The sequence below is a fragment of the Rhinoderma darwinii genome, chromosome 6 (assembly GCF_050947455.1).
Source record: "Rhinoderma darwinii isolate aRhiDar2 chromosome 6, aRhiDar2.hap1, whole genome shotgun sequence".
Classification (NCBI taxonomy): domain Eukaryota; kingdom Metazoa; phylum Chordata; class Amphibia; order Anura; family Rhinodermatidae; genus Rhinoderma; species Rhinoderma darwinii.
Window position 1 is genome coordinate 48,759,102 of NC_134692.1, and position 877,942 is coordinate 49,637,043.

At 41.8% G+C, this 877,942-nt stretch overlaps 8 protein-coding genes and 2 long non-coding RNA genes across 49 annotated transcripts in view; 5 read left to right on the plus strand and 5 right to left on the minus strand.

The window, feature by feature from the left end:
• The first annotated feature begins 52,797 nt into the window (after positions 1-52,797).
• On the plus strand, positions 52,798-63,647 carry MYL1 (myosin light chain 1). Of its 2 annotated transcripts, none has more exons than XM_075831194.1 (7): positions 52,798-53,023; positions 59,743-59,770; positions 61,623-61,766; positions 62,297-62,470; positions 62,563-62,640; positions 62,733-62,775; positions 63,199-63,647. In XM_075831194.1, the coding sequence occupies exons 1-6, from the start codon at positions 52,904-52,906 to the stop codon at positions 62,759-62,761; spliced, it is 573 nt and encodes a 190-aa protein (XP_075687309.1). In that variant the 5' UTR covers positions 52,798-52,903; the 3' UTR covers positions 62,762-62,775; positions 63,199-63,647. The 2 variants fall into 2 exon arrangements, with proteins under 2 accessions (XP_075687309.1, XP_075687310.1); XM_075831195.1 differs by lacking the exons at positions 52,798-53,023; positions 59,743-59,770 and adding exons at positions 58,755-58,816; positions 59,442-59,466.
• Positions 63,648-97,258: 33,611 nt separating this feature from the next.
• On the plus strand, positions 97,259-121,733 carry ACADL (acyl-CoA dehydrogenase long chain). The gene is made up of 11 exons (XM_075829654.1): positions 97,259-97,413; positions 103,799-103,969; positions 105,985-106,122; positions 106,208-106,372; positions 106,451-106,517; positions 108,920-109,084; positions 112,079-112,180; positions 112,773-112,886; positions 115,451-115,578; positions 119,790-119,876; positions 121,443-121,733. The coding sequence occupies exons 1-11, from the start codon at positions 97,316-97,318 to the stop codon at positions 121,534-121,536; spliced, it is 1,329 nt and encodes a 442-aa protein (XP_075685769.1). The 5' UTR covers positions 97,259-97,315; the 3' UTR covers positions 121,537-121,733.
• An 11,596-nt stretch (positions 121,734-133,329) lies between these two features.
• On the plus strand, positions 133,330-188,493 carry KANSL1L (KAT8 regulatory NSL complex subunit 1 like). Its single transcript, XM_075829655.1, has 15 exons — positions 133,330-133,493; positions 143,419-144,419; positions 155,057-155,192; positions 156,320-156,511; positions 162,642-162,754; positions 162,919-163,111; positions 164,571-164,736; positions 164,820-164,921; positions 169,580-169,656; positions 169,806-169,954; positions 171,321-171,369; positions 178,447-178,556; positions 178,810-178,972; positions 180,047-180,280; positions 187,376-188,493. The coding sequence occupies exons 2-14, from the start codon at positions 143,452-143,454 to the stop codon at positions 180,221-180,223; spliced, it is 2,595 nt and encodes an 864-aa protein (XP_075685770.1). The 5' UTR covers positions 133,330-133,493; positions 143,419-143,451; the 3' UTR covers positions 180,224-180,280; positions 187,376-188,493.
• On the minus strand, positions 178,437-198,466 carry RPE (ribulose-5-phosphate-3-epimerase). 2 transcript variants are annotated; one of them, XM_075829657.1, is made up of 7 exons: positions 198,300-198,466; positions 195,310-195,389; positions 194,044-194,183; positions 193,519-193,653; positions 192,830-192,916; positions 189,913-190,061; positions 178,437-178,565 (listed from the first exon to the last, which is right to left on the minus strand). In XM_075829657.1, the coding sequence occupies exons 1-6, from the start codon at positions 198,419-198,421 to the stop codon at positions 189,939-189,941; spliced, it is 687 nt and encodes a 228-aa protein (XP_075685772.1). In that variant the 5' UTR covers positions 198,422-198,466; the 3' UTR covers positions 178,437-178,565; positions 189,913-189,938. The 2 variants fall into 2 exon arrangements, with proteins under 2 accessions (XP_075685772.1, XP_075685771.1); XM_075829656.1 differs by lacking the exon at positions 178,437-178,565 and having other exon boundaries at positions 189,414-190,061.
• Positions 198,467-203,709: 5,243 nt separating this feature from the next.
• On the minus strand, positions 203,710-389,761 carry UNC80 (unc-80 subunit of NALCN channel complex). Of its 24 annotated transcripts, none has more exons than XM_075829678.1 (65): positions 389,582-389,761; positions 387,226-387,274; positions 379,135-379,291; positions 378,110-378,405; positions 377,885-378,008; positions 371,647-371,720; positions 370,646-370,788; positions 370,296-370,557; positions 369,740-369,871; positions 369,465-369,597; positions 368,258-368,398; positions 367,899-368,167; positions 367,333-367,683; positions 366,892-367,023; positions 364,472-364,625; positions 361,130-361,278; positions 359,270-359,436; positions 339,382-339,480; positions 329,165-329,415; positions 327,599-327,705; positions 325,859-325,918; positions 322,639-322,795; positions 316,969-317,141; positions 315,070-315,282; positions 314,632-314,767; positions 305,626-305,759; positions 304,205-304,370; positions 285,359-285,562; positions 284,442-284,533; positions 283,862-284,062; positions 283,058-283,165; positions 277,265-277,403; positions 276,881-277,062; positions 276,658-276,789; positions 275,996-276,182; positions 274,625-274,756; positions 274,410-274,553; positions 273,717-273,817; positions 273,536-273,622; positions 273,244-273,427; positions 273,052-273,146; positions 267,622-267,711; positions 267,039-267,140; positions 265,670-265,850; positions 265,256-265,524; positions 262,567-262,701; positions 261,024-261,165; positions 260,497-260,593; positions 258,734-258,904; positions 250,696-250,788; positions 250,393-250,611; positions 250,095-250,295; positions 246,400-246,523; positions 246,075-246,200; positions 245,774-245,897; positions 245,381-245,587; positions 243,219-243,403; positions 242,519-242,684; positions 240,542-240,721; positions 238,207-238,345; positions 234,736-234,792; positions 224,072-224,153; positions 219,088-219,250; positions 213,720-213,916; positions 203,710-206,905 (listed from the first exon to the last, which is right to left on the minus strand). In XM_075829678.1, exons 1-65 carry the CDS (start codon positions 389,671-389,673, stop codon positions 206,639-206,641), a joined length of 10,026 nt encoding a protein of 3,341 aa, XP_075685793.1. In that variant the 5' UTR covers positions 389,674-389,761; the 3' UTR covers positions 203,710-206,638. The 24 variants fall into 24 exon arrangements, with proteins under 24 accessions (XP_075685793.1, XP_075685785.1, XP_075685776.1 ...); XM_075829670.1 differs by having other exon boundaries at positions 314,596-314,767; positions 322,639-322,822; XM_075829661.1 differs by having other exon boundaries at positions 314,596-314,767; positions 322,639-322,822; positions 364,478-364,625; positions 369,381-369,597.
• An 18,681-nt stretch (positions 389,762-408,442) lies between these two features.
• MAP2 (microtubule associated protein 2) lies at positions 408,443-604,539 on the minus strand. 12 transcript variants are annotated; one of them, XM_075829687.1, is made up of 18 exons: positions 604,448-604,538; positions 581,364-581,409; positions 525,025-525,087; positions 492,308-492,381; positions 478,463-478,743; positions 457,113-457,226; positions 451,643-451,720; positions 445,687-445,920; positions 438,242-441,778; positions 435,584-435,790; positions 435,280-435,414; positions 432,866-432,921; positions 428,920-429,058; positions 427,426-427,769; positions 425,620-425,712; positions 424,182-424,263; positions 415,003-415,115; positions 408,443-413,709 (listed from the first exon to the last, which is right to left on the minus strand). In XM_075829687.1, the coding sequence occupies exons 5-18, from the start codon at positions 478,722-478,724 to the stop codon at positions 413,494-413,496; spliced, it is 5,610 nt and encodes a 1,869-aa protein (XP_075685802.1). In that variant the 5' UTR covers positions 478,725-478,743; positions 492,308-492,381; positions 525,025-525,087; positions 581,364-581,409; positions 604,448-604,538; the 3' UTR covers positions 408,443-413,493. The 12 variants fall into 12 exon arrangements, with proteins under 12 accessions (XP_075685802.1, XP_075685800.1, XP_075685804.1 ...); XM_075829685.1 differs by having other exon boundaries at positions 438,242-441,790; XM_075829690.1 differs by having other exon boundaries at positions 413,559-413,705; positions 438,242-441,790; positions 604,448-604,539.
• On the plus strand, positions 487,260-494,930 carry LOC142655475 (uncharacterized). The gene is made up of 3 exons (XR_012849501.1): positions 487,260-487,445; positions 491,835-491,907; positions 494,327-494,930. It is a non-coding gene; the product is annotated as an uncharacterized LOC142655475 (long non-coding RNA).
• A 19,815-nt stretch (positions 604,540-624,354) lies between the features above and the next one.
• Positions 624,355-627,890, minus strand: LOC142656301 (uncharacterized). The gene is made up of 2 exons (XR_012849648.1): positions 627,409-627,890; positions 624,355-626,256 (listed from the first exon to the last, which is right to left on the minus strand). It is a non-coding gene; the product is annotated as an uncharacterized LOC142656301 (long non-coding RNA).
• Positions 627,891-640,690: 12,800 nt separating this feature from the next.
• On the plus strand, positions 640,691-656,375 carry POFUT2 (protein O-fucosyltransferase 2). The gene is made up of 9 exons (XM_075829698.1): positions 640,691-640,953; positions 644,504-644,754; positions 648,047-648,191; positions 649,380-649,490; positions 649,572-649,638; positions 653,106-653,231; positions 653,354-653,534; positions 654,459-654,582; positions 655,048-656,375. The coding sequence occupies exons 1-9, from the start codon at positions 640,802-640,804 to the stop codon at positions 655,199-655,201; spliced, it is 1,311 nt and encodes a 436-aa protein (XP_075685813.1). The 5' UTR covers positions 640,691-640,801; the 3' UTR covers positions 655,202-656,375.
• Positions 656,376-766,567: 110,192 nt separating this feature from the next.
• ADARB1 (adenosine deaminase RNA specific B1) overlaps positions 766,568-877,942 on the minus strand; it is a 128,250-nt gene continuing 16,875 nt past the window's right edge. For 2 of the 4 annotated variants that reach the window (XM_075829700.1, XM_075829702.1), the window contains exons 2-12: positions 839,383-839,465; positions 798,288-798,314; positions 784,832-784,906; positions 782,827-783,755; positions 776,886-777,000; positions 776,561-776,729; positions 775,467-775,615; positions 773,845-774,013; positions 772,946-773,127; positions 772,079-772,257; positions 766,568-770,858 (exon numbers count right to left, since the gene is read on the minus strand). In XM_075829700.1, the coding sequence (XP_075685815.1) occupies positions 770,682-770,858; positions 772,079-772,257; positions 772,946-773,127; positions 773,845-774,013; positions 775,467-775,615; positions 776,561-776,729; positions 776,886-777,000; positions 782,827-783,755; positions 784,832-784,906; positions 798,288-798,297 (2,154 nt within the window). In that variant the 5' untranslated portion in view covers positions 798,298-798,314; positions 839,383-839,465 and the 3' untranslated portion in view covers positions 766,568-770,681. Of the gene's footprint in view, positions 770,859-772,078; positions 772,258-772,945; positions 773,128-773,844; positions 774,014-775,466; positions 775,616-776,560; positions 776,730-776,885; positions 777,001-782,826; positions 783,756-784,831; positions 784,907-798,287; positions 798,315-811,120; positions 811,375-839,382; positions 839,466-851,478; positions 851,605-877,942 lie in introns of those variants that run through there. The other 2 variants (XM_075829701.1, XM_075829699.1) reach the window with 2 other exon arrangements.

Consider the following 877,942-nt stretch of genomic DNA (forward strand, 5'->3'; position numbering starts at 1 on the left):
TCGGTAATGTAGGATTTTACTTTCCAGCACAACGGGGCTTAGAATATTAGTTATAACAAGCAAATGGACCTGCAGCGAATAACCTGATTGTCCCCAAGTCCATATTTCCTGGAGACATTTCTGCAGGACTGAATTAGAACTTGAGTGTATTAGCCATAAGTGCTAAGCAAGATGTGAGCTATTATGGGCTTTGCCAGTTGTTCCTGCTTTGCTGCAGTCTTCACTTGGATGGACTGTACCAACTGTAAGCTAAGCTCATAGGCTGAAACAAAAAGTCCTATTAACCTCGTCATTACCGGGGGCTTCTCCTTTCATGATCAGACCAATTTTGTTGATGATGCAATGGTTTCAGCTGAAATAACTTTTCAGTTTTTTGTCTGTTAAACTAAATGGTGGTAATGGTAATTATAATTGGGCAGGGACTTGACAGGACATATCACTTATCCCCACTGGAGGGGGCGACACCAATGGTGTTGCATCGGTGACTTGTGTCCTCCAGGAATTTTTATATGAAATAAATATCAGTGCTATTTACACATTGTATAGCACTATTAGATCACTGTATACTAGCATTATTGGAGCACCATATGCCAGTATTTAGGCATTTTATGTAGCTATTTGGTCACTGTATGTTGATATTTTTTGAGAATATTATGTTGAGATTTACTTGTGTGGCACTGCTACTTAAAGAGGCTCTGTCACCAGATTTTGCAACCCCTATCTCCTATTGCAGCAGATCGGCGCTGCAATGGAGATAAGAGTAAAGTTGTTTTTTTTTAAAAAAAACAAGCATTTTTGGCCAAGTTATGACCATTTTTATATTTATGTAAATGAGGCTTTCTAAAGTACAACTGGGCGTTGTACTTTACACGCTGTGCGTCTGTACTGCCAGAAGCTGGGCGTTCTGAAGAGAAGTGGATGATACTTCTCGTCAGAACGCCCAGCTAGTAAAAGAAGTAAACACGCCCCGATGTACGCACATAATACACGCCCAGTTGGACTTTTACTTTTAAACACGCCCAGTTGTACTTTTGCAAGCCTCATTTGCATAAATACAAAAATGGTCATAACTTGGCCAAAAATGCTTGTTTTTTAAAAATAAAAACGTTACTGTAATCTACATTGCAGCGCCTATCTGCTGCAATAGCAGATAGGGGTTGCAAAATCTGGTGACAGAGCCTCTTTAACATCTATCATAGCCTCTATGACTAGGTTTAGTTGTATCTGTTTCTGTGTAGGGTGGGTAGCAACCAATACGGGTGACAACAAGTTATAGAATCCAGTATAGCTAATCTACCTGGTTATGCAGCGAAAAGTGTATATATCACTACATACCTAGGCAGCTCCACCTGGCTAGCTGAGTGACAAACCCTGTGATGTAATGGTGGCCATACTGGTTGTCACCCATCTTTCCCAGAAACATGTATGACTATGAAATGGCACGTAATTTGAACAACTTTACAAACGAAATCTTAAGGATGTATATTTTCTGGTGTTTTTTTTTTTTTTTTTGTTTTCTTGAAATTTTAATTTATAGAACACATTATTTAATAGGAATTTACAGCCATGCCATATTGTAAACCATGTTCTTCTGCAATCACTCCATGTCAGTCTGTCACAGCACACTCACCCTCAGTTTAGAACACATTTCACCGCCAGCCATGCTGGAATTATATAGTATCTCTTCCTCTGAAAAGCCACTTGTATGTGCTACACCACACAGTATCTAACATGTTTCTCAAAGTTTATCACAACCTGACCTAGACATTCTAGCATTGTAATCCCTTATAATTTCCCATCCATTGGCATGCCATGCACTTTCCTAAATATACTGAGCACTCAGTTAATAAGTTTGCACATCACCAAGTCCCAATACCATGGGCCATGTGTTGTTTAAAACCGGCCATACATATATACACGTATTGGCTACTATAAACTGATTTAATGAACAAACATTGCTCAAGCATTCATTCCTTAGTCACGTTGATTATTTTACATGAAATGAACATTGAACATCTTGTTCTGAACAAGAAAAGATTATTGTGCTACTTTATCAGGTCTCACAGGCCCTTTACTAAGTGTCTGCCCTTTTTTTATTTTTTACAAGAAAGTCAGACAATGGACATTAAGGGCCATGTACACATTTGAAATAGTTTTATTTTTTTTAAATGTCAGTCTGTGTTTTGTGCAATGTTCTAAATACTTTTTATTAAAAATTATTTGTACTTTTTGAGATACAGCTGCTTTATATCCTGGATACAGAGCAGCTGCATCTTGCGCTGAGAACTCAATCCGTCATGCTATGAACTTAGATGTGATTGGTAACAGCTCGATCCTGCGTGACCAGCTGACACTGAACCGTTCAGTGCCGCTGACCTGACGTATACAGGTTTCAGCGCTACATACAGCTGCTCTGTATATAGTGTACAAAGCAGCTCTATCTGAAAAAGTACTAATTATTTTTCATAAAAAGTATTTAGTAAGTTGCACAAAACACACTGATAGAGTCATAAAAATTTAAAAATGTACGTTTTAAAGGATGATTTCAAAGATGTACATAGCCTTTAATATTGACGTTGGCTTCACAAGGTTTAAAGGTGTTTTCTCATTTAGAAAACCCCTTTAGAAATGGAAGCTGGTTTAAGCGGATTGGAAACCGACGGGAAACAGGTGATTGCTCTTGGTCTGGCCTCTGAAGCACTTGGCAAAGCAGGGAAAACGTAGTAATACTTGACAGCCATTTAAACAAATGGCCGCCAAATAATACATGAATAGATGTGTCTGCCAGAGCAAGAGAGAGACGCTCTTTGATAGATTCTCTCCACTATGGGTAACAAAGCGGGACCCCATCCCAATGCCCTAATGATGAGACAACCCCTTTAATTCTATAGTCCTATATAACAAATCAGGCAATACATGGGGGAGATAATAAGCACTATATATGATCAGAAGCAATTGCAAAAAGATTTACAACATGTGGAACCAGATCCTTTGTCTGACAGATGTTACCAGAGGTGACTCGGGGAGCCCAAGGCTGGGCAGATATCTCACCAGTATTTCAGTGAGATATCTCCCATTCATGGCCACCGCTAGTTCTCATCTCCTTACAACAAAAACTTAAAGGCTATGTACACCTTTGAACAATTTTGTTTTAATAAATCAATGTTTTTAGTGATTTTAAACTACTTTTAAAATGACTTTAATGAAAAAAATATTTTTTACTTTTTAAGATACAGCTTCTATGTATTCTGTATACATAAAAGCTGTATCCTGCCGTCAAAGCCGATTCGGTCAGGTCCGTTAGATAAAGCTAATAACAATCACGTCTTAGTTCCTGAGGTGTACGTAGCCTTTAAAGTATAGGTTGTAATGCGCACTGAATTAAGTACTTCATGAGCAAGGTAGTGGGTTTGGACATCCTGCTACTCACATTGTGAGTATCCCAGTCATTAGCTAATAGCAGTGGGTCTTAGGTTCCTCTTACATGGCCCGACGTGTCAATGAGCACCGATCAACGAGAGAGCTCATTGATCGGCGCTTGTTTGCTCCTTTCACAAGGAGATACGTATGGGGACGAGCACTCGTTACTATGATCGCTTGTCACCATACATTTCTAACATGTCAGTAGCACATCTCCCTGTTTACACAGTGAGATATGCTGCCAACGATAATATTTTCGCCTGCAAAAATTATACAATCAGCCGATGAACGAGCGTTTGCTCGTTCATTGGCTGATCGATGCCCTGTTTACACCATTTGCTAAAAGATTTTATCTACTTTTACTTTTCTACTGCAATATTATTGATCGATTTCCTTACATCAGCAAAGGACTAAAGAATCAATAGATATCTCATGGAAATCAATAAACACTAATGGTCCTCAAGTACCAAGAGCCTCTTTGGCAATGGCCCTCAGCTTTAGCTAATAAAGGTAGGGCCCTGAGCTCAGTTCAATATGACCTAACAGAACATGTCAGATGGGGTTGTCTGAAGCAGAACAGAATCTAATGACAGGTTCCTGCTCAGCAGTGAGCTTTATATTAGGAATTATCAGTCGGAAAGTGGGATATAATTATCTTACCAAGTAACTGATGTTGTGTAAACTGAGTTGACAGTAAATTTAATATGCAGATACTAGTAATTTCCTCATCATCCTATGGCAGCATCAATGGGATATCTTGACCTCTTGATCCCACCCTAGGACCAGCCGACCTAGGAGACTACTAATAATTTTAGAATAATTAAGTGCTCTTAGTATAAAAACGTCTTCCACAGACAGCCCTATGTGTTTTATTTTGTCCTCAAACTAGGCTGTCCATGTGTTTGTTTTCATCTGCACTTCCCACCTTTAAAATGTTCATTTATTTCTTTATTTTAACTCTGGAGTGTTCCCAGTAGTTTATCTACTAGAATGTAGTGTACCACTAAAAGCAAGCTCAGGTACGAATGCAATAAGATTCTTTATTGGGCAGAGTGTTGTCTTTTCGATCTCAAGGCAGTGCATAGCAGAGGATTAGCGAACACTCAAGTGGATCTTCTCAGTCGGAAAACGCTGATTCCGTTCGAATGGGAACAAAATCCCAAATATCTCCAACAGATTGTATCCAAGTAGGCAATGCCGGACACGGACTTAATGGCGACCAAAGCCAACAACAAGCTGCAGAAGTTTTGCTCACATCATGCAGCAGATCTTCCTGTGGCTTCGGATGCTCTTTCCATCTTTTTGGGGAGGACAATACTTTAACATCTTCCCTCTAGTACCCTTCATTCCAAGGATCCTACAGAAAATTGTGGCAGACAAAGCGTCAGTGCTCCTGGTCACTCCATTTTGGCACTGCAGGGCCTGGTTTCAACTGCTCTTGAGGCTATCGAAAGGAGATTGTTGGAAATTTCTATTACATCTAGACCTGCTATTGCAGAAAGGATTCTATCACCCATATCTCAGCCGATTACACCTTACAGTGTGGAGAGTGAGAGGGACAGTTTGATGAACACTGGCCTATCCAACTCTTTGGTATACATCTTGTTACCACCCAGAAAGCCATCTACAAACAAGGTCTATTCAAGATTCTGGAAAAAATGTACCAGTTGGATGGCAGAAGCTAGTCATATATCCATTACTGTGCCTGTTATACTTCAGTTTCTACAGGAGGGCTTTGAAAAAGGGCTGAAATTTAATACATTAAAGGGTCACGTATCTTTAATTCATTGCATGACTGACAGTAAATTTTACAATCAAGCATTGAGTACTAGATTCTTTAAAGACATAAAGAACATTAGGCCAGAAGTTAGACCACCTATTCCAACTTGGGACTTACCAATTGTTCTTAAACATCTGACAGAACATCCATTTGAACCCCTTACTACTGTGGACATGAAGTGGTTATCATTTAAAGTCCTTTTTCTTGTGGCAGTCACCTCTGCAAGAGGGTTGGGAGAACTTCAGGCCTTGTCATCTAAACATCCGTACCTGAGATTGTTGCCAGGAGGGGTTTCCCTTAAAGGACTTTGCCATAATTTCTGCCAAAAGTAGCATCTTCTCAAAACATTAATAGAGAATCATTTCTGCTTGTCTTCTTTTCGAATCTAGTGAATGAAATTCAAGAAAAACTCCATTCACTTGATGTAAAGGGAGCTATCGAGATTTATCTAGCCAAAACTCAAGAGTTCAGACTCTCGAAAAACCTAGTTGTTATATTTGCAGGACCCAGAAGGGGTTTTAAAGTGTCTAAAGTCTCTCTAGCTCGATGGCTCAAGTCTACCATAATGGAAGCCAATGATCTGGAAGGTTCAGCACCTCCTTTCTCGGTCAGAGCTCACTCAACAAGCTCCACCTCTACCTCATTGGCAGAAAGAGCTCAAGTTTCTCTGTTGGAGATTTGCTCTGCGCTTCCTTGTCTACACATTCAGTATTCATCAAGCACTACAGGCTCGACATTGAGGCTTCTGGAGGTTCTGACTTTGGCACAGGAGTTCTTAACACAGTTCTTCATGAGTAACCCCCCCCCCTTTATTTTCTATTCAATTGGTGCTGCCGTAGGACGATGAAGAAAGTAAAAATTTGTTGTTACCTGTAATTTTGCTTTCCTCAAGTCCGTAGGCAACACATGTATACCTTCTCCATAAAATTCTTTGCAGCAGTAATTTTGTTTAGTCTCTATTTACTACACATAGGTCTGTCTGTGGAGGAGGTTCTTCTACTAAGAGCACTTAATTATTCTAATATTATTAGTCTTCTAGGTGGGCTGGTCCTAGGGTGGGATCAAGAGGTCAAGATATCCCATTAGTGCTGCCTACGGACTCAAGGATAGAAAAATTACAGGTAATAAAATTTTTTTACTATATCAAGCTGGTTGAATCCCTGTATATAGAAATAAAGAATTGTAGTTTTTTTAAATGATGAGAAAGAATATTAGACAAACATAAACAAAGACAGCCCTCAACCCACACCGCCACAATCCTGCAAGAAAGTTAACCAAGTCTATGCTAAAAAGTTTGAGATGGTTGTAAGTTTAACATTAGTCCTGTAAACCCATAAAAACCATGTCAGCCAGGCTGTCTGACGTCACGATCTCTAGTGGCTCCTGGGATCTTCTGAATGCTGATCTAAGCTGAACTTTGGTCAAATTAAACAGAAGCCGCTGGAGATCGAGTTGTCCAACATTCCGACTGACGGATTTCAGAGTGAATGGTACTCTGCAGGCTGTTATGTATTTGAATAAATGCAGGCTGCAGAACGAAAACAGTTTGGGATTTTTAAAAAAGAAATAAAAAAAAACCTATAACAGAAATTATTTGTAGCCCAATGCAATACATTTTTTTTGCCCCAAATAGTTTCCACAGCCTTTACATTATTTGATAAAAAAAACAATTCTGCAAGGGAAAACCATTCGCTGGTCATGCATGGGCACCACTAATAAAAATGGATGGGAACTACAGAAGCCTACAAGTGCTCCCGCTCATAGGTTGATATAACCTCCAATCTATAACCTCCAACGTATGTGTGACATTTATTTACTTGCTCCTTTCTTGCATTGATGGTGGTCACAGCTGTCAGACTTCCATTGATGTTACTCATATCTGTGTCATAAAATATTTTCTGGGAAAATACTTTTAACTCTTTTAGAGTTCATTTATACTTTCTAGGACCCAAAAATAGCTGATCCCCATTATATATCAAATAAGACACTCAAATTTGCACACTGGCAGTATGGGTTCACAGAGCTGTTTAGTCGCAGTTTGCACTTGTGTTTTTTTTTCTCTCTATAACTGAACTGTCATCAAAATAAATTCTAAGTAATAAACAACACAGACTTGTCAACTTTAAATAATTGGGGGATCTGTGAATGAATGAGAGAGGCTGTCGTATGACTCATTACCCATGGAGAGACAGTAAGGCAGTGATATATGTGCCCACATCATATGGACAACAAAGCACTCACTTCTCCTCATGGCAAGGTACACATTATACTGAAACCTGAGCACCAAAATGATGGTCATCTTGACATCACATTGGTTTCGGGTTTCGGCTGCTCCTATCCAAGTGCCAAAGCCATTGTAAGGGTATGTTCACACGACCAAGTTTCGGACGTAATTCGGGCATTTTACGCCCCGAATTACGTCTGAAAAAACGGCTCCATTACGCCGACAAACATCTGCCCATTACTTTCAATGGGTTTTACGATACACTGTGCCGACGACCTGTCATTTTACGCGTCTCTTTCAAAAGACGGCGCGTAAAAACGACTGCTCGTCAAAAGAAGTGCAGGACACTTCTTGATACGTAATTGGAGCCGTTTTTCATTGACTCCATTGAAAAACAGCTCCAATTACGTCCGTAATGGACGCTGCGAAAAACGCGAGTACGAGCAATTACGTCTGAAATTCAGACGTATTTTGCGCTGTCGTGTGCACATACCCTTAGTGTAATGATAAGGAAATCTTGAACAAAGTTTCTTTGCTCACAGTGAAAGTAAAGAAAAAGTTTATTTAGAAGTGAGGCTACAGTAAAAAAAAAGTTTAGGGGTTCATTCAGATGAGCGTGTTCCTCGTCCACGTTCTCTGCGTTGAAATAACTCACAGCACATAAACCCATTCATTTCAATGGGGCTATTAAGACATGCGTGAGTTTTCACGCAGCGCGTGTCCGTTGTGTGAAACTCACTTCATGTCCTATATTGGTGCGTATTTGTGCACCTAGTCGCCCATTGAAGTCTATGGGTGCGTGAAAACTCCGGACAGCACATGGACGACATCTGTTTGCTGTCTGTGTTTCACGCATCAGTTACAAAGAAATAAAAAAATAAGTGCTTGCTTGGACGTGAAAAACGCATGCCACACTCAATGCACACTGATGGCACACGGACATGAAATTTAGGAAAAACGCTGCGTTTTTTATGCGCGCAAATCGGACATGCTAGTCTGAATGTAGCCTAACAGCAAGAGGAGTAAGAAATAAGAAGTGCGTGGCCACATAAATAATCTCAAGAGATAGACGGATCTGTCCATTGAGTCTAATGTGGAACGATTTTGTGATAATGCGATTTTCTAGTTAATGGTCATCAAAGGAGTCTCCTTTGAATTAACCCCAGTAACACATCAGCAATTTACAAAGAATCATGTTGTCTAGAAAACCAGCTCTGTCTCTAGTTAGTTTTGCAGTCTTATGTCGGAACAGCCTTAGGATATGTTCACACGGCCTATTTTCGGCCGTTTTTCGGGCCGTAAAAGCCCGAAAAATTAGAAGCAGAACGCCTCCAAACATCTGCCCATTGATTTCAATGGGAAAAACGGCGTTCTGTTCCGTCGGGCTGTTTTTTTACATGGTCATTTTGAAAAATGGCCACGTAAAAAAAACAGCCGCGAAAAAGAAGTGCATGTCACTTCTTCAGCCGTTTTTGGAGCCGTTTTTCCTAGACTCTACAGAAAAACAGCTCCAAAAACAGCCGTAAAAAACGCTGCGAGAATACAGCAAAAAACGCGAGTGACTACGTCTGGAAATCAGGAGCTGTTTTCCCTTGAAAACGGCTCCGTATTTTCAGACGTTTTTGATTTGCGTGTGAACATACCCTCAGGGTATGTTCTCACGGCCTATTTTCGGATGTTTTTTGGGACGTAAACGGCCGAAAAACGGCCGCGAACAAGAAGTGCAGGTCAATTCTTGGCACGTTTTTGGAGCCGTTTTTCATAGACTCTATTGAAAACAGCTCCAAAAACAGCCGTAAAAAACACATTGAAAAACGCAGTGAAAATCGCGAGTGGCTTAAAAAACTTCTGAAAATCAGCTCCGTATTTTCAGACATTTTTAATCTAGCGTGTGAACATACCCTTATAGGGAGGCCAGCAGTCTGATTTTCTGAGAATACATATAAAAATAACCTTAGCTAGCAAGTTTATATAAAATACATTTCAGAGGCAAAGTATACATACAGTATATATAGGATAAGCAAATAATATTGGCCATTGATTATTAGCAAAATCTATAATAATCATTTTTGTTATCAGTAACTAATAAAACGTTTTTATTTACAAATTAAGGTTTACACCTAGCAAGCAGGAAGGATTGAATTATAGAGAAGTGCAGCAGCGGAGAATATAAATTCCCCAACATTGCAGTGCGAATCCGTCAGCCGCTCACTGGTGGCAAGTTTGTATTCTGTCTATGGAGCAGCAGACAACGGCTATGAGAAAATACCGTTGCCTGTTGACGCTCTATTGGGAAGCCACAAGAAACGGAAATTAGAATTATTTTTATTGAATCGCTCTCACTTGTAAAAGTAGGTAATTTTGATGCAAGTTACGGAAAAATGGAACACCGATTTTCCTGTTGAAAAGTTTCATTATCAGGATAACACAATTACTACTTCTGGTACATCTACTGTTTTTTTCTTGTATATTATTTTCAAAAGGTTACATTTTTAATCCATTATATGAATATTTTGATGTTCCTGTTTTATTTTATATCTATTGTATTAATAACATCTAGTAATAGGTTGAATGATCAAGACTGCCATATAAACCATTACATACAACTCAATATATATAAAGTTTAAAGAATGTGTAAAGTATATGGGTCAAATCTATTTGTGACCATGACCTTACATAGACACATCACTTTAGTGTGAGTGTAGATGACATGCACTCAGGCTAAGCCTGGTATAGAGACTTGAACCATACCACGTTGTAAAAATCTGTGTAAATGTGAAGTCTTTAGGATTCCATTAGGAATAAGATCAGTAGATCCGTGACATTACTATGTTCTCAATAGATCCAAGACACGGCCACACGAGCCTATATCTACTGACACATTATAATATTACAGGCGGCAACTCAAATAAAGGGGATTTTTGTTTATTATATCTTGGTTTATGTAGCCAAATAGATGCTTGTCATTAAAATGTAATATAATACAAATTAGGAAATTACTAAAGCAAAGGATATTACAGCGGGCCAGAATTGGCATTTGGACAGTTTTTCATATTGACCCCCCATCACCTTCCAATCTATCACTATAACTCATTATTCTTTCAGCTCCCTACTGTGTTACCCATAGAGGTCTGATTTTGTCATACATGTGTACTTGATACAATATTAGAAATAACAGAAACAATATCTAATTTTCAAATTGTAAATATTGTTTTCTTTTAAAGAGGCTCTGTCACCAGATTTTGCAACCCCTATCTGCTATTGCAGCAGATAGGCGCTGCAATGTAGATTACAGTAACGTTTTTATTTTTAAAAAACGAGCATTTTTGGCCAAGTTATGACCATTTTTGTATTTATGCAAATGAGGCTTGCAAAAGTACAACTGGGCGTGTTGAAAAGTAAAAGTACAACTGGGCGTGTATTATGTGTGTTACATCGGGGCGTGTTTACTACTTTTACTAGCTGGGCGTTCTGACGAGAAGTATCATCCACTTCTCTTCAGAACGCCCAGCTTCTGGCAGTGCAGACACAGCCGTGTTCTCGAGAGATCACGCTGTGACGTCACTTCCCCAGGTCCTGCATCGTGTCAGACGAGCGAGGACACATCGGCACCAGAGGCTACAGATGATTCTGCAGCAGCATCGGCATTTGCAGGTAAATCGATGTAGCTACTTACCTGCAAACGATGATGCTGCTGCAGAATCAACTGTAGCCTCTGGTGCCGATATGGCCGACACGATGCAGGACCTGGGGCAGGAAGTGAGTGACGTCACAGCGTGATCTCTCGAGAACACGCTGTGTGTCTGCACTGCCAGAAGCTGTGTGTTCTGAAGAGAAGTGGATGATACTTCTCATCAGAACGCCCAGCTAGTAAAAGTAGTAAAAACGCCCCGATGTACGCACATAATACACGCCCAGTTGTACTTTTACTTTTCAACACGCCCAGTTGTACTTTTGCAAGCCCCATTTGCATAAATACAAAAATGGCCATAACTTGGCCAAAAATGCTCGTTTTTTAAAAATAAAAACGTTACTGTAATCTACATTGCAGCGCCTATCTGCTGCAATAGCAGATAGGGGTTGCAAAATCTGGTGACAGAGCCTCTTTAATATCTCACTTGTAAATTCTTCCAATAGGTCAGTGTTTCCCAAATTGGGTTCCGTGGAACCCCAGTATAGACGTGTCGTCGGCACTGATGACACGTCACCTGGCCACGGTGACTAAATGCAGCCTGCGATTTGGTGACGTTCTGTCTGGGTTAGGGTTCCGCAGTGGGGTTTCTACCTGATTTGTAGTTCCTAGCCTAAAGAAGTGTGGGAAACATGGCAATTGGTGTTTATACAATAGCATTAGAGAAACAGTTAACACACGGAAATAATTTTCATTGATTGTGACCATTTATTTTAGTAACATAGACATAACTATTATTCATCTCTATGGGCTTTATTGCTTGATAATATTACATGATCACTAGATTTATAGTCAAATTTAGTATCACATTAATATTAAATGTTTCTGAACAAAATGATATGGCTTCCACCTCCGTCCATTCAGCCTTTTAATAAATTAGTAGAGTTCATTAAAAATGTAGTCACCGCAAAAGGGACCACAAAGAGAAATGGCTGTATAAATATATTAAGTACCAATCATTTAATTGCGTGTAGTTTTAAATGACACATACTGTACATCACTGTGGGGAAATATTCAAAATTCTACAAAAATATATTTACAATAAAACAATAATAAAATAGAAATGGCTAACATAGTTTAAGATTTGGCTACATGACCCTTGTAGAGAGATTTAATGGTCATCACATACTATAGAATAAAGTAAAAGTAATACAAATACTATACAGGATATTCCCACTTTAGCCAAATGTTATCGCTATCCCTATGGGTGTTTTCACACGAGCAGGTTTTGTGGTGTTTTTTTGCTGAGATTACAACAATGTGTGTGTACTTGTGTCTGTCTTCCAGTTTTTATATTGCGCTTATTGAGTTGCTTCTAAAATCCAGATGGGAATTGCCATATTTTTATGTTGGTCTGGTCTTAGTCTTGTCGGCCTACTGGGATGGCGTTTCATCCTATGTGACCGCTGCAGCCAATCACAGGTTGCAACAGCCACATAGGAGAAAACATATTCCCAGGAGGGCGGCAGCACTAACACCAGCCCTGGGATTGACACATCGCTATGGGAGACCAGGGGGAGGGAAGATTTCCTCTTTTGGTGTCCGCTGTAGCAAATCCGGACGAAAATTTGCAACAAATCAAAAATGGTTTAGTGCCGACTTTTGGCCAAAATATCAAGCGGGATCTTGGCCGAATTTCGCGCAGCAATACCGTCTCGTGTGAACATACCCATATTCTGTCAGAAAATCAAAGAGTTCGTATTCAGCATTTAGTCCTTTGGTGCAAGGGTTCCGTTGTTTTGACGGGATGAATACCATAGTCGATGGAACCCTTGCACAACGGAGACAAACTAAAACCTTTGGCACCGGATCCGTCACCATTGAAATCAATTGTGATGGAAACGGAAACCTATGGTTTCAGTTTGTGTCAGTCAGGGCCCTGCTCCGACGGAAAGCTCCGTCGGAATGGCGCCCTGACACAGATGTGAACATAGCCTTATGTGCTTCCCTATGTAAGGGCAGCATGTTAGAGGGACTGGTCCATGCTACCATTAGCCAAAACTGTATAAAAATGTTTTGTGCCATCTGGCTAATGTGAGAACTGAAAGAATACACCAGATTCATAGTTATGAGTCCCCTCTATTCATAAGAGGAGCGCTCATCCCACCTCCCCCACCCTTCAGCCCGGTAGATGACAGACTGCTGTGTCAGCATTTCAGAGGAAGGCGACAGCATCCACCCAGGTGTAGAAATATATTAACAAGTGTTTATTCCAGCAAGACAAAAAAATGCTATGTTTCAACCCACGTAAGGATCTTTTCAAGACTGTGTCAGTCCCGCATAAAGTGGCGGGAAGAGGCGGAAGGAGCGCATCCCTTATAAATAGAGGGGACTGATAACTATGAGTCTGGTGTATTCTTTCATCACTTGTATTAGCCAAACGGCACAACAGTTCTTTGTGCCGTATTGACTAATAGGAGCATGGACCTGTAACTGTAATATGCTGCCCTTACATAGTGCATCATGTTAAAGTGACAGATCCGCTTTAAATAGATCACCCCTTTTGAGTTGCAAATAAGTCACTTGTTAATTTTAAGGCTGGATTCACACGAGCATGTTCGGTCCGTAAAAGACGGAAAGTATTTCGGCCGCAAGTTCCGGACCCAACACACTGCAGGGAGTTATGTACGAAGCTAGGAGTCCCTGCCTCGCTGCGGGACAAGTGTCCCGTACTGTAATCATGTTTTCAGTACGGGACAGTAGTTCCACCGAGATGCAGGGACTCCTAGCGTCATACATAACTATGATGCTAGGAGCCCGGCTCCCTGTAGTGTGTTCGGTCCGGGACTTACGGCCGAAATACGTTCCGTCCTTTACGGACCGAACATGCTCGTGTGAATCCAGCCTAAATGTGAAACCATTCACAAGACAAAACTTCTAAAAAAAGCTGGCCTTATTCTGGTTGGAATCAGGACCTCTAACGGTGGGAGCCATGGAAAGGCCCAAATTAGGAGCCCTTGTGTAGACTATTGGTGGTCTAGGAGGAAGAACTGATGTTATCTTTTCTACCTTCCTATATTGTGATTAATTTGGCATCTGGTATATTGTTTGTTTCAACATTTTTTTTTTTTTTCTTATTCAAAGTTTTATTAAGTTTCAGTACACAGAGTTACAAGACATAGTAGAGGGAAGGCCTCCACACAGTAAATTAACAAACAAACAAGGTCAAAGACCAAAGCAAAAACCCACTAAAACAAAATCAGAAATGTGCATCACAACCCCATTTAAGGACATTATTCAGTATATGTCGGCATCATGAATGAGTTCATAAGCAAAGCATCAGAGCATACATTGAGGCCACTTAATTGAAACGGAGAAGGAGAGGCACATTACCCTAGACAGGGGAAAAGAACAAATAGAAAAGGCCCCAAGAGAGGGAGGGAAAGGAGGGAAGGGCGAGGGCATGAGGATCCTGGACTCCTGTTCCGGGGTATTATGAATGCAGCCAGCAGAAAATAAGCACCACCGTACACTTCACAGGGGCATAGGCCAACTCAGGTTACGGCCGTGAGGTATGAAGAAGAAGAAAGGAACATTATCCATGGCGACCATGTAGACGTATATTTTACCACCGCTGCCGGGGAGTGAGCTACCAGGTGTTCCATGCGCTGTATCACGGCAACCTCCCGAAACCATTCATCTAATGTTGGAGGCATTGCAGTTTTCCATCTGCGCGGGATCACTGACTTTGCCGCCTGAAGGAGATGTCTAGTTAAGGAACTTTTATAAACGTGTATTGGCATCGGGAACATAAATAAAAGAGCAGCTTCTGGGGAATCGGGAACAGAAACTCCAGTAACCTCCAGTATTAATTTAAGTACTGTATCCCAAAAACTCCTCAACAAGGGGCAACTCCACCAAACATGTGACATGGAGCCTCCCGCGGCACCACAACGCCAACAACTGTCCGACACAGATGGAAACCATTTATGCAGAGCCGCCGGGACCCGGTACCATCTAGAGACAATTTTGTAACTAGTTTCCTGGGCCCTACTGGCTATAGAGGCTTTCTGAGAAAGGGTAAAACACCTCTTCCATTGTGCTTCTGTAAATGTAGTCTGTAATTCCCTCTCCCAGGCCCCGCAGAAGGAGGGGAGTTGTTGGGATCGCTGTGCAAGTAGTAGTTTGTATAATGTGGAGATGGTGTGGATAGGGGGCTGGGTGGAGACACAGAGGCGTTCAAAGTCAGTTAACGACCGGTGGAGATGTGCGCGTCGATTAACGGCTCCATAAAAGTGCTTTAATTGGGCGTATTCATACATACGGCTAGGAGAGAGCACGTCATCGGGGCAGATAGAGGTTAAAGGGAGAAGAGAGGAGGCAGAGAGGACCTGGGCAAAATACAAGGGGTTGGTGGGTGACCTACCTAGGAAGGAGCGACCAGCCTTACCAGCAGGAAAGGCAGGATTGTCCGTAACCGGAGTTAAAGGACCCAGGGGGTCAACCAGCGTACTTCCAGGCTTTATGCGCCTCAACGCCACAAGGGTATGGTGTACAACAAAGGAGGGTTGGGTCGGTCTATTCCCAGGCAGGGTCCACGGCAGGGTAGATAAGGTACTGGGGCATAGTTGTTGAGCCAAACAAACCCACAGTTTTGATTCTCGGTTGTGAAAAAAATCTAAAACCCGCGCATGTGTTGATGCTAGATAATAGAGCCGACAGTCCGGCAGACCCACCCCACCCGCACCCCTGGAACGAGTCAGAAGAGCTCGGCTCAGACGCGGACGACCAGTCGGCCAAATGAAGGAGCCAAAACACTGCTGAAGCCGCAACCAGTAGGTAGATGGGATAGTGATGGGGATGGTCTGCAGGAGATAAAGTAATCGGGGGAGTAGAGACATTTTAATAATATTAATCCGACCAAACCAGGAGAATTCAGTCTTATGCCAGGAACTAAGGTCAGTACGGAACTTGGCCAGCAGGGGGATGAAATTATTTGTAAACAGCTGTGTGAGGTCTCTACTTATACGGGCACCTAAATATGTAATGCCTCTGGAAGGCCACGAGAAAGGGAAGTTACTTTGGAGAAGCGACACTAGCTGGGCAGGGAGAGAAACATTTAATGCTTCAGACTTAGAGAAATTAATCTTGAAATTAGACCAAGTTCCAAACCGGGACAACTCGGACATCAATGAAGGGAGGGAGACATGAGGGTCCGTGAGATAGACCAATAGGTCGTCAGCAAATGCCGAGCACTTATATTCCATTCCTCCAATGGTAATGCCTTTGATATCCATGTTGTTCCGGATGGAGGCCATGAGATGCTCCATGACCAGGACATACAACAGGGGGGACAGGGGACATCCCTGTCTAGTGCCATTATGAATCGGGAAAGGTGCCGAGAGGGATCCATTTATTTTTATTTGGGCCGAAGGTGTGTGATACAGTGCCATAATTTTTGCCAGGAGAGAGGGTCCCACACCTACATGTCGGAGGGTTTGGTGAAGGGCAGGCCATGATATTCTATCAAACGCCTTTTCAGCATCCAGGGACAGGATCATGAGCGGGATGTGGTTAGTCTGGGCATGGTGGATGATATCAAATGTTTTGAGGGTGTTGTCCCGCGCCTCCCGGCCCGGTACAAACCCCACCTGGTCCGGATGAACTAGACTAGGCAGGTATTTATTCAATCTATTGGCAAGCAACTTGGCATATATTTTTAGGTCAACATTGAGTAAGGAGATGGGACGATAACTTGAGCAGAGTTGAGGGTCTTTACCCGATTTAGGGATAACCGTGACGTGGGCTAAAGTGGAGCTGGGAGGAAACATGACCTCCGGGGAAACAGAGTTAAACGCTGGTAGTAGGAGCGGTATCAAATGATCAGTTAACATTTTGTAGAATTTGGCAGTATAGCCGTCCGGGCCAGGGCTCTTTCCCCCAGGAAGATCGGTTATAACCGCAAGGAGCTCCGGGGAGGTGAAGTCCATATCTAGTTCCTCTGCTATCTCCCTGGACAACGGTGTGAAGGGAGAGGGGAAAGAAACCCTGTCCGGCGGAAGGGAGGGGGCGCGGGCAGGCGAGCCAAGGCTGTAAAGGTCAGAGAAAAAGCTATGGAAACACTCCGCTATTTCCGGGGTCGTGTGAACAACCTGGCCAGACGGAGATTTAGTGTTTGGTATGTGTGACTGGGCAGTCCTAGCCTTCAAAGCTCTGGCCAACATGCGTCCGCTCTTATTGCCAAACTCATAGAACCTACTATGACAGACTTGAAGAGCACGCTGCTGGGCCGAGTCCAGCAGCCGCCTGGCCTCCTGTCGGGCAACCTGTAATTCCCGTAGAATCGGAAGGGAGAGCGCACGCTTGTGAGCCAGTTCCAGGGAGCTAATTTTTTGGAGCGCAGTTTTAAGGGAATGGGCCCTCTCTCTTTTAAGGCGCGCCCCATGTTTTATGAGTACCCCCCTGAGAACACATTTAAGGGCCTCCCAACGAATCAAGGGGGATGTGTCATCACGAGCGTGATCCAGTGTGAAATGCTCCAACGTCTTAAGCAAGTCAGCATGGCATACCCCATCCAGGAGGAGGGACTCGTTAAGTTTCCAAGTCCAGGGGCCCTTAGTGAGGAAGGGGAGCTGCAAGGTGCAATACACCGGCGCATGGTCAGACCACAGAATACTACCAATGGACGTGTCGGTGACCCAGGGGAGAGCATGCTGCTGCAGAAAAATGTAGTCCAAGCGACTGTAAGTGCCATGCGGATGGGAGTAAAAACTATAATCCTTATCAACGGGATGTTGAATGCGCCATGCATCACATAGTTGGAGCTGCAAGATAGCACGTTTCACCCGTTTGATAGCACCATATGCCAGACTCGAACGACCAGTAGAATTATCCACTGTCGGATCCAAAGTGAGGTTGAAGTCTCCGCACAGCACCACAGTCCCCCGGACCACCGGAAGAGCAGTATCTATAAGTTTAAGAATGAAAGGCACCTGTCCCTGGTTGGGAGCATAAGCATTAATCACCGTAAACTCCCTCCCACCAATATTGAGCACTAAAATGATATACCTAGCGTCGGGGTCCACGACCGAATTGACAACCTGATGGGGTAGGGACTTGTGGAGAGCTATGGCCACTCCACACGATCTGGAAAGTGGGTTATTATTGAAGTGCCAAGTAGTGTAAAATTTATGTTTAATTGTAGGGGTGTGTCCTTCCTTGAAATGTGTCTCCTGGAAGCATGCAATGTGTACCTTACGCTTGTGTAGATGGTGGAGGATTTGCGCCCGCTTTTCAGGAACATTCAGCCCCTTCACATTTTAGGAGGCAATATTGAGGTCAGCCATGGATGTAGACTAAACGGCTTGAAGATGTGTACTGGAAAACCCATGAAGGGCAGGAGTCCAGGATCGCCAGGAGGAAGGAAGGGGAAGGGAACAGGCTAGAAGTAAAAGACAGAGCATTAGAAAAAAAATACATACAAGTATTCAACAAAAAAGGCAGTATGAGAGACACTACCGCATCAACTAAACGCACAAATGCGAAAGACCAAAAATTTGGTCCAATACCTACAGGGGGAAGGTGACAACTATGCATGAGAGTTATCCACACTCCCCAGCGTACTATAATAGAAGTATGAACAGCTTAACATCTAAAACTCAATGCAAAGACAAAAGCAGTAGTAAGGCATCTAATGGAAATATTCAAACAGCAGACAGCCTCCATTTCACACAGAAGATGAAGCAGTCCTCATCACCGGAAAAGGCACTCCAGGTCATCACGCCGAGCGGGCAATTTCCATAGGTGGAGTAGGATCACGTTCTTGCCGGCGACCAGATCTTCTGCGGGTCCGCGCTGAGGGCGACCCACCGTCGCATGTAGGGGCCTAGGGAGCGGCCGTCCCGACCGCGGTCCCCCGCCCGCAGGGAATAACAATGAGGGCCACTCCGGTAGAGAAACCTGCGGGAGGTTCAAGTCCCGTAAGAATCCAGGCACATCGGCCGGGGATCGTATTGTATGGGTACGACCATCTTGTCGGACCATCAGGGCAAAGGGGAAGCCCCACCTATAGAGGATATCACGGCTCCGGAGTACCTCCAAGAGGGGTTTGAGAGCAGCTCTTTGCGCCAACGTATGTCGTGATAGATCCGGCAGAATACGTAGTTGCGTGCCTTGATGAAGGATGATAGGCTGTCGTCTGATTTTTTGTAGGATAGAATCTTTAATGGCGTAAAAGTGAATTCGGCAAATGACATCCCTTGGGCGTGGATCCTCAACACTCACCGGGCGGAGAGCTCTATGTGCTCGGTCAATTTCTATATGGGTGTTCGGCGGACGGCCCAATAAATTATTAAAGATGGTTGACAGGGTTGAAAACAGGTCAGACGCAGGAATGGATTCTGGCAACCCTCGGACTCGTAGGTTATTCCTCCGGTTACGGTTTTCAATGTCGTCCAGATGTTGCTGTAAAGTGAACAGTTGGGCTGAGTGCTGCTGGATCGTTGTTTGGATATTCACAATGGTAGCATTATCAGCCACCCGGTCCTGAGTGAGTGTGTCCACTCTCGCAGTAAGTGAGGAAAGTTCAGCACGGAACTGGGTAAACTCTAGCTTACACTCTTCCACAATCTGTCTCGCAAAGGAAGACATATCCTCCCTAGTGGGCATCAATTGAACAAGCTGGCGAATATCCGAGAGGGTTGCCGGCCTATTTTCACACACAGACCCAGACGACATATCTGGGAAATACGATCCCAAGCCTGCTGATGTATGGGTATTATCCAGGCCAGGAGAAGAAAGTGGGTGGCACGGGGGACCTTGCCCGCATGTCCGCAGCACAGACATATTCCCGGGGTGCGGGATAGACCCCATATACAGGGGCTGAGTGGTTGTCAATAAAGCGCTGGAGGTACTGCTCAGGGACCAAGAGGGGGAGGCCTCTACCTGCACAGGTCCCCTGATAGGGGGATCTGGGTATATCAGCCCCGCATGCTGAGCAGTGGCACTGGCGGTATGTGGCACAGGGCCCTGGTACTCACTGCGCCTCCCAGGGGGGTCCTCCATCTGACCATCCACCGTCGGGTCGTCCGCGGAGTCTCCCATTCCCAGGGACTCCAGGTCCAGCCCCTCATCCTGTCTAGGAGGCACAGGGCCTGCAGGCCATGAAGAGAACTTCCCCGACTTCTGCTGGTCAGCCCGAGAACGCCGGCGGCCATCTTGCAGGACCACGTGATCTGACTGCGGGAGCGCGGCGGCGGCCGCAGAGGAGGCCCCAGAGACCTCAAGTCCCGGTCGGGGGTCCGTTTCCCTCGGATCCCGAGCTCTCCCAACTGGCGGGAGTGAAAGAAGGGCCGTGCTCTCCTGAGCGGGCCCGTTTCCAGAAGACACAGAGTCCCGGCGGCGGCCATCTTGGGAAGCAGCAGGCGCGGTCGGCCGGGCCCCAGTCTTGTCCGTTACCTGGTGAGGAGACCCGGATCCATCGACCTCCTGCAGCTGCACCATGGAGGGTAAGTGGACGTCGTCCGGTGCGGTCTCCGGAGGCCCAGGACACCGAGCTGGTGCTGAGGAAGACTCCGAGCGGCCATCTTGGTCGCCTGGTTCAAACCGCGATGAGGCCCTCAGCTGCATCTGCTGATGGCGCCCGAAATAGACCCCAATATCGCGCTGGGGTGAAGAGGGGCAGGAAAGGGCTGCTGCCTTAGATTTTTTAGATGCTTTTCCCATTACTGGGAGTCGATGTTAGCCACTTATATGATCGCTGGGTGAGGAGCTGGAAAAAACACGACTTCACTCTCCCATAGCTGGCCACGCCCCCCGTTTCAACATTTTTTATTCTATTTTCGGAGTCTGAACCTATCTGAGGAGGAATATGTTATAAATCCGTTTGTTCAAATCTGGAGAAGAAAAATTATTTGTCTTGTTCTCTAGCCTTTGCTAGCAAACTATTTCACAATAACCTTTCCAGTGCCAATGATAATTGATCCAGCACATAAATGGTTACCACTCCATGTATGTCCTTAACCAACTGCACTGCTAAGTCGACATCCTTCATGGACTTTGAAGGTCGGGTCTAAGGGAGAAGGATGATCACATAACCACAAACTTATGCGGACAGAACAGATGAACCAGGTGGCTTTGTGTTGATCTACCATACACAAACTTTGCATTCGACATAGATATTGATACTGCACTAATATAACAGGACAATATTATTCATGTAGTATTCCATTCATGAAAAGGATACACATAAAGCAATTGCTAGACTAACACATGCATTATTGTGTGAACAAGCACTGACTTGCTACAAAGTGTTGGATGACTACAGCAGCTGACAATAATGAAACACAAGCAAACTGGTGGAGATATTTTGTAGCTGTTACACCTCATGCACAGGACCGTTGTGCCACTCGGGCCGTTTTTGACGGCATCCGAGTGGCACCCGATAGTCTTCACGGACCCATTCACTTTAGTGGGTAAATTGGGTCCGTGAAAAATAATCAGAGTCTCCGATCCGAGGAAAGATAGGACATGTTCTATCTTTCCTTGGATCACTAACGGGTTTTGGCTGGCGCACACGGTTGTGTGCATGAGGCGTTAGGCCGTGCTCCCACGTAGCGTAAACGCTGCAGAATTTCTGCAACAGAATTCTGTGCGCAAATTACACAGCATTTACAGTAGCAGCAAAGTGGGTCAGACCTTGAAAATCTCATGTCCTTGCTGCGGAAAAAAAACTGCAGCAAAAATCTTAATAAATTGACCTGTGGTGCTCAATTTATACTGCGTTTTCATTGCTTTTCTGTTGCGGGTTTTCCCCATTCAATGGGGATGCAAAACCCGCGACAGATAGGCAAGTGCTGCGACTTTTGCCATTCTGCCGCCAAAATCGCAACTCAGAAAACAAAAAAACTTTTATGCTTACCCAGATCTCCCTGCTTCTTCCTCCAGTCCAGCCCCCTGGGATGACGTTTCATCCCATGTGACCGCTGTAGCCAATCACAGGCGGCACCAGTCACATGGGCTGCAGTGTCATTAAGGGAGGCCGGACTGGATGTCAAAGGAGGGATGCATCACCATGACAACAGCCGGGGTAAGTATGAAAGTTTTTTCTTTTTTTTCTACCGCAGTATTCTGCAGTGGAAATTCCACCCTAAAAAAAACTGGTTTGGGTTTTCGGACGGAATGTGCTGTGTGTTCCAGGTCAGATACACTGCGTAGTTTTACGCAGCCTATCCGACCCGTGGGAACCCGGCCTAGGGGTGTAATTACATGCACAGTTTTTGTGGCCTCTTAATTTATGCATTGATATATACAAAATTGTGCAAAAAAACAGCTATGGCATTTTTACAGTGATTTCGCATACAGTAACTGCTGCTTTTTCTTGCAGAAATTTAGTGCAAATTGTGGCAGAAAAATACCACAGAAGCGTCCTGCCTGGTGAGGCAACTTCTGGTCGCTGCATCCGGGTGACTAATGAATGGAGAGGTGGCCGCAAGAGAACTTGAGTGTTTTTTTAATAGAACTGAATGGAGAGAGCCACACCACTCCGCCATTCATTCTCCAAATAGATGGGGCAGCGGAACCAGAACCTAGCAAACATTTATGTCATATACTGTGAATATACTGTATGTATGAGATAGAAATAAGCTTGTATAGTATTTTTTAAATGTATATGTATCTTCACACTATATATGGCTAATTCTAAACTGCATGCAATTAACCTGGACTAACATGGATCTTACAGAGTGCATTAGACAGACATCTAGGTTGGGAAAGGTATTTATAAAGATTGTTTCCCCATACATTACCTATATGTTATTCAGACATGATAAAAATCATATCAGTGGGTCTATGGCAGCTGTGACCTCTACTGATCATAACACTCACAATCTTGTTTTTAGAGCAAAGGAAACTGCGAATGCGTGGCCACCACAGATGGAAATGAATGGGTGTTACAGAAGCCTGCAAATGCTCTAGCTCATAGGTTTAGGTAACTTGCATTTACTCCCACTCCCTATGTATATGGGACTCACTTCTTTTAATGGAGTGTCTCAGCTGCTGGACCGTCACTGATGTCACTTATGTAAAATATCTGACATGTCATTAAAATATTTTCTTGGAAAGCAGTTTTAACCGTTTTAGAGCTGATGCTGTGATTGCCACTATAATTCCTGGTACTTCAAAATAGCTAATCCTTATTATGTATCAATCACTTCACCCTTAAAGGGATTGTCCCCTACTGGACAACTGATGACCTATCCACCGGATAAATTATCGCTGCGGGTCTGACACCCGAACCCCGCACCAATCTGCTGCTCAGGTGGCCTGCGGGCACCGGATGTTATGGCTTATTATGCAATGTGCGGACATTGCATAGTGGTTGTGCTGCCGAAATGCAGCTCTGCTCCTATTCACTTCAATAGGAGCAGTACTGCAGCTCGACCGCTATTCCATGACCTGAGCTATCTGCATCTGGCATGGATGTCCGGTGATCTGGAGGCAGCTGGATCGGCTTAAGGCTGGATTCACACGAGCATGTTACGTCCGTAAAGGACGGAACGTAATTCGGCCGCACGTCCCGGACCGAACACACTGCAGGGAGCCAGGCTCCTAGCATCATACTTATGTACGATGCTAGGAGTCCCTGCCTCTCCGTGGAACTACTGTCCCGTACTGAAAACATGATTACAGTACGGGACAGTTGTCTCGCAGCGAGGCAGGGACTCCTAGTATCGTACATAACTATGATGCTAGGAGCCCGGCTCCCTGCAGTGTGTTCGGTCCGGGACTTGCGGCCGAAATACGTTCCGTCCTTTACGGACGTAACATACTCGTGTGAATCCAGCGTTACGGTGCAGTGCCCAGGTGTCGGACCCCCACAAATCATGTACTCAGTTGTCTGGTAGTGGACAACCCCTTTAAGGGTATGTTCAAACGCTTATTTTCAGGCTGATTTTGGATCGTAAACTCCTTGTTTTACGCTCCAAAATACACTTGAAATATGGCTGCAAAAAGTTTTCCATTGATTTCGATGGGAAATACACTGTGCTGTTCACATGGTGTATTTTTACACTGCTGAATTTAAAAAACACCTAGTAAAAATAAGCTTCGTAAAAAGAAGTAGCATGTCACTTCTTGAGGCGTTTTTTCAGCTGATTTTCTATTGACACTATGAAAAGCACCTTAAAAAAAGCCTCAAAAGAAAAAAGCTTCATTTTCAGCTTCAAAAAACACCTTGAAATCATTGGCTATTTTCCCTTGAAAACAGCTCTGTAATTTTCAGCCACTTCTTTTTCTACGTGTGAACATACCCTAAGCTTGCACATCCTAAGGCTATGTTCACACGCTTAACAAAAAACGTCTGAAAATGCGGAGCTGTTTTCAAGGGTGAACAGCTCCTGATTTTCAACAGTTTTTTAAGCAACTTGCGTTTTTTGCAACGTTTTTACGCCGGTTTTGGAGCTGTTTTTCTATTGAATCAATGAAAAATGCCTCCAAAAACTGCTCAAGAAGTGACATGCACTTCTTTTTGCGAGCTATTTTTTAAAAACGTCCGCGGGAACGGAATGCCGTTTTTCTCCCATTGAAATCAATGGGCAGATGTTTGGAGGCGTTCAGCCCACGCATCTTTAGCCATTTTTCGGGGCATTTACGGTCCGGAAAAACGGCTGAAAATAGGTCGTGTGAACATACCCTAATCCTAGGTTCCTACAGCATGGCCCAGTCGTGGTTTGCCCCTGTCATTTTTTTAAGGTCACATACAGAGGAGAAGGATAAAATAAAGCTTTATGAGTCTCTTTGACATCCGTTCCTGTGTGGTATTTTTGTTTGTTTTGTAAATCTCCAAGTGCAAAGCTTAACTGAACAGTCCAGTTTTAATCTGGCCTGACTACACCTTGAAAAACAAAATTAAAAAAATTCTCTACACATTCATCAACTTCAAATGATCTTTCGTTTCGTCAGAAGCTCCATCAGACAATGATTTCACACATTTTCCATTTTGATCCTCCACGGTGGAATCTTAAACTTTCTACAAGGTCCCTGTTTCAAAAGCCGATGTATGAATGATCCTGTTATATATTTAAACTCTGAGGTACATACTACCCTCCCTTTACTCAGGAGCTAAAATAAACCCTTGTAAGGAGCATGAGAGTTATATGCAAAGAAGCAGTGAACATGGGGTGAGGGGAGGCTGAAGAGAGGAGGCCAGCTGCTTCCAGGGCTATAGTTTCCTCAGCTGCTGCCATTATTTTCAGAAACATGTCCCGGTTGTCATGTCACACCGGCAAGGAGAGGGAGAATCTCTCCAAACGGCTGTGGGTCAGTCTTAAACATAGTATTAGACAGAACACACTCGGCCCATTCTGGCTGCCCTTTATGTACCTACTTTAATATCTTCTACCCTGATTGATCCTTGACCTTTTGTAATATTGAATATAAGACAGTTCTAAGAAGGTCTGGATAATTGACCATCTTTCCTGGAAGGTCGCTCCACTGATCCCCTTCTCTCAATATTTACATGCTATTAATGTCAATGTATGCAGTAATAATATCACCATATATAAAAAAAAATTAACTAAAACACTCAAAATCATCTTGAAATATCTTTTTTTTAGAATTTATTTAGAACATTTTTCTAAAGGTTTGTAGCGGAGATGCAATCCTACCGCTATTTTATTGGAAAATAATAATCACATAATCAGAATGTTAAGCCAAGCCTCATTGAATTGGATCCAACAATTACACAGTCTATGGCCAGTATTTTCTCCTAAAATTAAAACAAACACTATGAATACACTTAGATGTTTAGCAGTTTCTTGGCAAGATCTGCTTCTAGTAGTACCTAGTGACAATATGGCCTCTATTATACTTTTCTCAAGGATCGTCATCCAGGTTTCTCAGTCTCTGTTCACACTGGCATCATGGCTTCTGCTTTTACAGGATCCAGGACGCATATGATGGATCTGTTATTATTCGTCATGATCCAATATGACCCATTTGACAGATTGATTAGGGTATGTCACTTCTTTTCCCTGCCAGCCTTTTTTAACACTCGCGTGTGAACAGGGCCTAAATGGAGCAGACTTACTAATACTGTCTACGTTTTAGACAGTGTAAACTTAGACAAGGCAGTCCGAAAATGCACCAAATTTGTCAAAATGGTGCACACTGTATCATAAATGTGGTGCCTCTTGCTACACATGCTAGACACCTTTCTCTTCCTTACACCACCTATTAGTTGGCTTAGTTTACGACAGTTTTTTGCGCCAAAATTGTGGTGCATTTTCAGCCCACGGTGTCGCACTATAAGCCACAGATCTTTTTGCTAGACCTTAAGTCCTGTCCTCCCATCAACCTCTATGGGAGTTGTGATGGTGGCCATATTGGTCGATTCCAGAAACAATGGAGCTAAATAGAATATTGAAAAGTAATGTTGACTTTAGAAGTAAATGCTCTTTAATTACTATATGTACAATTGGTTGTCAATCATCCTCTCACGTATGACCAGTTTTTGCCTGATTTAGTAATTCCTAAAGTTTACATCATTTGTCCAAATCGTCAGCCTAACTGATTCTTTTTAGGTATGGCACCATAGTAATGTTTATTTATACTGGTAGAAGTTAATTGTTCTAATAAATGCTATAAATAGAGTGGTGGTGTGCCAATTCGCATTATATTCGCACTCATTTAGTGTTACAATGAATGACTCATGTTTGGCAGGTTTCCCAGGCTTACTACAGTCAGGACACAGCTCAAATGGGATCAGGGTCTTAAAGTAGTTGGCTTTTCGGGGCAACTCCTTCTCATATGGTGTATTAGGACTTGCTCAGCTGAAAGTGTGGGTACCCTAAACAGGACTTTCATTAGTTAGAGCCTGGGGTCACATTATTTTAAATAGTTGTCCAATCTAGCAATTAAGCAACGACTTTAATATAGTTAAAGAGGCTCTGTCACCACATTATAAGTGGCCTATCTTCTACATAATGTGATCGGCGCTGTAATGTAGATTACAACAGTGGTTTTTATTTAGAAAAACTATCATTTATGACCTATATTAGCTTTATGCTAATGACTTTCTTAATGGACAACTGGGCATGTTTTACTTTTTGACCAAGTGGGCGTTGTGGAGAGAAGTGTATGACGCTGACCAATCAGCGTCATACACTTCTCCCCATTCATTTACACAGCACATAGTAATCTTACTAGATCACAATGTGCAGCCACATACACACACATTAACATTACTCAAGTGTCCTGACAGTGACTAGACATCACTACCAGCCAGGATGTGATGTCTATTCACAATCCTGACACTTCGGTAACGCTTGTGTGAGATTTTCAGCAAGGCAAGCGTAATCTGCGAGATGGAAAATGTCATTTAAAACGAGATTACGCTTGCCTTGCTGTAAATCTCACAAAAACTTTACCGAAGTGTCAGGATTGTGAATAGACATCATGTCCTGGCTGGTAGTGATGTCTATTCACTGTCAGGACACTTGAGTAACGTTAATGTGTGTGTATGTGGCTGTACATAGTGATCTAGTAAGATTACTATGTGCTGTGTAAATGAATGGGGAGAAGTGTATGACGCTGATTGGTCAGCATCATACACTTCTCTCCACAATGCCCACTTGGTCAAAAAGTTAAATACGCCCAGTTGTCCATTAAGAAAGTCATTAGCATAAAGCTAAACTAGGTCATAACTCCGTCAAAAATAATCGTTTTTCTAAATAAAAAACACTGCTGTAATCTACATTACAGCGCCGATCACATTATGTACAAGATGGGACACTTATAATATGGTGACAGAGCCTCTTTAAATATATTTTTGGGGAATATATAAGCAGTATAAGCAATAATTATATATAGGCAGACATGCTGTATGGGATGTATCCCACATTCCCTAATGGGTATATTCTGATCCCCCACCTCCCTAATAATAATGCCCAACAAAATCTAGTTTTAGCCTTGGCTGCTGATGAAGAGCAGGTTGCAGATATAGAGTTGCTCTCCATTAAAATGGATAGGAGTAATGGAAAATGCTGAGTGAACGTACTAAAGCCTGCTCATTGTTGTGATTGTAGGGGGTCTTCAAGGCCAGACCCATAGGGACACTAAGAAAGCTGAGTGCCAATTCTTGTTGGAGCTGTAATGATGACTATATTAATTGTCACCAAGATCTCCCAAAAACAGATGTAAATAAAGGGAATCCTGTCAGGATGTTTGGAGCCACTAAACCACCAGCCTGACATTATCCAACTAGGGTTTAGTGTTCCAAACATGACTACCTCTAATATAAATATTTTAGAAATAATTAGCAAGGTAGGTTAAAACTTACTGAAAGTAGTCTGGGTGAGGATTCCTAAAGCATTGGGCGCATGTGCATTACGCATGAAGCCGAGGACAGTGCATCTCACCTCACTGCATGTGCAGTGTACTTTCCTCTGCTTCATGTGCTCTACGCACATGCACCCGATGCCACTCCCGATGTAACTTACTTTTGTAATGAAGGGGTATGGAAACAGACAAGTGAGCCCTAATCTACACGCCACTCAGTCCCAGCCTACTTGCAACGACCCGCCCTAGGCGACGGGGTACAACAGGGCGACGGTCCCTACGCTCAGTAAGTGCACGACAGACAACAGACAAGGGTACACAAAGCTAAGGGAAATGGGGCAGTTGCCCACGGCAACACCGTGAGTAACAAGAGTGGTGAACGAGTCGAGTCAAACCAGGAGTGTACGGGGTACCAAACGCTGAGCAGGAGAGTAGTGAACAAGCCGAGTCAAACCAGGAGTGTACGGGGTACCAAACGCAGAGCAGGAGAGTAGTCAGTAAGCCAGGGTCAGTATGAAGCAGGGTCAAATAGTTCAGAAGCTGCAGCAGGGCCAGGAAACCACACGAGAAGAATCACAAGCAAAGGAGGAACAGGAAAGGCAGGTATAAATAGACAGAGGGCGGGAGCTAGCTCTGTCTGGCCAGGCTGTGATAGGCTCTCCCACTCCTAAGCCTGCCATCCTGAGTGGTGGAAGATGGAGTCAGTCTCGCAGACATAGAAGCAGGTGCAGACTGATTACCTATGGGCGTATACACAGAAGCTGTGCCTGGCAGATCCTTTACAACTTTACTAATTATTCCCTAAACATCAGTTTTAGGGGTAGGCACGTTTAGAACACTAACCCCAGCTGCATAACGGCATGATGGTGATTTGGTGATTCCAAACCAACTGACAGGTTTGCTTTCAAAAATGGCTCAATAGAATTTCAGCACTTCCTTACACCCATACTTATCTTGGATCCACCACATTCCCCTTCAGGATATCCACAAGGCATCACTATTGTTGTGGAAGTCAATGGCTCATAATATATTAGACTGAAATTTAGATGAGTGTTCCAACAGAAACTCACACCAGGAACTTTAGCCAGCATCCTAATCAGGAGATTTTATATCGATATGAGAGAGGAAGAATAAAACACACAGACATTGCTTGTATGCTCAAAATACTCCTCTGAGGTTTATTGCCAAACTCAATTACAATAATATCATTCAAAACGGGTGCAGGCTTGAGGTTAACTAATCAGAGGCAATGTGACAATAACTCTTATTCAGCCAATAGCATACCATGGGAATATTTCAAATGCATTATTATAATTCTTCATTAAAATCCTGACATCATAATTGCACCTGGAGGCAAGCATACTATAGAGTGGTGTTAGCTGTTCTTTCCCATAGAGGGAGTACAAAAGATAAAGAGAAAAAGTTGCACTTTATGTCTGGGCGTTCAGCCAGACAGCCATTTGAACATTTTGAAGGACATAAGAATAATACACAATAATAACATATTTTTGCAGACTCAAGCAGAACTATGTAGAGGAAAAGTCATTAGAAAATGGAGAATAAATATTTTTGTAATTCGGCACGCTTGATAATTCATAATGTCATTTAATACAGAGAATATAAGCAAATTGACCATCCATCACACTATGCTGCTTTGTTAAGGTTGATTTCATAAAATGGGTGACTTCGTTACATTATAAAAACAATTTTGGGCAATTTTGAGAGAACAAATGGTTATTTTTACCAAAAGTTTAGTGTTTGATTTTTAATACTCAAGATTTTCTATTCCCATTAGTTCTTGTATAAAGCTATGAGAAATTATATATAAAAGGATGGTTAAAGGGGTCAATCACCCTCTGCCCTTCCAGTGTCAACAACAGCACTGGCATTTGAGGATTGAACCCTTTATCCCAGGTTGCATGCCCCATTTCATGACAGCAGTCAGGAGACGCGCAACCCACCCATTAACATTGCCATTATATCATATAGTAGAAGCCATGGAAAGACCTTCCAGTTGTAGCTCTCAGCTTACTTAATATATTCGGCCAGATTTACGAAGACTGGCATTTTATTCTCCAACCTTAGACAGAAGCCTTGTGGAGTAAACTGCGATAAGAGGAGCATGCCTCTTAATAAATTTGTGTCATCTTGACCTGTTTCTGCCCACAAACTGAAATCTACAGTATGACAGCTATGAGCTGGTGTAGATATCTGCTATACTTTATGCCAATTTCTGGCATAAATTATAGTAACCCCAATATGGGGTTGGGCATTTGATTTTTCTGTCTGACCTGGTAGTAGTTTGACAATTTGCAATCAGCGTTCCTTATGATAATTTCCTTGTTACTAAAAAGTCTATCCATTACTTTTCTCCAGCCTCACAGACCACAATATATTAGCAGAAAAGACCAGAAGTATTTTTCACCTTTGATTTACTTATCCAATCCAACTGTTTGAAGTCATGTCACTGTTTCTTTACACAGGCCTCAAAACTGACGCGCTGACGCATTACTAACACACGACATACACTTGTTTCATCTGTGTCCATACATTATCCTTCCAGTAAGACATAGTAGGGGTTTTAGGTAGTTCATGATCAGACTTTATACTAAGCCTACATAAGTTATTGCATTAAATGGTTTCCTCATCTAAATTAAGGGGGGGGGGGGGGTTAAAGTGGTTCCCTAGCTTAAAAAAACTATTTTCAAATACACTTTTAGGGAATTTTTAGTCAATAATTGGAAGTCCCCTATTCAGGCAATACCCTAGTCTCTGTTCAGAGCAGAGAAGGGATACAAAGAACACCTTTCACTCTGGAGAATCCAAAATATATTTTATTATTATATTGACAGGCAATTGGTTTATATAGGAACTGAGTAATGCCTGATTTCCCCTGCGGGGGTGCTCCAGGGAAACTGAACAAGTCTTGTCTGTTGCCAAGCTGCTTTACCCCTTTTTCTACTTTTAGCACAACGTCAGTTTAGCTCACATTTGAACATATTAGGCTTTGTTCACACAGTGGAGATTCGATGCAGATTTTGCATTTATTTTTAAAGCCAAAATGAAGAAATATATAGGAAGGCCTTAAAGGGGTTATCCAGTGCCTAAAAATTGATGGCTATCCTCGGGATCGGCCATCAGAAGTTTCTGGTCTTTCGGGGTCCAACTCCCGGGACCCCCACCGATCAGCTGTTTTGAAGTGGCCCCTTATATCACCAAAGTAGTCCCCAATTGTCACTAGGCATGAGGTCTTGCGGCGGCGTTCTGACTGGTGTCCAGTATACAGCGCACCCCCTCAGCAGCGATCAGCTGTTTTGATGCGGCTACTCTGCGGCCCCCCCCCTTGCCTACCTCAGAGTTGCGCCAGGGGCACATGTCTTGCCTGCCTTCCCTACCTACGCCCCTGCACATGGTCTAACAAAGGGATTGAACGGAGGCAGAAAATACAAGTATTAGTATTCGTTTTCCTCATAATTCTGCACTCAATACCCCATAATGACAAAGTGAAAAAAGAATGTTAGTAATCTTTGCAAATTTTTTGAAAAGGAAAAACTTAAATATTGATTAAATACTTATGTCAATGCAATATTTTAGTTTTTCCTTTTCAAAAAATTAGCAAAGATCACTAACATTCATTTTTTTTTCAGACCGTTTACTCAGTACTTAGTTGAAGCACCTTTGGCGGTGATAACAGCCTCCAGTCTTCTTGGGTATGATGCCACAAGGTTTGCACATCTGGATTTGGGGATTTTTTGCCATTCTTCTCTGCAGATCCTCTCAAGCTCTGTCTGGTTGGATGGAGACCGTCAGTGGACAGCCATTTTCAGGTCTCTCCAGAGATGTGCGATTGGGTTCTAGTCAGGGTTCTGGCTGAGTCACTCAAGGACATTCACAGAGTTATCCCTAAGCCACTCCTGTGTTGTCTTGGCTCTGTGTTTAGGGTCACATTCATGTTGGAAGGTGAGCCTTCGGCCCAGTCTGAGGTCCAGAGCACTCCAGATCAGGTTTTCATTAAGAATATGTCTGTACTTTGCTGCATTCATCTTTCCCTCAACCATGACCTGTCTCCCTGTCCCAGCCGCTGAAAAACACCCCACAACATGTATCATCAGTGAAGCATGACACCACCATGCTTCACTGTAGGGATGGTATTGGGCAGGTGATGAGCAGTGCCTGGTTTCCTCCAGACATGACGCTTAGAATTGAGACCAAAAAGTTCAATCTTGGTTTCATCAGACCACAGAATCTTGTTTCTCACAGTCTGGGAGTACTTTAGGTCCTTTTTTGCAAACTTCAGGAGAGTTTTTATGTGTCTTTTACTGAGGAGAGGCTTCTTTCTGGCCACTCTGCCCACATTGATGGAGTGCTGCAGTGATAGTTGACCTTTTGTAATTTTCTCCCATCTGCACACAGGATCTCTGGAGCTCAGCCAGAGTGATTATTGGGTTCTTGGTTACCTTTCTTACCAAGGCCCTTCTCCCCTGATTACTTAGTTTGTTGAGGCGGCCAGCTCGAGGAATAGTCCTCGTTGTTCCAAACTTCTTCCATTTAAGAATTAAGGAGGCCACTGTACTCTTGGGCACTTTCAGTGCAGCAGAATTTTTTTTGTACCCTACTCCAAATCTGTTCCTTCACACAATCCTGTCTCTGGGCTCTACAGGCAGTTCTTTCCTCCTCATGACTTGGTTTTTGCTCTGATATGCATTGTCAGCTGTGAGACCTTATATAGACAGGGGTGTGTCCTTCCAAATCATGTCCAATCAAATGAATTTACCACAGGTGGACTCCAATAAAGGTGTTGAAACATTTCAAAGATGATCTAGAGAAATCGGAGACCCTCCCAGAGCTAAATTTCAAGTGCCATAGCAAAGGGTCTGAATAATTATGTCCATGCAAAATTTGAGTTTTTAATTTTTAATAAATTTGAAACAATTTCTAAAATTCTGTTTTCACTTTGTCATTATGGGGAGTTTGAATTTTTCTTTATTTTAGCAAAATTCCTCAATATAACAAATTGGGGAAAAAAGTGAAAGGGTCGGAAGACTTTCCGAATGCACTGTATGCCATCACATTTACAAATGAGGCGAGCAAAAACTAATTTGTGGGAGTGCTTCTTTAAATATTTGAAGTAGCTATTAGTGTCTACCTTTTAAAAACAGGTAGTGAATTTTTTTTGCCATGAGCAGAAATTATTTTTCCCATTTTAAATTCCTTAATAAGCTGGGTAGAGCTGTTTAGATAAAAAAAAAAAAAAAGGTTTATATAGTGGGTTAGATTGCTAGAGCATGAATTTATTCCTGAATTAACGTCCACATCCTGGGGGTTAACTATCGATTTGTGATTTTTTAAAGTTTTGGGTGTCACGTAGGGTTTGTGGACCCGCTGGGGTATGGCAGCTGGCCAACCGGGCACAGGTCAATGTCTATAGTTCGTATAGGGTACCTGTGGCAGCTCGGACAGTAGCAAGGCAGGCTCGGCTCGGACTAGGCAGCAGGTAGACGTCAGGCGAGGTGAAGCAGGTCAGGCGTGGTATACAGCACAGCACGACTTAGGCTCAGCACTGTACTCGACCAGGATAGTACGGAATGCAGGGAACAGGAACACACTAGGAGACCATTGCATAGACAAACTAGGGAAACAACAACAACGCTCAGGCATTGAAGCAGGGGGCTGGACCCTTCTTATAGTCCAGGGTACTCACGGCCTGATGCTTCACCAAAGTCCGGTGCACGCGCTGCCCCTTTAAGAGCGGGCAAGAGCGTGCACGCGCACCCTACGGGATCCAGCTGAGGTGAGTGGAAGCGAGTGCTGGCGTCTCCTGGAAAGGAGGCTGGGGCCAGCGTTCGCCGACTCATGGCTGCGGCCAGTTGTGTAACTACCGACGTAGCAGCCGTACCGGCTGCTACTGGGCCCGCGGCATGAAGTGGCCCATGTCGCCATCCGGCACGGGCCCCCACCATGGCCGGAGGCTCCGTTAGCTGCCGCTATGGCTGCTACAGCGGGACGCCACTGAACACTACAGCAGAGCAGGGAGGTATCTCCCCACTCTGCCATTAAACAAAAGACATGTATCCCCTATCCACAAGATAGGGGATACATGTGTGATCGCTGACAGCGATACGGAGAACGGGGGACTGAAAGTCCCCTGAAGTTCTCCATCACAAACCTCGGACCTCCGGGGTCTGTGTCTGCAGCTCCGTAGAAATGAATGGAGAGCCGGTCACGCTTGTGCGCATGCGTGACCAGCGCTCCTTTTATTTTTATTGAGCTGACGACACAGACCCCGGAAGTCAGAGGTTAGTCATGGAGAACTTCGGGGGACTTTCGATCCCCCGTTCTCCCTATCACTGTCAGCGATCACACATGTATCCCTTATCCTGTGGATAGGGGATACATGTCTTTTCACACTGTAGGTCGCATTTTTTTGGGGGGTTGGGGACGCTGTATGGCATTCCCTACAGGGGGGGGCTGTATGGCGTTCTTTACAGGGGGGGCTGTATGTCGTTCCCTACAGGGGCGGGCTGTATGGCGTTCCCTACAGGGGGGGCTGTATGGCGTTATCTACAGGGGGGGACTGTGTGGTGTTCCCTACAGGGGGGCTGGATGGCGTTCCCTACATGGGGGGCTGTATGGCATTCCCTACAGGGGGGGTGGCTGTATGGCGTTCCCTACAGAGGGGGCTGTATGGCATTCCCTACAGACCCCCCCCCTGTAGGGAACGCCATACAGACCCCCTGTAAATAACGCCATACAGTCCCCCCTGTAGGGAACGCAATACAGCCCCCCCTGTAGGAAACGCCATACAGCCCCCCTGTAGGAAACGCCATACAGCCCCCCCTGTAGGAAACGCCATACAGCCCCCCCTGTACGGAACGCCATACAGACCCTCTGTAGATAGCGCCATACAGCCCCCTCTGTAGATAACGCCATACAGCCCCCCCCTGTAAATAACGCCATACAGCCCCCCCTGTAGATAACGCCATACAGCCCCCTTGTAGATAATGCCATACAGCCCCCCTGTAGATAGCGCCATACAGCCCCCGCTGTAGATAGTGCCATACAGCCCCACTGTAGATAACACCATACAGCCCCCCTCTAGATAACGCCATACAGCCCCCCTGTAGATGGCGCCATACAGCCCCGTTTGTAGATATCTACAGAGGGGGCTGTATGGTGCTATCTACAGAGGGGACTGTATGGCGTTATCTACAGGGGGGGCTGTAAAAAAGGCGCTATCTACAAGGGGGGTTGTATGACACCCAGGGGAGGGGGGGCCCCAGTCAAAAGTTTGCTATGGGGCCCAGTCTTTCCTAGTTACGCCCCTGGCTGCGGCTGTCATGGGGAGAGTGGCGCTGATGGCCCGCAGCCACGGACATGACATTGGGTTTGTAATGAGGATGATGGGGCTTGTTTTTTTGGGGGAGGGGATTTTTTTTATGTGCTGAAGTTTTTTTTATCAATACAAAGGAAAGAATCCTCCCATAATTTTCATAGACACGCATCTAATCTCCCCCCCCCCCCCCTTTAATTTAGTATGTAGTAGAGATACCTTTGATAGTAATTGATGAATTGAGCCTGTGGTGACTTTGAGCAAACATCTAAGACTAGCCACAAATTCTCAATTTGATTGAGATCTGGACTCAATTATCTTAGAAACGGCAACAGTTTTCCTAAGGATTTCTCTTTATTTTACTGCATTCATTTTACCCTCTACCTTTGCAAGCTTGCCCACAGAATGATCACTACGATGGTTTACATTGGAAATTGTATGTTTTTGGTTATGTGCAATATTTTGCATACAATAAAAGTAGTTTATTTTTTTCTGGACAAGAAGTTACATTTTAGTCTTAGCTGACCTTAAAACCTTTTTTGTCCTAGGCGTCTCCTACATACAGTACCTTTTGTCAAACTGTAGAAATGTAGTCATATGTTTTTCATAGAATAATTCTTTACCACTCTTTCATAAAGCTGATAAACCACCTGGGTCAAAGTCTCTCCAGTATCAGTCATGAAAGTATGTAACTCATTCAGAGTGGTCGTAGTTGTAATGGTGGCCTTCCTCACTAGTGCTTTTCTTACATGGTCTCCCTGATTTTTATGATAGTCTCACTGATTTATATCTGCCATATTACCATTTTTTAAAAATAACCTACCTGGCTGGTACTTTTACATAACCCTGGCGTGGAGTTGTTTGAAGTGCTCTTTGACTTTATGGTGTAATTTTTTCAGACTCATTAACAGTTGGACATTTCAGATACAAATATATTTATACTAAAGTCAGCATAGTGGTTGTTTTTATTGGTTATTACACAATTTTGAAAGAAACAGAAAAATCAAGAAAATATTTTTTACTAACTTGACAGAAGACGATAACCATTGATTTATATTTAAATATTATATTTATTGGTCATTAATTTTTATTTTTTATTTTAGGTGGTCATTTTCATTAACAGTTTTAGTCACAAATGTATACCTGTAAAACAAACATTACAGTAGGCCAAACATAAGTCACATAAGTGTACCTGCCGCCAAATAAGATGTTAAATGTTTATATTTGACTATGCAGTAAACTATGATAATCCTTCATTAAAATAGCTTGCATGTCTCACATAGCTGAATGTCATTATGAAGACACTGCAAAACATGCGATGGCTGAATCCAAGTGTCTATTGAAGCCAGGCTGAAGTGATAATTCCCGTTTGATCATAGGAGATCACCTTGAGAGAAAGCATTGTCGTTACAAGGAAACAATTAATTATCTATGATAAGGTGTCTAAAGTCGGCACCATTAAAGGGGTTGTCCAGTCCCTAAAAATTAATGGCCTATTCTCAGGATAGGCCATCAATAGCTGATGGGCCGCTGCTTTCCCTTCATTTCTACTAACTCACTGTGAATTTTTGATACGGATGTAGCAGTGATTCACAGGTATTGCAGCCTTCTTCTTGAATTGAATAGGAGAAGAAGGCTGTAAATTGTTACATGCTGTGAATACCTGTGAATCGCAGCTACAACTGATCGGCTAGGGGCCAGGGAGTTGAACCCCGACCCATCAGCTATTGATGGCCTATCCTAAGGATAGGCCATCAATTTTTAGGGACGGGACAACCCCTTTAAATTATTGTTAAAGGAAACCTAGTGATATCTCATAAAGGCCAACAAAATGTCTCAATATTATTTGTGAAGGTGGCTGTGTAGACAATTGTATTTGTAGGTCTTTCGCTTAAATGCTCCTCTACTTCCTATGCCTTTTTAGCATTGTTGCCTAAACCAAAAACTTGATGACTGTGATGTGGGCATAAGAAAGTCAAGTGGTTGTACAAATGGTTGTACAGTATGTCGTAGCTGTGCCCGCACCATCAGCAGCAGGTGCTGGCTGTGCTATACAACTGGCATCCTGCTGCGACAGCCAGTATCGGAGATAACTCTGATCCCAGCCGTTTAATCCCTCAGATGCCATGGTCAATAGCGACCATGGCATCTATGAAGTTTTAGAGGAAAGGGGCTCCCTCTGTTTCCCCATCAGCACATCTGTGGCGTGACTACGAGGTACCAATGATTGTCATGGCAGCTGCTATGTCTATATGTCTAATAGGCCGTGCCAAAGGCACAGCCTAATAGATTGGCTGTCAGTTATTCACTGACAGGCAGTAATGCTTTGATATACTAAGTACACCAAAGGATTAGAGAAGCAATCAGAAGATCGCACTGTGAGGTCCCCTAAGTGGAACTTAAAAAAAAAATACAGTAAAAAAATTCAACATAGAAAAAAAGTGTTCACTGTAAAAATAAAATAAAACGTGACTTTATTTTGCAAAACTGTTGAAAAAAATAATAATACATGTATATGGTATTGCCGCGATAATAATGACCCATACAATAAAAGCTGGCATGTTACTTTAACCACACATGGAACATTAAAAAAAAATTATGAAAAAAACTATAGTAAAATTATTATTTTTTTCCTCCCGCAAAAAACAAGCACACATACTATGTGGATGGAAAAACAAGAAAGTTATGGCCCTTGGAATTCAATGACATAAAAACTATTTTACTCCATGAAATTTGCTATTATTGAGCAAAAGTGGTAAAACATTAAAAAATTTACAGATATTTGGCATTGCCATAATCGTACCAACCCATAGAACAAAGGTAATTTATGCTGCATGGTGAACAAAGTAAAGTTATAATGCAAAGGTGGAATTGATTTTTTTCCCATTCGGCCATAAAAAAAAGTGAAAAAAAGGTTAATCAATTATCTATATGTACGCCAAAAAAAACAGCCCTAATACAGTTACTTCAACGGAAAATTAAAAAGTTATGGCTCTCAGATTACAATGATTACAAAAAACAAAAATTAAAAAAGGTTCTTTGTTCTAAAGAACTCAAATAGGCAGGTGCCAAGGAGGTTAAAGGGTAAAGGAAAAAAAAAGTTATTAGACATGTCAGCATGCAATCTACCTCCAAAGGCCAACAGAACACAGGATCTGTAATTTGGAACATTCTGTTACCATCATCATTTTCAGACCCAACTACACCTTCCAGCACGTCTTTGGTGGCTTACTATACTGTGGAACCTCAATGCAAGTCACAGCAGTAAAAAATGATCTGGAGACTAGGTTATCTGGAAACTCAAAGTGAAGCCATTGGCCCACATTTATCAAAAGTGGCTTCATTTGAACCAATGTCTAAGTTAAAGCTCTGCTACTTTATTGACATATGTTGCAACACATTTATGACTGCATTTCCCATTTTTTTATAAATCTGTCACAATATACATCACTGCCATTAACTTTCAAAATGGCTAAAATCATGACACTTTTCTACGCCAGGGTCTGTGTGGAGCAGATGTGACTTTTTCATAAATCCTGGCCAAGCAAAAAGCCATGACCACTTTTTAATCCACTTTTACAAATTGAAGTCCATGGCATGGTTAATGAAGTCCATGGTTAATAAATAAGTCACACAGCAGATTAAACATTATGTTTGGGTAAAATACCCTCAAAAAAGGCACAAATGCATTGATAAATGTGGGCCATTATGTTTCACATGTGTAGGCGACTAAGTGCCTTCCCACAATGGGAGAACCAGTAAGGCTTCATGCACACGACCTTGCCTGTAATTACGACCCGTAATTACGGCACGGCCGGCCCCGGACCCGATTATAAAGTATAGGAGCACAGTCCGTAAAATGAAAAAAGAAGACATGTCCTATTTTTTTCGACAGGTTTCTACAGCACGGACACCCTCTCGTAGAGATACGGGAAGGTGTCCGTCGGCCATAGAAATGAATTGGCCCATAATTACGGACCGAAATTACGGTGTGTAATTACGAGCGATTTTACGGCCCTGTGCATGGCACCTTAGGACTTTTTAGAAGTTTTATGTGGATTTTTAAATCAATGTCCTGACAGTGATGCCACTGCACAACACTTCAGTAAAAATTCCAAACTATCAAGTCTCCAATATGCATTACGATCTTTGCCAAAATTAGACTATGCCCTAGGCCCACAGTGATTAATATATGCCACTATTATTGTCTCAACCAGACCGGCTAAGTGTAATGATAACCTCTCATCACTGTGTATTTGGGGATGTAGCCAAAAAGGCTTCAGGTTATGTCTACTGGCTTCACCGAAAAGGTCGAAAGATTTTAGGGTAGAATTTCCTCCAGGATTCCAGTCTACAACATTTCTCCCTATGTGGATGTCCAAACACAATAAAAGTGTTTCTAACTTTTCATACAACATCCAGACCACTGCTCAGTCATGGATATCTTTACTATTTTGCCTGTCCATGCTTACCTGGATAAGGATGTCATGTATGTTATAGAGTGAATAACCGTATCTTCTTAAAATTTATTTCTACCATATAATTCATGACATGCAGCATTTTGCAGTGATCACAGATAAAATATATTTTTTATCTATAGTCTTTTACCTTGTAACTGTATATTACTGTAGATAGATCGTTCATAATGTATTTTAAAAAGCCATTGCCCTTTTGTTATAATCAGGCTATATACAAAAGCACAAAACAGCTGGTAGTGTGTAGTCTACATGTTAAAATTATGTGAACACTCATAATCTGTGGTACTGGCACCCATTGCTAACAAATGCATAATATCAATAATGCAGTCATCCAATCCTCATAGGCAAACATCTGTAGATTGATTGATATAGAAAACCCCAGTGAATTTAGCAGAGTTGTCAAAGTTCTGTCCTGCCAGAGCTGTGCCGGTGAACATTAGGCAGTGCTAATGTGAAGTTGAAACATCTAAGAGCTGCAAAACAGAAGGCCATGCAAGCTGACAGAACCTGATCACCAATTCCTAAAGTTGATAGCACAAAGAAATCATCTATCCTTGGACGAAACATGCACTACTAACTTCCGAACTATGTCTAAAAACAGCATACAAACTTTTTGTAAAGAACTTCATGGATTGGGTTTTCTTGACCTATTAGCCATACACAAGCCTGAGATCACCATGCACAATGCCAGGCAGGCGTCAGCTGGCCCCAAATGCTTAAATATATTGTATCAAACACAAAAGTCATATACTATAGTCACTATACAAAGACCAATAATACAAATAATACCACTATACAAGCCCCAAATAATACCGTCACACCATGACCATTACAACTCAATAGTGACTGAACAATATACTGTTACTGAATAAAAATAACTACACAAATATTAATATTACAACCATACAGTGAATATATTTGTTAGGGCCGCCATCTGGGCAGTACTGCTGGTACTCCCGTCCAGCCAAAAAACAAAGAACAAAATCCCAGGCCCACCACCGACACTGTCTGCCGCCCAAAGTTAATTTGGAGAAAGAAAAGTGCCTCATTATATTGCAGTGCCCATTCCCTTCTTCTAAGTTAACGCTGGGCTCTTTTTCACAAGACTGACGCTGAATAGCGTCATGACGTTATGATCGATGTCATGTGCGCGGTCGACAATAACATAGTGACGCTACCCAGCGTCAGTCTTGTGAAGAAGAGCCCAGCATGAGTTAGGAGAAGGGAATGGGCCCAGCAATATAATGTGGCCCGTTCCTTTCCCCAAATTAACTATGGGCCGCGGTGGTGGACAGTGCTGGGCAACGGGCATGCTGGCCGGCGTGACGACGTTACTGTATAGATCTAGTAGCTGTGGTTAGGTAGCTAACAGATTATTGTCTCCCTACAGTGGCACTTTAAAAGGGTTTTCCCATAATAGACATCTATAACATATCCACAGTACTGTATATGCCATAATTGTCTAAAAAGTTTGTGGTTTCACCTATGGCACCTCATCTATCGGGAGATTGGGGGTCCCTGAACTTTGTTCCACCAGGCCAGACTTAAAGCGGCGGTCCTGTCAACACCAAGACTTAATGGAGAGCTAACCAAGCCTATTCTATCGATAGCTTTGGATCCACGTGGTGTCCTGTGGATATGCCATAAATGTCTAAGACGATGTAACAACTTGGGGGCAGGTTAGCTTGCAGGATTGCCCTCTCCTTGGTTAGACAGGTTCACGGCACCAAGAGGTTCAGTCCACAGCAGAGGTTTCTTGTTCAAACTGGTCTCAGCCAGCTATATGTGCTTCTTATACAGACAAAGGACATTTATAGAACAAAGAAAGTACTAGGCCGCCTGGCCACTAACTACACATCATAGCTTCCCTAGCGATCAGCATAAAAGACCTACTGCCAGGCACCTCCAACCAAACATTTGTTCCTACCAGAACTCTTGACTACCACAGGCTGGCAATCAGTGGCGGATCATCATTAGGGCGGTTTGGGCGGCCACCCCTGGCCCAAGGCTCCCAGGGGGCCCACGGCTGCCCAAACTGCACATGACCACACAGGCCCCCTCATGCACGGAAGGGGGTTCTGGTGCTAGCGACAGCCACAGTCACTTGTATCTGCGTCCTCAGGACACAGGTACAAATGAATACTATAGGCTGCAGGCCACGTTAGGCCTGCAACCTATAAAGCACTATAAAGACTCCCAGCGAAGGCTGGCGTGATGACGTCACTGCATCACGCTGGTCTGCGCATGCATCCCGCCAAGATGATGTGTAGCGCACTGTCCGTCGTGGGAATGGGGCAAGGTAATTAAAATGTTTTTTTCTTTTATTAGTTTTTTTTTTGGGAGGGAGCGCTGTTTGGCACTATATACAAGGGGGGTTAGCACTGAGTGACACTATATACAAGGAGGGTAGCACTTTGTAACACTATATACAAGGGGGGAGCGCTGTGTGGCACTATCTATAGGGGCTGTGTGTGGAGCTATCTAGAGAGGGCTGTGTGTGATATTATTTACAGGGGGCTGTGTGTGATGCTATCTACAGGGGGCTGTGTGGCGCTATTAACAGGGGGTCTGTGTGGCGTTATCTACAGGGGGTCTGTGTGGCGCTATATATAGGGGGCTGTGTGTGATGCTATCTACAGGGGGCTGTGTGTGGCGCTGTCTACAGGGGGATGTGTGTGATGCAATCTATAGGGGGCTGTGTGTGATGCTATCTACAGGGGTGGTGTGTGACGCTATCTACAGGGGGGTTGTGGCGCTATATATAGGGGGGTGATGTTAACTACAGGGGGCTGTATGTGGCGTTGTCTACAGGGGGCTGTGTGTGGAGCTATCTACAGGGGCAATGTGTAGGTGGTGCTTTACGCAATGTTTGACACAATTATATTCAGGAATAAAAGAGAGCAAGATATGGCGCTCCATAGCGTGGGACCTTAGTGGGTTTGGATGAACATAAAATAAAGTTGAACTGCTCACCCGGTCAGGATATGCTGAGCAGGCACAACACTGTGAATTAGTGATTAGGCTGAAATGATGCAAGCTGCTTGTCATGTCCATGGCCACGGGCCGTCAGGCTCACTCACCTCCTGATGGCCGCAGCCATGGGTCCTCAGGAGACGCCAGCACTCACTTCCGCTTACCTCGGCCGGGTCCCGTAAGGTGCGCGCGCACACTCGTGCCCACTCTTAAAGGGGCAGCGTGCACACTGGACTATAAGAAGGGCCCAGACCCTTCCTTCCATGCCTGAGCTTTGATGTCATACCCAAAGTTTGTCTATGCAAATGGTATCCTAGTGTTCTCCAGTTCCCAGTGTTTCCCGTACCTGTATCCCGTGCTATCCTGGTCAAGTGCCGTGCTGAGCTGTAGTCGTGCTGTGCTGCATACCATGCCTGTCCTGCTACACCACGCCTGACGTCTGCCTGCTACCTAGTCCCAGCCGAGCCTGCCTTGCTACTGTCCGAGCTGCCACAGGTACACTATACGAACTATAGACTGTGACCTGCACCCTGTTGGCCAGCTGCCATACCGATAAGGCGGTACGGCTCAGTGGGTCCACGAACCCAACGTGACATTACGCTCAGGCCAGGGACCCCGCTGGTCGATCCAAGACCAAAATGACGTCACAAGAGATGCGGACAGATATGCTAGACCTCCAGTCTCAACAGGACCAACTCCTCCAGGCCTTGAACATTATTGCACGTCGGCAGGAGGCGCTAGCTGACGTTCCTCCTACTATGCCTCCTGGCAGTGTTGATCCTCAGACTACACCTCCTGGCAGTGTTGATCCCCGTTTTTCTTTGCCACATCCTGACCGCTATGAGGTAGACGCAGGTACCTATCGTGGATTTTTGAACCAGTGCCATTTCCACTTCAATTTGTATGCAAGTTCATTTTTGTCTAATGGCGCAAGGGTCGCTTTTATCATCACTCGAATCACTGGCAAGGCCCTTGCATGAGCGAATCCTACCTGGGAGAGACAAGGACCAGAGACCCGTGACTTCCAGGGCTTCCTCCGGACATTTCGCACAGTGTTTGAGGAGCCTGGATGAGTCTCATCTGCAGCGGCTTCCTTGCTAAACCAACACCAAGGAGACACCTCCGTGGGCGAGTACACCATCCACTTCCGCATCCTGGCGGGTGAACTGTTGTGGAACAATGAGGCCCTGGTGGCTACATTCTGGCAGGGACTGTCTCCTAAGGTTAAGGACGAACTTGCCGCTCGAGGTCTACCCTGGATGACCTCATCCTTCTGTCTGCCCGGATTGATATAAGGATCCGAAAACGACTCCAAGAAGCTCCTCGGGAGGGAGGCCTTCCTAGTCCGGTCCCTACCTTGCAGCAACCTCTGCTGTCCTCAGATGCCGATCCTCTTAAAGAGTCTGTGAGGATGGACTAGTGTAAGCTATCTACCCAGGAGAGACAACGCAGACACACTTCGGGACTCTGTCTATATTGCAGCCTCGGAGGCCATCTTGTGCGTCTGTGTCCCCAAAAACCCCAAAGCCTAGGGTTGGTAGGAGAGACAACCTTGGGTAAAGAAGGACTTCCGTCTAAATTGTCCATACCCGTGACCATAGTGTCCGGCGAGAAAACGCATTGGGTCTCTGTGTATCTGGACTCTGGATCCGCTGCTAATTTCATTTGTAGAGATCTGGTGGATCTTCTTCAATTACCCACTACCCCTCTGGAGAGGCCGTTGATGGTTGCATCGGTAAATGGACTACCTCTGTCAGACCCAGTTATAGCTGTGACCAAGCCGCTGAGGCTCCAAGTGGGAGCTCTCCCCTCCGAGCTGTTATCGTTCTTTGTCTTGTCCAGGGCCATTAACCCCGTGCTGCTGGGCCTGCCTTGGCTCCGACTACATGCCCCAGTCCTGGACTGGAACTCTGGAGAGGTTCTCCAGTGGGGCCCCGAGTGTCACAACCGTTGCCTGGGACAGATTCGTTCGGCTCAGCCTCCTCTGCCTCAGTCATTGGCAGGATTGCCTGGTCATTATGCTGCATTTTCGGACGTCTTCAGCAAGAAGGAGGCATTGTTGTCATACCCAAAGTTTGTCTATGCAAATGGTCACCTAGTGTTTTCCAGTTCCCAGTGTTTTCCGTACCTGTATCCTCTTATCCCGTGCTATCCTGGTTAAGTGCCGTGCTGAGCTGTAGTCGTACTGTACTGCATACCACACCTGACCTGCTACACCACGCCTGACATCTGCCTGCTGCCTAGTCCCAGCCGAGCCTGCCTTACTACTGTCCGAGCTGCCACAGGTACACTATATGAACTATAGACTATGACCTGCACCCTGTTTGCCAGCTGCCATACCATCAAGGTGGTATGGCCCAGTGGGTCCACGAACCCAATGTGACACTGCTGCTTTCCCTGTTGCCGGATCCATGAGTAACGCCCATAATTCAGATGCAAACATTAAGGGGAAAAAACAGCAATGATAGCGCTGCTAAATATCACAAACGGACTTCCAAGTAAAGATGGTAGTATCTATTGGGAAATAACTGACAACGCATTTCAGCTCCGAACTGGAGCCTTCACTAGGATGAGGACCTGATGAAGGCTCCGGTTCAGAGCTGTTTTTTCTTCCTACTGTTTACAATTATATTCAGGGGCACAGTGTTTGGTACTATTTTATTCAGGGGCGCAGTGAATGGTGCTACTATATTTAGGGGCACAGTGTGTGGCACCATGATAATTTTATCGTTTATGAGTGTCGAAATGTTGGAAAAGTGAGGAGCCGAAGACATCTGAGTGGCAAATTCTGCAGAAATGGGTCATGGCCAGGAGAAGTCGTCATGAAGTCTGGACCGAATGGAGAAGAAAAGAGGGAAAAAAATACTCGAATCTGAGACGTCACCTGTGAGTCACTAGATTTATAGAGAATCTGCCACCTCTACTGACATGTTTATCATAGGAAATCCTTGTAATTCACAAAAAGTCTTTGTGCAGTCCAGGACTGATAGACAAATGCGTGTTACCATTCCCCTTGTCCGGAGGATGTATCCCTGCGCAGTGTGATACTGTCAGTATGTAGGGACACAGCCTTTTGACAAGGAGAATCATAACACCCATTTGTTAATGCTTGCACAAAAAGGTAGTGTTAACAATAGTTACGGTGCGGCAGGGCGGCAGTGGAGAAGGGGGGCCCAAGTTCGGGTAACAGCGCAGGGCCTATGGTTCACTTAATCCGCCACTGCTGGCAATACCTGTCTTTCCGAGGCTGGGAGCCCTATGTGAGAAGATCACACCTTTCATACAGGATCCCTCACAGATGGCAACTAATGAGACTCACAAGGCAGCCCAAACCCTGGACTGTCTTGAAGACGAAGTAGAACTGTCTCTTTTCTTCTACTCCAGCAACCCATACCCTTTTCCAGGTTTTTCACACTAAATGATAAGAAGGACACTTTCTCTAGCAAAATACCTTCTGATTATCACATCTGTGAACAAATCCTGCCTCTTAGTATCTGAACTGCTACAATGGGTAAAACTGTTTAAAGTGCCACTGTTTGGTGCAATTTTGATGTGCCAAACTGCACCTTTCAAAAAGGGGTGTGGATTAGCGTGAACAGGGGTGTGACTTGACAGAAAGGACATTTCTTAAGATGCGCCAATGTGCGCCAAAAATATGTCACAAAATTCGGGTGTAATATGAGCCAAATCAAAAGTGGTATAAGGAAGAGTAAACTGGCTAAGTCTGTGTTCATATCAGCGTTGTCTTTCCGTTGAGGAGTTCTGTCGAAGGTTTCTGTTGGGGAACCCCTCAACGTAAAGGCAAACGGAAACATTAGCATCCGTTTGCATTACCATTTATCTCAATGGTGAAGGAAACGTTACTAATGGTTTCCGTTTGTCACCCTTATGACAGGGTTCCGTTGTTTTGACGGAATCAATAGCGCAGTTGACTGTGACAAACGGAAACCATTAGCAATGATTCCGTCACCATTGAGATCAATGGTGATGCAAACGGAAGCTAAGGTTTCTGTTTGCCTTTCCGTTGAGGGGTACCCCCGACGGAAACCTGCGACGGAACCGCTCAACGGAAAGACAATGCTGATGTGAACAAGGCCCAACAGGTCATGGAAGATGCGGCAAAATTATTATGCAGCATGCACCACTGTGATAAATTCGGCAAATTTTGTGCCTGACTGGTCTAAGTTTAGACAGTCCAACTATTTGACAGCATTAGTAAATGTGCGTCAATGTCTCTTTAAATAAAGTCATTGTTAGACTATGTTCACACAGGGCGGATATGTTGCGTAAAAGCGCACAGCGTATCCGCCCTGTGCACCGCAGGGAATTCCGGCTGAAAAAACTGACCAAATTGTGGTGCAGTTTTTCCACCGGAATGTCCGCTGCGGAAAACTGCACCTGATAAAAAAAAATATTCATACTTAAGTAGCCATGGCAACGCGTCCCCCCGTTGTCCAGCAGCCCGGCCTCCTGGGATGACGTTGCATCCCATGTGACCGCTGCAGCCTGTGATTGGCTGCGGTCACATGGGCTGAAAAGTCATCCCAGGAAGCCGGCCTGGATGAAGAAACACAGAATTCTGGGTAAGTATAAGATTTTTTTTTCTGAGTTGTGTTTTTCTGCTATTTGTTGTTTCAATGGGGAAAACCTGCAGCAAATAAGCAGCATTTATGCAAATACAATTGACATGCTGCGGATTTTTTAAAAAAAGCACCGCTGGTCAATTTCATAGTGTTTTTTTGGTTCAAATCTCATCCACTTTGCTGCTACTGTGTTACGCTGCGGATTATCCACAACAAAATCCGTTGCGGAAAATCCTCAATTTTTATGCTACGTATGAACTGACCCTTATATTACCTCATGACAAAAAATTGATTTAAGGTCTACATATAGAAAAATTTCTATAGGTGTTTAAAAAAAATGAATGCACTAGACTGCACATAAGCTGCACTCTTAAAGTGTAGCTAAACGTTTGATAAAATTCTGACATGTCATAGTGACATGTCAGAAGTTTGGATTGGTGGGGGTCCGAGCCCTGAGACCCCCACCAATCACTAGAACGAAGCAGCTGAAGCACTTGTGTGAGCGCTCAGCCGCTTACTGTGGAGCCATCGATGCCTGAACATAGTGTTTTACATTTATATTTATTTTTGTGTGTTATCTTTGTACATTTACATTAGTGAAATGCAACTTGGGGCTGTCCAGCTGTAGATTTCCATGGGATTTTGGGACTGGTAGTTTTACAGCATCTGAAGTATATACGTTCCTATTTGTGGTATCTTACATTGCCACACACGTTGGGCTTGTTAACAACATTGATAAAATATAAAGTACAAGGTCTTATCTCTGTAATGATTATAGGCTCTTCTAAATTGAGCACAGATTTATCAGACATATCTCTGGACATAGTGAGTGATGAGGGTGGGTGGTCTGCAGAGACCTGCGAGAGGAAAGGCTGGGGAAGTAGGTTCTGAACTTGGCCAACAGAGAGCTAGAAGCAAGTATGGCTAATATGAAGAAACTTGATTTGCTCCTAGTACTTCTCAGTTTCATGAATCTGAAAATATTTTGAATGTCCGAACGGTCTGATTTTGACGCAAATCTTTAATCCTATTTCATTTTGCTTATCTCTAATAATCCTATTATTTGTTATTTCATTTTAGCAACGGGAATAGATACAAATTACACACAATTGTTGAGGAAATTATTGACAAATTGCATTCTGTAGCCTGCCAATGGCAAAAAGGGAAGCAGTGTAAAATGTTAACTCCTCCAGCTTTTATGCTATATCAGACCATCCCATCCCGCAGTCTAAATAATCTAATCATTCTTTTTATTCACTTATTTATTCATTCATTGTTATTTATGCAGTTATGTAATATAATATGTGAATGTAAAAGCTATGGACACCTTTGCAACTTTTGTTGTGCATTGTATGTATTATGTGGAATAAAACATTCCTGTAATAGTTTTAATAAAAAATTTGTTACCGTTTTTTCTTCTTGAGCTTGCATGATGTACTACAATACACTGCAAGCTGCTCAATTCCATTCAGTCTCTACCCCAACAGCAGCTTCCTACTAGCACAGTCCCTAGCCCCTCTTCTCTTCTCTTCTCTTGTCTTGTCTTCTCTTCTCTTCTCATGAACACCCATCTACAGATGTGTCCACCCTTAACTTTTCTATAACTGCATTAAGTTATGAAATTTGTTATGCTAATAATTCAATACGATCTCAAAGCCATCCAGTAAAAAATGTATAGATTAACATACAGGTGACAGATGGCCAACTGATGGCCGACGGCTGGCATCCGTCAGAGGCATCCATCACAGTCATCCAGTCAAAAACGTGTACGCTAAATGATAACTTTTTTTTAAAAATGGGAGTCTATAGGCAATGAGTGGCTGATGGATAGCACCTGTCGGAGGCATCCCTTGGAGGTGGAGTATATGTTTTTTTTTACATGTTTGTTTCACATCTTGCACCACGCATCTCGGGATATGTCGAGTTTAGAGATTAGTTAAGGGAGAACACATTTGTAAGCTCAAATCATATTTGAGCTTAGATGTCACCTGCTACATCTGGACAGTACTCTATCCATGTTGATCACTGTAATATAAAGGGTCTTGTTAGTGATAATTAATGATACATACAACACCAGTTCCTGCAAGCTAATGAAAAAACAGTGGCTTTGTGTACCAGTGGAATGTAAAGGCCCTTTTACAACGGCCAATTATCAGGCAAGTTCGATAATTGCCCTATGTAAACAGGGCAATGATCAGCTGATGAGCGAGCAAACTCGTTCATCGGCTGAGTGCATTGTTTTAAATTAAGAAACTATTATCGTTGTCGCCAGCACATCTTCCTGTGAAAGGAGCAAACGTTCGCCGATCATGTTGATCCGTGCTCAATTACATGGCCAATGTCAGGCCGTGTCATATCACCTTAATGTACCTTGCCCCAGGTTCCATACAGTATTACACACACAGTGCTTGCTTACGCACCTTCTGTGGCCGCTTATGTTAAGCTCAAGAAGGTAAGAAGGTAAAGAGACACTATCCAAACTTAAAGAGGCGCTATCACCAGTTGATACCTGCCCTATCTCCTTCCTAACCTTTAATGTACTGTAGATAACTACTGTCTTTTTTTTTTTTTTTTTTAACATTTAGTTTTGACCAAGTTATGAACATTTTAAGATTTATGCAAATTTATTCTCAATGCCCAACTGGGAGTTTTTTTACTTTTCACCAAGTGGGCGTTGCAAAGTGTTACATTTCCTTTCAGTGCCACCACTGGGGAAATAAAGCATCACACACAGATCCTATTCAAGTCAATGGGCTTTCCATTTAATGCACAGACATGCTGGGTCCTCCACAGCAAGAGAAGCTAATTTGCAAACTATTTCCACTCTGGCTAATAAATTAGGGTCCTAAACGGGGGACCCCCTTCTATTAACTCCATGATAAAGTATATGACAATAGGTTTTCTTAACCAGACAGCACTTTAAGGCCACATGCACACAATGCGTATTACATGCAGATTTGCTGCGGTAAATCCACAGTGTAATACAGTACCAGCAAAGTAAATGAGATTTCAAGTAATCTCATCTACATGTTGCAGCATTTTTCCGATTTTAAAATCTTCAGCCTGTCAATATATCTTGCGTTTCCGTCTCAGAATTGTATCTGACAGGATAATAAAGAACGTACCAAAAGATTTAAAAAAAAACGCACCTAAAAACGCAAAACTTGACATCTATGGGCAAATGAAACTGTCAGGGAAGGCTTTCCAACCAATAAGTAACCATTTTTATAAATAGCAAGTCCCTTGGTCTATATGTGTTTGTAATACTGAGTACAGTGTCGCTTACAATGAGCACTATGGACTTTGCATCTCCAGTAGTAGTAAATCTACATAAACCACTTTACTCCCCTTGACTTTTATGTTGACTGGTTTAGAAACTAAATATAATGTTGTCGCTGAGCAATAAAAGGGCTCAAGGGGAGTAAAAAAAAGTGCTCTGAAACAAGATGTTGGCATAAAGATGCCAAAGGTGTTTTCTAAATATAAAGCCTTTCCCCGCACGGATTTACAAGGTCATGAATTATGGCTGTGATTGCTGTGCACATATCGCTGCTAAACAGCTGGACCTTACAGCCCTATTTAAGAGTGAGATTTTGTCCTAAAGTGACCAGAAAATCTTCCATCTCAGAGGAAGGAACTGGGGCTCTTTGTAAACCTCTGTGTTCATCTGCAGAGAAGAGATGGTCTGGCAGTGTGGGTTTGGCAGAGTTCAAGACATTTGACAATAAGGCTGTGACAGATCTTAAACGCAGGGTTCAGCTTTATGATCAGCAAATATTATTTATAGCTTAGAATATTTTTGCACTGTCAGATATTTCTAAATTCTGTTACTATAGCTTATAGGTACATAGCTACTGAAATACATTATTGATAACTGTATAGGTGTAGTAGAGTTGAGTTTGTCAACTGCAGTAAAGTATAGTTTAACAGATGTATCAGGGCTGGGTTGGTCATTTGGCACAACTCATTAAAATGTGTCGTGTAATGTGTCTATTACATGACAAATTCAGCTCTGCTACCTTCAATCGGATTTTAACAACACATCTACAGAAGTTAGGATTTTCTTAGAATATTCTGTCTTTCCACATGCATATATTAGGTCATTCATTAAAAGACATGCAGACTAAATGTAGATAGACGTATACTGTATATTTGGATAAACACAACATATATATGTGTGTTCTGTAGACACTGACACCTATCTGGGCACAGAAGTTTTGCATCCGTAACACCAAAAATTAGGCGCTTCTTGCACTAGATAATGGAATGTATAAAAATAACGGTTTCCATTAGTCAAATCGCTTCTTCGTGGCTTGTATTGTGAATTATAAGCCGTCTCTGTGTCAAGAGATGTTAGTTCTCCTTCAAAATGTAATTAATATACAAAAGCTGGGAGGATGGGGGCATGTGCGTACTGTACATTCTCTCTGAAACAGGAGGAGGTGACAAGAACGACTTGCCATATACGACTGCTTTTATTTTTAAACCCTCTGCTGCACACTGCTTGATCAACACTTTTCTGCAAATGAAAGGAACGGAATTGGGGAGGGCAAAATAAGACTATGTCAAAAGGGGGATGGGGGAAAGTTTGAGGGAAAGGGGGGCATAGAACATTGTGTACCCCATTCCTTCGAATACAACATTCCATCCTGAAATCACATCCTGGGGGAGACCTTGGAATTTATGAGGAGGGGGAAAGATTGTGTGATTTGCTGCATAGGAATCACACAAAATTCCAGTAAGAAATTGAGGACAAAATGTTGCCACCTGCAACTAGATGTCAACAAGCGCTTCCAGGCAGCTTATTCATGTTTGTTTGTCCTCTACACTTATCCTAAAAATCCAGGCAGGCTGAAAAAAATAGAAGTCCCGTGGCTTGATGTAGCTCTGACCCCCTTATATTCCATTTATAGTCTTAGTCCTTATGACATCCTCCTTGCCTGGGGAACTGTCCAATCCAGCAGCATGCATGGAGATTGTGTTAGGTACTAAGCGAAATATAAATATGCCCTAATAGTGAAAAACACACTGGGTTCCACTTCTAGGCTTCTGGGCTGAGGATCGTCCTGATCTTACCTCCTTCCTCAAGATAACTTGGGCTGGTTTCTTTTTGGATCCTTAACTACCTCCCCTGTTTAAACTAAAGCACAATGGCACCCAAGAAGGATGTGAAGAAACCTGCCGCCGCTGCAGCACCAGCTCCTGCCCCTGCCCCTGCCCCAGAACCAGTTAAACCCAAAGAACCAGCATTTGACCTGTCAAGTGTCAAGGTAACAATGGGATGTGATGTGTTTTGGTCACTGGAAACATGGGCGCATAGGGAGAAGCGGTTTCATTAGCTTGCACTAGAAATGTATCAGTCTGAGGACACTGAAGATGGGGACCCACATTCTCAAAGTGTTCCTCTGTGAATTGTGCATGGTTTTTGTTGCTACCGTGACAATTTGACTATGTATTCGGGAGTAGGGATAGCAAATATTTTATGGATATTAATTTAATAGTAATTTCGGCAAAGTTTTATATTGAAATTTGCAATGACGCAAGGGAGTAAGGCACAGTGCATCTCTTCTAGTGCCACCTAACTGTAAGTCATCTTTATAGAAATTTTGTCCTATGATATCAGTAATCATACAAAATTGGGGTCTCATACATTCATTTTACTTACCACTTATAGTAATATATTAGCCATACACTTGATGGCCTACACCAGTAGAATCTATTAATTACTCAAGAAAAGGTCTTGAATTGGGGTAATTGGGTAAAATAAGAATATTTTTAGGATTTCCAGTGACTCTACATTACCCATCTCTCTACTGCATGTGCTGTCAATGAATACAGTGTAAAGTGTGATGTGTTCTCACAAAGATTGCTCCTTGGAGTGCTAGTAAGACTGACAGGTGGCAAACTAGTTACATGGTCCCTTTAATGCTTCTCTGCCGTCCTACCATCTCATTGATCTATAAATGGGGATCAGAAGGGGGATGCCCTAATATGGAGAATAAAGGCTTGACTTCCAGGTTATTTAGGACTAATGCATAATGGGCTGCCACACTATTTGTAAAGTCTATCTTATTTGTTGAGCCATTGAATGCATTCTACTTTTGTGTTTGAGCGGTCAATTCAGGATGGGAGAGGCTACCCATAGTGTTCTTCAATGGGATCAGTCTATAAAATGTCAATACCATGATCACTTCTTTATCTTGCCTATCTCTATGTATGAGAGCCCCTCCCCCATACACTTACTTACAAATTTGTTAACTATAATGACTGTTCTCCTTTTTTATAGCTTTTTTTTTAATAAACTGTGGTTTAGTCTTTTTGATGAAAGATAATGGTTGAATATGTAGTAGTGTAGTGTGACTATAATGACGATTTAGGTTAGTACCTTTACTGGTATCTTATAATATGATTCATTGCTATTTTGCCATTTTCTGAATTATTTACAATTCCATTGTGTCATGAAGGAGCAATGTTTTTGAGATACTGTGTTGAGTTTTTGCAGTGATGTTTTGATATTGCACTTTCTATTTATTTGTTTAAATAACTAAATGTAACATGTGCACCTAATGTAAAATCTATGAGTAGAAGAATAACAGGGTTTATCCATCACACGATCAATTCGATTTAATATAAGAAAATATAAGCAAGTTCCATTTTACAGCATTCTCCCTACACTCAGGTCACATAAATAGTAATTGAGCTAATTGATTTGGTAATAAAATAACGTGACTGTCACTAAGCTCATCACTAAATTGTTAATTTCATTAATCTATTTGCTCCAAAGACTTTAACTGTCCTGTTTAGAGTACAAACCACTATAAGTGCTTAACTATAATAGCAGGTTTGATGAGAATTGCCTTCTTAATTAGGCATCAAGGGTGTTACTCCAGGAAACGTGGAACAATATATTTCTCCTGATCGCAAAGGTTATATGTTCAGTGATCCATTAAAATACTTAAGGAGCTAATAAAACATCAATGTTTATACATATTGTCATTTAGCAGCTGTTACTACAGTATGTGCAGTACTTTGTCTAACAGCCAATTAAACCAGAATGACAGCTGCGTGCAATGATCGCCATCTGCTGGCCATGTCTATGCATTGCATCTATCATGTCATCCTGTGATATATTATAATACCCATTTTATTATATTATTTAGAATAGCAGAGTAGTAGCATATCCAATTTATATTCCTCACTCTAGCATAGTATATTTCAATGTACATATATTATACAGTTGGTAGATAATCATGTTACATTACCCTTTTATCCAATTGACTAAGTTAAAATACACAACTATGAATATTTCTTTGTGTATTTTTATGCATGTATATTATACAGCATGGTATAATTGTTACAGTAAAGCTTTGATTGTGTCAAGTGTGTTCTTGTTTGAAGACAGTAATGTGGTTACTTGCCAGACCAATATGCGCTGATGGGAGCCTGCAAGTCCGGTAACAGAGGATTACAGTAAAGTAAGAGTAAAGTAAATTATTGGTGGCAATGCATTGACAGAATGTGACATGTTAGGACTGACCTTTCTTATATTTCAGTTGTTGATAGAATGGTATGTAATCAGGGGCAGACAGAGAAAACAGAGGGCCCCTGTGAAAGAATAGTATGGGGGCCCCTTAAGGCCTTATTACATCAGCCGATGATTTTGGCAGGTGCAGCGAGCACCGATCAACGAGACAGCTCATTGATCGGCCCTCGTTTGCCCCTGTCACAAGGAGCTATGTATGGGGACGAGTGGTCGTTACTCTGATCGCTCGACCCCATACAATATTATCATGTCGGCAGCGCGTTTTTAAAACGATACGATTAGCAGATGAACGAGCGTTTGCTCGTTCATCTGCTGATCGCTGCCCAAGTCCTCTATCAACGAGCTTTCAATGAACGATCGTTTGACCAATAATTGCCCAGTGCCCCCTTTACTCTTCATTAGCTCTTCAAAGACCACTTCGTCCTTACGTTTCTCCTACAACCCACCTTTAATTGTGAGCCATTGGCATTAGCTCAGTCCCTTACATGCAATCCAATAGACAAAGCTGCTTTTAAGGTGGCGGTGGGCCCCCCTACCTACTGGGCCAATGGTATGTCCACCCTTGATCCAAATACATATTCCTGTCGTCACAACACAAATTAAAGGTAGTCAAAACTTTTCATAATCGTATCTTTTTTTGGGATGCATTACATACACATATATAAAGACACAAAGGAGCATACTAGCCAAAATTAAAAAGTAAATTTTATTAAACATATATAAACATGTATGAGAGATAAAAAGGTACAGAGCTGGACATAAGGACTCTGAAAAGTTTCACTAAAAACACAGAAAGCAACAATCTCTCTATATTGCAAAAAATGAAGGGCAGTGTACAATACACAAGTTAGAGTGGACGGACAAATGTATTCATGGTGCCAGTCATATACATCAGCATAGTAGGACAGCAATAGTATGCGTAAGTTAAAAGAAGTAACATGTCATAAAGCACAGATGATGCATGACCTATAGACACGCATGAGTCTGAAAAAGGTATAAGGACCATCAGTCATATCAGGTGAAAGAGATGCAAAGACTGTTGCCGACTTAAGCCAGAGGTCCACCCACTATTACAGCAACTTACCCATAGTAATCAATAGATGCAGAGAGTCGAGCTAATGTCAGTTGAAAAACCCCAACGCGCGTTTCGCGATGTGCGTCCTTTTTAAGTTGTCATTGTTCTCTGTACAATTCACACTATGTTGCACAGTAATATTCTGGTACAGTATGATGTATTATATCATCTAGTCCATTATTGTACAACATGACTAGACTGTGTAAATTGCAATTACTGGAGTTATAGCAGAGGGTTAACTTTCACACATATATACTATATTAGCTGAGGAATAGGATAGGGGAAGAGGCGCCCTCTAGTACAAAGGATGGTATTACATCTTTATTTTTAGATAGGCTCTATGTGTAATTTTTCTGCAACCCTAAGAAGTCTTATTGGGCAAGTGCCATTTTGGACATTTGATCATGTAACTTCAAAGTGTGTTTCTTACTGACAAGTTATACTCCTCTGTTGAACAAGGATTATTTTACTTGTGCCATTTATATATAGTACAAAAAAAGTAAAGAAAAAGGTTTTGTCTGTAGCAACTAATGACGTGTTGGCTTTTCACTTTCCAAGTTGCACAGAAATGCATAAAAATAAATCTATTGGTTACTACATTCAACATGACAGAGGTGAGTAATGAATAAATAGAACCCATGTCATAGAGACAATATGAGGCCCTGCTCTCTATTATACAACCCCTGTACTGTCCATTAATAGGTCAGAGCTTGCTACGCGTCTGGAGATTTTAGTTCAATTATTGCAAAATATTAGAGTTGTAAAACACTTTTACATAGTCTCTTCTGAAATGTATGCACATATGAGAAGGGTGCTTGATATCTGTAATCATTATGTCAGTATTACGCCATCAGGTGGCGCTCCCCATACTACCAACCAAATGCTAAATGTGATTGCTTACATCATGATATTAATGAATGACATCATGATTTAATTATGATATTATGTAGAGGAAAGCAGGTGCAAAAATGTATGATTCCAATTGAGGAATTTTAAGATGAGCCGGGATTGTACCCCCAGACAACCTAAGAGCTTGATTAGATTATTCTACATAGATAATTTAATGATGATTAAGTATTATGATATACATATATATATATAAGGAACCCCTTCTCCCTCATGAGCTGTGGATTTATTACCTTAAAATCCAAGATGATCAAAAAGTTATATATCGACTTGTACGTCATACATTAGTTTTGCACTTGTAGTAAATAATCCACATGGGGATTTTTACCTTTATAGGATAAAGTCCAGTAATATTTTCAGTATACTAGTAAGAACAACTCTCAATCACTACTGGCATACTGAATGTTTGTGAAAGATGAAGGATGGGTGCTGCACATGGAAAAGAATTACAACTAGACTTTCTTCCTGATTATCACTCACACATTCCAATGATTACACAGCAAATCCTTTAATGCCAGAGGCTTCAGGAACTCAAATTTGTATGTCACACTACCACTAGATGGCGCTAACCACAAAGAAAAGTTTTTAGCTACAGTCGTAGGAGCTGTGATATGTATAAGGAAACATTTATTTTTTTCTTAATATTTTACAGTAACACTAATTACATTATATTTGCCTAGCTTTAAGTTTTATTTTATATTTGTTGTCATTTATGAATAACATGAAATATAACAAAAGGATATGCAAAATATACATACACTCTAATTTAACAAATTGAGTGTGTGTGTGTATATATATATATATATATATATATATATAAATATGTGTATGTATATATATATATATATATATATATATATATATATATATATATATAGTATATATACTTTATAGAGAGTAACACTATAATAAAATATATTCTTGGTCATACTTTGATTAGCTGATTTGCATTTACAGGGCCAGTAGCAGCTTTACATGTATTTGCAACCACCTGATCATTATTACAGGCAGATATATTGTGTCATTTTCCGTTTTATGTCACTTTAAAATTGTGCAGTTGTCACTCAAGAGTTTTGTGGTACTGTGTTTCCTACAAGAAGGAAATTTTTCTGACAGCCAGTACAGTATATTTTTAGACCTGGGCCCTTTATTCCCACAGTTGTAAGTTTTGAAAGAATGGTTATTCCTGAAAAATACACACAGTCCAAAATTGTCACTGTAAATCTCCTCCTTCTTGCTGAAAAATGTGCTGACACGGTTTAGACTCATTAAAGCGTGTCAAACCCACTTCCCACTAAAAATAGCTCTCCAAATTGGTGGTACTGGAAGGAGATCCCTCCTTTCCCTTTGCCCTAAGAAAGCCAAAAACTCACCAAGAGGTGGGGCTAGCTTCCCCTCTGACATCTGAGACGGGCGGTCATGTCACTGCCCCCGGATAAATAAGAGGAGCTCGGCCAGGGCAGAAGGACCACAATCTCAAGCCCTCCTCAGGACAACTTCTCCGCTCCCTGCTCATCTCCCAGTCCCAGGCTCAACATGGTGGGTGTTATAGTTTGTTTCTCTAGCTGAACACTAGCATTGCACTGTGTAGAGTAGAAGAACTTTTAAGACTTTAACTAAGACCTTATGTCTTAGGGAGACAAAATCCCTTAACTTTTTATAATACATCACATCTAAATTAATCTTTGCATTAAATCAAAACTTCCATTTCTTTACATGCACTTTAATCCAATTGCTAATGTGAATCATCCTAGCACATGTGATTTATATATATATATATATATATATATATATATATATATATATATATATATAGTACCAGGCTAGATAATGTATGAAATATTTTATTTATCTCTTTGGACTAAGACATTTTTCCTTATGAAGTTATTGTTCATATTAGTAGTGTGTACTGTCAGTGCAGCAAAGGATTCTGGAATTAAAACAATGCATGCGTCCAAAGCAAAATTTCTGCATAGGATTGAGTTCTTAGTTTAGACACAGTGAAAATGAATCAATAATCTAATAAATTGATAAATAAATAGAATAGTTCTTTATCTTTCATAAACATAGCAATAGGAAACACTCTACACATTCAGATGTTGGCTTCTCTGTCTATGCACTTGCCACCAATACTAGTCTTTGGCTTTTTCTCTCTTCCTTGCAGTCTTTCTCCGCAGAAGAGGTTGCTGGTAAGTAATAGCTGGAGGTGAAGTTATGCCTTTCTACCGGTGACAATGATAATGATCTATTAATAATAATTTACCCAAAAAAAACAACTTTCTTTGAATCAAAGCAAATGGCAACAAATAGCACCCAGGCATCTCCTTCATAGCCGGCCTTGTTTGGTTTCCAGCTTCCTGCGTGTCCCATGTGCATGGGTTGACCTTCTGGACCTCAGAAAGCTGTGAACCTCAAATTTAAACAGGCCTTTAACTGTAGTGTTTTGGCTGGTTTTCTTTTAACAGGTTGAATTCTCTCAAGATCAGCAGGATGGTAAGTTGAGAACCAGGTCTGACTTGAAAATTGCTTTACCAGCTACTAGGTTATATTATGTGCACATTCCGCATAGTCAGTATAAATGTATATAGTAAAAATAGCTCATGTGCAAATCTGGTACACCATCACTTTAACAGTGCAGTATTCTACTATTTTTTAATTTTTTTGTATTTACCCTACGACTAGACATAGTAAAATAGATAGTGAATCCCATAATCTTTCTCCCGAATGTCTTCCTCGTATACCAGCAGTTTGCAGGTTCTTTGTTACAAATGTGGGATACACAAAAAGACAAAGCATTAGATCTGCAGGAGATATGGAAATAGACATAATTATGGTAAATAATTGCCAGATTTGTTCTCATGAGATTGATGCAGAGATAGTATTAGACTAGTCCAAGTTTGGGCAATTCACTTTAACTCACATCGTATACCATAGATAGTTTGTGACAAGACAGTGTGAGTCATGGAGAGTATTCCGGGGTGCCTTACTGTTGCCAGGCCATACCCATTATCTGCAACAGTTATACCGCTATAAATTAGTCATCAGACCTGTAATAAAGTTTGCTCTTTATTTCCTAGAGCTCCAGGTTCCACTTTGTAAAAAAGGACTATTACACAATCACCCAGTGTAGATATAGATCCTTATAGGAGTCACACCGCGCCATTCCTGGGGGCGGCCTACATCTTACACTTGTCAAGTCTACTCTTAAGCAGAACCTTTTCTCACAGAGAGGTTCTGCAGGAGCTAAGACGTAATGTATGTAATGCCCAGGGCAATTACTGTAAATGTCTTGTGCCAGTCTTCCCAGCATATACATAAAATATACGTTCTATATGGATAGCTGCAGACACTCAAAATATATATCTAATCTGCATCAACCTTTCTCGGTTAGAATTGTATATGTAGAATCCAGTATATGTAGCCATGACTTGTTGTGTTTTGCTTCATAACATTCTATGAGAATTCTTTATTATATATTGCAATCATAAGTAGCAACCTTTAAGCAATATGTACAAAGGAAAATGCCACCCTATAGATAGTTGATGCCAAATTGCAGTAATATTTAGATGACTAAACCTGCCAGGTGCAGCTCTTAGCTGAGCATGTTGTACTTGTGAAAGCAAATGCTGACACTGTCAAACTCTTCTATGGTGACAGGTGCCTATGTTAAGCATGTTAATTGCTAGCTGCTCTGGCACTCAAAGGGTTAGGGGGTCTGTGCATCTATTGGGTTAGTGCTAGGAATAGGATATCCCCTTACAGGAGCTCTGACCCTTCGCTAACATTAGCAGCTTTTTACAGTCTGCCTGTAAAACCATCTCTGACTTGATTTGGAAGCCTCTCTGTGTTACTGAAAATAACCCAGTTTCAAGTGTCCCAGGGTGAAAAGTAGCTGAACAAGCACAAATTGAATCTCCACTGCTACAAGTGGTTGTTCAGTGTACTTCAAAGCCTAACCAGTTGTAATCTTCATAAATTAGAGCCAAGCCGCCCTTTAATTCTACACATTATATAAACAATAATTAAAGTGGGTTAATACAACGATATACAGTATAGATGTAGCAGAACTGAAATTGTCATTCAAGTGTTTATTTAGTGCAACAGCTTTACTATGGAAACACATCATGTCATGGCACATCATGATGAATGTGAAACTTAACTTTGCTGCACTGACAAACTCAGCTCTGCTATATCTGTATTCCAGGCATAAAAAGTGGCTTTAGCCAAATTGTTCAACATATTTATATCGTTTTATTTTCTCATATGGGGTTTTCAGTAGAAAACTAATTCTAAATTAACAATTAGTATTTGACAATCTCATCTTTATTTTCTTTAATTCCCACAGACTTCAAAGAGGCTTTCCTGCTCTTTGACAGAACAGGTGACAGCACGATCGCCTACAACCAGGTTGCCGACATCATGAGGGCTCTTGGCCAGAACCCCACAAATGCTGAGGTCAAGAAAGTCTTGGGAAACCCATCTAATGAGGGTAAGTGGTCTTACTGTAATGCCATATTATACTAGTATCGTATTAAATAGTGATAGATATCTATATCCCAGTCTTCTAAGATGATGAATTGTTAGAATGTTCCTTAAGAACAGTTCTTCATTCGAGTGATCTTAAATACAGAAGACTGGCCATGTGTCTTATGTTTCTTGTAATAATATGTTATATATTATCATACATAGCAGCACATTTTTGAGATTATATTTTCGAGTCTCTAAAAACATTTACAACAAAAAAATACATAATCTGGTTTGTAGATTGGCAGATTATAATTATTAATAACATTGTAGTATTTAGTATATAATGCTATGATAAAACTGAGTAAAATTATAACCTTCATCTAATAACTACCTCCTCTAGGGATTTATGGATTTTCAATGAGATTATTTGGATTAGTCGGTTTAAGGTGTAGAAATAAAGCAACTATAACGGCACAAATAGTATCTGTATCATATGAGGCAAATTGGGATTTATGGGATAATAGTATATCTTGTAACCATTATTCTTCACAGAGATGAACGCCAAGAAGATTCAGTTCGAGCAATTCCTGCCCATGCTCCAGGCTGTTGCCAACAACAAGGACCAGGGTAGCTTTGAGGACTTTGTTGAGGGTCTGCGTGTCTTTGACAAGGAAGGCAACGGCACTGTCATGGGTGCTGAGCTGCGTCACGTATTGGCCACATTGGGTAAAGAGCTTCTTTATTGTCTAAATATTCCTTTAACAAGTTGTGATGAATGGAATATAGAAATTGACAATTTGTTTTCTCTGTCCCATTAGGTGAGAAGATGAAGGAGGAGGAAGTAGAAGCTCTCCTGGCAGGACAGGAAGACTCCAATGGCTGCATCAACTATGAAGGTAAGTAAATATATTGGAAATGAAGTAGACCTGGATGTTTGGATCTCTGATGCCATTTTGTAACTTTTTATTTATTTCTTTCCATATCCTAGCCTTTGTGAAGCACATCATGTCTGTTTAAATTCATCCATTAAAGTAAGTAATGCTTTTTTTTTTTTTTTTAATAAAAAAAACAAACAAACCTATGCTTAACCCAAAAAGCTACCAATCTAGATACTATTTTTGTACTAACAACTCTACAAAGCCCACTGATGGAGACAACACAACTTTTTATGGCAAAATTAGCTCATTATTCTCCCATTATATTACAGAAATAGTCTTCTTATGGACTAATTGGAGTGATTGAAAGTTGAATGGGCCTAAGTCATGATTTATAGAGTTCTGTACTAGACTAGATGTATAGATATGGACTTCTGCCTAATATTATAATACAAGATTCCCAAGGCATAACGCTGTACATTTTAGTCATGAATACTGTGGCATGGTAAAATTTTGTATGATATTTTAGTATTTCATTGGTTATGAACCTTAAATTTACTTTTTTTCCATCCCTTTTAGAGCTGCCTTTGAATGTCTCAGAAGACCTGGAGGCATGGAATCTGTACAAAGACCAGCAACTGGTCATTACCAACTTTACGGAAATGTACTGTATAAAACACTCATCAATATTTTCTATTTTCCACCACTGGGACATTTTTTTCCACAAACCCTGTTATTTAAAGAAAAGACCACACAGGACGTATCACCCTGGCAAAGCTGGCGGAGATTTCAATCAAGCAGATATGTGTAAAATGCCATTGAGCACTGTACATCAAAAGACATCTCAATAAAATACCCTTTGCTAAGCTGGTGGCTACAAAGTCTCTCTTAATTTATCTGCCCTAAGTTTCGGGCCAATATACCAAAGAACACTGAGTCATCCACTGCCAGGGGCCACACTAGCCTAAGGTGTAGTGGGTTCCTCTGATAGTAAAGTGGTTCATTTATTGTATTTCTGTATTCCATACTGTCTAAACAATAAAGTTTTATTGAAAGAAACATAAGGATACTTTGTTGTTGGTGGGGCAAGATTTACCCGAGGAACATCCAGTCAAATGAATAAGAAAGGTACAATGCACACCAAAAAGTCGTTATCCAAAGATAGGTTTTTAATATTCGTAATTATGCCAGTTTAAGTGCGACGTTTCGGTCATCTCTGACCTTCATCAGGCACTGTAATATCCTGGGTCCTGCGTAATGGCGCTTAATGTATGGCGGCTTGCCGCATGTGGAGGCGCTTGTACCTTTCTTATACTACACGGGTTGGGCCCCTAAGCATGCACCCATACGAAACCTAGTGCGGCCTGAACACCTTCAAATCCAGTCAAATGAAGACACGGTTTACTAAATTTAAACTGTGATTATTTAACATAGTTGGTGCCTTAAACCAGCGGTACTTGTGATAGCTCTGATCTTAAATTGATATTTGACTATATCGACATGGTGTCTGGGACATGATCTATGCTTCAATAACTATTTATTAACTTTCTCACCTCCAAATCGTGATTGTCCTAAATACAAGTATCCTCAAGGGTTGTTAATATTAGTCACAAGCAACAGTTTTAAAACAGCTCTGAAACTGAAATTTACAGGAATACAATATAAAAGGTTTACAACTATGAGGACTTTGGAGGTCCCTTTGGATTAGCGTGTGCTGTCTCTTTTTGATTTGCAAAAAAACATATAATATGTGTGGTTGGAACATAGCAATATTCTCCAGGACTGTGAATTTAATCTGTTCAATAGCAAAAACACATAAGGCATTATTCTAGGAACTATACTCTTATTGAGGATTTATACATGGTGAATATAATCCCTAACTTGAAATGATTTACTCATTATGGTCTTTAGGATCAGAATAAACAACAGTAGTCCTGCTATTAGTTTTACATTGGTCTGCTTATGGAACAATCCCTTATTAATCAGAAATTACATCACTTTTGGCACTGCTGCAAAGAAACATATTGATTGTGCAAGAAGTATTCAAGGAAAGGTCAACATCTAAACAGCTTGAGCTCCTGACCCGCAGCAGAAAAGCTGGAGGCCACCTAAAATCAGGGAAAGTGCCATTTTTAGAGTTTGTCACAGTTGGGTATAAACCAGTCACTATGTCTAGGCATGACCATATTTCAAGGCATCATCAACTACGTGTATGTACAACTCGCTACAATGTGCTAGAAATTCTAATATTTGTGTCACTCGTCATATAAGTAATGGGTACATAATACTTTGTTAGCTTGACACCAATAAATGTGATTGTGATAAAAAAAAAATATAGAATATTATATCACATGCTGAAGTGATTCAGTTGTAGATGACGACACAGCAATGGAGCAATTTAATCTGTTTAGTGTTAATCCCGATGGATTAAACAGAAAGATGCCGATATGCTTAATAATCTAAGACCTTCTTGATGTTGGTTAATCCAGTATTAAAAATCTAAATCCTGGATTACAATTAGTTTTGTATAACTAATGAAAGGAATATCATGGGTGCTGCTGCCCAACTGTCATCGGGTGGTCCAAGTGTCACCGAGAAGTTATAAATATATCCTCAAACACTACAATACAAATGCCACATCAAGTAGAGAGAAGGAGATGGATAGTTATACTGATCTCCCATAATCAGACCCATTTTCAGGATATGAAAGTGACCTATGTGTGTTTACTCTAGGTATATACCTCAAAAAACAAATACAAGATGTAGAATAATATTAGGGATACGTTTTCTGAGGTTTACATAATGCTGGAGGTCATTTTTATTCACCACAAGTCAAGTCCAGCTACATAGGCATAAGGTACCATGACCCAATGAAAAATTTGTAACATGGCCCCCACCTACCATGTTCCATTTATAAGACAAGTATCTTCTTATTCAAAAGAGGGGCTGTTAGGTCCCTGCGGGCACCATGACCCGGGTGAGACTGCTACCCCTGCCCCACCCCCCTATAGCTACACCCATATGCAGCTCTGAAAATTAATGGATCTCAAAAAAAATAACACCTTCAAAATTAACCCTATAACATCTGTAGCAAATCCTTCTCAGGGTATTCGTGATTATATAAATTTGAAGCCAATTATATCCTTGCGTGCCTGTGCCATAAAACTGAAATCGCATTCATTTTTTCATGTTCCAATGTTTTAGCTTGACATATGCTTGGCCGAGCATGCATGTGTTTTCAACAGTCAGAGGGAAATAAGCCAAAACCAGACCCCTTTGGCAGAGGCTTATCTCCTGCTGGAACAAATTATTTGGCATGTTGAAGTCCAACACGCCTGATCCTTTTTTCCCCTGCCATCTGCCATCAAGGGAGGTTAGGGACAACCCCATACACATTAGAGAGTTGGCCAATTCTTCTGAAATTGGAGGGCTCAAACGACTTTTATTGAATGTGTATAGGCACCCTGTAACAATGCAAGTCTGGCAAAGAAATTCCAAGGGGTGAATACTGCATGTATCTTAAAAAAAAGGGTGGATTCACATGTGGTAGATTTTGTTAAATACATTTCTGCGAGTGAAAATAATTTCTTCATCAGAATAGAACTTGCAGAATCCATGCACCTGCTGCAGAAACAACCCCATTCAGATGAATGGAACTGATTTTCACTTTGCAGAAATTTCGCCAACAAAATCAGCCGCATGTCACTGCAAATATATTTTTTTATCCAGATGGACATGTTATCAAATGTAGTAAATAACCTACTGTATAACACACAAAAGTAAATCATACTGACAAATCTAATGTTTATTCAATCTTATACTTTCATTAAAAGGATTTTCCGGAGAGAGAAAAGTGATGGCCTATACTCAGTATCAATATCTGATCAGAGGGGGTCCGACTTTTGGCACCCATGCCGATCAGCTATTTTGAAGGGGCCATTGCGCTTGTGCGAGCACTGTTTACTCTTCATCACTTACGCTGATCAATACTGTCGAACGCCGACACATTTGTAGAAGTGGTTCACTGAGCTACAGCCTTCTCCCATTTCTTTAAAGGCCACGGCCGTATTACAAATCTGTGTTGTACATATCCATAGCAGGGCACCCATACTTTACCCACACATATTTTTTTCTCATGGAACATTGCTTTGAGGGCAGTATATAAGACACTATACGGTGGCCTAGGCTCCACAAAACATAACCGTAGGACCTCTGTGTAGTGTGTGCATAAAGCCTTAGCTACAAAGAAAACGAAACTGAGCAGCATATGGAAAAAATAAAACATTTTAGTTGAAAAAGTGCAGTTCTAAACTAGCAGGTAATAGAAGTTTTCACAGATATTTTGTGGAATATCATTCCTGTACATTTATTGGTATACATTTGCTTGACAGTCCATGAGGTTATTAATTTGGGAAACTGTAATTACTAAAATTGTTATACCATAAAAATCAATAGGGCATGTGTTAATTTTCTTACCCAATAAGTATGGTGCAATTGTGTCAGAAAATATAAGGAGGATGGGAAGAAAAAGTCACAGTCTAAAATAGGTAGGTAGGGAAGCTGAACTATGGATAGCCTATGAGCTAGGAATAACATCCCTTCCACATTATTGAGAACACAGAAAAACTTCAGGGCAGAGAAAGCAGTTAGCCCATAATTGGTTGCTGTAAAGATTTGGTATTATTGGCAGTACAGGCAGGGCCGGCGTTAAGATAGATGGCGCCCCATTCGAAATTAACTTTCGGCGCCCCACCCCATCATAAAAAAAATGGCCTATAAAAAAAGTATAATGCCCCTCACAGTACAATGCCCTATATAATGCCCCTTTAGTGCCCCCCATACAGTATAACAATAGTATATAATAGTATAATATATTATAACACCTTCAAGGAAACAGTATTTTGTCCTCTAATTGTGCCCATACAGTATTATGCCCCCTAAGTGCCACACACAGTTTATTGTCCCCTGTAGTACCCCTACACAGTATAATGTCCGTTTAGTGGCCCACATACAGTATAATGCCCCCCTCCAATGGCTGCCACACACAGCCCCCCCTGTAGATAGTGCCCCCTGTAGATTGTGCCATACAGCTTCCCTGTAGACAGTGCCATAATCCCCCACCTCCTCCTTGTATATCGGGCCATACAGCCCCCCCCCCCCTCAGTCCCTTGTAGACAGTGCCCCAAAAAAAAAATTGTACTCACCAAGGACCCGTTCCCACGACGAACTGAGCTGCTCCACGTAAGGATCAGTCCCCCACTCACAGTAAAATGACCATCAGCCCTAAATTAACAGTATAATGACCATCAGCCCCCACTCACAGTAAAATGACCATCAGCCCGACACTCACACAGCCCCCTTGTAGGTAGTGCCACACAGCCCCATTGTAGGTAGGTAGTGTCACACAGCCCCTTGTAGGTAGTGCCCCACAGCCCCCTGTAGGTAGTGCCACACAGCTCCCTTGTAGCTAGTGCCACACAGCCCCCTTGTAGGCAGTGCCACACAGCCCTCTTGTATGCAGTGCCACACAGCAGCCTGGTATGTAGTGCCACACAGACCCCTTGTAGGCAGTGCCACACAGCCCCCTTGTAGGTAGTGCCACACAACCCCCTTGTAGGTAGTGCCACACAGTCCCCTTGTAGGTAGTGCCACACAGACCCCTTGTAGGTAATGCCACACAGCCCCCTTGTAGGGATGCCACACAGCCCCCTTGTAGGTAATGCCACACAGCCCCCTTGTAGGTAGTGCCACACAGCACCCTGTAGGTAGTGCCAAACAGCCCCCTTGTAGGTAGTGCCACACAGCACCCTGTAGGTAGTGCCAAACAGCCCCCTTGTAGGCAGTGCCACACAGCAGCCTGGTATGTAGTGCCACACAGACCCCTTGTAGGCAGTGCCACACAGCCCCCTTGTAGGTAGTGCCACACATCCCCTTGTAGGTAGTGCCACACAGCCCCCTTGTATGTAGTGCCACACAGCCCCCTTGTAGGTAATGCCACACAGACCCTTGTAGATAGCACCCCCTCCCTGTAGATAGCGCCACTGTAGCTCCCCGAAGGAGCGGAATCGCCCTGTTGCCGGGGATTCCACTCCTGGAGTGCTCCGCTTGATGTCTTTGTCCATATATGGGCAGTGACATCAAGGGTAACTTCTGAAGTGGAATCCCCGTCCGCAGCGTTGCCTATGCTGTGACCGGGGATTCCACTCCAGGAGAAGCCCCTGTCGTCTGTGTCCATTTATGGACAGTGACGTCACTGGCTTCTCCTGGTGCAGAGTCCCCGGTCACAGCGTCGGGGATTACACACCAGCAGAAGCTCCTGATGTCTCTGTCCATTTATGGACAGTGACGTCAAGGGCTTCTTCTGGAGTAGAATCCCCGGTCACAGAGTCGGCAACGCTGCGGTCGGGGATTCCGCTTTTAAGAATTTTCCCCTGATGTCACTGTCCATATAAGGACAGAGACATCAAGCGCGCTGCCCAGGAGCGGAATCCCCGGCCACACGGGGATTCCGTTCCTCCAGGACTGCAAGGATATTCACATTCTTACCATCATACCGCACAGGATCCATTAACTCCTTATTCTATAATAAAACCAAGACACGTTGTATTGGGAAGTGGAAGTGGCCACAGCTTTATTATCAAAACAATATATTTTGAATAATAAATCAATAAAATAGAATCAGCTTGAAGGCTTTATCCTCTTTAATGTTCTTCCAAAGCTTGAGATGCCATCGAACCACTGTTCTTCATAGCTAAAAACTCTGCCAGCTGTGACATCTGCAACAAGAAAAAGACCCAAAGAAAACGCCAAAAGCCACAGAACTTAAACACACTCAAAACCGTAATAACCACATGGGAGGGAGGGTGGGTGTACCTCTCATTGGAGCAGAAGGTAAGAGGGAGAACTGCACTTGAAACTTCACATTTATTAATGTGTCGCTAGAAATTCTTTTTATTTTTTTTCAGTTAAACAATTAGTATTTAAGTGATTAAACATTGTTTTAATTTTTTTAATTTTTTCACAAGTCAGGAAACATTATAAATTCGATTCTAATTTATAACATTTCCATGTGCTGGCCACTAGAGGGAGCAGTTCCCAAAATAGCAGCATGGTCACTGTGGTAAAGCAACCTCAGTGATGTATGCTGCAAATTTGGGGTGGACACACTCTCCTCGAGTGTCCTCACACAATCCCCCCTCTCTTCTTCTGGCTAGTGGCAGGAGAAGGAAGGGTTTGAATGTCTTCAAACCTCCTACACTGTGTGCCACCATTTTCTGAGCGACTAGACAGTGCTAGGAGGATTAGATAGGGCTCAGCAGACAGTATCACACGAACATACACGAACATAATACGCACGAACATAATACACACGAACATAAGACACTTGAACATACACGAACTTAAATTACCTGCTCCTGCCGCCGCCTCCGCTGGTCTATGCTCCACTTCCTTGCGCCTTCGCTTCATTGAACATATGGCCGGAAGCCGCCGCCGGAAGTCGTCATCTTACTGTCCGGCAGCGGCTTCCGGTCCGCATGAAAATGGCGCAGGATTTCGCTCTACGAACGAGCTTCGTTTTGGTCTGTGTGGGAGCGGTTCATGCGCCGTTCCCACACAGACGCACACGCAACTGAGAATGGAACGGCTCCCGTTCGCATTCTCTATGGGGTTGTATGTGCTGTATTCCATCTCTGTATGTGTCGTTAATCGACACATACAGAGATGAAAAAACAAATGGCAGCCTCATAGAGAAGTAAAAGTCAGAAAACATAAAAAAGTAAAACATGAGAACACAATTAAATAACATTTTTGAAAATATTATATTAAAAGCAATATGATAAAAAAAAACATAATTCATGACACCTTCCCTTTAACCACACCCCTCGCACAACCCTGTAACCAATCCTGTATCCCAGGGCATTTCATGAACTTTTCACCTCTCCTCCTCCATCCCTTGCAGTCCCTGGCACTTTCCCTAAGCGATTCATTGCCTACAAGAAGGTGCTAGTATATAGCAGATCAGGGAGATACCTCCCTGCTCAGCTATAGTGGCATCGCTACTGCTGTAGCAGCTGCGGCTGCTAGCGGCGCCGCTGGGCATGGGGGGGCACATGCGCTCTCATGCCCGGTGTCGCCGCTAGTAGCCACTATGGCTGCTACATCGGTAGCGACGCCACTGAGTGAAGAAGCGCCCGGGCGGAAAGGCAGTTGCTGAGTCCTCGGGCCTGGGTTCTTCTGAAACAAGCAGGTGAAGGGAGCCAGCGCAGCGGCCCCTTCCACATGCTGGAGTGATGCGCCCTGTGCAATGGCACAGGTTGCACACCCGTAACGCCGGCCCTCAGTTCAGGACAGGATAAAGGTTAGTGGAGGTTCATAATCGAAAAATTTTATGGAGTTCCCCTCCCCAATAGCGGAGTTATATAGTGTGTGCAGAACTTACACTAAAAATAAATATTGGGTTATCGTTGACAGGTCTAAAAGAGTTAACAACAGTCTAATGTAGGGGTCAGCAACCTATGGCACCGGTGCCACAGCTGGCACCCAGGCAATGATTGCTGGCACAATTCCTCCTCCCGATGTCCAGTGCCTTTGTGTACTTTGCGGTGCTGAACACAGGGTGAGAGTGGCGCTTCATTATTTCCTTGGCGGCGCTGATTACCAAAAGAGAGAGCAGTGCTTCATTGTGTTTGTCGCTGCTGAACACTTGTCAAGTACACAATGCAGCACTGCTCTCTCTCCTGGTGATCAACATTGGCAAGTACACAATGCAGCACTGCTCTCTCTCCTGGTGATCAACATTGCCAAGTACACAATGCAGTACTGCTCTCTTTCCTGGTGAGCAGCATGCAAGGACGGAGTTTAGTAACCGCTCCGTAAAAGAAAAAGTTATCAACAATTGGCAGCTCTTGTCTATGTGCACCCCCCAAGCTGGTGATCAGTAGTTGCTCTGTCTCCTATGTGCACCCGCCCTAGCTGGTGTTCAGTAGCCGTGGTCTTTCCTATGTGCACCCCACCCCCCAAGCAGGTGTTTAGTAGCTGCAGTCTCTCCTATGTACCCCTGAAGCTAGTGTTCAGCAGTCTCATATGCATCACAGATGGATCATCTTTGCAAAGATAGTCAGAGACAAGAGTTACACTGAAATGTAAGTTTAATTAACTGATTTATTGGTTTAAGTCACATACGTGGTAACAGTTTATCTTATATGACTTTCATCTTTGCATGGCACACTAAGTAATTCATGATTGTTTTCTTTTTTCTTTTTTTAGGCACGCCATACCAAAAAGATTGCCCAAACCTGATCTAATGTGTTTGAGAGTCACCTGATATCTCCTATTGGAAGAAACAAAGTTGGCATGTTGTGTTTTAACATACCTGATCTTTTGTTCAGCCAAAAGACAAGCAGTACCATATTTATCTAGTACCTGCTTATCTCCCTCTATCTCTGGTAATAATACCAGTGGATTTATTCCACTTAGAACTGCAGTTGGGAGAGTAAAACTCTGATACCATATTAATAATATGCAAAATGCCCACTTCTGCCACATTTCTATATTGTTGAAGGTATACTTTAGATCTTTTCAAGGTCCCATGTGTTGCTGCTGGAAGTATCTGGGTGCTGGAAGGTGGTGGAGGCACCTTAGCCATTGCCCCTTGTTTACACCATTTAAGGCCTTGTCCATTCATAATGGAATTCCTGCGTATTTTTAGTCTGAAATTGCGGATGGAAAATACGCAGCGGAATACAGTAGCAGCAAAGTGGGTGAGATTTAACAAATCTCATCCACATGCTGCGTAAAATTTCCGTCACCTGCGGTGCGTATTCTTCGTTCCGGAAGCGTGTCACTTCCTGCTGCGGAAAGTGGACTGAATTGCTGTGTTTTTCAGAGGAGATATCACCATCTCACAGACTTGAAAAAAACGCTGCAAAATCCGCACCATTTCCTGCAGTAAAAAACGTGGAATGTCGGCTAGTTTTAGCGGAAATGCTGCAGAAATTTTCGCTAGCAATTTCGTTACGTGTGGACAAGCCCTAATCCAGCTCTGGCAATGTTTCATGGTAGTGTTGAGGATTCCTTCCAGTAAAAATATCATCTTGGAGGGTTGACTTGTGCAATGTCTTTTGTTGTCATTTACACCAGTAAGAGGAGACACTACCACGAGGAAGAAGCCCACCTGCCTAGATTCAGCTGTTTTCCATTCCCTAGTAATGAAGGGTGACAACTGACACTATTCCATTAACAGTAGAGAAGGATGAGTTTAGTTTTAACCTCTGCCAATCCATATAATTTGATTCAATATTCCCCCTGAGAAAAACATTCTTCAAAAACCCTAAATGACTCAGTTATAAATAACCTATAATCATTGTAAGCTATTTATAGGGACGGATTGTTATTCCTATGGCAGATTAAACACCCAAACTCATAAAATACAACTGCTCAAATATACTAACATTTTATATTAAATATAGATTCAATAACACATAACCCAGGTATACAGTCACTAAAATGTACAATCACTTGTTCATATAGATAAATGTAAACCATGTGGTTGGTAGATAAACTGCTCTTTTTTTGGGGTTTATAACACATTTTAAATTTACAGTAATACAGTCTCTAAGGCTGTGTACAAAAGGGATGTGTTTATATGTATACACGTGTATATCTGTATGGCCAGTCTATAATCACTATAGTTGCTAATATGTAGCATTCCAATATATGTGCCATACGGGAATTTATCAACCTTTCTATGCAAGTTTTCTGGCATAGAAAAGTCACAAATGACCCAAAAATTGCAAAATTGCAACAGATTTGCCATGCAAGAGTCTAGGAAAGTTGGGTGACAACCCATGTGGGTGCAGTGGGGTTAACACCAGGCGGATGTTCTGCGCTTGTCCTGCTTGATTACCCAAATTATTCTTCCTTAAAAAGGATGCAGGAAAAAAAATGTAAGATCTGAATTTTACAAGTATTTTTCCTATTTTCAGGTGGAAGAGAAATGTATATATAGTGATATAGCCATTATATTCGGTTAACTATTAGGATAAGTCTACCTGTCAGTAATAGCAATCCTTCTTGTCTAGACATAGCGAGTGAACACACAGACGGAGGAGGCTGAAATATGTTTGTACACATTCCTATATGAAGACCATGCTTAGTGTTTGCTTCCTTTGTGTTCATATACATGTTTACTAATGTTAATATAGGCCTGGCTCCTTTTATTATGTGCATACACCACACACTTAAACCTGGGTGAGGAATTCAGAGACTGCTTTGAATTTCCATTGGGTTTAAATAAGACTAAACAGCTGCTCCTCGACAGCAAGTGTAGAAGATGAGTGACGCATCCATGGACGCTGGGGCTGCAGCTGTTGTCACTCTGGTAAAGAATATAAAAGGGTGTGGGCTGCAAAAGACTCAGTGGCACTATGGTCTTATGCAAAAAAGTTTTACTACAATACTTCTTTAGAATTTTTAAACCTAATGTCATGACTTCTGAGTGCCCATCATAATGGTGGTAACTATAGGAAATGCCACATAGGAGGACAGAGATACTTAAAATAAGAAGTAACAGTTTCAGGGGGCCTGGTACAGATTTAACATTGGGCCCAGGAGAATAAAGTTATGCCTCCAACCAGAATCCTATGTACTTTGATACTGCTAGTAAAAGTGCACTGGAGTAGGTCTGCCTCCCTCGTCATCATAGTCTGCCAGTTTGGCAGCTAGAAAGCCAACAGGAAATGATAAAAATTAAAAAAAAACATTTTTATGGGTGACAGCTTTTCCGCATTATAAATGCTATAGAGGACACAGCTGTCTTAGGGTATGTTCACAGAATTCGGATATGCTGCGTAAAAGTACACAGCATATGCGACCTGAACCCCACAGGGAATTCCGGACGAAAAAAACGCACCAAATTGGGGTCCCTCTGACGTCCTGCAGCTGGGCCTCCTGGGATGATGTTTCATCCCATGTGACTGCTGCAGCCTGTGATTGGCAGCAAAATCTTAAATGGCACAGGGGGTCGAGTGGGGGCTCATTTGAAAGCTCTTTTCAATACAAAAACAATGGCGCAATCAATTTTGAGATAGGATTTTTTTTCCTGCAGAGTTAAAGTTAAAGGCCAGTCTTACCCATCTCAGCAGTACAGTTGTCCTATGTAAGCACTGTGTATCCCAACGCGCGTTTCACGATTACCTGCTTCCTCAGGGGGTACATAGTGTCTTGCAAACTGCCAAGTCCTTGAATAGTGTACCTATCAGGTGTTGTCAATAGCTGAGCAGCACCACCGAGTCAACGGCGCATTTCTGTTGGTGCAAACCGTACCGAGGAATGTCCCACTTCGGCATCGAAAATCCAGAATCCTGGTGCGCAACAGGAGTTTCGGGCATGCGCAGTGTGGATGTCACATAGGATGAAACGTCATCCCAGGAGGCCAGGCTGCAGGACGTCAGAGGGACGCGTCGCCATGACTGCAGGCAAGTATGATCTTTTTTTTTTCTGGGTTGCGATTTTTGCGGTGGAATAGCAGCTTTTCTGCTGCAAAAAAAGTACCTGGCACTTCAAAAGATGCATTATTTTTTATTTTTGAAAACTTTATTCAATCCGTGTTGCTCTTTTACCTTTACAGGATAGATCCTGCGAAAAAAATCTAAATTAGAGCCCACTCAGTGATACATGCCAGATACACAACACTCCCCCCGTGATCTTTGTCTCATAACAGCCAACAGCATTGTGTCACATAATCCAGACTCTCCACCTCCTTCCTGCTATTCTCTTTTGCACTGAGGTAGCCCCCTATCCACTTCCTACCCCCTCTCCCCATACTTCCTACCCCCTCTTCCCGCTGTAACGTCTCCTCAGTCCTCCTTTTCTCGCTGCTGCTGCTGAGAGGATTCTTCTCAGTCACTGCAGCCTGCTGTATGGCATCTGACAGAAGCAGCAGCTAAAGGATCAATCACGGCCAAAGTCGTCATATAGCCCTAGCCTAAATTGCATTTTTCTAATAGGCATAGAAAATGTTCTTTAAAGAAATTGTAAACATGTAGTTTAATAAAAATGGAAGTTGACAGCTTCTGTTGAAGAAAAAATTAAACTCAAAAATCACTAATGAGATCATAAACAAGCCATTTAAATTAGGTGTACTCATGGGAGAAGGGGCCTGTGATTGTGATGCACTGACTTCCGTGTCATTTTGATTTACTAGGTTCTGTGTGATTATGACTATCACCGGGTTATGTGTTGTATTGTCAAGCACTATGGAAGATTACAGAACTCATTGGTACTCATTGGTACTATAACAAGGAGCAGCTGAACAACAGCCCTTATAGGCAATACAGGCTACAAGCTCACAAAGGGCTATATTACCGCCAACAAGCAGCACTTTTGATTATTGACATGGTGCGGCGGCTCCATGTCTCACGGCTTACTGTCAGCATGAGCACTATTTATGTAATGGCAGGAAGGAGGTGAAGGGAAAGTGAGCCCTAATCTACCCACCGCCCTGTCCCTGCCTACTTGCAACGACCCGCCCTAGGCGACGGGGTACAACTGGGCGGCGGTCCCTACGCTGTCTAAGTGCACGGGAGAACAAACAGGGAACACGCAAGGGAAGGGGCAGTAGCCCACGGAACGCCGCGAGGAAACGGAGCGGTGAATGAATAGTCAGGACCAGGATGAAGTGGAGTATACCAACGTGAGCACGGAGAAGGAAGCAAGCCAGGGGCAAAGCGAAGCAGGTTAAGCGGTACTGCAGCAAGGCAGAAGCACAGCAGAAGCAGGCTGGAGCAAGCAGCAGAGAGGCCAGGAATCCAGAAGAATTACAAGCACTGAGAAGGAGAACACGGCAGGTAATAAAGGACAGGGGGCGGAGCTAACTCCGACTGACCAGGCCGCGATAGGCTCTCCCACTCCTGAGCCTGCCACCCTGGTTGGTGGGAGACGGTGTCAGTCTAACAGGTCTGGCCTCAGGTGTGGATTGATTAATCCCAGGAGTATACCTAGACGTAGTACCTGGCAGATCCCTAACAGTACTCCCCCTTTTATGAGGGGCCACCGGACCCTTACTAAGAGGACCCGGTTTAGTAGGGAAGAGAAGGTGGAACCTCCTGATCAACACCCCAGCGTGAACATCACAGGCAGGTACCCAAGTCCTCTCCTCCGGCCCGTATCCTCTCCAATGGACCAGGTACTGGAGGGAGCCCTGGACCATCCTACTGTCCATAATCTTGGCCACCTCGAATTCCACCCCCTCAGGGGTGAGAACGGGAACAGGAGGTTTCCGAGAGGGGGACCAGGACGGGGAGCAGCGTTTGAGGAGGGAGGCATGGAAGACGTCATGTATGCGAAAGGATGGGGGCAGCTCCAGATGGAAGGATACAGGGTTGAGGACTTCAATGATCTTATAAGGTCCAATAAATCGGGGAGCAAACTTCCTGGACGGGACCTTAAGGCGCAAGTTCCTGGACGACAACCAGACCAAATCCCCGACGACAAACCGGGGGTTAGCAGAACGTCTACTATCAGCCTGAATCTTTTGTGCGCTCTGGGACGCCTCTAGGTTCTTCTGAACCTGGGCCCAGACTGTGCACAGTTCCCGATGAACATCCTCTACCTCAGGATTATTGGAACAACCAGGGGAAACGGAGGAGAACCTTGGGTTAAACCCGAAATTACAGAAAAACGGGGAGACCCCTGACGAGTTACTGACCCGGTTATTCAGGGAAAATTCAGCAAGGGGAAGGAATGAGACCCAATCGAATTGACAGTCAGAGATGAAACACCTTAAATATTGTTCCAGGGATTGGTTAGTCCTTTCCGTTTGGCCATTAGTTTCGGGATGGAAGGCGGAGGAGAAGGACAGATCAATCTCCAACTTTTTACAAAAAGCTCTCCAAAATAAGGAAACAAATTGTACCCCTCTGTCAGAAACTATATTGACTGGGGCCCCATGGAGACGCAGGATGTGTTTCACAAACAAAGAAGCTAACGTCTTGGCGTTAGGTAGCTTCTTAAGGGGCACAAAGTGGCACATCTTGCTGAAGCGGTCTACTACCACCCACACCACCGACTTGCCCTGAGATGGGGGTTAATCGGTGATAAAATCCATGGAGATATGGGTCCAAGGTCTCTGGGGAATGGGCAAGGAACGTAGTAGGCCCGCAGGTCGGGACCTAGGGGTTTTGGACCTAGCGCAAACCTCACAAGCGGCGACGTAAGCCCTAACGTCTTTAGGCAACCCAGGCCACCAATAGTTTCTGGTAATGAGGTGTTTGGTGCCCAAGATGCCAGGATGACCAGATAGAGCGGAGTCATGGTTTTCCCTGAGTACCCTTAGCCGGTATTGCAGGGGAACAAACAGTTTGTCCCCAGGGACGTTCCCGGGAGCTGAACCCTGATCAGCCGCAATATCAGAAGCTAAATCAGAATCCATGGCAGAAACGATTATACCAGGGGGTAAAATACAAGCAGGATCTTTCTCAGAAGGAGGATTGGCCATGAAACTACGTGACAGAGCATCAGCCTTAATATTCTTGGACCCAGCCCTATAGGTAACCAAGAAATTAAATCTGGTAAAGAATAGTGCCCACCGAGCTTGTCTAGGATTAAGCCTCCGGGCCGATTCTAGGAAAACCAGATTCTTGTGATCCGTAAGGACCGTTACCTGGTGTCTGGCCCCCTCCAGGAAGTGCCGCCACTCTTCAAAAGCCCATTTAATGGCTAGAAGTTCGCGGTTGCCAATATCATAGTTACTCTCCGTGGGCGAAAACTTCCTAGAGAAGTAAGCACAGGGGCGGAGATGGGTGAGGGAGCTGGTACCCTGGGACAAGACGGCCCCCACTCCCACCTCGGATGCGTCAACCTCCACAATAAATGGCTCCTCTTGGTTGGGCTGAATCAGCACGGGGGCCGAGATAAAGCACTTCTTGAGGGTCTCAAAGGCCTGGACGGCCTCAGGGGGCCAATGGAGGACATCAGCACCCTTGCGAGTAAATCTCCTGTAATAGTTGGCGAACCCTAAAAAACACTGTAACGCCTTAAGGGAGGCAGGTTGGACCCATTCCGCCACAGCCTGAACCTTGGCAGGGCCCATTCGGAATTCATGAGGAGTGAGGATTTGCCCTAAAAATGGTATCTCCTGTACCCCAAAGACACATTTTTCAGTCTTAGCAAACAGATTATTCTCCCGAAGGACCTGGAGCACCTTCCTGACATGCTCCACGTGGGAGGACCAGTCCTTGGAAAACACCAGTATGTTATCAAGGTACACAACAAGAAAATTACCCAGGTAATCTCTCAGGATTTCATTAATAAAATTCTGGAAGACGGCAGGGGCATTACACAACCCAAAGGGCATGACCAGGTATTCGAAATGACCCTCGGGTGTGTTGAACGCAGTTTTCCACTCATCCCCCTCTTTGATGCGGATAAGGTTATATGCCCCCCGTAGATCGAACTTAGAAAACCATTGGGCTCCCTGAACCTGATTAAAAAGATCCGGAATCAAAGGAAGTGGGTACTGGTTCCTTACGGTGACCTTATTCAGGTTACGATAATCAATGCACGGCCTAAGACCACCATCCTTCTTCCCCACGAAGAAGAAGCCAGCACCTACAGGAGAAGTCGAGGGGCGAATGAAACCCTTGGCCAGGCATTCTTGGATATACACCCTCATAGCTTCACGTTCAGGACATGAAAAATTAAATATCCTACCCTTAGGAAGCTTGGCACCTGGTACCAAATCGATAGCGCAATCGTAATCTCTATGGGGGGGCAACACCTCGGAGGCCTCCTTAGAAAACACATCGGCGAAGTCCTGAACAAACTCAGGAAGCGTGTTTACCTCCTCCCGGGGAAAAATAGAGTTAACAGAAAGACATGACATAAGACATTCATTACCCCATTTGGTAAGCTCCCCAGTATTGAAATCAAACGTGGGATTATGCAGCTGCAACCAGGGAAGACCTAATACCAGATCGGACGATAATCCCTGCATCAACAGTACAGAGCACTGCTCCAAATGCATGGAGCCAACCAGGAGTTCAAAAACAGGGGTATGCTGTGTAAAATAACCATTAGCAAGAGGAGTGGAGTCGATACCCACTACCGGGACAGGTTTAGGCAAATCAATCAGAGGCATAGCAAGAGACATAGCAAATTCCACAGACATGATATTAGCAGATGAGCCAGAATCCACGAAAGCACTGCCCGTGGCAGACCGGCCAGCAAACGAGACCTGAAAGGGAAGCAAAATTTTATTGCGTTTCACATTAACGGGAAATACCTGTGCGCCCAAGTGACCTCCCCGATGATCACTTAGGCGCGGAAGTTTTCCGGCTTTTTATTCTTGCGCCTGGGACAGGTGTTCAGTAGATGCTTGTCGTCTCCACAGTAGAAGCAGAGACCATTCATTCTGCGAAACTCCCTACGTTGTCGAGGGGACATGGAGGCCCCGAGTTGCATAGGTACCTCCGAGTCCTCCGTGGAGGGGCGAGGGGACGGGACCTCGGGGGGATCGCAGAAAAGTCAGAGGGGAGCACATTGAAACGTTCAAGTTGACGTTCCCTGAGACGTCGGTCAAGTCGTACTGCTAGTGCCATAACCTGGTCAAGGGAGTCAGAAGAGGGGTAGCTAACCAGCAGATCCTTCAGGGCATCAGATAATCCTAACCTAAACTGGCACCTTAGGGCCGGATCGTTCCACCGAGAAGCTACGCACCACTTTCTAAAATCAGAACAGTATTCCTCCACCGGTCTCCTACCCTGACGTAAGGTCACCAGCTGACTCTCGGCTAAAGCAGTCCTGTCAGTCTCGTCGTAAATGAGTCCGAGGGCAGAGAAAAAACGATCAACAGAGGAAAGTTCAGGGGCGTCAGGAGCCAAGGAGAAGGCCCACTCTTGGGGCCCTTCCTGGAGTCGGGATATGATGATACCCACCCGCTGGTTCTCGGAACCTGAGGAGTGGGGTTTTAGGCGGAAATACGGTCTGCAACTCTCCCGGAAGGAGAGAAACGTCTTACGGTCCCCTGAGAACCGGTCAGGTAACTTGAGGTCGGGTTCTAGAGGTGAGGTGAGGGGTACTACTAAGGCAGCGTCACCCTGGTTGACCCTCTGGGCCAGGGCCTGGACCTGTAGGGAGAGGCCCTGCATCTGCTGGGTCAGGGTCTCAAGGGGGTCCATGATAGCGTCAGCGTAGGAGAATGGTAGACTAGGTATGGGCTTGTAATTATGTAATGGCAGGAAGGAGGTGAAGGGAAAGTGAGCCCTAATCTACCCACCGCCCTGTCCCTGCCTACTTGCAACGACCCGCCCTAGGCGACGGGGTACAACTGGGCGGAGGTCCCTACGCTGTCTAAGTGCACGGGAGAACAAACAGGGAACACGCAAGGGAAGGGGCAGTAGCCCACGGAACGCCGCGAGGAAACGGAGCGGTGAATGAATAGTCAGGACCAGGATGAAGTGGAGTATACCAACGTGAGCACGGAGAAGGAAGCAAGCCAGGGGCAAAGCGAAGCAGGTTAAGCGGAACTGCAGCAAGGCAGAAGCACAGCAGAAGCAGGCTGGAGCAAGCAGCAGTGGGGCCAGGAATCCAGAAGAATTACAAGCACTGAGAAGGAGAACACGGCAGGTAATAAAGGACAGGGGGCGGAGCTAACTCCGACTGACCAGGCCGCGATAGGCTCTCCCACTCCTGAGCCTGCCACCCTGGTTGGTGGGAGACGGTGTCAGTCTAACAGGTCTGGCCTCAGGTGTGGATTGATTAATCCCAGGAGTATACCTAGACGTAGTACCTGGCAGATCCCTAACAATTTACATGCAGCACTTCTACATGCTACATTCTAACAGAAAATACCAGATATATGCCATGGCCACCGCAGCACTCTGGCGCTGGAAGATGTTATTGCCATACCTATTCATTCCCACAGGAAGTCAGGCTTACCTGGGCACAGCTGAAGAGCTATGTATACTAGAGACAATGCTACTACAAACCTTGTACTTTGACATCACCATTGGACATCTGTATACAATAATTGTTGCATGTGCACAATTAGTAGGAGCCAGTATTGCATTTACCCAGGCTCCTAACTGCCTGGTTACCAACTGTGTAATGTACCTGTAGTAGCAAATGTAGACCCACCGAGTTGCTACAGATTTGTACTAAATCCAGCAGAGTCTTCGGAATTCCCCAGTTTTCATCCTTGAAACCCTGTACAGTAAACTAAACCACAATTTGGAGACTAAAGAACCTAATTGCTCAGGCCTAAAGGAATGGATGGAGAGTCCTTAAAAATCCTGGGACAAATTGGAATTGGAGAAGGAGCAGAACTTTTGGAGCTCTGTGGCCCTTTAAGAAAACAAAGCGTAGGCGTGCGGATGCATGGAGAACACTACCCGCAGGAGAGCAGCACGGGAAAAGGCACCAGTGGTGCAGCAGGACGCTGGCCATAGGAAGCAGCGGGACGGTGTCCACAAGTAGGATTAGGAAGCTGATCATCATGGTGGCTGGCCATGACAAACTGTGTACGACTGACGACCTTCTGCCTTCAGTACAAGCTGCAGATAATAGTATGTGTGTGTGCATCCACCTGGCCTGCAATAGGTCCAACATTGACAGCCCCCTATTCAAAGATGAAAAATATCTTTGTGAAAAAATGTGTTATGGAAATAGAAGTTTGAGCAATTTTCCAAAGGCTGCTGGAGTCTGCCAGGAAGGAGCGTGCACGTAAAACCGCAACCTCAAATCCGTAACCACTCTGATCGACAGAGTCTAAGGCTACTTACTCTAAGGTGTTCGCCAGAGCCAGCCACAAAGTGGGATGGTCTTTGCTGCTTAGAACCCAGGTTCTCTTAGCAGAATACTGTGTTGGATTAGAGGTGCAATGCAGGCAAACCTGAGCTAGAAACCAGATAGCCAGAGGGTTAACTAAAAGTCCAAAACTAGAGCAAGGGGTAATCAGGCAAAAAAAAGGTCAAAACCAGCCGGGAGCAGATAATCAGAATAGGTAAGCAGAGGGTAAATGAGAGACAAGCCGAGGTCCAGAAGTCAGAAGTGCAGGAAATGTCAGGTGCTTGATCAGAACACCAGAAGATAGGAGAATCACATGCAAAGACTGAGTGAGGACAGGTATAAATACTAAACCAAATCTGATAGGCAGAAAGATAGAGAAAAGAGATAGTCTCAAGGAAAAAACGAACACGCCCAGAAGCCTGAACCAAAGTCAAGGTAATCTTAAGGGAACAGGCGTTTCCTAACAGTACTCCCTCTTCTACGGGGGACAACCAGACCCTTAAACCTTGGCCTAGCTTTCAAACGAAACTTTAAAAGAAATATTTGAACCAAACGACTGGCATGTACTGAATGGGCAGGAACTCAAGTTCATTCTTCTGGCCCATACTGGTTACAGTGAACCAAGTAATGTAGAATACCCCTGACATTTCTAGAATCCACAATTCTCTGCACCTCAAATTCCACATCTCCCTCAACTTGAACTGGAGGAGGAGGTTTCCTGAGTGGATTAGATGGTGGAAAACTTTTTTTTAGGAGAGATTTGTGAAAAAATCATGAATTTAAAAATATGGAAGAAGAGCCAGACGAAAAGACACAGGGTAAATAATTTCAACAATTTCATATGGACCATGAAATAAATCTAGGAGCAAACTTACGAGAAGGCACTTTCAGTCGCAGAATTTTCGTAGAAAGCCACACCTTTTGACCCACACTAAATACAGGACCTACAGTACGTCTTTCGTTAGCATTTTTCTTTTGAATAACTTGGGAGTTTTTCAGGTTCAATTGAACCTGAGCCCAAACTGTGCACAGTTTATTTGATTCAACGTCTACCTCAGGATTATCACTAAATTGAACCAAAATGAGGATAAAAACCATAATTGCAGAAAAACGGCGAGGCATCAAGAGAAACATGGTAATGATTATTTATAGCAATTTCCGCTAAAGGAAGATATAAGACCCATTCGGCCTGGTTATCAGCAATATAACACCTAAGACATTGTTCCAAGATTTGATTAAAACATTCGGTTTGACCATTAGTCTAAGGGTGGAATGCAGAGGAGAATTATAACTGTACCCCAAGTTTCCTACAGAAAGCTCTCCAGAAGCTAGCCACAAATTGTACACCTCTATCAGAGACAATATTTTCCGGCATACCATGCAGACAAACCACTTGATCAATAAACAATTTAGACAAAGTTTTGGAATTAGGAAGTAGAGGCAATGGGATGAAATGACACATTTAATTGAAACAGTCCACCGCAACCCAAATTACAGTTTTCCCTTCAGAGGGAGACAAATCGGTAACAAAATCCATGGACAGATGAGACCAAGGACTCTGCGGAACCAGCAATGTCAGCAGTTCACACATAGGACGAGTTCGAGGAGTGTTAGCGCGAGCGCAGACATTGCAGGCAAAGACATAGGAACTCACATCACGAGACAAGGATGGCCACCAATAGGGCCGCGACACCAACTTTTTAGTACTTGTTATCCCTGGATGTCCACATAAAACAGAATCATGTAACTCATTGAGCAAACTAAACCTGAACTGGGGAGGTACAAACAACTTCCCAGCAGGAAGGGTTTGCGGAGCGAGTTGCTGACATTCTTTAATCTCAGCTGAAAGATCCAATGATATGGCAGAAACCACAATTCCCTTAGATAAAACAGGTTCAGGAGGAATATCGGGGACCAGTGAAGAACAAAAGCTTTGGGACAATGCGTCAGCCCTGATATTTTTAGACCTAGGTCTGTAGGTTACAGTAAAGTCACATTTGGTAAAGAACAAAGCCCACCTAGCCTGTCTGGGATTGAGTCTTTTGGTGGATTCCAAAAAGGTTAGGTTTTTATGGTCAATCAGTACAGTAATTTGATGTTTGGCTCCCTTTAGAAAGTGGTGCCATTCTTCAAACTCCCACTTAATAGCAAGAAGCTCACCACCTATATCACAATTTCTTTCAGTGGAAGAAAATTTGCAAGAAAAAAAAGTACAAGCATGCAAGTTAGTTAATACAGAAGACCCTTGGGACAACACAGCCCCCACACCAATTTCTGAGGCATCAACCTCATCAATAAAGGGACTAGAAAGGTCAGGCTGAACAAGTACAGGTGCTTTCATAAAACATTGTTTTAAGGTTTCAAATGCGGAGGACACAGTAGGTTTCCAATTTACAAGATCAGAGCCCACTTTAGTAAGATTTGTCAAAGATTTGGCAATGAAGGAAAAATTATAAATTCATTTTCAGTAATAATTTGCAAAACCCAAGAACCTCTGCAGAACCTTTAATGAAGTGGGTTGTACCCAATCAAGAATTGCATGAACTTTAGCGGAGTCCATATGAAAATCATTAGGAGACAGCACATACCCCAAAAAATGTATTTCCTGAACTCTGAAAATACATTTTTCAAACTTTGCGTAAAGACAATTTTCCCTCAGTACTTGGAGGACGGAACATAAATGTTGGACATGAGAGGACCAATCGGAAGAAAATACAAGAATATCGTCCAGATACACTACCACAAAGTGCCCAATAAAATTTCTGAAAATATCATTAACTAGGTTTTGAAAAACTGCAGGAGCATTTCTTAAACCAAAGGGCATGACCAAATACTCATAATGACGATCTGGAGAATTAAATGCTGTCTTCCACTCATTGCCTTTGCAGATACGAACCAAACTGTAGGCCCCGTGTAAATCTAGTTTAGAGAACCACTTGGCTCCCTGGGATCTGATTAAACAGGTCCTGGATGAGTGGGAGAGGATATTCATTCTTAAAAGTAATCTTATTTAATTTACAATAGTCGATATAGGGTCTTAAACGGCCATCTTTCTTTTCAACAAAGAAAAAACCTGCTCCCACCAGAGAAGTAGACGGAAATTGTCTTTAATATAATCCTTCATGGCCTGTCTTTCCGGGGCAGAAAGATTATAAAAGCGCCCCTTGGGCAGCTTAGCATTAGGGAAAAGTATGATAGGACAGTCATACGGCCTATGAGGAGGGAGAGATTCAAAATGGACTTCAGAAAATACATCCTCAAAATCTTGAACAAACTCAGGCAATAATAGTGCGTTGCAAGAGACATTAGCAGTAGACAAAGACATGCAAGAATCATAACATTTAGAATTCCACTTAATCAAATCTGCTTTCACCCAATCAATAAATGGTTTATGTGTTTGTAACCATGGGATACCCAACATTATTTCGGAGTGCAAATTTTCTAAATTAAAGAGATTTGTTCAGTATGCAAAGTACCCACTTTCAATGTAACAGGCGGAGTAGAGAACTTGACTGACCCCTGAGCAAGAGGAGTATTATTGAGAGCAGAAACTTTGACTGGAGTACTCAACTGAACAAGAGGGATAGCATTAGCAACCTGAAAATCTAAGAAATTTGCCGCAGAACCACAATCTACGAAAGCTTGTCCAGAAACAAAAATTATTATCAAAACCCAAATCAACAGGCAAAAGTACATTTTTAGAAAATGTGGGGGAAACAACTGACAGCCCAAATGGCATTCCCGAGGACCATCTAGGCTCTGAAGTTTTCTTGAGCTGGACGTTCTGGGCGTTTGGAACAGTTCTTGAGTGTATGACCTGCTTCCACACAATAGAAACACAGCTCCTTGCGACTTCTAAAAAGTCTCCGTTCCTGAGAGGACATGGTGGATCCCAACTGCATGGGCTCTTGTGCATCAGAAGAAGGGCTCTCAGTGCAGGGAAGGGGAGCGGCCATAATTGATTTTTCATTTTTGCGCTCCCATAGTCATAGGTCCAGATGTACTACAAGGGCAAGGTATCCTCTAGAGTCAGGGGTGGAGGATAATTTATTAAGAGATATTTACATTTTTCTGAAAGACCTCGACAGAATTGACAACAGTGTGCAGCATCATTCCATTGAGAAGAAGTAGACCATCGTCTGAACTCTGAACAATAATCCTCGACAGGACGCAGTCCTTGCTGGAGAGACAGCATGTTGGCCTCTGCTACTGCTGTAACATCTGGTTCTCCATAAATTAAACCCAGGGCCGCAAAGAAGTTCAGGGGCAACAGGTCCCAATGAAAAGGCCCAGGTTTGAGGATCACCCTGCAATAGTGAAATACCAATACCCACTCGCTGTTGCTCAGTTCCAGAGGAGATAGGTCTTAGTTCAAAATATAATTTACAACTGTCCAAAAAATTGGCCGTAGACTTAGGGTATGTTCACACGGCCTATTTACGGACGTAATTCGGGCGTTTTTGCCCCGAATTACGTCTGAAAATAGCGCCTCAATAGCGCTGACAAACATCTGCCCATTGAAAGCAATGGGCAGACGTTTGTCTGTTCACACGAGGCGTATATTTACGCGCCGCTGTCAAATGACGGCGCGTAAATAGACGCCCGCGTAGAAGAAGTGACCTGTCACTTCTTTGGCCGTAATTGGAGCCGCTATTCATTGACTCCAATGAATAGCAGCGCTAATTACGGCCGTAATTGACGCGGCGTTCAAGCGCCTGCACATGCCGGTACGGCTGAAATTACGGGGATGTTTTCAGGCTGAAACATCCCCGTAATTTCAGCCGTTACGCACCCCCGCCGTGTGAACATACCCTTATGATCACCAGTGAAACGATCAGGTAAGTTCACTCTAGGTTCCACAGGAGATGCGGCTGAAGCAACTGCGCACTTTCATACTGTTGAATCCTTACAGTCAGAGCTTGTACCAGCTGAGTCAGATCTTGCATCTGATCCACCAGGGCTTTCATAGGTTCCATCATGGAAAAAATAATATACATGGGCTTGTGATTATGTTATGGAAATGCAAGTTTGAGCGATTTTCCAAAGGCTGCTGGAGTCTGCCAGGAGAGAGGGTGCACATAAAACTGCAACCTCAAATCCATAACCACTTTGATCGACAGAGTCTAAGGCTACTCTAAGGTGTTCGCCAGATCCGACCGCAAGGTGGGATGGTCTTTGCTGCTTAGAACCCAGGTTGTTTTAGCAAGAGTACTGTGTTGGATTAGAGGTACAATGCAGGCAAACCTGAGCTGGAAACCAGATAGCCAGAGGGTTAATTGAAAGTCCAAAACTAGAGCAAGGGGTAATCAGACAAAGCAAAGGTCAAAACCAGCCGGAAGCAGATAATTAGAACCAGTAAGCAGAGAGTAAACAAGAGACAAGCCGAGGTCAGTATTCACGAGGTCCAGAAGTCAGAAGTGCAGGAAATGACAGGAGCTTGATCGGAACAGCAGAAGATAGGAGAATCACAAGCAAAGACTGAGTGAGAAGGACAGGTATAAATACTAAACCAAATATGATAGGCAGAAAGATAGAGAAAGGAGATAGGCTCAAGGAAAAAAACAGACACGCCCAGAATCCAGAACCGTTGTCATGGTAATCTTAAGGGAACAGGCATTTTCTAACAAGATGTGGACCGGATACTGACGGCACAGCTGCTGGAAGAACTCGCACAAGAGCTCCAGCAGATTTTTGAGCAAAGGAACATAATCTGTTCCCACACTCTGTCAACAAATCTGCCAAAAAGAGGTCAAACACACAAGAAGCCTCACACGACCAGCACTGTGAGAAACACAAACGTAATCATTAAAGGGTTTTCTTATAAAGATCATTTATCACCTATCCACAGGATAAATTATAAATGTTTGACTGGTGGGGGTCTGACTGCTGGGACCCTTACCGATCCTAAGGATGGGGTCCCGAAGTGCCCTATGTGAATGCAGCGGCAGTGCGTATGTTCGGCCACCACTTTATTCACTTTCTATGGGGCTGCCAGAGATAGTGCTTCGCTTTCTCCAGCAACACCAATAGAAGTGGTGGCCTTTGGCCATATCACCAGGTATAGACGTTGTCGAGGGACCCCTGATATCGAGATAGGTGCAGGTCCCAGAGCTGGGGCTCGCATCTATCAGACTTTTACGCCATATCCTGTGGATATGCCATAAATGTCTGAGATGGGATTAACCCATTAACCCGTTCGTACATATAGGCATACCATTACATACTAATTTCGGTCTATTGACTGCCATAGGACATAATGGTATGCTCAGTAGATGGCAAGAGCGCCGGAGCGTTGCCAACTAAATCCACTTCAGCTGCTGGCCGTAGTATGCAGCCGACATCCTCCTGCAATGGCTGGCATCAGAGTTACCTAAGATGCCGCAGCATCTTAGTGGCCACAGTGGGAGGGGGCTCCCTCTGTCATCCCATTTGTGCCATGGCAAACGTGGCATAACAACATGCCCCAGGCGTGCCATGGCTATATACCATGGCCTAATAGATTGCTCTTTCAGTTTTACACTGACAGGCAAAGCATTATATGAGTGATCAGAAGAGTGCATGATGAAGTCTCCTAATGGCACTAAGAAAATAGTTACACACAGATTAATAAAGTTTATTAGGAAAGAAAAACTGTTTCCATAAAAAGTGGTTTTATTTAGCATAAGTGTTGAAATAATAACACACATACAGTGAAGGAAATAAGTATTTGATCCCTTGCTGATTTTGTAAGTTTGCCCACTGTCAAAGACATGAACAGTCTAGAATTTTTAGGCTAGGTTAATTTTACCAGTGAGAGATAGATTATATTTAAAAAAAAACAGAAAATCACATTGTCAAAATTATATATATTTATTTGCATTGTGCACAGAGAAATAAGTATTTGATCCCTTTGGCAAACAAGACTTAATACTTGGTGGCAAAAACCTTGTTGGCAAGCACAGCAGTCAGACATTTTTTGTAGTTGATGATGAGGTTTGCACACATGTTAGATGGAATTTTGGCCCACTCCTCTTTGCAGATCATCTGTAAATCATTAAGATTTCGAGGCTGTCGCTTGGCAACTCGGATCTTCAGCTCCCTCCATAAATTTTTGATGGGATTAAGGTCTGGAGACTGGCTAGGCCACTCCATGACCTTAATGTGCTTCTTTTTGAGCCACTCCTTTGTTGCCTTGGCTGTATGTTTCGGGTCATTGTCGTGCTGGAAGACCCAGCCACGAGCCATTTTTAATGTCCTGGTGGAGGGAAGGAGGTTGTCACTCAGGATTTGACGGTACATGGCTCCATCCATTCTCCCATTGATGCGGTGAAGTAGTCCTGTGCCCTTAGCAGAGAAACACCCCCAAAACATAATGTTTCCACCTCCATGCTTGACAGTGGGGACGGTGTTCTTTGGGTCATAGGCAGCATTTCTCTTCCTCCAAACACGGCGAGTTGAGTTAATGCCAAAGAGCTAAATTTTAGTCTCATCTGACCACAGCACCTTCTCCCAATCACTCTCAGAATCATCCAGATGTTCATTTGCAAACTTCAGACAGGCCTGTACATGTGCTTTCTTGAGCAGGGGGACCTTGCGGGCACTGCAGGATTTTAATCCATTACGGCGTAATGTGTTACCAATGGTTTTCTTGGTGACTGTGGTCCCAGCTGCCTTGAGATCATTAACAAGTTCCCCCCGTGTAGTTTTCGGCTGAGCTCTCACCTTCCTCAGGATCAAGGATACCCCACGAGGTGAGATTTTGCATGGAGCACCAGATCAATGTTGATTGACAGTCATTTTGTATGTCTTCCATTTTCTTACTATTGCACCAACAGTTGTCTCCTTCTCACCCAGCGTCTTACTTATGGTTTTGTAGCCCATTCCAGCCTTGTGCAGGTCTATGATCTTGTCCCTGACATCCTTAGAAAGCTCTTTGGTCTTGCCCATGTTGTAGAGGTTAGAGTCAGACTGATTAATTGAGTCTGTGGACAGGAGTCTTTTATACAGGTGACCATTTAAGACAGCTGTCTTTAATGCAGGCACCAAGTTGATTTGGAGCGTGTAACTGGTCTGGAGGAGGCTGAACTCTTAATGGTTGGTAGGGGATCAAATACTTATTTCTCTGTGCACAATGCAAATAAATATATATAATTTTGACTATGTGATTTTCTTTTTTTTTTTTTTATATAATCTATCTCTCACTGGTAAAATTAACCTAGCCTAAAAATTCTAGACTGTTCATGTCTTTGACAGTGGGCAAACTTACAAAATCAGCAAGGGATCAAATACTTATTTCCTTCATTGTATATGGTATCGCCGCGATCATAATGACATATATAGTAAAGTTAACACATTATTTAAGCCAGACGTTTACTGACATAAAAGAAAAAAGCTAAAAAAAATAGGCAGAATTGGGTTTTTTTCTATTCCCCCCAAAATAAATTCATAAAAATTAATCTATAAATTATATATACCCCCAAATGGTTTTATTAAAAAAAATATGACTCGTCCTGCAAAAGCAGGCCTGCATACAGCTACATTTCTGAAAAAAGAATGTAATACTCGTGCAATTCGGCAACATCTTTTTTCCATGAGATGTGCTATTTTTGTGCAAAAGTAGTAAAACATAAAAAAAGCCTATACATATTTGATATCGTCATTATCGTACCGAACCATAGAATAAACGTTACATGTTAATTATGCAGCACAGTGAACAGCATAAATTTAAAATGCAAAAAAACAATGGCGGAATTGCTGTTTACTTTCATCCACCTCTTAAAAAACAATAATAAAAGGTTAGTCAATAAGTTATATGTACCGCAAAATGGTGCCGTATAAACATACAACTCATCCTGCAAAAAACAAGCCCCAGTATGGCTCCTTTTACAGTAAGTAAAAAGTTAAGGCTCTCTAAATGTGGCAATACAAAAACAAATGATTTTAAAAAAGTGTTTTTTTTACATGCAAACGTAGTAAAACATAGAAAATATATATAAATTTGGTATCGCTGTTATCATAACGACCCTCAGAATAAAGTTAACTTGTCATGTTTACTGCAAAGTGAGCGCCGTAAAAACAAAACTCAAAAACAATGGCGGAATTGCAACTTTTTCAAGCCCCCCCCCCCCCCCAAAAAAATTATATACGTTTTCTAATACATTATATTTACCCCACAATGGTGACATTAAAAAAATACAACAGATAAATTAAAATGTTATGGCCCTCGGAAAAATAAAAATCTCTGCGTCCTCAAGGCTCAAAATAGCTGCATCCTGAAGGGGTTCAGCCTTCCGTTGGAGAAATTTGTCAGGAGGATTTAATGACATGTACCTCCAATGGAAGGCTGCAACATATGCCACTGTATAGGCATACAGTGGCATACATCGCCCATAGGATCCCATATTACAAAAACTTATTGCGTGTGGCATATATGTTTTTTTTTACTGTATTTTACTGTATAGAATATCGTAGTCTACTATGCTATTTTATACAGTAACAAAAAAGGTATGCAGACGGCATATGCCAAAAGGCTGCTCTTTTGGCATATGCCGATGCATGGGGCCCTAGGTATGCTGAACATAGAACGTAGATCTCAAATGTGATGTGAACACACCCTTATAATGATACTGTGAATTACTGAGCTATCTTTAAAACACATTATAATGACACTGCTCCTCCTTGTGGACAGTTTTAGAATTACAACTACTGTGTTCTAGTTTGTGTTCCATAGCTGCCCCATACAGTATAATGCCCACACAGATGCCATAATACAGTATAATGCTCCCACACAGTATAATGCCCACACAGAAGCCCCCATACAGTAAAATGACCATACAGATGTCCCCATACAGTATAATGCCCCCATAGCTGTCCCATACAGTATAATGCTTTATAATTTCCCCGTACAGTATAATGCCCCCACAGCTGCCCCATATAATGCCCCCATAGCTGCCCCCATAAAGTATAATGCCCTAGATCTCCCCAATACAGTATAATACCCTCTCAGCTGCCCCATACAGTATAATGCCCCTATGGCTGCCCCATACAGTATAATGCCCCCTTAGCTGCCACATACAGTATAATGTCTTCTTAGCTGCCACCATACAGTCTAATGCCCCATAGCTGCCACTATACAGTATAATGCCACCTTAGCTGCCCCTATAAAGTATAATGCCCCCTTAGCTGCCCCTAGTGCCAGTGCCCACATATAAAGTGCCAGTGCCCATGCTGATAGTGCCACAATGCCCATGTAGATAGTGCCACACACATTGCCCATGTAGATAGCTCCAGTGACCCCTGTAGATTGTGCCCATAAAGTACCCCAGTGCCCATGTAGATAATGCAACACCCCGTTGAAGATAGCGCAACACCACTGAAGATAGCGCCATTGAGGCTCTCTCTAGGAGCGGAACCCCCAGACAGAGCATTGGCCACTCTGTGGCCGGGGATTCCACTCCAGGAGGAGCCCCTGATGTCACTGTCCATATATGGGGTCATTGCCAATGCTCTGGCCGGGTATTCTGCTCCAGGAGTAGCCCCTGGCGTCACTGTATATATATGGATAGTGACGCCAGAGGCTCCTCCAGGATCGAAATCCCCCGCCAGAGCTTCAGTAATGCTCTTGCCAGGGGTTCCGCTCCTGGAGGAGCCACTGATGTCACTGTCCATATGGATAGTGATGTCAAGGGCTTTCCCAAGACAGGAGTCCCCAGCAAAAGAGCTTGTGTTGCGCTGGCTGGAGACTCCATAGTTAAAAGCCTGAAATCACTGTCCATATATGGACAGTGACATCAAGGGCTTCCCCGGGTTCAGCGCTTAAAGTAGCACTGTGCCCGGGGAGTCCACGAGTGGAGGAGTTTTACAATGTGATAATGTTACAATAAACCTACCCTTCATGTATAAGCAAAACTATTATGATGATGTCACAATGGTGTTCGTCTTTATTTCAGGACTGTTCTATTTTGGTGATGTTACAATATTGTTTGTGTTGATTACTAGGCTGTGCTTTATTATGTTGATGTCGCAATATTCTTTGCATTTATTTCTAGCCTATTTTTTTTTGTGGTAATGTCACAGTAGTGAATGGCGATAGGCTATATTCTGATAGTTCCTTGCTTCAGCATTGGATTCAACTGTACTTCTGTCTGTATCTGAGAATTGACACTGGGACATACCACAGGCTGCCCGGGACAGCGTGACACCGCCTGGAATTCGGGCACTTTGTAATCCAAAAGCTGATTTATGAAGAGCCAGGTGTCATAGAGTGCCCCTCGTTTGGTTCCTTAAGAAATGGTTCCAATTTCTCTGGTATATCATAAGAGAATCATTAACACAGTCCCTTAAAAGCAATGGAGTAGACTAGTGTTTACCAACCAGAGTACCCTTGTTCCTCCACACAATGTGCCACCTGAATAAAAAAAAATGCCCACACTGTGTCCCCTGTTTAAAACAAAACGCCCACATTGTGCTCCTGAATAAAAATATGCCCCACACTGTGCCCGTGAATAAATAAAAATGCCACACTCCCCCTGATTTAAAAAAAAGCCTAGACTGTGCCCATGAATTAAGAACAATGCCCCACTGTGCCCCAAATTACAAATATGCCCCACACTGTGCGCCCTGAATATAATAGCACTACACACTGTTACCCCTAAATATAATAGCTCTACACACTGTGCTATCTTTTCTTTCCCTGAATAAGGCTGTGTTCACATCACCGTCGATTTCTGCTGAGGGGTTCCGTCAGAAGCCTTAGCTTTCGTTTCCTTCACCATTGAACTCAAATGTGACGGAAACCTAGCTAATGGGTTCCGTTTGTCACCGTTTTGACAGGGTTCTGTAGTTTTGACGGAATCTATACCGGAGTCGGCTGCGCTATTGGTTCCGTCAAGAACAACGGAACCCTGTCACAACGGTGACAAACGGAACCTATTAGCTAGGTTTCCATCAACATTGAGTTCAATGGTAAGGGAAACGGAAGCTAAGGTTTTCGTTTGCTTTTCCGTTGAGGGGTTAACCCGACGGAAACCTCAGACGGAAACCCTCAGCAGAAGGGCAGCAGTGATGTGAACAGGCCCTAAAATAGCTCTACACACTGTACTCCTTGATTATAATATAATATAATAGATTTACACATTGTGCCCTCTGAATAAAAAAAATGCCCACACTGTGACCCCCAATTAAAAAAGTTCCCACACTGTGCCCCTGAATAAAAATATCCCGCACACTGTGGCTCCTGAAAAAGATATGCCTCCACTGTACCCTGATTTAATAAAAATGCCCAAAAGTATGTTCACACTAAATAAAACATTGGCAATTCTGTGCTCCAGAATAAAAAATAGTTTTTGACTTTATGTCACCAAAGTGTTTGTTTATTGGCGGTGTTCTGTTTTGATGATGCTGCAATAGTGTTTCTCTTTATTTCTAAGCTGAATTTTATTGTGATGAAGAGATACTAAAGTGTTTCTATTTATTTCTAGTCTGTGTTCTATTGTGGTCATTTCACAATAGTGTTTGTCTTTTTCTCTAAGGCTATGTGCTATATTGACGATTTCACAATAGTGTTTGTGTTTATTCCTAGCCTATGTTCTATTGTAGTGATATCACAATAGTGATGGTCTTAATTGCTAGGCTATGTTCTATTGTGGTGTCATAAATGCAATGTATCTTCATTACAGTGCACTATTGTAATGATGTCAAAATAGAGTTTTCCTGTATTCCTAGTGTCGATGTCGGTAGCAGATTCAGAGTCCAGTGGCTGAAATGATCTGGTAGGAGGGTAATAATAGTAAGAGTAGTCAAGTAACAGTCCAGATACAATACAAAGATAAGCAGCAGTAATTTGGAGCAGGAGGCAGGGAAGTGGTCAAGAAACAATCCAAGTTTGGTACACAGATAAGCGGCAACAGGTTATAGCATGAGGGATATATGTGGTCAGGAAACAATCCACGTTCGGTACACAAATGAGCAGCAACAGTTTGTAGAGTATGGCAGAATGGAACTAGACTACAGGCAGAAAACTGAATAGTCTGGCAAGGAGAAAGTGCAAGGGAAAGACTTTGGTTTCACCATTTTGGCTTACTATAAATCAGTCAATCAAGGCAAGGAATCCAAAGAGGCAATAATCAATAGAACCTGGACAATAGATTCAACAGTGGAGCTGTCAAACACTTCAGATGGCTCAATGAGAAGAGCTACTGCCTGGGCCTGGGTTAAAAAATCCTGATACCTAGGCTGTATTTTACTGTGATGATGTCACAAAACGGTTTCCTCTATTCCTAGGCTGTGTTACATTGTGATAATGTTACAATAAACTTACCCTTCATGTATAAGCAAAACTATTGTGATGATGTCACTATAGACAACATATTTTACTATACTACATTTTATTGGGATGTTTGTGTTTCTCTCCTGTTCTTTTGTGATGGTGTTACAGTAGTGTTTTTCTTTATTTCAAAGCTGTGTGCTATTGTGATGATGGCACAATGGTGTTTATATTTATTTATATGCTGTGCCCTATTATGATAATAGTCACTAAAGTGTTTGTCATTATTCTTAGGTTGTGTACTATATTGTACTATATTGATGATTTCAGAATTGTCTGTCTTCAGTCTTTAGTCCTAGGCTGAGCTATATTATGATGATGCTACAATAGTGTTGGTCTTTATTCCTAGCAAGTCCTAGCCATTTATATGCTATGCCCTATTATGATAATAGTCACTATAGTATTTGTGTTCTACAGGGTGGGCCATTTATATGGATACACCTAAATAAAATGGGAATGGTTGGTGATATTAACTTCCTGTTTGTGGCACATTAGTATATGGGAGGGGGGAAACTTTTCAAGCTGGGTGTTGACCATGGCGGCCATTTTGAAGTCGGCCATTTTGTATCCAACTTTCGTTTTTTCAATGGGAAGAGGGTCATGTGACACATCAAACCGAGATTTTCACAAGAAAAACAATGTGGTGCTTGGTTTTAACGTTACTTTATTCTTTCATGAGTTATTTACAAGTTTCTGACCGCGCCATCTAAGCTGTCAGAAAGAGGGGGTGGCCCCCTCTGATGTCCCATCGCCCCCCCCCCCCATGACGCGATCGTGGAATAGCGAAGATTTCTGCCTGAGACAGAGCTAAATAATACCCTGTCAAAATCACAATATGTTGTAAAACATTAGTATTACAGTATATCATGCAAGCGATCTAATAATTGCTGGTTCAAGTTCCCTAGGAGGACAAATAAAAAGACTAAAATACAGTTAAACAAAGGTTTTTTAACATATATAAAAAAATAAATAAAAAAAAAGTTCAAAACCCCCCTTTTTACATTTTTCCCCAAAAGCTATGTTAAAAAAACAAAAACATAACTGGTATCGCTGCACCACTCAATCAACTGAAGAATTTAAAAGTTACGGCTCTCGGAATAAAGTTAATATGTCTTTTTTACCATACGGTGAATGCCGTAAAAATGAAACCATAAAAACATTGAGGAATGAGGTTTTTTTTTTCCATTCCACCCGCAAAGATTTTTTTTCCAGTTTCCCAATACATTATATGGTACAATAAATGGTGCATCAAAAATTACAACTCATCCCGCAAAAAACAAGCCCTCATACGGCTATATCAACAGAAAAAAATAAAACGTTGCGACTTTTGAAGTTGGGGAAAAAAAAGCGAAAATTAAAAACCGATTACGGAAGCTCCTAATACATGTCCTGTTGGGTTCTCTTGAGGACTGGATTGGGAAACACTAAAGTAGGAGTTGGGGGATAGAAATTGTGTCACATTCCACTAGAGGGCAGTCTTGTGCTTCAATAAACACGTTCACTACACCGGCTGGATTGCACAATTATTGATACCACCCATTCTCCTCTCTTCTACTTCCTGCTTCACTTCTTGTCAGCTCTGCAGTGGTCAACATTCACGTCTATACAATGGCTGCCGGTCTGAGACTCCTTGGAAGATCACTTCAACAACTGAGCAATATCTCTAATGTCTCCTCAGCGAGAGTCCCCGCCTGTGCCGGTATCAGGTAAACCTGTACTCCCTGCAATAGTGTCAGTTGTGTATATGTCTATTAACCCTTTGTTCTGCCTGATGCACATGATTTTGGATTCCCCTGACCTCCCATGTCAAGGTCAATGATCCTAAATGTATAATGCATGTAATAAATGGTTTATGATATGCCAGTATATAGTTATGAAATTATTTCATAGGGGTTAATATTCACCTTGATCAATATTGGTGATGTCACCATGCAGAAAATGTTCCGTATTTCTGTTGCGATACAATACACTTTATTTGACAAATTGTGAATAACTTCAATGGAGTTTACAGCGAAAGGTTTCCGTAGTCTGTGTCTGTCTTGCTGAATGTCTGCTGTGAACTTTGTCCTACTTCTGTGCTGGCAATGAGTGTGTAATAAGAGGGGACTCTAATCGCAACGTAAAACTTTGCCTACGTTACAGGTTCAGGACGGCCGTCATCACACTATTCATAGACATGTCTTGGAGCCCACATTTACTTGGTAACCCAGTGTTATCTCAGGTCTTGTTCACATGGTGCAGATTCTGCATGCATTTTTTTTAAGCAAAAACCAGAATTGGATCCAGAAGTGGAGACCCAAGTTCTCTCTTTTATATATCCTGTTTACATTCCGTTCCTGGTTTTGTCTTAAAAAAAAATACATGCAAAATCTGCATGAAATCTGCACTGTGTGAACAAGGCCTAATAACCATGCTGTGCAGATGGGGTGTGGTGCATACATTATGGATTCCAGCCTTTTTGTAGATAGTATTATTGCAGGTCTTTTAAAGACTGAAAAATTTGATAGGCTTTTTATTTTTTTTATATCACTGTGTTTGGTGTAACTTTTTATTTAGTCTTTATTAAAAGTTTGTTTTTCTCTTGAAGAATACAGCTGCTTTGTGTTCTGTATACAGGGCAGATGTATGTAGCGCTAAATCCTGTTCGGTTCAGGTTCCTCTGACGGGTCCAGTGTCAGCGGGTCCTGTGGGTCTCTGACCTGCAGGATCCACCTGTTATCCATCACATCGAAGTTCATAAGTTAGATGTGATGGATTACAGGTGAATTGGACCCGCTGACACTGAACCTGTCAGGTCTGCGGGACTGATGGATTCAGGTCATAGCGAAAGATACAGCTGCTCTGTATAGAGAATACAGAACAGCTGTATCTAAAAAAAAAAAAAGTAAAACAAATTTTTAATAAAGTCTAATTAAAAAGTTACACCAAACACACTGACTGACCTGTTTATAAGAAAAATGTAAAAAAAAAATGCCCCCCAGAGGTTTAAATAGCCCTTAAGTTAGTTAGTTTTTCTGACGGAAACCTCCGACGGAGCATCAGATTGGGACCCCAACGCAGATGTGAACAGAGCCTTAGCTGTTAGCTATTTGGGAGATTAAAAATTAAATAAACAGTGTGTAACTGCCGGGGTATTTAGGGCTACTAGCGATTTCCCCGCTACCCTACTGATTCTACAGGATATGGTGGAGAGACAAGACTGGCCCTGATTAACAATGGTATAAGAGTGTAGAGGTGAAGAGATAGTGTACAGAATGCACTGTGATAGAGACGGAAACCTCCGACGGAACGTCAGAACGGGACCCCAACTCAGATGTGAACAGAGCCTAAACTACTAGGAGATGGAGTTATTCTTAGTAATAAAATGTCCTCCTTTAATCCCCCCAACTGGCAGGTCAGGGTGGTAAGAACTCACTAATTTTATTTCACTGCAGCTAAAATGTCCATCAGAGAGGGCTCTGAAGGTCCACTTCTCCTAGCGGTCTGCACACCGCCATTACAAGCCTGTCTCAGCGTGGTTCCGCTCACCTCCTCTTCGTCCTCACTCCCCATCTCCTCGTCCAGCACGGAGTAGCGCGACTCATATGGGGAGCTGTTGACCGTTGCACCCTCAGCAGACTTTCTCTGTCGCCGAGCTTCCCGCTTGAGTCGTTCGGGCAAACTTCTCGAGCCGCTCCGCAGCATCCATCCAGACACCTCTTTTCCGGCCCTCTCTCTTTTGCCGGCGCCATCTTGGATACTCTGACTCAGCAGCAGAGTTTTCTGTTTTTTAGAGCGGGTCATCGCTGCCGGGCTCTCTAGCACATCTCTCTCCAGCTTAATATCCTCCAGGGATGCAAATTCTACTCGATACAGCGGGATTTTGTAGCGTTTAATGATGGGTACAGCTCTAAACGCACATGTCTGCCTACATGTGCCGCTAGGCCATGCCCCATGAAAGTAGTAATCTGATTAGTTGCTATAGGCAACCGCTCCACTTTACCTTCCCATTATTATCCAGTAGGATTATCTAGTAAAGTGCACTACCTGCTACTGCCAGATAAAAACATCCATACTATAAAAGCGAATGTCTGTATTTTATATTATTGTATTGTGATCCCGTGATAAGGGTTGATAACGGAGAACCACGTTTACGAAAATCTTCCTGGAAACCTGACGAAACTATGTGCCAAATTTGGGGTCAAATGTTCCAAGCGTTTGCGCGCCAATAGAGAGCAGACATTCACATATATTTATATAAATCCAGAAAACTCCTAGCACTAATGTTTATCCATTTTTGTGCTTCTTATAGATTTACTTCTTTATTTGAATGGGTCCCATGTAGAACTATGTTTCCTCCGCAGCGTAAATTTTGGTGATCATTTTGGTTCCACAGCTAAAGTTGTGGTGATCTGCAGAATACCAAGGGCAGCTTGCTTAAAGGGGGGTTTTCCCATCAGAGAGAGACATTTGACATATCCATGGGATATGTCAGATAGATGTGGGTCCCACGTGGGATCCGCACCTATCTCTAGAACCCCGTTCTACCCTTTTTCTGCTCCATCTGCCTCCCCGGCCACTTCCTGACTATATGGTCTGGAGTTAGGAAAACAGCGCTGTTTCCGTAACTCCCATAGTACTGAATGGCTGTTACAAAAGCAGCGTAGCATACGAGCTATGCTGTTTCCCTAACTACCATTCAGTTCTATGGGACTTAAAGGGAACCTGTCACCAGCATTTCACCTATTGAACTTTACTTATGCCTCACTGGCCGCTGCTATCAAAAGTTCATTGCCGTTATCCCCTCTCCTAAACTCCTCCTCCGACTGTAAGTAACGGTCTGCAAACATTTTGCGCCTTTTATCGTAATAATCCGGTGTTCCATTGTGCGCACACACCAGAATAGGACATCAATGCACAAGCGCAGGATTTTCAGTGCTGGGGTAAGGCGAGGAGCTATCAATCAAAAGCAAGGAGGCGGGGTCTCTGAACTCTGAAAGACTTGAGGAATGAAGATCTGACTCTTTTCAAATGAAGATTTGACTCTTTTCTGCTCATTAGCATACAGTGTGTGAACTATAAAAAACTGAATTCTAAAGCTACAGAGCCGACTAAGAAGACAATTATAGGTTATATAGAAATGATTTTTCACCCACTACCACCAGGTATTGCTGGTTTCATAAGTGAAATACTGGTGACAGGTTCCCTTTAAGGAAACTGCTGATTCCTAATTCATGGTTGGAATTCACCTGCTTCTGCCGCAGAACAGGGTTTTGGGGTCCCTGTTCTAGGGATAGGTGCGGGTCCCAGAAATGGGAGCCGCATCTATCTGACATTTATGACCTATCCTGTTGATATATCATAAATGTATGTAATGGGACAACCACTTTAAGAGGGTTTGTTCATTTGGTACAACCCCTTTAAATTTAAACAGGTGGCAGACAATGGGAAACATGTTTATACGTAAATAGATTTATTGCAAAGGTGACCAGCTGCCATTTCAGAATTGGCACACTGTCCTGGTAACATGTTTGTCCTCGCTTATTCTTCATTGGTGACCTTGGGGATGCTGCCAGTGGTCATTCAGGGCACAGCGTCATTACTAAGCCAACAAAGCGTTTTATGTAAAGTAACTTGTGTTGGATTATGTTTATTTATTCGTGTTGGTCTCGTCTCTACAGATGTTGCGTAGTTGTATTCATCACTTAATTCTACTGTGTAGCACAAGGCAATAAGCTGAGATATTGGTTGGTTTACTTGTAGTCCTATGGAAAACCACAGAACTCTGAATAGGATACCACGAAGAGTTGTGCCAAATGACAAATCCAGCTCTGGTAAAGATGTAGCCGACCTAAGTTATGTCTACAATCTGTGACGTTCGGAGGTAAAAATGCAGAATATTTACCGGTAGTTATAAAGCCTGGCAGAGAGTACACGACTATACAATCTAGACAAATATCATACAGGAGAAACTAAGGACCACATTTATCGATTTGTATTTGCGCCTTTTTTGGTGCACTTTACTCCAAATTTGTGTCTAATCTTGCTTTGTGACATATTTATTAACCATTTGCGCCAGAATTTAGAGCCATCTGGGCCATGCTTGTCAGTTTGTAAAAGTGGAGTGAAAAGTGGACATGGCTTAATGCTTGGCTAGGATCTAGACAGATTTATGAAATTCAACTTTTTAAAAAGTTGCAAATGAGTAAAAAAAGCTGCATTTCTACTTCACGCAGATCGTGGCGTTATGTTAGACAGTGTGAATGTTAATGGCCGTAATCTATGTTAGATTATGTCGATAAAGTAGTTAAGCTTTAACGTTGACATTGGCCTAAATGACATCACTTTTGATAAATGTAGGCCTATATATTTAAAGAATTCATTTACACCTTCCTGGGATATGCCATCTTTTCCTGATCAGTTGGGGACTAACTAACAGTTCTCAGCATGAAGCGTTCACAGTACTAGTTAAGCACTGCATCCAGAGCTAAGATGAGGGGTAGGCGGTTGCCTATGGTGCCATTGGGGGGTGCAAATTATAGATTTTAAAAAAAAACACACTCTGCCTTTTACACTTCTTTGTATGGCCAATCAGGCACCTTGTCCGAGTGGATGATAATGCTGTAGGTTCCAGGATCTAATAAATGAATTCTCTGCACTAAAGGGAAGCGCTCATTGGAATGGCTCCTGACGCACAGACAAAGGGTTGGGGTGAGGGTGCATTATAAGACCCCTGGCATCAGCTCCTTCACAGTCCTTTAGAATGAAGAGGCATTTCCCTGCCCAATGGATGCACGGGATTGGTGCTGTACAAGGAAATAAACCGAGCCCCATTTACTTGACTTGGGCAGTGATTCAGTTCCCTGCGATATGCCATCACTTTTTAAAATGGGAATACTCTTCTTCAATGATAGTTGGTGTATAATTGACATACAGGTATCGACAGTTACAGTTCTGCACCAATATATCACAACCCCCCCCCCCCCTCTGCTTCTTCAATGTTTAAATGGCCACTGTAGTCCAACCAATTGAAGGCCTAGCAATCTTCATTTAAGCCCAGCCTACTAGATCCCCTTCAGTGTTGATTTCGCAGGTGGCTCCGACGTATTAAAATGGTTGTCCAGGATTAGAAATAAAGGTTCTGCTTTTTTCCAAAAACTGCGATACCAGACTAAGTTGTTTCTGGGGAGAGGAGTAAAACAGACCCCTTTTTTTTTTTTTTTTTTTAAATCCTGGACAACTCCTATAAAGTCTATGTAAACCTTTTAAAATGGCACTCCTTTTTATTTATAAAAGAAAAAAAAGTCAATCAGTATGATTGGTGTAACTTTATAAATAGTTTTTATTAAAAAAATGTTTGACTTTTTGAGATACTTTCTCTGTATTCTGTATAGACATCAGCTGTATTTGCTAAATCCTGTTCCCGTCAGGTCCGCGGGACTGAAAGGGTTCAGAGAAAGCGGGTCCGAACCACCGGAAATCTATCATATCTAAGATCATAATTTAGATAAAATAGATTACAGGTGGTTCCTGTGTGTCAGAGACGCGCAGGACCCACTGACACTGAACCCGTCACGTCCGCGGGACTCAGGTCTTAGCGAACAATACATCTGCTCTGTATAAAGGATACAGAGCGGCTATATCTCAAGAAGTAAAAATAATACAGTAAAAACTATTAATAAAGTTGCAACAATCACACTGATCTTTATATTTAAAAAAAATAAAAAATGCCTTTCAAAGTTTTACACAGCCGTTAAGTGATTATTTGTTTTCCAAACCTCAAGGTTGTTGTTCCTTTACACCATCACATCTTTTTCCTTCCAAATATCCGTCTGTGGTTTCTATGAAACACTTGTCTTCAGTCTATTGTCTTTCCAGCATTTATCTCTAGCACCTTAGAAATCTTTATAGTAGTGGCTCTTACCACTTATGGTATCTTTTTATATTCCTCTTCTAGATTTATTATTGTCTTCAACATTCTTGCTCATTCATCAACATCCTCCACTTATGCAAACAAAATCTTTGCAATTTATTATGGAAACGTTTTTTATATAGACTTCGACGACTTTTTAACAAACCCAAATAATTTTTTTTCTCTTCCTAATTTTCTAGATGCCAGCACTCTCAGCCCAGCTCCCATGAGGAGAGATCACGACTAGAGCCTAGCCAGGCCAAGACCTTAATGGACATTGGCACAAGACGCATATTCACGGCTGACTACGACATTTTCAGAGAGAGTGTCAGAAAGTTTTTCCAACAAGAGGTGGCACCTTACCATGCCGAGTAAGTGGGTATATGTTCTCCATTATCTATGGTTAGTCTTTGCATTTTCCTGAACCATGGTAGTAATGATGGTCACTGCTGTGTTGCCATTCTGGCCGTCTCTTGTCGAGAAAACGTTGCTATAGTGAGCAAATGACGTCACACACCTTTTTAACTAAGGCATAAAACAGCATATTTTTTATAGTATAGCATATAATATAAACACTGTTCACTTTTAAACAATTCCTATATAATCTGATCATGGCATCTTAGGACCAAAATATCGGCTTGTTTTACCTAAAGGGCATTCCTAATAAAGAGAACAAAGGATGACTTAGTTAGGGGGTGGGTTATAAAGTATCTCCCAATAAACCCCAAATGAGCCTAAGGCCTCGCTTTTGCGGCCGCAATTTATCCGCATTTTTGTGGATAAATTGCAGACCCATTCATTTCTATGGCTCCAAGCAACACGACCGTGGTTTACATGAGTCCGTGTGGGGGCCACAAATTCTGGACCGCAAAAATTCAGGACAAATCATTTTACGGTCCGGGTTTGCGGATGCATCAATACTGGTAAATTGTTTTGGATCTGTGAGTCCTAATGACACGGATGCAAAACAAGGGTTTATTTGTGGTCCTGTGAAGGATGGAGTGGACAGAAGTTAATGTTTATAATAATTTTCTTTCTTTAATAAAATATAGACTATAGAGTTGTGTACATAATTGTGATGAAGCAATAGTAATAGGATTAGATAAGTATACGTGGCAAGATGGCCCCTGAACAGGGACTACGCACTAATAAAATAACAAGTCACTTCCTGGTATGAACGAACTATGAACTAGGAAGACATATCTAAAGGACCAGATAAGGGTGAACCTATCCAAGGATGACACAAAGTAACAAGAGGCTTACAGTGATACGTGCTTTTATAAAAGTGTGATAACATGTACCCACCCCCAGGAGAAAGGAGATATAGAACAAATGTGTGTAATAAATAAGTCAGTGACGCCTGATGCTGAGTGAGGAGCTTTGTACCAGACTCTGTGTGGTGTGATTCCTTTCGTACGAACTCAGCGTATTATCCCTGCCGGTTGAGACTGATTAGTACCCGAACAGTCCGATGGACCGCAACGGACCCGTGGTTTTGCGGACCGCAAAACCAAATCGGCTGTGTGCATGAGGCCCAAGTTATTTGCAAGTGCAAAAACTTAAAAATAATCTTCACTACAGCCGCTAGAGGGCAGAATCAAACGCTATACAGACTGATAAAATGATAACTTTTGCATTGATGGAGAATAATACACCTGTATTTAGTAATTCAGTAGTTTTTCCGTAGGTCACATGAGTAGTAAGGTATTTTTTATCTTTTTTTATGTTCAGGCAGGCTGGTAATTTGCATTAATATTTGTTTCCCTATTTACAGTTGACTTCATGGTAAAAAGCAATATGGCTCCTTTAACTTCACATCGTGTTACATTTCTGTAGTACACATGATGCTAACATTCCCTTCAGTGGTGTACATAGATGACCGGACCCAAAGCGAAGATAAAAAAAAATTGTTCCGTTTCAGGTGCTGCCTGACGCCATCACACTCCTAACCATCCAGGACCAGGGGTGCTGGTACCACCATCCCATTTTCCTGACTCTGGAACATTTTCCAGTTTCTTATCACCCATTAAAATAGGGACCAGATCAACCTGGAATGGACTCCCTCCAGAGGGGTCCCATAGCAGGCACATGGGCTGTGCCTATATTACATGAGCCCTTAAATCCTTCTCAGGCTTAATCAACGGGATCATAGCTGAAAGGCAATGTTTTGTTTGGAAACCATATTCCAGACGAGTACTAATTCTCAGCAGCATGTGTGTGTGTATATATATATATATATATATATTACAGAGAGATGTTACTTTTACTGCTGAATTGAATCAGGCCTATAATTTAAAGCCAGAGGACTACTTTAATGTACCAGACTGAAAGTAATGTATGTTCACATTATATTAAATTATATTACTTTGTTCTATGAACATTTCAGGTGGGAGAAAGCTGGACAGGTGAGCCGGGAGTTGTGGGAAAAGGCTGGTCAGCAGGGGCTCCTAGGTGCTGCCATCCCGGAAGAACATGGAGGCATTGGTGGTGATATCTTATCTTCAGCCGTCGTGTGGGAGGAACAGTAAGTTCTTTAGTCACTAATGCTTGAGCATTTCATTAGTCATTTATACAGTATATTTTGTAACTTTTATATCTTTGTTTTGCAGAATGTATGTGAATTGCACAGGTCCAGGATTCAGTCTCCACTCGGACATAGTGATGCCTTATATCTCAAGATATGGTAGTAAGAGTCAGATACAGAAATATATCCCTCAGATGGCAGCTGGGAAATGCATTGGGGCCATTGCAATGACTGAGCCAGGAGCTGGAAGGTATGTTGTACAGATTTGGAGCTGTACGTCTTGTGCCTATTGACTTCGCATAATGATCTCTTCATTTTATTTTTATAGTGACCTGCAGGGAGTGCGTACAAATGCAAAGAAAGATGGAAGTGACTGGATCCTAAATGGCAGTAAGGTGGGGTGTTCAGTATTTTAGTACTTTCTGTCTTCTAAATATCACAGTATGGAATGGAAAATGGAATGTGTTTTAGTTGATCATGTTTTATCATTGTGAGTTACCGGTGAATATTAGGTCTTCACACCATGATATACAGTCGTGTCTTGACATCCCTCTGTTCACAATGCTGCACGTTAATGCACTCCCTGGTAAAATTCCGCCCTGAAGCACTGTTTATTTCATGGACGTGGAATCTATATATCCCATGTATGTGGACAGGCATGTTTAATCTACAGACCGATCCCATGTCCTGTGACTAAAGTGTTGGGGATTTAAACCAACTCAAAAACCAATAGGAGCATATAGACCCAGAGTTACTTCAAGTAAGTTTTAAAAAATATATCAATTTTATTTATAAATAATTAAAAAAACAGAATAATACATACAAAGAATAAAAAAGATTCTATCAACTGTGTACATAGAACGCTGCAATAAATATAATATACACTGCCCTGTTATTCCAAATTTCCTAGTCCAAATGTCACTTATGAAGGACTAGGAATAAGTAGACCAATTATATAATTTTATAGTGTTGGTCATGAAAAAAAGGCATCCTCGTAAGTACAAAGTGGTGTTCTGTAAATCGGCACAAGTGTTATGCATCAATGGCAACAGCTGATTCCAGATTAAATTGAACACATAGTAATGGAACAGAGATGCTACAATAGGAATTGTACAACGAAAACAGGACAAATTAACTTACATGACGAAGTGAACAAGGAGTAAGCAGAACTGTCAGCGTGTATGACCGCCCCGACGCGCATTTCGCCGTAGTTCTCAGGAGACGTGTATAAGAATACTTCAAGTGTTGGGGAGCAGAATCGTCCCCTGTAATAAGCAGGGAGAGGTAGCGCTGTGGAGATCTAGGGGTAGCAGTGACCCTATTAAACACTGGGGTGGGGATTTATCAATATTGTTGTGCATGCAGCATTTTACAGCATAGCTAAAATATCACAAACTGCAGCAAATTTATCAAAGTGGCACACGCAGAAATTCATTAGACATGTTGGACGCTTTTCTTTACGCCACCTCAATGCTGGCTGCTATACACTAATTTGTTGCCAGTGAATGGCATACACCGCTAATAAATGTGCCACCTTTAATGACTCTTCTTAGCCACAATCCTTTATTAAGGGACTTTCAAAACTCTAGAGGTGGTGCAAAAAGGGTCTAAAACACATAATAAATGTGAAAAGTCATGTACTCCGTTTTATCAAAATTTGCTTAGTAAATCTCCCCCAAATCTTCTGTAAACTTCAGAACAAAGATGTAAGTACTAGTATTGTAAGCACTAGTAAGAATCATTGACCATATATAATATTCATTAAAGGGGTATTCCTAACTTAGACATTTATGGCATATCCACAGGATATGTCAAGTGTCTGATAGATGCTAGTCCAAACTCTGGGACCTGCACCTATATAGAGAGAGCGTGTCACCTGATCCCTGTATCGCCTGGTGTCGTGGCCACAAGCTGCTGATAACAGACCAGGGGTAGAGGAGAGGAGGCCATGCATGTTTGCGGCTCTCTCTATTCTGTTGAATGGGAGTTATGGAAACAGCCGAGCAGCGCTTGCTCGGCTATTTCGGTGACTCCCATTGAATCCGATGGAGAGAGCCATAAATGTCTAAGTTGGGACTACCTCTTTAAATATTAGACTTGTATTTATAGTCTCTGCTCCTTCAATGTGTAATATATATTATATAATTTTGTATTTATGGACATATATTTACTTAAGAGTTCTTACATTTTATCTATAATAAGTTAACTCGCCATTGGTTTCTTTCTAATGATTTCTAACACGTTTCATTATTATGAGCGGACACTTAATTGATTTGTGAAAACTATACTACAGTTCGCTCTGTAGTCAACAACTTAAAGAATTTTAGATTCTGATGTTGGTTCCGGCTGCAGCGGAGTTCTTTACTTGTAGATAGTCACAAAATAGTGATCATGTTATTTTAAACTTCCAAAGTGGCATTGAGACCTGTCCCAACTCCTGGAACCCCAGCAATGCCCAGAATGAAGGACTTCAATGCTCTGTAATACCTCCAAACCCCTTGGTGCTGGAAAATCTTGTCCAGCTTTAAGCTAAGAATCTTTGAGGAGTGGGAAAAGAGTTTTCAGTTGAGAATCCCCTTCAAATATGATTGAAGTATTTGGGGCTTCTAGGAAGTGGCATAATTCACGGTTTAAGAATTTCGGTCTTTAGCTAAATCAATTTTCCATGTGATCTCCCATACAACACGTTAGTCATTGAGCTGGCCTTCTACACGCTGTACTGGAGCTGACAAACCTCTCTGACTTATAGAATCCATTTTACACTGATATAGTTATTGTATAAAATTTCTCTTTGCAGGTGTTTATTACAAATGGATGGATGAGTGATGTGGTAATTGTGGTAGCCGTGACAAACCGCGAGGCACGCACTCCTGCTCATGGGATTAGTCTCTTCCTTGTGGACAATGGCACCAAAGGTTTTGTCAAGGGAAGGAAATTGGAGAAAATTGGCCTGAAGGCGCAGGTAAATTGCATGACACAAATGGAAAATAAAGAATACCTATGCATACCTAAGTACAGTACTGTGCAAAAGTTTTAAGCAGTGGTGGAAAAATGCTGCAAAGTAAGATTCTTTCCAAAATAGAAGTGTTAATAGTTTTTGTTTTTTTTATCAATTAACAAAATGCAAAGTGAATGAACAGAAGAGAGATCTAAAATCAAATTTGAGATTTGGTGTGACCACCCTTTGCCTTCAAAACTGCATCAATTCTTCTTGGTACACTTGCACACAGTTTTTGAAGGGACCTGGCAGAGAGGTTGTTCCAAACATCTTGGAGAACTAACTACATATCTCCTGTGGATGTAGGCTTCCTCAAATCCTTCTGTCTCCGTGTAATCCCGGACAGACTCGATGTTGAGATCAGGTCTCTGTGGGGGCCATATCGTTACTTCCAGGGCTCCTTGTTCTTCTTTATGCTGAAGATAGTTCTTTATGACATTCGCTGTATGTTTGGGGGTTGTAGTCCTGCTGCAGAATAAATTTGGAGCCAATCAGATGCCTCCCTGATGGTATTGCATGATGGTTCAGTATCTGCCTATTTTTCTCAGCATTGTGGACACTATTAATCCTGACCAAATTGGAACCTCCACCATGCTTCACTGTTGCCTGCAGACACTCATTATTGTACCGCTCTCCAGCCCTACGGCAAACTGTCTTCTGTTAAAGCCAAATTTTGACTCCTCAGTTCAGAGCACTTGCTGCCATTTTTCTGCACCCTAGTTCCTATGTTTACCAGCATAGTTGAGTCGCTTGGCCTCGGTCTTCAACATTGCCCGTTTCTTTGTGCTTCTTTGAAAGAGCTTGCAACCGCACATCTTGAAACCCCAGTCTGCTTTGAAATCTTTGCCTGGGAGAGGCCTTGCTGATGCAGTATAACTACCTTGTGTCTTGACCCAGCGCTGAATTTAAGAGGAAGTAATATTCCAACTTTATTCCAAATGTATTAAAAAGTCCACACACAAAGGGGTGGATGAATCAGATAACGAGCCTACGCATTTTGGACAAGTCACTTGTCCTTACGCCACGCCATGAGTAAGGACAAGTGACTTGTCCGAAAAGCATAGGCTCGCTATCTGATGCATCCACCCTTTTGTGTATGGACTTTTTAATACATTTGGAATATTCCTTCCTTTTTTAATTGAGTGCTGGATCAAGTTTCTCTTTTTCTGCCTTTGATCTCCATCGTGTGCTGCCACGAGGATCCGTGTGCTGTCCGGGCTCGGACATCGGATCGGTGAGCTGGAGGATTCCTCGCCTATTTACTTCTACCTTGTGTCTTGTTGCTGTGCTTAGCCTTGCCATGGTGTACCTGGGACATGAAACGGTTTTCCACAACCTCTCCTTTTGTAGCAGAGTTTGGCTGTTCCTCACCCAGTTTAAGCCTGTTTCTGTTACAGTAAATGACTGTTTCAAGCTACATATGAAAATGATGCTCATGATCACCTGTTTGGTATAATTGGTAAATCATACACCTGACTATAATCCTACAAAAATCTGTGACTTTGAAAGTGTATCTAGAAGAATTGATGCTGTTTTGAAGGCAAAGGGTGGTCACACCAAATATTGATTTGATTTCGATTTCTCTTCTGTTCATTCACTTTTTATTTTAATTTCAAATAGAATAAAAGACAGGCCGGCACTGCTCTAACTCTTGAATTACCATATGTCCCAGCACCATGCACAAAATTACACAGCACTCACCATTCAGTTAAAAATAATTTTATTAGGCAGAAAAGGGCAGCATGGATGTGGAGCAGAAGCCTAGGGCCGTTTCGTGTTTACCCACGCTTTGTCAAGGCCTTGACAAAGGTTGGGTACACGCGAAACGGCCCTAGGCTTCTGCTCCACATCCATGCTGCCCTTTTCTGCCTAATAAAACAATAAACTTTTAACTGAATGGTGAGTTCCGTGGAATTTTCTTCTCACTTTGTATTTTAATAGTTAATAATTTAAAATGGAGTATGTATTCCTCTCTAAGCCACTCATGGGCTACTCTGCCACATGTTTCAATAAAGACTGGTTTAAGAAAGCAGCTATGGTAAGGCCAGTTTCAGATGAGAGTAATGTCACAACCGTGAGCCTAATGACCAAAATAAACCGCATCATAGCGATCTATGATGTTGTTAGTTCGGGTCATTAGACCAGTGCTCAGACTTGGATTTGACTATTTAATATGCGTGCAAAAATGCGCCAGTATTACTCTCACCTGAAACCAGCCTAAGGTTACATATTTCACATGCCATTACATTCACCGTCCTCATCCATAGATAAATATAATACTACCATACCTTGCTGACCATTGTGGTACAGACCTGTCCTCTCCATATGGGCAGCAGTAATAATCAGCCCATGCATGAGCAGTCCCTGCCCTTCCTACCTACTAGTTATCCAAATGCATATCATCTGGATGCCGTTCTTGAAAAACTTAAATGTCCTTTATCTGTTTGTCAAGGCGCACACTATTTTCTGATTTGAATTTCTCCAACTTATTCGTCTTTTTTATGTGCTTTAAAGGGTTATTTCCATCTTATAACCTGATGGCATATTCCTAGGTTATACCGTCACTTTATGATCGGTCGGGGACTGACCTCTGGGAACCCCACTGATTCTGAGAAAGAAGGGGCCGCAACGCTGAGTTAGTGCTGCATCTCTTTCTAAGTTTTCCCTGCACTGAGGCGCCCCCCTTCATTCTCAGGATCATGGGAGTCCCAGAGGTCGGACCCCCACTTATCATAAAGTGATGGCAAATCTTAGCAATGTGCCATCACTTTATAAGATGGATTATATAAACCAAATATCTTTCTTCTTGACTTTCTTAACCTGTTCACCTTCAGATGTTTTGTACAACTTTTTACTTTTTTCTCCAACTATAAACTTACTGTACTTGTAATGTTATAAAGGTCGTCTAATGCAGTTCTTTGTAGTCATACACTTGAAGCTATGTGCTTTTAATTCTAGGACACAGCAGAATTGTTCTTTGAAGATGTCAGGCTCCCTGCTGAGGCTTTATTGGGAGAAGAAAATAAAGGCTTCTACTACTTGATGGCAGAACTTCCCCAGGTGTGTTTATGTAACAGGTGCTTTGTAAGAAGTAGCGCTGGTGAAGGAGAACACTGAGGCAAGTTCACACATCACAGATTTTCGGTGCATGTTTTAATTGTAGAATCCGTAACATTTACAGTACAATGTATGTGGATAGGATTTTCAAAACGCCTTCCACATGAAGCTATGGAAATCCCATGGATATGCGGTAAATGTCTGAGATGGGAATAACCTTTTAAAATTGTCAAGGACTCAAAACTATAGGTATGTTTGCGGCAGCACTGTATTGTGTGTGTGTGTGTGTGTGTGTGTACACTGTAGCTTTAAAATGATCTGTTCTCAGAAGGGAAAACCTTACCAAGAAGAAAGTTTGAAACGTAATCCCTTTTTTCCTCTTCTGGAATCTTCATTTTTCCCACCATAGCCTTTTTTATGGTATGTCATTTAGCTATAAAATACTTCTGATTGGAGGGAGTTCGACGCCTGGGGCCCCATTAAGACTGAGGATGACCAGGCTACTCCGTTCCCTGGATCAGATATATATGGAACATGTAGCCGATACATGTTGTAAAAGTTTTTTATAATATTTTTTTCCCCTGTCTCATTTTAGGAGAGGCTACTGATAGCAGACATGGCACTTGCTAGCTGTGAATTCATGTTTGAAGAAACAAGGAATTATGTTACACAGAGGAAAGCCTTTGGAAAAACTATTGCACACCTTCAGGTAATGTGATGTTTCACACACATTACAATAAATTGTAATATGTAACGGTGGTACTTTGCTGGTCTACATTAGCAATTGCTTGAAGCCTTTCTCATTAATACAATGTTAGGGACAAAACTGACACGGTGACTTTGATGCGGAAACCGCTTCAGAATCCGTGCCAAAATACGTCTGAAGTCGCCCCCCATTGATTTCTATGGGAGGCAGAGTTTTTTTTGCCAAGGCGGCTTTTGGCTGCTCGTGGGAAAAAAATTGGCATGTTCTCTCTTGCTTCGGTTCCAGTCTCTGACCTCCCGTTGAAAGCAAACACTTGTTTTGAGTGTTTTTCACTGCGTCTTTTTGTTTGCGGTCCTCAGTGGCAGCGGGCAATAAATGCAGCGGGAAAAAAAGCGTTAAAACAAGGCTGGCAGTTCAAAATCTGCCTCAGACTTCCCGAAACAAATTTGAGGCAGATTTTATCTGCCTACCCAAAAAACTCTGTTTGACTAGAGCCTTAATTGGAGCATTTTATGCATTTTAACCCCTTAAAGGGGTGTCAAGATTAATTGTTACCCTCTAACCACAGGATAGGTGATAACATGCAGATCGGTGGGAGTCCAACCACTGGGACCCCTACCGATCACTAGAACGAAGGTCCCGGTCTTCCGAATGAATGAATGAAGCGGCAAGTCGTGCATGCGCACTGCCGCTCCATTCACTGTCTGTGAGAATGCCAGAGATAGCAGAGTACAGCGTTCAGCCATCTCCGGCAGTGCCATACAGAATGAATGGAGCAGCAGGGTGCATGCGTGTTCTCATGATCGGTGGGGGTGCCAGCGGTTGGACCCCCACCGATCAGCATGTTATCACCTATCCTGTGGTCGGAGGATAACATTTAACCTTGAGACAACCCCGTTAAAGACTAGCCTATTTTGGCCTTTTAGGGACCAGGCTATTATTTTTCATTGTCGCATTCTAAGGTGTACAATGTGATTGGAATATCTACTGTATGTTTGTTAAAAATCGAATTCATCATGTGAGTATAGCACCTTTTATAAGTACAGTGTATGGTCTAAACAGGGTCGCTTCTTTTCTGTCTGAAAACGACATTTATATCACAGATCTTAAGAAGCTTCTATATTATCACAGTAGTTCTCTGCCTCACTAAGGTTGCTTACCCTTGCCATAGAGGGATTTCGAGCAGTAGGCGGCTTAGGCAGAGAAGTGGTAAATTCAGCTTACTGTAAATAAAATGTAAGTTTTACTCTATGGACAAACAAATTCGGCTACATTTTACCATTACATATAAAATGGTAAAATGCTTGGAGAGGTGGAAAAATACTTGTTAGGCTGGATTGCAAAGTTTTTCTGTCCGGCATCACAAACGTTGCCGCTGGAAACAAAACTGTACTATATAAGTTTTGTAATCCGTTTCTGTGCTAAATCATGGCGGGAGGACTAGATATATGTTAAAAAGGCCATAGTGAATGGCATGGCTGTAACGAAGGGCTACTGGAGTGGTTCCCCTTTGATGAAAAAACAATTGAAGACCAAATAAATGTTGCACGTGTCTTTAACAACTGTTCTTACAGTGGCACACAAGCCTATGGCTACATGCTCTTCATGAGGCACCGCAAGCTTAATAGCTACAGTATTTCAAGTTTCACAGTCCCACTTAATAGCTGAAAATGAGTCTGGAAAAAATGTAATGTGATGTCGGTGTGCAGTAGTAGGTGGCTTTTTCCAATAAATTGTATGTTTTTTTTTATTTTCTCTAAGACTGTTTGTAAAGGGGCTGTTTTAAAGTGCATCTCCTCACTCTTACACCGTTGAGTTGTCTCACAGAAAAATGCAGTAGTACAAAATATAATAATTTATTGGAGTATGATCTTCTACCCAAGGTGCGGGGACGTCCACACATGACATATGACCGTTTCTGGAGACCGGAATGGCTGCAGTCAGTCTGAAGTCTGTAGATTTAGGGGTAGATACACAACTCCCATCTATAGGTGATTTAGGCAAGTTGTACATAATCCTTTACAGCCATGTTCAGTTGGTAATAGAGTTTGCACGATCCCTCAGTAGCCATGGAGGAAAGGGCACATTAAGCATCACCAGCTGCTTTTCAAACGGCTTCTGTACTCGGATATTTATTTTAGCAGCATAACGTTCACCTTTTCTGACTTTTATGCCACTGCTGCTTGTCCTGTTATTGGGGGGGTTGAGGTACTTCAGGTCACTCACTATATGCCCAGTCCTAGCCGGCACATCCTCCCTTCTCTCTACTGGCACCAACTGACATCCTTTTTCAGTTGGGGTTTCATCCAATTAAATCAGACTTCACCAAGATGGAGGCTGCACATGCAGGAACTGCAGACACAGGAGACGCTGACTAACAACTCACAGGATAACCCGAAGACACAAAGTAAAATGACAATTACATTCAGACACACTCCGTCCACCCATGTTCATTCCCCTTAAAGTCTCGCTGAATATGAACCTGAAAAAAATTAAATCTGATGTCTGTGTGCACAGTTGTAGGCTGCTTCTTTCAATAAGTTCTATGTCTTTTTTTTTCTTCTAAGACAGTGCAACACAAGTTGGCAGAGATGAAAACACAGATCTGTGTGGGTCGTGCCTTTTTGGATAACTGCCTCCAACTTCACACAGAAAGACGTTTGGACTCCGCAACCGCTTCTATGGCAAAATATTGGTACGCATGAGGGACACTTTCCATATAATAAAAACAAACATGCGTTCATGTGTGTAACCAAAGGCCCTATTACACCGGCCGATTTTGGCCGGTGCAGCGAGCGCCGATCAACGAGACAGCTTGTTGATCGGCGCTCGTTTGCTCCTGTCACAAGGAGCTATGTATCGCGCTGTCGTTACTCCGATCGCTCATCCCCATTCATTATTATCATGTCAGCAGAGCGTCTCCCTGTTTACACAGTGCGATGTGCTGCAGACAACATTTAACTTTTTTAAAACTATGCAATCCGTCGATAAATGAGCATTTGCTCGTTCATATGCTGATCGCTGACCTGTTTACACGGAAATTATCGGCAACGAGCGTTCTACTCGTGTAAAACCCCCTTAACACTGTGCACACTCCTGTTTTATTACATGTTTTGCATTGTACTAATTTCAATGGGAACAGTTATCCGGATGCCTTCATAATGTTTGAAATGTTATATATTTTTTACTTGATGGATCTTGTTTCCCTGAGATTTCTCAGCAAGGTCTACCCGACTCTTCTAATGCTGACATGGTTAAACTTGTTGACTGCCGTAGCGGTCTCCATGGAGCGGTCCTTTCAGCTCTTTTACACGTTTGGCATTTGTTTTCACTTGATCTTTTGACCGCATTGTCTGGTTTGAAGGAAAGTAGGCATTCAATTGCTCTTTTTACAAGCACATAAAGTACACTGCTATTTAACACTAGAGGTATGTCGGCAGACAAATTGGCCTGCATACTGTTTCGTGGGAGACGCTCTTGAAATTTATGGCACTCTCTTTTGATTACTTGTTTACGCTTATGGTAGTCACCACTTATATATTTTTCTGACGTAAGAATTTAAATGTTTTCCCGTTCTACAATAAGCCCTCTCCACAGCTTTTTGTTCTTTCTCAACTGGGTGGTTTGTTTAATCTAAAGATTTGCACACAATATTATTCAACTAGAGAGTCGCAGTGTAATTTATTTTAGGCTATACAATGCTGGTGTGTGTGTGTGTGTGTGTGTGTGTATACATATACACAGTCGAGTCACATTATTATGACCACCTCCTATTTTCGACGTCGGCAGCGTGTAACCCTCAAAGGAAATGTGTCGTGGGCTGGCTTGGTGGGTGAATAAGGTGTGCGATAGGCGGTCTGAACACATATCACTCGTTGTTGCCATGGGTAAAAGGGGCAATTTATCTGAGGTTCAAAAAGGAGTGATGACTGGCTTTCGGGCCAAGGGTGGCCGTATTTCTCAAACAGCACAGTTTGCCAACTGTTCGCGTCTTGCTGTGGTGAAAGTGTACTGTGAGTGAACAAATGGCATCATTGGGAATAACCGACGCGCGAACTGCGGAGCACCACGTGCCATTGATGTGAGGGGTGAATGTCGGCTACGAAGGTGTGCGAGGGCTGAATGACACGCTACAGTGCAGCAGCTCACCGTGAAAAGAACCAAGGTGCTACCAGATATGTGTCTAGAACAGTTCAGCGAACCCTACTGCGTATGGGGTTCTGAAGCAGACGGATGGTCACTGCTCCTATGCTAACAAAGTTGCATCGTAAAAACAAAGGCTTCAATTTGCACAGCAGTATCGGAAATGGACCACCGATGATTGGCAAAGGGTTGCCTTCTCCGATGAGTCACGTTTTCTGCTTCATCGAACGGATGGACATTGGTGTGTCAGGCGAGATCATCAGAGAACAAACACCCTGCAACCATTGCTGGAAGTACAGAAGCTGGTGGTGGCAGCGTTATGGTCAGGGGAATTTTTTCATGGTATTGTCTGTGTCCACTCATCCATGTGGAAGGAACAGACTTAAGTATGAATTCATCGTTGCAGATCACATCCATACATCCTGTTCGTCTCCTTTGGGACAGATGGAATCTTCCAGCAAGACAATGCGACATGTCACACGGCCAGAAATATCTGACAGTGGTTGGAAGAGCACGACAAGACTTCCAAGTACTTCCCTGGTCCCCTAATTCGCCAGATTTTAACCCAATTGAGCATCTGTGGGACCACCTCGACCGTCTTGTTCACTCCTATGGATCCTCCCCCATGCACCCTCCAGCAAATGTGGGATGCACTGCAGTCAGCATGGCTCCAGATACCTGACACAACCTACCAGCACCTTTATTGAGTCACTCCCAGCTGCTGTCCGTGCTTCACACGGCGGTTACTCTGGATATTAGCTGGCGGTCATAATAATGTGACGCGACTGTGTACATAATATTCATTCAACATTGAAATTGCAACACCAAGAAGGAAAAGTGGAAATTACAGGATCGATAGAAGATGAAAAAATTGTAAACAAAATATTCCACACATCTTGATTTATTCAGTATTGCGTATGAGCGCCACGTGCAAAAATACACGCACTTACACAACTTGGCATGCTATCAATGAGGTTACTAATGGTTGTCCGTGAAAATGTTATGGCACGCTGGATACACTTGGGCATGCAAATAATCAAGATTGGCTGCTGGCAGCTCCTTTTGCAATTGCCGACTAATAACATCCCAGATGTACTCGATGGGAGATAAGTCCAGAGATGCTGCAGCCCATTGTAGCACGTTTAGGCCACGCAGACTGGTCACAGTAGTGCGATCAACATGCGGCCTGGCGTGGTCCTGTTGAAAAACTGCTTCTGGGACACTTTGGAAAAATGGCCGTTCCACTGGTTCCATGACCAAATCAAAGTAATGCCAAGCTGTTAGTGTACCTGGAATGAAGAATAGAGAGGTCTGGCTACTGTACATTATGCCACCCCACACCATAATCCTGGGAGTAGGAGCAGTGTAATGTTTCCTTGTGAAGGCCTCTTCATGGCATTGCCCCTTGGTCCCCAGACCAATCTCCGGCTATCATTCTGTCTGAGACAAGTGGGGCTCCTTGCTGAAGAGGATCGACCTCCATTGCCATCTTGCTGTGCACCATAATAGCCTTTGAGAGCAGCAGCGTGTGGTCAATGGAACATAGGTACGTCTGACTCCTAGCCCGATGTCGTGCAAATGCCTTCTGATGGTTTGTGTCGACACTGGTTGCCGCCCTAGACTTGGGATGTGACATTCAATTTCACTTGCAGTATGCAGTGGATCACTACGCGCCATTCTTCCAAACAGATCATCCGTCCGTGTAGAAGTTCGCCGCCGCGCCACTCTTGCTGTCGTGCCCATTCGTCGTTGTTCTCCCAACCTCCGGGACACGCAACGTTTAACAGTGCTGACATCTTAGTCTCGGCGCGTAGTGATCTGCTGGAGTAATAAACCAAGGTCTCTCAGTTCAAGGATTCTGTCCTTCTTAGTTTGCAACAAGTGGCGATAACTGGCATGTTGACTAACCGGAGGCATCGCACAATCATACTACTTGATCCGATTTTTGAGGTTTCATGTGGCTAAAAAAACTTCGCTTTCAATCTGGCTTTTTATGCCTCCCACATGCCACAGATTGGAGCTAGGTGCTTGATAATTTGCAGATCTTAGCAACACCTGTTTCTTCCTCGATTTGCACAACCTTACGGCTTGCCCTTCCTGGCGTAAATTCTGCTGCGTAAATTATCGTGTATACTTACCCTCTCCCTGCACTGACGTCCGCTCCGGCCTCCCTGGATGATATTGCAGGCCGTGTGACCTCTGCAGCATGTGATTTTCTGCAGCGGTCACATGGCCTGCTACATCATCCAGGGAGGCTGGACTGGAGAAGAAGCAGAGAACTCTGGGTAAGTATAACTTTTTTTTCTTACTTGCGATTTTTTTCAACGGAATCGCTATGATTCCACTGGAAATATCACAACACACAACGCTATGTTGCGGATTTAAGCACCCCATTGAATTTAATCGGAAAACCTGCAACCGGAGAGCTGCGATTCCGCAGCATTAATTGACATGCTGCGGTTGAAGAAACAGTTTATATGCGTTTTTGTTTTTTTTAGGCAGAATTTTTCAGCAATGTGGGGACGAGATTTGTTGAAATCTCACCCACACTGCTGCTACTGTAAAACGCTGGACACTGGAAAATCCGCAATGTAGTGCCTATAGTGTGACATTATTTTACGGGAGTGGTGCAATATGTAATGAGCTTTAAAAAAATAATTTGACATTGTTGTACAAGAGCTATGCGTGTTCTACTCCTCTGCATTGAACGAAGCAAAATGTTTAAAAAAATATTGTCTAATAGAATTCAATGTTATTTTGCAGGGCATCTGACCTTCAGAATACTGTGGCAAATCAAGGTGTTCAACTCCATGGAGGATGGGGATACATGTGGGAATACCCCATTGCAAAGTAAGTAGAATTTGAAAGTATACCTTCCATTTCAGATATAATTTATATCCTGGCAGAACGTGCATACAGCAGTAAAACTTCAATATACTTTACATATATTATGAGTTTTTTGCCTAGACACCAGGCTTTCACCCCAATTGCATCATAAGTATTATCTGCCATGGTGGCTCATTTCTGGAGATCCACAGCCGGGGCAGCAACTGGCCTGGTGTCTCTTCAGGGCAATCCTATTAAAGTGTACCTATCATTTTGAAAAGTATATTTTAAAGTTTAAATGCCTGCTGTGTGGTTTATTTACGGTTTTGACATGTTTAGCGGAATTCAATTTCCCTACGCTCCGTTTCAAAATCATAGTAGCAGTATGGCTGCATGGCCAGGATCTTTCTCCTGCTTCTGCAACCATGTGCCGCACTGACGCCGCTGCCCTCACTTCCCATAATCCATAGCGTCTAAATTGGGATCCGGCACAGAACCTGAGCCAGCGCTAAGCCGCTGCCACTGCAGAAGACATCAGCAAAGAGACAAAGGCTGCTGAGATTGCCAAAGTACCGTCTGTACGAGCAGAGATTACTTAGAAAGTCCGGTGGGAGCATACAGGCTGAGAAGGACCAGATAAAATGCGTCTTTAATGGAAGCCACTTGGGTAGATGGATTTATCCTGGCAACGGACAGAAGAATATTTGTTTACCAGGGTAAGGCCATCTAGCAACGGGATAAAATTGGAGGAATAAAGTCGCTAAGGAGACAGAACTTGTTAATTTACTAAATTATAATATTAATGATAGTGACCCTATTAAAGGCTATGCAAATCTTTGAATGGCATTTTTTTAATAAAAAGGTCAATCACTGTGATTATTGCAACTTAAAAAGTAAAAATAATTTTTAATACAAAACTTTTTAGAGCTACAGCTGCTCAGTATTCTCTATACAGGGCAGCTGTATCTTTCGCGCAGACCTGAATCCGTCAGTCCCGCAGACCTGGCAGGTTCAGTGTCAGCGGCTCCTGCGTGTCTCTGATAGATTACAGGTGGATCCTGCATGTCAAATCTAAGTCGATAACTTAGATGCGATAGATTACAGGTGTATCATGCAAAGTTAATTTTTTTTAAATAAAAACTATTTATAAAGTTGCACTAATCACACTGACTGACCTTTTTTATTAAAAAAAGAAAAATAAATCCCTATCCAAGGTTTATATAGCCTGAACCAGGTGCTGCTGGATGAGGTACCAGTATGATGTATAAGCAGGGCAGCTCTCTTCTGGAGAACCACCAGTTAGGTAATACTTCAGGTATGGGGAGAGCACTCTTATGAGTTATGCCAATAATATTTCTGTAAACTTCTATGCCCTGTTTTAGAAGTGGCGGATTCTCCTGGTCCGGACCAGCAGTGTGCAAATCTTCACAAAGTTTCTGCTCTGCCTACTTTAGCTTTTTCATTTCCATTTTTGATCCTTTGATTAAAAAAAAGCAGACAGAATCTAGAAAATATCACTTATGCGATACTACTTTGTGTTTTCTACTTACTACTTATATATTATCTTTTTCTTTTCTCCTTTCTATACAGAGCCTATGTAGATTCTCGTGTTCAGCCCATCTATGGCGGCACAAATGAGATTATGAAGGAGCTTATTGCAAGAGATATTGTGAAAGACAAGTGATCTTCTGTAGCTGACAGCGAGTGCCTGTAATTTATCAGATTTACCACCTAAGGACTAATATTTGATACTGACTGATTTGATACTTGAAAAAGTGTAACCTGTATATAAGCTCAATGTAACCATGAAACTGTCCCTGCTTTGTAGGAAATTTTGTCTGTTTGAAAGTCAAATAAAAGTATTAATATGAGGCCCCAGAAGGAGCACATGTATGACCATCCTAACTACTCACACCGTCTGCTTGGCTATGATGAGCTTTATTGCTTATTTGGCTAACCCAATAACTTTTTAATCATATACAGTCATGGTAAAGTCTGTGTGGCTTTTCTACGTTAGATAACTGGCGTAGAAGTATTAAATAATTTACCAAGCTGCTCAAAAGTTGCAAAAACTTGAGCCGTTTTTGCTGCTCCTGGCACTTTATTCAGACTCCAGCCACGTAACCCCTCAGATGCTGCGGTAGTTAGCGACCGTGGCATCTGAGCGGTTAGACAGAGGAGGAGGGCTCACTCTGTTCAGCCCCCCCGTGAGAAATCCTAGGATGCTGTTCAGTTTCTGTGGTTCCTTGCGTTGCAGTTCCGTACGGCATCAGTGTACAGTGCGTGTCTGCGTTTTTCTACACGCGTGAGTCATCCGGATGTCATGCGTTTTTTTACGTCCGCAAAAAAAACCGAAGGTGTTTTTTCCCCCTCATTTCTTTAGCAACTGGTGCGTGAATCGTAGACCGCACATGGATGACGTCCATGAGCTGTCCGTATTTTTCTTTCACGCACCCATTGACTTCAATAGGCTGCGTGATGCACAAAAACGCACCAAAATAGGACCTGCAGTGAGTTTCACGCAATGGACAAACGCTGCGCCTGAATGGTCCCATTGAATTTCATAGGTCCGTGTGGTGTCTGTGAAAAAAAACGGACTGCACCCAGACGTGAAATCCGCTCGTCTGATTAAGGCCTTCTAGTAGACAACACTAAAGGCAAAACACTGCAATACATATTGCAGTGCCTTGCATGAGCGAATCCAATAATGCATGTTTCAGTCCCCTAGGGGGGACTACAAAAAAAAAAGTTTAAGAAATATAACATTTTTACAAACGTCACATGTACCCCAAAGTGGTACCAATAAAAACTACATCTCACCCCGCAAAAAAAACAAGCCCTCACATCGCTCAATCGACAGAAAAAAAAAAGTTATGGCTGAGACAAAACAATTATATTTTTCTAACAGTTTTCTCCTTGTAAAAGTAGTAAAACATAAACTATATCAATTTGGTATCGCCGTAAGCGTATTGACCTGCAGGATAAAGTTAACATGTCGTTTTTCCCGCACGGTCAACGCAATAAAAATGAGACCCAAAGAACAATGGAGGAATCCCTGTTTTTTCGCATTCCACACCACAAAGAATTTTTCAATTTCCCAGTACAATATATGGTACATTAAATTGTACCATTGAAAACTACAACCTTTCCTGCAAAAAACAAGACCTCATACGGCTATGTTGACAGAAAGCTAAAAAAAAGTTATTGCTCTTTGAATGAAATGATAGAAAAAACTAAAATAAAAAAACTGTCTCCAAGGGGTTAATAAATTCCCCCTATGTTATTTTTTATTTGTCAGGGCCTAAATAACAATTGTGTGGTTTTCACCAACTTCTATAAACAAATAACCTCTGGTGACAACAAGACAAACCACAACAAAACAGATGTCAATATGTCGTCATATTTTCCAAAAGTAAACAAACATTCAGAAACTTTTTTCTCTTGACTATAAGGCCCTGTTCACACACAGTTTATTTTATTTTTTTGTTTTTTTTGCAGGCAGAAAAAAAACTTTGAGCCTGCCTGCAATTTCTTGACACTATTTTCGCGGCATTTTTTGCGCAGCATTTTTAGCCCGTGGCGCTCTATGGCAGTGGGCTTAAAATGCTGCGAAAAACACTATTTTTTTTAAGTCAATGGGAGTTGGTTTCTGAAGTTTTTTGGCGCTGATTCCGAGCTACCCAGCCTGGCAGAAGATAACTTATGTGTTATGCTTGTATGAAGGTCATTGATTGCTTACAGAAAAGTAGATTCTCCATCCCCAATAATGCATGTGTTAGTCTGGTCACATTGCCAGTCGTTTCTCCTACAGTAGATATACATAATTTCTGCCACTCAAAAGAAGTCGAGAGAAGGTCCGGAAAGGATGGCAAGAGAAGAATCTGGCTTCGGCACAACAGTGTTTTTCTTTTATATAATATTTTGCAATGTGATTTTAAGTACATTCCTCTTAAAGGTACGTGAATTATCAACATCAAATTATCAAAGAGCTCTTATGTGTTTTGGGGAAGAACCCGAATAAAAAAAAATGTATTCTAAAGATTGACTGACTATTTCTAAAGCAGATCCAAAATACAGCTCAGACCACAACACCCTAATGGCTCATGCACACGATCGTGTTTGCCGACCGGGTCCCGTCAGTGATCCGTGGAAAGACAGGACGTGTCCTATGTTTCCATGGATCGGAAAGTGAATGGGGCTGTGAAAACGATCGGGTGCCACTCAGATTCCATGAAAAACAGCCGAGTTGCACTCCGTCGTGTGCAACGGGCATTACTGCAAAGTATTCTCTATTATGCCAATATATTGTGCATATAAAAAATGGCGACGTATCGACCCTACAGACTTGGTTCTTTCTTTCACGTGGGGAGTGAACCATGCCGATCATGGAAGTTTGCGTTGCTGTTCCTAATCTATTTTTAGTCACATGTTTCTATAAAAGGTGAAGGATAGAGGATTGCAGGGTGAATGTAAAGCCCCGGGTGTGTGACTAGGTCTATTTGTTTCACAGATTTGCTAGGGATGATTTTTTTTTTCAAGGGCACATGTACAGAGACCCACCCACGCATGTGTCGTATTATGTCCAAATACCCTTACAATATGCAGGTTGCTAAGAATGCCAAGCATGATGCGTTCATGTACTGTAACACACCTGCACATTTAACAGGTGCTACTGCTTTCTGGTATTGGTGACTGTGTACATTTATTCTGCCTTATGAAGCGTTCTTTGCTTGTGTTTTTTTCATAGTGAGTGTATGTCCGCTTTACTATATGTTGAACACTTGGGTGATTAGTCGAAAAAGGTAACACGGCTGACACCACCGCACTCTTCTTGTGAGACATTGTTTTATTCCTCCTTGTCAGGCAATGTGCTTAGTGGGTGCAAAAGCATATTGAGATACCCTGACTTTGAGATCTCTTTAAAACCTAAAAAACTCAGGTGTGGTTACAGTTAACCCCAATAACCTTCTCTCGTTATGTTGTACTCACAAGGATCTAAGAAGCGGAGTTGATCTGTCCTCGTGGTTGTGGGTGACATGGAGGAAACTCTTATCACTGATAGCTGTTATCCTCTAATAAAATAGTGGCCCTATAACAAACAGCTCCTGAGATCTCAGCTTCCTGATGCCACTGTATGATATAGAGAAAGGAATAGGATATTGAGGATATTTGCACACCTGAATGTTTAGCTTTTGAGCGGAGTGACACTTTAACTATTATATAATCTGGATGTCCAGTACATATATGTTCATGTTACATTGTAGAATGTGGCTCAATCAATGACTTTAAAGGGGTTTTCCCATCAGAGACATTTATGACATATCCACAGGATATGTAACAAATGTCAGATAGGTACAGGTCCCACATCAGGGACCAGCACCTATCTCTAGAACAAGGCCCGTAAACCCTGTCCTAGCTTTTTCTGCTCCCTCTGCCTCCCCGGCCACTTCCTGACTATATGGTCAGGAGTTACGAAAACAGCATAGTTCGCTGAGCTATGCTGTTTCTGCAACTACCATAGTAGTGAATCGCAGTTCCGGAAGCCGCATAGCATGCGAGCTACGCTTTTTCCATAACTACCATTCAGTACTATGGGACATCCAGAAATCGTGTACCTCATCGAGCTACGCTGTTTCCTAATTCATGGTTGGAATTTACCTGCTTCTGCCGCAACACAGAACGGGGTTTAGGGGACCCCGTTCTAGAGATAGATGTGGGTCCCGCACTTATCTGACATTTATGGAATATCCCGTGGATATATCATAAATGTCTCTCATGGGAAAACCTCTTTAATGCAGGGGATAGAGAGTACCAGGACAGCTGCACAGTCTAGACAAAGCACTTCATGAGTGATCTGCCCAGGAACTAAAAGGTATTCTGGGGAGGGGGATATCAAGTGCGGCTGGGATTTCAACATTTTGGTAGGCCCTGTGTAAAAAAAAATAAAAAAATTGTACAGGCATTTTTTTTTTTATAGATGCTTTTCTCCTCTTCATGTAATATGTAGGTAGATAGTCGTGTGGTTTCCTTGAAAACGAAAAAGTAGTATTCTAGTTTGTAGCGCTGCAGTCAACGCACTCAATCCAACATCAAAATAACCATTTTTTTCTTTTTTAATAAATGGGATGGTTTTCTGTAACTATGAACAGATTTATTCCGTACTGTATGCTTTATAGGCAACTTTTTGGTAAAATGTGTAAATATTTAGTTTGGTTTTTTTATTCCAAGTTATGCTCATTATCAAGAAATAGTATAATCCTCATTTATCCAGAAACAAAACCTGAATCCGCAACTTTTCCTGAAAGACCTTGAATGGATTTGGCGTCACGGCTTTAGGATCTCCAGTTGCAATAGTAGATTAGGTTTGGTATAATAATTTCTTAAATACTATGTGATCTGTGAAACAAAATCCAAGGCATCTATTAAAGCTGGCATTTTAGTACAGAGCGCCTACACCCAGGAATCTTATGCCCGCGGTCATAGAGATGTGTAGTGACAGGTTTTGGCAGTTTAATAATATGTGCATATTAAAAATATCACGTCTCCTATTAAAACTGCCACAGTCTTTTCTTCTTGTACGTTAATGGTTTCTGTGAAAACTGTTCAAAAATTTTAAATCGGCTCCGTGTAGTCCATTACAAAAATGTGATTTAAAAGAAAATCTTAGACATATATACTTGTTCAGAAATGCAAAGCCATCCCTTTCTGTAAATTTCTGATAAAGATAACATATTGGTACTACTAGATACCCCATTGGGGACATTTCTGTCCATATGCTCCATTAGTGCAGATAGACATCATAGCGGGTGGTACATGGCGCAGAACCTATTTATTCCCCAGAGTACAGAGCCGCTGCAAAGCGCTTCAGTATTCCCTTGTAGAAATGAGTAAGGGTATGTTCACACGGCCTATTTACGGACGTAAATCGGGCGTTTTTGCCCCGAATTACGCCCGAAAATAGCGCCTCAATAGCGCTGACAAACATCTGCCCATTGAAAGCAATGGGCAGACGTTTGTCTGTTCACACGAGGCGTATATTTACGCGCCGCTGTCAAATGACGGCGCGTAAATAGACGCCCGCGTAGAAGAAGTGACCTGTCACCTTCTTTGGCCGTAATTGGAGCCGCTATTCATTGACTCCAATGAATAGCAGCGCTAATTACGGCCGTAATTGACGCGGCGTACAAGCGCCTGCACATGCCGGTACGGCTGAAATTACGGGGATGTTTTCAGGCTGAAACATCCCTGTAATTTCAGCCGTTACGGACCCCCGCCGTGTGAACATACCCTGAGGGTATGTTCACACGGCCTATTTACGGACGTAATTCGGGCGTTTTTGCCCCGAATTACGTCTGAAAATAGCGCCTCAATAGCGCTGACAAACATCTGCCCATTGAAAGCAATGGGCAGACGTTTGTCTGTTCACACGAGGCGTATATTTACGCGCCGCTGTCAAATGACGGCGCGTAAATAGACGCCCGCGTAGAAGAAGTGACCTGTCACTTCTTTGGCCGTAATTGGAGCCGCTATTCATTGACTCCAATGAATAGCAGCGCTAATTACGGCCGTAATTGACGCGGCGTACAAGCGCCTGCACATGCCGGTACGGCTGAAATTACGGGGATGTTTTCAGGCTGAAACATCCCCGTAATTTCAGCCGTTACGGACCCCCGCCGTGTGAACATACCCTAAGTGTTCACTGAAAACCGCTCCTGATTTTCAGACGTTTTTTAACAACTTGCGTTTTTTTGCTGCGTATTTTACAGACGTTATTGGAGCGTTTTTTCAATGGAGTCAATAAAAACGGCTCCAAATAGGTCCCAAGAAGTGACATGCACTTCTTTGACGCGGGCGTCTTTTTACCCACCGTCTTTTGACATCGACGCTTAAAAGAACACCTCGTGGGAACTGAACATCGTAAAAAAAAAAACATTGAAAGCAATGGGCGGATGTTTGTAGGTGTAATGGAGCCGTTTTTTTCAGGCGTAATTCGAGGTGTAAAACTCCAGAATTACGTCTGAAAACAGTGCGTGTGAACATACCCTCAGTGTTGGGCCGCAACACCTGGACATCCTGGTCCATCAGATCAATTTATAGCGACTTGGTGCCTTTTCAGTCAAGGATCTAATACGTGGCCAGGCTGAGTCTTCTAGAGTGGGGGCTGCTCGTACTTATGGGCCCCGTACTTTGGCTTATTACGTCGCTATGCCCTAATACAGCATATGGACAGGTATTGTCTACCTAGTGGGGGAGGAAGCTTATTATTTAGCTGGCTGTTTTATTGGGGCACTGGCTGTCTCTTATGGGGCACTGTGGCCTACAATAATAATGTCACTGCATTTGTCACTTTTTGTGATTTCATTATGGGATATTTGTGTTTTTTCTTAGGACCTGCTACATTCCCTTTTTAATGAGTTCTCACCGTACACAAAATAAATGACAAATTAAGCTCTGCTACATCTGAATGTTTTATTACAGAGCACAGCAATAGGTAAAATAATGACAAAGTACTCACATCTGGTATTTAAAAGTCAAAATCTGCAAGAAAAATGTCAACTATTTCATACTTTGCACATGTTTTCTCTAAAGAAAGCACGATGACCGGCCAAGCGGCAGCTGTGTATATGTCTCCTCATGCCGTTACTAGCGCTTGTATACAGATTCTGGAAGTATACACTGACCTATATGCTAATGACCCACATCTTAGGTTATGTTCACACGCAGCGTCAAAAACAGACTCTGATTTTCAGCCATTTTTGAAGCAGAGAATGTTTTTCGAGGTGTTTCAATGTTTTTGGAGCGTTTTTTTCTATTGACACTGAAAAACAGCTCCAAAATGGTTCAAGAAGTGACATGCTCCTCCTTGTTACGCAGCGTTTTTTTTTACATGCCGTTTTTTAAAACTGGTGTTAAAAACCACCTCGTCTGCACAAAATGCTGTTTTTCCCATTGAATTCAATGGACAGATGTTTGTAGGCTTTTAGCTACCGTTTTTTCAGGTGTATTTCGGGACGTTTGCGCCCCGAAATACGCCTGGAATCTCTGTGTGTGAAGACCCTTAAAGCTACGGCTACATGGCGACTTTGGCCACGACACAGGTGCACAGCCAGACTGCTATTCCGTGTCCAAATTTGCAGTGTAGCCCAAGCCTTACGTCAAACAGGAGAGGCGTGTCAGCAATTGGTCCAATCTTCTTTTTTTGTGTCCACATGTTAGTAGCTTTGGAGAACACAGAAAGATGAAAGAGACCCCAGGTAGTTGGCAGGCACACTAATGTTAGTAGCTTTGGCTCTATAGAGTCTTTATTACACCTCATTCACACTTGCATATTTTAGACAGTGTTTTGCATTAGTATTTGCAGGACAAACCCTGGAGTATACATGGTTTGAATAGGTCCGTCACCTACTCAAACCGTGCGGTCAAAAGCCCCCATTGAAAAACTGGTGAAACGGCGTGTGGTGTTGCAGTGCAGTTCTCGGCCACGTGGCACACTACTGTTGCAATGTGTTTTTCATTTAGCCTTTAACCCCTTAGTGACCACCAATACGCCTTTTCACGGCGGTCACTAAGGGGCCTTAGGCTAACCCGTCGCCATTTCACAGCGGCCCAGTCAAAGTCCTGCACGGGTTTCTCGCGCAGGCTGGAGCCGGGGCTCGGCTGTTTAATGACAGCCGGGCTCCTGCTCCAACAACCGCGATCGACGTTTACTTCGATCGCAGCCGTTTAACCTGTTCAATGCTGCGGTCAATAGCGACAGCGGCATTTAGCTTGTTTACAGAGGGAGGGAGCTCCCTCTCACCCATCGGCGACCGCAAATGCAATCGCGAACCTCCGATGGGGTGTCATGGCAGCCGGGGGCCTGATAAAAGCCCCCAGGTCTGCCCTGGGCATATGCCTCCGGCACGGCCTAATAGATTGCCTGTCAGATTTACACTGACAGACAATAATGCTTTGGTATACTAAGTGTACCAAAGCATTATAGCAGCGATCTAAAGATCGCATAGTAAAGTCCCCTAGTGGGACTAAAAAAAGAAGTAAATAATGTGAAATTAAAATTACAGTAATAAAATAAATCCATTTTCTTCCATAAAAAGTGGTTTTATTTAGTAAAAGTGTAAAAAATAAATAAAAGTAAACATATATAGTATCACCGCAACCATAAGGACTCAAACAATAGTTAATATGTAAATGAAACCGCAAGGTGAACACCGTAAAAAAAAATTGTAAAAACCAATGGCGAAAGTGCTATTTTTTTTCCATTGCCCCCAAAAAAGTCATAAAACGTAATCAATAAGTTCCATGTACCCCAAAACAGTACCAATCAAAACTACGTCTCGTCCCGCAAAAAACAAGCCGAAAAATCACTACATTGACAGAAAAATAAAAAAAATGACGGCTCTTGGAAAGCGACGATGCAAAAACAAATAATTTTAGTTCAAAAGTGTTTTTATTGTGCAAAAGTCGTACAACATAAAAAAAACCCTCTACATATGTGGTATCTCCGTAATCGTACCTACCGACCCATGGAACTAGGTCTAATTTACACGAACGTGTGCGTTGCAGTTCCGTGTGTCATCAGTGTTTGGTGCGTGTCTGCGTTACTTTTGCGCGTATGGCATCCTTATGTCAAGTCGTTTTGATGTATGCAAAATGAAATGAAGGAGGTGGTTTTCTTTTTCCCATCATTTTTTGAGCAACTGTTGCGCGAATCACGCACAGCACATGGATGTGCGTCCGTGTGATGTACGTGATTTTCACGCACCCATTGACTTCAATGGGTGCGTGATGCCCAAAAAACGCTCAAGTATAGGACATGTCGTGAGTTTCACACAGCGGACACACGCTGCGTGAAAAACACGGAATGTCTGAATGGCCCTATTGACTTACATAGGTCCGTACCACGTGCGTGATCTTCACGCGCCATATCATGGACGTGAAATACGCTTGTGTAAATAAGGCCTAAAGGTAACATGTTATTTACGCCTCACCCGGAACAGTGTCAATTTAAAACGCATAGTACAATGGCGGAATTTCAGGTTTTTTTCCATTCCCCCCCCCCCCCAAAAAAAAAGGTCATAAAGGTTAATCAAAAAATATGTACCCCAAAATGGTGTAAAAAAACAACAAATATGGTTTTATATAATACCCAAAAGTCTTGTGTAGCCAGTAAATGCCTTTACATTCTGAGACTACAGTAGAATTTGACAAGGACTCGATGGTTGATGCTAAATGCAGTTTCATTGCAGGGTAGGTGAGGAAGCGAATGTTGCTCCATGTAAACAGAATGCGGGGCATTTGTCACCGTGTTTGCGATGCTTTTCTTTCGTAATATGTGACGGTTTTCTGTTTAAACTGTCCAACGACAAATTTAAGAATCAATTGCACCATTTAACAATAGATTTGAGCTGTTTTTATCATTTCTTAATTTTGATGCTGCATATGAGGTACCGAGGTGGGGGCTTTTCTCACTCTCGCCGACTCCTGTCGCAATGAGTCGCTGTGTGAATTCAGCCTTTTCCCCATGTAGCAGCACACGGCTTTCCCAAACAGCTGATTGGCTGCCTTTAGAAATGAATGTATTTGAGCAATAGATGCTCTCCGGGTGATACTTTTACATGGATGTCAGATTTCTAATTTATTTTTATATTGTCTAATAGCCTGATACGCTATTCTATTAAAAAAGAATTCCACTGAAATAAATGGGGTTGTTAATGGGAACGTTTCTTTACACTTTTCTATTACAACATTATAGAATGAAAAAAAAAACTGTGAACAGAGCTTTAGGCTATGTTCACACGGAGTATTTTGGGGGAGGAATATCTGGCTCAAAATTCCGTTTGGAACTTTGAGGCAGATATTCCTCTCCCTGCACGCCGATTTTCGCGGTGATTTTCGCGCCGTTTTTCGCCCGCGGCCATTGAGCGCCGCGGGCATAAAACAGCGAGAAATACGCTTTCTCCTGCCTCCCATTGAAGTCAATGGGAGGTCAGAGGCGGAAGCGCCCGAAGATAGGGCATGTCGCTTCTTTATCCCGCGAGGCAGTTTTACTGCTCGCGGGAAAAAGACGCCGACGCCTCCCATTGAAATCAATGGGAGGCGTTCTCGGGCCGTTTTTGCCGAGTTTTGCGACACGGTTTCCGCGTCAAAAAACTCGGCAAAATACCCCGTGTGAACATAGCCTTAAGCTACCTCCAGATGCAGTTTTTGGCCAGTCAGATATGTCACTTCTAGCAATAATTGCTGTGTATGTTCACTGTATGGCCCAGTTCACACTGAGTTTTGTTACGCAGAAACCACGTTGGAATCTGTGCCAAAAAACGACATAAACCGCCTCCCATTGATTTCAATGGGAGGCGGAAACGTTTTGGGTTTTTTTCACGGCGGCTTTAGGTTGCTCGCCGTAAAAAAAACAGCATTCTCTTTCTTGCCGCGGGTTCCGCCTCTGACCTCCCATTGAAATCAATGGGGGCAGAGAAACGCAGTGAAAATCGCGGCAAGAGATTGCAGGCAGGTCAATTCCCGAAGGAATTTTGAGGCAATTTTTTTCTGCCTGCAAAAATCAACTGTGTGAAACCTTCATTTAACCCTTCAAAAACACCAGTTACTTATTCAAATTAGTAAAAAGTGACCATCTGCCCGCTTTGATGCCAGCTTTTATGTCTAGAACCACTTTGGGCCAGCCTGGATTTAACTGAATTTGATGCGGGGCATTCCTATGTCTGTGTTGGCAGTGTTAGATCAGTGGCCCAGTCATTTCACCCTTTAAATCAAATTCTTGGTTGCCCGCTGTGAAGCCCAATTTTGTGCCATTTATTCCTGTTTTCAGGCTGTTTTAAACTTTATTCTCCTCTGGGCACCCGGGTCATTGTCATTTATCGTTAAAATAAATTCTCCAAAGTCAATGAACCAGGAAAAATACTTTCCCCTTTCATGTTCCTTCCATTTGTGATACTTGTGATTTGTGATCATTCAGATTGTTCATGAGGCCAAACTTGACTTTATATTTGTCAACTTCCAACCCCCTCTTTGTTTCGATGAGACGATGTTAAAAGAAGATATCGTTATTAGCAGAAAACTCCATCCTGTATCTATCAGAAAGCAGCCGGTGATGGAACACGTGTGGTTACATGAAGTCTATGTATACGCAGGAGTCAGTCCGTGTCACGGAGCTGCAGGACATGACGCCGCGTTGTGTAAGCGCCACATGTCTCATTCATAATATTGACATCACTGGCTGCTTATGTGTCCTGCACCCGCCAGCACCAAAACCTCTCACGAAGCCCGCCCACGTCACTACCCAGATTGATTCACCTAAGTTACGTGAACACGCCCATCATCGTCGCTATTGGACGAAAGAGAGTCTTCACAGCCTTCGATTGGATCTCCACTGACGTTTCTGTTGTACTCTTTTGCATACTACCTCCTCATTGGTCAGATATATTGACGCTCGGCAGTTGATTGGTTGGTCGCTTGTGTAGCTCGTATTACTTTACTAGCAAGCCCGGGGCGGCAGTTGGGCACACTCTTCTCTGAGTAAAAGAAGCTGCTAAAAGTAGAAGGTGGTGTTGGCACGGACTCTCCCGTTAGCACAGAATCAAGCTGCCGACCCGGCAAACACCACATATCGCAGTCACTGAGGAGGTAAGCAGCGTCATGAAGTTCAGTCGTACTCAGACACACGTACTTTTGAGGTCGTTAACCGGCAAAAAAATAATAAAAAGACGGGGCATGGGGGCTCCCCAATTACGGGCAGATCGGAGGAGTCCAACTCAATAGTAACGATGTGATAGGTGGTAAATATTGCGCAGGGGCGGGGCTAGCGTAAATCCCGAGACATTTGATCGTTGTGGCGCAGCTGTGTTTATTGGTCCACTAACCACATGCTATTTGACAGGGGAGTAAAGATAATCGTAGACTTTTTTGAGCCAGTTAAACTCCTGCAGGAGCCAGTTTGTATTTTTTAATAGCCAGACAATAAAACTTACATAGACCTAGAAGACAACTATATTTAAAAAGTAATCAGGACCAATGTAAAGAATGGTAGGACATTTTACACATGGAGAATAATCCCTGTGTTATGTACTCATCAGAATCTAATCCGAGACTGTATGGATGACTAGAAGTCTCGCCTTCATTACAGACAAGTGTAGGAGGCCACACAAAGTATAACGCCGATCCTGATGGAACATCATATTAGGGGGGCGAAGATCAGCATATTTTTTAATTGTTTTTTCTTGACTTCTATGAACGTTATTGGCTACTCCTGCTGCCAGGAATGCTGAAGAGCTAACATTAAAGAGATCTGTCCTGGTAATGATATTAAAGGGAACCTGTCACATTAAGCATGCAGTCTAATCTGCCAGCAACATGTTATAGAGGAGGAGGAGGAGGAGCTGAGCATATTCAGATATAGTTTTGTTGGAAAAGATTGAGGATAACTTGTAATTTATTCATTCTTAGGAGTCAAGTGGGCAGGTTCACTCGGGCATTGACAGCTTTCCCTGCATAAGGGTGCACACAGAGTTAAAGGAATTGTCCTGGACCACTACTGAGACCTCCACCGATCACAAGAACGGGAGTTCCGAACCCCCTGCACATCCGTACTTTTCAACCGCAGTGAAGAGGATTTTGAATTGGCAGTTTAAGCATGCGTGCCGCCACTCCATTCAAACTCTATGGACATGATAGAAATAGCCAAGTACAGCGCTCGGCTGTTTCCATCAGTCCCGCAGACATTGAAGTGGCAGGTGCAAGCTCAACCACCGCTCAAATTTATCCTCACTACAGGGGGGTTCAAAGAGGAGAAACAGGAGGTTCTAGACTCCCGTTCTCGAGATCGGAGGAGGTCCTAGCGATGGGGCCCCCAGTGATCAGAAGATTATCACCTGTCCTGTGGATAGGTGATAATTGTCAAAACTGGTACAACCCCTTTAAGGGCATGTTCACACGGTGCTCATAAAATATGACGTGTAAATGGGTCAAATCCGCTAGTGTTTTTGTAAAGTGGTTTTAAAAATACAGGCGATTTTAGATATTTTTTCTGCTTTTTTTTCTGTTTGGTTTTTGGCGCATAATTAGGGCTCTCATTGACTATGGGAACATTTGGCACATTTTTGGCGCCTTTTATTCAATTGACCTGACGCTATTTCTTATGCAACACGGTTTTTAAATGCGTAATAAAAAAAACCTGTGTTGTAGGTACTAACGGGGCGTTTTCCCATTGATTTGAATGGTAAGCTTAACCAAGCCTTTTTCGACGCCTATTTCTGGCGTGTAAAGTGCGCCAAAGTAAGCGTCAAATACATGCGGTGTGAACAGGTCCTAACAGTTAATCACTGAGTAGGACAGCCCACTGGAAGGGGGGATTTAAAAGAATAACATACAAAGTTGTACTGAAATTTTCCCACAAAACAATATTAATCTGCTCAGCTCCTCCTCTATAACATGCTGCCCGCAGATTCAATGTGACAGGTTCCCTTTAAATCTGGGTATTTAGAGGCTTATATAATTGTTTTTGGTTCTGCAGTGGAAGAATGTAACACTTGTGTATTATTATTTTTATTGTTTTTTGTTTAGGAACGGATGACAAATAAGTAAACAACAGAGGCCAAATTACAGTTATTGCATTGAACACAATGGGATGACGCCCATTTTTTCCACCATCACTTTTTACATTGGACTCTTTGGGACAACAATGTAAAAAACGGACGACAGTTTAATTATCCCATTGTCTTATATTTAAAAAACGACATACATAAACAATCTTTTTTGTTACATGGCAGTATTCTCGTGCAAATAGCGTGTTCCCAGGTGATTAATCTATCGCTGCACCAGGGGAGTGACCAGCGCACTGCTTGTATGGTGCGCCGGTATTGATCAATCTCCCCCATTGATTTTCTGTCCATTGAAAGAATGTACAACTGATGCATTTTGACACATGGGGCTCTTGTACACGCTGCAGTTATACCATGTTTTTGCCGCTGTGGTAATTTACTGCAACCGCCAGACGTTACACTGTGTAATGCAGGTGTGGGGAATCTTTTTTCTGCCATGGGCCATTTGGATATTTATAACATCATTCGCAGGCCATACAAAATGATCAACTTAAAAATTATCCTGCTGTATTTGGTCAAACATTTAATTAACTCACCCCTAATGTGACGGCTGGAACTGCTTCTCTTTGGTGAGGCGTGTGATGTTAGCCGGCATTGATGATGTTGCGTCAGTCAGTCTGGAGTGCACTCAACTCTTTGGTAAGTTTTGAAAAGAAATCGCAGCAGTAAGTTCTGACTTACTTACTTAAAGGGGTTTTTTCCATCAGGGACATTTATGACATATCCACAGGATAAATGTCAGATAGATGCGGGTCCCACATCTGGGATCCGCACCTATCTCTAGAACGGGGCCCCCTAAATCCCGTTCTACCGCTCTGTGTTCCTGCTGATTTCTGACCATGAAGAAGAAAACAGCGTAGCTCGCTGAGCTACGCTGTTTGCGTAACTCATAGTAGTGAATGGCAGTTACGGAAGCAGCGTAGCATGCGAGCTACGCTGTTTCTGTATCTACTATTCAGATCTATGGAACGTATAGAAACAGTGTAGCTATGCGAGCTATGCTGTTTCCTTCTTTATGGTCGGAAATCACAAGCTTCAGCACAACACAAAGAGGTAGAACGTTGTTTAGGGGGCCCCGTTCTAGAGATAGGTCTGGGACCCAGAGGTGGGACCCGCATCTATTGGACATTTATGACATATCCTGTGGATATTCAGAAAAAGCGTGGTGAACAGCAGCACACGTCTCCCAAGTTTTAATCAATAAGTTATTTTATTGGTCAAACATCCAGTAAAAAAATGGCAACGTTTCGACCCGTGACAAGTGGAGGGTCTTTCTCAAGCCTCCACTTGTCACGGGTCGAAACTTTGCCATTTTTTTACTGGATGTTTGACCAATAAAAGAACTTATTGATTGAAACTTGGGAGACGTGTGCTGCTGTTCACCACGCTTTTTCTGAAGATTACATTACGTCAGACTGGGTTTGTCTGATTTTACAGCGTGACACCGCTCCTGATAACGGGATTTGTGCTGCTTCAAATATTGTATTTTTTGGATTATATCCTGTGGATATATCATAAATGTCCTTGATGAAAAAAAAAAAACTTTAAGTCACTTGGACCTCACTTTGAGTAAGTAGGGTGCACGGACGGAGCCAAGGAGGGAATGACACGGCGGCAGCGGTGGTTAGAGTGAGGTTGCGGCGTACTGTGACGAAACTGGACTGTGTCGGCCCGGGAGTGGACCAGTCCGATCACCTGACCTCACGTCACTGACTCAGGTCAGGTGACCGGACTGGTCCACTCTTGGGCCGGCACGCACCGATCTCACTCAGACCACCGCTGCCATACTTGGCTTCGTTCGTGGACGGAGCCAAGAAGGAAATGGCAGTGGTGGTCAGAGTGAGGTCGGGGCGTGCTGAGACAGGAGTGGACCAGTCCAGTCACCTGACCTCACATCACTGACGAGAGGTCAGATGACTGGACTGCGCCAACCCGGGAGTGGACCAGTTCGGTCACATTACCTCACATCACTGACTCAGGTCAGTTGACCGGACTGATCCACTCTTGGATCGGCACACACTCAAACCGCCGCTGACTGAGCTGAGCCGGACCAAATGATCCGGGATGTTCTCCACCCCTGCTGTAAGGAATGGTCTTTTATGAAATCCTATTCACAGACCAGGTAATTTCCACTCCTATCAGGGCTGGTGTCTGTACTGCCTGCTTCCTGGGATGATTTGCAGCGTATGGATGAGGTTTTTAAATTCCCATCCACTGTGTTATTACTGTAATACGCTGCAGATTTTTCTGTATGCAAATCCAGACGTAAAATTTGCAGAAATTACATGTGCACGGGAGCTCAAACTGCTCGTAAAAAAATGTGTTATTGTGTGTGTGGTATCATCAATGCGGTTTTCTAGGAACATTGCCCTAAAATTGTCCCTGAAAAAAAACTTCAAAATTAATGTGATCCGGTGGATAGGTCATCAGTTGTCCGAGAGTAGAAAACCCCTTTAAGTGGTTTCCTTTAGTAATTGAACAAATACACAAAGTTTATAATCGGACAGATCTATCTTTAGAAAGCTGTCAAACCTTTCTCTACTCCAACATATTTATTTTTTCTCTAATAAATTTTTAGTTTTTGAAAAAAAAAGAGAAAAATTTAATATTTTGGCTTTAGATAAAGGATTACAAACAAGACAAAATTAAATATGTTATGTCTGACACAAACATTAATTCTGCGTTACATAAAATGATCATTTTGAAAGAAGACCTTCAGAAGGGATAAATAAAAGCCTATTTGGCGTGTTCTCCAAAGGTGAAATCATTTTTTGGTATCCCTACTGTCCCATCTTTTTGGTCCCAATGAAAACAATCCTGGTGTACTCCCACGGGTCAGATCCATATTGATGTCCACATCCTTACTGACTATTAACATCCGCTAAAATTTCCATACAGTGTCCCTTATCTCAGAAAAAGCCTGCAGGAGCTGGATCATTTTCACCAAAGAGACCCCATTAAAGATGTTCTACCACCATAGACAATTATGGCAGCCGCCTCATCCACCAGAACGGATTACCGGATCCCCTATATTTGGCAACTTCCATCAGTACTTTTTGATCCTGTTGGGCTCTAAGTTTGACAGCATTAAACTCCTGGTCTCTAGGTTAATATAATTCTTAAACATTGTTGGGCATACTGACAGGTCTAGCCTCCAGCAGTAAATTCTGTATGTCTTTGTCACCAGGCAATAGAGTAGTAATTTATGGCTTATATCACATCCCTCTCTTCACCCAGCGCATAACCAGAGCTCTGAGCAAGCAGCAGGGTTGCCAACCTGAGGCAAAAATCATAGATCGACGAAATTTTTACAGACATATTCCCTGCCTCTTTATATGGCCACATTCAATAATGCCCCAATCTAAATCACGATGCCCCCCTAGAGCCCTTCATCAGACCCCAAAAATTAATTCTGACTCCAAAATTACTCCAGTCATCTAGGTAATGCTTCTGGCTCCTTGTATATCTATATACTGATCCTGCCTTTGTATATAGCCATAAACTGCACCCTGCTTCTGTATACACACAGGATGCAGTATATAGAGGCCGGAACAGTATTTGGGTGTGTGTGTATATATATATATATATATATATATATATGTAAAAGGATCAGCATACATAAGTATATAGATGTAGATGCAGTACAGGCTGCACTATATAGAAATATGTAAAGAAAACTTATTTGCATGTAGAAAAACTGTTGGCCCCTCACCGCAGCCACTCATACCTCCCCCCCACCTATACAGCTTCTCGATGTTTGTGCTGTTACGGTAACCCAGGCCAGGAGAAAAACTTCAATACATGCCATGTCCTGTGACAGACTACACACCACTTTCTCCAGTCACACATTGCTCTGACGGCTCCTCCACTCCCAGACCAACCTGCTGGGGCCTGTACTGTGGCCTGCTGAAGGATGTGGAGACGGACTGGATGTGCAGGGAAAGGAGGCTACAAGGGCGCTGGCAAACACAAGAGGAGGACGGTCTGAGCACGGGACACCTAAAGCTAGTGTACTTATCAGTCTGTCTGAAGACAGCTGGGCTCCTGCTGTAACGGGTGGGATTGGCGTTACCTCCAATCCCACCTGTTTAGCGAACACGGCATCTAACTTGTTTCAGAGGGAGAGGGCTCCCTCTGTCACCCCATCAGCACCCCCAAGATGTGATAGCAGTTGGGGTCCTAACAAAGGCCCCCAGGTCTGCCTTTAGTGTATACCTATTAGGCCCTTCCTAATAGAATAGCTGTCAGTTTTACTCTGACAGCATAATACACTGCAGTACAGAAGTATTACATTGTATTATCAAAGCGATCAGATTATGTCATAGTAAAGTCTCATAGTGGGACTAAAAAGATAAGTAAAAAAAAATAGTTTAATAAAGTTACTAATATAGAAATGAAAAATCTCAAGTAAAAAAATAAATGAAAAACTTAATTGGTATCGCCGCGTCCGTGATGATCGGAACTATAAAACTATTATGTTATTTAACTTGCACGGTGAACGCCATAAAATTAAAATACCATGCCAGAATTGCTGTTTTCTGTATATCCTGCCTTTCAAAAAATGCAATAAAAAGTGATAAAAACGTCGTCTCTACCCAAAATGGTACAAATAACTATAATTTGTCTTGAAAAAAATAATCCCTTTATATAGCTACGTCGGCTTGTAGAATCTGGCGACACAAAAACAAGTATAATAAAACATAAAAAAACAATATAAATTTGGTATCGCTGTAATCGTAATGACCCGCGGAATAGAAGGTGTAAATGTAGGACACTTAAAAGTATGGCAACATTTCTGTTTTTGTTCCATTACCCCCTCCAAAAAAGTTCATAAAAATGTATCAATAAATTATATAGTGCTATTAAAAAATACAGCTTGTCCCGCAAAAGACAAGCACTCACACGGTTGGTTATGGAACGCTTTTGAAATACGATGATCAAAAAACTGAAAAAAATCGCTCCTTCATTAAGGCTCAAAATAGGCTGTTCACTAAAGAGTTAAAGCTACTACATCGTGCTTGCTAGCGGCGGCAGACAAACAAGGCTGCTGCTGCCGCTGAGCAGGACCTGGAGGAGTACACTGATTGCCGAGCACAAACTGAGCCCTGAGTGCACTGCACATAATGCGGCCGACCCAAATTTCACCTATTTGTTCAGTGTGAACTTAAGGCCAGGATCACACACAGTTTTGATGCAGTTTTTTGCTCAGTTTTTTTGAGTTAAACACAGAAGTGGACACAAAAGAAAGGTGATCTTTATATCTTTTCATTCCTTTTGGATCCACTCCTGGCTTTGGCTTAAAAAAAACCCTGAGTGTCTGGTCTAAAAAAACTTGTCTAAAATAAAAAATATCAGGACAGAGACACCGACGGATTTTTTTTTTTGGTGGACAATACGAATGGCAGAAAAAAAACACCCGACTTTTGTAGCCTGTCTGTATATTTATGGACAGACGTTTAACCACTTAGATGCTGTGGTCAAAAGCGATGGCGGCATCGAAGCCGTTATTATGAGGGGGCAGCCCCCTCCGACGTCCCATTCCTGTAACAGCAGTAAAACATAATAAAAACAACCATAAACCTTTGGTATCGCCGTAATCGTTTTGACCTTCATTGACTCGTGGGACAGGGATGTAATATTACCACTTTACAAAGCATTAGTGAGGCCTCATCTAGAATATGCAGTTCAGTTCTGGGCTCCAGTTCATAGGAAGGATACCCTGGAGTTGGAAAAAATACAAAGAAGAGCAACGAAGCTAATAAGGGGCATGGAGAATCTAAGTTATGAGGAAAGATTAAAAGAATTAAACCTATTTAGCCTTGAAAAAAGACGACTAAGGGGGGACATGATTAACTTATATAAATATATGAATGGCGCATACAAAAAATATGGTGAAATCCTGTTCCATGTAAAACCCCCTCAAAAAACAAGTGGGCACTCCCTCCGTCTGGAGAAAAAAGGTTCAATCTCCAGAGTCAACAAGGCTTCTTTACTGTGAGAACTGTGAATCTATGGAATAGTCACCGCAGGAGCCGTCACAGCAGGGACAGTAGATGGCTTTAAAAAAGGGTTAGATAATTTCCTAGAACAAAAAAATATCGGCTCCTATGTGTAGAAATTTTTCCCTTCCCTTTTTTCTCATCCCTTGGTTGAACTTGATGGACATGTCTTTTTTCAACCGTACTATGTAACTGACCCGCAGAATAATGTTAACATGTCATTTTTACCGCACAGTGAACGCAGTAAAAGCAAAACCCAAAAAACAATGGAGGAATCAATGTTTTTTTCCCATTCCACCCCACAAAGAAATGTTTTCCAAACAAGCCCTCATACGAAAAAAGCGAAAAATGGCTGGGATATGGAAAAAAAAGACTGCAAAAGTCATTTCTATAGGGCAACATACAATAGGAGACTATTTATGTCCCCATCTCGTGCCGTTTGTTTACATCGTCAAGCTGCTATTGTAGGGCGTTTCATATCAGTCTCAAACGCCATTTCCCATGAGTCTTTGCAGGCTGTAGTTCCTCCCTATGTCTTCTACTTTTTAGTCCATAAGGCCCCATGCACACGTCCATAATTGCAGACCGCAATTATGGACCCATTTAATTCTATTGACCACGGACAGCTATTGTACCTCTATAATTTACGCCAGCTTGTGGAGTCCTCAGAAAAGTGGAGTCAGCAACGTAAATGCTTCAAAACTTTCAAATTTTTCCTGCAAATTGTGTCTTTTGATGCACTTGCGACTTTACGTACAAAAGTTTATAAGTTCCTCCCACTGTGTCTGCTGCCCATCTCCACGCTGTTGCTGTTCTTTTCCCTACGCCCTGACACACAGTGTGTCCCTCTGCCTTCTGGTCAGTTTTCTGCCACAGGCCTTCACTGTTCTGAGGTCCTGGCACAGATACCTTTTCCTTAAAGAGGCTCTGTCACCACATTTATAATCCTACATAATGTAATGTAGATAACAACAGTATTTTTTATTTTGAAAAACGATAATTTTTGACCAAGTTATGAGCAATTTTAGATTTATGCTAATTACTTTATTAATGCCCAACTGGGCGTTTTTTAACTTTTGACCAAGTGGGTGTTGTGAAGAGAAGTGTATGATGCTGACCAATCAGTGACCAATCAGCGTCATACACTTCTCTCCATTCATGTCCATTTGTACTCAGCACAGTGTGTCTGTCACATACACCCACATTAACTTTACTGAAGTGTCTTGTGTTGAGAGTGAATAGACATCACCTCCAGCCAGGACGTGATGTCTATTCACACTCCCGACACTTCGGTAAAGTTTCTGTGGGACTTAATAGCTGCACAGCGTGATCTCGCGAGATCACCCTATGAATGACAGCACAGCGAGACACTAAGTGAATTACAAATGTACAGTGCAAGCAAAAATAATTATTTCAGAAAACACTTTGAAGGTGTAATTCAGTCCAATGACCAGGATGTCCGGGATTGCGGTTGTATGGACCTATTCAGTGTCTATAAAGTACTGTCTATCCGTTCTCTGCAATCATTAGCACATCCATAAATGATTCTCTGTGGACCATATAGCTGCAACCTCTGAAATCCCAAGTCTGGGACCAAATTACAAATAAATGGAAATTACAAATTTCCAGGACAAAAGTGCAAAAGTTATTTATTAATCCTGGAGAACCCCTTTAACAATGATGTTCTGTTTCATGACTGTGTCTTTCGTCAGTAAATCACTGACCTTACCTTTTATCAGAGCGGTTGTCACACTTTTGTTACCCCAGTGATTTTGAAGGAAACATTTCGGTGATGTTTATCTAACCATGCTGTTAATAATAAACTATGTCTACATGTGTATACTGCGTAGAATATTTTTGGAACTAGTTCAGAAGTTAATAATGGGTTCCGAGCATTCGGTTCGGTTGGAGTGGCATCTTCTCATAAGCTGTTCTTGTTGTTTTATTTCATAGAGCAACTAAAATATACTGCATCTACAAGGAAAGATGACCCCGGCACTTACAGATACGGTAACACAAGAAACTGGAGTTAATTTCTCACCTTATCTTGGTATAAAGAGCTTGAGTGCAGATCTAAATGTATGCGTGGATAATTCCATGACCGGTTCCAAATCCAGCAGCTCAAATGTAGAATATTCTGATACTGCCCTATGTCTCACCGGCTTGCAGCAAGATGAATCACTTTCTTCAGAACATTACCATACGGTTTTTGTATTGACAACGAGTTCTAATATGAATGTGCAGGATAATAGTAAATACCCATTGAAGACAGAGGAAGATTCATATAGAGAGCGGGTACATGATGCTCATCCATTGCTTACTGAAAGAAAAGTTAAGAGAGAACTTTTTCCAGGTACCGTCAGCAAAGTTCTAGCTGATGTAACCAAACTATGGGACATATCTGTGACTGAGGATGAAGGCGTACATAGGCTGAATGGAAGAATAGATGGAGAAAGTCTTGCTATCCCATTTGCTAGTAATTGTAATTTACCTGACTTGAGGTGTCTATCACCTATGGAAGCTAAACTACAAAAAGCTGCAAATAAGGAAACTGAGGCAAAGTTATTACATCTGAAATGTCTAAATCGGCAACAGGAACTTTTAAATCGTGCGCAGAGAGCCAGGAAGCATTTGAAGTTGCTCTTGGGAAAATATGCGGTGGATCATTGTAGGCAACAGATAAGCAGCTTAGTGAGACACAAGATTGAGAACCTCAATGTGCACAATAACTCTGCTAGTCATTCAAGTACAGGAGTAAACACAAATCCAGATGCAGTAGTAGGACTGAGCAAAAGTGCCTGCATTGACTTTCAACTTAGGGCCACTCGGTCCAATGCTATCCGGAAGTTTTCTGCGGGGATTATAGGTTGCATTCGGCAGGATTTGGACTCTGATGTAACAGAAAGCAGCTCTGATGAGGACTGGGAGGAAAAGCCTAAAAATACTCAGGACTGGTAAGTGCTTGAAGCCCACAATTGTGTTACAAGTTACATTACAGTGAAGTGTAACGCCAGCCAGAAATGATTGTGAATCCTTATAGGTGGTAAATGTGTACGGCCTTGAAATGTTGCTCAGCCATTTATGTCCAGACTCCTCCTGCACTCTGTTTCTAACACAATAAGATGCTACTTCTTATCAGCCATATTAGCTCTGATGGGACTAACATTTCTGTCAGCCTGTCACACACACAGTGTGTCTTTATGTACTGGCTTCTCCTCTCCCTCAATCTGCTCTGCCTGGCGATAAACACTGAGAAAACCTTCACCCTCCCTTCCCTCTCACTGTGCAGAGACGTGGCTGGTTTAATCTATACCTGCAGTTGCAAAGTTAAGGGCTGTGTGATGTCTAATCACGTTTTAATACTTTTGTTATGAACAAGCCCAAAATGTGCGCAAATGCAAGATAAAATACATAGAAATCCATATGACTTATGCAATTACTGTACATCAATGGTCTGCACCCTCTGACTCTAGCAATGACATCTTAAAGGGGTTATCCTACTATTAAATATCATATTCATTGTATAGATCATGAAAAGTGAAGAATGTTTGCCATTAACATGCTGTTAAAAAATGATCTGATGAAAAGTTATGACATTTACTTACATAGTATGGCGCCACCTGGTGTTCAAAGTATGGCAATGTGCACGTCCACATAATGAGCTGAGTGCTGGAGGACAGACATGCTCAGTCACTTTGACCACAGCCAGGTCTCTGCATAGTGATCACTGCAGAGCAGCCAATAGAAATATCTTACCTGCTTGTCAGGGAAGTAGCAAAGCCTCTGCAGTTGCATGGCAATATAACTGAGGAGACTCCTTCTACAGGGGAAGTATTAGGCTGGGTTCACACGACCATGTTTTGTCCGTAATGGATGGAACGTATTTCGGCCGGAAGTCCCGGACCGAACACAGTGCAGGGAGCCGGGCTCCTAGCATCATAGTTATGTACGACGCTAGGAGTCCCTGCCTCGCTGCAGGACAACTGTCCTGTACTGTAATCATGTTTTCAGTACGGGACAGTAGTTCCGCGGAGGGGCAGGGACTCCTAGCATTGTACATAACTATGATGCTAGGAGCCCGGCTCCCTGCACTGTGTTCGGTCCGGGACTACCGGCCGAAATACGTTCCGTCCATTACGGTCGTAACATGGTCGTGTGAACCCAGCCTTACGGGACTATATATCCTCACCTGCCAGAGGGGAAAGGAGACTGATTCTGCTCAAAACCCCTTTCCCAGCAAGACAGATTAGCAGCACCAAGGAATTACGAAAAAGGTATTTTTTATGCTAAAAACACTGCAGCTACCTCATCTGCCCCAGCGAGTGCCTGCTCTCTTTTATGTTAAGGGTATGTTCACACGAGGTCATTACGTCCGTAATTGACGGACGTATTTCGGCCGCAAGTACCGGACCGAACACAGTGCAGGGAGCCGGGCTCCTAGCATCATAGTTATGTACGACGCTAGGAGTACCTGCCTCGCTGCCGGACAACTGTCCTGTACTGTAATCATGTTTTCAGTACGGGACAGTTGTACGGCAGCGAGGCAGGGACTCCTAGCGTCGTACATAAGTATGATGCTAGGAGCCCGGCTCCCTGCACTGTGTTCGGTCCGGTACTTGCGGCCGAAATACGTCCGTCAATTACGGACGTAATGAGCTCGTGTGAACATACCCTTACAATGGATCTATGTGTTGCAAGTTGCTAATTTAGATCCAGGATCTGGGCGGAACAGCAGTATGCACCTTCTAATGGCTGTTCAAGAACTGCATACATTGCACAAGATGCACACTGGAACGCATTGTCAATCATGGGCCACGTTGGTTCTATTGGAGATAGCACGGATAACTTTAAACGGAGCAATTTATACAAGTAAAATCAAATAAATGTATAAATACAAGTAACCCCCTTCTAAACTCCCTGAATCTCAATCCCAAAACACACTTTAGATGAAGACAACTCACAACCTCCCAGGCATTTTCAGTTTGCTTTTAAAAACTGCTTTTCATTATTTAGCTGCAGTTGATGCTGCAAGTAACTCCTCTGGTTGCATGAGAAGTAGTAGGGGGGAAAATCTCCTTCTATACAGCGCCTACACACCAATGCATGGAGGCTGTATGGCTCCTTAATGGACTCTGCTGTGCGCATGGGCACTTAACGGGGTATCCCCACCTGAGTTCTGACCATATAATTTGGCTACAATAAGATTTCCAAATGAACTAAATTGAAGACATATCGTAACCTCAGAACCATGCCAATTCGGATGGTATAATACATATTTTCTTCTGTATGTACCGCTTAAAACATGCAATACCACTTGTACCACTTTCTTCACTTCCACCACATGTTTCTCCATGTTTAAAATGTGGCTCGCGACCATCACTCCAAGTTTAATGTGGCCCACAAGGTCCAAAAGGTTGGGGACCACAGCTGTAGACAGTGGGAAGTCACAGATGGAAGCATCCTGTACACTATCTTTGTGCCGGCCATTCTGGTTAGCAGAGACTAAGGGACGCCTAGGTCTTCACCCTTTAACCCCTGTACAGGGGACTAGCCTTCACTGCTAGGAGGCCCTAGGTTGCGCTTGCAAAGTAATCGCCAACCAGCAGAGCAAGCAAGAGCTACTAGTGGTCACAGATGGAACCACAACAATAACAGTGGACAGGCAGGTGGACACAAAACAGGGAGTGAGACAGTAGCAAGTCAGGAGAAAGCCAAAGTCAATATCCAGCCATAGTAGAACAAGTCCCAGAATGACAGGAATAGGGTAGTCAAAGAATCCGGAGGTCAGCAACAGGTTTACAGGCAGATTAGGGTAGAATCCAGAAGCAGGTAACAAGCCAAGGTCCATATCCAGCAGAAGTACGACATAAAATATCTCCGAATAGAACCAGTCAGCCTAAACTAATAACTGGCACAGACATGTGCACCTGAGAGATTCAAATAAAGCTCTCAGGTCTCTCATTGTCTGGAAGACCATACTTATTAATTGATCGACCAACCAAGTGCTCAGATCGGCTGATTGGCCGAGTACACAGACTGGGCGACCGTGCGTATTGCGCACACATCGAGCGTCATCTCCACCTCACCACCACGGACTCTATTGCAGAGGTGGCTGGGGTAAAGTAAAAACGCAGGAGCATGGCGTGGTTAGTACATAATGTAAGTGTTGTTATTCCACTTGTAAAAATGGCTGACACTGTGTAGCGTCTATAGCCGCGGACCGCCAAGATTACTCACCACCCCCGGCGGCCGAAGACAGGGATCTGTGAGTGCTGACCCGCATCTCCTCCCCAGGAGACGCCAGCGCTCACTTCCGCTCTGGTCTGCTGTGTCTTGTAGGGTTGCGCTCCCATGCTCGTGCCCGGCCTTAAAGCGCCAGCGCGCACATGGAAATCATTAACTAGCCCATGATCACCCTGGACTATAAGAAGGGCCCTGCCCCTTTTGCTTATTGCCTGAGCGTTGTTCGTATTCCCATGTCAGTCTTGCAAATTGTCCCTTAGTGTTATCCTGTTCCCGTTGTTACCCGTGCCCTGCTACCTGTATCCCATGCTGTGTCCTCGTTCCTGAGCCTGTTAGTATTTGGAGTCATGTCCTACTGTACCTGCTGTCATCCGACACATCTGGCGCAACCTACTTCACCGGTTGTCATCCGCCACGTCTGGCGCAACCTACTGCACTCGTTGTCATCCGCCACGTCTGGCGCAACCTACTGCTCCTGCTGTCAACCGCCACATCTGGCGCAACCTGTTGCACCTACTACCAGCCGTGCCAGAGCCCCTGCCACCATCTGGACTATTTCAGGTACCCTGGTGCTACGAACTCGTATAGACTTTTGCATAGACTATGACTTGGTCAACAGTCCAAAAGACTGTGTAGGGACACACAGTATTGACAACAGGAAGATAAGGCCCAATTGTCAATTCATTATTCAAATAAATTCCCGAGAGGAATAACTGAATTATGGTAAATTTAGAATTTCTAAGCAAAGCATTCTTATTTCACAGGGAAAACAAGTTTTTACTAAAACAGACATGTCCGGAGAGGTGACTGGTCCTCTTTAGCATTGCCCTGTTTTCTATAATGAGGACATTTTCTTTCTTTTAGACATAGTGCATGTCCTCTGATGTGCCCAGATATAATATTATGTTGGTTATGTTTTGACCAGATCTCCATGGCAATCCTGAAATTGAATGCCCTTGGGGAAAAGGTGTTCCGCACTAACGTAAAATACGATTACAAAGTGTGAGTACATAGACTGTGGACAGTTTGTAATAATATATACACTGGTAAAAATTTAACAGCGGGTCTGCGGAGGGATGGAGCGGCTGCGAGGTCTGATTTCGGTGTGAGCAGTTTTGTCCAGCTGTAGCTCTACACTGTCTACGCTTCGCGCTACTTCCTTGGATCCACTGTTGTTTAGCCCTTCTCTATGGCAATGTGAGTTCTTCATATGCTCGCAATTTGTTACCCTATTATACATTATTGGGGAACACCTTTATATTATTGTATCATTCAAAAGGGACCGAAATTAATAAGATCCTGTCACATTGAACTGAATTTCGAACAGCTTCACTAATATATATTATCTGTTTATCTATATTTTGTCAGGCAAGATACAGATCAGTGGTTTGGATTTGCAAGAATTAAATTTTGTAATTTATTTGTCATATGTCACTAGTCAGGATTTTTAATTAAGAAAATTTTATTGTGATTTGGCAAGGGCACCTTTTAATGCAGATAACAAGTGTTCGGCTCTGTTTACATTGACGTCATGTCTTCCGTTTATAACAGAAGCCATGAGGCTTTGCCAAATTCATCCTACAACGGCTCCTAACTTTGCCAGAAGGACCCCGTTGACTTATCATAAGGTACATCTGAGTTCCGCAGTATTAACGATCAGAATATCGCTGCATGCTGCTATTTTCTTGCCATCAATAGTGACAGAACCTCAGTTGGAAGGGCATAACGGCAGTGTGATTTTAGCCTTAGGCCCCATGCACACAAACGTATTTTTTTCCTTCCGTAAATACTGTTGTAAATACGGGTCCGTTGTCACCAGTATCCCACCCGTATTTACGGACCCGTTTTCTCTGCACTAATCGGCAGCCCCTTCTCTCTATCAGTGCTGGACAGAGCTTCCGCAGCGAAACGCAGCGATTGTAAGTAAACGAAGTTCATACGTCCCCTGGCCGTTGTCTTGGTGACGCGTCCCACTTTTGACATCCAGTCCGACCTCCCTGGATAACGCGGCAGTCCATGTGACAGCTGCAGCCTGTGATTGGCTGCAGCGGTCACATGGGCTGAAACGTTATCCCAGGAGGCCGGACTGGAAGAAGAAGCAGGGAGTTCTGGATAAGTGTTAACTTTTTTTTGTTACAGGTTTTTGAAGTAACTTTAGACATCTATATTGTGAGCGCCGCGAATGGTACTCCCTGTCCAGGGTGCTGAAAGAGTTACTGCCGATCAGTGCAGCCCCTTCTAGTCACTGTCTAGGGTGCTGAAAGAGTTAAACGATCAGTGTGGGACAGAGGTCCCCACACTGATCGTTTAACTCTTTCAGCACCCTGGACAGTGACTATCTCCTGACGTTGCCTAGCAGCGCTCCCATAATTACGGGTGCACACACGTAGCCACCCATAATTGCGGGAGCCCCATAGACTCCTATGGGCCTGCCCGTGCCGTAATTACGGCCTGAAATAGGACATGTTTTATATTTTTCAACGGCCCGGACACCTTCCCGTAAGCAAACGGGAAGGTACCCATGGGCAATAGAAGTCTATGGGCCCGTAATTACGGCCGTTTTTACGTTCGTGTGCATGAGGTCTTACTATGTGTTTATGGTGATCTGAATGTACAGTCGGATGTTAACATGGGATCAGAGATTTATCATGTTAGTGACTGCAGGGTTCGCCATGAGCTCCGTACACCACTCTCGGCTCCTTGTGAATCTGCTTCTTTGGCAGTATCCTAATTCGAATGCTTTGTGTACAAGTCTCACCACCTGATCACTTTCTCCTGGCACTATTTAATCCTGCTGTATAAAGCAACTCGAGGACAGCTGGCCAATACTGATATGCTTTCTGAGTAAAGTCGAAAGGAAACGTTAACTCCTGGATTTCTTGTCGAGCAATTATGGGGGTGGGTTTTGACAGAATAAACGTCATCTTTTCTGAAAATGTTGTATACCCCGTCTTGTATGACTCTGTGTCTAGCTTCAATGGGATCACTACTAGGTGGCCTGCACTGCGTATAATTAACTGACGGCAAGTTGCAGCCTGTATATAGTCCCGGTTTACTAAACAAAAGTTCACTTTGCAAAGCAGAATCTAAAAAGCAAACCGCTTCCTGCATGCCTGAGCTGCCTCAGAGGCCTAGTGTTCAGAGAAAATGTCTCCTATGTAATGTTCTGCTGGGTCACTCAGTAGGAGGCTTTGAATCCTGTTATAATGTGTTAAACCCTTTGCAGTGAGATTTAGAAATTTCACCCACAGATAAAGAAATTGGACAGCATTTCTGAGAAAGTATGTGAAGTTCAACCAGGGCCAGCCTTAGGCCCTGTACACACAGAGTTTTTATACAGGCAAGGAATTTTGAAGCAGATTTTCAACTGCCTGCACTTTCTTGCTGCGGTTTTTGTGGCATTTTTTGCTGCGTTTTTCGGCTGCAGCTATTGAGCGCCGCGGGCGAAAAACGCTTTCTCTGCCTCCCATTGATTTCAATGGGAGGTCAGAGATGAAACCGAGGGAAGAAAGAACCCGTTGCTTTTTTTCTCCCGCCAGCGGCTAAAAGCTTGACATACAGTATGCAAAAGGCATACACTACCGTTCAAAATTTTGGGGTCCCCCAGACAATTTTGTGTTTTCCATGATGAAGGCCTGATGAAGACGATTGTCCATCGTCGAAACGCGTAGCCACTTTCAATAAACTGAACTTATTAATATCTCGGGACTCCGTTCCACATCATTTATACCACACAGCAGCGCCTCCAAAAAAGATACAATTTTCTTTTACTCTGCCCTGAAGGCCAGCATCCCGGAGTCGCCTCTTCACTGTAGACGTTGACACTGGCGTTTTGCGTGTACTATTTAATGAAGCTGCCAGTTGAGGACCTGTGAGGCGTCTATTTCTCAAACTAGAGACTCTAATGTACTTGTCTTGTTGCTCAGTTGTGCAGCGGGGCCTCACACTTCTCTTTCTACTCTGGTTAGAGCCTGTTTGTGCTGTCCTCTGAAGGGAGTAGTACACACCGTTGTAGGAAATCTTCAGTTTCTTGGTAATTTCTCGCATGGAATAGCCTTCATTTCTAAGAACAAGAATAGACTGTCGCGTTTCACATGAAAACTCTCTTTTTATAGCCATTTGGAGAGAATTTTATCGAACCCACAAATGATATGCTCCAGATTCTCAACTAGCTCAAAGGAAGGTCAGTTTTATAGCTCCTCTAAACAGCAAAACTGTTTACAGCGGTGCTAACATAATTGCACAAGGGTTTTCAAGTGTTTTCTAATCATCCATTAGCCTTCTAACACAGTTAGCAAACACAATGTACCATTAGAACACTGGAGTGATGGTTGCTGGAAATGGGCCTCTATACACCTATGTAGATATTGCATTAAAAAACAGACGTTTGCAGCTAGAATAGTCATTTACCACATTAACAATGTATAGAGTGTATGTCTGATTAATTTAATGTAATCTTCATTGAAAAAAACTGTGCTTTTCTTTCAAAAATAAGGAAATTTCTAAGTGACCCTAAACTTTTGAACGGTAGTGTAGGTGTAAGGTTCCTAAATAACATTGCTTCATCAATAACCTAGGGGATGTACCTGCAACCTGTGCAGTTGCTTTTCCGTAGGCACCAAGTGTAGGATCGGGGCTTACTACTTGCCTAGTCCCTCAGGGCTAGTAGTGACCTCTTCAGTAGTGACCGGTAATGTGACATGTGTGACCGCATAAGTGGCACAACCCCAAGAGTGACCACGGGTGGGAGATCCCTGTCTATGATGTATATATTCCCTAATAGTGCATACACTACAATAAAACATTTCTGTTGACATGTCAGAAAATAATATTTGCATAATCATCACAATCTGAGGTCCGACACTGACTATAATGATTTGTTCTAAATCAATGCTGCAGAAGAGATCTGTCACAGATTGTTTTTGCAGGCAGTTCCTTCTCCTGTGCTAACCAATAATTGACTGAGGTGTTGTGTCCCCTCTCGCTATAAAAAGATGTTTTTCAGCAGCTGCAGATGATCATAATACACACTTCAGATGCTGAAAACGTTTTTGTCTTATTGAAAAGATTGAGGACATTTTATATAATGGACAGGAAGCTCCCTATCTAGCGGCCCTGTACTTTTATACGGTCATAGGACGACTAATAATAATATTATAATTTACAGTAGGGAGTAAATCATCCCATATATATTCTGTCATAGTGATCACTGACATGAAAAGTTGTAAAAAGAACATCGTTATATTGGTGATGTGTCATTCACATGGATGCGTGTAAACCTTTTCAGTGATTTAATTGGCCTCAGAGGTCATATTAAATGTTCTCAATGCTTTTATTCCCGGCAGTGGGTTAACGGAGTAAACTGCTGTGCCATGGAAACCAATGCAGAGACTATATTGTGTTTTCCCTGTGGGTTATTTCCTCTTTGCTCGAGATTTTGACAATTTTATCCCCCAGTTCTAGAAAGTTCCCATTATTCAGTTGGCTCTTGCAAGTTATGTTGTCTGGTCAACATGACTGCCTACTTTTTACTGCACTAATGTACGGGCTAGGCTGATCGGTGGAAGAAAAATGCTAGTGACCATGTGATCATGGAGAAAATTCTGACCACGTTGCAATAATCACAAGATTTCACCGCAAATCACAGGTAGTTGTGTAAGTGTATAACAAATGGTGTAGACGCTATGATATGATTGGCTAATATCTTGCATTAAAGGAGTATTCCTAAAATCATAAATAATCACCTATGCATAGGATAGGAGATCATTTTATGATCACTGGAGTTCCTACCGCTGGGACCCCTGCCAATCGTGAGAACGGGGTCCCGAACCCCCAGATCCCCCTTACTGCTCAACCACAGTGAGGAGGACATTGAATCGAGCGGCAGTCGAGCATGCACGCATTCATTGTCTGAAGGCATGATGGAAACAGCCGAGTAGAGAGCCCGGCTGTTTCCGTCATTCTCATAGACATTGATTGGAGCAGCGTGCGCATGCTCGACCACCTCTCACGATCGGTGTGAACCCCAGCGATCATAAAATGATCACCTTTCCTGTGGTGGCTTTCGGGAGCTGAATAGAAACAAAGGCTATGGAGACATTGCCCACGTAACTAAGCGTATGTTTGACTGCATTATCTAATCAACATTTTATAGTGAAATTAGAAATTTTGATTGGTAACTAGACCACACCACCATGTATTTTTTATTTATTTTATTTATTTTTTTGGGTGTGGGCATCAGCAGCAACACTAAACGTTTAGTCCCATTATGCACATTTATGGCATATTGATAAGATCTAATGGGACCCCAATGATACAGAGAACAAGGATCTTTTGTCCTTTGCTTGCAGCAGAGAGGTGGCAACATATGTGCAATAGCCCTCTATTATAATGGGAGATATGGAAAAAGCTGAGCGCGCTCACTCCATGTCTCTTGTAGACTATAATAAAAAGTGACTACCATTGTGTGGGCATGTCTGCTGCAATCAGCGGGCGGGGACATTAAATGTAATGTACAGCCATTGCATGGAGTCAAGGGCCATATTGGAGTCCCTGAAATTCGGGTATGGTGACCATCACTGCTGGATCTTGATGGTGCATGACAGCTGTCTTTCTGTTGGCAGAGTGAACCTGCAATACAATTTCATTCAGAGTCGGTGGACGGGAGAACCACTGTGATGGAAAAAACTATGAAGCACTTGAAGGAGTTGTCCAGGATTAGAAAAATCATAGCTGCATTCTTCCAGAAATAGCGCCACACATGTGCATGGGTCATGTCTGGTATTGCAGTGCAGCTCCATTGAAAAGGATGGGACTGAGATGCAATACCACACAAACACTTTGGACGTGTGTGGTGCTGGTTTTTCAAGAAAGCAGCCATGTTTTTTCTATCCTGGACAACTCTTTTAACTAGCCCTGCTGCCCTTCATTCTTATGGTACGTCCACAGCGTAAACACTTCAGTATTTTTGTCTGGATTTTCCATGCGGAAATTCCACAACTTATTACAGTAGCAGCAAGCAAGCAGCTGTGGGAAAAAACCCAGCAGAAAACACGTGCAAGACTTGACCTGCAGTGCGGATTTTCAATCTGCAGCATGTCCATTTATTTTGCGAAAACGCTGCGGAATTCAGATAGAAATTTTGCAGTGTTTTCGCTATGTGTGGACGTACCCACAATCTGTTTATTCAGAATTTAGGGTAAGAGAAAATTAAAAAAATGGTGGAATAGTATATCAAGAAATCTGTGACTCTTGTTACAGACTAAAAAGACGGATGGCTAGATATTAGCGCCAGACTTAAGAACTCATTTATTGTCGTAGTTATCAAATTGATTGTTTTTATTCACAGTACTTCTGAGTGGAACTGGTTTTCAGGACGAGCAAATGTTGGGAGTCGCTGGACCTGGCTTCAGGCTCAGATTTCAGAGTTGGAATACAAAATTCATCAACTGGTGGATCTACGCAGTCAGCTACGAAGCAAAAAGGTACCCAAAAATGAATATGGTAGGGTATGTGCATGTACTGGAATTTTCATGGATTTCTGATGCTGATTTTGCGGCATAATCCGCTGGAATTGCGCTTCCTATTGTCAATGGTAAGGCCCCATGCACACGACCGTAAAAAATCTCAGTTTTGCGGGCCGTAATTGCGGTCTGCAAAAACTGACCCATTCACTTGAACGCGGACACCTTCCCGTATCGCTACAGATAAGTGTCCGTGCCACAGAAATGTGCCGGGAATTATGGAGCATGTCCGTTCTTGGTCTGCAATTGCGGCACGGACTCCATAGAAGTCTATGTGGGAATTCCAAAATTGCGGATGGCTACGGAGGTGCGTCCACAAATACGGATAGCCATCCGCAAATACAGAAGTGTTGCTAAGCAACACAAAGGGGATTTCCCATCAACCAGGCCTCTTTTTTGCGGATCCGTATATACGGATGCACTACGGACCGTATTTGCGGATACCATTCAGCAGAAATGGGTACTTTGCTGATGACTATAAAGCAATACGGAACCGTATTTACGGTCAGTATTTGCGGATACGGTCGTGTGCATGAGGCCTAAATCCGCATCGTGGGTCACATTTTGGCCCCATGCACACGAACGTGCATGGCCCAGGAGCCCGGACCACAGAAAGAACGGGCAAGTCTTATTACGGCCGTGTTCTGCAGTCCAGGCTCATAGAAAATAATGGCCGCGGCCATGTGCACGGCCCGCGATTTGCGGGTGACACTCCGCTCCCGGCCAACCCGAAAAACACGGCCGTGCACATGGCTACGGTCGTGTGCAGGAGGCCTTAGTGTTGTAAAAAAGTAATTCTATTAACGTAGTCGCCGCATTCGGATTATACCCTTTGAATGGAACTTATTCACGTGCAGATCCGAGGCAGACGAAACAGCAAATCTACGGCAGAAATCCGTCAGATTTTTCCAACGCTGTAATAATTTTCGTTCAATGTATCAAGCATGTGTATAATTATTTTACACACTAAATTATAGTTTATCACTCCACCTCCAAATAATGCCTCCGACCGTGGGTGGCCTCTTTAGGAACAATCAAGCTAAATGTTACAGTTGCTTATCCAGGCAGGTTTTATTTCTGTATCCTAGGGAACTCTGATGTTTCAGGAATGTTCAAATTACATTCTCGGAGAAGGGACACATCTGCCATTTCCAGGCACTTCATTACAGCCTGCAGCGACGCTGGCAACACCCCCAGAGGAAATAAATCTGCCTCCACCAGTGGATTTAGAAATGTCTCCAAGCAGCCCGACCTTGCTCCTGAGAAACATAGAGAAACAGGTAATAAAGCACAGACGCTTTGGTGCTTCATTGTGCCACATAATTGTAATGCGGAGAACCGTGAAGGTATTTCATCTCACTGGCATGCATGGAAAACACCATTAACTTTATGAGGAATCTGTAATCTGGATTTATAATTAACTTGCTGCACCTACTTTGGCAGCATCAGGGATTTTTCTGGGTCGACCACAGATCCACAGCATGGGATATAGTCATATATGTGTTATTTATCCCAGTAAATGATCTGTACAGAAGGCTTTGCTTCAGTGATCCCCAGACCAGAAACTGACGGACTCCGTTCTCAGCCATTGCCCAGTAATGACGTCACCTTTTGATTTTAAGGAGAACCTGTTATCTCACTTTTCTATTTTAGTCAGTTACTTTCCGCTGCTTAATAATATTATTTACCTTTTTTCACAATATTTCACGGTTAAAATCTACTTACGAAGTTGAGTTCATTTGTAAATACTTTTACGTATAAAGTAATGATTTTGCGCTGTATTCCATTAGCTTTTCCATTCATTTTAGAGAAACTAACAATTCTGCTGGTTCTGTCTTAGTATCTGTATTCGGTCTATCTGTACTCAGATATTCATGTGACTAAACAACTTGTTATCTGAGCTCCCACAATGCACTACTGTCTGGAAACTGGAATCCTGCTGTTCTATTAAACAGAGAATAAAACATCAAATAATATATGACCATCATATAAGTTTTTAATATAGAATTAAAGTGAAGCTAAACGTGTGACAAACTTCTGACATGTCATAGTGACACGTCAGAAGATTGGATTGGTGGGGATCCGAGCACTGAGACCCCCACCAATCGCTAGATCGAAGCAGCTTAAGCACTCGTGTGTGCGCTCAGCTGCTTTGTGTCTGTTCGGCTTTTTCCGGAAATAAATGTATCTGTGTACGGACTCAATAGAAAGTCTATGAGCCCGTACTCCGATACATCGGCTTTCCGTAAAAAGCCGAACAGACACAAAGCGGCTGAGCGCTCATACGATTGCTTCAGCTGCTTCGTTCTAACGATTGGTCGGGGTCTCAGTGCTCGGACCCCCACCGATCCAATCTTCTGGCATGTCAATATGACATGTCAGAAGTTGGTCAAATGTTTAGCTACACTTTAAAAAGTGTGTTCTGTTTATTATCTTTATTTTCTTGCAGGCGGCACACTACATTCATTACAATATGGGGAAAAGGAATAGGAGACTTACTGCAGCCTTTTACTTCCTCCCTGCTGATGTCAGCTTCACGAGCAGATAGATAAACAGATAGCGAAGGAGAGAGTGAAATTTATAGCTAAAATAACTTGAATAAATCACCTAAACAGGGAATTGCAAGTTGGCTGTGTGTATGTATACGGCGGAAATTTTCTACAGTAGCTAATAAAGTCCTGTGACCGCAGCAGCAACGCCACTAATTCAAGCGTCTAGTCTCTGCATTGGGAGGGGGAGGAGTGGCAAGTGCAATGTGAGCTGGCAGACAGTGACCGGACTGCAGATCCACTGTATCTTTAACCCCTTAAGGACTAAGCCATATTTCAGTTTTCGGTTTTCACTCCCGTCCTTCCAAGAGTCATAACTTTTATTTCATTTTTCCATCAACAGAGTGGTCTGAGGGCTTATATTTTACGGGAGGAGTTGTAGCTTCTAATGCCAACATTTTAAGTACCATTTAATGTACTGGGAAACTGAAATGGGCTGAAATTGGAATTGTTTTTTGCTTTCCATTTTTACGGTTTTCGCCGTGTGGTAAAAACGACAACTTAACTTTATTTTGCGTCTCAATACGATTACAGTGCTAGCAAATTTATATCGTTTTAATTTTTATATTTTACTACTTTTACCAAGAAAAAAAATATTTGTTTTAAAAAAAAGTTTTGGTTTCACCACATTCCGAGAGCCGTAACTTTTTTTTATTTTTTAATTGATTGGGCAGTGTGAGGGCTTATTTTTGCGGGACGAGCTGTAGTTTTTATTGGTTCCATTTTTTTTATACATACAATTTTTTGATCACTTTCTATTACATTTTTCTTTTTAGACAAAAAGCGATTTTGGCGGTTTAAATTTTTTGTTTTCTACGACGTTCACATTGCAAATTAACTAATGGTATATTGTAATAAGTCAGACTTTTACGGGCACAGCGATACCAATGTTGTTTATTTCTTTTTTATTTTTTACATTGCTTTAGAGGAAAAATGGGAAAATATTTTTTTTTTTAAACTTATAATATTTTTTTTCACTACTAATAACTTTATTCAACTGTTTTTTTTTTACACATTTTATTAGTTCCACCTAGGGGACTTGAACCAGCGATCATTAGACCCTGGTACAATACTCTGCAATACTAATTTATTGCAGTATATTGTAATTTTTACAGACTTCTGTCACCACATTATAAGCAAATGACCGCTTACAGCGAGATCACGCTTGCTGTGCTGTAAGTCCCACTCAAACGTTACCGAAGTGTCGGGATTGTGAATAGACATCTCTTCCTGGCTGGAGGTGATGTCTATTAACTCTCAAGACACTTCAGTAACGTTAACGTGTGAGTATGTGACTGCACATCATGATCTAGAAAGATCACTATGTGCAGAGTAAATGAATGGAGAGAAGTGTATGACGCTGATTGGTCACTGATTGGTCAGCGTCATACACTTCTCTCTGCAACGCCCACTTGGTCAAAAGTAAAAACACCCCCAGTTGGCCATTAAGAAAGTCATTAGCATAAAGCTAAAATAGGTCATAACTTGGTGAAAATAGATTGTAGATGTAGAAGATAGGCCACTTCTAATGTGGTGACAGAGCCTCTGCCATGCTAGAGGCTTAACAGAGGCACGCCTTAACAGAGGTAGACCTGGGGGCCTTCATTTGGCCCCTGGGCTGCCATGACAACCATCGGCACCCCCCGATTGCATGGGTGGGGCGATGAGCTGTCGGAGGGGGACGCCCCCCTCTTTGCAACGCCTCAGATGCTGCGGTATTTGAGGGGTTAAATGGCCAGTAACAGTGCGATCACTGTTCCTAGCCGTTAGTCCCAGGTGTCAGCTGTAAAACACAGCTGACACCCGCAGCATATGGAGCGTGCTCCATACTTCCCTATAATGCTTATCATGTAGATGTACGTCATACTGCGTTAAGGGGTTAACATGGTAGACAATGATAACAACTTCCTATTAGTGAATTAGGATCAAGGAGAGGTCTGCAGTAGCTTTGAAGCAAACGGCTCCACAAAGAAACTTCACATGAGAATCTAAGGCCGGGTTCACATGAGCATGTTTGGTCCATAAAATACGGACTGTATGTCGGCCGCATTTCCCGGACTGAACACAGTGCAGGGAGCCGGGCTCCTAGCATCATAGTTATCTATGACGCTAGGTGTCACTGCGTCGCTGCGGGACAACTGTCCCGTACTGTAATCATGTTTTCAGTACGGGACAGTAGTTTCACGGGGAGGCAGGGACTCCTAGCATCATAGATAACTGATGCTAGGAGCCCGGTCTGTATTTTACATATCTAACATGCTCGTGTGAACCCGGCCTAAGAGTACTCAGAAGTTTTTATTTTTCATTGGAGATACGATTTAAAACATGCATGTTAACTTAAACTGTGAAATGTAATATCTTCAGCATGTTTCGAAAATCTGCAGTCAGTGCCACCATTTTTATTTTTGCCGGTCAGGCTCTGCAGAAACACCATTTGTGCTGCCCAACTTCTCTAGTTTATTCCAAGCGGAGGAGCCAGCCAAAATCTCATTTAAAAACATTGTTTAGGGAGATGAGGAGTGATGCTAGTCAGGTCTTACTATACAAATGTCTATCCTCGGTAAAGCTGACCTTATTTTATATCAGCCAGTATGTGGCCGACCCAGTTGTATGTTGTATTGTTTATACAAAAAAGGGGCCATACATATACTACCGTTCAGACAAAAAATAAACTGTATGGACAGATTTAAAAAGGCACATTGAGGTAATGGTGTGGGGGTTCATTCAAGGTACCCCCCTCTATTAGGCTACAGGGCTACTCAATCATTTAAAGTCAGTTGCAACCTCCATTTTTCCCTATGGGGAAAAATTAGAATATGACCTTGCACTCCTTGCAGAAAAAACACACATGTTGGAGTCAGGGTATGTTCACACGCTGTGTTTTCAGGCGTATTTCAGGGGCGTAAACACCACTAAATGCGGTAGCTAAACTCCTACAAATATCTGCCCATTGAAATCAATGGGAAAAGGGGCATTTAGTTCATAGTGCCTGTGGGAAAAAAACGCCTCCACCTCCCATTGAAAATAATGGTAGGCAATTTCGGCCGTTTTTTGCCGCAGTTTCAGCAGCAAAAAAAACTCTGTGTGAACAGGGCCTAAGAGTTGTATGTGAGGTTTTTTTTTTCTTACAGGGAATATTAGTAGTTGCACATGACTTGAATACTAGATAAAAGCGGCATCAAGGAGAAGCTGCAGAGACGGCTTACTGTGGAAGACTGCTGGCATTCATTGAAATCTGTGGACTCCATATAATGCTCCATTTAATTTAAATTACAGTTCTCTGGCAATAACAGCTGTTGGGAAGAAATGATCCCAGCAGTCCGCTTTACTGCTGAGGACCCGCAACATGAAAAGATTTGTCCAAAGTGGATATCCGCATTCCATTTTTTTAAATTCTGTTTTTAAATCCCCCAAGAACCCAGTTGATTCCTTTTTCATTTTTTCTTTTTGATGATAACGATGAAGTGAAGTGTCAAATGTTATGTTGATTATTAACAAGAAATCAATTGACTTAATACTGTTTGACTAAATGAAGAAAAACAATAAATTGAAACAAAATGTATTTTTAGGAAAAAAAAATTGTTAGTATTGTTGTTGTTTTTGGGACATTTTTATGATATCCACATGTGGCCGATTTGTTGCAGACGTTTATGCGACTGTTCCATTTATCTGATTGGGTTTTTTAAACATCCATGATGCAGAAATATCCCCAGATTTATGGAACGGATTTTCAAGGGTGAACATACCCCTAAAGTTTCTAACAAAAAGAAAGGTCAAAGTTTAGGAACTGCCAGTTAACCATTTACCAGCAAGTGCAGTGTGTTGGCATTGTCCTGTGCAGTGTAAGTGGCTGTAGTATGGAGCTTCTCTTATGAACAACAAAGCATCTACATTCCTACGAGCATCATATTCATTTGTTATGTGTGTGTATCGATTTTTTTTTTTTTTTTTAATGTAATGCCCCATGCACACGGCCAGCCGCGGACAGCCATCCGCATTTGCGGGCTGTTCTCCCATATAAAGTATGGGAGCACCGTCCGTAAAAAGAAAAAAATAGGACAGGTCCTAACTTTTGCGGAGCCTTTCTACGGCATAGACACCTTCCCGTAAATATACGGGAAGGTGTCCATCGGCAATAGAAAGGAATGGGTCCGTAATTACAGTCTGTAACTACGGATGAATTCTACGGTCGTGTGCATAGGGGCCTAACTGTGTAAATAGTTCTTAGGCTGCATGTCGTCATTAGACTGACAGTCTAAGAATAAAAAATTGCAACCGTATCTTTTGTCGTTGAGAATTTTTTTTTGGGTGACAAAATGAATACCTGTTTGACCTAACGAACTTCTCAAACACATGACCGCTCTGTTCGGCCAAGCATGTGTGTGTTTTTGATGTGGAGAGGGAGGTAAGTCACTGCCAGACACCTCTGGCCGCTTATCTCCCCTGAGATCATAAGACTCAGGCATTGAAATTCACCATGTCCGATACTTCTGTTCCTCAACATAGTCTGTCAGGGGAGAGTCGCCAGACCCCCTACATGTTAGATGGTCAGCAGGTCCTGCCGAAATCGGTTCAGTTGACATTAATGTGTATGGGGCCCTTCCAAATGCTGTTTTATTCTTTTCTTTCACCGCACGCTATACTTTGCTGGTGCCGGGAGCAGCGTGTTCATCAGATGCATCAAAATACCTGCATAGGGTTATTAATATCTTGGATTGAGTAACCTTTTATAATAATGACTGTGCAACAGTAGGAAGATCCTGCTGAATGAACAGGGGTTGATGCTATTGCACTTCGTTGCAGTAAAAGTATGACGCTTACATTGTCGAGTTGCTCTCATGTATGTTTTCTTGACTTTCAGAGCGCTCAACTGACTGAAATGGTTAGCAGTCTTATTCAGGCGGTCCCCCTTAGTCTGTCTCCTACTAGTCCCAATAAAAACTTTGGAACGATGACTGCAAGAGTTCCTCATGGGTAAGGCTTAGTGGTTGCAAAGATAAAGATCAGTGCCCTTTCTAATTGTAAAAGTAACCAACATTAATATAAGGCAAAAATGGCCATTCTCCAGGGGTAGTAGCAAGCATAAACTTTGTGGACACTCATAATTTGTTATTGATCAAGGATTTGCTTCATTTTAGAACATCAAAGCTGCAAAAGGCAGGAGCTCTTACCATGAATGGATTCTGTAAGCGGCAACCAGTAAAAAAACGGAAGCGGATCCGTGTCAAAGCCTCTACTCTTGGGAGCAGCTCAGCCCGCACCAGACCTCTGCTCTTCTTTCACAAACGGCACCTATATCGAATGTTTCCAGGCTACACACCATTGCATTTGGTGAGGCTTATAGATTTAATCTGTAGACCCATAATATAGACTCTACATTCCAGAATGCATATATAATATACTTTAGTCTAGAACAAATATTTGCATACAAATAATCCAGATATCCAAATGAATGGATAGTGTTCCCTTTTTGTTGTGTATTTTTTTTTTTTTAAATAGTTCACTTTGAACATTCTCCATAGTTATAGTCTAAATATACAGATATAAGAATCCCAGCCCCATTATTTCTAGTAGAGTTGAGAGAGTAGAAACTGTTATCTGAAACTGAGATTTACAAGACATTTTACACCAGTATCTTTCTTTGTATAATTGGATATATTCGCATTTTGATTTGTAGTTTCAAAAGTTTTACAGAATTCTTAATATATATCCTGGAGAAATGGAATAAGTGAGGGCCCGTTCACATCTGTGTTCGAGGCTCCATCACAATCCTGCCGAAAAGATTGGAAACATCACCGCATCATGCTGCACTATTGTTTCCGGAAAAACCACAGACACCCTGATGGAACTTCGACGGTATACATTGAAGTCAATGGGTTTCCGTGTGGCGCTGACTGTGTCCGTCATACAACGGGACCAGCGCTTCTGGCATTTTCTATGTTCTGCTGCTCTGACGGAGCAGAACATCAGAAACCCCAACGCAGGTGTGAACCAGGCCTAAGGCAGCACTGAGTGATGCTAGCCATAAATTCTTACAAAGTCCTGTAAATGGAATGATTGTGATATATGTTTCAGACTGTTCTGTTCTTGTGCTCATAATGTCCATTAATTCATATTGTCTAAAGACAACTGCCCTGACGATTACCTGATTGTGGGTCCAACACCTAAAACCTCCGGCAAGAACAAGGTTTATTCCCCCATGTGGTCGCTGCAGAGGAATTGTAGTGTTGCATGTTGGCCATTCATGCCGGTTGGAGTCAATCTTACTTAGTGTCTCCCTGCTTTGGTTCATAAAGGGGGTTTCCGAAGGGATGGTCCCTGTCTATGATGTGCCTATACTCTAAGGGCCGTATGACATGTTCTATATTTTGCGGATCAGTTCTACGGCCCGGAAAGGTGTCTGTGGCCTATAGAAATGAATGCATCCGCAATTTCATTGGGGATTTGTGAGCTTGTCCTGTGTCTTACGGACAATCCAGATAGAATCAGATTTTTTTTATATTCACTACTTTGTGTATTTATATATAGTTGTTGTTGTTTTTTTTGTTACTTCTTACCCTTTATGATATTGTATCCATCTTTCTGTAAAAAAGATGAGAAACTTCTTTCCTACTTTAACCCTGTGGATTTTCACTTTTTTGTTTTTTCCTTCCCACCATCCAAAAGCCATGACTTTTTTTTTTTTTCCCCATCAATATTGCCGTATGAGGGCTTGTTCTTTGCGTTTCTTGGGTAATGCTCTTCCTATGTTTCTTTGACATTTACATGTCTTGTGATCTTATTGTTGCAGGCTTTGCACTCTCACCAACCACTACTTGGAAGTTATGCATCGTGGCAAACCGCAAACTATAGCTCTACCTGGCTCAGTTGTGACCAGCCTCAGAAACCAGTGCTAGTAAAACGAAATGTCTGTGAGATAGACCCAAACTTCCACCCTGTCTTGTCACTGCCTTCTGGTAAGCTTAACACTGATTCAGGTTCCAGTTCCATGTGAATTATTCATTTCTCACGTGTTTGATATTATTGACTTGTCATCTAGACCTTCCATTACATCTGCACCTTGAGGGTTTGTTGAAGTGCAAAAGTGACACATTGAATAGCAGACTGTTTAACCCTGAATCCGATGAAAATGTCTCTCCTGGTAAGTTCATAGATTTGTGTTTCTTCATCTAAATAGGTTTAAAATTAAATGTTTATTCATTTCTTAATATATCTTCATAGGGGTCAGATCAAATTTTTCTGAAAATTCACAGACATACATTTAAAAGATAACATGCTCACTACCTGTGGCTGCTACTAGTGGGAACTTAGGCGCTTACTTCATACCTGTTATACAATCAATTCAATAAAACACACAGTATGCAGTAAGCTCCATAGCTCCCTCTAGTGGCAGTCACATGTAGAGAGCATGTTATCTTTTAAACTAACGGTAGAGGTTGGTTTTTATTCCCAATTGGGGGAGGATAGGAGAAGGGAAGAATTAATTTGTCATTGTGTTGTATTTGTCATTCTTTTGTATGTAAATAAGAAAATATATTTTATATTTAAAAAAAAATAATTCAGGGGTAGGTGGAGATCCACTGTTGTAACTTAGGGGCGTCTTGAGATCTAGTACTTGGTATTGAGTTGTGACAGCACTATTAGGGGAATGGTGTGTAAGTTATCAGGGGCGTTTCTAGTGTCTTAGGAGACATAGATGGATATGACTTTTTAAATTAAATGTAACGCAACAGAACATACTAGAGGATGCAGGACTGTACATTAGATGCAGTCACAGGCAAAATACACAATTCCATACAGTGACTCACAAGTGACGTCTTCTCAGATTGTAGATGTTCTCTTTCTACATCTTCCCACGCCTGGCCCAAACTTCCATTAAGGGTATGTGCACACACACTAAATACGTCCGTAATTGACGGACGTATTTCGGCCGCAAGTCCCGGACCGAACACAGTGCAGGGAGCCGGGCTCCAAGCATCATACTTATGTACGATGCTAGAAGTCCCTGCCTCGCTGCAGGACAACTGTCCCGTACTGTAAACATGATTATACTACGGGACAGTTGTCCTGCAGCAAGGCAGGGACTCCTAGCGTCGTACATAAGTATGATGCTAGGAGCCCGGCTCCTTGCACTGTGTTCGGTCCGGGACTTGCGGCCGAAATACGTCCGTCAATTACGGATGTAATTAGTGTGTGTGCACATACCCTCACCCTTTTTTCAACCACGACTCGTCTCTGCAACGTTTGCTGTCCAGACATCTTAGGTTTGTCATTCACATCACAAACTCCCCATCCTGGTCTCTAACTGTTCCATGCTGCTGCTACCCCTAATGCTGTGCTGTCTAGTGCTTCAAATACTGTACTGCAGAAATTGAAGTGCCATATAGATAGTTTCCTTGAAATACTAGTTATATACAGATAGTGCCCGTAAAGTAATTAGTGCCACACATAGTGGCCTCAAAAATAACTGTGCTCAGCAAATAGTGCCCCTAATAGTAATAGTGCAACAGACATAGTATCCCCCAGAAATAATTGTACCAAGCTCATAGCGTAGTCGACTACGTATTGATTCCATCAAAACAACGGAACCCTTACACGACAGTGACAAACGGAAACCATTTGCAATTGATCCGTCACCATTGAAATCAATAGTGATGAAAATTGAAACCTATGGATTCCGTTCATGGGTTCCCCTGACAGCAAGGTCCTTACGGAACCTATGAATAGAGTCCCGATGCAGATGTGAATGAAGTCTTATACTTATGTTTAGTATTATTGCCCATGCAGAATGCTTCTAGATAACAAAACAAATACCAATGATAGTAAAATAAATGATAAATAAATAGGAATTGGTTGGGAGATTTAGCCTGTAAAATACTTGTTATAAACTCCGCTGTTTCCGTTTGTTTCAGTTTGGTTTCCATTCATGGGTTCCTCTGACGGAAAGCTCCGACAGAACCCATGAACGGTGCCCCAACGCAGATGTGAACGAAGCCTTATAGAGACTGAATATATTTGTTTGGAGGAGTTGAGTTCAGTGTGTGAAGTGTTCTGTTTGCCACTGATGACAATACCTCTGATGTAATTTAAGTAAACCTTTCCAGATTGAAGCTGGTCAGGCTTCAGAAAACCCGCATGTGATCAGCTATCATCAGTGGGGACAGTGCAGCCAGGCATTTCCCCTGCATTACAGTTTCCGCTAATTATAGAATCAATCTTAGGGCTGACTCACATTGCCATATTACAGGTCCATTTTGTACGGAGCGGTAATAGGGTTTCTATAGAGGTGCATGAGCCCTTAACTGTTCTCCATATGCCTCTGATTTTATACGGAGACGTACTGAATTTTTTTCTGTACATATCCGACAGGATCGGAGTTTGTATGTGCGGAGGTATTCTCCCCTTAGAGCATTGCTTCTAGAGTAGAATATCTCCGTACAGTCCTGGCCAAATTGTTTTGAGACACACAAATGTAGTTTTTTTTTTTACAAAGTTTGCTGCTTCAGTGTTTTTAGATCTTTTAGTCCGATGTTTTTATGGTATACTGAGGAACAATTATGAACATTTCATACGTTTTTAAACTTTTATTGACAAATACATCAAGTTTATGCAAATACTTAATATTTACAGTGTTGGCCCTTTTTATTTTATTTTTTTCAAGGCTTCTGCAATTCGCCCTGACATGCTGGATATCAGCTTCTGGGCCGAATCCTGACTAATGGCAACCCATTCTTGCCTAATCAGTGCTTGGAGTTTATCACAATTTCTGTGTTTTTGTTTGTCCACCTGCTTTTTGAGGATTGACCACAGGTTCTCAATGGGATTGAGATCTGGGGAGTTTCCTGGCCATGGATCCAAAATTTCAATGTTTTGTTCAATGAGCCACTTAGTTAGCACTTTTGCCTTGTGACATGGTGCTCCATCATGCTGGAAAAAGCATCATTCATCACCAAATTGCTAAAGGATCGGTGGGAGAAGTTCTCTTGGAGGATGTTTAGATCCCATTCTTTATCATGGAAGTGTTCTTAGGCAAAATTGTAGGTGAGCCGACTCCCTTAGATGAAAAGCAACCAAACACATGAATGGTCTCAGGATGCTTTACTGTTGGCATGACACAGGCCTCATGGTAGCGACTTTTTCCGGACATTCATTCTTCCAGATGTCCCAAACAGTCTGAAGGGGGCTTCATCAGAGAAAACAACTTTACCCCAGTCCTCTGCAGTCCAATCTCTGTACTTCCTGCAGAATGTCAATCTGTCCTTTATGTTTTTCTTGAAGAGAAGTGGCTGTTTTTGCTGCCCTTCTTGCCACCAGGCCTGCCTCCAAAAGCCTTCGCCTCACTGTGCGTGCAGATGCACTGACACCGGCCTACTGCCATTCATGAGAAAGCTCTGCACTGGTGTTCAACCAATCCCGTAGCTGAATCCTCTTTAGGAGACTGTCCTGACACTTGCTGGACTTTCTTGTGCACCCTGAAGCTTTCTTCTCAGCAATTGAACCTCTCTCCTTGAAGTTCTTGATGATCCGATAAATCCTTGCCTGTAAAGCCCTTTTGATGCAAAGCAATGATGACTGCACGTGTTTTCTTGGAGGTAACCATGGTTAACAGAAGAAGACAATGATTTCAAGCACCATACCCCTTTTAAAGCAACCAATCTGCTCTTATAATTCAATCAGCATGCCAGAGTGATATCGCTGCCTTGTCCTCGTTAAAACGTTCTCCTGAGCTAACGAGAAGATCACTGAAATAATGTTAGCAGGTCATTTTGTGGCAGGGCTGAAATGTGGTTGAAATGGGGATTTTGTGCATAAGTTAATTTTTCATGGCAAGGAATGACTTTGCAATTAATTGCAATTCATCTGATCGCCTTCATAACAATCTAGAGTTAATGCAAATTGCCACAATAAAAACTGAAACAGGAAACTTTGTGAAGACCAAAATTTGGTCTCAACTTTTGGCCAGGACTGTACACATAGAATCCGACAGAGTTTGCATGGCGCTGTACTAAGGGAACGCATAGGCTTTGTGCACTACATGATCTCTTATGCCGGGTTCACATGCAGTGTAAATAATGCAGATTTTCCCCCAACGGATTTAGTTGCGAAAAATCTGCAGCATAATACAGTAGCAGCAGAGTGGATGAGATTTGAACAAACCTCATCCACACGCTGCGTAAATGACAAGCGGAAAAACCTCTCAGAAATTGAACTGCGGTGCAGTGTTTTAATCCACAGCATGTCAGATGTATTTGCGTAATCGCTGCTTTTTTATTGCGGGTTTTACCCATTGAATTCAATGCGGAGGTAAAACCCGCAACAAATAGCAGATGTTGCGATTTTTGCAGCGGAAAATGTGCGTTTCCGCCACAGAAATCGCGACTACAAAAAATAAAAAAATCTTACCCAGAATTCTGTGCTTCTTTCGTCCACGCCGGGCACCTGGGATGACCGTTTTATCTCATGTGACCGCTGTAGAACGTCAGAGGGTAAGTATGAAACTTCCTTTTTTTTTTATGTAGACTTTTCCGCTGCGGACATTCCAGCCGAAAAACTGCGGTTGGAAATCCCTGCAGCGACCAGGGCGGAAGCTGTGTGCTTTTACGCAGCGTATGCGCCCTGTGTGAACATAGCCTTCCAATGATATTAGATACATTTCTATAGTAGATCTTGTACCCATTTATACATAGGCATATCACAATTTCAAGAAGGAAAGGGAGATTGTCATTGTCGTCCTAGCAAAACATTTCGGAAGGCCTCTAAGAGATACATAAATCTCATTATCTTTATTTTTTATTTTAGATACTCCGTACCTGAGCCATGAAAACCAAGCTGATGATTTCAACGTGACCCCCACATCTCAGAAAACCTCTGTGCAGGTAGTTTTATTAAAATCTACTAGCATAGGAATACATATTTGCTGTCCTCAATATACAATACAGTGCTTAGAAAATGGGTATATATTTTGAAATGTAAAGTGTGTAACTTGCTTGTCATACCTGTTCTTTTTTGTGTGGTTACGTTACAGGCACATGTCCCCAGTATTGTTCTAAGTGCAGCAAGACGAAGAGTGAGGAGTGAAAGTTCATATGACATTGACAACATTGTAATTCCCATGAACCTGGTTGCACCATCTAAATTAGAGAAATTGCAATATAAAGAAATTCTCACCCCAAGGTATTTGTCAGCATAATGCTTTGCTCCACACTACAGCCATTCTTTATTGGCTTCATGCACACAACTCTATCAGTGTGATACATATCCTGAATATGTGGTAATGCGTTTCTATAGATGTATGTATACAGCCATATGTTCATATGGCAGTATGTGGCTATGGTATATCCGTATGAATCTGACAGAAAGAAACATAGTTGCATGTTCCATCGGACAGAGCCGTGCGTATGTTCACATGTGGAGGATATGCTGCGGATTTTCCACCTGCAAATACGGATGGAAAATCCGACTCACATCCTCCACATGTGAACATACACCCTAAAAGGGTTGTTTGGGTTTAGAGAAAAGGTCAGATTTTTGTCCAGAAACCGTCTTACTCATGTCCATGCACTGGGTATTGTATTGCAGCTCACTTGAAGAGGAACAAGAGTATTAGGGTATGTTCACACGCACTGTTCTCAGCAGAAAAAACGGTTCCATTATGCCTACAAACATCTGCCCGTTGCTTTCAATGGGTTTTACGGTGTTCTGTTGCCACGAGGTGTTATTTTACACGTCGCTGTCAAAATACGGCGTGTAAAAAGAGGCCCGCAAAAAAGAAGTGCATGTCACTACTTGGGACGTTTTTGGAGCCGTTTTTCATTGACTCCTTTGAAAAACCACTCCAATAACCTCTGTAAAATACGCTGCGAAAAACGTCTGAAAATCAGGAGCTGTTTTCGCCTGAAAACCGCTCCGTATTTTCAGACGTATTTTGCTAAGCCGTGAGAACATACCATAACTGTAGCAGCAAAGTGGATGAGATATTAACACACAGTGAATTTCACTCCTATTAAATGAGAGGGGTTAAGTCCACCATTATATATGTGACTAAACAAAATCCGCATTTAAACATGCAGAATTTGCAGCGAAATTTGCAACTGATTTTCTCTGTCCTGTGAGGGTATATTGCAAATTCATGACAAAAAGATGCTGCGGTCACCCAAAAAAAATCGCTGCAAAACCTACACATAGTTAAAGAAAGCAGCCACAAAACCTACTCGTGTAAATACACTCTAAAGGGCTATGTGTACTTTTGCAACTAATGCTTTACTCTCTGCCATCTGCACCCTCTATTATCTGGAGGATAACAAATTATGGGGCAAAGGGATTGGAGTATCCGGATTGCAGGATCAGAATACACAGGATTTGAATGTAACTTGTAACCATGGAGATACATAGATCTGCATAGGAGCTGTGCACACAAAACTGCAAGAGATTGTCTTTTTTGCTTAATTTTTTTCCTGACGAGGTTACAATATGAATAAACAGTCTAGTTTGTATGTTTATTTTAATGTCACTTCATGTAATTATTCTGATTCACTTGCAGTTGGAAAGAAGTTTCACTTGAGCCATTGCAGTCTCCTTTGTGTGAAGAGGTAAGTTTGTTGTAGAGTCAAATCGCTGTTTTTACTGTGATTATGCAAAAATGGTGGTAAAAACCACTATATAACGGCACCGTGTGAATATACTCTTTACTGTCCTCATCTCAAAGCACAATCATTCCCTTCCATATCAATGTAATCTGTCATCTGAGGTAGTCTGGTGTATGCCAGCCACGGCATTTTTATACTCTGCATATTCTGTTGCTTGCTAGAAATAGTCAAATATTAATGGTGACATCCGCAATGAAAATGTGGGAAAATTGCTGTAATCTAGCACCTGGTAGTCTTCCCTGTGTGTGTATTGCCCAGCACTGAAGTTTCACAGGTTGCAGCGGCTCTACTGCGCATGTGCCGATTACATCACACTAATCCGGGTATGGTAATCGTCGCAGGTGCAGTAAAGCCGATTCGACCCATGAAACTTCAGTGCTGTACTGCGCATGCGCCGATTCAGAAGATAAAGCGTGCTCATGAGAATGCCTGGCCCTGTCAATCAGAGAAGGAAGGGAGGACGGGACAGATTGGGGAGAGAAGGTAGAGCTGTTCGCATTGTATTCAGGTGAGGCCACACTATCTTACTGTGCTGCTGCATTTATAGGCCAATTTCTGGTGACCGGCTCCCTTTAAAGGGTTATTTCCATCACAGACATTTATGGCATATCCACAGGACCCGCACCTATTTCTAGAACGCGGCGCCCTTACCCCTGCCCTATGTTCTGTGGCTGAGCACCGGACACTGTCTGACGAGGTGGCCAGGGTTTCCGTAAACAGCCGTGCGCGTTTTGCTGCGCTGTTTCGAGAACTCCCAAATAAGTGAATGGTAGTTACCGAAACAGCGTAGCAAAATAATCTACGTGGTTTCCGGAAATCAGGCGCTACAGAAACAGCATATCTCGCTGTGCTACGCTGTTTTTTATTACTCCCATAAATTTTTATGGGAGTTTCACAAATAGTTGCTCTCAGCTGTTTCCGGAAATCCGGCCCCCACCTCAGACTGTGGCCAGGAAGTAGCGATAGCGGCAGAATGTGGGACAGTGGTGATCATTCTGGAGATTGGTGCAGGTCCCAGGGGTGGCACAAATATCAGACGTTTATGGCATATTCTGTGTATAAGCCATAAGTGTCCGATATGAGAAAAGGCAACATGTGACACATGAGATTCAGAGTTCTAAACCCGGGGCGTGGCCTAGAGGTGAATGTGAGAGGACGTGTGTGACCGGAGCTCCTGCTGTAATCATCCTTTAAGGTCCATATATCCCGTAAAACTCGGGGAAAATAGCTTCCCTAGGGGCTTACCAGAGTCTGGAGGTGGAGGAGCACGAATACCCGGTCATAATGACGCGCTCTAAGAAGCAGAAGTCGCCGCCAGCGAGTCCCGGGTCCCGCGCTCAAGATGGCGCCGAGGAGAAGGAAGGCCGCAATAGAGGCCTCCGGCAGGAAGTTGTGGAAAAGCTGGAGAGGTTCGCCCGCACGCCGAGAGCAGGGGGGGCGGCTGCACAGCAGCGAAAGTCGGCTGGAGATCAGGCAGCTGGAAGCTCATCATATGGATCCAGGTATTCTCCTTTGGCGGGGGACATGAGAAGTGAGGAGGAGGAGGAGGAGGAGGAGATGAGTGGCGCCATGCAGGATCAGCCAGGTGCTGGAGGGAAAAGTGGAGTAAGGAAGGAGGAACCCTCCCTAAAGGACATTTTGGCAGCGGTGAAGCAGAATTCTATGGTCCTTAATACCTTAGCAAGTCAGATGGGTGGATTGAAGGAGGACATTTTGCTGCTCAGGAATGATTTGCAGAAAGTTGCGGAACGCACCACTGCAGTGGAAGGGAGAGTCTCAGACATGGAGGATGCGATTCCTCACATAAAGCAGGATGTACAGGCACACTCGCAGGCAGTGGCGACATTGATGGCTAAGACAGACGATATGGAAAATCGGCTGAGACGAAATAATGTGCGCCTTGTGGGGGTTCCGGAAAGAGTGGAGGGAACGAATCCGGATGACTTCTTTGAAAAGTGGCTGATAGACACATTTGGTAGAGAGGAATTGACCCCTTTATTTGCGGTGGAGAGAGCGCACAGGGTGCCGACCAGACCTGGCCCTCCCGGAAGGCCGCCGAGACCGGTGCTGATAAAGATTCTACATTATAAAGATAGAGACAAGATCCTGAGGAAAGCTAGAGAACGTCAAGACATCTCCTTTAATGGGGTGAAAGTGTCCTTCTTCCCGGACTTCTCTTTGGAAGTACAACGGAAAAGATCACAGTTTATGGATATAAAAAGACGACTAAGGGCATTACAAGTGCAATATTCCATGATGTATCCTGCCCGTTTGAGAGTGGTGGCGCTGGGAACAACTTCCTTTTTTGAGACACCGAGAGAAGCGGTTAGATGGTTGGATAGCCATGAAAGTCAGCTGAGACCGGCAGAGGGACGGCGTTGATCCGGAACAGACCGGCTGGCAAAAGGAGGCTGGGGATGCAGGACTGAACCAGGTGTCGTAGGAAAAATTGCAAGATTTGGCATTTGATTGGACTTGGAGTTGGAGGGCATGGTTGCGGGGACCGCGGAAGACCGGAAGAGGAGGAATGTGTTTATGGACATTGAGGGGTATTGATATGCTGAAGGGATGGTAGTTTATTTGTAAGAAAATGGCAGCGGGAGGGATGGTCAGTTAAGCGGGAAAAGCACATAACGAGTTATGGCATTGTTGAATGTATGGTGGGCGGAGTTGACCTGCCGATGTTTGTTATGGGTAATGGCAGATACGTTCTGTTGCCCCAACCCTTGGAAAGGGGTAGGTTTACGGGGGAGGTTGCAGGGGGGGGAGGGGAGGTTGCAGGGGGGGGAGGGGAGGGAGGGAAAGGAGACCCAGCCGGTCGGATATGTAAAATTAAGAGAACAGGATAGGAGGAGCTGTGATATGTTGAGGGATGATGGGATCAATTAATTGTTTGTCCTGGAATGTACGGGGCCTGCGGGAAGCCAGAAAACGACAGGCGGTATTTGATTTTATTAGAAAACAGGAGTCGAGGGTGATAGGACTACAGGAGACACATATGACTAGGGATTCAGTTTCCATGATGCATAGGGCCTGGGTAGGCCATAGTTTTCATTCTTACCATACTACATATTCAAGGGGGGTGAGTCTTCTCATACATAGGGCAGTGCCATTTGTATGTCACGACTCCTTCCAGGATGGGGAGGGGCGGTATGTGGGGGTACACTGTACATTGTATCATTGGAATTGTGTGTTGGTGGTGTTGTATGTACCCCCTCCGTTTTCTAGTGGATGTATCAAGAAAGTGGTGGAGGAACTGGCTAGGTACCCGGAGGTGCCGTTAATAGTGATGGGGGATTTTAACGCAGTATTGAATACCAATATGGATAAATTTGGCATGACAGGGGGAGGTGTAACAGCTTTTGGCCATCTGGTTGCTGAAATGGGCTGGCGGGACATATGGAGGGATAAACATCCAAATAGCTTTCAGTATTCTTGTGCGTCTTCCACATATCAGTCTTTATCCAGGATAGACTTAATCTTGTGCTCACCGACAGCGGTACCATTTGTAGCTCAGATAGAATACTTGCAAAGAGCGTTATCGGATCATTCTCCTGTGTTAATGAAGGTAGAGACGGAGGAGAGGACAGGGCGGGGGCAAGGGTGTTGGAAACTTAATGCCTTTTGGCTAAAGCTGATAGACAATAAACAAATTTTAGACCTCATAAAGGAGTACTTTCAGTTCAATTCAGGAACGGTACCGCAAGAGATACTGTGGGACGCGATGAAGGCGTGGCTGAGAGGGGTGTTCATCCAGCACATTTCAGCAGTAAAAACACGGTCTAGACAATTAGGAGAAGCACTGTTGGGAAGGGTAGAGGAGACAGAAAGGCTGCATATAATAGATAACACAACAGACACATTGAAGCATTGGGTGGAGGCGCAGCGGTTGTTAAAGCAACATCAGTTGGAGAGGGCAGATAACAAAAGGATGTTTTTAAAACGCCAATATTATGAGGAGGGGGAAACCACTGGACGGTTACTGGCAAGGATGGCGCAGGCTCAGAGGGAGAATAATTACATACACACCATTAAAGGGGAGGGGGGGAGGTTGGAGACTGATACAGGACAGATTTTGAAAGTGTTTCAGCAGTTCTACTCGGATTTGTATGCCTCTAGGGCAGAGCACACGCCTCAGCAGCTGGAAGAGTATATAGGGGAGATAGAATTTCCTAGGTTGGGGGGGGAGGAGAGAGGGACATTGGAGGAGCCAATATCTCTGGAGGAAATACAGGCGGCTATAGGGATACTAGCCAGTGAAAAGGCGCCGGGGCCGGATGGTCTTCCGGTGGAAGTTTTTAAGGAATATGGGGAGGAGCTTGCGCCGCAGTTACTGGCCACTCTTTTAGATAGCTTCAATAGGGGGCGGCTTCCAGAAACAATGTATGAAGCGACTATAGTAGTTCTGCCTAAAGAGGGGAAGGATCCTCAACTCCCGGGCTCTTATAGACCAGTCTCACTGCTGACGGCGGATATTAAAATCATGGCGAAAGTATTGGCGCTTCGACTAGCTAAAGTAGTAGCTGGGGTGGTACACGGAGATCAGGCCGGTTTTATGCCATCCAAATCGACGGCGGTAAATCTGAGGGGGCTGTTTTTGAATCTACAAGTTATGCCGGATAATCGTGGGGGGAGAGCCATAATGTCCTTAGATGCGGCCAAAGCATTCGATTGTGTGGAGTGGAATTATTTGTGGTCAGTTCTGGAAAAAATGGGATTTGGCCCTAATTATATAAAATGGGTAAAATTGTTGTATGTAGCCCCGACAGCAAAGATAAGGGTGAATGGGGTGTTATCGGATCGGTTTGCGCTGGAGCGGGGAACGCGTCAGGGATGTCCATTGTCCCCATTGTTGTTTGCGTTGGCGGTGGAACCCTTGGCGTGTGCAGTGAGACAACATAAACACATTCAGGGGTTGAGATATGGGGGGGTGGAGGAAAGAATTGCATTATACGCAGATGATATGCTGCTATTCATGGCGGATACCGAACGCACATTACCGTTAGTGATGGCCCTAATTAAGCGGTTTGGGAAATATTCAGGACTACTCATTAATTGGTCAAAATCGGCCCTAATGCTCATGGACCCGGGGGATATTCAGAATGGGGAAGAGGAGGTGGAGATACCTGTGGTGAAGGAGTTTAAGTATTTGGGGGTGAGGGTGACGGCGAAAGTACAGGATTATATGTCCCTTAATGTAATGCCACTGTTAACAAAGATAAAAGCCAAAGTAGAGGCGTGGAATAAGTTGCCCCTATCGGCTCTGGGTAGGACAAATTTGATTAAAATGATCCTTATGCCCCAGGTGTTGTATGTCCTACATAACTCACCGGTATGGATCCCCAAATATTGGTTCAGGAGATTGCATAACCTTTTTAGAGACCTAGTATGGAAGAAGGGGGTACCTAGGATTAAACTGGAGAAATTACAGCTGCCAAAGGAGGAGGGGGGCCTGGCTGTTCCTAATGCTTGGGTGTATTATTTAGCTGCCCAATGTCAGCATTTCTGGGGGTGGGAGCAGGAAGAGACATGGGGGTCCAGTGCGCGCATCCTATCATATCTGGGGGGGGGGGAGAACCCGTTGGCAGGACTGGAAGCGCACAGATATAAACAGATGGCGAGTACCAGACCCACTCTGCTTCTCATACATAAGGTGTGGTGGCAGTGCAAGCAATTGCTGGGGATAGGGGAGTGCACTAAATATACACCGCTCTGGAGGAATGCTTATTTGGGGGAATTGGGTAAATTGGAAGGGATGCAGGGGTGGGAGCAGCAAGGCATAATACGGTTGAATCAGTTGTATGAGGGAGACATACTCAAATCTTTTCAGCAAGTAAGGGAGGAGTTTCAACTGGACTCCCGCATGTTTTATCAGTACCTGCAGATTCGGCACGCAGTGCAGACACAAGCGGTCAGTGTGGACCTGACGATGCATGCAGCGGGGGTGTTGGAGCATATTGCAAAGGCAGTATCATCAAAAGGATTAATCTCATTGGTTTATCGCAGGTTGTTGGTGGAACATCTGGGAGATCCTATGGCAACAGTGAAAGCAATATGGGAGAGGGATGTGGGTCCTATTACAACAGACCACTGGGAGGCGGTATTGGCAGCAACATGTACTTTGTCCATTAATGTAGCACAACGAAGATCGCAGTTGTTTCTGATACATAGGGTGTACAGGACCCCGTGGGTGCTGAAACAAATGGGATTAAGAGCGGATGCAAAGTGCCCTAGGTGCCCGGAAGAAAAAGCAGACATCCTTCATATGTTCTGGACATGTGGGAAGCTGGGGAGTCTGTGGACGGAAATATTGGAACTAGTGGGGAGAGTGTTTGAGGTACAGATCCCATGGGATCCGGTAGTAATGCTGCTAGGGTATGTTGGAGATTTGGGGGGAGATAGGATGTCAGGGTTGGCAATTGCTAAAATACTGTATCAAGTTCGGAAAGGAATTGCAAAGCACTGGCTGGATGCGGAGCCACCATCAAAACAAGAAATCATAGGGGCACTTAACTCACAGGTTCTGATGGAGTATAGGATATACTCCAAGAGGGGGTCCAGGGTCAAGTTCGACAAACAATGGGCTAGGTGGATTGATCAATCTGGGTATGCTTCTGTGGAGCTAATGACACTAAGGCAACAAGTGCAGGTATAGGGCCACTGAGGGGAGAGGATTGGAAAAGTGGTACTGAGGAGATCGGCTGGGGGGGATACAGGGGGGAGTTGGGGGGAAGGGAATGTTTGGTTAAATGTAAAGAATTGGGTCTGTTGAAAATTGCTTGTACACTGTATGAGAACGTACAATGACCTGTAATAATGTGGAGTTTTGTTGAATAAACTTGAACTGATTAAAAAAAAAAAGAGTTCTAAACCCAAGTCCTATGAAGTAATGTTTATGCCTAACCACGCAAAACTGGAAATTCTGCTGTTACAGTAGATAACCCCTGCTTACCTTATACACACCAGCTATTTTTTTAATATTTTTCACCACATTCATTACATTTTTATTAACATTTTTAGCTGGAAGATCTGTCAGATGAGGCTTTTTTAATCCGACATCAGAAATATGAGCAGACAGAAAGGGCTCGTTGGTCATTTTGGGAACCGAGCAAATGGTGGAAAAGGAGCAGGTTAGTTGTCTGAAACAAGCAAAATGAAAAATATCTATTTATTTGCTTACATTGTGTAGTATTAGAAAACGATAAGTGGCACATTCATGCTTGTAATTGTATCTCTCGCTGAAATGTAGTCGGTAGCGGGAGATGCAGCGTCATACGGGACGGACAGGCATCCTATTGCTGCCTTGGCAAGCAGATCGTCCTGTCCGACGCTGCATCTCCTGCTACCAGTTGCACATTTATACAACAAGTTTTCCCTCTTCAGATCTTCAAGCCATAGCTCAGGGCAATGCCCAGGAAATATGTTTTTATGCACTGAAGACAACTGCAGTTCAAATTCCATGTCACCAGTTTCTTGGGACACACCTCCCCCTGGTGGCTGTGCTTCACATAACCTACAGTGCGCAGCTGAATTTCAGCAAAGGAAGGTAAAGATTTACAATGTATATAACTTGATTGGTGCATTAGGTATATCTATATAAGCAGTTAAATATGAGGATTTATATTTTTCAATAAAAGTATGTTATTAACCCATCGATTATATTGGTGGAGTCTGTGATCTCAGACACGACTGGTTTTAATGGAAGGAATCTATACAGAACTCAAATCCATTGGAACTACTCAGAATGTTGCGTCCGATTTTAAGTTATATAAATCTTGAAGCAAATAATCAATGATCTGAATGGAGCTCGGCTTAGAATGTTGTATCTGATTTTCAGCAACCGAAATCCGAGTTTGTGTGTATTTTGGATTCTGCAAATAAAGCATATTCATATATGTATACATAGTCACACACATATATATAGTAAAATAACACATACACATTAGATAAAAAACCAATCCCGGCAAAATCGTTGTTTGGTTGACTTTTATCTAATAGAGTTCAATAGGATAAAAACCGAATATAAAACGTAAATAATAAACCTTGTTCAATAACTCACCAATCCCATATGGCCGCTATCTAGTCCTCTTGGTGACATAATATCCCGTCACAAGATTACATCTATGAAATATTTCTAAACATAGAGGACTAGAGAGTCAGCATGGGAACAGGATTGGTAAAATGAAGGCGTTACGTAGTTTAGAATTAGGGAGGAAGCCTGCTGCACATATAGGCCTCATGCACACGACTTTATTACAGAGCTGTTTGGCACAGATCGCCCGCCACTCCAGGTGTCTCTAATGAATCTGTGCCATGAGCCCTAACGCTGCACTCTTGTCCCCCATAGATGTTTCTGTAGCGTGCCTCTTTCTGATAAGGTCCTAAAGCCCTCCTCATTAATTCCCAACCTAAGTTCACTATTGTCAGTCTTTCCCGTTGTAGAATTTAGAAACACAATGGGTAGCGACAAATTTTTTTTTTACTTTTTTCCCCCCAATGAAACCTATAGTTACCACTGAGCGGTTGAGATCTTCTTGTTGGGAACGTATAGTATGGCATAGGAAGGACTTCTAACAAATAGAACAAGAACAATGATGGTTGTATATGTTTTTGTCTTCAGGAAGAACACTGGGAGAATAGAGTATTTCCGCTGACAGAAGAGACTGCCGTGGCCTTAAAGGATACACACAAAGCAACAAAACACTCATCTTGTCCCCCCACAAAACAGCCAACCCCAACCCACGAGGACAATGGAGAGAAATCCCCTCACTCCAGCAGTGACAAGAAGCATAGGTGACGGAGTATTCTCCACTGATGCTCACAGGCTAGCCTGCTGCTTTGGAAGATGAATGAGGTACATACAAAATGTATGTAGTAAGTTGGTATTTGTAAGGCTGGTTTAAGAGAAACGTAATTTGGGCTTTGCCATATTATGGATCTATAATACTGTTAGCCGGGTGGGACAGGATTTGCGCTCATGTAAAACAAGTCTTCTGCAGAGGATAGACCTGTAGTCTGACTATTAACACCAATGATAAAGTTAGAGCTCGGTGAACTTAGGCCTCATTCACATTATGGTCAATATTTTGCATCAGTATTTAGAAGCCAAATCTAGGAGTGTAAAATAAACAGAAACAGTATAATGGAGAAATTAGCACCTCTTCTGTGCGTTGGACCCACTCCTAGTTTTGACTTACAAATGCTGTGTGAAAGTAGCTGCTGTAAGACGAGGGCAAGGACCTCAAATGTAGTATTTTCTGAAATACTTTCTGTGCCATACCAAGGATGGCTTTGGGTTATTGGAGAACTGGCCCGACTTCTCTGTTGGATACACACGCTACAGAACAGATAAACGTCTGTGTAATGTCCTTTTTTTTTTTCACTCACCCATAGACTCAAATGGGCGAGTCTGGTTCGCAAGAACGGACCAGAGTAGGAAATGTTGTGAGTTTTTCACAAAACAAACGCCCCAAAAAAACAACGGATGTGTGAATACCCCAATTGAATTGCATGAGTCAGTGTGCCATCCATTGTTAAAACAGACGACACACTGACAATTCACATCCGTGTGAATATGGCCTAAAAGGGACTCTTGGTGGACAGTAAACTATACTTTAGCATCCAGTGCCAGGAAGCTGCTGCCAAGACACATAAAATCATGGGATGCATCAAGGGGCATTAACTCATGCAAAAAACAACTTGCTCGGCTGTTTCCATAACTCAAATTGAACAGAACGGAGAGAGCCGCGCGGCACCCTCTGTAAAGCCTGTAAAATCGGTCGCTTGTGGCCACCGCACCAGGCAAAACGGGGATCCTGTGGATATCCAAAAGAAAGAGATCAGCAGCACATCAGTCCCAGAGAGCATTCACAGGGCATTTAAATAGGAAGAGATTTCAATCGGCGCAGGCAGTGCCGAGTCAGAGCCAATTCAACTCCAAAGCAGACACAAGAAGGTAGAGAAACCGCAGCACACACGTTATCCAGGTATCAAAAAGAAGTGTCTTTATTTCACCATAAAAAGCGAAGTTTTGACCCCAGTGAGGGTCTTGCTTGAAAAAGACCCTCACTGGGGTCGAAATGGTTTTTTTCATGGTGAAATAAAGACACTTATTTTTGATACCTGGATAACGTGTGTGCTGCGGTTTCTCTACCTTCTTGATCCTGTGGATATGCCATAAATTTCTAAGTTACAAAGGTTGAAAAAAAGACATCGGTCCATCAGGTTCAACCGTTCTCAATAAATTACCCATCATTCATTGCTTGAGTAACCCCTTAATGACCAGCCTATTTTAGACCTTAATGACCAGGCTATTTTTTACGTTTTTCCATCGTCGCATTCCAAGAGCTATAACTTTTTTATTTTTGCGTCGACATAGCTGTATAAGCTCTTGTTTCTTGTGGGACAAGTTGTATTTTTTAATAGCACCATTTTGAGGTACATATTATTTATTGATTAACTCTTTTTGGGGGGGGGGGATAAAAAAAAAAAAAAAAAAAAAAAAAAATCGGAAATTTCGCCACTCTTTTTTGCGTCCTAAATCTACGCCGTTTACCGTGTGGTATAAATAACACTAACTTTATTCAGCGGGTTGTTACGATTGCAACGATACCAAATTTGTATAGTTTTTGTATGTTTTACTACTTTTACACAGTAAAAACACTTTTTTTTCAAAATTATTTGTTTTTGTGTCTCCATATCTGAAGAGCCGTAACGTTTTTATTTTTTCGCCGATGCAGTTGTATGAGGGATTTTTTTTTGCGGGACGACTTGTAGTTTTTATTGGTACCATTTTGGAGTAGATGCGACTTTTTTATCACTTTTTAATCACATTTTTTTAAAGTCAGGATTCACAGAAAACAGCAATTTTTCTGTTGTTTTTTATTTCATTTTTTACGCCGTTCACCGTGCGGGTTAAGTAATGTAATAGATTTATAGTCGGGGTCGTTACGGACGCGGCGATACCAAATATGTGTAACTTTTTAACTTTATTTTGTTTTTTTAATAGTAAAGCAGTTTGTAGGGGGAAAAAGTGGGTTTTTAATTTTATTTTTTTATTAACTTTATTAAACTTTTTTTTTTACTTTTTTACTAGTCCCACTAGGGGACTTTAATATGCGATGGTCCGATCGCTATCATAATACACTGCAATACTTTTGTATTGCAGTGTATTACTGCCTGTCCGTTTAAAACGGACAGGCATCTGCTAGGTCATGCCTGCGGCATGATCTAGCAGGCATTTATTACAGGCAGACCTGGGGGCCTTTATTAGGCCCCCCGGCTGCCATGGGAGACACTGACACTTGTCAATCTTATCGCCGGGTGTCGGTGGGAGAGAGAGGGAGCTCCCTCCCTCTCTCCAAAACCACTCAGATGCGGTGCTCGCTATTGAGCACCGCATCTGAGGGGTTAAACGGGTGAGATCGATACTTATATCGATCTCACCCGGCAGAGCAGGGACGCCCCCAGCTGCCTCTGGCAGCTGAGAGCAGGGAGATTTGACAGCTCCCTGCTCTGTTTACTTATTCCGATGCCGCGACGTAAAAAGTCTATTGCATCGGAATAACGCCCGTTAGTGACCGACGTAAAAAGACTATGCGTCGGTCATTAACGGGTTAACTATAACCCTCAATGCCATTCGTAAATAAATAAGCATCTGCCCTTTTTTTAACCCCTTAACGACAAGCCTATTTGAATTTTTATCACATTTTTTTTTAAGGCTGGATTCAAAGAAAACAGCAATTTTTGCATGTTTTTTTATTTAAATTTTTACGGCGTTCACCGTGCGGGTTAAATTATGTAATACGGACGCGGCGATACCAAATATTTGTAACTTTTTTACTTTATTTTGTTTGTTAATAGTAAAGCAGTTTGTAAGGGGGGAAAAAGTGGGTTTTTCATTTTTATTTTTTTCACTTTTTATTAAACTTCTTTTTTTCACTTTTTTACTAGCCCCACTAGGGGACTTCACTATGCGATCCTCCGATCGCATTTAGAATACACTGCAATACTTCTGTATTGCAGTGTATTACTGCCTGTCAGTTTAAAACGGACAGGCATCTGCTAGGTCATGCCTCCGGCATGATCTAGCAGGCTTTCATTACAGGCAGACCTGGGGGCCTTTATTGAGCCCCCGGAGACACAGACACTCGGCGATCTTATCGCCGGGTGTCAGTGGGATGAGGGAGCACCCTCCCTCTCTCCAAAACCACTCAGATGCGGTGCACGCTATTGTGCACCGCATCTGAAGGGTTAAATGAGTGAGACCGATCCTAATATCGATCTCACCCGGTCGAGCAGGGCCGCCCCCAGCTGCCTCTGGCATCATAATCCGTGTCAGTCATTGGAATCTTCAACTCGTCCATTTTACTTGCAAGACTTCTTGTTGGGAATACCCCTTTAAGACTGGAGTTCTATATGGTAGTCTTAATATAAAGAAAATTGGAGTAAAATGTGCCTAATTTATTAAGGCATGCACACCTTAGAGGGACACTCCGGGCAAAACTAAACTTTCCCATGTGTACCATTATGGTATTTCATGTGTCAGTCTCTCACCTGTTATCTTTCTTGCTGCTTCTATCTCTATATATCAGACTGGGATGGTTGCTTAGCAACAGTGTGAATCCGGCTCGGTGACACGCTTTCTCTACTTAATTCTATGTGTCACCCATCACAGGCTTCAGCAGTTCCTTGACTGCACTAGTTTTGCACGGGGGGGGACAGAAACTTCAGCTACCACTGATAGACAGGTTCCTGTCACACCGGTATAATGTAGAAGAATATGGTGCAGCCTCCCTGGCTGTATACCTATGGTTTCTCAGCTTATTTAGGAGAATATAGAGAGGATGATAATCAGAGCATCTTCCATCATGCAGAAATGGTATGGTCTTTAGCTGGTCATGTGATGCTGTGCTGAAGCATCATGGGATTGATAGCAAAGCAGAGAGGAAGAGAAAGCTCGGCAAATCTAATAAATCGAGAGGGAGGCATTTTCTAAGCACAGAAAAGGCAGCAGTTCAAAAAGTAAGTACAGAATACATAAAAGTGTAGAGTGGGGTATATAGTCAGGTGGGGAATGCAGACATGGAAAGTTGTGTTACCACTAGAGGTCTTCTTCAATAAATTAAGCACATCTCTGGTAAACCATGCGCCAAAAAGTGATAATCAACGTAATCTAAAAGTAGGTGGCCCTGACCCTTCTGCTAAGATCCGCCCACTTTTTATAAAAAATAGTGCCACGATTGACAGAAACAGCACAAATGTCACAATTTTTTCTGGAAACACTGACTTTTGTGCCGTTTGAAACTTTTCTACATCAGAAAACTGGCATAGAAAAATTTATATATTCCCCCCATAGCTCTTTATATACAAATTCACTTAGTCTAGATCAAAAAAGGTTCACCATCATCACAGATGGGGATTCTTTACTGTAAGAGCAGTGAGACCATGGAATTTTCTGCCACAGGATGTTGTGATGGTTGATTAGTTGAACAAGTTCAAGAAGGGCCTGGATGCCATATGTAAGATGTAATATCAGATTGCTGAAGATGGGACATTAGTCCAGTGATTTATTACTATTGCCATATTGTTGGGAAGGAATTTTTCCCTCTATTTTGGTGCAATTGGCAACTGCTGTATGTGCTATTGCCTTCCTAAATATCAAACTTCTAGTAGTATCGGTTGGACTTCATCTTCTAACCTCTTTACTAGAGGGGGGGGGGCGCTATTGTTTCCGCAATAAAAAACCGGAACCCTTACGGAACAGAAACCAATTGCAACAGAAGCATTATCATTAAAATCAATGGTAATGCAAACGGAAGCTATGGTTTCTGTTTGGCTTTCCGTTAACCCGTTCCTCCGACGGAGAAGCCGAACATAACCCATAAACGGAAACCAAACGCTGATGTGAACAGGCCCTAATAGGGAAGAGCAGCTGTGTATTATATAAGCATACCAAGCAGAGAGGTTGATGACCATCTTGACACCCCTCTGCTCTCTCCAACATTGATGCCGTATTGAAATGGACAGAAAGTTAAAGAATAAATATTCTATGATGAACTGGAAGGCCAGGGCTACAGACTTTTTGTAGTTCTACCGATTCACATGAAAAAGTTATTGAACAATTAAAAGACAATATTTTATTGTTGCCATTAAAAAGAGATTTCATAAAAATAGAAGCAAAACTAGAAAGAAGACGCAAACATCTGCCGTCGGCACGGGCCCCGTCCTGTTATTGGCCGGTCCAAATGGTGACGTCACACGCATGCCCAGGACAGTTACTAATGTCAAAATACAATGAATATACTTATTAACGTGCTGTGATGTTATACAAGTTTCTATAAGGGAGTGCCTAAATATTTTCTTTTAGGCACGACCCATTATGCCATATATTGGTACTTATATGCCCTTTCTATGTTGAATATTTACTGTCTGCGTCAGGCCTCAGCGCCGGCTTTGTCCTGTAAATGGTCGGTCCTGGTGCAAAACAACCCACGCATTTCTTGCCCCCATGATGAACGCCACATACTGCCAGGCTCCATTATGGAGTTTTTGGAGCAGTTTTTTTCCCACACGTGTCATCAATACGGTAACCAAAATTCTGATACCTATTAACTATATTTGCATAATAGCTACATTTGCTCTCTCATTGGCCCTAAGCAATTTGAATAGTAGTGCATCTGCATGCCAAACTACCCCCGGACGAAGCATCCATTGCGAAATGCGTGTCAGACTCCCTGGTGTGGGCCTTCTATCTAGCTTCATTTATCAGCCTCATTGCAGTTTATTGGAACAACTACTTCTGTCGGATACAATATATATATATATATTTATTTATTTTTTTTACTCCTTCCTATATTGGGGTTTATTACTATACTACCTATACTGATATTCTGCATCTATTATTCCATGTTCTTGACATTAAGTTGTCCCTCCCTATAGTGCATCAGGAGTTTCCACCTTTTTTTAGTCTGTGTCCTCAGTTTCTTTTTTACACTTGTATTTTTATGAAATCTCTATATAATAAAGCTTTGATTTTTATTTGTTCAATAACTTTTTCTTGTCCTGCATGATTTTTTTAAATTGGTTGTGCATTTGGGGAAGTTTATATATGGGAATCTAATTGGCAGTACTACTAACTGACTTTAAGGGTATGTTCACACACGCACTGTTTTCAGACGTAATTCGGGTGTTTTACGACTCGAATTACGCCTGAAATAACGCCCCTAATACGCCTAAACATCTGCCCATTGCGTTCAATGGGTTTTACGATGTTCTGTTCCCACGAGGTGTTATTTTACGCGTCGCTGTCAAAAGACGGCACGTAGAAAGACGCCCGCGAAAAAGAAGTGCATGTAACTTCTTGGGACGTTTTTGGAGCCGCTGTTCATGGACTCCATTGAAAAACAGCTCCAATAACGTCCATAAAATACGCAGGGAAAAATGCGAGTTGCTACAAAAACGTCTGAAAATTAGGAGCGGTTTTCGCCCAAAAAGAGCTCCGTATTTTCAGACGTATTTTGCTAAGCCGTGTGAACATAGCCTTACTATTGAGTGACAGCTGCAGCCCAAGATTACATGCAACTCAATGGACTCATTTGGACTTTAGCTGTAGCTCAATAGTTAACTTAATAGCAACTACAACAAGTCTAGGGATAGCCCTGGACTAAGGTCTCATGCAAACGACCGTGCCCGTAATCCTGGTCCGTGATTACATTACCACCCGCATTTGTAGGCCGTGCTCCCCTTCTAAAGTATGGGAGCACGGTCCGTAAAAGCAAAAAAAATAGGACATGTCCTATCTTTTGCAGAGCATTTCTACGACACGGACACTTTTCCGTAAATATACGGGAAGGTGTCTGTGGTCAGTAGAAGTGAATGGGTCTGTAATCACGGATGAATTCTAGTCGTACATACTCTGCTTTAATCCTTCTTCTTTTGTCTTTTAAAGGTGCCGTTGAAGACGCTTCATCAATGATATCCTACAGATAATCATTTGGCCGGTCCGCATTAGAGCATTGCTATGGGCAGCGCTCCAGCGTTATAGATGTTCTGTTTTCTTTCATGTTTAGCTGCACTCATGCAACCTGAGGCCGGCTCTTGCACTTGTTCAATGTTATTGGGCTGTCGGATACAGAAAGTTGATCAAATATATAAAGCGTTCTGGCCTAGTAGCACGAAGCCAGTGGGTGCAATACATACATGTATCACCTCACCTGCTGGACAACTTCTTTATAAGAGAGGCAGGTCAACCAAGAATATGCCTTTTACATATAGCACATGCCAACTTACACTCCCCAGTCAGGATTTTGGGGATCTTACAAGGGTGCTATTTCACTAACTTAGTGCCATGAGGGCATCAGATAAGTTTCCTAATTTAGTGAGAACAGTTTTTCACGTGAAGTTTGCTGGAATACCAGCAGTTATTTGTTACTTGATGTCTTCCTCACAGGAGACAAACCTGCCAGTATACGCTAGACACTACAACATGCACCCCATGATCATCGCAGCTGCAGCCAGAACATGGATCTGTGTATTTTAATGTAGTTATTTAATACTGCTCTGTTTTCAGTCTATTTGCTCATTTCTTGGCAACTCCTACACTTTACCATTGATCCTTTGTAAACGACCAGGGGCTTAGTAACAAATAACAGTTTATTCAGCTTGCCTGACACATCTGTTTTAGTAAATGCTTGCACCCCCCCCCATAAAATAAAAATGTTGTTGCATCTTTCCTTACAACTCTGCACGGTGCTGTTCCTGTGTTATTCTTTCTGGAAATGTTCCGCACTGATTGGACAGTGTCAGAGTATATACAGACACCCCACATTGACAAAGAGAATGGTAACATGCAGTTGTCAATGTAATCATACATTTCCAGGAGGAACAACAGAGGAGCATCACAGGTCTAGGAAAAAGATGCTCCCAAGTTATTTTCCAAGGAAATGCAAGTGTTTACTAAAACAGGCACATCAGGAGAGCTGACCTGTCCTCTAACCATTTTCCAAACCTTGAATTAATGTTCAGGTTCCTCTATTGTATTTTTTTTTAAATAAATTTATTACAATATATTGTGCTGGCTGACTCTTTCCCTGCTGTTTCTGGTAATGTTAAAAACAACGGTGCTACATTTGATCTGGATTCCCTCAAGTGTCCTGAAGGGGGGCTCTAGCTGTCAGCGACCAGCAAACAGGGGTCACAGCTATTCCAGGCAATTGCAATACTCCAAAAGACGACCCTCATTAGAACTAATCGATCCAAGTAGAAATGAGCGCAACTGGAATAATGTGCGTCACAGATGGGCGAATTCCTTATTAAAGAGCTGTATCTGCAGCGAATAGGACAAGGGCTCTGTAATAGGAAATTTGCCAGGCTGTGAAATGGATTTTAATAGTTTGGCTTATATCTCGTTCCAACTGCTTACAGAGCCCGGGAACCTCGTCACTGAGGTCATCCATGGGGCTTTTAAAGAGGACCGGTCACTAGATCATACACGTTGAACTGGTTAGCCGTCCTGAATAGTGCGGTCTCCCTGATTCCAGTGTGTTTCTTTTTTCTCTTTCTGTACCCCACAACCCCCCCCCCCTTTCTGGAGATATGGCGCATTGTTTTGTTAGCGCCCTATATGCTAAATTTCTGTAGTTGGCCATTGGGGTGGAGCTAGCTTCCCTGACCAATCAGCCTGTTCACACCCTGTTGGCTAACTACAGCAAATAGGAAACCAACACAACAGTGGGCCATATCTCTGGAACGGGGGTCCGGGAAAACAAACAAAAAGCAGCGCTGGAATCAGGGACCCAGCGCTATTCAGGTCAGTTAACTAGTGCAACGTATATAACCTAGTGACAGGTCCTATTATAATATTATTTCCTTAAAGGTCAGGAAAATAAAAAGAACTCAAAGGAACTATTATGGGCAAATTATCGCAAGATAAATAGCAATGCAATCCGTTCTTCAGATCACCTGCACACGCATTACACAAACTACCGTTGAGATATTTTTCTATTTAATTTAAAACGTCATGTTAAAGCGGAACGGAACCACCCCAGGTGAAAGCCAACAATGCTGCAGGAATGACATTTATACAGTATAAGGATTGTGTAGACAAGCATGTTTTGTGATCCAAAAGTAAATAACAAGAACAGATAAGTGAGTGATCTTCATAGATACGCTCCACGTGATGCTTTGCCATATCTATACACTGAAGAACCCAAGCCTAGCATACCCCAATGTTTTGCTTATAGGGTTACTACCACTTTATGATTCAGGAGGGAAGACTTTTTTTCCTCGCAGACTTGTGAGACCGAGACAAACCATGATGTGTATGAAAGGGAAAAAAAACAAAAAACTTCAGGTCATTCTTCACTGGAAAAGAGAATTGCTTCAGGGGCCAGTATTGCCCCCCCCCCACCCCCCACCCCCACCCTGGTGTATGCCCCAGGCCTGCGGTCTGTATCTGGAAATACTTCTCCGTGGACTGGTTAGTACCAGTGTATGCTTCCGTCCTACTGGATTCACCGATCCAGCGAGCGCTTCTGAGCAGCTTCACAGCAGGCATTACGGAGGAGATTGATCACTGAGCGTGGGTCATCACTCTTCATAATGGCACTTCCGGACACAATCATATTAGCACCAGCCTGTCAGATTATCACATTATAGAATTATCAAACTTGTGAAACAAAATGTACTGTATTACAATTTAATCTGCATATTTACATTCGTAATTCAAAAGAAATGCATTATTTCTAAGTGTCTGCTTCACAAAATCTTCCACATGTAAAATCACATTGAATTGAGAGCAGGATATCACAGTGGGTACCTTTAACTCCTTAATGACGGCCCACTGTCTTTTGACGGCAGGCGGTGCATGTCCTTAATCTACAGCGACGTCTTTTGGCGTCGCTGTAGAAGAGGCTGATGAGCGCTCATCCTCCAAGAGAAGCCTGAATACAGCTGGGGTCGAAAACATTCGGACCCCAGATGTTTAACCCCTTGATCGCCGCAGTCCCTGACCGCGGCAAGATCAAAGTGAACTCCCTGCTTTGATCTAGTCATCGGAAACCCAGTGACGTCATCAAACACCGGGGAATCCCTCTGCAGTCAACCCTGAGGACCTACAAAGGTCTGTTCAGTAAGCCTGCTGTTTGGGCACACTATGTGCTGCACTAACAGCAGTCTGTGTCATAGTGACACAGTGTAATGTATTAGCATACAGGAGTATGCTAATACATTACAAGTAAAAAATAAAGTTATCCCTTAGGCCTCATGCACACGACCATAGCCATGTGTACAGCCATGATTTTCGGGCCGGCCGTGGACTGTCACCTGCAAATCGCAGGCCGTGCACATGGCCGTGTCCATTATTTTCTATGAGCCTGGACTGCAGAACACGGCCGTTATTTCTGCGGTCTGGGCTCCGGGGCCATGCAAGGACCATGGAAACCACGGTTGTGTGCATGGGCCCATAGAAATGAATGGGGCCGAAATTCTCCCGTAGATTTTCAGGGGTAATTGCGGCCGCAAAAACATGTTTGTGTGCATGGGGCCATAAATAGGGATTAAAAAAAAAGTAAAAAATAAAATTAAAAAAAGTCATTATTTTGCATAAAATATATTTTATTGCCCCTACACGAAATAAAAAGAAAAAACCTACACATATTAGGCATCTGAATGACCGTAATAACCTGAAGAATCAATCTAATGGGTTATTTAGCGTGAAAGGGATAAAAAATATACAGGAAAAACTATGCCGAGAATCGCTTTTTCTTATGTTTACGCCATAAAAATATATATTTTTTTCTACCTCCAAACCATGAAAAAAAATACAATTTCTCCCGCATAAAACAACGCCTCATACGGCCACGTCAATGAAAAAATAAAAAAAAGTTTTGGCTGCTGAAATGCAGAGGGGTAAAAACGAAAAAAATTTAGCTGGTCATTAAGACCTTTTCAGGCCCGGTCATTGATGGGTTAAAGGGTCAGTCCCCACTGGACAACGTCTATCCACATGTCCTATTGGAAAATATCGAAGTCAGAGGAGCAGCTCTGGTCATAGCGTTACATGAGCATACATATAATATTACATTTAGCAGCTGCAAATGAACTAAGAAGGCCCAGCAGCTCCCAGTCTAGAACATCTGATCACTGGGGTCACCACAGCAGCTAGTTGGTTGTTGGGGCAGCTACAATTCAAAAAGATATTGTCCAGTTGAACCCTTCCTTTAAACAAATGTAAAAAAAAATATATATATATATTCTGAAGTGCACGTTAACCAACATGCACTTGACCATTAGTGCCGCCGTGAAAATAATTGTTATTGCTACCGACATTTACACAAGGCATTTCTGCAATGAAGCTACACATCCTGCTTGAAGTTTCATCCATGCCAGCTCCAAGTATCGTCCAAAATCTTGGGAAGGACTTTATAAACCCCTAATCAATAGTCTGTGATTGGTTTAAGAGGTTGGCCCATTTAAAAGGGCATTTAGATGGCTAGGGAGGCCCTATATTGGGAGCCCCACAGATCACTAGTAAGGGGTACCCGACGTCTCCATTGAACCACACCAGCGCATCTACATTGAAGTGACATTGTATGGAGTGGTGTTCCCCTAGGACCTGCCTTGGTAATATGGGAGTTATTAAAAGAACACACAAAATCCTTTTAACACTACAATACTACTTAAGTAATACTTTCAATAGAAGGAAAAAGGCTGGCACTACTCAATCCCAGGAAAACCACTATGCAAGGAAGCACAGTTCAAAAGGACTAGTTTTAGTGGTACTTAGTGGCCAGAACAGCACAACCACACATAGAAATACTCCAAATATAGAACAAACACTGCGGCACTCGCCGATTCTGCAAAAATAATTTATTTTTTGGATGACCATTATCTATAGGATGATAAAAGAAATTTGCCTATGGTGGTTTCGCATGATCCCACACTTTGTCAAGGCCTTAAAAAAAGCGTAACATCATGCGAAACGGCCGTCAGACAATTTATTTTCTCATCCTACAGACAATGGTCATCGACGATGCTGCAGTATTTGTTCTATATTTGTAACATCACTACAGAAATAAGCACACCCAGATTCCTGTACGTAATAAACATTCATACTATCCACCTATAAGAGCTTGATCTTTTTCCGGAAATCAATGTATCGGAGTACGGGCTCAATAGAAAGTCTATGAGCCGTTACTCCAATACATCGGCTATACGGAAAAAGCCGAACAGAAACGAAGCGGCTAAGCGCTCACACGAGTGCTTCTGCCGCTTCGTTTGAGCGATTGGTGGGGGACCTAATGCATGGACCCCCACCAATCAAAACTTGTGACATGTCAGAAGTTTGTCAAACGTTTTGTTACACTTTAATACTAAAGCATTTAAAACCAATATTAATACGGACCTCTGCACAGCGGTGAATATTGTCTGGTCCAACCCCACCATCCACCTCAATATCCAGTGATGGGAACTGTGATCTTAACCACTGCACCTACAAGTGGGAAATGGAATATCACAAATAAATGACATACCTGTTACAACAAGGCACAAGCGCAGCTATAAAACGGCACCGGCAGCATTTCAGGGTGTGCATGGTGCTGCAGGTTATGTATGCTGCGGTCTAATTTACAACTATGTAACATCTGGAACTGTGGGAAAATATTACAAGCAAACATAACCTATAGGGGGTACAAATATGGCACGAAGGAGAACCTGTGATCCAGTTTTTTTTTGTTACGGCATAGAAAGGGTATATGTAGGAATAGCGTTCCTTGAAGAAAACACATTGGTTACATATAAAAAAAGAACAGCTGCCATTGCCTGTCCAGCTCTACTTGCACGGACTAATATACGGTAGGTACTAGCAGAGTGACAACTAGAATAGCAATGGTGGTTCTATACGCTTTCTAATTACTAGTTTTATTAATAGAATCATCATTAATAAAAACAAATGACTACATTTCAGAATGACACAAAGCGCCCAAAATTTCCGCATAAAGTATAAATGAATAGACCATGTTCTTCTAGTCTTTTATTTTGAGGGTTACCCTCATGAGAAACAAGCAGCATTATCAGGACTAAGCAATCACATACCTTTGTCATCATGTCTTCCATGAATTTCTGCCCACCAAAACCGGGTTCCACAGTCATAACCAGAGCCATATCAATTTGATTTGCCCATGGAGCAAGATATTCCACTGTAGTGTTTGGTTTAATACCCAGGCCCACCTACAGAAAAGAGGAGCACGGTAAGGAGCGCAGTTGTGGAGGGAGCAGTTCCATAGAATTACCGTTCAGCAAAACACATCACGTAAATGTATTTAATAAAAGAAAAACGCAGCATGTCCTGAACCACAATGTGTGAACTGGATTTCAGAAGATCCGTCCGCTACGGTGTAACATCCAGCTGCGGAGGCAATTTAGATCAGTGATAATAAAAAAAAATCGGGCATTTTTTTTTGTATTTTTTTTTTAAACCCAAAGTCAGACTTCTACTATACAAGAAAGAGAAATTCAGAGGAACTAATACGACATTCATTTCCATCTGAAAACCTACTAAATATATATGTGATATATACACACAAAACCGCACGCTCCAGCGTCTTTTGCTTCATTTACCTTCATGCCACTTTCTCGGATCTCTTTAATCAAGGCTCCAGGGTTTTCTGTGGCTTCTATATGAAATGTGTACTGGTTGGCACCAGCATCTGCCATGGGTTTAACCCACTGTTCCGGTTTAGCAACCATCATGTGCATATCTGTAAGTGGGGAAAGAAAGAAAAAATTGTTCATAAATATGCTTTATTATAATTTTATAGAAGAATTCAGACTTTTTAAAAGGTGCACAAGAAGCCATTGCAAGGAGGATGTCAAGAAAAACGTAAGTTCTAAAAATGTAGGAATGAATAGCTGTTTCAGTAGTCTGCCAGCAAGCAGAGCTCTTGAAATTGGAAAGGAATTGAAACAAAGTATATTAGAGTTGCGGCGCTATAGTTACATAAAACTGGAATACCCCTTAAAACCCCTTTTTAGCCTTGGACATACTTTAAGTAACAACTGACATAAAATATTCCTAATTCCTATTAGATTAAAAATGAGATTAGATTAAAAATCCAGCAGCAAAACTGCGGTCCTACCTCAGCATGAATGTTTACCGAAGCTTCGGACATTGCCTGCAGAGCATCTCACAAACACATGAGAAAAATGAGCACCAGGTGCCAGGATACTAGGAGCGTGGTACAAAATGATTGTACACATACCAAAACATTGCCCCAATTTTAGCGTTGGTGGTGCTGGGGTTTGGCTCCGTGGCACTACCTCAAAATGTTAGGCCTCATGCACGACTGTAATTTTCATCTGTAATTACGGATTCATATCAATTGGCCATGGACACCTTTCCGTATATTGACGGATGTGTGTCCGGGCCGTAGAAATAACCCGCAAACTATAGAACATGTCCTATTCTTGTCCACTGACGGCTACGGATGTGCATCCGTATATGTGGACAGTAAAAACCCTTACGGTCAAGTGCATGAGGCCTAAATACACCCTTAAACCCCATGCACACTAACATATTTTTGCGGCTCCATTCATTTCAATGGTCCCATGCACACGACAGTGGTTTCCACGGTCCGTGCATGGCCCAGGAGCCTGGACCGCAAAAAGATAGGACATGTCTTATTACGGCCGTGTTTTGCGGTCCAGGCTCACAGAAAATAATGCACGCGGCCATGTGCACGGCCCACGATATGCCGGCGGCTCGTGGGTGACACTCCGAGCCGCAAATCACGGCTGTGCACACCGCTACGGTCGTGTGTATGAGGCCTTATTGGACCTGCATTGTAAATTATCACCAGCGATAATCGGTATGATCCCAAGAATTACCAAAGAATGGGTCATTTCCCAGTTCCTTTCTTAGGCATTCCACCACAGGATGTCCAAATGTGATATTGGGAACAAAATGCCTGCAACGAGAGGAACAAGACATCAATTAGACACTGAAGACACCAATGTGCACACACAGGCGTCTGGGAGAAGGGCTGGTCACTTGTCAATTTAGGGATAAATTTAAAGCATCAGCTCAAAACAGACCAAATAAAGTAAAACTAGACTCCGTGCTGATAATGTGATATACAATACAAAGAAACCAGTCGCAGCCCACACTACACCGCGGCAGGAAATAAAGCAGCTATAGGTGCATTATCTTCTCATAGTATCAGTGAAGGAAACACGCTTCACTACTGGCGGCAACGGGAGACAGGCGCGTACAAGATTGATTATCAATGGAGACAAAGTCTTCCTTGTTTTACTGATAAACAAAAAGAAAACTTGGAAACTGCAGATAAATACGGGACGCCACAACCTATTGTATAAAGCTGATAGTGACCTCAGAGAATGCATGATCCAGATCAGATGATGAAGCTTGCAGCGCCACCTAGTGTACACACACACAGCTGCACATTTTGTTTTCGAATCAAATGGAAACGAGCATCAAACAGAACCAGATGAAAGATCTGTATAAACATATTGAGGAAAGGAGAAATAGAATGTACTTTTCAGTGTCCTTTAAATTCCTCAAAACCTCCTTAGGGCTCATTCAGACGACCGTGAATAACGTCTGTGTGCTACGCATGGAAATCACGCGCAGCACACGGACCCATTGATTTCAATGCGGCTGTTCACACATGCAGGAGTTTTCACGCACCTACGCGCCCACTGAAGTCAATGGGTGCGTGAAAACCACGCGCCGCACACGGATGCACGTCCGTGTGCGATGCGTGATTTGTGCATCAATTCGCTTGAAAAATGATGTGCTTTGCAAGCGCGTGAATAACGCATGCCACTCGCAAAGCACACTGATGCAGAACGGACCAGATTCATGCGTGTTTTTCACGCGCGTGAATCGGATACGCTCGCGTGAATGTAGTTTAAAGCATACTCTAAAATTCCTATACCACATAAAAAAATATGGCAACATACCCGCAACACATTCAGTTTGAAAAACCGCACCACATTGTGGTGCAGTTTTTTTAGTCAGAATTTCTGCAGCGGAAAGCAGCGCTAGAAAAAAAACAAAGACATTCATACTTACCCCAGCCGTAGCCATGGCGACGCGTCCCTCTGACATCCTGCAGCCCGGCGACCTGGGATGACGTTTCATCTGATGTGACCACTGCAGCCTATGATTGGCTGCAGCAGTCACATGGGATGAAACATCATCCTTGGAGGCCGGACTGGACGCAGGAGCAGAGATCTGGGTATGAGATTTTGCTATTTGCTGCAGGTTTTACCTCTCCATTGAATTCAAACGGGGGAAAACCCACAACAGAATAGCAGCAATTCTGCAGCATAAATGGACGGGTTTTTTACGCAGCGCGTTGATGAGATTTGTTCCCACAGGCAGGTGACGCTGTCGATTTTCTGCAACAGAAATCGGAAAAGAAAACAAACTACACGTCACAGAATTCCATTTTTGCTGCGGAAATGCTGCGGTTTTACCGGTGGTTTTAGTTTGAAGCATTGATTATAGCAAACTTTACGTGCACCTGCAATTCACATTTTGTAGTGCTAAATATGCGCTCCCCATTCGTGTCTATGGCCCAAACACGAGACATGTTGCAGATTTGAAAGCCGCACCGCAGGATATTATCCGCACAGCTTTTTTTCTTTCCGCAGCGTGTGGCTGAGATTTGCTAAATCTTTCACATTGCTGCTGGTCTAAATGCTGCGGAATTTCCGCACAGAATTCCGTTGCTGAAATTCTGCAGTGTTAGGGTATGTTCACACACAAACTCAAAAAAGTCTGAAAATACAGAGCTGTTTTCAAGGGAAAACAGCTCCTGATTTTCAGACTTTTTTTAGCCACTTGAAAAACAGTGGCTATGAAAAACAGCTCCGAAATAAGCCGTGTGAACATGCCCTTAATGCTATGTGGGAACCAGGCCTAAAGGTCTCAGTTATTGAGAGTTGAAAACTGAAATTTGGCCACAAATTTTCAGAATATGTGATCGGTCATGGCCGGTCACACTTGGGAGCGCTGGAGATGCCGGCCACTTGACCTGTCCTGACCTTTAGGCCCTATTCAGACGAGCGTGCCGGTTTTGCGTCTGCAAACAAATATACTGTATTTCATGCATTTCAGTTCCGTGTGGCATCAGTTTTTCACGTGTTTCTCCTCTGCAAGCACTTCCTGGTTTTTTTTCTTAGCCTTTTTTTGGCAAGTGATGTGTGAAACCTGGATGTTGTCCGTGTTCTTCACGCAGCCATAAACTTCAATGGGCAACGTGGTCCGCAAAAACGGAGCAAAATAGGACATGCAGAGAACTTTACGTAACAGACACAAGAAAAAATCCCGGACGTGTGAATAGCTTCATTAGATTGCACGGGTCAGCGAGCTGTCCGTCGTTAAAATGGACAGAACACGGACGAGGAACACGCTTGTGTTAATGAGCCCTTACCCGTGCGTTATGTAGATTACCTTTTATATGATTTATATGCACGCTGTGAGGAATGTGACTACTAGGATGCAGGTTATATACAGGATGCCCACATAAAATCTCCAGAAACATGCCCGTTACTGTCAGGAGCTCCCAATTCAAGTACTTACTTTTCCAATGGAGTTGCCCACACGACCGATTTTCTATAAACATTATGATTGCAGAACAAGTGACAGAATTATTCCTCTGCCCACATGAATGCCAGTTACCACTCTGCCCTAGTTATGGAGCAGATGACTCAAGGATCAAGGCTCTATTCACACCTCTGGAACCAGATATTGTTAGTAACGTTGATAATGTCGCACATAAACTAGCGTACTGTGTTACCCCAGCATTACTCCCTAAGCAACCATTCACAATAGACAGACGCCCCCTCACCCGTCCATGACATCCAGGTGCAGGTAGTCGGCCCCGCACTGCAGCATGCGGTCACATTCCGCAGCCAGGCGGGACAAGTCGCTGTTCAGAATGGACGGACCGATCTTACAACCAGACGACATGACGAGAATGTAGCTACTACCGCAAGAACAACCCCACGTGTTCCCGGCAGCCGCAAGGGATTGTGGGAGCTGTAGTTTTTGCTTCCTCCGTCATGTGGACAGAGCGTGAGGTTGAGAACTACATTTCCCTTGATGCTAAATTCTGCAGAACGTCACATGTACGGATTGTATTATATTTAGACTGTACATTCATAAAGCTGCATGTGCTGCTGGGAGACGTCGTGGTTTTTGGGAATGAATGGGAGAATATTTCATAGTCCTGAGCCTGTAACAAACCGTGTTATATGATATGTAATATATACTTTAATGTTCAAACTAAGGGGAGCGGGATGAGGGATGAAACCCCCCTGTAAGCAGATCATCAGAAAACATGTAGTTACATGGAAAGAATATACTGTTGCCACTAGGTGGAGTTCACTGCGTACTGATTTATTATTGAGTTCAATCGGAGCACTGTAAATCCCTATACAGTGAGCGCCCTCTAGTGGCGGCTACAAGCGCACCGAGTTTTATCATTTGATATGTTTGTGAGAAGGGGAGTAGGGGATTTCTTCCAAAAACAGCACCACACCTGTCCAAAGGTTGTGTCTGGTATTGCAGCTCAGTCTTATTCACTTCAACAAAGCTGAGCTACTATACCAGACACAACCCATGGACAGGTGTGGTGCTGTTTTTAGAAGAAATCAGTCAGGTTTTTCTAATGCTAAACAACCCCTGTAATCACTTAGGCGACATTCACACAAGCATATCAGATTCACGCGCGTGAAAAAGGCACGTGAATCTGGTCCGTGTGTGTTGCGTTATGCATCAGTGTGCTTTGCGAGTGGCATGTGTTTTTCACGCACCCGCAAAGCGAATCTTTTTTTTTCAAAACAAATTGATGCGCAAATCACGCACCCCACACGGATGTGCATCCGTGTGCGGTGCGTGGTTTTAACACACCTATTGACTTCAATGGGCGTGTAGGTGCGTGAAAACGCACCAATATAGGACATGCAGTGAGTTTCACGCAACTGACTCTCGCTGCGTGAAAATTCCTGCCTGTGTCAATGGCCCCATTGAAATCAATGGGTCCGTGTCCTGTGCGTGATTCCCATGCGCAGCACACGGACGTTATCCACGCTTGTGTGAATGGGCCCTAAACCACCCTTGACTTCTAGGTTTTTGCCATCTCTGTCATTGGCACCAACACATTTGGGGACCCATTTTAAAATCCTGAGTTTTCCCCTGACCTTGTTATATACTTGTTTCTATAACAGCCTTTGTTCTCCTCAATATGTTCCTCACTGAATTTAGGAAGACAACTGGATTCCCATTGTTGGACATTTGTGTCGATTCAGCCTCTGGGGCATTCGTGAAGGTGGCCACTAATGTCGGGTGATAAGGCCGGCCTCACACTTGGTATTCTTGTTTATCCCAAAGGTATTTGAGATGTTTATATCCCAAACCAGTAGGGCTCCCTGTGCATGGCCGTATTACAGCTCTGTGTAGTAGTCGTACATTTAGAGTCTGATCCTATTCTATCCTGTCCCAAAGCGAAAGCTTTCTGACCTCGCAGGACGGCATCTGACCGTCTGTGGCCCTAAATATACGACCAAGTGCACAGTTTATGGTTAGCTTTTCTTATGTATATCACTTTCTGTGCTGGGGTGAAACTAAAACAATCCCTTCCCCAAACTGTTGCCTCAAAGTCCTTTGTTAAAAAAAGCTTTAAAAAAGAAACAAAAAAAAAAACATGTAGCTACATCTGCTGGGAATTGAAAGTATAATTAATGACCAAGTATTCAAGATTCTTTTTCATAATAATAATAAAAAAAACAAGTTGTTTTAACAGGATGCAAATATGTGATGAGGACCTAGCCTAACTTAAGAAAAAATGTTTTTTTAATTAATTGAAAAAATGTGTTATGTGTTTTTAAGCAACTTGCAAATTGACTTGTATTTAAAAAAAATTTTTTACTTTTTACAATACAGATTCTATGTATCCTGTATCCATAAAAAAATATATCATCTCTCGCAGCCAAGTCTATCAGTTCATTTGAACTGACGGCTCGGCTGAGAGCGGGTCATGCGTGTCTCTGACACACAAGATCCAGCTAATATCGATCACATCTAAGTTATGAATATTAGTTATCGATATTAGGTATTAGGTGGATTCCTGTGTTTTAGAGACACGCAGGACCAGCTCTCAGCCGAGGTCTTAGTTCAGCTGAACTGACGTCATTGGCTGCGAGAGTGATACAGCTTCTAAGTATGCAGGATACATAGAAGCTGTATCGTGAAAAGTAAAAAATTTTTAAATAAAACTCTATTTGAAAGTTCACATCGATTTAAAAATAAAATGAAACATTTCTTCCTATGGTGTACATAGCCTCTAACTATGAAGTGTACATAGCCTTTAACTCTGTGTGAACTAGGCCTAAGCCCTAATGCGCATAACCGTGTGTGCTGCCCAAGTCCAGTCCGTGATCTCTGCAAGGACATGTTCTATCTTTCCACAGATCGGTCAGTATGGACCCAACTCCCCCACTAAAGTGAATGGGTCCGTGAAAACTATAAAGTGCCACTTGGATGCCATGAAAAAACAGCCAGAGTGACACTACGTCCTGTGCAACTGGGCTAACCTGTGCAGAGCTGTAGTAGGGCCATGTGTAGGAGCATCATGGAGTAGGACATACTAGATTTATTTCAGGTTCTCATTCAACATTAAAATTTTAAAATAAATATTTATTATTTATTCATGACATAGTTCATCCTTTATCTCTTCACAGCATAGATATATTATCTCAGAAATAGAATTTAAGACATATTTTCCATTTATATTTTGTTTCACTTCTTTTGCTGAATCAGTAGACAATCCAATATATAATATGTAATACCAACATATGAAGAACGAGATGCTCAGAAGAAGAAGAGAAAAGTATATAAATGTTACTAGTAAAGGAGGAGAACCTCTATGAAGAAAGCCCAAATAAAATGCAGACACATTTTTGTAATGAACAACCCCTTTAAGGGTAAGGTCACATGTAGCAGATTTCATCGTGAATTTGCAGCAAACTCATAGCAAATATGTGGCAAATTGGATTTTGGTAAAATCCACAGTGAAAATCTGCAACATCTCCGCAACAGAATAGTCCTGCTGTGAATTTTAAAATTTGCAGCATGCCCTGATTTCGGTGTTTTTTCCTGCTATATGTGAATGGGGTTTTGAAAATACGTGACAATTCTGTCTTAACTTTTCCTAAACCCATAGCAAAGCCATTCAGACAAATGGTTGAAAACACTCCTGCATTTGTACATTAGTCATGCTGTCAGAATCTGTAGCTCTTTCCCTTTTATATTTCTAAAAAGCATACCATAGTTGTGTACATAAAGGAGTGGCATAGTTAAACATGCCGCTTATGCCGGGCAGTACCACTGCTGCAACATGACCCATGGGTCTCTTTTGTGCTACTTATTTGTAGAGACTTAAATGTAAATGGTGATAGAGGTCAAGCAGGGTGGCCACCCTCTGGTCTTACTGTGCCCTGATAAAAAGAGCTCTGGAACGGTACAGCATCAAAAGGACATAATGTAATAATTTATATTTATATATACTGTATATATATAACGTGATGGGATTGTTACATTATAGCAGGGATACAACAAAGGTGCTGGTTCTCTCTTTGTTCTCCAAACAATGTGCAGTTCTCACAAACTCATGGAACTGTGTTGGCTTTTCACATTCAAAGGGGCCTTAGTCTTCTATAGGGATTCAGAAACCATATTGTTTGGGGTTACAGTATGGGCCCAGGAAAGAGACCCCTACAAAGTTTAAAGGGGTTGGCAGGCTTGGGGTTGTTCTGTGGCTTACCATTCGGCATCCGCAATAACGTGTCGGGAGCACTGAATTGGTGACGGAAGGAGCTCCCTCCCTCTGTCAAAATCCTTAGGTGCCGCATTTGCTAATGGATTGGGATATCGGCTGTATATTACAGACAACACCCGAAGTGATGGCACGGGTACAGCTCCTGTGCCTACACCATCATTGCGCCGCAATTGTATGGAAGTTCACTTGAATGACCCACTAACTTTGACATACCATTGCAGCATGGGAAGAGGGTTAAGTACATTTTATTCCCTCCACAAGCACCATCAAATGTGTAACTACTCAAAGTCTAAGTGCAATTAACTTCAGTCTCCTGCTCCCTCCTGGGCACAACTTGGGGAATTGTTTGGTGAGGTCCTCACACTGGAAAGCAGATAAGTAGTAGGTTGTTATCTACCTATAGAGTCAGTGCAGGGACCAGTAGATCTTCATGTTAGGTTACCAGACTGTTGTTTTGCTTTATTTCTACACAGTAGTGGGTAAAGTTTGTTATAGGTTTATGTTCACTACTCTTTTCTAGTGACGGGCACATTGACGACTCATAATAGGACTTGTAAGGCTCGACCTGTCCCATTAGCTGTTGTGGAGCTTATACACTGACAGCTAATATACAGTCTAAGCCCTAATGCACACCACAGTGTGTGCCGCCCAAATCCTGGCCATGATCCGTGGAAGGATAGGACATGTTCTATCTTTCCACAGATCGGAGAGTCGGTCCCTTTTTACGGACCCAACTCAACTACTAAAGTGAATGGGTCCGTGAAAACTATCGGGTGCCACTCGGATCCCAAGAAAAAACAGCCGGAGAGACACTAGGGCTAACCTGGGCTAACCTGTACAGAGCTGTAGTAGGGCCATGTGTAGGAGCATCATGGAGTAGCACATACTAGATTTATTTCATTTATTTCAGGTTCTTATTCCAACAATAACATTTTAAAATAAATATTTATTATTTATTCATCACATAGTTCATCCTTTATCTCTTCACAGCATAGATAGATTATCTCAGAAATAGAATTTAAGACATTATTTTCCATTTATATTTTGTTTCACTTCTTTTGCTGGATCAGTAGACAATCCAATATATAATATATTGTATTTTTTTTTTAACATATAATAGACATCTGGTTCTCTGTATGTATTAGCAGCCAACTAAAATAGTGGTTCATACGTGCTAGTGCTCATCCATATCAAGTGATTTCTCATACAAAACGCTAACCAAACATTTAACATTTAAATACTTCAAAACCCAGCAATGGCATTTCCGGTATAATTTCTCTGTGATATACATATATCCATTGCCCTTTTTGTTGTTTTTATTTATGTTTCGGTACATATTTATACTGTGCACTGTGGAAACTGTCAGCAAGCAGGCTATCTGCTACTAAGGTATTTTGTCATGGTTTCATTTTTATTGTAGTTATGGCTTTTTTTTTTAGAAAAAAAAAAATCATCGACCATGGATCGCCTAAAAAAATCGCTTAGACTCTAAAGATTAACATTTACAACATTACAATTATTGTATCTATGCCTCCATTTTTGAATGCTAATTCTACAGTACACGCAATGAACTTCCGGGATGAGAAATATTTAAAAATGGGACAGACAATGAACTACAGATCTGCCAACAGAGGCTCTTTGAACGTTTACAGGTAGCAACAGATTCTTTTTTCCCCTCACTGCATAGAATAAAAGCAAACTGTAAAATAAATGAAATTGACTATAACACTAATGAAGATGTTTTAGATGTTTTTAGATGTTTTGCTACATTTCAGAGCCTAAGGAGGAGCAAACTTGTCATGTTGAGATTGCCATCCTATCTGCAGGCACCATGTCATAGAGCAGGAGAAGGTGGGCAGATTAATATACAGCTGTATAGAAAAGATTCAGTCTAACTTTCATTTTCTTCATTTGAGTCTGTTCATACTGTGCTTAGGAGTCCAGTGGGCAGTCTCACTTAATGATTGACAGCCTTCCTTATATACGTGTACATCCAATGGTAGCTATCAATCACTAGGTAGGACCGCCCAAGGGACTGCTAAGTCCAGAATGAGCAGAGGTTTAATACTGAATCTTTTGCAATAAAACGACAGTATATATATCAATGTTCTCCTTCTTAAGAAAATGCTACCTGCAGATCGGACTGCATGTTCAACATGACACTTTCCCTTTCAAGCTGGCCAATGATGGTTCGGCTGCCAGCTTTTCCTCTCAAGCGTGCACGGATATGAGGTGGTCATATCCATGCACGCTTGTCTGAACACGCATGTGATGTCAATAGGTAAAAGGGGAAAAGCTGCTGACAGTCTCTTTTGGCAGCGGCCTATTGCCTTGCAAACAAGTAGTTGTTTTAATGATATGGGGATAATGATATGGGGATAATGATATGGGGATAATGGTATGGGGATAATGGTATGGGGATAATGGTATGGGGACAATGATATGGGGACAATGATATGGGGACAATGATATGGGGATAATGATATGGGGAAAATGATATGGGGACAATGATATGGGGATAATGGTATGGGGATAATGATATAGGAATAATGGTATGGGAATAATGATATGGGGACAATGATATGAGGACAATGATATGGGGACAATGATATGGGGATAATGATATAGGAATAATGGTATGGGAATAATGATATGGGGATAATGATATGGGGATAATGATATAGGAATAATGATATGGGGACAATGATATGGGGACAATGATATTGGGATAATGATATAGGAATAATGATATGGGAATAATGGTATGGGGACAATGATATGGGGACAATGATATGGGGATAATGATATGGGGATAATGATATGGGGATAATGGTATGGGGATAATGATATGGGGACAATGATATGGGGACAATGATATGGGGACAATGATATGGGGATAATGATATGGGGATAATGATATGGGGATAATGATATAGGAATAATGGTATGGGGACAATGATATGGGGACAATTATATGGGGACAATGATATGGGGACAATGATATGGGGACAATGATATGGGGACAATGATATGGGGACAATGATACGGGGACAATGATATGGGGACAATGATATGGGGATAATGATATGGGGATAATGATATGGGGATGGAGGTCGTTTCTGTTTCTTTGGGATAAAGACTATTTTAATACCTTTATAAATTACATTATGTAAATAAAAGAGGTTCAACTCATCACAGAAAGTGCTTCAATATTTGTAGGCCCATATTCAATTTTTCCTAATAAACACAGGTTACAGATTTTGTTTCAGAGAATAAGATTGCAAATATCTAGCAATGAAGCCTAACCCTGCTTAAAACATGAAGTTTTAGGTGTGACTGCAGTAAACTGTAAGGTTATGTTCACACTGAGTTTTTTTGCAGTCAGAAAAATCTGCTTCAAAATTGCTTTCGGAATTTTGAGTCAGATTTTGTCCTGCCTGCACTTTCTTTGCTGCGTTTTTTGCAGCGTTTTTCAAAGAGTATTTTGGTTGCGGGCATTGAGCGCCGTGGGCAAACAACGCCGCAAATAATGCTTTCTCTACCTCTCATTGATGTCAATGGGAGGTCAGAGACGGAAACACGGGAAGAGAGAGCATGTCACTTTTTTTTCCCACGAGCGTTCTTTTCCGTTCTTGGGGAAAAAATGCCTCTGTCTCCCAGTGAAATCAATGGAAGGCGATTTCGGTCATTTTTTGGTGCAGTTTCCATGTTAAAAACAGCGCCATAAAACTCTGTGTGAACTAGCCCTAATACTTGAATCCTCGTTCTTTTCAAGAAAACTGGAGCTTGGATGTCCTGGACTCCACTGTAAAATTTATGCTTGGCCCCTCCACCTAATCGTCAGCGACTACAAATGCCGTCATTTCTATAGAATCTATATTCATTATAAAATATGTTAATTTCTATAGTCCTGGCTAGGGGGACTATAGGCCTAAACATGATTGCCAAAGTGTTAAAACCATCTATGAATGCGACCTCTGCAACATTATAGATAACCCACTGTGATAAGGCTATATATTTGTCTTATGAATTTGGGCAATCAACCCTTAAAAAATTAGCAAAATGAATATACAATAGTTTGCCAAGACATTGACAATACATAGATGCTGAGCGACTACAATTGGAACTTCGTTTGCATTATTTGGTCCTACGTGAATCAGACCCAGACAAAATATTTAACTAAGTTCACCCAAAAGATAAGCAGCAAGATCCGATAAGCAGCATATTCACGTACACCCTCCAAAGCAAATAAAACAGGGTTACAAGGGAGGGTCAGCAGGTGCTTTGCACTTTGTCTAGAGGAATGAGTGAGAAAACACACAGAAAAAAATGTAGATTGAGTCTCAAGGCTAAACATGAGATTCATCCAAATCAATGTCCGTCTCCCCAAGTTCAATATGTGTGAAATTAAAATGTCCTGAGACAAGCGGGTTCTCCGTCCCATTGTCCTCCGTGATGTGGAGGATGGTGTCTGTGTATTGGAGCAAACTGCTCGTTTCCAGACCACCAAAATCTTCAGGATCAGAGAGATGGGAGGACGGGGAGCTGTGGAGAAGTGGGACTGTTGCTCCCCGACTGGACTCGGAGTCTTCCCTCCCCAGGAAGTGGCCCCTTCTCTGTAATAAGAGAGATACATGTTATCAATCAGGATACAGATACGTTCTTGTAAATCCTTCAGTAGAATGTAATAAATTATTATAAATATATCAGTAGGCTGCTGCAAAATATATGAACAATGCAGAAGGCAAAAATTGCAGACAAATTGTAAATGTTAAAATTGTATATTTCCCTTTCATTGGAGCTTGACACCCCTGGCTGCGGCTTATCTAATATGGGAAGACCCAAAATCCAGACATACCTGCTGCTATACCATATTTTTGTATAAAAATGGCAGACTCTGCGGGTTGTGTCATCAATAGAAATGGCAATATATAAACTCCATATACATTTTAGAGTAACTTTGTAATGTATTTTTATTTAAAAAAATTGTTTCCTTCCTGGCAATTATCTGCTTGTAATAGCACCCCCTGGTGTTCAAATGTATAGGTCTCGGGAAGTCATTCTAGTAAGGCTACATTCACACTAGCGTGACAGATTTACGTGCATAAAAAACGTGCGTAAATCTGTCAGTGTGTGTTGCGTTATTGAATCAGAGTGCTTTGCGAGTAGCATGTTTTTCACACACTCGCAAAGCACTTTTTTTTTCAATGGAATTGATGCGCAAATCACGCACAGCACATGGATGTCGTCCGTGTGCTGTGCGTGGTTTTCATGCATCCATTGGCTTCAATGGGCGCGTAGGTGCGTGAAAACGCACCAATATAGGACATGAAGTGAGTTTCATGCAACGGACTCTCGCTGAGTGAAAATTCATGCATGTATGAACGGCCCCATTGAAATCAATTTGGTTTTAGATTTTTAAAATAAAAATACAATTGGAGATAACTGCTCCATTCTCATGCAAATCTGGTCACACTAAAATATCACCCACATACTGGGAAGCTCCAAGATCTAAATGACAGACTTGAGTTTAAGGGAAAAATTGTTACTTAAAGAGGCTCTGTCACCAGATTTTGCAGCCCCTATCTGCTATTGCAGCAGATTGGCGCTGCAATGTAGATTACAGTAACGTTTTTATTTTTAAAAAACGAGCATTTTTGGCCAAGTTATGACCATTTTTGTATTTATGCAAATGAGGCTTGCAAAAGTCCAACTGGGCGTGTTTAAAGTAAAAGTACAACTGGGCGTGTATTATGTGCGTACATCGGGGCGTGTATTGTGTATGTACAACTGGGCGTGTATTATGTGTGTTACATCTGGGCGTGTTTACTTCTTTTACTAGCTGGGCGTTGTGTATAGAAGTATCATCCACTTCTCTTCAGAACGCCCAGCTTCTGGCAGTGCAGACACAGCCGTGTTCTCGAGAGATCACGCTGTGACGTCACTCACTTCCTGCCCCAGGTCCTGCATCGTGTCAGACGAGCGAGGACACATCGGCACCAGAGGCTACAGATGATTCTGCAGCAGCATCGGCGTTTGCAGGTAAGTCGATGTAGCTACTTACCTGCAAACGCTGATGCTGCTGCAGAATCAACTGTAGCCTCTGGTGCCGATGTGGCCGACACGATGCAGGACCTGGGGCAGGAAGTGAGTGACGTCACAGCGTGATCTCTCGAGAACACGCTGTGTGTCTGTGCACTGCCAGAAGCTGGGTGTTAACGAACAGAAGTGGATGATGCTGATTTGTCAGCATCATACACTCCCATTCCTAACGCCCGGCTAGTAAAAGTAGTAAAAACACCCCGATGTACGCACATAATACACGCCCACTTGGACTTTTACTTTAAACACGCCCAGTTGTACTTTTGCAAGCCTCATTTGCATAAATACAAAAATGGCCATAACTTGGCCAAAAATGCTCGTTTTTTAAAAAGAAAAACTTTACTGTAATCTACATTGCAGCGCCTATCTGCTGCAATAGCAGATAGGGGTTGCAAAATCTGGTGACAGAGCCTCTTTAAAGAAAAACTTACCACAGCTCAATCCAAAAAGACCTCACATACAAACTGACAGGAACTACCTTTGGGCATCTGAAACTTGTGGTATGATTTGCTATATTGTGTAAATTTCAGAATATTGACCATTACAGTGTGTGAAATCGGTATAATTCTATATAAAACAGCCCAGGACCTGATCATTTATACACATGTGAATACAACGCATTACTTTAAATGGTTCAGGACCAGACATCGTTTAGCTGTTTTTAGCACGCGTTAGTTAGGGCATGGCCACACGTGGCGGATTTCCTCCGCAACTGTCCGCATCAATGCCGCACCTAATCCGGGTTGCGGATTACGGCTGCGGATCTGCCCAAAATGTGCAGAAAATTGATGCGGACTAGCTGCTGCGGACTGCGGGAAAAGTGCTTCCCTTCTCCCTATCAGTGCAGGATAGAGAGAAGGGACAGCACTTTCCCTAGTGAAAGTAAACGAATTTCATACTTACCGGCCGTTGTCTTGGTGACGCGTCCCTCTTTCGGCATCCAGCCCGACCTCCCTGGATGACGCGGCAGTCCATGTGACCGCTGCAGCCTGTGCTTGGCCTGTGATTGGCTGCAGCCGTCACTTAGACTGAAACGTCATCCTGGGAGGCCGGACTGGAGACAGAAGCAGGGAGTTCTCGGTAAGTATGAACTTATATTTTTTTACAGGTTGCTGTATATTGGGATCGGTAGTCACTGTCCAGGGTGCAGAAACAGTTACTGCCGATCGCTTAACTCTTTCAGCACCCTGGACAGTGACTATTTACAGACGTCTCCTAGCAACGCTCCCGTCATTACGGGAGCCCCATTGACTTCCTCAGTCTGGCTGTAGACCTAGAAATACATAGGTCCAGCCAGAATGAAGAAATGTCAAGTTAAAAAAGCAAGACGCATCCGCAGCACACATGACATGTGCATGACAGCTGCGGACTTCATTGCGGAAATTAGAATCTCCATTGAAGTCAATGGAGAAATTCCGCCATGAGTCCGCCACTGCTCCGCAACAGACAGAGCATGCTGCGGACACCAAATTCCGCTCCGCAGCCTATGCTCCGCAGCGGAATTTTACGCATCGTCTAAACGAACACTGCTAAATTAAAGTGGAAGTCAATGGACAAACGGCTCCGCTGCGGATTAACGCTGCGGAGTGTCCGCAGCGGAATTTAAGTGAAATTCCGCCACGTGTGAACTCAGCCTTAAATGGCTGAAACATTTTTAATTGTTGGGCTAGCGATGTGATTGTTGCAATGTTCTTTACGTGATCAATGCAGGTTTCTTTTTTTATTATTTTTTTTACAAATAATTTTGGTTTTTTAGCATTTTTGGCTTATAGTTTGAAAAATTATTTTAAAAATATGCTTTTTTTTTTAACTTCTTAGCAATTTTTTTTCTGGTAATAATATAGTGTTACCCTAAAATAGACTTTTTATTTGTGATCGTCATTGTCTACTAAAATTTTAATATATTACATGTCTATTTTAGGGTAATTGGGTCAGGGCTAGCGTTACGACACTGATCAGCGGGGGGGGGGGGGGGGGGGAGGGGACTTTTTTGTAATTTGTATTTAATTTATTTTGGTTTTTTTTTTACTTTTATTTTTTTTATTTTTATAGCCTCTTCCTCAAGGGTGAGAAAAATAAGTTTGGGGCGATCTATTATTTATTTATTACACTGTACTCTCCACTGCACCTGGTGCTGCACCGCAGCCCCAGTTACAGAGGAAATAAGACTGGTTATAGTGACTATTGTCACTATAAGGCCCTGTTCACACAGAGTTTTTTGCAGGCAGAAATTCTACAGGGATTTTAAGGCAGACTTTGACCTGCCTGCTGTATTTTACTGCGGCTTTGCCAGCGCTTTTCACCCGCCGCCATTGAAGCTAATGCAAGCAGGCAAAAAAGCTTGGAAATGGGCGCTGTAAGTTTTTGTTGCCATTGATTTCAACGTCAGGTCAGAAGCGAAAACCACAGCAAGAAAGGACATACCGCTTTTATTTTCCCGTGAGCGGCTAAAAGCCACCCCGGAAAGAAAAACGCCTCTGCCTTGAAATCAATGCGGGGGGGGGGGGGCGATTTCGGCCGTTTTTCTGGCACTGATTCTGATGCCGTTTCCGCGTCAAAATCAGCCCCAAAAAACTGTGTGAACAGGGCCTTAGGGAAGTGCTGGTTCTAGTGAGACCCAGCAGCATCCTCCTACTACCGCCATCCTGTAGATCATCTGACCAGTTACATGACCACTGGGACCAATAACTGCTGCTGCCAGTGTTTTATACATAGCGCTCATGTACGTGAGTACAGAGAAGACAGAATCAGTAAAAACCACTTCTGTCTTCTCTCCAGGGTCGCTGGCAGTCTCTGACTGCTAGGTACTTGACATTTAGCTGCCCAATCGCTTGGGCAGCAAGATTAAACCAGCGCCATATATACAGTTAGTGGTCCTCCCATCGGTTAAAAAGATTCTGACACTATGAGAGATCTTTTTATGATACTCTAGTATAGTTACTCTAGTAGAGTTATACTAGTTGTTATAATTAGATACATAGTTGTTATAATTAGATAAAACCAGATAGTGGGTAGCTCACAAACCAACCCCCCAGTGGTCGAGGTGTCGCGTGAACTGGTTGGTCCTCATACCCAAAGAAACCTCAAAAAAGCAACTGAGTATGTGCGTGTCTTTCAAGACAACCCACATATGTTACAATAGTGATCTAACCTTGATATCTCAGTACTCTACTGTGATAGTTTTGGGTTGTCTATAGTGCCGGTGTATATATTCAATAAGTTGATATAATTACATTCACTAAATAGCCCCTAAAATTGTCAAACGGGGCTGAAAAGAAATCACTTATTTGTTCTGTGGAGTCACATAATCCAGGTGTCACATGACCTGTCTCAGCCAGTCAGCAGCTCCGAAAAGGATAATGTGACGCACACTCCATCATTATTTAAAAACAGGAGTAACAGACTATATCAAATGATGCTTTTCAGAGCTTCTGATTGGCTGAGAGGGATCATAATTCAGAATAAAATGTTACAAAGAGATGAAGAGTATCTATGTTAAAATAGAAAAAAACAATGTACTTGCCTTTTAAATCTCCCACCCCTTCCACGATAATGATTCCCTCGTCCCCTGCCGGTGCTCATTTAAGCTGCTACACTTCTGTCATACAGTACCAACAAGTGACTGTGGCATAAACAAAGACCGCCAGCAGGAGACCACGGAATTCATGGCTCAGAAGTTTCGGGCGATTTAAAGGGTGTGCATTGTTTTTTGTTATTTTAACACAGATGTTAATTGTACATACTAGTGCAAGTCGGTTAGGGTCTTTTACTGATGTCCTTATTTTAACAGGTCTATCATAATATCATAGTGCTATTCTCTTTATTAAAAATAAAATTTTCAAAATGTTAAAAAACACATGCAAATTATTATGCTGTTATGTACAATGAAATATATAAAGTTACGAAACCACAGTATAATTTCCACGTACGTGTCAAATGATTTCCAGTGCCAAAGAGGCCTGCCATATATTGCAATGGGGAGCTAGATCCCATACACTATAATAGACTCACATCTATAAGTGTAGAAGGTGTATCTGAGCCATGTTAAATGGCCCAGCAATGGAGCAGGGCATCCTTCTGGATTTTAAGAATTTATTTCTAGAGTTATTTCTAGAGTTTTATTAACTGTCGTCCTGCCCTCTGATAGGTCTCTTACATATTATACTTTACAAACCAGTAAATATGCGCTGACATTCCTGCATGAAGGTCAGTTTTGGGAAAAGACTTTGCATAGTTAACCAACACTTTTGACAATTTACTCTTTCATAACTGCAAAACTTAAAGTCAAGCCAATGTCACGTCTATGGTGGCTTTATTCACTGATTAGGAACTAGAATATTTGGGTTATTGTGGAAAGTATTGTGGGCATTTAGGCCCCGTGCACACGACCATAGATTTTATCCGCAATTATGGAACGTATTTACGGACCCATTCATTTCTATGGCGGATGAACACCTTCCCGTATGTTTACGGGAAGGCGTCAGCGCCGTAGAAAGTTTCTGTAAAAAAAATAGGACATGTCCTATTTTTTTATTTTATGGACCGTGCTCCCATACTTTATAATGGGAGCACGGCCCGCAAATGCAGGGGCTATCCTCGGTGATTACGGGCACGATCATGTGCATGGGGCCTTATAGTGGTATTCATTCCTCATCAAGCAAAATGACATGATAATTCTATATAGGGAAAGTGAACAAGGATTTAAAACAATCATTACAAACTTCTATTGCTTATATCACTATTTTTGCTTATATTAATTATCAAGCATGTTAAAACCCAACACCCCTGATCCTTCTTTCCCCCAACAGCAGACATTTGGGGACAGTCGGGTTGCCCCATACACATTAGATTGTTGAAAGATGCTGTTGGTAACAATTATCTAATGTGCATGGTCAGCTAAAATTAGCCCTGCATTTTGACATTTTTACTAGGGAGGGGGCCCCCATTAAATGTTTTCCCAGGGGCCTACCTTGTGAGCATGGTGAGATGATAACACGGTCACACCATCTTTTTAGGACATTTTTCTGTAATTGAAATACCTCTAAGATTTCTAGTCCAATTTTTCCCTACTACTTATAGTTTATTACAATTCTCTACCAAGTTCTTTATTAATATTCTATCTTATTTATATTCATTTTTGTGGGAATTTTTTTTTATTTGATGTAAAGGACTACTATATGTTAAGTTTGATTGTGTGAAAATGTAAAAAAAAAATCATCAAGGAAATCCACATATCGTTCCCAGGTACAACACCTGGCAGGCCTTTCTAGCACACAGACCATTAGAAGGAGGTGAGATACACATGCTCTAACCTGCTTGTGGTGTTACCTGGCTGTCAATCTGGCTGTGGAAATCAGCCACAGTGATCGAAGGAGAGCATCTGAGAACAGGGCTCCCTGAAGACACTTGTTTGACAGATGGTGCAGGGCTACAGCCAGAACGTGATGGTAACGGAGGAACCTCAGCATGCGATGTGGAAGGCTGAGGCTGGCTTTCAGTAAAGGTTACAGATCTCTTTTGATCCACTGCAGAAAGAAAAGAGTAGAAGGCAGCTGTAATGAGCCACAGAAAATATAACTGTACTAATCAATGCATTTTGACTTTGATGTGCATGTAAAACGTGTTTTAACCTCAGATACATACCGATCTGCCATAATATTAAAACCACCTGCCTAATATTGTGTAGGTCCCCCTTGTGCCACCAAAGCAGCTCTGACCTGTCCAGGCATTGACTCCACAAGACCTTTAAAGGTGTCCTGTGGTATCTGGCACCAAGACGTGAAAATCAGATTCTTTACGTCCTGTATGTTGCAAGGTTTTTCCAGCACATCCCACAGATACTCGATCGGATTGAGATCTGGGGAATTTGAAGGTCAAGTCAACATCTTGAACTATTTGTCATGTTCCTCAAACCATTCCTGAACAATTTTTGCAGAGTGGCATGGTGCAATATCCTGCTGAAAGAAGCCACTGCTATTAGGGAATACCGTTGACATAAAGGGATGAACTTGATTTGCGGCCATGACCCTGTTGCCGGTTCATTGATGGACAAGTTTGACTGGATGGACATTCTTTGGATCATTTTTGGTAGGTATTAACCACTGCATATCTGGAACACAACACAAGACCTGCTGCTTTGGAGAGGCTCTGATCCAGTCGTCTTGTCATCACAATTTGGCACTAGTCAAAGTCGCTCAAATTCTTACTCATGTTTCTTTTTCCTGCTTCCCAGTACATCAACTTCAAGAACTGACTGTTCACTTGTTGCTTAATATATCCCACCCCTTGATTGTAACCCCACCCCATTTTAACAAGATAGTCCATGTTATTCACTTCACCTGTCAGTGATTTTAATGGTATGACTGATCTGAGTATACTACATGGCCAAAAGTGTGTGGACACCCAAACATATTGTATGTTCTCATTCTAATGTTTGATAGCTTTGAGGTATAGGCTCTATGTAGACTAGTAAAGTTCTTTCTCATTAAACTTGGTAAACCATGTTTTTTTAGACATTTTCACTTAACAATATACCAGCCCTTACAGCTCTACAAGCTGCCCTAAATTTGATCAGCTGACTTCTTGGTAAGACGGCATCCTGCGATAATGTCACAGAGTCACCGAGCTCAGAGTTGTAACACTGGAAAGTTTGTATTATTCCCCAGCCTATTTTAATTGTAGTAAAGGAGGGGGAGGGGGGGTTAGTTTGTGGTGTTTGCTCGTGTGTTGTATATTTAGTAGTAGAGGTAATTGGCCCTTATATATCTTTTTGTTATATAGTAATGATCCATGTTCTCTAGACCAGTGGTGAGCTATGCAACTTCATCACTTCCTAACCACATTTACTGATAGGAGTTATCTCTTAGAGATTTTTTTCTGTTTGAGGCACTATGGCTAAGGACAAACGTATTTGCTTTAATAGGGATCTACTGCTTATTGGTTTCTACTCCAGATCAGGGGGTCCCATCATACATGCAACAATGAGAAGCAGATTTGAAACTTTTAGTGCCATCAGAGCAACGTAAACATATTTATACCTCATTTTAAACCAATTTTTGGTAAGTTCTCCATATCAAAAAGTGGGATATAATTTGCTGTCCAGTTAGTATAAGGTCCCGACCAGGTTGCATAGAATGATGCCATCAGTTTTAAATATTTGCTGGAGGTGTGGAGAAAAGGAGGGCACCATTCTTCATACATTTTGGTCTTGTTGCGTGCTTGAGCCTTTCTGGACTATGGTCCAGTCAATGATCCGAAGGGTGATTAAGTTAGAGATCCCGATGGACGCAGCCTTGTTAATTCTCCGTTATTGTGACTTATCCTCAGGGGTGTACAGAAAATGAATTCTTTGCTATATAGTTATAGCTGCCCAGGCCTGTGTTCGGATGTTGTAGAGGCACCTCGGTTCTCTCATGGCTTCTTTATGGATTTCCAAAGTTAATGACATTATATATATATGCCAATAAAAGGTTTGACGTCTTCATTGAAGGGTACCTATGCAAATTTTAATACCATATTGGGTCACTGGATGAAATTTCAACAAAGTAAAATTGTGTGAGGGTGAAATTTCAGCTCTAGAGAGACGATCGCACCCTATTCCAATACTTTAAAAAAATATATTTTTCTTGCCCCTCTTTTGGGGAACTAATTAAATGTATTTATTTATTTATATATTTTAGTTATGTTTGTTTGCTTGTTTCGTTTGTCTTATTTAATTGTTCCCTATAGCTCTGGGGCAATGTGATTAATGATATTTTATTGTTTTCTGTATATCGTGTTGATTTTATAACCTTATGTAGTTTGAATTATAAACATTCTGTTATTAATGTATCTTTCACTTCTTCATAAATATTGAATTTAATAAAAAATAAATTGCAGTATAGAATCATTGATATTAGGAACATTGCAATAATAGCAATTCCATGTTACGTACCAGTGTCAGTAATGTTTGCACTGGTTAAACAAGGTACATAGTCTAAAGTAAATTCACATTCTCTGCCGTTAATCTAAGGAGGTGTGGACTTTCATGGCCATATGTACAGGTCATGGTCTCTGAATAGGTCTTTACTGGTGAAAGCTCACAGGTAGAAGACTGAAGTAAAATACAAAGTAGTTCATACAGGTCAAGAGACCGGCTGAGGTTTGGGCTGGAAGGAAGAACAAGGAAGGCAAAATAGACGCAGACGTTATCAGGAAAAGTTCAGATTGTCAGTAAAACTGAATGCACACCTTTCCAGTATCAGGGATAAAATAACCTATTGCCCTCACTCTAGACTAGTGTCTTGACATGTATAAGCAAAAGTGAATGATGACACAATAGAACAAATAGTCGTGTTCCCACTCCTGGTAGTAAAAGAGCGAGTGTGCAGAAGATATTTCAACAGTCGAAGAAGGTAAATGGTGATGCTGGACGGTGAGAAGGATAAGCAGCCAGTAGACACTTGCAGGTTCTCAGAAGCCTCTGTTTATAATCCCCTTGGAAAACGATCCTGCTAGTTGAGCTACAAGTGTTCAATGCCAAATGTCATAATGCACAAGCACCGATTTAAAGGGTATATCCACTGAAAACTGATGGGACATGTTAGACGATTCCAATGATGGAGCACTCAAGTTTAGACCTTCACCAATTTCCTTAAGTATGGAGCATCAAAATCCACTCAGCAGTGCTCTGAGATTTCCATCACGGAAAATCTTTTTAAACAAAGATTCTTTGCATATAATTTTGTAAGAGACCGAATCTCTGAGGGTGTTTAATCCTTCTATAGAACACCACTGCCTGGTTGTTCTTGAAATAGGTAGTGGTCATGGTGTGGTTTGTTAATCCCAAGTCTGTACAATATATTTATCACTGTCTAATGACAAGATTTAGACACAGAACTGGAGCACATTATAACATCTTAAAATAGGAAATTGCTACTTTTAATATAAAAAAATGAAACAATGGAGACGTTTGTCATAAACTCTGCAACACCTTAATGAGAAAGCCTAGGACAAGGCTCCGATTAATAAGATATAGTGTCTAAATGTATTCCTGCTACAGTATTGATAAATCTACCCTTTAGACCTAAGATTTGAGGCAGGGGCAGACTGACCATTCAGTCATTAATTGCCTGTGGGCCCACGGATACTGGAGGCTCACAACCCCTTTGTCACAGTTACAGCATTCACAGAATTTGAGTGCACCTCAAATGCAATCCGTTAACCCTTAACCAAGTCTATCATGACATTAGTGGTTGGTAGAGGGCCCATGACCTTTAATGTCCAGGGGCCTAGACCACTATTATTAGGAAATTATTTTTGAGGTAAAAACATGAACCATAAAAAGCGCTGCTGACATCAGAAACAGGTCAAATAGTAGTAATGTACATAAATAGTATCTTTATTATGGCTATGTGTTTCGACTCTGTATCAGCATCTTCATCAGGCCATTCAGTGTACAAGGGAAATAGACACATAACATATAGTGCAGACAATTAACCTCCAGAAGTCTAACTGCTGTCTGACGTCACAGAGCAGGTTTGACAGGCAGGGAAAAAGGAAAATGTTATGGTATCAATGGCACAATACTTAATAAAATTATAATAAATGCATAAAACAGAATATTTATATATATATATATATATATATATATATATATAGGCTAAAACATTGTAAAATGAGCCATATAGTATATAAAGTGTAATCTATTAAAGAACTGCCAAAGTGCATCACTGGGGAAAGAATGGCGGTAATGCGGACTGAAGGGACCCGCTTCAAAGGACACAGCTATAAAAACGTGTACCCAAGCGTGACCGGTAAGGGTCACAGATGTGTCTAACACTGCAAGAATAACCAGGCACAGAGTAACGCTACTGAGAGCGTCCCTATAGTCATAGCGACGGCACTGGCGGAAGCAAGTTATGGAAAGCGGGAGGGACCAGAAGGAGAGCAAACTCCGACCTGTTAAAACAGCCTGGCGAACTGGAGAGTGGAGTGGTCATATGTCATTGGGGATAAGAGATTGCGATATGGGGCAAAGGAGGATAGGGGAGGGGGATTTATAAATTAAAGATGCTCCAAAATTGGCGGAAAGAGAGGGTAAATTGAATAGTTATTCAATTTACCCTCTCCTCCTTCGCCCCATATCGCAGTCCCCATGACAAATGTTCACTCAGCTCCCCAGTCTCACCAGTCTGTGCTGACAGGTTGGAGTTTATGTACATTACTACCATTTGACCTGTTTCTGATGTCAGCAGCGCTTTTTATGGTTCATGTTTTTACCTCAAAAATAATTTCCTATGAATATTGCGGTAACATTTGTGTTCACCGGTTTAGACTGAGCTACAGCTGTACTATATTATTACCTTCCACCTACACCAGAGTTGTGCCTGAGGTTGCAAGACTGTTTTAGGTAAGCATATTTGCCACTACCTCTTTTCTTTTCATCTCATTGCTTTGGTGACCTGCACCATGTGGCGCCGAGTTTCATTTATTTCTTTTTTCTCTAGGTAGACCACTATTAGTTCACCATTGAGTTGTACAGACACAAAGAACATGTGAAAACCACCAACAACACCACTATGTGGTCCGAAATTGCACTTAATATTTAGATTTCTGTTTTCAAATCTATTGGCCTTTTCGACAGATACAAAAAAATGTTCCTTTCATAAAAAAAATTAAAAAAAACCCACATATAACATGAATACATAACTTTTACCTGTTTTTTGATCTTCCTCACGTATCTGCTTGGCCCGAGGCTGTATACTTCTGCGAGTTGTTGACAGTCTTGCCCCATGCCGACTCCTTGGTTCAGTTTGAGTTTTCTGGCGTGAAAGTAAAGGCCTTCGTAGCTGAACCAGGTGAGAAGGAGAGAAAGCCCCCTGTTACACCATAATACAGGGGAGATATTAACACTCTGGAAGATTCAAGTTCATAAGTGCCATTGGGCACAGATGGTTCAAAGAACCTTGATGATAATCATAAGCTCCTTGTATATCTGTGTTTTCCCATGGTCACTTTACATATATAAATAATTAACAATTTTTAAGAATTGAATTGACCTAAGTTGTGGCTGGACCTTAGACAGATATGTGATTGCCTTTTTTCAATAACGATATTATGTATATAAACAGATACCAGCTCACAGAATTTTTGTTGCCAAAACAGTAACATAGTTTTAAGTTAACATTACGAATTCAGGAACAATCAGATGTAGCAAGGTTCACAATAACATTAGGACAATTTTGGGGAGGGCTTATTTAACTATTCAGGAAACATCAAATATCCAAGGAACTATGGAGACCACAAATTACAAGTCGCTTTAATTAACTACTAACAACATTCATTAAAATATAAATTAAAGAGGACCTGTCTCTAGGTCTTATAAGTTGAACTGACCTGAATAGCGCTGTCCCCCTGATTCCAGCACTGTTTTTATTTTTTTCATGGTTTCATGGACCCCCAGCTCCAGAGCTATGGCCCATTGTTGTGTTGGCTCCCTATATGTTAATTTATTGTAGTTAGTTAATGGGGTGGAGCTAGCGTCCCTGCCTCTGATGCTAACCAATCTGTGCGAGGCATCTTGAGGGTAGTTCACGCCATGTTGGCTAACTACAGCAAATTAGCATAGAGGGAGCCAACACAGTGGTCCATATCTCTGGAACTGGGGACTTCAGGAAAAAATATAAAAACAGTTCTGGAATCCGGGAGACAGCGCTATTTAGGCCAGAAAGCCAGTTCAACTTATATGTCATAGTTACAGGTCCATTTAAATGTCCTATTTTTAATAGAAAAGTAAAAAAGTCTTCACGTATCAAAATCAACTCAAAGCCCATAGCAGCCAACCAGAGTTCATCTTTCATTTTTTAGAATGCATTGTAAAATGAAACATGGGTCCTGATTGGTGTATATGAGCAACACATCCACTTATTCTTTAAATAGTTTTGATATAGGTGAAGTTTTGGCGCAGTGTTTGAATGTATATGGGGAGTGTTATCAATAGTTTCATAGAAAAATGCCTTGAAGTGTAGGCAGATGGTGCACATGTCACTAGGCATGTTAGACATATTTTTCTTCCTTATGCCACCTCATGGCCAGTGTACATATAAACCATATTTTGCACCAAACAAGAGTGCACATCTTATAAAACAAAATTGCCAAATGTTATCATTTCTCTTAGCCAATGCTCTTTTCTCAACAATTTCCCAAACTGTTGATGTAGATGTAAAAAGTGTCTAAAGCCCGTAATATATATGGCACAATTTGCGATTGAATTTTGGTGCATTTTGCTTAGTAAATGATTTTTAGTGTTTTTAGTAGAAAGTAGGTGTAAATCCTAAAGAGAGGAGTTTAAAAGAAAATCTTAAACCAATCCCAGTTTGATTCAATGTTAAACACATGCAAAAACTCCATCAAAAGAGCAGTGTGCGAACAGAGCTGATAAATATTAAAGGACTTGTCTCATGAAGCCAACCTCTGTCCACATGCCCATTACAGTATATGACAAATATGAGCAAGAATGGAGAGCCGCTCTGTTTGACTCAGCCTGTCTATGAATTACATGTAAAGATTTCGGCCCCATAGACTGTGCCTAAATAAACCTAGTTTTATTGGACCTCTTGTGGTTGAACCTGACCTCCGCCAAGTATTTGATTAGGCAGTGAGGGGGGATACCTAGGTTACATTTTTATACAGTTTGTTGGAGGATATGCTTTCTGTGACTATTAGGGTATGTGCACACGCTAACTGCATTTACGTCTGAAATTACGGAGCTGTTTTCAGGAGAAAACAGCTCCGTAATTTCAGACGTAATTGCTCGTACTCGCATTTTGCGAGGCATCATTGACGGCCGTAATTTAGAGCTGTTCTTCATTGAATTCAATGAAAAACGGCTCAAATTACATCCAAAGAAGTGTCCTGCACTTCTTTGATGAGGCAGTTATTTTACACGTCATCGCGTAAATTACAGGTCGTCGGCACAGTACGTCGGCAAACCCATTCAAATGAATGGCCAGATGTTTGCTGGCGTGTTGGAGCCGTATTTTCAGGCGGAAATCGAGGCATAATACGCCTCGTTTACGCCTGAAAATATGTCGTGTGAACCCAGCCTTAGGATATTAGAAGTAACTTAGAGAACATCTGCTATATGTGGAACTTTAGATCCTGTGTAAATTTTAATAAATCCAAGGCCAGAAATTAGTTTTGGGAAGGAGCATGGATGTGATAAAGCTGTAAGATAAAACAATGTTAATCATTCAATACAGCAGTTTCATAGTTAAGTTATATAGCAAAGTAAACTGGAATTATAACATTGCAACCTATGGCTGTGTATAACTGTACATAAGTTTAGACAATAGAACAGTAGTTTACAAACATGCAATGAGAAGTTATACTGCAGACTGTAGAAATATGAAATCATATTCTGTATCATTCACAAACCTTTGAATTGTACATCATTACCTATTTATATGAATCTCTACCTGCCTAGTACCAAATGATCAGTGCAAGGGCCAACAAGCCGGACGTCTACCATAATTCTAACTGTGGCATAATCATATTTCCAAACTTCAGGTCAAATTGGCATTTCACAAAAAGAAGCCAAAGAACATCTGGTGAAATTGAGGTACCATCAAAGTATCAGTAGCAAATCCTGATATATTCTATGCCGTTTTGTCACTTTTATGAGGCTGTGAATAAAAAACAAACCACTCTTTTTAACAGTGAATGATACAAATAATTCTTTCATTTTCTGTTTTTGTATGAATGTGAAGATATCTTTAGAAAGCTTTTTAATGACTGTATGGGACACATCACTGATATTATTATTAATCACGGCTTAAAAGAATTAAACAGCCAACTGTTTATTATAAATTACAGCTATGGGGGCACACAAAATTCAAAATAGTGCCCCTCCTGGTGCCGTTTCAGTGCTTGGGACCAAACTTAGCAGTGGGGAAGAAGACATGGCTAAGACACCACGCAATGGGCAGGAACAGGGTTGGTACACAGAGGTTGGAACACAAAGGAAGCACTGGCTACAAAAATGGCTGAGGAGAAGGGGTAAAACTTAATTTGAGGAGGGACTAAGCCCAGAGATGTTTAATATTAGATTCAGGCGTGGAATATCCATGATTTCAGCTCCAAATCCGAGTGAAAATCTGCCATGTGAACATGGCCTTAGCCTGCACCCAATTCTGTGTTAGAAATGTGCTGCTATTATACTGCAGATAAATCAGGCGGGCTAAATGAAAATTCACTGGTTGTCCCATACAATTAAACTCCTAAAGATAGCTTGACAGTCTTGATAGGAGATGAAAATGTTGCGCAAGCATTAAGTGCCCTGTGCTGTCCAACCACATGTTACTGTATCTCAAATTTCTCTGGATCTTCTAGTCATCTAAAACACCGGGAAAGAACAAGTATATGTATAGGCAATATATTATTACAAAGTTATATGTAATAATACAAGGTGAGATAAGAGATTACAATGCGTGGTGCTTTATCATCTCTATAGAAGTATTCTTCTGAGTTACTGTAATACCTATAAACTATAGCTAAAAACAAGCAACAACAAAGCAAATGCTATTAATATGTCCTACTTATGATATTTATTACTTCTCCTTCACCCATGTAATGACTGACGTCACCACCTACTCTAACTGCCATTCATGAAAGAGGTTTGAAAGGTCATTGTCCTGCAAAAATGGGGGCACATCATGGCGAGAGGTCTGCTGAGAGATATGAGCATAATGATCAGGAGGGCAGTGTGTCACTGTTATAACATAGACATTAGAAAACCCCAGAATAAGTGTCAAATTCTTCTTATATTCTTATCCCTAATAGTTATTTAGTTGTCTACTGAAGTATCATAAACAAGACTTGACAGACATGAACAGAAATGGGGGCAGTGCTAAAATACCATACCCCGTAGCTTACAAATTGCTGACTATGGTTGCAACTTCTTGTCACCAGTTATAGTAAAAAGATCAGCTCTGGAGCACAAACTACTGCTCTCACATATGAAAATACTGTGCAGCCGAACATAAATGTTCATGAGCACTTATACGTTTTGGGGCAAATATATTAACCCATATTTTATTACATAAAATCCAGTCGTCTTACTGTTTCCAGCAAAATAGGACATTTATGAAAGTTTTGGGAAGGAAATCGGTGATGATGACCATGTCATTAGATAAGTTGTTTTACATGTTGCACAATAGCCAGAATCTGATTGTTTATAGCAGAACCACCTTTTTCCTTGACACTGTCTTTTATGAACACCCCTCAAATAGCATAGCACATGCAGTATGAATATAGCATAAGCGCAGGAAAAGCATAGCATAGAAGGTGCTGTATAGCATTGTACCTTATATTCATCAGTGACAAGGGTATAGTAGCTGACATTACACACTTCACTACATTAGTCTATATCTGGGGATTTATTTTACAAAATGATACACTGAAAGAACAAATGACAGAGGAAAAATGCTGATTATGAAATACGTCTGGACAGATAAGAAATGGAATGATCTGAAAACACAGAAGTTGGAGGAGAAAATCAGAAAGTTTGTAGTTGACATGTCAGAGTGAACATTGTATTAGTACTTTTTAACACATTGCTCTATCTACTCCACCATTGAAATGAAGACCATCCAGTTGACTGTTCATGGATGACATCATCCTCAGTGTCATGTAGCACTTACCTGCCTCAGACCTCTCTTCCTTCCCAATGGTGGTTGAATGAGAAGGTTCTGATGACCAGGTTCACTCTGCACACTGGCTACCCTGTTGAGTGTTAACAGCATTAACATATGGAATGCAGACATATGAGCAGGAAGTATGGAGGATGCTGACAACGAAGACAATGGTATCGGGATTGAGTGCGTTATAAAAGTGATATACTATAAGCATAAAAGTTTTATCAGATATCTAAAGCATAAAATATTACTACTTTAGCTATAAACTCAACCATTAACTACTACTAATACTTCTACTACTACGGAAAAAAAACACCAATTCGTGTTATATAGAAACTGCAAGGATGCTTACATTCCACTGTCACCACCTATCGAGGCAATTTAAGATGCCATCAAAGTCTTTAGGTGAAAATTCGTTTTTTCACCATAATCTGAATATATACCTTAAACCGGGGCTTCTCAAACTTTTTCTACTGGGGCCTCACCAGCCAGCACATGGTAAGGCCAAGGCCTCATCACCAATCGATCGAAGTTCATGCCAAAATTAAAATATTGCTTAATTTACCTTTCATTTGTCTCCTTAACCACCCAGTATAACAAAAATAAGCACAAAATGAGTCAATTATGTTGCTAAACCAGAGATTGCCGAAGCCAAAGAAAAGGCCTTTGCAGCTTATGATCACTTCTGTGAAAACTGCCTCCCCAGCTGCACCTCACCAACATCTAGGGGGCGCCTCACTTCTGAGACCTGCCTTACAGTTTGAAAGACGCTAACTTCAATAAAAGTTGCCTTAAAGAAAAGAGAGCTACAATTCAGATTCACAAATAACAGATAAAAAGGGTAGAGAGGTAAACAGATGTTCATACATATGTGGTAAAGCTGATAATGTTAAGAGAGATATTTTTTAATGCATACAGCAGATGTCTAGTGCTGCTGAAGGACATTCTCCGCAGCCCTAAATAGCTGATAATGAAGAGCTTGCATGTAAGTACAGCAAGTGGTAATCCAATGTTCTGTCAATGTATGACAACTTTTGCATAAGTGGGTTGTCCCATGAAAACAATGTATCACCTATCCACAGGATAGGTGATAAATGTATAACTGCTGCAGGTCCGACTGCTGGAACCACCAGCGATCACGAGAATGAGGGTCCCATATCCCCCATTTAAATGGAGCGGTGGACATGTGTGTGCACTGCCGCTCGATTCATTCTCTATGGGACTGATGGAAATAGCCGAGAGCTGTGTCAGCTATTTCCGTCAGACCCTTAATGACCCACAGTGATCATAGATTTATTACCTATCCTGTGGATAAATGGATATTAACAGTTCTTAATGTAAGATTATTTGTATAATAATGGAAGATTGTATTTGTATTAGGTTTATCAGGCTAGTGTCTCATTAAAGGCACTGAAATTTCATGAGGTGTAACTATAATTTAAAGTGAATCCCCACCTTTTACTATCTTAAATTTACATAAAATTTACATTAAATGTTGTGGTGATTTATTTCTTAATACACTCCTCAACATTGAAATTGCAACACCAAGAAGGGCAAGCCGTAAGGTTATCAAAGGAAGTAACAGGTGTCGCTTAGATCAGAAAATTATCACATTTTCAAGCACCTAGCTCCAATCTGTGGCATGTGGGAACGGCATAAAAACCTGATTGAAACCTCAAAAATCGGATCTAGTGGTGTGAGATGATTGTGCAATGCCTCCTGTCCGTTGGCGTGCCACTTGTCGCAAACTGGGAGGGACAGAATCCTTGAACTGAGAGACCTTGGTTTATCACTCCGGCAGATCACTATGCGCCTAGGCCGAGATGTTCATCATTGTTCAACATTGCGTATCCCGGAGGTTGGGAGAACAACAACGAACGGGAATGACAGCAAGAGGTGCATAGAGGTGAACCTCTGCACGGGGGGATCGTCTGATTGGAAGAATGGTGCGTAGTGATCCATTCTGTACTGCAAGTGAAATTGGACGTCACATTTCAAGCCTGTAGATGCAAATCATAAGAAGCGGTTTGCAGGACATTGGGCTACGTGCCAGACATCCAGCTACAGGTGTTACAATAACCACACACCACCGCTCTCAAAGGCTAACATGGGGCACAGCAAAACGGCATTTTAGGCTGGAATGGAGGTCTATCCTCTTCAGCGATTAGTCCCGTTTTTGTCTCGGACACAATGATAGCCGGAGATTGGTCTGGAGACCATGTGGGCAACACCATGAAGAGGCCTTCACAAGGGAACATCACACCAATCCCTACTCCCAGGGTTATGGTGTGGGGTGGCATAATGTACGGTAGCCGGACCCCTCTAGTCTTCATTTCAGGTACACTAACAGCTCGGCATTACATTGATTTAGTCGTGGAACCAGTGGTACAGCCATTTCTCCAAAGTGTCCCAGAAGCCATCTTTCACCAGGACAATGCCAGGCCGCATTTTGCTTGTGCTACTTTGAGCAGCCTGCGTGGCCTAAATGTGCTACCATGGCCTGCAGCGTCTCCGAACTTGTCTCCCATCGAGCACATTTGGGATGTCATTGGTTGGCAATTGCAAAAGGAGCTGCCTGCAGCCAATCTTGATGATTTGCGTGCCCAAGTGCATTGAGCATGGCATAACATTCCTCAGACAACCATTAATAACCTCATTGATCGCATGCAAAGGCAAGTAAGTGTGTGTATTTCTCATACTCGATACTGAATAAATCAAGATGTTTGATATATTTTGTTTAATTTTTTTTATAATTTGCATATCATTAACATGTTTATCGATCCTGTGATTTCCACAATTCCAGAACTTTTCCTTCTTAGTTATGCTATTTCAAGCTCTAAGTCCTCTGCATAGACGCTTATTGCATTCTGTTTTTGTAATAAGGCCCCAGTATTGGGCTGTAGCAGGGCCAGCAGGGGGGCTGTGTGAACCCTCATTGTCACCAAGGGATTTGACTTGGGGCTACTCCAGGGAGCGGAGCCTAAGAGAACGCCCGGTCTTCACCCTTTAACTGTTGTACAGGGACTGGACTTCGCTGTGGGGAAACCCCAGGTCGCTACCCTCGGAGTAGCCATCCTTGATGACGGCTGATGTTAATAGAAGGAGTGGTTAGGAGAGCTAAAAGTCTGGGCAGGCTGCAGAAGCTCGTAACAGTAAACGTAGCAATAGGTCAGGGCAGGCGGCAGAGATTTTTCATGGTAAACATAGCAATAGGCCAAGGAAAGCGGTGGGCTGAGATGGTCAAAAACAGGCAAGGTCGGTACACAGGAATCCAGACTAGACAGCAGATATAATCTTGGAACACTAGGGAATGCAAGAGAACCAAATTACTCTGGCAATGAGTATCAGATCATGCTGAGTTTAAATACAGGGACAGGTAATGAAAAAGATAATTGGCGTGCTAGCCCTTTAAGAATACAAGGGTCAGTGCGCACACACGCTAGGACCCAGTGGAGTGCGGCAGCTGGTGCAGCCACCAGATGCTGAACGAGAAGGAAGAGGACGGCAGCGTGGACCAGGACACCGGGGAACGGTAAGTACAGGGCGGTGGGGAGCAGAGTCTATTAGAATTTAATTGCCACTACGGGGCCCAGATATTTCTGATGGTGGTACTGCTTGTGAGTTTTACTTTACTCCTACATATCCCACTACACTACGGGATTTATATAGATTCATTCATTAAAGTCCTGATTGTTTTTTTTTTATATAATAAAGGTAATGCTCTAAGTAATTTCCTCCAGACTCCAAGTGAAGTTAGTGAATTTGTATACAGTGTAAGAAATTATTAGAGAATTGCAGCATTTACAGCATTGCCCAGTTAGTGGTGGCAGTCATTTGTTTAAATTCTGAAATTCTTCTTTGCCAGCCCATCAGGAGACAATCCACACACTGCCATAAACAATGTTAGCTTGCTCAAGGGAAATCAATTTGCAATCCATTCGAGTTGACAAATTCTATATTCAGATTGCTCCAGCTAAGCCTGTGTTGTATGAAATGCCAAAACATTATATGGACAATGCGTCTAAGCTGCATGTACTGGTTTGTAGATACCAGTGAAATAATAGTATTAATCTATAATGATAGGAAGAAAATGTCAAAGATCTTCAAAGACAATAATAATTTTCCAATATGATTTTAAATGCTGAATAATAATTTATAGCCTTCTGCATTAGATTGATATTTAAGATAGAATAATTTTTATCTGTATATACTATGTATAACTACGAGATGTCTTCGGTTTTATTTTGTGCACTCTGTGAGCAGTGCTAAGTAGTAGGAACTGAATTTAGAAAGTAAGAAACGGTGGGGGGGGGTTCTCACGGGCCAATTTTAAAATTAATTTGCAATTAAATTCAAAATATCATCCGAATTAATAGTCAATATAATTGTTTTGTTTATACCATAAGGGATTACTGTCATTACACACAATGGCCCTCATATACCAGGGGTTTTTCCCTCCAGAAACATTGATGGCATATTTGTTGGATGTGCCATCAATGGCTGATCAGTGGGGTCTGACTGCTGGCACCCCATATCCCTAAAATAAAGTATACAACACCATTCTGACCAGGCGTAGCGTCAGGTGAATTGGGCTGTGTTATAATTCCTACACGCCACCTGGTCTGGAATGGTGATATTTAAGGAAGAAGCAAAAGGGGCTGCTGTACTTTACTGAGAACGACGTTCCCTTTATTCTTTGGACCAGTGGGGGTCAATATGCCATCTATTTCTAATGGTGGAAAACCATTGACTCCCAGTATGCCAGCTTAGATATATGCCAAAAGGTCACTCTTTTGACATATGTGGAGCCTATGGGCATGTGGACACGCTCGGGAGAGATTTTTAAGAGGCAGGAGACAGTTTTATTGGGAATTGTGAGTGTATTATTAGCTATAGAGTCCTATCCTAAAGTAGTAAAAGTAATAATAACATAAATTAACAAGAATAATTATGTGATAAAAGTAATAATTTAATCCAGATATATCACAGTGAGGGTATGTTCACACAGCCTACTTTCAGCCGTTTTCCGGGACGTAAACGCCCCAAAAAATGGCTAAAAATACGAGGGCTAAATGCATCCTAACATCTGCCCATTGATTTCAATGGGAAAAACAGCGTTCCATTCCCACGGGGGTTTCTTTTTTGTTTGTAAAAAAACTCCCCGTAAAAAAGAAGTGCATGTCCCTTCTTGAGCAGTTTTTGGAGCCGTTTTTCATTGGCCCAATAGAAAACCAGCTCCAAAAATGGCCGTATAAGACGCATCAAAAAACGCTTGATGTATAAAAAACGGCTGTAAATCAGAGGCTGTTTTCCCTTGCAAACAGCTCTGTATTTTACAGCTGTTTTTTGTTAAGCGTGTGAACATACCCTGAGGTATACAATTAGCACAGAGCCTATGTATGAATTGGCACAGGAACTGAGTGGAGCTTTCCCCATATCCTTTATGCAACAGAGATGGAGGAAGTGCTGTCTTGACATACCAGTTCTCTTAGCAACAATAGATTCTGAGTATTTTGGTTTTCATACAATAAAATAAGAGACTATATGGGAGCAAATTGAACATAGAAATGGATTATTTGCCATTTCTCTCCATTATGATACTGCTGTGTCCCATTCTAGAATAGTGAGAACTGCAGGTAAACACTGGTGATAAAATATATCAATTCTCCCTGCAGCGTGTTCAGTCCAGGACTTGTGGCCGAAATACGTTCCGTCCATTACGGACGTAATGTGCTCATGTGAATCCAGCCTAATTCTTTTGTTTCAGTCGCTTTCCGTTTGTCTTCCATTCACTAGGTTTCCGTTTTTTTGACGGAAGCAAAAGTGCCGTCTGCAGAACTGTTGTTTCCGTTAACGGCAGTATGAAAGAAGCCTTAGGGTATGTTCACACGGCCTATTTACGGACGTAATTCGGGCGTTTTACGCCTCGATTTACGTCCGAAAATGCGGCTCGATAGCGTTGGGAAACATCTGCCCATTCATTAGAATGGGTCTTACGATGTTCTGTGCACACAGTAATTTTTTTTACGCGCCGCTGTCAAAAGGCGGCGCGTGAAAAAGACGCCCGCGTCAAAGAAGTGCATGTCACTTCTTCAGACCTAATTGGAGCCGTTTTCCATTGACTCGATGGAAAAGCAGCTCCAATTACGTCCGTAATGGACGCAGCGAAAAAGCGCCTCAACATGCCGTTACGGCTGAAATTACGGAGCTGTTTTCTCCTGAAAACAGCCCCGTAATTTCAGCCGTTACGGACGCTGCCGTGTGAACATACCCTTACTGTAGGCCAAAATGCCACATTTTGATTTTGCACCTGAGACCATATGTTTTATGTTGTGTCACAAATTATAGGACTCCGTGATATCACTAAGGCCTCATGCATATGGCGTCACAAGAATCTCAAATACGGCTGCTAAGGGCCCACACTATACCTCAGGGTACCTCCAATTTTTGCTTTTAGAAGAGAATATGGTTCTTTATGAAGGCATCATACGTAGGGCACTACGAGTCTTTAATATGGACTTGTAGAGCACCCCATGCACTGCCATGTGCTTCCGTGTACATGAAATTTCTGTGTGCATGAGACCACGGGTACATCATACACACAGAATTTTTTTTCTCAATGCATGCCATATTATAAAGGTATTTACTCCCATTGCTCCTAGAGTAAAATATAGTGTCTCATGGAGGCCCTACACAGTTGCACATGAAGGGCACTATGGGTTCACATTGCTCGAACGAAACAAAAAGTCTTTGTCAGCTGTGTGTGTAGTTTATTGACGTGTCTTTGGGTCTCACGGATATCTCTTGTTTCTCATTATTTATAGACTGTATTCACAAAGTTGTAACAAGGTTCCATTATAAGTTAATTTTTTTTCAGAATACAGGTTCCGCCCTTAATATCCAATTTCTATAGGTAATAATCCTATTAATATTCTGTAGATCTTGCTGTATGTCTTCTAAGTCACTAAACAGTGTCAATACACATAAATAACACTGACAATGAGGTAATGACAATGAGATACGAGTATATCCTTCTAATAATCATGGTGGACCAGAAAACTTGATAGATCTATAGACAATGATCACTGACCAATTCACTACCACAATCTCTCTCAACTTGTCCTTTGCATCAGGGTGGGGGGCAACTAAGGAGTTGTTAGCCAATTATACATTGGAATGGGACCATCCAACATTTTGACCATTTTGCACAAAAATATCTATAATGTTTAGATGGATTTTAATGAAAACATATCAACTCTTCTTTGAGAAAGATGCGGGCTCGCAATTGGAGATATAAACATTGCCATTGTTTTATTCGAAAACCGTCAATTCTAATGGTATGTTTTAGGAGATTTTTTAGCCTATATTCATTGACCCCTGGTAAGGAACAGGTGAGAGATTAAATACTTCTATACACACAGTCACAGCTGTGTGAAATGTGCAGGGTTTCTCTGTGCTTCCCATTTCCATATCATGTTCAAGAGTAATCATCTGTCTGATTAAAAGTTGTTGTTTAGGATTAGAAAAGCTTGCCTGCTTTCGTCACATCTGTACTTGGGTTGTTTCTGGTATTGCAGCTCAGGTCCATTGAAGTGAATGGGTCTGAACTGCAATACCAGACACAACCTGTGGACTGATGTGGCGCTATTTTTGGACAAAGAAGTCATGTTTTTCTAATCCTGGACAACCCCTTTAAGTCTTAATTCACACCACCTTTGGAGGACTGTCAGCATTCACAACAGAAAAATCTCTCAACTTTTGGAATACATTTGGCCAGTATATGTCAGGATCCTGCAGCTTCAACAAAAGTGAAGTCAACTGTGTATTTCAATACAACTGTAAAGAAAAAAATATGTATACCGCGCAGTTAATGGCAGACATACACCGTGTTCCAAATTATTATGCACATTGGATTTAAGTGTCATAAACATTTAATTATTAGTTTTTTAATTAAATTCAAGGATGGTATTGTGTCTTAGGGCTCTTTGGGTCATTCATTGTGATAATTAGTTTGCCAGGTGTGCCCAATCAAAGGAAAACTACTTAAGAAGGACGTTCCACATTATTAAGCAGGCCACAGGTTTCATGCAATATGGGAAAGAAAAAGGATCTCTCTGCTGCCGAAAAGCGTGAAATAGTGCAATACCTTGGACAAGGTATGAAAACATTGGATATTTAAAAAAAGCGTGATCATCGTACTGTGAAAAGATTTGTGGCTGATTCAGAGCACAGACGGGTTCGTTCAGATAAAGGCATAATGAGGAAGGTTTCTGCCAGACAAATTAATAGGATTAGGAGAGCAGCTGCTAAAATGCCATTGCAAAGCAGCAAACAGGTATTTGAAGCCGCTGGTGCCTCTGGAGTCCCGCGAACCTCAAGGTGTAGGATCCTCCAGAGGTTTGCAAGTGTGCATAAAGCTATTATTCGGCCACCCCTAAACAATGCTCCCAAGCAGAAACGGTTGCAGTGGGCTTAGAAATACATGAAGACTAATTTTCAAACCGTGTTGTTTACTGATGAGTGCCGTGCAACCCTGGATGGTCCAGATGGATGGAGTAGTGAATGGTTGGTGAATGGCCACCATGTCCCAACAAGGCTGCGACGTCAGCAAGGAGGTGGCGGAGTCATGTTTTGGGCTGGAGTCATGGGGAGAGAGCTGGTAGGCCCCTTTAGGGTCCCTGACGGTGTGAAAATGACCACTGCAAAGTACGTAGAGTTTATGACTGACCACTTTCTTCCGTGGTACAAAAAGAAGAACCGTGCCTTCCGTAGCAAAATTATTTTCATGCATGACGATGCACCATCTCATGCTGCAAAGAATACCTCTGTGTCATTGGCTGCTATGGGCATAAAAGGAGAGAAACTCATGGTGTGGCCGCCATGTTCCCCTGACCTCAACCCTATTGAGAACCTTTGGAGCATCCTCAAGCAAAATATCTATGAGGGTGGGAAGCAGTTCACATCAAAACAGAAGCTCTGGGAGGTTATTGTGACATCCTGCAAAGATATTCAAGCAGAAACTGTCCAAATACTCACAAATTCAATGGATGCAAGAATTGTGAAGGTGATATCAGAGAAGGGGTCCTATGTTAACATGTAACTTGGCCTGTTAAGTTTTTTTTGATTGAAAGAGCTTTTGATTTCTGTAAATATGACCTCCTGATGCTGCAAATGCAACAAATTACCATTTTAGTTCTCTTTACAACCTTTAAAATTTGTTGTGCATAATAATTTGAAACAGTGCATTTTGAGGTTTTTACTTCTAAAAAGAAATCTGTTATCATTAGGGGATTTGTTCAATAAAATTCAAATTATACTCCAAAGATAGATGGCTTGAAGATTATACTGACTGTCATTTACATCGACTATTTAGGGAAATCAGCAAAAAATAACAGTTGCATAATAATTTGGAATGCGGTGTATGCAACTTTATATGCATAGCAACCAAACCGAATGTGGGGTGGAGAAAGCGGTGCTGAAAATAACCTGTCATGTACCACAACAGTGTAATAAATACGGAATCCTTTATTTACAAGACTACTACATTTATATATCATCAATGTATCACTTTTAGGCAGTGTAGACACAGAGTTTTTTTTTTACGCGGAAATCACGTCGGAAAATGCGCCAAAAAAACAGCCAAAAACGCCTCCCATTGATTTCAATGTGAGGCAGAGACGTTTTTCCCCACGAGTGGTAAAACCGGCTCGCGGGAAAAAGAAGCGACATGCCCTATCTTCGGGCGTTTACGTCTCTGGCCTCCCATTGACATCAATAGGAGGTAGAGAAAGCGTTTTTTGCTGCGTTTTTGCCCGTGGCGCGATTAATAGCCGCTGGCAAAAAACGCGGCAAACAGCGTGCAGGCAGATCAAAATCTGCCTCAAAATTCCAGACAGAATTTTGAGGCAGAATTTTCAGCCTGCAAAAACCTCTGTGTGAACCTATCCTAAGGGTAGGTGCACACGCAAACTCAAAAACGTCTTAGAATACGGAGATGTTTTCAAGGGAAAACAGCTCCTGATTTTCAGACTTTTTTTTAGCAACTTTACGGACGTTTTTGGAGCTGTTTTTCGATAGAATCAATGAAACACGGCTCCAAAAACGGCTCAAGAAGTGACATGCACTTCTTTTTCGCGAGGCGTCTTTTTACGTGCTGTTTTTTGAAAATGAGGCGTAAAAAAATGCCCCGTCAGAACAGAACGCGGTATTTCCCATTGAAAAATCAATGGAAAGATGTTTGTAGGCATTCTGCTTCTGATTTTTCAGGCCTTTCTCGAGGCGTAAATGCCCCGAAATACGCCTGAAAACACTACGTGTGCACAGACCCTAAGTGTTCGATAAAATCTTATACTGCTTCTTGTAGGGCCTCAAAAACTAAGATAGTCAACCCTGCCTGTAGCAAAATGGTACGACAACAGGAAGTATCCAAGACTAAATCTCCTCAGACAGATAATGATTACTCATTGGTCACAGAACACCTTAAGTATAGGGGAGTTACAATTACAATTGGCAAGAGAGAGAACTGCACCTTTCACGCGCAGCCAAATGGGTCATGGAGAGAATAATATAGAAACAGAGTGAGAGGGAGGAGATGGCTTCTGGCTTTTAAAGCTGGCCTCCATCCTCTCTCTCCCTCCTACATCACAATGACAGACAGGAAGCATTCATACCTAGACAGGCTGATCTCGCCATCACGCCCATGGGAGTCGTCAAGAACATTAGGTTCGCTGCAGGAGGGGGAGGGAGATGAAGCATTGAAGGGAAAGAAAAAGCAAACAGAAAACAAAACAGAAAATCTGCATGCAAAAATATAAAAAGTAACTAAAATATGTATACAAGTGAACTGAACAAAAGTACAAAATACAGCAAATCATCTACGGTTCTTGGCATTCTGCACTAAAAAAAATTACAAGAGTAGGGGCAGAGAGAGCTCGATGGGGGAAGGGAAAATGCACTGCAAAAAATGAAATTGAGGAGAAACAGGGGATAAGGAGAACGAGGAAGAACTTATGGTCCATGATCTGAGGATTAAAGCAGCAGTACTAGGGAAACATTTTTATAACGTCCCAGAGTCATGTTTATTAAATATATGATACAGTAATCGCTAATGACCACTTGTGCTGAGTGTTGGACTGGGGTCTCTTGGGCCCACCCTAGTAAATATTTCTGAGGGCCCACCCTTCATCTATACAGAACATGTACACATCCACTTTGAATTGCATTATAAACTTTGTTGTTATTATTGTACACATGTGACACATCAATAAGGTCTCATAGATCATTTGTGAATCAACCCATAAGAAAGTCAGCTTCCATAAGATTATTAGTGAATGTATATGAGTCAGGCTCACAAAGTCATCTACAATCGAAAATACTTTTGGATTTTTAACATACCTATGACAATTGTAGGTATGGCTGGGTTCACACTTGCGTTTGGCTTTTAGTTGTTCTGTTCCATCAGAGGAGCAGAACAACGTAAAAAACAACCCATTGACTTTATTTCCGGTATTCTTGGCCGGATCTGCAATGGAGGCCCCTAACGGAGCCCGCAATGCAAATGTGAACAAGGCACAACAGGTCCATTATGACACAAAGGTCCTGGGGAGATTGAAGAGATAATTGACCAATTTCCCCCTTTAACTTTAGTTGGAAATTCAATATTCAAAGCCACTGGCAACATTGAAAGAGTTGTTATGATCACAAGTGTGATTGAACCCGAAGAAGTAGAGGGCACAGCTTTTTTTAATCCTTGCTGTCTATAAATTTTGGACCTGAAGATTCTTAGTGGATATATATGAGAAACTTTTATCAGCGGAACTGCTCATCACTAGGACTTCTATGCAATATTAACCCATTCGCGCAAATGGGCGTACTTTTATTCCATAATTGCAGTCTATTAACTAAAGTAGGGCATAATGGTATTCCCAGAGGATGGCACAGGCACAGGAGCTGTGCCCATGCCATTCGTAGCAGGTACTGGCTCCAATATAAAGACCATATCCTGCCGCAACTCCTGGGATCAGAGTTACCTCAGATCACGGTCATTTAATCCTTTAGATGCGGTCAAAGTTTAAGTGGCTACAAAGGTAGAGGGCTTACTCTGCCATCCCATCGGTGTCCCCCGACACAATCCCCCAGGCTTGCCATGGCTATATGCCTATAGATTGCCTGTCAGTTTTATACTGAGAATACCAAAGAATTATATAAGAGATCAGTAGATCGCATGTTGAAGTACTCTAGTGGGACTAAAAAAAATAGTTAATAACAGTTTACTAATGTTTTAGGGGAAAAAAAATGTTCACAGTAAAAATAAAATAAATTATTTTTTCCATAAAAAGTGGTTTTATTTAGCAAAATAAAATAATAAATATATATGGTATCGCCGTATATATTCGGTCATAACGACACTTAAAAAAGTCAACACATTATGTAAACCACACGATGAACGACGTTAAAAAAAATAATTTTTCATTCTCCCCTAATTTTTTTTATAAAAAGTCAATCAATTATATGTACCCCAAAATGGTCCTATTAAAAAGTATGACTCGTCCCACAAAAAAAAGTCCTCAAACAACTGCACTGACAGAAAAATAAAAAGGTGTGACATAAAAACGAAAAAACAAACCAAAAACTGTACATATTTGGTATTGCCATAATTATACTGAACCATAGAATAAAGGTTACATCTTATTTATGCCGCATGGTGAACAGTGTATATTGAAAAAGAAAAAAACTGTGGTGGAATTGCTGTCTTTTTCCAATTTCCCCTCAAAAAAGTTAATCGTAAGTTAATCAATAAGTTATATGTACCTCAATATGATGCCATTTAAAAATACAATTCTGTAAAATACAAGCTCTCACAGAGCTCCGTAGACTGTAAGAAAAAAAAAGTTATGCCTCTCTGAATGTGGCGACACAAAAACAAATGAATTTTAAAAGAAATGTTTTTAATGTGCAAAAGTAGTAAAACATAAAAAATACTATATAAATTTGGTATCAATATAATCATAACAACTTGCAGAATAAAGTTAAATTGTGAATTTTACTGTTCGGTGAATGCCATAAAAATAAAACCTAAAAAATAATGGTGGAATTGTTGTTTTTTTCCATTCCTACCAAAAAAAAAGCTAATCAACAATTTAGTATACATTGTACCCCACAATGATACCATAAAAAAATACAACTTATCCCTCAGAAAACAAGCTCTCATACGGCTACATCGACAGAAAAAATAAAATGTTATGACCCTCAGAACGCAGCATTGAGAAATCGAAAAAAAAATGCTTCATCCTCTAGGCACAAAAATAGCTGCGTCCTTATCTGTATTTTTGATATGTGTCTTTTATAAAGAGAGATCCCTTTCCAAGCCCCACCTGTACTGGAATACAAGTTTGTGAACTACTTAAAATTCTGAATTCTATAGTTCCCCTTGCAAGAAACACTAGTTCTGCTGCTTTAATCACACAATAGTGGAAGGTCCTGAAAATCATGACCATGTTTTAGGCAACTTTAATAGAAAGCACCTAAAGAGTATAAATCATATCAGATACAGTCAACCATTTAAGTGCTCCCTTTGGTCAGCTATACATTAACGATGGTGCTATATAACATAAAAAGTGATATTCACATTGTAACATTTTTATTGGGTGCTGCGGGATCCTTTCACCTCAATATGCCATGTTTCACATTCAACCATATTAACGACATCTAACATTCATGGACAAAGTTAATGGAATACAGAAACAAATCGAATCAATATAACAGTGATATATATGTTATTAAAACCAGTATACAATCTTATTGTATGTAACTCTTTCCGGATTACAAATTATACTGGTTTTAATATCATGTATGTCCACGATTAACCGTTATTTGCCAATTTTCGTCTGTAAAATCTGTCCACGGAACTAGCAAGAACAAAACAGAAAACATACTCTAATAGTAATGGCCTTATAGCTTTTCATACAGCCATCTGCCAGGAGTTTACTTGCCGAGTATGTGATAAAATATTTTTTTATTATGATTTTATACATTGTGATACCTATAACAAACAAACTTTCTTTAGGATATCTAAAACATGATATGGCTAAGCTCGTTTTTATGGGCTCTTGATCACGTGATGGATGGACAGCACAGTTTACCTTTGGCTGGGAAGCATGCCACCCTCAGCCTGGGGGACAGACATGCTGGATGTGTGACTTGAAAAACGTCTTCTACCAATGGCACTCAAGAGGTATGCATCCTGCTCACTTACCACACTGGGCATGCTCACAGAATCATCTACAATCAAACAGATTTGGTTTTAGATTTTCAAAATAAAAATACAATTGGAGATAACTGCTCCATTCTCATGCAAATCTGGTCACACTAAAATATCACCCACATACTGGGAAGCTCCATGACAGACTTGAGTTAAAGGGAAAAATTGTTACTTAAAGTGTAGCTAAAACGTTCGACAAACTTCTGACATGTCATAGTGACCTGTCAGAAGTTTGGATTGGTGGGGGTCCGAGCACTGAGACCCCCACCAATTGCTAGAACGAAGCAGCTGAAGTGCTCGTGTGAGCGCTCAGCTGCTTCATTTCTGTTCGTCTTTTTCCATAAATATATGTATCAGAGTACGGGCTCATAGACTTTCTATTGAGTCTGTACACCGATACATTCATTTCCAGAAAAAGCCGAACAGACACAAAGCGGCTGAGCGCTCACACGAGACCTTCAGCTGCTTCGTTCTAGCGATTGGTGGGGGTCTCAGTGCTCGAACCCCCACCAATCCAAACTTCTGACATGTCTCTATGACATGTCAGAAGTTTGTCGAACGTTTAGCTACACTTAAAAGAAAAACTTACCACAGCTCAATCCAAAATGCACAACAATAAATAATATAGATGTACACACACATATATATATATATATATACATATATATATATATATATATATATATATATATATATATATATATATACACGTTAAACTGAAATTCATGATCCGGCATCCGGTCCTGGCCACACCATTGGGCTACACTCACATGAGCATGACAAATTTGCGCGCGATAAAAACGCGAGTAAATGTGGTCCATGTGCATTGCTTTATGCATCAGTGTGCTTTTCGAGTGGCATGTGTTTTTCACGCACTCGCAAAGCACTTCTTTTTTTTTCAATGGAATTGATGCACAAATCCGCACAGCACACGGATGTGCATCCGTGTGCTGTGCGTGGTTTTCACACCCCCATTCTCTTCAATGGGCGCGTAGGTGCGTGAAAATATAGGACCAATATAGAACATGCAGTGAGTTTCACACAACGGACTCTCGTTGCGTGAAAACTCACGCATGTGTGAACAGCCCCATTGAAATCAATGGGTCCGTGTGCTGTGAGTGATTTCCACGCACAGCACACGGACGACTTTTACGCTCGTCTGAATGAGCCCTTACACTTCCTGACAGTCAGGTCCTGAAATGCTGTAGACCTGTATGAAAATGCCTCTGCCCAAACATATATGAGGGTAAGAAAATATTCATTAGGGAGCCCAAAAGATTGTCTAATGGGAAGGCACAGCATGTGATCACTTCAAAAAGGTAAACGGAGACTGGCAGGAGACCACCACACTGGCGGCGCTGGAGCAGTAGAGGATTTAAAAGGTTATTATGGCCTATTTTTACTTAACCTATTTGGTTACCACATTTGCAGCAGACAGATTAACAAGCATGGAATACACCTTTAAATCGTATATGAAAGTGTTCCCCAAAACATAATAATATAAAGCATATAATGCAGACCACCTGTGTTTAGAACAGTGGCAAACACATTTAAGAACGGGCTTGGTGAATCATGAAGAAAGGGATTCCCAAAAGCACACAGTGGACTTGTGCTTAGGGCTTTTCCAGGTAACAAGATTTTTAGGAGGACAAGCTAGGAAAAGTTATGCTGACTATCCAGATCACTCATGCTTGCAGCAGGAACATCTAAGGTACAGCAAGTATATTAGGGAATTAGAAATGAAGTGAGGAATTGTGTATTTTTACAGTTTTGGGCTTTTAAATTGCATGAACAAATTGTATGAAAGGGAATTGCATTATGGTCAGTTCCCATAGTTTTATTGCTCATATTGTTACAATTGCAATTCATGTCATTGAGAAGGGAAGCTGTGGGGAAATGAAATTCCCCCACAGTGTCAGCAAAACACAGCCAAGTATTCTACTGAGGGCTCCTGAGAAAGAGGACTTTATCTACAGCTGTGTTCCCCATTACCGAACTGGAAATGATTAAGTTAACAAGAATATAATAAGGCAATGTCCATAATGCAATTCTGCAATAAGTAAAAAAAAAAAAATCAGGACAAGTGTTTTTGCTTTCAGACTGATGGAGGGTTTAAGTGGGGGAACAAGAGAGCCTTATGTGACCGAATAAAATTGACATCCTATTTTGGAGCACATTGACTACTTGTGTTCTTTATTTAGCAACTCTATACTTACTTTCTTCTTCTTCCTCATCCGTACGACTTAGTGTGTCCTGAGAGGCTTGCTGTGAGTGTTCACTGTCTTGTTCCCAAACAGTCCCAGTTCCTGTATTGGAGCGAGACATCGTAGCCAAACTCAAGCGATAAGCAGAGGTGGAGGTACCAACTGTGCTGATGGATGTCTTCCCTTGATATGCTGCAACACACAAGTATAGATATTTGGGTGAAAAATACAACCTAGGCTCTGTTCACACCACTGCTAGGCTCAGTTCAGTCAGGTTTTTGTTGCTTTTTGATGGCAAAACAGTGTAGTTTGCTGCTCTACTCTTTTCAGTAAAAATAGGAAATCTACGGAAACTTACAGATACATTATAAATCAATGGGCCAGGATCAATTTCACAATGGATCAGTCACAGCTGTCATAGCTCTATTAATAACTGATGCCATTAATGCTAATGTGAACAGAGCTTAACTTTAAACAAGTGCAGAATGTTATTTTTCAAAAATAAATGCAAATCATAAAATAAGGTTTAAGTCAGTATTAAATGGGTTGTCCACGACCGGACAACTGATGACCTATCCACAGGATAGGTCATCAGTATATCAGTCCGACCACTGCATAGCGGCCATTCTTCAGAATTCACTTGAATATGAGTAAAGCTGCAGTACTGCAGCTCGGCCGCTATTCCGTGACCAGAGCCAACTGCTTCCGGCTCCGACTACTGTATACCGTTCAAAACATCCAACCCCTTGTGTGACTATAGGAAAGAATTAAATAAGGCATATTCTAAAATGATATATATATTATAATATATCATCATAAAGATGATGCTCAAGAAAAATACTGCTTTTGTAGAATTTTGGTAATTTGGCAGCATGGTGGTTCAGTGGTTGGCACTGTTGCCTTGCAGCACGAAGGTCCTAGATTCAAATCCAAGCAGGGGCAACATCTCCATGGAATTTATACGTTCTCCAGGTGTCTGAATGGGTCTCCTCCTACTTTTCAAAAGCATTGTTATTTTTAACCATTGATCCTAGTGTGTGGCGTGTCTTTGAGAGGGAATGCTCGATGGTGAGCCCAATTGGGGACAGGAACTGATGTGAGTGATGTTGATCTCTGTAAAGCGCTATATAAGCTGGAGAAATTGAGCTTGTTCAGCTTGAAAAAAAGATGCCTTAAGGGGGATTTACACTGGGCGATTATCGGGCAGACGAGCATTCACAGAACGCTTGTTGCTGATAATTGCCCTGTGTAAAGAGGGCAGCGACCAGCAGATGAAGCTCGACGTGCTGCCGACGTGCTGCCGTCATGATAATAATGGATGGGGACGAGTGATTGGAGTAACGACCGCTCGTCCCCATCCAAAGCTCCGTGTGGCCGGAGCAAACAAGCGCCGATCAACGATGTCTCGATCGGCGCTCGCTGCAGCGGCCGCTTATCGGACGGTGTAGAAGGACCTTTAGAGGTGATCTTAGTAACATGTATACATGTATGTGTGGACAATACAATGAACTAGCACATAATCTGTTCTTTTCAAGGATTCGACAAAGGACCAGGGGACATTCATTGCATGTGAAAGAAAGAAGTTTCAGACATCAATATAGGTAAGGGTTTTTTACAGTTAGAGTAGTCAAACTATGGAATGCCCTACCCCAAGAGGTAGTGATGGCAGATACTATGTCAACTTTAAAAAAAAAAAAAAAAGGCTAGATGTATATTTACTGACAAATGGCATTGAAGGTTATAACTAATCTAGCAATGAATGAAGTGTAATTTATTAAGAAATGTTGAACTTGACGGCCTGTGTCTTTTTTTTCAACCTATGTAACTAAGTAAGCAACAATGAAAACAGATACAATTAGTTTTATCAGTGTATTTGCAATACTGGGCTATCATGGTCTATGTACAAATGTGAGATTGAGAATAAAAAAAAGAAATAATTTTCTATATAGTTTATATGGAAGAATATGATCTGTCATTTCCATTTCATACCTGATCCACTATGTACGGCCTCCTTCAGGATCTTCAGTTCACTATTAAATTCATTGATGAGCGAGCTTTTGCACAGAGGCCTTGGGATGAAGCGTCGCTCTAGCTGGTCTGCTATGTGTTGACGTGCACTTAGCTCATCCTGATTCTCTGCTGGCTGTGCCAATAGCTGTAGGGTGGGAGTTATAAAGCGCTATCTAGATTAATATGTAAAATAGAATTACCCCACCAGGTACACCAAATGGATCAATTTATTGTTTTTAATAGTTAATATTTCCAATAACTTTGGAGACATTCTTTAAATCGGAGGGCACTTTATCTTACATGGAATTTATGGATGTAAATATAGGTAAAAGTGGAGTATGTAAACAAAATATGGAGGGGGGAAATCTAGAATGAAATACTGCATATAGATAGAGTTGGGTTCTTAACTGTATTGCATTATAAAGATAGTGTAGATACTGCACTGCATAGGTGCATCATAGGTGTAATATATACTACTGTCAATTCACCTATGTATCATTATTTTGTAAAGAAATCAAACAACATCTTCCATTTAAATGCATGTAATATATATTGTGGCATATTGGGGCATGCGTGCTATTTTTATTGCATCCTCTGTTATTTCTTCATTTTTTTAGTACACAGAAACCTTGGCATTTCATAAGTACAAATGGTTCTTTCCATTCAAAAAAGTGCTAACCTTGCATTGGATGAAGGGTCTCAAAAGTACAAATATTGGGATCCTTGTTCTTACAATGAAATCCAGGAAGTCCCATAACGCTAAACCACCAACTTTCCTGAGGGCCATCTCTTTGACCTGTAGGCTAAGCTGATACCATTCGCTTCCCAGCTGCCTTTCAAAGCAGACCAAAATAACCTTCAGAGCTGAAAAGTAATGACAGAAGTGGAGAACTGATAATATAATACAGACAAAAATACACAGACAACAACGAACAATACAAATGCCTCTTCTTAGGGTTCTAAGTCCTTTTAATGGTGCACAAGGTGACATTATAAGTATATTCAGTTACCAGCAATTCATGAAATGTTTTAAAAACATATGTATCAAATGTACGTAATCACATTTTTATTTGTACTGTCGAAAACATTGTTTACAGAAGTTCTTCTATGGATGGGGCTAGTTGCTTTTTATGGTATATGGATATACCAAAAAAGTGTTTCTGATGTTTGTCAAATACATAGATTATTTTCCACACTCCATTTTCCAATCACCATGAAATAATCTTTTCTAAATGACATGATAACAAATATCCTTTCATGACTTATTTTTAAAGATAAATTGTTGTTTTTTAGTCATAGTCAATGTTAACTTATGATATATTCTCTCTTGAGTATTCATTTCAAATAACTTATAGTTATATCCGTGTGCGGGCAAGCAGTGGGCAGAAGTGGCCTGCAAGAAAACACCCGTGGATCTCTTAATTGATGAGGACCAAGTGAGAATTGATGGGGGGTCCCTTCACTTTAGGTTAAAAAAAAAAATACGTTTTCCATTTCAGGAAATTTTAATTAGGTCTAAATAGGGCTAATGTGTTTGGTTATCTTTAAGCAAGTTTATCGGCAATATATTGTAAACTTGTTCAAAGAGAACTTTGACTAACCCTGTTTACTGTCTGTCAGCAATAAATATGAAGCCATTTGGCCAGTCCAGACAGTTTCCAGCATGTATTCTAGGATCTACTATGGTGTATATAATGTTTTCCTATCTAAGACATTCAGGAAAGTTCAAATTGAAAAATAGATGAAGATGTCCATAGAGCTAAAGATTTACACCCAATCAGATGACTGGATTAGTCACCTACCAAACCGATACAAAAATATTTTACTACAATTCAAACTAATATCATGTCATAGCAAAACATTTTAAAATTTTGTATTTGTATTGTTCCAGTTGGCAAATTTATTTTTTGATTATCCACCCCTAAAAGTGATTAGCGAATTAGAATTATCTTTTAATAGACCTGATCTGAATTATTGGTAATAAGCATTGGTTTAAAACACTCACATTGTCTCCATAGACATTCTGAACGAGGATGAAGTTAATCACACCAACGGTATTTTATTAGTACAATTATCTTGATGTCTGTGACCACCTTAACATGTACTGCGTAAATATTAGGGTACATTTATAAAAAGTGTCATTTTGCCAACCCATTTCAGTAATTAAAAATAAAGCAAAATTTACCGGACCTGCACAAAATTGGCGCATGGATGTATGAGAATTTGGTGCAGGTTCTATGTGTGCTCAACGTAACCTGAAGTGTTGTACAAGTGTCACAAAATAAATAAAATGTCACAACTACAATTTACTCCTGGTCTGGCCTATTGTAAGCTGATTGCCAATTTTTTTTACACATGCTTGTGACAAATGAAACGACACCTTCGAATGGAAAACTGTCAGACATGAGGAAAACATACAGAAATTGCTAGTCAGAGGTCTTATAGATACTGATACAGATGCTTGAGACATTTTTAACTATATATCTACTCATACAAAATGGTCTGTGACAATTTTAAAAAATGTGCCCTGTTGTATTTTGGTCTCTAGACCAAAGGTCCCGAAAGTATTTTAGTTCTTAATGCACTTTTAAATTTGACAGGTGGTGTTAAGCCACACTAATATTTAAAAGGGAAACAACTGACCATATTATTTGGGTTTTATCCAAGTGTTAACTGACAGAGATATGGATTTGATGCTGGTACCAAGTTCTAGTATTTCTATAATTGGCTTCCTCGTGCCATTAGTGCTCAATAGTATCTGGGGTTGGCAACAACTGGGGAGCCAAATGCAGGGAACCCAAGACTAATTGTAAAACGTGGCTCTAGATATTAAAATTTTACCAAGATAGGCAGCTTGACTAGTGGAGTCAGCAAGCCCTTCTCTGCGCAGATCTTTCCCGGCATCTCCTGGGGTGGAGCAGTGAGCTGGCGAGCTTTCCAGCATAAAGTTCTTACTGCGAGAAGTGCTGATGATACGTGGGGGAAGGAGAATATTTATCACAGTCTGCAACAGCAAGAAAACTTCAGGTTGCTCCAACCAGGGGCTATCTGTTAAGATACAAGAAAGGGGAATTGAGAGCGATATGTCCAGGGTCTGGACAACAGCTTCAGCGTACAGTGTAGAGAACTGGAGTTGCTATTCATCTCTTAGTCTGTTGCTACCATTCATGTTGCTTCGAGTTATGTATTCTGAGGACACATGACTTAAGTTTTTGTATTCAATATAAATCAAACCTTTGCTTCCTGATCCAACTGTTAGCACAAAGGGAATAAGCAGGTTGAGCAGCATCCCTTCCCTCCTCTCTAGGTTAGTAAATGGTGCGATAACATGGCTCAGTGGGAAGTCATCTTTTAATGCCTACATGGCAAAGGAAAACATGGACATAAATAAAATGATATTGTTTATTGTAAGCTATTTGAATTCACACATGTGCTGACATGATTATAAAATAGTTATACAAAAAAAATAAAGGTTTGTTTTAGGATAGAAAGTACAATATCTATATAACGATACAAAATGAAATGCTTGTCCAACCTGTATCTGCAGTGCCACCAGCCTGACAACAGCTGTGCTAAAGGGCAGAGGAGGGGAGAGATATGGGCTGAGGTGGAGCAGGGGCAATCCATCGGCAACACTAGAGGGCCCCACCACACCCATTACCTGCAATGTAAACATGTAAGGCCAAGTAATTAATACAATAACCTTATACAGGAGAGAGCAAATTAAATGGGAGACAGCACATATCTATTTACTTCCTCACATGTGGCTCCATGTAGCATGCAGGATTTAAGCACAGACATGGGATTCAGACAGCAGCGCAGCAACAGACCAGAAGACCCCATGGTTCCATCCTACTCACCAGATTCACACAAACATTGATCAGAGACCTAAGGTGAGGCAGGAAGGATATGATTGGCTGCCTCTGAAGTGTCAAACAAACACCTTCTATCAAATTGCTGGCAGGCTCCCACTCAACCTGTCGCCTGCAATACAACAGGAAGCAAAGTTAGAGAACAAAGAAAAAGTTAAAAGGAGTTGATGAAATTTAAATGGCGATCCAAATCGTCAATATATCTTCCATGACCATAATGTATTAAAACCTATTTTTTATCGAAGGAATTTCAACTTGATATCAAAATTCACTTGTAAAAGCAATTATAGAGTAAGTTGTTATAAGTTGTTCTGTCTCGTGATAGATGGATAGATAGAGATAGATAGATAGATAGATAGATAGATAGATAGATAGATAGATAGATAGATAGATAGATAGATTTACATAGCAAGATACGTCAAAATTCTGTAGCAAATTAATGGGTGTGGATAACAAGTGGAATGCACCAAATTTATTAAAGATGTGTGCTACTTTTTGGAGCAAAATATTGGTGAATATGTATGATAACCATGTGGCATAAAAAAGAGAAAAATACTATTTGTACCAAATTTAATATGTCTAGTGTGCTATTTTATGACATTTGCCACCATATGTGTCCTACACACTATTGCTAAATCCCAAATCTCCCCCATTGTGGCCAAATCAAATACTAATACTCTGTTCACACTGGCATCATAGCTTCTATTTATATTGGAGCTGTTAAAACTTTGATGTATTCGTCTTTAAAGAAATACAGACGAACCCCATCGGATTCCATTGATTTTAATGGGATCTGTCATGTGCCCATCTGGGGTTCAGGCACTTTTGAAGGCAAGTATAGTATTGCAGCCTGCGCTATTTTTGCCATAGAAAAATACTGGAAAGACCAATCCAATAGTGAACAGAGCTTTATACCAAATCATACAATTTGTAATTTATATATAGATTAACCACGTAAAAGGTTGTGTAATTCTTTACAGTTTCGGAATTATAGGTCTTATGTGATCATAATTTTCTATAAGCTCCTGTTGCTGTACAGTATTTAATGTAGTCAGTACACTTGTGAAGCACCACAATATGCTCTGTAAGGTCACTGTACCAGCAGTACTGGGATATACTACCAGAAATCTGAATGGCCTATAAAGCTGTATTTCCACATGCCATTTTTACTGTGTGTTTTCTACATTTTTGTAAAAATTTCAGAAAAAGATTTTCTGGTCATTTCTATTAAAAGGTAGTGCTAAAACCACAGCAAAAACAGCACAGCCTATACAGTCTATAACACATATTCAGTATAAGATAAGCAGTGTAAAATAAGTACAAATTAGCAAAACTTTATGTAAATTATATTTAGATGTAAAGTGTAAAATGCTGTTCAAAAGTGAAACTGCTTTAAGTAATTTCCACTAAAACGGTTAATAACCACAAAATGTACCAAGTGTTTGTTTCCAAATATACAGTATTCATGTACTCACTACTTCACCCATACAGGATCTTGCAAAAAGTTATGGTCTAGAGAACAACGGACTGTAAAATAAAATATATATTTTCTTGCTAAACACACAAGATATTTTTAAAAGGGGAAATCGCATCAAAATGATCTTCTGATCGGTCATATATACATGTAAGAAGACCACATTGGTGAATTCCACCCCTAATTTCTAGAATAAAAGGGATCCATGGAGATGGAGTAATACCCACTGTTGATTTCCGTTTCTAAAAAAATGACATACTGCCATTGAATAGACCTTTCCTTATAATTATGAATCAGATTTTCAGTAACAGGAATCAGTGCAAAAGAGGTTACAGCTCAGTATGGTGCGCCTTTTATTATGGAAATCAGTGGTGGTCCAAGAACACACTAACATGATCTTCTCACATGTATCTTTTACCATATCAGTTATTCAAATTAGTGTTGCTAAATAGAATAAAGGAATGTGCACTGTATAATGAATTAGGAAATTAGGAAAATATATACTGTAATTATATATAATAAAACCAGGAATGGGTAAATGTGTAAACAAATACTTCTCTTGTTTGTATCCACTACTTGTTTTGGCTTAAAGCGTAGCTAAACTTTCGCAAAAAAAATAAAAATATTTAAACTGCTATTATGTCCCTCTATGTGACTTCATTACTCCTAGCAATTTTATTCACGTCAAAGTACCTTTTTTGTTGCTTTTTTTTCTTGTGAAACCGTCCACATCTATTTTCTCACACTTCCTGATTCTGGCCAGTTGCTAGGGGCGTGTCTTACCGTGTGTGATGTTACGATTTGTCTGTATCTTTCATGCGCAGTGAACTCTGAGGTATAACTACAATACTGTGAGCGTGCACTGAGCTATGCACAGCACAACACATTATATACAGAGATGGAAATATCTCTGCACACTCCAGAAGAAAGCAATCAGAGTTTTTCTTTTTCACTTTACCTGGCAAGTGCAAGGAAGATAAGACAGGATGGCAGGGTGATTGCGGGGAGAGGGGGACGACGACGGACGGAGCAGTCCTAGTCTTATCTGATGCTAATTAGCAGCTCAGATTACAGTGTCCTGAGACTCTTTGCCGGAGGGAAGGGGGAGAATCATCCAGGCACAGAGACCAATGCGCGCAGAAAATTCATCCTAATGACGGGGAAGTAAAACAGCAGTGCATGCAAGTCCATCACTGCAGCCTGACACAGCGCGGAGTGCGGCAGTGTGATTATCCTGGATCCGCCTCCTCCTTAGTACAGCCCAGTCAGCGTTAGTGTGGCTTGGGGACCCGGTGCAAGTGCGACCCCTATAGCTACTCCACTGGGCGCAGGTCTGGCGCCCCCTCCCTGTTCCCTCTTCCCCTGTCCACAGTACTGTAGCCGGCAGTAGCAGAGCGCAGGGAGGAGAATGACAGCTCTGCTACTGTCCGGTCTATGGTATGTGTGAGAGGCGCTTCAGTAGCAGAAGCGCAGGTCTGGCCCCCCCCTCTTCCCCCTGTCCACTGTACTTTAACCGGCAGGGAGGGGAATGACAGCTCTGCTACTGTCCGGACTATAGTGTGTGTGAGAGGCGCTTCTGCTACTGAAGGCCTTGTCCAATGAAGATTAGGACATATGGACGTTATTGAGGAGGCTCCCTTGCTTGGAACCTTCCTCTTTTAGTAAGTGTAAGCCACTAATAAAATGCAGCTCTCTCTGGTGGACTGGGCCTGGTCATGTATTACATGGTTGCCAATTGAATTTAATGGACGCCATGTAACACTACATTACTGACTGCAAATTCCTCCAGCAATTCCAGCTGTTTGCCATGGGTTTCAAAATCTTGACCCCCAGCAATCAGCTGATCACTGGTCTTCATTTGAAAAATAGATTTTTATAGACAACAACCCCTTTAAGTATTTTAACTCATAAGTGAACAATTTACAGACTTTATGCATTACACACATACGTTCAGTAAAAGTCCAAAACCAATCTGACATACTGTATATTAAATGAAATAAAAAATTAACATCTTAAATAGTCAGTAGTGTAACTTCTTTTTTTTACCTACCTGATATTTTTTTAAACTAATTTCCTCTGCTGTTGCCCAAAGAAACCACTACAACTTGGTTGTGACCAGTAGCAGAGGAAAGTAATTTGTATTTCATGCCCGTACTTCAAGGTTTGCAACATCAGAAACGTAAGCAATGTTTCTGTAGTATCTGCTCACCTTAAAGTTGGCATTTTGTGTATTTTATTAAACATACGATCCAGCCTTTTTAAGATGAGTATAAGGGCCGGCCGCACTGCCTCCGCTGACCAGTCTGTGATGGGTAGCATCTCCATGATGTAACGCTTCAGACCTCTGCTCTCCATAGTCTGTGTGTCATAAGGCGCCAGCTTCAAGAGTGAGTGAGCTATCTCTGCTAACCTAGCATAAATATGAAATGAGAAACAAGATTATCTAGTTTCATTGCATATGGAATAAAACTATGTACCTGCATTTCATCATTCAGTAAAGCAAATACCTCATGTGTGACTTGACATCTAGGAGTTCCAATGAGGTTACTCGTGGTTCTCCGGCCAGATTTTGGAGAATTTTCAACCTGGGGCCACAATGTTTATAAAACTCAGTGCAGATATTGAGCAAGGATTCTCGTGGTCTTCGAAACTCTTCCCGTGCGATTCTTTCATCCAGCTCCTCCCTAGGTAGCCCTTGGCCTTCTTCTAGCAAATGAAGATTATCTCTGGAGAATGGTAAATTGACATGTTGTGATATATTCCAATTGACCTATCTTTATTAAGACTTGGGCAGTCAACTAAGCTCATACCTTAAGTTTACTCCAGCTGACATTGTGTGATTGGCTGTTGTTGCACCTTTGTGGCCCTGGTCACCTCTGCTCATTTGAGGAGCAGTCATGGGCCTAAAATAATGCAATATAACATTTTAGTCATCTGTCGAAATGAATATAAATATATATATATATATATTGTAAACAGTCAGTAGGAAGACTGGTAGAGGGTAGGTATGTGCCACTGAGATTTCTTATCTCAGTGGTTTAAATCTCTGGGAAGTTCGTTGCTCAGCAAGGTTAGTTGGTGAGCAGGAGTTTTTTAGGCTGGATTTCAGGGTCCGGGATTTAGGAATGGCTGTAGAGATTCTGGGTGGGATGGCCATTCCCATACCTCCACTCCAGGTTTTGGTTTCTAGAGGTTCTGAGTCTCAGCTGGCCCTGATTAAAAGGGAAGCTGACAGTGTGAAGAGAGAGAGAGTGAGGAGGAAGGAGGTTGTTATTCCTCCAGGGAGACTGCTATGACCGAAGCACCTAACAAAGGGGATTTGCACACTCAGGTGGTGGCCGCTTCAGGGTGAGAGCTTTAAAGATTGTTTTTCAACAAGTTATATTGTTTTGTTTGTTGCTTTACCCAGTGTACGCAAACTCTGTTTGGTGCAAATAAAAAGTACCCGCTGTGTCTGTTTACCCTGTTTCCGTGTGCGTGACTGCCCAATACAGCAACTCAAGGGGGACGCCAGATCACAATATATATATATATATATATATATATATATATTGTAATGGCAGGAAGGAGGTGAAGGGAAAGTGAGCCCTAATCTACCCACCGCCCTGTCCCTGCCTACTTGCAACGACCCGCCCCAGGCGACGGGGTACAACTGGACGGCGGTCCCTACGCTGTCTAAGTGCACGGGAGAACAAACAGGGAACACGCAAGGGAAGGGGCAGTAGCCCACGGAACGCCGCGAGGAAACGGAGCGGTGAATGAGTAGTCCGGACCAGGATGAAGTGGAGTATACCCAAGTGAGCACGGAGGAGGAAGCAAGCAGAGGCAAAGCAAAGCAGGTTAAGCGGAACTGCAGCAAGGCAGAAGCACGGCAGAAGCAGGCTGGAGCAAGCAGCAGTGGGGCCAGGAATCCAGAAGAATTACAAGCACTGAGGAGGAGAACACGGCAGGTAATAAAGGACAGGGGGCGGAGCTAACTCCGACTGACCAGGCCGCGATAGGCTCTCCCACTCCTGAGCCTGCCACCCTGGTTGGTGGGAGATGGTGTCAGTCGAACAGGTCTGGCCTCAGGTGTGGATTGATTAATCCCAGGAGTATACCTAGACGTAGTACCTGGCAGATCCCTAACAGTACTCCCCATTTTATGAGGGGCCACCGAACCCTTACTAAGAGGACCCGGTTTAGTAGGGAAGAGAAGGTGGAACCTCCTGATCAATACCCCAGCGTGAACATCACGGGCAGGTACCCAAGTCCTCTCCTCCGGCCCGTATCCTCTCCAATGGACCAGGTACTGGAGGGAGCCCTGGACCATCCTACTGTCCATAATCTTGGCCACCTCGAATTCCACCCCCTCAGGGGTGAGAACGGGAACAGGAGGTTTCCTCGAGGGGGACCAGGACGGGGAGCAGCGTTTGAGGAGGGAGGCATGGAAGACGTCATGTATGCGAAAGGATGGGGGCAGCTCCAGACGGAAGGATACAGGGTTGAGGACTTCAATGATCTTATAAGGTCCAATAAATCGGGGAGCAAACTTCCTGGACGGGACCTTAAGGCGCAAGTTCCTGGACGACAACCAGACCAAATCCCCGACGACAAACCGGGGGTTAGCAGAACGTCTACTATCCGCCTGAATCTTTTGTGCGCTCTGGGACGCCTCTAGGTTCTTCTGAACCTGGGCCCAGACAGTGCACAGTTCCCGATGAACATCCTCTACCTCAGGATTATTGGAACAACCAGGGGAAACGGAGGAGAACCTTGGGTTAAACCCGAAATTACAGAAAAACGGGGAGACCCCTGACGAGTTACTGACCCGGTTATTCAGGGAAAATTCAGCAAGGGGAAGGAATGAGACCCAATCGAATTGACAGTCAGAGATGAAACACCTTAAATATTGTTCCAGGGATTGGTTAGTCCTTACCGTTTGGCCATTAGTTTCGGGATGGAAGGCGGAGGAGAAGGACAGATCAATCTCCAACTTTTTACAAAAAGCTCTCCAAAATAAGGAAACAAATTGTACCCCCCTGTCAGAAACGATATTGACTGGGGCCCCATGGAGACGCAGGATGTGTTTCACAAACAAAGAAGCTAACGTCTTGGCGTTAGGTAGCTTCTTAAGGGGCACAAAGTGGCACATCTTGCTGAAGCGGTCTACTACCACCCACACCACCGACTTGCCCTGAGATGGAGGCAAATCGGTGATAAAATCCATGGAGATATGGGTCCAAGGTCTCTGGGGAATGGGCAAGGAACGTAGTAGGCCCGCAGGTCGGGACCTAGGGGTTTTGGACCTAGCGCAAACCTCACAAGCGGCGACGTAAGCCCTAACGTCTTTAGGCAACCCAGGCCACCAATAGTTTCTGGTAATGAGGTGTTTGGTGCCCAAGATGCCAGGATGACCAGATAAAGCGGAGTCATGGTTTTCCCTGAGTACCCTTAGCCGGTATTGCAGGGGAACAAACAGTTTGTCCCCAGGGACGTTCCCGGGAGCTGCACCCTGATCAGCCACGATATCAGAAGCTAAATCAGAATCCGTGGCAGAAACGATTATACCAGGGGGTAAAATATAAGCAGGATCCTTCTCGGAAGGAGGATTGGCCATGAAACTACGTGACAGGGCATCAGCCTTAATATTCTTGGACCCAGCCCTATAGGTAACCAAGAAATTAAATCTGGTAAAGAATAGTGCCCACCGAGCTTGTCTAGGATTAAGCCTCCGGGCCGATTCTAGGAAAACCAGATTCTTGTGATCCGTAAGGACCGTTACCTGGTGTCTGGCCCCCTCCAGGAAGTGCCTCCACTCTTCAAAAGCCCATTTAATGGCTAGAAGTTCGCGGTTGCCAATATCATATTTACTCTCCGTGGGCGAAAACTTCCTAGAGAAGTAAGCACAGGGGCGGAGATGGGTGAGGGAGCTGGTACCCTGGGACAAGACGGCCCCCACTCCCACCTCGGATGCGTCAACCTCCACAATAAATGGCTCCTCTTGGTTGGGCTGAATCAGCACGGGGGCCGAGATAAAGCACTTCTTGAGGGTCTCAAAGGCCTGGACGGCCTCAGGGGGCCAATGGAGGACATCAGCACCCTTGCGAGTAAGGTCCGTAAGAGGCTTAGCGACGACCGAGAAGTTGGCAATAAATCTCCTGTAATAGTTGGCGAACCCTAAAAAACACTGTAATGCCTTAAGGGAGGCAGGTTGGACCCATTCCGCCACAGCCTGAACCTTGGCAGGGTCCATGCGGAATTCATGAGGAGTGAGGATTTGCCCTAAAAATGGTATCTCCTGTACCCCAAAGACACATTTTTCAGTCTTAGCAAACAGATTATTCTCCCGAAGGACCTGGAGCACCTTCCTGACATGCTCCACGTGGGAGGACCAGTCCTTGGAAAACACCAGTATGTCATCAAGGTACACAACAAGAAAATTACCCAGGTAATCTCTCAGGATTTCATTAATAAAATTCTGGAAGACAGCAGGGGCATTACACAACCCAAAGGGCATGACCAGGTATTCGAAATGACCCTCGGGTGTGTTGAACGCAGTTTTCCACTCATCCCCCTCTTTGATGCGGATAAGGTTATATGCCCCCCGTAGATCGAACTTAGAAAACTATTGGGCTCCCTGAACCTGATTAAAAAGATCCGGAATCAAAGGAAGTGGGTACTGGTTCCTTACGGTGACCTTATTCAGGTAACGATAATCAATGCACGGCCTAAGACCACCATCCTTCTTCCCCACGAAGAAGAAGCCAGCACCTACAGGAGAAGTCGAGGGGCGAATGAAACCCTTGGCCAAGCATTCTTGGATATACACCCTCATAGCTTCACGTTCGGGACATGAAAGATTAAATATCCTACCCTTAGGAAGCTTGGCACCAGGCACCAAATCGATGGCGCAATCGTAATCTCTATGGGGGGGGGCAACACCTCGGAGGCCTCCTTAGAAAACACATCGGCGAAGTCCTGAACAAACTCAGGAAGCGTGTTTACCTCCTCCCGGGGAAAAATAGAGTTAACAGAAAGACATGACATAAGACATTCACTACCCCATTTGGTGAGATCCCCAGTATTCCAATCAAAAGTGGGATTATGCAACTGCAACCAGGGAAGACCTAATACCAGATCAGACGATAATCCCTGCATCACCAGTACAGAGCACTGCTCCAAATGCATGGAGCCAACCAGGAGTTCAAAAACAGGAGTATGCTGAGTAAAATAACCATTAGCAAGGGGAGTTGAGTCGATACCTACTACAGGGATAGGATAAGGTAAATCAATAAATGGCATCTTTAGAGACATAGCAAATTCCACAGACATGATATTAGCAGATGAGCCAGAATCCACGAAAGCACTGCCCGTGGCAGACCGGCCAGCAAACGAGACCTGAAAGGGAAGCAAAATTTTATTGCGTTTCACATTAACGGGAAATACCTGTGCGCCCAAGTGACCTCCCCGATGATAACTTAGGCGCGGAAGTTTTCCGGCTTTTTATTCTTGCGCCTGGGACAGGTGTTCAGAAGATGCTTGTCGTCCCCACAGTAGAAGCAGAGACCATTCATTCTGCGAAACTCCCTACGTTGTCGAGGGGACATGGAGGCCCCGAGTTGCATAGGTACCTCCGAGTCCTCCGTGGAGGGGCGAGGAGACGGGACCTCGGGGGGGATCGCAGAAAAGTCAGAGGGGAGCACATTGAAGCGTTCAAGCTGACGTTCCCTGAGACGTCGGTCAAGTCGTACTGCTAGGGCCATAACCTGGTCAAGGGAGTCAGAAGAGGGGTAGCTAACCAGCAGATCCTTCAGGGCGTCAGATAATCCTAACCTAAACTGGCACCTTAGGGCCGGATCGTTCCATCGAGAAGCTACACACCACTTTCTAAAATCAGAACAGTATTCCTCCACCGGTCTCCTACCCTGACGTAAGGTCACCAGCTGACTCTCAGCTAAAGCAGTCCTGTCAGTCTCGTCGTAAATGAGTCCGAGGGCAGAGAAAAAACGATCAACAGAGGAAAGTTCAGGGGCGTCAGGAGCCAAGGAGAAGGCCCACTCTTGGGGCCCTTCCTGGAGTCGGGATATGATGATACCCACCCGCTGGTTCTCGGAACCTGAGGAGTGGGGTTTTAGGCGGAAATACAGTCTGCAACTCTCCCGGAAGGAGAGAAACGTCTTACGGTCCCCTGAGAACCGGTCAGGTAACTTGAGGTCGGGTTCTAGAGGTGAGGTGAGGGGAACTACTAAGGCAGCGTCACCCTGGTTGACCCTCTGGGCCAGGGCCTGGACCTGTAGGGAGAGGCCCTGCATCTGCTGGGTCAGGGTCTCAAGGGGGTCCATGAAAGCGTCAGCGTAGGAGAAATGGTAGACTAGGTATGGGCTTGTAATTATGTAATGGCAGGAAGGAGGTGAAGGGAAAGTGAGCCCTAATCTACCCACCGCCCTGTCCCTGCCTACTTGCAACGACCCGCCCTAGGCGACGGGGTACAGCTGGGCGGCGGTCCCTACGCTGTCTAAGTGCACGGGAGAACAAACAGGGAACACGCAAGGGAAGGGGCAGTAGCCCACGGAACGCCGCGAGGAAATGGAGCGGTGAATGAGTAGTCCGGACCAGGATGAAGTGGAGTATACCCAAGTGAGCACGGAGGAGGAAGCAAGCAGAGGCAAAGCAAAGCAGGTTAAGCGGAACTGCAGCAAGGCAGAAGCACGGCAGAAGCAGGCAGGAGCAAGCAGCAGTGGGGCCAGGAATCCAGAAGAATTACAAGAACTGAGGAGGAGAACACGGCATGTAATAAAGGACAGGGGGCGGAGCTAACTCCGACTGACCAGGCCGCGATAGGCTCTCCCACTCCTGAGCCTGCCACCCTGGTTGGTGGGAGATGGTGTCAGTCGAACAGGTCTGGCCTCAGGTGTGGATTGATTAATCCCAGGAGTATACCTAGACGTAGTACCTGGCAGATCCCTAACATATATATATATATATATATATATACACACACACACACACACACACACACACACACACACACACACACACACACACAGTACTGTGCAAACGTTTTAGGCAGTTGTGGAAAAATGCTGCAAAGTAGGAATGCTTTCAAAAGTAGAATTGTTAATCGTTTTTTTTATCAACTAACAAAATACAAAGTGAATGAACAGAAGAGAAATCTGAATCAAATCAATATTTGGTGTGACCACCCTTTGCCTTCAAATCAGCATAAATTCTTATAGGTACACTTGCACAAAGTCATGACTTTTGTAGTATTATAGTCAGGTGTAGGATTAACAAATTATACCAAACAGGTGATAATGATCATCGTTTTCATATGTAGGATGAAACACAGTCATTAACTGTAACAGAAACAACTGTGTAGGAGGCTCAAAACTGGGTGAGGAACAGCCAAAATCTGCTACAAAAGTGTGGTTGGGGGAGACCGTTTCATGCCACAAGTCCACCATGGCAAGACTGAGCACAGAGACAAGACACAAGATAGTTATACTGCATCAGCAAGGTCTTTCCCAGGAAAAGATTTCAAAGCAGACTGGGGTTTCAAGATGTGATGTTCAAGCTCTTTTGAAGAAGCACGAAGAAATGGGCAATGTTAAGGACCGTAGACGCAGTGGTCGGCCAAGGAAATTTAGTGCAGCAGGTCAAAGACACATCATGCTTACTTCCCTTCGAAATGGTAAGATGTCCAGCAGTGCCATCAGCACAGAACTGGCAGAAACCAGTTCTCTACTGTTCAGAGAAGTCTTCATGGAAGAATTGCGTCCAAAGAGCCATGTCTTCGACGTGAAAACAAGGCCAAGTGACTCAACTATGCTCGAAAACAGTCAAAATTTTAAATATTTGGCTCTAAGAAAAGGCAGTTTGTTCACCGAGGGGCTGGAGAGCGGTACAATAAATAGTGTCTGCGGGCAACAATGAAACATGGTGGAGGTTCCTTGCAAGTTTGGGGCTTCATTTTTGCAAATTAAGTTGGGGATTTGGTAAGGATACAGGCAGATATTTATCCATCATGCAATACCATCAGTAAAGCGTCTGATTGGCTCCAAATTTATTCTGCAGCAGGTCAACGACCCCAAACATACAGCCAATGTCATTAAGAAATATCTTCAGCGTAAAGAGAAAGAGGAGCCCTGGAAGTGATGATATGGCCCCCACAGAGTCCTGATCTCAACATCATCGATTCTGTCTGGGATTACATGAAGAGACAGAAGGATTTCAGGAAGCCTACATTCACAGAAGACCTGTGGTTACTTCTCCAAGATGTTTGGAACAACCTCCCTGCCAAGTTCCTTCAAAAAAGTTGTGCAAGTGTACCAAGAAGAATTGATGCAAAGGGTGGTCACACCAAATATTGATTTGATTTAAATTTCCCTTCTGTTTATTAACTTTGCATTTTGTTAATTGATGAAAAAAAATATTAACACTTCTATATTTGAAAGCATTCTTACTTTGCAGCATTTTTCCACAACTGTCTAAAACTTTTGAACAGTACTGAATATACTGTATATACAGCAAATTTGATGAAATTAAGAAATTGATTTAATTCCAATGGGGAAGGAAGCCAGTGTTCTATTAAATGGATTTAGCTGCTATGAATAATCTGATCAGGAGGGATCCAATCAGAACATTCACCCATCAATGAGCTTGACTCTAGGGATCTTGCAAATTAAAATGCGATGGTGGGAATCTCCAGACCAGTCACCCCCATTAAACTGTTAACTTCTTACTTTCTTTTCTTTTCTCTGGATTAATACGGTGTGCAGGAAACACATTTTTAACAAACAATTAACAAAGGAAACTTTGATAGGTTGTTGTATTCTACCAATCTAACCAAGTCGTTTTGTATTTCACCTGGTCAGTGCCTCTACACTATACAGCAGTGCTTGAAGAGATGTGGCCAAAGCAGCAGTGGCAGCGATTTCCTCACGTGCAGCTGAAACAGTCTCCAACTGGGATGTCTGACGTTTTAGCTTCTGGAGAAAACAGGGAACCAGTGCTTCCAGCACCATCAACATCTGAAGACTGAACATCAAAAAATAAATGGTCAATCAATGGAATGACAGTCTTGCACACAACCGTATTTTCATCTATCCATAAACACTGTCTGTAAATACGGTCCGTACTGCATCCGTATTTGATCCTTATATACGGATTCATAAAAAAAAGGGAGGCTGCAAATTATGTCACCAACATGTTGCATAGCCACACTTACGTAAATACGGTTGGTTTACAGATGCACATCCGTAGCCGTCTGTATTTACGGAAGCGCCTCTTTTTTCAGCATGGACATTCATCCATAAAAATACTGAAAGGTTTCTGTGGCCAATAGAAATGAATGGGTCCGTAATTACAGATGAAATATACGGTCGTGTGCATGGGGCCCTATGCATGACATTTGTGCTGATTTCGGCATTGGTCTTAGACTAGGGATACACAGAGAGTATTGCTACAACTAGCTCTAAATAAAAGCTGACTGCAGCAGCAAGTGAGACTTCCATAGCAAGCGATGGAACTAGAAGCCATTGTTTTAGGTCATTTCAGCCTTGTTGGGTGAAGATGCAGGATCTTATATGTTTATCTAACAGCTTTGTCTGCATTGTTAAGGCAAATGTGTAATACAATGATTTGTCAATGATTTCAATGATTTGCTTATAGGGGTTCTCCGCTTTGGACAATCCCTACTTGTTAGAAAGATTCCTTGACAATAAGATGATCACAAAGTGTCCCCCTGCTGGGGCCCCCAGCGATCAGCTGTAATTTGTGGGGAAATCTAGTAGTAAGTGTTCAATTTCCCTGCTTTCCATGCTTATTTGAATGAATGTTTTTTTTCTATGATACAGGACAGGTACTCCAGAGTGAGAGATGATCATTGTAGCAGATTTCCCTCCACTATCCAAGATATAAGGATCCGGAACAGAGGATCTCCCTCTATTAACTCTGGCTATAGTTTATTTATTTATTTTGTTTTTTTTTATCAGAATACATTGGGAAGGGGCATACATGCAAAGATATTTCCCACAATGCAAATTATTTTTCCCATGATAAACATTTGTATTATGGGAAATATCATGCATTAGCATTGTCCAAAATAGATTTTTCTTGGATGACAGTACACGATCAAAACATGTTTCAACTAATTGGGGCAGAATTTCAAAAGTTGTAACCAATCGTTTTTAGTGCCATAGATGTAAATTTTATTATTGACAATAAAAAAATAATTTAGATGGTTAAAGATAATTGACATGTCTATAGCCAGTTTCACTATGGGACACTGTGTAGCAATAGTGGTATTATTTTGATTGTGTATGTATGGGGCATCGCTTTAATATGTTCTGTGCTTGCTCTAATTTGGTCAGTTTCATGATTAACACAGTAACAGTAATCGATTAGTTCTAAAAACAACATTGGTAATGTAAGTAATAAGAAAAAATACAATCAATGTCATAGACGTAAAACACATAAAAATACAGTTACAAAGAAATAACATTATTTGGTAAATTATTTCTATTGATATCTATTTATAAATTTTCTCACTATTATGTTCAAGCTGTTTGACAATTTGTATGTATCGTTATTCACATAGAGAAAAAACTGAAGTGATAAGGCTCAGTTACCTGCGGAATGACTCTGGGGCATATGCTACTACTGTTACACATAGCTTTATGCACTCACTAATGGAGAAAGCCATGTCTTCATTGCCATAGCAGAAATCTGCATTAAAAAAAGAAATAAAGATTTATTATTAAAGTTTATACACAAGTTCCCGATCTTTAATACATTATTTAAATTATACAAATTATGCAGATGTTAGCCCTGGATTTCATAAGGCTAGGGTACTAACTGTGCAACATTTGGTCCCCTATGAAATGTGCAACCTCAATATTTCCGTATTACAGAATCCCATCTATGTCTGCTAGGGGGCCTATTTTGTGTTGCCCACCAAAGGCGTCACTTTACCTACCCAGGAGTAAATAGGGCAAGATGCAGGACACTTTACTGATACCATGATGCCATGAAGTAGATATATCCTTAAGCAAGGGTGCTAAAACGACTCAATTTAATTTGCTAAAAATAGTTTTTTAAACATTTCTTTATGCCATATGGTATACCTGAATATTAGTATATACTAGTAACTAGTTACCTAATGATTTAAGAGGTCTTTCAGCTTTAACCAATTCCAATATATCAAGAATGTCAGATGTTTCTCCCTCCAAGGACTGGAGAAGGTCAAACAGGCACTGAGCAGATACTCCCTTACTGGATGAACCACTATTTACTCCATCCTGGGGATTACAAAAAGTCATTCCACTAAATATTACAAATTATTTCTATTCAATATTGGACATTTTCAGACAAGCTTTTGTGTGTTGTGTGCTCATCTATTAGCTTGTATGTTTAAACATAATATATCCTACAATCAGAAAGATTAATATTATGTAGTGAAAAGGATAAATGTGAAGGACAGCTAACATCTCTGGAAGTAATTACTTAAACATGTTTAAAAATCTGACCACCGTTGTACACTGCTAAAATGTACAAGGCATAAAAATAATTATGTAATTAATAAGCCTAAACATTGTGACTTGTTGAAACTGTACAGTAATGACTGACTAAGGCCCCATGCACACGACCGTATTTTTGTCCACCCGTAAATACTGGCGTAAATACGGGTCCTTGGTCACACGTATTCGACCCGTATTGCACCAGTATTTACTCTCTATCCTGCACTACAGTAATCGGCAGCCCTTCTCTCTATCAGTGCAAGATAGAGAGAAGGGACATCCCTATCCGTAATAAAAGTAATAGAAATTCATACTTACCCGGCCGTTGCCTTGGTAACGCGTCCCTCTCTTGACATCCAGTCCGACCACCCTGGATGACGCGCAGTCCATGTAACCGCTGCAGCCAGTGATTGGCCTGTGATTGGCTGCAGCGGTCACATGGGCTGTAACGTCATCCCAGGAGGCCGGACTGGAGGAAGAAGCAGGGAGTTCTGGGTAAGTATGAACGTCTTTTTTTTTTTTTTACAGCTTTATCTATATTGTGATCGGTAGCCACTGTCCCTGGTGCTGAAAGAGTTACTGCCGATCGTTTAACTCTTTCAGCACCCTGGACAGTGACTATACACTGACGTCGCCTAGCAACGCTCCCGTAATTATGGGTGCATACACGTAGACACCCGTAATTACGGGAGCCCCATAGACTTCTATGGGCCTGCCCGTGCCGTAATTACAGCATGAAATAGGACATGTTCTATATTTTTCAACGGCACGGGAACCTTCCCGTAAGCATACGGGGAGGTACCCGTGGCCAATAGAAGTCTATGGGCCCGTAATTACGGGTTGTAATTACGGCCCGTGATTACGGGCGTTTTTACGTTCGTGTGCATGTATCACAAATAGCAAAGTTTCTTGGCTTAGTCTGAATACAATTTTAATGTTAGTTTGAATATGTTGTTACAAAACATCCAACAAAAATGTTTTTTATTTTAAAACAAAGAAATAAACTTGAAAAAACATGACGACACATAAACGTCCAAAGACACAGAAGCCAAAATAGAACTTAAAAAGTAACTAAAAAATAACCTAGAAAATTCAAACACAATTTTGATCTACAATATAAGAATGCAATGACTTTGTGATAATATTTTAAGTGACAGAATGTAATAAAATGAAGTCACTTACAGGAAGATCAAGCAGAGGAGCAACACTGGCAAACAACTGAAGAACAAAAGGTTTACGGTGTAGTACATAAAACTGTCGGCAGGCAAACTCGATAGCTTGGCGAAGCTGGGGGTTACTTTCATAGTCAGCATACACCTGAGAAAAGAATAAAATGTTCAGTTATAACTACATTTTTTTGTAATTATTTCAGCCCATAAGCAGCTGTGACAGGATTTTTTTTATAATATAGAAAACACCTTTGGATTTGAGCTGTACTGCCCCCTCTGGCACTTGCAGAATTTGCCTTGCCTTTTTGTAGATGTTTTAAGATAATAAATGGTAAAAACAATGGAGGGTTACAAGGTATCTCAAAAATATTTTGTCATCTCAATAGTTAAATATTCATTTTGTTTGTTCTTATATTTAAAGTGCACATCAATTTTAAGATAACATTTAGAAGCGGGCTAATCATGCTAAGAGCGTTAAATTAGACATAGTTAACCCCTTAGGCACACTCTGAGGTAACTGTATGTCATGAATTGCCTCGGCTAGAAGCTCAATGGTGTACAGTTTCTTCAGGAAGATTGCACGGACATAGCCAGACTCCCACTGTAATGGCCGGGATCAGAGAAACCTCTGATCCCGGACATTTAACCCCTTAGATGCCACGGTCAATAGCGACTGAGCTTGATGGAGGGGTCTCTCTGTCAGCTCATTGGCACTACCATGATGCAATTGCGGAATGCTGTTGGATTACCATGGCAGCCGGGGGGGCCTAACAAAGGCCCCCAGGTCTGTCATAGGTTATTGCATATTAGGCCATGTCAGTGATACACTAAAAGCATTATATAAGTATTTAAAATCCCCTGGTAGGGGTTAAAAATGTTTTTTAAATAAAGTTTCATTTAAAAAAAAGCTCCTCTCCTCCTAAAAAAAGAAACAAAAATATTTAATTTTAAATAGCGAATAAAAAAAATACATATATGGTACCGCTGCAATTGTAAATAGTTGTAAAATTAAAGGGTAACTAAACGTTCAACAAACTTATTGACGTGTCATAGTGACATGTCAGAAGGTTTGATTGGTGGGGGTCCGAGTACTGAGACGAAGCATCAGAAGTGCTCGTGTTAACGCTCAGCCGCTTCATTTCTGTTCGGCTTTTTCCGGAAATCAATGTAGCGGTGTACAGACTTAATAGAATGTCTATGAGCCCGAAGTCCGCTACATCTGCTTTCCGAAAAAAGCCGAACAGAAACGAAGCGGCTGTACGCTCACATGAGCACTTCTGCCACTTCTTTTTAGCGATTGGTGGGGGTCTCAGTGCTCGGACCCCCACCAATGAAAACTTCTGACATGTCACTATGAAATGTCAGAAGTTTGTTGAACGTTTAGTTACCCTTTAAGTTTACATATTATGTATACCACATGGCGCATGGTGTAAAAAAAAAAAACTATGTTGCGGTCTATCAGAGTTTCTGGAATTTTTTATGTTAAATTAAGGAAGTGTTGCTTTGCTTCATAAGGCTGGGTTCACACGTGGCGGAATTTCACTTAAATTCCGCTGCGGACACTCCGCAGCGTTAATCCGCAGCGGAGCCGTTTGTCCATTGACTTACACTTTAATTTAGCAGTGTTCGTTTAGACGAGGCGTAAAATTCCGCTGCGGAGCATAGGCTGCGGAGCGGAATTTGGTGTCCGCAGCATGCTCTGTCTGTTGCGGAGCAGTGGCGGACTCATGGCGGAATTTCTCCATTGACTTCAATGGAGAGTCAAAATTCCGCAATGAAGTCCGCAGATCTTATGTGTGCTGCGGAGCGTATTGGTTTTACTACCATGACATTTCTTCATTCTGGCTGGACCTATGTATCTCTAGGTCTACAGCCAGACTGAGGAAGTCAATGGGGCTCCCGTAATGACGGGAGCGTTGCTAGGAGACGTCTGTAAATAGTCACTGTCCAGGGTGCTGAAAGAGTTAAGCGATCGGCAGTAACTGTTTCTGCACCCGGGACAGTGACTACCGATCTCAATATACATGTATCTGTAAAAAAATATATAAGTTCATACTTACCGAGAACTCCCTGCGTCTGTCTCCAGTCCGGCCTCCCAGGATGACGTTTCAGTCTAAGTGACGGCTGCAGCCAATCACAGGCCAAGCACAGGCTGCAGCGGTCACATGGACTGGCGCGTCATCCAGGGAGGTCGGGCTGGATGCCGAAAGAGGGACGCGTCACCAAGACAACGGCCGGTAAGTATGAAAATCGTTTACTTTCACTAGGGAAAGTGCTGGCCCTTCTCTCTATCCTGCACTGATAGGGAGAAGGGAAGCACTTTTCCCGCAGTCCGCAGCAGCTAGTCCGCATCAATTTTCTGCACATTTTGTGCAGATCCGCAGCAGAATCTGCAACGCAGATTCTGTGCGGCATTGATGCGGACAGTTGCGGAGGAAATCCGCCACGTGTGGTCATGCCCTTACTTTTTCATAAACTGTGTTAACACTAGAGCATACGGTTAGTCCTTGTCTCCCCTGTATTTTGAATATAAATATTTACAGATGAAGATAATCCCATCTGCCTCTGTAGTTTCCGTATTCACTGTGAACCTATTAATTGATTTATGTTACATTTTATTTTTACTGTACTGAATTGGGATAAAAATCACATCATCATGTCTTTTGCCTTCCTTTAAATATACTCAATAAACAATAACTTACCTGCAGCATAGTGGGGAGAATCCACTGGTATCCACTGAGTGAAAACAGATGGTTGAAATGCACAGCTGTGTTAATGACAGTAGCAGCATATTGCCTGAGGAGGGAGCTGTCCTCTGGGTGAAGAATCAGAGCTCCATTAAAGACATTAAGGAAGAGCATTATCTCATCCCCCCAGGGAAATTCACTGGGCATCCCCAAAAACATCTCTTCAAGAAGTTTAATCCACAGGCTCTTGTGAAGTGTATCCAAACCAAATAGCTCCTTCCCACCTAGAGGAATATAGAGATGTTGTCAAAATTCCTATTCCTAAAACTATTAAAACTGTTCTCATTTTCTAATATACTGCTCTCTGCTTTTATCGGGACCCATCTAAGGTAAATTGTATGACCATACTACAAAGTGCTGTACACATACCTTGAGGATCATTAAAAAGTGAGAACTCTGCATCAATGGCACTACGAGGAAACGATGGCAGGCGTAAAAGATCTTCTTGCAGCATTGATACATGAGACTGCTTATGTGCAGGGGGAATCTTCTGAGTCAATGATATTAGGAACAGAACTCGTCCAACCTCCTCCAGTTTTCGGGTAAAGACCTTCAAAATTTTGCATATTGGTGATTTTAAATTGCTATTCATGCCGTGTTGTATTTGTATTACTCATTCAACAGTCTACAGAGAATTATAACTATTAACTTTAGTTGTTTGTTTGGCTGTTATTTAGGCTAGAGCTCCACTAGTTGTAGTAAAAACGTAAAAAAAAATATTGTGGTATCAACGAATGCCTTATTGATTTCCTAAGGGGTAAAAAGTCACACGACAATTGAGAGAATTAGCCCCAGCCTTAAAAACCGCAAAACTATATGTGGCCTACTAGGTGTCCAATTTACGATAAATGTATGGCTGATTAAAATTAATTCTTCATACATGAAAACCATCGTTAGTGTTAACAGTATCGGTAAATGTTAATCCCCCCCCCCCACATCAAATTTGGGTTTAAAGATGGTATATGGACTTATGTACAATGACTGAATTGATGGGAAATCTTTTCAGAATGACAGCACTACTTCTTGTGCCCACTTCCAAGGAAAAGCTCACTACTGATGAAGAAGAAGGAGGCCTGATAAAGTCTCTCCATCAAGTCCAGTGCCTTTCTAAGTGACAGTACTGCGTACAAATATTACTTGAACATTATCTTCAAAGTTTCCTATATCCTTTATCCTTTTAAACTCTATTAGGCCTTAATCAGACGAAAGTTGAATACGTCCGTGTGATGGCCATTAAAACAACGGTCGTCACACTGACGCATGTATTTCAATGGGGCTGTTCACATGGCTATTGTTTCAACGGACCGTGTGAAGGGTCTGTTGAAAAATAGAACATGTCCTATTTTCTTCCGTTTCCACAGATCTCTCCATAGACTCAAGTCTATGGGGATCCGTGAAAACGGGACCCGCACTGGGGCAACGCGGACGTGAAAAACGTTCGTTTTTCATGCCCGAGTTTCCCCACGTTCGTCTGAATAAGGCCGTATGAATATTTTTTCACTTGTGTTGTCTGTAAGCATAGTCTCCAGTGATGAAATCAGAATTTCTAAATATGCTTTGAATTTTTTTTTAATGTGATTTGAAAGAGGGTATGGAGGAAATTGACAGTGAACTATGACTGACTGGGGACTTTAAATGACAGGGGACTATCCTGAAGAATAAACAAAACAAATTAATTGTTTCTTAGTTCCGGTTCAATTTCTAAAACAAAACAGAAGAAAACTTGTAATTTGCATACCTGTTTCTGAATAAGTTCTTGGCCCTTTTCAGGGGACATGTGCACCAGATTCAGTTGTGGTGACACTGATCTCCGAAATGGATAGATGTCACGTACATAAGTCTTTAAACAAGTAAAAAAAAGAATGTTAACACACATTACTAGATTGACTTTGGAACAAATCTGAGGACACTGTATAGGACCATTCGACAGCACCCCCATATCAAATGATAATTTCTACATTTGTCTGCTCTGTGAATGTTACTTCTTGGGCAGAGATATAGCGCTCAGCGGTAGCATGCATGGTCCACCGCCATTCCATTCAGACTCCTCTTCACTGCGGTCGTGCAGTGAGGAGGAATAGGGGGCTCATGACCTCTGTTCTAGTGATTGGTGAGGGTCCCAGTGGTGGGGGTCCCAGCAATCCGACGTTTATCACCTAGGTGATAAATGTTGATCTTTGCATAACCCCCTAATCTCTTTTATTCACTGATGTGATGCACTATGTAGTATGTAGTAAGACAGATAATTCAATCTATTTGATATTAACTCTTCTAGACTAACACAACTCATTCTAGTAATTGTGGCTAGCTTTTCAGCTCACCTTATTATAATGAGTCAGATTCCAACGTTTATCCATCAGAAAATAATTTGCAGCCTGTGAATCGGATATGTTGAAGAATTCCAGACATTCCTAATAATGGGAAAGAAAAAGAATAGCAGAGGAGTATAGTGATTTCATTTTAAGTTAATCTAATTGTACATCAGCTAAATGCCTACCACATTCAGGGTTTACATTTGGCAGAACTGTTTGAAACAGTTCCGCTGAAAGTATGGGCAGCCATATTTAACTGCATGTCTACACAATTGCGTGTGTCTGCTTACAAAAAAGTATATCACGTGGGTTCCCCGCGTATTCTGGTCCAAGCAAAGGACACACGTTTTGCTATTAACCCTTAACCCCTTAATTAAGGACACAGCCCGTCAGGGCCGGCTCCAGGTTTATGTGGGCCCCTGGGCGACACAGACTTAGTAGGCCCATTTGCAGGGAAACTCACGGCGGCAGTAAAATGGCAGAAAACGTCACTTTGTGCCCCCATATAGACGTTAGGCCCTGTTTATGGCCACATATAGAAGTTAGGCCCCAGTTTGTACCCCCATAAATTTAGTGCCCTTTGTAGATAGTGCCACACAACCCCCTCCCAGGGAGAGCCACACAGCCCCACTCCCTGGTAGTGCCACACAGTCCTCCCAGGTAGTGCCACACAGCCCCCCTCCCAGGTAGTGCCACACAGCCCCCACCTCCTAGGTAGTGCCACACAGCCCCCACCTCTCAGGTAGTGCCACACAGTCCCCACCTCCCAGGTAGTGACACACAGCCCCCCACCTCCAATGTAGTGCCATACAGCCCACATCTCCCAGGAAGTGCCACACAGCCCCCACACCCAGGTAGTGCCACATAGCTCCCCATCCCAGGTAGTACCACACAGCCCCCTCCTCCGAGGTAGTGCCACACAGCCCCCTCCCTGGTAGTGCCACACAGCCCCCTTCTCTGATAGTGCCACACAGCCCCCTTCCCTGATAGTGCCACACAGCCCCCCTCCTTGATAGTGCCACACAGCCCCCCTCCCTGGTAGTACCACACAGCCCCCGTCCCTGGTAATACCACACAGCCCCCTTCCCTGGTAGTACCACACACCCTCCCCATGTAGGTAGTGATGTGGGGTTCCCTATAGGAGTGGAATCCCCAGCCACAGCATTGCCGATGCTCTGGCTGGGGATTCCGCTTCAGGGGTAACCCCTGACGTCACTGTCCATATATGGACAGTGTTGTCAGGGGCAACTCCAAAGCCATAGTCCTGGGCAGCGCACTACTAGCACTCTGCCTGGGACCCCTGCTCTGCTCCTGACATCACTGTCCATATATATGGATAGTGACGTCCGGAGCATAGCTGAAGTCCCGGGCAGAGCGCTAGTACAGGCTCTGCTCCAGTACTCCAGCTCTGGGGAAGCACCTGACATCACTGTCCATATACGGCTAGTGACGTCAGGGGCAACAACAGAGCCAAAGTCTCGGGCAGAGTGCTACTAGCACTCTGCCTGGGACACTGCTCTGCTCCTGACAACACTGTCCATATGTAGACAATGATGTCAGGAGCTTCCCCAGACACGGAGTCCTGGAGCAGAGCCGCTTGTAGCACTCTGCCTGGGACTCCTTTTCTCCCTCTGACATCACTTTCCACATATGGACATTGATGTCAGGGGCTTCCCTAGAGATGGAGTCCAGGCGCAGAGCCGCTAGTGCACTTCCTGGGACTTCTTCTCTCCTCCTGATCTCACTTTCCATATATGGACAGTGATGTCAGGGGCTTTCCCAGAGACGGAGTCCCGGAGCAGAGCCTCTAGCGATCTGCATGGGACTCCTTCTCTCCCTCTGACATCACTGTCCATATATGGACAGTGATGTCAGGGGCTTTCCCAGAGATGGAATCCTGGAGTCCTTCCGTTCATAAACCCGAAACCTGTAGGTGTACCCTGAGCTACTCTTGCACAGTTTGTACATTTTTATCCCATACCTTGCCCTCCTACTGATAATAACTTTGGAATGCTTTCACCTATCCAAGCGATTCTGAGACTGTTTTCTTGTGACACATTGGACTTTAAGTTGGTAAAATTTGGTTAATACATTCAGTGTTTATTTGTGAAAAACACCAAAATTTTGAGAAAATTTGTAAAAATTAGAATTTTTCTAAATTTAAATGTATCTGCAGGGGGGGGCTGTATGGCGTTCCCTACAGGGGGGGCTGTATGGCGTTCCCTACAGGGGGGGCCTGTATGGCATTCCCTACAGGGGGGGGCTGTATGGCGTTCCCTACAGGGGGGGCTGTATGGTGTTCCCTCCTGTAGGGAACGCCATACAGACTCCCTGTAGGTAACGCCATACAGTCCCCCCTGTAGATAACGCCAGACAGCCCCCTCTGTAGGGTACGCCATACAGCCCCCTCTGTAGATAACGCCATACAGCCCCCTCTGTAGATAGCGCCATATAGCCCCCCTGTAGATAGCGCCATACAGTCCCCCTGTAGATAACGCCATACAGCCCCACTGTAGATAGCGCCATACAGCCCCCCTGTAGATAGCGCCATACAGCCCCCCTGTAGATAGCGCCATACAGCCCCCCCTGTAGATAGCGCCATACAGCCCCCCCCTGTAGGGAACGCCATACAGTCCCCCCCTGTAGGGAACGCCATACAGTCCCCCCCTGTATGGAACGCCATACAGTCCCCCCCTGTAGGGAACGCCATACAGTCCCCCCCTGTAGGGAACGCCATACAGTCCCCCCTGTAGGGAACGCCGTACACCCCCCCCTGTAGGGAACGCCATACAGTCCCCCCTGTAGGGAACGCCATACAGTCCCCCAGTAGATAACGCCATACAGCCCCCCCTGTAGATAAGGCCATACAGCCCCCTCTGTAGATAGCGCCATACAGCCCCCTCTGTAGATATCTACAAAGGGGGCTGTATGGCGTTATCTACAGGGGGGCTGTATGGCGTTATCAAAAGGGGGGGTTTGTAAAAAAGGCACTATCTACAAGGGGGGGGGGTTGTGTGACACCCGGGGGAGGGGGGGCCCCAGTCAAAAGTTTGCTATGGGGCCCAGTCTTTCCTAGTTACGCCCCTGGGTCTTGTGGTGCCAAAACAGTGGAAACCCCCAAAAAGTGACCCCATTTTGGAAACTACACCCCTCAGGAAATTTATTTAGGGGTATAGTGGCCATTTTGATCCCACATGTGTTTTGCAGAAATTATTGGAAGCAGCCCGTGAAAATGAAAATCTAAATGTTTTTCAATAAAATGTAGGTTTAGCTAATTCTTTTGCATTTCCTCAAGAACTATAGGAGAAAAAGCACCTCAACAACTGTAGAGCAGTTTCTCCTGAGTAAAACAATAACCCATATGTGGTCATAAACGGCTATTTGGCATTCAGATTTTGCTGGATTGGTTTGTGGAGGCCATGTCGCATTTGCAAAGCCCCTGAAGGACCAAAACAGTGGGAACACCTCAAAAGTGATCCCATTTAGGAAACCACACCCCTCAAGGAACTTATCTAATGGTATAGTGGCGCATTTTTACCCCACAGGTTTTTTGCAGAAATTATTGGAAGTAGGCCCGTGGAAATTAAAATCTACATTTTTTTCCAATAAAATTTAGCTAGACCTCCATTTTTGTCATTTCCACAAGGACTAAAGAAGAAAAGGCACCCCAACATTATTAAAGAAAATTCTCCTGAGCACAGCAATACCACATGTGTGGTTATAAATTGCTATTTGGACACACGGCCGGGCTTAGAAGGAAAAAACTGCTATTTGGCATTCAGATTTTGCTGGATTGATTTGCGGCACAATGTCACATTTGCAATGCCCCTGAGTGACCAAAACATTGGAAACACCCCAAAAGTGACCCCATTTAGAAAACTACACCCCCTCAGGCAACTTATCTAAGGCTATAATTAGCATTTTGACTCCACAGGTTTTTTGTCTGAATTTATTTGAATTAGGCCATATTTACTGGTATTTTAATTTATAATGTGGGTGCATGTGTAAGTTGTGAAAAGAAAATCAGGGTATAATAAAAGGGTACATAAATAATAAAATTTATAATTCATGGATGTGTGGTAAGCCTTGAAGCAATCCTTTATGCACAGGCCAAGTTTTTCGGGGCAGGTGTCGCACTGATAAGTGGTGTCCCTTCTTATGTTCCTTTTGCTACACAATCTGCACCTTTTTTGGGATCTTCCCTTCTTTGCAGTTTGGGGAACGATGCCGGCAAAGTGTTGCCCTGGAACAATACGGGCTCCCTAGCCTTCAGCAGATGTGCTTGGGCCCTCCACTGCCTGATTTTCAAACACAAGCACCTTGATAATATTCTCTTGAAAATTAAGGAATGACCCTGTCCGGCATGCACATTTGGATAGCACGTAAGCGTTATACAATGCCATCTGTACCATGTGCACGGCCACTTTTTTGTACCACACCCTTGTTTTTCTCATGGCACTATGGGGCTTCAGCACTTGATCTGAGAGATCAACCTCTCCCCTGTACTTGTTATCGCCCACGATGCAATCTGGCTTACGGGTCACTGTAGTGGTACCTCGTACAGGAACAGGGGTGCTGCCATTCCCATGCATTGTGGTCAAGAGAAGGACATCCCTTATCTTTGACAAACAATACGTTCTCGCTGCATAATGCCCTGCTCTCACCCCTTCTGACACATTGGCCAAGCAGTGTTTTAGGGAGGCCTCTCTGGTTTTTGCACACCGTGCTACATGGGGCAGTTTTTCTGGGGGAGAGGCATTTAAATAGTGGGATGCTGGTGTAGAAGTTATCCACGTAATGTTGATAAACCTGATCCAGCAGTGGGTGCACCAAATCCCACACTGTTTTCCCACTAACTCCAAGGATGGGGGGGGGGGGGGGGGCATTCTGAAGGTTCAATCCTGGAGTCATTCCCTTTATAAAGCCGAAACCTGTAGCTGTATCCTGAGCTACTCTTGCACAGTTTGTACATTTTTATCCCATACCTTGCCCTCTTACTGGGCAGGTATTGGCAGAATTTTAGCCTACCCTTAAAATGTACAAGGGACTCGTCTATTACAATGTTCTTTTGGGGGGTATACGCTTCTTGAAATTTGGTGCAGAAATGATTAATGACTGGCCTGATTTTGAATAGGTGATCATATGTGGGGTCATCACGGGGCGGGCACTGTGCATTATCATTATAATGCAAAAATTTAAGAATAGCTTCAGAGCGTTTTCAGGACATTGCCATGCGGTAAATTGGGGTGTTGTACAAATTATCTATACTCCAGTATTGCCTGATCTGCGGCTCCTTTACTAGCCCCATATGCAGCAGAAGGCCCCAAAATTTTAGCATCTCCGCTGCATCTGTAATGTGCTTGATATGCCAATAGACTTAGCATATCAAATTGTAGTGAGACTTTCTCTTTAGAAGAATTGATGTTCATGTCTGCTCACCTTTAGGAGTGCTTCAAACTGAGTGTCTTCATGTACTGGGAGTTGGGTAGGGATGTCACATTCATTCTGCCCATGAACCACTAGGGTTTTTGTACCTATAGTAATTAAACTAAAACTTTTAGTATAACTGTAATATCTATTAATACTATAAATAGGAGCACTTGACATCAATGATCTTTGAGCACAACTTACCTGGCATAGATGCCGTCACCAGTAGTTTAACCTCACATTGCTCTTTTTTCATTGTTTGCTTCAGATCTTTAAAAAATAAACCTTCCACATACCCAACCACTTCCCACAAGAAGGTCAAGGTTGCGGAAATGGCATCCATTCCCCATTCACATGGCGTACGTACAAAATACATGATTAGGCCGACCTAATGTAAAATTAACACAAAACACCACAAATTAGTGAATAGAGCCCATAAGTCAAATATTTTTTAAACCAAGATACAACCACAACAATGCGATCCATGAAATCTCACCAAGTAGTTAAACAGAATGTGTGACGTTTGAGCAGGGAAATCTCCGATGTTCAAAAGCAGCTTTCTCAACATATAGATTAGTTCATCCTGAAACAATTATCAGGACATATTGCTGGTCACTTGCATTATAATAGTATAATGTTTTATAGATATTACACAGGAAGCATAGAGAAAATGTTACCTGTCGATTACTAATAGTTAACTTTTCCAGGAAATGTCTCAGGACAGTGGACGGATCTTCAATTAAACAATTCCAAAGCACTTGTTGAGCTACAGCACTCACTGTGGGAACAATACAAGTCTGTGCTATTATGGGATGTATTCTCTTGGCAATTTTTATATTATCTAACATTGTACTTGCAGCACAATAAGTGATTAAGGTCAAAATAATAAGAGAACAATCAAAAAGTTCACATTTAAAGTGTACCTATCCATTTAAAAAATATATAAATTGGTCCAATTCTGTGCTGTTTAATTTCATAATATATCTCTTTTGGGTCAGTGCTCTTTCTTTATCTTATAAATTCCCGGCTTTCCTTCACACAGCCATAAAGGTAAAGGATAAAATACTGGTCGCCTACAGTCACCACTAGGTGGAGCTTACTAAAGACAGATTTTTTTCTATTGTGTTTCATGGGAGCTCCTCTCCGATTCTCTCATTCATTCATACAGATGGTTAATTCATAAAGTAAATAGTGTGAGCTGTGAATTAGGGCAGGGGACTCCATATGAACAGGTTACTTACATTTTTCTTTAATACAATTGTTGAAGAAAAATTTTACTACCTCTTAAGGTTTCTAAACACACTTGTTTCATTTTGTTTTGAGGATTTAAGAGCTTTGACTGCCTGAGTGTATTATTTTTAAGAGCTGACCTGCCACTCCATCTTCACGAACTTCTCCATCCTCCATCAGATGAACAATGGGCAGCACAGCAGCACAAATGCATGCTGGGAAAACAGGTTGGGGCGGTTGAGACACATGATGATTTGCATTATGTTCTGTTGCATGTTCCTCATCTGAAATAAATAAATGTACCAGTATATGACCAGAAAGATATAGCATCTGAGCTTTTTTGGCAAGGACTCACCTTCAGCACTCACAGCAGAGCGAATGGACCACACAGAACCACGGCGGAATGAATAATTGCGGTGAGAGGTACTTGAAGTGCAAGATGGACTCACTGACAGACGACGGGAATTCAGATTGGTGGCTTCTTCTACTGGCAATCAAGAATAAAGAGGTGAAACCTGCTCTACTACTGAAAATCATGTTTGTCCAGTTTGGATCCCCACATAGTAGCCAGTAAGTAATTACAATAAAACATCAAGAACATAACCCTGTCATAATTGTAAAATTCACCAAAAAAATCATACCAGAGATCGCTGTATTACTTGTTTTAATCTAAGTTTTAACAATGCGATTGAGTGCTCAAATAAAAGGCTCCATGTATATCACTGGGACACAGCTAAATATCAAAAAATATTCATCTACTGAGAAGATCCATGTACTATATGTTTTAACATAAAAAGAAACAAACTTAACTAAATGAGGGAAGGCTAAAAAAAAAAAATGCAATTATATTTTAGCTAGCTTATATGGGAAAAAACGATGTATTGATGCGTGCTAGAATTATGTATACAGTGGAAGTTATGGAAATTCTAAAAGATGGTAAGGGCCACAAATTTTTACGGCCTACAACACTACAACAGGACAGCCATATACTTTGTTAGTTCATCTTGAACCAAGGGTATTTTCCAGGGACAGAAAATTTTGGGCGTAATAATCTTCCTAATTTACAGTCTGTATTAAATCGGGACGCTATTGACACTACCTCTGCCTCGCTGGAAATTCTGCTTTTCCTGAATTTCTTTTTACTTCTTACACAGGCTCGTGCACGAGCAATAGTACACACACAGTCCTGTGTCGATACCTCACTTACTTACTTACGTCACGCTAGTGTGATGTTCTCTAGTAATTATTCCGCCCCCTCTATCTGTCTATTCGCCCTCCCTACTAGTTCTCCCTTCCCCTTGATTTTCTTATCCCGCGCACCTGCTTTCTCTGCGTGCGGTCACAGAACCAGGTGACCGCACCTCAGCTAGATAATCTAATCCCCATCATCAATGTATATACCATCGGGGCGGGCAGTGCTCTGGCACTGAGGATATTTTTATCACTGGCGCGTGCTCATTAGTAAGACCACCCATATACCGGATATTTACATGCCTTGCACTCCGTTAACGGGTGGAAAGTAAACAAAATGATAAATTATTCCACAACCAAGAGAGCAGGATTACATTAGATGTAAGAAATGCATGTAAGGTAAACTAAAAGAAATTCCTTGGCCGGAAAACCCCTTTAAGTAGCTGACAATATCTATCATTTATTTTTTATTGAGTGCATACATGACCTAAAAATAAATCTGAAAAAAATTAAGACTTTTGAAGCCATAGCACACCTTCTTCCTCCTGCTCAGAGTTAGGGGAGCAGGTTGGCTCATAGCATGCCTCTTGTGTCACTGGTATGGCTGTGATAAGACTGGCCTCTCTGCCTAGACGCTTCTTCTCTTCTTCTTGTTGGAGATTCTTGAGAATATGCTCAGCCCGCTGGTGGGATCGTGACACAGCACGAGCAGAGAAAGATTTCTGTAGTTTTTTATTGAAAAGAGTAAGCACAATAAAAAGTTTTCTCATCTTATAAGGCAAAACTAATCATATATAAGGTAATAGCATGAAGAGTTCTCTGGTCTTAGTAAATTATGCCTAAATTACAGAGCAGATAAAACTTCCATTCTGTAATAGACCAAGCATTTAAACATGGTCCCTAAGAATAGGTCCCTGGGACCATGATGTGCAGAGAGTGTTGTTTCTTTACATAGGCTTCCTACAATCTATCCCCACACAGCTATTCTGTAAGGATATGAAACATACATTGCAGTCAGTTGACATATCTCACCTCTATAGAAGCCAGGAGGTCTTTTGTGGGAAAGATGCTTTACAAACACTCTCCGCACACAGCAGTACCCGTAATTTGCTTTTGGTTACAGCATATGAAGACTTTCTCCATTTAGTACAGACAGTGTATAATACAGGTTATGTACTATGAAATTTAGCCACTTACAGATTGGTCCTCACTAATTGGGTCTTGAACGCTTCCACTGCTCTGGGGAACCCAAGGTGGATCAAACATTGGAACAGACGGCATACCCAAGATCGGAGAGGGTAATGTAAAGTTAATGCTGGGAGGAGGAATCTGTAAAATGAGAATGAGCACTTTCAGGGTTGGTAAAGTTGAGAGTTCCCAAAATTTGCTACACAACATTCAGACAATAGAGATTTCAAACCTTATAAATTTGTTGCGCTCCTTCCTCCATTCTTGGCCACACCTGATATCTGAACCTCCAGAGTGTGTGGAATTTCAGAATAGCATTCAATCTCTGTCCTGTCTCTGGATGCTGGAACTCAGACGTTAGCATCTCAGAGACTGCATCTGGTACCTTCACAGCACAAAGCAGGAACATGGCAGCTGCAAGAGTATTTGTTGATATACATCATGTATAACCTGTGCCAGAGTTTTGCATTTCTTTATCTACAGTAGTTGCACATTACAGTGTATCTAACCTTGATGTACAATATGCATAATATGTGTAATGGTAATAAGTAAGACATATTGAAGGATAACACATTTAATATAATGTATATTTTTCCTCTCACAGAAAATCTCTCACCTGCAGCTCCTGCCATATGCTCATCCACACTCAACAGGAGCTCCCAAGCAGCTGGCTGTATGTCCCCATACATTTCCTCTGTTAAGATGGGAGCTGCTTTGATCAACAAAGACAGAGGAGCAGGAGACAAGCTCATAACCTAAAACGCACAAAAAGTTCACATGAATATACAAAAGAACCCGACACAAGAAGCAATATTTAATGGATATCCAAAGTTAAAGGGGTTTTCCCATATTAAAATTAACTGGGTATGTACAGCTACCTCTCAGGAACCGGAATTTCTATCTACAGGATTGATAAGGGTCCCAGAGTTTCAAATGATCACACATTTATGACATATGAAATTGATATACAATTAATAGGTGTGGTAGGCTAAAAAAAAACTTTAAAACTAGCTAATACTTCTTGGGAAACCTCATGAAGTAAAAAAAGATTATAAAAATACATTTTTCAAATATACAGTACTGTGCAAAAGTCTTATGCAGTTTTGGAAAAATGCTGCAAAGTAAGAATGCTTTTAAAAATAGAAGTGTTAATGTTTTTGTTTTATCAATTAACAAAATACAAAGTGAATGGACAGAAGAGAAATTTAAATCAAATCAATATTTGGTGTGACCACCCTTTGCCTAAAAAGCAGCATCAATTCTTCTAGGTACACTTGCACAAAGTCATGACTTTTGTAGGATTATAGTCAGGTGTATGATTAACCAATTATACCAAACAAGTGATAATGATCAGCATTTTCATATGTAGGTTTAAACACAGTCAATAACTGTAACAGAAACAGCTGTGTAGGAGGCTTAAAACTGGGTTAGGAACAGCCAAACTCTGCTACAAAGGTGAGGTTGTGGAAACAGACTGGGGTTTCAAGATGTGCTGTTCAAGCTCTTTTGAAGAAGCACAAATAAATGGGCAACATTGAGGACCGTAGATGCAGTGGTCGGCCAAGGAAACTTAGTGCAGCAGATCAAAGACACATCATTCTTTCTTCCCTTCAAAATTGGAAGCTGTCCAGCAGTGCCATTAGATCAGAACCGGCAGAAACCAGTGGGGCACAGGAATACCCATCTACTGTTCAGAGAAGTTTCTGGCCAGAAGTGGTCTTTAATAATGTGTGTCTGCAGACTACAGTGAAGCATGGTGTGGGTTCCTTGCAAGTTTGGGGCTGCATTTCAGCAAATGGATTTGGGGATTTCGTCAGGATTAATGGTGTCCTCGATACTAAGAAATACAAGCAGATACGTATCCATCATGCAATACCATCAGGGAGACTTCAGGACAACGACCCAAAACATACAGGCAATGTCATTAAGAACTATCTTCAGCATAAAGAAGAACAAGCAGCCCAGCAAGTGATGATATGGCCCCCACAGAGCCCTGATCTCAACATCTTTGTGTCTGTCTGGGATTACTTGTAGAGACAGAAGGATTTGAGGAAACCTACATGCACAGATTTCTGTGGTTAGTTCTCCAAGATGTTTGGAACAACCTCCCTGCCGAGTTGCTTCAAAAACTGTGTGCAAGTGTACCTAGAAGAATTGATGCTGTATTGAAGGCAAAGCGTGGTCACACCAAATATTTATTTGATTTAGATTTCTCTTCTGTTCATTTACTTTGTATTTTGTTAATTGATTAAAAAAATATTAACACTTCTATTTTTGAAAACATTCTTACTCTGCAGCATTTTTCCACAACTGCCCTAAACATTTGCACAGTACTGTATATAATTAGGAAATTTCATCTCTAATTTGACCCTTTCAAATACCTGAGATGACCTCAGCTGCTCTCCACAGGCAGCAGTGAGCAGTCCACATCTCACAGTTTGACAGCTCTGTGAGACTTCCTGCTCCTGAGCTGAGAACTATATAACTATGTAACTGTGAAGCTGGGTAATCTGAAGAGGTAAATCCTGTCACTGCTTTCTCCCCAGTGTGTGACTGTTGCTGACTCTCTGTCTATGTAGTGAGAGAGGCCCCCTGCACATGGCCGTAGCCGTTTGTATGGTCTGTGATTGCGGCACAGACGGGCCATCGACTGTCACCTGCCATTGTCACGCATCACCTGTCATTTGCGGGCCCTGCTCACATTAAAAAGTATAGAAACCTAGTCTACGGCCCAGACACTTACCCATAAATATACGGGAAGGTGTCCGTGGCCCATAGAAATAAATGGATCAGTATTTTTATCCGCAATTACGGATCTGTAATTGCGGATAATAATTACGGTCGTGTGCCTGAGGCCAAACTCAGATTAACCTATACCTCCAAACATTTACGGGAAAGTTTTAGCCAATTAAGGAATACGCCAATTGTGGGCTCAAGGTCTAGGCACATTTTTCATTTTTTCATCTCAGTATTCTGTATCGTACAACCTTTTTTATTTTTGCATCAATGCTGCTAAATGAGGCCTTGTTCTTTGTGGGACATGTTATACTTTCTATTTTTACCATTTTGTAAAATGTATTGTATGCATTAGTGTTTAATTTTTATTAATTATCTTTGGGGGCTACAAGCAAAAAAAGGCAATTCCTCCATATTTTTTTTATGTCATATGTATTTTATTGAATAATATATATTTCATTTAGAAAAAAATTATTTTGTGTGTCTTTGTCTTTTTTATTTATTTATACAAAACTTTTTTATTATTTTTCAATTTTTTTGTCCCATATGGGGACTTTTTTGTTTATTCTTTTATTTACAATATACTGACATACTGCTGCATGACAGCATATTGTGTCTGTGCATAAAAAAATATGCATAGGTGCCTTCTGTGCAATTTTTTTGTTACATTTTTTACGTTTCATATTTTTACTGAATAATTAGTATTTTAGTTATAAAGGTCAAATTTGATGGCCCAATGGCAGACCTGGGGACCTTTGTTAGGTTTTCCAGGTTGTCATAGTGACCCATCAGCACCCTGTGAATGGAGCAAATAAAAATAGCCATCACTCATGTCTTGATTCAAAAACCTAGTGGATTCATTCCCGTTGTGCAACATTTCTGCTCAGAAGGCTTATTAAAGCCTTATTAAGAAAGGCTGCTGAGCCGAAACATGGCACGACCAGATAGCTAGGTTTCTTTGCATCAAGACCTTAGTGCTGTCTATTTTTGTTTGCTTGGTGGTATTGTATCAGGGTCAGTTGGCCAGAACCCCTGTGAGGACCTGCACCAAGCACATCATAGTGACTTTGGCTTTGAATGGGGTCCATTTCCTCTTATTAGTGATGGGCTGACAGAGGGAGCCCCCTCCTTGTGTCAAACTCTTTTGGTGCATCGATTGCTTTTTGATCCTGACCATTAAAGCAGGATGTCGGCTGTGCCGCACCATCACTGCACCGTAATAGTACGACAGCTCGTGGGAATGTATTATTACAAGGCAGTGCAGGAAGGGGTTAAGGAAGATATTTCACAGGAGAGAAAACTTTTCTCTATATGGAAGTCTGCGCTCTAAGAGTAGACCTGCAGCTGGCATGCCAAAGACCAACCTCACAAAACATTGGAAAGGTGGCCATCTCCTCGTAATTTCCGAGATTATATATCTCTGGACTAGCATTGGAAGTAGGCGTTAATAGAGTGGTTGCTCTTCCCTGACTGATCATCTTCAACCAATATAAACCGTACAGGTCCTTCCTTTGCAGCTAAAATAGCCTCCACTTTACTGTAACGGCTTCCCATTAGATTTTAGATCATGACTGCTGAGATCGTCATCCAATCAGCCACAAGAGACTTAGTGAAGTCAGTCACTTATGTTATACAAAAGGCCTTATTTGCAATGACTATTCCAAATCATACAAAGATAAGGTCCATGCTCTGTGCAGCAAGTTCTTGTACACAAAATTGAGCATATCATTTTTTAATAGATCTCACTTTGGGCAAGGGGGTACTGTCATGTTAAAAATGGAAAGGACCCCTTTTAAACTGGTGCCTCCAAGTAGGAAGCAAATATATTTCTAGAAAGTTATTGTATACTGTAAAATAAAGACAATGGCCACCGCAGAGGTCCCGGAAGCTAAGCAGCAGGGATGTTCTCCCAAGACATAAGGATAGAGGCAGGATGAGCCTTCTGGGTACGTCCCATCAAAAATTTTGAGAACGTTTGCTACATTGTCCTTTACTATGCCCACATCCTGGATAATAATTAATTGAAACCACTCTTTACCCTCTTAGGGGTACACACTGTGTTTTTTGTCAGGCAGAAAAAAAATCGACCACAAAATTCCTTCAGAATTTGTGAGGCAGATTTTGAGATGCCAGCGATTTTTTAATTATTTTTTCGCCTATTTTGTGCCATATTTTGCCCACGTTTTTTTAATCAGTTAAATCTAATGCAACTTTTTAATGCCTCCCATTAATTTCATTTGGACGTCAGAGGCAGAAACCACTCAAAGAAAGAGGTGTCCCTTTCTTTTTCCGCAAGCTGCAACGCGTACGCTCTCTGCAGAACGACAATACTGCGGGAGTATCGTCGGGAGTGGGAGTATATGCGGGAGTATCGTCGGGAGCGGCGACATCGGAGATGTGCACGTGAACGGGCGTGCACAATCTGCTCTCACACAGTCCGTAGCTGATTTGACAGTGTCAGAGTGATAAGTAACACGCCCCCATGCCATTTAGAAATAAAGATATGCCCCATTGACAGTTCAGGGGGTTATTTACATATCGGGTGCCAAATATAATGGCACCGATATCTAAATAACGGAGGAGGATAGGAAAATGTTTTAAAGTGAGACAAGGTTTGTGAAGCCCTGCCTATTACATGCTGCACTCAGCTGCACATGTTTGGGCAGGTGAAAGGTTCCCTTTAAAGGAGTGGTCCAAGACTTTAAGAAATAGGCTGCCGGATATGTGCCGTACATGCCAGCATCACTGCTGTGGCCAGTGATTGGCTGCAGCGTTCACGTGGATGTACGGTACGTCAATAATACAGGAAAATAAACGAAAACCGGCGGGAACCACAGGAGCATCAGAGCTGGAGCAGAGGCGATTAAACAGGTAAGTATTGCTTCTTTTTTTTATTTGAAGACATCCTGCAGTCTGTTTAATTTTCTTATACTGAGTGGGTTTTTTTTTGTCTTCACTATCCTTTTGTCCCCCTCTTCTTTTTTCCATTTTCTTTCTACTGTGATGCAATTATCTGTTTGGCCTTAGGGCCCTGTGATATCCATACTATCCACCTAGTTCTTTGTTTTCCAGATGAAACCAAAATGGACTTATGTCCTTGTGTTTGATAGACAGACAGATAGATGGATGGATAGGTAGATAGATAGATAGATGGACGGACAGACAGACAGATATGAGATAGATGGATGGACAGACAGACAGACAGACAGATAGATAGATAGATAGATAGATAGATAGATAGATCACTTTGAAAGGGTAAGAATTCAAGTCTCAGTGTTGTGCAGGAATGGAATTGACAACTACTCTGCTGCCCCTACATTTTTGGTAGTAGAGCAAAGTATCTTCCTCTTAGCGGAAATTTTTTGTATTTCATGACCATCCTCCTGGACAGGGAAGCTCTGCTAAAACTAGAGTTTACTATTGTGAAAGACCATTAGCGTTTTTTACTGAGACCATGATTGATTTGAGGTCTTGTGCAGATCACCGTAGTCACCTTCTATTCTGCAGATGTAGAGTGAGTGCCAGCAGCACTTCTGCTATTACAACATGTAGTAGAAGATGGCCTCTGGTTCGCAGCATTGGAGGGTTTAAGGTTTTTACATGTAATAGATTTTGACACACGTTATTACTAACAACTACATGGTATACAAAAGTATAGAAAAGTATAATGTACCTGGTGCCTTATATACTTCAGCATCCCACTGTCCTTCTTCCCCTCCAAGTTTGCTTCTGTGACCCTCTTCTTTAGAGATGGTGTTCGAAGGCAGGATTTATCAGAGCACTATGTGAACAAAGCACAATATTCAACGATAACATTATAAGGAGATTCCTGCAACTTTGTTTGTATTTAAATACTAAGTCTCATGCTAAAAATTAAAGATAATCGTCTTTGACTGCAAATCAGGGATCTTGCAGCTTTCACAGCTTGCAGCTGTATGATTCTCCATTTCAAAAAGACTCAGTTATATTTAAACTCAGTTTCTATTGAAAACGACTGTTTACAATGAAATTTTCAATCATAGATTTCATCAGTCAGCCGTAACGTAGCTATTGGTTTTGCAGGGGTAGCAGTTTCAACTGATCCCTACACCAGTGGTCCTATCGGCCCTGATGTAACATAGGAGAACAATAGCACTATAGTCAGGGGATATGGGGGCTCCATGACATATTAATATTATTATTGCACATTCCATTATATTGTATATACATTCTATATTGTGTGGTGTAATTAAATACTTGGTAAAGCAAAGCTGACACCTGTTGGATAATAGGCCTACATGACAATTTTTCTTGGCCCAAGATTTCAAACTACACCTCGGCAGGTCTTAAAATATGAAAAACTTGAAAAAAGATTCTGCAAATATTTAACCACACTTTATATGATATATTTATTCTTGACACATGAATTAATATTTAAAACCAAATAATGTACATTCTGCGTTTACACTTTAATAAAGCTTTGATGGAATAAACAAACCTCTTTCACTTTTTTGCCTCTGAGTCCGGAACCAATACCCAGGTTGTCCTCCTTGAGTGAATCCACGGTGTCTCCATAAAGCAATTTAATGGCTCTTACCAATCGAGAACATGAACGGCTGTGGTGTAGATAGCAGTGTGGGTGGCAGTAATCCACATGGGTACAAATGAAGCTTTGTTGGTTGCATAGCAAGATCATAACCTAAAAGTATTAAATAATATGTAAGTTAATACAAATTTTTTCTGCATGTTCCTATATCAGTTCATCTGTTTGCACAATTTCACCTATATCTGATCCTATATTCATGATTGTAACTTTACCAAGAGCTGAAATAGTAGCTACTATGAGTCCCAGAGGATGACATGCGACTACGTAGGGTCAGAAACATTCCTTTTTGTGGGGAAAAAAGCTCAGTTTTGGATTTTTGCTAAGCATCATATAAAGGACAGTTGAGGTGCTGGGACCTACAAAGAATTAGGAAACCTGAGAATTCCTGCAAGGTATTTTTTTTTATTACACTTACACATACCTAATGTAGACTTTTTCCAAACCTCACCAATACATGTTACAGACTACTTACATGCAACCAAGACATATTACGGTGGTAGCTTTCTTCCGTGTTGCTTCCATCAGGCTCAATACTGGGCTCACTAGTGCTCCAAGGGCTCCCTTCTTCTCAAAAACAAACATTAAATAAGCCATAAGCCATTACACAACCAAAACATTTCACAAATCTTACATTTTTACCTAAAGTCCCAGCCATGCACTGATGATTTCACGACAGAGCGACACAGCACATCGACCCAACTCCCACCCCCTCTGATCATTGGCTGGGGTGGCAAAGACAAGCACATCTATTGGCACATGTCCCCTTTATTCAAGGGGATGGGACAAAAATGGAGAACGAATTCCGTGCATCTCAGAGATGCTGCAAACCATACAATTGATCTGCAATAATCTATGCTGAAATTTTTTTCTATGTACTATCATTGTAATAATAATATTAATACTTATTATAAAAAAATCTCCAGAGGTAGGAGATAATCTTGTGATATTGTACACATGTTTATATATATATATATATATATGACTGTATGATTTTGTTGTAGAAAGCTGTCTCCATTTATTTGTGCTGGTTATGAGGGTGCTATATGGATTTATATAAAAATCCTAATAGCAATATATTTTTTACAGAAAAAAAATATACATCTGTTGTTATCCAGTTTGACTACCACTCATTACATATGCCTTCAATATGGATATTTAAGAGTGATGCTAACAACTGAAAATGATAGACTGTATATTAGGTCTATTGTATAATTCTTTATTTATTACAGAAAGGGAAATATTAATTTAAAGCTTATCTTAAATGTGTTGCCTCTCAAAGATATCTAATCCCCAGTCAGTGAGGATGGGTACTGAAACTTGCTTTTTCTTTAAAAGGATATTAGAAGATGTATTTTTGTGCCTCCCCTTAAATTTTCTTCTCTGATTTACCTATGTCAGTAACAGTGTCCCTGCTCTGTGACAGCTGGATGTCCTCATTCTCGGACCCTGAGTCCTGTCGTGTTAGTTTGGTGCTCTTTAGGCTGCCGGCCCGGCGAATGCTGGACAGGGAGCCCCCTTTCTTCACCCGGAAACTGCGGGTTCCTTTAATCTGGAGCAGGCGGGAGCCTCCTATCCTGATCTTCCTGCTGGGAACTGTATTGAAAGAACACAAGAGGATTTTTTTCCCTCTTCTATGATTGTTTTTATACATCTTTTTAGATTTTTTGTATTTCTTGCACACATCTATAATCTAATCTCTTTTCACTCAGATATTAGGAAAAAATGTATTGCATGGAGCAAAGAAAGTTGCGCAAAGTAATAACCACAATGTCTTCAGAAGATAAAAAAATCAAACAGACTTCAAGGCATAGACGTGTACCAAAATGAGGTATATAGTATTGAGACACTAAGCATTGGTATAGCTGACATCTTGAGTGGAAGAGTAACAACTAAAGGGAGTCTGTCAGATGCTTTATGACTACTGTGCTAGTACCAGCGCTGCTTAGGGGATTTAAACACATGAGCCGACATAACTTTGTGGCCACAGAGATACTTAGCAGTGCAGAGAAAAAGAACTTTGATTGTGTATGCAAATGAGCTTCAAAGTGCCCTGAGGGCGGTGCTGAGTCCTCAGGGTGCTTTCAAGCTCATTTGCATATGGAATCAGAGCTCTTTTTTCTGTGCATTTCTAAGTCTATCTGCAGCCAAACAAGTACAGTGTGTTTGCACATGTGTTTAAGTCCCCAACCCAGCGCTGGTATTAGCATAGTAGTCATAAAGCATCTGACAGACTCCCTTTAATAATTAGTATGTGAACAGGGAGCTTATTAGGAGTAAAATTATGCATTCCCTGGAAACCCATATAACAGGTTTAATAAAAAAAAATATTGCTAGGCTTTGTTCACTCATGGTAAAAAAAAAGGAAATATGACAGACATATTTCAAGTCAGTGGAATCTGTCAAGATCTGTTAGGATGTAAGATCTGTAATAAGTACCAAGGATCCAATAAAAATGTATGATGCTCTACTGCATATGTTGTCCCACTGGTCTGCATAGTGTTAATCTATTTATAAATGCTTCTATTGCCAATTCTATAATGAAATATACTTTGTTTCACTTAAAGAGGCTCTGTCACCAGATTATAAGTGACCTCTCTCCTACATAATCTGATCGGCGCTGTAATGTAGATAACAAGAGTGGTTTTTATTTTGAAAAACGATCATTTTTGAGCAAGTTATGAGCAATTTTAGATTTATGCTAATTAGTTTCTTAATAGACAAGTGGGCGTGTTTTTACTTTTTGCCAACTGGGGGTTGTACAGAGGAGTGTATGACGCTGACCAATCAGTGACCAATCAGTGTCCTACACTTCTCATTGTTCCAGCCCATTGTTACAGTGTGATTGTGCAGTGAAAGAAGCTGGGCTGGAACAATGAGAAGTGCAGGACGCTGATTGGTCACTGATTGGTCAGCGTTATACACTTCTCTTCACAACGCCCAGTTTGTAAAAAGTAAAAACACGCCCAGTTGTCTATTAAGAAACTAATTAGCATAAATCTAAAATTGCTCATAACTTGCTCAAAAATTATCGTTTTTCAAAATAAAAACCACTGCTGTTATCTACATTACAGCGCCGATCAGATTATGTAGGAGTTAGTGCACTTATAATGTGGTGATAGAGCCTCTTTAACGATGAGGCTGTGTAAGGGGCAGGAGTTCAGCTTAGGTTCTCAGGTGTCTACAAACAAATTTTTCACAGGGCAGTTTAATTCTGTTCAGATCTTTCCTTCTACTATTTAAATTTTTCCTATGATATTAATATGTCCCCATATGTTAAAAAGGTCGTTTTTTCAAAAGTTGTGACGTAGTGATTTATATTTTAGTTATTATTTTCAAAGTCTATGTGAGAAGGTTGACATGCCAGCTTTAGCATGCATTTATTACTAATTCGTTGGGCATATGGAAGAGACAAATAACACAATTTTTACATGTTTTATGTATACTTAATGTTTCTATAGAAAATAAGTGAACCTTTACAATACTGACTGAAGTGCGGCGCTGCTGTTTTGCATTACATATAAAGTCATATTAAACTTTATAATTCTAACTATATATTTATACACTATATGCTCATATGTATATGAGGACCAATATTGCCATTCTTTTAAATGCATTTTTCAGTAATTTTCTATTGTTAACTGCTAAGTTATTTAAACTTTGTTTAAACTTTTTTAGAAGAACAGGGGCAATGAAACTTTTATTTTATATTTCTGTAGGTCTGCATCAGATATAGCATTTGAATTGGTTCTCCTTCTTTATAAGTTATACACGCACATGTACAGTATATCACATTGCTGTTTATGCCATAAATATCGTTCCACCAAACTCAGATGTAACATCATAATTTTTAAAAGGAAACTCAATTTATAGAAGAAAAGCTGAGATGAAAATTATTGCTCTGTTTTGGAAATATCTTCTATAAATTGTAATTAGCATGATCATAATAATTAAAGAGCATCTGTCAATAAAATGCTGTTTAGCTGTGTATTTGAGCAGTAAACCATAGATCTGTTGTGGCTAAATATTAGATCGCTATGGATCTACTGGTTCTCACATCGGAGACCAATAGATTTCAATGTTAGGCCACCTAGATGTTTTCCTGTTGGCTTCAGTTATCTTTTTCTAGCGAATTTCAAGTAAAATAATATAGAGACTCAAGAGTTCTGACTAGTGGTATTATCTTGTGTGAGTCTGACACACTATGATCACTCTATACACTGTAGCACAAAGCCGGACAGAGTGAAGGAGCAGCACATTCATGTATGAAGAAGTTATGGCATTGTATCAAGTGTAATTAGTAACTCATTTTAGTTGCTATCAATATTTTGAGGGCACTGTGGCATCTGAAAAATGGGCAGCATCCTCTGCACACCCCATATGCCTGATCCTGGTCCCACCAAAGCGCCACAAAAAAGTTTGGTCACTCCTACTCTAAATGCTAACAGCTGATTGGCCTTTCATGTGACCTCATATTCACATTGAACAGTCATTGAAAGATGACCACACCCCTTAGACTCACTCATAAATAGAACATTTCCTGAAAATTACACAATGGGACACTAAAAATTAAGATACTTTGGGGGATATCTATTAAGACTGGCTTTTCATACACCAGTCTTTATATTATGATTGGAGTAAGATGCGTATAATTTAATTAGAGGCGCACGTCTCTTATTGAATTAGGCGCATCTCTGACTGTCTGTGCATCAAAAAGGGAAATCTCAGACAGTTACGAAATGGTGGGGGATGCTCTTTAAAAAAGGCTTCATATACAAGCCTCTATATGAAGAATAATCTGGTAACATTCACAAACAAGGACAAACTTTAGAAATTAAAATATGGAAAATGAATATACGTTATTAGGATCTCCGTAGGAAACCATATCTACATTTAATTGTATGATTCTTTGTTTATTATGATAAGTACATAAAATTTCTGATATCTTTTCTCTCAAAATATGAGGATTTTTATGCGCTCATATGCACTTTCATAATGTTTTAGCTAATATTTGGTTTATCCAATAAAACCATTTGCGCTAATGCTGCAGTGATTGATTGGAAAGAGTTTGATGAAAGGATATGTCTGTGTGATATATAAACTTTGCATGTAATTGTCAGCTGCTCATTAAACTTTTTGTACCTTATTTTACGAAAACAATATAAGGTTTAAAAAGTTTACAGAATCAGCCTCTATCACACGTATTGCAATAAGATATACAAACATCAAAAAATTATATTTAGAAAAAAAAGGTCTTTTGAAGACAGCACCGCGGAATAAAAAAATAAATTAAAAGACACCACTCACCTAAAATGGACAAAAAGTGGCACAAAACAAGTTTATATGTACTGGACGTACTCTGACCTCCGCTCACTTCTCATATATTAGCAATTACTGATAAACACAGGTTGTTTATAATGGTTGACAAAACAAAACTTTAGGCAATTCATTTTAATTACATTGTTTTTGGAGGCCAGAGAGGTTGGATATGATGTTAACCAATTTAACAAGCAATGGAATCTGTGAGAAGCCTTTTTCTTAACAGAAAGCTTAACACCACTGAAATAGACATTTAAATGTGTGTACAACTACAGAATAATTTAAACATAGCTATAGTAAAACGCAAGTATTGGATATGGCAGTCTTAACCATTGTTACACAATATATGGGGTCTCCACAATAGGCATTTAAAGAACTTGACCAATCTTTAGAATAGGCCGTTAATGTATGATCAGGGGGATCTCACCATCGGGTCTCCCTCTAATCAGCAGAATGAAGGGACAGCGCTACTTTTCACTGCAGTGCCCGAAACAAGGCCGTCCAGACAGGTATGGTTGTGCCTGGTACTGCAGCTCAGCTACATTCACTTGAATGGGCTGAGCAGCAGTTCCAGGCACACCAGCACTCGTATGGATGATGCTGTACCAGGTACTACAGTGAAGAGCACCACTGCCCCTTTGTATTGCTGATCTGGTGTGCCCGGGGTGGGACCCCCAGGTATCATATATTGTGGCCTATCGTAAAGATAGGGGACCAATTAAAAATCCTTAAAACCTGCTTTAAGAGCATCTTGTAGCGTATATAACAAAGTTTATTAGCTTTGGTCCATCTAAAACACTTTGCCTATAAATACGGCTTGCCAAAAGATTTTTCTAGTCTCCAAATTAACTTTCTTATTACACTGCTGTGTATCAGAGAATTATGTGCTAGAAAATTGGATCTGCTTGAAATAGATTGGTGGATATCACACTTGTTCATACAGGTTACGCTTATTTAAAACATGTACAGCAGACCCTCTGTTCCACCAGATTGTATTCTCACACCCTATACAACACCAGCAATAGCTCTGGATGTGGTGCCTCTTATTAGATAACGCTTACAATGTTGCAAAAATCAGAAGTGTGGAGGGACAGACATACAATATTTTGAGGTAGAATATTTTTTTTACTATAGCTAACTGAAAATCTGTTGATTGAATATTTGATCAAACATGAAATTACAAGGTGAATATAAGTTTTATGATTTATTTGGGGGCATTATAACTGAATAGGGGCACTATCAACAGAGGTGGACTTTGTGGGACACTATCTACAGGGAACCTTGTGTATGGCACTATTCTACCAGTGGCACTGTGTGTAGTATTATCTACAACGGACATTATGTGTGGCACAATCTACCAGGGGCACTGTGTGTGGCATTATCTACCAGAGGCACTGTGTTTAACTATTTACCAGGGGCACTGTGTGGCATTTTCTACCAGGGGCACTGTGGGTGGCACTATCTACCAGGGGCACTGTGTGTATGGCACTATTTAACAGGTGAACTGTGCGTATCACTATCTACCATGGTCACTGTGTGTGGCATTATTTACCAGGGGCACTGTGTGCATCATTATCTACAAGGGGCACTGTGTGGCACTACCAGCGGTACTGTGTGTGGCACTATCAACCAGGGTCACTGTGTGTGGCATTATCTACCAGGGGCAATATGTGTGGTATTATCTACCAGGGGCGCTATGTTTGGTATTATCTACCAGGGACATTGTGTGTGGCACAATATACCAGGGGTGCTGGGTGTGTGGAATTATCTACCAGTGGTACTGTGTGTGGCATTATCTACCAGGGGCACTATGTGTTGACCTATTTACCAAGGGCACTATGTGTGGCATTATCTACCAGAGGCACTGTGTGTTGCACTATTTACCAGAGGCACTGTGTGGCATTATCTACCAGGGACACTGTGGGTGGCACTATCTACCAGGGGCACTGTGTGTGTGGCACTACTTAACAGGTGAATTGTGTGTGTCACTATCTACCATGGTCACTGTGTGTTGCACAATCTATCAGAGAAAGTGTGTGTGGCACTATCTATCAGAGACACTGTGTGAGTAATTATCTACCAAAGGCACTACATGTGGCATTATCTAACAGGTGCACTGTGTGTGGCACTATCTACCAGGGGCACTGCGTGTGGCATTATCTACCAGGGGCATTGTGTGGCACTATTTACCACAATTACTGTGTGTGGCACTATCTACCAGGGCACTGTGTGTGGCATTATCTACCAAGGGCACTATGTGTGGCAATGTCTACCAGGGACATGGTGAGTTGCACTATCTACCAGAGGTACTGTGTGTGACACTATCTATCAGGGGCAGTGTGCGTGGCATTATCTATCAGAGGCAGTGTGTGTGGCACTACCTACCAAGGACACTGTGTGTGGCTATATCTACCAGGGGCACTATGTGTTGCATTATCTACCAGTGGCACTGTGTGGCATTATTTACCAGGTGCACTGTATGGCACCATCTACCAGGGGCACTGTGTGGCATTATCTACTATTAGCACTGCATGTGGCACTATCTACCAGGTGCACTGTGTTTGGCACTATGTACCAGGAGCAGTGTGTGGCACTACCAGGGACACTGTGTGTGGAATTATCTATGAGGGGCACTGTGTAACACTATCTACCAGGGCACCACATGTGGCACTATCTACCATGGGTACTGTGTGTGCCATTATCTACTAGGGGCACTATGTGTGGCATTATCTACCAGGGGCACTGTTTGTCACACTATATACATAGGGCACTGTGAGTGACACTATATATAGGGGGAACTATCAGTGACACTATCTACAAGGAGCACTGTGTGTGGCATTATCTATCAGGGGCACTGCGTGTGGCCCGAACTACAAGGGGCACTGTGTTTGTGTGACTTTCTACAGGGGGAACAGTGTGGGGAACTATGTACAGGGGGAACAGTATGGGGAACTATCTACTACGGTAACTGCGTGGCTAACTATCTAAAGTCAGCAGGATGCGGGGCACTATCTACAGTGGACACTATGTGTGGCACTATCTACAGGGGGCTCTGTGTGGGGAACTATCTACAGGGGCACTGTGAATGGCACTATCTATCAGGGGCACTGTGTGTGGCATTAAATACCAGTGGCACTGCATGTGTCATTAACTACCAGGTGCACTGTGTGTAGTCGTATCTACAAGAGACACTGTATGTAGCATCAGGGGCACTGTGTGTGGAATTATCTACCAAGGGCACTGTGTGGTACTATCTACCCAAGGCACTGTGTGAGTAGCACTATCTAATGGGAACTGTGTGGAATTAGCTATCTTGGGCACTTTGTGTGACAATATCTACCAGGGACAGTGTGTGACATGATCTATGAGGGGCATTGTGTCTGGCACTATCACCAGGGCACCACATGTGGCACTATCTACCCGAGGAATTGTGTGTGGCATTATCTACCAGGGGCACTGTGTGTGACACTATAAACAGGAGGACTGTGAGTGACACTATATACACAGTGGGCAATGTGAGTGGCAATATCTACAAGAGGCACCGTGTGGGGAACTATCTACCAGGGCACTGTGTGTGGCATTTTCTACCAGGGGTACTGCATGTGGCCCTAACTACCAGGGTCACTGTGTGTGGCACTATCTACCAGGGGCACTGTGTGTGGCACTGTCTACCATGGGCACTGTGTGTGGCATTATCTACCATGGACACAGTGTGTTGCGCTATCTACCAGGGGCACTGTGTATGGCATTATCTACCAGGGGCACTGTGTGACACTATTTACCAGCGGCGCTGAGTGTGTGTAACAATATCTTCCAGGGGCACTGTGTGGCATTATCTACCAGAAACACTGTGTGGCACCATCTTCCAGGGGCACTGTATGTGGCACTATCTACTAGGGGCACTGTGTGGCATCATCAGCCAGGTACGCTGTGTGTAGAACTATCTACCAGGGGCACTGTGTGTGGCATTATCTACCAGGGGCAATGTGTGTGGCATCATCTACTAAGGACACTGTGTGTGGCACTATCTACCATGGACACTGTGTTACACTATCTAGCGGACACTGTGTGGCATTATCTATAAGGGCACCACATGTGGACCTATCTACCAGTGGTAGTGTGAGGCATTATCTACCAGGGGTGGGGCATTGTGTGTGGCATTATCTACCAGGGGCACAGTGTGGGGAACTAGGGTCCCTGTATATGGCACTATCTAACATGGACACTGTGTATGGCATTATCTAACAGGGCACTGTGTTACACTATATACCAGGAGCACTGTGTGGGGCATTGTCTACTAGGGGCACTGCATGTGGCACTATCTACCAGGTGCACTGTTTGTCACTATCTACCTGGAGCACTGTGTGTCACTATCTGCCAGGGGCACTGTGTGTGGCATTATCTATGTGGGGCACCATGAGACATTATCTACCAGGGCACTACATGTAGCACTATCTACCAGGGGTATTGTGTGTGGCATTATCAACCAAGGGCACCACGTGACACTATCTACTAATGTCAGTATGTGTGGCATTATCTACCAGGGGCACTGTTTGTGTGATACTATATACATAGGGCACTGGCATTATCTACCAGGGGCACTTTGGTGGCATAATCTACCAGGGACACTGTGTGGCACCATCATCCAGGGGCACTGTGTGTGGCACTATTTACTAGGGGCATTGTATGTGGCATTACCTACCAGGTGCCCTGTGTGTGACATTATCTACCAGGGGAACTGTGTGTGGCATTATCTACCAGGGGAAATATGTGTGGCATCAACTACCAGGGACACTGTGTGTGGCACTATCTAAAATGGACACTGTGTGTTACACTATCTATAGTGGGCACTGTGTGTGGCATTATATATGAGGGGCACTGTGTGTGGCATTATCTCTGAGGGGCACTGTGTGTGCCATTATATACTAGGGTCACAGTATGTGATACTATATACAAGGGGCACTGTGAGTGACACTATATACACAGGGGACAATGGGAGTGGAATTATCTACCAGGGGCAGTGTGTGGCATTATCTACCAGTGTCACTGTGAGTGACACTATACATGGAGCACTGAGTGGCACTATCTACAAGGGGCACTGTGTGAGTAACTATCTATAGGGGCACTGTGTATTGAACTATCTACAAGGGGCACTTTGTGTGGCAAGATCTACCATGGGTACTGCGTGTGGCCTTAATTACCAGGTGCACTGTTTGCCTCTATCTACGGGAGGAACAGTGGAAGGAACTATCTGTAGGATGTGTAGTGTGGGACACTATTTACAAGGGTCACTGTGACCGGAGCTATCTACGGTTGGCACTGTGTGGGGCACTATCTACAGGTGGCACTGTGTGGCACTAACTACAGGGGCCACAGTGTGGAGAACTATCTACTAGGATTGCTGTGTTGGGGACTATCTACAGTCGGCACTGTGTGGGGAACTATCCAAAGGGGACACTGTGTGGGGCACTATCTACAATGGGCACTGTTTGGGGAACTATCTACTGAGGTCACTGTGCGGGAAAGTATGTACAAGGGCACTGTGTATGGCACTATCTAACAGGTGCACTGTGTGTGGCATTATCTACCACAGGCACTGTGTGTGACATTATATATAGGGAGGACTGTAAGTGACACTATCTACAAGGGGCACTGTGTGTGGCATTATCTACCAGGGGCACTGCAGGTGGACCTAGCTACCAGGGGCACTGTGTTTGGGACTCTGTACAGGGGGAACTGTGTGGAGAACTATGCACAGGGGTAGTATTAACTACCTGGGGCACTGTGTGTGACACTATATACAGGAGCACTGTGAGTGACACTATATAGACACTATATATACCAGGGAGCAATGTGAGTGGCACTATCCAACCGGGGTAGTGTTTGTGGCATTATCTACCAAGGGCATTGGTTGTGGCATTATCTACCAGGGGCACTGTGTGTGACACTATATACAGGAGCACTGTGAGTGACACTATATACACAGGGGGAAATGTGAGTGGCACTATCTACCAGAGGCACTGTTTGTGTGCCATTATCTACCAGGGGCACTATGTGTGACACTATATACAGGGAGCACTGTGAGTGGCACTATCTACATGGGGCACTGTGTAGGGAACTATCTACAGGGGCACTGTGTATTCCACCATCTACCAGGGGCACTGTGTGTGGCATTACCTACCAGGAACACTGCGTATTGCTTTAACTACCAGGGGCACTGTGTGTGGCACTATCTATAGGGGGACAGTGTGGGGAACTATCTACTAGGGTCAATGTGTGGGGAACTATTAACAGGGAGCACTGCATCGGGCACTATCTACAGGAGTAAAGGATCTGCCAGGCACAGCTTCGGGGTTAACTCCCAGAACTAATCAGTCAGCACCTGAGAATACATCCCTGAGACTGACTCCTGCTTCCACCATTCAGGCTGGCAGGCTTAGGAGTGGGAGAGCCTATCGTAACCTGGCCAGACTCAGCTAGCTCCCGCCCTCGGTCTATTTAAGCCTGCACTTCCTGTCCCTCGGTGCTTGTTATTGCTTGTGTTTCTTTCCTTGTGGTTTCCTGGCCCAGCTACAGCTCCTGCTATTTTTGATCCTGCTCCATACAGACCCTGGCTTACCGACTACTCTTCTGCTTTTCGTTTTGTACCTCGCACACTCCTGGCTTGACTCGGCTCGTTCACCACTCTGGTTGCTCACGGTGTTGCCGTGGGCAACGGCCCCTTTTCCTTGCTTGTGTTCCTTGTATGTTTGTCGTGTTTGTCGTGCACTTACTGAGCACAGGGACCGCCGCCCAGTTGTACCCCGTCGCCTAGGGCGGGTCGTTGCAAGTAGGCAGGGACAGAGTGGCGGGTAGATTAGGGCTCACTTGTCCGTCTCCCTACCCCCTGCCATTACATAATAACAAGCCCATACCTAGTCTACCCCTGGTCCCTGACACCACTATGGATCCCCGTGAGACCCTGGCTCAGCAAATGCAGGGTCTCTCCCTACAGGTCCAGGCCCTGGCTCAGAGGGTCAACCAGCCTGATGCTACCCTGGTAGTTCCCCTCACCGCACCTCTTGAACCCCACCTCAAGTTGCCCGACCGGTTCTCAGGGGACCGGAGGGCTTTTCTCTCCTTTCGGGAGAGTTGTAGGCTTTACTTTCGTTTAAAGCCTCATTCCTCAGGTTCTGAGAGCCAGCGGGTGGGTATAATTATGTCCCGGCTCCAGGAAGGTCCCCAAGAGTGGGCCTTCTCCTTGGCTCCTGACGCCCCTGAACTTTCCTCCGTTGATTGTTTATTTTCTGCTCTCTGACTTATTTATGACGAGACTGACAGGACTGCCTTTGCCGAGAGTCAGCTGGTGACCTTAAGTCAGGGTAAGAGACCTGGTGAGGAGTATTGCTCTGACTTTCGGAAGTGGTGCGTAGCTTCTCGGTGGAATGACCCTGCCTTAAGGTGCCAGTTTAGGTTGGGTCTGTCGAATGCCCTGAAAGACCTGCTAGTTAGCAATCCCTCTTCTGACTCCCTAGACCAGGTTATGGCTTTAGCGATACGACTTGACCGACGTCTCAGGGAACGACAACGTGAACGTTTATGTGTTTTCTCCTCCGACTCCCCCATGATGCCTCCCGAAGCTCCGTTGCTTCGTTCCTCCCCGAAAGATTCAGAGATACCTATGCAACTCGGGGCCTCCGTGTCCCCCCAACAACGTAGAGAATTCCGCAGGAAGAATGGTCTCTGCTTCTACTGTGGGGACGACAAGCATCAAGTGAACAACTGTCCTAAGCGTAAGATTGCAGCCAGAGAACTTCCGCGTCTAAGTGATCGGGGAGGTCACTTGGGCGCACAGGTATTTCCCGTAAATATGAAACGTACTAAGATCTTGCTTCCCTTTCAGGTCTCTTTTGGTGGTAGGTCTGCTACCGGCAGTGCCTTCGTGGATTCAGGGTCCTCTACTAATATCATGTCTGTGGAATTTGCTATGTCCCTTGCTATGCCTCTTATTGATTTGCCTAAACCTGTCCCGGTAGTGGGTATCGACTCCACTCCTCTTGCTAATGGTTATTTTACACAGCATACCCCTGTTTTTGAACTCCTTGTTGGCTCCATGCATTTGGAGCAATGCTCTGTACCGTTGATGCAGGGATTATCGTACGATTTGGTTCTAGGTCTTCCCTGGTTGCAGTTGCATAATCCTACGTTTGACTGGAATACTGGGGAGCTAACCAAATGGGGTAATGAATGTTGTACGTCATGTTTTTCTGTTAATTCTATTTCTCCCCCTAAGGAGGCGAATACGCTACCCGAGTTTGTTCAGGACTTCGCTGATGTTTTCTCTAGGGAGGCCTCCGAAGTGTTACCTCCTCATAGAGAATACGATTGCGCTATCGAATTGGTACCAGGAGCTAAGCTTCCTAAGGGTAGGATATTTAATCTTTCTTGTCCCGAACGTGAAGCTATGAGAGTGTATATCCAGGAATCCCTGGCCAAGGGTTACATTCGTCCCTCTTCTTCTCCGGTAGGTGCTGGCTTCTTCTTCGTGGGGAAGAAGGATGGTGGTCTTAGGCCATGCATTGACTACCGTAGCCTGAATAAGGTCACGGTAAGGAACCAGTATCCCCTTCCTTTGATTCCTGATCTCTTTAATCAGGTTCAGGGGGCCCAATGGTTTTCTAAATTGGATCTACGGGGGGCGTATAACCTTATTCGCATCAAAGAGGGGGATGAGTGGAAGACTGCGTTTAACACGCCCGAAGGCCATTTCGAATACCTCGTCATGCCCTTTGGGTTGTGTAATGCCCCTGCGGTCTTCCAGAATTTCATAAATGAGATTTTGAGAAATTACCTGGGGATTTTTCTGGTAGTGTACCTTGATGACATACTGGTGTTTTCCAAGGACTGGTCCTCCCACATTGAGCATGTCAGGAAGGTGCTCCAGGTCCTTCGGGAAAATAAACTGTTTGCCAAAACCGAAAAATGTGTGTTTGGGGTACAGGAGATTCCATTTTTGGGTCAAATCCTCACTCCTCATGAATTCCGCATGGACCCTGCCAAGGTTCAGGCTGTGGCGGAATGGGTCCAACCTGCCTCCCTGAAGGCGTTACAGTGTTTTTTGGGGTTCGCTAATTATTACAGGAGATTTATTGCTAACTTCTCGGTCATCGCTAAGCCCCTTACGGACCTCACTCGCAAAGGTGCTGATCTCCTCCACTGGCCTCCTGAGGCTGTCCAGGCTTTTGAGGTCCTTAAGAAGTGCTTTGTCTCGGCCCCGGTGCTGGTTCAGCCCAACCAAATGGAGCCATTTATCGTGGAAGTTGACGCATCTGAGGTGGGAGTGGGGGCTGTCTTGTCCCAGGGTACCAGGTCCCTCACCCATCTCCGCCCCTGTGCCTACTTCTCCAGGAAGTTTTCGCCAACTGAAAGTAACTATGATATTGGCAACCGCGAACTCTTAGCCATTAAATGGGCATTTGAAGAGTGGCGCCACTTCCTGGAGGGGGCTAGGCACCAGGTAACGGTCCTTACCGACCACAAGAATCTGGTTTTCCTAGAATCTGCCCGAAGGCTAAACCCGAGACAAGCTCGATGGGCGTTATTTTTTACCAGATTAAATTTTTTGGTTACCTATAGGGCTGGGTCTAAAAATATTAAGGCTGATGCACTGTCGCGTAGCTTCATGGCCAGCCCTCCTTCGGAGGAAGATCCTGCTTGTATTTTGCCTCCAGGTATAATCATTTCCTCGATCGATTCTGATTTAGTCTCTGATATTGCTGCTGATCAAGGTGCAGCTCCCGGGAACCTTCCTGAGAACAAGCTGTTTGTTCCCCTGCAATTCCGGCTAAGGGTACTTAGGGAAAATCATGACTCCGCACTATCTGGCCATCCAGGCATCCTGGGTACCAAACACCTCATTACCAGAAATTATTGGTGGCCTGGGTTGCCTAAAGACGTTAAGGCCTACGTCGCCGCTTGTGAGGTTTGTGCTAGGTCCAAGACTCCCAGGTCCCGACCAGTGGGCTTACTGCGTTCGTTGCCCATTCCCCAGAGACCTTGGACACATATCTCCATGGATTTTATCACCGATTTGCCTCCATCCCAAGGCAAGTCGGTGGTGTGGGTGGTGGTGGACCGCTTCAGTAAGATGTGCCACTTTGTGCCCCTCAAGAAACTACCCAACGCCAAAACGTTGGCTACCTTGTTTGTCAAACACATCCTGCGTCTCCATGGGGTCCCTGTCAATATTGTTTCGGACAGAGGGGTACAATTTGTTTCATTGTTTTGGAGAGCCTTCTGTATGAAGTTGGGGATTGATCTGTCCTTCTCCTCTGCCTTCCATCCTGAAACCAATGGCCAAACGGAGAGGACTAATCAATCTCTAGAACAATACTTAACCCCTTAGTGACCAGCCCATTTTAGGCCCTAATGACCAAGCTATTTTATTCGTTTTTCTATAGTCGCATTCAAAGAGCTATAACGTTCTTATTTTTTCGTCTACATAGCTGTATGAGGACTTGTTTTTTGCGGGATTAGTTGTGCTTTTTAATGGCACCATTTTTGGGTACATGTAATTTTTATATTAACTTTTATTAACCTTTTTGGGGGGGGATTATAAAAAAAAACTGAAATTCCGCCATTGTTCTATGCGTTTTTAAATTTACGCCGTTCACTATGCGACGTAAATAACATGTTACCTTTATTCTATGGGTCGGTACGATTACGCCGATACCACATATGTAGAGGTTTTTTTATGTTTTACGACTTTTGCACAATAAAAACTCTTTTGAACTAAAATTATTTGTTTTTGCATCGTCGCTTTCCAAGAGCCGTAATTTTTTTATTTTTCCATCAATGTAGTGATTTTTTGGTCTTGTTTTCTGCGGGACAAGACGTAGTTTTGAATGGTACTGTTTTGGGGTGCATGGGACTTATTGATTCATTTTTATTATGACTTTTTTGGGGGGCAATGGAAAAAAATTGCAATTTCGCCATGGTTTTTTGAGTTTTTTTTACGGTGTTCACTTTGCGGTTTAAATTACATATTAACTTTATTAATGGAGTCATTACGGTCGCGGCGATACCACATATGTGTACTTTTTTAATTTTTTTACACTTTTACTAAATAAAACCACTTTTTATGGAAAAAAATGGTTTTATTTATTTTTTTACTGTACTTTTTATTAATAATCTTTATTTCACTTTGATGACTTATTTCATTAGTCCCACTAGGGGACTTTACTGTGCGATATTCCGATCGCTGCTATAATGCTTTGGTATACTTCGTATACCAGAGCATTATTGCCTGTCAGTGTAAATCTGACAGGCAATCTGTTAGGACGTGCCTCCGGCGCGTCCTAACAGGAATATGTCCAGGGCAGACCTGGGGGCTTTTATCAAGCCCCCGGCTGCCATGACACCCCATCGGAGACCCGCGATTTCATTCGCGGGCCGCCGATGGGTGACAGAGGGAGCGCACTCCCTCTGTAAACAAAGTTAAATGCCGCGGTCGCTATTGACGGTGGCATTTAACGGGTTAAACGGCCGCGATCGAAGTAAACTTCGATCGCGGGCGTTGGAGCAGGAGCTCAGCTGTCATCAGACAGCAGAGCCCCGGCTCCTGCCTGCACGGGAGACCCGTGCAGCACTTAGACTAGGCTGACGTGAAAAGGCGTCAGCCTAGCCTAAAGCCCATTAGTGACCGACGTAAAAAGGCGTATTAGTGGTCACTAAGGGGTTAAGGTGTTTTGTCTCTGACTGTCAATTTGATTTGGTCTCTTTCATTCCCCTCGCCGAATTTTCCCTTAATAACCGGGTCAGTAACTCGTCAGGGGTCTCTCCTTTTTTTTGTAATTTTGGGTTTAATCCACGGTTCTCCTCCGTTTCACCTGGTAGTTCCAACAATCCTGAGGTAGAGGTCGTTCATCGGGAACTGTGCACAGTCTGGGCCCAGGTTCAGAAAAACCTAGAGGTGTCCCAGAGCGTACAAGAAACTCAGGCTGATAAAAAACGTTCTGCTAACCCCCTGTTTATGGTCGGGGATCTGGTGTGGTTGTCGTCTAGGAACTTGCGTCTCAAGGTTCCGTCCAAGAAGTTTGCTCCCCGGTTTATTGGGCCGTATAAGGTCATTGAGGTCCTCAATCCTGTCTCCTTCCGGCTGGAGTTACCCCCGTCTCTTCGGATACACGACGTGTTTCATGCCTCCCTCCTCAAACGCTGCTCCCCGTCCTTGGCTCCCTCGAGGAGACCTCCTGTTCCCATCCTCACCCCGAAGGGGGTGGAATTCGAGGTGGCCAGGATTGTGGACAGCAAGATGGTCCAAGGCTCCCTCCAGTACCTGGTCCATTGGAGAGGATACGGGCCCGAGGAGAGGACTTGGGTACCCGCCCGGGATGTTCACGCTGGGGTATTGGTCAGGAGTTTCCACCTGCGTTTCCCCAGTAAGCCAGGTCCACTTAGAAAGGGTCCGGTGGCCCCTCATAAAAGGGGGGGGTACTGTAAAGGATCTGCCAGGCACAGCTTCGGGGTTAACTCCCAGAACTAATCAGTCAGCACCTGAGAATACATCCCTGAGACTGACTCCTGCTTCCACCATTCAGGCTGGCAGGCTTAGGAGTGGGAGAGCCTATCGTAACCTGGCCAGACTCAGCTAGCTCCCGCCCTCGGTCTATTTAAGCCTGCACTTCCTGTCCCTCGGTGCTTGTTATTGCTTGTGTTTCTTTCCTTGTGGTTTCCTGTCCCAGCTACAGCTCCTGCTATTTTTGATCCTGCTCCATACAGACCCTGGCTTACCGACTACTCTTCTGCTTTTCGTTTTGTACCTCGCACAATCCTGGCTTGACTCGGCTCGTTCACCACTCTGGTTGCTCACGGTGTTGCCGTGGGCAACGGCCCCTTTTCCTTGCTTGTGTTCCTTGTATGTTTGTCGTGTTTGTCGTGCACTTACTGAGCGCAGGGACCGCCGCCCAGTTGTACCCCGTCGCCTAGGGCGGGTCGTTGCAAGTAGGCAGGGACTGAGTGGCGGGTAGATTAGGGCTCACTTGTCCGTCTCCCTACCCCCTGCCATTACAACAGGGGACAATGTGTGGTACTATCTATAGGGGCACAGTGTGGGGAACTATCTACTAGGGTCACTGTGTGGGGAACTATTAACAGGGAGTACTGCGTGGGGCGCTATCTAAAGGGTACACTGTGTGTAGAACTATCTGCAATCAGTGCTGTGAGGGGAACTATCTACTAGGGTCACTGAGTGGGGAACTATGTACAGGGGCACTGTGTATGCCACTATCTACCAGGGGCACTGTGTGTAGCATTATCTACTAGGGGCACTGTGTGTGGCATTATCTACCAGGTGCACTGTGTGCAGCCCTACCTATTGTGGGCACTGTGTGGGGAACTATGTAATGGGCTCAATGTGTGGGGAACTATCTACAGGTGGCACTGTGTGGAGAACGATCTACAAGGGGCACTGTGTGTGGCACTATCTACAAGGGACACTATGTAAGGAACTATTCCTGGTGTCACTGTGTGTAGAAGTATCTACCATGGTTACTGTGTGTAGCATGATGTTCCAGGGGCACTGTTTGTGACATTATCTACCAGGGGTACTGTATGTGTCATTATCTACCAGGGGCATTGCATGTGGCGCTATCTACCAGGGGCACTGTTTGTGGCATTATTTACAATGGGGACTGTGTATGGAATTATTTACCACGGCACTGTGTGTGATACTATATGCAGGGGGCACTCTAAATGGCACTAGATACAGGGTGCACTGTGTGGGGAACTATCTACAGGTGGCTCTGTGTGTGGCACTTTTTACCAGGGGCACTGTGTTTGTGGCACTATCTACCCTGGCATAACTTTCTACAGGGGGCACTGTGTAGGGAACAATCTACAGGGGCAATATGTGTGGCATAACTTTTCTTGGGACCACATAAAATGCCATATCTGCCCCTGCTTATTCCATCCCACTAAAACATAACTTTTATTAGCATTTTAGCTCAAATAGACAAATTCAAAATTTTCCTAAAATCCCAAACATCTATCCTGAGTATAGTTAATTTGATAGGCTGGGATCTTGATCAATATTACTATACTCATAGTAGATAGATAGATAGATAGATAGATAGATAGATAGATAGATAGATAGATAGATAGATAGATAGATAGATAGATAGATAGATAGATAGATGTTTGTGGCTTTAGAAAAACCCTATTAAAAGTTATCTTTAACTGGGATAGAATACGGGAATTTGTTACTTTATAACAAATTGTGAATGAAGAATAATACTTATTGTCATATAATTGACTTTAATTTAAAAAAAATTCTGTAGAGAGGGAGCACATAAGTAATATACTCGTTATGTGTTGCATACATAAAGCATGAGGACTTATATACAGAATACTTTTAGCCTTCCTTTTAATTTAACAGAAGAGTCTGCGGTATATCCATGTCATGTTCAACCGCTATGGGTCTATCTATATATATGCAATAATTAATAATTTATAGGTTTAATAATGAAACAAGCATGCTCAAATATTGGGCCAACCTAAGAGTGATTCAAAATAGCAAAAACTTCCCACGCAAACTACTGTTTAAATTAAATAATAATAAAAATAATACAATTGCAAAATCTGAAAAAAAAATTGGTTTATAGTACATAAGACATATTCTACTTCTCTGCTGTTGATTCCTGAAGCCTGCAGATTATTAAAATATATTAAAATTACAAGCATGTCGATAAAAAAAGTAAAATCCTGTCATCCTGTAATCTAATAAACATTGACCTTTGGTATCACTTGTATTTTTTTTATTATAATTGTCTTTTGACTACTTTTTTTGAAAATAAGTAAAAACCTGTATTCAAATCTCCTTTGAGAAGGAACAAACAAAAATTTATACTGTGCACTCTATAATTTGGTATAATAATTTCATACCTTTCTTTTCCTCATATCCTGTGTCTGATTTCAAGGTGTGGCTGCTGCTGTGTAGGGAATCCTTAGAGTCTTCATTCTCATCCAAAATACCAGCAAAGCTGATCTTCCTTTCATATCGGTGTCGATCCAGCTCCGGATCCAAACGTAGCCGGCAGGTATCAAGATCCTTAATGTGACAGGAAGAAACTTGTAATTTTCTCTTTTAAATACTTTTAAAGCTGATCTATAAGGATATTTCTCACAAAGGCTGGTGAAGTTTTTTTTTATATATACAAATATGTAATTTCACCAATTGGGTGCCTTTATATTTAACCCCTTCCCCCTGCTTGCATTCTGGGCCCTAATGACCAAGCCATTTTCTACATTTTTCCATTGTCACATTCGAAGAGCTATAACTTTTTATTTTTGCGTCGACATCGCTGTATAAGGTCTTGTTTTTTGCGGGACGTCTTGTAGTTTTTATTGGTACCATTTGAGAGTAGATGCGACTTTTTGATCACTTTTTATCACATTTTTTAAAGTCAGGATTAACAGAAAACAGCAATTCTTCCATAGTTTTTTATTTTATTTTTTACGGCATTCACAGTGCGGGTTAAATAATGTAATCGATTTATAGTCGGGGTCGTTATGGACGTGGCGATACCAAATATGTGCAACTTTTTTGCTTTATTGTGTTTTTTTTTTTTAATAGTAAATCAGTTTGTAAGAGGAAAAAGTGTGTTTTTCATTTATTTTTTTTTCACATTTTTTTAAATTAACTTTATTCAACTTTTTTTTTACTTTTATACTAGTCCCACTAGGGGACTTCACTATGCGATCCTCCGATCGCTATTATAATACACTGCAATACTTTTGTATTGCAGTGTATTACTGCCTGTCCGTTTAAAACGGACAGGCATCTGCTAGGTCATGCCTCCGGCATGATCTAGCAGGCATTCATTACAGGCAGACCTGGGGGCCTTTATTAGGCCCCCGGCTGCCATCGGAGAAACAAACACTCGGCGATCTTATCGCCGGGTGTCAGTGGGATTAGAGGGAGCTCCCTCCCTCTCTCCAAAACCACTCAGATGCGGTGCACGCTATTGTGCACCGCATCTGAGGCGTTAAACGGGTGAGATCGATACTTATATCGATGTCACCCGGCAGAGCAGGGATGCCCCCAGCCCTCAGCTGCCTCTGGCAGCTGAGAGCAGGGAGATTTGACAGCTCCCTGCTCTGTTTACTTTATTCGAATGCAGCGCAGTGGAATAGCGGCGCTGTAAAATAAAGCCCATTAATGACCGCCGTGAAGAGGCTTATCGGCGGTCATTAAGGGGATAAACAGCCAATTTACTTGCAACATAACTCTATTCATCACAAAACAATAAATATGAAAATATCGTAATCTCAAACATCATGGTAGATTTTTATATTTCACATACCACAAGAGGTTCAGCCCTAGGCCTTGGCAGACATGGGAAGGTTTCCCTTAAGAAAGTGGTGATTTCCAGAAGCAGTTGACATGCAGACATCTTCAGTGCAAAAGGACAGCCACACTTTGTTGGATTTACAGAACCTATAAATTGACATTTTTGGTAAGGAGTGCAAAGGACGCTCAGAAGTCAAGTGTTACGTACCAGCTGGTGACTGACCTTATCAGACAGCCAAACCAGAGACCAATCATCATGGGTGAAAGGTGTGTAATTAGAGAACTAGATATTGTCCCCAAAAAAATAATTCTATCCATCCAGGTAAAAAAAGATATCATTTTATTAGCTCCATATACAGTGAAACCTCTATGAGGTGACCACCTAAACTTGTAGTGAGAAATGGTCTTCTAGTGGGCTAGTCCTTCCAAAGAAGAGGGACAATATATATAGAATATAAGGGAATTGGATACTCTCTGCAGTCAAATGTAGCGTTATAATATTGTACTTTTATCAATAAAAAATATATATTAGTAATGTAGGAGATAATGCCTATGAAATATCTTGATAATTGACACCAATAATAATTGATCCCTGGTACTTTGAAACCATCTGCACTGTCAGTAGTTCCTGCCCATCTTATCAGAAGTAAATTCCTAAATAAAAGGACTTGATTTAATGCCTCCATACATTTGTTCGTGGAATCATTTTACATGGAGGATTAAATCAGCATCTGCTTTCGTTGATTGGGATTCACAGGAGTCTCGAACTGAAGCAACACTATGCTTTAGCTACAGACCAGACTCATGTCTGCTTGCATATTTTATTAAGTTCAATATGTACAGACTGCAGACATGAGAAAGGAATAAAAAAAAAAAAAAAACCAACCTAAAAGAATAAAATAAAGCAGGGGAATTTGGAGTGAAATTAACATTTAAAGAAACAAAAAAACATGGGCCGGCTGGAGCAAAAAGTAATGGTTTTGCAAACATTGAACAGTTACTCATTTATTTTCTGTAAATTAATTAATAGGCTTCAAGACATTTCCTGTACAATTATGGTGATTTTTTTTTCATGTGGTATTACATGTAATAATTTCCTTTTATAAATTATTGCCATGATTGAACAGTCTTTCAGTTATGTCCTGAAACGTAACACAACACATGTTGAGAAACGGCTTAGTTTATTATTTTATAGAGTTTTCAAGACTTCCATGGGGTAATTTATGGTTTCAGGTAAAAATAAATAATAAAATAGTCAAATAAGAACAATAAACAAATAATGTAACTGAACCCATGACTTCAAGTAAAAATTTTTTTTTAAATACCCTGATACCTATATAAACTTGTATAAATTAAATATAGATGTCACTACTAAATATGACATCATTTATAAATCCAAGTATGCTTGTTTGCCATAGCAGATTTTGGTTTTTATTCTGTAACAGAGCCAGGGCAGAAAATTTAAGGGGCTCTAACATTTATGCATGAGGACATAACATAACATACAATGTAGACCGGTTATTCCCTCTCCTGAGAAAACCTTACTTCTATTACTACCTCAAAAAAACTTAGTGTAAGGGGAGGTAAAGCATTCTATAATTCTTACCCAAATATATATACTGGCCCACATTTGTTGACTTATCTGCCAAGCATCTTTGAGAAGAATACATTCATTCTGTCCCAACTATAATGGTCTTCCTGCTGCTGTCTATTGAGGAACTCTTGACCAGGCTCCAAAGCACTTCAGGGAAAACACTAAGTAGACTATAAATGAATCGCCTCAGCCTGGAGAAGGGTGAATTTAAGGGAAATATGTGCATGCTATCAGATCACACAATTGTCCTCATGCATGGTATCTATCATGGAAAGCAGAGGCTCTGTTACAGAATAAAAACCGAAATCTGCTATGGCAAAGAAGCACCGTTGTTGTAAAGGGTTTGCCTGACACAGGTTCTGTGTCGACGCCCGGGGTTAATCAGCCTACATCTGCTCCAAGGTCTGCTAGAGTGACGCGATCTGTTACCACTCAGGCTTGCAGGCTGAGGAGAGGGAGAACCTATCACAGCCTGGCCTGACGGTTCTAGCTCCCGCCCTTGGTCTATTTATACCCTCACTTGCAGCATGTTCCTTGCCTGTGATTCTCTGGTTTCCTGGCACTGCTATTTCTGCTATTTACCTGATTGACCACTGTAACTTTTTGACCCTGGCTTGCCTGACTATTCTCCTGCTCTGTTTTTCTACTACGTACTCTCCTGGTTTGATTCGGCTCGTTCACCACTGCCTGTTGCTCACGGTTTTCCGTGGGCAACTGCCCCTACTTCCCCTTTGCTTCTGTGTGCCCTTGTCTTGTGTTGTCTGTCTTGCACTTACTGAGCGTAGGGACCGTCGCCCAGTTGTACGCCGTCACTTAGGACGGGCCGTGCAAGTAGGCAGGGACTGAGTTGCGGGTAGATTAGGGCTCACCTGTCGTCTCCCTAACCCGATTCATTACAGTTGTACTGAGTATACTTGGATTTATAAATGATGTCACATTTAGTAGTGACATCTATATTTAATTTATACAAGTTTATATAGGTATCAGGGTATTTTTACAATTTTTTACTTGAAGTCATGGGTTCAGTTACATTATTTGTTTAAAATGACAAATTCTAATGATAATATTGTTCTAAGCATTCTTCTAGCCAGTTATCAGTTCCTAAATCTGCTGGATCTAGTTCATTGTTTTAGTTAAGAAAAGTCTTCTTTACCATTCATACTATTACGGTATTATTTCAGCTGCTTGTTAGGGACAAATAAGCAGCTACATGACAGGACAGATGGATGATAACCAAGGGTACAAAGATACCCAGTGTTTTGACTTATGTCAGGTCTCTATTAGGGTGCATTCACATGCAGCAGAGTTTGTTGCAGAAATTTTCTGCGACTGAAAATCAGTTCCATTCATCTTGCACAAATCCATGCACCTGCACTACATTCAGATTAATGGAACTGGTTTTCAGTCACAGAAATTTTCTGCAACAAAATCTGCGGCGTAATCTAAAAAATCTAAAGATAAAATTCTAATATGCTCACCCGTCTTGAAGTTTTTTTATAACCAGAAATGCACCCCATGTTCCAGTAAAGTAATGAAGATATATTTGGACAGGTTCTCATGGAAAACACAAGACATAGAGAAAACTTAATATGAAGTTGCCAGACTCAGAACTTTCAAGTCCTGCTCAAGTTTGAGGTAAGGCAGGGGGAGCAATGGGAGGAAGCAGCTTTCTCTCTGAATATCATCAGCACCATGAGCCAAATGAGGGCAGCTGATTCACAGAGAAGAAGGTCTTCCTTCTACTGCTTCACATACGTGACTAAAGACTGAAGAAGGAAATAGGAAGCACTCAGTCCTGGGACAGAATAGGGCCAACACAAATAAGTTGTGAAATATAATCTCTAATATATGATCACCTACAGACATGTGTGGAAGGTAACTATGTATAATGAAGTTGTCATACTGTAAATGGAACTATAGGTGCACAATTTTGCAATACACTTTTACAATAATTGCGCCCCAGTATATGTTTTCACATATGAACTGTGGTTTTGAGACCCTCATTAAATAAATTATATTTAATTGTCTTGATAAAGGTTTTTTTATTATGTAACAGCCACCAAGAGTAGTGTTTTGTTTTTATTAGTATAAAACAACGTTTTTTGTTTTGTTTTGTAGTTGTTAAATAAGCCAGCTTCTCAACATGTTGCAATAAGAAGCATGCAAAGATGAAATAATAATCAACATGTAAATTGCATGCAATATTCTACAGAATATCTTCTAAAGAAGAAAAGCAACGTTAATAATTCAGAAAAATGCAACCAGAATGTGTGCATAGAGACTTTTTAATATTTCATGCATTGCCCTATGCATATATGTCTTTTTTATGAGTTTCAAAAATGCAAGTTTGGTCTAGGTACATATATTTGAATACATGACAATAAAAGATCAACAATTTCTGGATGCTTCAGTCTAGACAATAGCATTCAAATATATTGCAGGACTAGTCTGGTTGCATATCTCACATATTCTAAACATAATAAAAACATAAAAAGCCATTACATGGACAACATAATGAGCATATAATGGTCACTTTAACTACAACAAAATGTCAAGGTTTTGTTCCACTATATATTTGTTTTTTTTCTTTTTTAATATACAGTTTTTAGGTATTTATGCATGATCCAGATGATGTTATTGAAAAATGATTTATATAGCTCTAAGTCAACATTTTATCAGTTACATTATTTTTATTTTACTTTCCAAGATTTTAATTTTAATATAAGTATTGAATTAATAAACACACCTGGGTCGGACTTGTCCACCAGAGTATCAAATAATCCTCTGATGGGTTCAGACACAATACTGGGTCTATTCCTTATGGGAAGATTCACAAGTAACTTATTAGACCTCAAACGGAATATGTTTACTGCGATTATGTTGAAATTGAAAGTGGAAGTGCACTGGTTCTGTTTAAATAGAGGGTAAGCCCTTATAATAATTTCCTCTTCTGGGCCCAAGGAACCCTAGTCCAATGCAACCAGAATACATAGAGCAAGTCACAGAACACTAGACATGATCTTTCAGCAGCAGCCCCTTCTTCTTGCAGTCATAGTACCTGAGATCAATGTTTTGGCACTACATTTTAACAGAATAAAATCATGCAAAACTAGAGCAAAGGGATAAAAGGAAGTAGAAGAGACTACCGATTGTAAGTGTGAGGTCTTTCTGTTATTTATCCCTTTTATTTTGTAACTGTTTTGCTAGTTTTTGTATGTCATCTTATTTTGTCTCTTTTTATATTTTTATAAAGGATAGGGATATACTTTTGTTACAAAACAGCAATGAAAATAAAAATGCCCAAATAATCACATTTCTGATACCAAACATGGAAATTTGAAATGCAAGTTAAATTGTATGTTCACAAATGCCAGAAGTCTAGCAAGCAAAATGGGGGAGCTGGAGGCCTTTGTACATGAAGAAAATATAGATATAGTTGGTGTTGCTGAAACATGGCCGGACTCTTCTCATGACTGGGCTGTAAATCGACAGGGTTTTACACTGTTTCGGAAAGACAGAACAAATAGGAAAGGTGTTGGTGTATGTCTGTATGTGAGAAGTGATATGAAGGCGGTGGTGTATGTCTGTATGTGAGAAGTAATATGAAGGCAAGTGTGAAAGACAATAGTGGGTGAAGATTGTGAGGAGATTGAAACCTTGTGGGTGGAAATACAAAGGGATTTAAACACCGGAAAAAATACTTTTGGTGTAATCTATAGACCCCCCAATATAATTGAGGAGATGGATGATCAGCTATATAAACAGATGGAGCGGGCTGCACTAGCTGGTATTGTTGTGATAATGGGAGATTTTAATTACCAGGATATTAATTGGTGTCATGGTTCGGCTTCAACTGCGAAGGGGAGAAATTTCCTCAACCTGTTGCAGGAAAATTTTATGGGCCAGTTTGTGGAAGACCCGAGTAGAGGTGAAGCTCTGTTGGATATGGTAATCTCTAATAATGCAGAGCTTGTTGGGAATGTGAATGTTCGTGAAAACCTCGGTAACAGTGATCACAACATTGTTACATTTTACCTATACTGTAAAAGACAAACACAGGCTGGGAGGGAAAAAAACCACTTAATTTTAAGAAGGCCAATTTCCCCCGGATGAGGGCTGCAATTCAGGACATAGACTGGGATGAACTAATGTCAAATAATGGGACAAATGATAAATGGGAGATCTTAAAATCTACTTTGTATAAATATAGAGCAAAATTTATTCCTATAGGTAACAAGTATAAACTACTAAAATTAAGCCCCACATGGCTTACACCTTATGTAAAAAGGGCAATACATGACAAAAAAAGGGCATTTGAAAAATGCATATCTGAGGGTACAGCTGTAGCCTTTGTAAATTATAAAGAGCTTAATAAAATCTGGAAATAGGTAATAAAATCAGCAAAAATACAAAATGAAAGGCAAGTGGCCAAGGATAGTAAAATCTTCAAGTATGTAAATTAAAAAAAGCCAAGGTCTGGACATGTAGGACCCCTAAATAGTGGTAATGTGGAGTTGGTAACAGGGGATCAAGAGAAGGCAGAGTTACTAAATGGGTTCTTTAGCTCTGTATATACATCAAAAGAAAGAGCAGCTGATGTAGCCGGTGCCAGTGTTGTTAATACATCAATTAATATACTGAATTGGTTGAATGCAGAAATGGTCCAAGCTAATGTAAATACAATAAATGTACACAAGGCCCCGGGACCAGATGGGTTACACCCTAGAGTTCTTAAAGAGCTTAGTTCAGTTATTTCTGTCCCCCTCTTCATAATATTCAGAGATTCTCTAGTGACTGGTATAGTGCCTAGGGACTAGCGCAGGGCAAATGTGGTGCCTATTTTCAAAAAGGGCTCTAGGTCTTCCTGTTAGCTTAACATCAATCGTGGGAAAAATGTTGAGGAGCTATTAAGGGACTATATACAGGATTATGTGGCAAAAAGTAGTATTATAAGTGACAGCCAGCATGGTTTTACTAAGGACAGAGGTTATCAAATCAACCTGATTTTTTTTATGAAGAGGTAAGCAGAAGCCTAGACAGATGGACGACTGTGGTTATAGTGTTTTTGGACTTTGCAAAGGCATCTGTCACTGTCCCTCATAGACGTCTAATGGGTAAATTAAGGACTATAACTTTAGAAAGTATAGTTTGTAATTGGATTGAGAATTGGCTCAAGGACCGTATCCAGAGAGTTGTGGTCAATGATTCCTACTCTGAACGGTCCCCAGTTATAAGTGGTGTACCCCAGGGTTCCGTGCTGGGACCATTATTATTCAACTTATTTATTAATGATATAGAGGATGGGATTAATAGCATTATTTCTATTTTTGCAGATGACACCAAGCTATGTAGTATTGTTCAGTCTATAGAAGATGTTCGTAAATTGCAAGCTGATTTGGACACACTCTGTCTTTGGGCATCCACTTGGCAAATGAGGTTTAATGTATGCATCGGGGTACCAACAATCTGCATGCATCATATGTCCTGGGGGATCTATACTGGGGAAGTCACTTGTTGAGAAGGATCTGGGTGTACTTGTAGATCATAAACTAAATAACAGCATGCAATGTCAATCAGCTGCTTCAAGGGCCAGCAAGATATTGTCATGTATTAAAAAAGGCATCGACTCGGAGGACAGGGATATAATATTACCACTTTACAAAGCATTAGTGAGGCCTCATCTAGGATATGCAGTTCAGTTCTGGGCTCCAGTTCATAGAAAGGATGCCCTGGAGTTGGAAAAAGTACAAAGAGCAACAAAGCTAATAAGGGGCATGGAGAATCTAAGTTATGAGGAAGATTAAAATAATTAAACCTAGTTAGCCTTGAAAAGAGACGAATGTACCTTTTCTATTAAAGCTTAAAACTTTAGAAGTTTAGTCCTTGTAGGTTCCAAAGAAACTATAGCCTTTCGTAGAGTGTATTTAACCTTTTGACTGCTTTAGAGCAAAGCGTGTTGGGGTACCTATCGGCCCAGGAACCTCGGTATCTGCAACTTGTGTATCTGAGGCATGTGGATTGTGTTGAAGTGTAATTTATGCTCAATTTTCAACCTGAGTGAAAGGTGAGTACAAGGTTGAGTGAGTGGAGATAGATTAATCGCTTGCAGTCGCACCCACGTCACATGTTGGGGAAGGTGTGCACGTGACACTACAAAATAGTAAATCTATTTAAAATAATTGCATATTTCCAGTAATGCTAAAGAATGGTTAAAACATCTGGTTCATACATATTCATTTTAGGATTGTCTGTTTTTATTTAAAGCCAATAAACAGATGATATTGTCAGTTAAAGTAAGAACAAACCTTGTGTTGTAACATTGCATAAGCTTTTTATTACATTAATCTAGAAATCAATGCTAACTAGAAAATGTTGAACATTCAAGACATTTTCTAGTCAGATCCGTTAAACTGCTAGCACACATATGGCCAAGGCATTATGTATATTATATATTTTATAATTATACCTACATTTTCAGGGTTTTTTATTATTTTGGTATCTTTTGATGAGAGTTTTGGTCAAGAACTTTTTTTTTTTAAACATAATACCTTGGAAATATATGGAGACAGACTGCACAGAAAAGAGAGCCTTAAAAACGTATAACATAGTATTTTCCACAGAGCAATAAGGCACACAGTATAGACCCATCTGGACACAAACAGATGCTGCACTTCAGGTTAGGGGAATGCAGAAGCTATGGATAATTTACATTGCAATCTTTATTTCATTTCATTTGAGAAATAAAGATCACATAAATATTGTAAAGAAATGTTATATAGCTCTCCAATATAATTTTTGGGCATACTCTTCTTTAAAACAAGCCATTGCTTTTTGCCTAGAGATTGTTGGGTAAAAAAAATGATGTGGCGTTGTAGGTTAAAAGACTGTAAAGAATGATGGTCAAGTCCCTTGTTGTTAAAGCTTATTTACAATATGAACTTAGAGATCTGCCATTTTGTTTTCTAGAAAACCCAACAATTTCCAGTTTTCGTTCTGGATTAAACATCAAAATCAGCATAGATAGATAAAAGAGTTTAGAAAACTTTACCTCAGTATGAAATCCAAGGATAAACTTTGGGGCCGCCTCTATTACTCTGTCTACCAAAGGCACGTGCAAAGAGTTCTGTGCATACAGCCTGTGTGTAGGATTGCCACCTGCATCTTGGTCACTCATTACAATCTAGCCATTCCAGGGCCTTTATACCAGGTCAAGAGTACTTGGCCCTCAACTGACTTTTCCTAATACTTCCTGACCCAGCATAAAAAAACATGGGTGGCTGATCTGATGTGAGATGCAAAGAACAGGTGATAAACCTGCCTAAATATCCAAGCAAGAATTATCAAGTGATAAAAAAGAAAGTAGAGTGCTCCTAAAGCAGAGTTCCTTACAAGCAGGGTTTCTTGTAGTAAAGGGATTCTCCTTACTGTCATCTAAAAAGTCTTCTTCCTCATCGTCTTTCCTCAGCCTTCTCTTGGTTTCTTCATCATAGATAAGTCCCAGCAGATTGGCTGGACTCTCACTCTCACTGTGACATATCTCATTAAGGCGGGCACCTATCACCTGAAAGATGTTTAATAACATACATCTAATAATTATAAAACTGGAATCCCTAATTGCACATTTTAGGCAACCAAAGTGATGTCACATGGTAACCCATACAATATAGTGGTATGTACACTACCTGATTCTAAATATTATTTTACCATTTATGTCTTGCAAATTCCATTAATATAGATGATTTGTGAACCTACTGCTATTTCACACTTGTTAACTTATATAGTAAAGCATGTTTACACTCACCAGAGAAAGAACTGACAGCAGCCATAGATATAAAAAAGCAGCAATCAGAAATACCAACTTACATCTCCCCACTGGTAGAAGAGCTTGGCTGCATTCCATTGCAGCTTCTGGTTTCGTTTATTGCCCACAATAGGGGAGCGGCCACGTGAAAGGCCCTTCTTGGCAATATTTACATGATGTCCTTTCATCCACTCTGGCCAATTTCCCCGATTGCATCGGTGTACAAAGCGGGCACATTCGAGGAAGAGGGCTGCCCTGGCCACTACCGGAGCTTCCTACCATGGGTAGAAGAACATTGACTGATTATTGAAGCATTAAAAACAATCAAGGATTGTAGGATATATAGGCTATATGTACTGTATATGTAGAAATTATTTACAAAAAGTTTTTCACTCAAAATTGCACACGGCACAGCTAATCTGAACAATTGCTGCACAAAACTAGTGTTCTCACGTGGTCTCAAGATTTGTTATTTTTCGTGAATCAACATGATCTACAGTTTCAATAATATTGCAACCAATAACTCTGCTGTTTGGACTTGTCAAGGTAACATTAGCTTTGCAAAAGGCTCCTTTCATTAAATAAAAATGTCCTATTAGGAAAATAAGTGTGGAATTCTATGGCGTTGTAAAACAGCAAACAGCCTGTTAATGGGGAACTCCACTTGAAAGATAAAGTTTCAAGAATTGTTTCTAAGGACAGTGCCTCTAAGATCTGCAGGTCTCTCTCCCCTCTCGATTTTCATCCTGTTCAGTCATTCATCGGGGAGGTAGGATCTCCATGCAAATTTTGTGGTTTGTGGAATGTCTATGTGGATATCTCCAAAGCATCTAAGAAGAATTCTCACTTAAAGTATAGCGCTGGTATCTCATATTAAAATATGTTTTAGAGAGTATAGTGATTTAAAGCTACACTCTTGGTTTGTACACTGAAGTCATACCCTATATGAATGTCAACAGTCATGTGAACTGTGCAGGTATATCATTACGCACATCGGTTTATACATGTGAGAACATCAATATATTGCTTCCATTTATGTTTTATCTTACCTGTGTTTGAAGAAGAGGCAAGGAAAAGGTGAAGATATGAGATGATGGATAGAAATGAAATCACAGGACACAGAAACAAATCACAAATGGAGAAGAATGAACCAGACGATGGAAAGCTGAAAATAACCATAAATTGCCACAGTCAATGATGAAAACAGGCTGCAAAACATATACTGCAAAAATGGAGGGGTGTATAATTTAAGACCAAATATCCAAAACAGGCAAGGAAGGTAGAAACAAAAATAAATATAATATCTATTCTATTCTATAAGGATCTATTCCATAGTACTAAATCCTTTGCTGACATTTCCTAATGGTTATGACTTAGATATAATTGTCTTTATGTGAAGATGCAGAAAGGAAGACTGCCATGTATTTTTCGTGCACCCCATCTCCCCTCCACAGCGCAATTTCTTGCTCCCTCTGCTCTTCCAGTTTGCGTGTTTGCCATTTCTTCCTATCTTCCTATGACCTTGCGTCCATATGTTTATTAAGCCTCTTATAATTTACGATTAAATAGAATGTACTTATTTTTTAGGCTTATTACTCCTTAACATTAACTGCATATCACATGTAGATGGGACTTGTTAACTACTGTATGTACACATATGGACATAAAAATAGATACAGTAGTATTTGTATGCAGAAGCAAACAGTATATGTACAGTATGTGTAAATGTTAGTGTAGTGCAGACATTTATGTATGTAGATGGTCATATAGTTCACATTGTATTATACACGTTTTAAAGAATTACAGAAATTAACAGAAATTTTAAATAAAAGCAAGTACATTGAGAAGCAACAGGGAGATCTCATGCAAGGCTTATGGAGAAAACAATTACCAGTTTGGTGGCTATGTCAATCCACCACAGATCTGTAAGTCAAGGTTCAGAGACTTTGATTCTTGCTTACCAAATCTAAAGCTGCAGCCAAAATTGAGGCATCAGGTATAGTCCCAGGTTCACAGCAGTTAAGCAGGAACTGGAATCGTTTCATCCCTTGTCTTATTGCTCCCAAGTTAACCACATTTTTGCCTTTCCCGGACTCTTGATTGGTAGCACCATGGTCGTCAAAGCTGTGACATCCTGAAGAAGGCAAAGGTAGGAGGAAAGAGGGGGAAGAGCACAAGATCTCACAAATAAAAGAGCCATTTGAGAACCCCACTACATTGGATTACCCCAGCGCGCTAACCTGATGCATGGTCTGAAGCTAAGCGAACATGGTGGTATCACCCACAACATCTAGCATATTATGGGGACATGTACAGACAATGATCTTTCAAGGTATTCCACACACCTCTGCATTAGACTTGCAGGTTTTGCATATAGTGAACGTAAATTAGACAATCATAATTTATTTATATAAGCTGAGATGATATTACAATTAAATCATTGCTAATAACAGAAAAGAATCAACATAATTGCCTTTGTATATCCAACTCAGGGTGTGGAATATCTTAAGCATATTATTACAGTATTCTAAATTCAGTTTGACTCAAAATGAAGTGCAATTTATTGAACTCATGTTCTCTGACATATATTCATTATAGTAACGGTGTTGGGTTTAACTAATCGCTACTTTACAATATTAACCTGACTAAATGAAGACCTTTCATGTACGAGTCTTCATTTTGATTATAAAGCTGCTTTGTGGAACAATAGCAGATGGAAGCTAAAGCTATGTAAAGCTACAGTAAATTATATTTTTTAATTTATATCGCTGCGTGGTAATAACCAGATTAGTTTTTGGCTTATATTCATATGCAGCATCTTATTAATACATGTTAAAAAAGGAATTGTTACCTAAACAACCCCTGTTCATATACCCTATTGGGGGGTCCCCTATGAGCCAGGACAGAGAGCTGCTTTGTAAGAGGGGCTCTTTGTAACGCTACCTTTCCCCTACATCAGCAGTAGGGAAGATGTATGGCCAGATATGGATAATCCTGGCAATAACTGCCAGACCTGTCTTAGTGAAACAATCCTTTTAAGATGTCAGTGACTTCTTCTGGACTTTTCACTCGGGTTGTAACAATAGGTGCAGAGATTGCAGTCACTCTTGGTCCAGGTGTCTGGGGGCTCAAAGGACCATCTGCCACAAAAGAGGACATCCATACTATAAATGGCAAATGACAATTGGGAGGCCTTTTTACAGATTTTGGATGGGGAACAAGTATTTATAATTTATGAATCTGATCAGCATAGGATTTTTCCCTTCAGTCTACTTTATGAACAATGAATTTTCTCTTGCAAGATGTAATGTGTGGCATTCCATACTTACCCTAGAGACAAAATAATTAGAGTAAGTAATTTAAATCGGGCCATCCACTCTTTAATTCCTTCTCATTAGAAGTGTGCCCCAAAAATATTTCTAGCACAGGTTGTCCCATTGCTGGGAGCCCCATTGATCAGCTTTAATCTACAGGCGAACTCGGCAGCAAGCATTCAATTCTCCTGTAGCACCACCACAGGGGAAATTAAGCATTACAAGGTGCCTATTGAAATCAGTGGGCCGTGAATGTAATGTATGAACCTGTTGGGTCCTACCAAGAGAGAAACACTCTTTCAGCTGCTCTCTGCTCTTGCTAAATGATTGAAGTCCTGAACTGGGGACCCCCTAAAAGGGTGTTTGAAAATGAGCTTTCGAGATCAGACAACCCTTTCAAGTTCCACAAACTAGCAGTACATAATGTCAATGGCAAGGTATAAAGGAATTATGTTCTGATTATCAAATCTTAAAATTTGTTTAAAAGGGTTTTCCAATAATTTTTTTTAATCACTGCAACGCTTCTCAATTTATCTATTAATGCCCCCTGAATATCGTTATCTACATTCTTATTTACCATTATTTTCTATTGTTTACATTGAGAGGTTTGTTTACCTCTGTGTGTTTGTTTTCTTGCTCTTCCGGTCATACAGTTCCCAGCATGCAACGCTTGTGTCCCAGCATGCAATTCGCCGGCAGCAGGGACTCATCACGCCTACTACACCCAGATATACACAATCTCCGTTGCCATTTTACTGCTCTCATTAGATTAGTGAGAGATAACAATAAACCTGCAAAATATCAGTGCTGTACCAAACAACACTCTCTTACATAATGGTTAAAAAAAAAACCTTCATTTGGCCCCAGAGCCGGAGTCCCAGAGCAAGGCAGAGCTCTAGTATAGGCTCTGCTCTGGGACTCTGTGGAATCCCCTGACATCACTGACCATATATGGACAGTGTTGTCAGGGTCTTCCACAGAGTCCCGGAGCAGACCCTATACTAGCGCTCTGCCCGAGACTCAGCTCTGGGGAAGCCCATGACAACATTGTCCATATATGGACAGTGCTGTCAGGGGATTCCACAGAGTCCCGGAGCAGAGCCTATACTAGCGCTCTGCCCAGGACTCCGGCTCTGGGGAAGACCCTGACAGCACTGTCCATATATGGACAGTGATGTCAGGGGATGCCACAGAGTCCCGGAGAAGATCCTTTACTAACGCTCTGCCCGGGACTCCGGCTCTAACCCCAGGGCCGGAGTCCTTGTCAGAGCGCTACTAGAAACTGGCTCCTGACGTCACATAATTTCTTCTGATTGTTTTCGGTCCGCTGCGAGGGGGGAGAGAATGACGCGCAAGCGCTCTGATAGCGCAGGAGTAGGCATGCGTGGTAAACACTGCTAGTGTAGAAACCACACATGCTCAGAGATTAGCAGCGTTTACCATGCATGCTCAGAGAATAGCAGTGTTTACCACGCATGCTCAGAGACTAGCAGTGTTTCTCTCCCCTAGCAGCAGACCGGAAACTGAAATCAGAAGAAAGGGAGTATCCGGTCCACCACTTCCCTCACTGTACAGTGACGTCAGGAATGACGTACCCGTACATTGAGCCAGCCGGAAAATGGAACTCAGATCATGGACGGGCTAGCACCGGAAGTAAGGATTTTGCTACTGGAGACGCATCACGTGACCAGTGCTGGAATCGGGTGTTAGAAGATTAAATCAAAACATAAGTATATTACAAATTACATTATTTTTACATGTGCAGTGAAATAGAAATTAGTTAATTGGTTCCGGAAAACCCCTTTAATATTTAAGATGTTGCCTACTAAAGCAGGAAAAATATATTTAAGTAGATAGTCTACATTAAAGATATTGAGTATCCCAGCTTATCATTTACCTATATCATGCTCCAAAAACCCAATGAGTACAGTAACTCAAGGGATAGCCATGCCAACTCTTTTACTTGTAAATTCATACATTAGCTAAATGGTTGAATTACGTTCTGTACATCGTGAACATATAAAATCTACCCTCCAGTTTTTCTAATAAAGAAAAAACTAATGTAAATGAGACAATTGTGTTAAGGTCCTGTCATATAGATTTTCGTTTTTAAAATGGCCCTTTCTTTGAACTGATATGGAATTATCACCATTCTAAGTGTTTTCATTGATTCAATCATGGAGCCTATTCACAATGTACAAATAGTCCAGCAATGTTGGAAAATGACAATAGCAATAGAGATATCATATATTGTAGTTTGCTTACAATTTGACTTAACACTGCATTGGAATCAGCTGGTTCATCTTGTTTCTTAAGGTTTAGGTTTTTATTTTATTCTTTACCTCCTTTGCACAAACACCATAGGCATAATAGAAAAACAGCTAATAGAACAAATGTCCAGCAGATTACAACACTTCACAAAGCACAGCACCACAAGAGCAGAGAGACAGAGATGGAATGCAGCCAAAGGCATTGTCCTGGGTTCAGCTCCATCACAACCGTCATCTGCCGAGTTCCCAGTGTGAACCAGTGCTAACTGAAAGTATGTATAGCTTATGCAATGACACCAATGACATGTCACTGGATGTGTACCCAAAGCTAAATCTCCAATCTATGAATTTAGTCAATTTTTATCTTAGTGTGTTAAGCAATTAAACTGGGTACACAGCAGAATGGTGGGTTCTTGTCCTCTAAGCAAACAATATCATCCTAGTGTTTTTTTACTACTAGTCTATATTAAATGTGGCAATATAAAAGGGGTATTTATTGGGTAAATAATCAAGTTTTTCCAAGTTACTGGCAAATATTTATTAAACTACTGTCAATCCCAACACCACTAGTTGGTATTGAAAACATTCATCATACATTGATATAGGCTTTGATGTACCCTATAAACCGATACAGTTCCCTTAAACCTTAATAGTGCTGATGCAAAAAGGACAGTGTCTTATTTGAAAATGGTTATGCAAATGCTGATCATGCAAACACAGAAGAAAATAGATAATTGAAACAAGGTATCTGGGTGGGATTTTCATCTCATTAAATGTTTTTGGAGGATTAAAAAAAAATACACTTCTAGAAAATATAAAACTAAAAAAGAATAGTATGGATTGTGAGTCCATAGCACATGGAATTGATTTAATCATGTAATTCTGGGAACATGGACTCCAAATTTTTGATAATAAGGTGTGGTTGGTAGAAAGGAAGCATGCTGTGAGATGGAAGGGGGTTATGTGTGACAGATGTTCATAGTGATGGATGTTCATAGTTATGTGCTCTTTGGTAAAATCCAAATCTGACTCACAGTGGAGGCAGTCATTTTGGAGTATTAATAAATATGTATATAGATGTGGTTGTATTCAAGAGGAAAGGTTAAAGGCTACTGTGTCCTAAATCCCAAACTGTGTAGTCCCAAACCTTGACTTCACTTGAAACTTGGTGGTTCAGTGAACCGGCAGCAGACAAGACTTGTCCCTGCTGCTTGCAAAGCAGTGACCGTGTGCATGTGTATGCACATATATGTAGGCATACATGCCAGGGACTGAGGAGGAGATGGCATGTGTACTGTAAAGGGGGCGTATCACTGCCTCTACTACAGGACATGTGCCTGTCATTTTTATGGGGGCATGAGGCTGGCACTATTTAAGGGGAATGTAGCGACACTGTTAAGGGTACATGTGCCTTCATTGAAAAGGAGGTATGTGGCTGGTACAGTTAGGAAGCACGTGACTGGCCCTATAATGGAGCAAGTGGCTGGCGCTTTTATAAGGGCATTGCCATAAGGGGAATGGCTGTGGTTGGCAACAGCATGTGTGTGAGTGTGTACCTGTGTATGCGTGCTATGGTCTGACTCCTGGGCCCCTTTTTTTAAAATTATTTTATATATAGGTGTGTTCATGGGCTTACTCGGAATTAGCAACACCACTGCAGTGTATTAGTGACATCACTAATTTATCATGACTTGATAAACCAGCCAACAAAATGACCTCCTGCACTATATGGAGGTAAATAAGGATGCTTTTCAAACAAAGCACCTAAGTTATCTTTTTAAGTTTTACTAGTACATTATATGAAGAGTATGGAAAAGAAAGGAAAAAAAAAAGGAGAGCTGAAGGGAATGGATAAGTCACTGTTGAATTGGATAGGAATATTATGAGAAATAGGTATTGTTATGGGTTAGGTTTTGCTAAAGAAGGAGGTTGCAGTAAACTGTTCATGAATCCATTGCAAGTCACCTCAGCAGCAAAAGTGTTAAAAATCAATGAAAGAAGGTAAAATAATTGCAAAGGAACAGAAAAGAGAACCCTGATATCTAACCATCTTTTTCTTCTGTGTGATGAAGCTTGGATGTATTCCTTCTGCTTGAGCGCCATTTACCAAGACGCTTGAAAAAATTCTCTTCTTCATCTCTGCCGCCATCCATCCCTGATCCTGGCCCAGCTTCTGACAACTTTACAGCGCTTGTAAATTTCACCTTCATCAATGAGAAATATGAGAATTTCTGTGTGATCATGTGAACACAGAAATAACAGTTAAAGTGCTTAAAGTTTATGTGTGTTCTACACACGAGTACTGTACATATGAGACATGTAAACACAGACAAAATACAATGTAAATAAACATATCTCACATTAAATGGGTGCAATTACATGTCTACATCTAATTAGTCAATAAGGCTGTTACAAATTAGGTCATTCTTAATGTGCCCCTGAGGGCATTAAAATCACAAGACACTTTTTTCCTTTAGTTGTGCTTTTTCCATATTTCGCTATGAAAAAAATACATCAGGAATTTTTTAGGCGCTGACTAGACTACAAAAAGGTACAAAGGGAATTAAAGAGAACCTTTCCCCTGCCCATACATGTGCAGCTGAGTGCACCATGTAATAGGCAGTGCTGCAAAAACCCTGTCTCACGTAAAAAAAAATTCTGATCCTCCTCAGTTATTTAGATATCCGTGCCGTAATATTTGGCGCCCGATATGTAAATAACCGGAGGCGTGTAAATGGCAAGGGGGCGTGTTACTGTGACACTGCGCCGCTGCCGACGATACTCCCGCCACCACGGAACAGAAGAAGAAGAATTCACATTCTTCTTCTCCTCTTCTGTTCCGTGTTGGAGGGGGAGCTGTGCGTGCGCGTGTGCACGCTCTCCTCTACATCTCTTGTCAACAGTTAGGGAAAGACTGTGTGATCTCGCAAGAGAGATCACATAGCACAAGCAGCTGTGACACAGTCCGTAGCTGATTGAACTAGGCCACAGTGATAGTAACACACCCCCATGCCATTTACACGCCCCATTGACACTTCAGGGAGTTATTTACATATCGGGCACCAAATATAACGGCACCAATATCTAAATAACGGTGGAGGATAGGAATTTTTTTTAAAGTGAGACAGGGTTTCTGCAGCACTGCCTATTACATGGTGCACTCAGCTGCATATGTATGGGCAGGTGAAAGGTTCTCTTTAAGCAACCCGTGTGATATTCAGTCTAAAGCTGTTTTCACACAGCTTGAGTACGGCTGCATTTTAGTGTCTGTATTATGGCTTGTGGTCATAATATGAATGCTAAAATGTGGATGTATTATGGCCGTGTGAAACTTTCCTGAGTCTGAGCATGGCATATGTTAAGTTACTCAAACAGATATTTTAGCATTGCAAATCATGCAGTTGGGCATTTTCAAAATTACCTAATGATTAACCAGAATGGTTAAAGGGGTTGTAAACAGAAAGTGCCCCTCTCGTAAAATAAAAAAACAAAACGATTTATATGTTTTCATTTACCAGTTTTTCAGAGTGTGAGGTTCCTGAGATCAGATCAGAGCACAGACATTGATTAGAATAGTCCCTGTCTGCCTCTAGCAGAGCAGGAAGTCACAGTATGATCTGAGGAATCAGTAAAGGAATTACAGTAGCCTCATCTCTCTTTGAGCGTGAAACTGAAAAACGACCTTAAAGTTAGACCTCATGCACGCGGCCATGCCCGTAATCACGGTCCGCGATTACGGACACGGCCGGCCGTTGGCGGCCACGGACAGCCACCCGCATTTTCGGCCTGTGATCCTATATAAAGTATAGGAGCATTGTCCATAAAAAGTAAAACATAGGACATGTCCTATCATTTGCGGAGGCTTTCTACGGCCCGGACACCTTCCCGCAAATATGCGGGAAGGTGTCCGTGGTCAATAGAAATGAATGGGTCTATAATTGTGGACCATAATTACCACCCGCAATTACGGACGAAATCTACGGTCGTGTGCATGGGGCCTTAATTAACATCTTTGTTATCAGCTTCAATAGTAACTGTTGAGAGATTTGCATGCGACTTACATGTAAATTGGTGCATCTTTTTTTAGCCCATATCTTTCTTTTTTAAATATTTGTTGAGCAACAGTTTCATGAAAATCTTGTGAAATTTGAATGTATATGCTACTCACTGGGCCTCATATATGAAAACTAATGGAGGCAAGACCAGGCAGGAACTGGAATTGTTGCCCATTGCAACAAATTATATCAAATCTGAATTTTGATAACGTGCTATAGGGAACACTTCCAGGTCTTGTCTGAACTAGTTTTCATACATGATGGTTATAATATTCCTATGGGCTGCAGCTATTGCGCTTCAAAAAGCCTATATGTAGCCACAGCCTTGGCAATATTAAAGGGGTTTTCCAATCAGAGATATTAATGACATATCCACAGGATATGTCATAAATGTCAGATAGATGCGGGTTCCACCTTTGGGACCCGCACCTATCTCTAGAACGGGGCCCCCTAAACCCTGTTCTACTGCTCTGTGTTGTGGCTGAAGCGTGTGATTTTCGACCATGAATTACGAAAACAGCGTAACTCGCTGAGCTACTCTGTTTACGTAACTCCCACGGTAGTCAATGGAAGTTATGAAAGCAGCGTAGCATGTGAGCTACACTGTTTCCATAACTACCATTCAGTTCAATGGGACTTACGGAAAACAGCGTAGCTCAGCGAATTCATGGTCAGGAATCACACGCGCCAGCCACAACACAGAGCGCTAGAACGGTGTTTTTAGGGGGGCCCATTCTAGAGATAGGTGTGGGTCCCAGAGGTGGGACCTGCATCTATCTGACATTTATGACATCCTGTGGATATATCATAAATGTCTCTCATGGGAAAACCCCATGATGAGAAGATATGTGTGGTTATAATTGAAAGGGGTATCCTTCTGAAAGAATTGTATTTACAGATCACAAAAATCTGATTTTTTTAAAATTCTAATTGACTGAAGACAGTAGTGTAGTTATTTCATGCATAATATTGCATGTTATCACCTTATTGCTTACAACCCCTTTAAATGAAGGACAATACTCAATGTGCAATACATAAAACACAAAAATGACACAATTACAAATTCAGAAGAACAATGTCTGTCTAGTGCTTTGCATTGTACAGTTTATTACATTATTTTCTGTTTAGGTCAATCTCTACAAATAAAAAATGTTTTTAGGTCATATATGCTTGTATGTTGTGTTAGCTATTTATTCATTTTAAGCTAGTTACCTTTTTATCTGTCTCCCCCATCTCCTGTGCTGGCAAGCTCTTCCTAATGCCAGTGGCATTCTATGCAAATGAGAAGGAGGAGACAGGTTGAGGAGGCATTCTATTAATTTAATAAAAAAGACAAATCATGTCAGCCCCCACCCTGCCCCCCAAAATCTCCAATTTGTCCAATTTTCAACATTTTTCATGGTGTAGTCCTGTGTGATGTAAATGCATTATTTAGCATTGCTAAGGTTACATAACTTCCTAACTGTCCTTATTTCTTTTAGATTCCCATTTCACATCCCTCAGATCTTGATAAAAAAAAAAACAACTCTTGATTAAAATTAGTAATTTTTGGGGTTTATAGCTGCAGTGCTATACAGTGTGGGTGTATCAATTAGGGTATGTTCACACGGCCTATTTTCGGCCGTTTTTCAGGCCGTAAACGCCTGAAAAACGGCCGAAAAATCAGAAGCAGAACGCCTCCAAACATCTGCCCATTGATTTCAATGGGAAAAACGGCGTTCTGTTGAGACGAGCCGTTTTTTACGCGGTTGTTATGAAAAACGGCCGCGTAAAAAAACAGGCGCGAAAAAGAAGTGCATGTCACCTCTTGGGAAGTTTTTTTTTTTTTTCATAGACTCTATTGAAAACAACTCCAAAAACGGCCTTAAAAAACGCAGCGAAAATCGCGAGTGGCTTAAAAAACGTCTGGAAATCAGGTGCTGTTTTCCCTTGAAAACAGCTCCGTATTTTCAGACGTTTTTGAGTTTGTGTGTGAACATACACTAAATGTGTCTTCTTTATGTCGAGCGCTTTGTGTTTAATGAAAGTCAAACATTGTACTGGGCATTTCTGGGCATACATTTTCAACAAATTTCTAATGGAATCTGATTAGATTTTGTTAAGGAAAATACATTTCCTGTGGTCATAATCTTGGGACATACATTTGACAATGATAACTTATCGCTTAACACAACAAAAGATATTGAAAAAGTCAAGTTAAAGTTTCTTGCCACAGTGTATTTAACGCGTTAAGTGTCAACTTACTGATTGCTACATCTGTATCTTATTGGGCAACCGTCTTAAAGGGGTTGTCCAGTCATAAGAAATTGATGGCCTATCATTAGGATAAGCCATCAATATCTGATCGGTGGGGGTCCGACTCCAGGCACCCCTGCTGATTACCTGTTTTGCAGGGGCTGCGGCGCACATAGGAGCGCTGCTTCCCCTTCATTTCTTATCTGCCTGTACTGTGAATCACCAACACACTTGTAGCAGCAGTTCACAGTATTACGCATTCTCTCATTCAAGTGAATGGGAGAAGGCTGTAATACTGTGAACCGCCGCTACAAGTGTGTCGAGATTCACAGTAGGAGCAGTGACAGTAATGAAGGGTAAGCAGCTGATCGGCACGGTGCCGGGAGTCAGACCCCCACCGATCAGAATTTGATGGCCTACCTAAGGATGGACCGTCAATGTCTTATAACTGGACAACCCCTTAATTTCTTATAACTGGACAGCGTAACACTAATCCCCTATTCAGTATATTTTCATCCTGGTAAACCATGTAATTGGAAAAGAAATACACTGCATTAGTCAGGCCAACCTTGGTATTCACAACTTCACAATGACAAATTCATTTTTAATATATAGGGATAGAAGGTTGGAATATAATAATACTAATCATTTTGCAAATTCAGATTGATGATATCACACATTTCATTCTTTAATTGCTAGAAATAATTTAAATATTACCTTAGAGCTCTGTCTGATAAATGACAGACGGTCCACTGAGCTGATATCCAAAAGATCTTCAACACCATCTGTGAGCCCAGAGAGGGATGAACGTTTCAACCAATTGCCTATGATAGCAAATGAAAATAACAAGACTAGTATTTGGAATTAATGTACGGTGGTAGTCGTATGATCATAGCTAATTAGGTTAAGAAAAGTAGACGCACGTCCGTCAACTTCAACCCTTCTCAGATCAATTATATGACATACATCGCTAGATTATTTATAACCCTATATGCCTCTTGTTATTAGATAAGCATCTAGTCCCTTTTTGCTGACATAGTATCTACCATCACTCTATTTTGGGATAGAGAACTCCATATTTTAACTGCTCTAAAGGTAAATAGCCCTTTCCTATATTGATGTCCGAATCACCTATCCCTCACATGTAAAGAATGTCCCCTCATCCGTTGTACAGTTATTGAAATGAATAAATCATGTGCCAGTTCTTTGTATTGACCATCCATATATTTATACATGTGGCAACTTTTTTCCATGCTGAACAAGCTCAATTTTTCTATCCTCTCATCCCATCTAACAATCTAGTCGCCTGTCTTTAAACCCTCTCTAGGTTTGTAATATATTTTTTTTTTTTTTACAATGTGGGGTCCAAAACGAATCCTATATTCGACATGTTGTCTTAAAAGGGGCACTATTACATTGGAAGTGATTTTTTTTTTTATCTCTCTTATTATTCACCCTAAAGTCTTATGTGTTTTTGCAGCTATAGATTGACATAGAGTTCTGCTGCTTAGCTTACTTGTAACCAGAATACCCAAGTTCTTCACTGGTTCTGTTATCCCGAGTCTTATTACGCTTGCTGTATATGCAGTAATACTATTATTCCAGCCTAGGGGATGTACTTTACATTTATTGACATTAAATTTCATCTGCCATGTACTTGTCCAGCTTATCAAGGTCTTTATTTAATATTTTACAATTAATCTGAGTTTTAAGTATCTACAAAGTTTTGCGTCATCAGAAAAAACTGCCAATGACAATTTACTTTTAATCCCTTCTACAAGGTTATTAATAAAAAGAATTTGGCCTAACACGGATCCTTGTGGTACTCCACTGATAGCTATAGCTTATTTTGAGTGTGTACCATTTACAATTACCCTTTGTTTTCTGTCCCTTAACTAATTATTTTCCCATGTAAATACATTTTCTCCAAGTCTCTTCTTCTGTAACTTCAGTACAAGGCTTTTATGTGGTACAGTATCAAATGCTTTTGCAAAATCTATAAATGTCACATCAGCCGCATGACCAACATCCAGATTTGCACTTACCTTCTCATAGAAACTGAGCATGTTGGTTAGGTACGACCTGTATTTCATGAACCCATGCTGGTTATTAGATTTTCTACTGCTATTTACTTTTGCAGTCCGTCTCTTACAATATGTTCAAATATTAACATTACTGTTTTACAATTTGGCACTATTTTATAATGAAACATTTGGCATTTTATTAACATTAAAATGTTAAAATTGTTTTCCATGGACATCGTGCATTGTTATGATCACCAACCTAGAGGAAGTTTTAGCTTTTTGCGCAGGGATATCCTACGGGATCTGGATCTTGAGCGCTTCTCATTGGTGTTACCGGAATGAGCTGTGGTGCATTCTGAGGTGTCTGGTTCTGACTGACTACTAGTGTCACTTGCGGCACTTTGCGATTTAAACACTTTACGCCAGAAATCTTTACGGCCTAATCCTGCACCTTGCATTTGCTCATCACTGCGGGACAGTTCAGGGTGAACATTTAAATTTTCTGCATTGCTGTGAGAAAGAAAGACAAAGAAGAAGAAAAACTATTATGTCTTGGAGAACCTACATTGCTATAGTTGCAGTTATTTTTTTTTTTTAAATAGCAATTGTATTGTTCACACCACCTTCTTTAAACACAAAAATAATATCTGGTGAAAATAAAAAAAAACACAACACATTTCAATACATAGTAACTTTTTTCCAAAATGTAAACCAACATTTAGAAACCAGGTGGGAAACAAATAATACACCCTCTCTACTTCCACGATCATTAAGAGAGTAATTAACAGCCAGGTGTTACTAATGAAATGAACAAGATTAGATAATCATCAATAAGTGTGACTATGGCTGGCCATACACATTAGATGTTTGTCGGCCGAACCTCAGTTAAGGATTTTGGCGGGACCGGTTAAGGATCTTATCTATATGGTGGAGTTCAGATTCCCCTCGACGGCAGATGTCGGGGAACAGAAGAGTTGGACATGTTGAATTTAAACATGCCGATCCTTTTGTTTACAAATAGATATTCTCACTTCTCCCTCTTGAAAACACTTGCAGGCTCGGCCCAGTATGGGGGAATCGGGAGGAATAGCGGTCAGCCAAACATTTGTTTGCCCGACAGATATCTCAAGTATATGGCCAGCTTACCTCTACAAAGATAGAACTTTTGGACATTTTGTTTTCTGGAGCAATCACGTATGTCATCATGCCAAGAAAAAATGACAACAACAATGACTTCAGAAAAGCAATTGTTGTTGCTCATCAACCTGGGAAAGGTTATTATAAGTCCAGCTATAAACAATTTGAAAATGTAAAGTTGATGTTTTTTTTACAAATGCAAAAGCCTTAAAAAAAGTTGACAATCTTCCAGGGGAATCCCAGCAAATTCAGTCCAAGGTCAAGAAAAACCCAAGAGCTACATTGCATAACCTATAGGTCTCCGTAAGCAAATTAAATGTTTATGTTCACAGCACAATCAGAAGGGAGTGGTCACAAACAGGCCCCTTCTCTCCAAAAAGAATATGTCAGTGCGACTATGACAGCAAATTTGCATTTGAAGAAATCTGTTTTGAAGTTCTGAAACAATATCCTGTGGACTGATAGACTAAAGTTGAGATGTTTGGTCATCATGCACAGCACCATGTTTGGTGAAAACCAAACACAATGTATCACCACAAACACCTCATATCAAGAACGGTGGTGGAGGGATGATGGCTTAGGCTTGTTTTGCAGCCACAGTACATGGGTGACCTGCAGCCATTGAGACAATGAAGAACTCCACTTTATAGCAGAATATTCTTGAGACAAATGTTAGGCCATCTGTCTAGCAGTTTAAGCTGGGACAAAATTGGGTCATACAAACAGGACAATGATCCCAAGAACACCAGCGACCAGACATCTGTTGGCCAAAGATTATAAAAATCAAGGTGTTGGAATGGCCAAGTCAAAGTCCAGATCTTAACCCTATTGAGTTGCTGTGACAAAATCTTAAGAGATCTGTGCATAATTGAATGTCCTTAAAGAGGCTCTGTCACCAGATTATAAGTGCCCTATATTGTACATGATGTGATCGGCGCTGTAATGTAGATTACAGCAGTTTTTTATTTATTTAGAAAAACGATCATTTTTGACTGAGTTATGACCTATATTAGCTTTATGCTAATGAGTTTCTCAATGGACAACTGGGCGTGTTTTACTATATGGCCAAGTGGGCGTTGTGGAGAGAAGTGTATGACGCTGACCAATCAGCTTCATACACTTCTCTCCATTCATTTACACAGCACATAGCGATATAGCTATATTGCTATGTGCTGGCACATAAACACACTATAACATTACTGCAGTGTCCTGACAATGAATATACATTACCTCCAGCCAGGACGGGATGTGTATTCAGAATCCTGATCACTTCTCTGTGATTTACAGCACAGCACAGCGAGATCTCACTGTAAATGACAGCTTAGAGCGTAATCTCGCGAGACTATGCCTGTTGTGCTGTAAATCACAGAGAAGTGCAGAGAAGTGGTCAGGATTCTGAATACACATCACGTCCTGGCTGGAGGTAATGTATATTCATTGTCATGACACTGCAGTAACGTTATACTGTGTTTATGTGGCAGCACATAGCAATATAGCTATATCGCTATCTGCAGAGTAAATGAATGGAGAGAAGTGTATGACGCTGATTGGTGACTGATTGGTCAGCGTCATGTACTTCTCTCCACAACGCCCACTTGGTCATATAGTAAAACACGCCCAGTTGTCCATTGAGAAACTCATTAGCATAAAGCTAATATAGGTCATAACTCCGTCAAAAATGATCGTTTTTCTAAATAAAAAACACTGCTGTAATCTACATTACAGCGCCGATCACATCATGTACAATATAGGCCAGTTATAATGTGGTGACAGAGCCTCTTTAAACATTGATGAACTAAAGCAGAGTGGACCAAAATTTCCCCAAAACGATATGACAGACTGATAAACTGCTATAGAAAACGTTACTGAATTAATTACAGTAGTTTCTGAATGTTGGTTGACTTTTTAGAAAAAATTACTAAATATTCAATACAATAAATGTATTGTGTTTTTTTTGTAGTTACTAGAGGTTATTTGTATGTTTAGAGAAGCTGGTGAGGATGTTATTTAGACCCTGATAAATAAAAACATAAAATTAAAGAAGGGTTAATTTTCTTTTTTCTCTTGACTGTACATCATGTACCACAGCTTTAACATCAGAAATTAGTGAATACGTACATCACTTATCGCAAAGAAAAAGTACTGAAAGGCTACTGTGTTCAATAAGTTTGAAATCTAGGTAAAGTGTGACAATCTAGGGGGCCCTGAAGGACATGATCACGCCCTGAACTCTAGGGCTTAAATAAGAATTAAATTAAGAAATCAAGAATGGTCTTTGAAAACAAATTTCAGCCCAGGAGGAGGATCTCACTGTAAGGCCTTATTCACATGAACGTGTGCGTTTTGCGCGTGCAAAAAACGCAGCGTTTTTTGTGCGTTGCAGTACCGTGTGTCATCTGTATTTGGTGCGCGGCTGCGTGATTTTCGCGCATATGGCATCGTTATGACACTCTGTTTTTATGTTTAGAAATAGAAATTAAGGAGGTGGTTTTATTTTTCCCTTCATTTCTTTAACAACTGTTGCGCGAATCACGCGCAGCACACGGAAGTGCGATTTTCACGCACCCATTGACTTCAATGGGTGCGTGATGCGCGAAAAACGCTCAACTATAGGACATGTCGTGAGTTTTACGCAGCGGACACACGCTGCGTGAATATCACGGACTGTCTGGACAGCCCCATTGAGTTACATAGGTACCTGCGACGCGTGTGATTTTCACGCGCTTATCACAGGCGTTAAATACGCTCGTGTGAATAAGGCCTAAGTGGTAGCTGACTGGCTGCTGTTTACATGGTTATCTGCTAAGGGATGATAACAAGTGGATATGTGGCTTATTCAAGTTCTTAAAGAGGTTGACTCACCACAGATACCACTTTCAAATGGAAGTTTCCACAGCTATCAGGGGGTCTAGCCAGAACACCGTGGGTCTAGCCATCGGCACTTCCGGCGGACCACGGCCAGCCCCACACAATGGGGGGGACAAGCAGCGGCCAGCCACACACTCCTCCTGCAGCAGCAGTATTAGATGGCAACTATTCAGAGTCTGCCAGAGCATGAGCCACTCTTACAGAGTAGGTATCCATTCTAGCCAACAGAGGGGGTTCCTGAACAGGGGACCCCTCTCCATGACGCCCTAATAGAGCATAAGGACAGGTGTTGTCTTGACTATGGGTTACTATTGTTGGTACTAAGTGGCCCCTATGGCTGAGGTTACTATGTCTGTTTTTTTGGAACTATGGCTAGTACTATATGGGCACTATGACTGGTAATGTATGGGCACAATTACCGATTTTCTGTCAGCACTACAGCTGGTGTTGTACAATTTTTCTAAAAAAGTATTCACCTCTTTCCCCTCGACTTCCCCCTTGTTTTATTGTATATCAGCGAGTAATCATATAGAATAATACTGCTTGGCCCTGATCATAACATGTTAAAATGAAAATAAATTTCTACAGAATGATTTAAGTGTTACACAGAAAATTAGTGAATACATGATTGTTCATCCCTATTAATTACTGCAGTAATTATTACTGAAATATAATTACCCCTTATAACTGTATTTGGAAGGACCATTTGCTAATGGGTCCCTTTTTTGTTAAAAACACCCGAAGACGAAAGAACACTCCAAAAAACTATGTGACAAGGTTTTCGGGAAAAAAACACCAGTCAGGGGACGGATGCAGGTACATTTCTAAGTCACTGAGTACATTAAATGCAATCATTATAAACCTTTAAGAATGGAACACAATAAGACCAATTGCAACTTTGAAGGAGTTACACATTTCAGTGGCTGAGGGTAGGTATGCATACAACAGTTGTCCAGCTTCTTCACCAGTTGAAACTTTATGAGAGAATGGAAAAAATACACAGAACAGCTGTTGAGCATGCGATAAGAACTCAAGACTGGAATAACGATAAAAGATTGTAGTTTATTACTGAAGTCGTTTTTATTGAAATTTATTGAATATTCAGGGGAAGAAAATCCCCATAATATATTGTGCATTTACATCTCCTTTATAAGTACACACACAACACAAGCCATATAAGCATCCTACCATCTGACCAGCAAAATATCCATAAAATAAACAATAAGGGTCAGTTCACGTAGAGTTTTTTGCTGGTGGTCAGTTTAAATTCTTCTGGAGCAGTGTGACCCTGTGTGGTAATGATTCTCTGCATCAGCCTGAAAACTTGCTGGGGTAGTTAAAGAGACTCTGTCACCACATTATAAGTGCCCTATCTCCTATAATGTAGGTGACAGCAGTGCTTTTTATTTAGAAAAACGATCTATTTTCACAACATTAGGAGCGATTTTAGCTTTATGCTAATTAGTTTTTTAATGCCCACGTGGGCGTGTTTTTACTTTCGACCAAGTGGGCGTTGTACAGAGGAGTGTATGACACTGACCAATCAGCGTCATACACTTTTCCCCATTCATTTAGACAGTGCATAGTGACACTGCGTTATTCACTATGTGCTGTCTTATACTGACATATTAACGTTACTGAAGTGTTTAGACCGTGACTCGACATTCCTTCCAGACAGGACGGGATGTCTATTCACAATCCCTGCACTTCGTTAACGTTTGTTTGGTACTTAGGGCATGACCACACGTGGCGGATTTCGTCCGCAACTGTCCGCATCAATGCCGCACAGAATCTGCGTTGCAGATTCTGCTGCGGATCTGCACAAAATGTGCAGTAAATTGATGCGGACTAGCTGCTGCGGACTGCGGGAAAAGTACTTCCCTTCTCCCTATCAGTGCAGGATAGAGAGAAGGGACAGCCCTTTCCCTTGTGAAAGTCAAAGAAATTCATACTTACCGCCCGTTGTCTTGGTGACGCGTCCCTCTTTCGGCATCCAGCCCGACCTCCCTGGATGACGCGCCAGTCCATGTGACCGCTGCAGCCTGTGCTTGGCCTTTGTTTGGCTGCAGCCGTCACTTACACTGAAACGTCATCCTGGGAGGCCGGACTGGAGACAGAAGCAGGGAGTTCTCGGTAAGTATGAACTTCTATTTTTTGACAGGTTGCTGTATATTGGGATCGGTAGTCACTGTCCCGGGTGCAGAAACAGTTACTGCCGATCGCTTAACTCTTTCAGCACCCTGGACAGTGACTATTTACTGACGTCTCCTAGCAACGCTCCCGTCATTACGGGAGCCACATTGACTTCCTCAGTCTGGCTGTAGACCTAGAAATACATAGGTCCAGCCAGAATGAAGAAATGTCAAGTTAAAAAAGCAAGACGCATCCGCAGCACACATAACATGTGCATGACAGCTGCGGACTTCATTGCGGAAATTAGAATCTCCATTGAAGTCAATGGAGAAATTCCGCCATGAGTCCGCCACTGCTCCGCAACAGACAGAGCATGCTGCGGACACCAAATTCCGCTCCGCAGCCTATGCTCCGCAGCGGAATTTTACGCCTCGTCTAAACGAACACTGCTAAATTAAAGTGTAAGTCAATGGACAAACGGCTCCGCTGCGGATTAACGCTGCGGAGTGTCCGCAGCGGAATTTAAGTGAAATTCCGCCACGTGTGAACCCAGCCTTACAGCAGAGCAAGCGTAATCTCGCGAGATCTCGTTGTAAATGACAGGTTACAGCGAGATTACGCTTCGTTAACGAAGTGCAGGGATTGTGAATAGACATCCCATCCTGGCTGGAAGGAATGTCGAGTCACTGTCTAAACACTTCAGTAACGTTAATATGTCAGCATAAGACAGCACATAGTGAATAACGCAGTGTCACTATGCGCTGTCTAAATGAATGGAGAGAAGTGTATGACGCTGATTGGTCAGTGTCATACACTCCTCTGTACAACGCCCACTTGGGCATTAAGAAACAAATTAGCATAAAGCTAAAATCGCTCCTAATGTGGTGAAAATAGATCGTTTTTCTAAATAAAAAGCATTACTGTCACCTACACTATAGCGCCGATCTACTTATGTAGGAGATAGGACACTTATAATGTGGTGACAGAGTCTCTTTAAGAAAAGTAAAGCTGAGTTCACACCTGCCTAGTCAATTCTATTGTTCTGCTCCGTCATAGGAGCAGAATAACAAAATTAATTATGGCAGAATCTGTGTTGTAGGCTCCGTCAGGAGCCTCCAACCCAGATGTGAACAGAACCGAATGTAGGATAATATAGGAGGAAAATCTGCTGCTGTCTGCAAGAGATCCATTACTTGAGAAAATATTCATTTTCAGTAAGATTATGACTCCAAATACAAAGGGAAGCAAGTGCCCGTAACTTTGGAAACCTTTGTGCACAAAAAAATCAATATACATGCATGTTACTAAGTCCCTGCAGAAAAAAAGTTACACTTATCTGTTTTATGAATTGAACTTTCCTTTTTACGGCTTCAGCAGCTGTCATAACTAGTTTGCAACCTTTTCTCCTTTAAAACTTCTTCTCTAAGGGCGTTCCCCAGCACTGGTCGCATGTTCTCTTCTCTGGCTGTGTGGATTTCTCAAGCACGAGTGCAGCTTTCTCTCTGCTTTCTCCTCAGCTCTCCTACTCCCTTCTGCTGCTTCTGAGGCCATTTGTGTCTATGTATCTCTCATCGCCCTCTCTCCCCTCCCCATCTGAGCTTCTGCTCACAATCTTCTCCCTACACTATAGCTCTCTGCTGGCACAGGGGACGGGTTGCACTGTGCATGCCCAGCTATCTGAGGTTGGGAGAGGTCCCTGGGCAAGCACTGTAGTGATCACTGAAGATGAGAAAGCAGCTGCTGGACAACTGAAGTGGAACTGTTCTCATCTGCACAGCACTAACCAGTGCACATGTTCAGATTTCACAGTAAATGCTCATTCATGAGCCTACAGAGGAGGAGCTGCTCAATTTGCCATCATGGAGCTGACTGACGGATTAGAGAGAGAACTGACTACAGAGGCAATTAAGACCAATTGGAAATGTGTTTTATTTTACGAAAAACATACATTGCAATTAAAAAAAAACTGTGCAAAGGTGTACATAGCCTTAAAAGAACTGATAACTCAGCAAAGAAGTAAACTTTTCATGTACACTAGAGGGGCTTTTAACCCCTTAGTGACCAGCCTATTTTAGGCCCTAATGACCAAGTAATTTTTATTTTTTTTCTATAGTCGCATTCAAAGAGCTATAACTTTTTAATTCTTCTGTCGACATAGCTATATGAGGACTTGTTTTTTGCGGGATTAGTTGTACTTTTTAAGGGCACAAATTTGGGATAGATATAATTTTTCGATTAACTTTTATTAACTTTTGTTTGGGGAGAATAGAAAAAACCCTGAAATTCCGCCATTGTTCTATGCGTTTTAAATTGACGCCGTTCACTGTGCAGCGTAAATAACACGTTACCTTTATTCTATGGGTTGTACGATTATGACGATACCACATATGTATAGGTTTTTTATGTTTTACCGCTTTTGCACAATAAAAACCCTTTTGAATTAAAATTATTTATTTTTGCATCGCTGCTTTCCAAGAGCCGTAATTTTTTTACTTTTCTGTCAATGTAGTGATATGAGGGCATGTTTATTGCGGGACAAGATGTAGTTTTGATTGGTACTATTTTGGGGTACGTGGGACTTGTTGATTAACTTTTATTCTGACTTTTTTGGGGGGCAATGGAAAAAAATAGCAATTTCGCTATAGTTTTTTTCGTTTTTTTTTTACGGTGTTCACCTTGTGGTTTAAATTACATATTAACTTTATTGTTTGGGTCATTACAGTTGCGGCGATACCATGTAGTTTGATTTATTTTTTACACTTTTCCTATATAAAACCACTTTTTATGGAGAAAAAAAATGGTTTTATTAATTTTTTTACTGTAATTTTTATTAATAATCTTTATTTCACATTACTTACTTATTTTAATAGACCCACTAGGGGACTTTGCTATGCGATCTTTAGATCGCTGTGGTATACTCAGAATACCAAAGCATTATTGCCTGTCAGTGTAAACCTGACACGCAATCTATTAGGACGTGCCTCTGGCGCGTCCTAATAGGCATATGCTCAGGGCAGACCTGGGGGCCTTTATCAGGCCCCCGGCTGCCATGACACCCCATGGGAGACCGGCGATTGCATTTGCGGGCCGCCGATTGGTGAGAGAGGGAGCTCCCTCCCTCTGCAAATGATTTAAATGCCGCGGTCGGTATTGACTGTGGCATTTAACGGATTAAACACCCGCGATCAAAGTAAACTTTGATCGTGGCAAGTGGAGCAGGAGCCCGGCTGTCATCAGACAGCTGAGACCTGGCTCCAGCCTGCACGAGACACCCGTGCAGGGCTTTGACTGGGCCATCGTGAAAAGGCGGCGGCCTAGCCTAAGGCCCCTTAGTGACCGCCGTGAAAAGGCGTATTAGTGGTCACTAAGGGGTTATGTATTGTTTTCTTGAAGTTCTTCTCTAGTATAATATATTAACAATATGCCAAAGTCATTATTAAGGAGATTATGTTTTCTGAACTATATGTTGCAATAATGGTTAAGAGCGGCCTCATTTATTTCTACAGGGGGAGACTGCACGTGTGTGGCCTGCTCTTCCATTGCGAACATGACTAAAACTGTTCTCTTCTCAGGGTTGATTTGAGTCTTAGGTGGTCACACTCCCACCAATCAATACTTTATGACCTATCCTATCTATTTGGGTGGGAAAGCCACTTTAATCCCCCTACAATAGTCGCTTATTGAATAGTACTGTACTTGTTGTTTGGTTTTAGAGACCAGGAGGGGATGCTTTCATTCAGGATATGTTATATGTGTCCACTTAGTAATTAGATTAAATGTACAATACGAGACAACTTCTGTGCTCCATATAAATGTGTAATGTAACAAATATTTTTTTATAATTAATCGGCAATTTTTTTGGTCTTCTAGAGATAAGCAGCGCCTCAGAAGTATTGCAGCGGCTCCCCTTTTCTACCTTGTATATACATTTTTGGGAAGGGTAACGCAAGTAACCAGTTTTAATTTTTGGCAAAAGATCTTAAAAATCAAATGTATATTCACCATAATGTATAACTTTACAGTCTATTTGCAAGAATAATCATTAGAATCCAGACCCTAAGCAGTGTCGAGGGGCCTAACCATAGGGGTTGCAGAGGTTGCAATCGTGCCCTGTGCCTGGAGTCTGAGAGAGCCTACTAGGTCCCCTACCACATATGAGGAGACCAGTACTATCTGTGTTATAGTTAGGGGTCATTTATATATTTTGTATTGGGGCCCAGGAGCTTCAAGTTACACCTCTGGCTATGTCAGATACAAAAGACATAGAATATGAAAATACAGTATCTGGTCGCAGAACATACAGTGCATAAACAGTCTTTGCAATAGTTGCCTACTTACTGCTCTGGAGTCTGTGGGGGGTGGCTAGAGATGTAACTTCGGCACTCCTCGGGCGCATAGGATACCCTGCCCTTTTCAGGAGCACTCGCTTCTTCTGGTCTAGGGGTACAATAGGGCCAACCAGAGGAAAATAAAGTCAACTAGTTCCCCAATCCCTTTTTAGCTAGCTAGAATCATCTTGGAACTGTTCTTAATACATAATACTATAAAAGAATGCTGTTTAACCCATATATAAATATATATATAAGCAAGAGCAAGCAGTGAAATGGAAGAGCATGGGAGCAAAAAAATCAGCAACATAGCCTTATGATCGCTAAGCTTAGACCGCGCTATAGCACAAGCAATCAGGGAAAACATACAGTGCATTAACGCGCCTTATTATAACGCTGAAAGCTTAGCAGCCACAGTCAGAACTCAGCTCTTGTTGTACAAAAAGATGCGTACCTAGCACAGTGTATGCCAACATCCTAATAAGATGTTTGGGAAAATAACATTCTTTCACACAAGTCATGTAATCACATTTTTGGACTTTGGCCCATACAGCTTTGACCAGGTCTATTTTATATTATCCATAATCATTAGTCAGGAAAGAAACAACACAATCGTAAAAAGAAAAATGTTGGCCATTTATTTAATTCACTTGAGTATATGAAAAACAAGTATATTCAATTGATTGATTCATTATACTGGGGAAATAGGGAATGTTAATCTTTTACTTTCACGTTTACAAAGATCTCAATAGGAAATTAATAAATGAAATCAGGTTAGCAAAGTTAGCCACCAAAAAAAATTTGCTTACGACATTAAAAGAAATCCCAATCATTTTTATAAATATATAATTGTCAAAAATAAAAAACCTGATGATATTGTCCCTTTACAAAATGACCATGGGAATTTAATTGTACTGGACAAAGAAAGTCTGGCATAGGAGCTGTACTTTCATCTGATGAGCTGCCAGTGCCAGATATTCAGGGGGAATTGAGATTCTCCAGCCAATATTACCTACTTAATACAGGAGAAAGTCCAGCTGTGCCTGAGCAAATTAAATATTGATAAAGCTCCTGGCCCAGACAGCCTTCACCCACGGGTATTAGGCTACATTCACACAATCGGGACAGATTTACGTGAGTAGAAAACGCACGTAAAATCTGTCCGTTTTGCATCAGTGTGCTTTGCGAGTGGCATGTGTTTTTCACGCACTCGCAAGCACTTTTTTCAATGTAATTGATGCGTATGTGCATCCGTGTGATATCCGTGGATTTTACGCACTCATTGACTTCAGTGGGTGGCTAGCTGCGTGAAAATGCACCAATATAGGACATGCAGTGAGTTTCACGCAACGGACACTCACGCATGTGTGAATAGCTCCAGTGAAATCAAAGGGGCTGTATGCTGTGCGTTGTTTCGATGCACAGCACACAGACGAGATTCACGGTCGAGTGAATGAGCCCTCAAGGAAATTGAGCTCGGTAGTTGACAGACTATTATGTCTTATCCTCTTAGACTCACTTGTAACAGGATCAGTGTCACAGGATTGGAAGACCGCTGATTTTGTAGCAATTTTTATGAAGGGAAGAAGGTGGAACCGTGTAACTAATGTCCAGTAAGCTTGACATCTGTGGTATTTTAATTATTTGAAGTTATTCTAAGAAATTAACTGCCAAAGTATATATAGCAGTGTATAATTTAATAACTGATAACCAGCATGGATTCATGAAAAGCAGGTCATGGCTAACCAACATGCTCGTTTTCTTTGAGGAGGTAAGTGCAAATCTAAATGTTGTTCATGTGGCTAATGTGATATATCTGAATCTTGCAAAAGAATTTGATACTGTACTGCACAACAGTCTTGTACTGAAGCTACAGATGCATTGACTGAAGGAACATGTATGCACATAGGTGAAGAATAGTTAATGGACAGAAATTAAGGATACTTAAAACTCAACTTGAATTTAAATGTTGATAAATGTAAAGTAATGCCCCTCGGCCGCAGGAATACTATTAGTCAAATACATTAAATGGAATAAAACTGGGGATAACAGAACAAGAGAAAGACCTGGGTATTCTGGTTACAAGTAAGCTAAGCAGCTGTGGTCAATACCAAGCAGCAGCTGCAAAGCAAATGCAATTTTAGGGTGGATAAAAGGAGAAATAAATACCTGTGATTCAAATGTAATATAACCCCTCTAGAAATCCCTTGTAAGGCCACATCTTGAAAATGGGATTTGGTTTTGGGCTCTTTATTGTAAAACTAAATTATAGGAGAGCTGGAGAGAGTATAAAAGCAGGAGTCTAGATCATTAAATGGGATGGGTGGTCTCTCTTACAATGAAAGGCTATAAAAATTGGCCTTGTTCAGCTTGGAAAAAAGACGCCTTAGGGGTTGATAATATTATACACATGTATAAGTATGAGTGGGATGAATACAAAGAGCAAGCACATGATATATTCTTTACATAAAATTTATAAAGGACGACGTGCTATTTTTTGTGTGTGGAGGATAGGCGTTTCAAACATCAATATTGGAAAGGGTTCTTTACAGTTAAAGTAGTCAAACTATGGAATGCCTAGACCAAGAGATAGTAATGGAAGATACTATGTGAGCTTAAAGGGTTTGTCCACTTATGAGCAATGTTACAGTTTATCAATAAATATGATCTACATATAAAGTTCTGTAGCGTTGTCAATTCATTCCATTACTTATCTTGTACTGATGCTGAGTTACAGCCTGTTATTGGAAACAGTCAACAAGCTTGTTGAAACACTAACAGCTTAGTTGAACTCCTATAATGCTTTGGGACTTTTATATTAAAGGACTATACTGTGTCTGGAGTAAAGATAACATTTCCCAGATTACAAAAAACCAGAGCAAGACCACAAATAAATAGAGCAAATGTCTGTGTAACGGGACCCATGGAAGTAGTGATTGTCATGGGGCCAACAGAAAATAGAGTGGACCCACTGTGTTACTAAGGGATTTGACGTAGGGCTAAACTAAGTAGCAATGTCTAAGGGGTAACTCGATTTTCACCCTTAAACCGCGGTACAGAGATATGAACTTCGCTGATAGTGACCCAAAGTTGCTACCCCTAGAGTAGTCTCCCTTAGCCACGGCTGACGTGCACAGGCATGGTACAGAAACAGCAGAGAGCATACAGAAACAGGTATAGAAAAGGTCATGGCGGGCAGCAGATGGACACTCATGGTTAACAGACCCAAAGGTCAGGGCAGGTGGCAGAGCATTGTCATAGTTGACAGGCAAGTGGTCAGGGCAAGCGGCAGTCAGGAATGGTCAAAAGTTAAGGAAAGTTAACAGGAAATCTAAACGATATATGATGCAGGGTATAACTAGCAAGCTAGTGTTAAACCTAATTGTTAAGGAATTGGAGCAGAGTGGGCGGAACGCTTTTAAAGCATGGAATAGCTTGGGATAGCCGGATGGAATATTTTGGTGCGCACTAGTCGTTTTAGAAGAGAAGGGTTAGCGTGCCTTAGCAGCAGCTGTAGAAAAGGTAGGAGGTAAGCAGCAGAGACCAGAGGAGTGGAGCAACGCCGGCCAGTAGGCAAAAGACACCGGGAAGTGGTAAAATACCCGGAAGCAGGCAGTGGCAGCCGTTGTTACACTATGCAAACATTAAGCCACCTAGAAATGTTGAGATTTCATCCCTGAAATCTGAAAAAATTAAAATAAAGGGAACATTTAAGTATCGCAGTATAAGGCCAAGTCAATTAATCTTTAGAGATATCAATCTGTCCATCAATTTTATTTGTTTCGGTGCAAATGAAAATAACAACTCATGAACTGGAGAGGCATCTGCAAGACAACCCCCAAAAAGGGAGTGATTTTGCATGTGGTGGCCGCAGACAATTCCTCTCTCTTTATCCTTCCTGACTGATTCTTTACTAGTAGTCGAGCTCCTCTAGGATGGCACGTCCATTGCAAGAAGGTGTGTTGTTTCTCCCAGCACTGTCTCAAAGACATGGAGCAGATACCAGCACACGGCCTGTTACATGAGGAGAACCCGACAGGACCATAGAAGGAAATCAGCCCATCAGCATTACCAGTATCTCCTTCTTTGTGCAAGAAGGAACAGGAGGAGCAGTGCCAAAGCCCTACAAAGTGACAGAAACAGACTCCATGAGGTTGGCGTGTGGGCCCGACATCCTGTAGTGGGACCAGTGGTTACTGCCAAGTACCATGCAGCTCGATTGGCATTTGCCAGAGAACACAAGAATTAGCATGTCCTCCATTGGCGCCCCCTTATCTTCACAGATGAGAGCAGGTTCACACTGAGCCCATGTGACAGACGTGAAAGAGTTTAGAGACGCCGTGGTGACTGTTATGCTGCCTACGACATCATCCAGTATGACCAGTTTGGGTCAATGATGGTCTGGGGAGGCATATCCTCAGAGGGTCTATGCAGACCCTGATGGCTGTTAGTTACCGGGATGAAACCCTGAGAGCCATTGTCAGACCTAACGCAGGTACAGTGTGCCATGGGTTCCTCCTGGTGCAGGACAGTGCCCAGCCTCATGCGGCCTGAGTGTGTAGGCAGTTTATGAATGACATAAGCACTCATGCTATTGACTGGCCCACATATTCCCCAGACCTGAATCCAATTAAGAACCTCTGAGACATTATGAATCAGTGCATCTAAAGTCACCAAGTAGCGCCACAGGCTGTCTAGGAGCTCAATAATGGGAATGCCCTTTTCCAGGAGTCTCATCAGGAAGATGCCTAGATGTTGTTGGGAGAGCAAACAGGTACGTGGGGGCCATATCCTTTACTGAGTCACATTATGAGTTGCCGTGATGAAATTCACGCAAATTGGATCCGCCTGTGATTTCAATTTTTTGCATTGATTTTTGGGGTGGTTTGGAATCCAGCCCTCAATTGGTTAATGATTTTGGTTTGCATTAACCATTGATATGCAATTTTGTTTTCAACAAATTACAACATTTTTATCAGTAAAGATTTTCAACTTCAATTTTTCAATCATCGAGATCCGATGTGTGATTTAAGTATTTCCTTAATTTTTTTTGATCAGTGTATGTAAACTTTCAAATGCTGTTCAAAGGTAGATATACACTTTAAATAAAATAAAATTAAAAATGGGAAGTATTGATGACATTTTAAAGGGGTGGGACATCTTTTTAACAATATACATACAGTAAAGACGGTGTGTTATAAACCTCACATTATGAGACACAGGCTATACCATCATGAGCCCTACTAATCCTACAAAAGCAATGACTTGGTGATAAAATGACAGGCATTTACATTCACAGAAACTAAAGGTAGTTTTACACGGGCAGATATTGCCCATATTTACACCTACAATACAGAATGTCGATCAGCATTTATTTGTTCTACGATCGCTCGTCCCCATGCATTTTCATCATTTCGAAATAACATCTACCTGTTTACACAGGGAGATGTGCTGCTGACTAGTGTACATTTTTTTGGCTGCATAAAATGTGCGATCAGTCGATGAACGCGCAATTGGTCATCCATCGGCTGATCTTTGCCCTGTTTACACAGAGCAATGATCGGGATTAAGTGTTCGTATGAACACTCGCTCACCCGATCATTGGCCTGTGTAATAGGGCCTTAATTATGAAGGATAATTATATAGAAGTACAGTGAAGGAAATAAGTATTTGATCCCTTGCTGATTTTGTAAGTTTGCCCACTGTCAAAGACATGAACAGTCTAGAATTTTTAGGCTAGGTTAATTTTACTAGTGAGAGATAGATTATATATAAAAAAAAAAAAGAAAACCACTTAGTCAAAATGATATATATTTATTTGCATTGTGCACAGAGAAATAAGTATTTGATCCCCTACCAACCATTAAGAGTTCAGCCTCCTCCAGACCAGTTACACGCTCCAAATCAACTTGGTGCCAGTATTAAAGACAGCTGTCTTAAATGGTCACCTGTATAAAAGACTCCTCTCAACAGACTCAATTAATCAGTCTGACTCTAACCTCTACAACATGGGCAAGACCAAAGAGCTTTCTAAGGATGTCAAGGACAACATCATAGACCTGCACAAGGCTGGAATGGGCTACAAAACCATAAGTAAGACGCTGGGTGAGAAGGAGACAACTGTTGGTGCAATAGTAAGAAAATGGAAGACATACAAAATGACTGTCAATCGACATCGATCTGGGGCTCCATGCAAAATCTCACCTCGTGGGGTATCCTTGATCCTGAGGAAGGTGAGAGCTCAGCCGAAAACTACACGGGGGGAACTTGTTAATGATCTCAAGGCAGCTGGGACCACAGTCACCAAGAAAACCATTGGTAACACATTACGCCGTAATGGATTAAAATCCTGCAGTGCCCGCAAGGTCCCCCTGCTCAAGAAGGCACATGTACAGGTCCATCTGAAGTTTGCAAATGAACATCTGGATGATTCTGAGAGTGATTGGGAGAAGGTGCTGTGGTCAGATGAGACTAAAATTGAGCTCTTTGGCATTAACTCTACTCGCCGTGTTTGGAGGAAGAGAAATGCTGCCTATGACCCAAAGAACACCGTCCCCATTGTCAAGCATGGAGGTGGAAACATTATGTTTTGGGGGTGTTTCTCTGCTAAGGGCACAGGACTACTTCACCGCATCAATGGGAGAATGGATGGAGCCATGTACCGCCAAATCCTGAGTGACAACCTCCTTCCCTCCACCAGGACATTAAAAATGGCTCGTGGCTGGGTCTTCCAGCACGACAATGACCCGAAACATACAGCCAAGGCAACAAAGGAGTGGCTCAAAAAGAAGCACATTAAGGTCATGGAGTGGCCTAGCCAGTCTCCAGACCTTAATCCCATCGAAAATTTATGGAGGGAGCTGAAGATCCGAGTTGCCAAGCGAAAGCCTCGAAATCGTAATGATTTACAGATGATCTGCAAAGAGGAGTGGGCCAAAATTCCATCTAACATGTGTGCAAACCTCATCATCAACTACACAAAATGTCTGACTGCTGTGCTTGCCAACAAGGGTTTTGCCACCAAGTATTAAGTCTTGTTTGCCAAAGGGATCAAATACTTATTTCTCTGTGCACAATGCAAATAAATATATATAATTTTGACAATGCGATTTTCTTTTTTTTTTTTTATATAATCTATCTCTCACTGGTAAAATTAACCTAGCCTAAAAATTCTGGACTGTTCATATCTTTGACAGTGGGCAAACTTACAAAATCAGCAAGGGATCAAATACTTATTTCCTTCACTGTATATAAGAGGAGCAACATTGTTAGATATCCATTTGTTGGGCACACATTTTTAAAGTATTGAAACCTAACTCCACTCAAAACCTATAAATTCAGGGGTGACTGCTGTTATCCTTAATCCCTTGTTGCCACAGTAATTATTTTTATTTTCATTTTCATTTTTTTCTTCCCTGCCCCACAAAAGCCTTTACTTTTTTATTTTTTTGTATAAGATTTTTTTTCCTGAGTTGTGATTTTTGCGGCGGAATCGTAGCTTTTCCGCTGCAAACATCGCAACATCTGCTATTTGTTGCGGGTTTTACTTCCCCATTGAATTCAATGGGGAGAACCCGGAACCAAAAAGAAGCGATTATGCAAATACAATTGATATGCTGCGTATTGAAAAACTGCACCGCGGTTCAATTTCTGAGCGTTTTTTCTGCTTATCATTTACCCATCGTGTGGGTGAGATTAGTTAAAATGCCATAACAACCGTTATTACCGGCTGATCGTGCCGCGGGGGGGGGGGGGGCGCAATGGCTTGTTCGAGGGGGTGCTCCCCTGATTCTAACACTTTAAATGCCACGATCGCAATTGACCTCGGCATTTAAGGCGTTAAACGGGCGGAATCAAAGTGAACTTTGATTCTGCCCTGTGGAGTGAGCTGTCAGCTGTGTAATACAGCTGTCACCCGCTGTGTATGGAGTCCGTGAGATCGCACCATACTTCCCCTAAACCCTTATCACGTACAGTTACGTGATATTGCGTGAAGGGGTTAAGTAAATGTACAGTATCTGCTAGCTGGATCTGAGAAGTGGAGGTTAGTGCTATTCATTTTATTAATTAAGCTGTTACAGCACACATTATCTTAGGGTATATTCACACAGTGCAATTTTAGTGCAGTTTGTGAAACCACAACCATGAGTGGATTACAAAAAGGAGGAGAAGTAGAATTTTTCCTAAATACTTCCCCTCTCTTTATGATCATCCCCTGGCTGTGGCCTTAAAAAGTGCAAGATGATGGGAACAATCTCAGGTCTTTAGTGGAAACAGCACTTAGGGTATGTTCACACGGCCAAATTTCAGACGTATACGAGGCGTATTATGCCTCGTTTTACGTCTGAAAATATGGCTACAATACGTCGGCAAACATCTGCCCATTCATTTGAATGGGTTTGCCGACGTACTGTGCAGACGACCTGTTATTTACGAGTCGTCGTTTGACAGCTGTCAAACGACGACCCGTAAATTTACTGCCTCGGCAAAGAAGTGCAGGGCACTTCTTTGCCACGTAATTTGAGCCGTTCTTCATTGAAATCAATGAAGCACGGCTCAAGGTTTACGAGCGTCTCAGACGCCTCGTAAATTACGAGGAGGAGCTTTGAGGGTATGTTCACACGTAGTCAACCAAAACGTCTGAAAATCCAGAGCTGTTTTCAAGGGAAAACAGACCCTGCTTTTCAGACGTTTTTTACCAACTCGCATTTTTACCAACTCATTTTTTTACCAACTCGTTTTTGGAGCTGTTTTCATTGGAGTCTATGATAAAACAGCTCCAAAAACGTCTGAAAGAAGTGTCCTGCACTTCTTTTGACGAGGCTGTATTTTTACGAGTCGTCGTTTGACAGCTGTCAAACGACGACGCGTAAATAACAGGTCGTCTGCACAGTACGTCGGCAAACCCATTCAAATGAATGGGCAGATGTTTGCCGACGTATTGTAGCCATATTTTCAGACGTAAAACGAGGCATAATACGCCTCGTATACGTCTGAAATTTGGCCGTGTGAACATACCCTTAGGGTATGTTCACACGTAGTCAACCAAAACGTCTGAAAATCCAGAGCTGTTTTCAAGGGAAAACAGACCCTGCTTTTCAGACGTTTTTTTACCAACTCGCATTTTTACCAACTCATTTTTTTACCAACTCGTTTTTGGAGCTGTTTTCATTGGAGTCTATGAGAAAACAGCTCCAAAAACGTCTGAAAGAAGTGTCCTGCACTTCTTTTGACGAGGCTGTATTTTTACGAGTCGTCGTTTGACAGCTGTCAAACGACGACGCGTAAATAACAGGTCGTCTGCACAGTACGTCGGCAAACCCATTCAAATGAATGGGCAGATGTTTGCCGACGTATTGGAGCCGTATTTTCAGACGTAAAACGAGGCATAATACGCCTCGTATACGTCTGAAATTTGGCCGTGTGAACATACCCTAACGTGTGAAACGAGGCAGCTGTTAACAGTCTGTCTTTTCACACGTAACTGCCTCTCAGCGTGTGAACATACCCTTAGAGTAACTACATTTTTTGCACTCTTACATGTCAAGGTTCTGTGAAGTGCTTGTTAATCCGTGTAGAGTGCTTTTCCTAAGGGTATGTTCACACGGCCAAATTTCAGACGTATACGAGGCGTATTATGCCTCGTTTTACGTCTGAAAATACGGCTCCAATACGTCGGCAAACATCTGCCCATTCATTTGAATGGGTTTGCCGACGTACTGTGCAGACGACCTGTTATTTACGCGTCGTCGTTTGACAGCTGTCAAACGACGACGCGTAAAAATACAGCCTCGTCAAAAGAAGTGCAGGACACTTCTTTGGACGTTTTTGGAGCTGTTTTCTCATAGACTCCAATGAAAACAGCTCCAAAAACGGACGTGAAAAACGCCGCGAAAACGCCGCGAAAAACGCCGCGAAAAATGCGAGTTGGTAAAAAAACGTCTGAAAAGCAGGGTCTGTTTTCCCTTGAAAACAGCTCTGGATTTTCAGACGTTTTTGTTGACTACGTGTGAACATACCCTAAAGCAACAGAGGTCGCTACAAAAAAAAATGGACGCTGCACATAAAATCTACAGGGACATTATCACACTGGGCTCTTTGCAACTATAAATTATTACATTATTCTTTTGTTCAGTGACTAAAGTCACTTGCTTATAAGGCTGGGTTCACACGACCATGTTACGTCCGTAATGGACGGAACGTATTTCGGCCGGCACAGTGCATAGTTATGTACGATGCTAGGAGTCCCTGCCTCTCCGTGGAACTACTGTCCCGTACTGAAAACATGATTACAGTACGGGACAGTTGTCCTGCAGCGAGTCAGGGACTCCTAGCATTGTACATAACTATAATGCTAGGAGCCCTGCTCCCTCACAGTCTTCGGTCCGGGACTTCCGGCCGAAATACGTTCCGTCCATTTCGGACGTAACATGGTCGTGTGAACCCAGCCTAACTTTCCGTTCTGACTTCTGTTTGAACAAATGCCCTGGCAGATATACCTGGTGCACTTCAGACAGATTTAACTTCCCAGCCAGTGATATGACATAGACAGTTGAACGGCGGGGCATGGAGCCACAGTTTTCAACTTCATTTAATTTTATTTAAAAGAGGCACTTGCTAGAGATCCGGGGCATCAGATAAAAAATCCGGGGCATAATATAAAAAATCCGGGTCATAAGCCCCGAATGCCAAGTGCTAACGACGCCCCTGGGTGAAGCTCTGTTAGATCTGGTCATTTCTAATAATGCAGATCTTGTTGGGAATGTCAATGTTCGTGAAAACCTCGGTAACAGTGATCATAATATAGTTACATTTTACCTATACTGTAAAAAACAAACACAGGCTGGGAGGGCAAAAACACTTAATTTTAAGAAGGCCAATTTCCCCAGGATGAGGGCTGCAATTCAGGATATGGACTGGGAAGAACTAATGTCAAATAATGGGACAAATGATAAATGGGAGATATTAAAATCTACTTTGTATAATTATAGTGCAAAATGTATTCCTATAGGTAACAAGTATAAACTACTAAAATTAAACCCCACATTTCTTACACCTTCTGTAAAAAGGGCAATACAGGACAAAAAAGGGCATTTGAAAAATACAAATCTGAGGGTACAGCAGTAGCCTTTTTAAGTTATAAAGAGCTTAATAAAAACTTTAAAAAGGTAATAAAATCATCAAAAATGCAAAATGAAAGGCAGGTGGCCAAGGATAGTAAAACAAATCCCCAATAATTCTTCAAGTATATGAATGCAAAAAGCCAAGGTCTGAACATGTAGGACCCCTAAGTAGTGGTAATGGGGAGTTGGTCACAGGGGATCAAGGCAGAGTTACTAAATGGGTTCTTTAGCTCTGTATATACAACAGAAGAAAGAGCAGCTGATGTAGCCGGTGCCAGTGATGTTAATATATCAGTTGATATACTGAATTGGATGAATGTAGATATGGTCCAAGCTAAATTAAATAAAATAAATGTGCACAAGGCCCCGGGACCAGATGGGTTACATCCTAGAATTCTTAAAGAGCTTAGTTCAGTTATTTCTGTCCCCCTCTTCATAATATTCAGAGATTCTCTAGTGACTGGTATAGTGCCAAGGCACTGGCGCAGGGCAAATGTGGTGCCTATTTTCAAAAAAGGCTCTAGGTATTCCCCCGGTAAACTTAATATTAATTGGGGGGAAAATGTTTGAGGGGCTATTGAGGGACTATATACAGAATTATGTGACAATAAATAGAATTATAAGTGACAGCCAGCACGGTTTTACTAAGGACAGAAGCTGTCAAACCAACCTGATTTGTTTTTATGAAGAGGTGAGCAGAAGCCTAGACAGAGGGGCCGCTGTGGATATAGTGTTCTTGGACTTTGCAAAGGCATTTGACACTGTCCCTCATAGACGTCTAATGTGTAAATTAAGGACTATAGGCTTAGAAAGTATAGTTTGCAATTGGATTGAGAATTGTCTCAAGGACTGTATCCAGAGAGTTGTGGTCAATGATTCCTACTCTGAATGGTCCCCGGTTATAAGTGGCGTACCCCAGGGTTCCGTGCTGGGACCACTATTATTCAACTTATTTATTAATGATATAGAGGATGGGATTAATAGCACTATTTCTATTTTTGCAGATGACACAAAGCTATGTAATATTGTTCAGTCTATGGAAGATGTTCATAAATTGCAAGCTGATTTGGACACACTAAGTGTTTGGGCATCCACTTGGCAAATGAGGTTTAATGCAGATAAATGTAAAGTTATGCATCTGTGTACCAACAACCTGTATGCATTATATGTCCTAGGGGGAGCTATACTGGGAGAGTCACTTGTTGAGAAGGATCTGGGTGTACTTGTAGATCATAAACTAAATAACAGCATGCAATGTCAATCAGCTGCTTCAAAGGCCAGCAAAATATTGTCATGTATTAAAAGAGATGAATTCACTATATTTCAAAGATACATTCAATTGTGCTCCCACAACATAACAATTTTAAAGGATTCACTGGTGTGATATATGAGTAAAATATAACATTTATTTATAACTCTCTAAAAACAGGGGTACAATCACCACTGTGAAAAAGCCCCACCGTGTGTATAAAAACGTATTAAATAATAAACTCAATTGTGAACCTACTATATGAACACTATGTGAACCTACTATGAACCTACTATGAACACTGAGCTATAGTAGGTTCACAATTGAATTAGAACTCAGAGTTTATTATTTAATACATTTTTATACACACGGTGGGGCTTTTTCACAGTGGTGATTGTACCCCTGTTTTTAGAGAGTTATAAATAAATGTTATATTTTACTCATATATCACACCAGTGAATCCCATGTATTAAAAGAGGTATGGACTCGCAGGACAGGGAATATTACCACTTTACAATGCATTAGTGCGGCCTCATCTTGAATATGCAGTTCAATTCGGGGCTCCAGTTCATAGAAAGGATGCCCTGGAGTTGGGAAAAAATACAACGAAGCCAATAAGGGGCATGGAGAATCTAAGTTATGAGGAAAGATTAAAATAATTAAACCTATTTAGCCTTGAAAAGGGACAACTAATGGGGGACATGATTAACTTATATAAATATATGAATGTCACATACAAAAAATATGGTGAAATCCTGTTCTCTGTAAGGGCATGACCACACATGGCGGAATTCCTCCGCAACTGTCCGCATCAATGCCGCACCTAATCCGGGTTGCGGATTACGGCTGCGGATCTGCACAAAATGTGCAGAAAATTGATGCGGACTGGCCGCTGCGGACTGCAGGAAAAGTGCTTCCCTTCTCCCTATCAGTGCAGGATAGAGAGAAGGGACAGCACTTTCCCTAGTGAAAGTAAAAGAAATTCATACTTACCGCCCGTTGTCTTGATGACGCGTCCCTCCTTCGGCATCCAGCCCGACCTCCCTGGATGACGCGCCAGTCCATGTGACCGCTGCAGCCTGTGCTTGGCCTGTGATTGGCTGCAGCCGTCACTTCCACTGAAACGTCATCCTGGGAGGCCGGACTGGAGACAGAAACAGGGAGTTCTCGGTAAGTATGAACTTATATGTTTTTTTACAGATACATGTATATTGAGATCGATAGTCACTGTCCCGGGTGCAGAAACAGTTACTGCCGATCGCTTAACTCTTTCAGCACCCTGGACAGTGACTATTTACAGACGTCTCCTAGCAACGCTCCCGTCATTACGGGAGCCCCATTGACTTCCTCAGTCTGGCTGTAGACCTAGAAATACATAGGTCCAGCCAGAATGAAGAAATGTCATGTTAAAAAACCAATACGCTCCGCACCACACATAACATGTGCATGACAGCTGCGGACTTCATTGCGGAACTTAGAATCTCCATTGAAGTCAATGGAGAAATTCCGCCATGAGTCCGCAACCAGTCCGCCACTGCTCCGCAACAGACAGAGCATGCTGCGGACACCACATTCCGCTCCGCAGCCTATGCTCCGCAGCGGAATTGTACGCATCGTGTAAACGAACACTGCGAAATTAAAGTGAAAGTCAATGGAGAAACGGCTCCGCTGCGGATTAACGCTGCGGAGTGTCCGCAGCGGAATTTAAGTGAAAATCCGCCATGTGTGAACCCGCCCTAAAACCTCCTCAAAAAACAAGGGGGCACTCCCTCCGTCTGGAGAAAAAAATTTTCAATTTGCAGAGGCGACAAGTCTTCTTTACTGTGAGAACTGTGAATCTATGGAATAGTCACCGCAGGAGTTGGTCACAGCAGGGACTGTAGATGGCTTTAAAAAAGGCTTAGATAATTTCCTAGAACTAAAAAATATCAGCTCCTATGTCAATGTGTAGAAAATTTTTCCCTTCTCTTTTCCCATCCCTTGGTTGAACTTGATGGACATGTGTCTTTTTTCAACTATGTAACTATGTAACGTATACCTCAGATGGAAGGCTGCAACGTATCTAATTGTACAGGCATTACAGGTGGGTTGTTGGGAAGTATATTTGTGGTGGGAAACTGCCTGCTGTAGTGTGTGTATGTGAGGAGGAGCTTAAAGAGGCTCTGTCACCAGATTTTGCAGCCCCTATCTGCTATTGCCTGTGATCGGCGCTGCAATGTAGATTACAGTAACGTTTTTATTTTTAAAAAACGAGCATTTTTGGCCAAGTTATGACCATTTTTGTATTTATGCAAATGAGGCTTGCAAAAGTACAACTGGGCGTGTTGAAAAGTAAAAGTACAACTGGGCGTGTATTATGTGCGTACATCGGGGCGTGTTTACTACTTTTACTAGCTGGGCGTTGTGTATAGAAGTATCATCCACTTCTCTTCACAACGCCCAGCTTCTGGCAGTGCAGACACAGCGTGTTCTCCAGAGATCACGCTGTGTCGTCACTCACAGGTCCTGCATCGTGTCAGACGAGCGAGGACACATCGGCACCAGAGGCTACAGATGATTCTGCAGCAGCATCGGCGTTTGCAGGTAAGTCGATGTAGCTACTTACCTGCAAATGCTGATGCTGCTGCAGAATCAACTGTAGCCTCTGGTGCCGACACGATGCAGGACCTGTGAGTAACGTCACAGATCTGCACTGCCAGAAGCTGGGCGTTCTGCAGAGAAGTGGATGATACTTCTATACACAACGCCCAGCTAGTAAAAGTAGTAAACACGCCCCGATGTACGCACATAATACAAGCCCAGATGTACGCACATAATACACGCCCAGTTGTACTTTTACTTTTCAACACGCCCAGTTGTACTTTTGCAAGCCTCATTTGCATAAATACGAAAATGGTCATAACTTGGCCAAAAATGCTCGTTTTTTAAAAATAAAAACGTTACTGTAATCTACATTGCAGCACCTATCTGCTGCAATAGCAGATAGGGGTTGCAAAATCTGGTGACAGAGCCTCTTTAACCAGGCTGCGCTGCCAGCTGGAGGGGGGTCCTCATTGCACAGTCATGGGGAGAGCTTCCCTGGCCAGTGCAGAGTTGTCGCCTGGAGCGGGAGACCTTGTTGTTGGACTGGGGGGGGGGGGAGGACAAAGGCCACAATCCCAGAGAGTGTGCAGGCAAGGGAAACTCCAGTGATAACTGTCCATATATGGATAGTTACGTCACTGGAGGTTCCCCAACATATATGTTTACTGGAGGCCAACAACGGATGCCATACGATGGCATCTGTAATTATAGGCTATTAAAACTATATGATTTTTTTACTGGATTCTCCATATAGAATAGTGTAGTAATCTATGATATTCTATCCTGCAAACAAAAAAAACTGTATAGCCGACTTATACTGCCCGATGGAGGCCAAATGGACAATTCTTTGGCCTCTGTCGGTATAATAGGTGTCTATGGGTACATTTGACCTATACCCCGGAAGCTTTCCCAATGCATATGTCAAACGTACAGGAAAAATGCAGTGTGAACAGAGCCCTAGTGTTGGGAGATTACGCTGGCTGCCTTAAAGAGAGTTATTCCAATTTCTCTAATAATTAATTAAGAAGGTTCACCAAATAAAAACATAAACTTTTACCCTATAAATGAGCAAATCAATATAAGGTAACATAATGACTTATTCAATGAATTCAGAATGTTGCTGAACTGGATGTTGTAACATAAATACACATTATTGAATGTGGCAGTCGCTAGCACCGGGCCTCCCCATGGGTCCCCCCATAAGTGTTATGTGCCGGTCGGCATGGGTCCCCTCATGCATTGGTCCCTGTAGGAGCCGCTATGACTGCTATAGTGGAAAAGGGGCCCTGAGAGGATGGGGCCCTTGACAATTGCACAGTTCCCCCCCTAACGTCGGCCCTGACCGTGGATCAGCAAGCTTGTGTCTGCGATGCTGCATTTATTAGCACTGTAAGATAGTGCACAGTTACATTAAAAGGGTAGATGTGCAATTGTTTGGTGTGACGTTACCAAGGACCTCCATCCATGATTAGTATTTCAGTGAACGGTTTGAACATATCAGCATATGGACTTACACCATAACGGCTTAATGTATGAGAAAAGTGTAACTTTTTTCTAAAATTGGGAAGATCAACCAACTTGCCCCTTACTCGCTAGATGTTCCTAGAACCCCACCTAAATGACATGCTATAAGGCAGATGTCCCCTTCCTTTTCTAGTTTCCTAGCCACTTTCAAATCCTTAAGGTAGTATTAAGCCAAAAGTTTGCTAAAGATATGACTGTAGGATAAAGTTTTTACTCTAGCAGTAACTGCTAGTTATATTGATCTGACTCTAGTCCTAAGTTCTAGTAATGATATGAAGTTCCTGGTAATACTTGTTCACAATAGTATCTGTAGCTGACAATAACTGGTAAGCCACAAGCAGGGGGCACAAGAGCCACATGTGGCTTTCAATCCACTGGTTAGAGCACACTGCCTTGAGAGCCGTCCGCCTTGGATAATCTCTACTTGTTAAAATTGTCTCTTCTCTGATCAGAAAATATTGTCCTGCTAGAAGCCCTAGATGTAATCTGTGGGGAAACTTAACAGTAAGTGTTTCATTTCCCTACAGTGCCACCACAGGAGAATTTAAGAATCACATAGTACCTCTTCAAATCCATAAGTTGTGTAATGTAGGACAGGTCTTCCAGAGATTCTTTGTAACTGGTCTCTAGCCTGGCCAAGAGATGAGGATCCTGAACAGAGGACCCCCCTCTATTAACGCAGAAGTCCATAATATGGTATATGAACATGGGATCTCTAAACTAGACAACCCTTTTAAGGCTCAAAAAAGCAAAAAGCAAAAAAATTTATTGCATTTCTTATTTTTCATTTGTAAATCAGACAGCCGTGTTTGCTGAAATGCTCATCTCTTTATAGCAATGTTATGGAGGTATATAGTAAGAGCATACGTTTATCTAAAATCTCCCAACACAGCCGGGGATATATCCTATCCAAGTACAAACATATTTTCACAGGGTAATATAAAAAAAAGTGGAAGAGTATATAGTAGGCAGAGTAGAACACTTCTATTCAGCCGTGCGGGTGGATGCAGTCAGAGTAAATAACCCTGTGATTGTGAGCTTGAACTAATTCTAAGTTGCCTTGTAGCCATATCAATTTTGCTATCTCCTGTCTTGATGGGGAAGAAAAGAGAAACAACCTGTACTAAGGGAATTTTAAGAGGTGAGGGAGTCCCATATTAAGGATTAAAACAGGGCCCAGTTCTGGTGCTGATTAACCTCACAACACCCTTAAAGAGACCCTCCAGTTATACATAAAAACATAAACGTAACTGGGGAATGCATAGTTAATATATCTAGTGCCATCCTTTTCACTTATTGTGCCACTGAGCCGTGGATTCCTCAACCCTTCTTCTTTCATCCAAGATGACTACAGCGCTTCTCACACAGCTTTTATACATTTTAACCCACGGTATTTAAAAACACTGCAATAAATAGTTTGTATTCCATCTTCGTGGTCACAGACCCGTTTTTGCAAAACACATCACTAGTGTTCACCCAATAGCACGGCTTGCCACGAACACACTATCAGAGAGCAGCAGCGCCGATAAGGGATCACCATTTTTCAGTGAATTCTATTCATCTCAGACTACAGAAGGCACACTGTGCTTTAATAGTCTGAGACACTCTACCCTGCTCTTGGATTGGCCAGCAACGCTCATGGGAATCAGCGGATCGGCGGCACAATAAGCGAAAAGGAGGGCACCAGCTAGATTAACTATGCATGTCCCAGTTAAGGTAACATATTTATGTAAAACTGGAGGGTATATTTATTTATTTTTACTGGGTTTAGTATATAAAACCTATTGCTACCTGGAAACCATCAACAAGATGCAGATCGAGCTAGAACTTTAAATGCACAATGGTGTGTATTGCAAATATAATCCACCAGCAGCAGTTAGCTGCATGTCGATGAAAGTGAGCAGAATTAGGGCATGCCCACACGTGGCGGATTTCCTCCGAAACTGTCCGCATCAATGCCGCACAGAATCTTCGTTGCAGATTCTGCGGCGGATCTGCCCAAAATGTGCAGTAAATTGATGCGGACTAGCTGCTGCGGACTGCGGTCAAAGTGCTTCCCTTCTCTCTATCAGTGCAGGATAGAGAGAAGGGCCAGCACTTTCCCTAGTGAAAGTAAACGAATTTCATACTTACCGGCCGTTGTCTTGGTGACGCGTCCCTCTTTCGGCATCCAGCCCGACCTCCCTGGATGACGCGGCAGTCCATGTGACCGCTGCAGCCAGTGATTGGCTGCAGCCGTCACTTAGACTGAAACGTCATCCTGGGAAGCCGGACTGGAGACAGAAGCAGGGAGTTCTCCGTAAGTATGAACTTCTATTTTTTTGACAGGTTGCTGTATATTGGGATCGGTAGTCACTGTCCAGGGTGCAGAAACAGTTACTGCCGATCGCTTAACTCTTTCAGCACCCTGGACAGTGACTATTTACTGACGTCTCCTAGCAACGCTCCCGTAATTACGGGAGCCCCATTGACTTCCTCAGTCTGGCTGTAGACCTAGAAATACATAGGTCCAGCCAGAATGAAGAAATGTCATGTCAAAAAAGCAAGACGCATCCGCAGCACATATAACATTTTCATGACAGCTGCGGACTTCATTGCGGAATTTAGAATCTCCATTGAAGTCAATGGAGAAATTCCGCCATGAGTCCGCAACCAGTCCGCCACAACTCCGCAACAGCCCTAGCATGCTGCGGACACCAAATTCCGCTCCGCAGCCTATGCTCCGCAGCGGACTTTTACGCATCGTCTAAACGAACACTGCTAAATAAAAGTGGGAGTCAATGGACAAACGGCTCCGCTGCGGATTAACGCTGCAGAGTGTCCGCTGCGGAATTCAAGAGGAATTCCGCCACGTGTGGCTTTGCCCTAAAAAGCATTATGAAGATGTATTACAAACATATTGACTACATAGCCACTGTTAATAAAAAGTAAAACTCTACTTTAAATACCCCAGAACCCTCTGCTTATTATTATTATTATGGGAACATATATGATGGTTAAGGTAATGACTGTACTAATAACACTATATTAGGGAATTTCCCTAATATATTAATGTACTAATTAAACAAATCTCTTGGAATTATGTTTTTTTGTTCAGTCTTTTTATTTCCTTATATGTAAACACCTATGTATTCACATGGAAATATAGGTACATTTCTGCTACCCTGCATGTTCATATATTGCTATGTTATTTTAAAAAAATTACAGGGGGATTCTACAGTTTAATGCTCAGTCTGTAACATAAAATGTATAATAAAACACAGGCCTCATAATAGCCAGAAGAAGAAAACTGAATTAGCAAAAAAATATAGCAGGTAAAAACAACATAACATAATAAAGCAAATCAAGCAGTAAAGCATCAAGCAAGCATAGCTTCAGCAGGTGAGCAAGGTGCTACACTCCCACTATAATACTCAAACCTTTTGAATGCTGAAGATCTCGGTTCCTGTTGTGAATCCTCAGATTTTCTCCCTGGACTTAGTTTCTCTGCACTGTCCAGCAAGGCACTGAGAGCTACACGTCGAAATACATTGCCATGAGCTTCCTTGATAAACTGTACTAGCTGTCGAATATCACAGTACAATCCCTGGGAAGAAGAAATACCGGACATTACAGTGACACCAAATGAGATAATGACAAAATAAGAAATGATACTCAGCACCACAATACACTAAGGCAGATTTACTACTGTTTCTGGGTGTAGAAAGTGGTGATGTTTGCACCATACTAGACACTTTTTAAAAGTGTCCAGAAAGGGGTGTGGCTTAGAGAAAATGGGGAGTGGTTTTCCCAAAAGGGGCCTGTCTTAGAAATGTGCCAAAAATAAAACTGCCATGATATTGTGACACAAAATAAGCTAATTAAAACTAGTATAATAAAGGGAAAAGTGTCCAACAGGTCATGCAAAATGCGCCAAAGTTATCATACAGTATGCACCACTGTGATAAATTTGGTGCATTTTGTGCCTGCCTAGTTTAAGTTTAGGATGTCTACCTATTAGATAGCATTAGTAAATGTGGACCAGTGTTTGAAGTGAGGCTTTGGCAAGGTATTGAAGGACTATGTGCATAAGAAAGTTGCAAAACTTGAAATGACACAATGATTAAGTTTAAAATCCTTGCCAACATTGCATGGATGCTGAGGTCCGTACATGGGTTTACCCTCTCCTTTACACACTGTATAATGTAAGGGATATCCAACCAAGTACGTGTTTGCAGAGCTATATCTAAGGTTTATGTCCCTTTTTCTAGGTTTTAGATATATCAAATTATATTGGATCCACACAGATTTCCCATGCTGGTACGGTAAAATGTGGTAAAGTATGTGAGCCCTAATCTATAATCTTTCAGAAAAATGTAGGGTTCATTCACAAAGCAATGCTACATGTATAGAGCCATATGGTGGTGCACAGACTGCACAATGGGTCTGCTGTATGGACCCATAGTGAACTCTGTGTTCCGCAATGTGGTGCCTCCATATTCTCTACTAGAAGCAACGTAACTAGAGGATGAAATCTCCATAATACAACATATGTTGAAGCATACCATAGATTTTTTTCTGTGCCTCTTTGTGATGTACAGTATGGCCCATAGAATTCTATGAGTGCCATATCCAGCACAGCAGTGCGCGTGAGCAATAATCCAATGACATTTTATATTTTTTATCGCCTATTAGTCCAGAGTCATGGTAAAGAAGAGTGAGCAGTGGGGAAGGAGAGGCTGGAACTGAGCTAACAATGTGCTGACAAGCTGGATGATATGGTACCAGCAGGCCAAGCCTTTCCCCCATAGCTCTATAGACCTGTGGGGTCATACACTTGAGGAATACAGTCTTTCAGAACAGTAGATCCTTGCACCTTTGTACCTGTGTTGTGTGATATTGTCAATAAATCCCCTTCCAACCCCACCTATAGCCCTAATCCCAACCATGAAATTAAAAATTATAATTTGTTGTTCAGTTCATTTTTTTAGGCTTTCTTTTATGGATACGTCTTCTGGTTTTGTAAAATGTCTGAAGTTTTTATCAGTGGCTTCTATGAGCAATTCACCTCTCCCATTTCAAGTCTATGGAGATTTTATGAGTTGCAGAGAACTCAGCAAGAAGTAATTGAATATGAATGAAGTTTTTTACTATTTCTTTGAACGTTGACCCTGATAATTAGCTTGACAATTAAATAGAAAAGATTATAGCCATGAAACAAGGCATACCAAAAATGTATAAACAGTGTCTGGTCAATAATACCCAAAATACTCCTATCATGAAGTGGTTGATCGTCTTACCAGGTTCTCTGGACTGTGCAACTCATGTGTTGTTGAAGCGCAGCGGGTGATCAGAGACTTAAACATGGAACTTACAATAATGCCTTCCACACCTTGAGCTGTAGATTTATTGTCCATTGTGGCAAAATTATTTCCAAAACCAGCCCTATCTGTAAATACACAGAGACAGGACATTGTAATAAGAAACCAAATTATGATTTTTAAGATAATGTTATGAAAAACAAAGCCCTGACTCCACTGACGATGAATCCATCCAGTGGAAAAATCAATACAATACAATTACATAAATTGCCAATTTCAGTTACGTGGTAAAATATATAATTTAACCCCTTTGCGCAAATGGGTTTACTATTACATCTTCATTGCAGTATTTTGACCATAATAAAATGCAATGGTATGCCCAGTGTGTGGCACGGACACAGGAACTGTGCCCATACCATCAACAGCGGTTGCCGGCTAAAACATACAGCCGACATCCCGCTGCAACGAGATGTCTCCAATCCCAGCCATTTGAGCCCTTATAGATGGTCAGTGGTGACTGCGGCATCTAAGTGGCTACAGAATGGGCACTGATGGGTTGTCCTGGCAGCCGGGGGCCTTACACAGGTCCCAAGGCCTGCCATGGCTATATGACTAAGGCAAAAGGCACGGGCTAATAGATTGACTGTCAGTTTTACACTGACAGGCATTAATGCTTTGGCTTACTGTGTATAACAAAGCCTTATATAAGTCCCTAAGTGAAACGAAAAAAATAATTCAACAAATGTTAATACAGTTTATGAAACATTTTTTTAAAACAGTGTTTACAATAAATAAAAAACATTATTTTGTATAAAGTTCTAAAGAAACCCCCACATAAATGGTATAGGTATAATCATAACAACCCATATAGTAAAGTTAACATGTTATTGAATCCACATGGTGAACGACATTAAAAAAAAAACAAAAAGCACAAAACACAATACATAGATTTTTTTCCACCCCTGCAAAAAATTCCTAAAAGCTAATCAATAATTTATATGTACCCCAAAATGTCTCTTTTAAAATATATGATTCGTCTCACAAAAAAACAAGACCTCATATGGCTACTTCGACGGAAAAATAACAAAGTTATGGTCCTTTTTTTCCATGAAATTTGCTATTATTGGGCAAAAGTAGCAAAACGTAAAAGTACTATACATATTTGTATCACCATAATTGTACCATAGAATAAAGAAACGTCTGGGTCAACGTGAAACAGAATCTATTTACCGACTTCAAACTCTTTCTCCGATGAGTTTGAACGAATACAACACCTTTTCCCCCTTTTTATAATTTTTTGATTTGCTTATTACGTTATTTTCCTGATCTATGGTTGGTTTTTATTGTTTTTTTTATCTCTGCTCTTTGCTTTTAATTTATCCCTTATTGTTGTAGATATCCGGTGGCCTTTTTATACTGTTATTGGCTGGTCTTCTTCTTGCTTACCTTGGTCTTGCTTACCTTGGTTATTACTAGCGCTTGTTTTCCTTGAGAATATCTACATTATGTAGTGTTTTAGCTATTCTGAGCATAAATCTTACTTCTATTTGGGGGTCTTACCGCACTTCCTTTGTGCGGGCTAGTACGTTTTATCTTTATAAATACATTATATATATATGTATATATATATATATATATATATATATATATATATATATATATATATATATATTTTTATATATATATATATATATATATATATATATATATATATATATATACACATTCTCTATGGGTATTTATTTTGTTTTATAGATATTGCTGCGCTTGAGATTTTTGTTGCATTAAGGGGTATTTTTATTATCCCTCTTCTGATATTTGATTGTTTCACGTCCTTGCCTGCACCTGTTTATGTGTCACTCCCCCACCATCTCATTCTGTTCATGTGTAATTTTTATCCACATGTTTTGCACTTCTATGTGCGACCCTCTCGTCCCTTTTATTATTCTTTATCTCTTTCATGCTCGGTTTTTTTCTCATGACACGCCCCTCACTGTACTTCTCTCCGTGACATTTTTCATGACACGCCCCTCACTGTATGTCATCCTGTGACATCATGACTCTTTTCCCTAGCGCCGGCACTTTCCCATTGGCCATCACCACACCACTTTTTAGTGGTATTACACTTCTCTATTGGCTATTACTCCCACCTGGGAGGAGCTAGCCATTGGCAGCTCTATTGTCTATTTACATATCCCTCCTGTTGCTGACGCCCCCCGTGACCTACCATGGCTACTCCCCACCCAGGGATGCTGCTGTTTCTGCCCACAAACGCTGGAGCATATACTATGTGTTTCAATCAACACCTTTTGCTCCAGACATCTTCTACTTTTTGCCCCTAGGTGTGGCTCATTCATCTATTACGTTTTATTTTCAGGTGGGATCACTAGTAGTTTGGTGTATTTGTTGTGTATGTATTTGTGGATCCGTAGGTGAATGATAACACATGGGATGTGTGTGATCCATGTTGGAGGGCCTTGTACATCACATGGTAGCTGACCATGTTTACCCTATTAGTAGTTAATTATTCTCTTGTGTTTCATTGGCCACTGGTACCTTTAAATATTTTGTGTTGTTTGCCAGCCACCCCAGACGAAGCTTTTCTAAGCGAAACGCGTGTCCGGTGTGTTGAGTATACAGGGCTACTGGTCTTAGGCACTTGCCTTATTGGCAGGGTTTATAGGTTCTTCCTATGTATTAGTTTGATGATATTGAATCTTTACTTTCTTTGTTTTCACTCCTGCCATCCTGCCCCTACTATTACAACTTAATTTAAAGGTCTGGTGAATTACTTAATTTCCTTCTGTATATGACCAGATAATTGTCCATCATTCTCACTCATTGTTTTTCATGTGGTCTGTACCTTGCCTTTTTTAACTATTACGCATGCTTTTAATGCAAATGAATAACGTTTATACATCTTTTACCGTATTTGGGTCTAGCACTCATGTCCCTATAGATGCTATATAACACATTATTTATGCTGAAGAGTGAACAGCTTACGTTTAAAATGCAAACATTTTTTTAAATTCCCTCCTTAAAAAAAGGAATAAAAATTAACCAATAAGTTATATGCAACCACAATAATGCCATTAAAAACATACAACTCGCCTCATGAAAAACAAACTCTTACACAGCTACGTCGATGGAAAAAATGAAAAGCTATGACCCTAAATCAAAAAAAAATTGCTGCTTCCTCAAGGCTCAAAATTGTTATGTTTTGAAGGGGTTACGGTTAATACAATAAAAATATTGTTACTTTTATAATGTTATTTCTTAAGCTAAAATTCTGTATATGATAAAATATTGATCTTGATTTACTCTTACTGTCGGTCACTGGCTCCATGCAGAATCCCAAAAGTGCATGAAGAAAGTCCACTACATTATTGAGAGAGTCTTTATTAACATAATCTTTCATTGTTTGCCGGAATTGCACTTTATCCAGTTTATATAGCTTAGTGAGACAGTTTTGTGCCTGCAAAGTAAAAACAAGGGTAAATACATTTAGCTATTTCACCTCTAGATGGCAGTATAGAAAATACCTTTCATATCCGATAGCCGCCATGAACCTCAGGTATGAAAGGCAAATAATTGCATCTTGACAGGCAACCAAGTGCATATCTGTATGAACACCCAGATGATATTAAAAAGTCTGGGAAGGCAAACAACAATACCTTCCGTCTTCAAGTACACAGGTTAGTTCAATACACTTACATGCTCTCAGAAACAGAAACACGATAACTGAAAGTGGGAGAAAAAGGATAGGGAAATGACATTTCCTGCAGCATTCCTGCTCTTGCAGCAAGAGTATTGCTGGGAGTATATTGGGGAATTGCAGATAACACAATTTCCTAATATATTAACCTGTGTACTTCAGTTAAATTTATTATCAAGCAATGATAATGTCAAGTGCATGCAAGTACACATATCGCATACAGATGTAGCCATCTTTATCTTGACTTTTAACACATTAACACAAGTTTCAAGAAACTTTAACTTGACTTTTTAATGACTTTTCAATGGCTTTTGTTGTGTGATATCACGCTGCAGCAAGTTATCAGAGTCAATATAAAGTTGGCTACATACGTATCTGATGCTAAAAATCTGCAGAGCATTTGCAATAATGGGATGTAAAAGAAAATATAAATTTCATTAAAGTGTACATTTGGGATGACCTCACTATCAGAAAATGCCTCAAAATAATTTCCCTCTCTTAGGCCTAGTTCACACGAGCGTGTTCGGACCGTGATATACGGTCCCTATTTCGGCCGCATTTCCCAGACTGAACACACTGCAGGGAGCCAGGCTCCTAGCATCATAGTTATGTACGACGCTAGGTGTCCCTGCCTCTCCATGGAACTACTGTCCCGTACTGAAAACATGATTACAGTATGGGACAGTTGTCCCGCAGCGAGGCAGGGACTCCTAGCGTCATAGATAACTACGATGCTAGGAGCCCGGCTCCCTGCAGTGTGTTCGGTCCAGGAAATGCGGCCGACATACGGACCATATATCACGGACCGAACACGCTCATGTAAATTAGGCCTTAGCTGAAGTAGAATAGCAGGGCAGGGCTGTAATGGTGTCCGTAATGCATGTGTTTTTGTGACTCTGACAGTGAAGAACATAGAGATTCATTGCCCTTTACTGTTTGGGCTGCTGGCTTTTCCTGGCAGTTATGGCATCTGCAATGCCCTCTCCATCAGGGCCCTCATAAAGCTCATGCCCAAAACTTTGCTTGCCCTTACTTCTGGTAAATGAGAGCCAAGGCAAAAGTCAGGAGACTTATTTGGACATGCTTTTTGGTCATGTGACCATCCTAACAAAAAGAGACAAACAAAACAGTAAAATGTGCAGGGCATCACTTCATCGCATGTTTTGTGTCATTCCTTATTTTGCTGATGTTGAACTCCAGGTGTAAACATCATACATGACATCACCCCCCACACCTAATTATCGGTCCACCCCACCCCAATCCATTGTCAGGCCTCTCATAGAGCACTCCCTCCCTAATCCACATTAGGGCCCTAATAAAACACATTTTTTTGACCCATACCCATGCTGTCAGGCAGGACCAGACTGGGACTCAAACTTAGCCCTAGCATTTGAAAACACATAGACCCATAGTGCCTGGACACTTATAAAACACACAGCTCAGTGTTAGTCCCTCATAGGATTCCTCCCTTTACCCCAGTGTTGGCGTTTGCTCATATAGCACATTTCCCACACCCAGTCTCAATCTCCTTATTCAGTAGACTCTTATATTAGACCCCTCATAAGGCACATTCCCACAATTTCCCCTGCCCTCACATCACGTACCGCAGAGCATTCAGGTTACGGGCCCGTAAAAAATAGATCAATCAGCTTGTAAGAGCTGCTGAAAAGAAGCTTAAATTGGTGGCTAACCTGGATATAGTGGTGACTGCCCTGACAGGAACAACAGGCTGTGTGATGGAAAGCTTGACAGCCACTTGGCAGTAAATGAGGCCTCTGAGTGGCAAAATATGCAGTCAGTGAGGAAGTGGCCAAGGGAGGGCATTATAGTAGTGGTGTAGCCGGTGTATCTAACACGTGTGCCATTCTTTTTCACATTGGGTAAAATCAAGGAGTATTTTGAAAACATTATTCACACTCAGAGAATAACAGAGTTTAGATTTTATAAATTATGTCAAGGACGGGTGTATATAAGCTGCATAATGCATGGCAATGACATTAAAAGCTCATTCCATTCTATAACAAACCTGATTCCTTAGACGATCCCCTGACAGCCCTCGATGACCCTCACCACAGCCATATGCACAACCTAATGATTTCACCAGTTTGATGAGCATAGTAAGCGCCAACTTGTGGGTGGTTACTGGGACATTCTCATCCTTATAAGAGTTAAAAAGAAAAATGTGACTTTAGTACAGAACACCAAACATTGTATAAGGGTTTACAGGACAACATAACATGATGATAATAATAATAATAATAATAATAATAATAATAATAATAATAATAATAATAGCTGAAATAGTATCATGAGATAAAAATATTATTGTTGAACAATTTTCATGATATGTGTGTGTTATACAAAGGAATTATGGAAATACTAGCAGTAATTCTATTAATAATGCCACGGTATGCTCAATGCTGAACATATATGTTATTGTTAATATCAATTACATGTTCAAAATTACCTTTTCAGAATTTTTCCCGTTCTTGTATTGATCGTCACCGCTCCCATCATCTCCACCTCCACCTCCGCCTCCCGTTCCACCGCTTGAGGCACCTCCAAAACCACAGCTTGATCCTCGGGAAGTCCCTTTCATGTGGAAGTTCCCTTCACTTTGCCTCTTTTCCCCACTTACTGAAGCTGGTCCTGATATAATGGTTGGTTCATTCTCCTTGTTCTCGCTCTTTTTTCTCTTCTTCTCAACACAAGGCACAACTCCCAGCTGGAGCAGACAGTCTACAATATTCAGGGCCACATCACAGATACGGGAACTGATGTCATGGTTGAGAACAAGGTAAACTGCTTTGAGAACAACCTAAGAAGTAGTTAAAACATTATATCAGCTATCATTACCGTTACAAAATGCGTACATTATTGTAATGATACTGGAACTAATTAGAATGCATCACACAGCACTCGACTGCTCTTGCTGTGTATTTAATTTAGAAATTAAGTGGAAATGATGTCAGTCATGGCAAGGCAAGCAGCGAGTTTCTGTGTGTGTATGTATAAAGAGATTCAACTCCTTACCGCTAGATCTAGCATTCCATTCTTGTGGACAAAGTTGTTGGTGCCATCTATATGGTCTGTGTCCTCCAGGCTGCTGTAGTTAATGCAGGAATCTGTGAGACTACGTGGTAGATTGGCACAGGCAAGAGGTTCATGTGGCATTTCAGGAATGGGAACTTGATTGCAGAGCTTTCTCATGTGATCAGCGAAGAAGTCAGCGTAGCCAACGTTGAATGACGCAAGTGTAGTGTTGAATGTGGCCACAGTTATGGTAGAAATTTGGGACCTCACTGGAAATAAATAGGATTTTTTATTATTATTTATGCCAAACTATAGCCTACTTTAGTAAATATTCATAAGTATTCACACATATAACATACCATCTTTAGATGTGTTCTCTCCATGACTGTTGGAGTGATCAGGAAGATCACTTAGCAAAGTATGATGGGAGTGAGAATGCCTTGCACTCAAGCTCTCCATCTCAGTAGCTGTATCAGTGCTTCCACGCCTTGTAAATTTACCTATGGTAACATGAAACAAGTAAGAATCTTTACAAGTATACCGAAGAATCTTGTCTTAGACCTCAGATGATTCAGCTACCATTCCAAAAGCATCACAATACTAAAAGTGTAGTGCCAGGGCTCAACACCACAAAATATAATGTAATGACTATTAATTAAGTTTCCCCACCCATCTTAACTATTTAATCTGCCATAATCAGATGCCATATTTAATTCACATAAGTACTTTTTTTGTGCACTAATAGTATAACTTTCACATTATCCACTGAAATCCATTTACATCGACTAAACTCATGTATCAAGGAAAGAAAAGCCAAGTCAAGTTTAGATTCACATAAAGCATCAAAAGTTAATGCCTAGAAATGGCAATTTATTAACTTCTATAGCTGTACATTTTAATTATGCTTGTTCAAAACTCAACATTTTGATTTTTACAATTATTATCTAACCCTGTATGACTCATAAACTCACAAGTCTATTATTTGTAAGAAGAGTGGTACAGCTAAATGGACTAAAAACATGCCGACCAAGAGTCTTCTCCATACCAGCTGACCTAGCAGTAATTAATTCTAGATAATCTTTAACTAATGCCCCCCCCCCGAGCATCCTCCCCTCTTGTGGCTTGCCCTACAAACCCCCCTCCCCACCACGCCTCTTTCTTCATGGCAATTGGTGTCTGTCCGGTTCTGGAACTGCACAGGCTGGCTGCAGTAAATTCTGCTGTTGCTACCACGTGTCCTGACCCTGAGTCTATGCTTTTGGAAACCACACTCCCTACAAATATCATACCATTTTCAGAATAGCAAATATCTACATGGAGAGACTATACCCTGCTTCATTCTTTCATAAATGTAGCACTTCATCTCTAAATTGTAAATGTGGAGTAGGGCTTTTTGTGAAAAATGTACAGTTCTTAAACGCATCTTTCACATGGCTGCTACATTATATCTTACGATACAGAGCCTACAGCTACCAAACTCACCTAATATTGTGGTTTGCCAGCCCCCTTTCTCAATAGTGCGCCTGTCATCTCCAATACCAGAAAAACTCCCAAAGGAAAACGTACTGCGGGTTGGGGATACATCCAAGTGGTCCTCGTGCAGTAGAAAGGGCATCCCTATCCTACGTTGCCGCTTCTTCCCGTGGTGATGATATGGTATTGATCCTTTACGCTCTCTATCATCTCTTCTGGTCCTTAGCTGCAGAAGAACAAATCATACATGATTTTAATGGTAATGCATGTAATGCATAGTTCTTCTGTCTGTGCTTTTATTTATTTTTTACATTAAGAGCAAATAGAATGCATTGTTCTTGCTGAAATATTGAGAGGAGATAGCTTACCCTCTTGAAAATGTTGATCCCAATATCTGAGGAGAGATCTGGTATTGCAGATCTTCGCAGGTTGGTAAGTGATACTTTGGCATATGGCTCTGTGCCCAATGTTCTGTCTTCTTCGTTACATTTGGTCATATCCTTTAAGATAAAACTGTCTGTGAAAATCTTCTAAAATATTCTCCACTACTGTTTTTAAAATTCAGTGTAAAGCTTATATCAAAATCACACACCTGACTAAATACTTATTTATATGAGGATGGACCACCTTGCGATATAAGTAGTTAAATGCAGGTATATAGATGATTAAATAAAACAATATACTGTAATCGCCTTTAAGAAAACATGTCCTTTTTGCTCATAGCAACCAACTAGAGTTCAACCTGAATGGAAAAATTCTTATTGATTGGCATAAACAACAAGTGGTTCAGTTTTCGATACATGAGGCTTAATTTTATAGTGCAAGGAATCTGTTATATGCTAATGTGCAATGGATTTGATACATGAATGTGTTCTTTTAAAACATATATAAATTGATCTTCTTAGAAGATATTTGATCTTTTACCTGGGTTTTATGGGTGTTTACAAGCGAAGGAGCGGCTGCCACCATGGAGCTACTGCGAGGTCGTGGGAGAGAGGGTATATCAGGTTCAGGAGATTTCTCTGGTTTCTCTTCCAACATATGCCTAAGTCGATGAAAGTAGTACATGAGTGACCACTGAGTTCCTTCTTCTGACCAGTGGGGCTGCAGCAAGCACCTTAATACAGCCACATCAAAATAAGTGGCATAACGGGATTTTTGGCATGGAGGAATCACTAAAGATGATCTGAAAATGAAAGGCAAAAATTAAATACTTAAAACTTTTTAAGCACATCAAAAAAACATATAGGAACTGCAAAATAAGGAGTTCTCACCTTGGAAAGGGTGGTGCTCTTTCCTGTGGTGTTTGGGATGTAGTGCAACCATCAAATGAATTGGCTCTCTGGCAGCTGGATGCAGTCGGTCTTGGAGGTACTAGATCTTCTGGCTGAGCCACTTCAGAGACCACATCAAACCCCTTGTGTATAAACAGGACCACATTTTTCACATTAAATTACATTTTAAAAGTGCAAATGCACATACAATAAGGAACTTGTACTCCAATTGTACACCCCAAAACATTTTTTTTAAATATTTGGACCTTCTTATAGAGTATCTGCATTATTATTAGCATTGTTTGCAACATCTATTACATTTATAAACATTTTGTTTTTTAAACAATCATATGTATTGGATATGAATAGAAATATCTGATTTGCAACATGCCAAAAATAGCTATGCTGCTCAATTTCTATGCAATAAAATCGGCTAAAATATTACCCATACCCATATTATTCATTGAAGGTTTGGTGACACTACTTATTCCCATCACTCCACACTAGCATGCTGAAAACAAGCAACTTCATTTCGTTTAAACAGGATTTTTTTTTTCTCATTAACACTCATGAATATTTATAATTGGCAGAATATTTGTAACTTCATGCAGACAAATAACCACGAAGTACTGAATAATTGTTATTGTTGTAACACACATTAAGGGTTATTTGTCTATTAATTTTTTACAAACTTACAATATTTAACCCATAGAGTGCTGTTTCATGAAATCACGGACAGTTTGCCTTGGAGCAGCATGGTTTACTAGTAGTCTGATGCCTCCTCCTTCTCTTACTTGAGTTTCTGGTTACCCCTGCTCGTATGTAAATTATGGCTGACCCTGTGTTCTCTTGAATATTTTGGCATTGTATAGTAGTGCTGTACTGATACTGTATGGCATTGCTGTATTTTGTTAGGTGGCACTGATTTTTCTCCACTGGGTCAGATTACTTACTAGCTATAATAGAGGAAATTAACCAACTAACCATGGTATATGCATTACCTCTATAAGGCCTGTGCTCTGCTTTTGGGAATCCACCACTTTGTTCTGACTGGTATATGGAGAACTTCTTTTTGCTAGAATACAGATAAGTTGAAAGTTACAGTTTTTACAAAGTAGAGTATACAACATAAACTCAATGGAAGATATTTGTTAAAACTGGTGCAAAGGTCTTTTCCAGGCCATGACTGAATATTGTAACCTCCTGAGTAGGATTTGGTGAGTGAGCTCTGACAACCTGGTATGGCTTGCCCCTTGCAAAAAGGACTGTAGAACAGTGGTTCCCAAACTTTCTGAGGCCGGGACCCACTTTTGGCCCAGACTTTTGTTTGGGACCTCCCACTACTGTACTTAGTCCCATATCGTCCGAAGTATGTCAACATCATTCATAGTCATAAGCCGGTACTTAGCTCCATTACAAAAATAAGTCCCTGCAACATCGAAAACAACATCAATTGTGTGGACGGGGGATGGGGCGGGCTCAAGGTATTTTGCTGCTGTGCATCGCTGTGGCACGACTATGGCTGCTGATGGTGGGTCATGTGACCCGACCCATCCATTAGTGGCCAACAGAGGCATAGCTAGGGGTTTAGCACAGGGGGGTGAAACACATCTGAGTGGGCCCCAACCCAGTGGGCCCCCACACAGTATAAAGACCCCTTAATGGCTCACACACAGGATAATGCCCATATAGCTGCCCCCACACAGTATAATGCCCCCATAGTTGCCCATACACAGTATAATGACCCCTTAGTGCTCCCCACACAGTATAATGCCCCTATAGCTGCCCTCACACAGTATACCACCCCTAGAGTGCCTCCCTACACAGTATAATGCCCCTATAGCTGCCCCACACAGTATAATACCCCTATAGTGCCTCCCTACACAGTGTAATGGCCGTCAAGCTGCTCCCACACAGTATAATGCCCCCATAGATGCCCCCACACAGTATAATGACCAGGGGCATAACTAGGAAACACTGGGCCCCATAGCAAACTTTTGAATGGTCCCCCCTCCCCTGGGTTCCACATATCAAGGGCTTAGAAGTAATAAATTCTGTTTTAGCAACTAGCACTTCCATTCCAAAAGCGCAGGTCAATTTTTTAAATAATTGTATCAATTTTATTCTTACACACAATGTCTTTACTTTTGGGAATGATTTTTTTAATCAAATTAAGGGTTGTGCCATGGGTACACGCTTTGCACCATCATATGCGAATTTATATATGGGAGCCTTTGAAGAAGAATATATTTATGGAGACCACTGTTTTAAAAATAATATTTTATTGTATAAACGCTATATAGATGATCTCTTTTTTATATGGAAAGGGGAAGAGAGTGAGGCTTTTAAATTTATGGAAATTTTAAATGATAATAATTTTGGACTATCTTTTACGCATACCTTTTCAGTAACATCAAGTGACTTTTTAGATCTGACAATCAGTTATGATATAATTACTAACCTTTTTAATACCAAAACACATTTTAAGGCAGTTGATGTTAATAGTTATTTATATTTTAAAAGCACACACTATCCCCCTTGGATTAAAAATGTGCCCTTCGGACAATTCCGAAGGGTTAGGAAAAACTGCACCAAGGATAGTGATTTTAATAGAGAATGTAAGGTCCTTGAAAAGAGATTCAGAGATAAGAACTTCCCTATTGATCTGATTAAGGGAGCACGGTGCAAAGCGGCTGAGCTTTCTCAAGAGCTTTGTATTAACCATACCCGTAGGAAAACTGAGCCTACCTATAGAAACACTAATTTTAACACGACTTTTAACAGTGACAACAAGACTATTAAAACGATTTTATCTAAATATTGGAATATTTTAAAAAACGATCCTCATTTGGCTAATGATCTATCGGATATGCCAAAAATCACCTTTAGACGGGCACAGACACTGAGAAACATTCTTGCGCCCAGCAGAATACGCAAATCTAAACTACCAAGTTCCAAAATATTTCCGACTATTAGTGGCTCATTTAAATGTAGCCACCCACGTTGTTTGTGTTGTAAAAACATCTCCTATAGACAAACTATTTTTACCTCTACAGTTACGAATGAATCTTTTAAAATTAAAACTTTTCTTAACTGCGGCAGTTCTTATGTAATATACTTGATAGAATTTCCCTGCCACCTGCAATATGTTGGCAGGACAACGCAATGCCTACGTACCAGAATGAACAACCATAGATACAACGTCAATACAGGTTTTTCTAAACACAGCCTTTCCCGACATTGTGCCTCTTTTCATAATAAACAGTTTGAAACACTAAATATTATCCCTATTGAACACATGTCATGTGATGTTCCCAATAGATTCCATATATTGAAACAAAGGGAGAACTATTGGATTTTTAAGTTACAGACGCTGAATCCACGTGGTCTTAATGATATTTCAGAATCCTCTTTGGATTGATGCCTATTTGATCCATCCTTATATATAGAATTCTATTGAATAATGTTCTGTCTAATATACTAATGGTTTTAATATCGCGAAAAATTCTATATTTTGTACATTTGAGAAACTGATTTATGTAGTGTATATGGGTATATATTTATATCTATACGTATATACACAGCGTTGACTTTTGGAATGTCCCCCCCTTTTTTCTGATTTAATATCAGGTATTGTAACATTTATATCCCAATGATTTTCAGTTGACAATAATTATAGGAATTTATTTTTTTTACTATTTCAGACAATACATATATTTAGAAGTATTGTTTAAATATGGCTTATCTATTGATATTTATTTATTTATACTTTTTTTCTTTGAGGAAACATTTCTTCTATCTATTTTTACGATTCGATATGTATATGCGTATATATTATACATCATTAATATTGACCTGACTGTTGCTCACAGATGGCTATTTAGTGGTAAAGAAATATGACTATCAACTTTTTTCACTGTGTTAATAACCCTTTGATATTTCGTCATTATCGGAATACGGGCACTTCCTATCATTCAGACCACATAGACACTTAAATACGGCATATTTATAATGCTGTTACTCTTGATATTATCAATCAGTGTTTTGCTGCCTATTGACAGATATATTTTTAACATTCTTTCGAGCAGTAATAATCAAACATTGCATTGAAGGTCGTTCGCATGCTGCCAATTAGTGTTAGCAATGTGAACAATCTTCACTATCTATTAATAATCAAAGAATTGACGATGCTTTTTATATGTATTAAATTTTAGATTCAAGTTTTTTATATTTACGGTTTCCTATTGATTTTACTGTTCGTTACATAGAAATAGATAGCTATTTTTATTGCCTTTCTGATCGCAAAATCGCATGTCAGGTCGTTTCGGCCATTAGTGACACCTTGCATTTCTGTACACCCGTTTTTTACATTCGATGTTTTTTATATATCCAATAGTTTTATCATTTCTATACAATTTTTATTTCCTTCATTTTTAACATTGTCTAAACAGAATGATTCAGTATGGGGGATACTAACCATTCATAAACACTAATAACATACATGTGTCTTTATATTTATATTTATAAGTGTGTGTTTTCCTATTTTTGATAAATGTGTGTTTATGTGTGTATATATATATATATATTTTTTATATGTGTGTATATATATGTATATATACTTTTTGACAGATCGGTATAGCTGTTATTAGATATATATTTCTTGACCATTTGATATAACTGATTCTCCTTTTTTATTACACATTTCTATTACTGATTCCGTTTTGATTGCATTGCATGGTATGCATATGTTTATTCATTTCTCTAAACGTGAAGTCTAAAGGACTCATTATTCTGTTATATGTGTATTCATTCATTTATATATCGTTTTTCTTTCCTCGGGACATGCAATAATTTGTTTGATAACGATTTATTCTAAGATTGTCGCTAATACACCTGTCATTCATGACGTCATATTTAACCTTCCTGACCTTTTTCTCTCCTCCCCCTCCCTGATCCTCATTTCCTTCCTGTTTGTTTAACATCCATAGGTATATAAGCACCCCTTTATATATGTTTTTAACGGCCTGAGGAAGACACTTGTCCTGTGTTGAAACGCGTAGCCCTTCATGTGTTCAATAAATATCTTTTATACATTTCCTACTATTATTTACGATCTACTTCAGCCACGCAGCAGCGCCCTATAGGATCCTTCTTTTTTTGTTTTCTCCATGTGTTCCCTCCCCTGGGTGCCACACATAGCCCGCCCTTGTAGATAGTGCCCACCTGTAAATAGTGCCATACAGCCCCCTCCTGTAGACAGTGCTATACAGCCCCCCCTGTAGACAGTGCTATACAGCGCCCCCTGTAGAGAGTAGTATACAGCCCTCCCTGTAGACAGTGCTATACTTTCAAGTATCACAAGAAGGGACAATTGCTGCGGCGCGCATTGGCAATTTTTTTTTCTTTTAAGCCACGCCTTTAGTCCCACCCAATCTTCTCCCATACACACCCACACAGTATCAATCTCCCATAGCGCCTCAACACAGTATAATGCCCCTATAGCTGCCCACACACAGTGTAATGCCCCTATAGATGCCCACACAGTATAATGCCCATATAGCTGCCCCCACACAGTATAATGCCCCCATAGTTGCCCCATACAATATAATGCCCCTATTGTTTCCCCCACAAAGTATAATGCCCTTACAGCTGCCCCACAGTATAATGCCCCTATAGCTACCACCACACAGTATAATGCCTCTATAGCTGCCCCACACAGGATAAAGCACTTATAGCTGCTCCCACACAGTATAATGGCTCCTATAGCTATCCTACCCACAGTATAAGGCCCCCATAGCCGCCCCCACAATAAAATGCCCCCACAGCTTCCCCCACACAGTATAATATCCCCATAACCGCCACCATAGCTGCCCTCCACACAGTATACAGCCCCCCAAAGCTGCCACCTCACAGTATAATGCACCACAGCTGCGCTGCCCCCACACAGTATAATACCCCCATAGCTGCCTCCACACAGCCCCAATAGTGCCTTATAAAAATAATAAAATACGTACTCACCTATGCCCATTCCCACGACGGGTGGAGGAGATCCAGATCCTTATGCTCCTCCGGTCTGTGTAGTGTGTGGCTTAGTGCAGGGAGGCGCCATGACATCACTACAATGCGCCTGTCTGCGCTGAGCCATTCATGGCTTAGTAAATGCTGGAGTAAGGAGCCGTCAGAAGCTCCTTGCACCAGTACTGAATACAACTGTATCTGCGTACTGAGGACACAGATACAGTTGAAACTGGGACATCAGTGAGTGTCTCGCGACCGTCTTCATACGACCCCCCCAGGGGCTCCCGACCCACAGTTTGAGAAACACTGAGTAGATAATCTATACTAATAAATTAGGAAATTACATAAATAGCACTTTTCTTTAATGATTTTCTTATCAGGAGAAGTCGCCTGATCAATATTAATTAAATTGCCTAACTCTTCCTGTCAGACTGCCAGTAGCAGGCTGTATCATGACAGCATATAACCTACTTATATGAGTTACCTGCAGCACTACATCTGTATTATCAAAATGCTCCTGTTTGTAAATCCCCGCAAAAGAAAAGGGGGTAGTCTTTCCGCCTGGAGAAAAATGGTTCAATCTCCAGAGACAAGCCTTCTTTACCATAAGAACTGTGAATCTGTGGAATAGTCACCGCAGGAGCTGGCCACAGCACGAATAGTAGATGGCTTCAAAAAAGGCTTAGATAATTTCTTATAAATAAAATAATACCAGCGCTTATGTCAATGTATATAATTCTAGCTTGAATGTTGATATAATCTGATCACCACTTTGGATCAGGAGGAACATTTTTTGTTGTTTAGGGCAGATTGTTTCATGCTATATATATATATACAGTATATATATATATATATATATATATATATATATATATATATATATATATATATATATTTATTTATATATATATATATATATATATATATATGTATATATATAAAAATAAAATGTTTACATTCTTCTGGATCAATAGAGGTATAACAAAGTTCTACAGTTTACCTGTATAAATTCCCTTTCTCCCATCCCTTGGTGGAACTTAATTTACATATTTTTCTATTTTTTTTTTACCTAACTAACTACGTAACTATGTAAAAGGAGCAATTTTGATAACAACGCAATAACGCTATTAACGCAATATATAAATGTAGGTGAGTCCATATTTAAGTGAAATTATATTTGTATGAACCACTTACTCTTTTTGCAAAGTTGGCCAAAAATACCTGTGATGATGTTACGGATGGGTTTCACCAGTGCTGTGAAAGCAGGAACTTCAGGATGTCTATGTTCCCACATTGGCTGCCAAATAACAAGTCCACTAGCAAGGCGAAATGTCAAGTCTGATTCCTGAGAGAACGATAATATATTAGTGAACCATGTGTAAAAGTGGCATAACATCAATGTGTATTACAACATGAAAACAGAGGCTTCTTTGTAAAGGTGCTTACTTTAATCCTGTGAACTAGAGGAGCAAATAGAAAAACAAAGAGCTCAACTGTGGCCATAGAATTCTGTAGGAATTTCCTTCGATTGTTCTCATCTTCCTCATTTGTGTTGCTCTGCCTGGACTGTCCTGGAGAACCTTGATTTTCTTGATTGATAAAAGCACCACTACCTCCCCCCCAGCTGGAGCTTCTGTCACTACCAAACCTATCATTGCTGCAATCCTGGGGAGATTCCAGAAGCATCCAGTGAAGAGTGTGTAGTAGCTTGGTTTCTGCAACACCAAGCTTATCCTGATGTCCTGTGGGAAACCAGTGACAGAATATATTGTATTTAAACAAGGTTGCAAAACATGAGCTTACATTTTATTTTATAAAAGGGAAGAGCAAAGACGCATGGAATGAGTGTGAATACCTGAATCACGTATCACAATTTAAAAAAAAAAAATGTATAAGACAGACTTAAAAACAATTAAAAACATATACAAGAACAGAGATCCATTAAATACATGGTCCCATTGCGGTACACCCCTGATAAGGCATTAAGGGAAAACCAGGGTCACGAAAAAATGGAACAAGGTAACCTCATAAACAATACAGAAAAAATAAGCAGGGCAGAATAGCAATTAATCAAAGACCACAGCACAAACATATCAAATATGTGCACATCTAATATAATACAGCTAAAGTGCTAAGTACAAAAAAAGCTCAATACTGTGATATGCGTAAACATGAAAAATCCATAAATATGAACCCATAAAATGAACAAATGTAATGAGGACAAACAGGTTTTAAACGTATTATAACCGTGCTGACATCTATTATATGCGTCAGAACAGTCTCAGACTTCTGCTTCCTATGTATTGTCACTGAAGGGAAGAGGTTGGCACGACTGCCGCCAGGATTGAGGTAGCGGCCAGCAGTCATTAGCAAAATCCTAGTGTAAAAAGTAAATGCCACATCGGACAGTTGCTTTAATAGGCTACCTTCCGATGAACCAGAATAAAGCATAGAAAATCTTAAATACCAACCTAGCTTGTTTCTGTTGGAAAGCAGTGTAGCCGTGCAATGTAATACATGGGGTAGTGCAGCTTGGACTAATTCCCATCTGGAGATGCTTTGGATGGCTTCAGAAAGGGCAGGAGAGAGGCCATGCAGCTTGTTCTCAACTAGAACTCTTTCAAATGACTTAAGTAAAAAAAATAGAAAAAAAGAAATATTGTAAATAAACACAGAAAACAGTATTCAACCCAAGTCTACATCACAATTTATTCATTTTGAGGCACCTGATCAATAAGGACTTTATTAAGGAACATAAATAAAAAAATGTCCTATTGGACGGCACATAAGGGAGAGTACATAGTGTGGTGTATTCACTTTAGCATGTCATTACCCCAAATGCTTTCCCAGATGAAGAGAAAGGTGGTAAGTAACTCAGTAAATACAGCCCTGGGGTGGTAGTGTGCCATTGTTTTGGGAAGCTAAAGTTTTAGGTGACGTAAAGTATTTCAAGTGTTTTTGCTCAATAAATGACTCCCAGGAAAAATATTTTTTGGGGTTTATTGAAAGAGGCATTTTTTGAGGTTCAGCACATGCACAGGGTTTGCTTATTCAGTGCAATGAAAAAAAACAGGTTGAAGGCTCCGGCAGAAATACAGACTGAAGTCACTGGGAATGAAGTTGACTGTGGAACAATGTCTTAGCGATAATGGATTGAATGTTTATGCACCATGAGGAAACCACTAGTGAGGACACTAATAAAATACTGTCACTCAAAGGCATAGTTAGTAATACATGCAGGATTTTATCAAGGGACAGTTCATGGCCAAAGTCTTGGACACTCGTGCATGAGAGCACGCACAGAAAAGTGCCTGCCACTGTAATATCAGTGGAAGGCAGATGTCTCCATATCAATGTCAGCAACAACCCCCATCAGCAGTGCATCAAGAGATCTTTTTGGAGATAAACTTTAATGATAGGTAGGTAAGATAGGGACATCCTACAATACAAGTAGCGAACTGCCCCAGAAATCAAACCCAAACTTATAAGAAGAATGTCCGGAACCTGCTTTCAAGGCCAAGTAAAGACACAATGATAAGAGTAACATTTAGCCTAAATGCAAAATTACTTTTTCATTTTTATTTCCAACAAAATAGTATATATTATTTTTGTAAAAAATAAATAAATGATGGTGTGCTGAAATAAATAGGTTGTAGTCAGAGGTGTAGCTAGGTTCTCCTGCACAAGGGGCAAAGATTAGGTGTGCCCGCCCCAAACTTATTTCCCGACATCTCCTTCCCGCTCGCCATGTTTGCTTTCTCTACCAATCAATGAGGTATAACTTTTTTCCAATTTTTTTTAAATCTAACTAAAATCTAGCATAAACCATTTTACAAGCAATATAGTTATATAAGGGAGTTAACATAACCATAAACTAAAAGAACATAAGTTAAAGAGGTCAGTGCCTGACTAAAACAGATTGTACAACTGAAGCTAATGAGAATATATTTTGACATAATGAACAGCTTCCTTTTGTAGATAGTGCCACACAGCCCCCTGTAGATATTGCCACACTCCCCCCTAGTAGGAAAAAGGCCAAACACCCCCCTGTAGATAGTGCCACACCCCCCTGTAGATAGTGCCACACAGCCCCCAGTTACACAGAGCTGCCCCTTGTAGATAGCGATAGAGACACACTGCCCCCCAAAAAAAAAAACCTGTACTCACCTAGCCCCGATCCACTGACTTCATCACGCCGGCCTGCGCAGGGATCCTGCAGAGATCATTGCCGGTGCAGGCGACACCACTGGGAATGAGGGGGCCTGTGCTGACAGGCTCGGCATATTATGGGCAGGATGGCACGGGCGCCCTCAGGCTGCGGGCCCTGTAGCAGCCGTTATGTATGCTATAGCGGTAGTTCCTAGTTCATGTGCAGACACTGAACAAGCAGCAAATACTGTGATATTTTAGCTATAATGCCTGAAGAATTATGCAGCTCTGGGCCATATTTTAGAAACTAACTTGGGATCAGTACAAGATAAGTAATACAATATTTATAAAGTTACTGAGACATTTATGAAGAATAATTAACATTTTCCTTCTCTCCTGAGGATGAGCTTAGATACAGACTTGTCGCAGTCCAGAAGAATACTTTGAGTCAGGGGCGTAGCTGGGGGGGGGCAGGCGGGGCATGTGCCCCGGGCGCAGCTTAGAGGGGGGCGCCAGCGCCACCTCCTCCTGCACTATAATTGTACCTGTGTCGCAAGGACATTCAGCGCCTTTCCACGAGTGAAGCAACTGGTACCTTTTGTACCAGTGACGCTTCCGTTGATGAAAGGCGCTGCCTGACAGGGAAAGTCATCCTGCCCAGCCAATCAGCGCCTTTCATAGACGCTGCGTTCAACCACCAGGAGACCTGCGCAGAAGAGAGCAGGTCTCCATGGCTGCCGGACGGCGTGGGAGCCGGATTATGGTGAGTTTAAATATTTTTTTTGTTTTTTTTTAATTGTAATGAAAGTGTGGCTGTATCTACAAGGGGGACTTTATCTATGTGGGGACTTTATCTACACGGGGGGGGGGGCTTTATCTACATGGGGGGGCTTTATCTACAGGGGGGGCTATATACTGGGGTGGGCTATATACTGGGGTTGGCTATCTATGGAACACCATATACAGGGGTGGGCTATAGCTACAGGGGGGGCTATATAGTATATAGCCCCCTGTAGGTATAGCCCACCCCTGTAGATATAGCCCACCCCTGTAGATATAGCCCACCCCTGTAGATATAGACCACCCCTGTAGATATAGTCCCCATGTAGATATAGTCCACCCCTGGATATAGCCCACCCCTAGATATAGCCCACCCCTAGATATAGCCCACCCCTGGAGATATAGCCCCCCTGTAGATATAGCCCCCCTTGTAGATATAGACCACACCTGTATATAGCCCACCCCTGGATATAGCCCACCCCTGGATATAGCCCACCCCTGGATATATAGTCCCCCTGTAGATATAGCCCACCCCTGTATATAGTCCCCCTGTAGATAGTATCCCACAAATAGCACCCCCTATAGTGCTCCACAGAAAGCCCACCCCTGTATATAGCCCCCCTGTACATATAGTCCACCCCTGTATATAGTGCTCCACAGATAGCCCACCCCTGTATACAGGGGTGGGCTATCTGTGGAGCACTATATACAGGGGTGGACTATCTAGTGGAGCACTATATACAGGGGTGGACTATATGTACAGTGGGGCTATATACAGGGGTGGGCTATCTGTGAAACACTATATACAGGGGTGGACTATATGTGGAGCACTATATATAGGGGTGGACTATATGTGGAGCACTATATACAGGGGTGGGCTATATCTACAGGGGGCTACATACAGGGGTGGGCTATATCTACAGGGGTGCTATATACAGGGGTGGGCTATCTGTAGAGCACTATATACAGGAGTGGGCTATATCTACAGGGGGCTATATACAGGGTTGGGCTATACGTGGAGCACTATATACAGGGCTGGGCTATATCTACAGGGGGCTATATACAGGGGTGGGGTATCTGTAGAGCAGTATAGGGGGAGTTATTTGTGGGACACTATATACAGGGGTGGGCTATATGGGGGCACTATTTACAGGGGGCTCTATGGCAGGCACTATCTACAGGGGGCACAGTGTGTGTGTGGGACACGGTGTATGGTGCTATTATAATTAGAGGTGCAGTGTATGGTGCTATTATATTTAGGGGCGTAGTGTGTGATATAATTATAACTTTATATTTATTTATAGGTGCAGAAATGTTGGAAAAGTGAGAAGCTGAAGACATCTGAGCGGCAAACTGCAGAAATGGGCTGTGACCGGGAGAAGTCATCATAGAGGTCTGGACCGGATTGAGAAAAAGAACTAGAATCTGAGACGTCACCAGTGAGTCACTTAATGTAAATGTTGATTCTGCCTCTAATCAGTAATGTAGTCACTGTATGATCTGCAGTGAGATGATGGGTGGTGTGATTATGTTATGATTTATTTTTTGTGAAACAGCATCTCCCAGCATATCCTTATCATTGTTTGGGCCATGCTTGGAGCTGTAGTTTTACGCCATACATACCTATACGGCAGGCGTTGCACTAAATTGAGCTGTATATATGTACTGAGCTTGGTTCTTGTGCTGTATATATATACTGAGCTTGGTTCTGGTGTTGTGTATAGAAGTATATTGCTTGTAAAATGTACAAATGTTTTTATGCTCGCGTTACATAAAAAGAAATGTGGAAAAGAAATGACACGTCGATTGGTAGAGAAAACAAACACGGCGAGGGGGAAGGAGATGTCGGGAAAGAGGTTGGGGGGGGCGCCAAACTGAATCTTTGCCCCGAGTGCTGGAGAACCTAGCTACGCCTCTGCTTTGAGTAGTACAGTCCATGCAACGTTCATGTGACTCTCCGGTGAGAAACTGTAACTGTAGCACAACAAAGTCTGCGTGTAGCTCCAACCTAATAATATCTATAACTCTGTTACCTTCAGCTGAAGGGCTACCCAGCTATGTGGGTTTAAAAAAGCAAGATGAGTATGTTTACACCATCATACAAATAAGGGTAAAACCCCATCCATAATAGCAGAAGAAAAACCAATACAGTAAGTGAATTGAGTTTGTTTGTTTGATTCCTTCTTACTACTCTTCATTAATGACTGACAGACTCACTCCTGGTCTATGTAATCAGGGAAATGGCAGATTGTCTGATTCTACTGTTCCTAACAAGATAAGCGGCGCCAGAACATTTGTCAGTTGCTTATCCAGCATATTATTGAAATAACATGGCCGTTTAAGGTAAGTTCACACATAGCGTAAATACTTTTGATTTTCTGCAATAGATTTCATTGCAGAACATCCACAGAGTAAGGCCTCATTTACACGAGCGTAATATACGCACGTGCGATGCGCGTGCTTTTCACGCGTGTCGTACGCACCTATATTACTCTATGGGGGCATGCAGACAGTCCGTGAGTTTTGCTCAGCGTGAGTGCGCTGAAAAAAACTCACGACATGTTCTATAAATCTGCGTTTTTCGCACATCACGCACCCATTGAAGTCAATGGGTGCGTGAAAACCACGAAGGTCGCACGGAAGCACTTCCGTGCGAACTGCGTGATTCGCGCGAGAGATGTCAAACTGAATGTAAACAGAAAAGCACCACGTGCTTTTCTGTTTACAAACATCCGAACGGAGTGTCTTACAGATGACCGAACCGAAGTTTACCGGGTTCGGCCGAACTTGTTTTGACCGAACCCGGCAGGAGACAGTCACTGTGCAGGGTGCTGAAAGAGTTAAACTGGTTCAGCACCCTGGACAGTGACTTCTGATTCCAATATACGTGAACGTGTAAAAAAAAAAAAAGTTCTGACTTACCGATAACTCCCGGCTTCTTCCTCCAGTCTGACCTCCCGGGATGACAATTCAGTCCAAGTGACAGCTGCAGCCAATCACAAGCCAAGCACAGGCTGCAGCGGTCACATGGACTGCTGCGTCATCAGGGGAGGTGGGGCCAGATGTCAAGAGAGGCGCGTCACCAAGGACGCGTCACCAAGGACGCGTCACCAAGGCAACGGCCGGGAAGTTCTCGGTAAGTACGAACCTCTTTTTTTTAAACAGGTTACTCGATATGGTGATCGGAATGCACTGTCGAGGGTGCTGAAAGAGTTACTGCCGATCAGTTAACTCTTTCAGCACCATGGACAGCGACTGACGTCGGCTAGCCTCATCTCTATGATGGCGGCTGCGCGAAAATCACGCAGCCGCGCATCATACACGGATGACACACGGAGCTGTCAAGTGCCTTTTGCGCACGCAAAACGCTGCGTTTTTTACGCGCGCAAAACACACACGCTCGTGTAAATCAGGCCTAATACATTAGCAGCAGAGTGGATGAGAGTTGAACAAATCTCATCCACACACTGCGGAAAAAAATCTACAAAAAAAAAAACTTTCAGAAATTGATCTGTGGTTCGTTTTTAATCCACAGAATGTCAATAATGCTTTGAAATTGCTGCTTTTCGGTTTTGGATTTTCCCCATTGAATTCAATAGTAGCAACAACAACAACAAAATAGCAGTTGCGATATTTGTGGTGGAAATAACAATTTTTTTTTGTTTACAATGAATAAAAAGTTTAATACTTACCCTGTTCTCTGTTGTCATGGTGACAGGTTCTTCTGTTTTTGTCCGGCCTCCTGGGATGAAGTTTCATTCCATGTGACTGCTGCAGCCAATCACAGGCTGCAGCGGTAACATGGGCTGCAGCGACATCCCAGGAGGCTTGAAGAGAACAGAAGAAAGCATCATTATGACAATAGAGAACGGGGTAAGTATAAACTTTTTTTTTACCTCAGTTTTCCGCAGCGGAGATTCCGCCAAAAAAACTGCACCACAATTTGGTGCACTTTTTCGTCCGGAATTCCCTGCGGGTCCTAGGTCGGATATGCTGTGTACTTTTACGCAGCATATCCGACACATGGGAACATTCCCTTGTGGTAAAGCTGCAAGTGATTTCTATGTCTGTGGACAGTTTAATACAGTAAAGGCAGCCACATGCATTATATAGCAGTCCGCTGCTATTCTTATGTGGGGGAAACAATAGGATCAGGCAGGTAAAATACAACTTGTTCAATCCATGTTGTCACTGACAGCAAATGTAGGAATTTGTATGGTGGCCTTCAAATACATTTAGAAATCAGCAGCATCTATTGATAAACATCTAATGTTTGTGAGCAGCTTAACAAGGATATATGTGGAGAAGACTGGACTACTACAACTTACACTGCCATGGCTTGGCTATAGGGTGACAGAGGTAGTTGTCGCACCCAGGCCATGGTATCTGAGGGGTCCTGGAGCGCCCTCTGCTACATAAGAAGACACCAGCATTGTAAGTAGCACATGGTAAGTGGGGTGCCCTGTAAGGGCATGTTCAGACGTGGCAGAATTCTGCAGACACTGTCCACATCAATGCCGCAAATAATCTGCGTTGCAGATTCATTTGCGCCTTTGCCTAAAAAGTGTAGTAAAATGCTGCGGATTAGTTGTTGCGGATTCAGGTCAAGAGTACATCCTGCTGTCTTTTAAAATATTCCATCTCAGTCTGGCTATAGACCTCGAAACACATAGGTCCAGCCAGAATGATGAAATATCCTGTTTATGAAAGCAATCCGCTCCGAAACACACATAACATCTGCGGATTAGATTGCATCATTTTGAAACTCCATTGAAGTCAATGGAGAGATTCCGCCACAAGTCTGCATCAAGTCCGCAACAGCCAGTGTATGCTGCGGACACCAAATTCCACACCGCAGCCTATGGTCCGCAGCAGAGTTTTCCGCCACGTCTGCACGTACATAACTAAAAAGGTGTGGAAGCAAATGGAGAAACTGTTCGCTGTGGATTTCCACTGTGGACTGTCCACAGCGGAATTCCACAGCAATTCCGCCATGTCTGGTCGTGCCCTTACAGATTTTGCGTTGGGCCCAGGAGCTTTAAGTTACGCTCTGAACACTGCACTTTAAGGCTGTGTTCACATCAGCAATATCTTTCCGTTGAGGGGTTGAGGGGAACCCCTCAACGGAAAGGCAAACGGAAACTTTAACTTCCGTTTGCATCACCATTGATCTCAATAGCGAGGGAAACTTTGCTAATGGTTTCTGTTTGTCACCGTTGTGAAAGGGTTCTGTTGTTTTGACAGAATAGCGCAGTCGACTAGGCTATCGATTTAGTCAAAGCAACGGAACCATTTCACAACAGTGACAAACGGAAACCATTAGCAAAGTTTCCGTCACCATTGAGATCAATGGTGATGCAAACGAAAGCTAAGGTTTACGTTTGCCTTTCCGTTGAGGGGTTCCCCCGACGGAAAGCTACGACGGAACCCCTCAACGGAAAGACAACGCTGATGTGAACAGGCCCTAAGATTAATGCAAGGAAAAGATAGCATTAACAACGCCTACTGTATATAATAAGAACACCTGAACAAACTAGTTTTTTACACAGCAGGAGCAAATATTATCTGTTATATACTAAACTACAGCAACAAATAGATCACCACTAAAATAAACATAAATGTAAGATACATACCACACACGAGGCTTCATACTGCTTGCCAAGCTTTGGTCTTAAGAATGCACTGAAAAGAAAATAGAACATAGAAAATTACTGATTCTAGATCCAAACCACTATTTAAATATTTATTAGAAAGAATTAAAGTGCAAACGCCCAAAATTACTTGGAAATATGTTCCATAGTTGATGCCTTTTCATATACGTACTACTCAGCTTTTTATGGTTATCATAGTCTGACAAATGCAGGATTCTGCAACGGTGACAACTATTATTGACAGCCATTAAAGTGCCAATAAAGGTTTCCCAGACCCTGAATACAATATAGCACTGCATTTTATGCATTGTTACATTCCCTTCTGCTCCCACTCTCCTACAGCATTGCCTGCATATAACTGTGTCAGTGTCCACTGCAGTTTTGCATTCTAATCATGAACCAAGAAGATCAGCATAAACAGAACATTTTCTCTTACACATATAATAGTGTTATGTTGGACATAGACATGCATTAAAATCCCCATCTACCCCCAAAAAATTGATTGATGGCAGATCCCCCAAAAATTGTCAGGATCCGCCACAGAATATCTAAGAAACTTAGCAATTATGCATTCAAGTCTAACATGTAAAAAGGACCTCCTAGCTTTTTAAATACACAATATACTGTAGGTAGAACATCTCTGACATATCGGAATGTTTTATAAGGGTATTGAGGTGTTTACTGTTGCTTGATGTGGGTAAGGTTCCATATGTTGCAAAAAAACAAAACTATCACTGGAGGATAAGCCCCATTACTGCTACATTTCCCATTACCACTTGTTGGTAATAAACGCTATGACAATTACTTCTGCTCACAATAATAAAACGAATATATTCTACACAATGTATTTCTAATCTCTTACTTTTCTTATCTACCATTTTCCTGGTATAAATATTTTTAGTCCATTATTGTATTTAATGTAACTAAACTGATCAGAAAAGAGGCACCGCACAAGTAGAACCATGCAGTTAGATATCATGTATCTCCTCATCTACATCTGGGGAGGCTGGATTCTCATCTTACATAAGGCTTTATGCATTAACAGTTGCCGGGTAAAAACATTTACTTACATTAAATGGAGATTGCAATGGCTGAATATGTAACTGGGTGAGGGAATATAATGAAGAGATATAAGAGATATGGCAGAGACATCTGCTGGCTGAAACAGCCAAGGAAATAATGTGCAAACCAGTGTGAAGGAGGTGAACATGATGAATGGGGCGAATAGAAATAGACAGTGGTAGATGGAGGGGTATAGTGGGTAATGTTAGAGGTCCTACGACTCAAAATACATGATATGAAGCAAAGGAGGGGGGGAATTTATATATATATATATATATATATATATATATATATGTGTATATATATATATATATATATATATATATATATATATATATATATATATATATATATATATATATATATGTATATATATATATATATATATATATATATATATATACATAGCAAAAAAGAAAGCAGCAGCACTCACACAGAAATTGTTGATCAGGTGCCCAGCAAAACGTCCCGATCCTCGGACGTAATGTAACGTAATGTAATGTATAGAAAAAGAAACTTTGCAGCACTCCAATATGAAAAAAGTGGTGGTTTATTCACTCCAGATACAACAGCAACGTTTCAATCCTACAATAGGTTCTTTATCAAGCGTAGATAAAGATCCTATTGTAGGATTGAAACGTTGCTGTTGTATCTGGAGTGAATAAACCACCACTTTTTTCATATTGGAGTGCTGCAAAGTTTCTTTTTCTATATATATATATATGTGTGTGTGTGTATATATGTAGATAACTATAAATATATATACACAGTAAATATATATGTATACATAGTGTACAGCATACATAGATTGAATATATAGTAAACAAAATATATAGATACAGTATATGTATAAATATATACACACACTGTATATACATATATCATATATCTGTGGATAGATGATAGATAGATAGATAGATAGATAGATAGATAGATAGATAGATAGATAGATAGATAGATAGATAGATAGATAGATAGATAGATAGATAGATAGATAGATTATACATAGTATACAGCATACATATATGGCATACATATCAAATATAATATAAAGATTATATATGTATATATATATATATATATATATATATAGCTATAGATTAGATATTATACATAGTAAACAGAATATATACATGACATACATGGTGTATGGAATGTAAAGATACATTATATATAAATATATTTAGTAGAGGGCTAATCCTCAATGTCTGGTGCAGCTGATAGATTCACATTAGTATGGAGTCTATAAGAGGACGTGTATGAAGTCCATATATACCTAGTTTGTCTCCACAGAAATATCTGGATGGGAAGCGGAATCCCCCGCAGTCTCTCCTGCTCCTGCCCCTCTGAACTCTTCCTTTTCACCATCTTGGAAGCGGTGGGCAGCCTCCTGTGCCCACTTCTCCCTCGTCCGCAGCTGCCCGTCTCCTGCCCGGGAAGATGTCCGCTTCTGTGATTTTCTGCTTTCAGCACCTCCCCTTGTGGACAGCGCCCTGTCACTAGCGGCGCAGGGGGGAACTGCAGCTCCAGTCAGACGCGATCTGCTCTCGGTAACTTATTACTTCTTCATGTCATTATATATTATACTGTCGGCAAGAAATTATTTATCCTGTGACCGCAGGAATAGATGCGAATCTCTCATATCATATACTTTAGCTTTTTATATTTTACTGGCTTGTTTATTATTATTTCACACGTTCTGTATTAAGGATAATCTCATGTTATCAATTGGTGCTGAAATGTACTGGGTTATTATTCTCCATGTAAGTAAAATCATGTTCTTTCACGATATATGTGTATGTATATACTCTATTGTGTGTGTAAGTAGCTGCTTGTATACACAGATCTATATGTTGTAACTAACAGAGGCCATGGACCTTCTTTGGACATGGGCCCTTCGGATACTGCTCTAATGCAGCTCTTCATTGTAAAAATAAAAATGTGTTTTTTTACATAGAAAAAAATGTGTTTAAAATCTGATGTATTTTTCCATCAGCTGGCCAATATCTTTGGACCCATACAGAAAAAAAAAATGCTAAAATGAATACCTGAGGTTTGATCATGTGAAACGGCTGATTCTGGAGCCTGTCTAAATTATTGTTGTGTCCCCACTTCAAGTAAACAAAGACCCCATACATTGCAAGTCTAAGCAAGAAAATCAGTGTTCTTGTCATCCCACATAGAATCAGCACATAAACAGATGGAAACAATCTAGCAACCACAATGATAATATTGATCCTTGAGACAGATCTTGTTATATATGTCAATGCAATCCCCTGCTCAGGATAATGCCTAAAACTGTATCAAATAGATAATAAGTCAAAATAGATTTAAAAATAAATAAATAACATATCATCTAACATATCATATGTGACACGTAATCGTCAAAATATTATCATACAAAATAATAGTAATCCAGGTATACATTTCACCTCTTTCCTCTGCTGCCATATTCCAGATCATCATTCACTCCCTTCTTACCACCCCCTTCTTATTCTTTTCTTCACCCTCTCCTCCTTATCCTCCCCCCTGGTGAATGTTTATATATATATATATATATATATATATATATATATATATATATAGATAGATATACGCAAATGAGAGGCACTCAATGTCCGGACTTCTGTTCACTGAATTTCTACGGAGTGCTGCCTGATTCTTTTTATTATATGTATACATATAAATATATATATATATATATATATATACCAAAAATATTCAAATGAAGCAGCACTCGTCGTGTAATAAAGTGGTAGGTGCAAAGCATCTAGAGCTTAAACCACAGCTCACCGTACCATACTAGAAAGAAAGATTACAGCACTCCAGCAAGGTCCAGTAAGAAAACCTGTGGTTTTATTTGCTCATGTTTAAAACCCTAACAATGTATCAGTTCCATCATGGAACGCTTGAAAAAAGTTCCATGGTGGAACTGAATTGTCACTTGGCTTTAAACATGGGCAAATAAAACCACAGATTCTCTCACTGGGCCTTGCTGGAGTGCTGCAACCTTTTTTCTTGTATATATATATTGAAGAAAATCCCACAGCGCCCCATGTTAGTGAAAAAATTGTGGTTTATTAAGCCAGCACAGGCTGCAACGTTTCCGTCCTGCTATAGGACCTTTATCGAGCATAACGGAATATAGCAGGATGGAAACGTTGCAGATTGTGCTGGCTTAATAAACCACATTTTTTTCACCAACACGAAGTGCTGTGGGATTTTCTTCAATATTAATCTATATCCCCTGGATCGGGATTACCTGCTTGCACCTGAGACCATCTTGGAATTGCATTTTGAGTGCTGCTGCTTTTCCATTGTGTATATATATGTATATACATATATATATATATATATATATATATATATACACGTCTATATACATACGTGTATATGTATATATATATATATATATATATATATGTGCAGAGTAGGTCCCCACCTATAGAAAATGCCTTGTCGTGGCAGGTGGGCAAACACAATTTGATCAAAATGTGCACTAATAACCTCCCTATTATAAGTAGATTTAGCAGTAATGCATATTTATTTATATTTAGCAGTTTAGATGACATTAGTGTTCGCAGTGTACTGTCGCCATTTTTTTGTGTGCTGTAAATTTGCAGTCACAGGCATTCTTGCACTTGTACACACGTTATGTTTCATTTTGTTGGAATGTGCTGTTCAAACTTTTGTGTTGTTTATGTGATTCATATATGTGGGATTAGTGACTGCCTCCATTTTTTGATCTTGCACTCCTCCCATTCTGCCCTGGGTGATTTTAATTAGTTTAATGCTGGTTCCTACTATCCCCAAGTGTATGTAGGCTTAGTCCCATTTCTGGGTGTATGTGCAGCGTAGTTCCCCACCTATGGAGGACGCCTTGTCGTGGCAGGTGGGCAAACACAATTTGATCAAAATGTGAGCTAAGAACCTCCCTATTGTAAGTAGATTTAGCAGTAATGCATATTTATTTATATTTAGCGGTTTGGGTGACATTGGTGTTCGCAGCGTGCTGTCGCCATTTTTTTTGTGTGCTGTATATACACATACATATATGTTTGGTGAATAAATTCCTCACTTTTTTTGAGTGCTGCTTCTGTGCTCATTATTTTTGGATAGTCATCATATAGGGAGAAGTCACTCCTTATTTTGAAACATTGCACCTACCATATTAGTTTATTGCCACAGTGCTGCTCCTTCTTTGGTCTATTTTTGTATATATATATATATATATATACATATATATATATATATATATATATATATATATATATATATATATATATATATATATATATATATATTACACAAGAAAGTGTGATCAGCACATTCCAGCAAAATGAATAAGATGGGTACAGGTGCAAGTACACCCGTGACTGCAAAATAATACACAAGAAAATGGCGACAGCACTTTGTGAACACTAATGCTACCTAAAACGCTATATATAAATAAATATGCATTACTGCTGAATCTACTTACAATAGTGAGGTTCTTAGCACACATTTTGATCAAGTTGTGTGAGCCCACCTGCCACGACAAGGCGACCTCACTTCTAAGGTGGGTCCCTACGCTGCACATTCACCCAGTTCTTGGTGTAAGCCTGCAGAATATACTTGGGGAAGGTAGGGACCAGCATTAAATATATATATATGTATATATATGTGTGTGTGTATATATATATATATATATATATGTATATATATGTGTGTGTATATATATATATATATATATATATATAACACAATCCACAGGTTATGTGGACCCAGTAGGCTGCTCCGCCATAGCGGAGAGGCAGTAGACCAACTCACAGTCTACACACAAAGTCTATGGTAGGAGTGTAGCACACGGGTACGTAGTCCGGATGGCGGCAAGGGCTCTGGCACAGATGGGGCTCAAGGTGGTGGGTTGCGCCAGATGTGGCGGATGGTATCCAGAAGGATAGGCGACAGCCGATCTGGAGACTTCCAGCAGGCAAGGCAAGGTATAGCTCAGGTACTACACAACTCGGAACAAGGCACAGCACGGGATACAGGATATAGGAGGCAGGTTAAGGGAACACTGGGAGCAGGTAAACACTAAGGGACCGTTTGCAATACAGACATAGGAAAACTACAACAACGCTCAGGCAGGTAATGGAAGGGCAGAGCCCTCCTTATAGTCCAGGATGGGCAGGGGTTGATTAGGGAACTTTAAACATGTGTGCGCGCTGGCCCTTTAAGGCCGAAACCGCGCGCGTGCACCTTACCAGTGAGAGCAGGACCAGCCGGCCGCGAGTGCTGACGTCTCATGGAAGGGAGGACTGTGGTCGCGGGCGTCGCCAGATAAGGAACGGCGGCGGTCCGTCACCTCGGCATGACAATATATATATATATATATATATATATATATATACACACATATAAATGTATCCATATACCTAAATATATATATATATCTAAATATATATATATATATATATATATATATATATATATATATATATATACAGCATATATTGTATTTAAGATGGAAAGTTCAAGTAGAGGAATATACAAAATTTGTCAAAGATGTTAATTATGAGGATCGAGAAACACTTGTCTTTAAGGGTGTACATATCATAAAGGCAGCCCACGCAGCTCAATGAAGCCTCTGAGAGAGCGGGCCCCTTCACAGTTGGTCTTGTCGCTAGTTCACAGTATTTTAGTGCTCACAGAGTTAAGGGAAAACGGCTTCCAGTTGCAAATATATTTTAGAAATGGATAGGAGTGAATGATAATAGTAGCTGCATCTGCATAATAACTGGAACATATGTGCAGTGTGAACAAGTATAAAAGGCATATGAGTTATTGTGGGGGATATACTGTAGTCCATGGACAGCCCAAATATGTTGGCTCCTGAGTACCGCTGAAGAAGTCGTTACACATGGCGATACACAGGGGCGTAGCTAAAGGCTCATGGGCCCAGGGGCAAAAGTTCTTCTTGGGCCGCCTCAAACTTCTTCTCATGGCCGACGGCCCACAGCATTCAGCTGCATTGCTGGGTCTCCTAAGCGACCCAACGATGCAGCACTAGCAGCCAGGGGCATCACTAAGGTCTTAGTACGTCAGGGGCAAAAGCCCCAATACATATGTCCCCCCCACAGCAGACCTTCTCACACATGATTGTATTGATACAGTGGCTCAGCAGACAGTATCACACATGATAGGATTAGATATAGGGCCCAGCTCACTGACATCGCGGCTCCAGCACTGGACCCAGGAAAGATAAGTATAAGAATTGCTTTTTTATGTGTTAGTAATTTTTTGATGTTTGTGTTTTTTTACAGGTTCGGATGTTGGACTACTTCGGATTCGAGGACTTCAATGACAACGTTTTTTTTTATTCTCAATAAAATGGTTAATGAGGCTTGTATGTTTTTTTTAATTTCAATAAAATAATTTTTCTATGTCCTTGTATTTTTTTTAAACTTTATTATTACCGCCTTAGTAGTGGCTGATTGACATCGTCCATTACTAAGGTGGGGCTTAATGTTAGACAGCGATAAGGCTAGCACTAACCCCCATTATTACCCCGGTACCCACCACCACCAGGGGTTCAGGAAGAGCCGAGTATGATCCAGTAACAGACCATCTGCAGTGACGGTTGGGTACTGGGGCGGCTGCAGGTTGGCATTATCAGACTAGGAAAGGCTAGAAACAGTGGGCCTTCCCATCCTGGTAATGCTAGCCTGCTGCTTTTATGTTGTATCTGGCAGGTTATGAAAAATTGGGGAACCCCACATAGTTTTTTCCAATTATTATTATTATTTTTCTTTTAAATGATGTGGGTCCCCCCATTTTTCATAACCAGTGAAATGCGGCATAGCAGCAGCAGCAGCCTAGCATTACCAGGGTAGGAAGGGCCACTGTTTTTGGTAATTCCCAACCTAATAATACCAGCCTGGGCCGCCCCAGTACCCGACCCTCACTGCAGATGGTCGGGTACTGGTTCGTACCCAGCTCTACCCGGTACCCCTGGTGGCGCTGATTACCGGGGTAATAATGGGGCTTAGTGTTAGCTTCTGCACCGGCTAATACTTAGCCTCGCCTTAATAATCGATGCTGTCAATTAACCAGTGGCCAATGCTAAGGTGGTAGTAATAAAGTTTCAAAAAATACAAATACACAGAAAAAATATTTTATTGAAATAAAAAACCCCCACATAACCCTTATCAACCATTATATTGAGAATAAAAAAAAGTTAGCATCCAAGTAGTCCTCGAATCCAACGTAGTCCAATGACTGAACCTGTAAAACACACACACACACACAAAAAACATTAGTAAGACATGTGGTAAGCTTAGATAAAGGGCCCATGTGTGATAATATCTGTTGGACACTGAATCTAAGCCTACCACAAGGTATAAGATTACTGTCTGGTGGGGCCCTGTATGTAAGCCTGTGGTAGGCTTAGATACAGGCTCCATCAGACTGCATCAGACATAGGCCATGTATCTAAGCCTGCCATGTAGTTGGCTTAGATACAGGGCCCAGAAGACAGGATCACACAATGTGATCCAAGGATTCATCCTGTCATCATGTTGAGGAGAATTGAATAGTAGATATTCATACTGTTGGACTGATATGGCATATCTGAACATTGCAGTTATACATGAGCACAAGGCTTGTGTTGTCAGTGAAACAGTAAACTTACCCTCCTCATTCCGGAGTGCAGTGGAGGTCCTGACATCTCTTTGCGTCATGACGTCGCAACGCTGTGTTCCATGCATGAGGTCGCGACGCTATGAGCCACACACAACATCCCGACTATGGGTGGTGTCAGGACCTCCGCTGTGGCTGGAGCGGAAGAGGAGGGTAAGTATACTACTACTGTCTGCTGGGGCCCGGGTTGTCCAGTTCCTAAAAATTGATGGCCTATCCTCAGGATAGGCAACTAATAGCTGATGGGTTGGGGTCCGACCCCCGCCAATCAGCTGTTTGGAAAAAATTGTGTTATGCTCCAACACATGCCATATTACAGCGCTAGGTAGAATACAGAGCCTTATGGAGGCATCAAAGATTTAGTTCTGTCTGACACATCAGAATAAGGCTTGCAGAAATCCATGTACATGCTGCCAAAACGACTCCATTCATATGTATAGAATGAATTTTAAGCAGAAATTTTTGCCATGAATCTGCTCCATGTGAATATTAGAGTTGCATCTTTCACTAGCATTTATGTAGACAAATACCTTTCCTTAGACGTCTGTAATAAAATATATATTGATGCTGTTGGGATATTGTCCTGTTATGTTTTCGATCCTCAAAATGTCTTATTTACTTTATGGAGTTATAATATATATATAAAACCTGCAAATGCCAACACTGTGTAACAGCTGTCAAATATATTGTTTAACAAGTAAATATATAAAGCAGAATAAAATCCAAGGACATTATCAAAAATAATTCCTCGAAAAATGTAAAATTTTACTATGTACATAAAACTCAGACAGAATAAATTCTAATAATAATGATGATAATAATAATGATGGTAACATAGCAGATAGAAGAAGTAATAAATGCAGTTTATTTCTATGGCGGCTTTGAAGCATTGCCTCACGGGTTAAAAATTCACCAGAAAAACATATGCATGGATCTTGTGTGTCCTCCCTGTATTCTCGCAGTCTAGAACATACTGACACAATGGCTGCTTCCTTATGGCATGGTCTTGTACAGGCAAATCTGTTGCAGAATTATTAGAATAGATGATCTGATGATGCATGCACAGAGGTATATGTCAGTGACATAGGGATGACATGTAAATAATGCATGAGCCTCTTAGGGAATCATTAGCTCATGAGCAAAAGTCATAAAGTAATATTTCAGAGCAACAATAATAAATGATTCTGCTTTTTTTTCCGGTTTTGCTGTCCCACTTTACTGGTCATTCCTATACACAAGAGTTTAACATGGCTCCTTTATAATGATTTCTGTCCTGCTTTCCAACCTCCATCAGATTATCAATTCCACAGATCATGCCGTATACTGGTCTAGTGCAGGAGCTACTGGGATTGGCTGCACTGTTTCCATAGTTACAGTAGAACGTCCATTACATTTTTTTTTAACCTGCAATCCCATTTAGCCCTCATATGGTAATGTTCTTCAGAAACGAGCACTGTCTGTATGTACTGGGTTATATTATATTGGTAAGAATAGTTAATACTAGAACCGAGAGCCATGGAGATGAAGAAAGCAAAATTTGTATGGCAATTGTGTATAGCGCTTAAAAGGGAATTTCTACACATTGAATTCTATATATTTTTTTAAATCTAAATAGGTTCACAATTCTGTGCTGATTAATTTCTTAATATATCTTTATAGTGGTCATTCCTCAGCTTTTCTGATACAGAGCTCGAAATCCTCTGCATATACAAAAATGTAAAACATAATGTGCCAGCTACCTGCAGCTGCCACTAGAGGGAGCTAAGGAGCTGACTGCATCCTGTGCTCCCCTAGTGGTGGCTTGAGAGCCATATATGTAGCTCGCAATCCTCTGCTGTGTGGCTCTCCATAGGAGCCCAAATTTGTGGCTGTATGCTCTTGCAAAAGTCTGTCATACACATTGGCACTGTTCTGGGGATAGGATCTGTATGTAATATTGTTAACTTAGGTGGTGGAATAGCAGTGTGTTCAATTTCAAATTAAAATATTTACCTGCAAATTGAAATGTCCTGATTTTATGTTTCTCTACATTTATTATGTTAACATATTTACTTAACTGTTTCTCCTGGCCATCACTCAAAGTTATGTGTTTCACAAGGTATAAAATGTTGGGGACAACTGTGTTATACAGTATGCAATAAACTCCCATGCTCCCTCTAGTGGTGGCTGCAGGCAGCCAGCTTGTTATCTTTTAAATGTATGCCTGTGCAGGAGATCTAGAGCTCTGTAACAGAAAAACAGCGCTCCAAATATAAAGATATATTAAGAAATTAATCACCACAGAATTTTGGACCTAAAAACGACATGGTGTGAAAAGGGGGACATTCACTTTAAGGCCACATACACACAATGTGTATTACGTGCAGATTTGTTGTGCAGGATTTCTGCGGTAAATCCGCAGTGTAATACAGTACCAGAAAAGTAAATGAGATACCAAGTAATCTCATCTACACGTTGCAGAATTTTTCCGTACCTAATTTGATCTGCGGTGCTTATTTTAAAATCTACAGCATGTCAATTCATCTTGCATTTCCATCTTAAAGAGGCTGTGTCACCAGAATAAAAATGCTCTATCTCCTACATCAGCTTATCGGCGCTGGAATGTAGTTACTAGCAATGTGTTTTTATTTTAAAAACAATGTTTTTTAACAAAGTTATGGCGTTTAGAACATTTATGCAAATGAGGTCCTTAATGCCCAACTGGGCGTTTTTTAATTTTCAACCAAGTGGGCGTATGACAAAGAGGTGTATGACGCTGGCCAATCCGCATCATACACCTCTCTGTCTTACACCCAAGCTAGATTCACTGAGCAGCGTGATCTCGCGAGACCGCGCTGTGACGTCACTTCCGCCCACAGGTCCTTCATCCCTGCGTCTGAAGACAACATCTGGTCGTATCGTTTTAAAAAATTTAAATATTATCGTTGTCGGCTGAACATCTCCCTGTGTAAGCAGGGAGACGCACTGCCGACATCTTAATAATGTATGAGGACGAGCGATCAGAGTAACGACTGCTCGTCTCCATCCATAGCTCCGTGTGACAGGAGCAAACGAGCGCCGATCAACGATGTCTAATTGATCGGCGCTCACTGTACCGGCCAATTATCGGCCGGTGTAAAAGAGCCTTTAGAATATCTACCAAAATACGCAGCATAAAATCTGTACCTCATCAAAATGTCAAAATCGCACCTAAAAATGCATACAAAATGCGGATTTTTCCTGCAGAATTGCCTGCAGTTTTGATTACACATCATGTGCAAAACAAATAAATAAATAAATAAATAACCTGAAAAGCAGCAGGCCAGCCAATAGGTGGTTTTCGGTTTCTGCAGTTTCCTAATATATTTTGTAAATAACCTCAGTTCAGAGCTAGTCTTTCAAAACACTTTTTTCCTGATCTTAACCAGTTCAGGACCGGGCTATTTTGCGCCTTCAGGACCAGACACCGTTTAGCCATTTTTAGCACGTGCAGGGGCGTAGCTAAAGGCTCATGGACCCCGATGCAAAAGTTCTTATTGGGCCCCCGCAAACTCCTCATGGCCGACGGTCCGCGGCTTTCAGCTGCATCGCTGGGTCTCCTAAGTGACCCAACAATGCAACACTAGCAGCCGGGGCGTCACTAAGGCTGGGTTCACACACCCTATTTACGGATGTAATTCGGGCGTTTTAGCATTGAATTACGTCCGAAAATGTGGCTCAAAAGCGTTGGCAAACATCTGCCCATTCATTTGAATGCGTCTTACGATGTTCTGTGCCGACGGTCATTTTTTTTATGCGCCGCTGTCAAAAGACAAAAAAGATGCGTCAAAGAAGTGCCTGTCAGTTCTTCAGACGTAAATGGAGCCGTTTTCCATTGACTCCATGGAAAAACAGCTCCAATTACGTCCGTAATGGACGCAGCGAAAAACGCCTGCACATGCCATTACGGCTGAAATTACTGAGCTGTTTTCTCCTGAAAACAGCACCGTAATTTCAGCCGTAACGGACGCTGCCGTGTGAACATACCCTAAGGGCTTAAAATGTCAGGGGAAATAGCCCCAATACATATGTGTCCGCCCAAAAAAATGTGTGTATAGGAGACAGCATAGCATATCTATAGCACTACGACCCTATAAACTATGGATAGGATTAGATACATTGGCTCAGCAGACAGTATCACACATGATCGGATTAGATACAGTGGCTGAGCAGACAGTATCACACATGATAGGATTAGATACAATGACTCAGCAGACAGTATCACATGATAGGATTAGATACAGTGGCTCAGCAGACAGTATCACACATGATAGGATTAGATACAGTGGCTCAGAAGGCAGTATCGCACATGATAGGTTTAGATACAGTGGCTCAGCAGACAGTATCACACATGATAGGATTAGATACAGTGGCTGAGCAGACCGTATCACACATGATCGGATTAGATACAGTGGCTCGGTAGGCAGTATTACACATGATAGGATTAGATACAGCAGCTCAGCAGACAGTATCACACATGATAGGATTAGATACAGTGGCTCGGAAGGCAGTATCACACATGATAGGATTAGATACAGCGGCCCAGCAGACAGTATCACACATGATAGGATTAGATACAGCGGCCCAGCAGACAGTATCACACATGATTGGATTAGATATAGGGCCCAGCAGACAGTATCACACAGGATACGATTAGATACAGGGCCCAGCAGACAGTATCACACATGATCGGATTAGATACAGTGGCTCGTCAGACAGTATCACACATGATCGGATTAGATACAGTGGCTCGTCAGACAGTATCACACATGATCGGATTAGATACAGTGGCTCAGAAGGCAGTATCACACATGATAGGATTAGATACAGTGGCTCGGAAGGCAGTATCACACATGATAGGATTAGATACAGCGGGTCAGCAGACAGTATCACACATGATAGGATTAAATACACGGCTTAGCAGACAGTATCACACATGATAGGATTAGATACAGGGCCCAGCAGACAGTATCACACATGATTGGATTAGATACAGGGCTCAGCAGACAGTATCACACATGATAGGATTAGATACAGTGTCTCAGCAGACAGTATCACACATGATTGGATTAGATACAGGGCCCAGCAGACAGTATCACACATGATTGGATTAGATACAGGGCCCAGCTCGCTGACATTGCGGCTCAAGCGCTGGACCCAGGAAAGGTAAGAATAATAATTTTGCTTCTTTATGTGTTACTGTTTGTTTTTGTGTGTTTGTGTTTTTTTACAGGTTCGGTTGTTGGATTTCGGATTCGAGGACTTCAATAACGGCGTTTTTTTTATTCTCAATAAAATGGTTAATGAGGGTTGTTTTTTTATTTCAATAAAATATTTTTTCTACGTGCTTGTATCTTTTTAAACTTTATTATCACCGCCTTAGCAATAGCTGCCGGCTGATTGACAACCTCCATTACTAAGGCGGGGCTTAATGTTAGCAGGTGCAGAGGCCAACACTAACCCCCATTATTACCCCGATACCCACCGCCACCAGGGGGAATTGGAAGAGCCGGGTACGAACCATTCCCCGACCATCTGTAGTGACGGGCAGGCACCGGGGCGGCCGCAGGCTGGTAGTATTAGGCTGCGGAAGGCCAAAAACAGTGGCCCCTACCACCCTGGTAATGCTGCCTGCTGCTGCTGTGTTGTATCTGGCTGGTTATGAAAATTGAGGGGGACCCGACATCGTTCTTTCCAATTATTTTTTATTATTTATTTTTTTAAATGATGTGGGGTCCCCCCCATTTTTCATAACCAGCCAGATACAATAAAGCAGCAGCAGCAGCCTAGCATTACCAGGGTGGGAAGGGCCACTGTATCTGGCCTTTCCCCTCCTGATAATACCAGCCTGCGGCCACCCCAGTGGCCGACCATCACTACAGATGGTCGAGTACTGGATGGTACCCAGCTCTTCCCAGCACCCCTGGTGGCGGTGGGTACCGGGGTAATAATGGGGGTTAGTGTTAGCCTCTGCACCGGCTAACACTAAGCCCCGCCTTAGCAATGGATGCTGTCAATCAGCCAGCGGCCATTACTAAGGCGGTAGTAATATAGTTTAAAAAAAAACACAAAGACATAGAAAAAATATTTTATTGAAATAAAAAAAAAAAACCCACACAACCCTCATTAACCATTTTATTGATAATGAAAAAAAAGCCGTCATCGAAGTAGTCCTGGAATCCGCCGTAGTCCAACGACCGAACCTGTAAGAAAACACACAAAGAAAACGATTAGTAACACATGTGTTAGGCTTAGATACAGGGCCCATGTGTGATACTGTCTGTGGGACCCTGTATCTAAGCCTACCACAAGGTAAGTTTAGATACAGGGTCCAGCAGACAGTAATCTTATACAGTATAAGATTACTGTGTGCTGGGGCCCTTTATCTAAACCTACAGTGTGGTAGGCTTATATACAGGGCCCAGCAGACAGGATCACGCATGGGCCATGTATCTAAGCCTACCATGTGATTGGCTTAGACACAGGGCCCAGCAGACAGGATCACGCATGGGCTATGTATCTAAGCCTACCATGTGATAGGCTTAGATACAGGGCCCAGCATACAGGATCACGCATGGGCCATGTATCTAAGCCTACCATGTGATTGGCTTAGATACAGGGCCCAGCAGACAGGATCACACATGGGCCATGTATCTAAGCCTACCATGTGATTGGCTTAGATACAGGGCCCAGCAGACAGGATCATACAATCTGTGATCCTGTCTCATGGGCCCCCTAAGCCTGCTACATCGTAGGCTTAGGGGTTGTGCAGTCCCTAAACATTGATGGCCTATCCACAGGATAGGCCATCAATAGCTGATGTGTCGCCCGGGACCCGCAAATCAGCTGTTTTGAAGGGGCCGCAGCACTCGTACGAGAGCTGCTTCCCCTTCATTTCACTACTCGCTCACACTGTGAATCGCCGACATCGATTCACAGTGTGACCGGAATGAAGTGACCGGAATGAAGGGGAGCAGCTCTCGTACGAGTGCTGCGGCCCCTTCAAAACAGCTGATTGGCGGGTCCCGGGAGTCGGAGCCCGCCAGTCAGGGCTACTCTTACCTTCCTCTTCGGCTGCGGCGGGAGTTCTGTCGTCTTGATGCTGTGCGCGGCGCATAGCGCTGTGACGTCATGCGCTGCGCACAGCGTTTGATGTTAGGACCTCCGCTGCCATCCGGAACCAGGAAGGTAAGTAAAGTATGTTACTATAGTAACAGGGGCCCGCGGCCCGAGTTACTATAGTAACTATTGATGTGGTGCGGGGGGCTGTGGGCCCCCCTGGCTTCGGGGCCCGGTCGCAATTGTGACCGCTGCGACCCCTATAGCTACGCCAGTGAGCACGTGTTAGTTAAATGGCTATAACTTTTTTATTTGTTGGGCTAACGACGCGATTTTTGCGACGTTTTTTCCGTAGACAATACAGGTTTCTTTTTTTATAGTTTTTATACACACCTTTTTTGCTATTTTAGAATTTTTATTCATAAAGTTTGAAAATAATAGTAAAAAATAAGCTTTTTTACGTTTCAGCAATTTTTTTTGGGTAATAACATAGTTTTACCCTAAAATAGACCTTTAATTTGTGATCGTCATTGTCTACCGTAAATTTTAATATATTACATGTCTATATTAGGGTAATTGGGTCAGTTCTAGCGTTACAACAATGATTGGCGGGGGGAGAACATTTTTTTTTGGGGTGGGTATTTTATGTGTATTTATTATTAATTTTTTTTGCACTTTACTTTACTATTTTTTTATTACTATGGTCTGTCCCTCAAAGGTCAAAAAAGACCTTTGGGGAACTTTATATATTTTTTTTCTTTCTTTTACACCATATTTGCACAGCAGCCCCAGTTACAGCGGAAATCAGCCCTATCATAGTGACGATTGTCACTAACTGGGCTGTTCTGGGTCTAGTAAGACCCAGCAGCAGTCTGTCAGTAATGGCACCCGGCGATCATGTGACCGGTCACATGATCACCGGGAGGAATAGAGACAGCGCCGCTGCTGCTGTCTCTATTCCTATACACAGCGTTCATTGAGCGCTGTGTAAAAAGACATCGGAGAAGACAGAAGCAGCGAAAGCTGCTTCTATCTTCTCCTCAGGGTCCCCGGCAGTCACTGACAGCCGGAGACACGACATTCAGCTGCCCGATCGCGCGGGCAGCAAGTTAAAACCCGAGCCGTAAAAAGTCTATGGCTCGGGTTTTAAGGACCGTGACCGCTGGCCGTAAAAATACAGTCAGCGGTCGGGAACCAGTTAAATAGGTGACATGTAAATGCATTAAGACAGGCTATGTTCACTCTACCACTAAATGCTCCTGACGTACTGTATATGCCAAACGTGTTCATAGACTTCTATGGACCTAATGTATGCCAAAAGAGTGTCTTTTTGGCATTTTGGCAGTATGCATAGAGCAGTGAGACTATAAAACTCTCTGCCACAGCATGCTGTGATGGTTGAGGCTTTGAACAAGTTCAAGAAGGGCCTTGATGCTCGTCTTGAAAAATATAATCTTACAGGTTATGAGTACTAAATTCTGGAGATGGGACGTTGATCCAGGGATTTATTCTGATTGCCATATTTTGAGTCGGGGAGGAATTTTTTTCCCTAATGAGGCAATTGCCATCAACCTCATGGGGGTTTTGCTTTATTCTGCATTAACACGCTAGGATTATAGGTCGGACTTGATGGAGCTGTGTCTTTTTTCAACCTTCTATAGTCAACAGGATTGTGTAGACTCCCAGTGCCTACGCAATCCTGTTGTCTATAGAATTTACTAAATATTTACTCCCCCTGTGTGTTGTAAGAGACCTACAGTATTCTGACCAATAAAAATATTTTTTCAACCTAATCAACTATGTACCTATGAACATAGATATGCGACAGTGTGCACAGTCATATCCGCTCCTGTACCTTCAACATGATTAGTAAATTAATTCCTGAGATTTTTAAGCATTTACATGGAGCAGTTTGCCTGTAGCACATTTCAAAGTAGTTTCAAGCTAGAAATATAGTTGTCACATAGTTTTTCTTGATTTGTATTATTATTCTGGACCTTCCACTAAACAGCCAGCCAATATCCAACCACTTAGCTCTATTCCCGTGTGCCTAAAGATGTGTTCACATTAAAGTTTTCTTGAATTGCGTTAAGTTATACAATTTGCAATGATACCAATTCAATACATTCTTGCGCCATCTAGTAAAAAAAATTTATACATTAAAAGTATAATTTTTTTTAACATGGAGGTTTATGGGTGACGGTTGGCCGATGGATAGCATTTGCCAGAGGCATCCATCACAAGCACCCAGTAAAAAAAAGTATATTTTAAGTCTATATATATTTTTTAACATGAGAGTCTATAAACGAAGGGTGGCAGACGGATGGCATGTGTTAGAGATATAATTTAAAAAAAAATGTTTATTTAACATCTTGCACCATACATCTCGGGATATGTTGGGTTTAGAGATAAGTTATGGGAGGACACATTTTGTACAACTCATGCAGCCTTGATGAGCCAAACTCCAACACAACAAAATTATATTTCCATGTAGCCCCATAAAGTTGACGATGGGGTTTCCTGGCTTGTCTCTACAATATGTGGGCAGCTTATGATCTGGCTGTTCCAAACTGGTGTCATAAATTGCTTTGCATTATCAAAATACTACCTATATTGGATATTACTAGTAAAGGGAGTATTTATTTATCCATCCAGCTGACTTGGCGTTCAGAGATAGAGAGCAATTCTTTCTTCCATTCTTCTTTTTCAAGCAGGCAGAAATATTGTCAGAGACACTTGTGTGAAATTCTTCTACATCATTAGCAGAGACAACTATTTAAAACTTTGTGGTCTTGAAGAACCGGGCCACGGACTATACAAAAACAGTTTGGTAGTATAAGCTTTTAATAATGTGACCATATTATTTTTAATGGGAAAATTAAATATATTGTACATAAACACAATATTAATACTTTTATTTTGAATGGCAGTGTGAATTTTGTAGCCACCCTGCCTAATGTTTATCTTAGTTGCCAAGAAAGGATACTTGCTATAAACTAATATCGTACTTTATGTTGGAGTTTCTATTGATTTTTAAAAAAAATATATATGAAATTTGTTAAACTCAGTTATCTGAGATGGACCCTTAGGCTGGGACTACATAGTGGCTTTTTAGTTTTGAAATGACAGCTGCAGTCCACAGGTACATGCAACAACTCCAAGTATTCCTGTGGATGGCAGCTGTAGTACGATAGTTAAAAATTATAAAATCTCACTACAAAAAGTCTCCGTGTAGCCTCAGCCTTATCACTGGGTATGGTAAAATAATTTTGGCCTCCTCACTCCGCTATAATCAGTTGTCATTTTGACAATTGGAAGTTAATGTAAGGGTCAGGGAAATGGCTGTAAGTTGATAGTCCAGAAACTGACCTTTTTCAAAGGCCAGACGAATTGAAATTTTAAATAGAAATGTATTGTTTTGGGTGAGATCTCCCATTTTTATGATAAAGGTCTCTTCTTTAGCACATTAGTTTTGGACCCTTGTTTGGAATTTATGTTTTACTCTCTGATACCATAAATAAAATTAAGTATATGGAAGTTTTTAGCAAATATAGTAACTCATCCCCTGCTATGTTTTTTTTGTTTTTTTTAAAGTGTTGGCAAGAACGGTAGGTAAATGTAAAGGGATATGTCCCTATTTATTTATGTATGTATGTATATATATATATATATATATATATATGTATGTGTGTATGTATGTATATATATATATATATATATATATATATATATTCATATAATGTCTCATGAGCCAGGGCTGTAGAAACACAGCCCTGGTCATGAATACAGTTGTAATCAAAGCAGGACAATTAGCATAGCGCTACTTTGTTTGGAAACCATTTAGACAGGAGATATTTTGATCTACTGTCTCCATTTCAAATCTCCCACGTGCACGGACGGTCTGGCGCGCGCTATCTCGCGGGATTACGCACGGGCGCTCATGAGTCAGCTGGTGATATGTTATCACCATGCCGACCCATGTTAGCCAGGGGCGAGCGCCACTCGTCCCCCGCAACAAGCGTACCGGCAGGTTTAAATAGCCCTGCGTCGGTATGCTCAGGAGCTGAAGCTAGCTGGAGCTAGCAGGAAATGACCTCACCACTCCACCAACGAGGAGCAGCTGGGACCTGCCTGCCTCCCACACCACCAATGTCAGCTCACCTGTCCTGCGGTCTCCTGCCCTGCGGACCTGCTCCAACTCCTGCCTCTGCTCCCACAAAACGCTAAGTATCATAGTGTAGCCACAGCTACACTTTACCTCTCCCTCTCTCCCTGTTTGTCCCTGGGTTAAACCTTGCTGTCAGTAACCCTTGAAACCCTTGCTGTCCCTGAGTTAACCCCTTCCTGTAACCCTTGCTGTCCCTGTGTCCCTTGAGTCCCTATTAACCCTTGCTGCCCTGAGTGCCTGTTGACCCTTGCTACCCTGAGTTAACACTTGCTGCCCTGAGTTAACTCTTGTTGCCCTGAGTACCCTGAGTTAACCCCTTGCTGTAACCCTTGCTGTCCCTGAGTCCCTTGAGTCCATGTTAACCCTTGCTGCCCTGAGTCCCTGTTGACCCTTGCTGCCCTGAGTTAACCCTTGCTGCCCTGAGTTAACCCTTGTTGCCCTGAGTTCCCTGAGTAACCCTTGCTGTAACCCTTGCTGTCCCTGAGTAACCCTTGCAGTAACCCTTGAAACCCTTGCTGTCCCTGAAGTTATCCCTTGCTGTCTCTGAAGTTAACCCATTGCTGACTATCCCTTGCAGTCCCTAAGTTAACCCATGCTGCCCTGAGTAACCCTTGCTGTCCCTGAGTAACCCTTGAACCTTTACCTGCAAATTCCCTGGTGACCCTTTTACCTGATTATTAACACTTAGTGTACAGGGACAGTTATATTAGGAGGGAGTGGGACAGAGATAGTGAGCGTATGAGAATTACAAGTAACTTATGTGTATTGTATTGTATTATATTGTAACGTAATTGGGCTATATGCAGCCACCACTAAAGGAGCTAACTGCAGTAAGTTATCCCTAGTGGCGTCTGCAGGTAACAGCTATGACAGTGTCATGGGAAGCAAGGGCCCCAAAGCAATCATATGCCCTGCTTCTATGATAGATACAAGACCGCTTCTAACTTTTTGTTTAGAATTTCAGAAAGATGCTAAACTGAGCTCATTGATCTATTATACTCTCATTTAATTGTGCCTTTTGTCTTCATTAGAAGATTCTCGTGCATAGATCATAGTATACACCGTGTTGACAGAGAAGTTGAATCGCCAGAAGAAATAAGTTTCACTATTTTGTTATGTACGTTTCCTTGTGTAACATTGTGATATTGTCTTATTGAGTCAAACTGACCGGCAAAACAGTAATATAAAAATGGTTAAAGGAAAGGAATAAAATACAGACCATGACAAGCGGTTTATTTTGCAAAACAATCACTATACAGCAACAAATACAATTGCAAATTGGATTGAAAAAACATGAACTAACTACCACCAGCCATTCAATAAACACCTCCCTATGTTTACGGGCTTTAAAAGGTATCAGGTAAATGCACAAATTTGTAAATCACACCCCTCATAATCCAGGACAGAAATGATGGACTGAATTTTCTTTTCCATTGCTAAAGTTGAACTTTCAGTTATTGACTTTGTTTGGTACATTTTTTCGTAAATCTATGGTTGGAATAAGAATCTTATGAGGCATGGACATCAAAAATATTTTGTTTTAAAATAAAATTTCCATCATGTTTTAAAAAGTTTATCAAATTATTCTGCTATTATAATATATAATTTGGTCTGTTGTCTAAATTCAAATTGTACTAATATTTGTTGTTGTAAATGCTTGCTTCTAACTTTGTAGGGTGTCTTGCATTCACAGAGCCCATGAGTCAGAGGAGACAAATCTTTTACATCTGTCTTCTACTTATTTAATTAAAGTAGAAGAGATAAGTACAAATAGTCCCTGTACCTAACCACAAAAAAAAAAAAATATTTTCTAAAGCCCTCTGCTTTACACACCTAAAACTGGCTTGTCACCTGCATGGACTCATTTAATGGTATTTGGCCCGCAAACACATTTACAAAATGCTAACACCACTGGCCAAAAACACTGGCCTGAAGTACTGTGATTCCTTATCTTAACTAGTACACTATACTACATTTGGTATGTGTTAAACTAAGTTGATGAACTATGTTAAAGGGGTTGTCTGGTTTAGAAAACCCATTTTCTGAGTTAAGAGAAGGTAGTCCATCGTTTGGGAACTTCATCTATCAGCCAGAGCAAAGAGTGGCTACAAAGAGCCCAGCAACACCATGCATTACATGGACAGTCCATTCATTTCAATGTGCACTGTGGCGAAGCTGCGGGGGAATTGAACACTTGATCCAGGTTCCTTAACAGATTACAGGCAAGGGCTAATGAACCATAGTTGCAGCCCAAGTGGTTGATATGGGGCCCTTGGAGAAAAGGGGCACAGCCTGGTTGGTCCAGTCCTCTTAGCTAAAAACTAAGTTTTTCTGGAGAGGGAAGTCCTGCACAGGTTCTTGCATGCCACTAGCAGACAAGGAGGCTGAAGAATTGGCCCAGGGTCATAGAAAGGGGAGAAGGAAAATAAAGCAACAGGCCCTTCTGTCCTGGGTGGCAAAACCCGGCATTATAATGGGGGGCCCACTTTGATATTGCTATAGGGTCCCTCTTCTGTGTACGCCACTCAGTACAAGTTATCACTGGAGGTCTCAGAAGCTGGAAGCTTTGTGCTCAGCTTATGATCGGGGGGGAACCTTCTAATAAAAAGGGATTTTTCAAAGAGGACAAATGTTTTAAGCAGCAATGAGTTGTACTTAATAATTTCATTGTTAATGTGGCCCACTTCTATAAAGCATGATTTCTCGCCCCTAATAGACCAGGCATAAATTATCAGGTATTTTATTGCTATAAACTAGAGATCTTTACACGTCATGTTTTTCTCTGCTAACTATAAAATATTAATTTGCCAAACAGATGCTCATCAACCAGAACTGAAGCAATCAAGTCAATGTTTTGTTTTTTTACCTCAGCAAGAAGCCCTAAATCTACCTGTAACTAATTGGTTTATCATTGCTAAAATCACCAAAATCAAAGACCTGACAAAAAGGAGACATTAGTTACAGCACTATCACACTGCCCCTTTCAAGACCACTGAGGAAATATTGTAAATGACAAGGTGCAAGCAGCAAAGCCGGACAATGGGGTACTACCCTAACTGCGACTACCATCTGCAATATTTCAGAACCATATAACCATATAACCAAACCAGATTGTAAAACACCATTGATCATACTGCAGAAGATAAAACATATATCATGACCTTAAACTGTACAGTGCTAAAAGTTAGCACCCTCTAAAAGAACATCGGAAAAGCAATAGAATAAGTTAGCTTTGTACGCTGGAATTATTATGGGCATGGTATTATATTTGATCAATGTCAGAACATTGATGTAACTTGCTGTCCGCACAGACAGACTGTAAAGTAAAGCCTACAGTCACCAAAAAATCCCACAAAGCTGCATGAGTTCTACGAGGGTTCCTGGCCAGGTAGACTCCATTAGTCTTCTAGTACTGTAGACTATACACACAATGGGCCTCATATATCAAAACCCTCCTTGTTTCCAATAGCAACCAATAAGAGTTCACACCTTTTCTGTCAACTTGTAGTAATATATGAGGCCCAATGAATCTTGACTGCTGCATAATAGCAGGTTAATGGGACTCGTACAGCAAATATGACTTTACTTACAAAAAGATTAACAAATATTCGTTTCGGAACTAACAAATAGCTCAAAGGAGAATTCAAAGTAATGTAACTTCACAATCTCTAATGCATTTTAGAATTTTATTCTGGCATTTAATGTTGTGTAATTTTGACAAAAAATATTATATCACGTGGAATTTTTAAAAAGCTTAGTGAGAAAAGGTATTCTAGCACTTAAATCCATGAGGGTTTAACTTATTAACTGCAAATTACCTCAATTCAATTACTTAAAATTGATTCAACTTCTAGACACAAAATGAATGATAGAGCGACTAATTTTTGCAAAATAGTGACTCTTTTTCTCAGATTTGTGACCTTTTAGCTCAGAATTGCTATAATACTGAGTTTGAAGGAGTAAGTAAATGCATTCTAGTATTGAAGCTTTGGTTTGTGTTTTGATATGCCATAAATTCCTTTAGCCTTGAATGATAGATAGGGTCTGTTTCTGCTAAAAGGTCATATTTTTTAAATAGGGATAAAGAGATATGTTGTGTATACTTCCATTCATGTACTTATAGACATTATTTACAAATTACAAGTACAAAAAAGTCCTTGACTTGGGTTTCTTCAGTAGAAAGCCTTGAGGGCATCTTACTAATAGAAGCTTGAAAAAAAGTACTCAGTGAGCAGTCACTCTAGATCAGGGGTTCTTAGGGTTCCTAAGCCAAGTACCCACCTACTGAAATAAATTACATCAAAGTACCCACCTACTGAAATAAATTACATCAAAGTAACCATCTACTGAAATAAATTACATTAAAGTACCCATCTACTGAAATAAATGACATCAACGTACCCATCTACTGAAATAAATGACATCAACGTACCCATCTACTGAAATAAATTACATCAAAGTAGCCACTAGGCTACGATCAAATAATATGCTGCACCTATTAAAAGCACAGCGTGAAAATAGTGCCCGCAAGAGACATGTTGTGTACCCTGGTGTACATGCAGCACAGGTTAAGAACCCAGGCTCTAGATGACTAGTAGATGTTATAGGTGTTATAATATTTAAGATCTTGTGTGGCTGACACTAGAATTAAAATATGAATAGCTGCTGACCTTTTGGGTTTTGTTCTCCAGTAGTAAATCCTCACTAGCCCTTTGCTGCAGATCTGAGCAATGTACTAGAATATTGAGTGCACGAGCTACTACCTCACTGAACTCAATACTTGCACTTGCGTATCGCTCTACTCAGAATCAGAGTAATGTTCAACTTTAGCAAGTAGATAAAAAAAGTCAGCATCGCTTTCTGACTGGATCTTTGTACATGGAAAAGAAAATAGGAACTTTCAGGATTAAAAATCAACTAACACTTCAGCCCTTTCGAAATGAGGAGCAAGAGAAAAGCAGTCATTGACAAACACAGCTCATTTTTGGAGCAATCCAGCTTAGAAAGGGAAATCAAAACAGCCAATGCTTCTTAAGACCCCAAACAGAGCAATTTCATGCTAAAGAGCTTTGCTGTGATTTATCTGAATTTGTTTAAGTACACATTATCGTTGTTTTTTTTTAGTTTTGCATTTTTACTTAGGAAAAAAAGGAAGCTTTCCTAATATTAAATTATGCCTACCTAAAACTGCTTTACCAAATGGTGCAATAGACACAGATACTGTGAGTAAGAAATGGATTTTTCAAGTATATGAAAAGGTTTTGGGAGAATGAATGAAAACATGGCCACAGAGAAATATATATATACATCTAGATTAATAATACTGTATCAAACGGGTGGAAAAAGGTGTTGGAAATGTTTGCCTATGCACAAAGCTAAAGTTTTTCTGTTCATAGCCTCTGCTGCTTGAAAGGTCTGCAATGCACAATATTACAAAGCAAAGCAGGCATTCTAGTAGCTGAAAGACCAATAAATATACAGATACTAGTCATAAAATAAGTGCGTTATTTTGACAGTTGCTCCCTTTCAATGCTGCTCCACATTTCCTCTAACAGGGAACATTTCTCCCATTGTACAAGCATGACCGACAGTACGCTAACAGGAATTGCTTTTTATGTTGGATAGTGGTGAGTGTTTGTCTTCTTCATTAAACATGTTGCATGTGGCCTTTCGCACAGCAGAAAGCTTCAATGGATTTGTTAGCCTATGGGGATTGGGGATTTGATGGAACAAAGATCTTGACCATTATCTGAACTGAACAGGCAGATGAGCAGCCGCTCTAACAGGACATGGCTCTTACGCAAACATTGTTTGGGTGGCTGGCAGGCACATGTTGAAATAACACCAAGTATTGTAGGGCTCCATGCAAGACTAGTCAAGAGCAGTGATAAGGACTTGGGTGATGCTTGGAAAGTAGCCTAATATGTAAAGTTTGGTCTTTTAATTCCTGTGGAACATGACAATGTATGACCAGACCTCTCTGTCTACTGTTATCCTAGGATTTATTTATTTTTCCTGCCAGTAACATAATGGGTCAATCTGGCACCTTCCCACAGAAAATTATGTATACGATATAGAACCTACTTGTGTATAGGTTTGGCATTATGTGATATTTGCTCGGGGTGTAAAATGATCTGAAAAGTAATGAATGTGACACCTGCTTTGAGCCCAAATCCTGCCAAGAGCTCATGCGTAAATATTTTCATTATTAATATTATTATTATTTAAGAATAACTTCATACACTGCTAAAGGTATAACACATTCATAAGCCCTGTTTGGCCAGAGCTGCAGTGACATCTTCTGCTAGGGTTGCAAGCTGTGGTGATTCTAGCAGGTTGATGCTTCCAGAAGAGGACACATTGCTGAGACGGCGTGGAGAGGCAACGCTAGAATGACCTGGAGACTGTGTGATTATTTCAGCACCATGGTCAACACGGGCTTTAGCTTGCTCTCGGAAATGCAATTTCTGACTGTCTATCTGTCGGAGAAAAAAAGATCAATATACACATTTGCAAACGACTTAGGTCATCAGTTTTTTAAGCACCAGTCTAGAAACCTTGATTTTATCTTAAAGGGATTTTCGACCAACTACAAAGATGTTTGAACTTCTTACAATAACAAATGCTCAAAACCCAAAAAATTTAATATAGGAAGTCGTGTCATCATAGTGACGTCATCGTTGTGTGTCCATGGACAAAATGTTATCACCCTGAAATAGCATGTTTTTTTGGGGTGTTTTTTTGGGCACTGGCAGCAGTTAAAATGTATTTCTAAGGGATGGAAAATTACAAAAAAATAGTTTACTGTGTGAGAATGACTGTCAATAAAGCTTCAATGAGAATCCAGAGTGAGACATGAATGGCTGGCTGTAAGTATTTGACTATATTTCAAGCTTGGTAGCTAGATATTTTTCTCTAACATTCTATTATATACATTTAGGAGGTGTTAATTTGATAACCCCTTATATTTAATAACCCGTTATATTGCTCTAGGCAAGTTGTAACTTAGTAGTAGATAAAGTAAGTCATACAGTACTTTGCCACCGGCAGTTACCGAACAGAGTACATGGCCAATTAGATTAATTAGGTACAGTCTAATCTGAGTCTAATTGTTACAGCCATATAAAAATTTGGAATTTTACAAAAATTATAAAAAAAACAACATATATTCCAAAAAGCTCCATAATTATATTTTGTTTGTGGATTAATAGCGCTGCATTAACTTTCTCCTCCCAGTCCAAAGGCATCAATAACAAGTAACAGTGGCAATACCAATTTCTCAAAAATGTCAGAATTAGGCACAACGAAAAAATGAGACCACAACATGCAAGGTTTGGAAAAATATATGTATTCTTTGTATAAAAAACGCAGTTATACAAGCCACTTTAAAACAGTGCAAAACAGTCTTAACTTGGTATTCACCCCATATAAAGAAGTCCTCAGATCGTTAACTCAGGCCGGTAAGATGTTCGTTGAATCAGGCTTAGAAATCCGATGGACATCTGCAGAGACCGACGTGGAGGGAGAAGTGCGGCGTTAGACTACGCCAGTTGCGACGTTTCGGGGATCCACCCCTTTCTCAAACGTCTTTTTATACAAAGAATACATATATTTTTCCAAACCTTGCAGGTTGTGGTTTCAGTTACTCGTTGTGCCTAATTCTGAAATTTTTGACTATTCCTGAGATTGTGAAGCATCTCAAACGGAACACTACACCCCTATGAACTTTAAGGTCTATTTTATTATTTGCATACAGAATATAAATTTCTCACCTTGATATGTCCACCGCCAGGAATGTGGTGAGCATTATCTAGTGAGCCGACCTTTGCGTGGGCTTTTTCCTTGAAATCCAGTTTAACACTCTCAATCCTAATATTTCCACCACCTGCACATAACAAAGTAAATGTTATTATTACCTTATTGAGATAACATTGGTCATTTTAATCACATGCCACTGTCCTATTTAGATATGTAGCAAAAATAAAAATCTGTTACAATATATTTATTTATATCTTGTTGTAAATGAAAAATATGCAATAGAAAGAATATTTTATATATAAGTAAATCAGAAGTTAGTGCGTTAGCCACAATTTGGTAACTACGTTTTACTTATAGAGATTATATAGTTTTTCTGTTTTGATATGGGTGCCATTTGTGAAAAAGTGAGAACAGGATGTGATTGGTTGTCACCTTTGTATTCACTTTTTAGAAATTCATGGTAAACTGTCATCATGTCAGCATTTTCAATCAATAAGGTCCTGTTCACACCATGTTTTTTTGTATGAACTGTTGAACTAAAGATTAGAAAAATGGGAACCTTCAAAACAGGATTCAACAGCATTCCTATCCAGTTGCAACCTGTTGCCATTGACTTCTATTGTACAAAAAAACAGGATCTATCTGGACATCTTAAACAGGACAGAAAAAGAGCCTGCATCACTTTTGTATCCGGTTGCATCTTGTTTTAATGGTAAATCTTTTCAACAACAACAAAAAAGTACTTTTTAAACAGGATTCAAAAACCTGGTATGAACCTAGCCTTATAAAGTGATAACTCAAATGTAGTTAATTCAAAAGTGACCACCAATACGGCTGCATATCCCATTGTCATATTCTTCATTTTATCATTTCAATTTTATCATTTAAAATGTGAAATTGTATAAGGAAGATAAAAAATAAATTTTCTTTATTCACACTTGCCAATTATCGATACAATCGCTCTGGTAACTGGTAATCGTAACAATAAATTGCCAGTGTAGATGGGCAATAATTGCACTTAAAATGTATGTTGTTTGCGGTTTATTTTGGCAATCAGAGTCTCCAGTGTACTCCAAATTACTCTATAGATTTCTTTCTTTACTAACCTGGCCGTCAGATAGACCACAAAGTATCTATTCATTTTGCTTTTAAAAGCAAGCTGTCCAGCAACCAGAGAAAAAGACTAAAAGTCACCTTAGTGCTATTATATTGTGCCATGTCAATCAAGGGAACACTTATATTTTTAAGTGCTGATAATGGATCCAAATATAAATTGATCTTTTGTGGTTGTATTGAAAATGTTGATCAATTGTCTTTCTAACCTTTCTCAATGTGAGAAAGTATCAAACATTACTGGAGATTTATATTGATTGGCATATGAAATGTATTACTTATTTATCTGTTATCTATATATGAAATTAAGGCATTATGGTAATGTTCGGGGATGTCTTGTTGCACTTATACTTTATTTGTATTCCAGTAGGTGAGTCTCTCTGAACTTTATTACTGTGATATTTTGTATGATTGTTTTTGTATAAGGAACCTAGATTTTGTGTCCTCCTATTATCATCATAACGTTGTGCTTTTTATCCTAAAGTGGTCCATATGCTTTTTTAAATGATGTAATCTTTTTTTTATTAAATAATAATAAAGATGAAGATTTCAATATTATAGGCATTGGTTGTAGTTTGTAAATATTTATTACTGGAGGTAAAATGCAGCTAAAAGATTTGTGTCACTGATTTTGGGGTGTTATCTTTATGATATAGTTTACAGTTTAAGATATATCCCCTTATTACATTTAGGTAAATTATTTTACTTTTACTTTTTAGTGTCTCATTTTGCCATTTTCAGTTACTTTCACTTTGAAGCGAATAAGCTCTGACCAATCAATGATTCAGTGTAGCTCCGCATAGTATGTGAGTTTGCATGATCGACCAATCGGCTCCTAAGTTCTCTATTCTAAAAAGACTGAAAAAGGGTGGAAACCCCCATGGATATTAATCAGCAACCATTGTGTTAAAATCCAGGTCAGCTGCAGTGTAAGTTACCGTTAGAAAATCCAGTCAAAGTCACATGTGCAGGATGCATTTATCATATGATTCTATAATGATGTGCAAGATACATTTATCATATGCTTCTATAATGATGTGCAGGATACATTTAGCATATGATTCTATAATGATTGCACCAAAGACATTAGTATATCTAAAAATATTATTAATAATTATCCGACAGAGCAGATTTCTCTTCACTATTTGGAATAATTTAGCATTGGCAATTGTAGCGTCCATGACCACGGGCCGTCGGGTTTCCTCACCTCCCGACGCCCGCAGCCATGGTTCCGTGAGCGCTGGTCCCCATCTCCTTCCTAGGAGACGCTAGAGCTCACTTCCACTCCGGTCTGCTGTGTCCCGTAGGGAAATCATCTTAATCATCATAATCAACTGCCCATGATTTCCTGGTCTATAAGAAGGCCCCAGCCCTTCTGATCCTTGCCTAAGCATTGTTAGTTATCCCAAGTCTGTCTTGCAAATGGTCCCTTAGTGTTTCCCGTTCCAGTTGTTACCCGTGCTCTGTTATCTAGGTGTTCCTGTATCCCGTGCTGTTCTTGTTCCTGTGCCTACTAGTGTCGGAGTCGTGTCACGCCCTGTGTCATCTGCCACGTCCAGAGGAATTCGCCAACCTGCGGCACCTGTGTTATCTGCCACGTTTGGCGTTACTTGCTGCACCCATCTCAATCAGTGCCAGAGCTGCGGCCACTGTCTGGACTATCCAGGTACCCTTGTGCGGGAAATTGTATTGAAGGGGTTCCCTGTTGTTTGGACAGCTGCCTCCCCGCTACGGCGGTACGGCCTAGTGGGTCAACATGACAGTACGCTCAGGCCATGGACCCCGCTTGTCCATCTGAGACCTTGACGACATAAGCCATGCTGACCGAGATGGAGGATCTCCAGTCACGACAAGACCAACTCCATCTGTCGGTGAACGCCATAGCCCATCGGCTGCTTGCTCCAACCACAGTCGTCACCGCACCCATTCCTGCTGTTCCTCCTGCTACACTTCCTGTCTGTACCAGTACCAATCCCCTGTGCTTCCTGCCACTACCTCCACGCTATGACGGAGATCCGAGGTCCTGCCGGGGATTTTTGAATCAGTGCCAGATCCACTTCAGACTGCATGCCAGGTCCTTCTCTTCGGATGACGTCAGGATCCCCTTCATCATCTCTCTCCATACTGGCAAAGCCCTGGCATGGACTAATCCTGTGGGAACAGAAACCCGTGACTTGCAGTGCTTCTTACGGACCTTCCGCTCGATCTTTGAGGAACCTGGGAGAGTTTCTTCGGCTGCTGCATCCCTGCTGACCCTACACCAGGGAGACCTCTCCATGGGTGAGTATGCCATTCAGTTCCGTATCCTGGTTGCTGAGTTGAGCTGGAACAACGAGGCTTTGGTGGCCACATTCTGGCAGGCACTGTTTTCAGGGATTAAGGACAAGCTGACTGCTCGAGATCTGCCATCTACCCTGGACGATCTTATCCTACTCGCCTCCTGGGTTGACATGAGGATCCAGGAGCGTTCCCAAGAGGTACTCCGGGAGAGAGAACTTCCTAGGCTGGATTCTACTTTCCAGCAATCCTCCACAGTCATCCCACCAGAGGATCTTGTACAGAGTAACTAAGCCAAGTTGTCTATCCAGGAGAGACAGCGCATAGGCACCTCTGGACTTTGTCTGTATTGCGGCCTCGGAGGCCATATTGTGCGTCTGTTACCCCAGAGGCCAGAGAGACCCCATTGCCTAGGATTGGTTGGAGAGACAACTCTAGGTGGAACGGTACCTAATAGAGCATTCTTTTCCAAGCTGACTATTCCTGTGACCCTAGTATCCGACGAGAGGACGCATCGAGTTTCTGCCTATCTTGACTCTGGATCTGCGGCAAACTTCATTCAAAAGGAGCTAGTGGATCATCTTCAGTTGCCCACAGTTCCCCTGGAGACATCTTTGGCTGTTGCCTTGGTGAATGGACTGCCTCTGCCTAATCCTATCGTTTCTAAAACCAAGCCGTTGAAGCTCCAGGTTGGAGTTCTTCATTCTGAACTGATTTCTTTCCTTGTTTTGCCAAAGGCCATCAATTCTGTTCTGCTGGGCCATGGCTTCGCCTACATGTCCTGGACTGGAATTCTGGAGAGGTTCTCCAATGGGGCTACAAGTGCCCTGGTCGTTGTCTGTTGCAGGTCCATCCTGTCCAGCCTCCTCTGCCTTAGTCATTGGCGGGACTCCCCCCCCTTAGTTTGCAGATGTTTTCAGCAAAAGGGAGGTTGAGACGCTGCCTCTACATCGGACTTATGACTGTCCCATTGAACTGGTTCCTAATGCCTCTCTCCCCCGTGGCTGAGTACATCCTCTCTCCTTGCCAGAGTCTCTATCCATGTCAGCCTATATCAAGGAGAATTTGGAGAGGGGTTTCATACGAAAATCTTCCTCCACGGCCGGGGCTGGATTCTTCTTCTTTAAAAAGAAGGACAAATCCCTTCGACCCTGCATTGACTACCGTGGTCTCAACCAGATCACAGTCAAGAACAAATACCCGTTGCCACTTATATCCAAGCTGTTTGATCGCATACGAGGAGCAAAATGTTTTGTAAGCTAGACCTGCGGGGGGCTTATAACCTAGTCCGGATTCGCCGGGGTGACGAATGGAAGACGGCATTTCACACCCGGGATAGGCACTATGAATACCTAGTTATGAACTTCGGACTGTGTAACGCTCCTGCAGTATTTCAGGAGTTCGTTAATGATATCTTCTGTGATCTCCACTATGTCTGTGTTGTTGTGTTGTTGTTTATCTCAATGATATTTTGATTTTCTCCGCAGATTCGACGACTCATCAGAGGCATGTCCGTCAAGTTCTACTACGATTAAGGGAGAATCGTTTATACGCCAAGCTGGAGAAGTGCGTCTTTGAGAGGAGTTCTCTGCCCTTCCTGGGCTACATCATCACGGATCAAGGTCTCAAGATGGATCCTGAGAAAGTGAGAGCTGTCCTGGAGTGGCTACGTCCTCAAGGCTTAAGGGCCATACAGTGGTTCCTGGGGTTCTCCAATTTCTACCGGCAGTTTATTCCTAACTTCTCTTATCTGACGGCTCCCATCCCTACCCTTTATTAGCCTCAAGAGAGCCTTCAGTTCAGCGTCGATCCTCCATCATCCTGACGTATCTCGTCAGTTCTCACTGGAAGTAGACGCTTCCTCTGTTGGTGCTGGGTCACTTCTGTTCTAGAGGAGCTCCAAAGGAAAGGCAGTAGTATGTGGCTAATATTCTAGACTTTTTTCCTCTGCTGAGCGCAATTACTCTATTGGAGATCGGGAGCTACTGACCATCAAATTGGCTCTGGAGGAGTGGAGACATCTTCTAGAGGACACAGCTCACCCCATCCTGATCTTCACCGACCACAAGAACCTTACCTACCTTCAGTCTGCACAACGACTGAATCCCCGTCAAGCCAGGTGGTCGCTGTTCTTCACCCGTTTCCAGTTTATGCTCCACTACCGTTCCGCGGACAAGAATGTGAGGGCCGATGCCCTGTCCAGATCGTTTGAGACGGAAGACACGGTGGAGTCCCTTCAGACTATCATAGACCCGTCCTGCATTGTCACTGCTAATCCTCTGCAGGTTAGAGACATCCCTCCGGGGAGGACTTTTGTTCGCTGGGGACACAGTTCTAAACTAGCTGGACACGCTGGTGTCCGTAAAACCCGAGACCTGATTGCTCGTCACTTCTGGTGGCCCACGCTACCTAAAGATGTTCTGAACTTTGTCTCTTCTTGCACGGTGTGTGCTTCCAACAAAGTTACTCACTCCAAGCCTGCCGGCCTGCTTCAACCTCTGCCTGTACCCAACGCCCCCTGGCAGCACATTGCGATGGACTTTGTCACAGACCTTCCCTCCTCAGCAAGATGCAACACTGTCTGGGTGATGGTGGAGCGGTTCTCTAAGATGGCACATTTTATCCCGCTGACCGGCCTATCTTCTGCTCCCCGACTAGCGAGTCTCTTCATTCAACACATCTTTTGCTTGCATGGCTTGCCTCTTCACATTGTGTCCGACCGTGGGGTTCAGTTTACGTCAAAGTTCTGGAGAGCCCTCTGTAAACTCCTGGATGTGAGATTGGTCTTACCAGCCAGTTATTAAATGTACACCTTTAAATGCTTTTTTTCAAATATATACACTACCGTCAAAAGTTTAGGGTCACTTAAAAATGTCCTTATTTTTGCAAGAAAAGCACAGTTTTTTTCAATGAAGATAACATTAAATTAATCAGAAATACATTCTATACATTGTTAATGTGCTAAATGACTATTCTAGCTGCAAACGTCTGTTTTTTAATGCAATATCTACATAGGTGTATAGAGGCCCATTTACAGCAACCATCACTCCAGTGTTCTAATGGTACATTGTGTTTGCTAACTGTGTTAGAAGGCTAATGGATGATTAGAAAACACTTGAAAACCCTTGTGCAATTATGTTAGCACCGCTGTAAACAGTTTTGCTGTTTAGAGGAGCTATAAAACTGACCTTCATTTGAGCTAGTTGAGAATTTTGAGCATTACATTTGTGGGTTTGATTAAACTCTCCAAATGGCTAGAAAAAGAGAGCTTTCATGTGAAACTCGACAGTATATTCTTGTTCTTAGAAATGAAGGCTATTCCATACGAGAAATTGCCAAGAAACTGAAGATTTCCTACAACGGTGTGTACTACTCCCTTCAGAGGACAGCACACACAGGCTCTAACCAGAGTAGAAAGAGAAGTGGGAGGCCCCGCTGCACAACTGAGCAACAAGACAAGTACATTAGAGTCTCTAGTTTGAGAAATAGACGCCTCACAGGTCCTCAACTGGCAGCTTCATTAAATAGTACCCGCAAAACGCCAGTGTCAATGTCTACAGTGAAGAGGCGACTCCGGGATGCTGGCCTTCAGGGCAGAGTGGCAAAGAAAAAGCCATATCTGAGACTGGCTAGTAAAAGGAAAAGATTAATATGGGCAAAAGCACACAGACATTGGACAGAGGAAGATTGGAAAAAAGTGTTATGGACAGACGAATCGAAGTTTGAGGTGTTTGGAACACACAGAAGAACATTTGTGAGATGCAGAACAACTGAAAAGATGCTGGAAGAGTGCCTGACGCCATCTGTCAAGCATGGCGGAGGTAATGTGATGGTCTGGGGTTGCTTTGATGCTGGTAAAGTGGGAGATTTGTACAAGGTAAAAGGGATTTTGAATAAGGAAGGCTATCACTCCATTTTGCAACGCCATGCCATACCCTGTGGACAGCGCTTGATTGGAGCCAATTTCATCCTACAACAGGACAATGACCCAAAGCACACCTCCAAATTATGCAAGAACTATTTAGGGAAGAAGCAGGCAGCTGGTATTCTATCTGTAATGGAGTGGCCAGCGCAGTCACCAGATCTCAACCCCATAGAGCTGTTGTGGGAGCAGCTTGACCGTATGGTACGCAAGAAGTGCCCATCAAGCCAATCCAACTTGTGGGAGGGGCTTCTGCAAGCATGGGGTGAAATTTCTCCCGATTACCTCAGCAAATTAACAGCTAGAATGCCAAAGGTCTGCAATGCTGTAATTGCTGCAAATGGAGCATTCTTTGAGGAAAGCACAGTTTGAAGGAGAAAATTATTATTTGAAATAAAAATCATTATTTCTAACCTTGTCAATGTCTTGACTATATTTTCTAGTCATTTTGCAACTCATTTGATAAATATAAGTGTGAGTTTTCATGGAAAACACAAAATTGTCTGGGTGACCCCAAACTTTTGAATGGTAGTATATATATATATATATATATATATATATATATATATATATATATATATATATATATATATATTATTATGAAGTCAATGTTTTATGTAATTATAATTATTTTTTTCTTTTGTTACAAATTAGAAGTTGTATCGTTCGCTATCAGCCAAATCTGTCAGTCAAATGAACTGACTGCTGGGCTATGAGCGGGTCCACTGTGTGTCTAATAAACAGGATCACAGTAATATCAATCACATCTTCATAAACTTAGATGTGATTGTCATTTTAATGGTGCTGTGTGTTAGAGAAACACAGGACCCGAGTCGTGAGTTCAGCTGAACTGACGGAATTGGCTGATAGCGAACAACACAGCTTCTATGTATAGAGTATACATAGAAGCTGTATCAGAAAAACTTAATAACATTTTTATTAAAAGTCAATTCAGAAAATGTTTATAATCACACAGGACAATGATTTTATAGAAACAAAATAAAAAAAACAGTTTTCAAGGGTGTACATAGCCTTTAAGGCCAGATCCTAATATTTAGTAGGGTTGCAATCTGTGGTGATTCATTCAGGTATATTTTTTCAGAAGCGGAGACATTACTAGGACATCATGTGGATGAAGTGCTAGAAGGACCTGGAAACCTTGGTTATTTCAACACCACGGTCATTACAGACTTCGGATTGCTCTTGAAAATGTAACCCAGCAACACTTTGAAAAACCTTTACACTGTTTCATATTCCCTCACTCTTGTTTGATTGGTTACTGGACTTATCAGGTTTTGTTTTTTTAATAATGCCATATACAATACATGCTCAGCTATACGCTGGCTGGTTAGATTTTGATCTGACATAATCTAAGTGGTAGGAACATATTGGAACATTATTGGCATGGTATGAATTTAATCTACTGACGGTGCAAGGGTCATCTTTTTCATTGTTTTATATTCAGGTAATAAAGGTTGCATTTTTGGACTCGTTTTTTCAGCGAATGGTTTATTGTGTCTTATGATCCACATGCCTAGGTAATCATCAGTTATATTAATGTAGAATGTCCATTCAGTAGCAGTAACAACTTGTCAGGCAAAATTATTTGTTAGGCAGTGCCCCAGAAACGTGAGAGCTGAATAACAAAATGGACGTCCAACATACATAAAATAGGGTTTTCCTTTTTGTTAGACTGGTACATCCTTAAAAGTGCCAGCATGATAACGTATAGTATGCAACCTGGCAGATTCCAAATGTTGTGCTTGTTTTAATGAGTTCAAATTGTCATATTAGTTTAAATTCATATAAAATGAAAATATTATCTTAAATGCATCAATGAACAGAGTAAAATCAATGGTTACAAGTTGGTAATCTCTTTACCTGGCCTGTGCCGTATGTTCTTCAGGGATCCACATTTTGATGTTATATGACTAAGGTCAATCTTCTTGGTAACAATCTGGATCTGTAACAATAGATCAAAAAAATTAAGTTACATATATAGAAAGTAAATCTGGATGACCCTGGATGGGAATTGGCAAGAAATTGCTGGATTTTTTATTTAGAAATTGATTCATGCTATAGTGGTAGTGAGTACAGACAGAGGTCAGTGGTGCAGCATGTAACAAAACAAGTAGTTACATTATATTCAGAAGACATTGGTTAATGTGCAAGAAGTGGTTAAAATATAGGTTATCAACATAGGAGTAAAGAAATCATTTGACCTTGAGCAATCTTTTAATATTTTATTTTGAGGACACTACAATAACTGAATGACTCTGGATTGAACATCCGAGCCTTCTCTTCAGACCCCTCTTCTTTCTCACTGTCTGTGCCTCTATTAAAAAATAGTTCTTTTTTCTGAGTGTCATTTCATTATCAAACATCCCAATTACATGTATCAGTAAAATATGTGCTTATATTGTAGTTGTGAAAGAAGTTGTCCCTTTCCATTTGTTCTATTAGGACATATGGATATCATAGATCGGAAATACCCCACTCTTCACCAACCTCAGAACTTCAGGAAAGAGCAGCTTCAAATCTGTATTACATGATCACCCATTGATGGTTGGTAAGGGAGATATATGTGGCCACCTTAAGATTTTCTTAGCATTATCATCTAATCAGTGGGGGTTTCACTAGCCGGACCCATGGCAATCAGCTGATCGCCAGGGTGTCCATCACATGAGGAGGTTATTCAGATGTGACTACTCCTTTAATGATTCTTCTAGCCAATCACAGGTTGCCACATATGTTTGGGGGCAGTTTGACTCTTTAGCCAAGGTGATGTGGTATATTTTGGGCAATCATAGTTTTACATTTAAAAAGTCTTATACGCCTATGATTGGCTCAATACGAACATTTCATTGTATGCTATTGGCTAAATCAGAGTCTTGGTCACATTGTAAACGATTGGCTGAAAACAGTCTACTCCCTTTTTGAAAGATATTATTTTAATTGTTTTGATCAATAAAGTCAGAGGAGTATTTTTGGGTATACAATGCAGCATCTCTGTGTCGCTTACTTCTCTCTGATATTTCGATGTAACCTATGATTTGGATCTGGATACATTTACTGGGCGAGTGTCAGTTGATATACTCATCTAAAACTTCAGTCTAATATATATTTAGCCATGATTGCGTCAACACTGCTCATGTGGCCAAATTAACTAAAAAAGTGAACATTGAAGAGACATATAACAGACAGAACAGGTGCTAAAAGGTTAGAAGTAGTATAAAAGGGTGGAGCCTTAAAGGATCTTTAGAAGGAGCACCAAGGAAGTGTTGGAGGAGATCCCATCATAAAGTGTGCCCTTACTTACTTCACCTCCCCCAGCATTATGAGTGATATTATCCTTGGAACCGCAACGAGACTGAACATCACTATAATCAATCTTCTCACTTAAGATTTTAACCTAAAAGGAACAGGAAGCAAAGTAAACGTGTTCTAATAAGTAAAAGGTAGCAGCAAACAAAAATTAACTGCTACCTTAGGGTGCTCCTAAAAATAGGCAAAAATCCAAGGGTTTGTATCATAAGCTTTCTATACTGCACAAGTATTACTAGTTTTGTGATTCAATGAATGGGAATCCTACATAGTTACATAGTTATTTGGTTGAAAAAAAGATAAATAACCCTTCATACTATATTGTTTCAGAAAACAATATAAACTGATTTGCTGCTTCTGCTGAAACCAGTCCTTGTAGATCATAATACAGCTTTAAAACTTTTACAGTAAAGAACCATTTTTTCACAGTTGGCGATTGAACATGTTTTACCTACAGCTACAGAGAGTGCCTATGTGTATTTTGAGGTCTGTCGGAGGTTTTCACTGTATTTTTTGGGTGGTCTATATCTATATATAAGTTGATCATATCTCTTAATTGCCTTTTGTCAAGGTGGAATAAAGTAAACTCTCTGTGTTTACCTGTGTACACCATTTTACAAACAGAAGTAATCTACACAAAAAGTTCAGCAACTTTGTAAATATCTTGCACTACTCATTTGTATGTACTGATCCTGGTTACATCTAGTATTGTACCTTAGAATGGTATTCAAAATTCTGTAGGCTTCATAGCAAAAATTTCCCAGCAGGCTCAATGTCAATGTCATTTTGGAAGTCTAATCTATAAATCCACTAATATAAGAAAAATTAAAAGGAGAGAGGCAGAGCCCCATAGAGCAGTACAGTCTCAATCCAGTAGTTTGACATGGCGGTCTATAGGTAAGATGCTCCCATTAAATTGCTTGTGCTACAACGCAGGCACCACACACTACTAAATAGTGGGTAACATCAGTCTGCAGCAGCCTCTGCTTACATTTACGTCAACCCTACTTAAGAACCTGACCGTATGGTTTTGAAACAGTGTCCTGGAGTATTGTTAAAAAAAAATCGCCAGTGTTATAACATTAGTTATTCTTTCTGCAAGTGCTTGGAGGTTCACACAATTTTTGACCCTTACTTATTATTTATACCAAACAATGTAAACTAACTGATCTGAATGTATTAACAAAAAATATCAAAGATTCTAGGGGATCTGGTCTATAATACAAGCTGTACCTCATGACCAGTGCAAGATAAGTAATGCAATGTATTTTCAAAGACACTCAACTTTTTATGAGGAAAATTTATTTTGAAGTTTCACTATAACTGAGATGCCCCTTATAAATTATTTTCACTTTTAGATAAGGCAACACTTGTGCTTTTTAAACCATCAAGATTATGTCTTTCTCTCTTAATACATGAAAGTGGTCTGCTGGCATCTGAAACAGAATATTGTCAGTGAATGCTGTTATCTAGTCGATCTTAATGTAATTATTCTATATCTCCCATGTGTGTACTCAACAGTATGGCATAACTTAAAGAGATTATCTGGTGAAAGCAAAAGTAGGTAAAATGCATATGAACTAAAAACAACACTCTTGTTATGCTGGAAATAGTTTTTTTTACGATATGTCTGTAGCAGCTGAAATAAAAAATCATACCATAAGTGTAGTTCTTGACGTGTTTGACTAGCTGTCAATCAAAAAATACTTGAATTTGAGTTATAATCCGCCACATATAGGAAAAGTTGAAGATTGTTGGAATATTAGATCTTTGTTTATCTCTCTATTGGGGATGCTCTTACCTGTCCACCTTTAGGCTGATACTTAATGTTGTCTGTAGATCCAATCTTAGATCTTATATTCTTCAGGTCAGGCAGGGGCTGGCTCATAATGCGCAACTGTTTTAGTGTGCCAGGAGACTTGGGAGGTGTTCGTAGCAGGGCAATTTTCTTCTCAGAGGCTACATACATGGCAGATTTTGGAGTTCCTGGAGTGCGGGGTGTGCGTGAATAACTTGGTGTGCCTGGTGTACCAGGAGTTCGAGACGAGTAGCTTGGTGGTGTTCCTGGGGTAATAGCTGTGGATCCAGGTGTAGTAGGAGTAGATGTTCCACTCTTTCCTGTTCGACTCCAAATTGGCTCAGATCCTATATAAAAAAAAAAAAAATTAGAAAGTACTAAAAAAAGAAGAAAAGAGAATAAGAACACACATAGATAGATAGTTCCGAGAGAGTTAGAACTTTTAAATCCCCTCCCTAATAATTGTCACAAATAAAAACTTCTCTTAAAATCTGGAACTGTTACTTTTAGCAAAAGCATTTCAGACAAATTCAAAATATCTATAGTTACAGTCAGTCACCCTAGACCCTGTGGGCAAACAATATCTCCCAAAGGGTAACAATAGAGAGAAAGCTAGGAAACCTTAACTACCAATGCCTAACCATTAACAACCTCTAAAGGTTTCAGCTTCCTTAATTTGTGGGCTTGATGTTGTGCTGAAATCAGTACAGTATACTAAGGACTCCATTCAATCACATTTGAGATCCCTACAAAATATACAACATATGCAGACCCTCAATCTATATAAATGTCAACAGTTTCTTAATGTCGTTGACAATAAAGTTAGGCATTATTAAAATAGGGTAATGTTTTTGTTGATATACTGATCAAAATCTTTAATGGTACCTTGAGACGTCCTCCTACATCTTCAGTTGGAATTAAAAGTGCTGCAGAATTCTAAGGTCTACAGACTTGTCTACTTCTAAAACAAGGTGTATAAAATTTGTAGTTTACACAAGTTACGATAAATTTATAACACCCACATTTGACCTTGGTGGTGCAAAACGCGTTTCAATGGCTGATCTTTTCCACATGGCTCAGAGGTCAAATCTAAGTTGACTTGCCAATATGTTTTACATATTCTAACAGTGTGTTCAATGTGTTTCATGCCAAGATACAGCACTGTTTATGCTCTGTTCGGCATGTTTCCCCTCACTAGGACCACTGGGTATTTGCAAATAATCTGCCTCCCAAAAATTACAATTTGCAATCACATATTTAGACTAAAATACCGGTCTATTGAAATGTCATTTTATCGTTAGCCTTTTGTAAACGAGGAACATTCACTGGAATCAAAAAGTAATAGTAACATTTGATCTCCTAATGTTTTGGTCAGCGGTGGATTAAAGCGTCTTTGTTCCCTAAAGCATTTGCAGCCCAGGCACAAACCTTATAATCTTAAAAATGAACGTCATTAACTTTCATTTTATCAATACATACAAGCATCGGTGAACATACTTGTGGTGCGTCTCATGGAGGATGTGCTGGTGGACAAAGAGTTTTCTTCCTTATCTATAGGGATAATTTTCCTAGTTGGGTGGATTGAGGAAGGTCTAGGTAGAGAAGAACGTTTCTCTGGGCTCTTGGTCATTCCATCCTAGAAAAGAAGGCAAAGATCAAGATAACATTCTTAATTACATAATGTCATATCATTAAGAGATGACATTGAAAATATTCAGTTGATTGGTTCATTTTTCCTTTTTTTTACACCTTAATCATAGCTCCACAATTCACAAGTAAGTGAGGCTAGAATATATATATTTTTTTCCGTTTAGCTTGGTTCTAAAAAACAAAAACAAAGCTTAACCCATTTTTCATTAGAGTTAGGCCTTATGCACATGGCAGAGTTGTACAGCGGCACAAAGAGTCCACTGCAGCTCCACATGGAGCTATCACATATCTCCACATATCTGCCTGCATATGAAACTCTGTATGATGCTTCTAGGGAAGAAAATCTCTGTTATACGGCAAGTTATGGAACATGGCACAAATTTTTTTCTGAAATCGGGGGTTTATGGATGTGCAATATGGCCCCATACATCTCTAAGGGTGCTCATTATGATTCTGTACAGCAATCAGGCATAATATAGCAATGTGCATGATACCTTATGATAACCATATTTACTTAATGAGGAGAATTGCGAATTAACATTTCTGATTCATAGACCAACCTACTTGGCTGCCAGTGGATAATAGAATATTATCGATAAAATACAATAAAGCAATAGCTACATTGGGCACAACTATAAATAAGTGAAAGAAGGAATAGTATATTGGGTTTCGCATATAGATATACACTATATGGACAAAAGTATTTGGACACCTACACTTTACACCTACAAGAACTTTTATGACATCCCATTCTAAATCCATAGACATCAATATGGAGTTGGCCCCCGTTTGTAGCTAAAACAGCTTCCAATCTTCTGGGAAGGCTTTCTACAAGATTTCTGTGGGAATTTTCTCTAATTCATCCAGATGAGCATTTGTAAGGTCAGACACAGATGTTGGACGAGAGGGCCTGGGTCGCAATCTCCATTCTAGTTCATCCCAAAGGTGTTCGATGGGGTTGAGGTCAGGGCTCCGTGTGGGCCATTCAAGTTCTTCCACACCAAACTCACCCAAATATGCCTTTACGGACCTCACTTTGTGCACTGGGGCACAGTCATGGTGGAACAGAAAAGGGCCTTCCACAAAGTTGGAAGCATACAATTGTCCAATTGACTTGGTATGCTGAAGCATTAAGATTTCCCTTTACTGGAACTATGGGGCCTAGGCCAACTCTTGAAAAACAATCCTATAGCATTATTCCTCTTCCACCAAACTTTACAGTTGGCACAATGCAGTCAGGCAGGTAACTTTCTCCTGTCATTCACCAAACCCAGACTTGTCCGTCAGACTGCCAGGGTGAGAAGGGTGATTCGTCACTCCACAGAACATGTTTCTACTGCTCCAGAGTCTAGTGGTGGTGTGCTTAACACCACTCCATCCGACACTTGGCATTGTGCTTGGTGTTGTAAGACCATGTATGCAGCTGCTCGGCCATGGAAACCCATGCCCTGAAGCTCCCGTCACAACGTTTTTGTGTCGATCTTAATTCCAGAGGAGGCTTGATACTCTGCAGTTACTAAGTCAGCAGAGCATTGGTGACTTTTATGTACAATGCGCCTCAACTCTCGTCGACCCAGCTCTGTAACCTTACGTGGACTGACACTTTGTAGCTGAGTTGCTGTGGTACCTAAATGCTTCCACTTTGCAATATCACTTACAGTTGATTGGGGAATATCTAGGAGGGAAAAAATTTCATGAACTCTCTTGTTGCAACAGTGGCATCCTATTACAGTACCACACTCTAATTCAGTGATCTCTTTACAAATGTTTGCATGGCTAGGTGCTTAATCTTATAGACATTTGGCAATGGGACTGAATGAAACACCTGAATTCAATGTTCTAGTGGGGTGTCTCAATACTTTTGTCCATATAGCGTAACAAATTTTTCAACATTTTTATTTCCGCAAATTGAATCCTATGATCCACTTATTGACAAATAAACAAAAGTACAAAGTAAAACACATGATACATATATTCTTTTTCCACTTTTGAACAGTGAGATGTTGGGTAGTCTGCTTTTCCTTAAATATGTTTAGCCGGGAGCAAGAGAACAATATATTTAAAGGGGAGGTGAATGTTCAATGTAAATGTACACAATATTGAGAATCGTATTTATCAAACATCCATTCACGGGCCATTCTACCTAAGAAATGACATAAGAAATAATTCACACTAGCATTGCCCTTTGCTTTTAAAATTATGTTTTTATTTTAAAATGTTAAGGAAAGGATTGATGAATCATCGTTCCAACTAATATGTGCTTGTTAAAATCCATTGTCACATTTATTTTTAAGGGACTCAGAGTAATGAAGCATTCATTACACAGCATTAAGGATATAATTTTATATTGTAAAGAATTTATAGTTATTCATTAATATTAATTGTACGTAGAAAGGATTATGTGTAGATAAAGAGTAAATACCTGACAGATATTTCAGTTTAAATGGTTACAATGCCAAGTTTGCACTTAAAGAATATCTCCTGATTTATTATCTTATTTACCTTTATACTCAGAAATCTATCTCCATGGTCTGATTGGTATAAAGCATACCCTCTTTTGGATTAGTAGGTATATATTGCCCAGCTCAAACACTAACCCCATAAACAGCGAGCCTATTCTTCATTTCTGCATAGAGGTTGGAAATAATTTCTTTGCACTCTCGGGGTTAAATAATTTATTTTCAGTCACGGGGTAAACTATTCATCCACAACCCCAGTGTATAGCTGAGATACAACTTTAAATTAAGATATGTAAACCATGGGTGGAGCCTGGGTTGAAGACAGGCCTAATAATAATTATTTATGGTGGGGTAGAATAAAAGGAACAAAAAGATAGCATTTTATTCTGAGACGCTATTCACACTGGCATATGATGGCTTCCGTTTTTACAGGATCCATAACAGATCTGTTATGATCTGATGTTATCTGTTTTTGGTAATGCCATTTTAACCCATATGATATAGGTATTCTGGTTATGTGTTAACATCAGAGTGATGTTAATATACTAAAAGTATGGTATAAAATAGATAAAAAGATTTCCTTAATAGAACATATTCACATGTGGAAGATTTTATCCACTGCGGAGTGGTCCAAAATCTTCATGCGTTATGTGTGGGTTTCTGTACCAGTGCAGATTTTTCTCCACAGAATGGGGCAGATTTACTAGTGTCTGAGTCTAAAAAAGTGTTGCCGCAGTTTGGTGCAATTTTGAGGTTTGCCCCTAACTAGACACTTTTTAAAAGTGCTCCAAAATAGGGGTGTGACTTAGCAAGAAAATATTGTGGATTGAAATAAGCCAATGTGCACTAAAAATGCACCAAAAAACTGGCACAAAAATCGGGCGGAAAATCAATAGTGGCATAAAGAAGAGAAAAGTGTCTAACAGGTCATGCAAGATGCGGCAAAATTATCATGCAGCATGCACCGCTGTGATAAATTTGGCGAATCTTGTGCCTGTCTGGTCTATGTTTACGCTGTCTCATTATTAGAGAGCATTAGTAAATGTGGGCCAATGGGTATGGTGCATTGTACTTAAGTTACAGATTTTCAGTGCGGCTTCCACACCGAAAAACGGCAGCTAATTGGCTGTGTTTGAGCATATCCTGGTTTTGAGTGATCGAGACAATGTCAATTGCTAAAATACAAGTATAATAAAAAATAAAGTAAAATAGAGCTCACCAAAAGAACACAAGTACTGTGTATCCAACCGTTGTTCCTACAATTCTAACATTGTTAATACAGATTTTTAAATATAGTCATATAAAAGTACAGAGAAAAGAGATCTTTTACTCACAGTAATTCTTTCCCTGGACTGCCGAAGACCACTAGGAGTTTGTTGGGAATCACCCCCTGTTGGCATCAGCACAAAAAAGGAAGAGAAAAACTTAATGGTTACAAGTGATAAATGTAAATATTCTGGAACCACCTGGAGGAGGTCTGGGTAGATCAGTTTGCTTCCTTGTAATGCCCACGCTATCAATAGCTGCACATGCTGGCTGTTATTTACTCATTTTAATATAGAGTTTACATTTAGCATTTTATGTATTGCGTTTAGTTTTATACAAATCCATTATAGAAATATGTAACTTATGGAAAGGAGCAGAATAAAGTTGTCTGGGTACATGGCCTATGTCTTCATATTTCTGTGAGTTTTTAAAAAGACCTTGCTACATATTTCTGTTAGAATTGTTTTTCACACTCACCGGTAAGAATAACCGCATCATTATTTGAACAATATAATTTGATCATCACTGAATCTGTTGACTACAACTGAGTAGTCACTAAAATAATGATAGAAACTAATCTTCTCTTCAAAACAGAGCTATAACCCATAAATGTGAGTGGTCTGTCCAGGAAACGCAGGGCTCACAACTGCCTTGAATTATCACGGGTGCCTAGAGTTGATGTCACAATGATGTATATAGGTGACTTAACAATCAAGACTAGTCAACAATGCTAAGTGCTTGCTTACTTACTCAGTGGTAAGTCAGGTAGCCTGGCTCTGGTAATACACAATGTTACTATGGCCACAAGCTAGACAAGCAAGACAAACCAGATGGTGTGTGCTCAGCCAACTAGTCAACCGTATCAGCTAATGTAATATCATTTCTATATTACACCTTGAGCGGGATCCGAAACTGTAAAGTGCACATTCATTCTTTGTAGACTGCCAGTAGATACTCCTTCACCCATTTTCTTATATTGAAGAATAACTACTGATACTTGCAGCCTACCTATAAGTTTAATTGAATGTAGTACAGAAAGGCATCAGAGCTTTTTTTTACTGTTAGGACAAAATATAAAATGAGATACAATTTAACGTCACATTCTATTGGTGATCCAGTCTTCTGTAAACCTGCATTCCTGATTGAACTCCAAAATATTCATAGGTAACAACGCTTGCTGGATTAAACAGCTCCCCCCAGTGTGTACCGCAAAATCCGATACAGATGTTTATAAAAAATAGAATCCTTCTGAGGCTCGCACAGACTAAAAATGTTAGATTTAATAAATGAAGGAGAGATGAATGTTGCCAAGGTACCAGTGGAATCAACAAATATACTAAGCTAATGTACATAGTGTAGTGATTACCAAGACTTATCTGTTTCGTAAAGTTAATTTCTTAATAACAATATCAGCCTAGTATGCACAAAACATATTTCTAGGTAGTTATTAAAGGAATACTCCAGGAAAAACTGATACACTGTTATATGCCTTGTGTACGGCCTTAATGGGTGGTGCATGACTTCTCTCTTTTTGGTGCTTTTTGAGTCAAGTACCCACCACTCAAGCCCCCCACTAGGCATACCAGTTTCTCCTAGTGTTCCTTCAAATTTTATTTGCTTTCATGCTGCCAATGTCATATATTCTCAAAGTTCTTTTAAATTACAAATTCATTGTTGCTAAATTCCATCTGATGTCTGTAGGAGGGAGAAGGAGAGCAATTATTGGCTAATCACTACCCTCTCCGTGACTTGAACATGCCCAGAATATTAGCCAGAGCCTTACTGCTAGGTGGCCAGTTTGAGTTTTTTTGGGCAAGTGCAAGCTGGACTCATGGCTTCATTACCTAATTATAACAGGTACGTCCACTGGAGAAGAGATCTAATTCCCCTAATAAAACTCTTTTTCTTGAATGTTTCTACAAGACTTAATTTGAAAATAGGAAGAATGAACATGAGCATGCATTTACACGATATTTAAGCTGAAGACACCAACAGTTTCAACTCACTGATCTCTACAGTAGCGTAGGAAAGATTTGATGTAGTTAATGTATGAGACGAGGCAAATCAATGGAAATGTGTACCATGGTTGCAATCGATCATGAAGTTTCCACCAGAACAGAGACATGGATATACAAACTTCTAAGAAAGCACTAAGTCACTATGCCAAGATACAACCAATGCACGCTTATGGCTCTTGCAAGCGAATGTGATCATGACTTCTGCAAAGAAATGAACAAGAATCCATAAATAAACAAATAGAATAGGAAAATAAATAAGAAGCAACGTAAAATAAAATGTTTGCAAGCCTCTGACATGGATTTTCATTATTATGGAATTCTGGAATTTCTTCAATGGGATAGAGAAAAGAAAAAAAAAAAAAGAAGAAAGTCTGCAGGGATGAAATCTGCAAGCCACTTAACATGAAACCAACCAAAACAATGTTTGCCAGCCACATTTGCAAAAAACTGAACAAAGCAGTCACCTGCCGGCTTCCTCCTCACGCAGGCCTGATGGGCCGGTCTAGACTGCTTGACCGCAGGTTTTAAAATAACTTTCCTGGAGGGAGAGTGGGGCTGAGCGTCTGATTTTTTACCAATTTCTGCTTTCTTAAGAACTGCTATAAATAGGGAAAATGAGAAGAAAAGAAAGAAGCACATAGTCAGGCGAGTTAACACACAGCTTGTTAACATTAGATTGCATGACGTAGTTTATTAGGAACACTATATAGGTTCCCTGGCTGTGTCGCCAAGCTGTACTTGGATGTAAAAGATGAATAAGTGATGGACCTTTTTTCCTTCTCACTTCGTCTCTAGAGGTTGCGCTCGGCTCCCTTTTACTTATTTTCCTTTCAGGAGTAGAATTTCGACCGCGGCCACTTTTGAAAGGCTTGTCTTTCCTGTGTCTTTCAACAGGAACCTTCTGTATTTCTCGCTCTACCGTCTCCTCCTTGGGAATGGGTTCTATTGCTTCAGTCATAAGGCTCCTGTCGTCATCTGTATACATGAGAAGGGTTAGGATAGCAGCAGATATGTGATAGGTCACTTTATGGAGTTTTCCTAAAAGGGTTTTCTGTGAATTCAAATAAACTTTAGGCTTTAAATAGAAAAATATTTATTGTTTCAACATACTTACCAACCAATTATTTTTCGTTCCCCTGCCACCTGTCTTCTGTATTCCCCACTGCTCCCTATTTCTGATGTTGTGTGATGACATATCATCCATAGATACAGAACATCAAGTGAACGCGTGGGCCAATAGTTGCCAGCAACGGTGTTGTATTGTCACTGTGGACGACACGTCACCATGCACTCACGAAATCAAGGATGGGGGACGCAGGAGACTATCGGCAGAACAACAAAGAAGGTTTAGCTAGGGTAGTATTTTGTAAAGCTTATTACTTTTTGATTGTAACTTTTTTTAAATTCTTAAAAACCCTTTTAACTCAGAATCTTGGGACACAAAAGCAACAGTTGAATGACAACTTAAACTCTGCTACATCTCTATAGTCCCGATTAGCTAAGCGTTTATATATCTTGTGATATACATGTTCTTTTTGCATTTTAGCTAAGTTAAAGAGAACCTTTCACCTGCCCATACATGTGCAGCATGTAATAGGCAGGGCTTCACAAACACTGTCTCACTTGAAATAATTTTTCTAACTTCCTCCATTATTTACATATCGGTGCCGTTATATTTGGTGTTCGATATGTAAATAAGTCCCTGAACTGTCAATGGGGCGTTTCTATCTAACTAAATGGCAAGGGGGCGTGATGTGTTCGCTCCGACACTGTCCAATCAGCTACGGACAGTGTCAGGGCGGCTTGCGCTGTGTTCCCTCCTGTGAGAACACACAGACTGAGAGAGCGCTCTCTGCAGAACCACCAGTCTGTGTATGTTCTCGCGGGAGGGAACACAGCGCAAGCCCCCCTGACACTGTCCGTAGCTGATTGGACAGTGTCAGAGCAAACACATCACGCCCCCTTGCCATTTAGTTAGATAGAAACGCCCCATTGACAGTTCAGGGACTTATTTACATATCGAACACCAAATATAACGGCACCGATATGTAAATAACGGAAGAAGATAGGAAACCTTTTTAAAGTGAGACAGGTATTGTGCAGCCCTGCCCATTACATGCTGCACTCAGCTGCACATGTATGGGCAGGTGAAAGGTTCTCTTTAAGATGCTACGTTTGAATTTAGTGATTCACTAAAATTAAAAAGGCAAATCACATATTATTTACTAGAAATAGAAGCAGTGGATTTGTCTGCTGGGTACCCTAATATGCCCCCTCTCCTTAATAAACTAAAGCTGTTGTGCCTGTAGTTTTATGGGCAACAAATACAGAATATTTCCAGGCCGAAAGAGTCTTCCTATAAAACTACTATCATTCATATCTTTATTTAGGGGGTTGTAACAGAACTAGCTGCTATTATGTGATGCAGTTATCACCACAGAAGATTTCATTCTTGTCAGTGAAATATATAGTCAATTTTGTACTTGCTGTTTACCACTGTTTTATTTTGCATCCAGACTAGAGATTAGTGTAGCATTGATTCGCTCATCTAATTCGGTCCAAATTTTCCAAAAGTTCTGGATTCAGTGAATTTCAAAACGTTTGAATTTCGGGGGGGAACAAATCGCGGCAAAATGGTGGTTGACCGCTGGTCGCCATTTTATATATTAGATAGAGGATGTGATCTATGAAGTGCTTCCCCATAATGCCTTGCAGGAAGCATTCCCACTATGCACTGCAGTTATCGTTCCGTCTATTCATGTATGTTGCTATCGCTTTGACAATACATGCTGGCTTGGGGTTAAAAATCTTGAAACAGGTTGGATTTAACTTGGATACAGTCCTAGCAGACATCAGAGATGCAGTCACGAGTTTTCAGGGCAATCAGGGTACTTTCAATTTGCGACAAATTAATTGGGACCAAATTTAATTGCATGGTCAGTTTGACCGAATCAGACCCAAAATGAATGTTGGGAGGGAAATTGGCTCATCTGTAATCCAGATGCAAAATGCATTCACATTTTGTATTTGTGTTTTTTTTTTATGGCTTGCTGTGTTTTTAATTATTTGCAGCATGCTTTATCCGTCACATTTTTTTTTCCCACTGCAGTCAAGATCATTCAAATTAATTTATAGTAATTCAAAGTAACGTACACATTACTGTATCATGACAAAATCAAAATGTACACATACCGTATATCTGTATACCTTTTAGGAATGATCAACATATTAGCCAAATAAGGCTATAATAAGTGTATTAAAAAAAAAGCTCTAATTTTTTAACGTGTATACATTTCTGCACTATGAGGAGGAGGCAATTTTACTGGTTACGCTAATATTTTTGAGATTATAACCAAACTTTTAGGAATCTAAGGGATTTACTGGTGCATGATCCACTTTATGAAAAAGAATGGAATTGTTACCCACCTTGTGTGTCTACCCAGATGCTGTCTGTATCCAATACTGAATCATCTATGGTTGTCTCATCTTTGTAATCATCCTGTGTTTCTGTTCTGTATTCCGTTTCCTTTTCTGGAGAAGCAGGCATACAGGGTGATCCTTCCCTGGGTTCTTCATGAGACTCTTCTTCTAATACTTCTTCCGCTTCTTCCGCTTCTTCCGCTTCCTCCTCTTCTTCTGTTAAAGGCTTTTCTTCTGTTTCAGATGGTTCAGATGCTGCAAAGCGAACATTGTGAGGCACAGTTTCATCCTCATCTGTAGCAGTTTGTACAACTGTAATGAAGTCATCTTCAACTGTGACTACAGACTCAATAGTTCCAGTCACTTCCTCCAAATACTCTGCAGATGGTTCTTTGACAGGTTCTTCTTCCGGATGATGTGGTGTTTCTTGTGTTATATCTTTGCTTATTTCCTCTATTACCTCTACCTCAAGGTCCTCTTTATCATCTACAATCACTACTTTGTCAACTACTGCCTGGATCTCCTGGTCCATTTCATCCATTGCCATGACTGCCTCAACTGTTTGTTCTTCTTGAGGTGCACTCACTTTTTCAATTTCTACTTCTTCTGTGTCCTTTTTCTCAATATCATATGTTGATGCAACAATATTATCTGATGGCTCATTTGTGATGGTTGTAGTGGTATCTTCGATGTCTGGTTTCTGTACATCAGTAGTGGTTACATCTTTGGATGATTCATGTGATGTATCTGGAGCCTGTTCTGGCTCTCCACTGGATTCATAAGATTCTTCTTTGTCAACTGCTTCTTGATGCACTAAGTCAGGTTTTGCACCTTTCTCCTTCAAGTCCACTTCAGAAAGCTTTGAGACTTCCTTAACCTGGGAAACATCTTCCTCACCTTCTATTTTTACCAAGGTAGAATCAGATTCCTTAGTTTCTTGAGTTTTAGTCTCATTTTCTGTCTCAGGTTCCTTTTGTCCCTGTGGCTCCACTTTTGCGGATTCAGTCACCTGCTGATGACTAAAGGTTTCTTCAGTAGACAACTTTGTTTGTTCTGTTTCGGATATATCTGACGCAGCTATAGGCAATGTGTCAATTTCAGAAACTTTAGTTGTGGATTCTTCTTTTGTGTCATTTACAGATAGCTTATCACCTGTAATGACTTCTTCACTGTCTTTTTCAACTGACGTCTCTGAGAATGAATCTTTACTCTCTACTGAAACAGCTTCAGCACTGTCTAATTGAGTTTTTTCCTCAGAGGTAACCTGATTTTCTTTTAAATCTATCGGTTCCTTACCCTTTTCTACCACAGTGTCAAGCTCAGTTTCGCAAAGATTTTTCTCAGACTCTGACTCCCAACCTATAGCAACAGTGTCACTTGCCGAATCCTGTCTTTCTTTATCAAGCTTCTGTGCAGCAGCCAGTTTTACCTCAAAGATGGATGGATCTACAGCAAGACCTTCATAAAGAGTAGTCATTCCACCACTTAGATTTGCACCGTCTTGTACAGGGGATGGCATAGGAACAGTGTACTTATTGAAAACACAGTAGCCCAATTCTTCTTGTTGGCTATCTGTCTTTACAAGAAGGTGACTACCTTCTATCATAGATTCTTGTTGGCTTACATTGCTTTCATCTATAAAGATTTCAGAACTTGAAGACTTTCTTCTAGCAGCATCAGATTCTGCACTACCTGAATCTAATCTGGACCTTGGGCCTGTTAAATCTAACATTTCTGGCAAGTCAGGTGCCATAATTGTACCATTTTTATAGTACTCACTTGCTGGGTACGGGGACTCACATAATGGCTCTAGTTCAAATCTTTCTTTCCCTATGTCTTTTACTGTTTCTTTCTTGTCTTCATCATCTCCCTCCTTTTCTGGATCTTCTGGGAATGAAGGGGCTTTTTCTAATGTTGGAGTGGTTGCTGGTAAATCAGGTTCATCGCCTTCATCGAAACTTCCACTTGTGTTAGATAGAATATCAGTGGCTAGTGGAGAAAGATCATGGGCACGGGCATAAGTGAAGCCTAGTGCTATGGAGTCAAGACAAGACATAGGGAGATTTATGGACATACTTCGCTGCTCAATGGCAGATCTACCACCAAGTCCTAGACTACGGCTCAGGGTCAGATCATCTTTATTTTTACTAAGGAATTCTGATTTGTCTGAATAGATATTTGGATCAATAGTAAACAGACGATCTCCTGGTAATAAATTTGACTGAAGTTTTTTAGATGTAAGTGTGCTATAGCCGACATCATGAGCAGAAGCAGTGGTTTTTTCAACAGGGATCGGTGGTAAATCTTCATACTCTTCTTCTTCTTCTTCTTCTTCATCATCATCTCCTTTAGCTATATGTGGGATTGAACAGGCTTCATATGGAGGTTCTTTGACATCGGTCAGCTCGTAGTAATCACTGCTTTTTTGAACATTGCTTTCTAATGTTTCCTCCTTCAATGCAGATGTTTCAAAATATGTAGACATTCCAGACTTATCTTCATCTAGTTTCATTTTATGATCGTCTACATCTTTGCTGTCAGTCTGAACTTCTGGTAAAACATTCTCTTTATGGGATTCGAGAACGGATTCTTTTTTGTCATGTACAAATGATTCTGTACTTCTCAACAGTGACATATCGATTTGTTTTTCATCATGCATCTCAAGGTGTCCTGTAACTTTTGAGCTTATCAACTCATCTTGACTACTGGTTGAATGTTTTATGCTGGACTCTTTATTAGAAATGTCTTTCAGTTGCTCTGTGTTATCAACAGACTTGCTAGTAATATTCTCATCTTGTTTTGTTGGAATGTCTGTTTGACCTAGCAGATCTGACTTGGAATGACTATCACCACTCTCCTCAATATGTTTATCAGAATTTTTATCAAGTACACTTGATGCCATTGAACTGGTAATGTCCTCTTGTTTCTGAACACCTGTTAAACTAATGGTGTCTGCGTCTGGATGAGCCAATTCCCCATGATAGCTATCGCTTGCGCTATCTTTGGTAGTCTCTGAGATATCTGGCTTAGTAATACTTATAATATCTTTTCCAAATGGTTCTGTAACAGGCAGTGGAGTATGTGAGCAAAGTTCATCTTTTACAGTCTGTTCTTTGTCCAAGACTAGGGAATGTTGCAAAGAAGTTTCCATTTGACTTGAAGGAAAACTAGAGAAAATATTTTCATTCACATTGGTTGAGTGGTCTGTTGAAAGGTTGTCTTTGTTTTCAGCCTCGGCCTTGCTAAAGTCATGTTGATCAGCTTCAGGAGATGTTGGAGTGCAAGGCTCTACAGAAAACGCGTAAACATGTGGGGTCGAAAATGTTACTGTGTCTGTACTAGACATTTGTAATGCTGATGGTAATTTCTCATCTTGTTTCTCTGATTTCTTTCTATCCTGCTCTATAGCACCTGATTCCATGGTATCTTGCTTAGTTTTCTCTTCAGTCTTAGTTTTTGTTAACGAAATATCTTCAACAGTGTCTACAGCTTCCACAGAGTAAGGCAGAGAATCCAACTGTCCTTGTGCCCCCGTCTTCGAGGCTGAAAGTACATCTAAAGCAGTTTGATTTTTTTCAAAACAAATTAATCATTAATATAATGAGAGATGCCATAGCAAACTGAAGCATAGCCAACAAATGTAACAAAGTATAAATGTCAGCAACTTATTTGTAATAACTTTACTATAGAAGCATATGCCCAATACATTGTAACCTGATTACCATGTTATAAAACAAATATTATATTTAATATAAAGTAGTATTAGCACAGATTCCCCGTTCATACCATAGATCAATGGCAAATTACAGAGTGCTTAAATTATCGTGCATTTTATGCTATGGAAAAAAAAGGATGAAGATTTAAAGATATTTACATTTTTGGGAGCCAGAAAAAATATTTGTTTACATAGTTAATATTGGATATTGAGATGTCAATTGTCTACTCTGTGACAATTTTCAATATCAGGGAGTGTACATTTATGTTATATTGTGAGCAAGAACATACTGATAATTTGCCAAGTTGCCTGATTTTTTATTTTAGGTGCATTGCAACAATGCTACACTTACCCCATAAATACTACAATTCCAGCTAGCTACAGTCACCACTAGGATAGGCTTAATGTATACTGTTTATTATTGATGTTTAGAGTAATATTGTAGTGGTGGCTGCTGGCTGCCAGATGTTTATTATTTGAAGGGTTTGTAACCAATTTGTATAATTAAATACTATGCAGAGGACTTGGAGCTTTGTATCAGAAAAACAGAGTCCAGAAAGATAGTAAGATTTCTTAACCAGGGCTGGATTTTGGACCTATTTAGATTGACAAGCAAAATGGAGTTCAAGGTTGCACATAAACTTTATAAGTGGCCAGACAAGCAATACCTATGCCTGAATGCCCCCATAAATATGGCTTTTTGGCTCAGGGAGATAAACATCTGCCATACACCTCTTGTGCCACATATTTTGGGGAAAACAACAGAACCAAACAGGTTTAAAACCATACTGTTGGAACGTAGATTCTGCCGATGGAGATGGTTATTATCAGCCATTGCTCATAAACATCAGATTGGCCAGAGAATGCCTATGATACCCCTGGCTAACTTTAGAAGCTGTTCTAGGATATGCCAAATTACATGTAAAATTTATGCTTGCAGTTTCTATTTTTTCACCATTTTCCCCAGTAAGATCAATGGAAAAAAAGCACGCACGCACAAACCTAGATTATGCATGGTTTTAAGAGTGCATCATGGCCTAAACTGCAGTGGATGCAATGTTATACATTTTTTAATTCACTAAAATACACATGAGGCCGATAGCAACCAATTCGATTCCAGATTTCCTTTTTTAGGGCAGGTGAAATAGTTGATATCATTGGTTGCTGTAAGCAACACTGAATTTTTGTTAGAACAGTTTTATCCATAAGGCCCTTTGTGTGGACCTATCCTAAGTTTTGTTTACAAGTGCTACTGAATATAAAACATACATTTTTAGAAATAATCAGGTTACACTGTATCAGACATGTCAGTAAAGCATAAATTATGTCATTTTTTTGTCATTAATATCTTCCTGCATAATTAACCTAAGCTTGTTTTATGAAATATTGATTCATTAACTAACTGAATTAAAAAGGCCTTTAACAAATATATACACCCAAATATCTAAAGCTTATAGGATGTAGCAATACAACAGATTGCACTGTCTGTACTGGCATTAAAACAAATCTCACATTAAACATCAGAGGTGTAATTTGAAGCTTTGGGGCCCTAATGCAAAATCTGTAACAGACCCCCACCTACCATGTGTCACTTATAATACTAGTGTCTTCTTATGTGGTAGAGTGGCATTTGGCCCCGGTGCACTCACTCCCTATAACTACCCCCTGTTGCACATGCTGCTCTATATGCAGATACAATTATATAGAGCAGGAAGAGCTGCGTAGATTGATAAATTGCTTTGATGTAAACAATTCTGTATAATTTGTAATTCTTTTCTGAAATTTGTGCTCACTCTGGGCTGAATCTGAAGGGCGGTCTCACTCAATGATTCACTCTCTGTAAGCGCGATCATAGTGAAGTCTCTCAAATATCAGGTGAGACCACCTTCCAGACTCATCTCCCCCTGCTCTATAAGGGCATGCTCAGACGTGGCAGACAATTTCCGCCAAGGATTTTGCCACAAATTCACGGCAAATACGCAAAAAAAAATCTGCTTATGACACATGCAGATTTTGTTGCAGATTGAGCAGCGGATTTTCCGCAGGTGTCAGTCTCTGAAGTCCATGGTGACAATCTGCTGCTTCTCTGCAACAGAATGAGTTTTGGAAAACCATTCCACTTGTATTGTACTGTAAATTGCTGCAGATTTGCAATGCGGAACCTGCATCACAAATGCGCAGAAAATTGTCAGTGTCTGAACGTGCCCTAAGACACTGTAGATAGGGCATCATGTTCAATTTGACAAATCCAGTTAAATATAATTTGTATATTTCTAGGTCGACTACTATAATGGAATCAGGAATAACTTTGTAATACTGTATAAATCTGCATGCGGTGAATCGGTCTAGAATAATATTGTTGCGAGCAGCCCAGAAGACTGCATAGGACATTGCGGGATGGATCCACACATCACAAGGCTGCTGGGGAATAATGCGCTGTGTACAGGTTTAGTATTAAGGCAGGAGGTGGAAACAGCAGGAACAGATTTAAGAGAGGGGGGATGATTAAGGTTTTATAAAGAAAAGTTTTTATCCTTATCCCCTCTAGAATCTGTTCAACTCTATCATTCCCTTTTAAGAAGCAAGGGGAATCACTCTGAAGGCACTAAATGTGAAGGACCCTTAGAGGATCACTGAACAGTGTGTCTTTCCCATTCGAATAGAACATCACTTATGCTTAAGATTTTTTCATAAAGTTAAACATGAGACATCCGCATGAAATATCTACCAGGGACTCTCCATACATACTCCTATTTATTTTTAAATCTCCCAGGTCTCTTAGTCTATCTTTACTGCAATGACTTACATAGTATAGGTGTAAGACAGCTACCTTCCCCAATTCCCCAGCTGAATGTTATATTTTTGTAGATGGACAGAGATAAGCGTCCACTAGTCACATCTAGCGCCGCTTCTGTGATTGTGAAGCGACAGGATCGGACAGATTAAAATCCAATGACTATTTCACCAATGGCTGATATCGGGGGACAGTTGGGCTGTTCCTCTAGTCATGAACTTGTTGGCGGATCTCATGTCTATGGGCAGCTTTACTATCCTGTAATCGGCTTTTCACAACATTTTACTTGTACACAGTCTGTCATCTATATTTACTAGTTGCCTTATGTAATATTTGATCAGATAAACATCACATAGTCACACATATCTGTAAATGCAACACACGAACAGAAAAGGAAACAATAAAAGATTCACAATTCCACTTATAGCTTTCTAATGGGCAGCCGCAGACTGCAATGAATGGAAAAGAACATGCTCTAAAGAAGTAGGAAATAGCAGTTGCTGAAAAAAAATAAAGTTAACAAAGCAATACAAAAAAACACATAAACAAATGAGATAAAACAAGTTTTATATATATATATATGAAAATAGAATCAATTGAAATAGTAACTTAAATAAAAAATAAAACAGAGAGCTGTACAGTTATCAGCAATGTGACTGGCAAACACGTCTAACATGGCAAAGGAAGACTAACATGAAGCAACAGCTTAGCAGCAAAGCATATTTGTATCATGGCAAAGTAACTTGCAGCCAGCTACTAAGGAAGGACAAGGTATCATCACTGCTCTCTTTGTGGCATATAACAGATTGCAGTCAGCTTAGCAGAGAGACAAAGCCAATAATAATGAGAACATGGAAGAATGGAACAGCCTTGAATATGCACTTAAGAGCTTGGATTGGGAGCAGGGGGAGCAGCTACATGCAGATAATACAAAGGACACACCTTCCCCTGGTAAGGAAGGCAACATTACAGCAGAGGATTCGCTTTCACGTTTTGCAATATTTTTGTCATCACTTATTTCGCATACAACATTTTCTTCATGGTGTTGCGTGACATCAGAGTCTGAATCTGATTGGACCTTGCTTAGCCCCATGATGGAGGACTCAGTAGGTTTGTTTTCTCCCCCCTGTGCTTTCTCCTCTTCTTTCTCAGGCAGAGGACCCTTATCTTTCTCCTCTTTGGGGGGGGGGGGGGGGGTTGAAAAACAAAATGGCACAGAGAGAACAGACAAGACATTCACAGTAAAGTTATGCAAGGGACAGCGCACTTCATTACTAAGAATCCAAACACCTGCGTATGTGCAGAGGGGATACAGGTCGCAACACTTCGACATTCAAATCCATCTTTATATCACATACCTGCAAAGATATATTGCCACAACTGGAACAATGAGACATATATTCCAACTATAGTAATAGTCTTTCCAGTTTGTGATTTGCATAGTTTTAAATGGGAAATTGATACTTTTTTTTTTATGTTTTAAAAGTATATAAATATAAAACTACACATCAAGAAGACTATATAATATAAAGTTGTCAAAGACTAATGTTTGTATGTCTGCTCTACCTCTGAACATTCATCTATTACTAGAAGATATGTATTAAAGATGTTTTGAATAGAACGTATCTTTCCTCTTTTTGGATCAGATGTGGCTCCATTGCACTTCCACTGCTTAAGGCCCTTTTACACCGGCCGACACTCGGCCGGAGCAGCGAACGCCGATCAACGAGACATCGTTGATCGGCACTCGCTTGCTCCTGTCACACGGAGCTATGGATGGGGACGAGCTGTCGTTACTCTGATCTCTCGTCCCCATACATTATTATCATGTCGGCAGCGCGTCTTCCTGTGTACACAAGGAGATGTGCTGCCGACAATGATAATCTTTTACTTTTTTAAAATGGTATGACCAGCAGATGATAGAACGTTGGCTCGTTCATCTGCAGATCGCTGCCCTTTTTACACAAGGTAATTATTGGCAATGAGCGTTCTATGAACGCTCGTCTGCCCTATAATCGTAATATGTAAAACCCCCTTTAGTCCATACATAGTCTATTCCTATCTAACTGATCAGCCTTGGGGGTCAAGTGAGTAAATATTAGATTTGGTCACTTGTGTGTAGTCAATCTTATTTCTGTGGTCGAACCATGCTGCTAATAATCACATGCTTGAGAAAGGTCCTGCTGGACTGAAATGTTGCATATTGCATATGTGGGAGAATAAATTCCCTATATTTCTGGACGTGCTGCCTTTTCTCTCTTTGTCTGGATTTCACAAGGGACTCTGGATTAGGTCCTGTTGAGGCTTGCACTAATTCTATCTTATTCTTCTTGTGCTGTGATACTCTTTTGTTTTCCCATGCTGATAATAATTCATTATTTTGAGAGGATATGAGGGTCATTTTGAGTGAAGACATGCCGTGATCTTAGGTTATTTGAAACCTCATCTGTAATATCACAGGTTATTTGGACACCTTAAAGTGGATCTGTCACTAATTTATGAATGCCCTATCTCCTAACTAATCTAATAGGCGCTGTAATTCTGATTATTACAGTGTAAAAAAAAGTTTAAAACGTTTATTATTTGCAAAGTTATGTGCATTTTTGTAAATATGCTAATTTGGCTATACTTGCCAAATAGGAGGTGACTCTTTCTTTTCACTCTGGACGGTACAATGTTTTCTGTACGACGCTGTCCAATCAGCATCATACAGTTCTCTTCCCAGCCTAGTGACACAGTGTGATCATATAGTATACAGCTTCCATTCCCGACTGCGTTTTCAACTAGTGATATCTCCGGTTGTTTCACAGCTAGAATTCTGAAAGATTAGAATCTCATCTTTCATATGCCACCAGAAGGACTGTTCTAGGTGGTCCACAGCCAGAGATATTGTGATCTGAAGTGATCCCTTTTCCCTCCAGCCTCAGTCTCTCACACTGTGTGAAGCAGCTTCATGCCGATAGGACAGTGTCAGAGACTGTGAGGTAGCTCCACCTCAGGAGAATCGCTGGTGGTGACACCCACTTGTCTAGTATAGTCTCATTTGCATGTTTAGAAAAAAGCTCATAACTTTTAAAATAATAAACTTTTTGTGACACAATTTTCACTAGAATTATCAGTGTGACAGCGCCTATTAGATTAGCTAGGAGACTGGGCATTACTAAACTAGTGACAGATCCTCTTTAAAGTCTTAGAAAAAAAATAGCTAACGAGATAAAAAAAAATAATATCACTGAATAACTCTCACTGTCACAAGGATTTCTGTACCTCTACCTTTTATAAAGTAATATCACTGGAGTAAATATAAGGAACTAAAAATTATCTTTTAATATTTTATTATAAAATTAGTAAGACCCAACATGTATCCGGCTACTTTCACAGATAGCGTTTTATCTAGCCCTCGCAATAGAAATAAGTAGGGGGAAAAGAACTGAAAGAATAGAGCATAGGACAGTAGGAAGAAAATAAAATGCTTTCCCTCTTCACCGCTCCAAAATCTCCTGCTTTTTTCTTGTTCCTCCTTATAATTAATCCAGTGATTTAAACTAGAGATTATAGCAATAAAATCCAAGTTTACCACATGCCTACAATGCTATTTTAACCTAAAATAAGCCGTTTATTAGAAATATAATTTCCTTCCACTAACATGTACCTTATTTTTATTGTTTTAGACTAATACATTGAGATTTATGACTTGCTGTATGTACAGCAGTAAACACTCATTTATGTTGGGAGAGCAAACCTGAATGGGAATATACATTAGTAAAAAACACTGACATAACTGGCCGTATGGTGGTATGATTTATCTTGCCTGAGCCTTCATTTAATGTGACAGAATTATTTTTTAGACCATCGTTTTCATAAATCCGACAAGACTATAAGTACATTATCATGTTTGTATAGAAACAAGAATATTCGTTTTCCTCCTGTGAGGATTATTTTGTGTGTAATTCCTCCATTACTGCAGTAAATCTCTTACATAGTCAATTCAGTGTCCACCAAAAGATCTATTATTTGGTAGACCTTTCAATAAACATTTGGCCTAAGTTGAACCAAGGAAGCCCATTGAAATCCTTACACAGAAGAGAATGCAAGCAAAAATCTCCGAAAACTCAACTGGTTCAGGACCGGGCTATTTTGAGCCTTCAGGACCAGACACCGTTTAGCCATTTTTAAAACTTATTAGTTGAATGGCTGTAACTTTTTTATTTGTTGGGCTAGTGACATGAGTTTTGCGATGTTTTTTTGTAGACAATGTAGGTTTCTTTTTTTATCATTTTTATGCACCTCCTTTTTGCTATTTTAGAATTTCTAAGCTTACATTTTGAAAATACTAGTAAAAAAATATGCTTTTTAACTTTTCAGCAATTTTTTTCTGGTAATAATATAGTTATACCCAGAATATGCCTTTTATCGGTGATCGTCATTGTCTACTGTAAATTTTGATATATTACATGTTTATTTTAGGGTAATTGGGTAAGTGCTAGCGCTACAACAATGATTGGCGGGGGGAACGTTTTTATTGGATGGGTATTTTATGTGTATTTATTACTATTTATTTATTACTATTTTTACTTTATTTTACTTTTATTGTTTTATTATTATGGTCTGTCCCTCAAAAACCTTTGGGGGACTTTATTTTTAATTTTTCATTCTTTTACACCTTATTTTTTCACTGTACCTGGGGCTGCACAGCAGCCCCAGTTACAGGGGAAATCACTAATAGGGCTCAGCTGGGTCTAGTTAGACCCAGCAGCAGCCTGCCACTAATGGCAACTCGGCAATCATGTGACCAGTCACATGATAAGTGGGACCAACTGAGGCTGCCGCTGAATCTACTCTATACAAGTCACTCGTTGTGCGCTGTGTACAAGTGACCAGAGGAGATAGCAGCAGCAAAAGCTGCTTCTATCTTCTCATTAGGATCCCGGCAGTCAGGGTATCCAACATTCAGCTGCCTGATCGCTGAGGCAGTCAGCTAAAGCCTGCACCGTAAATACACTATGGCGCAGGTTTTAAGGACCCCGACTGTCGGACATTTATATACAGCCGCCAGTCGGGAACCTGTTAAAGGGGTTACCTGGTCTAGAAATCTAATTTTCAAATACCCTGTTAGGGCATGCTGAGTTATTAGATGGTGGCCTCCCATTTAGGACCATAGTTTATTAGCATGAATGGCTACAAAGCTAGCTTTCACTCAGGAGGACCCAACATGTATAGTACATGCATTACATGGCCAGCCTATTGATTTCAACTGTGCAATAATTCAATTGTTCACTAGCTGCCGGGTACCCCTACAGATTACAGCTGATCACTGGGGGTATCAGCAGCGGGACGACATGTGGTCAACTTGACTTTTTTAACAAAAAGGGACTTTTCAAAGCTGATATAAAATGGTTCTTATATATATTCTTGCTTAGAAAACACTTTTCCACTTATATATTACTCTATTCGACTACAGCTTTAAATAATATGTATGCGTAAACCCTATATTTTTTAATTGGCTACTATCAAAGTCTGTATAGTAAAAATTAACATTATTTCCGACTGAATAGACCACATGCCTATAACAGAGACGGCTAAAATTGTGTTCCAATTTCTTGGCTTCTGTTAATTTGATGGTCCAACTTAATTAAGACACTTTCATTTCTTATGACTCATCCAGAAGTGGAAAATCGCTTTAGTCAAATCGCATTGTAGAGTCAAAGCACAACATATTATATATCTCTGTATATACAGAAAGTATATTAGTTCTGTCATTCCACTTAAAGCGGACCTGTCACTAGGTCATATAAGTTGAACTGTTTTTTTTACCTAAATAGCACTGTCTCTATAATTCAAGTGGTTTTTGGTTTTTTTTCTTGACCCCTTCCTGTCCCGGAGATATGGCCCACAGTCTCCTGAGGTGGAGCTAGCTTCATCAATCATCGCGAGGAAGCTTCAGAATGGCCAGGCACAGCATCATCTCACCAGAACTACCATATCCCGTGAGATCACGCCAGCTGTGCCTGGTCGCCCTGAAGCTGCCTCATGCTGGAAGTGGAGTAAGCGCTATTTAGGTCAGATAACCAGTTCAACTTACATCACCTTGTGACAGGTCCTCTTTAGGCTAGACATACACATTCGTTAACCACTGGGAAATACTGCTTTCAGCTGAAAATTGAGATGGACAACTGGTGAGCCAAAGTTAAAACTTAATTCTATGGATTTTGGGTATGAGGGGACAGATGCCTGACGCTGACACTTTAAGTGAAGCTCAACTATTTTTATCCACATGGATTACCAAAAATGAAATAAAATCTGGTTGCTCAGTCCAAGTGTTCAGATCACATTTCACTTCTTCAAACTGTTAATTTGGCTGGTATATGACTGCATTTATTAGGGGTGCATTGACTCTTATGACAAACCTTTTTAATATTGCTGTTAATAGGTAAGAGAGTTTTTTTGAGAACAGGCTGTAATAATGAACTGATTGATTACTGAAGTAAGGCAATGTGTATTTGTGTGGCCTGTATACGAACTTGGGCACATAAAGCGCCGTAAAAACATACGTTCTCTTTTCTATGTTTTCTGCTTTCATGTGATGAAAAATACTTTGACTATTTTAGAAAGAAAAAAGTAGAGAAATCAAAGTTCACTTGACTTCAATAATTTAAGTTCTTGTTCCATTAACAAGTTCATTTTCCTCCACAAGAATTAGTGGAAAACATTTAATGTATTACATGGATATGACACATATTGATATAGATGCAAAATACACATAAAACAAACCATGAGAAGAGAGCCGGGTTCCTATGACCTTTGACCACTAGCTATGAGCATTCTTTTCCTCCTAGGCTTTGCACTGTCCATTATATTTCCAAATTCACAGGACACTAATCTTACAACATGGCCTTACCTTCCTCCACTGTTCCCATCTGTTCAGAAGCTGGCGAAGGAGGTGGAGAAGGAGGAAGATTGGTTGTATCTTCCACAGCTAGAAAATAAAGTTAATAAATACTGGTCAATGAAATGAAAAAAATCAGCTAAATAAAAAGCCTATAAGGGAGATGTATAATCCATGTGTACAGTTAGGAAAAAAATATCAGTAAAGTTAGAATTATGGTCCGATTGCTCCTTGAAGAACAGTTGCTCCTAAAATCAAGAAACCACCATTGCTTATAAGTCCTTCAATTATTCTTCTCTGTCTAGTTATTCAAATATTAAACTTTATTTTCTATTTTAACAGAAATGTTCTAGTCATTTTTACTTGGAAAGCTGGGTGACAACCAATACAACTGCCAAGAGATGTCGAAAAGCTTAATTATTATTTTTATTTTCTTTATTTTAGGGGGAAATACTCTTTCATATAGTTTCATCTCAGTTATGTTAAAAAACATGTCAAGTGCCACCAATACTTGGCCTTGCAGATAAAGTAACATTCTGCTTTCTGAATTCACATGTTAGCAGACGAATGGTTGAGCCAGCACGATGAACAGTGTAGTAGATATTGTCACTGTCAATTAGAGAAGATTTGCAAATGAAGATGCATATTCTGGGTTCCCTTGTACAACTCACCATAAACAACAAATAAATTATACAGCAGAAGTAGGATCCATCTGTTTTTCTGTAAGTACTCAGCTAAGCAAGCCTTGTATTTTGAACTATTCAAGAACACACATATGGATCTGTCAACAGCAATAGGTGGCTCATACCTTTAGCAAAACAACTTAAAAATGCAAAAATAGATGAACAAAACCAGAATTTATCTAAATCTGTAGTTTGTTGGAAACAATCCAGAACAGAAATAGAGGCGCTCCAAATCATTTTAAACAGTTCTTCATACTTATAATTCATACTGTGTTTTGTCATAAAGTAAAATACAATATTATATATTATAACAGTGTCACTTGCCAATCAAATAGATTCAAAGAAACTTACTGAATCGAGCTAGATAATTACCGTTTTTTTATGCTTGGCAAATTACTAGATTACGAATACATCTAAACACGTTTTTAAAGAGGTTATATTATCAAGTCAATCTTGTCCATATGCCCTATTCAGAGTGGAGGACCCTCCTGTATCAGCCACAGTGGAGACCCACTAAGTAAGATCCACTTTTACTCTCTGTCAGAACCCGGCCGTCATTTTATTACAGGATTGGCTATCAATTTCTCTAACCAGCATGTAATACTGCATTTCCTCGACAGTGGCCCCCTGCTGAGAAACTGTATGGCAAGACGACAATTACCCTGGTGACAACAGCAGCTCTTTGTGGGTTCCAGGAGGGGCAGCTAATTTTAGAGAAATAGTTGTTTTGATGAGACAATCCCTGTAATAGCATAACGCAATACTGTCAGCATAAAGAAAAAGTGACGTTAATTTGCAAATATTGGGGGGCACAGAAGACATTTTGTGGGTTGCAGGATTGCATGACCAGCTGAACATTACAATGTTTCTCTAAAATAACCTCACTCGTTCATAGTCCTTTGCGATTGTATTAGTAGACTAAATTTATTAAGAACAACAAAAATATCACCTTATGTCCAGGATAATGTAGGTAATAAAATGTTGAAGTCAAATATGCTCAGGATAAGAGTTTCATCCCCTTTCTTCATGGTCCATATCTATAAATATTACTATTTTCCTGATTCTGCCCCACAGGCGATCACATAACAAGCCAATATTATTCACTCAATGGCGTTACAGAATACACAGCCTTACTATTATCATTTTTCAGCTTTTCCTCCTATAGAGAAAAAATACTTAAAAAGCCATTTTCTCTGTGTGTGCCACTCCATGATCACTTGCATTCAATGCCAGCTCATTTTGCCAGTGAGTGGCAGTAAAGCTACCCTTCAAGTCTGCTTAAACAAATTCCCAAAAGTAAAAGTGCTATTGAATGCATTTCAATGAATCTGACATGCAATTCTACTGTGGAAAATAAAAACGGAGACAAATATTAAAGTACCCAAACAAACGCACAACAACAGGCTCATAAATACCAGTTCTGACAATCAAGTGTTGCTGGTCTGAAGGTAAAGAATATAACCCTGCCCTTCGCTGAACCTTTTTATGTAATGTAAAGGACCATCAATCATTTATTTTCCAATCTACAAGGTAAATTAATTAAAGTACATCCATTGGTGTCTATTGATTTTTTTCATATTTCTTTGCAATAAAAGACAACAGGTCAACAAGAACAAAGTGACAACATTGGCACCTCACATATGAATAGTACACGATAGCGATCATTCTTAGAGGGTGAGGGTAGCCACATGGACCTCTTTGTGTGGCTTCCTTATGTGTTACAGAACATTAATTCCTGGACTTTCACAATTAGTCCTGAGCACATGGAGCTTCACCGGCGCTTGGGGCATAGCCCCCCAAATGACTTGTCCATTGCTCAAGAAGGGAAGTTCTCTTTGCAATTGACTGCCAGTCATTCTGAGCTCCTCCGATCTCACCTATCTTGAATTTCCTCCCCATGCCCATCCCCATCATCTCCAAAGTAGTATCTTCCTCCAGTTTTAGACTACTACCTGATGACAGAATGTATACAAAGCATGAAGACAGTATAGGAAAGAAGCTGGAACAAAATGGAACTATGACAAAAATATTTTCGTTTCATTCACACTGGAAGTATTTAAAAAGTAGTATTTTAGCATAAAGCCATAGCATAAGCGATGCAGAAAAAATATGTATTATGTAATCCTAATCCCATAGAAATTAATTAAAAAGAGAGTAAATAATTAATGTTATTTATACCATTAGTGATAAGTCAGAAGCAATTTATAGTCCTGAGTGTGCATTTATGTTTGCAGGTCCTGGAACAACAACTAGTCTTTATTGTGGTCACCATGAGGAGATTACCTTTTAAAACAGAGATTCCCGAAAATGTTTAGACTGTGAGACAGTTTCAGATTTGACAGGTGGAGCCACACAAAGGGAAAAAAAACTATTAAAGATATGACCAACGTGATATGGCATTTACTCTAGTGTTATTCATCAATGACAGGACTATGATCCTAGTACCAAGTTCGAGCAGTACTATAATATCTCTAATGTCACTAGTGCACGATAGTATCTGCAGATGGGAAGACACAATCAGGGGCCCTGAGAGTCATATGTGGCTCCTGATCAACTGGTTTGGATAGCACTGCTTTAGAACATTCATCTTTTCAGACTAGGAATAGAAGTTGCATATCCAAATGATCTTTATACATGCTATGGATAATTTATGTAAAGTGCTTATTTTCTATTCAATTAAAGAGGACCTTCTCTAACGTGTCTATTTTAGTAAATATTTGCATTCCCCATAAAATAGCAATTCTGGAGCATCTTTTCTTAAAACTCTACGTTCTGCCGTTCCTCTGTGATTCCTGCTAGAAATTTATTAATAAATTGACAACTGGGTTTAACCAGTTGGGGGTGTATCCCTACAAAGACTTCCAATGTCCAATCAGTGCTGACTGTAGGGACACACCCCTTTGACTAGGGAAATGATAATACCTAGTTGTCAATTTATTCTTAAATTTCTGGGAGGAATAACAGAGGAACGGTATACGCAGATAATATGTTTCTGGAATTGCTTTTTAATGGGGAATACAAGTATTTACTAAAATAGACATGTCAGAAGCGATAACAGGGCCTCTTTAATCAACCGACAAACTCAGATCTTTAATGCACTGTAATGAAATTAGATGTATCTGATTTTGTGCTGATCAGAGTTATTATACTATTGTAACTTCTTGTGGAGAGAAGACCGTTATCCACCCTAGGGTAAGGAATTTGATTTATTTTACTGGAGTCAGAAAATACTCAGCATGTAACACTGGAATAAATTCCTGGTGGCTTCAGGGTATGATAGATGAACAGCAACCACCTTCAGCCATGTTTCCTGCTTTGAGTAATTACCTGGCCAGTATCATACAAGGTTGGCAGCTATAAATGGGGCTTTAATTTTCTGTTAACACGGCAGACACATTTAAAAATTAAAAATGCTTTAGGCTTCGTTCACATCTGCGTCAGGGTCCCGTTCTGACATTCCGTCTGAGCTTTCCGTCAGAACAGGACCCTGACTGAAACAAATGGAAACCATAGGTTTCTGTTTGCATCACCATTGATTTCAATGGCGACGGATCTGGTGCAAATGGTTTCCGTTTGTCTCAGTTGTGCCAGGGTTCCATCGTTTTGACGAATTAATAGTGCAGTCGACTACCGTATTGATTCCGTCAAAACGACGGAACCCTTGCACAACTGAGACAGACGGAAACCATTTGCACCAGATCCGTCACCATTGGAATGAATGGTGATGTAAACCTATGGTTTCCGTTTGTGTCAGTCAGGGTCCCGTTCTGATAGGAAGCTCCGATGCAACGTCAGAAAAGGACCCTGACGCAGATGTGAACGAAGCCTTACTTCCTGAAAATAAGGTAACTATAATCACATGTTATACACATAACATGTGTATAAAATAGCGATCGTTTGTCGGCCGATCGCTGTCCTGTTTACACAGGGCAATGATTGGGAAGGAGCTTTCATACGAGTGCTCATTCGCCCGATCATTGGCCCCATGTAAAATGGCCTTTATTGCTAGTGCAGGGCCTGAGGGGGCGGCACATGATACAGTGATTTAAAGAACACCAAAGAGGGAATCCATGTGTCATGCACCACCCCCTCATGCGCCCAACACTAGGCATAGCACAGAATCTCAGTTTTGTCTGGAGTGTTCCTTTAATTAGCATAATACCACAAAAACAAAGCTGCAACTAGTGACACGTAGAAAGGCAGGGCAGCAGGAAAGAGGGGATACATAAGGGGTGGGTTGTAACTGTGCATACCAATGCAGATCATAGTTTCTGGGTGACAACCACAATGGGCCCTGTAATCTATGTCATAGGTGGTTATCACCTTTGGAAATTCAGATGCTCTTAAGGCAATGTAACCAATAATGTTAAACCAGTATAACTCCCATCCAATTTTGAATACTAATGTCTTAACAGGGCTAATGATTTTGTTCTAAGATCTCTATGCAAATAAATTTCAGACAAAAATTTCCAAAAATAATTTATGGTATCATAGGGCAGTTATTACTAGGTAGCCAATGCATTTCAGATAATGTCGGCATTGCCTAATTTCTTTAGAGCTGTGACTTACATTAAGCAGGAAAATTTACATATGTTATAGTTACACATACTGATGTCCATACAATGATATATCAAAATTAGTACTAATTGCCTTAATTGTTTAGTAAAACTAAGGAGTAAGTAGGGATGGTTTCAAGAATGGCTCATGGTGCAGAGGAAATTTTGCACCATGTCCATTGTTGGACAGAACTCTGCAAAACAGTACAAACCGCACTCACATCCCAATACACCCTGATTTACCTAATGGCAGATCTCTCGGAGGGCCCTTGAGTTGGACTTCCTTCTCCTGTTCACCTCTCAGGACCGCTACAGCATCAGCCGTTACTACTTGGACTATGCGTGCAGATACCTCCTCTGCCGAAGCACCAAATGGGCAAAACAAAACAAGCAAACAATACAGACATTGTTAATATAAATGGGCAGGGAGGTTAAAAAGTCAAAATAAGTTTGGAAAGCACTATGCTAGGAGATACCAACAATAATCAGATTACTATTTTTGAGAAATGTTTGCTAACAGGATAACTGTTTTTATACCGGACCAAAAGCTTTACTAGAGGAAGATGTCAATGAACAGTTCAACCGTTATGAATATGAAACAAGAATCTGAATACATGATAGAGTGGTATTAACACATGACAGGAAGTGTTATCAGGAGCACACTGGAACAGACAGATGAAGGGCGCAGACCTGTAGCTTATTATCAATTATATCTCTTATTGTATATGTCATCAGTGATTGATGCTGCTATGTATACAGGCAGACACACAGAGGCTGTCCATCACTGTTGAGGGCGGCAGGAAGAAAAGGGGAGAGGCGGGTGGAGCACTCTTCTCAATAATACAACAGACTCATAACTATGAGTCCACAGTTTTGTTTTTTTTTTAGCTATTTTGCCTTTGGTCTAATAGCTCAACAGATCTGTCTTATAATATGCTGCACTTATATAAGGCATGTATATTATGGTGACATATCCACTTTAAATTAACTGTCAATGCTGGAATACAGCTTTAGACAAAAAAAATAAAAATATTCTGTTTTTGCCCATATTAGGACTTCCTTTTACCCCACAAATTCTAAGTTACCTGGGTTCTGGTGCAGTGGAGACATGCAAGGTTCTCTCTCCCTTCCAGAGAAGAGGATGACTACATGTATACATGACTACAGAGCCGTGCTGTTTTGAGCAGTCCTGTCATCTAAGTCCTCTGCTATCCAGATTAGTAGGTATTTCCTATGCAGATGCCCTGGCAACTCTTGACTATACTGCTTGGACTGGAGATAGCAGAGAGAGAGAACCCAGATATCTCCACTGAGTGGGAACCTAGATAAATAAGATTTTGCGGGTAAAAGAAGGGTATAGCTGAGAAAAAGAAATTAAAATATGTTGTATATATAGAGATAGATAGATAGATAGATAGATAGATAGATAGATAGATAGATAGATAGATAGATAGATAGATATAGTGAAGCATATAGTGTTACAATATTATAAATAATGTTTTCAAGATTAAAAAATTGTATTTGTCAGTAATCAATAATAAAATGGCTAACGGAAACACTAGAACTAATTTGACCAGTAAAATGGTGTTTATGAGAAGTTATTAATGGCAAGCTACCAACAAGGAAAGAGTTAATACAATTTTAAGAAAGCGGTCAAATGGATAGTCTATTTAATTCACAAAAATCTTTGAGTCTAGCAAAAAATGTACTCCAAGAGTATAGCAATAGAAAGAACATAACAGCCTGACGGAAGGTGAACTGCATATGGATCATAAATACTTCTTGTTTTTTTTTTACAAGGTAGCGCAGTTATGCATATAATCGTTCACAGCATAAATCAATCATCTAATCCACAACACAAATCACCTGTGATACATAAAATGTGTAATATGTTGGTGGTCAGAATAATATTAGGTTATACTTTCTGTAGATTTATGAGCGGTAAATATAATTCTATCTGTATACCCTCTCACATTTTTCCAATATTGGTCTACAAGTATATGCTCTTTCCTATATGTCTATAAATCATATGAGACATTTCGCTTTAACAATGGAAAATTAAACATGAAAAAATATACAAGGCAAAGATTAAGTGAGACCAATGGTGTATCTATAGAGGTTGTAGAGGTAGCAACCACAACCAAATCCCAATGTCTGGAGGCCCATACTCCAGCTTGACACATTACATTGCACAGATAGAGGTGTGCACGTGGTTAATGTGGGCTGATTGCTATTCCTAAAGTACTAAAACCTACTGAATTGACAGTATGCATTTTCAAGAAGGATACCACTATAACCCCCATCATGAAAATTGTTTTCACCCTGCTTTTCTATCTCTTGGAAGTAAGAAGGGAAGTGGGACTTTTGGGCTAGTTTCCGCAACCATTGTTTGCTGAAGCTGAGGTACCCGTCAACCATGGGGAAGGGAGATGGGTATGGCATTATTACAGGTTTATCTAACAATGACAACACTGCAGAGCACTGTGGCTGGCGCTATTATAGTGGCACTGCAGCTGACGCTATTATAGGAACAGTGGCAGAGGCAGAAGCACTCTGGCTGGCATAATTATACACTATGACTGTCACTATTATATTAGCAACGTGACAGGTACTTGTATATGGGTTCTATAGCTGGCACTATAAAAAGGGGAAGGGGTTTACATATATGTAAAATCCTGCCTAAAGCCCATCCTGTGTGATGATGTCTATGAGGGAAACGATCATGTGGAGTCCCTTTGGGTGAGAATAAGTGGAGGGAGAAAGAATAATAAAATAGTGATAGGGTTTTGTTATAAGTCTCCAAGTATAATGGAAAAAAGCAGAGAATCAGCTAATAAAGCAAATAGATGAGGCCGCAAATCATAATGAAGTCATTATTATGGGGGACTTTAACTTCCCTGATATAAACTGGGAGGCAGAAACCTACAGGTCCAACAAAGGAAACAGGTTTTTGACAATAATTAAGGACAATTACCTTTCACAACTGGTGCAAGACCCAACAAGAGGGGGGGGGGGGATTCTAGAATGAATTTTTACCAATAACCAATAGGCCGGGGAGGATTTCAAGAATACAGGTTGGGGGTCACCTAGGTAATAGTGACCACAACATATGAAGTTTTCATTTATCCTTTAATAAGATGTTTGGTAGAGTACCTACAAAAAGACTAAACTTCAGAAAGTCCTATGTTCATGGTCTAAGGGATGACCTTAAAGAGAACCTTTCACCAGCCCATACATGTTCACCTGAATGCAGCATGTAATGGGCAGGGCTGCACAAATCCTGGGGCACCTTAAATTTTTTTCCTATCCTCCTCCATTATTTAGATATCGGTGCCATTATATTTGTCGCCAGATATTTAGCGCCATTTGGATTTTGGAGCGCAGATTTTGCTGGAATGGTTTTCGGTGCCATGTCGTGTTTGCAACACACTGGAGGGACAAAACAGTGGAAACCCCCCAAAAATGACCCCCATTTTGGAAACTACACCACTCAATGAATTTTTCTAGGGGTGTGATCACTTTTTTAACCCCATAGTTTTTCTGCAGAATCTTATGGAAATCTGGCATGAAAAATGACCCATTTTTTTCACAAATGCGTCATTTATAGGACTTATTTTTCAAACATAGTACATGAAACTGATGAAACGCACCCCAACATTTATTGCCCACTTTCTCCTCTGTTCAGAAAAACCCCCACTTAGGCGGTAATATGTTGCCCGGCCACACGCAAAATCAAAGGCGCACAATGTGCAATTTTAGGTCACTATTTTAGCTTGAGTAACTTACAGGGCCCACTCCATGCCTGCAAAATGTAACACCCCCAAAAGTGACCCCATTTTGAAAACTACACCCCCTATGGTATTCATCTAGGGGTAGTTTGAGCATGTTGATCGCAAAGTTTTAGGTGTTATTTAGGTTATTTGTCTTTTTTGTCCCGAAACATTGCATTTGCCTGTACATATAACTATGTCGTGCTAAAATAGCATGTGACCAACAAATGTGTCAGTCCGTAGCATTAAGAACAGCATCTCACTTTGATATATAGTAAGTTAGATTGGGAACATTTTAAAAAATATATAAAACTGCTTTGAAGTGAAAGGCAATATATTTGAAAAGTGGAGGAAACAAATACTGAGCATGTTCACAGAATAAAAGGACAGCCATTAGGCTATGTAATTTTTTTATTTTTTTTTAAAGGGACTGGTTGTACAACGTCTCATTAGCACAATCAATGCCTATATGAGGGACGAACGTGCCAAGTGACGCTGGCACTCCATAAAAGATCCCTGCCCAGCAAGGTAGGAACTGAAATTTGCGCAAAACAACCGATCACCTGCAGAATATATAAAGGAGCAGTGTCCAACACCGTATGTATAGATACAGTAACGGATCACTAATCCACAAATTATTGTCAGCTTTACCAGCAGTATTATCGGGTAGAACAAGTTTCACAAAACCATAAAACAAGCCCAAACTGCACTGATCAGGAACAAATCGTATACCCTCCAAATAAAAATAACTATTCCCGTATCACCAAAAAGTAAAAAAGTACTAAGGATGAAAAGAACAGCAGGACATAATCGTAATAAAAGGCAGAACAAAAAAAATCGAACATCTAAAAACTACAGCCGCCAATGTATTCATCTAGGGGTATAGTGAGAATTCAAATTTTGTGTGGCCAATTGTAAAGCGACACCACTCTAGGTATTCCTAGAGAGAATTTTTAGTTTTGTTTTGGGGTTATTAACATTTTAGTCAGTGGGCAGAAAATGGGAAAATAAATAAAATTACTTTACAATGGCCAATATGAAGACAGGGGGGACTGATAAATAAAAAATAATTTAAAACGCTAATGAGATGTGATAAATTTTGAAGCATTCTTTTATGCATAGGCCGGGTTTTGTGGGGCATATATCGCATTGGTAGGTGGTGTCTCTTCTGATCCCTCTTCTAGTACACACCAGTCATTTTTTGGGGGGTCTTCTTTTTTTCTCAGTAGGGGGTATTTCTGTGGAAAAAGGCTGGCCTGTAATAATGCGACTTACATTACTTGCAGTACCCTCCACCTCTGGGTTTAGAAATATTAGGGCCTTGATGACATTCTCCTGGAATTGCAGGAAGGTTTCACGATTGCCTGCATACCTGGACACCACAAACATTGTAAAATGTAATTTGGGTGAGGTGGACGACCAGCATATTGTACCATGTTTTGCTCTTACACATGACACTATATGGTTTGATCACTTGATCGGATAGGTCCACCCCACACATGAAGCGATTGTACTCCAGGATGCAGGTAGGCTTGGTGGTTGGGGTGCTGGATCCACATACTATAACAGGTCTGCTGCTAGAATTATGAATGGTGGACAATATATCCACATCCCTTTTGTCCTTAAATTTGAGACAGCAGATTATCGCTGCAGACAGAACTACTTTCCCCTTTCTTCTACGTCTGCCCCAGCAAGGTTTTGGGAAGGCCCTTCTGATTCTTCCGGATGGTGCCACAGGCCACGGTGGATCTGGAAGAAAGGGACTTTAGGAGGAGAATACGGTTATAAAAATTGTCCACATATACGTGATATCCCTGACCAAGTAAAGGGTGTATACCAAACTATTTTGCCACTGATACCAAGAAATGAGGTCTGGGGATCCATTTTTGAATCTTTTTAAAGCGGTGTGTGTACCCAGTGGCGCTCTCACACACCTTGTACATTTCTATGCAGTACTGGGCCCTTTTGTTTGGGAAGTGTTGCCTGAAGTGCAGCCTCCCATTAAAATTTACGAAGGATTCATTGACTGCTATATTTTTTTCAGGGGTGTCATTTTCTGAAAATTTTAGATTATAGTGGTTGATGACAGGCCTAATCTTATATAGCCTGCCATAATTGGGTTCCTGGGGTGGTGGGCAATGGGAATTGTCATTATAATGCAAGAACTTGAGCAGGGCCTCAAAAAGTGTTCTGCTCATCACGGTACTGTAGTGGGGCGTATTGTACAATACGTCAGAGGACCAGTAGTCCCGGATACATGTTTTTTTTATGAGGCCCATGTTTAACAATAGGCCCCAACATTTTCGGAGTTCCACTGGGTCTGTGGGGGTCCAGCTTTGAACTCTGGCATTATATTAGGTAGGATTGCTGGCAATAAACTGCTCTGCATACAAATTGGTCTGCTGGACCATCGCAGATTAAAGTTCATCAGAAAATAACAAATTAAAAAAATCTAATTCCCTGAACCCCGCTGTCTCTACTTGGATCCCTGAGGAGGCAGTGTCTGTGTCATGGCATATAATGGCATATGCCTCCTCTGGACTATAAAATCTCTGGGCCATATTGGTATGGTACAGTATATAATAACTATAAAGCTAATAAAACTTTATTTTTTTATATAACTAAAATAACTAGAAAAAAGTGCTCCCTGAAAAAACAGGAGCGCACTGTATAGGTCACAGGTGGTGACAAGACACAGAGGTCAGGTAATGAGCCTATATAAAGTAGCGCTACCCCTAACAAGACTGTCTACAATTGCTAAATAACTGTTTAATTATTTTTATTTTTATTTTTTTTTAACAAGAAAAAAATACGAAACTCCCTAAAAATACAGGAGAGGATGGATTAGGTAGGGACAGAAGTCCGCAAGTAAATGGTCAGCAGGAGACGGAGATCAGCAGGTGACGGACGTCAGCAGGTAAGCAGGATTAACAGAAGCTGGTATCAGGGGTCAGTATAGGGTAAAATTGGGGAACATATTTCTCAAAATTGTCAGGGACACTGAGAGGGACCTTCACAGATCTGACAGGGACCTTCACAGATCTAACAGGGTCCTTCACAGATCGGACAGTAAGCAGGGATCAGCTGATGGGCATTATGGGTGAGTATAGAAAAGATTTTTTTTTATTTTTGGGAAATACTTTCTGTCAAACAACACTCTGACACACAGTACACTACACTAAACTATACTGATGACCGGCTCTGAGAAGCTCTGACACAGAAATGAGCTTCTCAGAGCCAGTAAATGGCACTATGCCGTCATTGACAGCTGTGATTGGTCAGTCACATTTAACTGACCAACCACAGCGATCGCCGACACGGGACCGCTCTGATAGGTCCCGTGCCAGCTAACTGTGATTGTTAGCTGTCACGGACAGCAACAATTATTGTGAAGTCACCATGTCGTTTGACATGGTGACAGTTTGAATGCAGGGCGTTACTGTACGCCCTTTTGCTGGAACGCACCGCTAAAAAGGACATACAGTAACGCCCATTTACGGGAAGGGGTTAAGGGCATAAACTTGGACAATGTCCTCAAAAATAAACATACACAAACTAAATGGGACATTTTTAAAAGCCTTTTTAAATAGGTCCTGTGAAAAATATATACCTTATGGGAATAAACAAGCTAAAACACGATGAAACCGATGTGGTTAAATAAAACAGTAAGGGGGCAATACATGATAAAAAGAAAGCGTTCAAACTACCAAAGCAAGATGGTAGTGACGAGGTATTAAATAATTATAAAGAAAAAAGTTGTGTAAAGCACAAATAAAGGCAGCAGGTTGACACAGAGAGACTCATTGCCAAGGAAAGTAGAAATAACCCAAAAATATTTTTCAAATACATAAATAATAAGAAACTGAAGACTGAAAGTGTTGGCCCTCTGAAAAATAATCTGGGTATGATGGTAGAGGAGGATGAGGAAAAGTATAATCTATTAAACGCCCTTTTCTCTACTATATTTGCACAGGAAAATTTAACGTCAGACGACACGATTAGGGATGAAGTAATTCTCCATTAAATGTCACCTGCTTAACCCAGCAAGAAGTGCAAATAAATAACACTAAAATAGACAATTTACCGGTTCTGGATGGTATACAACCCTGCGTTCTGCAGGAATTAAGTAACGTGATAGACAAACCCTTATTTCTGATATTTAAGGATTCGATCATGACAAGGTCTGTTACACAGAACTGACGCATAACAAATGTGGTGCCAATATTGAAAAAGGGGTCAAAAAGCAAGTCCAGAAACTATAAACCTGTAAGTTTAGCCTCCATTTTGGTAAAATATTTGAGGGTTTTCTAAGAAATGCTATTCTCGAGTATCTCAAAGAAAATTGACTGTTAATGCAGCATCAGCATGGGTTTATGCGGGATCTGTCGTGTCAAACTAATCTGATTAGCTTCTATGAGGAGGTAAGTTCTAGACTGGACTTGTGTAAGGCTGCGGATGTGGTGTCTGTAGACTTTTCAAAGGCATTTAATACTGTGACCGCATAAAAGGTTTTTATATAAAATGAAAATGCTGGGACTGGGGGAAAATATGTGTAATTGGGTTAATAACTGGCTCAGTGATAAAAAACAGAGGGTAGTTATTAATGGTACATCCTCAGAGTGTGTCACAGTTACCAGTGGTGTACAACAGGGGTCATTATTGGTCCCTCTTCTTTTTAATATGTTTCATAATGACCTTTTAGAGGGTTTACAGAGTATAATTTCAGTATTTGCGGATGATACTAAGCTCTGTAAAGTAATCAACACAGAGGAGGATAATGTAAAACTACAGAGGGATTTGGAAAAGCTGGAGGTTTTGGCAGAGAATTGGCAAATTAAGTTTAATGTCGATAGATGTAAGGCCCTGGGCCATGGAAACAGATTTTACAATTATGCAATAAATGGTAAAACACTGGGTAAAAGTACTACTGAAAAAGATTGGGGAATATTGGTGGACAGTACATTTACATTTAGCAACCAGTGCCAGGCAGCTGCTGCCAAGGCAAGTAAAATAATAGGAGGCATAAAAAGAGGCATTGATACCCATGACAAGAACATAGTTTTGCCTCTATACAAATCACTAGTCAGACCACACATGGAATAGTATGTACAATTTTGGGCACCTGTGTATAAGAAGGACATGGCTGAACTAGAATGGGTGCAAAGAAGGGCAACTAAGGTAATTAATTGAATGGGTGGATTGCAGTATCAAGAAAGTGTATTAAACTTGGAGCTATTCAGTTTAAAAAAAAAGAAGGCTTAGGGGCGATCTAATTATAATTTATTTACAAATATACAATGGGACAGTACAGAGATCTTTCTAATGATCTTTTTACACCTAGGTCTGTAACAAGGACAAGGGGGCAGCCGCTACGTCTAGAGGAAAAAAGGTTTCCCAACCATCACAGGCGGGGATTCTTTAGGGCAGATTCACACGAACGTTGCGTTTTTGCGCGCGCAAACAACGCGGCGTTTTGATAGCGCAAAAAACATTTGACAGCTGCGTGTGTCATGCGTGTCTGATGCGCGGCTGCGTGATTTTCGCGCAGCCGGCATCATAGAGATGAGGCTTTTCAACGCCCGTCACTGTCCAAGGTGCTGAAAGAGCTAAATCTTTCAGCACCCTCGACAGTGAATGCCGAACACAACAGCGAAAAACCTGTAAAAAAAAAAGATAAAGTTCCTACTTACCGAGAACTTCCCGGCCGTTGCCTTGGTGACGCGTCCTTGGTGACGCGTCCTTGGTGACGCGCCTCTCTTGACATCGGGCCCCACCTCCCTGGATGACGCGGCAGTCCAAGTGACTGCTGCAGCCTGTGATTGGCTGCAGCCTGTGCTTGGCCTGTGATTGGCTGGAGCTGTCACTTGAACTGAAGTGTCATCCCGGGAGGTCGGACTGCAGGAAGGAGACAGGAGTAATCGGTAAGTTAGAACTTCGGGTTTTTTTACAGGTTCATGTATTTTGGGATCGCAAGTCACTGTCCATGGTGCTGAAACAGTTTAACTCTTTCAGCACCATGCACAGTGAATGTCTCCCGACGTCGCGGACCGGAATTTTTTTTGCCGGGTTCGGCCAAAACGAGTTTGGCCGAACCCGGTGAAGTTAGCTTCGGTTGTCGGGGTTCGCTCCTCGCAAAGACACTCCGTTTGGATGCTTGGAAACAGAAAAGCACGTGGTGCTTTTCTGTTTCCATTCATCCTTTTGACAGCTCGTGCGCTGTTTCAGTCTGTTCGCACGGAAGTGCTTCCGTGCGACCTGCCTGGTTTTCACGCACCCATTGACTTCAATGGGTGCGTGATGCGTGAAATACGCAGAGTTATTGAACCTGTCGCGTATTTTGCGCAGCGAACAAACGCTGCGCAAAATACACGGACTGTGTGTACTGCCCCATAGACTTCTATAGGGCATTGCGTGCCGCGCGAAAACCACGCGGCCTACACGCTGCCAAATTACGCTCGTGTGAATCCCCCCTTACTGTGAGAGCAGTGAGACTATGGAACGCTCTGCCACAGGATGTTGTGGTGGTTGATTCTTTGAACAAGTTCAAAAAGGGCCTTGATGCCTTTATCAAAAAATATAATATTACAAATTATGAGTACTGGATTCTGTAGATGGGACGTGGATCCAGGGATTTATTCTCATATTTGGAGTCAGGGAGGAATTTTTTTTTCCCTAATGAGGCAATTGGCATCAACCTCATGGGGGTTTTGCCTTCCTCTGGATTAACACAATAGGATTATAGGTTGGACTTGATGGACCTGTGTCTTTTTTCAACCTTATCAATTATGTAACTATGTAACTATGATTGGCTCTATTGTGTTATTACTGTGTCTGGCACTGCTGCATGAGCACCACGCAGGGTTAAATTGTTTGAGCACTGATGGGGCTGTTTCTATTACATTAGCACACTGTAAAGGATTTGCCAGACACAGGTTCTGTGTCGACGCCCGTGGGCAATCAGTCTGCACCTGCTCCTAAGTCTGTGAGACTGACTCCATCTTCCACCACTCAGGATGGCAGGCTTAGGAGTGGGAGAGCCTATCACAGCCTGGCCAGACGGAGCTAGTTCCCGCCCACTGTCTATTTATACCTGCCTTTCCTGTTCCTCCTTTGCCTGTGATTCTTCTATGCTTGTTTCCTGGCTTGCTGCTGCTGCTTGTACTACTGATCCTCTGCTTGTTATTGACCTTGGCTTTCTGACCACTCTCCTGCTCAGCGTTTTGTGCCTCGCTCACTCCTGGTTTGACACGGCTCGTTCACCACTCTTGTTGCTCACGGTGTCTCCGTGGGCAGCTGCCCCGTTTCCCTAGCTTCTGTGTACCCCTTTCTGTTTCGTCTGTCTTGCACTTACTGAGCGTAGGGACCATCGCCCAGTTGTACCCCGTCGCTTAGGACGGGTCGTTGCAAGTAGGCAGGGACTGAGTGGCGGGTAGATTAGGGCTCACCTGTCTGTCTGGGACCTTCTCATTACACACACATGGTTGGTTCTATTATCTTGGCACTGTAGGATTTGTACATTTAATGGCATTTTATTAGGCTACTTGTGCACTGTATGGCTGCATTATTTGCACTACTATGTGACACTGTTTAGTTTTTACTCAGAGTAACAACTAATTTTTAGACAGACCAAAGGGGCTCAACTCTACCAAAATATTCTGAAAGATGTGTAGACACTTAAAAAGTACATTGGGCTACTAAGTATACATGTACAATCAATAGTTTGTGTCCTAACTGTGCTACTCTCAAAAGACTGTTATAATAAAAAAAACCTAAGTATAACAATATGAAGCATGTAACTTTATGATATTACACAGATTTTCGCACAGGCTAAAAGTAACCAGACTGGCTCCAGGGACTTCCTCAAGAGCAACATTGCTTCATATCTACCACATTGAAGCTTATTTCAAGAGACAAGAGAAAGGAGCACTGCGGCGGAAATTGTATTTTTACTATTAATGATGCTGAAAAAGGGACAGACACTTCGGAACTAATGGACGTCCTCTATAAATAGAAGAGCCAGACGCTTCAATTTACCCTTGAAGGCTTTATACAGAGATTCCCTTAACTGTACTTTTCTAATGGTTCACTCAGAGTTCAAGGAATAGTTAGGGTACAGCCGGCTATAAACTGTTTATGAAATTTCAAGTAGCCCGTACATTTATGCGAGTTTGCTTGCCATTTTTCACCTCATTCTTTCGGGTTTTATTACTTCCAGCTAAGGATCAATTTTAACGATAATCAAGGTTCAAAGAATGAGAAAAAACAAAATTTACATTGAGGAAATTTTGTATCATGTGCCTTATATACTCTTATTCAAGTCACACAAATAGAAGTCAGCCATATCAATTCAACCACCAATCAATGGGGGGGGGAATGTTACATAGTACGGTTGAAAAAATACATATGTCTATCAAATTCAACCAAGGGATGGGAAAAAGGGGAGGGATGAAACCAAAACTCTACACATTCATATAGGAGCTGATATTTTTTAGTTCTAGGAAATTATCTAAATTATGTAAGCCTTTTTTAAAACCATCCACTGTAGCTACTGTGACCAGCTCCTGCGGTGACTATTCCATAGATTCACAGTTCTCACAGTAAAGAAGACTTGTCGCCTTTGGAGATTGAATCTTTTTTTTCTCCAGACGGAGGGAGTGCCCCCTTGTCTTTTGAGGGGGTTTTACATGGAATAGGTTTTCAATATATTTCTTGTATGTGCCAATAATATATTTATATAAGTTAATCATGTCCCCCCTTAGTTGTCTCTTTTCAAGGCTAAATAGGTTTAATTCTTTTAATCTTTCCTCATAACTTAGATTCTCCATGCCCCTTATTAGCTTCATTGCTCTTCTTTGTATTTTTTCCAACTCCAGGGTATCCTTCCTATGAACTGGAGCCCAGAACTGAACTGCATATTCTAGATGAGGCCTCACTAATGCTTTGTAAACTGGAAATATTATATGTGTGTCCCACGAGTCCATGCCTCTTTTAATACACGACAATGTCTTGATGGCCAGAGAAGCAGCTGATTGACATTGCATGCTGTTATTTAGTCTATGATCTACAAGTGACTCTCCCAGTGTAGCTCCTCCTAAGACATATGATGCATGCAGATTGTTGGTACCCAGATGCATAACTTTACATTTATCTACATTAAACCTCATTTGCCAAGTGGATGCCCAAACACTAAGTGTGTCCAAATTAGCTTGTAATTTATGAACATCTTCCATAGACTGAACAATACTACATAGCTTGGTGTCATCTGCAAAAATAGAAACAGTGCTATTAATTCCATCCTCTACATCATTAGTGGTGCCCATTCAGAGTAGGAATCATTGACCACAACTCTCGGGATACGGTCCTTGAGCCAATTTTCAATCCAATTACAAACTATGCTTTCTAAACCTATAGTCATTAATTTACCCATTAGGCATCTATAAGGGACAGTGTCAAATGCCTTTGCAAAGTCCAAAAACACTATATCCACAGCGGCCCCTCTGTCTAGGCTTCTGCTTACCTCTTCATAAAAACAGATCAGGTTGGTTTGACAACTTCCGTTCTTAGTAAAACCGTGCTGGCTGTCACTTATAATAAAAAAAATTGTCACATAATCCTGTATATAGTCCCTCAATAGCCCCTCAAACATTTTTCCAATGATGGATGTTAAGCTTACTGGTATATAATTACCTGGGGAAGAACTAGAGCCCTTTTTGAAAATAGGCACCCCATTTGCCCTGTGCCAGTCTGTTGGCGCTATACCAGTCACTAGAGAATCTCTGAATATTATGTAAGAATGGCTTCCCGCCACTTGTAAAATAGGGCGTGGTGCCGTGAAGGAGAGACGGGGCCACCCACAGTCCAACAGCTCAAAGCTTCCACTTTGTGGCCCACGGATAGACTGAGATGTGCACCTCTTAATAAATTAGGTGCATCCTACTCCTGTGGGCTTAGGTCTAAGAATGGCGTATAAAATGCCAATCTTAGTGAATCTGCCCTCAAACAGGAGATGCCCTCTATGGTTACTATAAAAAGATCCAAGTCAGGTTACAATTTTTGTAATGTACCTCAGACACGGGGCTTGTTAAGGCTAGCACATACTCTAATGTCAGACCAACTTCTTAATATTACAACAGTTACTTCAATGTCTGTTTAGAAGAAACTAGCTAGGGTCAAGTATAGCATGGTTCCACTGTAAGTGGATGGCTGCTGAGGTAACTCAAACTAAAAACAAAGAAGCAAATGTTTAGAAAATGTATCTCCAAACTGTATCTACTTGGTTTGTGGCTTGTTAATCTTAATTTGAATGAGGGATGCTAAGAGATAAACCAAGGGTAGTTAGACTACTGGCAAAGTCACTAAAGGCGGATACGTCTCCCAAGTTGACTCTACAGCTCGTGGTCATCTCTTTTCCAATGGGTTCTAATGACTCAAAGTTTAAAAGGGTTTTGCAGAGAGAAAAAATTGATGACCTATCCTCAGGAGGGGTCCGACTCTCAGCACCCCCTGCTGATCAGCTGTTTTAAAAGGGGCGCTGCGCTTGTGCGAATGCTGCTTCCCCTTCATTGCTCAATACTGTTAAACAGCAACACACTTGTAGCCGCGTTTCACTGTATTACAGCCTTCTCCCATTCAAGTGAAAAAGGCTGAAACATGCGCCTCTTAATAAATTAGGCGCGTCTTATTCCAGCATGTTTTAAATTAAGGCGCATGAAACGCCAGTCTTAATAAACTTCCCCCTTAATAACCAAAAGTATGTGGAAAACTCTAATTATTGAGTTCAGGTGTTTCAGCAACACCCATTGCAAACAGGTACATAAAATCAAGCACATAATATCAGCACTTGTTGTTAGGCTTGAGAAAGACCCTTCACTCACTACGGGTCGAAACGTTGCCTGTTTACCGTAATATGTTTTGACATTAAAACCTGTGCTGTTGTCCTGCTACTTTGTTGGAATTTAAATATGGCACTGTCACAGGATGCCACCTTTGCTACAAGACAGTGCAGGAAATTTCTGTAAGGCACCATGCACAATTCCAGGCATGGCAGGCCGCGGACAGCCGTTCGTATTTACGGGCTGTGCTCCCATTATAGAGTATGGGAGCACGGTCCGTAAAATAAGAAAATAGGACATGTCCTATTTTTTTCGAAAAGTTTCTACAGCACAGATACCTTCTCGTAAATATACGGGAAGGTGTCTGTCGGCCATAGAAATGGATGGGCCCGTAATTACGGGTGATTTTACGGTCATGTGCATGGGGCCTAAGCGAAGGGTAACAACAACTCAGCCACAAAGCATTAGACCACGCAACCTCACAGAGCAATGTCATCAAGTGCTGAAGCAATGTGAAATATAAAAATAGCCTATCCATTGCATCACTCACTACAGTGTTTTAAACTGGCTATGGAAGTGACATCAGTACAAGAACTATGGGTTGGTAGCTTACTTAAATGGATTTCCCTGGTTGAGCTGCTACACATAAGCCTAAGGTCACGATGCACAATGCCAAGAGCTGGAGTGGTGTAAAGCGGGCCATCACTGAACTCTGGAGTAGTGGAAATGTGTTGTTTTGGAGTGATGAATTACATTTCACTATCTTGTAGTCTGATGGATGAATCTGGGGTTTGGCGGATGCCGGAAGAATGCTACCTACTGAAATGCATAGTACCTAATGTAAAATTTGGTGAAGTATGCATAATGGTATGGGGCTGCTTTTCAGGGTTTGGCCCTTTATTTCCAGTAAAGGGTAATGTTAATGCTACAGCATAAAAATACATTTTAGACAACTGTATGTTTTTAACATGCCATTCGGACTAAAGTCAATTCGTTTAGAAGGAATTTGCTCATCTCTAACCATAATCTAAAGCCTTCAATACTGCTTTATGCCTAAATACAAATGATATTTTTACACAAAATATTAGCTGCCCTTTTTAAGACTACCATGTACTATACATATGAGAGTTTGGCAATTGTCCCTAAAGATTTATTTCTGTACTGACATTTCTTCAGGTACTATATGCTGATACATTATCCACGGAACTGTAGCAACTACCATCATTTCTATCACAAGTTCTGCCTGTTCGCATTCTGCCATTTTCTCTGCAGACAACTGTAGCCCGGATCAATGCAATTTGTCCTTCCGGTAATGCACCAGCCGGTTTACTGCATGAATAGAATCAAAATAAATGAAATTCAATCTAAGAACATGAGCATGGCTAAGCCTTTATAAGAACGTGTAAGGTCAGTCCACTTTAAGCTGTCTGACCAGATGTTTCCAAAACTTTCATCTAATTAGGATCCCAGCCTTTTTATAATACTAACAGCTAACTCCCTTATCCCATATATTTTCTTTGCAAACATAGAGCTTCAGCACAAATTTAAAATGTGCAAGGAAAGAAATCCTGGACAATACATTATATAACATTTCCAACAACAAAATCATGCGTCCATAGAATAATGGCACAATAGAGTTTGTATGCGCAGAATACAATAGTTACATGTCCATGCACCTCTGCCAACAAGTCTTATACAGTGGTCCCTCAAGTTACAGTGGCCTCAGGTTATAATATTTTCATGTTACGATGTCCTTCCTGGGCCATGGAAACTTGAAACTACATTCAGGTAACCACAGACAGTGCCGATGACAGTAGCAATAACGTGAAGACCCAGCCAACCCAGACCCATCAGTTGTATCTGCCTATTTTTCTTTAATCTTTATTTGGTATTTTGAGCTGACATTTAAGGGGCTTTTAGTTTTAGTTTTCCATAACATTATGGTCTCAAGTTACAATAATTTCAAGTTACAAAAATAGTTTCAGGTTTTGGCACAAATAATGAAAAAAGAAGTTCCACAATTTGTCTTTGCTTTTGTTTTTTTTATAGCATACACAGTTCAGGATAAACGATGCTATAAATTTATTGTACAGGTTGTTATGGACCTGAAACGACCAAATGCGTGTATATTATTTTATGGTTTGGGACTTAATAAACTTAACTGAATAAAGTTTATTAAATCCTGATTGTGCGACACAGTAGCAGTGCCATGGGATCAGCATGACGAGTATGCTCATCATGATGTGGCAAGTGGTAAAAGTCAAGTAGTAAAAAATACAGTTTCCAGCAGGATGCAGACAAGCCACAAGGTTATATGGAGGGAGGTCGCACTGCTGCAAAATACTTATGAACATCCACTCTCACACACCTATCAGTCAGGAGGAGGTTGGCTGCTTAGTATTAGGGTATATTCAGTGCCCTGGACCTTCAGCGGTGATCGCCGTTCCCTGTTAGACTGCAGACGGCTTACATAGGACGTCTATGAACCCATCTACAGCCTTCTACCGTCTACAAGGAACGCCGATCACAAGCAAAAGTGCAAGTCACTGAATATATCCTAACACTGAGCAGCCAACTCCTAAATGGTAGGACCCCCACCGATCAAAACTTTTGATATGTTTCTATGACAGGTTAAAGGTTTTTTAAAAGTACAGTTACTCTTTTAGTGGTTTTGAGGTATTTTCCGCTATTTAGCCACCCGTACTAGCTGCATTATTTTATTTTTTACATGGACATTTTTTAGCTGATATGTGTACAATTTCATAACCAATAATGTATGTTTTTAATTAAGTAATAATACAGGCATTAATCTTTGTGTAATAAGCACAATGTCCACTTCTGCTATCACTGACTTGCTTCTCCAGCATAGATAAGGTTAATTATCGTCTGTCTCCAGGGATACTGAACGCTGAGTCTTTGTGGGTAATATTGGGCTGGCTGAATGGTTGTCATGACAACAGTGGTGGGAAGCAGCTGGATTTTAGGCCTGTAACCGGAACAGAGACGACTGTTTCATCGTAACTAATGATCTTCCTGACACACCGGAGCTTTTATGCTCACAAATAAACATCCCTATAACAAACATTCAGCTATAGCGCAGGCCAATATTGTCCCTACTACTGCACTATAAAATATGACTCATATATATCCAATAGCATACAGACAGGGGGTAGGGGTGGTTATAGGGTTAAAGTCCCCGCACTGACAATGACAGTTCTGGGCACACGAAGTCTGTACCCTAAATCATGCCCCAAACCATGACGGCAGTTAGGAAAGGCAAAGCTCCCAGGAGGGATAAGTAATAAAAGTCGGCAGAAGTCGGCAGGCTTCTACCTGCTGATTGTAATCTCTGACTTTTGAGCAGGGAGGATGCACCTAGGTACAACAAGCGTAATCAAAGATCACTTTGATTCCGCCCGTTTAGCCCCTAGATGCCTGGGGCATGTAAGGCGTTAGAAAGAGGGAGTGCTTTTTACCGCACAATGAAGGCATTTAAAACGAAACCCAGAAAACAATGACGGACTTGCTATTTATTGCCGATTTCATGCTACAAATAATGTTTTTTTCAGTTTCCCTGTACATTATATGTTACATAAAATGGTGCCATGAAAAACTACAACTCGTCCAGCAAAAATCAAGCCCTCAAACGGCTATGTCAACGGAAAAATAAAAAAGTTATGGCTTTTGGAAGGTGGGGAGAAAAGAACGAAAATGAAAAAACGACCATTGACCTGGTCATTAAGGGGTTAAAGAAAAAGTTTAGACACCCTTCAAAACTGGATCATTCTTCACAGAATCAGTCATGGCGCTACAACTTATCCAGTTCCTAAAAATGTATGGCCTATCCTCAGGATAAGCCATCGATATCTGATAGGTCGGGATCTGACTCCCAGGACCCCTCCAATCAGCTGTTTTGAAGAGGCCGCAGCGCTCGTATGAGCTTTGCTTTCTCTTCATTTTTTATCTGCTCCTACTGTGAATCGCTGACACACTTGTAGCTGTGGTTCACAGTACTACAACCTTCTCCCGATGATAGGCTATAAATTTTTAGGGACTGGAAAACCCCTTTAATTTATTACGTCTGACCATGACTCTGAATCATGAATATTAGACTTTTAAACTGTTTCCTTGTGGTAGACAAAAGGAGCCATGTACCGACAGTGTTTTTTCACGCTGATTTTGACACAGAAACCTTGCCGGAATCAGCACCAAAAATCGCCCCAGATCTCGTTCCATTGATTTCAATCAGAGGTAGAGGCATTTTTTTTCCCAGGTTTTTTGTTTCTTCGCAGAAAAAAAAGCGTCATGCCCTATTTTGAAACGGCATTTGTCTGGTGCTATTTTGCTGTGGTTTTGGCAGTTGCTAAATTTAAAAAAGTATATAAAACGCCTAAAAAAATTGTAAAAGAACATAAAAAGTTAATTTTTAGGCAGTTTTTTGCTGCCTGGCAAAAAACACTGTGTGCACATAAACTAACCGTTGTACTGGCCTTTAGCTTTAGTAACACTATGCAGAAGCACATGCTAGTCCGACGGATTCTATTTTTAATGAGGCTGGTTTCACACAGTGGGACACATTTCTTAAATAAAATCCACCAGAAAACGTGTGAAATAGTGTAAGTGAGATGCGCCATATTTCTATAAGAAATTAGCCATTCTTAATCATGTTCTCTGACATACAACAGATTAGAAGAAATATTTTATGGTTGCGCCCAAAAAAAATCTTTAAAGGAACGGTGTCATGAATTTATTTTATTTTTTTATTAATTTATGTGTTTTTATTTAATAAAATATTATATTTACTTTATTTATTTTTTCACATAAAATGTTTTGTTTTTTATTTAAACTTTTTTACTGTGCTGGGGGATGCCATTTTTTATTTCATCTGTGTAGGTGTCTCTTCACGACACATACACAGATTAAATATGGCAGCGACAGGGCATAGGAGATAGGAACTGCTCCCATTCCTATCTCTTGTGCTTCTGCGTCTAACTCTGTATTGCACAAGCTTTGTGGCATGCGCAGTTGAGAGTGAATCAGCTGGTTTGTAGGGGATAGCCGGCGCCATTTTAGTGAAGACCAGCCGCACTGCAGGTGAGGTGTGTGTGCGTGTGTGCATGAATGCGGGAGGAGGGGTTTGTGTGTGGTGGGGTTGCATGTTTGGGGGGGGGTTTGTGTGTGTGGGCGGGGGTGCGTGTGTGTGGGGGGGGTTTGCGTATGATGCGGTTGCATGTTTGGGGGGCTTGTCCACACGTAACGGAATTACTGCTAGTTTCTGCGGAATTTCTTTGGAATTGCTGCAGAAATTTTCTGCAGCAATTCCGTTACGTGTGGACAAGCCCTAAAATCTCTGGGAAATATCACTGAATACTAGAATATGTTATGTCCTGTTTTCCCTTTTTCATTTATTGTTACCCCAGTGTCACATTGCCTCAAAGTATGTGAACAAACCCAGAAAGCGACAATGTTAGAGCCAATGTCTAACTGATTTATTGTGCAGGCATCCGAAACGAGCGCCACCAACTCATTTATGATAACCAAATGGCAAAAAGAACATATTTGCACCTAGAATAGCACATTCCCTCCAGCCAAACATCATAACAAAATCTAAATGGCACCAGGGCTGACCTTTTCATACTTCAAAGAATCTCAACAATGTAATTTCATGCCTCCGGCACAGAATTCATTTTAACAATCTGTCCACAGCAAACTAGACGTGGAGCTTCAGAAAAAGCTCAGCTTCATACGACTAATTGTAACATAACAAGCCGAATGCTTCAGGAAACATTTAGAAGGCACTTTAAAGAATTCTAAAAAGGACAACAACTTTACAGTGACTGGTAAATCTTATATATTGTAAGCAATTTGACAGCACAGATGGATGGGCAGTTATCATTATTCTTTTACTCATTAAGGCTGGGTTCACATTATGCCTTTTTGTTGCATTTTTGTTGCATTTTTGAAATGCGGAAAAGAAAATTACATGTTTTTTTGTTTTTTTTTTAAATACCTACTGCATTTTTACAAAGCTTTTCAGCTGTAATCTGGTTTTCCATTTACTGGTCATAGGCTTACAGCTGAAACCCTTTTAAAAACGCATGGGAATTTAAAAAAATGCATGCGTTTTTAAAAATGCTTTTTTCCCCCCAGGATTTAAAAAAAATAATTAAAAAAAAAAAAACACAAAAAAAATGCTACAACAAAAGCGCACGATGCGAAACCTGCCTAATAATGCTCAGTCAAAAACCTATTAGGATGTATTGATCAGGGAACTTTTATCAGGGGGGTGGCTCCAAGGCTTCAAATCAACCACAATACTCTGGCTGAGTCCACGCTTTATCCTGTCCATGATAGATTAAGTTTACACACTTTACTTGTGTGATCCTGGTTTTACAAAACTTAATGGTGCACTTATGCCCACTAAATGTCCTTGTACAGTGCCCAAGAAGGAGCTGGTAAACCAGATGTCCCATAAGCTCCTTTCTTCTGTAAACTTTTTTAGCCACTGAACAGAGCCAAGAGAGATTATGTGACGCACTTCCCAGTAGACATGTAAAAGGAAGAATCTTCTAATGGGTTCATGTAATTGTCCTATTTGTGGCCCTAGTTTGGTTTTAATAAAGCATTGCACAGATGCCCAGGATCCCTTTACAAACCTATCATATGAAGCATTTTCCTTACCACTTGTAACCATATAGTTTAGTGAGGTCACCTGAAACCATAACAGACTAGGATTGCATCGACACCAAACACAATGGGGGAAATTTAGCAAAACTACACTAGTGCAAGACAAAATTGAAAGAGCAATCCATAGCAGCCAATCATATTCCAGCTCTCATTTCCCAAAGAGCCACTGAAAAATGACAACTGGAATCTAGTTCATCGCTTTTTCTTTTAGAATAGTTTTGATAAATATTCTCCAAAATCTCACAAATGTGTCTAAAACATAAGACATTATAGAAAATTGTATTGCCTGAATACACATCCTTACCTGCAGTTTCTGAATCGCCAGATGGCATCTCTCCATTGATGCCATTCTCCTTGCTTGTAGGATGGGATTCTTGGAGAGCCCTCGCCCCATATGCTCTTTCCTCTGACTGTCTGAAGGGAATGCCATTGGAGCTGTGGACCATTCCATCTCCTGCTCCTCCTTGTTCCTTCATATCTGTTGTGTGAGGAAGTGGTGAGGCCTCACTGAGCTGCCCTGGTGCCCAGTGGGATGATTTGGGCTCATCCTGCCTATTATCCGTCATTCTTCCTCCAACCAGAAACCTGCAACCAAAATGAAATTATTTACCTGGAAAAGGCATATTTACAACAGTATACCCATTGTTTGATTAAAAATAATTATTTTATTAATGGCAGTGGTCACTGGCGTAGCTATAGGGGTCGCAGCGGTCGCAATTGCGACCGGGCCCCGAAGCCAGGGGGGCCCACGGCCCCCCGCACCACATCAATAAAAAGTTACTATAGTAACTCGGGCCGCGGGCCCCTGTTACTATAGTAACAGACTGTACTTACCTTCCTGGTTCTGGATCGCAGCGGAGGTCCTGACGTCAAGCGCTGTGCGCAGCGCATGACGTCACAGCGCTATGCGCCGCGCACAGCATCGAGAGGACAGAACTACCGCCTCGGCTGAAGAGGACTCCCGGGACCCGCCAATCAACTGTTTTGAAGGGGCCGCAGCACTCGTACGAGAGCTGCTCCCCTTCATTCCGGTCACTTCATTCCGGTCACACTGTGAATCGGTGTCGGCGATTCACAGTGTGAGCGAGTAGTGAAATGAAGGGGAAGCAGCTCTCGTACGAGTGCTGTGGCCCCTTCAAAACAGCTGATTGGCGGGCCCGGGAGTCGGACCCCGACACATCAGCTATTGATGGCCTATCCTGTGGATAGGCCATCAATGTTTAGGGACTGCACAACCCCTAAGACTACGATGTAGCAGGCTTAAGGGGCCCATGAGACAGGATCACAGATTGTGTGACCCTGTCTGCTGGGCCCTGTATCTAAGCCAATCACATGGTAGGCTTAGATACATGGCCCATGCATGATCCTGTCTGATGGGCCCTGTATTTAAGCCAATCACATGGTAGGCTTAGATACATGGCCCATGTGTGATCCTGTCTGTGGGACCCTGTATCTAAGCCTACCACACTGTAGGTTTAGATACAGGGCCCCAGCACACAGTAATCTTATACTGTATAAGATTATTGTCTGCTGGACCCTGTATCTAAGCCTACCTTGTGGTAGACTTAGATACAGGGTCCCACAGACAGTATCACACATGGGCCCTGTATCTAAGCCTAACACATGTGTTACTAATCTTTTTTTTGTGTGTTTTCTTACAGGTTCGGTCGTTGGACTACGTCGGATTCCAGGACTACTTCGATGACGGCTTTTTTTTTATTATCAATAAAATGGTTAATGAGGGTTGTGTGGGTTTTTTTTTATTTCAATAAAACATTTTTTCCATGCCTTTGTTTTTTTTTAAACTATATTACTACCGCCTTAGTAATGGCCGCAGGCTGATTGACAGCATCCATTGCTAAGGCGGGGCTTAGTGTTAGCCGATGCAGAGGCGAACACTAACCCCCTTTATTACCCCGGTACCCACCGCCACCAGGGGTGCTGGGAAGAGCCGGGTACCATCCAGTACTTGACCATCTGTAGTGACGGTCAGGCACCAGGGCGGCCGCAGGCTGGTAGTATCAGAAGGGGAAAGGCCAGATACAGTGGCCCTTCCCACCCTGGTAATGCTAGGCTGCTGCTGCTTTATTGTATCCGGCTGGTTATGAAAAATGGGGGGGACCCTACGTCATTAAAAAAAAAAAAAAAAAAACTAATTGGAAAGAACGATGTCGCGTCCCCCCCCCCAAATTTCATAACCAGCCAGATACAACACAGCAGCAGCAGGCAGCATTACCAGGGTGGTAGGTGCCACTGTTTTTGGCATTTCCCCAATACTACCAGCCTGCGGCCGCCCCGATGCCTGACCATTACTGCAGATGGTCGGGTACTGGTTCGTACCCGGCTCTTCCCAATACCCCTGGTGGCGGAGGGTATCGGGGTAATAATGGGGGTTAGTGTTGGCCTCTGCACCTGCTAACATTAAGCCCCGCCTTAGTAATGGAGGTTGTCAATCAGCCAGCGGCCATTACTAAGGCGGTGATAAGAAAGTTTAAAAAGATACAAGCACATAGAAAAAATATTTTATTGAAATAAAAAAACACAACCCCCATTAACCATTTTATTGAGACTATAAAACCGCTGTCATTGAAGTCCTCGTATCCGAAGTCCAACAACCGAACCTGTAAAAAAACATAAACACACAAAAATAATCAGTAACGCATAAAGAAGCAAAATTATTATTCTTACCTTTCCTGGGTCCAACGCTGGAGCCGCAATGTCAGTGAGCTGAGCCCTGTATCTAATCCTATCATGTGTGATACTGTCTGCTGAGCCCTGTATCTAATCCTATCATGTGTGATACTGTCTGCTGGGCCCTATATCTAATCCAATCATGTGTGATACTGTCTGCTGAGCTACTGTATCTAATGCTATCATGTGTGATACTGTCTGCTGAGCCACTGTATCTAATCCTATCATGTGTGATACTGTCTGCTGAGCCGCTGTATCTAATCCTATCATGTGTGATACTGCCTTCCGAGCCACTGTATCTAATCCTTTCATGTGTGATACTGTCTGCTGAGCCACTGTATCTAATCCTATCATGTGTGATACTGTCTGTTGAGCCACTGTATCTAATCCTATCATGTGTGATACTGTCTGCTGAGCCGCTGTATCTAATCCTATCATGTGTGATACTGCCTTCCGAGCCACTGTATCTAATCCTATCATGTGTGATACTGTCTGCTGGGCCCTATATCTAATCCGATCATGTGTGATACTGTCTGCTGGGCCCTATATCTAATCCAATCATGTGTGATACTGTCTGCTGAGCCACTGTATCTAATCCTAGCATGTGTGATACTGTCTGCTGAGCCACTGTATCTAATCCTATCATGTGTGATACTGCCTTCTGAGCCACTGTATCTAATCCTATCCTGTGTGGTACTGTCTGCTGAGCCACTGTATCTAATCCTATCATGTGTGATACTGTCTGCTGGGCCACTGCATCTAATCCTATCATGTGTGATACTGTCTGCTCAGCCACTGTATCTAATCCTATCATGTGTGATACTGTCTGCTCAGCCACTGTATCTAATCCTATCATGTGTGATACTGTCTGCTCAGCCACTGTATCTAATCCTATCATGTGTGATACTGTCTGCTGAGCCAATGTATCTAATCCTATCCATAGTTTATAGGGTCGTAGTGATATAGATATGATGTCTCCTATACACACATTTTTTTTGGGATGGACACATATGTATTGGGGCTATTTCCCCTGACATTTTAAGCCCTAAGGGTATGTTCACACGGCAGCGTCCATTACGGCTGAAATTACGGTGCTGTTTTCAGGGGAAAACAGCACCGTAATTTCAGCCGTAATGGCATGTTGAGGCGTCTTTCGCTGCGTCCATTACGGACGTAATTGGAGCTGTTTTTCCATGGAGTCAATGGAAAACGGCTCCATTTACGTCTGAAGAAGTGACAGGCACTTCTTTGACGCGGGCGTCTTTCTTACGCGCCCCCTTTTGACAGCGGCGCGTTAAAAAAAATGACCGTCGGCACAGAACATCGTAAGACCCATTCAAATGAATGGGCAGATGTTTGCCAACGCTTTTGAGCCGCATTTTCGGACGTAATTCGGGGCTAAAACGCCCGAATTACGTTCAATTGCGTGTGTGAACCCAGCCTTAGTGACGCCCCGGCTGCTAGTGCTGCATTGTTGGGTCACTTAGGAGACCCAGCGATGCAGCTGAAAGCTGCGGACCGTCGGCCATGAGGAGTTTGCGGGGGGGGGGCCCAATAAGAACTTTTGCATCGGGGCCCGTGAGCCTTTAGCTACGCCACTGGCAGTGGTATTGCTTTGAACATGATACTTTAATGTCTGCAATATTTCATTAACGTCTTCCCTCCCTGCACCATATTAGTATGCCATAGTTTGTACCTGCAAACTGCCTTTTACAGCGCAGTGATGGCGCTGTGCCCATGTGATGATACAGCCGACATCCCACTCTAACGGCCGAGATGGGAGATAAAAATTGCTGCTACTGAAAGCTTAAAATAGGCTAAGTCCTTAAGGGATTAAAGAGCATTTTCCTTTGAGTTGTTTTTTTTAATAATGTGGTCAAAATAATATTTAGCTGTTTCTCTGTTATATCTGCTTATGGGAAAGGTGGGTAACAACCAATAGAGCTGACATGCAGGGCCGCCATCAGGAATTTCTGGGCCCCATACAGCCAAGATGTCTGGGGCCCCCCCTCCATTACCGGGGGTGGGCAACGGAAATTGTAGCACTCACGTTTGTACGTTATACGCATTAACTGATTTTGGTGCCGATGTCAATTACAGTGAAGGAAACCATGGACCGGTTAATGCTCCGGATTTTGATCTATTTAGCTAAAACGTATCCGACTGTATGGCATACAGTGGGATACGTCGCCTGGGGAATGGCCCAGGGGAAACTCCTGAAGTCACTGTCCATGAACAGAGCTGGAGCCTTCTACTAGCGCTCTGCCCAGGGAGTCTGGCGCTGTTCCTGATGTCCATATACGTAAAGGGACGTCCGAAGCTTTGCAAAGCCTGAGTACACGGCCGGAGCGTCGACAATGCTCTGGCCAGGGATTCCGGCCCTAGAGAATCCTCTGATGTCACTTTACATATATGGACAGTGATGTCAGGAGCTTTCCCAGGGACAAAGTCCACGAGTAGAGCACTCGTGATGCTGCCTGGGGACTCCGGAATAACAAAGTCTACTACGCCATTTCATCCTTCAAAAATAAGGTAAACCGACGTCCACCAGCCCGACGTAGGCTAAAAGAACATAAAGGAGCCCTGTGAATTATCGTTTACGTTGTTTATACTGTAAGGTAGGAGATTTCCTGACTACACGATAAACTTAGGGCGACAACACGATGTGAAGGGGGAAGGGAGGGGGAAGCGCTTGTGAGGATGTAAGGAGCACTAATGCTCCGCTCTTATATTGCCATTAAAGTTCAATGTGTTTTTCCACAGCAAAAATCGAAGGCTTTCCCTTTGATTCCTGGCGCAGATGCTACAAGCGTGTAGCAGATCCGCACGAGAATAAGGCCCTGTTCACACAGAGTTTTTTTGCCACATTTTTTTCAGCGGAAACCGTGGCAAAAAACTTCCGAAATCGCCTCCTATTGATTTCAAAGGGAGGCGAAGGCGTTTTTTTCCCGCGAGAGAAAATAAAGAAGCAAATTTGTCGTGGGTATTTTCGTGCGGCAAATCTGCAGTGTAATACAGAACCAGCAAAGTAAATGAGATCAAGAAATCTCATTTACATGTCGCATTTTCTGCACAAAAACTGACCTGCGGTGCGTATTTGAAAATCTGCTACATGTCACTTTATCTTGCGTTTCCGCTTGTGAATTGTTTCTGCAGCATAAAACCTGCACCTATTTCCGCATCAAAAAGTAAAAACCGCCCCTAAAAACGTGTAAAAAAAACACAGTATTAGGTGCAGATTTTACCTGCGGAATTACCTGCGGTTTTGATACGGATTTTGTGCACCAAATTCCTCAATGTGCGTTACAGAATTTGCTGGGGGTTTACAGCAAATTAACCCTTTACATTGTAAAGGATGAAATATGTTACAATTCTGCAACATTAGGTTATGTTCACACAGCTTATTTTCTGCCGTTTTTCTGGCCATAAACGTCTGAAATATCAGAAGAGAACGCCTCCAAACATCTGCCCATTGATTTAAATGAGAAAAAACCGGCGTTGTGTTCCGATGGGTCCTTTTTTTTTTACAACGGCCGCGTAAAAAAAACGGCCGCGAAAAAGAAGTGCAGGTCACTTCTTCAGACGTTTCTGGAGCCGTTTTTCATTGACTCTATAGAAAAACAGCTCCAAAAACTACCGTAAAAAACACCGCGAAAAACACGAGTTTGCTTAAAAAAACTTCTGAAAATCAGGAGCTGTTTTCACTTGAATATCTCCGTATTTTCAGACTGTTTTTGCTAATTGTGTGAACAGAGCCTAATAGGCATGCAGCTTATTTAACCCCTTCCCTTCTCAGCCATTTTTTGGATTTTAACTTTTGTTTTTTCCTCTCCACCTTTCAAAAGCTATCATTTTTTTTACTTGAGGGCTTGTTTTTTGCGGTACAAGTTGTCTTTTTTCATGGCACCATTTATTGTGCCGCATAATGTACTGGGAAGCTGAAAAAAAAATATTTGTGGGGTGAAATGCTGCACGTGCATGAGGTTCTGACAAACCGCATTCCCATGAGTTGGGGCTTATTCAGACTAACGTGTTAATTGTCCGTGTGAAGGACGTTTTTTTTAATGGCCGTCACACGGCTGCATGTATTTCTATGGGGTTATTCGCATGGTCGTTGTTCTAACAGACCGTGTGACGGGCCTGTAAAAAAATAAGACATGTCCTATTTTTGTGCATTTTCACGGATCCCTCAATAGACTCAAGTCTGTGAAAACGGGTCCCGCACGGCTGCAAATCAGCCACGAAAAACGGCCGTTCTTCACGTCTGATTTCACACACGTTGGTCTGAATATCGCCTTAGGCCTTATTCACATGAACGTGTCCGTTTTGCACGCGCAAAATACGCTGCGTTTTGCGCAAGCAAAAGTTCGGTGTGGCATCAGCATATGGTGCGTGGCTGCGTGATTATGACACTCTGTTTTGATGTTACAACACAGTAAAGAAGGAGGGGCTTTTATGTTTCCCTTCTATTCTTTACCAGCTGTAGCGCGAATCACGCGTGTCACCCGGAAGTGCTTCCGTGCGCGATTTGCACGCACCCAATGACTTCAATGGGTGCGTGCTGCGCGAAACACGGGCAAAGTATAGGACATGTCGTGAGTTTTACACAATGCACATACGCTGCGTGAAATTCACTGACAGTCTGAACGGCCCCATTTACTAACATAAGTCCGTTCGACGCCCGTGAAAATCACGCTAGTAGCATGGACGTATTACACGTTCGTGTGAATAAGGCCTTATATTGTAATTTGTAGTGAATTTTCAGTGCGCAATCCGCACCAAAAATAGGAGGCAAGTAAGTGGCTTATTCAGACGTCCATGTTCGGTTTGTGAAATACGGAGCGTGTATCGGCCATATTTCCCGGACCGACCACAGTTCAGGGAGCCGGGTTTCTAGCATCACAGTTATCTATGATCCTAGTCCCTCCCTGTCCCCGGTCCCGTACTGAAAGCATCATTACAATATGGGACAGTATTCCTTCGGAGAGGCAGGGACTCCCAGCAACACTGATAACTATGATGCTAGGAGTCCGGCTCCATGAATTGTGGTCAGCCTGGGAAATACGGCCGATACACGCTCCGTATGTCACGGACCGAACGCGGCCGTCTGTATAAGGCCTTAGTCTAGTTACACAGTGTGGTGAAATCCTATTTTTTTGCCACAATTTTTGCAAAATCGCGGCAAAAATGTGATTTGACCGCACTGTGAGAATATAGCCTAACAGCACTTTTCATGTCTTGTATCCTTTTTTTTATGCAATTTTCGTAATTGCGGCACAAATCACGCGGTTTTTCCGCGATTTTTATATAATCGCGGCAAAACTGCTCCATTTTTGCCGCGATTACGAAAATCGCGGCAAAAAAAATGCTAGGAAAACGAAAAAATACCAAAAAACATTTTAATCAACTTCATACATTCTACAAACGGGGTCAGGGGGATGGGAAGCAGGATGGAGAGGGGAAAATACTCACCAGCCTGCAGGTCCGTTCGGCAGAGTAGAGGAGCTGGGGGGCGGGATCTCCACACGGAGCTTCAGCACATGCTGCATCTTCCCTTTCCAGTGAAGCTACAACAGGTATGCAGGGGGTGCCGCGGGCGTTGCTAGGGGGGTGCCGCGGGCGTTAGTAGGGGCGGGGCGTGAGCGTTGCGAGGGGGGGGCAACAGTCCAAGGGGGGGGGCAACAGTCCGAGGGGGGGGCAACGGCAGCCCGGTGGGCCCCTTTTCTTCATCCATGTGGCCGGGCCCCTGACAGGAGTACCAGTAATACCCCCCTGATGGCGGCCCTGCTGACATGTGTCAAGTTATAAAGGGATACAGCACACACTTTTACTGCCTATTTAGGCAGATTCAAGACTTAAAGGGAACCGGTCACCAGCACTTCACCTATTAAATCAGCAATACCTGGTGGCAGTGGGTGAAAAATCATGTATATGTAACTTATAATTGTATTCTAAGTCGGCTCTGTACCTTCAGTATTCAGTTTTTTAGTGTTCCTGCGCCGTATGGCATAAAAGAGTCATATCTTCATTCCTCAAGACTTTCCAAGTTAACCCCGCCTCCTTACTTTTTATTGGCAGCTTACTTTTGATTGACAGCATTCAGGGTGGGCCAGTTTTTTGCAGTGGGGGGGCATAAGAAGAGAAATGAGACTGCCGGATTATTACCGTAAAAGGCGCAAAATGTTTGCAGACCGTTATTTACGGTCGGAGGAGGAGTTTAGGAGAGGGGATAACGGCAATGAACTTTTTACAGCAGCGGCCAGCGAGGGGTGAGTAGAGTTCAATAGGTGAAATGCTGGTGACAGGTTCCCTTTAAAGGCTGAACAGCGATTAGACAACTGAATTTTTTTGTTTGATTTCATGAATAATACGCACTTTACATTATGTAATTATTTGCAGGCCAACTCCCAATGACAGAAATATAATAACTAAGAAAGCAAAATCTGCCTGCAATGGTATCCCACGGCACAGTGTTATGACTAGGCGACAGTGACATTGCATCCAAATTGATGTAATATTCTACAGGAGAGATTAGATGTTGCAGTAAAGTCATAAAAGCATGAGGGACACTTGAGCCACGGTACAGAGGAAAAGTGGTAAGTTGTTTCTTTTTCATTGGTAAGATTTTTTTTCTGTATGTTGATGGGGTTGTTTAAAAAAAGCAAACAAAAAAAAATATGTTCCAGGGTAAGGCCCTACGGAGTTCCATTGTCAAATAGCTTGTTAAAGCCTGCACAGTGTTGCAATTAAAACCGCTGCAAAAAACGTGCAAAATTGTGTGGCGATAATTTTGTAGGTAACCAGCAGTTGTACCCGCAACATCGTCATGTACAAGAAACTGGGTTGATGCCAGTTCGTGGGGGGTTACCCTTAGGCTAAGTTCACACAAACTGTAAATGCTGAGAAATGCCGTTCAGAATTTCCGTGTGGAAATTCTGAAGCGTATTACAGAAGCAGCAAAGTGGATGAGATTTTAACAAATCTCATCCAAGCTCTGCAGAAAAAGACATGCGGATGCGGTCCTGCGGTGCGGATTCTCAATCTGCAGCATGTCAATTTCTCTAGCAAAAGCGCTGCAGATTTTCCGCACTGATATTTCGGATTGAAATTCCACAGTGTGAACTCAGCCTTAGAATTATTCTTAAGTTAATTAGAGATATAACAATTGCTCATTGGTTAACACTGTTTCCTTTTAGAATTGGGGTCTTGAGATCAAATCTGACAATCAAAATCTGCATGTATTTGCTCCCACACTACAAACACAAACTGAGAGACTTATTGGCTCCCTTTGAAATTAGCATGTACATGTGTGTATGGCTGAGAAAAATATGTCACGTTTTGAGCTCTAGGGCTCATGCACAGAGTAGAGCAGTGCATGCAGGCCGTACGGCTTCCTAGTACGCAAATACACCGGTGTACGGCCTGTAAGTAAAAAAAATTCTGTGTATTGTGCAGAATATATTTTGGCACTAAAAATAATAGTAAATAATAATAATAAACTAAAATTCCTTTAATCTAGCACCAATAGGACCTGAGCTGTTGGATTACTAAATATTCTGGTTTATTAAATGGTCACATAAAGTATATGAAATTCACTTAGGCAGAGAATCTTCAGGTAGAAAGACCAAAATAAAATGTTAAAACAATATATAATACTAAAATGTTGTTTTTTTATTCAGAGGTTGATACCTATTTACACATTCATTAAACATAGACCAACAGTATTTACGTATTGTATTTATTTAATAGTGGCATCTACCCTGGAAAAACACTGCATCTGCATAAAACTACTGTAAAAACCAGTAAAACACCCTCTTCCTTAAAGCTGCAGACTCTTTTTTTGGCAAACAGAAGTTTAACTGTGATCTACAACAGACTATCGTTGTTCCTGTTAAATTCACATAAATCTTTCCAATTGCCTCTTACAGGGTTGTCTGAAAAGCGAGAGTTAATAAGAAAAGAAATTGTGGACTAATGAAAGAGCCGCATTGTGTAATAAATAAGGAAAGGGCCGGACACCACTATTCAAGTCAATGAATGTCGCTTAAACTGATTCCTTTAATCTTTTCTGGGCATAACCCTTAATTCAGTAAATTAATAAAATATTAATTTCCTTTTTTTACACAATGCTTAACATACATTGACTGACCATTAAATTGTATAAGGAAGCGGTTTAAGCCTTTGCACAAAATACAATTAAAGTATGGTAAAGAAGAAGGGCTAAAAAATACATAAAGGATGTAGACACAAAGTCTATATTTGTAATTGACATTGGGAGTGTTTAGAGAATTGGGAACTTAATTCCAGTGTCAACAAATAAATGTTATCTGCATTTTTTGTGTCCATAGGGCCTAATTCAAACGACCGTGTTCGGTCCGTGATATACGGTCCGCATGTCGGCCGCATTTCCCGGTCCGAACACACTGCAGGGAGCCGGGCTCCTAGCATCATGGTTATGTACGATGCTAGGTGTCCCTACCTCCCCGCGGAACTTCTGTCCCATGCTGAAAACATGATTACAGTACGGGATAGTTTTCCCACGGAGAGGCAGGGACTCCTAGCATCGTACATAACTATGATGACAGTAGCGTTCCTCCCTGCACTATGTTCGGTCCGGGAAATACTGCCGATATGCAGACCGTATATCCTGGACCGAACACGCTCGTGTGAATTAGGCCTAACATGACCAGGATAGATTTTTATCCACTGGAAGTAAACAATGAAAATTGGCCGCAATTGATACAGAAATTGGAAAAGTGTATAAGTATAACCTTTATTTGATTAAACTGTAATACCTCTTCAAACGGGTTCTCCAGTATGGCATTTATATATTTTTTTTTTCAACAGCATCTATATTAGTAACGATACTCATTTTATACAGCTTTCTGTAAAAAAAATAAATGTTTTTGTGGTCCCTAAAACCTCTTCTAAGTTGGGTTCCGACTTTGTATTTTGGTGAGTGAAAACCATAGCAAAAACCCATAGACGTGATGGTAAGTAGCCTGGGATGATATCCAGTTTCAGTGATATGAAGTTTCTTCCCATGGAGACTCAAATTAAATTGGAGCAGTATATAAAGTAGTTTTTCTGCAGTGGCAGGGATTCCCGAGGACGTCCGTTCCTCCCGTGCTCAAATTTAGCGCCTGTCTCGGCATCTTAACGTCATTGCCCACATGGGAAGAGACTTCCTGGTGATATCTCCCCTGAAGAATTTTTGGCCACAAGGAAACACGTCGGGAGAAGGCGAGAAAGATTGCCTGGATACATTTAAGCAGAAACATGAGGTTTCCCAGTTTCCAACCTTAGGAACGGCACAGACTTTGCTGAACTACTGAACGGGTAGGGGGGTTCAATACCCCATAAATGCTATCTTCCATCTGTCTGGGAAAATCATTGTCCTCATATTTTCCTACTTGAAGCACTAGATGCACTTTATAATATGAATATAGTCTGTTGAAAGTGGCAGCATACAAAATTCATAGACATTATATTCCCCTGACAATAGGGACTATTTCTCTGTTTTGTATATTCCCCTGACAATAGGGAATATTTCTCTGTCTCCCAGCCAAGGCCAGAAAATGTATAAAAAGCTATATGCTAGTATATAACATTACATTTAATATTCTCATATTCTTTCATAAATTAATGAAATAGATTATTTCCCTCTGCTGTACCTTTTTATATAAGCCTTGGGCACTCTGTGTCCAGTAAGGTCCAGGTCACTAGCTATCAGCAGTGCCTTCTACCTCAAGGCCTGGTGCTACAGTTGAATGAGTCTAAAGAAATCAGGTCAATTTTTACATCTTGTTAATCACTGTTGCTGACTACTGGCTTCTGCTGAACATATGACACCGGCAGAAATGATATCTCCAAGCGGACATGCTAGGCTGCACATGCATAGATGCATTCCCACAATGGCCAAGTCACGTCTTTTTAACACATCCTTAAAACAAATACCAACTTGCTCTTTATCTCGATAAATGCACATTTGGATGGAGTTGGGAACGTTTTATCAACATATTTGATTTAAAACACAACTTCATTGAAGAAAGACAACCACTCCTGTAGATACAGCTATGCTCATTTGGCTCACTACCCAAAACTGGTCACAATTTTCATGAAGATGTCTCATTCATTTGTAACATTTCCTAACTCTCTTAACCAGTAATTTCTACTAGACAGAATATATAAATTGATTTGTAAAATAAAAAATAGATTATTTTTTTGCAAAAGCCATCTTATAAGTTCTATCATTATCTACAATATGTGTAATAAAATGTGCTGATTTGAGCAAGAAATTTTTATAACTAATAGGCATACAAGTGTCAATAGATCCAAAATTATATTTCTTGTTTACAAACAAAACAGTTTTCAAAATAATCAATATTTTAATACCAACACCAAAATAGAAATAATGATTCAAAGATAAAATAAACATTTAACAAAGTGGATGACAATAGAAGATAATTGAGACTTAGCTTAGCAATACTATAAAAAAAATTTGCATCAAACCCTGAATATCAGATTCACGATAAGATATACAGAGGAGAGGTGATTCCCATTGCTGCTTTACTAGCCAGCAATTAAATAGTTAGGGCTTAGCAAAGTGACTGCAATGCAGTATTTTAGCTTACTTGGGCTCTGCAGTCAGACCTCTCACTTGGATGCTGCAATTGAGAACCAACAGAGGGGACTATTAATAAATTCCAGTTATTTACTCACCCAGGGCAAACAATGTGCGTATATTAATCTTAAAATAATTAGGCCCGGTGTCCAGAAACAGTGCACTCAGCAGCTGTGTGGCTGAGGTTTGAGAAGAATACCTGCAGTCAAGCACCAGGTGTAATCTGAGTCTAATGTGTCATGAATTACAGCATGGGGTAAGAGATTAGGATATAGCAAACTTCAGCAGTGTACAACCACTATATATTACCCTACATACCACTATATGTGTACTGATGATCTTATGTCATATGTTTGCACAGGTGTTATAGGAATGACAGGTCACACTGCTGCCACTGTGCCATTTGGACAGCAGCAAACAGTGGCAGAATACAGGTAAGAAAAACTATATAAAAAATAAAAAAATAATACTGAATCCTACATAGAACCCCAGATATCACATTATGGTCCCATGATGATCTCTGCCAAATGACAAAAATTCAGCTCTTCTGCATGTGAATTCTGGCCCATCTCTGCTAAACTTGCACTCTGAATGTCAGCATGCCAGTTTGCATACATGAAAGGTTCAATAATAAAAACATTTACTAAGAAAAGGGCCCAGATTTGAAACCTGTTGATTTATATGATTTTAGTTTGGGATTAAAATCAACAGCATGTGCAGAACTTCATATTAAAAGTAAGGACCAACATGCAGTGACCTGTGTAGATTAGTAATGTGATGGACTGGGAGCTGGAAGTAACTCAGCACAAGTAGTTGTATAATACGTCGGCTTACCCCTTGTGGTAGTCAGGATCCTTCTTTTTCTTGAGGAGCAAAGATCGATAAGACTTAGATCAGAAATACGTCACCTAGTAAAACCAGAATGAAAAATAACTTTTATTAATTCTATTATTACATTTATAGGCTTTAATTATAAAAATAACTACTGTATATTCAATAATGATTAAAAGGGGATGTCTGGTTTTATGTATATAAAGCTTAAAGAGGTAGTGTTAAGAAGACAACCCCTTTTCAAATTAAAACTTCAGAATATCCCTTCGGCTTCAAAGTACTTTGGGCAGCATAATAGCTGACTGGTCAGCTGCGGCCAGCCATACATTCCCCTACAGTAGAAATTCACTATTACATGTTGCCATTAAAAGGAATAGTGATCATTTACATTTGTTCACCAGAATGTAATCCTCAATATAGCTCCACTCTGGATAATAGAGAGGCGTCCCAAGTTGGGCACCCCCTTATGATGTCATGGTGAGACAACCCCTTTAATCATTGGTATCATGAAAAGTGAATGAGATAAATTGTTGCAAACTTTCAGCTGTAAGAAATATTAGGTCAAGAAACCCACTTATTAACAACAAGGAAAGTTTTTTGAAATGTCAAGAATGAAAACACAAAGTACATTAGGAAGCTGCATAACAATTCTCTATACTTTTTCTTTTGAAACAAAATTGGAAAACCCCTGTACAAGTCCTATAATAAAAAGAATAAAAGTGAAAGTGGTAGTAGTTTCCAACACCAATTATCCTATGAAATTTTGAGTATTATTCTGGCTTGCTTCTTCCAGACAATAATAGCATCTTCACCGGCTCATAGTGTCAATACCCACCCAGACATCACTAGCTAACTATTTCTTTATACACGTTTCCTAAGAAGCAGGCCAAGAGAACCCTGAGGCCACGTTCAGACGTGGCAGAATTTTTCTGTTGCAAATGTTGGTGCAGATTTGCATATTTGACAGGTAATTCAGGCGTTGAAGATATCACAGCGGACTTGCCACAGATTTCAGTCTTTGCATTGCAAAGGCTGAAATCCGCAGTGAAATTCCGCTGCTTCTGCGCAATGTTGTAGAGGGAAAATTCTGCACCGCAGCCAAATTTACGCACAGTTATTTTCCGCAATGTCTGAACTAAGTTTCCTACAGATGTATAGAAACAAATGTAAAAAACGGCTGCTGCAAAATTCCACTGCGGACTGTCCTCAGTGGAATTCAACAGCAATTCCGCCACGTCTAAACATGGCCTTAACATGCCCTTATCACTGAACCCCAGGTTCCATTTTGGGGATTGAAGATGAGTAGACTTAACAACTACTGCCTCATGAACATTGGATGCTCAGTTCACATATTGTTTCCATTGGGCTAAAACTGCAAGAAGAACTTAGAAGAACTAAGATATTTCTCAGCTCCTTAGGGCAATGCTAGCCTGTTTCTGTCAGTGTGTATAGAATGTTAAAAGAATGCCACTAATGGCCATACAAATCCAACCAGGTGACATATAAGACTCTTACCTTAAAATATAATTCATAGAAAATATGTTTAGCTTCCATGTTATTTTACTAAAATGTTAGTAAAAGGGGATGCTGTGAACAATAAAGTAACATAAGCAAAAATATTTATTTAAAAAAAACAGGAAATATCTAAAACGCTACGATAAAGCTATGGTTTACGTTTGCCTTTCCGTTCATGGGTTCCTCCTATGGAAATGTCTAGCAGAACCCATGAACAGGAGGATGACGCTGATGTGAATAGGTCCTTAACTAAACAATTATTGGAATACTGTAGTGGGAGTTTGCAGAAAAAAAGGAGCAGAATTCATTGCTACTATCAATGATAAGCAATACCATTAAACTATTGGAAATATGTTTTAGCTTAATGCTTTCATTAAAGAGGTCCTGTCAGCTCGCCTCTACTGACAGGTCTGTTTTAGTGAAAATTTGGATTCAGCGTGAAATTACAATTCTCGAGCATTTTCCCTTAAAACTCTGCATTGTGACGTTTCTCTGTTTTTCCTCTAGGAAATATATGAATAAATTGACAACTGGGCATTACCTTTCCCCGATTGGCGCTTGTTTAACTCTACGATTAAACATCTCAGCAGTGCCACAGGCTGATCGCCCCCATGCTACGCCGCATTGATGCAGTAATCCATGCAAAAGGAGCCCCGACCAAGTATTGAGGGCATATACTGGACATACTTTTCAGTAGGCCAACATTTCGGTATTAAAAATCATTTTTCAAATTGGGCTTATATAATATTCTAATTTTCTGAGACACTAAATTTTGGGTTTTCATTAACTGTTAGCCATAATCATCAACATTAAAAGAAAAAGATGCTGGAAATAGATCACTCTGTGTGTAATGAATCTATATAATATATGAGTTTCACTTTTTGAATTGAATTATTGAAATAAATTAACTTTTTGATGATATTTAAATTCATTGAGAAGGAATGGTAAGTTCTGTACCATCTGTGCACTGAAATAGAGCATTGGAGGAGCTATTGTGCAGATAGAAGTGCTCATTTATTTATTTCAGATATTTTTGCTTTTTATTATGTTGCCTAAATCCTGGTATTTTACCAGTTAGTGCAGCTACAGTTATTAAAATCGAATTAGTTGCATCCCAAGATAATAGGGATGCTAGTAAGGTAATGTTCAGAGAATTCTACAAAGATATAAGACTATACATTACCGTATATGTTACTTATTGTTTTACTATGAAATAAAAAGGATTTATTCAAAACTGATAAATAAAAATTCTGTCTCAATAACTGCTCATTTGTAAAATGTTTATGGGGTGTTTACAACAGGCACTTATGGTTCTGGTAAGTATACTAAGTATAACATTGCTGCTTTAGCCTTATGTCCGGATGGGGAATAATTGGACACTAGCAATTAACTCCGAGGCTAATAAAAATGAACTAACTAGAGGAAGTTATTTCGGCCTTTGGCCAAACATTGTCTTTTTAACTACTGCTAATGGTTTAATTAATGGTAGCTAATTATTTGTTTCCTTGAAACGAAATAATTTTCTTTTAGATTTTTAAAACATTATTATTGTTTTAGTTATTTTTGCCATGTTAGTTTGAATAAGCGCAATATCCATTATTCAGAGTAGTTTGACTGAATTTACTTTACAATATGAAATTCAGGTAGACCGTGCTGTCACCATTTACTTTCAAGAGTCAAACTACTCTGAATAAGCACAATTTATATTAGGGCTTGTCCACACGCTGCAAAAAGTTTTCTGGCTGGAATTTCAGATGGAAAAAATGCAGCAGAATACAGTAGCGGCATAGTGGATGAGATTTAACAAATCTCATCCACATGCTGCGTAAAAATTCCGAACAGAAATTGACCTGCGGTGCGTATTTTTCGGACTGCAGCATGTGAATTCCTGCTGCAGAAAGTGTCCAGAAATGCTACGTTTTTCAGAGGAGATATCACCATCTCCTAACATTGTGAAAAACACAGCAATTTACGCACTATTTTCTGCCGTAAAAACTGCAGTAAATGGTGCCTTTTTGTCTCTGACTTCCAACAGAATTGCTGCAACAATTCCGTTGTGTGTGGACAAGCCCTTACTCAAAGTAACACGGCAAAAATAACAAAAATTAAAAAATATGGGAGTAGTTAAATTCCCATAAATGCATTCTTCTCATTGGCTAGGCATAATTTTACCTGCTGGTCCACTCCGGAAGTGGTTTAACAGTTCAGTCAACAAAACCGTTATTTCTTTATTTGGAGAAAGTATATTTGGATCCCTACTGTCTGTTAACTTACAATTCAACTTAGTCTTAGGCTGGCCATAGACAATAGATAAATATCAGTGATTTGTGACAATTTTGGCAAAATCCAATAATATCTAATGTGTATGGGGTATCCTGACTATCCCCTGATATCTGCTGTCCAGGAGAACAAGGATCAGGCATGCTGAACTCTGACATACCCAGTCATTTGTTCCCCTGGGAGATAAGAACAGCCAGATGTGTTTGGCAGCCTCTTACCCCCTTACTCTATGACAATAGGCATGCATGCTCGGCCAAACCATTGAGAGTTGGAAATGATATCTGCCTGCGGTAATTCATTGGACATAACATTGGGGCAGATTTCCTAAGAACTTTCATTGGCCAGCCTTAGCTGTCTGCTCCGCTGGAGTAAGATGCAACAGATTTATAAAGAGGCATGCGCCATCTTCTTGCTGGCCATGGGGCACAATGAATGTGGCCGTACACCATCCATCCCCACCCCTCACCCCACCGGAAACAAAATAAAAAGTATACTCAACTCATCCCTTCTTTTCTTCTCTCAGCGTGCAGCAGCTAATACAAGATCCTGACATCAAGCAGCATCAGGGCCTTATTTGCGACGCAGCACTCAACGTAATCAGTGATGCGTCGCATACAATGTCCTGACACTGCCCGGCGTCAGGACCTTATATGAGCTGGAGCATGTTGAGGGAGCCTGAGTTGACCCGGTGGGGAGAAGAGGAGCGATGAGGTGAGCATGGAGGGCTGCTCCCCACTGGCTTCAATTTTAATAAATTTGTTGGGCTATTGTGACCCCATTCACTTTTGTGAAGCCAAGCCCATTTTAAAAAAAAACTGGCGAGGGCGCCAAAAAAAGCATAAAGGTTGCAATTTGTAACGCACATTGCCACTTTTGGCGACTTTTGCAACTTTTGATAAATTTCCCTTATGAGTTCTGTGTATTCTTTGATTGCTTCTTTTAGCTTAAAGGCACAATATTTGTTGTCTCATTTTGGCGAATAGGAAGGCGGACCTGTCTCCATACTATGCTGCTCTTATATAGGGCAACATAATCTGATTACAGATCCTCTTGAGAAATAAATGTTTCTTCTAAGAAGCTTAATCTGATGGATTCACCTTGCCAGTAGATCTGCACTTTATAATTTATAATAAGGAGACCCAGCCCAGCACACTTCCTTAGCAAGTTTACCTATATAATTTATGACTCCTAGGCATCATAGCTTAGAGGCAGGATGTTATCAATTTTGTTAAAACTTTACAAAGAGGCAAAGCTCCTCTTAATGGGAAATTGTGCCGCAGCAATGCACATTAGGGCATTGCCCCTCCCATTACACAGATATTTCCATTAAATATTATAAACTTCATATAAGATGTAAGAAATCTTTACTTTTAGATGTATATTACATCGGTCCTCCTCATTAATGTCTCCTCCTCATTAAGGCATAATCCACACCAGAGGGATTGTAAAGATTCAACAGACATGTTCAAAGAGGACCTTCCAACTCTTCTGACCTGTCTGTTTTAGTAAATACTTGCATTCCCCATAAAAACTCAACTCTACATTGTACCATTCCTCTGTTATTCCTCCTGGAAATATATGAATAAATTGACATCTGAGTACTACCATTCCCCTTGTCAATAGAGTGTGTTCCTTCACACTCTGACTGTCTGACACTATCAGCACTGATTGGACACTGTCAGAGTGTGCATGGGACACAATGTATTGATATAGGGAATAGTAACGCCCAGATGTTAAATGATAGAAACAATTCCAGGAGGAATAACAGAAGAATGGCACAACATAGAATTCCAAGGAAAAAATCTCCAGAATTGTTTTATGGCGAATACAAAAACTAAAGGTTTACATGACAGGAGAGCTGACAAATCCTCTTCACCAGAGTTAATAAATAAATCAGCATTTTTTTTTTTACTTTCTTTTTGTTTCTTTTTACTTTTTGATTTTTACTTTCTTTTTGAATATTCAAGTTAACATTTACATTAATTTCTTTTTATTTTTCCTATAATAATATTAGGTGGACATCTACTTAGTAAAAAAGTGTTTCACAGCCTAAACTCTTCTCTGGTATCTGTGCACTTAAGCTTCTAAAGTTAATGCTGGCACCAATTACTGTCTCTGGATTTTGTGTTCATTTGCATAGTATTACCCATAATTCCTATTACATTTAGCTAATCTCTTCCAAATTGAATCTCGGCTCAGCAGACATACTCTGAGCTGTGGCCTTTGTGTTAGGTAAGGTGTGATGCATGGAAAGGTCACAAAATCACACTGTAGACCCTCCCACCTGAAGCCTACTTAAAGAGGCTCTGTCACCAGATTTTGCAGCCCCTATCTGCTATTGCAGCAGATCGGCGCTGCAATGTAGATTACAGTAACGTTTTTATTTTTAAAAAACTAGCATTTTTGGCCAAGTTATGACCATTTTTGTAGTTATGCAAATGAGGCTTGCAAAAGTCCAAGTGGGTGTGTTTAAAAGTAAAAGTCCAAGTGGGCGTGTATTATGTGCGTACATCGGGGCGTTTTTAATACTTTTACTAGCTGGGCGCTCTGACGAGAAGTATCATCCACTTCTCTTCAGAACGCCCAGCTTCTGGCAGTGCAGATCTGTGACGTCACTCACAGGTCCTGCATCGTGTCGGACACATCGGCACCAGAGGCTTCAGTTGATTCTGCAGCAGCATCGGCGTTAGCAGGTAAGTCGACACGATGCAGGACCTGTGAGTGATGTCACAGCGTGATCTCTCGAGAACACGCTGTGTCTGCACTGCCAGAAGCTGGGCGTTCTGAAGAGAAGTGGATGATACTTCTCATCAGAACGGCCAGCTAGTAAAAGTAGTAAACACGCCCCGATGTACGCACATAATACACGCCCAGTTGTACTTTTACTTTTAAACACACCCACTTGGACTTTTGCAAGCCTCATTTGCATAACTACAAAAATGGTCATAACTTGGCCAAAAATGCTCGTTTTTTAAAAATAAAAACGTTACTGTAATCTACATTGCAGCGCCTATCTGCTGCAATAGCAGATAGGGGCTGCAAAATCTGGTGACAGAGCCTCTTTAACGAAGATTTTTAGTTGGTACTGCTATCACATAATTTTCCTCATTTGCAAAAGAAGCTAAGAGTTGATTCTATAAATATTGATACACGGCCGCTCTGACACCCAAGAATGTGTTATTGTTTCCAGTGCCAAAACAGCCTGCAATCTATTGCAGAGAATATCCAATACATATAGCTTCAAGGCATGTAGTAAATAAGGAATCCGAAACAGTTTTTAGGAATTTAACCAAAACAAAGAAATATCTGTAATCTATACCGTTATCCAGAGTTTACATGTCTAATGCTGTACAAACAGGCCTGTTGCGTTAGATTGTTCTAAACTACATATCAAATATATAAGACTAAATCGTACCCTAGGGTGGTAACTTTAGCCATTTCGTACAAATATCAACCCCTAGTGCTACTTGTCTTGCCGTTTTAAACCATCGGTTGGTTCCAGTGTCGTAACTATAGGGGTAGCAGTAGTCGCCAGGATGTTGTGTGCAACGTTGCTTATGGTAACAGAAGCTGGGAGCGAGGAGAGGTAAGTACCATAAATACCTTTTTGTTTTTGTTTGTTTTTTTGTCTGATTTGGGTTCTCTGATTAGGCGTCTGATTAATTTAAGGATTTGGATTCTGATTTTGGGTCCTATTTAGGGTGTGAATTAATTTGGTTGTCTGATTTAGGGGTCTGACATAGGCATCTAGTCTGGGGTCTGATAAATGTAGGGATCTGGGGTCTGATTTAGGGTCTGATCTGGGATTGAATTAATTTTAGGGTCTGGGGTCTAAATTAACTTAGTGGTCTGGTATGGGGTCTAAAAAAAATGTAGGGGTCTGGACTGGGGTCTGATTTAGGAGTCTGTCTAAATTAATTTATAATTTGGTCCAGGATCTGAGAGAGGAGTCTGAGGCCTGATTTAGAACCAAGATCAATTTAGGGGTCTGGTCTGGTGTCTGAAATATTTTTTGGGGTCTGGTTGGGGGGATAATTTAGGGGTCGGAGGTCTAATTTGATTTAGAAGTCTAGGGTTAGGCTTACCCTCAAATAACTCCCTTCCCCATACTGAGTGCCTGCTACTTATGCAGCTGCACAATTTGCCCTATGGTTAAAGTGGCAGTGAATACTCCATTCATTAAAAAAAAAAATAGATCGTGACTAATCAGTAGACAAATCTTATTTATTTCTATTGGACTCAATTAATGCCACCCATGTATCAGTTCCATCATAACCAGATCTGCCATGATCATTTTTGTAATTTTTTTATTATTGAGGTCGAAGGGTGATGGAAATTAATGTTAACTTGTAATGAGTTTTTTAATCAGTTTAGAGGAGTTGCAGAAAAAAATAAATCAAAAAAGCATGTGAGCCCTGCCTTACCCTATTCATACCCATAAAGATGTTCATCACACCTAATCTCCCATGCCTCAAATAGTAGTTGCTTAATAAGGAGCGCTGCTATAGCCTTATTATTTTTCTGTCCAGTGTTGACTTAGGCCCTGTTCATAAGGTGTGTATACGACGCGTTTTTTGGCACATTTTACGCACCGAAAAATGCATCAGAAACACATGATTTAAGCTTCCCATTGACATCAATGGGAAAGCGCATTATTAGAGCATTCTATGCATTTTAATTAAGTCCTTATTACGTGCCAAAAAATGCAACAAAAACGTGCATGAAACGCGTCACAAACACGACACAAATGCCTGTATTTTAAAAAGCGCTTTACAAAAACTCTTTAAAAATCGATAATCGTCTGGTGCAGCGAGCGACGATCAACGAGACATCGTTTATCTGCGTTTGTTTGCTCTTGTCACACGGGGCTATGGATTGGGACGAGCGGTCATTACTCCGATCGCTCGTCCCCATACATTATTATCATGTCGGCAGCGCGTCTCCCTGTTTACACAGGGAGATGCGCTGCCGAAAATGATAATATTGTACTTTTTTAAAACGATACGATCAGCAGATAAACGAGCGTTTGCTCGTTCATCTACTGATCGCTGCCCTGTTTACACAGGGCAGTTATCGGCAACGAGCGTTCTGCATTTTTATCAAGCTACAAAACCTGACTAATTGTACCTGAGTGAATATACGACTGCACTGAGCACGAGCATTTCACTTCTCATTGCTTTGTACATTGCCGTTAGGTGTCATTTTAAACTCTACCTACTTTATGTAGCAGCTGAAAATTATGCTGAAAAATGCTTGTAAATGCTTTTAGGAAAGATTAGCGGAGGTTTTATTCCTGCCAAACAGCTATTAAAATGTTCTGACTCAGAGTAAAAAAATATGTAACCGAAGCAGGAATAAAACACATGCGCTTGTCTAGAGTACCAGTGGCACTTTACCAAGCCTGAGGGAGACCAACCAGGGTCAGAAATACTGTTAACTTAGACAAGGATTTATTCATTTGAACATATAATACAGTAGGATATTTATATAGAAGTGCTAACTTAAAATTGACACAAAATCTGCCATGTATTCAGTATTTCCATGACATAAAAATATTTTGGCTTAAAATAAATCTATATGGCTGTTTTTTTAAGGGGAACTCTATCTTCATTTAAAATGTGTATTTGAATTAAAGCCGCTTTGTCAAGTATCTGGGTTGTCCTATCTGCATATGATAGAGGGGAAGTTGCTGAGGTCGGGGATATATAGTGTTCTATGATTTGATTCAGGTTTTTTTTTCATGTAAAAAGCTGTATAGATGCTTCCAGGGCTCATAGAAAGCGCCTGTGAGTCCTGTGTCCCCCTCCCTCTGAAAGCTGTCTATCACTCTGCGTGGGCGGGGAAAGCAGGACTCACAGGCTTTCTCTAGAAATTCTGGCAGAATATAAATAGCGCTTTTAACAGAAGATAATATATTTCCAAGCTCAGCATTTCCACTTCTATCCTATGCGGTATTGGAGACATGACAGATATGCTTTAACTATTTACCTTCATTTGGCCTCCAAAACTGTAAATACCTTCGGTAGCCTCATGAAAAATATACAACTAGATTTTCAATTCTAATGGTCCGTTTTAGCAGGGGCTGTTGTCAAGGGCCTGGCACATTGAATACATCTTCCTACAATCCCTAAGCCGAGAGCGAGTAAAGTTATCTATCCATTATGTTGTTATTTTTATATAGAACTTGTCACTAGGAAAGTTTAACTTTACAATTGAGTATCTGTAAAAAAAAAAAGAAAAAAAAAAGCTATATCATAGCTGAACCTGTGGCTGGAATTGCATCCAGAAAAAAACTACATTCATAAAGTGCCAGAAATAGGCCAAAAAACTACCAGACTACTAATTCCGCAAGACCCATCTATACAATAAATGCGTCGCAAGGACCAGAAAATCCTTATATGAGCCTTCTTGCAAAATGGGCAATAGGGCTCATGGAGGGAAGTGGAGCCATAACAGGGGATCATTAGCCTGTAAAATGGATGTGAATTAGCATGAGTTTGAGTAAGCAAGTGCTTTACTTCTGTAGCCTGTGGCTCTTTAGAGTTACAAGTATCATAATCCTGGATGTGTGAAACTGTTGGATGATCCAACATCTGTCTAATGGTTTGGAAACAATTTTGCTGCTTCCCTAAGTCCTGTTTGTGCACTGCATAAGGAGATGCACAATTACACCATTCAGTTACATCTGCTTGCAGCTATACATTATCTAGAAAGATGGCAAGTAAACATGGAGATAATACTATAATGGCTTCTCTATGTGTAGAAGTGCTTATTCTAGAGAATGGACAATTCTATACACAGTAGAGCACTTTCAGGAAGGGACGTGGAATATATGAAAGGGTTGCAACCTCTCCTGACTGCTGCCACTGTGGTACCAATTTATTCAAAAGTAGGACCCCTAAAGAGAATTAAAAATTCTAAAAATCGATAATCATTATTGGCCGTTACAGTGCCTTGAGAGGCTGTCAAAGTTTCCACAGACCCCAAAAAGCATATATATTATGTACCCACCACCACCGCCACTATCTCTAGCTGGTCTGCTTGTGTAAGTGCCACAGTAGTTCTGGCAGTTGTATAGTTCTGTTGTGGATTATAAGTATGTTTGTGACTCCACTTCCTCTTTTACAACGGCCCCTGCATCCGGGAATACACCCTAACTATATATATATACATAGAGAGAAAGAGAGAACCAATGTATGAGTACCACGCTCAGCCTAAAGTCAGAAGGAAAGCCCCTTTTTGTGACAGCATATAAGCTTGAGTGTAATGCATAATAAATGAGATCTACTTTGACCCTACCCTTGGTGTCAGTGTATTTTCTTCCGTGCGCACGCTAAAGCTGAACCTACTGAATTTGGACCAGGCAGTCAACTGACGAGTATACCTGAGTATACATCCATAACAGCTGGCGCCCGTAACGTGGGGCCTAGGCGAAAGATCCGGACAGAGCAGCGGACCCACTAGCCGGAACGAGTGGCCGGAATATCGGGAAGGGGGAGACTGCAGCTCCATAAGGTAAGAAAATTATATTATCTTACTTGACAAACTCTTCCCGTATTGCCGCCCAACGTTTTCGGTGGGACCGCTGTCCTTAAGGACGCAAGACCACTATTAAAAGCCTTGGCTCCAAGAACTCATATATGGTCTAACAAACTCCACTTGACTGCTCTGGGGAACACGGACATGTTTTCTGTTTTTTTATGAATATCGACCTAATAATCTAGTATTGATCTTCGACACCTAATGAAGGTTTGAGTCCCCATTGTGTCCGAAGTGGTGTGTTGACTAGCTATCAACCACGGATATAGAATTTGAAAATTTAAATATAGATCATACGTCTAACAACGGTAAGAGTCCCTGTTGCGTATGCCTTTTGATTCAAATATAGATCATACGTCTAACAACGGTAAGAGTCCCTGTTGCGTATGCCCTTGAAGGATATATGTCGATATTCACATAAAGTAGACAACTTCCAATAGTCCGGCAAAATGTCAAAATGTTACTAATTAGCTAAGCCTTATTGCAATAACCCAACTTATAATCAGAAAATAAGTTTTTATTACATTTTAGACAAAATTCCGATAATCCGGAATATGCTTTAGACAAAAGTCCGATAATCCAGAATATTACCTTTTTTTCCAAAATATTGCCCAAATGAATATTACTGTTATTGCCTGTCTAATTTCAAATGGATTGGCCCCCGGATGTATTGAGGGATTTGTCTTAGCATACTTCTTTTTGTTATTTTCCTTTGTTGGGTTATACTCCAGAATATCACAAAAGGGAGGCCACTCATGGCACTCCTATAAATGACCTGTCCTAATTGTCTGTACGGGGTTACCTTGGCCATATCTAATGAGGGGTGGTGTTTAGTGGATATAGAGGACAAGGATTTCCACGCAGAAAACACTGGTTATAAAGCAATAAATTGTCAGACTGAGAGTTAAGTTTTCCAGCTAAATATACACATACATCCCACCCCAGAAACACTCATAGGGTGTATATGGGAACACATTGAGGGGGGGGGGAAACAATACACGCTCAAGGATTCGGTAGTCAGGTGTAATAACTCTGCTAAAAAGCGCGTGACTCAGGCAGGAAAGACCCTATAAATTTCACAATGGGGTCCAGCAATAGCACCGAGACAGGAGAATACACAGCCGCACAGATGGTGGCAGAAAGGGAAGGTAAAAAGTATGTGACAAAAAAGAAGAAGTTAATGAAAGTGGCTGGAATTCATAGTGGAGGCCGTTTAGATGAAGCAGAGTGGAAACAGGTATTAGTCACCAAGAAGGGAGTTTTACAAGATGAGGGACTGCAAAAACACGCAGAAGCATGGTACAAGACAGCTAAGGGAGTGAATAAAGCAAAATGGAGGGAAAGGTTTACTGAGGAAGGAAAGTATCGTTATACAGCATGTGATCAGACAGACAAAGAAGCAGAAGTAGAATCTAAAATGGAGCCTGCATCACCGACCGCACCCTTAGAATCTAAAATGGCGTCTGCATCACCGACCACACCCTTGGTGAGCGGACCTCCACCCTACCCCGACACCGGGACCAACTGGGATCCCCGGGGCTGGACGTGTGGGAGATGTAAATGTCAGAACCCCGACTGCCGGGAGACTTGTTACTTTTGTGGGGCCCCTAGACTTTACACCACATCAGGGACATACCCATTACTCAATCATGACAATACCCCGTACCACCCGAATAGAGGGACCAGCCAGACGCCCTCATCCAAACCACCCACCTCAAAACCCAAGCTGCCTCCCAGTCCCTATGCAGCCATCACACGTGACTTGGTAGATTTGGGTGAAGCCACATTTCCCCTGGGTGTTTCCGACCATGACCATGACGAACAGGAGACGGGTAGCGTACATAGTGAACAAAGTGGGGACAGGCGACAGGATGAGGCAGAAGCGGCCACACAAAATCCACAACTGGCGCCAACATGGTCAAATCCACCCGTGCTCACCCCCAACCCTGCGAGTTCAGCAAGGGATGCAGATGTCACTTCCTCCAATTTTAGGGGCCGACGCACCGACCAACGTCCCAGATACGTCCCCTGGAAACCGCAGGAAACACAGGCTCTATTAAATGGTCTGCCTGATCCAGAAAAACAACCCATGCCTTTCTATAGACGCTTGTGCCAGATACAAAAGACACATGCGGCCACATGGAAGGACCTGTGCGGTCTAACTCAGATAAAGGCAGGAGACTCTTTCTGGCCAGTCATAGAGCCACATGTTACACCCGGTCATCTTGATGACATTGATAACTATGCCTCAGGGCCCCGCTTCCTTGAAAAATTAAAGGAATGGGCCACAGATCGGCTGGCTGACCAAGCCACTGCCCTACAGGATGTTACGCAGGATAAGGCAGAGTCAGTTGAGAAGTTTTACTACCGCCTTAACCAGCTCTGCACTGATTTAGGGTTTGACACACGTCTAGTCAAAACTCACGCCCAGTTATGGGGGCATGCCTTTGTCCAGGGGCTTAGGGAACCCATAAGGAAAAGCCTCATAAGCACTAGGCCCGAGTACCGAGGCATGGCAGGGGAAACTTTGTTCCATGTAGCAAGGGGTATCGAGCAGAACCTGGCCACAAAACCTCCCAAAACCACCCTGTTACCCTATCAGCCAGGTGACTGGAATGCCCCACCCAACTTTCCCCAGTCCAGGCCGCGTCCTACGTGCTATGGATGTGGGAAATTGGGTCACCTCAAGCGGGATTGCCGCTCAGGCCGACCCCCAATGAGAACACAACCTCCCCGCAATCAGCCATACAATACTTGGTCACCACGTGACCGCCAACAAGATTGGCCACTACGTGACCCGCAAGGGGACAGGTACCCACCTGCCCCGCAACCATAGGCTGCTGGCAAACCGGTTCCACTGGTCCTGCCACACCTTACCCCGGCAGGCCCCACCCCATGTATACACATCGACATTGAGGGAACACCTATGAAGTTCCTAGTGGACACCGGCGCTGCCAGAAGTGTTATCCGACAGTCCGACCTCCCTTTCCCTAATTGTATCTCCAAAAACACGGTAGCATGCGTTGGAGTGGACGGACAATCACGCAGATCCCACCTCACTAAACCACTGCAACTCTCCCTTCAACCATCCAGGCCCATGTTAGCTCAGCTAGTAGCTTCCCCCACATGCCCGGTGAATCTTTTAGGCTCAGATCTCCTGTCGAAAATTGAAGCTACAATCACTTACCATGAGGATGGGACAGTCTCCCTTTCCTCTCCCCTACTAGAGGAAGAAACTGTCCAGATTTTTGGCCTGCTCTCACTCCCAGACACCCCTGCTTCAAGCATGGATCACACAGATCTATCAGCCGTTCCTAATGCCTTGTGGTCTACCGGACCACAGGACATTGGCCGCCTTCATGTATCCCCTGTCACGGTGCAACTCAAACCACATGCTGCTTTACCAAGAAAACCTCAATACCCTCTGTCCATCGCACAGTCTGATGCTATTACTACCCAATTAAAAGTGTATCTCACGGCAGGAGCCCTGATTCCCACTACCTCTTCATGTAACACCCCCCTTTTTCCAGTAAAGAAAAAGGTGGAGAAGGGACAACCTCCACAGTACCGCATGGTACAGGACTTACGTGCAGTAAATGAAGCAACGGTACTCGAGACCCCAATAGTACCAAACCCACACACCCTCCTTGCACAGGTACCACCCACAGCCTGCTATTTCACTGTCATTGACCTAGCAAATGCCTTCTTCAGTGTCCCACTCCACAAGGACTGCCAATACCTGTTTGCGTTCACACACAATGGCTCCCAATACACTTGGACCGTGATGCCGCAAGGAGCCCAAAACAGCCCGTCAATGTTCTCCAAAGCTATGACCTCGGTTCTGGAGCCATGGAAGCAAGCCAACTTTCAGGTGTGCCTCCTGCAATATGTGGATGACCTTCTACTGTGTGCCCCCGACCTACCTACCTGTCGAGACTCCTCAATCAACCTGTTAACCTTCCTGCACACTGCTGGGTGCAGAGCCTCTAAGAAGAAACTCCAGTTCTGCCTGCAGAAAGTTATCTTCCTAGGCCATTGTATTTCACATCAATCCAGACACCTGACGGAGGACAGGAAAAATGCCATCAGTGACCTTGCTATCCCCACGTCACACTCCCAATTGCAGGCCTTCCTAGGAGTTGTCTCCTATTGCAGGTCCTGGATATTACATGCTTCTGTCCTCATGCAACCCCTGTATGACTCTCTGAAGAATGACCCGTTCTCATTACCCCCAGAAGCAGTGACTGCTTTCTATGAACTCAAGTCATTAGTGGTCTCTTCCCCAGCATTGGGACTCCCGAACTATGCCAAGCCATTCCGCCTTTATGTCATGGAAAAGACTGGTCATGCCACTGGAGTACTCACCCAAATACATGGTGGCAAACAAAGACCCATAGGCTACTATTCAGCTCGCCTCGACCCAGTTGCCAGAGGAGCACCTTCATGCCTACGGGCCGTATTTGCAGTGCATGCCTTACTAGACAAAACCTCGGACATAGTACTGGCGCATGATCTGACTATCCTTGCTCCACATGATATTTCAGCAATACTTACACAAACTCAGCCAAAGCATTTGTCTGCTGCACGTCACCTTCGCCTCCAATGCTCTCTGCTCATCCCAGATAACGTGACTCTCTCCAGATGTATGGTACTCAACCCAGCTACTCTCCTCCCATTTCCTACCGATTCACCTATCTCTGAAGAAGAAGAAGAAGAACAATCTCTCCTCCAACCTACACATGATTGTCTAGCGGTACTCAGCCAAGAAGCCGCCGGGTTGGAAACCGTCACCGATGAACCTCTAGCAGCTCCTGACTTGACCCTTTTCGTTGATGGCTCACGATTTGCGGATGAAAGTGGACGCTTCCATACTGGCATGGCAGTTACTACTGCCCTTGAGGTACTCCTCGAAGTTCAGCTTCCACCACACATGTCTGCTCAAGAAGCCGAGCTCCAAGCTCTAATTGCAGCCTGCAATATAGCATCTGGGAAAACTGCTACCATTTACACCGATTCTAGGTACGCTTATGGTGTTGCGCACGATTTCGGACCCATCTGGAAAGCACGGGACTTTCTCACATCAAATGGACATCCAATCAAGCATCACCAAGCCATCCATCAGCTCATGGACTCCCTTCTCTTGCCCCTGGAACTGGCTATTGTCAAGGTCAAAGCACATACCAGAGCAGATACAATGGAGGCAAGGGGGAATAACCTGGCTGATATGGCCGCTAAACGTGCAGCAACCTCAGGAACAAAAATCTCGGGAAGCAGCTACGCTGATCTCATCTGTCTCTCCGAACCAGATGACCAGGAGAAAGCACCACTACATAGCCAGGCAGCCATGAATAAGCTCATCCTCACTCTGCAAAAGCAAGCTCCAAAAGCAGAACAGGAGGAGTGGATCACAAAGGGGGCAACAATGGACAACGGGTTGTATACAAAGCATGACAAACCGTGTCTTCCAAGGGCATTATACCCCATGATGGCCCAGTGGGCGCACGGTCCAACACACCTGTCGAAAATCCCTATGAATAACCTGGTACAAATGTATTGGTTTGCCCCAGGATTCTCTATCGTGACGAATCAATATACAAAGGCATGTATCACCTGTGGGAAGTGCAACCCTGGGAAAATGGTGAAACCTCCAGCGAAATGCACTCCAAAGCCACTGTACCCATTCCAGCGAATCCAAATAGACCACATACAAATGCCAAGATCCGGCTTGTATGAATATGTCCTAGTAGTGATAGACATCTTCTCGGGTTGGCCAGAGGCGTTCCCGGTAAAAAACCAGTCAGCCACAACCACTGCTAAAAAGCTGTTGAGTGAAATAGTGTGCAGATATGGCGTGCCTGAGACAATCGAGAGTGACCAAGGCCCAGCCTTCACAGCCAACCTTACGAGGGAACTATGGAAGGCCCTTGGCTCTGAATTAGCTTTTCATACTCCCTATCATCCACAGAGCAGTGGAAAGGTGGAAAGGCTTAACGGTACGCTCAAACAGAAAATGCTGAAAGCAGCTGAAGGAGCAGGGAAACCTTGGCCAGAAAGTTTAGCCCTAGCCCTCTTTAGTGTAAGACACACACCAAAGGGCCCTCAAAAGTTAAGCCCCTACCAAATACTCTTTGGCAGTGTACCCCGATTGGGACTATATTTCCCCCAGCAGCTGAATATGCAATATGATACGTTGTCCAGATATGTAATTGAACTAACCAAACGGTTGACTAACATACATGGCAAAGTCTTTTCTTCCATTCCAGATCCTGACTCTCTGACAGGAGAGAACCCGATACAACCAGGGGATTGGATCCTGCTAAAGAAGTTCAATCGGAAAAGTTCGCTTGAACCCCGGTTTGACGGCCCCTTCCAAGTCCTTCTCACAACCCCCACATCAGTGAAACTTGAAGGAAGAGATAATTGGGTCCACGCATCTCACTGCAAAAAGACCTCGACCCCGGAATAGAACCATGATGATCATATCCTTTTTATGCTTTCTGGGGATGATATGTGGAACTAAGGGACAGGAGGGTTATGGGGAGCGATTACTAAGGACCAAGGGGTAATCACCTTTTGGTATAACACTTCAAGCCCTATAAGTGTCTATTGCATTATAGTCCCATGCCCTAGCCCACAGTGGCAATCAACCATGCACCAGGGGACCCAGTACATCTGTATAACCACCCAGGAAACGGAGAGGGATCAAATTTTGAGAAGTAGGCTTATGTGGGGTGGAATACTGGAACAGAATGGGGATACAAACCACAACAGGCACAAGACAGAAAGGATAAAAATGGGAAAAATCTGCTTGCTCGAATGACTTTGACCAAGGGCCCCTGATGGTAGTATAAGTAAGGCACTCCAAGGACTGGAGGATCTATCAGTAGAACTAAAAAGGAATTCAGGGATTACCAACACATGGGATCAGGCTTCTGCTTGGATAGGAGGGTGGAAGGCAGCCTTAGTGCAAGCTGTCATAGCTTTTGTATGTATAATACTTATACTCTCACTCATTGTGTGTGTTGTGTCATCCCTTGTGCAAGGAAACTCATAACCAAGGTGGTCGAAGATGTCTCCCCAACCATGTATGCTGAATTTTCCGAAATCGAAGAGGAGGATGCACTAAAACCGCCTGCGTCCTATGGTCAGGAACTTATACAACCGACAGCAACGGATTACCACAAGCAGACCCCCTCCATATGGTTACTGAGTATCCAGCTCTTCTATCAAAGACCACTAAGAGGGACCTATGCGCTAGGCATAGGCTTGTCTCCTAACTGGTGAAACATGGAACGAAGGGTACTAGGGCTGGATCATAGGGATAGCATTGAAATGGAGTCAAAGGGGGAACTGTTGTGGATTATAAGTATGTTTGTGACTCCACTTCCTCTTTTACAACGGCCCCTGCATCCGGGAATACACCCTAACTATATATATATACATAGAGAGAAAGAGAGAACCAATGTATGAGTACCACGCACAGCCTAAAGTCAGAAGGAAAGCCCCTTTTTGTGACAGCATATAAGCTTGAGTGTAATGCATAATAAATGAGATCTACTTTGACCCTACCCTTGGTGTCAGTGTATTTTCTTCCGTGCGCACGCTAAAGCTGAACCTACTGAATTTGGACCAGGCAGTCAACTGACGAGTATACCTGAGTATACATCCATAACAGTTCTACCATTATAGATGCTATAGATCCTTCCCATAGGTAATACTGCAGTGCACAGACTTGTGGGAGGACACAGAAAAAATGGAATATAAACAGGGAGATTAATACAATTCTAAGAAAAACCATGTCATTATCATCTGTAAGCATAATGCATCCGTAACTGATGTCTATGGGGGCTCCTGTAATAGCTCTTTAAATATGTCAACAGCGACCTTTACAAAAATGACATTTTATGACTTTAATTCAAGTGTACCAGAATGTTAAAATAGGTAATTTTTATAATGGCTGTAATATGGATGTACAATGTACAGCTTTGCAGACCCACAAACACATTCTTTATACAAGATTTTGATTTGTGACTCACAATCAGGGGCATAACTAGGAAAGACTGGGCCCCATAGCAAAATTTTGACTGGGGCCCCCCCTCCCCTTAGTGTCATACAACCCCCCCTTGTAGATAGTGCCTTTTTTACAGCCCCCCCCTGTGGATAACGCCATACAGCCCCCCTGTAGATAACGCCATACAGCCCCCCTGTAGATAACGCCATACAGCCCCCCTGTAGATAACGCCATACAGGCCCCACTGTAGATAACGCCATACAGCCCCCTGTAGAGAACGCCATACAGCCCCCACTGTAGAGAACGCCATACAGCCCCCTGTAGATAACGCCATGCAGCCGCCCCTGTAGATAATGCCATACAGCCCCCCTGTAGATAGCGCCATACAGCCCCCACTGTAGATAGCGCCATACAGCCCCCCTTGTAGATAGCGCCATACAGCCCCCTGTAGGTAAAGCTATACAGCCCCCCCTGTAGATAGCGCCATACATACCCCCTGTAGGTAACGCCATACAGCCCCCTCTGTAGGTAACGCTATACAGCCCCCCCTGTAGGTAACGCCATACAGCCCCCTGTAGGTAACGCTATACAGCCCCCCTGTAGGTAACGCTATACAGCCCCCCTGTAGGTAACACTATACAGCCCCCCTGTAGGTAACGCTATACAGCCCCCTTGTAGATAACGCTATACAGCCCCCGTGTAGATAACGCTATACAGCCCCCCCTGTAGGTAACGCTATACAGCCCCCCTGTAGGTAACGCTATACAGCCCCCTGTAGGTAACGATATACAGCCCCCCTGTAGATAACGCTATACAGCCCCCTGTAGGTAACGCTATACAGCCCCCCTGTAGATAACGCCATACAGCCCCCCCTGTAGGTAATGCTATACAGCCCCCCTGCAGGTAACGCTATACAGCCCCCCTGTAGGGAACGCTATACAGCCCCCCTGTAGGTAACGATATACAGCCCCCCTGTAGATAACGCTATACAGCCCCCCTGTAGGTAACGCTATACAGCCCCCCTGTAGGTAACGCTATACAGCCCCCCCTGTAGATAACGCCATACAGCCCCCCCTGTAGGTAACGCTATACAGCCCCCCTGCAGGTAACGCTATACAGCCCCCCTGTAGGGAACACTATACACCCCCCCTGTAGGTAACGATATACAGCCCCCCTGTAGATAACGCTATACAGCCCCCCTGTAGGTAACGCTATACAGCCCCCCCTGTAGGTAACGCCATACAGCCCCAACCCCCCAAAAAAATCTGACCTATAGTGTGTCCTACAAAAGACATGTATCCCCTATCCACAGGATAGGGGATACATGTGTGATCGCTGGCAGCGATAGGGAGAACCAAAAGTCCCCCGAAGTTCTCCATGACTAACCTCTGACTTCCGGAGTCTGCGCAGCTCAATAAAAATGAAAGGAGCGCTGGTCACGCATGCGCAGAAGCGCGACCGGTGCTCCATTAAATTCTACGGAGCTGCCGACACAGACCCCGGAAGTCCGAGGTTTGTGATGGAGAACTTCAGGGGACTTTCGGTCCCCCGTTCTCCCTATCCTGTGGATAGGGGATACGTGTCTTTTGTAGGAACAACCCCTTTAATGGCAGAGCGGGGAGATACCTCCCTGCTCTGCCATAGTGTTTAGTGGCGTCGCGCTGTAGTAGCCATAGCGGCAGCTAGCGGAGCCTCCGGCCATGGTGGGGGCCCGTGCCTGCGGGCGACACGGGCCCCCTCATGCCGCGGGCCCCGTAGCAGCTGCTACAGCGGTAGTTACGCCACTGCTCAGAATAATATAATTTCCTGAATATCTGTACTGGGACTAGAACGTCTTCTTCCTCCAACAAGCAGCGTGACTCAGTAGCTGTTGCTCATTTAAAGTGAGTGCAGACAGTACTCATAAACCATGAAGTGTGCTCTTACATTGATATCGACTCTGAACCAAGGATTTAGAAGTTTATTTGTTATTAAAGTGACTTTGTATATAACATGCTCTTAGGCTGTGTTCACACTGAGTTTTTTGCAGGAGGAAAATTCTGCCTCAAAATTCCGTTTGGGATTTTGAGGGAGATTTTGACCTTCCTGCACGGCGTTTGCCATGATTTTCGACGCATTTTTTGTGGTGTTTTTCACTCGCGCCCATTGAGTGCTATGGGCAAAAAACAGCGAAATACGCTTTCTCTGCCTCCCATTGATGCCAATGGGAGGTCAGAGGCGTAACCGCGCGAAGATAGGGCACGTTCCTTCTTTCTCCCGCGAGGCGGTTTTACCGCTCGCGGGAGAAAACCACCTCCGCCTCCCATTGAAATCAATGGGAAGCATTTTCAGCTGGGTTTTGACAAGTTTTTTCAGAGCGGTTTTTGCGCCAAACAACTCATCAAAATACTCTGTGTTAACAGGTCCTCAAAGGGGTTTCACAGCCAATAAAAAAATTGATGGCGTATCCTCCCGGGACCCCTGCCGATCAGCTGTTTTGAAGGAACCGCAGTGCTCGTATGAGCACTGCTTCCCCTTCATTTCTAGTTGCTCAATGTAAATCTTCGAAACGCATTTAGCTACAATTCTCAGGTATTGCAGCCTGCTTCTCCTATTCAATTCAATGGGAAAGCCCCTTTAATAATACTTCACTTTGGGGGTCTATATTTTTATACAGACATTGCAGGGTCCTGAAATTATTCATCTTTACTTATTTATTCTAGAGTAAAACGCCAGTTGATAACCCTACAAGAAGCAGCAGTTTCTCTTATTACCAATGATCTGACTAGTAACCAAATACTATACCAGAACCAGAAAATAAACATGCAGTATTAGGGTATGTTCACACGGCAGCGTCCGTAACGGCTGAAATTACGGGGATGTTTTCAGGAGGAAACATCCCCGTAATTTCAGCCGTAACGGTATGTGCAGGCGATTGAACGCCGCGTCCATTACGGACGTAATTGGCGCTGCTTTTCATTGGAGTCGATGAATAACGGCTCCAATTACGCCCAAAGAAGTGACAGGTCACTTCTTTGACGCGGGCGTCTATTTACGCGCCGTCATTTGACAGCGGCGCGTAAATATACGCCTCGTGTGAACAGACAAACGTCAGCCCATTGCTTTCAATGGGCAGATGTTTGTCAACGCTATCGAGGCGCATTTTTCGGACGTAATTCGGGGCAAAAACGCCCGAATTACGTCCGTAATTAGTGCGTGTGAACATACCCTTAGATAACCATTTGACCTAACAGTTTTGATTTACATAAGACAAGACTAGAATATAGAGTGGAATGGTACATAGAATATTGATGACTGTACCTAGAATGAAAATGACGTTGTAAGACGCTTGAAGTGCATGGGAAGCAGGTGCATAGCGATAATGGCTGCAGAGAATCCAACTGCACTATGGCCCCTATTACTGGGGGAAGGGCGCAGTCCCCCCTAATCAATGCAGAGTTGTAGTGACACATCATATTAACTATACTAGATGTCATATAATCACACCAGATAGAGCGTTATACTATATTTTTAAAAGAATATATAATAAAACAGCATCACATGATAGCATTATTTACGTTCGGACATTTGGAGCCTTCCACATAAGGCATTTACTGTACTGAATTAGCAACTATGCAGTCATCACAATCCAAGCATGGTAAACAACAGCTATCCCCCCAACTGCAGGGGGTGCAACTCAAAACCATCCGCTAATTCTGCTTTGTACTAAGTGACAACCAGCAAATGGCATAGGTGATAATCAGTAATGGCTGCCATTATTCTTTGTTAGGCTATATTCACATCTGCGTTGGAGGCTTTCTTCACTTTTTTCCTGTCAAAACAACAGACACCTTGGTGGACCCCGACGTACTGTATGTTGTACTACATTGAATGTCCATGGGCATTATAGTATAAAGTATATGTATTTGGAATTCCTATACTTGGGAGAATTAGAACATTACTTTATGGAGTAAATGTAAATTTCATCTACATTAGGGTATGATCACACGGCAGCGTCCGTAACGGCTGAAATTACGGGGCTGTTTTCAGGAGAAAACAGCTCCGTAATTTCAGCCGTAATGGCATGTTGAGGCGCTTTTTACTGCATCCATTACGGACGTTAAATGGAGCTGGTTTTCCATGGAGTCCATGGAAAACGGCTTCATTTATGTCTGAAGGAGTGGCACTTCTTTGACGCGGGCGTCTTTTTTACGCCTCGCCTTTTGACAGCGGGGCGTAAAAAAAATGACCATGTGCACAGAACATCATAAGACCCATTCTAATGAATGGGCAGATGTTTGCCAACGCTATCGAGGCGCATTTTCAGACGTAAATCGAGGCGTAAAACGCCCGAATTACGTCCGTAAATAAGCCGTGTGAACATACCCTTACTTTACTACGAGAAACAATCAAGAAAAACTGTATTTCCTCCTATTTTATTTCTCATATTTTCACCAAGGTAAGAATTTTAAAATATACGGTAATGGTCCCATTTAGGTATGATAAGAAAGCTTGTTCTGTTTAGCGAAAAAAGAACAAAAATATTTGATAGCAAGAAAAAAATAATTCAACTTACCAAAATGTCATTCTAAACTTCTGCCTGGTCGTAAAGGTCTAAAAGACCAGTCTTGGAGTAAAAATATAGTATATGATTATTATCAGTAAGCATATGTGGCTACAATCTAAGGCCTTGTTCACGTCACATTCGTGATGTACGCTTAGTGTATAGGTAAGGAAAGCTCCCGTCGTACATGTTAAACACGTCAATAAGGTTACATTAGCCCAACAGAGGCCAAAAGAGTGTCCTTTTGCCTCTGTCGGGCTAGTATACGTTAGTATACCACAAAAAAAAAGGTATGGAATAGCGTAGTACACTTCACTATTGCATTCAATGGAATTCAGTAAAAATGGCAGGTCCATAAAGCCCACGCCATAGCATTTCTATGGTGCGGGCTTAAGCTGGCTACCCGGTCGATCGGACAGCTGAATGACGGGTGCCCGGGAGTCAGAGACTGCCGGGGATCCTGGAGAGAAGCGGTTTTCTCAAGGAGTGCTGTGAATAGAATAGATTTAGCCCCATTTACAGTGGAAAAGTATAGTGTAAAATAGAATAAAAAGAAATAAGGTCCCCCAAAGGTCTTTGCTGACCTTTGAGGGACAGACTATAATAATAAAAAAACTAAAACCCAAAAATAGCAAAAATAAATTAAATAAAAAATACACATAAAATATGTCCCCAAAAAACGCTCCCTTGCCAATCATTGTTGTAACGCTAGCCCTTACCCAATTACACTAAAATAGACATGTAATATATCAACATCTATGGTAGACAATGACGATCACAAATAAAAAGTATATTTTGTTATACTCTATGGGTGATGGATGCCAGTGACGGATGCCATACAGTGGCATCATTCAGCAATAAGCTTTACTGGCATCCGATAAATATATACGTCAGAAGTTCTAATGCCGTATACATTAAGCGGATGGCGTCCATAATAGCCTTTGGCTGATGGATGCCAATATTAGGTTTCTGTCCCAACCTCTGTTTAATGCAGCTTTAATCTGCGTTATTGTTAAATGAAGGTCATAAATGTGATGTGAACAGGGCCTAACGTGTCTGTTACAGGTCACTAACTATCCCAGCTGTTGTCAAATTTTGGGCAGGCCGGGAAAACTATCACAGGGATCAATATTTATTATGCCAATCGTATTTTGCAGGCAATGTGAAAGAAGTTTATTAGCAGTGGACACACAGCAGGTAAAGCATCCAGTTCCTTTGGACACAAGTTTTTTGTAGCTGTAGTTAGCTGCAAAGCACCAGAGCTTTGCTGTTTAGGCTGGTTTACAAGGGCAGATTTCGGCCCATAACGATCGGCCCATAACGATCACCGATCGGCAATAATAATAGGGCTGTCCACGCTCGTTAAAAGGCCCTATGCAAACTGTATGTCAAGGAAGGGTTACACAAGAAGATATCCTGCTGACGACGATTTTTAAGGCTACATAATGCATTCAGCCAAAGAACGAGCCTTTTGTCGTTTGTCAGGTGATCGCTGCACTTTTTACACAGGGCAATGATGCTTGTTCGCCCAATCATTGGCCCACGTAAATAGGCTTTAAGATGTGCAATCTGATAAGAACCAAGGAATACATTATAATGGGTAAGTAGATATAGAGATAAATAGCTTCTTATCTGTTATCTGCAAAACTGTGGAGTCCCACAGCTCATCTCATACTATCCGTAGATGAAATAGGCAGATTTTTGCAATGTAACTGAATATTTTGAAGCAATTTTGAGCAGTTCCACCCTCTAGTGAAATTCATACTGCAAGATCTACATTAAGTACTGGTGCTGCCCGCACAATGGAAATTCTCGGCACATTGAAGGATTTTAAAAAGCATTTCTCCTTAAAATAAAAATGCCAGTAAAAATAGGTCTTTGATTTGTCAAGTTGTTAAAAATTCTGTTGAGACGTTTCTTAGTGATATCTGTTTCTGAGAAAGGTGGGTTATAACCACTAAGGCCCCCTGCACACTGCAGAGCCAGATGTACGGAGTTTGTACAGAAGCACACGGAGGTTGTACAGAGCCCTAGTATGACTCTATGCTGCCCATGTGTGCTGCCGTACGGGCTCCGTTAGGTGCCATATGTAAGGAGCTATCATCTCATACAAAGAGTGCTGACGTAGAGAATCCGTGCATGCATTCGAATCCACCAGGAAAAAACTTCTTATGCCCCCATATGAAATCTGTAGCATACGGAGGTTGAGTAAAGGCCCCATGCACTAGAATAAAAACCCTATCATGACCTTACGACTACATACAAATTGAAGCCGTAATACAGCCATGCGCATGAGGCCTAAGGGTAAAATAACCATAACCACTTCCAAAGGTTATAACCAATGATTCTATTTGCTCCTATATAACAAATTTGCTACTTGTATGATTCAACGCGTCATCTGTATTACTAGATCATAAGGTAAAATTGGCGTACAGGAGTCTGGCCAGGTTTGGTGACAAACCCAATAGCAGCTAAACGACGGCCATAAATGGATACCACTTTTGAACTGCTGCGAGGTAAGAATTAAATGTTACTAAAGGACTCGCTAAAACCACTTATTGAAACATATTCTTTTTTTCTAATGTATTTTTCTTTCTTGGTTGAAGATATTTTTTATTCTGTTTTCTGTGAATGAATATGGGAGCAGCCACCTTGACTGAGCTGCTGTTAACAGCATTTAGAGGTATGCTTTCCAGCAGCCACACGAACAATAGCAAACAATAGTCTGGAGCTGGCTCATTGACTTCTATGGGAGAGTTTTCTAGGCATGGCCTGTGACCTGTGCAGAGGTCATTGTGCAGGGTGGAGGAGGGGGTGCTGTGTCCATCACATGGAGACATTCACAATAGGTGATGGGGTTACCTTTCATTGTAATCCTGCCTGTGATAATGTGATGACTGCTGAGAAGTGATTGCTACAGAACAGGAAGTGTCAGTCTATTGTAAGGCTCAGTGGCCAATAGGAAAACAGCATGATTTAAAGATTATTTTTTAAAATAGATAATGACATAGAAAATATAAAAAATATCACCAGAAATTAATAAAAAAATATGTTAAACACAGAAACATGATTTAAATAATAGGACAATTTCTGATGAGACATTCTTGTTAAGTTTCAGTAGTGCTATACAACTCCTTTTAGTGAAGAGCCTAAGTGATATTGTGTCATTGGTTGATGACTATCTCACTCTTCCAAAAAGAACTGCTCTCAAGGCAAACAACATAGAGGCTGTCCCTTTAAAGTAGGAGCTCTACCTCAGGTTGTCCCTAATGCTTTACCCCACAGAAAGTGTTAAACCTCAACAGAACAACGTTCTTCACTGGTAATACAATATTGGGAAAGAAGTGAGGGGGTCAAGTCCAAGAGTCATGCATACCTTCTCTCCTGTAAGGTATCAAATAAGGTGCAAAGGAGTGTCAGGTCTTCCAATCTTGGGATGATGAAGGTAGCTTGCTGTACACATCCTTCAATGCGGACAACAATCCATATTTATCTAGAGTTATTCTCTCTGTACCTAGTGGAGAACTTCCAAAAAGCTGATATAACATGTAATGTGGTATGTAATTTAATAGTTATTTCTCTCAAGAGTCATCCACCCTAAAAGTAAATCAGATCACATTGTGCTATGCAGTTATATACAATCTATTTTGACTGGGACTACTGCCAGGATGTTCAAAAACATGTCTGCCCCATGATCACAGCTTTATCTCACATATCTCCAGTTCTGAGAACCCCCAGAAACCATTTTATGCATGTGAATGACTGATAGAAGCAGACTTCCTACTTTAGGTTTAGTGGACATTTAACCCCTACCTCTATCATAAGAAATCAGCTCTTGAAAATCCATATTGTTGAATGAATTGTGTCTATTATCTTGTTGCTGAGAACATTGCGTTAATCACCAGAATTTAAAAAAACAACTTTAATAATGGCATTTAGCATATGGATATTGATGTAAATTGAGATTTTGATTCACATAATATTCTTAAGGCGCTGTCCAATAAGAGCTCTTGACCAGAAGTGTCATTGGCATCATAAACATGAAAAATATTGATGTTGATCTTATTGAGACAGAAGAGATTTATTTTTTTCCAGCTTTGAAGAACAAGCCAAAGAGACTTATCTTTTAGAAGTTCTCCTTTACATGTTATCCATAAGTCTACTGTGCCTGTTTACTATGTGAACTTAGGACAGACAATGGAACATTATATTACAGTATGTGCTGTCTTTTAAACTCTGGATAACAATAAGACCAAGTCAACCAATCAGGTGGTAGAATAGTGGGAACCAGACATGAAACTTTAGGGTTTTTATTAAAAAATGCCCACGAGAGTAGTTAATTGTTGCATGGCTATATGAAAGTCTCCAAATTTATGTTTCGCTGCCCTTAAATGTAGTGTACCTCCAAAATTTAACTTTATCGGACATATCTGGCTTAGAACTGTAACGGCTCCATCAAATGGTTATCAAAATGACCGCCGTAAACTTGACTGCGTATGTAATGTTAGCTGCGCTTTAGATTCATGAAGGACGGTATCCTGCACCAGGAATAGGGGATTTTAACTTTTTGGGGACTTGTGGGACTCCTCTTATCTTTGAGTGATCTCAATGGGCAATCTCTGGTTGCCCTGTCATTAGAAAATATTGCATTTATAACAATCAGTAGTTTCTAAACACAATCAGCTTTGACAAAAAGGGTACCTGCAAACAATGATAAAAAAATGGTCTTTTTACATAGAAAAAGTTACATGCTTTTGAAAAGTTGTTAATTTGCCAATAAGTAGCATTCTTTTCATTTGCATAGCATGTTCTAAGGAACGTTAAATGTAAAAAAAGAAAAACAACTGCAATTCTTCCCTTAATATCTTTCTTTTGAGCCTATTCTATCTCATATTTTAATTAAAACTTTAAGAAACATATAAAGGAGATCAGCCAAAGCCCCTGCTCCTTTTCACAATTCTGTATCTGGTTGTAAGGCAACTGGCTGCAGCAGAAGCCCTCCTCAACTGCACTATCGGTAGCCGGAGAGAACAGAAACACTAAGCCCCTTCCTACTGGCTAAGCCCCTCCTTTTAACAATTTGTCAGATGTAAATGTATCATTCATTTCTGGGTGTAGTGTTCCTTTAAGGTCTTTGCCACATGGTAGATGATATCTGAGATTCATTGCACTTAGTATAGTAACATCATTAGAACAGACAAAAAAAATGATTTTTTTTTAAACCCAATGGTAAGACATTAATGACCAAAAATATTCTTTCTTTTTATTTATATGAAAAATATTAAACAAATTTTACAAGGTCTGTGTGATGTGGTCTGATGTAGTCTATAGGCACACATAAATTTATCGAAATATACTCATATTATTATAAAAATTTAGGTGCAGTACAGTTTTAGATTGTAAAGTTATATTAAATATTGCTTAATGCATCTATGTACATCAAAGCACTGACAGCGGACGCCATCAATTTTGTATTTCCATCCACGCTTACTTTGCTAGATATTAGATTTTTCATAAAATGGATTTGCATGGTTTATCCCCACTGTTACACAAAGCTGATGCTTCTGTAACTCTCCAGTCAAACCAGCAGGTTGTCACTAAGACATCACAAGAGTAAACAAAGGAACGCAAAATAAAGAAAAAGCCATGGCATGTAGGGGAGGTAGAAAAAAAAAGAGTAAACAAACACTGAGTATCAAAGCAAAAAAAAAAGAAACAGAAAAAAACAGTACACAACAGGAGGTAATACAAAACATTAAATAAAATACAAACAAGATGGACAGAAGTGAGAGACAAAGAAAAATAGGTGTGAGGAATAATAAATAAAATCCCTTTCCATGGACCCAAGAGTAATGATGTTACCGGCCTCTGTGGCAGATATGCAGCTGTTTGCAAATAAAGAAGCTCGGATACACAATTACATAATATGAGAGTACTTGCTCGACAATGACGAAGTCTTTCTTTAATCGAATTTGATATTCACATAGCCTACAGTTATATAATAGTTCTCAATATTATATTATGTACTTAAAAAAAGTAAGACCAGACAGGCGAGACTAGTTCAAGGGGATGGTCAGTTGGCTGGTAGAAAAAAATGCATTTATGAGTACTACATGTTCTTATAATGGAAGATTAGGTTTTGTACATGGACTTCAGCAATCTAAACAGTTTCTTCATTTCTTGACTTAACATATTGACTGCTAGTGTTGGGTATAATTAACACGTGTCGTCTGCTTTCTTTCCACAGTGAATATATTCGCTGAAACACTTGTGGTTGTGTTAAAGTTGCCACTAAGAGGTGCTAACTGCAGACTCAAGAAACCTGATGTAAATTATGACTTGATGCACGGTTCTGTGCTTCTGACTCAGATTTAGGGGACATGTATAGAAGGCCATTATAACCCAGTATTTTTGTACTGAGCAAAGTATAAGGCTGGATTCACACGAGCATGTTCCGTCCGTAATGGACGGAACGTATTTCGGCCGCAAGTCCCGGACCGACCACACTGCAGGGAGCCGGGGTCCTAGCATCATAGTTATCTATGACGCTATGTGTCACTGCCTCTCCGTGGAACTACTGTCCCGTACTGAAAACATGATTACAGTACGGGATAGTTGTCCGGCAGCTAGGCAGGGACTCCTAGCGTCGTACATAACTATGATGCTAGGAGCCCGGCTCCCTGCAGTGTGTTTGGTCCGGGACTTACGGCCGAAATACGTCTGTCAATTACGGACGTAACATGCTCTTGTGAATCCAGCCTAAAGGAAATCAGTGGTGTTTCAAAGACTCAGAAATATCCTTATGTTTGTCTAGTAGCTATTATATTAGCATGGAGTGTCTGGGTGTACACATCCTTCAATGCGGACAACATTCCAGAATTATTCTCTCTGTAACTAGAGGAGAACTTCCAGAAAGCTGTAACAAAAGTTATTGTGGGATGAACTTCAAAAGTTATTTCTTTCAAGGGACATCCACCCTAAAGTTTATCATATCACATTGTGCTATGCAGTTAAATACAATCTATTTTGACTGGGACTCACATCTCACATATTTCCAAATCTAAAAATTTACAAAAACATTATTTTCATGCATGTGTATGACTGATATAACCAGCCCACCTACTTTAGGTTTAGTCGACCTTTAACCACTACGTCTGTCATAATCTTGAAAATCCACATTGATGAATGAATTGTGTATATAATCTTGTTGGTGGGAACATTGCTTTAATTTCCAGAATTATCAAAGAAACTTGTATGGATCAAAATAAAAAACTTTTTTTAAAATCTTTTTGAAGTTTAGATGTTATTCATAAGTCTACTGTGCCTGTTTATTATGTGAACTTAGGACAGACAATGGAACATGATATTACAGTATGTGCTTATTAAAGACTCTGGGTAACAATAAGACCAAGGCAACCAATCAGGTGGTAAAATAGCGGGAACCGGACACGGAAGCCAATTTTGAAACTATAGGGTTTTTATTAAAAAAATACCCAGGAGAGTTGTTAATTGCAGCATGGCTATATGAAAGTCTCCAAGTTTATGTTTCGTTTCCCTGGAGCATTGTGTACCTGCACAATGGCACTTTGCTGGACATGTCTGCCTTATTACTGTTACGGCTCGACTATCCATCAAATGATTATCCAAATTATCCACCGCCATAGACTTGACTGCGCTTCGGATTCATGACCGTTGAGGTCAAATAATCACACTAATCCCATGTATGTCCCCATCCGATTTATGTGATAAGAAAACATTTAGGGTGCACCAATCGGTGGCAGATCAATTATTTGTGTTGCATGGTAAATGCTCTTATTTTTTCGTGACTAGCTGTTTATTAATTTCCCCAGATCTTCATTTACAGTATCTTATTAATATTGTATAAGCAGCCAGATACATCAAAGGAGGCAATAAACATTAGTTGTACACAGTGACATCTCGAAACTGTTGACTGCAAGCAGGAGGGAACTGCATACACCTGACCAGCATTTTATTCACCGTGTGTTTCAGACCGGAACAGCTACATCACCACCATGATCTCATAGATCAGGCAGTTATCATCCCAAGTAATATTACTATATTCCATTATGACTTGGCAGAATACCAGCAATGGAGAAAGACTACATTGAGAATATTCAATGCTTTATTTCTCTATTATTTTTTACAATGGAATTAAAATGTTTGCATCATAAAAGCATATAGAGGTTTACTACTCTAATGCCTGAACCCACATCTACGATCATCAATACCTTGAATTACTATAAGCACTACCTTCGATACTCCTTTGGAGATAAAGGCCTAGCGTGAGCTGCTGATTCAGCAACCAGAGCTGTCTGCACCTTTACTAGTCCTGCAATACACGGATGATGCAGCGAAAAAAAAAACCACCATGAAAAAAATCTCTAACAATGGTGACGGAGCAACTGTCAGTAACAATTGGCTACGGTATCACTTAACCCCACGGTTGCTGACAACATACGAATGAAGTTTGATGTAGAACGGGTTAACATTCCAATTGAAAAATCCATAAATATCTTAGCAAACATGCAATGCAGGATAATAATTTAGACTTAATAAAACCACTTGGTGTATTTTCCACTGGAAGCTAAACATGTTGATGCATATGGCTGCAGAATAAATAGTCATTGTATTTTTTACAAGGAATTTAAAGGGCCTTGAACCTGCAAAGCGGCTAAAAGAAAAATGCGTTTTTTTTTTGTTAAACCATAGAAATAAGTAACTCTAGAGGTGGTGACATGGATTGCCTGATATCTACACAACAACAATAGCATTTTGCAATCTAGAAAGATAGTGAAGCGCTGGTATAAATACCTCTTTATCCGGATGGTGAAGCAGGACTGAGAGGCAGGAACAAAAGGATGAATCACGCAGGAACTGGAGAAATAAAACAGAGGGAGACAAGAGGACGAGACGTTAGCTTTTTTTTTTTTTTTTTCATACAAAGCACTGGGAAAACGCACTCCCTGCGCTAAGCGGAGCTCTGTAGACAGCAATGATGTAGATTTAACACACCTTCTGCTCCCTGGCACTGCAGCATAATGCTCTTTGTTTTAATTCAGCTGATGCTTAGGAAGAAGGTACTGGCAGAACTGGTTAATAGCCTCATGTAAAATACAGAGGCTGCGATACACTTTATTCACTCCCTCCCTTCCTCGCCACCAGCTCGCTGCCTAGGACTGTGTGAGCCACCAGCCTGTCTCTATGAAGCCTGCAGTGGTACTGAAGAGAGGGGGTGAGGGAGGGAGGAAAAGAGGAGGGGGGTTGGGGAGAAAAGGAGAAACAGTGGAGGAAAGAGACGAGAAAAATTTATATTGGTGAAGGGGAGGAGGGACGTAAGAACAAGAGAGAGAAAGGGGTGAATGATGGGTAAATGAGCAGGTGTTAAGATGGAAGGGAAAGATGATGGAAGGGAAAGATGATGGAAACAAAGATTAGGAAATGCACTAAAAAAAACAAGGTGGCTGGATGAAAAAAAGGAAGCCAGGGAATGAAAGGTTAATCGATGCAGAGCAGATAAAATGATGACGGAAATCTAGGAATACGAAGAAGCCGCCTCTAGATCTGGAAGGTTCTAGAAGGAAGAGCGGACAAGAGGCGCGTCATCGCTCACTTTCACTGTGGAGCTGCCCTGGTGTCTATATAGAGCGGCTTGTCACAAGATCCAGCATCAACTACCTGACAGGAATTTTAATTGCATCAAGCCGGTCATGTCTCAGGAACAGGCCATCTTGGTGTCTTCTCTTCCAATACAGAGTCACAAGGCAAAGGGTTCTACATACCACAGAGCTAGGCTACAATAGATAGTGTTCAGCAACTTTGTAAATTTGGCAATTTCTGTCAGCTTTTGACATTATTGATCATCACCGATTAGCCTTCAACTGGAAAGAAGTCAATTGACCAAATGACCACTCTATATTTTAGAGGTGCAACACTGCTTGGAAGCTGACAATCTATATGGCTAAAAATATTACAACATCTTCTGCTGTATGTGTCCATTTCCTGCTAGTAACACTTTGTATATACTACAGCAGTCTACATTTCTGTTAGACCCACCAGGAACTAGTATTATTTCATTTATTAGTCCAACATTAAAAACTTCCATAGAAATACCCAAAAAGTGCATTGGTCTGGCTCCCCGGATTTGCCAAGGCCTGTAAATATGACCGAATTACTGACATATAAATAATGCTTCGAAATGTAACTTGTCTTGTCCTTAATAATAATCAGAACTAAAGCTTGGAGCTAGAACTTCGGAGCAAAAGCAGTACCTAGGCCCCCACCTAACTTCCAATGACCATATTTCACTGTATCTAATGATGACATCCTATCTAGTATGTATATACATCCTAAAATATATTCATATCTTTATCGTGGGATAGATCGGTCTAGCATGATTACTTAGCTGTGCATTTCAAAGTCACTGTAACACCTACATATTGTACTTATATTCCTGATTTTACTATGGCTGGATGGACTATAGGCATCCCAAGTGATAAAACTTTGTCGTGATTACTACCTGTGCAATCCTTAGAGCAACTCCACTAATTTTGATGGGTATTGAGAAAGGTGAAACTAGGCCCCATAAGAATTTAGTAAGAGCAATGACATATATGGGTAATGTTAGGAGGGACATTGGTGTGGCCTGTTTGCAGATATAAATACTGATGGTCTCCACATGGAATGACAGCTATATTACTTCCCATGTTTGGAATATTGTTGCAATTTGTATTTTCTTTTGCAGTTTCTTATGTCTTCCTTTCAATTCCCTCTATTGCGAAAGCAATTTTCAGGACATAATTTCAAGCTGTGCTCGGAGATGAAGTTGTAGGAGGATGCTGGAGCAGAACAAACAATCAGCAATGATTATATTGTGTGTAATTTGCCATTTTTAGCTTAGAGTACTGGTATAAGGGGACACGAAGCACCTAACAATATATCAATATCTAGTGCACCCAGAAGTACCCTGGAGTAGCCCAACAATTACCTTCAAACAGCATCCTTCCTTCTTAGAATGCCGGTATGAGTTAGTCATGGCATAATATACTGCCCGATTAGAAAATTGTTTACCTATTTGAGGGATATTGGAGATGGACCCTCTACCTCATACAACCTATGTTCCCAGTGGTCTTGTAAAAGATCACTATATGACTAAAAAGAGTATCATTGAAATTAGCCATGAGTAAGGATGGAGGGACCGTCAGAAACGCGTAGGCTCTCTACACCCACCCCCTGATGTCGCTGTACAATTTTTTAATTGACAAGAAATAAAGATTGGACGTTTTAGGTTATGTTCACATGGCTTAGCAAAATAAGTCTGAAAATAAGGAGCTGTTTTCAGGCGACAACAGCTCCTGATTTTCAGACATTTTTGTAGCAACTCGCGTTTTTCGCGGCGTATTTTACAAACGTTATTGGAGCTGCTTTTCAATGGAGTCAATGAGAAACGGCTCCAAAAACATCTCAAGAAGTGACATGCACTTCTTTTTCGCGGGCGTCTTTTTACTCGCCGTATTTTGACAGCGATGCGTAAAATAACACCTCGTGGGAACAGAACACCGTAAAACCCATTGAAAGCAATAGGCAGATGTTTGTAGGCGTAATGGAGCCGTTTTTTCAGGCGTAATTCGAGGCGTAAAACGCACTGCGTGTGAACATAGCCTTACTCTGAAGCGCTGGATTCAACTTCTATTTTTCTGTCATTGAAACTAATTATATTTAAGAGATGGCGAGAGGCATAACTTGAAGTTCATGGGCCCCAATGAAAAATATGTAATGGGCCCCCAACCTACCATGTGCTATTTATAATACTGGTGTCTCCTTATGTGGCATAGGGACTTTTGGGCCCCCTCAGGCACCAGTGCTCGGGTGCAACTGCTACCACTGCATGCCCTATAGGTATTCTCCAGGAGATGGTTCCCCAGGCTATTATACATCCACCACTATCTAAAATGTTTGACAACAAAGATGGGTTGTAGTCAACCTTCTTTTACATTGGTGTTTCCACTGCAAACCTATATATTTGTTAACCCAACAATCCTGGACTAAGGTTAACATTGCAGCTTTATTAGCTATATATTTGCTCTATATTTAGATTCTTTTTATGCAGGTATATACTAGTATGCAAGTATCCTTGGATCCAATACGATGCCAAATTAGTGGGTTGTTTTTTTTCAACCACTGAACTTTTTAACTTCCAATCAAGATGAAAGAAAATATTGTTTCAGGGGTCAAGGCCCAAAGCTGACCTGATGCAATGGAGCCTTTTACTTCTGTATAAGAGTTTGACAATCGGAATCACCAATTAAATGGACTTTTTGTTGACATTAAGATAAGTTTGCTGTGGAGAGTTACAGCCAGATCTTTTTCATGCAAGACTTTAAATCTCCGTCTGCCAATGCACTACAGGCATCTCTGGAAGCGGAAGGTTTAGTTTTAAACTGAGCACAGCCTCACCATCTGTGAACAAGGAGCTAATGTTCTTTGTGTAATGAGGGAAAATATTGCAGAAAAATTAACCTGTCGCTGTACAATCACTACATACAGTTTGAACAGTCTAATACAAGGAAAAGGAAGGAGCAGTTCTTTTAGGGTTCAAATGAAAAGATGACCCTGATGACATCACTTTACTAAAACAAGCATTTTATTTTCATTATTGGTATTTGGAACAACATCTGTAGAAAGGACGGGGAAGCAGCAATACATTCACTATATGCATTACTTTTTCATTTCGATTTTTATTGTTGATAGCATACTTTATAAACTAGTTGTAAATATACTCTGACAAGGGGAATTACTTGCATGATTTGATACATATCAGGGTTACATACAGCACCATAAATAATAGAAAGTGTACCCACACTGCAGAACTGTGCTCCGATACCATATTGCCACATAACATATCTGGGGTGGCGGAGTGTTTAAACTAGGGCTGAGGAGGGAGGCCAATGTAGAAAATAAAGGGGTAGTTAGGTTAGAGAGGGGTCAGACTATATTGGTGGGGGGAGAAACAGACGGTGGGGAGAGGACTAGGCAACAAGATAAGGAGATCCTTTCGTTACAAAACAACAGTGAAAATAAAAAGGCCCAAATGTCAAATAATCACATTTCTGATACTGAAAGTGAAACATTTAAAGGCAAGTTAAAGTGTATGTTCACAAATGCCAGAAGTCTGGCAAGCAAAATGGGGGAGCTGGAGGCCTTGATACTGGAAGAAGATATAGATATAGTTGGTGTTGCTGAGACATGGCTAGACTCTTCACATGATTGGGCTGTAAATCTACAGGGTTTCACACTGTTTCGGAAAGACAGGGCAAATAGGAAAGGTGGTGGTGTATGTCTGTATGTGAGAAGCGATATGAAGGTGAGTGTGAATGAGACATTAGAGGGTGAAGATTGCGAGGAGGTTGAAACCTTGTGGGTGGAATTACAAAGGGAGGTAAACACTGAAAAAATTACTTTTGGTGTAATCTATAGACCCCCCAATATAACTGAAGAGATAGAAGGTCAAATATATAAACAGATGGAGCGGGCTACACAGGCGGGTACTGTTGTGATAATGGGAGATTTTAATTACCGGGATATTAATTGGTGTCATGGTTCGGCTTCAACTGCAAAGGGGAGACATTTGGTAACAGTGATCATAATATAGTTATATTTTACCTATACTGTAAAAAACAAACACAGGCTGGGAGGGCAAAAACACTTAATTTTAAGAAGGCCAATTTCCCCAGGATGAGGGCTGCAATTCAGGATATAGACTGGGAAGAACTAATGTTAAATAATGGGACAAATGATAAATGGGAGATTTTCAAATCTACTTTGGGTAATTATAGTGCAAAATTTATTCCTACAGGTAAGAAGTATAAACGACTAAAATTAAACCCCACATGGCTTACACCTTCTGTAAAAAGGGCAATACATGACAAAAAAAGGGCATTTAAAAAATACAAATCTGAGGGTACAGCTGTAGCCTTTGTAAAATATAAAGAGCTTAATAAAATCTGTAAAAAGATAATAAAATCAGCAAAAATACAAAATGAAAGGCAGGTGGCCAAGGATAGTAAAACAAATCCTAAAAAATTCTTCAAGCATATAAATGCAAAAAAGCCAAGGTCTGAACATGTAGGACACTTAGATAGTGGTAATGGGGAGTTGGTCACAGGGGATCAAGAGAAGGCAGAGTTACTAAATGGGTTCTTCCGCTCTGTATATACAACAGAAGAAGGAGCAGCTGATGTAGCCGCTGCCAGTGCTGTTAATATATCAGTTGATATACTGAATTGGATGAATGTAGATATGGTGCAAGCTAAATTAAATAAAAGAAATGTACACAAGGCCCCGGGACCAGATGGGTTACACCCTAGAGATCTTAAGGAGCTTAGTTCAGTTATTTCTGTCCCCCTCTTCATAATATTTAGAGAGTCTCTCATGACTGGTATAGTGCCAAGGGACTGGCGCAGGGCAAATGTGGTGCCTATTTTCAAAAATGGCTCTAGGTCTTCGCCGGGTAATTATAGACCAGTAAGCTTAACATCAATTGTGGGGAAAATGTTTGAGGGTCTATTGAGGGACTATATGCAGAATTATGTGACAATAAATAGTATTATAAGTGACAGCCAGAACGGTTTTACAAAGGACAGAAGCTGTCAAACCAACCTGATTTGTTTTTATGAAGAGGTAAGCAGAAGCCTAGACAGAGGGGCCGCTGTGGATATACTGTTTTTTGACTTTGCAAAGGCATTTGACACTGTCCCTCATAGACATCTAATGGGTAAATTAACGACTATAGATTTAGAAAGTATAGTTTGTAATTGGATTGAGAATTGGCTCAAGGACCGTATCCAGAGAGTTGTGGTCAATGATTCCTACTCTGAATGGTCCCCAGTTATAAGTGGTGTACCCCAGGGTTCAGTGCTGGGACCACTATTATTCAACTTATTTATTAATGATATAGAGGATGGGATTAATAACACTATTTCTATTTTTGCAGATGACACCAAGCTATGCAATATAGTTCAGACTATGGAAGATGTTTGTGAATTGCAGGCAGATTTAAACAAACTAAGTGTTTGGGCGTCCACTTGGAAAATTAAGTTTAATGTAGATAAATGTAAAGTTATGCACCTGGGTACGAACAACCTGCATGCATCATATGTCCTAGGGGGAGCTACACTGGGGGAGTCACTTGTTGAGAAGGATCTGGGTGTACTTGTAAATCATAAACTAAATAACAGCATGCAGTGTCAATCAGCTGCTTCAAAGGCCAGCAAAATATTGTCGTGTATCAAAAGAGGCATGGACTCGCGGGACAGGGATGTAATATTACCACTTTACAAAGCATTAGTGAGGCCTCATCTATAATATGCAGTTCAGTTCTGGGCTGCAGTTCATAGAAAGGATGCCCTGGAGTTGGAAAAAATACAAAGAAGAGCAATGAAGCTAATAAGGGGCATGGAGAATCTAAGTTATGAGGAAAGATAAAAAGAACTAAACCTATTTAGCCTTGAGAAAAGATGACTAAGGGGGGACACGATTAACTTATATAAATATATGAATGGCACATACAAAAAATATGGTGAAATCCTGTTCCATGTAAATCCCCCTCAAAAAACAAGGGGGCACTCCCTCCGTCTGGAAAAAGAAAGGTTTACCCTGCAGAGGCGACAAGCCTTCTTTACTGTGAGAACGGTGAATCTATGGAATAGCCTACCGCAGGAGCTGGTCACAGCAGGGATAGTAGATGGCTTTAAAAAAGGCTTAGATAATTTCCTAGAACAAAAAAATATTAGCTCCTATGTGTAGAAATTTTTTACTTCCCCTTTCCCATCCCACTTCCCCTTTCCCATCCCTTGGTTGAACTTGATGGACATGTGTCTTTTTTCAACCGTACAACTATGTAACTATATTCATATCATACACATATTTGTCACACATTGTAGTGTTGTTTTCACCCACATAGCACAAGAGTGTCACACAGTGGTGCTATTTTGCTCCCAAACCAGTGCCTATTTGATAGGGTTCCCCAGCTTCATGTGGGGCGCTGGGATGGCAGAACTAATTGATATAGCTGAGTTTGTCAAAAGTGCTTCTAGAGTCCCTACCTGTGGTATCCCTGCAATATCCCTAAGAGGAGATATTGAGAAATGTAGTATTTAATCACTTCTGTCACTTGTCTATACACAGAACTGACTGCAGAACAGCTCTGCAAAACATGCACAACTTGGGCAGCCTATTGTAAGCTAACACTACTTTGTCTCCCTCTCCACATTTAGACATGTGCTCACTGGAAATCTAAACATCACTAGCCCGAATTGCAATGCAATGTGGTAGATTTACTTACTATATGCCATAGTGACAATACATTACGTAAAATGGCACAACCCTCATAACAATTAGGAGTAATTTGAAGAATGTTTATTTGAATAATGGAGAATTGATAATCTGGCAGGAAAGGTAAGGATGCTTTTTAGAGAACGTTTGCTATTATACTTGCGTTAGTAAATATGCTCCATATTAGATATGCAAGAAGTCTAGATTGCTGCAGATGCCCATTTCCTACCAATTACAGACTGCAAGAATTAGTTCAAGGTAAAACTGATCTGAAAATAGCCACGATAGAAGCATGCAGCAAGAAAAAAAATGCAACATGCCCGAAATTGGTTCAAAATGTCTGTGAGTAAATATTGCAATAATCTTTAAATACACTATATGGTTAAAAGTATATCGACAACCCTCCTAATTTGAGTTTAGGCGTTTCAGCCACACCCATTGCAAAAAGTTGTATAAAATCAAGCACACCTTTACCACAAATCAGTTTGTGAAATTTTGGATTCTCTAGATCTGCCCCGGTCAACTGTAAGGGCTATTATTGTGAAGTGAATGGATCGAGGAGGAACAACAGTTCAGCCACATTATGAAGGACCACATAGCTTAACAGAGCGGGGCCGCCGAGTGCTGAAGTAGGTGGCGCGTAAATATTATCTATCCTGTATTGCATCACTCAATAGAGAGCTCAAAAATTGTGTCTGAAAATGACATCAGCTCTTCATGAAATGGGATTCCATGGTTAAGCAACTGCAGAAAAGCCTAAGATCATTATGTGCAATGCCAGGAATCATCTGGAGGTGTAAACCACACAGACTACAAACTCTGGAGCAGTGGAAACGTAAGCTACTTACCACAATGCATAGTATCTACTGTCAAATTTGGTGGAGGAGGGATAATGGCCTGGGGATGTTTTTCAGGGTCTGGCCGAAGCTCCTCCAGGGTATTGTTAATGCTACAGCATACAAAGATGTTTTATGCAATTGTATGCTCCAACTTTGTGGCAAAAGTTTGTGGAAGTCCCTTTCCTGTTCTGGCATGACTGTGACTCAAAGTGAGGTTCATAAAGTCATGGTTTGACGAGTTTGGTATGGAGGAATTCGAGTGGCTGCACAGAGCCCTGACCTCAATCTTATCGTACAACTTTTGGATGAATTTGAACATCAGTTACGAACCAGACCACATCAGTGTCTGACCTCACAAATTAATTTTTTGGCTGAATGGGTACAAATTCCCACAGACACACTCCAAAATCTTGTAGTAAGCCTGACCAAAAGAGTGGATATTGTTATAGCTGCAAAAGAGGGCCTAATTCCATATTACCGCTCATAGTTTTGGGATGGGATGTCCAACAATCTGATATGTGTAAGGCCTTATTCAGACGAACGTAGAATACGTCCGTGTGACGGCCGTTAAAACAACGGCCGTCACACGACCACATGTACTTCAACAGAGCCGTTCACACGGCCGTTGTTTTAAGGGACCACGTGAAGGGTCCGTTGAAAAATAGAACATGTCCTATTTTGTACCATGCTCATGGATCCCTCCATGGCATGGGGGCACCTCGGACGTGAAAAACGTCACGTTTTTCACGTCCGAGTTTCCCCATGTTCGTGTGAATCTGGCCTAAAAGTAAGGTGTCCACATATTTTTTGCCATATAATGTGATAATCTTCATTTTATTAATTCCAATTCACTAATATTGCACGTCACCATTGTGTGCACTGTATGTTAATTGAGCTTCCCACACACTTATAGGCCAGCAGGTTTACATGGTTACAGTACCTCAAGTAATAGTTGTAATTACACTGCATTTGGAAAGTCTTCAGACCCTTTACATTTTTTTACATTTTGTTTTGGTGAGGCCTTGCGCTGAAATAAAAAAAAGTTTTTCCCCATAATTCTTCACTCCCTACCCCATAATGACAAAGTGAAAACAGAATGTTAGTAATCTTTGATAATTTAATGAAAAGGAAAAACTAAAATATTGCATTGACATAATAATACAAAGTATTTTGACACTTTACTCGGTACTTAGTTGAAGCATCTTTGGCCGCGATAACAACCTCCATTCTTCTTGGGTATGATGACACAAGGTTTGCACACATGGATTTGAGGATTTTCTGCCATTCTTATCTGCAGATCCTCTCAAGCTCTGTCAGGTTAGATGGAGACCATCGGTGGACAGCCATTTTCAGGACTCTCCAGAGATGTTCCATTGGGTTCAAGTCAGGGCTCTGGCTGGGCCACTCAACGACAATCACAAACTTGGCCCTAAGCCACTCCTATGTCGTCTTGGCTGTGTGCTTAGGGTCATTGACTTGTTGGAAGGTGAACTTTCGGCCCGGTCTGAGGTCCAGAGCATTCCGGATCAGGTTTTCCTTAACGATATGAATATCTCTGCTCTTTGCTTTTCTCAACCCTGACCAGTCTTCCTGTCCCAGCCACTGAAAAACACCCCACAGCATGATGCTGTCACCACCATTCTTTACTGTAGGGACGGAATTGGGAAGGTGATGAGCAGTCTCTGGTTTCCTCCAGACATGACATTTGAAATTGAGGCAAAAAAGTTAAATCCTGGTTTCATCAGACCACAGAATCTTGTTTCTCACAATCTGAGAGTCCTTTGGGTGCTTTTTTTCCACCTCCAGGTGGGCTTTCATGTGTCTTTTACTGAGGACAGGTTTCTTTCTGGCCACTCTGCCATAATGTCCAGATTGGTGGAGTACTGCAGTGATGGTTGACATTCTAGAAGTTTCAATCCCATCTGCACACAGGATCTTTGGAGCTCGACCAGAATGACCATTGGGTTCTTTGTCACCTATCTTACCAAGGCCGTTCTCCCCAATTACTTAGTTTGGTGGGGCGGCCAGCTCTGGGAAGAGTCCTAGTTGTTAAAAACTATTTCCGTTTAAGAATTATGGAGACCACTGTGCTCTTAGGAACTTTCAGTGCAGCAGAATTTTTTTGTACCCTTCTCCTGTATCTGAGCTCTACAGGCAGTTCTTTCCTCCTTATGAATTGGTTTTTGCTCTGATATGCATTGTCAGCTGTGAGTCCTTATACAGACAGGGGTGTGTCTTTCCAAATCATGTCCAATCAAATGAATTTACCACAGGTGGACTCCAATCAAGGTGTAGAAACATTTCAAAGATGATCTAGAGAAATGGGAAGCCACCTGAGTTCAATTTCAAGTGTATAGCAAAGGGTCTAAATACGTAAGTCCATGCGAAATTTAAGCTTTTCATTTTTATTAAATTTGCAAAAAAAAATAAAAAATTCTGTTTTCACTTTGTCATTATAGAGTATTGAGTGCAGAATGTTTTGGAGCAACTTGAATTTTTATTTTATTTTAGCACAAGGCCTCAACATAAAAAAATGTGAAAAAAGTGAAAGGATATGAAGACTTTCCAAATTGTATACAGCTATAAAGCCAGTGGATGCTGTGTTCCACCCCTCTCAAACAATCGCACCGTATTGTAACTGCTCTGTCACCAATTAGGGGCGCACTTGTTTGGGGTGGGGACAGTACCCGCTAGCTTCTTTTTCTTAAAGCATCGAAGAGGCATTTTAAATATCCTAAGTTCAATGGGGTCTGTACTGCAGCAGCAAAAATGGCTTGGAAATAACACCATAATGACATACTCAGGGAAAATTTAAGAAATACCACATAGTACTGTATATAAACATTATTTACACTCTAACTCCACTTGGAAAACCACTTTTTAAAGTATTTTACTATATGCTGTCTGTGCACCTTCCACTCTGTATATTCTAATGCCATCTTTTCCCCATTAGTGACCACAATGTCTAGTCATGTAAGAGACACAAAGGATGTGGTCACCAGTAGTAGTTCTATGCAGCACAGTGGAATCGTCTATGATACAGAAAGGACATAGCAAATTGGTACTTGGTCATTGCATCAGATGGGAGAAGAAGACACAGATGAGAAAAATAATGTAGGTATGTGTCATAAAGCCAGTGGTTTTATACTACTGTATTGGCAAAAACTCAATGTAGAAACGTTCGGTTGTCTTCCCATGGTAGAGTATCTACACTATTGTAAGGAATACACAAAAAATAAAGCAGTAGTCAATAGATTCAAATGGCAGACACAATGAGAATAATAGGTCATTATTTAGGGTCAGATTCTTTCTTCGTTCATCTTTCTAAACACAGGTGTCTATATACACATTCATGAACTAGATCCTTCCTTTCATCCTAACAAGAATGTAACTTTTCAGCCGTGATACCTTCAAAGCCAGAGTGTAAGGCTTTCCCTCCCCGCCCTGCCATGCTTGGCTCCCTCTGTCCAACACCCACACATCATTTCAGCATGGTATGCCAGTCTATGGTTTTATTTTGACTATGTTTAAATTTTTAACTATGTATTTCCTCTACATACAAGTAAATACAGAAATATTTGATACCTAAAACATAGCTATAAGAAGAAAGTGTTAACCACAATGAAAACATGAGTGAAACTTTCATCCCCCTCAGTTCAACCCACACATAGGATTTAATCACACCAAAGAAATCTTTATTGCTGGTTCTATGATCAAAGTTATAGCTGAGATGGTGAATTTCCCCCATTCCAGCTTCTAGCAATCTGCAAAAATGTTATATAATCTTCTTTCAAGTCTGGCCCTATTAGTGAGCTGAGAAGCGGCACCCACACCATCTAATAGTTTCTCCGTCTACCCTTCTACCCATAGCAGCTTCTGTAATGTAATTAGACGATATATTCTACATAACCATGTGTTGTTTTTAATGTAATTAACTATAGTAACTCATTTGACATGGTCACAGAAAATTGTATATTGTCCATACTCTAGGACCTTTTATAGAATCCCACAACCCACCCAATGATGTTACCACCCCCATTAATAATTACCGCAGAACCAGCTATTACAGTCCATATAATTCTTCTCTGGTCTAATGTTATGGTATATGGCTATGATATGCCATAACATTATATTCAGAAGGTGTCTGATCTCGGGGACCCCCCACTGAGCCCGCTTCTAGCCACCTGCTGTGAAGGGAACACAGCTCGTTTCAAGTGAATTAACTAGTAGTGCAGCAACTTCATTCTGAAGATTGGGGGGGCGGAGTGTCCCAACAGTTGGAAAGGCGGCAAAACCGTCTCATCTTCAGAATTAAGTTTACCTCAAGTATCACTGACACCAAAGGGCTCTTACCAAGACTGAACCTTCATAGAGTCTAATGAAAGGATCTCCATTGTGGCTAGCGGATCACAGATAATGGCAACTTTTTTTTAAAATAAATAAGATTAGTACTGTCACAATTCTCAATGACTAAATCAACTTTTGTTAGAGGAGGGATTCATTGCTGCCAGACTGACCACTTGTCTCTGTCTCATGACCTGTAGTGTTTTATGGTCTGTGTAACAACATAGAACCTGAAGAGCTGTCAATCTAAGGAGGTGGTTTGTTATTGGCCCTCACTCCCTAAAGGAACTCTAAACCTAGAAATGAATCATAAAAGTAAACTCAAGAAAAACTTGAGACCATTTTTTTTCAGTCTGCAGGAATTTTTGCATGCGTTTGAAATGCTTATGTCGAAATCCAACAGAGAACACAGGTGTTAATAACCTACTGATCCAGTCCATTTTCAGCTAGAAAATTATTTTTAGGGGTGGAGCTTCCCTAAGAGGTGGGCGTATTATGTCTAGTTTCCAAACGCAAAGAGAGCAGTGGAGGAAAGCTGTGCTGCAGGTTGGCTACCTTAAGCTGGCCATGCACATTAGATGAACGTCGACCACAATTGACCATTTCGGCCGACTATCAGTTTAAAAGTATACACAAACAATCCTTGGCAATGGCCGACGGCAGAAAAAAAAGTGATCTGTGATGTTGAATTTTTTCGGGCGTTGGCTAAAATTAGGCATGTATGGCACGATCCGCAAATTAAGGCCCATTATTCACCAATTTGCACAAGCACGTTCTGTTGTATTGCACTTTTTTTTAACTATGTCCCTGATCTGCCAGTTTAGTCATGAACTCTAAACATGTTTAACCATGTTGATGGTCAGATCTTCTGTAAGAACAGTCTGACGTACATTTGATTGAACATATTGTGGCCGATCCTAATCTTAAGGCATTATTTACACAAGCTTCTCTGCTTTGCATCCACAAATAACGGACCGTTTTTCATGCATATAATTGTTCTAGCTGTATCAGTGTGGTTTCCGTGTGTCATCCTCTTTTTTATCCGTTTTCCCTTCCTGGCTTCACGTTTCTTTTTTTTTTTTTACTGCATTTCTATAGCAACTGATCTGTGAAAAATGGACAGCACATGAATATCTTCCGTTTTCTGTCCGTTTCTTTCACGCACCCATAGACTTTAATGGGCGCGTCTGGCTTGCAAAAATGGACCAGAATAGGAGATGATGTGAGTTTCTTTCAGTGGACATACGCTCGGTGAAAAAGAACGGATATGTGAGTAGACCCATTGAATTGCATAGGTCAGTGTACTGTCCTTTGGTAAAACGTACAGCACATTGACGAGAAACACATTTGTGTGAATAAGGCATAAGTGTATGGTCAGCTTTGAAGCAATACACAGGTCTGGTGTGAGGTTTGTAGGAAGAGTGAGAAATGGCTGATTTCCTGTGAAATATGTATAGATTTCTATAGGAGGTTAAGTGGGGAATTCCTGGGATGACTATTTTTTGTGTACTTTTTTTGCCCTATATTTCTTTAACCCCTTAATGACTGCCCGTACACCTTTTCACGGCGGTCAATAAGGGGCCTTATTCTAGGCCGCTGATTTTTCACGATGGCCTAATCTTGCTCCTACATGGGTGTCCCATGCAGGCTGGAGCGGGTGCTCAGCTGTCTGGTGACAGCCGGGCTCCTGCTCCAACGGTAACCATCAAAGTTTCCTTAGATTGCGACCGTTTAACACATCAGATGCCATGGTCATTAGCGATTGCTGCACCTGAGTATTTTACAGAGGGAGGGAGCTCACTTGGTCACCCATCGGCAGCCCGCAATTGCGATCGCAGGCCACCGATGTGTTGCCTTGGCAACCGGGGTCCTAACAAAGGCCTGCCCTGGCTATATGCCTATTAGGCCATGGCGGAGTTTTATACTGACAGGCAGTAATGCTTTGGTATACTAAGTATACCAAAGCATTATAAAAAGTGATCAAAAGATCGCACAGTGAAGTCTCTAGTGGGACTGAAACAATAATTAATGTGAAATAAAAATTATTAATAAAGGTCCACAGAAAAAAAACAACATCATTTTTTTTCATAAAAAGTGGTTTTATTTAGTAAAAGTGTAAAAAATACAAGTTAGAATATTATTTAAACCGCAAGGTGAACGCCATAAGAAAAAATGCAAAAAAACGACGGCAAAATTGCTATTTTTTCCAAAATAATAATAAAGGTTAATGGATAATTCCAATGTACCCAAAAATGGTAGCAGAAAAAACAAGACCTCATATGGCGACATCGATGGAAAAATAAAAACGTTTTGGCTCTTGGAAAGCGGAGTTCTGCAAAAGCAGTACAACATTAAAAAACGATACATATTTGGTATCGCCGTAATCGTACTGAACCATTGAATAAAGGTAGCATGATGTTTACGCCGCATGGTGAACGGCATGAATTTAAAATGCATAGAACAATGGCTAAATTGCTGTTTTTTTTATATCCCCCTCAGAAAAACCTAAAAAGTTAATAAAAGTTAATCAAAAAATTCTATACACCTCAAAACGGTGCCCTTGAAAAATTCAACTAATTTCGCAAAAAACAAATCCTTATACAGCCAATGTCGACGGGAAAAATCAAAAAGTTAAAGCTCTTTGTGACGATGGAAAAACGAAAACAATTGCTTGGTCATTAAGGCCCAGAATGCATGCAGGGGGAAGGGGTTAATATACTCCCAGTTTATACTAGACAGTTTATTTATTGGAATTTCTGCACATTTTTTTTCCTGATGCCCAGTTTCCATATTTTTTTTCTTATACATTTGTTATACTTACTGTACAAGTACGTAGCAGGCAGCTCACATATGCAGGCTAACAGGTTGAGCATGTTACACAACAGCTGGAGAGTCACAGCTTTTTCATGCCTGGTTTAATGATTAATCATCAGAATATGATCATAGGAATGTAAACTTGGACAGTCCTTGCCGAGCTGAGTACTTTAAAAGTTACTGCTTGCAATCTATGATTATTAAAACAAATGCGACTCTTCACCCAAAAATATGACATGACCATAAATCGGCAGTAAAGACCTTCTCAATTCAAAACTGGTTTAACTTCTAAACTTCCAAATTCTATTGTGAGTTATTTTTTACCCTCCTTCTCTCAATGTGGAGACATCACCCAGATCGATCATTTTCTCATTTAACAATCAGAAAATGGCCGAGGCTGTGTCCAGTTCACATAAAACATTTATTAATGTTGCATATGTTAATTTAATTGACATAGGTTTTTTTTCATGTTTAATAAATCCAGGGTAACAATTAGCACTGACCATTGACCACAACATTGACTACAGTAAGGAAACCTGTCCCATGGAAGTGGGAGCAAAAGCTATTTTAACCCTTTAATAAACCTAACAAATTAAAAAATGTATTTCCGAAGTAATTAATGTCTCACATGAAGAATTAAATAGATTTGTAATTGTTTTTGGTGGCATAATTACCGTTAGAGCCGCCTCTGCAGGCTGAATTTATAACCTGAGCCCACTGCACGACAAAACATTATTGCAATAGATCAATGAATAGGCCACCATTTGTAAATCATTTATGATCACATGTTATGATAGGGGGTATAGAGAGTGCATAAGTAGCAGTCACACCCATGTCCTTGTGCCCGAGGGGGACCAAAGGCCCCTCTGCTACATAAGATAAGAAGTCCCCAATATAATAAGTGAGACATGGTTCATGTTTCAGATTTTGTACTGGGACCCAAGAGATTTATGTTTCGCTTCTGTAATAATAACATTCATAATAACATTAATTATGCAGCTCTGGAGCTACACAATCTCCGGTTTACTGCTGCAAGTGGATGTTTAAAGCACAATGGGGGAGACTTATTCCACCCAAGTTTATAAACTCTGGCAAGAGTGGCTGAAATGGTTCAAAAGTTGTAATCTTTGGACTTTTGGGCCATTTGTGCTTTTTTTACGCCAGAAAACTGGCATAGAAACTTTGTTAAATTCCCCCTAATATATATAAGAGGTTAGTTGGAAATGGTCAAAACCCCAAAATTTCTGAGTATTAAGACAGAACGTCTTTTTATTAGTATCCCATACGAGAGGTCATATGATAATGTTAAAAATAATATCTTAATGGTGAAAACAGTGTGAACTGATATGCTGGAGATTGTCGGCAGACAGAATTATGCCTCTTAGGGTTTCCTATACATTCCTATATAAGGCTGGGTTCACACGACCATGTTACGTCCGTAATGTACGGAACGTATTTTGGCCGGAAGACCCGGACCGAACACAGTGCAGGGAGCCGGACTCCTAGCATCATAGCATCATAGTGATGTACGATGCTAGGTGTCCCTGCCTCTCTGCAGGACAACTGATTACAGTACGGGACAGTAGTTCCACGCAGAGGCAGGGACTCCTAGCGTCGTACATTACTATGATGCTAGGAGCCCGGCTCCCTGCACTGTGTGTGGTCCGGGTCTTCCGGCCGAAATACGTTCCGTACATTACGGACGTAACATGGTCGTGTGAACCCAGCCTAACAGTGTAAATTTATAGTAAAGGCCTTTTTACACAGGCCAATTATCGGGCAAATGAACGCTCGTTCCCGATAATTGCTCAGTGTAAACAGGGCAACGATCAGTCGATGAACGAGCAAACGCTCATTCATCAGCTGATCGTATAGTTTATGCAGCATTAAACATTATCGCCGTCGGCAGCACATCTCCCTGTGTAAATAGGGAAATGTTCTGCCGACATGGTGGAAATGTATGGGGACGAACGATCGTAGTAAAGATCGCTCGTCCACATACATAACCAATCATTGCTCCTTGTGAAAGGAGCAAACGAACATCGATCAACGAGCTGTTTCGTTGATCGGCGCTCGTTGTCACGGCTCATATCGGGCTGTCTAATAGGACCGCTACTTTATCTTATCCACATAGCTGAAACAAAGACAATTGCTGTAAGTATTGTGTTAGGAACCTACTACAGAGCTAATCATTCACTAATTGCGAGGTCAGCTCGTTTTTCCAGCCTCTGGGATTGTATCCTCCCTCTTAGATCCTGAAATGTTCCTGGAGTTTTTTTTTATTCACCTTTTGCTGATACGACAGTGGAAAGTATTTTTTTTTTCTCACATTTTAATTAAACATAATAACTCCCTAAAGCATGTGAGCAATCTGTGACTGGAGTCTGGCACACTTTATTACAATAGAATTTCTTCTCGGTATACAAGCCAAAAAAAGAGAAATTTATTATTATTCTTATAGAATGAATGTATCATTCAATATGACTTTATTTCCTGTTAGTTATATAGCATTAATATATTCTGCACCTCTGTACATAGGGCAATGATTCCCAACATAATTACCATGGGGGAACGACTGCCCCCAGGGAACCACTACTCTCGTTCTTATCCTAAAGACACTTAGTTTAGGAGTGGCTAAAGCATCTTATAATACTATACTCTGGCCTAGATTTGTTGACCCAATGTCAAGCATATTTGAACAGGCAGAAATAATTTTGCTATCCCTACTGTAAAAATGACAGCTCTTGCTGCTGCTGTCCTCTAGGGAATCCCTGACCATGTCCCAATGAATATAGGGAACCCTGGTTGGGAAACACTGACATAGAGAATGTTCAAATACACATTGACCTTCGGCCCCTGTCTCAATGAACCTTACAATTGGAAATCACCATATTATGATCTGTAAGGGTATAGAACAGGACCAACTTTCATGAGAAGCCTAATACCTAATGGTACAGTACATCGCTGTTTTATAAGAGGAAACCAGAGTGCACCGAATAAAAGACCCGTGAGCATGGCGTAAGCAAACAAACTCCATGTAGATGTTGCAGTGGTCGGAAACTAAACTCATAACCCCACTGCTGCATGGCAACGCTGCCTATCACTGTCTCCAAGCTGCCCAAATCTAAACTGCCCGAAGCAAGATTATGTCCATGATAGAACAGTTCTTGTGTCAAATGTTTGTAAACCAGTTGTAATTGATAATACAAAAGACAAGTAAGTAAAAAGACTCCCTGGCATTCCTATTTAGGAATTAGAACGGCATTTGGCAACGTGAATAAATGACAATTCATACATGTGGTTCTTAATAAATGTAAGTAATAATGATCAATTGGAAAACAGGTCATACAATGAAAAAATCAAAAAATCATTCCACGTGTCTGTAAATTCTCTACTGGAGCACCAGACTACTAAATGCACAAACTAATGGGATTAACTAATTTTGCTGATCCAATCATTTAATGGCGTCAGCTAATGGTGAACAACTGAAGGACAAGGTTTAAAATGGAATAAAAAAGACATGCCCCTACTTAAAGGGGGTTGTCAGAGTGTTTCCAAATAAAGTTTATTAATAAGATCAAGGTATGTGCATTACGTCCCCAGATTTTTCCTAAGAACTTTTATTTCTTGTAGCTGCTATTGGGACAGTGCAAAGGAGCACATTCGGGATGATATATGCATATATAGAGTTCTATATACCACACTCCATCAATGGATGTGCTAGATGTTAACAAACAGTGCTCTCCGGGTAGTCACTGAACCCAAGATCAGAGTTTGGATACAAAAATACTGCAACACATATATTATACATTCAATGTTCTTTTAATTAAACTTGATTTTTTTTTAAAAAACCAAAAGGAACTTTAATCGATCATACGATAACATGGATTATAGATAAAAAAAATAATAAGAAAATTCCTGCCTAAAAAGACAGTTTATGAAGGTTCTCCAATTAAATGTACTTTTACAAAGGTAGAACGGTTAGTACAGCAGTAAGGGTATGTGCACACACACTAATTACGTCCGTAATTGACGGACGTATTTCGGCCGCAAGTACCGGACCGAACACAGTGCAGGGAGCCGGGCTCCTAGCATCATACTTATGTACGATGCTAGGAGTCGCTGCCTCGCTGCCGGACAACTGTCCCGTACTGAAAACATGATTACAGTACGGGACAGTTGTCCTGCAGCGAGGCAGGGACTCCTAGAATCGTACATAAGTATGATGCTAGGAGCCCGGCTCCCTGCACTGTGTTCGGTCCGGTACTTGCGGCCAAAATACGTCCGTCAATTACGGACGTAATTAGTGTGTGTGCACATACCCTTAGTGCTAAAGCTGGTTTTAATCTTGCTAAGTCTCTGCTCTCAGTGCTTTCCCCTCGGTTCAGTGGCAAACCTCTGTTGTGCTGAAGACTTCAGTCATCTGAGAAAGACTGACAGCTAAGGCTCCATGCACACGACCATATATTTAGTACGTAATTACAGTCCGGAATTACGGACCCATTCATTTCTATTGCCCACGCAAAAGATAGGACGTCCTATTTTTTGCTTTTTAAAGACCGTGCTCCCATACTTTATATGGGAGCATGACCCACAAATGCAGATGGCTGTCCGCGGCCGTCCCCGTGATTACGGACCATTATTATGGGCATGGTCGTGTGCAGGGGGCCTGAAAATCCCATTGAAAAGATTGTGAATGTATCCCAAGTAGTCAGTCTGTTTTACCTAGCTGTTCAACTTTAAGCTGCATTGCCAATGTGCTTACAGGAGAAAAGCAAATGGGTAGTAGTAATAACATTTGACATGTCAAACTGCATTATTAATCAGATTTTTCTAAAAATAAATTTGTCTCGGGGAAACCCCTTTAAAAGGCTATTGCTCTTTGTATTTTCCACCTCAGATCCTGATCCATGGAACAAGTTCTCTTATCACTGTTCCCTGGCTTCATCTAAAAATGGCTTGTGTCCCATTCCTCTAATGATGCTGCGGAGACAGCGAAACATGTCGAGGGGACACTAAAGGTGTTCTTATTTTTAGCCAGGTGTTATGTTAATGCACTTTAGAGTAGTGAGTCCAGACCATCACTCTATAGCAGGGCAGGGGTCTCAAACACGCGGCTCGCGGGCCACATGCAGTCTCTGAGGCTGTCATCTGTGGCCCGCGGGGCACTGTAGCATCCTCGGGAGTGGAGAGAGCAGGCCGAAGGAGGAATGCACCGGCGAATGACGAAGCCCCTGACGTCACTGTCCATATATGGACAGTGATGTCAGGGACTTCCCCAGAGCTGGAGTCCCAGAGCAGAGCTTATACTAGCACTCTGCTCTGGGACTCCTGCTCTGAGGAAGCCTCTGACATCACAGTGATGTCAGGGGCTCCTTCAGCAGAGGAATCCCCAGCCTAAGCATCGGTAACGCTCTGGCTGGGGATTACACTTCTAGAGGGAGCCCCAATGGAGCTATCTACAGGGTGTGTATGTGTGTGTGTGGCACTATCTATACAGAGTGTGTGTGGGGGGCATTATCTACAGAGGGTACTGTGACATTATTTACAGAGGGCACTGTGGCATTATCTACAGAGGGCACTGTGGCATTATCTATGGGTGGGTGTGTGGCAGTATCTACAGAGAACACTGTGGCATTATCTACAGAGGGAAATGTGGCATTACCTACAGAGGGCACTGTGGCACTATCTAAAAAGGAGCTGCCCAATCTTCATATTGTTATGTCTGCCAAACGCTGCCAACTTCAGCAGCCAGACTGCATTTAGCGACACTTAAATGGGAAAACAGGATTGTTAAAATAAGCACGTGGAGTAAACTCGCAAATTTCCATTAAGTTTAAACCTAACGCTATTAGAATAGTAATGTAGTATTATTACAGTAATGTAGTATTGTTATATTAGTTCAAATAACTAATTGATTAAAAATAATTTTGTATTGTATCACATTTGAAAGTAATGCGGCCCGTCAACTTCAAATTTTACGCAACATATGGAAGCTCAATCAGAGCAAATTACAAAAAAAGTGGTCTAAGGAAAAAACACAGGCACACTGTCACATGTTTTATACTCACTTAATTTCTTGACCTATTCACCTATTTATTTCTATGACATGTAATAAAAATGAATTTTACTTACGGGTTAGAGAAAGGCTGGGTCTAGTGGAGCTGTTGCCCTTCTAGTAGTGTTATTGGTATTTATTTTCATGATATTTATATTTTGCTTTTTATATTTTGCTCATGAATATTTTTGTATGTAGAATCTTTTTATACCCAAATAAAAACAGATTTATCCTAAAAGGCTATAGCTGTTAAGCTGTTCATAGACACAACATTTCAACATTTTATTTAGGATTTTATGCATGCTATTAGGGAAAATGTAGCTTATAGCTGCTGATTGAAAGATCATCTGATACTGTAGCTATATAATGTATATGCTCATGTTTAGGCAGTGTATCCCCATCAACTAGACATTAATAAATGACTTATATATAACAGAATTCACAGCGTACACCAATGTCATATTCGGAACACTTTAATACATGTAAAATCACTAACTCTAAATTTGCTAAATTGATCCAATGGTTTACAAGTTGGGGCTTTATTGTCTTTCAAAGTGCACCCCCACTTCAGTTCAGAGTGCTGACAATTTCTCACTCTTGTTCTAAAATGTCCATCTCAAAACTGAATTGATACTGTTAGCAGAGAAAGCGAAGAAGCAAATTTAAAAGCCAAGACAAATCTGTATATTATTTCTTTAGAATAGGAGTGCCCCTGCACACACGCTGATTGGACAGGTTCAAACTGTATAGGAACACACCCCATTGACAAGGGGAATGGTAACACCCAGTTGGCAATTTATTCATATAATTTCCAGGAGGAATAACAGAGAAACTGCACAAACCAAAATACTAAGATGCTCTAGAATTGGTATTTTATGAGGAATATAGGTATTCAATAAAACAGACGTGTCCGGAGAGCAGACAGGTCCTTTTTAATGCCAAATATGTTATCAGTTCCTGCTACTGCTGCTCGTATCAAGTGCTGTTAGATGGTTGATCACTGTACGCAGCAATCCATTAGCATTATATAGCATTATAGGCATATCACAAACTCACTCATATAGAGACACTCATAAATCCAGCGGCGTAACTATAGTCTTTTGGGCCCCAGGGCACATTTTGGACCTGGGACCATCCCCACACAACACCTCTGAAGAGTGGACCCAAAGGTTGTTGTTATGATTTATAAAGTTTAGACACACAGCAGGCCCCAAGGCATATATTTACCCCTCCACCATTCCCCCCAAAAATATATATTTCAAAGACAACATAGCTATAAGACAATTTTCTATGTATAATAATATTCCTCTAAATATTACAGTAATACAGTTACCAAATATCAATATACAAGGAACAATTAATATCACCACACTGTGACTGGAAAAAAAACGGTATACTAAGGCCCATATTGGTAATAATACAGCCACATCTTTTTTTTATTCTTAATTTTCTTTTATTATAAACCAGATACAATATTTACAATACATGATTTCTATTCAATCAACATCTAAAGAATGATTTTGATTTAGTTCAAAGTATGCTAAACAACTCCTATTGTCCCACTCACCTGGATCCACACAGGTATCTAACCTACCATAGAGACTAAAAGTCCCATAATCATTTCTACCGCCGAATTGTTATATATTTTGTGGATCTTACCCATCTCCACCAAAAATTTTGCTTCTTCTCTATAATTAAAAACGTGTAGTCTGACCATTCCATAGTAACAACTTCTTTAATAATATTTTAACATCCCTTATATTAGGAGGTCTTACTATTTTTTCTTCTAAAAAAATTTCTATTGAAGAATAGATTTGGGTCATAATGGAACAGTAGTTCCAATCTTATTTGCCATATTATAACCCGTTACATTCTGAATAATCCATGCAACTTCCTCCCAAAATGTCTTAATTTCCATCCATTTCCACAAGCAGCGAGCCAAACCAGCTTTTTTAAATCCACATTTGGGGCATTCTTACTTAAACCCCTTAATATACTTTTAAAAAAGATTTATTAAAGGCTCTGGAAGCTCCATGCATAATCTTCCATTGGGTCTCTCGCCAATTCTCGTAATTAGGTTTCTAATTGTTTCCCAGCCCTCTCTTATTCTAGGATCAATTTCATCATCATTACAGTCCAGGTGTGACTCTTTATTCCATTTACCTGCTACCTCTACCCTCCCTGGGCCCCAATTTTGATTTCGTAGTAGCTTATAAGTCTCTGAAAGAAACAACGTTTGTCCAATAATATAAATCAGATTATCAAACAGAATTTGAAAAGACTACCCCAATGTCCTTTATTAGGCTAGTTGATATAGTTTACAAGTAGTACAGAAATGAAGAATTACTCACACCATACCTCTGTTTTATTTCCTCAAAACTTGTGCGTTTTCCCGTTTCCTGTTCTTCCCAGCCCCTAATTGATAAAATCCCCTGAGGCCTGAAGATGTCTGTAAGTTTACTATCTACTATCCTTCAGATTTTCTGTTTTGTCCTTGTGGACACAGTCGATTTTTTCAAATCTGACATGTGTTCCTTTATGTGGTAATAACTTTGGAATGCTTTTATCTATCCAAGCGATTCTAAGATTGTGTTCTTGTGACATATTGTACTTTATGTTAGTGGAAACATTTGGTTGATAAATTCAGTATTTATTTGTCAGAAAGACCAACATTTTGAGAAAATTTGCAAAAATTTGCATTTTTCTAAATTTAAATGTATCTGCTCCTGTTTAAATGTAACAGCTCCTGAATTTCCGACGTTTTGACAAGTGCACACGTTTTTCACGTCGTCCATTATGGACGTAATTGGAGCTGTTTTTCAATGGAGTCAATGAAAAACGGCTCCAATTACGTCCCAAGAAGTGACATGCACTTCTTTGAGGCGGGCGTCTTTTTACGCGCCGTCTTTTGACAGGGACGCGTAAAAATACGCCTCGTCTGCACAGAACACCGTAAGACCCATTGAATTCAATGGGCAGATGTTTGCAGACGGTTTGGAGACGTTTTTTCAGGCGTAATTCGAGGCGTAAAATGTAAATAGGGCGTGTGAACATACCCTAATACCACACAAAATAGTTACTAGTTAACATTTTCCACATATCTACTTTGTGTTTGCATCGTTTATTGAAAGTCATTTTATTTTTCTAGGACGTTACAAGGCTTAGAACTTTAGCAGCAATTTCTCACATTTTCAAGAAAATTTAAAAAGGTATTTTTTCATGGACCAGTTCAGTTCTGAAGTGGTTTTGAGGTCCTTATATATTACAAAGTCCCCATAGATCACCCATTTTAGAAACTGCATCTCACAAAGTATTCAAAACAGCATTTAGAAAGTTTCTTAACTCTTTAGGCATTTCACAGGAATTAAAGCAAAGTAGAGGTGAGATTAACAAATTTCATTATTTTCCCCCAATTCATTTGTAATAAAAAAAAATTCTGTAACACACAAGGTTTTACCAAAGAAACGCAACTCAATATTTATTACCCAGATTCTACCGTTTTTAGAAATATTCCGCATGTGGCCCTAGTGTGGTAATGGACTGAAGCGCCGGCCTCAGAGGCAAAGGAGCACCTAGAGGATTTTGGGGCCTCCTTTTTATTAGAATATATTTTAGGCACCATGTCAGGTTTGAGTAGGCCTTGTGTAGGCCATTTTGTAAACTACACCCATCAAGGAATTTATTTAGGGGTATAGTGAGCATTTTGACCCCACAGGTTTTTTGCAGAATTGATACGAATTAGGCCGTGAAAATTAATATCAACATTTTTTTCCACTAAAATGTTGAACTTTTTCTTTTTCACAAGGGATAAAGAAGAAACCCCCCCTTCATTTGTAAAGTAATTTCTCCCGAGTACGGCAATACCCCACATGTGGTCATAAATGTTTTTTCATTAGAAATTAATGAACCCTTTCAGGACTGATCCTTTTTTGCTTTCCATTTTAGTTTTTCACTCCCCACCTTCCAAGAGCCATAACGTTTTTATTTTTCCCTCAATAGAGTGGTATGAGGGCTTATTTTTTGCGGGAGGAGTTATAGTTTCTATTGACACCATTTAAAGTACCATTTAATGTACTGGGAAACTGAAAGTAAAATTCTTTGTGGGCTGAAATGGGAAAAAACTGTGATTCCTCCATTGGTTTTTGGGTTTTGTTTTTTTGTCTTCCACCGTGCGGTAAAAACGACAACTTAACTTTATTCTGCGGCTCAATACGATTACGTTGATACCAAATTTAGTATCGTTATTTTTTATATTTTACGACTTTTACAAAGAAAAAAAAACTATTGTTTTGTTTCACCACATTCTGAGAGCCATAACTTTTTTATTTTTTGGTCGATTGAGCGGTGTGAGGGCTTAGAAAAACAAGGCTGCTTTTTTCCAAAATCAGTGCCACAACTGTCCACAGGTCGTGTATGATATTCCAGCTCACCCTCTTTTATGTCAATGGAGCCGAGCTGCAATGCCAGACACTACCCATGTGTGGCACTGTTTTTAGAAGAAAGCAGGCATGTTTTTCTAATCCTAGATAATCCCTTAAGATTACTGTTCCAAAACAAGATGGAGTCATCTTTCTAATACATTGTATGCCTACTATAATGCATCTGCAAAGCAAACTACACTGGTCAAAGGGATGTGTTGTGAGGGAGGGTGAGGGTAAAGTGGAGCAGATGCTACTCTGTCTGTGTGACACTGTGGCTGAGCTGATGAAAAGCTCACAATTATATTAATTAATGTCACATGGCCCGGTGCACCGTCATGCTAAAGAAGCAGATGGCTGTGTATTAGCATTTAAATGAGCTTGGGCAGCCTCTTTAATATAGGGAAAAAAACAGAGAACTAAGATGGTCCATCCGGGTCTGCTGTCCATGAGAGTTCATATTAGACAGTTGTTTTCTCATAACACTGCCTGGCAGGGGAGGAAATCTAATGTGACATGGGCTGTAAATTCTATGGACAATCAACTAGACAATGTTTTGTTGCTTAGTCATGGACAAATGTGTGTAACTCAGATACGACCGTGTTATTGGAAAATCAATCATATTATGGCTCAGTACACGTTCACAATTCTACCGACCTGTAATACAGCACCCATGAAAATCTATGGGCCCATACTGTACATCCATATGACTCTAATTTCATGCAGAGATTTTCTAAATTCATCAGATGATGTGTTACGGAATTACTCTCCCCTAGAAGTATCTCTTCTAGGGAAGAATACCTCCATAATATGGTGGTCAAATGGAGACACAGAGTGCCTAAATGATTCAGCTGATCCTCTTTCCTAGCATTACATAGTGGCCAGAGTTCCCCTTTAAAGAGAGCCATGATTCGCACAGCTGTCGGCCCTATCTAGTATCTATATTTTATAACATTTGAACACAGATTGGGTTAAAATTATTCAATATATACAGTTTTAGTTGAAATAGTAGACAGATAAAATAGTGGCGGTACAAAAAATGTTTTTGACTATAGGTCACATAGAATATTAATCCATCATGTTTTGAATTACTCCTCAAAAGTGCAGGCTACTGTGTAGCTAATATATATTATCACTGAAATCAATATGTGGGTTCCTCAAAGAAGCAAGTAGTATCATAGAGTGGGAACTCTTCAGAAAACATAACCTTTATTCATTTTTAAGATTAAAATACTCTGGGTAATTTTTTTTAATGCATATACCCCTGACACAACCAGGGTTGAATCAAATAAACAATACACAATAATCACCTGCAGTATCCAGAAAATGATATGCAGATTGAGTGGTACCATATACCACCTATGGACAAACTCCAGGGATACAAAATTTCAATTAGTGCAATTTCTAAGCACCAAATATTGCATAAAATAATCACAGCACTGACACTTCATAACCATCCCAACGCGTTTCCCCCAAACTAGTTGGTTCATCAGGGGACAATACTGGACAATTCGTGTGTAATTGGAGACCTATAATGGTATAGATAAATATATAACAAATATTTTCTTGTATCGGCACATTTGTGCCAGATTCCAACTCACGACTCCTGGGAATAAAGATGACAATTGGTTGAGGTAGGAACAGGTGGATAAAGATGATCCATTTTACAAAAAATTCTGGTTTGTAGAAGCTGTAGATGGAGACATGGCAGTCCACATGGTCTGTGATGACTTCCTGGGGAGGTGTGGTGCCTTGGCCTTAGCACCACGCCTCCCCAGGATGAATACTGCAGGTGATTATTGTGTATTGTTTGATTCAACCCTGGTTGTGTCAGGGGTATTTGCATTCAAAAGAATTACCCAGAGTATTTTAATCTTAATAATGAATAAAGGTGATGTTTTATGAAGAGTTCCCACTCTGTGATACTACAATGTAGCTACGTATAAAATTGTGCAGCCATAATTTGGTTGCCCGGCTCGTATGACTATATCCTTCTGGAGGACAAGTAGAAGTAAAAAGTTAATAAATTAAACAATAATAAAATAATAATATGAAAAAAAAATCCCTGAATACCCTTTCACCACTGTGTCAGCAGCACTAGCCTTGGTGCAATTCCCTTAACTAGGCCATGTTAAATCACAATAAATGTTATACAAAAGCAAACACAAATATAATGTATTTTTCTTTTTTTATAAATTCTTTTTTAAGGTTTTATAAGGTCTAATATAACTTGCTCAGGTATGAGCAAAGGTAGGTGTCTTGGAGCGCAGGCCATTACCATCCAGCCTGAACGTCATGTGTATTCAGAATCCTGACACTTCTGAATCTTTTCTTTGAGATTTCTAGCAAGGGAAACAAAATCTTGCGAGATTACTGAGGTAAACGAGATTTCGTTTCACTTGCTGGAAATCTCAAAGAAAAGATTCAGAAGTGTCAGGATTCTGAATACACATGATGTCCAGGCTGGAGGTCATGTATATTCATTATCAGGACACTTGATTAACGTTAATCTCTGTGTATGTGGCTGCACATCGCTGCTGTGTAAATAAATGGAGAGGAGTGTATGATGCTGACTGGTCACTGATTGGTCAGCGTCATACACGTAAACACGCCCAGTTAAAAACACAATACACGCCCAGTTGGACATAACGAAAAAAAAACGCCCAGTTGTCCATTTCAAACCTCATTTGCATATATATAAAATAGCTCATAACTTGGCCAAAAATGAACGTTTTAAAAAAAACAAAAACGTTACTGTTATCTACATTGCAGCGCCGATCACATGCAATAGGAGATAGGGATTTGAAAATATGGTGACAGAGCCTCTTTAATGTTAAAAAAAAAATGTGTTTCGTTTTTTAGGAGGCTTAACATTAAAAAAAGTTGTCACTCTTCACAGCTGCTGAAGGTTGGGAGATATGCTTTTACTAATCGTCACACGCTAACCCCCCCCCCCCCCCCAAAAAAAATACAATAGGACTCATTTATCAAAACCGTCTTACAGAAAAACTGGCCATGTTGCCCATAGCAACTAATTAGAGCTCAGTTTTAAATTCTTAGACTGATTGGTTGCTATAGGCAACATGATCAGTTTTTCTGCTAGACAGTTTTGATAAATGAGCCCTTATATTTTTCAAAAAAAAATATCTATCTATCTGTCACTAGCAGAAAATAGTCTCAAATCTGATCATTAAAGGGATATTCCCTGGATCATAAAGCTGGCATATTGTATCCCATTTGTGAAATAAGTAATGTTTGCAAATATAATCAGTTTATGAGTATGAAACGGTGGTCACATGTCCTTCTCAGCATGACCACCCAAGTAAGGCAATGAATGCAGGCAGTGCAACGATGGATCGGAGGACAAAATAATAGAAATACAACATTTGGTAAGTGTCCGGGGGCATCTTCCAGTGTAATTTCAATAAACAAGAGGGTACAGGGGTTCTCAGAAAAACATCTGATCCCCTTTAAGGCCCAAAATAGTTGCAGTATTAGTGGCCATGGAAAACGTATTTTTTCATTGCATTGATTGTACTTTAAGAAAGAGATTTGTAATTGGTTTTGATTAAAATGTTCTACCGTTTTTCTTCTGCAGCTTGCATGTTTTACAACACAGTGCAAGCTGCTTGATCCCATTCTGTGCTCATTCCATTAAACTGCTCTTTCTCTGGTCACCTTTCCTGAATGCTAATCTAAGCTCAAATCAATTGATTTGAGGTTATTTTATTTTAGCTTAGATTAGTATTCAGGAAAGAGGGAGGGGCTTCAGACTGACCCCACAGAGTGTTGTCTGATGAAATAAGCACAAAATGGCATTGTGCAGCTTGTATTGTATTGTAATACATGCAAGCTGCAGAAACCAAACAGTAGACATTTTTTAATTAAAACCAATTTCAAATGTGTTTTTTTTCAAAAAGTAAATGCAATAATAAAAGAAATATGTTCAAAAGGTGCCGAGCTTGCATGATATACTTAAGGAAGCGAGAGACCAGCATTTGCCAGATACCTGTGCCGCAACTTATACCAGGAGACACAATGGATTAAAAAGGTGAAAACCAACGCTGTACAACCCTTGTTACCTCCCACGTTAAGGCTACATTCAGACAAGCGTGTCCGATTTGCCTGCGTAAAAAACGCAGCGTTTTTCCTACATTTCATGACCGTGTGCTTTGCGTGTGGCATGTGTTTTTCACATCCGTGCAAGTACTTATTTTTTATTTAATTATTTATTTCTTCTTTTCTATGTAACTGATGCATTAAACACGGACAGCACATGGATGTCATCCGTGTGCTGTCCGTGGTTTTCACGCACCTATAGACTTCAATGGGCGACTATGTGCGCAAAACCGCACCAATGTTGGACATGCAGTGAGTTTTACGCAATGGACACTCATTGGAATGAATGGGTCCGTGTACTGTGAGTATTTTCATGCACAGCACGCGGACGAGTATTACACTCGTCTGAATGAGCCCCAAGACAGTTGGGTTGTCTTTATATACAACTGTAGGGATTCACTGAATAAATATGTGTCTATCGCCAGCTTTTAAATTCAATCTGTGAGCGCTGAACTTGAAAAATGGGGTTAAAGTTCTGAAGGGGTCCCTGTTTGTATAATATCACATCTATAAGGGTGCGTTCACATATATCAGTTGCATCTGCAGCAGTTATTTTTTGTCTCTCAAGTGATTACAACTGATGCAAAAACTGATGCAAAAATTTATCAGTTGCCATCAGGCTTTTTCACAATTTTTACTACAAAACCATCAGTTGTCATCTGTTGTCGTTAGTCGTCATCAGTTTTTACCATCTGCTTTTAACATCAGTTTTTACCACAATGGTCCATCCAAAAGGTAATCTAGGGTCTGAGAAGGTACCAATTTTATCAGAATGGTACATAGTTTGTGATAGATTGGATTCATGATAGATTAGATACATGTTGTGAACTTGTCATATCACAAAACTTCTGACAATGTGTCTGACACACACATTTTAATGTCACGTGTGTCATATTCAGTGCAGCGCAGAGGCCGGCGCCGAGATGGGGAGCCCAGAAGACAGTTGCTGTCCACTAACCTCAGATCAGACCTTTGAAGCAGCCTTGTGAACCTGCAAAGACGCCAAACACTAGCCCTAACTTCAGGGAATAGCTAGTTTTGGCACCTTGACAGCTACCCAATCCCACCCCGCATCTCCTAAACACCCCACCGCACACCACGCTAGGATTGCTGTTGTTTCTTTTCATATGACAATGTTCGGGTGTCGGCCGTTGAAAACGTCTGTCTTGGTCTGTTTTTGACGGCCATTTTGCATCCGTTTTGTATTCATTCCGTTTTTCCATTTTTGACGACCGATTGTGACATGTTTTGCATCAATTTTTCACTTTGTTTTAAAAACGGATGAATTTCATGTGTAGATAATGCCACAGTGCCCTCTGTATATAGTGCCACACTGATTTCTGTAGATAATGCCACGGAGCCCTCTGTAGATAATGCCACAGTTCCCACTGTAGATAAAGCGAACAGCTCTCTCTGTAGATAATGCCAGTTCCCTCTGTAGATAAAGCCACAGTGCCCTCTGTAGATAATGCCACAGTGCTCTCTGTAGATAATGCCACACACACCCCTGTAGATAGTGCCACAGTGCCTTCTGTAGATGGTGCCACAGTGCCCTCTGTAGATTGAGCCACACAGCCTCCTGAATATAGCGCCACACAGCCCCCTGTACATAGCACCACACAGACCCCGGTAGATAGCATCACACAGCCTCCTGTAGATAGTGCCACACATGCCCCCTGTATATAGCACCACTCATGCCCCCCCTGTCGATAGTGCCACTCATTCCCCCCTGTAGATAGTGCCACTCATGCCCCCTCTGTAGATAGAGCAACTCATGCACTCCCTGTAGATAGTGCCACTCATGACCTCATGTAGATACTGCCACCCACCACTTCTCCTTATATGGACAGTGAACGGAGTCCCCGGCCACAGTGTCAGCAACGCTCTGGCCGGGGATTCCCTCCAGGAGTAGCCCCTGATGTCACAGTCCATATATGGACAGGGACAACAGGCGCTCAATCTAGTAGCGAAATCCCTGGCCAGAGCGCTGCCGAAGCTCTGGCAGGGGATTCCACTCCAAGAATAGCCCCGAACGTCCCTGTCCATATATGGACAGTGACGTCAGGGGTTACCTCTAAAAGCGGAATCCCCGGCCAGCGCGTTGGCAACGCTGCCGCCGTTCTGAAAGGGTATTGCGCTCTGGAATACCTGCAGTGAAGTCAGGGGCTTCTCCTGGAGTGGAATCCCCGAGGCTCTGGCCGGCAATTCCCATGCTGGGTGCTGCCGGAAGGTGGATGCGGCAGCACCTGGCGTTGAACTTGGGAACAATAGATTAAGTAGGACATGGCGCCGGACCTCCCAGTGAGCCGCACACAGAAACGCTGCAGGTCATGTTTTTAGATCCGGCTTCTGCACAGGTCCGGCTCCTTACGGCGGCACAACGTATGTCCCATGTGCCAGAACAGATCCCATAGACAGCTATAGAATCCGTTCCAGCATCAGTTTCCCTCCGGCTTTTCTGAAACACGCCAGAGGGAAACTGGCAGGGACAACAAATATATGTAAACGGCCCCAGACTGCTATGGACATGAAAAAAACACAAACGCCTGCATGTCAACAAACATTACACGCTCTATCCCCCCATGTTCCTCAAGATAAACACATTTCTTTTCAAATCTCTTTTTATAAGTTTTCATATAAACGAACAGGGTTTGCATTAGCAACTTTTCCCAAGATAAACACATTTCTAATGCAGTCTATATTAGGAAGTTAGACCATGCCACTCATTTACTAAAACATGTTGACCACGTTTAAAACTTAAGATATCATTCAAGATATCATCAGGACAAAAAAAGGCATGAACCCATAAGTATAAACTGTGACTCAGGATAGCATTTTGACTTATTCTGTGCCTTAAATTCAGTAGCAAGAAATGGTCCTAGAGACGCTAAGCTTTTAAGAGCTCAGAATAATACAACCACATCAGACCCTGAGGATTTAAGCTGCTATAGGAAACAGAAAACCAATGATTACTGATGTTGAATGTTTGATACAATTCTGTGAGTAGGATTTTCTACAGCGTGCCACCACCCTTGACTAATTATTCTAATAACTACCTGCCAAGAGCATCACCAGACATCGACACTCTGGCACACCATGAAATGAGTATTCTGGAAGTAAACACAGTAAAACAGCTTTCTAAGATGATTCACGCAAAAGTTGGAAATGGCAATACGTACCTAAACAATTCTTTAGGTGTTGGTTCACCTTTGATGTACCTTTCAGGAATTATTACAGACTTGCTTAGTAATTCCCTCATATCATGTTATTAAATTAGGTCTGTTTAGCTGCAGGAGCAACCAATAATAAAATGCAGGGCTTTGGGGAATGTCAAATTATCTTCGCTGTCTATGCAAACCAATGCTTGTTTTCCTCACATTGGCATAAATCAGTGTCAATGTTATTCAGTGTTTATCCTTGGTGAGTATTAAGTGCCACTGTCATGAGAGTGCTCGCTGTAGAGTCCTGTTGTGGCTCTCCACCAAACAGCAGTATCGAGCATTCTAGCAGCCCTGCTCCCAGGCGTCTTATAGGTGCCTGGATTTAAAGGGCTTGTTTCATTACAACAACCCACCCATATGCCCACTCGGGGCCCCCTCCAGAGCAGAGAGACAATGAAAACAGAAGCCCTCATCCTGGTGGACCCAGCCCATCCATATTTTACGTATTTGAATGGCCAGCATTTCTAAAGCCGGACCAGTGACGATCAGCTGGTTGCTGGTCTGCTTTCAGTATAAAAAGGGATTATCATGATGAGACAGCCACTTTAAAGCACCAGTCGGTGGCACTTTAAAGGCTGGACACCCTATAATTCTAAGTGTATACCTTTTAAAGGAGTTTTCCACCTTCTGACAACCGATGACCTATCCACCGGATAGGTCATCAGTACATGATCTGTGGGGGTCAAACACCCGGGTCCCGCACAGATCAGCAAGTCTGGTGCCTCTGTGCACCGGACGTACATGCCGGAAGGACTTCGCTCCGGCCACGGAATAGCGGCCGAGCTGCAGTACTGCAGCTCTGCTCCTATTCAAGTGAATAGGAGCGAACCTCCAGTTCTGCAGCACGGCCGCTATGCTATGTACGGAGCCAACTGCTTCCGGGCTCTGTACATAGCATTATGTGCTATAACATCCGGTGCCCACAGGCCACCAGAGTGGCTTATCGGTGCGGACCCGCTCCGATTATTTACTGATCATCAGTTGTCAGAAGGTGGACAACTCCTTTAAGTCTTTTAGCGTACAATTACTTATTTTTAGCACTCCATGGCCTTTTTTAAATTAAATTCCCATGACTTGCTTTCTCTCAATGAAATATTTATCCCAGATCGCTGTAATGGGGTTATGATCAAGTTCCTGATAACAACCAGTAGTGCTTTTCTCCAGGAACGAAGAACAGGGAATAGTCCCACCAAACAAGGCACCTTTGTGCCATTGTGCTATGAGATATTGTAAAAATGGCTGATGAAGAGGACAAACCCAAATATGTTTGATATTCATACTTAGTTGCAAAATGGAAGTATATTAAATGGTCTACCAATCATCATCATACGTCATTATATAAACACTAGCAGGTATGAAAACAATAGAAAGTATTTGTAGTAATAATCTCATCACATGCAGGTCCGTAGAGTAGAAAACTATAAAAGAACATTTCTGTATTATGAACATAGGATCATATCAGGCCACAATTCTTTGTTTCCCTGACAACATGAGTATGCCATCTTGCTCACTGTTCTTTTCTTTTACCGAATTATTCATAATACATATCTGTACTTCATATGGAATAACTAATCATTATTCTCAGTCAATGCATTCTGTAACACAGTCGATGATAATAATGTTCACAAAGGAGGTTGCCTCTTTCCATCACCCCATTCTCAAATGCGCTTTTGAAGGTCTATTGACTTATCATGAACAGAATGTTGTTTTGTGCTAATCATGGGTGGGGATCAAAACAGACAGCCCACCCCTGCTCAGCTAAGACCAAATGGGCAATAGATTCAAAAAGTGGACAACCTCTTTTATTCTCATCACCACATTTATCTGTAATATTGTATGCCATTTTTTATCTACATTCAATGAATCTGCCAGGTCTACTGTATTGTTCACTCCTCTTTTACTGAAGGCATACCCAGTCACTGTCATAAGTAAGATGATGAATTTATACGTGGGTATGTTTGTGGATGATATTATTGACCAATTCTCTCGTTGAAAGATTATTATGGGGTCACTTGATATATAAATGGGGGGGGGGGATAAATGGAATATTTGAAGGTGAAGATTACTGTAGGTGAAGAACACAAGTAGAAATGGTAGAATGGCTTTCCCTAGACCAGACTACACAACTTTCGGTCAGGATATACATTTTCCTTGTACTTTTAGAGCGTTTAGTATTTAAATACTTAAGTTGTACTCAAGCCTCAAATGGCTTCTTGTTAATCCTGGTTACTATTAACCAGGTTTCTTAGAAAAAGATTAAATATAATTTTTAATACCTTGAAAGGATAAGACAAGTTTGAGTATAATTTGGTTTTATGGTCCAACATATTGTCCTGGTTTATTTTATAATATCTTTAAAAAGGTTAACATTTCTCTGATAGAGATCTCCAAATTCCTTGCTTGCCTTCACACAGTCATAGGGGGGAATTTAGTAAACACTGAACGCAGCTATTCTGTTATACACCAAAAAAACGTAATCTCTTTTTAACTTTTTACGCCGTTCCCAACACATTTTGAAAAAAAGGGGGTGGCATACCTAGATTTACACTAGAGACTGCTGTAAATTATGCCACAAATCTATGCCAGCTCAAATTCAATTTTCTAGCACCCAGATGACAAGAGGTATGCGCCTCTTAAAAAAATTATGAGAATTTGACACAAACTTTTTTATATTAAGACTGGCGTAATAAATTCCCCCCATAGAGTTATAAGATGAAATTCTGGCTTTCTGCAACCACCACTAGGGGGAGCTTAGAAGCTTATAGTGATTTACTATTGAACTCATTAGGAGCTATATAAATCTGTATGCAATAAATTCACCCAAGTGTTGGCTGTAGGTAACCAGATTTTCTTTATTTATCTCTATGGCAGTGGGAAGAGTAGCAGGGAATTTGGAACTCTGTATCTGAAAACCTGATGGAAAGACTGTGCATACAAACATTTGCTGTAGCTGCATAGCCCTGTAATATGTAAAGATCTGTTCCCTTACACTGCATGTGGACATATAGCTTTCCAAAATGTATCAGGGATTATCATTTAATTGTGACAAAATGACAGGTAGAGACATATAGATATTCCGATGTCTGCTTAGGTAAGCCATGGATGAGCTGCAGTCCAGAGTTATTTTCCGTTTCATCACATCTGCTGTAGGACGCTATAGTAGCCTTGGTCTTTGCTTACTGTAATTATAGAGTCTCAAATCCTCAAGGCTTTTTTCAAGCCAGCCTGTCCTTTCCTTTTCTGTACAAAACTCTATACAAGTGATTCTTAGGATTAATATACCGAGCGCGTAGAGTGCGAATAGCTGAGAGCATCATAACCGTATTGTCAGCATTTCCCCCACAGAAGTGCCCAGATAAATACATCACCGTGACAAGCAATAAAATAACTCCACCTTATCACATGGTAATATTTTCCAAAAGAAGCCAGACCAGCTGTGCTTTAGTAATCTACTATGTTGTCTAACTAGAAATTCCCCTATGTTTATCATTACTTTATTAATCCTTTATTCATTGCTATTTGCATGTCTGCTGTTATTTGGCAACCTATGGACAAAGGAAGTTAGACTTTTTCACATTATATCCTTGTTTATTTGGGAACCGAAAACACACCATAGACAAAACACCCAGCCTACTGCCATTGTCCTTGCGAGAAAATATTGATATTCCTATTCTTTTCCTGTGTACATCTCTACCTACAATGTAGGCAGCCATGAGGATGCAGTATTTAAAAGCAATAGAAAGTAACATTATTACTACAAATAATAGCAGTAGATATTTGACTGCTCAGCTCTGCTCCATTACATCAATAGTCTGTAGTAGTATAAAATCCAGCTCCTGTCTCATCACAGGCTCAGTCTGCTGTTCTGTACTACAACTTACTTTACACTCAAGCTCTGCTTGTTCAGATTAGCTGCTGTGTATAAGCACAAGCCCACCACAAACATAGTGCAGAGTGAAACATTCCATTGTGAAAACGAAAACTATAACTACAAGCAACTTAATCAACAATGAGGGGAAAAAAATGACTTACCATAAGGAAAATGAACCTCAGTAAGGGGGTACCTGAGCACTGTTCTAATTTTGTGGAATAGAGGTGATATAAAAGCTACAAAGAAGTTCAGAAACGGGTGGATCCTAAAGTGATAGTCTTCAATGTGATAAAACTTATCGCCATCTTTTACAGTTAAACCACATACTTTTAATATCGCACAATTATTATTTGATTTACTTTTTCTTGGCCTGAACCGCTACTGAGAACCTGGTACCCAAGCCCACGTACCCAACAGGAAAGAGGCCATTGGGCATCCGCTATCCATAGAAAATAATAGTAGCCGATCATGCAACCGTTTCTGATTGTCCAGTTCAATTATCAATTATTAAAATTGGGCAGCTTGGTTTCGGGTTTCAAGTTGGATTGTTTCCATACTAAGCCATACTATGGGCATGTGACTTCAACAGCCCTTGGTAAACTATTTGCTGCACCGGTATTATGCAGATATTTTATTATTGCACAATATTTACTGTTTTCTATAATCACATCACACCAGAATGCCCTTTCTTTCCTATTTATGCCCACAGTGCAGTACACACTAATTCCTGAATACCACGTGCCACCTGCCTATTTACCCGTGTGTGATGAGATACCATGCTGCTGTCTAAGAATTAACAACAAAGCAGAATAATATTATTACCAAACTAATCCTATGTCACTGTAAGACTGTGGTCTAATGTGTTATTCTCTAATCCCAAGACACAGTGGTTCGTTCAACAAACAATGTCATGTATAATTAAAAAGTTTATCTCGATATCCTCATCTAAAAGCATAGAATACCATTACTGAAGGGGTTCCACAGCTGTCCTTGTATAACCTATGTGCATTGTTAATGACAGATTGTACTAAGGAACATTTGGAAATGTACACACTAAAGTCAATAAAGATTTGGCTCACCAAGCATTCATAGCAATTCATTGGCCGCATCATTAATAATAAAAAAAAAGCCAACAAATGGAATTTAGTTGCATTCTTGCAATAAGTCTCCCCTAGGGTTCATGCACACAGCAAAGTCATGTGCATGGACCCAGTTTGGCAATAAAAGGAGTCCCTACTGGTCCCAATTTGTTGCTGTGTGGCGCTTTTGTATGGCAAAGCTTCCAGGGAAGAATATCTGTCCAAGGACCCCTGCATACGCTGCAGATTTTGTTGCAGATTTTGTGCTTGCTGCAGAAAAACCCCATTTGGAGCAATAGAACTGATATTTAGTGGCAGGAATCTCTGCAACAAAATCTGCAACGTGTGCAGGGGGCCTAAGGGTGTAGTCCCACGGGGCAGATTTTGTGGCAGACCTTTCTGCGACTGAAAATCAGTTCCATTGATCTGAATGGAACTTGCAGAATCCATGCACCTGCCGCAGAAACAACCCCATTCAGATGAATCGAACTGATTTTCTGTTGCAGAAAATGTCTGCATCAAAATGTGCCGAGTGTGACTGCGTCATAATAAGTCATGTGTATAAAATCAGAGGCAGATAGAAGAGAATGGGCTCATAGCAAGCTATTATCACCATATTCTGGATCTGTATCGTACCACTGTGTGCATGAGCCCATCCATTTTTTTCCTTATCTATTAGTAGCTACATGGAAACATCAACAATGTTTCAGCTTGAGAAATAGTCATCCACAAAAATTGCAAGTTTCCTATATTTCAAACATTTGCTCTGCTAATATATTGAAATTAGAAGAACAACATGCAACTGTATTCCCGTATGTCCACAATGTGATAACACCTGCTTGAAAGTCATGGATTGTCTGAAAACAGAGGAGGAAATCCAAGTGGTAAAGATCTTCCTTTTGAAAGACTAATTTATATGAATCTGATAATTCAGACACCTCCTAATCCTGCAGGTACCCCGTCCATCAGATTAGCAGGATTATTGTTATACACACACACATATAAATGGAACGTCACTCATCAATTTAACTTCTGAAAGGAGCGTCATAAAAAAACAAAACATCCCTATGGAAGGCTGAGAATACATTTCTTTTTATATGAAGCTTGTAAACTTTTTTTTGTAACTGGATGATAAGAACTCCCTCTGCCATGTATCAAACCCTTACACTTCCAGGGTACTGTAAAAAAAAAAAAAATATGTAATCAAAATAAATCCTTCAAGTTCTGCCTGATGTACTATGGCTTAATCATTGTATTCAGGTTGTGCCTTGGATTTTCATGATAGATTATTATGGTCAGTTTACCCTGACTTTCCAAAAGTAATCTAAGATAGAAATACTTATTAAGCTGTAGTTTCTGTGTTGGCAAAATGATTGCGATAACAATGCTTCGTAGTTTTGTCCTTCTTGAATTTTTGGGGAAAGTTGCGTACAAAAATGTGCATTGTGTTAGTTACATTCAACTCCATTATTTTCAACGGAGATGTCAGGTAGATGCAACACTATTTTGTTGGCCAAAGGTGTAGCCAGCTGCGTCCCCTCGTAGCCATTAACAGTCACACTGGATTTGTAAAGGCATCAAGAAAATTACGGTAATTATACAACATCTTCAGATCGGACATTGTTGCCACAACAAAGTCCTCCAAGTAGCCATAAACTTCAGACCATTTTTCTCAACAACTTTTAAATTAAGTTAGTGATTTTTTTCCCCATAAAATCCTAAATTGGCGATATCACATTAAAATAAGCTGTAAGCATTACTTCAAACATACTGCCAAAACATGTTTTTCCCTGTTTAAAAGAACACATTTTACACTTAAAATAAAAATAAAAAACCTGGTACCATTAACTAAAGAAATAACAGTACATAAAGTAGCATTGCTTTCCATGTTGGATCATATTTGTTACTACAGAGTGTGAATGTCCTGACTCATACAATGGTATCTAATCGCGCCCGAGAAAAGTGGGTGTTTAACCTTGTGCATAAATGCTACAATTTTGTATTCCAAATCTTAGGTAGTGTTTAACTACACTGAGTAAATGATGGAAGCATATGGCACAACAGCAACACGTGGTAGAGAACAAGTACATATGTTCACGGGATCTGTGCCAATATTCACCACTTAATACAGGCACTGGCTCATATGTTGCTGGAGCGCTCCTCTCAGCAGCAGCCGGCGTTTCTCTAATATTCTATTTCTCTTTCACATAAATTAATGTATAGTCTTACAGAGTTTATTTAGAAATTAACATTTCCAGTTACTGTACTGATGCCCCCCTTGAAAAGACAATTTTTTCAATGTTATTATGCATAGTCATCTCAAAGAGGATTTACTGTATTTTATTATGGCTCCTATGAAGTACAGGGCCCGTAAAGGTGTTGTAGGATGACTCAAAAATGACCAAATGATTGCAAACAGGGGATACATCTGAGGGTACACAATGTTTAAAGCGCTATTATATATGTAAGGATACACTTTTTTCCCCATAATATAATTTATAGTTGAAATGAATCCTAAGAGTGATGTGACTGTCGATTCAGGCCTGGGAGGTCAATAATAATCAGGATTCCCATTAATTATTTAGAATGGTGCCACAGGACGTGTAGAAATTGGAAAAAGGGATATGCATAATGTGGCTGCTCTGGAGTAAAATATTATACTTGAAGTATGTGAAATGCATTGACCTGAAGCTCCATTATGCAGGGTCACAATGGGTAAACCATCACATTAACTTATTATACCTGTCAAACAGTAGCTGTATATTTTGTTTAATTAAATAAGGAGGTTAGATAGCACGTCGGCGTATACGTTGGGAGATTTTCCCGGCGTATACGTCAATAGTGAATCACAAACAAGAGGTGAATCGAGTCTTACTCAAGACCGTGGGGGAAAAAAAGGCGCCGCATCCACTGGTTAAGAAATGATGGATTATTAGTGTGCCTATCGATTTTCGCTTATTTTTGTTAATCAGATTAGTTCCAACATTTTATGTTGATAAATTTCATAATATTATTCTAATATAGATCTGATCTTCATTTTATTTTGTTATTCGGAGCTCAAAATCCCCTGTTTCCTTTACAAACAGGCATAGAGATACAGAATAAAATTCTGTCTGCAGCCACCACAAAGGGGGGGGGGGGGTTATGAATCTTACCAAAGACGGATTTATTTTTATATCACAATTTTATCATTTAAAGTCTGGTTTAAAAAAAATTAAAATCAAATATCCTTTTACAAAAGTTTGAGAAATAAAGGGATAAACCCTTAATCAGGAACATCATCTATTCGCCTGTTCACTGTAAGTATCTCGCTGAGGAGGGCCCGGCAGGTCCATGCATTACACCGAGAGCCCACTGATTTCGATAGGAGCTTTATAATGCTTGGTCTCACTTGTGGTGGGGAACTGAATGTAACTGCCAGGTTCCCCCACAAATTACAGTTTATCCTTGGGGATCCCAGCTGTGAGACCCAATGTTACCTGCTTATCATTGGGCGACCCTTTTTACAAAATTATACTTTCTAAATTAGACAACCCTTTTAAATGGGTGGGTGAGAAGTGGCGGACTCGGCAGGAAAAACAAGCTCTGCTATAGTGATTGTTTTCTGCAAATTTTCATTTTTGAAGTAAAAGAAAATGGAATTAATGCTGCATTAACTTGACATGACAATGGGCTGCCATCCAATCATCTGAAAGATGTATATTTTTGCTGTTTGTAGCAGAATTTTATATGCTGAATCATACAATATCACACAGTAGCTGCAAAAGAAGAGTACAAGGCAAGCTGAGGAACAACTGCAAAACTACAAACCCAAGTAAAATGCAGAGTCTAACAATAACTCTCAGGCTGCCACTACATATAGCGGCAGTGTGCCCTGTGGCAAAAACAGCATGTGGTTTTAATGTGAATTACCATGGTTTTGCGTAGCGGTTTTTGTAAAGGTTAAAAACATTGAAAACATGTGGTTCACCTGTAGAAGTCAAATTGCAAACTTCACACAAGTCAAACGCCATTGCAAAACTGCAGCATTTTGCGGTAAACCGCGGCACACTTTTGGCACACTACCACTTTGTGTATTGGTAGCCTAAAATGGTTTGGGACTTACTATGATTCCAATAATCATCCAATTCTCAAAGGATCGTAAGTCGGTGTAGAGGAAGATTCATCTGGAACCTTACTATAGATAATATTTCCTGACTATTTTGGTTGTGACATGTTCATCAGGGTATATAATACAATTTAATAGTTATGCTGCCATTAAAGACATTGGTCAAAAGGCAAAATAATATATTTGTCAGATAAAATCATGTAAAATGCAATTCTACAAATCAGCTGGATGTCTTGTAGAATTGACTCCAAAATTGTAGGAGCAGTGGTATAACTTACATGAGTTAGTAATAAAAGCATGAATTGCCAACCATGTAGCCAGCTGTAAATCTATGATTCGGTATATAATCCCTTATAGAGTCAATTCATCCACATACAAAATCATCTGCTCCTAAATGTGCCCTATAAAATACTCTGAAAGTAACTTGTGACAATTGAATTATGATTTAAAAAAACATCATTGTAATTCGTTACAATAATGATAATATGAAGCTGGTATTTGTGGATAGGACTTTTATAGTAATTATGTTGAAGGATTTGGAAATATAAACTATTCCAATAAAAACTGAAATGCTCCAAAACATTGATTTAAACTGATTAAATCATAAAGAGATAGAGATTGTTTTGCACACTGTGCTTTGTATAATTGCAGTAATAATTAACATTGTCAACTCCTATTTGCAGTGAATAATATTTTCTGCAGAGTAGAAAAAAATCATAGTCGCGGGAATAGAAAATGACAACACAGATTCAAGATTCCCAATGGCCTATACCTCCAGCACTGATAAAGGAATTATGCTACAACCTGCTAAGAAAATCCAATATACAGTGAAACCAATAAGGTGCTCATGATTGTACAATCCAACAAGGGCTAAAAGGGTCGGTTGTAACAAGTGAACTCATGACATCAGTAATAGTTCTAACTCACAGACCCCACATATGTCATTCCTAAGGTTTCAAAATATTGGAAGTAAAAAATGCCTCTTTAAGATAAGATGGCCTCGAAATACTAGTAACAGTACAAATGCAAACAAGTAATCAACCAAAAATACTTCTCTACACAGCAACAAAAGGCTGAGTGCAAGTCCTTAAAGGGGTTGTCAACTACCAGACAACTGATGATCTATCCACCGGATCGGTCATCAGTACATGATCTGAGGGGGTCTAGCATCCGGACCCTGCACCGTTAAGCCGCTCCGGCTGCCTCCGGGCATCAGATGTACATGCCAGAAACAGATGGCCCCGGCCATGGAATAGATTGGATTTAAGTGAATAGGCGCATAGCTGCAGTTCTGCAGCATGGCCGCTATGCTATGTACGGAGCCAACTGCTTGCGGCTCCGTACATCACATAATAGACAATAACATCCGGTGTCCGCAGGCCACTGGAGCAGCTGATCGGTGCGGGGTCTGGGTGTCGGACCCCCACAGATTATGTACTGATGACTTATCCAGTGTATATGTTATCAGTTTTCCGGTAGTGGACAACTCCATTAAGGGCCTGTTGGCACCTGCTTTCGGTGTTTCCATTGTTCTGCACCGTCAGAGAAGCAGAACAATGAAAATAACGGAAGCGCTTCCATTATACGATGAACACCACCGGCGCCCGACGGAACCCATTGACTGTAATGGGTTTCGTTGGGTCTCCTTCAGGGTGTTACCAGAAACAATAGCGCAGCCTGCCGCACTACTTTTTTTTTTGTATTTTTGACAGATCTGTGACGGAGGCCCCTAACTAAAACAATAAAACAGTTTCTTATCAGAAAATATCAATATTTCAATCTCAAATTAGTTCAGTACAAAGAAACACATTGATACCAGGTGAATCCAGTAAAATTATTGAAAGGTAAGGTTGTGCAGCCTCACCTGGTAGATGTCTGTACTGGTAGCCCGTTGATATTGCTGTATTTTTTTATATGCTGTTTTAGGTTATGTTCACACATAGCAGATTTTCTGTGGATTTTCCATCTGGATTTGTGGATGGAAAATATTCAGCGTATTACAGTAGGAGAAAAGTGGATGAGATTTGTAGAGATCTCATCCATATTCCACATGCCGCATAAAAAATCCACTGAGAACACTTTATAAATTGACCTGTGGTGCGGATTTTAAATAGACATAGCAATGTTTTGCAATGAGAAAGTGTGTTTTTTTTTTTAATTGTGTATTTTTTCAAACACATATAGACATTCTTGAAATGTTGCTATGATATATTTAGTAAGGTTGAAAAAAGACACAAGTCCATCAAGTTCACAATGCACAGTGTTGATCTAGAGAGAGGCGAAAAACCCATGAAGAACAATTCAATTACTAATACGGATTGCCATTTACATGAAGCATTATCTGGTATGTTCAAAAATAAAAAAGTCAGTTCATCCCAAGGAATAGACCCGAAAACAACACAAGTCTATGGAGGTGCCTAAGGAAGATATTAATATTGTCACTGGGCCCTTGTGCCACATATCAGGATTAGGCCACATGTGGATAATTTAGGCTAATAACTTTACATATGTTTTGATGTGTGTTGTTTTATTGCACATAATAATATGATTAAATAAAGAAACATACTAGAACTAGGAAATGAAAGGGTAAAATGGGCTGAACTTGCTCTCATCCAAATTACCTCCCTGCCAGTTGCCATGGAACCGGTTACCGCGCTTTAGCTGACTCTGACAACCTAAAAGCTCCCGGAGAAAAAAAGAAGCTGGGGGTGGGGGCGTTGTGCAATGAGTCCCTAGAAGCTGAGTAAGAACAGCTTTGTAAAGACATTGTTTTTAACAAAAATACCATTTAACCAATGTCCTTAGACAAATAATACCAATCAACTCTAAAAGGTAGAACTATTTCTCTCCAAGGTTATTTTTTATAGTTATTTTGTCACCTCTTTTGCTGTTATAGCAGAATCATGCATATTGCATTTGAGTCTTTAATCATGACATCAATAAAGTAAACCATTTGGATGGTGAATTCTCTACACTTTGACCAGGGGCGTAGCTCGGGGGGGGCAGGTGGGGCATGTGCCCCGGGCGCAACTTAGAGGGGGCGCCACCCCCTCCTGCACTATAATTGTACCTGCGTCTATAGGACACAGGTACAATTAGAAGCAATGAATGGCCAGGTACATTCCGTGCCCGGCCATTTAGCGCTTTTCTAAGAGTGAAGCGATATCGCGCTTCCGTCGTTGAAAGGTGCTGACTGACAGGGAAAGTCATTCTGCCCAGCCAATCAGCGCCTTTCAAAGACGCTTTGTTCAACCCCAGGAGACCTGCGCAGAAGAGAGCAGGTCTCCATTGCTGCCGGCTGGCGTGGGAACGGGATTAAGGTGAGTTTGAATAGTTTTATTTTATTGTAATAAAAAAGTGTGTGGCTTTATCTACAGGGAGGGCTTTATCTACGGGGGTGGCTTTATCTACAGGGGGGGCTTTATCTACGGGGGGCTCTATCTACAGGGGGGATATACTGGGGTGGCCTATCTATGGAGCACCACATACAGGGGTGGGCTATATATACAAGGTTGGGCTATCTGTGGAGCACTATATATAGTGGTGGACTATATGTGGAGCACTATATACAGGGGTGGGCTATATCTACAAGGGGGCTATATACAGGGGTGGGCTATCTGTGGAGCACTATATGGGGAGCTATTTACTATCTACAGGGGGCTCTATGCCAGGCACTATCTATGGGGGGCACGGTGTGTGTGTGTGTGTGTGTGTGTGTGTGTGTGTGTGTGTGAGACACAGTGTATGGTGCTATTATAATTAGAGGTGCAATGTATGGCACTATTATATTTAGGGGCGTAGTGTGTGGTATAATGAGAACTTTATCTTTATTTATAGGTGTAGAAATGTTGGAAAAGTGAGAAGCTGAAGACATATGAGCGGCAAACTGCAGAAATGGGCTGTGACCGGGAGAAGTCATCATAGAGGTCTGGAGCGGAAGGAGAAAAAGAACTAGAATCTGAGACGTCACCGGTGAGTCACTTAATGTAAATGTTTATTCTGCCTCTAATCGGTATTGTAGTCACTGTATGATCTGCAGCGAGATGATGGGTGGTATGATTATGATATGATTTATTTTTTGTGAAACAGCATCTCCCAGCATAGCCTTACCATTGTTCGTGCCATGCTGGGAGCTGTAGTTTTACGCCGTACATACCTATACGGCAGGGGCTGCACTAAATTGAGCTGTATTTGTGCTGGTGTTGTATTTATGTTCTGAGCTTGGTTCTGTTGCTGTATATATGTACTGAGCTTGGTTCTGGTGTTGTGTATAGAACTATATTGCTTGTAAAATGTACAAATGTTTTTATGCTCGAGTTACATAAAAAAAAAGCGTGGAAAAGAAATGACATGTCATTGATTGATAGAGAAAACAAACACGGTGAGGGGAAGGAGATGTCGGGAAAGAGGTGGGTGCTAAACTGAATCTTTGCCCCGGGTGCTGGAGAACCTAGCTACGCCTCTGACTTTGACTATTAGAACCCTTTTTTTTTATAGAAGTCACGGCAGCAATCAGCTGATCACTGCAGGTCTGGCTTTTCTAACTCCCGACTATCAGCTGTTATTGTCAGGGGAAATGCCTCAGGGAAAATGTAGTATTATGTGTCGACCATTAAAATAATTAGTCAACAACATCATACATGGATGGTCTTGTCCATCAGAGCAGGAGCTGATCTCTTTTCTGGCTCACAGGGAATGGTCCCAGGGGTGCACGCAGGGGGGCTTCCCAGTTGCCTGGAAACGCCCTGTAACCAGGGCTGGATTATCATTACAGCTCTTCAAACTCCAGATACATGCCCTGCTATCCTTCTGGCTCAGAGGGCCCCTGACAGTAGTTCCCACTGGCTCGAGAGGCCATCAGATACAATTGGATTCAATTGTATCTGCATCCAAAGGACAGCGCTGGGAAGGCAAAGGAACCATCAATTCCCTTCCCCGCCATTGGCACTTTTCTTGTGATGCTGGCAGTGCGATTATGTAATTGCGCCGCCTGCATCGCTGGAGGATAGCATGACAACAGGGACAAGTATGTGTGCTTGTTGTGCCATTGGAAACTATCTACTGTGATGCTCTCCACATCTGCAGCATTATCCACAGGAGGCTGTGGCAGTATCTACAGAGAGAACTGTGGAACTATCTACAGGGGGCAGTGTTTGGCACTATCTACAAGGGCACTGTGTGTGGCACCATCTATGCTGCTCTATATGCTACAAGCAGCAGTCGGCACATATCCACTAGCCTAGCCCTTTATATTAGGGCTTGTAATATAAAGGTCATATATGTGTAGACCAGTACTCGTAGCATAAAATCCATAGGGAATCGGGAGCATGGTGAAAATAACTTGGTTTGAAACCCCCTTAAAAATCCTGCATTTGCCCCTGGTGCCTAGCGGGGGACCCCCTTCTATCATAGGGGAGGAGACAACCCCTTTACATAAATATTGTTCATTAACAGATTGTAAAGATCATGGGGGCAGATATCTGGACTTCCTATAAGTGATGTACCGGTAATTGAAAAGCCGAAGGGTATGTTCACACGCTTAACAAAAAACGTCTGAAAATACGGAGCTGTTTGCAAGGGAAAACAGCCTCTGATTTTCAGATGCTTTTTAAGCAACTAGCGTTCTTTGCTGCGTTTTTTACGGCAGTTTTTGGAGCTGTTTTTCTATTAAGTCAATAAAAAACGGCTCCAAAAACGGCTCAAGACGTGACATGCACTTCTTTTTATGAGGCATTTTTCTACGCGGCCATTTTTAAAAATGGGCGCGTAAAATACGCCCTGTGGGAACGGAACACCTTTTTTCCCATTGAAATCAATGGGCAGATGTTTGGAGGCGTTCAAACCCCGAATTTTTTTGCCTTTTTTTGGGCGTTTACGACCGTGTGAACATACCCTTATAGTCAGTCTATCAAATAGCTTCTTGGATTGTATTCTCCTCATAAAAAACACAAAGAAGATAATTTCCTCTAACACACTTCACTGCACTATTGGTCCAGATTATCCACCTAAGGCCGGATTCACACGTCCGAGATGCATCCGTGCTCTGTGCTGCGGGACGCGATATCACGCATCCCCCATGGATTAGAGTCTATGGAGGGATGTGTGAAGCGTGAAAAAATAAGACATGTCCTATTTTCTCATGGACCCTTCACACGGTCCGTTGAAACAACGGCCAGGTGAATGGCCACATTGAATAACATAGGTCCGTGGGACGGCCGTAGTTACAATGGCCGTCACACGGACGTTTAATACGCTTGTGTAAATAAGGCCTTACAGTCAACGTCTGAATACAAAGTAGTGTACGTGTAAGACAATGTAAAGCACCCAAACAAATTCCTGCAATAATCTAGACGTTCCTGCTCAGAAACAAATAGGATATATGCAGCCATACATTTTTGTAGGTGTTATCTGCGAATAACCCTGAGGCGTGTCTGGAAAAAAATATTTACTAAATAAAGGAGTGGCTTTTACAAGGTGTACAGGCTGAATATACAATACAAAAGCTAAAGGTGACATACATGTCTGCAATGCTCCATTAAATAGGACCTCACCCCATTTCTCTGCTTTCTCAAAAACAGCTCCACCCTCCTGCTGGTGACATCGCTAAGCTTTATGACATACACATTGTTTTTGTTGCAATGTGTCAGAAGCAATTAACCCTATCAGATGTTCACAAACTTTTAACAATAAAAATTCGAATGGAAACAAAATTGATACTTTGCATTTCTTGACTGCAATATATTTACATCACTTCAAAAGTCACAAAATAACTTTTTAAAAGTTTGGAAAATAATGAGCACAAATGGTTGATCTCCCAACAAGACTAATGATCTGCGGCTTTTACGTTTCTTCTTCTTCTAATAAATACGTTTGCATCCTCATTAATTGCACTCCATCCAGCCCCAAGGTACCTGCATTTTCTACAGTCTGGGAGATATTTTTGTGAGCACAGCAGGAAAACCTACTCAGCAAGATTCACATCATCTTTCATGTATTGTATACTGTCTCTGATGAGAGTTTAAAGGGAACCTGTCAATAGATTTGGCACTAAACCACCAGAATGTCATATTGCTGAGAAATAGCGCCCTAAACATGCCCCTCTCAAAACTGTCAATTTTTGCATTTTGTCTAAAAAGACGTTATAATAAAGTATTCGCTGAGTGTAAATTACTAGAGAAGAGTCCTGAGATGAGTCCAGGTGTACTGGCCTCGGCTTCATCTGAGCACTGAGCAGGATACCATTGGACTCATCTCAGGACTGTTCGATGGTCATTTACATAAGAAGAAAGCTGTATTATTACTTATTTTTTAGACAAAATGCTAAAACAGACAGTTTTGAGAAGAGTACGTTTAGAACGTTAACCCAGCATTATGGTGGTTTAGAGTCCTAATATTTAGTGACAGGTTCCCTTTGGACCCGATTTAGCACCAATGTTTAGCCCATGAACAAGATGCCACCCTATGTTTACTAATTCCTCTTCTCTGGTGGGCAGTCTTATAGACATCAAACTTTCCTCTAGGAATTATGTACATCTGGTTCCTAAGCATTTTGCATATACTTTACAGCAGAGGTTCTTATCCAGGACAAGAAAGGGGTCCAGGAAATCATTTAAGAACACCTGGGAACTTGAATGGGAAAAAGAGCATTAAATCTTGGAGCAGATGATGCAAAATGTAAAATCAAACTGTTCTGTTAGGCCCCATGCAATCACGGCCACGATTGCGGGCACGGCCGGCCGCTGACTGACAGCCGCATTTTCGGCCCGTGCGCCCATACAAAGTATGGGAGCACGGCCCGCAAAATGCGAAAGAACGGACATGTTCCATAATTCCCGGAACATTTCCACGGCACTGACACCCTTCCGTAGTGCTACGGAAAGGTGTCAGTGTTCAATGAAAGTGAATGGCTCCGTTTTTGCGGACCGCAATTGCTGTCCGCAAAAACGGAGGTTTTTTGCTGTCGTGCGCATGGGGCCTTAATTGTAATATACTATAAAATGACTATTATTGCCATTCTTATGTTATTCTTATTATTATGCAAAGAACCTCCAAATAGAAGTACACTATATACACCTCAATATGTTTGCAGGCACAGCTCTAATGTGTAACACACACTATCCAAAATCCGAACCATTGATCCTAACAAGATTTGGATCACTGATCCCAAAGCCTCTGCTTTTCAGATAGACAGTTATGCTGGCATTAGCTACTGGATTGAACATGCTTGTTAAGATTATCTCATGTTCGCCTTTAAATACCACTTTACGGTGTGTGTGTGTGTGTGTGTGTGTGTGTGTGTGTGTGTGTGTGTGTGTGTGTGTATATATATATATATATATATATATATATATATATATATATAACATGTATTTAAATATAGATATACATACACTACCGTTCAAAAGTTTAGGGTCACTTAGAAATTTCCTTATTTTTGAAAGAAAAGCACAGTTTTTTTCAATGAAGATAACATTAAATTAATCAGAAATACATTCTATACATTGTTAATGTGCTAAATGACTATTCTAGCTGCAAATGTCTGGTTTTTAATGCAATATCTACATAGGTGTATAGAGGCCCATTTCCAGCAACCATCACTCCAGTGTTCTAATGGTACATTGTGTTTGCTAACTGTGTTAGAAGGCTAATGGATGATTAGAAAACCCTTGAAAACCCTTGTGCAATTATGTTAGCACCGCTGTAAACAGTTTTGCAGTTTAGAGGAAATATAAAACTGACCTTCCTCTGAGCTAGTTGAGAATCTGGAGCATTACATTTGTGGGTTCGATTAAACTCTCAAAATGGCTGAAAAAGAGAGCTTTCATGTGAAACTCGACAGTCTATTCTTGTTCTTAGAAATTAAGGCTATTCCATGCGAGAAATTGCCAAGAAACGGAAGATTTCCTACAACGGTTTGTACTACTCCCTTCATAGGACAGCACACACAGGCTTTAACCAGAGTAGAAAGAGAAGTGGGAGGCCCCGCTGCACAACTGAGCAACAAGACAAGTACATTAGAGTCTCTAGTTTGAGAAATAGACGCCTCACAGGTCCTCAACTGGCAGCTTCATTAAATAGTACCCGCTAAAACGCCAGTGTCAACGTCTACAGTGAAGAGGCGACTCTGGGATGCTGGCCTTCAGGGCAGAGTGGCAAAGAAAAAGCAATATCTGAGACTGGCTAATAAAATGAAAAGATTAATATGGGCAAAAGCACACAGACATTGGACAGAGGAAGATTGGAAAAAAGTGTTATGGACAGACGAATCGAAGTTTGAGGTGTTTGGATCACACAGAAGAATATTTGTGAGACGCAGAACGACTGAAAAGATGCTGGAAGAGTGCCTGACGCCATCTGTCAAGCATGGTGGAGGTAATGTGATGATCTGGGGTTGCTTTGGTGCTGGTAAAGTGGGAGGTTTGTACAAGGTAAAAGGGATTTTGAATAAGGAAGGCTATCACTCCATTTTGCAACGCCATGCCATACCCTGTGGACAGCGCTTGATTGGAGCCAATTTCATCCTACAACAGGACAATGACCCAAAGCACACCTCCAAATTATGCAAGAACTATTTAGGGAAGAAGCAGGCAGCTGGTATTCTATCTGTAATGGAGTGGCCAGCGCAGTCACCAGATCTCAACCCCATAGAGCTGTTGTGGGAGCAGCTTGACCGTATGGTACGCAAGAAGTGCCCATCAAGCCAATCCAATTTGTGGGAGGGCCTTCTGGAAGCATGGGGTGAAATTTCTCCCGATTACCTCAGCAAATAAACAGCTAGAATGCCAAAGGTCTGCAATGCTGTAATTGCTGCAAATGGAGCATTCTTTGACAAAAGCAAAGTTTGAAGGAGAAAATTATTATTTCAAATAAAAATCATTATTTCTAACCTTGTCAATGTCGTGACTATATTTTCTAGTCATTTTGCCACTCATTTGATAAATATAAGTGTGAGTTTCCATGGAAAACACAAAATTGTCTGGGTGACCCCAAACTTTTGAACGGTAGTGTATATCAGTGTAAGCTGAAGACCTCAGGTCAATTTCTCATACTTGTTTTATTGCACAGCAAATAAATGGCCATATTATTAAAATATCTATGACCTCCCCCATTAATAGTAATACCCCACAATGTAAACACAAGATACACAGAATCACAAAACAATTCATAGTATATCATAGGGATAGAAGATGGGTGAATAGCATTAATCTACTCTGGAAATCAGATTATAGAATCAAGTTCCATACACTGCTGAACGCTCCATATGTACAAGACCGGGATCAAAGCGAAATCACTGTCTGAGACAAGTAATCAATTCTGGCAGCAAGCAGTCATATAGGTGCATCACTCTCATCAGGACAAGCGCTAGACAGGACAGTAATGAGATCATATCTTCAAATCACACAGATACATATCAGCTCAGCGCTGCGCTTTCTACTATTTACTGATATAACAAATACAGATTATGTCGGCAATAAATGGTTTGGTAAAATATACCTGGAATTGTAGCACAAGGGAATTTTTTCATACGTGACATATTATGACATCACTCTGTGCAGGTGATCTTGGTTTTATGGTATGGAGGAAGTAGGTAGGAAAAAGCTCTAGATATCTAATAAGGTAGGTAAGGTTTTGGTGTTGAATTCAATAGGGATGCAAAAGCCACAACAGAAATGTCAAGTGTTGCGACTTTTGCGGCGGAATCGCAGTGATTTTGCTGCAAAAATGATAACTCAGGGAAAAAAATAATTCATATTCACCCAGAACTCCCTGCTCCTTCCTGTAGTTCTGCCTCCTGGTATGACGTTTTATCCCATGTTACCGCTGCAGCCAATTACAGGCTGTAGTGGTCACACGGCTTGCAATGTCACCTTATTAGGCCGGACAACGCACAGAAGAGAGTGGGGGGGGACTATAAACGTTTTTGGGTTTTTTTCAGCGCTGCTTTCCATAGCGGAAATGCCATCTGAAAAACCACACCACAATGTGTTGCGGTTTTACGGACGGAATGTACTGCGAGTTCCAGGTCGTATACGCTGAGTAGTTTTTACGCAGCATATCTGACCCATGGAAAGCCGGCCTAAGGGTGCAGTCACACGTGGCAGATTTTCTGGGACTGAATTCATCTGAATTTAGTTATTTCTGCTGCAGGTGCATGGATTTCGGCAAACTCCATTCAGATGAATGGAACTGATTTTCAGAATTAGGGTATGTTCACACGCACTGTTTTCAAACATAATTCGGGCGTTTTACGCCTCGAATTACGCCTGAAAAGACGGCTCCATTACGCCTACAAACATCTCTCCATTGCTTTCAATGGGTTTTATGATGTTCTGTTCCCACGAGGTGTAATTATACGCGTCGCTGTCAAAAGACGGCGCGTAAAAAGATGCCCGCGTCAAAGAAGTGCATGTCACTTCTTGGGACGTTTATGGAGCCGTTTTTCATTGACTCCATTGAAAAACAGCTCCAATAACGTCCGTAAAATACACCGCAAACTTGTTAAAAAACGTCTGAAAATCAGGAGCTGTTTTCAGGCGAAAACAGCTCCGTAATTTCAGACGTACTTTGCTACTGCGTGTGAACATACCCTCACTGCAACAAAATCTGCCACACTGGGATTCCCTGCGGGTTCTAGGTCGGCTACACTGCATACTTTTACGTAGGGTATCTGAGCCGTGGGAACATACCCTTAGGGCATGGCCAGACGTGGCGGAATTGCTCTGGAATTCCGCTGTGGCCAGTCCGCTGCGGAAATCCGCAGCAGACAATTTCTCCATTGGTTTCCACACCTTTTCAGTTAGGTTTGTGCACACGTTGCGGAAAACTCCGCTGCGGCCCATAATTACCTATAGAAGTCTATGCGGCTCCCGTAATTACGGGTGACTACGTGTGTGCACCCGTAATTACGGGAGCGTTGCTAGGCGATGTCAGTAAATAGTCACTGTCCAGGGTGCTGAAAGAGTTAAACGATCGGCAGTAACTGTTTCAGCACCCTGGACAGTGACTAACGATCACAATATAGATCAACGTGTAAAAAAAATAGAAGTTCATACTTACCGAGAACTCCCTGCTTCTTCCTCCAGTCCGGCCTCCCGGGATGACGTTTCAGTCCATGTGACGGCTGCAGCCAATCACAGGCCAATCACAGGCCAATCACAGGCTGCAGCGGTCAGATGGACTGCCGCGTCATACAGGGAGGTCGGGCTGGATGTCGAAAGAGGGACGCGTCACCAAGACAACGGCCGGGTAAGTATTAATTTCTTTTTACTTTTACTAGGGAAAGGGCTGTCCCTTCTCTCTATCCTGCACTGATACAGAGAAGGGAAGTACTCTTCACCTGAATACGCAACGGCTAATCCGCATCAATTTCCTGCACATTTTAGGCAAAGCCGCAACAGAATCTGCAACGCACATTCAGACGTGGTGGAATTGCTGCGGACAGTCTGCAGGGGAATTCTCCAGCGGCTGTTTTTTACATTTGTTTCTATACATTTTTAGGAAAGTTAGTTCAGACTTTGCGGAAAACTTCTGCTGCGGACCATAGGCTGCGGTGCGGAATTTTCCCTCCACAGCATGCACTGTCTGTTGCGGAGAAGAAGCGGAATTTCACTGCAGATTTCAGCCTTTGCAATGCAAAAACTGAAATCTGTGGCAAGTCCGCTGTGATATCTGCAACGTCTGAATTACCTGTCAAATATGCAAATGTTGGTGCAGTTTCGTTGTGTAATTGCCCCAAATGTGCAACCAACATTTGCAGCGGAAAAACTCTGCCACGTCTGAACGTGCCCTAAGGGCTCATTCAGACGTGGCGGAATTGCTGTAGAATTCCGCTGCGGACAGTTTGTCCATTGGTTTCAACACCTTTTTAGTTGACTTCGTGCAGACGTTGCGGAAAACTCCGCTGCGGAACATAGGCTGCGGTGCTGAATTTGCAGTCCACAGCATGCACATGCTGTTGCGGACTTGTTGCGTACTTGTTGCGGAATTTCCCCATTGACTTCAATGGAGTTTCAAAATTAGGCAATGAAATCCGCAGATGTAATGTGTGTTGCGGATTTGCTGTGTGTTGCGTTGTGGATTTCTTTCAAGAACAGGATATTTCATCATTCTGATGAGGAAGAGAAAACCTCCATTTTCGCCTTCCAGGCTTATTACATGAACACAGAGCTATTACCATGGCCAGATATAGGCGAATGGATATGGAAGTGTCCACTCTTATTAACCTTGTAAGTAACTTTACATGTTTATGTCATGTTTTCACTAGTTTACTTGTATGTATGATGTCTGAATAGCAGCATCTGCAGTATGTAAACATTATAACAAAGATAAACATATAACATATATAACATTATTCATACGTACAAATCAAACTTCAATATGCACTGTCTATTTGTTTTTCAGAACCGTCCCAAATTGTGGGACAGCTCCAGTGCAGGGTATAGTGAGCGCAACACGCGGGATCAAGGTTGGACCTATGTGTGTCGAGGTCTATACCCAGACGGATGGAATGTTTGAAAGAGAGCAGGGTGTGATCCGAACCTGAATCCGCAACGACAAATCCACAGCATTTTACCTAACATTTTAGCCAAATCCGCAACAGAATCCGCAACGCAGACTATGTGCGGCATTGATGCGGACAGTGTCTGCAGCAATTCCGCCACGTCTGAACATGCCCTAAATGCATTGGCGTTGTTCTACTAGCCTGTGGAAGCATGCAATGCTTCTTCGTCTTAATTTATCTTTTTGTGGATGAAGCGGAAGTGGCCCTTCAGAAACTAACACGGACTGTGTAATAATTGTTTGTAAAACTTGGGTGCAGCTGGAATTGACACAGTGCTAATCGTCTCATCTGCATGATTTTCAGCTATTGAATGCATTAGATTGACCTGATTTTATTTGTATCCCTCTCTATATGTACTATGACAATAGAAATATTCTCAGAGAGCTTACCAGTGTTCAGTCAGGGATCCAGCGCTGAGACCAACAGGAGAGTTATCTGAAACCAGAGAATAAACAATGAATTCATTATTTATACATCAGATACATTCAGCAATTTCACCTTTTGTATTTGAGGAAGCTAGTTATACCTCTGAGACATTAAGGCCAAATTCACACGAGCGTTGCGCATCTCGGACGTGAAAAACGATATCACTCATCCCCCATAGACTAGAGTTTAGCAGGTTCGTGTGAATAAGACCTAAGACAGAGTTTTGATGCAATTTTGGGTGGCAGTTTTTGGTAAATTTTTTTGAGCCTTTGGGTTGGTTCACACAGCTTATTTTCGGCCATTTTTCGAAAAAATCGGAAGCAGAACGCCTCCAAACATCTGCCCATTGATTTCAATGGGAAAAATTGTGTTTTGTTCCAACGGGCCGTTTTTTTACGTGTCCATTTTGAAAAACGGCCGCGTTAAAAAACGCCTGCGAAAAAGTAGTGCATGTCACATCTTGAGCCATTTTTGGAGCCGTTTTTCATTGACTCTATAGAAAAACAGCTCCACAAACGTAAAAAACGCAGCGAATAATGCGAGTGGCTTAAAAAAACGTCTGAAAATCAGGAGCTATTTTCCCTTGAAAAGAGCTCCGTATTTTCAGACGCTCTGTATTTTCAGAAGTTTTTTATTAAGCGTCTGAACATACCCTTAGGGCAGGGGTCTCAAGCACGCGGCCCGCATGCGGCCCCTGGGGCTGTCATCTGCGGCCCGCGGGACACAGAGCCGCTAGTATCGGCTCTGCTCCGAGACTCTGGAATTCCCTGACATCGCTGTCCACATAGGAACAGCGATGTCTGGGGCTTCCCCAGAGCCGGAGTCCCGAGCAGAGCGCTGGTGTCGGCTCTGCTCCGGGACTCTGTGGAATTCCCTGACATCGCTGCCCATTTATGGACAGTGTGTCAGGGTCTTGCCCAGAGCGGAGCAGAGCGCTGGTGTCGGCTCTGCTCCTGGACTCTGTGGAATTCCCTGACATCGCTGTCCACATATGAACTGCGATGTCTGGGGCTTCCCCAGAGCCGGAGTCCCGAGCAGAGCGCTGGTGTCGGCTCTGCTCCGGGACTCTGTGGAATTCCCTGACATCGCTGCCCATATATGGACAGTGTGTCAGGGTCTTGCCCAGAGCGGAGCAGAGCGCTGGTGTCGGCTCTGCTCCTGGACTCTGTGGAATTCCCTGACATCGCTGTCCACATATGAACAGCGATGTCTGGGGCTTCCCCAGAGCCGGAGTCCCGAGCAGAGCGCTGGTGTCGGCTCTGCTCCGGGACTCTGTGGAATTCCCTGACATCGCTGCCCATATATGGACAGTGTGTCAGGGTCTTCCCCAGAGCGGAGTCCCGGGCAGAGCGCTATTATCGGCTCTGCTCCGGGACTCTGGGGAAGCCTCTGACATCGCTGTCCATACATCGACAATGATGTCAGGGGCTTCCCCAGAGCAGGAGTCCCAGTGATGTCAGGAGCACAGCTGGAGTCCCAGGAAGAGCCTACTAGCGCTCTGCCTGGGACTCCAGCTCTGGGCAAGCCCCTGACATCACTGGGGCAGCCTCTACAGAGGGCACTGGGGCAGCCTCTACAGAGGGCACTGGGGCAGCCTCTACAGAGGGCACTGGGGCAGCCTCTACAGAGGGCACTGGGGCAGCCTCTACAGAGGGCACTGGGGCAGCCTCTACAGAGGGCACTGGGGCAGCTTCTACAGAGGGCACTGGGGCAGCCTCTACAGAGGGCACTGTGGCAGCCTCTACAGAGGGCACTGTGGCAGCCTCTACAGAGGGCACTGTGGCAGTCTCTACAGAGGGCACTGTGGCGTTATCTACAAGTGGGTGTGTGACAGTATCTGAAGAGGACACTGGCATTATCTAGGGGTGTGTTGCATTATCTACAGAGGGCACTGTGGCCTTATCTACAGCGGGCACTGTGGCCTTATCTACAGCGGGCACTGTGGCCTTATCTACAGTGGGCACTGTGGCCTTATCTACAGCGGGCACTGTGGCCTTATCTACAGAGGGCACTGTGGCCTTATCTAGGGGTGTGTTGCATTATCCACAGAGGGCACTGCAGCAACATCCACAGAGGGCACTGCGGCAGCATCTACAGAGGGCACTGCGGCACTATCTAAAAAGGGGCTGCCCAATCTTGACATGTGTGCTAACTGAGCCGCCGGACTGCATTTAGCGACACTTAAACTGGAAAGCTGGATTGTTGAAATAAGCACGTGGAGAAATATCTCAAATTTTAAACCTAGCGCTATTATTATAGTAATGTAGTATTATTATTATAGTAATATAGTGTTATAGTAGTTCAAATAACTAATTGATTAACAATAATTTTGTATTGTATCAAATTTGAAAGTAATGCGGCCCGTCAACTTCCCATTTTTTCTATATGCGGCCCACTTACCCGGCCGAGTTTGAGACCCCTGCCTTAGGGTATGTTCACAGGCTTAACAAAAAACGGCTGAAAATACGGAGCTGTTTTCAAGGGAAAATAGCTCCTGATTTTCAGACGTTTTTTTAAGCAACTAGCATTTTTTGCACCGCTTTTTACGTCCATTTTGGAGCTGTTTTTCTATAGAGTCAATGAAAAATGGCTACAAAAACGGCTCAAGAAGTGACATGCACTTCTTTTTACGAGGAGTTTTTTTATGCGGCCGTTTATAAAAATGGCCGAATAAAAAAACGCCAATTAGGACCAGACCGCCATATTTCCTATTGAAATCAATGTGCAGATGCTTCCGATTTTTCAGCCGTTTTTCGGGCCGTTGAACATACCCTAAGCCAGAAGTCGATCCAGAAGGAAGGAAAGGTATAAAGAAAAGACTGATGCATCTCCTTTTTTTTGTCCCCAACTGTTTGGCTCAAAAACTGTCACAAAAATGTGTATTCAATCCTGGCCTAATGGCGTTTTGTTTTTTTAGGTCAAAGACGCATGCGGGCCGTTGTTACCTTAAGGCTAGGATCCGGTTTTTTTAACCAAACACAGACGTGGTCACAAAAGAAGGGAGATGCATCAGTGTTTTCCTTTATACCTTTACTTCCTTTTCGATCCACTTTTGGCTTTGTTTATAAAAAAAACAACTAACTAAAAACTACCACAAAAACTGCATCACAACTGTGTGTGTGATCCTGGCCTAAAGTCTATAGTGAATTATCCTTAGGATAGGCCATCAATTTCTTATGACTGGACAACACCTGAAGGCCTTATTCACACGAACGTGTTTAACGTGTCAAGGACCTATGTTAGTCAATGGGGCCATTCAGACAGTCCGTGATTTTCACGCAGCGTATATCCGCTGCATAAAACTCACGACAGGTCCTATACTTGGCCGTTTTTCGCTCATCACGCACCCATTGAAGTCAATGAAAACACTGCGTGTGAACATACCCTAAGGGTAAGGCCACACGGAGCGGCCTTGACATGGTCGCAACGCGACTAACAACCGGTGCGGCAGTCAAACAGCCTGTTAGTGGCCCCACGTTAACGCGGGTAAACCGCCCCTTTATCTGCAAAATCATGCGGCCATGAATTAATACTCCCTTTATGGCCGCACGAATTTGCAAATTACAACAATTTACCCCCTACTTATTCTCTATGGCAGAGCCGGAAAAATCCGAACTCTGCAATCAGCTATCTCCGTCGCTCCCATAGAGAATGAAAGGAGCGGCAGTGACTATCTGCATGTAACTGAAATACTCCTTAAGGAGGTATTAGACAGCTGCTCCTACATAGTGCCAGCGCGGTTGTTGGCCGCGTTACGACCGTGTCAGAGCCGCTCCGTGTGGCCTTACCCTAACACACACAAGTATATGGGTGTGTGACAATAATGTTTTAAGGTACAGTCATACGCGGCAGATATTATTGCAGAAATTTCTGTGACTGAAAATCAATTCCATTCATCTGAATAGAACTTACATGTCACTTCTTGGGACGTTTTTGGAGACGTTTTTCATTGACTCTATTGAAAAACAGCTCCAAAAACGTCCGTAAAATCAGAGTGAAAAACACGAGTTGCTCAAAAAACTTCTGAAAATCAGGAGCTATTTTCCCTTAAAAACAGCTCCGTATTTTCAGACGTTTTTTATTTTGTGTGTGTACATACCCTAACTGTAAAGAACCCTTTCCTATATTGATGTCTGAAACGTCTTTCTTTCACACGCAATGACTGTCCCCTGGTCTTTTGTAAAGTCCCTGGAAGAAACAAATGATGTGCTAGTTCTTTGTAATGACCACACATATACAGTGAAGGAAATAAGTATTTGATCCCTTGCTGATTTTGTAAGTTTGCCCACTGTCAAAGACATGAACAGTCTAGAATTTTTAGGCTAGGTTAATTTTACCAGTGAGAGATAGATTATATATAAAAAAAAAAAAAATCACATTGTCAAAATTATATATATTTATTTACATTGTGCACAGAGAAATAAGTATTTGATCCCCTACCAACCATTAAGAGTTCAGCCTCCACACTCCAAATCAACTTGGTGCCTGCATTAAAGACAGCTGTCTTAAATGGTCACCTGTATAAAAGACTCCTGTTCACAAACTCAATTAATCAGTCTGACTCTAACCTCTACAACATGTGCTAGACCAAAGAGCTTTCTAAGGATGTCAGGGACAAGATCATAGACCTGCACAAGGCTGGAATGGGCTACAAAACCATAAGTAAGATGCTGGGTGAGAAGGAGACAACTGTTGGTGCAATAGTAAGAAAATGGAAGACATACAAAATGACTGTCAATCGACATTGATCTGGGGCTCCATGCAAAATCTTACCTCGTGGGGTATCCTTGATCCTGAGGAAGGTGAGAGCTCAGCCGAAAACTACACGGGGGGAACTTGTTAATGATCTCAAGGCAGTTGGGACTACAGTCACCAAGAAAACCATTGGTAACACATTACGCCGTAATGGATTAAAATCCTGCAGTGCCCGCAAGGTCCCCCTGCTCAAGAAGGCACATGTACAGGCCCGTCTGAAGTTTGCAAATGAACATCTGGATGATTCTGAGAGTGATTGGGAGAAGGTGCTGTGGTCAGATGAGGCTAAAATTGAGCTCTTTGGCATTAACTCTACTCGCCGTGTTTGGAGGAAGAGAAATGCTGCCTATGACCCAAAGAACACCGTCCCCACTGTCAAGCATGGAGGTGGAAACATTATGTTTTGGGGGTGTTTCTCTGCTAAGGGCACAGGACTACTTCACCGCATCAATGAGAGAATGGATGGAGTCATGTACCGTCAAATCCTGAGTGACAACCTCCTTCCCTCCACCAGGACATTAAAAATGGCTTGTGGCTGGGTCTTCCAGCACGACAATGACCCGAAACATACAGCCAAGGCAACAAAGGAGTGGCTCAAAAAGAAGCACATTAAGGTCATGGAGTGGCCTAGCCAGTCTCCAGACCTTAATCCCATCGAAAACTTATGGAGGGAGCTGAAGATCCGAGTTGCCAAGCGACAGCCTCGAAATCTTAATGATTTACAGATGATCTGCAAAGAGGAGTGGGCCAAAATTCCATCTAACATGTGTGCAAACCTCATCATCAACTACTAAAAATGTCTGACTGCTGTGCTTGCCAACAAGGGTTTTGTCACCAAGTATTAAGTCTTGTTTGCCAAAGGGATCAAACACTTATTTCTCTGTGCACAATGCAAATAAATATATATAATTTTGACAATGTGATTTTCTTTTTTTTTTTATATATAATCTATCTCTCACTGGTAAAATTAACCTAGCCTAAAAATTCTAGACTGTTCGTGTCTTTGACAGTGGGCAAACTAACAAAATCAGCAAGGGATCAAATACTTATTTCCTCCACTGTACATATTAATAAGATAACCTCTAAGGCATCTTTTTTCCAAGCTGAACAAGCCCAATTTTCTAGCAACACGCATCAGTAATATGCCAGTGTGCATGAGCCCTTAGGATATGTTCACACGGCATATTTTTGGGGCATAAACGCCCTGAAAAACGGCAGAAAATACGGGGCTGGACGCCTCCAAACATCTACCCATTGATTTCAATGTTTTTAAAAATGGCTCATAAAAAACACCCCGCAAAAAAGAAATGCATGTCACTTCTTGAGCCGTTTTTGGAGCGTTTTCATTGACTCAATAGAAAAACAGCTCCAAAAACGGCCTTAAAAAAAAAACACCGCAAAAAACGCAAGTTGCTTAAAAAACGGCTGCAAATCAGGAGCTGTTTCCCTTGAAAACAGCTCCGTATTTTCAGCCATTTTTTGTTAAGCGTGTGAACATAGCCTAATATTGGTTTACATCAGAAAAAGGAAAAGATTTAGAATATCATCTGCAACATTTTTGCAATGGGTTGACACAGACTGCCATAAACAGAAACCACAATTCTGGTGATAATTGTCCAAGGCAAAGTCCAGCTAAAGGGAGCATTTCTAATAAAAACATTATATTAGAAGAAGTAGATGAAAGCATGAATGCTAATCTCTACCTGACCTCCTACATGGTTAATTTGCATAGGTAATATGAACGTTTTTCGGCACAATCGACCCCATAGAACAACTTAGGGCCCATTCACACGCACGTGAATCTCGTCCGTGTGCTGTGCATGGAAATCACGCACAGCACACGGACCCATTGATATCAATGGGGCCGTTCACACATGCATGAGTTTTCACGCAGCGAGAGTCCGTTGCGTGAAGCTTACAGCATGTCCTATATTGGTGCGTTTTCACCACCTACGCGCCCATTGAAGTCCATAGCTGCGTGAAAAGCATGCACCGCACACAGATGCACATCCCTGTGCGTTGTGTGATTTGTGGAATTTGCGCATTAATTCCTTTGAAAAAAAATAAAAATAACAAGGTGCTTTGCGAGTGATGCATAACGCAACGCACACGGACAGATTTACGCACGTTTTTTTACGTGCATAAATCTGTCACGCTCGTGTGAATGTAGCCTTAGACAAAAAAGTGGTGACATATTCTCGTTCCCTAACAGTGCAATGAATATACAGTATACAGTACTTACAGTGAATTACTAATGAAAAGCTATGACTTCTTGAATAATAATAATAACTAAAAGCTAAATTGAGTTATAAAGTTGTCTGGAGGTCCTGAGAAAGTTAGTGGTCCCAGTTAACCCCAAACTGCACTGGGAATTACAGAGAAATTTCTGGATTTATCTTCCCACTAGGTTTAAATTTAGACCTCATGTCCCCATGCCGCTTGCTGCAGCAGCTTGTAGAATCCCTGTCTTTCCTGTAGACAACTATTGATTTCCAAAAAGTGTGGAAGGTGTTTTCCCGTAAATAATTGCAAGAACTTATTACTAATTGACCTTTTCTCCACAATCCCAATGCAGCTTCACTTCTTTTTTCTAGCCATTTTTATTATTACTTCTTTCTAAAAATAATTTCTTACATGAACATAAACATAGCAAACATTGAATATGTTGGGGTTGCACACATATATTTTGTCATGTGAAAGCAACTATTGTTCAGATGAAGTCTATAGGAAGGCACAAATCAAGCCAAAAAGGGTGTTCCACATTTGTAGACACATTTTGTGGGCGTGGCTTCGATGAAAATGTGGTGTGGCTTATAGAAAAGGGTGTGGCTTAAAATGTGATAGATAACATAAGAAAACATAGAATTTCAAAGGTGTACATAGCCTTTAATGCCACTTTCTTAAGATAAGGTAAATAAGCCAGAGAACACTTTATTAAACCCTATTCTAACTTGCAGGGCCGGCCCTGCGTTGGATGCTGCCCTGTGCAGTACCCTCTGTTAGCCCCTGCCCATTTATGGTACTGTTGTAAAGTGTAAAAATAACTATACCATGTAGTGCCTGATTGTCACCATCATCATACAAGATGATGCCCAAATAACAGTGCCATGTGATGGCCAAATAACATTTCCATATGCCCAAATAACAGTGCCATATATTGGCCAAATAACACTTCCATAGAGTTATCTAAATAACAATGTTATACTGTCCCGCCACCTCCAGACACTGCTAAAATAATAAACTATACAGCTCCTAACACGCCATGCTACACAATGCCTAAGCTTTCACTATACAGAGCTCAAATAATAGCAACAAACATTGACCAAGTAGGATACAAAATAATATAAGGTAATCTAATAACAGTGATTTACAATATCTAAATAATACTGCTATAACTTAATATTAAAGGGGTTTACCAGAGTTATTAATATATTGTACTAATGGCTGCAAATGACATAAATTAAAAAAACAACCAGTGCTCACCTATCCTTTCCCCCAGAGATCCAGCACTAACGCTCCTGCGGCACTCCCAGTGATTGCTTATATGCAGGCACTATGTGACCGCTGCAGCCAATCAGGAGCTCAGCAGTCATGTGTTGTATTTCTGGCATGATGTATAGAAAACAACACATGACCGCCGAGCCCTCTAAATTGGCTGCAGCGGTCACATACTGCCTGTATATAAACAATCACTGGGAGTGCTGCAGGAGCGTCAGCGCTGGATCACTGCAGGAAAGGACAGATGAGTTCTGTTTTTTGTTTTTTTTAATTCTTGTCATTTTCGGCCATAAGTAAAAAAAAATTAGGAACCAGGATAACCAATTTAAGATTTGCGGTGGACACAAGTCTCGACAGCCCGGCTATTGGTGATTCCCTACTTCAGTAACGATGACCGATGCGCCTGTGTGACTGCATAGGTGACCCCCCATAAGGCTGACCAGCATACTTGTTACTTAACAGCAGCATAGTCTTTTCAAGACATTACAGAACACTGCATTCAAGGGATGTTTTAAGTTGAACGCCAAACTCTGCTCCAGTAGCTTATATACATATCATACCACTCAAACCCCTGAGGACAAGGGATGATTCAGAGGCGTGAATCATACTGTTCACAGAATCCACCCTGAGAGAGACGCTTTAACCTACACTGGCTGCACCAAGCACTGATAAACGCAGAACTGGACAGAGCTGTTTATTGGACAGCACTGAAGATGTGATTTCTTTATATCATTCTGCTAATTAAAGACAAGACAAGCCAGCTCTGGGAGATGTCATATCTAACTGCAATGCAGTCTTCATTATTGATCTCCTTCTCTCTGAATTAAGCTTAATAAGGAATAAATGCACAGAGTGGAAAGATATAATTATTCAATACAGTCCTTTAGACTCAACAAGTTTGGGTGACTGTCTAACAACAGGTCCTGATGCCAATAGATTACAAGGTCAAATCTCGATGCTCTGCCAAAATGACTGATATGCACAACTAGAACGTACTCATTCACATTATATAGAGGAAAATAGCTGCTAGGGCATGGACTTTGCTAATTGAGTTTTGTTGTAGGGAAACATGGTCTCCCTGCCGGAACATTAATCAACCCTTTACTCGAATACCCTAGTACAAAAAGTTGACCACATAAGCACTGATGATGTGACCCATGTGGCCCATGGGTCCATGGTTGGCCTGATGTTTACTGAAAAATGGCAAGAACAAAAGAGGGTTACATCTCCTTCGGCCAGTTGCCAGCATACATTTATGTGATATCCTATAAGTATGCCAGAAATATAAGTGGTGGAAAAACGCCTTTAAATACTTATTTAGAAAATGATCTGGATCAGCACCACCCATTTTGACACTATATATGAAAATACTTGGTTGTGTCTTTCTCCACTCATGCATTTTGAGTAAAAGATGATAAAATATACAAATGTTCACCAGAACTGTAATGCTTGCCAAATTCCTAAAGGGCCAAAGATAAATTATTGTTGCAAACACAAAAGATTTATTACCAGGCAAAACTTTAACCGTTTTCTGGTATAGAAAAGTTGCAAATGGGCCCAAAAGTAGCAATTTGCATTGAAAACTGGGACTTTTGGTGGTTTTTTTTGCACCAGCCTCGCCACTTTGTGGAAAAGCAGCATGGCTTTCCAAAAGGGGGCAAAGTTACATTGACCCAACAAATGTATTATATTGTACACCAGAAAACTGGTGCAAATTATAGTGGAAATCTATTCTGGCTTTTAGGTGGCGTAGATTTCACTCTGTGGGATGTAGTGAGGTAGAGTCCCGTGCTGGGCCCCATACCTTGTCCCCCAACCACGCCATTGGACAATTAAAAATGAAAATGATTAAACAAAAAATAATGCTCATCTCGCTGCTCCTCTTCTCCCCTCCAGGTCCCCTCAGCATGATGCAGCTCATACAATGTACTGAGGCCAGGCACTGAAGAAGTTGAGTGCTGCATTAATGTAAAGCTCTGACCTTGTTTGAGCCACGCGGCATGCTAATGGGAAAAGTGGTAAGCTGAGTATGTTTCTTTTTTATTTTATGGCTGATGGGGGAGAATAGATGATGCATGGCCATGGGTCTTGAGCTACAATTGTGGCACCCGGCTGAAAGAAGCGACACATTTATTAAGAGGCAAATGTGTCGCATCACAGTCCCTATTGTCAATGCCTGTGGAAAGAAAATGCACCTTGGATTTTAAACTACTGTAAATGCTTGCCTTTTTGCATAAAATTGTATGTTCTAACATCCCCTAGAGACACGTTGGAAGACAGAATCGGTGGGGGTTCTGGTGCTAAAACCTCCACTGATTACTAGAAAGAAGCAGTGATACTATAATTAGCCTGGCATCGCCCATGATAAGCAGAGGGAAGCCGGCAGGGGCGAAGGGGCATGTTGCTCTGAAGAGTACCATAGCTTCTTTGTTCTGATTCTTGGATAACTAAACAATCCCTCAAAGTCAATCTTGGGAGTGAGTGGCTTGAGGGATTAAACAAGTACAACCTTTGTGCATCTCTATCACCATACTAGGTACAAAACCACCTATATATTTACAAAATGTATTGTCTTAGGATCCCTTGTCTTGTGGATGTAAATGATTCCTAAAAGTAACTTGATGTAATGCATCTGATGAACCCTCCAAGCTGTGTATGTATGCCTTTGTACAGCAGGTACCTACACCCTTCCTAATAAATTTCATAATAGAAAGAGTATTGCAGCTAAACTAAGTGATGATGATTATTAAAATGATTAAGCATTAATATTGACTTCAATTATTAACATCAAAGGTGCTAATGATTTTGGGTTTAAGAGGCATGAGGGCGTCAGAAAATTATGCCAACTGTTCAGCTTTTAACTGTTAATGTGTAATTAGTACTTTAAAATGTAAGTTACTCCCAAACCAACCAAACACGTTTTATATCAGGTCATAAATGTTGACTCTATTTACCAACAAGGGTCCAGCAGGTAACACAACTGTAAGGAAATAGCTTTTTTTATAATTTAGTAATTTTCATAGTCCGGATCAATGAGACCATTGGATAAATAAAATATTACCTGTATAGGTAGTAGAGATACAACTTAGGAAAGATGTAGTCATCTCTACCTAGTTGACCCAACCAAACAAATACCCATAAACAACCACAGTCACTCTAACCTGCAAAGGAAAAATTGATAACTGGAAGCTTACTGCTCATAAGATCATGTATGATATGAGATATGACAAGAAATTGACCATTTCTTAGTTGACTTGTAGTTTCAAGTAAAAAATAAGTCTGCTCCACTCCAGGGCTTTAATACCGTTCCACGGGAGTCTGACAAAGAACCGTGGTCCAAAACATTTCTCTTGGGGACTCAATCTTGCACATATTCAATTCTGATAAAATAAGAAATTATTTGATCGGTCACTATGGACAACACCAGTTTTTACATTGAGTATTGGTTAACCCTTAAAGAAGAGCACCATCCAAAAACTGAAAAGCCGATCCTACCAAAATAGCTTTACAGAAAGTAGTGAACCCAAAATATTGCTCCAATTTGACACATGACGCTACTTCCCTCGTATGTACTTAAGTTAACAGCACATGCAAATGAGCATGGGCAATTTCATTATTATAATAAATTGCCGGTGTAGCTCTGACTCAGAACACAGCTTTGAACGGTCTTGTCAGAGACATCAAACACCCCCCCCCCCAATCCAAATCTCATAGAAATGCACATGAACATTTATATAACCATCTAAGGAGATGTGTAGACCTATAGAATTTCTGATCAATGCCAACTTTAGCAGAAAATCATATTAGATGTTATATTGGAAACCCTGTAACCCAGTTATAATATTCATATCTGTTAAGTTCGAAAGGAATCTGCTAAACTCTTCCAATGATCCTGATACTCAAACCTAAAATCTAATTTATTCAGACTGGCTACTCATGTAAGCATGCTGACTGGATAATAGACAGTGTTTTCATTCATTGGCCAAGCAGCCATGGCATTGTTGCAGACTTTTATGGTTCGAAGATGACTGCAAACAAAAGAAAAATACTGGTGGAGCTACTGGCGGTCATCAGCATTTCAAAAATGAAAAATTCAGATGGTCATTACTAGCGGCCAAATATTTAATGAAGTCAGAAAGTACATTTATATTGGCTTTGTAGGGTGAAACAGGTTGTAGACCTCATCTGGGATCTGTTATTCATTTTGTTCACAGTCGTTCCTATTTTTGAATGTTCTTTTCTTTTTCATGCCAACATTTCCATATATAACATGGTCGGATAGTCATAATTGTGGACCTTTCAGATCTTCTTTCTATTATTATAATTAATATAGTTATTAAGAATTCTGAGGGTGTGAATGTGATTGGTTATGCAAGAATTACTTGTTTATAGAAGCATAAATTTACATTATTTTGTGTCTATTCTTTTGAATATTTATTTTGTTTTGCTGGTTATATGTAAATACTCAAAGAACGATACTGATCTTTCGATTAGATCCCTGTACTCAATAACAATGATAATATATAATTATACAGCCACATATGATAAAGATGAAGAGTTCGCACAGTGCTGTATAGAAATCATCTAGGCTTTTGATCAGGCTGCAGACTGAAGAACCGTCAGGTCAACCACTAAGTCAGCAATTAAGCTATCCAGCTGGAATCAGACACTGCGGCTATGGGGTAGTCTTGGAGCAGTGTTGCCAGCAAGCAGCTCTGTCTAGACACTGACTCTGCCTCCTCCTGCTTACGGCGGGGCTTGGTGCAGCCTACAGAACACATCACAATGATGTACTTGGATGACTATTAATTTTATAAAACATAGACCTTTATGGGAAATTTAGGTATGAGCTGATCCATAAACTTACGCTTAATTTGGAAAACATTTGTTTACTTCATTAGGAAAGCATGGTTTACATCTCTGAAAACTATATGCCATAAAAAAAAATGGCAGGGTAGTCTTACTGATGACATTGGGCCTGGATGTAGCAATTCTTATGGTGGCCATACACATTAGATGAATGTCGGCAAAACCCGCCGATTTTGGCGGGACCAGCAGACCATCTAATGTGTATGGCGGTGTCCCAATTCTTCTCGAACGGAATATGTCAGGAAGAGAAGGATCAGGCATGTTGGATTCCATCATGCTCGATCCTTTTGTTTTCAAGGACTCTGGCAGCAGCTTTCTCTCTATTGCGAATGTATGCACGTTTGGGCAAACCGAGCGTGCATGTATATGGGGGAGTCGGGAGGAATAGCTGTCGGCCGGACGGTCGTTCAGCGGACAGCTATCTGAAATATATGGCCAGCTTTAGACTCCAGATTTATTGAATGATCTGCATTTGGCCCAGACAACCAAATACAAGAAAGAAAATACTGCACAGTACTTAGCGTTAAATCCAAGACTGAAGTCAAAACTGCTATCTACACGAGGTCTAAAAGGAAATGTATCACCCATTTTCTTTTTTTTTACTAATTAAACCCAGATAGAGAAACATTTTTTTTTTTTCTAATCTGTTGTTATTTTCTGATTGTAGATTTTTTTTACATTCTATTTTCTGTACATTATTATGAGGGTGCTGTCTTGCCTGAGCTGTTATTAACAGTTTTTAGAGATTTGATTTACAGCAGCCACATGGACCATTGGAAACAATAGTTTGGAGATAACCCATTGACTTCTACGGGAGAGTGTTTTAGGCATTCTCTGTGACCTGTGCAGAGGTCACCATGCAGGGAGGGATAGGAGGGGAGCTGTGTCCATCACCTATTTAATGGTGCTTCCTGAGTTATCTTGATAGAGATGTTACCTGTCTTTGTAATCCTGCCTGTGATGATAATGAGATGACGTCTGAGAAGTGATCTCTACAGAACAGGAAGAGTCAGTCTATTATGTCTCAGTGGCCAGAATGAAAACTGCAAGATTTTAGTATTCTTTGTTAATATAGATGACATAGAAAATTAAAAAAGTTCACCAAAAATTCTTGAAAAGTATGTTTAACATAAAAACCTGATTTAAACAATAGGTCTTTTTCTGATGACACATTTCCTTTAATGTTAAACGGTACAGTAATTCCACCTAAAATACACATTTGCATTACTACATTGTTAATTCGCCCTTGGTTTATATATGCAACCATTTTAAATCTCTATGAGATCTACTATGGTTACAATCCTCAGAATATTTGAGCCACTGTAGAAACAGCCACAATACCATACTAAAACTTTTCTATTATGCTTTCAATACTATAGCAGAAAGCAATAATACCCTATTTCACTTAGCAAAGACATCACATAGCTTAGCAAAGTTATGTTACTCTGAGTTTTTGAAGACCCATGAGGTTTGATGCTCTAGGTAACTGGCTACATTTATCAAAAAGTAAATGCTTGTACCAGCTATTGGCTTACATGGTCCACCTAATCTGTTAGCTGGACAAGTGCTTTTTGCGGGTTCATCTAACCTTAAAGAGGCTCTGTCACCACATTATAAGTGGCATATCTCCTACATAAGGAGATGGGCGCTATAATGTAGGTGACAGTAATGCTTATTATTTAATAAAACGATCTATTTTCACCACTTTATTAGCGATTTTAGATTTATGCTAATGAGTTGCTTAATGCCCAAGTGGGCATACTTTTACTTTAGACCAAGTGGGCGTTGTACAGAGGAGTGTATGATGCTGACCAATCAGTGTCCTGCACTCCTCTCCATTCATTTACTCAGCGCATAGGGATCCTGCTAGATCCTTATGTGCTGTCTTATACTTACACATTAACAATACTGAAGTGTTTAGACAGTGAATAGACATTCCACGGGATGTCTATTCACAATCTCTGCACTTCGTTACTCTGTCTGTGGTAGTTACAGTAGAGGAAGCGTGATCTCGCGAGATCTCGCTGTAAATGACAGGTTAGAACAAGATCACGCTTCCTCTGCTGTAACTACCACAGACAGAGTAACGAAGTGCAGAGATTGTGAATAGACATCCCGTGGAATGTCTATTCACTGTCTAAACACTTCAGTATTGTTAATGTGTAAGTATAAGACAGCACATAAGGATCTAGCAGGATCCCTATGCGCTGAGTAAATGAATGGAGAGGAGTGCAGGATGCTGATTGGTCTGCATCATACACTCCTCTTTACAACGCCCACTTGGTCTAAAGTAAAAATACGCCCAGTTGGGCATTAAGCAACTCATTAGCATAAATCTAAAATCGCTAATAAAGTGGTAAAAATAGATCGTTTTATTAAATAAAAAGCACTGCTGTCGCCTACATTATAGCACCGATCTCCTTATGTAGGAGATAGGGCACTTATAATGTGGTGACAGAGCCTCTTTAAGAGAACTGACATTCTGTGGCCTGAACCAATACAGTCTGTTTTTTTCAATAGAACCCAGTGACATAACTTATTCCAGTGATGTCACTATTAAGACACACAATAAGGCCGAAATATCAACTGTCTCCTCTATTTTTTTAAGTACAGTTTAAAATATAAAAGTAGTTCCTAGGAACAGGACCATGAGACAATGGCATTTTAGATGCAGGCATCTTTAAGATGCCTAAATGGAGTTAGAATAGTGGGCATAGAGCTAAGTTTGGGGGTGCTGTAATCCTCTTGCTATGGCTTTTTCAAAGGACATACAATGCATATGTAAAGTCTTCAGACCCTTTCAATTTTTTCAAATTTTGTTATGTTGAGGTCTTGTGCTAAAATAAAAAAATTCACGCTTTTCCCCATCATTCTGCACTCAATACCCCATAATGACAAAGTGAAAACAGAATTTTAGTAATCTTTGCTAATTTATTGAAAAGGAAAAACTGAAATATTGCATTGACATAAGTATTCAGACCCTTTACTCAGTACTTAGTTGAAGCACCTTTGTCAGCGATAACAGCCTCCAGTCTTCTTGGGCATGATGCCACAAGATCTGCACACCTGGATTTGGGGATTTTCTGCCATTCTTCGCTGCAGATCCTCTCAAGCTCTGTCGGGTTTGATGGGGATCGTCGGTGGACAGCCATTTTCAGGTCTCTCCAGAGATATTCGATTGGGTTCAAGTCAGGGCTATGACTGAGCCACTCAAGGACATTCACAGAGTTGTCCCTGTTGTCTTGTTGGAAGGTGAACCTTCGGCCTAGTCCGAGGTCCAGAGCATTCTGGATCAGGATTTCATTAAGAATATCTCTGTACTTTGCTCAATTCATCTTTCCCTCAACCCTCACCACTCTCCATGTCCCAGCCACTGAAAAACACCCCCACAGCATGATGCTGCCACCACCATGCTTCATTGTAGGGATGCTATTAGGCAGGTGATGAGCAGTGCCTGGTTTCCTCCAGAAATGACGCTTAGAATTGAGGCCAAAAAGTTCAATCTTGGTTTCATCAGACCACAAAATCTTATTTCTCACAGTCTGAGAGTCCTTTAGGTGCTTTTTTGTCAAACTCCAGGTGGGCTTTCATGTGTCTTTTACTGAGGAGATGCTTCTTCTGGCCACTCTGCCATAAAGCCCAGATTGGTGGAGTGCTGCAGTGCTTCTACCTTCTGGAAGTTTCACTCTCATCTGCACACACAATCTTTGGAGCTCAGCCAGAGTGATCATTGGGTTCTTGGTCACCTCTCTTACCAATGCCCTTCTTCCCTGATTACTTAGTTTGGTGGGGTGGCCAGCTCTAGGAAGAGTCCTGGTTTTTCCAAACTTCTTCCATTTAAGAATTATTGAAGCCACTGTGCTCTTAGGAACTTTCAGTGCAGCAGAATTTTTTTGTACACTTCTCCAGATATGTACCTCCATACAATTCTGTCTCTGGGCTCTATATGCAGCTCTTTCCTCCTCATGACTTGGTTTTCGCTCTGATATGAATTGTCAGCTGTGAGACCTTATATAGACAGGGGTGTGTCTTTCCAAATCATGTCCAATCAAATGAATTTACCAAAGGTGGACTCCAATCAAGGTGTAGACACATTTCAAAGATGATCTAGAGAAATAGGAGGCCCCCAGAGTTAAATATGAAGTGTCACAGCAAAGGGTCTGAATACTTATGTCCATGCGAAATTTGCGTTTTTCATTTTTCATAAATTTGAAAAAATTTATAAAATTCTGTTTTTACTTTGTCATAATGGGGTATTGAGTGCAGATTGATGGGCAAAACGTGAATTATTTTTTTTTATTCTAGCACTAGGCCGCAACATAACAAAATGTGAAAAAAGCAAAAGGATCTGTAGACTTTCCAAATGCACTGTCTTAGTAGATTTGTTTTGGCAAGCTAAGGCCAGCCACAAACATTTTATTTCCAACATGGGATGAACATTTGTATATAATTGTGTGTACATTCTATTGAGCACTAAAATTCACAATCAGTATGTCTATTGTACCTCAGATTGCCAAAACTATGTCACAATAACACAATTAATAAAATTTTTAACATAGATGAAATGAATTTTTAAATAATTTACGATGATTGTCGCTTATCATTGAAAATAATCAAAAAATTAGAACACTTTAAAAAGTACCTGTCACCTCTGCTGACATATTTATTTTAGTAAATACTTATATTCCCCATGAAATAACAATTCTGGAACATATTTACTTAATACTCACGTTGTGCCGTTCTTTTGTTATTCCTCTTATAAATATGTGAATAAATTGACAACTGAGCGTTAACATTCCCCTTGTCAAACGGGTGTGTTCCTACAAAGTCTCACTCTATCAGCACTGATTGGACATTGTCAGTCTGTGTTTGGACACACCCCCAACTGGTAACACCAAGTTGTCAAATTTATTCCTAAATTTCTAGGAGTAACAGAGGAACTGCACAACATAGAGTTTTAAACAAAGATATTCCAGATTTGGTATTTCATTGGGAAGACAATCATTTACTAAAACAGACATGTCAGGAGAGGTGACAGTTCCTCTGTAAATTAGGTATTTTTGTCAGATTGCTTATTAACACTTAGACAATGGATGCAATAGCATTCACAAAATGAACCTCCAGAATCCCAACTGGGGAAGGGGGCTTAAAGAGGCTCTGTCACCACATTATAAGTGGCCTATATTGTACATGATGTGATCGGCGCTGTAATGTAAATTACAGCAGTGTTTTTTATTTAGAAAAACTATCATTTTTGACGGAGTTATGACCTATATTAGCTTTATGCTAATGAGATTCTTAATGAACAACTGGGCGTGTTTTACTTTTTGGCCAAGTGGGCGTTGTACAGAGGAGTGTATGACGCTGACCAATCAGTGACCTATCAGCGTCATACACTTCTCTCCATTCATTTACACAGCACATAGCGATATAGCTATATCGCTATGTGCAGCCCCATAAACACACTATAACGTTACTGCAGTGTCCTGACAATGAATAGGCATCACCTCGAGCCAGGACGTGATGTGTATTCAGAATGCTGACACTTCGCTAACACAATCCCGACACTACAGCACAGCAAGTGTAATCTAGCGAGATTACTCTGTAAACTGTAATTTCAAACTAGATTACGCTTGCTGTACTGTAGTGTCGGGATTGTATTAGCGTAGTGTCAGGATTCTGAATAGACATCACGTCCTGGCTGGAGGTAATGTATATTCATTGTCAGGACACTGCAGTAACGTTATAGTGTGTTTATGTGGCTGCACATAGCGATATAGCTATATCGCTATGTGCTGTGTAAATGAATGGGGAGAAGTGTATGACGTTGATTTGTCAGCGTCATACACTCCTCTGTACAACGCCCACTTGGCCAAAAAGTAAAACACACCCAGTTGTTCATTAAGAAACTCATTAGCATAAAGCTAATATAGGTCATAACTCCGTCAAAAATGATCATTTTTCGAAATAAAAAACACTGCTGTAATCTACATTACAGCGCCGATCACATCATGTACAAGATAGGCCACTTATAATATGGTGACAGAGCCTCTTTAAGGAAGCTGCCAATTGTACTCGCACTTCTGCTTTTAATTCAGTGCCAATTTATCCTAGAGCTGAATACCTAACTAATATGAGATAGACTGGTCGCTACGGATGAGTAGCATGCAAACTCCAAATAAATGGCTGTAGTTGTTAGGCAGAGTATCTATAGCAACCAGTCTGTCTCAAATGACATAGCTGTTTAGCATATAGCCGGACTGTCACTGCACTGATCAGAGATACCGAAACCCTTTAAATATGGAATCTGATTGGACGATATGGGCAATATCACCACTTCCTTGCAGGCATAAATCTTGATATATGAGGCCCAAAATATTTTGACATAGTGCCTGTGTTTTGGTAAGGCATTGCACATTACTAACACGGCAAGAGTGCTCTGTGTGCCTGATTCCTATGGAATATGGATTTATAGTCTGATGATTATTATTGTTGGTTTTATATCACTGGTACCCTGTGCATCATTCTTCACATGTTTTGTTCATCTCCGTTTCCATCCCTTTCCCTACAACACTAGCGGAATAAACCTTTTTCTGCTGCTAGAACATGACAAAGCAGAACTCTATGCCAGATGCACAAACCCTTTCTCACATCATCCTAACCCTCGGGGACTTCGTAATCCATTGCTTATATTTATCACACATTCTGTTTAATAAATCTGTAGAAAATGACAGATGACACTTTGATCACACACATGATCCACCATAACTCTTGTATCGCTGTAAAAGAAGGCAGTGTTACAGGTCTATATTAACCCCCTTCCAGGTCTGACATAACACTTTCCTAATATTGCATGCCTCTAGCAAAAAAGAATTTCAACACTAAACATTCTGATAATATAATTAATATAAAATAATGGCATGGCTGCAGACTGTGTAAAACTAAAACAGTAAAAGCTACTAAATGCAATCTCCAGAAAAGGAAGAGTTACATTTCATATATTGTTAGAAAAATCCACATGCACTGCTAGGGTATGTTCACACGGAGTGTTTTCAGCTGTTTTTCGGGCCGTAAACGTCCCAAAAAACGGCTGAAAGATCGGAAGCAGAACGCCTCCAAACATCTGCCCATTGATTTCAATGGGAAAAACAGCGTTCTGTTCCGACGGGGTATTTTTTATGCGGCCGTTTTTCATAACGGACGCGTAAAAAAACGGCCGTGAAAAAGAAGTGCATGTCACTTCTTCAGCTGTTTTTGGAGCCGTTTTTCATAGACTCGATAGAAATACAGCTCCAAAAATGGCCGTTAAAAACGCAACGAAAAACACAACTTTGATTAAAAAACTTCTGAAAATCAGGAGCTGTTTTCCCTTGAAAACAGATCCTTATTTTGAGACGTTTTTTATTTTGTGTGTGCACATACCCTAATAATTACATCAAACAATAAGGTATTTTTAATCCTATTAATGGGCCTAAGTTCATTATAACCAACGGGATTTATCTCAGTCTATGAGTGCGAAGAAACAATACGGACAACGAAGAATAAATGACTTAATTAGTGAATTGAATAATTGGAAAATCAAATATCACTTTATTACAGGTAATCTTTCCAGTGCCACTGCTGATGTAGTCACAATAATAAGGCTGGACTCCATTCAAGATTTTGACAATACGATTATGATGATAATTTCTAACTTCTGTTGACAGTGGCAATTATCACAATTTTACTTTATTATTCATATATTGAATAATTTAAATTATGATTGTGGCGATTATCGTCAATTGAAACCAATTGCTCAGAGTCATTTACACACAGTGATGTTTGTACCTAAACGGACGTAACCTAAATAGTAGTAAGCAAACCCGGGTGATGAAAAGAGGTGATGCACATGATTGCATCTTATAAAGAAGAATAGATGAACTAGAATAGTACGATAGATAGATAGATAGATAGATAGATAGATAGATAGATAGATAGATAGATAGATAGATAGATAGATAGATAGATAGATGGATGGATGGATGGATGGATGGATGGATGGATGGATGGATGGATGGATGGATGGATGGATGGATAGATAGATAGATAGATAGATAGATAGATAGATAGATAGATAGATAGATAGATAGATAGATAGATAGATAGATACAAATTGTGCAGCACATGACTATAGCTATCACCGTGTCACACATGCAGCACATGTTAAACAGGATCCTTAGGCTGCCACCCCCATACCAGCAGGTGCCATCATAAAGGCAGGGCTGGGCTTTCTGTGGGACTGACTAAAGGATTATGAAGCTCCTTTTTTTTCTGAGCATGCGCCTTTGTTCGAGCATGATGATGATGCTGCCTTCTTTGTCTGCTCCCTGTATTTCTCCAAGCTGCCTCATCTGGAAGATTCCTTTTCCAATATCTCTATTAGATCCTAGATTTCTATTTAGAAACCATATTTGCAATACTACCATTTACTGCTAATTAACACATGTAGCTTTATAAATATTTGATTTATATTGATGTACTGGCTAAAAGAATCTCAATCATTACCTATTATAATGTACTAAACTGGCACATATTGGGTAATGCGCAAGCAGGTTGTAAAGGCTGGCACCAGCAGGGTATATTCATAGATAATCCCAGAACATCTGGGATGTATTTTATTCTCACTGAAGAATCAGACCAGAGGTTGTTACATGGATCACTAGCTTTTATATTCACAGGCCTAATGAAAAGAAATCTGTTTTTAAAACAACCTCTGGCTTTATGTACTAATGGCAATAAATCTTTAAAAAGATGGTCTCTGGGGAACGATTCATCTCCGGCACACTGGCACCTAGACGCAGCGCGACTGATATAAAGCAGGACCCAAAGTCAGGGCTTTAAATTAAATGGACATTAAATATTAGAGTTCTGCAAGACGGGTGAGATCAGAAATCCCATGCCACCTACACAGTTCCTAGCAATCTTTTATTCTATTTTCTTCACTATCATTTCTGATATGCCCCTTGCCACAGGTGCATTTGTTCCCTAGAGCCCACATTACCTTCCTCTGCACAATGTAGTGTGACTATTTCTCAAATCTGTCAGTGTATAATAGCACTGGTGCACTGCAGGCATAATGCGCCCCGGGCAGGGGTGGATATGTAGATGCATTGCAGGGACGTTAGACACAAAAAGTATGTGTATATATAGTATAACAATATGTGAAGCCAATATAACGAATATTTCCCATTTATGACGGCAGTTTTCAGCTAAACTCATTTATCATGGCCAGGGAATGTTAAGCACTGCAATGCAGACAGCCAGTGTCCAGGGATTCGGCCAGAGGAGGTATTTAGAGTACTAAGGGATCCTATAGTACAAAAGGGCAATTTGAATGGCGCAAAGCCAATTGAGTGCCGTCCTGGTACCAAAAAAGATAAACAGCCAAACAGGTAGATCCAGGAGCATGTTGAAATGAGAGTGAAAGTGGCTTATAAATATTTAAAGAATGGGACTGTGTACAGTGTAATAGATCATTTTCTATTTACATGTTGTGTAATAAAGAAGCGTAAATTATGCAGGCTGATGAATGAGACAATAAAGTGCATGAAGACTGTGCATAGAAAAAAAGAATTAGGGTTTGAGAATTGTGTTTGTAATATAAGATAATAGATAGATAGATAGATAGATAGATAGATAGATAGATAGATAGATAGATAGATAGATAGATAGATAGATAGATAGATAGATAGATAGATAGATAGATAGATAGATAGATGTTATAATTCTAGATACTGGCTTAGGCTATCATACAGGTGTAGAAGCTTATGTGGCACAATACCCTGGTACACAATACATAACCGCCCTATGTTCTTCTACTATATGGCTAATGACATTTACTCCTCCCGGTAGAAGACTCGGTAATAGAGCAGCAGACAGTACTCACCTGATCGTTTTGTCTCCAGCTGCAGCACTTATGATGCTCTGATCGCTTTGATCAGCTGCAGCTTTGGAGAAACTGGGGACAGAGCAGGCACCGCCCACTATTACCATAACCACGCCCACTGGTGTATACTAAGGCGTGTTACCAGCCTCCTTTAGCTCAGAACATATACTCCTCCCAAGTCACAGAAAAAAAGAAAACCAGCTGATTAGAGAGAAGCCTATCCATCAGAAGCAGGAGGCAGGGGAGGACGGCAATAAGCTGCATCTCATAGAAATACACTGGACTCGCTGCACACAGCACTCATAGATCAGGAGGGTTTTATACCCCTCTAACCATGCTAAGCACACAAGTAAAATATGACTGCACTGCTCTACGCCAGCACGCGTTGTGCTGTGTGCAGAGTCTCCAGTCTATACAATGAGATGCTGCTTCACACCCTCCACTGCTCCTCCTTGTGATGGAAAGGTTTTTCCCTATAAGCTCTTACAAGCAGGAGGCAGGGGAGCAGCATGTCATTCAATAGACTTTAGACTCTGCACACAGCAGCGGAGTGACTTAGGGGAGTTTTATAGCTGTCGGAGATAGGTAGATAAAGTTATATTTCACCGATCACTTGCTGCCGTGAGACCGCATCCTCCAGTTAGGGGAGCCACATCTAGGGGGAGAGGGCGGATGGTCCATATTTGGCATATCAACTAAAACTTGTTAACAAGAGCCTCTACATTATTCTTTTACTCCTTGAAGTTCAGACCATTTTTTGTTTTTCACTCCTCGCCTTCCAAGAGCCATAACTTTTTGATTTTTCTATCAATGGAGCTGTGTGAAGGTTAATTTTTTTGCACTATTTAACCCTTTCAGGACCAGACTAATTTTCGATTTTATGCTTTTGTTTTTTCTTCCCTGACTTCAAAAAGTCATAACCTTTTTATTTTTTAGTTGACACAGCCATATGAGGGCTAATTTTCACGGGACAAGTTGTGCTTTCTAATGCCACTATTTCATATTATGTGTGATGTACTGGGAAGCTGGAAAAATATTCAGAACGGAGTAAAATTGGAAAAAAAAACAGCAGTTCCGAGATTTTCTTATGGGTTTCGTTTTTAAGGTGTTCCCTGTACGGTGAAAATGACACATTACCTTTATTGTGTGGGTCAGTACAATCACGGTGATATCAAATTTCTATAGTTTTTGTTATGTTTTGGTACCTTTAACCCTTTAGTGAGCAGCCTATTTTAGGACTTATTGACCAAGCTATTTTTTACGTTTTACGTTTTTCATAGAGCTATAACTTTTTTATTTTTCCATCAACATAGCTGTATAAGGTCTTGTTTTTTTCAGGACAAGTTGTGTTTTTAATAGCACCATTTTGGGGTTCATATAATTTATTGATTAACTTTTATTAACTTTTTTGGGGGGGGAATAGAAAAAACCCAGCAATTTCACCACACTTTTTTGCATCCTAAATTTACGCCGTTTACTGTGTGGTATAAATAACACAATAACTTTATTCAGCGGGTTGTTACGAATGCAACGATATCAAATTTATATTGTTTTCTTATGTTTTACTACTTTTACACAGTAAAACTTTTTTTTTTCAAAATTATTTGTTTTTGTGTCTCCATATTTGAAGAACCATAACTTTATATTTGGTTCGCCGATGCAGCTGTATGAGGGCTTTTTTTTGCGGGACGACTTGTAGTTTTTATTGGTACCATTTTGGAGTACATGCAACTTTTTGATCACTTTTTATCAAAGCAGTTCTTGCATTGGTTTTTATTTTATTTTTTACAGCGTTCACGGAGCGGGTTAAATAATGTAATAGTTTTATAGTTGGGCTAGTTATGGACACGTCAATACCAAGTATGTGTAACTTTTTAACTTTTTTTTTTCATAATAAAGCATTTTGTAAGGGGAAAAAGCGGGTATTTATTTATTATAAACTTTTATTAAACTTTGTTTTTACTTTTTTATTAGTCCCACTAGGGGACTTCACTATGCGATCATCTGATCACTTTTAGGCTGGATTCACACGAGCATGTTCGGTCCGTAAAGGACGGAATATATTTCGGCCGCAAGTCCCGGACCGAACACACTGCAGGGAGCCGGGCTCCTAGCATCATAGTTATGTACGACGCTAGGAGTCCCTGCCTCTCCGTGGAACTACTGTCCCGTACTGAAAACATGATTACAGCACAGGACAGTTTTCCCGCAGCGAGGCAGGGACTCCTAGCATCGTACATAACTATGATGCTAGGAGCCCGGCTCCCTGTAGCGTGTTCGGTCCGGGACTTGCGGCCGAAATACGTTCCGTCCTTTACGGACCGAACATGCTCGTGTGAATCCAGCCTTATAATACACTGCAATACTTCCGTATTGCAGTGTATTACTGCCTGTCCGTGTGGCATGGCCTAGCAGGCATTAACTAGAGACAGACCTGCGGGCCTTTATTAGGTCCCCAGCTGTATATCAGGGTGTCGATGGGGTGAAAGAGGGAGTCCCTTCGATCCCTCCAAAATCCCTCAGATGCGGCGCTAGCTATAGAGCGCCGCACCTGAGGGGTTAAACAAGCTGGATCAATACTGACATCGATCTCGCCCGTTTGAGCAGGTCTGCTCAATGTTTTGCATCGCCATATTGTGATCCCCGTAACTTTTTTCTATTTCTGTGTATAGAGCTGTGTAATGCGTCTTTTAGTACGGGGGAAAAAAAATTTTTTTATTGATACTATTTTGGGGAATTTTTGGCATGTTAATCACTTTTTATTCATTTTTTGGGGGGGTTGAAGTCTAAAAAAACCTGCGATTCGGCCATTTTGATATTTTTTCCCGCTACAGCGTTCACTCTATTGGATAAATATTTCTATATTTTTATAGTTCGGCCATTTACAGACGCGGGGATACCTAATGTGTTCATGTTTATTTTTGCTTGAACCTGCGATCATTAGATTGCTTATGCCATAGACTGCAATATTACAGTAATGCAGTCTATGGCAAAATCAGTGCATTGCTGTTGACACCCACAGAGCTCAATAGCAAGATTCCACAGGCAGAGCTCAATAGTAATATTCCTATAGCAGTTCCGTATATATGGACAATGATATCAGGAGGAGTGAAGGAGTCCCAGGCAGAGCGCTAGAAGTGGCTCTGCTCCTGGACTCCGTGTCTGGGAAAGCCCCTGACATCACTGTCCATATATGGATAGTGTTTTCAGGAACAGGGCAGTGTCCCAGGCAGTAGCATTTCTATAGGGGTCACAACGTTCGCAACTGTGACCGCTCTGGTCCCGCTCCCAACTGAATCAGCATCCATAGGACACACATTCAGTTGGGTTCGATGTTGGAGCCTTGCTCCAGCATTCACTGTGCCGCGAGCGCAGGGCCGCCATCAGGGGGGTATTAGGGGTACTGGTGTGAGGGGCCCGGCCAAACCTAATTGAAAGGGGGGCCCGGCAACTCCCGCGACATTCTTTTGGTAGGAAAAAACGGGCCCCTGCAATGGGGCCCGTTTTTTTCACCAAAAGAATGTCGTGAGCTGCTGCTGCTGCTGCAGGCCCACCTCCCCTCCCCTCGTCATGGGGGGCCGTCAAACTGTCCGCCCGCGCGTACGCGACCGATCGCGCGAACAAGGAAACTCCCGCGCGTGCGCACTCGCGAGCGCGCACCCACGAACGCCCGCACTCGAGACCGCGCACGCACCCGCGAAAGCCCGGAAGCGCGTGCCAGCGCGCGCACCCGCGAACGAAGCGCGCGCAGCCGCGGACACACATGGACAAAACTTACCTGGAGCCTGGCTGGAGGTGAAGGACTGGACGTCTGGACCGAAGACCTCGCCTGGAAGACATCGCCGGAAGAGGACTGGAGTGGGAGCAGCTCTTCTGACACAGTGAGTAAATTATCTCAAAGTGCTGTTTATGTATGGCCCTGTTCACACAGTATTTTGCAGGCAAAAAAAAATCTGCCTCAAAATTCCTTAAAGAATTTTGAGGCAGATTTTGACCTGCCCACACTATCTTGCCGCGTTTTTTTGCCGCGTTTTTTGCCCGCGGCGATTGAGGACAGCAGACAAAAAACGCAGCGAAAAATGCATTTTCTGCCTCCCATTGATTTCGATGGGAGGTCAGAGGCGGAACCGCGGCAAGAAAGGACGTGCTGCTTTTTATTTTTTCCCGCGACTGGCTCCCATTGATTTCAGATTAAATCAATGGGAGGCGGTTTTGGAAGTTTTTTGGTGCTGATTCTGACGCAGTGTCCGAGTCAATATCAAGGCCCAAAAACTCTGTGAACTGGGCCTTATTGTTAGGGCTTATTCAGACGAACGTGTAATACGTCTGTGCAACGCGCGGGATTTTTACGCGCCTCGCACGGACCTGTGTTAGTCTATGGGGCCGTGCAGACTGTCCGTGATTTTCACGCAGCGTGTGTCCGTTGCGTAAAACTCACGACATGTCCTATATTTGTGCGTGGTTGACATTTTGCGCATGCAAAAGGTCCATAACAGCTCCGTGTGGCAGCAGCGTATGATGCGCGGCTGAGTGATTTTCGCGCAGCCGCCATCATTATGACACTCTTTTTGTATGTTTGTAGCACGTGGTGCTTTTCTGTTTTCATTCATAGTTTATACGGCTGCGGAAGTGCTGGGCGTGATTTTCACGCACCCATTGACTTCAATGGTTGCGTGATGCGCAAACAACGCACAAATATCGGACATGTCGTGAGTTTTACGCAGCGGACACACGCTGCGTGAAAATCACTGACAGTCTGCACGGCCCCATAGAGTAACATAGGTCCGTGCGAGGCGCGTGAAAATCACGCACGTTGCACGGATGTATTACACGTTCGTCTGAATAAGCCCTAACAATAAGGCCCAGTTCACAGAGTTTTTGGGCCTTGATATTGACTCGGACACTGCGTCAGAATCAGCACCAAACAACTTCCAAAACCGCCTCCCATTGATTTAATCTGAAATGAATGGGAGCCAGTCGCGGAATAAAGAAAAAGCAGCACGTCCTTTCTTGCCGCGGTTCTGCCTCTGACCTCCCATCGAAATCAATGGGAGGCAGAAAATGCATTTTTCGCTGCATTTTTTTGTCTGCTGTCCTCAATCGCCGCGGGCAAAAAACGCGGCAAGATAGTGTGGGCAGGTCAAAATCTGCCTCAAAATTCGGTGCGCGGTTGCAGGCGGTCGCGGGTGCGCGAGCGGGCGGTCATGGGTACGTGCGGTCGCTGGTGCGCGCTGGTGGACGCATGCGCGGGCGGTCGCGGGTGCGCGCTTGCGGACGCGCGGGAGTTTGCGGATGCACGCAATCGGTCACGCGGGCGGTGTTTGACGGCCCCCATGACAAGAGGGGGGCCCCGCAGCTCACGACATTCCTTTGGTGAAAAAAATGAGCCCCATTGCAGGGGCCTGTTTTTTTTCTACCAAAGGCAAGTCACGGCAGTTGCCGAGCCCCCCTTTCAATTAGGTTTGGTCGGGCCCCTCACATCAGTACCCCTAATACCCCCCTGATGGCGGCCCTGGGTAGCATGATATAGTGCTGGACGGAGTACCGTTAACAGGCGGTGCCACGGTAGGGGGGCCCAGAAAATGTAGCTGTATGGGGCCCTGAAATTCCTGATGGCGGCCCTGCGCGAGCGGCTCGGCGCTGGCAGGCGCAAATATAGTGACGTTTTCGCACCTGTCTGCGACGAGTCACTCATAGCACAGTGCAGAGGAGAATCTCCTCCACCCATATTATTTTTCTATTAGGTACATACATATTGGGGCATTATACTGGGTATGGGAGGGGGGGCTTGTATGGCAGCTGAGGGGGCATAATACTGTATAGGGGACATTATGCTGTATGGGAAAGCTAGGGGAGGCATTATTCTGTATGGGGCCATTATACTGTATGGGACAGCTATGGTGGGCATTATATTGTATGGGGGCATAATACTGTATGGGGCAGCTATGGGGAGCATTATACTGTATGGGGCATTATAGTGTATGGGGCAGTTATGGGGGTATTATACTGTATGGGGGCATTACACTGTATGTGGCAGCTATGGGTGGCAATATACTGTGGGGACAGCTATGTGGGGCATTATACTGTGGGAGGCAGCTATGGGAGCATTATACTGTGGGGGCAGCTATGGGGGTATTATACTGTGTGGGGCAGCTATGGCTGGCATTATACTGTGTGGGGCAGCTATGGGGGGTATTGTACTGTGATGGTCAGCTATGGGGGGCATTATACTGTGGGGGTGGCAGCTATGGGGGGTCATTATACTGTGTGGTGGCGTTATAATGTGGGGGCAGCTATGGGGGGCATTATACTGTGGGGGCATTCATGGGGTCTGTCGGGGAAGGCAGCTGGGCTTAGGGGTGCGCAGGGGTTTGGTGGTGGTCTGGTATGTTGGGGAGGGGTAGGGGGGCCCAAGCTGAATTCTTGCACCAGGGCCCATGAGCCTTTAGCTATGCCCCTGGTCCCAGGCAGAGTGCCAGTAGTGCTCTGCCCGGGACTATGGCTCTGGGGTTGCACCTGACAACACTGTGGGTATATGGACAGTGACATCAGGGGCTTATCCTGAAGCGGAATCTCCAGCGAGAGCATCGGCAATGCTCTGGCTGGGGATTCCACTCCTAGAGGGAACCCTAAATGCGCTACCTACAGGGATGGGGGCTGTGTTGCACTTCCAGGGAGGGTAGCTGTGTGGAACTACCACGGAGGTGGGTTTTGTGGCACTACCTGGGGGATGGATGTGTGGCACTACCAGGGAGGGGGGCTGTGTGGTACTACCTGGGGGGAGTTTGTGTCGCACTACCTGGCAGGGAGCTGTGTGGTACTACCTGGGAGGGGGGCTGTGTGGCTCTACTTGGGAGGGGGGCTGTGTGGCACTATCTACAGAGGGCACTAGATTTATGGGGGGTACAAACTGGGGGCCTAACTTCTATATGGGGGCATAAACAGGGCCTAACTTCTATATGGGGGCACAAAGTGACGTTTTCAGCCATTTTACTGCCGTCGTGAGTTCCCCCGCAAAGGGGCTTACTAAGTCTGTGTCGCCCAAGGGCCCACATAAACCTGGAGCCGGCCCTGCGTCTACTACATTATCTGTACTCAGAGAGTTATCACTGTGTTATCTGTGGTGTTACAAATGACTGCATGTAAAATCTACTACTTTATCTGTACTCAGAGAGTTATCACTGTGTGTTATCTGTGGTGGTACATAGGACTCCAGGTAAGGATTCATGGCCACTTCCTGACCCATTCATTTCAATGGGGCCATGCACACTTCAGTTTTTTTGACGGTCCAGTTGTTCTGTTCCGACAAAAGTAGAGCATGTCCTACTTTGGTCCGAGATTCCGTGACCGTGGGGCCCATACAAGTCAAAGGATCCGTCGAAAAAACTGAAGGCACAAGGCATCTGTGTGCCATCCGTGTGTGACGGATTTATAATGTTTATAATGAAATTAGTTTCCTTTCGGAAACGGAAACACGGAAGTGTACACGGAGTACACACGGGAACCACACTGATACAATCACGGACACACGGATCTGTGAAAAATGGTGATGGAAGTGTGCATGAGGCCTAACACTACTGCATTATCTGTTCTCAGACTGTGTTATCTGCAGGGACGGCCTTAGGATAGATGGCGCCCCGTGCGAAATTATCTTTCAGCGCCCCACCCCATCATTAAAAAAAATTCCCCATAAAAAAATGATAATGCCCCTTTAGTGCCCCCATACAGTATAATAATAATATTCAATAATATAATCTATTACAACCCCTTCAAGGACACAGTATTTTGCCCTCTAAGGCTGGATTCACACAACCATGTTACGTCCGTAATGGACGGAATGTATTTCGGCCTCTAATCCCGGACCGAACACAGTGCAGGGAGCCGGGCTCCTAGCATCATAGTTATGTACGATGCTAGGAGCCCCTGCCTCGCTGCAGGACAACTGTCCCGTACTGTAATCATGTTTTCAGTACGGGACTCCTAGCATCGTACATAACTATGATGCTAGGAGACCGGCTCCCTGCACTGTGTTCGGTCCGGGACTTCCGTCCGAAATACGTTCCGTCCATTACGGACGTAACATGGTCGTGTGAATCCAGCCTAATTGTGCCCACAGTATTATGCACCCTGTAGTACCCCTACACAGTATAATGTCCGCTAAGTGGCCCCCACACAGTATAGTGCCCCCCTGTAGATTTTGCCATACAGCCTCCCTGTAGACAGTGCCATATTCCACCACCTCCTCCTTGTAGATCGTGCCATACAGCCCCCCACCTCCCCCTTGTAGACAGTGCCCCCAAACAAAAACAAAAATTGTACTCACATAGGCTCCGTTCCCATGACGAACTTAGCTGCTCCACGACGGGATCTTGTAGCCTAGTACAGAGTTTCCCAACCTTTTCGGACTCAAGGTAGCACTGGAAAAATACAATTTCCTCAGGGCACCCCTACCAAAATTGTTTAGAGAAAGACAGAAAACGGCTAAAAAAAAAAAAGCACTACACTCGTAGGGTATGTTTACACACGTTTTTATTAAGACAAAAAAAATCTGCCTCAAAATTCCTTCAGGAACTGACAGCGTTGCTTGACCTTTTTTTGTGTGTTTTTTCTTAAGCCGTTGAAGCTAATGCAAAAGATGCAGGCAAAAAAGCTCCAAACGGGCGACGCAGATATTTTCTGCCTCCTATTAATTTCAATTGGAGGTCAGAGGCGGAAACCACTTGAAGACCATCAGTCCCCCACTCACAGTAAAATGACCATCAGCCCCCCACTCACAGTAAAATTACCTTCAGCCCACCACTCACAGATTCCCCCTGTAGGTAGTGCCACATAGCCCCTTGTAGGTAGCGCCACACGGCCCCTTGTAGGTAGCGCCACACGGCCCCATGAAGGTAGCGCCACATGGCCCGTTGTAGGTAGCGCCACACAGCCCCTTGTAGGTAGCGCCACACAGCCCCTTGTAGGTAGTGTCACACAGCCCCTTGTAGGTAGCGCCACACAGCCCCTTGCAGGTAGCCCCCTGGTAGGGAGTGCCACATAGCCCCATAGTAGGGAGTGCCACACAGCCTCCTGGTAGGGAGTGCTACACAGCCCCCTGGTAGGGAGTGCCACATAGCCACAGCCCCCTGGTTGGTAGTGCCACACAGCCCACAGCCCCCTTGAAGGTAGTGCCACACAGCCCACAGTCCCCTTGTAGGTAGTGCCACACAGCCCACAGCCCCCTTGTAGATAGCAAACCCCCCCTTCCTATAGATAGCGCCAATGTAGCTCCCTGAAGGAGCGGAATCCCCGTGTGGCCGGGGATTCCGCTCCGGGAGCGCACCACTTGGTGTCTCTGTCCATATAGGGACAGTGACATCAGGGGAATCTCCTGAAGCGGAATCCCCGTCCACAGCGTTGGGGGATTCCACTCCAGGAGAAGCTCCTGTCGCCTGTGTCCATTTATGGACAGTGACGTCATTGGCTTCTCCTGGAGTGGAATCCCCGGTCACAGCGTCTGCAACGCTGTGGACGGGGATTCCGCTTCAGGAGTTTCCCCTGATGTCACTGTCTATATAAGGACAGAGACATCAAGCGCTGCGCTCCAGGAGCGGAATCCTTGCCACACGGAGATTCTGCTCCTTCAGGGAGCTACAGTGGCGCTAGTAGATTGCAGAGCAGGGAGATACCTCCCTGCTCTGCTATAGTGGCGTCGCTACCGCTGTAACAGCCGCAGCGGCTCTGCCTCATGCCCTTTGTTGCCACTAGCAGCCGCTACGGCTGCTACAGCGGTAGCGACGGCCACTAAGAAGAAGCGCCCAGGCAGAAAGACGACACCCCTAAGGCCGTCCCTGGTTATCTGTGGTGTTACATAAGACTGCAGCTAACATCTACTACATTATCTGTACTCAGAGAGTAATCATGGTGTTATCTGTGGTGTTTCATAGGACTGCAGGAAATGTCTACTACATTATCTGTACTGTGTATATGTGCGCATATCATATGTGGGTATATATAGGTCATTATATGTACATGTGTCTCTGTGCGTGTATACATGTGCCTGTGTGTCTATATATGTGCCTTTATGTATTTGTATATATAGGGCCGATACTAGCTTTTCTGCTGCCTGATGCGAAAATTGAAATGGCACCCCCCAGATCTTGATTAACATCAAGATGTCTGTTCTAGATCACTAGCAGCCTCAAAAAAGAATCATACCACTCATTATCTTGCTGCAGATCATACAGTGACTACAGTACTGATTAGAGGCAAAATAAACATTTACATTAAGTGACTCACAGGTGACATCTTCTCAAATACTAGTTGTTCTTTTTCTCTTTTGTTCTCCATCCGGTCCAGACCTCTATGATGATTTCTCCAGGCCATGATCCATTTCTGCAGTTTTCCGATCAGATGTCTTCAGCTTCTCGCTTTTCAAACATTTCTGCACCTATAAACGAAGATAAATCTCTCATGGTGCCACACACAATGCCCATAAATATGACCCCTAAATTTATAATAGCACCATACACTGTGTCCCTGCTTATAATAGCACCATACACTGTGTGCCCCACACACACAAACAGTGCCCCCATAGATAGTGCCCCCTAAAGAGCCCTTTATAGAAAGTGCCCCACAAAGAGCCCCCTGTAGACAGTGCCCCACATACATAGTGTCCCCTATAGTCTCCGGCAGATACTATAGAGCTTCTGTAGATAGTGCCCCCCCGTAGATAGTGCCCTAGATAGATTCCACTGTAGATAGTAGCCTCTGTAGATAGTGCCCCACAAACAGCCCCCTGTAGATAGTGCCCTACATAGATCCCCTGTTGATAGTAGTCGCCATAGATCCCCCTGTATTTAGTAGCTCCTGTAAATAGTGCCCCACATAAAGCCCTCTGTAGATATAGCCCCCTGTAGATAATGCCTCACATATAGCCTCCCTGTAGATAGTGCCCCACATATAGCCCCCCCTGTAGATATTGCTCCACATATAGCCCCCTGGTAGATAGTGCTCCATATACAGCCCCAACACCCTGTAGATAGTGCTTCACATATAGCCTCCCTGTAGATAGTGCTCCACATATAGCCCCTCACACTTTTAAGAGAAGAAAAACCTTTACATACTTACTTAAACCCGTTCCCGCACCGTCCTCTCGCAATGCAGGCCTGCTCTCTTTTCAGCAGGTCTGCTGGGGCTGAACGACGCAAGTGGACATTAAAAGGCACTGAGTGGCAGGGCAAGTCATTCTGCCCTGCCAATCAGCGGCTTTCAACAATGCAAGTGGATTTGCACCAGAATAAAGCTTAATACATATATACAAAGCCCGACCCAAGCTCAGTACATAAATACAGCATCAGAACAAAGCTCAGTACATAAATACAGCACCAGAACAAAACTCATACATATATGCAACACCAGAACAAAGCTCATTCATATATACAGCTCCAGAATCAAGCTCAGTACATATATACAGCCCCAGAACCAAGCTCAGTACATAAATACAGCACCAGAACGAAGCTTAGTACATAAATAAAGCACCAGAACCAAGCTTATACATATATCCAACACCAGAACCAAACTTAGTAAATATATACAGCCCCAGAACCAAGCTCAGTACATAAATACACCAGCACAAATACAGCTAAATTTATTACAACCCCTGCCATGTAGGTTTGTACAGCGTAAAACTACTGCTCTCAGCACTACCCAAACAATGGTAAGTATATTCTGGGAGTTGCTGTTTCACAAAAAAAAATCATCCCACCCATCATCTCGTTGCAGATCATACAGTGACTACAGTAGTGATTAGAGGCAGACTAAACATTTACATTAAGTGACTCATTGGTGACGTATTTTCAGATTCTAGTCGTTCTTTTTCTCTTTTCTTCTCCATCTGGTCCAGACCTTTATGGTGACTGCTACTTGCCACAGCCCATTTCTGCAGTTTGCCGCTCAGATGCCTTTAGCTTCTCACCTTTCAAACATTTCTGCACCTATAAACGAAGATAAAATTCTCATGATGCCACACACTACGCCCCTAAATATAATAGCGCCATACACTGCACATCTAATTATAATAGCACAATACACTGTATCCCCGATTATAATAGCCTCATACACTGTGTCCCACACACACAGTACTCCCTGTAGAAAGTGCCCCCATCTAACCCCCTGTAGATAGTGGCCCCCATAGATCCCCCTGCAGATAGTACGAACATACAGCCCCCTGTAGATAGTGCCCCACATATAGCCCCTGTAGATAGTGCTCTACATATAGCCACCCTGTGTAACGCTACTGGTTGATGGGTTCCCCTGACGGAAAGGTCTGATGGAACCCATCAACAGAAACTAACGCTGATGTGGACAGGCCCTTATATCCAACTGTATACTGGATAATTCCCATAGGATTTTAGTGTGCAGACATTTGCCAAAAGTTTTCCCTTTTGGCATATATTTGACAGGCTTACATCTGAATATCTTAATAGCTTAATATATATTCTAATATACTTTTTTAAAATAGAAGTAAATAGCAAACATATTCAAACATATGAGAATACATTTGCACCGTATACCACTTGATTTATCTGAGGAAAAAACACAAAGGATCCCTTTGCTTTCTGTTAAAATGGAGGTCAATTTTATGCCATTTTATACTTTTTTCGAGAGATACATCTGACATAGGGCACAAACATGTTGTCACACTAAATAGTTAAAATGGGTGCATCTTTACATTATGGTTGCTCTAATGTATGACATAATACCCCCACAGATGCAGAACAAAACGCAAGATGTAATATTTATCTGTAAACCAGAACTATAGCTGTGTGTGTTTTGCTAAGGGACCAAAGACTTCCATTGCCTGGGAGTCCAGACATACCCATGTATATAAATTCCCTTATCTCTTGACATAACAGACTTGGCCCTCGTCTAAACTCCTCAAACATCACCAACCATACATTTAGTGTCTCCCACGTGCACACCATTTCTTCTTGGCGTCCCTCATGGCTTTGTTCTGGGACCATTACTCTTCTCCAGTGATACCTTTTCGCCTAGGGCAGCTCATAAAATCACATGACTTTCAATATCACTTTTATGCAGATGACACTTAAATTTACCCTGGCCCTGGCCCTGGCCCTGATCCTCTCTGCTATCCAGAGGGCCTATCAGCTATCTCAGGAAAAAAGGGACCAGAATAAGGCGCTACTCACTTTGGCGGCAAGGATTACATCCATATGGTTTAATACCAATATTTTATTTAGAACGTCCACAGATAATGTGTACAGATGTGTCCAACCTTAACTTTTTAGAGATTGGGCGCTCTGATTGCCATCTCCAAAAACAGCTCTGAAGACACTAAGGCTGGGTTCACACGACCTATTTTCAGGCGTAAACGAGGCGTATTATGCCTCGATTTACGCCAGAAAATACGGCTCCAATACGTCGGCAAACATCTGCCCATTCATTTGAATGGGTTTGCCGACATACTGTGCCAACGACCTGTCATTTACGCGTCGTCGTTTTTACAGCTGTCAAACGACGACGCGTTAAATGACTGCCTCGTCAAAGAAGTGCAGGACACTTCTTTGGACGTTTTTGGAGCCGTTTTCTCAGACTCCAATGAAAACAGCTCCAAAAACGGACGTAAAAAACGCAGCGAAAAACGCCGCGAAAAACTCGAGTTGCTCAAAGAACTTCTGAAAATCAGGGGCTGTTTTCCCTTGAAAACAGCTCCGTATTTTCAGACGTTTTTGGTCACTACGTGTGCACATACCCAAAGGGTATGTGCACACGAGAACTGTCTTTTACTTCTGAAAAGACAGACTGTTTTCAGGAGAAAAGAGCTGCGTCGTTTCAGACGTAAAAGCTCCTCCTCGCATTATGCGAGGCGTCTTTGACGCCCGTAATCTTGAGCTGCTCTTCATTGACTTCAATGAAGAACGGCTCAAATTACGTTGCAAAGAAATGTCCTGCACTTCTTTGCCGAGGCAGTCAATTTACGCGTCGTCGTTTGACAGCTGTCAAAGGACGACGCGTAAATGACAGGTCGTCGGCACAGTACGTTGGCAAACCCATTCCAATGAATGGGCAGATGTTTGCGACGTATTGGAGCCCTATTTTCAGACATAAAACGAGGCATAATACGCCTCGTTTACGCCTGAAAATAGGTTGTGTGAACCCAGCCTTAGGGGGGAGTTGATACAGAGTTTATTTAACATGTTTTTTGATGCGGAAACCACGTCGGAAAACACACCATAAAACGGATGAAAACGCCTCCCATTGATTTCAATGGGAGGCGGAGGTGTTCTTTTCTCACGAGTGGTAAAAACCGCTCGCGGGAAAAAGAAGCTACATGCCCTATCTTCGGGCATTAACGCCTCTGACCTCCCATTAACATCAATGGGAGGCAGAGAAAGCATTTTTCACTGCGTTATTTGCCCGCGGTGCTCAATGGGCGCGGGCGAAAAACACGGCAAATGGCGTGCAGGCAGATCAAAATCCTCCTCAAAATTCCAGACGGAATTTTGAAGCAGATTTTTCTGCCTGCAAAAAACTCTGTGTGAACAGGGCCTTAGTATTTTACTGCGGGCTACAATGGTGATGTTCTATTTGATTATACAAACTCTCTTAAATGTGTACTTACGCTCATTGTAACATTAGTAAATGTTTTACATTAAGGGTATGTGCACACGTAGTGACCAAAAACGTCTGAAAATCCAGAGCTGTTTTCAAGGGAAAACAGACCCTGCTTTTCAGACGTTTTTTGACCAACTCGCATTTTTCGCAGCGTTTTCACGCCGTTTTCGCGGCGTTTTTTACGTCCGTTTTTGGAGCTGTTTTCATTGGAGTCTATGAGAAAACAGCTCCAAAAACGTCCAAAGAAGTGTCCTGCACTTCTTTTTACGAGGCGTAATTTTACGCGTCGTAATTGCCGTACGACGCGTAAAATTACGCGTCGTGTGGACAATACAGCGTTATACCCATAGAAAGTAATGGGCAGATGTTTGACGACGTATTTGAGACGTATTTCCAGACGTAAAACGAGGCAAAATACGCCTCGTATACGTCTGAAATTTGGCCGTGTGAACATACCCTAATAATGTTTCAAATCAAGCCGACTCACAGCGATCATGTGCACTCATCATTTGTTCCCCTAGCTCCCCCTGATCACAAGGGGTTCTAGAAGCAAGATGTTCTGTGATCAATTCTTTGTTGGAGAACACATAACATATTTAGAGGCTGTCTAAAGTGGACAACCCCAAGAAAATCCCCCTAAAATAAAACAGAAAAAAAAAACAGCAAATATATCTTGAAGGTGTGCTCTTGCCTGAAACCTATTCAGTTCTATTCGGTTGCTTCCTATATTTAACTGTTTTTGAGAAAGTTAGGTGGCAACAGTCCCGCAGTTCACCTCAAGTCCTGAATGGAAAATCTTTCTACTTATGCAGCAATAGGCATATGATATGTACACTATATAGCCAAAAGTATGTGGACACCCCTCCTAGTTTCGAAGTTTGGGTGTTTCAGCCACACCAATTGCAAACAGGTGAATATAATCAAGCACATAGCAATGCAATCTCCATATTGGTAGTAGTATGGGTTGTACTGAAGCGCTCAGTGACTTTTAGGCTATGTTCACACTGAGTTTTTGCAGGCGGAATTTCTGCCTCAAAATTGTGTTTGGAAGTTTGAGGCAGATTTTCCTCTCCCTGCACGCCGACTTTCGCTGCGATTTTCCCCCGCGGACATTGAGCGCCGCGGGCAGGGGCGTAGCTAAAGGCTCATGGGCCCCGATGCAAAAATTCTTACTGGGCCCCCCCCCCGCAAACTTCTCATGGCCGACGGTGCACAGCTTTCAGCTGCATCGCTGGGTCTCCTAAGTGACCCAACAATGCAGCACTAGCAGCCGGGGGCGTCACTAAGGCTGGGTTCACACACCCTATTTACGGACGTAATTCGGGCGTTTTAGCATTGAATTACGTCCGAAAATGCGGCTCAAAAGTGTTGCCAAACATCTGCCCATTCATTTGAACAGGTCTTACGATGTTCTGTGCCGACGGTCATTTTTTTTTACGCGCCGCTGTCAAAAGGCGGCGCGTAAAAAAGACGCCCGCGTCAAAGAAGTGCCTGTCACTTCTTCAGACGTAAATGGAGCCGTTTTCCATGGACTCCATAGAAAAACAGCTCCAATTACGTCCGTAATGGACGCTGCGAAAGACGCCTGCACATGCCATTACGGCTGAAATTACGGTGCTGTTTTCTCCTGAAAACAGCACCGTAATTTCAGCCGTAACAGACTACGACCCTATAAACTATGGATAGGATTAGATACAGTGGCTCAGCAGACAGTACCACACATGATAGGATTAGATACAGTGGCTCAGCAGACAGTACCACACATGATAGAATTAGATACAGTGGCTCAGAAGGCAGTATCACACATGATCGGATTAGATACAGGGCCCAGCTCGCTGACATTGCGTCTCCAGCGCTGGACCCAGGATAGGTAAGAATAATAATTTTGCTTCTTTATGTGTTACTGATTATTTTTGTGTGTTTGTGTTTTTTTTACAGGTTCGGTTGTTGGACTTCGGATACGAGGACTTCAATGACGGCGTTTGTTTAATTATCATAAAAATGGTAAATGAGTGTTGTGTTTTTTTATTTCACTAAAATATTTTTTCTACGTGCTTGTATCTTTTTAAACTTTATTATCACCGCCTTCGTAATGGCCGCTGGCTGATTGACAACCTCCGTTACTAAGGCGGGGCTTAATGTTAGCCGGTGCAGAGGCTACACTAACCCCCATTATTACCCCGGTACCCACCGCCACCAGGAGTACTGGGAAGAGCCGGGTACGAACCAGTACCCGACCATCTGTAGTGACGGGCAGGCACCGGGGTGGCCGCAGGCTGGTAGTATTAGGGTATGTTCACACGGCCTATTTACGGACGTAATTCGGGCGTTTTTGCCCCGAATTACGTCTGAAAATAGCGCCTCAATAGCGCTGACAAACATCTGCCCATTGAAAGCAATGGGCAGACGTTTGTCTGTTCACACGAGGCGTATATTTACGCGCCGCTGTCAAATGACGGCGCGTAAATAGACGCCCGCGTCAAAGAAGTGACCTGTCACTTCTTTGGCCGTAATTGGAGCCGTTATTCATTGACTCCAATGAATAGCAGCGCTAATTACGGCCGTAATTGACGCGGCGTTCAAGCGCCTGCACATGCCGGTACGGCTGAAATTACGGGGATGTTTTCAGGCTGAAACATCCCCGTAATTTCAGCCGTAACGGACGCCCTCGTGTGAACATACCCTCAGGCTGGGGAAGGCCAAAAACAGTGGCCCTTCCCACCCTTGTAATGCTGCCTGCTGCTGCTGTGTTGTATCTGGCTAGTTATGAAAATTGGGGGGGACCCCACATCGTTCTTTCCAATAATTTTTTTTTTTTTAAATGACGTGGGGTCCCCCCCATTTTTCATAACCAGCCAGATACAATAAAGCAGCAGCAGCCTAGCATCACCAGGGTAGGAAGGGCCACTGTTTTTGGCCTTTCCCCTCCTGATAATACCAGCCTGCGGCCACCCCAGTGGCCGAACATCAATACAGATGGTCGAGTACAGGATCGTACCCGGCTCTTCCCAGCACCCCTGGTGGCGGTGGGTACCGGGGTAATAAAGGGGGTTAGTGTTAACATCTGCATCGGCTAACACTAAGCCCCGCCTTAGCAATGGATGCTGTCAATCAGCCGGCGGCCATTACTAAGGCGGTAGTAATATAGTTTAAAAAAGACATAGAAAAAATATTTTATTGTAATAAAAAAAAAAACACACAGCCCTCATTAACCATTTTATTGATAATAAAAAAAAAGCCGTCATCGAAGTAGTCCTGGAATCCGCCGTAGTCCAACGACCGAACCTGTAAGAAAACACAGAAAAAATGATTAGTAACACATGTGTTAGGCTTAGATACAGGGCCCATGTGTGATACTGTCTGTGGGACCCTGTATCTAAGCCTACCACAACGTAGGCTTCGATACAGGGTCCAGCAGACAGTAATCTTATACAGTATAAGATTACTGTGTGCTGGGGCCCTGTATCTAAACCTACAGTGTGGTAGGCTTATATACAGGGCCCATCAGACAGGATCACGCATGGGCCATGTATCTAAGCCTACCATGTGATTGGCTTAGATACAGGGCCCAGCAGACAGGATCACGCATGGGCCATGTATCTAAGCCTACCATGTGATTGGCTTAGATACAGGGCCCAGCAGACAGGATCACGCATGGGCCATGTATCTAAGCCTACCATGTGATTGGCTTAGATACAGGGCCCAGCAGACAGGATCACACAATCTGTGATCCTGTCTCATGGGCCCCCTAAGCCTGCTACATCGTAGGCTTAGGGGTTGTACAGTCCCTAAACATTGATGGCCTGTCCTCAGGATAGGCCATCAATAGCTGATGTGTCTCTCGGGACCCGCAAATCAGCTGTTTTGAAGGGGCCGCAGCACTCGTACGAGAGCTGCTTCCCCTTCATTTCACTACTCGCCCACACTGTGAATCGCCGACACGGATTCACAGTGTGACCGGAATGAAGTGACCGGAATGGAGGGGAGCAGCTCTCGTACGAGTGCTGCGGCCCCTTCAAAACAGCTGATTGGCGGGTCCCGGGAGTCGGACCCCGCCAGTCAGGGCTAACCTTACCTTCCTCTTCGGCCGCGGCGGGAGTTCTGTCGTCTCGATGCTGTGCGCGGCGCATAGCGCTGTGACGTCATGCGCTGCGCACAGCGCTTGACGTCAGGACCTCCACTGCGATCCGGAACCAGGAAGGTAAGTAAAGTATGTTACTATAGTAACAGGGGCCCGCGGCCCGAGTTACTATAGTAACTTATTATTGATGTGGTGCGGGGGGCCGTGGGCCCGCCTGGCTTCGGGGCCCGGTCGCAATTGCGACCGCTGCAACCCCTATAGCTACGCCAGTGGCCGCGGGCATAAAACGCCACGAAATACCCCTTCTCTGCCTCCCATTGAAGTCAATGGTAGGTCAGAGGCGTAAACGCCCAAAGATAGGAAAAAGACGCCTCCGCCTCCCATTGAAATCAATGGGAGGCATTTTCGGGCCATTTTTGACTAGTTTTTTGGTGCGGTTTCCGCGTCAAAAAACTTGTCAAAAAACTCTGTGTGAACATTGCCTTAGGCTGAGTTCACACGGAGTTGTTTGCAGGAGTAAAATTCTGGCACAAAATTCTGTTTGGAATTTTGAGGCAGATTTTAATCTGCCTGCATGCGGTTTGCCGTGATTTTCACAGTGTTTTTCGCTCGCGCCCATTGAGTGCAAAAACGCAGTGAAATGCGCTTTCTCTGCCTCCCATTGATGTCAATGGGAGGTCAGAGGCATAAACGCCCAAAGATAGGGCATGACGCTTCTTTTTACCGCTCGCGGTGAAAAACGCATCCTCCTCCCATTGAAATCAATGGGAGGCATTTTTCGGCCATTTTTTGGCGCGGTTTCCGCGTCAGAAAACGTGTAAAAAAACTGTGTGAACTAGGCCTAAACGTGGCGCTGTCATAGGATACTACCTTTGCCACAAGTCAGTTTATGAAATTTCTGATCTGCTATTATTGTGAAGAAGAAGCATCTAGAAGTAACAACAGCTCAGCCATAAAGAGGCAGATCATGGGGTTCTTCTCTTTCCTGCTCTAGTATGACTGTGCCCCAGTGCACAGAACGAGGTCCATAAAGATATAGTTTGACAAGTTTGGTGTGGGGGAACTTGAGTGGCTGCACAAAGCCTTGACCTCAACCCTATCGAAAAACCTTGGGGTGAATTGAAGCCCAGATTACTAGACCTTCTCGTCCAACATGGTAGCACACAACCCACAAAATAATAAACCACTAAATAAACACACAACACTGAAATTTGGATAATAATGGCCACAATGTTTATAACCATAAATTAAAATCATGAAAACCAATATAAAATCCAGCTTTTAACTAATGAAAGACCAAGTCCGCCCAGCATGGTGACAAAACCCCTCTAATAAACATTGCGACAGGAAGGAAATACACATAATAGGGAGGGTGGATGGGTGAGCGACGGTCCGTGCTTCCAGATAACTGCTTGACCACGAAGAAACACGGTCATTTATAGTTGGATTCCCGCTGTTTAGGATTCCAATAGCCAATCAGCTGTCCTTATGGAAAAATCTGCATAAAAATAGAAATTTCTGGAACCTGTTCGTGCCAAGGCACAGCTGACCTTGTCCAATCGGCTGATCTCCAGGAAACATCTGCCTGGAGATAGAAACTTCTGGAACCTGCTCGTACCACCTGTACAGCTTACATAGGGGACGCCAATAAGGTAAGTACCATTCTAATACATATGGAAAAAAAGAAGTGAAAGGGGAAGAGAAATACACAACACAACAACCATATAAAATAAATGTCATTAACACATATTTTTGGGGTTCGTGCGACCATGTGTCATGAGCTTGGGGGGCCCCTGACATTAGTGTCTGACCTCACAAATGCGATTTTGGCCGAATGGGCGCAAATTTCAAAAACTTCCGAGTAGAGTGGAGGCTGTTATAGGTAACATTTTAATGCCCATGGTTTTGGAAAGGGATGTCCAACAATAGGTGTATCATTTGGCCATATATTGTATAACTGCTGTGTGACAACACCCTACTGTATATTGGGTGTCACCAAACTTTGCCAAAAACATCTGGATAGATTTTTTTTAACAACCTAACAAAAGAAATTACACCAGAACATACTGATAGGTGTTTTTTTTAAGGTGAAAATGCTCTTTAAATGTCATCTTTATACTAGTTTGCCTCAATTATGAAAGAAATCTTGTCAGTTGCTATGGTTTTTAGCATAGATTTTGCCGCAAAGACCAATTAAGTTATTAGAGTAAATAAGCTTTGAGTAAATGCATAGAAAGGGAATGCTGGTATTTTAGGGAAGTCATGTTAAGGTATATTTATTATTTGGTTATCGACCACTGTGTATAAATATTATTGCAAGTTGTCAAACTTAACAAATATTATTGTTGCATGTTGTGCGTCATAAGCAAAAGAGAACAGTCTATTGGGTGATTCTTGACTGTAGATGAGCAGAAAAACGAAATGATCACCTTCCGATTCCATACAAGTCTCTATTCTGGTGACGCCGTTGTATTTATCAAGCTATGTTGCCATAGAAACACGTGAGTAGAAACGTTCCTATGAGCTGTACTTCTGCCCATTTAAATAACACTGACATTTCATGACATGACTTTCAGTTCAGAAGAAATGCAGTTGTCCCTTTTAATAACCTTATATTGAGACCCCAGTGATACTGACACATACCTCTAAGGGACAGACTTACAGATCCTGAGGCTTCAATTCATTTTATATTAGCTAGGCTTTACACTATCCAGGGAATTCGGAATACCTACATCGACGATTTGATATAATATGCATGCAACATGATTAAAATGATTATTCATTTATGAAGAGTCAACATTGTCGGCAACACTGCACTTATGATGTAGCTGCAATGATAAATAAATGCAAATATAAATCAGTAGTAAATTTCTATGTTATATCTTAACAGGAGGGCTGCAAAGCCATCTTTTTTTGGGAGGTTATTAATTTTTACTTACAAAGCATAAAAGAATCAAAATGAATTTTTACTTCACTCATTGCATTTCATGCATCACAATAATGAGTTAAAAAAAAAAAAGCTCTTGGATTACCTTCATTCCTATTCAAAACATCGGTGATATCACAGTGAAATCTGACAGATGACAAACTCAACTCTGCTACAAACACAGCTCTGCTGGAAAAAAAACAAAAAACAATCTGCTACATCTGTGTACAACCTCTCACATATATTTTAGAACAACCCAGTGTTAACCATAACAGATTATAGACTATTTTACATTAATTCAAAATATTATTCGAATTCCGTAAATGGTTTTTAATTTAATCACGTGTCACAGCTAATTGATAAACAATCAAGCGCCATTGCTGGAGACCAGGACTCACACAAACAGCAGAGAGTCCCTGTGCTGGAACAATAGATACGGCCCATGCTCTAGTAAAGATTTACAAACAGAGAAGTGATCATTACAGAGCGCCACCCTTATAATGTACCAATTTCTCTTCTCCAGAAGTGATGTGCCTGAGTTCCCACTGTTCGTTGGGTTATTTCCTAGTCTTTTGCGACCAGTGGCATGTTGCTTCTAATGTGTTAATTAGGGCTCATGCATAAAATTTGTTTCTATACATTTTTAGGAAACTTAGTTCAGACGTTGTGGAAAATAACTGTGCGGAAATTAGGCTGCGGTGCAGAATTTCCCCTCCGCAACATGCACATTATGTTGCGGAGAAGCAGCGGAATTTCACTGCGTATTTCATCCTTTGCAATATAAATACTTAAATCTGTGGCAAGTCCGCTGTGATATCTGCAACGTCCGAATTACCTGTCAAATATGCAAATGTTGGTGCAGATTCGTTGCGTAATTGCCCTGAATCTGCACCAACATTTGCAGCGGAAAAATTCTGCCACGTGTGGCCTTACATAGCCTTTAAACTGCAAAAAAAACAGTGCTTCTAAAAACACTAGCGCTGTTAAAATCTATAATGCTTTTTTTAAGGCGTGTTTAGTAGCATATTTCATTTGGTGTCATTTTGTACATGCTATCTTTCTGGTGTTTTAGGAGTCCTATATAGAAGCCTATGGGAAAGAGTTTTAATAGAGCGGTAGGGAACATGTGCGACCGTCGCTTTATTTTAAAATCCTCCTAACTACGATCACGCAGTGAGGAGGAATGGGGGTCTGGACCCCTGATTGGTGTGGGCCCCAGTGGTGGGGACCCCAGTGATCTTACATTTTTCACCTATACTGTGGATAGGTGATAAATGTTAATTTTGGCAAAACCCCATTAAGATGAATTTTTTGGATCGGTTAGGGTCAATCTCCTACCCCAATGCCATCTTTTTCCTGGGATCCTGTAATATTGAGATCTCAGAGGTACGGTACTTCCGATCTTCCTCTTGGCTCCATATCCAGATTTTCAAATCCAATAATTCTAAAATCTTAACAAACATTCGTTTTTTTTTTTGTATATAAGACCATTTCATCTTCATTTGTGTACAACAACATATAGTTGTACGTGAAGGTTTCTGAAAAGGTAAAAGGTCACTCAGGCTCCCAGAGCTGCTTTAAATCCCACAGGATCCATACAAATATTATTTGTCAGACGCACAAATAGACTCGTTCATTCGTTTGTTCTCCGCTCAGCTGTGACACAGTTTGTTTCTATAGCAACTTGTAGACTGCGCAAGTGCCCAAGGATGTGATTCTCTATTCTCCTTCTGTGAATACCAAACACTATGGGGACGTCTCTACGATTCGTGCATCTTGATTTTTAGACCTAGAAAGAACATGCAGCAAAACATCTCAAAACAAATGTAATGTTGTCCTCGTCCATCCAATTTGTCTTGATTATATGTTTTCGCCTTATCATAAATGATACTAATTACAAATTCTGATTTACTTTTCATTATGAAATCTGGGCACACATAAATAGAATAGTTACAAGATGCTGCAATTACCACAATCTTCCTGCAAGATCGGCAATCATTGTATAACCAACGAGGCCAGAAACAACATATTTTTTACACATAATAAATCAGCAATGTTTGGAGATTCCTTTATTGGGGAACAAATAGGAATATCAATGGATGATAGATAGATAGATAGATAGATAGATAGATAGATAGATAGATAGATAGATAGATAGATAGATAGATAGATAGATAGATAGATAGATAGATTTTAAAGTGAGTCTTATGTTAGTTTATATGTTATTGTAATTCGGGCCCTCCGTGACATTGTAAAGTGATGCACTGTGTCATTAATAATGTCAATCCGAACACTGTTATATTGCACTCATGTGGCCGGCAATGACGTGATTAAAGGGAATTTGTCAGCAGTTTGAGCCCTCAAAACGACAGCGCTATAAACAGGACTGAGAGAGCAGTGTGACCATACCTGTGGCGTCTGTAGGTAATGCAAGTTGCATTACCGAGAAATCTACATTTTAATGTCCCCGGCGCCGCGATAGAAAATGTCCCCTTTGTTCTGAGTGACGGTCCTAGTTGTCTCCTGAGCAGAGGGAAGGGGCTGGTAGCGTTCAGTGAGGGGAGCCCAGAGCATTGAACATGAAGAGGGCTACCTCGGTGGCATCGGGAACATTAAAACGTTGATTCTTGGTCATGCATTTGCATGACCGACACAAAAGTTATGGGTACACTGTTCTCCCCGTCTTGTATACCGGTATATAGCACTGTCGGCAGTTTTGAGGGGTCAAAACTTCTAGCAGATTCCATTTATGTTATTTTATTGTCTTTTTTCAGCAGTCGACCTTGCTCTGCATGGATGGTTAGTCCGGCTTTCAGAGGTTATTTTGCACTGTGTACATATTGTGCTGTTGTTGTGTTGCGTTATAACCTTATTTTGTTACCTACTGTTCTCTTAAATTGTCTGGCTCCGGGACATGGCCCAGGCACCATTTTAGCTGGTTAGGCCTGTCTTTGCAGGGTGACGACAGTGAATCGATCGTCATGCTGAGGGTGGATCTTCTAGCATAAAATGGCTGTTAGCCCAACAAACAAGGTTTAGTGTTGGATGGAAGTTGGTGTGACCTGAGCTCTGGTGCTGTAAGGTGGGAGAGGATGGAGAGAGCTGCTGAGGAGATTGTGCTGTAGAGAAAGCTGCTGGTCGTTGAATCTTTGGCAGAGGTCCTGAAGAGCGAGCAATGTGTTGAGGCAGGAGTCTCCCCATTGTCTGGTGTCCGAACGTGTGGTCAATGGTGGGTGAGTTCAGGAGCCGGTTCATAAACAGCCAGTGGGAGTCAGCCAACTTGCGGCCTACTAGACCTTTTACTAAACTAAGACCTGAATCAAGTAGAGGTGCCCTTGGCCCTGTCTGTGATGTTGCTACAGCAACCAGCCATCTTCGCCTCCCTGAGCTTTGTCTAATTGTTGTGCCCTTCAACTTCTTGCACAAAGTGATCATTTTCCAGTGCCCAAACCTAATAGAATCCATGCCTTTATGTTGAACAGCTTCAGTAATGGTTCCCTGAGATATGTTGTGCCCTATTCCTCATGGTCAGTGTACATGCGCTGTCTTCTGCTATGCCATGTTTTCGTTCCCTGGAGTGGAGAAGTATACAGTGTCAAACCACTAATAATAAATTATTTATACATAATAAGTTCCCTTTATAGATTGTCAGGTTTTTTTTTTCTTTCCAGAAACAGCTTCGCATCTGTCTATGGGTTGTGTCTTGTATTATAGCTTGGCTCTATTAAAGTGAATGACATTGAGCTGCAATACCACACACAAACTGTGGACAGTTGTGGCACTGTTTTTGAAAGAAAGTACACAATCATGTACACAAACATAAAAAGGTTTTAGGACAGGGTTTCTTCTAGATAGTTCTATTTCATTATCTAAAGCAATGTCTAAACTAGCATAGCTTTGACTTCCTTATGTTTCCATATCATTATGAGTGATGCTACTGGTATTTTAGCTCCATAATTTGATGGTGATTTAATAATATGTCTTACAGCTGAACGTAAGATCTTGCAGAAGATTCCTGTTGAATTTCAATCTCTCTATGGCTGCACATTGTCTCAGTCTTTGTAGAGCAGCCCATGGCTTCCTTCAGGAGGAGCAGCGATTAATTACGTAGATCGCATATTAACTGACACCCTGTCTGGGCTGCTCCCGCACTTGATATTCACAGGACTGCAAACTCGCTTGTATGCCAGACATGAGCTTCTGCCTCAATGTCATATTATATTTTAATTAAACTTGTGGTTTCCCTGCATTTAAGAGTATTCCATTTACACAATCACTTTTCTTATAGTTTATTAGGAAAATAAAGGGGGTACGCCACAAGAGCCCCCAATTTCCGATTTTGGTCTTTAGACTTGCAGTCTAATGCTCTGTGCACATCACTCTTGTTGGCCTACGTTTAGCGTAAAGCTCCCGACGTATATATTAAACGTAGGCTGTAATGGATGCCTAACAGAGGCATCCGTCCACCATAAACTACTATGGGATACGTTTAACGGTACTCTCATGACCTTTTCAAGACTAGTATACGTTTAATGGATGCCCATGTATGCCATACAGTGGCATTTGTAAGCCATAGGCTCCCGTATTTAAAAAAAACACATACTGTGTGGTATGTGTTTTTTGCGAGAACCCGTTGGAAGGAATAGAGTATTCTACTACACTAAATCATTCCTTCAAAAGAAAACAACATACTCTTTTGGCTTCCATTAGGCTAATGGAGCCCTATGGACACGTTTGGCGTGTACATCAAGAGCTTAGACGCTAATCGTAGGGTTAAAATGTGATGTGAACAGGGCGTCATACACAAGGCTGTATTCAAGATCTGTATTACATAGCACATCACATGACGTCAAAATGACCATGTGCTGCAGTACAACTCCGTGGAAGCAGCGCTCGTACGAGTGCTGCGGCCCTTTCAAAACAGCTGATCAGCAGGGGTCCCGGGAGTTGGACCCTGACCCATCAGCTATTGATGGTCTGTCCTGAGGATAGACCACGATTTTTATTGGTTGGAAAAACCCTTTAAGTAGAAAACATAATCAATAAGAATCAAGCAAGTCAAGGAATATTTCCATTTTTGTTCAGTAGTTTAACAGGGGCCGTAGCGTTTGTGTAAGGACAGCCTAAAAGGAAAAAAGTATTTATGACAATTAGACATACAAGTTAATCTTTATTTCTTTCTGTCTGCTCACATATTAGAAAAAAAAATAAAAATAATGTTATTAACCGAAAGTCGTACTATTCAAAATAACACATTCCGGCTTGAGATATTTGCTAAACACCCAGGTAAATTATAGGACAAGCCTAAATACAAGGTGTGTCCCTTTATGTTGCACTTAATCATTTTTATGTAATCTGAGCTGCTAATTCCCCTTGTTCTTCCTCCTGTATATATTACAGTGTTACAATGTTTTATAGCTGCCAAAAAGATAGTATCACACAAGCACTTGTTGGTATTGTCGTGTAGGAGTACGCGCAACTTTCACCTATTGCAAAGCAGCAGCTAAAGTCAAAAGCTGAAAATTCAGGTTTGACTGCAGTTAACAACAATTTCCCAACTTAACAACAAGACACGTTCAAGACATCGGGTTCTGTTTTAGGCCCTGTTCACACAGTATTTTGGCACTGATTTTGTCGCGGAAACCGCGCCAAAAAACAGCCGACATTGCTCCCCATTGATTGCATAGGGAGACAGGGGCGGCAGGTGCGTTTTTTTTCCCGGCCAGCTCTTAGCTGCTCACGGGACAAAAAAGTGGTATGTCCTTTCTTGCCACGGTTCTGTTTCTGACCTCCCATTGAAATCAATAGAAGAAAAAACCTGTGGCGCTCGTTTATGAGCGTTTTTTGTGGTGTTTTCTGCCTTGCATTAGCTTCAATGGCCGTGGGTGAAAAACGCAGCGAAAACGGCGGCAAAAAAGTGCAGGTGGGTCAAAATCTGCCTGCAAAAAAACTCAGTGTGAGCAGGGCTTTAGATGTCTCAGTCCTGCAGAAATTATACTGCGGGAATAAATTAGTCACCCTCACTACCTTCCAAAATAGAATAAAAAGTGAACCCTCCAGAGCTAGTATTTGTTTACTGAAGTAGGTTCACCAATTGCCAACGTGTTCCCCCATTTTCCCTGAACAGGATCCTGCCTGATACCACCATGCATCTCCGCTTCCAAGGCCATTTTAAGGGAATATTCACACACGGTAGATTTGTTGCAGTCATTTCTTCAACTGTCCCCTTCTTCTATATACACTTTGCAGAATTCACATGCGTGCTGGCAAAACCACAGCATTCAGATGAATGAAACAGATTTTCAGTTGCAGAAATTTCTAGTATGAATAGGAGAAAGCTGTAATAATGTGCTCCGTCGCTACGAATGTGTCGGCATTGTAGAGTATGGAGCAGTATAAGCAATGAAGGGGAAGCAGCGTTTCCCGGAGCACTGCGGCCCCTTCAAACAGCTAATCGGTGGAGGGTGCCGAGGGTCGGACCCCCACTGATCCGATAGTGATAGCCTAAGTCCCTTTGCTACATAAAAATATGCTGTATTATAAATGGCACATGGTAGGTAGGGGCCAGGAGCTTTAACCCCTAGACCACCAAAATCGGCATATTTAAGTTCTAGATGCCGATTCCGCCTGGCAGCACAAACGTAAATATAAGTCATCGTCTTTAAAATCACGCTGCATAGCGCGGTGCCATTAAAGAGATTGGACTGACACTGTCAGCGAGATCCTCCTGAAGGTGGCAAGAAGCTGAAATGATCATCTCGTTGTCACAAAAAATGCTACACACAGCGCTCAAAGTGAGTGCTATGTTTAGCACTGGGACCCGAATGTGTTGACATGGAAATCTTGACATCATCATAATAGATATCTAATGGCCAGGATGGAATGGGGGGAGGACACAGATTATGTTATCCCAGGTTCCCCGAGCCCACAAAAAAAGTTACAAAAATAAAAATAAGGCTGGTTAATAATTTCTAATCCTTCCCCGAACCCACCCGCACCGTCATGGACCCATATAATAATGCATCTATATCACAGAATATATATTATTTGAGGTCCACACACATTTTTACTTGTCACTTTGGTCTCCCTAGCCCGGCCCATATCTGCTCTTACACCTGCAATAAAAATGTTTGTACACAAATGCTATGCGCCTTTTTACAGATCCCACATACTATCTAAGGGCAGGGAAACGGTGGGGAAAAAATGTGGACCATTTTTTTCTGCCATTATTGTGATGATGTAGGTTGACTTAGGGCATAACCACACGTGGCGTATTTCTTCCGCAACTGTCCGCATCAATGCCACACAGAATCTGCGTTGCAGATTCTGTTGCGGCTTTGCCTAAAATGGGCATTAAATTGATGCGGACTGGCCATTGCGTATTGAGGTGAAAGTACTTCCCTTCTCTCTATCAGTGCAGGATAGAGAGAAGGGACAGCACTTTACCTAGTAAAAGTAAAAGAATTTCATACTTACCCGGCCGTTGTCTTGGTGACGCGTCCCTCTTTCGGCATCCAGCCCAACCTCCCTGGATGACGCGGCAGTCCATGTGACCGCTGCAGCCTGTGATTGGCTGCAGCCGTCACTTACACTGAAATGTCATCCTGGGAAGCCGGACTGGAGGAAGAAGCAGGGAGTTCTCGGTAAGTATGAACTTCTATTTTTTTTTACAGGTTGATGTATATTGTGATCGGTAGTCACTGTCCAGGGTGCTGAAACAGTTACTGCCGATCGCTTAACTCTTTCAGCACCCTGGACAGTGACTATTTACTGACGTAGTCACCCGTAATTATGGGTGCACACACGTAGTCACCCGTAATTATGGGTGCACACGTAGTCACCCGTAATTACGGGAGCCCCATTGACTTCCTCAGTCTGGCTGTAGACCTAGAAATACATAGGTCCAGCCAGAATGAAGAAATGTCATGTTAAAAAACCAATACGCTCCGCAGCACACATAACATCTACATAACATCTGCGGACTTCATTGCGGAATTTTGACTCTCCATTGAAGTCAATGGAGAAATTCCGCAATGAGTCCGCAACCAGTCCGCCACAGGTCCGCAACAACCATTGTATGCTGCGGACACCAAATTCCGCTCCGCAGCCTATGCTCCGCAGCGGAATTGTCCGCAACGTGTAAAAGAACCCAACTACAAAGCTGTGGAAGGCAATGGAGAAACGTGTACGCTGCGGATTTCCGCTGCGGACTGTCCGCAGCGGAATTCCAGAGCAATTCCGCTACGTGTGGTCATGCCCTTAAGTACATTTATTTGGTATTGTCATACACCAGAGAGTGAGGGGATAATTTTGTGGCAGAAATTGGATTGGTTCAACTAATTACATTAAATTACAAAAGGAAAAAATAAGTACATTTGCCTTTTTTCCCTCTTATATAAAACTTAAAATGAAAAGATACTGGTGAAACACAAAAAGGATTGTCCGATACTTTTACCCTTTGAAGACCAAAACCTTCAGATTGCCTGAATGTCCACAGCAAAATTTTGCCTTTTTGAATACTACATTCTAAGGCCCCATGCACACGACTGTATTTTTCATCCATAATTACGGACCCATTCATTTCTATGGGCTACGTATTTTTACGGATGGGTGTCCGTGCCGTATAAATGATAGAACATGTACTTTTTTGGTCCGTAATTAGGGCACGGACTCCCCATAGAAGTCTATGGGTGCTTCCATAATTATGGATGTGCATCCGTAGCCGTTCGTAATTATGGAAGCATTGCTATGTGACGCCAGGGGATTACCATAGATTCCTTCCTGTTTTTTTGTGGATCCGTAAATACGGATGTACTACGGACTGTATTTACGGAAACCCTTCCGTATATGTGGATGATTTACGGATGACTACGGATCCTTATTTACGGATGGATGAAAAATAAGGTCGTGTGCATGGGGCCTAAGGGTTGAAGTACAGCACATTATCACTGCAGGACAAAAGTACAAAGAATTTCAGGTGCTAGAGATAAGTATTTTTTTATTTTATAACATATCCAGCTGCCCGTTTTATTTCTTAAACCCATCCCGCATTTGGATATACCATTACCCAATATTTGTATTCTCCTGGTTGCAGTAGGACGTATTGGCATCTCCATTGGGTGGCATGGGCACAGGAGCTGCGCTGGCACCATCAGCAACAGGCGTTGGCTGTAATATACAGCTGACATCCCGCTGGAATAGCAGGGATAAGAGGTGACTGATCTTAGCCTTTTAACCCCTTAGATACTGCGGTCAATAGCGAGTTAAGCATCTGAGTGGCTACAGAGGGAGGAGGCTCCCTCAGTCCCCACATGGCACAATATAATTACAAGCAAATGGATTGCCATGGCAGTCGGGGCCTTCCATGGCTGTTTGCCTATTTGGCTTAATAGATTGCGGTACACTTCCGTAGCAGCTGTGCCTGGGATTGCCAAGAACTGGCAAACTAAGAAGAGGCTGAAGCATTCATCACCGCAGCCCCTTTAGTCAGCTGATCGGTCGGGGAATCGGACCATCCGATCTGATATTGATGACCTATCCTAAGGATAGTGCATTAGCACAAAAGTCCCGGAGAATCCCTTTAACTACAAAATAGGCTCAGTTCTTAAGGGGTTATCTGGGCTTTGTAAAAATTTGTGAAAGTGATTTTTTATTAAGCCCAGATTACCCCCTTTAACACCACAAGAAATTATTCCAAAAAGAGCAATTTGCCCTCGTGGATGAATGTATTACCACCAGTCATAAAGGGGTTAATCTCTCAGGTGGAAAAATTAGCAAAACAAACTCCCCCTTGAAAAGACAGATATGAGAAAACTTTTATAAGAGCGCCATCTGCTGCACAGAGAAAGAACAGTATTTGAAAAACAGATCTTTTTACACGCAGCAATTATTACCATTTGAAGAATTATATGTAGTAATAATAAGAATAATAATAATAATTGTCCAGTGTGAATGCACAAAATAAAAAACTATGAAAGTATCTTTTATTATTGGAGAAAATTGAGCATCTATGCTGTCCTATTTTACTATACTACAAGTACAAGGGGTTCTCCGGGACTTTTATATTGATGGGCTTGTCCTTAGGATAGATCATTAAGATCGGTGGAGGTCCGACTCCAATCCGACATTTAAATGAATGAGGCCAGGATCTAAAGAACTGCAGACCCAGGCACAGCGGCTATGGAAGTGTAAACTATGAAGAGGTGGAGGCGTTAGTCAGCTGATCCGCGAGGATGTTGGGGGTGGCGCTCCAGCTGATCTCAGTTCTTTTACTCCTACATATAAAATAGCACTTTGTTCATGCTGGGCCATTCATTAGAAGTCAAAATCAGGACTGGATGAAAAAACAGAATTACACTTTGTGGCCAAAATCATGTGGACGTCTGACCATCACATCTATATGCGCTGGTTGGAAATCCCATAACAAAACCATGGGGGTTAATATGGAGCAGGTCCCCCTTTTGCAGCTATAACAGACCCTCACACACCGGGAAGACTTTCTATAAGATTCTGGAGTGAGTCTGTGGGAATTTGTTCCCATTCAGTCAAAAGAGCAAATGTGAGGTCAGAGATTTTAGCACGAGTATAGAATAATGTCACTAGTCACCTGAACCTGCAGAAGAAATAAAACATCACTTGTGTAATAACCGAGGTTTATTACAAAGTCACAACTGGATGTAAATCTCTCCACACAACCCTGTCCCCTCATACAATAGTCCCCCCCCCCCTTAGAAACACCACCCCATCATACAGAAGCATCTGTCCCCGCCATAGAAACATCAGCCCCTCATATAGAAACATCAGCCCCCTCCATAGAAACATCAGCCCCTCATATAGAAACACCAGCCCCCTCCATAGAAACATCAGCCCCACCATAGAAACATCAGCCCCTCATATAGAAGCATCAGCCCCTCCATAGAAACATCAGCCCCTCCATAGAAACATCAGCCCCTCCTATAGAAGCCAGCCCCTCCATAGAAACATCAGCCCCTCCATAGAAACATCAGCCCCTCCATAGAAACATCAGCCCCTCCATAGAAACATCAGCCCCTCCATAGAAACATCAGCCCCTCATATAGAAGCATCAGCCCCTCCATAGAAACATCAGCCCCTCCATAGAAACATCAGCCCCTCCATAGAAACATCAGCCCCTCATATAGAAACATCAGCCGCTCATATAGAAACATCAGCCCCTCATATAGAAACATCAGCCCCTCATATAGAAGCATCAGCCCCTCATATAGAAGCATCAGCCCCTCATATAGAAACATCAGCCCCTCATATAGAAACATCAGCCCCTCATATAGAAACATCAGCCCCTCATACAGAAACATCAGCCCCTCATACAGAAGCATCAGCCCCTCATATAGAAGCATCAGCCCCTCATATAGAAACATCAGCCCCTCATATAGAAGCATCAGCCCCTCATATAGAAACATCAGCCCCTCATATAGAAACATCAGCCCCTCATATAGAAACATCAGCCCCTCATATAGAAGCATCAGCCCCTCATATAGAAGCATCAGCCCCTCATATAGAAACATCAGCCCCTCATATAGAAGCATCAGCCGCTCATATAGAAACATCAGCCCCTCATATAGAAACATCAGCCCCTCATATAGAAACATCAGCCCCTCATATAGAAGCATCAGCCGCTCATATAGAAACATCAGCCCCTCCATAGAAACATCAGCCCCTCCATAGAAACATCAGCCCCTCATATAGAAACATCAGCCGCTCATATAGAAACATCAGCCCCTCATATAGAAACATCAGCCCCTCATATAGAAGCATCAGCCCCTCATATAGAAACATCAGCCCCTCATATAGAAACATCAGCCGCTCATATAGAAACATCAGCCCCTCATATAGAAGCATCAGCCCCTCATATAGAAGCATCAGCCCCTCATATAGAAACATCAGCCCCTACATAGAAACATCAGCCGCTCATATAGAAACATCAGCCCCTCATATAGAAGCATCAGCCCCTCATATAGAAACATCAGCCCCTCATATAGAAACATCAGCCCCTCATACAGAAACATCAGCCCCTCATATAGAAACATCAGCCCCTCATATAGAAACATCAGCCCCTCATACAGAAACATCAGCCCCTCATATAGAAACATCAGCCGCTCATATAGAAACATCAGCCCCTCATATAGAAACATCAGCCCCTCATATAGAAACATCAGCCCCTCATACAGAAACATCAGCCCCTCATACAGAAGCATCAGCCCCTCATATAGAAGCATCAGCCCCTCATATAGAAACATCAGCCCCTCATATAGAAGCATCAGCCCCTCATATAGAAACATCAGCCCCTCATATAGAAACATCAGCCCCTCATATAGAAACATCAGCCCCTCATATAGAAGCATCAGCCCCTCATATAGAAGCATCAGCCCCTCATATAGAAACATCAGCCCCTCATATAGAAACATCAGCCCCTCCATAGAAACATCAGCCCCTCATATAGAAACATCAGCCCCTCATATAGAAGCATCAGCCCCTCATATAGAAACATCAGCCGCTCATATAGAAACATCAGCCCCTCATATAGAAACATCAGCCCCTCATATAGAAGCATCAGCCCCTCATATAGAAACATCAGCCCCTCATATAGAAACATCAGCCCCTCATATAGAAGCATCAGCCGCTCATATAGAAACATCAGCCCCTCCATAGAAACATCAGCCCCTCATATAGAAACATCAGCCCCTCATATAGAAACATCAGCCCCTCATATAGAAGCATCAGCCCCTCATATAGAAACATCAGCCCCTCATATAGAAACATCAGCCGCTCATATAGAAGCATCAGCCCCTCATATAGAAACATCAGCCCCTCATATAGAAACATCAGCCCCTCATATAGAAGCATCAGCCCCTCATATAGAAACATCAGCCCCTCATATAGAAGCATCAGCCCCTCATATAGAAACATCAGCCCCTCATATAGAAACATCAGCCCCTCATATAGAAACATCAGCCGCTCATATAGAAACATCAGCCCCACCATAGAAACATCAGCCCCTCATATAGAAGCATCAGCCCCCCCAATAGAAACATCAGCCCCTCATATAGAAACATCAGCCGCTCATATAGAAACATCAGCCGCTCATATAGAAACATCAGCCGCTCATATAGAAACATCAGCCGCTCATATAGAAACATCAGCCCCTCATATAGAAGCATCAGCCGCTCATATAGAAACATCAGCCCCTCATATAGAAACATCAGCCCCTCATACAGAAACATCAGCCCCTCATATAGAAACATCAGCCCCTCATATAGAAGCATCAGCCCCTCATATAGAAGCATCAGCCCCTCATATAGAAACATCAGCCCCTCATATAGAAACATCAGCCCCTCATATAGAAACATCAGCCCCTCATATAGAAGCATCAGCCCCTCATATAGAAGCATCAGCCCCTCATATAGAAACATCAGCCCCTCATATAGAAACATCAGCCCCTCCATAGAAACATCAGCCCCTCATATAGAAACATCAGCCCCTCATATAGAAACATCAGCCCCTCATATAGAAGCATCAGCCCCTCATATAGAAACATCAGCCCCTCATATAGAAGCATCAGCCCCTCATATAGAAACATCAGCCCCTCATATAGAAGCATCAGCCCCTCATATAGAAACATCAGCCCCTCATATAGAAACATCAGCCGCTCATATAGAAACATCAGCCCCTCATATAGAAGCATCAGCCCCTCATATAGAAACATCAGCCCCTCATATAGAAGCATCAGCCCCTCATATAGAAACATCAGCCCCTCATATAGAAACATCAGCCCCTCATATAGAAACATCAGCCCCTCATATAGAAACATCAGCCCCTCATATAGAAACATCAGCCCCTCATATAGAAACATCAGCCCCTCATATAGAAACATCAGCCCCTCCATAGAAACATCAGCCCCTCATATAGAAACATCAGCCGCTCATATAGAAACATCAGCCCCTCATATAGAAGCATCAGCCCCTCATATAGAAACATCAGCCGCTCATATAGAAACATCAGCCCCTCATATAGAAGCATCAGCCCCCCCAATAGAAACATCAGCCCCTCATATAGAAACATCAGCCCCTCATATAGAAACATCAGCCCCTCATATAGAAGCATCAGCCCCTCATATAGAAACATCAGCCCCTCATATAGAAACATCAGCCCCTCATATAGAAACATCAGCCCCTCATATAGAAGCATCAGCCCCTCATATAGAAACATCAGCCCCTCATATAGAAACATCAGCCCCTCATATAGAAACATCAGCCCCTCCATAGAAACATCAGCCCCTCATATAGAAACACCAGCCCCCTCCACAGACTAGCTCCCCCTCCCGCATCATCAGTTTTCTAATACAGAATCCATCCCTCTAAACAGTCACCTCCTAACAAACAAAAAAAAGCAAAATCCCGTGCCCCGTGTATATCAGCCCCCACATATAGAGAATTTCCCGGCATACTACACTACACCCTTCCCCGTGTGTCAGCCCCTCCCCCGCAGCATGTACACAACTGATCACGTGTTATCTTCCTGCTGCCGCTTCTACCGTCTCTCATTTGCTATATTCAGAGTCCCTCCCCCTGCAGCCCGGTCATGTGACCTACCCACTCCACCCTAGCAACTACAAACTAGAGAGGGGCCTAATCTGGGTGTCGCCATAGCAACGAAATGCCGAGGCCCCGGCAGCGGAAGTACGGTCTGGCTGGATATGGCGGCCGGCTGGGATCAGGCCGGGCTACTGGATTTCAGACTCTGGTTCTTCTTCATCCTGTTATGCAAGGTCCAAGGAAACCAAGAGGAGTTCAGTCCTGGACATTCCGTGGGCTCCCTGTCTGTCGGTGCTGCCGCAGCTGGACGGAGGTATTGATGACTGGCCTGATATCTGGAGACGTGGCACATATATATTACACACCATGCATACACTTCACTATGCTACACACTTACAGATAATAAGGAAGAGGTGAAAGCTAGAAGAAGACATAGAAGGTTAAAAAAAAACTGCTCATAACACGAACACACATACGTGTCCGTTTTGCACGAGCAAAAACCGCTGCGTTTTGCGCGCGCAAAAGTTCAGTGTGGCATTTGTATATGGTGCGCGGCTGCGTGACTTACAAGAGTTAAGACTTAAGAGATACAGAAACGTTCCCGCTGCAGCTGTTTTTCATTTTCCATTTTTCTTTCCCGCTTTCCTAGAGTCGCAACATTTTTTTTTTTTTTTTTTTGCTGGAGGAGTTGTAGTGTTTAATAGCACCATATAATGTACTGAGAAACGCTATTTAGTGGGGGTTGTGAGCCCACTCCATACTTTCCCTACCGACTTCCTCCGTAGATTGAGGGTCCGTTCACACGTTTTGTAAATACTGCAGATTTTCAGCAATGGAATTTGTCGGGGAAAATCCGCAGCAAATCCGGTAGCAGCAAAGTGGATGAGATAAAACAAATCTCATCCACACGCTTCGTAAATACTGAGCGAAAAAACTGCTCAGAAATTGACCCGCGGTGCAGACTTTTATCCTGCAGCGTGTCAATTGTATTTGCGTAAACGCTGCTTATTTGTTGCAGGTTTTCCCCATTGTATTCATTGTAAAACCCTCAACAAATAGCAGTTGTTTTTTGCAGCGGGTTCGCAGCAATTCAGCTGCAATAAGCGCAACTCAGAAAAACAAATATCTTATAATTACCCAGGAGTCTGTGTTTCTTCCTCCTGGGATGACGTTTCATCCCATGTGACTGCTTCAGCCAATCACAGGCTATAGCGATGGTCACATGGGATGAAATGTCATCCCAGGAGGCCGGTCTGGATGACATCAGAGGGCCGGCCTCCTGAGATGATGGTTCATCCCATGTGACCGCCGCTGCAGCGGTCTCCTGGGATGAAACAACAGTTTTTCGCAGCGGACATTCTGGGCGAAAAACTGCACCACAGTTTGGTGCGGTATTTCACCCGGTATGCCCTACGGTGCACAGGGCGGATACACTCCGTGCTTTTATGCAGCGTATCTGCCCCATGTGAACTTAGCCTTATGGCGAATGTGGATTTCTCTGAACGCCACCTCAGATTTTTCTGTCGACATTCTAACTTGTGTGTGCATACCCTGACCATGCCAACCACAAACGCAAAGACCCCCTTCTGTTATCTCACCTTTTTGACCTGTGCTCGGATATTGAGACCTCTAATAAATGTGTTTTTTCTGGTTTCCGCGGTTGACATGATGAACCTTAGCTTGTCAGACTTGGTAGATCTTCTTCCCATGTTTGGCTTCTTTGTGGATATTTCAGAAGTTAAATAATTGTGTTACTTTACTAAGTACGTATGGAAGGGCTGGGAGTTTGGCAGATCTGTAGACCGGTCCTGGCATTTTTTTATTGGACCTAAATTAATGGCAAAGTTCATGAGATCTGGACCAGATTTAGTGTGTTAGTAGGTGCCGTATTGAACATGAGATGAGGCACACAATTTTTTTTTACCCCCTAAAGGACAGAATAAACTCCCATAGACTTTTAAAAAAAAAACAGAAAAACTTAAAGGGATTGTGCACTAATGGGGGGATTATATACTAAAGGCCCTTTTACACAGGCCAATTATAGAGCAGAGGAGTGTAAACAGGGGTGTAAACAGGGCAACAATCCGCTGATGAACGAGCAAACGCTTGTTCATCAGCTGATTGTATCGTTTCTGCAGCCTAAAATATTATGAGTATAAAATCTTACATTTCGTGCTTCCGACATGATAGAAATGTATGGGGACGAGTGATCATAGTAACGAGCGCTCGTCCCCATACATAGCTCCTTGTGAAAGGAGCAAACAAGCGCCGATCAATCAACCATCTAGTTGATCGGCACTCATCGGGCCGTGTAAGAGAACCCATAGCACCACCACAAGAGAAATTCAGCATTATACATTTCCCAATGAAATCGGTGTCCATGTAATGCACAGACACTCTTCTTTGTAACCGCTCTGCTTATACATGATGATCCTGAATGGGGGATCCGCTCTATTAGCTCAGAATTCCTTAATAGGGTATTTGAAAGGTTTCTAAACCAGACAACATCTTTAATTTTTGTTTTTTCTTTGTTTGAACTGTGAACATAGTCTAAGGGTCCATTCACACTGAGTTTTCCCACTAAGTTTAGCACAGGGGTAGGCAACCTTTTTTGTATAGCATGCCAATAAAAAAAGCATGAAAGTCATATAAGTCAAACTGTTACCGTGTATGTGACATAAATCAATTAAACTTACATTTCAGTGTGACCTTTTGTCTCTGAGTTTCTGTGCAAAGATAATCCCTCTGGTGCACATAGGAGAGACCGCAGCTACTGAACACCAGCTGGGGGGAACAGCACACAGGAAAGACCGTGGCTACTAAATACCAGCTTGGGGGCAGTGCACACAGTAGAGAGAGAGAGCAACTACTGGACGCCAGCCTGAGGGGGTGCACATAGGAGAGCTCATGGCTACTAAACACCAGCTTTGGGGGGGGGGGGTTTCACATAGGAGAGAGCTGCCAACTTTTGCTAACTTTTTCTTTTATGGAGTGGTTACTGAACTCTATCCTTGTGGTGCTGATCACCAGGACAGAGAGCGGTATGACAAACACAATGAAGCCCTGCTCTCTCACCTGGTGATCAGCGCCGCCAAGCGCACAATAAAGCACCCTCTCTCTCCCTCTGTTCAGCGCCGCTAAGCACACAACAGTACAAGACACCAGGAGGGGAAGTGTGCCAGCAAAGCATGTCCCAAGTGCCGGTTGATGACCCCTGGTTTAGCATGAATTTTGGGAAAGCTACCGATGTACAAACTAAAACTAAAAAAGAGTGTCCTCTTGGTCTCTGGCCGGTATGCGTTAGTAAAAAATGAAGGGTGGAATAGCGCAGTAGACTACACTATTCCATCCTATGGTATCCTGTAAAAAAAAAAAACATCCATGGAGGGTGGCGGTATATGGCAGCTGTCGCAGGCATCCGTTTAACTGATACAACATGACAAAGCTCATAATGTATCCGTTAAACGGATCCCATATTAGTCTATGGATGACAGATGTCACTGTTAGGCATCCGTCACAGCCTCTATCGGGAGCTTTTCCCGGCGTATACCTTAAACGGAGGACAAAAACGCAGTGTGAACCTAGCCCAACACAGTTTTTGAATCCCCCATGACTTCACTGTCATCCCATCTGCAGACACAGAGTGGCGCTGTTGCACTTTAAAAATACATATCTAGCATTAGATGAAAATTTGATATTTTAGGTTTTTTGATCATAAGGAGAGAAGTGTGTGTTTTATTCGTGTTTCTTTTTTTTTCCAGCATTTTGTTATTTATTCTTTTTTCCGCGTTCATAAATGTTATTATTTTAAAATTCCCTACAATTGTAAGTAATCGTATGATTAAAATGTCTTTATTACTCAGGTACTTGATGTATGATGTGAACCCTCCTGAAGGATTTAACCTGCGCAGGGATGTATATATTCGCATGGCTTCCCTTCTTAAGACTCTACAGAAGAGCTCAGACTGGGTACTAGTTTTGCCCCCATGGGGTCGTCTATATCACTGGCAGAGTCCTGACATACATCAAGTGCGGATTCCCTGGTCTGAATTCTTTGATCTGCACAGCCTGAACAATAATATCCAAGTTATTGAATATGAAGAATTCTTGGCAGGTAAATCAAATATTCAATGTTTCTTTTTAAGCTTCACTCGGTTGTATGTCTGCAAAGTATATCTTGAGAACCATTATCTTATATGCATGTTACTTTTTTTTTATTTATTTTTTTATAAGTCTTCCAATTAGAAATCTGATCGGACATGTTACATTGGGATCTATTAACCCCTTACCCCACTACAGAAATCTTTACTCGCGTTCAAAAGGTTCCAGGTATTTACCCAATCCCTTTATGGCGCTGGTGGGGTCTCGGCTCAGTGACCTGCACCAATGTAATGTTTTGACATGTCTATGTGACATTGGATACTGGAAAATACCAATACTGGCAAATTAAGTTGTATATTTTAAACGGATTGTCCCATTAGGACAACTATTATCCATATGCTCTTTTACAGCATGTGGACGTCATACAGTGGGGTTACCTGCTCTGGAGCCCCCTCTGTTATCCAGATTGAAGAGCCACTGCAGAGAGTGGCACCTGCTCTGGAGGACTTGGCGTGGCCATGTAACAACACATTTCTCCTCCAGGGGGCACTGCTGCTTCACAAGTGATAACAGATGATCACAGCGAGTCCCTTTACAGTGTTGGTTCATTTCATATACAGCAATTCCCTAGTTATTAATCCCTGTGTCTCCCCTATCCAATAATAGAGTAGGGTAGCCGCTGGTAACAAAGACTCCGCAGACTGCTGGCTGTTTTACTGTGTGTTCAGCTGCAGAGATTCGTAAGCCAATGGCAGGGAGTTTGAATAAGAAACATAGAAGGTATCGCCTTTGGCTCATCAATGAGCTAAAGACACCATTATGAGACATCACAGTTCTAGGCCAAGTTATATAACTGCTGAAAATCAGTGTAGATTGTGACATCACAATACTCTCATCAAATGGAAGTCAAATTATTTTAACCCCTTAATGACCTGAAAAGAACAGGTCCTAAAAAAGGCACTTTATAGGCGTGGCTCAGTTGCAAATACTGAAAAAAAACTTGTTGAAAATCCAGAAAGATTTTAAAATGATCATCAATAAAAAGTTGCGAGATTTTTAAAATCCCTTTACACTTTCACAAGTCGAATCCTATTAATTTACGAAATTCTAGGTACGTCTCATTTTCCCATACGGAAGAATGAGTATACCCCCACTATAACCACCAATTACTTTACTTTAGTCCCAATTTTTTTAATGTCAGAAAATTGTACGATACATTACCCAGTTTGCCATCTTCGAAAGTAACTAAAAGCTAAATGGTGCCAAAAGTGTGACTAATTATTCTCCCTGCTGAAGACGGGTGAATCTAGCCCCCATCCCCTAATGTTCTGCAACTGGGCAGAAAGATCATAAAACCATTGCTTTGAAATAGCTAAACCACATCTACAACGGTATTTTACATAAATAGCGTAAATACTTTTTCATTTTTTTTTGTAACCCTCTTTTCACATCTGGGTTGGAACCTCCGTCGCAGATTCTGTCACATTTGACGGAGAATGCAGCCTTTTTTTTCCAGTAAAATATCTGACACTACAACGTAGCACAACAGACCGTTAGTCGCCGTTGGTGTGTGACGGATCCGGCACTATCGCAGAGCAATGGAATTGACAAACTCAGATGTGTAGAGAGCCCAAAGCGTTTTATTTTCCTATCATATTACTATCATATTTCTCTTCTAAAACATAACTTTCCTCTGTTACTGGAGGTAAAACAGTAAATTGTTACTTCCAAAAACTGTGATCATAATGTGTGAGTATCCGGCTGTTGTAAGGTTCAGGCTATAAAGTGACTTTAGACTCTCAGGTGTCCAGTGCTGCAGATATAACAGTAAGAAGCTCAAGTAGAATACAGCCCTGATCACAGAAACTTGTTGGGAAGGAATAAGGAACTGGACCGATGTGGAATATCAACCTCTCCGCAGTTTTTACACCTGGAATTTAGTTTATTTTAATATGTTTATTTTTGGTTGTGTTTCTGATATGTCATTGGAAAGCAATGAAACAGGAAAAAGGTGGACCTACCAAACATGCAGCTGTAGATAAACACTACAGGCAGGGGGGGGGGGGGGTTATACTGCCATCTGAAGGGGATGTATTATCAAAAAAATGAGATCTATTTTTATTTTATTTTTTTGCATGTGACTATACAAATAACTATCTTGAACTATTGTAGTTTTCACACTGGACTAGCACTCACAATAGGTTGACACTTTCTGTTTTCTCGTCAGCTTTACTATGTAGCCTGGGGCAGAATGAGCATTAACATTAGGGGGCAGGGGATTTTATTACAACTGTATTGTACTGATAGGGGCCTAAATAGCAACATTATACACTACATAAGGCTCTCTACGTACTATACTACATAGGGCTCTCTATACAGCTCTCCTTTCACTCCCTGGTCTCTAGGGGAGGAGGCTCTACTCACTTACTTTAGACTGTATTAGTTTCATGACATTTCTCTGAAAATTAAAGGGGTCTTCCTTTAGGACAAATCCTGTCCATATGCCCTATTAGGGCATATAGATGGGAAATGGACATATGCCTATTAGGACATATGGATGTCAGGGCGAAGAGCCGCTTTACATGGACGGCCATTAATTTGAATGTCCGGCATGTATTCCTACGTTTCCCCCCGACAACCTGCTGCACTGTCTGCAGAGACAAAGAGAAATGTAAAATGTACACTTCCTTCCTGCATTAACAGACTTCTATCTTATTAATGGAACAAACATTACATACATGAAACATTTCCTTTTAAAGAGGCCTAGCTCGGGGCGAAACTAAAGTTTCAGTTTTTGTCCCAAGTCTTTTTTTACTTTTTTTCAATAGTACTATTATACTGTGAATAATAAACTTTGTTGTTCTAGCAGATGTCTTGTTTTACATTCTTAGACTTTGTTCACATCTGTGTCACGGCTCTGTTCCGTCTGAGCTTTCCGTCGGAACGGAGCCCCGACTGACACAAACGGAAACCAGAGGTTTCTGTTTACATCACCATTGATTTCAATGGTGACGGATCCGGTGCCAATGGTTTTCATTTCTCTCAGTTGTGCAGGGGTTCCGTCGTGTTGACTGAATCAATAGCGTAGTCGATTTATGCTATTGATTCCGTCAAAATGACGGAGCCTCTGCACAACTGAGACAAACTGAAACCATTGGCGCCGGATCCGTCACCATTGAAATCAATGGTAACGGAAACCTCTGGTTTGTGTCAGTCGGGGCTCCGTTCCGACGGAAAGCTCAGTCGGAACGGAGCCCTGATGCAGATGTGAACAAAGCCTTAATATGCATTTTCTTGATTTCCAGAATCTGGGGGACCATTTATTGAGCAGGTGTATGTATTACAAGGTTATGCTGAGGGCTGGAAGGAAGGCACATGGGAAGAGAAAGTGGACCAGAGAGCATGTATTGATCAGCTCATGTACTCTGAGGACAAGCATGGATACTACAGGTATATATCTGAACATACATGTGATAATACCCTATCATAAGTGAATAATTCAAGCCACTCACAGCCATAAACTGGTTAGGAGTTACTACATTGTGTACCAGACACATGCAGAATTACAAAAATGACTGGTTTTATACTAATTATTATTTATTTTTTTTAACCTTCTGTTCCAAAAGCTTAAATGTTGGCATGCACCTTGAAATATGTTACAGGCTTTGTAAGAAGTGCTAGTGATGTGTACTAAAATTCTGTGCCTATTCCATGAACACATAGGGAGACAGCCCTGGTCTCTTTAGTCATACTATCAGGATGAGTTCCTCCACAGTACTGTTGCTCAGGATATGCTTTAGACAAGCTTAGTCATTGAGGCTCTTCTCGTCTGAGGGATAGCAAGATCATCTTCCATGTTAAGTCTACCTATTATTAAAAGACTTTGCCCATCAGGGACATTTATGGCATATCCACAGGATATGCCATAAATGTCAGATAGATGCGGATCACTCTGGGACCCGCACCGGTCTCTAGAACGGGGCCCCCTTAACCCTGTCCTACCTTTCTCGGTTCCCACTGCCTCCCGGGCCACTTTCTAATTTCCGATCAAGAAAAACGCATAGCTCGCTGAGCTACGCTGTTTCCGTAACTTCCTTTGAAGTAAACGGCAGTTATGGAAGTAGCGTGGCACGCGAGCTACGCTGTTTCCGTGACTGCACTTTACTTCTATGGGAGTTACGTAAACAGCGTAGCTCAGCAAGCTAAGCTGTTCATCATTTCCGACCATATAATCAGGAAGTGGCTCGAAAAGTAGCGGGAACCGAGAAAGGTAGAACATGATTTAGGGGGCCACGTTATAGAGAGAGGGACGGGTCCCACCTCTGGACATGTATGGCATATCCTGTGGATATGCCATAAATCTCCCTGATGGGCACACCCCTTTAAACGTGTCATCAGCTACTAAAAAAATATAGCGCTGATGCTCACGTGACTGCTGCAGCCAATCACTGGCCAGAGCAGTCATCTGCTGTTCATACTGGCATCACCACTGCGCCACTAATTGGCTGCAGTGGTCACGCGGCATTCAATTTAAACCGAGATCCGTGCTAGAGCGACGGGATTTAACAGATGAGTATTGGCTATTTTTTTTTTTTTATTGTAAAGAAAACGACAGCATGGTGGTGTCTTTGTTTGCAGGGGATGGTTCTGGGGCTATGAAGAGACCAGAGGTTTAAACGTCAGCTGCCTTTCAGTACAAGGATCTGCTTCTATCATGGCACCAGTACTACTGAAGAACACCACTGCAAGGTGAGCAGACATTCCCCTTCACATAGAGATCATTCAGATGTCCCAGCAGTCCTGCTAACCACTTTTCCGTTCCGTCTGTAGGTCCATAATGATAGACCGAGCTGAAAACCTTCTACATGATCACTATGCAGGAAGAGATTATTGGAATGTGTGTATATGAACAAATTCCATTCAACCTGGATATCCGTGTTGTTGTGAGCTAATATTTAATGAACATGCATTATGTGTATATATATTCTGTGTCCAATAATATGCCCTTGTAATGTCTTCGGTCAGCCAAGCAGTTATGTGAGAATGTATGAAAAGGGACTTTGTAGGACAACACAATTAACCCCTTCCCAACATTTATCATAACTATACGTCATGGAAAACTAGTGTTTCCCGCAATTTGTTTTATACTTACGACAAATGGATGACACGGGCTCAGAAACTGAGTCCGTGCCGTCATCCCCGGGTGTCAGCTGTACGTTACAGCTGACACACTGCTGTAATGGCCGGCACCGAAGTTATCTCCAATCCCCGCCATTAACACCTTAAATGCAGCGGTCAAAAGCGATCGCTGCATTTAATGTGTTTGCAACTCATTTCCACCCCAGCAACGAAATTGCCAGGGTGCCGGTGGCTTCAATGGCAACCGGAGGCCGAGTACTGGCCTCCCGGTCTGCCTAGTACGGAAGCCTTCCAGGCCCCTAAAAGGCTTTCGTAGCCGGCAGCAAGATGCCAGCTCCTCAGTGGTGGGTGCCAGCTGTATGTTACAGCTGACAACCTCCTGCAACAGCAGGGACTGGAGCTAGCTCCGATCCCTGCCATTAACCCATTAGATGCAGCAATCGAAAGCGATCGCTGCATCTTAGTGGTTGGTAGCAAATCGGCAGCCCTGCCATGCGATCGCAGGGCTGCCGACCGCTGCTATGGCAACAGGCGGCCTAACAATTGCCTCTTTCTTTGCCATTACAAAAGCCAATTAGGTTTCACCTCTGGGCGGGGCCTATTCGTCTTCCTGTCAGTGAACGACTGATTTATTTTCTAATACACTGCACCACTTATGCAGTACAACGTATTAGATCTGTCAGACAGTCCTTCAAGTCCCCTAGTGCGACTAAAAAAAAGTCGCATGTATCAAAAAATAGTACCTATAAAAACTATAGCTCGTCTCGCAAAAAACAAGCCCTCATATAGCTCAGTCTACAAAAAAATTTAAGTTATGGTTCTCAACATGGCGACAGAAAAAAATACATTCTTTTTACAAAAGTAATTTTATTGTGCAAAAAGTTGTAAAACATAAAGTGCTATAAATTTGGTGTATCCGGAATCGTACTGACCCGCAGAATAAAGTTAACTAGTAATTTATAACACATGGTGAACGCTGTATATAAATAAAACTAAAAACTATGCCAGAATTGCTGTTTTTTTGGTCACCTTGCCTCTCAAATAATAGGATAAAAAGTGATCAAAAAGCATGTACCCCAAAATGGCACCAATAATAACTACAGCTCGTCCCGCAAACAAACAGCCCTCATACCACTACGTCTAGGATAAAATAAGTTAATGCTCCAATAATTCAGGAAAGAAAGAATATGCAGTTGTGCCGGCCCGAGGGGAACATTTCTTCTGTTTCAAAAGGCGATTTATCATGACGCTAAAATTAGGGAACCAGGAAGGGGAGGGCCCAAACATATCGGCTTGAAGCGAGGGTGCCCGTATTATACCAGGACAACACTTTCCCAGCAATATTCCCCAAACTGCAAAGGTGCAGAGTGTGGACCAAAAGGGGGATAAGAAAGGACACCATTTATCAGTGCGACACTGGCATAAAAGATTGCTTCGCAGTGTAACAAATACCTATGTAGTATTTTATGTTTTGTTTTTTTACCCCATTATTATACCACCTGACCATGCCCCTGATGTACTCTGCCCAGCTTACATATACCCCCCACATTATAATTGAAAATACCAGCAATACTCAAACAAAACTACTACCAAGCAAAATCGACGCCCCAAAAGCCAAATGGCGCTCCCACCGCTCTGAACCCTATAGTTTGCCCAAACCGCTGTTTACTTCCACATATATGGCATCACCATACCCAGGAGAACCCTTTTAACATTTTCTGGGGTATGTGTCTCCAGTGGCATAAGCTGAGCACGAAATTGCCACTGAAATAGCATATCTAGGAAAAAATTGAACATTTTTACTTTGCACCATCCGCAGCGTATTTATTTATGGAAAAGACCTGTAAGGTGAAAATGCTCACTACACCCCTTAATAAATGCCTTGAGGGGTGTTGTTTCCAAAATGGGGTCACTTCTCAGGAGTTTCTTTTATTATTTCCCATCCAAGCCTCTGCAATTGTGAACCAATTCTGTGTAAATCGCCAAATTAGGCCTCAATTTTGCGTGGTACATTTTCACTCCTGAGCCTGGTCGAATGTCCAGGCAAAAGATTAGGGCCACACGTAGGGTGATTCTAAAACCGGGAAACACAGCAAAATTTGTGCTCCAAAAGCCAAATGGCGCTCCTTCTCTTCTGATGCTTGCCGTGTGCCCAAACATCAGATTTTTTTTTCTTTATTCCTTGTGGATATTTGTGGGTATTTGTAAAAAAAAAAAAAATGTAAAACATTTATTTGTCATTTTCACATCCAAATTCTAATCAAATATATAAAACGCTTGTCTTTATTGGGGTGTTTCCTTTGTTTTGGCATCACAAGACCACTTCTAACCAGACATGGACAAAGAAGGCCCCAAAATCCTCTAGGTTCTCCTTTTGCTTCGGAGGCCGGTGTTTCAGTCCATTAGGACACGCTGGGCCACATGTGGGATATTTCTAAAAACTTCAGAATCTGGGAATAAATATTGAGTTGCAGTTCTCTGGTAAAACCTTCTGTGTTACAGAAAAAATAGATTCAATCTGAATTTCTGCAAAAAGTTTTTTTTGTAAATTTCACCTCTACTTGACTTTAATTCTTGTCAAACGCCTAAAGGGTTAAGATACTTTATAAATGCTGTTTTGAATACTTTGACGGGTGAAGTTTTTAAAATTGGGTGACTTATTGGGATTTGTCTTGTACATGGCCCTCAAAGTCACTTCACAATGGATCTGGTGTTGTCGTCTGTCCGTCCGCAATGAATAGAAGTTAATTGTCATAGACTATAAAAGTGATGAAGTACAGTCTCCTTCCGCTAGAAACCAGGGAGTGTGTGTGTGTGTGTGTGTGTGTGTGTGTGTGTGTGTGTGTGTGTCCGTCCGTCCGTCCCCCCAGTCTTATCTGGTCCTCCAAAAGTACAATAGAGCTGTCATTAATTACCCCTCCCTCTGCTGCACCTCTCCTAGTCTACACAGCAAAGCTGACAAGTGAGCTGCAGAAAAGAGGAACCGCCCACCTGTTGTATCCGTGCCAGTGGGAAAACTGCGTTATTGCAGGAAAAAAAATTTATGGAACGTTTTTATTCTAAAAATCTCATTAAAGGGAAATTTTTTTAATATTTTAAACATGCAGAAAAGTTGACATAGTTTATGTAAAAATAAGTTTTTGAAATGTGTGTTAATGCTTTAATAGAATAATTGCTGAGTTTCAGGCAAGATTTCCCTTATACTTTTCCTATGTTTGGATGTAGACACGACGCAGTATGGTGTTTGCTCAGCATCTGAGGATAGTAGGGGACGAATTCCGAGCCAACTTTCTTCAGTCTAATGATGAAGATGACAAAACAATATTTCATGAAGACTGGAGAAAAGTGAAGGTAGTGTCTGTCCCATTATAAACTGTATATTGTGATCTATCATGCTGACAGATTGAGCAGGTAATATAGTGTGACTGAGTAATAAAGTGACAAAGTGCTCACATCCAATGTTTCCTATGCAGCAAAAGCCCAGCACACCACTAGGGGGACCTTACCTTGGTGTTCACCTTCGAAGAAAAGACTTCATTTGGGGGCACAGAGGAGATGTACCCAGCCTACAAGGGGCAGCAGAAGACATTCACAGTCTTTTGAAGAAACTGAAGCTCAAGAAAGTTTTTATTGCCACAGATGCTGACAGACAAGGCAGGTGTACAGCTTTGAATGGTTTTCAGATTCCGGTTGCGTTTAGTACAATAAGGATGGGTAAAACGTGACACAACAAATTTACTGCTTGACTTGGAGACTTTGTCTCCGGAAGATTGCCCCTGTCTATATACCCTCTTAGGGAATTTGGATGTCAGATGTTACATGCTTGGGACCCCCATTATGAGCCAGAACACCGAGCAGCTCTGGCAGACCCCCGGCCTATCCATTCATTACATGGACAACCATTCATTTCTCCAATTCGGGGGAAATATATGGGCAACTGGAGCTGTTATCGCCAGGGAATTAAAGAATTTGGGCCAGTGATCATTCTAGCTTCCTTTTGAAAAGGGGTTGTCTTTATGAGACCACTCATTGTAAGGCCCAATTCCACTCCCTGTTTTCTGCTCTCCAAAGTGGCCACCGATGAACCGCGATGATGACGTCGGCCACTGTGTCTGTTGAATGAATCAGGTGCAACATATGTGCCCTGATGGTCTTGTTACACTCCCTGCTTTGAACAAATTTGTTCATTCATCAAGTCGCCACATATAATATTGCTACAGGCGCATCCTACTGCATAGTGCGTCTTGCATTCCGAACCTTGGTACAGTAAAAGTGAATTTGTATTTGCATGCCTTTTATAGCTTTAAATATTGTGCATTTGGATGGAAAATTGTGGCTTTGTTATTGTAATTGGTGTTACAAGCATTAAAATGCTATATCCTAACATCGGGATATTTTTTTTTTACATGCCGCAGATACAATATTCTGGATTGTCCCTTCAGTATTCTTTACAAATCTAGTTATTGTAGGAATCTGTCTACATCTACTAATGCAGAGTGGTATAATGACAGTAGTCTATGCATATAGGATATAGAGTAATACCTATTTTATAGTGTGTTTCTAAAACCTTTTTATTAGATCTTGAGGAGCTGCGGAAGTTGATCCCTGAAATGACGAGGTTTGAACCCACCTGGGAAGAGCTGGAGCTGTACAAGGACGGAGGAGTTGCGATCATAGACCAGTGGATCTGTGCTCATGCCAGGTAACATGCACAACCTGCATGCCCTACTAGAACTAGAGCGTATGTTTGGGCTTTGCTCCTTATGTTACATTATGCTTGTTTTTGCTGAAAAATTGGGTAACTTCATTGCAAAAAAAAAAGTGGTCTCTAGATCTTACAAAACTATGACTCCCAACATTCTCTGACAGCCACAGGCTGTTTTTTACTAGGAAAGTGTAAATCTTCCATAAAAGTCACATACTCACTGGAAAATGGAATAAAATCTTAGAACTCAAAGGGCCATTCTTATTAAACATCGGTGGGTTTATCGGTTTCCTAATTCACGGACTGGAGCGCAGTCTTCAGCATTGGGCACTTTACTCTTCTAATACGATTGCAAGCTATAACAGTAGAGTGAATTCGAATGAGGTAAAGCATGTTATTACGAGTGTATTCTGTATTCCGCTATTCAATTCTGCACAAATCTATTTTACTAACCTACTTCAGATACTTCGTCGGTACCTCCGTCTCCACCTTCTCATTCCGCATTCACGAAGAGCGAGAGATTTTAGGCTTTGATCCAAAGACAACCTACAACCGGTTCTGTGGAGATAAAGAAAAGAACTGTGAGCAGCCCACACACTGGAAAATTGCCTACTGACCTTGATGGACTAGGATCAATACTTGCCATGGGATGGCATGTCAAAGGCTGGACCATGTGGCTGTACTATAAGGCTGTTACTGGCTATGGTTTTTAAGGGATCACGTCTTAATGCTGTCTAATTCTCACTGGGATTCTCATGTGAGATGTCTCTAATCGCTCTTGATTTGGGGTTGAGTAGACATAGACTTGGGGCTGCAGCCCTTGTGAATACACCATTAACACGGGTTACACAGACAATCATTGAGACATTGGATCAAAAATATGAAAACCACTTTAAAAGACTGGTGCCAAGAAGAATTATATGAAATTCACGAACAATGTGGGTTGCTGAATGCTTGCCCATGACGCACAAAAATGTTCACAAGGGTCTTGATGTGTCCATACCATGACCTTTAGTAAAACTACAAGGAATATTTACATTTCTTCATTAATTTTTTTACTAAGAGAATATAATATTTTGTGTAATAAGAAAGTAATTTTGACTTCTTTTTTTTTTTTTTTTTTTTTTTTTCCCCCCCAACAAATGATGTCTCTGTTTCAGCCCCTCACCTCCCGGGGCATATTTGCCAGTAGACTTCTTCAGTATTATGATAAAAGTGCCATTCACCATGTTAAGTTCATGGCGGCCGTTCTTTACTGGGGAATTACTTAGGCCCAATGCACACGAACGTGCTTTTGCGGCCGCAATTCCCCCGAAAATCCATGGGAGAATTGCGGCCCCATTCATTTCTACGGGCCCATGCACACGACCGTGGTTTCATGGTCCAGGCTCATAGAACATAATGGACACGGCCATGTGCACGGCCCGTAATTTGAGGGCGGCTCGCGGTTGACACTCTGCGGCCGGCCGACCCGAAAATGACGGCCGTGCACATGGCTACGGTCTTGTGCATGAGGCCTTACTGTACAAAAGTGTTTTTCTCTTTGAGCTCACTAGATCTGTGCTGTCCGTACTCTTCTTCCATGGTACACTTTTTTTCACTTGCATATGTTCAATGTCACCAGTAAATAACTTGAGTACTTTTCATTCAGTGATGCATCGTTAAATTAGGTTACACTGCCCCCTATGAAGAAAATGTCCTTCTTTTTTTCTTTTGGAAGCAGCGAATCTGTTCTGTCTATACCTCAACTGTTTTTTTTATAGGTCAATAAAAGTATTTTAATAACTGTATCTGTTTTGGGAAACATGGACTGTGGAATTAAAAATAATGTATATGTGAACCTACTGAAAAAACATTTGTCTGGAATGTTGCGTTCGCCCCTACCTCATCACTTTTAGCGCTATTGCCGCCCTCTTTCTGAGATGTGGGCACATTCCTTTAGGCATATATGAGAAATTTGAACTCTCCTGCAGTCCTATGGGATTATTGTTGAATTACTTCTATTCAACCTTCAGGCACCATTTCCGATGGCATTATGCTATGGACTTGCATGCTATTCCATAGTGTCTTCACCTAAGTAAAGGAGCAGATGGTTACGTGTGTATGCATTTAGAACAGATAAGGCATGCTTACTTGATTTTTTTTTACATATTTACTGGAATGATGAGTAACCCATGAATATGGAGTACATAAAAATGTATGTATTACTCATTATAATAATGGATAGGGGACAGGAAAAAATAAACTACGTACATAACAATTTAATGCAGCATGAAACCTAAATCGTAGCACTGACTAAATACAACTATGCATATGAGAGTCTCATGGGTGAAAAGTAATGCCATGCAGCAGGCTGCTTTACACTATATGTACCACTAGGTGGCAACGCCTAGCTAGAGATGGAAGGAAAAGTCTATGCCAGTTTGCATCTGGTAGCTTTCCTCATGTATGCCAATTAATTGCAGCATACATCTAACTTCTCTGTCAGGGTATGTGCATATGGCTTATTTTTCGGGCTGTAAACGGCCGAAAAATGGGAAGCTGAACACCTCCAAACATCTGCCTGTTGATTTCAATGAGAAAAACGGCATTCTGTTCCGATGGGACATTTTTTGACGCAGCCGTTTTTAAAACTGACCAACACCAGCAGATGACATGGCTCACCAAACCATCACTGACTGTGGAAACTTCTCACTGGACCGCAGGCAACTTGGATTGATGCCTCTCCACTCTTCCTCCAGACTCTGGGACCTTGATTTCCAAATGAAATGCAAAATTTACTTTCATCTGAAAACAGGGCTTTGGACCACTGAGCAACAGAGTTGGTCCACTGTGTTATATCAAGTCCAGAGTCAATGCAGCCGTCTACCAGGAAATTTTCGAGCACTTCATGCGTCCCTCTGCTGACAATCTTTATGGAGATGCTGATTTCATTTTCCAGCAGGACTTGGCACCTGCCCACACTGCCAAAAGTACCAATACCTGGTGTAATAACCACAGTATCACTGCTTGATTGGCCAGCAAACTCGTCTGACATAAACGCTATCAAAGCAACCTGGGGTTCCATAACACCTGAGCAGTGCCACAGGCTGATCGCCTCCATGCCACGCCGCATTGATAACACCTCAGCAGTGCCACAGGCTGATCGCCTCCATGCCACACCGCATTGATGCAGTAATCCATACAAATGGAGCCCCAACCAAGTATTGGGGGCATATACTGTACGAACTTTTCAGTAGGCCAACATTTCAGTATTAAAAATCAATTTTGAAATTGGGCTTATATAATCTAGTTTTCTGAGACACTAAATTTAACTGTTAGCCGTAATCATCAACATTAAAAGAAAGAAATGCTGGAAATAGATCACTCTGTGTGTAATGAATCTATAGAATATACGAGTTTCACTTTTTGAATTTAATTACTGAAATAAACTTTTTGATGATATTGTAAATCATTGAGACGGACTAGTATATACGATTCAGCTTCTAGGTATCCTGTATAAATAGAACCTGTACAGTTCTCTCTCTCTCTTCCATTAGTTCAGCTGATTTGGCGGCTCGTCTGAGAGCGGGTCCTGCACGTCTCTGACACACAGGATCCAGCTAATATCGATCACACCTAACTTATGAAACACACAGAACAGTATTAGCGGGTTCCTGTGAGTCAGACACGCAGGACCCGCTCTCGGCCGAGCCGTCAGTTCAGCTGACCGAATCAGCTAAGAGAGAATGATACATCTTCTATGTATACAGGATACATAAATGCAGTATCGTAAAAAGTAAAAAACGTTTTTTTTAATAAGTCAACTATAACATTACTTAAAAGCAGAAAACACATTGATCTAATATAAAAAATAATCCCAATTCAAAGGTGTAAATATCCTTTAAGTTTTATTTACTTAAAATCCCAAAACTCAGAGCCTATATTTGTTATTTATATTCTCCCACGTTGGCAGTTGTCACCTTGTACAGGGTATGTAATGTAGATTTCCTACTAGGGTACAAACATTCCTTGTAGGGGAGAATACAGTGCCTCATAATGGCAATATAGGGCAGCACAAATACAGTTCCAATGCCGCGTGCATGGACTCTTACTTAAAGAGGATCTGTCAGTAGTTTAGTAATCTCCCATCTCCTTGCTAATCTGATAGGCGCTGTCACACTGATAATGCTAGTGAAAATTGTGTCCCAAAAAAATTATTATTTTAAAAGTTATGAGCTCTTTTCTTAATATGTAAATTAACCTTTATTAGACAAGTGGGAGGTAACAGCAGCGATTCTCCTGAGGACAGCCTCTGACACTGTCCTATCAGCATGAAGCTGCTTCACACAGTGTGAGAGACTGAGGCTGGAGGGAAGGGGGATCACTTCAAACAGCCATATCTCAGGCTGTGGACCACCTAGAACAGTGGCATATGAAAGATGAGATTCTAATCTCAGGTTCTACCTGTGAAACAACCGGAGATATCATCAGTTGAAAACACAGTCGGGAATGTAAGCTGTATACTATATGATCACACTGTGTTGCTGGGCTGGAAAGAGGAGAACTGTATATTGTTGATTGAACAGCGTCATACAGAAAACATTGCACCGCCCAGAGTGAAAAGAAAGTCACCTCCTCTTTGGCTATTAGAGCCACATTGGCATATTTAGAAAAATGCTTATTACTTTGCAAATAATAAAGTTAAAAAAAAAACAAATCACACTGTAGTTATCAGCAGCAAAGCACCTATTCGATTGGTTAGGAGATAGGGAATTTATAAACTGGTGACGGATCCTCTTTAAAGCCCTTTATTCCTGCAGCACAAAACTATAGATGATATCTTGTCTCATGATATTACGTCATAAATCATACTGTCCATATTTGTTCAGACGTATGTCATCCTAATTATAGTTTATACAAGCAAATTCCAACGTTTGGAAATATAAGGCTACATGCATACGTTGCTCTATAATTTGCTGCAGAAAATACGCACCAAAACTGCAGCAATTTGCAGGAAATTCGCAGGTAAGAACCACACCTAATCGTGCGTGTTTCAATGCAGTTTTTACGTTTTCATGCTGCGGGTTTTGATGCGATTTTCCACAGTACTAATCATCGTGTGCATTGACCCCAAGAGTCCATTATTTTCCCGTTATGGTAAACCTTTGTTCTATTTATATGACAAATATATATCGAAGGAATGTATATATTAACAATATTTTCTCATAAACCAAAAAGCTAGGGAAACGAAAATGATCAAATGTTCATTATTGTCATGTCACTGAGGGGCTTCAAGAAATCTTTGAAAACCTTGATATTAACTAATAATTGACCGTGTCTAAAATACTTCTTCTTGGACAGAACTATGCAAAATAGCTCTCCTCCAGAAGAAAGAAAATGCTCTCGTGCCACTATAGGTAACTACCCTGTAAGTTCATGTCCAACCTTTTATAGAGCCTTGAAGGGAGTAATTCCCTTAAGGCCAAGTTCAGACGTGGCGGAATTGCTGTTGAATTCCGCTGCGGACAGTCCGCAGTGGAATTCTGCAGCAGCCGTTTTTTACATCTGGTTCTATACATTTTTAGGAAACATAGTTCAGACGTTGCGGAAATCAGGCTGCGGTACCACCACATTGCAAAATATGTACTTTTTTCCCTTGCTTTCTTGATGTGTCATCTAGACATTCTACTGGCTGATTTTTAGAGTGTTTTTACATTTTGCAAGCATATTTTGAGGCGTATTTTTGAAGCGTTTTATGAAGTAAATGAGAAACACTTTAATGGGAAAAAACTGCTTGCAAAATGCTTCAAAGAGCGACATGTCCCTTGTTTTTTACGCAGCGTATTTTAAGTGTATATTGGCGGGCAATACGAGTGTTTTATGAGACGAAATATACGTGAAAATATGAAGTGTGAACAGAACATGGTCTAAGGCCTGTTTCACACAACCGTAATCTGGGCACATCCCTGGCCAGATTGTAAAATTTTGCCAAAACTACATGTCTGTGACATGATGGTCCAAATTTGGGCGATCATTTGCCACTTTGCACCAGTCCCAGGAAGTCCGTTTTTTTTTTTAAATGACTCCCTGATCGGCCAGTATAGTCTTGTCTATTGCTGGTGGAATGGTTTGTGTGTTACAGCCGATCATTATCTTCTGTGTACGGTCGGATTTAATCATAAACATGCTTGATGTTACACAGCCTGAAATCAGGCACAATAAGGGCTTGTCCACACGTAACGGAATTGCAGCAATTCCGCAGAAACTAGCAGCATTTCTGCTGCGGAAAAAATGCACCATTTCCTGTGTTTTTTACTGCAGAAAATAGTGCGGATTTTGCTGCGTTTTTCTCAATGCTGGGAGATCGTGACATCTCCTCTTAAAAACGCAGCAATTCAGTCCACTTTCCGCAGGAAGTGACATGCTGCGATACAAAAAAAATACACACCGCAGGTCAATTTCTGGTCAGAAATTTTACGCAGCTACTGTATTCTGCTGCGTATATTCCATCCGCAATTACAGACGGAAAATACGCAGTATTTCCGCTACGTGTAGACAAGCCCTTATAGGTATTCATGGACTAAACATGAACCTGACAATTGAATTCTGCTCATTTGAACTGGGTCCTTCATTTCTGAGAGCGAGGGTGTGCATTTTGTTTTGAAGTAGAATTTTGAATTTGTTCAAGGAGATGGAGCCAAAGCAATAAAAAATGTATTAAATCATACATTAGAAGCATCTTAATTAGCAACATTAAGTGTCCTCCACTGTTACATTTCAATTGGAGGCAATGAGCATGGAAATAAATGTATTACTGTCTGAGCTTCTCTGCTAATTCTAAATGTGTTTCATAATTACTTAAATGAAAGCATGACAAACATATTCATTAATAGGAAGAAGACGGGACAGTTTGTCACAGCCTTGTATAATAACAGCAAGGCATTTCGCATTTCGCAAACACACTCCTCTCCAATTCACTTTATCATTCCAGTGGATCCTTTGCTTTCCCTTCCTTTATACGAGCACAATTTTGGATCCATATGGGTGGATTCACACGTAGTGTAAAAATACGCCACAAAATTAGCAACAGTAATTCCGAAGCAAATTCTGCCGTGGAATTATGTAACGTATTTGTGCGGGATTGTGTGTGTTATGGAATTTCACATGGCATTGAAGTTTCCAAACAAATTCTGCAACCAAAATCCACAACACATACAGAAAATGCTGTGGAAAGTGGCATTCACTACTATGGGAGTTACGGAAACAGTGTAGCTCAGCGAGCTACGCTGTTTTCATCTAACATGGTTGGAAATCACACGCTTCAGCGGGAACACAGAGCAGTAGAATGGGGTTTAGGGGGCCCCGTCCCGGAGATAGGTTCGAGTCCCAGTAGTGGGACCCGCATCTATCTGACATTTATGACATCTCCTGTGGATATGTCATAGGGGAAACCCCTTTATACAACCTAAACTTAGCCTTAGTAAAGTAAAATTAGAAAGACACAGATATAAAAGAGTATTAGGATTTTGTGGCAATATAAGGCCATGTTTACACATTAGCATGTGACTATAACCTTAGGTTGCCACAATGCATGTCCACGGGTATTTTATGGCCCAATTACATCCTCTGTCAAAAATCCACATGGAATAATGAATGAGCCGTGGATTTCAAAATCTGCATCATGTTCATTATTGGCGGGGATTCTTCACTGAAAAGCCATGGATTAGCTCTATTAAATTACAAGGGAGCTATGTACTGATCAACATACCAATCCCCAGAAGAAATCTCATTGTCAGCTGCAGATTCCCCCAACATGACAAGGCCAGACTGTGTCCTGCAAAAAAGTCAACAATAGTGTTTCCTGGTCTGATCGGTATCTAATATCGTACGTGTATGGCAATTTTAGACATGAAAAAAGACGCATAATCCTAGTATGAAGGTCAAGAAACATCAGACATTCAGCTGGAATTTTAGTCGTCTGCTCCTGTGGTGTTCCTCTCTGCTGGCATAACGTCATTGGTAGAGGTGTGCATACACAAACTGCTTATAAGAGGCATATGCCCTGTTTCTGATCCTTCTCATTCCACTGATATGTAATTCTGTCCACCCTCATATCCTCCAGCGCCATTCCTGGATCTTCTATGCAGTCTTGACTCTTGGCTTTGTTTCTGACATTGCTTATGGTCTGCCATACATAAGTCTCCGCACTAATTCTCGAAGACAATCATACACTGTCATTATGTCTGCAATCCCACCCACACTATGGGCTACATCCATGAATTGGCACTGGGCAGACCAGATTAACTTTTGCATGATCCTGAGCATCTATCTCAGGATCATTGCAGCATCGTATGTGAAGTTGAGTGTAGTCTTATAAGAAAAATATTTTGCAAGAAACTCCAGTTACAATACTGGCATCTGAAATCTATCTGAAAAGGGTAATCAACATGAGAAAATATGTCAGGGAAGATAACAAGCTCAAACTGCTACAATGTTAAAACCTTAGGGTATGTTTAGATGGGCATATTGCAGGCTTATTTTACGCCTCGTAATATGCCCCAAAATACGCCTAGAAACAGCTTCCATAAACCAGGCATTTTTGAGGCAGATTTGCCAAACGCTTCTATGGTGTTTCTTCAAAGCTTTGTTGGCAGAGTCCATTGGGAATGCTCAAAATCGGAGTCAAAAACACTTTAAGAATTAACATGCCATTTCTATTTAATTTAGTGGCGTAAAAATATGCCTTATCTGAACTACAAGGCGTATTTCCCATTGAATTCAATGGGAGGTGTTTGTAGGCTTATTACAAGTGTATTTCGAGGCGTTTTGCGCTCCGAAATATGCATGCGAAATGTCTGTGTGACCATATACTTATTGTAATACAAATACAAGCCATACAAAGCTTTTACAATGTAAAGTTAGAGAAAGCATACACAGACTATGACACTCCGCCTGTTTTTCATTGTAGACTGGAGTTCTTCTTTAGTTTCAAAACGGTTTTTATTAGGGCTAATCAATCACCCACATAGGTAAAGAATACACAAATAGTCTAACGCTTTCTTTGAGGATGGGATACATAGAATTGTGTATATGTAAATTGGTATCTGTGACACTGTTCCCTTGAGTCCATCCAAAGCAAAAAATGCAAAAACGCTGTCTGAAAAAAGTGGGAAAAAAATTATAATAATCAGCTCTCAGTACAAACGAAGTGGTTTTATCTTAAAATACAGAAATAGTGGATCAACTGACTTGACCAGAGAGAAACAATTACAGTGTTAATTCATTCCATCCTGAGCAGCTAATTGACTTGGTTGATGTGGCGCAACTAATATGGATTGTGGTATAGACATGGGAGACTTTCAGTTCGGGACACAGTGTGGAGGTCACAGGCCGCTGAATAAATATTACATAAAAGATACACAACTCATCTCGCCTGGACTGTCAGCAACAGCTTACACAATGAGTATCAGAGGTATTGTTCCAAATTGTTAGACCAGGACACGCCAAGCTTAATAACTTCACATTATCTACAGTTACACATATCAACTTTATACCACCCTACACGACTTCTGTCTTCTCAAAGTTATTATGGAAAAAGTGCAAAATCCACACCACTTTATTAGATTTATGTTACATTGAGTTGACATCACATTTAACTGAATTTATGAAGATATGGATGCAATACGGTTTTTAAATTCTAGCAAAATGGGTACATCGCTGAAAAAGGACTTATATATATCTATATAATATATATATTCGCCACACACACGTGTGTAAAAGGGCTGGTAAAATGGTGGGTTCCACCTACTTGTGTCACCCACTATTACTACCTCCTTTATATTCAGGGACACTAGGGTTATGTTAGTTCCCCTACCTTTTCTTTATACTAACGTTAAACTACTTGCTTTGCTGCTACACAAGGGAATAAGACCATACAATAAATACAATTGTATAGTAAATAAAGGGTAATATTTATTACTTAGGGTATGTTCACACGTAGAGTCAAAAACGTCTCAAAATACGGAGCTGTTTTCAAGGGAAAACAGCCTCTGATTTTCAGACATTTTTTGAGCAACTCGCGTTTTTCGCTGCGTTTTCGCAGCGTTTTTTACGGCCGTAAATGGAGCTATTTTCATTGGAGTCTATGAGAAAACGGCTAAAAAACAACCCAAGAAGTGTCCTGCACTTCTTTTGAAAAGGGTGTAATTTTACAAGCTGTCTTTTGACAGTGACGCGTAAAATGACAGGTCGTCGGCACAGTACATTGTAAAGCCCATTGAAAGTAATTGGCAGATGTTTGCCGACGTATTGCAGCCATTTTTTCAGACGTAATCCGAGGCGTAAAACGCCTCCATTACGTCTGAAAATAGGTCGTGTGTACCCAGCCTAACAATAATCACACTTACATATAAAATACACCAAACACAGAACACAGTAACCGATCACCGTATAGTATCAGTATACCCCAATACATATAACAATTAATATATACTGAGTATACTCACACTATACGTAGTACAGTATAAACATGGTATCACAATCCTAATTTTACCGCCACCCACTTACCTAAATATACATAGAAGTTACTTGAAGAAGTATTCGGCACACAAAATGTAAGTTTTGAATTCTTTAGATTTATTATATTCGATGCCAGTGGCTTGGTGCGTGCAACGTTTCGGTCAGAGGACCTTCGTCAGGCACTTAATCTCACTGGTCGCTGGTGTATCCAGATGTCCGGCGCTGTCATCAGTATGGCGGCTTACCGCTTAGTTTTGGCACTGGTAAGCCGCCATACTGATGACAGCGCCGCACATCTGGATACACCAGCGACCAGTGAGATCAAGTGCCTGATGAAGGTCCTCTGACCGAAACGTTGCACGCACCAAGTCACTGGCATCGAATATAATAAATCTAAAGAATTCAAAACTTACATTTTGTGTGCCGAATTCTTCTTCAAATACGATTGGGTTGGGACCCTATTCGTGCACCTTCTTTGGTCTAGTGCATTCTGAACCACTATCTATACATAGAAGTTACGTTACAATACAATACACGCTCACTATTTCTGTCCCACTCCCTCCTAATATAACTTTCCCTATACACTAAGGGTTAATACGGGATAAGGAGAAACAAGGGGAATGAGTTTCTGTGTACCTGGGGATGTGCCGGTCAAGTGTAACTGCAAGGGTACATAGTGCAGCAAGAGTAAACAGGGAACAAGAAGGGTGTAGGGGACCAGGGGTATGGGAATGTGCAAGTACGGGTACAGGTAATGTGGGGGCTGCAGGAAAGGGTTACTGGAGAGGTCGCTCGTTGTCCAGGGGATATGGGAATGTGCAGGTAGAGGTCCAGGTAATGTGGGGGCTGCAGGAAAGGGTTACTGGGGAGTATAGAGGAGAAGATACTTAGCTGGTCATCTGGTCCAAGGTTGGTGTGGTATCTCAGGAAGGGCCATGAGGCAAGAGCAGACCAGGAGGGAAGGGGCTTCCGTTGGGAGCAGGAGAGCAGGAAATAAGAGAGAGAACTTTGGGACCGTTTGTCCTTTTAAACCCTCCCGTGCACATCTGTGTGACATCACATGCTCATGCACGTGCAAAGTGGGAAGGGCATGAGCCTCATGGCTACCTCATGGAATACCATTACCTGTTGAGGGGGATGGAATGGCATTTGGAACTTCCTGCTTCCTGGATTAGTTCACTGCTTATGGTTTCCATCCCCCAGGGTGTCTCATTACCTGGTAGGGGAGGAATATACACCTTTCTGGAGGGACAAATATATATATATCTACACTCACATGTACATAGATGTAAAGATATAAAACACTTCCCTTTACAATCGCCATTAAGTTTCATGTTTGTACTACACTGTTTGTAAGATTATCTAAATAAATTATTCGCAGAATAGTTCCTACTTTAAGACTTCAATGGTTTTTATTGCATTCTACGATATTTCCGAGAGAAAGTACTGTACCAGTAGTAACCCTATAGGCAGGTTGTGCTCAAGTTAAGAACAATACACAAGGAGGGGGGGCTGAACATAACTGAACCATGCCATACCTGCAGCAACCACGAGGAAGAGCTTCCCAGGAGGATGGGAGCAGTAGTGAAGTGCACGGTGTATGGCCTGAGGTATCTGTAGGAATCTCTACCTCTCCTCCCTCGCTCCTTCTCGGGCTGGCACAGTGACAGGGGGGCTGCACTATGGATGATGGTGGTGATAGTCTTTTCCCCCGTAGCAACTCCCGTGATGGTGGTAGTAGTATGTGTGCGCCTGGCAAGGTGGTATGTGGGGTGCCCTTGATGTTATGCAGTGCAGGGACCAGACGACACAGGGGATTTGAATAACTCACGTTTACTGAAGAACTTTATACAGTCTTCCAAAATGGAGGCACGTTATCTTCTGTCCACTTCAACAGTTGAGGGGAAGAAGGGACCAGTGGGTGACCAATGAGGGTTTCAATTGTCCAGCTATATCTAGAAATCATTCACTTTTCCAGCAGCGTGTGTAATAAATGAACTCACTTTTCTCAGTGATGAGGGTTGTAGTTGAGTGACTTGATAGACACTTCTTATATTAATTGTGGCGTGCGGCAGAACCGGTAACAGCGCCAGCAGGAGTTCTGAGGCCCAATATTATATAGACTTCTCCTCAGAAACAGACAGACAGCTTTTCAGCTAAATAATACTTGCTGTGGTGATGATAGAGATGATATGCTGGTTACAATCTCCTTACTGTTCCTCCTCTTGCATTGGGCTGCAGGTGCTGAGACCTGTTGCCAGTTGAAAGGATTGTATTAATCTGCTGTGTCAGAGCAGCTAGCAGACATGTCTGTCTCCTCACAGACACGACCCGACTCCTCTGTGTAGACTGTGAGACAGAGCCAGAGTGAGGCTCTCGGGCTGTAGCCAGGCTCCACCCCCTTTTCAAACAATGCTAGATGTACAATGCACCCTCTAGTGGCTCCCCACTGATACCTTCATCCTTCTCTTCAGCTGGTGAACAGCACACTGTGTGAAAAATAATAAAGACATGTAAAACACATACAATGCATGACATACAAATAACAGGGAACCAGAAGGGTATCTTCTGGGATGCTGCATACTCCCGGACTTAAGACAAGACGTCCTCGTCGTTTTCTTGGATATGAACAGCCTAAAAGATGTAAAAAGGGTTAACATGAAATGCAAACATCTTAATAACATTGTATTCCTGTATTCTTGACTCTCGAAGGGGGAATAGGGGCGAAGATTTCTTCTGTAACAGTTGGAAGATGAGGGGCAGAAGTCTCAAGTCAAGATGAGCGGCAGTGTCCAACAGTTTATGGCACTTAGGATATGAGGGGCTCTGGTACGTCAGAGTCTATGGGGATATTCCCTCTTGAACGTAACAAGGGTTGGTAGGCTTCGGCCTAACTTGGATAGGAATAAATGAAGAAATGAAGAAGGGGCTCTAGAACATAAGAGTCTTTCTTGTTCCCTACTTGCAATTATATTCAATCCCTATAGCGAACTGGTTTCACTCCTTTAGTGGTTCTCTCTGATCTCCTGACAGGTTCAGGTACAACAACAGCAGGTACATGATGTGATCTGTCCTCTGTGTGAGTTGTAGACACTGTAGGTGTAGGATCAGGTGCAAGGAATGACAAAATTGGGGTAAACCACCAACTCAGTGGGTTCTTTATGTCCAAGTGTTGCTCTTGAGTTGAGGACTCAGTAGTTGTTGCTTCAATAGCTTCAGTTACTTCTGGTAGATCAATTGCAACTGGTTCTTCAATTGATATTTCCTGTTCAATGGTAGGCAACTGTTGATCTTGTAGGCACAGTTTAAGCCTGTTACGGTGGACAATTTGCGGTTGTTTACCATCTCTTTGGATCTCATAGATATCTGTTCCTTGGTATGGGACAGCCTTGATGGTATAAGGGATTCTTTCCCACTTAGTGTCCAATTTGCTGGTTCTTTGAAAGTTTTTCAACCAGACAAGGTCTCCAACTTGAAAGGGTTTAGCATTAGCATGTTGGTCATAATCTTGTTGTTGCTTCTTTCTCGCTTCTTCCATCCTAGCTTCAACAATTTCATTTGCCTCAGCCATGCGTCTTTGGTGTTCACTCACCCACTCTGTGGTTGGTAGAGGGTTCAAGTCATCTGGAACGGACACATTCAATGAAATGTCTGAAGGCAGCTTTCCTTGTCTTCCGAACAATAGGAAGTATGGGGTGTAACCTGTGGAGGCTTGCATAGTGTTGTTGTAGATGTACACCAACTCAGGCAAATGATTTGGCCAGACAGCTCTCTGATGAGGCGGTAAAGTTCTGAGCATCTCAATCAGAATCTGGTTCATCTTCTCACACAACCCATTTCCTTGGGGATGGTAAGCGGTTGTTCTTAGTTTCTTACAGTTGTACAGCTGACAAAGTTCCTGAAATAGTTGGGATTCAAATGCAGAACCTCTATCTGTCAAGATCTTCTCAGGACAGCCATAGGGTAGAAGGAAAGTTTTTAGGAAGACTGCAGCGGTGGTCTTTGCTGTCAAGTCCTTTACTGGTACTGCGACTGTGAATTTGGTGTAATGGTCGATGATGGTCATGGCATAGGTGTATCCTGTTCTACTTGGCTCCATTTTCACATGGTCGATGGCCACGATCTCCAGCGGTCGATGACTCACGATAGGATGCAGAGGGGCCTTTTGGTTTGGCTTCTCTCCTCTTGCTAAGGCACAAGCAGTACATTCTTGACACCATTTCTCGACATCACCTCTAATTCCGATCCAATAGAATCTTCTGCGAATTGTAGCTTCTGTCTTTTGAACTCCAAAGTGTCCAGACTTGTTGTGGTATGCCTCAAGGACAACTTTGGCATCTCTCCTTGGGATGACAATTTGGTGCAGCCGATTACTGGTGATGGGATCCAGCACTCTCCTCAGCAGCAGACCATTCTCTTCAAAGAGACGTTTCCTTTGTCTCCAAAGGCGAAGTAGTTCTGGGTCTGTGTTGCCTCGGCGGATTCTAATGGGTATTTTTTTGGTATCCAGGTAGTCTAGGATATCTCCAATCACTCTGCTCTCAGCTTGCAACAGGGCCCATTGTTCTTGTTCTGGTGACTGCTTCTTGGCCTGTTGGGAAGAACAATGTACCTGGGTTTTGTTGTTGATAGCATCAGGATCTGCAAAGCGGTTGTAGAATGCAGGCATCTCTAGTTCCTCTTTGTAGTTGTCATCATCAGGATTCTCCGGGTCTTCTCCTGTAGGCAGGCGGGACAAGGCATCCGCATTGATGTTGGACTTGCCTGTTCTGTATTTGACCACGAAGTTGTAATTTGCTAATCGTGAAGCCCATCTCTGTTCTAAGGCTCCCAGCCTTGCGGTGTTCAGGTGTGCTAGCGGGTTGTTATCTGTGAAGACAGTGAAGGAAGAAGCGGCCAGGTAGTCCTTAAACTTCTCTGTGACGGCCCAGACCAATGCAAGGAACTCCAGCTTGAAGGAACTATAGTTCTGATCGTTTCTTTCAGCTCCTTTGAGTGCTCTACTTGCATAGGCGATCACTCTTTCTTTGTCTCCTTGTTGTTGGGCCAGCACTGCACCAAGTCCTTGGTTGCTTGCATCTGTGTAAAGATGGAAGGGCAGGCTGTAATCTGGGTAGCCCAGAATGGGTGGTTCAGTCAATAATCTTTTTAGTAACTGGAAGGCAATTTCTTGTTCTTCTTTCCAGTTAATGGGAATTCTCCTCTTCAAGTGTTCTTTAGGGTGCCCCCTCAAGAGTTCTTGTAGCGGTTCAGCGATGCGGGCAAAATGAGGAATGAATCTCCGGTAGTACCCGGCAAATCCGAGAAAGCTTCTTACTTCCTTCACAGTGGTAGGTGTAGGCCAACTGTGGACAGCAGCTATCTTCTCAGGATCTGGCTTTATGCCTTCTGCGCTCACTATATGTCCCAAGTACTGGACTTGAGGTTGGAGGAGGTGACACTTGGAGGGTTTGATTTTTAAGCCATTTTTGGTTAGGACCTGGAACACTTCAGCTAGATGCTTGAGATGATCTTCATAGGACTTGGAGTAGACTATGACGTCATCCAGGTATAGGAGCACAGTCTCAAAGTTCCTGTGACCTAGGCATCTTTCCATCAGCCTTTGGAATGTTCCAGGAGCATTGCACAGTCCGAAGGGCATGCAATTGAACTCGAATAAGCCCATTGAGGTGGTGAAGGCTGTCTTCTCCCTATCAGCTGGAGACATTGGTACTTGCCAGTAACCACTTGTGAGATCCAGTGTAGAGAAGTAGGCAGCTGATCCCAGGGCTGTCAGAGATTCTTCAATCCTTGGAAGAGGATAGGCATCCTTGTGGGTAATGTTATTAATTTTTCTGTAATCCACACAGAAGCGAAGGTTGCCATCTTTCTTCCTGACAAGAACTAGTGGTGCAGCCCAGGGGCTGTGACTTTCTTGGATGACTTTAGCCTCTTTCATGTCGTGGACCATCTGCTTCACGTCTTGGTATAGGGCAGGTGGTATAGGCCTGTGTCTTTCCTTAATGGGAGGATGAGTACCAGTGGGAATAGTGTGCTCAATGTCTTTTGCTCTCCCATGGTCCAGAGGATGCTTACTGAAGGCTTCATGGCTATCCTGAGCCACTTCAAGTACTCCTTGGATCTGGTAGGCAGGTGTTGTTGCAGTTCCCACATGGATTTCTCCCCACCAGGGTGTTACTGGTGCTTCTTCTGACGTCTTTAGTTGCTGTGCAGCCTGTTTAGCGGTGACAGTTGGAATGTCCACCAGGTCTTGCACACTGAGTTGGGACAGCTGTGCTACAGGGTAGTACTTCCTCAGGGTTACTGAATGGTCTCCTAAGTTGAGAAGACGGATGGGTACTTTCCCTTCGACCACAGTCACTAAACTTCGGGCAGCCATAACCATTGGATGTTCATCTAGTGGTATTGGTTCCACTAGGGCTTGGTAGTCAAGTCCTTGTAGGCCTGAACGGGCCCGACACCATAGCAGTGTTTCTGTGCCAGGTTTTAGGGTTACTGGATGGTGGTCCTTGATGCGAGCTCTGCAGATCTCTCCTCTGGCGTTGGTGAATCGCTGTTGGGCAGCCAGTACACGGATGGTCTTGTGTATTACCTTCTGGGCAGCCTGGGAAGCCGTGGGGACGGATTGTCGTAGGGCCTCTAGCATTTCTCCATAGCAGTGCTTTAGGATGTTCATTCCCAGAATTACTGTGGGTTGTCCTTGATCTTTAACTTTGATCACGAGGACTCCTTGCTGAGGTAAGTGCACTCCTCCCACTTGGACAGTAGGCTCCCAGTACCCGTGCAGAGGTAGGGACTGGCCGTTGGTAGCGATGACGTCTAACCAGGCTTCTGGAGGTTGCATCAGGATCTCGCTACTCCAGTGTTGTTCAAAGGCGGCCTGCTGGATGGTTGTCACTTGGGATCCCGTATCCAGCAGGGCAGCAAATGGTACTCCATTGATGCGGATGGTAACTTCTGGACGAGGTCCGACAAACCGTGGCAGCCATTTTGGATCTTTGGGACCTATTATTTCTCCTCCCGAGGAATGGTCCTCTGCCTCGGGAGACGTCCGTTTAACGCCCAGCATTGACGTTCTTGGTGACCTATCTTATGGCAGTGTCTGCAGGCAGGTCTCCCATGTTCATCAAAGCGATCTGTCGACGTTTTGTTGGGACTATTGCGGTAGCCCTTGCTAGGACTATTTGGATAACTGTCTCTAGATGTTGGCAGCTCACATTTTACTGGAGAGCTGGCTTCTAGATTCTCCAGTCGTTGGCAGACTTGCTCCAGGCTTTTGGCAATGAGTTTCAGTTGATCTTGGTACTGATCTCCTCCAGCTGTGATTTGAGCCTGTGTAGCCTGGTAGGTGATGGGCTTGCAAGGTGTTGGATGTGGTGCTACTGGGGCAGGTTCCTCTTCTGCCTCTTTAAGAGGGGTGGTAGCCCTGACTGTTCTTCTTCTGGGCCTTCTTTCTAGTACCTCTATGGCCAGTTCTTTAAACTCATGGAAGGTGCTGTCAGGGTTCTGGACGGACATCATTTGTAGTTGATGACTCATGGAATCTGAGGCGACTCCTTCAATGAACTGCTCCCTCAGGATTCTGTCTGCTTTTTCAGCCTCATGGGGGTCGGCTTGTATCATGGCCCTCATGGTCTCCTGTAAGGAAAGAGCAAAATTTCGGAGTGTCTCACCTGGTTGCTGAACTCTGTCCATGAACCTCATCCTGAGCTCAGAGATGGATTTGGGCTCAAAGGTGGTACGTAGCTGGACCAGGATCTGATCCACAGCCTTCTTTTGGATACGTGGCCAGGACTCCACTTCTTTTAGGGCCACATCTTGTAGTTGTCCCATTAAGATCTCTACCTTCTGTTCTTCTGGAATGGGGTAGAGGCGGAACATGGCAAGCATCTTTTTTCTAAAGTCTTTTAAGGTGTGTGGTTCACCTTTGTAGTGGGGCAGCCATGGGGCCCCTGCATAGTAGGGCATGGACAGCGGCATGATGCAGGGTGCTGCAGCAGGTGTTGTTCTTTCTGTCATGGCCGGTGTAGTGACCGTGCTGAGACCGGGCTCTTCCGTGTCACTTGAGTCCGACATTGTTACTGTCCCTTTAAATTTTTCCAATGTCTATTATTGGCGCTCCCGGACTTTTAACTGAGTCGGGGGTCTTGTTAAAGGTGCTCCCGGACTTTTTATTGGGTCCGGAGTGATGTCCAGGATGCTCCCGGGCTTTTTATTGGGCACCGGTGGTGGTACAGCAGGGGTTAACTTGATGGCCAATTGAATCGGGACTCACCGATGGTATGCTGTTGCTTCCCTCTGGGCTGTACTTTCTTACCGGGCTGTTCCGTTGCTCTCCTGTGATGTTTTTGGGAGAGTTGCTGGTTGCAGGGGATCCGCGGTGGAGGTGCCGTGCAGAGGCTTCACTCATCCAAGATGGCGGCGCCTAGCAGTTTTCGGCCGTTCCCTCTTGCCTGTGCTGGATATTGTGAGTTCCTATAATCATCCAGATGGTGGCGCTAGACTGGCGCCGCAGGTTAACCTGTCTGGAGCGGGTAAATGGAACTGTGACGCAGCAGTTTGTGAGGTAAAATGGCGGATTAACCCCTTTTGGGCTGGAACTGCCGGGAAACAGTGATTTTAACCCCTTTTGGGGCTGAAATAGTCTCTTGCAGCTGCGGTTGCAGCTTTGTACGGTGGGGACCAGGGCTTTGGGACAAAGTCTCTCTGGTTTGGGGCCCACATGAGATTTAAACGTATCCTGTTCGTGACGCCAAAGTTTATATGCAGCAACCACGAGGAAGAGCTTCCCAGGAGGATGGGAGCAGTAGTGAAGTGCACGGTGTATGGCCTGAGGTATCTGTAGGAATCTCTACCTCTCCTCCCTCGCTCCTTCTCGGGCTGGCACAGTGACAGGGGGGCTGCACTATGGATGATGGTGGTGATAGTCTTTTCCCCCGTAGCAACTCCCGTGATGGTGGTAGTAGTATGTGTGCGCCTGGCAAGGTGGTATGTGGGGTGCCCTTGATGTTATGCAGTGCAGGGACCAGACGACACAGGGGATTTGAATAACTCACGTTTACTGAAGAACTTTATACAGTCTTCCAAAATGGAGGCACGTTATCTTCTGTCCACTTCAACAGTTGAGGGGAAGAAGGGACCAGTGGGTGACCAATGAGGGTTTCAATTGTCCAGCTATATCTAGAAATCATTCACTTTTCCAGCAGCGTGTGTAATAAATGAACTCACTTTTCTCAGTGATGAGGGTTGTAGTTGAGTGACTTGATAGACACTTCTTATATTAATTGTGGCGTGCGGCAGAACCGGTAACAGCGCCAGCAGGAGTTCTGAGGCCCAATATTATATAGACTTCTCCTCAGAAACAGACAGACAGCTTTTCAGCTAGATAATACTTGCTGTGGTGATGATAGAGATGATATGCTGGTTACAATCTCCTTACTGTTCCTCCTCTTGCATTGGGCTGCAGGTGCTGAGACCTGTTGCCAGTTGAAAGGATTGTATTAATCTGCTGTGTCAGAGCAGCTAGCAGACATGTCTGTCTCCTCACAGACACGACCCGACTCCTCTGTGTAGACTGTGAGACAGAGTCAGAGTGAGGCTCTAGGGCTCTAGCCAGGCTCCACCCCCTTTTCAAACAATGCTAGATGTACAATGCACCCTCTAGTGGCTCCCCACTGATACCTTCATCCTTCTCTTCAGCTGGTGAACAGCACACTGTGTGAAAAATAATAAAGACATGTAAAACACATACAATGCATGACATACAAATAACAGGGAACCAGAAGGGTATCTTCTGGGATGCTGCACACCCCAGTTTCACAAAACACAAATTTTTTTCTTCTACAACTATTATTTGGTAGACTGTCTTTTGTGTTAAGTTGTCTTCTGCTGAGCTGTGTTTCCTAAAAGTCTTCTATTATTTGAAAAGTTCCATCAGTCCCTTTAAAGTTATAAAATGACAGGCACAGTCCACAAGTGTTCAAGTAACCTCTTTAAATGTGTATGAATTGTATCAAGAAACCTTATAAGTGAAAACCATTGCACAACCGCTTGCTTGAAAGCCACAACCTACATGGTCTTTGCATGTGGCAAAGTTGTACCCATTTATCAACATGGTGCAGAAGACAATGGGATTTATCAGCCCCACTTTCCAGTACTCAGAGGTTCAATTTTAGTGCTCACTTGCCCTGTGAAATGGACCATACTTCATTGGAACATAATATGATCATATAGCTCATATGTGCCAATAACCAATGAGCTGTGCACGCAAAACACACCACTGTTGTTTTCAGATATTATTATTGCTTGAATGTGGCCCCTTAAGTAGCATGCATGATTCTGGACAATTCCATGTGTCCTCTCATCAACAAGTAGTATTGATCTGTCTGTCATTCATGCATGATTTAATTTTTGTAGAATTCTAATCTTACAATTGTTGTGCATAAAAAAACTCAAAAAGCTCATATTTTTTCTGAAATAACAATCTTCAGGTTTAGTTCCCACAATTATGTAACAAACTCTTTAAAGCCCACATAAAGTTCCTGGGGACTGCAGGTCAATAGTATCACTAGCGGCATGATTCAAGCTATTAGTTCACAACTATCAACACACAATTGTTAAAGACTTCAGTTCTCCACATGGATCAGAAAATGTGCATTCATGCTTACTATATACACCCCAATGTTTAAAAATGGAAAAGAGGTACAAAACCCTCACCCCCGTTGTGTGCTCTGCCCATTTTTCTTGTTGCCTCTTTCTAGGTCGCTTTAAGGCTGGATTCACACGAACATGTTCGGTTCGTAAAGGACGGAACGTATTTCGGCCGCAAGTGCCGGACCGAACACACTGCAGGGAGCCCGGCTCCTAGCATCATAGTTATGTACGACGCTAGGAGTCCCTGCCTCTCCGTGGAACTACTATCCCGTACTAAAAACATGATTACAGTACGGGACAGTTATCCCGCAGCGAGGCAGGGACTCCCAGCGTCGTACATAACTATGATGCTAGGAGCCCGGCTCCCTGCAGTGTGTTCGGTCCGGCACTTGCGGCCGATATATGTTCCGTCCTTTACGGACCGAACATGCTCGTGTGAATCCAGCCTGAGGGTATGTTCACACGCAGTGTTTTCAGACGTAATTCGGGTGGTTTACGCCCTTAATACGCCTACAAACATCTGCCCATTGCTTTCAATGGGAATTACGATGTTCTGTTCCCACGAGCCCTTATTTTACGCGTCGTTGTCAAAATACGTCTTTTTCATTGACTCCATTGAAAAACAGCTCCAAAAACGGCCATAAAAAAACTCAGCGAAAAACAAGAGTTGTTAAAAAATTTCTGAAAATCAGGAGCTGTTTTTGCCTGAAAACAGCTCCGTATTTTCAGACGTTTCTGGTCACTGCGTGTGAACATACCCTAAGGGCATGACCAGACGTGGCGGAATTGCTCTGGAATTCCACTGCGGACAGGCCGCAGCAGAAATCCGCAGCGTACACGTTTCTCCATTGCCTTCCACAGCTTTTTAGTAGGGTTCGTTTACATGTTGCGGACAATTCCGCTGCGGAGCATAGGCTGCGGTGCGGAATTTGGTGTCCGCAGCATACAATGGTTGTTGCGAGCGTGTAGCGGACTTGTTGCGGACTCATTGCGGAATTTCTCCATTGACTTCAATGGAGTGTCAAAATTCTGCAATGAAGTCCGCAGATATTATGTGTGCTGCGGAGCGTATTGGTTTTACTATCATGACATTTCTTCATTCTGGCTGGACCTATGTATTTCTAGGTCTAGAGCCAGACTGAGGAAGTCAATGGGGCTCCCGTAATTACGGGTGACTACGTGTGTGCACCCGTAATTACGGGAGCGTTGCTAGGCGACGTCAGTAAATAGTCACTGTCCAGGGTGCTGAAAGAGTTAAGCGATCGGCAGTAACTGTTTCAGCACCCTGGACAGTGACTTCCGATCACAATTTACATCAACCTGTAAAAAAAATAGATGTTCATACTTACCGAGAACTCCCTGCTTCTTCCTCCAGTCCGGCCTCCCGGGATGACGTTTCAGTCCAAGTGACGGCTGCAGCCAATCACAGGCTGCAGCGGTCACATGGACTGCAGCGTCATCCTGGAAGGTCGGGCTGGATGTCAAGAGAGGGACGCGTCACCAAGGCAACAGCCGGGTAAGTATGAATTTCTTTTTCTTTTACTAGAGAAAGGGCTGTCCCTTCTCTCTATCCTGCACTGATAGAGAGAAGGGAAGCCCTCTTCCCCTCAATACGCAACGGCTAGTCCGCATCAATTTAATGCCCATTTTAGGCAGAGCTGCAACAGAATCTGCAACGCAGATTCTGTGCGGCATTGATGCGGACAGTGGCGGAAGAACTCCGCCACGTCTGGGCATGCCCTAACAGTTAATGGTGCCTTACACACAGTGCCTGCCATACATGCTAACACCCCATTACAGTCAGTAGGGTCCCCACAGCCCGGGCCGCACTTACCTCCTGCACAGGGCTGGACTTATTGCATCTCAGGCACAATAACTAATGTCAGCTCCAACCTCAGTTGTGTTAAAGGGACATGGAAGCAATCACAAATTATTTGCCACAGTGGCAATCCCAGAATGTTTTTCTATTTAGCTGATAGTTTTTTATCAGTAAAAGTGGTACAATATTATATTTGTATTTGAGACAGAGAAAATTTCAATATTATACAGCAAAAATCGGTACACTTGTAGGATAGGTAATTTTATTATCAATTTATATCTTAAAATACACAAATGGTTAATTAATTTGCTATGGGATTATTCTATTAACATAAATTCATATAATTATATCTTGGTGTAGTGTTTTATAAGTTTACCACTTTTATATTTGATAAGCATCAAGTACCCTAAGGCCCTGCCTGAAAACGCGCCAAAAAATGGCCAAAACGCCTCCCATTGTTTTCAATAAGAGGCAGAGGCATTTTTTCCCCGCGAGCGGTAAAACTGGCTTGCGGGTAAAAGGAGCGACATGCCCTATCTTCGGGCGTTTACGTCTCTGACGTCTCATTGACATCAATGGGAGGCAGAGAAAGCATTTTTTGCTGCGTTTTTGCCCGCAGTGCTCCATGGCCGCGGGAGAAGAACGCGGCAAATGGCGTGCAGGCAGAACAAAATCTGCCTCAAAATTCCAGATTAAATTTTGAGGCAGAATTTTCTGCCTGCAAAAAACTCAGTGTGAACATACCCTAAACGGCAATGTCCTAATAAGTAACGCCTCAGCTGTAAATTATTGTGCCTTATGAAATTCTGCCTTCAGAACAATAACAACAACATTAGCTGTAATATCAGCGAGCCAGGGTGTCAATGGTCTTGTAGTCTTCAACTCTTTATTAGGTAGGAAGGCATAATAAAGTCTCTGTGTCTCTAGGCCACTTCTCCACTCTGTGGTCGCTGACAAGGTTGGGTCAAGCCGGCAGGAAATCTGTCACATAGATTCCACTCCACGTGTCCCTCGTCAGTTTGTATTAAGTTCACCGATGTACGCAAAGAAAGTGCTTAGCAGTAAAACAACTCTTGCTTCATGATGAAAAACATAAAATTATTTAAGGAATAAAACAAAATATATATTCATCACAAATGAAAGTGATTGTTTTAGTTTTTGTTTTTTTAGATTTACTTTTTCTTTTTTTTTTAAATATATAAGATTTATGAAGTAAACAACCTTAATGCACTACTGACTACTTCAATTCGGAAATTTAACTGAAAATTTGTCAAATTTACGATCTTCTTGGCCAGCCATCACCCTCTAAGGACTCATGCACACAGCAGAGCCATGGGCACAAAGCTTGTACATGGGCACACTAAAAGGGGCATAACTCCTCAAAACGCAGTCCAATAGAAGAAAAACCTGCTTATTTGAAGTTAAATTCTATATGAATCCAACATAAATAGACTTCCATATGCCTCTGTATGAAATTAGACATATGGCAGTACCATATTGCTCCATAGTCTACTATGTGTAAAAGCTCCATACAACTCAGAGATTGCACACTATCAAGACTCAATACATCCACGCGCATGAACCTTTACTCTCACCATACAAAAGCAATTGTGAGCATTCAACAGCGTTTCATGACTTTAACCTTGTCATCATCATTGTGACCCTTTAACCTTGTCCTCATCATTGTGACCCTTTAACCTTGTCCTCATCATTGTGACCCTTTAACCTTGTCCTCATCATTGTGACCCTTTAACCTTGTCCTCATCATTGTGACCCTTTAACCTTGTCCTCATCATTGTGACCCTTTAACCTTGTCCTCATCATTGTGACCCTTTAACCTTGTCCTCATCATTGTGACCCTAGGCTAAGTCACATTTGACAAATATACTGGATTTTCAATTGTAGGTAAGCAAAATCTAAAATACCAAGATTCTATAATATAGAGGAAACTTGGTGTTCTGGGGGAAAAAAGTGCGGTTATGGAACCTTAGATCATGAAAATCAGTAAGAAACTTCCATAAACATCTCTAAAACCCATTGTAGCAGTTGAGAAGAGTGTAGTCGGATTAAGTTTTTGCCATAATCTTACTGCAGGCAAAAAGGACATCAAAACACTGTCTCCAAAAATACCAGGCAGGTAAAATTGTAAAGACATTTCCCTTTAACCCCTTCCCGCCGCAGCCCTTTTTCAGATTTTCATTTTGTTTTTTCCTCCCCCACCTTCCAAAAGCCATAACGTCTTTATTTTTCCGTCGATATAGTACTACGAGGGCTTGATTTTTGTGGGACGAGTTGTAGTTTTTCGTAGCACCATTTATTTTGCCATATAATGTACTAGGAAACGGGAAAAAAAATATTTGTAGGGTAGAAAATGAAAAAAACAGCAATTCCTCCATGTTTTTTTGCGCGCCGTTTTTACGGAATTCACTGTGCAATTAAAACAACATGTTAACTTTATTCTCTGGGTCAATACGATTACGGCGATATCAAATCTATATAGTTTTTTCTATATTTTACTACTTTTACAAGTAAAAACCCAAGTGTAAAAAAGAAAATTTATTTTGTGTCGCCAAATTCCGAGAGCCACAACTTTTTTATTTTTCCATCGATTAAGTGGTATGAGGGCTTATTTTTTGCGGGATAAGATGTAGTTTTTCATAATACCATTTTGGTCTAAATGCGACAGTTTGATCACTTTTTATTTCATTTTTTGTGGGAGATTAGGTGACCAAATAATAGAGATTCTGGCGTTTACCTTATTTTTTTTTTACGGTGTTCACCGTGCGGGTTAAATAATGATCTATTGTAATAGTTCAGACTTTTACGGACGCGCCGATACCAGCTATGTTTATTTATTTATTTTTTACTATGCTCTAGGGGGGAAATCGGAAAAGGGGGGTTTTTTTGAACTTTTTATATTTTTATTTAACTCATTTTTACTTTTTTTATTAGTCCCCCTAGGGGACTTCAACCAGCGATCATTAGATCGCTTGCACGATCGATATACTGCAATACTAATGTATTGCAGTATATCGCGATTCTGACAGGCAACTATTAAAACCGGAGGCAGGTCTTAATAGGTGTACAAAGATGGCGGACCTGGGGGTCTTCATTAGGCCCCCAGGCAGCCGTAGCAACCATCCCCCCCCCCCCGTGATTGCGCTGTGGGGGGCGCGATGAGCTGTCAGAGGGGGTCGCCCCCCTCTTTCTAACGATTTAAATGCTGCGGTCTCTGTTGACCGCGGCATTTAACGAGTTAAACATGCGGGATCACCCTCAAGCGCGATGCCGCTAGTTACTCTGAGGTGTCGGCTGTAACAAACAGCCGACACCGGCTTCGTATGGAGCTGGTTCACTCCGTGAGCCTGTTCCATACTTCCCCTACCCTAATTTGGCGTATGGATACGTCAAATGTCGGGAAGGGGTTAAATTAAGTGAAAGCTGTTGTTGTTGTTGTTGTTGTTATTATAAAAAGCATTTGTAGACAATTATCTAGTAGAGGAATCCCTGGGGAGTGGATAAAAGCACTGAAAGTGATTTAAATGCTGCCATTTAATGTAGAGTCAATGTCAATGTTTCAGCAGCTGGTCTCTAGATATAAATGCATATGACATATATGTGAATATTTCTAGATGTACAAATGCATTAATGTCATTAGAGAAAAAGGTACAGTTGAAACAGAGCTCCTATCATTTTTGAAGATTTGTAGGACACGCCTGAGGGGATAGAGGGAGCAGGTGCAGCTTACGTCAAGCAGCCCCAAAATAGAGACATGAATGTGAATCATTCATACCTGTGCATCCCAACGCCTGCATCTGGGTAAGATACAGATGGTGTGTTATGAGCACGTGCCAGTCAGTGGATTGGCCTTTTGGGAGCCACAATCATTAAACCATGGTACAACAATACATGTTTTTTAGAGACAGTGGCACCCTAATCTGTGTCAGCCCAAATAGACCTTTATCTATGACAACTACAATTAGGCCATTGTCAGAAGCATAGTCAGCCACGTGTACAATAACATTGATATAGGGAATATTCCCAATATAATATATAGGATATGTCAATAAGATCCAATAACTACCAATCCTAAAAATGGGCAGTTGGCTACCATTAGTGAAAAGTGTCCGACATTAATATAGGAAAGGGTTCTTTACAGTTAGAGTAGTTAAACAATGGAATGCCTACCCCAAGAGATAGTAATGGCAGATGCAATAACAGCGCTCAGAAAGGGGACTAGATGCTTAGCTAATGACAAATATCATTGAGGGTTATAAATAATTTAGCAATAATTGTTATATAGTTGATCTGAGCAGGTTGTTCTTGATGACAAGCCGGCGGTCAGCGACCCCGGGGACAACACTATGTAAGAATGTACTATGTGCAGTAACTCTCCCTTCAAATGAATAGAAATTTTGGAAACATCCCAGTACAAGATTAGTTATTGTGCATATGGTTATGATACACTAGAGTTTCATAGAGTTGCACTCATTGGGGCAGATTTATTAAAACTGGTGTTTCAAACACCAGTCTTAAAGGGGTTGTCCACCTTCTGACCAAAATTTGCGAATCTTGATAAATCCCCCCACCCCCCCCCCATTGTTTTCTTTAATAGTTATTCATTTCAATGGAGTATAAAGGCCCTTTTACACCGGCCGATAAGCGGCCATTGCAGCGAGTGTCGATCAACGAGACATCATTGACCGGCGCTCGTTTGCTCCTGTCACACGGAGCTATGGATAGGGACGAGCGGTCATTACTCAGATCACTCGTCCACATACATTATAATCATGTCGGCAACACGTCTCACTGTTTACACAGGGAGATATGCTGCCGACAACCATAATATTTTACTTTTGTAAAACAATACGACCAGCAGATGATCGAGCTTATTCATCTGCTGGTCGTTCCCCTGTTTACACAATTATCAGCAATGAGCGTTCGTCTCCCGATAATCGTCTAGTGTAAAACCCCCTTAACTGAGCATGCATGACCACCACTCAATTGCAAATAAGGAATGAGTCCCCTCATTCTCTAGATCTGTTGATGTCCCTACTGTCTGAATGACATGTAATAGGTTGTTTTCCTGTAGATAAGCGGTGCCAGAGGTGTCTGGAAATCGCCTACCCACCCCCAATTCACTTCATAAAAATAACATGCATATTAGCACAGGCATGATACTGCAAATTTTGTCCATTTTGTCTTTTGCTAAAATATTTTATGTCTTATATCTGCATCAACCAGTTGGATAATGCTAATCATCATTAGATGATCCCTATCATCGTAGATGATCCCTATGGATAAACAAAAGTATATGAAACAGGATGAACCAAATCATTATGAAATAGATAAGAGTTATTTCCCATTTCAGAGCTGCTCAGCCCTTACAGGACTGTCCAGTGCGTCTCTGCTTATCCTGCGCTCTCCAGCCTCTTTTATTTTTTGCTGGATGAGCAATTGTCTCGGAGATAATTGTTTACCGGAACAGCTGGGCACTACACCTACAAGAGACAGGGACAGATGGAAGCCCACAGATGTGCTGACCCTTTAATGGAGTGAGGGGCTTGTGCTGAACTTACATTGTCCTCAATGGGTTGTTTGCCAAAAGCAAATCCAGAACATAATATAAGAGATGTGTTTTTGGCTGGAATCCAGCAGCGGTATATAGTGCTCCTGCCCAGGATTAACAGAATCTCCAAATCTAATCACAACAGGCCAGCAATCCCCCAAACAGCACTCCAAAGTCTGATTCATATCACATCACAGCAGATGAAATGAATTAGACCAGGGCTTTTATGACCCATAAATCTCTAGCGCAATGGGATGCTTATTTCAGGTTTAGTAACCCCTTTATCTCCTCAGTGTTCAGGAGTCTGTGAGATCTGTGGACAGAATTCGGAATTTCCTTAACAAAATGTCTTAATTATGTTCTTTGTTCCGTCTCCTTTCCCCATCAACCATTTTGGGTTTTTCTTTTTGTTTTTTAAATGGATGATAAGGCCTTATTCACACGAACGTGTGCGTCTTGCGCGCGTTGCAGTTCCGTGTGTCATCAATGAATTGTGCGTGGTTTTGATGTTTAGAAAAAGAAATGAAGAAAGTGCTTTAATTTTTTCCTTAATTTCTTTATCTACTGTTATGCGAATCACGTGCGACACACGGAAGTGCTTCCGTGTGCTGCGCGGGATTTTCACGCACCCATTGAATTCAATGGGTGCGTGATGTGCGAAAAACACCCAAGTATAGAACATGTCGTGAGTTTTACGCAGCAGACACACGCTGCGTGAAAATGACGGCATGTCTGAACGGCCCCATTGACTTACATAGGTCCGTGCGACGCGCGTGATTTTCACGTGCGTATCACGGACGTTAAACACGTTCGTGTGAATAAGGCCTAAGGAAGGGGAGACTGGGTTGCTTTTCTATGAAAGAGTAAAAAAGCAGAATGCTGTGCTATTGTTCCATGACTGCTGGGGGAAGGGGGTTCAAGAAGAAGGTTAAGGCCACATGTAGCCAGGAATTCCGTCCGGATTTTCTGTGCGGAAATTTCAGAGTGTTTACAGTAAAAAGGAAGATGAGATTTAAGCAAATCTCATCTACACGTTGCGGAGAAAAAAAACGCAAAAATCGACATTCTCTAAAGAATTTCATTTCGCAGCATGTTAATTTATGTTGCTGAATTTTTACATGGAAAATGTGCAGTTTTTACAAAACGTGTGGCCTTACCCGAACACCAGTCAAACAGAATAGCTACGCAACTAGAGGATCCCTGTTGGAAAACAAGACACAGCTCAAAAATATTGCTGTGTGAATTTGCTTGCTGTACCACAAACATGTCCAAGAATATGGTTTGCCAATTAAATCTAGCTGAAGGGATTTTCTAATGTTACACCAACTAGTTGACAAAGTCAACTTGATAGTAAAAATGTTACACCTACTTGGGGTGGGGCTGTAGAGAAGGCCGTCTTATCACCCATTATTTTAACCCTTCCTGGGCATCTTCTGTTTTAAAGAGACTCTGTCACCACATTATAAGTACCGTATCTCCTATATAAGGAGATGGGCGCTGTAATGTAGGTGACAGTAATGCTTTTTATTTAAAAAAAACGATCTTTTTTCACAACGTTAGGAGCGATTTTGGTTTATGCTAATGAGCTTTCTTAATGCCCAAGTGGGCATACTTTTACTTTCGACCAAGTGGGCGTTGTACAGAGGAGTGCATGACGCTGACCAATCGGCATCATGCACTCCTCTCCATTCATTTACACTGCACTAGCGATATAAATATATCGCTATGTGCAGCTACATACACAAGCCCTAACATTACTACAGTGTCCTGATAATGAATACACATGAAATCCAGCCTGGACGTCATGTGTACTCAGAATCCTGACACTTCTGAATCTTTTCTGTGAGATTCCAGCAACGGATACGAAACGAGATTTGGTTTCACTTGCCGGAATCTCACAAAAAAAGAGTCAGAAGTGTCAGGATTCTGAGTACACACGACGTCCAGGCTGGATTTCATGTGTATTCATTATCAGGACACTGTAGTAATGTTAGGGCTTGTGTATGAGGCTGCACATAGTGATATCACTATATCGCTAGTGCAGTGTAAATGAATGGAGAGGAGTGCATGATGCCGATTGGTCAGCGTCATGCACTCCTCTGTACAACGCCCACTTGGTCGAAAGTAAAAGTACGCCCACTTGGGCATTAAGAAAGCTCATTAGCATAAACCAAAATCGCTCCTAACGTTGTGAAAAAAGATCGTTTTTTTAAAATAAAAAGCATTACAGCGCCCATCTCCTTATGTAGGAGATAGGGCACTTATAATGTGGTGACAGAGTCTCTTTAAAGAGGCTCTGTCACCACATTATAAGTGGCCTATCTCCTATATAAGGAGATCGGCGCTGTAATGTAGGTGACAGTAATGCTTTTTATTTAATAAAACGATCTATTTGTACCACTTTATTACCAATTTTAGATTTATGCTAATGAGTTTCTTAATGCCCAACTGGGCGTATTTTTACTTTAGACCAAGTGGGCATTGTACAGAGGAGTGTATGACGCTGACCAATCAGCATCCTGCACTCCTCTCCATTCATTTACTCAGCGCATAGGGATCCTGCTAGATCCTTATGTGCTGTCTTATACTTACACATTAACAATACTGAAGTGTTTAGACAGTGAATAGACATTCCACGTAATGTCTCTTCACAATCTCTGCACTTCGTTACTGTGTCTGTGGTAGTTACAGCAGAGGAAGCATGATCTCGTTGTAACCTGTCATTTACAGCGAGATCTTGCGAGATCACGCTTCCTCTGCTCAGCTCCGTATTTTCAGACGTATTTTGCTAAGCCGTGTGAACATGCCCTAATTGTCATTGCATTCTTGTTGTATTGGAACATTTCCAATATAAAAAATAATAATGTAAAATGATAAAAGTGATTTAAAACAAAACATTAAATAATAAAGGCTGAAAGATAATGTAAAACGCATGCTAATAATACCAATAATAACATGCTTCTGTGGAAATGATTGTGACCATTTAGGTTATTTTGCTATTTATTAATCTGCAGAAAGTAATACATTTCATTAAAGCGGTTCATTTGTTCAAAGATGTAGTGATACAACCAATTAACTCTGGATGGAATCATAAGAATTATGTGAAGCATTGTATGGATAATAGGAATATGTATCTGTTTTAAGATGGGAAGTTGTATGTTTTTATTTTACATATGTTGCTTAGTTCACCATCTTTGCACATGGTAAAACTTTATATACTTTGATTTATATTGTTCTACCTTCTGTCTTGCCATTGCCTGTGTACAGATGTAGCAGTGCTGAGTTTGTCATTTCAGTTTCATAAATCAAGTATGAATCTGCTTTCAGTGTTTTGGCCAAGGGACACCAACATCTTGTCATATAAAAAAGCATGCTCTGCAGGATTTGCAATAGATTTGTAGCTCTGTATCACAGCAATAGAGCTCCTATCCATAGAACAATATTATAAGAAATTCCTTATTGACCAATTTTACATCTATTTTTGTGATAAAATTGTAAATCGCAGGTACTCATTATTTTTTTTTAAGATTGTATTAAGGTAAATTCACAACTATATATTACACATGTTTTTAAAGGAGGGGTCCAGGTGAAATAATCTTCTGATAAGTTAGGCTAAGTTCACACTACCGTTAGTATACGTTTACCTCTCTTCCATCAGAGGAAGAGTGGATCGAAAGATTAAACGGAAAGCAACATTCAATGGTAATTCTTTTGTTTCAGTTGTTTGTCTCCATTCGCTAGGTTTTCGTTTTTTTTTCACGGAAATTAAAGTTCTGCAGACTGCACTTTTGCTTCCGTCATAAAAAAAACGGAAACCTAGTGAACAGAGACAAAAGGAAAGCAACTGAAACAAAAGAATTACTATTGAAATAAATGGTAATTCTAACACAACCGTTGCTTTCCATTTAATGTTTCGATCCTCTCTTCTTCTGATGGAAGACAGGTAAACGTATACTAACGCTAGTGTGAACTTAGCCTTAGAGATGCTTGTGAGAAGAATGTGACTTTGTCTGTGGCTTCAGACCCCTATTAATTTTCAGGACTCTACAGCGCTCTTAAAGGGGTTGTACAGGATTAGAAAAATATGTCTGCTTTCTTCCAAAACAGTGCCCCATCTGTCCACAGGTTGTCTATGGTATAACTGCACAGCCTCATTCACGTCATGCACATCCCCTTTTAATTCCTTTGGCACTGTTCAGTGATTTCTGTTGATGTTATGTCAAATTTTCAGTAAAAAAATTTCGGTAATAGAAATATCTAAGCAGTGCCAAATTGGTTTAAGTGTTCTATAGAGTTCTTTTCTTTAGTTTCGAATGGAAATCAGAGCAGTCTTGTCAACTCTCTCGGAATGTCCATGAGACTTCTGGAAAAAGGGGAGACCTCCCAGACCCAGTAGGACCTCCTCTGATTGCCCACCCTACATACTCTTCCCTGACAAATATATACAGTGAAGGAAATAAGTATTTGATCCCTTGCTGATTTTGTAAGTTTGCCCACTGTCAAAGACATGAACAGTCTAGAATTTTTAGGCCAGGTTAATTTTACCAGTGAGAGATAGATTATATAAAAAAAAAAAAAAAAGAAAATCACATTGTCAAAATTATATATATTTATTTGCATTGTGCACAGAGAAATAAGTATATGATCCCTTTGGCAAACAAGACTTAATACTTGGTGGCAAAACCCTTGTTGGCAAGCACAGCAGTCAGACATTTTTTGCAGTTGATGATGAGGTTTGCACACATGTTAGATGGAATTTTGGCCCACTCCTCTTTGCAGATCATCTGTAAATCATTAAGATTTCGAGGCTGTCGCTTGGCAACTCGGATCTTCAGCTCCCTCCATAAGTTTTCGATGGGATTAAGGTCTGGAGACTGGCTAGGCCACTCCATGACCTTAATGTGCTTCTTTTTGAGCCACTCCTTTGTCGCCTTGGCTGTATGTTTCGGGTCATTGTCGTGCTGGAAGACCCAGCCACGAGCCATTTTTAATGTCCTGGTGGAGGGAAGGAGGTTGTCACTCAGGATTTGACGGTACATGGCTCCATCCATTCTCCCAATGATGCGGTCAAGTAGTCCTGTGCCCTTAGCAGAGAAACACCCCCAAAACATAATGTTTCCACCTCCATGCTTGACAGTGGGGACGGTGATCTTTGGGTCATTGGCAGCATTTCTCTTGCTCCAAACACGGCGAGTTGAGTTAATGCCAAAGAGCTCAATTTTAGTCTCATCTGACCACAGCACCTTCTCCCAATCACTCAGAATCATCCAGATGTTCATTTGCAAACTTCAGACGGGCCTGTACATGTGCCTTCTTGAGCAGGGGGACCTTGCGGGCACTGCAGGATTTTAATCCATTACGGCGTAATGTGTTACCAATGGTTTTCTTGGTGACTGTGGTCCCAGCTGCCTTGAGATCATTAACAAGTTCCCCCCGTGTAGTTTTCGGCTGAGCTCTCACCTTCCTCAGGATCAAGGATACCCCACGAGGTGAGATTTTGCATGGAGCCCCAGTTCGATGTCGATTGACAGTCATTTTGTATGTCTTCCATTTTCTTACTATTGCACCAACAGTTGTCTCCTTTTCACCCAGCGTCTTACTTATGGTTTTGTAGCCCATTCCAGCCTTGTGCAGGTCTATAATCTTGTCCCTGACATCCTTAGAAAGCTCTTTGGTCTTGCCCATGTTGTAGAGGTTAGAGTCAGACTGATTAATTGAGTCTGTGGACAGGAGTCTTTTATACAGGTGACCATGTAAGACAGCTGTCTTTAATGCAGGCACCAAGTTGATTTGGAGCGTGTAACTGGTCTGGAGGAGGCTGAACTCTTAATGGTTGGGAGGGGATCAAATACTTATTTCTCTGTGCACAATGCAAATAAATATATATCATTTTGACTATGTGATTTCCTTTTTTTTTTTTTTATATATATATAATCTATCTCTCACTGGTAAAATTAACCTAGCCTAAAAATTCTAGACTGTTCATGTCTTTGACAGTGGGCAAACTTACAAAATCAGCAAGGGATCAAATACTTATTTCCTTCACTGTATTAGCTTGTATAGTGCAGACAATCAGAAGAGGCACTCAGAGGAGCCTGAGTATGGGTGCAGAGGTCCGGAATGCTGGGGATGCCTGGGATTTGATATCTTTCATGTCATGCATCAAGACATAATTGTCCATGTCTTTTGGTACACTTCATTGCCATTGCTCATGATTCACGGATGAGTTGCGGGTGCAGGCTATATCTTGAGTGGGGTTGCATATGTCAGAAAATTTTATGTTTATGATTTCTCCTTGAAGGTAGGAATCAAAGAGGTCACCAATGTTGCAGGAATTTGAGCTCAGTGTAACACTGTGGTAAAACTTCAATAGTGACAGATCAAAAAGCATTATAACATGGATGATCCAATAAACAGAGCAAACCTAATTATATCATAGAGTGTATTCTGCAGTAGAAAGAGAAGTAACCAGCATCGGATTGGGGTTCCTTGGGCCCTCCAGAGGGAATGGTCCACCCACCATCTCTATGGAATATGCGCACCTCCACTTGTTATCACTGTGCACATAGGACATTTTGTCAATAAGGTCTAATAGGCTATTTGTGAATCACCCATAATGGACCCTGGTGGCAAGTGCTTTTCACTCAAGTCAGCTCCAAATGGGGTTGTCTTCTGCTAGACCATTTTGGAGCTATAATTTGGTTAGAGTTTGGGCCCACCGGAGGGTTCTCTGGTACTCTGGTAAGCCAGTCCGACCCTGGGAGTAACTCAATAACATAAAAAAAACAAGAGTAATTAATACAGCACCACCTACTATCCATTAAATATAGTATTTCCACCATAAATTGCAATTTTTGCTGTATTTAAACCAATGTGATCTTCTCACACGTCATGTCATATGACATATCAGGAGATCAATTTTAATGCGTTTCCTCTTTAAATATGGTACAAATAATAAGTATTAGATTATACCCACCAAACATCATGAATCGATGTATATGACATAAAACATTGGAATAAATGGTTGAAGTAACATACAAAGCCTCAAATATATGTGCCAGCAAATATGACATCTGACAAACACACAGCAAACTCCACCATGTATTTAATTTACTTAGCACATAATAACTGAACTTTTGCGTTATCTATGTACAATGCATATATATATCAGGCTTGATAAAGATCCTATTGTAGGATTGAAACGTTGCTGTTGTATCTGGAGTGAAAAAAACACCACTTTTTTCATATTGGAGTGCTGCAAAGTTTCTTTTTCTATACATTACATTACGTCCGAGGATTGGGACGTTTTGCTGGGCACCTGATCAACAATTTCTGTGTGAGTGCTGCTGCTTTCTTTTTTGCTATATATATATATATATATAAATAAACTTTCTGATTTACTTACTGTTAAAATGTACTTGTTTTACCCATGCAATTTCTGTGTGAAGCTGCTAGGGTCTCCCATCCTGTAATCTGGTGTCCACCCCCTGTTGTCAAGCAAAATCTCTCTCTAGTGACAGAGCAGAGAAGACGGACTACAAGAAGTTGGCGGTGTGTCTCTCCACTGCCTGCCAATAGAAGTCTATGGAGAGGGGAGAGTAAGAGGAGAGAGCAAAGAGAGACACACACACACACACACACACACACTTCCTATAGAAGTCTATGCAGAATGGAGTGGGCAGCAGGAGAACAGAAAGACACAGACATGCTGTCCATACAAGTCTATGGAGAGGGTAGGGGGTGCAGGAGGAGGGAGCAAAGAGAGACACAGACACGCTGCCCATAGAATCCTATGGAGAGGGGGTGGAGCAGGAGGAAGGAGCAGGAGAAGAGAAAGGCACAGACATGCTGAAAAGTTAGTTACGCTTTAAATGACCATGAGTTTTCTGTTCTAGATAAAGGTTGCCATGGCTTGATGCATGAATGTCTTTGCTAATACACATTAAGCCCACAATGAGAAAATTATTGGCCAAGAGATTAAAATTGAAGCCAGAGCTTACATACATATTGTATCCATGTCAGTGACATTTTCTAATACACTTCTATGTTATAAAATTGTCTGTGACAATTTTATACATCAACTCCAATGTGTTTCATAAGTGTTTTTACATAGTAGAAAAAACAGAGAAGATCCAGCAATGTGTGGTATGAATCGGAAAAACTCAATTTCCACTTTATTCAGATGCAAGCAAACAAAGCTTAGAAAAAACACCAGGAGGGATAACAAGGTGGTAGGTTGTGGCAATAAAATTACATAGGACTGCAAGTGTACGCATTATCTTAGTTATCCTAATGCATAGACAATGCACTGCCTAATAGTTACATGATAAATTCAGCACCGCTATATTTGTATGATTGATAAAACTAGTTATGTCTACTATAGATATAATACAAAAGTACTGTGGGTATATATATATATAAACCTAGTACAACTGAGCTATGTTGTATTCAAGGGCAACAGAAATAAGCTCTTCTGCCTATTTAATCTGGTGACAATCATGAAGAAAACAAGACGAGGAAGCAAAAAGTTTCAAGCGATATATCCGGTAAAACTTGCAAAAGCGACTCTTGACACGTTAGGTCTGATTTATGACAAGAAAAATGTGCGCTCATCAGAACAAACTTTGCTTTAGTACTGTAGCATGCTAGACAGTGTGGCAGAGGCATCCCTCACATTTCTTGAGCCTTATAGTTACCGTACAGCTGCTCATAGACATACAGAAATGTCAGGGGCCCCCCAGGCTATAGCTTGGGGGACATATGGTCCCACAAACCCCCTAAGGTTTTAATAATATAGTATGTGTTTCTTGTATGGTTTTCTCTTCCCCTTCCCTCTTTTTTCCATTATTGTCTTTAATTTAGAATGGTATTTACCATCTTGGTGTCCCCCGTATAAGCTATGCTGGTGGCACGAGCTGATTCCAGATGTTTCTGTCTCCGGGCAGTTTATCCTTTGGTCCCAGCTGATTGGACCCAGGTCAGCTATGCAGATCATGAGTAGGTTCTAGGCGTTTCTATCTCCGGGAAGATTTCTTGGCCAGTATCAGCTGATTGGATATTCAAATCACAGAGGCGGGAAAATGGGACATAAAAGGAGCGTTTTGTCGTGGTCAAGCAGTCCGTTTTGAGTATTTGAACCATCACCCACCCTTCCTCCCTAATGTCTTTGATTCTTTCTCGTCACAATGTTTATTAGAGGGGTTTGTCAGACTTGGTTTTTTTTTGGTCTAACTATTTATATTTTATTTGTTTTCATGTTTTCAATTTATGGTTATTCTCTTTTAATTATTATTATTATTTTATGTTACCCTTAATAAACATTATGGCCATTTTTACACGAAGAAATTGTTGTCTGTTTTATATTAGTTTGTACGTTTTTAGAGGCGTCTGTGCTACCATGTTTTGTTCTTACTACATTTGCTGAAATCGTCGTCCTTTTTGTCATGGATGAGAAATGAGAAACAAAAACGGATGCGACTGATGACAAAAATTGTCATTAAAACTTTATTGGCATTTGTACATAGCAATACCACATATCAACCCACACAGGGGTCTCTTTCATGTGGGTTGATACCTGGTGTTGCAATGTACACGTTCCAATAAGGGTTTGAACACAAGTGGAGGCTGGCGACCCATCTTCTTCTTGGATCTATTGAAAGAATGTGTAATAGGAAAATTCAGATCACTAGATAGTAGTTGCCATAATAGCAGACCACTTACTCCACAACAGGGGGTAGGTGATATAGAATCAACGTACCCCTTTCTTGTTCGTCTGTAGTAATAAATAAAAGTCCAGGTTCATCCAGAGCAGGAAATCAAATCCCTATGGGCAAAAAATGAACAAAAAAACAGCAATTCTGGCATTGTTTTTATTTTATTTTTTACGGCGTTCACCGTGCGGGTTAAATAATGCAATTGATTTATAGTTGGGGTCGTTACGGACCTGGAGATACCACATATGTGTAACTTTTCACTTTTTTTTCATAACAAAGCATTTTGTAAAGGGAAAAAGTGGGTTTTAAATTTTTTTTTTACTTGGGACTTTAATTTATTTATTACAAACTTTATTAAACTTTCTTTTAACTTTTTTTTTTAGTCCCACTAGGTGATTTGCGAGAGATCAGTCTTGTACTTGTCTGCCGAACTGGCAAGGGGGCGTGTTAGTATGGCTGTAACCAGGGGCGTAACTAGGAAAGACTGGGCCCCATAGCAAACTTTTGACTGGGGCCCCCCCTCCCCTGGATGTCACACAACCCCCCCCCCTTGTAGATAGTGCCTTTTTTACAGCCCCCCCCTGTAGATAACGCCATACAGCCCCCTGTAGATAACGCCATACAGCCCCCCTGTAGATAACGCCATACAGCCCCCCTGTAGATAACGCTATACAGCCCCCTCTGTAGATAACGCCATACAGCCCCCCTGTAGATAACGCCATACAGCCCCCCCTGTAGATAACGCCATACAGCCCCCCCCCTGTAGATAGCGCCATACAGCCCCCTCTGTAGATAGCGCCATACATCCCCCTGTAGATACAAAAGTACTGCAGTGTATTATAATAGCGATCGGAGGATCGCATAGTGAAGTCCCCTAGTGGGACTAGTATAAAAGTAAAAAATTTTTGAATAAAGTTAATTTAAAAAAATTTGAAAAAAAACTGCTTTACTATTACAAAAACACCACAATAAAGCAAAAAAGTTACACATATTTGGTATCGCCACGTCCGTAACGACCCCGACTATAAATCTATTACATTATTTAACCCGCACTGTGAACGGCGTAAAAAATAAAATAAAAAACTATGGAAGAATTGCTGTTTTCTGTTAATCCTGACTTGTGATAAATGTGATAAAAAGTGATCAAAAAGTCGCATCTACTCTCAAATGGTACCAATAAAAACTACAAGTCGTCCCGCAAAAAAACAAGACCTTATACAGCTATGTCGACGCAAAAATAAAAAAGTTATAGCTCTTCGAATGTGACAATGGAAAAATGTAAAAAATGGCTTGGCCATTAGGGCCCAGAATGCAAGCAGGGGGAAGGGGTTAAGGTTGCTGAAAAGTTTTTGGCACAGAAAAAAATAAGCACCCTGATCCAACTAGCCATTTTTAGACAGTTACTCTTGTCATTTTAAAATGTATAAAGATAAAACAGAGATACATATGCATGTTTTACGCAAATGTTTTTACGGGAATACTGACATACAGTGTAAAAAAAAACTTAAAATGGCCGCATAAAACTGACCGTTAGTACCACAATAATACTACAATGTCTAAATAGGGAAGGGATTAATCGTAGAGTCAATGCCGGCGTCAGCAAGTGTTGGGGCCCACTACCCTTGGGGGGGCCCACTCGGCCGCCGGGTGCTGACACTGCCAACATGGCTTCTCCAGGAGTGGAATCTCCAGCCAGAGCACTGCCGACGCTCCTGACGGGGATTCTGCTTCTAGAGGGAGCCCCTGTCTAGGAGACGGCGTAACTACCGTTGTAGCAGCCATAGTGGCTGCTACAGGACCCACAGCATGAGGGGGCCTGTGCTGCCCGCCGTCACGAGCCCCCCCATGCTCGGTGGCGCCACTAGCAGCCGTTATAGCTGCTACAGCGGTAGCGACGACACATTCACTAGTATCTGCGTCCTTAGGACGCAGATACTATTGAACACTATGGCAGAGCAGGGAGATATCTCCCTACTCTGCCATGTACTAGGCTACAGGCCACGTTCAGCCTGCAGCCTATCATGCGCAGGGACGGGATCTTTGCGCAGGCCGGCGTGGTGACGTCACTGGATCATGCTGGCATACACATGGATCTCGTCGGCATTGATTCCCTATGTTCATCGCGTCAATGGGGCCTAGGTGAGTATGACATTTTTTTTGTTTTATTTGTTTTGGGGTCGCTATATGGTGCAATCTACAGGGGGGTCTCTATATGGTGCTATCTACAGGGGGCTGTGTGGCACTAACTGGGAGGGGAGCTGTGTGGCATTAACTGGGAGGGGGCTGTGTGGCACTAACTGGGAGGGGGATGTGTGGCACTACCTGGGAGGGGGGAATGGGTGGCAGTATCCACAGAGGGCACTCAATTTTTGGGGGTACAAACTGGAGGCTTAACTTCTATATGTGGCATAAATAGGGCCTACCTTCTATATAGGAGCACAAAGTGAAGTTTTCTACCATTTTACTGCCGTTGTGAGTTCCCCCGCAAAAGGGCCCTCTAAGTTTTTGTCGCCAAAAGGCCCACATAAACCTGGAGCCGGCCCTGGATAGAGTCTTTGGTGAGCAGAGAAGATTTATATGTATCGCTCTTATGTCTCTCCTGGGGGGACCCATAGAAAATGCTGTGGGTGATTGCCCCTGGGTGAGATTAGAAAATGATCATGGTCTATTCAGACAAAAAAAAAAATTTGTTTATGGTAAATTGGTAACATCTTTGTAGAGGCTTTTATAGTCTACTAGTAGAACTGCTTCTGCCCAGGAGGTGGGCTCGAGCCTCAAGACATGAAATACCTTTACCATATAACAATTACGTCAACATTGGTGCTGCTGACAATCTAGTGTTTATGGGTATAGCAGTCTCCAAATTCCTGCTGTTTATGGGAAATATGGATCTGACAGGTAGGAATTGTACCAGGAATAAGCGGTATCAGACATTTTGGTTAACCACTTATGCCCGTCCATTTAAATAACTGTCTGCATCTGCACATTTCCATGTCAATAATAAATCTCTGCTCTGTAGCCCCTATAACGTGTATAAGAAATGTACACTTTTAGATAAAGGAGCAGGGCTATGAGGTAAGCAAACACATACTGACATAAAATTATATAAAAGATGCTAATGCAGGCAGATTACTCCATTAGTCTCCTACCCTACTGAAGTTATGGGGGGGGGGGGGGGTCGTGAAAAACATTTCAGACAGAAAACAAAGTTTATTTACTTAACCTATGTGTCAATGAATACACCTTTAATATCATGCCATTCAAAATTAAAACTCCCTGTGGTCTCCTTCCAATTTCAGACCCTCTAGTCACCAATCTTTCTAGATAAGATAATGGACTTTAAATATACCCTAAAATTCTCTACAAAACAGACTGCATCATGTTAGGAGAATACAGAGCCACTTATGAGTCATATTTTACATAGTACAGACGAAACATATCTGATATGTGATACATTACCTATGTCAGAAAACAGAGCTTCATACCATTTCTCGGGAGACTAAAGTCTTTACTGAATGGAGACTTATAGTGTCCTTCCTGAATGGAGACTTATGGTGTCCTTCCTGAATGGAGACTTATAGTGTCCTTCCTGAATGGAGACTTATAGTGTCCTTCCTGAATGGAGACTTATAGTGTCCTTCCTGAATGGAGACTTATAGTGTCCTTCCTGAATGGAGACTTATAGTGTCCTTCCTAAATGGAGACATAGTGTCCTTCCTAAATGGAGACTTATAGTGTCCTTCCTGAATGGAGACTTATAGTGTCGTCGTGAAGTACTCTGTTAAGAATATCAGCTATTTCAATATTTCCTTTTAAAGGGATTTCCCATGTCAAATGGAGAGTACTCTGCAGTTCTTATAATTAACATTCAATTGGAAAGTGACTGTTTGAGACCCAATCAATCAGCGTTTTATAACATTCCCTACTGACATATTAAATTACAAATGAAAGCACAGCCCTTGGTTTATCAAGCCCTTCTGATGTTGACAGACACTCAAAGTCAAAGTAAGTTATCCATACTTTGTACTGGTATCCAGGAGTGGGACTCAAATTTTTAACAACACATTCCCTACTACACGCGCGGTATGCCTGCAGTGTAGCACACCATAGAAAATTATACCTACTCTAATAATCAAATAAACCAACTGCCAAGATAGGTTGAAGTGTGCTGAGAGTTGTTTCACAATCTAGAAATGTGCCAACCATCATCTTGCTGCAGACTTTAAAAGTGACTACATGACTTATCAGACGCAGTCAGATGCAGAATAAACATTTGCATCCAGTGACTCACAGGTGACGTCTGTTCTGATTAGAGTTGTTCTATTTTATTTTTTTCTCCATTTGGCCCAGACCACCATGACAACTATTTCAGCAGATCCTCACCCTTTATACTAAGACAAGCTCTGAATACTGCCACACACTTTGCCCCTGAATATAATAATGCCATAAGCTGTGCCCCACACTGTCACCTGAAAATAGCACTACTCACTATGACACCTTAAAATGGTCGCATTCTGCTACTGAAATCAATGATAATATATACTATGCCCCCTGAAAGTATTAATAATATACACTGTGCCCCTGAAATAAATATTAATATACACTATGCCTCTAAATTACATTTAAATCAATAATATTGTATACTATGCCCCCTGAAATAAATAATAATATACACAATGTCTCCGAAATCAATTGAAATAAATAATTATGTAAATTGTGCCACCTAAAATAAATAATAGTGTTAACTGTGCCCCTGAAATGAATAATTATATCCACTGTGTCACCTGAAATAAATAGTAATGTCCACTTTGCCACCTGAAATAAAAAATAATGTCCACTGTGCCCCCTGAAATAAATAATAAAGTCCATGGTGCCTCCTGAAAGAAATAATGCCAATTCTGCCCCCCTGCCCCCCGGAAATAAATAATATCTACTGTGCCCCCTAAATTAATAACAACGTACACTGTGCACCCCGACAATACTCACCGATCCCAGTTACACGCTGAGTTTTAGAGATGTGGTCTGGCCTCTTCGGGACTGGCCAGGCAACTGTGGAACAAGGCAGGTGGCACGATGATGATATTGAGCCTGCTACATCATAGGGAAAGCGCCAAATGGCTGAGGGGTCTCGCATACACACTAGTCAATTTCAGAGAAAGACGTTTACCCATCTAGTATATTTTTGTAGTGTAAAAGGATAATATAGTACCCTAAAAAAACAAACATGTAATCACATGGAAAACATGCAAACTACCTGCATATGTTGCTATCTTTGGATTTGATCCCAAGACCACCATCCTGGAATGTGGCATAAATAGACCCTAATGCCAGAGTGGGCGCATTGATGTTCCGGGTGAGGTTGCAAGTGATTGCTGTGAGAGAGGGAGAGAGGCAGCGTTTGACTCGGCAGGTGGAAGTTGCCAGGGGCATCCCGGTGATAGAGGCATTGAATGTGCCAGAGAAAGAAAGGGCGTGGAGACTAAGAGTACGTGCCCCTGTATCAGGGAGGGGCCAGAGCTCTGTCCAAGGAACCACGCTGGTGAGCCACTTTTGCCTGCCATTGCCCGAAGTAACTGCTTATCGTTGTGTATTTGCACTCTGTGTGGCCGATGCTGTGAGCTTTCTGGCCTAGTGGTATTGTTGCATCACGTCTGGGCTTCTTGTCATCATTCTGCGACTAAAACCTGCAAAGCCGTATACCCTCCTGGCTTTACTGGGTCATGTATACCTCCCTGTATACCGTCTTGCAAAAACACAGCGGTATACGAAGATATTTTTAAATTACTCCACACATAACTATGTTATTCACAATGCAGCAAACACATGCAGTTTAATACATTTATGGAGTTGTATATTATCCTAAAGACAGGGGCGTAGCTAAAGGCTCATGGGCCCGATGCAAAACTTCTCATGGCCGACAGTCCGCAGCTTTCAGCTGCATCGCTGGGTCTCCTAAGTGACCCAACAATGCAGCACTAGCAGCCGGGGGCGTCACTAAGGCTGGGTTCACACACCCTATTTACGGACGTAATTCGGGCGATTTAGCATTGAATTACGTCCGAAAATGCGGCTCAAAAGCGTTGGCAAACATCTGCCCATTCATTTGAATGGTTCTTACGATGTTCTGTGCCGACGGTCATTTTTTTTTACGCGCCGCTGTCAAAAGGCGGCGCGTAAAAAAGACGCCCGCGTCAAAGAAGTGCCTGTCACTTCTTCAGACGTAAATGGAGCCGTTTTCCATGGACTCCATAGAAAAACAGCTCCAATTACGTCCGTAATGGACGCAGCGAAAGACGCCTGCACATGCCATTACGGCTGAAATTACGGTGCTGTTTTCTCCTGAAAACAGCACCGTAATTTCAGCCGTAACAGACGCTGCCGTGTGAACATACCCTCAGGGCTTAAAATGTCAGGGAAATAGCCCCAATACATATGTGTCCGCCCAAAAAAAAGTGTGTATATGAGACAGCATAGCATATCTATAGCACTGCGACCCTATAAACTATGGATAGGATTAGATACAGTGGCTCAGCAGACAGTATCACACATGATAGGATTAGATACAGTGGCTCAGAAGGCAGTATCACACATGATAGGATTAGATACAGTGGCCCAGCAGACAGTATCACACATGATAGGATTAGATACAGTGGCTCAGCAGACTACCACACGTGATAGGATTAGATACAGTGGCTCAGCAGACAGTACCACACATGATAGGATTAGATACAGTGGCTCAGAAGGCAGTAACACACAAGATACGATTAGATACAGGGCCCAGCAGACAGTATCACACATGATTGGATTAGATACAAAGCTCAGCAGACAGTATCACACATGATTGGATTAGATACACAGCTCAGCAGATAGTATCACACATGATTGGATTAGATACAGGGCCCAGCTCGCTGACATTGCGGCTCCAGCGCTGGACCCAGGATAGGTAAGAATAATAATTTTGCTTCTTTGTGTTACTGATTATTTTTGTGTGTTTGTGTTTTTTTTACAGGTTCGGTTGTTGGACTTCGGATACGAGGACTTCAATGACGGCGTTTTTTTTATTCTCAATAAAATGGTTAATGAGGGTTGTGTTTTTTTATTTCAATAAAATATTTTTTCTATGTGCTTGTATCTTTTTAAACTTTATTATCACCGCCTTAGTAATGGCCGCTGGCTGATTGACAACCTCCATTACTAAGGCGGGGCTTAATGTTAGCCAGTGCAGAGGCTACACTAACCCATATTATTACCCCGGTACCCACCGCCACCAGGGGTACTGGGAAGAGCCGGGTACGAACCAGTACCCGACCATCTGTAGTGACGGGCAGGCACCGGGGTGGCCGCAGGCTGGTAGTATTAGGCTGGGGAAGGCCAAAAACAGTGGCCCTTCCCACCCTTGTAATGCTGCCTGCTGCTGCTGTGTTGTATCTGGCTGGTTATGAAAATTGGGGGGGACCCCACATCGTTCTTTCCATTTTTTTTTATTTTTTTTTTAAATGACGTGGGGTCCCCCCCATTTTTCATAACCAGCCAGATACAATAAATCAGCAGCAGCCTAGCATCACCAGGGTAGGAAGGGCCACTGTTTTTGGCCTTTCCCCTCCTGATAATACCAGCCTGCGGCCACCCCAGTGGCCGACCATCACTACAGATGGTCAGGTACTGGATCGTACCCGACTCTTCCCAGCACCCCTGGTGGCGGTGGGTACCGGGGTAATAAAGGGGGTTAGTGTTTGCCTCTGCACCGGCTAACACTAAGCCCCGCCTTAGCAATGGATGAGATTATAAGATTACTGTGTGCTGGGGCCCTGTATCTAAACCTACATTGTGGTAGGCTTATATACAGGGCCCATCAGACAGGATCACACATGGGCCATGTATCTAAGCCTACCATGTGATTGGCTTAGATACAGGGCCCAGCAGACAGGATCACGCATGGGCCATGTATCTAAGCCTACCATGTGATTGGCTTAGATAGAGGGCCCAGCAGACAGGATCACACAATCTGTGATCCTGTCTCATGGGCCCCCTAAGCCTGCTACATCGTAGGCTTAGGGGTTGTGCAGTCCCTAAACATTGATGGCCTATCCTCAGGATAGGCCATCAATAGCTGATGTGTCTCTCGGGACCCGCAAATCAGCTGTTTTGAAGGGGCCGCAGCACTCGTATGAGAGCTGCTTCCCCTTCATTTCACTACTCGCTCACACTGTGAATCGCCGACACGGATTCACAGTGTGACCGGAATAAAGTGACCGGAATGAAGGGGAGCAGCTCTCGTACGAGTGCTGCGGCCCCTTCAAAACAGGTGATTGGCGGGTCCCGGGAGTCGGACCCCGCCAGTCAGGGCTAACCTTACCTTCCTCTTCGGCCGCGGCGGGAGTTCTGTCATCTCGATGCTGTGCGCGGCGCATAGCGCTGTGACGTCATGCGCTGCACACAGCGCTTGACGTCAGGACCTCCGCTGCGATCCGGAACCAGGAAGGTAAGTAAAGTATGTTACTATAGTAACAGGGGCCCGCGGCCCGTGTTACTATAGTAACAGGGGCCCGCGGCCCGTGTTACTATAGTAACTTTTTATTGATGTGGTGCGGGGGGCCGTGGGCCCCCCTGGCTTCGGGGCCCGGTCGCAATTGCGACCGCTGCGACCCCTATAGCTACGCCAGTGCCTAAAGAGGTTTTCCCACTAAAAAGGTATAGCATATTGCTAGGACATTCCATCACTTACTGATCAATCAGGCCTGACTACCTGGGGCCCCACAGGATAGGTGATAATTATATGATCCCTGAGACCCTCAACGATCTCGGGAACATGGGCCCCAAACCTCCTGTTCCTAATCACTGCTCAACTATGGTAAAAAGGACATTGAATGGAGCGGGAATCGAGCATGTGCGCTGCTGCTGCTCCATTCAAAGTCTATGGGAATGACAGAAACAGCAGAGTACAGTGCTCAGCTGTTTCCGTAGGTAGCATAGTGAATGGAGCGGGGGGGGGGGTGAATGCTTGTCCGTCGCTCCCCTCTTGCTCCTTCTCACTGCGGGGGTGCAGTGAGAAGAAATGGTGGTCTTGGGACCCCCATTCTTGCGATCGTTAGGGACCCCAGCAGTGGGGCGATTACACATTATCACCTATCCTGTGGATAGGTGATAATTGTTGATCCTGGTACAACCCCTTTAACTTTAAATGCTTAGCTTTAGATAGACTTCAATATTTTTTTGTTAATGCTCTCCAAGTAACACAATGTCAGGTTGTAAATAGATGTTTGTGCCTGGAAACCATAGTCCTTGTAAATATGGATCCTTGCATTGGAGATTTCATAAGAAGTTCAACACATTTAGGTACCAGATATCCAATTTATCTTGCTGCCTGGGGCTGAATAAAGAAAAAAACACCAGGGTCAAAATCAGTTTTCTCTGTGCACTAAAGTGTTTTTCAAGAGACTGTGTGTATCAGAAGCTACATAGCAAAAATCTGCGTTCATTTAATGAGGAAGAACATTTTGTTTTAATTTAAAATACTTCAGTTCCGAACCATTTCAGGCAGAATGCAATACTAGAACATAAACCTATCCATGGCTTCAAGGGAATGACAAATTAGATAGAGATGCATTCATTCCATATAAATTCATACATAATTCACAAAAAATACTCCAGAAATTTCATAAATAACAATTTGATACAGCAGATAATAAAAAAAAAACCCTCTGCATAGACCCTTAGAGAAATGCTTGTTCCAATATGGTGAAATAAATTCATCCCTTTCCAAGGTAATGATTTTTTTGCTATGAATTTAAATATAAAACCTGTAAAAGAGTTTGTATGAGAAATATTAAGAGATACAACATTTGGAAAACATAGGTGTGCTACATAAAATATAGCAATATGTGCGTACCCCCATGATATCATTTTACTTGTGGTTTTGGCTCTTATTTTTCACCCGAGGTTCTAATTTAGCTTTAAATTTCATGTTTAGATATCAATAAAAACATATAAAACAAATATTAATGAATTTGAAATGTTGTTTAACCCTACAGCAGCATTTTACATTATTTTTATTCATTTTACAGGCAAAAGGACAATATCTCTTTAGCTGATGTGAAATGGAGATGGATATACTCGGAAACCTCAGTTGTTTTTTTTTATAAAACCCATGGAGGATGATTCTGTCCGCAGGCCCTATAACCTACCCATAATAATATATAACATACAGTTCTCCACAAATACCACCAAATATTACCAAAAAGAATGTAATACTGTTGTACAGTGCTCAAATGATACCAAAATAATATAGCCATACAGTTTCCAAATAATACATACAGTGCTCAGATAATACCTCCATAGCCCAGATAAATAATGCATATATACTGTATAATTGTTACCTGACTGCCGGTACCTGTTTGTCTTCAGCATACATATGTCAAAGACTGCAGCTGTGCATTTTATTCTTGGATTTCATGTGATAATAGAGATTGACTTCTGTACTGCTTCAATTGTGTAGAACACAGTAGCCAGCGAGATTATATCTCATCACTCACCAGACAACTGTTTATTTTTTTTCTGTTTTATTTTATCCAAACCTAAGTATAATAAAGAATATTTATATAGATGCAATGCAAGCCTTGGGGTGACATTTTGGCTCAGATTTATTGGTGCAAGAGAGTCAATTGCTCCCTGCCGTACCTTTCCGCTCATAGACTGATGGTATCATCATGATTCCCTCAATTATTACGTGTACCGCGCAGTATGATAAAGGCTTTCATCATGCAGGAGCAAAGACTGGATGAAAGTGACACTGGAAAACGTATGCCACAAGTTAGTAATATATGAAACAACAGTTTATGGTACAAGTGGATACTACATATTATTATTATTATTATTATTATTATTATATTATTATTTGCTTACATGGCCATCAACTCCTTTAATGCTTGTGTTTGCAAAATACATCATACATGAACCCTGCCCGCATACGTTTACAATCTATAAGGAATTACAAGTTTACAATCTATAAGAAATAGTTGATACATACAAGAGTGCAGGGAAAGGAGTAAGCAGCTCTAGACATGTCAGGTGGAGGCAGTTTTGGATTACCGGTTGGGGGACTATTTAGCCCAGATTATACACATGGCGTAAAATGAACATTTACAATGAGCATTCGGAGGGTTGGAGAATGTCAGATGGAATAAGGGAGGGAGTTCCAGAAGAGGGGACGCACAAGAGAAGTCTTACATGTGAGAGTGCAAGGAGTGATTACAGTGGTAGAGAGGAGGTAGTCACTGGCAGAGCGAAGGTTATGTTGGGTGGTATATGTGAATTAGGGAGGAAATGTGGGGTTGGCATTAAACGAACGGAAGTAGAGGTCTATGAGTCGTGGCTAGAGATGTTTTTGCCCACTTGTCAATGATCATCAGCACATTCATTACCATCCACAGTGAGGGATCTCCATCCTCAACATCTCTGGACTATCTCCACTGGACATGATCAGACCTACCAGCGGTCTGGGGCAGACTTGATATGGTGACTGGGGTCGTGAATAGCAACATACAAATGACCCAGACAACACTGTGACTACTGAAGTGTTTTCTTTTTTTCTCTGTCACCTGTAAAGTATATTGGGCAGCTTATACATTATAACAGCTCCCTGATCCAGCTTTTCTGTCAGGTTGTACCAGTTATCCTGGTGGCAATCAGTTTTTTTGTTTTTTTGATTGTGTCATTGTGTGGTTCCCTGATGAACCTGTCATTTTACCAGGGGAAACACGTCGTAACTGTGTTTATTATCTGTACTTATTTTGTTCCTTTTTTATGTGCAGTACCTCCTATTAGAAAAACGTAAGGCCAATGAGATATTGAATGTAGCACATGTGTATATTATTACTTTTTAAAATACACCTATTCCATCCTTGAGTAATATAGACCAATATGTTATTTGTCTGAATACTACACTGCTGTTTTTTTCATTTTTTTACCTATTGGTATCACATCAAATCTCACTGTGTGTTTACACCCCATCCATTCTCTCTAGACCAGTGTGTTCTTAACCTTATCGCAAAGATATGTTGTAACAAACGGTATGAAAATCTCCAGAGCTTTCTTAGCAATAACAGGGCACGTTACCATTTGTTGACAAAAAACGTTGGGAGCGTTGTTGTTCACCCATGCTGGATATGACTCTCTTGTAGGGAAGTATCTGTCGAGAGACTTTGCAAGCTCATCTAAGTGCGTGGCTATTGCTTGCTTCAGTTCCGCGGGTACAGAAATGTCTCCAATTCCAGATACATCTTCGATCTTACTTACACAGTCGTCCAGCAGGGGAAAGTTTGCGAAGTTATCATTTTCTGTTCGTCGTTTCCATAACGGTAGCTTTTTTTTTAAAAGCCTTCAGGTTTTCTTCCGCTTCGATGATGTTGACTCCACCGCCCTGCATCTGTTGATTCAGATGATTGAGAGCTGCGAAGATATCAGCCATGTACGCTAAAATGAGAATGAACTCAGAATTTTTGAAGCAATCTGCATGACAATGTTGGTGCTCTTGCAAAAACAGGGCTAATTCCACACGCACGGCAAAAACACGATTCAGCACCTGTCCCCGGGATTACCACCGAACGTTAGAATGGTACAGAAGTACCTCGAATTCAGAGCCCATTTCTTTACACAGCTCACTGAAGATGCGGTGCCTCAGAGCACTATTTCGCACATAGCTCACGCATTCCACTACAATTTTTAATACTTCAGCCAGTTTTGGAGGCAAGGTTTTTGTTGCCAACGCATGCCTGTGCAGAATACAATGTGTAACAATGATGTGTGGTGCATCGGCTTTCACTAGCGCACCAAAACCAGACTTTCTTCCCAGCATGACTGGAGCTCCGTCCGAACAAACTGCAGAAACCATATCCCACAAAAGATTGTTGTCTTCGAAAAAGTCATCCACAAGTTTCTTCACATTGGCTGCCTTAGTTGTTATTGTAAGAGGCTTACAAAATAAAAAATCTTCCTTTATCACGTCGTCTTTCACATAGCGGACAAATACAGCAAGCTGGCTTAGATTGGAAATGTCTGTGGTCTCGTCAGGTTGAAGGCTGAATTTTGCCGGGCTTGAAATCAGATATGCAACTACTTGAATCAAGATGTCTTTGCTCATGTCCTCTATTCTATCGCTGATAGTGTCATTTGAAAGAGGAATTTGGGATAACTTAACTTCAGCCTCTTTTCCCAGCATTATATTCGCCATCTTCGCCATGGTTTTATGAGTGTTTCATCAATGGTGTGTGGTTTGCCCTGCTTTGCGATCAGGTAAGCAACTTCGTATGATGCTGTGAGGATCGGTTTGTTGATGGGTACGAAGCCAAGAACAGGCAGAGTAGCCTTTTCATCGACTCTGGCTCTCTTCACCTTGAATTCAGCGAGTGTTGTATTCTTGTATTTTCCATCTCCATGCAGCTTAAGGAAGTGTTCTCTTAGTTTTTCCGGTGCTAGACTAGAATTGCTCAACTTGGCATTGGAAATCATACAGTTAGGACGCTGACTCCCATCACGTTCCGTTATACATCTGAATCCATATTGTACATATTCGTCCGACCACTTTCTTTTTGTGCCTGACATAGTTATTATGAAGGGATTAAAATTTTAAGAAAGAAATCACACGTCGTACCATCACGACAGTCACAAGTCAACTACTGAGCGTACCAAATTCCCTGCAGCACAGATAGGCCAAGCGATGCAGCGTGATCACCTGCAGCCAATGATGGCCAAGCAGGGCGTGTCATCACGAATCATATGAGTCGGATATGTGTCTTGACCTCCGCCGAACCCCTGAGACTGACTCACCGAACAGTTGGGGTTCGATCGAACCCAGGTTAAGAACCACTGCTCTAGACTATTAAATCGGATAGGCCATTGACAGGGCGACTAGGATATAGGTTGGAGGTCGGGGCCATCCCTTGAGTAGGGGCATTGACCTGTTTAGACAGGGTGACCTGGTAGAGTTTAAAGAGGCTCTGTCACCACATTAATAAGTGCCCTATATTGAACATGATGTGATTGGCGCTGTAATTTAGATTACAGCAGTGTTTTTTATTTAGAAAAACGATCATTTTTTACGGAGTTATGACCTATATTAGCTTTATGCTAAGAGTTTCTCAATGGACAACTGGGCGTGTTTTACTATATGGCCAAGTGGGCGTTGTGGAGAGAAGTGTATGATGCTGACCAATCAGCGTCATACACTTCTCTCCATTCATTTACACAACACATAGCGTTATAGCTATATCACTATGTGCTGCCACATAAACACAGTATAACGTTACCGCAGTGTCCGGACAATGAATATACATTACCTCCATCCAGGACGTGATGTGTATTCAGAATCCTGACACTTCTCTGCACTTCTCTGTGATTTACAGCACAGCACGGAGAGATCTCGCTGTAAATGACAGCTTACAGCGTAATCTCGCGAGACTACGCCTGCTGTGCTGTAAATCACAGAGAAGTGACAGGAGTCTGAATAAACATCATGTCCTGGCTGGAGGTAATGTATATTCATAGCGATATAGCTATATCACTAGTGCTGTGTAAATGAATGGAGAGAAGTGTATGACGCTGATTGGTCAGCGTCATACACTTCTCTCCACAACGCCCACTTGGCCATATAGTAAAACATGCCCAGTTGTCCATTGAGAAACTCATTAGCATAAAGCTAATATGGGTCATAACTCCATCAAAAATGATTGTTTTTCTAAATAAAAAACACTGCTGTAATCTACATTACAGCACCGATTACATCATGTACAATATAGGCCACTTATAATGTGGTGACAGAGCCTCTTTAACAGGGTCAGTTTGTTTTCCCTATAGCATTTTTTGACCCACCCTATTTTTTTAAAGGACAGCCTCCATTTTTATCAATATGAAATAAAAGTTATGTTTTATTGTGTCGTTTTTATTCTGGGACTTCACACTTGTCAATAGGCCACAAATTAAAGTATTTAAAGAGGCTCTGTCACCAGATTCTCAAACCCTGTGGACAGAGTTTAAGGCAGCACAGAGTATTTCAGGAGCCGCGTTCTGCTCCCGTAGGTAAACGGGGTAGCAGCACTGCGAAGACCGCACGGAGAATTCACCGGCGGTCAGGATAGAACGTAGAAGCTAGATGAGGGGAACACACCCAGCTGCTAAGCACAACCGTGCTGTTAGCTATACAGCTGACGGCTGTCAGCCGTGCAGTAGGATCTTGTGCGGGGTGGTGACTTGCCAATCATGTGAAGGTGTTATTGAGGACAGGAGTGGAGGAGAGGTAACAGACTGAGAGCTACGTAATGGTAAGAGCAGAGTTCACAGCAGCACAGAATATTTCAGGAGAGGAGCGTGCAGATGTTGAGGAGTGTATGATGCTGACTGGTCACGGATTGGTCAGCGTCATACACATAAACACGCCCAGTTAAAAACACAATTACACGCCCAGTTGGACATAACGAAAAAAAAACGCCCAGTTGTCCATTTCAAAGCTCATTTGCATAAATATAAAATAGCTCATAACTTGGCCAAAAATGAACGTTTTTAAAAAAAAAACAAAAAACATTGCTGTTATCTACATTGCAGTGACGATCACATGCAATAAGAGATAGGGGTTTGAGAATCTGGTGACAGAGCCTCTTTAAGTAGTCTAGCTGGGATATTATTAGTGCATATACTAGAATTTTGCTAGTCTACTGTGTAAAGGCCCTATTACATCTGCCAATTTCAGACAGTGTATCGAGCGCCAATCAACGAGACAGCTCGTTGATCAGCGCTTGTTTGCTCTTGTCACATGGAGCTATGGGTGGGGACGAGCAGTCGTTACTCCGATCGGTCGTCCCCATACATTATTATCATGTCGGCAGCGCGTCTCCCTGTTTAGGGAGATGTGCTGCCGACAATGATTATATTTCCGTTTTTTGAAGCGGTACGATCAGCAGATGAACGAGTGTTTACACAGGGCAATTATCGGCAATGAGCGTTCTATGAACGCTTGTCTGCCCAATAATTGTCCAGTGTAAATGGGCCTTAAGGAAGGGACGGATGCAGCAAAAAACAACAAAAAACACCTTAGGCTGGGTTCACACGACCTATTTTCAGACGTAAACGAGGCGTATTATGCCTCGTTTTACGTCTGAAAATAGGGCTACAATACGTCAGCAAACATCTGCCCATTCATTTGAATGGGTTTGCCGACGTACTGTGCAGACGACCTGTCATTTACGCGTCGTCGTTTGACAGCTGTCAAACGACGACGCGTAAAAATACAGCCTCGTCAAAAGAAGTGCAGGACACTTCTTTCAGACGTAATTTGAGCCGTTCTTCATTGAACTCAATGAAGCACAGCTCTAAATTTACGGCTGTCAGAGAAGCCTCGCAAAATGCGAGGAGGAGCATTTACGTCTGAAACGAGGCAGCTGTTTTCTCCTGAAAACAGTCTGTCTTTTCAGACGTAAAAGCCTGCTATCGTGTGCACATACCCTAAAACACATCGTTTAAAAAAAAAAGCAAACACCCATCGTCCAAACTTCAGTATGTGCTAGTTTGTAAAGATATTTCCTTTTCTTAAATATCAAAAGGGTGGGAAACATCTAGGGCAGCACCATGCTCCCATTATAATGTTCTTACCACCCTATAATATATATATATATATATATATATATATATATATATATATATACATATATATACATACACACACCCTATGATAGAATACACACATTGTGCCCATAATTAATTATAGAATGAATAGTGCTTACTTACATAAAAATTTCACACACACGCACACACGCGCGCGCACGCACATACACACACACGCACACACACACACATACACACACACATACACACATACACACACACACATACACACACACACACACACACACACACACACACATAGATGTAGCCATCTTAATCTTGACTCTTAACATATTAAGTACACATTGGCAAGAAACTTTAACTTGACTTTTTTAATGGCTTTTCAATGGCTTTTGTTGTGTGATATCATGCTGCAGCAAGTTATGAGAGTCAAGATAAAGATGGCTACATCTGTACATTATGGAAGACAGCTCTATACAGAGGCCACATCACCCCTTAATCTAGAGTTATTACTATTAGCAGTACTGTATAAAATGTACGGTTGGGGGACATGTTTGGGCTGGACTGTAGCTGTAAGTTTTGCCTGCGACCAAGGCCAGTGGAATGGGAGTTTACCTATCATTAAGGGATAGGAACTGTGAATCCAAGTAAGTTAGAAAATTATTTTTTGATATTAACATGTCCTTTTATGCTAAAACAGCACACATTGCACATCAAGGGAAACCACAAATCATGTAGATTATTAGTTGCTATTGTATAAAATAATAATTGTAGATTTACTGAATATTCCCATTTTCTGTGGGTATAAACTTATCATTGCTTTACCTAATAGTAGAGAAAATACTTTCCCTTGCTTTAGACAAAATAGCCAGGACTTTGCCCTTGTACCCTGTCTGAATAACAATGCTAGGCTTAATCCCAAATATTAAAGATTATATTTCCTATAAATACTACTTTTATGCTTTAAATAATATGAAGGGAAAAAATAAATAGAAATGAAGTTGACTCTTTCACCTAAAGATTTTACCACAGACCTGGCAGATAGCTGGTTAAACAGAAGTCATTAGACAAAGTAAATGTGGAAGAAACAGTCATATAAAAGAGAACTGGTTTGTCACCAATAACCTTTTCAATCAAAAAAGAACCGAGGTGTAAAAATTCCATTAGAAATGATAATTATTGCAAGATTTGCCGAGGCTGGAAATCCCAGTGTAACCTATTCCAAGTTGGGCAGTGCAGCATGAAGAGCCTAGGAGGGTAGCAGAATCTATTAGCTGATGCCATGTGTACAGGACAGACGCAGCTATAGTGGGAATTAAAAAATTTCTTCTGTTCTCCCTGAGCGAAAAGCAAAATGCCGCTGAATTCTAGAAAGGCGCTCTTGAACGCAATACACCCTTTACAATAGGTTTCTATAACTGCTAAGAAGTTCATTAAGCTACAGCTTTCACCTGAAGTTGGGGTAAATCTATCCAAAAAGGCAGGAGTCATATTAATTATCTTGTTTAATTTAGAGATTAATTAAAGGTATAATCTGCTTCACTCAGAAATTTTGCAATGCTGAATTGGTAATCCAGATTTTCTAATGCAAGAAACAATGCTCCACAGATTAGCTCCAAAATTCATCAGTTCTTCTGTGACACAAAACCATTTACACAAGTACATCATGCCATCATCTCAATAATTTGAGATTAAATCTACAGTGTCTTCAGACCCGTGGTGTCAGATTACCATGAGGTTTGTTCAATGTTACCCCAAGACATTCTACTTTTATATCACAAACTACATTTTACAATGACTGCATCCTTTGATCTTTTGATCCCGGTAATGACGTCATCATTGCCCTCTGACCTCCGTTTCTTTGGCGGTTTTTTTCTGTTAACAACTTAGTATATAAGAACATACAAATCGAAGGTCTTATGGCCTGATGAAGATGCTGATCCAGCATTGAAATGCGTTGCCACTTTACTTCTATAATAAACCTTTGAAACTTCTTTTTGCATGCGTGATTTATCATTGTTCACGGGTTTGCATGATATCCCATGTGTAGCAGCGCCTCTCAAAGACTTCTCTTTTCTCCCTACCATTATCACTATTCACTGCGGTCTCCTGAAGGATCACCGGCATCGAGTCTTGGCAGCAGCACACATGGTATTCAGAGCCTATATACATCCTCAACCAGGTTAGTAGTATATTGGTTTTGTTCTACTGTAATCCACCTGGTTAATCTGCACTATGTGGCGCCGTGTTTTTTGCTTTTATTTTCCTACATCACTATTTAGTGCTGCTGGATTACATGTTACTCCCACTAATTTTAGGCCTTCTGCACACAGTCTTATTCTGTCAGCCCATATGGTAAAACTGTGTTCACATCTGTCTCGGAGCCTCCATCGCAGATTACGTCAAATTCTATTACAGTACTACGTTCAAATTCAGTGAGCTCTTTAGAACGACCTACTCCGTGAGCTCTTTAGAACGACCTACTCTTTCACAAATGTTTGTACAGGCGACTGCATGGCTAGGTGCTGGATTTTATGCACCTGTGGCAATGGAACTGAATGAAACACCTGAAATCAAAGATTAAAAGGTATGTCCCAATACTTTTGTCCACATAGTGTACCTTGGTACTAGTTTCTTGGACAGTACAGAAAAACGGAGGTCGATTGTTGACTGCCATAATTTTTGCCAACTTAGGTGAATATCTTCTCTGGTCAGCGTGAATCTTGTGACGCCTCTGAGCTTGTTCGAGGAACTCTCGGAGACAGATGATGTTATCCTGAAAAAAATTCTAATTCATCCTGCACAGCCGGAACAAACATTTCCTTTGGTAGGCCAGTGATTATCGTGGGGTGGATGCAGTAGTTTCCACCCCATGGAAGGAGTCTGATTTATACATGAATAAAAATAGTTGTTTTAAGAAAATTCTGCCATGGGCAAAACAGACAGTAACTTATTAGGAGAAGCGGAAACAAAACTTAGAAGGTGACACCTTTTTAGGATCTATTTGCATACCATGGGTGGAGAGGATAAAGCCAAGAAATTCTACTGTATCTCTATGGTATTCACATTTTTCTGGGTTAACGAACAGTCTTTGGACAATTAGAAAATAAGAATAACAAGAAATTTCAGGAGCAGTTCCCCTTTAAAGGTCTACAGCCTCTGACGTCAACCCCAGCGCCAGGCCTCGATGCAGAGCGAAGAGCTGTCACATCTCTGGACGAACCTACAAGCGCCTTGCCGGGCTGAAGAAGCACCGCGGTGGGCCAGTGTAAACTATGGCATGCCTTCTGCCAGACAGATGGAGTGCCACGAGGGGATGTGCCGGATCACGATCCCCGATATCTTATTTCAAGAAAAGAGGACCACTCTCCCACTATGCAATGTCTTGAACAATTTCAGCTTCCCTTAAAGCAAGCTGTTCTCAACAATGAAATGTGGTTATTACTGTACATGTGGGTGTAAAATTAATCACATCTACTTCAGCCCCCCACTTTGTCCATCTCTGTCCATCATAACATAAAAAGCTGTGCACACTAGTTATATAATGCTATTCCAGCACTAAAATCCCATGAGTTTTACTTGAAAGCAGACGAAACAATAAGCAAATGATCTCACGAAACAGCATTTGTGCTGTAGGCATGGACATTATTGCTTTCGTAAATGATCGTTTCTATGTTATGAAATTACTTTGGAGTGCCAGTAATTACCAACCATTTGGGAAGTAAATAGTTTGCTGTTGTAGATTATTCTGATTTGCTTTATTCCCATGTGTAATGACTGGAAGAGATTTAATCACTCACAGCCCACAATCTATGCTTCTAACAAAACAAACACAACAAAGTCAGTTCTTCAGTCCGGTGCTCCAAGTTACCTTTCCCACAAAAGAATCTAAGCTTCTATTTTAGTGCCAAGAATTGGAAGAAATGGGCCACATTAAACTGAAGGTTCAATAAACTGTGGACATAAGCATATACCCAGGGTCCTCCACCACCTTGGGGATCTAGGGGGCCTTCACCATCCACCATCCCTGATGACCATTTGGTGATCCTATCTATCCCAGAAGTGATCGGAAGGTGGCCACACATGCGTGTGGCTCTCACTTTTTGACAGGGACTTTATTGCTTTGCTGTCTCCATTAGAGATGGCCACATGCATGAACAGCTAGCTTTCCTATATGTGACTATGATAGGGAATTGGTGGGGACTGGGTCCTAGAGGTGGCATGAGCATGTACTAAGGGCAATAGTGTGTACATGTGAGTGAAAGAAAGGTTTTTCCAGCACATCCTTATAAAAGTATAACTTTTTATTGGCAACTCATTAAAAAGAGAAAGTAAACAGAGCTCAGGTTAGGTTGTCTGACATATTGCTATGATTATGAACAGTCTTGTTCGAAACGCATAAGCGTCAGACAATTTAATCTGTTCTCTGTTCACTTTCTCTTTTTAAAGAGTTGCCAATAAAAAGTTATACTTTTATAAAGGATGTGCTGGAAAAACCTTTCAATCACATGGATTACCCATGCACTCCTAACGTGCAGGACTACAAGCACTGATGGGAAAAGTGTGGTGAGTCTGCTTAGAAATGTTCTTTTTTTACTCTACCAATAGTGTGTACATTGATGTCTGTGTACCAACATGTACTAATATACTGCTACAGCATAAACAAACAATATTTTACAAACTTGGACCAATATGGTATAAGATTGATGTGCTGTATAAGATTGATAAACAGGAAGCCTATAGTGTGTTGCCTGAAACATATGTTATCAGAACAATGGTGTACATAGGGTGAATATAATTCTGCCCTTATGCCATCCTTAGTCCACATCTTGGATGCAGCCACAAGGTGTACTTATCATTACAAAAAATATTCACAATGAGACCCCATGCACGCGGCCGTGCCCGTAATCACGGTCTGCGATTGCGGGCATGGCCGGCTGCCGAAGGCCGCGGATAGCCACTCGCATTTACGGGTCGTGCTCCCATATAAATTATGGGAGCACGGCCCGTAAAAAGCAAAAGAGCGGAGGTGTCCTATATTTTGCGGTACACTTCTACGGCCCGGACACCTTCCCACAAATATATGGGAAGGTGTCCATGGTCAATAGAAGTGCATGGGTCCATAATTGCGAACCGCGATTACGGTCCGCAGTTACGGACGATTTTTACGGTCGTGTGCATGGGGCCTTACTCCATAGGAAGCTGTAGATGTGTATTACATACAGTGCAACCACAAATGTTACGTTTAACCCGTTAGCGATCGCCAATACGTCTTTTCACGGCGGTCACTAATGGGCTTTATTCTGATGCATATGCCTTTTTACGGCCCTGCGCCGCCGGGAGCAGTAATAATTCTGCGCCGCACGGAGCAGTAAAAGCTCCCTGCACTCAGCTACCAGCGGTAGCAGACCTGCTCAAGTGGGCGGGATCTAAATCAATATCGATCCGGCTCATTTAACCCCTCAGATGCGGCGGTCATTAGCGACTGAGTGATTAGGGAGGAGCCCCTCACTCACCCCATCTGCACACCCGCGATGCGAATGCGGGGTTTTGATGGTTTCTATTGCAGCCGGGGGCTTAACAAAGGCTCCTAGGTCTGCCTCTAGTGAATACCTGTTAGTTTTACACGGACAGGCATAATAGTGTACACTGCAATCCAGAAGTGATCAAATGATCGCATATTAAAGTCCGCTAGTGGGACTAAAACAATAAATAATATAAAAAAAGTTTAACAAAGTTTATAAGAAATAAATAAAACTCTCAAGTAAAAAAAAATTAAAAAACACATTTTTCCCCTTACAAAATTCTTTATAAAAAAAAGTTACAAAAATTACACATAAAGCTATTACATTATTTAACCCACACGGCGAACGTTGTAAAAAATAAAATAAAAAACAATGCCAGATTTGCTGTTTTCTGTTCGTCCTGCCTTCAAAACAATTTGATAAAAAGTGAGCAAAAAGTCACATGTACTCCAAAATGGTACCAATAAAAACTACAAGTCATCCCTTCAAAAAGAAAAAAGCCACATACAGCTGCATCAGCAGAAAAATAAGAAAGCAAGTTATGGTTAAATATAATTTTGAAAAAAAAGTGTTTTTACTATGTGAAAGTAAACCAATCAGGTCTACAAGGTTTCATGTGTATACATGTAAAACTGACACTTGCAAAAATAAATAAATATATGTGTATATATATATATATATATATATATATATACATATTTATATATATATATATATATATATATATATATATATATATATATATATATATATATAATGAAAGGTTTGCTTTAAATTTTGGGTGGTTAATTACATTTGAATCTCTCTGTATATATATTTATTAGTGGGGTTCTCCCACGAAAAACATTTATCACTTATTGACAGAATAGGTGATAAATGCATGATCACTGCGAGTCCATCTGCTGGGACCCAAGCTATATGAAGAATGAGGGTCCCGTGAAGGGCCGGCCTTAGGGGTGTACAACCTCTCCCCCTGTGAAGGGGGCACCACACTGCCTACTAAATTGTGGCATCCGACTACTGTATGGGAGCATTTATCTACTATATGGGGGAACCTAACTACTATATGGGGCAACTAACTACTGTATAGTGGGCATAGGGGGCCTAACTACTATATGGGGGCACCTAACTACTATATGACACAAATGATGACTACTACCAGGGCCGGCCTTAGGTTGGATGGCGCCCTGTGTGGGACTCTATTTTATATATATATATATATATATATATATATATATATATATATATATATATATATATATATATATATGCATACAGTTAGGTCCAGAATTATTTGGATAGTGACACAAGTTTTGTCATTTTAACCGTTTACCAAAACATATTGAACATCCAGTTATATAATCAATATGGGGTTAAAGTGCAGATTCTCAGCTTTAATTTGAGGGTATTCACATCCTAATTTGAGCATTGTTTAGGTATTACAGCTCTTTAATATGTAGCTGTCTCTTTTTCAAGGAACCGAAGGTAATTAGACAATTATCTCAAAATCTATTTAATGGGCTGTGTGGGCTATTCCCCCATTAATCCATCATCAATTAAGCAGGTAAAAGGTCTGGAGTTGATTCCAGGTGTGGTATTTACATTTGGAAGCTGTTGCTGTGAACCCACAACATGAGGTTAAAGGAGCTCTCAATGCAAGTGAAACAGACCATCGTTAGGCTGAAAAAAATGAAGAAATCCATCAGAGAAATAGCACAAATGTTAGGTGTGGCCAAATCAACAGTTTGGTACACACCTGAAGAAAAAGAGCGCACTGGTGATCTCATGAACTCTAAAAGGCCTGGATGTCCAAGGAAAACAGCAGTGGTGGATGAACGCAGAATCCTTTCCTTGGTGAAGAAAAACCCGTTCACAACATCTACCCAAGTGAAGAACACTCTCCTGGAAGTAGGTGTATCAGTATCTAAGTCTACCATAAAGAGAAGACTTCATGAGAGCAAATACAGAGGGTTAAAAATAGAAAGACCAGATTAGACTTTGCCAAACAACAGCTAAAGAAGCCGCCGAGTTCTGGAACAGCATTCTTTGGACAGATGAAACTAAAATCAACTTGTACTAAAATGATGGGAGGAAGAAAAAATGGAGAAGGCTTGGAACGGCTCATGATCCACAGCACAACACATCCTCCGTCAAACATGGTGGAGGCAGTGTGATGGCATGGGCATGTATGGCTGCCAAAGGTACTGGGTCACTAGTGTTTATTGATGATGAGACTTGCTTAAGGCAAAACTTAAGGCAGAAAGACCCACAAGCAAGCAACAACTGAAGACAGCTGCAGTAAAGGCCGGGTAAAGCATCAAAAAGGAGGAAACCCAGCGTTTGGTGATGTCCATGGGTTCCAGATTTCAGTCAGTCATTGCCTACAAAGGATTCTCCACAAAGTATTAAAAAAAAAAACCACATTTTATTCATGGTAATGTTAATTTGTCCAATTACATTTGAGCCCCTGAATTGAGTAGTCTGTGTAGAAAAATGGTTGCAATTCCTAAACGTTTCACAGGATATTTTTGTTCAACCCCTTGTATTAAACCTGAAAGTCTACACTTCAATTGCATCTCAGTTGTTCCATTTCAAATCCAATGTGGTGGCAAGCAGAGCCCAAATCATGAAGATTGTGTCACTGTCCAAATATTTCTGGACCTAACTGTATGTATATATATATATATATATATATATATATATACTTCATGCAATGCACCTCCAAAATGGAGATACACTTTAAAAGGATTATTTCCATTAATTAATTGCAATGAATTAGTTAAAGTTTTATAGATTACCACAGGGCCGCCATCAGGGGGGTATTAGGGGTACTCCTGTAGGGGGCCCAGCCAAACTTAATTGAAAGGGGGGCCCGGCAACTACCGCGACTTGCCTTTGGTAGAAAAAAACAGGCCCCTGCAATGTGGCCTGTTTTTTTCCCCAAAACAATGTCGTGAGCTGCAGGCCCCCCTCTCGTGAAACACCGCCGTGAGCTGCGGGCCCGCGAAACACCGCCCGCTTGCGCGCGTACGAGCGAGCGCGCGCGCCCACGTGCGAATGACCAGGCGCGCCGCCGAGAGGGAGGCGGTGCGCCCGCAACACAAGATCTAGGGGGAAGGACAGCCACACTGGACAGCGGCGCAGTCTACTTACCTGCTGGCCCGCCTCCGACTCGTCCTCCTCGTCCGCCTCCGACTCCGCCTCCTCGTCCGACTCCGCCTCCTCCTCCTTCTCCAGAGCGTGGCTGCGTAAGGAGAGGGGGAGGAGCCTAGTTGTTGCGCGGCGGCAGTTCTACGATCCCCACCATTTTCTGGAGCCTGGAGGTGAAGGACGACATCTGGACCGAAGACATCGCCTGACGAGGACTGGAGTGGGAGCAACTCTTCTGACACGGTGAGTAAAGTGTCTCAAAGTGCTGTTTATGTATGGCCCTGTTCACACAGAGTATTTTGCAGGCCGAAAAAATCTGCCTCAAAATTCCTTAAAGAATTTTGAGGCAGATTTTGACCTGCCCACACTATCTTGCCGCGTTTTTTGCTGCGTTTTTTGCCCGCGGCGATTGAGGACAACAGACAAAAAATGCAGGGAAAAATGCATTTTCTGCCTCCCATTGATTTCGATGGGAGGTCAGAGGCAGAACTGCGGCATGAAAGGACGTGCTACTTTTTCTTTTTTCTGCGACTGGCTCCCATTGATTTCAGATTAAATCAATGGGAGGCGGTTTTGGAAGTTGTTTGGTGCTGATTCTGACGCAGTGTCCGAGTCAATATCAAGGCCCAAAAACTCTGTGAACTGGGCCTTATTGTTAGGGCTTATTCAGACGAACGTGTAATACGTCCGTGCAACATGCATGATATTCAGGCGCCTCGCACGGACCTATGTTACTCTATGGGGCCGTGCAGACTGTCAGTGATTTTCACGCGCCTCGCATGGACCTATGTTAGTCTATGGGGCCGTGCGGACTGTCAGTGATTTTCACGCACCTCGCACGGACCTATGTTACTCTATGGGGCCGTGCAGACTGTCAGTGATTTTCACGCACCTCGCACGGACCTATGTTACTCTATGGGGCCGGGCAGACTGTCAGTGATTTTCACGCAGCGTGTGTCCGCTGCGTAAAACTCACGACATGTCCGATATTTGTGCATTGTTCGCGCATCACGCACCCATTGAAGTCATTGGGTGCGTGAAAATCACGGCCAGCACTTCCGCAGCCGTATAAACTATGAATGAAAACAGAAATTCACCACGTGCTACAAACATACAAACAGAGTGTCATAATGATGGCGGCTGCGTGAAAATCACACAGCCGCGCATCATACGCTGCTGCCACACGGAGCTGTTATGGACATTTTGCACGCGCAAAACGGCAAGTTTTTGTGCACGCAAAAAGCACACGCTCGTGTAAATCCGGCCTTAGGGTAGGAACACACTAGGCATGAACACTGCAGATTTTATGCAACACATTTTATTGTGGAAAATCCTCAGCGTATTACAGTCGCAGCAGAGGGGATGAGGTTTGAACAAATCTCATCCACACACTGCAAAAAAAATGGACCTGCAGTGTGGCTTTTGGCTTTTTAAGCCGCAGCGTGTCAATGTATTCTGTGGAATCGCTGCTCCTCTGATGCGGAAATGCTGCGGTTCTGCCGCAAAAATTACAAAAGAGAAAAAAAAAAAAGGTACTTTTTTACATTTATAAAAAAGTTTAAACTTACCCCGGCCGTAGTCCTGGTGACGCGATCCTCTATTCTTAGCGCAGCCCGGCCTCCTGTCATGACGTTTCATACCATGTGACTGCTGCAGCGGTCACATGGTCTACAGCGTCATCCCAGGAGGCGGGGCTACGTTCAGAAGAGAGAGACGCGTCACCTAAACTACGGCCGGGGCAAGTCTAAACTTTTTTTTCCCTGCAGGATTCCCGCAGCGGACATGCCTCACGAAACCTGCGCCACTATTTGGTGCGGTTTTGCTGTCGGAATTCCCTGCGGCTACCTGGGCGGATAAGCTGTGTAGTTTTACTCAGCATATCCGCCTAGTGTGTCCCTTATGATGTCGCTCCTGGAGCTGCTGCCGGTCTCTAAATAGGCAGTTGGTCCAGTAGAATTTGGAATTATTTTTTTTTGTGAACCAGCTTAAAAAAATACAAAACTTTTGTGTTAGGGCCTGTTCACATCACCGTTCGCTTCCGTTCCGGGGTTCCGTCTGAGGTTTCTGTCGGGTGAACCCCGCAACGGAAAGTGAAAGTGACAGCACAGCTTCCGTTTCAGTCACCATTGATCTCAATGGTGACGGAAACATCGCTAATGGTTTCCGTTCGTCACCATTCCGGCTGGTTTTCGGACGGAATCAATAGCGTAGTCGACTGCGCTAATGGTGACGGAAATGGAAGCTGTGCTGTCACTTTCACTTTCCGTTGCGGGGTTCACCCGACGCAAACCTCAGACGGAACCCCGGAATGGAAGCGAACGGTGATGTGAACAGGCCCTAACACAAAAGTTTTGTATTTTTTGGTTCACAAAAAATTAAATTCCAAATTCTACTGGACCAACTGCCTATTGTAAAACTACACCGCTTATCCGCCCCGGTAGCCGCAGGGAATTCTGCCAGCAAAACCGCACCAAATAGTGGCTCAGGTTTCATGAGGCGTGTCCGCTGCGGGAATCCTGCAGGGAAAAAAAAGTTTAGACTTGCCCCGGCCATAGTCCTGGTGACGCAGCTCTCTCTTCTGAACGTAGCTCCGCCTCCTGGGATGACGCTGTAGACCATGTGACTGCTGCAGCAGTCACATGGGATGAAACGTCATGACAGGAGGCCGGGCTGCGCTAAGAATAGAGGATCGCGTCACCAGGACTACGGCCGGGGCAAGTCTAAACTTTTTTATAAATTTAAAAAAGTGGCTTTTTTTTTTTCTCATTTGTGATTTTTGCGGAAGAACCGCAGCATTTCTGCAACAAAGGAGCAGCGATTCTGCAGAATAAATTGACATGCTGCGGCTTAAAAAGCCACACTGCAGGTCCATTTTTTTTGCAGCGTGTGGATGAGATTTGTTTAAACCTCATCCACTCTGCTGCGACTGTGATACGCTGCGGATTTTCCACAATAAAATGTGTTGCATAAAATCTGCAGTGTTCATGCCTAGTGTGTTCCTACCCTAAGGCCGGATTTACACGAGCGTGTGCTTTTTTGCGTGCGCAAAAACGTGGCGTTTTGTGCATGCAAAAGGTCCATAACAGCTCCGTGTGGCAGCAGCGTATGATGCGTGGCTGCGTGATTTTCGCGCAGCCGCCATCATTATGACACTCTGTATGTTTGTAGCACGTGGTGCTTTTCTGTTTTCATTCATAGTTTATACTGCTGCGGAAGTGCTGGGCGTGATTTTCACGCACCCACTGACTTCAATGGGTGCGTGATGCGCGAACAATGCACAAATATCGGACATGTTGTGAGTTTTACGCAGCGGACTCAGTGTGCGCAGTGTTTGACGGCCCCCATGACGACCCCCATGCTACCCAGGGCCGCCATCAGGGGGGGTATTAGGGGTACTGATGTGAGAGGCCCGGCCAAACCTAATTGAAAGGGGGGCCCGCAGCTCATGACATTCTTTTTGTGAAAAAAAACGGGCCCCATTGCAGGGGCCTGTTTTTTTTCTACCAAAGGCAAGTCGCGGCAGTTTGCCGGGCCCCCCTTTCAATTAGGTTTGGCCGGGCCTCTCACATCAGTACCCCTAATACCCCCCCTGATGGCGGCCCTGGGTACCATGATATAGTGCTGGACGGAGTACCGTTAACAGGCGGTGCCACAGTAGGGGGGCCCAGAAAATTTAGCTGTAGGGGGCCCTGAAATTCCTGATGGTGGCCCTGGATTACCATATATGAAAGTGTGGTGTTTCCCTTAAGGGGCAGCATTGTATAAAGGGGGCAGCACAGATATCTTCATTTTAGTTGTTGTACTTTAACCCCTTAGTGACCAGCCCATTTTAGACCTTAATGACCAAGCTATTTTTTATGTTTTTCCAAGAGCTATCCAAGAGCTATAACTTTTTTATTTTTGCGCCGACATAGCTGTATAATGACTTGTTTTTTGCGGGACAAGTTGTGTTTTTGAATAGCACCATTTTGTGGCACATATAATTTATTGATTATCTTTTATTAACTTTTTTTGGGGGGTAATAGAAAGAAAACAGCAATTTTGGCACACATTTTTGCGTCCTAAATTTACATAGTTTACTGTGAGGTATAAATAACACAATAACTTTATTCAGCGGGTTCTTACGATTGCAACGATATAAAATGTATATTGCTTTTGTATGTTTTACAACTTTTACACAGTAAAATCTTATTTTTTTTCAAAATTATTTGGTTTTGTGTTTCCATCTTTGAAGAGCCATAACTTTTTTATTTTTCCGCCAATGCATCTGTATGAGGGCTTATTTTTTGGTACCATTTTGGAGTAGATGCGACTTTTTGATCACTTTTTATCACATTTTTTTTTAAGGCAGGATTCACAGAAAACAGCAATTTTTGCATTGTTTTTTATTTTATTCTTTTCGGACTTTATAGTTGGGGTCATTACGGATGCGGTGATACCAAATATGTGTAACTTTAAAAAAATAAATAAATAAAGCAGTTTGTAAAGGGAAAAAGCGGGTTTTTCAATTTTATGAAACTTTTTTTTTTTACTTTTTTTACCAGTCCCACTAGGGGACTTCACTATGCAATCTTCCGATCGCTATTATAATACACTGCAATACAGTTTTTTGCAGGCAGAATAATCTGCCTCGAAATTCCTTCAGGCTTTCTCTGCCTCCCATTGAGGCAGAGCAGGCCTGAGGAAGACGCCAGTCCGGCGTTGAAACGCGTAGCAATCTGTTTACCTTGCTTTATGCAATAAACCAACTTTTATCAACCAAGCAGCGCCTACAGTATCCCTCTTTTTTATTTTATTTTCTTTACAATTTTCATCAAGGCAACTCCTTTAGGTGTTTGCGTTTGGGGATCGGCAGCAGCTTGCACCTCTTTGCATTTACCTGCCAGTATTTGCAATTTGGAAAAGGAAGCACATATTTTGTTTCCCTGGAAAAACAAACCTCTTCTGGCGCCGTGTCCTTTTTTCTTTTATCTACCCTCCCTTAAGGCTCCTTCACATCATGTTGTTGCCCTAAGTTTATCATGTACGTCAGGAAATCTCCTAACGTACACTATAAACAACGTAGACCATAATTCATGGGTCTCCATTATGTCCTTTTAGCCTACGTCGGCCTGGTATATGTCGGTTTACCTTATTTTTGAAGGATGGAATAGCGTAGTGGACTTTGCTATTCAATCCAGAGAGGTTCCACAAAAAAAACGTATACCGCTCCTGAAATTAGTATGTGGACAGTGATGTCAGGAGCTTCCCAATGCCAGGGTCCCCAGGCAGAGCATCACGAGTGCTCTACCTGTGGACTTTGTCCCTGGGAAAGCTCCTGACATCACTGTCCATATATGTAAAGTGACGTCAGGGGATTCTCCAGGGCCGGAATTCCTTGACGATGCTCCGGCCATGGACTCAGGCTTTGCAAATCAAGGGCTTTAACTGGTCACTGCCAGCCCCATGGTTTCGTTCACTGTAATTGACATCAGCACCAAAATCTGTTAATGCGTATAACGTACAAACATGAGCGCCACACTTTCCGTTGCCCACCCCCAGTAATAGAGGGGGGGTCCAGACATCTTGGCTGTATGGGGCCCAGAAATTCCTGATTTTGGCCCTGCCCGTCAGTGATCTGTGGAAAGATAGGACATGTCCTATCTTTAAACAGATCGGAGAATCAGGTCAGTTTTCACGGACCCGATTCACCCGCTGAAGTGAATGGGTCCATGAAGACTTTCAGGTGCCACTCGAATGACGTTAAAAACATCCCGAGTGGCACATCGGTCGTGTGCAACTGGCAATTATAGGGCAAATATTACATGTAATAATTTATTCAGCAGAGTTTATATTGGCGGCCAATAGCACAGAAAGTTTCGGCAAACATTATGCAAAGTGCTAATAATGTTTTTTTATTAACCTTTACAGACTAGCTTGTTGGTTTGCACAAAGGGAGAGAAAACACTCATGAAATGATTTATGTTGCTACCAACTTGACAGTTTTTGCTGGTAAAACACAGAGGGCAGCGCAGGCCTGAGGGAGAACGATTCAAAGAAATCCAAAGACCTCTTCAGCAACATTAAGAGACAAGAAGGTCACCTCTAGTACTGCTAAAAATACAGCAGCAGAGCGCACACTAACACCCTGTGCTGGAGACGGCTGTACAGCAGAGTGTGTCAAGTGCTCATTTGTTGTATATCCTGGGGACACATAGGAAATTTGTGAATTTATCAATGTCGCTGCTCACATTTTGCATTTGATTCTCTTGCGGGGCTGCTGACACTGCTTTCCTGGAGTAATATACTTGGAAAACAAGTGCGCTTTAACCCTATTGCTCCTGGGCATCACTCGCTATTACTTAGGTATATGTTTTCCAAAGTGAACAGTAGAAATGTATTATACTTGATCAATTTCTCATAACTTTCAAGATCTCCGCTTGTAGTCATTGAATGGGAACCTGTACTGCTTATTTTCAGAGGATGCAAATCTGTCTTGATCATACAATGGTAAGACAGTTGCGCGATAAAGGTACTGTACAGTTTTTAGAGCTCTGTCTTGTAAGTCGTGCCCCTGTGAGATTATCAAGCAGAGATCTTGAAAACCCTAAAGTATTGATATATATAGTTGCAAAAAAAAATAAAGGTAGTGAGCCCATGGATTACCTGGATTTATGCATTGATTACTAATAAGGGTGCAGTCACACACGACTGATGCAAACATTTTCGATTGAATGTCACTTCCATTAATTTGAATGGGGTTCTTTCTGCAGTGTGTGCATAGATTTCTGCAAGTTCTATTCAGATGAATGGAACAAATTTTCAGTTGCAGAAAATATCTGCAACAAAATCTGCCACGTGTGACTGCACCCTAAAATGTGGTCTGATTGTTGTCTAAATCACAATTATAAGCAAACACAATACAACCTAAACTGATAACACGCAAACTAATAAGGCCTTGTTCATATCTGCGTCAGGAACAAGCACAGTTACTGGATACGGGATACAGGATACAGGAAACAGGATACGGGAACACTGGGAACAGGATACAACTAAGGGATCATTTGCTAAACGAACATGGGAAGACATAACAACACTCAAGCACAGGAAGGAGGGCAGGATGGCGTTGAATAGGATAGGAAGGACAGGGATAGGTTCGGGAAGAATATTGTAGTACGCACGCTGGCCATTTAAGAGGCCACCAGAGCGCGCACGTGCAGCCTTTGGGAGGGAGGCACGGAGGATAGCAGTACATGCTGGTGTCCCCGGAGAGGAGGAGTGGGACGACAGAAAGAAGGTAATAGATGCTGGCAGCCGCTAGAGGAAGCCGGATAGCGGTAAACGATGGCCGCCAGCGCTACAGTACCTCTTCCTTTAAGCCCCCTCTTCTTAGGACCAGAAAGCAGAAGGAACTTCTTGATGAGCTCAGGAGCATCTGGTTCCCATGATCTCTCCTCAGGACCAAAAACCTTCTAGTCAAACAGATAGAAGATTCTTCCGCCTACCCTCTTATAGTCCTCAATCTCCTTGACCTCGAAGATGTCAGAAGCACCACTGCGAGAGGTTACAGGATTTAGGAGAGACACATGGAAGGAGTTTGGATTTTTGAGAGTCAGAGGCAGCCGTAGTTTATATGACACAGGATTGATTTGTTGAGAACTTCAAAAGGACCAAGAAATCTGAGAGCAAATTTGTAAGAGGGGATTTTCAAACGAATATTCTTCAAGGATAACCAGAATTTGTTGTACTGGGAAGAAACTGAGGAGGACTTCTTTTCCTATCAGCATTCTTCTACATGCGGTCTACTGCCTGTAGGATAGATGACTTGGTCTGCTGCCATATAGGAAGGAAGTCTCCAAATGAAGAGTTAGCTTCAGGTACTTGAGATGTAGCAGGCATAGGAAGAGGAACACGTGGATGTTGGCTGTATACCATGAAGAATGGAGAAGAGGCAGTAGATTCACTCGTGTGGTTGTTGTAGGAGAACTCGGCCCAAGGAAGAAGCTGCACCCAGTTGTCGTGTTGAACATAAATAAAATGCCGAACATAATTCTCCAGTATTTGATTAATCCTTTAAACTTGGCCGTTAGATTGAGAGTGATACGCAGACAAAAATTCCAATTTCACATCAAGAATGCTCTCTAGAATTTTGAAGTAGGGGGGCGTGGTCAACTGCCGACAAGACCGGTCACATGATTTAGGAGCTCCGCTCGCGGCCCCGATTTCCCTACATTTATCCTGCTGATATACCGCTACAATTACTCACAGAGCCAGAAGACGACCTCGCCGACGTAGAGAGGGTGAAATGAATCGCACACGGCAATCCATGGCTGCAGAGAAGTTGAAGGAGTTTGCCCGTGCTGCTCCTCAAGATGGCGCCGACGCTTCTTCCTCCTTGCCGCCTCCCCCACCAGAGAGTTCACAACAAGATGTCCCGCCCGCTCCTGAGCCAGAGCTTACGCTGGCGCAGGTATCAACCAGACTCCTGGATGCCATACAGCTATACACCTCTTCCCTGACTGGAAAGATCGCTGAAGTGAAGTCGGATGTGGGTCTCCTCAGACAGGACCTGCAGAACTTAAGGGACCAAGTGAGGGAGATGGAGGACCGCATAACTGGGTTAGAAGATAAAGTGGCGCCACAGACAGGGAAGCTGGCACAGCTAGATAGAGTGGCTACTCAATGGCTACAGAGAGCAGACGACCTGGAAAATCGTCTGAGACGCAATAATATAAGGATCCTTGGACTCCCAGAGCGCTGTGAAGGCAAAGACCCCTGCTCCTTTATCGAATCCTGGTTTAAAGAAATTCTACCGAATGCTGTATTATCGCCGTCCTATACTATTGAAAGGGCGCATCGTGTACCTGGCAGACCACCGCCGCCTGGCGCCCCACCGAGACCCCTGTTAGCATGCTTTCTCAGCAGCCGAGATCGGGACGCTATCCTGCAAGCTGCCCGTACACATGGAGAAATCCGGTTCCAGAATACCACTATCCTGCTCTTTCCGGATTACAGAAAACGAGGGCTTCCTTTGTACAAGTCAAGAAGCGGTTGCGAGATCTGCAAATTTCTTATTCAATGGCGTTTCCAGCACGATTGAGAGTTATGTATCAAGACAAGACGGTTTTCTTCAACACTCCGTTGGAAGCGGATGACTGGCTGACGTCCCTGTGTCGCTCTCCTCGAAGATAGAAATGGAGACTGCAGCAATATTTGGAACTGTTCACCGTGAACAATTGGTTCTACCTGCCTCCCTGCACGAGATTTCGTTTTGGATGTCCAGATGAGTATTAGCCTGTCTTATCCTGAAATGGTGTCCTCACGCAAGTTTTGTCTTATATTATTCTTGTAATTTTTCATATGCAAGTTCTGAGAGAAGAGTTGCGGAACATTTAGTAATACTGATGTTTATTGTTATATTGCTGTATATGGTACGGTGAGGCAGATGACTATAACAGGTATCATTTACTGAACAGATGCCCTCTCACTTTGATTTGGTGACTTAAATAACGGGCGAGTGGAAGCTGGCCTTTCTTTTCTAGAGAAACAGTATGTAAAGTTTGTAGTTAGCGGACAATTATCCGCGAAATTGGGAATCATAACGCCGGTTCCTTTATTTCACTTGTGCCTTTTTCTTTTCCTTTGTTCTTGCTCACCTGTATTAGTCATCTGATATATAGGTGATCCCCCGTTTTGCCTCAAATATCACTTCTGTGATACACAAACGCGTAACAATTAGTGTATAGCATTGGTTGTTCTATATTTGTTATTGTTGATAACCTAACTGTTTCACTGCATATCTCAATTGACGGTAATTTTATTGCTCTCTTACTGGTTTATCCTTAACTATTGAAGTATTATGACATTATCTATTCTTTCTGTGAATGTGAGGGGTCTGGGAGACTCCCATAAGAGGAACCTGACTTTTTCATTTATCCGGCAGCAGGGTCCGCAGATAGTATGCCTTCAAGAGACACATCTTATACAATCTACTGCCAACTGCCTAAATAGAACGTGGATTCAGTGGTCGGTCCATTCTACACAGTACATATTCTAGAGGGGTTTCCATTTTGATCCATAAATCGCTCAGATGGGAACCGGATGTGGTGCAGGCGGACAAGGAGGGCAGATCAGTCTTCATACACGCGTGGATTGAAGGTCAGCAGTTCGTACTGATTGGACTTTATCTTCCTCCTCCGGCCTCCATGAATGTGTTATATGAGGCGGCTAAGTTTGCATCCCAATTCCCTGCTGCTGGGGTGATTTGTATGGGAGACTTCAACCTTCTTCTAGATCCTTCCACAGACAAATTTTACCCTGGACCTGTGCCCGGGCATGTACCCAGGTCTTCCCAGCTGGCTGGATTCTTGGGGGAGATGGGTTGGATGGATATGTGGAGGCAGCGCCATCCCAATGGCCGCGAATACACATGCTTCACACCTGGGAGAAACTCACTGTCCAGGATTGATTATGTGTGCAGTAACGCCAAAACCTACAGTATGATGGAGCTTATCTCTCATTTACCCAGAGCAATGTCAGATCACTCGCCTATTATAGTAAAGCTCAACCTACGACCCCAACACCTGTACAGAGGACCGAGGAAAATTCATCCATTCTGGCTCAAAGTATTTGGGGATCAGGACCGTATCCCGGATCAACTGATAGTGTTCTTTGCAGGAAATCTTCCCTTTGACAACCACTCAGCCTTATGGGACGCGCTGAAAGCATACCTGCGAAGGTGTTTGCAGTCCTCGATCTCCTACCACAAACGACAGGCCTCCGAGGTGGAACAGCTGATGGCCACTGAATGTATGTCATTGGAAGCCGCATTTATAGAGGATCCCACTCCGTTAAACCAGCAGACGTGGCTACAGAGAGGCAGGGAGTATGCCCATCTCCTCCAGGAAAAAACCAAGCGTCGCATATTCTTCTCCAACCAGAAATACTTTGAGCTAGGTAATCAATCCAGTAGCCTGCTGGCACACCTTGTTCATAGTAATTCGGCCTCGCTGGCCATATTGCGTATTCACTCCGCGACTGGGGAAGTGATACACGACAATGAGCGAATTATGTCACGTTTCGCTGAATTCTACAAAGGACTCTACGAATCTAAAATACAGATGTCTCTACAGAATATCAGGGATTATCTGTTGGGAATGGATATTCCGCAGCTAACGGAGTCACAGAGAGAGTTTATGGATGCCCCTATTACACTGCCTGAACTATCAGAAGCATTGACCACTATGGCAAAGGGCAAAGCCTCGGGCCCGGATGGAATCCCCCTGGAAGTATACACTAAATACCAGGACCAACTCCTACCACAATTACTAGAAATATTGAATGCCTCCTTTGAAGAAGGTACCCTGCCAGCCTCAATGTACGATGCGACTATAATTGTACTCCTGAAACCTGATAAAACACCGTTGGATTGTGGATCCTACAGGCCCATCTCTCTACTCAGCACAGATTATAAACTGCTGACTAAAGTACTGGCACTCAGACTAAACTCCGTCATCTCTGATATTATTCACCCAGATAAATCTGGGTTCATCCCTGGGAGGAGTACATCTGATAACTTGAGGAGAGTCCAGACGGTGGCGCAGATAGGCGAACGTAATAAAAATGACTGGGCCATGGCCTCCTTGGATGCTGCTAAGGCTTTCGACTCTGTGGAATGGACCTACCTAGCTAGTGTTCTGTCCAGCTTTGGATTCGGCCCTGCATTTGTGGCATGGATACAGATCATCTATAAGCATCCCAGGGCCAACGTAGCACTGAACGGCCTCGCATCCACCTCCTTTGACCTAGGTAGGGGAACAAGGCAGGGCTGCCCCCTGTCACCCCTGCTCTTTGCAATGGCAATGGAACCACTGGCAATACTTATCAGATCGGACTCGGAAGTAAAGGGGGTCCCACACGAGAAGGGTGAGGATCGAATTGCACTATACGCAGATGATATTATGTTATTTGTTTCGCAGATACAGTCTTCCCTCCCGAGAATGATGCATTTAATTAACACTTTTGGAGATTACTCTGGACTTCGCATTAATTGGTCCAAATCGATCATATTGTTTTTACAGCCTGGGGATACGCAGTCTGTGGGCTCCACGAGAGAAGGTCTTACTGTAGTTGATCAATTTAAATACTTGGGTATACATATTACTAGAAAGGCGGCACTCTCCCTACAACTCAATGTGTATCCTCTATTATCCGTTGCCAGAGAAAAGTTTAAGACATGGGCGGCCCTTCCATTGTCGGTCATCGGGAGAATTAATCTGATTAAAATGGTGATACTTCCAAAGAGTCTTTATATTTTACAACATATCTTCACTCCTATACCAAAGTCCTTCTTCCGGCAACTGGAGTCTCTCATCATTTCCTTTATATGGGGAAGATCTAGGTCAAAACTGGCTCTACAGAAGCTACAAAGACCAAAGGAGATGGCGGGTATTGCTCTCCCGGACATTTACCTATACTATTTGGCCGGCCAACTCAAATACCTTAGCTCCTGGACTCAAGCCACATGCCCTTCGGGCCTTGAGGGTATGTTACTGGACTATTCTGCACATAAGTCACTGTGGCCGGTATTGTTTCATCAGGAAGTGCCAAGGTCCTCTTTACTGCCTGTCTGTCGAGTGGCAAGGGAAGTTTGGAAAGTGGCTATGACTATCTCGAGTTTGTCGGATATCCCCGCGGAGACTCCTCTGTGGCATAATACGGTGCTGGACTCCCTAGTTAAGTTCCCGGATGCCGCATACTGGATTGATGTGGGTGTCACAGTGCTTGGAGACGTGTATGAAAATAATATCCTTCTGTCTTTCGAACAAATGCAAGAAAAATGTAGGCTTCCTCGACAACATTTCTTCAGATATCTACAGATGCGTCACCTCCTTGCTGAGCAGTTTCCGAGACAGCGTCAATCCATCTCCTCCTATCCGCTCATCGGGGTGGTCCAGTCTCAGGGCCCCAGAGGTCTGATCTCTACGATTTACGCTCATCTGCTCGAACAGAAGGCTAATGCGGCTCTGCTGCCGATTGTTACCCGGTGGTCTCAGCTAATTCCTTCTCTGACGGAGGACACTATTGAAGACCTATTGCAATCACACTTGCATGTTTCACCTGCTGCTAATAATAAGCTCATTCAGTTGTACTATATTCACCAGGCATATCTGACACCTCAGCGTCTATTCAAAATGAAATACATATCGGAACCTGCTTGCCCGAAATGTTTGCATGCCCCAGCTGACTTCTGGCATATGGTATGGACGTGCCCACACATCCGCTCTTACTGGTCAGAGATCATCGGATTCCTCAACTTAATGCTACCATTCCCTGTTGTGGGGACTCCAGAGTTGTGCCTATTTGGAATACTGGAGGAAGACATATGGTCCTCTCCTACAAGAACCTTTTTGCAAGAGACTCTCTTTCTGGCCCGTAAAGGCATTTCTATGAGATGGATGGATCGCCGACCTCCTAAAGTTGCAGTATGGAAGCAGATGGTTCATTCTACTATATCATATGAACGTATCATTTTTAAACATAGAGATCGGCCAGACAAATTCCATAAGATATGGGACATATGGTGTAACAGCTCTGATTCAACGTACACCTCTCGGGAGTTGGAGGTAGCAGTGGAAGCGATGAGGGGAGGGAGGGGACGATAGGCGGGATGCGAACAGACGGAGAATGTAGTGGATCTCCCGGACCTCTCACATATAAACATATTGTATGAGCATTATACTGTTTTAAAATGTAGTGAATGGATTTATCTTTCGTGAATTTTATTATGCCTCTTTTGAGCAGTGAAGTAAACAGGATGGCAATATTGTTGAGATTTGTACAGCACCTGCGAGTGCTCTGTTGGCTTGATTAGGACACTGTTGTCCTTTACCTTTGTTTTTATACCTCATATTGTGTTAAAACAAACTTACTTTTCAATAAAACGAGTTTAAAAAAAAAAGAATTTTGAAGTAAATTGTATACCCGGATAAGACATGATATGGAGGGGCAGTCTGTGCCTCAGGACAGACTTAAATAGGACAGGAAGGAAAGGGATATGTTAGGGAAGAATATAGTAGTGCGTGCGCTGGCCATTTAAGAAGCCACCAGAGCGCACGCACGAGCCCTACGGGAGCAAGGCACAGAGGATAGCAGGCACAGAGAATCACATGCCTTACAGGGTTCTATCAAGGTTTCTGTCTCCCTTTCTGGTATATTTGACTAAAGTAGCATATGCTTCAGAGCTATTCTTATCAAAAATACCGAAATCCTGATGGACCACAATAAAATTCTTTAATATAGACAAATATATTTCAATGGTAATGGAAGGTCCACATTCACAACCTATTACTTTTTATTGTTCAAATGCATCTAAAATGAATTATGAGGCAACTTTGCAAAAAATCTTAATTGAAAATCTTGTATAGTTTTTTTGTCTACAGTTTCGATTCAGATGTTTTTGTTTCAATGGTAACATATTACAAACAAACTCTGTGTAGTCTGATTTACAGTCACATATCCAAACATCTGTCCCCTACTTCTAATTTACTAACATTTTATAAATTAACAAGATCTAGGGAACAGATGGAAGGCAATACGACTGTAGGATCGGACCACACAAAGCTTGTTTGTAATGTTACCACTGGAACATATAGATCATATAGAAAATGTAGCCACAAATTGATATGATATTTTCAATTAAAGGGGTTCTGAAGACATTTTATATTGATGGCCTGTCTTTAGGATAGGTCATCAATATTAGATCGGTGTGGGTTCAAATCCCAGCACCATCGCCAATCAGCTGATCAATGGGGCCGCAGAGTTCATCGCCGCAGCCTTTTCCCAGTTTACAGGACAGCGCCGTACACATCAGTAGAAGCTGTGCCTGGTATTGCAGTTCAGGTCTCATTCAAGTGAATGGAACTGAGCTGCGTACCTACACAGTGTGATACTGTCACGGTTGATTGGACTGTCAGTATGTAGGGACACAGCCCTTTTGTCAAGAGAAATGGTAACACCCAGCTGTCAAGCTGTCATTGCTAGCACAGAAAGGTGGTGCTCACGATAGACATGGTGTGGCAGGATGGCTTTGTGGAAGGGAAGGCCCAAGATTGGGGAACAGCCTAGGGCCTATAGTCTACATAGTCCACCACAGCCTATAATCAACTCTTTCAGTCTTGTTAGAGGTTAAAGTGGTTGTCCACAGCTTGGACAGCTGATAAACTAGCCACAGGATAGGTCATCTGTATATGATCGGTGGCGGGTTCCAGCACCCGGACCCTGCACCAATGAGCTGTTCTGGCTGGTCGGAGCCATCTGCTTCCAGCTCCAACTACTGAATACCGTTCAAAATATTTGGTGCCCGGAGGCACCAAATGCAACTAGCTTTCCTTTAAGAACCTTTTTAAGTAAGATTTCATGATTTTTACATTTATATTATTTTTTGTGTCTACTGTATTATAAGACTATCTGGCTTTATATACTGCTCAGTATCTATACTTTCCTGGTTAAGACATAACTTCCCTTAAATTATACTTGATAACTCCTCATGCAAAGGGTAATAATGGGCTAGGTAATGTCCCCACGGAACCACCTCCCTGTATAATGGAAAGGCAACTCCATAATATACATATACACACAGAAAACAGATTATAATGCCAAACATATGTGAAAAAAATAACAGACCTTTATTAAATACATATAAAAACATACATGTTAAAAAGGTACATGAAGGGAGAGACTCTATATAATACAGACACAGATAAAAGGCAAAACCAAGTATGTAGTGTGTTTTAGAGTCCTTATATTGACGACATGTGACTAGGGCAGTGTGCTATCTTGTCTAGCGTTAGTAGTTTTGGGTATAAGCTATTATATTAGGAAAAGATGTACATTGTCTTTCTTTTCTGGAGCAAATAACCCCTGAAATTGGTAATTCAGATAGTCTTACCCATGATAGTGGTCCTGGTGGCCTGGATATCTGTGTGTGGAACCCCGACGCGCGTTTCGCAATGTCCGCTTCCTCAAGGGGTGTAAAGATGTCTAAAATGTGTGCGTCCTAAATAGTGTGTAGCCAGGTGCTTACAATCTAATTAAATGTTTGTTTCTACGTCCGTCGGTCTATGGCGCACATCCATCGACGCGAACCGGAAGTGTGGCAAGCCCCACATCCGGTCTCCAGTGCTGCGGCGCACGTCCGGGTTCCTGACGCATACCAGGAATTCCAGACATGCGCACTGCACTATAGGAGACTCGGACGGGGCCAGCAACAGTCCCGGTCACGAGCGTATGGAGCGCGCTCCCCATTGGACGATGAAAGCAAGGAAAAGGGGTAAGTGTCAAATGTCAGTGTGTATTGGTAGCGTATCACAAGACTGCCCATTTCACATGTCCCCCAATGAAAGGAACAAAGTACAACAGTGTACAATAGATCATCTACTGTTAAAAACAAGAGAACTGTGATAGTGTCATAATGCAAATTTGTCTTGATTTTTAAAACTGTTTATAAGTGTAAAAATTTATAAGGGAAACATTCATATCAAGAAAGTACATAAAGAATCAGTGCAAAGTTTATTAAAGAAGACCGCGTATGAATACAGGGTATAGTGTAAAAAAGAAAAGAAAAGAAATAAAAAATAAGTAATAAAGACAAGGTGAAAAATATATGGGTATAAAGGTGTATCGAGACTGTAGGTGTGAACACAACCATACCTCCCACATACACACGATAAGGAAATAAATACATATTACAAATTGTGAACATAAAAAATATTTTTGTTAGAGATAACCACAAAAATATATATAGGGTCGTATGTAAAAGACATACGACAAAAAGTGAATAATCACAAAAGAGGAAAAGGGGGAGGAGGAAGGGAGAGTTTAGGTATGGCATGAACTTGGCACATCACGTATCCATATCTTCCGTATTTGACACATATTATCCTAATCCGTAGTGTAGAGGATCATCTGGGTTTTTAGATTGTTGTTTCACATACATAGACACTCATGGTAAAGTCAACTGGTACAACAAATACCCATTTAAAAATATATTAAATTAGTACAAGACACACAAATAGTAATAAAAAGGGATTAAAAATAGAAAGCTGGTGATAGGTGGTAGAGCTTATTCATAGGTAAGGTGCGAAACTAAGTTTCTCATTCAGTCCAAATGGTGTCATGGACCCCAGTTGGACAATCCACCTGCACTCTTTCTGTGCCAATAACTTCACTTAAAACCTGAATACGAATGTGTGAATTAAAGGCTATATACACCATTGAAATCTTTTTTTTCTTTTTAATCAGTGTGATTGGTGCAACTTTCAAAATACTTTTAATTAAAAAATAGTTTTACTTTTTCAGTTACAGCTGCTTTGTATTCTGTATATGGAGCAGCTGTATCGTGCACTAAGACCTGAATCCGTCAGGTCCGTGGGACTAACGGGTTCAGTGAAAGCGGGTCCTGCTTGTCTCTGACACGCAGGATCTACCTGTAATCTATCACATCTAAATGATGAACTTAGATGTGATGGATAGCAGCTCGATCCTGCGTGTCTACCCGCTGTCACTGAACAAGTCAGTGCCGCGGACCTGAAAGATACTGGATTTAGCGCAAGATACAGCTGCTCTGTATACAGTATAGAAAGCAGCTGTATCTCAAAAAGTAAAAACAATTTTTAATAAAAAGTATTTTGAAAGTTGGTGCAATCACACTGATAAAATGATTTCAAAGGTGTACATAGCCTTTAAGTTAACAAAATATCTTCCTTCCGCTGTCATACAAAGGACCAGCAGAGCTGTAACTGGGAATAATATATTACTGTAAATGAACCCTGTAAAATGTATACAAATGGAAATGGAGTCATCATAATTTTCTTGTAAACTATGTTTATACTTTTGAAACATTAATGTTTTTTGGATGTGTCATGTGTAAACAGTTCAAATTACTTTTAATGGCTGAGACTCTCAAACAGAAGTAATTTGAAATATTTCTGGTAAGTGTTTACATGTTTAGGAAACCTTAATCACGCTAAGGATTTTGGACGTCTTGTAGATCCATCAACACAGGAGTAAATAGGCTGCAGCTGCAGAATCTAATTGTAACATGGAACGTTAGACTGGAGAAGAAAACTTTCGTAGGAGGGAAGGATGACAGAAATAATTGACTACAGCAAGCTTTTAACTCAAATAGTGAGCCCTTCTAATTTGGTTAATAGCTGAATATACCGTATGTGGTGTCAATTATTTCTGAAAATGAATGAGGGCTGTGGTTTTTTTCTTTTCATTCATCAGAGTGGTTTTACGGGAGAGAACACATTAATGGCCTATCCTGATGGCCAACTCTCCAAACCCTCACTGACCAGCAGAACCTTCAATGTTTATCCAGGCGCAGCGGCTTGTCTGTACTGCTGTGCACCCCATTCACTATTTCATAATGTTGCAGCTCATTCTAGTTTCTTAGCCTCCACATCCAACTCGTGTGCCCCCTATTCTACAGTCTTTAAAGCGTACCTAACTTTTTCGATTACTTTTCGGAATAAGCTGTCATATGTGTGTACATGAGGAATAACACTATTTCTGGCCATTATATGACTTGTATTCTGCATTATTTAGCAGTTTTCCCCTCTGCAGGCTCTATCTCTAACTCCCAGTTGTCTCTGAGCTAGTGGGTGGAGCCTAACGGCTACAATATCTTCTATACACTGCACACATAGGGAAGAGAAAAAACCTGCCTCTCTATCTCTTTGACTGGGGCCCCCCCTCCCCTGGGTATCACTCAACCCAGGGGCGTAGCTAAAGGCTCATGGGCCCCGATGCAAAAGTTCTTATTGCCCCCCCGCAAACTTCTCATGGCCGATGGTCCGCAGCTTTCAGCTGCATCGCTGGGTCTCCTAAGTGACCCAACAATGAAGCACTAGCAGCCGGGACGTCACTAAGGCCAAAGGATAGGCCATCAATAGCTGATGTGTCTCCCGGGACCCGCAAATCAGATGTTTTGAAGGGGCCGCAGCACTCGTACGAGAGCTGCTTCCCCTTCATTTCACTACTCGCTCACACTGTGAATCGCCGACACTGATTCACAGTGTGACCGGAATGAAGGGGAGCAGCTCTCGTACGAGTGCTGCGGCCCCTTCAAAACAGCTGATTGGCGTGTCCCGGTAGTCGGACCCCGCCAGTCAGGGCTAATCTTACCTTCCTCTTCGGCGGTAGTTCTGTCGTCTCGATGCTGTGCGCGGCGCATAGCGCTGTGACGTCAGGACCTCCGCTGCGATCTGGAACCAGGAAGGTAAGTACAGTCTGTTACTATAGTAACAGGGGCCCGCGGCCCGAGTTACTATAGTAACTTTTTATTGATGTGGTGCGGGGGGCTGTGGGCCCCACTGGCTTCGGGGCCCGGTCGCAATTGCGACCACTGCGACCCCTATAGCTACGCCAGTGACTCAACCCCTCCCTTGTAGATAGTGCCTCCCTATAGATTCCGCCATACAGCGCCCCCTATAGATAGCACCATACAGCCCCCTGTAGATAATGCTATACAGTCCTCCCCCTGTAGATAACGCCATACAGCCCCCCTGTAGATAACGCCATACACCCCCCTGTAGATAATGCCATACAGCCCTCCCCCTGTAGATAACGCCAGACAGCCACCCTGTAGATAACGGCAGACAGCCCCCCCTGTAGATAACGCCAGACAGCCCCTTTGTAGATAATGCCAGATAGCCCCCCCTGTAGATAACGCCAGACAGCCCTAAACCCCCCTGTAGATAACGCCATATAGTTTGTCCTACAAGACATGCATCCCCTATCCACAGGATAGGGGATACATGTGTGATCGCTGGCAGCGATAAGGAGAACGGGGGACCGAAAGTCCCCCGAAGTTCTCCATGACAAACCTTGGACTTCTGGCGTCTGCGCAGTTCAATAAAAATGAAAGGCGCGCTGGTCACGCATGCGCACAAGCGCGACCGGTACACAAGTCATTTCTTTGGAGCTGCAGATAGACCCCGGAAGTCCGAGGTTTGTCATGGAGAACTTTCAGTCCCCCGTTCTCCTTATCGCTGCCAGCGATCACACATGTATCCCTTATCCTGTTGATAGGGGATGCATGTCTTTTGTAGGAACAACCCCTTCAGTGGTGTCGCGCTGTAGCAGCCATAGCAGCTGCTAGTGGAGCCTCCGGCCATGGGAGGGGGGGCCCGTGCCGGCGGGCGAAGCGGGCCCCCTCATGCTGCGGGCCCCGTAGCCACTGGAGGAGACTATACAGCAGTAATGAGCAGTGTAGCTGAGAATCCAGGTGAGACAGTAAAATTACAAAGAAGCTGCAGCATGTCTATGTGTCTTTGTCCTCTGCTCCTGCTACCCCTAATCTCTCCATAGACTTGTATAGACAGCGGTTTTTGTGTCTTTCTCTGCTCCCTCCTCTTCCTTCCCCCTCCCCTCTCCATAGACTTCACAACTTCCTATAGTCCGTCAGTTCTGCTCTGTAACTAGGGACGAATTTTGCTTGACAGCATGGGGTGGACAGCAGATTACAGGAAGGGTAACACCTAGTGGCAGTAACTTCACACATAATGTTCATGGATAAAACAACAGAATTTTAAACAAGTTCATCTATATCAGGTATAATTTTAGATGAACATAAATTGTTTGAAAAGTTAGTATCCATTTAAGTGATCATACATTAGAGCTGAGATGATGGGTCATAATGATCTGCTATTACAATCAGAATATAAATGAACAGGAAGGCTATAGAACCCATATGCAGTAGGATTCACACATTTCAAAATACTTTAAAAACGTGTTGTTGTCTGACTTCTTCAAACCCTTGTAAAAAATTGAAAGTTGGAGAAAAATATTCCTTAAAGGAGAACACAGCAGCAGCAAAGACCTTCACATCTCAGCGCTATTTGGAAGTTACTGGTGTATTCCTCTGTGAATGATTTATTGCCTGAGGTGAGTAAATTTTATGTACATTGACCTTTGTCTTACTACAGTCACAGATTATATTTTAGCATACGGATTGCTAGCAGCTATAAACTATAGTCATTTCCCATCTGATAATAATCAAATTGGATTATTATTTGCATTGAGTCCATTTTACACCACATTAGGATATTAGGTGAATAACTTTATAGTTCTTATTGGGCTGCCGTATATAAAATTTCACTTAAAATTATGGAATTTGATTATTTTCATCACAGGAATTAAATACGTATTTTACACACAATTTTTAGTCTAATATACGCAAGCTGATATATTAGGTAATTGTAATACCCTTTCAGCAGCAGAATCACTCTAGTTGCGAATAGCAGAAATCCTCAAAGCAGCCACAGGCAATTTAAAAGGTTGTCCAGTTCTTAACTTTTTTCACACAAAAAAGCATTTTTTAAAAGTGTAAGGGTCATTTCACACAGAGTTTTTTGGCGTAATTTCAATGGGAGGCAGAAGAATTTTTATTCCGGGGCGACCTTTGGCCGCTCGCGGTAAAAAAAGCGGCATTTCCTTTTTTGCCATGGTTTCTGCCTCTGACCTCCAATTGAAATCAATGGGAGGCAGAAAATCCCACGGCGTTCGTTTCTGAGTGTTTTTCCGCTGCATTTTTCGCCCGCGGTCCTTCGATGGCTGGGAGTGCAAAACTCCGCAAAAAGACACGCAAAAATACATGCAGGCAGTTCAAAATCTGCCTCAAAATTCCTGATGCAATTCTGAGACAGATTTTTTCTGCCTGCAAAAAACGTACTAATATGCATGCTGGGTTGAAAATGTATGCCTTTACTGGGTTCCAAATTGGGCCCCACTCCTGTGATGTCACTGTTTACAACCAAGCTTTCCTGGGTCCGCACATGCCTTTAATGGATGTCCTGTGATCTGTCATGGGACCCCCCCTCTGACCTGAAAAAAAACCAACACTTTCAGTTCACTGAGGATTTAAACCCTAATCTAATGTTCGGTAGTTATCTGCATTGCCCACCTCATTACAACTCTATTCATATGTTATTGGAGAATTTAAGGCTTATCTGAAGTATACTTAAATGACACACTTATGTTCCCTTGGGGAAAACTATAAATATCATAATGTAAAATGATTTATATTTCCTTCTTTAAAAAATAGCCTTAGGCCTCATGCACACGTCCTTGACCCCAATGACGATCCGCGATTACAGGCACAGCTGGCGGCCACGGACAGCCACCCGCATTTTCAACCCGTGCTCCTATATAAAGTATGGGAGCTAGGTCCGTAAAAAGCAAAAGATAGGACATGTCCTATCTTTTGTGGAGGTTTTTTACAGCCCGGACACCTTCCCGCAAATATACAGGAAGGTGTCCATGGTTAATAGAAATGAATGGGTCCATAATTGCCTTATAAAATATACTGCATATACTTAAGATAAGATTCAAATCTAATACCGTCTCATTAGAAGTCATGCGCGCTAAACACTAGAATATGAGGGCCCCTACACAGACCTTTCTAGTCTGTATATAATGGTAATACTAAGTTATAGTCTGTATCTTTGCCAGATTATAATAAATCACAATGCACGTGTGTATGGAGCTATATACATACAGTGAGGTAGATACCGACCCTCGCTGATAGAGATGGATTTAGATGGGATTTACAGAACTAGCACTAGATATGAAGCAGACATTTGGGATTATTACTACTAGTTTGCACATTTTGAACTTTTTATCGATTTGATTAGTCAGTGATGGGTATAAGGGTATGTTCACATGACAGCGCAAAATACGTATGAAATTACGGAGCTGTTTTCAGGAGAAAACAGCTCCTGAATTTCAGACGTTTTTGCATGTACGTTTTTTGCGGCGTCTTTTACGGACGTAATTGGAGCAGTTCTTCATTGGAGTCAATGAAAAACGGCTCCAAATACGTCCCAGGAAGTGTCCTGCACTTCTTTGACGCGGGCGTAATTTTACGCGCCGTCTTTTGACAGCAACACGTAAAATTACACCTCGTCTGCACAGAACATCGTAAAACCCATTGCAGGCAATGGGCAGATGTTTTCAGACGTAGTGGAGCCGTCTTTTCAGGCGTAATTCGAGGCGTAAAACGCCTCCATTACGTCTGAAAATAGGTCGTGTGCACATACCCTAAGAAGTAAGCTCAGACTCTGACAGGGAAAGCGTTGGTCAACTGATGACATGCTAGGCATGCTGGGAAATGTATTCTGCACCCTAGACTGTCAATCACTAAGATCCCACCCATCACAAGGCAATCAGGATGTAAGCATGAGAAAAGAGGGTTAAGAAAACAAGGAGAAACTAAATACAAAAAAATATTGATTTGGGGGTCTGGAAGATCTTTCTAACTAGCATGTCATATTTCCTGAGTATTTCAATTTTTATTTATTTTTTTAGATCTCGGTCACAACTTTAACAGACTTTAGAGAAGATTTCATTTTCTCACAGCTTCCCTGCATTTAGTTAATAACTCTGTTTTCTATTGGATCAATTTTGCTAATTAATTTATATTAGGGAATTTCAGACAGTGCGGCTCCCTAATATATGAGCCTACATCAAGAAATAGAGCAGCATGTAGGGAAATAAATGTGTAGTAGTGGTCAGGGCCGGAGTCAGCACCTGGCGAACCCGAGCAAGTGCCAGGGCCCACTCCACTTGGTGGGGGCCACTCGACCACCAGGCATCACTGTCCATATATGGACAGTGATGTAAGGAGGAGAGAAGGAGTCTTAGGCAGAGTGTTAGCGGCTCTGCTCCAGGACTCCGTCTCTGGAGAAGCCCTTTACATCACTGTCCATATATGGACAGTGTTGTCAGGAGCAGAGCAGTTTCCCAGCCTCACGCAGAGTGCTAGTAGTGCTCTGCCTGGGACTATGGCTCTTGGGTTGCCCCTGACAACACTGTCCATATATAGACAGTGATGTCAGGGGCTTCTCCTGAAGCAGAATCCCCAGCTAGAGCGTCGGCTGCGGATTCCACTCCTAAAGGGAACCCCAAAGGCGCTACCTACAGGAAAGGGGGCTGTGTGGCCCTACCAGGGAGGGGGGCTGTGTGGCACTACCTGTGAGGAGGGGATTGTGTGGCACTACCTGGGAGGGGGGTTGTGTGACACTTCCTAGAAGGGGGGGACTGTGTGGCACTACCTGGGAGGGGGACTTTTTGGCACTATCTACAGAGGGCACTAAATTTATGGGGGTACAAACTGGGGGCCTAAATTCTATTTGGGGGCATAAACAGGGCCTAACGTCTATATGGGGGCACATAGTGTCGTTTTCTGCCATTTTACTGCCGCTGTGAGTTCCCCTGCAAAGGGGCCTACTAAGTCTGTCTGTGTCGCCCAAGGGCTCACATAAACCTGGAGCCGACCCTGGTAGTGGTACAAGACCCTCCAAAGTGAAAGTCCATGCCTACCAACCACAACATCATAAAAAAGGAAGGTGGAGGTAAATTAAATTATGAGACCAAGTACATGCTAATAGGAATTTTCCTTTACAGAGTACCTGTTATTATAAAGAATATTGTGTGGAACCTGCATATTCGGCCATTCGTCAATGACGCCACTGGATCACGCCAGCCTATGCAAAGATCCCGTCTGCGTTGTGGAGCAGCTCCGTTCCTCACGGGAATGGGGCCTAGGTGAGTACAAATTTTTTATTTTATTTGTTTGGGGGGCACCATCTACAACGGGGAGGTGGGGGGCACTATCTACAAGGGGAGGAGCACTATCTACAGGGGGGCTGTGTGGCACTATACAAGGGGGTGTGACACTATCTACAGGGTGGTGACACTATCTACAGGGGTGCTGCATGGCACAATCCACAGGGGGGCTGCATGGCACAATCTACAGTGAGACTGTATGGCACAATCTACAGGGGGCTGTATGGCACAATCTACAGGGGGGCTGTATGGCACAATCCACAGGGGGGCACTATCTACAAGCGGGGTTGTGTGTGGCACCCAGGGGAGAGGGGCCCAGTCAAAAGTTTGCTATGGGGCCCAGTCTTTCCTAGTTACGCCCCTGGCTGGGGAGCCCACCTCTGGGATCACCAATTACTAGAATGAGGATCCGGAGCCCCCTGTTCCTCCTCAGTGAGAAGAACTTTGAATGGAGCAGCGGTTGAGCATGCGCAGTGCTACTCCATTCAAAGTCTATGGGACTCGTGGAGACAGTCGAGTACAGCTTTCATCTGTTTACGTTAGCCCCATAGACATTAAATGGAGCAGTAGGGCGCAAACTTGTCTGTTGCTCCATTCAAGCTCCTCCTCACTGTGGGGGTTAAGAGAGGAGGAGTGGGGGGTTGGAGACCCCCATTCTAGTGATCAGTGGAAGTCCCAGTGGTGGGGGGTGCCAGTGATCAGACACTTATCACCTATCCTGTGTATAGTTGTTAAACTATGATTTTGGGAATACCCTTTTAATGCAAAATGGTTAATTTTTAATAATGAGCTATAATGTGTTCATTAAAGACCGGATGAAAGTTCTGACATGGCCAGATATCTGACTTCATTTTGTCTCTCTACTTGTCTCTCTAATATATTTTGATTACCTCTATATTACATGATTTCAATGTAATAGAAGATGAATTAGGGTATGTTCACACGAGGGCGTCCGTAACGGCTGAAATTACGGGGATGTTTCAGCCTGAAAACATCCCCGTAATTTCAGCCGTAACGGCATGTGCAGGCGCTTGAACGCCGCGTCCATTACGGACATAATTGGCGCTGCTATTCATTGGAGTCAATGAATAACGGCTCCAATTACGGCCAAAGAAGTGACAGGTCACTTCTTTGACGCGGGCGTCTATTTACGCGCCGTCATTTGACAGCGGCGCGTAAATTACGCCTCGTGTGAACAGACAAACGTCTGCCCATTGCTTTCAATGGGCAGATGTTTGTCAGCGCTATTGAGGTGCTATTTTCGGACGTAATTCGTGGCAAAAACGCCCGAATTACGTCCGTAATTAGTGCGTGTGAACATACCCTTACAATGACAGTGTTCTGCATTAGGTTGCATATTGTTACTAGGAAAGTAAATGCATTTTAGCAAAAAATATATATATATAAAAGTACTTTTTGTTAAATGGTTTGCTAATCATGCTTTTTTCTTTGCTAAAGTAAGAGAACACCATCTGTTTCAAGAGAGTCCAAAGCATTGATTGTGACTGCTGCATTAGCCAGTTAATGGAGGTTAGAATCCGCAAGAAACTGCCTGTGACAAATTAAAGCCTGGAATAAGAACCTATTTTGGGGCAACCAATGGCGATTTGCTCAATGGTCCTCACATGTAGAGGGTGAAGCAATCCTGTTCTGCATTGTAAGCTTAATAATACAAACTGTAGTGTATATTATTGGAGAAGTATGTAAATCTTTCTCCTGTGATTCCAACCTTTGATTATTTTATCTCATATATGAGAAGTAACATTGCATTTCACTAGTGATGTTCCACCCTGTGTCTTATTTCCATAGTCCAGGATAATAGTTCTGAATAAATAAAGCCAAGGATCAGATTAATGGAGGCTTTATTATCATCTGCTTTTTAAGTTCATCATTATAATTATTACATATTTATGTCATAACAGAAATGATTGTGTAAAATTTGCCAAATTTAGTAGCTCAGGAACGAAGTGATGCTTCTTGAAGATGCCACATTTAAATATTGTCAGGCCAAGAATTAAACATTTCAGCGGATGTTTTTGTCAATAGCTACTGTAAAAAGCAAAGTGACTTACCAATGCTCTAACTGGGGATTCCACTCCTAGAGGAGCCCCTGGCGTCACTATCCATATATAAAGAGTGATATCAGGGGGTCCTCCTGGAGCAGATTCCCAGGCCAGAGCGTTGCCGATGCTCTGGCTGGGGATTCCGGCATCTCAAAGCCCCTAATAACACGGTCCATATATGGACAGTCATGTCTAGGGCTCCTCCTTTAGTGGATTTCTCAGCCATAGCGTTGCCGATACTCCTGGTGGCGGTGGGTACCAGGGTAATAATGAGGGTTAGTGCTTGCCTTTTAACCGATTCACTAAGCCCCACCTTAGTAATGGACGCGGTCAATCACAGAGTGGCCATTACTAAGGCAATAGTGATAAAGTTTAAAAAAAACAGTCACACAAAATAAATATTTTATTGAAATCATAAACCCCCACACAATTCTCATTACCATTTTATTGAAAATAAAAAAGCCGTCATTGAAGTAGTCCTCGATTCCGAAGTAGTCCAACAATCGAACCTGTAAAAAAACACCAACCAACACAAAAAAAAACCATTAGTAATACATAAAAAAGCTAATGATTATACTTACCTTTCCTGGGTCCAGCGCTGGAGCCGCAATGTCAGTCACAGCATAGATTTAATGCACATGATGATGTCACAGAACAGGGATACTGCATTCAATAAAGTCACAGAAGTGGGATAGTGTACATAGTGTTGTCACAGTACAAGGATAATGCACATAGTGACGTCATAGTACAGCAATATTACACACTGTTATGTCATAGCATAGACATAACGAACATAATGATGTCACACTACAGGGATGATGTCCTCTCCTTGGTCTGCCAGTGATATGTATCCTATATTTCATCATCCATCATCTATAACAAATCTCACCTGTGCCCATGCCAGCTGTTATGCTTGCTACCCTGGTAGGCACGCCCATGTGTAAGTCTTATACTAAGTGGAGTAATTACTGTCTTCTTTTGGCAAATTGTAATGTTAATTAAATAGCATAGACAATAATTAGTTAAAGCTTTGCAGTTTCTCTTGTTTTAGAAATGTTCTGTGGATATTGATTCAGTAAAAAAATAAACAACACACGATCCTGTTCAGCTTTTTGTCTCAGGGCTCATGCACACAACCATTGTTTTCTTCAGTGTCCTGAACCATTAGTTTTTGTATTTTGCGGATCCTTGTGTCCATTCAAAATTATAGAACATGTCCTATTCTTGTCAGAGTTTGCGGTCCGTTTCACCCATTCTAGAGTATGGGTCCGCAAAAAAATGGCCAGCACATGGAAGCCACTAGGAACCGTGTTTAGCGGTCCATAGAACGGAGATGGTTGTGTGCATGATGCCTTATGTAGACGTTTCTCTGAATATTATGCAAATCATGTGTGTGGTGTTTCCCATTATTTTAGAGGCTATGTAAACCTTTGAAGACTTTTTTTTTTCTAAAATAGTGTATTTTAGTGTTTAGTGCAACTTTATAATTGTTTTTTAAATAAAAAAAAATATTTATTTTTCAGATACAGCTTCTATGTTTCCTGGATACATCAAAGCTGTATCATACGCTGAAACCTGAGCAAGACTGACGGCTTTGGTGACGGCGGGTCCTGCGTGTCTCTGACGCGCAGGATCCACCTGTTATTGATCACATCTACATTTATAACTTAGATGTAATCGATAACAGGTGCATCCTGCGTGTCAGAAACACGCAGGACCCTATATCACTGAGGCCGTCAGTCCCGCTGACGGATACAGGTTTCAGCGTATGATGCAGCTTCAATGTTTCCAGGATACATATAAGCTGTACCTGAAAAAGTAAATGTTTTTTTTTCATAAAAACAACTTACAACGGTTTACATAGCCCTTAAACAGTAAAATGTAATTTGAGCATAGTTTACTGTTATTATTCAAATATTTTGAAGCTTAGTGTTTCTATAACCATGTCTATATGTTCAAGAGCAATTTAAATCAATATAAAATAAACCCATATGTACCATAATTCTTAATTCTTCCCCTTTAAATACTTGACCTTTAACATTATAGCCCAGTCTTCTGCTTCATCTGCATTATATGGACTGTAACAAAATGCTATAAAAAAAAAAATCCCGTTTGGGACAGCAATGCCATAGGCAATGACCTTATACGACGCCCCATAGAGTGCATCCATCAGGTACCATATTCTCCCCCGGAATCAACGCTTCAAGGGGAAAATATCTCCTTAACATGGTATGCCATGAAGCATGCTATGATTTCTTACTTCTGGATTCTCACAGAATTCATGAGAAAAAAATTCTTCATGTACCTTTGTGTAAAATTAGTATTCGATATGCCACACAGTTCCATGTGTATGAGCCTGTATACCTAGCACACACTCCCTCAATTTATAGAACTGTGACATGTAAGTCATTGAACTGCTCTGTTAACATTTTTCCAACATGGATTTCAATAAGGAACACTACAATATTTCTGTTAAGAGTTTTACTCCTGTGTGACTGAGGCCTTACAGTGTTTCGTGCTTTTCCACCAAAATTAGGAGGGGATGATAAAGGCTGAGACATTTTCTGCGGGCTACACTGAGCACACAGATTACTACATTGCATATGGAATCAGTGTTTCACAATGTTATTTTGCACCTGACAATATAGTAAAAGGACAGTGCTCAGACCTCTGCTAGTTTCCATGAAAGCATGTTAGAAAGAAAAAGTCAAGCACTATTTGTAGTAGACACACGAAAGTTTGATCAATTATTTCCCAGTAACAATACAATGTTAAAGTGTCCCAGGAGAAGCAGAACATACACAGCGTGCAGCCACATAAAATCCAAACCGTAACCACTCAATGTGTCGCGCTGTGCAAAGAACTGGACTGTGTCAGTATGTTTTTTAGGCCAGCACTCTGGGGTGTAGATCTAGATAGAGCTCATTGTCATGACAGCTGGCTACGGAGGGGGATGATGGGCGCTCTGGGAAGTTTGTTCATTTCTATCGCACTGTGAGGTGACAACTACAAGAGTTGAACTTGTTCTATAGGGAGTCATTGTGTCCTACCGTATGCCAACAAATTAATTTCAGCAAAATCGGGTCAATGGTGGATGAACGCTATTGCCACAACCACTGCTCACTATAAAGAAGTGTACACTGAAGGTATAACCGAGACATTTCACAAAGTAAAAGACAAAGTATACGCAGACAGAACAATTACTGTAATTATTGAACTATTATATATTAGTATATCAGTAGGAGAATGGAAACACATGGGGGTTATGACGTGTGGAGCAGCTCAAATATAGTAGTCCAGGGTTTTACATTTAATGTTTTACATTTATTAACATCCTGACTAGGAGTTTTACTAGAAGTGGGGAAAAATTGTACATATTAATTTACATATAATTGAACTCAGGTTTTTAATATAAACATATTTTTAAAACTTTTCACACTGGCCAATAAAGTAAACACAATGGGGATGATTCATTAAGACTGGCGCCTGATTTACGTTAAAATTAGGGCCATCCCTAGCTATTTGTGCACCAACTACAAGCTGATGTAGATTTTCGCTATAATGTACGCCAGTTTCTGAAGTAAATTATAGTAAATTTGACGGGCTGTGTCAGTCAACTTTTGATGCATTTGCAACTTTTCTACACCAGACAACTACCCCCAACACTTCTTGTTTTATGTAGCTTACTTATTAACTTTGCTGTATGAACTAGGAAAGAATGAACAGTCATTATCATTAGGGAGTGAATGATAAATCTATTGTAGTGCTGGAGGCCTAGATAATGCAGAATAGCTACACTATACACTTATGCCCACAGATAAGGCTCCGCATTATTTCCTCTGGTAAGGTGGGGTGCCTAGGTGGCTGACGACCATTGCAGGGGTGTTGTGGCAAAGATATAATGAAGCAGGAGTTCTTGCTACCAATGTAACATTTATTTTGACCGGCATTGATCGCGCTCATGGCCAATACTTGGTGGCAAAACAGTCACAATACTTGGCGGCAGCTGGATGACGGCTTGCTGGCTTGTTATACTGTCGCAGACAGGGTCAAGGGCGCCCCTCCCTGATACAGGCATTTGGTCTGATAATTCAGGCCTAGTAGGCCGCAAAATGGCCGACTGCTTGCTGTTTGTGGACGGGATTCTGCTGCAACCACCACTTCTCCCACAATCGTCCACACAACTGTGGGGAGACTCTTGTCTACTACCCACAACCTGCTCCAGGACCTCTGCCACAGGCCTAACGGCATACAGTTGCTTCTTCAGCAGCTTCTTACAACTTCCACAGCAGCTTACTCAACTTCTTCTCTCTAGCAAGGAGCATAGGCCATTTTAATCCTCTATTCCACCTCACACAGTCCGGGTTACACATCTCAGAGCCAACTGTTTCATATACCAACCAGCTGACCATCATGTTACCTGCCAAAGAAAGGGAACGTTACAGTGCACAACATAAGAACACAAACACATGCCGGATGGCCACATAACGTGAGTGTCATACTCTAAAGTGGCCGCACTAATACCTACCCCTAGAATGCCACCTAGAGGGGGAAAAAGCAGAATAGCACATGTTATACTGTATGTCACAGTACACATTGTCATAGCATCAGCAGGGGTACAATACCACTTAGGTCTAAAATACAATGCAGCATAGTAAAGTCTCCTTTATGGGGTTCTCTAAAATACTGTTATGCAATAAACTCCTAAGCTCCTCCCAATGGTGCCTACAAGAAGCCCGAATTTTATAAAGTATCTCTTACTATGCAGAGAATTAGGAGCTCTGTATTACGAATAATAGATTATTTGCCCCTATAAGGATGTATTCCGAAACTTAGATTATAAAAAGAAAATGGTGCGGAGTGAACATTCACACTAATCAAAAGAGACAAAAAAAATCAGATGGATTGATTTGCTCACATTATCTATAAGGCTTTATTCAGACGAACGGGAATTACGTCCGTGCAACGCGCGTGATTTTCACGTGCGTCGCACGGACCTATATTAGTCTATGGGGCCGTGCGGACATGTGTGTGATTTTTACTCAGCGTGAGTCCGCTGAGAAAAAGTCACGACATGTCCGTTCATTGGGCGTTTTGCGCGAATCACGCACCCATTGAAGTCAATGGGTGCGTGAAAACCACGCATGCCGCATGGAAGCACTTCCATGCGAACTGCGTGATTCGCGCAACAGCAGTGAAAAGGATGAATGAAAATAGAAAAGCACCACGTGCTTTTCTGTTTACAAACATCCAAACGGAGTGTCATAATGATGGCGGCTGCGCGAAAAGCACGCAGCCGCGCATCATATGATGCTGCCACACGGAGCTGTTAAGTGGCTTTTGCGCAGGCAAAACGCCGCGTTTTTGCGTGCGCAAAAGCGCCACGCTCGTGTGAATCCAGCCTAACTATACAAAATTCAATCATCAACAATATAATATGTAATGCTGTGCATAGCGTATTCCTGCCCGCCCACCACAATCTTCTCAGCTCCATCCTATAAAATATTTGGTGTCATTGTTTCAGTAGCTGCGTATAACAATCTGTGTCGTCTGATAATTTGTCTTTCTGCATCAGGAAAGGAGCGTTCAGATTTTATGAATGCAAGAAAACAGATCTTTTTATAACAGGCCATTAAAATGTTCCTTCTTGAAATACTGAATGGCATAAAAACAACATTATTTTGTGGGCATCATGGCCTGAGAGACATTTCTCTGAGGGGCAATCCAAAATCAAGGAAGAAGAAAATGCGTGTACAAAATGTGAAGGATTACACATTACAATGGAGAGGGCTTTCATTACCTCCTGGTCATAAATTCGCAAACCAAACATATATTTAACCCCTTAATAATCAGCTTTTTTTTTTTTTTTAATGACAAGACACTTTTTGAGCGATTTTGCGCACGCGGTGGTATAACGGCCTAAACTTTTTTATTTGTTGGGTTAATGATATAATTTAAAAAAATAATTATGTCACAAAATAAAGTTTTAAACTTGGTTCCCCATTTTGTTCTGGTCATTTTGATATATATATATAGCCTTATGTGATTGTGCCTATGGTTTGGGTTGGCATGGGCAGTTTGTGTTGTTTTTTTTACTTTATTTGTATTTTTTGATTTTTACTTATTTTTTTACATACATGCAGTCATTTATTTTTAATTTTTTTTACAAAATATGTCCCTCAAGAGGTCAGAAAACATTTCTGGGGGACAGTCAGACTCTACGTTTATTTTTTATTATTATGCAGTTTTCCCCTGTGGTGACATTATTCACACACAGAGCTGAACTACATAGCACTCATTGAGTACAGTGTATAACAAAAATAGAGAAGACAAAAGTGGTAATAAACCATTTCTGCCTTCTCTTCAGGGTGTCTGGCTGTCTCTGACCACCAGGCATCTGACCTGCTCCTGCTGAATTTCAGGGACTTTAAACCTGCGCCATACATTTAGTTGCTTATTTGTCTAAAGGAGTTCTAAACTTTTAGCTACAATTGTTAAAGGTGTGCTTTTTCTCATAAGTTCAGCTGTTTGCTGTCTTTAGATATTTCCTGTCCGCCATACTCACTGTCATGGGACCATTATTTTGGAGTGCTTCCCAAAAGTCAGTATGTAGGGTTTCTCTATTTCTGTCAGCTGATTTTGGTAACCAGTCACTGTGAGACAACCTCTCCTTTCTCCTCACTATGCAAATACATACATAATTGATTTTCTCTATACCTGTATCTGCAGAGTTCAGGACTGTGTGATATTTTAGTCCTCATGTATATGGCAGAGCCATGTGCTGGAGGCTGTAAGGCAAATGAAATCCAGTGCAGTCATGCAAGTTGCAGGCACTCCAATGCTCTGTCCCGTTCCCTTATTCTGCAATACTTCTAGGTAAGAGTAGCTTTATACATATGTCATTCGATGGAGCATGCCATTCTATCACATTTGTATGGAATAACACAGAAAAACTTCCGTATGAAATTGGAGACATACAGATACAATTAGGCTCAAAGCACCTCTATGGGTGCCCCGTTATTGCTCATTCAAAAAAAAATATGTCTGTCTGATTGAGACCCAACTATAGATGTAGTCCAGGTTATTAATCACAAAAGGTCACACACCCAATGTTTTTGTCCAGTTCACTGAAAGATGTTCATTAGACCAGAGCTACACCTAGACTTTTTGTAGCGTTACTAATTGATTTTAAATTTTCAAGTGACAGCTGCAGTCCACAAGATTGCATACAACTCAATGTATTCATTTGGACTGCAGCAGTAGCTTAATAGTTACAATTAACCAATAGCCCATAAAATGTCTAGCTGTGGCCTTAAATGGGTTATCTCATGAAAGACATTGTGTCCGATTGGCGAAGATCTAATCACTGTGATCCACACCGATTGCTAGAAAATGGCAATGGCACTAGGAAAGCACCGTCACTTCTCCTGTTGGCTGCCTCTGGGTGGCCGCATAGACTCTCCATGTCTTTTATAAAACAATCCCGTCAAATAGAAATGCAAGTGCAGGAAGAGTGCGTACATACAAACCGTGTCTGGAATTTCGAGATTGTGATAAAGCGCCTCCTAGAAAAACATGTATAATAATAATAAAGGCAGATATGTTTGTGCAATTAAGTGTCTGCTATGTAAGCCAGATCCTTTCTACAAAATAACGCTCCGCCACATATACAAGATAGCGCAGCTTCTATGAGAAAGGACAAAATATCTTCCTTGCTGCAGCAACATCATAACGTTCTGATCTCTTCATTTCTTTGATTTGTTAGACACGGTACTGTCAGCAGATGTTGGAGCATTAAATACCTTTTTACTATAATGCACTTGCAATCTCCTGTGCTCAATACGCTATTTCCATTTATATTAAAATGTGTCGTTAGCTAAATTTTAGCTGGTAACCATTTCTCGGCATTCTTTTGAGACACTTCTCTCCGTGTTCAGTGAATGAGTCTTTTTGTATTTAAAAAAGGTGCAAAAACTCTGCAGAAAAGCGATGACACATTTAAAGAGCCATTTACGAAACATTTGACAGTTAAAGGGTTAAGCATCTGCCAGCCAAATAACTTGAATTCAAAGCGCTATAGCAAACAGAATGAAAATCAGTCTTCCTGCCCAACACTTTTTTTTTTCCTGTTAGCCTGAAATGTGCTGCACAGACAGGTAATCCTGGAGAGATTATTTTTCTGTCTGCTTCATGCAGTCCAGGTGCTGAGAGCTGATATGACAGCGTCACTTGTTCCTCATATGCCAAGTGCCGAGCTGCACATGGATAGAACAGATAAGAATAAATAGCGTGTCCAAACGCACAACACTTCACAGACCGAGCTTCAAAACCGCAATGTTCTCCCAGGAAGATTTCTGCCGTCACCTGCAAACTTAACCTGAATGTTTCACACGCTTTGCAACATCTTATGATTCGATGACGTATTTATTTAAAGAGACATGAATTACACGTGACATACTTAAAAATTATACTTCATTAAATGTGTTTGTAGGTGGTTCCAGGTCAACAGTTTTTCCATATGGTGAGACAAATCTTTACCCGTTTTCATTTTCTCATTAAAAATTAAAATTGCAGACCCAACCGAGCAAAGTTTACATATCATTGGCGCAACAGGAAAACGTGGTTATGACTATCGTAACCTTTAGGCCTTATTCACACGAACGTATTTTACGTCTGTGCTACGCGCGTGGAAATCACACAGACATCTGTAACTCAATGGGGCCATTCAGACAGTCTGTGATTTTCACGCAGCGTATGTCCGCTGCGTAAAACTCACGACATGTCCTATACTTGCCCGTTTTTCATGCATCACGCACCCATTGAAGTCAATGGGTGCATGAAAATCGCGCACGGCCCACGGAAGCACTTCCGTGTGACGTGCGTGATTCGCGCAACAGTAGATAAAGAAATGAAGGAAAAAATAAAAGCACTTCATTTCTTTTTTTAAACTTCAAAACCGCGTGTCATAATCATGGCATATGCATGAAAATCACATAGCCACGCAGCACATACCGATGACACACGCAACTGCAACGCGCAAAAAATGCAGCGTTTTTTGCGCGCGCAAAATGCACACGTTCGTGTGAATAAGGCCTTTCAAATGATCTTTATTTCACATCACTGCAATCTAACATATAAATCTCCCTGGCGTATATAAAATCGCAAACTAGCTCCTCTAATGATGTGGGGGCCATTTCAATTATCTAAATGACAAGTTAGCAATGCATTTATTTTTTTAAGTATCTATGTACCTGTGGAGGTTTAAGTTGCACTATATTGTTGATAGATTTCTACGTTGGTTTTATTTTCAAGACCCGCTTTCTCTGACATGCCTATTTGTGGACCTGCAAGTTTAGAGCAGTGTTTTCTTCCTGTGAAGCATTTTCTCTCTCTCTCCCCTCCTGCTTCTCAATTCTCTAGCTGTATTCATCCCTTTATGGCTGTGTAACACTTACCTGCTCTCTACTTCTACACTGCTCAGGATTAGGTTAGCAAGAAGCAGGGCAGTACTGCATGACTGTAGAATCCGACTACAGGGTTGGTTTGTAGACCGTTACCATTAAATAGAAACTTGCCTCAATATGGTGCATATAGGTCTGTATAGGATAGATATATACATACACACATATACACATATACAGTCAGCACACTGCGAATACTAATGCCACCTAAGCACTACAGATAAATAAATATGCATTACTGCTGAATCTACTTACAAATAGTGAGGTTCTTAGCGCACATTTTGATCAAATTGTGTAAGCCCATCTGCCAAAACATCCTCAATTTGATTAAAATTGTGCTAAGAACCTATTTGTAAGTAGATTCAGCAGTAATGCATATTTATCTGTAGTGCTTAGGTGGCATTAGTGTTTGCAGTGGGCGGTCGCCATTTTCTTGCGTTCTGTATAAATTTGCAGTCACAGGCGTTCTTGCACCTATAGGGGGTTTTCCTTAAGATAGGCCATTAATGTATAAATGGAGCAGGGCCAACCTCTAAGCCCCCACTAATCAGCAAAATAAAGGGGTTTGTGAACCTCAGCCCCTTCATTTTTATCCTGGCACATACCAGTACATACTGGTATGGCTGTGCCTGTTACTCTTGCTCAGCACAATAATGTGAACGGGGCTGAGAATCAAAGCACAGTTACAGCAGTACAAAGCAAAGTTACAACTGTACAGTATATGTATGGTGTTGTGCCTGGATAGACGATGAAGGGGCACCGCAGCAGCTTCGTTCTGCTGATTGATGGAGGGGTTAGTGGTCTAACCTCATCAATCACACAATAATGGTTTGTCCTAAGGATAGGAAAATTAAAAGTCCTGAAAACTGTTTTTTGAGAAATGTTCTCATTTGTAGCGAAAGTGTTCATTCACTTTCTATGGTCAGTGAAGAAGTGTTTCATGCAAGGACATTTATTTGTTCAGCGTGTCTAGTCTCCATCCAACACACAAACTCAGAAATACAAAATGTAAGTGTACTCAGCGACTGTGTGAACAATGGAAATGATTAAAACAAAAAAAGGTAACTATACTGTACATACATTTTAAACAAATGGTTTTGCAACATGATGGGGTAACTTGGAAAACATATTAAGTACAAACCATTGGTTACCTGCATTAAAGGGGTTCTCTTGGAGTCACAAATGCAGATAAATTGACAATCCAAAGTTTTCTGTTAATATTGCACATATTAATATTGGATTATAGCACACAAATATGATAATCCTCTAAATTGGTACCTCAAATATTCCTATTGTAGTGATTCAAGATTTGGCTAAATTACTTAGAATGTAGTAAAAGATCTTTTACATTTAGGAGCTTAAAAATGATCATATGAACAAAATCCATACAGCATATAAATATAACAGGAGACATTGATAAACGTGACTTCATTTATTCAGCATTTTGAAATAGAATTAAACGTCCAAAGATACATTTTCAGAGTGCAAAATGCCAAATGGCACATGCATTATTCTGGTGCATAGTCCAGATGTACCTTGATGACTGTTTTTACAAGTTCCTATTATTTGAGCCTGACCCAGGAAAATAATGCCATGGATATATGGTTCTTCGTTTGGGAACAACAGCTAGTAATATGTTTCTGACTTTGACAAAGAGCCAGTGATGATTTGACATCCCTGGTGTGCACCAGTAACAACCCGCTCCCCACCTTCAGTCCCCCAACTGGCTACCCCATCACATACAGAATCCAATTCAAAGTCTTCACTTTAACCTACAGTCATATTCAATACTGCTCTATTGAAGTTTTTCTCACAAATTCCAACCCTACACAAAACCTTCGCACATTCTCGCTTGCAAGACTTCTCTTGTGCTTCCCCCCTCTTCGGATCTACCTCCCTTATCCCATTCAACACCCTCTAACTCTCCATACACTGAAAACTCACCTCTTCTGATAAGGATATGACTTGGCTAAAAATAACCCTAGAGTATTCTAAGGGTATGTTCACATGAGGGCGTCCGTAACGGCTGAAATTACGGTGATGTTTCAGCCTGAAAACATCCCCGTAATTTCAGCCGTAACGGCATGTGCAGGCGCTTGAACGCCACGTCCATTACGGACATAATTGGCGCTGCTATTCATTGGAGTCAATGAAGAACGGCTCCAATTACGGCCAAAGAAGTGACAGGTCACTTCTTTGACGCGGGCGTCTATTTACGCGCCGTCATTTGACAGCGGCGTGTAAATTACGCCTCGTGTGAACAGACAAACGTCTGCCCATTGCTTTCAATGGGCAGATGTTTGTCAGCGCTATTGAGGCTCTATTTTCGGACGTAATTCGGGGCAAAAACGCCCGAATTACGTCCGTAATTAGTGTGTGTGCACATACCCTAACACTGCCTCCAGTTGACATGCTTAGAGCTGCTTCCTTCTTTCCCTGGCCAATTGTATTACTTATAGATTGTAAAATCATATTGGCAAGGCTCCTACCTAAGGCTGGGTTCACACGTGGCGGAATTTCACTTGAATTCCGCTGCGGACACTCCGCAGCGTTAATCCGCAGCGGAGCCGTTTCTCCATTGACTTCCACTTAAATTTAGAAGTGTTCGTTTAGATGCGTAAAATTCCGCTGCGGAGCATAGGCTGCGGAGCGGAATTTGGTGTCCGCAGCATGCTCTGTCTGTTGCGGAGCAGTGGCGGACTGGTTGCGGACTCATGGCGGAATTTCTCCATTGACTTCAATGGAGATTCTAAATTCCGCAATGAAGTCCGCAGCTGTCATGCACATGTTATGTGTGCTGCGGATGCGTCTTGCTTTTTTAACATGACATTTCTTCATTCTGGCTGGACCTATGTATTTCTAGGTCTACAGCCAGACTGAGGAAGTCAATGGGGCTCCCGGAATTACGGGAGCGTTGCTAGGAGACGTCAGTAAATAGTCACTGTCCAGGGTGCTGAAAGAGTTAAGCGATCGGCAGTAACTGTTTCTGCACCCTGGACAGTGACTACCGATCCCAATATACAGCAACCTGTAAAAAAAATAGAAGTTCATACTTACCGAGAACTCCCTGCTTCTGTCTCCAGTCCGGCCTTCCGGGATGACGTTTCAGTTTAAGTGACGGCTGCAGCCAATCACAGGCTGCAGCGGTCACATGGACTGCCGCGTCATCCAGGGAGGTCGGGCTGGATGCCGAAAGAGGGACGCGTCACCAAGACAACGGCCGGTAAGTATGAAATTCGTTTACTTTCACTAGGGAAAGTGCTGTCCCTTCTCTCTATCCTGCACTGATAGAGAGAAGGGAAGCACTTTTTCCGCAGTCCGCAGCAGCTAGTCCCATCAATTTACTGCACATTTTGGGCAGATCTGCAGCCGTAATCCGCAACCCGGATTAGGTGCGGCATTGATGCAGACAGTTGCGGAGGAAATCCGCCACGTGGGGGCATGCCCTTACAGATCTCATGTCTGTATCATACGGTCTTTTCCTAATTGTCACAATGCATTTTCCCAATATTGTTCCAGTTAAAGCACTGTCTAATAATCTGCAGACTAGACAGGCGCGAGAGTTACATGTGAACAGTGTTCTTAATCCAAGTTCAGCAACTTTGATGCCCCTGGACATTTTTGTCTGGCAATAAACATTGGGCAAGTATCACAACTGAATTGCTTATTAGCATGTATAAATAGGGGAAATTTGTGACTGCCTACTACCTCTGGTGTAGCTTATCTCAAGGAAGACAACTCTCAAGATCATGAGAGCTGACAGCGGCCCAGAAGTGGGCCCACAATCACCTTAGGCTATATTTACACGAACATGGCCAACTCGGACATGAAAAACTGCAGTTTTCCACGTCCGAGATGCACCTCTGCGGGAGGCATTATCACGCATCCCCCATAGACTAGTCTGTGCAGGGATGCGTGAAGCACAAAAAAAATAGGACATATCCGATTTTTTCATGGACCTGTCACACACTCCGTTGAAAGAACAGTCGTGTGAACAGCCCCATTGAAATACAGGAGTTCATATGATGGCCGTCACACACGCTCGTCTGAATGAGCCCTAAAAAGCAGTTTCCTACTGTGTATTAGATTGCATATATGGGAGTGAGATAATGCATTTTATAATTACTGGTGGAGTATTTATAGACACTTAAAGGGGTTGTAGAGGATTAGAAAATTATGGCAGTTTTCTTCCAAAACTGTACCAAATACATCCACAAGGTGTGCATGGTAGGGTAGCTTATCTCTAGTCACTTCAATGGAGCCGGGTTACACCACCAGACACAATCCATGGACAGGTGTGGCACTGTTTCTGGAAGAAAACAGCTGTTTTCCTAAGGCTGGATTCACACGACCATGTTACGTCCGTAATGGACGGAACGTATTTCGGCCTCTAATCCCGGACCGAACACACTGCAGGGAGCCGGGCTCCTAGCATCATAGTTATGTACGATGCTAGGAGTCCCTGCCTCTCTGTGGAACTACGGTCCCGTACTGTAATCATGATTTCAGTACGGGACAGTTGTCCTGCAGCGAGGCAGGGACTCCTAGCATCGTACATAACTATGATGCTAGGAGCCCGGCTCCCTGCACTGTGTTCGGTCCGGGATTAGCGGCCGAAATACGTTCTGTCCATTACGGACGTAACATGGTCGTGTGAATCCAGCCTAATACTGCACAGCTCCTTTAAGGGGGATGCTCTGTGCTGAGATATTTGCAAGCGTCGATATACCGCAGAGTCCATTACGGACGTAATTGGAGCTGTTTTCCTATGGAGTCAATGGAAAACAGCTCCAATTACGTCCCAAGAAGTGACAGGCACTTCTTTGACGCGGGCGTCTTTTTTACGCGCCGTCTTTTGACAGCGGCACGTAAAAGAAAATGACCGTCGGCACAGTACATCGTAAAACACATTCAAATGAATGGGCAGATGTTTGCCGACGCTTTCTAGCAGTATTTTCAGCCGTAATTCCAGGCGTAAAACGCCTGAATTACAGTTGTAAATAGTGCGTGTGAACATACCCTTACAGTCATTCGTCTACAGGTCTGAGGTTTGTGATCTATTCAGTATGCATAAAGAGTTCAAAGAACCAATATCTGGTTTTATACCAGACTGGGAGTTAAGCCGCTTAGCTATAAAATATCAGCAAATGTCAATACCGAAAGAAGGGCTTCACGAAAACAATATACGGAACGGTTTCAAGACCAAACAGGGCTCGATAGTAACTCACATGATGGCTATGGACTTGGAATAAACATAATCAAATAGTTATCTGGGTCTATAAACTTTGTCAGGGGCGTAGCTAGGGGGGGGGGGCAGGCGGGGCACGTGCCCCGGGCGCAGCTCAGAGGGGGGCGCCAGCGCCACCTCCTCCTGCACTATAATTGTACCTGTGTCGCAAGGACACAGGTATAATTAGAAGCAATGAATGACCGGGCACGTTCCTTGCCCGGCCATTCAGCACCTTTCCACGAATAAAGCGACAGGTACCTTTTGTACCAGTGAAGCTTCCGTCGATGAAAGGCGCTGACTGACTGACAGGGAAAGTCATCCTGCCCAGCCAATCAACACCTTTCATAGACGCTGCGTTCAACCCCCTGGAGACCTGCGCAGAAGAGAGCAGGTCTCCATGGCTACCGGATGGCGTGGGAGCGGGAATAAGGTGAGTTTGAATTGTTTTTTTAATTGTAATAAAAGTGTGCGGCTGTATCTACAGGGGGGACGACTTTATCTACGGGGGGCTTTATCTACACGCGGGGGGCTTTATCTACGGGGGGCTATATACTGGGGTGGGCTATCTATGGAGCACCATATACAGGGGTGGGCTATAGCTACAGGGGGGGGCTATATAGTATATAGCCCACCCCTGTAGATATAGACCCCCTGTAGATATAGCCCACCCCTGTATATAGTATCCCACAAATATCTCCCCCTATAGTGCTCCACAGAAAGCCCACCCCTGTATATAGCCCCCTTGTACATATAGTCCACCCCTGTATATAGTGCTCCACAGATAGCCCACCCCTGTATATAGTATATACAGGGGTGGGCTATCTGTGGAGCACTATATACAGGGGTGGACTATCTAGTGGAGCACTATATACAGGGGTGGACTATATGTACAGGGGGGCTATCTGTGAAACACTATATACAGGGGTGGACTATATGTGGTGGACTATATGTGGAGCATTATATACAGGGGTGGGCTATATCTACAGGGGGGCTACATACATGGTTGGGCTATCTGTGGAGCACTATATACAGGGGGGCTATATACAGGGGTGGGCTATATCTACAGGGGGGCTATATACAGGGGTGGGCTATCTGTAGAGCACTATATACAGGGGTGGGCTATATCTACAGGGGGCTATATACAGGGTTGGGCTATACGTGGAGCACTATATACAGGGCTGGGCTATATCTACAGGGGGCTATATACAGGGGTGGGGTATCTGTAGAGCACTATAGGGGGAGTTATTTGTGGGACACTATATACAGGGGTGGGCTATATGGGGGCACTATCTACAGGGGGCTCTATGGCAGGCACTATCTACAGGGGGCACAGTGTGTGTGTGGGACACGGTGTATGGTGCTATTATAATTAGAGGTGCAGTGTATGGCGCTATTATATTTAGGGGCGTAGTGTGTGGTATAATGATAACTTTATATTTATTTATAGGTGCAGAAATGTTGGTAAAGTGAGAAGCTGAAGACATGTGAGCGGCAAACTGCAGAAATGGACCTGGAGAATTCATCATAGAGGTCTGGACCGGATGGAGAAAAAGAACTAGAATCTGACTTGTCACTGGTGAGTCACTTAATGTAAATGTTTATTCTGCCTCTAATCAGTAATGTGGTCAATGTATGATCTGCAGCGAGAGGATTATGATATTTATTTTTGTGAAACAGCATCTCCCAGCATATCCTCACCATTGTTCGGGCCATGCTGGGAGCTGTAGTTTTACGCTGTACACACCTATACGGCGCGAGTTATAGCTCTTGGAAATAGACTATGCAAAAACAAATAATCTTAGTTCAAATGTTTTTTTATTATGCAAAAGTAGTAAAACATAAAAAAAACTATACATATGTGGTAAAGCTGTAGTCGTACCGACCCATAGAATAAAAGGTAACATGTTATTTATGCCACACGGTGAACAGTGTAAATTTAAACCGCATAGAACTACAGCGGAATTGCTGTTTTTTTTCTCCCCCCCCCCACCTAAAAAAAAAAAGGTAATCATTAATTTAAAAAAAATTATTTGCTTGGTCATTAATGCCTAAAATAGGCTGGTCACTAAGGTTAAGGTGCAAATCTTTCCATTATACTTTTTCTGTTTAGGTTTGGCTCCTGAAGCAAAATATTGCCATGAGAAAGTTGCCTGACAGGGCATGGAAATTAACGTTTTCACGATCTGTCAAACTACAATGGATTCTGTTAAGCAGACCATTTGTGGGAGGGATCCTCCAGCTCACCTTGTTGCAGGTTTTCACTGCGCCTGGATCTCTGTGACGGCACACTGTATGGAAGACAGGAAAAAGACCAAAAGCAGATGATCCTGCGCAGTCTGGTTTTAAAATAGAACTTTGTTCCAATTTTATTTAGATGATTTAAACAGGATAGTTCCCGAATGCAAGGGTACACACATGAATAAGGTGCCTACGCGTTTCAGACGTACACGTCATGCCTCATGGCTTGTTTGCTGTACGCGTAGCCACCTTATCCATGTGTGTACCCTTGCATTCGGGAACTATCCTGTTTTAATCATCTAAATAAAATTGAAACAACGTTCTATTTTAAAACCAGATGTGCAGGATCATCTGCTTTTGGTCTTTTTCCTGGATTCTGTTAGGCTCTGTTCACCTAGCGTAATTGCCTTCCGTTTGAGCTATACGTCGGGAGGATTTCCCCACTTATACCTCCAATGTATGCCACTGTATAGGCTAAGTGTCATACAGTTAGGTCCAGAATTATTTGGCCAGTGACCGAATCTTCATGACTTGGGCTCTGCTGCCACCACATTGGATTTGAAATGAAACAACTGAGATGCAATTCAAAGGGTTGAACAAAAATATCCTGTGAAACATTTAGGAATTGCAACCATTTTTCTACACGGCCTCCTCATTTCAGGGGCTCAAAAGTAATTGGACAAGTTAACATTACCAGAAATAAAATGTTTTTCTTAATACTTTCTGGAGAATCTTTTGCAAGCAATGACTGCCTGAAGTCTGGAACCCATGGACATCACCAAATGCTGGGTTTCCTCCTTTGTGATGCTTTGCCAGGACTTTACTGCCGCTGTCTTGAGTTGTTGCTTGTTTGTGGGTCTTTCTGCCTTAAGTTTTGTCTTAAAGGGAATGTGTCGCAAATGAAACTTTTTTTTTTTTTTTTAAGTGTCGTTACTTATTTCTATTATATTCTTTAAGTTTTTTGCTGTATTTTTTTTTTTTTCCGTATGGTGGAAAGTATTAAAAATTAAATAATAATTTGACATGTTTTCCAATGTTGGCCACCAGGGGGAGCACTTCCCAGAATTACAGCAAGGTGAATAAGGCAAAGCAACCTGACTCACAGTTGCTGTAAATGTGGGAGGGAACCTCACCCCCCCCCCCCCCTCTCACAAGCCAGGTAAAGATGTCTTCAAATTGCTAAGCAGTGTCTGGCAGCCATATTGGGTGTGATTCTGCAGCTGGAAGAAGTTCTAGGACACACCAAAAGGCTAAGTGTATGTTCACACGCTTACTAAACAAAGGGAAAACCGCTCCTGATTTTCAGCCATTTTTTAATCAAACTCGCGTTTTTTAACGGCCGTTTTTGGAGCTGTTTTTCTATAAAGTCAATGAAAAACGGCTCCAAAAACGTCCCAAGAAGTGATGTGCACTTCATTTTGGTCGGGCGTCTTTTTACGTGCCGTTTTTGGAAAACTACCACGTAAAAAACGCCCTGTCGGAACAGAACGCCGTGTTTCCCATTGAAACCAATGGGCAGATGCTTGTAGGCGTTCTGCTTCCGATTTTTCAGCTGAAAACATTGTGTGTGAACATACCCCTAGGGTATGTGCACACGCTAACTGCATTTACGTCTGAAATGACGGAGCGGTTTTCAGGAGAAAACAGCTCCGTCATTTCAGACGTAATTGCTCGTACTCACGTTTTGCGAGGCGTCAATTACGGCCGTAATTTGGAGCTGTTCTTCATTGAATTCAATGAAAAACAGCCCAAATTACATCCCAAGAAGTGTCCTGTATATAAGTGTCCTGCACTTCTTTGCCGAGGCTGTTATTTTACGTGCCGTCTTTTGACAGCGACGCGTAAAATTACAGGTCGTCGGCAAACCCATTCAAATGAATGGGCAATGTTTGCCGACGTATTGGAGCTGTCTTTTCAGGCGTAAATCGAGGCGTAAAACACCTCGTTTACGCTTGAAAATAGGTCGTGTGAACCCAGCCTTAGAATGATGAAAGTGAAGTGAATTACTTTTCAGTTGACCGGTTCACACGCCGTGAATCCGGACACCCCTTCTGTCCTGAGATGACCCGACGGGGGAGTCGGGTGTCAGAGCCACCCACCGCCATCACCGCAGACAGAACCACACAACTATGGCATGAGGGCAGGGCTTGTCCTGAGTGCACTGTCTCTTGTTATGGACAGATTTATAGTCACATGAACCCCGTCTGATGAACCGGTATGTCACGAGAGCGAGGGTCTGTGAGGTAGAGAGTGGGACATGCAGCGACACACATCTTACCTGCAGTGCAGCTGGTCTTCAAGATTGCGCCTGCTCTCTCCCTGCAAACAGCTGCTCTGCGTGACTCTGACCTGCCATAGTGCAAAGTCAATGGGACGGCTCCCGTTCATTGACTCCTATGCACTGTAGCTGCCGTATTCCGTCTCTGTATGTGCCGACACATACAGAGATGAAAAACAAAATGGCAGCCCCCATAGTGAAGTAAAAGTTAGAAAAAAGTAAGAAACACACACATAAAAGATTTTATAATAAAACACTAAATGCAAATTAATATAAAAAAATTTTTTTTCGCGACACCTTTCCTTTAAAGAGGCTTTGTCACCAGATTTTGCCACCCCTATCTCCTATTGCAGCAGATCGGCGCTGCAATGTAGATAAGAGTAACGTTTTTTTTTTTAAAACGAGCATTTTTGGCCAAGTTATGACCATTTTTATATTTATGTAAATGAGGCTTTCTAAAGTACAACTGGGCGTGTTTAACGTTAAAGTACAACTGGGCGTGTATTATGTGCGTACATCTGGGCGTTTTTACGATGCAGGACCTGGGGCAGGAAGTGACGTCACAGCGTGATCTCTCGAGAACACGCTGTGTCTGTGCACTGCCAGAAGCTGGGCGTTGTGAAGAGAAGTGGATGATACTTCTATTCACAACGCCCAGCTAGTAAAAGAAGTAAAAACGCCCAGATGTACGCACATAATACACGCCCAGTTGGACTTTAACGTTAAACACGCCCAGTTGTACTTTAGAAAGCCTCATTTACATAAATATAAAAATGGTCATAACTTGGCCAAAAATGCTCGTTTTTTAAAAAAACAAAACGTTACTCTTATCTACATTGCAGCGCCGATCTGCTGCAATAGCAGATAGGGGTTGCAAAATCTGGTGACAGAGCCTCTTTAAGCAAGTGAAATGCAGCTCGATCGGGTTGAGATCTGGTGATTGACTTGGTCATTGCAGAATATTCCACTTCTTTGCCTTAAACTCCTGAGTTGCTTTCACAGTATGTTGTGGGTCATTGTCCATCTGTACTCCATCCACCTGCATTAGGTTTCTCCTGAAGTGGAATCCCCAGCCAGAGCATCGACAATGCTCTGGCTGGGGATTCCCCTCCTAGAGGGAACCCCAAAGGTGCTACCTACAGGAGAGGCAGGCTGTGTGGCACTAACAGGGGGGGGGGGGGGCTGTGTGGCTCTACCAGGGGGGCTGTGTGGTACAATCTACAGAGGGCACTAAATTTATGGAGGTACAAACTGGGGACCTAACTTTTATATGGGGGCATAAACAGGGCCTAATGTCTATATGGGGCTCAAAATTAAGTTTTCTGCTATTTTACTGCCGCTGGGAGTTCTCCTGCAAAGGGGCCTACTAAGTCTGTGTTGCCCAAGGGCCCACATAAACCTGGAGCCGACCCTATACCCGAGAAAACCAATACGAATGCAAGCCTGTCCATGTTATCTTACAAACTTTACCAAAAGGGAAAGATGTCCTATTTGATCACTATTCATAATTCAATATGAAGCTACATAACTAACTATATTATCCTTTAGGAAGGGTTCACACACGGTGCAAAAATTGTGCAATGGAACAAAAAAAGAAAAAAAGAAAAGACAGACCGCACCAAACTCCACATCTGGTACATGCAGATTTCCCTCTTTGCATAGGAAAAAGTAAGAAAAAGGTTGTTTTTTTTTCAGATTTGCGATTTTGGTGGCGAAATCGTAGCTTTTCCACCGTAAAAATCACATTTGCTTTTTATTTAGTCTTTTACAACCGCATTACATTCAATGGGGAAAACCTGTAACAAAAAGGGCAATGTTTTTTTTAACCCACAGCATGTCCACAATCTCTGCACTTCGTTACGGTTTCTATGGTAGTTACAACAGAGGCGTAATCTCATTGTAACCTGTCATTAACTGTGTAATCTCGCGAGATCACGCGTCCTCTGCTGTAACTACCACAGAAACAGTAACGAAGTGCAGAGATTGTGAATAGACATCCCGTGGAATGTCTATTCACTGTCTAAACATTTCAGTATTGTTAATGTGTTAGTATAAGACAGCACATAAGGATCTAGCAGGATCCCTATGCGCTGAGTAAATGAATGGAGAGGAGTGCATGACGCTGATTGGTCAGCGTCATACACTCCTCTGTACAACACCCACTTGGTCTAAAGTAAAAACACGCCCAGTTGGGCATTAAGCAACTCATTAGCATAAATCTAAAATCACTAAGTGGTGAAAACAGATAGTTTTATTAAATAAAAAGCATTACTGTCACCTGCATTATAGCGCCGATCTCCTTATGTAGGAGATAGGCCACTTCTAATGTGGTGACAGAGTCTCTAAGTCACCGTCACCAAATCAACATGGTTAGTTTGAGCCATCCTAACAATAGTTTTGCAGAGTAATTAGATTTCTATCTATGGACAGAAATAGTCGTCACATTTAATAAACTCATGTTTGGTTAATTGACATTAAACAATGAACAATTCAAAAATTACTTACACTTGTGGAGAGATGAGAACAGAAACTTCAGATAAAATAACGACAGACAAGAAACGAGTGGAGATATATTATTTTATACACACACAATCCTGGCTTTATTGCATACAACCCTCAATGTTTATGCTGTATGTTCCCAAGACAAAAGGGCAATCAATGAGCACAAAGACTGGAGAATATCCTAAACAAGACAGCATGGACTGAACTGCTTAAAGAGCAGAAGATGATTTTAAAAGGGGGCTGCAAATTCTACTTTACTAAAAAGACACATGCAGTCACAAAATGGGAGGATTGCATTGATGTGCCCGGGTCAAACAGGAGTAGGGAACCATCTGACCCAGGTTAAATGGGCTATGTTGTGTGGTTATATTTCACTGAAGACTTATTGCTGAAACACAACCATAACCAGTTTATTCTTCCATATGAAGAGACTCAAAACATGGAGTGTTGTATTTACTCCACGCGCAGTGGAAAAGCTGCATTCAGAGGTTCTTTTTGCTGCACATTTTTTTTTAATACGAGCAGAGTTTTCTGGTACATCACTACCTGGTTACATGAAGCGAAGTGGGGTAGTCACTACGTGAGCAGAAAAAGCATATTCTAGAGCAGTGATAGCCAACATGCTCCAGGGCACTCTGTCCAATCACCTAGAACAGGAGATCTGCCGTCTGTCTGTTTTAGGAGCACTGGAATCTCTAATTTCCAAAAGTCGAGAGAGGTAAGTTTATGTACATATCTTTAAAAACAACATATAAATCTATATTCCCAGCATATTGTCTTTGCCAAAGGAAAAATAAATAAATAAAGTTTTGGGCAAAATATATAAAGACAATGACCACAAAAACACCTGTGTGAACAATCCATATGTGTGTATGCCTACCCAGGCTGCATTTGAGACCACCATAATATGTTGGGCGGACCACCATAATATGTTGGGCGGACCACCATAATATGTTGGGCGGACCACCATAATATGTTGGGCGGACCACCACTGCACTAAAATATAGCCTATTAAATAATGCATATTTCATACCCTCAAGTCAGTCCTTGTCATAGGTATAAAGTAATATCTCACTGAGGGCAGTGGGTCCAGTGTAGTGTTAAAGTAAATCCCCCTTCGTAAAAGAAAACCTGATGCTTGATCAAATGCTGAATACGTAATGATATCCATTTTACAGCTCATTAATATTTGTCGCAGCATGGGGCATTTCAGATGATAGCATAGCTAAGCAAAGATAATCTACCACTGTCCAGAGTGAGACACACTACATACGGGGTCAGCTGTCAGAATACATAAAACTGCTGTGAGGTGGTGCCTAAAATGTTAAGAAATTCAATTTTCAAAGACTATTAGGGAATTCGGAGTTCGAGGAATCCCCCTATTAGGACCCTAATTTAGCAATCAGAGTAGAGACAAAAAAACAAAAAAGGATTGTTCAAAGCAGACGACTACTTGAATATTTAACTCCGCTTTGCCTCAGAGCTTATTGCACACTGCTGTATTACGGCTTAGGGTTTTACATGGCCTCTACCGTACCACTGGCATGCTATGGATTCAATAGAAAATTAATATTGTGGCATGCTCCATCAAAAACTATCTACGGAGGTATTTCTCCTCCCTGCCACGGAACCAGCTAGGGACAGACGCATTTATTTGCCCCAATTAAAAAAAAAAAGTGTTACTTTTCCAGGAGCCACACAAATATATATATTTCTATGTTACGGAGATACAGCAAAACACGGCTGCTCCGAGGACATTTCTGTAAATCAATGCCATCAAAATCAGAGATTATTATGGAAGTTTTGTTCTTTTTTGAGCAGTAAATTATTCCTACTTAACCAAATATCCTACTTCACCTTTAACCCCAATTTAATAAATTAAAGTATTTTGGGTAACCTGCCCTGTCTCTGCATTCACACAAATGGTCAAGCATGGTATGCCACACGTGGCTTTGTTTGACCATAACCGCTAATGGATAGGGGTTAGAGTAGCCAGCTTCATTTAAAAAAAAAAAAAGAGAAAAAAAAAAAGGGTTGTCTTCACGTGTGGATTCTACTAAAGTTTCTATTTACTCAAATTACCAGCATAGGACCGCAGCACTAAACAGCGAGCTCACACTAATCAAAAAGTATCAGTGAAAACCAGAGGTGTTACAGCCAAAACGGACACAGCAGTGCAGACTGCCAGCACATATGCCAAGCCTGGAGAACAAGTCGTGAGGGTGGCTAGTCCCAGAGGCTTTCACTAGAAGTGGCACTCCCTGCTTCAGTATCTCATCCATGTTCAGTTAGATTGCCCATTATCGATTTATAATAAAAGCACTGAATGCAGATGAATCTAAGAAAAAAAAAGGGACATTAAAAGGTGTTAACATACACCCAAAACTTTGCTCCTGCTACTTCAAACGGAGTGCTCACATAATTATTTTTTTTTGTTATTATCTTCACAAAACCTGGCGTGCGTCTCATATTTGAGGATGAGCTGGGCAGAGTACATGGAAGAAACAAGCAGAATGTATTCACACTGAAGAAAAAAATACGCCTACCAAAACTACACTGTGTGTACAAGGCCTAGGGAAAAGCGATGTGCATGGAGCAAGGCATATGGAGTTCGTGCAGCTCGTACTACAAAGCCATAAACACTACGTGAACTGCCGCATGCTGTCTCCGTACAGCCCCCTATTATGAGGTTAATCTCACCTAAAATAAATGCTTCTAGGGGAGAATACCTCTGAAATATAGCATCCTATAAAACATGCCACTTTTTTTTTTTTTCTATAATCTATGAGACTTTTTTTTGTATGCTCCCATATGACAGAGGCATACAGGGATACATTAAGGCCCCATAGACTTCTAATGGCTTCATATAACAGCACCGCACAACTTGGAGGTTGAATGAAGCTGGTATACAGTAATGTGTAGTAGACCTATAGCTGATGGCAGGTTAGTAAAGAACAGATGCATAGCAGAAGTATATAAATAGCAGATAAAGATTCAGTTCTGTATTTCATTCACTAGGCTTATATGCTATATGTTTAGCATACACTCGCAGTCTGTACGGTCCGGTCAGCTTTGGCTGTAGCGGATTCTAACTGGGGGCGGGGAGGGGGAAATAGGATTAAGCGAATTTAGCTATTCTAATGAAAAAATAAACTGGTCCCTATAGGAAATGCCTATGTTAAATTCTGTTGTTGCATCGTTTTCACATAAATAACAGTTACATTTTGTGCCATAATTTGTGTAGTTTTGAAGTTTGTCTATGTAATATATGCAGGGATGTAAACCCGGTTACCAAACGTCAAGCAACTTCTTTCTGCAAAAACTGCTTTTGTATATACTGTATTTTCAGCAAACAATTAACTTTTTTTTTTTTTTTATAGCTTTTGGATTACAATTATATCCTAGAAATCAAGAAAGAAAAAAAAATAGACAAATGTATTTCAATCCAGTTACCAACATTAAAATTCTGAATTCACAACATTAGTTAAATGAGAAGCAAATACAGAAAAAAATCTGCATAATAAAATCTAAGCCACACATAGACACCAATGACACAACTGTGTAGCAGCTGGTTTTGAACCCTTGTACTATAGCAGAAAGGGTGTGATTTCTTATTTCCTAAGCGGCAATATGTTAGCAAGGACAGGTTTAAATTAAGAATTGCCAAAGCAGACATATTCCTGGTTACAATAGTGTCAAAAGCAGGCTTGATTTCAACAGCAAAGCTCATGAAATACGCCACTTAAAAATACAGTGTAAAACCATGAACAGTAACATATCTGCAATGGAATAAGAATCACTTTCCCAGTTCAAATCAGCTGCCCATTGTATATTACACTGGTGCTGTTGTAAGTATCTACAATTTACAGAGGTGAGAGCTCCCTCTACAGATCATACATTTTACTTAAAATAAAAACTTAGGCAGGTGTTTACAAAAAAATATACTGCCTTTGGTCACGAAGGAATAAATAAAATCAATATTTTTCCAGATCCTATAAAACAATGCATGATTTAAAAATTACAGGTTTAAAGATGGGAAGATAAAAAGGCAGATGAGGATGATTGGCACGTTAGAGAACTGAGAAATCATAACAAGGTTTACAAAGTGTCCATATTCTCCTGCCTGAAAAAAGAACAAAAAAAAACAAAAACACGAAAGTAATCGATTTGTTTGACTAAGTAGTAAGGGGAAACTGGTCTTGTTCTATAGGCTTTTTAACCCAGGCTCCAAGTCCTGCCTTTTCAAAGGCTTTAAAGACGCTTTCCTTTGCCACTTGGTATTCTGAGGCGGATTGCTTTGTATCATAGTACAGGTTCGGTTTCCCAACTTTACATCTCAGATTGGAAGAAAGCTTTGGAAGCAAACACAAGCGGGGATTAGTAACCAACGTGAAATATATATATATATATATATATATATATATATATATATATACACACATACACATATATATATATATATATATATAATACTATAGTACTTATGAATTTCAGATTATAAAAATTGAATGTAGATTCTTTAAATGAGAGTGCAATGAGAATGGTTAATTAAAATTCCCCGTTTCTATGGCAGCATCATTAAAAATCTGTTACAATAGCATAGAATGAACCCAACATTCCTTGTAGCAGTTCGGCTCTATTCTTACCACGTTTAATGACGTTTGGCGTATGCTCTGGGTAGGATCCCGATGCATACTTCGAACGTGACGGATTGAGGGCAAAAGCGGTTCTTTTGGCTTCCACCGTATAAGCACACCTTTTTTTTTCTTCTAATTTTACGGCATATGAAAGCAAAACAGACTGCACTTTCCTAGAAGGTGGGCCACCGCAAATAAGTATACTGCGCGGTATATGTTTTTTTTACATTGTGGTTAATGGGCGACATATGCCACCATATATCTTTATAGTGGCATATGTTAAAGAGGCTCGGTCACCAGATTAGGAGTGCCCTATCTCCTACATAATCTGATCGGCGCTGTAATGTAGATAACAGTGGCTTTTATTTTGAAAAACGATCATTTTTGAGCAAGTTATGAGCTAGTTTAGATTTATGCTAATGAGTTTCTCAATGGACAACTGGGCGTGTTTTTACTTTTTACCAGAGTAGTGTACAGAGGAGAGTATGACGCTGACCAATCAGTGACCAGTGTCCTGCACTTCTCATTGTTCCAGCCCAGCTACTTTCACTGCACAATCACACTGTGCTGTGGATCATGCTGGGCTGGCACAATGAAGTGTATGAAGCTAATTGGTCACTGATTGGTCAGCCTCATACACTCCTCTGTACAACACCCAGTTGGTAAAAGTAAAAACATGCCCAGTTGTCCATTGAGAAACTCATTAGCATAAATCTAAACTAGCTCATAACTTGCTCAAAAATGATTGTTTTTCAAAATAAAAATCACTGTTCTCTACATTACAGCGCCGATCAGATTATGTAGGAGATAAGGCACTTCTAATCTGGTGACAGAGCCTCTTTAAGGGGTATACGTCGGGCGAATACTCCCGACGTATAGCCCCAGTGCAATGTGGACAAAGCCCAAGATTGACAACTCAACACTATGAAACTCACCTTCGTATGAATACGAATCCACCGACTGTAGAGAGCATGTTTACATAGACGTGATGCACGACCCATCTCATCCTTGCCAGTTGTAGCATTAATGACTTCAAGGCTGGCATCCCCTATTGCCCAGTTGACACTGAAACTGGGAGCTTTGCCTGGTTGGCGTGCTTCTGCATTACTAATACCTTACAACAAAATTTAAAAAAAAGTAAATTATTAAAGCTGCTGCAACAAAACCACACAAAAGAACTCCGTAGAGAAAGAGAAGAATATAGTATACACTTCATGACTTTCTTTGTGGCGTGTTGCAACTAATACAGATATAAAGAGACCAAGCACACCAAAATATAATATGGGTTTGTTGAATTTGACTGACTAATTTAGGAGTCCATACTCAAAAAGGCTTTTCGATTAAAGGGTAACTAAACGCTTAACAAACTTCTGACATGTCAGAAGTTTTGATCGGTGGGGGTCCGGGCACTGAGACCCCCACCAATCGCTAAAACGAAGAGGAAGAAGCGCTCCTGTGAGAACTCAGCCGCTTAGTTTCGGTTCGGCTTTTTCCGGAAAGCCAATGTAGCCCCATAGACTTTCTACTCACACGAGCGCTTCTGCCACTGCGTTTTAGTGATTGGTGGGGTTCTCAGTGCTCAGACCCCCACCGATCAAAACTTCTGACAAGTCACTATAACGTTAGAAGTTTGTTGAACGTTTAGGTTACTCATTAAGAATATTGGAAAAAATAAAGGATTCAGATTTATGCATTTTTTTTTTAAACAAAACATTACAGTACAGTGTCCGATAATTTCTCTTTATTTTGATATATTACAGAACAGCTTTAAACCTAAAAGCAATACACAGTATAGTACCTACCGCTCAGTAAAGGCTTGTTTAGTGAATACAGTGGGGGCAAATCTTCAATATCAGATATTCTCTGGTACACAGCCCTAGAGAGATGATCACCATGATACAGGCTGCCCAAGATAATACTGGAGAAATAGATTGGCTCGACAAAAAGACTGAAGAGAGATCCCTGGATTCCCACAACATTCCACCTGTATAGGGAGTTTGCAAAATGTAATGATTATCTTGCCTTAGAACAAGAAATATAAACAATCATTACATATTAAAAATGAACAACATGGCTTAAATAGTTTAATACCGATTAGAGCACATTAGGCTTCGTTCACATCTGCGTCAGGGCTCCGTCTAAGCTGTCCGCCAGGGGTACCCATGAACGGAAGCCAAACTGAAACAAACGAAAACCATAGATTTCTGTTTGCACCACCATTGATTTCAATGGTGACTGATCCGGTGCAAATGGTTCCGTTTGTCACCGTAGCTTAAGGGGTCAGTCGTTTGGACGGAATAAATAGCGCAGTCGACTACGGTATTTATTCTGTCAAAACCATAATAGCGATGCCAGATAGGTTTGCAAAACGTACTCCAAGGAATACCACTGACTTAAAAATACTGGAAACCTGACAGACCCCATTATAACGGCAAGAATAGTGCTGAGGATTGTGCGATTCCTGCTATCAAAAATACAGGATCCATGACGAAAACCTTAATACTTGCGTGGAAACCGCATGGAATGTGGCACAAAACAATGTATCGTATTGCTTCATTTTTTCCATGGAAGGTTGGTGAATCCGGTCTAATATATACGCATACTGTATACAATATAAATTGCTAGATAGCAAATTTTCCTCTGAAAGTCAACTGAACCAAAGCTTTTAACCTGCAATCTGATCAGATTTCATAAAACTTACCTGGCAATTTTATCGCTGCAAGACATGGTGAGCAATCTCTCTCCCTGTAAAACACCATCCCACGTTTGGATAGTACTGCTTGACCGCACAGGAATAGTACCTTCTCCAGACTCTATTTTGGTGCGAAGCTGTCCTCGTGCTTTTCGGTTAGGATGGCGATCACCCTGTTCTGTAACAATGTTTAATTTATTTTTTTAAATGTACTTGAGATATTACCATGAAAAAAAAAAAAGTAAAGCCCTTTTTAAATAATTATTTATATGACACCAAAGAACAGAGATGACACTACATCCACACTATACTGGATGGATTGTGACAAATACATTTTATCGACTGATACCAAGTAGTTTCTTTCAATAACCAAAAAAGAAAATCCTGCTTTACGGTCTTAATGGTTTAGGCCTTTCAGGAACTGGCTCAGCTCAGTAATCGTTTAGAAAAAAGATGAAGTCGCTTTAGAACAGATTTGTAATGTGGAATAAAAAGATGTATATAATTAAAAGGCAAACATCAATAAAACGGGGTGATATACAGTTGAGTGATTGCTTTAGTTTGTTTGACTCATAAAAGTGATAGAACAAAAGTGATTCTGACAAACCAATTATTTATCCTACATATTTCGGGAGGTTGTTTGACAATACACTCACTATACTGTATAGCAGCATATATATTATTTAACACTTGTTTATTATAGTAAGGATAGGTTCACATCACGTTTTCATCATGTTGAAACGTCTTTTTGTTAACAGGAAACAAATCTATTTGAGAACAGTAAATTTTTTGATGGCACCATCGTATGTATTTCCAAACAGATTTTTTTTTCTAAAGGTTCTATTCACATCTGCGCTAGAATCTGCTATATTCCATCAGAGGAACAGAATAATGAAAACAACGCAAGCACCAGAACAGTCACATAACTGATACTAATAGCACCCGATGAAGCCTATTGACTTTAATGGGTTCCAGTAAACCTGCGCTATTTTGGTCAGCAAATATGACTGAATTTGCGACGGAAACTCAGACGCAGATTTAAACTCAGCCTGAAGGTGTTAAATTAAATTGCAAGATTTAAAAAATAAAAAAAATAAAAAAATAAAAAAGTCAAACAGGCTGGTGCAGCAGAATGCCTATTCTGTAGCCAGACTTGCATTGTAGAAAATAAATAAATAAAATAAATAGATCTGTCAGGATCCAGTTCGACATGACAGAAAAATAAGACAGTCTCCGTTTTACTGTCCTGTTGAAAAAAAAACGGATCCTGATGGAAACTTGTCAAATGGAGATTTCTCATGGATCCGTAAACGGTTCTGTCTGGAAAGGAAAAAAAGCAAAAAACAAGTAGACATTTGAAAAAGATAGCTGAAGGTCATATGAACAGGCCCTTAGCCAAGCCTTCTTGGAGGATCCTTTAGCATATTTCCAAATAAGAAAAATATTTTGCATGGCATAAAAACGGCAGAAGCCTTAAAAATTTCAATTATAAACACCATACAGAGCATGGGACAGACCACTTATCTGCCGAGCGATCCATCCTCTGGGATACTCCATGCAAGATTTTATTTATGGGGACGATTTTACAGCGTTTTTTTGGTACAAGAATAAGGAGATGAGGATTCTAGTACCTTCTTGTCCAGCTTCATGTGGTGAGAAAATACGAGCATCTCCACATGGTGATGTACTGATGTACAGATGGAACTGAACATTGTCCTTCAATCTAAATCCACCATGTTCAGACTTCATAAATATGGATTTTTGCTGATCTTCTTTAGTGCTGAGGAAAAAGAAAAAAGTAGAGACTTGGGAATAAAAATGGTGTTTAAGCAGCTGAATGTTACTTAGACCCCATGCACACGAACGTGCTTTTGCGGCCGCAATTCCCCCTAAAATCCACGGGAGAATTGTGGCCCCATTTATTCCTATGGGGCCATGCACACGACCGTGGTTTCCACGGTCCATGCATGGCCCAGGAGCCCGCACCGCAGAAAGAACGGACATGTCTTATTACGGCCGTGTTCTGCGGTCCAGGCTCATAGGAAATAATGCACGCGGCCATGTGCACGGCCCACGATTTTCGGGTGGCTTGCGGGTGACACTCCGCCCCCGGCCGACTCGAAAGTCACGGCCGCGCACATGGCTACAGTCCTGTGCATGTTGCCTAAAGCAAAAAAAAAAAAAAACGCTAGAAAGAGCTGTGAAATATTATTTCCCTCTCTATTACCCTCTATATATGCCACACTGAATGTAATAGACTACAAGTTGTTTTGTAACGACCAATATGGGCCGTGTAAATGAGTGCCCATCAAGGAGACAAGCTCGTTGACTGGCGCGCGTTTGCTCTTTTCACAAGGACCTATGATTTATGTATGGGAACGAGAACTAGTTACTACTATTGCTCATCCCCATGCACTCTATCATGTTGGCAGCGCATCTCCCCATTTACCTCTAGCAATACCGTTTACATGTCATAGTAATAACGATCATACTAAAGCACCTCTGATGGAGTGAAAAGATTTCAGTCAAACATTTTTGGGGTCTGTTGAGGGAAAGAAAAGCGCTGCCTGCTTGCAGCATTATTTCTCCCGTCAAATATGAAAGAATTTGGGAGAGGCTCCAATGCAGATGTAAACATAACTGGAGGCATTAAAGATAACATTGCTGCATGCTTTTTTTCTTTTCTAAAAAAAGGAAACCGCTGCGGTTATATTTTTCTTCTCACCTTAGAAAGGATTCGAGCTGCGTGTAGAGAAATCTAAGCAGAGACCTGCGAGCTACAATTTCGGCATGACAGTCATTTAGCGCCAGGCCACGATCACTCATATACTCTCCATTGATGCATTTTGTTCCAGTGGACACACTAATAACCTGGGCATCTTTCACATCTATTCCTAAGTATAAAAATAATCATTATTGAGCAGATTTGTGCGGGGGGAGGGGGGGGGGGGGTTATGCGAGCAGATTTGTGCGGGGGGAGGGGGTTATGCGGACAGATTAGCGCAGAGGGGGGGGGTGAAACAAATAAAGAGCAAACATTACAAAAGTACCTGTTGTCATCACAACTCCAGCTAGGACTTTTCTCCTTGCATGTGGGGAGGTGAAATTATCTGTTAGCTCGCTGAACTTATCTACAACCAAACGTGCAACGGCATCAGCCAGGACCTATAAACATGAAAAGTAACAAAGTTAGTCAGTCATTCTGCTGGTGTGGTAAATCTGTACTTCTCTTTATGGCCAAAATTCTCGTGATAAAGTATGTGAGCATTCCCTTAGTCTCTTATTAAAAGGGTATTCCCAGAATTGACAAATTAGTACCTGTCCTGTGGATAGGTGATAATCATCTGATTGCTGGGAGACCCACCACAGGGTTCCCCACAGAAGGCGAAAATGGGGTCCCAAACCACTCGTTGCTCCTCACCCCACCACCTCGAGCATGTGCGCCATCGCTTCATTAAAGAGACTCCGTCACCAGATTATAAATGCCCCATCTCCTACATAATCTGATCGGTGCTGTAATGTAGATAAGCGTTTGTTTTTTTATTTTTTTTAAAAACAATCATTTTTGACCAAGTTATAAACAATTTTAGATTTATGCTAATTAGTTACGGCACCGATCAGATTATGTAGGAGATAGGGCATTTATAATCTGGTGACAGAGCCTCTTTACTTTTTTATGGGACTGATAGAAGAAGCAGGGTGCTCTCCTCAGCGGTTTGTCAATCCCATAGACTTTGAATGGAACGGCAGATTGCATGCTCCACTGCTGCTCCATTCAATGTCCTCACTGCGGTCATGCAGTTAGAATGAACGATTCTGGGTCAACCCCCTTTTAGCTTTACAGATTACACATACATAAAAGTGGCCATATATCCACAATAGCTAAAGTTTAGTAATTATTTTATTGTACTTTGAGATACTGGGATATTTACATTCTATTAAAGTAGCCATTTTTCCAAATGTGACCACAGAAGGTGCAGTCCTATTGATTAGCTGTCACTATTGAATTAGTTTCACAGCAAATGATAGTAATACTGTCACTATGAAATTAACATTCAGAGAAAATTACCATGGATAGTAAATGTGAGAAATCAATGCCCAATTGAAAAATAACTTCTGTAAAAATGGCCACCACAACCAAATTAAATACGGGCCAAGATCTCTTTTAGGGTATGTGCACACACACTAATTACGTCCGTAATTGACGGACGTATTTCGGCCGCAAGTACCGGACCGAACACAGTGAAGGGAGCCGGGCTCCTGGCATCATACTTATGTACGATGCTAGGAGTCCCTGCCTCGCTGCAGGACAACTGTCCCGTACTGAAAACATGATTACAGTACGGGACAGTAGTTCCACGGAGAGGCAGGGACTCCTAGCATCGTACATAAGTATGATGCTAGGAGCCCGGCTCCCTGCACTGTGTTCGGTCCGGTACTTGCGGCTGAAATACGTCCGTCAATTACGGACGTAATTAGTGTGTGTGCACATACCCTTAATAGAACAAACATAACAGCTGAACTTTCCCTCCTGCTCTTAACATATCACCATTTAAGTTTCATGTGGAAATCCTCTTTAAAAGTTAACATGTGTTTCAAACAAGGATCAAATTACAAAGCAGTGCTGATCTGATGTGTCCTGCACGGTCACTGCTTTTTCATAAAGTTATTTACATGTACCAGAAAACCCCTTCGGTACACCACTCCCAGCTCATACATCAATTGATCTATAGGCCCTCTGACAGAGGCCAAAAGAGCATGTCGGTATACCCTTTTTCAACTCCATGCAGCGCAGTCTGCTGAACTATTCCAGAGGCATACTGCAAGAAAAATATACTGTGTTGTATACGGGTTTTTTTGGTACACAAGAGCTTATGGGCAATGGATGCCACTGTATGCAGTGGCATCAGTCAGAGGCATCCTTCAGATGTAGAAGTCGTGAAATATTCCTCCACATATACCTCTAATGTACGCTCCAAACGCAGTGTGAATAGATGCTTGTTTTAAAATAGCAGAGCTCACGATGACCGCTCCAATCCTTTTCATCAATGCGAAGAAACTGAGGTGGTGCTAGTGGTGAGGAGGATTGCCTCTTTTCCACTTACCTAATCTTAGGGATTGCAGTAGGGCTGGGCAGAAAAACTAAAAAACCGTAACGAAACCGAAATTCGGCGCAATTGACAGACGGCATCATGTGCATTTTGTTTTTTTCAATTATTTTTTCCCGGTTTCAACTGTATCTGCATCCTCAGGACACAGATACAGTTAAAGCCAATGGTTGAGCAGGGAGCCGTAAGGTCTACCATCCACTATGTATCGCCGTATGCTCATGGCTTGGCGCAGATAGGCACGAGGCAGTGATGTAATCGTGCCTGTCTGAGCCACACAGACCGGAGGTGCAGAGGGATCTCCTCTATTAGTCATTGGAAAGGGTTTAGGGGAGTATGTATTTTATTAGGCATTATTGGGACAGTGTGGGGTCAGCTATAGGGGCATTATACTGTGTGGAGGGCAGCAATAGGGGGCATTATACTGTGTGGAGGGCAGCAATAGGGGGCATTATACTGTGTGGAGGGCAGCTAATGGGACATTATACTGTGTGGAGTAGGGATGCACGATGCATCGAAACTTCGATACTGTTTTGATACTCTGCATCCCCAAACGGTTCGATACTGTTATTTCATGTATTTTATTGCGTCCGCACAGCTAAGTATAGTAACACATGAATGCTTATGAGAGCGGCGCTGTGGCTGTGTAATGCAGTCATTGCCCCGCTCCTGAGATGTGCGCGCCGTCACGATGCTTTGATGCGGCTGGCGCTGTACTAATGAGCATCGGCACTGAAGAAAGAACATGGCGTGCGCACTGCAAAACACCCCCATGTTCTGTCCTCGGTGCCTGCGCCGCCGCTTATTATAGTGCAGCGCCGGCCGCATCACCTCATGCTGACCTTGTCGTCAGGAGCGGGGCAATGGTTGTATTACACAGCCGCAGCCCTGCTCTATAACGGCGGAGATCAGAGAAACCTCTCCTCTCCGCCGCTATTCCCCTGAATGCTGAAATCAAAGCTGACTGAAGCGTTCAAGAGGAAGTGAGATGGGGGGGATGCCCCTTGGATCGCGTCACAGAAATTCCCTGTGACGCGATTGAGGGACATACCATATATGGGCAGACAGCCCAGGGTCCATTGAAGGACCCCAGGGCTGTCCTACCATATTTCCTGTTGTTAGGGCATACTTAGGTATGTCCTAACAACTGCCTGTGTACTATCAGTACACAGTCTAATGTACGGTCATATAGATATATACCAGTACATTAAAGTTTAAATATAAAAGTAAAAACAAAGTAATGTTAAATTAAAAAAATAAAAAAAATACACATTACACCTTTTTTACAATAAACATTAAAATAAGTCTCAATACATAAAACATACACATATTCAGTATTGGCGCGGCCGTAATAACCTGCACAACAATTTTTTTTGTATCATTTATGATGTGTACGCTGTAAAAAAATAAAATAAAAACTGCTTTCTATCACTTATTGTGGGGCACGAGGTGCGATTAATTTAACCTCCATGTTCCTCACATTAATAGTAATTAACCCCATCATGTACCTTACACATTAACCCATTATGACTGAGAAACATGATGGGATTAATTACTATTAATGTGAGGCACATGGAGGTTAAAATTCATCACACCACAAACACTTTTTCATTACTGTTGGCAAAGTATCGAATTGGTATCGAAGTCCAAGTTCTGGTAGCGTGACATCCCTAGTGTGGAGGGCCGCTATAGGGGGCGTTCCACCGTGTGGAGGGCCGCTATAGGGGCATTATACGGTGTGGAGGGCCGCTATAGGGGCATTATACGGTGTGGAGGGCCGCTATAGGGGCATTATACGGTGTGGAGGGCCGCTATAGGGGCATTATACGGTGTGGAGGGCCGCTATAGGGGCATTATACGGTGTGGAGGGCCGCTATAGGGGCATTATACGGTGTGGAGGGCCGCTATAGGGGCATTATACGGTGTGGAGGGCAGCATTATGGGGCATTATACGGTGTGGAGGGCAGCATTATGGGGCATTATACTGTGAGGGCAGCATTATGGGGCATTATACTGTGAGGGCAGCATTATGGGGCATTATACTGTGAGGGCAGAAATGGGGGCATTATACCGTGTGGACGGCAGCAACATTATACGGTGCGGAGGGCAGCTATGGGGAGCATGATACTGCGTGGGGGCAGCTATGGGGAGCATGATACTGCGTGGGGGCAGCTATGGGGAGCATGATACTGCGTGGGGGCAGCTATGGGGAGCATGATACTGCGTGGGGGCAGCTATGGGGAGCATGATACTGCGTGGGGGCAGCTATGGGGAGCATGATACTGCGTGGGGGCAGCTATGGGGAGCATTATACTGCGTGGGGGCAGCTATGGGGAGCATTATACTGCGTGGGGGCAGCTATGGGGAGCATTATACTGCGTGGGGGCAGCTATGGGGAGCATTATACTGCGTGGGGGCAGCTATGGGGAGCATTATACTGCGTGGGGGCAGCTATGGGGAGCATTATACTGCGTGGGGGCAGCTATGGGGAGCATTATACTGCGTGGGGGCAGCTATGGGGAGCATTATACTGCGTGGGGGCAGCTATGGGGAGCATTATACTGCGTGGGGGCAGCTATGGGGAGCATTATACTGCGTGGGGGCAGCTATGGGGAGCATTATACTGCGTGGGGGCAGCTATGGGGAGCATTATACTGCGTGGGGGCAGCTATGGGGAGCATTATACTGCGTGGGGGCAGCTATGGGGAGCATTATACTGCGTGGGGGCAGTGTCAAGGGGCATATTATATACAGTAGTATACAGCAGGCTCAGGGGATAAATATTAATTCAATGGTGCAGCATGCAAATAGGGGGCATGGTATGCAAAAAGGAGTGTGATCTAAATAGTCGAGGTTACATGTTCAATGAATCTGGATTTTGATTTATGTCATAATCGCCCAGCCCTAGATTGCAGTAGTGAAAAATATTTTGGGTGGTGGGAAATGTCAATAGACCAACAAAAAGAAACTTTAAAACAGGTACACAAGATGTCGAACTATAAAAAAACAAAAAAACGGAATAAAATGTGCTCATAGCGGTTTTTCCAACAGGCTTGTAGAAATCTTGATAAACTATTGAGGGGAGAACACTTAGCCTCCCTGGTCTCATAATGCAGATTGGCTGTACATTGACTGCTGTGACACACATTTGCGAAAAGGAGTGGAGAAAAATGACCATTGGGATGCAAATAGATTAATTTGTGATACATTTCTTGCAGTTCTGATTACAATATGAAACAGAATAGGATCAAAGAGGACAGAGGGAATTAACAATTTTTTTTCCACTTTTTCGGCATGCATATTATATACACACACGTGTTAAATATTAGTTTAATAAAATTTTGGAAGCTTTTAACTTCTTACTAGTAGAAAGATCAGAAAATCAAAGGGGTTATTAGAGTTAGTAAAAAAAATATTTATTTTTTTACCATCTGCGGCAAATGCCTAAACAAAAACTAAAAACTACTCACCTACTCTTTCAAGCACTAACATGTGACCACTGCAGTCAATCTAAAGACTAATGAACGAGTCGTACTGCTGGCATTATGGCACCCATCGCTGAGCGTACATATCAGGAATACAACCCCCTAACCACTGAGGCCCGATTGGCTGCAGAGGTTACACGATGGCCACGTGCAAACACCGACAACCGGAGCATCAGCGCTGGTTCGCCAGGGAAAAGAGTAGAGCTGATTGATTATTTTTTTAGGACCTTTGCAGTTTGTATTTAAAAAAAAACAAAAAACAACCCAAAATACAGATAACCCCTTCAGTTTCGCAAAAGAAAAAAAACAAAAACCACAAGAATGAAGATGTGATGCATTAAAATGTCAAACAACAAAGCTGAAAATATTAACCAAAAAGGTTTGCTCAAGTGCCTTACCTGAGGTAAGTGCAACTGTAGGCCTTCACTTGGCACAGGCTGTCGTGAAGGAGTCTGGTCCAACTGCATGTTAAATAATGATGCCAAAGATGACTGAGCTGCACGCGCCTTGGCAAGTTTCTTGTTTCTACCAGACCCTTCAAAAGTTTGGTTGTCTACCGTGACCGACATGACAAAGTTCTTAGCATGGCTTTCCCCGCTCTCTGACACAAAGTCATACTTCAGTCCTGGTCGCAGCTCATTAAGGATCATTACAGGGTTTTTCCCACTTGAAGGTGGAAAAAATGATGGAGTTGGAAGTGGAGACTGGATGAGATTGCAAGATCCAGCCAATGCCATGCTATAGTCACTTGTTGAATTAAAGGCTTCATTCCCGTTGGAGCCCAAGAAAAATGCATCATCGGCCTGCTCAGGTTTTTCAAATCCATTGAAGAGTGTGTCTGGGAAGTCAGCTTGGTCAGAAGTAAAGTCGGTATTTATAGATAGAGTTCTCCCCATTGCTACGTGAGCTTCTGATGCATTGGGAAATTGCACAAAGGATCGTAATGCTTTTTCAGCTGCATGAAGCTTGGCCTTCTTTTTTGTTGGCCCTGAACCCTCGAATGCTTGCCCATTAACCTCAACAGTCATAATAAAAACTGGTGCATGAACTGGTCCAGACTGAGAAAGAAGTTTATATTGCAAGCCTGGCTTTATTTCATTCAACTGCATGAGCGCATTCTTTGGCAATACAGGCCCTGGTGTTTTCTTCCTCTTCTTCGGACGAAACTTGGAATGGCCATTATTACCTTCCTCCAATGGTCGTTTTCTGTTGCTTCCCTCACCCCCATTGGATAGCTGAGCCCCCTCCCCGGTACTTTGGCCATTCCCATCCTTTCTTGACACTCCATCCATGTTACGATTTTCTTTAACGTCAGTGCTGCTTGAACCTGTGGTGCCCAGAAAGAGTAACTTACAACGCCTTCGTTGCAGGATCTTGTAAATGCAAAATTTATAGATTCCTTTATCGATCTTTGTCACTGGTTCAGTGATGTGTGGTCACGGAATATATATTAAGTTGAAAGGCAAATACTACTTGCCACCAACATTGAACATAAAATTTAATACATTTTTCCATAATTAAAAAGTATTTTTTCTGGCCACCTATTTATCTTCTCTATTCATGATTGATACCCTTCGTAAATGAAAACTATACATGCAACAGCAAGGACAAGAATATCCATATATCTAAAACTGAAACATGATGCATTCTGTTAATCTATGAATGGAGTTATTCATTTCATCAAATAGATTATCTTAATGGATTATTAAAGAGCCTGTTCTCCTAAATATTGCATTTTTATTAACATAGTCCCAAGTCAAACTGAATTTTGGAACAGGAACTCTGAGCAAACACACACCACTTTACCCAGCTAACAAAGCTGATGGAATGGTTGCTAAATTTTCATTTATAACATCCTCCAGCAAAAGCTCGATAGGTTACTCCTTTCGGCGCTCAACAGACCAAGAGGGAAAAAACATTTTGAAATCAAAAATATGCAATACTTGTTTGCTGATAGGATCATATCTTTCACAAGAGACCATATTTAGTATAATAAAAAGCTAAAAAGTAAAATGGTAAAATATGCTAGTTAATTGCTAAACAAAATAAAAAATAGCCCATATATTACCTTTCAATTATGAATTCCACTCTCCTACAAAGCTAGCCAACTAAACTGAATATAGACGGTTCCTCATGTCTGCACACAAGACCATCAGAATAATGTGTCGAGTACCTGTTAACTTATTAAAATAGTCTAGAGAGAACGACTGATTTTTACAACTACACATCGTGGTTTAAATGTAGACACTGGGAAGCACAAAAATAGTGGAGCCAGTGAGCAAATTGTCCTTCCTAGATGTTAACTTAAGAGAAGCCTCTAACGCACCTTGCTAGGAGACCATTTAAAGCTTCATTTACTAAAATAAAGCTCTTCTCTAAAACCCATTATCTACTACATCTTACTCATATTTCCTTCATCATCCACATCCATTGTGAAATACTTCTGCTGCTTCCTGGACTGGCGATTACCGCCTCGCTCTGCAATGAAAAAATAGTAAAGTCAATGTATATTTAATAAAGAAAAATTATTAGAAATACATATACATTTTTATTATTTATATCTACATATACATCCATCTACAATGCATTCGTAAAGTCTTCAGACCCTTTCAATTTTTTCACATTGTGCTAAAATAAAAAATGTAGTTTATCCCCATCATTCTGCAGTTAATACCCCATAATGACAAAGTGAAAACAGAATGTTAGTAATCTTTGCGAATTTATTGAAAAGGATAAACTAAAATATTGCATTGACAAAAGTATTCAGACCCTTTACTCAGTACTTCGTTGAAGCCTCTTTGGCAGCGATAACCGCCTCCAGTCTTCTTGGGTATGATGCCACAAGTTTTTCACATCTGGATTTGGGGATTATCTGCCATTCTTATCTGCAGATCCTCTCAAGCTCTGTCAGGTTGGATGGGGACCGTCTCTCCAGGGATGCGAGATTAGGTTCAAGTCAGGGCTCTGGCTGGGCCGCTCAAGGACATTCACAGAGCTGTCCCTAAACCACTCCTGTGTTGTCTTGGCTGTGTGCTTAGCATCATAGACTTGTTGGAAGGTGAACCTTCGGCCCAGTCTGAGGTCCAGGGCACTCTGGATCATGTTCATTTATTAAGAATATCTCTGTACTTGGCTTCATTCATCTTTCCCTCAACCCTGACCAGTCTCCCTGTCCCAGCCGCTGAAAAACACCCCAGCAGCATGATGCTGCCACCAGCACGCTTCACTGTAGGGATGATATTGGGCAGGTGAGAAGTGCCTGGTTTCCTACAGACATGATGCTTAGAATTGAGGCCAAAAAGTTCAATCTTGGTTTCACCAGACCACAGAATCTGGTTTCTCAGAGTCCTTTAGATGCATTTTTGCAAACTCCAGACAGGCTTTCATGTGTCTTTACTGGAGAGGCGCTTCTTTCTGGGCACTCTGCCATAATACCCAGATTGGTGGAGTGCTTTATTGATTTTATATCGAGTCGAGAGTACACGCAGCGTCTACCAGGAAATTTTAGAACACTTCATGCTTCCCTCTGCTGACAAGCTTTATGGAAATGCGGATTTCATTTTCCAGCAGGACTTGGCACCTGCCCACACTGCCAAAAGTACCAATACCTGGTGTAATAACCACAGGATCACTGTGCTTAGTTGGCAAGCATTCTCGCCCGACCTAACCCCCATAGAGAATTTATTGGGTATTGTCAAGAGGAAGCAGAGACACCAGACCCAACAATGCAGATGAGCTGAAGGCCGCTATCAAAGCAGCCTGGGCTTCCATAACACCTCAGCAGTGCCAAAGGCTGATCGCCTCCATGCTACGCCGCATTGATAACACCTCAGCAGTGCCACAGGCTTTTTGCCTCTATGCCACGCCGCATTGATGCAGTAATTCATGCAAAAGGATCCCAACCCAGTATTGAGTGCATATACTGTACATACTTTTCAGTAGGCCTACATTTCGGTATTAAAAATCATTTTTGATGTATCAAAAACTATATCTAAAACAGACTATGTCCAGTTAAATTCGGTAAAATTTGGTCAAGGTGGTTAGAGACTCTAGAGACTGCGGTTTAGCCAATATTTACATAAGTGGTAGAGGTTCTTGGGGGTGGGAGGTTTAGGGCACTAGGATGAATGTGAGTGAATGTAAGTTTTTACTGAGTTGGGCATGAAGGGCTGTAAATTTTGTATCTCCTACATATGCAATGTATCTGCTCTGGATTGACATTTTGTTCACTGTATTGATGCTCATCTAAATGCTTTTTAGTTTGTCTAGCTTGTCTATTTGTACAGCAAAAAGCTTTGAAAATAAAGCCTTAAAAAAAAAAGTTTGTTTTTTTTGAAAAATTGGGCTTCTATAATATTCTAATTTTCCGGGATACTAAACTTTGGGCTTTCGTTAACGGTTAGCCATAATCATCAAGATTAATAGAAAAAAAAAAATGCTGGAAATAGATCACACTGTGTAATGAATCTATATAATATGAGTTTCACTTTTTGAATTGAATTCCTGAAATAAAGCAACTTTTGGTTGATATTCTAATTAATTGAGAAGGACTAGTATGTATGTATGTCTATCTCGATAGATATATACATATCTATTGAGATCTATAAAAATTTTAATGATACTAACACATTAACAATACTGAAGTGTTTACCACGGGATGTCTATTCACAATCTCTGCACTTCGTTACTCTGCCTGTGTTAGTTATAGGAGAGGAAGCGTAATCTCGCGAGATTATGCGGTAAATGACAGGTTACAGCGAGATTACACTTTGCTCTGCTGTAACTACAACAGAGTAACGAAGTGCAGAGATTGTGAATAGACATCCCGTGGAATATCTAAACACGTCAGTATCGTTAATGTGTTAGTATAAGACAGCACATAGCGATCTAAAAGGATCCCTATGCACTGCCTAAATGAATGGAGAGGAGTGCAGGATGCCGATTGGTCAGCGTCATACACTCCTCTGTACAACGCCCACTTGGTCTAAAGTAAAAATACGCCCACTTGGGCATTAAGCAACTCATTAGCATAAATCTAAAATCGCTAATAAAGTGGTGAAAATAGATTGTTTTATTAAATAAAAAGCACTGCTGTCATCTACATTATAGCGCCGATCTCCTTATGTAGGAGATACGGCACTTATAATGTGGTGAAAGAGCCGCTTTAATGTCTGATAGATGCGGAACCCAGAACTGGAAGCCGCATTTATATCGAGAAAAGAGGTTCCATTTCGCCTGGCGAGGAGTCTGCTAGTCACAGCCTCATTTTTTTAATATATTTGTGATAGTGGTCTACCATAAAATTTGATATTACTTATCTATTTTAGGGCAATTAGGTTAGGGTTAGCTTAACGACAATAATTGGTGGTGGGGGGGGTGTTTTTTTTGGGGGGGGGGGGTATAATGTGTGTATTTAAAAAATAAAAATAAAAAAATCAAAATAAAAAAATTGATCTGGTCTGTCCCTAAAGGGACAGAAAATACCATTGGGGGACTTTATAATTTCATATTTGTTCTACAGAGCCCTGTTATAGTCACTGTCACTTATAGGGCTTTGCTAAGTCTAGATAGACCATTAGAAGCCTCCCACTAACAGCATCCCGGCGATCATGTGACCGATCTTATGATCAGCGGGAACAATAGAGGCAGCGGCGCTGCCTCTATTCTGTACGCACCGCTTCTGTCATCCCTCCAGAACACTCACATTAATCTGCTTGTTCACTCGGGAAGCAGATATACCATGGCTTGGGCATACATTGTCCAGTCGCGACGTTAGACCCTTAGTTATCGCTAGAGTATGCAGCAACTTAACCCCTTACAGCCGTAGCCAATTAACTTTTTTTGGGGTTTTTCCCTTTTGCCTCCCAAGAGCCAAAAGGACGTTTTCGTTGGCGTAGCTTTATGAGTTATTGCATTTTGCGGAACAAATTGTATTCTCTTAAATGAACCATTTCATGTAACACATTATGTTCTGAGAAACTTTAACCCCTTGGCGACATACAACGTACTATTACGTTGTCACCAAGGTTTTAAGGCAACATAACTTAACTGTACGTCTTGTTTGTAGTGCGTGCTTGAGCCCGCGCCATCTCAGCTGTATATTACAGCAGACACCCTGCTGCGTGGCCAGGACCGGAGCTAGCCTCCGATCCGGCCGATTAACCCCTTAAATGCCACACTCCGTGAGTGCTGCATCTATGGGGTTTACCAGCAGAACAATGGCCTCCTGTCTGACAAGTACAGAAGCCTGTACGGTCCAGCTCGGAAAGAGAAAATGTTGATATTAATTTTCACGGCCTAATTCCACTAAATTCTTAATTATGTCAGTGTGGCTAGCTCCCTCCAGCGAGAACACACACAGACTTGGTGGTTGTGCTGCAGATAGCGTGGGCGCGCACGTGCACGGCCGTTCGCGCGCACAGACGGATGTAGGTAGATCTCCTCCTCGTCCCGTGGCGGCAGGAGTAGTGACGTCGATGTGCGAGTGAACGGCCGTGCGCGCATGCTATCTGCAGCACAAACACCAAGTCGGTGTGTGTTCTCGCGGGAGAGAACACAGCGCTAGCCGTCCTGACACTGTCCGCAGCTGATTGGACAGTGTCAGAGTGGAGACATCACAGCCCCTTGCCTTTTAGTTAGAACGCCCAATTGACTGTTCAGGGGCTTATTTACATATCGGGCGCCAAATATAACGGCACCGATATGTAAATAACGGAGGGATTTAGAAAAATAATTTCACGTGGGATCGTGTTTATGAAGCCTTTCCTATAGCATGCTGCACATGTTTGGGGAGGTGAAAGGTTCTCTTTAAGATCACCTATTAGATATTTTCTATCAGGTTCTATATTGCTTTTGATGGTCAGATTAGTCTAGTATTCTGTATCCAGGAGAAAGAAAATAAAAATCATAATTCGCTCATCATATCTGACAATGTCGCCAGTCTGAACAGTTAAATTCTAAGAAAGGGAACCCTGGATGGGAAACACGGTCTTGCATTTTGAAATTAACAATAGCAGTAGTGTATGTAGTCACTTAAAGCACAACATTTAGGGATTGTCCACACTGCAGAATTGCTGCGTTTTTTCCGTCCGGAATTGTGGACGTAAAAAACGCAGCAGAATACAGTAGCAAAGTGGATGAGATTGAACAAATCTCATCCACACGCTGCGTAAATACTGATCGGGAAAAAACGCTCAGAAATTGACCTACGGTGCAGAAATTTATTTCGCAGCATGTCAATTGTATTTGCGTAATCGCTGCATATTTGCTGCAGGTTTTCCCCATTGAGCTAAATAGGGAGCTAAATTCCGCAACAAATAGCAGATGTTGCATTTTTTACAGCGGGTTTGCAGCGAGCCCGCCACAAAAAAAAACGCAACTCAGGAAAAATAAAAAAGGCTGATACTCACCCAGAATTTGTGTTCCTTCCTCCAGCACCGCCACCTGGGATGACGTTTCATCCTATGTGACCGCTGCAGGCAATCACAGGCTGTAGCAGCGGTCACATGGGATGAAACGTCATCCCAGGAGGCAAGCCTAGATGACGTCAGAAGGCCGGCCTCTTGGGATGACGCTTCATCCCAGGTGACCGCCGCTGCAGCGGTCTCCTGGGATGAATCAGTTGGGCGCAGTTTTTCACCTGGAATTCCCTGCGTGGCACAGGACGTACACGCTGAGTGCTTTTACACGCATATCCGTCCCGGGCGAACTCAGCCTTAGACCCGGATTTACACGAGCATGTGCGTTTTGCAGGCGCAAAAGGTACTTATCAGCTCCGTGTGTCAGCCGCGTATGATGCGTGGCTACGTGATTTTCGCGCAGCCGCCATCATTATGACACTGTTTGTAAACAGAAAACCACGTGGTGCTTTTCTGTTTTCATTCATACTTCTTACTGCTGTTGCGCGAATCACGCGCGTCACACGGAAGTGCTTCCGTGTGCTGCGCGTGATTTTTCACGCACCCATTGACTTCAATGGATGCGTGAACAACGCACAAATATAGGACATGTCGTGAGTTTTACGCAGCGAACACGCTGCGTGAAACTGACGGACAGTCTGCACGGCCCCATACACTAACATAGGTCCATGCGAGGTGCGTGAAAATCACGCGCGTTGCACGGACGTATATCACGTTTGTCTAAATAAACCCTTAAGATGTTACAAAGACAATTAGTACATGGTGGTAGATCATAAAGATAAGACGGGGAAATAAAACTGAGGTTATAGGGGTGATGATTTAGGAGTGAAGGGATTTTTAATCCGTCTGATGTGGGGTGAGAGGTGTGTCCAGGTAATGGCTCATAAATTCAGATGTTTGATTCAGTCCTTGAGGCCATTACATTTTTTTTATCGTTCTTAAAATGACCCTGCCAAACTGTGGTCTGGTCTAAAGTGTTTTCCCACGGGGGTGTATCCACTTCCTGTTTTATTGTAGATCTGAAGATTCATTCTGGTTTGCAGTTTTCGTTTGGTTTCTCCAATGTAGATTCTTTTACTGATGCACCTTGTACACAGGATCATGTACACTACATTGGAGGATGTACAGGAGAACGTGCCAGTGATTTTATGGACCTGTTACGTGTTTGATTTTAAGTCTACTTTACTTTTTTTACTGACAAGTATGAACGGTTTAAACTTTTTTTTTTTTTACTCTGACACTGTCCTTTCGGACAGGGGATTACCCTTAGGATCCTGGGAGGAATGTGGATTTACAGAATTCTCCTGTGCTACATAATTACAGCTACACAATAAGGAGTGTTGATCTTTTTCTGCATGTTTATCATCAAATATCACTCCCAACCTCATTCCTATAATTGAAGTCTGAATTTTTTGACCTGTTGCCTCTTCTTGGCTACAACAGCTAAACATACATTCGACAACTACAACCCTTTTTAAACATAAGTCAATTTGAAGCAAATGTCAGCCTAAAACCTCATTTACACATACAAAATTTGCACTTCAAGACCACAAGGGGTCCTCTGTACATCATGCCTTCAGGCACAGATCTAAATGGCTAGTCGCGTCTTCTCATCGGTCATTCGGACTAGCCAGGCAAGGAAAATGATGCCATGCTTTTTAACGGCTAAGACATGAGTTCCTCTTTTCATTATCTCACTGATTTCTCAACAGGTTAATAAATACAGATTTTATGCAGCTAAGCAGTAAGATTTTACAGTGGCAAAAGAGATTTAAAGATAATCATTCAATATACAGCAAACAGAATGAATGTTGTATTTGTTGTGCAGCCACAATGAAAATACCCCAAGCATTAGAACGTGGGCTACTTGTCCAAATGGAATTGAAGCGAGAGAAATAAATCTCAATAGATTGTCAGCCCTGAGATATAATGCAAGTCAGTTATAGGTAGTCGAATGTAGTAATAGGGAAAAATGCAAACTGAGGACGCTTCTTGCTAAAGCTACTAGCATTCTTTGATTTATTTTTTTTATATCTCGATCTATCGCTATCGATCTCTACCTCCTGGATGCAGCATTTGAGTACCAAGATTTTTGTATTGTTTAGTTTTTGTGGGCCCCCCCCCCACCCCATTTACTGGGTTATAAGAAGGTACAGGATACCGGTATTCGTCTATTCCATGTCCAACATATACATAGCATGATAGACGAATATATCTTTTGTAATCAACTATATATCTAATAAAGGAATTAAAAACAAGGCGTGCACTTGATGCTTAATTATCAGGGAAAAAAAGGAATAAAAAGCGGCATCCAATTGGCAGACAACCTTATTAATTCATTGAAAATCAAATCTTTTATAATAGACCAAAATCCAAACACTTAAAATAAAAAAAACAAAGTCAAACACCGGGACATATTGGTCTCCTGGCACAACCCACATGAATACTAGTATCAAATACACATACTGTAGATAAAATACATGGCCGTGAATATAATTTGCAACTTCGTCATTAAGTACAAAAGCGTGAAAAACATTAAACAAATGTCCTCGAAAGGGAGAGCAACAAAAAAAAATGCCCTTTCTTATAAACAATGACGCAATGTAAACGATAGATTGCCATGTAAATGATAATGCAAAACCGTTAAGATGAGAAATGAGTGGATAGCCGTGACCGAATGGGAAATCCCATGCATGTCGCCACAGCGTGATCTCTCGAGAACACGCTGTGTGTCTGTGCACTGCCAGAAGCTGGGTGTTAAAGAAGAGAAGTGGATGATGCTGATTCGTCAGCATCATACACTCCTAGTCACAACGCCCAGCTAGTAAAACAAGTAAAAACGCCCAGATGTACACACACAATACACGCCCACTTGGACTTAACTTTAAACACGCCCAGTTGTACTTTAGAAAGCCTCATTTGCATAAATATAAAAATGGTCATAACTTGGCCAAAAATGCTCGTTTAAAAAAAACAAAAAACGTTACTCTTATCTACATTGCAGCGCCGATCTGCTGCAATACGAGATAGGGGTTGCAAAATCTGGTGACAGAGCCTCTTTAAGCTATCTTTACAGTAAGGATTTCAGACGGTCGTTTTCTGAACAACTTGTTATTTATGGTTGATCTGTGAACATTGCCATTCTGGGCAACAGTGGGGGTTATAGGTTAAAATTACACATTGATCGTTTTCTGCCTTGATCTACGGCCTGGTCTGGGCTTCTATTGATTGGTTGCAAATCTCTTATTTGGCACCAACGACTTCCCAAGCGCACACCACAATGACCGAAAAAAACCAAACCCGACAGATCAAACTTTTCAGGAATGTTGATCCTTGGCTGGCATCGGGTCATGCTCATTCGTGTCAAAATGCATTGACAGAAAGTAGTCTTTCAGGCATCCAAAACCCTGCCAGACACCTCATGTGCGTCAACAAGGGATTGGGTATGTACCCCATCCTTTTCCCCCTGACATCTTGGCTTGTTGGACAATCCTACCAAAATATGATCACGTCAAAAGTCAGTTGATTATAGTAGCCGATTTTAAAAAACTTTTAGTGAACACCAGTTTAACCCCTTCCCGCTCCTTGACGTACTATTACGTCATGGCAGCTGTATCGTTCGCGCTCCATGCCGTAATAGTACGTCTCGGGAGTAACGGCCGTTTCGGCCGTCCTCCCGACACATACAGGAGCTGTGACGCTGCTGTCTCGTACAGCAGCTGTCACAGCTCCTACAGCGGGGACCGATCGCTGTGTCCCCGCTGATTAACCCCTTAAAAGCCGCGTTCTATAGAGATCGCGGCTTTTTAGGGGTTAAGCTGCCATCGCCGGCCTGCTACGCGATAGCGGCCGGCGATGGTGACTATGGCAACCGGACACCAAACAATGGCGTCCGGCTATGCCATAGACGGAAGCCTAGTGGGTCCTGACAACGTCAGGACCCACTATGCTTGCTGTCAGTGAGTAGCTGACAGTTCTAATACACTGCACTACGCATGTAGTGCAGTGTATTAGAATAGCGATCAGGGCCTCCTGCCCTCATGTCCCCTAGTGGGACAAAGTAATAAAGTAAAAAAAAAGTTAAAAAAAGATGTGTAAAAATAAGAAAATAAAAGTTTTAAAAGTAATAAAAGTAAAAGTCCCACTTTTTCCCTTATCAGTCATTTATTATTAATAAAAATATATAAACAAACAAATAAACTATACATAATTGGTATCGCCGCGTCCGTAACGGCCTGAACTACAAAATTATTTTGTTATTTATCCCGCACGGTGAACGCCGTAAAAAAAAATATTAATAAACCGTACCACAATCACAATTGTTTGGTCACTTCACCTTCCAAAAAATGGAATAAAAAGAGATCAAAAAGTCGCATGTACCTAAAAATGGTACTGATGGAAACTACAGTTCGTTACGCAAAAAATAAGTCCTCGCACGGCTTTATTGATTGAAAAATAAAACAGTTATGGCTCTTAGAATAAGATAACACAAAAAGTGAATGATTGTTTACAAAACTTATTTTATTGTGCAAACGCCATAAGACACAAAAAAAACTATAAACATCTGGTATCGCCGTAATCGTATCGCCACGCAGAATAAAGTGAATATGTCATTAATAGCGCACGGTGAACGCTGTAAAAAAAAAAGTATACAAAAACAATAGTAGAATTGCTGTTTATTAGTCACCACGCCACCTAAAAATGGAATAAAAACTGATCAAAAAGCCGCATGCACCCCAAGAAAACTACAATGGATTCCTCAAGGGGTCTAGTTTCCAAATTGGGGTCACTTTTGGGGGGTTTCCAATGTTTTGGCACCACAAGACCTCTTCAAACCGGACATGGTGCCTAATAAAAAAGAGGGCTCAAAATCCGCTAGGTGCTCCTTTGCTTCGGAGGCCGGTGCTTCAGTCCATTACCGCCCGAGGGCAACATGTGGGATATTTCTCTAAACTGCAGAATCTGGGCAATAAGTATTGAGTTGCGTTTCTCTGATAAATCCTTTTGTGTTATAAAAAAAATGGTATAAAAAGAGTAAATTTCACCTCTACTTTGCTCTAAATTTCTGTGAAACACCTAAAGGGTTCATAAACTTTCTAAATGCTGTTGTGAATACTTTGAGGGGTCTAGTTTCTAAAATGGGGTGTTTGATAGGGGTTTCTAATATATAGGCCCCTCAAAGCAACTTCAGAAATGAACTGGAACCTAAAAAAATAAATAAATGAGGCAATACTTCGCTTCTTACATTATACTGATAATGAGCCGTGCCCACTCCGAGATGACCCCAGTTTTGACCGTTTGTATAAACGGAGACCCCTATTAGACCGTTCCAGTGCCCGGTTTTCCCAAGCATACACCCCCGAGAAGTGTTTTTCTATTGATGAGTCCCTGGTACATTTTAAAGGGAGGGTTCAATTCCGCCAGTACCTGCCAGGTAAGAGGGCAAGGTATGGCGTGAAGATGTATAAGCTGTGCGAGAGTGCATCAGGGTATACCTACAGGTTTAGGATATATGAAGGAAAGGCCACCCCCAAACTAGACTGCATCCTGGACTACAATAGGTACATGGGAGGGATGGACTTGTCAAATCAAGTCCTGAAGCCCTACAGCGCCATGCGGTGTAGTATAAGAAGCTGGCCGGGCACATCATACAGATGGCTTTGTACAATGCGTATGTGCTACGTCGATGTGCAGGCCAGAGGGGAACTTTCCTGGAATTTCAAGATCTAATCTTTAGGGACCAGGAAGGGGGGGCGCATCGTACCAGGGCAACACTTTCCAGGAGAAGGTCCCCAAACCGGTGGAAAGGGAAAGAGTCAAAAGAGGTGCAGAGTCTGCTATAAGAGGGGGATAAGGAAGAACACAATATACCAATGTGACACGTGTCCCGAAAAACCAGGGCTCTGTATAAAAGATTGTTTTAAAATGTATCATACATCCCTTGATTTTCAATTTACCCTGATGCACTCCGCACAGCTTACCCCCCTCATCTTTCCCTTCTGAGCCCTGCCGTATGCCCAGGCAGCTGATAACAGCCACATGTAGGGTATTGTCGTACCCAGGAGAACCCACATTACAATTTAAGGGGTGTATATCTCCGGTGGCGCATGCTGGGCACACTATATTGGACACTGAAATGGCATATACATATATAAAATTGCAAATCTCACACTGCACCATCTGCTGCGCATTATCTTTTACACAGTACCTGTGGGGTCAAAATGCTCACTACACCTCTAGATGAATGTCTTAAGGGGTGTAGTTTTTAAAATGGGGTCACTTCTCGGGGGTTTCAACTGTACTGGTACCTCAGGGGCTTCTGCACACATGACTTAGCACCAGAAAAGCTCCAGTAGGCCAAATGGTGGTCCTTTCCTTCTGAGCCCTCCCATGGGCCCAAAGGGCAGTTTATCACCACAAATGGGGTATTGCCGCACTAAGGACAAATTGGGCAACAAAATGGGGTATGTTGTTCCTTGTGAAAATAAGAAATTTTGATCAAAAATGACATCTTATTGGAAAAAATATAATTTTTTTCATTTCACAGCCCAATTCAAATAGGTGCTGTGAAAAAACTGTGCGGTCAAAATGATAACAAAAACCATAAATGAATTCCTTGAGGGGTGTAGTTTCCAAAATGGGGTCACTTCTGGTGGGTTTCCATTGCTTTGATACCTCTGGGGCTCTGCAAATGCAACATGGCACCCGAAAACCAATCCAGCAAAATCTGGACTCCAACAAACACATAGCGCTCCTTTCCGTCTGAGCCCTCCCATGGGCCCAAACGGCAGTTTATCACCACAAATGGGGTATTGCCGCACTAAGGACAAATTGGGCAACAAAATGGGGTATGTTGTTCCCTGTGAAAATAAGAAATTTTGATCAAAAATGACATCTTATTGGAAAAAATATAATTTTTTTCATTTCACAGCCCAATTCAAATAGGTGCTGTGAAAAACCTGTGCGGTCAAAATGATAACAAAAACCATAAATGAATTCCTTGAGGGGTGTAGTTTCCAAAATGGGGTCACTTCTGGTGGGTTTCCATTGCTTTGATACCTCTGGGGCTCTGCAAATGCGACATGGCACCCGAAAACCAATCCAGCAAAATCTGGACTCCAACAAACACATAGCGCTCCTTTCCTTCTGAGCCCTCCCATGGGCCCAAACGGCAGTTTATCACCACAAATGGGGTATTGCCGCACTAAGGACAAATTGGGCAACAAAATGGGGTATGTTGTTCCCTGTGAAAATAAGAAAATTTGATCAAAAATGACATTTTATTGGAAAAAATATCATTTTTTTCATTTCACAGCCCAATTCAAATAGGTGCTGTGAAAAAACTGTGCGGTCAAAATGATAACAAAAACCATAAATGAATTCCTTGAGGGGTGTAATTTCCAAAATGGGGTCACTTCTGGTGGGTTTCCATTGTTTTGATACCTCAACGCCTCTTCAAACCTGGCATGCTGCCTAAAATATATTCTAATAAAAAAGAGGCCTCAAAATGCACTAGGTGCTTCTTTGCTTCTAGGGCTTGTGTTTTAGTCCACGAGCGCACTAGAGCCACATGTGGGACATTTCTAAAAACTGCAGAATCTGGACAATACATATTTAGTAGTGTTTCTCTGGTAAAACCTTCTCTGTTACTAAAAAAAAATTGAATAAAATTGAAATTCAGCAGAAAAAATGAAATTTGCAAATTTAATTTCCACTTTGCTTTAATTCCTGTGAAATGCCTGAAGGGTTAAAAAACTTTCTATATGCTGTTTTGAATACTTTGAGGGGTCTAGTTTTTAAAATGGGGTGTTTTATGGGGGTTTCTAATACATAGGCCCCTCAAATCCACTTCAGAACTGAACTGGCACCTTCAAAAAAAGGCTTTTGAAATTTTTTTAAGAATATGAGAAATTTCTGTTTATGTTCTAAGCCTTGTAACGTCCAAGAAAAATAAAAGAATGTTCAAAAAACGATGCCAATCTAAAGTAGACATATGGGAAATGTGAACTAGTAACTATTTTGGGTGGTATAACCGTCTGTTTTTCAAGCAGATGCATTTAAATTCTGAAAAATGCTATTTTTTGTAAATTTTCTCTAAATTTTGCAATTTTTCACAAATAAAGACTGAATATATCGACCAAATTTTACCACGAACATGAAGCCCAATGTGTCACGAGAAAACAATCTCAGAATCGCTTGGATAGGTTTAAGCATTCCGACGTTATTACCACATAAAGTGAAATATGTCAGATTTGAAAAATGGGCTCTGAGCCTTAAGGCCCAAACTAGGCTGCGTCCTTAAGGGGTTAAAAGGCCAAGATGAAAAAACAGTAAAACGCTGAAAACAAAAGGGCACCTGCATTATAAAGTGATAAAATGACGACATTTTAAACAATTTGCTGCTTCTGCACTACAAAAAAAAAAAAGTCCTTGTTTCATACCTTCAGTCATTGCTTTTGTGACGATGCCTGGAAAAAAAAAAAAGAAGAAATCTATTATGCATTACACAATTTGCATATTCTATTTAAAACTGCTGCAAGAGAATGTAGTAGAAACACCATTTTTCAATAATTACATCAAATAACGGGATTATGCAGAAACTTTTTTTTTTTCATAAATTAAATGAAGAATTTACTTATTATTGAAAATTCTTAGACTTGATATTGGGATTAAAGGGGTTTTCCCAACACAGGATATGCCATCAGTTACTGACATGCGGGGGTCCAACTTTCGGTACTCCCACCAATCTACTATGAAGGTGCCAAAGCGCTAGCTTCGTTTCATAGTGTTTCCATGCACAACGACACTCCTTGTCACCTGTTGTGCAGGGAACTGCAACTCAGTCCCATTCACTAGAATGGGCTATGTTGAAATTGCCTGTACAGCGGGTGGCAGCGGCACCGCAGGAGAAAATCCTAACTACACTGGCTAATTTTGGCCAGTACATGGAGCGCCGATCAACGAGACCGCTTGTTGATCGGTGCTCGTTTGCTCCTTTCACAAGGAGCTAGTATGGGGACGATCCCCATACATCCGTTTACACAGGGAGAAGTGCTGCTGACAACGATAATATTTTGGGCATTTAAAACTAATTGATCAGCGAATGATTGAGCGTTTGCTCGTTCATCTACTGATTGCTGCACTGTTTACACTTTTTATTATCAGGCTCGTTTTCCCAATAATTGGCCAGTGTAAAAGGGCCTTTAGGCTGTATTCACACGGTATGGAAATGCTGCGGATTTTCTGGATGTCCGCAGCAAAATCTGCATGTGTTATGAGCAAATTCTCCTCACCCTTTCCATATTAAAAAGTGGTTAAATCCACAGAGAACTTCTAAACCAGAACGAGCATCCTGCGGATTTAAAAAACAAACAAAAAACAAAAAAAAAACAAAAAAAAACGCTGAATGCTCAAATCTCCACACAAAAAATGTTCAGCAACATATGGATGAGATTTGTTTACATCTCATCCACAAGGCTGGAAGTCTAATCCACTGCAGATTTTTAGAGCAGGAAACTCGCAGCATTTCTGTACCATGTGAATACAGCCTCAATCCCTTCATTCTCCAGATCAGAGATAGTTACTGAGGTCGGACACCCACCGAACATATTGCATATTTCAGTAAAAAAAAAAAAAGCTTGTTAACTGCAGTTTGCTTAACTTTAGAGATAATGTCATTATTCTGTTCTATTACAGCGCCTTTTTTTTATTTTATTTTTTTACAGGAAGTGCAGCCATATTGTTCGACACTCTGGAATAAAATTGTAGTATCGGATGACTAATTTTAAAGGAAGGTTTCATCAACATTAACAATTGACAGAGAAGGGGACAAATATGGTTGAACCTCCTGATGACACTTTTGGAATACCAAAACTTCTCCAACTTTTTATTTCCCAATATATGGCCAATTGAGTCCCAAACGAGCTGAATGCCCACAGCGGTATGTAAACACTGTGGTCGGGGAATCACATGCTGTGGACTGTAAACCTTTACAGTTTCAGGAATACTCCTTTCCAGCACCGACTAGTAGTAGGTCTTATTTAAAGTCCTGACTTTTGTAAGATTTATCCAATGATATTTATCTCCATACTTGGTATAAGGATTCTGTCTATATGTAAAGTTTAGTAGCTTTAAATAAACATTGCTTTACGAATATTGTTCGGATCCTAAAACTATGGCATCACAATCTTAACAGTTACAGCCCTAATTTTACAAGCATCCAAGTTGAAATCTTCTAGTATTCACTCACGTCTCCATGTCTGCACAGAGCTTTCTCTGGCGATTTGCATTCCTGGTCATTTAGAATTTACACTGGACAGTAATGTAGTGCGCGCACAATACTCTCCCAGAACACAGTTCAGAACAGAGAATTTAGTAGAGGGATATTTGTTGTCAATTTGTTCCAGTGACTAAAATCATAAATCTGAATGCCGTTCTGGTACAGAGGACACTGCAAAATAAGATCAGTGGAAGTTCACATCTGAATCCGGTTCCCGTGCTGGCGTTCCATCTGAGCTTTCTGTCAGAATGGAACAGACAAACGGAAACCATAGGTTTCAGTTTGCATTACCATTGATTTCAATGGTGACTGATCCGGTGCAAATGGTTTCCGTTTGTCTCCGTTATGCAAGGGTTTCGTCGTCTTGACGAATTGAATAGCGCAGTCGACTACGGTATTGCTTCTGTCAAAATGACGGAAAACCCTTGCACAACGGAGAGAAAACGAAAACCATTTGTACCGGAAGCATCACCATTGAAAATCACCGTTTACGTTTGTTTGTCGGGCTTCCAGTCTGACCGCCTGAACAGAGCCCTGACGCAGATACGAATGAAGCGTTACATAGGATATCATGTATTTACATAGAGTATATGTAGATTAAATCTATATAGAAAATACATCTCTAAAGTGGATACATACAATTCAAAACGACTAAACACTTATTATCCTCATCATCACTTAGAGGTTTTTCAAACAAGTTAAACATCTGTGCTGATCAAACATAAATGTGAACATTAACAACATGTGGACACCATACCGTTACCTATCCTACCAAATCACCATACACCCACCCTGATCAGCACACTGATCGTAAAAGTGAAGCCACAGCTGATAGTCCAGCTCGAAGACATTTAGCAATATTCCTCTGGGAATTTATCTGTAATAACTCATAACACTAATAGGGTTCAAGTTATGAAGTCATTCAGTTTTGGTTTGTACCATCATCTCATTTCTGAGTCTCAGGCTCTGTTCACACTGGCATTTCGGCCAGTCCATTAGTATTCCTGTTATTTGACATTCTTGCCATCCAAAATAAATAATCTTGATGGACCAAATAATGAGGTAATGGGGTCTGTCAGAAAGTCACTGCTTGGAATCGGCTTGCAAATGCATATGGCATAGTTGTCATGGCTCTGTTAGAATTGGAAGCCATGGCACTAATGACTAGAGTGAATAGAGCCTTCGATAATCCGAATGATCACTTGTACCATGAATGGCCAACCTAACATTTGGCATGACCACGTGCAGAACCTGGTAAGTAAAATGTTGCTTTCACAGTTACAATGAACCCAAAACAAGCAGTAAGGGCCGGTTCACATCAGCGTTCACTTTCCGTTGAGGGGTTTCGTCTGAGGTTTCCGTCGTGGAACCCCGCAACAGAAAGTCAAACGGAAACCACAGCTTCCGTTTGCATCACCATTGATATCAATGGTGACGGAAACATTGCTAATGGTTTCTGTATGTCACCGTTCCGGCAGGTTTCCGTTTTTTCGAGGGAATCAATAGCGCAGTCGACTGATGTCGGAAAGCCAACGCTGATGTGAACAGGCCCTTAGGTGGATATGTGCTAAAAGTAGCTAGAAGGGAACTTATTTTGGAAATGCCACGTGTAACATTATCCTTAATACTTAACGTGGTTAACACAAAATGTTCCAAATGTAGAAAAATAAAATAAAAAAATCTGGAACTTTTTTTTTTAGGGCCTAGTAATGACAGTCATAGTATAATTTCTTAACTATTAAAATATATAGGAAGGAAAAGGAGAATAGTGTGAATACAATAGAATAGTGATGATCGCTATCGGCATATGCTGTAAAAGGACAAGCTTGATTACCAGCCAGTTGCCATTATGTAAAAACGCAGAGGATTATAGCAGCAGTGCTCGATATCACGCCTGGCTAAACCTTGCTGTAATGAATACATTTTTCAAGGGATATTCCAATGTGGAATAAAACGGTATCATCTTCAAGGCTACTGTACTCTGCAAAATGTGAATGATTCATTGTACGAATTTTGTAAGATCTATGACCGTAATTGTGTATCAGGGACAGACTGGAAGTTTTATGGGCTCACAGGGTCATAGAAATGTAACAGGATAAAGGAGAATTACAGTTTGAAAATACACGAGAGATTGCACAAGTCAGGTTTTCATTCAGCTGGGTTTAAATTAAACTTATTTCATTCCAGTAAAGTGCTAGCTCAGAGTTTTTTGGAACTGATTTTGACACGGAAACAGTGTTGGAATCCGCGCCAAAAAAAAGCTGAAACCGCCTCCCATTGATTTCAATGGGAGGTGGAGCAGTTTTTCCACTGCGGCATTTAGCCGCTCATGGGAAAAAAAAGGGCTATGTTCTTTCTTGCCGTGGTCCAGCCTATGATCTCCCAATGAAATCAATGGGAAGCAGAGAGTTTTTTTTTTTCAAAAATGCAGTGAAAATATTTTTTTTCTGCCTGCAAATTCTTCCGTGTGAACTAGGCCTAATTATAATTTATAAAACCTAAAAGTAGCCACATGCAGTGTTACACTGCAACATTTCACTGAGCTGAGAATAAAGGATGGTAAAAAAAAATTACAATTTTTAAGACAGGTGACAACCATCCAGCACAGTATAAATCACCAGTCTCATGCATGGTACTGAACCTTTAGAGCAGTGCCCCTCCAGCTGCAGTGAAACTACAACTCCCAGCATGTTTTGCAATAGCTGTAGAGCCACATGATAGGGACAACTGCTTTAAGGGTTATGGTACAGCATCAGTAAATGACCAAGTGACGGAGGAAGCCAATCACAGGTTGTAGCAATCACATGGGCTGCAGCATCATCACGAGGCCAGGCTACACGGAGATCAGACGTATGTGTCACTATGGAAATGCCAGTGAAGGTAAGTATTGGCTTTCTTTACTTTTTTTCCAGGTCTGTTCTTAGTGGTGACTCTGGACAAAAGTCTGCACCACAATTTAGTGCAGTTTTTCGGCCCAAATTCCCTGCGGGTTATAGGTAGTGTTATGCAGTATATCCGACCTATGTGAACATAGCTTTTGACTATGCTAGCAAGTTTCAATGGGGTATGTACAAAAAAGGAAGAAGGGAAAAATAAAAGGAGATAGGAAGGAAAGGCATAAAAAAAAATACATTTTAGAAAGAAAAAAACCCTGAAGATTTGTGAAATAAGGAATAAAAATACGGCTAGTAAATTGGGTGACTCATTTACACAAGACATTCAAGGACATTTAGTGAGCGCTCCGGCCTCATTCTTCACAGCTGCAGCAAAATGTTTGTGACAGTTCTAATGTGTCCATTGGTTCCCCAGTGTCTTTCTAACCATGTACCACATTCTTTCAATTTTACTCCTTAACTGGGGACAGAAATGTCCCCTGTTAAAATGGAAAATATTGCTAAACTTGACAGCTTTTGCCAAGACAGCCAATAAGTCCCTTTAACCCATTATCTGCAGAGTAAATGTTCATACTTCACCTCCAATACAGGTGAAAAAGTTCTCCTGTCAAAATAAAATGACTAGAAGGTGCAATAAGGCCCAAAATGAAGTTCAGCAAAGCATGTTTTAGAAACCGGATAGCATCTTACGCGCTTCTCTCAAAGCAACCTTCGATCATAATGTAAAACCACGTGGTAGATTTTGTTGCAGAAATTTCCTGCGACTGAAAAGCAGTTCACCTGCATGGGGCTGTTTCTGCAGCAGATGCATTGATGTCTGCAAGATCCATTCAGATAAGTGGAAAAGATTTTTAGCGGCAGAACATTTTCTGTAACAAAATCTGATGCGTCTGACTGCGCCCTTAGACCTTGTTCCAACAATTGCTGCAGTTAGATTTTTAAGACAAAACCAAGAACAGAACCTAAACAGAATAAATATATAAAAGGAATGCCTTAAAGGTCTGCTATTATGGATCCAATTTTGGTTTGAAGCTTAAAAATATCCATTCAAAATCTGCACTGTGTGAACCAGGCCTTATAGCGGAAGAGAATGCATGATACTAATTTTTCTAAATCATTTGCATTGTTAAATCTGCTTCGAAAACCTCAGCCTGGATGGACCGTGGTCCCTGCTGCAGACTGATCATAACAGTGCAGTTGGAGACACAGGGTCCTGATCTGTCTACTAGGCTCCCGTATCCAGTACAGAATCCAGCCAGAATGTAACGTTATTTTATAGCGCTGAATGTTGTACTGAATACTGGAGCCTAGGAGACAGTATCCTAATGTACAGTCATGAAAAGCCATTGGCAAGGACCGGACAGTCCGTGCTGATGTTTAGCAGAATCTGTCTCTAGATAAGTTACGTAGGACACAGATTATTATGCATGCACTCCTGCACTAGAGTAGTTTTTTTCTTGTTTTTTTTATATTATTGGAGGCGCACTTTAAAGAAAAAACAAAACAAACAGCCGAACAGGAACAACCGGAAGACTACGGTAAGACCCCTTCATCAGGTCTGTACAGATTGTTCAGACTGGCTGCTGTGTAAAACCACATGCCCATCAGGAAGTTCATGAATGACATTTCCGTTAGAGCAAAGATAAAATGATTATAAAACTACAATGATATAACCAATAAAATCTGATAACTGCTCCCCATATGCGGAATCAGGTAAACTGGGGTCCTGACAATTTACAATTACCTTTTGGCAACATTGGCCGTACGGTTACAGCACTAGAGCTATGTAGTTAGAATTTAAAAAAATCCATAAAACGTATAACCCAAGACCGGTAGTCAGCTGTGTATTACAGCTAACACACTCCTGCAATGGCCGGCATAACGCAGAGATAACTCCGATCATGTACGATTAACCTGTAAGATGCTGCGGTCAATAGCAACCACATAATCCAAGTGGTAAGTGGACTGTCACTCCATCTGCATCCCTGTAACGCAGTCGTGGGGTGCAGATGGGCTGCCATGGCAGCCAAGGGCCTAAAGGTGGCCCTCAGATCTGCCACGTGTGTATGTCAGCAGGACCTAATACACTGACCGGCATAATACTGTATGCCAGCAGAAATATTGCAGTGTATTATGAAAGTGATCACATGAAAAGGTGAAATGAAATGTTCAAGGAAAGGGGGGGGGGGGGGGGAAATTATGTCCCAAAATCTGTCAGAGGTAATAGCTATGATAAGAATATAGAATGACTTGGTTCGTACGTTGTATGTGTAATGATCTGAACCGAAGTTTGGATAATCAAACTGTGGTACTAGCCATGTAGCACAGGAACTAGCCCAAATGAACAGCTCAGCACAGTCTCCTTGGACGTATTATCCCTTTAGCTTCAGGATTTGTTTCTCTAAAAATCACTTTAGCTCTCAGCATTCCCCAACCTTTAACAAGAAGTCCATTGCTGTATTAACAGTAAAAATGCTGAAATCAGACATTAGGAAAACGGTTTTACTCATGTCCAAGGATTTTCAATGATTTCCAAGAAAAAGGAGAAGGCGGCCAGGATCGCACAAAGTTTTGACAGTTCGTGGCTCAGTTTTTTTTAAGACAAAGTTAGACATAAGCCCAAGCGTAAGGAAAATATTCCTGAAGGAATTTTTAGGCAGATTTTTCTGCCTGCACAACACTCCGTGTCAACAGACCCTATAAAATGCGCCAAAAAAGAAAGCGTGTGCGTGCATTAGGGAGCTTGTGCGAGTGCGCGGGAATGCAATTAAAAATGCCATTGATTTCAAGGAGATGTTTTTTATTAGTTATTCTGATCTAAAATTATACAGAAGTGTGTACGTAGCTTAATAAATAACGTGACATTAACATATTGTGGAATTCATCGCCTCATACCAAGAGTTATGTTCACACGGGGTATTTTGCCGAGTTTTTTGACGCGGAAACCGCGTCGCAAAACTCGGCAAAAACGGCCCGAGAACGCCTCCCATTGATTTCAATGGGAGGCGTCGGCGTCTTTTTCCCGTGAGCAGTAAAACTGCCTCGCGGGAAAAAGAAGCGACATGCCCTATCTTCGGGCGCTTCCGCCTCTGACCTCCCATTGACTTCAATGGGAGGCAGAGAAAGCGTGTTTCGCGCTGTTTTATGCCCGCGGCGCTCAATGGCCGCGGGCGAAAAACGGCGCGATAATTGCCGCGAAAATCGGCGTGCAGGGAGAGGAAAATCTGCCTCAAAGTTCCAAACGGAATTTTGAGGCAGATATTCCTACCCCAAAATACTCCGTGTGAACATAGCATTATAGTCCAAAAGAAGAATTCATAAATAAGTAAAAAGAAAACACCTTGAATTGCAGTTTCCTCGGAGGTAAGTAAAATAACAACAATATTATTTATTTATATAGCGCTAACATATTCCACAGCACTTTACAATTCAGGGGGGAAATGTATAAACAACGTCAGACATTACATAGTGAAAGAACTAATTTACAATTCCAACAAGAGGAGTGAGGACCCTGCTCGCAAGAGCTTACAATCTATGAGGAAATAGGGGTGAGAAAATGTAAAAAAGTGCTTGTGCAGTACAACGGTCCAGCCATCTTTTAGACACCTGGTGTGTGTATGACAAACATGAAGTGTATTAGGGTGCAAGGAGTGTGGGGGATACTGCTGAATGAGGGGGTCACGTTCTTATGACTAACGTAAAAGGGGGGCCAGGGAAAATAGTCAGATTAGGGAATGTTATAGGCCTGTCTAAAAACATGTGTTTTCAGGGCATGTTTAAAACTGTGGATGTTGGGAATTATTCGGATTGTCTGGGGTAGCGCATTCCAGAGGACGGGTGCAGCATAAGAAAAATCTTGGAGACGGGAGTGGGAGGTTCAGATTATGGAGGATTTTAATCTAAGGTCGTTGGCAGAACGTAGAGCGCGAGTAGGGTGGTAGAGATGGAGGTGCAGCACTGTGGAGAACTTTGTGGGTGAGAGAAATAAGATTGAATTTAATTCTGAAGGTTATGGGCTGCCAGTGCAGGGATTGGCACAGCGGAGAGGCATTGGTATAGCGGTTAGTAATAAAGATGAGCCTGGCCACTGCATTGAGGATAGATTGGAGAGGGGAGAGTTTAGTGAGGGGAAGATCGATGAGTAATGAGTTACAGTAGCCAAGACGAGAGTGAATAAGAGCGACATTGAGAGTTTTGGCTGCTTTCACAGTAAGAAAAGGGCGGATTCTGGATATGATGTTTTTGAGGTGAAAGTGACAGGAGCGTGAAAGGTGATTGAATGTGCAAAGTAAAGGAAAGATCGGAGTCAAAAATAACTAAGACAGCGGGCTTTTTTTTTGTTTTGTTTTTTAAAAGGGGCAGAAAAGTCATGCAGAAAGGGTTTTGCGGTGCGACTTTCAATTCCGCAGCATGTCAATTTATGCTGCGTGCTCTGTGCAGAGAAGCTGCGTGTTTGGCCCATAAAATTCAATGGGGAGCATAAATTCCGCAAGAGATGTGTTTTGTTGCGGTTTTTACAGCGTTTAAATAGCAGAGAAACAGTAAAAAAAAATAAAAAACTGGACATACGCAGGTGCACATATCATTTGCTATAATTAATGTTTAACACTAAATCCACAGGTGAAAAACTGCTGCAGAAAAAAAAAAAACAGAGATTCTGTGTGTGGGAACAGACCCTTAAACCGGGTTCAGACAGCGTAAATGCTGCAGAATTTCGTGTGAACATATAGGCTGGGTTCTCACAGTGCAGATTTTGCATGCTTTAAGACAAAAGCAGGAATGGAACCTAAACAGAAGACATAGATAAATAAAGGCCTCATAGGTCTGATCTCCTGGATCCATTTCTAGTTTTGGCTTACAAAATGCAGGCAAAATCTGCAGCAAATCTGCACTGTGGGAACTCAGCCTTACAGTAGCAACAAAGTGGATGAGATTTTGAAAATCTCATGCCCACCATTTTTACCTCCAAGGAAACACGTGCAGTCATCATTGCTTTGCATCAAAAGGGATAGCAAAGACATTGCTGCTTGTAAGATTGCCCCTAAATCAACCATTGGATCATCAAGAACTTCAAGGAGGTTCAATTGCTTTGAAGGCTTCAGGGCGCCCAGGAAGCTCCAGCAAGAGACAGGACAGTCTCCTAAAGGGGATTCAGAGGCAGGATCGGTTCAACACCAGTGCAGAGTTTTCTCAGGAATAGCAGCAGGCAGGTGTCAGTGCATCTGAATGCACAGTAAGGCGAAGGCTTTTTGAGGCAAAAAAAGTCCACACTGTAAATATTGAGTCTTTGCATGAACTTGATGTATTTATCCATAAAAGTTTATAAACCTATGAAATGATGATAACTGTACTTCAGTATACCATAGAAACATCTGACTAAAAGATTTAAAAACATTGAAGCAGCAAACGTAGTGAAAAACAAAATTAAAAGCCCCAAAACTTTGCTAGGACTGTACACTGGAGTCAATTGGAAGTCCAGTGTATTCTAGAGTGCCCCTCCTCCTCTCTGCCCCCCCCCCCTCCGCTGATTGACAGCTGTGTATGCAGATACATAGAATGCACCTATCACTGGGGGGGGGGGTGTGCATTCCTTCATTGATCCTATTAGCCAAACGACACAATATTTGGGTCCTTTAGGGGGCTCCATCACATATTCTGTTGTTTTGGCCAGGCAAAAACACAGCTTGCTGCACTACTATGTCCGGAAAAATGACGGAAACCATGTGAGAAACCCGATGGAACCCATTAAAGTCAATAGGTTCCATCAGGCGTTGATGTTTCCCATCTTGCAACAAACTGAGCTTCCGATATGTTCATTGTTCTGCTCCTATGATAGATTTAAAGCTATACAAGCAGCAGTCTACTTAGAGTGCTGTGTATCATCCAATCAAAAATGCTGGATCGTACCAATAGTCGTTATGGGCAGGGAAGAGCTGAATTAGACTTATTTTTACACACACATATATATATATATATCTAGATATATCCATCCAATCTGATTACTACAACCAGTGTGTAAATAAGCCCAGATCATCGTCCCGATTATGAATTATACACCTGATTGGAGGACAAAATAACCAAGTCTCAAGCAGGCCATTGACATAAGAAATTGTTCATTTGACCGACATTTCACCTACTTCCCCATAAACCATACAGGTACATTATTTCTATGGAAGTAATAAGTGGTCAGGACACTAGTACTACATATATTGTGCAAAAAAGAAAAAAAAAAAAGGCTGTCCTATGTCAGTGAATCCAGGGAGAAAAACTAGTTGAATCCATTTGTCATATCCTTTGCTACTGACCAAAACATTATGGTCTTTGTCCTATAAAAGTGCACATACACCCATAGATCTTAACAATAAAAGGGCCATGGCATTGTGAGCACCTTGGAAGTCCCCATTCATTCCATTGTGAAAGCGATCAGTATAATTCAGGATACCGAAATCTCAGAATTATAGTCCCACTCTTGTGAACATTGAGGATCTGAGCTCATCAGAACTCACAGCCATTCTCCTCAGAAGTGTTTAAAGGGCTCAGTTTGGCACCGATTAGACAATAGCTGCGAGTGGTCTATAATTTGGGAACATGAATCAGACTAATAAAGTTCTTATTAATTGAAACAGATTTGGGTTTCTAAAAACTTCTAAACAGTAGGGTACTCAATAAAAGCTACAAACCCCTCTAATCTGTGACATATTAAACCTGTTTTGAGTAGGACAAGTCTAATAATAAATATTTTATAAACCAATAATAGGACAAGGAAAAGCATCCTGCTTTATACAACGTCATAATAGACACTGGATTTGAGACAAGGTTTAAAATGACAGATAAAGACAAGACGGGGAAAAGTCCATTTGCTAGAGTTATCGCTCATAATCCTGCAAGTACCAATGAATGGCACTTTGGTCCATCATACTGAATCCATCATGATAATGGAGCTTCTGAAGACTTCAAATTAACTTGTCCACAGAGAGCTGTGATTATTCCTATTTCTTTCTTAACTTTAACTTCATTACTGTGACCTAAATGTAACAGAAAATCTGCCACTTATCTAAAAGACCGTCTGTAAAGAGCCGTGAAACCGTCCATCCAACGTCCTCTGGGCAGAATTGATTCAAGAGGACAATGACTAGAGACCGTCACATCCTCAGACTACAGAAGTAACCAATTTCTCTCATTTATTGACTTACGCCTCATTACTGGTCAACAAGCAAAGTAACAAGCAGAAACTGGTACAGTCTACTATAGATTTTCATACAACTGACTGAGCAGAAATATTTTTAGGGCATGGTTTTTATTTAGGTCAATCGAGTAGGATCAATATTTGCAATTCTTCTAACAAACGTCAATTGTCAATGCAAAACAGACTTTCTAAAACTTAGACAAACATGCCGCAGATTTTAGGAAATTAAAACATTAAAGAATGATATAGAAAAAGTGTCTTCTGATCAATTATGAATGTTGATTGTAGTGAATAAAAAATGGTTAATGCCAATATGGATAGCAAATGGGAAAAACTAGATTACATCCAAAAATATGGGTCCCCCCCCACCCATTTTCTTTTTTATTTAAAAAAATAAAATAACCTGTTGTTTTTTTATAAGAAAATAGTCAATGTTTTCATAAGCATATAGATTGATAGTGTGAGAAATAAGAGTATAACTAAAATTTTAGTTCTACTCTTATTTCTCACACTATCAATCTATATGCTTATGAAAACATTGACTATTTTCTTATAAAAAACCAACAAGTTATTTTATTTTTTTAAATAAAAAAGAAAAGAAGCTTAAATGAAGTGATTAAAGCACCATGCGCCAAAGATTAAAAGCTCCTACAGAGCGATTTCCTAAATGGATTGCGATTTTATCATTTTACACCGGCGGCTAAAAATAGGTTTGTAAATGGTTAGTGACTGAAGAGATCTCAGGGTAACCTTATATACAAGGCAGTTCCTGACTGTAAAGACATAAGTTCTCAGTAGTGATGGAAAATACAGAGCCGAACATAAACCATGAGAAGGCTGAAACCATGCTAACACTGTAACGAATGTAAATCTATACTAGTTCTTCACAGCTAGAAAGAGAAGGCACGCACTCACCTTTTCTCTCAGATCGCTTCTTCCGTCTTCTTTTAAAACGACGCCTGACCAGGCTAAAAAGGTTCCCCATGTTACAGGTACTAACCAAAAGAGATGCCATAGTAAGCGAAGGTCAGAGCACTAAAACTGACAGACTGGTTAACCGGGTACCAGAGTCTCTTTATAGCAAGTAGCAGAGCGGAGCAAGCAGTTAACCCCCTATTAACATACCACATGCCCTCCTCTGCATGAGGTCTCACTCTTCCTAGTGCAATTGACTAAATGCAAAATGCTCTGGAAGCAGAAATTCATTTCTATTAGCCACGAGAAGCCCATGTGACCGTTAACCCTCTAGTGCCATCATTCATATCCTAAGCAGCCCCAGAATGAGGACTTGCTGAGTGTTTCAGCATCATATAAATGCCTGTAACGAAGCATTGGGGAACATGGAGAGGCTCAACATTTCCTTCCAATTCATTAACCCATTTCACATCTTTAATAAAACGTTGTGCTGCTGTACTACAAAATTATTTAATTTTGCAGATTATATTTTTATTTTTTACATTTATTTAACTTTATTGCAGGAATCAGCACACTTAAAGGTTGTGATCTGTTCATTGTTTTTATAATGTACGCATTGAGGTCCTGTCACAGATTGTCTCATACAAACACATTCGGCGAAAGTTCAGGGGGATTACGTTGAACGTTATCTTAAAGCCCCATGCACCCAGCGCACCCTAATATTTTGCCGTATGACAGATACTAGAAAAAAAAGTTTTGTCCTATACCACGTGGGATACTATTTTTCTTATAATAGTATGGGAGCCATTGAGCGGCATATTCTTAGAGGAATACATTACAGCCTTCCATCGAAGGTATACGGAGAATACTCATGATGTATACCTCCAACGAAAGTAAAAAACAAAATTTCAGAGCCTCACATGAATTCCCATTCATGTTCTACTACATTAAATATGGATTCAGACAGTGGCCATAAAAAACACCACATCCAAATACATCAGCGACTGACTGGATTTAACATATACAAGTACTATCGCACCTATACTAAAAGCCATCGATCAGTGTCAAGTAAAGTCCTTTGATTTCAGGAAACTACACAAGCCTTTACATAAACATTAACTATTTAAAAGAGGGAATAGTAACACAATTTCTTATAAGAAAGCAGAATGCCATGTTCATTATGCTACCAATAGCCCCTGCGAGGGCAGGAGGCGGAGAAAAATCCAAAATACAACCACTACAAAGACTGCAATTTTGCCATGAATGAAGTCCTCCACTGACACTACCAGAATGCATGCTTAAAAAACCACATAGCAGAGATCAGGCGTTCAGTAAAGTCAGATTTATATGTACATGTCAAGGAAAAGCAGACAATTATATATAAAAAGCATATAACCCACAGAGACCAGGAAAAACAAAAGACGCACCCCACTCCACCCCATGACTGAAGTTAGGGTTACAATGAATGGACCATGAATATGCTTTCATAAGTATTTACTCTCATAAAAGTGAAGGTTCACTTCTGTTACTTTACGGTAATTGCCGTTTATGCATTTCCCATTTCTTTAACAGACTTAATAGGGTATTCCCCTCAGACATACCAGCAGGTTGGACCCTTTTGTTCATATAAAAAAAATACTTTAGTCTCATAAGAGATGGAACCAATTACAGTTGTCTATTTAAGAAAACCCATTTTGGAATACCCTATTAGGGAGTTCAGAGATAGACTTGAGCACCTAATTCATAAGTTACATCAATAAGTCAGAGCAGAGAACACCTAAGTCTCCTTCTCTGGAGGACTCTGATCATTTAATTTCAATATGCACCATGTAATGCTTCATTTCCCTTGTGGTGTTGCTGCAAGGGAATTGAACACTTGCTGCAAGTTTCTCCACAGATTACAGCTAATCATTGGGAGACCCAGCTACAGGACAGCCCATGTCCAGTTCAGGAAACCCTTCTAACGAAAAAAATAAATTGTCCAAAACAAAAACGACTCATTTAAATACTCAGCGTTCATCTTAAAAGTATGAACGGGAAACGAAATGATTGTACAGTAGACAATTTTTTTCTTCATTTCTTTTACAGAATGATATACACAAACTTGATTAGATTTGTTTTTGTTTGCAGCTGGCTGTAAAGCTTTTTTTCTGTTACACTCAGAACAAATCACATAGCACTGGGAGAAAGAAGTGTATATTTCATATACAGAATGGAAGGGAAGAAAAGTGAGACATTAGCGCCATCTACTGTTAAAGTAGCAAACTATTTTTTTTTCTTTGCAGTAATACTTTTAAATGGAAAAGTAATATTGTATGAACAACAGTTGACTCAAAGTGGAAAAGAGGCTGTGTATTGAGAAGTAGGATTCAGGGTAATACCACTATTTCCAATTTCTCTGGGAGATTATATAAATATATATACATACATATACGCACACACACACATTATATATATATATATATATATATATACACACACACACACACACAATTTTTTTTTATTTTTTTTTAAAAGGGGCTGTGTCATGACAAACATTTACAATAGTTATAAAAAGTTTGATAGATGTGGATCTCAGCTCTGGGACACACTTATCGCCCGAACATAATTCCCATAGCAGTGAATGGGTGCAATGGAACAGCATAGCACAGCGGGCTACGACATTTCCCTAACTCCTATAGAAGTGAATGGGAGTTACGGCATAATCGTATAGCGCAGCGAATCCTGTGGATATGGCATAAATGTCTGTCATGACAACCCATTGAAGGTTGAGATTTAACAATTAAAAACAAAGCAGCAACAATACAAGGACAATTTATCAGACGTACAAAGTAAACGTGGTAAGAAATTAGATTTCTAGGAGCCTATGGGTGTATTTACAGGGCGTGGGTTCGTGGGTTAATCAATGTTCTATCTGCATATTTCTTGCCAAAAGTAACAGTTTCCAAGAAATAAATGTAGGAAAACCAAAAGAAGAATTTTGTCCTACTTTCCTTTGCTAGCATCTGTTCCCCTTAGGCCCTATTCACACGACAGTGTTTCAAAAAACGTCCCTCACACGGCCGCAGTAGGAACAGTATGCCCCAAATTGGGCTATTCACAGGACCTATTTTTTGACAGCCCAGGAAACCCGGCCGTCAAAAAATGGGACATGCCCTATTTTCGGCCGTTCTCCCGGCTCCCATAGAAGTCTATGGGGCCGGGTAATACACGGCCATCACTGGAATGTGTCCCGAGTGACAGCCGTGTCTTCCGTCGCTCACTCTCCTCCTCACAGTGCGAAGTGCACGTGAGGAAGAGGATATTTTTTTGTGCTCCCTGTAGGAGCGGAATCCCCAATTCCCGGCCACAGGTTCGGCAACGCTGTGGCCGGGGATTCCGCTTCAGAAGTGCCTGACATCACATATATGGACAGGGGGGGCCGTGTGTGGCCCTATCTGCAGGGGGGGGCCCGTGTGTGGCCCTATCTGCAGGGGGGGGGGCGTGTGTGGCCCTATCTGCAGGGGGGGGCCGTGTGTGGCCCTATCTGCAGGGGGGGGGCCGTGTGTGGCCCTATCTGCAGGGGGGGCCGTGTGTGGCCCTATCTGCAGGGGGGGCCGTGTGTGGCCCTATCTGCAGGGGGGGCCGTGTGTGGCCCTATCTGCAGGGGGGGCCGTGTGTGGCCCTATCTGCAGGGGGGGCCGTGTGTGGCCCTATCTGCAGGGGGGCCGTGTGTGGCACTACCTGCAGGGGGGGGCCGTGTGTGGCACTACCTGCAGGGGGGGGCCGTGTGTGGCATTATCTACAGAGGGCAGTGTGTGGCAAAAAATGTACAAATGAAATTCATCCGATTTTAAAAACTGACAAGGGGGAAAAAACTGATGCAAAACGGGTGAAAATTTCAACACGGCCCAGAACGGATGCAAAATGGCCAGGAAAAATGGTCCAAAACGGCGGTTTTTAAATCGGCCGACACTCGGACCCTGTCATGTGAATAGAGCCTTATTGGCAAGAAATATTCAGATGTAACAGACTACAACTACAGCAGTCATAGCACTCAATAGGCTAGTCCACACGTAACAGATTTGCTGCGTATTTTCCATTAGGCAAAGTGGCAGTAGCTGCAAAGTGAGTGAGATTTAACAAAGGTCATCTACATGCTGCGTAAGATACCCGATCAGAAATTCACTTGCAGTGCATAATTTTAGTTCCACAGCATGTCAATTATTGCTGCAGAAAGTGTACCCATTGCCTTTGTTTTTCTGATGTACGGTGTAATTTGCTGCGGAAATGCTGTGGAATTTCTTACAGGGGGCGGAAATTACATCACAGGAAGAAGAAATATCACCATCACACAGCACTTGAAAAAACGCACCAAAGAAAGAAAAAAAAAAAATGCAGCAAAAATCTGCACTCTTTTTCCAAGTCAAAAAAACAAAACAAAAACATGAATGTCTGCTAGTTGATGCATTAATTTTCTGCAGCAAAACCATTACGTGTAGACAAGCCCTTAGAGGCAGCGATGGAGAGCTATTAGGCTAGGCTCACGCCAGCATTTGCCATTCTGTTCCGTTCCATCAGAGTAGCAGAACAATGGAAAAACCAGAAGCGTCGGTTCAGACACAGGCGGCCAATAGAACCCATTGACTATTGGGTTCCACTGGGATTAAAGGCCCTTTTACACCGGCCGATGCAAAGAGTGCCGATCATTTGCTCCTGTCACACGGGGCTATGGATGGGGATGAGCGGTTGTTACTCAGATCGCTCGTCCCCATAGAGAGATGTGCTGCCGACAAAGTTAATATTTCACTTTTTTAAAACTATACGACCAGCAGATCGAGCGTTTGCTTGTTCATCTGCTGATCGCTCCCCTGTCCCCTGTTTGGGCAATTATCTGCAACGAGCGTACTATGAACGCTCATCTGCTCGATAATCGTCCTGTGTAAAACCGCCTTAAAGGAACAGTGTCACCAAAAAAATTTTTTTCATGTCAGTTTTATGTTAGTGTTTTATTAAAAACGTTTTTATTTATTTGTGTGTTTGTGTGTTACTTTTTTCTATTTTTTCACTTTTTCTTCCCTATGGGGGCTGCCATTTTTTTTTCCATTTCTGTATGTGTCGGTTAACGACACATACAGACATGGAATACGGCAGCCACAGTCCCATAGGGACTGCGAACGGGGCCCGTCCCATCCACTTCTGTGTACGCCGTCTGTGTGGGAACGGCGCATGCGCCGCTCCCACACAGTCCAATTTTAAATGCGCGCCGTCCGGCGCCATTTTCCTGTGGACCGGAAGTCGCGGCCGGACAGTAAGATTACTACTTCCGGTCGCGGCTTCCGGACTTGTGCACTTGGACCAGCGGCAGCAGACGGAGCGGACGGGCCGGAGGGAGCCGCGGCGGCAGGAGCAGGTAAGAGATTTCTATGTATGTTCGTGTTTGTGTGTGTTTACTACTGTATGTAAACCTACTACACGGTGTGTTAGCTCAAAAAATGGCGACACAGTGTAGGAGGTTAGACCGTTCAATCCCCTCGTTTATCCCGGCACTAGCCAGGATAAAGGAGGGGGGGGGATTCCAAGAGCTCACTAGAGCGAGTGCTTTTTTCCAAATTTTGCAGCAAAAAGCAATGTGGTTGTTTTACCACATGCAATGCTGCAATTTTGGGAATAGCTCCATCTAGTGACCAGCACTGGGAAATATTATATATTAGAATCTAATTTATAATATTTCCTGACTCGTGAAAAAAATAAAAAAAAAATGTGAACAATGTTTAATCACCTACACACTAAATGTTTAACTTAAAAAAAAAAAAATACATGTTTTGCTGGCAACACATTCCCTTTAAGTCGGGGTGTCAGTGAACAAGGCCTTGTAGGTGTATAGAGATCTTCCAAAAACGCATAAATCAGCTGAAATTGCCAGTTCAGAATATACAGTGAAGGAAATAAGTATTTGATCCCTTGCTGATTTTGTAAGTTTGCCCACTGTCAAAGACATGAACAGTCTAGAATTTTTAGGCTAGGTTAATTTTACCAGTGAGCGATAGATTATATAAAAAAACAAAAACAGAAAATCACATTGTCAAAATTATATATATTTATTTGCATTGTGCACAGAGAAATAAGTATTTGATCCCTTTGGCAAACAAGACTTAATACTTGGTGGCAAAACCCTTGTTGGCAAGCACAGCAGTCAGACATTTTTAGTAGTTGATGAGGTTTACACACATGTTAGATGGAATTTTGGCCCACTCCTCTTTGCAGACCTGTAAATCATTAAGATTTCGAGGCGGTCGCTTGGGAACTCGGATCTTCAGCTCCCTCCATAAGTTTTCGATGGGATTAAGGTCTGGAGACTGGCTAGGCCACACCATGACCTTAATGTGCTTCTTTTTGAGCCACTCCTTTGTTGCCTTGGCTGTATGTTTCGGGTCATTGTCGTGCTGGAAGACTCAGCCACGAGCCATTTTTAATGTCCTGGTGGAGGGAAGGAGGTTGTCACTCAGGATTTGACGGTACATGGCTCCATCCATTCTCCCATTGATGCGGTGAAGTAGTCCTGTGCCCTTATCAGAGAAACACCCCCAAAACAATGTTTCCACCTCCATGCTTGACAGTGGGGACGGTGTTCTTTGGGTCATAGGCAGCATTTCTCTTCCTCCAAACACGGCGAGTTGAGTTAATGCCAAAGAGCTCAATTTTAGTCTCATCTGACCACAGCACCTTCTCCCAATCACTCTCAGAATCATCCAGATGTTCATTCGCAAACTTCAGACGGGCCTGTACATGTGCCTTCTTGAGCAGGGGGACCTTGCGGGCACTGCAGGATTTTAATCCATTACGGCGTGATGTGTTACCAATGGTTTTCTTGGTGACTGTGGTCCCAGCTGCCTTGAGATCATTAACAAGTTCCCCCCGTGTAGTTTTCGGCTGAGCTCTCACCTTCCTCAGGATCAAGGATACCCCACGAGGTGAGATTTTGTATGGAGCCCCAGATCGATGTCGATTGACAGTCATTTTGTATGTCTTCCATTTTCTTACTATTGCACCAACAGTTGTCTCATTCTCACCCAGCGTCTTACTTATGGTTTTGTAGCCCATTCCAGCCTTGTGCAGGTCTATGATCTTGTCCCTGACATCCTTAGAAAGCTCTTTGGTCTTGCCCATGTTGTAGAGGTTAGAGTCAGACTGATTAATTGAGTCTGTGGACAGGAGTCTTTTATACAGGTGACCATGTAAGACAGCTGTCTTTAATGCAGGCACCAAGTTGATTTGGAGCGTGTAACTGGTCTGGAGGAGGCTGAACTCTTAATGATTGGTAGGGGATCAAATACTTATTTCTCTGTGCACAATGCAAATAAATATATATCATTTTGACTGATTTTATTTTTTGTTTTTGTTTTTTTATAAAATCTCTCTCACTGGTAAAATTAACCTAGCCTAAAAATTCTAGACTGTTCATGACTGACAGTGGGCAAACTTACAAAATCAGCACGGGATCAAATACTTATTTCCTTCACTGTATTCTGTTGTATTTACTTTAATGTCTCTTACTTTTACCTCTGCCCATAAAACCTATTAGAGCACAAATCGACAGACTAGGTTACCCTCTTATGAGCCGGAGTGGAGAGTAGCTAAGCAGCAGCGCCCGTGTGAATCTAGCCTAAGAAAGATTGTTTTGTGGTAGAACTCATCGAATTGTGTAAACTAAATTATTCCAAAGAACTTGTGCAAACAGCATATATAAAAAGGTTGATAAGAAGCTGATCCATGGAAACAGGTTATCTGTGAAAATGATCAGGGCTGTACAAACGAGTGATGCTCTTTAAATTAGGGTACTATCCCACGGGCTATTTTCAGCCGTTTTTCGGGCCGTAAACACCCTGAAAAACAGCTAAAAACGCGGGGACTGAACGCTTTCAAACATCTGCCCATTGATTTCTAATGGGGAAAAAGGTCGTTCCGTTCCCATGGGGTGAATTTAACGCGGGCGTTTATTTTTTTTAAACTGCCGCGGAAAAAAAAACCGCCTCGTAAAAAAAAAGTGCATGTCACTTCTTGAGCCGTTTATGGAGCAGTTTTTCATGGACTCAATAGAAAAACAGCTCCAAAAAACGGCCGTAAAAAACCGCTAGTTTGATTAAAACGGCTGAAAATCAGGGAGCGGTTGTCCTTTGAAAACAGTTCCGTATTTGAAGACATTTTGTTAACCGTGTTAATGGATATATATATATATATATATATTTATTTATTTATTTATTGCAATATACACCATACGGCCAGAACATTAACACTATCTGCCTAGTAAATACTGTGTAGGTCCCCCTCATGCCACCAAAACAGCCCTGACCAGTCGAGGCATGGACGCCACAAGAACTCTGATGTTTTGTGGTTTCTGCCACCAAGACGTTAGCAGAAGAGTTTTTTTGCGAGGCGTGGCCTCCATGGACCGGACTGGTTTTTGCAGCATTTACCACAGATAATCGATGGGATTGAGATCTGGGGAATTAAGGCCAAGTCAACACCTTATACTCTTTCATGTTCCACAAACCATTCCTTAACAATTTTTTGGAGTGTGGCAGGGTGCATATTCCTGCTGAAAAAGGCCACTGACATTAGGTAATAGCGTTGCCATGAAGAGTTGGATGCGGTCTGCAACAATATTTAGGTACGTGATACGTGCCAAAGTAACATCCACATGAATCCAGGACCCAAGGTATCCCAGCAGAACATTGTCCAGAGCATCACACTGTCTCCGTCGGCTTGTTTTCTTCCCATGTAAGAAAACATGATTCATCAGACCAGGCCACCTTCATCCACTGCTCCATGGTCCAGTTCTGATGTTCACTTGCTCATTGTAGACGCTTTAAGCGAAGGACAGGGGTTAGAGGCACTCTGGTCTGCGGCTACGCAGCCCCAAACGCAGCAAGCAGAGATGCTATGTGTTTTCGGACATCTTTCTATCGTAGCCAGCTGTAACTTTCTGCAATTTGTGCTACAGTAGCTCTTCTGTAGGATCCGACCAGACAGGGTAGCCTTCGCTCTCCACGTGCATCAATGAGTCTTGGGCGCCAAGGACCCTGTTGCGGGTTCACCGGTTGGCCTTCCTTAAACCACTTTTGGTAGGTACTAAGCACCGCATACCGGAAACACCCTACAAGAGCTGCCGTATCAGAGATGATTTGACCCAATTATCTAGCCATCACAATTTGGTTCTCGTCAACGATCAAATGCTTACACTTGACCACCCACTTTTACTAACTTCAAGATATGACTGCTCACTTGCTGCTTAATATATCCTACCCCTTGACAGACACCATTGTAACAAGATAATCAATATTCACTTCACGTGTCAGTAGTTTTAACACCTACCCACACCACGACGTAATAGAATGACGTGGTGCAGGGGGGGGGTTGACATTTGGAGCGGGCTCACTCGCTAAACACGCTCCGTACGAAGGTGTCAGCTGTAATACTAAATTGTGCTGTTCCTGGCCGTTTAACCCCTTAGCTACTGCCAATCACTATCACAGCATTTAAGACGTAGAAAGATGGGAACGTCCACAGTGCGATCGGTGGGTGCCAATGGTGGTCATGGCAGCCCAGGGGCCTAGACGGCACTCAGGTCTGCCTTGGTTAGTCTCCTTTTAAGTCCTGCCTTACAGATTTAACAGGAGCCTGTAATATAGTGACAATATACTGCAATATCTCAGTATGATTCATCAGACCAAGCCATACCTCAGTATTGCAGTATATTGTACCACGACTAATAAAAATGTGTAAAAAAAAAAAAGTCTAATGAAGTTTTTAGTAGTGTAAAAAAATAAATAAAATTAATCCCTTAGTGACCACCAATACACCTTTTGGCAGCGGTCACTAAGGGGCCCTAGACTAGGCTGCCACCTTTTCCTGGCAGCCTGGTCCAAGTCCTGCACCGATGCTGGGAGAGTATGGTGTGTTTGACATAGCAAGCAGGGTAGCCCGCTCTATGTATTATCAAGGCGTCACAAATAGGCTTCTACCTGGCTATAAACGCTGCGCCTCATGACTTGCACACTATCCCTCCATGTTTCACACACTTGCACCCCATTATTCATTTTTATTGAGGCACTTTACTTATTACTGCCCCCTATATTTCACTTATATTATTATCACTTGCACATACACTATTCATTTATTATTTTTTACCACACATCCCATGCACTACACGCCACACCCCTCTAGACTAGTGGGAGTGGCTATTTAATGCACCCGTTCACTCTCCATCAGCGTTTGACCTGTCTGCGTCCATTGGTAAGTATGGCCTTTTTCTGTGTTTTTACCTATGTCAGACACCTGCTCCAACTGTAGCGATCAACATTTAACCCCTTAAATGCTGCAGTCAGTGACTGCAGCATTTAAGTAGTTTACAGAGGGAGGGAGCTCCCTCGGTCACCCATCAACAGCCTGTAAAGGCAATCGTGGGCCTCCGATGCGGTGCCATGGCATCCGGGGGCCTAACAAAAGGTGCCCTGGCTATATACCTATTAAGAAATGAAGGTACACATATATGGTTTCGCTGCAACCGCAATGACCCAAACAATAAAGTTAACAATTTAAACCGCAAGGAGACCACCATTAAAAAAAAAAAAAAAAAACCTGGAGGGATTGCTATTTTTTCCCCCGTTGCCTCCCAAAAAAAAGTCATAAAAAGTTAATCAAGTCTCATGAACCCCAAAAAGTACCAATGAAAACCAAGTTAAAAAACAAAAACAAAGTTATGGCTCTCAGAATGCGGCAACAAAAACACAAATGTGATATTTAACCCCTTCCCCCTGCTGGCATTCTGGGCCCTAATGTCCAAGCCATTTTTTAGATTTTTCCATTGTCACATTCGAAGAGCTGTAACTTTTTTATTTTTGCGTCGGCATAGCTGTATAAGGTCTTGTTTTTTGCGGGACGACTTGCAGTTTTTATTGGTACCATTTAAGAGTAGATGCGACTTTTTGATCACTTTTTATCACATTTTTTTTAAGTCAGGATTAACAGAAAACAGCAATTTTTCCATTGTTTTTTATTTTATTTTTTACGGCGTTCACAGTGCGGGTTAAATAATGTAACAGCTTTATAGTCGGGGTCGTTACGGACGCGGCGATACCAAATATGTGTAACTTTTTTGCTTTATTGTAGTTTTTTTTAATAGTAAAGCATTTTGTAAGGGGAAAAGCTGGGTTTTTCATTTTTTTTTTTCACTTTTTTTTTTTAATTAACTTTATTAAACTTTTTTTTCTTTTTTACTAGTCCCACTAGGGGACTTCCCTATCCTCCGATCGCTATTATAATACACTGCAATACTTTTGTATTGCAGTGTATTACTTCCTGTCCGTTTAAAACGGACAGGCATCTGCTAGGTCATGCCTGCGGCATGATCTAGCAGGCATTCGCTGCAGGCAGACCTGGGGGTCTTTATTAGACCCCCGGCTGCCATAGAAGACACAGACACTCGGCGATTTTATCGCCGGGTGTCAGTGAGATGAGAGGGAGCTCCCTCCCTCTCTCCAAAACCATTCAGATGCGGTGCTCGCTATTGCGCACCGCATCTGAAGGGTTAAACAGGTGAGATCGATACTAATATCGATCTCACCCGGCAGAGCAGGGACGCCCCCAGCCCTCAGCTGCTTCTGGCAGCTGAGAGCAGGGAGATTTCACGGCTCCCTGCTCTGTTTACTTTATTCTACAGCAGCGACGTAGTTTGGCGGCGCTCTAGAATAAAGCCCACTAATGACCGCCGTAAAAAGACGTATCGGCGGTCATTAAGGGGTTAACAGTTTCTCCCTTGTAAAATCATTCAAACATAATAAAAAAACCTATATAAAGTTTGGCATCGCCGTAATAGTGTTGCCCGGTAGCATAAAGTTAACATGCCATTTTTACGGTCCGGTGAAAGCCGTAAAAACGAAACCCATCAAAACATTGAGGAATCGCTGTTTTTTTTCTATTCCACCCCACAAACTATTTTTTTCAGATTCCCAATGCATTATATGGTACAATAAATGGTGCCATGAAAAACTACAACTCATACCGCAAAAAAGAAGCCCTCATATGGCTTTATCAACGGAAAATAAAATAAAAAAGTTATGGCTTTTGAGAGGTGGGGAGGAAAAAAAATGAAAACAAAAATCCCAAAAAATGGATGCGACAGGAAAGTGTTAACTTTATGGCATATAGATGTATATTAGAAGCCAAAATCAATTTGCTTATATGGAAGATTAAAAGAACTGGGAAATGTTAAGATTAGAAAAAGCTATATTAGTTTATCACAAATTCTTTGCTACTAGAAATTAGAGTGTGACGCGTCGATCACAACTTAGAGAGAATGTTCAGTACGGATACAGATTTTTCTTAAAATTATGTAAAAGGCGCTGCAATAAACCATTTTACCACATGGTGGCACCATTTAATTAAAAATAACTAAACAGGTGCCCGTAGCATATGGAAGGAAGAGGCAGATAGACCCTTTGAAAATAAGAACTCATAGGCGTAATGGAATGACAGCTTGGTAACCGAGCTACGCTAAATCTAATATATGCAGAACATGTAAATGGTTGAAGTTCCACACATACTACGGACTAAATCTGGTCCGCTTGCATTGCGTTATTGCATCTGTGCTTTGTGGGTGGCATGTGTTTTTCACGCACTCGCAGAGCACTTTTTTTTTGTGTGGAATTTATGCTCAAATCACGTACAGCACACAGATGTGCATCAGTGTGCTGTACATGGTTTCCACACCCATTGACTTCAATGGGTGCGTAGCTGCGTGACACACACCAATATAAGAGATTTTCTACCCTTATCCACCACCTGAGAGAGAGTATGGCTACAGAGGAAAGGTGTAGGAAGTGATCTAGGGAGAATTTGCTTTTGTTCCACTTCTCCAATATGTCCTTCTGTAGAGGTCTGGACCTGAACTGTACCCACATTATGGCCAGGATACAGGAGGTTAGAAGACCCAGGACGGACATAGCCCTTCTGAAAGAAGTTAAGGGATCCAAAAAGAGGCCGAAGACCCCCTCTATCAAAAGGCTGGATCTTTCCCTGAGGGAGAAAAGACATTTGTTTGGATGAGTCTAAAAGGATTCCCCAAAAAAATGCATCTGTTGGACAGTGTTAAATTCGACTTGTTTACATTTATATTTCATCCCAGATATATTAAAGCCGATTGTACTGGCTGTAGATGGAGTGTCAAAGTCTGAGCTGTATCTGCCACTATTAAAAAGTCGTCTAGGTAGGGAATAAGAAAGTCCTTTGTTCGTATATAGGATGTAATTTCTGCTATAAGTTTGGTAAAGACTCGGGAGGGTCCCGTTTTGGAGGTGGATTAGAGTCGTTCAGAACTACTGTAACCCTCTGATACTTTTGGTGAGTGATGCAGACAGGGACATGGTAATAAGCATCCTCCAGGTCTATTGATGCCATCATACAATTCCTGAAGGCGATTTACAGTAGAGGGGATACTCTCCATCCAAAATCTTTCTTAAATTAGGAAGTTCAGCTGTTTTAGGTTTATTATAACCCTGAATCTGCCATTCTGGTTTCTTTACTAGAAAAGAGGGGGGGGGGGGGAATAGTAGCCCTTCCCCATCTCTGGTTTTGGTACAGGTACTAGAACCCCCTTCCTGATAAAGAGAAATAACTTAACTCTAGAGGCAGCTGTTTCTCGGAATCCTTCTGCCTCTTTGTGGGGAGGAATCTGTCTGGAGAAGGGGTCATGAATTCTAGTTTGTATCCAGTCTTTAGAATATCTAGAGCCCACAGGTCTGAGAGGAAATCTTTTCCCATTCTTGGAAGAAGCAGCGACCTCCTACCCCACTCCTTCTGGCGTCATTATTGGTGATCGTTCCTAAACAATCAGCCCTTGTTCTTCTTAGGGAATTTAGAGGATCTAAATTCCTGTCCCTTGGAATTGGGTTTTTTAATAAACTTCTTGGGACGAAAGGAGTCTGGTTTGTTCTGGGTAGGAAACCCTTTCCTCCTGTCAGATGCTTTTTCCAGATGATCATCCAGTGGAGGGCAAAACAAAAAAAGTGTCCTTAACAAGGGATAGAGCAGAGTTTCACTTTTGAGCCTGCATCTCCCTTCCATGTCTTTAGCCATACAGTATAGCTCTTCTGGCGGAGTTGGATAGGGCTGCAGATCTAGCTGACAGATGGACTGAGTCTTCGCGGCTTTAGACAAAACCGGTATCTGATCCCTAGGAGTTTTGTCTGAGATGAAGCTCCAGTTGAGCTACCCAGATTTTAAGTGACCTGGCTACACATGTGGCTGCAATACCAGGTTTAAATGTCCTGCAGAGGCTTTCCAGGTACTCGAATAGTCCGCTTTCCTATCCATAGGATCAGGGAGGGAACGCAGATCTTCAAAAGGTAAGGCATTTTTCCTGGATATCTTAGCTACTGGGGCATCCAGTCTGGGAAAACTAACCCAGTCCTTACTTAATTCATCCTCAAAGGGATATTTTCTTTTCAAAATTTTGGGAATGCCTAACTTTCAGTGTTTTTCCATTCCCTTCTAATGAGACACATTTTTGTAAATAGGAAAAGTCCTCTGTTTCCTAGGACCCAGGCCCTCAAACGTAATGTCCTGGATGGACCGGGGTTCCTTGGGGTCATCAATACTCAGTGGCCAGGACTTGGTCCACATCCTCAGCAGGAAATAGTTTATACCCCCCCCCCCCTCCATCTTAGAGGAATATTCAGAGGAGCATAGCTCCCCCTCTCCCTCAACTATCTCCTCTTCACTAAAAGAATTAGAAACCCCTAGGCCCTGTCTTTTCTTGCCAGATGGGGTGCTAGGAAGGTCATGTTTCTTTCTAAGGGATCTAAGGGAATTCTTAACCTCTGTTCGCACCATATCTTATGCTTGTAGCAAGGCTGGTGGATTCCTCTACCAGGATTTTATCTAAACATAACTGGCATAAATGTTTCTGATAAGAGGCCGCTAGCTTTCTACAACACACAGCACATTCTCGGTTTCGAGTCTTGTCCAACTTTTTCCTGGGACCCTCTCTGAACTAGGAAACATGTAATATACAAGGAAGGACAAAAATAATGGGAAAAAAAAAACGTGTTTGTCCTACTATGCTTCCTAGAAGACTCCATGCCGTTTAAAGTACTGGATTAGAGGATCTTCCTGGGTCTGATCGCTCAGCGCGTCCTGCTGCTTCTCCTGGAGCTTCCATACTGGTTTCTTGGTTGGAGAAGGAGCCATCTTGGTTCAGGCTTAAAACAGGCCTAGGATTGGCTGGGGAGGCTCCCATGCTTTGAAGCATTGTAGCCCCTCCTCCCCAACTGAGCCGCTTGAACACCGCTTCCTGGGACGTACACGCGTTACCCCCCTGCCGGAAGGGACGTGCACCGCAACCGGAATCGGTCACTGCAGTGAGCCGGAAGCCGCCGAATGCTGGGCCACGAGTCCTGGCTCCCTCTCTGTAAACTGGAGCAAGGCTTGACCCCAGGAGAAGCTTCCCCCCCCAGAGGAAGCTTACCACCTCCGTAGAGGGAAGCGGTGACCAGGAGAGGAAGGGGATACCAGCCCCCGCCTTAAGGTTGCTCCCTTGGAGAGATACAACTTCAGGATACCTCCAGGAACACAGGTGAGTACCTGCTGGAGGGTCTGCAATCCTAGAGAGCGAGTCTTGATCCACAAGACCATCCCATCCGGAGGACAGACAACCTGACTAGGTGTGTGGGGAGAGGTGTGTCCTTTTTTTTTTATATATCATCAGGCTTCCTGTCCAGCGAATGGGATGTCTCTCCAGGGGTGCGGTCATAGGTGAAAGGGTAAATTATGGATTTTTCTGGTCTACTCCAAGTATAGTGCTGAAATCTGATTTTAAATATTCCACAGAACAATCTTTGTTAAAAATTACCACTTGTCCACCTATAGACAACATAAGAACCGGTCATATTTCATATTACATTTTTTCATGTTTTAACACCAGAAAACTGCTGCCACTTATACTTGATCCTCTAAGGCTACATTCACACGTGGAAAATTAAAAAAGGCAATTAAAACAGATCAACTGTCCGTTTTTTTTATGGCCATTTTGCATCAGTGTGTCTCCAAATTTTCATCCACTTCCAGTTGGTCTGGTTTTTAATGGCCTTTTGTCATTCATTTTTATTAACGGACATGGAAAAACTGAAGTTACATTTACCAAACGCCCTGAAGACACCACAGTGCCCATGAAGATCATGCTGCAATGTACAATGCAAGTATTGCTTTTCTTTGGTCACCTCACCAAAAACAGAGAATGGTGGCATGTACCCCAATATAGTACCAATAAACTCTACGACTCAGTTTGCAAAAATACAAGCCACAAATCGTATAGACCGACAGAATGTAACGTGATTTTACCCCACTGTGAACGCCGTTTAAAACTAAAAACGAGAAAATTTCACACATTTTTTTCTGCTTTTTACAACTACACATTACAATTCGTCCCGCAAAAAACAAGCCCTCAAAAGGCTTTGTCGTCAGAAGAAAATAAAATAAGTTATGGGTTTTAGAATGCTGGGAGGAAAACAAAAAATAAAAAAAATTACTGACGGGAAGGGGTTAAGCGGGGACCAAAAATTATTAGCAGTGTACTCACTGCAGTATGAGTGTACACTCGCTAATAGAATCCGCGTGACAGGGGACCGGAATGTTTCATATAGCTGCCACGGGACCAGAAGTCTAGTTTTAAGTGTATGGATTCAGATGCAATTGGGCTGACATAAGACCGGTATTAGTCTACAGGCACCTCAATACACCTTTATCACAAACAAAATCTGGAAACTAAACAATGGAAGCAAAAATACATAAAATCTTCGCATGGTTTTAAAATAAAAGTTGGTTATTCAGTACTAGTTTTATTTTGCACACTCTTTAGTCACAAAAGAGCAGCTGCACAACTATACTTTATTCCACCTCACCATTATACCATCTGCTGTCACTGCGTAAATGAGAAGATGGCAAAGAGTGAGAATAGAACATTGGGGGTTTGACAATTGTTTTCTATTTTAGGAAATTGTCACAGATTAAATGCAGCTGCTCAAAGCATTTATTGCTAATAAAAGCATAGAAAGAATTAAATGGCTATGGCAAGAAAAACCACTGACATGCTTTACAGCTTGATTTCCTAGAATATAGAACTTTGGTTAGTGACTTTACATGGTTATGTAAGCACACAAAACGGCTGGATTGTCAGTGTTCCAAAAACATATACACCTTTTACCATTATGTTCATAGGCCCAACATTCTGTGCGGATTCATTTCCAGAGATGACTTTCGTTTATCTGTTTCATTCGACCTTTCCGTCGGAGGAACCGATGAACGCAAACATTAGCTTCTGTTTGCATTACTCTTGATTTCAATGGTAATGCTTCCTATGGAGTTGGTTTCCGTTTTTTGCAGAAACAATAGCATAGTCGAATACGCAAAAAAAAAAAGAAAAAAACATTACGGAGCAGAAACAAACTCCAACGAAAGAATTACCATGGAAATCAATGGTAACGCAAACAGAAGCTAAGGTTTCCGTTTGGCTTTCCGTTCATCGGTTCCTCCAACGGAAAGGTCGAATGGAACCGATGAACGGAAGCCTCTTGCTGACGTGAACAGGCCCTTAACTCATCTTTATAGGAATAGGTGCAAAAGCTCCAAAGCATCTTTCAGAGTTAGGCCATGTTCACACAGGGTGGATACACTGCGTAAAAAGTACACAGCATATACCCGCCCGGGACACCGCAGGGAATTCCGGATGAAAAACCAATCCATATTGAGGTACAGTTTTTCGGGCAGAATATCCGCTGCGGAAGACAGCGGGTTTGAGGCTTATACTTACCCCAGTCTCTGTAGTCATGGCAACGCATCCCTCAGTTGTCCTGCAGCCCTGCCTCCTGGGGTGACATTTCATCCCATGTGACCAATGTAGAGTGATTGGCTGCAGCAGTCGCATGGAATGAACAGTCACCCCAGGAGGCTAGCCGGGACAGTGAAGCATAGAGAAAGTAGAAGTTGCTTTTTTTGGTGTGGTGATATTTGCCGCATAAAATCGCAACATTCGTGATTTGTTGCAGGTTTTACTGCCCTATTGAATTCAATGGGGAAAACTCACAAAAGAAATCCAGCGATTTCACAGCATACATGGAAATGCTGCTGATTAAAAAAAAACACGCACCGCAGGTCAATTTATGAGAGTTTTATCGGAGGATTTTTTTTTTTGGTCTCTTCATAGTTTACCAGACACAGCGCTGTACACAGAGCCTGGGATTGCAGCGCAGTAGCATTCACTCGGTGTTCCCTGCCACATTACTAGGAGTGGGAAGCCACAGACACCGTGACAGTTTTAAGCCAGCATTAATTTACATCTATGCGTAGGAGACATTAATATTAAAGTGTAACCAAACCATGTCTGACGTTTTGATTGGTGAGGGTCGGAGCACGGAGACCACCACCGATCTCTAGAACGAAGTGGCAGAAGCTGAACCACTTAGTTTCTGAATGGCTTTTTTCGGAAAACCGATCTAGCAATGTACGGGTCCATAGACTTTCTATTGAGTCCGTACAGTGTTACATTGGCTTTCCGAGAAAAGCCGATCAGAAACCAAGCAGCTCAACGCTCACCCGAGGGCTTCTGCCGCTTTGTTCTACCGATCGGTGGGTGTCTCAGTGCTCGGGCCCTCAATGATCAAAACTTCTGACATGTCACTATGATATTTCAGAAGTTTGTTGAAAGTTTAGTTAACCTTTAATATTGCAATATTTCCTGGACAGAAGGCAAAGTATGAATAACCTACATGGATGGTAAAATTTAAAGATTTCTGGAACAACTTTTAGAAAACGTATCTAAATGTGTCCTGCATGCATTATACAGAAAATGTTTAATGTATTTAATTTTAGTCTCATTACTCAGATTAAGGCCTCATGCACACGACCGTAAAAACTCCCGTTATTACGGGTCGTAATTACGACCCGTAATAACGGGCTCATAGACTTCTATTGGCCACGGGTACCTTCCCGTTTTCTTACGGGAAGGTGCCCGTGCCGTTGAAAAAGATAGAACATGTCCTATTTCAGGCCGTAATAACGGCACGGGCAGCCCATAGAAGTCTATGGAGCGCCCGTAATGACGGGTGGCTACATGTGTGCACCGGTCATTACGGCAGCGTTGCTAGGCGACGTCAGTAAATAGTCACTGTCCAGGGTGCTGAAAGAGTTAACTGATCGGCAGTAACTTTTTCAGCACCCTGGACAGCGACTTCCGATCAGAATATAGAGCAACCTGCAAAAAAAAAAAAAACGTTAATACTTACCGAGAACTTCCTGCTTCCTCCAGTCCGGTCTCCCGGCCGTTGCCTTGGTGACGCGTCCCTCTCGACATCCAGCCCGACATCCCTGGATGACGTTTCAGCCCATGTGACCGCTGCAGCCAATCACATGCTGCAGCGGTCACATGGACTGCCGCATCATACAGGGAGGTCGGGCTGTATGTCAAGAGAGGGACGCGTCACCAAGGCAATGGCCGGGTAAGTATGAATTTCTTTTACTTTTACCTCGGAAAGGGCTGTCCCTTCTCTCTATCCTGCACTGATAGAGAGAAGGGGCTGCCGATTAGTGCAGTGCAATTTTGCATCGAAAACGTGCCCGTAAATACGGGCGCAAAACGGGTCGAATACGTGTGACACCGGACCCGTATTCACGTCAGTATTTACGGGTGGGAAAAAATACTGTCGTGTGCATGAGGCCTTAATTGTAGGAGAAATTCTAGGCGGAATTAACCTTAGTTTCTACACCAGTTTTCTGCAGCAGAAAAGTTGTAAAAGGCCCAAAAGCCGCAATTTGCAGAGTAGATTGCTACTTTTGGGCATTTTACGCTGCCCTCACCACTTTAGGGGAAAAAGGGTATGGCTTAAGCATTTACTCTAAACTTAGACCAGAAAGCGGCGGAAATTATAGGGGAAATCTACATCAGCTTGTAGCGGATGTAGATTTCACTCTGTGGGTGTAGCAATGTAAAGACCGGTGTCGTGCGTTTTGTGCAGTTAATCAGCGCAAACCCGACCTTTTGTTAATACAGCTGCATCTTCCTGCTGCCAAGGCTCCCCTCCAGAATATGGCCAAAGGTTGGAGGAGCATGTGACTAGGCACGTCTCTCTGCAGTCTCTATTGTCACACACTGCGCAAGATTCCTGGGCAGTGTTACAAAAGACTGAAGTATGTAGTCACATGCACTTCAGGAAGAATCACCTTAAACAAGGGGCCGTGGCTTATGAACTTCGGAAAACGGCGCTGAACAACAACATGTAGAGACAAATCAGCAAGTTTACTAAAATAATGTTTGGAATGCACCGATATTTATCCTAAAGTGGCCAACCGCTTTAATGTCTTCCAATTACACTAGAGAATCAACATATGCGTTTCGGCAAAATGCGCGTCGGGACGAACGGTCTCTCCTTGCAGAGGGCTACTATGGGTATGTCATATGTTCCACTCTTTGTGTACTACTTTGTTTAAACCACCTACTATTACTAACTGCACCTGCATTTATCAGTTCCAGTAATAGGCAGGTGTCTGATGTTACATTTCAGCTATCTGCAGACATTTTCAGCAGTCTCTACTCGTGCTTCCTTACACATGTGATGCATTTTTTTGCACGTTGTTATTTACATAGAAGCTGCAACTACTTTTTTGGTCAGGCCTATTTCTGTTTTGTAGCACATGAATATACTCATTTCACTGTTTTGTGTTACCTGTATGTCCTCTGTAATTGACAGACGGTTTTATTCATGCTCAGCATGATTCATCTTTTAATATTGTTATACTGTTCTATTCAATAAAATGTATATATGTTTCTCTAAAACGACAATGTGTTAATTGACCCTACAGTTTGTAGGTATTCTATCATTTGTTTAGGGCAATACAACAAGGTTCACTTGGTTTCATTAAAGGTCTAGTGTGAGATACAGGTATTCATACAATATATATATATATATATATATATATATATATATATATATTATCTAGACCTCCCCTGCATGTACCAGTAGAATTATGCTGAGCTTTTTTTGCACACTGAGCACCAACTGATTGAAAAAAGTACTAGCGGAAGCTTATAGTTGGTGTTATATCTCTGGCACATTTGGTCTCGAGTTTTGGGCAGTGCCGACCATATCTCTATACTTGCTAAGTTGGGTACACCCCTTTAAGGCCACGATTGTCACTACGAGTCTCTCAGCTTTTCCTTTTATCTTACCTTCCTGTAACCTTTTTCCCTCTCCATACCGCACCAAACAGGAGAAATAGTGGGAGATATAAAAGGAGGCAAATGTGTGGCACTCAGGAGGCTGTTTACTACAAACCTTGTAGTGCCTTACATGTGCGTTTCCGGTGTCTGCCCAGCTGCTGAATCGCTGCTGAGTACAAGTGAGAGCCAGAGAACATTCTGTAGATCAATGTGCCGCTAATAGCAAGGTAGATCCAGTCGCAGTGTCAATCTGGCAATAATCGATAATCATTTCTACATCTCCGAATCTATAAAAGTTTTTTAAAACGGTTTGAATTGGAAAAATTATTATTTTCATATAAGGAATAAATTTAATTCGCCGTTTCATGGGACAACCCCTTCAACTTGCATATGCTTAGAACCGTTAACGTCATTAACATAAGTTTTATCATTAGCTAGAGTGGACTATTTTAGTGGTATTTTACAGCGCCTAGCAAAAGTATAATTATAGATTCAACAAAAAACAACGATAACGCTGAAGGAGCTTGAAAGATCCACAGCAGAGATGGCAGTAACTGTCCATAGAACCACTGTTAGCTGTACACTCCGCAGAGAAGGGCTTTACGGAAGAGTGGCCAGAAAAAAATCCATTGCTTAAAGAAAAATATAACATGTCCTGAAGTTGACTAAACAATGTGGCAGACTCCCCAAACACATGGAGGAAGATTCTCTGGTCATATGAGACTAAAAATTTAACTTTTTGGCCATAATGGAAAACGCTATGGGTGCCACAACCCCAATACTTCCCATCACCCTGAGAACACTATTCCCACAGTGAAGCATGGTGAAGGCAGCTTTTCATCATCTGGGACTGGAAAACTGGTCAGGATTGAAGGAAAGATGGATGGCAGTAAATACAGGGCAATTCTTAAAGAGGCTGTCACCATTTATTTATTTTTTAATTCCCCTTCTCCTAACTAATCTAATAAGCTCTTTTATGCTGATAACTACAGGGCTGCTGCGGATGAGTTTTTCGTCATGGCTGGAGGCGATGTGGGGACCGTCTTCTTGGAGTACCGCTGAGTTGCTGTGATGAAGGACCTGCAGCCAGAAGTGACAACACCGCGTGATCTCACGATTGAAGCAGAGATCACGCTGGGCTGTGTCATGCAGCTGCCTTTACACCACCCTGAATGAAAATAAAAACCTCCTATTTGGCTATTCGAGCCAAATTAGCATATGTATAAAAATTAACAGCTTTCAAAATAAACATTTTTTTTAACATCCTTTTCTTTTTCTAGGAAGTTACAAGGCTTAGAACTTTAGCAGCAATTTCTCACATTTTCAAGAAAACTTCAAAAGGCTGTTTTCAGGGACCAGTTCAGTTCTGAAGTGGCTTTGAAGGGCTTATATATTAGAAACCCCCCATATAATCACTGCATTTTTATTTTTTTTTAAATACATCACTCAAAGCATTCAACAGCATTCAGAAAGTTATTAACCCTTTAGGTGTTTCACAGGAATTAACGCAAAATAGATGTGAAATTTAGAATTTATTTTTTTTGGCCAAAATTCATTTGTAATACATTTTTGTACCACAGAAGGTTTTAGCCGAGAATTGCAATTCAATATTATCCAGATTCTGCAGTTTTTAGAAATATCTAACATGTGGCCCGTGTGTCCTTTTGGACTGTAACACTTATCTCAGGAGCACCTAGAGGATTTTGTGGCCTCCTTTTTTTAGAATATATTTTAGGCACCATGTCAGGTTTGAAGAGGTCTCGTGGTGCCAAAACCGTGGAAACCCCCCCAAAAGTGACCCCATTTTGGAAACTACACCCCTCAGGGAATGTATCAAGGGGTATATAGTTAGCATTTTAACCCCACAGGTTATTTGCTAAATTTATTGGAAATAGTCCCTAAAATTGAAAATCCACTTTTTTTCTGAAAAAAACGTAAGAAATTTTAAATTCTTACAAGGAATAAAGTAGAAAAAGAACCACAACATTTGTAAAGCATCTTCTCCCGATTACGGCAATACCTCATATGTGGCAATAAAAGCTGTTTGTACACACATCAGGGCTTAGAAGTGAAGGAGCGCTATTTGGCTTTTGGAGCACAGATTTTGCTGAAATAGTTTTCAGGTGCCATGTGCATTCATTGAGCCCCTAAAGTACAATGGAAACCCCAAAAAATTTACTTGATTTTGGAAACTAGACCCCTCAAGGAATTTATCGAAGGGTATAGTGATAGTTTTGACATGACAGGTGTTATGTAGAAATTATTAACACTGGGCCGTGAAACTTTAACGCAGCATTTACCCCAAATTTTTCATTTTTACAAGGGGTAATAGGAGAAAAAGCACCCCAAAATTTGTTACGCAATTTCTCCTGAACATAGAAATACCCTCTATGTGGTCGTAAACTGCAGTGTGGGCACACGGCGTGGCTCAGAAGGGAAGTAGTGCCATTTGGCTTTTGGAGAACAGATTTTGCTGGAATGGTTTTCGGGTGTCATGTCACGTTAAAAGAGCCACTGAGGTGTCAGTACAGTGGAAACCCCCAAAAAGTTTCACCATTTTGGAAACTACACCCCTAAGGGAATTTATTTTGGGGTTGAGGAATAATAGTTTGATCCCACATTTTGTGGAATTAATGCATAACCGTTGCACAAATGTGTCATTTATAGGACATTTTGTTTCATATTCAGCACATGAAACTGAGGAAATATACTCCAATTTTTATTGCGCCGTTTCTCGTGTTCAAAAATACCCCCACTTAGGCCGTAATCTGCTGGCAGCAAAGGGGGACTCTGTAATAGTAATACCCTCTGGATTTCAGGACATAGCTTGATTGACTAATAGGCCCCACTCCACACTTAGAGGATTTGAGTTAGAAGAACAATGTAACAACCCCAGAAGTCACCCCATTTTGAAAACGACACCCTGAAAGTATTCACTTCGGTTTACAGTGATTATGTTGACCATGTCTTTTTTTTTTAGCTAGAATTACGGGAGAGCATAAAACTGAAGGAGCGCCTTGTGGCTATTTGGGTCTCGTTAGATGAATTCCAGGCAAAAATGGTTTGCAGATTTTCTGAAGTGACTGAGCAGAAAACACTGTCCTTCAGTATTCATCTAGGGGTATAATGAAGTAGTTTGTTTTGTTTACATTTAATTCCAATTCATAAATGGGCAATAATGTACTGAAAATAGGGGTGAAAGTCCAAAAAGGGGTAATAAAAAAAAAAAAAAAACACTGTAGAGAAGTCATAAAATTAATAATTTGGGGAGGAATGGTAGGCGCAAAAACAGTCCTTGATACACAATCCTGGCTTATCAGAACAAGTGTTACATGGATAGCCCGTGTCTCTTCGCATTCCGTTTTTATAACAGACGCAATATTTTTTTTGTACGGTATTCTCTTTCTCAGTGGGGGACACTTCACTTGGGAAGTGCTGCCCTGATACAATTCTGCTGGCCTCTTCTGCTCGGGCTTTGAAAATAAATTGTTTTATTACTTTCTCCTGGTATTCAAGATACCGTGACGGATTCACTGACTTCCGATAAATAAGGAATTGTACAGCACTGTTTGTATGAGGTGCACTGCAGTCTTCTTGTACCATACGCGGGACTTCCTCATTGCACTGTATGGCTGTAGTATTTGATCCGCCAGGTCCACGCCACCCATGTCTTGGTTATATTCCTGTATGCACACAGGCTTGAGGGCTGTGGCATTACGCCCTCTTACTGGAACAGGTGTGCTGCTGTCCCAATGAATGGACGTGATAATAAAAACATCCTTTTTATCCCTAAGTTTGGTCACCATCACAGTCACATTACACAATGACCTATCACCAGGTCTCAGTTTTTGGTCGGCCAAATATTTTGGGAGGCCTTTTTGACTTCTCCGTATTGTGCCACCGGCGCCTATTTTTTTATAACCTTCATCTAGCAGGGGGTACAAAAGGTGCCAAACAATTTTGCCGCTTATGTGGAGGACAGGGGGGGCACTCTGTTGGGCAGGCTTGGGAGTCTTTTCCCTCAAATTCTATATCTGTGAGTGTACCCACGTTCACTCCCAGAGTTTATGAATTTTGATTCCATACTTTTACTTGGCAAGTATTGCCTAAATCATAGCCTTCCTTTGAAGAACACGAGTGACTCATCTATGGCAATGTTTTTATTTGGGGTGTATGCCTCTGAAAATTTTTCACTTAAAGTGTAATAAGCGGCGTAATTTTAAATAACCTGTCGTGGTTGGGGTCACCAGGCGGAGGGCACTGGCTGTTGTCAGTGTAATGGAGGAACCTTAATAATGCCTCAAAGTGAGTCACTCTGCCTACTCTGTCTTTGTGGGGGTTACTCACTATCGCTAGAGAATGACATAAGGAAGTGTTCCTCATCCTCACTGGCGGTTTCTGTGTCGGTGTCTAAACACAGCACGGCGTAGGCCTCCTCCACAGTGTACTTCTGTTTAGCCATAATTTTTTATTTTTAGGACCACAAAAAAACAGCTCCTGAAACTTCAGCGCAAAAAGGAGCTCACACACTTAACACCTAACTAAAGTGTACTAAATATATATAACTTATAATACATCTATATACTTTTTTGTGTGCTGTTATAATACAACTACCTATATTTTTTAAACTTAATTTTATGACAAACAAAAAAAACTGTCTGAAATGTCGGCAGAAACTTGGTGTATGTCTGTGTATAAGTATATATGTAACCTACCTAAACTACTACTAATAATCTTTATATTATATAAATTAACTTTATTTTTTGATAAAACAGGAAACCGCGCCTAAAACGTCAGCGCAGGAAGGGTTAACACTCCTTTTCGGACATCTGCGCGCGCGTGTGTGTGGGTGTGTATATATATATATATATATATATATATATATACACACACACACACACACACACCTATATATATACACATCCTACACTACTACCAATTTTTTTTAGTTGTTTTTGAACAAACAAAATAACTTTTTGACAGGTCCCCAAATGGAGAAGGGAGGTGGATCAAGGAGCTTTATGGGGTTAAAAAATGGGTTTGTGTAGTGTTTTAGCTGTGAGGGGGACACACTAAATTCTCTCTGGTCCGATCTCCTCAGAACGGTCACGAACTGTGACAGAAATGAGGAGATCCATCAGAGGAAGGTGGCAATTCACTTTTCTGCTGTGGTTGATCAGTCTGGAGTGAGCGCCGCGATTGGTCCCGCCACCGATGGCTGTGACGATCAGCTGTCTGACAGCTGAAGTCACTGTCCTGTCACCATTTGTTTACAAGCTGTGACAGTTTAACCAGTTAGTGACCGCCAATACGCTTTTTAACGGCGGCCACTAACGGGCTTTATTCTGATGCATATGCCTTTTTACGGCACTGCATCAGGATGAGTAAACAGAGCAGGGAGCTGTCAAATCTCCCTGCTCTCAGCTGCTAGAGGCAGCTGAGGGCTGGGAGCGTCCCTGCTCTGCCGTGTGAGATCGATATAAGTATCGATCTCACATGTTTAACCCCTCAGATGCGGTGCGCAATAGCGAGCACCGCATCTGAGTGGTTTTGGAGAGAGGGACGGAGATCCCTCTCTCTCCCACAGACACCCGGCGATAAGATCGCCGAGTGTCTGTCTTCTATGGCAGCCGGGGGCCTAATAAAGGCCCCCAGGTCTGCCTGTCATGAATGCCTGCTAGATCATGCCTCTGGCATGACCTAGCAGATGCCTGCCCGTTTTAACCGGACAGGCAGTAATACACTGCAATACAGAAGTATTGCAGTGTATTATAATAGCGATCGCAGAATCGCATATTATAGTCCCCTAGTGGGACTAGTAAAAAAGTAAAAAAAAAGTTGAATAAAGTTAATTAAAAAAAAATGAAAAACCCACCTTTTCCCCTTACAAACTCCTGTACTATTAAAAAACCAAAATAAATTTAAAAAGTTACGCATATTTGGTATCCCCGCGTCCGTAACGACCCCGACTATAAATCTATTACATTATTTAAGCCGCACGGTGAACGCCGTAAAAAATTTAATAAAAAACTATGGAAAAATTGCGGTTTTCGGTGTATCCTGACTTAAAAAAATGTTATAAAAAGTGATCAAAAAGTCGCATCTACTCCAAAATGGTACCAATAAAAATGACAAGTCTTCCCGCAAAAAAAAAGCCCTCACACAACCGCATCGGCGAAAAAATAAAAACGTTACGGCTCTTCAGATATGGAGACACAGAAACAAATAATTTTGAAAAAAAAAGTGTTTTTACTGTGTAAAAGTAGTAAAACATACAAAAACGATACAAATTTGGTATCGTTGCAATCGTAACAACCCGCTGAATAAAGTTATTGTGGTATTTATATCACACGGTAAACGGCGTAGATTTCAGACGCGAAAAAGCGTGGCGAAATTTCACGTTTTTTTCTATTCCCCCCCCCCCCCCAAAAAGTTCATAAAAGTTAATCAACAAATAATATGTCCCCCAAAATGGTGCTATGAAAAAATACAGCTTGTCCCGCAAAAAAACAAGACCTTTTACAGCTGTCGACGCAAAAATGAAAGAGTTATAGCTCTTGGAATGCGACGATGGAAAAACGTAAAAAATGGCTTGGTCATTAAGGTCTAAAATAGGCTGGTCATTAAGGGGTTAACTGCAGGACGAGAATGCTCGTCCTAATGCGACAACAACCAGCCGCTCAGGATGAGCATTCTCGTCCTGCGTCTGCAACCAGTTTATTATGATTTGTGTTGAAGTAAAAAAAAAAAATTTTGCAGTGTTAAAGTGGTAGGCATGTTGTGTAAATCAACTAGTACAAACGTCCCAAAAATCTTTTTTTTTTAGTTTGAGGTTGTAATGCAAAAAACAAAAAAAAAAAACAGGAAAAAACACCAAGAGGGGGAAGCAAGGCACTATAATTTCTTACTCTAGCATCACCATGTTAGTAATTCATGTCACACCGAAAAGAGGATTTCAGCATCCTCCATTTCTTCTTCTAAAAGGTAAACAAAGCAAGCACTGCATGAGACATACCTTCAAAGGCTTCAGGTAGATACTGCTTTTTGTGGACTTCTGAAACTTGGGATGACCAGGAAGATCCCCAGCTGGTATGTAGACTGGAAAAAGAAAAATACATTTTAAGAGCTTGATAACAGATGGCTCCAGAAAATCCTCTTCAATACGGCAGAAGAGTTGGCTGTGCCTCTGCCATTTTACATACGTAATGAATAATCTTATGGCAGCATGTCAGCTCCCACCATGTGACACCAGTGACTATGCAAACACTGCATGATGTTTCATGTAAGCGAATATATCAATAATAAACAATGGGAAAATGTATTACCAATTACACTAGACATTTATAAATACATCTGTCAAATTAAGCAAAAACCCATGAGAAAGCAGGTAGTTTATGGTTAATTTTTGGCCAATACTAACTAGGATGTTCAAGCTAGGTCATAGCCCCTCAAGAAGCAATGTCATTATATTAGCAACATGACAGAATATGAAGCATTTAACCTTTTTGCTTCCAGGGTTTTCGGAACATCTTTCACACTACATAAAGAATACCTTAATTATAGAAGAAAAAAAAAAATAGATGATCGATCCGTTATACCCACACATTGTAGGAAAGTAAACACCTGATACATTGTAAAATACCCAGCACTTTACATTCATGGTCCTCTTCATGCAATTTTGCATCAAAACATAAAAAACTTTGTAAAGAAAAAATTTACAAAAATATGTTTGTGGTGCAAAGTTTGACCCAAGGTGAGCCTTAGAAGCACAACACCTAAAAAGTTCAGGATGTGCAGAGTTCAATAACGCCATTTAAGTAGGTCTACATGCAGATATCTTCACTAAATCAAAGCTGAAGAGACCGAAAATATTCACGATCCAGGTGCCAGTTAACATTTGAGTCATGGAGTCGACAACTGGATTAGGTGCAGGGGGTGATTAGATGATTAACTGCTCATATTCTCATCCCTTTAAAAAAAAAAAAAAAAATTGACGATCCGAGAGCAGGTATCTTCTATCGCTAAAGTGTGTGGGGGTAGTACAATACATGCATCAAAACCATGGGGTCAGTTGGGGACTGTACAGGGGGACTGGACACTAACCGGATGTGTTCTGGTTAGGTCACTGGGTGAGCTGGAAAAAAGAACTTAAAACTACCCCCAAATATTGCAGCTAGAACTTTGATCCTGGTTATCGTTCGAAAGCGAAGATCTAAGCTCTAGACCTTATTTTCTAGTCCTGGCAATGGTTTAAAATCATGGTGTGTTAGGCTATGTTCACACGCTTAACCAAAAACATCTGAAAATACAGAGTTATTTTCAAGGGAAACCAGCTGATTGTCAGACGTTTTTCAAGTCACTTGCGATTTTCGCTGAGTTTTTTGAGCCGTTTTCTATTGTCTATGGAAAACGGCTCCAAAATCGTCCCTAGAAGTGACCTGCACTTCTTTTTGGGGGCCGTTTTATTACGCGGCCATTTTTCAAAACGGCCGCGTAAAAAACATGGCCCGTCGGAACAGAATGACGTTTTTCCCTTTGAAATCAATGGGCAGATGTTTGGAGGCGTTCTGCTTCCGATTTCTCGGCCGTGTGAACATACCCTTACATTTGTCCTTGGCAGTGAAAAAGTTCTCCAGTTTCAGTAACTAAGTGTTTTTTATACAAGTTATAACATTTTCTCAACACTTCCTGTATCAATTCCTAACGGTTTTCAAGATCTCTGCTTGCAGTCATTCCATATAAACTTTCACGGTTTACTTTCAGAGGATAAAGTTCTGTCCTGGTCATATGATGGGTGCTTGGTTCGTTAGAAGACAGAACTATTTTAGAAAATTTGCAAAAATTTGAATTATTCTAAATTTAAATGTATCGGCTTGTAAAACAGATAGTAAGGCCTTATTCACACGACCGTGAAAAAAGGCCGTGTGACAGCCGCTCTTTTAACGGCCGTCACTCGGGCCGTTTTCAGAACAATGTTCTATGGGTGTATTCACATGGCCGTTATTTTAACGGCACATGAAGAACGGGCGACAAAAAATAGGACATGTCCTATTTATGGCCGTTTTCACGGCATGACAGCCCCCATAGAAGTCAATGGATCCGTTTTTAACGACTCAATACATGTAACAACCGATAAAAACGGATGTGACATGGGGATTGGCAAGGGAACTACTAGTTCCCCTGCTGGCTATCGGCGACGTGATGACACTCACTGATGCAGCGCCGACCTCTTCAGGTGTGGTCTCTCGTCTTCCCGGTTTCTGCGAAGATGACGTAATCGCGCTGCCTTCGCAGATCTCATGAAGACGAGAGACCACGCGTGAAGACAAGCTGCATTGGCGAGTGTCAGCGCTGCATCGGTGAGTATGTAGGGAATTCATGTGGCGGTGTGTGGCATCATATACAGGGAGGTTGTAAATAGTGTCTAGTTGAACACGTGACCTTCCTTTGGGTGTTTTCAGGGGGTTGGTACAAAAAAAAAAAAAAGCCTGACCAATGAAACATCAGGTTTTTTTAACGGCCATGAAAAACTGATGCAAAACGGATGTCAAACAGCCATTAAAAAACGGACAGACGGACTGAAAATGGATGAAAATTTAGTCACACTGATGCAAAATGGCCATGAAATACTGACAGTTGATCAGTTTTTAATGGACATTTTTTTTTCACTGTCGTGTGAATGTAGCCTAATACCACAAAAAATAGTGACTAGTTCACATTTCCCATAGGTCTACTTTATGTTGGCATCGTTTTTTGAACATCCTTTTATTTTTCTAGGACATTCCAAGGCTTAAAACTTAATCAGTAATTTCTCAAATTTTCAAGAAAACTTCCTAAACTTATTTTTTTGTGGACCAGATCAGTTCTGAAGTGGCTTTGAGGGCCACATATATTAGAAACCTCCATAAGTCACCCAATTTTAAAGACTGCACCCCTCAGTATTCAAAACAGCATTCAGAAAGTTGCTTAAGCCCTTTAGGTGTTTCACAGAAATTAACCCCTTCCCACCGCAGCCGATTTTCATTTTCGTTTTTTCCTCCCCACCTTCCAAAACCATAACTTCTTTATTTTTCCGTCAATATAGCCCTATGAGGGCTTGATTTTTGCGGGACAAGTTGTAGTTTTTCGTAGCACCATTTATTTAGCCATATAATGTACTAGAAAACTGTAAAAAAATATATATATTTCTACGGCGTTCACCGTGCGGGTTAAATAATGATATATTGTAATACATCAGACTTTTACGGACGTAGCGATACCAATTCTGTTTATTTTATTTATTTTTTTACTATGTTCTAGGAGGGAAATGGGAAAAGGGTTTTGTTTTTTATTTAACTATTGATTTTTAAGGGCTTAATAGGTGCACAAAGATGGCAGTCCTGGGGCCTTCATTAGGCCCCCAGGCAGCCATAGTAACTATGGCCCCCTGCGATTGGGTTGCGTGGGGCGCGATGAGCTGTTAGCGTTGGTCGCCCCCCTCTTTCTAACGATTTAAATGCTGCGGTTGCTATTGACCACGGCAGTTAACGAGATAAACGAGCGGGATCGCACTCGAGCACGATGCCGCTCGTTGCACTGAAGTGTCGGCTGTTCCATACTTCCCCCTACCCGACTTTGGCGTATGGATATGTCAAATGTTAGGAAGGGGTTAAAGCAAAGTGGAGGTGAAACTTATAAATTTCATTTTTCTCTATAGAAAATAATTTTTTTTTTTGTAACAGGTTTTACCAGAGAAACGCAACTCAATATTTATTGCCCAGATTCTGCAGTTTCTAGAGATGTCCCACATGTGGCCCTCAGAAGCAAAGGAGCACCTAAAGGATTTTGGGGCCTCCTTTTTATTAGAATATATTTTAGGCACCATGTCAGGTTTGAAGAGGTCTTGTGGGAAGACCCTCAAAAAGACACCATTTGGCAAACTACAGCCCTCAAGGAATTTATCTAGGGGTGTAGTGATCATTTTGACCCTACAGGTTTTTTGCTTAACATATAGTGGAATAAGAGCGTGAAAATGAAAATCTAAATGTTTTCCAACAAAAACGTAGAAAGTGTACATTTTTACAAGGCATATAGAAAAAAAAAACCACCACAGCATTTGAAAACCAATTTCTCCCGATTACGACAATACCCCACGTGTGGTAATAAACGGCTGTTAGGAGACACGGCAGAGTTCAGAAGGGAAGGGGCGTCATTTGGCTTTTGGAGCGCAAACTTGCTGGATTGGTTTTCGGGCACCATCTCGCATTTGCCAAGCCCCTGAGGGACCAAAACAGTGGAAACCCCCCAAAGGTGACCCCATTTGGGAAACTCCAGCCTTAAAATAATCTAGGGGTATATTGAGCATTTTGATCACACAGGTTTTTTGCTGAATTTAGTGGAGTTAGGCCATGAAAACTTCTATTGTTTATTTTCTTTTTACGGCATTCACCGCGGGCTATAACTGACAATTTATTCTGCGGGTCGATGGGATAACGGCGATACCATATGTATAAAGTTTTTTTGTGTTTTACGGTGTTTGCACGATAAAAATCGCGGTTTTAAAAAAAACTTTTGTTTTTGTGTTGCCATATTCTAAGAGTCACAACTTTTTAAATTTTTCCATCAAGAAAGCTGTGCTAGGGCTTATTTTTGGTGGAATCACCTGTAGCTTATTGGTAAAATTTTTGGGTACATGCAACTTTTTGATCCCTATTTATTAAAAAATTTTAGGAACTGAAGTGACTAAAAATAGCGAGTTAGCTTTTCACAATTTTTTTTACGGAGTTCACTGTCCTGGATAAATATTATATTTTTATAGTTCAGACCCTTACGGACATGGCAATACTAATTATGCATAGTTTATTTATTTCTAATAAAGGACTTTATAAAAAGGGAAAAAGTGCAATTTTTAAATGTTATTACTTGGAACTTTGAATATAAAATTACTTATTTATATTTGTAAGTTTTTATTTCTTTTTTTACTTTATTCCCACTAGGGATTTGAAGATCCAACTGTTGGATCATTGTTACCCTACAATACTTATGTAGCGTATTATAACGACCTACATGAGCGTGTATTCGGTCCATGCGGGCCGCGTGGTTTTCACGCGCCACGCATCGACCAATACAAGTCTATGGGGCAGTACAGACAGCCCGTGCTTTTTGCGCAGCGTTTGTTCGCTGCGTACAAAACGCGACAGGTTCAATAACTCTGCGTATTTCGAGCATCACGCACCCATTGAAGTCAATGGGTGCGTGAAAACCACGCAGGTTGCACGGAAGCACTTCCGTGCGAACCGACTGAAACAGCGCACCAGCTGTCAAAAGGATGAATGCAAACAGAAAAGCACCACGTGCTTTTGTTTCCGAACATCCAAACGGAGTGTCTTTGAGATGAGCGAACCCGGACAAGCGAACCGAACTTCACCGGGTTTGGCCGAACTCGGCAAAAAAATGTCCGGTACGCGACGTCAGGACATAGTCACTGTCCAGGGTGCTGAAAGAGTTAAACTGTTTCAGCACCATGGACAGTGACTACCGATCCCAAAAAACATGAACCTGTAAAACAAAAACGAAGTTCTGACTTACCGATAACTCCCGGCTTCTTCCTCCAGTCTGACCTCCCGGGATGATAATTCAGTCCAAGTGACAGCTGCAGCCAATCACAGGCCAAGCACAGGCTGCAGCGGTCACATGGACTGCCGCGTCATCCAGGGAGGTGGGGCCCGATGTCAAGAGAGGCGCGTCACCAAGGCAACGGCCGGGAGGGCAGATCTCGGTAAGTACGAAATTTCTTTTTTTTTTAACAGGTTGCTGTATATTGTGTTCGGCATTCACTGTCGAGGGTGCTGAAAGAGTTACTGCCGATCAGTTAGCTCTTTCAGCACCTTGGACAGTGACGGGCGTCGACTAGCCTCATCTCTATGATGGCGGCTGCGCGAAAATCACGCAGCCGTGCATCATACACGGATGACACACGCAGCTGTCAAATGTTTTTTGCGCGCGCAAAAACGCAACGTCCGTCTGTATCTGCCCTAAGTCCTTCTATAGATGGCAGACTGGAAGGCCTTTGTTAAACACACAATACACGCCCAGTTGGACATAACGAAAAAAAAACGCCCAATTGTCCATTTCAAAGCTCATTTGCATATATATATATATATATATATATATATATATATATATATATATATATATAAAAAATAGCTCATAACTTGGCCAAAAATGAACGTTTTAAAAAAAAAAAAAAAAAGTTACTGTTATCTACATTGCAGCGCCGATCACATGCAATAGGAGATAGGGATTTGATAATCTGGTGACAGAGCCTCTTTAAGGAGTTAGTCGGTGGAGATCACAGCTGTGATCCCACCCGATGTCTTCCCGCTGTAGCAGCAAGTACTGAGAGTTGCCGGGCTGCGGTGAATGTCCGTGTGCGCCTAATGGTTGCTATGGCAACCGGAGGAGTAACAAGGACCAGGGCTGCAGCCCGTTAATCTATGTGGGCTGGTCGGGAAGGGGGTTACATAAGCATAAAAGGTGTCGGTTATGTTACTAAAGCAGAAAAAAAAAAAAAAAGGACTGTGCAGCAAATGATCACATCTGTCAACAGCGCCTCCCCAGCTACAACTCATCAACTAAGCCTCATCAACTACATTAGGCCAATGGTCGGTTTAGGCCACTTTAGTCTAATATGTATGGGCACCTCTACAGGCAAAAACAAAGTCAATAAATTACACACATTACAAGCAGTAGCTGCGTAAACAGCCAAGCTACTGATCTGACAGAACTTTGTTTTTATTTTTCTTCAGGATACTATGTTGTAGAGAACGAAGAGAGGCAATGCAGGGGCAGCTATACAAGTTGTTTAGCAACCTCATATCCTTTCTAGCACATGGTAATTGATAATATTTGAGGTATTTAATACAAGCGTTTCAAAAAAAAAAATATATATATATATATATATATATATATATATATATATATATATATATATATATACACACACACACGAACAAAAATGCTTGGGATTTGACTGCACGCCCCTAAACATAGATTTTTCAATGCATACCCATATAAGGCTTTATCTAAAATATCCATCCAGACAAAATCGTGCATTCATAAGAAACAAAGCCCAAGTAGTTTTTACACGAGAAACCTGCTAAGGGTATGTTCACACGAGGGCGTCCGTAACGGCTGAAATTACGGGGATGTTTCAGCCTGAAAACATCCCCGTAATTTCAGCCGTAACTGCATGTGCAGGCGCTTGAACGCCGCGTCCATTACGGACGTAATTGGCGCTGCTATTCATTGGAGTCAATGAATAATGGCTCTATTTACGCGCCGTCAATTGACAGCGGTGCGTAAATTACGTCTCGTGTGAACAGACAAACATCTGCCCATTGCTTTCAATGGGCAGATGTTTGTCAACGCTATTGAGGCGCTATTTTCGGAAGTAATTCGGGGCAAAAACGCCCGAATTACGTCCGTAATTAGTGCGTGTGAACATTCTTTAAGGGCAATAGTTTTTTTTTTTAACCATACATTTTTTATTATATAAAAATAAGAAAATATTAAACAGTTAAAAAAGAAAAGAAAAGTTAAGTCCCCCCCCAGGCAACTTAAACTAGAGCTTAATAGGAGCAGAAAGACGGCAGACCTGGGGGCCTTCATTAGGTTAGGCCGCCAGGCTGCAATAATCGGCCAAACGGGATGGTATAAGGGAGGGGCCGACAGGCTGATTAAAGAGGCGGCCCTACTTTCTAATGGCGTAGATACCATGGTCGCTATTGACAGCGGCATCTGAGTGGATAAATAGCCAGGATCGGAGAGATCTCCAATCCTGGCCATTAGTGCAAGGTGTAAACGGTCTGTGAGCCTGCTCCATACTTCTCTTCCTGTGCTATGACAGTGTCATCATGACACAGGAAGGCAAAAAAAAAAAAAAATAACCATCCCCCTTTCCCCCTAGTGGTTGGGGATTTTGAAAATAAGTGTTCAGCAAATTATTTATTTTTTGCCTATATGGAATACAGCATAGGCTACTAGAGAATAATGAAAACAAGTAGCAAGAAAAAACAATATGTACATTCTGGGATCTGTAGTTCCTCAACGGAGTGCAGCGAGGAGGAGGATTGTAGGCCAGCAAGAAATTCATGCAAAGTAGGAAAGAAGCACGTTCCTCAGCACATCCATAAAATATAAAAAGAGCTATATTTGTTCATCTCAAAAATCCAAGGAGGGCACAGGTTAGGAGTGTTACAGCTTACGCATATTAAACAAGACTGTGCTTACTCAAAGCACACAACAGATTTAGAACAGATTTTAAAATCAAGGTTAGCCAATCCCAATACATCCCATCAAGAGCAGCTCCACACAGCATTTGAAAAGGAAACAGGTTTCATGTATAATGAAATCACGGCATGTATGTGTGCATGTAGAAACCTACGAAATTTTACGCTGTATTCAGGTTACAGGTGATGTATTTTTCGTTACTGAACAGAGTGTATGAACGAAATATACCAAGAAAAATATATCAGACATAAAACATGTCCACAAATCACATCTTCAAAATGAGCATAAACAATTATTGTATATATTAAAGACTGTATAAATGTAGAAGAATATGGATTTTCTAAAGATTATAAGATATATTTTTTCTTTTGGAAATATTTCAAACGAAATGTACCATAAAATATATTTAAAGCAGATTTGAGCAAAAAAAAAAAAAAAAAAACCGTTGTACAGCTTTTATAGATATTTATCAGTATAGATGTGTAAAGCACAACGTTTTAAAGCTACACTGTTTGAGATTATGTAAACAGGATGATACACAATGTATATTTATTTTAGTGACAAACGTTCAAAAGAAATGTATTATGTATGATGCATATCATCCGGATGTTATAATCAAAAACGTTTATATAGAACTTAGATAATGTTTCGGGCAAGACAGAGCAGAAAAGACCAGTATATTGAAAGTTAAATAAGGTGAAAGGGACAGTGTCCATATATACACGTCGTAGCATTGCCGGGGATTCCGCTCGAGGCAGAGACTCTGACGACTACCCTCCCACCCAGGGCCGGCATTAGGGGTGTGCGACCTGTGCCATTGCATATGGCGCATCACCCCAGCAGGTGAAAGGGGGCGCTGCACTGGCTCCCTTCCCCTGCTTGTTTCAGAAGCGCCCGGGCCCGGCGACTCCGTCACCTTTCCGCTCGGCCGCTTCTTTATTTAGTGGTGTCGCTGCCGCTGTAACAGCCATAGCGGCTGCTAGCGGCGACACCAGGCATGAGGGCGCCTGTCGGGACGAGACACACCATGGCTGGCGGCACCGCTAGCAGCCGCTGCAGCTACTACAGCGGTAGCGATGCCACTATAGCGGAGCAGGGAGGTATCTGTGGCAATATCTACAGGGGGTACTGCGGTATTATCTACAGGGGGTGTGTGGCACTATATACAGGGGCACATTTTCAGAGCCTAGACTAGCATTTTGTGGACCATTGTGGTAAAAACGGATGGTAAAAACTGACAACTGATGGTTTTGTAGTAAAAATCGTGAAAGAGCCCGATGGCAACGGATACATTTTTGCATCAGTTGTAAGGGCCTGTTCACATCAGCGTTGGCTTTCCGTTCCGGGGTTCCGTCAGAGGTTTCCGTCGGATGAACCCCGCAACGGAAAGTTAAACTGAGACCACCGCTTCCGTTTCAGTTACCATTGATATCAATGGTGACGGAAACATTGCTAATGGTTTCCGTTCGTCACCATTCCAGCAGGTTTCCGTTTTAACAACGGAATCAATAGCGCAGACTGCGCTATTTATTCCTTCGGAAAAACGGAAACCTACTAGAATGGTGACGAATGGAAACCATTAGTAATGTTTCCGTCACCATTGATATCAATGGGGACTGAAACGGAAGCGGTGGTCTCAGCCAACGCTGAGGTGGACAGGCCCTAATCAGAGACAAAAAAAAAACTGATGCTAATGCAACTGGCATATGTGAACGCACCCTTACAAAGTTACGAGCAAACACTTTCTTTGTGTATCATATTTCAACATGTCTTTGCAATGGCCGACAGCAGAGGGTCCCCGTGCAAGAACAGTATGTGTGCCCCTTAGGGTATGTGAACACACACTAATTACGTCCGTAATTGACGGACGTATTTCGGCCGCAAGTCCCGGACCGAACACAGTGCAGGGAGCCGGGCTCCTAGCATCATACTTATATACGATGCTAGGAGTCCCTGCCTCGCTACAGGACAGCTGTCCCGTACTGAAAACATGATTACAGTACGGGACAGTTGTCCTGCAGCGAGGCAGGGACTCCTAGCATCGTACATAAGTATGATGCTAGGAGCCCGGCTCCCTGCACTGTGTTCGGTCCGGTACTTGCGTCCGAAATACGTCCGTCAATTACGGACGTAATTAGTGTGTGTGCACATACCCTTACTCTCCATTAGCTCAAGGAACACCCTGTCAGGTGTGTAACAATTCATGAATAATTCTGAGCCATTGTCAATAGCTTATTCCATACATGTAATATATATAATAGACAAAGCTGCTTTTAAAGATGGCAGTGGGCCCCCCTACCTAATGAGCCCCTGTGCAGTGCACATGTTGCACTAATGGTATGTCCGCCACGGTGTCTCTGCATTAAAAGGCTTGTAACACATCAGCATTGAACTTCCATTAATTTGTTCAGTCAGAGGAACAGATGAATGGAAAGAAACGGAAAGTATAGTTTTAGGTAAAGGTATTTTAGGTTTGTTTGCCTCCGTTCCGCTGGGCTTCTATTTTTTTTTTTCACTAAAACTATAGCGTAGTGTGCTGCAATATTGTTTTTACGTGAAAAGAACGGAAACCTAGCGGAACCGTGGCAAACTGAAACATAAAATACTATTCAAATCAATGCTGATGCAAACGGAAACTATACTTTGTTTGTCTTTCCGTTCATCGGTTTCTCTGATGGAACAGATGAACGGAAATCCAAACGGAAGTTCAACGCTGATGTGAACAAGCCCTAAGAATATATTTTTTTTAAAAACTCGCAGTATGTATTATTTGCTAGGAAGCCGTGCACATTACACTTTTACAATTTCAGTGCGCGGTCTTCTGCATTTTAGAAAGTTTGGATGCAGGGATAAGTAGCAGGTATATATATATATATATATGCCTGTTACACAAATTGTGGAGCGGAAACCCCTGGTAAACTATAACAATTGCAAAGCAGGTGTATCGGGAAACAGTAGCAGTCAAACCAATCTTGAATGGGTCAACATGAGTTATTTAATCTAGAAAATTGACCTCACACAAACACATGCACATAGTAAAATGTATGCTAATCTATGTGAAAGATAAAGTAAAGAATACAGCATTTGAGGGAAGACCGTAGGCAAAAATGACATGAATATTACATAGTAACTGAAAGGGACAGCAAGAAGAAAGATCATAGCCTGTTCTTGTCATCTCTTCACCCCGCACAGCCTTCAGGAGACCCAAAGGGTAGGATGGGGGGGGGGGGAGAAACGGGAACTTCTGTTCATGTTATCACCTCTTACCAAAGTGAAAGAATATGTGCTTTCTGATTATTTAGGCCGGGTACATACGTCGTGTAAATACCGTGTATTTTCCGCAACTGATTTAGTTGTGGAAAACCCGCAGCATAATACCGTAGCAGCAGAGTGGATGAGATTTTAACAAATCTAACCAACACGATGAGTAAATAAGCGGAAAAAAAACCGCTCAGAAACTGACCTGTTTTTTTTAATCCACAGGATGCCAATTGTATTTGTGTAATCGTTGCTTTTTTTGTTGCGGGTAAAATATATCAGATGTTGCGATCTTTGCGGCGGAAAAGCTTATATTCGGCGGCGGCGAAGTGCGCGTGTGTGGGATACATATATATATACACACACTTACACAGAATTCTGTGCGTCTTCGTCCATGCCCGTTTCATGCCAGGAGGCCGGTCTGCAGGACGTCAGAGGGAAAGTATGGGCGTTTTTTTTTTTTCTCACAGCATACATTTCAGCTGAAAAACTGCCCCACAATTTGGAGCGTTTTTTCAGCCGGAACTCCCTGCAGCCACCAGGGAGAATACTCTATGTACCTTTTCGTCCTGTGTGAACTTACCAATAGAGGATTCCTACTAAATGGGAAAGTAGGTAAGCATTTGCACTTCTATCAGGTCACTTGTCAACTCCATGACTCGGATGTTTCCCAGCCTCTGGATGGCAGATATTTTTTGTCTATTCAGTTCTGCAAAATTACAAGAAGGTGCTCGAGTGTAAAAGTGCTGTGTGGCATTTTTACAATGTGTAAGGTGTCTACTCTTAAAATATACAGGTATGGGGTTAGAATAGGATTTTTTTTATATATAGTTCTATAATGCAGGTTCTATTGTGCATGGAAAACAATATATATAATGGTCTCGGCAGCAAAAGGGTAAATAGGTCCGATCCTTTTTTTTTTTTTATAGGATATAAGGTCTGGCAGTCTCGCTGGTCACACTGAAATAAACATGAACACTTCACAGGGGCAATCCTTACACGTTTAGGCCACTTTTACATGGCACTACTTTACTTCAGTGTTTGTAAGCCAAACCCAGGAGTGGGTTCAAAAACACAGAAACATATCTTTCCAATATAGTTTTTCTCCCATTAGGGTCCACTCCTGGTTTTGTCTTACAAATACAGATGTGTGACAAGTAAAAGTAGCCTTATGAGGAGTTTGTCATGTTCGTAGTCTATAATCATGGAGACAAAACAGGTCTGCATACAAGGCAGCAGGTTTAAACAACTATTTGCAGAATTATTTCACTTTATATTGTAGATGCAACAGGTTAATAGGAAATTCAAAAAACGTATTTGCACCAAGTGGTCACGTTACGACATAAGGGTTGTCCGTTTTTGACAACTCCGGTGTTAAGAGTGGCCTCCAGACATTGGGCTGATCAAGAGTTATCCGATGTAGTGATTCCCGTAATCAGCTGTTGAGGCCTGGGGAACCCACAGACCAGACTTTAAAGAGGCTCTGTCAGCACATTATAAGTGCCCTATCTCCTACATAAGGAGATCGGCGCTATAATGTAGGTGACAGCAGTGCTTTTTATTTTAAAAAAACGATCTATTTTCACCATGTTATTAGCGATTTTAGCTTTATGCTAATGAGTTTCTGAATGGACAACTGGGCGTGTTTTACTATTGACCAAGTGGGCGTTGTACAGAGTGTATGACGCTGACCAATCAGTGACCAATCAGCGTCATACACTTCTCTCCGTTCATGTAGTCAGCGCATAGGGATCCTGTTAGATCAGTATGTGCTGTCTTATACTAACACATTAACAATACTGAAGTGTTTAGACAGTGAATAGACATTCCACGGGATGTCTATTCACAATCCCGGCACTTCGTTAATGTTTCTGTGGTAGTTACTAGGAAATTTGGCTGCATTCCGTGAACAGAGCATTTGCTCTACTAGTGGTTTACAACATAGTTAGGTCCAGAATTATTTGGACAGTGACAAGATTTGGCATTTTAGCTGCTTAAGCCCGTATTGATTATATAACTGTATATTCAACATGTTTTGGTAAAGTGCAGACTCAGTTTTAATTTGAGGGTATTCACATCCTAATTTGAGGAAGGGATTAGGAATTACATCTCTTTAATATCTAGCTGCCTCTTTTTCAAGGGATCAAAAGGTAAATTGGACAATTATCTCAAAAGCTATTGAATGGGCTGCATGTGCTATTCCCTCGTTAATCCATCACCATTAAGAGCACTGGTGATCTCGTGAACTCCGAAAGGCCTGGACGTCCACGGAAGACAGCAGCGGTGGATGATCGCAGAATCCTTTCCATGGTGAAGAAAAACCTCTTCACAACATCTACCCAACTGAAGAACACTCCTGGAAATAGGTGTATCAGTATCCAAGTCGAACATAAAGAGAAGACTTCATGAGAGCAAATACAGAGGGTTCACCACAAGGTGCAAACCATTAATCAGCCTCAAAAAATAGAAAGGCCACATTAGACTTTGTGAAACAACATCTAAAGAAGCCGCCCAGTTCTGGAACAGCATTCTTTGGACAAATGAAACCAAGATCAACCTGTACCAGGATGATGGAAGAAAGTATAGAGAAGGCTTGGAACGGTTCATGATCCAAAGCGCAACACATCCTCTGTAAAACATGGTAGAGGCAGTGTGATGGCATGGGCATGCATGGCTGCCAAAAGGTACTGGGTCACTAGTGTTTATTGATATGACTGAAGACAGAAGCAGCCGGATGAATTCTGAGGTGTTCAGGGATATACTTTCTGCTCAGATTCAACCAAATGCAGCAAGGTTGATTGGACGTCGCGCCAGAGTACAGATGGACAATAACCTAAAACATTCTGCGAAAGCAACTCAGGAGTTTAAGGCAAAGAAGTGGAATATTCTGCAATGGCCAAGTCAATCTCCAGATCTCAACCCGATCGAGTATTTCACTTGCTTAAGACAAAACTTTAGGTAGAAAGACCCACAAACAAGCAACAGGTGAAGATGCTGCAGTAAAGGCCGGGCAAAGCATCACAAAGGAGGAAACCCAGCATTTGGTGAAGTCCATGGGTTCCAGACTTCAGGTCGTCATTGCCTGCAAAGGATTCTCTACAAAGTATTAAAAAAACATTTTATTTCTGGTAATCTTAATTTGTCCAATTACTTTTGAGCCCCTGAAATGAGGAGGTGGTGTAGAAAAATGGTTGCAATTCCTAAACGTGTCACAGGATATTTTTGTTCAACCCCTTGAATTAAACCTGAAAGTCTACATTTCAATTGCATCTCAGTTGCTTAATTTCAAATCCAATGTGGTGGCATGCAGAGCCCAAATCATAAAGATTGTGTCACTGTCCAAATAATTCTGGACCTACTGTATAAACACCTCAGAAGCTCAATGAGTTATGTCATTTGAGGCAAATGAAGCGATGGCAATTTATCTATAGTAATCAGAACACCTCCCAAATTATGTGAGCCTGACCTACTCAGTTATCCGTGGTAACCGGTAATTTTTCCATATTAGTCCATCAGTAGAATTTCCGCCACACAGCTGCAAAACTAGTAGGGGGCAGTGAAGAAAAACTTAAAAAAAAAAAAAAAAATCCAGTGTGGCTTTGTATACATTCTATTAAAGCTGCAAATGAGCCTTTCTTACTAAGTAAACGCAGTAAAAACCAAAAGGACAGGAGCGTGCAGAGAGTAATAAACGTGTGGGACAGGCCATTGATCCCCAAACACCGGGCAGCGGACCAATACCGGGCCGTTGATCCTTTGGTACCGGGCTGCGGTATCTGACCCAGTGGCCGCAGGGAATTCCGGGCGAAAGACTACACCAAACTGTGGTGCCGTTTTTTGCCCTGAAATTTCCACTGCAGTAAACTGCTAAGTATTCAGCCAGCCAGCCAGCTAGCAGGCCGGCCTACTTGCATGATGTTTTATCCCAGGAGACGGCTGCAGCAGCAGTCACATGGGATGAAGTGTCATCCCAGGAGGAAGAAACAGGCTTCTGATTAAGTATAAGATATATTTTTTTTGCAGCGGGTGTGTGTATATATTCTTTTTATGTCGTTTTCAACTGTAGCTGGGGAATGCATAGGAGCCTAAGTTAGGGTATGTGCACACATAGTGCTTCCAGGCGTATTTCGGGACGTTTAGGCCTAAAAAAACACCTGAAAAAAACGGAAGCAGAACGCCTACAAACATCTGCCCATTGACTTCAATGGGAAATACGGGGTTCTGTTCCGACGGTGCGGCTTTTTACGCTTCATTTTGAAAAAATAGCAATTAGACCTACCGGTAATTGTATTTCCAGGAATCCATCATGACAGCACTACAGGAGGTTGCCCTATTGACCTCTGTAGGGACAGGAAGACAGAGAGGTCCCTCCCACCACCCCTTGCCAGTGTTTTCCAATTACTACACCAGGATGGATGCAACCCTATTTTATTTCTAGGGAGGGAATGTAAAGTGCTGTCATGATAGATTCCTGGAAATACAATTACCGGTAGGTCTAATTGCTATTTTCCAGTACATCCCTCTTGACAGCACTACAGGAGCAATACCAGATTATAATGCTCAGGGCGGGACTACGGATTGAAGGACTTTCCGTCCAAAACTTAAATCCGTATCGGACAGAACATCGTGCCTATAATGTTTGCAAAACCTATGATGGCTTGACCAAGTGGCAGCTCTGCAGATTTGGGCCATAAAGGCTTCTCTTCTTTCTGCCAAGGATGCCGAAACTGCCATCGTTGAATGGGCTCTGATGCCTTGTGGGGCACATAGTCCTTGGGACTTGTAGGCTTCTTGTATGGTAGTTTTTACCCATCTCGCTAGAGAGCCTTTTGAGGCTTTCTTTCCTCTATGCTTTCCCCCAAACAGGACAAATAGATTTTTATCTGGTCTCCAGGAGGAGGTTCTATCCAGATACTGAAGAATTGTTCGCCTGACATCCAGGCAATGGAATTTTTCTTCTTGTTGGTTTTTTGGATCTGGATAAAAGGAAGGTAGAATTATTTCTTGTTCTCTATGGAAAGCAGTAGATACCTTTGGAATAAAGGAAGGGTCCAGCTTTAGGATGATCTTATCCTCTTGTACTTTTAGGTACGGTTCTATGACTGACAGAGATTGGATTTCTCCAATCCTTCTTGCTGAAGTAATAGCGACTAAGAATGCAGCTTTTAGAGTTGAAAAGTGCATACTAATTGTGTAGAGCGGCTCAAAGGGGGACTCACAAAGAGTCGTTAACACCACATTCAAATCCCAGGTAGGAACGGATTTCTTTAGGGAAGGTTTCAGTTTAGAGACCGCTTGAGTGAATCTTCTGATCCACCGATGTTCAGCCAGAGGAGTGTTAAAAAAATTACCTAAGGCTGAAATATGTACTTTTAAAGGTACTAGGACTAAGTCCTTTCTTGAATCCCGATTGTAAAAAATCTAGGATTTTCGCAATGTTGGGAGAAAAGGGGTCTGGTCCTGGGTTTCCATACCAGGAACAGAATTTCTTCCAAATTTTTTGATAGATTTTTGAGGTAACTTCTTTATGACTTGATAAGATAGTTGAAATTACCTCATCTGACAGACCGTGGTTCCTCAAGATCTGCCTTTCAGGATCCAGGCTGACAATTTCAGGAGTTTCTATTCCTTGAAAGAATAAGGGACCCTGGGAGAGAAGATTCTCCTTGACTGGGAGCATGACAGGGTCTTCCAACGCTAGGTATTTTACGATTGGAAACCAACTTCTTTTTGGCCAATAGGGAAGAATAATGATGAGCTTTGTCAAATCTTCCTGGATTTTTCTTAATACCATTGGTATTAGAGGAAACGGAGGAAAGGCATAGGCCAGATCCATGTCCCAGGGTTGGGACAATGCGTCTACTCCCAATGGGTTGTCTCAGAGATTTAGGGAGAAGAATGTCTCTACTTTTTTTTTTTCCTCGTGGCAAACAGGTCTATTTGTGGATAACCCCATTTTCGGGTTAAGGACAGAAAGACTTCCCTGTTTAAGGACCATTCTCCAGGGTCTACTTTTTCCCGACTCAGGAAAAATCTGCCGATGGTTCTCTGAGCCTTTTAGGTGGACTGCAGAGACTGATAGGACATTTTCTTCTGCCCAACTGAAAATTTGTGTAGAGAGGGCCTGAAGAAGCGTGTGTCTTTTTCCCCCTTGATGGCGAAGAAAGGACACCGCTGTCATGTTGTCCGATAAAATTCTTATAGGCTTCCCTTTTATGATGGGTGAAGCTCTTATAAGTGTCTCCCATACGGCTCTTAGTTCTTTGAAGTTTGAGGACATCATCTTCATTTGAACAGGCCATGTGCCCTGAAAGTGCTGGTCTTGGATTACCGACCCCCAGCCGTGTTTGCTGGCATCTGTGGTAATCACTACATAAGGAGAAGTTCTCCAGGGGACTCCCTTGTCTATGTTGTTTGTGCAGAGCCACCACAGGAGGGATGATTTCACAGTCTCGGAAATTTGAATTTAGGGAGTTCTGTTTTCGATCCCACTGGGACAAGATCAGATTCTGTAAGGGTCTGGAGTGAAATTGGCTCCATGGAATAGATTGGATGCAAGACGTCATCATTCCCAACATCCGCATTCCTTCCCTTATGGAACAGGCGTCTTTCCCCCAAAATTTCTTTACTTCTGCCCGTAGGAGTATTTGTTTCTCTCTTGGGAGGAAGGAATGTTGAAGGGAGGAGTCTAGCAGTACTCCTAAGAAGACCTTCTGTTTTTGGGGAGGAAAACTCGACTTCTGAAAGTTGATTATCCATCCAAATTCCTGTAGTAGGGAAAGAACCTGTGACCGATGACTGTCTAAGATAGACGAGTATCTGCCGTCAACAAGAAGTCGTCTAGGTATGGGATAATTACTATGCCCTGACTTCTTACGAATGCCATGATCTCTGCCATAATTTTTGTAAAAATTCTGGGGGCGGAGGAAATGCCGAAAGGGAGGCAGACAAACTGGAAGTGGAGAATGGAAGGACCGTCCTGAATTGCGAATCTGAGGAATCTCTGGTACGCGGGATGGATAGGAACGTGATAATACGCATCCTTTAAATCGATCGTACACATTGATGCCTCTTCCCTTATTAGAGGAATATTCGATCTGATAGACTCCATCTTGAATTTTCGATATTTCACCCATTTGTTTAGGACCTTCAGGTTGATTATTGTCCTGTAGGAACAGTTTGGTTTTTTGACTAAGAAGATTTTTTAATAGTGGCCTTTGCATATTTCGTTGTGGGGAACTGGAGAAATGGCTCTCAATTTGAGTAGTTTCTGGACGTCCCGGATAAGGATCTGATGAAGGTATTTTGCTTGGTACTGGGTTATTAGAAATTTCTCTGGAGGAATGGAGGAAAATTCTATTTTGTACCCTTCTGCTATGATCTTTAGAACCCAGGGGTTCTGGGTTATTCTCGACCATTTGGGATAAAATTGTATGAGTCTTCCACCTATGCTCTTGGCGTCATTGCTTTGAGGGCTGGAATGAATTATTTGGGTTAAGGAGATATCCTCGACCCCTTTTCCCTTTGGGGTAACTCCAGCGACCGGACTTCCCTTTCCCGCTGTAGTTCTGTAAGGTAGGATCCCTCTGTTGGCGAAATCTTCCAAACTGAGGGGGGTTTTTTGGTTTCTCTTCAGGAAACCCCTTTTTCTTATCTGCTGCACTCTCCAGCATGTTATCGAGGAGAGGACCGAACATTAGAGACCCTGTAAACGGGATAGAACACAATTTGTTCTTGGACTTCGTATCTCCTGACCACATTTTGAGCCATAATGCTCTTCTAGCAGCATTTGAGAGAGCCCCATTCCTGGCAGCAAATCTAATAGATTCCGCTGAAGCGTCTACCAAGAATCCGGTTGCCATTTTTAGTAAAGGTAGAGATTCTAATAGATCTTGTCGTGATGTCTTAATCATCAGGACTCCAGCTGGTTTAACCATATAAACATTGCTCTTGCTACTGATGTGGCCGCGATATTAGTCGAGATCAAAGCAGAGGAAGATTCCCACGCTCTTTTCAGTAGCCCGTCTGCCTTTCGGTCCATGGCGTCCCTCAACTGCGAGGAATCTTCAAAAGGGATTGCGTTTTTTTTAGCAACCCTGGCTACTGGGACATCTACTTATGGGATCTCATCCCAAGGTTTAGTGTCTTCTGGATCAAAGAGAAGTCTGTTTTTAAAATCTCTTGAAATGAAGAGCCTTTTTTCTGAATCTTCCCATTCAGTTGTCACCATTCTTTTGAGATTTTCGTTTACCGGAAAAACCTTTGTTTTCTTTTCCGTTAGACCCCCAAACATCTCATCCTGGATGGTATGTTGTTGATCTTCTTCGGGAATGTCCATGGTTTCCCGTATTGCTTGAATTAAAGTATCAGACATCTCGGAAGAGAAGAAATTTTTTTTCTCTTGAGAGGAAGAAGTTGAAGGCAAGAGTTCCTCTCCTTCTAACTCACCCTCCGATAGGTAATAACACTCCTGCTCCGAGTCAGACCCCTGAGAGGGAGGACAATATTTTTGATCCACTTCCATCCGTGGTCTTTTTGCCTGGGAGTGGGAGGGAGTTTCTTGAGGAGGGGCGAGGGAGGCTACTGACTGACCCACTTCTTCACGAATCATAGCCCTAAGTTCAGACATGAACGTTGGTTGTTCCTCCTTTAGTATTTTTGCAATACAATCCTGACAATTGTTTCCTATGGGACTCTGGCAATTTTTTTGCACAGGTCGCACATCTTTTAACCTTTTTATCAGTTTGTCTCTGAGAGGAATCTTTATCCTAGAGAAAACAGAAGGTAGGTAAAGTATGGTGTGCATACATAAGTGGTCATAACCCTTACCCCAAGGGTGAGACTCGCGTGACCCTGGGACATATCTGGAGGTCCATCAGGACGAGGAAGTTCCATACCGCGACAGGTAACAGGCATTGCAATATGCAATCCACAAAAATAATCCAAGTTAGAGTTATCAGCTCTAACTACATACCTGTGCGTGTCCCTTTAAATGCGGGCGTTTTGAAATTCCCGCCTTCCAAGATGGCCGCGGACCGGAAGTAGCCCGACGTCATTTCCGGTCGGCTATTCGTCTCCAGCATGTTTTCCTTTGGAGTGCAGCCGCCATAGCCAGTGACTGAGGCTTGCTATGCGGCGCAGCGAGGATCCCTGACGGGGCGTCCACGTTTATGGAGCTGCCGGTCCCCGCCTGGTCCGCGGCCAGGCCGAAGCCTGCTTGGGAATCCCCAACCCCCACAAACTACCCGAACCCTGCCTAGGATTCCTCCGGTAGGTGTCTCAGGGTTGGAGCTAAGGGACCCCTCGTTCGAGGGGTGTTAGCCTGGGCTTTAGGGGGGAAGAGAAGGAGGAGTGCACGGACCCCCCGATCTTGCCCCCTGCCCGAGTTTTTTTCCTGCCGTGATACAGGAGCGACGTCTCTGCTCCTGACCCTGTGGGGACAGGAAGAACACTGGCAAGGGGTGGTGGGAGGGGCCTTTTAACCGCTCTGTCTTCCTGTCCCTACAGAGGTCAATAGGGCAACCTCCTGTAGTGCTGTCATGAGGGATGTACTGGAAAATGACGCGTAAAAAGACACCTGCGAAAAGGGATTGCCACTTCAGCTGTTTTTGTAGCAGTTTTTCATTGACTATAGAAAAACAGCTCCAAAAACGGCAGTAAAAAACGCCACAAAAAAACGGGGCTTAAAAAAAAAAATAAAATACAAAATCAGGAACTGTTTTCCTTTGAAGACAGCTCCGAATTTTCAGACGTTTTTAGCTAAGCGTGTGAACATAGCCAAAGGGTATATTCATACATGGAAGATTTGTTGCATTTCTGTGACAAAATCAGATCCAAAAAGAATGGCGTTATACCTGTAGACCCTTGTCCACATGGCGCTAAAAAAAAAAACACGCCGTGTAAACGTGTCTAAAACGCGTTAATGTAAAGAAATTTTTACATGTGTTCAACTTTTTTTTCGTTGCGTTGATGTGTTTTGTGCGTGCTTTTGGCACATTAGGTCTCCCATTGACTATGGGAATTAGGCCCATTTTTCCGGACCAACTAATTGACCTGACGCTTTTTTTACCCGACGCGTTTCATAAACCCGCGTTATATGCACTAACGGCGCACTCTCTTATTGATGTCAGTGGGAAGCTTAAGTCGTGTGTTTGATGCGTTTAAAACGGCCTTAGGCTGAATGTTTGCAACAAACCTTCCCCTTTTAGGGTATGTCCACACGAGGCAAACAGTGCCCTGTGGTGACATTGAGGGGCTTCTATTCACTACACAGCACTTATTAAAAACGGCTTCTGTCTTCACCCCAGGGTCCCCAGCAGTACCTATAGCACACATACATTTAAAATTAAAGCCCGGGACCAAGCGTATGGTCATTAACCGGTTAATGTTTCTTTATATCAGTCAGTACAGACACATACTTCAACTTCTGCTCAGGACGCAGATACAATTGAATACTATAGTAGAGCAGGGAGCCATCAATTCCCTGCTCTACTATTCACTGTGTAAATTGGGCTGCTCACGGCTCAGCGCAGACATGCGCGGTGTTACTGCCTCACGCCTGTCTGTGCCAAGACACGTATTTTCAGAGCCCGCTGCACTTCTGCCATATACCGGCATTTCAGACATCTTATTGGTCCATGGTGTCCTCAATGCCGGCCCTATATCCTTTTTTTTTTTTTTTTTTTTTTTTTCGCCTCAATGCCCACTTTATCTTGTTTAGCCTCAATTGTATATTCAGGGATGATGGCTGGGTTTATATAAATATAGAAAATGCAGATGCGTTAAGATACATACACACACACTTATTGTTTATTATGCATTTTTATTGCATTACTGCTATAGTTAATAGTGAGGTTCTTCGCGCTCAGTTTGATCAAAATGTGCGAGCCCACCTGCCACGACAAGGCGACCTCTATCAGGGGGTCCCTACGCCTTGTCGTGGCAGGTGGGCTCGCGCACATTTTGATCAAGCTGAGCGCTAAGAACCTCACAATTATTAGCATAACTATAGCAGTAATGCAACAAAAATAATAAAAATGCATAATGAACAATAAGTGTGTGTGTATATAAATATATATATCTTAACGCCTGCGGTGTGCATCTGCATTTTCTTGTTACTGGTAATACATTAGTCACGGCAGATTAGCACCTGCATATCCGTTTCATGTTTTAGGAGGAACTGACCAACTCTTTTTGTTTGTGGTTATGTAAAGCTACCAACCCGCCATCATCCCTGTATATAACCCCCCCCCCATCATCATCCCTGTATATAACCCCCCCCATCATCATCATCCCTGTATATAACCCCACCCCATCATCATCCCTGTATATAACCCCCCCCCCCCTTCATCATCATCATCCCTGTATATACCATTAGGACAGGCACAGTTCGCTCACCGTGGCACATGGCCATTGAGAGTAAACAAGCAGTAAATGGAGCAGCCCTAGGTTAACAGGTATAAATGCTCTCTCTGACATATTACAGATGTAACGGTCTGAAAGACTAAATACAGAAAAAAAAAAAGTATATGGCTAAAAAGGTAACAGATGGCTAGGCTGCAGGAGAATAAAATGTCACATCATGACCAAACAAAGAAAATAGCATGCAAGCTGTCACCTTCCACACACCAGTTTTATCCTTTGTTTTTCCAAGAATCGAATATAAAATATTCTCCCACTCAAAAATGAGGGGAGAAAAAAAAAAACTGAACTCGTGAAAGCATGCAATACACACTCCCTCATGCATATATTTGGGCAATAGCTTTTATAAGCAGCACCTGAGGGTTTGGATTCCAGTCAAACTGGGTAATGTGGGATGTTAAAGAAAAGCAAATACACCACCAAAATTGGAAAGTGATTCATAGACTGACAACTGTACAAATTGCTAATGCTAGAAAACAATCTACTTGGTATTTAGACAGAAAATACAACCGAAGGTATGCATTTCAGTTCAAGTCCAAGAAACATTTTGAAACAGGCATGAATATTTCAGTCGGTTCATTGTCTTCACTGGTAGTCATTTGTATTGAAACATCTCAATTAATTATAGGACCATAAATGTGTTTAAAGTGCCAAACGACAATACTGCATAGCAATCAGCGGTTGTTTGCTTCATTCAAAAAAATGGCGCAACGATCGGAATGTATGTGGACGAACGATTGTATTAACCCCTTAACGACATGCCACGTACATGTACGTGGCAGCCGTTAAAGGCTGTACACCTTTGAGGGCAATTTATATATAGATTAGTCAGTGTGTTTAGTGAAACTTTGTAATTAGTCTTTATTAAAAAAAATAGTTTTACTTTTGGAGATGCAGCTGTTCTGTATTCTCTATACAGAACTGTATCGTTCGCTATTCACTGAATCAGTCAGTCCCGTGGACCTGACGGGTTCAGTGTCGGCTGGCCCTGTGTGTCTGTTTCACCTGTAAACTATCACATCTAAGTTCATAACTTAAATGTGATCGATTGATTTGAGTGCGATTTATTTTTTTTAGCAAATAGCTTTTTTCTAAAAGTGGTGTTGGGATCACCATAATCGTATCAACCCGTAGAAGATGAACATGTAGTTTTTACCGCCTGAACAATGCAAAAAAAAAAAAAATGGTGCAAACAGATTTTTTGCCTATTTCACCCCACAAATATTTTTTTTTCAGCTCCCCAGTTTATTATGTGGAACAATAAATAACGCCATGAAAATCGACAAAATTGTCCCGCAAAAAATAAGCCCTCACAGCTATGTAGACGAAAAAATAAAAGTTAAGGCTTTTGGCAGACGGGGAGGAAAAAAAATGAATACACGAAGATTGGCCGTGTCCTTAAAGGGAACCTGTCACCAGCATTTCACCTATTGAACTTTACATATCCCTCATTGGCCGCTGCTATCAAAAGTTCATTACCGTTATCCCCGCTCCTAAACTCCAACTGTAAATAACGGTCTGCAAACATTTCAAGTTTTTTAGCGTAATAAAAAGGACATCAATGCAGAAGCGAGGGATTGTGTGTGCTGGGGGAAGGAGAGTAGATGTCAATCAAAAGTAAGGAGGCGGGGTAAACTCGGAAAGACTTGAAGACTGAAGATATGACTCTTTTATGCTCATTAGCATTAGTGATTTTAGGGTCGGCTGGCAGCGGACTGTCAGCCGCGAGCCGCCCGCAAATCGCGGGCCATGCAAATGGTCGCGGCCATTATTGTCAATGAGCCCGGACCGCAGAAAACGTCCGTAATAAGACATGTTCGTTCTTTCTGCGGTCCAGGCTCCAGGGCCATGCACGGACCATAAAAACTACAGTCGTGTGCATGGCCCCATAGAAATAAAGGGGCCGCAATTCTCCCGTGGATTTTTGGGGGAATTGCGGCCGCAAAAGCACGTTCGTGTGCATGAGGCCTTATACTTGTGTATTTTCGTTTTTATCTTTTTTACACAGAAGTATTGGACAAGAGTTTATTTCCTACCTTTTAACCTGATGAACATGTTAGCTTTTCTTATTCCGAATTGTTGTGTATCTTAACTTGATCTACTGGATTCTAATAAATTACATTACTTCTTTACGTGATTTTTAAGTATTTATTGTATGATGTTACGTTTTGTGATGACCGGATGAATACACCGTTTCGGGGTTGAAAGGCATTGTCCACATAAATTTACATCACTACTACCAACACTCCTTGACTCCAGATGTCAACAGTGCCCACCATTACGAATTCCTTCCTCTGACCTAATCCCATCGCGGCCATGAATCTCTCAAGGTCCGGCTAAAGGAAGGAGCAGTTGACTATCACCCTATATTACACATGTGGTCCTCGGCGTTGTGACCATTATAGCACAAAATCTAAAAAGGTCAGCATAACATTTGCTCGTTCCGTCATTTACCGGTGCCTTTTGGAAGTGCTGCACTATGGGTCAATGTTTTTATCCCTTTTCCTCTAGAGCGAACCACAATTTAACAGCTGAGCAATAAAGAATGATCAGCCGAAGTCCTCTGAAGCTCCAGCCTTTATATAGGAGACCCCTTAAAAGGGTAAATCCATTCAAAACTAATCTGCCATAGATACACTATATGGCCAAAAGTATGTAGACAACTACCCACCACATCTTTATGAGCTCGTAGGACATCTCATTCCAAAACCAAAGTTGATCTGCCGTGCAAGTGGGAGTTTTTTTTTTTTCCTTGATCGTTGTGTGTGGGGGGGGGGGGGGGGTAGTGCATTTTTTGGAAAGTGCTTCATGTAAAATGACAGATCTGCATCCCATCAATAAAAGCTGAGACTAGGCAACAGATCAAGGCAGAAATCAGTCATCGACTTGTCATTTTAAGGGGTTTTTCCAGGCACGGGCGTTTATTTTCCCACTGATGACCTAAGAGATAGGTCATCAGTATATGATCAGTGGTGGTCCAACACCCGTACCAATCAGCTGCTTTGACTGACTCCGGGCACCAGATGTCCATGACTGAGGCAGATGGCTGTGGATAGGTCATCACTATGAAAAACCATCCTGTGACTGGACAACAAACCCCTTTAACTTAAGACATTATCATCCAAAACGACAACCGCCTAAAGTCACTTATGTTTTGCCAGCTTCAGACATTTAAACGATAAAAATTCTGAGAGCGGTGTCAAAATGTGCTGTATAGTTTTTGAAATCAGAGATACTAGCTTAGTGTTTAAGTTAGCTACATATCTAAATTGTATGTCAAAAAGATTGTGTGGATTTTTCCTTTAAAAGGGAACCTGTCACTTGCACTAAACCACTAGCATGTAGTTGTACAGCTGGGGCTCAGTGTTAAAAACCTGCCTACCTCAAAACGGTCAGTGTCGGTAATAGTTAGTAAAGTTACAGAGGAGTTCTGGTGAAGAATCCAGCAACATCGGGTGCACGCGCATTGCACACCTGAAGTCGAGGACATTATACCTAGCTTCACTGCGCATATGCAGTGTACTATCCTTAACTTCATGCGCGCTAGGGTTGGGAAAACGAAAAAAATTTAACTCCGCGCAATTCTGCACATTTCACTTTTTTCAGGTTTTTTTTCCTCCGGTTTCAACTGTATCTGCGTCCTCGGGACGTAGATATGATACCATTAAATCTAATGGTAGAGCAGGGAGCTGTAAGGTCCATGCTCTACCATTTACTATGTATCGCCGTCTCGGCGCAGACAGGCACAAGGCAGTGATGTAATCGCGCCTGTCTGCGCTAAGCCACAGACTGGAGGAGCAGACGGATCTCCTCCACTTTTCGTTGGAACAGGGTTAGAGGAGTTTGTATTTTATTAGGCACTATTGGGGCATTATACTGTGCGGAGGGCAGTTATGGGGGGCATTATACGGTGTGGGGAGCACTATACTGTGTGAGGGCAGCGTCAGGGGTATATTATATACAGTAGTTTACAGGAGGCTCAGGGGATAAATATTAATTCGATGGCGTAGCATGCAAAAAGGGGTGTAGCCTAATCTTTCATTAATGGTTATTGAGGTTACATGGTCTATTGATTGCGATTTTAATCATCCAGCCGTAATGTGCGCTATGCACATGAACACAATGTCACTCCCGGTCTGATCACAGCAACTTGTAAGTTATTTTACTATTGCCTGAACGGTCAGAACGTGAGCAGGTTAGGAACACTAAACCCCAGCTGCAAAACATGCTGGTGGTTTAGTGGCTGCAATAAGACCACACAGAGTGGGCATATTCAGTCAATGTGGAAGGAGGAGACAAAGCTCTGACAGCGGCTTATACACCAATAGAACAAGGAATCCGCCACTCTGAAATCCAACATTCCCCATCCTCTTTCTAAAGACATCTGCTTTTTGCAGACAATCTTGCTGCCCTCATACACAGATTATCTGGAGATGTGTTGACATGTGTGTACAGGGAGCTTTAAAATTTAGTTGCTCATAAGTAAAATTTCCATAGCTACACGACCTGGAAAGCTTACAGCCAGACAACGATGAACTCTACTTCATACCAGAATATAATTGAAACAAATTTGAGGCCATCTATCCAGCAGCTTAAGCCGGGCTGAAATTGGGTCGTGCAAAAGGACAATGATCCCAAGTGGTGTGCAATTCAACATCTGAATGGCTTAAAAAAAAAAAAAAAAAAACACGCAAGATGTTGAAATCAAAGTCCATACCTCAACCCAGCTAAGCAGCTGCGGCAGGATCTTAAAGCATTCACTAAGGCCCTATTCACACGACAGGGAAACTCGGCCGTGTGACGGCTGTTCACACGGCCGCAGTAGGACCAATAGATCCCAAATGAGGCTATTCACACGGCTGATTTTTTTACTTAAAAAAAATGGAAATGTCCTATTTACTCGGCCCCATAGAAGTCTCTGGGGCCGAGTAAAGTACGGCTGCCACTTGGATGTGATCCGAGTGACGGCCGTGCTTTGTCGCTCTCTTCTCCTCCTCACAATGAGAAGTGCATGTGAGATTTTTTTTTGCTCCCTGTAGGAGCGGAATACCTAATCCTCGGCCACAGCGTTGCCAAAGCTGTTGCTGGGCACTCCTCTCCAGGATGAGAAGTCCCTGACTTCACTGTCCATATATGGACAGTTACTTCTCCTGGAGCGGTCCCCTACAGCGGCAATAGCTACAGGGGCCAGCGTGTGGCATTATCTACAAGGGGGGCTGTGGCATTATCTAGAGGGAAGCGTGTGGCAAAAATAATTGACAAATGAAATTCATCCGTTTTTTAAAACGGATGCAAAACTGGTCAAAATAGTCTGTTAAAAACGGCCCAGAACGGAAAGGATGCAAAACAGCAGATTTTATCAACCGACACACGGACCCTGTCGTGTGTGTGTATAGAGACTAAGGCTCTAAAATGTCCTAAGGGGTGCAGTTTCCAAAATAGGCGTCATTACTTGGGTGTTTGTTTTACTATTTGACCTCAGAGCCCTGCAATTGTAGGTCAATGATGTGAAAAATCACCAAAATAGACTTCAAATGCGCATGTGCTCTTCACTTCTGAGTCCTGTCATACGTCCAGGCAAATTATAAATGCCTTGAGGGGTGTAGTTTCTAAAATAGGCTCATTTCTTGGTAGATTCCACTGTACTCTGGTACCTCCGAGTTTTGCAAATGCAGCATGGTGCCCAAAAACCTAGCAAATCTGCATGCCAAATAGGGCTCCTGCCTTTGAGACCTGCCATGTGTCCAAACAGCAGTTTATGACCCCATATGGGGTATTACTGTAATCAGGAAAAATTGCTTTTCAGATGTTTGGGTGTTTTATCTCCTTTATTCATTGTAAAAAATTGAAAACGTCCACGTTTTGTCAGAACAAAAATTTTATTTTTCAATTACACAGCATAATACCACTAAATTCAGCAAAAAGCCTGTGGGGTCAAAATGCTCACTATACCCCTCGATAAATTCCTTCAGGGGTGTAGTTTCACAAATGGGATCACTTTTGGGGGGTTTCCACCAATTTGGCCCAGCATGGGGTTTTGGAAATGCGACATAAAACCCAAAAGCCATTCCAGCAAAATCTGCCTGCCAAGTAGCGCTCCTGCCTTTCTGAGCCCTGCCGTGTATCCAAACAGCAGTTTATAACCACATGTGGGATATTGCTGTACTCGGGAGAGATTGCTTTACAAACTTTTGGGTGCTTTTTCTACTTTAGCTCTTGTAGAAATGAAAAATGTCAACATTTTAGTGGAAAAAAAATTCTATACATTTTCATGGCATAATTCCACCAAGTTCCACAAAAAAACAACACTATACCCCTTGATAAATTAGCACCCGCAGGTGCTTTGCAAATGTGACATAGCACCCGAAAACCATTCCAGCAAAATTTGAGCTCCTAAAGCCAAATGGTGCCCCTTCCCTTCTAAGCCCTGCCATGTGTCCAAACAGTTTATTACCACAATTTTTACATCCCAATTCCACTAAAAACAGCAAAAAAAGCCTCCCTTGATAAATTACTTGAGGGGTGTAGTTTGCCAAATGGTGTATATTTTTTGGGGTGCGGGTTTCCACTGTTTTGGCATCACAAAACCTGTCCAAACCGGACATTGTGCCTAAAACATTCTAATAAAATGGAGTCCCCAAAATCCACAAGGTGCTTCTTTGCTTTGGATGCCTGTGCTTCAGTCCATAGCACACGTGGGATATTTCTAAAAACTGCCGAATTTGGGCAATAAAATATTGAGTTGCGTTTCTCTGGTAAAACGGTTACAGGGAAAAAAAAAAAGTGAATTAAAACAGATTTTCTGCAAAAAAATAAAAAGATTTGTAAATTTCACCTCCACATTGCATTATTTCATGTTAAACACAAAAAGGGTTAAGAAACTTTCTAAATGCCGTTTTGAATACTTTGAGGGTGCAGTTTTTAAAATGGGGTGATATACACTACCGTTCTAAAGTTTAGGGTCACTTAGAAATTTCCTTATTTTTGAAAGAAAAGCACAGTTTTTTTCAATGAAGATAACATTAAATTAATCAGAAATACACTCTATACATTGTTAATGTGCTAAATGACTGTTCTAAATGCAAACGTCTGGTTTTTAATGCAATATCTACATAGGTGTATAGAGGCCTATTTCCAGCAACCATCACTCCAGTATTCTAATGGTACATTGTGTTTGCTAACTGTGTTAGAAGGCCAATGTATGATTAGAAAACACTTGAAAACACTAGTGCAATTATGTTAGCACCACTGTAAACAGTTTTGCGGTTTAGAGGAGCTATAAAACTGACCTTCCTTTGAGCTAGTTGAGAATCTGGAGCATTACATTTGTGGGTTCGATTAAACTCTCAAAATGGCTAGAAAAAGAGCTTTCATGTGAAACTCAACAGTCTATTCTTGTTCTTAGAAATGAAGGCTATTCCATGTCAGAAATTACCAAGAAACTGAAGATTTCCTACAACGGTGTGTACTACTCCCTTCAGAGGACAGCACAAACAGGCTCTAACCAGAGTAGAAAGAGAAGTGGGAGGCCCCACTGCACAACTGAGCAACAAGACAAGTACATTAGAGTCTCTAGTTTGAGAAATAGACGCCTCACAGGTCCTCAACTGGCAGCTTCATTAAATAGTACCCGCAAAACGCCAGTGTCAACGTCTACAGTGAAGAGGCGACTCCGGGATGCTGGCCTTCAGGGCAGAGTGGCAAAGAAAAAGCCATATCTGAGAATGGCTAATAAAAGGAAAATATTAATATGGGCAAAAGCACACAGACATTGGACAGAGGAAGATTGGAAAAAAGTGTTATGGACAGACGAATCGAAGTTTGAGGTGTTTGGATCACACAGGAGAACATTTGTGAGACGCAGAATGACTGAAAAGATGCTGGAAGAGTGACCGACGCCATATGTCAAGCATGGTGGAGATAATGTGATGGTCTGGGGTTGCTTTGGTGCTGGTAAAGTGGGAGATTTGTACAAGGTAAAAGGGATTTTGAATAAGGAAGGCTATCACTCCATTTTGCAACGCCATGCCATGCCCTGTGGACAGCGCTTGATTGGAGCCAATTTCATCCTACAACAGGACAATGACCCAAAGCACACCTCCAAATTATGCAAGAACTATTTAGGGAAGAAGCAGGCAGCTGGTATTCTATCTGTAATGGAGTGGCCAGCGCAGTCACCAGATCTCAACCCCATAGAGCTGTTGTGGGAGCAGCTTGACCGTATGGTACGCAAGAAGTGCCCATCAAGCCAATCCAACTTCTTCGTTCTGGAAGCATGGGGTTAAATTTCTCCCGATTACCTCAGCAAATTAACAGCTAGAATGCCAAAGGTCTGCAATGCTGTAATTGCTGCAAATGGAGCATTCTTTGACTAAAGCAAAGTTTGAAGGAAAAAATTATTATTTCAAATAAAAAACATTATTTCTAACCTCGTCAATGTCTTGACTATATTTTCTAGTCATTTTGCAACTCATTTGATAAATAAAATTTAGAAAAATGCTACTTTTTGCAAATTTTCACAAATAAACACTAAGTCAGTGATAAAATTGTCGATACATTGAAAGTACAATGTGTCATGAGAAAACAAAATCTCAGAATTGCTTGAAAAAAAAAAAAAAAATTATCACAAAGGGACGTCAGATTTGAGAAAAAAAAGAGTGAAGTCTGTCTATCATGTCTGTCATACAATGCACACACAGAGAAAAGAACATCCTGCTCCCCAACCTCTTGTAGCACTCCCTCAGAAACCGCAGCACTATGAAGGACATAATACCACAGTAATGAACAGTGTAGCCGAGAATCCAGGACTGGGGTGAGATAGAACACATACTGTAAGATGCAGCAGCATTTCTATCTGGCTGCCTCACCCACCTCCCCTCTCCACTTCTATTGTCAGCTGTTTCCTAAATCGTACCTCTGGTCTTGGAGAAAGATTTAGTAGTTAGGGTATGTTCACACGGCCAAATTTCAGACGTATACGAGGCGTATTATGCCTCGTTTTACGTCTGAAAATACGGCTCCAATACATCGGCAAACATCTGCCCATTCATTTGAATGGGTTTGCCGACGTACTGTGCAGACGGCCTGTTATTTACGCATCGTCGTTTGACAGCTGTCAAAACGACGACGCGTAAAAATACAGCCTCGGCAAAAGAAGTGCAGGACACTTCTTTGGACGTTTTTGGAGCTGTTTTCTCATAGACTCCAATGAAAACAGCTCCAAAAACGGACGTAAAAAACGCCGCGAAAACGGCGTGAAAACGCCGCGAAAAATGCGAGTTGGTAAAAAAAAAAAGTCTGAAAAGCAGGGTCTGTTTTCCCTTGAAAACAGCTCTGGATTTTCAGACGTTTTTGTTGACTACGTGTGAACATACCCTTAGGCCGGATTCACACGAGCGTGTTCGGTCCGTGATATACTGTCCGTATGTCGGCCGCATTTCCCGGACTGAACACACTGCAGGGAGCCAGGCTCCTAGCATCATAGTTATCTATGACGCTAGGTGTCCCTGCCTCTCTGCAGAAATACTGTCCCATACTGATAACATGATTACGGTACAGGACACTTGTCCCGCAGCGAGGCAGTGACACCTAGCGTCAGAGAACTAGGATGCTAGGAGCCCGGCTACCTGCAGTGTGTTCCGTCTGGGAAACACAGCCGACATACAGACCGTATATCACGGACCAAACACGCTCGTGTGTGGGAGGCCTTGATGAGTAAAGACTTGTCCACACGTAACATATTTGTTGCAAAAAATTTCCACTCCATTTATGCATAAACTTAGCAGACCATCTGCTAAAGAAATTCTGCTACAAAAAATCTTCACCATTTCATGCGTTTTTTTAACTATTGAAAATAGTGCAATTTTGTTGCTGTTTTTAGTGTGTTTTTTTCTATGTCTGTGTGATGTGGATTTGCCTTCTTCCGGTGATGCTATTTCCGCACCCTGTAAGAAATTCTGCAGTGTCTCCGCAGCAAATTACGCAGTACATCAGAAAAACGCAGGACTCAGTTCACTTTCCACAGCAATAATTGACATGTTGCGGAACTAAAATTACGCACTGCAGTGGAATTTCTGGACTGAATTTTTCCACAGCGTGTGGTTGACATTAAATCACACCCGCTTTGCTCCTACTCTACTCCGCTGCGTATTTTCCGACCGCAATTCTGGGCAGAAAACACACAGCAAATCTGTTACGCGTGGACAAGCCCTAAGGCTGAGTTCACACGACCATGTTACGTCCGTAATGGACAGAACGTGTTTCGGCCGGAAGTCCCGGACCGAACACACTGCAGGGAGCCGGGCTCCTAGCATCATAGTTATGTACGACGCTAGGAGTCCCTTCCTCGCAGTCTTTTACGCGGCAGTTTATAAAAACAGCACATAAAAAAAGGCTACGTAAAAAGGAAGTGCATGTCACTTCTTGAGCCGTTTTTGAAGACGTTTTTCATTGGGTCAATAGGAAAAAAAAAGCTCCAAAAACAGCCGTAAAAAGTGCATCAAAAACGCTTGATGCTTTAAGAACGGCTGAAAATCAGAGGCTGTTTTCCCTTGAAAACGGCTCTGTATTTTACAGCCGTTTTTTGGTTGCCGTGTGAACATACCCTTACCTGGGGATCGACAGTAAAATCCGCAAGTCTGGAGAGTACAAAATAGAAACAAACACTATACCCACTAGGGCTGCACAATGCATCAAAAATTAGATACTGTTTTGATGCCGTGCACCCTCAAACGGTTCGATACCGTTATTTAATGTATTTCGATACTAAGCGGTGACGCCGCACAGCTTAGCAATGTAACACATGAACGTATGAGAGCTGGGCTGCGGCTGTGAGATACAGCCTTGCCCCGCTCCCGAGTCCTGATAAGTACGCGCGGTCAGCATAAGGTGATGCGACCAGCGCTGCACTTATGAGCGGCAGCACTGAAAAACACCCCCATGTTCTATCCTCAGTGCAGGCGCTGCCACTCATTAGTGCAGTGCCTCATGCAGACCGCGTCAGGAGCGGGGCAATAACTATTACACAGATGCTCTAAGGGTGGGGATGAGAGAATCCTCTCATCTGCGCCACATCCCCCACTGTAGATAGCGCCACTGGTTCCTTTATCACAGGGGAAGTCCCGGATATAAGCACTGCATGGAGAAGCCAGCGGTGAACTGCTTCTGACAGCACAATCACATTGCGCTTCAGAAGTAGTATTCACATCACTGTGATCATAAATAGTTAATTTATGACAGACAGTGGCAATAACGGAACCAATTGATTCTGTTAAGACAGGGGAAGTCACTAACCATACCCCTGCACCAGGGAGCGGGCGATGAGCTCTCCCAAATGGCACTTTGCAGACTGACTTTATTTAACATTGCTGCATCACGAGGTATTGGCTGCAGCAACGTAAATAGCCAGATCAGCAACATGTAGGGGTTAAAAGGGTTGTCCCGTTTCAGCAAATTAACTTTTTTTTTGTATATTTAAACATTCTAGAGATGTACCGTATTTCTGAATTTTTCACGGTCTTAAAGATCTTAACTTGTTATTGAGTAGGAACGTTCATAGTTTTCTCCCAGTGGATAAAATTCTGTCCAGTCATGTGATGATCACACAGGTGCTGGGATTGTTAGAAAACCCAGCTGTGATACACATACTGTAAGGCCCCATGCACAGGACCGTACCCGCAATCACGGCCCGCCGCCGACTGCGGGCACGTCCGGCCGCCGACTGACAGCCGAATTTTCGGGCAGTGCTCCCATACAAATGCAAAAGAACAGACATGTTCCATAATACCAGGAACATTTCCACGGCACGGACACCCTTCCGTAGTGCTATGGAAAGGTGTCCGCGTTCAATGAAAGTGAATGGGTCTGTTTTTGCGGACCGCAATTGCGGTCCGCAAAAACTGTTTTTTTTTTACGGTCGTCTGCATGGGGCCTAACTGTAACAATCCAAGCACCTGTGCGTCCATCACATGACTACGGACAGAATTTTCTCCACTGGAAACAAACAATAAATTTTCCTACTCAACAAGTAGAGATCTTGAAAACCGTGAGAAATTAATACAGTATATTGGACAATTGTAGAACTTAATTATACTAAAGAAAACATTAGTTTACTGAAACCGGGACAACCCCTTTAAGATACTAAGTTGGTATTTAGGCTGATTTTAGACAATGGATCTGTAATGTTGTTAAGGCTCAGTAACTGCCTCATTCTGTACGGAGCAGTGATATGGCGGCTATACAGGTGCACGAGACCTCTACTGTATCTGCTTATGCCTAAGGGCCGTATGTAATGAGGTTTTGCTTCTCCAAGCAGCATTGCTTCTAGGGAAGAATATCTCCATGTACACACAGCACCAGAAAGCCTGTACAGTAGAGTTCAGAGGCTGCACGGCTCCGTAATAAAGAGCCATATGACCTATGTGAACTGGTCTCTGCCATGCACAGGCCCTTAGTTTGGGTTATTAGATTTACGTCGGTATTACAATCGCCGCAAACTGGCCTAAAGAACGTTTTTTGTATTTTTAATCACAGCAGGACCTCAGTGTAATTTATATTTATATCCATAAGGGGGGAAAAAAATGTGTGAGGTGTTTGTGTCACAACTGATGTGTATTTCTATAGATAAAGTCCTAGTAAATTCTTATTTCAATAAAAGTTATCTTTACAATTGCAGCAGATTTTTGGAGCAATACCAGTGCAATTCAGATATAAATCAACCTCGTCGGCAATAAAGGTGTTTTACATTTAAAAAGTGCTCAGCTATTTCCAAATTTCCCTGCACTTGCGCTTCCTCACCCAGCCACTGACACCACTAATGATGGAGGTACCAGTTTGTCTAATTTACAAGCATTTTACATGTATAATAGAAGTAGCCCTTTAAATGGTAAACATGTTTTAAGTCTGAGCGCACATTTTGCATTTTTGTTGCCTGTTTTTATTTTTTTTTATTTTAAATGCTGGGGGGAAAAACGCATCTAAAGAACGCATGTGGTATTTAAATGCCCATGCATTTTTACAAAGCGTTTCAGCTGTAAGTTGTTTTTTACTAGTCATAGGCTTACAGCTAAAATAGTTTGTAAAACGCATGGGTAATTAAAAAAATATATATGAATGCATTCTTCAGATGCTTTTGCTTTTCCAGAATTTCAAAAATGGGGGTGGGGGGAAACTACAATGTGAACCCTGCCTAACAGAGCTTCTGATGAGTGATAACGCAGGTCAACAGACAGGTTACAAAACAAAAGCAATAACACTTCATCCTTCCACTTGTGAAACGTGCAAAGCATTACAAACAGCAACACACTAAATAAAAAGTATTTATTTGGTACAAGACACAATGAAGGACGCTACAACAGAGCCGTGAAAGGCCCATTTTATTATCTCAGTTGGACACTGCAAAACCAGTGCGCATTACAATGTGAGGTATGGCTGTACATGTTAGCATGGTGCTAAGGGATGCTGTGATCAGCTTTCTAATGACAGGATCTACGTGTGGGGGATGGGGCAGGAATGCTGCAGCAGGCTTTCTGGATGCAGAGCAATCTATATGTCAATCTAATTCTGGCTATTCATTAATTCCAGATTGTGTCACTAACTACAGCATCCGTTATGTAGAGAAACTCTATTATATAATTTTACGAAAGCAAATAAGTATGGGTTTAAACTCTTGAACCGCTTGACAGAATATTTTCAAGGGTAACCTTGTATTCAACCAAGACTACAACCAAGCAGAAACGCTATAAAGCTTTCCATCTATGCATAGAAAAGTATCATCCTCCCAGCATCACAACCAAAGATCAAGATTTAAAATTCAGTGATGTTTATTATGTATGTGATATAAAGTCTTTAATGGGACCTGTAAGTGTGGGGGGAAAAGAGGGGTTCCTAGATCAGTCAGTGAACCGCCTCAATATAGGTTATAAAAAAAAAAAAAAAAAAAAAAAGAGAGCAGATGGTCAAGCAGGCCGATAAACTAGGCTCAACCTAATTAGATCACTGTTTACAGAGTACCATAGTAAACAATGTGGAAAACTGGTAAAGGAAGTGTAGAGCTTGATGCTGAAAGTCCCATAGTTTACAGCTGTAGTTTTTGCATGCAAATGTAACGTATAACGCTTTCAGGCATTACAGCTTCATTTTAGGTCCACTCCTCGGGGGAAAAAAAATAAAACAAAAGGCCTAAGATAACCAGTTTATACTGCAGGTTTTGTTGCAGGAATTTCTGCAGGATTTTAAAGTTAGAGATTTATGTGAATAAAACCCTAAACTTACGTATATTCTTCAAATCTAAGTGATGGGGACAACTGATTGTTTGGGATCTATGGAAAACTCTTCCACTTATTCATCCAAAAAAGATGTTTTATTATTAACTTGAATGAAAGAAAATCCCTTGCTGACAGACCTTGTTGCATTTGTAGTGTTTACAGTGGTTTATCAGGCTTTAAAGAGGCTCTGTCACCAGATTTTGCAACCCCTATCTGCTATTGCAGCAGATAGGCGCTGCAATGTAGATTACAGTAACGTTTTTATTTTTAAAAAACGAGCATTTTTGGCCAAGTTATGACCATTATTGTAGTTATGCAAATGAGGCTTGCAAAAGTCCAAGTGGGTGTGTTTAAAAGTAAAAGTCCAAGTGGCGTGTATTCGGTGCGTACATCGGGGCGTTTTTAATACTTTTACTAGCTGGGCGCTCTGAAGAGAAGTAACATCCTCTTCTCTTCAGAACGCCCAGCATCTGACAGTGCAGATCTGTGACGTCACTCGCAGGTCCTGCATCGTGACGGCCACATCGGCACCAGAGGCTACAGTTGATTCTGCAGCAGCATCAGCGTTTGCAGGTAAGTCGATCTTATAGTATAAAATCTTACCTGCAAACGCTGATGCTGCTGCAGAATCAACTGTAGCCTCTGGTGCCGATGTGGCCGTCACCATGCAGGACCTGTGAGTGACGTCACAGATCTGCACTGTCAGATGCTGGGCGTTCTGAAGAGAAGAGGATGTTACTTCTCTTCAGAGCGCCCAGCTAGTAAAAGTATTAAAAACGCCCCGATGTACGCACATAATACACGCCCACTTGTACTTTTGCCAAGCCTCATTTGCATAACTACAAAAATGGTCATAACTTGGCCAAAAATGCTCGTTTTTTAAAAATAAAAACGTTACTGTAATCTACATTGCAGCGCCGATCTGCTGCAATAGCAGATAGGGGTTGCAAAATCTGGTGACAGAGCCTCTTTAAAACAAAAAAACACACACATAGCAAGTAATATCAATTGACTCACGTCTCAAAGCTGCCATGCTGATAATTCTGTGGTTCCCCGTTGGTCTAAATTTACGCTGCTGCAGAAATGACACGTTGTCCCAAAACATGACCACAGTAGACAATCACTGGCCACAGTAGTGACATGGGTCACATGTCTGGACAACACATCATGGCAGAGGTGTAAACAAAGACTAGCTGGGCCCCTGAAGCCATCAGCGTGGGAGATCTTGAAGAGGAGTAAATCATTTGTTCTTTTAGTCATATACAACTTTCTTGCAATTGTTTTTAATCCTGAAAATTCACATCACAATCAAAGGCACAAAATAAGTAGTGGTCACACATGGAAGCCTACACCTGCGTGGGA

Excerpts from the sequence above, each read along its gene's own strand:
- ACADL (XM_075829654.1), top strand. The coding sequence starts at position 97,316 with ATGGCTGCCGGTCTGAGACTCCTTGGAAGATCACTTCAACAACTGAGC. Across the intron at positions 106,123-106,207 it reads GCCGTCGTGTGGGAGGAACA|AATGTATGTGAATTGCACAG; the intron begins GTAAGTTCTTTA and ends TTTGTTTTGCAG. Across the intron at positions 119,877-121,442 it reads TGGGAATACCCCATTGCAAA|AGCCTATGTAGATTCTCGTG; the intron begins GTAAGTAGAATT and ends CTTTCTATACAG.
- POFUT2 (XM_075829698.1), top strand. The coding sequence starts at position 640,802 with ATGGCGGCCGGCTGGGATCAGGCCGGGCTACTGGATTTCAGACTCTGG. Across the intron at positions 648,192-649,379 it reads GACAAGCATGGATACTACAG|GGGATGGTTCTGGGGCTATG; the intron begins GTATATATCTGA and ends CTTTGTTTGCAG. Across the intron at positions 649,491-649,571 it reads CTGAAGAACACCACTGCAAG|GTCCATAATGATAGACCGAG; the intron begins GTGAGCAGACAT and ends TTCCGTCTGTAG.
- UNC80 (XM_075829658.1), bottom strand. The coding sequence starts at position 389,673 with ATGGTGAAAAGGAAGAGTTCAGAGGGGCAGGAGCAGGAGAGACTGCGG. Across the intron at positions 369,872-370,295 it reads TAAACACCCATAAAACCCAG|GATATGACCAAATGTAACGA; the intron begins GTAAAAGATCAA and ends TTTATCTTAAAG. Across the intron at positions 305,760-314,595 it reads TACTACAAGAAACCCTGCTT|GTTCTGTAAATCCAACAAAG; the intron begins GTAAGGAACTCT and ends GTCAATTTATAG.
- RPE (XM_075829657.1), bottom strand. The coding sequence starts at position 198,421 with ATGTCGTCTGGTTGTAAGATCGGTCCGTCCATTCTGAACAGCGACTTG. Across the intron at positions 192,917-193,518 it reads TGGAAGACATGATGACAAAG|GTGCAGTGGTTAAGATCACA; the intron begins GTATGTGATTGC and ends TCCCACTTGTAG. Across the intron at positions 190,062-192,829 it reads ATATTCACCGCTGTGCAGAG|GCTGGTGCTAATATGATTGT; the intron begins GTCCGTATTAAT and ends ATAATCTGACAG.
- MAP2 (XM_075829685.1), bottom strand. The coding sequence starts at position 478,724 with ATGACGGATAATAGGCAGGATGAGCCCAAATCATCCCACTGGGCACCA. Across the intron at positions 435,415-435,583 it reads CGAAGTGAGAAGGAAAAAAG|CAGTTCTTAAGAAAGCAGAA; the intron begins GTCCATCACTTA and ends CCCTATTTATAG. Across the intron at positions 429,059-432,865 it reads AGTCCAGGGAAAGAATTACT|GATGGAATGACCAAGAGCCC; the intron begins GTGAGTAAAAGA and ends CTTCTTTTCTAG.
- KANSL1L (XM_075829655.1), top strand. The coding sequence starts at position 143,452 with ATGACCCCGGCACTTACAGATACGGTAACACAAGAAACTGGAGTTAAT. Across the intron at positions 155,193-156,319 it reads GTCAGCTACGAAGCAAAAAG|GGAACTCTGATGTTTCAGGA; the intron begins GTACCCAAAAAT and ends TCTGTATCCTAG. Across the intron at positions 156,512-162,641 it reads TGAGAAACATAGAGAAACAG|AGCGCTCAACTGACTGAAAT; the intron begins GTAATAAAGCAC and ends CTTGACTTTCAG.
- MYL1 (XM_075831194.1), top strand. The coding sequence starts at position 52,904 with ATGGCACCCAAGAAGGATGTGAAGAAACCTGCCGCCGCTGCAGCACCA. Across the intron at positions 59,771-61,622 it reads CTCTCAAGATCAGCAGGATG|ACTTCAAAGAGGCTTTCCTG; the intron begins GTAAGTTGAGAA and ends TAATTCCCACAG. Across the intron at positions 62,471-62,562 it reads TCACGTATTGGCCACATTGG|GTGAGAAGATGAAGGAGGAG; the intron begins GTAAAGAGCTTC and ends CTGTCCCATTAG.